Below are 1,153,433 nucleotides of genomic sequence, written 5' to 3'. Positions count from 1 at the left end.
CGCCCAGAGAGTGATTCATCATCAAGCTGATCTGGATAATACTAGCTTTCTCTTGTGAAAACTGATAGAGCTACTTGTTTTTCAAAAGGGTACCGAAGCTCTTTCTCATACACTTGTTTGTTGAGTCTACTTGTCATTCTTTCTTTGATATTCATTTGTTTTAAAACCTTGCACACACAGCTGGATTAGTAATTGCAAAAATGAATACCCTCAAAGTTCAAGTGCTGCTTCTGAAAACAAATAGCTATTGACTTTCATTAGGAGATCTGTGATGTTATCTAACTGTGCAAAGGCATTTGTGGTATGCCGTTTACATTGTATCTCCTGTTTGTATAATCATTATTGATTTTCCTTGTGTGTAGTACCTATGTCAAACAACCTAATATATTTAAATGGTGATTATTTTAGCCATTTATCTATTATTAGATAAGATCAAAGGCAGTTAAGTCCATAGAAGATTGTGATAAGATAAATATAGGGCACAATCCACCCTGGCATCATTTCTGCGCTAAATCCAGTACTTTCTTTAGGCCCAGACAAGAGAACTTTTCACCAAGCTTATTGAAGTAAATGGAGATTGAGGAACAGCAAATCCTGTTGGATCACTGAATTGCAAAATTATGCCTCAGGTTAAGCTCAGAATTTTTGTTTTTCTTTACTGGATTGAAAACACATGGGAAATCCCAGTTCATTGGAAAAGGATCACTAGTTTCTTAACATTAAAAATTGGAAAGTAAATGTATGAGTGTTTAATGCCAGATCAAAGAATGAAGAGGCTGATAAGGGTGGAACCACCTTACATAGCTGTATCATGTACCTTTGGTTGGCTAGAAGTTCCTGTTCTGATTGGCAAATTTCCAGCCCATATGTCTTCATGTTAAAGGAAAAGGAGCAAATCTAATATCAAACATTTGTTAAAGGAATATTATTTAGTATTCTGAGAGCTATTATAGCTGGAGCTGTAAATTGGTAAATTCATAAAGCAGGCAAAATAATTCCATGCTCTAGATCAGGCAAAAGCTAAAGGCTGGGTTGTAGCATTTAGATCACTAAAAGAGAGTTCTTATAATGACCACAGGAGCACTTGCTCTGCATTTGAAATCATTTTGAAATGCCCTTTCTTAATTATATAGTCTGCTTATAGGAGTCCTCAGAAATTGGGCAAATATGTAGAATCACAGAATAACTACAATCCAAAAACTATTTCCCAGTTGTCCCCATCTACAATAACTAGGGAAAAAATATGGTAAGCTCCTACATAACCATCTTTGGCAATAGTTTGAAATTCATCACATCTTGAGTGATGGTGCACTGCACATACATCTTAGCTGGTGGGATGTGGGCAACAATATGTTGACTTGCAAGCTAGTCATTACATTGGAAATCGTAACTTGCATAGAACAGCATGGGCATGCTTGGATAAAACTGTGCCAAAACTGTAAAGTGAACATAAGGAAAGAAGACATGGAAGAATTTGGAACAGGGTAAAAAGAATTGTATTGCAATGTACCATAGAATTGTGTAGAGTTACAATAAGTGGAAACACAAGAAAGATACTTAGGAGAATAAATGAAGGATCCTGTGGATGAGAAAAAAACAGGCATATTAGAAGATAGTTCCTGCAAAAAAATGAGGAATCAGAGAAATTTCCTATATATTTGTATAGAAAGAAAAAGATAGTTGTAAATGATGTACACAAAGAGAGCAAAGAATAGTTAAGACTATCAAATTATACCAAAAGTGGGGGGGGGGAGAAAACCAGAGTGTTTTTTTTTAATTGAAAATTTTTAAATTTTTTTACAAATAACAAAAAAAGAACAACAACAACAAAAAAGAACAAAACAACCCTCACCCAACCCCTCCCAAACCACCCCTTCCATCCCCCCCCCCGAGCTTCCCAGAACTGAATATAGGCTTAATTAAAATTTTAAAAAACCTAAACAGATTTTAACAACTTATAAAATAGTTAATAATAAAATATATATGACATAAGCATTAAAAAGAAAAAATACTTAAAAAAAAGAAGAAAAAAAAGAGAAAGAAAAAAAGAGATAGAAAAAAAGGAAAAAAGAGAAAAAGTACAATCTATAAAATATCAAAAATTATATACAAGTTATAAAAAAGCTAAATAATATTTTTTTATATCCAATTTATGTTGTATAAAATTTATCCATTTTTCCCATACGGCAAAAAATTTCTCTTGCGATTGCTCCTTTAAAAAAGCCGAAATCTTTGCCATTTCCGCCAGATAAGAAACTTTAAAAAACCACTCTTGCAAGGTAGGCAAAGATTCCAAAACCAGAGTGTTTTTGATGTACAAAAAAAGTTTCAGATGTGGGCAGAGAGGACCTCCAGCAAAATGAATGGAATCAAAAATAAAAGCAATTAAATAGTTTGAGATGAAACTGAATTGAAGGAATGCTGGAAGGAGTATTTTAGACATCTTTGTGATGATAACAAGCTATATGGAAGAGTGGAATTGGAACAAAAAAAAATTATAAAGTTAGTGTCTAAGAAAAGGAAACTGATGAAATGGAGTTAAAATGCCGTGAGATTACAAAATAATATGGCATAAGGCACAGAGGATATTAGAGAATTGTTAAACTATGGATACAGTTTGCTTGTAGATTCAGCAACTGACTTGTTTTAACAATTTGTAAAAACTACTTTCTTCATAGGAAGAAGCTGTTGTTGTCTCTTTGTCCCAGAAGAACTCCAACTGGTTTGGTCATGTAGAGAAGATGAATGAGGCTTGACAAAACAAACATGTGAAGAAAGAGTAGATGGGTAAAGATGAAGGAGAAATGAAGTTGATGAAATCCTCAAGAAGAGAGAGGAGAGATGAGAAATTAAAAAAAACAAGATACAAAGTATGGAGCAATGTACGAATGTAAGAGAGGCAACGTAGCTTTCCAAGGATAGTATAATTAAATGGTGTTGGTTAAAATGAGATTGATCTATATTATCATTTCTCTTTCTCATTTTATGTCTTTAATTTCCTATGCCTTTCTTATACATATTCTTTACTCTGCATCATGTTTACCCCAAATAGTATAATTATATATACTGTATGGAGTGATTTATAAAAGGCAGTTTATCAAGTTTAAACTGATTTTAGACCAGGATTCTTTCCTTATGTTTACTGTTTCCTTTCATTTCATCTTGCATGCAGAGTAGTAAGGGTGGGTCATGTTGCGTCCTTGGCGGGAAAACAGACACGAGAAGCAGCTGGAGTTCTCAGTTTCTTTTATTCAGCGTTCAGCTTACAGGAAGATGGCTTCAGCCAGCCCAAACGCCTCGCAGCCTCTTATATAGGCAACTCCCGGGTAAATGGGTTACTTTTCCCGCGCCAGCACCCGCGCATGCGCACGGCGCTGGCGACAGCCTGTCTGGTCCCGTGCAGCTTTGCACCTGCCCGGGACTGCCTGCAAACGCCCGAGCCGTTTGCAAAGGCTCGGGACATAACACCCCTTTCCCCCGGTCTAAAACTACTACCAACATACAACATTTATTTTATATGACATTTTGCTCCCCAGTGCTCCCACTGTTTACTGGCCTTTGCCTTGCCAGCAATGTTATGTAGTCTTCTAGGTACTTAGGAGATTTCTTTGCTCTCTGTGACCTTCTTAGCTGTGGGTTACTGGCATAAGTCCCCTGACTGGAGGTAGGCGTGAGCCTGTTCTCTCTATTGTGCCCTGGTGTCTTCCAAGGACTGTGCCCCGATGCCTGGCCTGCTTGCTTGCCCACCGGGCTCTTCAGGCCAGGGCTTCTGTTACTTTGTGACCTGGTTGACCTACCTAGCTGTAGACCCTCAGGCCCCTTGAAGTGATAGCCGCTGCTGGGCGTCTCTGTAGAACCTCCTAGGTCAGTCCAAGACCTGTCAGGAGGCTGTCTATTCCCTGAACCCCATTCTGTGTTTGGGCTCGTGTGGGTTTCTGTACTCTCCCAAAACTCAGGTGTCCCCTGATTTGTGCTAGGGGTGTTGTAGTCGGGACTTGGTTCCTAGACTAGCTCTGTGTATGTTTGACCCTCTGTAGGATTTGGGGTAAGGTCAGGCCAACTTTGGGGATTGTGTGCCAGCTCTCTTGCGGGGAATGATTTGTTGGGATGCCCCCGGGTATCCTCCGTGACTGGAGTGCTGTGTGACGTGTGTGGAACGTGAGTATGCCCCCGGGTGACTCCCTGGCTGGAGTAGGCGTGGATGCCTGGTAGTTAGGTAAGCTCATGGAATTCTTGTTCGGAGCTCTCGCGGAACCCTGGGATGGGCCGTTTGTGGCTCCCTCAGTGGAGATGGGCAGTAACTCTTGCCCTTCCCTTTGCTCCAAAGGGTCCCCCTCCCCCCCTGGAAAAGACCCAGGAGTCTCAGCAGAAAAGTCTCGCCTAGGGCGAAGTTGGTCGATGTGCCGACGTAGGACACGACCGTTGTCCAGGGCAACCTCGTAGGAGAGAGGACCTGTGATCCTGGACACAGAAGCAGGGACCCATGTATGACCAGGCCCGTAAGTGCGAGCCCAAACCGGGGCACCCACAAGTAGTCGTCTAGGTGCCCTAGGATGTGAGGTGGATGAAGGCAGTCTGTCCGGATGCAACCGGTCAAGTCTACTAGTAAGTTGGCGCCCCCAACGAAGTTCAGCTGGACTTCTCCCTGTAGAAGTGGACGGTGTGGTGCGATAAGAAAGGAGAAAGTCAGCCAACCTGTGATGCCAGTCCCCGTAGGTGATTCTCTTCAAGGCGTCCTTTGCGATGCGCACCATGCGTTCAGCCATACCGTTGGTGGACGGGTGAAAAGGCGCAAGACGTCTCCTGGCATGACGAATCGGGTTGCCTTGTAAGAAAGCTTGAATTCGGAGGGAGGGAATTAGGGCCGTTTTTTTTTTTTTGGTTTTTTTTGTTTTGTGCCTCGGACACGGATGACATCCTGGCAGCCCTGTGTGCCAGTCAAAAATCCCCTCTCAGCATACCTTGAATAGTCTTTGCAGTTCCGTTGGTGGGTGATGGAGACAGGCACAAACTCAAGCCATTTTTGAATGGCCTGGCAACAAGGACCAAGAAGCAACTGAGCCCCTGAAAGGGTCCCTCAGCGTAGTCAATGTGCACCCTAGACCATGGGACTTGTTTCCTCCCATCTTATGCACAGCGAGCTTGGGGCATCTCTGGGCGGATCGTTGGCAGAGGTGGCATGACGTGCCCTTAGCCTCAATATCTTGATATCTAAAGCCAGGCCACCACAAGTGCTTGTGCAAGAGCCTTCATACGAACAATGCCAGGATGACCCTCGTGGAGTGATTCTAAGACCATAGTCCTCATTGAGGTGGGAATGACAACTCTGTTTCCCCAAAGCAGACAACCCTGAGAAAGGGACAGTTCGTTCCTTTTGGACCAGAAACTCTGAAAATCAGGACTAGGGCAGTGCTCAGGCCACCCGGACAGGACCCAGGAGCGGACACGTGAATCATCTCTCTTTTCACTGTGTGATCTGCTACCCGTTTCAGCTGTAACATCCTGGCACTAAGAGGGAGCTCGGGCAAGGCTTGGATTGATAGAATGTGACAGCCTGGCGCTGGAGGTCAGATTTCTACTACTGGCAGAGGCCAACCTACTGAGGCCTATCAGCATGGCCCATTTCTTTCCCAGGCTTGTGGAGTAATGAAAAATCATATGCAGACAAAAAAATAGACCACCTAAGCATTCTAGGGGAAAGGAGGTGGGGAGTCTGCTTACGTGTGGTAAACAGTCCCAGCAGAGGCTTATGGTCAGTGAAGACCGTGAAATGCCTGCCATATAGAAAATCGTGGAATTTTTTAATTCCAGCAACAACAGCCAGAGCCTCCCTGTCTATATGAGCGTAGTTGCGCTCGGCAGAAGACAATGTTCTGGAGTAGTATGCAATAGGAACCTGAGTTCCATCAGACCTGAGGTGACTCAGGACAGCTCCAACCCCGTAGTGGGGATGCAATCACAAGACGATGCCCAACATCAGCGAAGAGACTCGTTGAAATGTGCCAAGAACACTGTTAGAAGTGAGCCAAGGCCTTGACTTCTTTAAAGCAAGCCTCATGTGCTTGTGACCACAGCCACACAGCTTGTTTGTCTAGTAGCCTGTGAAGAGGCTCAGCTACACTAGCTTTATGTGGAAGAAACGAATTGTAGAAATTCAGGAGGCCTAGGAAGGCCTGAAGTTCGGCCTTAGACTTTGGCCTGGGTGCTTGTAAAATAGCAGTTAGTTTGGATTCAGCAGGATGAATCCCAGCAGCATCAAGTTTGAATCCCAGAAATTCAGTAGAAGGCACCCCGATCTTGCATTTGTCTTTTCGGAGCTTGAGGCCTGATTCCCTGAATCTTAACAGGACAGCCCTAAGTCTTTCAGCTAGAATGTGTGTGGAGTCTCCTGCAATCAAGACATCGTCAAAGTAGGGGCAGACCCCTGGTATACCTCGTAGTGTGTGTTCCATTACGCTTTGGAAAATCCCAGGAGCGACATTTACTCCAAACTGTAGCCTTTTTACTTTAAAGGCTCCCCTGTGGGTCACAATGGTCTGAGCTATGGCAGCATCATCATCAACAGGCAGCTGTTGATATGCTTGAGCTAGGTCAAGCTTTGCAAAAAACACGCCCCCCCTTGAGAGAGGCCAGGATGTGACTGACCACAGGAACAGGATAGGCATGTTGCTGCAATGCCTTATTGAGTGTGCATTTGTAATCAGCACAAATGCGAATGTCCCCATTTGACTTTAGAGGCGTGACAATGGGGGTCTCCCACGGGCTGGAATCAACAGGTTCTAGGATTCCCTGTTGGATTAGTTTGTCTAATTCAGTCAATCTTACTTTTTAAAGCAAAAGGCGACCCTTTTGCTTTAAATCCTAATGGAGAGTGACAGTGGGCGTCTTTAGCTTTAAGGACACAGGTTTGGTCCTTTGAATGTATGCCCAGCTGGGGGCTGAAAACATCTGCCAAATGTCTTTGACAGACTTCCTGTATGGTCGAGTGTTTGTAAAGCTGTTGAGTCCTGTGACGTGTATACCCAGGGCCTCAAACCAATCGAGTCATATGAGACCGTTTTCGTTCACCCCCTACTACTAATAAGTCTAGTGGACCTTCAAAACTCTTGTATTGCACGTTAAGGGTGGCCTCCCCCTAAACACACACTCTTGAGTTCTGAAAATCTGTTAATACAATATCAGAAGGCCTTAACTTGGCCTTAGACCCACTTCTGGAACAAATCTTCCTAAATGTATGCCATGAAATGATGGACAGGGCAGACCCTGTGTCTAGTTCCATAGATAATGGAACCCCTTGTAGCTTCACGTTGAGTGACAGCTTTTTCTTCATGGGCTTGTGTGTGCCTGTTCTACAGATGTTGCTACGCGAAGCGCAAAAAACCTCCACAATATTCTGGCTGGGGAATCTGGGACCCTTCAGGCGTTCTTCTTGGGGTTGTGCCTTTCGTCGGCCCAGGCACACAGCTGCAATGTGCCCTAGTTTACCGCATGCCCGGCAGGTAGCGGAGCGGAACTTGCAGTCGGTTCTCCTGTGGCGACCTCCACAGCCGATGCACTTGAGCGGAGCCGAAGAGCTTCCCTTCTGTTTTTCTTCCTTCGCAGGGTGTAGACGGTCGACTTCTTCGTCCGGCTCCTCCTCGGAGTTTCGTCGGACGTCTTCCGGGTGCACGGACGCGCCCTCTGCACTGCTTCTGATCGGCCGCATGTTCTTGACGGCCGCATGCCTGCTGCTTCTTCCGCGGTGCTTCCCTTAAAGCCGTTCTGTAAGGATAATTCCTTAGCGAAAAGTCTCTGTTGTGAGCTCTCGATGCCTCAACCGCACCACGCACTGCGTCCCATCAGTCGTTCCTCGAGGTCCTTGAACTCGCAGGGCTTCGGCGGCCTTCCGTTAACGCCGGCGATGTACTCTTGGCTGACTCCCCGGACCGTTGATCCCTCTGACTCGAAGGTGTGGCGCCATGAGATAACGGATCACTTGGGGTGAAGTGGTCCTTCAGACAGCCCTTCTCAGGTCTCTGCGTAGCTTACAGGACTCTACTGGGAACAGTGCTGCAAGGTTTTCTGCGATTCGAAGGCGTCTGGACCGCAACGCAAAGCAGGGTAGGCAGCCTTCAAGCTATCTTCCCTCACTTGGTTTGCCTTGAAGTAGTCTCCATTTCTGGATACGTAGGACTCCCACCGCTCTGGATGTGAGACGTCGAATTCCGAAAGCCTTCCGATTTTTGCCATCTTCGGATCTTCAGGAGACGGGTCTATCAGCCAGCCTACCCCCGAATGCGCACCTGATTGGCGGGCAGCTGCCGAGTCGACGCCGTTCCTCTTCCGCCGCTCAGGACCCTTGGGTAAGCTTACACTTTTTCCTTTCCAGGTAGTGCAAGGCATCCCACCTTCGTCGCCAGTGTTGAGTCCGTGGCGGGAAAATAGACACGAGAAGCAGCTGGAGTTCTCAGTTTCTTTTATTCAGCGTTCAGCTTACAGGAAGATGGCTTCAGCCTCGCCCAAACGCCTCGCAGCCTCTTCTATAGGCAACTCCCGGGTAAAAGGGTTACTTTTCCCGCGCCAGCACCCGCGCATGCGCACGGCGCTGGCGACAGCCTGTCTGGTCCCGGGCAGCTTTGCACCTGCCCGGGACTGCCTGCAAACGCCCGAGCCGGTTGCAAGGCTCCGGGAATAACACTTTGCTAGATGTTTGTGTGGCCATCTCTCCATTTAACAAATCTCACAAATTTATGTGAAAATAAAAAGGAGAGGGGAAAAACCCAAATTTTTGAGCTCCCAACAGAGAACCTAATTAAGGTGCCAATGATGATTTAAAAAGGAGCAGCTCAAAATAATTTCACAGAACCTTCCATGAAAATTTTAATATTAGTGATTTGACAGAGTTCCTACTTAGCGTCCATTGTTAATCTGAGCCATCCTTGAGCATAATAATAGAGGAGTAGAAAGAGGGAATATTTACAAGCAGGCACTGAAAATATGTTCAGCTGTTCTCACATTCAAAGTCACAATGCTGTCTTGACTGAGAATTTTCAACAAAAATAACTCAGACCTTCTTTTCCAGTTCAAAAAACCTTATGCACTGAACATGCTGGCCTCTCACATTGAAATAATTGAGGAATTGATCAAATTCCAACAAACTCCAACAAATAGTTCTAGGGAGGAGGGCCTCCACTGCTTCTTTTTTAAGAGAGGGAAGAAATATATCCCATTCCAAAGGCCCTTGGAGTAGACAATCTTATCAGAACAGCAAGCATAAATCAAATGTTTTGAAGCAAAAAAAAAAAAAACCTAGTTCCTTTAAAATTATTGTTAAGAAACAGACCCCTAAGTCTCTAAATTATGTGGAATGTGTCATTTAGATGTCACTTGTATCTGAAAGATGTTAGAAGTTTTTAGGAGAGAATCAGGTATTTATTATATATTTTTTTCTTATAGCTCATTATTAAAAGGTTTTATTTGTGGTTTTATGGCCATTGCATTGCAGGTAAAAAGTGGGAATTGAATGGACTATAGATAGTCCTTGGCTTGCAGTCACACTTTGGACTAGTTGTTAAGCAAGTCATGCCCTATTTTGTGACCTTTTTAGCTTTGTTTGTTAAGTGAATCTGTAAGGCCCAGACCAAGAATGTCATAGAATAATCCAGCCAAAGTTCAGTTCTTTTTTTTCCTCACACCAGTAGACAGAATCTTGCCAGACTAAACTTTTACTATTTTTCCATTAAGCCCAAATGGAAAGTTTCTGGTTTCATCTTTATGTTTTCTTTAAGCCTTTTCTGTATTAAAATAGGAATACTCCTCCAATATTTTTTTGCTTTATCGCATGTCCACCATAAGTGGTACCATCCATTGAATTTCTCAAATCGACCGAATCTGCCACATGCTCCTCCTGCCGGACCAGGTGGACAGGTCCAATGTAAGTGGGAGGGGTGGTTTCTCGGATAGTTTTGGCCCCATGCAACGAAGAGCTTTAAAAGTCATAACTAACACTTTGAACTGGACCCAGAAGAAAACAGGTATCCAATGCAACTCATGCAGCTGAGATGCACACTCCTTCCTTTTCACCTTTTATATTCTTCTCAGTTTGTATTAGCTTTCTTATCTTTGCATTTTTAAAGTTCAATACAAATTATTATAGATATAAAAAAGAAAAGTCAACAAGGAAGCTGTTGTCTGCGGAAATCGTTTGAGTCTGCTCAGATCTATGTAATTAATTTGAGGGCCATTTAGTGAAGAAACTGCAATATTATCTTCACACCGAGGAGAGTATCTTGAGCAGGCTGATTGTTATCAGAAAAACGAATCAGCTATGGTAAGAATCTATCAGATAAGAGTTTGTGCTTACAAGAAACAATTTTAAAAAAACCCATCAGTTTAGGAAAGACGTAACTGCCTCGGGAGATGGTAGTGAAGAAATACTATTTCTCAAGTTTTAGAATCACGTGGCAAATGTGGTAACACTCACCTCCAATGCCAGAGTCCCAAAACACGCTCCACACATTAAATTCGTAGCAACAATAAGACAATTCCAGTATTACATTAGGGTTGAGAAGAATATTTTTACCAATTGAAGGGGGAAAAGAACCTTTCTTTTGCTCGAACCTCCTAAGTAACCTATGATCAAGGGATCTGGCTGGGATCTCATTTAGCAGCTCTCTGTTAGCCTCATTAAATCTTCTTTGTGCTTGTAAGGCTACGAATGTCTTTTTTGACTCTGAGCTTTTGCAGACATCTGTTCCAATAGGCTTTGAGTTATAATGCTTGTCAAATTTTTACAGGTATTTATGCAGTCTTAATTTACCGAACTACTTTGGCTCCTCTGGATTATTAAATTTTTATCCAGGCGTACCACAGTACAGGCAGAGAGATAAGGCTTTTCTCAAATGGTCTTTATTATGTACAGATATACTTTGTAATCCATTTGTCACATCTTATGCAGCACAGCAAAAGAGGTTCTAGCTGCATGGAGCTTCAGAATGGTCAGTTTGGGCCTCCAGCCCATCTTAATCTTGTTAAAATTGTTTTCTGCTTCTCCACTGCTTCTTTGATGGTAGTTATTTCTTCTTCTTCTCCTTCTCCTTCTTCTTCTGTAGCACTACTGAGGCTATCTCCAAATAGACCTAAACAATGGTACCAAGGGGTGGGGGCATAATGAAGACAAGAAGTAGATTCTCAGAAGCAGGGTGACTTAGAATCCACTACTGAATAGTAGGTCAGTCATTAGAGCTGACTTGGTGTAGTGATTAAAGCTCTGGCTTAGAAACCAGAGACTGTGATTTCTAGTCCTATCTTAGGCACAAAAGCCAGTTGGATGGCTTTAGCCAAATAGCCAGGAGACTGTTGAGTTCTAGTCCTACCTTAGGCATGAAAGCTGGCTGGGTGACTTTGATTCTGAGTTCTAGTTCTGCATAGGCATGAAAGCCAGCTGGGTGACTTTGGACCAGTCACTGTCTCTCAGCCCTGCTCAGCTCACAGAGAGGTTGTGGAGAAAAGAGGAGAAGGAAAGAGTATTATGCATGTTCACTGCCTTGAGCTATCTATAAAGTAATAAACATAGGGTAAAAATCTAATAAACAAATAAGTAAAAAATAAACTTTCATCTAATGTTATTCCTATGCTGTAATATAAATAAAATGAACCTTGATTAGGATACAACCACTCCATTAAAACTGGTATTATCCAATCTGGCTAAAACTGCCTTTATGAACAAATATCAACCCAGAAGATTTCTGGATGATAATGATGATGATGATGATGATCTTTTGAAATCATCTTCACATTTGTCTATTTATGCCTGGCTATCTTTCTTAGTCTAACTTTTCATACAAGGTTGGTCCACGGCAAAAAGCAGGAGTGGAAACCCACTCATAAATGCTCACCATGCATACTTCTGGATGCAAATCTGGTTTCTTAATATAACATTCTTGACATAACTCTAAATTTGGGATAATCCATCAGTGAGATAATTTATTGTGTGCCAATTTTTTAGGGTAAATATAAATGACAGGCTTACCACTAGGTTATTTTTATTTTAGTCGCCATTGCAAATTACAATTTTAGTAAACAATTATTTCTATTTGCCCAAAACCTTGCCTGTTTTTCAGGCAGCCAGCCAGGCAAGCCAGCAAGTGAAAATTCATACTTGGGGTTTTTTATTTCAATAAAATAAGCTGCCACAGTAAATACACTGAAGTGATTCCATTATCTGAAATGACTCTGAAGATGTCGAGGACAAATTCAGACCCGAAGGTCAGTTATTATCTTTCTTCTGTCTAAAATACATAACTAGCACCTCTAAAACAACCATTTAGGTAGCAAACCAAATATTCTCTCATTCTTACTTTGACAAATCACTCTTTTTTTTAAAGTACATAGTGTTGAATAAAAGCATTCACTTAAATACCAACCTATTGTAAAGAATACTTTCAGTACTGAAAATATTCTTTACAATAAATTAACTACAATCTAGGAAAGCATATCTTCTGGTTCTTAAACTACAGGGAAACACCATGGGGTGTGTTCCCCTTTCAAATTCAGCCAAAAAACAACTTCATACCTTATATTTTTAAAGCTAAACACCTTAGAGATTTTAAGTGCATTCCTCAAAATGTAACATATGAATGACACACATAAAGATTTGAATCAGAGACATCTTCTTGGCATTTAACCATGATTGGCTGAGGCTTCCTGACTAATGTCAGGAAGATTTGCTGATAGGAAATATGTAAATTTCATGTACTGATTAAAAAAAGGAGGATTCATTTCAAATTAAGAAGTGCTCCCCAGGAGCAGATGAGAATAAGTGAAAAGATGTATTTTGTCAATATATTCTATTCTTCATCCTGGGGCCAGGTATCAGCAGTAATACAGAAAAGTCAAAATTTATACAACTAAAAAAGTGAAAGTGGTTAATTATTGATTTGCAGAAATGACTACAATTCTGGAAGCTGTAATTCAACATATTCTTGTAAGATAGAAGGTTGGGAAGCTGATCAGATGCCTCTGCAATTGGCTGAGGCTTTTGTTATTGGCCATCACAAAGGGAGGCCAGTCCCTAAACCACATTTTTTTCCTGTGAGTTTTGAGATTTTTGAGATATTTCCCATTCATTACTGCTGAAAACTGGCAGTGCAGTTTGTCATTATTTTGAAGCAAGGGGTACTTAGAAACTGTAGCAAAGCCCTGGAATAAGAGAAAAGTGAATTCTGGGCTGAACTGGAAGTAACTCTTCACAGCATTGTGTGAATACAAAATGCTACTCCCATCACCTATCTATTCCTGTTTTAAAGGATAAATGGTTGTCCCATCCATAAAGTCAAACCAACTGCATTCCTTAAGAATAATAAGCAATTAATGTACGATAATAATAGTAGAGTAGAATATCAGAGTTGAAAGGGACTTTGGAGATGATGATGACGATGATGATGATGATAATAATAATAATAATAATAATAATAATAATAATAATAATAATAATAATAAAATTAGAAGGGACTTTGGAGGTAATCTAGTCCAACCTCCTGCTCAGGCAGGAAACCCTATACCATTTCAGACAAATGGCTGTCCAGTTTCTTCTTAAAAACTTCCAGTGTTGGCACATTCACTGCTTCTGGAGGCAGGTTGTTCCACTGGTTGATTGTAGTCACTGATGATAATGTTGCTGTTTTGAAAATAGCACTAGCAGCAGTAGCAAGAAAAAGTTTAGTTATTTAATTAATATAGCAACCTCTTTCCAAATCTGTCAAGGCAGAGACCTCATCCCACTTTTACTTACTTTTTCTTACCAATACTTTTAAATACAGTACCAGAACTCCAGTCCAATGGCAGTCTCTCTTGAGCTCCTCATGAGCCACTTATCACAAGGGGAGGCCAAAGGGTGAAGTTAAGGATTCACTCTGTTTCCTTTTTTTCTCAATCACTCTGTCCTTGTCTAGGACACCACTAATCTGAGATGATCACGTCCTTTTGCCTTCCTTGTCCAGTAAAATCTATGGAGGCCTTTTCTTCTGTTAGAAAGCAGTTAACTCTTGGGGGTCACATTATCTGCTTCTAATGCAAAACTGTATAAAAATAATTATGAAAAGCTGTGGATGGAGGTACAGAAGGATTTAAAAAACTGGAACAATCTACAGTTATCCCTTATGGGTAGAATTGCAGTTATTAAAATGAATGTCCTGCCAAAGTTTATTTTTTTGTTTCAAATGTTACCTATTTTAAAGAATGAACGTAATTTAGATGAATGGCAAAAAGGTATTAATAAATTTGTTTGGGCAGGGAAAAAACCAAGGGTGAAACTTAAAATAATGCAAGATTTTCGTGAGAGAGGAGGACTCAAGGTACCAAATATGAAATTGTATTATGATGCTGTAGTATTAACATTGATCAGCGACTGGGTGAATTTAACAAATACAGAAATACTTCATTTGGAAGGTTGGGACTTACTTTTTGGATGGCATGCCTATTTAATATTTAATAAAAAAGTGGATTGGGTTTTTAAGTCTCATATTATAAGAATCTCTTTGCTTAGAGTGTGGAGAAAGTATTATAAAAGTGACTTCAAAATACCATTATGGGCTATACCTCGGCATGCCATAGAAGGCATAAGGAAAGGGGTTAATATGGATATGGTCTCTTATGCACAGTTACTTAGATGGGATGGCCAAGATTGGCAGTTAAAATCTTTGGAAGAATTAACGCATGAAAATTTAACTTATTCATGGTTCCAATACAGACAAATAGTGGACAGATGGAAGATGGATTGTAAAATGGGCTGGCTTAGAGAAGATGAAGCTCTTTTAAAACAAGTAAGAGATCAAAGGCCAACCCATATTAAGAGAGTTTATGGGGTTTTAGTGGAATTGGACTCAGAACCTGAATTAGTTAAAGATTGTATGATTAAATGGGCACAGAATATTGGTGAAACGATTTCAATGGATACCTGGGAACTTATTTGGATAAGAAATGTTAAATTCACACAAGCGCAAAATTTAAGAGAGAATTTTTATAAGATGTTTTATAGATGGCACCTTGATCCAAAGAAAATGTCTATTATGTACCCTAATCTGCAGCCGAAATGCTGGAGATGTGGACATTTGGATGCTACTTATTATCATACTTGGTGGACGTGTAAGCATATAAAAGCTTTTTGGATTAAGATATGGTGGAATATCCAAAGAATTTTTAAACGGAGGGTAAAATTTACTCCGCAATTATTTTTACTAGGTATTGTTACTGATTGTGATGCTAAGGAGGTTATATTGATGTTAAATTTGATTACAGCCGCTAGGCTGTTAATAGGGCAATATTGGAAGAAGGAATCCTTGCCTACTTTGCAAGAGTGGTTTCACAAAGTTTCGTATCTGGCAGAAATGGCAAAGATTTCGGCTTTTTTAAAGGAGCAATCTCAAGAGAAATTCTTTGCAGTATGGGAAAAATGGATAAATTTCATACAATATAATTTGGATATGGAAAAATACCATTTAGCTTTTTTATAACTTGTAATGATTGTTTTTTCCTTTTTTCTTTCTTCTTTTTTTTCTTTACGTATTATTACTTATATATATTTTTTTTATATATATGTTTTATTTTTCGTCTACTTTTTTCTTTTTTCTTTCTCTCTCTCTTTTCTTTTCCCTTTTTTTTCTTTTTTTTCTTTCTTTTTTAGTATATATTATTCATTTTAAAGCTTATGTTATGCATATTATTATTATATATATCATTATATATATTATTATTATGACCTTTATTATTTTTATTAATTATCTTATAAATTGTAAACGTTATTTTTTAAAATTTGTTAAATAATCCTATATTCAGTTCTGGGAAGTCGGGGAGGGGAGGGTGGGGTGGTTTGGGAGGGGGGGGGATGTTTATTTGTAAAATTTTTGAAAAATTTCAATAAAAAAAAAAAAAAAGAAAGCAGTTAACTCGATTGCTAGGCTTTGTTGGTCTCTGGCAATGTTTTCTGTAAACACATCTTTTCTCTCAGAGTCACAAAACATGCGTCATTGTTCATTGCTAATCATTGCTCATGTCCAACTTGCAGCAAGGCTCACATATGCACCCAGAGCATTAAAGCTAACAAACATTAAGTAAGTTAGCTTTAGAGAGGGATATTCCCCTAAGATCATCCAGTGAGCCTCATAACTAGACAGGGACCCAGATTTGGATTTGTTGGCAGTAAAATCTGGTCCGGTTCCAAGCCAGGAGAAAGATGCTGGAAAAATGATCTGTAGGCAGGATGCATTTTGGAAAGGACATCTCTGTTTATTTGGTAGCCAGAGACTACAGTGATAGCAGCAAGTTTCTGGGGTGGGTGACAAAATGGGGTTGAGAGTAGATGGGCTTTTATACATTCTTTGGCTGCTCTTTGTTTATGAATAGAGTGGCCCAGCTTTCTGAATGGATACAAAAAATCCATTCCCAAAGACTAGCCCAGGGGTAGGCAACCTTGGCTCTTTTATGACTCATGGACTTCAACTCTCAGAATTCCTGAGCCAGCATGGCTCAGCTTGGAAACCTCTCCCTTTCCCCTCAGCATGGCTGGCTCAGGAATTCTGGGAGTTGAAGTCCACGAGTCATAAAAGAGCCAAGGTTGCCTACCCCTGGACTAGCCTCTTCAGGCTTCTGCTTGAGGTTGTTTTCCTATGGCAGGAAGACTAGGACTGCTTTCTGCCTTTAAGAAGATATTTCTCCTCTTCTCCTTTATGGGAAATATAATATTCCGCCTCTTTTTAATATTAAGAATAAAGAATATTTTATCCTGGGGAGGGGGAGGAACTTTCCTACAGACTGATCATGCATATTTTTATTTGTCTGTATTTTTTAGTTACCAGATATTTGTGTGTGTGTGTGTGTTTGTGTGTAAAACTGCTGTTGCTTACTGTTTTAACTTACTGTTTGTATTAGTATATAGTCCAGTGATGGCGAACCTTTTAGAGACCGAGTGCCCAAACTGCAACCCAAAACCCACTTATGCATTGTTGAGTGCCAAGTGGGTGTGGCCCATTGACTGGGTGTGGCCCATTGGGTGGGCATGGCTGCAGTGGTAATGGCAGACTGGGTGGGACTAAAAAGTTCAATCAATCAATTCCAACTTTGCAAGATCTTTTTTTCCCACGAGAAATTGAAATTGACTGATTGATTAAACCTTTTTTTTTTTTTTTTGTACATGGCGGCAGAGTCCTAAAGTGAAAAGGTTTTATAAAACCCAGCTGAAAACCTAGGACTGGGGCAACGGTGCACGTGCCCACAGAGAGGGCTCTGAGTGCCGCCTCTGGCACCCATGCCATAGGTTCGCCACCACTGATATATACTCCCTGAGGCAGAAATACTGAGGGGTAGAATTTCACTTAAGCAAAGGAACTGCTCAGTCACAGCAGTGGACTTGACACTATATTGAACTCCTTATCCTGATGGCAATCCCTTCGAAACAGTTCTAACAGAAAAGAACTCAGCTCTCTCTAATTTTAACTATGGAACAAAAATATCTTGCCCCTTACTATCCAAGGCTAATGAATCCAGATGTATTCTAGCTATGAGCTCTCATGAGGGAAGGAACCTCCCTGGTGAGAAAGAAAGCTCTTCTGCATACAAATTGTCTCTCTGGGATACAAGAAGCCCAGCCACCCAGCTAGTATAGTGAAGAAAGCAAGAGAAGGATGTACAATAAGTAGTGCCTTGCCACTAGAGTTAAACTTCTCTGGCTTCCTGTTCTTGCACATCTTCTATGTGGATTAGTGCAATCTACAAAGTGGATATGAAAGACCATGTCTGCTTAACATCGCAGGCACAGAAAGAACAGTGCTTTTGAGAAGCATGAAAATATTTCACACCTCAGTGGGAGGGAATACCTGTAGAGAATACCTGCCAACAGGAGTGCTGGTTTACTACCAGCTTATCAAATACTTCGAAGTCGAGGGCTGGGCAGCACAAGCAAAGGACAGCCAATGACTTAATAGCCAGCCATCAACATCCCAATCAACGTCTGGAAAGCCACATACAACAGACACACAGGCACACAACATACCACACAGAGAACAGCACACACTGCTAGAGAGAAGTTCCAGCATGACTCTGAAACCTCGAAAGACAAATTCTCTGGTCCCACATTGGATCCTGCAGAATACTTGTAGCTCAGGGTTGTATGTGGAGTTGGTGGTGGTCTCTGAATTTGATAGTTTGCTTGCAGACAATTCATTACCCAACCAGGTAATAATCATCATAATTTTACCTTGTTGCATAATGAATTATCTGCCAGCAAACAACCAAGCAGAGAGACCATTGACAACTCCACACATTTCAGAGTTCGTTAAAGATCTCAGGCTTAAGCAGAGATAGTTAAGAAAGAAGGTTCATAATCTGGAGGATTCAGATTGAAAAAAGAATCACTAAGACAAATCAGAATAGTATAATTTAATGGGAAGGCTCTGAAAAGCTTCCATTTGCTTTCGCTTCAAGTATTGGGTGAACAGAGAGAGAAAGGAATCTCAAAGATACATTTTAGACAAAAAGGTATGATCCACCAGGGATGCTGTCATAATATGGATGCTGCACATCATGGAGGCCGCTATGGCCTTTTCCTTCTCAATTAACCACAAAACAATAATACAGAACAACGTATACTTGGGAAGGCTAAATAGTCTTCACGCGCACAGTTGTGGTGTTATGATTCTGGAAGTTTGTCACAAAGAGGATTTTTGAGTACTTTAACAAAATTCGTCTTCCTATGGTAGTATGTCCTTGCTTCTGCATGAAGATAGGGGGGGTTGTCAATGCCTCACTGAAGGATTAGTAATCTTACATTTTGACTAGGCTACAATGAGATATTCAGGCTTACATTTGACTTTAGTGGGGCCTAGTGAAATAATTTGAGTACAATATTTATGGATCCTTGAATGAGTAGGCTTCCTTTGCAGTGATCCAACTCTCTACTATTCTCTGCATAGTGCAAGAATATCTTTTCCCAGTCTAGTGCTCTCCAGATGTGTCTGGAAAGTTACTAAACACATCGGGAGGACACAAAGTTGAAGAAGATGGAAGTTTTCAACGTTACAGGTTGAACAGTGCCGTGTCTGGGGATCTTCCAAATGCTTGATCACTCCACATCTTTTTTTCAGAAGCTCAGGGCACAACAACAGGAAAATTATCAATAATCTTAAAGGCTTCCCAGGTTTGTGGGCAGGGTGATCATTTGGCTGGACTTTTTTAAATAATAATAATAATAATAATAATAATAATAATAATAATAACAACAACAACAACAACAACAACAACTTTATTGTCACTTTGAAAGTACACCAATCTGCATACATTAAAATGAAATTTCATTGCATACAACTCTCAAAGGATCACCACCTCCGATATACACTCCAGTTCAAGTTACAGATCTTCCCTTTTAGTCTCTAGGGAGCGAACTATGGCAAACAGGGCAGATGGAAATGGAGCTCCATGTGGATTAGCACTCAAATTAGCTTGTATTCCTGCATGACAACCTCGCCTCCTTTCCTTTTTCTGATCTTGTCTCTTCCACCTTTTCCTTAAAGAGGCCTCACTCCTTTTCGCCCCTGGAGAATGCTATTGATGGCACCAACTCCTCCAAAAGCCTCTCTCCCATCCTCTGGGCCTGCCGACAGCCTCATCCAGTTCCTTCACTCCATAAGCCCCGGAACCTCTCCTCCTCTGCCTCCTTTGGAAACAGCCTTTATTTGCAATAGAATCCGTCGCTGGGCCAGCAGTCAGATCTTGCTGCCGGCAGAATAATTTCAAACAGCACCAACAACTTTTAACAGTGTCACCAACAGTTCCGAAACAACTAGAACAGTGGTTCTCAACCTTTTTAATGCCGTGACCCCCAACCGGTCATAAGTCGAGGATTACCCAACCGGTCGTAATTCGAGGACTACCCAACCGGTCATAAGTCGAGGATTTTCCCTGCCTGGGAGCACCGCACATGCATGGTGCTGCCCCCTGCACCGGCTGAGGCGTAGCTGGCAAGCGGCAGAGAGACGGCGCAGGCCGACCACCGGCTGGGCCACCAGCTGGCCCAGCCCAAGGGAGGTAAGGCACCCACCGGGCCCCACGCATGCCAACAACCCTCCCTGTGCCTGCCGGCCTCCCATCTCCCACCCCTGGCCCTCTTTTACTTACATTTTTAGTAGTTGCTCAGCAGGGAGGGGTGGAAACTTCCAGACAGCTCGCCTTCGCTGCAGACAACTTGTAGCACCGTTTGCAGAATGGGAATTTTGGCAGGCTCAGCAGGGCAGAGACAGCCTGGACAATTCCTATTGGCTTTTGAAAGCCAATAGAATTAGACTCTATTCAAGAGAGTCTATTCTATTGGCTTTCAAAAGCCAATAGAATAAAAGGAATAGCACAGCTAAGGAAAAGGGGAAAAAAATGGCGGACTGCGTTGTTTGGCGACCCCCGTGAAATGGTCGTTCGACCCCAAATGGGGTCCCGACCCACAGGTTGAGAACCGCTGAACTAGAAACTCACCATGCCAGCAAAGATTGTCAGTCGTATATTGTATGTTACCTTAGTTCCACCACATTGCTCAAACACGTTAAAACCTTCCTGTTCATGTGGCCTATATCCCTTAATATCCTTCCCATAACTTTTCACCTTTGAAAGCCAATGCAGCCACAGCCGATCCAGACGCCGCCATCTTAGAATAATTTTAATTGTACTCAGTTTCCTTCTAGTTTGTTTTATTTTAGATCTTTGACATTTGGGGCTCGGAAAAGACAGAGATGCCTTTCTGAGGCACCGGCCCAAAGATGATGTTTATCTTGTAAGCAGCCTTGTCATTAGAGGAAAACTTTTAAACGAGCTGCTAGCGCCTATTAATAATTAATGGCCAAAAAAACGTTAGCGCTTTGAGCCGCTGCTTCAAGTCTGGCCTATTCCATTTAAAGTTTGAACACTTTTTGTATTTGCTATAATTCCACCTTTCAGCCCTTAATGTCAGATGTGAATGCAAACACAACATGCTTCCATGTAGCGTTATCTTTTTCCTGATTGCCTTTAAAAAAAAAAAAAATCTTTGGGAAGCTGAACCCTGAGCTAAAATCCAAAAGGGAAGATGGCTTGCTTATTTCTTTTGCGTTTTGCCTTTCCACCCCTCAATATTCCTTTTTTCCCCCATTAAACTGCTGCTCCACCCCTCCCCCGCCCCCATCCTCATGAAATGTGTGAGAGGGGGATTCTTTTTGCTTCCTCCCCCCAGTAAATGGGGGGATGTGGATGAGATTATGAGCAGAAATGTGTGTGTTAGCCTTTTGAAGGCAAGGTCTACTTCTCATGCCTCCTGCTATTTTTCCAGTTGGGTGCTGCCACCTCATCAAGTTTACACAGGGACCGTCACTTTGAAAAGTACCTTGGTTGGGCCTCCTTAGAAAGCTTCATTCTGATGGTTTCCCATATGTTATGTGCTTCTGGTTACTTTCCTTTGTGACCAGAGGCAAGCTCACCTGACCAATAGCCAGCCAAGACACAGTGAAGGCTTTTTGTTTCATTTATTGCAATAAGTGGGGAGAGAAGCTATCAAAGCTTGGTTCTCTCCGAAGTTCCAAGCCAAAATATTCCCTTCTTTATACAGCCCTGTCCCGGCCGCCACATCCCTCCTCTTTCCCCATTGGCTGAGGTACTATGAGGTTACACTCTTTCCAACCGCCTTCTACATATTTCCTGCCACATACTAAATCATATATCACATGTACATTAAAATTAACAGATAATTTATGCAAAGTGTGTCAGTTAATATTAATCAACTAATTGCACATGCTCAGTTGCCTGAGTTCTGCCACCTCCCCTTTTTATGACTTCTTAGAAAAATAGGTTCTTTCCTGTTTTGCTAGTTATCTTCTCTTACAGATGTTTTTATAGCTTGTCTTCTTCCTTTCCCACTCTAAGACCTAGCTAATTTTTGCCTATGTATTTATCTTACAACCTGCCTTTATGTTATCCTTTCCTGATTCTCCACTCAGTAAATTTCCACTGCAGCAAATTCAATTTTAAATTTCTCTTTCAATGTTAAATTTTTGAAGACCTTTCCTTTACTTCTATCACATATGAGTGTAAAGGCTGAAATCCTCCAGGACAAACTTCTACCTTAAAAGGTACTTTGAATGAGTGTTGTGCCCTTTATTTTTCAAATATGTCCATCCCTATTCTAGATTTTTTTAAATCCCACTTTTATTATTTTTATAAATTACTCGAGGCAGTGAACGTACAGTAACTAATACTCCTTCTTCCTCCTCCTATTTCTCCTTCCCCACACACACAACCACCCTGTGAGGTGAGTTTGGCTGAAAGAGTGATTGGCCCAGAGTCACATAGCTGGATGTCATGCCTAAGGTGACACTAGAACTCACAGTCACCTGGCTTTTAGCCTGGTGCTTTAACCAGTAGACCAAAACTGGCTTTGCATGCAAATGTGTGGCACAAGTTATGGAGGGGAGTGTAGGTATGTGTGCGCGCACACACACACACACACGTACACAAACACATCACTATAATATTATAATGATTGTGAGATGTATCAGAAGGGCGCAGGGAAAAGTCTTTTGGTGAAATAAAAAACATGGGGTTTCTCCAGCGCAACCTTTCCATATATATGTTTAAAAAGATGCATTTTTATTCAAAAACTGATTGTCACCAACCACTCCCACCCACTTTATTTAATAAATTTGTTTTTAAACCAGGATTTCTTCAGGTGGCAAAAAGGAAATTCCATGGAAGACCTTCTGTTTATGAGCCTCCTTGGATTGCAAGAAATGGCATTCCTCTCCTTCCCAAAACTCTTCCAGTCCTTTTATTTTGTAAAAATGAAAACAAAATAAAAATAAAGTCAGATGAGGAGGGCAACGTTCACCAAATCCTGGGCTATAGAAGAAATGTGCGTACCTCGTTAATGCTGCAATTAAACTTTGCATTTGGCATTCCCAGGGGGAATGTATTCCTTCTTGGATGAGGTGCACATTTTGCTGTGGGGGAGATTAGTCAGCAGCCACTGTTAATTATGCAGGAGAACAAAATGCTACTGGTGGAAAATATGTATGTTTCCAGGAACACATGTTGGTTTTAATGCAATCTGACAAGCAGCAGCGGAAAAAAAGAGGAAGAAGCCAAAAGTGGGAATTGTATCAAGACAACCTTAACCAGCGCGTGTAGAAGAAGATTTTGCATTTTGCAACAAGTGATGCTCATTAAGTTATTCCTTGGACTTAAGGTTGTTTAATAGCTAAGAGATTTGAGGCATCAGTTATTGCATTTCCAGCTCATCCTTCCTTACAATTGGTATAATTTACATCCTAGATCTAAAAGGGGGTGGGGGAGGGCTAAAAATGATTTCAGAATGGTGAATATGCCGGGGGTTTTATTTTTAAAACAAACACTGCTTTCCAGGTCTTTCTTGGCTTTATTCAACACTGCTACCTGAGTGATTTCAGGAAATTGATGGACAATCCTATATTAGTTTGTCTAGCACAGGGGTAGGCAACCCAAAACACTTAAAGAGCCACTTGGACCCGTTTCCCACCAAAAACAAAACACTGGGAGCCGCAAAACCCTTTTGATATCTAAAATGAAGATAACACTGCAGATATCCTTTTTTTACCTTTATTATAGGTGTGTGTGTTTGTGTGTGGGGGGGTATTTGTGTGTGTGTATATGTGTGTGTGTGTGTATATATGTATATGTATGTATGTATGTATGTGTATACACACACACACACACACACACAGAGGTTAAAAAAAGGATATATGCAGTGTTATCTTCATTTTAGATGTCAAAAGGGTCTCTCTCTCTTTCTCTCTCCCTCCCTCTCTATCTGCCCTTGGTCTACCACTCCTCTCCCCCCACTCTCTTTCTTTCTCTCTCTCTCTCCTCTCTCTCCCTCCCTCTCTTTCTCTCTCTCTCTCTTTCTCCCCCCCCCCTCCTATCTGCTGCTCACCTGGCCAGCTTCAAGCTGTTGTCCAACAAGATCAGGGGTAGGCAACCTCGTCTCTTTTATGACTCATGGACTTCAACTCCCAGAATTCCTGAGTCAGCCTAGCTGGGCTAGCTAGCTCTCTCCTGCCCTTCCTGCTTCCTGCTTCCTGCAGAGATGCAGCAAAGGGAGGGGCTCCGCCCAGTAAGCTTTTCAGCTCCTCGGAGAACATGTGAGTACACTCTCTTTTACACACACACACACACACACACACACACACACACACACACACACACAACACACACACACACACAGAGATTGAAGCAGGGAAGCGCAATTGCCTCTCTCTGTCTCTCTCTCTCTCTCTCTCTCTCTCTCTCTCTGCAAAGGCAGAGGAGGCTGGGAGCCACAGGGGAGGGCTCAAAGAGCCGCATGCGGCTCCGGAGCCGCAGGTTGCCGACCTGTGGTCTAGCACATCCTTAAAGGGAGAGAAAGAAAAATGTTTAGGTGAGACAGAGGTGTGATCTAACCTACATTTAGCTCTTTGTTTGTTAGAATAGATTTAGTTCATGTTTCCAGATGCTGATGTTTTCCAGATTATTGTTAGGCGTGAAGAATTGGGACCACGCATTAAATTCTGGTTAAGATGATTTATTGCTCATCTTATATGCAAGAATCTAGTTAACAAACAGCATTAAATTGGCACTAGATAAGAATCAATTCAAGAAAGATTGGACTTAGACCGTTTGTGGGAATGTAACAACTCTAGGCTGATTACTCTCTTGACTCCACCCCCAGGGTCTGTCTGCTCTTCTCCTACACCATTTGTGATAGCAGCTTTCAGAATTCCCCATCCAGCAGGGGGGCTTATGGATTCTGATGGTGCTCTCCCAACACATTACCATGTAGTGGAGGCTGTTTAAAAAAATGAAGACTATTTAGCATGGAATATCAGTTGATGAAAGTTATTTCTTTTCCAATCACTCAAATGGATTTATTCTGAGAGATAGAGAAAAAAATTCCATGATTACTATTTTAAAAATAATGTTCCTGCATTTGTGAAAGCAACTACAAGAGCTTCTCCACCCCTAGTCTAATTACATAATGTTTGAGATATCTTTGGTAGGAGCTTCTGTTTCTTAAAAAGTACTAATTTACCTATCATGTCTACCTATGCAGCCAAACTCTAACTCCTGGAATTTACAACAGTTTTGTCTTTTGTTTTGGTCCAGCAATAAGGCTTGGAACCAACACCAAGCCAACCACTGGTCAGTCTAAGTAGGTTTAACCCCCAAATATGTTACTTAATTTTTTTTTTGGGGGGGGGGAATCAAGTAAGATGTAGCTGTGATCACTCATGACTGGAGGGAAGGGTGAACACTTTTGTCACCTTTCTCTTGGCTGACGATAGTTCCTACCTGGAAGACTTTCATGGAGAAAGTCCCTGCATATTGTTTTTTCCTCTTGGAATTTAATTGACATATGGGAAGTCCAGAGGATAGAGACTACTCAACAGAGGATTGAACATAAAAGTGAAAGTAATCTCCCAACCTGCCTAGCCCCTTATAATTGAGATAAGAACTGTGTGCTCCTATGAGAACTTTAGTACAATACTAAAACATTTACTTGTCCATCAGTTGGACTGTAGATGGTCCAAAAAAAGTCATCACTGATACAACTGTGTGCCCTTAAAACAGTGATAAAACAGTGATATCCCCAAAGTGATAAATGTCAACCCACAAGTGTCAATGGAACTATCCAAGGTCTTCTATTAGTAGTATTGTTATTGTTCATAGTACTACTAGTTGAACTAGTATTTATTACATTATTTTCATATAATAAATGTTTGGGGTTGATGAATCATCTGAAACTTTATGTTCTGCTGAAGATTTTAGAGACCCCTGCCCAAAAAACAAAAAAGGAAACATATTCAGCTATGTACCAAAAACTTTGAAATCTTTTTTTTTACTTTTTCTTCTACAGCTATATAGCAATTAGCAAGAACACTTATATTTATATATCGCTCCATAATGCTGTACATCATTCTCTGAGCGGTTTACAGAGTCGGCATATCACTCCCAACAATCTGGATCCTCATTTTACCAACTTCGGAAGGATTGGAGAGTGAGTCAGCCTTGAGCCAGTCAGGATCAAACTCCTGGCTGATGGCAGAGCTAACCTGCAATATTGCATTCTGGCCAGTACACCACAGTAGAATCTGTGATGAGAAAAACTCCAAAATGTGCTCCAAAATGTGCTCTCTAATCATGTTTTAATCCTTAAAATGGCCATTCCTTATACAGGCAGTCCTTGACTCATGACAGCAATTGGGATGGGATGTCTCATCATTAAGGGATGAGGTTATAAAGCACAACATCATCTGGCTACATCACTTAGTGACTGAAAGGCCACCAATGCCAGTTGTCATTGTAACTCTAGGACCAACTTGGGTCGTTGAGGACCTCATGTGACCACTACATGGGAAGAGAAAGGAGTCCCAGGCAAGCAGACCAGTAGGCGAGGGCTGTGGGCCAGGGGGCAGGTGCTGTGGATTGGCACTAGGGAGCATGGGGCTTCAGGCCCAGCACCCAACTGGAGTACCACCTCAAACAGCACACCACAACAAGTCCCACACAGGCCAGCTGCAAACCCCAGCACAAGCATTAAGCCCCATGCCTCAGCAAGCCCCATATTGCCTCAAGCCTATGTTCCCTAGCGCCCACTTATAGCACCACGTCCCCATCCATAGTTCTCACTCGCTGGCTTGCCTGGCACTCCTCCTTCTTCTCAGGTGAAAAAGATGATAAAGAAGGTCACCTAGAAGGGTCAGTGGGGGGGGTGATGGTAAGAGGGGTGGTCATAAATGTGGGCCAGCCCAAATTTTTGTCATGTGGCTATGGGGGCACTGTGACAGGTGAAACTCTAAGGAGCAGTTGTAAATCCAATTTTTTTTTATCCTGTTTTTTAACATCAGACCAAACATTCCTCCCCATAAAATCTCACCATGAATGAGAGGTGGAAAAATCTTGCCCCTGCTTGATCAGACCAGTTTCGATTTTATTGTTTTACTTGACAGATTGATCTCCTGCATGTGAAAGCAAAAAAAGTTAGAACAGGGACAAAGAATAATAAAGAACGAGACAGAACAAACGAGGAAGGGTAATGCCATGTATGGCTCACTATAAAACATTATTAATTTATGGAGGTAAAAGATTCCGTGCTAAAATGCAGTGGTCCCTCTCAAGTTTACAAGTTTGTTATGGATTGATTTATTCATGAAATGCTTTGTTTCTATGACAACTTGCTTTGCCTGTGGTCTAAATACATATGGGCATGGCAGGAATTCTTGAGTACAAAACAAATTACACACCACCATCACTACCTGAATAGTTTTGTGCCTTTAGGGATTCTGCAGAAACAGTCTGAAGGATTGAAATCACCATATGTGTGCCATGCTTAGGAAGATTGCCTGATAAAGAATCTCTCTCTCTCTCTCTCTCTCTGTATATGTTTGTGTATATGAAACCTTACAGTGTAAAAAGAAAAGATGGAAATGAGAGAAGAGAAGGAGACTTATGCAAAGATAAAAGATCTGCCAGCTGTAGTTGCAGACATCCTAACGTACTGGAGAAAAAGCCACAGATCAAAGGACAGTCTTTTCTGCCATAAATAATAGCCCTTACAGGAGGTCATTAATATTCATAATGGTAGTATAACTAAAAAGAAATGGGAGAAACAGAGTTTAGTGAGACGCTGGTGAGGTGGGGGGAGGAGGAGGAGAAGGAGAGAAGGCAGAATAAAAGCAGGAGCTTTAAGTGGTGAAAGGATACCGAGACTCACAGGGAAGGGTTGGTGAGAGGCAAAGAAAACCCGCAACAAAAGATTAGAGAGCAAAAGTCAATAAAAGTACCCAATGAGAACAAACCAAGTTCTGTAAGAACGGAGGATGGCAGGCAATGCATGAGAAGGAGGCTATAAAGCAGGGAAGGACAAATGTATGGAAAAGAAAAGTAAAGCCTGAAGGAAAGGAAGAAGGGGTAGAAATTGTTTTAGGGACATATCAGAGAGCTGTTTTCAAATTCAACTCACATCTGTTTTGCCCCCCAATTGTTTATGGCAGGAGTGCAAACTGATGCTTTTCAGAGGTTTTACAGTACAATTCTTATATTTTCTGGCCAGTGCTGACAGGCATAAATGAGAGTTAAAAATTAAAAAAAAAAACCTGAACATAATAAATTTGGGTTGCTCCATTCTTCCATTCCTTTATTTCAGAATACACACACACACACACACACACACACACACTTACATATATATATATATATATATATACACACACACACACACACAAACTCACACATATATATATACATATATACACATACATACATATACATATATATATATACATACATACATATACATACACACATACATACATACATATACATATACACATACACAAATGTATAACTATAGATCAGGGGTGTCAAACTCAATTTCAGTGAGGGCCGCATCAGCATTGCAGTTGCCCTCAGGGGGCCAGGTAAGTGTGGCCAAGGTGGGTGCAGCCTACTGGGTGGGCGTGGATGGAGTGGGTGTGGCCTACTGGGTGAGCGTGGCCAGCGCTACATCGTTCGCGTCAAGGGTGCCTGTGGGGGCCTGGGCAGGAGTGGGACAGATCTGAGGGTCTCTGGCAGAAGGGGGTGGGACCGGGGCAAGTGCCAAGGCATGGTCCACTGGAGGAGCCTCACTGCTCCTCTCAGGTCATGCGGAGGGGAGGGCTTATGGAGTTAAGACTGAATGGCCACCACAAAATTGTACATTGGCTCCTGGCCAGCCTGGCAGTGGGGGCCGTTCCCTCACTGTTTCCAGGATGGCTTCGCGGGCCACATGAAACCACTTTGCGGGCCGCATCCAGCCCCCAGGCCTTGTGTTTGATATGTCTGCTATAGATGATATAGATACTGGTTTAATTTATACATAGGCACAAAGGGAATGTCACACTCTCCTACACTATACAGGTAGTTCTTGACTTATGACCATTCATTTAGTCAAAGTCACAATGCTGCTGGAAAACAATTATTTATGATTGGTCCTCGTACTTATGACCATTGCTGTGTCCCCATGTGATCAAAATTCCGCTACTTGGCAATTGGCATTTATTGTGACAGTTGCAGCAGGGTCACACGATCACCATTTGCAACCTTGCCAGCCAACAAACAAAAATCAGTAGGGAAAACCAGATTCATTTAACAAATTGCTTACTTAGCAATGGAAGTTGCTAGTCCTGGTTGTGGTTGCAAGTTGAGGATTACCTATACTCGGCAGAGTAGGAATAGGCAACCTGTTACCCTATAAAAATGATAGTTTCCACAATCTTTGACTCTTGGCTAGCTTAACTGGACCTCTAAAGAGCTATCTAGATTACATGGGATATTTAATCTTCTTTATTTGCATCACCATGTAGGGTCTAGGCCAGGGGTAGGCAACTTTGGCTCTTTTATGACTTGTGGACTTCAACTCCCAGAATTCCTGAGCCAGCCATGCTGAGGGAAAAGGGAGAGGTTTCCAAGCTGAGCCAAGCTGGCTCAGGAATTCTGGGAGTTGAAGTCCACAAGTCATAAAAGAACCAAGGTTGCCTACCCCTGGTCTAGTTCTAATCTAGCTTTTTGGAGCTGTCCAGAGTACTACAAAACTGTTATCTGATGACTTGATACATTTCCAACTAGCGTTGTCATTTGTGCTGGCCAATATCTCTACTTTCAAATTACCAGTGCGTAATGTTTCATTTATGAACTAAGTAAACATTATGTAAATATCACGGTATGCCATTCTGTCAATTGTTAAGAAATATTTAATTCTAGAAGCAGAATTCAATTTTCATCAGGGCCGTAGTACATCTTTCCTTTCTCAACTAACATCCCGACAAACAAATGACTCAGTATATGTAACCATAAAACTTGCAAAAATAGGAGATTTTTTTCTTTCAATAATTCACATTGGGAATCCTTACTAAAAAGTGGAGAATTATATTTTATTTCATCACATCCTTAAGTCCTTCTGGAAACTGGGTTCCCCTACCCACAGGGACTTTAAAAAAGAAACTCTGATAAGACACATTCAGTATTATATGCATATACATCTAGATTTTCTTTGTCTTCAAGGGTCTTGGCTTACCTTAGAGACTTCAACTGGCCGAGACTGTTCAGCAGTCACTAGATCTTCATCAGTTAAAATCAGAGTTTAAATTCTCCGCTGGGCCCATGAACTCAAGTTTTTGTTCCAGCCGATCAGAATGTGAATCTAACTTATAGTATAATAACTCCAAGATGATGCAAAAATGGTGGCTCACACAACTGTGCAAACAAAGTTTTCTTCAGTGTGGCTTGAGATAGAAAATATCTAATGAAATAAATATTCTCCAAACAGGTATTTTCTGTTTGCAGTTCTTTCATTCAGATGTTGAACTAGATGAATTTCTTCCTTTTCAGTGCTGGAATTTCACAAATCTACATTCTTTTATTTTTAACAGCGTCAGCCTAAACAATGATGGTGTCACCCTAAACAATGAAGGTGCTATGCTAATCATTCTCTGTTAGAGATCTGATCTTCCCTCATCAAACCACAACACTCAATCTAGAGATTAAAACAAATTTTCTCCAGAATTCTGATTCAGTGAAACCTGAGTATTTCATTTCCAGTGGATTATGGAAGGCTAGCCACAATGAAATGAAGCTGTCACTCTTCAGAAGGAGTATGGTTAAACCGAATTGCATTTACTCTCTAAATTTTGGAAGGTGGCTGAAAGACCTTTCCTATTTTTGAATTTTTAAACATTCTAGCACACATCAGTGTCAAGCTTTTCTTGATGAACAGAGATTTGGTAGTTTCTATAATCAACCTGTCTTGTGACTACACCAGTTGAAGTTTTATGGGATGAGGTGCTAGAGATGCTTGGTATAAAATGTTCCTATAGTAATCCTTAAAAAAAACCAAAAACCACTATTGCTCATCTTCCGGTGGCAGATGCCAGTTAGAACCCTTGTAGTGGAAGATTATCTAGGGCAGTGGTGGCGACCTTGTGGCACAGGTGCCAGAGGTGGCACTCAAAGCCCTCTCTATGGGCACATGTGCTGTTGCCCCAGCCTTGCCTCTGCCCGCAACCCCCTCCTCACCAGCAGCCTCCCTGGAGGAGAGTCATCCCTGAGCGTGGCCCACGTGGAGCAGCACAGCCAAGGACATGGCAGCCTGCAGTGTAGACAAGATTCTGCCCTCACGCCCCAATGCGCACAGTTAATGCTGTGGGGTGTGGGCAATGGGTGTGGCCACCATAGCGCTACTGGGCTGCCTGGGTGATCTGCGGCGGGCCCTGTAGGCGGTGAGTGGCCCTGCAGGCAGGGTGGGGCGGATTGGGGGTGAGGCAGGGGGTGGAGTGGAGGCTGGGCAGGGGGTGGAGCAGGGGCAGGGCCAGTTTTTGGGCACTCGGTCTCTAAAAGGTTCGCCATCACTGATCTAGGGCTTGGTGAATGCTGTTCATGCCTAACAGTATTTCCCATGTATAAGGCCTTAAAAATCTGCCTACAGAGAAGTATAAAAATCTATGGTCTAGCGGTTAAGGCATGAATGCAAAGACTAAGGTACCAGGCATGAATGCAAAGGCTATGAGTTCAAGTCCCACCTCAGACATGAAAGCTATCTGGATGACTTTGAGCCTAGCATTCTCTCTCAATCCCACCCACCTCACAGGTTTGCTATTGTGGGGAAAATAGGAAGAGGAAAGTTGTTGGGTATGTTTGTCGCCTTGAGTTACTTGTAAAAATAACAAAGGAAGGACACAGATAGATAGATAGATAGATAGATAGATAGATAGATAGATAGATAGATAGATAGATAGATAGATAAAAAATAAAGTATTTTTCCTGGCTGCCTCTTTGCAAGAGAAAAAAAGTACAAGAAAGGAACCAAAATAATACAACTGGGATAAGATTCCTAGAACATAACCCCATTTGCCACCAGACTAATTTGACTATAAGAAGGGATAAGATGAGGCTCATTCCTGTTTCAGCCTATTAGTACTCACTCAGTATTACATCTGACTCACATTCTGACCTGATTTCTTGCCAATTCCCCGTGGCATCAAACTCTGAGCTTCAGAACTCTGCGGCACGTTCTTAAGATCTTAGTTCTTTTGAAAAGATAGTGAGAATATTCAATGCTTGCCTATGCTATTTACATTATATTATAGCACGGATGTTAGCAGGTCAAAAATCCAAGTAAATTATTTACAGAAAAAGAAAAACCCACATTCTGCAGAGAAAACTGTCAACTCAGTAACACCGAGGATTTGGTTCCCATTTATATTCTAGTCCCATTTATACCATTCTGACAGTCTGGAGAAGATTTGCCAGGAATGCAAGTTAACAACATTCAGTTCTAGGTCTCTTCTCTAGAATAATGAGAAGGACCAAGTTCTTAGATTCTGAAATCCCCCCAAAATAAAAACAAGATGATAACCTTCCCACATGGCATTATAGGACATATTATAATATCTCTTTGCATTTGTTCTTGCAAGTTTAGTTTATGGGTGTAGAGTAGTTGTGGGATTCAGCCAGTTCGTACCGGTTCTACAGAACCGGTAGCTAAATTTTGTTGAGTTTGGAGAATTGGCTGAGTGCACACTGCTTTCAGAAGTCCGTTCTAGGCCTCAGAGGCCTGGAGGAGGCCTCCCAGGCCTAGAACAACCCCCGGAAGTGCGTGGATGCCATTTCCTGGAAGTGTGTGGATGCCATTTCCAGAAGTTCATTCTAGGCCTGGGAGGCCTGGAGGAGGTGTCACAGATCTAGAATGGCCCACCGGAAATGTGTGGATGCCACTTTCAGAAGTCTGTTCTAGGCCTTGGAGGCCCAGGCCTGCATCCATGCTGAGAACCGGTTGTTCAGGTATTTGAATCCCACCACTGATGTAGAGGTATCGTTCATAGCTATCTATGACTTAGATAAGCAAAAAATTCTAGATTCTTTTATTTATTTAAATTACTGTTAGGGTTAAACCTGACTTGCCAGAAGAGACAGCTGTTTTGAAATGCAATCATACCTTCTTCACTTCTAGCTGTGTTACACTTGCTCTCAGGTTTGGCTCATGATCACTCACTCACACTCTTACAATCCTGGAAAGCATTCACACTCAGAATACACATCAACCCAACGCAGGCAGTCCTCAACTTACAATAATTCATTTAGTGACCGTTCAAAGCCACAACAGCACTGAAAAAAGTGACTTATGACCATTTTTCACACTTAGCAACCTTTGTAGATCATGGGGATCATGATCACGTGATCAAAACTCAGATGCCTGGCAACTGGCTCATTCTTATGACTGTTGCTGTGTCCCAAGGTCACGTGATCAACTTTTGCAACTTTGTGACAAGCAAAAGTCGATGGGGGAAGCCAGATTCACTGAACAACCGGGCTAACTTATCAACTGCAAATAAATATATTTGCTCTTTCTAACACACGCATATATGTGGACATGCATACATATATATACACACACACACTCACCCACACTTACCCACATCCTTCTCAACTAGCTCCGCCAAGTACAGTACTAGACAGAGGGATGGAAGCCACCAAATCTACCGTAGATCAAAGAGGACTCTCCAACTCTGGGCAGCTTCAGGACCTCTTTTATTTCCTAGAGTCCTTGCTTTGTTACTCCACAAGACAAGCAGCTACTCTTGCTTCACTGATTTTCAAGTCTGATAGCTGTTGATGGCATTTGGGGAGGAATTTCCCAAGTGTCAAGGCCCAGCTTCTTTTATCTGTTTCAGATGACATTTTCCCTTCATTTCCTTATTGACTTGGTTCCTTCTTATCTATCTCCTGAAGGAATCTTTTAGACAACATTTCTGGCTTTTTGTCCACCCTGCTTACACATCTGTTCATCTTTAGGTATGGCAGCTTCAACCTATTCCATAATAATGTATAAAATGGGCTACCTTGGTGCCTTCCAAATATTTGAGAATACGTATAGGTAGTTCTTGACTTACAACTATTCAGCAACCATTTGAAGTTGTGATGGCACTGAATGATGGTTACCACTGATCTTTGGCTTCTTGCACATCCTCATTTTATGATCACCTTCAGTTAACGATGGAAATTCTGATCCCAATTTCCATTGTAAGTTGAGAACTACCTGTACCCTTCACTATTGGTCATACTCACTGGGACTGAATCTGAATCTAATCTAATTAGTCTACAAGTTGCCTACTTGTAGATTAATACTAATAACTACACAGGGTGGGTATATTGAAAGAAAAGGAACATCCATCTCATAAATTATGGTACATAGTGTCAAAGCCCAATCAGGCTACATTGGTGTTTGAGAATAAAAATCTTACAAGTACCTTTTTTTTGTCTTGGGCATCATCATCATCACCATCACCACCACCATCACCACCACCACCACCACCTGTGGTTTTGTGAAAAAGATAATGTGTCTGCAAGATTGTGTAGATACTAGAACCCCTTGTAAGGTTCATATACTAACCTGGAGAAACGTATAGTTCTAAACTCTAAATCTTTTCAAACTGGTGGCTCCAGATGTGTTACTGTAGATTTCAACATTCAATAGGGATTCTTCTCCCATTATGGAATTATGTGACTTGAAGCCAAACGCAGCTAGAAGCACCATGTTAAGGTAGAATGCTGTAAACAATGATCCTTAAAATAATTTCATATTTTAAACATTGAAGCAAACTCTCAGTAAAATATATTTCCATGTGAATGTAGTTATGATTATGACTCCACGGAGACCCCGGTATCAGATTATTATGCATGTAAGCTTATGCAAATCAGCTGAGAAGTGCTCCTGTGTTTAACAGCAGCCTTAGCACTGCGATTTTATATATACCTACTCAGAGTAAATCCTCTTGACTCAATGGGGCTACACTGAATGTAATGAGCATAACATATCCTTGGTTTTCATCTTAAAACATCAGCATGAAAGTTGAACTTTCATTTCATCAAACGTGTTTGGCTTCTGTACCTGTGTTGTGTGGGTGGGCATCCATAGGCACAAAACATCCACCTAAATCACAAACAGGTCCCCCTCTTTCATTAAGCGAGTGACATTTCTCATGATGGTGCAGCACCTATCTGTCTTCTTTCTAGCAGAGTTGTCTGCCTTTCAGTCGGCAATCTGACTACAGATCAATGAAAGGAAGCTTTTTGAAGGTACTTTCAGGTCCTGTGGCTGGGGAGATGATCAGAAAGCTGCCATAAGCTTTGACAAACGAGGGGCTATTTTGGGGGCTCGGCAAACTGCTGTCACATCACTTACAAACTCTAATTGGAACTACTTTGCAGTTGAAAGTATCCAGTGCATTAAATACCACTCCTGCTTATTGCAATTAGCTGAGCCATTGACTTGCTCCTCACACCACAAGACTATCAACGATGGAAAGGCGCAAGGGGATTCTTTAATAATTGATACAGTAAATTAGAGCTGAATGGCAAATAACATCTGTTTTGCCACCCTTCGGCCATTGCCACTTCTTTATATGGCTGGAAGCGCGTTGACAGAAATGAGCCATTTGCTTCTCAGGCCACATGTGGAAGAAAAATTCTCTAATGATGAGCAAGGCCAATTCCTTCATTAGATAGGGGAAGTCAACCACCCTGGGCAACTGCTTAAGAGTGTCAAAGGAAGCAAATGGTTCTTATTACATTTATTAATGTCATATTTTTACTGTCAGGCAGTAGGACGATCACTTATGGATTTGGGGCCTCAGGAGCCAAATTAGTTTGGCTGTGTCTGCCAAAGCTCCAGATGCTAAAACAACATCCACTCTCCCACTGTATCAGACATATGGCTCAGAAGCATCTGGTTTAAGTGGATCAATGCAACACTCGTGTCATATTTTTTTTAGCTTTTTTTGAAACTGTAACTTGGGAGGACTTGATTTATAAGTCTGATATAGGCTCAGGAATATCACAGGTCCTAATCCTATGCCAGCGTGCGCACAGATCTCATCAATCCACATTTTCAGTTTGCTATTCGTGTGGATCAGGCTGTGCCAGAAAATGCAACCTTGTGAATGGGACCAACCTTGGAACATTTCTCACACCCTGAAGGAGCATTCAGTTTTATGTCTTTTTGATGTTCCCTGTTGAAATAGCAGCTACCAGGATGCAACACAGTGCTAAGCTCTAAGTGTCTCCATAACTAACAGCTTCCCTTAATGATACCCGGCAGAATTGAAAAAGTAAAGCACAATTCTCCTCTAAAAGCTTTCAGTCTATCTTCAGAGAGCCAAGTGTTTATCCACTCAATCCATCTCGCCTTTCATTCCACATATAAACAGGTGCGGCCTTGATGAAGATATATACATTTTATACTGGGTAATTATGGGAGAGAGATTTTATTCTGGAGTGCTCCTTGCTCCTGGAAGCAAATTCTTCCTGCTACGGTTAAACGAATACATTGAGATAAAAAAAAAGAAGCTTAGCCACTCTCTGAACAATTCTTCATCTGTTCTTTAACTAGACCAAATTGTGTGAGCCACTGCTTCTCAAATATTTTACTTTGCAAAAAAAGTGAGGACTTCTACATCTTTACAATTCAAATGATAAAATATTATATGCTGGAATTGTTCTGAAAATAGACCAAATATGAAAAATTCATAGAATTTACTAAAAAGAGGTATAATTGTTGTTAGAAAAATTAGATTTTTCTAGCATTAGGTGGCTGTTTAGCTAAGAAAACTTATTCAGGGAAATTAAAAGACAATCCTGTATAAATCTATTCTAAAGCAGCCATGTTGAATTGAATAGAGTTTACTTAAGATTGCACATGCTCCTACTGTATATGTGCTCTCTTGAAAGTGAATCTCATTAGCTGTTTCAACACTTTGTATTAAGCTGTGGTCTGTTTTAAATATGAGTGTTGTTTTTTTTAAGTGAGCCATGGCAATCTGGTGTCTATATAATACAATCCCAAAATCAATATTACAACTAGATGAATAGATGGATCTGTAGCTGGATAACAAACCGTACTCAACAAGTAGTCTTCAGTGGCACTACATCCACATGGAGAGAAGTAAGCAGTGGAGTACCACAAGGTTCCATATTAGGCCCAGTACTCTTCAATATCTTCATTAATGACTTAGATGAGGGCATTGAAGGGTATCTCAACAAATTTGCAGATGATACCAAACTGGCAGGAGTAGCCAACACCCCAGAAGACAAACTCAGGATTCAAAATGATCTTGACAAACTTGAACAATGGGCCCTATCCAACAAAATGAGTTTCAATGTGGAGAAAAGCAAAGTCTTATATTTAGGCAGGAAAAACTAAAGGCACAAATATAGATCAAGACCTGGCTTAAAAACAGTAACTGTGAGAGGGACCTTGGAGTCCTAGTGGACAATCACTTGACTATGAGCCGTGATAGTAGTGGATAAGGCAATGAAAATATGGTGATCGGGATTGGATCTCATTGCTTCTGGCAATGAAAGTCCAGGGAAGGTATGTGAAGAACTTTTTAGTTGCCTTGTTACAATAAATCCACTATTTCTGAAGTTTCGTTGGATCATTTCCATTGTTCAGTTGTATTCATTTTGGTGTTTGGATTTTCAGGGCAAATATGCACATTACGACTACGTGAATGGCAAAAGTTTAGGACCCCCTTGTTCTAATCCATTTATGTCATACGCTCCTTTGTCTTGAAATGCGGTACTGTGGAGAATTATATCAGTATATTAAATTCTGAGATATTAATATTTCACCATTGGTTCAATGACAGATAGTCAGCATAACAATTTTCTGACAAAACTGTCAATTACATTTTCAAATCAGTTGTCTTATCAATTGCCTCCTGACTCTTGTTCATTATCCACTTTTATTTATTTATGTCACCGTTCTTTTAGCAGACTCAAACTAGGGCAAGAGTAAAGTTGGGTGTGGGTGGCTGAGTTTTACTAATCTTTGTATTTAATCTTTATATTTAAGGTTTTTTTCTATCATGTTGTACACATTTGCTTCAGTCAACATGAGTTACGACATTAAAGATATCATCAGAGTTTTAGTGTCACTCATTTTTAAATTTAGGTAGGCTATGCAATGTATCCAGTTTGAGTTTATTTTATTCAGTCATTTTTAATCTTTCATAATATTTTTCCCTGCATATCTGATTTTTAGCTCATTACTACCAAAGCAGCTTGGTTGTTCTTGAAGAAAAGAAAAAAGGAATTTTGCAATATGTAGAAGGTCCAGGACATTCTCACGAGACACGGCTGCAAATCCAGACTGATGACCTTATACTAAACCTTAACTCTGTTAAACAAAACCATTTAAAAATATTAATGACTTCATTCATAATAAACACTTTCGTGTTTCTTAGGAAACAACCTTGCATTTCTGAATTAATATATCATGTCTCATGCATTCTTCGACAATAAGTTCTAAAACCCACCTACTCTATGATATGTTTGTGTTGCTAGGAAATTATCATTTCTTCTTCTGGCTGTCTTTATCTCCTAATTTTTGTAATCATGCATCAACTAATGGTCATTCCTGAAAATATTGGAAAGAAGGATAGGAAAAAAAATTGTGTTTGTTCATTTGTACATGTGTTCCTTATGTGAGTTTATCTCATGCAGACCCACACAAGCAATGTCTCCCTCCTTCACTATTTTGATTGTTTTGGGCTTCCCTGTAATATTTAGGTATGCATTTTAGTTGTTGTACTGTATATTTTCTAAGATTTGGTTTGGTCTTGCACTGTGTATTAACAAATAATAAAAATATGTATGTCCACATGTGTAGGTGCACACATACACAGAGTGATGGAATATCTAACAGACCCTGGGAAAGTGAAGAAGGAAACAGAACCATTTGCAAAAAGGGATTTTAGCCAAGGGGGTGGGGGAGTGTAAGAAACAGACCCAGAGTAATTCCACCTTAATCATCTTAAATATACAGGTATTCCTTGGTTAATGATGTCAATTTGGACTGGAATTGTCATTAAGCAACACAATCATAAAGCACAATGTCAATCCCTGCACTGCTTAGTAGCAGCACTTCCAGCAGTCCCAACTGTTATTGTTAAGTGAACAACACATGGGTCATTAAGGGAGGACCTCACATGACTGCGAATTCTGACTTCCTACCAGCTTTCCCAATGGCTTAGTTGGTGGGAAGCTGGCAGGGAAATTATTTATTTATTAGGAACATTTATATGACTACCTAACTCAAACTTGGTGACTCCGGGCAGCTTACAAAGATAAAACTGCACTACCAAACCCATTAAAATTCTATCCCTTGGTGACAACAATAAGATCAGTCACTCGATAGACTCCTTATCTCTCTGGGGTCCCTAGGACTACTGACAGAACCACGTCTCCTGGGCCTCGATAAAGAGTGTGAAAGTGGGGGCCAATTGTATCTCTGCAGGGATGATGTTCCACAGGGAGGGAGTTGCTAAGGAGAAAGCCTTTCCTGGTTCCATGCTCTGGTGTCTCAGTAGATATGACTGGGAAAATATAGTCTGTCAAATAACCTGGAATGGTAGATATCATGATCGTATGCCCGTGTCCCACACTAATATCAAAATAAGTAATCGAGATTGCAACCAGGTGATTGCAGGGATGTTGAGATGGCCAGCACTCCGAAGAATCAAGATCACGTGAAGTATTAATACCACTTTATAATACCTTGGTAAGGCCACACTTGGAATACTGCATCCAGTTTTGGTCACCACAATGTAAAAAAGATGTTGAGACTCTAGAAAGAGTACAGAGAAGAGCAACAAAGATGATTAGGGGACTGGAGGCTAAAACATATAAGGAACGATTGCTGGAATTGGATATGTCTAGTTTAACAAAGAGAAGGACGAGGGGGGACATGATAGCAGTGTTCCAATATCTCAGGGGCCGCCACAAAGAAGAGGGAGTCAAGCTATTTTCCATAGTGCCTGAAGGCAGGACAAGAAGCAATGGGTGGAAACTAACCAAAGAGAGAAGCAACTTAGAACTAAGAGAAACTTCCTGACAGTTAGAACAATTAACCAGTGGAACAACCTGCCTCCAGAAGTCGTGAATGCTCCAACACTGGAAATTTTTAAGAAGAGACTGGACAGCCATTTGTCCGAAATGGTGTAGAGTTTCCTGCTTGAGCAGGGGGCTGGACTCGATGATCTCCAAGGTCCCTTCCAACTTTATTATTTGTATTATTATAAGTTCCACTTGTAATAACAATAACATTATTTCCAGAAATACAAATAGTTTTTATTTCCAGTTTGCCTGTTTCACAGGAACTGAGATTAAATTTAAAAACAGTTTCCTTATTATCTCATCAGCAACACTAAATCCTGCATTCTGTTCATAGATCATGGCTACAGATCCCAAGCTCCCCCCCCCCCCGTTAGAACAAACAGCAGGGGTATTATTGCAACGTAGGCAACAGGACAATGTGAGTCAGTTGTCAAGCATCCGAATGTAAATCACGTGACCAAGGGGATGCTGCATTGGTCACCAGTGTGAAAAAAAGGGTAAGAAGTCATTTTTTTCAGCACCATTGTTAACTCTGAACAGTCACTAAATGAACTGCTGTAAGTCAAGGGCTACCTGTACTCAGATCAGGAGTGTGGTTAATTCAGCATTGAGACCAGGGTTTTTTCTCAACCAGAAGCAGTCCTGCACTGTTCCTCTGGAAAACTTCTGAAGAACTTACGTATAGAGGGGAGGGGCTTAGGATCAAATCTGACCTTTCACTACTTGGTGTAAATTCTTCATAGTGGATAGGCCAGCACAGTTCCCTACAAATTGAACCAAAGGGCAGTATTACTTGGTCTGTTGGGTGGATGTTTTGGGTGGTTTTAGGGGTGGATGGGAGTGTGTTTGGGGATTATGTGTGTGGAACCTGGTCTTTTGTATAAATTTTGTTGTATGTGTACACTGTGTATACACATACAATGACAATAAAGTTGTTGTTGTTATTATTATTATTATTATTATTATTATTATTGACTCTCAGCCCTTTCAAAGAAGCAGCTGTCAGTCTCGCAAAATAATCCAGATAGGAATTACAATCACACGGGCCAATTCTATTTTATTGTAAAGCTACATCTACAGAATCTTGCAAGTCTGAAAGCACAATCCTCTCCTCCTTTGCAGCCTGAGAAATTAAGGAGTGTCCCTTTTAAGCCTCTTGCCCTGTCTATTATCCAGTTGTGGGCTATGCTGTCTCTTATCTGATTGTTCCCCTGGCAGTCTCTATGGCTTGTCTCCCAAGGTCTTTCTTACAATATTATTTTAAAATCAATTATTATTTTATTCATGTATATCCTGCCTTTATTAGTTTTACAAATAACTCAATGTGGTGAACATATCCAACACACCTTCCTCTTCCTATTTTTGCCACTACAACAACCCTGTGAGGTAAATTGGGCTGAGAAGAGAGGGACTGGCCCAAAGTCACCCAACTTGCTTTCATGGCTAAAATGAGACTAGAAATCATGGTTTCCCACTTTCTATCCTGGTGCCTTAACCATTAGACCAAAAGTGACTCTCCATTACATTACATATCATTACAGCAGCCAGACGGACATTTTCAGCCATTGAAAATGACACTGTACTAGACAAGCACAAGAGACCATTAATTCAAGGTGGTGGTCAGTTTAGGTGGTCTGTTCAAGAACAAAAAAAATCTTACAGGACTTAAAACTTACTTTCTCCTTCCAGCTTCTACAAAACTATTCTGATCCTGTTATACAAGCTGACATTTCAGATTCTGCTTCCAATGCTCTTTCTCCATACCTCAGCAGAGGAGGGGAAGGATTCTTACCCAGCCCATTTTATTCTAGATTTTACACAGAATCAGAAGTGCAGTTAGAGAAAAGTAATGTGAGATATTAATTTGTTTATTTTGCAGTTTTTTATGGCCCATCCTGATCTAGTAACTCTGGGCAGCTAACAAGGGCTAAAAAAAAAAAACTACATAGAATTTTTTTTAAAGAATAATAAAAGACACCGGGTTTAAAAAAAAAGTAACCACCTGATTAACCATTAAAGAGCAAAACACACAGAATGGGGCCCAGTAACATCCTGGCTCTAAAGCAGTGGTTCTCAACCTTTTTAATGCCGTGACCCCCAACCGGTCGTAAGTCGAGGACTACTCAACCGGTCGTAAGTCGAGGACTACTCAACTGGTGCAGCACCGTTTGCAGAATGGGACTTTTGGCGGGCTCAGCAGGGCAGAGACAGCAAGGACAATTCCTATTGGCTTTTAAAAGCCAATAGAATTAGACTCTATTCAAAAGAGTCTATTCTATTCGCTTTCAAAAGCCAATAGAATAGAAGCTTCCGGTGGGAGGCGACGGCGATGGCGGCTAGCTTTTAGCCGTCCAGCTGGGGAAGTGTCAGAGCCGCGGAGCGCAGCGCGCATCAGCTGGCCCGCGGCTCGGAAATCCCTTCCCGGGCAAAGGGAAGGGATAGAGAACGCAAGAGTAGAGGTAGAACCCCTGAACCCCCTCTGGATTTATTTCTAGAGGGGGTGAAAGGAGTGTTCCCTCGGAGCTCTTGCTGATCTCCGCCTCCCAGCTGTTTTTGCTTCCTTGGAAGCAAAAGAAACCGCCGCTTCTATCTCCGTGTTTACAGCATTTTGGTGAGTAATTTTTAAACGGACGGAGCAGTTTAAAGGACTTTTTCTTATATTTTAGGTGTTTATTTTTTTATCTTTTGATTTTTACTATTTTTCCTCCTTTTCTTTGTTATACTAGTGAAAGGACTTAAGATGGCGTTTTGAAAGTGTCGGAGTTTTTTTTTCCTTTCTCTTTTGTTTTACTTTCCCTTTTTAAGGATTGTTTTTTGCTTTTGCTTTTGCTTTTGGCTTAGAATTTTTTTTTTGAATTGTTTGCTCTTTTACTACTTATTCTTGGGATTTATTCTGGACTTTTAATGATTATAGTTTGTCTCTTTTTAAAAATTCTTTTTTTCTTTTTTTCCTCCTCCCTTTTTGGCTGGAGGGGAAAGGGAAGTGACAATTGTGCTTTTTAAAATGGCTTCAAAGAGGCAGCAGCCTTCCTCAGTACCCAAGGTTATTTCTTCTCCTATAACTTCCACTGCACAGCTACAACAACAATCTAAACATGCACCACCGGCTCAGCCACCACCCTCCCCTCCTCTACCTGGACTTTCAGTGCAAGAGGTTAGAGGCATAATGGGAGAGATTGTAGTTCAAATGAGAGAGGAAATGACTCAATTTGTTTCACAGATTAAATCAGAAATTAAATCTGATCTCAAAGAAGAGATAACGGGGATAAAGTCTAAATTGCAAGAAAATAATAATGAATTACGACAAGATATACTGGCAGCTGTTTCAGGTTTGGCTACTGTGGTGGTTAAGCTCGATGCAAGGCTTGAGGAAGTGGAAGACAAAGTTGACTCTTTAGATGACAAAATTCAAGACGTGGAAAGGAAGGTGGACTCCTCACAAGAAGATATTTTGATGTTTCAATACAGACAAATGGAGTATGCTCTGAGGATTAGAGGCCTCAAGGAAGATATGAATCAAGATTTGATGGAGGTGGTTCTTAGTGATCTGGCGCTGGCTTTGGATATGGATAAAGGAGAATTACAGAGAGAAGTAGAAAAAATTTATAGACTCAACTCCTGGATTGCTAAGCAGAAGAATTTGCCCAGAGATGTGGTGATTTACTTTACAAAGAAGTCCCTGCGGAATGAGATTATACAAGCTTTTTACAACAAAAGATTTCAGATTGCCGCCCAAGATGTCATCATTCTAAAGGAAATCCCATCTAAAATTTTAAGAAGTAGGAAAGACTTTGCTTTTTTAACCAATGAGCTTAAAGCTAGATCGATGCCATTCAGATGGGAAATTCCGATGGGTATCGTTTTGAGCCATGCTGGGACACGTTACAGATTGAACACAGTTGACAAAGCTAGAGATTTCTATACTTCGGTCCTGAGTGCAGGCTCAACTTCATCTGGTCGGAAATCTTTGAGTGCTAAGGAACCTGAGCAGCAATCTGAGGCACTAGATTTGGTTTCCGCAGGGATGATAGAAGTGGCAAAGCAACGCCAAATGGAGGCTAAAGAGCAGAGGATGACTCGTGCAGCTTATAAGCGTAAAGAGAAAGAGCAACGTAAAAAAGAGCCCAAAGAGAATTCTCCTGGAAGTGCATCACCGCCGGTGGGAGGAGCAAGACCCAAGAGTTATGCAACACACGCAGCTCTGTCAGAGTTTGATGGTGTCTTCTCCAGGCTGCGTGCCAAGGGAGATGGCAAAGTTTTTGACCTGGAATGTTAATGGATTGAATTCTCCTCAGAAACGGAAAAAAATCTTTTATTATTTGAAACAACATACCAATGATGTTATTTGTTTACAGGAAACTCATATTCTACTTAAAGATCAGAAATATTTAGTTAATGCTCGTTTGGGATCTCATTTTATATCTCCTGCACCTGGGAAGAAAGGGGGAGTTGTTATATATGTCAAACAAAACCTGCCAGCTTGTCTGGTAGAATCAGATCCCCAGGGGAGATATGTGATGATTGAACTTGGTATTTATGGTAAGAAAGTACTTATAGTTGGACTTTATGCTCCAAATCAACAACAGGAACAATTTTATAAACAGTTACACCAAAAAATAACTTTGCTTGATTATAGATCGGTGGTATTAATGGGTGATTGGAATGGTGTCTTAGATACACAAAGGGATAAGAAAGGTTCCTCTCCTTTTCTTAAACAAGCAAGGCTACCTAAAGCCTTTTTTGATATGAAAGAAGACTGGGAATTAAGGGACTATTGGCGGGAACGTAATCAAGAGGAGAGAGACTTTACTTTTTTTTCTGACAGACACCAATCTTTTTCAAGAATTGACTTTTTCTTGATTACCACGGATTTGTATAATAAAGTAAAGAATGTAAAGATTTTTCCTAGATCACTGACGGATCATAGTCCAGTTTGGATGGAGTTGATTCAAGAGAAAGAGGAAAGAAGATCCTGGAGAGTTAATGAAAATTTGTTTAGACAAGAGAAGAATGTTCAAAAACTAAAGGAGTGTTTAAAGGACTATTTTGCTTTGAATATGTATAAGGGGACTTCAATGTCAATGGTATGGGATGCAGGTAAAGCATTTATGCGCGGTGTTTTGATAAAAATGAATAATTTTTATAAGCGAAATCAGACTCAGAAACGTAGAGAACTTGAAGATGAAATTAAACTAAAAGAAAGGGCTTTGATTCTAAATCCTTCTGATGAAAGTACTAAAGAATCTGTAAAGTTATTAAGGTCACAATTTAATATGTTGATAGCAGATCAAGCTGCAACCAATTTATTATTTATGAAACAAAATACATTTTGTAATGCTAATAAGCCGGGGAGATGGTTGGCTTATCAATTAAGAAAGAAACAGAGACTGAGAATAATAGAGAAAATAAATTATAAGGGTAAACTAGTTTCTCAGAAGGAATTAATTAAAAAATCTTTTTTGGATTATTATCAAAACCTATACAAATCTACTAATGTACAACTGTTAGATATAAATAAATATTTAGCTGAGGCAAGTTTTCCTAAACTGACTGAGGATCAGAAATATGAAATTAATGGTTTAATTACTAAGGAGGAAATCGCCTCAGCAATTCAACAATTGAAATTAGGGAAAGCACCGGGTACGGATGGGTTAACAGCTGTTTATTATAAAGCTTTAATGGAGGAGATGATTCAACCATTAAATGATCTTTTTAATGGTATCTTACAGGGTTTAGAGATTCCTCCTTCATGGCGTAGTGCTTTTATATCATTGATTCCAAAGGAGGATCAAGATCTTACTTTACCAAAAAACTATAGGCCTATATCTCTTTTAAACGTGGATTATAAGATATTTGTAAAAATTTTGGTAAATAGGCTTATGAGGGTGGTGCATCATCTTGTGCATAAAGATCAATCAGGGTTTATAACAGGAAGGTATATGAAAAACAATGTTAGACAAATTATTAACTTATTAGAATACTTAGATAAGAACAACCAAGTTCCTGCAGGGCTCATATTTTTAGATGCTGAAAAAGCATTTGACCAACTGAATTGGCATTTTATGCTAAGAGTAATGGAAGAAATGAATTTTGGTGAAAACATATTACAAGCCCTTAAGGTAATATATCAAAAACAAACAGCACAACTTATTGTTAATGGAGGTTTGTCGGAGGTTTTCACAATAGAGAAAGGTACTAGACAGGGGTGTCCTTTATCGCCATTGTTGTTTGTTTTAACATTGGAAATATTATTGATTAAAATTCGAGAGTCTCAGGAAATTAAAGGAATATATGTTAATAAAAAAGAATATAAGTTGAGAGCTTTTGCGGATGACTTGGTTGTTACTTTGTCGCAACCTGATTATTCTGTAGTAAACTTATTACAGTTGATTCACCATTATGGTTTGGTCTCGGGTTTTAAGATTAATGTAAATAAGACTAAAATTTTACCTAAAAATTTGTCGAGTCAGGAGAAGCAGATTTTGGTTAACTCGACGGGTTTTGAGATTGTTAATAAGGTAAAATATTTGGGGGTGATGCTGTCTGTTTCTAATGCAAAACTATTTAAAAATAATTATGAAAGGTTGTGGGTCGGGGTACAGAAAGACTTGAAGAATTGGGAAAAGCTGCAATTATCCCTCATGGGAAGAATTGCAGTGATAAAAATGAATATTCTACCCAAGTTTCTTTTTTTGTTTCAAATGTTACCAATTTTGAAAAATGAGATTAATTTAAATGAGTGGCAGAAGGGTCTCAATAAATTCATTTGGGCAGGGAAAAAACCAAGGGTTAAGTTCAAAATTATGCAAGACTTCCGTGAGAGGGGCGGACTCAAGGTACCAAATTTGAAATTATATTATGATGCGGTGGTTTTAACATTAATTAGTGACTGGGTAAATTTGACAAATTCTGAGATACTTTATCTAGAGGGATGGGATTTACTTTATGGGTGGCATGCCTATTTAATATTTAATAAAAAAATAGATTGGGCTTTTAAATCTCATATTTTAAGAATTTCTTTACTTAGGATTTGGAGAAAATATTATAAAAGTGATTTTAAAGTACCATTATGGGCTATACCTTGGCATGCGATAGAAGGAATAAAAAGAGGGGTTAAAATGGATATGGTGTCTTACAGACAGTTACTTAAATGGGATGGACAAAACTGGCAATTAAAATCACGGGAAGAATTAGCACAAGAAAATTTTACTTATTCTTGGTTCCAATATAGGCAACTACTAGATAGATGGAAGATGGATTGTAAGGTGGGTTTTCTTAGAGAAGATGAAAATCTTATTAAGCAACTGAGGGATCAAAGACAAACCCACATTAAGAGAATTTACGGGGTTTTAGTTGAATTGGACTCAGAAACGGAACTAATTAAAGATTGTATGATTAGATGGGCGCAGAACTTTGGTGAGCCAGTTTCATTGGACACCTGGGAAACTATTTGGGTGAGAAATGTCAAATTTACTCAAGCACAGAATCTAAGGGAGAATTTTTATAAAATGTTTTATAGATGGCACCTTGATCCACAAAAAATGTCTTACATGTACCCTGACGTGCAACCTAAATGCTGGAGATGTGGTTATAAGGAGGCTTCCTATTATCATATTTGGTGGTCATGTAGAGAGATAAAAGCATTTTGGATCAAAATATGGTGGAATATCCAGAGAATTTTTAGAAGGAGGGTAAAATTTACTCCGCAATTATTTTTGTTAGGTATTGTTACAGATTGTGATACAAAGGAGGTTGTATTGATGTTAAACTTGATCACAGCCGCGAGGCTGTTAATTGGACAATATTGGAAGAAGGAATCTTTGCCTACATTGCAGGAATGGTTTTTTAAAGTAGCTTATCTGGCAGAAATGGCAAAGATTTCGGCTTTCTTAAAGCAACAAACGCAAGAGAAGTTTTTTGCTATCTGGGACAAATGGATAAAATTTATACAATTTAGATTGGGTATACAAAAATATTATATAGCTTTTTCATAAGTTTTATTTTTATATATATTATAGATATCTTTTTTATATATATAAATATAAAGTTTTTAATTTAATTTTTATTTTTTTTTTTTTTTTTTTTTTTATTATTATTATTTCTTAAGCCTATATTCTGCTCTGGGAAGCTCAGGGGGGGGGAAGGGAGGGTTTTTGGGAGGGGTGTGGGGTGGGGGTTTTTTTTTATATGTATTGTTTAATTTTTTTTTCTTTTGTATATGTTGTTTTTTGTTCTGTATTGTTCTTGTTTTTTTTTGTAAAATTTATAAAACTTTTAATAAAAAAAAAAAAAAAAAAAAAAAAAAAAAAAAAAGCCAATAGAATAAAAGGGAGTAGCACAGCTAAGGAAAAGGGGGAAAAAAATGGCGGACTGCGTTGTTTGGCGACCCCCGTGAAATGGTCGTTCGACCCCAAATGGGATCCCGACCCACAGGCTGAGAACCACTGCTCTAAAGCCTATGCAAATAGCATGTTTTTAAGCAGGCTTCTGAAAAGCTAACAAGGTTTGGACCCTCCGAACTTCAGGAGCAAGATTGTTATCACAGCATAGGCACCATAATAAACAAGGTACACTTCATAGGTTTCATAAAATGACTTTATTTCACAGAAAAGGAGCATTCCCACCCTTCCATATCTAGGGGGATGGGTGGATACCACTGGAGATGGGTGGTTTTTAAGTGTCCTGGTCCTAGGTCATGTAGGATTTTAAAAGCAATAACCAACATTTTGAACTGCATCCAGAAACATGTAGGAGACCTGGGTGTCTCATAGGGCAGTGGTATTATGTGGGCATATCATGGTGTACCCCAAATTGACCTCACTTGCTCCCACTTGGAGAATGTGTGTATAACAACTTGTAGACTGCATTCCAAGCAGTTTATGACTATAGGCTGCACTGCTTGTTCTCCAGAACTCTTGCCTCTACAGTCCCTCATTCCTTGGATTTTCTCCAAGAGAGAGAGAGACAAGACAACACAGCATTTCTCTCCCTTTTTTTCTTCACACATAATATAAAACACCCACCCATTTATTGTATTATTTTATTCAGTTGCCAATTTGGCTCATTATTGCATGATTGGCACACAGAAAGAAGTTGACTGGCTTTATAGTGGTGCCAGCTGAGAGGCTGAGAGTTGAATGTCTACAGAGAAAATGTAGGAGGATGTTTTTGGACCTAGCAGAGGAAAGCAGGTATTTGTTAAAAGAAGAAGAAGAAGAAGAAGAAGAAGAAGAAGAAGAAGAAGAAGAAGAAGAAGAAGAAGAAGAAGAAGAAGAAGAAGAAGAAGAAGAAGAAGAAGAAGAAGAAGAAGAAGAAGAAGAAGAAGAAGAAGAAGAAGAAGAAGAAGAAGAAGAAGAAGAAGAAGAAGAAGAAGAAGAAGAAGATGATTAGGTTGTATCCTAATGAAGGTTCATTTTATTTATATTACAGCATAGGAATAACATTAGATGAAAGGGTTTTTTTACTTATTTGTTTATTAGATTTTTATCCTATGTTTATTACTTTATAGGTAGCTCAAGGCAATGAACATGCATAATATTCTTTCCTTCTCCTCTTTTCTCTACAACCTCTCTGTGAGCTGAGCAGGGCTGAGAGACAGTGGCTGGTCCAAAGTCACCCAGTCAGCTTTCATGCCTAAGATAGAACTAGAACTCAACAGATTCCTGGCTATTTGGCTAAAGCCATCCAACTGGCTTTTGTGCCTAAGACAGGACTAGAAATCACAGTCTCCTGGTTTCTAAGCCAGAGCCTTAATTACTACACCAAATGGGCTCTAATGACTGATCTACTATTCAGTAGTGGATTCTAAGTCACCTGCCTCTGAGAATCTACTTCTTGTCTTCATTATGCTCCCACCCCTTGGTACGATGGGTGTAGGTCTATTTGGAGATGGCCTCAGTAGTGCTATGGAAGAAGAAGAAGAAGAAGAAGAAGAAGAAGAAGAAGAAGAAGAAGAAGAAGAAGAAGAAGAAGAAGAAGAAGAAGGAGGAGGAGGAGGAGGAGGAGGAGGATTCAAAGAGTTTTTGAAAAAATGTTTAAAGCCTGCCCTGAATTAATATAAAACCTGTTGTTTCCAGTTGAAACTGTCTCCTCCAGATTAGGTTTCACAACAACACCTGCCCTTCTTGTTTGAAATTCTGGTTGGCAAACACAACTGGTGTTTTGAAGCAATGCTTTCCAGCTCTTGCTGCCTCTGGCTCCAAGCTCCATAGCAATCTGGGAGGTTATTGGACAAGTCCTCCCATCCCCAGAAAAGTAGACACTTCCACGTTCCACATCTGCTATTTCAAGAAACTTCACCAAGTATGGCATTTGTCCTAAAAGGTCATTGTTGGCATTCATAAGAGCAGTGGCTGCAAGAAAAGGTTTGAACACTAGCAGCTGGGGAGATTGTTTTCCTGTGTTGTCTGATTTTTAACAAGCCGAACTACAGAGGCATCAATCTCTCCCTCTAAGGCTTCTGTATGTATTGATTAACTGTTGATATTTTTAAAATCCTCTCTTATGCACTAAATCACATTGCTTGTCTTGGGCACCTTCCTGCTTTTGCCTGCCAGCGTTCCCCGAATGGTATAAAGTGATGTGCCTTGTCTGCTGAGGAAAGGAAGACCTGAAGCTAGTAGGGGAATTTTTTTCTCCCTCTCTTGCCCACACTACTGCTCACCTGTGGAACTCCCAGGATGAGCCTTAGAAGTGTGTGGATAAAAGGAATCCAAGAACAGGTGCATTGGTTCTGGCAGATCTTCAGAACTGTGGCAGAAGAGTCTGTTTTTTCTCTGCCTAAAAAAAGGAAAACCCACACGCTGATGACTTGGTAGATCTCAGCAATCTTCTGAAGATCAAAGAATACGCCTCTAATTTTGATCTCTTTTCCAGGTTTCACACAGTGTTAGTCAAGTCTGAACCTGGACAGTTTTGAAGTCATACTGGATAAGCATCTGTTTGGTCCCAGATGTTCCTAGTTCTCAGCCAGGGAATCTCACCAGGGATAAGATACTGCATATTGCTACCGTAGGTTCACATAGAATAAGCACTTTGAGAGAAATGTTCAACTTCTAAACAATTGCATGGCATGATATTGTGCTTCAGATTCTTTTAAGATAAATTTAAAGAAGGAAAAGTAAGTTTCCAGATATGTACGAAGTCTTTACAATGCTTCCCTCCCCCCTCCCCACTAAAGCAGCTCTCCTAGCGTTCCTTATAATAACACTCAAATATTTGGGCAGTTTTTAAATAATTTTCTAGGAGTCGTTAGGGACTGTTATCAAAAATGGGCTGAGCCTCCAATATCTGCTTTATACCTCAAATAACATAGCATCATATAATTTTTTCTAGCCATTTTCAATCAATTAGGCCACTTAAAATATCATCATCACCGCCACCATTATGATCATCCTTCTTTTTTAAAAAAAATCTGGGTTGCACTGAACATTTCTAAAACAAATGAAGGGGCCAAGATACTGTATCTCTTCAGCTTTTTTTTTTTTTTAACCTTGAACAAGTATATACACTTACAGTAGCAACTCTGGGCCCTGTGCCTCAGGACATCTTCCCTTTTCTAGAACTTCCTAGAATGATCAAATAACCACATCATACTACGAAGTCATATGGTCAGTCCAGGGAGAGATGGAAGAAGGAAGAAGCTTTCTGCAGAAGAAAGTTTCTTGATCTAAGAGTGCTGTTTCATTGTTGAACATGACTAGATGCGATCAGTGGTGGGATTCAGTCAGTTTGCAGCAGTTCAGCAGAACCGGTAGCTAATTTTTTGTTGCCCAGGCCCAGAATGGACTTCCGGAAGCAGCATCCACACAGAGAACCAGTTGTTCACATATTTGAATCCCACTACTGGATGCGAGCCAATGGACACATTGGAAGAGACATATGAGTTGTTATATTCCCTCAAATGAGTTTCTTTTCTAGATGAAAAAAGCAAATGCTAAGAGGATTTCACTATTGGCTAGCATTCATGGATTGGCAGTGCTCCCAATTCACTGCCCCCCAAAAAAGTGTGTGTGTGTGTGTGTGTGTGTGTGTGTGTGTGTGTGTCAAATTCTTTCACGTCCTTGATAGTAGAAAGCAATGTCCACCCCTTCCCACCATCCATAAATATAAGGAAAATACACACAGGTAGTCCTCAACTTACGATCAATTTATGTTGCGAAATTGAAAAAAATTGTTAAGTGAGTTTTGCCCCATTTTACGACTTTTTCTTGCCACAGTTCTCAAGCGAACCGCTGCGGTTGTTAAATTGGTAACACGGTTGTTAAGTGAATCTGACTTTGCTCGTCAGAAGGCCAGTGAGAGATGATCCCGTGATCCCAGGACGCTGCAACCGTCATAAAGAGGACCCAGTTGTCAAGCTTCCGAATGTAGATCATGTGACCATGGGGATACTGCAAGTGTGAAAAATGGCGAGGTCACTTTTTTCAGTGCCGTTGCAACTTTGAACTGTCACCAAATGAGCCGTTGTAAGATGAGGATAGATATACCCTGTATATTCATCTCTGAATCCCATCCCCTTTCCCTGCTGAGGGTCTGTTCTTCCTGCTAATGTGGCACCTTCTACATCACTGCTCCTTCCATTTGACAGTCCGTTTTATTTAGAGTTATCTCTTCCTTAGCAGGAAATCCTTTGGCAACGACAAGACTTGGCTTCCAGGGATGAGCAAGGCAAAGCAGCAATCACTCTGTCTTCAGATACCTTCCTCTCACTTCCCCACGGCGTCCAAAGATAACACTCTGCCTTTCAAAATAATGGCCCCTATTAAAACACACTTTGAATGATGGAATCACCAGAAAGGATACACAAATCAACCCTCCTTTACCAAGAATGCACCAAGTCCATTCCTGACTAAAAGCTATTGATATAACACTAATATTTCAGCTTTGCAAATTAATTCATCAAAGGTTACTATCCTACAATAATGTGCATTGAATGATTAATATTCTACAGATTTTAATACGCCTCTACGCTTGATATATGGCAGTATTACTTGGCAGAAGGGTCCAGAGAAACCATATCAGAGATCTAATTACTCCAGGGAAGGTGAATTTGTCAAGTCTGAGTCTACCGGGTTTCTAGTTTTTCCAGCATGAAAATATACACATTTTTCTGTAAAATTCTCCTGATATGCATATTTCACCATCATTTTTTCCTTCCACACAATGTTGCTTTTAACTCTTTCACCAGTCAATATATATTTACTCTTGCTTTTCTCCCCAGCAAATAGGGACACCAGTTTCTCTAATCTTTTTATGTTCATTTTTGTTTGTTTGTTTGTTTGAAGAGCTATAGTGCAGTTGAATGTGAGTGTCAGATTCTGTTTCACAATATATTTGGAAAGTGGGAATCCAGTAATTTGCCTTAAAAAGCCAGACTCATTCTCCCTCCAGTCTCAACCCATAATGACTCATTGGCACTTTGATCATTTATATCAACCTTGATGAAAATAATGTTTAATCAAACATCTGATATCAGACCTGTGACAATACGAAGAAGAAACATCTGTCTGGACAATACAACTAGTCTTTATTTACTGATGGCTTCAAACAGTGACCATTTGCAGTTATGACAGTGATGAAAAAGTAGACTAATCCTCACATTTGTGACTTTCATAGATCTGAAAAGCGAAGGAAAGCTGCTTTAAGATCGTAAGCATAATCACAGTTTCTCTTAATATGTGCTTTGCTTAATGACCCAGTTGCTGGTCCAAACTGTGGTCATTAAATCAGGACTAAATGTAGAAAAATGCTTATTTGTTTATTTGGTTTTTACTTCACAGAACTGAAGGTGGCTTACACAACTGAGTTTAAATCACAGTAGAAAAGAGAGCTAGTTTGGTCAAGAGGTTATAATAGCCAAATCTGGCCCTGGGTTCTGCCTTGGTTTACCTTCCCAATAAGCAACCGAGTTGGATGTTCATTTAAAAGCAATTTATTAAAGTGGGATCTCTCTATGAAAAAGAAGAGAGAGACAGAGAACCTCAAGCCCTGTGTTACATTCCTTTTTATAATTAACACAATAAAGAAAATGGAAGAAGAAAGTTGATTGGACAGGATAAAAGTAACCCCCCCCCTTTGCATAGGAAGTCAGTTACATGTAGTCAAACATGTTGCATATTTGCATCCCATAATAGCACACTTGTTCATTGAAAGGGGTCTGATGTCAGAAGGGGGGTAAATTATAAGGAAAACTGGTTGTTTGGAGTTCACAAAAGAAAGAAATCAGACCCCAATATGTATTAACAAACTTTTTCTTATCTGGAGCTAATCTTCAGCCTGTTTATCCGCGTAGGAATGTTAAAAGCTAATAAATCCGAACATCATTTTAAAAGAGAGAAAATAAATCAAATTAAGATACAAACTAACAGTATTAGTTAGCAAGTTACAAAATCCATGTCATGTGGCCCTAAGTTAAGGTACCAGGCTAGAAACCAAGAGACTGTGAGTTCTAGTTTTGCCTTAGCCATGTAAGCTGGCAGGGTGTCTTTGGGCCAATCACTCACCATACAAGATTGTTGTTGTGGGGAAAATGGAAGGAGGAAGGAGTATAGTGTATGTTTACTGCCTTGACTTATTTATAAAAATAATAAAGATGGGATACAAATAAAATGAAGTAAAATGGATAAAACAGAACATACACACACCAACCTCCCAAATGCACACATTGTTGTTGTTGTTAGTTGCAAAGTCGTGTCCGACTCATCGGGACCCCATGGACAACATTCCTCCAGGCCTTCCTGTCCTCTACCATCTTCTGCAGTCCATTTAAGCTCACGCATACTGCTTCAGTGACTCCATCCAGCCACCTCATTCTCTGTCGTCCCCTTTTTCTATTGCCCTCAATCTTTCCCAGCATTAGGCCCTTTTCCAGTAAGTCCTTTCTTCTCATTAGGTGGCCAAAGTATTTGAGTTTCAACTTCATGATCTGCCCTTCTAAGGAGCAGTCAGGGTTGATGTCCTCTAGGACTGATTGGTTTGATCGCCTTGCAGTCTAGGGGACTCGCAGGAGTCTTCTCCAGCACCATAGTTCATAGGCCTCAATTCTTGGTGCTCAGCCTTTCTTATGGTCCAACTTTCACAGTCATACATTGCAAAAGGGAAAACCATGGCCTTGACTATAGTACTCTTGTTGGCAGGGTGAAGTTTCTGCTTTTTAGTATGCTGTCTAGGGAGGATAAAAATCAATTTCACAGGAAATGTCCATCATAGGCAGATCAGTTCATCTGATCCCAGGAACTGGCACAAAAGAGTCAGTTTTTTAAGACTTAGGAAGCCTGCTGGATCAGGGCCTGTCATGTGAACCCTACAGATCCAACAGAGCTTCTGTTTAGGACACTCATGACTTATACTATGTAGGAAATAGCACAATGAAGAGAGAGCTCACCAGAAGGAATCAGCTACTCTCTAAAGGTTTCTTTGACTATCACAGCTTTGGAGTTCAATTCAGGGAGTTTTCAAAAAATCAGGAGCCTCTAGAAATAAAGACATATTATAATCCGCTTTCAAGGGAATTAGCCATGCTTTTCTTGGGCATTTACAGCAGAAAAGAAAGGCAGTTTGATCTAGTGGCTAAGATACCTGGCTAGAAACCAGGATTCTGTGAATTCTAGTCCTGCCTTAGGTATGAAAACTGGAAGGGCATCTTTGGGCCAGTCACTCTCTCTCAGCCCAACTCATTGTGCAAGGCTGTTGTGGGGAAAATAAGAGGAGGAAGGAATGTAGCATAGAAATATTATAATCCCCTTTCAAGGGAATTAACGAGGCTTTTCTGAGGCTTTCCATAAAATCTCAGTCTGATAAAATCATTGTTTCTTTCTCTGTCCTTTTCCATTTCTTATTTTTCTATGAAAAATGTGTAAATGCAGCATATTGTCTGATGAAGGCCAAATTCAATGAATGTGTTTGTAAAAGACTATTGATTCCTGGACTTGTTTTCACATTTGCATATAATTACTGCACTTGGATTTTGATCTAGATAGGATTTAAAGTTGCTTAAATTGCCTTTATCTTACAATAGAGTCCCAGAACTTCACATCCATGAACAGAGAGCAAAGGCAAATATAAAACAAAAACAATCAGTTAGACTCTGAAATCATCAGTGATATATTCAGGTTTATTTTATTTAGTTATATATCAGATTTTCTGCAAGTATTGCTGGCCCAATTGGCAAAAGAAAGCTCAGGACCGTATGGGCTGGAAACATGCGGAAGAGGCCTTCATCCTGCAGTGGATAGACAATGGCTAGAATGGTGATGGTGATGATGATATCAGATTTAATTATATATCACATCTCACAGTGCAACTCCTGGCAGTGTACAATTAAAACATAAAATGATTATAATTTTTAAAAATAAAAGAAATATTTATTTGTCTATCACATCTATATAGTATCTCTATTGCTTCTTGGAGTGAGTTGGAGGATTGCAACTCTGTACTGTTTAGCTACAAGCATCCCTGCTCATCCTTTCCTTTCCTTTCCTTTCCTTTCCTTTCCTTTCCTTTCCTTTCCTTTCCTTTCCTTTCCTTTCCCCCTTTCCCCTTTCCTATTTCCCCTGCCCTTTTTGTGTCTTAGAATGAAACCATAGCAAAACTTTTCCCAACTTAACATCCTCCAGATGTGCTGAAACTGCCAATCTTAACACTCCTGCAAAGATGCAAATTGGAAAGGTAGCAATAGTATTCATCCAGGTGTGTGCAGGTTCGTGTGTGTGTGTGTGTGTGTGTGTGTGTGCGTTGCACACTTCTCAATGGTGAATAATACAGGACAGTGGCTATATTTACAACTCAGTGGTCTGTAGTGGACTGACTATATAATCAGAATATACTGACACTTGACCCTGTCAAGTGTACAAGGGTACAAGGTACAGAGTCAAAAGGACATCTGGTGATTCCATTTAGATGTTAAACAGGAGTGGAGAGTTGAGATGATGACACCCACAAAGCAGGGGACTAGGGCTATGTCTCCCCTTTGCTACCAAGAACTGACCTTAGAGGAATGAGAAGTACCACTTAAGAACCATGCCTCCCCCTCCAAACCCGCTCCACCAGCTAAAAGCATTGAAATGTTTCTCTTACCTTTGATTTTACCCAGAGAAACTCAGTTAGTACTTTGAGGCCAAGCAATAGCAGATCCAAACAAATGGCCTTTGATGATAAGGATAAACAAATCTACGGTGGGATAGCCTTGACTCACAGAGAGAGTTATTTGGAACCCATTGTCCAGTTCAATTTGCTGGGTGATACAGAGTTGGCACATTGTAATTTACCTTGCATTTGCCACCATATGCCATTGGTATGTCTTCAAATCAAATAAAAAGAGAGTGAACATGTGAGAAATATGTCTTGGGCCTGCTGCTCTCTGTATGGATTGTACTACGGAGACTGTTGCACAGTGTGTTAAAACACACAATCACACTGTTATCAAATGGAGCGATTCACTGTCAGTTTTTGCAACCTCTTCCATATTCATATAGATAATAATTAATTATCAGTACAAATAATTGGGGTTTCCTTGCAGGTTCAAATGCTTTGAAAATTGATTTGGCGTCTGTGAAAGAAAAGCTAGGAGGGTATGGCACACGTTTGCAAGGCACTGATAAATGTCACTGTAGTTGACTCATTCTGGGTCACTGAGTTGCCTGCACAGGTCTGACAACACGATAATAAAAGCTCGGCTTGGAATCCTGGCTGATCAAACTGAATTTGGATTATTGATTAAAGGCCTATCTTTAGCCTGCACCAATACCAAGCATGGAAATAAGGCTTATGTTCCTTCTGTTGGTGAAACCTGCTTCATTAATCTGTGGTCAGACTAGATGCCCTCTCTTAGGAGTGGACAAATGCTTTTCCTTCAACACCTACAAGTAGCACAGGTAAGGAATCTCAAAGCTCCTCCCTAGTTCCATAAGAAATCTGTTTAGTTTTATAGTTTTAATATGAGTTTATATATTGTTTTAATTTCTGTTTGGGAGCCGTCCTTAAAAGGTGGGCAGCTATATAAATATTTTAAACAAACAAATAAACAAATAAATAAGAAGTACTACTCTGCCTTTAGGCAACAAGTTACAGCATAAGAACATCAGGATAGAGTACACAGGTACTTGGTCTGTAGGTACTTAACAGGTAAGTTAGGGGATATCTAGCTATCAGGAAGGATGGATTATACCTAGGCTACAGCAGTAAGGCTGTGGTGCATATCCATCCAATTTAAGAGAATGCTGCCTTCAAAGGAAGACTGAGAAATGGGAGTATCTTCATTCTCTTAAGATGCCTTATTGCTGTAGTGCAGGGGTCTTCAAACTTGGCCCTTTTATGACTTGTGGACTTCAATTCCCAGAATTCCTCAACCATCTTAAAACAATGTATGTACTCCCAGTTACCTGCCTTCCTTTGAAGGCAACATCCAATGTTACATCATCGTCTTTCCATATTTATTCAGAAGTAAACTCACTGGGTCCAATGGGTTTACTGTCTAACAATTAGAGTAAGGTGGAAAATGAATGACTCTAGCTAGGGTCATAGAAGAATATGAAGCCAATTTCCCAACTCCTCTGCAATTTAGGCAGAGTTTAGGCAAGAGCACTCCCTGCCTCCTTCCCAGCATGTTGGCTGGGGGTGAAAAGGGAATGAGTGGCTATCTTCACCCAGCAGATTGAATGAGCAGAATCTTCAGGGAAGGGGTGGGGTGGTCAAAACAGGCAAGACTGGTCATAACATTGCAATCAAAGCTTACCCCATTCACATACAAAGAGGGAACGTTTCAGTCCCATTGCTGTGATCACACAGTTGTTCACTTTGACAACCAATGCATCTAACACTACTGCAAGCCCGTTAGCTTAGGACTCATGCAAAGACAGTTACTGTGGTTATTCTTGATTCGTGTGCCACGCGCAGCCAAATCATTGGGTTAATTAAGAAGACAATGTTAAATTAACCAGGAGTAAATATGTCACTCCCCCTTTCCCATTTAGCCACTTAGTAACAGTGGTGCTCCCAAAGAAATAAAAGCCATAATGTTATAGAATTGTTCGGAGTGGCATGGTGGCCTAGAGGTGGAGTACTCTCCTCATAATCAGGAGGCTGTGAGTTCGATCCTAGATAGTGTAAGATATTTCTCTCTCTGGGCGCAAAGAGAAAATATCTGCTGTGAGCTTCACATAGGCATCAGGAACAGCATCCAGCCAGTAAAAGCTTAACTCCATTCAGTCACTCAACTCCACTGATATGCAAGAAATTACAGGGTCATTAAAAGAAAAAGAATATTACACAATTGGTCTAAAGGCCAGTGATACTGCAGCTACAATGCATACTTGTTTTGATGCTCTTGTAGATCAGTTGGAAGGAATTAGCACCAAGAGAGGAGGAGCCAAAACTGTTTGACTTTCATATGATAGGCAATTTTACTTCCTGATTTCCTCTGATGCATCCTAATGATTGAGCATACTATCTTTGCAGCAACCTAGAACATAAGAATTTAAATTTAAGTATTTGCCATTGATACTTACATGCATATACTTTCATGATCCTGCCATCTTATTGCTTATTTATTAAAATACTAGTGATGGTGTACAAAACAATTGCTGTTTGGCACCTGGTTAGGGAATCTTATTTCCTTCATTGCATAGAAAATCGTGATAGTCTGTATGCTTTTAGATGATAGCAACACAAAATATCTGCCTGTATTTCCCAATTGTGCCCCCTCCCTCACCTCATCCTTTGGAAGCAGATACAGCTTCTCTGTTGCCTTATTGTCAGCCAGAACCATTTGGACTGTCAGATCTCTCTAAGTTGAACAGTGATAATTGTTCTGATATTACAGAACATCATTGCTATTAGGAAAACATTTCTATTTCAGAACTTTTTAAATCCCCAGTTCAAAGCCCACTTGAGTCAGGCATTCATTAGGTGGCTTAAGGTGCAAGCTAAAGAACACATAAGGACTACCCTGGCCTTAAGTGGTTTTTATTGCAACCTTATCAGTTCTTTGGACATGACCTTCTTGTATTTTCCAGGACTGCCTCATGGGGTTGAGCTTACATGTACAGAGAAAAAGATGTTGAATTTGTACAATACACAGTAAGACCAGGAGATCATAAGCCCATTAGATCATACGACCATTAGATCATAAGACCAGGAGATCAAAAGACCATGAGATCATAAGACCATTAGATCATAAAACCAGGCGATCATAAGACCATTAGATCATAAGATCATAAGACCATGAGATCATAAGACCATGAGATTGTAAGACCATGAGATCAAAAGACCATAAGATCATAAGACCATTAGATCATAAGACGAAGAGATAATAAGACCATGAGATCATAAGACCATAAGAACATAAGACCATGATATCAAAAGACCAGATCATAAGATCATGAGATCATAAGACCATGAGATCAAAAGACCATTAGATCATAAGACCAGGAGATCAAAAGACCATGAGATCATAAGCCCATTAGATCATACGACCATTAGATCATAAGACCAGGAGATCAAAAGACCATGAGATCATAAGACCATTAGATCATAAAACCAGGCGATCATAAGACCATTAGATCATAAGATCATAAGACCATGAGATCATAAGACCATGAGATTGTAAGACCATGAGATCAAAAGACCATAAGATCATAAGACCATTAGATCATAAGACGAAGAGATAATAAGACCATGAGATCATAAGACCATAAGAACATAAGACCATGATATCAAAAGACCAGATCATAAGATCATGAGATCATAAGACCATGAGATCAAAAGACCATTAGATCATAAGACCAGGAGATCAAAAGACCATGAGATCATAAGACCATTAGATCATAAAACCAGGAGATCATAAGACCATTAGATCATAAGATCATAAGACCATGAGATCATAAGACCATGAGGTTGTAAGACCATGAGATCAAAAGACCATTAGATCATAAGACGAAGAGATAATAAGACCATGAGATCATAAGACCATAAGAACATAAGACCATGATATCAAAAGACCAGATCATAAGATCATGAGATCATAAGACCATGAGATCAAAAGACCATTAGATCATAAGACCAGGAGATCATAAGACCATTAGATCATAAGACCAGAAGATCATAAGACCAGAAGATCAAAAGACTGTAAGATCATAAGATCATTAGACCAGGAAGTTATTTACAGATCAACCTGTTGTGGAAATCCAGCCCATGAGTTAGCCTATAGTAGATTAGGCCATCACATGAAGCCATAATCTGCTTATTTGGACATAGCATGTTATAGACATTGCAATTATTATGGGAACCATGGCAAAGGAATTGATTTCACACCTGAAACATTTTTATGGCCCATTGATCTTCTTCACTAATGAAGATAATGATAAGAATAATCCACACTGAAATGTTTATCACTCTGACCTAAATATTCTTCATCCCATTTTCATATTAATTGCATTAAAAATGGCATGAAATTTGCATGTAAATTATATATTTCATATATAAATTCTTCTTCTCAAAATGTACATTTTAAGTCTACAAATAAATTAATATGAAAACTCAAAGTAAATTCTGCTGAATTCAGAACTATTTGTGACTGGTCACTTACTGTATATAGAATTACACTGTAAATATGTTGCTGTCATTTTGAATTGAGGAGAGTTAGCTAAATTCTTATTTGAATATTGGTCTGGCTCATACGAATGATATCATTTTGTATTAGAAATTGGCATTCCTGAAGCTCCACAAGGGAAAAAAATCCTTTTATCTTCTACACTCTACATGATAAACATTGTCATTTGTAAAATTAGGATTGTCTCAGAGGTGAGTTATTTTGTGTAATGAAGTTGATGGATTGCAGATTGTTGTTGTTGTTGCTTAAATTAGGGTTCTCCACCTTTGAAATGCATTTCTTAATTGGAAGCAGAATGAATACCTTGGTAAATTTTGTATAAGCAGCCGTGCTCATTAATATTTTCCAAACAGATCTTAAAAATAAACATGTAGGTATCAAAAAGTACTTGATATCCGGCAGTACATAAAAATGCCTTTAAAATTGTTGTGTAGGAATAATAGGCAACTAAAAGGCATTAATAGTTTTTTTTAATAATTTGTTAAAGTAGCTAAGGTGACGGTGTTTAATATAATACTCTTTTCTTATTTCTTTTGCTAGATGATCTACTGCTGGATTAAGTGAATGGATTTGCCATTTATATGAGACTACTTAAATTGGTGTATTATTGATTCAGACAATTCTTGACCAGGGAGATAACTTGAGCTTCAACCCTGAAAACCAACTTCTGAGTTAAAATCCAGCTTGTTTGCATCTCTGCTTAGTTGAAATATTACAAGACAAAGCCTGAGTTAATATCAGCAGAGTCATCCAGATTTATGCAGCTTGCTTGTTGAAAAATATTGGAAAGTTCTGAAATAAAAGCAGGGCGATGGAATAAATAATATTAGACTGCTTTGTAGATATTTTGGAGAAAATAATCTTTAATACTGAAAATATTTTACGTTGCTCTCTGTACATAAAAAGACGTAGCTTTTAAAAACAAAAGTTGTCAGTCTCTGAGTCTGACTTTCTTAAAAACATTTTTAATGCCTTATATTATATGACTGAAGATCACACACAACACAAAGACATTGTGTAGATGCTTTGCTTTTCATTTATTAGAATGTGCAGGTCTATCTATTGTGGCTTAATGTTGTATGTCAGCCAGATCTGTGAAGTTTGTTTTGCAAAGTGTGGCTGAAAAAACACCTTGCTTTAATATCGTGTAGGAACACAATTTAGCAGCTTTGAGAGTGCATGTTGCCCAGTGTGGGAAAACAAATTCTGGATTATTTTGGCCTGATCAAGCAAAGCTTTTATGCTGTGATATAAACAGAGCTTTCTTCATAGAAGAATGATTATTGTTCTCAAGTGCTAGTTTTGCACATATTAGTTAAGAAACTACTGAAATTTTTCTCCCCATATAAATAACAACTTCAAGGATGGAGATCAAGATTGTGGTCATACATGGGAGACAATTTGGGTTAGAAACGTAAAATTTACTCAAGCTCAAAATTTGAGAGAAATTTTTTATAAAATGTTTTATAGGTGGCATTTGGATCCGCAAAAGTTGTCTTGTATGTATCCTAACTTTCAGCCCAAATGTTGGAGATGTGGTAGTTTGGATGCAACTTATTTTCATATTTGGTGGACTTGTAGAAATGTAAAAGCTTTTTGGATTAAAATTTGGTGGATTATTCAGAATATTTTTAAAAGAAAGATAAAGTTTACTCCTCAACTATTTTTGTTGGGTATTATTGTAGATTTTGATGTTAAGGAAACTAATTTGATGTTGAATTTAATAACAGCAGCAAGGCTCTTGGTAGGGCAATATTGGAAGAAGGATTGTTTGCCTACTATAAAAGAATGGATGCTTAAAGTGTCAAATTTAGCAGAAATGGCTAAGATTTCTGCTTATTTGAAGGATTATTCACAAGAAAGATACATTTCGGTTTGGAGAAGATGGATAGATTATATTCAGAATAAATATGGGACTAAAAAGTTCCATTTATTTTATGAATAAATTATTGAATATTATTACTGCTATTATTATTATTATTAATAGTTTAGTGTAGGGGAATCTTTATTATATTGTATTGTTTATAAATTGGGATTTTAATTTGATTATATGATAAAGTTCATTTGTAAATTGTTTATCCTGTGTTAAAATAGAGTTAAAGTGCATTATATTTGTTTATCTACATAGTTGGTTAATGTTAGTTAGATTATGATTATTATATTTGTTACCCTGAATTCAGCTCTGGGAAGTGGGGGAGGGTGGGAAGGGGGGTAGGGTGAGTGGGTTTGGGGTATATTTTGTAATTTTTGTAAAACTTTTCAATAAAAAAAATTGTGGTTAAAAAAGTAGTTTAAATGTAATTCACTTCCTTTAATTTTGAACCATATTTTTCTTCTCTCTGTAGTTACTACTGAACCATATCCATACAAATCCTGAAAATGCTTTTATGGAGATTTGAGACTTATAGACTGAGAAATTAATTGTAAGAATATCGAATATCATAGATGGATGGTAGGTAAACACTCTTCCAAAAGAAGAGCAATTTATACTAGATAAGACTGAAATTAATTTGAAAGTGAATTTAAGTATAATAAACTCCTAGAATATAACACATCAAATATACAAATGAAACCTATCACTGTCTCTATATTTTAAAAGGGCATACAAGTGTTAAATTGAAAGTGTGATATGGATTTTTTATTTTATTTTACCAGATTTACAAAAGAGATCATTTAAGGCTTTGAAGTATTTGCTGAGAGAAGACAAAAGGAAGATGAAAGCAAGCCTGAGGACATTATTTCAAGAGAGTAAAATCTAAGATTGTTAAAGGTGTGCGGAAGGAATATAAAATCAGTTTTGTTATGTTTGGTGTTCGGTGAGGCATCGACGAGGCAGTAGGTGAACAAACAGCTCATTATTGCAGGTTTAAAACAGAAGCCTAGATAACTGCAGCTCCACCCCTATTTATACCAACTAGGTGGCAGCCAATAGGATTCAAATATTAATTTCTGCTTTAACACAAGATAATTAACATGTAGACAGCAAGTCTGGCTCTTAACTGACAGAGCCTTATGACTGTTTTTTTCAACAATTCCAAATACTTTACCTCAATACATTATACTCCTTTCTCCTAGATAGTTCATAAGGTCATATGCTGAACATAGCCCCTTAAATATGTTGGTGCCATTTTCGCCTGTTCCAAACGCCTCGAAACTGCTGGAGGCCCCTGGTCTGTCAGCTCATCTGCCAGGCTTAGAAGACCAGGGCTATGGGACCCATCCATCAGTGGTAGACTTGAGTCTCTGTGGCTGGGCTGTCCTGGTAGGCCCGAGCCAGTGTCCACAGGTGGAACAGAGTCCACCAGTCCTGGGCATTGTCCATTGGTTGTGATATCAGTGGATTAGACTGACTCACCAGACGCTTGAGTCTCGTCCCTTAGTCTGAGAGCTCCGCCTTTGCTGGCAGAATCTGATGCACTACTGCACTCGTGCTGCTCCTGAGTTTGACTGTCACTAGAGTCACGAGTTACTGGCTGGTTTGCCAATCTCCGCCGCAGTTGGTTGATGTGCCTGCGTAGCATGCGACCATCTTCCAGGACCACTTCATACAAAAGTGGTCCAGTCACCTTACAAACCACAGCTACCACCCACAATGCCCCTTGCTCGTAATTCCTCACCCAGACCGGGTCGCCAACTTGCAAGTCCCGTGGTGCCTTTGGCTGTGTTGCTTGTGAGGCAACTCTATCTGGATGTAGGCAATCCAGCTTTGTGATCCATCTTAATTCTGCTGGACTTCTGCCCATGGAAGTGCATGGGGTTGTGCGTTGGCAGAGTAGGAAATCTGCCAGTCTGTGTTGCCAGTTACCTGTGACTATCCACTTTAAGGACTCCTTCGTTGTTCGGACCATGTGTTCCACTTGGTCGTTCGAAGCCGGGTGGAAAGGGGCTGATGTGGCATGTCTGATCATATTTGCCCTTAAAAAAGACTGAAATTCTGAAGCAGTAAATTGATCCCCATTGCCTGAGACAATCACGTCAGGTAATCCATGTGTGGCAAAGATCCTGTGCAGCTCCTGGATGGTCCTGACGATAGTCATAGTGGGGATAGGTGTGACCTCTAACCACTTTGGAGTGACTGTCCACCACAATGAGGAAGAGTTGTCCCTGGAAAGGCCCTGCATAATCAATGTGAATCCTAGACCAGGGGGCATATGTGGTTTACCATCTATGGACTGGAGCATGGGGCATCTCTGGCCTAGATTGCTGGCAAATGTGGCAGCTGTGTACCTGAGCCTCAATATTTATTTATTTATTTATGAGACTTATATACCACTTTAAGTACAAGCACTCTCTAAGCGGTGTACACCAGTAAGCAATGTATATATATATATATATATATTTACATTGCCCCCAACAATCTGGGTCCTCATAATATCTTTGTCCAGCCCAGGCCACCAAAGGTAGCTTCGTGCGAATGCCTTCATCCGGACTATTCCCGGATGTCCCTCATGCAGAGACTCCAGGACTCTAGTCCTCAGTGAGTTCGGGACTACAACCCGACTACCCCACAAGACACACCCCCTGTGAGCTGACAACTCATCCTTCCTCCTACTAAAATTCTGGAAGTTAGGCCCTGGACTAGTTTCTGGCCACCCTGTGAGCACCCAGTTTAACACATGGCTTAGTGTCGTGTTGGACGGTGTCTCTGCAGCCACGTTCCCTGCATTAAGGGGAGATTCAGACAGATCCTGGATAGCCAGGATGCATGTGGCTGGAGCGGGGTCAGCCTCTAAATGCGACAATGGCAGTCTGCTAAAGCCGTCTGCATGGCCCATTTCCCTACCTGGTTTATGAATCAAATTGAAATTGTATGCTGACAGAAATATTGACCACCTCAACATCCTAGGAGATATGATCTGGGGTGTTTGCTTGTTCGTTGTGAACAACCCCAGGAGTGGTTTATGGTCTGTGAAGACTGTGAAAGTACTGCCATACAGGTAGTCATGAGAAACTTCTTGACCCTTGCCATTGTGGCCATGGCCTCTTTATCTATTTGAGCATAATTATGCTCTGCAGAGGACAAGATCCTCAAGTAATAGGCTATTGGAGCTTGCCTTCCAGCAGTCATTACATGACTCAACACAGCCCCAACCCCATATGGTGGCGCATCACAAGCGATGCAGACAGGCAGCTTTTCATTAAAATGCATCAAAACAGAGTTTGAAGACAGCAGTGATTTGACTGCTGAGAAGCTCATCTCGTGGATGCTGGTCCACTTCCACTATGCATGTTTGTCCAAGAGCCGGTGTAACGGCTCTTCCACTGAGGTAGGAAGGCATGATAAAAATTGAGCAGTCCTAAGAACGCTTGGAGCTCCCCCTTTGATTTTGGACTGGGGCCTGCTGAATTGCTTTGAGCTTGGGCATCTATACGGAAACCAAGGAACTCAGTTGAAGCTACCCCAATCTTACATTTCTCCTACTTCAGCTTCAGCCCCACTTTGTGGAAGTGCTGAAGGACGGCCTTGAGCTGTTCTGTCAATTTTTTGACTGATTCCCCAGCTATGAGGACATCATTGAAATATGGGCACAGGCCTGGAATACCCTTGAGTGTGCACTCCATCACTCCCTGGAAGAGGCCTGGGGCAATACTGATCCCAAATTGTAGGCACTTAACCTTGAAAGCTCCCCTGTGAGTAACTATGGTTTGAGCTTCTGCCATGGTATCATCCAGTTACTGATAGGCTTGAGACAAATCTAACTTGGCAAAGATGCGACACCCCCACCCCCCCGTAGTGACGTCAAAATGTGATTGACTACAGGCACCGGATATGCATGTTGTTGGAGTGCTCTATTGATAGCGCATTTGTAATCTGCACATATTCACACTTCTCCATTGGCCTTAAGTGGCAGGACTATGGGAGTTTCCCATTGACTGCTATCCACTGGCTGAAGGATGCCTTGCTGCACCAGCTTATCCAGTTCTGCATCAATCTTCTGCTGGAGGGCAAAAGGCACTCTGCATGGCTTGATCCGTATTGGAGTTATGGCAGGATCAAGCCGAAGGGCTATGGGAGGTCCCTTATATTTCCCTAAGTTGGGGCTGAAAACATCAACAAACTCTTGGCAAACTGCCGATAAATCCACTCACCTCTCTGGATGTGCGACGTCGAATTCTGAGAGCTTCCTGAGTTGCTTCCATTGTTTTCAGCCTCACAATGCCTTGTGCTGCCAAGGCTTCTTCTAATCTCCCTGGGACACTTTCTTGACAGTACTCTTCCTCTAGCATTTTCGTACTGGCAGGAATGGGGGGGAACGCGGTCCCAGCCAAGGTGTCATCACTTGGCTTACCCCCTTAATGACTCAGCTCTTCGAATTTGGCAGCACATCCCACCTTCATCGCCATTGTTATGTTTGATGTTCGGTGAGGCATTGATGAGGCAGTAGGTGGACAAACAGCTCTTTATTGCAGGTTTAAAACAGAAGCCTAGATAACTGCAGCTCCACCCCTATTTATACACTCAACAACTAGGTGGCAGTCAATAGGATTCAAATATTAGTTCCTGCTTTAACACAAGATAATTAGCATGTAGACAGCAAGTCTGACTCTTAACTGACAGAGTCTTATGACTGTTTTTTCAATAATTCCAAATACTTTACTCAATACATTACAAGTTTATTTGATCAAGGTTAAAATAAATTATATGCTTATTTCTGGTAGCCTTAATGAATGAAAGATGAGGCTTTAAGGTTTTGTCAACAGTTAAGAAATGAGTTATTGAAAAAAGCGTGCATTTGTCGAATATTAAGAGATAGTGAAACATTACTAAAAATTTTTGTACTAGTTGTGATGAAGTAGGAAATTACTTCTTTATTTTTTTTCTATTTTTTACGACCTTTTTTCCTACCAGTTTCTATTATTCTTTTTATATTCTTTGTAGTTTGTATTTTTTTTAATATTTTCAATTGTAAACATAATAAAATTATTTTTACTTCCAAAAAATGCATCTGGTTGGGCTAAGTTTATCTCAAATATAAAAAATGGTTGCAAGTAAACCTTCTGGCTTCCAGGCTTCCAATATGCCTTGGCAACTTATCCTCTGCTTGGAAATATGAAGCAACTTGGTTATTGTTCCAGATATTTTTTGCAAAACTGAGCGGGTGTCATGCAATCATATCCACATATATATTCTGGCCATTTGGATTGCCAAACTTTAGATTTCAAAATCCAAAGTTAATATGAGAGTTAATATATATCTTCCTTTAAACCTCTCTTCTCTCTTTTACTACCGTAATTTCCAGCGTATAAGACGACTTTCGCAAGCGTTAAAATCGGCGCTGAAGTCAGGGGTCCTCTTATACGTCTTATACGCCGGAAATAATGGTAATTTCCGGTGTATAAGACGACTTTCTAGGCATATGAGTCGGCGCCGAAATTGGGGGTCATCTTATGCACTGGGTCACCTTATACGCCGGAATATACGGGTTTTTTTTAAATCAGCCTTTCTCAACCCCAATGGACATTGGTTGCGCTAGCATTCAATTCCTGAAACTACGGATACTGGGTTGTAAAAGCTGTGCCAAATCCTGATTCTCAACCACAACAGAGAATCTCAAAAGTGGGGTACAATTCAACTACATTCTCTTTATTCTTTCTTTTGCTCTTTTTGAATGTAAGTTCCTTTGGAATAGGCACTCATCCACATCCTGTACATAATTCTACAATACAAGTAATGTGTTATTTCAAACTATTCACAAATTTTAATAAAAGGGATAAATGAACTCTTAGCTGAAAATTATATTTTTGGATGAATAGCTATACCTATGTTAAGCATGTACCATGGCTTCAATTTAGGATCAACAAAATGAACTCTTTAAAAACTAACCCTGTTTGGGGCTGGGTCTCTAAATATTCACTGCGGAGCACTACATTCCTAACCTAAATGCTATAGAATTAGCTTCAAAGTACCAGAAACATAGAATGCATACCAAGCGCTTCCTTTCAATGCAGACACTTGATGGAAGTTTCAAGCATTTCAGCTTTAATATCAAAAGTGCTTAGAAGCCTAATGAATCAATACGGAAGGAAATTAAACTCTTTATTGGCAAACATGAATTTCTTAAACATTGGGCAAGGACGCAAGCTGATTTAGTATTGGAAAAATTACAAAATGCTCAAATTAGCAAAAAAAAAAAAAAAAAAACCCAACCTGAATGGAAAAGAAGGGAGAAGGAGCTGAGAGTATTCACAGCAGTGCTTGTTGGAAATCATTATGTGTAGGCAATAACAGTATTATTAATGTTATCAAAAACAGGCATTAAAAGGTAATGAAACCAACCAAAAAGTGTATTGGTTCTTGGCCATTTATTGAATGAGGTCTGTCAGCCTGTGAGCTCAGATACACATAAAAGCACAGTGTGGAGACAGATATTAATTGTTATGTATTATGGCTATTGGGCTGTTATTGTATGTATTTTCTATGAATAGCTTTGAGGCGGAAGCATAAAAGCAAAGGACTGTGGGTTTCAGTGTGAAGGAAATTGCACAATCTGGAATATGGCCTCAATTACAATACAGATTATCCTCAACTTACGCCCACAATTGGGATCAGAATGTCTGCTGCTAAGCAATGTGGCCATTAAGTGAGTCACGCCCATTGTACATGCAACTGTTGTAAATACTATGTTTCCCCGAAAATAAGACTGGATCTTATTTTTTTTTTTTGTCTCCAAAAGAGGCACCAGGTCTTACTTTTGGGTAGGCCTTACCTCACCTCTGGTACCGACAGCCCCACCCACCCAGTCCACTTCTTCTGGGGCCGAAGTTCTGCAGCTGCATTCGGGCCCACATTTTGCAGTCAAGCCTTTCCAGAAGGCCTAAGCAGCCGAGTACCAAGCTATAGATTGAATCCATAGCTTGGTGCTTAGCTGCTGAGGTCTTGCAGAACTGAGCTATGAGGATTATCCGTATATGTAATGGCTACTCATAGCAGCCATTCTCTGGTTAAAATTTTATACCAAAAGCATATATTAGATTAGAAAAAGATGCATTCAGAAAAGAGTATTAATTGTTGTTGTATTGACTTATAAATGTAGCTTATGGATAGGATGCAAACTCCATATAAGGAAAAATTGCATAAAACAATGTCTGTGAAGATTCTCAGTCATCCAGGTCCTGGTTGTCCCAAAGGTGTTTTTTCAAGAGGCAACTGGACTTTCTTGTTTTTCTTTGAAGATGTTTCACTTCTCATCCAAAAAGCTTCTTCAGTTCTGACTGGATGGTAGGGAATGGAAAGATTTATATTCCTTACAGCCAGCTGGTCAAGAGGAAGGTGAAGGAGAAAAAAAAGAAGAAGAAAAGGAGAAAAAAGAAGGTATTAAAAAAGACAAAAGAAGAGTATTCTGATCTTGTTCACAGCAACTATAAGTACCATTATATTTTAACCTCTCTTTCTAAGGTTACATCATGACCCCTTCAAGGTTAATCTATAATTTATCCTAAGGAAATCCTGTCTAATCATCAAGGTCATTAATCACAAATTCATTTTTTTTCTTTTTTACACAAAAGTCCATAAGGGTTTTCCAGTCACTGATAAATCTAGATATTGTCTTTTCTCTAACCAAACAAATCAATTTAGCCATTTTAGCAAGTTCTGTCATCTTCCCCAACCATTCCCCCATTTAGATATTGTCAAATATTTCTTTTCTTTGTGCATTCAATGAACTTGCTGCTGTTATCATATATAAAAACGGGCTCCTTTCTAATTGTTTATCTATCAGTCCCAGGAGGAAAAGTTGTGGTTTCAATTGAATATTAATATTTGACATCCTCTGAATCACTGTATGTATTTGAGTCCAGTTTTCCTGATGATTGTTACTGTGAGTTTATAATTGATCAGGCAGCACATAAATGGAATACATGAATACATTAAAAAATCCCTATGAATTCTAATCAGAAACTAGGAAAAACGGCAAGAACAAGAAATTCAAAAGAACAGTGTTTTCCTACAAGTATTTGTATTTTAAGTATTTCTCTTTAAATGATTTAACTATGACACAGAATCAGGAGTGAGACAGCCAATTTGTATATGATGCAATTGGTTTAGACAATGCAAAATGAGGCAAACTGCAACAGACTGGAAAGCATCCTCAGCAAATTGATTGATTTGACAACAAAATAAACAAATGAAATGATAAATACAAGGAAAAGCAGTGGAGCACTACCAGGTTACCTTGCCCTAACCTCAATTTTCCCTACATAATGATTGAACTTAAGTTTCTTTTGATTCTTTCAAAAATAATCCTAAAGTTCTAAGATCATGAATGAGCAGGAAAAACCTCAAGGATTTTTTTTAAAATGGGAACAAAATGATCAGTATACTACTGCCTTTATGTAAATCTTGATGGAACAGTGTGAAGTTTTGTTGTTCTAACTATATGATGATCCAAAGCTAGAGAAGATGAAGAAGAGAGCAATCAATTTTATTTGGAAGATTTGAAATAGTGAATAAAATGTTTGGATATTTTTATTTTAGAAAAATGAATCTAGAGAGATAGAAGACATGATAACTTATTAAAGTATGGATTGAATGGGGAAAATAAATGTTGGAAATGTACTGTATTAGATCTTGCTTTGGATCTTGGCATTTTCTCAAGAAATTGACAGGTATACATCAAAGAGACTTAAAGTTATCATAGAAATAAATAATGATCACCTCCTTGGAAATATTTAAAAATAAATTGATTGATGGAAAAACAAGGACAGTTTATCAAAATTGATTATTTATGTTAATTAAATGGAGCTTCTGTGATTAGAGGCAATCAGTTAGTAAACAAATTTGTCAGCTTCACAGAAACAACTGGCTGCCCATTGTATAAATCAGGGTATTTCCTATTTTTTAAAGAAAATTTGAGTTTCACATTTTTCCATAGTTCACTCATTCAGAACATCCATCCATCCAGTCTTGAGGGAGGGGTATAATAGGCCAACGGTATTCAATTATTAAAGCCCAGACACAGTTATTTTGTGAGATGGGTGGCTATACAAATTGAACAAATTGGACAAAATAAATATGTCTCTGAGTTAGTAAAAATTGGAATGATGCATCCAGACATCATATTATTGCACAGAAATAGCTCCTATAGTTTTAGGAATGGGCTATGGGTAGCAGTAAGAGTAGCCACCTGGAAATCGATAATTAAAGGCAAAAGTGAAATAAACCTAGGAGAATGAGTCAGGAATTCAAATTACAGGTGAAACAAATATGTTTCTCCAGTTGGAAGCAGTAGTTCTTTATATGCCCTCCTATCAAAGAGGCAGCGACTGACCTACCAGGATAGTTGAAGCCAGGCCAGATCCATGAGACTCTTCCTTGGGAATTTGCAACTCCATGCTCAGCAGATCCAGCTCCAATACATCACTGATAAGTAAAAATATCCTCACGTTGGCTACTAACGATCAGGAGGTCATAGATCATATGAAGATATGGATATAAGTGGAAAAGTGAATGCAGGAGACACAATGCTATATTTTTATTAGTTTATAATATAAAATATGAAAATACAAAAGAAAATAATAGGGAAAAAAGGGAAGGAAAAAGGGAAGGGAAAAGTGTGGGGCAAGGAGAAAAAAGAAAGAAAAGGTGTTGACTTCCTACTCCCTTTGGTGCAATAGAATAAGACAGTAACATCAAACCTCAACTTTTTACTTTTACATAATAGTGTAAACTAGCCATTTCTATAACAACAAACTTATCTAACTGGTAAAACCCAAAATCAAAGTTTTATTTTTTTTCCACTTCAAGCACAAAGTCCAGAAGCGGTTTCCAAGTAGAAACAAAAGCAATTGTGTTTGTTTTCTTTAATCAAGGCAGTCAAGTTTAGCCATCTCTGCTAACTTCACAAACTTTTGCAGTCCATTGTGGGAATCAAAGTCTCCTTCCCTTTTTGTGGAGGACAATGATATTTTGAAGAAAGGCAGTGAATACCCTATACAGTACAAGTAGTTTTCACTTAATGATTGGTCATTTAGTGACCATTTGAAGTTACAACAACCTTCTCCCCCCCAAAAAAAACCCCCACTTACAATGGATCTGGAATTCTGATAGCTACAAACACAAACACACACATGCACCCACAGTTATGTTATTGCATTTTGAGCATTTGGCAACCGGCTCACTTTTACAGCCATTGGAATGTCCAGTGGTCATGTGACCACGATTTTCTGTGTTTTTCTCTGGTTACTGGTGTTTATTTTTATTTATTTGTATCCTGCCTTTTTATTATTTTTTTCAAATAACTCAAGACAGCAAACACATCTAATACTCCTTTCTCCTCATATTTTTTCTTACAACAACCACCTTGTGAGGTGAATTGGGTTGAGAGAGAGTGGCTGGTCCAAGATCACCCACTTAGCTTTCATGTCTAGAACTCACCATCTCCCATTTTCTAGACTGGTGCCTTAACCACCAGCAAAAACACCCAGACTTGTTTATTGAAAGCAGACTTGTTTAATGAACAACACATTTGCTTAATGACTATAGTATTTTCTTAATGACTAGCACAAAAAAAATGGCCATATAATCAGGCCATATAATCACATGGTGGCCCACTTAATAATAACCATGATTTGCTACCATAATTTTGGGCTAAACTATGGTTGTAAGTCAAGGACTACCTGTATAAACCTTCACAGTCAGTGAAGGGAGAAATGGCATTTTGACAGAGGAATGAACAAGTGACTCTTCCGAATAGGGACTTAGACCCCTTCTAACAGGGCTTTAAAAAGTCTTTCTTTCTTTCTTTCTTTCTTTCTTTCTTTCTTTCTTTCTTTCTTTCTTTCTTTCTTTCTTTCTTTCTTCCTTCCTTCCTTCCTTCCTTCCTTCCTTTCCAATATGAACCAACCAATCAGGTCTCACACTGGGAGCATATATATATACCCCTGACTTACGTTGCCAATCTCTACCTAACTGTAACAAACAAGCTCTTTATGCTGTATGCTGTAACAAACAAGCCGTTTAAAAATATATATATATTAGTAGAGCTAAACATAACTCAATGCAGGCTCTCTGTCAGCTGACCATCCAGCCTTTCTTTCAAGAATTTCAGCAAAAAGGAGTTTATTCATGTAGCCTTCTGTTTCACTGATAACTTGAGTCAGAAAGTTTCTCCTGATGTCTAGCCTGAACTTTCTCTCTTACAGTTTTGAGACATTGGTGATGGTCCTGCCTTCTTCTATCTTCTCCCTCAGATTCCCTGTCAAAATGCCATTTCCCCCCTTAGGTTAAGGACTGTACTGACCGTCAGGATTAATGTAGTGTGTGTGTGTGTGGGGGGGTACTCATTCTCTCTTAAAAATGGCTTTACCTTTTATTTTCCCTGTTAAGTGGGATTTCCCCCTCCCCCAGGTGCAAATTGCAAAGAGCTCTAGCCTGTAGTATTTTTTTTTAATGTATTATTTTGGTAGTGATATACTTCCTTGAACTTCTTTGTCTGTTGCTGAAGATAAAGCTAAGTGAAGTCTCTGCTTGTGCCAAGTACGGTGGAATCTTCCTTTTTAGAGCAATGCCTGATGGGCAGACAGAAAGATAGAAAACTTTAGAGAGGGTGGGGAATGTGAATCTCGAGATTTCCTGAGCCAGGCACTGAATAGGCCAAGCCAAGAGATAATTCTTATTGCAAAATGGATTTTTAAAACACTCTGGAGAGATGAGTAGGAAATGGATGCATTGATTCTTTTAATAATGTTGATAAGATGTTCAGTAGAGGGGGAATGAATGCCTATCTTATATTAATTGATGAAAAAGCTGAACACAAGAAGCTGCCTTCTATTAGTCAGACATGCTTGTCTGTCAAAAGTAGGGTTGGGGTGGGTAAGAAAACAATAAGCACTTTTTGTGAATACTTGCTTGCTGCTAAGAGACTTAAGCAACTTGGAGCTTTATGGAAAGAATCCAAAAATTGATTGGGTGCTGTTTCCCCAATAAGGTGCAATCAGGTTAGGATAAGGATTGGACAAGTGAAGGGAGAAGAGAAAGTCACAGGAGATAAAACACAATTATAACAAAGCGGGTGCTGCTGTCGTAGTGTGAAATGACAGACTGCCTGCAAAATGGCCAGCATTTGGACTGCTGGTGCTCTGTCCCTTTACAATAGAGAATAGAATAGAATAGAATAGAATAGAATAGAATAGAATAGAATAGAATAGAATAGCTGCCTTCAGGTGCTTTGGAGAATAGGTTGACTATTCTTTGTAGATATTGGAAGACTGCTATAATGTCATCCTACTCCTTTTCTTCCTTTTCTTATGTTAAATATGGATTGTAATCAAACAATCAAAGTTGTGCATTGTGTGAACAAAGACAAAAAATACATTATAAAATACAAAAATTCAAGCAGATCTTAATAGGTCTTCTATTAAGCATCCATATAGGCCTTCTTAAGCAACATCTGTCCAGCATTTGAGAATACATAACACATAAAATGAGAATCAAACTCTAAAATTAGAATAAAGAAAACATAAAGAATAAAATCCATGTGAATAAATTGTTTACTTAGGTTTTTTTCCCCTTCTAACAAAAACAATAATACAGTAAGAGATCCTTTAATTTTTTATTGGCTTGTTGATCTTTTTCCTTGATTTCTTGGTGAATTGATTTATGTTAGGAGCAAATGTTTTTTAGCCCTGATGGAAGTTTTGTGGTTGCAATTCATAGTCTTTCAAAGACACTCAGCATATTTTCCCTCCCGTTCTGTCTCTTCTTTGTTTGAGAGATGGTTAATATTCCTTTTTTCAACTTCTGAAAATGTGTTGGAAACCCAGATTCAGAGTCATAACTATAGGCTGCTACGTTTATGAGTTAATGTGCCTCAAGTTCAATGTTCAAGGCCATTGCACAGCAAATGGATGCTAATTAGGTCAGTTGGAAAAGATTCTGCATTCGAACTACCCATTTGAATACCACTAAAGCTGTAGAAAACTTCAGTCAAAATTTTTTAAACCTTTCACTTGCATCCTGAATAGCATTTTAACCCGTAGGTTAACCCACTTCTGGATATCAGTAACTAATGAGGGAAGGTGAGAGATGGTGTATTTAGAGTGGAATAGTTCATTCCATAGTTGGTTCTTTTATTTTTAAAAATTAGCAGATATAGTTTTGTCCTCGGTAGGATTCTTGAAATAGTTCAGCTCCAAGAAATTTCAAAAGAATAGTATTACTGCTCAAATAACTTCTGGCTGAGAGAAAAGATAGTGTTGAGTCCTTGGCGGGAAGCAGACACGAGAAGCAGTTGAAGTTCTCAGTTTCCTTTATTCAGCGTTCAGCTTACAAGTAGATGGCTTCAGCAGCTCCCAAAACCTCCCAGCTTCTTATATAGACGCTTCCCGGGTAAATGTGATACTTTTCCCGCGCCAGCACCCGCGCATTCGCACGGCGCTGGCGACAGCCTGTCTGGTCCTGGGCAGCTTTGCACCTGCCCGGGACTGCCTGCAAACGCCCGAGCCGTTTGCAAGGCTCGGGACATAACACCCCTTTCCCCCGGGCTAAAACTACTACCAACATATAAACATTTATTTTATGCAGTGTTCTGCTTCTCAGTGCTCCTATCGTTACCTGGCTTTTGTTTAGCCATCAATGTTATGTAATCCTCTAAGTATTTAGGAGACTTCTTTGCTCTCTGTGACCTTCTCAGCTCTGGGTTACTAGCATGAGTTCCCTGACTGGAGGGAGATGTGAGCCTGTTCTCCTTATTTTGCCTTGGTGCCTTCCAAGGACTGTGCCCCGATGCCTGGCCTGCTTGCTTGCCCACCGGGCTCGTCAGGCCAGGGCTTCTGTCACTTTGTGACCTGGTTGACCTGCCTAGCTGTAGACCCTCGGGCCCCTTGAAGTGATAGCCACTGCTGGGCGTCTCTGTTGAACCTCCTAGGTCCGTCCAAGACCTGTCAGGAGGCTGACCATTCCCTGAACCCCGTTCTGTGTCCGGGCTTGTGTGGGTTTCTGTACTTTCCCAAAACTCAGTTACTCCCTGATTTGGGCTAGAGGTGTTGTAGTCGGGACTTGGTTCCTCGACCACCTCCCTGTATGTTTGACCCCCTGTAGATTTGGGGTAAGGTCAGGCCAACCTTGGGGATTGTGTGCCAGCTTTCTTGCGGGGAATGATTTGTTGGGATGCCCCCGGGTATCCTCCGTGACTGGAGTGCTGTGTGATGTGTGTGGAAAGTGAGTATGCCCCCGGGGTGACTCCCTGGCTGGAGTAGGCGTGGATGCCTGGTAGTTAGGTAGGCTCATAGAATTCTTGTTCGGAGCTCTCGCGGAACCCTGGGATGGGGCGTTTGTGGCTCCATCAGTGGAGATGGGCAGCAGCTCGTGCCCTTCCCTTTGCTCCAAAGGGTCCCCCTCCCCCCCTGGAAAAGACCCAGGAGTCTCATCTGAAAAGTCCCGCCTAGGGCGGAGTTGGTCGATGTGCCGACGCAGGACACGACCGTTGTCCAGGGCAACCTCGTAGGAGAGAGGACCTGTGACCCTGGAATAGAAGCGGGGACCCAGGTATGACCAGGCCCGTAATTGCGAGCCCAAACCGGGGCACCCACAAGTAGTTGTCTAGGTGCCCTAGGATGTGAGGTAGATGAAGGCAGTCTGTCCGGATGCAACCGGTCAAGTTTAGTAGTAAGTTGACGCCCCCAGCGAAGTTCAGCTGGGCTTCTCCCTGTAGAAGTGGACGGTGTGGTGCGGTAAGAAAGGAGAAAGTCAGCCAACCTGTGATGCCAGTCCCCTTAGGTGAGTCTTTTCAAGGCGTCCTTTGTGAAGCGGACCATGCGTTCAGCCATACCGTTGGTGGATGGGTGGAAGGGTGCAGACGTGGCATGACGAATCATGTTAGCCTGTAAGAAAGCTTGGAATTCGGAGGAAGTGAATTGAGGGCCGTTGTCAGACACGATGACATCTGGAAGCCCGTGTGCAGCAAAAATCCCCCTCAGTACCTGAATAGTCTTTGCAGTTGTGGTGGAAGAGACAGGTACAACCTCAAGCCATTTTGAATGGCTGTCAACAAGGACCAAGAAGAACTGGCCCTGAAAGGGCCCAGCGTAGTCAATGTGCACCCTAGACCATGGGGACTGCGTTTCCTCCCATTTATGCACGGGAGCTTGGGGCATCTCTGGGCGAGATCGTTGGCACAGGTGGCATGCATGCACCTTAGCCCCAATATCCTTATCTAAAACAGGCCACCACAAGTGGCTGCGTGCAAGAGCCTTCATACGAACAATGCCAGGATGACCCTCGTGGAGGGATTCTAAGACCCTAGTCCTCATTGAGGTGGGAATGACAACTCTGTTTCCCCAAAGCAGACAACCTGAGAAAGGGACAGCTCGTTCCTTTTGGACCAGAAACTCTGAAACTCAGGACTAGGGCAGTGCTCAGGCCAACCAGACAAAACCCAGGAACGGACACGTGAAAGTGTGTGATCTGTACCTGTTTCAGCGGCAACATCCCTGGCACAAAGAGGGAGCTCGGGCAAGGCTTGGATTGATAGAATGGTGACAGCTGGCGCAGGGTCAGCTTCTACTACTGGCAGAGGCAATCTACTGAGGCCATCAGCATGGCCCATTTCTTTCCCAGGCTTGTGGAGTAAAGAAAAATCATATGCAGACAGAAAAATAGACCACCTAAGCATTCTAGGGGAAATGATGTGGGGAGTCTGCTTACGTGTGGTAAACAGTCCCAGCATAGGCTTATGGTCAGTGAAGACCGTGAAATGCCTGCCATATAGAAAATCGTGGAATTTTTTAATTCCAGCAACAACAGCCAGAGCCTCCCTGTCTATCTGAGCGTAGTTGCGCTCAGCAGAAGACAATGTTCTGGAGCAATATGCAACAGGAACCTGAGTTCCATCAGACCTGAGGTGGCTCAGGACAGCTCCTACCCCGTAAGGGGACGCATCACATGCGATGCACACAGGAAGAGATTCGTCGAAATGTGCAAGTACACTGTTAGAAGTGAGCAAGGCCTTGACTTTGTTAAAGCAAGCCTCATGTGTATGTGACCACTGCCACACTGCCTGTTTGTCTAGTAGCCTGTGGAGAGGCTCAGCTACACTAGCTTTATGTGGAAGAAAAGAATTGTAGAAATTCAGGAGGCCCAGGAAGGCCTGAAGTTCGGCCTTGGACTTTGGCCTAGGTGCTTCTAAAATAGCTGTTAGTTTGGATTCAGCAGGGTGAATCCCAGCAGCATCAATTTTGAACCCCAGAAATTCATTAGAAGGCACCCCAATCTTGCATTTGTCTCTTTTGAGCTTGAGGCCTGACTTCCTGAATCTTAACAGAACAGCCCTTAGCCTTTCAGCTAGAATGTGTGTGGAGTCTCCTGCAATTAAGACATCATCAAAGTAGGGGCAAACCCCTGGTATACCCCGTAGTGTGTTTTCCATTACGCTTTGGAAAATCCCAGGAGCGACATTCACTCCAAACTGCAGCCTTTTTACCTTAAAGGCTCCCCTGTGGGTCACAATAGTCTGAGCTATAGCAGCATCATCATCAACAGGCAGCTGTTGATACGCTTGAGCTAGGTCAAGCTTTGCAAAAACGCGCCCCCCCTTGAGGGAGGCCAGAATATGACTGACCACAGGAACAGGATAGGCATGTTGCTGCAATGCCTTATTCAGAGTGCATTTGTAGTCAGCACAAATGCGAATGTCCCCATTTGCCTTTAGAGGCGTGACAATGGGGGTCTCCCAAGGACTGGAATCAACAGGTTCTAGGATTCCCTGTTGAATCAGTTTGTCTAACTCAGTGTCAATTTTACTCTTTAAAGCAAAAGGGACCCTTCTTGCTTTAATTCTAATGGGAGTGACAGTGGGGTCTAGCTTTAAGGACACAGGGGGTCCTTTGAATGTGCCCAGCTGGGGGCTGAAAACATCTGCAAATTCTTTGCAGACTTCCTGTAGGTCGAGTGTTTGTAAGCTGTTGAGTCCTGTGACGTGTATCCCCAGGGCCTCAAACCAATCGAGTCCTATGAGACTCGTTCGTTCACCCCCTACTACTAATAAGTCTAGTGGACCTTCAAAACTCTTGTATTGCACGTTAAGGGTGGCCTCCCCCTTAACACACACTCTTGAATTTTGAAAATCTGTTAACACAATGTCAGAAGGCCTTAACATGGCCTGAGTTCCACTACCGGAACAAATCTTCCTAAATGTATGCAAGGAGATAATTGAAAAGGCAGACCCTGTGTCTAGTTCCATAGATAATGGAACCCATTGTAGCTTCACCTTGAGTGACAGCTTTTTCTTAATTGGCTTGTGTGTGCCTGTCCTAAGGATGCTTCTTCGTGAAGCGCAAAACCCTACCCTATTCTGGCTGGGGAATCTGGTACCTTTCAGGCGCAGTTCTTCCTGAGGTTGTACCTTTCGTCGGCCCAGACACACAGCTGCAATGTGTCCTTGTTTGCCGCATGCCCGGCAGGTAGTGGAGCGGAACTTGCAGTCGGTTCTCCTGTGGCGACCTCCACAGCCGATGCACTTGAGCGGAGCTGAAGAGCTTACCTTCTGTTTTTCTTCCGTCGTGGGGTGGAGACGGTCGACTTCTTCGTCCGGATCCTCCTCGGAGTTTCTTTGGGCGTCTTCCTGGTGCACGGATGCAACCTCTGGACTGTTTCTGATCGGCCGCATGTTCTTGACAGCGCCGCCTGCTGCTTCTTCTGCGGTGACTTCCCTTAAGGCATCTTGGTAGGACAATTCTTCTTTAGCGAAAAGTCTCTGTTGTAGATCTCGATGCCTTAACCCGCACACGAATCGGTCCCTCAGTCGTTCTTCGAGGTCTTTGAACTCGCAGTGCTTGGCGGCCTTCCGTAATGCGGCGATGAATTCTTTGGCCGACTCGCCGGGCCGTTGATCCCTCTGCTCGAAGGTGTGGCGCCATGCGATGACGGACATCTTGGGGTGGAAGTGCTCTTTCAGTAGCTTCTTCAGATCTGCGTAGCTGACAGACTCTACTGGAACAGGTGCTGCAAGGTTTTCTGCGATGTCGAAGGCGTCTTGACCGCAAACACAAAGCAGGGTGGCAGCCTTCAAGCTCTCTTCCCTCACTTGGTTTGCCTTGAAGTAGTTCTCCACCCTGGCTACGTATGACTCCCACCGCTCTGGATGTGAGACGTCGAATTCCGAAAGCCTTCCGATTTTCGCCATCTTCAGATCTTCAGGAGACGGGTCTATCAGCCAGCCTACCCCCGAATGCGCACCGGATTGGCGGGCAGCTGCCGAGTCGACGCCGTTCCTTTCCGCCGCTCAGGACTCCTTGGGTAAGCTTACACTTCTTCCTTTCCAGGTAGTGCAAGGCATCCCACCTTCGTCGCCAGTGTTGAGTCCTTGGCGGGAAGCAGACACGAGAAGCAGTTGAAGTTCTCAGTTTCCTTTATTCAGCGTTCAGCTTACAAGTAGATGGCTTCAGCAGCTCCCAAAACCTCCCAGCTTCTTATATAGACGCTTCCTGGGTAAATGTGATACTTTTCCCGCGCCAGCACCCGCGCATGCGCATGACGCTGGCGACAGCCTGTCTGGTCCTGGGCAGCTTTGCACCTGCCCGGGACTGCCTGCAAACGCCCGAGCCGTTTGCAAGGCTCGGGACATAACAGATAGATTGGGGGAAACCTGGGGCCCTTCTAGATCTAGTCATACGAAGTTGTGTCTCCATCACCTCAAAGGCAACAGATTGCCCATTTCTTTTATACAGCATGTTTGAATTTTACCTGTAACAAATGGCTTTGCAACAAAGAAGTAGAATTCTTTAAGGAATTAAAGGCATTCACACTCAGAGAATAAGTTCAGCTTCTAAGATCAAAGGTAGCAGGTACCTATTATGGGCCATAATAAAGTGAAGACGGCAATTATGAGCCAGAAGTGTTCTTCTGTGGCTGTGAAAATGTGAGCATGCCTTCTACCTCTTTCAGGAATGAAATGATAACATTTTTTGCAACTTCCTGGTAGGCAGCAAGAGAGATTCCTCTCCTCTACCACTTTAGTTTTATTGCGAGGAGCTTATCACAGTTGAGATTGCCTGGATTTATGCCACATTTGATGTCACTTTAGGCCACGCCTCACCAAATGTGTCCATTTCACTGTCTATCAATGTCAGTCCTAATTGGCTCTATTGTTTGTCTTCTAAGGAAACAGATACGGTTCTTGGACCTTATTCCAGGGGTAGGCAACCTCGGTTCTTTTATGACTGACTTAGCTGACTCAGGAATTTTGGGAGTTGAAGTCCATCAGTCATAAAAGAGCCGAGGTTGCCTACTCCTGACCTATTCAGACAACTACTGTATGTTAGATCCCTCCCCAACATGGTTGATAAGGTCCCAGAAGGACTCCATCATGCCAGTCATCACTTATTAATCATTAATGCTTCTCTGTGGCAAGTGGAACCCCACCTGACAATCTTGCTTAGGAAACCATCATTGGACTCAGAAATTTTAACAGCTCTCAGCTGGTGTCTAATATTCTTAACAGAGAAGGTGGTGACATTGCAGCTCCAGGAGCTTTTTGATGAAGCTTATTATCTTGATCTCTTTTAATGGGTTTAAATTAAACCTGGAGATAACCTGCATTGCCTTGATGGACGATCCATACAGGGAAAGATATCAGGAGAGTGATATTCCTGGATCTCTCAGTGAGATCCAGTATCTTGCAGTATCTCTCATGAGATCTTGTTGGAAGACTCACAGCTATCATCAAGGAGTGGTAGCATATATGTCAGAGATGTCAAACTGCCAGCCTGCGGGCTGGTTTCATCATCCCAGAGCCGCGGGCCCCCCCCCATTGCCGGCAAGGGCGAAAAAGCTCCGATACGTTGTACGACGTCATGTGACGTCGCGAGTTTGACATGTCTGATCTATGTGAAGTCTACTAGAAAATATTATTCTCAGGTTTGGAGTTAGTTAACATCAATATTCAAAAACACTCAGTCATACTTTTCCTTTCCTGTGAACTCCAGGTATCTCCAGAATCTTCAGATTTTGGCTTAGCATTAATTCCTAGCAACTGTCTGAGCTGGTCCCTGGAGTTTTCTTAGCAAAGTTTTTTGGAAGTGGTTTTCCATTGCCGCCTTTTTAGAGCTGTGAGAGAATGATTGGCCCAAGATCACCCAGTTAGCTCTGTGCCTAAGGTGGATCTAGTAGTCACAATCTTCCAGTTTTTAGTCTGGTACCTTAAACACTACACTAAAGTGGCTCTATCTTCTGGACACCTGGAGATTTGCAAAACCATTTATTTTAACCGATATCATCCCGATACCACCAAGAGAGAAATTACTTATGGTCTCATACTTCCCAGTGATGAGGGCAACTGAGGCTAAAAGGGCATTTCTTCTTACTGGCAGCCCTGATATTGTGAAACGTTCTCCCATCAAAGATAGCTCTCTCCTTGATGGCTTTAAGAAGGTTCTTAAAAACTAAAAACTTTTTCAGAGAATCTACTTACGGTTGTCACCTAGTAGGCCACCAAGTTTTTTTTTTTTACTGTTATGGTACGTGTGGTTGTTCATTTTTATTTTATTTTTCTCCTTATGCAGTTTGTATTTTGATACGATTGTGGATGTTTTTAATTTTTTTTCATGACTTTGTATATCACAAAGTCATAAGATTGCAGCAGAATATACATTCTATTTATTTATATAATTTATATAATGACCACCCCTCTGACAATTGTGACTCTGGATGGTCTATAACAGTGATGGCGAAACTTTTAGAGACTGAGTGCCCAAACTACAACTCAAAACCCACTTATATATCGCAAAATGCCAACACGGCAATTTAACCTGAATACTGAGGTTTTAGTTTAGAAAAAAATAACTCATACATTAACATCTTTTGTCTTACAATAAAAACACAATAACAAAGCTTTCAATGATACAAACAACTTTTTATTGAAAGGTAAAAGTTTGCATTTGGCATGCTTTTGAACAATTAATGTGATTTTTGCTGTTGTACGCATGCTGATAATTTGTCTAATCTTAGCTCATACTTTGTAAGTTTGAGAGCAACACATGCAGCACTCAGGTCATGTGTTACTCTGTTTCTGATGTCATATTTGATATAATTCAAATCTGAAAACAGTACGCACACTCCAGAGACTTGTTTTGGTTAGGAAGGGCTTGAGAAATGGCTTTTTCCTGTGAAAACGTAGCCAAAGAGCGAGGCCCACGTGCCCACAAATAGGGCTCTGAGTGCCCCCTCTGGCACGTGTGCTATAGTTTCACCACCACTGGTCTACAAAGTTTAAAACAATAAGATATAACTCGTGGTGTCTTTGGTACAAAAAAAAAATGAACCCCAATTCATTTTTATTTTATTTTTTAAAAATGCATCATTAGTGGAAATCATCCAACTTCCTGGCCTGGAGAAACAACCAGGTGTTTGTTCTTCAGAGAAAGGCTAATAGGCAGTGGTGGGATTCAAATATGTGAACAAATGGTTCTCTGTGTGGACGCCGCTTCCGGAAGTCCGTTCTGGACCTGGGCAACAAAAAATTAGCTACCGGTTCTGCTGAACTGGTGCGAACTGGCTGAATCCCACCACTGCTAATAGGGTTGGTGCCATCTGGATCTCTGGAGGTGGGGATGCCGTTCAACAGGGCAGATGTTAGCACAGAAAAGGCATGAGTCCTGGGTCCCAAAAGATGGCGCTGTTTGATGGAGAGAACCTAGAGCATGCCCTTCCTGTCAGCTCTAGCAGACTGAGCAGAAACAAATCAGTAAACAAACAGCAAGCAATTTGGGTTTTTCCTGTGGTGGGACTCATATTATGGAGGGGGGGAAAATGCCATTGGACTTAAAACAAATACCCTATTTCCTATAGATTGGAAAGGATCTCAGAACATGATTAATTGAATGACACCTGTTTTAATGTTTATGTTTTACTACATATACATACCCTTCTCCTTTATTGGACAACTAAATTTGGGCTGCAAAAACCTAAATGACAGCTAGATGGCGGCCAAAAAACTGAAGTTTGTATTTCTCTTTCTCACCATCCAGAATTTTGCAGCCCAGTTTTCAAGTATATCTGTATCCTTCTGCAGCTTGGAATTTTCTGGGCACTTGATCTAATTCCCCAAAATTCAGAATGCTTCCTTCTTCTTCATCACCTGCCTGCTTGTAAACTAATTAAAAGGAAGCTTAGGGCTTCACAAATCCTCGAAGTTTGGAGATGTCTCTTTGGAAAAAGAATACTTGTATCATGGATGTTACAATCAGTGTTGTGGGATAGCGACCAATATGAAATGAACTGAATTTATGCTTTATAAATATTGTCTGCCCTACAATATAGGCCAAACTAAGAAACTAATGTATAGCAGTTCAGGACTACTTTTATTTCAACAGCTATTATAACAGACTCTTGCAAGTTTAAATGTGCATCCTCTTCCCTCAGTTTATCTACATGTAAACTATGTAAGCCATATGCCCTCTACAACAGGGGTCACCAACCTTCTGGGTTGGCAGCCCGGCGGGAAAGGGAGGGGCAGGCACCTTTATGCGCGCATGCACACATAGGAAAATGTGGCTGCGTGTGCATGCATGAGAACAGGCCATGAGCATGCGCACTCCGAAAATGGGACTGCTAGCGCCGGCGCATGGCTCATGGCTCGGATAGTGCCGATGTGCAGCTTGCAGCTTTGCTAGCACCAGCAAGAAGCTTGTAGCTCAACTAGTGCTGGCAAGAGGGTAGTAGTTTGCGGCTCAGCTAGTGCTGGTGAGAGGCTTGCAGCTTGGCTAGCGCTGGCGAGAGTCTTGCAGCTTGTGGCTTGGCTAGCGCTGATGTGAGGCTCACGGCTCGGCTAGTGCCAGTGCAAGGGGTGGTGAGTGTGTGCAAATGTGTGCACACACTGGCCAGCCATTCATTCATCCCAGTGACCAAGAGGCCACAGACCAGTAGTTGGCTGTGGCCCATAGGTTGGGGACCTCTGCTCTACAAGTATATTGTTCATAATGGAATCAGTTGTTGTAAAAGGCTGCTGAGTAAGCTTTTGGACCTCCTATCTGGGCATTCTATTGGGAGACTTCAGAAATAAAATTCTACCCACAAGCATAATCCAGTTATGCTTTCCTTTCCCCATCCCCTGAAATGATGTGAAGTCACAATATTTAAAAGGTACAAAATGACTAATGGAGGGGGGGTTTGCCCCTTTCTTGTTTAGTCCTTAAAACCCTAACCCTAATGCCTAGAGCAGCATTAGCCTTCCTTTCTAGATAATTCTCTTCTCCGGCACTTTATGGAATGACCCTGATGATATTCAGTGGTCAGTTCAGGAAGTTCAAGGGAAGGGAAGAAACCTACCTGCAAAATGCCTAGCCCTTTTAGTAAGCTTAAAATGTTTTTTTAAAAAAAGATTAAACAAAACTGAAAGAGATCATAATTCTAATGCATTCTGTTCATCCAGTGAATGTTTAATATGTGTGTGTTTATAGGTAAAAATGCCAGACTGAAAAATTGCACTGTCAAACCAAACAGGAGAATGATGTAGATCCCTAATCTTATTATTGGCCAACTTGTGGCTCTTCTGAACTGTGTTTAAAATTAATATCCTCGCTTTGTTATTGCCATGTGATGATGGGACAAAGGTGAAGGAGCACATTGGTCTAGGTCATATTGTTGCACTGGGTTAATATTTCAATATATTAAAAATGGATGAGTGGTCAAATATGCACCTGGTATTGTTAGAAAAATAAGCAGCAGAGTTTTAGCCCAGGAGATTGAGACACGTAAGGAATGCAAAAGTGAAAAAGCTCATCCACTATCTAGCACTGCAGAGTACCTGTTAACCATGAAAAATAAGGAAGCAATAAGGAAGGTAAGTGGGAATTTTTTGGCGTATTTTGCCTTAAAGTTTCCAGAGTTACTGGGAGTCATGTGGCATATAAATTTAATAAATTATTATTATATCGCCATTGAACAGCAACTGTGTATTCCAGTCTGCCATTTATCTTTGCACAAAACCTCTGATGTTTCTGCCTCCTGTTATTTCTAGGCACTTGATTATCCAGTCATGTGGCAGGAAGTTAAATGTCTTCTTGTAATCAATCCAAGTTACATTCAGATCCGTCTCCCTTTTCTTTCAGTCTTCCAAAATCATCTCGTCGGTTAGGAGCTGATCTTTTCTCCCACTGCTATTTGGACAGCTTCCTTTCTGTGCCGATTGAAAGAGCTCGTTTCCAGCTAGATGCTGTTGGACTGAATTTAGCAATTTGAAAGTTGTTAGCAAACAGGTAATTGGCCTGTAGTTGCCTGGAGCTGCCCTTTTGCTGGCTCTTTCCTCATCAGGTAGGTTTTGCGAGATGTTAGCCACTCTTCAATTTCACGTCCTTGCAGTATGTTATTAAACTGCTTCATAATGAGTGATTGCAGACCAATCAGATGTTTCAACCAAAAACCATGCAGTTCTTCTTCAGCTGGTGCTGACCAATTATTGATCTTTCTTGCCCTTTCCCCCACCATTCTTCCATTTCAGCTTCTTTGTTTTTTTTTTCCTTCTCTATTCAATAATTTCTTAATTACGGAGGGTTACCTAGACCAGCTTGGAAAATTCCCTGGCTGAACATTTCCATGCATTTTTATATAAACTTTATTAAAAATCATGCAGAGTTGCTGGGAGTTGAGCAGTGTAAACAAATTACTAAATAAATAAAAACTGGATTTATTCTGAGGGAATCCAGGGAAATTTTGATATATTCCAAGACTTCCTTACCTCAGTGAAGATAATACATTTCTGCAATTCTTTCTTATGATTGTGTGTATGTGTGTGGGGGGGGGAGATTGCACTTTGCACTTCTGAATATTTTCTCTCCTGGTATGCATACTCTTTCAAGAGCTGAACTAATAGTCCATCATCTGATTAAATCATGGCTTATTCTATGCATCAAAGCTCCTTTGCCTTTGCCTTTATCCTTTTTTTTTTCTTTTGATCTCAAGTGAATTGGTAAAAAAAATATTCTGCTTTAGAAGGTTTTGGTGTAACAAGAACAAAAAAAAGTTAACAAAGTCATCTTTGTTCTTTAATAATAAAAATCCATTTCTATCATCACAAAACTTACATTCAGAGCCAAATGATTCTTGGGAAATACTTTGATGAATTCTATTTCATATTAGGGATCTGATATTTCAAGGCTTTCTGTAGTCTTTTTTGGATCTGTTTTGATTGCTATTGAGTTGTGCAGGTAATCCTCACTTAACAACTACAATTGAGTTTGGAATTTCGATCACTGAGTGAAACAATCAAGCAAAGAGCCCACATGACTGCTTCCATCAATGACTGAAATCCCAGCACTCCCAGTGACAGTGGTTAAATAATTTCCCAGATTGTTCAGCAGACTGAGTGAAAGAGCTACCTGCTGGGAGGATTTCAGCTCCATGCAGAGCTGAAAATCTCCCGGTAGGCAGCCCCTTTGCTCTCAAATGTTCCTGCAGCCCACTGAAGGATTTCAGCTGCTTCTCCATGCATGGAGGGGAAATCCTTATGCTTGAAATGAAATATTTTATGGGACTTCAGGAAAGGAGCTGAAATTTTCAGGTTTTCAGCTCTGTTCCTGCAGCCTTGCAAAGTTTTTTTCTCCACCTCTCCAAGCACAGAGTGGAAATCTTTAGTGGAACTGCATGAATGGAACTGAAATCTTCAGGATTTCCACTTTATTCCTGCAACCAGTGACAGTATTTCAGATCTCCTCCATCCCCTCTGCTTTTAACCTTCCCCACCAACTTTTCTATTTACTTTCTGGGGATGTTAGCAGAGAAGATTGCAAATTGCAAACATATGATCACAGGGAGCTTGGCAATTGGTAATAAATTGAAGCCAGGTGGTCATATGAATGGGGTGGTGGTGGTAGCATGATGCTTTACAGTTGCTGGAAGTGCTTTGCAAGACATAAAGTTTCCTGTCTGAGGCTATTGTAACTTTGAATGATTGTTAACCCACTGGTCATAAATGGAGGACTGCCTGTAATTAGATATATAATGAACTCTATAATATACCCACAGTGGAAAGGGCTAAACAACCAATTACAGGGCCTTAAATTTAATTGAATTTCTTCAATTCCATGTCTGTTCCCGCCACTTTCCTCAAGGAAAGAAAGAATCATATCCTGAGAAAAGAGATTCCCAGATAGCAGAAGTCACGAAGAACCTGAAAATGAACCTCTGAAACGGAAGCCTCCATTTTGGAAAATCCTTGTTTCACGAGTTGTTCCATTCCCAAGAAGAAGGTCAGTGATCCCATTTGATTTGTAATCATTTATTCTGTAGAACAGGGCCACATAAGCAGGGTAAACAGGGGCATTTCTATAGTTATCCCTCTATTGTAGATCTCCCAATTAAAATGGCACTGTGTAGCCTCCATGATGAATGTTTCCAAAAATCGAATAAAGAAACCACACAAATCCTTTTGTAGGTTTAAAATGTTCAGTTCTCTCTCTTTTTTTTTTTTGGGGACCCTTTAAGTTGCTTGAGAGGTTAATATGCACAATAATCCCGTGTCTGAATCATGTTTTGCATTTGACTGGCTAACAAGACAGATTGCTAAATAGAACCTAGATGCTTGCAAATACCCACAATCTAATTCAGTAAATGTTTAGCCTTGTTAAGACATGCTGCTCCATTGCAAGGTGGCAGAGTAGCTCATGGAACATGTTGCTCTACAAAGAACAGAGACCATGGACATCTGCAGGAAGGGCTAATGTAGGGGTGTCAAATTCGCCACATCATGTGACGTGTTGCAACGTATTGCAACTTTTTTCCCCTTTCTGGAGCTGGGGTGGGCGTGGCTTCCACGTTTGACACCCCTAGGCTAAGGGGACAATGATAGTGTATGATCGCATCATTGCATATATACTGTCATTTTTAACATCCTTACAACTGTAAACTCTTCTCCACAAAGTAAAGCATGTGCTGAAATACAAGTAGTCCTTAACTTAAAACTATTCGTTTAGCAATCATCTGAAGTTATAACAGCACTGAAAAAAGCGACTTATAACTGGTCCTCATACGTACAAACATCATAGCATCCGCACAGGCATGTGAACAAAATTTGGGCATTTGGCAACCAGCGTGTATTTACAGCGGTTGCAGCATCTTGGGGTCACGTGGATGCCACTTGTTACCTTTCCAGTTCATTTCTGACAAGTCTATGGAGAGAGGTTGGATTTGCACGGCTATGTGATTTACTTAACAACTGCAGTGATTCCTTATTGGTGGTAAAACAGTTCGTAAAACTGGGCATGGCTCACTTAACAACTGCCTTGCCTAATAATGGAAATTCTTGTCCCAATTGTTGTAAGTTGAGGACTACACGCAGACTGCAGAAGTCTGCAAGCATCTTATGTTCTGACAGAAGCAGGGCTTTGATTGGCTGCCTGTCTCACCAATGGTGGTTTCTGTTACCAAGGGAAGCAAAGGAGCAGTGGTGTGCTGTCTTGAAAACAAATGGCACATCGCCTTCCTTTGCAGCTTTGCTTCCAAGATCTGTGCTGGCTTAACAGATCAATCTCTCCTAACCAAGTTATGCATTGAGAGTCATCGCTCAGGGGGATGGCAAATGACCAAATGAAGAAGGGTTCAGGTTCAGGCCCCAGCCCCTGATAGTGCCCCCTGAACAATGGAGCCTGGGTTAGAAGAACAAACCCACTGACTCAAATATCAATCACTTTGCTGAGTTCCTCTGCATGCTCACTCCATGCCTTCTTTCTTTTTTAAAAAAAAATATGACAAAAACGTAGTGGCACAAGTAGGGGAAGAAGAGACATTTGTATCAGACATCATAAATCACATGTGCCATAATCGGTTATCAGTGGCACTCGCTCTCTGCACATTACACACCCAGTCAGAAGGCTCTTGGAAAAAAATACTGCATTTTCTCAATTATCTGTACCGGCAAGCCTTTTGAGCCCTCGGAAAATATGGTGCCTCACTCTTAAAAGCAGATGGGCTGATTGGGTGCAGCAAATGAAAAACAAAGTGTTACAAATAAAGCTGTACTTAACAGCTTACTGAGATTTGGGCCTGTGTGTGGTTTTTTGTTGTTGTTGTTGTGTTATAGTAAATGAATTCTAGTGTCTTATCTACTGTCTTGAATGGAGATTATACAAAACATGGGAGTCTACTCATCAGACCAAATCATTAAGTGAAAGAGTACTGGAGGAGGAGGAGGAGGAGGCCTGGAAATCACAATTATCGGCAAATTTTTCATTCAGGCCTTGAAATTATAAAGTCCCCCTCAGCTGCCCACTCAATTAGAGCTTTGGATGGTTGTAGTTTTACAGCTGAGGTCAACCCAAGGTTATTTTCTGGGCTTCTTGAGTAAATTACAGTATAAAGCAGGGCTCTTCAAACTTGGTCCTTTTATGACTTGTGGACTTCAACTCCCAGAATTTTTCAGCCTGCATGCCTGGTTGAGGAATTCTGGAAGTTGAAATCCACAAGTCATAAAAGGGCCAAGTTTGAAGACCACTAAGTATAAGGTAATACCAAAGCAAAGCAGTCCTTATTTGCTTCTACAAAGGGGTTCATGCTTCAGAGGCGACACAATTCACCTTGTAGGTTGTTCTACTCCCTCCTTCACTCTGTCCAAAAGCCAGGAGGGAATTCTTTGAGTTGAATGCCCAGGTATTTGGAAGGTGCTTAATGTTGGAAATAACCATTATAAATTAAAGTAACCTTCCATAACCTGGAACTGTCCAGACATATTGGCTTTCTTCCCAGAATTATAGGAACTTTAGTCTAATGTATTTGAAGAATGTCAATTTAGAGGAGGCTGGATTAAAGGAAGAAAGACGGGGACAAATAAGAGAGCAGCCAATATATTGTGTAACTACTAGGTTTCTCCGTCTCATACCTTCAGACCTAACTTTGAGAAGATTAAGTAGATGTCAGGTGATCTTGTAGAACATCACAAAGCATCTTTATCCTCTTAAAAGACCCTTCCCCTTTAGTTCATTTTAAGAGAAAACCATTCTGCAGTTGGTGATAGCTGCCTTGTACTGGGATTGTCACTTTACACTTTAGCTCCTGTTGTGTGATAATTTCTAAGATTGTAAGAGGTAATAGCCCACCAAGAGCCATCATGTGATGACTGATTGAAGTCAAGCTATCAAGTGACAGCTGCAATTACTACATGCTTAACTATCTGTGAACTCACTCTGAGTGTAAGAGAATAATATAAAGTACAAGTTTGAGTCAGAATATTTCCTGGAGAACTTTTGTCTTTTTTAGCCCAGATAGTGAAAATTTAAAAAGACAAGCATCTTAAAAGCTCCTAACAGTCTAAAAAGCACAGGGTAAAATGTCTTAGCCTCACTAACTGCAGACTGACCTGTGTGCAGCTTCAAGTTAGTTTCTTACAACTCCTTTGTATTGTCTAGAGCCATTTCTCTTATTGTGTTCCCACAATTCCTTTAATGTTAAAGGGAAACCAGAGTTTTCCTAGAAGAAACAGCCTAGGACAAATGTAATATAGTATGTGACATCCTCACAAATTCCCATATAAAAATTAGTACTGATATATACAAATTCCACTGAGGTTGGATTCACACAACCATTTAATAGAGTGAAATGGGGCAGTAGTAGGCATCGTGTGTATAATGGGATACCCGCCCAGATCGTGGCTCATATGTCTTAAAAGCAAATGAGTGGCACCGAGCACTGGCGATTCATTATCTGGACATGTGCTCTGTCATTCCATTGGACAAGTTTAGCTGATCATAATTCACTGAAATAGGCAAGTCAGGTTCATGTCAGATTGTAATAGATGTTCCATGTGAATCGGCCCTTAACCACTGAAGGGCTTTTGCTGAGTATCCATGGCTGAAATTGTCTGAAAGTTGCTGGGGAAATAAATATGATTGTAAATAGTTGGAATAAAAACCTCTGGAATCTGCATGCCTACAGCCAAATTACAGTAGGATGCAATTTATTCAATTTGAATAACACGGAAAGGGTGGATTGCTATCTGATGCTATGATTGGAAAACACATATGGGGGGATTCAGATTGGTTGCGACTGCCAAACAAGCTACTGCAAGAGAGCAGAAGCATAATATCAAGGAAGAAGAAATCAGAACTCGTGATTTCCTTTGCTTTATGAATATAGTATTAATAGAATATAAATATATTGTCACATTAGCCTCACAATCGATACAAAAACTATGAGTGGCGCAAAGAACCATGGAAAGATACATACTCAGAATTACAAGACGAGATAGAAAGACATGTACCGTATATGCCGGCGTACAAGGCGACCCAGCGTATAAGACGACCCCCGTCTTTGTCGCCAAGCCGCATTCCTAGAATGTTGTCTTATACGCCGGAAACTACCAGTATTTCCGGCGTATAAGACGACTCGGCGCATAAGACGACCCCGTCTTTGGTGCCAATTTTAGCGCTTGTGGAAGTCGCCTTATACGCCGGCATATACGGTACATGGATTAGAAGAGGAGTCCCCAACCCCCGGTCCGTGGACCGGCATGCCAGAAACCAGGCCACACAAACAAAAGAAGAGCCCCATCCGCGGAATGCAGGCAGGAAACAAAACCATGCCCCCTTTGGCTCATTGAGGGAACTGGTCCCTGGTGCCCAAAAGGTTGGGGGAGCACTGGATTAGAGGACAAACAAAAGTATATGATATTAAGAGAGAAAAAGAATTGAAATGCAAATGGGCTCGTCACATAGCAAAAAGAACTGATGGCAGGTGGACCAAGGGAGTCATAGAATGGATTCCGCTTGATTAAAAAAGCATCCATGAAAGAGACCTAAAACAAGATGGATCGACGACATCAACAAGTATTGCAGACCCAGTTGGCAAAAGAAAGCTCAGGACCATATTGGTTGGAAACATGCAGAAAAGGCCTTCATCCTGCAGTGGATAGACAATGACTAGAATGAATGAATCAATGAACACTGTCATTGTTTCTGGATGAGATGGGCAGCACACAAATGAAATAGACTATTATGTTATATTATATGAAATTATATGGCTATATGGCAAACATATGAGGTTGGATATAATTTCAGTCATAACATCAATCCCACTGATTTCGATAAGCCTATTGTGCGCAAGACTAAATCTGGACCCAACCCACAATCTACACGTTGCAATCTAGTATTCTTCTTTTCAACCCCACTGTATTGTAGTTTCCATTATAGCTTATCATATACTAAGGTAAGAACCTAATACTTTAGTGCATGAATAATTTTATTAGCAAGTTGAAAAATCGAATGCTGGTTCCCATACAAATAATGTATTCTGATATGTATTCAGAATAAGCATCTCTCATTTTTTTAAAAAAAAAATATTAGTTGAGGTAAGCTGGAGATTAAAAGCATGTGTACGCAAACCAATGATGAGACTCTTCAATAGATTCTGAATAACAGTATTACCATATGCCATGTCTTCCGTGAAATAAATCCTAAACACATATAATTAATAAACTTCAACTTGCTCCCTATTACGAATGCATTTATTATAGCTTGAGCAGTTTTTGTGAAACTTTTTGGAATAGGTTATGTTTTAGATTAGAGTTAGAATACATCCCATTTTACTTAAATTACAATGGGTTGAACTTTGTTATGGTAATGATCTTAGAAGAAATACTGCATTCCAAAGGTTAGCATTTCATGGTGATTATTTAATGAACAGTTTGATTACTTTTTTGGAGCTGCAGGAAAACTGAAGGCTAAAGGCAAAAGAAGGAGTAATTTGCTCAAGTCAAATAAATCTCGTCAAAATTGGTTTCCCCCCACCCTTTTCTCCTCTTTCTTGTGACAATATGCTGCACCCATTACCAGAATACACAAAGACTTTTTAAAAATTCAAGTGCATAATTGGATCCATCTGGGGTTGAATCTTCCTTTGATAAATTCTAAGTAGTTTGCATGTTAGCATGAAAATCAACCCAAATAAATTAAATTTTCTATAAGGAGAGTTATGATCTCTGATCTCCTGTTTCTCATCAAAATAATTCTTAAATTGGCAATGAGCAGCTGGGTGTACAGGGTGAGAGGTATTCTGTGGTAGGAAACAAGTGAAATAAACAAATAAATAAATAAAAATGCAGACTTTGCCCAAATTGTAGGACAAGAATCTATCGTATGTCTCTCCTCTCTTTCTAAGGGTTAGAGTTCATACCTTCACAGAACAGCTAATATAGAGACTTGCTTTTCATCTGCAAATATGAAATTAAGTCATATTGTTCCTTGCCCCAATCTGGCTGATATATATATCAGATATATATCTTTGATTATTTTAAATACTTGAATCCCAAATGTAAACATTTATAAAAATCAATAAAATTAGTGAACTCTGGGATATAAAATAGCCTTTTTTTTATTACTGACCTTTCGTCAACTTACTATTGATATCATCAGAGTAAGGGCTGAAGATTGGAAGAGCCTACATACACCCTTGTGTGACCGTATCCTCAGTATATATACCATCTACATCTCAGTTTTGAATGCCTGCTTAAACAATCAAATATTCCCTGCTAAATTAAATGCCCCAACAATTCCTATAAAAGATGCAATCCTGGCTGTAGAACTTCCTCTCTGCAAAAGTCTACATCCTGTTTATATTCTATAGGTTTGCTGATTTTTCCAGGCCTTTGAGCTAAACATACAACTATTGGCTGTTGCTTTTTATTCTGGTTTTCTGCTATTACCGGTTCTATGTTACTTCAGAGTTTATGTATGTTATCTTGTTGTTGTGCATATTAACTTTCTTGCAAATCTTCAGAGAATTTTCATTAGTGGGGAATATAGCTGTTCTTCGTTTAAGCAGAAGAGCTGCAGACACCATGCATTTCTTAAATGAACACAGAGATTTTAAATGGGATGAATTTTGATTTGGCATACACAACCCTGATGAAATCCTTATTTTTACTCTCAGTGATATAGCCATGTGGATCTGTATTCCCCAGTTTAAAGAACTTGTTGTATTGAGCATATTGCATATAAGCTCAGGTCCTCCCCCAACCCCCAGGATAGTGGCAACTCAAATAGCATTGGATTCCTATTGATGAACATGAATCTTCATAATGTCTGCAATCATAGCCTTTGTGTTTAACATTGCTGGTGAAAGACCACTGTCATCTGAATGATATCAGTGGAGTAAGCCCATCTGGAGCACTCATCTGGGAAGTGTTATTATGTCACCTGCAAAATTAGCTTGTCATTTGATTATCAACGTCTTCGTTCATCATCACTTTAAAAAGTCACTTTAGTCATTATAACTAAAGTAAATTATGGATCTGTAATTTTCCTTTATGTCATCTCTTCAAGGCAAGCCAGATCAGGAAGAAGAACTTTTAGAAGTTTATTGTTCTTGGTTATAATAACAACATCTTGAAATCCTGACAGGGTTTCTCCCTGTCCCCTCTTACATCAAAGATAGTAGAGATGGGGTATTTTTGAGTTTCTTTCTTCCTCCTTCCTCTTTCTCAGACCTAAACTGGTGTTTATTATCCATGCCTACATTCTTTCTTCAAGATTATCTCCATGTTCATCTTCACTTTGCTTGCATATTTCCCCCCCTGAATTCTTGACCATTTTGTATCATACATTTATTGTTATCCTTGATAAAGTCCATATCCGGTCCCGAAGCATTTATGCAATGTCTCCCAGAATTGCAGCTTATTTAACAAGATGAAATGCACCTTCTTAAACAACATGAAATTTGTTGCTTGCAATTTTATCAGTTTAGTTGGTACTACTTAAGAAGGTAAAAAGGTTGCTTGAATTTTTTCCCTGTGAGAGTTGAAACTTTTGAAAAATTACATAAATTAACTTTAGTAAATGTATAAATATATAGAAAGGGTACTGTACTATCTGGGCCAACTTCAGTGTTTACACCTATCAATAACAATAGAGTTTTTCCAAGAATTTGTTGCATAACCAGGAGGGAAAAATAAAATATCTCCCCCCCCCCTTTGAATGCTCAGAATTCCATTGGTTAGGTTACTGCTATCCTTTCCTTACTGGCAATCCTAACTCACGACTTCCATATTATTGAAAAAAAGGACTTATTAAGGAAAAACATAATTCCTAGCAGTGGGCTCCAGACAACTGCTTTGAAGTAGTTTCTTCCCATCATTGAGATTATGTGTCATTATTTGTATTATGTCAATATAAATTATGCTGTCCTCAAAGTCCACCTTTATGGTGACTCTGCAATGGGATTGGGCAGTATTGCTGCTGACCCATCAGGTAATGTGGGATACTTTAAGAGCAGAGATTGGTGGATTCCCTGGCATCTATTCTTTCTTGTAACTTCACCTCCCAGAAAGACAACCAAGCACCAATCGCTCTCTTTAACTGTGGCAGGGTGGGGTTAGCTGTCAGGACCATTGCCAATCCATTTTGATTTATCTACACCTCTTACATTCCGCCAACCAATCAGCTAATATTTAGGGAAAGAAAGAAAGAAAGAAAGAAAGAAAGAAAGAAAGAAAGAAAGAAAGAAAGAAAGAAAGAAAGAAAGAAAACAATTCCTGTGGCACACCTATCAATCTCTTTCTCACCTGCAGCAATCACATATGAAAACAGACTTTTACAACAAATCCAGCCTTTGTTTCTTATTATTTATTTGTTTTATTTGTCATGGGAATATTGATCTCCTGGAAAAATATGGAAAGTTGTGAAATCAATATTCTCATGAAAAAAAAAAGGCCAACAGATCAGTGGCATCAACACCTGAATTTCTCCAGAGGGTGCATGCAGAGAGAGGATGTGAAAAAGACTCTGCCCAGTGAAGAATATTGTAGGAAGCTTTTGATTTTCTTTTCCCAGTATATAATTGGGTTTTTTTTATTGAATTAAAAAAGTAGAAGGGGGAGCCAGCTTTTAGGATGAAATACATTCTCATATACCATGTTATGTTTTTGGTCCTCAGGGAAATGCAGCAGAAAACAGGGTGAATTGCCTGATTGATGCTCACTTCAGCTATCAGATTTCTGTCTTGCTTTCATTTTACTGTCAAGGATTTTGAGTATTTTTGTCTTTGCCTAACACCAGGTCTAGCTCTTTTAAGCTTCTCTCCACACATTAAAAAAAACAAACACCAACAACAACCCTTTCTGTGACTCTCAGTTTCTGGGTAGCTGGTTGAGAATGATTTTCCAGCTACCAAGTTATTTTGATTATTCGTTCTTAGGCTGGTCATTGTGCACCGATCACTCCTGTCTCTAAATACATGATGGAAAAGTGGGCCAATAAATCTGAACAAAAGCTTAAATCCATCACAAGAAGAACAAACAAGTGTGCGCATATGTGTGAACGTTTTAATGTGAATGTAAATTTGGTCATGAGAATATCAGTCTCCCAGATCTGTTATTTCTCTGTTCTTTCTTTCAATCAAAACTAAAATGGGCCTGGAGTGACCATTTAGCAGACACTGAGCCAATAGTGTCTGGATAATTCCCAGCCTCTGACCACTGTCATCCTAAGGCTGGTCTTCAAGTTCCTCTATATTGGCTACATGACAAACTTTGTGTCAAATGTTGAAAGAGAACATTGATGAGTTTCTAGGCTGCTTCAGCAATGGGAGGAGGTTGGGACAGAGATGACATCAAGAGGATAGGTGCCTCAAATGATTAGTAAGGTAACTTTATGTTGTGAGAAATGAGACCTGAAGATGAATCCTAGTTGCTAAGAAACATGAGCTTTATAGCTTTATGTCGAATGAGCCCATTAGCATTATTTGCAGCCAAAGAAGCAATCTGTAGTCTTTCTCCTGACCTCAACCTTTCCTCCTTCCAAATAACCAATGTTTTTGGTTCTTTGTTTCAAAATAAGGAAGGCAGCTATTTGGTGTGCTAAGTTAGGCAGATGGACTAGAGATAAACCTCAGTTTAAGCTAGACTCAATTCCAAGAGAGTGGGATTAACTTAAAACAGGCAAGGGGAATTTCATACGTAAGTATCTGCAGATGTGAGCAAGAACACAAATGAGGAACTTATGTCACAACATCAGAATACAAATCTTGAGACTTTTGTACTTCCATGAAATATTAGAGAACATAAAGACAAGACCTACTTCTTGCCATCAATGTGCACGTGTCATCATTTGTCTGTGGCTTGCTATGGATGTCTGTGTTCACATATTGGGGTCCCTCACAGTCTCACATCATCTCTACTTTTAAACATAGAACCTGCATTCTTTATCATGTCCCATATTTTCTTGCAGTTCACACACAGAAGGGAAAACTTGTGTATTAGTGAAAAGGAGCATGCAAGATGCTGCTCCATGTCCTCCTTCACCCACTTTCACTAGGTCAGTGCTTCTCAACGTTTGTGTGACGGCGACCCCGTCACACAAACGTGCCACGCATGCGCGCCGCCCCCATGCGCGGCGTGCATGCGCGCCCCCATGCGCGGTGTGCATGCGCGGCACCACCCCCCGAGGGGGAAAAATGGTGAATCGTCTTGTTTGGCGGACCCCCGAGAAATGGTTGATCAACCCCAAATGGGGTCGCGACCCATAGGTTGAGAACCGCTGCACTAGGTGGTTAAATTGTCTATTTGATAAACATGAAAGGGACAGAAATATGGATTAAAAAGAAAAACAAAACAAAAACTCAGAGCTGGGCTATTAATGGTCTTGTACTATCCATATTTTAAGCAAGGCAAGGTAACTAAGAAGCTCAGTCAATGGCTCCTTAAACCTACACTAAGGTATTAATTTGCGGTTGAAAATTTAGTGCCACCTTTTCAGTTCCCTAAAACAATTCCTGAAAATCAATGAATTGTTTTATGTGCTATCATGTGCTATTATTCACTATAGTTTTATATTCAAAATTAGAGTTGATATGGCACAAAATTCTTAGCTGTCATTCTCTCTCCCCCACTGCTGAACTCAAGTTCTATTCATCCATCCAGAAAATTATACTGGCATAAATTTTGCTATTCTGATGGCCGATCCCTCTTCGGCTTCTCTTGGCGAATGGTGGGGTCTTGATTATGCACCAACAAGGCACACCAAGCAAACCATTGTTTGCCTGCTGTCTATGGATGTTCTCAATCATCCAGGTCAGGGTTGCCCTAAAGGTGCTTTTTCCAAAAGGGAACTGGGCTTTCTTGGTTTTTAGTTCGCTTGTTTGTTTGAAAATATTTCACTTCTCATCCAAGAAGCTTCTTCCATTCTAACTGTCTGGTGGGGAATGGAAAGGTTAATATTCTTTGCAGTCATCTGGTCCTTAGCACTCTGAGGGTTGGTCCTTAGCTGAGAGTAATTGAGGCCAGTTGGGGATTTATTTGTATTCTCAGAGTCATCTGAATCAGGCGTGGAACTGCTGAAAGGACTGTGTTGAGGGCTGCTCAGTTTTAACATAGATGGCCTCTTTGACTCATCTTTCAAACCAATGGTCCTCTCTGTCCAGAATGCGAACCTTGCTGTCTTCGAAAGAGCGACCCTTGTCTTTCAGATGTAGATGGACTGCTGAATCCTGGCCTGACGTGTTTGTGTGTTGTGTCATGGTTTTGTGAAGTGGTTGTTTTGCTTCCTTGCTCCTTTCTATTGTCAACAGTGGTGAAACACCCAGCTATCAGCACATCGAAATGCAAAGGAGGTAGGAGCTAATGACTGCAGGTTTCTATGCTCTTTCTCTTGACGATTGGAGGCCAAATACTGAAAAATGAATGGGATCATGAAGGGAGATGATAAATGAAATACACCATGCATATGAATGTACAAAGAGGGTGAAATGCAAGAGCTTAGCAATTAGTACAACTCTGCAGTCAACAAATCCATGTTACATAGTAGTGCCATTCCTTGCAAGCAGGAAGTTTTTAGAAAAATGTGCAGTCCTTCTGCTGCCCTCACTGCACCCCTCCTAGGGTATAAGAATACAAGAATGTAGGATTCCCTGTGACTTCACAAATTTGGGAAACGAGTCACCTGGGCTTTTGCTCTGTGCTTTTTATACTAAGCTGCACTGCTGGTAAAATCATCATCATCATCATCATCAAACAGACAAGCACCTGCAACATAACACACTGGACTTAACTATTGTCGATAAGAAAGACAAAAAATTCTGGATAGTGGACGTGGCAGTGCCTGGAGACAGCAGAATAGATGAGAAAGAACTGGAGAAGATAACAAAGTACAAAGACCTACAAATAGAAATAGAAAGACTGTGGCAAAGCCAAGGAAGGGTAGTATCAATAGTAATAGGCACCTTGGGTGCAATCCCAAAACAACTAGAGCACCACTTGGAACACTATTAGCATTGACAAATTCGCCATTAGTCAATTGCAAAAGGCAGCCTTACTAGGAACTGCTTCCATCCTGCGACAATATCTGTAATACTATCAAACATCCACATCTGCCTATCCCAGGTCCTTGGGAAGGACTCGATAGGTAGACAAAAATGCCAAATCCAGTCTGAACATCTGGCTGACTGTGCAATGATCAATAATAATAAGAATAACAACAACAACAACAACTGCACAGTCATCCAGATGTTTAGAATGGATCTGGCATTTTTATCCACTTATTGAGTCCTTCCCAAGGACCTGGAATAGGAAGAGGATGTTTGATGCTGTTAAAAGGATTATTGCAGAATATAAGCTGTTCCAAGTAAAGCTGCCTTTTGCAATTGACTAATGGCAATTTTTGTCAGTGCAAATGGTGTTCAAGTTGTGCTCCAGTTGTTTTGAGATTGCACGCAAGGCACTTTTTACTATCCTTTGCTTTCTTCTCCCACAGTTGTTCTACTTTTATTTGCAGAGGAGAGCAAACCATCTCCATGCTGTTGCCAATAAATTATATGGACAAATAGGTCTAGGAGAGTGATGGCGAATCTTTTAGAGACCAAGTGCCCAAAACCCGCTCCGTCCCCTGGCCCACCCCTACCTCCCGCTCTGCCCCCACTCTGCCCTGGTCTGCCTGCCCGCATGGCCACCCGCCACCTCCATGGCCCGCCGCAGATCATCCAGGGGCCTAGCAGTGCTATGGCGGCCACACCCTCCACCCATGCCCTGCAGCATCAACTGCGAACGATGGGACATGAGGGCGGAGTCTTGTCCCTGCTGCCCGGCTGCCATGTGCTTGGCTGTGCTGTTCCGTGCGGGCAGCATCTGGGAGCTACTCTCCTCTGGGGTGGCTGCTAGTGAGGAGGGGGCTGTGGGGGGGCAGGGCTGGGGTGACGGCACGTGTGCCCACAGAGAGGGCTCCGAGTGCCACCTTTGGCACACGTGCCATAGGTTCGTCACCATTGGTCTAGGAAGTTCCAGAGAATTCAGCCTGATTTGATGGAACTTTTGTTTTTCCATGGATGCTGATAAACATCAAGCCAAACAGCTAAGAAGTGACCTTCAGATTTGGCAAATGTAAATAGAGAAAAACGTATATTCCTGATGTTACAAAGTAGTTTCAAGAAATGTGTTCCCTAACAGGTTTTGAAACATCTTTATACTGTAAAAATGAAAAGCCAGAGCTATATATTTCTATGTGGTACAGCTTTGATATAGTAAAGGATTGAGTTACTTCTGTATTAATTCACACTTATGCATGAAAATAATTTTTACAGTACCGTAAATGCCGGTGTATAAGGCGACTTCCGCGAGCGCTGAAATCGGCGCCAAAGACGGGGGTCGTCTTATACGCCGAGTCGTCTTATACGCCGGAAATACTGGTAGTTTCTGGCATATAAGACGACGTTCTCGGAATGCAGCCTGGCTATAAAGACGGGGGTCGTCTTATACGCCGGGTCGCCTTATACGCCGGCATTTACGGTAGTATTGCTATCATATTATGCTTCTTCTGGTTACTATATTTCACAAATAAAGATTATTATTTTTTTAAAAAAATGGAAATAACAGACATTAATTATTGCTAATATAATACTGTTATCACTGTGTCGATCAAAGATAATCACACTCCAGGCGTTTGGAGTTGAACCAGAAAGAAAAAGCCAATTCCTCCTGATAGATTATCATTTAACCTAAAGGAACAAAGAACATTGAGAGTGAAAAACTTTGGCAATGACCAGGATGATGACATATCAAGGAATACTTGAAACTGCTGTGAATACTGTCTATATCCTGGTCAAGAAAAATCAAGGATATATGGGGCCATAGGCTTAAGCTAGCTAAAAGGGTGGTATAAGCAAATAATAAATACATTGAAGATAAAATACATTGTACTTAAATAGAACAATAAAACAACTCTTTGGTGTTTGGTAATAGGTTAGATTATTTAGTTGGGCTCTCTTTGGCTTTTAAGAGTGATTGGATGACCAACTTCTGGGGTTACTATAGGTGCAATGTGAATTTCAGCTTGCAATGAATCAAATGTTGGACAAAACAGCTTCTGAGCATCTCTCCTGTGCTTCTGTAATCTTTATGAAGCTGGTCAGAAAGCAATTAAGTTTGTGGAGTGTGGATTGTACTTTTGTTTTGGGGGGGAACTGGATGTTTTCCTGAATCTGGAATGATCATTCTGCTACATGCCTAAGTCTGCTTTTACTTTTTGTAATATGAAAGAAAAGATATCTGTAGGCTTGTAATGAAACCTTAATGAGGTGGACAGAAGATAGACTGTAGTTCGGAATTTCTTGGAAATTTGCAGCAGATGGGCGAGAATGTCTGGCTCCAACTTGCTTAATTATAGTGAGTACAATGGGAAAATATTCTCTGTTGTGGCTGGCCTTTTGCTAATTGCTTCTTTATCCACCTCAGTGTAACCAGTCTTTGCCCAGCAATACTGACCAAGTTTAAAAATGTGTGTTGGTATCCAGGATACACAATTCGGATACACTATATGCAAGTTAATTCGCACACCGTACATGGTATGTAAGCAGCTTTATACTGAATCTGATCATTGATGCACTGGGTTCAAAGTTGCCTAAACTTACCAGCAGTAGGTAGTCAGGTAGTCAGTCTAGAACCTTGCCTAACTTAGCTTTATCCTGCATCTAGCCATTACTTTCAGGTGCCTATCTAAAAAAAAAAAAATCTTTAGGACAGAAACTTGCTGCCAAAGATATAAAATACATGGAACAATATAATTCTGCTTCAATCTGAAGATCCAGGTAAGAGTTCCATATCATGATATCAACGTGCTCACGAGATCCACTGTATCACAGTGTAGTAAATCTCTGAAAAATGCAACTCCTTAAATAATAAAAGGTGACCTAATATGAAAAAAGTAAGCCTGTCTTGCTCTCCGGGTGATGCCAAGTTTTCAGAAGAAGGAAAACAACTTCTCTCCCCCTCCCTAAAAGGCAGAAGGAATTTGTTTTATCCCCATTGTTAGATCTCTAGGGTTATTTAATGAAAATGCATTTTTGATAGACGAGCTTTAACGGAATGATAAACTAGAAATGTAAATAATGCTACATTTCTAAGCCTGCTTACTTGAAAGTGAATTTCATCAAAATCAATAGGACCCCCTGCAGGGGAAAAAGTGAACTCGTGAAGCATTAATGTGAAATACGCTACCTGTTTTTCTTTCAGAGATCAAAAAGATGGGGCCAAGCCGACTGTCCAGAAAATCTACTTGCTGATTTGAATGCTTGTGATTTCTTTCAAATATTTGTGTGTGTGTGTGTGTGTGTGTGTGTGTGTGTATGCGTGTGAATATATCATATCATAACTATATAAGGAGGACTGGGCAGTGGTGGGATTCAAATATGTGAACAACCGGTTCTCTGTGTGGATGCCGCTTCTGGATTTCCATTCTGGGCCTGGGCAACAAAGAATTAGCTACCGGTTCTGCCGAACTGGTGTGAACTAGCTGAATCCCACCACTGACTGTGGGGCTATAGATCGATTTGGATACACAAAGCCTTCTTGGAATGTCTGTTAGTGACCAAGTGAACATCAGCCTTGGACGCAGCTTCCAGGGTTTGCAAACCTATGGCTGACACCCCCATTGTACACGCAACCCGCCTCCTCTCCAGCTGTGACATACGACCCGATCTAAGAGAAGTCCAAATGCAAGCCTTGGAGAAATTCACTTTTGCCTCCGATGAGCCATGGGCACATGTCAAAATGAACACCGCAGCTGCTCAATAAGTTTAAGAAGGAAAAATGTAAAGTGAGAAGCCTTCTGCTTATTTCCCCAAAGTTCAGCTCTCGGCTTACTCGGTTGCCAATTGGCAGCTGGCTTTGCCAAAGAACAAGCCTGGTGCCTCTGGAAGATTAGTTCAGCAGATTGCATCTTGGCTGTTGCAAAGTATCCCAGGAAACAGGTGGCTGTCTTTTCAGACGTGCGCATGAACATCTGAAAACAAGAATGGGCTGCAATAGTCTACTAGATTACTACTTTCCGAATTTCCACTGCCTAGCTGGGCCAGGTGTAAAATATATGCACTGAGGGGTCCATACCTCCACAATTACATTTTTTGTTCACAGCTGGTTTTCAGCAAGCAGAGTCAATGGGGAAAGCCAGATTTGTCTAACTGGGTGATTCACTTAACAACTATAATTTTCTTCCAGCTGTAACAACCGCCTTGCTTAGCAATGGAAATCCTGGCCCTAAGTTGAAGACTATCTATATGTTTATACCAAGAAATGAAAAGTTTCCTCCCTGCCTGCTTCTTCAACCACACACATAATGTTGCACATCTGTTAAGCCCTCATTTGTAATTGAAAACTAGGAAGAATGATTGGATCTGGGATAGACCTGCCTCGAAATTTGGACCAAGGAAGCAGCTGCAAATCCAAGGGACTGGACAAATGTCAAATGTGAAATATTGGCAAAAGCATGGCTCCTGAAATCTCCTTCACTTTTTGTGCAAGCAAACATTAAAAAAAAAAAAAAAAGCAAGAGAGAAATCAGTGCAGACTGGCAAACATTTTTACCAAACAGCTTAACTGCAGGGAAGATGATAAAAAGAAGGGGAAAAAAAATGGCTTGTGCTTAATCTCCAGACCACCTGGGGTAGGCTCAGCAAATCAAGGAACCGGAACCAATGCTCTGTAATTCCAAATAGGTGAACAATCTACCACAGAGTTCCCAAAACACCATGAAAAATGTACTTTATATCCCAACTTTAGAGAAGGGGAAGAGCGTGAGATATGCCAACCTCTGTTGAGAAGACTCACAGACAGAGAGGAATCCCAAAACAGACTGAGCTTCCTTCGTAAGCTTTCAGAGGACACAAATAGGCTGAGTCCTGGTGGCTGGAGGGCTGTTTTCTCATTGATGCCACTGGTTAAAAATGTCCTGGAAATGATTTGGAAATTCAAGTAGTCCTTGACTTACGATCACAGCAGGGACTAGAATTTCCCTTGCTAAGCAAGTTGGTTGTTAACTGAGTTGCTCCTGAGCCTGAGTTTAACCACTTAAAATTTGCTACTAAGTGAATCACTACAACTGTTAAGCGAATCCAGCTTTCCACATTGACTTTGCTGATCAGAAGCCAGCGGCGAAGGTCACAAATGGTGATCACGTGACCCCGGGATGCTGCAAGCATTGTAAATGCATACCAGTGGCCAAGTTTTGCAGTTTTGATTGGAGGACTGTGGGATGCTACAAAGGTTTTAAGGGCAAGGAGGATAAGTCACCTTTTTTTTTCAGTCCTGTTGTAACTTTGTACAGTCACTAGATGAGTGTTTGTATGTTGGTCATTGTTGTGAATACAACAATTCAAAAGCCAATAGAACAAAAGGGAGTAGCACAGCTAAGGAAAAGGGGGGAAAAATGGTGGACTGCGTTGTTTGGCGACCCCCGTGAAATGGTCGTTCGACCCCAAATGGGGTCCCGATCCACAGGTTGAGAATCACTGATCTAGTTAGAGCTGAAGAAGCTTCTTGGATGAGAATCGAAACGTCTTCAAAGAAAAAACAAAAAATCCAGTTGCCTCCTTAAAAAAAAAAAAAGCACCCTTGGGACAACCATGTCCTGAATTGACTGAGAACCTCCATAGACATCTTCCCTCCAATTGTGCAGCAATTTGGCTTTGAATCCTTAAATCAAGTTTTGCTTGTGTGTGATTTCCTGAGTACCCTACTTGAAAGGATAACCACTAAATCATGAAAACCATAATTAAAATAATTTATACATCGGAGCTGGAAAGATTAATGTAATAATTATACTATTTCTTTCCTGCGATATCAGTCTAATCTACCAACTGCACAGCATCTGATGGCATCACCAAATGAGCCCTTGCAGCCAGCACCCAATCGCACATTAAGCAAACTGTGAGGCCCAAGGACAGGTTTAGTATCTCTGACTACCTCTCCAGGTAATTCAGTGCCATTGTTTCACTTGGCACAGGATCCAAATAACCTCATGCTAAACTGGTGCTCTCCAGATAGGTTGGACATACACATCCAGCACTCCCAGCTAGCAAGTCCTGTGAATTGTGGCCCTGGCACATCTGGGGAGCATCAGTTTAGAAAAAGAGCAGAAGCCTCATTGCTCACGGTGATTTGGCCCTTGCATCAATGGAAAAGATGGAGGATGTGAACTTGTACAGAAATCTTTGGCAAGATTGTACCAGGCAGGTCCTTCATTTATAGCCTCAAACTTTAAAGCAAGAATAGCAATCTGTTATTCCATTACCATCATCTATCACAGTGATAGCGAACCTTTTAGAGACTGAGTGCCCCAAAACTGGCCCCGCCCCGCTCCACCCCCTGCCCCGCCCCTGCTCTGCCCCCATCCCCCACCCCACCTGCCCACAGGACCACCCACCACCTCCAGGGCCCACTACAGATCACCCAGGCAGCCCAGCAGCACTATGGCGGCCACACCCTCTGCCCGTGCCCTGCAGCATCAACTGCATGATGGGGTGTGAGGACAGAGTCTTGTCTATGTTGCCTGGCTGCCATGTCCTTGGCTGCGCTGCTCCATGTGGGCCATGCTCAGGGGCAACTCTCCTTCAAGGGAGCTGCTGCAGAGGAGGGGGTCACGGGGAGGCGAGGCTGGGGCAACGGCACATGTGCCTACAGAGAGGGCTCTGAGTGCCACCTCTGGCACCCGTACCATAGGTTCGCCACCACTGACCTCTCACAATCTGTATTAGTTCTCCTTCACTGGGCTATTTAAGCAGAGTCTGAGGAGTCTGCCAGAAATTCTTATCATTTGGGAGTCTTAGATTTGGCAGAAGTTTCTGCTAATCAAAAAGGATCGGAGAACATTTTAATTCCTTCCCTTTTCTAAATGCAACTTCCTTTTCCAGGAGAACTTCCCCATTGTTCTGGCAGGCATCCCAGGCTCTGCTTAAATAACCTTAGTGAAGGAGATCTTTTCATTTCTTGAGTTCCACTGGAGAATGTTTTTCTAGCTTTTCCAAAGATTTGGATGCAGTTTACTTCCCTATAATTTACACCTATAGATTCTAGCTCTCTATATCAACAACAAATATTCCACTCAAAGTTTGACATACTCTTGAATGATACACTTTATTGGAAATCTAAAACTATTCAATACACACACACACACACACACACACACACACACACACACACACAACAGCAACAGTGGACGTTTTCAGTTTTTTGTCAGTTCTTGTGTGCATACAGGTTTCTATTATACTTCTCAAATTTCATCATTTTGATTGATAATTTAATTTCACTACTTTCATGACAGTCTGAGCGTAGTTATGAGTAACAAAGAAGCAAGATGTTAAGCTAGTGAAACAACATACTGCCAGTTAAACAGCATAGAAGATGAGGCTAATGTAAAACCAAATCTTATTTATGCAGGGAAAAAAATGTGGCATCTGTTCTGATCAATCTGATTGAAGAACTTTAAATCAGAAGGCATGCAGCCTGTTAATACTTGGCATGTTTGAACTCTGAAGTTCTTTTTGTATGAGAAAACTGGGAACAAAAATACTCCAAAGTTGTTTGTAATGGCACATATGCCCTGAGGCAGGTGTTCCAAAATTATAAATTTTCAGACTGTACAATTTTGGAACTCTGTTCCATTCCGGGCTCCATTCTTTTAAGAAGGATTCAGACAAACTGGATGGACAACGAGGATAAACCTTGTGTTAATTTATAATATATAATACAAAAATACAAAAGAAAATTGTAGGAAAATAGGGGAAAGAAAAGGGAAGGGAAAAGTGTGGGGCAAGGGGAAAAAAGAAAGAAAAAGTGTTGACTTCCTACTCCCTTTGGTTCAGTAGAATAAGATAATAAATCAAACCTCAACTTTTTTACTTTTACATAATAATATAAACTAGCCATTTCTATAACAACAAACCTATTAATCGGTAAAACCCAAAATCAAAGTTTCATTTTTTTCTACCTCAAGTACAAAGTCCAGAAGCGGTTTCCAAGTAGAAATGAAAGTAATTGTCTTTTTTTCTTTGATCAAAACAGTCAATTTTGCCAACTCTGCTAATTCCATCAACATTTGCAACCATTCATAAATTGTAGGAATCAAAGTGTATTTCCATTTTTGTGCATAAAGTAATCTTGCTGTCATCAACATATACAACATCAAAATTCCCCCCAAAATTTCCAAGTCTTTTTCCATTAAACCCAGAAGAAATGTTTCTGGTTTTATCTTTATATTCACTTTGAGAATTTTCTGTATTAAGATGTGAATCCTATTCCAATAATCCTTTGCTTTATCATATGTCCACCGTAAATGATAAAAGATCCCTTCTTTATATTTGCATTTCCAACATTCATTTGAGATACCTTTATACATTTTTGACAACTTATCTGGTATTAAATAGCAACAATACATCATTTTATACAAATTTTCTTTTAAATTGCAATTTAGTATAAATGTTAGACCTTTCATCCACATATTCTTCCATTGTTGAAGGACGATGAGGATAGAGGAAATTAAGTCCCATGGAGACTGAGAGAACTCATCACATTTAGTTTTTTAAAAAGGAGGAGGGGCAAAGATTACACTCTTTTTTATTGAAAAGTTTTATACAAATTTATTATTACAATACAATATCCCTCCCTCCCCCCCACCCCAACCCTCCCCCCTCACTTCCCAGAGCTGATTACAGGGTTAAAAATAAGCAAACGAATTCTAACTAAGCTTATCCAACTATACCAATAACCAAATCCCTAAAATACTTTAACTCGAATACAAACAATTCCCAGTTTAAACTATAAGTTAATCAAAAATTAAATGATACTTTCTAATCCCATATTTATTCTGTACAAAATTTATCCATCTTCTCCACACCGAGATGTATCTTTCTTGTGAATGATCCTTCAAATAAGCAGAAATTTTGGCCATTTCTGCTAAATTATAAACTTTAAACGACCATTCTTCTATGGTAGGCAAAGAATCTTTCCTCCAATATTGCCCAACCAATAGCCTTGCCGCCGTAATAAGATTCAACATTAAAATAGTTTCTTTAACATCACAATCTTCAATAATACCTAACAAAAACAATTGTGGTGTAAACTTTATCTTTCTATTAAAAATCTTCTGAATGTCCCACCAAATCTTAATCCAAAAAGCTTTTATATTTCTACACGTCCACCAAATATGATAATAGGTTGCATCTAAGCAACCACATCTCCAACACTTAGGCTGTAAATTAGGATATGTGCGAGACAATTTTTCTGGATCCAAATGCCACCTATAAAACATTTTATAAAAATTTTCTCATAAATTTTGAGCCTGAGTAAACTTCACATTCCCAATTGTGAAGCTGGAAAAAATTACACTCTTTAAGTGCCTGAAAGGACATCCCACTGAAGAGGACTCAGACATATTTTATATTCTCCCAGAGGGCAAGGTATGGAATAATTGATACATTACAGATTCTAGCTGGGGGTGGTAGTGTCAAAATCCCAACAGTAAAAATACTTTTGATAGTAGAACAAGTTTTCCAGGTAACGGGTTGTGTTGATATGTTCAAGCATAGGTTGAATACCTATCTGTGGTGAAGTCTTCAATTTGGATTCCATCATGGAACAGAAATTTGATGGCCTAGAGGGCCCCTTCCAACTCTATGATTCTATGAAACTTTCCATCATTTTAAAATATGTTTATTAAGTAAAAAGAAGCAAGTCTCCACCCCCCACCCCACCCCCCCCAAAAAAACCAAAGAGGAAAAAAAGAGGAAACGAATAGTATAAATACACATAAGTACATACACAGCAGTGTAAACCGTGTTGCATCTATATTGTTATTCTTTACTATTGTTGTATTAGCTTTACCCTCAGATGAGAATTGATAGTTCTTTTGGCCGTACCCCATTCAGGTTCAGGGAAGTAAACTTTCAGTTTAGGAAATACCTCTGAATGTTTGCTTCATAATATTCTCAGCCATGTAAAGAAATGACAGCTCACAAGTTATTTATGCAAGACAAATAAATTAAGTCAAGCTTGTGCTGGCAATGACTAGTCCATGGGTAGGCAACCGTGGCTCTTTCATGACTCATGGACTTCAACTCCCAGAATTCCTGAGCCAGCATAGGTCAGGAATTCTGGGAGTTGAAGTCCATGAGTCATAAAAGAGCCAAGGTTGCCTACTCCTGGACTAGGCTGATTAATGCGTTTTGGAAGAAACAGAAAACAATATCACCAGGAAGGTGAGTAGCTTAGGTGCAATAACTTTTTTTTCCCCTTCACTGGTCAATTCAGTGGGAAATCCAGTGAAAGAGTGCTGCACTTTTTACATGTCCATGCTATTATATGAGTGTCGATTGCCGATTAATTCTTGGGATCTAAGTTTCAGAAAGAATTGTCATTTGGACAACTAGGCTACTGGGGAAGAAAAATGAATTCTATTTGGTGCTAGAAGAGATCAACCCTGACTGCTCTTTAGAAGGCCAGATCCTGAAGTTGAAACTCAAATACTTTGGCCACCTAATGAGAAGGAAGGACTCACTGGAGAAGGGCCTAATGCTGGGAAAGATTGAGGGCAATAGAAGAATGGGACGACAGAGAATGAGATGGCTGGATGGAGTCACTGAAGCAGTAGGTGTGAACTTAAGTGGACTCCAGAAGATGGTAGAGGACAGGAAGACCTGGAGGAACGTTGTCCATGGGGTCGCGATGGGTCGGACACGACTTTGCAATTAACAACAAACAACAAATTTACAAAAGGGTATCAGCATGATTTCCAATCCTCTAGAGGAAGTCCTCAACTTACAACAGTTCATTTAATGACCAAAGTTACAACAGCCCTGAAAAAAGTGGCTGTTTTTCACACTTACAACCATTCCTGCATCCCCACGGTCACATGATCAAAATTCAGACGCTTGGCAACTGACCCGTATTTATGATGGTTGTAGTGTCCCGGAATCATGTGATGATCTTTTGCAGCTTTCTGACGAGGAAAGACACTAGGGAAGCCAGATTCACTGAACGCGTTACTAACTTCACCATTGTGGGATTCACTTAACAACTATGGCAAGAAAGGTTGCAAAATAGGAGAAATCTTATTTAACATCTCACTTAATCACACGAATTTTGGGCTCAATTGGGGTCGTAAGTCGAGGACTACCTGTATTGCGCCCTGGCTAATTCCATTTCACTCCCAACAAATATTTAATCCATGGTAATAAATATCTGAATGTTTACGCAAAGCATGCACAGGCAACATTTTTCTATTACTGATCTCTCTCTCTTTTAGGGAAATCTGCTGGAAGACAGATGGCAAGGGGATCTGAACAGTGGTGGGATTCAGCCAGTTCGCACCAGATCAGCAGAACCGGTAGCTAATTTTTTGTTGCCCAGGCCCAGAATGGACTTCCGGAAGTGGCATCCACACAGGGAACCGGTTATTCACATATTTGAATCCCACCACTGGATCTGAAGCTAAGAGTGGCTGGAGCAATAGACAAGGAGGTGAATCTGTATAGACCAAGGAGAAAAAAAATCTTACAGGTTGTCATCAATGTACAACTATTTGTTTAGTGACTGCGTGAAGGTCCAATAGCATCGAACAAAGTGACCTATTACTGCTCTTCACATTTACCACTGTCACTGCATCCCCATGATCAAAATTCAGGCACTTGGCAACCAGCATTGGTGGCAACAGCCCAGGGTCCTGTGATCCTTCGCAACCTTCCTAGCTGCATTCCGACAAGCGACGTCAGGGCAGGAAGGCAGGTTCGCGGAACAACCACTTAACAGCTGTCGGTGAATAAAATTATGCATGACTCGCTTAACAAACTGTCACCCTTAGCAACAGAAAGTCTAGTCCCGGTTGCGATCCTAAGTCGAGGAATACTTTTGTTGTTACTATTGCAGAATGTAGGTTCTTTTTCTGTACAGCTGGATATCAGCAGTCCTGAGTGCGCCAACACAGAGGATGTTTGTGTTTATCTAAAGATAAATGTGTAGGTATAGATGAATATGAGGAGTTAGGGGAAGGTCAGTTCTCAGCCTATAGGATTCCTGCTAGGGTACCAATCAGCCCAGCTTACAGCTTTTACTTTGGTTGGCATTTAAACCATGTGAATCCTTTAAAACAAAACCCCCTGAAAAACTGGGGGGGGGGGAAATAAAAATTAAAATGGCCTTGGGCCATTTTAACTTCTCCTATAACACATGCGGTACTTAACACCCTAGACTTCATTATTTTTAACACCATAGCTGGAGTTCTGTTTTCGCACATGAAATATTCTTGGATAGATTTCCCAGTGTTCTGAATATTAAAATGCTTTTTTTTTTAATTTGTTTTTTTTTCTCCAATATCGAAACACATTTTTTCCCCTACAGGGCATATTAGCTTTATCCAGGATATTAAAATCCTGACATTCACTAACACTAGAATGCCTCTATACTTCTTTTTCACAATATCCTTAGGTCATGATTGTTTTCCTCACCATTGTTCTGCCTGGAGAAAGTGAGGCATGTTCTCAGTGTTGACTAAGTATAACACTCCTGAAGTCAATTTGTGGAATATATGACATTTAAATTCTTTAAATTATAATGCCATGTTGATATATGTCACCAGATAAATTGTCTAAAATGTACCAAGGCACTTCAGATTTATGTTGGGAATGTGAACAACAAGAAGGGACATTTTATCAAGTTTAGTGAATGTGTAAAAAAGCTAGCCAAGTCTGAATTCAAATACATACACTGATTTGGAACTTTTAAGAGATTAATATATAATTGAGATCAGGGGTGTTTTTTTTTTTTTTCATTTGGAATTGATGGATAGTTGAAGAACTTTGTACATGGTAAGTGCAGCAGGATTATTATATGCACATGGCTAGAAAGATTTGGCGGTACCCACAATGGAGGAATGATTGATGTAGATGATGGAACTTCCCTAGATTAAAGTGACATCTTGGGTCAGAAAAAAAAGACAATATCTGTGTTTATTGCTGATTGGAAATCCCTTTGTGAAACAAAAAAATGAACTTATGATTTATGGTTTTGATGATTAGACAGGGCAGGTTATAGAAATGTTGTAATCATAGTGATAAATTTATAATTGTACTTACGATTGATGTAAAGAAGATTGTAAACTATGTCTTTGTATCTTTTTTCTTTCTTCTTTAGCTTTCTTTTTTATTTATTTTCTTTCTTTCTTTTTCTTGGTTTATATTAGTTTGTATTAACATTTATCTTTCTTTAAAAATCATTAATAACAATTCTATAAAATATATGTTTAATTATAATAACTCTGAGGGACAGATAAACAGAGTCATACACACACACACACATACCGAGAGAGAGAGAGAGAGAGAGAGAGAATAACATAATTTCCAACTATTCAAGGATATCAAGTAAACTTCTGAAGGGTAATAGATTGGTGAAGACTGCTAAAAGCACAAAAAATACTTCAATAAACATTTAAATTATTATGAGATTTCTTAGTGCATAATTTTTCTAAGAAATATGCTTTCAATAAATTCAAACCCAATTATGTTTTACATAGGAATTTGTGTGCATGTGCATGTGTGTATACTTGGGCTTCAACATATTGCCATTTTGATGTCCATGAAATCCAGTTCCTACCATTCTAACCAATGGCCACATTGGCTGGAGATTATGAAAGAGCATAACAAATAGATGATAGAAAACTGGTAGAAAGATAGATAGGAATAGATCAGTAGAGATGATAGTTAGCTATAGTGTATAAATCAAATGAAATTACCCAAACTCCTAGTCGATATTATGGAGTCTTAAACAAAAGGGTAGGCCTGGGGCAGATCTACTGAAGAATCACTTATAAGGAGATTCGACATTCTCAGAATACTTTTGAATCAGTAATAATGTGACCAATATGGGCATTGTGAACATCGCTACCTCACATCTACAAATCTGTTTAGGTTTTAGTTCCCAGGACTAAAGGTGCAGCCCACTATACCTGGAATCTACTGCTTAGAGAAAGGTGGGTCGAAGCATTATCTGGATTCCATCAGGCATATGTTAGAACTATTTTATTTATTAATCAAAATTGTACACCACCCATTTCACTTAAGGAACTCTGGGTGGTTTACAAGTAAAAATCATAATTGAAAAAAAACATTAAAAAGAATTAAAAGGTTAAGAATTACAAAAAGGTAAAAAGGTGGACGGGGACTCTTGGTGGTGGAGGGTTGCATGCCACTCTTAGACTCCATGCCAGTTGACAAAAGCAGGTCTAGTTGCTCTCCTGAATGCCAGAAGACTAGGGGCCTGCCTCAGTTCTAAGGGTAAGTGTTCCATAGGACAGAAGCAGAGAAGGCTCTCTTCCTATAAACACCCCCCCCCCCAGTTGAAAGCTTTTAGCTGTCAGGGTCTGTGATGTACCCTCCCTGTTTGATCAGGTGAGAAGGATCAATGAACTAGGCATAAGACAGTTCCTTAGGTAACCATGTCCATGAAGGGCTTTAAAGTTAATACCCAACATCTTGAATTGGACCGAGAAGCAAACTGGCACCCAGTCCAACTCACCCTGCAGAGGTGTTACATACCCAAAACTGCCCATGCTGCTATATTGTGCACCAACTGCAACTTTCAGACACTCTTCAAGAGTTGCCCATGTTGAGTGAATTGCAGTAATCAACATGGGAAATGACCAGGGCATGAGGGATAGAAAGAAGGATCTCTTAATCCAGGAAGGGGCACAACTGGCCCACGACAAGCTGGGTGGTTGTTTTGCCAATATTGTTTGTTCCATTATGTAAAGATCTTACAGAAAAGGTCAACAGAATTTTAGAGTCTTACTATTATCTCACTTTCATTTCTAATTGCTAATTCCATGGGTCTAACAATAGCATGCCTGCTAAGACATACATTAGATACAGGTCACTGCTGTTCCCTGTGTTTTCAGAAGCCCTAACAAAGACTAGTCCATGGAACTTTAGCAAACAATAGACTGGAACTCAAATATTTCAGATTGGCTTTTGATTATTAATATTTATATTCTCTTCTAAAGAGTCAAGTACATCTGCCTCTTCTTGGGGAGGAAATTATAGAATGACAAGCTCCATTGAAGGGAAATATGTGTCATTATGAAATGCAAGGGAATCAAGTCAGAGTTCTATTGTGCAGGCACATTTGCTTTAGGTAGTGAATTCTTGTAGTATGTACTTTTTAATGTGAAATGCATAGAATCGGAATATTAAAATGAAGGCCTTTATGAAAGTGAATTTAGAACAGAAGCTACCCTGTCATTAAAGATGATATGTGACAGTTGGGTAGAGATTGTTGTTGTCAGTATTGGCTTTCTAAACAATAAAAATGAATAGTATTAAAATGTGTTCACTGATGTGTGTTACTTAGAGTGATGTCAAGATCAGGAAAAAAAATGTCCTAACTTTTGCCTTATTAAAAGAATATTCCTTTTATATTAACTTCTACAGATATTTAATGATCACCCAAAATTGCAGAGATTTTTTTTTAAGAAAAAAAAATATTGTTTCCCTACATTTCCTCCATATATGGCTAATACAGAGAATGCTGGAAGCAACTTGGTTAAAAATAAGAAGGAGAATTGAGGCTGAGGCAAGCTAATTGTACCTGAACAGCTACCAAAGATCTCATTACACAGAGACAGCCCGTGTGTGGGTGTATTCCGTTCTATACAGCTTCTTGGTTTACGTTATTTGCATTATTTCTGTTTGATGGTAAAACAGACAAAAGGGCCATTTAACAGACACTTCATAACAACAGATGACACTCTGAACAGAAGACTTTCCCTGGTGCTTTTTGCAATAATGCCATATTTAATTCCAAACTGAATTTGCATTCATACAGGCTCCGATCAGATGGAGAAGTCAAAGGCACCCAAGTTGAAAACGTGATCTGATCACCATGGTTAGATTTTCCCCTCTACTGACCTAATTCTAATTAAAAACTGGAAATAAACAAAACATAGGATATATTTCCAAACTTTTGACTCCCATTACAGCCCTGCAAAGTCAATCAGCGGGAGAAGTTGAGATTAAAGAGAGATTTATTCACTTTGGTGGATCATCAGGGCTGGGCCTCGGGTTCTTTTTTGTTTTTTAAAAAAATGTCCTATGACTTTTATAGGAACTCAAGTTCATAGAAAGGAAACCAAGGCATCAAAAGAAGTCAAGATGGTGTGGAAGCCTTACACGGACTTTTGGTTGAAAGAAAAAAGGACTAACCTGATGATTTATGGATTTGGGGATTAAATAGGGCTAAAGAGGTAGAGGAAAGAATAAGATGGCAATTACTCGATGGAAAGAAAGGTGGATTAGTTTATAGTTTTATTGAACTGAAAAATTGTAGTAATAGTAGAGTTTTTTTTAAAAAAAGTGAAGATGGTAACTGCAATGGCATATTTAAAGCCCAATCCCTAGAAGAAGTGAGATAAAAATGGGAGGGTCTTTGGGGTGGGTAATTTGTCAATCATGTGCCACTATATTACTCTAGCAGTGAACCAGTGTTGAAAGCAAAATCAGAAAGGCTTGCCAACAAACTACTGTAGTAATGAAGCAAGAAAGCACCAAAGCATGAAATACTAACCACATGGCCCTCTTAATAGGAAGAAAAATTGTCTAGATTAGTGTTTTTCAACCTTGACAGTTTAAGAGTGGTGGACTTCAACTCCCAGTATTCCCTAACTCACAATGGAGAAAGGATAGGGAATTTTGGGAGCTGAAGTCCACCCATCTTTAAATTGCCAGGACTGAGAAACACTGGTCTACATACTTAGAAGATAAACTTGACCAGGCCTTGTGGTTTAAGAATGAAAGTCTTTAAAGAAAATGTCCTCCCAATAGGAACTATCAAATCATGCCCCACTGGAGATGCTAGGGAAAAAAAACAGCAACAGGATAATCAGGATAAAAGATAATAAGTTTAAACTTGTTCAGATTTAAGGTGGTGGCAATACATCCAATTGAAATCCCAGTGAGGAGTTATAGATCAAAGGCCACACACCGCATCATGCAAGACCTGGATGCCATGGGCAGAGATATAACAGTTAAGCTGAAAAAAAGGAAATCCAATCCCACCCACCCACCCCCATAGCCACATAATATGCAAGGTGAAGAAAAAAGGACCTAGGATAGAATCTTAAGGAAGTGCTAACAATCTCTTCTGCATGTTCAAAAAAGTAGGAGAAATGTAGGGCTGAAACCATCGAGAAATCATTTGGTCAGTACCTAATGAACTGAGAGAAGATTTTGTAATTACATTTTGTAATCAGGTATCAAGTGTCATAGAAAAATCCTGTCAGACCAGTACTGATCTTTGCTTTTTCATCATTCTGGAGATAGAACAATGAACTAAGTGGAATAGATAATATCAACACCAGAAGGATTCACAGTTGACTGACCAACCACAGTCAGTAGCCCAAACAACATCTATGTGGAGGGAAGTAATGCAGTGGGATTTTTCAAGCTTTTGCCTTGGACCCAGTGCTCTTCAATATCTTTTCACAAATGCCCTAGATTAAGGGATTGAAGAAGCACTCATCTAATTTACGGATGACACAAAGCTTGAAGAGGGGATTGCTAACTCTTTGGAAGAGAGACTCAAGTTTCAGAAGGATCTTAACAGACTTGAGCACTGGGCTCTATTCAACAAAATGCTGTTCAGCAATGCGACAAGTAAGGTCCAGCGCTTAGGCAGGAAAAATCAGCCTCATAGATAAGGGATATCCAGTATCTGGCAAATAGTACTCCCTGTGAGCAGGATCTAGGTGGACCGTCACTTAAGTATGAGTTAACAGTGTGCTGCAGCTGCCCAGAAAGCCAACACAGTCTTGGGCTGGATGAACAGATAGCATTGTTGGAAGAAAATGCAGTTCAGGAGTAATTTTATTCATGGGCTCCCTATGAACTCCTTTTAATCATCAACATGTCCAGCCAGTACCTGATATTGCAAGCAAAGATAATACGATGTAGCAAAGTTCACTTAACTTTCAGCCAACAATTGACAGTTAGGCTGAAAGTGATTAAAAACCACACCGCTCCCAAAGAACAACAAACAGGCAGGAACCCTTCAAGATGGGCTTTCTTGAGCACATAAAAAAGGTGCCCCAAAGTCAACACAAAAGCACACATCAAAAGGAAGATCTGTAAATTCTAAAGGATTGGATAAGGTCAGGTCCCCACAGGAGCTGCACATCCACCAAAATAAACACTTCAAAGAATACATTCACACACCTCTCAAGGAACCACTTTTACTATAAATATCACCTACTCCAAAAGCCCAGTTTGTAGCTATCCTCAAGTACTGTCCTTTATGCTTTCAAATAAAACTACTTTCTTTCCAAGCAGCATGTCCATTCTTACACAATCCTGGCATGAAACCCACACCTCATATTATTCTAAACCAGCGGTTCTCAATCTGTGGGTCGCGCCCCAATTGGGGTCGAATGACCATTTCATGGGGGTCTCCATTTTTCCCCCTTTTCCTTAGCTGTGCTACTTTCTTTTATTCTATTGGCTTTTGAAAGCCAATAGAATAGAGTCTCTTGAATAGAGTTTAATTCTATTGGCTTTCAAAAGCCAATAGGAATTGTCCAGGCTGTCTCTGCCCTGCTGAGCCTGCCAAAAGTCCCATTCTGCAAACGGTGCTGCAAGTTGTCTGCAGCGAAGGCGAGCTGTGTAGAAGTTTCCACCCCTCCCTGCTGAGCAACTACTAAAAATGTAAGTAAAAGAGGGCCAGGAGTGGGAGGTGGGAGGCCGGCTGGCGCAGGGAGGGTTGCTGGCGCATGTGGGGCCCGGTGGGTGCCTTACTTCCCTTGGGCTGGGCCAACTGGTGGCCCAACCGGTGGTTGCCCTGCACCGCCGCTGCCCCTTGTCAGCTATGCTTCGGCTGGTGAAGGGGGCGGCACCACAAATGTGCGGCGCTCCCAGGCAGGGAAAGTCCTCGACTTACGACCAATTGGGTAGTCCTCGACTTCTAAACAGTATCAAGATTAAGAAAGTGATAGTACTGCTCCAAACCACACCGGTGAGGTCATATTAGAATACAGCATCTACTTCCAGTCTCCACAATACAAAAAAGACGCTGAGACTCTAGAAAGAGTGCAGAGAACAGCAACAAAGATGATCAGGGGTCTGGAGGCTAAACGGCTAAAGGAACTAAGTAGGTTTAACTTAACAAAGAGAAGAATGAGGGGAGGTGGTCTTCAGAGGAGCTGCTACAGGGAGAAGGGGGTTGATTTATTCTCCAAAGCACTCAGAGGAAGATCCAACCTGAAAATAAGGAGGAACTTCCTAACAGTAAGACCTATTAAGCAGTGGGACAGCTTGCCTGTCAGAGTTGTGGGTGCTCCATCATTGGAGGTTTACAAGAAAAAAATTGGACAACCATTTGTCCAAGATGGTATGAGGACTCCTGTCTAATACTGGAGGTTGGACCAGAAGACCTTCCAAAGTCCTTTCCAACTCTGTGATTCTATGCCAGTGGTTCTCAACCTGTGGGTCGGGACCCCATTTGGGGTCGAATGACCATTTCCCAGGGGTCGCCAAACCACGCTGTCTGCCATTTTTTTCCCTTTTCCCCTAGCTGTCCTACTCCCTCTTATGGTGGCCACACCCACTTGGGGGTCACCACAACATGGGGAACTGTATTATGGGGTCACGGCATTAGAAAGGTTGAGAACCACTGTTCTATGCTTCTATAATCTCATAGTTAATTAGTGGCCATTTTGTCTCCAAAGAAGTAAGAACCATGTGGATTTCAGAAAGGCATGTTTGATGTTAATCTGGGGTAAAAATATAACACTAGCTAGACGTGTATTGAGTTAATTAAGCTAGCCATCTCACTGAAACACTTCCTTCCATACCTCTCACATTTGTGGCTGTGTTACCTCTTCTAAACCGTGTTCCCCAAGCCTTACACCACCACCTATTCCCCTTCCTTATTTTGCGTAACCTGATCAGGATTACCTCAAATCACAATTCTACTTTTGTCTGCGAGCCAATGTCATTCTTGCCGTGGATATGTAACATGAAAATCAAGAATTGAGAGGGGAAGAGCAATGGAAGTACGGAAACTTTCCTACTGACTATTGCTTTGATTTGACGCTTTTGTGTTCTTGTTGTTTTAAGTCTTTTCTTTAAGTCACTCAATTTGTTTGAACAGTGTTGGGAAGCCTGAAGAATTCCATTGTTCTTTCTGCTTTTTTCTTTGATTGATTAAATTTATATCCTTTTCCCCAAAGAATGACACTCGAGGTGGCTTGTTTTTATAGGCAGGGCAGCTGTCGGATGACTCCACTTTATAGAAAATTGTGTCCAACCCTGAACGGTGACAACTTTGGATCTGTCACTTTTTATTTATTCATGTATTAGGTTTTTCCTTCAAAAGTTCAAGGTGGTGTATTCAGTTCAGAGTATAAGGTTCTCCCCTGCCTCATTCTATTCTTGTGACAATTAGGTTGAGAGACAGACTGAATCCTCTCAGCGAGCACTGGCCAAGTGGAAATCTGAAAGTGATTCTCCCCAGGCCCAATCCAGAATTTTAACTGCTGCACCACATTGATTTGGCTAGTCAGTTGAACTCAGAGAGTTATTGGAAGGGTACCAACCCAATCTGTTGGATGTTACCTGGTGTAATTGAGGAGATCAGGATAGAAACAAATTACATCTTTTAAGATCTTTTGAGGCTATCCCTACTGGTCAACTGTTCTCTCCCTCCCTCCCTCCCTCCCTCCCTCTCTCCCTCCCTCCCTCCCTCCCTCCCTCTCTCATCTATATCTGTCTGTCTGTCTGTCTGTCTCTCTCTCTCTCTCCAAGTGTTCTCTCTCTCTCTCTCTCCCTCTCTCTCTCTCTCTCTCTTATCATTTATCTTGCTCTACAAATGAAGCTATTTCTTCTATTCTCCATCTGAGCTTGGCGTGCTTAGAGGAAAAAAACACTCATGTGTGAATGCTGTTTGTCAACTTCAGTTCAGTATGTAATGTAATCATTCCTCAGCATCTAGTAGACAAACTGGGCCTTTTAGGCTTTAATATGCCTTTGGATTCTTGATTTTCTTATTGATAGGCCCCCGTATATGCGAGTTGGAGAAATATTTCTAACAGCATTTTCTTGAGCACAGGCTCTCCTCAGGACTGTGTCCTAAGTCTGCTGTTGCTCACTCTGTTGACCCATGACTGTTGGGCTAGGTTTGCCACCAACCATATTGTGAAGTATGCAGATGATACAACAGTAGTGGACCTTATTCAAGATGATACTGAGGGTGCTTACCCACAAGGAAGTAGAAGGTTTAGTGAACTGGTGTAACAAAAATAGCTTTGTCTTAAATGTAAGAAAAATTAAAGAGATTATTGTCAATTTCAGAAAAGGCAGGCACAGCCACACACCTCTGTGTATTAATGATTCACCTGTGGTTAGCAGCATCAAATTTCTGGGTGTGCAACTAATAAGTAGACTAGCTTGGTTGCTCAACAGCAAGACACTGGTGAAGCAGACAAAGCAGCGCCTGCATGAGAAAAGCACATCTTCCTTCCCCTGTTCTTACCATTTTATCATTCTTACTATTTCTTACCCCTTTAGGGAAAAGTTGGAAGAGACAGTATCAGAAAAAGAAAAGGAGGCAAGGTTGTTGTGCAGGAATACAAGCTAATTTGAGGGCTAATCTATATGGAGCTCCATTTCCATCTGTCCTGTTTGCCATTGTTCGCTCCCTAGAGACTAAAGTCGACATGCTGAAATTTGTGCTGGCCACGAACAAGGAGTATATATTGGAGGTGGTGACCCTTTGAGAGCTGTATGCAACGAAATTCCATTTTGATGTATGCCAATTGGTGTACATTCAAAGTGATAATAAAGATGATGATGATGACAATGATGATGATGATGATTAATTTCTATGGAGGAATGATCAAGAGCATCCTGTCCTGTGGCATTACAGTCTAGTTTGGAAGCAGTACTGCTTCGGACAGGAAGGCGGTGCAGAGAGTGGTGAGGATGGCAGAAAAGATTATTGGTAGTTCACTTTCTTCTATCCAGGACATAGCATATAAGTAGTATTGACTGGGATGCTACACATCCTCTTTGTGACCTGCTTTCTTTGTTAACTTCTGGGGAGAGGCTTTGTGGTATCTGAAGCAGAACATCCAAATTCAGTCACAGTTTTGTTCCATATAGCATCAAACCCATGAACTCTCAAGCTTCCTCTTTCTGCTAGGTATTCAAAATATAATATTCATATGTATGTGTATGTGTGTGTGTATGGTTGTTACTTATTTTGTCTTGTCTTACCTTGTCTTGTCTTGTCTTGCCTTGTCTTGCCTTGCCTTGCTTTACCTTACCTTACCTTATCTTACCTTATCTTATCATCCTACCTTACCTTATCTGATTTTATCTTAATCTGCATGTGTCACATTATCTATCTCTATTCTCTCTGTGTGTGTGTGTCTCACACACAAACGCACAAACACACATCTATCTAAATTCATAAGCTGCCCAACTTCAATGGTCTTCAATTGGAAGTTCTTCATTACAGATCTGACTACTCACTGCAAACAAGCATGGTAGAAGACAGAGGTGGTGAGAAATGCATACATCCAAATAATAAAATTCAAGAATTCTTTAAGCACAAAGTGGCACAAACGTAAGATTTTTAAAGGTGACAAATCAATTTGTTCATGGAAGTAAATCTTTTTCAAAGCCTGAGATTCAGAGAATTTGCTGGTGCTGAATCCAACTCACCCTTTTATTTTCCTTTTTTTTTAGTAGGTTCTTAACATTCATGTAACAGGAGGGATAGTATGATGTGGTCCTCTTCATGGTACAAATTTACTTCATATAGATGTGCCAGAATTTTTTTTAATTCCTTTTTTTTTTTTTTTTTTTTTTAGAAAAGTCACAACCTTCTTCCCAAATGGGATTGGGAAGCATCTTGACTGTGGCAGAAAAGAGAACTGGCAAATTTGTTCATCCTGATTTCTGAAGCCGCTGAATAGCAAATCCTACTTTGAGTTGTAAGAGTGGAATTGTATCGGTTACCTCTCCCTTCCATTAGAGAAACACCTTGCAAATAAATGCTACTTACAGGTATCCCTCCAGTCTTTTTCTGGAGTGTTGTAGTAGTCCATTCAAACACTTTGTGATTTATTTATTTTTTTTGCCATTTCAGTTCCACAGTGTCCAAAGATCAGTGTCAAAACAGATACTTCAGGCTAACACCTTTTTCTTCCTAACAAAACCACCAGCTATTAGCCATGCAGGAATTGGACAATTAATAGACAACCTCTTTAGTCAGCAGGGAGATCAACTGAGAGGGGAAAATGCACCTGTTGAATTTCTGCTTCTGGTGCTATTTTTGTCTGAGGGGGTTGAAAACAAGTTCACTTTGCACTGATGTCTTCTTTGCATGACATGGGTCTTCCTTCGATTAATTGAAGGGGGGAAAAAAAGTAATGCTTTTAGTACAGGAGATGGTGTTGATGAGAACATTTAATTCCAACAGGGTTTTAAAATGGGCACCGCTGCATGTTTGTTTGTTTGTTTGTTTTAAAAAGAAAACAACCTAAGCATAAACAAAGTGCTTTGTGTGTGTGTGTGTGCATTTTCTCTGGTCTTTTTCTCCAGGTGAGGTTTCTCTCTTCCAGCTTCTTTCTGCAATTCGGCTGGAAGCGTTGCACAAACAGCAAAGTGTGACACCCGTCTCTCCAGTGCGATGTGTTGCCAAGCAATCAGGGCAGAAATAATTAACACATGAAAGTGGTCTCCCAGTATCCTGCTGAATGCAATTGGAAAGAGTTCAAATGAAAAGATTTCTGCGCCTTACCGCTTTCCGGGCTGCGCGCATAACGAACATTTGGAGAGGCAAAGGTTGCCAGGCTCCGTTTTGGACAGCTCCTCTGCGTTCACTATAGAGCTTTTGTTATGAATTCCAAGTTGATTCCTACAATGGAGAAAATGTTTGCTGCATTACCTAGCCAGCTTTTTTTTTGCCTGGGAGCAGCTACACCACCCACTGTTCTTGTTATCCAGGAACAATCTCTGGAAAGGACAGATAATGCTTCCATCATTATAAATCTTTAAAACAAAGGGTAGGCAATGCTCATATGATTGAGGGAAGGAGTGTGCAGGCCATAAAGTACCAAAAAGAGAAGGAAGAGGTGGGTTCCCTTTGATTATTCTGCCCTCAAAACCTGACAACTGAACTCTGGTTTTGTACCCACAATGGAAAAATAACTTTGTGAAATAGGTTGTGCTACAGGTAGTCCTCAACTTACAACGTTCATTTAGTGACCGTTCGAAATTATAGCAGGATTGGGAAAAAGTGACTTTTGACCATTTTTCTCGCTCGCAACCGTTGCGGCATCCCCGTGGTCACGTGATCACAATTCAAATGTTTGGAAATTGACTCATATTTATGATGGTTGCAGTATCCCGGGTGTCACATGGTCAACTTGTGTGGCCTTCTGACAAACAAAGTCAATGGGGAAGCTAGATTCACTTACTTAACAATGTCAGTGATTCACTTAACCATGGTAGCAAGAAAAGTCGCAAAGTGGGGCAAAGCTCACTTAAAAAAAGTTTCACTTAGCAGCAGAAATGTTGGGCTCTATTGTGGTCATAAATCGAGGACTGCCTGGTATTTAGCAGGGGAGATACATGAGATGTGAATACTTTCATGTGGAAAGAAACCCCCTCCTCAAAGTGAAGTCCAACCTCATCAACAAGAGGGATTCTCAAGATCTCTGAACCTCAGGAAGATTTATTTGTTTGTGTATTAGATGGATACTTTTTAAATGTCAGATGATATTGAAAGCAATATTTTTCCACCTGCAGCCTGAAACAATGCAGCCTGTTCCAGCACCATTAAACATTACCACCTCATTCCACTTCATTTTGTTACCTAAGGTTGTATGTGTAAAGTAACTCTGCTGAATAGTTAGGGGTGCCAAACAAGCAGAAGGAAAATTGATTTGGCTTATTCTTACACCATTAATGAAGTGGCCGCTCTGCTGGTCTCCAGATTAGGCTGTTACGGATGTTGGAGCAGTTGTGGCTCTTTCTAACCAGAAGGAAAATTCAGAATAAGTAGTAACACAAACCTACGGGTTAGCCGAAATCGTCTCAAGCTACTTGTTCCTTATAATTTTACACTTGAAAATTATTTTTCAATCAATTCTATTTCACAGACTAGCCTAAAACAGAATAAAACCTGCAAGGATTATAGCTATCCCAGTGATACCTGTCAAACCTATGAGATACAATATATATCCTTTCTTTATGTATTTCTTAATTTTGTTTCTGAAGCTGCCCACTTGCAAAGTCGCTCAACTACAGCAGGCTCAGAGTCACAAGGGCTCCACTGTTCCAAGGTCAGGAATTTCCTACAGTATGCCGTCCTTCATTTTCAGAGGTAGAATTAATCAGACTTCTATGATTAATTCCAAGCAGTTCAACAAGAAGGAAAGCTTTTAAACAATCTGTGATCACTCTAGTTCTGTTTGTGATGATAGGGCATTATTTAAAATTAATTGTCAACTGTCCCGTTCGGTCATCTAGCAAAGAAAGACCGCTGGCTCATTGTTTCACCAAGAATATACTTTATTACAGGTTAAGTGGTTACAGAAGTAGGGAAGCCAGATCTGAAATTTTTGCACAGAAACAATACAATTAACTTTTCTTTTTTCCTGACCATCCTCTGTGTTATCAAGTAATGTCCAATCGGGTGCTTGGATATTGTTTGGGTAATGGATCCTCAGTTTGTGGGCTTTCCAGCTCTGCATACCGATGGTGACCTTGGGCTGGCTGGTGTTTCTCAGGCTTCAGGCCAGCACTGATTTCTCCTTACATTCCAATCCTATCTTCTCTCTCCCCCCATGCTAATGTCAGGCTGTCAGCTTGCTGTTGGGGGGAGCGCACATGGGTCGCATCAATCCATTCAGTGTCTGAGGAGGGAAAGTCCTTCCACAAGAATTAAGTATTGCAATTTTCCCTTATGAAGGCAAGAATCAAGGATTTCCTTTACCTCGAAATGTTGCTCCCTTTCTATTAAGATGGGAGGAGGTGGTGGCTTTGTGGCAGGATGCAAGGGCGAGCCAGTGACAGCTTTTAAGGTACAACAATGCAACACTGGGCAGCCATGTCATTAACTCTGGAAATATCACTTTCCAGGTAACTTATGTCCTTTTCTTTCACTATAGTCCTGGATGTTAAAGCAGGCTAACTCTGCCACAATTGTACCAATCTACCCTCAATCTGTGCCCAACAAATGAGTGAAACAATCTGAAGTTATCATTAGGTAGAAGCAGGGCTTTTTTTCTCATAGAACGCCCAGAACGGAGTTCAGCACCTTTTTGGGATGGAACCTTGTAGGGTAGGCAAGGCGGGTTGTATGATGTGTGTGAGTTCTGGCACCTTTTTTTTTTTTTTACAAAAAAAGCACTGGGTAGATCCATTCTAAAGTGGTATTTTCCCCCTTAAGCTACCCCACCATAGCTTCAAACTGTGTAAAATCTGAAACATATACAAGTCGGTTTCAAAAGTAAGAGCAAGGGACTTGGGCATGTGAGTTGTGCACAGTGGAGGCACAGGAATGTCCCTTTCTCTCTAATTATTAGGCAACATTCACCTCGGCCCTTTCTATCCCAGCCTTTGCTTTTTCTCTAAGCTCTTCATTTTCCGAATTCCTTTCCTAACCATCATTATCTATCTCTCGGTTTTAATGCCAGCTTCTCTCTGCTTTCCCACATGGATAAAGAAAGGAGAGCTCCAGTTTTCTTAGCCTGGCAGAAGAAGAGGGTGAGGGGGGGGGGGTTCTGCACTATTGCACTTTAATTATTTTTGGAAATGTATCTTTACCTTTTAGATGCAGCTGCCCTGCGTCTTCCTCATTGCCATGTCCAAGAATAATGAGGGAAGTTGAACTGAGCTTTTTTGTTTATTTACGAGCTTCTCTGTAGACATCAGATTCAATTACTCCTGTCTTTCTCCCTATGAAGGAAGACAGTGGTTGCCCAGCGGCTAGTCATTTTTAGTTCTCCTGCTTTAGGGAACCTGGTTAATTGCACAATACTGGTAGGGTCTGCTTCCTTTTTCTCTGGGGCTGTTTCTGTATCCTTCCATATATTTCTTTATATCCTTTTACTTTTACCTTGAAAAATGCCCAAATGGGGAACGAGAGGAGGAGGAAACCTTCAGATTAAGGAAAAGAAGCTATAATCCTAAAGTCAGACCCACCCCAATAACCCTCTGCTTTGCTTTAATTGGGCCCAGCAATGTACTGAAATCATGTTGTATATAATGTCCCAAAAGTGCTGTTCAAAAGACAACTGGACTTCCTTTGAGTTGCTTTTTGCCTTTTGAACAGCATCTTTGGGACAACCATGAACTGGATGATTGAGAATCTTCATAGACATTATATATAATGGTTGGCACACTCACCAATGAGGACCACATCATTAGGTAGCCCCCCGAAAAAATGTGTCAGAGATATCACAGAGGTTGGCAGTGGGGAGAGTAATGTTTCTGCCAACTTCACTTTCTGCTGATTCAAGAATAGGTAGATGGAATTTGTGAGAAAAGGCCCATTGTATGGTCTTTCACTCCCTTCATCCCATCACAATAGCAATAGCACTTAGACTTATATACTGCTTCATAGTGCTTTATAGCCCTCTCTAAGCAGTTTACATTGTTAGCATATTGCCCCCAACAATCTGAGTCCAATTTTACCAACCTTGGAAGGCTGGAAGGCTGAGTCAATCTGAGCCACTCAGAATCGAACTCCTGGAGTGAGCAGTGAGTTAGCCTGCTGTACTAGAATAGAATAGAATAGAATAGAATAGAATAGAATAGAATAGAATAGAATAGAATAGAATAGAATAGAATAGAACAGAACAGAACAGGTGTGGAAGAGACATTGGAGGTCTTCTAGTCCAGCCCTCTGCTCAAGCAGGAGAACCTATATCATCTCAGACAGGTGATTGTCCAGTCTCTTCTTAAAAATTTCCAGTGATGGAGCGCCCATGATTTCTGGGGGTAAGCTGTTCCACTGGTTGATTGTCCTCACTGTCAGGAAGTTTCTCCTTAATTCCAGGTTGCTTCTCTCTCTGATCAGTTTCTAACCATTGTTTCTCGTCCTTCCCTCTGTGCTGTGGTGAACAACTTGACCCCCTCTGCCTTGTGGCAGCCCCTCAGATATTGGAACACTGCTATCATGTCTCCCCTTTGGTCTACTCTTCTTTAGACTAGCCAAACCCAAGTTCCACAGCAGTTCTTCTTATGTTTTGGTCTCCAGGTCTTTGAACATCTTAGTTGCTCTTCTCTGAATTTTTTCCAAACTCTCAACCTCTTTTTGTAATATGGTGCCACCATGCCTCTTACAAAAGAACCACCATTCTTTTTGTGTCCTCATTTGATAAAAGCATCAGATTCCATGATGTCCCAATGAGTCTACAAGGAGAATAAAAGGCACGTTGTAAAATAGCTAGATACTGTATTTCCCCCCTTGACCAGTGAGATAGGTTATGCCAAGGTCTGAACCCCTGGTGTAATCTGAGATGCTATCACAGTTAATACCCACTTATAATGTACTTCCCAAATAATTGTGTTACAACGAAGTGACACAAAACTGATAAGGTTTCTGTCCAGCTTCTTGGTTTCCTTCATTGAAGAGCGGGAAGTAATAGCTGAGCAGAGATCCTGAAAAGGGAAGACACCACTGTACCTGACCATCATTTATCCACCGAAGCTAGACAATAACACTAGTAGCTTATGATGGAAAATTTAGTGGGGCAACGTTATTGTGCATTTGGGGAGCTGTGTGTTTTGTGTGGGATGGGGGACAGAATCCTAAAAAAGGAAGTGAAATAAGATGATGACAAACACAAAACATAGGAGCACCTCCTTTTGCATTCATGGTTTTAAAGCTCCTTTGGGGAGAAAAAGAGGGCGACCCTTTTCAACATCTCCAGAAATGCTGTTCTCTCAGCTTCTCCCTGCTAGAAATCTGAAATCTACATGGGACATATTTCAGCTTGAACCCTCCCAAATTGTTACAGGTTGGCAGGAAAACAAGTTGTCAACATGACTTTAATACACCTACTACGCTATGCAACTAGACTACTTCAGCTGAATCGGTGCCTACTTGAGTCAAGAAATGTATTTGTACCGAAGCAAAAAAATAGACTCAGTCACTCTGTTAACACTTTTGCAGCATACAGGAAACCAACTATGAGTTATGTAAAATGAGTTATATAACACACTGTTCATGACTAGGGAAACAATGCCAGTGCTGCGAAGTCCAGAAGAAATTAAGTGCGGAATTCGAGAAGGAGGGAAGGATACCGAAAATTCTGGGACTCTCCAGAAACAGAAAGCTTCTAGAATAGCACTAATGAGGCCACAGGTGGACTACTGCATAAAGCTCTGGTCATCGTGATAGAAAAAAAGATGCCGAGACCTTAGAAAGTGTGCAGAGAAAAGCAACAAAGATGATAAAAGGGTCTGGGGGCTAAATCGTAGGATGAGTGGTTGAGGGAGCTAGGTATATCTAACCTATAGAAGAGAAGAATGGGGGGGGGGCATGATAACAGTCTTTCAATACCTTAGTCACTGTCACAGAGAAAAAGGGGACTGACTTATTCTCCAAAGCACCCAAGGGCAGGACAAGAAGCAATTATGTGGAAGCTTGTTAAAGAGAAATCCAATCTAGAAGTAAGGAGAAATTTTTCTAATAGTGAGAACAATTAATGAGAGGTACAGCTTACCTCCCAGAGTTATGGAGGCTCCATCACTAGAGGTTTTCAAAAATAGATTAGACAACCATTTGACCAGGATGATATAAGATTTCTTGCCTTAAGCAGGGAGCTGGAGTAGAAGACCACCACGATCCCTTCCAGCCTTATGATCCTAGGTCTTTTTTTAAACATTACTTCTGCATTCCTTTGAATTAATTAGGAGAGCTGAATAACCTCCATTTTCCCAAACAACAAGTAGGAATCTTAAGGCAAAGGCCACATGTAATTGCTATCAGCCACCGTCATACTATCTCTGATGAATAAGGAGGTGTGAATTCAGATAAATAGCAGAGATAAAGGAGCCACGTCAGCCTCTCTGCTAAGCGTCCTTGGTGGGAAGAGAAAGATAATTTTCACTCTGTGAATAGATGGCATTTGTTGAATGCAAAGTTCATTGCAAATATTTGATCTGGTTCTGAAAAATCTTGCTTTGATCTTTCCAAGTGCAGTGATTGGCAGATATAAAGGACAGCAATCTCATAATAGAAATGGGACAAAATAGGGGATACCCATTCCTCGGGGTTTTGTTTTCTGAAATGCCATGGGTCAGCTCAAGTCTTTAAGTTGGGATTAGCTTAAAGCTGTCACACAGTGTAGAATAATTAGTTATACCTGTTGAGAACGATACTTTCCTAAAATATATTGCCTGCAATCGTGGAATATTAGACTTCGCCTGGAGCAACCTAAATTCAAATCACGATTCATCCAGCCTGAGAATCTTGTGGGGAAACTTTCAATCAGTTACCATCTTAAATTAATTTCATAGATTGGTGCAAGGATAACATAGGATGACCCCAATAGAAGAGAGGCATATTATGTGGATGAAAGAGAAGGATAGCTCTTGCATCCTCTGTCCACTTGTAATAATAAATGTGCCCTTTTGAGCTTGGGTGCCAAAGTCAGCATTTGCAGAGGATCAGATGAGGAAATGCTGCTGCTGCGAGAAATTTAAGAATCATCCCACATTTGTAATTCACTATTCACTATTGTAAAGGCAAAAAATAAAAAACTAACCAACCGACTTCGATTAGGTCGTCGTACTTCAAAGATCCAATGCCAGAAAATTCTTTTCTGCAGTGTAGAACTTAATAAGCTCCAGGTTTGCTGAACCAAAGCTTCCATCATCTCTCAACATGGTCAAAGCCATGGGAGAAGACATATGCAATAAGGTAATGATACTATCTGAAATAGCACAGTTGAGAGAGTTCACTAGAGCAGAGGTCCCCAATCTTTTGGGCACCAGGGACCGGTTCCGTGGAGAGAGATTTTTCCGCAGACTAGAGGGGGCAAGGTTTTGTGTGCTGCCTACATCCCACGGATGGGCCTTTCCTTATTTGTGCGGACCAGTTTCTGGCATGCCATGGACCGGTACTGGTCCATGGACTGGGGGTTGGGGACCCCTGCACTAGAGTGTTGTGGTTGATGCAGCACTTTGAGTATGTTCCTGGAAATCTAGCCTGATCAAAAATTAGTAAAGCAGTATTTTGTGCATTTAATAGAAGTAAATTTATTACATGAAATATATAGGGGTGGGCATGGGGGGAGGATATAAAAAGCCTAACCTCTTGCTAACAACATCCTAAGCGTAATGGAAAGACAAAATCAAGAAGGACACATTTTGAGATGAGCAATGTCTCAAGGAATGGGCATAGTGAAAGATAAAAAAGTCTAAAGAGGAGAGAGTTTTGAACTCTCTGTATCCCTTACTGTCAATAGGTTGAAGAATCAGTCCACTGAAAATCACACGTCCATGGTGAATGAGCTGGACTCAAGCTGGGGAGATGAAGGTTTGATTGTGAAGCTCAATGGGTAACTTAGAGCTGAAGGAGATTATCATGATGATCTGGTGCACAAACTAGAAATATACCCTAAGAAAAGCCACAACATTCAGGAATCAGCAGCTTTTAAGAATCATTTTTTTTTTTTTTTTGTTCAAAGTAATTTGAGGCACTCTTGATAATTTTTAAGAAGAAAATTGCACACCCATGCCTTTTCCAACACAGCTTTCTGGTGTCTTTCATTTTACAAATAAAGAGATGAACACTTTTGAAACAATAAAAATTCAGTTCATGTTCTTTAGAACTACAAGTTAAAGCTGTGGTTAGTTTAATTGACTATCGCTAATATTGGCCTATTCAGAATTTCAGATGGCATTTTCAATTGTTGTACTGAAATGTCAGGAATTGGGACAATTTTTATGCAAAAATATGTCCTACCTATTAGACAGTCAACATTTTTTTTTTTTGGTCCAGCACAGTAATTTTCTCCAGAGCATTTGATAAATTAATCCCAAGATGATAGGTTAGGGTTAGGTTCATTTAAATTTAAATGCCCATTTAAATGTTTATTTAGAAGATCTTCCAAAACAATCTTTTAAGATTCAACAATTCTCTGTTGAATCTGACTTCCATGATGATAGAACATTGAAAATATCTATCCTCATCACTGTGGCAGTTAGTGGAAGATAATCAAAAGACATCAAAATGTGTGCACAGGTGGTCCTCAATTTATGACCATAATTGAGCCTGGAATTATGGTTATAAATCATGCCAGCCATTAAGTGGGTCACCATGTGACCATATCTGATTTTACAACCTTTTTTGTGGTGGTTGTTGTTAAACAAAAAACGTGGTTGCAAAGTGAACACAGCAATTAATAAGCAAACGCTGCGGTTGTTAAACAAAACATGTCGTAAATTGCAGTCACGTGACTGTGTGATGCTGAAAAAGACTGTAAATGTGAGCCAGTTGCCAAGTGTCCCAAATGTGATCATGTGACCACGGGGGGGAAGCAACCGTCAGAACTTTGAGTCTGGTTTGTAAGTAGTTCTGAGGACATCCATCATAAATGTGAACAGTTGCTAGCACCTGGTTATAAGTCAAGGACTACCTGTCTAACTACTAACCCCTTAAGATCATCTAGTCCTTTGATCTTTAATTTGTTTCATCAAATTCACATCTTCCATAGCAAAACCCACTTTTTGATCAAAGTAGAACTCATATAAAAAGAGTTTATAATGCTTTAGTGGAATTGGACTCAGAAACAGAATTAGTTAAAGACTGTATGGTTAAATGGGCCCAGAATTTTGAAGAGCCGATTTTATTAGATACATGGGAGATAATTTGGGTGAGGAATGTTAAATTTACTCAAGCTCAAAATTTACGAGAAAACTTTTATAAAATGTTTTATAGGTGGCACCTTGATCCACAAAAGTTGTCTCGTATGTATCCGAATGTACAGCCCAAATGTTGGAGATGTGGTTGTCTGGACGCAATGTATTATCATATTTGGTGGTCATGTAGAAATGTAAAGGCTTTTTGGATTAAGATTTGGTGGAACTTTCAGAAGATTTTTAATAGAAGGATAAAATTTACACCATAATTATTTTTGTTAGATATTATTGTAGACTGTGATGGTAAAGAGATTACCTTAATGTTAAATTTTATTACGGTGGCAAGGTTGCTGATTGGGCAATATTGGAAGAAGGATTCCTTGCCTACCATAGAAGAATGGTTTCTTAAAGTTTCTTATTTATCAGAAATGGCAAAAATTTCGGCTTATTTGAAAGACCATTCACAAGAGAGATATATCTCGGTGTGGAAAAGATGGGTAAATTTTGTACAGAATAAATATGGGATCAGGAAGTATTATTTAGCTTTTGAATAATCTATAGTTTAAAATGGGTATGGTTGGATTTGTAGTTTCTATGTATTGGAGTTAAAGTACTTTAAATTTTTTGGATGTATGTATAGTGGATTGATGTTCATTTAATTTGTATGTTTTTTTTTTCTTTAACCCTGTATTCAGCTCTGGGAAGGAGGGGGGAGGGTTATGGGGTGGGAGGGGGGTATTTTATTGTAAAAAGTTTATAAAATTTTTAATAATAATAAAAAAAGTTCATCTAGTCCATGGGTGTCAAACTCACCACATCACGTGACGTGTCGTGATGCATCGTGACTCTTTTTACATTGCCAGCAAAGGGGTGGGCGCGGCTTCAGTATGATGAAATCGGCCCACGGGCCAGCAGTTTGACACCCCTGGTCTAGTCCAATCTGCTGCTCAATTCAGAATAGATCTACCTTTTCCTTGAATGAGTGATGTCCATTGTCTGTTCAAAAGCCTTCACAAAGGACCATCATTATTTCATGGAATCCTTTGTCAAACTGATCCTTATACAACAGCTCTTATCATTAAGAAGGTTTTCATTATGTTAACTGAAATTTACAGTATACAGTATCCTTGGTTCTAGTCTTGCTGTTGAGACTCAAACAAAAATATACCCATCCACTGCTTAGGAACTCTTCAGACACCTGAAAATAGCTATCAAGAGGATTTACCTTAAATCTTTTCTTCTCTAGATTAAGAGTATTTCCAGTTTTTTTCAGCCATTCCTCAAAGGTTCTCTGATCCTTCGTTGTCTGAGATACATTGTATTCAGTTCTGCAGTAGATGAGAAAAGATTTCTTCTGTATGTCCATGAAGTGCTGCAGATGTCCATCTCCAAATGAAATAAAAATTTCCTTGCAAAAGTGTATTTTTTTTATTATGCATCATTTAAAAAAAAATCCTAGTGAAATTTGACTCGATGTAATTAGCCAACGCTACAAGGAAGAGGAGGAAGGAGAGACCTTAGCTGCTAATAAAAGGCAAGTCATTTGGAATAACAACAGAAAATAAATTTCTGGGAGGCTACTGAAAAATTAAGCAACCCGAATATCAATATTCATAATCATGTCCGTTTCCCTTTTTATCAGAGCATTTTCTAAAGTGTTCATTTGGTATAATGGCTGGTGAGAAGCACAAAGGTTAGGTTAAAGCTTCCTTTTTATAATGATTTGGCTCAGTGCACCCAGCAGTGTAATGTATTTTATGAGCAAGGGAAATGATATTGGTTGGAGAGTTCTCATGTAACAGTCATATCCTGTTCAAATGTAATTTTGAAAACAATCAGACCCATTATGACCCACACAGAAAAGAAAGATAAAGACAGATAGCTGTATATGGGTTTTTAATAAGTAATTCACCCTGGGTCTTGAAACATCAGATTGCCAAGTAATATTATTAATGTATAAGCATGTTGGTAGACCCTTGCTATTCTTTTCCATGGCTGAATATATAGATACGATTTTGATGCAAATATATTGTAAGTATACCGAACCCACATTATGTAAATAGAGTGGGAAATGCATCCATCAAGTATTTTCCTTCATTATTCCACACCCTCAAGAGCCTTGAGTAGCATCAATCCACATTCTGTTTAAACAGAACATTTTTCATTGGTATTTTGCACTATTTTGCTCTGAATTATACACTGTTTGACGGAACTATCATTCATCGCCATCGTGTGATCCTCCTGAACTTTGCAACTTTGGTTAGGATCCTAGAAGCCAGAAAAGGAGGGGGAAAAGAAGCCTAGGATTGGTTCAACATATTTTTCTTCTCTATAGTCCCTCACTGTAGTTTCATTTGGTCATTCCAAGTACAAAAGCAGTGTAATGTTTCTTCGATAGTGAAAAGATAATCTTCTATTGCATCTGAAAGGAATAGGCTAGCTTTGGGACTGAGCTGACCTTTTTATAACTTTGTTCCCACCGCCTGGTTTCTGCCACTCTGCCTAATGAGAGAGGGGTTCCTGAGAAACAAAACAAATGAAGAACATTGAATTCCTCACTCCTCCTTTGATGGAGATACAGTGGCAGGTGGTGTTCTATAATTCTAGTGCAATGGAGGAAATCTCTTTTCCTTGCCAACCTGTAGGGAAGGAATGGCAGAACCTGGCGGCGGAGTTAGAAGAGGGATCAGCCTAGAATCTCTACATAGCCACAAGCAATCCAAATGCAAACACTCTTGAGTGCTGTTGATCCTTACCTAATTCTGAGCAAGTGCTAATTATTAGTGGAGAAGATTCCTGTGCATAGGCATGAGTAGCAATAAATCAGTTTAATTGGACTTTTAGGTGTAGACCTGATCTTTCCTGCTTGACAGCCAGAAGAATCCCACAGCCAAAAAACAACTGGAAGAAAAGAGGTTGAAGGGAGAGAGACAAAGGGATTGAGTTCTCCCACAGTACTTTATTTAAGGGATTACCCATGTAAGGTAATACCTTCTATCCAAGGCCAAAACTTTTGCACTTGCCTATCCTCTGAAGACGATGTCCATATATGCAACTATTAGTTCATTACACTGTAAATGTTAAGAGTCAGAGACTAGCATTGGGCTGGATCTATGATGATGGCACGTGGTCCTAAGGACTTGAAATCCTGGAGTGCAAGTCTTTGGCATGAAGCCAAAGCTCAGGAAAGCCTCACATTCTAGCATCAGGGCTCAAAGGCCAGTGTTCCCCTACCTATCCATGGCAGGTGAATGTGTGATTGTCTTCTGCTGATGTGTGCTTATATACCAGCTATCCCTAGTAGTTCCCCAGCTGACTGATCAGGAAGATTATATAAATAGCTCTCAAAGAAACTAATGACAAAGTAGTATTCATAATAAAGTCTTATACTGCCCCCAAATTGGTAGATTTAACCCTCCATTAAAAATTTGCTTTGGTTTTGCACAAAGTTTACATGGCAGCCCCATATCCAGCCCCCCCCCCCCCCGGGGATTAGCTGACTGTACCACCAAGAAAAAGGGTTGGTGAGGCACACTGGATTTGCAACTATGTTGTGATAAGGTCAAAAACCTACTTTAACTTCAGTTAAACATAATAAAAGAATGACCGGGTATCAGATGAAGGCAGCATCATGAGGACACAGCAGAAAAATAAAGTTGGTGGGGCATGTTTGTATCACAATTAAGTGCAAGTGAGGAACGGTTCAATTATATGTCAAATTAATCTGACCACAAGAGTCCAAAAAAAAAAGGATGAAAGCAATTAACACTTTGAACATATATTTCTGCTAAAGCAACTGGCTTGGGTGGTTGATCTACAATAGATTGTAAGAACATTGGGAACATGAGGCTCCATTGTCTGTATGTGTCTGTTTAGTCAATCATTCAAGCATTGCCAGAAGTATTCCATGTTTCTCCATTATCATTAAGGGATGACTCACCATCAACCTTCTTTCTTCAGTAAATAAAATATAATGATGTAGGGTAATTTATAAGATTAAATTTTAAGTAGCATCTACGGGATGGTGTTTTTGTAATATCAATATATATAGTGATAGTGATAACGATCATTGTAGATAGATGATAGATAGATAGATAGATAGATAGATAGATAGATAGATAGATAGATAGATTGATATTGGCATTGATACACGGGTGTATATATGTACATGCGTGTGTATTACCTGTTTTGCATTCAGGTCATGCCCAAATATAATTTAATAGTCTTAAAAATAAAACTTTACATCACAGGTTAATTTAGGAAAATCCAACAGATTAAAATCAAGTGTCTTTATCTGTTAGAAAGTAAACACAATTAAACACAATGGAGCTTACTTTGGAGTAAACATAAATGGGAGTAGCTTTCTGCTTTGGTCCAGATAATCTCCCAGGTAGGAGATTTTATAGGTTATTCTCAGGCATTGTATTTATTTTATTTGCCATGAAGACAATAAAAAAAAAATATAGAACATCAAATGCCCGTAAGAAGGAAGGGGAAAGAAGCTGCTTCCTAATTGTATTGCTTTGGCAATTGTTCTACTTACCTGAACTCTTGCCGGCTTCAAATATAATCTGTTTGTATTTCATTCGTCATAAACCACCAACCTCTAATGCTTTTTCCCTTCTCATAATATCCCACAAGATTCAGGCTCTTCTCTCTGTCTAGGCTGCCAGAATTCTTAGCCAGGCTCTTATCTAACATTTCTCAGCTACTGTAATCTCCACTTCTCGGTTTTGACTACTTCAATCTTGTCACAGCAATCCCATTCTCCTGCAAATATTTGCTTCCTTATCCATCACAATGATTGCAAGATTTGTCAGCCTGAGGTCTTCTGGCGGCCAGCCAGCCAACCAGCCTTGAAAAGGAGGTCACGAGAGATGCCAGCAGACACAGGATGGATCAGAAGCCCAACTGAAGCTCAGTCCTTACACAGCATGCAGTATTTACCATGTTCTTCTATGAGTCTTTCATACATTCTAATACACATTAGTTAATTTCAGATGATTTGATTACACTGATGGAGCAGACCCAGACCTTTGCATATTCATTCACTGTAAAGTTTTTCACTCCCCCCACCACATGTTCCTAGTAAAATTTCCCTGCTGATGAACCAGTGGAAGCAACTCTGCTTGACTTTCCTCTATTTGGCATCAATGAGATACTCAAATCTTTGTAGAAACTGTTTTTTTTCCTTGCCTGAAGTCATGGGCACTGTTGGGAACTTGCTGAAACATTTACTGTGCTAGAAGAGCCAGAATCAATTACTGGAGAGACTTCATCTTGTTAATCATATTGCTGCCTTCTCTGTCATCTCTGGAAAAGTTGAGGGAAGCAAGACCAATAACTTCCATGTCTTAACCTTAGGATGTCCATGGGCAGCATTGTACTTCACGGCCTTTATTTTAAAACAACAACAACTGGAAACTTGGCATATTTTCAGATGTCTACATTGTCATATATGGAATGTGTCATACTACAAAACACAGCAGCATCCATGCCGAACTGTGATGATTCAAAAATGATGACACGGGCACTGTGAGGTCATCCTGTAAATACTGAGAAGGTGTACTTACAACACAACTCCTGGTGCAAGTACATAAATTGTAGCACTTGTACGATGGCACGATTGTGCGTATTTTGATATTCATTTGTCTCCCCTTGACCGCAAACCTTACTTCTGGGGAATGCCTGTGCCCCAGAAGTATTTTGAGTTACTGAAAAAGAGGAGAAGAAGTAGGAGAAAGCATGTCAAACAGACAAGGAGAAGAAAAGAAAGATAACATTGATGCAGACACATCCATTCTGTGTCCAACAGAAAGTTCTCCCCAGTGAAATTCAGCTTAGGAAATGAGGTGAAAATGACCACATATAAATCTGCCAGGATAGAGCCACAATTGGTACAAGTCCTCTATTACTATGAGTTATTGGACTATATTTAATAGCAAGTGAAGATGAACTGCATGGTTTTTGACTGAAACATCTGGCGGCATTGTACCCACTTATTGTCAAGCAGTTTAACAACATACAGCAAGGAGATGATATTGAAGATTGGTTGAAATCTGGCAAAACCTACCTGAGAATGAAGGAACCAACAAAAGGGACAGAATTAAGCAACTACAGGCCAAGTACTGCATATCAACAATTTTCAAACTGCTAATTGGTGTGTGCTGATGGCCCTCCAACAGTATCTAGTTGAAAACAAGTTCTTCCCATCTGAGCAGAAAGAGAACCACCCAATCAGTAGAGGAACAAAAATCAACCCCTAACTGACACGGTGATTTTGGAAAACTGCAAGAGAAGGAAGATCAACTTGAATGTGACTTGGACTGACTACAAGAAGGCATTCAACTCCCTGCCACATGATAGGATAATCAAGTGATTAGAAATAACAGAAGTCAGCAGCTTTATGCAAAGATGAATGGCCCAATGGAAGACACAGTTGCTGGTCACTGGTAATAGACTGAGAAAGGGTAACATCAAGAGAGGAATCTTTCAAGAAGCTTCACTATCACTGCTACTGTTTCTCATTGCACCGATTCCTCTGTCAAAAATACTAAACAAATCAAGTCATGGCTATCAAATATAAAAACTATCTGTGGTCTATTGCACCACCATTACATGGATGATTAAAACAGTATGGAAAAACACCATTTGAAAAGAAACTGCTTATCAAACTAACTAACTGAATATACAGCTAAGATACTGCAGTGGAGTTTGGACTAGACAAATATGCTGCCCTTACCATCGATAGGAAGGAAGTAGTAAAAACTGAAGGAATCAAGATGCCTATGGAATAGACTGGATGAAGAAGATCACAACAAATATCTAGGTATCCTTGAAGTGACAACATCTGTAAGATATTGAAGAAACAGTGGACAACCTAATTAGCTGCTGCAAGAAGATCATACGAACTGACTACAAATAATGGCATGAGAAACTAGCAATAATGGTGCATTGGAAGAAATCTGTAAGAAATACCATTTACTTGCAAGCAGAAATAGATAGGACCTCAAAATAGACAAAATAATGGAAAATGAAGACTAAATTCTCTGGGACTTGAGAATTCAAACAGACAATTACCTGCTACATAATACCCCAAACTTAAATATTGTTGATAAGAAAGACAAAAAAAAAAAAAAAGTCTGAGTACAGGTCATTGCAATACTTAGAGACAGCAGAATAGAAGAAAAAGAATTGGGGGGAAATAACAAACTACAAAGACCTGCAAATAGAAGTAGAACAATTGTGGCAAAATAAAGCAAAGATAGTACCAATAAGGAATAGGTGCCTTGGTTGCAATCCCAAAGCAACTGGTGTACCACTTGAACAAAATTGGCATTAGTAAAATCACCATCAGTCAATTGTAAAAGGCAGTATTACTTGGAACAGATCCTTGTGTAACAATACCTTTGACACCATCCAACAACAATATCTCCCTATCCCAGGTCCTTGGGAAGGACTTGATAGATGAATAAAAATGCCACAGTCAAAACATCTGACTGTGTGACCAATCATGGTTATGATCTTGATCAAGATGATGATGCTGATCATCATCACCAACAACAACTTTCATTTTAGCAAAACCATTACTCTACTAGTGATGGGACACATTTAGAGTTGTTGCACATGAAGTGCACGTGACATGTCCCTGAGCGCATTCCTGGTGATTATCTTTAAATAGTTTTGTGAAATAAAGAGAGACTTCTTCTCTTTTTCATAAAGCATAATTCTACTATAAGTTTTTTAAAAAGGCAAGGATTGGAAAAGTAGGTTAGCAGAGCAGAGCATTAGTCTATGCAAAACATTAATATATTTTTATAGCAAGGGTCATAAATTAACTCCTAGCAGCTATATCTCTAAGGTGCAAACAAGAGGGAATGAACTACTCTTTTTGGATATCTCAGATTCTGCCTAACTTTGTTTTCATTTTTTTTCTAATCTAATTTCTTAATAAGTCCTGTTTATGTTTGGCCAATAATTTATAGGTGAGTAACCTACTACTAGCTGCTTTCTCAAATCATAACATATTCTTGTGTGAAGCATATATCTTGTATGTATCCTGGAAGGCAAATTAACACGGATAAACCATGCAACTCAAATGTGAGATCTCTTTTTTTTTTCTCCCCCGACAACTTTCTTGCTTTCTGAAAAGCTGATCACACACAATGCGTTAATGAGACTTTTCCCTCAAGTGCTGAGCCATGATGGTGAATCATCCCATCTGAAATGACTTGCTACATAGAATAATTATGGGTTGTCTTTGATTGTGTAATGTTTTTGTTGCATAGTTTGTCTTTTTACTGAATTTAGTCCAATGTAACCTACCCAGAATTGCAATTTGAAAGTTGAGTGACTATGTTAATTGGTTGATTGATCGATGTCTTTCCTAGCCCTGTTGGCACTGAAATGGTACAATCACCTACCAGACAAAAACATGTAAAATCTCCCTCCCTCCCTCCCCCCCCCTCACACCCACACCCACACCCACACACCTTTTCCTGCATTTCCTTCAACTTTCTACCTAAATGACCAAACACTCCTTCTTTGAAGATACGCTCTTCATCAATATGCTCTTCCTCTTTGTATGGTGCCACTTCATGACCTCTTCCCTCTCCTCTTCCTCATCCAGTAGACATCTTACTAAGTTACCTAAGGAGGTGGAAGACAGCAGACCATGTTAATAAGTTGCATGTTTATATATTTTGAGATGGCATGATTATTCAATAATGCTACCGGAGCTAAACTTTGTGGTGAAAGTCCAGGTCCCAGTAGCTAAGTGGATTCCAAATGACCTCTGGAATTATTTATTTATCAAATTTAGGCACCACCCATTTCACTATCTAAGTTATGAGGTTGAGCAGTAAGAAATACTGCTGGACTGATACTAGTCAGCCTTGGCCTACTAAAACACAACAGCACTTGCCGTGTGATCTTTTTGTTTTAATCCCTTCCATTTATGTTCTTAAAACTTTTTATAGCTACAGAAAAGATAGCCATTCTAATAATAGAATAGAATAAAAAAAAACCAACACAGATAGGCATTCTGAACGGACAATTCAAATTGAATCAGGGAATTGACTTGATTCAGCTTGATTTGATTTGATTTTCCCGATCCTTTTAAAATACAATCCAGTTCATTCAAAGGCATCTGATATGACTTGACAGTTTGATCTAAATTATTGAACTGATTTAAGAAGTGGATTGGATTCGGACAGCGCTCCCTTCAGAGAAAATCTCTCAACTGAAGCTTTGCAGAACCCCAACATTCTCCTTCTCTTGAAAGTATTTTTTACCCTAAAAGAAAATTGTGCTTATTCTCCAGGAAGGCATATGGTGACTAAATACGTAGAAGTGGGCTTAGAACATTAAGTTTAGGAGTTAAAATTCCCCATCTGCAACACTGATACCACTCTATTATAAAGATGTGTTGCTCAGCAGTCTTCAATCATTTTGCCAGGGCCAGTTCAAGACCATCACAAAGCAGCTGCCATTCCATCAAAAGATATTTATACTCTCCACTTCTGACCATGTTCTCATAATCTGGAATTAACACACAACAGGCATGCTTTACTGACCCATTCTTAATGGAATATGTTGCAGTTCAGAATCTCTTTTAACGGCCCAAGGCAAGTGCTAATGGTCTAAAAGATAGCATATTTTGATGCTAACTTGCTATATTTTTGTTCCTTTATTATTTTATATCAGTCACATACGTGAAATAATATAGTTTTTCTTGGGAAGTTTGGGAAGGATATGAAGCATGTATCTGAGGTTGAGTTGTTGCTTATGCATCATATGAAAATAAGATTAAAAGTAACAGGGAATATAATTTGAAAAATTTAAACATTTATGGATACATATGGTTAGATGCCCATCTGCAATTCTGTACACAGAAATATAAAAAAAATAACTACTATAATATCACAGCAAACAGAATTTATGCTAATATGTTTACAAAAGTGAAACTGGGAGAATTGTGAAAGACTCAGTAAGATCTTGGCTAATTCTTTAAAGTAAAAAAAAGTGGTGAAAGGGATGAAATATATAAACTTCAAGGGATATAAATTGTCATTTAAAAAAAATATTCAGAATTATGTAGCCAAACCAGAAAATGTATCAAATGAAGATATAAAAGCTTTTTAAAATAAAGTTAACCTACCACAGCTAAATATACAACAACAACTTTTGTTTGCTCCTCTATAAATTAAACAAACAATTTTAAAAATGGTAAGTGATGAAGCACCAGGATTGGATGGATTCTCTATTGAATGGTACAAAACATTTATAGAACTTTTGGTGCCAAAACATCATTAATTTGGTGCCAAAACTTCATCAGATATTTGATAAGGGAATCTTACCAACAAATCATTTATTCGGGCTGATATTTTAATTATATCAAAAGCAGGTAAAAGTCACAATCAATGTGTTAATTATTGTCCAATCTCATTGGCTGATGTTGATACAAAGATAGTAACAGTGATGTTAGCAAATGGATTACAGCAATGACCAAGCAGAATTTATATTAATTAGGTAAGCAGCAGACAATATTACGTTAGTTGTAGATGTAATAGACTTGAATAAAGATCAATTTGTAATTTTAGTATTAAATGCTGAAAAAGCCTTTGACAAATGTAGAAACAGTATATATTTACGGTACCAAACACATTTGAATTTTCTTTGGAATTCATAAAATGAATTGAGATATTATATGAACCACTCACATCTAAAGTAAAGGTTAATGGCATATTTTCTCCTTCTCTCCCACTATTTAGAGGAACTAGCATGCCTACTTTCATCCTTGCTTTTTAATATCTGCTTGGAATTCTTGGCTTGTAGTATTAGACAACATAGGGAGATTAACAAAGTAATACATCACTCATAAATAAAATGGGTTTTATTTGCCGATGTCATTCTTTTGTTCATTTCTATACTTCACACTACTATTCCAGTATTGATGCAAATAATAGATGTCTTTAGAAAATAGCAGGATACTCTATTAATGGGTCCAAATTGGAATTGATGCCAATCAGTGAAAATTTGTTTTCAATCCATTTAAGGAATATCAGTTCTGTATTTGTATCAAATCCATTAACTATTTTAGATACGTGTAGACCAAAAGGTATAACTCAATAGCATGTAACATAAATGAAATATATAGATTTCTTCAGCTATTGATAGGTAGGAGTCATCATTTCACCCCTGGGAGAAAGGCAAATGCTCTGAAAAATGAATATTATTCCCAGATAAATTTATATTTGAAATCCCAGTTCATATATCTGGGAAATATTTTCAGAAAATAAATTGTTTAGAATTTTTTTTGTAGGATTCTTCAATTTGGAGAATATCTTTTACAGAAAATGCAAATAGCAATTGATGAGGAAGGATTTGGTTTTCTGAATCTGGATGGAGCTATCTTACCATGCTTACTTATTGTCAAGTATTAAAAATTGAAAGACAACAATTGGTGTTAATTTTCCAATTTGGGCAACTTGCGAATATATATACATAACATGTTATTGTTTTCACCACTGCATTTTGAATCAGCTGTAACTTTTGGACAGGTTTTGAGCCATAGATGGAAGCTGTAGCTTCTGGATGGTAGCCCCATGTACAGCATACGGCAGTAGATCACTCATTAGGTAACCAGTGAGTGACCATTTGAAAATGCCTCCTGGTCAAGAAATGGAGACAAGTGGCACAAAGATGAACTGCCTGACCACAAATGCCACCTGCTTTTCATGCATTAATACAGATAAAGCATTGATAAAAAATAGAGTAGCAATATATAAACACAGAGACTAAGGTATGGAAGCACACAGCAAGAATATTAACTAATATTAACAATTCCAACAACTTAAGAGAAACAGCATGTTTGGAACAAGGAATCTAATCCAGATGTCCTTCTCAGTTTCTGAAAATGATTTACATTGTGGAACAGCCAAATATTTCATCATAAGTTCAGTTTAACACATCAATAATTTGTGGCAATGTCAGAGTTCATGCTCTGGGCAATTACTTAGGTTGTGTGTGTGCAAGATGTGATGTTTGGCAAGGTGATGGTCACAAAACAGCAGTGCACCTTGTCTATTGAATAGGGCCATGCCCCATCTGCACAGGCATATTTAAGTGTTAACTCTCTGTTCAGAGTTCCCTCAACCAAAATTGTAATTAATATTTGAGTACGACAGCTGAACTTCTTCAACTTGTCACCGATGCTGCTAATAACGCCATTATAAAATGTGTATCTTTTATCTCTGCTTGCTCATGCTGGAATAACTCTTGGAGGGAGTATACCTCTACAAGAAAGGAGGAAGCGAATGAAAGAAAGAAAGAAAGAAAGAAAGAAAGAAAGAAAGAAAATCAGTCCTGTAAATCAGTGCATCTCATGTTGACTTCTGTGAACAGATTCCTCAAAGTGGCAACTATCAAGCTAAAGCTTAATAAAATGAAATGAAATCCAGAAAATATAGAGGCATTTTTGGTGATAGTTAAGGTGGATGCAGATTTGGCTGCTTAGTCAACTCTCATTGGAATTGCTTTGAGTGACCTTCATTGATGGATGCTCAGATGTCTGCTATGACACCATCTGTAGCTGTTTCTGGAACATGGTGACCTTATTAGAATGAGTCACACCTTATCATTTCTTAATAATGTTACTGTAATATTCTCCATGTGGGATTGCATTTGAAGACCTTTTAGAGCCTCATAGTTGATATAGGTAGAGTTTTGACTATCTCTAAAACAGGGGTGTCAAACTCGCAACGTCACATAACGTGTTGCGACGTATCGCAACTTTTTTTCCATTGCCGGCAATGGGATGGGCGTGGTTTCGGTATGATACACCCAGCCCGCGGGCCGGCAGTTTCACACTCCTGCTCTAAAAGATCAGACTGCTTTTATCCAGTTGTTTTGGTTACCAGTTCACTTCTATGGACACTTTGAGTTGCTGGGCTTGACCTTTCCATCTTTAAATGGTCAAGACCAGAGTACCTATATATGAGTACCATGAATTTGCCAAAGAGAATTGAGAGAGAGAGAGAGAGAGAGAGAGAGGCAGGCCAGTTCTATTTAAATTTGAAGCAATAACAGAGGAACTTTGTAAACAGCTTGTTGATGACAAGAGTGAATTATTCTTTTGCTTAGAAAGGGATGATGCCATGGCTGGTGCCTCACCCATAGTTAGCCCAAGGGAGCCATTTCTAACAATACCCTGAAACAGGCATTTTAATGGAATTGAGATAAGGAGAATATTCTGAATACTTGGAAACAAGGACTTTGAAGGGGAAAAGATAACCATCTTTCTCAAACTGAACTTGAGATATCTGTGAGGAGAAAAACAGAAGGAGGAAAAAAAAATTAAAATGTTTTTCTTCATCTCATTATTCAGGCACTGCAGCCATGTCCTCCAAAGCTCTGACACAAATAACTGAAATGATGTTTGGAAATACATATGCGCCGTATCTCTTTTTCACAAATGCCCATTTGAGAAAGATAGCAAAGGGTCTAACAGAAAACTTAGGTCAAGGTTAAGTTTGGTAGAATTCTACTTCTAGGCCACACACACGCACACACTACTGTTAACATTAAAATGAGGATTAGCAGGAAACAAGGCCATGCCTAATGCATCTATTGTACAGCCTTGCCTTCCTCAGGGACTCTTCTGTTTTGCTCTTTAGGAAGCAAAATCAGCATGTTATTAAACTTCTGGTAGCCCATCATACCTTGGGAACTGCCTTTAGTTTAATAGTCTATATGTTGTGTGGACCTGATTAAGACCACCAAGTGTTCTAGAAACAGAAAATACTGAGTTATGCTAAATAGCAGTCCCAATCTTTAGAACAGTTCCCCCAAAAACTCAGGTTTAACATGATTTTGTTACAAAAACACATTGGGAAGTGAAAATGTATTTCTCTAAATCAGTGTTACCTACTCCAGTTAGGATTTGAAAAGTTCTCCTATTACTATATGATGTTAAAGGTTGAATCCAGATGCTTCTACACATTGGAGGCATATTCTGTATTTCTAAAAAGCCTCTTCTGCTTTTACAATCAAATTCATTTTTAAAAAGTACAATCCACCCCTAACTGTGGGCTTAATCTCAATTCTGCTTGCCAGCTTAATCTCAAGATGTTGTTGAAGGGATGGGTTCTTGGTTGGGCCTGGCCCAGATTATGCCTTGTTATGACAGGAGGAGTTGCCACCATCTTTGAAATATACATTACTTCTAATCCTGGATTACCCTTATTTCTCTTTTTTGGAAGTTCAAAAGATGCTAGGGTATAAGCTTCATAGGGCTCTGGAAGAATGAATTATCTTGAGTCATTTCATTCAGGATTAAAACCTCTGACAGTCTCTCATGCCCTCATCACCTAACATCTGAAGTACTGTAATTTGCTCTACATGGGATTGCCCTTGAAGACAGTCAGAAAACTTGACTGCAGCTTCTTGCCAGACAATGGGAAAAAGTCTGTCACACTGACATAACACTTACGTAACGGGAACAACTTGGATTGATGATTTGTTGGATCAAGTTGATCTCTTGATGACTGCCTAGATATGTCCATGCAGTTTCCTGGGTAAAAAATATATATATATACTAGTGGTTTTTTTATTGCCTTCCTCTGAAATATCTGCTCAGCTATCCAGAATGTCAGACTAAGAAGTCACTGCAGTTGCTCCTTGCTAAACCTTTGAGGCTATGTTTATGTATCTGTTGAGCCACATGCAATCCAATTATCATAACTCATCCTCCACCACTTTCTTTATACCTCCAGCCTTAATACTTCCAAACAAGCTAAGGAAGTTGAAATATCATCCTGAAAGGGACCGAGGTAGAATATAGACTCAAAATTTGCTGGTTCTGAAGTACTTAGTGCCTTTTGATATTTAAATGGAAAATTAAAGAGAATAGGAAATACAACTCGCATGGCAACTCCCTCTTCTCAAGCTTATTTAAAACCATTTTGTCTCTTGAGATAGTAGAAGATTTTGCTTCCCAGGGATTACGTTTGAAATCGGTTTCAAACATTGCAAATAAGCAATTTTTGTGTTACTGATTTTTTTTTCTCTCTATAGGATGAAGATGCTTCCCATTGATGATCTCTCCAAATCCAAATACGAAACCTGAAGAAGACAGAACAAGCATCTTAAGTTATTAATTAATAGAAGAATAGCAAATAGATTGAGTAAACCTGTGGCTCAGACTTCAACACTATACTGAAATAAACTATAGTCCTGTTTAGATTTTTGTTGATGTTAACCTATACATACATAGATAAGGAAAAAAAATAATAAGGCAGCAAAAATTAAACAACAGGTGAACAGAAGTATAGGTAATCCTAGTTTATAGGTCTTTGATTATTCGGGTTTTCTCCTGCATCAAATTGGAAGTGTCTTGGCGACGTTTCGACAAAGTCTCATTCGTCATCTTCAGGCTGGTGTTTTCGGCTTCGTGCTTCTAGGAGCAATGTGTGATCGTAGCTGTTTCTTCCTTTTAACTGCCAGTGGGGGTATGAACTGATTGGATGAGAGCTTGGATGGAGGTGTGTTCTGATTGGTTAGGAGCTTGGCTCCTAAATCCTAGTTTAGTGACTATAATTGTGACTGGAAACTCAGTCGTGAGCAAATCAGTCACTAAATGAAACCACGACTGTGCTTATGGTCTTACTTCGGCTTTCCTGTGCTTTACAGAGCTGCAAAGGTGGCAAATGCAAGGACTAGTTGAAAAGTTACTTTTTCATCCATTGCAAAATGTGGCAGTCACTAAAAAGGACCTGTAACAGCTTGGGAGAAAAAAATGCATCTGAGCAATTAGTGAAATACCCTTGTTGGTTGATTCAAATGTTTCTTCTTCCAAGACAGCACATTCCATAACAAAGATCCCATAATGTAGAAGCTTCTGGCTTAGCTATCCATCATGTACATTTCAAACCATATGTTGCTGCAAATTGTCCAGAGTCACTTAAGTGATATGGATGGTGTCTAAACTGAATAAACAAACAAATATAGATGTTTGCCGATCCACAGCCCAAGAAGCAAAACCACTCCAAAGCTGGGCTGATACCTGTGGAATAGATGACCGCCAAGGTCCCTTCCAACATCATGATGATGATGATGATGATGGATCATCACACAGTCAGCCAGATGTTCAGACTGGATTTGGCATTTTTGTCTACCTATCGAGTACTTACTAAGGACCTGGGATAGGCAGATGTGGATGTTTGATGGTATTACAGATATCGTCGCAGGATGGAAGCAGTTCCTAGTAAGGCCACCTTTTACAATTGACTAATGGTGAATTTGTCAATGCCAATGGTGTTCAAGTGGTGCTCTAGTTGTTTTGGGATTGCACCCAAGATGCCTATTACTATTGGTACTACCCTTGCTTGCTTTTGCCACAGTCTTTCTATTTCTATTTGTAGGGCTTTGTATTTTGTTATCTTTTCCAGTTCTTTCTCCTCTATTCTGCTGTCTCCAGGCACTGCCACGTCCACTATCCAGACTTTTTTGTCTTTCTTATCGACAATTGTTAAGTCTGGGGTGTTATGTTGCAGGTGCTTATCTGTTTGAATTCTGAAGTCCCAGAGCAGTTTAATTTTATCATTTTCTATGACTTTCTCTATTTTATGATCCCACCAGTTCTTGCTTACACACAAATGATATTTCTTGCAGATCTTCCAATGTACCATTGTTGCTACTTTGTCATGCCGCTGCTTGTAGTCAGTCTGTGCAATCTTCTTACAACAGCTTACCAGGTGGCCCACTGTTTCTTCAGCTTCTTTGCATAGGCGGCACTTACTGTCTTCTCAATTTTGACTTTATATGCATTTGTCCTTAAGGCTTGGTCTTGCGCAGCAGAATTAGTCCCTTGGTCTCTTTCTTCAATTTTCCAGCTATTTTTTAAAGTACTGGCCATGTAGTGCTTTGTCTTCCCATGCCTCTATTCTGTTCTTCATTTGGTCTTTCTTGTAGGCCAGTTTGGTCTCTCCAGTAGTCAGTAAGCCTTCCTGATATACTAATTTCAGTGCATCTTCATCATTGTCCTTCAAATATTCTTCCAAAGCCATTTTTTCTTCTTCAACCATCTGATGTACTTGCAGCATTCCACGCCCACCTATTTGCCTTGGTAGATAAAGTCTGTCAATGTCACTGCATGGATGAAGGGCATGATTCATTGTCATTATTTTTCTGGTCTTCCTATCCATTGCTTTTAGTTCTGCTTGAGTCCAGTCCACTATTCCAGCTATGTCTCTAATGACTGGAATTGCCCAGGTGTTGATTGCCTTTATGGTATTATTATTATTATTATTATTATTATTATTATTATTATCATCATCATCATCATCATCATCATCATCATCATCATCATCACTATTATTACTGGAAACAGCCTAATATGGAAGTTAGAAGATACTCATACCTCTGCTCACATAGTATCATAGGAAATGTGTCAGAAAAATGAATTTCAGAGATCATAGTAATTTTTTTAAAAAAAATTCCTTGAGATGTGCAAGTACCCCTATATAAACATTTTGTGTAAGTAAATACTATCAGAGCTTTTTTTATGATGATGCCTTTCTTGTTTTTTTACAAAAATTATTTTGTTTCTTTTCAGTAATAATATCCTGATGTTTTGTTGAAACAAATATCCAACCATATATTCACCTTAATTTCCCCCAAAGTTTTTAAATTCTATATAAGAGGAAAAGAGAAGAATTTGCTGTATATTGCACCTCTGATACAATTGTGACCTGGGAGTAATAAATATATATATAGCTCAGCACCATGATATGAGTTTGCATAACAAGGGGTATCACCACTAATTTCCAGTATCTTGTGATATTCTGACATTTTCACTCAAAATTTTGAAAAAAATTGCCCATTCTTTTAAAAAATGTTATTATTTCATAGATATTTCATAGAAAGTTATCTAAAATATTTTAAGCAATATGGAAGCTTAGATCTATTGTCAGATTCTGACCTACTGTATTTTTTTTTAATTTCAAAACTAGTAAATGTTTGGTTGCTATGAACATAACACAATGTACCACTTATTTAAATAAAATTGCTGATTGACTCGATCAAGAAAATATCTTGACTTATCCATTATTCAGGGAATCAATACAAGGTGTAATGGTCTCTTGGGAATTAAATTTTCCATACTCATCAGCTTTTCCTTTAGTTATCATCTACATACCCCGTAGAAAGTAATTCATATTGCCATTGTTAGATTTTTAAAAAATGGCCCCATCAGGAAAAAAAAACAGGTTCTCCTACCACTGATGGTGACACTACAGGTTAGTGTAGTGGAAGAAAATGTTTTTTTTTTCTAATGCAAATGTTGCATGCTAAAACATGTTTACTCTCTGTTCTGTCCCAGCCAATAGCCATCCTTGTTAAATGCACAAGGACAAAACCCCTTTTGAGAAATAGGCTGGAGACTCGGAAGAAAACAAACCCCCTTTTAATAACAAACCTGCCAAATGGTCCAAAAGCAACAAAACACAATCCAAATTTAGGAAAGTGTCCACATGAAACACAATGCAAAACAAGGAATTAGTCACCAGCAATACCAACAGAACATGAACACATGAAGTACTTTGCAACGGTTGCCTTCAGCAACCAGCACCACCCACACTTTCCTTTTTTATTAAGCAGCCCCAAGGCATGGCTTCTCAATGCCTTCTCCTCCTCCCTTGAAGTTGCCATATTGACTCCCTCTGACCTGCTCTAGTTAACTGCCTTCTTTTAGCGTCTCCAATGACTTCCAGCTGTGAGTCCTCAGAGTCTGACTCATCTTCCCCACACAGCTGTGTCTCATCCTGACCACGATTGGAGGGGACAGGCTCTTCATCAGATTGTGAGTCTTGTAACTCATCAGAGCCTTCCTCTGACTCTGATGGCTCTCCAAACCCCTCTTCCTCCTCCTCCTCTGATTCCCCGGACTCAGCTGCTGGGTCCACTGGCTGGCACGGACTCACAACAATTCACCATGGTATCAGAGAGATCTGTGACAGCTATTCTTATAGATTTGGTTAAACCTAATTGCATACTGCATACATGCATAAATGTGTGTGACATCTCTGCGAGCTACTATAGGATATGCTGAATGATAGTCTATATTTGATAACCAAAAGAAAACATCCAACTTTAATACTCATAGTTTTTCCTTCACAGCCATCCCCAATGATTACCACTGCAACCTTTCAGAAATTGTCTATGTTTGTTGTGTATGTATGTGGGACTTTAAGTATTTAGTCCTGCCTGCCTAGGATAAATTAGAACTTTTAAAAACATTTAATACATTTTAACCATTTTGAGGGGCAGGTTACAGCTATAAAACCAATAAACCATTTGGTTTGTGTATTTATTTGAAAGTAGTTATACCTTTCCTGTAATGTATATGAAATGCAATAAAATTAACTTTTCCTTACTATGTTGTAAAAAGAGCAACACATTCAGACAGAGAGGAGAGAGAGAGAGAGAGAGAGAGAGAGAGAGAGAACACACAAGGTAAGAAAACCACCATCACAACACAAGGACTATCAAATGAATACATTCTACGTGATCTTCATGTTATGTATAAATTATTTTGGGATACACAACTTGAGTTTCTAGAGCCACAAGAAGACCCCAAAAACTTTGGTACAGCCTGGAGTGCCACAAAAACTGCTGCCAATTATAATTTGTAATGAGCTGGTAAGGGCCAGAGATTAGATATACATGTTAATTTTAATTAAGTTAATTGTAATTTTAATTAGATTTACATTCAATCAAATTCCGTTTTTGTCCTATCACTATCTCTTTGTTCTGACCCCATAGATTTTTTCCGTGTCTCCCCAGAATACTACTCAAAAGTCAAGAATTGCTTTTAGGACCTTTCCTCATCATTGAGTAGCGCTGTTGTTTTCTGCCAATCCTTGAATTAGCAGGAAAGGACCATACAATAATAGAATATAAGAGATGGAAAAAATCTTGAAAATTATGTAATCATCTTCCTACCCCGGCAGGAATCCACTTCTCTATTATTCCCATTGATGGCCATATAGACTCTGATTAAGCCTTCCTGAAGAGTCTATACCTCACGATGTAATCTCTTTCATTGTTGAACTCCTCTAATTATTAAGAAATTCAGCCAAAGAAATCTATTTCCTTGTAGTTTGAAACCTATGTCAAATTTCCTGGATCTTAGAATAGAATAGAGCTGGAAGGGACCTTGTAGGACTTCTAGTCCAGCTCCCTGCTCAAGCAGAAAAAAACTATACCATCTCAGACAAGTGATTGTCTAGTTTCTTCTTAAAAGCCTCCAGGGATGGAGCGCCCACGATTTCTGGAGGCAAGCTGTTCCACTGGTTAATTGTTTTCACTGCTAGGAAGTTTCTCCTTAATTCCAGGTTGCTTCTCTCTTTGATTAGTTTCCAGCCATTGTTTCTTGTCCTGCCTCTGGTGCTTTGGAGAATAACTTGACCCCTCTTTTTTGTGACAGCCCCTCAAATACTGGAATACTGCTATCATGTCATCCCTGTTTCTTCTTTTCTTTAGACTAGCCAAACCCAATTCCTGCAGCCATTCTTCATCTGTTTTAGTGTCCAGGCCTTTGATCATTTTAGTTGCTCTTCTCTGAACTTTTTCCAAAGTCTCAACATCTTTTTTGTAGTATGGTGACCAAAATTGGTTGCAGTATTCCAGGTGTGGTCTTACTAGGGTTTTATAAAACAATACTAATACTTCACATGATCTTGATCAACAATAAATAAATCTAATCCATATTTTATTTTACCTCCCTACAGTCTTCTTCTTTCCGTGCTAAAAATACCCAATATCTCCAACCACTCCTCGTAATATTTTTCCTCGGTCTTGGATGCCCTCCTTTGGACATGGTCTAGGTTGTCATTCATCATGCAAAAATATGATTGATAACCATATTTTCTAACACATCATACAAATCATTTATAAACAGAATGATTTATATGACCTAGAATGGATTTCTGCTATGTTCCGCTTAATTTTTCCTGATTAACCTAGAGGCATTCATACACATTCGTTGGGCATAATTGTTCAGCCAGTTCCGCATCCAATTAATTGTAACAAAACCTTACATTCTTCCATCTTGTCTACTAGGTTTCCTTGATTGGCACAAGTGTACTGATCCCATTGCTAATCCTTATCCTGCATCGATTGCTTTGTTTTAAGTGAGCACAGCCCTTCCACGTTAAAGAAGACAAAGCCTAAGAGATTTTGTGTACAGGTAGACTTTGTTTAAAGATTGTCCTACTTAGTGACCATTCAAAGTTATGATGGGGTTGAAAAAGTAACTTTATGATAGGTCCTCACATTTACGACTATTGTAGCATCTCCTTGGTCACGTGATCATCCTTTCTGTGCTTCCGACAAGCAGAGTCAATGGAAAAGCTGGCGGTAAATTCACAAGTCGCAGTCATGTGATGTTGTGTCACGGTCATGTAATATTTTGCTTATTTGACTGTGTTGCTTTGTGACGGAGTTGCATGTCCTGTGGTCATTAACTGAGGACTAATACCTTGAAACTCTCCTTGGATGGTGCCAGAACAAAGGTAGAAATATGCTTTTAAACTCAATGCCATTAAGGACAACTCAGGATTGTCTGACTCATGAATTTGGGAAGAGACGAAGGCACTTTCGTGGGAATCTGGGAGGGTGTGGGAAGCAGTTAGGTAGAGGTGGGGAAGAGTTCTGCACTAATCTGTGTAGCTCTACCCTAGTCCATATCTCAAGAACTTCCTTCTTTTTTTGGTATCTCCCTAGAAACGGCAGCATTGCTTAGCCTTAGAAAGACAATAACAATACCCATTGGAGAGCAGCAGCTGCCCTTTAAATGCTCTTCTCCCAAAGTGGTAGCCACATTTCTGTGAGCACAACTCAAAACCAGACTAAGGATCTCAATGTCTAAATAACCCAACTGCACAGAAACACCCAATTTTGGGTCTTCCCCTTTGACTGTTCTGTGTTCTGGCTGCATGAGTAAAGAATCTTCACAAAGTTCCATGGTACAGATACATGCATAATATGGGCTTACAAGTATGCAATTCTTAAAAACAACAACACAGCACTAAATCAAAAAGAACTTAGCCTCCACTTTGTGTGTCTCTCCTGTCTTCTCTGAATAGGATCCTCCAGATGTAAATGGAATCACAGGTTCCAGATTCTGGAAACTGCAGCCCCAACATCTGGAGGACTAGATTGAGGCACACTGGGTTAAGCTATCCAGTCTCCCTAATTTCTCCCTTGCTGTTTGGAGAACAATAAAATGAAAACTGATCTGGAAAAGGAGGAGGAGGGGGGAAGCAAAGTACCCTAAAAAAAAATTGCAAATGCAAATATGGAGTGAAACTTAAATTTGTCATTTTCTGAAACTTAGCATATGTTGCTCAACAGATTGGAGAGTATTTATTGCATATATATTTTAATCAACCAGTGTGGATGATGACCCTTTTCATTAATCTTTTCTTCCCATTTTATCTTTCTCTTCCTGGTACAAAGTACTTGGGATTTCCACTTAATTTGATCATTTACTTTTAACTTTTCAAAAAATGTGTCTGAGTTCAGTGTTTATAATGCACGGTGTGTTGTCTGCTATTTGTCCCCAGCCCTTCAAATCTCGTACTGATGGTAAAATAACAATCACAAAGAATTCTGGAAATCAGGCTTTCTAACATAGTACAATTAAAATGTCTGCCAGAGCTGCAGAATCTTACGCATTTTCATTTGGGCAAACTGCCCAGTGTCTTATTAGTGTCATATGTTAACTGACCAGATACCACAAAGATAGTTGTAAGAGATGCTTTCCATTGTGACATCAGACTGCCTATGAAGGGGGAGAGAAGGAGAGGGAGCAGGAGAGGGGGGGAGAGAGAGAGGAAGAGAGAGAGGGAGGGAGGGAGAGGGGAGAGAGGGGGGGGAGGGAGAGTGGGGGAGGGAGGGAGAGGAGAGGGGAGAGAGAAAAGATCCATTTATTTTATGCCTTTTTTTTAAAAAAAAAAAACAGCCTTTGCTATCTCTGGTGTATATTGATCCTACAGATGTTGTGGCTTGTAGTGTTGCATTTAGAATTTAGTTCTGCTCTAAGGATGGGATTCAACAGATGAAACTGATCTGACAGGCTTCTGGGGGGTGAGTTTAGAGGGATGGGGGAGAGGCAGAGGAAGAGGAAAGCTTTCTCATACAAAGCAAAGCAGCTGGTTCCAGGAAGAGAGAACTATTATCATACATTAGCACAAGGTTCCCTCATGCCCAGCAGCTAAGATTAGCAAGAATGCAGCTGCCAGACCACCAGCAATGGGGAGGGGGGGGAAGGAAGTCACCTTCTCATCTAGGCAAGAACCAGAGAAGCTGGGCTTCCATTTCAAAATTTACATATTTTTTTTCCCCTAGTCTAATTAATGTAGAATAAACATCGGTTGGCCACGAAAGCTAGGGAAGTTGGAGATTGTAATATAACACATCTGGAGGGCATAAAGCCAGGAAAGACAGCGTTTCTGTTGGCTCTCCAGATATTACTGTCTGTATCTTCCCTTGGCTTCCCCCTCCCCTGGGTGGCCATTTGCCAGGAGTGATGGAGATTGTAGTCCAACAAATGCTCCACCTCATTCATTTCATGATCGAATGAACAGACAGTTCCAATCCAGAAAAATGTAACTTTTACCTTTAGGTAATACTGCTCAGTGAAATTACTGCCACTTTGTCATCTACAGTGCTTGTTTCCAGACAATGCTTCTCTTCCACTTTTGCTCTGCTTGCTGAAGGAAAGAAGGCAGTAGGAATACTTTTCCCCACAACAGCAGTGGAGGTGTGGCTAGGAAAAGAAGAAACAACAGCATCTGGAAAGGAACAAGGTGCTAGTGTGCTATGTCCGTTCCAAAAATTGAAAATCTTTATTACTTCTTTTTCAAACCACAGAAAGGACCTACAAGATAAGCCTTTAAAGTACAACCGTGTTAATTAACCCTTTTTGTAGAATTCAGCAAAAAACACCCAATCTTTAATACTGATTACAGGCTATCCCATTGGGGCTGCAAAAATCCAGACAGCCAACAGATGGCAGTAAAGATGCTTGCATCTCCTGGTTGTCATCTCCTGGTCCAAGGGTAGGCAACCTTGGCTCTTTTATGACTCGTGGACTTCAATTCCCAGAATTCCTGAGCCAGCATGGCTCAGCATGGAAACTTCTCACTTTCCCCTCAGCATGGCTGGCTCAGGAATTCTGGGAGTTGAAGTCCATGAGTCATAAAAGAGCCAAGGTTGCCTACCCCTGTCTGGTCCCTGGAATTTTGCAGACCAGACATGGTAGACCTTTCACGGCTGCCAGCCTGGGAATGCTGAGAAAATTATAAGGCAACCGTGAACCAATCAGTGCTATCCAAACAATGCAAAATAGCATAGAATGAGTGTGGTGCCTTTTCCCACTATTTGTTTTTTGTTTTTGTTTTTAATTGTCACCCATCTTCCTCATGGAGGGACTCTGGATGATGCACAGATAAAATGTCAAACCACAAAAGAAGTATATAAAATGTAAAAAGCAAGGGTGAATTAAAATCCCATTTTTTTAAAAAAAAAGAAGTCACTGTGAACTTTAATTAAAAGGTGAGAGAAAGCTTTCAGGGCACTAACCAGTCCCATGGCTGCATGCTGCTATTTGAGCCCCCAAGCAAGGCTGCAAAATCATGTCTTCACACCTTTCTAGAAAGCCAAGAGGGTGGGGGCCTGCCTCACTTTGAGAGTTGGGAGTGGAGAGTGTTCCACAAGGCAGGGGCAAAGGCAGAAAAGATTCTGGACCCTTGGAAGGTTCTGGATCGCAATTGGAATTCTGATGGGATCTGCAACATATTTTTTCCTTTCTTGATAGGATGGCATAGGCTGAGGTAAAGCTTCCATATTGCATGAATTCCCCCGTCCCCCCCCCCAATCCAAGCAGTTGCTATAATGAAGGCTCTTCAAGTCACTATGTCTGACCTACTTTAAATTCCATTGAAATCATAAGGGAGGATGCTATATTCAGCTTGGGTAGAAACTGAACTGGTGACCCTGGGCAGATGGTAAGGATTGGACGGAGGGTGAGCTTCTAGGAGGGATAGGAAAACACAAGATGAAAAAAAAAAAGTTAATTGGTGTAATGGCCATAATTGGATCAACTACAAGATAATTAGAGGATAAATGGCTCTTTGTACACTAGCCACATTCTTTCAAGGATGAAAAAAGAAGAGAACAAAATGTTGTTTTTTCTATTTCATGGAAATTTATACAGTTTATACAAACAAGCTTTTATCTTTGCTGTCTGGATGGTGCAGGAACACCTAGGAAGGGTGGTGTAGTAGAAGGAATGGCAGAATTAGGAGGGTGGGAGTGAAAAGGGGATCAGCCTAGAATCCCTACATAGCCACAAGCAAACTAAATCCAGACCTTGCCCCCCCCCCCCTTGAGTGTCATTGACATTTATCTAGCTCTAACCAGGTGCTAACTATTATTTGAGAAGATTCAGCTTACTTGAACCTTCACTTATGGACCTGGTCTTTTATGCTTGACAGATCGTCATGATTATGCATTGAAACCCCCATACCTTTTTTAGGCCTGTTGCCTGCATGGTATATGTAAAAACAACAGGCTGAGCTTCAGCCATGCAGTTCTGGCCCCCATCTTTACTTAAAAAAAAAAAAAAAACTAACTCCTTTATTACTTTTTTAAAGGACATCCCTGCCCAGGTGTACATGCATTTGGTGAAACAGATGGGAAATAACCCTTGAACAGAACCTGACTGTCACTCAAGTTTACAGTTGTGGTTCACAGTGAGGAGCAAAAGGAAAATTTGCAGCAGTTTTAACGCTATCAGAAATGGGAAACCAATGGTTTATTAGGATGTACTGAGCTCATATGATTAAAGTCAATCCATTTCCAGTTATTATCTCTTTTTCCCTTTCAGGGCAAAATCTGCAAATGTCTCAAGGTCTGCAGGGTTTCTGCATAAAAAAAGGGGGAAACTTAGTTATCCCAGAGATTTTTCTAATCTTGTTCCAGAAGCCAAAATCTTGCTTCTGCTAGCTGAGGTTTAGCCTCTGTATTTTCTATCAGCATCCCAATAATTCAAGTAATGAGCTTATTTATGAGTCACACACAAGAGCTTGCTTAGTTAACAATTCATTCTTCTTTCTCCTCTTCTCGTATTTTTTTTTCAGTGCGACCTTCTCCAAATGGATTTATGACTGCGGTGCTGAAAAGAAAAGAAAAGTAACTTGTTTTTAAATACTTCCATCCGTGATGTGGTGATGATGGCAACATGTGGCATCCATCATCCAATTTTCACTCATTCTAAAACCTAAATTAGGAACTTCATGACTAAGATAAAGGGCTTTATCCAGAAACATCTATACTAGTATATCACTGTATATCTTTTGATCTTAACCATGCTGGTTAAGGGTGATAAGTTTGAAGTCCAAAACAGTTAAAGTACCATGTCATCTCTTTTTGGCAAGAACATGCAGTATTCTTGGCAAGATTTTTTTTGGAACTGGTTTCCAATTGCCTCCTTCCTAGAGCTGAGAGAGTAACTGGCCCAAAGAAACCCTGAGGCTGAGGAATTCTGGGAGTTGCAGTCCACAAGTCATAAAAGGGCCAAGTTTGAAGACCCCTGCAATATGGCTTCAAGCCTAAAGTGAGACTAAAATTCATGGTCGCTGGGGTCTCTGGTCTGTCCCTTTAACTATTACACCAAACTCGCTCTCTATCCTGTTACCTCCCCTTGTTCTAATCTAATGAGGTATTTGAGAAACTATAAACTGAGAATCTTAAGAGAGGATTCAAGATTCAGAAGAATATAGATGAGCCTTATCAAAGCCCAGGGACATTTCCAGAAAAATCTCTTCATCAGATGTTGGCAAGCGAATAGCAAATGGAACCATAAATCATGAGCATACTTCTGATGCTTGCCATCTGTGACAAAGAACTGGGGGATAATCTTGGGTGTCAGGAAATATTCCAGGGATACACTTACCAACTTTACCTGTCTGTGGAGCCACGACGGAATGTTAGACTGTATGATTTTAGACTGCATGGTTCCTCGCATTTGGTTTAGTATGAATATTAGGTGTTTAGTCATCTGGGCTTCTGAAGAGTTGTCTCATCACTACCAAATTCAAAAGAGCTTTCTGATTCTACACATAGATAGGAGCCGGCTAACACAACACCAGAGAGAACCATTTGGGTGCAGGCCACTTTAGCTGGCTGTGTTCAGCAGGTCAGCGGTTCAAATCTCACCGGCTCAAGGTTGACTCAGCCTTCCATCCTTCCGGGGTAGGTAAAATGAGGACCCAGATTGTTGGGGCAATGTAAATATATATATATATATATATATATATATATACATTGCTTACTGGTGTACACCGCTTAGAGAGTGCTTGCACTTAAAGCGGTATATAAGTCTCATAAATAAATAAATAAGCGCATCAGAGTCCCTTAGATAAGGAAGTAAATACATTCTATCTTGTATAATTTTCTTTCTCTTCCCCTGGATTGATTGATTGATTGATTGATTGATTTTTTTTAAAAAAAGGCTTTTGACCTACTCAGCTCAATAGAATGGGATGCCCTTAGAGGAAGAGTAATTTAAAAGCTGGCACATGATGCTTTGAATTGCACCTAGAAAAATCCTACATACTCAAAATGCCCAGAACCCTTATTGCCTTCAAGAATCATGGGAGAAGTAACAAAGCCTTAAGCATGCTCAAAAATATTAATTTCTAATATTGATGATCAATGTATTCATTACTTGATTCTGCAAATTGTGGGGAATAGTTCAGGAATGACAGAAAGCTGGTCAATCAAGATAACAAACTTGTGACCTTCTTTCAGGAACAATTTATGTCTCTGAAATGACTCAAATTGAATCCTTTACTGCAGTGCTTGTCCAATTTGGCAAGTTTAAGATGGGTGGACATCAACTCCCAGAATTCCCCTCGCCAGCAAGCTGGTTAGGGGAATTCTGGAAGCTGAAGTCCACCCATCTTAAAGTTGCCAAGCTGAAGAAACATTGTTTTACTGTGTCACTTTATTTGTTTTTCTTTTTGTGTTTGTTTTTCCAGCAGTGCAGAGATAGTCATCTTTTGAACTTCTCAACTGGAGTAGTTGTCCTATCTCTAATTAAATGTGCATTGAAAGGTGGTTTGTGGGCAGAAATTCAATTACCCACATATGGAATTGGAGCCTGCTTTGTTAAGGAATGGCATTTTTTCCCCCGCATTTCATATAAAAAGGCCAGGATCTTTTAAATTCAATAACTTATGGCCGTGAAAAGTAGAACTGGCAACACACACACATGTGCGCGCACACACACACACACACACAGAGAGAGAGAGAGAGAGAGAGAGAGAGAGAGAGAGAGAGAGAGAGAGAGAGAGAGACTGGAGCCCAAATTCAGACACCTTATTAAAAGTTTATAAAGTGTGCACAGAAGCAGAAAGTGCATGCACAAACATACACACATACCCCTCTGTATCTTCTCTGTGCAGCATCCTGCTAATTAAGCCTCTATATTTGCCTAGGGAAAAAAAATGGGAAATTTATGCACCAGTTTAAAACAAGCTCAGAAATGTGCACTTGTAACTGATGCCCCTGTAAGAATAAGGACAACCGAATTGTGTAACTGATACATTTACCTTGTTATCCTGAGAATGGGCTCTGCCATATAGAATTTAATACTAACTAGGACTGAACCAAATAAATGCAGCATTTCATGAATATTTTGATAGATTGGATGAGTAGGTAGGTGGTTTAAAGCATTCCATTGCGATGCCTGTGAAATGAGGGATAATTCCTTTATACTCCCATTTCATTCTATTGCCTTCCCTGAAATCCTCAAATTTTAGATATACAGTACAGCCAGGAGACCATGAGTTCTAATCACACCTTACGCAATAAAACCAGCTGGGTGAGTTTGAGCCAGCCACTCTCCCTCAGTTCAACCCACCTCACAGGTTGTTGTAGTGGAGAAAATAAGAGCAGGAAGGAGCATTATCTATGTTTGCCACCTTGAGTTACTTAAAAAATAGTAAAGGCAGGATTTTAAAAATCTAATATTGTAAATAAATAAATATATCTAAAATGTGATCTCTAGTTGGCCAGGATTGTTTATAGGACTAAAGAATGCTGCTTGTCTTTTTTTTTTATCTACTGTGCCTATGATGCCATTTTTCTTCCTCTTCACCATATTTCTGTCTCAGTAATGTGGACCATCCTGGCTTAGTGGAGATCAAAGATTGAATCCTGCTGCCTATCTCAAATGGAAGTGACAGGTTTGGGATAGCCATCCTAGCCACCTTTGTAATCTAAGCTGCACTGTGTGATAAAAAAAAAAAAACATGTTCCCTAATACATTCACAATGTCAACTTTAAATATCTTGCAGAGTCTTCATAGGAAAGTCACTCCACAGCTTTTTCCAGCAACTGATAACTCAAGGGAAAATGTCTGTATATCTGTGCACGCAAGCACACACACAGACAGAGTATTGGATGATGATAAAAATCAGTAGCAGGTTTATGAATCACTATCCTGAGTAGGAGTTTGCTATTTCCATTGACCCTCCTAACCCCCTGCTGTACATTTTTTTTCAGATGGTTACTATTCTTGCCATGGCAAAGAGACTCACAGCGCAGGATGCTTCAGTTAGTTTATATTAGGAGGTTGTATTTTAAGTACTGTGTGTATTTCTCCTCTTTTCAACAATAGGTTAGCTCTAGCGTAAACATTCCTGGGCAATAGAGCCAAAGCAGACTGACTCCTCAGGTGAAATCTATATTAGCAATTAGTTACAGGCAATCTGCTCAAGCATTTAATGCCAATATAAAGTTACAAAGGATTATGACAACCCCAATCAATCCTGTTTTGTAGAACAGCTAATGTATTGATAAAGAAAAGTTTGTTGGCTAAACAGGGAGCAATTTTTTTTATTAGGCTACTGAATTGTCAATAAAGCCTTGTGGTTTTTTTTTCTTCTAAAGAGGTGTCTATTTCAATCCAATTAAATACCACATCTTGCCAATAAAAAGCATGTAAGGATAATAATAATAATAATGATAAAGTTGGAAGGGACCTTGGAGGTCATCTAGTCCAACCCCCTGCTCAGGCAGGAAACCCTATACCATTTCAGACAAATGGCTGTCCAGTCTCTTCTTAAAAACTGCCAGTGTTGGAGCATTCACCGCTTCTGGAGGCAGGTTGTTCCACTGGTTAATTGTTCTAACTGTCAGGAAGTTTCTCCTTAGTTCTAAGTTGCTTCTCTCTTTGGTTAGTTTCCACCCGTTGCTTCTTGTCCTGCCTTCAGGCACTATGGTAAATAGCTTGACTCCCTCTTCTCTGTGGCAGCCCCTGAGATATTGGAACACTGCTATCATGTCCCCCCTCGTCCTTCTCTTTGTTAAACTAGACATACCCAATTCCAGCAACCATTCCTTATATGTTTTAGCCTCCAGTCCCCTAATCATCTTTGTTGCTCTTCTCTGTACTCTTTCTAGAGTCTCAGCATCTTTTTTACACTGTGGTGACCAAAACTGGATGCAGTATTCCAAGTGTGGCCTTACCAAGGCATTGTAAATTGGTATTAATACTTCACGTGATCTTGATTCTATCCCTCTGTTAATGCAGCTTAGCACTGTGTTGGCTTTTTTGGCAGCTGCAGCACACTGCTGGCTCATATTTAAATGATTGCCCACTAGGACTCCGAGATCCCTCTTACAGTTACTACTATTGATGTTGTAGAGTTATAAAGATTTCACAGTGAAAATGCATTTCCTATCTTTGTAGATGTGTGGAACATCTTCCTATTCTGAACAGAAGAAATACTTCAGGTTTCGAAGTACTGGAGCCCTTGCCCAAGTTAATAAATTGTTCTCCCTCCCTTACTCAAGAGTTCTACATTGTTAATCAAATAGAAAATTGTAGGTTGATGTGAAGGTGAACATCTCCAGAAAGTCCAAGTCTAAGCAAGAAGTTGAACTAAGTACCCTACAAGATCTCTTCAGGGGATAATTCAATGCTTTTAATCAAACCAAGAGAATTGCTCTCTGCTTTCTCTCCCCAAGCAATGGTGATCCATTTTCTCACCTACTCTAATACTCCTACTTCACGCATAGTCTTACAAAAAACACAGCTTTGTTTTAAATCTCAGAGTTCACATTTTCCAGAAAATGCAGCTTTCTTCCTTGGAAACACACCTGCACTAAAATTGCAGTCGTATCTCCCAACAATCTTACCACTGGCTCATGATTTTCTACCAAATATCTCCATTTTGAGAAGGCATTTCTCAACTTATTCACATTCCCTGCCAATCTACAGTATTTGCTATGCATTGTCATTTGCATGTATTGCATTCAATGGGTGGTCTGTTTTCAAAGGGTTGCACCTTTTGAATTTGGGAGGTTTCAAACTAAGAGCTTAGCTGTTTCGTGGCTATAGAAAGATATTATTTATCTATGGATATATTGTAATCTCTTGATAGTAGACGGAGCTTGCTTTTTTCTTCAGATAGAATTATGGTGCCATAACATTTGATATTGTTACACTCAATATCAATCAGTCTGACAGCAGGCCTCATAGACAAATTTTCAGACAATGTTACTGACATGCTGGAATATTTGAAATACGGGAACTGAGTGCCGTGTCTTTTGGATGGAAACAGCTGTTGAAAGAAATAAGGAATGAACAGAAGGGTTCATATTCCTCACTACAGGTTTTTTTTTGTTTGTTTTGTTTTGGAACAGGAATACAGTGATATATTTGCCCTCCTTGAGAACTGTAAAAATAGAGCTGGCTGTAGATGTTGCCATAGCTGGGTACCTTTCAAGAGCTCAAGGTTTCAGAGGGCCAATCGTGCAGTGTTTCTCAACTTTGGCCACTTTAAGACATTGGACTTCAATTCCCACAATTCCCCAGCAAGAATTCCCTTGAGGCTTCTATAGTCACGTGTGCGGTTCGGTAACAATGTACTCTGACGGTCTATAGCGACTTAAAGGGGTAACCTCATTAGGTAGCCAAGTCATTCACTCACTTACCAGAATGTGGTAAGCCAATGTTGCTTGTATTTAGAGACCTTCCTGCTCATCCTAGATGATGGGACCCTGACCTTTATGACACATTGCCCCAGTCAAATGCCTGTTGGAATCTGGCTCATGAATAATTGATTATGAGAACTGTAGACTTTATGGATGTGCCATAAAGTCTACAGTTTAACACTGATACTTCTATTGTCAAAGTACATCTATCATCGGGCTTCATCAAACAACCTCAGGAACCCAGTCTCAAAACCATGAGTCCATCTAGTCCAGTGGTTCTCAACCTTTTTAATGCCGCCACCCCCAATCGGTCGTAAGTCGAGGACTACTCAACCGGTCGTAAGTCGAGGACTACTCAACTGGTGCAGCACCGTTTGCAGAATGGGACTTTTGGTAGGCTCAGCAGGGCAGAGACAGCCTGAACAATTCCTATTGGCTTTTGAAAGCCAATAGAATTAGACTCTATTCAAGAGAGTCTATTCTATTGGCTTTCAAAAGCCAATAGAATAAAAGGGAGTAGCACAGCTAAGGAAAAGGGGGAAAAAATGGCAGACTTCGTTGTTTGGCGATCCCCATGAAATGGTCGTTCAACTCCAAATGGGGTCCCGACCCACAGGTTGAGAACCACTGATCTAGTCTAAAACAGCCTGACTTGATGAAGTTCTCCTGAGTTCTCCAGCCTCATCAGCTCCCGTGCATGAAGCCTGGCAGATTGTGTTTCAGATTAAGTCACATTAAAATGCCCAAAGGTATCAAGACTTGAGCCCATAATAAGTCTTGAACTTGGCAGCTAAGAGGCTTAAAGCTAAATGTTGCTATTGATCTCTAGTCGAGCAAAGGCAAGCCGTATTAACTAAGGAAGGCTTCTTAACCAATAGCCTAGAAAAAGACTACAGATATTTCCTGAAACCTATTACTACAACTTCCAGATCATTTAAGGGACTTAGCTACCAGGAGATGATTTTTTTGCTGCTCTGGCTTTCTTCTTTGCCAATGTTGCCTCCCATCCTATGTGCCATGTTCTGGATGCCTAAGTCTATTAAGAATCCCATAACCATCTGGGCAGATCTGCTTGGTATCCTTCTGAGGGAATGGCACAAGTTAGGTCAAGGACACCCATTCATTCCTGTGGCTAGGAAGTGCATACAACACCACAGTGTGTGGCTGAGTGAGAAGTGACTTGGTGTGTATGTATCAAGTGCAGAAAAATTGGAACCATGGTGTCTATGTTGATGCTATGCTCTCATGCAACTTGCTATAAAGTGTGTTAATCCCAGAACCCATTCCCTCGCCAAACTCTTCTAGAAGCAACTATGCAAATAGTTCAGCCAAGCAGTAATCAGAAATGTGGCTCCCTTATTCACACATCCGTTGAGAATAGCATTGCATACACTTCCACAAAGCATAACAGGTCTGAAAACTGTGAGACAGATTTGTTCCCCACATCAGCTCATCTAAGTCTTAAATAATTGACCAATTTCTTACCAGATGCGTGCTTCACAGCTAATTTGTAGAGCTTAAAATGACTGAACAGACCAAGAATCCAGATGTTAAGAGGCTGCAGCCAGGCATTTCATCCCTAAAAAAAGTGCTACTGATGTCCATAGCTGCAACTGTGGGATAATAATATCCTTGCAAAGTTGGCATTTTTTTTTTCATACTGTAAGTTTTAGAATCTGGCCATTCTAATTACATTCAAAGCTGTGTGCATATTCGAAAGCACACAGATGCAATAAATGTATGTGGATTTGCCCAAGCGTATTTCTACAATGCTGGAGATAGAGTGTCTTTATGAAGGAATTTTACATCTCTCCCCCACACACACATAATACATGGAACGGTCCTAAGAAAATGCACTCTGGCATGCCTTGATATTTCTCCACTTAGTAGAGAGGAGCCAAATTGCACATTCAGGGATCTATCGTATAATACAGACATGTCAAACACAAGGCCTGGGGGCCGGATGCGGCCCACGAAGTGGTTTCATGTGGCCTGCGAAGCCATCCTGGAAACAGTGAGGGAACGGCCCCCGCTGCCTTGGCCCCTGCCGCATCGGCCCCACCTACTGGGTGCATGCTGGGGAGGTGTCACCCTTTGTGAGGAATGAAGAAATGCACCATCTCCTGGAAGTGGCCAGCAAATGGCCCTCGCCTACTTCACATATCCGGCTTGATGGGCTCTGCCCTGGTCCCACCCCTTTTTGTTAGAGACCCTCAGATCTGTCCCAGGCCCCTATAGGCACCCTTGACGCGAATGATGTGGAGCTGGCCACGCCCACCCAGTAGGCCATGCCATCCACACCCACCCAGTAGGCCGCACCCACCCTGGCCACATCCACCTGGCCCCCTGAGGGCAACCGCAATGCTGATACGGCCCTCAGTGAAATTGAGTTTGACACCCCTGGTATAATACCATCCTCTTGGGACTACACCATTTCAGAGTCACATGGTTGAATGTGCTTCCCACTCATAAAAGATCTCTGCTACAGAAAACAGGCACATTGGGGAGAAGGCCAGATTGGAGCCTCAAGGAGGATTTAAAGGCAATTTCCCTTTTAAGGACATAGTCACTGAATATATTCCTTTTCTTTCTCCACAGCAACTTTCCAAGTAGACTCCTGGTAACTTTCATTTCTCCCTGTTTAAAAGTGGCAGGAGACGATAAACCCTGGAAGGCAAACTAACTTTAGGTGATCTCTTGACAACAACCACTTTTACCAGTTTTCATTCCTTTAATGACCGTTTGAAGTTACAATGGCACGGAAAAAAAGCAACTGACAACCAGTTCTTGCCCTTAACAACAGTCACAACATCCCCCCCTGGGTGCCTGATCAAAATTTGGGCGTGTAAACTGGCATGTATTTATGACTCCTAGAGTCACGTGGTTGCCATTTGTGACCTTCCCTTTCAGCTTCTGACAAGCCAAGTCAATGGAGGAAGCTGGTTTTGTTTAACATTTGCATGATGCTTCACTTAACAACTGCAGCAAATTCATTTAAAACCCCATGGCCAAAAATGTGAAATTGGGTGTGGCTCACTTAACAGCAGCCTTGCATAGCAATGAAAATTCTGATACCAGTTGTGGCATAAGTTGAGGATTACCTGTACTCACAATTCAATGCACACTAAAGAACCAAAATAGTGAACAGAATAGAGCACTGATGGAACCAAAAATTACTGAATATTAAGTGGGTCTTGATCTATGGGTGAAATACTGGATCCATCAGCGACAGAGCTGGTTTCACAATGATCCACAGATGTATTCTTTGAGAGCTGTGAAGTCCATGTGAAGTTTCCAAATGAGAACTATTTTCCGTTCCAAAAGAAAAAAGTCCACTCAAACCCTTGGCCCTATCAAAGCTGCGTAACAGACAGAATGGAGCCATGATCTAGCACAGTGGTTCTCAACCTGTGGGTCGGGACCCCATTTGGGGTCGAATGACCATTTCATGGGGGTCACCAAACCACGCTGTCCGCCATTTTTTTCCCCTTTTCCCTAGCTGTCCTACTCCCTCTTATTGGTGGCCACACCCACTTGGGGGTCACCACAACATGGGGAATTGTATTATGGGGTCACGGCATTAGAAAGGTTGAGAACCACTGATCTAGCAGCTGTGGGGCAGAATTTAAGGCCAAAGGATATGACCCAAAACACCCAGAATCGGAACTGATGATGCTTCAGTGCATCTTTGAGGAGACTTTAATTCCAGTTCACAAGGAAGCAATCAAATCCACTCAGAATAGTAGATTCATGACTTACCATTCAGATGCTGTGCAGTTCTAAATCGTTTAATTCTGGGCCATATTATAAACAATACGAGGCAGATCTCATTCTGAATAAATAAAAATTCCAAGGTGACTCTTGCTACAGCCGAATTGCTGGCCGGGGCTGTTAAACAAAAGATACAACTTGTGTATTAATTAGGAAAGCGTGAATTATGTTTCTCAATACATTATTAGCAATGTATCATTGTTGAATATTTTATGGTTATTGCTAACTAGGCTTGTGTAATATTTATATTTTGCGGTGTTTTACATTTGGGACTTTTGACTCTAATGAACTTAGTAATAGATAAATCTTTTAACTATCCACTACTGTAATGGATTAAGCAACAGCTCATTGAAGATCAATTTTGTAGTCAAGGATTATGGGATTTCCAGTATGGATTTAAAGTGTTTGATAGCCTATTCAGACTCCGTAGGATCTGACAATTTTGTCAAAACAATTAAATGAGTGAGATGCCACAGGCTCCACCCCTTTCATTTGTGCATGAGTGTTACTAGGCGTGTTTAAAGGGGCAGAACTTATAGTATGACATTCAGTTTATCATTCCCTTTACTCTCTTTGCAATCTATTTATTTGCCTTTTGGGGAAATAAGAAGAATTGTGCTAAATCAGGCCAAAGGTCTATCTAGTCTGGGTCTATCAGATGTCCTTGGGATGTTTATAAGCAGGAAGTAATTACTTAAAGGTAGTCAAGGATATTATCAAAAAAAGGCAAGATCTCCACCATAATAGTATGACTGAAGCTCTACCTAATGTTTATCCATGTATGACAGCCATTAAAAAAATGTGGAGCCTTAATTCTGTGCTTTTATAGGGATATTGTCTCTATACATACTAGTCATCCCAGCAAGTGAGAGAAATGGGCTGAAAAATAACAGCCTGAAATTTAAGAAAGAAACGCAAAGTTCTTCTCTTAAGAATCAGTAATCAGATACATAGATACTAAGTGGGTGATACCTGCTTTTATAATAGTGCTTGTCAATCTGGGAATGGTAATTACAAGTCAGCAGTGTGTTATCACTACAGAAACAGAAAATTCAATGTTAGGCTGACTCAACAGAAGCATTGTTTCCTTATGGGGTTCACCGCCCTTTAAGAAGGGTTCAGTCAAACAGAAACAGTGAGGATGACGAGGAGGCTAAAAATTAAATTCTATTAGAGATTGAAGAAAGAAGAAAGCAGCCAATGGAATGGAATGGAATGGAATAGAATAGAATAGAATAGAATAGAATAGAATAGAATAGAATAGAATAGAATAGAATAGAATAGAATAGAATAGAATAGAATAGAATATGGATAAGGCAGCACTCTATAAATACTTGAAAGTTAGTCACCCACAAGGAAAAGATTGCATATCTGAACAGTATATTAAGTAATGGATTCTGGTGACAGGAAGGTAGATCCAATTGAATATTAGGGGGGGAAATTAAATTAACAATGGAATCAATTACCTATGGAGTTGGTAATCTTCCCTTATCATCCCTTCCTTGGATATTAGCTAGCCGTTAGTCAGGGATAGTTGATACTTGCACTGAGAGTGCAGTTGGACCTGGTTTGAATGGTCCCTTCCAACTCTACAATTGTATAATGCCCAGATTTACCCATAGTAAATCTACATAATCTCCTTTTAAAGCTGTCCAATGTGGCAGCTGTCACTATATCTTTTCCTAGCAGATTCACAATTTAGCTATTTGCTGCTGCTTTTTTTAATTAACGTAATCCATACTGTACATGATTGATCTGAAGTTCTAGTTTTTAATGAAGGAAGAAAATGAAATCTTCCTTAGTTATTTTCTCCATACAATACCTAATCTTACCCAACTGCAACATAACTTCCCCTCACCAGTTTCTTTGGGATCACTAAATTTCTTCCACAAGTTTCTTTCACAAGAAGTCGCTCTAGCCTAGCCCCTTCATAATATTCTTTGCTCTGCATATTTCAGCATCACTTCTGAAGTAACCAGAATTCCAACAGTGATGTCCTTATTGATTGTTATAAATGTTATCATACTGACACCTCTGTTTTCTTAAAGATCACCAGCATGACATTTGTCCTTTTGCTTTTATCTTTATTATCTGGAAAGCATTTGATATATGCTTAAGATCATCTATTAAAAGGAGGCCTACAACACTTCCTTCTCACCAAGATTATGTGTTTTGTTTAAGAAAAAAAAGATGATTTTGGTGAGAAGGAAGGGTCGTAGGCCTCCTTTTAATTGATGATCTTAATAAAACCTTAGTTCAAGGTTTTGAAGGACCAGATGCTGGCTTGCTGATTGGAGTGGGGTTGGTGGGCGGGGCCCGTCTATGTAAAGCGCTGGGAGCAGTTCACTCCCAGTGCTGACTTTTTCTTTGCATTAAAGTTTGCTGGTCACCTGTTCCTTCTGTGTCTGGAGTTTGTCGGCAGCTGGCAGAGAACAGGAGACAGTTTTGGGGAGTCAAACTAAGACTAAGATCAATCTCTCTTTTGAAGGGGGGGGAACTCTCCCTTCCCTCACAAAACACTGCTTTATTCACCTATATGGCAAGGTAGCCATTGTTAACAGACTGGTGAGACGTGTTGATATTTGGGGAAGGTCAAAGGCTAGACTGGGCAAAGTGATGATGCCAAATGTGCAGGTTCCTCCTCCCCCACTCCGCAGGTTTGATTAAAAATTCAGTTTTCCTTTTCCAGATTTATTTTTTAAAAAATACTGTTAGACTCATTTTAAATTTCCCACTACAGTTTTTATGCAATTTCCATCCATGGTAGTAGAAAATAGTCTGGGGCATTAGACTTTTCAACCATTGCTTAATCACCAGCCTATCCCACCATGAGGAAGCTAAAGGCAGCAAGGATTGGGCTTCCATGCGTTGGCCATTTCATCTTCAGCTAGGTTTTAGCTTCATTTTAATCACACTGTTATCAATATCACTCATCTCTGAGAGCATGAAAGAGTATGAGAGGAACTTTGCATTAATATGGTGGTTCACCCAGTCAGCCAAATGTTTAGACTGTATTTGGCATTTTTATCTACCTATCGAGTCTTTCCCAAGAATCTGGGATAGGCAAATGTTGTTGTTTGAGGGAGTTAAAAGTATTATTGCAAGATGCAAGCTGTTCCAAATAAAGCTGCAATTGCCAATGTTCAAGTAGTACTCCAGTTGTTTTTGGGATTGCACTCAAGATGGTCTTATCTTTGCTTTTTTTTTTGACACACTCATTCTATTTCTACTTCTATTTTCACGTCTTTGTATTTTGTGATTTCCCCAATTCATTATTTTCTATTCTGCTTTTTTCTAGTTACTATCCACTTTTTTGGTCTATCTTATCAAAAATTGTTAAGTCTAAGGTTTCATATGGCAGCTATTTGTCTGTTTGAATACTAAAGTCCCAGAGCACTTTAGCTTCTTCCCTTTCTATTACTTTGTCTATTTTGTGGTCCTACCAGTTCTTCCTTGCAGACAAATGGCATTTGTGTTCTAGCTTCAGAATATCTTCACTGTCCTTCAGATATTCTTTCAATCTTTTTTTTTTTTCCTTCTTCAGCTATCTGGTGTACTTGCAACCGTCCATGTCCATCTATGCTCCATTGTAATTAGAGTCTGTCAACATAGCTGTGTAGATGAAGGATATGATTAATTGCATTATTTTCTAATCTTCCTATCCAGGGCTTTTAGTTTTGTTTGAATCCAATCCACTGTTACAGCCATGTATCTAATGACTGGAATTGCTTGGGTGATAATTTCCTTAATTAGATCTCCTCATCTGAGTTTGGACTTTAAGGTATTCTTCACTCCTGTGATGTATTTTTCTTGACTTCAGTGTGCTTGTCAGCTTGAAGGATGCCCGGGTATTTGTAGTCACTGTCTTCAGCCAGACTCTTGATATTATTTCCATAGGGCATCTTGATTCCTTCAGTTTTCACTAGTTTTGCATTATTTTCCAATATCCTCTTTTCATTGGACTTGATTTGTAATAACAGAACATTATTTCTTTGTTTTTAAACTTCAGATATTTGTGACAGGTTGACAAATTTTTCTAATAGTCCTGCAGCTACTAGGTCTGTTTGCTTAGCCAATAGATCTGAGTCCTATGTAGCCCATTGTCACCAGATGTTCATAACACTTAGGGCAGTCCTTGTTGACCCAAGTGACAACCTAACTGGTATGGGTTTTTGTAAATTACATCTCACTACATTGTTTATGGAAGAGAGATCTTCGTTTGACTCCTCTGATGAGGCCTGTCCAGTATGGTTGACCCTCTGGCATAGCTCTCATCTTCCTCAGAGCACACAAGCTCCACAACCATGTCAAAGTTATGGCTCACTGGAGGATGAAGATGGTGGTGATGACATTGATGATGATTAGGGTACTTTCATGTGAAAACGTGGCATAACTTTAGAATTAGCTCCAGCTCATTCTGATATTAGAATTCAGCTCTTTTGTTAGGAATAGTCAATCTTGGTTTGGTTTTGGTTACAGTTTATTTGTGATCCCATAAAAACTGTTTTTTTTCCCCCCCTTCTATTCTCTATCATACAGGTAACTGTATTCCCATTAGTAAAAATGCTTGTTTTACTGTAATTACCGGCTCCAGGGATTGAGCCACCATTATTCTCTTTTTTTTTTTCCTGGGCAAAAAATAGGCTCCTTATCGTGTTTTAAAAAAATTCTGGGTATTCTTTAGAATTTAGAGCTTAGAATTTATTTCTCTATCTTTTTCCTTCAATCACTGAGGAGTTAAAATATTTGGACAAAACAGATGGTTCCAAATGGTTCCATCATGCTATCATTTCATCTTCATAATTGGAATTATAGCATAGCAGCTGGGAAACTTCCCCTAATAGCAACAGCTCCTTTCTTTCTATATCACCACACACATGCAGAGTACATGCACTAAAAGAAGTGTTTTATGTTCAGACACTTTTATTTAAATTACAATTTTCAAACTGTGGGTAAATTTTTCTATTGGTTCATGGACCAAAAAAAAAAAATGATATTAACACTTTGGATCAATTCTTTGTTAATCAATCTTTTAAAGCCTCTGATATTTTGTAAAACAAGATTTTGGATTACTCAAACAGCTGAATGGCAGCATTTTTTTTTTTTTGTTAAAAAAAACTTTTAACTTTACAATTTGGATCTGATGTATTAGCAGTGCCTGAAACCCCTAAATTGTTAATATCATTGAAAAACTGTTGGGAGATTCTGTGGACAATTGGAATGAAGACTTCAGCTAGGCTGTTCTAACAAATCAGTCAGTTGGAATTTTTAAGAGTGTTGATGTTTTATGATGTTAAAATATTGATAGGACATATGATGTATAGATGATGGGTAGTAAGAATGGAGTTTCAAATGTTTGCATGTTGGAAATACAGTACTGTACTGTATGTGGGGACAGAGCGGGGAACAATTATTCCTATCTTTTGCGATTATTGTACAATGGTACAGTTTGGGTTTAATATTAATATGATGGTTAGTGTTATGCTAGGAAAAGAAATATAAGCTAATAAAGATGTAACTCTGATATTACATTATATTCCCACACTTTGGAAAGTATAAAGAAAGGAAGTCACATGCTCAGTTTCTGTGTAGTGATTGTCTTCTATCACTATCTTGGAAAGTCCCAATCAATATTGCGTAGTATGATTAAGTTTAATTATTTCTTTTTTAAGAACTACGTTTTTTTTTCATATATTTATCCCAACATGTATTTTCCCTCCATCTTCACTGGTTTCTGTGCTTTTTATATATATATATAATTCCAGCTCCTGTTTTCCCTCTTTTTCTAATTTTATTCAAGGAATAAGAAATTCTTCCTAAAATATACTAAAAACAAATATAGATGAAACATTTTGCTCTTTATCAGGAATTTGGTGATGGCTGCTTTGGGAGTGGGCTAACTACTGAGCATCAGTCACGGGCTATTATTGATCAGTTAAAGGATGAAAACCGATTGGCTTATTGTTCCCTTTGTTTCAAGATCAAAAGGAGGAAAAATGACCAGTGGCCAAGTTCAGATGGATGGAAAGAAAATGGAAACCCAGAACATGTGGAAATGCCCAAGGAATTCATGTTACACTTGCTCAAAAACCTAAGCATTATTATACCATTCATCTCATTCTCCCTATGGAAATCCACTTTGCACTAGGCACTAAATTCAGCCAGCAGGACCTAAACTATATATTGTAGGATATATGTCTAATATGAATAATAAGTATTCAGCTTTTTTCAGAATTGAAAGAAAATCATGCAAAGACTTGAGTGAATTATGCAAACATATGTATATCAATGCTACCATTTCTTGGTGCTCCAGTATTTTTACATTTAAAAAAACCTTTCTTTAGAATTTTGCAGTATTGTATTGTCTCTATTAAAATAGCCATATAAGTATTTCCTGGGCAGGTACAAACAAACAAACACACACACACCAGCATTCTTGGAGAAGGACATTCCTGTCTCTTATGCATAAAACATGTATGCATATTCATCTAAAACATTTGGAAAAAAAATGTACCAGTTATAATTAGCATGTTTTGTGCATCTATTTTCTTTGCTATTAAATAACAAATGTGTAGTAACCATAGCAACAGAAACCATCACATGGTACTGGTGCTATTTTGGGGATAACATAAGTACCTTTCTTAAAGAAGCATTCACACCTCTGAGCTATGAATTTTAATAATTTTTAAGAAGAATATCTGGTGTGAACAGTTTTATTCTTTTTGCATCGTGGTAATTTACTTACCTGGAAGGAAATGCCCTTGATTTTAGTAGCACTTACTTCTGAGTAGACATATATATATATATTATATGCTGTGTTATGAAAATTGCATTCAGGGATGCTGTTATGTATTTCCCCTTCTTGTCCATCAACGCCTTCTACCTTCTTGCTTTTAATTTATTTTTAAGGAGATTGAGAGAGGAGAGAGGATGAGAAAGAAGAAAGTGAAAAATACTTTTGAGAAACACAAAAGTGTGTGTGTGTGTGTGTGTGTGTTCAAATCATGCTTTGTAGCAATGCAATTACCAGTTGGTTGCATGGATACAGGCAGAGGCAGAAATTCTTGGGCCATATTAAAAGGGCAAAATTAACTGACAGGCTTTACATAATTTAAATAGTTTTCGGTACACCATTTGCATAATCTGCATATCCCTTTAAAATAGTAGGATAGAGAAATTCTGCAAGAGAACAGGAACAATCAACTCAATAGTGAACAGCGTGGCTCAACATTTCAACACGAAGAGCTGGAAGTTTTAATAGGTACATAATCAGAGTTTGAGGCAAAGGAGAAGGAGAAGAAGAAGAAGATTTATCTACACATCATTTAAAGCAGCGGTTCTCAACCTATGGGTTGCGACCCCATTTGGGGTCGATCGACCATTTTTCGGGGGTCGCCAAAGGCGGCGATCCGCCATTTTCTCCCCTCCGGGGGCGGCGCCGTGCATGCGCGCCGCACACGGGGGCGGTGGCGCACCTCTGGGGGCGGCACCGTGCACACACGCCGCGCATGGGGGCTGCCGCGCACACACGCCACGCATGAGGGCCGCCGCACACACGCGCCGCACATGGGGGGCGCCCCCATGCGCGCCATGCCATGCATGCGCATAACGTTTGTGTGACGGGGGTCGCCGTCACACAAACATTGAGAACCGCTGATTTAAAGAGTCCTAACTATTTAGAACAGTGGTTCTCAACCTTTCTAATGCCGTGACCCCATAATACAGTTCCCCATGTTGTGGTGACCCCCAAGTGGGTGTGGCCACCAATAAGAGGGAGTAGGTCAGCTAGGGAAAAGGGAAAAAAATGGCGGACAACGTGGGTTGGCGACCCCCGTGAAATGGTAGTTCGACCCCAAATGGGGTCCCGACCCACAGGTTGAGAACCACTGATTTAGAAAGTTGTTCAGCCTGGATGGAATTTTTCCAAATGTCAATAGAAACCATGTATTCCCTTTGCTCGTAGATGAACAGGACTTGGAGCTATGGAAGTGCAGTGGTTAGAATACAGTGTTGCAGGCTAATTCTGCCCACAGCCAGGAGTTTGATTCTGATGAGGCTCAAGGTTGATTCAGCCTTCCATCCTTCCAAGATCAGTAAAATGAGGACCCAGATTGTCAGGGGCAATGTGCTGGCATTTGTAAACCACTCAGAAAGTGCTGTAAAGCACTATAGAGTGGTATATAAGTCTAAGTCTTATTGCTATTGCTGTTGGAATGCACCAAAGAACACTATGGGGGGGGGGAATTAAACCAGAGCTATGGTAACATTCAAACTCTCCTAAACTTTGCATCATATCTTTTGAATCAACAGAACTCAGATACTGATCTCTCTGCAAAATAGGTAAGTTAACAATAAAAGTAACAGCAATCCAAAGCAGTGTTTTTAAAACAATAATCATACATAGGGTACTCTATTTCTAGAAGACAATATCTGGTCTACAAAATGAGTTGAATATTTGTTGAGCAGCCTTGGTTGAATGAAATGGCCCTCCTTGACGAAATCCTCTCCAGTGCCAACACTGGCTATATCACCAATGTCAAACTTCTATTGAATGAATAATACACACCTTTTTTTTTGTAAAAATAAATCTTCTAAGTGATGGTAGCTTCTAATTAACTGCTTCTGACATTTGCTTAGATTCATCAAAAGTGATCTGTAGAAAATCTTTTATTTCTGTGCTGTCCTTCAGAAAAATTGTTAGGTTAGCTTACAAATAATAAGAAAAGAAAATATATTTCTGATAACAAATATGAAAAAAAAATAAAAATTAAAAGGTAAAATAGCAGAAAGCAATAATTAAAAAACTCTATAGTTCACATTATTGACTGGATTGTTCTCGTAATGCTATGGACAATCAGATTGGGCTACATTATGTTATTAATGACAGCAAAGACATGTAATTGAGGTTGATGGCAACACAATGCAGTCAAAATGACTTAATTGTATAATGGAATAACTGGAAGCTGGCTAAGTTCATCTAAGACGAGACCAAGAGAATTCACAATTAATGAACCTTTTTTTGCAAAAAGTACTGAAAAAATCCTCAGAATGGGACAATATGATGCCCATCATTCCCAGAAATACTTGACAACGAGAAGTACTGTAATTGTGAATAATTCCAGTTCAACTTTTTTTAAATAAATGTTAATAATCTGAATTGAGGTGGATGTATGATTTGTCAACTTCCAGCTCGACTATCCAAATAAAGTCCAGGATTTTTTTTCATTTCTGAAGATCTTACTGGTTTATTGAATACATGACATGATATAGGCGAGGGAAAACTAACTCTAAAATGTCAAGATATCTCATTCTAAAATGTCAAAGTATCTAACCAAAGCATAAAACAAATTCCCAGCCAACCCTCCCAGATCAGAATGGGATAACTTGCCACAGCCAATTCGCTGTGGGCAAGTTGCCACAGCCAGCTCACCACTGCCAACTCATGACTGCCAACTCACCACGACCAACTTACCACAGCCAACTCATCACTGGACATCTCACCATGGGAAAACTCTCTGTGGGACAATTTAACAATTCTATTTAATTATTTAAAATAAATAAAAAAATATTTTAATTTTTGCTGTTCACATTTCATTCTGTCCCTCCTTTTGCAGCCTTTCTTGAACGATTTCATTCCACCATTTCTTTGATATTAATGTAACTCTTGTCCTGCGATGAGTTGTCCTGTGGTGAGTTGGCTGTGGCAAGTTGTCCCACAGTGAGATGGCTGTGGCAAGTTGGCTGTGGTGAGCTGGCTGTGGTGAGTTGGCCATGGCAAGTTGGCCATGATGAGTTGGTTGTGGTGAGTTGGCCATGGCAAGTTGGCCGTGGTGAGCTGGCTGTGGTGAGTTGGCCATGGCAAGTTGGTCATGGTGAGTTAGTCGGGTAAGTTGGCCATGGCGAGTTGGCTGTGGCAAATTGTCATAGACCCCTCCCAGATGTCCACATAGTTTGTGTAAACACCTTCTCGTTATTTTGAGAACCTTCTGCTATCTTCGTCCCCATGGTTCGAATGTCCTTGAAAAGTTTCCACACATCAGTGTTTCAACAATGTCTGCAGAACTGAAGAGCTTTCGGTTCTCTCTAACTAACCCATTCGAAGCCTCATCTCCCCCACCCAACTTACTTTAATGACAAGATGAAAACAATAAGGCTGCCAAATTTTCACTCTTGACATGATTCCTAAGATGCTACTCTTATAACACAAGGATTCCGCCCTCTTATTGCAATATTTCTCTTTCTGGTTTAAAAACAAATTAAATAATTAGTTGTGATAGTTAAATTCATAGTCTTCCTTTGTGTAATTCATGTTATTTAAGACCCATTTTGTTAACTATTTTACAGTACATATTTTGTTAATGCTTCAGAATCAGCCTATATTTTGGGTCCAACTCAATTTACATTGTTTTATATTTATCCACCTTATGTTTCAAAGTTTGTTTTGTCAACCATCTAAGTTGCTTTAGTTTCTGAACACTATAGAAATACAATTAAGAAATACTGCTATCATTTGGCCCGAACTGGATCCTTTTAACTGAGAACTTCTTTATAACCTATTTCTGGGCATGATTACTTTTAACTGTGCCAAATCGATCCACAGATACTCCCAAATTTTCTAGGGAATCCAATTACCCAACTTGGAAAAGGCAACAGATTGCTGTAATGCTAGAGAGTGTTTCTATCCATTGTATGGAAATTGAATACAGCTCAGCATTGTTAATTCCAGGTTTACTGCTAATGCCAGTAACTGATGCAGTGTTTCATTCATTAAAACTGCAAGAAGTAAAATTTGATTTTACTGCAGAACGGTATGTTTTACTGTAAACAGTGTGTTTCAAAAACCCAAGGCCAAAGCCAGGCAATCTGTGCTCAGAGAACAAAAGTGACACAAAATGTACTGGCCAAGACTGACGATACACTGCTCAATCCTTTGAGTCTATTCAATATTGACTGAAAAGGGAAAGATCACAATGTACTTCATGGGATCATGTAGAGAGTTCTAAACTCTGTACCAGTGTTTCTAAACCACTGCCACTTGAAGAAGTGTGGACTTCAACTCCCAGAATTCCCCAGTCAGCATGGCTGACTGGGGAATTCTGGGAGTTGAAGTCCACACTTCTTCAAATAACCAAGGTTGACAAGCACTGCTCTATACTGTGCTCTGATTTCATGCATGTTTATTGTTCTCCAGAGCCAACTAAACTCATACCTTTTGCTAAATCAATTGGTTTAGGACAGGGGTAGGCAACCTTGGCTCTTTTATGCCTCGTGGACTTCAACTCCCAGAATTCCTGAGCCATCTTGGCTGGCTCAGGAATTCTGGGAGTTGAAGTCCACGAGGCATAAAAGAGCCAAGGTTGCCTACCCCTGGTTTAGGAGAAGCAGCCATCCCAGCTTAGTTATGAACTATCTTGTCTGTTCCCTCCTAAAGGAAGGACTTTCTGAAAAGTTCTGTCAGATGGAAAAAACAAGTTTATTCAATTCTCCCCTCAAACTGAATTGAAGGGAGGGAGATCTGAATAAGTCCCATGTAACTCTGACGATCTTCCCGATGCTTCAAAAATCTTCCAAAGACTTTTGAGATCTTCAAACTGATGTTTGAACTGAAAATTGTGCTCTAGGCACCCCCTTAATTGTAGCAATCTTAGGCTCACAAGAACAGTCCCTGGGATTCTTTCTAAGATGGTGGCATGTTTTTAAAAAACTGTTCCTGTCTCTGGTTTATTTTCAGATACCAGAGACAAATTTCACATTATTAACCAGGGAACTGTGAATTCAAGTCCTGCCTTAGCCATGAAAGCCAACTGGTTGAGTTTGGGCCAGTCACTCTCTCTCTCAGCCCATTCATAGGATGGTTGCTGTGAGGAAAATAGGAGCTGGAAGATATGTTGGATACATTCACCACTGTGAATGAATTGTAAATATAATAAAGGCAGGATACAACTAAATGTAGTGGACTACTACATCTAGCTCGTCTCTCTCTCCCTCCCTCCCTCCCTCCCTCCCTCCCTCCCTCCCTCCCTCTCTCTCTCTCTCTCCTCTCTTCTCTCTCTCTCTCTCTCTCTCTCTCTATATATTATATATATATATATATATATATATATATATATATATATATATATACACACATACACATACACATATGTCTTTCTTTGTTAAATTTATTAAATACAACCTGGCTCTTTTTTAGGTTTGTTTTAAAGCCAAATGGTTCTCCTGCTTTGTGCAGCTCTTGTATGTATTGACCAATGGATCTCAATGGAAGGTGATACAATAAAAGAAATGAATCGGTGTGTTAAACGTGGTTGGCAGGCATTCGGCAAGCTAAGCATAATATTCAAGAACAACCTCCCCCATGCCTAAAAAGAAAAGTTTTCAACCAGTGTGTGCTACCTGCTGTAACATATGCCAGTGACACTAACTTCCCTAACCTCACCTACGAGTGGCGCAAAGACCCATGGAAAGATACATACTCGGCATGACAAGACAGAAAGACCTGCACATGGATTAGAGAACAAACGAAAGTATACAATATCATCAAAAGAGTAAAAGAGTTGAAGTGGAAATGGGCTGGTCACATAGCAAGAAGAACTGATGGCAGGTGGACCAAGTCATAGAATGGATCCCGCTTGACAACAAGCGTCCATGAAAGAGACTTAAAGAGGGATCATTGACATCCGCAAGTATTGGCAAAAGAAAGCTCAGGTCCATATTATTTGGTTGGAAACATACAGAAGAAGCCTTCATCCTGCAGTAGACAGACAATGGCTAAAATGATGGTGGTGGTGATGATGATAATGATGATGATGACGACAACTAAATAAAATGAACTATTGTAGTTAATAGTACATTAAGACAACCTCCTTACGTATGGCGTCTCACTCATTTATAAGGATGTAATAGTTGCTATCCAAACTTTTTGACTTCTTGCCTGACCAAGAGACAAGGGGCCAAAACTCACCAAAAGAGGTTCACTTCACACCTGGAAGGTCTCAGCAACAAATTGGTCATTTGCAATCTAATTAAAATACAGAGAGCAGTTTTCTTCCTATTACTGCTGCTGATGCTGCTTGACTACTGAAAGTAAACAGAAGATCGAAGGAAACACCCCTTGTAGATGGAGATCATGAGGTTTGAAGTCCAGAATACCAGGAGAACATCTAATTAAGAAAGGGTAGTAAAGATCTGGGGTGCTGAGCAAAACTATCCTGCTTCTTTGGAATAAAAGTGCGAGAAGGAAAGATAATTACATCCCTGTTTTCCCTAAATGCAAATTTTGGGGAGAAGAAAAAAAGCCAACATGGGTGGTGAAGGTAAAAATGGGGGAGCACCAGAAATAGGAATATTGGATGGAAGCAAATCCAAGAACGATCAAGTTCCAGAAATGGAGTAGATATCCAGAAATGTTTTGAGACTGATTACCTGCCCTTCGGCTCAGTCTTATGCATGGCAAATCAAAAATAAATCCTGTTGCATCCGGTGAATCTTACTTCCAGGGAAGGGGATATGGGTGAAGAGGAGGAAGAGGAAAAGAATCCTTAAACATTGGTTTTGATAGGTATGCAAAAGTTGTGAATCAGCAACAGTTCTAATATAACATAAAGCTTCTTGCCCACTGACAGGAATCCAATGTCCAAATTCTAAGCCAGGTTATTATTTTTTTTACTGCAACGGCAGCAGCTAATTGGCATCTAGAAGTTTGCAGTTCCTGCAGAGATGCTTTATGACTTCCCATGGAAACTTCCCTGCCCACCCAGCTATACCACAGTAGAAATTCATCCATTCTTTCCCATCTACTACAAGCTTGTGACAAGGAGAAGGAGGAGGCTACATTTCATATTCATGTAATTTAGCTGGCAGTGCTTTGCAATACATTGAAATGATTTGAGATTGTATGTGTATAAACCTTCTGAGAAGCGCGGCGAGAAAGAAATCTCCCCGCTTCCCAGTTCTGCAGCAGATGAAAATATTTAATGTGATATAGTTGTCTCTTTATGTTTAATCCTTACAAATGCATTCTCATCACTGATTTGGAGAAAACAGAACATATAAATCACGCCTGGAGATGAATGTATCAGACTAAGGTGTATTGCCATTTGGGGCTGCCGTTTTGTTGTGGGTAGATATAAATTCATAATAATAATAAAAAAAACTTCCCAAAGCAACTATTTCTTAATGATTTTTGCATTATTCAAAAGTGCTTTTTTTTTCAGCCCCCATCGCAAATAATAGATAATGTTTTCTTATGAGCCACAGGCTGGCTCTTATCAAAGGTACATGCAACGTATTTATGTTAGCTGCAAGAATATAAGAATCCTGCTGGATCAAACCAACAGTGCTCAATTGGATCTCTTACCCACAGAGGTTTCTGGAAAACTCACAAGCAGAATATTTAAGCAACACCCTTCTTCTCTGCTTGATATTTCCAAGAAGCTTGCTTTTTCGAGGCACTCTGGTTTTGATCCTAGATGTGACTTATAGTCACCATGACCACCACTTTGTGCTCCAGAAATGATTTAATTATCATTTGAACCCTAATTTGGCCACTATCATCGCATTCTGACGGGTGGAGACATCCATAGGGAGAATCAAAAACACCAAGGTGGCGGCTGTGACTGCCCAATTAAAATTTCCATTTGACGTTTTGGATTCGATTCTTCAGATGCTGCCACCGAGCAAGTAAATTTTGGAGATCCCCAATTCTCCCACTGGTGTCCATGGCTGGACCTAGTTTTAGAACTGCTCGTATTTGAAGAAAAGGTCCCTTTAAGCTCTCCCTCATTGTTGGGGGAAATGTAAATATATATATATATATATATATATATATATACATTGCTTACTGGTGTACACTGCTTAGAGAATGCTTGCACTTAAAGCGGTATATAAGTCTCATAAATAAATAAATAAATACGCCCCACACTTAATTATAGAAACTTCTTTGCATCTCTTCCTTTTTCACATTAAATGAGCAAAGTGTCACACTCTCTTCCCTTGAGTTCAGCCTAGAGATATGCACACCCCACATATTTTTCTTACTCTCTTCTGCAGCACTCCTAGCTCTGTGCAAACTTTTTAAAAAATAATATATCTCTTCTTTCCTTCTACACCTCCCACTATCAACGTTTACACAGTCAATTCTTCGGGGCAAAGATTTTCTGTTGTGGGGGATGTCACGTCTGTGAGTCATCATGTCTGATATTAGTCTTAAGAGCCGCAGGAAAAATTAGATCCTACACTTGGCAGCTATTTTTCCTCTTCATCTGTCTCACAGTTTTCCCACAGGCAACTACAGAAATGAAACGCATGTTTCATCTGAATCTTCCTATCATCTGGGTGTGAAGTAATGTATAATTATGGCAAAATATCTCACTTTAATGTAAATTGGTCAAAGCAATGATTATGCCTATTTTTTTTTTCCTGGACAGGTACAATACCACCGTCAATCCTAATTTCCATACAAATGGATGAAGAATGTTTGGAAATATTTGGGAGACCACCCAGCTTCCAATATGGATGAAAAGCAATTATGAAAGACATTGTAAAAACTGAGATTTGCACAATGGGAACAAATGGAGCTTGTCACAATCATCGAAAATTAAAGCCATTAGGGGCTTTTATTTCAAAAAAAAAAAAAAGATGAAATCCATTTTCTAACTAGATCTATACAGTATGCTTTTCTGCTAGTATAATCCACGGGGTGACAGAGGGAGACAGATATTTTGATGTAGGATAATAAATAATCTAGGTTACCTTTAAATTATCTTAGATGTTTTGGCGAGGAAAGAGTGTTGTGGAATTCAGTTTGCAGGTATATCACACCATTTTCCAATCCAAAGGATATGTTATTATTTTGAAATAGGTCTGATATCAAAGAGATGTTTGTGAATATGGGAAGAAATATTGATTTTGGCCTCACTCCCCTGTATAATAGCAAAGCTTTGGGTGTCTATTTTGAAGATTTGGGACGCAGGGGCATACTCTCTTAATCATAAATATTTCCCCAAGGGTCATATTTGAAAGAAAAAGGGTTTGTTTTGTTTTTTTTCTCCTGCCAGGGAAATTTCTGAGTCATATCAGTTGAAGAACTAAGTTCATTTTACTAGATTCTATCACAGCTTGCTTCCAGCTGGTGCTCTCTAAGCATCTTGAGAACAGTTGCATTGTGGAGGGGGGGAGGCGGGTTTGTTGATCAAAAAAGGCAAGATGTCGAACTGTCATGATGTAATCTTACAGGCATCAACATTGCACGTGCACATAGGAAGGACGTGGTGGCTTAGCAGTTGAGAGGCTGAGCTTGTTAATCAAAAGTTTGGTAATACAAGACCCAAAGTACTGTGTGATGGGGCGAACTCCAGTTCTCGCCCCAGCTCCTGCCAACCCAGCAATTTGAAAGCATGCAAAAAAAAGTAGATAAATAGCTCCCACTTGGGTGGGAAGGTAACGGCATTCTATGTACCTCGGTGAATAGACATGCCGGCCACATGACCACAGAAGCATCTTCTGACAATGCTGGCTTCCCTTGGCTAGGAAGCAGAGATAAGCACCGGCCCCTAAACTCAGACACAACTGGACAGGGGAAGCCTTTACCTTTTTTATCATAAAGGTCAAGGCTTACATTGTGAGGGCACCATTTTGCCTTTTTTGACCCTTCTCTCCATGGCTGCTCACTGCTCATTCCCTGTCAGCCTGGTATTATTCTCTGAAGCCAAAGCAGTAATTTTTTTTCTCCTTTAGGCCAAACTAATTTTGAATCAATCATTTTTGTGGGTTCTCAAATTTCTAAGATTATTCTTTTTTTTTTCCTCCTTTGTACCAGAAAAGTAAAATGACTTTTTGGAAGTTGGTGGCATCAAATATTCACACTTGATTTTTTTTTCCCAACATGGTAATCCCTCACTTACACTATGGAAGCTTTGGAAGAGCTGGGATATTTTTAAGGAAATATACAGCCTGTGCTGATCCTGGGGGTGGGGGTGGGGGTGGTGGAGTAGGAAAAAGCAAAAATGTGTGTTACTGGCAATGCTGAGGATGCATTCCACTCCAAGATACTGTTGAGGAACAGACCCAAAGTAATCCTCTTCCACTCAAAGAAATGGTTCCCCTCCTTTTTGATCTGTCTACAAATGGATAAGAAGTCCCTTGCACATTCTACTACAGGTCGTCCTCAACTTACAACAGTTCATTTAGTGACTGTTCAAAATTACAACAGCATTGAAAAAAGTGAGTTGTGACCCTTTTTCTCACTTGACCATTGCAGCATTCCCCACGGTCACATGATCAAAATTCAGATACTTAGCAAGTGGCTCGTATTTATGACTGTTGCTGTGTCCCGGGATCATGTGATCCCCTTTTGTGACCTTCTGACAAGCCAAGTCAATGGGGGAAGCCAGGCTCATTAGTAACCGCCGTGTTACTAATTTAATAAATGCAATGATTCACTTAACAACTCTGGCAAGAAAAGTCGTAAAATGGGGCAAACTCACTTAACAAATGTTTTGCTTAGCAATATAAATTTTGGGCTCAGTTGTGGTCATAACTCGAGGACTACCGGTATGAGGGAACTACAGGACAGAGAGGAAAGTTTGCCTCTACACGACCATCAATATTTGCAGTTACAACATTTGGTCCTTTATGGATCTGTAATCTGAAACAAAGGACGATCATTATTGTTCGTCTAATTTATGAATTCTGAAGCATTTTTTTTTTTTTTTTGCTCAAAGCTCAGGATCCCAGGGCCTTGATTTTCCTTCAGTCAAAACAGTTGCCTTCTTACCATGGATGGAATAATCTGCCAGAAATTTTTAATAGAAAATTAACTGGGCAAAAAAAGGAAGCCCCTGAATACTCCAATCAGCAGGATGGCCTAGCGCAGGGGTCTCCAACCTATGGTCCGTGGCCTGATCCTGGGCCATGGCCTCGTGGCCACCGGGACCTGGGAATAACTGGCAAGCCCCGCCCCACTCGCAGTAGCACCGCCGCACGGGCACTAGTGGCCCCATTGTGCATGCAGTGGACGCTAGCACCGCCGCCAGCATCATCCGGGTACCAGTGGCCTGTTTGCACGTGCGCAGGAACCAGCGGGCATGCCATGGGTGCACGCAGCCCACTTGTGCATGCACGCATGGACTGCATGCATGCACATTTCCCTGCTGCTCCCTTTCCTTCCTGGCCACCAAGCCGGAAAGGTTGGAGAACTCTGGTCTAGTGTTTAAGGTACCAGCTAGAAACTGGGAGACGGTGAGTTCTAGCCCTGCTTTAGGCATGAAATCCAGATGGATGACCTCGGGCCAGTCACCGTCTCCCAGCCCAACTCATTTTTACAGAACTGTTGTGGGGAAACTATGAAGGAGTACTAGGCATGTTGGGCACCCTGAGTTGTTTATAAAAATAATAAAGGCAGGATATAAGTAAATGAAATAATAAATGAATGAATAATTTCGGACACAAAGGGTAGAATGAAATCTCAGGTAATCCAGTCAAGTATGATCGAGATTGGAGTTTGAGGGCATGTGAGACCCTGATTTAGAGACAAGCAAAATCTTATTAGAAAAGATGCATTCAAAACCAAATCAAGTGTTCATTGTTGCTTGGGATGGGTTTCTAGGAGACAAAGTTTATAGGCAAGGATGCAGACCTGTTTTAAGTAGTGCTCAGGTATTATGGCCTTTTAATCCTAAAACTGTTTAGTTAGATATTAATGGACAATGAAACTATTTAGAGTGGAGCTGACTCGTATTTCTTCCTTGTTTATTTAGATGGGAAGAGATACCATTTAGAACGACATTAACTGCACAGATTTTGAAGAACATTATTGCCTTATTTTTACTAGCAGCAAACTTTCAAATTACAGCAGAATGAAAGAAATACACCATTCTTTTATTACCCAAAGATGAAATGAAATGAAAACGCCAAGGAAATATTAACCATGGATAAGATCTCTTGTCTGTTAAAATTATAGCTAATCCCAAACATAATGATAATTTTACAGAAAAATGATTCTAAATGTAATTGACTCAGATAATAGAAGTATAAAGACACTCAGATTTTCTGCAGTAGTATTTTACTGATTGCAAGATTGTGCGTGTACATATGAGCATGCACCCCTATGATTTCTTCTGTAGTACATGTAGCAAAGTAAACTTTTGTTTTACTTTGTTGCTGTTCCTATTTATTCAGATTTCTTTTCCCTGGTTGTATAAGCTATTGGTCTAAAGTATTTCCACATTAAAAGAGGCTACTTTTTTAAAAAAAGTTACAATAAAAATTCTATTCTTGTTGGCCAAGCTTCAGTCCTTAACAATTCTACTATACATGTCTGGACTTTCTCTTTTTAACTCTCTAAACTTCATTTAGCTATTTTATGACTTATTGTTCCTTGTTTTTCATCTCTTCCAGTCTTGGCTGTAAGTACAGATAATTCTTGACATACAATCATAATAGAGCCTGCTGATCATGCTCACATGTCAGTCATAAATCAGGTTGGTCATGTGACTGACCCGATTTTACAAGCTTTTTTGCAGTGGTAAATGATTGGCCCAACTGTTCAGCAAGCCATGTTTTGCTATGGTGCTGTTCAGCAAGCCATGTTTTGCTGAAAACTGGAAGTAACTTCTGCTTTTCAGCAAAACTGTTGTAAAACATGGTCATGGGACTTTGGGATGCTGCAAATGGTCATAATGTGGCCATATTGCCAAGTGTCCAAAATGCGGTCATGTGATCTGGGAGGGTGACATTGGAACTTCAGAACTGGGTCACGATTCTGTTCTTCTAGATAGGGTGTAATTTCAAATGATTGCTAAGCAACAGTCATAAGTCAAGGACTACCTGTTTTGTGTGAAGGGGCAAGGAAGACATGACGTTGCTAAAAGATGGGTTATGTAGCAACCTGACTTATAAGAAAAAGCAAATGCCAGCTGAGATAGTTTTTAGAATGGGTCCCAGAAAGAGATAATTACTTATTTTAATAAATTAAGTATTAAATTCTTTTTCATGGTGATTTACCACAGTAGATTCTAAGAGAATTCTTCACCGTTAGTTCCAAACCAACTTATCAAATTGAATTGTCAGTCTCTTCCCCTAAAACTCCCCAAAGACTCTTTTTTGTATTCTATATAATACCTTCAGAACATAGAATATACAATAACACAACATAAAATAAGAATTTGGGCTAGGGAACCCCAACTGGAAATTCTGGAAGCCGAAGTCTTAAAGTTGACAACTTTGAGAAAGACTGATAAACATTCTCCTTCAAATATTTATTTATTTATTTATTTATTTATTTATGAGACTTATATACCGCTTTAAGTGCAAGCACTCTCTAAGTGGTGTACACCAGTAAGCAATGTATATATATATTTACATTGCCCCCAACAATCTGGGTCCTCATTTTACCTACCTCGGAAGGATGGAAGGCTGAGTCAACCTTGAGCCGGTGAGATATGAACCGCTGACCTGCTGAACAAAGTCAGCTAAAGTGGCCTGCAGTACTGCACTCTAACTGCTGCGCCAACTCGGCTCTTAGTAATATTCTTGATATTCTTGTCTGACAAGATCTCATCAGATTACCAAGGCTAGTTGTGGCTGCAGATAGGATTGCGGTGAATTACAGAATTAATTTTTGTTGTTGAATTTTATTTGTACTCTGCCTTGTTTATGGGTCCCTGAAAAATAAAACCACTAAATGATTACACTTGTCCCATTTGAAAGCAAGCTGGTACTTGTAACCAATTCTTTTGTAAGTTAAAGTTAGCAGAAATAGGTTTCCTGGAACTATTTATCTTGTACATCAGGGATCCACAACCCCGGTCTGTGGCCCAGTACCGGGCCGCAGCATGATAGCAACCAGTCTGCAGAAACAAAGAAAGCTCCATCTGTGGGATGCAGGCAGCACACAAAACCACACCCCCTACAGTCAGTGGAAAAATCTCTCTCCACGGAACCGGTCCCTGGTGCCCAAAAGGTTGGGGACCTCTGTTCTAGAAGACTGAATCTATTGCTAATTCCCTTTGTATTCACTGAACATTTGGAATTCCAAATGACATGAATTGATTATTTTAATACATCGAAGTCATTTTCATATTTGGTATATCTTAAATGTCTATAATCCTTTGGTTATTTTGTATAATTTGACTAATTCAAGCGGGTGTATATATTTATATACATATGCCTGCACGCACACGCACACACACGTGTATAAATGAAGAAACAATCATCAGCCATGTATGAAAACAAGCAATAGGCAAGGAAATAGAAAATGTTTAAATCAAAAATAGACTTTGGGGAAGAACAGTCATTTTAATTTGTAGCTATTCCACCAAGCAATGCTAAAGGAAGATGTTGCTATAATCTGCAGAAGAGGGTCATAATTATGTTTCTTTCATTGGTGCCAATCCTTTGTAATAATTACTCCTAAATATCTAAATCCACCTGGACTATTATTAAGTACCACAGATTTTCAAAGTCTCTTTTGTAACTCTTTATCAGCGTTGATTAACATAACAGACAATTTATAAAAAAAATGACTTCTAGACCTGCTAATTTACAAAACGCATTCAACTCAAGCTTCCCCAATGTTTTGCTGAAAGAAACTAGGAAAATAAATAAATAAATAAATAAATAAATAAATAAATATCCAAGACAAATTTTTGAAGGTTAAAATCCTGACTTATAGGAAATGTTTAAGAATGATATCCATTCCAAAGGTAAAGACATAGAGAGCAAAAAAGGAAGGAAGGAAGGAAGGAAGGAAGGAAGGAAGGAAGGAAGGAAGGAAGGAAGGAAGGAAGGAAGGAAGTGTAATGTGAATTATAAATGCCAAATTATTGGGATGCATGTAAAAAAGCATGTCGCTATTCAAAAGTAGACCCAGCATTTGCCTGTATCACTGCTTTAAATTGCTCTGTGGACTCCTGTCTCTCATTGTTGCATTCCTACTATAAGATAATGAGACATATCTCAGCTAAACACCCAGAAGGGTGTGCATGCTCTCCCCCATTACCCTACCTCTCTTTCTCTGCTTTTGAGAACACACCAATCTATTTCCATATTTTGCTGAAGGCTATGGAACATAGTAACCACACAGTAAGAATTCACTTAGTCCAACCCAGTTCTGGAACATTGTCCCCAACATCCTATCTCTTAGGCTTTTATCACAAAGGAGGCAGATTTTAAAGAGTTTCAAGCCATAGCTGCATTTGGTTTGTTTGGTGGAACATATTCATTCCGAGAGCTCAAAGTAGCATGGTTAGAAAGAGCGTTTATTTATTTATTTATTTATGAGACTTATATACCGCTTTAAGTGCAAGCACTCTCTAAGCGGTGTACACCAGTAAGCAATGTATATATATATGTACATTGCCCCCAACAATCTGGGTCCTCATTTTACCTACCCCGGAAGGATGGAAGGCTGAGTCAACCTTGAGCCGGTGAGATTTGAACCGCTGACCTGCTGAACACAGTCAGCTAAAGTGGCCTGCAGTACTGCACTCTAACTGCTGCACCACCTCGGCTCGTTTAGTTTCATCCGCACAGGAACAATCCTGAGAAATAAGTTGATTGCTTGATAGATTGAGTTGGGCTTACAGACTCAAAGCGGCTACTGTAATATCAGTTAAAATATACAAAATACAGGAAATCCTCCACTTATGATGGGTTGCTTACAACCAGGATTTGAAGTACTGAAGGTCATCCCCCCCATCACATAATCACATTTTGGGTGCATTTATTGCTATATATTGCTATTTGCAATGTCCCGTGGTCATGTGACCCATAATTTACCTTTTTTTGCTGGAAACCGGCATTTACTTCTGGAAGACAGTGACTATAGCATTAGCTTTAAGACCACTGTGTTCACTTAACAACTGGCACAAAAAATGGGTTGTAAAGTCAGGTGCAGTCACATAGCGATCCACTTAATGACTAACATCATTTGCAACCCTAATTTTGGGCTCAATTATGGTCTTAAATCAAAGACTACCTGTATAACAGAAAACCATCAACTACATCGCCCAAAATATAAAACAATAAAACCTTCAAGTATAAATAAAGTAGCAATGAATAACCTAGTTAAAACAATCAATAACCAAGGGTAAAATTAGCTATAACACTCTAATGGATTTATCTGATTCATGAAGTTGACTCTACGGTCAAATCTATGTATTTGCTAAGAGTCACTAGCCTCTTGATAGAAACTCATCAATCAATACACCTATTAGCCAGATGGAGACTTGAACCTGAATATCCCCAACCCAGACCCCACATCTCAACCACTACACCGGGTTACACACATACAAAAATACAAGCTTTCAGGGGGACACGCTGTCCAGAAATGGCAATATTCCAAAATGCGAACTTTTCCTGGTTTTTTGAAATGGGAGATGACTTAAGATACCCATGTTGCCCCTTCCATAGTCCTTTCTCACTGCAACCATCCAAATCAGATGATCCATTCTAAATATCAACCCTGCCTACATTAGAAATGCAGCCCTTGACTCCTGTATATATGAAGTGTAATTTAAATATACAAGAAAACGACACAACCTGTGATGTGCCGCATCATCATTTCAGAGATATTTTCCTACCTCTTTACTCAATGCCTTCTTCAGCAATGACAGTGCCTCCAAAATACAGGTGGTCCTCAACAGTTCATTTAGTGACTATCTGAAATTACAATAGCACTGGAAAACTGGCTCAGTATCCTTTTCCACACTTATAACCATTGCAGCGTCCCCACGGTCACGTGACCAAAATTCAGACACTTGGCAACTGACTCAAATTTATGACGGTTGCAGTGTCTCCTGGGGTCATGTGATCACTTGTTGCAACCTTCTGACAAGCAAAGTCAGATTCATTTAACAAACATGTTATTAACTTAATAACTGCAGTGATTCACTTAACAACTGTGATAAGAAATCGGTCAAAGCTCACTTAGCAACTGTCTCACTTAGCAACTGATGTTTTGGGCTCAATTGTGGTCGTAAGTCAAGGGCTACATGTACTGCCTTCACTGGAAAAGTTCTTTAAAATTCTGGTGGACATTCAGGGATCTATCTGTCTTGTAAATACCCCCATGGTGAAGTGCACCCAGTACTGTCAAACATCAGCGCAGGAAATGTTTGACGACATTTTGTATTATGTCATAAACTATTTTATGATAACGTTTATGTCATAAAACGTTTTATAAAATCTGTCCAGTTTCAGTTCCACAGGAGTCAAGGGCTCCAGATTTTGGACGCATTCTGGGAGTTAGCCCCTTTGAGGTATCTTGGCTCCAAAAAGTTTTGCACCACTTTGCCCAGTTAAAGCTTATAAGAATCAGAATTTTAGTAGTACGTAAATACGGCTTTGCAAATGTTGTCTAAGTCTATCCAGACTATCTAAAAGTCTTTTTTTCTTCTTCTTCAGCAACACAGCCACATTCTGTACTCTCCACTCTGCCATCCCAGGGGCAGTATGGCCAGTGTGCTGTAGTGGTCAAGGTGCTGGGTAGCGGTCAAGTGTGGGAAAGCCACATTCCCCAATCGATCTTCAATCCTGAAAAATTACAGGTAGTCTTTAGCTTATGATCACTCATCCCAAGTCACAACAGCACTGAACAAGGGGGATTTATGAGCGGTTCTCAAAGTAGTGTCCATTGCAGTTTTGCCAGAGTTATGTGAATGCCATTTACAACCTTTCCTGAGGGCTTCTCATGAGCAAAGTCAATGGGGAAGCTGACAGGAGTTTCCAAGTTGCCCCAGTTCCTGCTTGTTCTCCCTAGCACCTGCCCATGCCACATGCCTGCTCACCTTAGATATCACCTGCTGGCCTGCCTTCCTTCCCATGTTATGACCATGCGAGGTCCTCACTTAACAACCAGGGTGGTACTGGGGGTTATGACAGCAACTAGGACTGCCAGGATTGCCGTTGCTAAGTGATGATGTGGTCATGTGATGTCACGCTTTACGACCCCATTGCTTACTGATGGAAATTCCGGTTCCAGTTGCCACCATCACCCAAGGACCGCCTGTGCTGGGCCAGATACCTTCTCACACTCCAGCCCTAAGTAATGATGATCAAATCAAGTCAAATCAGATCACAGTACAGCATAGGTGGCACCATGCTCAATAGTAGTAACTGTGAGAGGGACCTCGGAGTCCTAGTAGACAATCACTTAAATATGAGCCAGCAGTGTGCTGCAGCTGCCAAAAAGGCCAACACAGTGCTAGGCTGCATTAACAGAGGGATAGAATCAAGATCATGTGAAGTATTAATACCACTCTTCAATGCATTGGTAAGGCCACACTTGGAATACTGCATCCAGTTTTGGTCACCATGATGTAAAAAGATGCTGAGACTCTAGAAAGAGTACAGAGAAGAGCAACAAAGATGATTAGGGGACTGGAGGCTAAAACATATAAGGAACGGTTGCGAGAATGGGGTATGTCTAGTTTAACGAAGAGAAGGACAAGGGGGGACATGATAGCAGTATTCCAATATCTCAGGGGCTGCCATAAAGAAGAGGGAATTAAGCTATTTTTCCAAAGCACCTGAAGGCAGGACAAGAAGCAACGGGTGGAAACTAATCAAGGAGAGAAGCAACCTAGAACTAAGGAGAAACTTCCTGACAGTGAGAACAATTAATCAGTGGAACAGCTTGCCTCCAGAAGCAGTAAATGCTCCAACACTGGAAGTTTTTAAGAAGAGAATGGACAGCCATTTGTCCGAAATGGTGTAGGGTTTCCTGCCCGAGCAGGGGGTTGGACTAGATGACCTCCAAGGTCCCTTCCAACTTTACTACTATTACTTCTACAAACTTTGCTCTCTATATACTTAATGAGATGATCCTACAGTCAACAGCTGCAGTTTAAGCAGATTCTAATGTTATAAATTAACCAGGTGCCCCTTTTAAACACTGAGGGCGCTATTGCTGAGTATACCGGCAAGGGAACCAATCTAAGTTGAAATGTATTCTAGATAATTCAATATTTTTTTTTTCCTCTCCACAAATAAGGAAGTCCTTGTAGTGGCACCGGAACCAACACAGCTTTCTCAGAAAGATAGAGTGGCATTCAGAGCTGTTCAATGAAAGGGGTAGAACTGTGTTTGAGTCTTATCAAGAGCCCAAATCAGTGGGTTCTAAGCCAAGAATAGGCACTCAAATCAAGTTGGAGAGGGCAGGTGGCAGCATCTAACCAAGACGTGTGTGTGGAACAATTCCAAATGCCATGGGGGATCCACTTCTGCCAGTTGGCCCAAATTGCAGGATTTAGCTCATTACGGGCTAGCTCCTGCGGCAGAGATCTTCATAGGAAGCCTGGGCTCTCATTCCCAACAATCTGCCTATTTAGTAGAAGAGATGTCTCAGGGTCCCCCATTTAGATTCTGAGGAGCTTTGAAATTTTTTTTTTTTCATTAATTGCATTGCCATTGCTTTTTCCCTACAGATTTCAGGACAATCGCTATACCTCTTATTTTCCGAACATGCCTCAAAAGCTACAGCTTTATTTATTTATTTTTCCCCTCTTGCTTGCTCTGTGCGCATCATCAGTCCTAGGATTCAACCGATAGATAATTAGCACAAATGTGTGGAGACTTCTGCCCTTACTTTAGCCCTGCTCGTCACCAGCATGTTCACTCCAATGCATTAGCCATGCCGAGGAACAGTCTTTGGTTCAAAAAACAAAACAAAACAAAAAAGAGATTGCTTTAAGCTTAAGGGCTCACATGGCCTTTCCTGCCTACTTAGAACAGGAATAAAACAAACAGACAAAGATTCTCAGCTCTTCTACAAATGGCAGCTCTATTTTAAGCTCATCTCTGATATTCAATATTTAGGGCTCTTTAGAGGCCACGGTAAGCTTCTTTGAAGCCCATACTCTTGACCACCCGTTTTTCTAATTTGCTTCCTTTCATCACATGTGGTAATGCATGCCATTGCTCAGGCAAATACTGAGGCAAATATTGAAATATTGATCAAATAAGGAATTGTCCCAGATGTCCAGAGGAGAACAAAGGTAGAAAACAAAGACTGCTATTTTTATTTTATCATACACTTTAGGCATTTAAACTAGCATCTTGCTGAAGATTTTTTCATAGGCTGGGTGCTGTCATTTCTTTGATGTGGTGATGTGTGAGATTTAAAGCGGTGGTTTTTAATGTTTTAATTATGACTTGGTTGTTTTATTTGTGTTTTATTATTAACCCCCCTGGAATGCTATTTTTGGGTGGGAAGGCAGGTATAAATGGAAGGAGCGAATGAAGAAAAACATATTTATTTTTAAAATGGGAGGCAGGCATCAGGTAAAATAAGCTGAAGGGGAAAAAAGAGCTAATGTTGAAGTGCTGTTCAGAGCAGAAATATGAACACCCACTTAGGTGAGTGGAGACAGAGAGCTTGAGGTGTCTCAGTGTCTGTTAATCAAGTAACTCTGGTGGGGATAGGTAAAGGCAGCTTGAAGACATAACAGTTTAACAGAATAACAGAGTTGGAAGGGACCTTGAAGGTCTTCTAGTCTAACCTCCTGCTCAGGCAAATGGCTGTCCAATCTCTTCTTAAAAACCTCCAGTGTTGGAGCATTCACGACTTCTGGAGACAGGTTGTTCCACTGGTTAATTGTTCTAACTGTCAGGAAGTTTCTCCTTTGTTCTAGGTTGCTTCTCTCCTTGATTAGTTTCCATCCGTTACTTCTTGTCCTGCCTTCAGATGCTTTGGAGAACAGGTTGACCTCCTCTTCTTTGTGGCAGCCCCTGAGATATTGGAACACTGCTATCATGTCACCCTCCTAGTCATTTTTTTCATTAAACTAGACATACACAGTTTCTGCAATTGTTCTTTATATGTTTTAGCCTCCACCCCTCATGTGGACGTCAACTCCCAGAATTTCCCCACCAGCATGACTCAAACCAGGAAACATATTTAATATTCTTTCTTCTTCCTATTTTTTCCCACAATTCTGTGAGGTAGGCTGGGCTGAGAAAGAGTGACTGGCCCAAGGTCAGCCAGGTGGTTTTCTTGACTAAAACAGAATTAGAACTCACAGTCTCCTGGCTTCTAGCCTGGTGCCTTCACCACTAGACCAAACTGTCTCTTTGCCATTGGTATGTACAGATGAGTGTTTACTCACACACAGCAGCAGACTTGGTCAGCTGTGTTGTGCCAACATTACCCATATGATGTAAACACAAATGCAAACATGTGAAAGAGTTTGTGAATTGGGAGGGATGCGTGGGGTGATATACAAATTAGTTTCAGCTCTGAACAGGACCTTCCTTTCTTCCCACCTGCGTAAGCATCTGTTTCTAACCACGGTGATGTCAAAATAACAAATGTGTTGTGAAGTCACAACAGTTCTGCCTTTCAATATCTGCCTCGTGTCTGGTGGACCTAGGATTCTCTATATCAGTGTTTCCCAAACTTGACAATTTTAAGGCATGAGGACTTCAACTCCCAGAATTCCACAGCCAGCAATGCTGGCTGTGGAATTCTGGGAGTTGAAGTCCACATGCCTTAAAATTGTCAAGTTTGGGAAACAGTGCTCTATATCCTCTCAACTGTTCTGAATGATTAACTTTTGGGGGAGATTTTAACTTTGAAGGATGGGGGGAGGGAATCTATTTTTCATAGATGGACATTTTTCAATTTTGCCGATGCAAAATTGGGTCACGTGATCTGCTTTGGTGACCTTCTGACAAGCAAATTCAATGAGGAAGCCAGGTTGACTTAACAGCCATCTTACTAACTTAACAACAACAGTAATGATGTTTATTGTCCATCTGCTCTAGCCTTCGAAAAATTCAGGGTATTGATCAGGTATTCTAACATTCATTATTATATATCTCTTCCTTCTCCTGATGAATGTTTTAAGGGTGTTCAAAGTGTTTCAAGAGTGTGCAAAATGGTTTGTAAACCTTGTTTGCTCTGATCCTTCCTATAACCCAGGGAGTTCAGACTGAGAGATGGTCACTTCCTTAAAACTGTGGCAGCAAACTTGTAACTCTCCAGATGTTGGTTAATTACCGGTGGTCCTCAACCTATGACCACAACTGAGCCCAAAATTTATGTTGCTAAGTCAAACATTTGTGAAGTGAGTTTTGCCCCCATTTTACGACCTTTCTTGCCTGCAGTTGTTAACGGAATCATTGCGGTTGTTAAATTAGTAACATGGTGGTTAAGTGAACCTGGCTTCCCCATTGACTTTGCTCGTCAGAAGGTCGCAAAAGGGGATCACACGACCCCGGGAGACACTGCAACCATCATAAATATGAGCCAGTTGTCAAGCATCTGGATTTTGATCACATGATCATGAGGATGCAGCAACAGAGCCGAGGTGGCGCAGCAGTTAGAGTGCAGTACTGCAGGCCACTTTAGCTGACTATGTTCAGCAGGTCAGCGATTCAAATCTCACTGGCTCAAGGTTGACTCAGCCTTCCATCCTTCCGGGGTAGATAAAATGAGGACCCAGATTGTTGGGGGCAATGTAAATATATATATATATATATATATATATATATATATACATTGCTTACTGGTGTACACCGCTTAGAGAGTGCTTGCACTTAAAGCGGTATATAAGTCTCATAAATAAATAAATAAATAAATAAATAAATAAATAAATGGTCATAAGTGTCAAAAATGGTCATCAGTCACTCTTTTCACTGCTGTTGTAACTTTAAGTGGTCACCAAATGAACCGTTGTAAGTTGAGGACTACCTGTACAGGTCCAAGTATTGTTCCAGAGTGAACAAGGCAGAAGTGGACTTCTAGAGTTTATTTCGGTAGCACTTGAAGGACCACAGTTTCTTCCGACCTGGATGAAGGCCATCAGAACTTGTCATGTCATACCAGTGTAGCGTAACTCACTCAGAGGCTGCCAAAGGCCAGGCCCTCCTAGCCTCCCCCTTCAGTTAGCCCCCCCCCTTCACCCCCTCTGTCCAAGCTTCCCACTTCCCTCTCTCCGACCAGGCTCCCGCAAAGCCTTTCTGCCAGCCCTGCTATACCACAAGCACATGTCGTCATACCAGGTTACAAACAAGCACAAACCTCACATCCTATGCCATTCATATCATAGCCCAGGGGTAGTCAACCTTGGCTCTTTTATGACTCGTGGACTTCAACTCCCAGAATTCCTGAGCCAGCTAAGCTGGCTCAGGAATTCTGAGAATTGAAGTCCACGAGTCATAAAAGAGCCAAGGTTGACTACCCCTGTCATAGCCATTCTATTTTCCCGTACAAAGAGCAGCTGGAAATACCACGATGACACTCAAACCACATTTTTTTAAATAAAAAAATATATTATTTGTGCTTAATGCAAAAGCTTAGACCAGTGATGGCGAATCTTTTAGAGACCGAGTGCCCAAACGGCAACCCAAAACCCACTTATTTATCGCATCAGCATTGTGGTGCCCTCAGGGGGGGGCAGGGGGCATGGCCCACTGGGTGGGCGTGGTTGCAGTGGTCATGGCAGACTGGGTGAGTGTGGCCGGGGCCAGTCCCTCGCCATCTCCGGGGCATCCCTGGGGGGGCCAATGCCGCTTCCTCACTCACTTCCTGCCCTGTCGCTTCCAAACGCCACATGCTCGCTACTCTGGTGAACTCCACTGGGGCAACGGCGCATGTGCCCACAGAGAGGGCTCTGAGTGCCACCTCTGGCACGCGTGCCATAGGTTCGCCACCACTGGCTTAGACACCCACACGGAGTGAGATACATCTACTCATTTACACCCAGGCAGACTTCTCAAGTTTCATAAAAACCACTCGCTTTTATTTAACTCATTTCAAATTTGGATTTTTTTTTATTCCTTGCCCATATCCCATCCATGCAAACCACCTAGCTGATTTTGCAAGAAGAGAAAGAGGCTGTTCTACTTAAGCTAATTAGCCTGGTTTCCAGTTCAATCCGGGAGCATATTATGAGCGGCTTCGCGAGTTTTTGTTTCCTTTTTGCAAACTGGAGCCCACTTATTACTAAAGCCTTTGAAACAGTGCGTTCCCCGTTGAGCCTTCTGAAAGGCATATCACACGCACGAGCTCGCATGAATCTTTCTGGATCCTTCAAAGAAAGGCTTGATCAATATCCTGAATTTTTCAAAGGCTAGAGCAGATCAACAATGAAGAGGTTGGAAAGATAAGATAATAATGCTGGAGTGGTGCTCAGAGAAAATCAGAAAAGAATCAGAATGCAATTCTGCAACCACAGCTCATCGACTACGATCCGAAAATTTCCCTCTAGTTCCAGATCATTGTTGATTGTTTAATAACATTCAAGAACTGTCACTGCCATCATCACATTAATGATATAGGCCTTGGAAAAAGAACAACCCCAAAGTCAGATTGCAGCCTCCTCAAGCTTATAATCAAACCTTGAGTGGGACAAAACAGGGTCAGCCCTATCATTAAACCGTCAAGCAACTGAGGCAACAGCAGGATTAATTCCCTTTGATTCCTTCTGCCTACCCAACTCGCTGTTTCCTTCAGTTAGAAGAGGAGGTGAGCCTGCAGTTTGTAAATTGGCCTGCTGCCCTCAGGCATGGTGGCAGATGCTAATTCCTGAAGAATTTACTAGCAATGTCTGGGAAGGGTACTATCCTGTCCTTTATTTCAGGAAAGATGGTGAAACATGCCTAAATTGACTCCATGGAGTTAAGGAACACAGCAGATGTGATCAGTGGTGGGATTCACATAGGTGAACAACCGGTTCTCTGTGTGGATGCCGCTTCCGAAAGTCCATTCTGGGCCTGGGCAACAAAAAATTAGCTACCGGTTCTGCTGAAGTGGTGCGAACCGTCTGAATCCCACCACTGGATGTGATACAACAGCAGTAGCACTTAGACTTAAGTACCTCTTCGCAGTGCTTTACAGCACTCTCTACACAGTTTAGAGTCAGCCTATGGCTCCCAACGATCTGGGTCCTCATTTTACCTACATCAGAAGGATGGAATGCTGAGTCAAACTTGAGCTGGTCAGGATCGAATTCCAGGCTTTGGGCAGAGTCAACCTGCAATAATGCATTCTAACCATTGTGCCACCCGGGCTCCTACAGGATTGCGATGACTATAGTTCACCCAGTTTGTGCTTGCATGTATGTACTGTACATGTGTGCCTATGTGCAAATGTGTATGAGAGAGGAGTAGAGTAGAATAACTTTCCTGGTGTAAATATAAATCGCTCTTAAGTATATCGCAGTAAATATGCCAATGTAAGGACAAATATATAGTTTTCTGTGGTCCGAGAATGACATTCAGAAACAATTTAAATTTGAGATGGTATAGGTACTCCTGCTTGAGCAGGGGGCTGGAGTACAAGATCTCTAAGATCCTATTCTGTTCTGTTCTGTTCTGTTCCGTTCCGTTCCGTTCTATTAATTCAAGAGACAGAATAATTAGCCCAAAATCACCCAACTGCTTTGGGCCCAAAATAGGATTAGACATCACAATTCTATCCTGTTCTGTTCTGTTCTGTTCTGTCCTGTCCCGTCCCATCCCGTCCCGTTCTGTTCTATTAATTCAAGAGACAGAATAATTAGCCCAAAATCACCCAACTGCTTTGGGCCCAAAATAGGATTAGACATCACTATTCTATTCTATTCTATTCTATTCTATTCTGTTCTGTTCTGTTCTGTTCTGTCTGTTCTGTTCTGTTCTGTTCTATCCTATCCTATCCTATCCTATTCTATTCATTCAAGAGACAGAATAACTAGCCCAAAATCACCCAACTGCTTTGGGCCCAAAATAGAATTAGACATCACGATACTCTGATTTCTAGCCTGATAACCATGTGGGGTTCGCTGTCTAGTTTTGAATAAACAACCACCAGCCAAAACTTCCAAGAGAAAACAATGGTAATTTACTTTACTTTGCAAAGAGGGTATATCACATACATGCAGGTACAGTGGACACACCTTAAATCATTAATATTCTTTCTTTATATTCCCTGTTGCCATTGCAAAAGTACCTCCCACTTTTCCTCATTGGCTTAGTATTCAGGCCGTCACAGCCTATCCAAAGAGTCTAAAGTGAATACATTATCTCCGCCTCTGATTACATCTCCCATTACTCAAATTCCATCCCCCCCGCCCTTATTTATAAATTACCTTTTATGGCTATAGTTCCTAGGGGTTGTCTCTAGAACAGTGGTTCTCAACCTTTTTATACGGTGATCCTGGTCATAAGGACGCGCCGCGCATGTGCGGCGCCGCCCCCATGCGCAGTGCGCATGTGCGGGCCGCCCCGAGGGAAAAAATGGTGGATCGCATTGTTTGGCGACCCCCGTAAAATGGTCATTTGACCCCAAATGGGGTCGCGACCCAAAGGTTGAGAACCACTGCTCTAGAATAACTATCATATCAACAAATTCTGGTTAAAAGCCGGTTTTTAGCATAGTACAGGCCTTCCTACATACAATTCTCAAGCTTCAGCTAGACCCGTGGTGGCGAACCTATGGCACACGTGCCACAGGTGGCAGGCAGAGCCCTCTCTGTGGGCATGTGCACTCTTGCCCCAGTCCTAGGCCTTCAGCTGGATTTTATAAAACCTTTTTGCTTTAGGCCAAGGCTTTTCAACCAGTGGTATGGGTACCACCTGTGGTACATTGGCGACCATCCTAGAAAAGTGGTAGCGGGGGAGGGGAATGAGCTGAAGCGGTGGAAGCACCGCACAAGCCTGAGTGAGAGATGGCTGGAGCTGCAGGGCTGTCAGGGCTCAGCGGAAGCACCAGGATTGGTGCCGCTTTCCAGCTGATCGGCGCTTCTTTGGGAAGCATGTGAAGTGACCAAAACCTGCTGCAACCACCCAGTAGATGGGGGTGGGGTTTTTTTGGTCATCAAGTTTTTGACACCTTGCTGGTGGTACTCGGATGTTGCCATATCCTAAAAATGGTACAATGGGTAAAAAGGTTGAAAAGTCCTGTTTTAGGCCTCCGCCGCCATGTGCAAAAAAAAAAAAGTTCAATCAATTTCAACTTCTCATGGGAAAAAAAAAAAATCTCGCAAAGTTGGAATTGATTGATTGAACTTTTTAGTCCCACACAGTCTTCCGTTACCATCGAAGCCATGCCCACCCAACGGGCCACGCACACCCAATGGGCCACGCCCACCTGGCACCCGATGATACATAAGTTGGTTTTGGGTTGCAGTTTGGGCACTCGGTCTCTAAAAGGTTCGCCATCGCTGAGCTAGACTCATCAAATTAGAAATATACGCAATGCATTTTCTTCACAGACTAGCATGCCTTCTGCAGTTTCTGTAAAAACAATAGGCCCTTTTTCCCACAAACATAATACCAAACTGGCTGTGTCAGAAGGATTACACATCAGTAAGTTTAGCTCTGATGCCAGTGACACTTTCAGCAATAGTATCTACTGTATCTATCTGTCTGTCTGTCTGTCTGTCCGTCCGTCCGTCCGTCTCTGTCTGTCTGTCTGTCTATCTATCGTTTATTTTATTATTGATTTATTACAAATAACTCAAGGTGATGAACTTATCCAACACACCTTCCTCCTCACATTTTGCCCACAACAACAAGCCTGTGAGGTGAGGTGAGCCGAGGGAAAGTTACCGGCCCAAAATCACACAGTTGGCTTTTTGGGGGCTCAGGTGGGACTCGAACTTGTGGTCTCCCATATCCGGGCTAAATGTGAGACAACTCTACTTTCCCCAGGCATTTTTCAACAACTACTTCAAAAATAAATACTGTGTGTTTGAAATCAAAGCTAGAACCCACATAGTGTATCCATTTGCCAGAGAAAAACAACATGTGTCTTACTCCCAAGATATTTCACCTCAAACGCTCATCTACTCTAACATGGGCAATAAGGAGGGATGATGGGAATTGTAATCCAGCATCTGGGAGAACATGCAGCCTTCCCCTTCATTGCCCACAGTGCTGTTCTGTCAACATCTGTCTCATCATAGGTAAATATTTACAAGTCTGTTGAAAAATTCTATGTATGGGCAGTTTTTAAAGGCAGAAAAGGAATTCACCGAAAAGGAACACACATTTTATATTGAAATATACATAAAAACTAAAGTTCTGCGATAATAACGACAACAATAACAACGTGGCCTGGAATGTAGTGAGCCCGGGAAATGTTTCATTGTGGAAAATGAGAAGGGGCAGAAATGCAACATCCGGTCTACTCCAAGATCCCGCTCACGATCTCCTACCGATTCGCCCACCTCAACGAATCAAACCTAGGCGTCTGTTAAGCCGGACCTACTTTCAGAAGCTGCAGACTTCCGTGGATTCCCGGATCCCAGTTTCTCCACTTTTAACTCTTTGGACCCTTTTTGGGGAGAGGTGGCTGCGATGCGCCTTTGCCACGGTCTGACCAGCAGGGGGCTCCTTCGCCCTGTCGAACGAAGTTCCGCGTGGGCGCAAGGCCTGGCGGGGGGGGGGGGGGAGAGCGCCGCTGGGATTGGAAGCGAGACGTGGGAAGTCAAATAGAAGTGGTCGCCTCCCCGCGCGAGGGAAAGGAGGGAGGGCGCCGCTCCCCCGCGAGTTTTCCGCCAGCAAGAAGCTTTGCTCCGCTTCTCAAGGGGTTCAGCTGCCCCTGCCGGTTGCTATGATCCCCTTCACACACACCCCCCAGGGGTTGGCTACTGGGCGGGTCGCCCTCCCCAACGACGAGCTGGGTGTTAAGTTAATCGCAGCCCGGCTCGGGAGGAACAGGGTGGAAAGTTGCCAATTCAACACGCACCTAATATATACATGTGAATAAACAGGTGTCTGTTGACACTGGGAGGAAAAGAGGAAAGGGAAGCAGCCGGGCAAGTGGAAAGGCGGTTTATTCCATCGCGCACATCAAAGCGCCATTCCCCAAGAGCTTCGGCAGCTGTGTCACTTCGACTTATAACCGCGCACCAGTGATTTATTCGCCCACTTTAAGTGAAATTATGTTCTTTAGGTACTATCTAGCCTTTTGTGGTACCTAGATTTTCCCAACCTCTTTATGCAATATCTAGCCTTCACGTAGTACCCACTGCAGGAAAACTGCAGGGCGCAAGGTTGGGAAAGGCTGTGTAGGTTACAAGAGTAACATTCAGCAACCACAACAACACTTGCAAAAACTGTGACTTATATATATAAAAAAGTGGAACTAAAAAATCCGGACTCTTTCCAGATTCACCGCGAAGTGGACGCGAGGATTTGGCTCCAGCCACGTGCTGTTAACACGCTTCACCAACTCAGTTGTGCACGCTTGAACCAAATCTAAGCTGGGTTAACTTTACGAGGGGTTTAGAATCTCGGGGACACGGCCGGAAGACGGAGGGACAATCGGGTTAAGCGTGCGGGGCATAGACAGCCGTAGTCTGCGCCCGCGGGTCTTTCCACACGTCACCCCTTACACGGGGAGAATTCTGCTCGCTGCTGACCGGCCTAAGAAGGCAGCGCTTGCTTAGTCCGAAACTGGCAGGGAAGAACTGACAAGGCCTGGGTTTGTTTGTTTGTTTTGTGTGTGTGTGTGTGTGTGTGTGTGTGTGCGCGCGCGCGTGCGTGCGTGCGTGTCCGTCCGAAGGCAAAGGCAACCACTGGAAAACAAGACAAAGGCTTAAAACCATGTGCCGAACCTTAAAATGCAAAGAGAGGGACCCTCAAAACAAGGCTTTTCATTGCCAGACGGCGAATGCACATACACACACACACACACACACACACACACAGTGTGTTTGTGTGTAGGTGTGTGTCTGCATGCGTGTGTGTTCATGAGAAAAAGGGGGGGATTTTTTCTCCCCACCACGCCCGACAGTGTCGCCTCTCCTTTGCAGACTCGCTCCCCTTCCCTTCCCCTCAGCCTCAGCTCCGCCCGCCATGCGGCTGTGGAGGCGCAGGGCTGGCCTCCAGCGTCTGGCCTCTCGCTGGTCCGAGAGTCTCCGGCCAATGAGATGCCGTCGACGCCCATCTCTTACCAAGAGCTTGGCCTCCCTGCGGAAGGGCCTGCTTTTGGGGATCAGACGCCCAGAGCTGCGGACTGGACTTTGGATCTGGATTTGGCTTCCTACCTGTCCCTCCACACGCTTACAATTTCGGCCTTTATTCAGATTGTTTTGTTGTTGTTGTTAGAAAGAGGACTTGCTTATACTCAGTTTCAAGATGAAACCTGGTCAGGGCAGCTGATTGAATATTAAAATTAAAAGGATGTTCCTGAGCACACAAAGAGTTCTGGCTTGGGGTTTCTTCTTCTTCTTCTTGTGAGAATACTGTAATCACAAAATAGTCAGATTTCACATGTAGCTCGGGAGGGCCTAGATTGGTAGACAAGCTTGAGATGGGTACTTCTCCATCTAACAATTTGTAGAAATCACAATCCTTCCAATTAAGAGAGAACATTAGCCTGTCTATCAGCAGATGGCAGCACCCGTGCTGACATGATTATTTCTGGATTGGAGACCAGAAGAAAACTCCAGGGACTAGACTGGATGGAGAATTAAAAAAAAAAAAAATCTGGAAGAAAAACCAGTAAATCACTTTTACCTAGCTCCAAAATAATATAAAATAACTTTAAAAACCTACATGGTCACCAGATGGAACTCACTCTATTTCATCATGCCAGGGTAATTAACATCATCAGAAGAGCGTAAGTCATTGCTAATCTTGCAAATCTTGCTCTCGTAGTCTGGCTAATCCTCCATTTCCCAGCAGATGTAAGTATCAATTTATAGATACTTCAACATTCTTTTGAAAGGCAGGACAGTTTGGGTTGCTGCCCTTTCAACATTTGAAAAAAAAAAAAAAAGGAAGGAAAAAAAACCTGCTAGGATTACTCCCAGCGAAACTTTACCTAAATTTACATTAGATGCATATATGCATAGTTGTTTTCTCAGACAGGCATCCAACTTCTTGGAACCTATGGAGATCATTAAAGGGAAGGTGCCAAGTTCATGGCAAATCTTCAACTGTGTATTTTCTAATTAAGCCACCCAATGCAATACCAGGGATTGTTGCTTTTTCTAAAGCACTCTAAAGCACTAGTGCAAGATCAGGTGACATGAGGGATTTCACTATTCTAGATTTTTTTCTTTTAAAGGCTGTTTGGCAATTACGTTCTGAGACACTCATGCAACAGAAAATCCTCAAATTTTATGGCTTTTTATAGGGTGTGAATGCATTGCTTGTTCCAAATGGCTTCCTTTTTCCCTTTCTCAAAAGAAATAATTGATTCCTGAACTATATAACCAAAATACATAATTCCACAGTAAAGAAAGAGCTTCCTATGAACATTCCTCTTGCTTTAGCCCCTTTAATGTTTTTAAACAGGACAAATCAAATACTCTCCAATTACCTTTATGCTAGTGATTAATAATTAGTCTTTCTTGGTATCTACTAACGGGTCATTTTGCATATTATTGATTAACTCTTCCCTTGCACTATATTAAGTGTGCCCAACTATCACTGCAGGAATCATACTGACAGAGAATCAAACTTTACTATCTTCCTTACAGAAATATAAAAGAATCCTGACCAAGAAGCAATAAACAGTTTTTTTTTGGGGGGGGGGGTATTTCACTTTCTAACTCTCCATTGCGTTGATATGTCTCTACACAGCTTATCACTTCCAGCTTAAAGGTTCGACTTTATAAACATGCACATATATCTTGATATATCCTTTTCCCTGGGATAATTTATCTAGAAAAAAAAATGCCACTCCTGTTCCCTGTAATTACTAACAAGGCTGGGATCTCCACCTCCTGCCCAGAGTAATTCTAAAAAGCCTGGCAGTTGTCTGAAAGAAAATGAAAGCAATATAGACAGTGTGTGAGAGAGAGACTTACCATGCATTAAAATTAATAAACCATTGCAAGCAGTATTTCCTGTGCAATTCAAAATAAGAAATGTCTAATCTGAGCCCCTTTCCTGGATGATCCAACAGATTTTTCTTCCTCTGAGACTGACAAATAATCCCCCTTAATTTAAATTTGATTTAGCTCTGGGTTAAATTTCCCATCTTGTGATTAGGAAAAGAAACTCGTGGCTTGTGTGAGGGATGGGCAAGCTAACGGTTGTTCTCCATACTGATCTCCAGGAAAGGAGTATTCTGCAAGGAATGCCTCAGCGTTGTGCAGAATATGCTTAACACACAACTTCCTGATTAATGCAAATGAAAGAAGGAATCTAACTTTAAAACAGGAGGAAATGGAGATGTTCCCGAAGACACCAAAGAACTCTGCCTGCCAGAGAAAGAACACCTTACTAAACAAATGTTTGGAAATCCCTGTGCTCATCATCCTCCAATAACATTTGCAAAGTTTTCTTTTGCCTGTAAACCCTGCCACCAGTCTCTTTGCCATACCTTTTGCAGCAGCCTTGCCTGGGAGGACTCAAGGCTGACCTGCAGAGGGCAATCGTTGGACACGAATGATAACAAATGTAGCTGGGGAGATTAGGCTCAGACACGTGGTTCAGACCCCGGACTGCTGCGTAGGTAGGCAGCAGTGCTTAATTAATGGATATTGAAACAAAAGATTGGGATGGGAGGGATGTTTGCCTTTAGGCTTCATTTTCAATGGCTAATCTGATTCATAACTGTAAGGTTTTTCTAAAAAGATTAACCTAAACTTTCAGGAGACACATCCAGTTAACTCTAAAATTATCCTAAACACTTCATTGTTTACGGGAACATTTAAACTTCATCCATTGGATTTCCCCCCCCCCCACTTTAATTCTCTGCAAATCAAATAGGGCTGAGTGAAAAAAAATGACAAGAATTTTAATTACTTCAGCTATTGACAAGAGAATCATGTAGACTTTATATAAGAAGGGTACACTCCCCCCTCCCTCCCCAACAAAGAGAAAAGAAAAGAACATCACGGACCATGTTCCACTTTTTGGCAATAAATTTGCAGTTCACTTTCTGTCCGGCTATTGTCTGTTTTTCGCTGGGTTCATCTTTGCCGTTCAGCACCATCGTGGTGGACAGCGACTTGCTTATTTGCATGCCGCTTCCCGCTTCCCTGTGTTTTCCTCTGCGAAGAAATGCGTTCACACGAAAATACGTTTGTGCCGTGTGTTTCTGAAAAGACTCTTCGGATGAATGCATGGCTAGGTTGCGGAAACACAACCCACTCCCCATTTATAACCTGTTTATTGGAGAGAAGGAAAAACAACAACAGCAGACTGCTTAGTCCGCCTCACTTTTTTTTCCTGCATCTTTTATACATTTAGACATCCACCCAGGACGGACCGAAAGCCGGAAGCAAAGTCGAGTGTCTGTTTGTTTGTGTCTGTTTGTGTGTGTATGCGTGCGCGCGCGCGCGCGCATGTGTGTGTATGGGTGTTGTTGGCAGCTGGAGTAAATGCAGTCTTAAAACACATGCACATACGCGGGCGCGTGCACACGCACACGCACACACACACACACACACATATACACGCGGACACACGGTTCCTTCACCTCCCTCTTATACCTCTGTCTCAATAAGAAGATGGAAAACTCACATTTAATGAATCTTTGTCCAAATTTCAATGAGCAGAAATGTCCTTTCCAAAAACCATTCCCCTGGGGTGTTGGTGGGGGCGGGATGGGGAAAAAAGTCTAAAAGTCTGTTGGCATAAAACTGACTTTCCATTGATCCCAGTGATATTAATAGCACTGCGTTGCTGAAGACATCATCTGCATGTACTTTGTTCACACACAGATCTTTTTGTAAAGAAAAAAAATGATATGAATCCAAGGGACCTTAATTATTTTTAAAAAATAAACAGAATCTGAAACAAGCTGATTTACAGAGAACACACCGGACATGTATAGTGTATGAGTGTGTATGCAAGAGAAAGAGGGTGATTTTATATATAGAGAGAGTCAAATCTCTCTCTCTCTCTCTCTCTCTCTCTCTCTCTCTCTCTCTCGCACACACACACACACACACATCCTGTTAAACGGTTCTGCTTGCACATGTTTGTTCTCAGAGGGGGAGGCAGAGAACCGCGAGCCATTTTTCTTAGCTTGTTTTTGGGACTGCACGCTTATATGGCACCACCCGGCAGTGGCCCTCTCCCATTGGGAAGTGCCTTGTGAAGACTGCACGTCAAATCTTCCTCAATTAATCCACCATTAGCACTTTTGGGATCTAGTGCTTGATGGTTTAACAGCAGCAGTTTGAGAAACTATGTGCTGGCCATTCCCAATTAAGCACAGCTCAGAATGAACTCGGCAAGAGCAACCTTTCCCGAGCTGTCAGTGACTCCCGTTTTTCCTTATTTTAACATTTGTATGTAGTGGCAGGCGACAGATGGTGTAGATCAGATCGATTTGATTGCATTAGACGATGCCCCCCCCTTCTCTCTCTCTCTCTCTCTCCCCCTCTCTCCCCCCTCTTCTCTCTCTCTCTCTTCTCCCTCTCACCTCCACCATCACTTCTTTTCTGGAAACCCGCAGCATCTGAAAGGCGATCACCGGGGACTTGGAGAACACCAGCATCTGCCGTGGTGGGAAAGCAGCAGAGCACACAAAGCCAGCCAAGAGGCGCTGAGGTCTCTTTCCCAGGGTTTGTTAACACTATAATCCGGCGCCAGGAGGGAAGAGAAAAGAAAATCAGCTTTCCACTGCCCAGAGCCTACTTCCCTAGGTCATCAGATGCCTCCCTGGGTTTTGTACACAGTTGGAGTTCAGCTTGAAACCGGGACTTAAAGGGTAAGCGCCTCAGTAGAGGTGGATTTCTGGGAGCTGCATGGGGAGGAAGTGGCGAGGAGTGACCCGGCTCCTGAAAAGGAGGCAGCACTTTAAGCAAGATAAATATCCTTTTGATTAACCACCTCCGTGCACTTCCATCCTATTCTGTGTGCTCCAGAGTTCCTATAAGTCCGTAGTGTTGGTGACTTCTATTCCTAGCCTTTCTTTTTTTTGAGTGACAACCCCATATGCAATGCTCAAGCTTCATTCTTCGATGCTGACAATGGTTTACGGTTTTTTTTTCCCCTCCTACCCCATGCCGCCCCAAATCGGCACAGAGACGCCTTTGACATTTTAAGTGGAAGCTTTCCTTTCCCATTTCGATGACAATCAGGAGCTTTCGAAGGGCTCAATCCCTCCAGTTATTACGGTAGGAGGGAGGAAGATTCTAATCAACATGGCTTTCGATGAACAAAGGTAGTTAATGCTGAAGCTGAGCGTCGCTCCGGGCACCACAAAGCTGCAAAAGGTAGAGACGGAGCAACAAAAGCGCCGGAGATGGTTCGTTCTTACCGTGGGGTTGGCGTGGTGTGATATGTGCGTGAGTGTGTCTGGGGTGAGAGTTGAGGGGTGGGGTGGGGTGGAGAAGGAGCCGACAGTTTAAGCAGGTTTGAATTGAATATGCGCCCAGAGGCAAGCAGTCTGATAGGATAGCGCGTTCTCGTAAGTCATCCTGCCCTGCTGAAGGAGCTACCGCGCTTGTTGGCTTTAGCAGAGCGCTGGCTAGTTGCGGCAGGGAAAGGGAGTCTCCAAGGACGGCGCTGTCCATTCGCCCCGGTGCTGAACTGTGCGCGACCATTTTGGTAGGCGCTCTCGGGCAGGAGAGCCATGCCTGGTCATCGCTGCATTGAAACGAGAAGCCAGGCACGACTGGGTAAGCAAGTTTGGAACAGGCACTTTACCGAGCACTGGTGGATAGCAAGAGCTGTTTTGGAAACGGGGGGGGGGGGAGAATTGGCAAAGTTCCTCTGTAGTCCAGAACCTGGGCTGCTGTGAGCGTCTCTGTGTGTATTTTATTTAGCACCAGGATAACAATAATACTATTAGGAAAAGTTTGGGTGTTTCCACTTAGCCTTTAGTTCCCTCTCCACTTTTCTTTCTTTCTTTCTTTCTCCCTAACCCCCCCCGCCCCCAAAATATATTTTTGGGGTGGGTTGATTTCCAAATTTGGGATAGCGAGAAAACACTTGAGTTATGTGCACAAATGAGAAAAGCGCGGACTTCTCTTTTGTGGATGTGAGAGGAAGGGGCAGGTTGCTTCTATCCTTTTCTCACCTCGGTTTAAGCTCTCTGGTCAGCAGTGTCAACCTCCCGTTTTAGGAAGCGGGAAAAAAAAAGAATCTGCATGAACCGGTGAGGTTTTTCTTACAGCTGACATTTTTGTAAGTCAGGCACAAGACTTCTTTCTATGGCTGGAAAAGAGGATGAGCAATGTGGCTGGACATGGTGAGGGGGGAAATGTGGAAGTTATTTTCTGTGACATGTGAGTGGTTTTTCCATTTGGGGGAGTGTGTTTTAGAGATCGTTTGGGCGTTGGAGGTGTACATTTCAACAGCACCTCTTCTGGTTCGGCTCCTTGTAATGAATTGATATTAAGGCAGAAGCGGTTACAAACGGTAGAGAATCTGGATGGAATTAATGTTAACATGCTGTGTGAATGTTCCTTACAATCTGGTCTACAAGCTCGACTGTAGCCAAGCTGGTTGGTTAGGCAGAGGCGTTGCAATGACTCTTGCTTAAGGGACGAGGGCAGGACCCACACCCAGTTTCTTAGTGCTTCCTTGTATTTGACACCCACTAAGGAATAGATACAGTCCAAAGTTAGGACTCTGTGGGGTTGATTTTTTATTTTATTTTTTTTTCTCCTTTAGGGAGAATGAAACAATGCATTCTTACTGGGGCACCGACCACAATGGGTTTTACAAACAAAGACGTTTCTACTACGGCCACCACTCCAGGGCTTGATTGTGGAGGATGCAAACCATTTTGACAACGAAGGCACTGCAAGGAAATAAAACTTTTTTTTTACAAAAAAAGAAATCTGGGTGGATCCTTTAGAATATAGAGAATTGGTGAGAGAGAGAGAGGGGAGAGAGAGAGAGAGAGAGAGAGAGATTTTGGGGTGGGGTGGACTGCTTGGTTAAGCGTGCTCTTTGAAGACATGTTGGCCAGATGGGAAGGCATGGGGAGCACATCTCGGATGTGCTACCACTCGTTTGACAGGCGATTTCCAAAGCGCTGTCTTACGGAGATACCAAGAGCTCTTAGAGGCAGGTGGGAAAAAGGAAAAAGAAAAAAGAAAAGAAAAATGAAAAAAAAATGCACCCTTCCTACAAAGTCAGGCACGCTCCTCACTCGGAAGGGCTGCTGTCCCCGGAGCCTAGCTTCTGGGAACAAGGCCTGAAGCAGAGAAGCGCTAGTGGTATTTCCTCCGGCGGCTCCGTGGGAGCTTTTCACTAAGTGGCAACAGCTGAGAGTTATTTGTTTTCCTCTGAGCCGGGACCTCTCCAAGCGACTCGCTGAAATTCTCCCAGGCGTGCCTGGTTTCCTTAATCAGATTTTTTTTTTTTCACTTCTCCGCTTTCTCCCCCAGCTCACCTAAGCAAACAAGCTGGGTTTACATTTGTGTGCTTAACTGTGCCTCTCTTCTACAGAACCCCCCCCCCCGCGCTGGCTGCCGCTCCCAGCCGCTCAACGCAGCCTAGGGAGGATCTCCGAGAGCGAAGCGGATGGCGAGCAAAGCCGAGGGAAGAAGTCGGAAGTTGGCTTGGAGGTATGCTGGAGAAGCGAATGGGTCTAACGCGGTTAGGAGGTATGCAGAAGGCTGCATGCGTGGCCGGTGGTTTTTTTTTTTTTGTTGTTTTGTTTTCGTTTTCGTTTTTGCATGCAGAGGCTGTCCTCCTCGCGCTCACTGACGCGTTCCGGGCGAAGATTCAGCCTGCGTGGGTTCCTATGAACTCCGTACGGTGTGAGTGCGCGCGCGTGAGTGTGAATGAATGACCCACCGCTGGCCGCGGAGTTCGTTCCTCAGCTCCATCCCAGATGTCCTCCGACGGGAGTAGCCATGCACGCCTGTGGCTTTGGTGGAAGACAGGCTTGGTGCGGCGCCCGTCAACCCCCCCCCCCTCCGCGCGTGTGTGAGTCTTGCGTTGACTTCCAAGCTGCCACACGGTCCAGGAGCCCGCATGTGCCTGTGATGTGACGGGCGTCCGCGCTGGCCAGGGTCCTGAATTCGGCGGCCTGCCTGCCTGCCTGCCTGCCTGCCTCCCTGCCTGCGGACTGCGTGCGGCGTTTGCCTGCCTCCGGCTCTCCTGTGTGCCTCAGCCTCTCTGCCCCGCCGATCGCTTCCCAGGGACTGCCTCGAGCCGACCCTTGACGGCTCCCTCTTCTCCTTTGCCTTGCCAGGCCGTGGGGAGCCCAGCAGCCTTGCATGGATTTGAGATCACCGCTCGCCGGCGCTTCTCTGTTGGATTCTCCTGTTCCTTCCTCCTTTCCTACGGGCCACGGGACGTACAGTTGTGGATTTATTGCCACGGTGCGGGCAGCTCCAACCGCCTCTTCGCCGCTGCTGCCGCCGCCGCCTCTTCTTCCTCCTCTTCCTCCTCCGCCGCCGCCACCAGCAGCAGCTTTCTGACTCTCTTCGGTGACGGGTATTCTTGGGTGGATAATACGGATTACGTTGTTATTGCTTAAGAATACGCGTAGTCGAGGAGAGTACTCGCGGCAGGCGGGGGGCGACCGCCCCCACCCCCATTGGTTCCTTTAAACGGCTCTAGTTGCCAAGGTAGCGCATCATTTTCTCTTCTTTTCCTTTTTTTTCTTTTGGTCCTCTTCTTCTCTTTTTGTGGTACCTCGCAACCTCCGGCTGTATAAGATCTCTCTCTCCCCCCCCCTCCACCCCTCAACCGGGGCGGGGTTGTCTCATTGCAGCTTCCCACTCCAAGACTGCGGAGAAGGGAGGGGGGAAAGCCCGCGAAGTCCTGCCTTTGCCTTGTCTACTCGCTTAATGCGGATTATATCGAACCCCAGATCAATGGGTACAATCAGAACGGAAGGCTTCCAAGCCTTGCCAAGGGGGAAGTCTAATCTGCGTTAAGCGATGGGGAGGGCAGAAGCTGGCGGCCGCAGCAATTTGTCTGAGGAAACGAGTGGTTTGAGTAGGTAAAGAGAAGATGGAAATTGAAGTAGACCTCGGCGAGGACTAGCGGACTAAGAGTGCCACTGTAGTCGCTAGGTTAACTGTATCCTGGTTACCAACCCCCACTTACTATGATTAGTCTTGCTCTATCTCTGCATTTTGATTTTGGATGAGAGATTTTGGGGGGGGAGGCACATGGTGTGTTGGCTGAGAGCAAAGCATAAGTGAGCGCGGGCGACCTCCTTTGGATTTTGACATTCCTTGTCGCCTGCCCATCTCTATTTGATTTAGCCCTGATGCCTGGGGGAGCCTTCCTGCTTCCCATCGAAGAAGCTAGAGATCTGACCAGCTGCTCCCATACATTTCTGTTGGGGTTTGAGTAATGGATGCTAAATATATTCACCTGGGAGCAAGCTCAAAGGACTTGAAAGGAAGTATAATACATGCCTAGACTGTGTGTGTTTGCTGAGAAATAAAGCCAAGTGTATACAACAAGCTTTATTCAGAAGCTAGCCTGCGTTTCTAAACACATTTTCTTGGGAAGTTGAATTAGGTGTTCCAGAAAGAATTGGGATTGCGGCGGTACTGGAAGCAGACCCATAGCTTAGCCATAGGCAACCAGCTTTCTTGAGTCAAAGAGCCGCAATTGCCCTTTGGTGGGGCAGCTTATATATCAACTTCATTTACCGAGGTGGGGGAGATGAGTTACTTGTGCCTTGCGCCTTTCTGGGATGCTTAACTTTCAAGTTGAGACGGCAGCTTGGCGGAAGCATCTTCGCAGCTTTGCTGCTTTCTTGCCTAGCCGAAAATGTGTGAAAGGAAGACGCACAGCTGCGGTGTGATTGGGGCAAAGGACTTAGGCTCCCTCCTTCCGCCCCGCATTCTGAGCACAGGGCATGTGCAGCAAGAAACTTTTAGAAGCCACCTTCCCCCAAGTTTGAACGGCGCTTGAATTGAAGGGAGTAAGACAGTACGGAAATACTTACTTCAAACTGAAATAGCAAAGGCAGGAATTTCCCTTCGTGTCCAGCATTGCCTGGTGAAAAGACAAAGCAGTGGCTTAAGCCAGGTCCCACAAGGCATGTCTTGGCATCAGTAGCCATTTTTAAAATCGCAGCGCCCAATAAATTCCAAATTCATTTCCATCGCTTCGGAGAGGAGCGCAGTTTTCAGGGGGAGAAAGAAAGAAAGAGAGAGAGAGAGAGAGAGAGAGAGAGAGAGAGAGAGAGAGAAAGAAAGAAAGAAAGAAAGAAAGAAAGAAAGAAAGAAAGAAAGAAGGAAGGGCTGGAGAGAGAGATTGGAGAGAATGTAAGAATGTTGGAAGACTCGCCCATCATTTCTAAAAACACTCTTTGGACTCCCCTTTTAACCAGGTCCTAGCAAAGCCAGTTTCTCCCATGGATTAAAATCTAGGCCCAATCATCTCTGAGTCTTCGGTCCCTGTTTTCCTCCAGTCTGTGCTCTACAAACCCTGCCCGTCTCTCCTCAGATGCCTTTGAGAGAAAAAATTGATCTGTCTCCCAAAAATCCCGCAGCAATTTTGGACGCTTTTCTAAGAGAACCCTTTCCCTTAAGTGTAACCCTTAACACACCCAGCTAGTCGCAATTTATAGAGTATAACCCCCCCCCCCGTGCGCGTTTGTACACACATTTAAAAAGTTGTCTGAGGCAGCGACTCTTCTCTGGCCTTGCCCTTGAGGTATTGCGAGGTGCAGTCTCCTAGCCAGGAGAACAAGACACCAACAGGTCGGTTTTAGAGAGCTTCAGGCCCGCCAATTTTACAGGCACATGCCTGCCTGTGACGTCAATTCCGCCCAAGGGTTTGAAGAATTGCGTAGGCCCATTGAGGTGGTGCCACGCCCTAAAGTTTCGCAGAGTGAAACGCCTTTCTTTAAATGGGACACTTTAGCAAATAGGAGAATATGTATTTCCTGAAGGCAGAGAAAAGTAAAGGTTTGAACAGCCATAGGAAGCCACAACTGATTGTCCCAATAATAGAATTTAATCAAATGTGACTTAAAGGTCAAGAAAGAGAAAGAAAGTAGGGAAAACCGATGAGGAACTGAACAAACAGGCTTTTCTCTGTCCAGAGATCTGATTTATGTTCATCTGAACTTGTGGACATTGAAGAGATAGTGCTGATTTCACCCAATCCTCATCCTCTCTGCCTGTGTAGTGATTGGTGAAATATGGTGGATTGACTGATCTTTATCCAATGGAGCCAAACTCCTATAATCTAAGCCAGCCTTTAGGAGCAGGTTAAGCTTAATACAGGTGGTCTTGGGCCCTGGTGTGTGTGTCTAATTTCCCTTGAAAGATGGTACCCCCATGGAAGAAACTTGAATGAGTTTATCATTGGCTGAAATACTTAAAAGTTTGCTTTTTTATAGGAATCCTTCTTGCTCATCCCGTTCACCTGTGTGCATGTATGTGTCAGTGTGTTTGTGTGTTTGTATGTTTGTATGTTTCACACCTTCAGAATCAGATGCAATTAAATGTCCTAAGACCACCAGAAAGGGTCAGAGTTAAATCCAGAATATTCTTAGCAAAATGTTAGCGAGGATGCTAATGAAAGCTCAAAGTGGGCATTTGAACGTCCCAACACCAATTTATAAAGTTGGAAAGGTGGGACATCCTGATAATGAGTGTTGAGATTGGCTGGATGTCAACAGCCTCCAAACCTGGCTGGCTTGTGGTTTGAAGAACATCTGGTTAAGGGATGTTGCCTTTTTGTTCTGATTGGTGTGGGCCTCTTCTTAAACCCTGTGAATTCATTTGAATCCTCTTTCCCTCCTGTGATTTTATATTTTAATTGAAGGATAATGTGCTTTTAAAGCCCTTGAAGTTGTAAGGCACTCAACATATGCAACTGAAAGTCCACTGAAGGATCGAAAATCATCAGCCCTTGGATTCATTTAAAGTTGGTGACTAAGGTGGACTGGGTTAGCCCCACCCTTAAAAAAAAGGCTCACAGTACATTGGATGTCTTTAGAATAGCCTTCCATTTCTTTCATCAGCCAAGACGAAAAGCATCTGAGGAGCAGACAGGGGAATAATTGATAATATCATAGTCATAGGGCTCTGTTAGTATGGAAATCGTCCGGATTTTTTTGTCTTTTGCTGTTTTTTATATAGCCCTCCTTAAAAAAAAAAAAATTCTGGGGCAGTTTACAAATGAATATAAGATGCCAGCATACCTCTGATTAACAGATGGTGCTGAACATCAGGGGAATGCAATTGCCACTGAACCTTCTTTGCAATATTTTTCAGTGGCATCTGCAGTAGAGAAAGAATGCTGGACACAATGGACTTTGATATTTATGGCTTGGTTTAGAATATTTATAGCTTCTCTTAGTTGTAGAAATCTATCAAGAGGATATAAAAAATATAAAATCAAGCTCAAATTGTAAAATGTTAGCAGAGGAATACAAAATAGGTTTTTTTTTTCATTCAAGTAGAGAACCACTAGTACTATTCATATTATATCTCTGTGCATGACATTGATAAAGAAAAATCAGATTCCTAAATTCAAGATGTTTCCCTTCTAGGGTCATTTGCCCACTGGTGACTTATTGTAAATTCAGTAGTTATCCAGCCATGGTTTTGCCAGAGTAATAGTAATGAGGACAAGCTTTATATCATTTCAGTGATGGCTGGTTAAAGCTATGAATACACTATGAGTTGCTACTAAGGAAATGGGATAAATCTTGACAACAGAAAAAAAGATTCAAAAATAAGCAAGTTCTATTAGATACTGAGCCCTAGTTATAGTTAATGTTCTGCATTCAAGGCATGATAAACATACACACAAAAACCATAGAAGAAATAGCAGGAGGTTCTCCTCTATTAAGTTGCAGCCACAAGAATTTATATTGTCATTGATTAAAAACCGGATGAGTTGGTGCTCCCAGCCAAGTGTAAACATTCAAATTTTTTTCCCATGGAATTTGAGCAATAAAAGACAGCACAACATATAGGCTGGATTCCCACTAGATGTTTGATCATCTGGGATGGGTTATTTGTGGTTGAATATATTGTAGCAAACTCAAGACACTGCCTTTGAATGTTATGTGAACCAGATCACCACGTTAAGACATAAAAGGGTGGCTTTGTTTGGATGTGAACACAGCAATTCTGTTTGGTTAACCTTAGACAGAGTTTCAAGCGTCAGATTCAAATTGAAGGTAAACCGGGAAGGGTTAATCATGTTGTGTAGACATGACCATGCTGTTGGGAAGGGGGGCAGAGTCTTATGGACCACACCCTTGCCTCTCAGTTTAACTGTAGATAGAGGACAATTACCATGGACACCTCTTCCTTTCTTTCTGTCACTACCATGAAATTATTATTATTTCCCATTAATAATATAATATGTGCCTCATTGTCTAATTTTTACTAACAGGTTTTCTGGGATTTTTTTTTTTAATGCAGAGATGTCATGGATATGTATTTGTTTTAATATTGACTGGGTTGAATGATGCAGCATTTTAAAATATACAAGGAAGGAAAAAAAATCAGTGGCAACTAGTTGTGGCAGCCTACACAGAGTGCTAGGTTAAATAAATTAGCTTCTTTTCTTTTCTTTTTAGATCCAGATATCTGGATCTGAAATAATTACCTGAATTGCGTTTCATAATTTCAAAGAGATCCTTTAGCTCTGCTTCCTTTCATTGTTGCCCAGATTTATGTAGTCGGTTAAAAGCCTTCTCTTCTCTAAAATACCTTTGAAAAGAGTAATGATGATCTTGGGGGGAAAAAAAGTTGCCCCCTCTCTTTTTTCTTCCCTCTCAGAAAGTGTGAACTAGCAAAGCAGGCATCTTTTTATGTTTCTGAAGAGAAACATCTTTCTGTGTTGTATTCCATTACGACTACAATACGGTTTCCTTTCCCCCTTTCTGTGATCTTAATGTTCCTTCTTCAATGACTTTATTAAAGAATTCTACTTTTATTTTATTTTTTAAAAAATCCATTTTACATTTTAAAAATGCCACATTCTTAATGTTGACCATTTTAATCCAAGCCACATTATACCAGGTAATCTTACTTATGTCTACCTAGTTGCCAAAGTAAGTCTTGTTAAGTGCAATAGGACTTAACATCCAGGGCTATGTTTTAAGCCATGCATTCAATAATAGTCCTCTAGATCTGCACAAATGAAAAACTGAAGAAAATTCCAGGCAATTTGGAAAGATCTAACTCAGTGTTTCTCAACCCTGACAATTTTAAGGCATGTGGACTTCAACTCCCAGAATTCCACAGCCAGCATTGCTGGCTGTGGAATTCTGGGAGTTGAAGTCCACATGCCTTAAAATTGTCAAGGTTGAGAAACACTGCTCTAACTCAAATGTCTATGTGATCAAATCTGTAGAATGGATCAGAAAGGTTCTCTTTGATTGAAATGCTTGGATTTATTACAGGATTGTCAATCTGATCGGTTTATGGACTTTTTTTTTTTTGGCTATTGGTGTTTTAAGTTTGGTTAAATATTGCTTTCAACCCGTATTTCTGGCTGTGACTTTCTTTTTAGTTTGGAATTTTAAAAACTGCTCCAGTAGAGCCATAATGATGATGATGATTATCATCATTATTATACAAGGATAATGTCCGATGCATTTCAATATCTTTAAATACTATCATTGTCAAAAATTAACATGTTGATGGCCATGGGTTTCTTTCTTTCTTCTTCTTCTGGCATTTTGTTTTATATTATGCCTTGCTCAGAAATATAAAGTGTTCAGATCTGCTTCATGTTGCAAAGGTAGCAATGAGCACAGGTAGTCCTCGACTCACGACCAAAACTGAGCCCAAAATTTCTGGTGTTAAGTGTGACATTTGTTAAGGGAGTTTTGCCCCCATTTTACGACCTTTCTTGCCACAGTTGTTAAGTGAATCACTGCAGCTGATAAGTTAGTAACTCATTTGTTAAGTGAATCTGGCTTCCTCATTGACTTTGCTCATCTGAAGGTCGCAAAAGGGGGTCACCCGACCCCGGGACACAGCAACGCTCATAAATATGAACCAGTTGCCAAGCATCTGAATGTTGCTCACCTGTTCGTGAGGATGCTGCAAAGGTCATAACAATCATAAGTCACATTTTTCAGTACCGTTGTAACTTTGAGCGGTCACTAAACAAGCTGTTGTAAGTCGGGGACTACTTGCATCTTTGCAGTGGTGTCATGTGACAATTGTTCTTAGCAAATTGCCTACTTCTCTTCTGAGATCTGACATCTAGATATAGTACTGAACTTGGAGAATTGATCTCTCAGGAATCTAGAACTTCTTGGTGCAAATTGTTTCTGTGCAAAATATTTGTGACTATACAAATGGCGTTTATGGGATTATATCTTCATGCCCAAGAAACTCTGTGAGGAAGATTGGAAAGACAAAAAAAGTTGCCTGCTGATATCTGAGTGAGATCCAAATCACAGAATGATTAGTGATATGTTTCTTATTGGAGTAGATAGTAAGAACCCAGTGAAAGCACAATGAAACAAAGTTTCTTTTTTCTTTTTATTGAAAATTTTTAAATTTTACAAAACAATACGGTTCCCTTCCCCAAACCCCCCAAACCCTCCCATGCCCTCCCCCGACCTTCCCAGAGCTGAATACAGGCTTAATTAATATTTTTTCAAAAAGCCTTAAAACAAATATAAACCATAAACAAATCTAAATACATTAATTAAAGCAATTGTAAACTAGTTAACAATAATATATGTATAAAAAAAACAAAAATACAAGGAAATACGAGAAAATAGGAAGAAAGAAAAAGGAAAAAAGTCTATAAAATATCTTAAATTTTAAGTATAAGTTATTGAAAAGCTAAATAATATTTTTTTATATCCAACTTATATTGTATAAAGTCTATCCATTTTTTCCATACCAAAAAATACTTCTCTTGCGATTGGTCTTTCAAGAAAGCCGAAATCTTTGCCATTTCCGCCAAATAAGAAACTTTAAAAAACCACTCTTGCAAGGTAGGCAAAGATTCCTTCTTCCAACATTGCCCTACTAACAACCTTGCCGCTGTGATTAAATTTAACATCAATATAGTCTCTTTAGTATCACAATCAGAAACAATACCTAACAAAAACAAAAACAAAAACAGTTGTGGAGTAAATTTTACCCTTCTTCTAAAAATTTTTTGAATATTCCACCATATCTTAATCCAAAAAGCTTTTATATTTTTACATGACCACCAGATATGATAATAAGTAGCATCCAAACATCCAAAGTTTCTTTAAATGCTAGCTATCTAATGGTTGTAATTAAAATTTAATTTACTGTGGAACCACAACAAAATGAGACCTGCTATTGGTATATGATGAATGCACTGTCCTTAACAGACATTCACTGGAATTAAGTAGGACAGATTTTACTTTGTTTTACTCGAAGAGTACACTTTATTGTCCTTGTATTCCTTACTCCTTAGATTCGTATCTTGAGGTTTCTCAGTGAGTTCAAGGTGTCATTAATAGCACTCCCTTCTCCACATTTTCCCAAACATTGTCAGAAAACTTGGAGCAAGACAGAATGGTCCAAAGACATCCGTTGAGCTTCCATCGTTGAGAGTGAACTTGAATATGGATTTCCCCAATCCTAGTCTAACACCCTTAACCATTATGGCTTATGTTTTAAGTGACGTGAAAGACAAACATTCAAAAAAAGAGCTTGGAGTATCTTCATGGCTCCAATGTTCATGGATGTTGTATGAACCTAGCCAGTATACAGATAGTCCTCGACTTACGAGCACAATTGAGTCCAACAGTTCTGTTGCATTTGTTAAGTGAGTTTTGCCCCAGTTTACAACCTTTCTTGCCACAGTTGTTAAGTGAATCACTGCAGTCGTTAAGGGAATTTGGCTTCCTTGTTGACTTTGCTTGTCAGAAGGTCACAAAAGGTAATCACATGACCCCGGCACACTGCAGCCATCATAAATACATGCCAGTTGCCAGGCAAACCCAAATTTGATCATGTGACCACGGGGATGCTGCGATAGTCATGAAAAGTGGTCATAAGTCAGCACTCTTGTAACTTCAAATGGTCAAGTAGCGATATACAAATAATTCTCGACTTACAACCATTAGTTAAAATGGTTGTAAGTCGAGAATTATTTGTATATCGCTACTTGAGTCAGTCAATAGAAAATAATCTGTTATTATCCCAACTAATACACTAAGGACCACAGACTTTAAGGAAACCTATATCACTGTGTCAAAATACATTAAAATTCCTTCTCCTATTGTAAACACCTTGCTCATTTGAATAGCACAAATTCTTTTCTAGAGTAGGGAAATATATTGATGATCCAATAGCCTAAAGCAACTTAAATTCTCAACCTTCCAATAATTGTTATTTCTACCAACTGCTACCTCCTATTTTTTTCAGAAGGAACAGTGGAATAAGTGGCACATCTAGTGTACTGTGATTTATCTATAACAATGATTAGGGTGTGGCTCACCCATTTGTTCCATGTGCATGTGAGAATTTGAATCTAGATCTCTTGAGTTCATTTTACCTACTCATGAAATTCTCCCAAAAACGATGCTCAGGAGACAAGAAAACCGTTTTAGATCGTTTATTGGACAGGGTTACTTAGAAAACAAGGTTATGAGTCATGTCTTGAAATGTGTGACTCATGATTTCAAGTTCAATTGTGCCAATGTTGAAGGTGGAGAGAGGGAAAAAAGAATGGGTTTTGATGAGGGTGTTTCCAAATAAAGTAGATCTATTCGTCTTATGGAAAAACAACATGGAAATGTTGCCATTCCTTTCTTCTGAGCCAATTTCCAAAAGACCTGATTTCTATCTAAGGCTCTCTAAATTAAGGTGCTGCATTTTAAGTGTGGCAAATTATTTTATTATTAATCATTTTATTAACAGGAAGCTATCTAAAGTTCAACATTAATTAATTATGAATTAAAGAACAAGCATCCCAGTTTACCCCTAAAGAATACTGTAGGCGTTGCTGTAAAATTGAAGAATAATTTTAAACAAGAACAAGGTTTATGGTTCAGGTCTCCTTCAAAATATTATTTATTTGGACGCCTTGATCAGCATATCTGTAGTTCGATTTGAATCCTACACATGCTGAATTGGGTGAGTGCCCTGGTAAGGCTGCACTTTGAATAAAAATGGATTGCTCTATTTGGCAAAATAAGCAGCCTTGTATAATATATACATATCAATTAGAAGGATATATCCAACCCTTTCTATTACACACAAGACTAGTTCCATTTATGATGCACATTTTTAAAAAAATATTCCTGCCTACACAGAACTATAGTCTTTCTTCTCTAATACCTATAAACAAGGTTTAAATGGAAGTAATTTATCTACTGCATTAACAGAGGGATAGAATCAAGATCACGTGAAGTATTAATACCACTTTACAATGCCTTGATAAGGCCACACTTGGAATACTGCATCCAGTTTTGGTCACCACGATGTAAAAAAGATGTTGAGACTCTAGAACAGTGGTTTCTCAATCTGTGGGTTGGGACCCCATTTGGGGTCGAACAACCATTTCACGGGGGTCGCCAAACAACGCAGTCCGCCATTTTTTCCCCCTTTTCCTTAGCTGTGCTATTCCCTTTTATTCTATTGGCTTTTGAAAGCCAATAGGAATTGTCCAGGTTGTCTCTGTCCTGCTGAGCCCGCCAAAAGTCCCATTCTGCAAACGGTGCTGCACCAGTTGAGTAGTCCTCTACTTACGACCGGTTGAGTAGTCCTCGACTTACGACCGGTTGAGTAGTCCTCGACTTACGACCGGTTGGGGGTCGCGGCATTAAAAAGGTTGAGAACCACTGCTCTAGAAAGAGTACAGAGAAGAGCAACAAAGATGATTAGGGGACTGGAGGCTAAAATATATAAGGAACGGTTGCTGGAATTGGGTATGTCTAGTCTAATGAAGAGAAGGATGAGGGGGGATATGATAGCAGTGTTCCAGTATCTCAGGGGCTGCCACAAAGAAGAGGGAGTCAAGCTATTTTCCAAAGTGCCTGAAGGCAGGACAAGAAACAATGGGTGGAAACTAAGCAGGAAGAGAAGCAACCTAGAACTAAGGAGAAACTTCCTGACAGTGAGAACAATTAACCAGTGGAACAACCTGCCTCTAGAAGCTGTGAATGCTCCAACACTGGAAGTTTTTAAGAAGAGACTGGACAGCTATTTGTCTGAAATGGTAAAGGGTTTCCTGCCTGAGCAGGGGGTTAGACTAAATGACCTCCAAGGTACCTTCCAACTTCATTATTATTATTATTATTATTATTATTATTATTATTATTATTATTATTATTATTATTATTATTATTATTATTATTATTACTCATTAGATCCTGCTGGTGCTTAGGAGCTTTTTCTTAATGTATTTGGTGTGACCCCATATATACAATATATGATTCTGTCTCCAAGGCTAAACATCCCTATTAATTTTTTGATTTCAGTCTTGGAAATTCTGCTCAAAGTGCATGTTTGTGTAGTAAAACGCAGGGGGAAACAATTCCATAAGGCAGGCAATGAATTTCTGTACAGATAGGAAATCTTGTCATAATAAAGAGGAGCAGCATCTATTGTTAAATATTGGCAGAATCCGTCCTTTTGTAATTTTACAGTTGGGTTGCATTTCAGTGCAAACTAGGCTCTCTGCTTTGTGACAAATTAGCCCTATGAGCTTGCCAAGATAACTGCACAGACTGGTTCCTGCAGTCACATGAGTTGGGATGGTCTCCCTGGATCATAACACTACCACTACCATCAACAACAAAGCAATGTTGGACTAAACTGGGCGACTGGCTTATCCTTTTTTTAAAAAATATTTTTATTCATAATACAATTAAAACAACAATGGACAAACATGACATTGACTGGTTTATCCTTAAGAATATGTCGCTCCCGGCTTGTTCTATTTCACTATATTTTTTTAAAAATCTCAGTTTAGGCACTCTTCTCTCTGACGTAAGGCGGCAAAACCAGACCATCCATAGTCAATTGGCCCCCCTGTTTCAAGTGTAAATTTGTCACAAACACCAGAAGCATACGTTACCTAGCGATATAGTTGGGCGCAAAGACGGTATTTTGCTTTGGAGGAGGCGGGGAAATCGGATAGCCCTTTCAGTTGATTGCAAAAGGGAGATATTTAGCTTGAACCAAATGCTTACATTCTGCTTTTGTACAGAAGCCCATTTTGGTAATAAACTGTTCCTGACACTGACGAGGGGACAATAATTTTTCTTTGCGGGTGGGGGTGGAAGGAGAAGGGACAGCCACTATCTCCCTCCCTGCCTACATTGTTTATTACATGGCAGACAAACAACAACAGAGTGGCCTCTATGTCAAATGCCCATAAAACTCACACTTGCAGTTTTTAACGGCTAACATCTGATACCTAATTATACAGGTTGGATTGCCGTTCTCTGCACATTTTCTTGAGAATGAATCCTATTAAATTCTCGCTCCAAATTTATCCTTGTTCTGGTTCAGGGTAAGTGTGCAAAGGGTTGCACTTTGAGAAACCAAGGGCAAGGGTGCCCTTCTAATTCATTGTGAAATGTTGTTCTTTTTCGAAGGGAACATTTGGTTTGTTAAATCCAATTTCTCTTTACTACATTCAATAAAACTAAAAGATATTCTGTAAAGGCAGACATATCAGGAAAGCCAAACAGTATTTGTTTCCTAATGTAACCATTCGTCTCCAATTCGATCAAAAAATGAATTCAGATAAGAATGGTTCAAAGGAAACTTGAGAAGTAGAAGTGGAAGTATAACATTCAAAACAACAAAATGTTAGAATGATTGGGAATTGTTATTAAAGGCAGAGATATATTTGATGCTGCATATTGCTAATCTAAAATCTCTGTCTGTGTTGTATGGTTTCCTTAATAAGAACCCATACATACAGCCAAATTTCTGATTATTTTGGTGTCACCTTGGGCTTTTCAAATAAATCAGAAATTGTTTACAGATTTAAGATGTATGCATAGGATTTCAATATAAAGGATGAAGGAGACCAATTGATGTTTTAGAATGTCTTTCATCCAATTATTAGAGAGCCAACATGAGCTGCATATTTCAAGGGCAGATCTAAAACAGCTTCTTTTGCATTGTGTGAAATAGTCTTGTCATTAGACCATGTTTAAAGCACCGTATTTTCCGGCATATAGGACGACTCAGCATATAAGACGACCCCCGACTTCGGCGCTGATTTCCATGCCTAGAAAGTCATCTTATACGCTGGAAACTACCATAATTTCCGGTGTGTAAGACGACTCGGCGTATAAGATGACCCCCGACTTTGGCACCGATTTCCATGCTTTAGAAAGTCGTCTTATACGTCGGAAAATATGGTAGATTTTCATATTCAGGCAGTAGAAGATTTAACGAAGCTGTAATAGTGGAGATGGTTACTGAGGGTGGACTTATTTCAAACTAAACTAAGGAATAGAAAGAATTTGTGCAGTTTAATCTATGTACTTTAGATAAAAATGAGACTGCATTTTTTCTCTCTCAAGCGTAGTTATCTATTACATCTAAGTATCAGCTATGGAAGAATTGGTGTTGTAGGGTCCTTCTTTGCCAATGTATTTTAAATAAAATATTGTATTCTCGGGGAAAAAAAATTAGTATAAAGATTTTATGTTTTTTTCTTCATTATCTGTTTAGAAAGTGTGTTAAAAAAATCCACTTCTCATGTTGCAGATTGCTACCATATATCAAAGATTAGTCCGGATGAGTAAATATGATACTTCAGTCTGTTTTATCTCAAGCCTTATTTGAAATAAGACTTAAATGAGCTTTCTTGGAAGCAATTATCAGTTTCAGCTAAAAATTGTAGTTATGATTCTGATGTTTGTAAATCATACAATTGTACAATTCTGTAGGCATCAGACAACTGAGATCTACTCTCTTTATCAGGCTATAACTGATGTTCATAATCTACCAGTTAATATTCAGAAACTGCTCTGGCTATCTGAGTCACTGATAACCATGTTGTTTCTTTAGATCACAAGGCACATTTTAAGAATCTTCTAGAGCTTGCTAATGAAATGCTTGGAAAACAACATGAGTCAGGAAACAAGATGTCATTATGGTTTTTAAATAATTGTAACAAGAATCTCAAGCGCCATCTAGTGTGTGCCTTCTATAAAGACAGTGTCCATGTCTCTCTTCTCTCCATTAAAGCACTTGAGGTGAACATTTGGTAGTTGAGATATTCTGTTGTTTGTTTCTAGCCTTGAAGGCTTCTGACTGACATGTCAGGAAAAAGCGAAGATCTGAGTTCTAAATGTTATTAATTTTGTAAAGCAAGGTCTTCGTAGACTATATTAGATTTTTACATTCTAGATTGGTTTTTAATGATATATTTCAGGTCTAGAAGATTGTCAGTTGTTATTAAACAGTCTGAGTTTGGTCCCAATGAATATATTTTGGATGGTCGTTTTGTTTCATTTTGCTGTATTGAGATCATGTTGTGCCTTTTCTCTACCAACTTTGGGGCTAAATGTGGTAATTTTAACCTTTCTTAGTTTGTTAATCTGATACCATTTTTCCAGTACATAACTCTTCTCTTGCATTAGAAACGTATTTATAATTGTCTTCCAAGTAGTTGCCAGTTTTCTCCCCCCGCCCCCCAATCTTGGTTATATCAAGAAACTATTGATGATGTTGATTTGTAAATTTTAAAAAAAAAGCAACCTGTGGGTCATTTTGTCTCAAGATATTCTTGAGTATAATTTACCATAACGTGACAATATTTGTATAATGCCTAGAATAATTTCTCTAGCCATAAATTGTATTAGACAGTAACAGGACAACAGATGATACAAGAAAAAAAGTAATACCTCAAAGCATTTGGAATAGTGGTCACAAAACCTAAACTGTATTGATCCCCAAATTCACATATTAATAGACTTTTCAGACACACACCCCTGAACAGTATGATTAAGTTTCCTTCCTGTTTCTTCTGCCGTTGATCTAGGGTAAAATGTTTACTGATTCTTTCAGTATCAGCTTATATTTATTTGTGCTTCTATCATTTTGCACAATTGCATTATCATAGTTTGATGATTTGGTTGTAAATGATGGGAGTTGATGTCCAATATTTATAAAGAATAATAAGATGATGGGAGGCTAACTTTCATATATATAGGACTTTCTTAATAGATTGTACTAAAATAATACGAATCTCTTTATTATTAGACCTTCCACTCAGTTATCTGTCAGTACTTTAAAATCACGTCTGCAACATTGTTAAGAACTTTAGGCAATCTGATCTTAATTAGTGTATGGATTTGTGAAGTTCTATATTTCTATGAATAGCAATTTGGAGCTTATAAAGTATGTCCAATCTTTCTTTGTGAGTATTCACTCTTTCTTTAATTGTGAGTATTCAAATCAAATTGTGTCCTGTTTCCTACAGTTTATTTGACTGTCTCATTGGCAGTGGCACAATGCATGTTCTGAATTGTCTTTTAAGGTAACCAATATATTATGAGCTTCTCAACCTGGGAAAGAGAATTTGCAAAATACTGCAAGGGCAGATTATCTGCACATTTTCCCCTTTATGATGAAAATGGCTAGTCGCTTCCTTGGTACATCAATAAGCAGTTAGCAAGAGAATCAAAAAAGTTCTGCTTTAATGAATTTAGTGATAAATTGGGTTATAAAGTGTCACTGTCCAGCTGCTAATATTTCTGTAGCCACCAATTCCATTTGCACCATTCCATTAATTTGGTTAAGGAAGATGCCATAAGAATCTTGGTTTTTATTGTAAATGTTTGCTAGAGATTCAAAGAAGGATTTGTGGTTCCATAAGAAGACTTAGTGGAAGTGTAAATATAGTGTATCTATAAAAGAGATTACATCTCTAGACAACTAGTCAGCGAACTTGCAAAGATAAGGTCATGTAAATCTTTTATGGATATCTATGACATATAAAGGGAGGTATAGAGTTTTGGCATAATTTTACCTATTTCATAATTGTTTGAATTGGTACTGAATCTGTGGTTTTGACATCAAAATATATCTTTGCCACTGTAACATTAGGTTCTTTGGAAAGCATGATCAATGTTCATGTTGTCCATCTTTCCCAAGTGTTGGTTAATGCTTTCAGCTTTTTGGTGGCATCTGCTTTCATTGGACAATGTTTTCGTCCCGTGGTTTCTCCTTTTATACTTCCCTTTGTTTAGCTTGAGTCTAGATTCAAGCTTCCTATTTCAAACAATGAACAAAATGTTATCATAAACTGCCATAATATGCCCAGGATGTTGTTGATCAGTTAAGACCATAATTCCTCTTACAATTTTGAGGAGTTTCATAGTTTTCCTTTGGAACATTAATGACAACAACATTAAAGTAGCCCAAGAGGCATGATAAATACAGGTAGTCCTCAACTTATAACACTTCGCTTGGTGACTATTTGAAGTTACAACCGTGCTGAAAAAAGTGACTTATGACACTTATGACCATTGTAGCATTCTTGTGGTTATGTGATCAAAATTCAGATTTTTGGCCATTGACTCATATTTATGACATTGATAGTGTCCCAGGTCATGTGATCACCTTTTGCAACCTTCTAACAAGTAGAGTCAATGGGGAAGCTAGATTCAATTAACAACTGTGTTCCTAATTTAAGAACTGCAAGGACTGATTTAGTGGCAAGAAAGGTCATAAAATGGGGTGAAACTCACTGAACAAATGTTTTGCTTAGCAACAGAAATTTTGAGCCCAATTGCCGTAAATCAAGAACTGCAGGTATATTTAATTTAGCAGTATGGCTGGTCCAAAGGATTTAATAGATGGTTTTCAATACTTTTTTTTAAACTCTTATTTTATGTGAAAATCCTTCAGAATAAGAAAGAAATAGGCTCTCAAACCGCTGTTTGATGAAACTTCTAAAGCTTGTCTGTTGAGAATTTGAACCCATCCCAGCTGTATTTTTCTTGATGACTGGATCTTGACAAAGATTGGTGGAAACCATGACGGGTAGAAACTAACAGGAAAACTTGATGATTTTCTTAATTAGGCTACGTTTCTTTGTAATATTTTTTATTTTGTGGCATAAGGACTCATAGTTCTAAATGCTTTTGCTGTTGCTTTGCGTTGTTTTCAATCACCCCTTCCCTCCACAATAGATTATACAGATTCTAACTTTTTGCCTACCCAGCAAATATTACTGTGTTGGGTGATGGCATCCAAAACAAGATAGGATATCTTCTGAGCTATATCAAATAGTTTCTACATTATTGAACTGGGTAGGGGATTTTTTTGTGTGTATGTGTGTGTGTGTGTCTCCTAGTATGTATCTTTTTTTCAGGAATGGCAAAGATCAACTTCTGATTTTATTTTAAAGTTAATGTTCTGCAAAATGTCCCCCTTCCCCTTTCCAGAAACGATCACACTTAATAGAGCCTCAAAAATGGATTGCTAAGTGAAAAAGGTTTACTAAGGTATGTTAGTAAAATGTCCCATGCTTGAACATTTCCCGCACATCTCCCTTGGAAAGTTATGGGGGCAGAGGATGAGTAATGATCATTTTTAGTTTTGCTGCAAAATGCTTTTATAACAGCTGATCTTCATTTTCTGGGCTTTTTTTCTTTTCTTTTTTTTTTTTGCTGCTTTTGCAGAGACGCGAGGAGTGAATTTGTTCTTTGTTTCAAAATGGCAATTCCAGCAGTTTTAGTGTTTTGTGATGGAGCTGTAGAGATTATCTCTTCCAAATCACTTCTAGATTGTCTTTGCTCCCAGCCTGAACTTCATGAATTTCATGAAGGCCATTTGCTGCAGTTTTTGAAAATAACTTTGCTTAGAAGAATAGAATAGAATAGAATAGAATAGAATAGAATAGAATAGAATAGAATAGAATAGAATAGAATAGAATAGAATTACTTTATTTGTTGTGTGATTGGACATGCAAGGAATTTGTCTCCAGTACAGAAACTCTCAGTGAACATTCAAAGCAATAGAATGATCATTGTCATTGTCTTCTTCTTCTTCTTCTGCTTCTTCTTCTTCTTCTTCTTCTTCTTCTTCTTCTTCTTCTTCTTCTTCTTCTTCTTCTTCTTCTTCTTCTTCTTCTTCTTCTTCTTCTTCTTCTTCTTCTTCTTCTTCTTCTTCTTCTTCTTCTTCTTCTTCTTCTTCTTCTTCTTCTTCTTCTTCTTCTTCTTCTTCTTCTTCTTCTTCTTCTTCTTCTTCTTCATCATCATACCGATAACGGGGTAGTAAAGAAGATTATAAGAAGAATAATAATACTACAGTCATGCTACATGACTAAATAGACAAGCTGTCTCTGAGAGGTAGATCCCATGGTGTCCTCCAGATATTTTGAACTACAGTACCCACAATCCTCTGCCTTTTTCCACATCAGCAAGAACTGATGGGAGTGAAAACCCCAAACATCTGGAGAGTATCAAGTTGGCTCCAGCTATTCCAAGCTGTTAAAATCACTACATTCACAATATGCAGCCACTCAAGGCCCTGACAAATGACTTGTGAGTTTCTTTGACAGATTTTCCCCATTTATACTGAGGCATAACGTAAATGTTACACTTGGCCAGTCTAATATTTGTGCTGATAGTCCCTCTAATATCAAAGATGAAGGATTGATAAAAATTGCTTTGAGTGCAGGGACTTGTGACACATTCCTTTTTGTGTTAGGAGTCAATGGGTTGGAATTTGATATCTTCTGCCCTGCCAAGCCAGGCTTACAGAACAGACCACTCAAAGGACAAAGAAAAGAATTGTAGTGCAGCAGTAACAACAACAACAAAAAAAGAGAAAGGTCTGATTTGTTGCAAAGATGGAATCTGTCGCAATCTGTTGACTAAACTACATGTAGTCCTTGATTTACAACCAGTTGTGTAGAGGGTCAGCATTAAGACAGACCTAAAAAAGTTACTTATGATCCATCTTCAAAGTTAGGACTGCCCTACCCAAACATATATATGGTCGCATGGTTGCATTTTGGGCTCTTGGCATTTGTCTTTATGACCTGTTGCAGTGTTGCATAGCCACATTTGTTTTTGTTTTGTGAACTTTTTTGCTGTTTTCCAGGAAAAAACCAACGACAAACATTGGATAAAATGATTTTGCACTTACAACCTTGTGGTTTGCTTAAAAACTGCAGTGACTCACTTAAAAGGCCATCATAAAATTGAGTCTGGTCACGTGGGACCTCAACTTACAACTGTAATGATTTACAATCACAACTCTGGGTCATAAGACGAGGACTATCTTTATTTTACTGCATTATAATCCCATTGATACCATGGTTATGTCCAAACCTATCAAGTATCTCTGGTTTTCCTTACAATTGGGAACAGATTGTATGGATTATCTATGTCCTCTCCTCAAGTCTTGGGCTACCTTCACCAGCATGACTGATTGGAGATGCCTGGAACTGACAACCAGCAATGTCTGGATTGGTCATGAGGGCCAGGATTCATGAGATGTAAAGTCTACTAAGAAAATGAAAAATTATTGCATTTTCTTTATAGTAAAAGGAAAAAATTGAAAAGAAATAACATCCTGGAATAGCAAATCAGATTAAAAGGGAGGAAAGGATATGGTTCATGAAAGTTGAGCTTGGTTGGAAGATCAAGAACTGGGTTATTAGGAAACCACTAAGAACAAATTATGTGGCTGAGCATGGAAGCACACGTATTGTATTTGTACACATTGCTTTTTAAAGGATTCCTTTATTAAGCAAATCCATTCTGTGTTTTGTATTGTGAATACCCGTAAGTATATGTTCATAGCCTAAAGAAGGGGGAACAGAAATAAGACCGAAAAAGAAACAGAGGAAAGACAGCGTTGAGTCATCCAGTGACTTTGCACTCAGTGAAACTAGGTTTCCTGTCTTGTGTTCTAATATGCTTAAAATGAAATTTTTATCTGTGACTTAATCATACATTTTGCTGCTAATTTAACTACAGCATTTCTTTTCCTCAAGGGGATTGGCTTAGAGAAGGGAGAGAAATGTAGATAGGAAGTTAAATTTCAAAAAAGAGTGATGCTATCAACTTGCAATATGTGGGTATCATCTAACAGATAAATTCCACCCTCCACTCCCCCACAAGTGGTACTGCCCAGCCATCCATAGTTTGTAGAGGTTTCCCACAAAAATGTAGTTGTAATGTACTAAAATGTATGGCAGAAAATAATCCTATTCAGGATTAAAGACCAAACTCTGGATATTCTAATTCCTTAATATTTCTATTCTTGTAGAATAACTTCCCATGAGCTCAAAGTGATTCTATGCCATTGCCAGTATTTGTGTTTTCAGAGAGAATAAGACAGACAGTAAACCCATATTGGGCTTTAAATAAATACATAAAAGGTTTTGTAGTAAATGTATTTGAGGCTCACCGTAGAAAATCCATTTCTGCTTTTGACTTCTCATTTCCCCTTCAAAGCTAATTGCTAGCAAATCTTTATTTTTCCCCATCTTAAATTATGGCTACATGGTTCTGTATTTCTAAAGAAATGCCGTGTATATTCCGGAAATAGTCGATTTTGACATGTATATTGAAATGCCAAAAATGAATTTCCTTTGATTTATTATTTTTTTTAAAAAAGATGCTAACTCATGATCTTGGTGGGAAAATTTGATGTCCTTTTACCAAGATAAGAAAAGAGGGGGGGGAAAGCACAGGCCTTTTGTTCACCTGAAGATCCAATCAGTCCTAGAGAAGTCAGTAAAAAAAAAAAAAGTAATTAAAACTTGCTCTTTGAAAGATGCCTGGAAGATTCCGGAACTGTATATCAGAGAAAAATAATATATAGAACATAATGAAATTTAAATCCACGGTCTATTCATAAAATCCATAGTGCTGTATGAACATTAGTGGGAAAGAGGGGGGGGGGAATGCAATCCTTGCTAGCAGTTGTGTAAATACAAGCAGGCCACAAGGTTGAACCATTTCCAATGATCTCCCCCCCCTCCAAAAAATTAATAATATATAGTACCATATTGTGAAGGAGCAAATGGAGAGTTAGCCAGTGACATGCCCAAGTAGAATACACATCCTGAACATAAGACTTTCACAAGGGGTGAATCAGTGGTGGGATTCAGCCAGTTTGCACCACTTTGGCAGAACCGGTAGCTAATTTTTTGTTGCCCAGGCCCAGAATGGACTTCCGGAAGTGGCATCCACACAGAGAACCGGTGGTTCACATATTTGAATCCCACCACTGGGGTGAATTTGTGTTTCCACAAGGGTCAAAAGCTCAATGTTGGTGAAATGACACCCTGCCAGGTATGGCTCAGGAAGAGGAAGCATCAAATTGTATCATCTGTGAATATTTGCACTAGATACTGAGAAAGAGTGTGACTCATGTCACACTGTTATTATTACCAGAATGGAATGCCCCTTTTAAGAATGCATTTCTGTTCCTTTCCTTTCAATCGATGAGCAAAACAAGATTTTTTGATGGAAATTTTCAACTTTCAAACAATGCGCGGCTTAAGACGGGAGAGGGTGGAGGGAGGGTTCAATAGCAGTGGGTACGTGTGGTGCAAGTTGCTAAGGCTCCATAAATGTGTCATCGTTCGGCATCTAAAATGGTAATGCAGACTAATTATATTTTAAAAAGAAATAAACGATCATAGAATTATGCTGAGCCCATGGAACAGCAGCATGATCTCCCCAGTTGCTATTTGTAACAAGCAGCCTTTAAATCTAAAATGATACAGTTGAGCACCTGCTGTTTTATTCATGTGTCGGCCATTTCTTACTGTTTTGTCCATAGCAATGGAAGTAAATAATGGCCCACAAAAGGGAGAGGGAAAGAGGAAATGCTGCTTATCTTTCACACACACACACACACACACACACACACAGAGAGAGAGAGAGAGAGAGAGAGAGAGAGAGAGAGAGAGAGAGAGAGTGTTACTGTATTGCCTCGATGCACACATGAATTAGAAATATTTGCTTTCTTTTCACATGACTTGTGAAACAACTCCAGCCATAAAATGTCCTTAGCTGAATGTTCTTCAACCATCAGTATTAAAATGCAGGTTGCAGTCTGGCTTTCAACAAGTGCAGGTTTTCTTCATCTCTGGTTTTCAAAAGCTCACGGTAAAGAAGCGTTGGCAAAGAAAAAGAAGAAAGAATGTTTCAGCTAGCGCTAACGCAACCAAGCTGCAAAACTCTAGACACCCACTAGGTGGCAGCATAGATAGTTTCCTGGGTCTCTTTGCTGTCATCTCTGATTATCAGCCATTTGGTAACTCTGATACGGTACCCCTTAGTGTTAAGAGACCTAACTAAACTTTCAGTGCCATTGCCTTTGGGTTGTTTGAGAGTGTGTGGGTGTGTGGATGTGGGTGTTTTGTGGGTGTTTAATATTGAAAATCCTAAATGGATTGGTTGGAAATGCAGATGGAGAATACAGGAGTCATATGTATCTTAACTCTTCCTGTTTAGAAAGAAAAATTCTTTGTTATCTGTGTTTTGTTCTATTGTAGATTCTTGGCCCTCATGTAAGGAAGGGGTGATTACCCAGTTGTCATGGCTAACAAGCAAAGAGACCAAATAGAAATGGAAGTGAACCACAAAGGAAAGCAGGCTTCTTATGCTGCCTGTTTTCTTTGGGAGTGCTGATTTCTGATCACCATAATTTAATCCTTAGGTGGGAGTTCATCTGTGCAGGGACTGAATGTTTTCTCAGTTATGCCATTTATTCATTTTAAACTCTAGATTTAATGGTCAAGGAGGTGCTGTTAAACGATACCGTATATTACCATATTTCAAAATATATATATTTTAAAAAAAATGCCTTCGCCTTTTGCTGAAAGACGTCCTGCTTTTCTGCCTCTTAAGTCCCGCTCTGATGTCACCATAATATATATTACAGCTACCTGCTTTCATTTATAAATTTTAAAATTTTGGAAAATGAAGAGGAGCAGAACTGATTTCTTAATTGTTTCCATTCGACAAGTCGTTCCTTGTTTACATCGGCTTGATTGAGCGTTGGGTTCAGTTTTTTTCCCTCTTTCATTAAGCAAAACTATTGTTGTTACTATGGTAGTTATCTTCCTCCAAAGTAGCAACAATACACAAATGTAATAAACACAGTAAAGTTGTGTATTTCTTTATCTGACACAAAAATACACATCCATATAAGCTGAGATTCAGTAGAATTAAAGAGGCGCTTTTGTCAGTAAACACTTGTGCTAGTAAATCATGTATATTTCATAGGGGCAAACTTTCTATATTGTTAAAAATTGCTTCAGGGATTGAGAATATCAAATCTAGAGTCTCGATCTCTAGAACAAACTAGAGATCACAAACTAGACCAAGATGGTACAATCCCTATGGGCAACTTGCAAAAACAAGAAGCTCTCTTGCTAGTATTCCTGCCCAAAGCAAATGCATAATGATGTCAGTTAAAATATAGATGATAAGGGAACATAATTATATGAAATATAGTCTAATTTCCACCCTGTGCCAATTTTTTAAAAATGCATGTATCTGTGAGGGGGGCAGGTCATTCAGCAAGTTCTTTTTTATTATTTTAATCGCTTTGTTTATATTAGAGGAAGGAGAGCCACGATCAATCTACATTGATTTTTTAATTTTATTCTGAGATATCTTGATTTATCTCTAGAAGTTTTGTATACTGCTTTGCGACACAGGTTCAATATGGGCTGTTCAACCTGACTCAGAAGAATGGGCTTCACTTCACCATGCTCTCAATGTATTATATTTCTCTGATTAATTCTGATTTTAAAAAAAGCAGATGCTTTCACCAGGGAGAAGGATTTGAAAAAGGGGGGGGGGGAGTTTATGCCAAGGAGCCCCAGTTTCTATTAAGAAAACAGAACGTATGTATCATTTAGAAATAAAGGAATATAGTAGAATGTAGAATGCAGAAAGCATTGATGCATTGGATAAATGCCATCTTACTTTGGGAAGCTGAGATTTCCAACCCATCCATGGTGGAGGCAAGGAGGAATCAGATTGACGAAAGCAGCACCCATGTAATAATAGTAATAATAATAATAATAATAATAATAATAATAATAATAATAATAATAATAATAAAGTTGGAAGGGACCTTGGAGGTCATCTAGTCCAACCCCCTGCTCAGGCAGGAAACCCTATACCATTTTGGAGAAATGGCTGTCCAGTCTCTTCTTAAAAACTTCCAGTGTTGGAGCATTCACCGCTTCTGGAGGCAGATTGTTCCACTGGTTAATTGTTCTAACTGTCAGGAAGTTTCTCCTTAGTTCTAGGTTGCTTCTCTCCTTGATTAGTTTCCATTGTTGCTTCTTGTCCTGCCTTCAGGCTCCTTGGAAAATAGCTTGACTCCCTCTTCTTTGTGGCAGCCCCTGAGATATTGGAACACTGCTATCATGTCCCCCCTCGTCCTTCTCTTTGTTAAACTAGACATACCCAATTCCAGCAACCGTTCCTTATATGTTTTAGTCTTATATGTTGCAATGCAAGTGCCACCCTCTTTTATACGTGCATTACAACATCACACCTATGCCGGAAAAATCTTCAATTCAATTGCATAAAAGGAAAACAAAACAAAAAAAAAGCAAAGGGCATTGCTCGAGCTGTTGTGCCATGGGGTTGCTTTGTCCCTCTGACAAAATCACCAAAATTCGGTGGATAGTGCTTCATTCAATCTCCTTTTTTGGGGGGGGAGGGGGGAAGCTCTAGGAAAATGGAAGCAGCTTGTAGATACCGGTATCACTGGATACAAAGGAAATGGGAATCTTCTTGAGTCCCATCTTTTTATACTCAAAATTGGTAGGTACTAAAGATACCTGGGCGGGGGTCCTAGAAATGGCCCACCCAGAGTTAACACCAGGCATGTGTTTTGAAGCAAATGGACTGTTTGATAATATTCTCCCCCCCTTAATGGTGAGCTGTACTATATTGATATTTATGACTGCAATTGAGATCAAAATTTCTATTGCTGAGTGAAACATTTCTTAAGTGAGTTTTGCCCCATTTTACAACCTTTTTTTTGCCACAATTGTTAAATGAATCACTGCAGTTGTTAAGTCAGTAACGTGATGGTTAAGTGAATCTGGCTTTCCCATTGTCTTTGCTTGTCAGAAGATGGCAAAAGATGGTCACATGACCCTGAGGCGCTGCAACCGCCCTAAATATGAGTGAGTTGTCAAGTGTCGGAATTTTGATCATGTGACCATGGGGATGCTGCAACGACCGTAGGTGTGAACACAGGTCATAAGTCACCTTTTTCAATTGTGACCCGTCACTAAATGAACTGTTGCAAGTCATTTGTAGTATTTATTGTAAGTGTACCTCTAGGCCAGTGGTTCTCAACCTTTTTAATGCTGCGACCCCCAACCGGTCGTAAGTTGAGGACTACTCAACTGGTGCAGCACCGTTTGCAGAATGGGACTTTTGGCAGGCTCAGCAGGGCAGAGACAGCCTGGACAATTCCTATTGGCTTTTGAAAGCCAATAGAATTAGACTCTATTCAAGAATAAAAGGGAGTAGTACAGCTAAGGAAAAGGGGAAAAAAATAGCGGACTGCGTTGTTTGGCGACCCCCGTGAAATGGTTGTTCGACCCCAAATGGGGTCCCAACCCAGAGGTTGAGAACCACTGCTCTAGGCAGATGAATACACTTATGCACATTTTATAGATGTCTATGCTTTCCACCCTCTGTTTTGGGAAGAAGCAAATAGGGATGATGTTAGCTAGTAGGGAGGAAGACAAGCCACAGCTAACACCTCTGTCATCCTTCTGGATTTGAGCCAATTCATTTGTTTTGTGGCTCTACAATCAGTCCTTGTCCCATTTGATCCAAGAAACAGGCATCACTTTGAAGACTCTCGAGGGTTTTGCAAGGAAAGCAACTGTAGACTGAGGTTTTCTTTTGTTCTTGGACCAGTATGCTTTTTATGTGCTTATGCATAAGCTTGCAGTCTTATATACATTAGCCTCCACATATATCCCACTGAATTATTTACTAGTAAACACTCCTGATGGGGTAACTCGCTATGCTAAACCATAAAGTAGTTTGGTTTTGATTTAACATATTGTCTGAGGCCAACCTTGTGTTTTATCGAGCAGAGCTAGTGTCTTGGTGCAATGTGTGAATCAGACAATTATGGATTATTTAAGATACTACTGTTAAAAACCAAAGTTTAGCACACAGCATAAAGCATGCTGGAATAAAGCATCATAGACAGACTATCAAGGTAGATTGGAGTCTAAAGTATCTCAAAGTTATCTAACAAAATTCAAGATCTAAGGAAAACCTCAGTAAACAGACTATGATACAGAAGCATGAAAATGCCTGTATATAGTCCTTCCTTCCTTCCTTCCTTCCTTCCTTCCTTCCTTCCTTCCTTCCTTCCTTCCTTCCTTCCTTCCTTCCTTCTGCATACTGGGATCAAGACAGGAGAAATGATAGATCCTTTAGAGCAGTGTTTCTCAAAGTGTGGTGCACACACCTCTGGGGGAATCCACAAGACCCTCTCCGAGATCCACAAAACCAAAATTATTTGCCAGGCTATGTTGAAAAATAATACTCTATTAAAACCCCATCAAACAATCGTGAGAAGTGGTAGCTGTGGCAAAAATACAAAAATGTATTTTTAATACAGTAAACAGCAGTAAATATATCCCATATAAGCAAAAGCTCTTTTGGGGTCCCCCATATTGTTTAAAAGTGGGAAGGATTCTGAGAGGAAAACAAAAATTTAAAAAGATGCTTTAGAGGACGTTGAACCAGATTCAAGGATTTTTTCCACCATCATTTTTAAAAACTGTTTCCTTTCACTTCTTTTGAAGCAATGATAACAGAAATGAGGAGCGGGGGGCAAGGGGGGGGGGAGAGACCCACTACCAGCACAACCTCCAAATTGTAAAACCAAGCATCTCTAAAGAATTAATGCAGAAAAGGTCTTACTCCGACTTATTTTTTCCCCCAGAACAGTATTTAAAATAAGCCTGTATTAAAGATAAAGGTTGACAGTCTTGTTGAGAAAGGTTATTGAGAAGGTTAGCCTCTTCTGGGAATAACTTATTTTGTGTTGCTTAAGCAACAATTTTTTGAAAAAAGAAGAAATCTGAAAAGCATACTCATCGGATTACTACCATGAATATAAAACACGATGATGTAAAGAAACAATCTGTATAGTTTATGGAATAGGTTATACTATTTCAGTTCCACTCAAGCAGTGAATATACCTAAGTCCTGTTTTTTTTTCTCTTCCTCCAATGAGCCTCGTGGAAAGAAAATGGGAGAAAAAGAGTGAGACAGCAGCACTGGATAGATCCAATTTGTTAAGATTTATTGGTTGGCTACTCACAACAGTATTAGAGAGCCCATCACGCCGTTTTGTAAGTCCAAAATGTCGTAAGATTTGCAAATCACTTTCAAATTTCTGCAAATAATTTCCAAGGCAAATTGCTTTGAATCAGTTTGATTGAATGTCCTACAAACTGACTCGGCCACAAAAACTGTTTCATACATTTAAAAGATGCCCAAAGCCACATTGATCCTCGTGAACAAATTCTTGCAAAATTATTTTCATACTATCAACTAGAATCACTGTAAATAACTTGCAGTAATTACAGTATTAAGTAATGATACCAACCTGAAATTACTTGTCAAAGTCAAATCTTCTCCCTTTTGGGTGGGGTGGGGGGTGGATATTGACCTCTTTCCAACTCTCAGATGGTTTTCTTCTCTGTAAGATAGAATTCGCTGTGTTTTATAAAGGTTGCAAAATTTCGTCCTCAGGACATTTATGATAAGAATCTGACAGTCTGTCTGGTCCAGCCACTTTTCCTGGTTTAATATTTTTTTTTTATAATTTCTGAACCTTCCCTTATTGTTATGGGTCCATTCATAATCTCTCTCTGTTCCTCTGTAATCCTCAGTGAGTTTTTGTTTTCTTTAGATATTCACCTATTTCCTCCAGCGAGATGTCACTTCTTTTATATAAGTTGGCACAATATTGATGCAATGCTTTTTGTGTAGGTGCATTATCCATTAATGCAGTATCTCACTCTTGTAATTTCAATATCGTTTCCTTTTCCTTGCCTTTTCATAATTTATATGCCAACCATATAAATGTGGAAATGTGATCTAGATGCAAAACTGGCTGCCCAGTAAGCTTTCTTTACAAAATTGGCATTAGTGTTCAAGTTAGATCTGAAAATAACATCAGTGACCCCATGTTCTAACCTATTTCCATTTACAAATGTTTTTCTCCATTACACATTATTATTTAGAGAGAGTAGCATGTGGGGTCACCTACTGTTAGTTAGAAATAGCTGTATTGCTATTGCTGTACATATGGAAAGACGTGGATTATTGCATCCATCTTTTCTGGCCTGGTTTGTCCTAACTACGCAGGAGAGGAACGTGATTCATATCTAACTGGAGACTCATCCAGGGATTCTTTTCCACTTAAAACCAGAGTCAGCCATTCTCTGTCCGCATGATTCTGCAGAAGGGAACTTAGAACTAAACTAGCAATCAACACACACAACTATTGAATCTCTTGCAGAACCTGAAAAAAATTCCAAATGCAGGTAGGAGATTGAAAATGTGAATGTTCCTTTATAAAAAAAAAAAAATAATGCAGAGTTTTTTTTAAAAAAAATCAAATTTTACATTTTCAAAATTGGCATTTTAACAATTGTCTCAGAGTGAGAGACAGATGTTCATGTTCGCGTATCGTCTATGCTCTTGGTTTTAAATATTTTATTTTATTTTATTATTTTATTTTATTTTTTTACATTTTTGAACTGCCTATCTCCATCACAGAGGGGCTTTAATTAATTGTTATTAAACTTTAATGTTTTACTGGTTTTCTACCTATGCTTTTATACTATTGTAAGCCTGCCAGAGTCAATGAAATTAGTGAGATGGATAGCCTATAAATTTAATAGACAAATAAATAAGTAACAGGGAAGAAGACATAGCTACCGTCCCTCACTGGCATGAGTAATGCATGGCTGTTCTGATCGTATGTTTTCTCTCTGTGTAAGCTATGAATGTATATTCTCTCAGCAATGTAAGGTATGCCACCCATTTCCCACCACCACCACCACCACCGCTAGTGCTTAGCCCCCGTGGTAGCTCAAGTGACATCAGCCCCTGGAGCAGAGAGAATCACATTCATTTCCCGTCCTCCCTGCAAATTCTACAATTTCCTGGTAGTAGAATCACCCACCAAGTCTATAATTTCCCTTGCCTAATGATAGAGCTGGCCTCGTAATATGTCCATCAGTCACTTACCTTGAGAATCCTGGGTGACTCTGCAGAAGGATATTAAGGTGGAACAACAATGCCAGCATCCTCAAGTATATTTGAAAAGAAAAGCTCTCTCAAGGTCAGCGTAACATTTTTTTGCCTGTTCTGTAATTTACCTTGCAATATTATTATTTGAAGAAGAAAGGTAAGATCACAGAGCTAGCATCATGAGTGACATTTCTATACGGACTTTAGGCTGCTGGCAACATTTGGTATTTAAAAAGGGCTCGCTGTCTAAGCTTACACAGAACTCGAGGGAGCAAATGTGGGACTAAAGGAAAAGGCAGACCAAAAAAAAAAAAAGGAACCCTTTTAAAAAGACACTGACCATTTTTTATTTCGTGGTTTGTAGAATTCCTATCAAGAGCCACATCTTTCCCAAAGGGGCTGGTAGCTCCTTCTTTCTATTGACCACTTGAAGATTTTCCATGTGATTTAATCTTTGTCTTTGCTATATGGGTAGTTTTCGACTTAGGACCCCAACTGAGTTAAAAAATCTCTGGTGTTAAGCGAGACATGTGTAAAGGGAGTCTTGTCCCATTTTGCGACCTTTCTTGCCACGGTTGTTAAGTGAATCGCTGCAGTTGGTAGGGTTAGTAGCATGGTTGTTAAAGTGAATCTGGCTTCCCCGTTGACTTGGCTTGTTGTAAAAGGGGATCATGTGACCCCGGGACACAGCAACAGTGATAAATATGAACCAGTTGCCAAGCAACTGAATTTTGATCACATGATTGTGGGCCTACTACAAAGGTCGTAAGTGTGAAAAGCGGACATAAATCACATTTTTCAGTCCCTCAACCAACATAAGTCAAGGACTTACCTGAGGAAAGTAAGGGGAAGGAAACCTTTCAGAAATGATTACCTGGTTCTAGAAAAACAGGAAAATGTCAGAAAGAAACTAAAAAACCATCTGCCTTGATTTTGTTCAGTATAAGATAAAACAGAATGAATATGAGATGTTGGCTGGGAAATTCTGGGAGTTGAAGTCCAAACATTTTAAAGTTGCCAAGTTTGAAAAATATTGCCCATGATCCAAATAGGGGACATACTGTGTTTGTTGCTTGCTCCTTAACACCTTTTAGGAACTGATTCCAAAAAGGTTGCCCAGCTCCTAATCCATATGTGCTATGGGCAAGAACTACAATCCAAACTGTTTCTTTCATTTCAGTTCCCTCAGATTTAATTGTTAGCAACCTACCCTTCCTGCACAGCCAGTGGTGGGATTCTCTGTGTGGATGCCGCTTCTGGAAGTCCATTCTGGGCCTGAGCAACAAAAAATTAGCTACCAGTTCTGCCAATGTGGTGCGAACCAGCTGAATCCCACCACTTTGAACTGAGTATAAAACTGAATCCCTCTTATCTGAAACATCAGTTAAAGACGCTGTTGTTATCTGAATTTTTTTGTTCTCAGTTTTCTCTTCTGGAGGCTTTTTTTCCCCTCCCCTTCCTTTTTTTGCAATAGACCAAAACAACCTGCTAACATTCAGTCTAGGTCCTTGTAAAAATATTGATTGTCAATACAGAGTTTCAGAATGGGTGCTGGCTCAGAGCTTCAGAGCTGACATACATGCTTTGAGTGCACAAGGTTGCACGTTCAGCCCTTTCTGCTTTCAAGCAGAGCTGGGAGAGCTGCTATCAATCAGAGAGGACAGGATTGAGTTAGATAGATAGACCCATGGCTTTCCTCTGTAGAAGGCAGCTTCCTTTGTGTTTAACCTAGTCATATATAAACTAAATGAGCATATAGCATGAAACGTATATTAGATATTACATGAAGGTCAGTAACCTTCTTAACTACCAACCCTTCATGTTAACGAGCAGAAAAAAATGATGGGATGAAGTGACAGATTGTTGCCAATTATTACCTCTAAAGCCTTTGCCATTTTTCAACATCTGTTTGCATTAGCCAGGGGAGAAGTCATTTGTTGTAGTTTCTTTGCGAATTTCCTACTGAGCTTGGCATCATTTCAGTATAACAGGTTCAGAAAATATTACAAAATCTCAGGTATTTATAGCCGTCAGTCTAAAGGAATGTAAGGATCCAGCAAAGTCCTATGGCTGTTCCCCATTTTAAGGTCAGGCTCCGTTTTGCCTATGTCTCCTTTGAAAGCAATAATTAATGCAATGCAATTGGTTAAATACAATGTAGTGTCTGAGGCTTGCAAAGTACAGTGGCTCTTTATTGTTCAACCATGAAAACACAGACAGGGGGGAATATGGAGCAGACAACATTTTAATGCACCAAGAGGAGGGAAATCAATCAATCAATCAATCAATTAAAAAAATCATGTTCCAAAAGATCTGAACTACCAAAGGATATTAAAGGAATATTTGGCCCGTTTGGTTCCTACGATCTAGACTTGCAGAGAGGAAGAAGAGAAGGGCACATTCTGGAATGGATGTCTGCCAGATGATAAACTCACAGATGGCAAATCTGCTCTTGAATTTTGTTGGTTTTGCTCCCATTGTCAAGGGTGGCAGAGGAGATGGAGGAAGTACGATTGAACGAATCTTCGTTGCAAAACGAAGTTATATGTTTAGGTTTTGCATCTAGCCTATTCTTTCCTCCTAAATGAAAAACAAGTGGCTGGGCTAGTTATCTGGTTTGCAAGTGTCTTGTATAAGGGTCCAAGTCATGTAGATGCATGTGTAAAAGAAAGTCCATACATTTTAGTTTGGGTTCATGCAGCCTTACAGATAAGTGGACAGCTATTGGCCTGGCTGCCTGGCAAAATCTGAGAACTTTTAGTTCATCCCATCTGGAGACACCAAATGGAGAAGGTTGAGTTAATGCCATTCTATTGCATCCCTGCATAGGACTGCTTTGACAGAAATAATTCTCCAAATCTGAGTCAGGATCATACTTACTATTGGTTTGAAATGTTTTTATCTGCCAATGAATCAGTGTCTTACAAAAGGATTAAATGGCATTATTTGAGGCTCTCGCTAAAAGGGGAATCTCTCTGATGTTTCTCAAGGCTTCTGACATTCGCCACAAAAGCCATAGGAGGAAGAGGTGGAAAGAATTTCAAGTCTCTTCTCATCCCAGTCCTAAAGACACCCTGACTGTCCTTTTTGGGATTTCTAGACTCTGTCTGGTCTGGAAATAATTACTCAACTAGCCAGATGTTGTCCCTAACTAAGGCAGCTGCTGCTGTTTTCAACACTGCAGCAAAAATTTCAGGTACAATGTCAAGCAGAAATATCTGCTGGAATGTATCTGCATAGGAAATTAATCATGCAGTGTAGATATAAGTGAATAAGAAGAAAGGTTCGGACTGTAGAATTTAGGTTCCTTGAGCAAAAAGTTCCTTCCTTCCTTCCTTCCTTCCTTCCTTCCTTCCTTCCTTCCTTCCTTCCTTCCTTCCTTCCTTCCTTCCTTCCTTCCTTCCTTCCTTCCTTCTAATCCTGGGCTGCATTCTCACTTCATAAGAGCTTCTCACCTTGATCATCTGTTCAAAGGTGTCCTTTTTTAAAGACGGGGGATTGGTTTTCTCCTTGTAAATTAGAATCTTAATAGTTTTTAAATGGGTTGAAAATTGGATAAATAATGCTAAATGTAATACTATTTGTGAAAAGCCTGGCTTAGCATCTGACCGGCTGAACATGAAAGAAGATCTTCAACATAACAGAACTTTTATTCCACTCCTGCTAGGTAGATTTGCGGCATTTTTTTCCCTTCTGTAGTATTTTTCCTATGCAAAACTACCATAATTGACATTATCTAGGGATATGATCCTTGCCTAAATCAAGACTTCCATTACCAAGCAACTCTTGATGTATGATTAATGGCTTGCCTAGGTCCTGAGCTGTTAATTCATACTGGAGTAATTCAGAGTGGGCAACTTTCCAGCCTCCATCTCAGGAAGACTGAGAGCAGCAATGGACAGGCCCCTGACAAAAAGGAGGCGAGACTAGTTTATCCATATGGACAGAGTCAAGAATTTGGGGGGCTGTTGTTTTTTTTCCAGTTTCATTATAGACCAGTTTTGGAGGATCTTTCATCTTTCGTCCTTTTTTAACTGTGATAAAGTCTTTTTGCAGTTTCCACCTAAAATATCAGTTCACTGTAATCGCTGTTCTAAAAAGTGTCAGCTTGGCTGACTAGAGGCTATAAAATGAATTTGGGGGCATCACCAAACCTGGAGCTGAGGGTTGCCCACCTTTGTTTATTTTTCTATTTGTTTGGGACAAATAGACACTTAACACTTGTCTTAACACTTCTGATAAGGAGTATGAAGGCTCAATGCAAATGTCCATTCAGCTGTATTCAGCCATTCATTCTCCTTCACTTTACCTTATAACAATAATTGTATGCAGTGGGGAGCACTTAGACAATTCTGAACTCTTTTAATGGAGGAGAAGAGAAGAACATTGTGGCAAAGAAAAAAGATATTGTCCAAGGTTAAAGCAGGATTCAGAAACCAGAAAGTAGGCATTGCTGAAGAAAGGCACCACAGCTTTGAGTGTCTTCCATAAACTGTAAGGGACAAAAATCGAAGTCTGGGATAAACATTGAGGTAAAGGTTAATTTTCTAGAGATGTAGTTGGTTTAGAAGATCTCCAAGGTCCCAGCCAACTCTGTTATTCTGTTATGGAGCCAACCTGTTTCTGGAGCATATGAGCCTTGTCCACTCAGTCACCAAGAGTCGAGCTTAACTAGATCTCACCAATTGTCTAATTTGGGGGTAGCAGTGCAGCTAGATCAGTGGTTCTCAACCTGTGGGTCGGTACCCCATTTCACGGGGGTTGCCAAACAATGCAGTCCGCCATTTTTCCCCCTTTTCCTTAGCTGTGCTACTCCCTTTTATTCTATTGGCTTTTGAAAGCCAATAGAATAGACTCTCTTGAATAGAGTCTAATTCTATTGGCTTTCAAAAGCCAATAGGAATTGTCCAGGCTGTCTCTGCCCTGCTGAGCCCGCCAAAAGTCCCATTCTGCAAACAGTGCTGCACCAGTTGAGTAGTCCTCGACTTACGACTGGTTGAGTAGTCCTCGGCTTACGACCGGTTGGGGGTCGCGGTATTAAAAAGGTTGAGAACCACTGAGCTAGATTATTTGTGACTTTAGGTTATATCATGTTACTCCTCCACTTGCTGTGAATGGCAACATGTATTGTTTCACTTCTTTTTAAACATAGTATTATTTATGCAGTAAATATCCAGAGAGCAAAACTGCAGATACTGATACTGAACTGAAAAAAAAATAAAAAATATAGACTATTTTTTTAAAAAAAAAATTAATTGAGAATATTAGTTAAGAATACATGTATAATTTTCAAGAATACAAATATTTTAAGAATCTGTATTCAATAATTTTATCTATTACAGTATTTCCATGAATAAAAGTTCTCTCTCTCTCTCCATCTATCCATCTATCTATCATCTATTTATTTCATTATCTATCTATCCATCTATTTCACTATCTATCTATCTATCCATCATCTATCATCTATCTATTTCATTATCTATCTATCTATCTATCTATCTATCTATCTATCTATCTATCTATCCATCTCCAGGCAATCACTAAAAATCAACACTGACTCAAATATATGTATGTATAGTATATATGAGAGGGACTGTTCAAGATCACTGACCTGACTTTGTGCCTAAGGCAAGACTAGAACTCACTGTCTCCCCATTTCTAGCCTTTGCTCCTTAACCACTACACCAAACTGACATAACTCACATATTTTATTTATTTATGTATTTATTCAATTGCGTGCATGTAAATGGTTGTGCGTGCAAATATTTATTTTTCTTGGTACGATGTTCATAGCTCCTCACTGCTGTATTCATTTCTCAGCTGAAAGTCCTACCTTCGATACCAATGAAAGACAGTGTGGTTTGTTTTCCAGGGGCTTGTAGGAACAAAGCTGGCAGCTAATAATCTTGAGGGGCAGCCATTGATTTTGCTGTAGGCAGAGAGATCTGGCTTTTTTTTTTTTCTTTTTGCATCTGGTACCCCTCTTGACAATTCTCCCGGCAAAGTCCTCCAAATTGCTCCCCAAATTCTGCTGTGTTATAACACTGGCTTATACTCCTCTCCCAGTGATTTTTTTTAAAAAAAAGTCTACCCTCTTGGTTTACCTCATAAAAACAAATGGCTGCTACTCACTTCTGGGTAGAATGTTGGGGGAAGAATGTACAATCTTTTAACAGAAGACCATACTTTAAAACTGTAACCTGCAGGCTGGGATTGCTTGTATATTACTGTTCTGGGAGTCTTTTAAGTTGAGAAGTGGAACAGAAATTCCTCATCGAGCAAACCCATAATATTCTAATTAAGGACACAGTTGAGGTAATGAAGAAAAAAAGTGATGTGGAAGGGAAGAAAAACCCAACAAGAAATACTTGTATAAATAGTAAAATCATCAAAGCCATAAAGGAAAGAAGAAATAAGCCCATGGTCATCATATGCTTGCACGGCCCAGTTCCTAACAGGCCACGGACCGGTACCAGTCCACAGCCTGGGATTGGGGACCCCTGCCCTAGAATAGTCACAAGGAACAGAGGGATTAATTGTTGAGTAACTCTCACTCTAGAGCAGGGGTCTTCAAACTTGGCCCTTTTATGACTTGTGGACTTCAACTCCCAGAATTCCTCAGCCAGCGTGCCTGGCTGAGGAATTCTGGGAGTTGAAGTCCACAAGTCATAAAAGGGCCAAGTTTGAAGACCGCTGCTCTAGAGATACCAAATGTGGGATGCAAAAATATTGATGACCACCAACTGATAGCCAAGGGACTCTTTTTGCTGCTGTTTAATGGTGGTCTAGATTTCTGCTAATGCATTTTTCTCACCTCTCCATCTCTGCTCTGGTCATTTTGGCATACAAATGAATCACTCCCTAAATATTAAATAGAGGTGCCATCTTGAGCATTTTCAGCTGGGGATGAAGTCCATTGAAATCAGCAGCAGAAGTTTCAAAATAAAACAAAAATTACAGTTTGGGATGTATATGAAATCTTTCCTTTTATTCTGACATTCATGCTGTAAGGGCTGATGTTGACATTGTTGAAAAGGTACCATTCATATCTAAAAGGCAGGCTGCATCTGGTTAGCATAAACTCCATGATTTAAAAACATTTTAAAAAATTGAACTAAAAATTACAGTCAAGCTATGGAGCATTTACTGACTAAATCCCTACTGTAGGAGGAGGGGAAGAAACTTTGCATGGAATATACTGGAGATATGCACAGCCAGCTGTGTAGGTCACGAAATAGAAGCACTGAATACCGTAACATTCAGAGCAGTTGCCACATCTATACTGTAATTTCTTGTCTTTTTTTAGAAATCTAAAATCTGGGACAAAATGATACAGCTTCCAACAAACACTCTGATCTATGCTTCCCTCAGTATCTACTGTATGTATATATATATTCCTCATCTCACTGCCAATGAGAAAGAGATGGAATAAAAGAATTAATGGGAAAGGAAATGCAAGAAGGACAGCATTTAAAATAAAAATAACAACAATAACAACTCCTGTAGATCAAGAGGAGGAGACTGTAAACAACTTCATCCATCAATGTTTTTGCACATTGCCCAGTTAAAATCTTAATTATTTTTTATCTATTAATCCTCTAAAATTGTGAGTCCTCGCCATTTTCTTTTTTCTTTTCCTTATTATTCTCAGTGACCAGGACTGGGTTATAGGTGAGTTGACAATATGGATGCTTCTTACAAATCAATCCTTTTATTTCTCATGAGAAAGAAAAGTGGGTTTTGTGAAATTCCAGTAGGAGTGTTAACAGCAGCAATATATATATATATATATATATATATATATATATATATATATATATATATATGTATGTATGTATGTATGTATGTATGTATGTATGTATGTATAGGTATAAGTATATGTATGTATATATATGTATATATATGTATATATATATATGTATATATGTATATATGTTATTTGGGTTTTCTCCCACGTAAAATTGGAAGTGTCTTGGTGTCTTGGTGTGTGTGTACACACACACACACACACACACACAGAGTTTCTTGTCTCAGAGTAGCAAAGAGAAGCCATAAAGCCTGAATTGATGTGGCTTGTGGTTTAGAGCTATTTGGCAGATCCTCATGTGAGCATTTGGACACATTTGGTGTCCTATTGTACAGAGCCTCCTGTCTTTATTTGGACAGAGAGAAGGGAATTGGGGTGGGGTGATGGGAAGCCCATTTCATGTCTCCCTCAGAATGGACAGGAGAGCCTCCCATAATGAGGTGACTCTCCTTTTCCGTGAGGTCTTCATCTCCCTGAGGTCCTCATCCTGCAAGAAATGATAGAATCCATGCACTGCCTCTCTGGTTGCATCCATTTGCATTTTCAGCCACTCCGAGCATCAAAATGGGAGATTCAAATTAGCAGGTGTTGATGCCAATAAGCTTTTGCAGACAAGCTCTGCTCTGACCTGGCATTAAGCATTTAGCAAGTGAGAAAATAGGAAATTGGATATGCAGCAAGAGGCCTTCTACATCACATTTAGTCTATTGCAGAGTATCCATCAGTGGCTAAGTCTTTTCTGTTGATATCAATTCTACCCTGAATTAAAGGGAGAGACAACAAAAAATATAGCTCTAGTAAAGACTGGTTGCAAATGTAAGTACCTCGCCCTCCCCTCCATTTCTGCTGTAAAATATTGGTTGCTTAATTTAATTCATGGCATTAGCAGTGGAACAGATCAGGCCTGGCTTGGATCTTGAGCAGAAAGACCTTTTGAGGAAGTTTGTAATCCTGGATATTGTTCGGTGAAAAAGAGGCAGTTGTGTCCCTGAGCATCTCCCCATTGAAATCTAAATCCCTGACATTCATTCTGTGCCAAATTAAAAACAGCATCTGGAAAAACAAAGCCTTTCCAAACCGACAAACAGAAGTGACTTTTCCCCTCTCGTCATTCCTTCTTGTTATATCCTCTGATTTCACTGTATATTACCTGTAACCAAATGATATGGCTTCGGGCTATCTATGATATTCTAGCAAAGCTGTCACATCTCTTTAAGATTAGAACATAAAAGTCTGGCTTTAAATTCTTGTTTAGCCATGATGTTCACTAGGTGGCCTTAGGCTAAACCACAATATCAATAAAAGAGCATTATCCTGTGCACAATCCCTGATATGCAGTTAAAGAAGGTAGGATAGAATTGTGTGCCCTTTAAAAAAAGCAGTTTTCTTTAAACATGAATAGTGATGATGATTTATTTATCAAATTTATTAATGTTGTTGTCCCTTTGAGTCACTGTTAACTCTTGGTGACTGCTGTTTTCTTGGCAATGTTTTTGAAGGTGGTTTGCCACTGACTTCTTCCTAGGGCTGAGAGATTATGACCAGCCCAAGACCATGCAGCTGGCTTTGTGCCTAAGGTAGGAACTAGAACTCACAGTCTCCTGGTTCCTAGCTTGGTGCCTTAATCACTACACCAAGCTGTCTCTCCAATTTATTCATTCTTTTCATTAAACTGGACATAGCTGATTCCTGCAACTGTTCTTCATATGTTTTAGCCCCCAGTCCACTATAATCATCTTAGTTGTTCTTCTCTGTACTCTTTCTAGATTCTCAACATCTTTTGTATACCAAACTGGATACAATATTCTAAGTGTGACCTTACCAAGGCATTGTAAAGTGGTATTAATACTTCACGTGATCTTGATTCTATCCCTCTGTTATTGCAGCCTAGGAGTGCATTGGCTTTTTTGGTGGCTGCAGTCTACTGCTGCTCATACTTCAGTGATTGTCCATTAGGACTCCTACATCCCACTCTCAGTTACTGCTATGGAGCCAGGTTCCACCTATTCTATACCACATTTGGTTTTTCTTGCTTAAATATAAAACCTTACTTTTCTCATCACTGAATTTCATTTTGTTGGTGTGAAAAGTAAGCCTTTACACTTAGGCAAGAAATGAGAAAACTCTTAAGATACGTGTTGGCCAATCTGCCATCCTTTCTTCTTGTATTTTTGCTGGAGGCTGAAGACAGGTCAGGCCATTCCAAGCTGGCCTGAGATTAGGGATTTCAGATGGATTCAAACTAGAGATTAGATGGAAAGTTATAGGAGAACAGGTGCTCATAATTTTTGTTTTTAAATTCTGATTTATCAGCTTCCTCTGGAATTGGACAACTAGAAGCTAACAGTGTGATGGATCAATGCAGAGGTATATTCATGTTAATATATTCTGCAACTCTGCTAATAATCAAGCATGATACTTGATAGTTGGCAAGAATCAACATTGTCTTTTTCCATTTACTGTCCACAGAGCTTCAATGCACTTTGAGCTATTAACGTGCATTTATTATTAACTATAATTTCTCACCAGTGGATTAAATTGACAAAGAGGCACTACCTTAGAATAGAAAATTCTACATTCGTATGATGAGATTTTTTTTTTTTGTACCTGGATTACCAATAGATTGTGTGCTTTCTTAAGAACTAGTCTTGATTCCTGTGGTCATCTCAGAGTAGGTAAGGTCAAAGGGAAAATGGGACAAAATTCCTTTATGGGACAGAAAAATTCACTATATTTGGAAAGCAAGTTTAGTTCTCTGGCAGATTTACCCTTTGTTATTGGAATTTTGATTAAAGAGAACAATGTGTGGTGTTCTGCAGAAAATATTGGTGAGAACACTCCATAAATCAAACACACACTTTATAGAATAGCCACGGTTCATGTTTGGAAGGCATTTGCAGAGTTTTGAGTACCACTTTCAGTTGGAAAATGTTCTTATGTGCCTGGAACTGGCATTGTCTCCTTACTCAGGAAGTGAGATAGAACAGTCTAGGTTTAATCTACACATTTTGCTTTTGTGATGCCTGTTCTAGAAAGATGATAGGTCATAAATCGTTCACAGAAGGAATGGCCACCTTTGATAGTTTCAGTGGCTGTACTATTCTCCAGATAGTGCTCAAGAAACCAGGAGCATATTTTGCAGCACAAAGTAACTGTGTTGGTTGTGATCAGATTCTGAATTGCCAAGAATCAGCCTTGCCAAGCCACAAGGGCCTTGCAGTACAAATCTATGCTCCAATACAAATCTCAAAGATGGATGTAAGACAAGGTGTGAAGTATTATTCTTTGTTTGGGAAACCTGCCATTTCCTTTGTGAATGTAATTGTCAGTAAATGTTGGGCAGAGAAAGAAGTGCTGTGTTTCAGTAAAATATTGGTGAAGCAGTCAAAGATCAGACTGAATAACTTTTGATTGCCATCACAGATGTATGGAAACATATTTTAAATGGACCCACCATTTCACCATTTCAGTGGCTACTGATCTGAGTTTCTACCTATTTTTTTAAAAAATAATTCCTGAAGATTAGGCAGATCTTTTTGTAGCATCTGGATGCAAGCACCAGGTTCTAAATTATAAATGTGGTAGAATAATTCTTCCTAGGATGCATTAGACATATATCCTTATTATCTCTCCTCTGATTCCCATAAACCAGCCCAGCCAAGGATAATTATTGTAATTAATAACATCTGTATATCTACCCCTTTCCTATGCCTAAGAAAAACCTAGTCAAACATGATGTTTTTGGCAGTTCTATAGTGTTTTCGTAGGGAAATGGTAGAGGGCTGATTCTGACATGCTGCAATACTGCACAAATATATTTTTATTTTAGAATTGGAGCATCACTTCTGCGTTCACAAAAATTTCCTAGCAGCTTCATTTGATGTTCTGTCATGTGACGTCTTGCAGCCAAACATGCAGACTTTCTGTCTGATAGCAGCATTTATATTCAATTTTTCCTCAAGTGTATTAAGGCCAGCAATTCCTAGTAATTCATTAATGCATTATCCCAGAACTTTTTAATACAGTCGGTAAGGTAGATCAATAGTGTTGTCATCTCCTCATATTATAGAATGGCGGGCGGCGGGGGGTAAGGTGAGTGATTTGTCCAAAGCTGCCTAATAAGTCTTTTAAGAAAATAAGAATTCAGCCATAGATTTCTGATGTTATAGCATACATATATTGTCAGTCAGACTGGATTCAATGAGGCTTCTTCCTAGACAGGCATACTTATTTATTTATTTATTTTTATTATTCCACCTTTATTATTTTACAAATAACTCAAGGTGGCGAACTTATACAACACACCTTCTTCCTCCTCTTTTCCCCACAAAAAGTGTGTGAGGTGGATTGGGTTGAGAGAGAGTGACTGGCCCAGCTGGATTTCATGGCTGAGGCGGGACTTGAACTCACGGCCTCCCGCTTTCTAGCCTAGTGGTGCCTTCACCACCAGACCAAACTTGCACTCTCTCTTTCTTTATGCTCATTTGGTCGAATGAGAATAAATGTATTTGACACAATTAGACTTCCTTCTAAAGAGACATATGGTCTTTTTGGTCCCACATTCCATTTATCCTTTCCACTTCCAGCTGCACATTGTGCAGCACATTGTACAGTCAAGTGACCGTTAGGGAGAAAGTCAAGCCACATTATTGGTTACTTTAAGCTGGTACAGAAACGTCCTCAATCATCTGGACATTGTCTTCTAGTTGGGACAACAACAGGGTAGTCCAGTTCTTTGAAACTAATCAGTCCCCCTTTACCCATCTGGATTTCAAGCCACTCCTAGCTGGGGAAGGAGCTGTGCTTACTTTGCCCATCTATTTATTAGTGCATCTTGATTTTCACTCAATTTTATGACATTTCACAACACAACTCATTTTGTACTTGTCAGTAGTTGTTCAGGCTGTTTTGAACATGGGTTTAGTGCTCTTACAGATTAGAGTTAAAAGCATCCCCACAATCAGTTCTGGTTTGGTGTTTTGGGTGAGGGCACTCAAAGGCAGCCCAACTATAAACTGATAGTAGCGGATTGTTGGGAATGACACTATTTTCACACTCCCCAATGTACAAAACCAAAGATACTTGGCCTGGTGCAAATGAATTTTGGTAAAAAAGCATTTATTCACTTATCACGGCAACTGTTAATAGTAGTTTCCTTCTCTAGCAATAGCTCCAAATGATGTTAAAGACAAATGATGAGTGAATGTTTTCCCACTGGCTGGTGACAATTGATGGAAACAGAGGGAAATAAAGTAGAAAGAATCCACTTAATCCCTAACCTTAGAGCAGGGGTAGGCAACCTCGGCTCTTTTATGATTCATGGACTTCAACTCCCAGAATTCCTGAGTCAGCATAGCTGACTCAGGAATTCTGGGAATTGAAGTCCATGAGTCATAAAAGAGCCAAGGTTGCCTATCCCTGCCTTAGAGCATCTTGTGCCCCATAAATATGGGTAGCACTATTTGCCAAGGTAACATCTGTGACAGGATAGGGAGCATCTGTGAGAGCAGATATGTCCATTTAATTGTCTGCAGCTCAAGGATGGAGGAATAGCACTTCAACCAGTTTATAAGGAAGAATTCTAATACTGGAAGTATTTTCTTGAAAGATTAATTGAAGTAATCCAAGATATCTCAAAACTGCCTTCTTACAATTTGCTAATTCCAAACCAGATTAGCAAACACAGTTGTGGCGTTCATATGCAGTGATTCCCCAAGCAAACCATATGTGGGCTCAGTATGATGACTTGGTTCATATAGCATGCTAAGACAGTGGCTAGAATCCTGCAGCACACCAAAACACAATACACCCAATCCATTTTTGCATGGTCTAATGCAGTGTTTCTCAACCTTGCCAGTCTGAAGACGTCTGGAGTTCAAGTCTTAGAATTCCCGAGCCAGCCATGCTCGAGATTGAGAAACACTAATCTGGTATGTTGTAACCAGCACATATGTAACCTCGTGGCTCAATTTTGTACATGTCTATGTGAAGTAAGCTCTGTTCAATTTAATAGAGCTTAAGCTCTGACCAGTGTTATATTTTTAAAAACATCTGAAGAAAGCTGGCCTCTCCCCATCTGCAGCGGCAGAGAAAATAAAAAAAAAAACCCATTTGGAAATCTGCCTAATTCATATAACTTGGCTATTTCTGCAGCCATTAAAATGCATTCTATACATCTTCTGAAAGAAACTAAATTTCCATTACTCTCTGTAGATGCTATATATACACACTTCATGAATTGATGATTGAGTGGTTCAGTGAAAGTGTTTGCCTACTCTGAGGCATGTTTTTGTAATCACCGATAGCTCCTACTACATTTTAATCCTGGTAGGAATTTTTTTAAAAAAATATTACTCACATAATTTCCTGTAAATAGGCTAATGTTTCTTTATGCATTTTCCTAGATGGACAAAGGAGGAAGTGCTCATCTATCCTTTAAGACAAAGGTAGGATTCCCAGAACTCCTGAGCCAGCATATTTCAGGGATTCTGGGGGTTGAAGTCCACAAGTCATAAAAGGTCCATAATTCCTTACCCCTGCTTTAAGAGGATCTTTAGGGATCTGAATAACTTTCCAGTTTTGCACCCTAATGGATGGCTTTCTAAGCTGGGGCTACATTCCCAGACTTGAGATGAATTGGTTATAGATATGTTTCTTAGAGAAAGAGAATGCAGATAATACTTGTAGAAGGCATTTTTTAAAAAACAAAATGCCTATGGATGATGACTCCCAAAAGCAAGATCTTGGCAAACCTTTTTGGATTCTTTGCTAAGATCTTTCTGAAATCTCTTGATTTAGAGTAGAGTAGAGTAGAATAGAATAGAATAGAATAGAATAGAATAGAATAGAATAGAATAGAATAGAATAGAATAGAATAGAATAGAACTGGAAGGGACCTTGGAGGTCTTATAGTCCTCTGTCACAGAGGATAGTCTTCGATTCAAAGAGATGCAGAAAAACACCACTCTGTTTAAATCATTGTCTAGTAGTACAAAATTTAGAAAAATGGGGGGGGGAAGGATTCCTGAAATTGCATATCAACAGTGAATAGTCCAGGACAAATGAGACACAAATTTATAATCTTTGTCATCGTGGTCAGACATATTTCTATTTAAATTTTATCCATTGTTTCCAAATGTGTATTTATACATATAAGCCCAGTTTACATAATATACCTAATATAATTGAACTAATCAATTGTTATGGGCATGTGCAATACTAAAAAGCCATCACTAAAACCCCTGGTGGACGTGGTTTATGCCACACCCTGGCCTAAACCACAAAAGTATTTTAAAAAATAGTAAAAAAAAAAAATCAACCCTAGCTGAGCTGAGCTGTTTGAATGCTATCATTAGCTCATCATCTGATGCACTTATACAAATGGCATCTTCTGTGTGGCTCTGCATTCACTTTGATTCTCTTTGGTTAATACTTCCTCCCTTTTGAATTGATGTATTTCTGCAATCACATTCTTCTTCTTCTACCAATACACAGATTTGGAGGCAACAGGAAATACACAGGTAGAAACTCTTTCTAGGTGAGGCTGAAATTGTCTAAATGCTATATAAAACAGTTGTCTCTCGATGTCACACCTGGCAGGTATCTCTTCCAAATACTTTCCATGCATCTGTAGGGTGGATGGGTATAATGTGTATTGTGTGCAAGCTTCTATAGAAATAGGAATACATGAAAGTTCCCTAACTATGGAACTGGATGCTGAATGTGTGAACATCAAAGCAAAGAGTTACCTGATATATAGATACCTAGGTTAGGAAGACTCACAGTTGTGTATAGAGAATGATTATAGAAGTTTAAAATGATCCTTACATGTGTAAGCCATGTAATTCATATGTCTTGCCTTTCTCCAATACTTATAATATTGTTTTTCATAGATTCTGCCTACTTGATTATAATCCTAGTCATCCATAATAATGTTGGCTTGCAAGTCAAAGTACAATTGAGCTATGGCTTAATATGGTACCTGCTTCTCTGCAGATGTTTAATTAAAGGATTACTACATTTGCATTTAGTGTGAATGTTAACTAAAATATTTGAGATCTCTATAAGTTATCTATTTTGGATATATATTAAACTACAGCACTGAATGTTTTTGATCAAGAAATAACCGATAACATTTCATTAAAATGTACCATTTATTTTAGAAGGGAAAGGTGATATTATGACTTTCATCATTCCCCCAATATTATATGGGGGAGGAAAGCAACATAAGAAAACATTCAACCAAATTTCCTTCTAGATAACCCAATTGTACAGGAGAGGCATTCTGTCTTCCACATGTACAAATGGCTGATTTTAATCTTCTAGAGCCAGTTAAAAGCTTCTGCGTGATGCATAAAAATTAAGTCAATGATAATTTATGTAAGCAAGCCTGGAACTTTAGTAAACTCTTGCCAGAAAGTAAGTGTTTGTGTGTGTGTCCTCAAAGGGACACAATTGGCTTTTTGGTGCCAGCCACCATATTATAAATGATAAACACTGCAATCGGTAAGATTTCAAAATCTCTGCTTGCCAGGTTAGTGGTCCACATTATTGGCAACTAGAGGACCAAAAAGCAAAGAAATATTATGTATTTTATTTATTTAGGAAACAAACTTATAGCCTCCTATTTACCAGAAGGAACCCTGGGTGGCAAACAAGAGCTAAAACTACAACTTAATTAAAACATTAAAAAGCCGATTAAAATAACATTGAGGCCCCAATAAAACTGGCATCAACCTTACTATGCTGGCTTCATCAGTATTGCAGCCTAGTGCTTACATGAAGGCCAACAAGATTGGACCCTCCTTATCTCTAATAACAAAGGTGTCATGACGGAGACCCTGTTTCCCTCAGACTAACTGGAGTATGCCCACTCTGCCAGATTTAGCAGAATGGGCAGAAACCCACTGGAGATAGTATAATGAATATTAACTTACCAGGATATGCTATTGGACCATGGTAGAGGCTAATGGCCTTACCGTGCTCTATTAAGTTTCATTTTATTGAGTTCTAAGAAGCTAGCTGATATGCAATACCCAAACCACTTTGCTCTATAACTGCAAAGTGAAACAGAAGCCTAAGCTACCTCCTGTAACCAATCAAATGACACGGTGCTTCTGGAACTCTGCTCAATAATTCTGCACACTCTCTTATCTGTTTTCTGATGGTGATGCATTTGTGTACAGGCAGTCCTTGACTTGTGACCATAATTAAGAGCCGTTGTGGCGCAGTGGTTAGAATGCAGTACTGCAGGCTAATTCTGCTGACTCCCGGCTGCCAGCAGTTCGGCAGTTCGAGTCTCACCAGCTCAGGGTTAACTCAGCCTTCCATCCTTCCGAGGTTGGTAAAATGAGAGCCCAGATTGTTTGGGGCAATGTGCTGACTCTGTAAACTGCTTAGGGAGGGCTGTAAAGCACTGGGAAGCAGTATATAAGTCTAAGGGTTATTTGCTGTTGCTATTGGGAACACAGTTTCTATTGATAAGCAAGGCGGTTGTTAGGTGCCCAATTTTATGACTTTTTTGGTCACGGTTGTTAAGCGAAACTCTGCGGTGGTTAAATGAATCGTGAGGTTGTTAAATGAATCTGCCTTTTCTCATTGACTTTGCTTGTCTGTCATAAACCAGCTGGGAAGGTCACAAATGGAGATCACATGACCCAGGATGCTGTAACTATCATAAATACATGCCGGTGACAAAGTGCCTGAATTTTGATTGTGAGACCAAAGGGATGCTGTGATGGTTGCAAGAGTGAGAAACGGTGACTTTTTTTTCAGCATTATTGTAACTCTGAACGGTCACCGAACGAATAGTTATAAATCAAGGACTACCTATATAGACATACAGACACAAATGTACAGGCCCATTTCTTCAATAATCAAATTATCAACGTAATTATTAACGTATTGTAGAACTGCAGTTCCAATTTATTCTGGGCAAGCTCCCATTAAACCCATTGAATTCTTTCCAAGTAAACCTGCTTAGAACAGTGTCGCACCACATGGCAGTTTGGACAAAAAAGGAGTTTGGGTATAGAACAGGATGCAACTTGAATAATTAATTAGCTGCGAATCGACTTCATTTGCTTCTTAAGGGCCATAGCTTAACTTTTCATTAAAAATGCTAATTGAAGATGAAAAAAAAAGGTATAAGCATGCATATACCTGGATATCCAGTCATAAATGGGTTCAGATGGACAGATACATTATAGACGCAAACGAGAGAGGAGCTGAACACCCTAGAAGTAGCATAAGAGACAAAGAAGAAACATAATAGCTATTGGCATTTTATTTAAAAAAAAAAGTCACCCATTAGGGAGACTACAGAAGAATGAACAAACCAAAAAAATATTTAATACTTATGTGGTATGAGGTTCAATTGGACAAAGCTTCCAAGAACGTTATTAAAAGTGAAATTTTTGGTTCTGCAGCAAACACAGCCATTAAAGATGAAAAGCTGCACTAACCTTATTTACCTCAGGTTGAATATAAAACAACAGGAAATTTCAGTCTTATCTCCACTGTGATCTGATTATTATCCTACAAAATTATTATCATTATTTATTATCACATATGTTGTGCTACCAGGGTGCATGAATCACACCCCAAGTAGCATACAGTTTTTAGTTCAACACAAGGAAAATGAGAAGGGATAAAAGAAAAAGAGAGAGAGATGGGATGAAAAGGGAAAGGAGAGACATGGGTTGCTTCAATTGCAGGCATTTAGGCGCCATTTACAGGCTGAGGTGCAACAGAACAGGAGCAATAGAGAATGGGAATAAAGGCTTTGTAGAAATTTAAAAAAATGGTCCTTAAACTGAAATGTGGAGGAAAGCAAGCAGGTGGCATAAGGCAGAAATGCAATGACTTCTCTGAGGCCAACATACCAATGGGGGTATTAGTTACCATGGCTAGCTGGAACCCCCACATGGAGACAATTATTGACCTATTTATCTTAGATTTATTCTGCCTAAATCAGTCGGCAGTTGCTGGTAGACGCTGGATAGGAAGGGTAGGTGACACAAAATAGTCACGACGGTTCCTCCGGTTGAAAAGGGAAGAGATAAAACAAAAAGAAGCTGCATCTCTGTGTTTGATTTATATCACATGTCTTAATGTATACAGAAGACTCCTTTCTTCACTTGTATCCCCACAACAACCTAACTATACCAGACCACAACTCATTTCTTTTTATTATTAGCTCCTGGGAATGAAAATCAGTTAGTTAGTCATTAAAAAAAGGGAGGGGGAGAGATTAAAAATTAAATACGGAAAAGCAAGAAGACACAGATCGTCCTCACACAGCACGTGCGCTTTGTATTTAATTCTAAAAAACAGTGATGTCTTACTGATCAACCATCAGCTTAGTAGCCGGACTATTAGCTAGGCATCAATCTGACAACATTGAATATGGCTCTATCAAGGTGTCAGCTCAAGAACGCCTTGTCAACAACAGGGAATGACAAGTTCCAGTGTGTGAGGAGCAAAGGCTATGAGATTGCTTCCCCATCTTCTACAGCAAGATGGTGCATGTCCTGAAGCAATTACTGTACACACTGTAGAGTCAGTTGTACCAAATCTAGATCTGAGAAAGTTAGCTGGCAGCCAGCAGACTTGACATTTGAATGGTTTGCATTGAGTTAGTTTCAGTTTCAGCATGGTTACCTGTTACAGTTAAATGCTATTCTGTTTTTTTACTCTTCAGTATTCACCTAACAATTTCATAGACGTTACATCAGGGTAGATATTTGGGAGGCAAATGGCTACTGAATAGCCACTTTTTTTTTTTTTAGAAAGATTCACTCTAACCTATGGTAAAAATTACACAGAGGCAAGAGAAATCTTTGGGAAAATGCCAACTATTGTCTCCAATAGAAGGGAATATATCTAGCCCTTGATGCTCTCTGAGTTTGGCTGTTTACTTGCAAACATTTCATTGCCTGACTAGGTACCATCATCAACTATACTCCCACTAACACTGGCACGGCAAGCTGCTGTAAAGAAAAAGGAGCAAATCTCACACTCACTTGCACTGATGATGTTACCTAGTCAGGTAATGAAATGCCTGCAAACAAACAAGCAAGCTCAGGGAACACCAAGGACTCCACAACTGTTATCTGCCCCAAATGGAACCCCCCCCCCTTACTGGTTCAATGGAAGGCAATAGCAATGCATGAAAATTGCACACGGTTTCCATAAAATACTTTTGAAATGCCCAGCCTTTTGATATTCTCACAATGGCCCAGTGGAGCAGAACATCCAATATTCTGGAAATGATAATGCCTATTCCTCTGGCCCGTTGATAAATTTGACCCATGGTCAGGCAAGAAGATACATGTTGAGGGATAGCTCACCTGAAACTGGCTACTGCTGGCCATCCTTAAACCAACAGACGTACAACGGTTGATTGATTATGTTCCATTAAGTCAATGTCAGCTCTTAGCAACCACATCAATAGATAACGTATAAATTAAAAAGAAAAAAAAACAAAACAAATGGAAGCAGATTTTGCATACAAGCAGATCCTGCATAAGCATAAACCTTCTTCAGACACACATGCAAATATCTTCTTCTTCCAGACATTCTAAGAAGAATTCACAGCTGTTATATATAATGCAAAGGGGGGAGGGGGGACGAATGAGTTAAGGTAGCCCTACCTTCGCCAACATGTCATTACCCAGACTTTAAAGGCTATTACATTCTGCATGCAAATGAGTTCTTTCTGTAATGATGTTGAATGCTTGCAGGAAAACGAAGAAACATTCTCGCTACCCCATGGACATTTGGCCTATCCCAGTGTTAACATCTCCACAATCCTGTAGATATTTAATTCATCAAGTGTGTTCCTCTTCTCTTGTAGCCCCAGGTCAATGTGGCATGATATAAATAACAGTCTCATTTAGCTGAACCATTGATTGCTTGAATGTTTTGAAAGCCCACAAAGCTGTCTGAATTAATTAGGTTCTGCTGCATTTTAAAAACCGCCATCTAAACCTGTCTCTTGCAGCTTGGTGCAAGGGGAGGGGAAAACATGTCTCTTTTGAATTAATGCAGAATAACCTGCCAACCTGGTGCCCTCCAAGTGCTGGATTACATCTCCCAGGGTTCTCAGCCAGTGTGTCCAATAGAATTCTGAGTATCTGTGGGCTCATATGTTGAAGATTTTAGATAAGGAGAATTCAGAAGGTAACTAGAAATGTAGCAATAGCAACAGCTATTATACTGCCTCATTGTGTTTTACAGCACTCTCTAAGCCAGTGGTTCTCAACCTTTTTAATGCCGTGACCCCCAACCGGTCGTAAGTCAAGGACTACTCAATCGGTCGTAAGCCGAGGACTACTCAACTGGTGCAGCACCATTTGCAGAATGGGACTTTTGGCAGGCTCAGCAGGGCAGAGACAGCCTGGATAATTCCTATTGGCTTTTGAAAGCCAATAGAATTAGACTCTATTCAAGAGAGTCTATTCTATTGGCTTTCAAAAGCCAATAGAATAAAAGGGAGTAGCACAGCTAAGGAAAAGGGGGAAAAAATGGCGGCCTGCGTTGTTTGGCGACCCCCGTGAAATGGTCGTTTGACCCCAAATGGGGTCCTGACCCACAGGTTGAGAACCACTGCTCTAAGCAGTTTACAGAGTCAGCCTATTGCCCCCAACAATCTGGGTCCTCATTTTACCGACCTTGGAAGGATGGAAGGCTGAGTCAACCTTGACTCAGTGAGAATCGAATTGCTGACTGTCAGCAGAATTAGCCTGCAATACTGCATTCTAGCCACTGTGCCACCATGGCTCAGTGGTGTAACTTCATTAGCAGTACTTGGGCGTAAAACATTTGGTGCTAGAAAGACAGATAGGCTACAACTCCCATATCCTTTCACTATTGACCAAACTGGATTGGGATTGATGGAAGTCAAAATCCAAAATATCTGGAAGATACCACATGATTGGACGGGGTCTATAGACATGGGATGTTATAATTAGCAGTAAAAACTTGTAACAGATACATGGGATGTGCAGATTCCAAAAGTGGATTTACTACAACTACCAGCATCTTTTAGTATTGGATATGCTAGTTAAACTACTGTGTAATCACTGGTTAAAGCTTCTGGGACCACTAGTTACAACTACACATCCTATTGCAGTGATGGCGAACCTATGGCACGCATGTTAGAGGCAGCACTCAGAGCCCTATCTGTGGGCACACCTGCCACCACCGCCAGCTCATGCAGGTCTATTAGGCCATCGCTGGTGCCTGGAGCGGTAGCCCCACCCAGCACAAAGGAGGCGAAGCAGCTGGCTAGCAAGCTCGAGTAGAGGTGGTAGAGCGCGCCCCCATGCGCTTACTGGCCTCTGTGTTCGGGGGCTGAGGGTATCAGGCAGCAGCCGCCCCTGCCTCACCTTGCCCCACAGCAATGGCACCCCTGCCTCACTCTGCAGAACGAGCCTCCTGACCACTGCCCCACCCACCAGAGACCCCCTGGATCTCCCCCAATCCTGCCCAGCCCCCACAGGAGTCCCCCCCACCAGCAACATCAAGGCAGCCACACCCATCCCAGCCACGCTCACTCAGTCTGCCATGACCAGCACACCCATGCACACCCAGTGGGCCACGCCCACGCCCCCCCCCTGAGGGCACCACAATGCTGATGCGGCCCTGGCACTTTATGATAAATAAGTGGGTTTTGGGTTGTGGTTTGGGCACCCGGTCTCTAAAAGGTTCACCATCACTGTCCTATCGGGTCCAGCAAGAAGGCATGTTACAGCTGTTGTCAACAAGGGAGTTTTGTTGGGTGGGGCGAGAAGGAAGGCCTTTTCTGCTGTGACCCTCCCCCAACCTGTGAAACATCCTTCTCCATGAGATGAAGCTGATCCCAACCTGGTTGGTCTTCTGGAAGGCTTTCAAAACAATGCTTGTGCCAGCAAACCTGACAGAGTGGAGCCTGCTAGGTTGCTGTATGATAGTTAACTGGATGCCCCCTTCGTATGCTTTGCTGCTATTCTGTTTTTTAAAACTAAAACTTAGTTTTAATTTTAACTTTGAATTGTTTTGTATGCAGCCCAGAGTCACAACAAAAGATGGGTAGCTATACAAATATGATCAGTCAATCAGTTAGCAAGATGGGAAGATCATAGTTCTCTCGCTCTGGTTTGTAGAAGGCACAGCTTATTATCTAATCAGGTGTCTCCAAACATGGCAACTTTAAGACATATGGGCTTCAACTACCAGAATTCCTCAGCCAGCCACATTGGCTGGAGAATTCTGAGATCTGAAATTCAGAAGTCTTAAAGTTGCCAAGTTTGGAGACCCCTGTTCTAAATTACTGAATAGTAACATCCTGGCTAGGGAAGAGCATACTCATCGATATATCATTTCTGGTCTCCTTATTTTATTGTAGGATGGACTGATTAGTCCTACAACTAAGTCCTACAACTAAGGTTCCTGTTCAGTATGTCTAAAAGGGCAGAGTCTGGGTCCTTTCTGCAGGGAAATGACACACGGTCAGTCCCTTTGGGTCCATTTCCTAATGACCATAATAAAGGTGACATCAGGAATGAATGGCTCAATTACTCTCTTGAATTGCAAAGTCAGGTTGTGAATCCTCACAGGCAATAGAGCCAGAAAGAGACCTCAGAGATTAATGGGGAATAGAAGCCTGTTCTGATGAACCCAAGATATGCAAAGAGGACAGAATAATAACATAAGGGATTGGGAAAAACAACAACAAAGGGCAGAAACCTAAAATAGCTTAGGGAGAACTGAATATTTTGAGCTATGAACTGCAGGGTCAGTTGGAAGATAAAACCAGAAATTTGGACATGGAGGGAAGGTGGAATGAACTAGCTTGAGTTCCTGGTCGTATAAGATTTCTGGGAGAACTAGTTTGGTCTAATGATGAAGGCACCTGGCTAGAAATTGGAGATTGTGACTTCTAGTCCCACCTTAGGTGCCAAGCCAGCTGGGTGATCTTGGGCCAATCACTCACTCAGCCCTAGGAAGAAGAAGGCCATGGCAAACCACTCTGAAATCTTGCCAAGAAAATGGCAGGACTTGTCCAGGTAGTTGACAGGCAACAACAATGACTGAAAGGGAAAAAACACACACCTATAAACAGAGTTCCCGGTGTAACAGCTACAGCAGCAACAGGAGGAGAAAAGAAGTGATGGGCATTGGGGTAAATAAAGACTTAATGTTTTTCAACTTGGGCAATGTCCAGGTATGTGGACCGGCTGCTTGGGAAATCACCATGGTGATTGTGGAATTTTGAGAGCTGAAGTATGTGCATTGGGATGTTGCCCAAGTTGAGAAGCAGGAATTAGAGCAGTGGTTCTCAACCTGTGGGTCGGGACCCCATTTGGGGTCAAATGACCATTTCATGGGGGTCGCCAAACCACGCTGTCCGCCATTTTTTCCCCTTTTCCCTAGCTGTCCTACTCCCTCTTATTGGTGGCTACACCCACTTGGGGGGTCACCACAACAAGGGGAACTTTATTATGGGGTCACGGCATTAGAAAGGTTGAGAACCACTGAATTAGAGCATTGCAAATGCCATTTGTCTACTTACTAAGAGGAGTCTGAACTGACGATGATAGAAAAAAAAAAAGCCAAATGACTACCATGATCATCACTGGATACTGTATAAGTTTAGCAATTAAATCAAAATCAGTATTGTAAAATAAAATTAGGAATGGAATTACAAATAAAAATAGTAGTATTGTAGTGGTTTTATGCAAACCTATGAGGTGATCCTACTTGGATATAATGTTGCCACCTAATTAAAACAAGAACCTGGTTGCTTCTTTTAATCATCGGTTGCCTGGTTGGTTCATTATTATCCTGCTATTAAATCTCTTTGCTGGAAAACCTGAAGAACATCACAGTTGCAGGATCCTATTTCTGACATCCAAGAGTACCAGATCTGGGCTATAAAAATCCAGGTGACCATATCTGGGAGCAAAAAAAGAAAAGAAAATTAAAACATTTCTGCTCCCATCTTGTGGTTATCTCATTTTCTGCAGCCTAGCCTGGTGGCCCTATTACATCCAGACATAAAGTCAGTTCCAGTATTGTTTTTATTTTCCTTTTGGTTTATTCTCAGCATTATAGCCAAGGGATTTAATTTCCATGAACACAAGCAAGCAGACCAATTAGGCTCTGGACATTGACCATTAATCACATAGACCGGAGGGATCAGCTGCTTGGGTCAGTCTGCTGTCAGGGCCCTGCTTGTGCATTTGGTTTTGTTAGTGCTTTCTCTGAAATGCGTCCCTTTTGCTCTACTAACTGGGGAGGAGGGAAATCTATTGTAATACTTTTATGTTTTATGGCGAAGGAAGGAAGGAAGGAAGGAAGGAAGGAAGGAAGGAAGGAAGGAAGGAAGGAAGGAAGGAAGGAAGGAAGGAAGGAAGGAAGGAAGGAAGGAAGGAAATATCCAAACAAGCTTAGACCATCTTATTTGTCAATGTTCCCCAGAGATGTAAAAGAAATATGTCACAGATTTCTGTGTAGAAGCAAATTTATAAAATTTTGCTGCAGCATGAAGTCTGTTAGTTCCTATTTTTCTTTGGTGAGATAGAAAACCTGTAAGTGCTTCCCTTTTTTGAAAAAACAAACCATAATGGAGGAAAAGTGTATTTGGAAAAGAATGTAGCATTTCAAAAGCTTAGGTACAAAATCATACAGAAATTACCTCCATTAGGGAAATGTAAATTGAAGCAAGAATGAGGGGAGACTTGTGCTAGAGCGGAAAAAAAAAATAGTTTTTACCGTATCATCTAGACTAGAAACCAAGTCACAAGCAGCAATGTAGCATGGAAGAGAAAGCTGTAAGTGGATGTGGATTTTAACAAACCTTATCAAAATCAAACGAGCTCAATGGCCCGGAATTTTCTCCTGTTAATGAGGACAATAAAACAGATCAGATACTGCTGATCTGCCCTTCATTTATTCTCCTCTTCTGTCTCCCTAACCATCCAGCCACTGAAGATAATATGAAGATTCTGTATCAAAATCACAAGGGGAGAATGAAGTTACCCACAAAAGCTTCATCTGTTCTATCAGGTCCACAGCATTTATGCTTCTTATTTCAGACAAGCATCACTGCAGTGGGAGGTGTTCCCTTTGGTAAATAATATATAGTGATAGATCTGGGGCCAGGGTTCGGTTCACCAAGATCTGAATTAAAAGCTCCGAGCCACTCTAGTTTTTAATCTTTCCTCTTTCGGCCCCTATCAAGGTGTCTATTGGTGGAGGGAGTTAATTAGGTCATGAGATAGATTTAACCACATGTTCAAACCCCCACTCCTTTTTAATGTGCATCACATATTTTCAAAAGGGCAGGGCTTTGATCTTCACTTTTTTTGACCTCACCCTCTTCACGGATGCCCCTATCTTGCTACCTACCCCTTAATTCCTGCTCTAGTGGCTTCTTGTCCTATTATCAAGGCCTTTTTTGTTTCTTTTTCATAGCCCATATCTGTGATCTTTGCTTCTCCAACTCCTCCACCCTAGCTGATTTTTCCTTCAAAAAGGTTGCCCTGTACCCACTTCTACTGATGATGTGTGGAGCTGCCTCCTCATCTTCTGTTCTTGCTTCCTACAAAACCTTCCTCAAAACCTACCCTTTATATTTGCATCCCTCCTTAAGGTCATTCTTGGATGTAACTGCAAGCTAAGTGATAGGGACAGTGAACAGTTTGAGTGTGGACATGCAGCCTTTGGTGGGATATGTCAGAGGATGTTTTAGCAAGCAGGAAGGCGAGTTCCAAAAGCACAGGTATTTTTTGCTTTTAGTTTTTAATCCAGTCCCTTAGCTGCCATTCCTACCATAATTAATCCTGAAGGAAAGTTCAGGCGTGCAGCTAAATTGTTCACATACTCTTCCCCTTTTTAATCCCGCATCCATTTCCCTTCTCCCCTTCTTTTTGCTGAATTTTAAACAACAGCATCTTTGGAGCAGTGTGTCCTATTCAAATTGCTCTCTACACTGGCAGTTCTGAAGCAGGAATAAAGAGGAATAAATAATAAACACAACTTTTCCGAAATATACAGATCTCCATCCTCATTACTGTATTGTGGATTAGTAAATAACATGAAATAGATCCCAAGTATATATATATATATTCAAAAGGACCTGCAAATTAAAACAATGCCATGTGAAAGCAAATTAAAACAATGCCATGTGAAAGCAGATGGAAAATGAAGTTTTTGGTAACAGGCATCTTCTGAGAAATGATGAGTAGCATAATGAAGTAGCCTACATATTTCACAAATGTCTTTTTTGCTTGAATTTTTGGGATGGACTTTTCTGCTTCAAACTCACTCTCATTTTATACAGGACGTTTTCTTAATTATTTAACCAGGACAGAAAGACATCTCCCCCTTTCCTCCTCCTCTAGCTCAACTTGTAGTCCACCACAGACCCTAAGAGATATAAAGAGAAGGATAACCTAAATAGATGATGGAATTTTCAGCACCCTCATCACCATTTTTATTTATCTTTTTTTTTTTTAGTAAAAATGGATGCATTAAGCTTATGAGAACTTTAGGGATTACTTGGTTTGTTTCCTGGCTGCAACATCTCAGAAAATCATGCTGTTATGATTTAGAAGCTTGCTACCAGGTTCTGCAATCAGGGGAGGGGGGGAAGTCTTGAAAAAGACGCCGGGGATGGGTGGGATGGAGACCCAGATGGCCTGAGACTCAAGTTTGTCCACTCCAGGTGCAGGTGCATGTTATTACCTCCTATTCCCGTTGGAGTGCCTGGGGATTACAATTTAGTAGAATATATCATTGAACTCTGCCTGCCCAGGCAATTTTTCTCCTTTCTGTCTGCCTGAGTTCTTGGAACAGCTCTTGATGGGGTCTGGTAAGGGATTCCATTCTTAATGGCAAATGAAGCAAAGCCAGCTTAGTTATCCATGTACCGAGATGGAGGCTGGCTTAGCCGATTCCTCCATTTGCACCACAGGCATTAAAGCAGCCCCGTCTGATCTGGCAGCCGTCGGGCCCGTATTTCTCCTTCCTTTGGGTGTTTTGTTTGAATGGCACAATGATCGTTCATTTTAGGTTTGATACTCTGAGTCAAGCAGGCTCGTTTTTCTACTTTAGGGATATTCTCTCACTCTGGAGCTGTGTCAGGGTAGCTTTCCGAGGCTGGATTGCCACCAGGACTGCTGTTGCTGCTGCAAACACCACCCCCAAGCTTCACAATTGCAGCAAAATTCTTTCATCCTTGGCACAGCTTGGTCTGCTCTGAAATTGACAGTGGGCCCCTGGGCTCCTCCAGGGAGAGCGTTGGCTTCCAATATTGATATAAATGCTACTCTCCAGCTGGTATCCCTGGGCTGGATGGTTTCCCAGTTAAATAGTAAATTGCAGCCGCCATGGTGTAGCCGACATTATGAACATGCCAAGCGCAGGCAATAAAGAACCTTGAGTGCTAGTCTTCCCCTTACAGATCGTCCTGTACTGTAATAGCAAATTGGGTTGGGGGCCAAGAGAGCTTTCAAGCCATCCTCTCATTGCTTTCAGCTTACCCCCCCCATCCCCCAGAGCAAATGCAATTGTGGCACTGGCAGATTGGCTCCAGCTGCACCTCGTTCTTGTTGAAAACAAGAAGCTACAGTTTATCCTGGGTTTGACTGTTGGACTTGCTAGTCAATTTTGGCAGACGCTCTCCAGGGTTTCTGCAAAATGTTTGCCTATAAGCTAGCAGATCTGGGGGAATGCACAAAACTTAGTGCCCACTAGATGGCGCTAGGAAAGAGATTCAGAAAACTCAACCTTTGCTGCCATCACATGGTTGCTCTGATGTTTGCATCCCAAATCTGGTAGCTTCCTTTTCTCAGACATACCAGGAAATTGGGTGCCAATTAAACATAAATTAAATCTTTCCACTGGCAAACTTACTGCAAAGTTTCAGACTTTCAAAGGTGAGAAAGATCATTTTTTCCGTGCCTCTGTACACACAGTACAATCCTCTATTTGTTCATATATTTTGGCAAAGGAGACATTTGGCCCAGAAGCATTGCAAAAAAAGAGTAGGCATTAAAAGAGAAAATTTGCTCCTGGGAGCTTTGATTGTTCCAGGTAGAATGGAACTCAGTCTGATCTGAATCGTTCTAACCAGGGCCCACACTTACCTAAATAATAGGATTTTGACAGTCTGCTGCAGCAGACTCACTATAGGCAGCATTGTAGAGCTGATTTGCACTCAGCTTCAGATCCCTGATTACAAAATGCATGTTTATCACATCAGTTACCGCCTGGGTATATAAATCACAGCCCTTTTTTTGGAAATCAGCAGCAGCAGCAGCATACGTGTTTCCTTGCTTGCTTGCTTGCTTGCTTGCTTATTGAAAACTCATTTTTCCACAATTGATTTCCAAGGCGGCATACAACATAATTACAGTCAATTAAAAATAAACAAACAGTACTCCCCTCTGATCAAATGAAATCCACAACAGCAGAAGAGGAAGTAGAATGATGGTAATAATAATAATTCCAAAACATCTGGAACATCAGTTGAATACCATCGACATTGACAAAACCACCATCAATCAATTACAAAAGGCAGCCTTGTTTGTAACAACTTATATCATGGGATGACACCTATAGTATTATTAAAAAAACGGCATCCACCTATCCCAGGTCCTTGGGAAGACTTGATAGGTGAATACAAATACCAAATCCAATCTAAACATCTGGCTGGGTGTGCAACTAGCCATAACACATAACATTCATTACAGTAAATCCAGCAAGTGTTGCTCTTCCTGTGTTTATTTTTCTTTCTTTTAAAATTTCAATCTGATAGTTCTTGGCAGTGCAACTTAGAGACCATTGGCTGGTCAAAATTTTCCTCCTGCCACATTTACCAGCCTCTAAAGTTAGCCTGTTTTGGAGTCATGCAATACCAGGAGGAGACAGAGGCTAGAAAGTTTGAACTAGCAATTGCTAAAGATCTAAAATTAACTCAATAGTTAGACCAGTTCTAGAGCGGATCTTATGTTTTTCCACTGTTCCACGAAGTGTTATTTTATTTGCAAAGTTGCAACGAATGGCAGAAAAGCAGAAGTTTCTTGTTTGTCCTCCCCATTGTATGGTTTGATTTGGCATCTTAGTTCTGGATTCTTTCTTTTGGTGGTTGCTGAAGTTAGCTGATGGTCCACTGGAAAATAGGCATGCATTTGCCTATTGTCTGCATACATTAATATCTGTAATCTTTTGAAATACCTGTCCTAATTAAAATACTAAAATTCTACCTCATGCTACAGAGAAGGAGGGGGAGAAGGAGGAAAATAAAAAAAAAGACGGAAGCCACGACTGCACAGTTGAAATCCCGCCCTCTTCTTACATATATTCACATATATAAGAAATGGGTGGGGCCTCATTTACACAGCTGAGTCTACCATCTTGATTATTATTATTTTTTAGCACCTCTGATGAACACCCTCCTTGGTGCTAGCACTCTGGATGGACAGTGCCAGGGCCTTTGTTCTCGTTTCTGATAACTCTCTGCCTTCAAACCTGCATGCCAGATAAAGGATGATGCTTTGCAGCATTTCCTTGATGGATTTTTTGGAAAGTTTTAGAGCAGTGGTTCTCAACCTTTCTAATGCCGTGACCCCATAATACAGTTCCCCATGTTGTGGTGACCCCCAAGTGGGTGTGGCCACCAATAAGAGGGAGTAGGACAGCTAGGGAAAAGGGAAAAAATGGCAGACAGCGTGGTTTGGCGACCCCCGTGAAATGGTCATTTGACCCCAAATGGGGTCCCGACCCACAGGTTGAGAACCACTGTTTTAGAGGAAAGGCATAGTTTGGGCAAAATTTCATTACCAGATGAGCACTTTTTGGATTTTATTATTTGTGCCTCGGTTGTAACTTTTCCTATTTTCAGGAAATTAATGAATTGAACGATAGGCTAAATAGCAGTTGCCAAATACTTCTCATAACCAGCAAGGCATAGATATGCTTCTGCCTTGGGATCCATCTCCGGATACATCTTCTGAGCAGCAAGTTTATAGTTTCATTTATCACAGCAGGCTTTTCAAACAAACACTGGGAAATACCAAGAGGGATTTAGAGGTACAGTAGTTGTTATTGCAGAAATTCATCCTTCTAGAGCTACAAGGTGGAACACAAAGGTAGATCAGTCTGGTTACTGGTAGTTATTTTTTTTAAGAATAATATTTTTTAAGAGTAATCAGGTTTTATACTTACAGTAGTTGTGACCAGTCAGCACAGAGGAAATCAAAGAATGGAAACAATCAAACAGGAGCTGAATTCTATTTTCCTTTAATTTGGTGACTTCCTAGCTCAGGGGTCTTCAAACTTGGCCCTTTTATGACTTGTGGACTTCAACTCCCAGAATTCCTCAGCCAGCATGCCTGATCTGAGTTGAAGTCCACAAGTTATAAAAGGGCCAAGTTTGAAGATCCCTGAGCTAGGGAGTCACCAAATTTAAATGGCAACAGTAGTTTACAAGGTTACCAGTATTTCTAATTAAGAGATAAAGGGGAATCAGCTTCACTCTACCCAAATCTATCTATTCTATTTATTTTTTATTATTTTTATTGTTTTACCATAGAGAATAAAATACAATATCTATTCTATTTATTGATCCTACAGTTAGTCACATTATTGGACTGTTAAAAATCAGATAGATAGATAGATAGATAGATAGATAGATAGATAGATAGATAGATAGATAGATAGAGAGGGATGGATGGATGGATGGATGGACGGACAACTGCTAGTTGATATTGAGGTATTAAAGCTATCACAAATGAAGGCAAATATATGTGTCCCAGGATAATGTTGCTACATCTCTTCTGAGTTGGTCACCAGGACTAGAGGTTTATTCTTCCAAGCTTTTGGAATCATGCTGGAGCCCATTCTCAGGGACTGGCCTATTAAAGCTATGTTGATATTTTTTTTAAAGGTTTTAAGGCCCCCACATTATATAATTTTTATAACAATGTTGCAACTCATGTACAGATCACGTAAGTCACGATGAAGAATCATAAAGATAAAAAATCGTAATGACCATGATCATAACCGTTAACAGAATTTGCTGGATCATTCAATATAGCATCCCTCTCACTTATGCCTTGCTGGAGATTCCTGGAAAATGTAAACCAAACTACTAGAATTTATTTCTTATATGGATTTTATCCTTCAATATTTTCCTTCATTTTTCAAGCCTTGCATTCCATAAACGTCATCTATTACTATACGGGATTAAAATGGGGCTGTCAAATAACCATCAATTGGACATCTTTCCTGGTTTGGAAACAAGAGAATTCTGTATAAGTGCTATCTAGTCGAAACCTTTCTTAAAAATACAAACCTTAAGAAGGAAGTACAGAGACAATCCATGGTGAGATACCCATCAAACTTGAGTAGATGTTGGCTAGCAGACTGATCAACACACTGTTCACTTGGTTATGGTCCTCTACTATAGTAGTCAATTGCAAAAAAAAAAAAAAGACAATTATTTCTACACATGCACCAATATATTATTGGTTCATTTTACTGAGGCAGATTGGGAAAGTTTATTTACAAAACTGGATGCAGCCTGGGGCAACAGCTACCTAGATGCTGAACAGTCCTCCCTCCCATAGCAGAAGCAGCTGTTGTCTGTTTGCAGCAATAGGTAGGAAGTATCCTGCTTCAGAGATACTGCCAGAGTTGATGGAGCTCTAGGCAAGATTCATCCACACACTTTTCAGTTGTCAGTTTCTTCCCTTTAGGTCCCCCCCCCTCTCAGCACTGTCCCCTTCATTCCCTGCACATGTTTTGCCTTTTATTTTGCCTCTCTGTCCACCAACCAGTTGCACATCTACCGATTTGTGGAAAGGGAGGGTAGTTTAAGTCAGGGCTTTTCAACCAGTGGTACGGGTACCACCTGTGGTACATTGGCACCTGGCAAGTGGTACACGACCATCCTAGAAAAGTGGTAGCGGGGGAGGGGAATGAGCTGAGCCGGTGGCAGCACTGCACAAGCCTGAGCGAGAGATGGCTGGAGTTGCAGGGCTGTCAGGGCTCAGTGGAAGTGCCAGGATCAGCGCTGATCCTGGCGCTTCTGCTGAGCCCAGAAGCGCCGATCAGCTGGAATATTGCAGCATCTCCAGGGTCTTGTGATTTACATTCAGATGCTTGGCAACTGATTCATATTTATGACGGTCACAGTGTCCCAGGGTCATATGAAGTGACCAAAACCTGCTGCAGCCACCCAGCAGATGTGGGGGGGGGGGATAAAAACCAAATACCACCCCACTCCCACTGCCAATCCTCAACAGAAATGCTCACAACAATGAAAACCTCGGACAAGAGGAAGGGCGCTGCTAGATGTCTTGCTCGGCTGTGGCTTGGGGAGCACTTTTTTCAGTGCCATTGTAACTTCGAATAGTCACTAAGCAAACTGTTGTAAGTTGAGGACTACCTGTACTTTATCACTTTTTTCATTTTTTTTTTTTGGTCATCAGGTTTTTGACACTCGCTAGGCGACTGGTGGTACTCGGATATTGCCAAATCCTAAAAGTGGTACAATGGGTAAAAAAATTGAAAAGCCCTGGTTTAAGACACATGTCCTGCTTTATTTGGGTTTGTATAGGATCCCGATGGGCACCGATATCCCAGCTTTAGGAACTAGCTTGTTTGGTTGAAAATTATATAGGACTTGCCTTAGGTCCAGCAGTGGAAGCAAGAGCAGAGAAAAAGGAACTTTAGGATATATGTATATAATATAAATAGAACAAGCAAACAAATGGAATATTTTTATTTTATCAATGTAAATTGCTTACCTACCCAGGAGCCAACTCTGTTGAACTCCTTAGAAGGAAGATCTAAAAGATTGCTCACAATTGATAATAAGCTTAAGCGAATGCTTTGGACTAAATAAATATGCTCAGAAATGTACATATCTGGAAGACCCTAAAATATCTGGGGTTTATTTATGAACCACAGCATTGTGCCTACATAGGTATAATCTCAAAAATTACAGGGCTGAGATGCACAGTGATGCAATTGTATTAGAGAGAAATTTTCAGTAGCCTTACTGGGCATAGTTTGTATTGTAAGCCATTATTAAGCTGCAATTTATTATTTTGTTTTCATTATTGTTTTCTTTCTGTTGATAAGTATTATTAGCTGCCCAGAGTCATGGATTGTAGACAGGCAGCTATCTAAATTCGACAAATAAACAATCTCTCAAGACCTCTAATTCCACTTGAAAATACAGCCATGATTTATCACAACTTCTCCAACTGTAGATATCAAGGTCTAATGCAGTGTTTCCCAAACCTGACAATTTTAAGGCATGAGGACTTCAACTCCCAGAATTCCACAGCCAGCAACGCTGGCTGTGGAATTCTGGGAGTTGAAGTCCACATGCCTTAAAATTGTCAAGTTTGGGGAACACTGGTCTAATGGTTAAGGCCCCAGCTAGAAACTGGGAGACAGTGAGTTCTATTCCCATCTTAGCCATGAAAGCCACACGGGTGACTTTCGGCTAGTCACTCTCAGCCTGACCCAATTCACAGGGGTGATTGTTGTGAGGAAAATAGGAGGAAGAAGGTGTATGTTTGCTGCATGGAATTACTTGTAAAAATAATAAAGGTGGAGTGAATAAATTCTAAATACTGCACAAGTAGGGACACTGGCAAGGCTTTGGAGCTCTCTCTCTCTCTCTTCTAAAAAAAATAAATAGATACATAACAGCTAATGTTTCTGTAAAGTATTTCCAATTCTTTTCAAACTCTTACGCTATGATACTTCTTCTTCTGTATTGGAATCCTTGTTTGTTTATTTTATTTTGTTTGTTTGTTTGTTTATGCCACCCATCTCATTTTTAAACCTATGGCTATTATGCCCTATGCAGGATTGCTGTTTCAGAAAAGCAGGGTGAGCCAACAAGAATAAACCACCCTTGAAAGATAAGACCGACTTTGGCTAAGAGGTCCTTTATTGACAGTCGTTGTTTTAAATAGAAATTTGTTCCTGGTGGTTTCACTCTGACACATGGATAATTTAGGAGTTATCACAATGGTTGAGGATCTGGTTACCGTATCAGAGATCAGCAGAGGAGTCAGCCATAGGTGAGTAACTTTGTCCATTTATGATGTCATGCAAAAAAAAAAAAAAAGCTTCTGCTTCATTATTTCATTCTCAGGATATTTTAATAATAGTTTGGGCGGTGTTTTTAAGTCTGCTTTATTATGATGTGACAAAGAGTACCATTATGGCTACTGTATTCTATTACACAGCTTTTCATTCACTCTGCAATCTTCTAGTTGCACTCCCCCCAACTCTGCTTTCCTCTTGAAGTTTTTCCTCTGGGGCTAAATGAAAGGTGGGACAAGATTATAGAACCAGTTTGGCGTATTGGTCAAGCTACTGGCCTAGAAACCAGGAGACTGTGAATTCCAGGCTTCCCTTAGGCATGAAAGCCCCTGAGTGTCTTTGAGCCAATCACTCTCTCTCAGCCAGTCTATTTCACAAGGTCATTGTTGTAGGAAAAATAGGAGGGAAGAGCATTAAATATGTTTGCTGAATACATACATACATACATACATATATACACATGCAGAGACAGAGGGAGATGAGATAAGAACATATAAGGAAGCTATCAACTGCTCACTGAAAGACAAGTTACTGGCACTACTTTGTGATTTGAAGAATAGATCTCTGTACTTTCATCTAGATCAGTGGTTCTCAACCTGTGGGTCGGGACCCCATTTGGGGTCGAATGACCATTTCACGGGGGTCGCCAAACAAAGCAGTCCGCCATTTTTTCCCCCTTTTCCTTAGCTGTGCTACTCCCTTTTATTCTATTGGCTTTTGAAAGCCCATAGAATAGACTCTCTTGAATAGAGTCTAATTCTATTGGCTTTCAAAAGCCAATAGGAATTGTCTAGGCTGTCTCTGCCCTGCTGAGCCCGCCAAAAATCCCTTTCTGCAAACGGTGCTTCACCAGTTGAGTAGTCCTCGACTTACGACCGGTTGAGTAGTCCTCGACTTACGACCGGTTGAGGGTCGCGGCATTAAAAAGGTTGAGAACCACTGATCTAGAAAGATTATTCCCAATTAAAAGGAATTTATGGACTTACAAAGCAGTTCCAGCTAGCTGGCCAATACTGAAGGCTGCTGAGAATTGTGGTTTGGTAATATCTGAAAAGACATAGGTTCTGGCCCCTTATTTTAAATCCCCCTTATGTTTTTGGGCAGAGGTAGGATGGTAGGTGGGGCTTTGTGCTGCAATCCATATCTCCTTTGAATAGGTGTGCAGTATAGAAAAAGGGATGGGCCTTGCCTTGTGCTTTTCCATCTGTCCTCTTATCAACTTCATGAGACAGTGTTTAAAATGGCCCATGAGATATCCCAGTGTTTCTTTGTAAAGCAATACTACTTATTTATAATTTTATATGTTGGCTTCCTGTGGGAGCTCTTTCAGCCTCATGTTTAAATCTTCAATATGTCTGAAACTTCATTAATTGTTCCAAGTTACTGAAGATTTACTACTCAACAGCAAGTTGCATTGCTGTTTTATTTATGTCATTTGTTTCTGTTATTCAGTAAATGTTAATTTTCTTTGACAGGGCAGTCTTAATAGATTTGTTCAGGCAGTGTCTTCCCATGTCTTCCTTAACACATGTGGAGTAGTTGAAGACCTTGGTCATTTAGGAGCCAAGTTCCTGGTGTAGGCAATTGTCTACATCAGGGGTCCTCAACCTTGGCAACTTTAAGACTTATGGATTTCAACTCCCAGAATTCCCCAGCCAGCAAAGCTAGGAGTTGAAGTCCATAAGTCTTAAAGTTGCCAAGGTTGAGGACCCCTGGTCTACACTGCACAGAATGCCAGTAAGACTAGTTTTATCTTTTCCACCAATGTTAATGGTGGTGGGGTATGAAAGGTGAGCAAGGGCCAAATCCTTTTAATTTAGGATATCTAGTTTGCTCCTTCCACATCCCTTGATATCTCATTTCCATTGGCTATCTTATTTTCCCCCTATATTATACACCAGTGGTCAATTGGTGCCAACTCTGCCTCATGTCACAATCTAATACAAAACAGTTCCATCTCCCCAAATTTGTTCTCTAATACAAGAGCCTTGGCAGGAAGCCTTGAGAGGAATTCTATACAACTCCCATTTCACCAAAATTACTATCCATCCATTCACAAGTTCCCCAAATAAATTCTCCTGTCTATTATTGGCCATAAATATGGCTTGTAAAAGAAGGTAGATTCCATAGATAGATTCAGAGATGTGACAGTGAAACCCAATAAATTGTCACAGTATTGCTGTCATCATCATCATCACCATCATCATTATCATCATCACCATCATCATCAGTAAATAAAGCATTGCAAGTTAACAATTTACTCATTATGAAAATGCAAAGCATCAGTTGCTTTACTTCCCAGTAACTTGTAATCTATGAATGATGTAAGTGCATGCCACATGAATCTCAGATTCATTAATTGATTATTATGTGCCATCAAGTTATTGTCAACTCTTAGTGACCACATAAATGAATAAATATCCTCCATGATGGTCAGATAGATAGATATTCCCAATTTATTTTCATAAAAAAGATACATAAGTGTTACCTTTTTTAATTAGGTAAAGATAACACATATATAGAACTAGGATGCCATTCATTTTTTTTATTTGTACTTCATTACAAAAAGGACTTTAAGGAATATCAAAAGTGAATGGAAGAGCAACCTGAGAAGACAAGTTGTGATATCTGAAGTTCTTGCTCTCTGGATCATGGCATAGTTTCCTCGTGGGATAGCATTTAGCTGACCTGAGCATGGTCTTGCAAGGCTGTTACAAGGGAAATCCCAGAGATGGGGAGATTGACAAAAAAAAAAAAAAAAAAAAAATCCGGGAAATGGGTAAAGGCAAACCACTTTGATTTGGTTTCCAAGAAAATTGTTTGGGCATGGCATGAAGTTGCCATGAGCTGAGTTTGACTTGAAAGGAATAACTATTTGATCAGTGGTGGGATTCAAATCCCTAAACAACTGGTTCTCTGCGTGGATGCAGGCCTGGGCTTCCAAGGCCTAGAACGGACTTCCGGAGGTGATATCCCTGCACTTCTGGTGGGCCGTTCTAGGCCTGGGAGGCCTCTTCCAGGCCTCCCAGGCCCAGAACAGACTTCCGGAAGCAGTGTGCATTCAGCCGGTTCTCCGAACACAACAAAATTTAGCTATCGGTTCTGATGAACAGGTGTAAGCCAGCTGAATCCCATCACTGTATTTAATTCATCAATAGAAGAGAATATCTGTACCTCAGGGCTGAACTCTTGGGTCCTAGAGGCTCTCTGAGCTTGGTGGTTTTCTTGCATATCTTTCATTACCAAACTAGGTAACATCATCAATGCACTGATGATGTTACCTAGTTTGGTAATGAAATGTATGCAAGAAAACCACCAAGCTCAAGGGGCACCAAGAACTTACATTGTTTGATTCACACATGATGTATGGTTTGCTTGATTTTTGCTTAGTTTGTTAGGTCAACCTAACTGTTGTGTCCTGAGCCTGCAAAAGCAGGCTCGGGACATTGCATTGGTCCCAGGCATTCCAAAAGCTGCCCGGGACCAGACTGAGTGGCGCCGGCCTTGTGTGCAGGCACAAGGCGCGAAAATGCCTGCTACTTTGTTGTGTTATTGTCCAGGTCTCTGGTAGCTTAAAAGAGGCCTGCGCGCCTGTTGCTCGTTGTTAGGGTGTTGCTGTTAAATGAATAAAGAGCTGTTAACTGCACAACGAGTCTTCATCATACACCCACGATCAAAGGACTTAACACTGGCGACGAAGGTGGGATGCTTTACAAGCTGAAGAAAAGAAAGCTTTAAAGACTTACCCAAGGAGTCCTGAAGAGGGGAAGAGGGTGTTGGAATCAGCATCCCAGCCTGCCAGTATAGCGTCGCTGGAGGGTGAGCTCAGCTGAAAGACTCTTCCCCCAATAGAAGATGCAGAGGAGCGAGTGGTGAAGGTTGTAAACTACAGGATGGCGAAGATTGGTCGTTTATCTGAATTTGATGTCTCACACCCAGACAGATGGGAATCCTGCGTTGCAAGGGTAGAGAATTACTTCAGGGTAAACCAGATTAGAGAAGATGGCTTGAAGGCTGCAACCCTGTTGTGTGTCTTTTGGAAGCTTTTGAAATTGCAGAGAATCTGGTGGCCCCTGCACCTCTGGAGTCAGTAATGTATACTGACTTGAAGAAACTGCTGAAGGAACATTTCCAGCCCAAGTTGTCTGTTATTGCTTGGAGGCACATGTTTGAGCAAAGAGGGCAGATGAATCTGTTAAGGATTTTATTGCAGCCTTAAGGCGAGCAGCCAGACCGTGTGAGTTCAAGGATCTGGAAGAGAGGCTGCGAGATCGTTTTGTATGCAGGTTAAGAAACAGAGACATACAGCAGAAGATTTTTGCAAAAGATGTCTCTTTCCAAGATGCTCTACGAGAGGTGACAGCTGAGGAAGCAGCAGGCAGGGCAGTAAAGACTTTGCGGCCCACCAGGAGCCCTCCAGAGGCAGCCACCGTCCATCAAGAGAACACTCGAGAAGGTTCAGAAGCAGATCCTGAAGAAGAGGTGGATAGGCTTCACCAGACAGCTGAAAGGAGACAGAAGGAACGTCCAGACAAGGCCCCAGCAGCTCTTCAGTGCTTCGGATGTGGAGGACGCCACAAGCGAGCTCACTGCAGGTTCCGCTCCGCCATCTGCAGAGCGTGTGGCAGGCAAGGCCACATTGCATCCATCTGTTTGGGTCACCAGAAGGTCCAACCTCATGAAGAATTGCTTCTGAAAGGTACCAGGGTCCCCAGCCAACATAGGGTGGGTTTCTGCGCATCGCACAGGAGTATTTTGAGGACAGGCACACATAAACCCCTAAAGAAAAAACTGTCCATTAAAGTAAGGTTGCAAGGGGTTCCTTTATCCATGGAGTTGGACATGGGATCTGCTCTCTCCATTATTTCCATTAACACATTCAAAAGGATTTGCAACAGCAGTGGCCTTCAAGCCAAACTCAGGCCATTCAATATAATACTCACAGATTTTCAGAATTCTGTGGTATGTGTTAAGGGGGAGGCCACTCTTAGGGTACAGCACAAGGATTTTGAAGGTCCCCTAGATGTGGTGGTTGTTGGGGGTGAACGCACGAATCTTATTGGACTTGATTGATTCGAGGCTCTGGGAATCCAGGTCACTGGGCTGCACCATTTGCAAACATTGAGCCTGGCAGAAGTCTGCAAGGAGTTTGCAGATGTGTTTAGTTCAGAGCTTGGATCCTATAAGGGGCCTCCAGTTTCACTATGGTTAGACCCAACCATCACACTCATCAGGGTTAAGCCTAGGAGGGTACCTTTTGCCCTCAAAGGCAAGATTGATGCTGAAGGCAAATTGCTCCAGCAGGGCATTCTAGAACTTGTAGACTCAAGTCCATGGGAAACCCCCATAGTAACGCCTCTAAAGGCTAATGGAGACATACCTATATGTGCAGATTACAAGTGTACACTGAACAAGGCGCTGCAGCAGCATGCTTATCCAGTACCCGTAGTAAGTCATATCCTGGCCTCCCTCAAAGGGGGGTGCATTTTTGTGAAGCTTGACCTGGCACAGGCCTATCAACAGCTACCTGTTGATGAGGCAGCTGCTGAGGCCCAGACTATTGTAACTCACAGAGGGGCTTTCAAGGTCAAGAGACTGCAATTTGGAGTAAATGTAGCCCCTGGCATATTCCAAAGTGTCATGTCCTCATTGCTGGAGAGTCATCTCAAAACTTAGTAGAGAGACTAAGGGCTGTCTTGCTTCGTTTTCGAAAAGCGGGCCTCAAACTAAAGAAGGATAAATGTAAGATAGGAGTCACTTCTATTGACTTCTTAGGATTCAGAATAGATGCTCAAGGCATTCACCCTGCTGAAACTAAATTGCAAGCTATTCATTAGGCCCCAAGCCCCAAATCTAAGACTAAGCTACAAGCCTTCTTGGGGCTATTAAATTTTTATCATGCTTTTCTCCCACATAAGGCTGCTGTGGCAGAGCCTTTACACAGGCTCCTAGACAAACAGGCTCCTTGGCAGTGGACTAAAGTCCATGACAAGAGTTTCAATGAGGTTAAGGCCTTGCTCACGTCTAATGCTGTTTTAGCACATTTCAATGAGCAACTGCCTGTTTGCATTGCCTGCGATGCATCTCCTTAGGGGGTGGGAGCTGTACTTAGCCATCTGAAGGCTGATGGGACTCAGGTCCCCGTGGCCTATTATTCAAGGGCTCTGTCTTCTGCAGAGCATAATTACGCTCAAATTGACAGAGAAGCATTGGCTATAGTGGCTGGCATTAAGAAATTTCATGATTTCTTATACGGCCGACATTTCATTGTCTATACTGACCATAAGCCTTTGCTGGGGTTGTTTACCACTAACAAACAGACCCCACATATCATTTCTCCTCGTATGCTGAGGTGGTCTGTTTTCCTGTCAGCATATGACTACACATTGGTTCATAAACCAGGAAAAGAAATGGGTCATGCAGATGGCCTGAGCAGACTACCCCTAAACCAAGTAGAGCCAGATCCAGATCCAGCCATTAATATTCAGGAGTTACCTGAGTCTCCCCTCAATGCTAAGGATGTGGCTGCAGAAACTGCCACTGATCACATGCTTACATGCGTGCTGACATGGGTGTTGTCAGGATGGCCTGACAAGTGCCCGGATACTGAGTTCCAAAGCTTCTGGCTCAAGAAGCATGAGCTTTCCACTTTCAAGGGTTGCCTGTTATGGGGTAGCAGGGTAGTGATCCCAACCTCATTGAGGTCTAAAATCTTGATCTCTCTGCATGAGGGACATCCTGGCATAGTCAGGATGAAAGCGCTTGCGCGCAGCCATCTTTGGTGCCTGGCCTCGATAAAGCCATCTAGGCCCAGATGCACAGGTGCCAAGTGTACCAACAGTCTTGGCCTGAAATGCATCAGGCCCCAGTACATAGGTGGGAGGAAACTCAAACCCCATGGTCTAGGGTGCATATAGATTACGCTGGGCCCTTTCAGGGGCAATTCTTCCTGGTTGTTGTTGATAGCCATTCCAACTGGCTAGAGGTTGTTCTGTGTCCTCCACTACTACTGCCAGGACCATCCAAGTGTTGAGAGGAATTTTTGCATCATATGGCCTTCCAGATGTTCTGATTTCAGATAACGGTCTTCAATTTACCTCTTCTGAGTTCCAGGCTTTTCTTCAGGCCAACCTGATCCACCATGCAACTTCGGCTCCCTTCCATCCATCCTCCAACGGATTGGCAGAGAGAATGGTGCGCACCACCAAAGATGCCCTCAAGAAACTGACTTATGGTAACTGGCATCACAGATTTCCTTCTTGCATACCGCACCATACCATGCACTGCCACAGGGAAGAGCCCTGCTGAAATCCACTGGGGTCACCGCCTCATCACTAAACTGGACAGGTTGGCTTCACAGGTGTCACAACTGTGGGCACCTAGGAGACTCCAAGTGGGCGATCTGGTCTGGGCACAGAACTATGGGCCTGGTCATCTCTGGATCACAGCTGTGGTCTGCAAGGTCTCTGGGCTGTTGTCATATGAAGCTGCCTTGGGAGACGGCTGCGTTCTGCGCAGACACATAGACCACTGCGTTGGAGACTCTTCTGCTCCTGACTCTGCTCTGGGGGGGGGGGGGAGGACCATAACATGCATTCTGAGGCTCAGTTTCACCGGCCCAACAGGCCATCACTAGCCGATACTGAGGCTACTTGGGATTCATCCCAAGGTTCCGCAAGTGCTCCAAACAGGAATTCAAAGGATAGGGGGTCATCCCACACATCCATAATTACTCCAGACAGGGAGTCACACTGGGGGTATCCACAGTATTCATATATGTCAGATAGTGCTCCAGACAGAGAGACTGGCCGGGGGTATCAACAAAACCCACAAACTACAAGAGAAAAAGAATGCCAGCAGGAACACTTGCCAAATTCCGCAATTGCTCCCAAAAGAAGATCAATAGCAAGGGGGGTTGCCATGCAGGCGACTCCTGACTCTGACACCTTGGGCACGTGCTTGGGGGCTACGGAGTATTGGGGCACCTCCGATACCCAGCAATCTCCATCTGCTGGCGTGGGGTTCGAGGGACAGTGGTCCCAAGAAGGTTCCATTGTGGACCAGGGGAATGCCACCTCTCTTAGGTATGCTGGCCTGAACTTAGAGGGTCCAGCCAGCCAGCAGATGGGTGGGTCAACCAAGTATTTGGGGCAGCAAAGCCTGGCCTGCCGAGCCTGGTAGGCGAGCAGGTAGGCCAGGCAACAGCACCAGGGTCACCTGGGAATTTAGGGCAGCAACATCTTGGGCTACCCAGCCTGGTAGGCGAGCAGGTGGGCCAAGCAAGCTCTCCTGGTCCAAGGAGGTCGCAGCAGGCCAAGTGCCCACCCAAATATCTTAGTGAATTTGTGAAGTTGTGTCAAGTCCAAAGGGGACTACTCATAAGGGCCCTGAATAAAAGGGCATGGTTATTTTGTATTATTTTTTGATTTCGGATACATCTATTCCTGAACAGGTTGAGGGGTTTTGCCTGATGATAATCTTGAGTATTCCACATTCAGTGCATTTGATTTGTGGAACTATAGAACACTCCCCCAAAGGATAACACACTTGTGTGCGCGGAGATATGTTCCATCTAGGGGGGAGAGGTGTTGTGTCCTGAGCCTGCAAAAGTAGGCTCGGGACGTTGCATTGGTCCCGGGCATTCCAAAAGCTGCCTGGGACCAGACTGAGTGGCACTGGCCTTGTGCACATGCGCAAGGTGTGAAAACGCCTGCTACTTTGTTGTGTTATTGTCCAGGTCTCGGGTAGCTTAAAAGAGGCCTGCGCGCCTGTTGCTCGTTGTTGGGGTGTTGCTGTTAAACGAATAAAGAGCTGTTAACTACACAATGAGTCTTCATCATTCACCCACGATCAAAGGACTTAACACTAACCATGACAGATGACTTAGTATAACGTAGGAATCCAAACAACAACTAAAGGTGAACTCAACAAACCATTATTAAAAGGAACAATTGCCAACTGGGATATGTTATCATTCATGGCTTGTAAAACAATGTTTATAGCTTAGCGGTATCTGTTGCAAGGATTTGGGCAACAAGCCACCATTTAAAGCAGCTGTGGCTTAGCATCACACATAAAGTCAATAGTTTCTTCATTTCAGATTACTTACTCTTTGCATTGTGCTCATACTTTATTTTCTTGATTTATCAAATTTCTATATGGTCCATCATATTTGCATGACTCTGGGAGGTTTACAAATAAAATACATAGCAAAATCATGGGTAAAAAAACAACAATACAGCATTCTTTAAATCTGTCCCTTTACCATTTTGCTACACATTTCTTGAAGTTGCGTTCTTTAATTTAAAAAGAGAGGAGGGGCTATATTAGATCTATTTTGAGCTCCACTTGGCACTGGATCTAACGAATGCTTCTCTACAACTCCTGTGATTTATCTTCTCCATGTTATTAAATGTAACGTGAGAATTGTGCTACTTTTAAGCTTCCCATATTGCAGCTACCAACTGATATAAAAGAAGTGAAGGTTTGTGGTTGTTTTTCCCTCAAAAAGAAAAGACTGGCCATTGCTCTGACATGTTAAGAGTTTAAGAGAAAGCACCTCGATTTCAAATTCTTTTTAAAAAATATATAGGGCAGGTCAGCAGCTAATGAAGCTAATTAGTTTATTAAACCAATAGGCAAAACTTCAGCCCATTGGCACAAAAGAGAAGAGTCAGAAACAGGCCAAAATAGTTAATTCAGGTGCTTTCCTCCCTTCCTCCCTTCTTGAAATGGTGACTTCTTAAATCCTGCAGGTTTTCTGATGCATTCTTTAACATGGGTGATGGATCCAACCGGGAGAATTTCCAGTTGTAGAAAGGAATCGTATCAAGTGTGCAGTGAACAAAAGCTTCTTTTCTATCTTCATCAAGGACCACAGATGGCTCTTGGGGTTTAGATAGCAACCTGCTGGAGAATAGTGACATTCAGGAGGGAAGAGTGGAAGACAGCAAGCTGAAAAACATTTCCAAAACTGGAAAGCTGCCTTCAGTCATACAGTATGCAAAACTCAAAGCCTTTTTTTTTAAAAAAAAAAAACAGTAGTAAACATGCTGGCAAAAGAAATGGTAAAAGCTGGTGAAACCACAGGGAAAGGATTAGTTTTAGTCTTGGTTATTTATAAATGGCAGATGCTGGGATGACCTCTGAGTTTTTAGCCAATCCAGGTTTGCTATGAAGCCAACAGGAGCACTTATTGCAGCCAGCCAAACCATCTAGTGCAGTGGTTTTAATGCCGCGACCTCCAACTGGTCGTAAGTCGAGGACTACTCAACTGGTGCAGCACCGTTTGCAGAATGGGACTTTGGGCGGGCTCAGCAGGGCAGAGACAGCCTGGACAATTCCTATTGGCTTTTGAAAGCCAATAGAATTAGACTCTATTCAAGAGAGTCTATTCTATTGGCTTTCAAAGGCCAATAGAATAAAAGGGAGTAGCACAGCTAAGGAAAAGGGGGGAAAATGGCGGACTGCGTTGTTTGGCGACCCCCGTGAAATGGTCGTTTGACCCCAAATGGGGTCCCGACCCACAGGTTGAGAACCACTGATCTAGTGGGCTGCTGGAGGGGAGGTGGACATTAAAGAAAAAAAAGGTGCTGTTTGAATGAGGAATAAATCTGCTGAAATTGTTGTTCCTATAAGAAAAGTAGCAACCATTTTGATCCCCTTATTAAATAGATCGACTAACTTTGTCCTTCATAGGACAGTCTGCAGAATGTGAAGTCTAGACAGTGGCAGGGCATCTAAAAAATACAGCTTTGATAGCACCACAGTGGCCACTGTTCTGGCTTCTTTGACTGCATCTGGCAGACATCTCTGGTTGTTGAAAATATCGCAGACGCTGAATTGTATCAGACATAGTATAAACTGGTATGGCAGTGAAGGAATAGGGACCAGAAACCTGGAAAGTCAGAAAGCCAGTATGGTCTAGTGCAGAGCCATGCTGGCTCAGGAATTCTGGGAGTTGAAGTCCACGAGTCATAAAAGAGGCAAGGTTGCCTACCCCTGGCCTAGTGGTTAAGGCACCAGGTTAGAAAGTAGGAGACCATAAATTCAAGTCCTGCATTAGCCATGAAAACCATCTGGATAACTTTGGGCCAGTCACTCTCAGCTTAACTCACTTCACAGACTTTGTTTGTTTATTGGTTTGTTTGTTCAATTTCTATAGCTGCCATCTCAGTCAATGACTCTGGGCAGCTTAATTGGACCTTCACGTGTGGACCTGGTCTTTCACTCTTGAAATTAGCAGAGCCATTCCAAGACATTTAATTGTGAGCATAATATTTGAGGGGCTCCTACAAAGATCAGACAGTCAAACTATTTTCCAAAGCATCAAAGGGCAAGGCAATAAACCATGGATGGAAGCTAACCAAGGAGAGAAGCAATCTAGAACTAAGGAGAAAATTCCTAACGGTGAGAGCAATCAACCAATGGAATAGCTTCAGAGGTTGTGGGTGCTCCATCACTGGAGGTTGTGGGTGTTCCATCACTGGAGGCTTTCAAAAAGAGACCAGACAACGATTTGTCTGAAATTGTATAGGGTCTTCTGCTTGAGCAAGGGATTGGACTAAAAGACCACCGAGGTCCCTTCCAACTCTATCATTCTTTGTTCTATGTTCTAAGTAAAAAATACCCAGTCAGTGTGTTCTACTGAACTCAGCGGGATTTGGGTGACTCTAATAGGGACAGGCACAGAATTGGGGCCTCTTGCAGTTGGCATCATTTACATAATAATTTACATAATGTTTTCTGGGTTGATATCCAATCCATATATAATGTCCTTAATTGTGTGCAGCCTTAATATGCCTTGCATGAAGAAGGCCCCATGCATTTTTGTGTGCAGATGAATGAATGGCTCCTTCTCAAGTCAAACAAAAGATTCAAAGAATGCTGTGGGCGTGACTCAAGAATGGAGTGGCAGTTAGTAGGAGGAGGATGGACATTTTCTGGATTCTGACTGGCACTTTTAATAAAGGCAGAGGGCTAAATGTGTACTTCCATTCTGAAGCTTTGGAGGGAAAGGTAGCCACCCACAATGCCCCTTAGATTTCAGTCTTATTATATATACTTACCTGCAGGAAAGCTCCACTGAAATCAGATTTCTGTACCATGTATACAGCATTGTTTTGTTAAGAATTTGACTCTGTAGCAGCATCTTTTGTAAAAACAATATATATGTATCTAATTATATATATATATATAATTAAAGTTGACAAAGGGCTGTTTGCATGGGTGGGGACTTGAAATATATCCCAACAATACTCCAGGCAACAATTGCTAACATATTACTTCTAGCTTGTGCTAAGTATAACTGGATTTCCAGCCAGTAGTAAAAAAAATACCTGCATAATAATAATAATAATTAATGCAATTATTTCTTAATTATAATTATAATTCATATTTACATTTAATAACTTTCATTATTCTCTTTTTTTTTCAACTGCCTCCTATTGGAATATAATATTTATATGCTTTTATGTTTTTAATTGTACGCCAGCCAGAATTGTGGCGTGAGGGAGATGGGTGGTCTCTCAATTGGATAAAGACATAAATAAACCTGCCCGATTTTAGTTATTTGGATTTAAAACCACTTACCATAGCTGGCTTGTGCCTGAAGTGTCCCGCTTTAAACTACTACTCATCTTGCACTTCTTTCCGGCTCTCGCACATATTGTCTCAACGCCAACGTAAGTCCAAATATGGTTTGTGACACTATTAAAAATACAACTAGAAAGAGGCTCCCTAAAGTGCTTTTCAGTCGTGGTTGGAGGGCCAGATGCAAGCCGAAGCTTGCTGGTTCAGATGTAATCAGAAACTGTTTTACCAAAATCAGAGAAATAACATTTTTTGTGTGTGTGCCTCTAAGGGAAGAGGAAGGCAGAAATAATACCAGGAAGGTTATCTTGTAAATTGCAAGAATCTTTCCAGTGTCATCTTTCTAGGTGGAAAAAAAACAAGTGGTTCAGCCTTGTGTCATACCAAGCTTTTGTTTTGCAACACTTCCTGATGGTTTTCATTCCCCTGATGGCACTGTTTCTTTCAGTCTCCTTAAATAGGGTTTTCTGAACTCATTTCCAGAATTTTGCCTGGACGACTGAGCATAGTATCAGTAGGACAAAGGAAAATATGACATGTTTCTCAGTGCATAACATTGCGATCGAAGCATCCCTGCAAAATATTGTCTAAACTGCTGCTTTGTAGAAAGGGGTGCCAGTAGTTCATAACATAGGCAAAATGAAAAGAAAGGTTATACTAAATATACACCCCCAAACAACAATGCAGTTTATAACTGTCTCTACTCTTAATAATACTTGAAAGGGCTCCCAATCATAGTATTAGTAAGAAATACAGTCATCCTGTTGCTGTTCCTTGTCACAGCTTATTTACTTCTCCTGATCCTCTTACTAAAGGAAGGCAAAGCTGTTGCAGGCAAGCCGCAAGGCTGTCTCCTTTCCTAACATAGGCCAAGGCATTGGAAATCCACACCCCTGGGCTGTTGTCACTTCAGTACAGCTTATGGGTAAGTGTCTGCAAGCCAATTGTCTTAAAACTGCTCCCATAAAGAGAGGTGGGCTGGGGAGAGCAGAGAGGGAACCGCCTAAGGAAGGATCAGTTAAGCATCATCCTGTTGAAGAGTCCCCCCCTTTTGGGGGAGGAGTGCAGTGGCCACAGGCAAGGCTATCTGGCTAAGCTGTGAACTTGAGCAGTGGGACTCAGCAAGGCAAAGTGATTGGAAGGGGAGGCTGGACCTTCTCAACCAGCAGCTGCAGTGTTTGTGTGTGTGTGTGTGTGTGTGTGTGTGTGTGTGTGTGAGGGAGAGAGAGAGAGAGAGAGAGAGAGAGAGAGAGAGAGAGAGAGAGAGAGAGAGAGAGAGAGAATGCATGCAAACATACACATATACCAGGGGTCCCCAACCCCCAGTCTGTGGACCGACATCGGGCCGTGGCATGCCAAAAACCAGTCCGCGCAAACAAGCAAAGCCCCATCTGCGGGATGCAGGCAGTACATGAAGCCACGCCCCCTCCGGTCTGCAGAAAAGCCTCTCTCCGTGGAACCGGTCCCTGGTGCTCAAATGGTTGAGGACCTCTGACATAAACATATGCATACACATACACATATTGATAAAGGAAAATATTTGTAGTTCAAGGTTGAAATGAGGGGTCCTTGGCACTCTCTGAGCTTGGTTGTTTTCTTGCAGACATTTCATTATCCAAACTAGGTAACATCATCAATACTCTGATGATGTTACCTACTTCTGGTAATGAAATCTCTGCGAGAAAATAACCAAGCTGACAGAGCACTAAGGATCCTCACATATGCATATACAGTATATCATATACTGTACCTCCTATATCTCATCTACATTTACATCTGCGTGTAACACTTTCTACTGCGTGTAGAAAGTGAATATGCATGCAAACACACACAAACACGCACACGCATATTACGTATTATTTTTTGTTATTACTTATTAACCGATCAGGAAACCTGAACAGAGAGAAAGCTTGTGGATAAAGACTAACAGAGGCATTGAGCCGTTTCGCGGTGCATCTCAGTGTGTGTATGATTTCCAAAAAAAACCCAAATCACCACCACCTCCTCTTCTTCCTCCTCCCTATATTGGACTGCTGTAATAGGGCAGGATTCAAACACTACATCGAGTAATGGTTTACTTTAAGCATAGACTGTTTAATAAGATACAGTAGCTAGACTCATACTTCTACACTAAATCAAAGTGCCACCATGGGATATACAGATAACTGAAGATCCTGATAGAAATGTAGTGCTTTGGTGTTCTTCCACAATTATTCAAATATGTCATCATCATCATCATTACCATCATCATCCTGATGACCACCAATACCACCATCTATTATAGTTATTTTTATATTGATTTGATTTTACTCACAAATATCATTTATGAGATACCTCTCTGGAGGTAGGAGAACAAGGTCTGGGGAGTCTATTATTTTCAAAATCATAATAATAAATAATAATTTGCTGCATTCCAAATCTCCAAATATGAAATCCTGAATTTTGCCTCAACTCTGATTGTTTTGAGGCTAATCCTTTGCTCAGGATCCCTCTTTCAGCATTTTTTTTCAGGAAGTGAAAGCTTAAGGAGGTAGGGAAAGGAGTGTTTGATCTTGAAGAAATGGAAGTTCTTCCAGCTAAATAGGCCATAAAACTACTGTGTTTCCATAATCCTGTTCTGACAGCACAGAATCCAGAATAATGTTCCTTTTATCTTTTCCTTGTTTCTCCCCAGTGGTGATAACAAATCAGTTTACTGGGACCTCAAAATATATACTGAGTGTTCTCCAGGTCACAAGGGAAATGCGTATCTTTCTAGATGCTCTGTTTCTGAACCCATTCAGTTAATTGGATTCTATTACTTGGGTCTCCTGAAACAGTGTGAGAAAAATAAGAAGCACCCTTACCATCCTATGCTAAAAAAAGATCTTTGAAGTAAATGAAATGCTCTGAGAAGATGCAGAACAAGGTAAAAGGTGGCTAATGATCAAAGCACCTTTATTCAGAGCCTTTCATGTTATCAGACTAACTGTATGGTTAAACTTGTATAGTTTTATTGATACATCCAGTTATATCTGAAGAGCCAGTCCAGCACTCTGGACATCTTAGCATTATTCCAGAAAAAGAAGAAAGCAGCTGTCAGAATTGGCTTGACTTCATTCTCACAAATCACTTGTCAAAAGATGACTTCCTCCTTCACCCCTTTTTGACCATTCAGTCCAGTCCCCTTCAACAATTGTCTGGGAATGAAGATTGATGTGGGTGTGGAAAAGAGATCCAACTTCCTTTATGAGCCAAAACAAATTTATATTTGTTCTCTGTCTTCCTTGGATGACTCACGTGCCCCCTTCCATATTGCACCGAAAGAACACAAAGGAGCTGAGCCCCGTATAAAATGAAATTCAAATTAAGTTTTCAAAATACAGACACCGTGTTATACATTGTATGAAAAATCAGGAGATCAAAGGAAGTTAAGTACCACTTTACAATGCCTTGTAAGGCCACACTTGGAATACTGCATCCAGTTTTGGTCACGATGTAAAAAAGATGTTGAGACTCTAGAAAGAGTACAGAGAAGAGCAACAAAGATGATTAGGAGACTGGAGGCTAAAACATATAAGGAACGGTTGCTGGAATTGGGTATGTCTAGTTTAACAAAGAGAAGGACGAGGGGAGACATGATAGCAGTGTTCCAATATTTCAGGGGCTGCCACAAACAAGAGGGAGTCAAGCTATTCTCCAAAGCACCTGAAGGCAGGACAAGAAGCAAGGGATGGAAACTAATCAAGGAGAGAAGCAACTTAGAACTAAGGAGAAACTTCCTGACAGTTAGAACAATTAACCAGTGGAACAACCTGCCCCCAGAAGCGGTGAATGTGCCAACACTGGAAGTTTTTAAGAAGAAACTGGACAGCCATTTGTTTGAAATGGTATAGGGTTTCCTGCCTGAGCAGGGGGTTGGAGTAGATGACCTCCAAGATCCTTTCCAACTTTATCATTATTATTAAGTCTGCTGTTACAGGGAAATGCATTTCTTTAAATATCTCCACAATCACAGTGTGACTGAATGGCCTAGCATAACACTTTTTTTTTTTTAACATGTAGTAAATAAGTTAAAAGATTTTACTCCAAAGCAGCTCTGGTGGCAAACAATTGATGGTATAATTTCAAAATGATGGTCTCTTTTAACTGATGTGCTAGGAAAACAAAGTATTAAAACATAGGCATACAGTCATACAACCACATTTATAGTGTACTGCTTTTATAAAATAATTTCTGACATGTACTTCCTAAGCCATATTACAAACCATATTAAGAGGTTTGTAAAATTAGACTAATGAAGGAAAAGCTTTTTAAGGAATAGTTTTAAATTTACTCCCTAGGTTTAATCCATTTCAACTATCCAAAGATTCTTCACTTACATCAGGGTCCTTCTATAAAAAAGGCCTGGTTGAACATTGTGCTAAGCCAGGGGTAGGCAATCTTGGCTCTTTTATGGCTCGTGGACTTCAACTTCCAGAATTCTGAGCCAGCCACGCTGAGGGGACAGGGAGAGGTTTCCAAGCTGAGCCATGCTGGCTCAGGAATTCTGGGAGTTGAAGTCCACGAGCCATAAAAGAGCCAAGGTTGCCTGCCCCTGTGACATGGCTTGGGTTGGACTGTGGGTGCTGTGGGATCCCAGTGAGAGTGTCAGTCTCTTGCTCAATGCAACTTATGTTCTCTTCTCTTCTTGCAGTATTGTTTCTCAACCCCTCACTCTGGTAATCTTCCTCCTTCTAGACCAGGGGTCTTCAAACCTGGCCCTTTTATGACTTGTGGACTTCAACTCCGAGAATTCCTCAACAGGCTGAGGAAATCTGGGAGTTGAAGTCCACAAGTCATAAAAGGGCCAAGTCTGAAGACCCCTTTTCTAGACTTTCTTGTTGTTGTTTTTTCCTTGAAAACATTTCAGTTCTCATCCAAGAAGTTTTCTTCAGTTCTATCTGAATGGTGGGGAAAGGAAAGATTTATATTCTTTGCAGTTGTCTGGTCGTTAGCTCTCTGAGAGTCCTTGAGGCCACTCTCAGAGTCACCTGAATCAGAGTGCAAATGGGTGTGGAACCTTCCTGAATGGTTTCAAGAACCAGATGACTGCAAAGAATATAAATCCTTCCATTCAGTTAGAACTGAAGAAGCTTCTTAGAAGCGAAGTGAAACATTTTCAAGGGGAAAAAAATCAAAAAAGCCTAGTTGCCGTTTGAAAAGCACCTTTGGGACAACCATGACCTGGATGACTGAGGATCTCCACAGATTTCCTTCTTCCTTCTATTTTTTACCCCTGGATCATGGGGATCCAGGCAATTGGAGAAGGATCATGGTAATTGGAGAAGGAGATGCTATTTTCCTTCCAAGCCAGTTTTCTATAACAGGTCTTCCCACTGCCTACCATTTCATTATGTTAGGACAAAGAAAGAATGAAAGCTGCAAGGCAAAATCTTTACAATATGCTGATCTACTCAGATAAACATACTTTAAAGCTAATAAGTTGTGTGCTTTTCAGACTGATCAAACAAGGGCTGATCCAGACGTGCTGTGTGGGTATTAAGTGATGAATCACATATTTGGACTTTGTTTGATTTGGTATGTATAGTATGAACAAGACATTTGAGGGGGACATAGATTAAGCAGATTGGGATCAATAATATGGAGATATTTGTTTCAATCATATAATCGTTATTGCATTAGATCAGTGTTTCTCAAATTTGGCAACTATAAGGTGTGTGGACTTCAGTTCCCGGCACCTCCAAGCTACTGCATTAGAACCAGGATTTAATTATTTTTATGGGGTATTTTGTGTGTGTGTGTGTGTGTTTGTGTGCTCTTAAAAATGGTTCATTTCCCTGAGTTGGTGCACGGACTTGTACCACTGAGTCCTACTCTGATGGTGTTACTGAAGATATGATTAGTAGAAAAGCATTATTAATATATATGATTCTATCCATTTTCTTAACTTTCCTTAAGAAACCAAATAACTCATTTTAACATCCTTTCTCCTAGTTTTTAAAATGAATGAAGACAAAAATATCTTCATGATATTATTAAAAATGGAACATGTTGAAGTGTCTTTCCAAGTGTTTCTTAGATGATTGATGAATTGCAATATTGTGTGCTCAGACGGCTGTGGAAAGAAAAGGGAGGCGGGAAGAAAGAAGGAAGGAGGGAGCAAAAGAGAAAGCAACAGAAGGAATGATGGAGAGGAGAGAGAGAGAGAGAGAGAGAGAGAGAGAGAGAGAGAGAGAGAGAGAACGGAAATGAAAATCAAATGTAGCCCTTCCTGCCTTTCTTTTTTCCTTCCTTCCTTCCTTCCTTCCTTCTTTTCTTCCTTCCATATATGGATCAAAAATTAATTGCTCATGATACATACATTTACAAAATGCTTTAGGAATTTGTGTGCATATTGTTAGGGAGAGACATTGGGACTGCCAAAGAATTTAAGCAATGTAATTGGTTCATCTCAATTCAACAAATAAATTTAATTGGGTTATACTCTTTAGCATTCTTACCAGATATATGTTCTTTGAAACTCAGTGTGGTTTACATATAAATAGAATTGCAGACATTACTAAATCTACATCTAAAGTATTTTCTGGACAGTAACAAAAGAAATATCAGAAACATACTACAAACAAAAGCTATTCATATATTAGTAAAAGTAGAACCCCAATTTTCTGATTTCTGATTTCAGTATAATTATATTTGGAACCAAAATATTCTCTATATTTGCCAGTAGAATCTATTTATTCATTATATTTATTCCCCCAGGTTAATACCCCAAACTTTAGTTGGTTAATTAAGCTAATTTAAAGCATGAAGTTTGTGAAATATATTAAAATTGTTGATTACTCATGTTCATTTAGCATCCCCAAATGTTAGCTGTCTCTAAGAATATTCCTGATTAGATTATCACTTAAACTACACTTTATTGTAACAAATCAGTAACAAGCTATTATGAATTCTGGTTCATATGCTTACTCACGGAGAAAGACAATGAACAAACCTGAGTCCCATGATAAGCAATGAATTCAGGTAAATGTGATTTGTTTTAGCCATCATTAAGTAGGGTCATCCATGGTTTGTTATATTAATTTTACCAGGCTGTGCTTCCATCCTAATTCAAAGTGGAAAAGTATGACTGCCAGATATTCCTTAAAGGAGCAAAATCTTTTTTTGAGTTTTGATGTAAGAAGCTGCAGATAGAATCAGTGTTTCTCAACCTTGACAATTTTAAGGCATGTGGACTTCAACTCCCAGAATTCCACAGCCAGCATTCTCATATTTGAATATTTATTATTTATTAGATTTTTATTCCATCTTTATTACTTTATAAGTCATTCAAGTCATTCAGCCCATAATTTTCCTTTCTTCCTCCTCACAAAAACAACAACCATATGAGATGGATTAGGCTGAAAGACAATGACTGCCCAAAGTTGCTTAGCTGCTTTCATGCCTAAGATCGGACTAGAACTCACAGCACCTTACTAAGATCGGACTAGAACTCACAGCACCTTAACCACTACACCAAACTGGTGCTTTCCCCTTTGAAATTGTATGACTGCACAGAGTTTCCCAAATTTGGGTGTAACATGCACCTGTATTCTAAAGAAAATGAGGAATGTTCCTCTCTCTTCTTTGGCTTTTTCCTAAGAAACAAACTCATGTTTTTCTCCATCCGATCACCGATTGTTGGAGCAGAGCCATTTCCCTATAACTGTAGAATTAATCTCAAACCCTGCTGGTTTACAAAAGGAGAAGACAGATGTGAGAACAGAGAGAGAGAGAGAGAGAGAGAGAGAGATTTGCAGCTACCCTTATTTGATCTAAGTAGATACTTCCCAATGAGGGAAATAAAAGACCAATTGACAGCTTGTCAAAATTTTAGCAGTATTTATGGTATAGCAGATGTGGCATCCTGTCCACTATCCAGCTGCAGTTCTATTCCTTTATGGCTTCTTGATGTTAAAATGTGTGATGTCAAAAAGGAAATCATGTCTCAGAGGCCAGAGGAAAATTTCTCCCCCAGCACCACAAAAGAAAGAACCCTGTCTAGCATGGGAGACCGACCAGGGTCACTAACCCTAAAGATGACTGGCAGTGTTTAGGTAGTTACTCTGTGGAATGATGCACCTAAGGGCTCAGAGGCTGAGTAAATGTTTCTGGGATTGTCAGCATCATGTATGACGTTTCTCATATGTTGGGTACTCAACGACAAATTAGATATACACAGCACGTTTTTGTATCAGGATTTATGTATGGACTAACCCACAAGAAGGTGTAAAAATGAAAAAGGATCTAGCCATTTGTAGAAGTAGACTCAAAAAAAAAAAAAAAAGTCCGTTTTGATGTTACAGACACACAAAATGTGAAAAAGCCAAGAAAAATAAGCTTTCTGCTCTGATCTCAAATGATGTATTTTATGGAGGTTTAAGCAAACAGAACCATTTGAGGGAAATATGTGATAATGTGAAATTCGCTTGTTTTTGTTTTATTTTTTCCCCTCCTCACATTTTGATTCCAGTGCCTGAATATCAAATACAGTGGAGATCAATACATCTCCACAAACGCTGCCAGGTACGGGTTTACATTCTTCAAGCATTTTCAAATATTTTCCCTTCTTCTTATTCAGGCTTCCTTCATTCCCCACCCTGAAATATACATATAAACAGAGGAACTCAGACTACTGTGTGGTTCATCGTTAGCTAGCCAAAGACCAAGCAAAATTTCAAATATAATAAGGTAATAAAGCGGGATTTGAGGTGGAGTGGGATGGGTAGAGATTTTTGTGTTTCAAGTGCACAGAGAGAGAGAGAGAGAGGATAGAAGAAGAACAAATAGATCAGTATGAATAGGTCTTGAGTTGCAAAGAATGATTTGAGATCATATCTGAAAGAGCTTATTGATTTAGCATTTACAAGCTGGATGCCAGATTGGGGTCAACAAAGTAAGATTGTATTGCATGCCTCTTTTTTTCCCCTTGCCTCTTTTTATTGCCAACAAGATGCTCCTGTCATCTTCAAGATCATCAACACAAACTCCACAGTGGAAGGAAGACCTGGTAAATATATCAATGCCAATGTGTGCCTTATTATATCCATTAGAGCAACTTTCAAATCAATTCAAATGATTGATAGCATATTCCAGCCAGAATGGCTGACGGGAGGAGCCTTGAACTCCACTTTATAAGAAGCATTATGGTTAAAATAGAAGATGAGGCAGCCTATTCAGGGTGGTCTGTAAATTATGAGTTTGGTTCCTGATTTTTCAAAGGTCAGTTTTGGAGACTAATACCTTAATTGTGGGTCAGCTAATATCTTTTTTGTCTCTAAATGGCAAAGTATCATTATAGCAGTACATCGTTATGTCCAGAGTAGTTTGGTGAAGCTCAGGGTAATAAACATATACATGTTTCTACAAGTGGATAGGCATAGCACCCCATTTTACTATGGGAACCAATACATGACAGGGGATAAGACTTCTTGTGAGTTTCTGCCTCTCTGGGAGAGCTGTCATCAGTTAAATGGATAATTAGTCTGAACTGATATAGAGACATTTTCTAGCTTGTTCAAGATAACTATCAGGAACCACTACTGTTAATTTCAATGACTCTCGTGTAAAAGAATCACCTGTCTGTGGCTTCTTGGTTATTCAGATATATCCGTCCCTCATTTAGCTATATCCTTATTGTCAGATCTATGATGATCTTTTAACAACTTCCTTTCCTTTCCTCTTCTTTCTTTCTTTCTTTCTTTCTTTCTTTCTTTCTTTCTTTCTTTCTTTCTTTCTTTCTTTCTTTTTCTTTTCTTTCTTTCTTTCTTTCTTTCCTCTCCTCTCCCCTCCCCTCCCCTCCCCTCCCCTTTCCCTTTCCTTTCATCTGCAAACAATGTAGTGCCTTAAAGCTGAAGGCTATTCTCCTAAATCTGTTTACATGCTCTTCTTGTTGGCTACGTGCACTCAAATCTGCAGCCAGAAAAGCAAGCTTGGCTATGCTAATTCCATGGCATTATATCTGGGTGGCCCCTTAAGTCCATAGCATTCAGCTCTATCTGTTTTCATGCCATTCTCCCAGGCTTACATGAACTGAAGCCTGAGATTTGCTGTACAAAGTTATACTTTATCATGACTGATCCTCAGAGGTGATGGTGTCAGATGATAGGGCTGCAGAATCGAACCATTCATTTTTGAAAGGATTTGGACTGCTCTTTAAATATCCCTCATTTATAAGGAAGGCACCACGAAGTCTGCTTCCGAATAAGCTGAAGAGAGACAGAAATAAAGTGGACTGTGTCACGGACAATGGTGATTATTTAACACAAATTGATTTAAGGCAGAAATAATAGGAAGCCTACGGAATGATGATGACAAATGAAAGAACCGGGTGCAGAGGCAGAGAAGTAAAGAGAACAGCGGGAGGGAGAAAATGGATCCAGGATGTGAAAAGGAAAAAAAAAAAGGGGGGGGGGAAGAGAAAAACCTGCCACTTTTATGCACTCCATCTCTTTATTTTACTATTTTGTGAAATAGATCAGGCACTTTAATATAGCAGCCAGTGAGGTGCAGTAGATTATGAGATGGTTTGGGATGAGCAAGCTTTTGCAACTGTGAATTTAACCTGGATCAGTCACTGTCTCTCTCTACCTAACAGGGTTATTGGAAGATATAAATGCATTCTTTCCTGAGCATCTCTGAGAAAACGTGAATTATAAATATAGTAAGTACTGAACGTTGTTATGGCAAGCAATTTGATATTTGCTCTTATGATTTCTGTCAGTTTGCCGCATAAACTGCAGTGAGATTTTGTTATGTTTCCGATGGCATTTCAGTATATATTATTATAAATAATTATATAATAAACATTAATAATTAAACATGATATGATAAACTGTACACTCAGCATGTATAATATTACCCATGTGAGTTAAAGCATACTTTTTAAAACATTCTCTCTTTTGCTTCTTGTAACAGTTTTGAAACCATGTAGATAATTGTTGGTATATTTAAAAAAAAAGAAAAGAGTTCCAGAATTGTACGTGGCTAAATGTTGTTTATACATGATATTATACAAATTAATTAATTTTCATATACTAGAAAGATTAAGTGTTCTACATTTCAAATTGCATCTCCGTGTAGGCTTTTGAATGTATCGTTATAACAATTAATCCATCCTGAATTTATGAGTACTAATAAAGAAATGTACCCGCCAGTGTTTTAAGAGATATATGGAATGTTTTAATTTTTGTAATAAATTTTAAAAATGTATTTCAAGCACTAATGTTCACTCCACAGCCTTCAGAACTGACACAGTTTAAAAGAAGCATTAAATTAGAAGCTACGAAGACATGCTGTGTGCTGGTTTTTCTCTCTTACATCAGAAACACTTAATTCCCTTCACCCCTGACTTAATGTCCCATATTTGCAGTGATTTCATCATAAATATTTTTTCTTCCAAGCTTACCTCCATTTCTATACTGTATTTATTAGAAATGTTCTTCCAGTCAAGTAACAATATTGTATATAGGGCACCAGTAATCAATCAGTCAGCTAATCAGACAATCAAATCTAATTTTTCCAATCTGCTTTATTTTTCTTTTGCTTGTCTGATGCAGGAATCTGACTTCTCAAATTGCTTCTCAGCTGACATATGGAAGTCCATGAAAAAAGCTGGGATTGCATCTAAAACTATACTCATGCTAACATACATTTCTTCTTTTTTTTAATTATGAAATGCTTAAACTGCCTTCTCCATACATAGGGTTTGGCCATATGTCTTCATCCCTGTTTTTGAAATTGGGATGCCTCCATGACAGCATGACCAGATAATCCGGAGATCTTATTCACGATCCCATCTATTGTAACAATGGATTCTCATATATTAGGCAACCTATTGGGTGATCTTGTACGTATGACGTAGTGGAAAATAAAATTAGCAGTTTTCCCTAACCCATTGCCTTCCAGGTACAGTGCATTTCAACCCATAATCCTCAAACATCCTAAGCAATATCTAAGAATATTGGAAAAATCTGATCTAACGTTTCCAGAGGTCACCAGGATAGGGACAATATCAGATGGATTTTTATTCTGAACAGAATAAGTTTGATGCGAGGCTAGAGGGGGAAAAAAATGGCAATAGACAGCATTTTATTGGAACTGGTTTTCGGTCTGGTTATTTCCAAAAGACGCTCTCCGGCAGAGTAACTCTGCTGATGACCAAATGTTTCCCAGAGAGATGGCAAGGAAAGAAATAGATATATAGTGCTATGGCGCCATTAGGGTCTCACGTCAAGCAACACTGCCCAAGGAAAGAATTTGTTTACCTTAATCTTAGTACAGAGTGTCCTACTTCAGAGCCACAGGGCACAGAGTGGCTGTTAGAGAGAGATCCCCATAGCAGAAGAACAGCGAAGCTCTTCAAAGCTCTTGAGAATGGAGTAATAGCTTCCGGCCTCTGAAGTGGAAAGCGAGGATCAAGGTGCTGATAATCACATCCATGGTTGCTCAACGCTGACAGAAGATGTCAGGTCTGGATAGCTGTATTTTCTCAAAGGAGTCAGAATCCCAGAGACCTTCAGGGTTACCCACCGTAGCAACAACTTTAACTTTTGCTACTCACAACTGGCGTTTTTTTTTTCCTAACAGCCTTCATCATCTTAGTGCCTGAGCTGTTCCTGCTTTACAAAAAAAAATACACAACCTAACCAAAAATAAAGAGGAAATGTCTACTGCTGGGAAAATGAAGGTGTGTATTAGGGCTTCATGACTTTTTTTGTACTGAATGGCAGAACCCAAAGGCCAATCAAAATATATACATATCTACATCTACACACACACACACACACACACAAATACATATACACATATACATATACATATATATATACTGGCAGTTAAAAGGAAGAAACAGCTAAGACCACACATTGCTCCTCGAAGCACGAAGCTGAAAACACCAGCCTGAAGATGACGAATGGGACTTCGTCGAAACGTCGGCAAGACACTTCCAATTTTACGCGGGAGAAAACCCGAATAACCAAAGACCTACATACATACATACATACATACATACATAAATACATACATACATACATATTCTGAGGTTTTTGTGGTATTTGTATGTAGGTCTTCGGTTATTCGAGTTTTCTCCCGCGTAAAATTGGAAGTGTCTTGGCGACGTTTCGACGAAGTCCCATTCATCATCTTCAGGCTGGTGTTTTCGGCTTCATGCTTCAATCACACATTGTTCCTAGAAGCACGAAGCCGAAAACACCAGCCTGAAGATGACGAATGGGACTTTGTCGAAATGTCGCCAAGACACTTCCAATTTTACGCAGGAGAAAACCCGAATAACCAAAGACCTACATACACACACACACACACACACACACACACACACACATGATTAGGATTTCATATGGCAACCGATTTGAACATTTATATAACAAATTGTCTATGGGGCCTGCCTTTTGGGACACCTTGTATTTGCTTAAGAAACACTGTTTAATCTCTCTGGAATAGAAAGAAAGCAAAGAGAATATTAATTTCCAGATTTATTTATTTTTTTAAAGAAAAATACCAAAATTCAAGGAGGATTACAGAGGATTTTTCAAAATGATAAGTGAATAGCAGAAGGAAGGATAACAGCTGGGGCTGATTTATCCTGTACAAGTGTACAACATCTTTTGCATGCAAGATAATAATAATAATAATTTTAAGATTTTCAAAAAAAACCCCACTATTGTTGGTGTAAAACAAGAAGTGGGGACAAATTCACTGATATATTTAAACTATGCAATATAATAAAAATTGAAGTTTAACAACTTCCAAATAAGAATTCTCACCAAATTAGATAAATGACTAACAGAGTACAAAGAAACACACAATTTTATTTATCCAAGGTGTAAACATTGATGCATACTAAATTTGCATGTAGAGTAACCAACAGGAAAAGGGTTTGGGGTCATAATGACCCAGCTTAATTTGACCAGCATACAACTAATATAATATAGATTGATTCTAGTGAAGGATTATGAAGATTGAAATTAACAGTGCTGATATTATCAAGCACAATATAAATCTATTGTGAATTCCATAGCTGAACATTAGATACAGGTCTGATCATTACCACTCAAAAACAATAATGGAGAATGGAACAGATGTAGGAGAAATTTCTTGACAATCAACCAGTGGAATAGCTTGCCTCCAGAAGTTGTGGGTGCTACAACACTGGAGGTTTTCAAAAAGAGATTGGACAACTATTTATCTGAAATAGTATAGGGCAGGGGTAGGCAACCTTGGCTCTTTTATGACTTGTGGGCGTCAACTCCCAGAATTCCTGAGCCAACATGGCTCAGCTTGGAAACCTTTCCCTTTCTCCTCCAGCATGGCTGGCTCAGGAATTCTGGGAGTTGAAGTCCATGAGTCATAAAAGAGCCAAGATTGCCTATCCCTAGTATAGGGGTAGCTGCTTGAGCAGAAAGTTGGGCTAGAAGAGCTCCAAGGTACTTTCCAACTCTATGATTCTGTTATTTCTGTTACACGAGTCAAATGATCAGGGATTGAGGCCACCTTCATATGTGGGGATTATTATTTTAGACTAAACATAAGGTCAGGCAGGACTAAGGTACCACAAATCAAGGTGCATAGTGGGGAGGAAATGGGGAGGAGATGAAAAATGGATTCTTCCCAGTCATAATACAATGCTATTTATTGAAGCTAAAATGTGAAAGATTCCAGTTAATATATAGTTGAACTGTAAAGTTCTAACTCGTCAGATGTGGTGATAGTCAAACTGGATTCCCACAAAATGGAATTAGACAATTCATGGAAGAAATGGCTGCTCATCATATACCAGATATGTGGTACTTTCAGGATCTATGCTATGAATATCTGTAATTATTGATTAGCAGATAGATTCTCAAGCTTCTCTGGTTTAGAACGGTTCAACCAAATAGGTCTTGGGTCTACTCCAGCAGCATTGTTCATGTTCTTGTTGTTTGTTTATCCTGTTATCCTATCTGTCTACTTCGCATTACCTAATCTAAATAAATATTACAAGTAACGAACCTCTGTGTATGTGTTCATTAAGTTTATCTAGTTTATCTTTCTTTCCAGAAGAGCAGGAGGCAGATATAAGAAAAGCATAAAATGGCCAATTAACAATCCAGCTAAAACTGTTCCAAAGCAATACAGATAGTCCTCATTTAGTGACTGTTCATAGTTACGATGGTGTGAAAAAAGTAACTTGGTGACCAATCGTCTCATGTACAACCATCTCTGGTCTGTAAAGCAAAGACATGCTGAAATAAGACTGTAAGCATAGCTACAATTTCATTTAGCAACTGCTTCACTTAGCAAATGAGTTACCATTTGCTATCAGCCAATTGATCTTCACAGCTTTAATTCTAACTTAACTTCTATGAACCTCACTCCATATTTAAGAGGTCCCTAAAGGAGCTAGGGTATAAGTGCACTGGTGTGCCTGCCGTCCCTGTCACATTTTGATTTTCTTATTTTCTTTGTTTGAATGTGTAATTTTGGTTTGACGAATAAAAATAAAATACCAGTCCCAACAGTACTACTAAACAAAGACTATCTGTATTTCACATGCTCCGATTTGCTCAAAATCGATGCTCTGTAACAAACACACTTTTTGTTGCTTCCAAAATACGATCCACACAGGAGTTCCACAGGCTTGGAGTAAAATACAGAACTAAATCATGTTTTCTTTCTGTCTCTCACAACTAGGACAGATCCAGTATATGGGGCTTCTTAAGTGACCGTTCTGAACATGGAACAGAGAGATGCACAAGCTAAACTTTTCTCTCAAACTGCCTCTGTCTTATCTAGATATATTTTATAAAGTTAGAAAAGCAGTTTATCTTTCTTGGTTGCAGAACTCTTTCAAATGTAACTCAACATACTCTGGAGCCAACTCTGGCTTTATGTACAGAATGAATACCACACTCGCATTTCATTGTTGAAATGGTGCACCAAATGGACAATATTTATGTGAAACCAGTAGAGAAAATGATCGGTCCAGAAAGAAGATTCTTGGTGCTTAAAACAAAAATGTACCTCTTCCCCCCCCCCCATTCTTGTTATTTGACCATGGTTAGACCCCTACTATGTAAAGCATTTTGTAATAGCTTCTGCTTTAATAAATATCACATATTAAAATGAGGCTGGCATGAAACTACATAATCATTCACCTAGCTCAGAAATTTGGCCCTGTCCAGCAGCAGGGATAATAATTTGCTATTTTATTTTATTTTTTTTAATCTTCAGCCTGTCACAATAGGCACTATTGCAGTGCTTGCTCCCAATTTGAAACACTTCCAATTGTATGGACCTCAGCTCCCAGAATTCTTGGAAATTGCCTGTCCATGGGAAATTTTGGGAGTTAGACCACTCGTTAAAGGGAGATCAGATTGGGAAAAACTGTTTTATTAGAAGCACACAGACCCTAATTCAGATTCCCTTAAGATTTCAGAAATCATCTTATTCTAATAATATGATCCCTGGTTGATATAGGAGATGGCCAGGCTGAGTCCAAGAAAGGGGTCAAGGGTATCATCACTTTGGAGTCCTTTCACACCCACAAGAGATCTAAGTCCAGCCCACCTTGAATTCAATTGACCCTTATCTACCACCAATTTGCTTTGACTGTTAGTAGTTCAGATTCTAGTAAAGAATATTAGCATGTAATAAACCTGTATTCATTTGAACTGCCTTGCTTTCTGATTTCCTGCCCTTGACATTTCTATGCTCATATGCCAACACAGTTTGGGTTTATAAAGCCCCTGTTCCCTTTAACATCATCTTTATGCTTAGTCACCTTTCCAGACTGATAATATTTATTTATGCCTGTATTTTAAGTGAGCTCTTCAAATACATAAAAGGATTTCATGAGACAATCTTTGACTTGTTGAGTCATCATCTCAGAAATTTCCGTCCTTAAACAGAGAAACAGAATGGCCATGGGTGGGCAAGAAAGCTGTGAGAAGGGACTTCCTACTGGTTTAACTACAGCTGACGGCCCTCCAGTATCTGATGGTGGGAATGGTCTACCCAGGGTCTGGAGAGCTAGGGTGGGACTGGGCTACTGAATCTCTGGGCAGAGGTGCAGCAGCACAGCAGCCCTGAAGCAACTACAAATGTGCTTAATTTCAATTCCATGGGAATCATGAATCCCCGGATTTTGGATACATTCTGCAAGTTTCCCTATTTGAGGTACCTGGATTCAAAAACTGTTGCCCTATGATACATTCTTTCTTTTACCGACACAAGAGTTTTAATAGTCTATAAATTGTGCACATTCTGCACATGGTTTTCCTTGTTGTCCTCTTCTATTCAAGTCTGTAGGACAAGGTTAGTCTGAATTGCTGAGTTATATACAGCTAATCTAATGGCAAATTTAAAACCCACCATCATTTTCATGTTGGAAGAGGAAGAGAAAAACAGTGATAGTAACAAGTAAAACAATGACAGTAACACGAGCACTACACCCTCACTGCTCTTCTCTAGAATGAGCTAGAGTTATCAAATTCTGGAGACCCAAAGCTCATAAGAGAATGTTGACTGATAAAATATACAAAAGGATAAAAATTATTTTTCAAGGCCAAGTCACAAATCCTAATGTAAGGTATATGTGGTCATAGGTCAATCATGATTAACTCAACCAACCCACGATTTTCTGGTCTTCAACGTAACAAAGAGCTCTAATCACAAAGAGTGGGACCACTCAATATATTGGGCTGAAATGTACCTAGCTAGTTAACAGTTCAGTATGCATAGTGTACAAAAACATCAAGAAAAGGTTTGTGTGGTAAGGAAATGAAGTGGAAGAAACTCTCCTGGTTCTTAAGCATTGCCTTGGTGACTTTTAAATATGGGAATAGATGGAATCCCAGAGAAACTGGTTTGCTGATGCAAAGAGAAGGCAGAGACTACGAATAGGGTTAGGAGTGTGAGATGTCACAATATCAGGACTTGCTTCTCCCAGTGATTTCAGTGCAAAAAAAGTACACCTAAAGTACCTGGATCATTTCATGAGAAGGAAGGCTCTTTCAGACCCAGTCTGTTCTTCATTCCTGCATTCTCTCTGTTTACAGCATGCTTCACAGTATTTCCCAAAGGCAACAACTTTTACCCATTTTTCTTTTTTAATTCTTCCTCTTTCATGAACATTAATAGTACAACTTAATCAGTACCTCTGCAGAGAAACAGCTGTATCTGAGGCAGCCAGGCACTGTAATATATTTATATTCTGAGAAACTTGTTTTCATCTGTTTCTTTGGCCCACATTTTTTTTATAAACAACATGATGTTTCAACTTTGTAAAGAAAGATTTTTTTAAAAAATGGGACAAGGGTCTGGAGCAAAACGACTGAAGGCTGTATAATATTCCCTAGGGGAGATAGTAGCAGACTATTTATCTATCTTAAATTGTGGTTTGCCTTGCAAGACATCAAATAGAAAAATCCCAGGTTCACTATTTTTGAGTTGTATAATACAACGGAGTGCTTTCATGCAAATTTCAGAATTCCGAGTGTTAATGCCAAAGCCTATAAGAGGCCCACATGATGTGGTAAAAGTAGGGATGTCCCACCCTAGAGGGACTGACAAGCTTAAACTAGCCGTTATGGAAGACTGAGTCTTATTCTCCGCACCATTAGAATTTCTAGTTAAAGAAGTAATTGGTGGTGAAATTATTATAGCTGAATAGTGTATTCAGAATATAGTTGCAAATCATTGTGATCTGGGAAACCCAATGATCCTGTAAGGCTCCATAGTTCCATAGCCTATATAGATTTCATAGCCTATATAGGTTCCATATAGCACACCACATTCCATTATGCTTTATCAGTTAAGCTGATTAGTCTTTAGCAAAAGTCCTTGAGGTTGATCTCCAAGCTTCAACATCATTGGCTTCTCTACTATTTCATCTGCTCTCTGATTCTTGGAGGCTGGGCTTGGTCATTGCTCTGAACCTAACCCATAATAATAAAGTACAATCTAAGAAAGGATTCATCCCATAGAAAAACTGGAGCACTGAATATTAAAGTACAATAGTTTCATCATATCTCAGGAAGGTAAGTACATTAGAACCTCTTCCAGAGAGGCCCATGGTAGTTATCACCCATGCTTCTCTGAGCTTTTTCTTAAGTGAACTTTGCAATTTTCAGTCCAGACTGCATTGGGTGAGCAAAGGTGCTCAATCTGGACTCTGGCCACAAGACCTGATTGGTTGTTTCTCTGCTTCTTGACCTTCCCATCATTCATTTGCAATAGTTTGGGAGTGGAAGGTGGACTGTGTAATCCATTCCAGTATTCTGGAAGTAAAGTGTGATTGGCCAATGAGAAAATTGTTATCTTTCCTCTTTTTTTTCCACTGAAGACACACCTTTTCACAATCTAATGTCATCTAGATGTGTTGGTTCATTTATTTCCTTTATTTATCTTTCACCTTTTATCTAAAGAACTCAAAGCACAGAAAGAGATCACATCTCACTGTATACTTCAAGCACTAATATTGGGCTAAGATAAAGTGACTAGTCCAAATCACCCAATGAGCCTTAGAGGCAAATAAACCCTCAAATTTGGATATCGTTCACTTGTGCCTATACAATGTTTTGTTGAACTGGGTTGATTTAGACTGCAGATAAGAAAAACAAAATTCCTGCTCTTTTGAAAGATACTATCAGAATATGTATGACTTGGACTTCCGGTTAGGCATCGCAGTGTAACAGGTGCAGGAAGACAGGGCTCCATCTTCCACGTTCGATTTTGCCCCACTGGGGACCTTAAAAAGGGTCAAAAGTTGATGAAGAAGGAGGGGACCCTCATCAATTGTGTGTGGGGGGGGCAGCCCTTCTGCTGGATTCAAGGAAGCCCTCCAAACTGAAAGGGGAAAGACTGGTTACATTTGTGTGGCCAGTCAGAAGCTGCTGACAACCAAAGATAAGCACTAACTAGGAATTTTTGAGCAACTTGGATGGAACTGGGTGAGACTTTATCCTCTTTTTATGACCTTAATACTACTCTCCTAGAAAAAAGAATGCCCAAAGCAAAGAATCCTCCCCGATGAGAGAGGGAGGGAAGGTTTTGCCCTGTTCCCTCAGGAAAAGAAAAGCAGTGAATTAACTGCTTTGGGGAAAAATAAAGAAAACTACAAGATCAATTTGGAATTAATACAGATATATAGACTTGAAATTTAGAGACTAAGAGTACCTTTGAGACTTTTTTAAGAAAAGATATTTAAAAGTCTGTAAAATAGGCTTGGATTTGGAAAGCTGGAAGACGGTGTCAATGACATCTAGTGATGAATCATGGCACTACAATTTATTCTGCTTAAAGGAAACTTGGCTTGGAGCCTGGACTTAGATAAGACTCTTTATTGTTCCTGGAAACTTTCACTTTTGCAGACTGCAGCTGAGAAAAGGGAAAAAAAACCTCTTGGGCTGCTTATCTGTGATGGGGACCCTATTGGACTATAAAGACTACATACAAAAACAAAATGGGTGTTTCATACTTAGCCTCAAATGGTAAAAAAAAATATCTTTAACACTTGTCTCCGAAGCTCCCAGCTTGATATAGCAACAAAAAATGTTAATGAATCTCAGAAAAAAAATCTTTCTATGTTGAAATCAATCCAAGAGACAATTGTTTTATTTCATGATGAGACTAAAAATAATGCAAATGAGATAAAAGAACAATTTTCTAACCTAAACTTACAAATCCAGACAATGACTACAAAGAAGGAACTAGTGACCCAGAAAACAGAAGGAAAATTAAAAGAAATGGATCTGAAGATGGAGGACCTAAAGGAAGGAATTAACAGACAGACAAATGAAAAATTAGAAGATGTAATGATAACACCGGAAATGGAAAAGATATCTTACTTGTCAAGATCTCAGGACACATTTGAGGATAAGGAAGAAGAACTGATCAAATGGATGATAAAGCTGTTAGGAGAAATGCTGAATATTGACAAACAAGAAATGAAAAGAAAAACTGAAGGAGAAGGATGGAGGCTATTTAATGAATATAAATGGGTTGAGCATTCTTCCAAAAATACTTCAATCAAATTCTCTTCCTCATTCCAAACAATATATATATGTTAAAATCAATAAATAGTCAAACACCAAGAGAATAAATTTATACAAAAGTTAAAAATGTTAAAACTTTTTATTTACTAGACCTAGCTTTCGTCAAGAGCTCTTGACATCATCAGGGTGTAAACGGCAGCTGTTGGGAGGGCTTATATCCAATCATTTGCGCCCGGCTCTTGGATCGTGTCATAGGTCCCAGCTGTGTGCGTTGTAATCCAAGTGTGTGTCCTGCATTGGGGTGTGGTTCTTTCTTACCCCTTCTACGTATGCTGTTACGTGTGTCTTTCTTGCTAGTTCTAAAATTAGCTGGGGTATTTCCCATATAACCCCCCCCCAAACACATCTTAGATCTGACCAACCACTGCCTATCCAACACATACTTCATCTATAATAGACAAAAATACAAACAAACAGAAGGAGCACCCATGGGATCACCCCTCTCACCTGTCATTGCCAACCTCTACATGGAACACTTTGAAACCCAAGCTCTAGAAAAATCGGATCACAAACCCAAACTCTGGCTCAGATACGTAGACGACACCTTCATAATCTGGCCACATGGGAACGGAAAACTGGACAACTTCCTCACACACCTCAACAGCCTACACCCCAAAATACAGTTCACCATGGAAACAGAAGCTAAAAACCAACTTCCCTTCCTGGATGTCTTAGTCTACAAGAAATCCAATGGCTCCCTAGGACACACCATCTACCAGAAGAAAACACACAAAAACCGCTATCTGCACGCTCTCTCACACCACCACCCAGCACAGATCAACTCTGTAGCCAAGACACTCATCTCCAGAACAAAACGATTAGCTGACGAACAACACCTAAAACCCGAACTACACACTCTCACCAATGTACTAACATCCAATGGATTCCATAGAAATAAGATTACAAACCTAATCCAAAAGAAACCCCCACTAAAATCCAAGACAAAGAACAAGAAAACGGCAAAGCCCTCCTCCCATACATAAAAGGCACCACAGACAGAATCAGTAAGATCCTCCATAAACCCAACATCAAAACAGCATTCTGCACAAACAGAAAAATATCCACCATCCTTAGAAACCCCAAAGATAAAATTGAATTAGAAAATCAAGGAGTATACGAAATCCCATGCACCACTTGTCCCACCACATACATTGGACAAACCCACAGAAGAATAAGTGCACGCATTGAAGAACATAAGAACTCAGTCAAAAAAGAGGAACCAACATCTTCCCTGGTCCAACACCTTAAAGCCACAGGACATGAAATTGACTTTAAAAATACCAGAACCATTGCCAAAAGTGAACATTTTAATAACCGAATAATCAGAGAAGCCATCGAGATAGAAAAACGCCCACACAGCATGAACAAGCGAGATGATACCTCCCGCCTACCAGCCATTTGGAAACCCGCCCTTATTGACAAACGACTCACTAACACAAAAAAGGATACCAGACCCACACTCACAAAAACCACACAGGATGTCACCACCACACATCCACGCAAAAAACAAACCCAAAGCCACACCGATGACAAGGCATGACCACAAACCAGAAGCCAGACCACAGCTGCATCATTAGCCACTTTAAACCCTCCAATCCATACATGAAGCAAACTGACACCCTCCATGAAGATGAGGCACGACCACGAACGCGAAGCCAAAAAATAGCAAGGCAGCCCAAAATCTTAAACCCCCCCTGCAACTCAGACTAACCTGAGCACAACCAAACAGAACACTCCCCCAGCCAATCAGAGCACAGCCAAGCCCCTAACCATTCAGAACACACCTCCACCCAATCAGAACACAGCCAAGCTCCCACCCAATCAGTTCATACCCCACTGGCAGTTAAAAGGAAGAAACAGCTAAGACCACACATTGCTGCTCAAAGCACGAAGCTGAAAACACCAGCCTGAAGATGACGAATGGGACTTCGTCGAAACGTCGGCAAGACACTTCCAATTTTACGCGGGAGAAAACCCGAACAACCAAAGACCTACATACAAATACCCGCGAAAACCTATATATATATATATATATAAACAGAGGAAGAATTACTTGATAATTCAAATGCATTGACTTGGAAAGTTATTTGGCAAAGGAAGAAAGCTAGAGTAAGACTGAAGAAAATAGAGATTTTGACCTATTAGATGGGATATTATACTATTAAACAGATGTTTGAATATGATTAAATAGATAACTGTTAGAAATAAAAGTATTATTATAATTAGAAGAATAGGATTTGTAACTAGAATATTATACTTTGTTATGAGATAGGAAATATGAAAATTCTAAAAGGGTTTGAATAAGGGAAGTTTTTGGTTACCAAAATATAATTTAATATGAGAATATTATAATCAATAGAGATATTTTTAATATTAAAATTAAAAAATTTAAAAAGCGGGAAAAACAGGATATTGATTGAACAAATGGATTTTAAGTGCAAATGCAATTGAGATATGTTCTGGCTAGAAAAGATATTTTAAACTGATACTATCGATATATATAATACCAATAAAATGTGATGAAGATGTCTATATTTAATTGTATATGTATTAACAGTAACAAGAATTTATATGCCCAGTGTGGAAAAATGCATACTACCAGAAGAAGAGAGGATCAAGGAAGTACTGGATGGTGTAGTATTGGAACTAGACCAGACATGTCAAACACACGGCCTGGGGGCCGGATACGGCCCGCAAAGTAGTTTCATGTGGCCTGCGAAGCCATCCTGGAAACAGTGAGGGAATGGCCCCCGCTGCCTTGGCTCTGACCCAGGCCAGCCGGGAGCCAATGTACAATTTTGTGGTGGCCATTTATGCTGAAACGCATTCAGTCTTAGCTCCACAAGGCCATCTAGAAACAGCGAGGAACCAGCCCCTGCCGCATTGGCCCCACCCCCTGGGTGCATGCTGGGGAGGTGTCACCCTTTGTGAGGAATGAAGAAATGGACCATGCCTTGGCGCTTGCCCCGGTCCCACCCCCTTCTGCCAGAGACCCTCAGATCTGTCCCACTCCTGCCCAGGCCCCCACAGGCACCCTTGATGCAAACGATGTAGAGCTGGCCATGCCCACCTAGTAGGCCACACCCACTCTGTCCATGCCCACCCAGTAGGCTGCACCCACCCTGGCCACACCCACCTGGCCCCCGAGGGCAACTGCAATGCTGATGCAGCCCTCAATGAAATTGAGTTTGACACCCCTGAACTAAACTGACAAAGTTAATATGTACCACTGAATTAGCAATGGAGCCAGATAACACGTTGTTTATTAAGTACTCATGATTGTAAAATTAGAAAATTAATAAAATATGCATTAAAAAAGAATATGCATGATTTGCTGTTACATAAAGTTTTTATTCATAAGATTGCAATCCAATTCCATATATTTTGCTGTAGCTAATGGCTGTATATTAGGAATAATAGCTTAAGACTGGAATAGTATACACTCCAAATACAGCAACCACATTCTCTTCCATACTATAGCCCAATTCTAGGTAAATGAGGTGTTATAGCACAGGTTCTCAGAAGTTCAAATGAACTCAGATTGTGTTCTAATATAAACATGCTAAGGGACTATTTTGATTTTAACAGCATTGTGTCTTGACAAATTATCATTGCAAATCACATGCATACTAACTGCTTTGGAATGAACCCATTTATTCCAGATTATCAATATAAATCTGTACGATCTAAGTATGCAAATAAGTGCTTTGCAATCCTTATTTGCATACAGTAATATAAACAGTATTGAGTTATTTGCAAATTCCAATATAAACTTCATAGCGATGATAAAATGCATGTATAATAACAGCAATAGAAATCAGAAATCAAGTACTACTCTATGGTTCATTACTTAAATGATTGAAAGCTTAGGCTATGGCCCTCAACTGGTACAGAGCTCTGTTGAGAGCCTGGCTTTATAAATCTATGAAATATTAACCTGTCTTCATGAGTAGTCCAGAATGAAACATTATTCTACAGCTGGAAAAAAATTGCAATGTATAGCACTAAACAATAGCAATGGCATTTTGCAGTTGACAATAACAAGCACAATGGATTATCATTTTCAGGTACATAGAACAAAATGGTGGCTTTTGACAACCTCCCTCCAAAAAAGACCTCAACTTCTCTGCCACATCCTCCCTGTCATTTTCATCCCATCCCTTCTTTCCTCTTGTATTCTTTCCTAGGGGATTACTACCCACATTTTCCCAAAAGTAAGATCTACCCCAAAAATAAGCCCTAGCTTGATTTTTGGGGGGTGGACCTAATATAAGCTCTAGTTTTAGAGTGAGGCACACACCTAAAAAATCAAACTAGGGCAGAGGTGGCAGGGTGGAGCTGCCCCACACACCCCACACACCCCGCACCCACTTACCAGGCCTCCCATGAACCAACACTTGCCTTTCCTCACCAGCCCACTTCTTCTGCAGCGTCCCCTGATCTGCATTTTGCAGTCAGAGGTCTTTTTGGATTCAATCCATAGTTCAGTTCTTGGCTGCACAGGTCTTCCGGAAAGGCCTCTGACTGTAAAATGCAGGCCGCAGCTCCATTCTCAGCTGCAGAATGAAGCTGCAGAAGACGTGGGCCGCTGGACAGAGCTGTCCATACCACTACTGCAAGGACAGTGGAAAAGACACCCCCCCTGAAAATAAGACCTGGGGCCTCTTTTGGAGGCTAAAAATTAAAATAAAATAACACCTGGTCTTATTTTCGGGGAAACACAATAATAACCAAGGCACAGAGACCATGTCACTCAGTAAATTACTAGAAACATAATCCAGAATTCTAATCACGGAGGAGGATGGTACAATTGAACTTTCTACGAGGTGGCCACTTTTTTGGAGAGGATAAAGAAAGTAGAAATGGATAGAGTAGAGAGGTGGTCTCTCAGAAGGAAAACCATATCTTTTTAACACTAATCTCCCAAGCTCTCATCCTCACTATGCTTTAATCACCCTATCCATTTTACTGGCTTTCTCAAAACTTTTAACCTAATTGCTAAAGAATCCATTTTCTGGGTTTATACAGTGTACAGAATCATAAATTATTCAAATGGCCTGGGTTTGAACGACATCCAAAGTCACGAAATATGGTCCAAGCTGAAAAGATACCAAGCTTAGCCTGCCACGGAATTTCAATCAATCAATCAGAATAGAGCTGGAAGGGATCTTGGAGTTTTTCTAGTCCAATCCCCTGCTCAAGCAGGAAACCTTATACAATCTGAGACAAGCGGCTGTCCAGTCTCTTCTTAAAAATCTCCAGTGATGAAGCACCCACAACTTCTGAAGGCAAGTTCTTTCAGTAGCTAATTGTTCTCGCCATTAGGAAGTTGCTCCTTAATCCCAGGTTGCTTCTCTCCTTGATTAGTTTTCATCCGTTGTTTCTTTTCTTTTTCTTTTTTCTTTTTTTTCCTTTTTTTAACCTTCTGGTGCTTTGGAAAATAAGTTGACCGTGTCTCTTCTTTGTGAGATCCTTATTTGATTTGTTATGCGTAGTGTGTAATCTGTCTATCCCAAAGAGGGCAAACTTTTTGGACTTGGCATGTCAAAATTTCAGAAAATGCCTGGCTCTGCTGGCATGTCACACATGCACACATACTGAGAAAAGAGAAATAACTCTTTACATATTCATTTATTTTTAAAAAGAGTCCAATGATATGCAGTGTTATGTATTACATAAAGAAACGTCAAATAATTACAAAAATGAAATATGAGTACAACCACTCAGATGCATGCCAAATAATAATAATGAAAAAAAACAAGATTCATTATTGGACCAGTTTCATTATTTTTTTTTAACAAAAAACAGTTTCATACAGTGTATCAATCAAACTGGAGGAAAACTACAGTTATACAGAAGTATAAAGTGAGAAAAAGAGAAAGAAAGAGCAGTGACTTACAATAAAGAAAACAATATGCACACTGGTAATTGGCCTTAAAATAGCGTGCTAAAAATTACCCTACTTTTAATAGCAATTTTGAGCTCAACTGAAAAAAATATGGAACACATTGTATTTGATTTTATTAAAATCAATTAATGACTTTTTTGTTGCTGAGTTTAAATAGATTCAATCTGAAAGTAAAGGTGGGTACTTTGTGCACTTCCAACCAGCACAAGCAACACTAACTTCGTCTGTCAATCAATTTCTTTTGTCCATTTAATGTGAGGGGAACCAGTTCCCTGGCCCACACTTCCAAAATATTCATTATTGTTTGAGACAATCACCTGGAACAATACTATTAATTCAAGATTGTGAAATACAACCCCAAGAGTTGTTTCAGTATTGGGGGTTTTCCTGCATGCTTTCATTACCTGCTATTGGAGGTAATGAAAGGAAAAGGATCAAAGGAAAAAAATAGTCTAAGACAGAAGAAAAATCACATAACCATGGAGAGTGAGAAGATAGGAGGAGAGATACAAATACATATTCTGCCCCATCCCCAGGTAATCTGAGAAAAAAACAACCATGCCTATTTAAGCAGTCCCAGGTTGCACGAGACCTTCCCTTTGGAAACTTCAGAGAATGCTCTTGCGTGGCCTTGCAGCTTCTAAAAAAGATGGGAAAGCACGATCTGTTCTTGCATGCTTTTCGCAAGCTCCAGAGGCCACAGAAGAGTATGGCCATCTCATGTGAGTTTCAGAAGGTCCTGAGGCCACATAAGAACACACCCCATTCCTGTACGGCCTTTGCAGCTTCTGCAAATTGCAGGAGGTTCTTGTGTTATTTTCTGAGGCTGCAGAGGCCGCACAAGAATGTGGTGTGCTCTCACATAGACTCTGGACCCTCTGGAACCCGCATCAAGAGGGCCACGCTCCCATGCAGCCTCTGGTGTGTCTGAAAAGCACACAGGAATGGGTCCCCTTCTGCAGCACCTTTCAGATGCTCCGGAGGCCATGCAGGAGCAGAACAAACAATCTTGCACAACTTTCAGAAGATCACACAAGAGCACAGAAAACTGAGCAAAACCAGGGCCTGCTGGTGTGTTCACGTGTGTCATAAATTTGCCATCGCCAGTCTTCCCCATCTTCAAATCACTTGGTTGACTTTCAACACAGTTCTATTAAAGGAGATAATTTAGGAGAAAAACAGGAGAAAGTGATGTACCAGAAAATATCCAGTTGGCCATTGTGAGAAACAATACCGGATCCAGATGACCTTGGCCTGATCCAGGAGGTCTTTTGTTACATTCTTATGCAATACTGATTATCCATCAAAAAAGGGTGCTGGAAATAGTACATACATGCCCTAAGGATTTAGGCCAGAAATTGTGTTTTTAGATTATTTTAAAAACAGGAGGGTGTTCCCAGTGAGGCTTGGGTTTGATCCAAGGTTCTTCTTAAGTGCTTAAATTTTATGTTCTGAAGGATTTTATTTACTGTGAGATTTCTTAGCATTTTTCAAGTATGGTCTTTTCTTGAATGGTGACCAGTAGCAGGTAAAGAGATATATCAACTGACTCTCCCACTCTGATTTAAAGGCCTACTATTGAAATTATTACTTAGTCAGTCTATTCTTTTTTGGCTGTTGCCTTTATTTTTCTATTCCCTCCCATCTTCACGCACCAATTTCATTTTGGATAATAGAAAACACCGCTAGCAGTTACATCAGCTGATTAAGAGATGTTGTGAAGACTCTAAAGCAGGCTGGTGGATCAATAGGTGCCGGTGAAGTTAGCACAGTGTAGACTTAGAAGAAAATTCCCCTAGATTTCTTACAAGCTGCAAATGTTGTTTGTGTACATGCTTTATCTTCTCAATGACTATTGAACAAATGATCTCCTGGGAGAAAAGATTGCCAGGAAAAAAAAGGAGGGAGGGGGACACGTCAGCAAAAGACATGATGAAAAATGTCATAGATTTGCATACACTTGTGTGCTCTGATCTGTTTACATGCACATTTAGAAATAATTGCCTTAATATAATCCACAGTACATTTTGTCATACGGGGTACGTTTGTGATCAGATGATCTTTCGGCTTGCTGAATCTCCTACCAGTATGATCCCCAACAATTGTGGATGGTTTTCAATTGATTGCCGTCTTTTTCTGATAAGACTTTTACTCTTTAAATTAGATTTCAACTGGTCTGATGGAAGATTTTTCTTTGACTTCCTCTTAAACATCAGCTGTACTGTACTAAAATACAGGTAGCCTTCGACTTTTGACAACAATTGGGCCCAACATTTCTGTTGTTAAGTGAGACAATTGTTAAGTGAGTTTTGACTCATTTTATGACCTTTCTTGCCACAGTTGTTAAGTGAAACACTGCAGTTGTTAAGCTAGTAACCCGGTTGTTAAGTGGATCCAGCTTCCCCATTGACTATGCTTGTCAGAAGGTCACAAAAGGAGATCACATGACCTTGGGACATAGCAATGGTTATAAATATGAACTAGTTGCCAAGCATCTAAATTTTGATCACATGATCATGAGAATGCTTCAATGGTCGTAACTGTGAAAAACAGTTATAAGCCACTTTTTTCAGTGCCGTTGTAACTTTGAACGGTCACTAAATGAACTGTTGTAAGTCGAGGACTACCTGTATGGCACTGTATGTCCTAAATCACCTCTGGTCAATCTTCATCACATGGAATAAGTAGTCCTAGGCCAGGGGTAGGCAACCTTGGCTCTTTTATGACTCATGGACTTCAACTCCCAGAATTCCTGAGTCAGCTATGCTGACAAAAGAGCCGAAGTTGCCTACCCCTGTCTAGGCAAAGAAACCACATCCTAACCCAGTTAGACTTCTCCATTTCACTCAGGAGAAATCAGATGAATAACTCAATGCACATCTGCTTTCAGAGGTACCTGCAAATCATCTCTGATGTGCAAAACACGTGATATAAAATTGTATCACAAACACATTTCTGCATGAAAATTAAACAAACTGCCATTCACAAAATATAGAAGAGGAGTCGAAGAGAACAACTTGAGATGAAACAGAGATTGGAAGTTAAAGAAAGAATGACACCATTGAAGCAGATAATGGTGTCTGCAAAGCGAGGGCTATGTTTGCCACCATTCCCATGAGGATTTTCCTTTGAAAAACTAAAGCTAAAATCCCAGAGGGAGTTCCTCCATTGATTTTCTAGTTGTCTTTAGACGAGGCCTTTAAGCATTATGTGAACTAAAAATGCATTCATGCCAGAGCTCTTAAGTGCTAATTAGTGGTATCATTTTAATGCTTCCAGCTTTATACATTACAAAACAGAATCCCTGTGCTCATATTTTCTCTTGGCAAAGTGATCCAAATAAGAATTAAACAAGTTTTCATTTCCTTGCCTCGTAAAAGAATGCATCTATTTCATGCTTTTTTTCTGCTCTTAGAACCTCTCTTTTTGTGCGTGTTGTTTAATGTTTCATTTTTTTCCCCTTTAAAGATGAGGATGGGATTATCATAAGAATTAATCAACATGGGTACTGCTTTGGGACCCATCCACCAAGCCTCCACCATTCATTTCAACACGACTATCGGAAAATAAATTAATATCGCCTGGCGGCACTGCTTAGCGGATTAAGCATTCAGTCTTTCGTACCCCCTTTTCAGCATATCACTTATTAATAACTTTCCTTTGGGCAACATGTTTGTTAATAATGCTTAGCCTGTTTCGTTTCTTTCATTTCTGTACAGTCTACTTTGCATCTATAATACAACATCTGTCTCAGATTTCAGGCGTGGGTTTTATTTCACGTGACAGAGTAGCTTCACGGCCTCGCCACCTGGCAGGGCTAAAAAAACCAGAAATCCCAAGCATCTTTGGAGGTTTATGTTGTTGAGCAAATTAGCACATCTTTGCATTACCAAGCAGGCAAGCACCAAACACCTCCTGATCAATAATTAGTATTGCTAGAGGTCCCTCATAGGCTCCAGGAGCTAACTGCAAAGTGTTGCTACAGGCTGTGGAACTAGAAGTATAAAATGGTGAATGGCAGTAATAATTCATGCAGTTTGGGATGTATAAAACCAACAATATGTCAATAACTCAGATAGGCACCACAGAAATATGCAGGATTCAGATACAATATGAACCTTGATTATACTATAAAGTAAATATTTCATAGTAACACATATCCCTTCCTTATTAGTCAGTTTTCCCCCTCCTTCTCAGCTGTTCAATAAGATTTTCTCATTATAGTATGCAGCTAGGAAATAATAACTGGAGAGAGAGAAAAAGGAAGACTGATTCAGTGCTTCATGGGGGAAAAGTACATGTACTTATTGAACAAAAATCCATCAAACATTTATACAAGTGAAGCCAGAAGTGAGAAGGCCGATCAACAATGCGTATTTTAAATATTTGGAATTTATGTAGCATTCTGGTATATTGTATAACCATTTACTCTTCCATTTTTGTTCTCTGTTTCGATCCTAAGGGAATGAAAGCTTATTGTCTGGTTATTTGGGGGCAGGTTTAAAGAAAATACTCCAAAATGCATTTCTGTTTTGTTTAAAGGAGTAATGAATTGGTAAGCCAAACAGTATTTTTTTTCCAAGTGGTACTCTGTGGGTTTCGAAGCACAAAAATGAACTATTGGTATTTGAATCTATCAAATTGCCTCTTATTTTAGAGTATTCGAATGTTATGTTAATGCCAATCCACTTTCAGGAGCTTAACTGGCTTTATTCTGTGTTTTGATGATGATCTGGATTATTTAGTTTATTAATTTATCTAATTTCTATTAGTGAAGGTTCATAAATGTAACAAATTAAAATATTATACAGCTTTACTAAAAAAAAAGTACCCAGGAAAAAAATCATATTAATGGAAAAAACGTAACATTTTTATATAACTGGTTTTGAAGTTCTAGATGCCATTCTTCATTTTTTAGTTACATAATTGATCTATATTTCCTCCCTTCCTTACTTTTGATGTGAAAAAAACGACATTTTTCTTTAAAGAAGGTGGTGGCAGGCCGACAACAGGCAGGAAATACAAGCGGAGATTCTTAAATTATTCTGCTTCTCAATTTTGCAATGTCTGTTGCTGTTAGCAAAGCAGTTGGATACGTTGATCCAATCTAACATTAGAACAATTTCACTTGACATTAGGAGACCATGTCCTAGAAGAATATATTACTGAGACAACTTTCACTCCAAATTAAAAGCACATCAAGCCTGAGCTAAATATTCAAGGTCTAGAAGGAGCTGGCTCTGAAAAGATACCAAGTTTGTTGTCCTTAGAATTTTCCAAGGGAAAGGAGGAGGAGGATTCAAAAGCAGGGTGTCATCACTAAAAAAAAATTCTTCCCAAGCATGGTGCCTCAAGGCACTCTTCTCAACATTTAGTGCCAGACACTTTTGGGCTGTAATTCTTATCATCAATGAAGGCTGCAGAAGATGGAGACTGTAATCCCAAAATAGAAGTTGTTAGCTGCAGTGGCCATTAGCTGTAGGACCTTTGGTCAGTGGAGAAGAATGATGGAAATTATAGTTTAACATTGGACTAGATAAGTGGTTCTCAACCTGTGGGTCGGGACCCCATTTGGGGTCGAACGACCATTTCACGGGGATCACCAAACAACGCAGTCCACCATTTTTTCCCCCTTTTCCTTAGCTGTGCTACTCCCTTTTATTCTATTGGCTTTTGAAAGCCAATAGAATAGACTCTCTTGAATAGAGTCTAATTCTATTGGCTTTCAAAAGCCAATATGAATTGTCCAGGCTGTCTCTGCCCTCCTGAGCCCTCCAAAAGTCCCATTCTGCAAACGGTGCTGCACCAGTTGAGTAGTCCTCGACTTATGACCGGTTGAGTAGTCCTCGACTTACGACCGGTTGGGGGTCACGGCATTAAAAAGGTTGAGAACCACTGGACTAGATTATTGCAAAGGGCCTCAGTGGTCTATCTGTTAAGACACTGGGCTTGTTGACCGCAAGGTCAGCAGTTTGAGACCCAAGTACCACATGACGGAGTGAGCTCCCGGTCCTGCCCCAGCTTCTGTCAACCTAGTAGTTCAAAAGTGTACAAATGCAAGTAGATAAACAGGTACCACTTTAGTGGGAAGATAACAATGTTCCACGTCCCTTGGTGTATAGTTATGATGGCCACATAACCACAGAAGCATATTTGGACAACGCTGGGTCCCTTGGCTAGGAAACAGAGATGAGCACCATCCCTAGAACTGGACATGACTGGACAAGGGAAACATTTACCTTTTTTTTAAAGATAATTTTAACTATATGTATCCTTACAGTATCATTTGTAATACTGCTTTGCCATCTTTGTGAAAAGCTGTTAATGATTGTGCACATTTCAGAAAGGAAAAAAAAGAAAAACACAAGAGTTGTATCATACAACATTTAAGAAGAGTAATATCCACCAGAGATATTAAAAAACATTAAAAGTACTGAAATGATTTAAAAAGAATTTAGCCTTATGAGCATTTTTAATGTAAAATGCAAAAGAAAAGAAAAAAAAAAAAAAGAAAACACATCAGAGAAAGTGAGTCTAGCCTGCAGCATTTAGACAGAAAAAAAACCCCCAGAGGACTAGAAAATATACTGAATATTTGTTCTCCATCATGGATATAGTATATGTTACAGGATACAAAGTCTTGTGCTACATTTGAAGGTACCAGGCTAGAAAGAGTAATCTAATGAGTGACTTCTAAATTATGCAAATGAAATGCACTGCAAAATTATCTATGAATTGTCAATTAATCTAGTGGATTTTCATTTTAAAATAAAGTTTCTATGTGTGCCAGTATGTACATTTTTGCATCCATATATGCATGGTACGTATAGGAGATATCTTTCTTCTTGATTTCTAATTGTCTTCTAACTTTGGTGTATGATATGACATAAGGGTAGAAAGATGTCCTCTTTAATCAGAGATGACATGTAAGAAAGCAGATAAAGCTTTATGTATCTTTTTTCCCCCCAAAGTCACTATCTTGTGTGCTGCATAAAAGCTATATGCTGGCTGAATGTTGCAAGGCAGGGTTTGCCAACATTTCTCTGAATTCCAAATTGTTCTTCAGCTTGGCAATGCTTTTTTATCCCGTTCCATTTCCTATTCAAAAAAAGGTCACAAAAATGTGCTTATGTTCATGCTCAATATTTTGTTGTGTTCTTGTTGCACTAAGGCACTTTGAAATAATGAAATTACTAACTACTCTGTTTAATCTCCAAGAATGTGACACTTTTTATTAAAAAAAAAACAAGCAAAAGGGAAGAGGAAGGAAGGAAGGAAGGAAGGAAGGAAGGAAGGAAGGAAGGAAGGAAGGAAGGAAGGAGAAAGAAAGAAAAAAAGAAAGAAGGAAGGAAGGAAGGAGAAAGAAAGAAAGAAAGAAAGAAAGAAAGAAAGAAAGAAAGAAAGAAAGAAAGAAAGAAAGAAAGAAAGAAAGAAGGAAGGAAGGAAGGAGGGAAGGAAGGAAGGAAAGAAAGAAAGAAAGAAAGAAAACAAATAAATAAATTTTAGTTGTACTTTCGATATATAAGGAGAATATCAGGTTGCAGAAAAATTCTGTAAAATGTCAGATTTATTCATCAATAAGTTGAGGAAAATTATGAGCTGACTTCTAGATATTTAGGGTTTCCATTTCCAGAATTCATCAAAGCCAATAGCAAGGAAATTCAGGTTTTGTAGCTTAAAAAATCTGGAAGACATCAAATTGTTTACTTGTACATTAAAAGGTTAGGTCACGCATATTGAAATAACTGTGACCTGTGCATGTCTGTTCTCTCATTTGCTTCAAGAGGCTGGCATGTTCTACCCATGGTTCTGAGAAGACCTCTGAAAATTTATCACTCTGTCACTCCACCAACCCGTTTTTCTCTTTTTTCCTCAAATTCACTTTAACAATTAGCGGTACATGCATACATAAGGTGGAAACCTCTACCACTCCAGAACAATAGGCAATGGGAGCATTATCTAAAGGAAGCCTCCCATTAATGATATCCCTTTCTTTCACTTAATGAAGAAACTAACTACAAATTAGAGACACCATGCTGATTTTATTCATTCAGGTGCAACATTTGGGGTGGAGTGTGCATGTGTCAGATCAGAATACCTTGCACTCTGAGGCACAGCTGGCAATGGCACCCCTTGATATCTGTTCAAACCACAATGCAGACTATCCTAAGGATTCCAAATTTCTTGAGCATATGAGGCGGCGCGGGGGGGGACCACAAGTACCTCTCCAGATCCCTGACAGTAAATCTATAATAATGATAAAGTAATAACAAATGATTTGCTGCCCTTTCAGATTTGGTGCCTGAGGCTACCGTTTCATTCTGCCTCCAGATACAGCTGGCTCTAAAACCAGGGCAAACCCAATATATTCAGGGTTAATTTTCTTGTCCAAAGTACAGCAAAGCAAAGATTTCAACTTTTAGAATTTCAAACATTCATCCCCTTCTCTAGACAACCAATGTCTTTCAGCCTTCTTATAAGATTCTCCTTTCCCATCCTTCATTTAGAAGAAGATAGACTGTGGCTTCAAAGGAAACGTTTCCATTTAGGGGGAAAAAATGGAATGTCCATTTGTCCATTATTTCTGTCCGCTTATTGTTATGAGCAATGAAGGGAGATAAAATGTATTATTCATTGCTACTACTCATAAAATCAATACCTATCAAAATACAAATACGATTCAGAGCAAATGGCACTTGTTGAGCACAGATCTTAATAATGGGTATGATTTCTCAACAATTCCTTAAATTATTTATCCAGGAGATGGGTACTTACATATCCCAGCGAGAATATTACACGTCTCCTGTCACTGAGAGCCCCACTAAGCTAAGCACTACATTCTTTTAACACCATCAAGGAACTTATGTGCTATCAATACACATCAATCAACACCAAAAATTCCATTGTGTTGTTAACATCTATTGAAACACGGAGAAAGACAATCATCTTGCAAAAAATAAAAATAAAAAGGGGATGTATTTGAGTGAAGGATTCAAATGAGTCCCTAGAAAATAAAAAATATAATAACAGATAGAATGTCCCAGCATTGCTACAGCTAAAACTCTGCATTATTAACCATGGTTGATGTGTAGAATATCTTGCCAATTTTGTGCTTGCTTAGTTGTCTATTGTTCTTTCCTCCTTTTCATGAAGGATGATTTGCTATGAGATATTTTGATAATATGTGCACACACAAACATGCAGAGAGAGAGAGAGAGAGAGAGAGAGAATTCAAACTATGGAGAATACAGTAACTGTGGTTATTTCAATATAACTGGGAGATTTCATTTACATTTTAGTGTAACTGGGAGACTATAAGTCAGGCCAAATGTTTTGAATTGACAACCTCATTCATATATATATATATTAGGTTTGCTGTGCTTTATTATAAGAGAAGAAAGAAAATATTCATTATAATCTTTTCTTCTAGCAGTGATTGGCATGTTTGAATGTATAGCTAAGACATTTAATTGTTAAGAGGAAACAAGCTTCTGAGCTGTTTAGGTTGGAAGAAACTCAAGGCTTTAATTCTTTTCAACAATAATCTAATCTGGTAGCGATTACCTCTTTATGGTACTTTGTTCCACAAACTGCTTACATAAGTTAATGTATGCTGAGCATAAGTTACACAATGAAAAATAAATTGTACATGGAAAAATGTACTTTGAAAATAAGGTAGGCACAATTCCATCAATCTTCCCAAACCACGCTTGTCAAATCACTATTTAAAAAGCCAATACAATTACATGGGCGATCCCAAAATCTGAAATTCAACATTAGCACAATAAAATCATCATTGTTATATTACACAACTCAAACATCATAATGTTGTAGGGAAATTATCTGAATTTTCAGAACTCTTTCCAAAAGTGTTAGGAAGAAAGAAGATAGGAAAAGATGCAGAGCATGATTATTATTTTTTACATTCTTTCCTACATCTTTACTAATCATGACCTTAGGCAACATCTGTATTTTCTTCTGTCTAATGAAGAAATGTGTTGCATCTGTATGTATTTTATATACACTCACTCCAGGTATTAATACGGGTGGGGGCATACTTGTTGCATATGAATATTGGCGAGTCTTAATCAGTATGGTTGCATTAGTGCTGCCTTTGTGTATGTGTGCGCTTTTACTCTATCCAATTGTGTTTCTTTGTTTTAGTGTATATTTATACTAGAGAGCACAGCTTTGATGTGGATCACATGACCAGGAAGGAGGGGCTTTTAGAAAGAAGCAAATTACAACACTCTATACCATTGGCTAATTGTCTTTCCCATAGAGATGCATTGTGGGAAGTTCTTTTTCTGCCATCCTTGGCCAGTCTGGACCCTTTTTTAAAAAAAACAAACAAACATGGCAGCTTTTCCCATTGCTTGTTATGTTCACTTTTCAGAGGATATCCTGCTCACCTATAGAATCCTGAAGTACTTTACCTAACTTCTTTGCAACATTCTGTGATAAAAAGTGGAAGAAGCTAAAAACATTTCAAACTAAGCTTTGGTGATTGTTTTAGGTGTAGTCAACTGTGCCTGTCTTGTTATGGCTTAAAATTCTATATCCTGTTCTGTCTCCTTACTGTTTTGTTAACTGTACATTCAGACCTATTCCATTTGCTAGGATCAGCCTTCCGCCTTTGAGCAAAATTGCCAAATTAACCATGCAGGGGAAAGCCTTCTCTGAATGTCATTGCTCCTCAAAGTTCAAGTTAGAATATTAATATCTTAACCTTTGCGATTAGCGCTCTCAGATAATGGCTTATTGGTCTTCTGGAGTTGTAGAATTTAATATTTGAGAACTTTTTTAAGAGATAGGGAAGGAGATGTGAATAACATGTTGGATGAAACCCAGGAGAGTGATTAGCAAGTCAATCTGTTCCACAGCAAGTGTGGTGAGCTTCATGAGCATGGTGGAAAATTAGCATGTGTGTAAAGGAGGGGATACAATTCATTTGGGACCCAGCTTACAGCATAGAAAATCAGCTCGGAATGGATTATATGTATTAATGGTTTATTATTAAAAATTAATTATGCACAAGGGCTTCCATCATTTAACTGCTATCATTCACGTGCAAGATGTATTGGATGTGGCATAATGTAAAGCTATCCCTCCAGATCTATGTCCGTGGTGACCTAAACTCCAATGAAGAGATTAAAAATATACGGGATCCATGGGAGAAAGCTATACTACATTTTGTGTCTATTGTGTCGATGTGGTTTCCCCCCTCCCCTTTTGGAGTAGCAATAATGTCATTGGGATAAGACATGGCCTAGTCCCCATCTACTGTATATGCCTCAGTACTCCTCAGTCAATCAAAGCTGATAGATGCTGCAGGAATTCAGAGGCAAAATGAAGCCATCTCCTTCCAACAGTGTAGTTTGTTTGCTTTATAAGGGCTGCTTAGAAAGCACCAAATTGAAGAAATATCTCTATACCAGAAGCAAGTAATTTACCCCCTTTTGTTTGAGACTGGGCAAGTTACTACACAAATCTGTGATAGTTGATCTAAGGTGGTCTTCCACGATTTCGGACTGCAGATGGGCTTGTACGTATATTCAGCTAAAAAACAAACAAAAGCCCTCTAAACAGCTCTACAAATATAAAAATAATCCTATAAACCTTGCTGTCCTAATTATGTGGAAATTAATATTGAAACATCAAAGGATGCTTTCAAAAGACTTCAATACATTTATCAGAAATTCCCATAAGTAATGTTGATTATTTCTATTTGAGTGGTATGATATGAGAGGCTTAGGGCAGCTGGCCTCAGACATTTTGCTGCTGTGTTAGGCTCTGGGCATTCCTTAACAAATAATGAGAAATATGGTTCTCTAGGAAGCGTCATAAGATCCCTCCAGGTTTTGCTGCCCCAATCACATTTTTCCCTATCATTTATTTTAATAACATGACTTATGGAATACGGAGAGAATATAGGTAAGTTCAGTCAGTGATGCAATGCTTAGAAAAACAGCATTTGTCAACATAAAATGGTAAACTAAAACTACCATTTCAATATATTAAATAAGGTAGCAAGCTTGGTTAATTTTTTTTAAAAAAAAGCATTTCAACCTAAATATGAGTCTTTACTATTCATAGAGCAGTGGTTCTCAACCTTTCTAATGCCATGACCCCATAATACAGTTCCCCATGTTGTGGTGACCCCCAACCACTTATACATCACCGGGTGACAAGGGCGTGGCCAAAGAAAAGGGGAAAAAATGGCGGACAGCCTTGTTTGGTGACCCCCGTGAAATGGTTGTTTGACCCCAAATGGGATCTCGACCCACAGGTTGAGAACCACTGTCATAGAGAATGGTGCTGTGGACCTAGAAACCAGGTTCAAATTCACTCTCCGCTTCTGAAGCTTATTGGGTGACTTCCAGCCACATACACTTTTCCAGCCCATTCTACTGCATAGGGTTATTATTATTAGGAAAATGAGGAGGAAGTGCTGTGTACTGTATCCCACTTTGAACTCCTGAATGAAAAGAAGAATACAAATCCAACAATTATGAAGCTGGAGGAGACCAGAAAAGACCTTGAAAGAATAACTGGAAACAATGACATCTTAGGAAAGGAAGTGAAAGACTGAGGTGGGTTTTTTTCACTGATTCTTCCATTTTAGTCACGGTGTAAGAAGAGATAACAGGAATTCAACATCTGGCTATGCAAGTGGCATTACCAAGCAGGGGTGGACTCCATTTTCATAGGAAGAGACAAGGTACCTCTTACAGAAAATGGGAAAAGAAGAAGAGCTTAGCAGGTGTCTCTCCAGGGTTATCAGGTGGGTATTAAACTGGTACAAAAGGAGGAGGGTGGCGAAAGCCCAGAACCAAATATTCAGCCAAGAACTGGGGCCAAGAAAGCACAACTCAAGAGACAGGAGGCCAGGATAGGACTCAAGAGTTCATAATAAATTACATTGGAGATGCCAATAGGTCAGTGTTTCTCAACCTTGACAATTTTAAGGCATGTGGACTTCAACTCCCAGAATTCCACAGCCAGCATTGCTGGCTGTGGAATTCTGGGAGTTGAAGTCCACATGCCTTAAAATTGTCAAGGTTGAGAAACACTGCAATAGGTGGTATTCAAAATCCTTAATGTTTCTGTAGAAACTCATAGAATCTCAGTAATAAATAGGGACAACTAGCAAGCCAAACACCAAAGACATATATAGTATAGGCATTATTGGATAGTGAGATGGGGAGCATATAAACTTAATAAATAAATAAAATAAATGACTAAAACTTAATGGTATAATGGGATTAGCATACAACACTTAACAGCTACACTTTGTCACCCAATAGAAAGGTGACTTTTTTATTGGCTTTAGTTTTTTTTTTTTCTTTATGATCTTATGCAGAAATTCAGGAATCAGAGCATGGAAATCCTTTTGACAGTATCTGGGAGAGAGAAACAAAAAGAGAGAAGAAAAACATTGATCCCATCATGGGAATTTATTATAGGGGAGTTTGGGCAGGCAGAAGATACAGATGAGATTTTTCTGCTCCACATGACCAACATTTCCAAGGAACATATAATACCTAATCCTGATATCTTCTGGGAATGCTAACCTCAGGAAAAGTGATTTTGTAATACACAGAAGAGGAGGAACTGAGAAGAGTCGCACTTGCATAAAGTAGAGTTTGGTGAACTTCAAAAGAAGATAAGTCAGATCCAGTATCTTCAGATACTTTATTATAGCCATAAGGCTAGAAAAAAAACAATATAAAACAATACTCACTGGAGAAGGGCCTAATGCTGGGAAAGATTGAGGGCAATAGAAGAAGGGGACAACAGAGAATGAGGTGGCTGGATGGAGTCACTGAAGCAGTAGGAGTGAGCTTAAATAGACTCCAGAAGATAGTAGAGGACAGGAAGACTTTGAGGAACATTGTCCATGGGGTCGCAATGGGTCGGACACGACTTCGCAACTAACAACAACAACAAAAACAATACATATACATATCAATTGACAACTATCAACTGATACATAACAAGAAATAGCAATGGAATGTAGAATGTAAAAATCCTGCAGTGCAATAATAACAGAATAAAATAGGATAGAATACTAGTAAGAAAATAAGATAGAATACCAGTAAGCAAATAAATCAAAATCTTCAATTAGAAGAATTATTGGCAATATAGATACACAAAACTGGGCAACCTGGCAAGATATACTTGTCTTCTTATTTGATTATTATAAAAGTTGTGCTCTCTGCCTGAAAATGTCTTTTGTGATGGAGTGGATGAGAGTCAACTCACAATCCTTGTACAGGAACAACAAAGGAGAACATGTTTCAAAAAGGTCTATTGAATCATCCCTACATGGGCATAGACACCGCTGCACTGAAATATCCTTATAGCATCCCAAAAGGACTGATGATGGCAGTGCATCTAGTCTGGCTAAAGTAAAAGACTACGAAATTTTCATATTGTAATAGATGATAAATAAGAGTCTGGAGCTAATCCTTTTGGAAAGATCTCTCAAATCATAGAACTAGACACTGGGCTTAAATTAGATTGAAGGTCCATGTCCCAGAACCATTGTTTGAGAGTGCAGCTGGCATTTTCAAAGCCTAAGAAGCAGAGGCATTCTGTTGAAAAACTCAATAAATGGATTTATCAGTAGCTTTCTTAAGCCACCTTGATTTACAGCAGTCCCTATAGATTAAGGGAATCAGGCCTATAAGGAAGGAAATTAATTTTAAGCAAGAGCTGATGACTAAAAACCAAGCTTTAGCCTTCTATCTAACTAAACCCATCTCCAAAGCATAAAGTGGCATTCTTAATATATTTCTGGACAGCAAGAATGGCTGTAATAAACTTAATTTGAGCAACTTCAAAAATATTGAACTTGGTAAAAGTGCAATCTGAGTATCACAGAGATGCTGAGGGATCGCCTTGACCAAGAACACCATTACAGGCAGCAGAATGAGCTTCCTCTTAACGTAGATATCTAAGAAGAGGAAGCTTTTGGTGAGCAATGCAAAATGGCCTCCCACGGAGTAGCAGGAAACATTATGGCTGAAAAAGTGTCTGAGTTTAAACATTTTTATTGATTCTGTAGGAATAGGGGGGGGGGGTTCCCCTTACTGAGAAGATGTGGCTTCTAGATTGGCCTTGGGCCACTCAGGCTTTTATGTTATATATTAGAAGTAGTCCTCAACTTATAGCAATTCATTGAGTGACCATTCAAATGGCACTGAAAAAAGTGACTTATGACCATTTTTCACACTTACGACTGTTGCGGCATCCCCACGATCATGTGATCGAAACTCAGAGATTTGGCAACTGATGCATATTTATGATGGTTGCGGTGTCCCAGGGTCACGTGATCCCCTTTTGCGACCTTCTGACAAGCAAAGGCAATGTGGGAAAGCCAGATTCACCTCACAACAATTTCACTAATTTAACAATTACCGTGATTCACTTAACAAGTGTGGCAAGAAACTCACTTTGCAAATAAAACTCACTTTGGGGCTCAGTTGTGGTCGTCCGTTGAGGACTACCTTTGTTGCAGGTAGTCCTCAACTTATAACCACAACTGAGCCCAACAAATTTCTGTTGTTAAATGAGACACTTGTTAAGTGAACTTTACCCCATTTGGTAAGCTTTCTTGCCACGGTTGTTAAGTGAATCACTGCAGTTGTTACATTAGTAACACGGTTATTAAGTGAATCTGGCTTCCCCATTGACTCTTTGCTCATCAGAATGTTGCAAAAAGTGATCACATGACCCCAGGATACTGCAACCATCATAAGTAAGAGTCAGTTTCCAAGCATCTGAATTTTGATCCTATGACTATGGGTGCTGCAATGGTCGTAAGTGTGAAAACCTGTTATAAATTACTTTTTCAATGCTGTTGTGACTTTGAATGGTCACTAAATCAACAATTGTGAGTCGAGGACTATCTGTAGTTGCTTGATGTAATGGTTATACATTTTAGTAGGACTTTCAGCAAGCAGTTTATTATTTTTAATGGTAAAATGGTTAGCTGTTTAGTATTCCACTAATTCTCTTAGAATTAAAAGTTTCCTAGACATTAATGAATTTTCTCTGTATATGCAAATTCAATAGATATCCCTTTATTTTTGTTCTACAGTTAGTTTTGAAGTGTAATTCGTTGTTATATGGTCTCTTTTGAAGAATGCTAATAATTGAGTTCAATTTAATTCAGGTTGAAGTCCTAAGTCTGTAAATTGTCCAAATATTGGCATATGTTTTTCTAAGCAAAGCTGTTTTTTTAAAAAAAACTAAGTGTTATGAGGTCAAGTAATTCCAATTTGTAGATGTTTTGACAATTTCAATTTTATAGCTCTTAGTGCTCTAAATAATTATGGGGGGAAATTTTGCCAGTTTATTTCATAATCTCTGTATTTCAGTTGTGAAGCATCATTTGTGCCTAATACTTTGCAATTTTTTTCAGTTCCTTTTCAGCTAGTGTTATTTTACATTGCCACATCTATACATAAAGGTTGCTTTTCTTCAGCTGTTGAAACGTCCAGCATATTGTGTTTCACATGTTGGTACATCTAAATTTGTAAATCTCCCAAAATGTTTCCAAAGCCACTCTTGAGCACTTTTTCAGCATTATAATCATACTAATACTTTGGGGCATCAGATCCATAATTTTTACATAAATTACAATACATCATTTTTTTCTCTGTCTTGTTTGTAATCTGTATTCAGAATTTTGCTCCTGCCACTGATTAATCGGTCAACAATCTCGTTTTTCTCTTTGCATAATCTATATCTGTCTGTCTGTCATCTCTCTCTCTCTCTCTCTCTCTCTCTCTCTCTCTCTCTCTCTCTCTCTCTCTCTCTCATCTTTTTATTGCTAGTTACACATTTATTCTCTCCAAACTCCATTTTGAAGTTTTCAATGTATTCATTTATGTGGGGATCATATATGTTGCATTTGATGCTGTTGCTTGTTTGTATGCTGTAGATATTAATCCTTCTGTTTTCTTCTTGATGAATTCAGTCTGAAACTGTTCCAAATTTTGTTACTGTTGACCTTGCCTTCAATTTCTTTCAGGTGTTGATCATGCAGAGGTTTACCTTTCCAGTTTTTCATCTTCCTTGTAAGTCTTCAGTTTTATGCACCACTGTTGATTCTCTCACATTCTGAATGTTTTCATTACATGCAATTATTTACATCCTCTCTTTGTTTGCTTTTGTGTAATCATTAGGATCTCTGATTTCATCCTCTACTTTCTGTTCTGCTTGCGATGGACCATGACCACCAATTTTCCTTGGTAAATACAATCAGTCTACGTTATTATTATGGGTGTAGTGTAGGTTAGGTTGTCATACATTTTGAGGTCTTATGGCCTAAAGCAGGGGTAGGCAACCTTGGCTCTGTTATGACTCGTGGACTTCAATTCCCAGAATTCCTGAGCCAGCCAGGCTGGTTCAGGAATTCTGGGAGTTGAAGTCCACAAGTCATAACAGAGCCCAGGTTGCCTACCCCTGGCCTAAAGTATCTAATTCCACATGTCCAGTCAACAATAGCTGTTATATAGCAATAGCCCCAGCATTAATAGTTTTGATTTTATTACCACAATTCACCTTCAATGTTAAACTTTTCTAATTTGTTTTACCTATTTAGCACTGTTTTTCATTTGGGCATGCAAAATATTATTTCCTTCTAAAATACTCAAATCATTATAACTTTCCTCCATTGTTAGTGTTTTGGTTTTAGTGGTATTCCTTAGTTCAATGCCAAAGAAATATTCAGGTTGCTAGTTTTATACACTTATCCTATCCAAACTCCATTTTGAAGTCATCACTAAAGATCTGAATTGTAGGTAAGAACAATTGCATTTATCTAGGTGATTTTGCCTATAGCTGGTAATCACTGATGTAGACAATGAGAATTAAAAGTAATATCAGTAAAATAAGAGTCATAGGTAAAAAGTTAAAAGTACAGTAAGTTTCTGCTGGTATTACAGTCTTTTCCAGTTGTTCAGGTCTGGATTGTTTTTCTATATCATATATCTATATGGCCATTATAGTGTGTTGTATTTGGTTATCTCAGCTGTTTTTCTTCCTCAGCTTTTAAGGGATTCAGCTGGTTTTGTGTTTTCAGCTGGTTTTCATTTAAGAGTGAAAAGAAAAACATTGATTTGGACTTCCGGTGGATTTTGCGTGCGTGATGGCGGCTACTTTGTAGCCGTCCTCCTGGGTAAGTGTAAGAACCGCTATGAACAGCAGATATCAGCTGTTCAGCGGTTCAAAATCCCCCTCCCGGGCAAAGGGGGGGGGTAGAGAGTGTCTGAATAGTGGTAGAGCCTCTTTCGCACCCCCCAAGTTTTTTTTTGGGGGGGGTGAAAGGAGTGCTCCCACGGAGTTCAGACTTGTCTCCGCTTCCCAGCTGTTTTTGTCCTCAGGGACAAAACGAGCCGCCGCAAACACCTCCGTGCTTAAAGAGAACTGGTGAGTTTTTTTTTTTTAAATGGACAGAGCTGAGTAGAGGATTTAGTTTTTGCTTTCTTTGACTTATTTGGATTTTAAGTTTTAAGATTTGTTTCTATTTTTATTCTCTCTTTTTATTTTTTTTCTTTGTTGAAAGGGAAAGTAAAATGGCGATCGGCAAACTCCTCGGTGTTTTTTTTTCTGGAAGTTAGAATGCTGACCGGCAGGCTTTTTGGTGTTTTTCTTTCTTTCCTTTCCCTTTCTCTTTTTATTTCCTTATGATTGGAATGGTTGTTTTTGGTATCTCTAAGTATTTTTTTTGGAACGGACTTTTTTTATTTAATTTTTTTTTTTTTTCCTTCTCCCTTTTTTTTTCCTTTGAACTCCCCTTTTTTTTTTATTGTAATGACCCTTTTTTGAAGGACTTTTTTTCTGTTTAATTTTTTGTAATTTTTAAGAAGGAGTAAAACTTTTTTTTAATTCTTTTTCTCTTCCTTTTTTTCCCTTTTTTCTTTTTATTATAATGACCTTCTTTGGAGGGAGTTATGATTTTTGAAGGAATTTTTATAATTGCTTAAGAAGGACTAAAGGTTTTTCTTTAAGATGGCTCCAAAGCGTCCAGGGATTTCTACAGTTTCTAAATCAACAGTTTCACCCTCTTCTGGGGGTCAGCTAATAACTATGAAGGACTTGCAAGACATGATGGGAGATGTTATAATTCAAATTAGGGCAGAAATGAAAAAGATTTTAGAGGAAAACAATAAGATCTTGAGACAAGATTTTGTTTTGGCTTTAGAAGGTGTTGCTTCTGTTCTTGAAAAGGTGAACTCCCATGTGGAAGAGGTAGCTGAAAAAGTGGACATAATGGAGGGGAAAATTGAAAGTATGGAAAAAGAAATGGAAAATGAGATTCTTATGCTTCAATATGGACAAATGGAATATGCCTTAAGAATTAGAGGCCTGGGAGAGTCTTTGCAAGGAGATCTGAAGGAGATGGTTGCAAAGGACTTTGCATTGATTTTGAATAAAGAAAAAGAGGGAATACTTAATGAAATTGAAAAATTATTTAGGGTTAACTCTGTGGTGGCAGCACAGAAGAATCTGCCAAGAGATGTGGTAATTTACTTTGGTAAAAGATCTTTACGCAATGAAATTGTGCAAGCCTATTATAAGAAGAGATTTCAAATTGCTTCACAAGATGTTATAATTTTTAAAGAGATCCCATCTAAAATTTTAAGAAGAAGAAAGGAGTTTGCTTTTTTAGCAAATGAACTTAAAAAGAGAAAAATTTCATTCAGATGGGATGTTCCGATTGGAATGGTGGTGAATTACCTGGGGACATGTTATAGACTTAATACTGTTTCTCAAGCAAAAGATTTTTATACTTCGGTCCTGGGGGTATGTGCATCGCCATCAATTAAGTTTAAAGCTTTGGAAGAAAAGAATGTAGAATCACAGTTTGAAGAGCCTATATTTATGAAAACTGGAGAATCTTTGTGTGAGAGGCCTCAACAAGTCCAGGTTGAGGAGCAGAAGACAACTTGTGCAGTATATAATCCCAAAGAAAAGCAGCAACAGAAGAAGGTTAAGGAAGTTTCATATTTAGTGGTTTCTGAATCTCTGGGAGATGTTAGACCTACAAAGTCTTTGGAGCAATCTTTAAGGGTGGAATTGTTGCCTGAAATGGAAACTGGGAAATCTCAGTCTGAGGGGCATCAACAAGAGAGGAACGGGCAGAGGATAACTTGTACAACTTACAATTGTAAAGATCAATACAAGGAGGAATTTAAGGAACCCTTATTGGCTTCGGAGTCGATGGGAGATTCAGGAATTTTGGAGCAGTCTCCTAAGGCAGAACTTGCAGCATTTCTTACGAGTTTGATACAAGAATGGAGAAGGGAAATGGAAGAATGGAAGAATGGAGAATGGAAAAAACTGGAATGTGAATAATTAATAATACTAATATAATTGAGATTGATAAGGATGTAGTTTTTTACGGATGGAATTAGTTATTGGTGAAGATTGAAATGTTTAATGTGTTTATTAACTTTGTTGTTTTAAGTTTTGAACCTTTAATGATAATATTGTTTAAATTTTGAAGGGATTATAATTTGCTTATTTTAGTGAGTGGATTCTAATGTTTTAAATTTTAAAAATTTGTGGTTTTGGAGGGAGTTTATATAGAGTGATGATTGTATTTAGATTTGTTTAGGATTTAAAAGTGTTTTTAGTTTTTAAATATTATTATTAATATTTTTAAGACAAAATAATTTGTTTAATTAAATGTGCTTAGATTTGTTTAGGACTTATAGGTTTTTTAAGTTTTTTTTTTTTTTTTTTTTTTCTTTTTGGATAGGAGAGAAGATTATGAAGATTGAAGGAAATATGTACTTACTTTAAGTTCTTTAAGAGTATTTAGCTTTAATGGTATAACAAAGATTTGTATGTTTATTTTTTCGTTTTAGGACAAAGAAAGAGGGAGAAATTAGATTTTATATTATAGATATAGATATTCAAAGAAAGTAATGTTTAAATTTGTGTTTTTGGAGGGAGCTTATATAGAATGATGATTGTATTTAAATTTGTTTAGGTTTTAAAAGTGTTTTAAGTTTTTTTTTTTTTTTAATTAAGCCTGTACTCAGCTCTGGGAAGTCCAGGGGAGGGTTTGGGAGGTTGGGAAGGGGGGGGGGGTGAGGTAGGGGGGGGTATGGGAAGGGGATTTGTTTTTGTAAAATGTAAAAATTTTCAATAAAAAAAAAAAAAAAAAAAAGAAAAACATTGATTTGTCTAAACCGCCTTTCTAATTAGAATTGCTTAATCCTACTATAATATTCTTCAATTTTCTTAGAAGTGGGCACCCCTGTTTGCATTAATTTTTTCTGTGACTTCCAGTTTTCTTTTTGCTATACAAGTGGCATTGTTTTTGTATTGTTCTTATTTTCTCAGTTTTCACTTTCTGTTGCTTTAAGTTTTATAGATTTTAATTTAAAATCTTCAGATGATGCGTGCCATCTCTGGTGGCCTATTTTTTATTTTATTTTATTTATTAAATTTATTTGCCACCCATCTCATTTTAAAGTGACTCTGGACTAAATCTATAAGGAAGGAAGCACAGGCATACTAATATATTGGACAGCCAGAGAGGAGCATTCCCAATCTCCTCTTCCATTGTGGCCATATTATACCATTAACTATCAAGTAGCTAATCAACATTCTGGCAGTAGTAACCTATCGCTGCAGTTCTGAATAGTCTCCTTGTGACCCCAAGTTGCCTGCACTCCGAGTGGGAGTCACTCCCACTTCCCCACATATGATACACTGCTGCTTCCTGATTACATGACAGTAGGCAATAAAGAAGCTTATTTTGATGGAGATATGCCAGAACTGTTATCTAAGCAAAAGGCACTGAAGCATTTTTTTTTTAAAGTCCAGAATGAAATGACTTTCAGAAAGAGCTCAGCAGACACCTCTCAGATTCATTGGAGTATAAGAAGGATAGGGAAATACAGCACAATCAGACTTGCAAGACTTTTTTTATTATAATCTATCTCCATAAATGTAGTTTTTAGCTTTCCTATGGAGTTGATTGTCTGGTCTACTCTACCTAGATCAGGGGTCTTCAAACTTGGCCCTTTTATGATTTGTGGACTTCAACTCAGCCAGGCACGCTGGCTGAGGAATTCTGGGAGTTGAAGTCTGTTGCGTCCTTGGCGGGAAAACAGACACGAGAAGCAACTGGAGTTCTCAGGTTCTTTTATTCAGCGTTCAGCTTACAGGAAGATGGCTTCAGCTCAGCCCAAACGCCTCACAGCCTCTTATATAGGCAACTCCCGGGTAAATGGGTTACTTTTCCCGCGCCAGCACCCGCGCATGCGCACGGCGCTGGCGACAGCCTGTCTGGTCCCGGGCAGCTTTGCACCTGCCCGGGACTGCCTGCAAACGCCCGAGCCGTTTGCAAAGGCTCGGGACATAACACCCCTTTCCCCCGGGCTAAAACTACTACCAACATACAACATTTATTTTACACGACAATTTGCTCCCCAGTGTTCCCACTGTTTACTGGCTTTTGTCTTGCCAACAATGTTATGTAATCTTCTAGGTACTTAGGAGATTTCTTTGCTCTCTGTGACCTTCTTAGCTCTGGGTTACTGGCATAAGTCCCCTGACTGGAGGGAGGCGTGAGCCTGTTCTCTCTACTGTGCCCTGGTGTCTTCCAAGGACTGTGCCCCGATGCCTGGCCTGCTTGCTTGCCCACCGGGCTCGTCAGGCCAGGGCTTCTGTTGCTTTGTGACCTGGTTGTCCTACCTAGCTGTAGACCCTCAGGCCCCTTGAAGTGATAGCCACTGCTGGGCGTCTCTGTAGAACCCCCTAGGTCAGTCCAAGACCTGTCAGGAGGCTGTCTATTCCCTGAACCCCATTCTGTGTTTGGGCTCGTGTGGGTTTCTGTACTCTCCCAAAACTCAGGTGTCCCCTGATTTGTGCTAGGGGTGTTGTAGTCGGGACTTGGTTCCTCGACTAGCTCTGTGTATGTTTGACCCCCTGTAGGATTTGGGGTAAGGTCAGGCCAACCTTGGGCATTGTGTGCCAGCTCTCTTGCGGGGAATGATTTGTTGGGATGCCCCCGGGTATCCTCCGTTGCTGGAGTGCTGTGTGCTGTGTGTGGAAAGTGAGTATGCCCCCGGGGTAACTCCCTGGCTGGAGTAGGCGTGAGTGCCTGTTGTGTGGGTAAGCTCCAAGACTTCCTTTTCGGAGCAATTGCAGAATCTTGGGACGAGCCGTTTGTGGCTCCCTCAGTGGCGATGGGCAGTAGCTCTTGCCCTTCCCTTTGCTCCAAAGGGTCCCCCTCCCCCCCTGGAAAAGACCCAGGAGTTTCAGCAGAAAAGTCCCGCCTAGAGCGGAGTTGGTCGATGTGCCGACGCAGGACACGACCGTTGTCCAGGGCAACCTCGTAGGAGAGAGGACCTGTGATCCTGGACACAGAAGCGGGGACCCATGTATGACCAGGCCCGTAATTGCGAGCCCAAACCGGGGCACCCACAAGTAGTTGTCTAGGTGCCCTAGGATGTGAGGTAGATGAAGGCAGTCTGTCCGGATGCAACCGGTCAAGTCTCGTAGTAAGTTGGCGCCCCCAACGAAGTTCAGCTGGACTTCTCCCTGTAGAAGTGGACGGTGTGGTGCGATAAGAAAGGAGAAAGTCAGCCAACCTGTGATGCCAGTCCCCGTAGGTGAGTCTCTTCAAGGCGTCCTTTGCGATGCGCACCATGCGTTCAGCCATACCGTTGGTGGATGGGTGAAAAGGCGCAGATGTGGCATGACGAATCAGGTTTGCCTGTAAGAAAGCTTGGAATTCGGAGGAGGTGAATTGAGGGCCGTTGTCAGACACAATGACATCTGGCAGCCCGTGTGCAGCAAAAATCCCCCTCAGTACCTGAATAGTCTTTGCAGTGGTGGTGGACGAGACAGGCACAACCTCAAGCCATTTTGAATGGCTGTCAACAAGGACCAAGAAGAACTGGCCCTGAAAGGGCCCAGCGTAGTCAATGTGCACCCTAGACCATGGGGACTGTGTTTCCTCCCATTTATGCACAGGAGCTTGGGGCATCTCTGGGCGAGATCGTTGGCACATGTGGCATGCGTGTACCTTAGCCTCAATATCTTTATCTAAAGCAGGCCACCACAAGTGGCTGCGTGCAAGAGCCTTCATACGAACAATGCCAGGATGACCCTCGTGGAGGGATTCTAAGACCCTAGTCCTCATTGAGGTGGGAATGACAACTCTGTTTCCCCAAAGCAAACAACCCTGAGAAAGGGACAATTCGTTCCTTTTGGACCAGAAACTCTGAAACTCAGGACTAGGGCAGTGCTCAGGCCACCCGGACAGGACCCAGGAGCGGACACGTGAAAGTGTGTGATCTGTACCTGTTTCAGCGGTAACATCCCTGGCACTAAGAGGAAGCTCGGGCAAGGCTTGGATTGATAGAATGTTGACAGCTGGCGCGGGGTCAGCTTCTACTACTGGCAGAGGCAACCTACTGAGGCCATCAGCATGGCCCATTTCTTTCCCAGGCTTGTGGAGTAATGAAAAATCATATGCAGACAAAAAAATAGACCACCTAAGCATTCTAGGGGAAATGATGTGGGGAGTCTGCTTACGTGTGGTAAACAGTCCCAGCAGAGGCTTATGGTCAGTGAAGACCGTGAAATGCCTGCCATATAGAAAATCGTGGAATTTTTTAATTCCAGCAACAACAGCCAGAGCCTCCCTGTCTATCTGAGCGTAGTTGCGCTCGGCAGAAGACAATGTTCTGGAGTAGTATGCAATAGGAACCTGAGTTCCATCAGACCTGAGGTGACTCAGGACAGCTCCAACCCCGTAGGGGGATGCATCACAAGCGATGCACACAGGGAGAGACTCGTTGAAATGTGCAAGAACACTGTTAGAAGTGAGCAAGGCCTTGACTTCTTTAAAGCAAGCCTCATGTGCTTGTGACCACAGCCACACAGCTTGTTTGTCTAGTAGCCTGTGAAGAGGCTCAGCTACACTAGCTTTATGTGGAAGAAAAGAATTGTAGAAATTCAGGAGGCCTAAGAAGGCCTGAAGTTCGGCCTTAGACTTTGGCCTGGGTGCTTCTAAAATAGCAGTTAGTTTGGATTCAGCAGGATGAATCCCAGCAGCATCAATTTTGAATCCCAGAAATTCAGTAGAAGGCACCCCAATCTTGCATTTGTCTTTTCTGAGCTTAAGGCCTGATTTCCTGAATCTTAACAGGACAGCCCTAAGCCTTTCAGCTAGAATGTGTGTGGAGTCTCCTGCAATCAAGACATCGTCAAAGTAGGGGCAGACCCCTGGTATACCTCGTAGTGTGTTTTCCATTACGCTTTGGAAAATCCCAGGAGCGACATTCACTCCAAACTGTAGCCTTTTTACCTTAAAGGCTCCCCTGTGGGTCACAATAGTCTGAGCTATGGCAGCATCATCATCAACAGGCAGCTGTTGATATGCTTGAGCTAGGTCAAGCTTTGCAAAAACACGCCCCCCCTTGAGAGAGGCCAGGATGTGACTGACCACAGGAACAGGATAGGCATGTTGCTGCAATGCCTTATTGAGTGTGCATTTGTAATCAGCACAAATGCGAATGTCCCCATTTGCCTTTAGAGGCGTGACAATGGGGGTCTCCCATGGGCTGGAATCAACAGGTTCTAGGATTCCTTGTTGGATTAGTTTGTCTAATTCAGTGTCAATCTTACTTTTTAAAGCAAAAGGGACCCTTCTTGCTTTAATCCTAATGGGAGTGACAGTGGGGTCTAGCTTTAAGGACACAGGTGGTCCTTTGAATGTGCCCAGCTGGGGGCTGAAAACATCTGCAAATTCCTTGCAGACTTCCTGTAGGTCGAGTGTTTGTAAGCTGTTGAGTCCTGTGACGTGTATCCCCAGGGCCTCAAACCAATCGAGTCCTATGAGACTCGTTCTTTCACCCCCTACTACTAACAAGTCTAGTGGACCTTCAAAACTCTTGTATTGCACGTTAAGGGTGGCCTCCCCCTTAACACACACTCTTGAGTTCTGAAAATCAGTTAATACAATATCAGAAGGCCTTAACTTGGCCTTAGTCCCACTACTGGAACAAATCTTCCTAAATGTATGCAATGAAATGATGGAAAGGGCAGACCCTGTGTCTAGTTCCATAGATAATGGAACCCCTTGTAGCTTCACGTTGAGTGACAGCTTTTTCTTCATGGGCTTGTGTGTGCCTGTCCTACAAATGTTTCTACGCGAAGCGCAAAAACCTACCCTATTCTGGCTGGGGACTCTGGTACCCTTCAGGCGTTCTTCTTGAGGTTGTGCCTTTCGTCGGCCCAGACACACAGCTGCAATGTGCCCTTGTTTGCCGCATGCCCGGCAGGTAGCGGAGCGGAACTTGCAGTCGGTTCTCCTGTGGCGACCTCCACAGCCGATGCACTTGAGCGGAGCTGAAGAGCTTTCCTTCTGATTTTCTCCCTTCGCGGGGTGTAGACGGTCGACTTCTTCGTCCGGATCCTCCTCGGAGTTTCGTCGGACGTCTTCTTGGTGCACGGACGCACCCTCTGCACTGCTTCTGATCGGCCGCATGTTCTTGACGGCGCCGCCTGCTGCTTCTTCCGCGGTGGCTTCCCTTAAAGCGTCTTGGAAGGATAATTCTTCCTTAGCGAAAAGTCTCTGTTGTAGCTCTCGATGCCTCAACCCGCACACGAATCGGTCCCTCAGTCGTTCCTCGAGGTCCTTGAACTCGCAGGGCTTGGCGGCCTTCCGTAACGCGGCGATGTACTCCTTGGCTGACTCCCCGGACCGTTGATCCCTCTGCTCGAAGGTGTGGCGCCATGAGATAACGGACACCTTGGGGTGGAAGTGGTCCTTCAGCAGCTTCTTCAGGTCTGCGTAGCTTACAGACTCTACTGGAACAGGTGCTGCAAGGTTTTCTGCGATTTCGAAGGCGTCTTGGCCGCAAGCGCAAAGCAGGGTGGCAGCCTTCAAGCTATCTTCCCTCACTTGGTTTGCCTTGAAGTAGTTCTCCATTCTGGATACGTAGGACTCCCACCGCTCTGGATGTGAGACGTCGAATTCCGCAAGCCTTCCGATTTTCGCCATCTTCGGATCTTCAGGAGACGGGTCTATCAGCCAGCCTACCCCCGAATGCGCACTGGATTGGCGGGCAGCTGCTGAGTCAACACCGTTCCTCTTCCGCCGCTCAGGACTCCTTGGGTAAGCTTACACTTTTTCCTTTCCAGGTAGTGCAAGGCATCCCACCTTCGTCGCCAGTGTTGCGTCCTTGGCGGGAAAACAGACACGAGAAGCAGCTGGAGTTCTCAGGTTCTTTTATTCAGCGTTCAGCTTACAGGAAGATGGCTTCAGCTCAGCCCAAACGCCTCACAGCCTCTTATATAGGCAACTCCCGGGTAAATGGGTTACTTTTCCCGCGCCAGCACCCGCGCATGCGCACGGCGCTGGCGACAGCCTGTCTGGTCCCGGGCAGCTTTGCACCTGCCCGGGACTGCCTGCAAACGCCCGAGCCGTTTGCAAGGCTCGGGACATAACAAAGTCCACAAGTCATAAAAGGGCCAAGTTTGAAGACCCCTGACCTAGAAGGACTGACATACCAGGTGTCAGCCTGCAAAAGAGCCACAACATAATGTAGTCAGTTGTCCTTCACTAGACATCTTCAAACAAAGGTTGGGCCATTCTCTTTCAGAAGTGCTGTAGTAGATCCAGACTAAGCAGGAGCCTGGACTAAATATTCTCTGCCTTCCCTTCCATCTTTGCTGTTCTTATTCTATCATACCACCACAAAATTTTGAATTTCCCACCCTCACTCTGACTCCTCAAGACCAATCAGAAAGCATAACACGTAACAGGGCTGTGCAAAGTGCCTCAATGAAGTAAATTACGTGGCCCTACATCAAGCAGAAAGGAAGCTCCTTCACACACCCCTGATACCTAGTATACAACACACAAAGACATAATTGTTTCCACCTTTTCCAGTGGAAATGCAATAATCACTGAATGGCTAACAAATTTCTCCTTTATTATGACAGCATATTCTCCCGCCTGACAAAATTATATCACCGTGGCTTGAATGCCTCTTAAATATCTGTATATACCTTTTCTACCGGTGACTTCTCTGCATCTGTTCTTTAAATTTCCAGGAATTTGGAAAGTTGCGGAAAGAAAGTTCTATTTCTTAATGCTGCAGATGTCAGTAGTCTCTCCCCCTATGCCTTTTTGGATTTCTAGTTAATTCTGCTATATATCATACATCTGCATGCTTTCATTGCTGCAGACTGTGGAAGAATACGTTCCTAGACTTTTGGATCCTGTGGGGCTCAACCCTCAAATCATTATTGCCTTTGTTTTGCTTTGTTCATTTCATTATATGAATTTTAATACATAACATTTATATATTCATTTCCTAAGAGATTTAAATCATTTTATTGTTCAGAGAGTCAAAGAATGTCTCTTTTCTGAGCTTTGAGCTTTTTAGACCAGCGGAACTTTGGCATCAGCAATGGCAAATTGTGCCAAACTGCTATTGCCTTTGTAAATGTAGATGCTGATAAAACTTGTATAGGTGAACCATTATCTGACTGTTGAAGCGCTCGGAAATTGACTGGATTGCAATAGAGAATAGCAGGAAATGAGGGCAGAAATTTAAGACTTTCACAATCAATGTTTTGACACACAAAAACATCCATTTGGAGAGAGAAAGTTCCCTTAAATAGTACATGCCTAGTGATCACCACAAAGAAATATCCTGCTCATCCCTCTGTGTCCCATAACAGCGGAGTTACTATTCATTGGAGAATAACAGATGTAGTATTTACTGCCGCACTGTATTAACATTTTCTATTGTGTCAGAACCTCCCATAGAGTTAAGTCTGAGATTTAACATTACAGGAGCCATACAATGGTTGTGTCTTTTCAGACACTCTTAACAGCATAAAATATCAAGGAGGAGAACCTATGAATTATATAGTAATGAACATATGCCAGAATGGAGCATAACATAGTCACCCTACCAGCATTATCTTGGAATATTGTTCCAACATCATAAAGACATAAACTGGTGTCTGAGGGCAGCACTGATTTGGCTTGAAGCTGGCTGGGTAATAAGGTGCTTTTGAAATACAAATGCAGCTTCAGTTGGATATAAATGCTAAAAAAAAATGCTAGAATAGGGACAAATGGGTTTTGGGGACAAGAGAGAAACTTGCTCAGTTGTTATTTTAACAGACATTTTTCCCCGCTGTTCTATTGCAAAGCTGTCCTTTGAACTTTATGGTTTGTGCATTATGTATATATTAGAGGAAAATACACAGAGAAATACAAATAGTGTGTAAATAACACGCAAAACGCATTCTCTAAGTGATTTTTTAAATTATTTATTAGATTTGTAATTTTTATTAATAACTCAAGATGACAAACATGCACAATAGTCTTCCCATTTTTTCCCCACAAGAACCCTATAAGATGGGTTGGGCTGAGAGGGAGTGACTGGCCCAAAATTAGTCAGCCGGTTTTTCATGACTAAGGCGGGACTAGAACTCATAGTCTCCTACTTTCTAGCTTGGTGTCTTAGCTACTAGACCAAATTGGCTCTCTAAGAAATTCCTTAGAAATGTCTTAGTATGCAAAAATTCTCTGTTTCTCTACATTCATACATACATACATACATACATACATACATACATACATCATACATACATACATACATGTGTATGTGTATCACACATACTCACAAGACAGTGCACAGGTATCTTCATACTAGGTCACTTCCTATCGCAATCATTTATACTGCATATTGTGTGAATAATGTCCTGTGTAGTTATGTAGGGTAATCACTAGATGGCAATGGACTTAATTGTATTGGGTATCATCAATTTTCTTTTCTTATTGAGAAGCATAGGAGGCTCTTGTGGAATTTCCTAGGTGTCATAGATTCTAAAATTCCAGGTCAGTTGTTTCTCAGTCTTTCTGTTATTTTATTTTAGAAAATGCAACTGCTATTAAATTCTCCATTACAGGGCACACTTGCTAGAACTCTCTATTGTGATTATTGTGACAAAGCTATGAAATAATACATTGATCCCTGTTCACCTTTACGTGCAGACACTCTGCCTATGTGCAGAGTCTTAAGAGACAGATATTAAGACATTTAAAGATGGTGAATGCATCTTTTATTGGACTGAGGTCTACACTTGGCTACCAAAAGTAGGCCGAACCAAGAGGGGGAAAAAAAACCCTCCCGTCATTAAAAAAAATAATAATTTGTGAATAATTTGTGGAGAACTCTTGAGAATCACATTCAATGTTTTCAGAGGCCAGATCTGGTCCTAGGCCATCAGGTTGTACATATGCAATAAGCATTACATAAGAGGGAAGTTTTAACACAACTATGTCTCGAAAAATCAATAGAATGGCAAACATATGGCCTGCAGAATTGATTAATATAGATTAACTAATGGATGACTGTTATAAATCATGACTTCTATTTATTAAACTATGTACATTGGTAAATCTCTTAGGGGGAGCCTGGAACCCCCACAGAGTGCATCCCTGAGTGGCAGGTGCTGTAATGGTGGGTTGGAGGGAATCAAATACCTCCTGTGGACCAACAGACCTGGTGAGTGGCAACTGGCTCCCCAGGATCGACTGAAGGCGGAGACCATATTGGTTGGAATGTCTTCAGAAGAACAGCACACATGTGGTGTGGTGGCAGCCACTTGAACAGCATGTGCACAGTACTGTAGAAAGCAAAGGGAAGATTACTACACTATATATTTCCCAGGAAAATCATGTTAATGGTGGCAAAACCTTAACAATGGCCCTGAATACGGGTGCCCCTTAAATGGGGCAGGGGTGCTAAGAATCTCTCGATCCTCTAGAAGCATGATAAACCCAAAACTACGAATTGGTACGTGGAATCTGAGAGGCCTATACAAAGCTGGGAAAACACACAACACTATCCAAGAAATGTCCAAATACAATATCTCTATTGTTAGAAGTAAAGTCTTCATCCTGGTTCATCCAAGCCGGGAATAAATAAGCAAACATGGCGACTGCTTTGGGAAGAAGGTTACAGTTTATTGCAGAAAGATGGTTCTTCAGGAAAGTGCAGAGGAGAGAGAAGGAGAGAGGGATTGAGCACATGGGCAGTAGGTTTTTATACCCCCTCTAGCCTTGTTTGGAATAGTTTCCTGTTCCTGTGGCATGAACCTTGAGGCTGTTTCTGAGCGTTTGTCTAGGCCTTGATATCTGTGGTTTAATTCTATTATCATATCCTGTTTCCCAGGTGATGGGGCTGACTCCTAGAGTTTGGGTGGGGTATGCAGATCTTCTCTTTTGTCTTCTTGATTGCTCTGGTTTCAACTTTCTGATGGTTTTACATCTGCATTTGTATAGGGCTAAAGTCTTGCTTGGGGCAGAGAGATAGATTTGGGGCCAGGTTTGGTTTTAAAAAGTCCTTTTGAGGAAAAATATATTTTTCTGCCCTTTTTAATATTTCCTTCTGGGGGGGCTAACTTCCATCAATCCCCACTTTGTGCCTTAAGTGTGTAAATGTATGACACACTTATTGGCACAACATTAAAATTGATCTGGTCAGGGAAACTTAGTAGACAAGCTTTTAAACTGTTAAGCAAAAAAACTAATAATAAGACATTAATGGAGGCAGCAGAAAAAGATCCCTTTAGTGGCTCCCAAAAGGGAAGCTTGCACCCCTAAAGTTCTAAAAGTCAAGGCAAAATTTTGTTAAGTAGAAAAGAAATTTATAGTGTCCAATATTCTGTGCCAATCATTTTCAAATGTTGGATATCACCTTTAGCTTCCAGTCAGGTTTGCATACCTCCCAAAATTCTTCACAGCCATGGTTCTCCTTAGTACATGACCACTGGCTGCCCAGTTTCAAGGGTTGTTTCCTGCCTTAGCTCTTAATTCAGTGCATCCAGGTTTGTAATGCCCAACTGAGGTTAGCCAGTATGCCAGGCTATTAAATTTTTCTTTAAATTGCACATACTGAGCTCTAGGAATCCCAATCTGAGCCCAACAGTGCAAGATATTCAGAGCATATAAGTTTGGGATCTCTTTTCCTGTTGCTTCCTTAGTCAGGGCATATGAATTGCAAATCACCGGAGGGGGCTTGGTTCCCTCCCCCTTGGAATCTGTTGGAAGTTGGTCCCACAAAGCTTTGGTGCAATAGAGCAAAAATCAGCCTGGGGAACTTTACTAAAGGTAGGTGGAGGGGATAGACTCAAGTATGATTCTGAATGGTGTGTGTGTGTGCACTTTTACAAAATAGTCAATACAAACATTCTGGATCAATTTTCCCTCCCACCAGATAGAAGTCCAAGGTGTTCAGTACTTGTTCTGCCACCTATTCCCAAATGCCATCTCTCCATTAATATATTCAACTGGCTTGTTACAATACAAATGGGGCAAGAAAGAAAAGTTTACAATGAGTTTCCACCCTCCCCCCACAGTCTTAATTTTCTCTTCTGAGGCTTCACATGACACCAGGAATCCTTCCTTCTGCAGCTCTCACAGGCATCTGGGGAAATGGTAGGACTTGGGAAGATTTTCAACTTAGATTGCATGGTGGCTTTTTAGTGGATGGCTGGATTCAAAACTCAATTCCATGGCTCAAATGGAAGGAGGCAGCATCTGGGTCTGTGTGTTCTGCTTCCAAAGGTTTGGGGAAGGATTGCAGGGCTGAAAGATACAAGAACAAGGTCTCCCCCCCCTTTCTGGGTGGACTCTCCCAGGAGAGGCAGACAAAAGGTATGGAGAACAAAGGTCAAGAAAAGAATTGGAAGGGGGGGTAGCTTGCAGACAGTTTGAGAATGCTGAGAACTCCAAATAATTTTAAAAGCCTAATATTTTAATATGTGCAACTTGCCAAGGGCAGGAGGATCTGCCTTTAACATTTATTCTAAAATAGATAACATTATTTTAGAGATTGGAAAATGCTTATGTTTCAGAAAGCTTCATATAAGTTTCACCAGTAAGTGATAGGATAAGAAAAGTAACTTTAAAAAATTATTTCCCACACAAGCAGACTTGAGTTTCAAAAGGCTCTTGTAGATAGACACACATTTTTCAGGAAAAGGATAGATAAAACACATACAGTAAATGCAAGTGAAACTTTTCCAACAGATAAACTTAAAACAATCCCTCCTGGTAACTTAAGGCTGTTCTTGAGAGAACACAGAGAGAAAGAGGAAAACAAACAAACAAACAAACAAACACATTTTTTTTCTTCACTATGTTTGTTGGCCAGACAAACAGAGTGAGGTATTTCCTTTTTGTGGCTTATTTTTGAGCATAATTTCTAGCAGAATTTAAAATTCTTTTTTTCTTTGGATTTGAAACAGTTAACAGTCACATTTACCTCTCACACAGACTTTGACAAACATATATACACAAAGACAAGAGAACAGAAGTCTTAGTTTTACACATCCTAGTCATTCCCACCATAAATTTCAGATAACTCAAGTTAGGGAAGGCACATATTTTAAACATACCACATGGTTGCATAGAGAAGAGAGAGATAGAGAGAGAGAGAATCACTATTTCTTATTTTCCCTTTTAAGTACCTTTATTTAGCCAAATTGGTTTCCCAGCAAAGCCCTAAGCAAAGTCTGTATTTTTTTTTCTTTTCCCCCATATAGTTTCTTTACCTACATCTTTTCCATTCCGGCCTGGACAGGTAACTGGTTCCTATCCCAGGCCACGAGCAAGCTCTCAACCGGGAAACCTACTTCTGCCCTTGAATTAGAACTTCCCATGTTTCTATAATGGGATTTCCTTACCGCTAAAGGGCACTACACGTCAGAAGCCTCCTTGTGAGACTTCTTCTTACCACCACGATTTTGTGAGTCCAGAAAAAAGGGGACTCACGGAGCTTCTCTGGATCCCTCTCAGAGTTCATGGGCTCCTCCGAGGGATCCTCCACGTTTTCAGACCAAAAAGGGGTCTGCAGAGACCTTCCAGTTTCCCTCAGAAGGTACGGGCTACTCTTCGACCGGCCGGCTTTACCCCACCGTTTACGGACGCCTCTAATGTCCGTGGGCACCTCCACTTGCTCTCGGAGGTAAGTGGTCGCTCCCTTCTTGAGGCTTAATTTCCTAACTTTGCTTTGCTTACAGGGCCTTACCAGCTAGTTGCCCAAATCCAATTCTTTCATTCACTCATTCCATTTCATTTTCACACAGTCTCTCCCTTTTCCCTAACAAAAGGTTCTGTGCTCTGGCCAACCCCCATGCTTTCCAGGTTCTGCCAATTAAACAGATCCTTTCTGCGGCTAGGAAAGACCAGAAGCAGCAAAATCCAACTGTGATTGGGAAAAAAAAGATCTTCTCACTCACACAAACAGAAATACACACATTTTCTTTGTTCCCCTGGGCTTTAAACTTAAAATTTAGAGGTACTCACCTTCATCTTCTTTCCAAAGCAGCCCTTGAGCTCAAACTCTCAAAACTCCCTTTACTACCCTAGCTCCACATGGGCAAGGCCTGGGAGACCCATCCACAGACACAAGGGGGTCTGCTGCCGGCAAGATGGGGCTTACCAGTCTCAGTCCATTGGAGAGGTTAGCTTGGAGTCCCATCTGGGTGCCAAATTGTTAGAAGTAAAGTCTTCATCCTGGTTCATCCAAGCCGGGAATAAATAAGCAAACATGGCGACTGCTTTGGGAAGAAGGTTACAGTTTATTGCAGAAAGATGGTTCTTCAGGAAAGTGCAGAAGAGAGAAAGAGAGACTGAGCACATGGGCAGTAGGTTTTTATACCCCCTCTAGCCTTGTTTGGAATAGTTTCCTGTTCCTGTGGCATGAACCTTGAGGCTGTTTCTGAGTGTTTGTCTAGGCCTTGATATCTGTGGTTTAATTCTATTATCATATCCTGCTTCCCAGGTGATGGGGCTGACTCCTAGAGTTTGGGTGGGGTATGCAGATCTTCTCTTTTGTCTTCTTGATTGCTCTGGCTTCAACTTTCTGATGGTTTTACATCTGCATTTGTATGGGCTAAAGTCTTGCTTGGGGCAGAGAGATAGATTTGGGGCCAGGTTTGGTTTTAAAAAGTCCTTTTGAGGAAAAATATATTTTTCTGCCCTTTTTAATATTTCCTTCTGGGGGGGCTAACTTCCATCACTATATTGGGAGTGAGTGAAATGCGCTGGCCTGAAAATGGAATGTGTAGAATAAGAGATCATACTATCTACTACTCTGGTGAAAATAGCAAACACCATCGAAATGGAGTAGCTATAATCGTAAACAATCTTATAAATAAATGCATCAAGTCCTTTATTCCTGTATCTGATAGAGTGATGATGATCCAATAGTACTCCAGTAATTATGAATGTTATACAAGTTTACACTCCCTCTGTATTTATCTTTTTTTTTTTTTTTGCTTTTTCCCCTTTCTTTTATAATTTTGTGTATTTTGGGGGGGTATTTATTTATTTCATACAGAATTTCAAAATAAAATTGAAATTAAAAATCTCTTGAGCCCTTCCTAAGGACCTGGGATAGGCAGGTATTCTTTAATAATACCAAATAGATTGTCACAACATATAAGCTATTCCAAGTAAAGCCTTTTGCAATTGATTAATGGTGATTTTGTCAATGCTGATCGTGTTCAAGTGGTACTTCAGATGTTTTGAATTGCACCCAAGGCACCTATTACTATTAGCAATGGCAATAGCATTTAGACTTATATGCCACTTCACAATGCTTTACAGTCCTCTCTGAGTGTTTTACAGAGTTGCCCCCCAACAATCTGAGTCCTCATTTTACCGACCTCAGAAGGATGGAAGGCTGAGTCAAATTTTAAGCCGGTGACAATCAAATTGCTGGCAATTGGCAAAATTAGCCTGCAATACTGCATTCTAACCACCAGGGTGCACTGGTAGTATTATTAGTACTACATTTGCTTTCTCTTGCCATAGTTGTTCCATTTCTATTTGCAAGTTTTTGTATTTTGTGATTTATTACTATTATGCATTTCTTGGATATCTTTCTGCAATGGCTAACAGGTGGGCAGAGGTTATCTCAGGTGAAAGCGGTAATTCCCTGTCAGCATTGTTGTAAGATCAGATGTTGGTTCTTTGCATCCTTGGTGGAGCAGCAGCTGCAACATTCTGGATATTTCAATGGCAGCACTGTAGGAAACAGCAGGCTACTTTTGGCAATGTGCCACAGTGGCAGAAAAAAAAGAGAGAGAGAACTGTGCCTGGATCCCACTGCCAGAATCTCTTTGTCCATGGCCACTGATAGGTTGTCTTTAATTTGTGACACCCGCACCACACACACACACACACACACACACACACACACACACACATACACATACACACATACATACACACACACCCGATGCTACAATTCTGCGGATAGTTAGGCAGGCTAATAATCTATTTAAAGGACAACAGTTTCTTATTAAATGTTATATCAGAGATAATGGCACGCCAGCTGCATTTATATTTCATCATTGTAGCAGACCTGTTGTCACCATGAATGCTTAAGTGGAAGGTGCTACAAAATCATGAAATATTATTTATAATTAATATATCACATCCCCTATTATATTATTTTTAATTACTGCAGACAGATTGGTTACAGCTTAGTGGGCATGCAAATGAAGAGCAGCTTGAGGGTCAGAGAATGTAAATCTGTCATGGTTAGCCAAGAAGTAGCAAGATTATTAACAGGACCGGTAGATTTTCCCAAGAAGGAAACTCTTCCAAGAATTCATTTCTGTACAAACTCATCCTGCTTGGTGATATTTTTTGAGAAGTATGTGTGACTCTCTCCTGGAAACTAAAGAAAAATGTGTACATTATTCTGTAGGAATAAAAATTCCAGCATGGCTTTGATCTGGAAAGCTGAATGAATCTAAATTGTTCCCATTTTTTTTCTAGCACTGAAATCTACATTTGCCTTTAAGATATGTCTTTCCTGCCAAAATTGGGGTATTTCCTTATCTCCCAGCTTCTGTTATTTACTTTCAACAGAGTTGAATTATTGAATGATTGTATGCCTTCAAGTTGGTTTTACCTCTTAGCAATCACACAGACAGATTTTGTCCATGACTATTTGTCCATTACCTGATCGCTCAGGTCTACATCACCACTGTAACTGAGTCCACCCACGGTGCTAGGTGTCCCATTCTTCTCTTTCCTTCCACCTTTCTCAACTTTAGTGCCTTCTCCAGAGACCTACAACAGGTCTTTCCATGATGTATCTGAAGTATGATAATTTGAACTTGATCAGAAATGGAAGCAATAAATTTGTTTCATGATTCATTTGTTGAATGAATTCAATGTTTTCTTGGCCATCCATATTGTCAGGAGTTTTCTCCAACACTGAAGATCAAAGTCATCAACACTCTTCCTATCCTGTTTCTTCATAGTCCAACTTTTGCTTCCATTGAGTAATAATATTGGCTGCACTATTCTAATCTTCGTACAAATAGATACATCCCAACATCTAAATATTTTTTCTAAGGCTGTTCCATGAAATGCTAGTCTGTGACATATTGTGCGGATTCCTTTACTGTTGAAGTTTCAGTAGACATAAGGCATAAGCTGTCTCCCACTTCAGTTAAGGCTGGCTGTTGCATCTGTTGTCATTATATTTATTTTTAGTCCAGGTTATTAATGATTTTTCCTCCAGTGTTAAAACCAGGCTCATCTTCTTCCAATCCATATATATTATATATTCAGCATATATCCTGAATAAATAAGTAAAAAGTATACATTCTTGTCTTACTACTTTAGTGGCATAGCCCAATTTAATTAATTGTGACTTTATTTTCCAAAACTGTTCCATTAGATGAACTGTAAAATTACTGTATTTGCATGATCCCTGATTGGTTGGGATCATCCAAGAGAATCGCTGTAGATAAAAGAAGTTCCTAATTATATAAAAAAAAATCAGAAAAAAAACTGTTGAGCATAATGTTTTAGCAGAGAACTGAACAGAGCTGAGAATATTCACATAACACAAACAATACATCTTGGTCCTCTCAATTTTATTTTTAAGCACGTCTAAATTTGAAACTAACTCTATAATTGAGAGAGAGGATTATCTTGCCAAAATCACTGGATTTTCATGGAAAATAAAAACAAGTAAATATAGCAGGTTATATTTACTTTTGCTGTATAAACTTTGAATTTCTTAATACAAAGGCAGTGAAGCTTATGGATTCAGTCAGTTTAATTCATGTTCAGTCAACCACCAAAAGAAACATTACAGAATGCTGAGAAAAGAGCCCACGGGATACTTTTCCTGCACAAATAGCACATTTGCAGGAGAAATGTTGTGCAAATTGCATATGCGATTATTACAAATGGTGATCCGTACCTGATTTCAGAAGGGTTTCCTTCATTAATAGGAGCAGGAAATGCATCATACTTGTCAGGCTTGATCATGAATCAATATGAAGCCTACTGAAATAACTGTCTTGTAAACAAATGTGAATGATACGCACCGGGGAAGTAAGTGAGTTTCCCCTCACCCACTTATATCTATAGAATTGGAGAGGATCACCACAAATTTGTGGAGGGCACAGGGAGGCACCAAAAAGAGGAGACCAAGTAAAGATTTTATTGGGCAATCTTTACTCTAATTTCAGTATTGTTTTTCTTTCTTTTAGAGGTTACAGCCTGTCAGGCTCAAACAACCAGAGCCACATGTGAAGGGTTAAAGTTGACTGCTTTATTGTGTTCTACCTACAGTACAAGAATCTCGCCCATATTGTCTACCTTTTATTAGGAACAGATACGGTTCTATGGATCTTGGAGGAGGGAGATGGGTCAGTGCTAGTCTCCTGCTGCTGTGCAACAACTCAAGGCTAACTCCCTCCCCTCCCCTCCCCTGATCTCTCCTCCTTACCAGATGGCCACATTAAAATACACTCCACCATCCTTGAATTGGCAGAAAAATATGGTGGTACAAATTGGGCTGCCCTCATCACCAGTTGCTGTCCTGGCACAGGATAGCAATGTTTGGATTCCTCCAGCTTCATTTCCCTTTCCATAAAGTTTTATCTGCTGATACTAAAAGCAATAACCAATCGCTTTCCTTAAGCCATGATGCAGAAAGATTAGGTGACTGGGTAGTTGGAACAGCAGGTTTAACCAGGTTTTACATTACCCAGCTGATTATTCTGTGCCTGTGACTTGTCATTCATATTTTTCTGAACATGAGTAATGCTCTTCTAAAAGAATGCTAAACCCCTGTCTGAAAGTAGTCCTCCTTCAAAAATAATCTAGTTCATCTTCTTCCAGCTTTTTCTCTGGCTCTTTCCTTTTTGGGAACAGAGAAAAGGGAGCGCAAAGAGAAAAAAAAAAAAAAAAAACATTAGAGAGTTCAAAGAGAGAGCTTGCTCAGAGAGAGACCGTGACAGTAAAAGTTCCTTCGTTCCAAGAGAGATGTCCTATGTATAAGGTGTCCTAAGTACAACAGATTAGCCATCTGAGAAATCTTCACAGGGGAATTCCCAAGGACAGAGGTTGAAAGATTTCTTCCATTAAACCATAAATCTATTTCAGTCTTTACTCTCCTCACTCTGGAGTTTGGAACTTCCTCTTGTCCCTGTAGCCCCCGATCTGTGGACCAGTACCGAGCCGAAGCATGCCAGCAACCAGTCCGCACAAACAAGCAAAGCCTCATCCATGGGATGCAGGCAGCACATAAAACCACCCCCCCTCCAGTCTGCAGAAAAAACTATCTCCACGTAATCGGTCCCTGGTGCCCAAAAGGTTGGGGACCTCTCCTGTAGCCTATCGAGTAAACTTTCTGAAGTGAGCTGTCTCCATCTTCAAATTCCAAAATAAAGAAATGCCTGAAAGAATTCATACAGGGTGAGTTTTGAGTTAAGGTGAAGTAAGCACTGGCCTCAGGTGCCAAAGAGTAGAGGTTGCCAATGCCACCCCTTCTGAACCTAACCATGCAATGTGACCTAAGGAAGGATTATACCCTTGAGTTGACACTGAATCCGCACACGAAACCACCACTGCGAAAAAGTACAAAAATGAATGCATGCAATTATTCCGCTTCACAATCACCTTTCCCTTTTTCTGACTACAAGTATTGTTTTTAGATAGGGAGAGGCGTGTGAGAAAAGACACCAAGATCTAAGAGAGTAAGAAGCCTCGCTGGCTGCAATAGAGAGAGCTTTCATTCTAGGTAGCACAATTCTATTGCTCTCTCGGGTGGGTGTTAGTTCTATTATTTAAATACAGATCTAACGTTCTTTGAAAAGAATCCCAAAACTATCTACAAGGAGTTCATGTACAGCCTAACAAGAACTTCATACACTATGTGGGCAAGTCCTGTTGCATAAGCAAGAGTCTGGTCTTTCTTGCAACTAAGCTATCCGTGGAGAGCACTGTCCAGAGACCAAAAACAAATGGTCAATAGGAATTAGGCAGAAAGCAATCCCTGGCCTCTTTATCAACTGTATCAGTGATGAAGTTTCCTGGATTATGTCCATGGCAAAAATTGTATTGAGACAAGAGGGAAAATACTATCTGAAATCCAAAGTTCCTGAAGGCAAGCTTGGGATAAGACAAAGACAATATTTAGGAGGTCATGGTGTATGGAAATAGCCAGAAGCAACCAGACTAGTAGTGGGCCTTATTCAAGATGATAATGAGAGTGCTTACTGCAAGGAGATAGAGGTTTTGATGAAGTGATATAAGAAAAACAGCCTAGTTTTAAACGTTGGAAAAACTAAAGAGATCATTGTCGATTTCAGAAAAGGCAGGCACAACCACACATCTCTGTGCATTAATGATTCACCTGTGGAGGTGGTCAACTGCATCAAATTTATGGGTGTGCCACTAACGAGTAGGCTGGCTTGGTCGCTCAACAGCGAGACACTGGTGAAGCAAGCACAGCAGCACCTTCATTTTCTGTGTTGCATGACAAAAGCACATCTTCCTTCCTTTGTCCTTACCACTTTCTACAGAGGGATGATCGAGAGTATCCTGCATTACAGTCTGGTTTGGAAGCATTACTGCATCAGACAGGAAGACGGTGCAGAGAGTGGTAAGGATGGCAGAAAAGATTATTGGCAGTTCACTCCTATCCAGGATATAGCATATAAGTGTTGCTTGAGTAGGGTCTACTGGATTGTCTGGGACACTACACCCCCCTCTTCACATCCTGTTTTACTTGTTACCTTTTGGGAAGAAGCTTCGTGGTATCCAAAGCAGAACATCCAGATTCAGTCACAATTTTGTTCCATACAGTATTAACCTTGTGAACTCTCAAGCTTCCTCTTTCCGCTATGTATTCAAGATGGACAGTGATTAATATTTATATGTAAGGGTGTAGGTTTATACATACGTTGTATATAGCATGTTTATATGTTTGTTATGTATGTGTACACTTTTGAGAGCAGGCAATAGAATTTCATTTTTAATGTGTGCCAGTGTGCCAACAGTAAAAAATGAGAATAAAGGCTATCTATCTATCTGTCTGTCTATCTATCTATCTATCTATCTATCTATCTATCTATCTATCTATCTATCATCTATCTATTTATATAGAAGTGAGGCATTGGTTCAAAAATGTACCAGTCTTAAGATTCCAGAATGCTGATTGTTGATTTGTTGGAATATCAGCCACCACTTATGGGGGGAACAGATGGTACTATAACTATCTGGAGTAGAATATTAACAACAGAGTATAACAAGTATTTTACTTTTGGGGACAAAGAGAAGGTAAAAATGCAGCTGTGATGATGATAGTAGAAGCAAGCAAGGATGTGGAGTCCTATTTCATATGAGTAAATATGAAGACGACTCCAGAGTATCCATATCTGTTGGTCTCTCAATATCCCTATTAGTGGTCTCTGTTCTTGTTCCAATCCCTACGTGATAGACCTCTTGATGGATCTGGGCTTGCAATTTGTGTGGAAGAGCAGGCTGCTGGGAAAATTTTAGGCCCTCATGCTGCCTTTGTCTCCTCCTATCTGAGCCTTCTCCCAACTCTTCAGCGTGGCAGATTTGCTCATAAAAGCTGCAACCTGGAAAAAGGTGGGGAGGAGATGGGTACATTTTGGAAGCTCTGTGATAGCAACAAATAAACAAAGCAGCCAAGACGGTTTTTTTTTTTCCTTCACAGAGATGAAAGGATCCTGAAGAAAAAAAAACACACAAAGTTGTGGAAGTATCAGTGATTTACATGCTGCCCATTAATAAAAAGAAAAAAATGGAAGAAATCATAGAGAGAGAGTATTTAAATTCAGTCATGAGTCCCTAAGAGTTAAAACTCTGTTGTATATTAATAATAATGTAAAAGCAATAGTAATATATTAGTAGTAGTTCACTATAGCATAAAAGTACAAGTAATAGTACTGTATATAGTTTAATAATAGTAGTTAGAATATAGTACAGCACTGTATAGTATTAATAGTAATAGAGTATAGTATAAGACAATAGACATAGATATATGTTTGTATGTTGCACTTTTGTATCTTGGTGCTTTTTTCAAAATAAAATATCTCCCCAATACATAAGGAGATATAAAACTCCAGCTGCCTGGGGTCCAGTGCTTTTGTAGATCTTTTGAATTGAGTCAATCAAATTTGGAAATTGTTTTAAAAGAACCTGTGACACTTTCTTTGTGGGTTATTTTCTCCAGCACCTTGGTTTTTGGAAGTCAGTCTCCTGTGTATTCAGTTGTGTGTAACAGAACTGACTGACAGAAGCTCAAAAATTTCTTAGAGTACATGACCTCTATTCTGGGCAGCCACTTGTATATTCAAATGAAATCTGATTTGGGCTTAAACATTTATCCCAGAGCAAAGTAAATATGTTTCCATTCATGCATTTGGAGAGAAAATTGAGATCACTGTAATGAAACCAAGAAATACCTATATTCTGAAGAGAAGTCTCTGTGCATCAGTAAACTTCATTTAAATGGTCCCAAAATTCTGACAAAAATCAATACATCATTTAATCTTACAAAATGAATGTTTAAAGCAATGGAAAGGGTAATAAAGTCCCTATATTCCTCAGATAAGATGTTGAACATCAGCAAAATATTGGAATAGTACAATTATAAGACTATTCAGGACAACATGCCTCACAGCTACTGAATACAAGAAGGGGCCGTGGCTAATCACTTCTTAGGCATTTCTTGAAAGAATATGGTTTTCCAGTCTGGTATTCCAGACAGTGTAGAGTAGCTACCAATAGGGACAATGGAAATGGATGGTATTTTTGCAATCGCTGATTTGTTCACAGATATTAAATAAGGACAAAACAGGAACAAACAATATTTGCAGTCCTAAAAGGTCAAAGGACTCCTATTTCACATCAGCTCAATAAAAATGACATCATCCAATCCCTCCGATTGCTATTTTCAATCTTTTTTTTTCCTGCACTCTGATGCATTTTCTCTCTCCAAAATGAATTTTGATTTCTCTATGCAGATACACAGAGACCCACCATTTCTGAACTAATTTACTGCAAATTGCTAAAAGTAATAATAGTAGAATTGCTATAAATGGCAAGATTCCAGAGAAATTGCTTGCAGATGATAAAAACTTTACACAACTGGGAAACAGGCCCCTTCTCAGTGAACAGGAGTGCTGAATTACCATCAGCTTATCAAGTACTTAGGAGCTGAGAACTTGACAGCACAGGGAAACAACAGCCAATCTCCAGCTATCAATACACCAATCAACCAATAAGAAGGCACCACATAAATACGATTCACAGAATAGCCCAAAGCACATATTCCCATAGAGAGAAGTTCCCTGAAGATGAGTTCCAGTATGAGTCGGAAAGCTTGGAAGAGTAAATCTCTGGTTCCAGTGATCAACCCAGATTCAATCTTGCAAGATTGTAAAGTGTTTTGATTCTCAAGCATTGAATTGAGGTTGGTTTATTCCTTCTGATAAACGACAATATTTGTAGGTCAGAGTTGAAATGAGCTACAAATCACCGGCATGATGTAACCTAGTTTGAGTAAGAAAATGTCTGCAAGAAAACAACCAAGCTCAGAGAACACCGAGGATACCTCATTATTCTTTTTGGCAGCGACACATCATGAGAAGTTACCTAAAAGATCTCTGCTCCCAGACTTCAAAGAGATGTTTTTAGGGATGAAAGATACCAGAAGGATGATTGGAATAACACTATGCACATAATGTATCATCCCATTTACAATGCATTGGTGCATGAAGCATTGGATACCAATGACAGTACATTATATATGTTCCTTTCTGAGCCAGAAATGTCAGAAATGTTATTGTTTTTAAGACTCGACCAGAGTATGCTATTTTAAGAATAGAGTTGGTGCAGTCGGTTACAAAGTGGATATTCATGAAATTCTATCCAAGGTCTAAAAGATTTGGCGACCAATCAAAACCCTCCTTCTATAGAGCCCATTTTGAGATGCTCCTTATAAAATGACTGCCAGTTACAATTTCATTAGCACTACATTGTTGCCATGGCAATGTGATACCAACTCAATTGATGGGCTTTTCATCATGGGCTTATTACAGAATTTCTCTTTCCATCAAAGACATATTATAGGAAAGCTGCCAACAGACCCTATAATCTAAACTTTAACAAGGGTTTCTTCACATTATGAGGTGGAAGTGAAGCAGAATATCTTCTTTGTGCAATCCTGACCCAGCTCTTGATACAAAGAGAGAAGAATTATGATGTGACACACATGTCAAGTTCCAACTCAGAAACCAGGAGAGGCTTTTCAGCCTGGCAACGTGGTACTAGGCTGTCTTATATGCAAAACATGTAATAATTATATGTTGTGATGTCACATTTTCTGAGTCAATGTCGCATACTCTGAGTCAATGTCACACCCTACAGCACTTCTCTGATTTTTTTTTACACTGAATATTTTATGTAATATCTCCAGTATTCCAAATTTAGTCTACAATTTCCCCCTAGAATTAAAATTGGAACTGTATTCAATAGGTCAGATTTCTACATTATAATTTCAATTGTCTATTAAAGGCAATATAGCATATTCAAATCAATGACATGAAGTATTATGAAGACCACATGTTCTTGATAAAACCTTGGATATTACATACTTCAGGTTCTAGTCTTTATGGCTGTCTTTAAAACATGAAGGTTTGTGTGGGGGGGGGGGCTTGTTGACTTGGATGCAAAGAAAATATATCTTGCCCTTTTTCAACCAGCCTTGCGTTCCTTGTATGAGCATATTGATTTGGGGCACACTTACATAACTAGTTTAACATTTATTTGTTTGTTTGTTTGCTTGTTTGTTTGTTCATTTATTTATTTAGATCCTGCCTTTATTATTTTTATAAATAACTCAAGGTGGCAAACACACACAATACTCCTTCCTCCTCTTATTTTCCAAACAACAACAATCCTGTGATGTGGGTTAGGCTGAGAAGGAATGACCAGCTAGCTATCATGCCTAAGGCAGGACTAGAACTCACTATCTCCTGGCTTCTAGCCTGATGCCTTCACCACTACACCAAACAAGATTGCACAAATTTGCTTAATCTGAATAGCTTCCTACAATCCACAAGTATAATGGTTTCTTGCAGGCAACACCAGCACAACTAAAGGTTGGTATCCCTACCAATGGGGGAAAAATGCCCTCCTCCAGTTATTCTCCCTAATATGGTGTGGAGCTGGGGGAGAACGTGAATTCCATGAGAGGGCTAGATTTGTGGGCTTATGCGTCTGTCAGAACTTGAAAGGTGGGTGAAGGTCCCAGTGAAATAGGACAGGTCTCTTCTTTTCCTTCAACAGATCCTCATCAGCACTTGATCCATCGAAATGGAATGATGGAGGCTGAATCCTCCATCACCTTATCCTCCTAGTTCAAGCCTGATAGGATTTCCAAGAAAGCAGGACGTGCTTTCCACATACATTCCCCTTATGGTATGGGGGGGGGGATGGCAGCCCTGCCTGAAGTCAGCAAATATGGGAAAGACCCTGGCTGAAGTTTTCCATTTTTTCATGATGGAAATATGGGAACAGCTGTGCCAGTGGGTGATACCCTGTGGAGAGGGGAAGGAAGGTGCTGCATTCACACCAATCTAAGGCATCCATTAGTCATTGGGTAGCTCCTGCCCATGTTGTGTTATTAGCTCAGTTAAACCTATGCATGGCACATTATGAAAATAGCAAGTCTTCTGTTAGGAGAAGATGAAAAATACCAATTTAATTTCAGAAAAACTGAAGTCAACTGATTCAAGACACTGGAATCCTGCATCGTACAGAAGCATCCCTCAAGAAAATTTAGCTAATTAGCCTCAAGCTGAATTTATGTAGATATGCTGATGAGTTCCATATCTTCAGCCTATGAAAATTTACTTAGAATTAACTCCATCGACATTCACTTACACCCGATTTCCATGTGGTGTGTAGAGGAATGTTGCCCTCACCTTACACATCCAGCTAAAGTTTAAAAACGATTCACTGATATGGCCTTTTTATCTATTTAATTTCTATCCTGCTCAAAATGGTATAAATAGGATTCCTCTATTTTTCTGTGTAACAGCAACCTTATGAGGTAGGTTGGGCTGAAAGAAAGTGCCTGGCTCAAAGTCACCCCAAAAGGTTTCATTGGAACAGAGCTTGCCGTTTAACTATTATATCACCATGATTGTCATGATATTATTACATCATCCTATTTAAATTGAAAACTATTAAAAGAAGACTCACCAGACTTCTTATCCACTCTGGTGTCCTACAACATGTTTGTAAACAAATATTCAATTTTTTTTAAGAATACATGAATTGCCATCTCAATTAACTGACCGTTATCTCAAAAGGAATGCTTTTGTTTTTTAGTTTCCCACAGGGAATTAGATTGTATAGTTATTGGAAGACAAGATATACCCAGTGCTTTTTTTCTAAAAAAAAAAAGTGCTGGAACTCACACACGTCATACAACCTGCCTTGCCTACCCTACAAGGTTCCATCCAAAAAAGGTGCCGGAACTCCATTCTGGGCATTCCATGAGAAAAAAAAGCCCTGGATATACCAATGTTTCTAAAGTTGTTTCTATATAAATACAGTGCAAATTATCAAATGAAATGTAAACATAATTTGTTTCCCCCAAACCTTTTCTGTTTTAAGGAGGAGACTAGTAGTGTCAACTAATTCATGACTTTAGACCATCACATACTCATCTTTGAATTGATTGCTAAAACTTCAAGTTAGGTGCCTATTTTATGATACCAAAGGAAATGTTTTTTTTTAGAAAGTAAAAACATGTTTACTTTATTCGATATTTGGATCATTTTTTTTCCTTTTTGTACACACATTTTTTTTGTTGCTGTTGTTAATGTTGGATGCATGTTTTTCTGTTTTGCATTTTATTCTTGTTGCTGTTTTATTTTCTTTTGCTTTGGGGTATTTTGTACCATACCAAAACACATAGATAAACCTGTACTTTAGTTCTCAACAGTAACAAAAGAGGAGGAGGAAAGAGTATTGCAAATGTTTGCCACCTTGAGTTACTTATAAAGCAATAAAGATTGGATAAAAATCTGATAAACAAATAAACAAACATGATTACTTGGACCACCCAATTAATCAAGAAGCCTGAGTGAAATAACCAAGGAATAAAGTGGGACTTCCTTCCAAGTAAATATGAATAGGATTGAACTGCATAGCTTTAGATGCTCAATCTTTCCATTAAATCAAATAAAACATGTAAGAGAGGTGGATGGGTGGGTGGGTATTATCTAAACTAGTTCAACTATTCCATTTGTCAGCTAAACCCACTTGAAAAAGAAGTTATTTTACTGTGATGTGTCATATGCTGTAGGATTCAGCTTTTCAGCAGGCTTTGCCTCTCAAATATGTACATGTGCAATGACAACATCTCACAAAAACAAATCTTTGTGTAGTTGCCTGCATGATAATAGTTCCTTTTTAGGCAGGTCACAGTATGGCATAGTTGTGCAACTGTGCATGTTAACTAGATTGTTTAAAAAAAAAGAGAGAGAGTCAATTTTCCATGCTAGAGAGATTCAGTCAAGACAGAGTTACAGTATATCAGTCTGCAGAAGAGAACAAGTTAGTGTTGCATCACTCTGCAGAACAGATCAAGATTTGCAAGTGTGTGCAAGTGCTTTTGGGTATTTTCTGAGTAAAACTGGAACTAAGAGAAAGCAACACAAGGCAGAAGAAACTGAACAATGAAACAATAAGACAGGAAAACCCTTATTTTGAAGACATCCCTCCTATTCGGTATATGCACAGATCATGCTGTATGTGAATTTAGAACTTTGGAGTCTTTGATGGAGATGCTCAGAGTTCCCAGAGAAAGAAAAATTCTGCCATTATAGTAAATAACTCCTCTTAATAGAAGGGGAGAGAAAGAAACAACACAAAGAAGCAGAACGACAATTTAGATTTAATATAATTTAGACTGTGGAACAACAGCTGCTCTGATAGCATTATAAAAGCAATCAGGGATTTTCTTATTACATATTCAAAATCTCTCCCGCTCTCTTCTCCTCCCACTGTTTTTTATGTTTTTCATTCTTTGATCAATAAATGTATCTCATCATCTTCTAAGCTTACAAAGCGTGTATTCTCATGTCACACCACACACTGTGTTGCCTACCATTCCTCCGGTCCACAACAATGGCATCATTTCAGTGGCAGAGTAGATTATCAGTGAAACACGATGTAGTATAATTATTCCATAGTTGTTGTTTTTTTCTAGCCAGCCAGCCATGACCCTTCCAGGATATTTCCTTTGGAACCTCTCCCATTTTCATTTTCTTTCCATTCCCAAACAAAGTAAAAAAATAATAAGAAGCTGGCTTATTCAGTCAGATCAGATTCAGTCATCCAGTTCAGTAGTGCCTCAGCTGAACAAAATTTCAGGCAGGAGTTTCGGTTTTTCAGCCTTAATCAAAGATGGAGGAAGCTGAACCTGACATCTTCTGCAAAGAAAAGGCATATTACGTTACTATATCACTAGCCATACTAGTCTTCAAGAGCCCTGGTGGCGCAGTGGTTAGAATGCAGTATTGCAGGCTAATTTTGCTGACTGCCGGTTGCCTGCAGTTAAGCAGTTCGATTCTCACAGGCTCAAAGTTGACTCAGCCTTCCATTTTTCTGAGGTCGGTAAAATGAGGACCCAGATTGTTGGGGGGCAATTTGCTGACTCTGTAAACTGCTTAGAGAGGGCTGTAAAGCACTGTGAAGCGGTATATAAGTCGAAGTGCTAAAAATCATGTAGTTTTATTGGGTCATCCCATCATTGTTCTAAAATTTTCTTCGGGTTCTAAATATTTGGTTATATTTTTGCATACATCAGAGTTCCCCTGATTATTATTTCTGGCTTGTGTTTCTATTTGTCTGTTCCAGTTATATAACTACTGACAATCAACAATGGAGTTTTCTACAGTCCTTCTATGCGGGAGTTGGGAAGTTTCAAAATTTGGTTAAATAAATAAACAAACCATAATAAGTCAATCAATGATGTGCTTCATCATATAGGAAAAGCGTTCCCAAGTGTAACAAAGTCACATCCTAAGAGCATTGCTATGACAGGTGACAATACCTCAACAGAAGAAAATAAAAATCCCTGAGGTCAAGAGAATCCTATTCCAGTTCATTGCCTTTGATAGTAAGACACTATTTTTGTTCACCATCTGTTAAAAGAAGGTGAAGAAATCCCTGCGGATTTGACTCCGCTAGTCGTTGCTGACCCTAGGGGGTGGTGCTCATCTCAGTTTCAAGACCATTGAGCAGCGCTGTCCGAAGACATTTCCATGTTCCTGTGGCCAGCATATAATCATGGAGAACTGTTACCTTTCCACCAAAGTGAGGGAAGTTAGCCCAGAGAAGGAAATATTAAAAGGGCAGAAAAATATATTTTTCCTCAAAAGGATTTTTTAAAACCAAACCTGGCCCCAAATCTATCTCACTGCCCCAAGCAAGAGCTAGCCCCATACAAATGCAGATGTAAAACCATCAGAAAGTTGAAGCCAGAGCACTCAAGAAGACAAAGAGAAAATCTGCATGCCCCACCCAAACTCTAGGAGTCATTAGTCCTATCACCTGGGAAGCAGGATATGATAATAGGATTAAACCAGAGATATCAAGGCCTAGACAAACACTCAGAAATAGCCTCAAGGTTCATGCCACAGGAACAGGAAACTATTCCAAACAAGGTTAGAGGGGATATAAAAACCTACTGCCCATGTGCTCAACTCCTCTTTCCTCTCCTCTGCTCTTTCTTGCAAGGACCATCTTCCTGCTTCTTCAATAAACTGTAACCTTCTTCCCAAAGCAGTCGCCATGTTGCTTATTTATCCCCTGCTTGGATGAACCAGGATGAAGACTTACTTCTGACAAAAGCAATACCTATTTCTCTACTTGCATATGCATGCTTTAGAACTGCTAGATTGGCAGGAGCTGATATGAGGATGGGAGTTCACCCTATTGCGTGGTGCTCTGGTCTTGAACCTAGACTGCCAGCTTTCTAACTGACAAGCCCAACATCTTTACTACTGAGCCACAATGCCGCCCCTCACCATCTATGTGTGTGGGTGTAAAACTATTGTTGGTAAATATATTGTTAGGTCTGCTCCATTGTTTAAATCTAGACCTTTCATATGAAAAGTTCCTAATATACAGGCCTATTACAATAACTTTCCCAAATATATGCAAGCGTTTATGTATATTTCTGAGAAAGCTTTTTTTTTAATTGCCAAAATTTTCCTTAATGCTTGCTACATACATTTTGACAGTGCAAGCGCTAGAGATCCCCATGAGATCAAAATCCCTACATGCACAATTGGCTTGTAAATTAATTTCTTCTACCTGCAGCTACCCTCTTCTTGAAGTTAAATAGCAAGTAAGGAGTTTGCTGGAAGCTTTGGTTCTTTTATATAATTTGAGTGATATTATGGCTTAATTTTATTTTGTATGTGTTCAAGCTTTGCCTGGTTCCTTTCAAACTTAATTTTCTCTGCGGCCTAATTGCCGCCTTAAATGGGCCTACCCTGTGTTCATTTATTCACATTTCCTCTTTTGAAGCATAGTACTTTTCTTCAAGCCTAATACCAAGCCATGTTTTTATTTCCTGTTGTGTGTACTTAACAAACTCTAAACACCACTTTAAACAGATACTTTTGATGCAATTTGTATCTTGGGTGTGTGTCGTAATCTGGTAATATGCCACAGAAGATCTCAGATTTTCCAAACTGATGACCAACTATAGGTTTAAGGAAAAAGGGAGGTATTTTCCTTCCCTTGGCCTTCTTCCAACAATCCTGGATAAGGAGAGAAAAGAACACGATAACGAAAAATATTAGCTGAGGAGACATGATTGTGCCCTCCATCCTGACCCAGTGGGATCAATCCAGTGGCAGAGATAGCCGAATAGCTACCTTTTAAAGATGTAAATGTATCCCAATAGTAATTATTCCTTTCAGTGTAGTTTCCAAGAATGGATGTTCTTTTTCAGATGGATCATTAACAACTGAACATACTAAGTGTATGCGTTTGTATGCAAATGTCGACCAGAAAAAGATGGATGTTAGGAAGCACCGTTTAGTGCAGGGGTTCTCAACCTTGGCACCTTTAAGACTTGTGGACTTCAACTCCCAGAATTCCTCAGCCAGCAAAACTGGCTGAGGAATTCTGGGAGTTGAAGTCCACAAGTCTTAAAGGTGCCAAGGTTGAGAACCCCTGGTTTAGTGCCTCTGCCATGAGAACGAAATTAAATTTTGCTTCACTCTCATGAGATGCTTTGTGCCACAGAAATAACACCATCTATAGGGAGTCCTTGGCTTACGACCACAACTGAGCCCAAAATTTCAATTGCTGAGTGGGATCTTTGTTGAGTGAATTTTGCCCCGTTTTACATGACTCCGGGATGCTGCAACCATCATAAATATGAGTCCATTGGCAAGCATCTGAATTTTGATCACGTGACCCTGGGGAGGCTGCAAAAGTTGTAAGTATGAAAAACAGTCAGAAGTCCCTTTTTTTAGCACTGTTGTGACTTCGAACCGTCACTAAATGCACTACTTTTGTCAAAGAACCGCATGGGTATGTAGAGTACCTTGTTGGGCATTTTCAGTACCCGACTCAAATTGTTGGAAGAAGCTTGTGCAGATGTGCAAAAGAGCCCATATATGGAAGCCTCTCCCCATTATTAGAACTACTGGAATGAGACAGGCTAAAGGGTCTATATTGTTTTTCAAACCATCTTCCAAGAAATGCTTTCCTTAAATCTTGGTGGAAGCAAAACGCCTCTGGGAACATTTGCAGAAGCCCTAATAGCCACATGCCACATTTCTTCGGGAGAAATCCATGTTAGATTTCTTTTGTATCCTTAACTGAAAAGACAGAGCTAGAAGGCTAAAGGGATAAACTGAATTATTTTCTTCAAAGAAGAGCCCCCACGAAAGTGTGCACCCTCGTAAAAGGTTTCAATAAAAATGTAACTTCTGTAATGACAAACACTCTGGAGAAACTGATGTGATATTAATTCAAGCCTAATTTGATTCCTGAGCTTTGTTCTCTTTATTGCTTACTGATGCATAGAGATACCGCTTCCCCACATTTGGTAAGCTAAAATGGAGGAGGTCATCCGCTATACAGGTAGTCCTCGGCTTACAACCATTCATTTAGTGACCATTCCAAGTTACAACGGCACTGAGAAAAGTGACTTATGACTGTTTTTCACACTTATGACCATTGCAACATCTCCATGATCATGTGATCAAAATTCAGAGCTCGGCAACTGGTTCATGTTTATGACGGTCACAGTGTCCTGGAGTCATGTGATCCCCATTTGCAATTTTCTGACGAGCAAAATCAATGGGGAAGACAGATTCACCCTACATATGTGTTACTAACTGAACAAGTGCAATGGTTCACTTAACAACTGTGGCAAGAAAGGTGTGATGCCCTCCCCAGCTCAGATAAAGGGGAAGAGCTGGCTCCAGGGACTTTGGAGAGGGGCATGGAGGAGTGCCGAGAAGTTGCTGAAGGCTCTGAGCCAGGAGTGGAGAAGTCGCAGTCAGATGAACAGCCGGCTGATGGAGGAAAAGGGGAGATGCAGTTGCAGCTTGAGAGAACAGAGGTCCCATGGGAAGCACAGGGAGGAGAAGGTACACAGCTGCAGCTGGCCAGTGGATATAAGGAGCGATTCCCCCACCAATTGATCCATGAATGCACAGGGCTGAGAGGAGGCAGGCACAATGGAGGTCAGCGATACCACAAAAAAGATGTTGAGAGGGAAAAAAATCAGAGAAGAGCAACTAAGATGATCAGGGGCCTGGAGACTAAAGCATACGAAGAATGGCTACAGGATTTGGGTTTGGCTAGTCTAAGGAAAAGAAGAAATAGGGGAGACATGATAGCAGTATTTCAGTATTTGAGGGGCTGCCACAAAGAAAAGGGGGTCACATTATTCTCCAAAGCACCAGAGGGCAGGATGAGAAACAATGGTTGGAAACTGACCAAAGAGAGAACAACCTGGAACTAAGGAGAAATTTCCTAACAGTGAGGACAATCAACCAGTGGAACAGCTTACCCCCAGAAATTGTGGGCGCTCCATCACTGGAGATTTTTAAGAAGAGACTGGACATCCACTCATCTGAGATGTTATAGGTTGTCCTGCTTGAGCAGGGGGCTGGACTAGAAAGCCTCCAAGATCCCTTCCAGCTCTATTCTATTCTATTCTATTCTATTCTATTCTATTCTATTCTATTCTATTCTATTCTATTCTATTCTAAAGTTACACACAAGGCAGCAGCCTTACACTTCCTGATGAGCTGCACCGGTCAGTGGCTAAATAGTGTGTGGAGCATAGCAGCACTGGGAACAACTCGTCAGTTTATTGCCATGCATTCATTCAGCCATTGTGATTCTTGCTGTAGACTTAAACCTTGACTCTGCTACTGGACTTGGACATTGCTTTTTGGACTTTGGACTTTGCTTCTTGAATTTGAATTTTGGTTTTGGTGATTTGTGCGTGGACCGTGAACTTCTTTTGGGAGTCTGAACCTGGTGAGGGGACTTTATGTATTTGCTTGTTGTTTCTGGAGAGGCAAAATTGGACTCATTGGGTTTTGTACTAGCTACTATGTGGGGGGGAATCCTGGAGAGTGCTATTTGGAGTTGATGAAGCCCCCATAAAGACTTCAACCTTTGGAGTGTGTGCATGTCTGGAGCGGGACAGGACAAAAGATTGTAAAATGGCGTAAACTTCACTTAACAATTGTTTTGCTTAGCAACAGAAATTTTAATCAGTTGTGGTCCTAAGTTGAGGACTATCTGTATCTATCAGTGATACCTAGCCAGCACCTCACATATATTGATCAGCATGACTGGGCAGCAGAAAATCCTGAAACATATGACCAAAAGAGCCATGGTGGTGCAGTGGTTAGAATGCAGTATTACAGGCTAATTCTGCCGCCTGCCAGCAGTTTGATTTTCACCAGTTCAAAGTTGACTCAGCCTCCATCCTTCCGAGGTGGGTAAAATGAGGACCCAGATCATTGAGTCTGTAAACTGCTTAGAGAGGGCTGCAAAGCACTATAAGCCTAAGTGTTATTGCTATTGCTACCACAGCCTCCTGCCCATGAAACTCCTACTCTTATTTATTGCTCAAACAACATCAACCTGGCAGCAAGCAGATGCTTTGCCATGTAGTTCAACAGTGTAGGCACTCTATGAGCTACTTAATTTGCCTGCTAGCAACAGATTGTTTTTCCTCGAGGTCCGGGTTACGGTCATAGCTTCATTCATGCCTCTAGGCTTTTTCTAACTGCTGCGTAACGTGCGCTAGGGGAATAGACAGAAAAGTACTGATCAAGCCAACCATTCCTCACAAGCCACAGGAAGGAAAGCTCTTCCATCCTTAATACAAATATTTTGCCCCTGACACCTTTCATGGCATTCCCCCATGACTATCTTTTGTACAAAATCCATATAGGCTTAGTTATAAGGAATTCTTACATTGATATGGAAAACAGAGCAGTGGCCGGAAGGCTACAAAAGAGCAAATCTACATACCAACACCAAAAAAGAGCAGTACTAAAGAACTTCAGATGACTTAACACAGCTAGTCCTCGGCCACAACTGAGTCCAGAATTTCCATTGCTAAGCACTTTTTGATGAGTTGTGCTCAATTTTGTGACAGTTTTTGCCATGGTTGTTAAGCACAACACTGCAGTTTTTAGGTGGATCACACAGAAGTCCCCTGGGAAGGTTGACAAGTAGTGATCAGGTGATCCTGGGACATTGCGACCGTTTTAAATACACATTGGTTGCCAAACGCCCGACTTTTGATCGTGCAACCATCGTGCTGCCACGGTTGTAAGTGCAAAGGCCAGTTGTAAACTCACTTATTTTCAGTGCTGTGCTAACTTTGAACAATCACTAAACAAATGGTTGTAAATTGAGTTCTATTTGTAATTGTGCTTACTAAATCTTAAACGTTGGTAAATTAATGCTCAGGATTTTGCTATGCAGATTTCAACAACAGAATGAGAAGTACTGGAGGTACATACCGGCAGAACATCCAGGATCAGATCACATTGCAAACTTCTGGTGCATAATAGACAAGACAAGAGAATTCCAAAAATAAATTTGGAATAAGTATAAAATAAGTTGTTTGACTGCATAGATCACAACAAACTAGGAGCAGTCCTTTAAAACATAGATGCACCACCTTCTCTGCATATCGAAAAATTTTGTGCTGGCAGGGATGTAAAAGTTTGTATTGAATAAAGAACCAACTAAAGTGCTCCAAAACATCTTAAGTAAACAACAACAACAAAAATCCCAGTAGCTCCAGAAGAAAAAATACAATGCACAAGATATAGTGTAACTGTCCCACTTTGTAGGTCAAAGGACTAGAGAGCATATCCATGAACACAACTATCAGTCAGAAGATATGATGAAAACTCCTTGATCGTACAACACATGGGCAGACTTCACCACAGTTTTGACTGGGAAACTATGAGCATCCTGACCAAGTTAAAACCAAATGCTAGAGAAGTCCTGGAAGCCTGGCATTGAGTCAGCCATCAACAGGCACATAGAGATAAACAACATTACATACCATTCAAAAGAGACAATCAGAAAGTTAAAACACCTCCTGGCCAGAAATGAACTCCCTGATAACACCAAGGTTAATACCAAGATTAATTAATACTAGACAAACAATCAAACACTAAGCAACAGCTAATCAAGGAAACATCAAGAACACTCCCACCAATACTGGCAGAGCAAGCCACTTTTATATAAACAGAGAGCGAATCTCACTCCCTTCTGGCACTGATGATATTACCTAGCTGGGTAATGAAACATCTGTAGGAAAGCAACTAAGCTTGAAGAGCAACAACAACAACCTCCTGAGCTACAAATATTCTCTTTTATTATTATGAGAAATGCTAGATTCAAAGAATCAGAAGCTGGAATTAAAATTGCCAGAAAAAAATATTACCATCTGATATGCTGATAATATCACTTACATTGGTAAAAGGTAAGAAAATGTAAGGAATCTCTTGCTGAAATTAAAAGACAAGAACGCAAAAACCAGCCTTATCCTCAGTATGACAAAACTAAGAGTAGGTCAACACTAATACTATTCCAAAGTGTAATAGGTAACAGAAAAGTGGAAGTGGTAGCAGACTTTATCTTCCTAGATTCCAAAATCCACTAAGGTGGTGACTGCACCCGTGAAATAAAGAAACATTTGCTTCTCGAGCGAAAGACAACGCCATATAGAGACAAACTATCAAAAGGTAGAGATATGACACTGCCAACAAAAGGTCATGATCTCCATTTTATAATAGATGGCTGTGTAAGTTGCACCATCCAAAAGGCTGAACAAGGATAAAATGATAACCCTGAACGGTGCTGTTTCTCTGAGAGTATGTTGGAAAGCAGGATAAAGTTTAACTAGAAAGCTCCCTGGAAATATGGATAAATAATTATGAAGCTAAAGTTTAAATATTTCAGACAAATGAAGACATGGTCATTGGAGAAAACTCTAATTTTTGAAAAAGTCAAGGATGATTGAAAAGAAGTCATAAGAAGTCAAGGTGGCCAGATAATATTATTGATATCTCAAGAAAGAAGATAAATATTAATCACTTGAAGCGATCCCAAAGACACATATTTGGTGTAATGATTAGAGGTTGCCCACCTTGATTTTGAACAAGATTTTAACTACATTGGCAAAGTCAATATTATATTAGTAAACAGAATTCCGGTATTGCAAATTGCACTTAATAGGTGCCATTGCCACTTTTTTTTTCCAAACAATTTTTATTAGTTTTCCATTTTACCCCAACACAGCTTGAGAACCCACGGGGAAACGTGGTGATCAAATTTTAAAAAAGAAATAATAAGTATATACACAATATTTCTTAAAATTTTCCCTCTCTATATAGGATATTATAATCAAATTAATACATTTTCAAATAAATTCATTCATTACTCTGTCTAACCATCAACTCCATTAATCAGTAAAAAAATTTCAATTTATAGAGACCTATACTTTTTCGCATATTTAGACTTAAACTTTAAAAACTCTCCATTTAATTTAAAATATTATAGTCAAATTAATATATTTCTAAAACCAATTCATTCACTAATATATCGCTACTTCCAGGTTAAATAGTTAAAAATAGACTAACATTCTCTATCTATTTATATTGTTATAGGCTCATTAAAACATTTCTAAACAAGTTTTCATTGAATATATCACTCTATATAAATTTCATTAATCAATAAAAATTTACAAAAACTTATTGTCTATCCCAAAGATCCTGTTTTATGCTTTCTTAATTTTACAAATATTTAATCTTAAGCTAACATATTCATTTACTATTCAGGTGCCCCAAGTATTTTCTTATATAAACATTCTTATATAAACACTCCAAAACTATTTTTTTCTCTTTCTCACCAATATTCTATTCTTTTTCAATACTTCTCCAAATCTCCAATGATTAATTCCATTTTTTTCCATATTTCAGTCCTTTTCTCATTGTACCATCTCTAATATTAAAAACATATAAAGTCCATTCCAAATCCAAATCAATCCTAACTACTTTGGCAAAGTCAATATTATATTAGTAAACAGAATTCCGGTATTGCAAATTGCACTTAATAGATGCCATTGCCACTTTTATTTAGACAAGCCACTGAGCATCTGCTCTTAAGAAACAGAATAAACCAGGGTTGGTTTTTTTTGTTGTTGTTGTTTAAGAATTCTGCTGTTTGAATAGAAAAGGCTGAGAGAGACACCACCCAAAAGTCTGTAACTCAGAGCTGAACTGTGGTATTCTTAGTATTCGCTGAGGTTGATTGTTTGCTTGCATTCATTTCATTACTCAGTTAGGTGCCGTAGTTTGCCCGGCCAATGGTATGTGTGTGTGTGTGATTTCAATCAGGCAGAACACAATGTTCTAATCCAGGCATGTCAAACTGCTGGCCAGCAGGCCGGATGCATCATACTGAAACCGCATCCACCCCATTGCCGGCAATGGGGGAAAAGTCATGATACGTCGCAAGTTTGACATGCCTGTTCTAATCAAAGAAGCACCAAAAATGAAACCACAACCCCCACCAAACTGGCAAGGTAGGTGGGGCTAAATAGGCAGCAAACCACACACCCACTCACACTGATGATGGTACCTTGTTGGATAATGAAATGTCCACATGCAAATAACCAAGCTCAGAGACCACGAAGACATCTAGGATTATACTAACGTAGCAGGGAATAATAATAATATTTTTTTAAAAAAACAGGACGTTTATGTTACCTGCTAATATAAACAGCAAAGCAAGAATTTTAAAGAATATTGAGGCCAAAGTTACCACTCATTTTTCTTCAAATGAAGCGAACAGGCAAAGAGAAAGATGGTATATGAACAGATATAAAACTGGAGCAAGCTGGACTAAAAAAAATTAGGAATCGCTCATACAGTAATTAAATAAAGATCAATAGACATTTCATTTCTGTTTCCAGTTTTCTCAGGATTTGGGGCCATTGGACCTGAATTCCTTGGCCCAATCAGGTATCTGCTACCTACACAGCTTCAAGCCATTTTTCCTCCAAATTTCACCGCCATATTCTTATCAAAGAAGATAAATATATAAATGTTCTACAACTAGCCAACTGGCCACTCAAAATTAAGAATCCTGGTTAGCTGATGTCTGGAAATACTCTACACATTCTGGATTTTTTTTTCATTGTCCTATACCCCCTTCCACCCTTTGAAAAACTAAACTTTTTCAGTTTTATGTCTCCTCTTCAGATATCTTACAAATCATCACTTGGAAACCAGGGCAACAATATCTAGTTACAAAAGTCTGTATGACTTCTAGATGGCAGCAAAGAGATATAGAGAAAACAGAAAGCTTTATATGTGTGAAAGAGGATAGGAAAGGGAGACAGAGGGAGACAGAGAGAGAGAGAGAGAGAGAATAAAAAGCACATAGAAAATTGTGTGTGCCAGAGAAAAGTGTGCTGCTTATTAAGATAAAGTATAAAGTGAGAGGTATATTATAGCACTTTCCCCAGAGATTCAGTGGCAATTTTTGCTAGAAATAGCACTGGTTAGATGGCCTATGGGGCTATTACTAACAAAAGAAAAGATGCTTTTCAAAAGTTTGCTAGACAACTAACAGGGCCAGGAAAGAGCATAAATATCAAAAGTCATGTGACGGTTTTGATGGATACACATCTAACATCACTCTGTATAGTTGTTGTTTTAAGATGGAGGTGCATTTCATTGTTGTTGTTATTGGTGGTCTTTTTTAAAAAAAACACTCCATGTCATTGTCCTTCTTTTATCATGTCCTTTCTTAGGATATTTTAATGGCCACCCTATAAGAGTCCCCTTAATCCACTGGAGCTATAAGTATAAATCAAAAGACTTTTGTGACAATCCAGAAAATTGCTTCTCATTTGCACTGTCTTTAGGAGTGTTCTTTATTCTTATTTATTGAAAGCAACTGATTCTGAAAGCCTATATCTAAAGCAGGGATGTCCAACCTTGGGAACTTTAAGCCTTGTGGAGTTTAGCTCCCAGAACTCCCCAGCCCACCATGCTGACTGGGGGGTTCTGGGAGCTGAAGTCCACAAGTCTTAAAGTTCCCAAGGATGGACATCCCTGTCTAAGGTATTGTGCAACTTTATGCTCCAAAGAACTAGTGGAGAAACAATATACCGTGTTTGGAAAAATGGAAATAATTATTTAATTTGAAGTAAATCTTCCCTAGGACAAAGGATTATTCTGGATTATTAAGAGATGAAGATAACACATAACAGATGCTCAAATATCAAAGTTTTACACTGAAGCAGGAAATTGTTATTTCCCGACAGTGGAGGAAACATTCACATATTCCTGTTGTATTTTATCCTGCTGGCCTTACTACTTCTGTTCAGTCTTCCAAAAAAGGAGGAGAAAAAGGCTTATGGCAAATCTAACCAGATTTTAATTATCAGGGTTTTTTTTTATTAAGGACTTGAGAGATAAGTCTGCTATCTATTTTCTAAGAGTCTTTGTTTTTGATAAATGAGAAAATGAAATTATTTATTTATTTATTAAATTTATATGCTATCTCGCTATCGGGGACAACTCTGGACAGCTTGCAAAATAAAATAAAATAAGAATATAAAACATAGTTGTCAATATAAAAAACAGTTTAAATTACAGAAAATAAATGGAGCAAACAAATAAAAACCCATGGTCTCTGACAGAGCAAAGATGTGCTTCTTAAGATTTCCATATGGTGTAGATTTGATGTTAAGTTTAAAGATTGAATTAAATTTATATTGATACTAAACAGTTGTTTATTAGGTATTTTCCCCTTCCCTTCCCTTTATTTTTGTTATATTTAATTTATTTTAATTATCCCACTGTATATAATATTTTTCTCACTATATTTTATATATTTTATTTTAAATACTATTTTTTCTGTTGGTGCTGCAGCTATTTGTATTTCATTACAGTGTGTTTGCATGATAATACAGCAATGGCAATTTAACTACTTCTACTAAAATTCTATTGACTTTTTTCTTCATCTCAGGTAATATTTTAATGAAAGCAGGAAATAAGCTGTCAAATACAGATTTGATTTTATATACATATCTGATAGGAGTTCTGAGCTGCTGTCATTTAGATGGATTTAAAAAGGAAGCTTTACAACACTTACTGGAGAAGCTTACAAATATCAATAGACTGCTGTAGTTCGAACTTACAACCATGACATGAACAAGAGTAATTTTAATTCCAGTAAAAAGGAATGTATTTATTAATTTTTTTGAGCAAAGTAATACATATAACAGACATTAGCATTCCACAAACCCTCTCTCTCTCTCTTTTTAATTTATGCTAACACCATTGCTTTGTTTTAATCTGTTTTCTCAGTAAGGCTGAGAGATAAGTAGAGGATCACATGTATATGGGCTGCAAAAATCCAGAGGATCACTAGATGGCAGCAAAGGGTTAGTGAAATGGTTGACCTAAACAACCAATTATCAATATTCAGTCCTATGAACTCTCTCGTCTGCTCATCTAAAGGCCAGTATATTGCTATATCTGCAAAATATGCAATAACAAATAGCAATCGCAATAGCACAGACTTATACACCACTGCAATAGTGCTTTACAGCCCTCTCTGAGCAGTTTACAGAGTCAGCATATTGCCCCCAACAATCAGGGTTCTCATTTTACCGACCTCGGAAGGATGGAAGACTGAGTCAATCTTCAGCCCGTCAGGATCACCAGGGCTCTTGTAATTCCCAAACACTAGGTATCTATAAATACATTTATTTTCAGACACCTTTCAATTTGGTTTCAGTTGAGTTTAGCATATTTTGTCAATCTGTGATTTGTAAACTATAGTTTACTGATTAATGCAATGTTTGAATCCAGCTACCTGTTTACTATGTAAGCAAGTAATAGTAAGCTTACTATGATATATGACTCTAACCTTTGAGTTCATAATGACTGTATGTCACAAGTTACTCTTCCTTACTGTTAAGGTGACCAACTGTCCTCCTTTAGGGAGGACAGTCCTCCTTTTGTAAGTTCTGTCCTCCCTCAAAAAGTGCCCTCCTTCATGTCCTCCCTTTCGATATTTGAAGACTAATCTGCAGGGATTTATTTTCTCATAGAATGCTCAGAACAGCGTTCTGGCACCTTTTTTATGGGGTTTTTTTTTTTCAACTTTTGCATGAGCTGTGCTACTCCCACTATTGGCTTTCGAAAGCCAATAGGAATTGCTGCTGAGCTCACCAAAACACCCGGGTGGCAAACTCTGCACATGCAAGTTGTCTGTATTATTGTTGCAATGAATAAAATGTTTCTTTTATTTACGATATTTTTTTTCTTCAATTTATTTGTGTCCTCCTTTTCATTATAAAAAAGTTGGTCACCTTATTATTGTACATGGTATCATCTGCCTATAGACATGCATAATAAGCTAAATAGAATACTCAACTACTAACCTCTTTGTTGGTGCAGAGAAGAAATCAAGTAATCTGGCAAGCAGAATGATACCTGTATCTTCCGGTCTTTTCATCTCTGTATTCGAAAAAAGGGGCATTCTCTTTCTCAAGTCACAGGGAGGATCAAAAGATCATTGCAAACGACGGAGAGGTAAATAAATGGGCATAGCTGAGAAAGGTGGTGAGGAATATGGAAGACCAAATAGACAAGCCTGGACATTTTCAATTGGTCTATCAGTTAGTGTCTCCCTCTCTAAAGAACATGTATTGATGCGTGAATTGGAGAACCTATAGTGTAAATTACACCCAGGGAGTCAGGCGGTATATTTATTTAATAAAGTATGCTTGCTCATATTCTTATTGCTTAATAATATTAAAGCTGATTTTTGCAATTGACTGATAGTGACTTTTTTCAAGTGTGGCAAGTGTGCTCCAGATGTTTTGGGATGACATCCAAAGCATCTGCTACTATTGGTACTATCTTTGTTGTTGTTTGTTTATTTGGGTTTTTTTGGCCACAGTCATTTTATTTGCAAGGCTTTGTATTTTGCTATTTTTTCCAGTTCTTTCTTGTCTATTCTGTTTTCTCCAGGTACTGCCACAACACTATCTGGACTTTTTTTTTTTTTTGTCATTCTTTACAATTAAGTCTGGGAGGTTATGTGGCAGGTGCTTGTCTATTTGAATTCTAAAGTCCCAGAGCACTTTAGTTTCTTTGTTTTCTATTACTTTGCCTATTTTGTTTGCAAGAAATTCCAACGCACTATTGTTGCTACCTTCTCATGCCATTGCTTGTAGTCAGTGTGAGGTCTTCTTGAAGCAATTAACTAGGTAATCCACTGTTTCTTTTTTCTTTTTTGAAATTTTTTTTATTTAAATTTTCAATACATATAATACTTTCCATACACTATATAAGAAAAAAAATAAAAGAGAAAAATACCTTTAAAATAGAACCTTAGGTGTCGCTCGTCTATCTCCCCCTGACTGCATCCGCCCTCTCAACCTTCCTTCCTTACTTCCCTGCTCCCTCTCTCCTCTCCTCTCATCTCTCCCCTCATCCCTTCCTCCCAACCAACTTCCTTTCATCCTTCCTCCTCTCCTCTTATTCCTCTTTGGATACAGTTCAGGGGAAATACCTGAGCGGCACCTCTCTCTAAAATACTCTATCTATTTTATACATTAATATTTCTATATAACTAACCTACTTAATCCCACCCATCCCCTCCCACACTACCCCTGCTTTCCGGAGCAAAATACAGAGTTATTGTAAACAAAATGAACACAATTTATAACTTTTAAAACAAAAAAAATTATACAATAAACAAATTCATACATAATCCTTAACTCCCTTTAAACTTTAAAAATAATAAAATAAACAAATCTACTATAAATCAAATATTATAAAATTCTATAAATAATAATTATTACTTCAAAAAAAGAGAAAAAATTAATCATAAAATAAATGAAACTTTAAATTCCATATTTATTCTGAATATAATCTATCCACCTTCTCCACACTATGATAAATTTTTTTGTGTATGGTCCTTTAAATAAGCAGAAATCTTTGCCATTTCTGCTAAATTGGAAAGTTTTCTTCAGCTTCTTTGCAGAGGCAGCCCTTGCTTTCTGTTGCTGTCTTCTCAATTCTGGCTTTGTATGTATTTGTTCTTAAGGCTTGGTCTATGCAGCCTGAATTTTTCTTCAACTTTCCTGTTCATAGCTATTATCAGGTCTTGCTATCTGCTTTGTCTGCTAGCTTTTTAATGTACTGGCCATGTAAAGCTTTGCCTTGCTATATCTCTTTTTTATTCTTCATTTGGTCTTTCTTGTACGCCAATTTAGTCTCTCTGGTCTTCAGTAAGCCTTCATGGTATATTAGCATCAGTGCATCTGCTTCACTGTCCATCAGATATTCTTCCAATGCTCTTTCCCTCCCTTCAACTATCTGATATATTTGCAACATTCTACATCTATCTGTGCTCCTTGGTAAGTAGAGTTTTCAACATCGCTGCGTGGATGAAGGGCATGATTCATTGCCATTATTCATCGTCTGTGCTTGAAGTTGTTAGCTTGAAGGATGCCCCAGTATTTGTAGTAATCTTCTTCGTCCACACTGTTATTTCCACCGGGCATCTTGATTCCTTCAGTCCTCACTAGTTTTCCTTGTTTGATGATGAGGGCGGCACATTTGTCCAGTCCAAAGTCCACTGCAATATCTTGGTTGTATATAGGGACAGTGTTGAACAGTAATTCTATTTCAGATGGAATTTTTCCTTACAGCTTCAGATCATCCATCTAAAAGAGGTGGGATAGCCTGGCAGATATTTTTGATGTTCGATAGCCATAGCCCGATTTGTTCAGTACTGTGGACAGAGGAAATCAGTGCAATAACAAACAATAGTGGTGATAGTGAGTCTCCTTGAAAGATTCCTCTCTTGATATTATTACTATCATGGTTAATCACACAGTCAGACTTGTTGTTGTTGTTGTTGTTGTATCAGGCAATTAGACCCCAGAAATGTTAAATTAGTGGCACAGTTTCTGCAAAAGAAACACACTGTCAAATCCAATGCAAAAAATTAAACATACCATTGTTTATTAGTCATAACGTTCTGATCTTAGATCTGTCCAGTCTGGAACTCATCAAGCTGGATGTAACCTCCAGTTACATATGGCAACCTAACAGATGATCACAAAGTTTTTTTCCTTCCTGAAGAAAGAAACAAAACAAACAGATGGTTGTTATGTATTCATCCAGATATGGCTCATTCCTGTAACTTCTAATTGGCTTGGCATTGGAGAGCAGTCACAAATTGCATTTGCATTCTAACAAAAGCACAAGTGCAAATGAAGAAGGCAGTGTGAGGCATGCTTTACTTCAGTGGTGGTCTATTCTTTTGTTTTTTAAACAAATGTTTCCTGAGTCCAGAATATTGGAGTAACTGTAGTCAGCTCTATGGTTCTCCACTTCCTGTTCAAGCATATGATAGAGCAGAGGTGCCCAACCTTTTGGGCACCAGGGACTGGTTCTGTGGAAAGAGGCTTTTGCATAGACCAGAGAGTGTGTGGTTTTGTGTGCTGCCTGCATCCCACGGATGGGGCTTTGTTTGTTTGTGTGGACCGGTTGCTGTTATGCTGCGGCCCAGTATCAGGGGTTGGGAATCCCTATGATAGAAGCCTTCTGGTGTTTAATATACAGATCAGATCAGCTACCAGGTTTGCATTTCCTGCTATGGCTGTAGAAGCTTGTGCTGCAACTAACACAAGACAAGTTGTGTGGATTTGTACATCTTTTACTTTTGTGCATCGGCAAACAAAGGGAAATCTTGCTAAAATTCTTAGGGTTGCTGAATATAGCATGCAGCAAAATGTATACTAGCTTGGTAGTGCTTCTGTTTAATTTATGTATGTTCAGGAATGTTCATTTTTTCCCCATGACATATTATATTTTCTGGTGAATGTTTAAAAATCATAGGTGTACATTGAATGTAAAGGGATTCTTCTTTCATTTAAGACTGTATCGCAGTTACCAGTTAGGTATAATACTTATTGGCTCACGAGGCAACTTTATGCTTCTCTCTTGTCTTTGTAGACATGCTTACTGCAACTGAAGATGATCTTCCACTCAAAGTGGAAATAGAGACTATTAGTAGTCAGTTTTGCTTCTGTGCTCTTTCTTCATGTATTTGATTTATCTTTATTATTATTTTTAATAAACAGCTCAAGGCAGAGAATATACCTAATACTCCTTCCCACTCCTATTTCCCCCCCAACAACAACCCTGTGAAGTGAGTTGGATTGATAAAGAGTGACTGGCCCAAAGTCATCCAGTTGACTTTCATGTCAAAGACTGGAGTAGAACTCACAGTCTCCTGGTTTCTAACCTGGTGGCTTAACCACTAGACCAAACTGTCTCCAAAAACAGGCAAGCATCAAAACCTATGCATTTTTTTAAAGAAAAGCAAATCATTGTTTAGTATTTCTAATTCCAATTCTAGATTATCTACTCTGTCTCTCTGAGAACCTACTGTTTGCCGAGAACCCGCATGGACAAGCTCAGACTCAGTTTATACTATTTGGGGGTATAAAATGAAAATAATAAAGGTAAGTTCTCAGTATCAACTCTTTGATTTCTGTTGGCAGCTATAACCCTAACTGCACGTATCTGAACCATACTGTGAATATTTTCTTTGAAAAGTATCTGTAACTCATGGGGCGTGCATCACACTGAGTGCAAATCAGTACTAATGCCCTGTGCGTTTCCAAAATTATGAATATTTCCCCAGCCTCAGAAAACACATTTGTGGGTTTTTTTTCTCCCACACTTCCTAGGCAGATGGAATACGCATTCCAACAAGTTAATGTTGTGTTTGTGAGCATTTATCCCCCATTAGAGATGCTATTACATATCCAAATACTGACTAACTAGGGGAAAAGACTTTGAATAAAATTTATTGGCTTCTTCACTGACAGAATTTGCCACCATGTAATACTTTTAAGATGCTTTCGGGTAAACACAAAAGGGCTTGCTAGAATGTCGCCTGAATGATGAACTGATCCCATAGTGTACTGAATACCCATGTTGAACTATGTGAAATACTTCTGAACTAGCCGTTTTCAAAAACCAAAAATGCCATCAACATTTGCTGCAATTGCTAAATCTGTCTGTCTGTCTGTCTCTCTCTCTCTCTCTCTCACACACACACACACACACACAAACCACATCCTAATTGCATCTTTGTTCTTCTGCTCCTGTGTTCCTTCCTCTGCCTCCTTCCTTCCATATTTCTCCACTAGATTCCAAATAGAACAGCCAAGTAACAATCACCCGTTATCGATATATGACATGTTTTTAATTATTCTGAAGCTGATGACCTGGACCACTTGCTGTTAGCTTTATAAACAACCCTCCAAGTTGATAGAAAGGCACACTATGAATGAATAGAAATGAGTATATAAATGATTGCATATGAGCTACAACAAAGCACAGAGTGTAAAATTCTCTCATCAATTACAGTGATGCATGCATTCGGTTTACATTCCTTGGCTCCAGTGCTAATATCCCATGAAGTTAATACCCTCTGTTGTACATTGATTAAAACATTGCTTCATTCATATACTTGCTATCTTTGTTAACATAGCTCATGTCGGGTTTTGTGCCTTGTGGCCTACTGCATCTTCATAAGTCTCATGCTACTATGCCTGTACCCACCTCTACTGTGTATATTTTTTTATCCTTCACTGACATAATCTGATTATTTAACTGGGTTATAATATTATCTGGCTCCGTGTATCCCAGGTCTGCCTTTGGACTGAGCAGTATATTTCATATAATTCTACCTTACTGTAATATACACAGTAAATAAACACATTAAGTAAATAATTAATGTATGTCTGAGTGACTGACATGACTATCCCAAGATCAAATGAAAGTCTTATCTCAGCAGAAGTTGTGTGAATGGACAAAATGGAATTTGCCCTGAAAATAACATGTTGGTGTGTCTGAGTTTTAGATGTTGTGCCATACTCTTTAACTTTTTTTCTAACAAGAAATACCCTCAATGGGCCACTACAAAATGAGGAAGGGAACAGAGGATTCTCAAGTATTACACAAATAACTGGAAAGATAAGATTTGTAATTAGAACATTAGATTTTGGTATGAGAAGGGAAACAAGAAAATGCCAAGAGTTTGAATAAGGAAAACATTTGGTTACCCAACTATAACTTACTTTGAAATTATAAACAGTAGAGATATTTTGAATACTGAGGGGAAATTAAAATTTAAAAAAAAAGTGAAAACAGGATACTGATTGAATATATGGACATTAAGTGCAAGTACAATTAAGATATGTTTTGGTTAGAAAAGCTATCTAAAACTGACATTATTGATATTATGAGAAAAATGAAACAAAGATGTTGATATTCAATTATATATTTATTAATAACAATGAGAATTGTATTTGCCTAGTGTGGGAAAACAGGTACTACCGGAAAAAGAGAGGAAACATTTGATGGTGTAATATTGGATCTAGATTGAAGAAGTTAATATAGACCACTGAATATATGGTAGATAACACATTGTCTATTAAATACATTGTCTATTAAATACTTGACTGTAAAACTAGAAAATTAATAAAATATGTATATAAAAAAGTATTGCACAAATAAAATAAAAACAATTTGACATAGTGATTGAAGCATTGGTTTAGATATTGGGAGACCATGAATACTGCCTTCGGTACAAAACCAGCTGTGTGTATTTATAAGTGTGTGAAGAAGACTGATAACTAATAGTTTTCTTTTCATTTTTGTGAGAATGCAAAAGTAGATAGATAGATAGATAGATAGATAGATAGATAGATAGATAGATAGATAGATAGATTATAGACAGAAAGAAAGAAAGATAATAAATGGATAGATATATAGTACACAGATATATAGATAAATAGACAGTACATAGATAGATAATAGATTAGATAGAGATAGATAGATAGATAGATAGATAGATAGACAGACAGAAAGAAAGAAAGAAAGAAAGAAAGAAAGAAAGAAAGAAAGATAATAGATTAATGGATAGATATATAGTACACAGATATATAGATAAATAGATAGTACACAGATAGATAATAGATTGGATAGATAGATAATAGATTAGATAGATAGATAGATAGATAGATAGATAGATAGATAGATAGATAGATAGATAGATAGACAGACAGACAGACAAAGACAGAGACACAGACAGACAGACAGACAGACAGAGAGACATGGCTATTTTAAAATGTGGTGTTGGCAGTCTCAAATTGGATTTAGTTTGTTTTATATTTAGGATCGTCACTAGCATTTAGTCTTAGATTGCAGGCTGTATTTATTTATTAGTTCAGGGATGGACAACTCTGATCTGGAGACCATAAGCAACTTCTAGGGAACCCTTCTCACAAGTTTTTTCTCAGACTCATTTTCACTCACATGTTTTATAGAATGCCATCTACTTTACAGTATTAGCTCCTACCTTACATTTTGAAGGCTACCAGAGTATTGCCTCCTGTAGTGAGTATACTTTGAATATGGGATTAATTTATTTTTAAGGGAATTCTGAAAAAAGATTAGAATTTGACTATAAAAAGAGAAAGTAATGTGCTGGCCAGTCATTACTAAGGTACCAAATGAAAGGGGTGGGTCTTACAATCTGCCAACCTCATTAGAGCTCCTGTTGCTCAAGTTGTATTTTAGCATGACCTGGAAATCTATTCCCCTTCAAGATCTGGAAAAGCTCATGAGAAGCATTCACTATAAATCTAGGGAAAGTATCACAGTGAAGTAACATTCTGAGTAAATTACACAGAGACTTATGGCCCAGGGAAATAGGACAGAGTTATATCCACTTGCATCCACCTGGACTTTGTGTTCCTATCACTTAGAAACACCCTGGATAGATAATGGCTAGATTCATACTTTGCAATAAGCCAGAGATGCACAATTTCCTTTTTCAGATCAAGAACCACTTGAATGGCATGCTGAGGTTTCTCCAAAAAAGTAGATAGGATCAGGATAAAAGAGATCAGAAATATCCTTCTTCTATCTCAAGAAAAAATTATAATTGGGTGACAACTTAAAGCAGTGTTTGTGTGTGTGTGTGTCAGTGTAAATTCTGAGATTTTCATGGGCATATGCAGCCTAAGGCCTCATGAAATACACACTTGGATTAAGCAGTGGCTTGTTTTAACCATGAATAACAATAGATAGTTCATAATCACATTGTAGTATAAATTGATTTAACCATCATTGGTCTATAGCTGAGCAATATCTGTAACTTGGAAAGCTACAGGATGTAATTCAAAATGCTGGCTTTAAAGTCTTGCATGCTCAGGGCCTGGCTACCCCCCTCAATGGGTATACTGTCCCTACAGGGTCTTTTTAATAGTGTCACACTTCCTACAAAATAATTGACCTCCCTCCCTATTTATACAAACTAGAAGTTCCATAATAAACCTCCCTGATATACAGAGGTGAAAATCTGGCTTTGAGAGGCGCATCTGGGAAATTTCAAATCTGGGTCTAAACTGCATCAGTATAGTTTATATTGTTTTCTGTTTGCTCTGCTGTTTTCAATCTCTGTTTCTGCTAGACAGTATGCCACTTGGAGTCCTCTGATGAGGAGAAGCATCAAAATGTCAGAAATAAGCTTGTAACGCCAGTGATTATGTTAAAACTGGAAATACTTATTAATATTAAAACCAGTGCATTGGGAGTTCACCTGAGGTTTTAGGAGCTAATACATAAACAGTTTCCTTGCATTCTAACTCTTACCACTTGTCTAAACCTTTGCATTTTATTCTGCTTGATCCACATTTCTTCTTTTTTAAATTTGTAAGAAATGAAACCATGTGTGTGTGCGTGCGTGCGTGCGTGCGTGCGTGTGTGTGTGTGTGTGCACACATGCAGAGACATATTTTTGCCTAATGCTCCTTAGCTGCAAAATCTCTATTGTTATCTCCATTGGCTAGAAATTGCGAGACTTCTAGAATTAATATAACCAGAGATTCCGAAGTGGGTAACTCAACCTACCCTGATGCAGGATATTGCAGTTAAAGGCATTTTCTGCTTGGTTCCAAAAAATAGCAAAATTCTTCGGGACGTAGGTATGACAATGAACTTCTGGCTTACCTTCTTCAGAGTTAGACCTGGGACAGAAAGCAAGACATACTATAGCTCCTTTTAGAGCCTAAGTATCTGTAGAGCTTTCTACATCCTTTTAGATATACCAAATCATTACCTTAACTGAATGTCCCCTGCAAAAGAGGGGTTTTGCTGCCAATATAACTCTTTTATTAACCAAAACCAGAGAAGCTAAAATATATTTAAAAGGGCACAAATTGAGTAATGACTAAACATCACATCAGCTGATGCTTGTGATAGTACAAAGGTGCTGCAAAGGCATTTTTAGAGCTATATTTTGATTATTCTGAAAATGGCTTTTATAATGCACCCCATTACAGGGAAATTGTATATGTTAGGTAATGGATCAGATCCTAGGAATCATTCCATTTTTCTGTTGATCAACAAGACAAAGCTTGTCGTGTATCTTTGTGAGATGAGAGACACTTGAGAGTCTATCCAGTGTCTTTGGTGGAAATGGAAGATCTTCACTTCCAATGTTCCATATTGCCAGCTTTCCACATGCTGATTGAAGAGCCAGCCTTTCATATTCACAGAACTGTTGGTGAAGATAATATAGGCATTGATTGCTTAATTCTCCTTCAGGACCGGTATGATACCAAAAAAGAGATTCATCTAATGAAATGGAAATAAATATGATTTCCCAGCTGAAAACTTTTCAGTACATAGGAAGGACCTACCAAAGACCGAACCTGATATGTAAAACAGGGTTTTAGAAAGCTAATTTCTCAGGTAAAAAGACAACAAAACATTATCTTTTGTATGCTTTACCTTGAGGCTCAAAGTTCTAAGATGAGTTAGTCCTCGCTCTTTTCCTGTCTCTGTCCAACGTTTGAAATTAGTTACAGTAAATAGAGGGGGGGGGGAAATAGTATTAGCATATTATAATGCATTACATTCCTATCATCCTTCCTTTTAACCATTAGTGTATGCAAATACCATGTTAACAAGTCATCATGTTTTCTCTTCAATGAATTGCTTTCATTTGATAAATAAATATTCATAAAGAAACATGAACAATAAATCACTGCAAGGAGTTCAAAGCCATTTCCTTTGTCGACTGTGCATATTTTCAGCTGTGACTCGTCTTTAATATTTCATTCAAAAGAGGGACTCGAAGAAGGACAATGGAGACAATGTGTCAAGTAGTAATTAAAATAGGCCATAATGATTAAAACTCTTTCTTGATCTACATTGTGCTCAGACAAATCCATAATCTACTGTGCCTATTAGAATAAGCTTTCACTCCATCCCAAATCAGTCCCGGCTTTAAATTACCATCCAGAAAGAATATTACCCTTTTTACATGGAAAGCAGCCATCTATTCTGTCTGCTGATTATCATAAAGGTTAGGAAACCTGTGGTCTGACAGATCTTTTCGAACTGTAACTCATATAACATGACGAATGGTGAAGAATACTGGGAGTTCAAATATAGTAACATTAAGAAAGCCACTAGAAATAGACAAAAGCTGGAAGAATTTGAAGACCAGTTTCAAGTTCACATATGTGTGCCCTCTGCCACCCTTGTTGGCCCACTTGCAATATGCATGAGCTTTCACTGGGTCCTAATTGATCCATTAAAATCCTATGCACTGCATCGTGATGCAGTGGTTAGAATGCTAACTCTGCCCACAGCCAGGAGTTCAATCCGGTCCAGCTGAAGGTTGACTTAGCCTTCCATCTTTCCAAGGTCGGTAAAATGAGGACCCAGATGGTTGGTGGCAAACTGCTGACTCTGTAAACTGCTTAGAGAGTGCTATAAAGCACCACGAAGTGGTATATAAGTCTAAGTGCTATTGCTATTTTCCCATACCCAATTTGAAAGGACAAAGAAGTGATAGGGTCATAGGAAATAGTCCAAAGAGAGAGTATTGTAAGCCTACTCATTTAGCCTCTCTTATTCCTTCTATTTTACTCTCCGAAGAAAAGGAGACTCTTACTTCAATAGGAAGGATGGGAAAGGCATAAGGGGAACCATTGTGGCAATTTCTGATAGTAATTTCCTCACCATTCAGAGTGGTAGATGAGGAAGCATGATTGGTTTCTGGCATTTATACCCTGTTTCTTTCCAAGTATTTAAGGCATTATATATCAGGATTTGCAAATGTGTTTTTCCATCTGAGTCTCATTTGAGAGCATGGAGCTGGATTGAGGCCATTTAATTTGCAGAATCGATTTAAGAACCCCTTGCACCATCTTTTATGTCTCCCGAGTAGCATAAGGATCTTTGTTTTTACCTTTTTCAAACTGGGAGAAATATGTAATTGAGAGAGACTTAAAATCAATACTTTGTCATTTAAACCTCATACAACCGCATTGTCTGTGTTTGCAAACACTCCTTTGAAGAGTTTCTCCGTCTTTCCAGGACTCAGTAGTGTTTTGATAAATAACATTTCTAGCTGGCTAATTTTGTAGCTAATTATCATCAAACACAGATCTTCTACAGTATTAGACATGCTTTGGAAAAAAATCCTTTCAACCATATGCATGAGAGAATTACAAATTCATCAGAATATAGGTTTTCAAATCTGAAATTAATGGTTCATTATGTTACCCTAGTAGTAAAATATAAAATTTTACAGCTGAGTGATAGTGAAAAATAACTGCTAAATTAATATATGATTGATCCCCAAATTAAAAATCATAATCCATAGGCACATTTCTAATTATAAAAAAATAAATTAAAGTTATGGAATATTTTTAGTGTATAGCAGCATTGACTCTAAATAACTTTGGCAAGGCATTCAAGCTGTTAAGCAGGTCTAAGATGGAAGCTCACCATTCCCTTTCATAATTGCCACACACACATTAAGAAGTCCTTTGTGAGTAGATTCTATTGAGCCCAGATTAACCCCCCCAAAATGCCCCACATGACATCTTAAAGAGGCACCTACTATTAGCAGGTTGGGAATGATACAAAGGAAGCCTTGAGTAACTATGGACATATTTGTCATGGACTTAAGATGAATGACCATACCAAAATGGAAGAATAATATAAATAAGAGAGGGTGATGTTAGCTTATGGTAGATCCTTTTCAAATCAACATATATTTATTAAAAGGCATAAAATATTTATGGGAACGAGACCCCACAACCAATCCAAGTGACTTACTGTATCCTATTTCCACACCAACAGCACCATCACAGGCTTCAATTAGCACATACACAGCATTAGAGGCACTTTCACATGGTCTTCCTTTAAACTGCTATGCTGTATACCATCATCAGACAGCAATGCCCCTTTGTGTAGGCTTTTATGTAAGTCAGTTGGACAAACTATGCAAAAGAATTAATGGACACAAATTTGATATCGGACTCCATTTCAACTTCCCACGACTCTATATGACCAACCTCAAGTGACTGTTTTGGAAAAATGGCATCATTGAGTGACAAATAATTGAAGAGGCAATCTCAAAAGGCCTCAACAAACACAATGGGCTTTTAATACACTACAGTTTAAGTAACAACAATAGCAATAGCACTTAAACTTATATACCGCTTCATAGTGCTTTACAATTCTCTCTAAGTGGTTTACAGAGTCAACATATTGCCCCCCAAAAATCTGGGTCCTCATTTTACTGACCTCGGAAGGCTGGAAGGCTGAGTCAACTTTGAGCTGGTCAGGATCAAACTCCTGACTGTGGTCAGAGTTAGCCTGCAATACTGCATTCTAACTACTGGGCCACGATGTCCTTAATAAAGTATTGGTAATCTATCTCCCATCTGCATAACCAACCTATCTTCCTTTCCTTCTTCCCCTGCCTCACCTCAATTTAAATCTTACATGAGACTATCAGTCTAGCCCAGGGGTAGGCAACCCAAAACACTCTCTATCTGTCCTTGGTCTGCCACTCCTCTTCCCCCACTCTCTTTCTTTCTCTCTCTCTTTCCTCTCTCTCTCTCTCTCTCTCTCCCCCCTCCCTCTCTCTCTCTCTTTCTCTCTCTCTCTTTCTGCCCCTCTCCTATCTGCTGCTCACCTGGCAAGCTTCAAGCTGTTGTCCAACAAGCTCAGGGGTAGGCAACCTCGTCTCTTTTATGACTCATGGACTTCAACTCCCAGAATTCCTGAGTCAGCCTAGCTGGGCTAGCTAGCTCTCTCCTGCCCTTCCTGCTTCCTGCAGAGACGCAGCAAAGGGAGGAGCTCCAGCCAGTAAGTTTTTCAGCTCCTCGGAGAACACTGTGAGTGCACTCTCTTTTACACACACACACACACACACACACTCGCACACACACAGAGAGAAAGAGAGAGAGAGAGAGAGAGAGAGAGGGAGAAGCAGGCAAGCGCAATTGCCTCTCTCTGTCTCTGTCTCTCTCTGCAAAGGCAGAGGAGGCTGGGAGCCATAGGGGAAGGCTCAAAGAGCCGCATGCGGCTCCGGAGCCGCAGGTTGCCGACCTGTGGTCTAGCCACTCTATGCATCTGATAAAGTGATCTGCAACTCATGAAAACTTATGCCTTTTAATAACATTTGTTAGTCAGAAAAGGTGCTACAAATCTCTAAATGGAAATGGGAATCAGAGCATATCAAAGTATGCAACGAAGCTCCTGCTGATGAGAGCAACATAAGAAAGTTAGCTTTACACAAAGCTTACACAAAGCAGTCCTGCCTTATACCAAATGAAAATCTCATTCCTTGAGCACCTGTGTGGTTGACATTGACTGGCATCAGCCATGTAAAGCAAAGATGGACAACTTCAGTGGCTATAATGATAACTGATTGACTGATTAAAGCTTACAGTGGTGTACACAGATATAAGGAAAACAACACAGGGAGAGAAATGATGCATAACAACATCACCTCGTCAATTCATTTAGACACCATGACACATACAGAATTTGTGCGATGATGTCATCATGTTTTGGAACAGATGCTGTTGGCTGGAGCTGGAATTTTCAGCCTTCCTAACCATCTTTGCATCATAACATAAAATTTTACGTACAGGAAGTGAAGAAACTTCCTGATAAATTTTGTTGCATTGTAGTGGATGGAGAAGGTGTACAGTTTGGTGTATTGGTGAAGGCATCAAGCTAGAAATCAGGAGACCATGAGTTCTAGACAGTGGTGGAATTCAAAGAGCTTAACAACCGGTTCTCTTATTCGATGCAGGCCTGGGCATCCAAGGCCTAGAATGGACTTGCAGAAGTGGCATCCATGTACTTCCGGAAGCCATTCTAGGCCTGGGAGGCTTAGACTGGACTTCTGGAAGCCACACACACACACATACACACACACATACACACACACACACACACAAACACAAGAGTGGTTGGAGAGAAATCCCATCCCGAGAGATCCAATTATAAAAGAATTAAAAGAAAACATAAACATAATCTGTCAATCAAATCCAACCAGTCAATCCACATAGTGTTTAAGAACCCAAGCTGGAAAAAAAAATGGCCCAAGTCAGGAATGGAAAGACTTCCCTCTCTCATGTGAGATTTTTTTTTAAAAAAATGAAGGGATAGCTCCATTTTTTCAAGTTCCGTGTTTTTCTTTTATAGCATAGAGAAAAGCTCTTTCTAGCTGGCTGCAAGCCATGTGCCCTAATGTCCAGAGGATTGTGGAAATACAGATGCAGAAAATACAGAGCTTCCGGAAGATACTGTAAATGCTAATTAGAATCATTGTTTTGTTTTGTGATGCTTTTCTTTTACTGTGTTCTGCTTTGACTTTATTTAGTCTTTTGTGTTTGTATTGTTGTTTGGAGAGACAGCATATAAGATAAACTCTTGACATTTTTCTTTTGGCTTTCAGCTGCTGGTTAGCCTTTTAAACTTGATATGTATGTGTTGTGTCCTGAGCCTGCAAGAGCTGAAAGCAGGTTCAGAATGTTGCAATTGGTCCCGGGCATTCCAAAAGCTGCCCGGGACCAGACAGAGCGGCACCAGCCTTGTGCGCATGCGCAAGGAGTGAAAATGCTAAATTCCTATTGGTTAACACTGTCTGGGTTTCTGGTCCTATAAAAGGCCTGCGTGCCTTTTGCTTTTTGCTTGGTTGTAGGAGAAAGAGAATAAAGTGTTTGTTAATTGTCACCATGTGTCTTCATCAATTGCACACGAACCATGAACACAACACTGGCGATGAAGGTGGGATCCTCTGCAAGCAATAAAAAAAGAATTAAGGACTCACCCAGGAAGTCCTGACGAAGGAGAAGACGGTGTCTGCATCAGCGTCTCAGCCTGCCAGTACAGCGTCACTGGGGGTGAGCTCGGCAAAAGGACCCTTTCCCAAACATCAGCTTGCAGAGGAGACGATTGGTGAAGGTCATAAACTTTACAATGTCGAAGATTGGCCGCTTGACTGATTTTGATGTCTCCCACCCAGAGAGATGGAATTCCTACGTAGCATAGATGAGTAAATCAGATAAGAGAAGACGGCCTGAAGGCAGCAACTCTTTTGGGTGCCTGTGGACAAGAAGCTTTTGACATCGCAGAAAATCTGGTGGCTCCTGCACTTCTGGAGTCAGTAACATATGCTGACTTGAAAAAGATGTTGAAGGAATACTTCCAGCCGAAGTTATCCATCATTGCTTGGAGGCACGCGTTCGAGCAGAGGGACCAGAGGCCAGGTGAATCTGCTACGGACTTTATTGCTGCCTTAAGGCAAGCGGCCAGGCCTTGTGAGTTCAAGGATCTGGAAGAGAGGCTGCAAGATCGCTTCGTATGTAGCTTAAGAAGGACAGACTTACAACAGAAGATTTTTGCAAAAGAAGATGTCTCCTTCCAAGACGCGTTACGAGAGGTGGCAGTGGAGGAAGCAGCAGGCGGGGCTGTGAAGGCTTTGCAGCTCGCCAGGAACCCTTCAGCCATAGCTACCGTCCATCAAGAGGATGCTCGAGAAGAATCAGAAGTGGATCCTGAAGAAGAGATGGACAGACTTCACCAGCCAGCTGAGAGGAGGCCGAAGGGACGTCCGGACAAGCATCTCTTCAGTGCTTCGGGTGTGGAGGACGCCACAAGCTAGCTGACTGCAGGTTCCGCTCTGCCATTTGCAGGGCATGTGGCAGGCAAGGCCACATCGCCTCCGTCTGTTTGGGTTGCCAGAAAGTCCAACCTTGGGAAGAATTGCTTCAGAAAGGTACCAGGGTCCCCAGCCAACACAGGGTGGGCTTCTGCGCATCGTGCAGGAGTATTCTAAGGACAGGGACACACAAGCCCCTTAAGAAGAAACTTTGCATTAACGTGAGGTTGCTCCTTATTGATGAAGTTGGACACAGGGTCCGCTCTTTCAATTATTTCAATTAATACCTTCAAAAGGATTTGCAGCAGCAGGGGCCTTTGAGTTAAACTCAGGCCATCAAACCTAATACTCACTGATTTTCAAAATTCTAAGGTCTGTGTGAAGGGGGAGGCCACACGCAAGGTACAGCATAAGGATTTTGAAGGTTTCCTTGATGTGGTGGTAGTTGGGAGTGAACGTACGAGTCTAATTGGACTCGATTGGTTTGAGGCTCTGGGTATCCAAGTAACTGGGCTGCACAACTTGCAAACGTTGGGACTTGCACAGGTCTGCAAGGAGTTTGCAGATGTGTTTAGTTCAGAGCTAGGATCCTACAAGGGGCCTCCCATTGTGCTACGGTTAGACCCAACTATCACGCCCATCAGGGTCAAGCCTAGGAGGGTACCTTTTGCCCTCAAGGGTAAGATAGATGCTGAGCTGGACAAATTGCTCCAGCAGGGCATTTTAGAACCTGTGGATTCTAGTCCATAGGAAACCCCCATAGTAACGCCTCTAAAGGCTAATGGGGAAATCTGTATATGTGCAGACTATAAGTGCACACTGAATAAAGCGTTGCAACAGCATGCTTATCCAGTGCCTGTTGTAAGCCACATTCTGGCCTTCCTCAACGGGGGGGGGGGCATTTTTGCAAAACTTGACCTGGCATAGGCCTATCAATAGCTACCTTTGATGAAGCATCTGCAGAGGCCCAGACTATTGTAACTCACAGGGGGGCCTTCAAGGTCAAAAGACTGCAATTTGGGGTAAATGTAGCCCCTGGTATATTCCAAAGTGTCATGGAGAGCATACTTCGAGGTATTCCTGGGGTCTGTCCCTACTTCGATGACGTCCTCATTGCTGGGGAGTCATCTCAAAATTTAGCAGAAAGCCTAAGGGCTGTCTTGCTTTGTTTTCGAAAAGCAGGCCTTAAATTAAAGCAGAATAAATGCAAGATAGGAGTCACTTCCACTGACTTCTTAGGTTTCAGGACTGATGCCCAAGGCATTCACCCTGCTGAATCCAAACTGCAAGCTATTCAGCAGGCCCCAGGCCCCAAGTCCAAAAGTGAGCTGCAAGCCTTCTTGGGGCTCTTAAATTTTTACCATGCATTTCTCCCACATAAGGCTGCAGTGGCACAGGCTCTTAGACAAGCAGGCTTCATGGCAGTGGACCAAAGTCCATGACAGGAGTTTCAATGAGGTTAAGGCCTTGCTCACTTCAAATGCTGTTTTAGCGCATTTCAATGAGCAATTGCCTGTCTGCATCGCATATTTTGGCTTAAAAATGTTTTAGCAGAAGAATACCTTTCTATAAATAGCATTCTTGAAACAATATTCAATTTTTTAAAATATTTGTATTTCATTATGAAATGAATAGGATTTTTACTATGTATTTTATCAATTTTGGGGGGGGAGGTATATTATATCAACAAATAAAGTAAATTCCTTTGGAATATTTATTCCCAAATATTTAAAATAATTCAAACAACAAGTAAATTCTTTTTTGTTTTTAAATGTCCATACAAATATTAAAACCTACAGCACGTATTGGAAAATTATTTGAATTAATTGAAAAATAAACACATAAAAATAATTGTAATAGTACACAACATCAACAATGCACATAAAAACAGTTCTTGTCCATTTTATCTACCTCTTTTCATAAATTAATTCAGTTGTTCAACTTCAGGCAATGATATACCTAATATGGAAGATGAATGATTGCAGTCCCAAATTAAAAAGGAGATTAAAAACATCCATGATGAGTTCCACAACAGATTTTTATAGATGAAGCTGCATTTATAATAACCTTACAAAAAGGAATAGAGTACCATATAGTGATCCAATTTAAACTTTAAAAAGGAATGAATGTATTAAAAATGGTTTCAAAATTTTCATTGCAGTATATCAAGGGCTTCTTCTTCATCCCATAAAACTATCACAGGTTTCAATTTTTCTGAATTGAAAATGCAGAATGTTAATTAGTAGTGTAACATTAGTAACCATTTTATGGATCCAGGTTGTTCAGGATGGATAATCAAAGATAATGTTTTCTGTAATCTATAAACCAAGGTCACAGTCAATATTTTTGCATCTATATTTATCAAGGAAACTGGATGATAGATTGCACATGTTTGAACATATAGTATTTCTTTGTTTTCAATTATTGTATATTTGCAACGGGTAAATACCTTTTCTTCTAATACTCCTGCAGCTGTTGGCCCTGGTTGCTTAGCCAACAGTCCTCAGCTAACAGACCATTTTTCATCAGATGTCCAGGAACTCCAACATCTAGTGCAGTCCTTGTTAACCCAGGTGGTGACTGAGCCAGTATGGATTTCTGTAATTTATGGCTCACCATATTTTTTATGGGAGAGACACTCTTTGTCTGACTCCTCTGATGAGATCTATCCAGTATGGTTGAACCTCTGGCATAACTCTCATCTTCCTCAGAGCACACAAGCCCCACAACCATATCAAGGTGAGTACCTTACTGGGGGTATTGTTATTATTATTTACATTTTTAATAAACAACGTTATCTTTTTCCTATGAATAGTCATCTGGGGAAATTATCTGAAAAATTTGGACAATTCTTTCTTGTAATAACTTAAAAGGACATTAGGGCATGATAGATAGATAAATAGATAGATAGATAGATAGATAGATAGATAGATAGATAGATAGATAGATAGATAGATAGATAGATAGATAGATAGATAGATAGAACTGTTGGACTTTTAAGCACAAAAAAATACATTTAAAAAAATTTCAAAAATTAAAAAGAGAAAAAAAAAACAATGAAATAGGAAATTAAATAAAAAGCAGTTGAGTAAAAGAAATCTCCTTTTTCATGTGCAGAAAGGTGTCCTCTGAAATTTTGAAATAAGACAGTGTGTGAAAAGGACTGCTTCCAAGAAAGTTTCAAGAAAAAAAAGTGTTTATAACATTAAACAAAACCATAATAGTGATTGTGGCTGCATAACTGAAGCTCCATCTTTTTGGCACACAGATCACTGTCTGTCTGTCTGCCTGCCTGCCTGCCTATCATCTATCTATCTATCTATCTATCTATCTATCTATCTATCGATCGATCGATCGATCGATCGATCGATCGATCGATCGATCGATCGATCGATCTAGCCCTAGTATCCTTTTAAGTTATACCAGAAAGAATTATCCCATTTTTTCCAGATAATTTCACCAAATGACTAGTCATAACAAGAGAGGGACTTTATTTACATAGTTGTTCTAACCTACCAATTTTTTCTTTATCTACCCAATTGTCTCACTGCTTTCAAGACCAAAGATATCTTGACAAGGAAGTCATTTTTATGAAATATGAATGCGAATCTTAGTAACTATTAGTAAACATGGATAGACTAGCAGGTGAATAAGCTCATGGATCTAAGCTACAGAATTATTGAAATAGATTACTAGCCTCATCCTTCCATATTTACTTATATTGAGATTGCTGACTAAAACTTGTTGATGAATAGAAAATGTACTTACAGTTTGCAGTCCAGATTGACTTGGGTGATAAACTTTTTGTATTCAGAACAATCTCACATAATCACCCAGCCTCCAGCAGACATGTGGTGAAGTCTCATAGTTTATAATAGCTTAGCACATTGTATGACGCCAGTCAATGGCAGCCTACTAGACCAAGGCTTTTCAACCAGTGGTACGGGTACCACCTGTGGTACATTGGCACCTGGCAGGTGGAAAAGTGGTAGTGGGGGAGGGGAATAAGCTGAACCAGTGGTAGCACCACACAAGCCTGAGCGAGAGATGGCTGGAGCTGCAGGGCTGTGAGGGCTCAGTGGAAGTGCCAGGATCAGCACTTCTTCGGGGCTGTCAGCGCTCAGTGGAAGTGCCAGGATCAGTGCAAGGCTCCAGCTGTAGCTCGGCGCTGATCCTGGCACTTCTGCTGAGCCCAGAAAAAGCACCGATCAGCTGGAACATTGCAGCATCTCCAGGGTCTCGTGATTTACATTCAGATGCTTGGCAACTGATTCATATTTATGATGGTCACAGTGTCCCAGGGTCATGTGAAGTGACCAAAAACTGTTGCAACCACCCAGCAGACGCGGGGAATAAAAACCAAATACCCCCATCCCATTCCCATTGCCAATCCTCAACAGAAATGCTAACAACAATGAAAACCTCGGACAGGAGGAAGACCACTGCCAGGTAGGCAGGCAGGTGTCTTACTCAGCTGTGCCTTGGGGGGCACTTTTTTCAGTGCCATTGTAACTTCAAACAGTCACTAAGCGAACTGTTGTAAGTTGAGGACTACCTGTACTTCATCACTTTTTTCCTTTTATGGGGGGGGGGGGTCATCAAGTTTTTGACCCCTTGCTAGGCGACTGGTGGTACTCGGATATTGCCATATCCTAAAAGTGGTACAATGGGTGAAAAGGTTGAAAAGCCCTGTACTAGACAAATCATGTAGAATAAACCATGACTTATGACAGTGTATAAATCTAGTTAGTATCTCTCATACAAACTGACCTGCTTATGTTTTAAACATCCCCGTTACTTTTATGTTTAAATGTCTCAGTGCAATAAACCAATTGCAGGTTTTTGAGTCAATAGTGACACTAGAGCTAGGTGGCTATGCTTCCTTTAGGTAATAATGACTATTAACAATTTAATTGAGAAACAATCAGTTAGGAAAAGGAGTCAGGGAATAACAAAATCCCTTCCCAGGAGCTTTTGGCTCAAGGAAACACACCAATCAACTGGCAAGGAAATCGGATGAGACAGAAGAAGGAGAACAATTAGGTGGAACATTGACATTGATTATATAGAATGATGGACATAGAGGTTGATTGACAAGCTTTCCTGTCTCCCAAAATGAAGTTTTGTACGTTTAAAAAGTTGATCAATCAGATGACTTGCAGGCCAAGAAAGGACAACAAATGCAACACAAATGAACAGTAACATTACATCTACAGATCCTCTAAACTGGGCTATAAATTTCTATTTTTTCATATGGTATTTAGCATTGTTTAGGTACTACCCCAGAATGGGAATATGGATTTTCTTCCATGAACATATTTATTTTCCCACTCTCCATTTTTTTTCTTTTCCCTTTTTGGTCCACCAATAAATGTTGAAGAGAGAATAATGCACCTTCTGATGTTTCTGAAATCATTATCATCATTCAAAGCATCTATCAGGCTACTGTATGCTGTTCATCTAAAGGCTGATTGATTGATTTGGATGTAACTCAGTCTCTTGCCTTCAATCTCAGCTGCCACATCAACCACATATTGTTGGAACAGACATCTTCCTCTTAGAAGATTATTATACTCATTCTCATGGATCATTATTTGACATACACAGTAACACATTGCTGTTAGTTTCTTGTTGTTCATTATTTGGATCTAGCCATCATCTCCAAGAGGAAAGAAAGTATTGAAAGTTGTCATAAGAGTGATGGGACTTTAAAATTATTTGCAAACCACCTCCTTGTTCTTTCAACATAATGTTCTGTGATATTGGTTCAGTTTCAGAGTTGTCTGGTATAATGACAGTGACTTTGTTGCCAATTTGTGCATTAAATCTTCTCTCCTGTTCCAATGCTGGTCTCCCATCAGGATCAATGATAATGGAAGCTTCTGGCATGTCTCAAATTTGTTCCTTTGCAAGTTGAAAGGACGCAATGTACAGATCTTGTTGTTGTAGCAGTTTCTAATAATTCAACAATTTCATGTTGAATTCCCATCATTGTGGAGTAATTCTATTCTGTCTTGATGCACGAAGTAAGGTTGAATAAATTTGGCTCACTGGTTGGGGTCTGGCATTGAATGCCCAATATAATGATGGATTGGCCCTTGAATAATCATAGGATTCCATGCATCCCTCATTGGAGGACTTTGTTGGCACCAAAGGATATCATTTAGAAGAGGCAGCTGTATTGTCTGATGTTCTTCCTAAACTCATTTGCAATAGGTTCATCACTGCAATCTAAATAGAGGAGTTCATCAGGTGGAGATTGCAAATTGCCTATCCTGATCTTTCCCTTCATACATCAGAAATTGGCAGTTTCTCCAGGGAATATGCAATTTTACCTTGCTTTTTATCTGTTGAGATCTTGTTGTTGAAGGTGAATATTGCTGTATTGAGATCTCTTGCACTAATTTTGTTTGCCACATATTCTCCAGTTGATCTACCCTTTCCTTCTCCATTTTTCTTGTCTTCTCAATCTGATATTTACTTGTGATTCTTAAGATGTGTAGCTCTTACATCCTCTGTTTCTTCATCTCTTCTCTTCCTTGCCCCATCCTAACAACATTTGATGTCGTCTCTTGACCATGATGACCTATATGGTTCAGGGCCAGGTTATTTGCGAGACCGCCTACTACCTCATAGTTCCCTTCGTCCAGTTAGATCCCACAGGCTGGGCCTCCTTCAGGTCCCGTCGCCCAAGCAGTGCCATTTGGCGGGGCCGCGGAGGAGGGCTTTCTCTGTGATGGCGCCCATGTCTTGGAACCAGCTCCCCCCCCCCGGAGATTAGGACCACTCCCACCCTGTTGGTTTTCCGTAAGCTGCTTAAGACCTGGCTTTTCCAGCAGGCCTGGGGTTTATAAAATCTGACCCCTGGATGACTGTTATTGTACTGTTTGTTTTGTCATGTTTTATGGTGTTTTTATTGTTAGCCGCCCAGAGTCCTACGGGAGTGGGGCAGTTTATAAATTTTAAAAATAAAATAAAATGTCCCTCTTCTCTTTCCATGGGGTATAATTATGCTCAAAAGCATTTAATTTAAATAATGAATTAAATTTAATCACAATGTTGTATGCTGCTGTTTTCACCTCAGTACAGTTTAGAATCCCTGATGCTTTCTTCAATGAGTTCTAGGAAACTATCAAAGAAAGTTTTAAAATAGGATCACATGGCCTCCTGAGGGCTAGGGCCTATCTACCTGATTTCTAGTGGCCAAAGTTAGAAGTCAGTTTCAGAGTAGGAAGCAGGTGAAAATTGAAAAAGAGTGGGCAAGGAGTACAGCTAATATATTTGACTGACACCAGGGAAATCTGGTTTTATACTCTATCTGCAGTCACAGCAACTCACATGGTGTTTTTCACCCCAATTTACCTCACAGGATTGTTGTGACGAAGTGTTGGTGGATGGGGCACTATGTAAGTGCCCTGAGAACAAAGACGTGTAGATACATATGCATTTTTGTGTCAAAGAAACGATACATAAAGCAATAAAAATAACCATAAACTTTGTGCACCTTGAAGTTTTTGCTTCCTTAAGAGCCACATGATAAGTCAATTGCTTGCTGCTAGTTAGGGGAGAGATTACAAGACTGGCTGGGAAATTGTCACAAAAATTTAAAAATGAAGATCATATCACTGCGGTAAAAGCTCAGTAGCATAAAAGCAGCCAGTAGCACACAAACAGCCCCAGTTTCCCCATATTTCCTTCCTGGAGAGTCATGAGTTCAGGATTTTGGATGCATTCTGCAAGTTAGATCCTTTGAGATATCTTGATTAAAAAATCATCCTATGATGTGAGGCACTGTTTTGCTCAGATAAAGGTCATGATAAAAAGAACTTCAGTAATATATTGATTGCAGAATGGTTGATGTTGAATTGAGTATCATTTCTGTAGACAATCTCATCTCTATATACCATTGTAAAGATCTTACAAAATGTTATCTCATTCAGAAATTATTTAAACCCACCATAGACATAACTTTTAAATTAAGTTATCTATACATTTAAAAACAATCAATGCGGGATAGGGAATAAACAAATTGTGTGCCAAATTGGTTCCTTCGTGTCCTTGAGAAGATCTATTTTCCCAGCTGTCACATCATTCAGCCTGTTTTTGAATGTTTTGGAAAATACAAGCTAAACAACAGAAGCTTACCTGTTTGATTTTCTAGGTCAAGGGCATGCAAACTTTTATTGTGCAATGCAGCTAAGGGAAAAAGAAACCCTGCAATAGCACAAGTTGTGTGCTAAACGCACAACTACATTATAAAATTCCTGCATGAGCTCTTGTAAAACCTCATGTAAGTTAATAATGTTTTTAGGCTTATTTTTAAATTGCTTTCAGTGGCTATGGGCACTCAATGAAGATGAGAGCCAGTTTGATGTAATGGCTAAGGCACCAGGCTAGGAACCAGGAGACTGTGAATTCTAGTCCAGCCTTAGGCATGAAAGCCAGCTAGGCAACTTTGGACCTGCCTCTCTCTCTCATCCCAACCCACTTCACTGGGTTGGTGTTGTGGGAAAAATAGGAAGAGGAAGAAGTACTGTATTTTTATGTCTATAAGATGCACCCTTGTATAAGATGCTCTCCACACCGATCAGCTGTTCCGCAGAGCGCCAAACAGCTGAGCCGGCAAATCCGCAAGTTCGACCGGCCGAAGATCTTGCCCCCTCCCCCCTCCCATTACTGGCAAACCCACAGGGGCTTGACACCTGCACTGGTGGCATGGCAACCCACACAGGCATGCACTGGGCTGCGGAGGTTACCATTATTTTTTTGTGTATAAAACACACCTGATTTTTGAAGAAGGTGTTTCAGGAAAAAATAGTGTCTTATACACGGAAAAATACGGTATTATGTACACCCACCACGAGTTGTTTGTAAAAATGATAAAGACAGGTTACAGATAAATAAAATATTCAGACACTTCTGAATCGTAAGTAGCTCATGGTTTAATGTCGGGTAATGATAACTCATAGTTATCTTGAGTATAAAATGATTTGAGTAGATTGTAAAAAGTGAGCTTGGGGGCCACAAGCAGGTCACCCAAAGTGGGAAAGACAAAAGCTATTATCTTTTTCTATTTTGGTATTGTAGATTTAAGTCACTGTTTTTACCCCTTAAACTAAAACATCCTCCCCTACACAAACACAAACCAATGTTTTAGAATACCACACTGGATACATACTTTTCAGGCCATCATCAGTTGTGTAATCTGTGGTAAAATATGATGAGGGACCTTCCTTATAGATGTCAGGTAAAAGCTAGGTAACTACGGTGTTTTCCCGAAAATAAGACCGGGTCTTATATTAATTTTTGCTCCAAAAGACACATTAAGGCTTATTTTCCAGTTAGGTCTTATTTTCAAGGAAATACGGTACTAAATGCATCCATTTGGCTGAGGATCTTAACTGGGGCTTATTTTGGGGATGGGGCTTATATTACGAGCGTCCTGAAAAATCATGCTAGGGCTTGTTTTCCGGCTGGTCTTAATTTAGGGAAACATAATATATGCTGCAAATGTTGCGTCTCTGAATTTTCTGCATCATCTACATTATTAGTCTGATTTGTAATCCCACCTCCAATTCATGCTTCTCTCATTTTCCTATGGAAAGAAAGTGATTTTGTGATCACCTTTTGTAGGTAATTCCTCATTACGATAGAGACACAGTGAAACATTTATAGAAATATTTTTTTATATTTCTTTTGATTTGCATATCTTTTTTTAAAAAAAGAACTCAATGTATAAAATGATATAAGCACATTTTAAATGAAAATATTACAATGGAATAAAATGTGCTTATTCCCATATTCTTGCTGTTCAAAGCACCTAAAATGCAGTCTGTTAAGTTCAGAGTCAACAGGTAAGTCCAAAATCTAAAATTTCACATCATGGGATAAAGGTCCAGCCAGATGATCAAAGATGACAAATGCTAAGGCTTATTTCCTTGGTTTAATAAGTTTGTTGGTAAAATCCAACTTTTCAAGGTCCTGTATCATCTTGCAACCCTAATCATTTCCACATGACATGTTCACCTCAATAGGCCCAGAGTATTTGTTAACCAATAAATTAAAAATCGTAATCCAGACCAGCCTTCTCCAGTCTGGTTCCTTCTATGTTTTATTACCTATTACAGTGATGGCGAACCTTTTAGAGACCAAGTGCCCCAAAACTGGCCCTGCCCCTGCTCTACCCCCTGCTCCCCATCCCCCACCCCACCTACCCACAGGACCACTCACCGCCTCCAGGGTCCATCGCAGATCGCCCAAGCAGCCCAGCAGTGCTATGGCAGCCACACCCTCTGCCCGTGTCCTGCATGAGGGGGTGTGAGGGCAGAGTCTTGTCTAAGCTGCCTGGCTGCCACGTCCTTGGCTGTGCTGCTCCGTGTGGGCCATGCTCGAGAGCAACTCTCCTTCAGGGGGGCTGCTGGAGAGGAGGGGGCCACGGGAGGAGGCAAGGCTGGGGCAATGGCACATGTGCCCACAGGGAGGACTCTAAATGCTGCCTCTGGCACCCGTGCCATAGGTTCGCCATCACTGACCGATTACCTCACACACCCTTGTGATTAATGTGAATTGTAATCTAAACACGTGCAAAGCACCAGACTGGCAATGGCAGATCTACATTCTACCTCTAATTGTTCAGAAGCTTTACCTAATGTAAAATGCAGCAGTAAAGTTGTTCCGTGTGAGCATATAATGTCATATAATGCTATTATTAAAAGAACTGCTTTGGGGGTCAGTTTATTACAGAGGGTTGTCAATCAGACGGATAATAACCCAAATCCTAAATGATTTAGGATCAGGATGAAGATCTCCCCATCAATGTAATTCCCCCCACTACCACTATCCCAATGATCTTACCTCATGCATTCCCTTTCCATAAACATTTCCTTTTTGGGACATCCATGTAATCTTTCTGCTACAAGAGCTAAACTAGTTATTAATAAGCTTCTGGTTACCATTGAAGATTCTGGAGATCTTCTATAAGTGCCACAAGGAAAAGACCTGGATATTTGTGGGAATCACCTTTTCCCAATCATCTTCCCACCCCATAGAATCTGACAAGAGGTCAGGTCCCATCAGTTAAGCAATGTCTTCTCTATTGCTATAATTGTCCCCTGAAGCCCTTATGGTCCTGACCCTGCTACCCTTTTAAAGTACCTTAAAGATCTGTGTCTTCTCAAATTGTACAAATATATTAAGAATGGTTTCAAAATGTGTGCTCCGGAAAAGAGATGTGTAGTACACTGAAATGCTGTGAAGAAAACCTCAATTGATGTGGATTGAGATGCTCCGAATAAATGAAGGGACTGATTTGCCAATAGTTTTGTATAATTTGGGAATGTTTTGGACCCGCATCACTTTTTCAAAGTGGCTGCTTAATGTTCTCCTTTGGGTGAAGAAACGTAAAGCATGAAAGCTCTTTCTCAGCTGTTCTAATGACAGAGGAAACCATGATTACATTTAAAAGCCACCCACCAGATTGTGCTTTTGAATAGCATCACTTAATGGGTTTCAGTAGGCGCCTAAAAAAAAAACCAATTCTGTGTTTTTCATAACTGTATATTAGGCAAAGTTTCAAATGATACAACTCTCCTAGCTCTCTCTCTATTACTATGGTGCTAGAAATATGACAGTCTTAAAAGTGTGGGGGGAAGAGGAGAAACCCATCAATGACATAATGGTCTAGTGGTTAAAGCGTCAGGCTAGAAAGTAGGAGACTATGAGTTCAAGTCCTGCCTTAGCCATGAAAGCCAGCTGGGTGAGCTTGGGCCAGTCACTTTCTCTCAGCCCAACTTGGTCCAACTCATCCCACAGGGTTATTGTTGTGCAGAAAATAGAAGAAGGAAAGTGTGTTGGATATGTTTGCTGCTTTGAGTTATTTGTGAAATTTGTAAAAATAATAAAGATACTTTATAAATGTTACGCAATGTAACATAATAATATACAATATAATATACAATATAGTATATAATAATATAAGGTAGTCGACTTACAACAGTTCATTAAATGACTGTTCAAAGTTACAAAGGCACTAAAAAAGTGACTTAGGACCGTTTTTCACGCTTACGACCTTTGCAGCATCTCCATGGTCATGTGATCAAAATTCAGATGCTTGGCAACTGGCTCATATTTATTGATGGTTGCAGTGTCTTGGGATCATGACCTTTTGTGACCTTCTGACAAGCAAACTCAATGGGGAAGCCAGATTCACTTAACAACCGGGTTACTAATTTAACAACTGCAGTGATTCCCTTAACAACTATGGCAAGAAAAGTCATAAAATGGGACAAAATTCACTTAATGGTTGTCTCACTTAGCAACAGAAATTTTGGGCTCAGTTGCAACCATAGATTGAGAACTACCTGTACTCTTAATATCAGCAATTGGTATTATGAACTTCTGGTGCTGGAAAGGAAGGAAAACCACAAGAACTTTATATATGCAAAAATGGGAAAACACAATGGAAGAATGGATGATGAAGCGGATGGAATTGGCAGAGATGGCAAAACTTACTGAAAGAGAAGAACTTATCCGGCTTTGTTTCTATTTGAAAACCGCTTCTGGACTTTATGCTTCAAACCCAAAAAAATAAAAATTCTGATCTTAGGCTTTGATGGCTAGATTAATTTTGTTGTTATAGAAATGGCTTGCCCCTACTAGAAATGTAAAAGAAAAAAAATTCAGGTGATAGCTTTTTCTTGTATTCTTCTGCACCGAAAAAAACCTAGCAGTCCTTACTTTTTTTAAAAAAAATTCTTTCTATATCTTTGTACTCTTCCTCTTTTTCATTTTTTCCTTTCTTTTCTAATCCTTGTTTCTATTTCTATTTTATATTATAATAAATGCACTATGATTAGCAGCCATCAACAGAAGAATAACCTCAATGAATCTGCCAAATTCTTCCACCACCCTCCTTACTTCTCCTAGTCGGAAATCTCACAGTATAAATATGTGCTGGATGAAGCCATGTCTTCTTTGCATCTTGAAATTTTTATTGTTCACCTAAATGAAAAACAATAATATTCCTCAAGATCAGTCGCCATTTATTTGCAATCATTCTATATGATACTGCATTCTTCCTATTCTTCTCAGAATTAAGGAAATAATTCTCAAAAGATCAAAGTCACTTTAATTTTTTCAGCACTTAGAAGGTGAATAGTGAGGAAAAATGTGCACCTGTAAATTGATTACGTTGAAAATCGAAATGGCGGTGATGTCTGTGTGACCCTGTGAATAAGACTAATGAGGTATGATATCAAGCAGGACAATGTGGCCAACCATCTCAGAGAATTCAAAATATCGATGTGCTCTCCCTTCATATTGATCTGTGGAACTTTCTACAAAGGCCCCAGTGGAATGAAAGAAAAAAAGTACATTTCCTGAAAGAAAAGCTGCATGATACAAAAAAGAGAGAAAAACATAAATTACCGTCTGTTTCTACTAAATAGGTTTTAGCAAGAAAAGAAAAAAAAGCCAGAGTACAATAAAACAGTTGACTTTGACAAATTACTGTGAGTCAATCAAATTCATACAATATAAAATATTTATATTACATTTATGAGCTGTGGTGACGCAGTGGTAAGAATGCAGTACTGCAAGCTAATTCTGCTGACTGCTAACTGCCAGAAGTTCGGCAGTTTGAGTCTCACCGTCTCAAGGTTGACTCAGCCTTCCATCCTTCCGAGATCGGTAAAATGAGGACCCAGATTGTTGGGGCCAATATGCTGACTCTGTAAACCACTTAGAGAGGGTTTAAAATAACTGTGAAGTGGTATATAAGTCTAAGTGCTATTGCTATATTTTTTTTTCCCTGTGGATACTCAGTTTGCCTCATAGTCCGTTGTTTCATGGCACAACTTTTTAAATATACATGTGGAAGTGTCGGCCATGTACAGCTAAACAATGGCAAAAAGAGAGAAACATCAACAAATATTTGGGAGTCTCAGGGTTCATTACAGAGGCAGGACTCATAGGAAAGACACTGATACAAGATTTAGAAGCAACAATATTCCCTCACATGCAACCAATGTTCCTTCCAAGCTTCACACTTGTGCAGCTGCCCAGCAGCTGTCAGATGACTGTGCGAAAGTCTCAATCGTCTGCTTACTGTCAAAGATGACATACTAATTTTGCAAAGAGGTAATCTAAGGAAGGATAGAAAGAGAAGGGGGGAGAGGAAGAGGCCTGCAGAGCTTTTACCAGACTGCAGATTTAAAAAGTTTCAAAGAGCAGCAGATATGAAAAGGTGATGCAAAGGAACAATGGGAAAGCTTTCCTACAGGTAACTAGGCTAAGGCCTGTGTACTGTATCTTCTGTGGGTGTAATGGTATGAGCTTGGGAGTCAGATGGAAGAGCTACAGAAAAACGGCAGCTCAATCTGGAGAAGGAATGAGGACAGGTCAAATAGCAATAGCCCTTAGACTTACATACCACTTCACAGTGCTTTATAGCCCTCTCTAAGCGGTTTACAGAATCAGCACATTGCCCCCAACAATCTGAGTCCTCATTTTACCGACTTTGGAAGGAAGGAAAGCTGAGTTAACCTTGAGCCAGTAAGGATCAAACTCCAGTCTGTGGGCAGAGTTAGCTGCAATGCTGCATTCTGACCACTGTGCCACCACAGCCCTAAAAGACTCTTCCTAATGTCTTGGTCTTAAAAGTAAGCGGGGGGGGGGGAGAAATGCATATTTGGCCTTGCAACTTTCTGTTGATGTATCGTTATAATAAAGTTAGAACAAATAACTCTGGGTGTTCTTCTTGTCTAGGCTATCTTGCAAGTTTGACATCAGGGCTTGGGGCCAAAAGACGAATGGAGCAATGGGAAAGAAAAAAAATGAAGTGATGGGGAAAGAGAGAAATGGAGGAAAGTCTATGTCCCCAAGAGCTAGACTTAAGCCTGTCTATCTTCTTCCAGGCTGCCAGCAGAGGAAAGATTATGGAAAGTAAGAAAGATGATCATGTCAGAGATATACAAGCTCTGATACCAAAGCAATGAGAGGTGAAACTTCTCTGAAGTCCACAATAGAGAGAAAATATTCAGAAGAGGCTCAGGCAGACGCCTTCCTAATTCACTGAAATATAAGAAGATGGTAGAGCATGATGACAGGTGCAGGATTTTGTTATCTCAGTAAATGTAGTTTTAAACCTCCAGTGGGATTTTATTTATTTATTCAAAACATTTGTCTGACCACCCATCTTAAAACACAACTCTTTCAGGCTCACAACAATAGTAAAACCCCTAAACTATAAACCATAAAACATAAAGCCACAAAACATGACCAAAATCAGGCACTTCAGTTGTCCCCTTGGTTTATTCCAACAATCAGCTGAAGATGCTCTGACTCTATCCCAACACTAGTATATATATAAAAAGGTCTTGTTGGTCTTCTGAAAGGCTAAAAGGGTAGGGGCCTTCCAGATTAGGGTGTATATAAGGCAGGGTCAGCCAAGGAAAAGGCATGCTTCCAAGGTCTCACTGGAGGGCACTATTTCAGAGAAGAAATCTGGAATATGTCTACCTTCTCCAATCTGGTAGGACAGGCCAATAACTTCAGGGGAAAAGCTGCAGACTTGATTTCCCAATAAAACAGGAGGTTATAACATACTACGTAAAGACTGCAAAAATCTCTATGTAGTAGGACAATCAGGATTAGCAGAAACAGTCACGAACATCAACATGGGGAAAATTTATCAATTTTATAGCACAGAGACAAGTTCCCCTACCTTTCCAATGGGGAGACTGTAGATCTCTCAGATCAAGCTAAGGGCAAGAGTGCAAAAGAATTCTTTGGCACTTTGATACAGGCATTAACAGGTATAAAGAAATAACTTTCATTTATGAAGCATTGAAAAGAAATAACCAAAGGTCATAGATAAGGTTAAACAACCCAGGGTACAACGTTCCTTATTACACGCTTATTTACCAGATGAGCAGGAACCAACCCTGAATCACCAAAATAAACGCAGACAATAGCAAGCTAATCAAAGAAGAGACCACGAGCAACTCACACTTCTTGCCCAAACTCATGCAAGATTGGTAGGACACTCTGCTATATATGAGCAGACAACAAAACTCATTTCTTTGTGCCAGAGCAATGAGGGAAAAGAAACATCTGCAAGAATAAAACCAAGCTCACATATACCAAGAGCCCAACAGGAACATATTTTTAATTTATAGCATTAAATTTTCTTTGGGTTTAGCAGTAGTTTCTGGGAAGTGACTCAGTAAGAAAGATAAGTGGCTGTGAGGGTGGATTCTGAGTGTCTTACAACCCTAAAAATAAAAAAGCACTAAAATCAGGGGTCTCCAAATTTGGACCTTTTATGACTTGTGGACTTCAACTCTCAGAATTCCTCAGCCAGGCACACTGGCTGAGAAATTCTGGGGGTTGAAGTCCACAAGTCACAAAAGGGCCAAGTTTGAAGACCCCTGCACTAAAATGGTAAAGAAACCAGTCCAGTGACAGTCCAGAAAAGAACAGATATTTAAATCAGAGGCAGTTTGTTTCATGTGAAAGCACACCATGGTTGAAATAATGTGAAAAAAACCTATCTTATTTAGATACAAAGCCCATCTTCCAATCTGCTCTGGATCCGTTAGCATCCTCCTAACTTTCTTTAAAACACAGGATAGTCTGGTTTCTTTGGAGACAGCAAGATAAATCAGCGAAGACATTATGAAAATAATAGATTACAGTTTATGTAACATTTCATAAAGCCTGGAAAAGGATCTTATTGAAATTTTAAAGCTCACAGAGAGCAAAGTTGAAATAGAGAATGAACGGACAGATTTCCAGACTGTATGAAAAAGTTCGCTTGTGCTTTCCTCACCTGATGGTGAAACTTTCAGAGGCAGAGTGCCTATTGATCTGTGACAACGATGTTGGAGAGGCAAGCTTGCAGAGATGATTATGATGAAAATGCCTTACTTCTGATTTGAGGTGCAAAATGATCAGATAGGGAACACATAGTAGTATGTTTAATGGGTGATTGGAGAATGCCTGTCAAATTAAATTGGTGCCCTGAGCATTACATGCTGTTGTAAATATGACTCTGCATCAAAAATGATAGTATTATCGCTCAGCCAGCTCTTACAGCATCACAGATTTGTAAAAGGGATGGTGTGTGCATGTCGGAAGCCAAGGAAAAGCACATAAGAATGACAGAGAAGCCTCTTTGATAATAAATATATACATATATAGCAAAAAAAAAAAAAAAAAGGAGGGAGGGAGGGATGTGGAGACATAAAACTTTTGTATTGTCAGAGCCATATAAAGGCATGTCAAAAGTCTCATTTTCTTGACGCTAGTAATATGAGGCACTTATAGTTTGCCTATCAAAGTGGTCATGTTTGAAGACAGACAGAGGAGAATTTTTCTTCCACAAATGAAACATATTTTACATTAAGAACTTGCAGCTGTCTGTCCCTTTCTTTATTTAAACCTCACCTAAAAAGACACCTGTATTTCTGATAAATACCTGGAATGGTTATCTATTTATTTAATCATTAAAAATAAATCTACTCATTTGTTCCCAAACACCTACCATTTTAAAATGGATAGGTATTGTAATGCCATTAAATTAACCAAAAAAGACAGGCTCAGCAACTGTAATTCAACATAACACACCTCTATATATAATAAAACTATCTAATATAACTGAGATACAGCAAGGGAAGACATCAACCATGGCTCTCATCCACCCTTTTTTTAATTTTTTTTAAAATTTTTTATTAAGTACAAAGAAAAAAAGAATTAAAAACATTGAACATGGTAAATCGTCTTTGACTGACATCTCAGTCCATATTGTACATTAATTACATATAATATACCTATTTACAACTATACATTTCTAGTCTATCTCAACTTATTTCTTTACTGTGACCTCCATTTTTTCCCTCCATCTATAAAATTTATTCCACATTCGATAAAATTCTGTTTCTTCCTGATTTTTTAATCTTTTAGTTATCCTATCTAGTTCTGTGCAATACATGATTTTTTTTATTAATGCTTCCCCACTCGGTACTTCTATTGCTTTCCACTTTTGAGCAAATAGTATCCTTGTTGCTGTGACCACATGGATAATTAAATATGTGTCCTCTTTATTTACATTTTTCTCTAGTATTCCTAATAATAATATCTCTGGTTTGTATTGAATGTTTTGCCTAGTCATTTCTATTGCCCAATCCCAGACCATACGCCAGTACACCTGTGCTTCTCTACATGTCCACCATACATGAAAAAAGGTACCCTTTTCTTTTTTACATTTCCAACACATAGATGAATATCCGTTATACATTTTGGCTAATCTGGCCAGAGGGAGATGCCATCTGTAAATCATCTTATACAGGTTTTCTTTATATGATGTTGCCACTGTGATTTTGTTATTTCGCTCCCATACTTGCTGCCATCCACCCTTTTTTAATGCGTACATAGACTATTTATGTACAAGTGTTTGTAAATATGTGCTCTGAATATTTTTGATTTGGAGAAAGTTTGTGAATTGAAAGAGACCGGGGAGCTGACAAGCTTTGGTTGAGCAAGAGAGGTCAGGACCCCAAACTCCTACAGGAGACCTTTTAGATTGGTCCAGAAACATGCTGGGCAGTGGAGAGAAGAACAAAGCACTTGGACCCATAGACCAGTGTTTCTCAACGTTTGTGTGACGGCGACCCCCGTCACACAAACGTGCCGCGCATGCGCGGCGCGGCGCGCATGCGCGGCGGCACCCCCTGAGGGGGGAAAATGGCAGATCGCATTGTTTGGCGACCCCCGTAAAATGGTCGATCGACCCCAAATGGGGTCGCGACCCATAAGTTGAGAACCGCTGCCATAGACCTATCAGGCTTAGTGATAATGCAGGAGGGACACGATCTTGTCCAAAATGGACTAGTAATAAAGCGAAGACTGAAGCCTTGGAGAACGAAAAAACTTAGCTACCTCTTTAATTCTGCATATGAAATTAGGAAGAAGGTCTCCCGGACCTGGAAAGGACTACAACAGTTAACTTGGTCTATTATATTTATTTATGGAGCAGCCCATCTCATAGAAATGACTCATAATCAGGGCATCATAATAATGTAAACCCATGATGCCCTAGTAAAACAGTAACTTCCAAAAACAAAAACCACATCATGATCAGAGTTCTCTTAACTGTTTGTCGCAAAATCTAGGAGGAAAAACCAGGTCTTTGGAGCCTTATGAGCTATCTGGATTTCTGTGGTAATGGGGTTTCACACAGCAAGCACAGCAACAGAGTAGGTACAACTTCAGAATCCAACAATATGGTATTGTTTGATGGAGGGGATCTTGAACATGTCCCTGCTAGTAGGATGGAGGACAGACAGTCCCACAAATAATCTGATCTTGTGCTATGGAGGGCTTTATAAGTGGTAGCCAGTACCTTTAATTGGATTTGGAAACCTCGCAGGAGCCAGGGCAGCTCATGGAGCAACAGTGATATGTCAACACAACAGGATATCCCAAAACCTGCCTGCACTGCTGTATTCTGGGCCAGCTGCAGCTTCCAAATGCTCAAGAGCAGCCCCATGGACAGTGTATTAGAGAATTCCAAAACAGGAGTGGCTAAGGCATGGGTGATTATGAGCAACAGCCTGCACCTGCTCTACAGGAGCTGTGAGTCCAAGGAGACCCTCACATGGCACACCTGCTCTAACTGGAGAAAACATGATGACTTAAAGATGGAAAATCTCCAGAATCAGGAGGCCTGGTGTTGGGAAGTAGGAAATAGATATCTCAGAGCAGAAATTCAAATTCCACTATGTACCTGCTCCCTGGAAGAAGGTGCTGCTACTGCTTGCCTTGCCTTGTTAAAATAGATGTTGCATCCAAGGCATGGGGCCCTGTAGAGCCTCTGTAACAGGGGTGTCAAACTGCTGGCCCATGGGCAGGATGCATCATGGGCAAAACTGCACCTACCCCATTGCTGAGAATGGAAAAAAAGTCATGATACGTCACATGACGTTGTGAGTTTGAGACCCCTGTTCTATACAGTAGTGCCTTATCTGAGTGGGAGAGAGTAGAAGTGTGAGGAATCCTTCTCTAAAAGATGGATTTGGCCAATTGAAAACAGTATTCCATTCTCCAAGGAAGGAACTATAAACCCTCCTTCACCCACCTATAGAAATAATACTATCTGCCATCTTTCCACACACATCCTACTCTGCCCATATCAGTGCTCCTATTTTTAGTCTCTTACCATGCCCATTTCCCTTGCAGTTTCTCCAGAATCAACAGATGCAGAGGCAGAACGGCGACAGTTAAGGTCAGAACTCCCTGGGGATCTCAGTGGCTGCATTCACACGTCCATTTACTGAGTGATCCCATTTTCTGGGCTTGCAAAATATATTAAACAGTATACTAGTTGAACAAGCGGGTCTGCTTAAAATGCTAAATCCTGAACAAAAGTCAGCAAAACATTGCAGCTGTGTGTCTTATGTCACCTGAGATGTTCAAACCAATAAACCACCAGGTTCACCTTGGCTGTCTTCCAAAAGCTTTTCTAGCCAGGGTTATAGCCAAAGGTGAGATCCTTGAACGATGCGGTCTCACTCTAACCCTAGTCTATTATGTTAACCGGGTCAGTGAGTGATGCTGGTTGCTTGTTTCCTCCTTGTCTCACCTCCTCCCGCTCTGCTGTTGTACAGAGCCAGCGGGTCATTCCTCTCAACATTGCCAGGGGAAAATCAGGGGCAGATAAGTGGCACATAGAAAGGCAGCAGGCTTAAGAAGGAAAATAATACAGATTATGTCTCTCGGGTGCAAACCCTCTGGCAAAAGCTGAGAAATGGGGATTACCTTTGCTCCTTGAATTTTTTGGGAAAGCTTGGAGATTTTCTCCACTTTTTGTTTTTTTTTTTAGATGGCGTGTACAATTTTCACATATTTTTTTTTCCTCCTTAGAATGGGAGGAAACCACCTTTGCTTATAGTTTTAGCCCATTTAGTCAAACGCTATGGGTTGTTTCCTGTGCCAGACTGGATACTTTTAACAACAGGTGGAAGTGTTGAAGGATGAGCCTTTCTGCCCTGGGTACAAATGGGGCTCACTATGGCAGAAAAGAGAGATGCTTCTCTGCTTTGGAGTTTAGATAAAGATTTCACCTGTCCAATCTTGCCCAACTCTAGGGGGTACTACTAATTTACATTTCTTAGCCGAGGGAGCCAGTGTTGTCTGATGATTCTTCTGTGGTCCTGTGGCCAGCATGACTATATACCGAGATGCACGGAATGCTATTACTTTCCCACTGAAGTGGTACCTATTTATCTACTCTCATATGCAGACTTCAAACTGCTAGGTGTGTAGGAGCTGGGGCATGTAATTGTAACTCACCCTGTCACCTGGCGCTCAGGTTGTAGGTTTCCATCTGACAAGCTCAACGGCTGAGCCATTGCATGCCAAAGGGAGCTTAGATAGGCTTGGCTATTATGGGAAGCCAAGAGAAATTTGGTTGATTGAAATTTCCAATACCTGGGGGGACGCAGACTTACATTTTTTTACACTATTAATGCCAGGTTAAATTGATGGGAGAGCTGCCATGCCCATACCGGCTGTACCCCCGGACAGGGGGATCTTCCTTGTTTCCTGCCATTCTGCAAAGATATCTCTTCATCTCTGTGTACGCCCTTCTCGGTGACCAGCTCTGGGTCTTGACCAACCCATGGAACGATCTATGGAACTTGGAAGGCAACAGACCAATTACTTCATCTCCCTGTTTTGCTTCTGAACACTAGAAAAACCTAATGGACGCTTCTTTTCACTTCCCAGTGAGATCATCAACAAGGGCAGAACCAAAGGAATCATCAGCTGTACCCTGGAGAAGATGAAGGGGCACAAGTACTAGGATATTGGAAGCTGGGGAGTAGAACATGGAGAGAGAAGGTTCTTCAACATAGTCCAACTCTGAGAGAGGGTGAAAAAACAGACAGGAGAAATTTTATGAAGTCTTCAGAGAGACTTGACGGCTGAGATAGGTGTTTAAATACATGGTCTGGACCAGCCTGGTGACCTGAGGAGTGGCACATGTCTTTTGGGCCCCGATTCTGTTTGCAAGGGGAGGGAAGCAGTGCCAGTGTTTCTTGAGGGCCTAATGCGTTACTGTGATTCTTGCTTCTCTGAGTATCAATCACATCATGCACTTTGATGGGGTCAATAACTAGACTTCAGTATCAACCTATGGCCCAAGAGAATGAAATGTACCAGTTGCCTTGGATTTCAGGCAGTCTGGAAAATGTGGTCTCCAAGTAGAACCACAACACTCAATGACTCTGGGCTGCTTACAACCAAAAATAAAACAAAACCACAAAGAATCACCTAAAGCCCCAGAGCCAATAGAAAGTATAAATGAAAAATAACCCACACAGCAGGGACCCAAACTTCACTGCTGGGTGTTTAATAGCTTCCTGAACTTCATCCTGGTGGGCCAATTGTTTGATCCTGGTTCAACCAGAATGCCTTGGTTTGGCCAGATATTTGTATCTTGGCCTCTTGCTCAAACTTCCAGGAGAGACAGACTGAGAGTGTGCTCTTTCATCAGGAAAGGAGTCACAATTCCCTCTACGCCTCTTCAACTATGGCAAATACCTGATTTTTTTTTAAAAAAAATTATTTGAAAAGATGAGACTCTTCACGATCAAGTTCTTTTTATCTTTCTCCAATCCTTAGTTCATGTAGAGACATGAATGTTTCATTCCTCCACTCCTTCATTTCAATTGCTATCCTCCAGGGAAAGGTGGGCCATTAAACATGGACCTCTGGGAGTTCCTTGGTTAATGTGGGCGATAGCCTCTGTAGTAGGGAGTTCTGGGAGAGAGGAAGTAAAGTATATAGACCAGGGGTCTTCAAACTTGGCCCTTTTATGACTTGTGAACTTCAACTCCCAGAATTCCTCAGCCGGCACACCTGGCTGAGGAATTCTGGGAATTGAAATCCACAAGTCATAAAAGGGCCAAATTTGAAGACCCCTGATATAGACAGTACTCCTGCCCACTTGGCTTCCCTTTGCATATGCTGGTCCATATTTGCTCACATGCCCTGGGGGTGGGAGCACTGGTATCTCTGCCCCTGCATTGTAGGACATCCTATTCAGCCATCTAACATGACTGTATTGCCCCACCCAGCATTTGCATATCACCCAGGATATCATGAATAATACTGTCTGAGGTATTGTTGCAGGTGAGGAAGGCTGTCCAAGAAGAGGCTTGACTACTACCCCCCTGCAAAGTTGTAGTAAGGAGCTGGCAGAAGGCTGCCACGTGGGGACGGGCTTTGACTCCATTTCCTTTCCCCAGGTTATTTTGGAGAAGGAAAGCATCAACTTGGACCCGATGTTTTTCTATTCTTTCATCAATGACATTGTCAAGGTGAGGAAAGTCACTTGCCGCATTCAGGGTGAACAACCTGGCCAAGCATTCGACTTCTTTCCCTCATCAGAACACTTTGCTCTGAGGCTTCCCCCCACCCCCAAAGGTGGGTATTTTTGCTGCAAATTTCTTCTCCCTGCATGGCATCTTGGGGATCCTCTCTGAACTGGGGATCAGCCTCAAGCAGTCCTCTCTTCCTCCTTTGGGGATTTCTGTTTTGCAAACCTAAGCAGAAGACCTTTTGACATGTAGAAATCCAACAGGCAAAGCCTTTGGCCATTGCCCAAAGAATTGTCTCCCGTCACGGCGCAGTTAATTACAGAGCAACACGCAGAAATGGTTTCCCTAAATAGAATTGAGCAGGCTGGGAGGCTCCGCGTTGATTGCTTTGGATCTAGACCAACTCTGCCTTTGCCTAATCTCTGACGTGCACGGCCTCGGCTGTCGCAATTTAGCAACCTCTTCGGTTGCCAAACCATCTCTCTCCCTCCTCTTCTTGAAAAATCGCGTCTGCGGAATACGTATTACATTTCTGGTGTTATAATGTGCCTAATCAATTTGATTTGATTGCCTATTTTTCCCCGCGTCCACTGATCCTAACACATGATTTGATCTTCATCATCGTCGGTCAGTCTCTTGTTCCGAGTTATTGCCTTAAAAAGTGAATCGTTCCTTTGTTTTAGAACAGGGGTTCTCAACCTTGGCAACTTTAAGACTTGTGGACTTCAACTCCCAGAATTTCTCAGCCAGCAAAGCAAAGCAAAGCTGGCTGAGGAATTCTGGGAGTTGAAGTCCACAAGTCTTTAAAGTTGCCAAGGTTGAGAATCCCTGTTTTAGAAGGCGAAGGAGATCCCAAACGAAGAACACTCGAGTCCAAACCCGGTTACGCCCCGGAACGCAGAGGTTTTGCACGTGCTCTAGGGCCAGCGTGCTCCTCTCTTTTTATCTATAGCTGGCAATTCCAAAGATTCCCGAGCTGCTGACTAGAAGAGCCTTGAGTCATATTACAACTCGGCTCATGTATGTGGAAAAACAGGGTGATTGAACGGAACACTGCCCTTAGTATTTTCCCAATCCAAAGCAAGATAGCAACGCCTCTAGTCTAGCAGGCTTGAAGTTAAAGCCACACACGCGCATGCACGCATTTCCAAAGGCAGCGGGAAACTGTCCGTCCCTTGCGGGCGTAGCTGCGTTGCCCAGTCTGTCCTTTGGTCGCTCAGCTTTTTTTTGTTTTTGGCGCGGCAAAAAGAAGGGAGGGCAAGTATGAATCGCTTGCTTAGCCGAGACCCCGTGGATATTGAGGTACCCACTTTGCCAAACGGGGCAGGGGGAGAAAAGGGGCGAAAAGAGGAACGCAGATTAAGTGGGGAAGTCTGGGAGAAGAAACTTGCCAGCTAGCCAGCCAGAGGAGGCTGCCAGCTCGGAGCGGCGAGGATAGCTTTTTAAAGATCTTTCTACTCGACTTTCTGAGGAAGTTTAAAAAACAACAACACAAAATGTAGCCCTTATCATTGATGGCTACTTGACAGTGCGTAGCGGGTCGCTGTGAATTTGAAAAAAAAACAGGGTTGGTTTCCCTACTGAGAAACAAAAACTGAGTTTTCCTCCCCTGGGCGGTGGCACTAAATTTTAGAGAAAATATAGGGAGATAAATGGAGCGCTACTTCATGGATAAATGCTTTGATTTGGTTCCCCCCCCCCTCCATCCGCGGCAGACTCCAGGACACAATTAGGGGACGGGTTGGCTTCCTGTTCCCTCTTCTCATGCGAGTATCTTTTGAGGGGAAAGAAACACCCCGAACAAAACAACCTGGTATTTTGTGGTTTCAGAACTCCATTAGAGCCTTGTTGTGAAGATAAAGGGCTTTTCGACACCTCTGAGGGAAATCCCAAAAGTGCTTTCTCTCCCCCTGTGGTGAAAATCTAATAATCTTTAAAGAAGAAGAAAGCCCTGATGTGCAATCCTGCGCATATTTACTTGAAATTAAATCTCATTATGTTCAATGAAGATCACTCTCAGTTAAGTGTGTCTAAGATTGCGCCTTAAAACTGGCATCCTGAGTAGGTCTCTTCTGTCTTCCTAATAACAGTGATACCCTGGAGAAAAAAAAGACTGAAGCATTTTCCATGTTAAAAAAAAACAACACCTCAGGATGTCATATGCCTTCCCTTATCTTTAAATCAGATTCCTTGCAACTGAAACTGCAGCTATTTGCTTTGGCTCTTTGCTCTTTATTTTATGGAAAAATACCAGACAGAATGGGATAGGTTACCCCGGGGTGCTCCTTCTATCTTCTTTAATTCTATTTTCCCCACAAACACAAACTGCTTATTGCATGCTATCCACGAAGCAGCCAGAGGTTGCAGAAATATAGTGGTGCAATTGTTGTTGTTGTTAATTGCGAAGTCGTGTCCGACCCGTCGCGATGGTGCAATATGGTAGGTCAAATACTGTTTTAAGAGTGTGACTGGAGATACAGGTTCAGAAGGCTTTCTAGGAAAAAGGATGATAGTGATCACATAAGGGTTGTTAGTATCAAAAATCAAAATTTCTAATGAGAAGATTAGAATGCAGTTCCTTGAGACTAGCATGCCTTTCATTTATTTTCATATCTTTTCTTGCCAACCAGTAAAACATCTCTAGAAATATTTATTGATGGATTCACTTTATATGGCCACCTATGTCGCTTATATGATTCTGGGCAACCAACAACTGTAAAATAAATATTTATGTATTGAATATATATAAAGTTGTGTTAATCCCTGCTAAAGAGAAACTAACTTAACTCCAACTGCTTGTGAAGCTAAAATGAAACAAACCTTTAGATGACACTGACTGTTAACTCAACAGTTTTGGGAAACTTTGAACATACATATTTGGGTGGTTTTTTCAAGTATTGTGATTGGTTAAGGCCCTGTGGGCTCAGTATAAATTACAGGCAATTGCCTGCAGTTCTCCAGTTCTAGTTTGAGTCAATAAAAAACATTGTAACTATGCTGGTCTGCTCCTTGCCTACTGAAGCCCACTACACAATATAAATAACAATACATACAATTGTTAAAAAAATAAAATAAAAATATAAAAACACAGCTGCTCAACACACTCAGCATTCACTAGTTGAGCCCTTTTCCATTCATTTTTCTTTTTTTGCAGTGGTGGTGGTGGTGTGTTGTCAACAGGAAATTACTGTACTGTAACTTCCTTCTATTTACTGAGACAAAGGCACATTTTGACAACGGTGCTTGCTATTAGTATACCAGTAAATGAAAGGCAGACACAGAATCATTTTAATTCTTAGTGAAGTAAATGTACAGTAAAATAAACAATATTTTTTCATTTTCTTTAGTAGCTAGGTGGCATTATGCAAATAGGCACATGTTCTGAAATTCATGGAAATGAAAGTATACATCTCTTGATGAGTCTCCTGCCCATTTAGAAACACAATTGTATACTTTACCCTTTGAACATATAATGAGGTACACACTGAACTGAAGCCAGCATAGTTATTACATAAAGTCAAAAGAGATCTTGCATTATCCAGTTGAAGAATTCATCTAATTGGATTGTCTGCATTTGAATTTCATACCTTTTTTTTAATAGTTTCAGACTGTAATTCAACTGCACCAAAGTTGCACTTTGTTCCTAACATTACTCAGACAGTTCCTTCATTTGAACTAATGAAATGTCATCATCTGAATTGTTTTGTTCTCTTCTGTTTTTTTGACACATAACATTATTATTTTGTCTGTATTACTTTATTACTGTCTGAATTGCTGTAGAATCTCATTGGTCAGATAATTAACTTCCAGTAAAGTATGTTCTAGAATTCCCAGCTAATTTTGCCAAGGCTACTTTAGAATTACCAGGGTAAATTCTGAGAAGAACCTTAAGCTGGATCCAAACTTAGTTACTATTGGTGTTTGCCCATTGAGAGCAATGGGATATATAATAGTCACACTTTAACAGAATGACAGAGTTGGAAGAGAGCTTTGAAGTCTTTTAGCCCAACCCCTTCTCAAGCAGGAGCCCCTGTACTATTTCAGACAAATAGCTGTCCAATTTCTTCATAAAAACCTCCAATGATGGAGCACCCTGCTCTTCAATTTCTGAAGGCCGTTCGTTCCACTGATTAATTGTTATAACTGTCAGAAATCTTCTTAGTTCTAGGTTGCTTCTCTCCTTGATTAGTTTCCATCCGTTGCTTCTTGTCCTGCCTTCAGGTGCTTTGGAGAATAGCTTGACTCCCTCTTCTTTGTGGCAGCCCCTGAGATAATTGGAGCATTGCTATCATGTCACCCTTAATTCTTCTTTTCATTAAACTAGACATACCCAGTTTCTGCAATCCTTCTTCATATGTTTTAGCCTCCAGTCTCCTAATCATCTTTGTTGCTCTTCTCTGCACTCTTTCTAGAGTTTTTTTTTTATATCGTTGTAACTCCTACACTCCCCTTTATGGATTACTGCCTTGTGGTGAAGGGGCTTGCGTAACTCAATGAAGCTATAAGCTATGCCGTGCAGGGCCACCCAAGACGGACAGGTTATAGCAGAGAGTTCTGACAAAATGTGATCCACTGGAGAAGGAAATGGCAAACCACTCCAGTATCTTTGCCATGAAAACCCCATGGACAGGACTAAAAGGCAAAAAGATATGACGCTGGAAGATGAGCCCCTCAGGTTGGACGGTGTCCAATATGCTACTGGGGAAGAGCAGAGGGCTAGTACTAGTAGCCCAGAAAGAATGAAGCGACTGGACCAAAGCCGAAAGGACGCTCAGCTGTGGATATATCTGATGGTGAAAGGAAAGTCCGATGCTGTAAAGATTTTTTCTTTATAGGAACCTGGAATGCAAGATCCATGAATCAAGGCAAGCTAGATGTAGTCAAAAAAGAGATGACAAGACTGAACATCGACATCTTAGGAATCAGCGAACTAAAATGGACAGGAATGGGTGAATTTAACTCAGATGACCATCAGGTATACTACTGTGGGCAAGAATCCCTCAGAAGAAATGGAGTAGCCTTCATAGTCAATAAAAGAATAGGAAAAGCAATACTGGGATACAATCCCCAAAATGACAGAATGATCTCAATTCGAATCCAAGGCAAACCATTCAATATCACAGTAGTCCAAATCTATGCCCCAACCACTGGTGCTGAAGAGGATGAAATTGACCGGTTCTATGAAGCCCTACAGCACCTTATAGAATTAACACCAAAAAATGATGTCCTTATCATCATGGGGGATTGGAATGCTAAGGTAGGAAGCCAAAAGATAACCGGAATAACAGGCAAGTTTGGCCTTGGAGTACAAAATGAAGCAGGGCACAGGCTAATAGAATTTTGTCAAGAGAATACGATGGTCATAACAAACACTCTTTTCCAACAACCCAAGAGACGGCTCTACACATGGACATCACCAGACGGTCAACATAGAAATCAGATTGACTATGTGCTCTGCAGCCAAAGATGGAGAAGCTCTATACAGTCAGTAAAAACAAGACCAGGAGCTGACTGTGGCTCAGATCATGAGCTTCTCGTTGCAAAATTTAGGCTTAAATTGAAAAAAGTAGGGAAAAGCACTAGGGCACTCAGGTATGAACTAAATCATATTCCTGATGAATATATAGTAGAGGTGACAAATAGATTTAAGGAATTAAATCTGATAGACAGAGTGCCTGAAGAACTATGGATGGAAGTTCGCAACATTGTACAAGAAGTAGCAACTAAAACCATCCCAAAGAAAAAGAAATGCAAGAAAGCAAAATGGCTGTCTGAGGAAGCTTTGCAAATAGCTGAGGAAAGAAGGGAAGCGAAAGGCAAAGGAGTAAGAGAAAGATACACCCAATTGAATGCAGAATTCCAGAGAGTAGCTAGAAGAGATAAGAATGCCTTCTTAAATGAACAGTGCAAAGAAATAGAAGAAAACAACAGAATAGGGAGGACCAGAGATCTCTTCAAGAAAATTGGAGCTATGAAGGGAACGTTTCATGCAAAGATGGGCATGATAAAGGACCAAAATGGCAGAGACCTAACAGAGGCAAAAGAGATTAAGAAGAGATGGCAAAACTACACAGAAGAACTATACAAGAATGAGCTTAACATCCCAGATAACCACAATGAGATGGTCACTGACCTCGAACCAGACATCCTAGAATGTGAAGTGAAATGGGCCTTAGAAAATCTGAGCAACAACAAAGCTAGTGGAGGTGACAGTATTCCAGCTGAGCTATTCAAAATCTTAAAAGACGATGCAGTAAAAGTGCTACACTCAATTTGCCAGCAAATTTGGAAAACTCAACAGTGGCCACAGGATTGGAAAAGGTCAGTTTACATTCTAATTCCAAAGAAAGGCAATGCCAAAGAATGTTCAAACTATCGCACCATTGCACTCATTTCACATGCTAGTAAAGTTATGCTTAAAATCCTACAAGCTAGACTCCAGCAGTATGTGGATCGAGAACTACCAGAAGTACAGGCAGGATTTCGAAGAGGCAGAGGAACTAGAGATCAAATTGCCAACATACGCTGGATCATGGAGAAAGCTAGGGAGTTCCAGAAAAACATCTACTTCTGCTTCATTGACTATGCAAAAGCCTTTGATTGTGTGGATCACAACAAATTGTGGCAAGTTCTTAAAGAGATGGGAGTACCAGACTATCTCATTTGTCTCTTGAGAAACCTATATGCGGGTCAAGAAGCAACAGTGAGAACCGAACATGGAACCACTGATTGGTTCAAAATTGGAAAAGGAGTCCGGCAAGGCTGTATACTGTCGCCCTGCCTATTTAACTTATATGCAGAGCACATCATGAGAAAGGCAGGGCTAGATGAATCAAAAGTTGGAATTAAGATTGCCGGGAGAAATATCAACAACCTAAGATATGCAGATGATACCACTCTAATGGCAGAAAGTGAAGAGGAATTAAAGAGCCTCTTGATGCGGGTGAAGAAGGAGAGTGCAAAAGTTTGCTTGAAACTCAACATTAAGAAAACCAAAATCATGGCATCCGGCCCTCTCAATTCCTGGCAAATAGATGGGGAACAAATGGAGATAGTGACAGATTTTATTTTTCTGGGCTCAAAGATCACCTCAGATGGGGACTGCAGCCAAGAAATTAAAAGACGCTTGCTCCTGGGGAGGAAAGCTATGGCAAATCTAGACAGCATTCTAAAAAGCAGAGACATCACCCTGTCAACAAAAGTGCGTATAGTCCAGGCCATGGTTTTCCCAGTTGCAATGTATGGCTGTGAAAGTTGGACCATAAGAAAGGCTGAGCGCCAAAGAATTGAGGCCTTTGAACTATGGTGCTGGAGAAGACTCCTGCGAGTCCCTTGGACTGCAAGGCGTTCAAACCGGTCAGTCCTAGAAGAGATCAACCCCGACTGCTCTTTAGAAGGCCAGATCCTGAAGTTGAAACTCAAATACTTTGGCCACCTAATGAGAAGGAAGGACTCACTGGAGAAGGGCCTAATGCTGGGAAAGATTGAGGGCAATAGAAGAAGGGGACGACAGAGAATGAGATGGCTGGATGGAGTCACTGAAGCAGTAGGTGTGAACTTAAATGGACTCCAGAAGATGGTAGAGGACAGGAAGACCTGGAGGAACGTTGTCCATGGGGTCGCGATGGGTCGGACATGACTTCGCAATTAACAACAACAACAACAACTCCTACACTCTAACCTGTCACCTTGCATATACTATGTGCATAAATTGTGCATTTGATTTTAGTTAGTGTTGTCAGATAATAAAACGTGTGTTTTATTAAATCAAATCTTGTATTATCAAGATTTTATTATCCTGGTTATTTTTATGTAATCCATTCAAAACCTTGAACAGTTTTCTGGGGTTATCCAACAATTTCTATAAAAAGCTAACAAATTAGGGGAGAAATAGTACCGTATTGCTAACTTTGTGCATTTGATAATAAGATCACCTAGACAGTTGCAGGGTTATAAGACCTTGATATGGAGTGTGTGGTGTAATGACAAATTTAATCACTAATGGCTTAGAGGGTTGTGTTAAAACCTTGGAGGGGAGCTATTATGAGTACTGTATGAATGTTAATTGGTATTTACAAAGGTGAACAATTAGCATGGAACATATAGAAGTGAGTCATACTAAATTTGGAGATATTTCTATTGCAAAACAGTATGTTAGGAATTGCAACTTAAATTAAATCAAAGCTACTAATTTTAGTTTTATTTGTGAAACAACCTTATTAGAAAACCATAACTATTCATTCCAGTAATAATATGATTGCCATTAAGTGCTGTTGAAAACTCACTGGCTCTGATTTTATATACATCTCAATTAATTGCACTGGGCTAATACAAAGTTAATGATTAGCAAGCAGTTTGTACTTTGTCCTTAGTGGTATTTTATTGAACTATTTCATCATTGATCCAGCATTTTATAGGGCTAAAACATCCCCCAAAATGGGTAGTTATTCTAAAGGTTTTATGAGTATATATGCTATAATTTTGATTATAGGCTTAAGCTTGTACAGAATCATGAAAGGAACCTTTTAGGTTAACTTCCTCCAGGGATCCAACTTAAAACACCCCTGACAGAAGGATGTCTTGCCTCTACTTAAACACATCCAATGAGAGAGGGGGAAGGGGAGGGAGGGAGGGAGGGAAGGAGGGAGGGAGAGAGAGAGAGAGAGAACGAGAATGATCTTTCTAACTGGTTGCATTGTAGGTAGTCCCTGACAGCACTGAAAAAAGTACCGTAATTTATAACTGGTCCTTTCATTTAACAACCATTGCAGCATCCCCACAATCACAGAATCAAAATCTGAATGCTTGGCAACCAGCATGTATTTATGATGGTTGCACGATCCTGGTGTCATGTATTTGCCATTTGCAAACTTCTCATTCAGCGTCTGAAAAGCTGGCAATGGGCATTGATTATATCAATGTCCTTCTGATTCACTTAAATGCAGTGATTTTCTTAATAACGGTGGCCCAAAAACTGTGATATAACATTGAGCACGACTCATTTAATAACCGCCTTCCTTAACTGTGGAAATTCTGATCCCAGATGTGGTCATGGTGAAGGATTACCTGTACTGTATTGTTCTTATTGTCAAGGTTTGGCTCCGCCCCTCCATTCAACCCTGTAACATAGAGATATTACCGTATATTCTGGCGTATAAGATGACTGGGCGTATAAGACGACCCCCAACTTTTGAGAAGATTTTCATGGTTTAGAAAGTTGTCTTATACGCCGGAAAATACAGTAATTTAAAAGGTAGATACTGACCACCAGCCATCCAATTATATTATAGCTATTATCTTTTTGGAATTTTGAAATATACTTTTTCACCATAGTTTCAATTTCTAATGCAATTAATGCTTTTTAGGAAAAAGGAAACAAGGTAACCACAAAATCACAGTTTAAAAAAATTAATATTTTCCAAAAATGGGTGACTCTTTGACACAGGTTTTATATAGTTTTTTAAATATCCTCTTGTGTTGCCCATTTTATTTGCATTTAATCTTAAAAGTGACAGGGAAAAAAACTGCATGCTGAATTGGAACTATATTTAATGGTTCTACCACAGCAGTGCCTATTGCTAAAGAAAAAACTTGCCTCCAGAAGTTGTGGGTACTCCACAACTTCTGTCCCTGTCATACTGCAGGGAGGACAGGGACAGCCAGGTGTCTCACCCCCCCCCCCCGCAGCTCCTTCGTGGGATTCCCTGTCAGGCAGAAGAGCAGCGGCAGCCTGGATGCCTGGATTCCCCGGCGAGGGTGGAAGTGTTTCCAGGACAACAGAAGCCTTGTTTTATTGGCATATTGGAGTGGGACACTTAAATTCTCATCCGGACAGCCAATCCCCACGCTAAGGGGTGAGGAGCTTGCTTTGATGTACTCGTAAGTGGTCGAGGGGGGGCTGCCACCCCTGCCCCCACAATGACATAGTCAATAACAATCCATTCAGGCTTCGCTGCATAGCTGAACCCCCTCCCCCCACGTACTTCATTCTGGTGCCTTTGGAAAGAGAGAGAGAGAGAGAGAAGGGAGAGAAAGCGCACGTGCGTGTGTGTTTATGTGTGTGTGTGAGAGAGGGAGGGCTCCCCTTTTTGTAAGTTTGCTTGCTCCGTCTGCGAGGCTCTCCGTTCCCCACACTTTTGCTGGCCTTCCTCCTCTTCCTCTTCCCTTTCCCTCCTGGCTCGCTTTCCTGTGTCTGAGGTGGCCTACGCATTGCGTGCGAATTGGCATCCCGGATGCTCATTTAAATGTCTCCTGCAGCCAAATAGCCCTGGAAAACAACGGGGAGAAAGAGGCGGAGCTAGAAGGCCCGCCTGGGGTGAGCCGCGGTAATGGCACATAAAGGCAGCTGGAAGAAGTGGGCACGTAAAGGCAGCTGGATTACCTCGTCCCATTCCGCCCTGGGAAATATTTCTCCATTTCTGCCGAAAACCGCCGCTCTGCGGCGCAAAGGGCTACTGCGCTTAAAATGAAATAATTTCTAGGGTTGTTCTTCTTCCTCTAATGGCCCCACTTGCAAAATTCTTGATTGCAAATCCAATTCTTATAACTGAACCGTTTGTGGCCAACCTCTTTGGTTTCTTTTGGTACCCGTATTTTCCGGCACATAAGACGACTGGGCGTATAAGACGACCCCCAACTTTTGAGAAGATTTTCATGGTTTAGAAAATTATCTTATATGCCGGAAAATACGGTACTACATATCCTATATTCTAGAAAAAAAGAAAAACGGTGGTCCATTTTTTACTGTGAACATCTTGTCTTGTATTTTAAGATTATTGTTCTCTTTTTCCAAGGTAAGTATTTCCACTTCTTTCAATCTCTCTTCATAGAATTTAATTTCTAATCCTCAATTATTTTCATTGTCCTTCTCTGAACCTATTGCAACCTATTGCTTGAAATGTTAGGTCCAGAATATTACATAGAAGATTATATCTGTCCCATACTGAGTAAAATGGAGCTTACTTATTGTGATTTGGAAATTTGAAAATTACATTTTTTGCAACTTTATTTGTATTGCAGTACTTACTCATATTTATCAAGGGAGGTGTGTATCCCTCATCTTATATCTGTGTATTTGATTTCTCTTTAATTTTATTCTGTTACCAGCAGACTAGCCTATCAAGATAATTTTAAATTTTATGTCTAGATAATTAGTTATTTCACATAATTTTGTATTATCAGCAAATGTGATAACCGTTTCTTCCATTTCTACATCAGAGTTGGTTTCTGGCAACTGCCTGGAATAATCCCTGCAGTGGCCTTGGCAAAGTTTTTTCAGAAGTGATTTGCCATTACTTTCTTCCTAGGGCTGAGAAGGGGACTAGATAACTTTGTGACTAAAGTAGGACAAGAACCTAATAGTCTCACAGTTTCTAGCCTGGTGTCTTAACCATTACACAAAACTGGTTCTATGAAGAACGCTACCTAGGAGATAACATGAATTTTTCAAAACTTGATCCCAAATATATGTTGACGTTTGATAATTACCACATTGGACTTACAATATTTCCATACATCCTTCAGATCTATTTTTTTTATGATCTGGTCTAGAAACCAAAGTATCAGGGTCAGATTGTTAGTATGTAATTCCCGAGATCTTTTTCCCCTCTTTGAAGATAAGGTCAATATTTGTTCTCCATTTGTCTGGTATCTCACAAGAGTGTTAGGGTTTGTCAGAGGTAATACATATTGGTTCAGATAGATAACTCTGCAAGTTAGAAAAACAAACAAAAGTAGAGTATGTATGTTGAGCTAATTTTATAAAAGACTTCCTTGTAATTTGCAATTCTCGTGAGAAGCTGCTGACTCTGTGTTTTTAAATTCTGCTAGTTTTAAGATTTAGCTGTGCTTAGATTTCTTTAATAAATCTATAGCAATGTTTTGGAGTGCTGGCTTCAGTTCCATGCTGAAATTTAAATTGCTTCTTATAATCTGCTGCAGTATAAGGATGGGGTAATGGAATCAGAATTTTCATTATCACATCTATTCAATCTTTAAATACCATTTCCTGGAAATAAATTTTATTTATTTCAATGGTTATTTTCTTGCTAATTATTATGCAGAGAATTATATGTTTTTATAGTAATTTTATCAAGCATTATAGTTAGAAAGATAAGAAATAATACAAATTAAAAATGAATAAAAATAAAAGAAAGTACATAAAGAATATGATTTCTCCCTTCATAACAAGTGTAAACAATGTTAATATCTTAGCATCTTCTCTCAAAATATCACAAATGGTTTTTTCCATGTTTTGTCTCTTTTCTACTGACATATCTTTAAAGTCTCCATGTTCAGTCCTGGTCAGCAAAAGTTCATTAAGGATTACCAGAGATAACATATCTATTTTAATCTTGATCAAATAAACTATGTTTGTATTCCTTTGACAACCTTGATCCTTATTTCCCGCAAAGTCCTGCAACTTGATTTGTTCTCATTTTTTTTTTGTCCATTCTCACAATGTTTTTCCACAACTTTAACAGGTTTCTTTTGTAAGTCCAATATAAGAAATCTATCCAAGTCATTCTTTGATTTACTTACACATCAACCGATTTTATTTCTGTATTCAATATTATGTCCAGTATTAAAATATTTCGCTTCATTCTGTGTTAATAAATCAAATTTAAGTGTTGCTCTCTTTTAACTTTAATTTTAATTCCTTTTGGTTCCTCTACAGATAATCCTCAACTTACGACAAGTCACTTAGTGACCGTTTGAAGTTACAATATACTTGAAAAAAGGGAGTTATAATTCTGTTCCCAAGTTCCATTGGTTTCTCCTCCCCTGTGTTCTCCTCCCCTGTTGCTCTCCTCCCCTGTGTTGCACTTGGCAGCACAGCTGCATTTGTGGCCTTTTGTAGCATGCCATGGTCACATGATTGCATTTTATGACGGTTTTGCTGAAAACTGGAAGTTACTTCTGGTTTTTGGCAAAACTGTAACAATGAAAAATGAGTTTGCTTAATGAAGCCATGTTCGTTTAATGACTGCCACAATAGTTTTATAGTTGAATTTGCTTACAACTGCTGCAAAAAAGTGGTAAAATCACATGACGTTTGACCATCAGAACATATGACTATAATGGGTAGGCTCATTATAGTCGTATGTCAAAGACCACAGGCAGTATCTAACCTTCAACATACCATCTTATTATATATTTTAAATATTCAAAGCTATCCAGACCTTTAGTCCATTTATAATTTTCCAAAATCAATGCTCTATTCACCCTTTTGCTGTTTATTCCCCCAACAGAAAAAAAAAATCTTTTAACTTTCATAAAACTGTTTTCACTAAAAATTGAAGGAAACTCACCTAATATAAGAAAATGTGCCTTTATGAATTTTTCTAATATCCCAAAAGCAAGTAGCAACAATTTCCATTCCAGAGGTGATTAATAAAGGAAGTATGTGAACCCTGAACTGCAATTTGGGTTAGGAGGATGTTCCCTTGTTTCCCAGAGACTATTTTGCAGTTTTCTCATGAGGAGCAGTTGTCTGGAGCGCTTTTGGGAAATCCTAGTTCTCTCCTTATCCAGAGTGGAATTGCAAAGTATCAGCTTTTCACTCCAGGTATTCATTCAACTATGATTGGCTCTGCTGCCATTTCTTTCTTGGAAGTCCAGACACAATGATGTTTCTTGTGTTTCTTCCAGTATCTAACCTTTTTTTAAAAAATGCTTTGTGTAGCCCTGTCAGCTTTAGGTTTTTTTTTATGCATTTATAATTGATTCTATTCAAGCATCCTCCTCCCTCCCTCTAAATTGAAATTCCACAAGTGAAGTTGCTGCACCCTTACGCTCTCTCTTTTAAAAAGAAAAACATGCCAGAGTTGTAGGATTTTTTCTTTCTTAGAAAAAAATCAGTAACTATAAAACAACAAACATTTCTATCAAAAATTTGAACTGATCACAGTTCTTCTTACAATTTTTTCTGTTTCCCATCCATTTGCACCAATGTTCCTTGGCTTTAAATCTATAATTTGCCTGTCTCTTAAGAATTCTACTGACTATCTTATTGGCTTATTCGTTCTCTATTTGTTGTGATCTCTGAAAAATGAATGGAAAGTTTTAAATGATGAAAGTTAAACTGCCTTTTATTGGAGTTTGATATATGTATTACGAATAATAGTTTATTGGAGAGATTTCCAGTTTTTTTAAAAAAAATTCTGATTAGGTTTTAGAATTAGCAAATTTTTATTTTGCATATCTTGACTTCTTTTTTGGTCAATTTAACGTGCATGTACTTTGTCTATTATTTAATTGCTTTGATGTTAAAGTATGATGAGTAAGATTGTTATAGTTGCCAGCTTGTATCTCTTGCTGCATCTTGGCTTTTTTTATTTATGTCTCTGCATCTGGCTTAGACCAAATATATGGACAATATGTCATTCCCAAGGTAGTTTGGAAAAGATCTTCCAGATTGCTTCAACTTTTTGGTAATTTTTATCCTGTCATAGATAGTTTGCTGTCCTCCATAGTGACATATTTTTATTAAGTCCTTGATCCAGGTTGACCCTGTGGGAGCCTTCTCATTCACTGTAAGGCAATCTTTCCTGGCTAACAATATTGGGGCTGTTTCTAGCAACGTTTTTAAAAAATGTGCTCTTCGATCAGCACCAGGTTCTTGATATAGTTTTATTGTGCTTCTGATAAAAGACTTTGCTTAGTGTCTAGCATCAGATGTTGTCTTTATCCTACAGTTTTAAAAGGCTAAAACTTGTTTTTTTATCTGTATGGAACCTGGATACTTTTAGTTATTTTCTAACTGTAAATGGGATGGAATAAATAGATAATATAATAATGTCTAGGAGGCAAATGTGGAACTATCATAAAATTGTGACGGTTTCTTCTTCTTTCTTTCTTTTTTTTCCTGAATCCAAATGGCATGTGTAGTAAAAAATTAAATTGGTCCTGCATTTTCACATGGGAGTTTACGTGTTTGACAACGTCGTCTCATCCATGTAACTTGCAAGTGTTTAATATCAAGTCTAAGAGCAAAGAAGCCTCGTTCTGGCTTAGCGTGATGGGAAAATTCTGGAAACATCATTTTAAGTATAAGAATGAGCTATTAATAGCATCCATGGGGTTGCGATGGGTCGGACACGACTTCGCAATTAACAACAACAACAACAACACATATAAAATCTTGCAATCATAACTTTGCAAAGAGGCAGAGTGAAAGTAGAAAAAATTGGAGCAGAGATACAGGGAGAGAACTGAGCATAACAGGCCTGAAAAGAAATAAAATACTTTAGGCATTTTTGCCTATATTTCCTTGCCAACTTGTCTTATTGGTCCCAGTTCTCCAAGGACTTTGAAAAGAATGTCTGAGTTCCACCATAGTCTAGAAATCTGTTGTTCTTGCTGCTCTCAATATCTGCTGCCCTCATGTACTGGAGAAAAAGATTCTAATTGTTTCTTCTGGCCTGAATCATACTTTCCTCCTCCTTATTGGAAGAATCCTTTGGAAGAATTGTAAGACTATACAGTAGTAATTGATAAGTCTGTTGCTTGGTGTCCCATGGTTTTCATAAATTTAAGAAAGATTGGTCTGATTTGTAAGGGTCCCCCCCCCAGTTCCAATTTTCCAGTTCTTTAGTGAGCCCTTATCTCTTCTAATTGCCCTGTTGAAAGAATTTCAGAGGGATGGAGAGATGAAAAGAATAAAACCAGTTAGGTAGTTCGCAACTAGCTTGAAGATCACTGTAGCTGGACTTTCCCTTCCACGTGGAGAAAGTTTTGTTAAATTTAAATATTTTTTTGTTATCTTTTGGTGGTGCTTTCAAGTTTACTTTGTAGTTTGAAGCAGCAAAAGATGGATATTTCTTCTGTTCTTGTTTTTGTTCAGCATATTTCCATCACTTGGATACTTTCCAAGTTGCCTGTGTTTCCTGAATTGTAGACGCTCTTGGAAAAAAAATGTCTCATGATGTCTTCCTTTGAAATTTCATTGAAGGCCCAGAAATGAGAGATTGCTACAGACAACTGGAGATTGTATAGTGCTATCACCAGGATATTCATTTTCATTGTCACTCCTAAATTACTATATAACTTTTTTTAAAAAAGGGCTGGTACCTCTGCTACCCATAGTAATAATTTCGTCAACATTGTCCTCTTGAAAGAAGTTTGAAAGCAAAGTTTCTTTCATCAAAATTAATAATGAAATAGAACAGGATTTTCTTTTTCTGAATTACTTAGATGGTCACTTAAAGTTACCATCATGTATTCATTGCTCTATATTTGAAACACCTTGCTTTTGTTATTCACCTGTAAATGGGTGAATAGGTGGGGTGTACCTGCAATACTGTAGCAATCACCTTTGCTTTGTGTGAAATATATGGGTACCCACATTTGCCACCAGAAACAACTGAAGAAAGGGACGTATACCTTCCTGTGATTTAAAGCTATCAAATATATTTCTAGGAAGAGAACCAAAGAATAATTTTAAAAGGAAAAATTGCTTTCACCTCATGGATACTGCCACGAGTACTTTGGTCTAGCAGTATTGCATCTAAGTGAGTCTTAGCCAAAGCCAGGTTTAGCTATTATTAACTCTCCATATCAACACCATTCTTGGCTATGGGTAATTTGTACAGCCATGTAGGGGAATCAATACTGCAATAGATTTTAAATCTTAGACTTGTTTTATGTGTAGTTTCATGTCCCCGTCTTCTACCTTCCAAATCCCTTTCTGGTGGCCTCTTTGTTGAAGTTGTAATGTTTGAATAGGCTCCAAGTCTAATGTATGTGCCACTACCACGACATTCAAATAGCCTTATGTTTGTTGATCATCCTGGTGTGGTGTTTTATGTAAATTAACCCAGGTTCTTGGGACCTCACCCTCACATGTTACATTTAGAATATTTTAGCATCTTCACTTTAAAACTGTTCAGAAGGAAATGATCAGGCTTTGCTTGTTTAACCCTTCAGCAACAGCCAAGTTGAAAACAAAAGCTATCTCCCCCCTCCCCAATTTCACAGAGTTGCCTAGCAACCTCCCTCCCCTTTATTAGCATATAGTTTAATACCTTTTTATTACAGGACTAAGCCATGTTACACATTCTTCTTCTGGCCCAGTGCAGGTTTTGGCAAGCCTTTGATCTGGCAGAAAGTATGGAGAAATGAGTGGGAGAATAAAAAAGAACCCTCATATGCCAAGCAAATAGAATTGTTCATTGCTGTCTTGTAATTTCATTATTTTGATTAAAAAGAGAAAGCAAACTCCAATAAACCACTCGGCCAGCTGAAGTAATTCTGCACAAAACTGAGGATGCTTCTATCACACTTCATGTCCACTGTGATTATAATCCTGGGCTTTTGGGCTGCCATGGCTGAAAATGTGTTGTTGGTGGTCTGGTACAAGGAGAGCAGCGTTTGTTTATGATGGCAAAAAGCTAAACATCCAGAGATTTTGGTAACCCCTTTTCTGACTAGCAAATTTTATTAGAAGGCAAGCTTTTGTGAGCTTACGCTTTTAATAAAGCTCATAAAATCTTATGCCTTTAATAAAATTTGTTATCAGACACTTCCTGATTTCCTTCTTGATTGGCAAATGGCTCATCATTTGCAAAACCCTCTCTTTCACAAGATGGGTGCAGTTACAATGGGAGTGCTTGCCATTTTCATCATTATTTTTATTTTATTCTTCATTATTTTTATTTTATTATTATTACAATTGTATCGGGGATCTTAATATTAAAATGAAAAAGGTTGTTGAAGGCATACCAGAACCCGCTGGGCTTGGCACAAAGAGGAGGAAGATTTCAGAAGGACAACAACTGAGGTTGCCTCAGGCATTCCAGCTATCAGTTAGTAAAAGAAGGATGACAGAGGACAACAGCATGCATGAAGCTGCCTCAGGCTGTATCTGTACTGGCCAGTTGGTTTGAGATACACTGGAGTCTGCTTCAGCTGAGGGCTGCCAAGGCAGCATGGTGAGATTTGCTGCATCAGGAGCAAGAATAAATGGATCCTAGTCTAGATTATACAAGTCCTGTATATTTTTTTTTCTCTAGCTGCAGGCGTGCCTGCTGGAGTCCAAAGAATATTCAGTCTTATTTCACTTTTGTGGTAGACAGTATGAATAGTAATAAACGTATTTGTCCCAATGCACTGTCTCAATCTATATCTTCTCACAGTTTTTAGACTTGTGTCCATTGCCACTTTTGTAATACTTCCTAGAACAGTTTGATGGTGTTTGTGACTGAATGAATATGCTGATAGCCTTGGATGCATTAGAGTGACTAGACCTCTGCCATATTTAAACTCCAGAAACCTATGTTTTCCCACAGCATCCTGAGGGGTTGTAACTTGACCCATTTTTAAATTCATTCTAAAAGCTGAATTTCTGTACTGTATATCCATCTGAGTTGCAGTAAGTTGCATTGCATACTATATGCGTGTAGCTTGATCAGTTTTACATATAAAAATATGCTGGAGTAGATGAATTCCATTTATGGCTGGCAAGAATTTGATCTTAAGTGATTAAAATAATTGTTGGAATTTGTTCCATATTTTAAAATAAAAAGTGCTTATAGGGAGACCCTGTAGTTCTTACAGATTTTTATAGTTTTATGAGTCCTTGTAAATGGTACCAGAGTCCCTATGGTGGTATGTAACTATGAAATATACCTGTTTTTCTGATCTGAAATACTGCATGGTGAAGAATGATATTGCTGTCAGAAGAAATTGTAGTATAAAATAGAAATTGGATCATCAGTTTCTGGCTAGGAATGCAAACCAGTAAATCTGAACCTGCTGGAGCAGATGAATCCCATTAATGGCTGGCAAGAATTTGACCTTAAGTGATTAAAATAATTGTTGGAGTTAGTTACTGCGAGAATGAGATGTAGCTGGAAGTACACAGAATCTGTGCAGCCAGATAAAGAACCACTAGGGCAACACAACCTTGACTTTTAAGCAGTGACTCTTGAGAATCGTTTGGGAAACCAAAACAGGTGCTGGCAAACAAGGTAAGGTTTTTTGTTTACGTGATCCTGCATGCTGGTTCATTACTGAGGCTGGTAGTTAATTTGGAGTAGTTCTAGGAAAGACGGTGTAAACATAAATAAATCATGACAGTTTCCTAGATAGAAAATGATTTTAAAAACTTGCATGTGTTGGTAAACTTTGAAAGGTAGTTTAGAACATTCTGTTACTCTTTATATTTGATACAAACTTGCTAGTATTATTTTATTTTTATGAAAACCAGTTACAAAGGGTATGCACTGCTTATAGCAAATGGCATTGTTTCTGTTCCTGTGCCATGGGTAACTTTTTTTTTTTTTTTTGGTTCTTCAACCAATGTTGAAAATGGCTTAAGAATATATAAAGATGCTGGATCATTCCATATATATATATAGGGTTAGGCTTAGGGTTAAATATATATATTTAAGAATTGAGTCTATCAAGTGGATGGACATTGCCAGACATTCTGGTAGAGAATCTATAGTTTAACTATGCATTACAGGAAGAAATCTCTCTTCTAAAACTCCCAGTGTTCAGCCTCATTGGATGATTACCATATATTCCGGCATATAGGGCGACCCAGCGTATAAGATGACCCCCGAGTTCGACGCCGAGTCGCAAGACAATCGACGCCGAGTCGCATGCCTAGAAAGTCGTCTTATATGCCGGAAACTACCTTATTTCCGGCGTATAAGATGATTGACGCCAAGTCGCATGCCTAGAAAGTCGTCTTATACGCCGGAAACTACCTTATTTCCGGCATATAAGACGATTGACGCCGAGTCGCATGCCTAGAAAGTCATCTTATATGCCGGAAACTACCTTATTTCCGGTGTATAAGACGACTCGGCGTATAAGACGACCCCCGAGTTCGGCGCCTGTTTCAACGCTCTCAAAAGTCTTATATGCCGGAATATATGGTACATCTACTAATTTGGAATAATTTCTTTATACCAACTTTCCCCACTTTGGGTGTTTTGAGATGTGTGTATTTCAGCTTCCATCCAGCATGACCACTGACGAACATCTAGAGTCTGAAAGGCCACATACATCTGGAGAGCTACTAAGATGAAAAAAAAAAACCTATTTTACACAGTGTGTACATTTATTCTCTACCCGATTCCCTCTGTCTGTCCCACTCCCCCCCGCAACTTCCACATGTGGAATTGTTACGTCCACTATAGATAGTCCTCAATTTATGACTGTCATTTAGTGACTGAAGGTACAGCCTACCTGAAAAAGGAGACTTATGATCAGGATTTGAAGTTCTGACAGTCAGGTGATCACACTTCAGATGCTTGGCATTTACAGTCATTTGCAGCATTCCATGGTCATGTGAATGTGGTTTATCACATAATACACCAATAGAGAACAATGGGTTCATATTTATGACCACTGTGTTCACTTAACAACCATGGCAAAAATGTAAAATGACTGTTGTGACTTATGACCATAATGGGCAGGCTCCTTTATGGTCATAACTGATGGACTATCTGTAATTTCTACCTTCTTACATTTCCATTTCTGCCAGATACATTGGAGGATTTGAGTAATCATTATATAAGAAGCCAAGGAGAAACACACGGCACTAAAACGTTGTCATCTGCACTTTTAATGCATGCAGGGATCTTAATATATTCAGATATTCATTTCACGTCTCCCACCTTCATGCCACAAACAAGTTAGAAACTTACTTTGGTGAAAGGCCCAGAACAGATGGCATTATAATAAAGTACTGGTAGAAGGGAGACTTCAGATAACTCCCTTCCATTAAAAGTATATGTGAAAGTATAGTGGGATCATATAAGTTATTGGGCCCAGATACCCTCTGACCATATTTTTGGGCAATAAGAGCTTTAGGACTTAAACTTGTCCCAGGATTTTCACTTGCATAGCACAATGCTATCTGGATAGTTTAGTACATATCTAGCTTTTTTATTTTTTTGGTATGATTGCACATTCTGTTGCTGCTGGCAGTCTTGTAATCTCTTCACATCTGTTTTTAGAGCATATAGGGGGGTTTCATGTAATCAACTCCTCTCGCTCTGTCATTATGGCAGGTGAGCAACAAAATGCCCTGTTACCTCTGTAGTAATGTAGAAAGCATGATAACCGTGTATAAATATTAAATATTACTGGAAGCAATATAATAAGTGGAAACCTTTGACTGAATTGGTACACAGTCCTCTTTCAAAACAGGATGCATGTGAAGATGTATGAAACAATCTATTTGATTCTTGAAAAGGTAAAAACAGTTTGGCATACTATATTGTGCTTTTAAAAAGACTTGCATCGGGGCTTTTCTGTTTATTTGTAATGGAATAAGTAAAAGAAAAGTGAAAGATTTGTCGGTGAATGATAAATATTGATAATCTAATACAGTGGTTCTCAACCTGTGGGTCGGGACCCTATTTGGGGTCGAATGACCATTTCATGGGGGTCGCCAAACAACGCAGTCCGCCATTTTTTCCCCTTTTTCCTTAGCTGTGCTACTCCCTTTTATTCTATTGGCTTTTGAAAGCCAATAGAATAGACTCTCTTGAATAGAGTCTAATTCTATTGGCTTTCAAAAGCCAATAGGAATTGTCCAGGCTGTCTCTGCCCTGCTGGGCCGGCCAAAAGTCCCATTCTGCAAACGGTGCTGCACCAGTTGAGTAGTCTTTGACTTACGACCGGTTGAGTAATCCTCGACTTACGACCGGTTGGGGGTCGCGGCATTAGAAAGGTTGAGAACCACTGATCTAATACTTTATATACATTTAATTTGTCATTAAACTCTTTTTTTGAAATTCTTTTGGTTTTATTTTTTTAGACATATAAATGGATTAAATCTTTTTTCCCCCCTCTCTTTTGTTCAGTCATACCCAGTTCTTGGACACTGCCTGGACATGTCCCTGCAGTTTTCTTGGGAAGGTTTTTCAAAATGGTTTGCCATTGCCTCCTTCCTAAGGCTGAGAGAAAGTGACTGGCCCATGGTCACCCAGGTAGCTTTGTGCCCAAGGCAGGACTAGAACTCATGAACTCCCAGTAACTAGCCAGATGCCTTTAACCATTACACTAAACTGGCTCTCACCATTAAATTTATTGGCTGTGAAAAATAAAGGATACTCTGTTTTTATTCCAGTTAAAAATATCTGCAGGATGCTGCCTAGGAAACACATCTTGTAATTTTGTTTGAGGAGAGGTATTTATTTATAATATTTAAAAATACATTTCATCCTCATAGACTTCAGGTTGGACAATAATCTAAACCATCCTGGTTAAGTGAAAGAATTTTTGAATAAGGAATAAGTAAAAGGTAACGTCTCCATTGAGCTCGTTTTTTTTTTTTTTTTTTTACTACATGTGCAATTTTCTTGGCACGAATACAGAAGGGTTTGGTATTGTCTTATTTGCTAATGTTTTTCTCAATTTCCCAGACAATCCCAGATTCCTGGGATTTCTTCATAGTGTTTTGCACAAGTACTGACCAATTCCAAACCCACTTAACTTTTTTTGAGATAAGCCAAGTTCAGCAAAGGGCTGCCACCTACTATGACCTATATTTCAAAGTCTCAATTTATGCAAGCCAACCATTTAAGTGTTTCTTTTTTGCTGGTGTTCTTGCATGAAGGTCTTGTATGGCTATTTAAACAAAATATCTTAAATTAGTATATTTTTTCATAATAACTCACAGTTTACACAATTTAAACAAACACCTTAAATTAATACAATTCTTTCATAAAGACTCATATAGTTTACACTAATAAAACTATTCTCACGAAGAAACATTTTTTTCATCTCTCTCTCTCACACACATACAGAGAGAGAGAGAGAGAGAGAGGGAGAGAGATTATATCCTGTAATTACTGAATATTGGAGAAACAAGGGAATTGTCTTTGTTCCCTGGTGGCAGAGACTGTGCTTCATCGTTGATCTGTGGTGCTTATGACATTTTGCACAGAGAGTGTTCTGAGGTGTCATACAGTTTGATGTTAGAGAACTTAAAAAAATTACATTCTCACAGATCTGAAAGAAAAAGAAACATTAAAAGTAAAAAATTGAACACAGCTTCAGGTTTTTTTTTACTGCTGATTTGGACCATTCTTGTTCCTTTTACTTCTTTCTTTAACCATTCTTTGTGTTGTGATTTGTTAGTATTCTTACATTGCTTTTTCGTCATAGACAGTGTCTTAAACAGTTGCTCTCCAAATGTGTTGGACTACAACCCGTGTGCATCCCAACCAGCATATAAAAGGACATTCTATTGGACAGGGATGTAGTAGACATTCCTCAATTTATTTAATGCTTAACAATAATGCTGACGATATTCAGAAAAACTCCCTAAGATAAATGAATTCTGTGCTGAAATTTGGAAGTGTCCCAATTCTATATTTATATAGCAATGTTTCTGTATGAAAATCAGGAGCATGTTACATATTTCCATTGAGAAACATTTATTTTCTATCCTCAATATAATTTATCCCTGCTGACACACACATAAAATAGGAGTTTATGAGATATACATAAGATCCCAATTATCTGAAAGGAGAGTGGTCCTAAGACAAGATGGGCCCAGTATATCAAATTAGCTTAAAGTAATCCAAGTAATCCTTGTTTAGCAATGATAAATGGGACTGGCGAAGTCATTAAGTGAACTGATCAAAAAATGAAACAGCAACCATGCTTATTATTTTACTTCAGCTTTACAGACCTGTGAAGGTCATAAAGACTGTTTGTAAAGTTACTTTTTCAAGACTGTCATTAATGTGATGAGGCAGTTTCCAAATGAAGACTAGCACACTTAGAGAATCATCCCATTCAAAGATCATTGAATGAAGTCTTAATTCTAAAGATGCAAAATGCCCACATTAGCAGTGGACTTTCTTCTTCTTTTTTGAGTCCCCCAATTTCCAAATGCAAACACTGAAAGCGACAGATTTGAAAAATCTGCACTTTAGGATTCAGAAACTGATACAAAAAAGTTATACACATCCATACATTGGAACATTCTTGTAGCATTTTTAAGGATTTATCCAGTTTTGTGTTATCATTTGGATTGAGAGGCTGCATTGTAAAATTCAGACAACTAAGATAATTGAGGAACAGTGTTTTAGCTCAACTGGTATAAATTACATTTTTTATATATTAAGAAACACAGCACCCAAATATCAAATATATTTATTATAATATAACCCTAGAGGTTTTCAAGTGGTGGTTTGCAGCCACCAGAAGGCTGTAAGTTAATCAGAGGAGGGGATGGTGCCGCAATTAAGTGGGAAGTTTCCATATGCAAAGCAGGATTGTTGCCAGAACTTACTGCTACTCTGTCTGGTCAAGCTGACAGCTGGCTTATCTAAGCAATGACTAGACTCAGGTCTGGGCTCTGCTTTCAGTGTACAAATTTCATGGCTTGCACATTGACAGCTGGATTATTGCCAGAATTTATTCCTTCTCTGGGCTGGAGGAACTGGCTGTCAGCATATCCAAATAGAGTAGAGCGGGAAGTCTGGAGCAGCATGTAATAGGGCTCTGGGTGTAGATGCATGGACCTGAAGGCTTAAACCAAAAACAAGGATGGCTGTCAGAATTTGCTCCTACTCTTCTTGGAGAAGATGGCAGCTAGCTTGTCCAAGTACAACTCAGAATGCGCTCTGTCAGGGGTCCCATTTTGGGTGTGCAACCTCAATCACTGTCAGAATTTGTTCTTGTTCTGCCTGAACAAGCTGGTAGCAAAGTCAGAATTTTCTATAGCTGTTGCTGGAAAGAACAAAATATCAGTACAACATAAATGGGGAATGAATGAGAAATGCGAACGATTGTCTGAAAGAATAAAACCTAGCTTCTAGGAAGGATTCAGAACGAAGCAAGCTCGTCCTTTCTATTGTATTAAAGAGTTGGTTTTAGAACGGCTTTATTTTTATTTATGTTTATTTTATAAGGTTGCCAGGTCCTAGCATTTTCATTTGATATTTAGATTAAAATTTAATTATTAAAAGAAAATGGCATGTGTAGTTGTTGTCTAACCTTCAGGCATATCTACTTAAGGAGGGAGTGGAAGAACAGGATAAAGGAAAGGGAGAAATGAAATTCAAAAGAATACTGTAAAACCAGAGAAAATAACCTGTGTGGTGGCCATAAACAAAAGAGTTTGTGGTTGTGTCTGTTGATATGATTTATTATATTATGCTTAAAATTCACCTACTAGCTAATTGTAGTACTGAGCACCCCTCGTACCCACAAATCCCAAACCCCATCAAACCTTTTAGTATAGTTAATGCTGATTAAACTTTAACATTGACTTGTCCTATGAATGAAATCTGTAGACTACTAGCTTTTTAGTAACAGATTTAAGATTACAGAAGTCTATCTGGGATTGAATAAATATGCCTAGCTTTTTTCATGATAAAATTCTTAGGCTCGGGGCAGTGTAGGTATCCCAGTGAAACTCCTAGATGTAGTCCAAAGAAAAGTGAAGCAGACATTATTGATCTCATTGATCTTACCTTTTTGAAATACTCTATACTTAAAAAAGAAAAAAAAAGCTGAAATAAATACGCAAGATCACCATCATAGACACGGTAGTTTTAAAATGCATTCTGTGGCAATACAGACTGCCTCTGAAGGAGTTGGGTGGTTCAAAGAATGTGAAAACCAAATAAATAAATAAAATAAAAAAACAAAGCAATGAAACGATGGAATAAAAACTTTGCCCGAAAAGGGGTCAGGAATATTGAAAAAGATCTTGGGCGAAAAAATGCATGTATTCAGTTTGTACTGGTATAATTCAATTATATTTTTTTTTGCCTGAAGATGGAAGGTTTGAATGGAAAGAAGAGTTAATGGGGCAATAGCTTTGAATTGATCTGTTTCTGCATTTGATATATTTTATTTAAAAGGCAGGATGTTTTGAACTAAATTGGAATTCACGCATATCTCCAACAGGCATCCTGTCCCTGTGTTTGCCCCCTTCACTTGCAAAGGCTCTTCCTTCACTTTGCACTTCTACTACGGCACGGTAACTTTCCAATGATTCCTACCAAACACTGAACTGAATTTTAATAACTTGGGGTCATAGGCTTCATTTTTGCCCTACTCTAGCCATTTCTGATCATTTCCTTATATAATCAGGCTGGATTGGCCCAGGAAGAATGGTGGCAATAGAACTCTGAAGTGTGAGGACTTTTTTTAATCAGGTGAAAATAATAATAAAATGCATTGCAAATATTTCGTAAAATTAATGGGAAATAATTTTTTTGGGGGGGGGGATGCATTAGAATGGTAATATGTACTGCAGTATACTGGGAATAAATGGCAGTGCATAGAAACTGTTTTTATGAAGACATTTTGGAGGGCACAATATGGAGGTTATTTCCTTAACAAATAAATACCGTTCTCCCACATAGTGTTTTCCTTCCTCTGCCATCCAGCTTTTAATACGCTGTTTCAGAATTCAGATACACTTTATGAAAGCAATTATTTATAATGAGCTAAGGTGCTCTGTCAGATATACTATCCATGCAATGTATTTTGTTTTAAGCATTTTGTATCTTCACGTTTAGTAAACCACTTACAGAATGTTTTCATAGACATATGAAAGCCATGTTTCTTTGATGTGGTGAACATGTGAATCTGTGCCTGTTAAGAGGCAGTTTCTTGAAATAAAATGTGCTGCGTGTTTTGTCATGCCTATCTTACATCTTGTAAGATTGCTTTTTTCTTTTTTTATTAACTTGTCTCCCACGCTAATTTATGGTGAAGATTTCTTTATTTATGAGAGGTATCTGCCACCTCAATTCAAATGATGAGCACAGTGGTATTTCACACTGAGATACAATGTCATTTCCTGTTCTTCCAGCAAGAAAGGACTCTTGGATGGTCATTAGAGTAGACCAAAAGTAATTAGTTTTTGCATCACCTGGATTTTTTTTTTACCTGCAGCGTCTCTTACCTACTGATTGGGGTTGAGGGAGGTTGACATCCATATCATCTGGATACGTACTAGCTTATCGTCTATTGGAAAATATTAGATTAGATGGACAAATACTATATTCTGGTATAATTTGTTTTCTACTTACTTGGCTTCTAATACAAAAGCTAATTTGGGAAAGATCCAGATTGCCTTCTCCTAAACCAGTGCTGTGCACCCTAAATAACTTCTAAATGTTGCTTTATGTAAAAGGACATTTACAAATGTGTCTACTACAATTTTCATGTTGTCCTTTTTCTGAAATCATTCCCTGTTGCAAATGGGCAATATTCTTAATCTTAAACAGACTTTTATTTTGCAAGTATTGGATTTGGAAAAAAATAACATATTCTTTCTCCTTGAATGATGCCTAGAAAATTCAAGACTTAAAATGAAAACATTATGAAATACCTATTCCAGAATCATCATCATCCTCCCTTTCCCCCCCTCCCCCTTTTACTGGTGTTGCTTTACCATTAAATTTGTTACAAGGTCAGCTATTTTAGAAGATTTTTTATTTTTTTTATAAGATTGCATATAACTTTATGGAATTTTAGGCTACAAATCTATCATTTTGGGTAATATAAATGAACAAATTTATACAAAGTATTTTATAATACAAATAACTAGTTGAAAGGTTTAGCAATTTCATAATCCTGTAACTTAAGTAAGAGAGGCTAAATTTTAGATTTAATAAAAAGGAAGCATAAATGGTAACAATAGCTAGGCTTACCGTATATTAAGATCATTTGGATTTTAGAAAAATAAAAATAACAGTTACGTTGGCATTGACAAAATCAGCCTGAGTCAATTGCAAAAGGCAGCTTTATTCAGAAAAGCTTACATTCTATGACAATACTTTTAACACCAAAACCATCCACATCTGCCTATCCCAGTCCTCGGGAAGGTCTTGATAGGTAGACAAAAATGCCAAATCCTATCTGAACATCTGGCTGACTGTGCAATGAACTATAATAATAATAGCTTGATAGGTGGATAAAAATGCCAAATCCAGTCAAAACAAGTATGCAACAAATAATCACAATCGTAATTTTGAAGGGTGAAACTGAATTTCTTCCCATCAAGCCAGCTTTGGTTGTGGATGAGTATCAGAAATAGATTACCTAGACTGCTCATCTCCTCAAAAAGCTACTCTGGGTGGTACGCAGTACAATATCAGAATATAAAAAGTATATAAAATTACACAAAATTAAAACATACAACAATGGATTATCTGGGGACAGATCCTCCTGGAGAAAATCTACATGGTCACAAAGAGTTGACATTGACTTGAAGGCGAAAAATCTGTTAGTCAGTTGACCAACCAATCAACCAATATACCAAATGAACAAAACAAATTAACAAACCACCGAAAGTATTGGCACACTATTTGCCAACATGTTCAGAATATTGGACCAAAATTGGCATGATCCCATGCTGCTGAGTAAGCTGATAAGAGAGTGTGGAGTCTTCAGTATTTAATAAGTATTTCCAGTGACACAGTTCTCTGTTCTGGGTTGCACAAAGCTCTTTAAATAGATGGAAACTATTGTACAGCATTTTGGTAATTTTCAACTGAACTGTCTGCCTTTAATGAGAGGTACAGTGCAGAACCTATAGAACAGTGTTATAAAACAGTGTTGAAAGCAGAATCATAGAGTTGGAAGGGACCTCTGCTCAAGCAGGATATTGTATATCGTTTTGCATATATGGTTGCCTAATCTCTTCTTGAAAATCTCCACTGATGGAGCACGCAAAACTCCAGGAGGCAAGCCATTACACTGATTGACTGTTTTTTTTGTCAGGAAATTTCTGTTTAGTTCCAGGATGGATCTCTCTTTAAAGACCTTCCACCCATTACTTCTTGTTCTGTTCTATTTCTTGTGCTTTGGAGAATAAGTCAATCTCCTATTTTCTGTGATAGCCCTCAAGTATTGGAAGACCTCTCACCCTAATCTTCTTTTTGTTAGACTAGACATATCTAGTTCCCTTAACAGTTCCTTGTATGGTTTAGCCTCCAGACTCCCTATCTCCTCATTGCTCTTCTCCATATTCTTTCTTGGGCAGTGATGGCAAACCTTTTAGAGACTAAGTGCCCAAACTCAACCCAAAACCCATTTATGTATCGCCGGGTGCCGGGTGGGTGTGGCCCACTCGGGTGCAGCTACAGTGGGCTTGGCAGACTGGGTGGGCGTGGCCATTGGAGGGGTGTGGTTGCAGTAGTCATGGCAGATTGGGTGGGCATGGCCGGGTGGGCATGGCCATCTTGATGTTGCTTATGGGGAGGGACACCTGTGGGAGTCGGGCAGGGTTGGAGGAGATCCAGGGGGTCTCTGGCGGGTGGGATGGTGGGCTCCCCAATGGTGGCTCCAGGCTGGCTGGCCTTAGGCCAGTGATGGTGAACTTTTAGAGACCATGTGTGCTGGGGCGATGGCGCATGCCCACTGAGATGGTTCCACGTGCTGCCTCTGGCACGCGTGCCCTAAGTTTGCCACCACTGTTCTAGGGTCTGAGCATCTTTTTTGTATCATGGTGACCAGAACTGGATGCAGTATTCCAAGTGTGACCTCACTAGTGCAGTATAAAGCAGTATTATCACTTCACATGATCTTGATACTATCCCTCTGCTGATGCAGCCTAGGAGTGTGTTGATGGTTTTGGCAGCTGCAGCACACTACTACTGGCTCATACTTAAATGGCAGTCCACTGTAATACCTAAATCTGTCTCATAGATACTACTATTGGGCCAGATACCATCTATCGTGCATTTTCTTGTCTAAGTGCAGGACCTTACTTTTCTCGCCATTGAATTGCATTTTGTTGGATAGGGCCCAGTGTTCAAATCTTTCAAGGTCTTCTGAATCTTGAGTCTATTTTCTAAAATGCTAACAATTCCCCCTAATTTGATGTCATTTGTAAATTATAGTCAGTGTTATATGCAGAGTTTCATTCACGGAGCATGCATATATATATGAATTTTAAATTATGAGAGCAAATTTAAAAAAGAATAATTGCAGAGCTAATTTTATTCTGGCAAAACAATATAATTCTTAACTTTTACTGGAATAGAACCCTCATTTGTGTAAGAAAGGCTAGGGAGCATTAATAGTTTAATAGATTAATAAGAAATCATGTTAATATAATTGACTCAAACATCTACTTTACATTGCTAAATTCCTTCTTTTTAAACAAACAGAAGCTGGGAACTTTGAAGTTTTGTAAGCAGAAATATTTAATTGTTTCTTTCTCTGCTTTTCAACTTTTAAAAAAGGAAACATCTTTTTTTTTATATATCTGCAGAATATTTTAGCTCTCAACCCTCGTATACCAACTCATGCATCTTTGAATTCAACTGCAGCAAAGAAAGTAGAGAAAAAGCACTGGAAAAGGAATGCAGATAAAAATTGTTCAGTAAGTATCACAACTATTATTATTAACTTTGGATCTGTGTGAAGGCTGAGTTCCTTAATTGTACACTAGGTTGGAATAATTGCATACCAGTAAGCAAACGTTGGGTTCCTTATCTCCTAAACTGTGGTTTGCAATCTTGCTTTGGAGAGATTTTTCCATCTGTTTTTTTTTAAATGGCTCAAATGACTTGGCAAGTTGAGGTTTAATGAACTTATGAACTGTCATATCAATGCAAGATAGGATAGAAGGAACATGACAACTAGCACATCTGGCTTTTCCTTTACCCTACATAGCCTCCTTTGCACTAAATACCTTACGTACAGGATTCTGGAAGACAGAAAAGGGGCTTTCCTTTTTTTCTCTTTCACCATCTTCTTGATTTAAAAGAGCATCCATTGTGTTTTTATTTACCACTGTTTGGATTACTCTGTTGGCCTGCTAGGCTGGACATAAATAATTGTAATAAATATAGAGAAAGAATAGGACAAAGCTCAGTTTCATACATGCTTTTATGTTTGGATATCCTTGGAAAATGAAGTCTTTTTGTCCTAGCTAAACCTCTGACAGGAAGAAAAAAATATTCTGAAATATTCAGGTTTTCAATCTTGGACATTTCAGGACAGAGGAAAAAGGATGACGCTTCCCTGAGCATCAACCCTGAATGACAGAGGGGGTGGCATCTAAGTTGCTGTTTACAATTCCTTTCTTTTCCCTTTTCTTTGAACACCACTGTAAGTGACAGAGAACTGTTAGCTCAAATCAAAACACAGATTTAAGTGTGTTATGAGAAACCATGGGATTAAGAACTTTGTCTAGGACCAGGAAAATCCAGGTTCGAGTTCACCTTAAGACATAGAAATTCACTGGGTGATTTTTGGCTGAATCATTCTCTTTCATCCCAAACCTACTTAACAGAATTGCTGTTGTGGGTATAAAAATAAAGGAAATTCCCATGTAAGCTGCCTTGAGCTCCTGGAGGAAAGGTAGGATATAAATCTAAGAAAATGAATAAAACAATGTGGCAGAGATTGTTGATTTTGAAATAATGCCTCAGGCTTGTTAGCTCTGGTGGGAGTGACGAAAGAAGCTACGAATGATTTAATGAGCCATTTGCAGTTGTACTGCTGTAGAGGCATAAAAATAAATAAATAAATTTTGTGCAGTATATTAACATAAACATCTCCTTTCCAGAATATTTTTTTAAGTTGAAAGATGGTAACTCTAATTAAGAACAAAAACTAAAATCTGTCTAAAATCCTACTGGGTGATGTCTTTAGTATATTGGAATACAACCTTGATCTTAGAGTACATTTATGGATTTTGAGAACATGTAGTGGGTGCCTGTTTACAATATGTCCCCCAGAGTATGCACGGCCAATCACAAATCATCCCTATTAGAAGGCAAACTAATCCCCAAAAATATTTTATAATCCCAGTCAAACTTTGTAGAGTTTAAAGTAATTCCTAAGAAAGAATACACTGGTACAAGTATAGTATGATGTTTACTTATGTTTTATGCTTGATATTGTAAACCAGGCATGAATCTTTTTGGAATGTGTATGTGTGTGTGTGTGTGTGTGTGTATTCATTCATTTATGAAGCAAGGCTGGCACACTGCCATCATTCCATTAGTAGTCACCAGTGCCCTAGGACAGAGGCCCCCAATCTTGGAGAGAGGTTTATACGCTGACTGGAGGGGGCATGGTTCTGTATGCTTCCTGCATCCCACAGATGGGGCTTTGCTTGTTTACAATTGTGGTTGCTTGGCCTGGTTTCTGGCATGCCATGGCCTGGTACCGGTCCATGGACCGGGGATTGGGAACCCTCGACCTAGATTGGGCAAATGTTGGAATAAGCCGGCACTGAGAGTGGGAAAGAGATGAACCAACTTTTGAAGAATTTGAGAAAAGATTACTAAGTCCTGAAGAAGAACAAAGCACATGAAAGAAGCAGCAGCAACAACAACAACAACAACAAAAATCTTTATTTTATGTAAGACATGATAGAGACTTTCAAAATTCTGCTATCATACCCTATACAAATAAAGAGCATTCTTGAAACCCCTTCTGGCCTTGTTCCTTCTCCTTACTACCCCCAAAAGGTTGGCAATGTGGTATCTTCCAGTTCACATACCAATTTTTAAAAGAAGGATAAAATTTACTCCACAATTGTTTTTGTTGGGTATTGTTTCCGATTGTGACAGTAAAGAAACTATATTGATGTTAAATTTAATTACAGCGGCTAGGTTGTTAGTAGGGCAATGTTGGAAGAACAAATCTTTGCCTACTTTGCAAGAATGGTTTCTTAAAGTTTCTTACTTAGCGGAAATGGCAAAGATTTCGGCTTTCTTGAAAGATCAATTGCAAGAGAAGTACCTTTTGGTATAGAAAAGATGGATAAATTTTATACAATACAAGTATGATATAAAAAATATTATTTAGCTTTTGAATAATTTATATTTAAAATTTAAGATATTTTTTAGATATTCTTTTTTTTAAATTTTTTTTTCTTTTTTCTTCTTTTTCTTGTTTCTTTTCTTTTTCTCTTTCTGCTTTTTAAATATTGGTGTTAAAGTATTTTATAATTTGTTTAATTATTGTAACCAAATTTGTATATGGTTTATTTGTGTTTAAAAATTTTTCTTTCATATTTTAATTAAGCCTGTATTCAGCTCTGGGAAGGTTGGGGAAGGGTTAGGGTGGGTTGGGAGGGTTTGGGGAAGGGAACTTTTTTAAAATTTTAAAAATTTTTTAAAAAAAAATTAATAAAAAAATACTAGTTCTATGAAATCTTTGTCTTTTTAATCATAAGTATTAACCAATAATTGGTATAATTTATTAACAGACATCAAAGGAAAGCACTTGGACACTTTACTCTATAAACTGATTCATCCCACTTTTTTTTACATTATTTTTCTGAAGTTATGAACAAATGCTTGCCATTTGTAGAAACTGCACAAAAATATACTTGACAATTACAAATAATATTATATTTCAGATATTATATTGGGTGGACAATCTGCTTCCCTCCTTTCAGCTCCCTTCAGCTTAACAGCTGTTTCAGGGCTAAAAGGCTTCCTCCTGGCTTTAGGCCATCTCAGAGGTTATTAGAATTGATCCAGTAGATCATTACTGGGATAAAGGTATACTCTCAAATCAAACAAATTAATGTGCGATAATAGAGATTAGACTTATTGTATGTTGGAATCTGATACTAAAGTTGCTTAGTTGACAGTGTTTCTCAAAGACTACCAGTTCAGCCATTTCCCTAAACAAATAGGGTTTATGTTTTTTCGATGGAGGATTTTGCTCAGCTTGACTGTTAGCTTCCACTTATATTATATCTGAATTCGATGGGAATTGAGATTTTTAAGCTCTTGGAGGATTGGCTTAAAAGAACAAACTGCATTCTTTTGATTATCTGCTGTACTTTCCAAGTTCTTTGTATTTTCCTAGGTTGTATGCCTAGTTGAAAGGGTTATTGACTCTGTTAGGATGAAAGCTTGAATGACTAATACGTTTGGTTTGAATTCACAACTGACTATAACAATTAAGATGAATCTAGTAATAGTCGAGAGTCTTTAAAAATGAATTGCAAAATAAACAGAATTTTATAACTTTGTTGTAGCAGCTTCATAAGAAGGCAGGAGAAAAGAGCAATAGTCTGTAGCTCCCAAGTAAGGTTAGTCTGTGTTTTAGCAGTTCAGAGAGGCTTGCCTTCTGATGCCTGTATTGCAGAATTTATATAAGGTCTGATTTCTTGGACCATTTTACATCGAAGAGGTACAGGTTTCCAAAATTGTGGAAACCTTTTGGGAAAAGTGTACAGTAGAAATGCCACCTTTGGTTAAGTTTCCACCAGTTTCTCTTCTAATTTCTTTATAACTGTAGCCTTGTTCATTTAATAATACTATTTTACATCACTTTCTGGGCAACCAGTCAACTCTTTGCACCATTACTTTAATTTTATTATGTTTTACAAGCTCACTAAATGAAAGAATACAAAAAACCCCAACCAACTTGATAGCGATCACATAACACATTGACAAATGTCTTCCTCTCAGCTTCAATACATGACATCAATAACTGAATCCTACTGTGATCTGGTTGGCTCATTGCCCAAATAAGATGACACCTGATTGGCTCTCTAAACACTCATGGTCATTGGCTACAATCAGATGAAAGAAAGCTACCTGATATCAATCTAAGCAAGTTGTGCTTCCTTTTTCTGGTTATTCGGCATACCTTTTCATAGAATACAGCACAGATAATTAAACAAATTTTGTTGCATTACATTCTTGATTAAATTATCTTTCCATTGATATATAATTTTATGGTACTACTCCAAAAATAAATGGTGTTATTAGCCATCAAACCTCAAAAATACACTTTTCCCAAAAGGTTTCTACAATTTGGCCACTACTGTAAATATACAGAGGACAATTTTACATACTTTTCTTGTAACAGCTTCTGAAAAGTATCTTTACCATAAGGTGTCCAGATTAAACATAGGGAAATGTAACGTATACTGTTGCTAGGCAACTTAGCGCTACTATTTTTGAAAACCTCTTGCCATTTGGATGGTAGTTAGAAAATACTTGCAAGAGGAGATTTAAGGAAAAATATTGGAGAAAAAAGTTACAACACCTTGCAGAGTCTAGGCAAAAGTTTTAGTAATTGGAGAACTGGCATGGATCATATCTTAGTGTTAATAAAATGAGCCAAGTCTTTCTTCAGCCTCTTTCATATTGTGTTTCTAGTCATGTTTTGACATAACTATGGGGTGTTCAAGAGCAGGGGTCCTGAACTTGTGGGCTGCAGCCCAGTAGCGGGCCGTGGCCTGCTGGCCACTGGGCCGCGGGACAGGCTGGCAGTGTGCACACGTGTGCACGCACACTCCCTCACTTGTGCTAGTGCCGCGGCTGCGGGGCGCAAAAACAGGCTGCTGCTGCACCTCGGGGCGCGAAAATGGGATGCCGTTGTGCCTTGGGGCGTAAAAATGGGCCGCTGCTATGCCTTGGGGTGTAAAAATGGGCTGCGCTGTGGGGTGCAAAAATGAGCGCTGCCACACCGCAGGGTGCCAAACCAGGATGTCTCTGCACTGCAAGGTGCAAAAATGGATGCTGTTGCGGCTGCACCACGGGGTGTGGAAAGGGGCCACCATTGCGCTACAAGGTGCAAAAATGGCCGCTGCCACACTGTGGAGCACAGAAACAAGGCACTGCGCCATGCAAGAAGGGGGCAGGGTTAGTGAGTATCATGTGGGTGCTAGCCCTGCCCCGTTTGTAGAGTAGGTGTGCTCGTGGCCCCATGCGCATGCACACATGTAAAATTCTTTCCCCTCCCTTTTTCTCCAGTCCACCAACTGACAAAGGTTGGTGACCTCTGTTCAAGAGCATTGGTTTCTGTACTCTATTAACTACAAATTGCTGTGTCACTCAAACAGGGACAAAATGTGACTAATCATAAGTATAATGTATTGAAACAAACCAAGATTGAGAATGTTTTTAAAATAAGTTGCTTTTATAAACAGTAATGATTAATCACAATGTAACATTGTTTTGGTTTTGTAAATATGCATGGGAATTACATATGTGATGCCACAGAAGTAGCTATTGCATTCTAGCTGAATACAGAATTAATACTTTGAAATGTGCTTCCTTATCTATATATTTACTATTTGAATTACTTGAGATTATAACAAAATAAGGAGATGGGGGCTGAAGTGCAAGTGAGTGGGTTCTGGCCTGGTGATTTGACTGTGCTGAGTGTAGAGAGTTGCAGTAAGGCAGATATTAGTCTGATTCACTGATAAGGAGATTGCAGACTATTGTCTGACAATCTCTGTTTTAAAGCAATTTAGCCAGTATATGCAGGTAGTTCTTGACTCATGACTATTTGTTTACAATGGCTCAAAGTTATGATGGCCTTAGAAAAAGTGAATTATGACCCGTACTCGCACTTATGACCATTACCTCCCCCCCATGGTCACTTGTGTACAGTTAGCTTGCATTTATGACTGGTTACAGAATCCTGCAGTCATGATCACGATTTGAGCCCTTTTTTTGCTGATTTTAGGCAAGCTGGTTTGCCAAATTCAGCTTGCCAAAATGGGAAAGCTGGATTTTCTTAACGATCTGCTTAACGACCACAATAAAAATTGTTGTAAAATTGGGTCAGTCTCAACTTATGACTGCATTGAGTTATGATGGAAATTCCAATCCCAATTGTGGTTGTAAGTTGAAGATTACCTGTACTTAAAACAGAAAAATACTTGATTAGTGTTTGACATTTTTGGTAGAATTAGTATACTACAACTCATTTACTTTTAGTAGGCTAGTAAACAAAGATTCATGTGAAAGATGCTGGCATTTTCCAATTAGAGAGGTACTATGAAAAAGGAAATTCAAAGATTTGAGGAAACTATATTGGCATATAATGCTGTTGAAAATTTTGGGCTATGGAGTATAGGAAAAGAAACAGTATTGAAACCATTATAACTGGCTTATCCAAAAATAAAGAAAGAAGGTACACTATTTTCCACCTGATATGAGTGAGTCCTAGTTCTATTCTAGGTTTCAGTTTAATAAAAAAGTTCAAATTTTTATAATTTTACTTATGGACGTTGATTTGGTAAAATTTGTTCCTACATGTAGAATTTAAAATAGAAGACATTAAAACAGAACTTAAATTTACCTGAAGAAAATAATGAACAAAGTCATGGAACAAAGAGAGACCAGAGTATAAACTAGTTGACGGATACCCTGGTAGATGACAAACAATTGTGTATGAAGTAAGTCGTTTTTAGATGTTTCATTAGTGTCCTTGATATTGATGATGATTGATTAATTGATTGATCTATAGCTTATTGTCACTCAAAACTATTGAAAAAAGAACATAAACAGTCAAAATCTGATTGTATATAGAAAAAAGCCCAACACACAACAAAGCTAGATATCCTTACTGCTAATTGAAAGGTCCCCGACCTCTGCGCTATGGCCCACTAGTGCGCCACAGCCTGTTCAAAACTGGACCATGGGAGAGATGGGCAAGCGCGCATGCGTGAAGCTCCACTCACTTGAGCGATGGCCAGGCATGCATGCGCGAAGCTCCACTTCTGCAAGCGGAGGGTGCTTGCCCTCATGCACGAAGCTCTATTCGTGTGAGGGGTGAATGTGTGCGCGCTGCTCATACAAATTGAACTGCATGCATCTGCCACTCACACGCCACCCCCACCCCGTGCCAGGCCAGACTGCCAAGCTAGAAAGGTTGTGGACCTCTGTGCTAATTCAAACTAAATTCAGTATGTCTAACTAAAGAGAAAAGTCTTGATTCCTTTCCAAAAAGCTTTCTAAAAGACTGTCTGACTGAATGAAAATTCTGAATGAATTTTCTGAGGAAAAGTGATTCATAACTTACTAGCAAAGTATCTTAGTAACTGGGTGTATCTTTAAAAAAAAGCTGATATCTAGACAAATCCTTAGTGAAATAAACTCCTTAGACAATTAGGACGCAAGCTGAAAAGTCTTTTAAAGATTTTTTTAAACTCTTTTTAAACATTCCTTAAATTGTGCCTGCTAAACAACGGGCAATTAATGCAGGATTTCCACCAAAAGCCTCATGTTGTCCCATATATCAGTTAACTAGCCTAGCAACCATATTTTTCATTTATTGAAGTTTCCAGATATTTTTCAAGAATAGAATGCACTGTATTAATCAAAGTGGAATATAACTAAGCTTGGATATTTGTTTCTGAGGCAACCAAACCCAGAAACTGTCACAAATTTATGTCAGCCTGATTTACAGCTTGATCACAATCACTTTTTCAGAGAAAGTGTAACAGAGGAATAAAACCCCACTCAGATTTTTTTTTTTTAAATTGCAGCGAAAGATCCATAGCCTGAGAAAACCATCTAGAACAGTGCTTCTCAACGTTTGTGTGATGGCGACCCCTGTCACACAAATGTTCTGCGCATGTGCGCCGCCCCATGCGCGGTGCGTGTGCACGGCGCCGCCCCATGCGCGCTGCGCATGCACGGCGCTGCCCCATGCGCGCCGCCGCCCCCATGCGCTGCGCGCGTGCACGGCGCCGCGAAAAATGGCGGATCGCCACCTTTGGCGACCCCCGGAAAATGGTCGATCGACCCCAAATGGGGTCGCGACCCATAGGTTGAGAACCGCTGATCTAGAAATAGATTTTGTATCTTTCTTTCTATGGGCTGCATGAAAGCAATATGGATTCTGCAGGATAAATTAGGGAATATTTGATAGCTCAACTGAATGGAATATCCTGATAGAGGCAATTCTGGGAAACCTGATGGTGAACAATTCTCGATGAAAGAAATCCTCCATGAAGTTCTGGATGCTAAAGCAGATTTGATATTACAAATTTATACTATGAAAATATGCTGAATGGAATAATGCAGGAATCTAAGAACGGGCCCTCTTTCTCATCTTTCCGTGGGCTAGTTACTTCATAGATACCATGATTCCCTGGATGTTTTTAGAAATGTACAGTTCTAAAGCAGCAATTACTTTTAATTTAAACAGAGATTGAAGGACATGGTTAATTAGATTCTGATGCACTATAGCTATCCAAGCAGCTCTTCATTCATACTATCCATCAAAACTTTAGTTTTATCAACTTTTTCAGATCAAATTGAATTCTTTAGCAAAGCCGTCAGGGTCTGGTGAAAAAAAATACAAGATACAAAATATGTATGTATAAAGAGCACTAGCTTGAGTTCCTCAGCAAAGGAATACAGAAAATAGAAAATGTGTTCCATTTCAAGCTTGAACAGATAAAAGTTGTGTGCATTCTGGTAGAAGCAAACTTGTAATGGCTTAAGTGTTCCATGTTTTGATAGAACAATATTTTAAATATTTTTAGTGTTCCAGGTTAGGAAATAATGGAGATTTGAAACAAGCCATTTACTTCCATATTTTTTTTACAAAACCAATAGGAGTAGAAGGGATGAAACAGCCCTACTTATCTCAGTTGGTAACCCAACTTGCAGAAAAATTGGACAAAGGAATTATTTTTATTTTTAAAATTAGAAAATTCTATAACATAAAAATCAGAATTTGTTATAATATCACCCCATCCTACTCAAAAGCAGGATTGGGGGAGATCCAGGGGGTCTCTGGCAGGTGGGGGGGTGGGCAGGAGGCTCGTCCTGTGGGGTGCGGAGAGGCAAGGCGAGGCAGGGCGGGGGTGCCATTGTCACAGGGCAAGGTGAGGCAGGGGCCGGGGCGGCTGCTGCCTGACACCATCGGCCCCTGCACACACAGGCCAACGAGCACATGGATGCTGGGATGCATCCAGCCATGTGGGACCTTGGTGAGTTAGTGGGTGGCTGGTTGAAGAGGGATGGTTGCCATCTCCGGGGCATGGCGAGCATGCCCACAGAGAGGGCTCTGAGTGCTGCCTCTGGCACGCGTGCCATAGGTTCGCCACCACTGTACTACAGGTTGATAGAATTTTCACTTTCACTTTCACCTCAGGTTCAAGCAATAGATTTGATGTGTTTAATTGCCGTTAAAGGCAGCTCCTTTTTAACTCTTTCAGGAATAAATGCGACAGCAAGCAAATTAAACCAAAAGGGATGTCACTAACTCAGGTTCTACCACCAGCAAACAAAACCATTCTGAAAGCTGAGCATAACAGAGCAATCATGCCTATATTCAACTCCCTAAGCAGAATCTCCTTTTAGACTTAGCATTTATCATCATCCGCAGAAAAAGATAGAGCAAATCTTTCCTCAAATCTACAGCCTTGGCTATTTTAAATACATTTAGGAAGCTCAATATCAACAAGGCACAAAGCTTTAAAAAATCAGCTCAATTTAAAACAGAAGTCTTTACATTTTCAAAAGCACCCTGAAATTTCAGCAGCAGCAGGAACCAAAAGCAGGCACAGAGCATCCACACTTGTGCTCATACTGTATAGAATCTATTTTTAATTACATTCTGAAATGCATTGAACTTTTATTTAAAAGTTGAACTTTTATTTAAAAGTTCAACAAAACACGGACATTTTTGTATTTATCTGCTTACTTTATTTACTTGTTTTCTTTTCAGACAGGACTGCTTGCATGCAACTTTCCCACAGCAAGAACTTTTGTACATAACAAAGAAGCAATACAGGTAGTCCTGGACAATTCATTTAGTGACTGTTCGAAGTTACAGCAGTAACTTATGACTGTTTTTCACACTTACAAAAGCGCATTGCAGCTTCTGCATGGTCACATGATAAAAATTCAGACGCTTGGCACCCGACTCATATTTATGACAGTTGCAGGGTCCCGGCGTCATGTGATCACCTTTTGTGACCTTCTGAAAAGCAAAGAGTCAATGGGGAAAGCCGGATTCACTTAACAAGAGTATTGCTAACTTAACAATTGCAGTGATTCACTTAACAACGATGGCAAGAAAGCTCACAAAATGGGGCAAAACTCACTTAACAACTGCCTCCCTTAGCAACAGAAACTTTGGGCTCAGTTATGGTCATAGGTTGAGGACTATCTATAATTTATTAGTGAGAATGGCAGGCAGGCATCTTCATGCAGCATTCTTATGTATGGCCATGTGTTTTAAATGCTTAAGTCGTGCTTTCTTCTCTGTACTCCACTTCCATATACTGTAATTGCATGTAGTCTAAACCAGCACGGTAGCAGCAGGACATGACTGCTGGATTAAGTTTGAAAAAGCTCAGTGTGTATACACAAAGGAGAGCAGATCAGAATTTGGAACTATCAGAGCGCTTGAAAAGGCTAAATATTGTTGTAAGAATTGAACCAAACAGTTGTATTTTGTTCTTACAATTGGTGCCTGTAGCAAGGCATCTTTCAAGGCTGTCTGAAATTTTCACCCTCGCAGGAGGTCTGTCTATAGCTGTTATTTCAAGTGAAAGGGTTCTTCCTGGGACAGGTAATTAATGACAAATTCAGTGATTTCAATTAAAGGTTGTTTTCTATATTTCTTATAACATACCTAACAAGAGATTTTAGTAGGGAAGAAACTGCTATCTTCTTCAATCCCCAGGAGAGTTATCTGAGCATTGCTGCTGCCCTTCCTTAACTGAAAGTGGCTTGGATATGCCAGTCCTAACTAGTAGAACTGAAATGTAGCTTGGTAAAGGTTGGAATGGGAAGCCTTGTTTGAGAGCTTGGCTTGGAGGCCTTGATGCAAAATAGACGAGAATTTTTCTCCAGAGGACATATCTCTTGTGTTGGAAATATCTTTGGAGACTGGGCAAAGAGATGTTGACAAGGGAACAATCAAATAAAAGACAGCATGGATAGGTATATGGCTGGTTTGTGGGCAGGGGAATAGGCTTAGAAGAAACCCTCCCTAGTTTCTCAGACTGTAAAGGGGAATGGGGGGGGGGGAAATGCACTTTCAGACTTGCAAGTTCCTGTCAATTTAGCTTTACAATAACGTACAATTGGCTCATCTGGTCATGATACCTATGTGGTTTACCCTGCAAGGCCAACACTCATTAACCCATTTAAGCATGGAGTGATACAGGAAATGAGTTATACTCTACAAGAATTTGGGGCTGAGGAAAGACAATAATTTATATTTTAGAAAGTAGAGTATGTATGTATTGTTTGCTGTAGGATTAATTGTGTGGGTGAGCATAGGTAACAAAATACAGACTAAAATAATGATACTGTTGCTGGAAGCTGGCTTTTGAGCTGGCTTTTTGCTAAGGTCTTTACACCCAGCTCAGAATATCTACAGCTGAGGCCCCCAACCTTTTGGGCACCAGGGACTGCTTCCGTGGAGAGAGGTTTTTCCACGGACCAAAGGATGAGGCTTTGCTTGTTTGTGCGGACCGGTTGCTAGCATGCTGCGGCCTGGTACCGGTCCATGGACCGGGGGTTGGGGATAACTGATCTACAGCAGAGTAACAAAAGAATACTCTAAGAATGTTGTAAAAAGTAAATAAATAAATTACACACTAATGCTTTAAGGTGGCATAAAATAAATGATAATTCTTTTGAATGATGCTACAGAATTAAGAATAGCACAGTTGAATAGGATTCTGTATGCTGAGAGGTCCCCATGATATGGCCAGACATGCTAGAATGAGCCATTTGACAGAATTTCTACCTTTATATCTCTTATTACTGCCCCTGTGCCAGGCTTACCTTGGCTTTTTGGTGTTGTTTTACTCTTTTGCTTCCTCAAGTCACAACCCCTGGCTTTCACACACTCTTATTTGTTTTGTTTTAAGCTTGTTCCCAGGGCTCCTTTCAGCCTTGTCTGTCTCATCTTTACTATATCAACATTATGTGTTGCAGTGGTCCCAATTGGATCACATCCTGTTCCCTCTTTTCTCTCTGCTGTCAACAAAATTTGAACAGAAGTAAGATTCTTTGTATTTAGCATTAGTGCAAGTGGAGAATATCTGATCTGAAATGTGTCCGTCAACAAAAGGATAGAATTCTGCAGTCAAGAGCTGCAAAACTGACCTAAGCTTAAATGTTTTACTTGATGATGCAGCTTTTGGAAATGCCTTCTGTAGCTGGAATAGAATAGAATAGAATAGAATAGAAGAGAAGAGAAGAGAAGAGAAGAGAAGAGAAGAGAAGAGAGAATTCTTTATTGGCCAAGTGTGATTGGACAAACAAGGAATTTGTCTCTGATGCATAAGCTTTCAGTGTATATACAAGGAACAAATGATAAATCATGATCATAATCATAAAGTACAATCATCATAAATCATAAGATACAACATTCAGTGATAGTTATGGCAGAGATAATGGGAAATCAGTATGGAATCAAAATTCTGCTTATGGATCTTTATTGGAAATGTCCTTGTTTCTTATACTAAATTCAAGAGAACCTATTTAAAAATTAATAGAGTTTCATGCATTCATGCTATTTTAGTACTGCTTGCAGGCTGATATCATACAAAAGTTGGTTGAGGTATACAGAACATGGCTTGTCTAGATCCTGCTAATAAATTTTTGACTGCGGCAAGAATTGAATTACTGGTTTTCTACAAGACCCTTAGCCATTGGGCAAACAGAGTAATTAAAATACATATGTATCACTAATATTGTAGTCCCATAAACATAATCTTCAAATAAATAGTATAACTCTGATATAGTGATGACCTGTGACAGTCTACTTAGCATTTTATTTCTGGCATGCTGAACTGAGTTGATAAGGTTTGGGGAAATGTTGTATTGCTCAGGGAAGTAAACTGACTGTAGTCTAGTTTCTGAGGGAAGAGAGAAAGTTGGCCAGAATGATAAAGTTTCATAATAACATGATGAAGACTGAAAGGTATAGAAGAATTTCTCTGGTCCTTGATACCAAAAGCATAGAAATTAAAAGAAAGATGTGGAGTTTAGAATGAAGTGAGAACAAAATCTAGAAGAAAAACAAAATGGTTTGTGTAAAAAAAGGAGAGGAGAAACTGGCAAAATCGGTCTCTGAAACTGTATCTTTTTAGTGGCAGTGGAGGTAAGGAATCAAGAATACATTCTTAGAGAGATACTGTATGTCTCTAGTGCTAGTCTCTCCTTTGTTAGAAAACAATGCTGCCTTGTAGCACTAGAAATAAAAACAGGCTTCCAAAGAAATGTGCTGCTCTGAGGAAAAATAATATGAAAGACTGGGGAAACTTTTTTTCCTCAGATGCTTTTAAGCACCCCAAAAAGCAAGACTGAAAATGTGTGCATGACAACTTGACATACAGATGTCAAGCACTTTGGTCATTAAAAGAAGTACTAAGTCAAAAATCATGTAACCATAATTGTGCTTACCATTTTTCTCATTTTTTCCTTTACAATGTGAAAGAACCAAATAACTAGGTATGTCCAAATGATGGGGAAGTTTTCTGGAATGCAACCCATGAGGAAGTAGAGGAAAAAAGCAAATCTTATTGCCCTTTTTCCCCATTTCCACTTCTTGGAAATGCTTACTTCAGCGCTGAGATAATTTGCAAGAAGAGAATTGATGCATATGTGAACATTTATTGGAGTGATAGGCATTACAAAAAACCGATAAGGCACAACATGAGGAATACACATTGAAAGGAATGTGCTAGTGTTGGCTGTTTGCCTAGAGCAGCGGTTCTCAACCTGTGGGTCGCGACCCCATTTGGGGTCGAACGACCATTTCACAGGGGTCGCCAAACAACGCGATCCACCATTTTTTGTCAGCTGGCGGCACCACGCATGTGCGCCACGCCACGCATGCGCGGTGCGCATGGGGCCGCCGCCACGCATGTGCACCGCGCATGCACGGCGCGTCCTTATGACCGGGGTCGCCACAAAAAAAAGGTTGAGAACCACTGGCCTAGAGCACTCTTGCCTGAAAGCCACCAATGCTTTGGAGACAAAACAAAAAACAAAAAAAATCCTTTAGTGTGAAATTGAAAAAGCTCTTGTTAGTGTCAGGCAACATTTTGGACCTGGAAGATTCTTATCAACTAAGACCTAAGCTTGTTAATTGTGGTTAGCACTTTTTAGGGATGCTGTGGATAAAAACAGTTCAGGGAGAGATAGATTGTTTAGACCAGGGCTTTTCAACCAGTGGTACAGGTACCACCTGTGGTACATTGGCACCTGGCAGGTGGTACACGGTCATCCTAGAAAAGTAGCAGGGGAGGGAAATGAGCTGAACTGGTGGCAGCATTGCACAAGCCTGAGTGAGAGATCTCTGGAGCTGCAGGGCTGTCAGGACTCAGTGGAAGCACCAGGATCAGCGCCAGGCTCCAGCTGGAGCTCGGTGCTGATCCTGACGCTTTTCCTGAGCCCTGAAGAAGCACCAATCATCTGGAAAGCAGCACTGATTCTTGTTATTCTGCTGAGCCCAGAAGAAGAGCCAATCACCTGGAATGTTGCAGCATCTCCAGGGTCTTGTGATTTACATTCAGATGCTTGGCAACTGATCCATATTTATGATGGTCACAGTGTCCCAGGGTCATGTGAAGTGACCAAAACCTGCTGCAACCACCCAGCAGATGGGGGGGAATAAAATCCAAACACCCCCTCACCCCACTCCCACTGCTAATCCTCAACAGAAATGCTCACAACAATAAAAACCTCGGACAGAAGGAAGAGCGCTGCCGGGTGGGCAGGCAGGTGTCTTGCTTGGCTGTGGCTTGGGAGGCACTTTTTTCAGTGCCATTGTAACTTCAAACAGTCACTAAGCGAACTGTTATAAGTCGAGGACTACCTGCACTTTATCACTTTTTTTCCTTTTTTTTGTGTTGTCAAGTTTTTGACATCTTGCTAGGCAACTGGTGGTACTCGGATGTTGCCATATCCTAAAAGTGGTACAATGAGTGAAAAGGTTGAAAAGCCCTGGTTTAGACAATCTCTCTGCTATGCAAGGGGTGGGGGAAAAGCAAAACAAATGGGTTAGGAACAGGACAAGGCATACTAACTGACTGTTACAGTGAACATGTGACAGAGATACAGATGCCGTGAAGATTGTACATGAGGCATTGCTCATAAAGTTACTTTTCCATCACTGTTGTTAATGCAAATTGTCACTATTTGGGGTGGAAAAAAATAGCTGTTGCTAAGAAATAAGGGAATATTGGAATTAGAAGAACACAGCCTGGGGTTTGGATGGCATGAGGTTTTTATATATATAGTAAAGTTAAAAATAATGTAGGCTTCAAAATTCTTTATGTTAACAATACCATTTTGAAAAGTATGGAACAGATATAAATCCAGGCTTTGCCTGAGAATGTCTTTATTGGCTTTAGCACAAGAAGCATTTTATAGAAAGAAAACAGTAGGCAAAGAAAAATGGTTGCTATATTCACATTTGCTAGAATAGGAAAATGGAGAACTTAAAAGATGAAACTGAGCGAACAATTGCAGAGTGATTTACTGTAATAATACTTTTAGTAAAGATTATATTATACAGGTAAAACTAATGCAAAATAAAAAAATTAAAAAGATAAAGAAAAAAATTAAAAAGAAAAAAAGATGTAATTTCCCCTTTCATCCCAGCAGTATAAACAACTTTAACAAACTTTAAAACCATCTTTTAAAATACAACAATCTCTAAATTCCATACGTCATCTCATTTATTTATTTATTTCCTATTTGTATTTATTAAATTTATTTGCCACCTATCTCCCTGCAAGGCAATCCTGGTGGCTTACAATATCAAAAGCAATAAAACCATGAAATATATATGTCATAACAATAAAAATTAATTAAAAGATTGGAAGGGAGGAAGCAGGATGTGTGCTGGGGGGGAGCTGGGATCTGTTATTGGTCCATCAGCCACCTATTATTAACAAATTTTAAATTCTCATCATCTATCCTATCAGCAACATCCATTAAGGCTTATCAGAAATAACATATCTATTATAGACATGAACTATAATAAAGCCCTTTGAATTTCTTCCTTGGACATTTATATCTCATTTTCAATCTTTAAATGCATACCCAAAACCAAATCATTCAAATCTAATTGATAAAGATTCAAGAAAATGGCATAATAATTTAAAGTTTATTAATAAACTTACAATGTAAATATACTCTTTCTAATATAACTTTTATCTATCAATAGAGCCTTAAAACACAATCATCCAGTCCCAATCAGAAAAAAAACTGTTAAGAATTCTCAGCAATAAAAACTATTTTAATCTTAGTCCAATAAACAACTTTATATTCCTTCTTCTTACTACTAAAAATATTGGACTTTAATCCCTTCAGATAATATCCAAACATTGGGGGTTTTTTTCTTATTTTTTCTTTGTCTCTTCTCATAAAATTTCTGACAACATGAACAAATTCTTTTTGTAAATCCAATATAAAAGGTTATCCAAATTACTCTGGGATGAACAACTATTTTTATAGAAGACTGGAAACTGTTTATGGACTTGTTGCTAAAAATGGGTGTAAATGAACGGGGATTTCTAGATTTACTGATTAAAAAAGGCTATGTGGGAAGAAGAGAACTTCGTTACATAATTTTGAAAGAAAGAAATTGAATCAAGTGTGTCTATAATTGCTGCAAAGATCAGAACTCTCATCTTTAAGCTTTTTTCTTTTTCTTTGCTCCTTATTGTTTTCAACATTTTATCTTTCCTTCTTTCCTACTTTTCTTCTGAATTTTTCATGTTTATCTTTTAACTTTGCAAAAAAAAAACTTTAAGAAAAATTATATAACCATGACCAACTGTCTGAGATAGTTGCTAAAAGATGTCTATCTGTGCTACCAGTACAGTAGTTAAAATACGCATCAGATATCTTACTAAAAATAAATTTTGCATGGATTAGCCCTTAAAGAAATATCTCATACTAATAGATTTATTTAGCTTTTCAAAACCTCTAGCAGCAGTCTGTTCTTAAAATTGAATATGTAATGTAATCCAAAAATTGTTGTAAAAACATATGCATATATTAAGGATAGAATGCATAGAGCTTAATATATCCTGTCTCAAGGTAGGAAGGATTCAAGTACTTTTAAGAGAGGGGGGTGGGAGGACTCATATTCTGTCTTTATTCTTTACAATTGCTGTTCTGTCACTGCAAATAATTTATTTTCCTTTGTATGGACTAAAATAGCTTAGATTGTGAAGAACAGACACATTTGAAAGGAACAGTGAGATGAAGTAGGAAGAGAACATAAAAATAAAGAACTTGTCTAGTGTAGCATAGCTAGTTATTAAATCTAGTGATTTGGAATTTGGTAAGAGTTATCCTGCAAAAATCTCTACCCTCGTTCCATCATATTAAAAGTTTATTTATTTGAACTGTGATTGGCAAAATTACCTTTTCTTAGTCTTGGTTATTTATACTAGCTTCATGCTACGATTGGTGAGTTGTTGTCATCTATTGCACACAAGTTTACAACAGACTTTTAGTTTAGTTGAAGGAAGTCGGCAAGCTGGACTATTTGAGCATAAAATGAGGAGTAATTTTATGGGGATGGGATTTTCCTGTCCCACTTTAAGTACAATTGTACTTCCTTCCTTTTCTTTTTCATTGCGTCAAATTTACTTTAAAAGCTACATTGCAGTTTTCAAGTATCCTGCATCAAAGTAGCAAAAACATGCATTGCCAGTTTTTAGCTTTTGTGCCAACAGAATTTAACATGTGATTAATTAAGCTGTGCAAAAGACAGCTTATAAGTGTGGTCATGAACAGCGGAGTAAAGGGATAGGGAAAAATGGCAAAATGTGCATAGTGAAATGCATTAGGAGGCAAGTGAATATGGGTGGCATTTACATGATGTCATAGCTACATACATATCATTTTTAGTGTCACATTGTTTATTAGAGACACCTCTTTTGAGGAACTACATGTAGTGTAGATGCTTCAAAGGCTCATATACTACATACGGTTGATAGATCAGAGCTGCTTGGATTCTATAGTTGAATATCTGTATCTTTGAAAGCTACGGTATTTCCCTTTCTTTTTTGTTTTAAAACTGCTGCTCTGTCTAGCACTATGGGAAAAACATTCTTGGAAGTGGACCTCAGATACATTATTGCCAGTGGTGGGATTCAGCCAGTTCTCACCAGTTCGGCAGAAACGGTGGCTAATTTTTTGTTGCCCAGGCCCAGAATGGACTTCCAGAAGTGGCATCCACACAGAGACCCGGTTGTTCACATATTTGAATCCCACCACTGATTATAGCAATAGGCTTAAAATTGAAAAAGCAGCAATGGTTTTGAGTTCCGAGTGTTTTTATTACTCTCTATTTGTATCTTAATTTCATTATAACAAATCCTTTTGGATGCCGAATAGAAGAGGAAGTCAATAACAGTTCAGATTTTACTTGGAATTAACTCTTCCCTTGTTATGGTTACATAGATAGGGATGAAGAGAAAAAGCTGGAAGGAGCTTTCAAATTCATAACAATAGCCTATTAGTCTGGTTGTTGGCTGTTGTTTTTTTTTTTTTAATAATTTTTTCTTTGGCATGTAATCCTATTTAATTAGATTCTACTCTGTTGTTTCAAGATTCCATAAACTGGTGTTTTTTCTACCAGCTGCTGAAGCAGGAGTTACTGCCTAAATGATATTCGCAACGAGTATTTGGAAGGTTTACAATTATACCCTTGCTAATAAGTTGTGTTATTTTCCCCAACAATTTTAAGAGCTAATCTTCAGAAGGCATTTTAAAATTAGCTAAAATTCTGTCGAGAGATTTACAAAAATGGTTAGCATGAAGATAATTATGTCACAGTCCTTGGACTCCATCTCTGATTGTGTGCATAAATCAGAAAATGTCAGCTGTGTTTTCCCTTAATAATTATACTTGCAGCAATATATTGCAGTTTAAATTTCTGTTATGATTTTGCTGTGGGTTTACAAAACACAAGACAGTTGTTTCTAAAGTTTTTCTGCTGATTAAATAATCTGGGAATTTTTCAGAATAGCAAGTTATCATCTCTAATGCTAAGATATCAATAAACAGATCAATAAATGAAGAGGCGAAAATGTTTTTGTTGAATTGGAAATCTTTAAAAGGCAATAATGGTACTTAAAAGGATGAGATTTTTTTTTTAGAGAATAACTTGTAAAGTTTACTTTTTCATAAATGTCTTTTAAATCAGTAGTTCTTAACCTGGGTGATATCGCCCCCCCAGGGGGCGATTTCATTTTTCAGGGGGGCGATGGAACGAAAAGGGGGCGATATGGGGGCGATGGAGTGAGAAGTTTGGGGGAAACTTTTGAGACTTTTTCGTACAGTGAATCGCTATATATCTGTTGTAAAAAACATCAGATCGCTCGCTATTAGTGGATTGAATTGTGTTTTCAAATGTTCTTCCAGCTAGCTTCAGTACAGAATGCCGTACATATGTGAAGACGCATCGCTTATCTTCATGCGCGTTGCGCAGCAGCCTCTACCCATACAGTGGCACGCCATTGGCCAGAATATGGGAGATATGGGAAAAAGACTGGAAATAAATTATTTGCATCGATATGTCCTGATGACAATTTTAAAGAAAACAAAAAAAGTGTTTGCATAAATTTCGTATGTTGTGATCGAGAGGTTATGTTGGGGGAGGGGGGCAATGACAACTTCCTCATTGGCTCAAGGGGGCGATTCGTTCAGAAAGGTTAAGAACCACTGTTTTAAATTATAACAGTTTAAGATATCTTGGTAATGAGTTGCTTAGACAAACGGTGCTTTCTTGACATTCAAATTAGGTAACCTCAGCTAACATTTTGAGTCCTATTTGCATTTTAAATTGGAATAAAGACTTCTAAATGAAATAACAGCTTAGTAAAATGCATCATTACAAAGACTAGAAATGTGAAACTTGTTTTATTACATTTTTATTCTACCTCTATTACTTTATAAGTAACTCAAGGGGGGAGAACATGTGTCACACTTCTTCCTCCTCCTATTTTCCCCACAACAACAACAACCCTGTGAGGTGGAAGGGTTGAGAGAGAGTTACTGACACAAAGCCACCCACTCCGCTTTCGCACGTAAGGCAGAACTAGAAATCACTGCCTCCTGGTTTCCAGGTCAGCACCTTAACAATTATGTCAAATAGTCTCTGAATAAGACAAACTGTGTCTTATGTTAGATGTGCTTGTGAATAGATTCATACAGTGCACTAAATCAGTGGTTCTAATCTATGGCCCAAGGACCATTAATGGATTGTCAGAATAACTGCTGGTAGTTGCTGGTACATGCATCCAACAGTAAGTACAAAATATTCAAAACCTTAACAACACTGGTAGGGCTGTATATTTATGCCTGAAACTCTTGCAAGACATCTGTGGGATACAACAAAACATTGGAGATCTGATGATCTCAAGCAATTTTGGTTGTTCAATAATCAGTTAGAAATTAGTGTTTCTTAACTTAGGGGAGCTACAGATGCCATTTGGGGGTTCATATGTGCCTCTGTGCCTATATACCAACCTGTGACTAATGTAGTGGTTCTCAAAATATGAGTGATATAGTAGTTATCTCAATCAAGAAAAATATTGGAACCATTGTGTTTAGCCTTATTTTTAAGTTTTATATTATGTGATGACCCAGTAATTTGGTTTTATGGCTTAGTGTTATGTACAAATCAGCCCATAATGATATATTCAGCAAATCATGGTTAAAACTTAGCTGATGAATGAATCTGCCAATTTAGTGAATTTGGCAGGTTTTGTTGCCTATAGTAACTGACAACTATTTAGAGCTTCAAATAAGTCAAAGTATTTTCTATTACTACTATTGGATGTTTGCAAATGGAGAAATCAAGAACTGAATCTTGGCGCTTTTGACTGCATGAGCCCACCTCTTGATATGTGAAAATTTATGTAATTATTGAATTATGATTCCTACTCTTATAATCACTATACAGACCAATCATATTGTACTTACTGCTATATCACCTGTATAGGTACGCATGATATAGTGACCACAGGAGACTCTATATGTTATTTGATCCCAATAAAATTAATTTAAAAATTGTGGAAACCTTGAAAATTAGCTAAATCTTGAAAGCTCTGAGTTTGTGTTTGATATTTTACAAAATATGCAGCATTGCAAATTACTCTTTTTTGAAAAATGTTTTTCAAAAAATGTTTCTGACTCTAGTAAAACAGGAAATAGGAAGCTTTATATAACGAGAGTCCATTGACACCACACAAAATCCATGAGATTTAGACAGCTAATAAACTCAAATAAAGTCTGTCTGTCTGTTTGTCCTTCTATTTATCTATCGTGAATGAATGGATTTTAAATTATTAGAAAAGGATTTTGTTGTATATTATTATTCAAGCATGGGAACTTGCAGTCCATGACCTATATTTGACTTCCTAGTTCCATTTTGTAGATTTCTTAAATGTATTGACATGTATTTCAAAACAAGCACAAAGATTTGATAGCATGATTTTAAAAAGAAAAAAAAAATACTTGAGATAAGCTTCTACAGGGGTTAACTTGCATATTTTTTTCTGAAAAATGCTCTCTACTCCAAAATGGGGGGAGGGGAAGGGAAGGGAAAAAATTACTCCAAGGATGATAACTCATCACTACCATGTCTGCTGCTGCACTTAGAGATTGAAAATGCTATGTGTGTGTAAATGTATAACTATTATCAACCCAAATCAGTCGATTGCAGAATGATTTCATTGAGAGTTATTGTAATGGAAAGTATGAATGGCCTTGAAGAATCAGAATCACAGGCAGGAGCCTCCAATGAATTAATGGTCAGAGGAAGAATCTTAGGAAGGACCCATCTGTCAAGTTTCGAAACACAGTCTTCTGGTGTGAAAAATATTGCTTCTCAACTTGCCAACAAACCTCGGGTGTGGGAAGGGATTGGATTGTGAACTGCGAAGATCAAAAGACCAGACCGTGAGATTCAATGACATTCTACCAAGCGTCTGGGTAGAATTGAAAATACTTTATCATAACAATATTTTCCTGCTTGATTGGGCAGTGTGACTTGACCAAGAGGGAGGAGGAAGAATTCTATGCTTTTACTATGGGGATGTGGGTGGGGTCTGTCCAGAGCTGGTTTTGCTTTCATAATGTGCCGAATTGGTGCACTCAATAAAGTCTTACATTAAGAGATTGGAATGTCTTGAATATGTTTGCTTGGTTGGGTTTGTCAGTCGGAACCATGATACATCCTAATGGATCATGCAGTTAAAAGAGATAGCAGTTTGTACTTTCGGACTTGAAACATTATGTTAATCTAGCCTTACAATAAAGTAGATTTAGCTCATGTAGTCATGCTTCCTGTCTGGCTTATCTACCAGTTATAAATCAAAATCCACCACGCTAGTTTAGCGCATGTTGATGTAAAATAGGTACTTTTCCATTGCCCCAACTGGAATTATGAGAGCAAGTGATGGATCCAAAGTTAGCCAGCTAACCTCTGTCCCAAAGAAAGGACTAGAACTGGAGCCTTCCCACTCCTACTTCAGGATCTTAATTCCCACATGACACTGGTTCTCATGGTGTGTACTTATGTGCAACATTTATGTAGTCTCAATCTATACATTTTAATATAACATTTATATGATTCATATATAATGAAGTAGCAAACATTTCACATTATTGTTCTCCTTGATGGAAAAGAAAGAAGTAATTTAGATCTGAGTTTTTCAGGCAGTGCTTGGGCAAATGCTAGAGTTCAATGGGAGACCAATCCCATTGGCAAATGCAGCCAATTCTTTATCACTACAGCTTGGCTTCTTGATCAGAAACTCCAGAATTTTTTTTAATGGATTCTGCAGTGTAAAACAAGTTTGGAATCCTTTCGTTTAAATACCATTTGACATCCTAGGCATGTTGCGATTACTTATTGTGTTTTAATTATTAAGGAACAAGGGTATAAATGAATGCTTTATTTTTTTAAGTATTTCCTTTAGTTTATGTCTTCATGTTGGTTGAAAAATGCAGTGGCAAATGTACTAAGAGAAGAATCCTATCAAACTGTTAAAAACGGAGTAGGGGCAAAAGGAAGGAATGATACTTTTCTGTTTTCAAACATGAAATTAAATTGATGAACTTGAATACACTTTTTAAAGTCAATATTTTTATTAGTGAAGTATTTGACTTGTTAACAATGCTTCTGCTTGAAATCATGCATATGCAGACTTTCTTCTTAGGCTTCATACTTTTCAGTAGATTAAATATAGTGTTAGCTGCTGTGAGCTTTAATGCAAAGAGGCATTACTGTAGTTTGTTTGCCACTCTGGCATTTGAGACACTGGTGGCATTAAAAAAATTGTGGTCAATTTCTTCCACAACCTAAACGTAGACTGGAAAGAGAGAGGTAGAAAAAAAAAGCTATTGCATTAAGCCTTTCTCTTCAGTTCAAGTGATAATGGAGGAAACTCCTTCAGGATTAATGAGATTATAACAGTGCCTTATGTTTTACCATCTTGGATTATACAGAAGCATGCTGAGACAAATAAGAATGATAGTGACCCTTTTGAACATATAACACTATAAATTAGATGAGTCACTCTCTTGCATTTGTTGAAATTTGTACGCTTTTGTTACATTCTGGAAACAGATAAAATAAAACGTAATTTCTCCTCAGCAGAGTTGGAGGTACATGGATTTAAATGCAGTGGAATCCAAAAATTAATAAGAGGGTTGGGTATAGTTTAAACCGTTTTCTCTAAACAGGATCTTTTGCCAACAGCAGCTACTTTACTATTGGGTAACCACCTTCTTCTCTTAACATTTACATACAAACTATTTCTCATTCAGTTTCTTTTTCTGGCTTCCACTTCTTTCCTTCCAAGCCAAATAGGAATTTGAAGGCCAACACCAGGCTGTATCAGAACTGTAAACTAGACTTGAATTAAAAATAAATAAAAAACAGACGACAGTGACAAATCACTTTTTTATTGTTGCCAAGTAAAACTGTCTGGACAGTTGCATGAAGTCTCCAAGAGTCATGTTTAACTTAAGGGTGGATTTATCTTTTGTGTTGTTATTTTTTAATTGTTTTATGCTGCACATCATCAGAGACTGTAGTTTGGTAGCCAATACATGTAATAAATAAACAGGTCTGTATTCATGTTTAACTGAGGTTACAATTCTAAACAGATCTCTTAGAAAATCCCAATACTTACTTACCCAGATTACTTACTTTTAATTTAGCAAATACCTAAAGTTCCGGGTTTGTAACTTCCATTGGTTCAAAGACTGTACTAGGTATAATGTGGTACGTAAAGGACCATATCCCAAAGTAGATGGGATTAAAGACTCAAAGGGCAGACTGATCTTTGGAGCAGAGTTAAGAAGTTTTCAAAAAGTGAGTAAATACTTGTCCAAATCTTTTTTTTTTTTTAGCCTGTCATTTGCAGTTCCACATTTTATACTTTATCTCATGAAAAAAAATTGTTCTACATCTGTCATTCCTTCTAAACTTAGTCTATCCATAGAAGCAGATATCATTGTTGACAGAGTTGATATTGTACTTTTGGCTCCCGTTCTTCAAAGTTCTCCTTTAATATTTCCGTTATTATATCATTTTGTATCATTCTGCAAGTCCCAGTATTAATTGACATTATGCTTGTATTTTTTTCCCTCTGCTTAAAAGAAATAATAACCAAAATAAGTATGTTTCTCATTAAAAATTGTTTATTTTTTAATAATCCCAAAATCTTACAATGAAATTCAATATCCTAAATTTATCTGATCTTTAATCTATTTATAACTTTCTTAGATCAAGATATATTTAGCTTTTTACTGATTTTTCCAGCTTGTAGTTTTTTTTAAGCTTGTAGTTCATTTTTCTTTTGTTCAGAATTGAAATAAACTCTCCTGATGAAGACCTTTCAAAGTGTCATTCCAAAGGTCTCTTAATAGCTCTAGCTCCTAATAGTTAATAGGCAATTTCCAAAAATGATTATAAAGCGAGGTTGGTGAACTTAGTGTCTTTTAAAAGTTGCCACTGTGCTTACACGCATGATGGCTGACCCTGTCACCACCCAGCACTGAAACCCATGGAAAACTCCTTTCTTGTGAGAAGCAGCTGTCCAGAATACATGTTGGCAAATTTTTGTCCTCTTCTTATTCAGCATCACATTCAAATTCTTAATTATAATATTACTTTTCCAGAGGGTACTGACATGTATTGATTTGAAATCAAAGTAAGGTTATTACTGGAGGTCATATGTGTTAAAAAAAAAACCAGTCACATTTCTTACACTAAGTAACATTTTTATGTTACAATAGCAGCATAAACATCAAATGTCCTTTCATTTTTCTTTGGAAGATCTCAAAACATGAGAAAATATTTTCTGATAGTTTAATTTCACATTTAAATTATTTTTACATGTGTCTTAATCCTGTTAAATCCATCGATTCTCCAAAATTGGGTATTATAGTTCTTCTTTCCATACTTGAAGTATTTAATTAATGCTGTTTTATATGATTAATATTATGTTAGTTATAAATTTTTATACAGTATTGAAATATATACTATTTTTGAATACCACAATAATTATCTGTACATACTCAGCGCTCTATAAAAATGTTTTAAGGTGTTTAATTATCATTACCAAATTCTAGTAGGGTGTGCTATATTAGCAGACCGCTGTTTCCTTTTATTTCTGACTTTGTAATTGTGTCTTTTTACATTTGATTTGTTATCATAGCTCTGTTGAGTTGTTGGCTTGGTATCATACAGCATTACACAACTGTTAATAGAGATAAGATGCAAATACAGTATAATTAGTTCTCACAGTAAAAACTTTTAGACCTTATCGAGACCCATAGGAAATAATTTGGCAAAAAGCCACAAGAAATGCCTCCCCAACCCCAGTGTTCAGACTTTCATTTTCTTTTTAATTGCTGCTCAAAATTTGGAATTAATTTCTTTTGTTCTTCTTGGATAAAAGTATCACAGAGCCAAACTCAACCTGATAAATGTATGACTTTGGTTGAATATTGCTCCTCCTCTATAACTTAAGCTACACTTTAATGCCATAAATATTTATTTATTGCTTCTATTGGGAAGCAGTAAAATGCATTGTACCAAGACATGAGCACATTATATTAGGTCAAAATAATCTCTCCTGAAATTTTAATTGTGTAAACTCATCACAGCTCCAACTAGCTCATTTTTGGGGGGATAAAGGACTGAATGAGTCAAAATCAGCCAGATATCAAATTTTGCATTGAAAATATTTTTCTGTACAGTCATTATTTATTACTTAATTAATGTATCATGGGAAATCATGACTCATGGCACATTAAATTATGTGTATAAACAATACACACATGCTAATAACCACATTCCCCATCCTTTGGGAATGTAGATATGTCTACTAGAGGGGGTCAGGGGAGGTGAATAACAAAAACAGTGTTGCACCATTATGATGCAAGTTCAGCCACTTTTATTTATTCATCATGATGCCATACAAATAGAGAAGAGAAAAGCTTATAGTGCAATGTTGGAAAACTTGCAGATCCCACTGAATGCGTTCCATTTCTCTTGGATACTGTGAGACATCTGTGGAAACATTACTGGAAATAAAGATTATGCTGAACTGGGGGATTTAGCTGCAGAATGTCAGCTTTGATTGATTGATTGATCATGGATAAATACCTGAAAGTCCAAGAAAGTGTCAGGATTCCTATGAATATCACTTTGAAGATTCCAGATTCTATTGGTATCTGAATCAAGGATTGAGGTTAATTATTTCCACACAACCTAGGATAAGAAGCTAAGATATCTTATTTAAACTAAGATATTAAGAAGAACTTGATGCACATGAAAACCAACACTGGGTAACTGGCAAAACTGGCAGATGTGACTTGTTGTAAATAGATAATAATAAAAATTAAAAAAACAGAATGCTTGTATTCTCCAGCATGAAGAATGGAGAATCCACGAATGGGTTAACTCTGTCTTCCTGCCCAATTAGCCCAAATCAGTCAAGTTGCCACGCCGTCCTGAACTAGGTCACACCCCAGTTTCGATTTGGTCTCAGCCCAGACAGATGTGGTAAATTGGCTCCCAGCTAATCTGAGAAAAGTAGGTTGTACTCAATTGTTTTCCCTTCATGGATTCTCTTTCTCTGCTACCATCTGGTCAGCGCTGGGATCAGCGCTGTCTCAGATTGCTAAATCTTTTACAGATTACCTTGTAGTTTAGGCAGTCCTCACAGGGATAACTCAGCTGATCGTCGCAACTGCCATTTTGGGGTGTCGCTTGGAGAACGGCTTATTTCCTCAAATAACTGTTTCTCTCTTACCGGGAGTCTAAGAAGCTGTTTTCTGACTGTTTAGGAAGCCTTTGCTTTGAAGATCACTCGGCGCATTGTCGCGGCCGCCATTTTGAGGCACTACGCGGTGAAAGGCTGTATTTCCACTGAGGCTCTCTCCTTAACGGAGGACTGCCAAGGGGTCAGATAGCTCCGTTTCAGCCTGCAATCGTCAGAGGCTGCGTTTTTCAGTTAGAATCTGTTACATCCATTCGCTTTCGTTTTCCCTTACCAAACTAGTTGTGGCTGCCATTTTGGATCGCGGCAAGCATTCAAGGGCCCAGACCTCTGGAGGGAACAATAGAGCCAACAGTCTAAGTACTGCACAGTGGTGTTTCCCCTTCAGTTGGATTCATAACCTTGTTGATAAATATTTCAATAGTGTATCAGGGACTATTATCACTAACCCAGGCAGTAACAGTTTTGGGTCACAAGGGGTTGTTTACTCATTCTGTCACAATAGCAGGGCACCAGACCTATTAGGGATTGGCCCCAAAAATCAGTTACCTTCCCCAACTGACAGTCCTTGATTCTGAAAACTCAAACATTTTGGGCCTTGCCAGTTATAGCCTGTTTGCCATAGTCTGCATCTAGTGGAATGGCCGATACCGTTGGACCTTGCCGCCACTAAGTGAGACATGTGTGATCTCATCACTAAACGCAACATTGGCCTTGACGGTAGGTCTTTTGTTCTCCCTTCATCACCGCTAAGTGACGCGCAACATCTGTCACTAAGTGTGACTCCGGGCTTGCCGGCGGCCCAGACTTCACAGATCCATGTGTAGGCCAGTCCCACCTTGGTGGGCCATAGCTGCATCTCTTGCAGACTGAGACGCTTCAGCTCTTTGCTGAAAACTCTTGTTTTACAATGGCAGATAACACGAAGCCACAGGCTTCCACCTCTGGTGGACACACAAAGTGTAAGTCCTCTAACCAGGAGGCAGCTGCAAAAATCAAAGCCAAAACTAAGGTCTGTCTGGACAAGAGAGCCTCCAAAGTGGCCGAAAAACAGGCCAGCCGCAGACATTGTGCCTTGGAGAAGCAATTCTCAATTGCTCAAAAGCTGGCAGTGGCCCCCTCCCACACTTGCGACACTAACTTGTGGCCTACGCCCTGAGCCTCCTGCGCCTACATCATCTCCAGAACAGGACCCTGGCCCGGGTTCTTCACCAGGTTTTTGTCAGGAGGACCTTTTCCTCTTCGAAGAGGAACCAAGAATTTAACTACCCATGAATTTAACTATCCAGATTCCACCTTGCCCCCACACTCATGTGGGAACGGGGTTTCAGATTATGGAATATAGCCACACGGAAGGTCAGTGGTAGGACAATGAGGAACCTACTTTGGAGTCTCCTCCCCTCATAGGTTTATTCAATCCCACACTCTTCCCATCTCTGCTACGCAAGGCCTGTGCTACCAGTAAAGTCGGTCTGGATCAGGCTACGGTACTTGAACAGGCACCTAGCCAGGACACGAGCCCGTTGTTTTCCGAGCCGGTTGTCAAACACCAACAGATCCCTTGCCCTCCTATGTTCTTGAAGTCTGTACAGGGGCAATGGGGATCACCAGGTACCTTTTCATCCCTCGGGGGTAAACTGATCGACATAGTACTGACTCTGAATGAGGCACTGGAAGTTCCTAGTGTAGATGAGTCCTTAACACCTTTGTTTTCAGATTCCATGGTGCCAAGGGATATGGCAGAGGTGTTGAAGGCTGAGGACAAAAAAATCTGAGGTTTCCTTCCGCAGGACGCACCAGGCTTTGGCATGGGCTATAAGAGCATCCACCTCAACTTCATTCTTCACCAGGATCTCTCTAATCTGGCTCCAGGAACTCCAGACTAGAATTTCTCCAGAGGAGGTAAGAGTCCATCAGGACTTAATCAAGTTAAAGGCGGCCTTGGAGTATATGGCAGCCGTGTCTCTTCAAGCGGCCAGATTCTCGGCCCGTGCCATAGCCTCCAACATCGCTGCACGACGATTATTTTGGCTCAGGAATTGGAGAGCTGATACCAAACACAAATGGCGCGTTGCTGCCGCCCTGTACCAGGTCAGCCACCTCTTCGGATAGGCCCTCACTCCCTATTTAGTGGAAAACAAAAAATGGAATGTTTTCTGAAAGCTAAAGAGCTGTGGTATATAGTAGAAAATCCACCACAAGTGTTTGCAGCAGTTGATCAGAAAAATCATGATAGAGCTATGGCTTATCTCATCTTGAATTTAGACGATGCAAAATTTCTAAATGTTGCAAATTTAAAGACTGCAAAGGAAATATGGTTGAAATTGAGAGCTGTGCACGTGAATGTTTTTGCATGCAATATAGTGCAGTTGTCAAGAAAACTTTATAGAGCCTGTTTGCAACCAGGTGAATCTGTGGAACAGCATTTAAATAAAATGCAAAGTTTATTTTTGGACTTAGAACAACGTGGGATTAAATTCCCTGAGTCCAGAAGGTTTTATTGGTGTTGAACAGTTTAGATAAAACCTGGGACACAGTTTCTGCAATATTTGAGTGCAAAGAAGAACAAGACTTAAAGTTTGAGGCTTTAAAGTCATGTTTGCTTAATGAAGAGGAAAAATGCCATTTTAGAAGCAGCTAGGAAGAGGAGAAATTCCTGAGGAGGGGGTCCAGACTACAAGTCTCCAGAGGAGAAGAAACAAGCAGATCAGACCCGGACCAAATTGCAACAAAGGAGAGATTTTGCAAGTAGAGAGCTTTGCAAGGAAAGAATTGCTACATTTGTGAAGAAAAGACACATTTGCAGAGGAACTGTTTACAGCAAAGGACATTTGTGCAACCAAAAAGGACTGCTTTGCAAAAGGAACATTTTGGTGTTGCAAACGTTTGCAATAGCAACAACAGAGACAAGTGGCTAATTGATAGTGGGGCAAGTCAAACAATTGTTAATGACTCTGAATTATTTTGCAGGTTTGTTCCAGTAGCACAAGAAGCTGTGGCTTTGGCAAATGGCCAGAAAGCAAAAGTCATTGGAAAAGGCGATGTAAAAATTCCATATTTGGAATCAAAGTTTACCAATGTGCTTTGTGTACCTGAGATGGAACATAATTTGTTAAGTGTGTCTAATTTAGACAAACAAGGTTTTGAGGTCGTTTTTGTAAATGGGAAATGTCTCATCAAAAGGAATGGGAATATTTGTGCAGAGGGCATAAAGGAAGATAATCTATATGTATTGCAGGGACAAAAGGTTCAATGTTCCCATATATTTAAGAATGTTGCAGAGCATGATTCATGTGTTCGTCTTCTGCATAGAAGACTTGGCCATGCAAGCTTTAAAATTTTGCAGCAAATGCAAGATTTTGCAGAAGAGCTAAATTTGAAGGGATGCAAAACATATTTGGACTGTGCAGTATGCAAAGCATCAAAGTCAAAGGCATTCCCAGTTAGTAAATGTAGCACAAGACAAACAAAAGGAGTTCTAGAGCTGGTCCATGCAGATCTGGTGGGACCTATGCAAGCCAGTTTGGGAGGAGCAAAATATGCACTGGTAATTGTTGATGATTATAGCAGGTATTCATTTTGCTACTTGCTTAGAGGAAAGACAGAGGTGCTACAACAATTCAAACAGTGGGTAAGTTTTGTAGAGAGAAGGTATAGACAACAAGTGTGTCAGTTGCAAACTGACAGAGGTACTGAATTTATGTCAACTAAATACCAACAATGGTTGGGGCAGTTGGGGATAAAACACAGACGTACAAATCCTTACACAGCAGCAGAGAACGGTGTAGCTGAAGGAAGGAATGGTGTTTTACAAACAATGAAAGATTCATTATTGGAGGATTCTGGTTTGAGCAGGTCATATTGGGGAGAAGCCATATTGACTGCCAATTATATAGTTAACAGGCTTTGGAGTTCCTCCATTAATAATACTCCATATGCCATTCTATATGGGAGAAAGCCATCACTGGCACATTTGAGAATTTTTGGAAGCACTGGATGGGTACATATTCCAAAAGCAATCAGAAGAAAGGGACAGCAAAAGGCAAGAAAGCTCAGGTTTGTGGGCTATGAGCCAGGGTCAAAAGGATATCGCTTTAGCGATGGAAGTAAAAGAATTATAATTTCAAGGTCTGCTAATTTTGCAGAAGAAAATTGGGACAGAATTAATGCAAATTCTGGATATGTCTCATTTAATGACTGTGATCGGTTTAGGGACAATAACGCATCTAATGATAAAAAATTGATGATTGAAGATGTCCATATTCAGGGAGGAGAGGCTGAACAAGACATGAAGCCAGAAAGACTTGAGACACAGGAGCAGTTAATACCACGTAGGTCAGAGCAATGTAATAAAGGAATTCCGCCTGACAGGTATTCTGCCAGCAAGGTAAAGGTTTGCAATGTGTGGTATGAGCCAAGAAGTTATAAAGAGGTGTTGGCATTACCAAAAGCTGAACAAGAAAGATGGAAGATGGCCATGGATAAAGAGATGAAATCCATGGGAGACCATGAAGTAGTTAAATCAGTGACTTTGCCACAGGGAACCAAAGCTGTGGATTGTAAATGGGTATATAAGAAAAAGATATTGCCAAATAATGATATACAGTATAAGGCCAGGTTAGTGGCACAAGGTTTTTCACAATTAATGTATTAAGTCCATAGGTCTGGTGTCTCTTCCTGTTATGAAGGGAGGAGTGTTGGAATATTCATGAACAGGAAGAGTCATGTGGTAACTCAGTCAGCCAATGGGAAGAAAGTGCTACTGAGTCTGTGCAAAAAGAGTATTGAGTTAGGAGCTGGATTTCCAGTCTCAGGGTTTTGTCTCTGGTCTGTCTCTGTAAGAAGACTTCATTGAGTTATGTTGCTGTAAAGAAGAATGGTACTGTAAATATTTTTATATAAATATAAAGTTATTTGAATCAGCTAAATGCAGTCAACTGTGAGAGCTTCTGATTTATTTTTCACCAATAGAAAAATTAAAATTCTCTAACAGAAAAGATGAAAATTTGTTTCATTGATGTTGCTATACCAGATGATGCAAGGATTGAGGAAAATAAATTGGAAAATAATTATAAAATACAAGGACTTGCAGATCAAAGCTGAATGCTTATGGAAAAAGAAATCCATTGTTATATCAATCAAGAGCTCTTGAAGCAATATCTAAAGGACTCCCTTAATATTTGAAAATTTTGAATTTATCAGACTTGAAGATCCTAATTTTACAAAAATGTACCCTGCTTGGAACTGCCTGTATTTTCAGATACTACCTTAATAATTTGTAGGTCCTCGGTTAGGACTTGAATTATTAAATTTCCACCAGTCTACTGTGAATCTAACTGCAGATTAACTACACAAAATTTTTATATATAATTTGTGCAACTCACCCAGTGGGGATTATGACTGAACAGGGCCTTGTTTCCCTTTTCAGTCTGCCCATGTTTAAACATTCTTTTGGATCCATTTCTTTTATCTGCATGTTGATTAGACAGCTCTTCAAATCTGCTATGCAGATTTGTCAGGCATCTTTACCTATTAGTTCTGTTTTAATTTAATGGAAAAAGTTTGCGTTAGATGTTATTTCAAAGAAGAAAAGATTGAAATAGCCAAGTGAAATGGACTTTTCCCATGTGAATATTTTTAAGCTTTTATAATGATTTTTGAAGCAAAAAATTACTTATTCTCCTCACAATTATGCCTACTATCAGATTTGTAAGTGCCTTCTTAGCAGGCAGAAATGGGGGATGGAGTGAATATATAATCCAGATTGTAGAGATTGGGGATACTTTTTGTGAGCATCAGGTAGAACTAGGTGGCTCTGCAGAATTGGGATGGCGTTTACGATGGAGATCGGTGGCTACATCCTGGGGCCTGATCAGTGAAATATCTCAGAGAAGAAGAGATTGCCAATGCACACCCTGGACAGCTGTTCTTCATTACTAGACCTCAAGGACCAAGGTTTTGTGCTCTGCTTAATGATCCAAACAGTTGGGAGTCAAGGGATATCTTCTAAGCTCACCGTTGTAATGCAGCCTTTTATGAGTAGAAAGGTTGGCCAAGTCTCATTACTTAATCATCTTTGGAGTTATTTTTTACTGCTTTGGAAATATTAAAACCTGTCAGAGCAGCACATTTTTATTGTATGCATTGGGTCAGTTTCCTTCTCCTTAAAGAAAGAAATTTTAGATATGACTTTAAAGATTTAGATTTTTTTTTAATAAACAGCAAGAGGATGTTTAGAATGTTGATTTTGAAAAGTTAAAATGGACTAAGGATCTATATGGATTTGGAATAAAAATTTAAGATTAGTTATAAAAATCCTTCCTATAGGAAAATTCGGTTGCTTGAGTTCTGTGGAAAAACATCATGATAGGATGGAAGTTTGAAGGAATTAGAATTAGAAAAAAATAAAGATTACATTCTAACAAAGAATGGAGCAAAATACTTTAATGCTGAATGTTTTGAATGTTATTTTTGAACAATGGAATCACAAATTAATTTTAAGAATATCTCATATCATAGACCAGATGTAAAGTTAATAATATCACTGAAGAACAAATTATACTGGATAAGACTGAAAATGATTTCTATTAAACCAGAAGAGGGATTTGGCTGACCTGTACTATGTACAAAACAGATATGTTAAAGTCTTGAAGGTTCTCTGAATAGTTCTCCAAGATAGGATAGAAAAAAAAATGAAAAATAATCATATTCTACGATATTATTTGAAGTGATTAAAAATTAAGATTGTTGAAACTACAAAGAAGGAATATAGGGTTGGTTTGTTTGATCAAGGTTAAAATAGATATATCGTTACTTCTGATAACCTTAATGTACTTTTTCTAATAAGGAATGAATAACGAGGCTGTTAGATTTTGTTTAAAGTTAAGACATGAGGTATAGGATGAAAAGACTTTTTATGGCATTTTATGAGGTGGTGATAAGTTAGTAAAAATGTTTAAACTTCTTGTGATGGGCAAGTTAATTCTTTATATACTTGCTTTTTTGTCTTTTAAAATGCTAAAAATGCGAATCCTGGGCATTATGTTAACAAATAAAAGAAAAATGAACACCAGGATATAATAAACCAGCCTGTTTAATATAAACAAGCCTGTGGTTAAGAAGAGTCACTAAGCTTTCATCTGGCCAAAAACTGCCGGCGTCATCAGAGTTAGAATAGGAGGAGATCGGGAAGGCAGGTCAATAGCCTCCCGCCTCTGCGCCCAGCTCCTTGAGTGCGTCATCGGACCGTTGATTGTATTAATCTGTATCGCGCAGAGTTGTTCTGCATCAGGCAAACTGTCCTTGGCTCCACTGGTTGTTTTACGATCCTCAAGTGCTCTTTTAGAGCGTGTGCAAGCACTTGGAGTGCTTGAAATTGGCTGAGGAGTTTCTAGAGAGAGTAAAGCCCCTAAGGATAGAGAAAGATGAGTTAATGATATCATTTGACATTACCTCACTCTTTACTTTTATCCCACAAAATCTGGCGGTAACAGCAATAAGGGACCTCCTACAAGAGGGGCCTGAACTACATAATGACTCTCTCCATACCTATGATTTAATACAGTTGCTAGCCTTATGCCTGAAGACATACTTCACCTTTCGGGGCATGGTATACGAACAAATAAAAGGGACGCCAATGGGATCCCCCATCTCAGGCATTATTGCTGAGGTGGTTCTTCAGTGGCTACAGTCAATAGTAATGTCTAGGTACCGTCCAAAATTTTGGGCGCATTATGTAGATGATACTTTTGCGATTGTCAAAAGACGGGATAGTGCCAAATTCTTGGAGGAACTGAACTCGGTATATCCGCAGAAGAAGAGACCCAAGGCAGTCTTGCCTTTCTGGATGTACTGATCAGCTGACGCCACAATGGCACATTGTGCAAGTCTGTATATTGTAAACCCACCCACACAGGCAGAATGCTACATTATAATAGCATCCACCCGGTAGCACACAAAATCAGCTGTATCCGGACACTATTTAAATGGATTAATTCCCATTGTAGCACGGGCAGAGCTAAAGCCGAGGAGAAAAAACATCTTCATCACATCTTCATGCGGAATGGCTATCCCATGGGGTTTGTGAGACAGCATAGTAGACCACATCTACTATGATAGAGACTCACGCTCCAATGTGACAGCAATGCCGGCCACATGAACAACCTTCCCTTACACCCATGGTGTTTCTGAGGCCACGGCATGGCTGTTGGCCCCCTACAATCTGAGCGTTGCCCATAGACCCGAGCACACCCTTAAGTCCAAAGTCATGCATCCAAAAGAACTGCTCCCCAACGGTCAAAGATCATCTGTGGTTTACAGAATTAATTGCAAAGACTGTGTGAGCAATTGTGTTGGGAAAACTACTAAAAGGCTGAGGACCAGGGTTTATGAACATGAACTGGCTATTAGAAGGCAGGAGTAACGCTCACAAGTGTGGGCCCATATGTCCAGCTCTGGCCACATGTTCGATCTAGCTAACACAGAGGTTATAGCTCGTGAGACTACCAAGGGTGGCCACTTACTCAAGGAAGCCTGGCTCGCTAATGAAAATTCCATCAACCGGCATATAGATCTGTAGCTGGGTTACCAGACTCTTAGGAGATGGGAAAAACAGCACCACGGCCTACTGAGAAGACATTTAACTCTTCCTTGGCAGGATTGGGGTGGTAGAATGATGGATGAGATGGGCACGATCTCTAAGGAAGACAATGACAGTGTTTTGCATAATTGGGACGATGGCTCTATAGGTGGGATGACCATGACTCCCATGGACCGAGATGATGGACCAAACGGCCCTAAGCCAGGGACAGAAGCGCTGAGGCGATCTGGAAGGGGGAGGGAGGGGGAAGACAGCAGGAATGCCGGCTGTTTGTTGTAGGACAGGAGCGGAGGAATTACAACAACGGCCTTGGGGGTGGGAGAGGATAATGGCCCTGGGAGGGAAGGGGACTGGGCGCAGGGACAGATTGACAGCCGCCATCCAAGTGCTTGCACACGCTCTAAAAGAGCACTTGAGGATCGTAAAACAATCAGTGGAGACAAGGACAGTTTGCTTGATGCGGAACAACTCTGCGTGATACGGATTAATACAATCAACGGGCCGATGACACGCTCAAGGAGCTGGGCGCAGAGGCGGGAGGCTATATGACCTGCCTTCCCGATCTCCTATTCTAACTCTGATGACGCCGGCAGTTTTTGGCCAGATGAAAGCTTAGTGACTCTTCTTAACCACAGGCTTGTTTATATTAAACAGGCTGGTTTATTATATCCTGGTGTTCGTTTTTAATTTTATTTGTTAACTTTCTTTTTTCTACATTTTTTCTTTTTATTCTTATATTTATAGTTTGTATTTTCTAATTGTAATCTTAATTAAAATTATTACATAATAAAGGAGACTTATTATGTAAGATTGGCATTGTAGATGATTGCTCACATATCTTGGAGTTTCATGAATATGTCTTGCAATTCTCTGCATTGAACATGTAGTTGTAGCCAAGGCTTTATATTGTCTTTGCATTAGAATCTAAATGTAAATGGTATGTTTTCATTAGTTGAAAACACTTTTGAGAGTGTTTTTCCTTCAGTAATTTTGAAATAATCCATGTATCTATCCATAGCTTCATTAATTCTACAAATTGTACAATGTCTCTATACCTTTAAGCAATTTAATATTGTTCCATGGAAACAGACGTATATTCTATCTGCAAAGGATATAGAAAGATGAGTATTCTTTTCTTGTTCCATTACAAAGAATGAATTTTATATTATCAATGGATAGTAAAAAAATATCAGATTAAACATGGGGCAGGATTAATGTGTAGTTTAATTTTTAAAAATTGCCTTCTAAATTCCTTGAAAAAAAGATGAAAGGAAAGAACTGCTTACACAGGCTGGGTTGAAATATTCTTTGCTGATTTGGTAATTATGTCTTAGCAGTGTCAGTAGTGTAGCCTGGTGTTTAATAGTGTATATTAAAATGTCTGTAGCATTATCTCGAAAATTATAACAAGCTAATTTTGACGTTAGCTGGACAAGTTGATAAGGCCTTTTTAATAAAGTGATATAAGGAAGCTTGGGTAATTATTTTTTATTCATGTTTGTCTTTTAAAGAATTGAGCTATCTGTCATAATTTCACAATAGCCAGACTGAAGGTTTCATTAGAAAATGGATGCAGGATTGGCAGAGAGGGTGACATTATGTAAATATATAAGCATTAGGTTTTTCTCAACAGAACATACTTAGCACTCATATTGGATCATAAATCTAAATATTATAAAGAATAATAAAAGATAAATAAGAGAATAGAAATAAGACATATCCATTGGATATTTCTTAATTGCTTACTTAATGATTTTGGAGATGTTTTGCTACTGTCAACTAAGAGGGTTTGAAAGATTTTGAATGTCTTTTTTGTTAAAAAACAAAACAAAATCCTGATAAATAGATTGGTGTCATCTAAGTAAACTTGCAGGATTAAGTGATTTATTTAGAATATTAGAATTGGCTGCCCAAGACCAGGTAGCAACTAACTTTGTCTCTTCTCCATCTAGAACAAACAAAGCTGGTTAATATTTTTGAGCAGCTAAAGTCAAAATCCTTGTAAATTCCCCCTTTCTGTTCTTGATAGTAAAAATATAATTGATTGTTTTTTTCTACTTAAAAATTACAGTTGCCTGAAGGACTGTATTTGGTTAATAAAAAATAAACAAAGAGAAAACAAACAAAAACCAAAACATCTCTGCAAAGAATTAAAGCTATTTAGCTTTTAAAATTAAATTTGCTTGCTAACTTTAAAAATATTGCTGGTGTAACACACTGATTGTTCTATATGTCTGACTTTGTATCTTGGAGTAGTTATTGGTGTATCATGAGTGCAGCAATGCACTACTTAGATGTCCTAGCTGGTGGAATGCAGGCCACACTATATCGGCATGTAGGGGCAGTTTCTAGATTAAGGATCTAGTGTTATGAGCCTGTTTGAGGAGTAAGAGTGAATTGGAGAAGCAGGACTTCCCAGATCCTGACGTTGAAATTCAGGAGACAGTAGGCTGCCAGATATCTGCAGATGAGGTTAGGAAAGAAAATGGCTTTAATAATAATAATGATAATAGTAAAGTTGGAAGGAATCTTGGAGGCCATCTAGTCCAACCCCCTGCTGAGGCAGGAAACCCTATACCATTTCAGACAAATGGCTGTCCAGTCTCTTCTTAAAAACTTCCAGTGTTGGAGCGTTCACCACTTCTGGAATCTTTCTGGAGGATGAACCTGCAGTTCTGGAACAGTCAGTTAGTCAGTGGCCTGTTGCAGAATTACTTGACTTAGAACCAGAGTCGGAAATGATCCTTGATCCTCATATAGGCAGAAACCATAAAGGAAGTTGAATAAAAATTTTCAGTGAAACTCCTAGAAAAAAAAAAAACCCAGGCATGACAAACATTACCCCTGATAACTAGATCTTGGATTTATCTGTGCGGAAATTCTGCTTCTGAAGGAAGCCTGTTTGTTTTTCCTGAGCTCTCACATTACTGCACAATGATGAGGTTCATAGCTGCAGTAAACAACTCTTATCAAAGTCTAATTTCCCTTATTGTATGTAATGTAATGTATTGTATGTAATGTAATCAAAGAACGAAGAGTCATTTAAGATTTAATAAGTCAAAGGAAATGAGAACAGTTTTGATGAAAAGATAAAAATGTGCTTGAAGATGACTTAGGAAGTACCTGTTTTATATGGCATTAAAAATTAAAAGTGATGAAATTATTTTGGAAAAAACTGACGTTAGAGAATCCTAAACTGAGTATTTTAAAGATTTGTCAGAGAATCAGAATGATATGTCAAAGAACAGGATTGGAACAGTTGTTCTAACTGTAAATTTCTATCAAAAATAAATGCTGAAAAGGAAGAGATAAATACTGCGAGAATGATAAAAAGTCTTAAGATTCCTGTTGTAGAAGATATAACTGAAGAAATTTTAAAATATTGATCTATTTGCTTTTAGAGTTGTTGTGTTTCTTGCCTAATGTGTGCAAAACTTTATTTGTGTGAGGTATTTGGGAGGATGTTATTATTTCCAGTGCTTTTTTTTTTTTTGTAAAAAAAAAAAAAAAAAGGTGCCAGAACTCACACACGTCATACAACCCTCCTGGCCTACCCTACAAGGTTTATCTTTGTAGTTGAAAAAAAAAACCCTTTAATTTTTAGTGTATCTAAACGACTAGGATTTTGTTCAAGGTAAGTTAATACTATTAATGTTACTATGCACAAATCTGTTTAAAAAAGGTGCCAGAATTCCGTTTCCGTGCATTCTATGACAAAAAAAGCCCTGATTATTCCCTTATATAAAGGAAAAATGACATGGGAGTTAATTTTTGAGTACCTAGAAAGATGTTCAGAAAAATTAACTAAAATTTTGAAGTACAATATACTTTTTTCTAATAGAGAGCATATAGATCTGATATTTGTTTTACAAAGTCATTAATAACTGTACAACTGTGAAAAATAAAGTTTGTTTCAAGTTTGTTGATTTAAAGTACACAAAGTATATAATATTTTGTGTCTGTGGAGGTGATATTTAGTTGCTAAATGTGGTAAGAGCAATACAGTATATTGTCAAAACTAAGTAAATAATGCATGAGAATAAATAAAATGCTAGCTTTAGCACTGATGTTGCCTTAGTAGTTTAATGTATACATGTGTACAGAATGTATGTGGGGATGTAAATGCACATGTGTTATAATTTTCAGTGAATGTTGGATAGATTGAATTATGCAATGAGAAATACATATCTACAAATTTATGTATGAATCAGCTGTGTATAAAAGTAATATGGCAGGAAAAATAATTTAACATTTGCAAATTATTCCTTTATCTATTAAATTTCTAGCCCGTCTTTCACTCAAGATTTCAAAATATACATACTCAGTATTTCTTCGTTCTATTTTTTTTTTCCCCAAAGCAATAGCCCTGTGAATAAAATTTGGTTAAGAAGGAATAATTGTCCATAGTCATTCAAGGAACTTGTGAGGATGAACTAGAAGATATGTTTCTCCATTCTTAGTCCAACATTTTTTAAGCAGCCAGACAACTTGGAAACAGTGGAGGAGAGGAAAGTTTTGGCAAAAATAGGAAAGAAGGAGGGGTGGGGCTCTTAATGATGGCAGAAGCCCAATCAAGTATTGCTTAGGTAAAATTGAGTACTTTGTGTGTGAGTACTTTGGAAATACTTTGTGTGAGTACTTTGGAAGTTTCAGGGTACCAGAAACTGTCAGGGTCTGTGTCCCAGAGATAAGACTAACTCAAGAGTATAAGGAAGGGAGAGAAAGTGGTTAGTTTCTCCCACTTTGGGAATGCCAAGTAATTACTGAAGAAGAGCCAGATGAGGAGTCTGAATTACAACCAATCAACATCTAGACATGCCTTCATCACTCCAGTCATCTCCCCATTAAAGAGACAGAAGGCAGCTCACTCTCTAGTCCAGTGGTTCTTAACCTGGGTGATATCGCCCCCCCAGGGGGCGATTTCATTTTTCAGGGGGGGCGAAGGAACGAAAAGGGGGCGATAAGGGGGCGATGGAGCTAGAAGTTTTGGGGACACTTTTGAGACTTTTTCGTATAGTGAATCGCTGTATATCTGTCGTACAAAAACATCAGATCGCTCGCTATTAGTGGATTGAATTGTAAATTGAGCGCGGTGATTTAAGAATGCAATTAACAAAAATGGTTCCAGACATCAAGAAATTGGCATCAGCACACCAAGCATAGGGCAGCCATTGATGTTCTTTTTTTTTTTTTTTGCTTTTTGCGTACATACATTTTTTTTGTTAATAATTGTCTGAGCTTTTATCGTTGTATTTGCTTGTATTGGATTTCACGTTCCAGTTTGAGTTTTCGGCTTCGTTTTCAAATTTTTGTTGTACTCTAAAACATTTTGTGTGTCTCTTTGTATTCTACTTTTTTAGCGTGCACTCCAGTTCGATATTATATTTTCTTTGTGTCTTTTTAATCCTTTTTACAGTGTGCGTGACTATATATACTTTCCTTGAATCTTAATTTAGTTTCAGAGTTTTCATCTTGAAATTCTTAGTTCCTGCATTGCGGTTTGTTCTTATGCCCTTTTTATATTTCTTTTTGCGTCTTAAATTTCACTTGTAATTCAATCATTAAATGTTAATGTTTTTCTTTTCGGGCATTTCACTTTCTTACAGTTGAATTTTGTTTTCAGTGGTCATTACATTTAAGTGTCTTGAATAAATAAGATAATAATGAAATACATGTATCACAAAGTTTGGGAATAAAGTGACGGGTGGCACCAAAATTTTTCACACAGTTGAGATATGGGAAAAAGACTGGAAATAAATTATTTGCATCGATATGTCCAGATGACAATTTTAAAGAAAACAAAAAAAAAGTGTTTGCATAAATTGAAGAATTATTTCCTATGTTGTGATTGAGAGGTTATGTTGGAGGAGGGGGGCGATGACAACTTCCTCATTGGCTCAAGGGGGCGATTCGTTCAAAAAGGTTAAGAACCACTTCTAGTCTGTAAAACAGCTGTGACAGAAGAGGGCGAAGCATGAGTGTGGCTTCTAAAAGAAAGAGTAGACCAGAAAGGGTCAGGCTGGAGCAGGCCAAAGAGGAGACCTCATGCTAGAAAGCGAAAACTGGAAGAGCTAACAGAGATGGAACCAGAAGCAAATGTGGCAAAAGCCATTACAAGATGCTTGAGCTCAGGTTAAAAAGCTGACAACAGGCAGGGGGGAGTGGTTGTTGATAGCATCAATAATTGGATCAGGGTACAGCTAAAAATTAAAATACAAAGTTTTATAGAGATTACAGATTAGAAATGTGTTATAGAGATTACAGATTAGAAATGTGAGAATATTAGACTGTTACAGAAAATAAGTAGGGATGTAAGAATGGGAAGTCGTTAAGAATAGTAAAATAGAATTAGATTTGAGACTGGAAGTAAATTAGGAACATAGAATAGTTAAGCCTCTAAAAATAGTGGAGTAGAATTATTGATTGCAAATTAGAAAGCAGTTTAAGTATGCTTTCTTTTGTAATAAAGACAACACTCTGTAATTCCCATTACCAATCAACTGTGGCCTAAATAAAAAAGTGACTAAGCAATGTGAAAAAAGTTCACAGAGTTATTTAGTGAGATTGAATAAAGATCAACTTTTAGAATGAATATACGAAGGAAGAGTGGATGGCATATAAGAAGAAAGGAATTGTTAGATGAAACTGATAAGATTCTGAAAAAGAGATCTTTTCCACACAAAAAGATGAAGCAATCTATGGATGCGATTAAAGGATAGTTTTCAAGGACTGGAAGGTATCAAGATGTTCAGTGGTGTATTGGTAAACACTAGTTTTAACTATTTTTATTTTTCTTATCTCATGCCTTTAATTGCGTTGGGTTAACCATATCCTCCTCCTTTTCTTGGCTTTGCATAATATTCTGTTTGCCCAGAAAGTAACACAACAATTCTTACCTATAGACTGGATCCTTGCCTCTCCTGTCTATCTGTGCAATTGTAGTAGTTTACTTGACCTGAGAGATTAATAATGCCTCATTATGAGAAAAACACTGCTACTGGCCATTAAGGAGGCTATGGACATCCCTTGGTTGAGAGGTGTTAGAAATTATTACTTGATCTCCAACCTTCCCCTTTTAGTTGCTATGGTAGATCCCCTTTATAAGGATCTAGATCAGAGGTTCTCAACCTGTGAATCGCGACCCCATTTGGAGTCAAACGAACATTTCATGAGGGTTGCCAAACAACGCTGTGCTACTCCCTTTTATTCTATTGGCTTTTGAAAGCCAATAGAATAGACTCTCTTGAATAGAGTCTAATTCTATGGGCTTTCAAAAGCCAATAGGAATTGTCCAGGCTGTCTCTGCCCTGCTGAGCCCGCCAAAAGTCCCATTCTGCAAACGGTGCTGCAAGTTGTCTGCAGCGAAGGTGAGCTGTCTGGAAGTTTCCACCCCTCCCTGCTGAGCAACTACTAAAAATGTAAGTAAAAGAGGGCCAGGGGTGGGAGGTGGGAGGCCGGCGTGTGCAGGGAGGGTTGCTGGCGCGTGTGGGGCCCGGCGTGCGCCTTACCTCCCTTGGGCTGGGCCAGCTGGTGGCTTAGCCGGTGGTTGCCCTGCACTGTCGCTGCCCCTTGCCTGCTACACCTCGGCTGGCGCAGGGGGCAGCACCACGCATGTGCGGTGCTCACGGGCAGGGAAAGTCCTCGACTTAGGACCGGTTGGGTAGTCCTCGACTTACGACCGGTTGGGTAGTCCTCAACTTACAACCGGTTGGGTAGTCCTCGACTTACGACCGGTTGGGGTCACGGCATTAAAAAGGTTGAAAACCACTGATCTAGATGAGGGTAGCTCATCCATCTTTGTTCCTTTACATCCCTTTAAAACTTTTAATATAGTCAATCATAATATCCTCCTATATCAACAGTAGGTGTTAAGTGATGCTGCTTCTTCTACTGCAAAGGGGCTCCTATTAGTGGTGATGGAAGAGGCCGATTGGATCAGTGGCTGCTCCTTGATGGTGCTACAAGATTGATCCTCTCCACTATTTAACATTGTCATGAAGCCACTGAAAGAGGTCTAACAAGGCCTGATTGGTGATGTTTTGATCTTGTGCTGGAGGCTATGAGGGTCTTAATGGGGGAGAACAGGCTTAAAAGGAACCCTAGAAAGATGGATTTTTATGCTTCATTGATGTCTCTTCATGGGATGGAATACCCCTGATTCTGGGGTTCTTTTGTGTTTATTGCTCTTTGCAGGAGAAGTAAAGAGAGAATTTTTCTGAATGTGATCTCACTAATCCAGTTCCTATCCAGAAAGAAAATGATAAAGATTGATCTGGTTCCCAAGGGACTGAAGAAATCTAGCTGCTCTGGGTGAATAAAGCATCTTTGAAGAGGTGTATTAAAGTGTTAAATTCAAACAACAGGACTACAGCATGCTTCAATGTGAATAGGCTCAGGTCATTTCTCCACTAACAATTTATCATATCTTGTGGATGATTGGAGTCCATAACTAATTCAATCAAAACGTATTCTGAAATGCACCTTTTATCTTTCTTAAGAAGCACTTGGCAAGAAAGGAAAAGATCAGGAATATAGAGATGATATAGCTACAGAATACCAAATTAGAAATTATAAGGTGACCAACCGTCCTCCTTTAGGGAGGACAGTCCTCCTTTTCTAAATTCTGTCCTCCCTTAAAAAGTGTCCTCCTTCATGTCCTCCTTTTCGATATTTGAAGACTACTCTGCAGGGCTTTTTTTCCCCTCATAGATCGCTCTGAACGGTGTTCCGGCACCTTTTTTTGATGGGTTTTTTTTTTCAACTTTTGCATGAGCTGTGCTACTCCCACTATTGGCTTTCAAAAGCCAATAGGAATTGCTGCTGAGCGCCCTAAAACACCCGGCTGGCAAACTTTGCACATGCAAGTTGTCTGTATTATTGTTGCAATGAATAAAATGTTTCTTTTATTTACGATATTTTTTTACTTCAGTTTATTTGTGTCCTCCTTTTCATTGTAAAAAAGTTGGTCACCTTAGAAATTAGAACAGGAATCATAGTGAAAAGAGAGAATGTATAAGAATTTATTTTTTTTAAAAAATAGCATCAGGGCGATCATTAGGAAGAGAGAAATCATCTTAAATTTGCTCCTTAAATTTTTGCTGTTTTGTTAACAGAAGATCAGGCTGTACTTGTACTTCTGAGAATGTATTTGTATACATTGGTTTGGGATGAGGGAAAGAGTCTAGAGTAGGTAATTTCATGGTGTGGTTCTATAACTGTTATGGTTTGGAGTAACTGCGTTTGTTTGGGGAAAAGCCACCGCAGATATTTCTCGCAGGTGGTGCCCCTGAAAACAACTAAATGGATCATAATGTCCGTTGTGTGGCAGATATTTTGAACCTCCTTACAGGTCTTCAGCTGTGAGATGACAATAACTCCAAACCCATCAGATAACCGGGATATTGCTGCTATCATTGGGACTAATCTTGCACATATGGCTTGGCTAGTAAATACTTTATTAGTTTCAGCAGCCCATTTAGAGATAATAACTGTGGAGCCTTTGTCTGAAATGTTAACTACAACTTCTACCTCAAGCTATAATAAAACATAACAATCAAGGGAGAAGCAGCAAATTTTCGGTGGGTTTACCACAAAGATCTAGATTGCGAACATACTGAGCACATCTGTTCTAGGCAAAGAAGACTAATTTGATTCACTTAGGGTTTCAGTCATCATTGAAGCAAGTTTTCTTTCTTTTTTACAGTTAGCTGAGGACAGTACTTGATCAAATGGGCTTTCATATGTACTCTAAGAAATGTTGGATTTTGGATCATTTTCCTATGATGTTAACGTATGGCTGATTATATTTCTTTTGTATGTTTATGTTTTTTGGCAGAACTATTTGATGATGTGCCTTTCACTGTTTTACATATAGAAAAACATGTACACACATTAAGAAGAAAATTTTATTCTCCCCCCCCAATAAAATGTTGATAAGAGGATTGCCATAGCAACCGTACAAATTTCACCTGTACTTTGTTGCTGAGTTCACAGTGTCATTTTTAATTACTGCTATGCAATTAAAAGCAAAAATGAGTAATTTGTGTGAATATGTAATCAATATAATCAGCTATGTTTGCACTGAGAATGAATGGCGGCAATTTAGCCCCCTAGAAAGGGGGAATTGCCCAACTTGAAAATGCTACTTTTTATGCAGAGTCTTTTGTCTGCATTATATTTTTTATGTTATTATTATTATTACTATTATTATTGCAGACCTGTGAGAAACTGGAAAATAATTTTGATGACATCAAGCACACGACTCTGAGTGAGCGTGGAGCCCTTCGAGAAGCAATGAGGTAAGTCTGGGTCACCATAGCAACAGTCACAGATGTGGTAAAGAAAGAGTCATTCTTCATTACTGTGGGAACAAATGAGTTCATTGCCACCATTCAGGCCTATTCTCTAAGGTATTAATTTGTCAGCGGAGAGGCTTCCCTTGAGGCCATGCTTCGGTTTTGAAGCTGCTTGAATGCTAAGCCTCCCTACACACTAAAAAACGTAAATGTTTAATTTGTTACGAAAAATGCTTAAGGGGTGCCTTTTTTTATATTTAGAATAAACTGTGTGAATGAATGAAAATTGTTCATCTAAACTGTGCAAGTATTAAGGAAATTGTATAGTGGTTCTTAAAAAAAAAACTTCAGCAGCATTTGCTCTTAATTTGTATTTAATTCTCACCAAATAGCAGCCTGTATAATTTCTTTTTCTATTAGTCTTTAATGGGATTATACCACTGTATGTTAAAATGAATGACCTCCTTCTTGAAAAGGGGGGGGGAGGGTGTTCGCTTTCAACTTTAGGAACCCATGGTTTCTCACAGTTTTATTTATTCACTCAAGTCCCTCGTGCCCAGGAGTAGGTGGTAAGATTGCAGTCTTGCTACAATCGTGCACAGATGTTCAGCATATTTATTGGTGCAAATGTTTACAATTGCGGGATTCTTTCTGTTTTGTAATCCAAGAGAAGATGTAGATTTCCTGTTTTAAGAATGTATGAAAAACAGAAAAAAATATTTCAAGCTTAAGAGGAAATCTAAACTTATGCTGGGAATATTTTGCATTGATGTTATTCTGCTAGAATTAGCTGCACTCATTTTAAAATAATTCCAGCTGCCTCTGTAACTGATTGGATAGTGATACTGTACTGAATCATTGTAAAGTTTTTCCTAACATCCCAGTGTTAAAATATCTGCTCTTCCTTCTTCCTCATAGAGTGCTTTTGTTTAATTTGAATGATTGGTGTGGATAACATGAAGTTTAGAAGCAATAGGACTTCTTTTAAACCTGACTTGAGAATAGTCCTAGTCCAGGCCTTTGTGAGAAGTTTTGAAAATATGACATCTCTGAACTCTTGGAGGCCATTCAGGTTTTTTTCTCCTCAAATATTAAAAATGGTGTCATATTAAATTCAGCAATCTTGATGCAGCAAACTATTTGAGAACTACACTTAAGCTTAGGAGAAAAGCAAGGACTTATAATAAAATAAATAAGATCAGATCTGCATATTTTGAATCAAGCTTTTGGCTATGGAAAGAACTTGAAACATAATTTGGAGATCTCCAAACATGTTTCCTAGCATTTTATTTGCTGTTTTTGGAAATTCCTGAATTATGTTTGAGAAGTATTTGCTTGCTTTGAAGCTAATTTGCAAATTTGAAATGTAATGATTAATCCTTGTTAAGCATCAAATGGGTATAAAAATCATAAGAGAACCTAACAATCAGAAAGGCAGCTTTTAGAAAATAAAACATTTACAATATCTTTGTTTGGCACCCATTTTTACCTACTGGAATTAATAGAAAAATTAAGTAAGTTCAGACAAGGATGGTTGAAATACTAGCTCATAGCTGCTTATAAATATAATTTTGTTTTCTTCTCTGAAAAATCAAAAAGTAGAGAAGGTTTTATTCAGTCCTAAAAGTGCAACCAACTTTAATTTCTGACATTAATATGGTAATTAGTTTAGAACTTACTTTATATTTTATTTTCTTGTGGAAAGAGAAACAAGAGAGGTGCAATGATCAATGTCTAGTACAAAGTAATCAGTAATGGGGAAAACAGGCTGCAGATTTCTGACAGCTGCATTGGTTATTCTCAAAAAGAAGGGAATGCGCATTTTCAAAATGTATGTTCATTCACAGCAAATAAACTTGTTCTGTAGTTGTAATCTAGCAATTCATTTTTTGAAGACTGGGGGAATAACAAAGGGGAAAAGTACATACACAGAAATTATTCATAAAACTACATTTTTTTCTGTCAGGAAAGCAAATGTTTTAATTGCTGTGGAACATAAAAAGCAATATTAATGCTGTGGTCTGAGTGTTTCATTCCTCTGGTTCTTTACAACAGTGCATTTGAAGACAAAAGGATTCTGTGCTTTAAGCAATTTAAGAAAAGAGTTTAAGTATAACATTTTCTTCATCGCATCTTTGGTCCAAATTTAAGAACCATAAACATATAATAAAAGTGGCAGGTCTTAAGTTTACAACAGGATACACTAATTTTTTCCCCATTATTTGCTCTTAATATTTTTCAGTCAGACTCAGAAATATCTATTGAAATTTTACCTAAATAGAGCTTAATAATTTACAAAAAAATGCTTCAATTGTACTACAGTACAAGAATTTTGTCCAACTCTAACTGGAAGCACTGGTGGTTATATCCTAGTGCAGAAGCCCCCAACCTTTTGGGTACCAGGGACTGGTTCTGTGGAGAAAGATTTTTCTGCCGATCAGAGAGGGTGTGGTTTCATGTGCTACCTGCATCCTGCGGATGGGGTTGTGCTTGTTTGCATGGCCCGGTTGCTGGCATGCTGCAGCCTGGTGCCAGTCCACGGACTGGGGGTTGGGAACCCCTGACCTAATGAGTCCCCTTCATATATTGAGAAACTGAATTTATAACAGGTTGCAATACTGACAGCAGAAGTTCTAAAGTAGTGGTTCTCAACCTGTGGGTCGGGACCCTATTTGGGGTCGAACAACCATTTCACGGGGGTTGCCAAACCCGCCATTTTCCCCCTCTTTTCTTTGGCCACGCCCCTGGTACCCAGTTATGTGTAAGTGGTTGGGGGACACCACAACATGGGGAACTATATTATGGGGTCACAGCATTAGAAAGGTTGAGAACCACTGTTCTAAAGCATTAAAATGCTTATTCATTATTACTAGACCTTCAGTATTTATTTTGTATTAATTGCACTTATACAGTCTTTATATGGGCTGCTAATGTAGCAGCATGCTTATGCTAGAATATTTGTGTGCTTTATTTTCTGATCTGCTGTTTTAAAACATAGACAAGACAGTGTAGCTTCAGGTAGAGAACAAGGCAGCTTTCAGTTGACTAATAATTCATAGTCAACGTATTCCACCATGGGAGCTTGACTCTAGGGCTTTAAAAAGTAATAGCACTGTCTTAAATATATTTAAAGTATAAATCAAGAAGCCTATGAAAGTCTTGTTTTGAGCTTGATTGCAAGATTGATATTTGATGAAATCATCTTCTTTATCCACTGGTGACAAAGAATGTTTATGTCGAGTTGTTTTTCCAACTTTTATAAGGCTTATAAGATTCTATAGGCTTAGGTGGTTCTCTGCTTTATATTGTCTGAGAGTTCATCTGTAATTTCTTGAGGTTTTTTTTTCCAGTTGGGAATTTTAATTTACTTTGTGAGCTACAGAGATAAATTGGAGAGCAAGCTATTCTCCTTAGAGAATACTATAGTGAAGGGGGATTATGGGAGTGTAGAGAGATATGATTTCCCCTGAACATTCCTTCAATCACTTGTCTCAAATAAACCAAAATTGTTTAATTTTAACTGACCTAAGGTTACATATTATACATGGCCAGAACTGCCAGTTATAAACTATTGCATTCTGTTGAAATGCCCATTGAAGTGTGCCTCAACTTGCAGAAAATGTGTATAACAATTGCACTGGTCTAAATAAAAGAACTGAATAATATTAATACTGGATTTTAAAATTTATTTTACCTTGGCATTTTCTGCATTATCTGATATAAAACATTTGCATGTTTTATCCACATTTGTTTATTTTGCTACTGTGTTTCATATATTTTGCAGAATGGCCATTTTAAGTTGCTAGTAAAACAGGCTGATTTGTTTTCTAATAATTATTGCCATTGATATTGCTCAATTTAGCAATGAAATTGAAGATTTATTCTGATGTGGACAAAATGCCGGAAAAAACCTTTAAAATGTATTTTCCTTCAGATTTCTTAGAAAATTGTAAGTTGAAATATTGAAAAGGAGAATATTTATAGCTCAGGGTTGAAATGAGGGTCCCTTAGTTGTTTTCTTGCAGATGTTTCATTACCCAAACTAGGTAACAAGATGCAACAACCAAGCTTAGAGAGTACCAAGGACCTCTGGTTGAAATCTAACCTGCATGAAAGATGAAGTATGACATTCTACAGTTTATTTGCTATTTTGTTTTTTCTGTTTAGATTTCAGTCCTATCTTTAATTTTCCAAGCAAACATATACAGGATTGTGCTGTTCATTTTGGTTTTAGAGCTTTATACTTTTTTATATTAACTTGAATAGTAAGTTATTTTCAAGGCCTAAAGTCCTTTCTCTAAATCACATTACTGTTTCCATGCTAGGACTTGTATGTTTATTGGTGGAAGTGAAATTAACATGTGTTTATACTTATAAATATGTGCTTTTATTATTGCTTTATGAACACTTTATAATTCCTGGATGCCTTTTCTCATTGCCTAAATCTTTGACATAAAATTTTCATTAGTAAATTCTATTAATGAAAAATCACCAGCAATATTAATTAATCCTTCTTCCAGGTTCTGCCGTTCCCTTTGCTTCCTGGGTCATAAGTATGATGAATTGACTTTAATATTTTTGTGTAACTTATAGAGGAAATTAATTGGTTATTTCCTTTTTTAAAAAACAGAAAAATACTACTGTTTCACTTAAAAGAAAAAAAGAAAAACATAATTAACTAAATGTGTTACATAAATCTCCTCCTCCCCCACATAATAAAGGGGATTATTTCTATTATAGAAAAATTCATTCCTGAAGCTTCCGTTCTGTTGAACTAGAAACAATTAAAAGAAAAGAAACTATATGGATAAAGTTGTTAATTAAAGAAACAATAATCATTAAGTAGTGTTTTCCAACAAGGTGGTTTCCAGAGGTTCTGGGATACTGTTTGTGTTATTCACACCCAGTTAGTTATACTCTACCACAGGGCTCCTGAAACTTTTTAAATGGGGGGCCAGTTCATTGTCTCTTAGACATTGTCCCTCGGACTATAGTTGGAAAAAAATTAATGATTATAACCAGAGCATCCTTAGCGATACGATGGGAGACCACCAGGATAGGCCAGGAGAGGGCAAGGGGATGGCAAAAGGGCACAGGGCAGAATTAAGGCAGGACTTACCTCAGACCCTCCCTCCCTCTTATTCCAATCTCCTTCCTCCCTCCCTCTCTCTCTCCCTCCCCTCCTCCCCTGCCTCCCTCTTTCTCATTCTCATCTCTTCCCTCCCTCCCTCCCTCCCTCCCTCCCTTCCCTGCCTCCCTCCTCATGTCCTCCCTCCCTCCTCCTTTCTCATTCCCATTTCCTTCCTTCCTCCGTGCCCAGGAAGGGACAAGGGGAGGGGGAGATGTTGCCAGCGTGGATGATGGCCATGGCTTGAAAGGCCACTGTAAATTCTGGACAAGAGCCGCACAGCCTTAAGAGCAGAGTGGTAGTAAGATATTTGCGATGAGGGAGGGAGAAAAACAGGCAAGCAACACAGCTGGGGAAGGGTCGCCCTCTGGGAGGAATGAAGAAAGGCAGCATTGACTGGAGGTGACCAGCAACTGGCCCTGCACTGCTCGCCACCTCCTGTGAGTGCACTGAGGCAGGTTCAGCTTCTCAGTAGCTTTGCCTCATCCGACCCAGCCTCTCTGTGCTGTGAGGAGAGCACGGTGCTGCCTGCCGAAAATGGGCAGGCTGGGGGCTGGGTGGCAGATGCTGACTCTTACTCCACTCACAGTGCCCCCTTCCCCAGAACACCTCCAGCTGCTGATGCCTTTCTTCATTCCTCATAGAGGATGACACTTCCCCAGCTGCATTTCTTGCCTGTTTTTTTGCTGCAACTTGTGTGTGCGCCCGGCATGGATGGCTGCCACAAAGTTATAGATCGGCTACCAGCTGATCTGTTTTATCTCCTCTGCTCTCCCCCCCCCCCGTTTTTTTCTTTGGTGCAGCTCCATCTGACTCCTCTTCTTAAGGCTGCATCTTTTCTCTCTCTCCCTCTCCTGCCAAAACTGCCTTCTTTTATATCCTCCGCTGTCTCCGCCTTCCTCCTCCTTTCTCTTCTGGGTGTGCTGGAAGTGCCAATCCTGGGGCCTTTGTCTCACCCCAGCAGCCCTGCAACTCCTGATGACTCTCTCAAGGCAAGTACTTTACTGCAACGCTTTAGCTTGTTCCCTGTCCCCACTACTCTTATCTAGGCTAGGCAGGGTCACGTACCAGGGTGCCAGCATTATAACACCAACGTTTGTCTGGTGGGCCGGATAAAAAGACAAGGCGGGCCGCATTTGGCCCACGGGCCATAGATTGAAGACCCCGATCTACCACATTAACATACTTTGCCTGTGCTCCTACATTCTAGGCCAGCTGTAACTTCTCAATGGTCTTCTAGCAGAGCCCCTATAGAGTACATTACAATAATCCAAACCTGAGGTGACCAGGGTATGAATAATTGTCTGAAAAGCCTCCAGGTTCAGGAAAGGGTGTAGCTGGTATACCAGATTACTGGTGCATAGATCCTGTTCGCTATAACTGTCATTTGCTCATGGAGTAGGAGTTGGGAGTCTGAGAAGATCCCTAGATTATACACAACTTTCAACTTTTATGATTCTAATTTGTACAGAGTTGCTTCTAGGTCGAATGGGCTCCATATAAGTCTACTAAATAAATAAATGAAAAGTAAGTAGATCTTGGATCTTGCAAAAAGTAAATGATATGCAGTGCCAGTTCATTTAGAATTGACAGTGGAGTATTTCCAGACACAGTCACTCAGTGTTTTTAAGGAAGAAGGCTGCATTTGTTCCTGCTGAATCAGGTGACCCTGAGGGCACAGATAAAGTCCCAAGTGGCTTCAATAGCTCTAAGAGAGTGCTAATGACCAGATGACTACAAAGAAATACAATTGTTTTCATAAATCCCTTCTCAACTTCATTGATCACAAGGCAGGCATAGGCTAGCATTCTATACAACTTAATCCATGATTGTGTCTTCAAACTCACAAATATACATTTGCTGTTGTTTTTTTGATTATGGTCCAGCCAATAATTATTCCATTTTAAAATGTATTTCCACATAAATTAAGATGAATGCCAAAAGAGTTTTATTGTATAGGATTATAGCAATCTTTAAAAACATCTGGTATTATTGAATTTATGTGTTTCTAGGTATGTGGGGGGGGAGAGAGAAACTGAGCATAATTTATTTATCATAAGTCTTTCTTCTCATTTTTAGAACAACATTGCAAAGCAAGTGAAATGAGGGATGTCTTCCTAAGGGTTATATTCAGTGAATTTCATGGATGTTCTAGAGTTTGATCATAAATCTCCTTTATTTAAATCTCACATGCTTGGATGCCTTCTGCTGAGCTCTGCTTGAGTACTTTCTCTGCTGCTGATCCTATTTAGCTGCCTGTCAGTTCAGAAGCCAATAGAGCAAAGGTCCCCAACCTGTGGGCCGCGGCCCACTACCAGGCCATGACCTACTGGTCACTGGGCTGGAGACAGGCTGGCCAGCCAGTGCGCGCAAATGTATGCGCACACTCACCCCCACTTGCGCTAGCATTCATGGCCCCATTGGTGCATGCATGCAGGCGCTAGTAGTGGTGCTAGCTCATGCACAAATAAGACTGCTAGTGCTACATGGATGTGCTTGGCCCATTTGCGCATGCATGCAGGCGCTAGCGGTGGTGCTAGTGCCTGTGTGCATGCGCAATGTAGCCACTAGTGTCGCATATTTGTGTGGTCCCATTTCCATACAAATTTGCCAGCTGTTCCCTTTCCCTTCTGGGTCGCCAGTACACAAAGGTTGGGGACCTATGCAATAGAGTGTTCTTCAGAACTGAAGTTTGGCCTTTAAGGATCTAGATTCTTCAACTGAATAAGAATCTGAATGGAGTTGGAGTGAGGTAATGTAGACATTCACTAGGCATAAGACTACCTCCAGCCCTTTTTGGATCAAATTATTCACTAGAAATGATGTTTCTGCCATTATCAGCCAACTATAATGTTGCAGTTCTGTTTTACCATTGCCTTCCTTTCTCTCTTTCTCTTTTTTTCTCTCTCCCCCCCAAAAAAACCCACATGTGGCCCTGGAGATTTAGTAATGTGGCCCCACAAAATCATAATGGGTGTGTAGTATTTTATATACATTAATTATGCTGAAGAACAGAACTGAAGAAGCCTCTTGAATAAGAAATGAAACGTTTTCAAGGAAAAAAACCCAAGAAAGTTCAATTGTCTTTTGACAATACCTTTGGGTCACAGTCTTCTGGTTTCTAGCCTGCCTTAACTACTACACCAAACTGACTCTTCTGTTAGATCAGTGGTTCTCAACCTGTGGGTTGGGACCCCATTTGGGGTCGAACGACCATTTCACGGGGGTCGCCAAACAATGCAGTCCGCCATTTTCCCCCCCTTTTCCTTAGCTGTGCTACTCCCTTTTATTCTATTGGCTTTTGAAAGCCAATAAAATAGGCTCTCTTGAATATAGTCTAATTCTATTGGCTTTCAAAAGCCAATAGGAATTGTCCAGGCTGTCCCTGCCCTGCTGAGTCCGCCAAAAGTCCCATTCTGCAAACGGTGCTGCACCAGTTGAGTAGTCCTCGATTTACGACCGGTTGAGTAGTCCTTGACTTACGACTGGTTGGGGTCGCGGCATTAAAAAGGTTGAGAACCACTGTGTTAGATTAACTATAGTAATTGTTTGGGAAAAAAACCCAGATACTTGAAATGGTTACATTAAATTAATGAATAAAATATACTGAAATTGTTCTTTTAATTTTTACCCATCTGGTTTGAAAATATTTTTTTCCTGGAAAACAAGCCTATAATCTACTAAACAAGGCTTATAAGAACTTAAATTGCAAGGTATGATGCTGATTTGTACACTGCTAGTTTTCCTAAGCAAAAATAGGAATTTAATGTTGTATATTAATTTTTAGAAATTATTTATTATAAATATTGAAAATGAATAACATATATTGTTCAGTAATCAACAAGATATGGGTGTGTACTATTTTATACCTAAATTATATCTAAACTTACATTATTTAGATTTATATACACTATATTATAAAAGCTATTAACGTTATTTGAATTGCATTCTACAGTATTCTAAAATGTCTGTTTCTTGAATTGAAGATTATTTAAAATACTGATACTGTTTATTTTGGTACAGTTATTCTGAGATAAATGAATAATGCTCATGCTAGGTGATATTTCTTACAAGGAAAATTTTAATCATTTTAATCTATTATTGCAAAATGTGAAACATAGAACATTTATCTATACAAAAGTCTAACATAATCTTTATTTTTCTAAAAAGGACATAATTATATTTTATTCAAATTAAACTTCATTATTCAAGCACATTGTATTATTTTGTCCTAAAATATCTTTGAGCATGATGGTACTTTAAGCAGCTGCTGACAACTTGTCACTATATCGCTAAGAGTTAAGGAGTGGTGTGATGCATCTTAATCTTAAATTTGAAAAAAAATAATCTGAAACTTCTATTACAGTATATTCATATTGTTTCAAAGGACAAATCCCTGTTACAATAAATTTGAGTGGATGAAGTGGTAATTCTAAACACCTGGAAGGTGTTGCAATTTTGGTCAATACATTTTTCAAATTAAGAATCACAGAAGAAATAGAGGATGACAAAATTATTTTCTTTTTTTTAATATTTCCTATTAAATTGGGAGTTCAGTGCATAGCTTTATAAAGTATCATTGATTCCTGGCTGATCCTAAAAATGCTAGGCAAGATTGGACCACAAATATCCCAGAACTGTAGTACTCAAATCGGGTAGTGAATAAACTTTCTCTCTGAAGATGAAACTGGCAACCTTCTTCTGTACTGTTTCCCAGAGGACAACATGAATGAAACTACAAAAAGGCAAACAACTCAAGGAAGACTCAATTTATCAGAGGAATGGTGACTACATTTTTACATAATAACTATGCTGAGAGCTGACATGCTAAAGAAAGTCATATGATACTGCTGAATGGTGGCAGTCCCCACCATTTTTAATCTAAGATCATGGTATCTTGGCCTGGTTTAAACTTAAGACAGCTTTGTAGGTGACTGGATTCCAAGTTGTTTAGTACTTTTTCCTAAATCTAGCGAATGAATCTTCTTTGGTAGCAGGGATAAAACTAACGCAGAATGTGGCCCTCCGTCAGTATGAGCTGTCTTCATGAAAAAAAAAAAAAAACCAGGAGCAATAAGTTAACAAGCAGATACAAATAGGGTGAGTCCAAACTATTCCAGGACTTTTGATTATACATTTTAAAGTTCTTAGCTCCTTTAACACATATTTTAAAGAGAAGGCAAAATGCTTCTTAAACTTGCCCTGTCTCTGCTTTTCTGTGGCATGATGACTGAAGAATCCATCAATGGGTTATTTCAGTCCTCCTGCCCAATCAGACTAAGTTGTCAAGTTGTCACGCCCCTGCTTGACTGGAACCTCCCAGTTTCATCTTAGTCTTTCACCCATGAAGACGTGATAGCTTGACTCTCAGTTCTTTTGGATGGCAGGTTAGACTAAATATTGGTAAACCATTGGTGGATTCTTCTTGGAAAATTAGAGAATTACAGTTCTGATTATTCCCTTTTCTGGGGTTTCTGGCCCTTATTCCCTTTCAATCAGGGTTGAAAGTAATATTCCTTTCCAAAAAGGGGGGGTGGCTGTTCTTCCCTAAACTCAGCAGCCTGCTGAGTTTCTTCCCAAAACCTCTGATAGATAGGAGTGTTTCTTTCGCCCTAGATTCAACAGGGCTGAGTTCTTCCCACTCCCCTTGCAAAGGACACAGCCCTTCTCGTGGCCGCCATTTTGAGGCCACGTGGCCTTCCTCTCTGACTGGGCCCGGTTGGAGCTTCATCCTAACGGCCGCCATTTTTAGTCCATTGGTCTCCAGCTCATCGCCAAAGACTCTTCGGCCAGCTGACAAGTGGTTTTAAACGCTCGGAGAGTGCTGTGGGGGACGATTCTATTATTTTTAAACTGTTGTTTTTTTCCGGCTGCCATTCAGAGAGAACGAGGCCTTGTTCAAGGGTGGTAAGCTGGTTGCGCCTAACAGCTGATAGTCGCGACTTGTTAAACCAAATTTTAAAGCTTGGAAGGGTTTAGATTATTGCAATTCCTTGCCTTAGATCAATCCAAGTCTTGTTTGTAGGATTCTGTTTCTCATTTCCCCCCTCCCTCTGAGCTCAGGGCGTCCGCCATTTTGTGAGATAGCATTTCCATAACTATCTCATAGGTTCGGGTGCCATTTTGTGAGCTCCACCCAAATCATTTGCTTCATGTAGATTTATATTTATATTTATAGGTGATATCTACACACACACATATATATCCATGTATATATATATGTGTGTGTGTGTGTGTGTGTGTGTGTGTATGTATGTATGTATGTGTGTATGTAATTAAATTTAGATCTGAACTTAAACAGATTGTCTATTCTGAACTAAATCTACAATTAAGCTTTAGTTTTTCAGGATCTACTGTTCCAATTGAAAATAGCAATCACAACAAACTTTGTGGAATCCTTGCTGACGTGAAGGTCTATCAGGCCCTGCTCACCTAACATTGCCTTAGTATCTGCCTCTCTGCATCTAGTGGTTGCTTGCAAGATCCTGACCATTGCCACTATTGTGAGACACGTGTGATTTTGTCACCATTTTGGCCTCAGGTCTACCATACGGGTTGCCATTTGCCTTGATGATGAGCGCTTCGGAGCGCACAGTGTGAGCCCGGTTTAGCCAGTGGGCTGGCTTACGCTAGTCCACGTGCATTCAGTCCCTCCACGAGAGGGCTCCTGATGTCTCTTGCAGAGCGAGTCAGCTCCAGAGTCTCATCTGCGGCGCATCTCGATTGTCATGGCAGAACCCACTGAGCCATAGCCTTTGGACACAGACATCCACTCCGTCCAAGCTGAGCCAATTCCCGAGACACCTAAAAGTAAGGCCAAATTCAAATCCAAATACGGCAGAAAGGCTAGTAAGGCAAGCGATAAGCAGGCTGACCACACACACAGAGTCCTGGAGAAGCAATTCTCCCAGGCCCAACGTTTATCAGGTGGACAAGGTCATACGCCTCCGCTCTCCACACCAGCAGCTCTTGAGACAGGAGGGCATCTACTGTCTTCATCAAGAGCTTGGTCGCAAGAAGGTGAGCATCAGCAGGTCTCAACTCAGACTTTTGGTAAGGGAGGACCACACCTGTTTGGGGAGGACCTCGATCTGCCCGGCCCTTCGACAGCATCCACAGCGTCCTTCATGCCGATGGCTGTGGGGTTACGACTTCCACTAGAGCCGTCTTTTTCAGACCAGCTACAATCGTGGATATCATAGGCGGTGTTCCAAGCCATGGCTTCCTCGGGTCACCATCAAACATCACCTATGCCAGGGCCTTCATCAGCACCCACTACCTCCTCACGACCTCCATTGGATCATTCGGTTATGGTTTCTCCATCCCATTCTCCTGAATCCGATTCTTCCAACGCTTCAGATTACGACGAAGATGTGGACCGGTGGTTGGATTGCGAGGAGCCTATACATGACTCCCAGCCCATGGCAGAGCTCTTCAATGCATCGCTCTTTCCTTCCTTGCTGAGCAGGGCCTGTGCAGCGGGTAAGCTCACCTCTGATCCGGGTCCCACTCCACAGCCTCCTACAGATCAGGACACTAACCCCCTGTTCACTGAGCCAATGGTTAAACACCTCCAAATACCCTGTCCCTCCTTATTCCTGAAGAACATTCAGGGACAATGGTAGTCACCGGCAGCCCAACCTTCCCAGGGACAAGATTGTGGACATGGCAAAGAATTTGACGGATTTATTGGAGGTGCCCAAAGTGGATGAATCACTAGCCCCACTTTTTTCAGCAGCCAGTCTTCCAGCAGATGTGTTGGACACCCTTAAGGCAGAAGACAAGAAATCTGAACTTGCATTGCGCAAAGTTCACCTGGCATCTGCTTGGGCAGCGAATGCGGCAACTTCCACCTCATTCTTTGCCAGGATCTCCATTATCTGGCTTCGGTAGTTACAGGACAGAATTCCCCTGGAGGAGATCAGGATCCATCAGGATCTGACCAAACTCATAGTGACATCTGAGTATATGGCAGATGTCTCCCTATACTCGGCCAAACACTCAGCCAAGGCAATGGCTTCCAGCGTAGTCGCTCGGAGGCTACTCTGGCTTAAAAATTGGAGGGCCAAGAGCAAACACAAGTGGCGAGCGGCCACAGCCCCCTCAAGGGCAGCAGATTATTTGGGGAGGCATTAACTCCATATCTCATTGAAAATAAGCAAAAACAGAAAGTTATTTCTCATTTGTCTAGGAGAACTAACAGGCGCTTCCTCCCCTACGGTCACCGTCAGTCCTTTCGGACTGGAGCTGCGGCAGAGATGGGACAATCCTACCGGCTCCCAGCTCCTAAGACAGAATGCTCCTTCAATAGAACGAGTATAGAGACAGGTACCAGTACCAGACCCAGAACAAGCCTTTCATGGCAGAGGGGGGTCGTCCCTTCCGTCACGCCAAGTGACTCAGAGGGGACTCCCCCCATTGGTGGCAGACTTACATTTTTCATCTGCAAATGGGAAAGCACGACCACAGATTCTTGGGTTCTCTGCACCATAAGAGAAGGCCTGTCATTGGAGTTCAAATCATCGCCCATAGACCATTTTGTCTCTTGTCCAGCCATGAGAAACCCAGTAAAAAGAGGGCTCATGGAGGACGCCATTCAACATCTACTGAGTATCAGGGCCATAGAGGAGGTCCCCCTTTACCAGGAGGGATTGGAGTATTACTCCATCCTATTTGTAGTCCCCAAGTCTTCAGGGGGATGGAGAACAATCCTTGATCTCAAGGGTCTGAATCTCCACCTACAATACCGGAGGTTCAAGATGCAAACGTTACATTCCATTTTGAACAGCATCAGGCGAGGAGATCTTTTGACATCAATAGATCCAAAGCAGGCAAACCTGCACGTTCCAATCCTCCCGGAACATCGCAGGTATCTGCGGTTTTGTTATCTCAACCGCCACTTCCAGTACAGGGCTCTCCCATTCGGCCTCTCCTCCGCCCCCAGGGTCTTCACCAAGATCCTGGCTGTGCTGACAGCTCATTTAAGGTTGGTCCCAGTGCATATCCAGTGTTACCTGGATGACATACTGATCTAGTCACACTCAGTTTCAACCACCCAGTCGGATTTGGCCCTCACGATCAGGACTCTACAGAACCATGGGTTCTTGATAAATTTCAAAAAGAGCCAAACAAATCCCTTGACCCGCCTGTTGCATTTGGGCATGGTAATAGACACGGAATCTTCTCATGTGTATCTGTCAGAGGAGCGGCGCAGGAGCATCAGAGACCTGGCACTCAGAGTACGCAGGAGCAGGGCGGTGTCATTGGCTCTCCTTTCTCAGCTCCTGGGCAAGTTGATATCTTCCATAGCAATAGTGCCATGGGTCTGGCTACATGCTCAGACCCTCCAGTGGTTTCTGCTCTGTTCCAGAGACAACACACCAGTATCTCCAGTGCGCGTCTCTCATCAGGTGTGTCTTTCTCTCGGCTGGTGGACATCCTCGGCCATTCACAAGGGGACTGTCTTCAAAGAGCCCTGTCATATCAGTGTGACCACGGACACAAGTCTTTTCGGTTGGGGAGCACACCTCCAAACTCAGATGGCTCAGGGTCAGTGGTCACAGACAGACCTGAGGCACAGCATAAATTGGTTGGAGCTCAGAGTGATCCACCTTGTTCTCAAGCATTTTCACGCAGTGCTCAAAGGGCAACATGTGCTGGTCCTGACGGACAATGTGGCTGCAAAAGCTCACATGAATCGGCAAGGGGGCACCCGGTCCAGGTCACTCATGACCGAAGCTCGAGCATTGGGCTCCTGGGCAGAGAGCAACCTGCATTCCATTAGGGCCGAGCACATCTTGGAAGAGGCAAATCGGCAGGCAGACTTCCTCAGCAGGTCGATAGTGGACCATTCGGAGTGGAAGTTACACCTGGATGTCTTCAGGGAGATCTCAGACAGGTTTGGTCATCTCCTTGCCGGAGAACACCCAGCTGCCCAGATTCTTTTCTCGGTTCCCCTCTCAGGGAGCGGAGGGGGTGAACGTCAGTGGCCGCGAGGCCTCTTGTACGCCTTTCCCCCACTGCCTCTGCTTCCAGCAGTTGTCAGGAAGATCCTGGAGGAACAGGCGGAATTAATCTTGATTGCTCCTCACTGGCCCAGGAGACCATGGTTCACAGATCTGGTGAGCCTCTCCGTCTCAGCCCCATGGAGAATCCCAGACTGTCTCATATGGTTGATGCAGGGGGATCTTCAGCACCCAGAACCCCAATGGGTTCAGTTGACTGCCTGGCACTTGAACGTCGTACCCTGACTCGAGAGTCATATTCGTCGGTGGTGATCGATATGATCCAGGCTGCCAGGAGACGGGCGACTAATCGTATTTACGACCATACGTGGAGGCACTAACCTCATCTTCCTTTGAACTACTTAGAACATGTTCTTTGCGGTACCTGTCTCTTAAGGTCTCCTTCCTGATAGCCATTAACTCTGCCAGACGCATATCGGAACTGGCTGCTTTATTGATCAGGAAGGACCTGTGCATGTTTCACGAGGACAGGGTGGTTCTTAGGTTAGATCCCTCATTTGTTCCAAAAATAAACATAGTGTTCCACAGATCACAGGAGGTTATTCTCCCGGACTTCTGTCCTCGCCCGTCACATGACTTGGAACGGCAATGGCACTCACTGGACGTACGGAGAGCCTTGCGCTGTTATATCAAGCGCACGGCGGCATTCCGTAAGTCTGAAGCCCTGCTTATTTCCTTTCATCCTTCTTCCATGGGCCAAAAGGTGTCATCCTCCACCATAGGTAGGTGGATCAGGGCTTGCATTGCAAGTTCGTACGTATCCCTTGCCTTGCCCGTTCCTAGTCATGTGATGGCTCATTCTACCCACAGTGCTGCCACATCGATGGCGTGGGCAACTCAATCGTCCATTGAGGATATTTGTGGGGCGGCGACATGGTCCTCGCCTTCCCCTTTCATTAGACATTACCGTTTGGACAAATTTGCCTCGGCTGAGGCTGCCTTTGGTAGGTGTATTTTACAACAGGTAGTGACTACATCAGGATCACAGGCCCCAACTGACTCCCACCCATAGGGACTTTAGGAGCTTTGGCACGTCCCTTTGGTGGATTCTTCAGTCATCATGCTGGAGAAGGAGCGTTGGCTTACCTGAACGCCTTTTCTCAGCATGATGATGAAGAATCCACGCCCTCCCTGCTAGCGGTCAGTTAGGTCCTTATCAGGGGCTTGTTGTTTTTACTTGTATCTGCTTTGAGAGACATCATGTCTATATGTTATCATTGGCTATGCCGTCAATGAAACTGGGAGGTTCCAGTCAAGCAGGGGCATGACAACTTGACAACTTAGTCTGATTGGGCAGGACGACTGAAATAACCCATTGGTGGATTCTTCATCATCATGCTGAGAATAGGCGTTCAGGTAAGCCGACACTCCATTTCATCATTCAAAATTTTGAGTTTGATTTTTTTTAAAAAACTAATTCTGTTAAACACTGATCTATGAGGGTGACTTCAGTCATTTATTTGAATGTGTCTTATGAAAGTTCGTGGCATACTATTTGCATTGATTTAATTTCATATTTTTAATGTGGGTATTTAGACCTTTGTATCTCCCTTGACATGGAAAAGTAATAATAATATTTCTGAATCCTGACAGCAGGTGACATTTCAGTCCTTTCAACCAACCTTGGAAACTGGTTTGTTCTTAACTAAAATGCATTGAAAAGTAGAAAGTAGACCATATTTTTATGATGTGCAAATAATGCTGAGCACCTAAAGGCCTGTTAAGTATTACAGTGCAATAGGTCCCCTTTTCACATTTTCTTCTCCAGAGCAGATTATTATTTTATTAAAATGAAGATACCAAATCCTTGAAGTAAAATATATTATGTAAGGTATAATTATCTCATTTAAGCAACTGAGGTTATTAGCCTACATATGAAGCCTTTAAGATAACTTCCATTTGCACTTAAATTCTAACTGCGGTTTTGACACATTATCTAGGGAGAATGCCACATTTCCTGCTGTGCTAAACTTACTGAAACAAATAGAAAAAAACAGCATTGCTGTGCACTATCCCTGCTTTACTATTTTGTAATTGGACAGCACAACAGGAATGACACTTCTTTGTAACATTGAGTTACTGTGATGATCTTGTGATTTCATGCTCTTAGCATAAGGCTTGAAATTGTCTTATATCAAGGATAAAAAGAGGATAGGGGGAAAGGGAAAATAGGCAATTAAAAGAATCTTCTTGGCAGTAAAGCTTGAATATATTTGGTAGGAAAATTCAAAATATATCAAGGAATTATTGATTGAAAATGGTATTTTTGAGCAAACAACAAGTCTAAATTGCTTGCCTCTGTTACATTGGTATCTAGATTTCCTAATATGCTCTGACTAAAGAATATGATAAGATCATAACTTGGGAAACTCAGCAGGCATCTAAGCGAGGGCTATAACTCTGAGCAACAGTCTGATGGCATCAATTGCAAAGCTCAAAGATGGAGTTCTAGCTGAAGGCCATAATCTGACTTTATTGATTATATATATATATATATATATATATATATATATATATATATATATATATATATATATATATATATATATAGTTCTTCCCTTTTTCATTTTATCCTCACAAATAACCCTGTGAGGCAAGTTAGGCTGAAGAATAGAAACTAGCTTAAACTTCATTGCTAGGTAAAGATTTGAATTTGGATCGTCCTTGGAATAGTTAAATTCTAACACCACATTATATTGGACTTTTAGTGTGGTTGTACAGTGTCAGGAAAGTTTAATTGTAAGGTAGGGATCCATGGGTAAAAGGGGTGAAATTTGATAATTTGACAAAGTAGATCACAACCTACTACTTGATAAGATAGAAAAATGCGGGTTAGACAGCATCACCACCAGATGGATCTGTAGCTGGCTGACCGGCTGTACTCAGCATGTGGTCCTCAATAGAACCACATCTACATGGAGGGAAGTGTGTAGTGGCGTGCCCCAGGGTTCTGTTCTGGGCCTAGTGCTCTTCAATATCTTCATCAATGATTTGGACGAGGGGATAGATAGGGAACTCATCAATTTGCAGACGACACCAAGCTGGCAGGAATAGCCAACACTCCAGAAGACAGGTTTAGGATACAGGAGGATCTGGACAGACTTGAACACTGGGCACTATCTAACAAAATGAAATTCAGTGGTGAAAAAAGTAAGGTTCTACATTTAGGCAAGAAAAACCAAATGTATAGGTATAGTTTAGGGGGTACCTTGTTCAATAGTAGTAACTGTGAGAAGGATCTCGGAGTCCTAGTGGACAATCATTTAAATATGAGCAGCAGTGTGCTGCAGCTGCCAAAAAAGCCAACACAGTGCTAGGCTGTATTAACAGAGGGATAGAATCAAGATCACACAAAGTATTAATACCACTTTACAGTGCCTTGGTAAGGCCACACTTGGAATACTGCATTCAGTTTTGGTCACCACGATGTAAAAAAGATGTTGAGACTCTAGAAAGAGTACAGAGAAGAGCAACAAAGATGATTAGGGGACTGGAGGTTAAAACATATAAGGAAAGGTTGATGGAATTGGGTATGTCTAGTTTAACAAAGAGAAGGACGAGGGGGGACATGATAGCAATGTTCCAATATCTCAGGGGCCGCCCAAAGAAGAGGGAGTCAAGCTATTTTCCAAAGCGCCTGAAGGCAGGACAAGAAGCAACGGATGGAAATTAATCAAGGAGAGAAGCAACCTAGAATTAAGGAGAAACTTCCTGACAGTTAGAACAATTAACCATTAACCATTAACTGCCCCCAGAAGCGGTGAATGCTCCAACATTGGAAGTTTTTAAGAAGAAACTGGACAGCCATTTGTCCGAAATGGTATAAGGTTACCTGCCTGAGCAGGGGGTTGGACTTGATGACCTCCAAGGTCCCTTCCAACTTATTATTATTATCATTCATCGCACAGTCAGCCAGATGTTCAGCCTGGATTTGGCATTTTGTCTACCTATCGAGTCCTTACCCAGGACCTGGGATAGGCAGATGTGGATGTTTGATGGTATTACAGGTATCGTCGCAGGATGGAAGCAGTTCCTAATAAGGCCGCCTTTTGCAATTGACTAATAGCAAATTTGTCAATGCCAATGGTGTTCAAGTGGTGCTCCAGTTGTTTTGGGATTGCACCCAAGGAGCCTATGACTATTGGTACTACCCTTGCTTGCTTTTGCCACAGTCTTTCTATTTCTATTTGTAGGTCTTTGTATTTTGTTATCTTCTCCAGTTCTTTCTCTTCTATTCTGCTGTCTCCAGGCACTGCCACGTCCACTATCCAGACTTTTTTGTCTTTCTTATCGACAATTGTTAAGTCTGGGGTGTTATGTTGCAGGTGCTTGTCTGTTTGAATTCTGAAGTCCCAGAGCAGTTTAATTTTATCATTTTCTATGACTTTCTCTATTTTATGATCCCACCAGTTTTTGCTTACAGGCAAATGATATTTTTTGCAGATCTTCCAATGCACCATTGTTGCTACTTTGTCATGCCGCTGCTTGTATCAGTCTGTGCAATCTTCTTGCAACAGCTTACCAAGTGGTCCACTGTTTCTTCAGCTTCTTTGCATAGGCGGCACTTACTGTCTGTTGCTGTCTTCTCAATTTTGACTTTGTATGCATTTGTCCTTAAGGCTTGGTCTTGTGCAGCCAGAATTAGTCCCTCGGTCTCTTTCTTCAATTTTCCTGCTCTTAGCCATTGCCAGGTTTTATTATTATCTGCTTTCCCAGCTATTTTTTCATGTATTGGCCATGTAGTGCTTTGTCTTCCCATGCCTCTATTCTGTTCTTCATTTGGTCTTTCTTGTAGGCCAGTTTGGTCTCTCCAGTAGTTAGTAAGCCTTCCTGATATACTAATTTCAGTGCATCTTCATCATTGTTCTTCAGATATTCTTCCAAAGCCATTTTTTCTTCTTCAACCATCTGATGTACTTGTAGCATTCCACGCCCACCTATTTGCCTTGGTAGATAAAGTCTATCAATGTCACTGCGTGGATGAAGGGCATGATTCATTGTCATTATTTTTCTGGTCTGCCTATCCATTGCTTTTAGTTCTGCTTGAGTCCAGTCCACTATTCCAGCTGTGTACCTAATGACTGGGATTGCCCAAGTGTTGATTGCCTTTATGGTATTTCCTCCATTGAGTTTGGATTTTAAGATCTTCTTCACTCTCTTGATGTATTCACCTCTAATCTTTTTCTTGACTTCAGTGTGCTTGATGTTGTCAGCTTGAAGGATACCCAAGTATTTGTAGTATTCTTCCTCGTCCAGACTCTTAATGTTATTTTCGTGGGGCATCTTGATTCCTTCAGTTTTCACTATTTTTCCTTGTTTGATAGTAAGTGTGGCACATTTGTCCAAGCCAAACTCCATTACAATATCTTGGCTATATATACGGACAGTGTTGAGCAGCGATTCTATTTCAGATGATGTTTTTCCATACAGCTTCAGATCATCCATGTAAAGGAGGTGGGATAGTCTGGCAGATGTTTTTGATGTTTGATAGCCATGTCCTGAGTTATTCAGTATTGTTGACAGAGGAAACAGTGCAATAACAAATAGTAATGGTGATAATGAATCTCCTTGAAATATTCCTCTCTTGATATTAACCTCTCCCAGCTTCTCACCATTGATCTGCAACTGTGTCTTCCATTGTGCCATCGATCTTTGCACAAATTTTCTGATGTTTCTACTGACTCCTGTTATTTCTAGGCACTTGATTATCCAATCATGTGGCAGAGAGTCAAATGCCTTTTTGTAGTCAATCCATGCCACATTCAGGTTGGTCTTCCTTCTCTTGCAGTTTTCCAAGATCATTTTGTCTATTAGGAGTTGATCTTTTGTTCCTCTGCTATTGGGGCGGTTTCCTTTCTGCTCAGGTGGAAAGAGATTGTTTTCAACTAGATGCTGTTGTACTGCATCAGCTACCACACCAGTTAGTAATTTGAATGTTGTTGGTAAGCAGGTAATTGGCCTGTAGTTACCTGGTGTTGCCCCTTTTGCTGGATTTTTCATTATTAGGTAGGTTTTCCCAGTTGTTAGCCACTTTTCAATTTCTCCTCCTTGTAGTATATTGTTGAACTGCTTGGCAATGAGTGGGTGTATAACAGTTAGATGTTTCAACCAAAACCCATGCAGTTCATCTTCACCTGGTGCTGACCAATTTTTGATTTTCTTTGCTCTTTTTTCTACCATTTTTGTTGTTATTACTAGTTCTTTCATTTCAACTTCTGTTTTATTTGCATCCACCTCTTTTAACCAAGCCGCATCCTTGTTGTATTTCTTTGGGTTATCCCATATCTGCTTCCAGAACTGCACTGTTTCTTCCTTGTCAGGTACTGACTGATTCCTTGCAGTTTCTCCATTGATGGATTGGTAGAAACGTTTCTGATTGGATTGAAATTGGAGGTTCTGCCTATAGTTTGCAATTCGAGCTTCATATCTACTGATTTTCCTGGCTATAGCTGTTATTTGTTGCTTTATTATTTCCAGTGCTTCCTTGATCTTCCTTGTTTCTAAGTGGTATTTCTTGATTAGGTATTCTTTGGTCTTCTTGTTCTTCAGCTTCTTTTCTTTCATCTGTTCTAGCTTGCTTGCATGTGATCTTAACTTGCTGATCTTATTTTCTAGTCTAATTTTTCTGGTGCACTGTTTGTTTGTTTTTCTTTTTTGTTGATTTTGCATCCCAGGTATTCTGTTATAACTGCAGCTGTGCTGTACATTAGTTGGTTTGTTTCTTGCAGTGAATTGGTGCTTATACTTGCTATTGCAGTATTTGCATCTTTTAATGCTTGTGCTAGCTGTTTCTTTGGAACAAGCTTCAATGCAGGCAGCCTTATTCTGTTGTTTTTGTGCTGTTCTAGATGCTCAGTTATTCTTTGTTTCAATTCTTTTATTTCTTTAGTTAGAGGGTTTTGTTCTTCCTGAGGAAGAGGTGCCTGGTTTCCAAATGAGAACAGTTGTATATCTCTGCTGGATTCCTTCACTGCCAACTCCCCCTGGTTTGCCTCTACATTCTGAATTACTTCTTGTAAGGCTTTGATTTCTTTGCCCTGGGTAAACCTTTGCAGTTCGTCCAATTCTGTTTCTGTAAATACTTTATTTCGTGTTATAAATCGGCGTTGATCTGCTAGTCTCTGTTCTGTTATTTCTGATTCTGGATGTTGTTCTTTCCAGAACTGGTGCATTCGTTTTAGATATCCTCGTCTTGTTGGACTTGATCTGTAGTAACAGATCATTATTTCTTTGTTTTCCATCACTGTGTATCTGCGACGGGTAAACACCTTTTCTTCCAGTAGTTCTGCAGCTGCTGGCCCTGGTTGCTCAGCCAACAGTCCTGAGTCCTGTAACCCATTTTTCACCAGATATCCAGGAACTCCAATATCTAGTGCGGACCTTGTTAACCCGGGCGACGTCCGAGCCGGTATGGCATTCTGAAATTTACGTCTCACCATATTTTTTATGGGAGAGACACTCTTTGTCTGACTCCTCTGATGAGACCTGTCCAGTATGGTTGAACCTCTGGCATAGCTCTCATCTTCCTCAGAGTACACAAGCCCCACAACCACGTCAAGGTAGTGCCTCACTGGGGGATTATTATTATTATTATTATTATTATTATTATTATTATTATTATTATTATTATTAGATTCTTCTAAAGAATTAGCCAGAGTTTTATTTTTTATTTACCAGGATATATAAACTGACTGAATTAGTTCTCCAGCAGAGCTATTTTTCAGGATGGCCTACCTCACTGAATGAAGCCATTAGAATCCCAGCTATGACAGATTAGTTAGGTAAGAGAATCATATGAATTTATGGTCACTCAAATGTTGCTGTTTCTACTGAAACAGATGAGATATCTTATCCAGTCTTATGGGATCAATTTCAATGATTAAAGGCTGACAAGGTACTTATAGGCTTATTTATTTTTTAGATGAATAATTTTCTCTAGGATAAGGCATTCTTAATATTCCTTCGTTCATTTATGTTGTGTGGGGGCCCAATTGAGCTGAGAGATAGTGATTAGTGAGTTTCCAGGGCTATGGGTGGATTTAAACATTGGTCTCCCTAGTCTTAGTCTAGTACTATAACCTTTATCCCATCCAGATGTTCAGTTCCGTGATCCTTGTTTCTCTTCGATGTAAGCCATGGAGGGCTCAGTCATAGACAATGGGACAAAGTATTAAGATTCCAATATAAATTGACTTTCCATTTATTTTAAGACATTCGTTTAAAGACAGAAAAACAGATTAGAGACTAGTTCATTCTTATTTGTGGGGGATTGAAAGATAGTCTATTCAACAGGAGCCTTAACTAGAGGTTCTTTTAAATGAATTAACAATAGGGTTACTGCCCACATATAGGACATTTCGAAAACAGTGAGCTGTGTCACAAAAATCTAAGTGCAATTCATGTCTTCCTCATAATTCTTCCCTGGTTTTTAAAGAGAAACATGCTAGAGAAGAAATACTTCAGAGATAATAATTCTGACAATTCATCCATTATCCTTATGTTTCAGAACCATCAGCTTGTATTAACTGAAGTATCTGGGCTCATCTAGGAGAAATTGTAAATAATTGTAAATACTCAAAAGAGTGCTTGTAAAATGATGAGAAAATGAAGGGAATTTTAGAAATGTCCGTAGATGCCATCAAACAGTTGAATGGAATCTCTCCTGTTTTTATTGAGAATTGAAGTCTGTATTAGCATGCTGCATTTTTCTTCTCTAATGAAAAAATATTCTTTTGGATGAGGCTAGCATACGCACGTGAAATTACATTAAAGCTCTCTCAAAAAGGTTTATATTTGATTTTGGGGGGAAATATATTATTTGAATGTTGTTCAGGTCTTAGAGCAATGCCTTCTGGTAACAATCACAAAAGACAGATCAGTCAGAGATAAAGATCAGAACCACCAAACGACAAAAACTGTTCATTCCTGGATATAGTGGATCAGAGTATTAAGTTCAACACTTTGGATTGCTTTGATGACTAGTGCTGCAACTGACATTGAGATGTTGCTTTTACTCACCAGCAAAATCCCCAGCAAAGCCGTAGAATCTTTATGATAACAAATGCAGCAATTGCTTCTCTTGCTTCCTAACACATTGGCACAGGAAAAGCATACAGTATAATCCAGGTTTCTGATGCTGCCCAGATTTAGCTTTAGCAGTCTGAATAATAAAGATCAAAGAAAAGCAGGCTTGGTATTAAAAAGGAATAAAATGTCTTCACTAACATGATATGACTAGTAGTGTTTTTACATCCTCAAGCTTGAATTTTGTAATAGAGAATAGTACAAACCAAAATAGTGTGGTAAGCCTTGGATAGATGGCTGGGAGAAAGTATATATTCTCCATAGTATGAAGCTACTAGAACAGAGTAGTCCAGAAAATGACCTTGACAGTAGTGGCTGGATTGTAGAGTCAGTTTCTCTCACTATACTTCTGAATTCCAGCAGCACAATTTCTGAGAACTAAATCTTTCACGCAATATTACATAACATAATACATAAAAGTATAACAGAAGTTCTAAAATAGGCTTGATGGAGTTTAGTTCTCTCCCAAAGGGGATTAAAAAAATTCCACCCACATGGTAGAATACAGCGTGTTTTCTTTTGACTGAAAAAGAGCAGTCAACAAAATATTGCACAATACGATTGTTTGTTTTACATGGCAGGTGAAAGTTTGTATTGTTGAATGCTCTGCTATTTAGGAGACTACCTTGCTCATGCAGACACACATATGTATATATGTACAAACATATCTTGTTTCCTGAATGTTTCAGTCTTGTTTTTCTCCTGACAAATTATGCTTGAATGTTTAGAAAGATTTGTTAAAATAATATAGCAGTGCTTTCAATCAAACATTTCCCATTAAAAAGCTGTAGCTTATGCTGTTGTAGCTGGGGTGTATTGCTTCTGAATTATTCTTACAATAGGTCTATAAGATAAACCAATGTTTTGTGTTGCAGGTAAGATAAAACTGGATTCGGAGGGGTGGGAGAGGGGCTGTTGCTAAATCATACTCTCAACACTCTTCTTTTTGTTGCCAAGTTGTAACTATAAGTAGGTTTCCATTCATGCAGTTGGCCTTCATCAAATGGGTGCCATAAAGGTGGCGATATCACAGACAGCATAAATCAACAAAAAGTGTTTAAATAGAATGTGATAAAAACAAATTATTTCATTTTAGTGTATTATCAAATTGATATAACCAGGCCCTGCAAACCAAAGATTAATTTGACTGAATCCAAGATTTTGTTTCTGCCTGTACCTGTTGCATTAAATGAACAGTTTATTGTGGCTGCATTTGGATAGATGTTAATTGTGTAGATTGTTTTGCTAGTGCTTTCACAAACTGTAAATAGAATAATGCTATTTTAAACATTTTTCTCCCAGCGGAACAATATTGAATGCAATTGATTTAATGTTACAACAAGATACTGATGTATTATTCCTTATAACTGTATGTAAGCATGAATGCTAAAGCAGTGCGGAGAGTCTGCTTAAAGCTGCTTAGTTATGGTTTTGCAGTTGCTATTTCTGATACAAAGCTGCAACATTAAACAAATAAGGAAGCAAACAAATAAATAGTCAATTGTGGAACAACTACATGGTGTGCTGTAGCTTGAATTAATATAGCAAACAGCCCATTGGTTTTTAAATCAATGGCATCCTGACAATTGCAGAGAAAATGAATACCATGGTAAAAGTAGAATGGAGCCTTTAGGAGAGTATAATAGTATGTCTGTAAGCTACCCCAGTGATGTGTGGCATGGGAAAACAATATCTTAAGAGTCTCCTTCCTCTTGGCTGTGAAAAAATATAAAATCCAGGCCTTAATCCTCCCTTTTCTTAAATTATTATTATGTGTGTATGCCTAACAAAGTTTCATTGATGCATGGTCTGCTGCAGCTGATTCTACTGCACCAAATTCCTTTTCTATGGTAGCATAATGTTACCTAGGGAACAGCTTATGGCTGACGGATACAGCAGTGCCACAAATTAATTTCATAGTTATCAGGATGTAGGGTGATAACAGCAACATGAACTGCTGTGAAATTACCATTGTTCCCATGGAGTTACAGTGTAATTATGACTTTTGAGGCAATTTTGCAAATAAAAGCATGCCATCCTTGTAGGTATTGGGATCTATTTATTTTATTTATTTTGTTACTTTGTTTTATTTCTTTCCGTTGTTTTCTCTTTTACAGTACTTCACATTTCTTTACGAATGTTTAAGTGAAGCTTTTAAAATAAAATGGGTTAGCAATGAAATTAAATGTAGAATAAAAATCTGTTCTTCATGATATTTGAATCTGAAAGCATCAAATTAGAAACTTGAAATTAGCAGAAAACCAAGTGACTGCTGTTTTTGGGTTATTTCCAGCAGTAGCATGCTGGCAAGAACAAAAGACATTCTTACAGTGTCTCCCTCCCCAGAAATATTCAAATTTCAAAAGAAAAGACGGGTGTGAACAGTGATTATTAAAAGGGATTTTTGTATTGTACTGGTTTGCCATGTTATGAGAGAAACTGCTGGCTACCTAGAAATTTCTTTCACAAAGAATATAAAATCAGGGTTATCTATGTTTAAAAAAAAACATTGAAACATAATATTCATGCATTTTCTATTATTGTTGTTATTAGGAATGCATTTTTAGTTATATGTTTATTATCCATTATGTCACACCCACTTTTGTTTCCCTCTCTTTTCACTATTTTTCTTCTCCCTGATAAAACTTAATTCTAAGTTTCTTCAGTAAAGGTTTAGTAATAATACTTTTTAGATTGGATGTGAAAAAGTTTATTATATTGATTGTTTTAGATATGCAGTTATAGTATCAAAGTTGTTTTTATTATCTGTGTATTTTTAGTTTACATATAATAAAGACAGATTTATAGTTTCTTTTATAAGTCTCAGAGTGGCATTAAAACCTTAAAAGAGAAATGAAGAACCTGTAGTTATGGAAAAACTTTGATTAAAAATTAAGTGGTTGGCATCTTTTAACTTCTTTTAAGTTTCCTATTTTCTGAATTAATTTGTACTTGTAATCATATGTAACATGACCCATATATGTGCATGTAAGATCTAACTGGATTTCTGGACACATGTAATTTGGGGCATTTTATTCTTACCAGCTGTCTTTCCTACTTTCTTATGTACATGTTTTCTGGATCTGATTTATTTTCAGAGAATGCATTACTTAAGGGGCCATAACTTATTCAAATAACAGCCCTTAATTTAATTAAAAAAGAAATATCCTATGAGTTATAAAAAAAGGACATTAGCTTTTGCCAGTTTTTGACCATTAGGGTGTTGCTGTTATTGATTTATCAGAACTACTGATTGGCTTTATATGTTTGCTACCTACCTATATGTCTTAATATTTTGGTTAAAGTGCTAGACTTGAATTTGAGAAATATGGTTCAAGTACCTTGTGGTATGTGGAGTTCAATGGATTACATTCTTTCAGCTTAATTTACTTCAGAAGGTTGTTTTTGTGAGGATTGAACTAGTGGGAAATTTTTCAATATGCCGGTCAGGCTCCAAAAACCAAGAAAGGCGTGCTGAGTTATTTCAAAGCAGTTTCCTTTATTGTTCCTCACCTATAGACAGAAATCTTATCAAACTAAAGCAGACATATCAAACTCATGACGTCATGTGACGTCGCGCGACGTATCGGAGCTTTTTCTCCATTGCCAGCAATGGGGTGGGCACGGTTTCCTGGTGATACATCCGGCCTGAGGGCCGGCAGTTTGAACTGAACTCCTGAACTAAAGCAAACAACTTGCAACATTAAAGATATACTCTGAGAACTTCTAGACAGGAGCTCTTTTGACTCTCTTCCTCCCAACCAGTCTAGCTAAACTGCTGTCTCTTGCTCCTCTGGAATGCAGCCCCCCTCCCTCCTGGGAATCAAGTCTATGTTCCACCACAATGCCACACTGAACTCTCTCAAAAAAAGTGATAATTCATTTTTAGACTCATAACTTTCTTTCCTTCGGGAGTTCAAGCAACATGTCTGGCAATCCTTTCTATGGTTTTCCCCCTTACAACAACCCTGTGTGGTAGGTTGCATTGAAAGAAGGTGACTGGCCCAAAGTCACTCAAAGTAGATTTGAACCCAGATCTCCCCAGCCCAACTTTAAGTCGTTACCTATTGCCATAGAAATGTAATACTACAATACAGAAATTAGCTTCAAATTTTCATATCATGGCAAGTGTGATTGCAGCTGGGATCAGATTGTGTTAGATCTAGACGTTCTGGTGAAATGTACCATTTTCCTTGCATTTTCATCAGGGTAAAAACTTTAATTGCTCTGTAAGATCAGGATCAAAAATAAGAATATGATAATTGTGCATTATTACTTAATTTTTTTGCTTCTCTTTTCCACAACATCTTCTATCTTTCATGTCCTCAAGTATCAGGTCTTCACAGGGGTCCATCTATACCAGTGATGGCGAACCTTTTAGAGACCGAGTGCCCAAAAACTGCCCCTGCCCCTGCTCCTCCCCCTCCCCTGCTCTGCCCCCCATCCCCTGCCCCACCTGCCCACAGGACCACTCAACGCCTCCAGGGCCTGCTGCAGATTGCCCAGGCAGCCCAGCAGTGCTATGGCGGCCACACCCTCTGCCCACGCCCTGCAGCATCAACTGCATGATAGGGTGTGAGGGCAGAGTCTTGTTTATGCTGCCTGGCTGCCATGTCCTTGGCTGCGCTGCTCCGTCTGGGTCCCGCTCGAGGGCGACTCAACTTCGGGGGGCTGCTGAGAGGAGGGGGTCGTGGGGGGAGGCAAGGCTGGAGCAACGGCATGTGTGCCCACAGAGAGGGCTTCGAGTGCCGCCTCTGGCACCCGTGCCATAGGTTCGCCACCACTGATCTATACCAAACATCTGTATAGTAAGATTACTATATTTATAGGTAGCCCTTAACTTATCACCATAATTGAGACCAGCTTTTCCATTGATAAGGAATTGTTAAATGAACCACACCCAATTTTGCAACTTTGTTTTGCAACACTTAAACAAATCACTGCAGTTTTTAAATTTCCCAGCTTTCCTCATTGATTTTGCTTGTTCTAAGCTCACTGGAAGGTCTGTAATAGTGCTCACATGGTGTCAGGACACTGCAATCATCATAAATACAAGCCAGTTGCCAAGCACCTAAATTTTGATCATGTGAACTATAGGGATGCTACAACAGTCATAAGTAAGAGGATTGTTCATAAATCACTTTTTTCCAGTGCCATTGTAACCTTGAACAGACACTAAATAAAATAGTTGTAATTGAGGACTATCTGTACACCAAAGTTACAAAAGTTTTTATAGTCCAATTAGGGGTTTTCTGGGTCACTTTCCAATTCTGATAAACTCACATATAAATTGGATTTTTTTTAAAAAAAAAAAAAGTGGGAAAGGTGGATTTCCAAAATAAGCAAAGGCATCAGTGGCATATACCATGTGCTTTTTCCTGTTTTGCTTAGTCAAAAGGAAGCAGAAGGATCTCTTGTGTGTACTGCCCCATTGCCCATCTTATATATCCACCTATGAATCAGATTTATACCTGCTGTCATCTCACAGACTTTCAGAGGCTTACATATTTAAGAATAACAATAGGAAAGGCAGTTAATACTCAAACTTCCATGGTAGAACTAAAAGAAAACAGGTAAAACAGTAACATGAACCAAAGTAAAATTACCCTGAATGTCTTGTGGCTCACTATTAGTCCTCTTTATTGGGCTATTAATAACTGACTGAAAGGTTTCTGGAAGGCCAACATTTGGGATCAGCCTCTTCAGTTGGGTGGGACAATTCTAGCTAGAGGTGGTGACTCTGCAAATAACTCACATAGAGCTTTAGAGGGAATGGCCAACACTTTGAATTGCATCTGAAAGCTAATTGGAAGCCTGTTCAAGGCTGTTCTAATAGAGGTATAATACGTTTAAGCATTTTATAATATCTCCCCACATATGTGTCACTTTAAAACCCTGCTTTTCTCCAAACCTACTCTAAGCAAGTCTAAATTCAAAGGAGTTTTACTCCTGCACTGTATGGGATCATAGCCTGTTTGCAGAGAATTGAAGTTTTTATAAAATATAATACTGTTGGCTTGAAAGTACTGTATATCAGCAAAGTATCAAGTGGAAAAACAGATTTATAATCTGTGTGTTGTTGTTGCTTGCATCAGAATTTTATCAAAATACAGCTAGACCCACTTACAAATCTTCTTTGCTCTGGTCCCAGCCATTGCTTAAGAAAAATACAATCCAGAAATCCTGGATTCAAATGGAATGAAGTAGCTGCAGATGGGAAGCAATTAGCTGAAATGATAAATATACAATTATTAGATTGCTTTTGCCCTTAATTGTCTACAAAAATACCTTGCTTTTTAAGTGGGAGGAAAATTCTTCATTGATAAAATGGGCATAACATGAGTAAGTCCATAAAAAGCCATCTGAAAGGAAATGAGGGGGGGAAAGCTATTTTGTAATAATTTCTTCAGAATGAAATTATAAATTGGCCACAGCTGCCCTGGTTTGAAAAACAGGGCTTCCTGAAAGCATTTTTACTATCATTAGAAAGTGTCTTGTGCAATTCCTAATGGCAAACATGTAAAGATTAATATATGGTCATCCATAATTGGATTTGTATGTAGAACCTGAATTTATTATTCTGTTTGTGTTTTCAGAGGGAAAAAAGGCAAACACTACCTTATATTCCTTATCAAACTCACGTTAAAAAGTACAAAAAGGCAAAAAGGACTGCACGGATGTACTAAACAAGTATATAGTAGATTTCCAAAAAGTATCTGGAAAACTGGTATTCTGGTTTACTTTCAGGACTGTGATTTAAAACAAACTTAGTTTCCCATAGCATACACATCCAAAGAAACCATGCCACTGTAAAATTGAATTCAGAAGTTTATGTGCTTTTCTTTTTGGAAATAAAAGAGCAAAAAGATGGAAAAAGAGAATGAAGGAGCAAATAAACGAAGGAGAGATTGTTTCTTCTCAGGCTACATGTAAATGCCATGTTAGTATTAGTAGTTCATTGATTGTGGAATGAAAAAAAAATCAGGCAAATTTGAAATCACAGTATTATTCATTTAGTTGATGAAGTCATGCTTTTGTGATCAACAGGATTGTTTGTGTATTCAGGTGGTTTGCTAGACTGAGTCTCTTCCATGTACTCTCCTCTGTTCACCCCTCCTGTCCATCCTTTGAAGTTGTCTTGGTCGGAAAGGAGTTTCTTCACAGTAGTCCAAATTCATTCAGCCTTGTGTTTCTTGTATGCCACTTTCCATGTAGAGCTCCTGCCGGTGGCTGGTGGGATGACCCTGAAAGAGCTCATGTGCCGTGGGGCTCTCCAGGGATGCATTCAAAGATCCATCCAGAGAATATCTGCTAAGACCACTAATGCTTCTTTCACGCTAAGGACGGTCCTGATCTTGTATGAGTACATTTCTACGAGGAATAGAATTGCTAATTAATGCATGTTCCTCGGTGTAAAATAGGATAATCTCTGACAGATGGTGGTTTTTAACAAGAACACTACAGCAATTCAGATCAGACTAAGTATGTTTTATCACTGTCTCCCCCTCCCTGTACCTTTCTCTCTTTCTCTTACACACATATGCATAGAGAGTTGAAAAAAGCACTTAGAAGAAATGTAAATTCTGTTTAGATATTACCTCAGAAGCAATAATAGATTTTTGTATTTTTTTAATTAAATTTTTATCTTGCTTTTTCTCTAGAGACTCAAGGCTATGCTTGTAGTTTCACCTTTCACCATTTTATCCTTGCAACATGTTAGTGGGGTGGGCTAGATTAAAAGATGCTGCCATGTTGGAATAATTTAAATATGATGGGGTTTCTTTTGTTTTTTTTTATAAACTTAAACTGTAGTCAGGAGGCTATCCAAATACTGCTCAAATCTACGTCTTTCCATTTATCTAGCTTGTTTTATTTCGAATCATCCACTGCCTGCAGACTTTTTGGAGATTTGAGAAATTGCATCTTTATAACATTCAAACTTCAGAAATGTGCTAATTTTTAGTGGAGTTGAGATACACAGTATGCTGAATTGCTTGCTCAATAATATATTCAATAGTAAAGTGCAACTGAAGGTTATGGGCTGAGGTTTATTCATCTGTGCTCTTGGCCATTCTGTGGAATTATGGAATAATGTATTCCTTTTTCAGAAAAGGAACTTTACTACTACTCAGTAGTGGAGAAACAGAAGAGACATCTGTAGAGCATTCAGAAGGCCAAGATCTCTTTTTATAAGCCTTTATTTTAAGTGGAAGTCCTCAATCATTTAAAGACAAAATTCCTCCCTAATTTTCAATCATTGACTATACTAGCCAGCAACAATAAATTTCCATCTCAAAAATTTGAAGATGCATATTCCCTATCTTGATTCTGAGAAAGCCAAGAGTAAGTTCATTCCTTAATTGACCTGCCTGATATGAAAGTACACTGTACTTTGTGATATAGACTAGTCTCCAGATTATTTTTGCATTACCTATTTGAATTGCTTGAATTGTTCTAGAGCACAGAGCACTCAGAGCCCTGTCTATGGGCACATGTGCCATGCCCTGGAGATGGCGAGGGACTGGCCCCTGCCGCCCTGGCCCCGCCCACCCAGTCTGCCATGACCACCGCAGCCACGCCCACCTGGCACTCGGTGATAAATAAGTTGGTTTTAGGTTGCAATTTGGGCACTGGGTCTCTAAAAGTTTCGCCATCACTGTTCTAGAGTTTGGGAGGCTTAGTAGGTTACCCCAGTAGAAGCTTGAGGATGAAGAGTTCAAGATGAATACGAATTAGAAACAGAAAGACGAAAAATGAAAAACACATAGTGCTAAGAACATTCAGTTGAATTCTGCCTTCTGATATTCCTAATTGGCTTACAAGCATATTTAAGAGGAGAAAGAAATAAAAGCTCTCGTAATGTCTCAGTGCTTGAATATTACAGGTTTTAAGAAAGCTAAAAGACTTAGTTTGGGTTTTTTTATATGAACTGACCTAATTTAACCTTTTATATTAATATGGCTGTTGAATATATTATGTTGATATGAATTTTCATGCTAATAGGAATTTGGATATTGCACTTTTCCAAATTCTAAGCTCTGTTTCTTAGCTTAAGAAACAGCCCCAAAGTGATTAGGTGTTGAATACAAAGCCCCAGAGACTTTTTCTTTGGGAAAGAGAAAATAAATGGTGTACCAGCCATAGTATCGTGTTATAGCAACTCATGCCCCCATATCCAACCCACTACTCTTGTGGTGATATCTGCAAGATAAGATGGGAAATGGAGTTAAGAGACTGGCTAGCTTGAACTCCCCTCAGGGGAGGAAGCGACAGAGACCTGAACCCCACACCCCAATCCCTGAAGGGCTCATCTGGATGTTCTCAAGAGAGTGCGGTTAGTCTGGTGAGATTCTTGTAAATAATCAAATAGCAATAAAGTAATTATTTGATCGGCTCTTGTGTCCTTTTGGTTATTTGTGGTTGATAACTCTTGTGGGTTACTGGACTATTCCTAACATGTATGTGCCCTTTCAAAAGTTGCTGGAAGCTGCAGATTTTTGTCCTACACTGGATTCCAAGTGTGTTGTAGGCCCTGCACAGGCTGCCACTGAGTTTTTAACTACATTGCAAAGTTCTTCATGGTTTGGTGCCAAAGTATTTTTAGGATTTCTCCCACTGGAATTGACCTGCCTGATATGAAAGAAAGAAACTTTTAATTGTTCCCCACATTTGTAAAAAAACAAAAAACCTCTTTGTGTGCCTGGGGGGGGGGCGGGACCTGTTTTTGTGAAACAGCTTCCCTTTGAAAGCTAGTCTTGCCCCATCTATTGTAAGTTTTTGAAATTTACAATTCCACAATTAATTTACAATTATGACAAGTTATCGTGCAACAGTGTGTGTGTGTGTGTATGTCTCTGTGTGTGTGTGTTCATCCAGAGAGGTCCACATAACATTTTATTTAAATTTATTTGGCCACCCAACATCAGTGGACTATGGACGATGTACAAAACTAATTGCTGAACTCCTGACACAAAAGATAAAAAGAAAAGATAAGATTCCATCATCTTTGTAAGACTAAATAATGTAAATAATGGCGCTCCCCCAGCATTTTCTTTAGGGAAATTGTAGAAAACTACAGTTTTATCCTTTCCCTTTTGTAGGGAAAGGATATGTTTGGCAAAATGGAAAATAAATGGCCCAGTTTTATTTGCAACTTGCATTATACCTGTAAACTCAAGTGCACAGATTTATATTTTGTATATTTTTCCATTTACTCGGGGATAGGGAATCACTAAGACAATGTAATATAACAACTGATAACTTAATATGTGCATGAGATGGCCAATGACCACAAAATACAACTTTGTATTAATAGGCTCATATGTGGATCCAGACTTTTGAATATGCTATTCAGCTTCTATGGTCTAACATATATTCTAAAGCAGGGGTCCCTAACCCCCAGTCCGTGGACCGGTACTGGGCAATGACATGCTAGCAACCGGTCCGCACAAACAAAGCCCCATTTGTGGGATGCAGGTAGCACACAAAACCACGCACTCTCCGGTCCATGGAAAAACCTTTCTCCATGGAACCGGTCCCTGGTGCCCAAAAGGTTGGGGACTTCTGTTCTAAAGTATTGTCTATTTTTTTCCATTCTAAACCAGACATACAAGCAATCTTGAGAGTTTCTAATTCAGTAGATACTGTGTTGGATTCCAGTGCTTGACAAAGACTCTTTGTGCCAGTGCTGTGTTTCACCAGCACAAGTAGGACAAAACAGAAGAGACTAACTATCCTTACCTTAATTTCAAGTACAGAAAAATCTATGATAAATGCATGAAAATTTGAATATTATTTTTCAGCATGTAATTTTTATGGCAGGCCAAGAGTTTTTTCTTCTTATTCTGTTGAGACAAGTTGCCCTAAGATTTAAAGGGCAAAGTTGGCCCCAATCATTGTAGTTAGTTTGCACTGGCCTCCCTGCAAAGGTCATCTATCTCATTCTGATTGCTCCTATAGAAATGTATTAAAAATGCTAGTGAATTTCTGATGTGCTATAATGGCATTGCATATGTAGGATTTCTCATTTTGTATAAAAGAGCAGTAATAAAGATTTTTTTTAAAAAAAAAAATCATATGCAACATTGGGATAGTGTTGATGGATGGGTGTCATTGCTTAAATGAAGGCTTTGAATCACAAATGTATGTGAAAGTAGTTATTTTCTTCCATTTGTAAAATACCACTCTAAGCATCCCTTCAAAATGAATAATGTACCACACAACACAGCAAACAATGTCTAAAAGTGTTTCATATCATACTAAATAGAAATAGATATGTCTGCTGCATACAGTATCTAAGCTGTATCCTTGGATATGCCCATTTTGACCTTTTCCTCTGTTAAAAGTGCTTTTTGATGCTCTCTATCTTTTACATATATTTAAAATTATAATTGCATATTATAATTTTCTTAAAATTATTTCTTTAAGTTCTTTGCCTAGGAATAAACCTCATTGAAAACAATGGAAATTATTGTTCAGTAAACATACTAGTCACTTCAAAAGAAAAAAGAATTTTAGCAATAATTTCAGAAATAAGTATAAATGTTGATTTCAAATAAAATAATCAAAAGTAAATAAACGCTTGTATATATTTGTGCAGATACATGTTAATATATTTGTATAATACATGTATAGATGGCTAATACAATAACAAAAAATGTATAAGAAGCAAGATATTCATAGATGCATACATATATTCATATGTATATGTGTTTGTTTATGTTTACATGTATTCTGCTACTTATATATTTATATCCCGTGTGTGTGTGTGTGTGTGTGTGTGTTTTCCTATAGAGGTACATTTAACAAGATTGGTTAATTCTCACATTGTTTTTTCTCAATTTATTATTTTCCAACGTTTGTTTATTAATATTTTCAAATTAGTTTGTAGTTTTTTAATGCCTATAAAAATTAATGCAGATTTTTCTTAATGTGCATTTTTTCTTCATATATACTTGTATATATGTTGTTTTTTCCTTTGTGTTTCATTCATTTGTAATATATTTATAATGTAGTGAGCCTGAAGGGTCCAATCAATATCAAAAACTCATTGTCGAATATAAAATAATATGCAACCATATATATCATAAACAGTTGGTAAGATTGCACCAGGTTTTATTGTTAACAGAAATACTGAGACAAGATAAAGATTCCAAAATTGCTAATACTACCACATGATTCTAGTAGCATAACACAAATGGACTATATCCCCCTACAATTTATGTTTGTGTATGTTAGGCCATGGAATACAGCTGCACAGTTGAAGTTACGAAGGCAATTCAGAAATAAAGCTCCATTTGGTTATTAATGACAGACACTCGCAGATACGGAACTTTTATTATACACATAAGAAAACTACAACATTACATTACCTTTTGACATAATCACTATTCAAATTGAGGCACTTGTCCTAATGTATTACAAGGTTTGAAATTCCTTGGTAGTAGTTGCTCAGCGCCAAATTTGGGCTATGGGGGAGGGGTGATCAAAAACATCCCAACGGAACTGCTTCAAAAGTTCTTGGGTGCATCTAGAGGTGTGCGGGGTGAGCATTATTGTGAACTAACAGCACACCAGAAGTGGTGCCATAGAAAATCCCCCCAAATGTGAAGATGCCAAAGGAGTACCACTAGTGAAGTTCATGGAGCGTGGTTCGACCATCAATTCAGAACATTACGAAAACTCAGACGAGCCATCCATAAAAAGCGCCGGGGCCTGCTAACTTCCGGTGTGGTGTTGGTTCATGATAATGCTTGCCCGCACACCACTAGACACTCCCAAGAACTTTTGAGGCAGTTCCGTTGGGATGTTTTTGACCACCCCTCCCCCATAGCCCAGATTTGGCACCGAGCAACTACTACCAAGGAATTTCAAACCTTGTAAGACATTAGGACAAGTGCCTCAATTTGAATGGCAATTATGTCGAAAAGTAATATAATGTTGTAGTTTTCTAATGTGTATAATAAAAGTTGTGTTATCTGTCATTAATAACTAAAGGGAGTTTTATTTCTGAATTGCCCTCATAGAAAATAAGAAAGGCAATAAACATATACTCTAAAGTTAAAAAACCCACACTCTAGGAAACCATAAATAAGCGGTCTATGTGTGTCCGTGTGTATGTATTTCACAGTGTGTTTATGTGTATGTAACTAACGGAATGAGAGAAATAGTGAGAGAGAGACTCTAAAGCAGTGGTTCTCAACCTTTTTAATGCCGCGACCCCCCCAACCGGTTGTAAGTCGAGGACTACTCAACTGGTCGTAAGTCGAGGACTACTCAACTGGTGCAGCACCGTTTGCAAGATGGGGCTTTTGGCGGACTCAGCAGGGAAGAGACAGCCTGGACAATTCCTATTGGCTTTTGAAAGCCAATAGAATTAGACTCTATTCAAGACAGTCTATTCTATTGGCTTTCAAAAGCCAATAGAATAAAAGGGAGTAGCACAGCTAAGGAAAAGGGGGAAAAAATGGCGGACTGCATTGTTTGGCGGCTCCCGTGAAATGGTCGTTCGACCCCAAATGGGGTCCCAACCCACGGGTTGAGAACCACTGCTCTAAAGATTACTAGTTTCTGTCTCATTCATATAGTTTTCTTGTACAGGTATGCCAATGTTTTCATCACTCTGGTACTCGTTATTGCCAAGTGCATGAAATTTGCTTTTAAGTGCATGCATTAGTCAGAAAATGTTTTTTTATTGATGTTGTATTTGTGAATGGTCGCTAACTGAGTTGGTTGCTAAACAAGAAGTGAATTATCATTTTTTCAGTTTTTTCCCAAAGAGTGTATTTTTATATTGTTTTTTTCACCAGTAGATCTATTTTCTGTATACTTTTCCCAGTACGTACTTTTTGGCATGCTTTGCTTTATTTGGAAAACAAAACTGCAAAATTCACACATACAAACCGAACAATTTTCTCCGATTGGCCAATTTCATATTTATTTATCCGTATCCTTCATGTATTTGTACAAATCAAAGCGGTAGAAATATTACACATGAAGATATGTCATCTTGTTAAACAGCAAGGATTAATCTCCAAAAGAATACTGAATTTAGGCTTATGCACCACATTCTACTGGAAAGAATACTACTAATTGCCCTCATCAGACTATTTTGTGCCCTTAGGCATTCTAGGTTGCAATAGGTGTGTACATGGAAGATACACTGTAGTGACTTAAGTATATGAAGAAGCACATAAGACTGATGAAACTAAGATTATTGAGGCTTTAAATATAAAATGACAAGAGTTCATTGCATAGGTGTTCTGTGCTCCAGGCATGTAATAAACTGCTTTAGTATAGTCTTCAGAGACATCCTGTATAAAGAGGAATTTGTTAGTTTGTTCCTTCCTTCCTTCCTTCCTTCCTTCCTTCCTTCCTTCCTTCCTTCCTTCCTTCCTTCCTTCCTTCCTCCCTCCCTCCCTCCCTCCCTCCCTCCCTCCCTCCTTCCCTCCCTCCAATGTATAAGGTAGATCATTCACTCTGTGTGCTTTCATGAGAGCAGTATCAACAATATTAAGTGGCTCAATCGTCTGCCACTTTTGGAGCATGCAAGACTGCAAATGTGGTACTGGACAACAGCTTTTTAAAGCAGTTGCATCTTTCCCCAGGATGTGTGGCTGTCCTCCACAGCTGCTGCATGATTCCAAAAAAAGGTGTGGTCACCTTGAGGCTTTGCTCCATTTGAGTCCTGTGTGCTTCACAGCACCATTTTGAAATAAATCTGAAGTGCTATGCAGCTCTCATAGGCAGCTTTCTGACTTTAGAAGCAACACAGCAAGGTAAAATTTGTCATTGCTTTACTGTATTCCTTCCACAACTTTTTAAATCAAGTAGAAATGAAAAAAGGAAATAATAACAATTTCCACCCTGTGTGAAATAGAAGCAAAATAATAAAATTATAATAAACTCATTCATCATTTGAAAGAGACAGTATTTAAATTTCCAGTAATGAATTTACAAACTCTCTGCCTCCCCCCCCCACACAAACATAGACATAAACATTTGCAGTGATCACACATACTCTGTATCCTCAGTTTGTACAATATTATATACATGTTATCTATTATTTTATAACATGTTTCTTGACATTCACAAAATGCAGCAAGATTTATTTTTCTATGTATCAGTATATGGACCAATATTGAAGAGGTAATTTTCTCAGATACTTATTGAATATGTAATATGTAATAAAATTAAGAAATTTCTATGACAAAACAGTATAGTTAAAGGTTCAAAACACTAGAATGATTTTTTTCTTTAATATAGCTTACATCGGGATCTAATATTCTGTGATTTGGGACATAAGTAGTATTTGCCTGAACAGATCTGTAGTTCCAGCATTATTAGAAAATATAATCATGAACTCATTTATGAAAGCTTTCATTTAGCATACATCTAGTGCTGCTTTTAATATCAAATTCTATATATAGTTCAATTTGTAGCTTTTAAATTAGATTGAAAATATCCTTCCCAGTATATTTGCTAAATTTATGCCTAGGTCTGTCTTTTTGTACAGGAAATATATTAAACTTCAATTTTAGATCAGTGTTTCTTAATGTGTCTGATTTTGAAATGATGACTTCTCCCCCCTCCCCATAATTGTAATTAGCCTCCATGTAAATCTTTCCTTAATTCCACCAAATCATTATTTGCTTTGATTTTATATACCTATATAAATAAATGTTTTTAGTCCTTATTATAATGCAGAGCTAGTAGGAGTCATGCTTCTTAATATATATTTAAATTTATGCCTTATTGACTGCAGTATTCTCACAAAATTTGACTTCTTTTAAATCATTTTGACCAATATACCTGAGTGTACATTTGAAAAGCAGACACATCTTGTTGCTCTAATATTTACATTACAAAAATAGATTTTCAGGTATTTCCATCCATGGTGTGTGTGTGTGTGTGTGTCTGTCTGTCTGTCTATATAAATGCACACACAGGGAGAGAGGGAGGGAGGGAGGGAGAGAGAGAGAGAGAGAGAGAGAGAGAGAGAGAGAGAGAGAACGTGTGTGTGTGTGTGTGTGTGTGTGTGTGTAATAAAATTAGAAGACACAGAAATTTCAGTTAACATTAACATTGCTTTGAAATAAGCCAAATAAATACAGTCTAGCTGGTATTACAATTTATTTAAAATACATCTCCACTGCAATTCTGATTATGGTATATCCCTATCTCTATATATTTCTATCTCTATGTTTACCTCTATCTCTATCTCATCGCTGTCTCTGTATATCCATTTGTGTGTGTGTGTGTGTGTGTGTGTGTGTGTGTGTGTAAATAAATAAAAATATGAAAATTATAGCTTTTTTACTTATTTATATAAAAGACCTACAGCCATTTTTAGCTTTGTCCCATTCAGATAAAAATACACTTTTATTTTTGCCCTAATTTTAGTGTTGTACAGTTTATTTATTTAAATAATAGGGTAATTTTCTTATATAGAATTTTCTGCTCTTTATAACTCAATTCCAGAATTGATTTAGGAATAATTTGACTTGTACATTAATTTACATGAGTGAGTCAATAATAATAAGCAGGAACTTATTCATTTCCTGAAAAGGCAAGTTTGGTGGGTGATTCATCTAAAGATTATTAATCTTTTTGATATTCATCCAAGATGACATATCATATAAATGGGCAACATACTTTAAAAAAAAAATCTTTCATTTAGATTCCCTGATTCTTGGAATAACTTTTCACAACTATGACCAATAACATTAACATTGTAAAAGTCAGAGCAGCATTTGCCATTTGTATATTCCAAAGAGTATTCTCTGTCAACTGTTCTGACAAAACCATAATCAGAATTGCAGTGGAAGTGTATTTTAAATAAATTGTAATGCTAGCATCAGAACTGTACTGTTTGGCTTATTTCAATGTAATTTTGATGTTATCTGAAATACATAATTCACCCATTTTCAGTTACTTCCAAATTTTTTGGGCATTATTCTGGCAGTAATAGATTATGTGAATCTCAAGGAAAATTAGCATTGTAGAAAGAACTTTAGTGATAATCATTATTTCAGAGGGGAAAAATCACAGTAGCTTTTAACAAAATAAGCAATACAAGCTGTAATGTAATGTCTGTAATACAAGTCTGTAATGTAAATAAAATAAAATAAAATTTCTACTAACCTCCCAATTTCTTTTTCTTTTTTAAATATTTTATTGTTTTTTTTACAATAACAATCTTGCATTTCTCTTAAAATTTAAAAATTAACATAAGGCTAAAGGTTGGGATAAAATATGGTGAAAACCTATCATGTACTAATGCAGCTTTTGGGAGCTTTTATAACAGAGGCCACATTAAAAAAAAAAAAATCCTAGAGAACAGAATTCTGACTGGAAATAAATACAGCAAAGAAGAACATGGAAAAGTTAAAACAGTGAGTGCTGGTGCGTTAAATGAAACAGTTATATTGATATATATAATGGAATGTGTGGATGAGCTTGTGGAACGAGAGGAAACAAATCAGACAAGATAGGCAGGAACCCACCAGTGGCTTAAGGGTCAGAGGAAGAAATTTAGGAAGGACCCATCCTAATGGATCGAGCCATTAAAAATGGCAGCAGGCGATTTGTACCTTGCAACATTCTATTAACCGTAAAGTAGCATTAACTCATCTTGTTGCATTTCCTATCTGGTTTACCTGGGTGGGCTGACAATATGTTACATCATTTGATCAGGGCAGTGACTCAATCCCTGTGGTCATTAATGCGCTCACATAAATACCCTACCCAACACTTCATTGAAAATATATATAAATATATTGAAAATAAGGTATCTTGCCTCCAGCATTCCCTTTGTTTGCATGAACGCCTGTGGGCTCCTTTTAGGTCAAGGAGGTATTCTTAGAAAGCATAAATGGAAAGTGAGTGAAGTTAAAAGAGAAGATGACAAAGATAAGTTAAGGTTTTAGGGCATATCTTGTAAGGTTAGATTAGTAGTAATAGTAGGAAACACTTTCTACACAATTTGCCTTCTTAAAGATGGGTAGATGCCATTCATTTGTATTTTGAAAGTATATTGGCACAGGTTAAAATTTTGAATATGCCTTTGGGCTCCAAACATTTTCTTACCTCATTGCTGGATGTATAAGATCTTATAGAACCGATGGGCTCTTCTTAGAATTATAAAATTACCAGACCAGTTGTTATTTTAATTTATTTTAATTAGGTTGGATGAGGTCATGATTGGACAGAGAAATCTGATTGTATCCATGGGAAAATAAATCCAAAGAATTATTTGACAGTCACTATTTTACTCTAAAAAAGCTCAACAGAAATAAAGTTTAAAAATATCAAAACAGTGACAAAGAATATGTCTTACTATAGCACCAACCAGTGGACATAGTTCAGGAAGGAAAGCATTCCCTAAATACTGTCTTCCATAGCTAAAAGCTAAAGAGCTGAAATGTCAGCTCTTTTCAGCAACTTAGTTGGGAGGAAATTGTGGCAAGCTTATCTATCTGTGGTGGCATGCAGTTCCACAGGAGTATCCCATCACTAAGAAGGTCCTGCTCAGAGACCTCTGAGCATGGAATGCCTTCAGATATGGGATGTTCGGAATTCTTCTTTTCCAGATCTTATAGAACAGGCAGATTCAGTTTTGAACAGGCAGCCTAGGAAATAGCCATGCCTGAGCTGTGTAGGATTGTAAAGGTGATCAATAGCACCTTGAATTGTACCTGGAAGCTGACTGGAAAGCCTGGACAGCTTCTGGAGTACAGATGTTATGTGATCCAATCTCCAATCTAACACTATCCAGATGCTGCATTCCAAGTGGTACTTAAGGGTAACCTATGTAGACCGATTTGCCAGTGTCTAGCTGTGAACTGATGAAGACCTGAGTGATTGTGCATCATGTCACTAAATCCAGGAAAGTTTGCGAATATGCATACTTTTATGTATTCATACCCCATTATGCATTTGGTGAAGGCTTTTTTTAAAAAGCTCATATTGCTCTAAGTCTGGTAAGATAACAAAATGGGATGTGACAGATACTTCTTAAATTGCTTTCATTGATATGCATGGCATATCTGTGTATGTGGAAAATGAGCAGCCTGCCTGCAAGTCTTGTTTTAGCAAAACCAGGAACTTCCATAGCATCGACTGCCAGCTGCATTTTTCATTAAATATTGTTTGACAGAACTTTGGAGGAGAGCAGCGAGTCCTTGAACATTTGGGGCTTGAACATTTTTTGGGAGCAAGTTATTTGTTACTTCCTTAGTAACAAATAGACTGGGGTATAAAACACACCTTTGTGTGAGAATACATTCCTCATGGAAATATTCAGTTCTTGAAAGTTTAGAGATCTTTAAAACTTGTTAGCCTAAAATGGAAGTTCCATATTAAACCGTGCCTTCATTCCAGGCAGAAATTATGTTGCTCATTCAAGCGTAGATTGTGAACTTTCAGATGGCAGCTCTTAAGAGTTCTGGACCGGACTCAAAAATCTCCTGTGCATTCCAATGCAAGCTGTTTGTTTCTTTGCATGGGTTTCCTTATGTGTTTTGGTGGGACCTGCTTGAAGACAGGGGAGAAGCTCAATGCACGATGCTTATTACGGTATAACGCTTGTTGCTGTGTAAGTATCACATACCTCCTTCTGAGCTGACAGATGCCACAGTAATTTCAGAAAGGATCCATGATTTCTTCCCTGTGGCTTTTCCAGGTGTTGCAATGCCCGAGGAATTAAAAATGGCATTAACTTCTGCAGATGTCCTCTCTTTCCAATCTGTGTAAATGTAGAGTTCTGTTGATTAAAATTTGGGTAGTCTTGCAACAAAACAGTAATTAACCCAAACGACTTGCTATATTTTATGTTGGAAGCTTTGTTTTTTTTGTACAGAACTTTCCAGCTTTAAAAAGAAATGTGAATTCCTTTGCCTTCTCCCAGGTTGCTAAAGCGCTCTCTCTCTCTCCCTCCCCCTCTCTCTCCCTCCCCCCTCTCCCTCTCCCTCTCTCTCCCTCCATCTCTCTCCCTCTCTCCCTCCCTCTCTCTCCCTCTCTCTCTCTCTCTCCCTCTCTCTCTCTCCCTCTGTCTCCCTCCCTCTCCCCCCCCTCTCTTCCTCTCTCTCTCTCTCCCTCTCTCTCCCTCTCCCTTTCTCTTTACATTTTCTGCATATTTCCATTTTCCCATTTTTTTTTGAGAAGACTCAGCCGTGTAAGTTCAGAAATCTCATGTTTTATTTAAGGAGGTAATACAAAATATTGGACTGTATTTACGATACTTCAAATTGTGTTTTATATGTTGCAGCCTGGATGGGGAAAGGAAAGAAGATGTGAGATAAATTATATTTACACTTGCAATTGACTCTTGGGGATTCGTAGGAATGACTTTGTTTTCTATTGCTTTCTTCTGGGATGTGCTCAACCTTCCCAGGTCAGCCAACTGCCTAATATTCCTTCATGTTGTTTCATCCAAATAAAAAACAGGCCTGGCCCTCCATAGCTTTCAAGCCTTGACAAAATGCAAACATCTGGAAGGGCAAATTTATATTATCTATATTATTACACGGCAGAAGTAATGCTGACTAGGCATACCATGACATCTGTATTCAAGTATTTACCTCGTTGCCCATCGGTTTTAAAGCCCATCGGGTGCTTTACATTTTCATTTGAGATATATTTAAATAGGAAGTATGGAAATGTTATCCTTTTCTGTTGCATGGTCCCCATCCCTTGACACTCATATCGCTGCACAGACTTCCATAGCTGAAAAAGTTCTATGAGAAGAAGTCCTTCCATAAGAATCCAGCCAGACTGCTCACATGTTTCACAGCAAAAGACAGGAGACTTATGACATCACCATGTTGGGAAAAAGGAAGACCAAAAATCTGTTTCTCTTTTAATCAAACAGAGTGCAAACGGATGAAAAAATATAGAAGAATATCTGGTTTGGGGCGCTCAAATATCTGTAAGACTTTATTTCCTCTTTATGGAAGTGATGGATTTTGATTTGGTGACACAAATAGACAGCACCAGAACAAGTACAGAGGGCCATGAGAGGCTTTTGTTGATTGAGCTGGAAACTGTCTATATTCAAGTATCAGTGCTAGAATATGAGCTGGAAAATTTTAAATGCTAGACTTAGTCCAGCATCCCCGATTTCATAAAGCAGAATTCAAAAGCAAAGAGGTATTTGGGCATGACAGTAGTAAGATAAGCAAGGACATATTTTAAAAGTACCGTATATTCCGGCGTATAAGGTGACCCGGATATAAGACGACCCCCAACTTCCGCGCCGAGTCCCATGCCTAGAAAGTTGTCTTATATGCCGGAAACTACTGTAATTTCCAGCGTATAAGACGACTCGGCATATAAGATGACCCCTGACTTTGGCGCCGATTTCAACACTTTCAAAAGTCATCTTATACGCTGGAAAGTATGGTAAGGATGATCCATTTGAGCTGGGTGAAGAGGGATAGAGAATTATCTAATAGTGAAAATCTATTTTGGCTTCCTTGGTAATCGTACTGTATTTTGCATTTAACTGTAGTATACGATAACTGTAGCTGCATTTAACAAGAGCACTGGAAGTTAACAGTGGAAAAATAGGAATGATACATGTGTCAGATTGCTTTTGCTGCTAGCTCTCTACTTATTTACATGCTTATTGTTCTATATTAGCCTTGGTTTTATACTCATTTTCATTGTTAATCTGGTATTTAGTCATCTATTTTTATGACTGTTTGAATGTTACCAGTACAAAAGCAACGTCACTAATGCTGATAAAGGAGGCTGTGGGAATAGCCTTGTACAAAGCTATTGGATAAGCTCCATGAAGTGAATCATAAATATCAGTTTACTAAGAGTTCAAATGCTATCAAGCTCCATATAAACATATGGAGACATATTTATATATCATCACATATCATATATATCATATATATCATATCATATGTCATACATCATAGCATATCACATCATATATCATATACCATATCATAGATAGATGGTACTGGCATCTTTTAATGCTAGCTAGTTTGGGGTTTTTTGGTCTCACAAGATTCAGTGCAGGCAATCTCATTCTGTTGTTTTTTTGCTGTTTTAGGTGCTTGGTTATTCTTCGTTTCAGTTCATCTCATTTTTCAGTTAGATGGCTTTGTTCTTTCTGAAGACAAGGCGGAGGAGAAGGTGCCTGGTTTGGGAATGAAAATGATTCAACATCTATGCTGGCTTCCTCTATTGCCAACTGCCCCTGGTTTGTCTCTACAGTCTTGGCTACTTCTGGCAAGGCTTTGATTTCTTTGCCTTGGGTAGATCTTTGCAGTTCTTCCAATTCTACTTCTGTGAATACTTCATTTTGTATTATAAACCGACACTGTTCTGTTATTTATGATTCTGGATGTTGTTCTTTTCAGAAGTGGTAATTCTTTTCAGATATCCTCTTCTCATTAGACTTGATTTGTAATAGCAAATAATTATTTCCTTGTTTTCAGTCTTTGTATATTTGTGATGGATAAGCAACTAGCCCTGGTTCCTTGCCAACTGAGTCCTGTAGCCCACTTCTCACAAGATATTTCAGGAACTCAAATGGTTATGATAGTTATTGTTGACTTGGGTGACAATCATTCTGATAAAGGTTTCTTTTACCACATTGTTAATGGCAGAGACACTCTGTCTGGGTCCTCTGATGAAACCTATCCAGTATGATTGAACTTCTGGCATAACTCTCATTTTCCTCAGAGCATACAAACCCCACAACCATTATCAGCAACCACATGAAAAAGTGCTGCTGAGTTTTGTCCAAACCAGTCTTAGATTTTGAAGCCACGATGTTCTTCTTCTGCCTGAACCTCATTTGCTTTCAATCTTTCCCTGGAGGATTAAATGGAGTATGTCATATTTTTCTGGGTGTCACATCACATGTCTGAAATATTCTAATTTTCGTTTTTTAATTTTTTTTGATGATTTCCCTTGGCTTTCCCAGGCGGCTTATCACATCCTCATTTCTGATCTTGTCATCCAGCTTATACGTAACAGCCGCCTGTAAATCCACATTTCAAATGCTTCTAGTTCTTCAGGTGGCCTTCTGTCAGAGACCAACTCTCTACTCCACAGAGCAGGATAGAAAATATATAGCATCTGACAAGCCTGATTTTCAGTCTTAGGCTTATGTCGTGACTGCAGAAGACCTTTTTCATTTTGAAGAATGCTGTTCGAGCTTTCTCTATCCTTGTCTTTACTTCAGTGGTCATGTCCCAGCTTTCATGTAAATTAGAACCAAAGTGTGTGATCCTTTCAACTTTTTCTAGTGGTATTCCTTCTGAATTTATTGGTGGTAAATTAATGGGTTGTTTGCTGACGACTATGATCTTGATTTTTGAGGTGTTAAGCTTTAAGCCGTATTTTTCAGATATTTCTGTGACTCTGTTGATGAGGAGCTGAAGATCTTCATGCTTACTGGCAAGCAGAATTGTTATCATCAGCATATCTTAAGTTGTTGATTCAAACACCATTTACTTTGATGCCGGCATCGATGTTCTCCAGTGCCTTGTTGAAGATTAACTCACTGGAGGATTCTTATTATTATAGTTGATTATATAGGCAGCCAGATTTGGCATTTTTATGTACATACCAAGTCATTCCAAAGGACCTAGGATGTTGTTGATGGTATTAAACCATCAATGATTTGTTCCAATGCCTGATGGTGATTTTGTCAATGCTTATAGTGTTCAAGTGGTGCTCTAGATGTTTTGGGATTGTACCCAAGATTGGTACCATCTTTTGTTTCTTTTGCTGCAGTTGCATATAATAATAATAATAATAATAATAATAATAATAATAATAATAATAATAATAATAATAATAATAATAAAAAAGTTGGAGGTCATCTACCTCCACCACTTCTGGAGGCAGGTTGTTCCACTGGTTAATTGTTCTAACTGCCAGGAAGTTTCTCCTTAGTTCTAGGTTGCTTCTCTCCTTGATTAGTTTCCATCTGTTGCTTCTTGTCCTGCCTTCAGGCACCTTGGAAAATAGCTTGACTCCCTCTTCTTTGTGGCAGCCCCTGAGATATTGGAACACTGCTATCATGTCCCCCCTCGTCCTTCTCTTCATTAAACTAGACATACCCAATTCTATTTGCAGGTCTTTGTATTTTGTGATTTTTATCCAGTTCTTTCTCTTTTCTGCTGTCTCTGAGAGTACTGCAACATTCACTGTCCAGACTTATTGTATCTTTCTTATCGACAGCTGTTAAGTCTGGAATATGATGTGGCATTTTTATTATGATTATTATTATGTTTGAAAAGTAAATGGAATGAAAACAGAATGCTTTGGAAAGCTTACAGTTTTTGGACATGAAGGTTCTGCTTGTAGGAAATGGAGAATTTTCTGCCTAATTTTTTTGAGTAATTTAAAACTGAACAGCTTTCTTAATAGGCATGATGGCTAGACGATGCTTATTCTCAATTGGCTTTGATGGCTGCAATATCCATGCTGAAGATAAGAATAAGCAAATGCTTGTTCTGTGATTACTACAAAGGCACAATTTATCTGCATAGATGAAGCCTGAGTATTGAAATATATTCAGCAAAGAAAAAATCAGAGGCTTGCCATTATTATTATCTCTTTAGTGCGCCAGTCAGCTGGGTGCGCATCTACCAATTCAGGCCAGTGCAACTTAATTCTGTCTAGTGCAGCATACAAGACAAGATGTCTCTAACTAAGAAGACTGCAGTTTAAGACAGCTCAAAATTAAAGGTTGCATTTTTATACCGTCTTAAGTGGGAATAAGCTGCTTTAAACTGAAGATTTACCCAAGGGTAGACATGACTAGTTGCTTATAAAGCTGCAATCTAGTGCATTATGCCATGATAATAAACCCTACTACTCTGAAGCCTTCAGAGAATTGTGCTACCAATGGCAGGAAGAAAATTCCTTGCCTTCGTATCCGAAACATGGTAAATGACAGTCTGCTACTATTACCATATTCTGAGAGATTTGAAAGAAGTGCTTCATGGCAAAAAATCTGAGTTGAAAAATCCAGGTTATTTGCGTAGCTTACGTGCCCCCATTTAAATGTTTTCGCGTAGCCACTTTGCTTTGCAGCTAGAGCCAGGATGAATATTATCTCAGAACAATGGTGGACAATTTCTAAAGCATCCATGCTGGCCTTTAATTGTCCAATTGTTCAGAGTGAGATGCTTCATTTGCACTAATGTTCCTGAAATATCTCTTCAAATGCATTGTCCTCCCCCCCCCTTTTTTTTTTGCTCTGAATTTGTTAAACCTGCTTTTTTGAATCACGTATATTGGCTTTATGATATTTGACTTCGGTTTCTTTTAACTTCAATAATTTCACCACTTCCTGGTGTTTATACTAAGTTCCCCCTGTATTTACTAAGGCCTTCTGTTGGTTAAATCAAGTTGAGGATAGCTGATTGTCTTATATCTTCTTCATTTCTCTGAGGGGAAAAGTTTTCAGCAAGACAAATCAGGAATTTATTGGAAGGACCATGCTTGGAAGACTTTGTTTCTGAACAGATGTTAAGGTAATTAAAATCCCCCCATTACTATCTCTTTATGCCTGCTTGAAAGATCTTCACTTTGCTTCTAGTAACTACCTCTACATCTTCTCCTTGGTTGGGTAGATAATAGTTGGTGCCAATAACAACATTGCTCACATCTAGTTCTCCTCTTACTGCAATGCTCTTTACAGTCTTGCCAATTCACTTGGATGCCTGAGTAGGAAGGACAGGTTTAACAAACAGTGCAAATCCGCAGTTATTGTCCCACAAGGCACCACACAACCTAACTTGCTGAACATCATATTGCTACAGGGAAGTTGCTTACCATCTTGAAGTATCAGGACTTGTTGCAATACTCAAGAGGCTAACAATCTTTAGAAATTTTTCTCTTTACCCACAGACTAACCACATTTCCATATACCCAACAAACATCCACCAGCCAACAATAGCAATGACTGTTCTTAACTAATTCATCATTCTTGGCACCATGAAACCAAACCAAATGAAAATAAAGCAAAACAAAAAGTATATGGGATGAGATGTGTAGAAGATTAAATTATTTTGAGTGGAAGAAACATCCAAATTTGAAAGAGCTCATTGCAGCAATTTTCTTAATTATATATGCCTTTGAATTAAATTAAATGTTGATAGGTGTTTCCTTTTCATTGAAATTACATAAAATTTATCGATTGTTTTCCGTAAAGTGTAGTACTGGATTATTTTGAGAAATTAAGAATCTTGTGGAAACAAGACTTTTTGGCATAGTTTAAAAGAGATAATTGGAAAGATGCTTATACTCCATGCATAGTAGTATAGAAATTATAAATATGTGTGTATATTGTCTAATTTTATATTTATTTGTAAGTAACTGTCATTACATTTTAGAAAATGTATTAAAAGATTAGTGGGCTGGTTACATGTACTTCACTAGCACTTTTAGCGCATCTCTATGAGATAATATGTGGTATTGTGAGAATACTGTACTTGTAAAAATTAATAAATTCTCATAGCTTTTTGTTTTACTGATGTTTGCAAATGAACTTTATGAAACTAATTTTATGATCACCTATTTGGACAAAAGGTTGCTTAATGATTCTGTTAGAAAAAGTATAGATAATCATAGATGTCACAAATAACAGAGTGACTGTGGTAAAAGGTATGTGTAAATATAATGGGAATGCCTATCACAATGAGGAGTAAAATCATTAAAAGCAAAATGCTCAAATAGCCCAACTAAAATAATCCAACTAAAAGAGCTGTTGCTTAAAAGCAAACTGTTGTACTTACTAAAATAATAGGCTTCTACTTAACGTTGTAGAAGACGAAGAAACAATATAAATTATGTGTATATATTTATGTATAAATGCAAAGCAATTAATAAGAAAAATGTATTTGTCATTAAAACTGAATCATTCAACCTCTATAAGCAATTTAAAATTTTAAATAAATCATGTTTGCCTTTAAAATAAAAGAGATAAGTGGCTTGTTTAACCCAATAACAAAAAAAAAAATTCTCTTCAGATATTGATTTGCTTGACTCTGAAAAGATGTCCTATATGTGTTTATAGAGTTTTTATTAGGCAACTGAACACAAGTTGCACTCTATTTCATTAATGTTTTTGTACATCCTATTTATGCTGTCCTTTAGTATAAATATTTCCAGTGTGATTTACAGCAAATGATAAAATAACAAGGAAAATCTGGAAACAGTACATTTAAAAAAGAAGACGAGGTAGAAAATACTATTTAATGGTACAATATAACTGGGAGTTTTAAAGCCCAAATCATTTTTATAATATTCTTTATCTGGTGGCAAAAAAAAAAATATCACAATCGATCAGGGAAATCTTCCCAAGAAGAATATTTCAAATCATCAGTCCTAAGAAACTTTATGTCACCCTAAAGAGTCATTTTTGAGTCTCTGCGGATACATGTCGCAGCCCTGATTCTTCCATTCGTAAGCAACCTCTTGTGTTGAAATGATGTCTAATAGAGATTTTTTATCAGCATTTGGGTAAATATGTTTTTCATTCTATATAGTAACATTTGAGACAAGAAAAGATGGATGGTGATGACTGTCAGCATGTGGGCAAAATGTGCTTATACTTAGCCATCAACATATGAACTAGGATACAGCACCAATATACGATCTTCAGAGTTTTGAAATTCTTCTTATTTTGAAATTCACTTACATTATCAAGTGTAAGTGGCTAACTGTGTACTTATTTTGTATCTGAAAGTCATAACACGTGCCTCGCTTCCATATTAATAGTTCTGCTTCTCCAAACATATCATTTCAAAAGGAATGAAGCGTGCAGCATCAGTTTGTGTGTGAATTGATGTACAAAGAGTATTTTTGTTTGTTTCAGAACAAAATAGATGTTAAGCTTGATAGAATTTATGTTGTTTCCTAGACAATGTTCATTCACCAGAGTGCACAACTTTGAAAGCATAAAAATTGATGTTGTAAAAGCATGATTACCTGTCAAATTGAGTTTATTTCCTTTTCTTTTAATTCTGTCTCTCTCTCACACTCATAATTTATATGTGGTTCTTGAACTAGATGACAGAAAAGTTTATTAAACTTCTAGCTTATAAAATATAATTTCATACTCATTTTTTTAAAAAAAAAGTTACACAGAAGTCAGTATCAATACGTACCATACATATCGGGTATAAAATGGCACAGAAATTGTACTCTTGTGTTTAAACTACTGGAAGATGGTTAAAGCATGTCAGAAAACAGTACATATTTCAGGACTATTGGGAAGCTCATCTGGTGCTAGAAATTTTCCAAGATCTTATTTCAAGCTGCAGAGGAAGCACTACATCAGCTATCGTCTCTCTCTTCCCCCAGCTCCACAGAATTTTATTAGCTGAGTTGCACATGTATTTTGTTTTACTTTATTTTGTTTAGCGGTCCTTTTTTCCTGGTGCTCAAGATGGTGTGTGTATCTCTCACAGAAGTTTGCCTTTAGGGCATCTACCAGATGTGTGAGGACTACAACTCTAGAATTCCAGCCATCCAGCCATGCATTATTTACATGAAAGGCACCAGGCTGCAGAAGCAAGTTGAGAACACTTTCCCCTGCTTTGTCCTTGTTTGGTCTGGATTGCCTGCTGCTTTTTTTTTCTGATAGTAATGTTTCTGATAGTCCTGTTGTGGTTTGCATATTATGCAGTGACTGATGTAGCTATATGCTGTGTTGCAGTGTGTTTCTGTGTGTAATTTGTTAGTTGTTCTGGGACAAATATATTTGGTCTTCATCCAGGTACTGACCATAATCAAGATTATGTAGCTTTAATGTATCAACTGTAATGTATGCATTCAGACAATATCCTAGAATTGAAGGCCTATTATTTTAGTAGGATGACTCAGAAGAAGACCTGAATGATGAATGAATTGTGCATTCTCAGGTCTGTTTAAAACCAAATACTGGAACCAGTGGAATAGAAGAGACTGTGGTTGTATCCTCTAACTTAGGTTGATACCAAGATCCTTAGAATTTTTTGGGACTTCTAGGTATTGCAGTCTGGACACATTTGAAAAATCATGTACCAAGTTGTGAAATAAGAACTTGGGCATCTCTCTATGAGGTTTAATTGATTGCCCAGTCTCTGATGTCAAAGCGGTGTCCCTCTTTGTATAGATAAACATCCTTAATTTCGATGCAGGGATCAGGAAAAATTTACTGCCACTCATGGCACATAACTAGCTTTATCTCTCCCTACTTCCCTAAACAATAATGAGTGCATTAAATATCTGAATTCCTCAGGGCTCTATATAGGGCCCTTCATAGTTCATCAGATTTCATAGTGTGTCAAAAAATCTCTGTGAATTGCTTCTCATACTAAATATTTGGATTCTAATTGGTCACAGGTGGCAACAGCACAATGCTTTGAGACTTTATGCCTCAAATCACAGGCATTCTTTGGGAAAACTAGTTGTTGTTTTGCCATGTTGAATTTATGTGTTAAAATTAAATCTTTGGATAATAAAAAAGCTGTTTTTTTCCAGAGGATTTCACACAGTTTTCCTGATATGCTCTGTGCTGACCCCTGCAGTTTACTTTCTGTTATTTATACAGTTGCATAGGAAAGCCTTTTCAAACTTTGCTTTTTGAATGATTTTCTTTTCAAGGGGGAAAAACAACAACAACACTACAATAATTCTTTAAGTCGGTATAAATATCAGATCAAAAATGAAATCACATCTCTTTTTCTGATTTCCATCATACTGTAACGAAGTCATTTTTTTCCAAGATCCAGAAAAGAGATTCTCTCTTTCCAGAAGAATAACAAAAAATGTAACTCTACTTTCACAATATTCTGTGCTTCAGTATCTGCTCCAATTGATTTGTACTGTTGCATCAAATTCTAAAAACATGTGTTTTCTTAAAAAAAGTAACTGAGCCTATTGTATATGGTTACGTTTCCTTAACGTACTTGTACATCAGGTCAAATTATTCAAGATGCTGACATAATCATAATTGTGGAGATTGATGGCAACCTTTGGGCTGATGATATTCATTTCTGTCTTCTCTCCGCTCATGTGAATTTTTCATACTCGATACTACTCTTCTAATGGAGCTGAGAATTATAATCATACATTTTTCTTTATTAATGTTTCTGAAAAAGGCAGCAGTTGATTTCCTGTTCTAGTATAAATGTTCATAATACATTTTACATGTTTGAATGGGAATAAGGAAATTGTTCCTTATGTGAAAAAGGGTTGGATTATCAGCAGTTTGGAAGCCACCTACAGACTGCCAGTTCTCATTTTGCAGACTCTGGTTTGTAAACCTATAGAAATCTTACTTTGCTCTAGCAAACCAAACATTTCTAGCAGCTTAAGAATTAATTTGTTTCTATCTCTATAGCCCTCCAGAAAAAAAAAGGATATAATGTTTGATTGTACCATTGGATGGAATCATTGCTTTACCAAATATGGCTTCATCTTTTGCTGGAAAAAAATGATGTAATATCATTGATTCAGAGCTTTGACTAGAGCTGTAATGGTGTCCATCCATCATTCTATTCTACCTACCTCAAAAATTTTGAGTAATTTTACGATCTTTTATAAGTGTACATATTTTTTTTTAAAAAAAATCAAGTAAACAATGGAAAGGTAGCCATAAGAATGCATTAAGAAAAGAAAAAGAAAAAAGTAGATTAACTCATCTAAACAAGTGGGGAAAATTGCTTTTTAACATTGAACATGATGGTTTATTTATTTATTTATTTCTAAAATTTATATGCCGCCCAATCCCGAGGGACTCAGGGCGGCGTACAAAATTAAAACAATAAATATAACAATAAAACAGTAAAATAAGTACATTCATACAGCATGTCCAATTGTATCCCGCCCCCCCGGGGACATCATCCCCAGGCCTGCCGGAACAGGAGAGTTTTAATGGCTTTCTTAAAGGCCGGCAAGGTGGGAGTAGTTCGAATCTCAGGGGGAAGTTGATTCCACCAGGTCGGAGCCACCACAGAAAAGGCCCTTCCCCGAGGGCCTGCCAGCCGACATTGTCTGGCCGACGGGACCTGAAGGAGGCCCAAACTGTGGGACCTCACCGGTCTCTGGGAACTATGCGGCAGTATGCGGTCCTGTAAGTAACCTGGTCCTATGCCATGAAGGGCTTTAAAGGTGATAACCAACACCTTGAATTGCGTCCGGAGACCCACAGGAAGCCAGTGCAGCTCGCGGAGGATAGGTGACACGTGGGTGTACCTTGGTGCACCCACAATCGCTCTCGCGGCTGCATTCTGAACCAACTGCAGCCTCCGAACGCTCTTCAAGGGTAGCCCCATGTAGAGCGCATTACAGTAATCCAGTCTTGAGGTGACAAGGGCGTGAGTGACCGTGAGTAAAGCCTCCCGGTCCAAATAAGGCCGCAACTGGTGCACCAGGCGAAGCTGGGCACCAGGCGAACCTGGGCTAACATCAAATGTTCTTGCTTTGACAACAGATGGAAATGCAGTCATTTTTCCTCTATTGCTTTTAGAGTTAGTTGATGCTGGGAGGGGGGATGTGGATGAGAGTCCAGCTAGTCATAACAATAATAACTCAGCCGTGGAAACCCAAGGTTATTGGGCCCTGAGTTGATAGAGTTTTGGCGGGCTGGAGAGCTAGGGAGAAAGCCCGCGCTTCAAGCTAATTGGGGAATGTGATTTATGACTGTTTATTGGAGGAGGGAATTGTGCTTTGTTACATTGTACCCAGTGGAGGGGAATTTAGTTTTTGGTTTCGACTATATAGTGCCGATACTTTGTTTCTCAAATAAGGTAAACAATGCCTCAAAGTTCTTTTGAAGAGTTTCATCTGTCGGAACCATGACAATGGTATTCATGGCCTTCCTAAAAGATACAAAGCTGAATTCACAATAAAGATGCAAATGCACTCTCTTTGCTTTATAGATGTATTGTCTGAAATTATCCAACTTTAAATGTCTATAAAGAACTCTAAAATGCTAACATAATTCTTGTTTATATTTAGAAATTGTTGTTTAAAATGCACAGCTTGATACTTTTGACCCAAAATGCAAAAGAATTGGAACTTTCCAAAATGCTTGAGCTTGAGTGTATGGATACACATCTGTGATTGCAAACCTGAGATAACCACTAAGGTAAACAGAATGTGAAAAGGTGAAAATCTAAAGCTCCTATAAATTTGAGGTATGTTTTACAATTGCACATTATCTTGATATTTCAGGAAGATCCTATATAGGAGAAAAAGACATGCAAAGATAAACAGTGAGTTTGGAATCTGCCTAGAAACTGAAGTTTGAATTTGTTCTGCTGTCTTCTTTCCTAAAGTTTTTACAGAGCAGAATTTCTTTGCTATTTTTTCCACAGAACAAGGAGCAAACTTGAAATTTAATCAGAGCACTAATGGCTGTGCTGTGTCCAAATTTTATTTGAGTTGACACATTGTTAAAGTGAAGAAAAGAAAGAAAGGAAGGAAGGAAGGAAGGAAGGAAGGAAAGAAGAAAAAGAAAGAAAAAGAAAGGAAGGAAAGAAGGAAGGAAGGAAAGGAAAGGAAAGGAAAGGAAAGGAGGAGGGTAATCTAGATTAATGGAGTGAATTTTACTAACCCAATCTGTGGCTTTAGATTCATTTTTTAATGGGATACTGATTATCTTAACCTTTTCCTCTTTTTGGCATTAGGGAATAAATCCTTAGGGGGATGGAGTAAAAAGCGATTCAGTTCTTTTTATTAAATTCAACAACAAGAAAGGTGAAGCCTTAGATCTTCATTAATGAAAACTAAATTTCTGAGGAAATGGTTTCCTTTGGGAATGTTTTCCTCAGCAGACATTTTGTTTATATGCTGTATGAGATTAATTTATAGCGCTGACAACATTATTTTAGTTGTTCTTCATTTTAGTGTCTTCAACCAGGGCTACAAAGCTGAGGCGTTGCAACAGTAGCCATATAAATAGGGAATTTGGAATTAGAGGAAGATGTTTCAGTTTTGGGTGCAAACTATGGGCTTCCTTACCCTCTTCATAAATCACAAATGCTTAGTTTTTTTCATGGATATGTTTAATGCAGTTTCAGGGTGCCTCCAAATTGATTGATTTGAAACATAGGCACATCTCTGCTATTTTTATCCATGTAATTTTGAAATACAAACTCAAGTTATGATAGGAAATCAGACATGGCAGTTTTGTAGAATGCCTTGAATATGATCAGATTGGGGGATTAATATGATTTCCTGTGGCAATTTGCTCCATGGCCAAATCAATTGCTGAAAGAAATCTGTTTGATTCCAGCAAGGATTGGTGATTTCCCTATGGAGTGTCTTGCACCTGAATATAAAACAGACAGCTATTCGTTTATTTTGCTGTTATGGTTTGTTTTGCAAGCCTTCTCTCCGTTTCCAAGTAGCGGAACAAAATTCTATAGAAAAATGAGATTTAAACTAAGGTTAGTTCATTCGTGAGCTGTTATAAGGTTTTGAATGAATTGTGATATTTTGTGATAATAAGGCTTGGTGATTGAACTCTTCCTGATCCCATAGATAGTGGGAAATATTGTGGAAGATTTGTAAGGTGATTCTAATAGATAGCTATTTTGTCCATATTGAGACAGGAGGTTTTAGAGAATTTGCCAGTCACTGTATAGATTTCTGTATTCCTTAAAATTCTACATTCACTCACTGATTCATGTAATGATTGTTTACGTTTACAGCATCTAAAAAGATAAATTCGTTACATGTTTTACAAAGACAGTACTATAATACAAACACAATTAAAGCCAATATGAAAAAAGACAACGTAAAAATATCCCAATGAAAGGCAATGAAATGAAGACATAAAGCCACTCCATCTAATGTTTTGATTCAGATTAACAAAGATATTTGTAAATTTCTTATTAATTGTTTAGGTAAGTTAATAAAATTTGCTTAAAATTAGCAGTGAAGCATTACAGCAGTTCTATCCCCAAATCCATTAAAAAAAACCCTCCTATTTTATAAACAAAGATGACATAGCTATTTGGTGTGTTTTTTTCTCTCTCTCTTGCAGAAAGTACTGAATTATTATAATTGCTGTGCATGATGGCAACATGATGTCTGAGCTAGAGGAATGGATAGGAAAAATGAATGTCACCATCATAATGAAATTAATCCTTTCTGGATATTTAAACAATAAAATAAGTTAATGCTATTTTACATTTCTGTTCTTGTAGTTATTGCAGCTCCCAATGGTGATAAATAAACTAAATATAAGTTTTAAAAAATCTTTTCAATATAGGATTGAATGCAAACAGAAATTATTTTGGGGAGAACAAAGAACTCTATCATTACCAATTGTGCAATCCAGTACCTTAGGTATCTTCTCTCATCCCTGTCCTAACTTAAGTCCACAGGATTTTTTTTTATATATTAAGACAACCAGACAATGGGTGATTCAGAAGCTGAAAACATAATTTGCACAGCATGTAATATAGGTCTCAATACGTCAAAATAATGCCTTCTCTCCTAAGAAGGCTCAGAATGATGCCTTGATAGAAGTCAAAAGTTTTATAACGTTTTTGGAAAAAAATAAATGTGAATGAAGATTATTGTGTACTAGGAGAGCTATAATAAAAACTGTCACTTCTGTCAACCAATTTTGTGTATGGTCTATAGAGGATTACAAGGATATTGAACACCATGTAATAGCTGTCTCCTGTGGGGAAGTGACCATTTTCATGGTGAACGTTCATGCAAAATGGTTGTTAGATTGTTATGTTTTGAACTGTAACTGCTAGACTTGGTTAGTGAAATTTAGGTAACAAAATTAATTTGAAAAGAGCATATAATGATAGCTATTGGAAATGGATCAAATGTGTATGATATATATATTGACATCTATAGAGATATTGTGTGAGTGTGATTATGTGGCTTGGCTTGCCTTGAAGAATGATTCAAAATAGATACTACAGAATGTGCGCAAACATAACATTTAAAGCAGCCATGTCTTTTTTGTCAGGTTTCTGTACAAGCTACCCAAAAAGATCAAGCTGCTTTAATGATACAAAACATTTCTAAATAATTTTTTTTAAGGCTTTCAGGCTTTCGGACAATATAGACTTTCCTAATTTGGCACCCTCTAAATTTGTTTAGAGTTAGAATAACATTACATGTGAAGAGTTTCCAATTATAGAAACTATGCTTAAGAAATATGATGTAAAATGCATTATGAATTCCTAGCTCCTTGAATGAAAAAATATAGATCCAGATTAGATATCTCAGAGTTTTATAAACCCAGAAAGTGTCATATAAGAAGAGTTGAAAAACTTTTTGACCTTTTTGGAGAGGTAAGAATGACAGCAGGTGAAATAAATATGCATATTGGCCAGAGCTGTATCATGGACAGCAGCAGACCAATGTATGCAGCATTCTACCTGGTTTGGAGATATAAAAAAAAAGACAAAGATGTCCCTCTGGATTTTACATCCTAGACATGACGGACTTTTGGAGATGGTGCTCATCTCCATATCTCAAACAAAGAGCCAGTGTTGTCTAGTGACATTTCCACAGTCATGTGGCAAGCATGACATCATACCAGAGCACAGAGCATATGGAGAAATATGGAATGCTGTTACCTTCCCTCATGCTTATATGTGGCACCTATTCATCTCTTTGCATTTGCATGCTTTGATCTCCTAGGTTCCCGGGTTTTTTTGGGGGGTAGGGTAGTTTAAGTTTTTCTTTCCTTTTTTTTACTGTGCTGAACATCATCCACATTTATACTATAGCTTGCATGTATATGTATATTTCTGGCCTTAAATTATAAAGAAATTGCTAGCCATATTTAACAATTGTGTTTAGAGTGGATTCCAGTGCCCCAAAATGGGTTCAGGGTCCATATATACTATAATTGTGGGGCTTCATATCATCCATCATTGCCTTGATTCCATCCTTACTGTGAATATTGTATCGTATATAGCTAATGGAAATGATTGAGTGAAGCTTGGAAATTATAATTCATAATTATGCCATACTTAATAGTTAGGTACACGAGTCAAAAGATCTAGTGATGTATTATTGGCCTGGCACTGAGCATTCCAGTAACAGAAGAATGATTAAGCTTTTCCTAGATCATATGTTGGCAACTATTGTTGTGTGTTGCTCTTGGAAAACACTGATAATCTGGTTTGTATTTTCCAATTACAAGAAGCCTATTGTTGCATCATCATCATCATCTTCATCATAGTCATTGATCATATGTCGATTTCAAAGATGATTCTTTCCCTCCCAATCTTCCCTCCCCCTACACCAGTTTGAAGCCCACCTTTCTAAATTCCCTAATTCAATCCCCCTATTTGAAACAATCATCACTAATGTATTTATGTTTGTAAATTAGTAGTGGGTTTTTTTTTGTAAAATAAAGTTATGGAGCAACCTGCACATATGATTAATATAGAATACATGCGTGCTTGGAATATTTGTGATAACTAATTAGTCAGATGCCTATACCACAATTAGCTTTATTGAATAATGTGGATTTTGTTGTTTTAGATTACTGCTTTTGATGTAGTGAAGAAAAGAAAAATGCTATATTTTTTTTTAATAAGTAGTTTTTTGAAAATTCAAAATGCTGCTATTTACACATCTGGATTTGTAGCAAGAAGTTTTAGGAGACATCCTGATTGAAGGAAGAAAACCCCACAGAGTCATATTTTCCTTAACTAATTCTCTAGACCAGGGGTGTCAAACTGCTGGCCCGTGGGCCAGATGCGTCACAACGAAACTGCACCCACCCGATTGCCAGCCATGGGGAAAAAGCTCCTATACGTCGTGTGATGCATGTGACGTCGCGAGTTTGACATGTCTGCTCTAGACAACAGTGGTATCTTAGTGAAAAAGTTAGTAATAGTAATAGTAGTAAAGTTGGAAGGGACCTTGGAGGTCATCTAGTCCAACCCCCTGCTCGGGCAGGAAACCCTACACCATTTCGGACAAATGGCTGTCCAGTCTCTTCTTAAAAACTTCCAGTGTTGGAGCCTTTACTGCTTCTGGAGGCAAGCTGTTCCACTGATTAATTGTTCTCACTGTCAGGAAGTTTCTCCTTAGTTCTAGGCTGCTTCTCTCCTTGATTAGTTTCCACCCGTTGCTTCTCGTCCTGCCTTCAGGTGCTTTGGAAAATAGCTTAATTCCCTCTTCTTTATGGCAGCCCCTGAGATATTGGAATACTGCTATCATGTCCCTCCTTGTCCTTCTCTTCGTTAAACTAGACATACCCAATTCTCGCAACCGTTCCTTATATGTTTTAGCCTCCAGTCCCCTAATCATCTTTGTTGCTCTTCTCTGTACTCTTTCTAGAGTCTCAACATCTTTTTTAGCACCTGATATAATTCATCTGGGAGCCTATTAGTCTTGGGAAACAGAGAACAACTGATCTCTGGCCTTAATCTGAAACTGGGGTTTTCTTTAAATATGTAAATATCCAAACATAGGAGAATTGTATGACATACTTTGTTGGCTGTAAATTCTAGAAGTTAAAACTAATCTATGTGGAATATCCTCAACCAATTTGAGAAATTTAATGTGATTTGAGATTGAGAAATTATACATGACAGCAAAACATGTAAGCCTTCACTTTTTGTTGTAAGATCATAATAAAAAATGGTTTTTTTGGGGGGGGAAGAACCAGGTGTACACACTGATTTAAATTGTATGTGTGTCTTTGTGTGCATTCATGCATGCATAGGTATCTATATATCTGCATCTCTGTCTGAATCCTTATCACAGTAGGATTCCATTTTAGTACAATATTGTTACATAAGGCAAATATGTAAAAATATGAACGATTCTAAGATATTCAGATTATTTTCACCAGGCAAGGAATCAAAAGGAGTGGGTTTGGGAATTTCGATAGGAAGAGGAAAAAGAAGTCATGAAGTGTGCATTGTTAAAAGTGGAATGTGGGAGGAAATGTGGTAATTCAAATTAGGGTTTCACTTTGATAGTTTTTGGGTGTTAAACTTAGTTGTTTGTTCAATTACTCTTTAATTTGAGGAATGGATCATTACTGCTTACTGTTATGCTCCTAGTTAATGCATGCTTTTAAAAAAACTAAATTTTATAAATATATATTTATAAATAAATAAAACAATTATTTTTAAAAATAAATAATATGCTTTTAAAATGATAATAATTTTGTATTTATTAAAACCCTTGAACACCTCTTTTTTGGTGAAAAGAGGGGAATAAGCTTTTAATAAATGCATAATCCTCCAGCTGCCTGTGAGTTGAATCGAGAAATGTGAGCCTGGCAAGAAAAGGCTGGATTGAAGATTGATTATTTGTCTAGTGAGATACTCAACAATAAGTCAGCCCACTGTGGTGTCATCTCACACCACTCTGATATAGCAATAAAAAAACTGCACAGAGGTTCAGCCTCATAGGGATGGTATTGACATTGTTCTTTCCACTTCACCATCAAATATAGATTGAAATGCTAGTGTGGTTCTCCTAGCATAAAGTCCTTTTCCCCATATAGTTTTTGCATTCTTATTTACCAGATTGGCCTATGATGAAAACACTGGTAATTAAGAACACCCAATTAATGTAAAATAATCATATATGTGTTACAATAATAAATACACTATTTAGGTTCATAACAGTTCCATTCCCAACATTACTTTCCTGGCAAGCTAGACTGGAGTGAATTAAACTGGCACTCAAGAATCCACCTTCTGATCAGGTTGGAAAATAGTAAGATCTTATTATGAATATGATAAGTGACTAAATATGAAGTCACTAAATACGAGGTCTTATTTGAGTTCTTGTAGGATTCTTAAGACAAAGCCACTGTCAGATCAGATCTATGCCTGACTCAAGGGATACAGTAATGGCCTTTCTAAAATTAATTCTTTGCCATTCTTAAAATTTCATATATGAAGAAATGATCTTAAAAAGCGGGGGTAATACCTGTGAAGAGGTGGTAAACCTAAGACTGGACATTTCCATTTTAGACTTCAGATTTGAGATAGCTCTTGACTTTTTAAAATAGATGAGCATCCTGTAATATAAAGTTGTTCACTCAAAACACTGATTTACGACTTCCATGTGCTGCTTTCTTTTTGATTCCAGCCTATGTGTAAAAGTGGTCCTCTTTAATTATGCTGGAGTTAAAGTAGCATTTTTGTTTTTATCCCAACACTATCCAAGCATTTAAGAGTCTGTCACCAAGGGTAATCCGATGACCAGAAGTGACCGGGAGCAGAGTCAATAGGCAGGATAAGGATCAGAAATGGAAACAGAAAATTTCATGCTGGGGTAATTCTGCCACCTAAAAAATGGATGGATACACATTTATCCCAGCATTGGGAAAAGTCCATAGCCTCACTCCGTGCTAGTGTTTCTCTTCTCCAATATGCACAGGAATGGGACTAGTTGTCGTTATTTTTTCATGTAGGAACGTTGTGACCAAATCCTGGCCTACCTGAAGTAACAAAATTACTTTGAAGATTAAACATACATTTACTTAGTATGCAAATAATTACAGTATACACTGGGCTTCCCACAAAGTATCTAAACGTTGCTGAGTAGTCCTGAGCAAAAGCAGGTTCACAGCTTCTACAGGTAGCCCTCGGTTTACAGCCATTCATTTAGTGACTGTTAAAGTTACAACAGCACTTGTGGATGGAGGTACAGAAGGATTTAAAAAACTGGAATAATTTACAGTTATCCCTTATGGGCAGAATTGCAGTTATTAAAATGAATGTCCTGCCAAAGTTTATTTTTTTGTTTCAAATGTTACCTATTTTGAAACAAAAAAATAAACTTTGGCAGGACATTCATTTTAATAACTGCAATTCTGCCCATAAGGGATAACTGTAAATTATTCCAGTTTTTTTAAATCCTTCTGTACCTCCATCCACAAGTGCTGTTGTAACTTTAACAGTCACTAAATGAATGGCTGTAAACCGAGGGCTACCTGTAGAAGCTGTGAACCTGCTTTTGCTCAGGACTACTCAGCAAGTATCTAAACGTTGCTGAGTAGTCCTGAGCAAAAGCAGGTTCACAGCTTCTACAGGTAGCCCTCGGTTTACAGCCATTCATTTAGTGACTGTTAAAGTTACAACAGCACTTGTGGATGGAGGTACAGAAGGATTTAAAAAACTGGAATAATTTACAGTTATCCCTTATGGGCAGAATTTCAGTTATTAAAATGAATGTCCTACCAAAGTTTATTTTTTTGTTTCAAATGTTACCTATTTTAAAGAACGAACGTAATTTAGATGAATGGCAAAAAGGTATTAATAAATTTGTTTGGGCAGGGAAAAAACCAAGGGTGAAACTTAAAATAATGCAAGATTTTCGTGAGAGAGGTGGACTCAAGGTACCAAATATGAAATTGTATTATGATGCTGTAGTATTGACATTGATTAGCGACTGGGTGAATTTAACAAATACAGAAATACTTCATTTGGAAGGCTGGGACCTATTTTTTGGATGGCATGCCTATTTAATATTTAATAAAAAAGTGGATTGGGTTTTTAAGTCTCATATTATAAGAAACTCTTTGCTAAGAGTGTGGAGAAAGTATTATAAAAGTGACTTCAAAATACCATTATGGGCTATACCTCGGCATGCCATAGAAGGTATAAGGAAAGGGGTAAATATGGACAAGGTCTCTTACGTACAGTTATTAAGATGGGATGGCCAAGACTGGCAGTTAAAATCTTTGGAAGAATTAACACATGAAAACTTAACTTATTCATGGTTCCAATATAGACAAATAGTGGATAGATGGAAGATGGATTGTAAAATGGGCTGGCTTAGAGAAGATGAAATTTTTTTAAAACAAGTAAGAGATCAAAGGCCAACCCATATTAAGAGAGTTTATGGGGTTTTAGTGGAATTAGATTCAGAACTTGAACTAGTTAAAGATTGTATGATTAAATGGGCACAGAATATTGGTGAAACGATTTCAATGGATACTTGGGAACTTATTTGGATAAGAAATGTTAAATTCACACAAGCGCAAAATTTAAGAGAGAATTTTTATAAGATGTTTTATAGATGGCACCTTGACCCAAAGAAAATGTCCATTATGTACCCTAATCTACAGCCGAAATGCTGGAGATGTGGATATTTGGATGCTACCTATTACCATATTTGGTGGACGTGTAAGCATATAAAAGCTTTTTGGATTAAGATATGGTGGAATATTCAAAGAATTTTTAAAAGGAGGGTAAAATTTACTCCGCAATTATTTTTACTAGGTATTGTTATTGACTGTGATGCTAAGGAGGTTATATTGATGTTAAATTTGATTACAGCCGCTAGGTTGTTAATAGGACAATATTGGAAGAAGGAATCTTTGCCTACTTTACAAGAATGGTTTCATAAAGTTTCGTATTTGGCAGAAATGGCAAAGATTTCGGCTTTCTTAAAGGAGCAATCTCAAGAAAAATTTTTTGCGGTATGGGAAAAATGGATAAATTTTATACAATATAATCTGGATATGGAAAAATATTATTTAGCCTTTTTATAATTTGTAATGATTGTTTTTTCTTTCTTTCTTTCTTCTTTTTCTTTTTTATATATATACATTTTTTACGTATTACTATTCATATATTTTTTTTTTTTATATATATATGCTTTATTCTTCGTCTACTTTCTTCTTTCTTCTTTCTCTCTCTCTCTTCTTTTTTTATTTTTTTATTTTTTTTTCTTTTTTAGTATATATTATTCATTTTAAAGTTTATGTTATGTATATTATTATTATATATATTATTACTGTGATTTTTATTATTATTATTAATTATTTTATAAATTGCAAATGTTATTTTTAAAATATTTGTTAAATAATCCTATATTCAGTTCTGGGAAGTCGGGGTGGGGTGGGGTGGTTGGGGAGGGGGGGTGGATTTTTATTTGTAAAACTTTTGAAAAATTTTAAAAAAAAAAAAAAAAAAAAAAGTTACAACAGCACTGAAAAAAAAGTGACTTATGTCTGTTTTTCACACTTACAATTGCTGCAGCATCCCCCTGGTTGTGTGGTCAAAATTTGGATGCTTGGCAACTGGTTTATATTTATTGCAATGTCCTGGGGGCATATGACCTTCTAACAAGCATAGTCAATAGGGAAGCCAGGTTAATTTAACAATTGTGTTACCGGCTTAACAACTGCAGTGATTCACCTATCATAGGGGTTCCCAGCTGAGGGTACTTGCAAAAATGTGGGTTTTCAAAATTATAGTTTATATGCATAATTCGTTGCCATTATTTCGAACTTTTGTAAGGGATGCGAGAAGATATCAGAAGTGTTGAAGCGGTGCAGGGTATAGAAAAGGTTGGGAACTGCTGTGGCAAGAAAGGTTGAAAAATGGGGCAAAATTAACTTAACAACTGTCTCACTTAGCAACAGAAATTTTGAGCTCAGTTGTGGTTGTGAGTTGATGACTTCCTGTATAACTTTGGCCTTCTATGTTACAAAGTTAAGACAAAAGAAAGGGTAGTTGCAGTGTAAATAATAGCATGCCATTACAATGTTGTAGATCTGGTAGAATGTCTTATTATTTATCCTTTCCTATTAGGTCAGCATGCTAGCTATACTATCTTTAGGTTAGGGTCAGTAAATATAAACAATTTGGTTTTACTGGGCTACTGATCCCTGTTTGATTCCTCCCTCAGCTCATTGAGAATATTTTCTTATAACGACACTTTAAGTAGCTCACATGTTTTGATGGGAGAACATCCGCTAGGTTTAGTAGTGAATTCTTTTAAAATATGTGAATCAAATCTTCCAGTAGCTACAGACAGAACCGACTGCTTTTGTTCCCTCAGCCACTTCGTTATCTCTACACATTTTCAATAACCAATAATGTCATATTCCTGTTTGCAAACCTGATTTGCAATGGGCCAAGCTACATTGCAAACAGCTTTTCTGCTATTAGAGATATTTCTCTTGATTTAGAGTAGCACTAAAAGAAAATGTTGCACCTTCATAATCCTGAAACACAGGATGCAGTTGAAACAAAATAACATTGAGCTGATCAGTTGCTAAGATGTGCTGGCATTTACAAACTGCTTACAACTAATGCTATAATGCCTTCATTTGGAGGAATTTTTCCTTTTGTTTTCCCATACATTTTCCAGGAGTGGCCCACAAAGCAGTAAATCAGAAGGAGTCTGGTAGCAGCTTTTCTAACTAACACATTTTATTGAAAAGCTTGTGTTTCTGTGAATTGCATTTCACTTCATCTGATGCACAGAGTGGCTAGACCAGGGGTTTCAAACTTGCAACGTCACGTGAAGTGTCACGATGTAGCGTGACTTTTTTGCCATTGCTGGCAATGAGGTGGGCGCAGTTTCACCATGACACATACAGCCTGCAGGCTGGCAGTTTGACACCCCTGGCCTAGACTCATGTAAGATTTGAATTGTGGTGAGAATGGTGGAGGGAAAGAATGGGAAGATACAGCAGGTTGGTTATGCATATAGAAGTTAGATGTGACACAGATTACCAGTACTTCATCAATTAGCCATTGTAATGAATTAAAACATCATTAAAACTTTGTTGAGACCTTATGAAATTGCCTAAAATCTGTTGATGTATGTGAGTTCAGCAGCCTCTCATTCAGTGGTGAAGTGTTCCAAAACACTCATATTTTGAGTTTCTCCATAGAATGGGAGGGGAAGGTTGAAATGTTTTAATCTAATTTATTTTTCTATTGAGTGTGGATGTCAAATTTGTGTCCATTAATTTTTTCCCCACAAAATTTGTCCCATGTAGAATCCAGAGGGATATTGCTGGCAAATGACGGTATATATCAAATTAGACGTAGATCAGAGGTTACCAACTTTTGTTGATTGGCGGACCAGAGGAAAAGGGGAGAGAAAGCAAATGGGGCGGAGCTAACGCCTGCGTGATACTCACTAGCCCTGCTAGTGGCATGGCGGCGGCTGTTTTTGTGCCTTGCAGCACAGCGCATGGTGGCAGGCTGTTTTTGCACCGTGTGATGTGGCGGCATCCTGTTTTCACGACCCAAGGCGCAGAGGCTAGCGCAAGTGAGGGGGTGTGCGCGCAAATGCGTGCACACTGGCCAGTCTATCCCATGACCTGGTGGCCAGGAGGCCACGGCTCACAGGTTGGGGACCCCTGACGTAGACTATGTATAGATGCTTCTAATCTTGAGTGTGTTGCTGTAGAGGCTGTGATTGTGCTGGTGGTACAGGTGGGGAGGCAAAATAGATAAGTGGGTTTATTGCAGGGTCTGGTTCCCATATTAGAAAGTACTGTATGGGCCCACCACTCAATGTTTCAGAAAATGGAGGTGGCAGGCACATACTTAAATACAGACCAACACTCAACCTGAAGCAGATTTGTACAATCAGAAACAGGAGTGATGCCTCCGCATAACCAGCCTGTCTTCCCCTCCCCGTGCCTTTGCCCAATTTAAATCTTACATAACTCTAGCCACCCTGATGAAGTGAGCTACAGCTCACAAAAGCTTTTATTTTTTAATAATACGTGTTAGTTGGAAAAGGTGCTACCAGATTGCCAGATTCCTTTTTTTTCTTTTTTTGCCACCATAGGCTAACTCAATTTTTCTCCTAAAGGCTTCACAAAGGAATGAAAATTGAATATAAGACAAAACCCCTAAGACAAAATGTTTCACAATTACCTTATTATTAAAAGCATGTCCTCCACAAACAGTGCAAAAGGTATTTTGGAAGCTATGCTTATGAAAGAAAGAACTATTATATTTCTTATCCTGTTACTATCAAAGAAAAGGAGAAAGGAAGAAAAAAAATGTTCCACTGAGATGCAGAATGAGATTTCACTGACAAAACCAAGCCCTGAATGGAATTGGTTAGTATATAACTGGCTGCTGTAGAGTTTTCTGAGACTGTTATCTCCTCAGGTACTACTTCTTAACAGTACTTTAGGCTTTGAATCCTTTGAGAACTTTGAAAATGTCTCCCTATCAAACAATCCTTTCTTTGTTCCTTGTTTTATGGCTATGCTGTAGGTGATCTTCTTAGGAACAAGTTATCTTTACCTCCATTGATTTTAGCTCTGACACACACAAAAATGAAGATAGAGAGAGGTAATGCCTCAGGGAAGCAGCCTTGTCAGAACTGGGATGTTCAGAAGAGAAAAACATGGAAAATTCAGACTTAGGAAGTTGCTGCAGGAGGGGGAGGGAAGTTAGAAATTAGGACTGATTCAGATTGAGGGGAACCTTAAGACAAATTAATCAGTCTCAGAGTGTGATTGAAGCAAGAATATAATTCCAATAGAATAATTACAGTGGTTGAGTTTTTCTTGAAAGTATTTCAACTCTAATGTCATTCGGGATATTCTTTTTTGTTTCTAAGCAGAGCCATCGTGGGTCAGGCCTAGCTAATCTGGAACAGTATTCTTGATTACATCTTAGCCAAACAAATTGTTTATTGAAAATTCCACAAGCAAAACATTTTGTTATGCAGCAAAATGTGCATAATTGTGTCTTAAATTAATAATAAAATATAACTGTTACAGCAGTTAACTGTCTTTAGCCCTATCTTCCCTAAATGTGTCCCCTTAATTGTCTACATTGCAGACTGAGCAATATAAGAATGCTTATCATCATGTAACTTCTTGTTGTGTAATTGTAAAAAAATGATCCTAATCTGGATCAGATCCACTGATCCTGAGGTCATTTGTTGTTAAAGAATCTTTCATAAACATGCCCGTGCACACAGACAGTTTTTTTTTCCCCAAAGTATCTGTATTTTACAGAAATGGACTTGGGGGGAATTGTTTGTCATTTCACCTGGTGGTCCTGGTCTAAATCAGGCTACCATAGATTAATGAAAATGAAGGTATATAGGATAAAAATGCCAAATCCAATCTGAACATCTGGCTAATCATGATGAACCATAAAAATGGTTCAGGCCCTTGGAAAGAGCTTGTTAGGTGGATCCAAAAACTAAATCCAGACTAAAGATCTGGAAGACAGTGCAATAAACCATAATCCCCCCAAAATTTCTCATTCAATCTATATGGATGATTTAAAATTATTTGGAAAAACAAAGGGTAAACTAGATTCCTTATGAAAAAGCACAGTAGACTTCAGAAAAATATTGGAATGGAATTTGGCATTGACAAATACGCAACCATAGTCATAAGGACAAGCAAAATTGTTGAAGATGATGGAATAGAGCTTAACAATGAAAAATTCATAAAGCCAGTAGTATCAAAAAAAAGCTACAAATATTTGGGAATTTTGGAAGCTTCCAATTTATTATAGAATGAAATAAAAAAAAACCTCTACCAAATATATCAAATGAATTCCGAAAATTTTGAAATCAAAGCTAAATGGTGGAAACATCATTAAAGCAATTAATATATGGGCAGTCCCTGCTATTCAACATACAGCAGGAATAGTTTACTAGACCCAGATGGAACTTCATAATTTGAATTGGAAGACAGGAAAACTAATGACAATGCACCATGCTTTGTTGATACTGATACACTGTCTTTGAAAAGAGCTGATGTGGGTAAAGGAATTCTACAGGTGAATCAAACTAGGAAGGAAGAAAACTATGGCCTGAATGACTACATTAAGAAAAGCCCAGAACCCTTGATGAAGCAGTCAATCCAGAAAAGCTCTTGAAAATAACAAAGGAGAATACTGAATTGAGGGAAAAAATAGAAACGGATTTGTTAACTGAAATTTGTTAATTCATTACTTGAAGTAAAATATTCAGGGAAGCAGAATTGGAAGAAATTCAGAAAAGTTATGAAAACGTAAGACCCCCCCCCCCAAAGTAATAGTAGAGTAGAAGAAGAAGAAGACATTCAGATAACAAGTGGGAATATAACAAGAACAACTGATATGAACTACACAAATGATAACTTGGAAGAAGTAATAACATCAGAACTAGTACAGGCCAGCACTGAGACAACTTATGAACTGACCTCCCAACAAAAATTTAAAGAGAAGATTATGGCATATGTAGAAAATTACCAGTAGAAAAACAAAGATTGCCAGCATTGAGAATAGCGGCCCCCCAAAGACCTGGCATTTGTAATTAAGAATGTGAATAAGACACCTGCAAGGGTTAAAATAACATTTATCAAACAGACCAATCTGATTGCCCAGAATACAGCAGTAGTAGTTATAGAACAAATTGGGAATCTAAATTAGAAAACCAAAACCAAACTCCTATTAAATCCCAAAGTGGAAGATCAGATTAGAGGCCAAGTGAAGAAATTAAGATCAAATGCAAGTAATTTAAAAAACATGAAATAGAAAAAATTGAAGAATGTAGGGATCAGGACAAGTGTAATAAAAATATTGGTTTAGTAGCAGAAAATTTGAAGTAGTTTTAAAATCATAAAGCAACAAATAATGGCAATAGCTAGGAAAATTGAACACTACAAGGCACAGATCATCCAATTTAAGCAAAATCAGCTATTTCAATCAGACAAGAGGCGATTCTACCAAAGTATAAATGGCAATAGAAATTCTGAACATGGAAAACCAAACAATAAGGCAACAATCTAGTTTTCGAAATATCTATGGGAAGTTCAAAAACACTATAATAAAATAAAATAAAAGACTGTAATAAAAATGCTGGATGGATTAAAACTCGAATGGAAGACCTAATTTTAGCAGCAAAAATGGTTAAAAATTGAGTGACTGGATATTTCTTGGAAATGATCAATTGTGTGGTGCACAAATATCTGACTACCTTCCATCCAAGTATATCTAAACAACTTAATGAAGTATTGCACGGAGACATCAGCGATTGTTTAATAACTGGCAAAACTTATCTGATTCCAAAAGACCTGGCAAAACTAACACCAGGAAACTATAGGCCAATGGCATGCTTGCCTTCAACATTTAATTACTCACAGGCATAATAGTGAACAACGTGTTGAAATCCAATCAGTTAACTACTGGAAGAAATCTCACTAACATGGATTTATTTCTTTTAGTTCTGGATTTTTTTTAAAATAGAAAGTGATTCTCAGAGTGCTTGTGGCAGTTTATAATTACAAAATAAATAAAGGTAAGCTTTACAATTTCAATACACAAAACATTTTAACACTGAAAATTGGTGTAGTTATTTACATAACTGGGGAAGGAAGAACAGTTTAAATACTTATACTATACATTTTGTCTGGAAGGCAGGACAGAAAAACGTATTTCAGCCAATACCAATTAATTAGTTTTTCTTCAAATTTCCTGTGGAAAAAATTAAAAGGACGTTTATTGTTGCTAGAAATGCCTGGTGTGCCTTCATATAGTTCTGTTTAAATTATTTACAAAAGAGGATGAGAATTGTTAACTGAAATAATATCTAGCTAGTGGTCAGCTCAGAAACAGCTGGTTGCTTCAACCAGGTCAGCTCTTGCAGATGTTTGCAGATCCAGTATAGATATCTGCAGGAGAAAAGCTTCTGCATGCATAATGATTTTTTAAATAGCTTCCATGTTGTCTTTTACCAGCACTCCCATAGTGATGCAACATGTATTGTCAGACAGCCCTGGGTTAAAAAACAAGTCTGAGCATTTGCAGCAGAGTTAATAGGCTTATTTTAGGGCATGGTATAGCCAAGGTGAAACTGTCAGAGATATAATTTCAGCATTTGAATGGCCCAAAAAGTTATTTTATGTATTCCAGATGCTCCTTGTATCCATTCAAGCAGAATTGGTACCGCTTAAATTTATTTCTATTTGGGAAAAGGAATGGTTATTTCAAAACAACAGTACCTGGGCCACATGAAGGCCAAAGCAAATCCAGTTATGGATATGAAAAATTTCCTCATTGAATTCATAGTAGTCTTCCATACTGGGTGCTTGGAGGACTTGAAGATGCCATTTGAAAGTTTTTGTCAGGAGGCAGGACTTATCAAGAGACCTAAAAAGACTGCTGTTGTAAGATGAGCTCATTGCTCAGTTTCCAAGCATTCCCTTATGCCTTTTACGGGCACTTTGTTTCTTATGCTACTGGTGGTATTTTATATCATGTGAAAGGTTCCATGATTAGGTAGTATTAAGTGGACTTGAGAAAGTTCCAGTTAAATAGCTATGTAGGTGATATACTGTATTTCTGTTGCTCATACATACTGCAGCTTATGGAACTCCAGAAGCATGCCTTTTTGGCGGCTGCTCTGTCTTCTGGAATGATCTCTCCCTCCCCCATCATATAACAGATGCGACTCTGCTCGGCTTTAGGAATACCTTCAGACCTGGCTGCATTCCCTAATAGAACATTTGGGTTCTACTATTGTTAGAAAATTCTGTTTATATTCTATAGAAATGGTAGCACAGGATTATTATATAGCCGTATAGATTGGTGAAATGTACAGTGTACAGTCACCATTGGCTTTCCCGCGTAACGGTTTCAACTGTCACAGGAAACTCTCTTCAGACCAAAAAGAACCATAGATTATATCCATAGATGCAAACTAAACACTGCCATCTATTGGCTGAATAATTCTGTAGTTGTTGCAATATAAAATACATTCTAACATGTATTCCAACCATTATTATTGTGTTTGGTCACTTTTATATTTTGTATTTATATATTCTTTATAACATGTTTTCATGTTATATCAGGTTGGTTTGAGTGTGTGTGTGTATGGGGGGTATTGTTTGTATTGCCTTATAAATCCAGAAAGTCAATCAGTCCAGGCCTCTTAGCTTGTTCTACCCAAAAACCTGTGTGATAATGAGCCGGTGGTAATTTCTATCAAATATTCAAATTAAATCAAAACACATTGAATGAATAAATAGTTTGATTTGATGTAAGGCAATCTGAAATTCTTATGACAATTCAAGGTTCAACTTCTTTTTTTTTTAAAAAAAAATGGACAATTGGGTTGAAATCTAAAAATTATTTTGCTTTTGCTTTCTCCTGTTTCTTACAAAAATAAGAATCCCGATTGAGGAGCAGGTGGCAGTCATGGCTTGGAGGACTTTTGCATAGCTTTATATTGTTGATCACTTGGTCACAGTAACTCACGCTCTAGTCACCTCCAGATTAGATTTCTGTAACTGAAGAGCCTTGAAGAGCCTCTGGAAGCTTCAACTGGGGCAGATGCAATGGGCTTGGGCAGTTATGTGTGCTCCTAGAATATCACGTGTCACACCTGTGAGCTGCATTGGTTGCCAGTTTGCTTCCAGGTCTGAGTCAAACTACTGGTTTTAACATTTCAAGCTCTTCATGGCACGGGACAGGGTTATCTGAGGGACTGCCTCTCCCTGCTTAACATTAATCCATCTCATTAGATCTAGCAGAGAACACAGTTATCATTTGCCACATTTGGTAGGTCCCAGAGAAGGAGGCAGGCCTTCTCTGCCATGGCCCCTGTCTTATGGAACATTTTCCCCTTGCCCCTAAGGTTTGGTTAGACCCATCCCTTTTGCTGTCTCCTGAACCCCTTAAAACCTAGTTATAGCATCAGGCCTGGAGGTTCCAGGGATATGCTTAGATGTCTACACTGCGGCGGTAGATATACTTTCCACACCTTGGCTTTGTATATTTTATTTGTACATTAATTAATATTGATGTTTACTGAATCAGATGAAGACAATTAGTTCAGATACTGGATACAAGTTTACAGATTTATGTATGTTTTATTATTTTTCCTTATTCTGTTATTGGTCAGGCATTTGTGCCTCCTTAGTTAATGCAAAATACTAAACTAGTTACATTGGTCTCAGAGGAGTGTGAATATCACGCTGTAATCGTGATTGTTATTCATAATACCCTTTGTCAGCTTTGCCTCTGTCCATTCTACCATTGACTAAAAGAGGCATATTTAAGTCAGCCTTAAAAGTTTATTTCTTCCAACGTCAAACGCAAGTAGCCAATAGAACTGCAAAAGTGATTAGATGGTAGATTCGTTGGAGAGAAATGCTGATAACAGTGATGAAAATATTTTCAGGAAGAGAAGCCACTTAAGTGTTAGCAAAGAAGAGGAAATGTTGTTTATATATAGCTTTGTATAAAATTTATAAGCTATATAGCTGGCTTATCTGCAGCTACAGATAATGCAAATTAAGAAATAATTATAAGCAGAAATACAAATTCTCATCATAGGAGGAGGATACTGACCCTGTCCATATAAATCTGCTGTAGCACTGCTGTTTTGAACAGCTGATAATTTCAAAGCTTCTGTTCTTCATACTTATTTTTATATATTAATTCAACTGTCTTATCAACACTACTTTGAAATATTTTATTAGTTTTATAGGGGATTACTTTTCTATATTTTTTTTAAAAAAAAATTGGATAACTCAGAGTCATATCCACATTGATACTGAAAATGTCATGTCTACTGAAGTTTCTGAGATTTTTGTTGTTTTTTTTTGGTCACAATTTTAAGAATATTCCAACGAAAAAATAATTCCAGGTATATTATAGGCATTTTTAATTGCAAAGGGAAAAATGCATTTATTTTGCTTGAGACATTGCCTGTTTCTTTTTAAAATGGGCAGGAAGTAAAATTTGTCGTTTTTTAAAAAAAAAATAGTGACAAGAACTCCACCTTTAAGGTTTTGGGAGTTTGCTAATTTATTTTTCCTGTTTAGGTCCTATGATTTTCTTAAATTTACATTGGAAGGCTAGTATGTGTAGGTCAGAGAGAGCAGCAACTTACTTGTTGCAGGAACAGAAGTATTTTGTGTAATATTGGATGAATAATGGATGATTTGTGCTGTATAAAATTTAAAAGTTTAGAGCCTCCTCGCTCTAGGCAACGACCTATGTAACAATCAACACAATTATTACAATAAAGAGAAGGGTTACTGTTTTGTTTTTTGTCTAGTTCAATGTTCTTTGTTGTATTTTAACAGTCTTATACTTGAAGCAGAAATGATCTGTTCTATGAACAATGACTCAGTCTGCACTGGTTATACTGAAATTTAAACAGGTCATACAATACATTGAATAGGAGACTTGTGCACATATTTTTGATACCGGTAGATCTTTTTTCATTGTTTCTCATTGAATCATTTTTTCCCATCAACAAGTAGATGCTTTTGCTTCAAATGTGAGTTATTTGTAAAAAATAACTTTTTGTAAAATTATTTATTTAAAATTAAAATCACATGTGTTTCAGCCACCTGTTGCATTGTTATAAAACAGGATAGGTGCTTTTTCTTGGACCATTAAGGAAGAAATGTCATTCACACAGAACTAATTTCATGAGTATACAAATTCATAAATGTGTCTCATACTTAAATATTGTTCAAATGAAAACTGCATTTTTAGTAATAATAGGTTAACTAATTAATTTAACCACCCTCTTGCTTGACCTAGTTTGGATAGAGTACCTCTCTTCTCAAAACAGTGTGGAAATAAACGTGTGGGGTGTGATGTTGTATCTATTTATGACTTTCAAAATGTTTTCTCTCATTCCTTCTCAATATTATTTAATTTAAATGATAATGCATCCAGTTTGAAAAGCAGCAGAAGACGTCGGAAGCATGAAGTTCAAAATGATAGAAATGTTATAGAAAAAAACATTGCTTGTCTGGGAACAATTTACATAGGCTATAGGTTTTTTTGGTTGGCAGGGTTGGTAATTGTGGTTGCATTTCTCTTCAAGTGGAGAGCCATGCTTGTGATTTCTCACTATATCAATCATTTATAGCCATTTAGATAATAATGTTCTAACTCGCCTCTCCTACCGTCTTATTTTACGCCATTTGCCCAGTTCCTTGGAATGCTGCACCTTTTGCTGTTTGAGAAGAGTAAATTCACTTGGTAATATCTATTATGGCATGGTCAAAGGCTAATTTATTGTCAAATAGGAAAAATAGGTCAACACTCATGTCACTTGATGATCAACCCCCCCTCCTCCCCAAGTTTAATAAAACATCTCACCAGCATGCATCCTGCACAGCAGTTGATATTTTATTACAACTGCAGTACCTGGGCTGTAGCAGTGGTGTAATTACTGAGCTGTCAGAGTGATAAGTGGGATTAATGGCAGACTGATGCACTTTAGTCTGCAGAGTGCTCTGAGAATTGGAAGATGGTGTTGTTATAAGAGTCTGTCTATACTGGCATATTCGCAGAGTTTCCAGCCCCCCTCCCTTCCCAGCCAACGCCACAAATTCAAGCTTGCATTGCCCTGCCTCATTAACATTTGACATTTTCAACAGCTGTTATTTATGAGCCAGCTCCATAATAATAATAAAATAAAATATGGAGATGTATAGTGTTTGGGTGAAAGATGCATAATGACGCCATTATACATGTGCCATAGTGCAAAAAAATGGCTTCCTGGTCAATCTTTATTTAATCTTGTTTTATTTTACCTTTACTGGTCGAATCTAACAGGCAGTTGCTTTGAACGGTGATTAGTCTGGTAATGCTTTTGCAAGCTGTCGACTTTGAAATAATTATATTCATCTTCTCCTTGGTTAGAGGAGCCAAAGAGGCTTACACATTGTTTTCTCATAAATTTGAACTTTAAAGTTGAACTTACCTGTATTTTATTCAAAGGTAACTCTCACATTTAACCATATTCTCCTCTTGAATGTTATGGTACTTCCACATTTTCTCAATTCTGTTTTCAATATCTTTCTAACCTCCCTCTTTCTCAAGTAAAAATTATGGATTAAATGCTCTTATTGAAAATAAGTTTACTGCCTTATATTCAACACCTGATTATAAATAACATGACATGATTATTATTGATAATCATAAGAATGGTCTGAAGGTAGAAGATTGCAACTCACCACATCTCAAAAAGTATGACTTGATATTTTATGAAATAATATGCCACCTCTTAGCTTTTAGAAAATGCATGTTAATAAAAGAAAATGCATGTAATATTTGGAGCAAGTAAAATAGAGCAGTTCTACGGTTCCTATTTTCCAGATCGGTGGCTAAAATTTGGTAGAAAGGGACACTGATTTGCCTGAAATCACCTCATGCTCTGTCACTTTGCGAGTGGAAAAAAAGATTAAAAAGAACAATAACAAAGGAATCCTTAGTTCAGAGTAAAGTTTATTAAGAGCAAGGAATCTTAACGGGTTTTGATTAAGTTCATAAGATGAGAATAAGTTTGCATTCTTCTACATCCTTTTGAAGATTGATCTTTTGTCCCTGATTGTTAAAGATGATTTAACAGAACTTTTTCATGTCATCTCTATGTGACAGGATTTATATTACTTCAAATATATCTTTTGGGTATGGGTCAGACTGGGGCAAATGAAAACAACATATCAAAAACCACAATATCAGTATGCCCTGTGATTTGAAGATACCTGTTTCCCGTCTCCAACCTTTAGCTTTTCTGTTTTTCTTTTCAAAACATGCCCCTGTGCTCCTTGTATTTTATCTGTTGTTACTCTAGTATGAAACTGCACCTGGGCCAACTCTGACAGTGGATCAGAGAAAGCTAAGTTTGTTTTAGTATTGTAAATAGTTGCTTTTATTGTTTTTAAATCTTTAACAATAAACAGCTGATTTATATTCCTCCCGGAGTTCGAAGATTGTATATTATGAACAGATATGCCCGGGATTCGGATTTTTACAGTCATTAAAAGTTTCCATGAGAAACATGGAAGTGTACAACCATAATTAAACAATTAAATGTTCTCCAACAATGCTGCTTGAGCACCTTCCATGTCTCCTATCTTGACCACATCACTAATGAGGAGATACCACAAAGGTTAGATTTAGGACACCTATGGAAAATGGTGAATGAACGTCAAATGCAGCTTGTTGTCCATATCTTACATATGTCTAAAGACCGGCATCCAAAAATTGCACTATGCTGGATACCTTCTGAGGAAAAGAGAAAATGAGGCTGGCCTCTGAAAACTTGGTGCCAAACACTTGAGGAAGATCTTAAGATTATTAATGTCTCTTGAGACGATGCCGAAGATGCTGTGAATGATCAAAACTGCTGGAAAACACTTCCTCTGCACAGGACTTAACAGTGGTGGTGGTGATGATGATGGCTCTGTTACGACCTCCTTTGATTGCAAGTTAAGCCATAATTCAACATTACTGTAGATCAGAGGTTCTCAACCTGTGGGTCACGACCCCATTTGGGGTCGAACGACCATTTCACGGGGGTCGCCAAACAACGCAATCCGCCATTTTTCCCCCTTTTCCTTAGCTGTGCTATTCCCTTTTATTCTATTGGCTTTTGAAAGCCAATAGAATAGACTCTCTTGAATAGAGTCTAATTCTATTGGCTTTCAAAAGCCAATAGGAATTGTCCAGGCTGTCTCTGCCCTGCTGAGCTCGCCAAAAGTCCCATTCTGCAAACGGTGCTGCAAGTTGTCTTCAGCGAAGGCGAGCTGTCTGGGGGCCCGGTGGGTGCCTTACCTCCCTTGGGCTGGGCCAGCTGGTGGCCCAGCCAGTGGTTGCCCTGCGCCGTCGCTGCCCCTTTTCAGCTACGCCTCGGCTGGCGCAAGGGGCAGCACCACGCTTGCGCGGCACTCCCGGGCAGGGAAAGTCCTCAACTTACGACTGGTTGGGTAGTCCTCGACTTACGACCAGTTGAGTAGTTCTTGACTTACAACCGGTTGAGTAGTCCTCAACTTACGACCGGTTGGGGGTCGCGGCATTAAAAAGGTTGAGAACCACGGCTGTAGATTATCCAACTATATCAAGATTGTAAACCACAGCCTGAAATTGATTTATTTGGACATACTAGTAAACCACCCAGTTGAGAAGAGGATCACTGTAAATGCAGAGTTTGTTCAAATATCAGTACAGGCAGTCCTTGACTTAACTACCATTCATTTAGTGACCGTTCAATGTTGCAATGGCACTGAAAAATGTGATGTAAAACCAGTCCTCCCATTTACAACCAACACAGGATCTCCATGGTCACATGATTAGAATTTGGTTGCTGGGACTCCAGCTTGTATTTACAATGGTTACAGCATCCTGGGGCCGTACGACCGGTGTTTACAGCCTTCCCAGCCAGCTTCCGGCAAGCAAAGTCAATGGGGAAAACTAGATTTGCTTAAAGACCTCATGATTCACAACTGCAACAATTCACTTGTCAACTGGAGCGCAGCAGGTTATAAAACCGGGTGTCTCAACAATCGTCTCATTTAAAAACAAATTCTGGTCTCAGTTGTGGTTGCAAGATGAAGACTACACATATGACATAGATTAGTGTTACATTTAGGCACAGATTAGTATATGGATTTATTATTGCTCTTTTATCAGTTTTTTTTAAAGTATCGTTAGGCAAAATGCTAATATTTATGAAAGTTTTTATACTGCGGAAATGTCCAGAAGAGAATTAATAATTCTGAAATCACTGTATCTTATTCTTTATTTTAATATTAAATTTACTCTGTCTTCCTCTGGTGGTATTTTATTTTTGTTTTATTGTGTTTTATTATTTTGATGGAATATGCTCAAGAATGTTTAATAGTAGGAGATTAAAAACTACAAAAATGAAAAAAAAAACAATGATCAGGATTCTGCAAGCTGGGTAGGGCATAATGCAGTGTTTTAAAATCTGCTGGTTTAGTGGTACATGTTGCTTTTGCCTGTTTGAAATAAAGACTTTGCAGAAGATTATCATCACGTAATACAAATTATAACAAATATATGCACTGGGGAATTGTATTTTATGGGTGGCTTGCTTTTCACTTTCAAGATTTGAATGATCTGGGATCAGCTGCCTTGGTTTACCTGTCTGTGGCGTGGGGATAATAGCATTTACCCATGGGAACCTTTTTGAGTTTCTGCCAGAACAGTAGAGTATTATTAATTTTTAGATTGATTAGCTTCTGTCAGGTACATGGAAAAATTGTATGTTGTTGGCAGTGCTTTGTGCTCTAAGTCACTCTAACTCATTTACTTTCCTCCCCAGGTGCTTAAAGTGTGCAGATGCCCCCTGTCAGAAGAGCTGCCCAACTAATCTAGACATCAAGTCATTTATCACAAGTATTGCAAACAAGGTAAAAAAAAGGCAAAGGAAAAAGGAAAGAAGGCAGGAAAAAGAAAAAAGAAAAGCAAAAGCTGCAGTTGCTTTGTATGATTGAATTACTGTCCTTATCTTTGTGTGTAGCTTAATGAAATAATGTTTGGAGCAGCTATTACAAAATTTAGCAGACCTTTCTTAATTGCATAATTATTCTTGCTACTTTTCTGTGGAGATACTGTATGCTAAATACATAGCTAATGTGTACATTGATTCTCAAATATCTTTTAATGGCTTTTAATTTTAATATATCTTAACTAATATTGTTTTTTGTTTTGTGTGTGTGCGTATGCTTGTGTGCACATGAATGTACGTATGCCTCTCTGTGTTTATGTGTATACACATACAAATACATATTGTACTGTACTTATTATCTCTTGTATATACTATAAATTCACTGAATAGGGAGATTTCTTTAAGAATGGGGCAGTAAGACACTAAGTGGTAGTAAGCAGCATCAATTTCAGTTATATGGATGGAGTGAAACTAATACAGAGAATATTGAATGGCACCTGGATTTAACGTTGATTGTAGGCCATACCAAACTATAATCTTTAGAGCTCTTTTCAATTTTTGATTTTTACCTTGTAAGAATTGGATTCCAGATGTTGAGAACCTGTAGTAACCTCTCTTCTTCTTTGAATTAGTTGGGATTAATTAGTAGGATATGTAGGAGGGACTTTTTGAAGTTGGGAGAAAATTTCCATTGAAACCTGGTTTTCTGTCTCTCCAGATTGTGTTAATTTATAATTAACATATATACATACATACATACATACATACATACATACAGACATACATATATATATATATATATATAAATGAAATGAATAAAGCGCGTTCACCAGGAGAGTTTAAAGTTAAAATACTTTAATTAAAGTATTTTACTATATTAAAAGGTTGCCAAGCTTTCGTTGGGAAAACTCCCCAACATCTTCAGGGCTGAGAGACCGTTTCTAACAAGGTGATTCAAACGGGTTCCATAGACGTCTGCACGTGGTTCCTAGACTGTGCTAGCATTCCCTGCTGAACAGCTGATAGGTGGGAGGGGGAATCAGAGTAAAGATTTCTTCTGTCGTTCTCTCGAGCACTTTTGTTCACATTTCCGTCGACCTCAGGGGGTATTGTTAAAGTTATGTTCCGCCCTCTCCCGGCAGTATTGGCTCTCGTTGCAGTGGGGGGATTTAGTTTGATGTCATTGTATATCCTACCATGGAGGCGGGGCTTCATCGGCTGCAATTTAACATCTTTCCTCTGCTGCGTGCTCCCGTATTTATCTTCGCTCGCATGTACAAGCATCAACTGGATGTGGTATTTTTCAATGTTTGAATCCTCCTCCTCCATCATGGTGTCCCCCATGCTCATCTTCCCTCGTAGGTCAATATTCAAGTTAAATCCCCCCCATTTCTGTGAGCAAAAATCTGTTGGTATTTGGGCAGATTCCCCGCTCATGTTACTTTCCCTTTTATCAAGCGAACGGGTCGTCATCACATGTTTTTTCTCCCCTCTCTGTATGGGATATTCACTTTTATTATTATTATGGGTAGTGCTAAATTTAGTGGTTCTATCCTCAAATTTCTTAAGCGCTCCAATGTCATTATTGTTGTTTTCTCCAATTAAAGGGGGTGTGGTTTCCTCTTGATATTGTTGGGGGGTTTCTGGGTAGTCTATATCAGATTGTTTCTGGTAGGGAGGAGGTGTAGCTCCTGGTTTAGAATGTTGTGGATGTTGATTGTAAGGTTTGTGATATAAAGGATGATGGTTTGAGTTCCATTTTCGTAGCGCTTGTTGTGCTGGGTGCAAGTCAATGTGACGATTGATTGAGTTGTTATTCGAGAACCAGGCTTCTTTTAGCAGCCGACCTCCCTTCGTGGCATCACTGGCTATGATAAGGGTGTTATTGAAGTCAAACTGATGGCCTTGTTGTGCCATATGCATCCAAAGTTGTGAGTGTGGTTCGCCTCGTTTTATGGCCAGTTTGTGTTCGTGGAGGCGAGTTTTCAAGCGTTTGGCTGTTTCTCCCACATAGTTGCCTTCGCAGTTTTTGCAGTTGATCTTATAAACAATAGCAGATTTCTCCATGGTAGGTAGGGGGTCCTTTGGATGCATAATTTTTGATCGTAGGGTTTGGTTAGGTTTGTGAGCTACTTCTATACCATGGGGTGCTAGTAGTCTGGCTGTGGCCTCTGAGATGTTACTTATGTATGGGAGGGAGATGCGTGTTTTTTGTAGGGGGGAATCCCTTCTTCGTTGGGTGGTCTGGTGCTGGAAAGTTGTACAATGTCGTTTGATAAATTTTAATGGATAACCGTTATATATGCACGTACGGAAGAGGTGTCTCCTCTCTTCTTTCTTATATTCATCCGTGCTGCAGTGGGAGTCAACGCGTTTAAATAACGTTTTTATGCAGCTGATTTTATGGGAAACAGGATGATTACTCTGGTAATGGAGGATTCTATTCGATACGTGGACGATACATTTGCCATTGTCAAAAGACAACATGTAACTACATTTATGGAAATATTAAATTCCATCTACTCTGACATAAAGTTTACTGTAGAGGAAGAAAGACACAATTCTCTTGCCTTCTTAGATGTTTCCATCCACCGTCAACCAGATGGATACTTACATACGAAGGTATTCCGTAGAGGAACAGACAGCACTACGTAACCTGAAAGAAGACACCAGCATAATAATCCTACCAGCAGACAAGGGCAACGCCACGGTGGTTATGAACACATCTGACTACCAAACCAAATTAACCAACCTACTCCAAGACTCCACATACAAACCCCTAAATACAGATCCCACCACCTACCTGGAAAAAACCACCAGAACCAAGATAAAAGCCTCCCCCATTAGCGAAGAGATCCAGCAAAGAATCATTCCCAGAGAGAAATCATCCAGATGCCCTAAACTCTATGGTCTCCCCAAGATACACAAAGAAGGAACCCCACTCAGACCTATAGTCAGCTCCATAGGCTCACCTCTACAAAACCTAGCCAAATTTCTCGCCAAACAACTACAGCCCTATGCAGAATCCATCACCTCACACGTAAAAAACTCATTCCAGTTTATAGAGATCATAAAGAAACAAAACTTACAGCCCAGCGACCTACTAGTGAGCTTCGATGTCATATCCCTCTTCACCCAAGTGCCTATCAAAGAAGCCTTGACAGCTATTCAAAACAAATATAACCCCCCCAAACACATCTTAGATCTGACCAACCACTGCCTATCCAACACATACTTCATCTATAATGGACAAAAATACAAACAAACAGAAGGAGCACCCATGGGATCACCCCTCTCACCTGTCATTGCCAACCTCTACATGGAACACTTTGAAACCCAAGCTCTAGAAAAATCGGATCACAAACCCAAACTCTGGCTCAGATACGTAGACGACACCTTCATAATCTGGCCACATGGGAAAGAAAAACTGGACAACTTCCTCACACACCTCAACAGCCTACACCCCAAAATACAGTTCACCATGGAAACAGAAGCTAACAACCAACTTCCCTTCCTGGATGTCTTAGTCTACAAGAAATCCAATGGCTCCCTAGGACACACCATCTACCAGAAGAAAACACACACAAACCGCTATCTGCACGCTCTCTCACACCACCACCCAGCACAGATCAACTCTGTAGCCAAGACACTCATCTCCAGAACAAAACGCTTAGCTGACGAACAACACCTAAAAACCGAACTACACACTCTCACCAATGTACTAACATCCAATGGATTCCATAGAAATAAGATTACAAACCTAATCCAAAAAGAAACCCCCACTAAAATCCAAGACAAAGAACAAGAAAACGGCAAAGCCCTCCTCCCATACATAAAAGGCACCACAGACAGAATCAGTAAGATCCTCCATAAACACAACATCAAAACAGCATTCTGCACAAACAGAAAAATATCCACCATCCTTAGAAACCCCAAAGATAAAATTGAATTAGAAAATCAAGGAGTATACGAAATCCCATGCACCACTTGTCCCACCACATACATCGGACAAACCAACAGAAGAATAAGTGCACGCATTGAAGAACATAAGAACTCAGTCAAAAAAGAGGAACCAACATCTTCCCTGGTCCAACACCTTAAAGCCACAGGACATACCAGAACCATTGCCAAAAGTGAACATTTTAATAACAGAATAATCAGAGAAGCCATCGAGATAGAAAAACGCCCACACAGCATGAACAAGCGAGATGATAAAGCCATTTACCTGACCCTTCTAAGCCCCTGCCCTTATTGACAAACGACTCCCTAACCCCAAAATCTTAAACCCCTCTGCAACTCAGACTAACCTGAGCACAACCAAACAGAACACTCCCCCAGCCAATCAGAGCACAGCCAAGCCCCTAACCATTCAGAACACACCTCCACCCAATCAGAACACAGCCAAGCTCCCATCCAATCAGTTCATACCCTCACTGGCAGTTAAAAGGAAGAAACAGCTAAAACCACACATTGCTGCTCAAAGCAAGAAGCTAAAAACACCAGCCTGAAGATGACGAATGTGACTTCGTCGAAACGTTGCCAAGACACTTCCAATTTTTTACGCGGGAGAAAACCCGAATAACCAAAGACCTATATACAAATAGAAAACCTCAGAAACATATATATATATATATATAGATATATATATATATATATATATATATATATATATATATATAGTGAGAAATAAAATGATCACCAGGGTAATAAAACTATAAAATTTATTAAAAAAGCGCCTAGCTTTCGCCGTCACCTGCCGGCATCCTCAGGGCTAGTGCGCCAGGGAGTGAGAGAGTCGCTTTTATAGGTGTACTGAAGTCTGCGCACGACTCCTCGACCTCGTCATCGTGCCTAATTGGTATGACTGCGCACGGCTGATCTGTTCCTTCCCGTTCATTTCGATCGCATGTTCATCCTCATCCATCCTTCTTTCCCCCAATCTTGGGGTGGATGGGTAAATGCCTCTGTTATTGCAATGGTCTCTATGTTTTAACTCTTCCCCCCCGGGGTCAGGTAACAGTACACATCTCATGTTTATTTTGCAATTCCCCTTCGTCCCATTGTTCTTCCTGCGGCAAGTTTTTCCTTTGGTTTTGATGTTTTCACTTCTTATATAAATGTCATCTGGACAGTCCTGCGGGTCTTTCCGGGATAGCTGTAATCCACTGGTGGTCTGGGGCTGGGGGGTAAGCCGTTCAGTCACGGGAGGGGGGGACGACAGCTCCCCAATTACCCCTGCGTCCAGCCGCCTCGCGCGCACCACACCATGGTCAGTCGGTCCGGGGGGAGCGACGGCGAAACCATGCCCTCGCTCCTCCCCCTGGGACAAACACCGTCCAAATGATCCCGCAGGTCCCTCCCAGGCGGGTGCGACTCGCCGATGGTCCGGAGCTGAAGGATAGACCGCTCGATCGTAGGTGGAGGGGGGCGGCGGTTCTCTGGTCGTCACCACACCTAACCGTCCTGCACGTCCCCTACTGCGGGTGATCGGTCCGGGGGGGTAATGATGGAATCTCGCTCCATTTGAGCATCGTGGCATCTCTCCTCAGTTTGCCTCCTCCCTCTTGCGTCGTTGGTAACCATACGAGTCCTCCGGAGTTCTCCGGGATGCGCAAGGGGGGGTGTGATGGTCCAGTCTCCTGCGTTTTTTCTCTCTCTCCAATTCTCATGGGTCCGCCTCCGATCATGCTCTGCGATTCTCTCCCTCCCAAGCTGACCATCCTGGTCCGACAGGGGGGTCTCTCCTTTCTTTCCGAAGCGGCTGACGCATTTTCTTCCATGTGCGGGTGGAACGTCATATCCAAAAATCCCTCCCCTCCTCCGCCAGCCACGTCTTCCTTTATACTGGTCGCAGCAGGTAATGTTACTGACATAGAAGGGGTATTCTCCGGCTGTGTTTCCTCATTCAGGTTGCCTCGGATCAATTGAGGGGTTGATTCCTCCTCCTTAATACCATTGAAACTATTATTGGGACGCCAGGGGTGCTGTCGTTGGTTATTTGTGCTCCACAACCTTAAGGCCATATATGCCGGGCACAGGTCCACGTGCCGGTTGATAGAATTATCATCCGAGAGCCATGCCTCCTTAAGTAGGCGGCCCCCCTTGGTGTTGTCACTAGCCAATACGCTAACCTCACTGAAATTGAATTTATGGTCTAATTCCGCCATGTGTGCCCATATCTGGGAGTATTGGTCTCCCCTTTTCAATGCTAACCTGTGCTCATGGACCCTGGTCTTAATCCGTTTAGCTGTCTCCCCAACATAATTGGATTGGCAGTCCATGCAATTGATTTTATAAATGACTGCCGATCTTTCAATGCTGGGGAGTGGGTCCTTGGGGCGCATTATAGCTGCCCGCAGTGTTTGGTTCGGTCTATGGGCCACTTGTATCCTGTGCGGAGCCAAAATCCTTGCTGTAGCCTCTGAGACATTGTGAATATAGGGGAGAGTAACACGTGTGGTTATCTAAGGTGTGGGTCCTTGGGGTGTGGGGTCGCTCCCGGGTCCAGGTGGTTTATTGAACCGATTAATGAACTTAGCCGGGTACCCATTACGTTTACACACCTGAAAGAGGTAGTTTCTCTCCTCTCTGTTAGCTTTGGCAGTGCTACAGTGCGACTCCACTCGCTTAAACATGGTCCTGACACAGCTGACTTTATGGGCCATGGGGTGATTACTCTCGAAATGGAGGATCCTGTCTGTGCATGTGGGTTTTCGGTATACCTTAGTGGACAGACATCCGTCCACCTGGCGCTGTACTAACACATCTAGAAACGCTAAACTGCCCTGATGTTCTTCTTCCATGGTGAACCGGATGTCTGGGTATACCGAATTCAGGATGCCCATGAAGTCGGTCTTGTGCCGCTCCTTGATGACCACAAACGTGTCGTCCACATAGCGGGCCCAGAATTTTGGTTGGTATTGGGCCAACGCTATGTGTTCCAACCGTTGGAGCACCACCTCCGCAATCACACTGGAGATCGGCGACCCCATAGGAGTTCCCTTAATCTGTTCGTACATCGTGCCCTGAAAGGTGAAATAAGTGTTGAGACAGACTCCCGTTAATTTTATAAGATCTTCCGTCCGAAGGGAGTCTTGATGTAATCCTTGGTCTCCCTGATTCAGTCGATCCCTTAAAACCGCAATGGCAAGTTCCTGCGGGATGGAAGTAAATAGGGAGACTACATCGAAGGAGACCATGAGTTCATCTTTTTCCACCTTCAGGGCCCTAATTTTACCGAGGAATTCCAGACCACCAGTGGATTACAGCTATCCCGGAAAGACCCGCAGGACTGTCCAGATGACATTTATATAAGAAGTGAAAACATCAAAACCAAAGGAAAAACTTGCCGCAGGAAGAACAATGGGACGAAGGGGAATTGCAAAATAAACATGAGATGTGTACTGTCACCTGATCCCGGGGGGGAAGAGTTAAAACATAGAGACCATTGCAATAACAGAGGCATTTACCCATCCACCCCAAGATTGGGGGAAAGAAGGATGGATGAGGATGAACATGCGATCGAAATGAACGGGTAGGAACAGATCAGCCGTGCGCAGTCATACCAATTAGGCCCGATGACGAGGTCGAGGAGTCGTGCGCAGACTTCAGTATACCTATAAAAGCGACTCTCTCACTCCCTGGCGCACTAGCCCTGAGGATGCCGGCAGGTGACGGCGAAAGCTAGGCGCTTTTTTAATAAATTTTATAGTTTTATTACCCTGGTGATCATTTTATTTCTCACCATGAATACCCCCAGGGTTCATATTTTTAATTTTCTCAAATATATACATACATACATACATACATACATACATACATACATACATACATACATATATATATATATATATATATATATATATATATTAGATTTCTGATTATCTTTTTTTCCATGAACTTAAAGTACATATAGTATTCCTTTCTCCATTGTTATTTTCTGTGTTATTCACATAGAAAGATATGTACTAAGCCGGGCTCAAAGATAACGCCTAACTTACAGTTATATTGATAAACTTCCACAGATCAGTATACACAAGAACTGTTCACCACGGTCCTACTTCAGCATTTAAATCAGTATATATCTTAGAATTCACCTGGCACCATGAACATCTATGGGTGGGCAAGAGGAACAGATGATAAAATATTAATGACAACATCATTATGTGAATCTTTTGACTTACATACTTTCATGTTGAGATGCAAGCATGTAGGGGCAGCACTTGCGTGATATTACTGAATGCAGGACATCATGTTGGTGCCATCACAGTTTGAGGAATCCAGATGTTGATTTTCTCTGATAGAGCGAGGCATTCCCTAACCTTTGGATTCACTCTTTACTCTTAGTGAGTAGATGGGCAAAGATAATAATGTATATAAGATTAAAGTTTGGATCTTGGTAGGATCATGAGAAGAAGTCATCTCTGTGGCCAATGCTATGGTCTTGTTCTAAATTACAGATAGTTCTCAACTTACAACCATAATGGAACTTGGAATTTCCATCATAAGTTATGTTGGTCATAAGTCAAGGTACCCATGTAACCAAATCTGATTTTATGCTCTCTCTTTTTGAGGTGAACAGGATAATTGTAAAACAGATCAATGTATTCCTATGGCTGGCTGGTTTTTTGTTTTTGTTTTTTGCCAAAAACTGGCCCAAAAAGCTGGAAGCTGGCCAAAAAAGTAATAAATTGTGGTCACATGACTGTGGAATGATGCAACTGTCTGTAAAGGTGAGTTGGTTGCCAAGTACCCCCAAAGTGATTATGTGACTATAGGACTTGTGCAGCTGTCGAATCTCCAGGGACAGGGTCCTAAGTAGCTTTTGGTGAGTGGTCACTAAGTAACCAATTGTGAAGTGACGACCTGCACTTCTATCCGTGGTTGTCTTTAGAGAAAAAAAGATCTGGTACTGAGGATTCAGTACCAGATTTTTCGAACCTGGAATAATAATTTTTGCCTTAAAGATTGCATATTCAAGAGTATTATACCAAATCAGTTCCTCCTACTTTAGGAGATTGAAAATATTACTTATTTCAAAAACCATAAAATTTTAACACCTCAGTTCAATCAACTGAGAGAAGGTAGGGACCGAGAGAATGTATCTCTGTGATTTATATAATACAGGGGAGTTGTAGAGTTGTATGTGGAAGGAATTTTATTGTGGACTCACAGAGACTTAATTTTAAGGCCGCACAATACAGGAGGCTATATAATGTATTGCCATTACATTGGAAATTAAGAAAGTGTCTTAAATTCTAATATTAATGGGTTTTGATTTATGAGTAAATTCCCCAGAGCCCTTGTTTTCTGGTATATAGTGCATTTTAACTCTGGTCAGCAACACATCCCGTGGGAGCTTTTGCAGTAATATGATGCTGTTAGTTTGTTTGTTGCTTATTTATTTTTTTAATTTATATGCTCATATGTAATTTTATATTACTGTAATGCCATGGAAGTATTAACTAGCCGCCTTGTTCCCACTCACATCCAGAGTGGGTAGCAGACTTCAGAGCTTGGACTGGTGTTTTGAGATCAGAGAAGAGCAATAACATGGATGGGGCAGGAGATACCATGGTGCTTCCCCTGTATGTATTAACTGTCCACATGCTAAGAAAGTCCCCATGGTTTTAAAAAACAGACGTGCATGAGTGAGGTATGAGAAAGAACAATGCTCAGATTCCTACTGCATATTAGTGGCTTTATCATTTCTTCCTAAACAGGGTCTCCCATGAAATAATAAAGAGTCGGTAGAACTCTCAGGTATTCATTTAAGCAGCTTTCATTATAGCAGATTTTTTTTCTTCTTCTTCTTTTGCCAGAATCTAGCAAATGCATTCTTTTGTCAGGTATTTAAGAGCTTTATTGTATGGAGTGTGTTTTGCTGGAAAACTACTGTAGCAATCATAAAAGGTCAGGGATTCTTGTTCTCTAAAGCCTGAGGCGTTTCAGATATTTGCCGGGCGTGCACAATGTAGTCTCTTCTACATCGCATTTCCTGTAGATTTCAACTTGGCAAGAAAGGGGAGAATACTTTTCTAAGTGGAGAGGGTAATTGAATTGCCAGTCTCCGTGATTCATGCCTTGAAACTCTTTGTGAAAAAGATGCCACTCTATTGTAAATTAGTGCGATTCTGTACAGTCCAGGCCAAAACTTAACTTTCATTCCTTTTCATAAAAGAGGATTACATCTCTGCCTCCTAAAGGGTGAAGACTCCATTGGTGTGTCTTTCTGGGGGAGGGGTGCGGGGTCTGGATAGTCAAGTTCACACAGTTGAACTCTGTGTCGACAGATGAAACATACCTTTAGATGCCTCATCCTGTGCCTAGTGCTTTGGGTAACGGGCAAGCCATGGAGAGGAGAAAGACAACAAATAGAGTTTGCCCCAGTACAGATCATTTGCTACTAAAGATCAGATGCGTATGAAAGATTTTTTTTTTCTGAGAATCTTGAAAGGGTCATAATTTATTCATGCTTTCACCTAGACAAATCTTGTTAAAAAGCAAATGTTTGCTCTGTTATAAAAGAAGAAAAATCACATTAAAGAAGGCATGGCATTTTCTTGTTTATTTCTCATTTGTATTAATAGTACTTGCTCTTAACATGCCAGAGGCTAATATTATCATATCCAAGGGTGCATCGATCTATATATTCAATTGCCATTGATGTTTTTTTTAAAAAGACCCTTTTTAAGTTGTTGAAACAAATAGGAGCTCACATTTGTCTGTCTTTCTGTCTGTCTGTCTGTCTGTCTCTCTCTCTCTCTCTCCCTCTCTCTCTCTCTCTTTCTCTCTCTCTCTCTCTCTCTCTCTGTCATGTGTGAAGGGAGGTTGAGGAAGGGGGATATTCTATTTTCTTTTGGCTTCATGCCAACATTCCCCAAATTTGTTGTTATTTTCATTCTACCTTGCAGGAAGATGATACCTATGATGGTAGTCTTATTTTCCAACCAAATTTGAATTCTGAGGTATCTGGACATGGGGAAATAGAAAAGAAGAAAGGTTGGAAGCCAGCATAAATAGGGTTTTGCAGATCCTGCATTTCCCCAAAATTGGTTGCCGAGAGAATATGAGAGGCTGCAGAGAGGGTAGGAAGGGAAATCATCTTGCTCCTACTGTGAAACATTGCTGCCAGAAGAAAAACAATATCGAATCCCCCCCTCCCCCCAAAAGCAGATTATATCAAAGAACGGTCTTTCTTGCCATTGATAAAATAAAGTATCCAGCTTTACCTGTTTTGATATTGCTTTAAAAATGTTTGCTGGGTTCCTTATTTGCAAAGTTTTCATCTATTTTGTGAATGATGAATCTGACTATGCAAAGAAGCCACCATCCATAGCATTTTATTTATATTTAAATGAATTTTCCTGTGGATGGTCAATTTTGTTTCTTTTTCAGGTGGTGGCAAGCCTTTATGTCCATATACATCATCCATCATGGTTATTCTTCTGCAATTTGAAAATAACAAATAATGATTAGATGATGGGGGGGTTTTTTGAAAAAAAAATATGGATAAAGATAGTAGGCAATTATACATAATAATTAAGCACTGCTCTTGCTTAGACTATAGTGCAACGTGTACTCTATTTTGCAATAAATCCATTCAACATGAAATCCTAACCATGTCTGTTCAAATGTTTCGATATGAAAGAACCAGCTCACCAATTCCCAGATAGTGAATTTGAGCAATGTGCTCCGTCTGGATTTTGCAGTCATATGATCATGATAATCAAAACTAACTTAGTTAGCAAATGCTGAACAAAGGTAACATTACAAACTTAATGGATTACAAATATTTCTACTTGTTCAACTAATATGTACTTATAGAGCTGATAAGTAGCCTTATAACATCCCTACTAAAACCACCCCCCCCCAAAAAAAAATCCCATTTATTTGAAATGAAATTGTCAAGCTTAATTCAAAAATATCCTAAAAGTACTTTTTGTGAGATTAATCACATGTATTTCCAGGTGTATTTTCGTCTAAGAAGCATGTCTCTGCAGTTTGTATTCTGTCTCTTTTTATACTGTGTAACTGTTTGTCTAAATTGTTTACTAATATGCTTATTAAAGATTTTTATATGTAAAAGATAAACATGAAAACATATGAAGATATCTTGAAAAAAATAAAAGTGCAAAGGAACATACAGATTGAAAAAGAAGAAAAAGATAAGTAAAAAACAACTACAAATCTTTACAGCAGTTACAAACCAACTTAGTATCCTTTCTCCTTCTTTAACATTACATTACATTCTCTTCTGTCCCATATTCAACCCTTTTGAATCAGCAAATTATTTTTTCTGATTTCAGCAAAAAATCCTTATGGGTTTCTAGTCTTTTATGAAAGCTATATGTTATGTATACCTAACATTTCAAATGAATTTGTGAAAAATGAAATTTTAATAATTGTCGTTGGACCTTTGTTATGAAGCTGGTGCAGTCAAGACACTGACATAATTTGCACTTTGTGTCAATGCTGAATAGATTTGAGCTCTTCAATTAAACATTTTTTTTTAAAAATGTGACAAACTCTGAACGTTAATTAGGATGAAAGAAGATAAGATGGACTAAGCAGAAGAGGAAAATAAATTGGCAGAGTTCTTTATAGTAAATACACTTAGGGTGTTATTTAATTTGGCCCTTACCCATAGTTAAGTATATGGTAATTTTGGCTAAAAGTCTGACAAATGTATCTTGTTTATCATTTCAAGACAAGTGGAAATTGTACACTTAGTTCTTTTAACCTTATACATAATTCCTTTCCCTCCTTTTTTTTTTTTTTTGTTAATAGCTGTCATGAAAAGATTTCTGTCAGACTTAAAAATCTGCACATTTTAGTAGGTTGTGATTGGTGTATGCTCTATTACTCTGGAATGGATATATTTTAAATTTCTTTATTCTTTTTCTTTCACTTCCTGCAGATTTCATTACTGTTTGTTTCCTTCACCTACCCACCACTGTTTTTTAATCTGATTCCCATTTCAGAATCTCTCAGATTGCATCAGTGGTAGCTATGGAAGCTACTGACTACGTGGCTAAGGAAGATGGACTTGTAGTCCCGCAAAAAATCTGGGGCATCAGATTGGAAAATGCTACTCTGACTCCTTGTTATGCCAACTTTTCATGTCATTCCCTCCTTTTATGCTCTCTTTGTCTCTCTTTTTATTTATTATGGTGCTTCCTTCTCTCTTCCCCTTCCCTCTGTTTTGTGTTTAATTCTATCACTTAAGATTTAAAATGTAATGAAACATAGACGTTAGACACAAGAGGGCCTGTTCTCAAAATGACAGCTCAAATTGTGCATGCAAATTGGAGACTGTGTGTGAAAGTCTGTACTCATTTGCACAAGCCATGCGCGCTCATGCATGCCATTTAAAACTGCTACATTTAATTTTAATAAGTGAGGCTTCAAGAAAATGTCTTTAATTTTTGAGGCAGGATAGATGTCACCTACATGCCACTAAAAATTGTTGCCAAAAATCACCTGCCACAGTTCAGAAGCAAAATGATACATGGAATCATTAGCATGAAGAACTGATTTTTGTAAAAAAACAAAAAAACAAAACCAACCCCCCAAAAAACCTACAGCTACTATGCACTGAGTTATAATTACATAGAAATATGCATTTTAATTAACCTTTCTAGTAGGATTTCTGAGGCATGGGATTTTTTTTTTAAGTTCAGTTTTATTGAGTTTTTTTTTTTTTTTATTCTCCCTGCTCATCTTGATCTTTTTCCAGGTCACTAAGTACAAATGCATTCAAGAGAAAAGTAAGGATGTTGTTAATGTATTTGAAATACTGACTTTTCTTAAGATGTCTATCAGCACTTAATGTACTAGGATGGCTGACAGCTGGTTTCGGTTGCCATAGCGTAATTATGTAGAATAGACTGTCTCTATGACACTGTTTCAATGAAAGAATATCTCGCATTCTAGATGACAAAGACTAAATGACATTACAAGAACCAGCATACGGTTCTTTTTCTTTAGCTGTGTAAAACTGTAGCACTGTTTTGATGATGCAAGTCAAATGATGTGATGTAAAGATCAATGGCTAAAATAAAATACATATTGATAGCCTGTCATAGTCTCCGTTCATTTGTTCTATCTCTTCCTCTATTGTTAGGAAGCACGCTACTAGCAGGATACTATTTAAAATAAGGTTTAAAAACTCATGATTCTTAACTTCCAAATTTAAAGCATGTATCATCTTCCTAAATCTGATCAGTTAACTAATTAGTTAGGTTAATGCAGTCTCCTGATGTCCTCAAAGACAAATGGTTGTCACCTCAAGTTGTCCCCAACCATGGACTTGGAGTTGTTCCAAGTATAATCTTCCATTTTTTTTAGTCCATCCATCCACCCCATCCATTACTTTATCTTCTGGTTGCCTCAACTATGATCATGATAATTTCTTCCAGTGCATAATTTAATTGCAACTGATTATGGATTACAAGGTGGCTCCATCGAGATGCAAGGATGACACAGACTTCCCAAACAAACTGAATGCATTTTTTGGTAGATTTGAGGCATCAAATAGCACTCCTGATAGGAAAGCAGTGCCCCATCCTGATGAGCAAGTGCCAAGCTTTGATGTCACCTTTGTCCGGAAAACACTGCAGACAGTTAACATTTGGAAAGCAGCAGGCCCAGATAACATCCCTGGACATGTCCTCAGGGAATGCGTAGGGGAGCTGGCTTGTGTTCTCATAGATATTTTCAACATCTCATTGCAGCAGGCAATGGTCCCATCATGTTTTAAGATGGCCATCATCTTGCCAGTGCCAAAAAAGTCCACAATTACAAGCCTCAATAATTACCGTCTGGTTGTACTGACATCCACCATCGTGAAATGCTTTGAGAAGCTGATAACGGACACTATTGTATCTAGCCTCCCGCCAGCTTTTGACCCACTTCAGTTTGCCTACTGACCAAATCACTCTACGGAGGATGCTATTTCTTCCGCTCTCCATCTGAGCCTGAAGCACTTAGAAGAAAGAAATACTCATATGCGTTTGCTGTTTATTAACTTCAGTTCGGTGTTTAACACAATCATTCCCCAGCATCTAGTAGACAAACTGGGCCCTTTAGGCTTAAACTCTCCTTTGTGCAACTGGATTCTTGATTTTCTTACCAACAGGCCCCAATATGTGCGAGTTGGAACAAATACCTCTAATACCATTTTCTTGAGCACAGGTTCTCCTCAGGGCTGTGTCTTAAGTCCGCTGCTGTTCACCCTGTTAACTCATGACTGTTGTGCCAGGTTTGCCACCAACTATATTGTGAAGTCCGCAAATGACACAACAGTAGTGGGCCTTATTCAGGATGACAAGGTGGAAGCTTACCGCAAGGAGGTTGAAGGATTGGTGAACTGGTGTAAGGAAAACAGCCTAGTTCTAAATACCGGAAAACCCAAAGAGATTATTGTTGATTTCAGAAAAGTCAGGCACAGCCACGCTTCTCTGTGCATAAATGATTCACCTGTGGAGATGGTTACCAGCATCAAATTGCTGGGTGTGTAGCTAACAAGTAGGCTGACTTGGTCGCTCAACAGTGAGAAATTAGTGAAGCGGACACAGCAGCGCCTGCATTTTCTACGCCGCATGAGAAAAGCACATCTTCCTTCCCCTGTCCTGACCACTTTCTACAGGGGGACAATTGAGAGCATCCTGTCATACAGCATCACAGTCTGGTTTGGAGGCATCACTGCTTCAGACAGGAAGGTGGTGCAGAGAGTGATGAGAATGGCTGAAAAGATCATTGGCAGTTCCCTCCCTCCCATCCAGGACATAGCACAGAAGCGCTGCTTGAGCAGGGTTCCTAAGATTATCTGGGATACTACACATCCTCTTCACGACCTGTTTTCCTTGTTACCTTCTGGGAGGAGGCTTTGTGGTATCCGAATCAGAACATCCAGATTCAGCCAGAGTTTCATTCCATACAGCTGTGATGGCGAACCTATGGCACGGGTGCCATAGGCAGCACTCGAAGCCCTCTCTGTGGGCACATGTGTCATTGCCCCAGCCTTGCCTCCCTCGTAACCCCCTCACCAGCAGCCCCCGTGGAGGAGAGTCGCCCCCAAGCGTGGACCATGCGGAGCAGTGCAGCCAAGGACATGGCAGCCAGACAGAGTAGACAAGACTCTGCCCTCATGCCCCATCGTGCACAGTTGATGCTGCGGGGCGTGGGCAAAGGGCGTTCCCCCCCATGGTGCTGCTGGGCAATCTGCAGCGGGCCCTGGAGGCGGTGAGTGGCCCTGTGGGCAGGCGGGGTGGGGGCGGAGCAAGGGTGGGCAGGGGGTGGGGCAGGGGTGGGGCAGGGGGTGGAGCAGAGGCGGGGCCAGTTTTGGGGCATTCGGTCTCTAAAAGGTTCGCCATCACTGCCATACAGCATTAACCTTGCGAATTCTCAAGCTTCCTCCTTCCGTATATATTCAAGATGGACAATATTTAATATTTATTTGCTACAGTATATGTAGGGATGTGGGTCTATACATATGTTGTTCATAGTATGTTTAGGTGTGTGTCATGTATGTGAGAGCGGGCAACTAAATTTCATTTTTTATGTGTGCCATTGTGCTCACAGTATAAAAATGACAATAAAGGTTATCTTATCTTATCTTATCTTATCTTATCTTATCTTATCTTATCTTATCTTATCTTACTGATGGTTGAAGTAAGTGAGTGTCTGCTTTCAGGTTATTGCCTTGAAGGAGTAGTTAGTCTTTATTTGATGCAGAATAATAATAATAATAATAATAATAATAATAATAATTATTATTATTATTATTATTATTATTATTATTATTTGCAATCCACACTTTAACAGTATCTGTCTTTTGTTGCTCATTCTTTCTTACCATCCAGATTTCACAAATTTACATTATCACTGGAAAACCATAGCTTTAACTATGTTATATTTGTTGTCATGGAAATAATCTTATAGTTCATGATCTTGTATAATTCTTTTTCACTAAGATTAATTTTCTTTATTATTCTAGCACATTGTCCATCTTTAACTATTCATGAGACCAGTCTACTTGTGAATGCTTAGCATTGTTCTCTGGTCACTAGAAGAGTGTTTTCTGATGTACCAATAGCAATAGCTTATATACCACTTCCCAGTGCTTTAAAGCCTTCTCTGGGTGGTTTTACCTCCAGTAATCTGGCTCCTCATTTTGCTGACCTCGGAAAGATGGAAGGCTGAGTCAACCTTGAGCCGGTGAGTATCGAACTGCTGACAGCCAGCACTCAGCAGAATTAGCCTGCAGGACTGCATTCTAACCATTGGGCCACTATGGCTCATTGTCTGGCACCAAATTCTATCCAAACATTTCAATATGTCAGACTTTATACAGGCCAGTAATGGAACTAAAATGCTGAGATTCAAGAATATAGTCCAGCTCTTTTATGAAGGAAAATGGCTCCTGAAAACTGGATTCAGCTTCTATGAATGGCAGTCCCCAAATTCAAATCCTATATGTCTTTTTCAGATCTTTAGGTCTTAAGGGACTGAAAAATCACAGAAATGATTGACACTTGTACATTATTATTATTAGCAGTCTGGTCTGGTCTTTGGCCCTTTGCTCTTGTCAGCAGTATGAAGTGATCTGACACTACCTGCAGTGATCCCATACCCAGTTATCTGGAGGTGAATTTAGCTAAATTCAGTGGAGGTTTTTAGTAATAATGGTGGAGAAATAATTTGATTTGCACTTTAAAATAGTTTGGTCTAATTCAGTCTGGTTGCATGATTAAAATGCATTGGAAAGCATAAAAAGAAAACTGGGTATATAATTCAAGTACATATAAAGTGTACTTAACGTTAAATACAAATATACTGTAGGTAAAATACCTCATTTCTTTTTTGTTCCAAAATACATTATGCAGACTTTGACAGATTTTTTTTTCTATTACAGTAATAGAAAAAAATGTTCTATTACTGTAATAGAACAAATTTGTGCTTCTACAAATTTGAAAGTTATAGAAGTTATGTTCTGGAATAACATATACGGTACTGCAATGCCAGTCCATAGTCTTATCTTCTAACTTGAAAGAAAGCTGCACTGAATATAGTGACATTTGTGTTTGAATATTGTGCCTAATAATATTCCGTTTAGCCACCTTTGCAAACAACGAGCCGCACATTCTAGTTTATTAAACTATAATTTAAGCCAGCATGGTTCGTTGCTTCTTTGCTTCTATCTTTAAATGGTAAATAAGACAGAGGTAATTTAACTTGATGTTTATATCTGGGATCACAGTTTATTGGTTAGAAACTAGCCAAGGTTCTTTATGAATTTAAAATTAATTTTATATCATCATCATCATTTTAGCCATTGTCTATCCACTGTAGGATGAAGGCCTGTTTCCAACCCATATGGTCCTGAGCTTTTTTTCCCCCAATTGGGCCCGCAATATTTGCTGATGTCGTCAATCCATCTTGTTTTAGGTCTCTTTCGTAGACGCTTTTTGTCAAGCAGAATCCAAATTTTACATATTGACTTATTAATGAGTAGAACATAATCTTAGGTTTGGACATCATTCACTCTTTAATGACAACCTGTAAGAAATCAGTTTGCTCCTTGTTAACTCAGTTTATAGTTTTATGAGCCATATGGTTTAATAAAGTCTCCTTCAAAGTCTAAAAATGATAATGTGGAAAAAAAAACTTCAGCAACCAGGTGCTCCAATATAGGACACAGTGTTGTCTGGATCTTCTTAGAGAGAAGACTTTGCCAGGACAATAATTTTGAGCTTTTTGTGATTGAATCTTTGATCTTTTGTGGATTAAAATCTTCAATCTTTCCTAGATTATACCAAGACTAGCAAATGTCAAGGTTTTGACTAACGAACCCAACCAAGTAAACACCGATGGAGACGATCCAATCTCTTTATGCAAAACTTTATTGAGTGCATCATTTCGGCACGATTAAAAGCAAAACCAGCTCCTGTTATTTCCTGCACTAACCACTCTAATTAAAATATACAATTTTCCCTCCCCTGTTAGTGCATGTCACATTGCCCAATCAAGTGTCAAAAGTTTGTTATGAGAAAGTGTCTTTGTGGATTGGTAAACACCTGCTGAAACGTCCTTGGTTCACACGGTTGGATTTTTTGATGTCTGGAGTCTGCATTCCATTTTCCCCCTCCTCTCCCGCCCTAGTACATTGGCAAGCAGGGATGGAGAATAGAATTGGGGGCTCTTTTGAAGACATTTATTTTCAGCTCCTTCTCTTATTGTGTTTACGTATATTGTCTTAGAAGGAAAGTTTCATTAAAATTAGATGGATCTACTTTTGAGCAAAGACCGCTTTGGGCTCATTGATGGATAATGATAGGCATTCCTTCTATCCTAATTATGTAGAACACAACCTTAGCGATGGAGTCTAGAAGGCATTCTATTGGGGGAGATTGCATTATGTATTTGAAAAACCTACAGATCAGAAAATCTCTGCTGGGTGCATACATAATGTGTGCCGGAACCAGAGGAAAATCTAAATGGTAGGAGCATTTCCTGATAGAAAATGTAATTTCTTCTGGCCTAATAGTTATTGATCCAACATCTTTTAATAGGTTTTTCCAAGTAAAAACATTCTCATTTACATGCATATGATGTAATACTTCCAAGTGATACATGCAAAGATCTGCCTCTGTCTGCTACCAATTATTGATGTCTGATTAAGACTGGCTTCTATTCTTTTGGTTACCAATGCAGTGCTTATTGGCATTTTGATAAAGGGAAGCATGAAACATCCTGTCCACTTAGATGCATGTTTTGCTGTGGAATTGCCCAACAGAAGGCATTTTGTAAACAAAGCATGAACAGGCATCTGCTAAATTAAAAACATTTACAAAGCATTCTAATATCTAAGACTCTTTTCATTCATGAATAATGGTGAGAACTGGACCTGTTTGAATAATCGTAACTCATTTTTGGTCCTATCTTGCAAGTACAGGCTTGGAATCCTGCTGCTTACTTCAGTTAAATCATCTTAGGAGAACCCGGCCCGTGTTGATAGGGCTGTGGTGCTTGCACTAAGCCAGCTGACTGAATTCTTAATAAATATGAATATGTCTCGCTTGGTCATTCACAGAGTTTAGAATTTTGTGCTCGTTAACAGGAAGCAAAGCAAAAGGAATTAAAATTGAGGAAGAAAAGAGTGGCCGGGTAGGAAGCTAGTTGTACAATGGAGTTAAATAGATGCTTTTCAATTTCCCACTTTAGGACTCAGAGGGTGAGGCCCAAAGTCACCCAACTTTAAGCCTAAGGAAGGAATAGAATCTGGGTCTCCCCTCTTTTAGCAAGCACAGTAACATACACCTTGCTGGCATTCTCTTTTTCTCTAACATATGCATATTTATTTATTTATTAAATTTATATGCTGCTCATCTCCCTGTCGAGGAGACTTTGGACAGCTTACAGAAAAAGTAAAAAGATAAATATAGAAACAATTCAGTTTTTTTTTTAAAGAAACTATATAAAAATGGATGGCACTGGGATGAGATCATTTTACCCAAGCATCTCTAGTGGTGGATGCCTACAGCAGAGCCTCAGGCCAACTGGCAAAACCAGGTTTTGATACTTTTCCAGAAGGCCAAAAGGATGGGAGCAGTTCTCACCTCTGTGGTAGAGTGTTCCACAGGACCAAGGCCATAGAGGAGAAGGCTCTTCTCCTTCATCCCACCTACCAGAATTCTTTAGTAGATGGGGTCCATAGTGGGTGCTTTTCTGTGGGACGAATGGAGCAGGTGAGTCCCATTGGATTGTTGGTCATTAGTCCTATTTATATGCTTATATGTGTAATTGTATAAGACAGTAAGGAAGTGCATGGTAGATATGGTTGCAATGAATTTCAGTTCTTGTAAAAAGTTATAGTCTATTGCACACAAGTTAGCAAAAAAGAAGTTTTAGTTCACAGACAACTGGTTAGTTTTTATAGTGTTGTTTATATCTTGTGTCTTTTAATTAATATTAATATCTTTCATTGTTTTCATGATCTCTGAAATAATTTTAAATAGTGCTAAAATATACCAGCCACAATGCTGTTCAGAATTTACTTGCTGTATTCTTCTTTAATTTGTTTGCTATATTATTCTTTAATAAAATGGTAGCTCATGATGCATATTTCCCAGTGGTTACATGGGCCACGTAAACTGTACATAATAGGTTTAAATGCAATGAATAATGCATCTTGGCATAAATTTAATCACAATAATAACCCAGTAACAGAGGAAAACATTCAACATTTGAATTTACATAATGGAAGAATTCTAATGAAGATGCCACACAAGTAAATTAGTACATGAAAATTTGTCTTTTAACTGTTATATAATTAATTGGTTTTAACAAGAAAAAATAAGCACCTGTTGAATAGGTTGCAGAGAACATTCTATCAATGTATTAAAATGACTCTACGTTTGCATGTGCTGATTTGGCATTTATAAGTAAATACCTTTTTAAATTTCAGCTTTAGTGTAAAAGACATCTGGTTTGATATTTCAATTTTCATCATGTACTAAAAACTCTAACATTCTGACAAATAAATTGAGTTATATTTTCATGCATTACTTCCTTTAAAATGACAATATGTAACTTGATGGTTACCATCTAGATTAGCTAGAATGTTAATGTAAGGCAGTATGCAAGAATGATGGAACAAGACCAGCCCACTCTCCATCTGTTTCTTTTTTATCATTGTGCCCGAAGCTTTGAAAGCAACTTATTGCTTCACATATTTTAAAATTAATCTTTTCAACAAATATTTTGTCAAAGCTGCTTAATAATTTCTTCCAATTGTCTGTTTGTCATAAGAGAGAGTGGACAATTGAATGGAATGTATCCGTGAAGTATAAAAATGGAGAAGACTTGCATGTGTATTTCTGGCTCTTTCTTTGTCTCTAGTAGTTGACCAGCTGTGAGTACAGCTGCTTCAAATAATTATAGATAACCAGTTATTTTCTTCCATAAATTTGGAATATTGATTTCTTACTGAACTCAAAATGTTTTCGTCAAACATGTGATACTCTTTAATGCTCCAATCATACAGCATGTAGCTTGCCTTATTACAAGATTTGTTATCTCATATGTTTTCATGCAAGCTTCTACTTCTACTAATTTATCTGGGAGTTTCTATGATAGGAAGATTATTTTCTATATTTTTCAGCCTGGTTTATTTTCTTGTCTTGTTCGTGATTTTTAAATCAGACTCTTCTGGCTTTTGATCTGATTGAATTTCTGACTGAAGCCGGAATCTTTCTATTGAAACTGCCATAGGAGGGAAGAACTGAAGAAAGGATCTAGGCAGGGCCTGTCCAGTGCCGGGGAAATCAGGAGATTCAGGCAGTTCAAATGAGTATAAAGATTTATTGTAAGCTTAAGCTCTCTACAAGAATCTGACCAACTAGCCATTAGGGGAAATGAGCAGGAGATAAGAGAGGCATTCAAGGTGGGCTGGACTTAGCTCTCTTGCAGGCATACAGAGACTCATGATTTATGACGTGTTTGACCCCTCCCTTAGGCTCAGCCTGGTCATCTCCTCCAAGGCCACTGCTACCACTTGTCAAGTCTATGGAGATTCTCAGTCATCCAGGTCACGGTTGTCCCAAAGGTGCTTTTTCTGAAAGGCAACTGAACTTTGTTTTTCCTTGAAGACATTTTGCTTCTCATCCAAGAAACCTCTTCAATTCTGACTTAACAGAGCTTAATGATTGTAAGGAAAATGGCAGACTCAAGTAGAAAATGGAAGCCTTTAGCCCTCATGCATGATTAGAGTTTTGTAAGTTATAGTGTATGCAGCGTCTAATAGTCAACCAAACCAAACTATTGTCAGAAGGTCTTTTATACCATGAAGCATGGAAACTGCAGAAATAGGCGGGTAGGCTAAGCATTTGAAGTAGCTTTCTAACTCCTCCAAAATTATTTTCCTCTTACATTTTTTAATTAATATATCTAGTAGTCTTGCCCAGTATATTTAGTTGCTTCTCCTATAAAGTTCAGCCACAAATAGAAAAATAAAAAGAAGGAAGAAAATTTGATGAATGGAAATTAATTGCCTTCATGCTTCTCCAACGTATAGCTTTTAGATAAATTAAATTTCATTTATTAGATTTTTATCCTGCCTTTATTACATTTGTAACTCTAAGCAATGAGCATACATAATACTCCTTCCTTCCCCCCCAAAAAAACAACAGCCCAGTGAGGAGGGCTGGCCTAAAGAAAAGGGCTTTCATGCCTAAGGCAGTACTAGAACTTACAGTCTCCTGGTTCTAAGTTAGCACCTTAACCACTACACAAAACTATTTTTCAAGTAATTTCTCAGATTTCATATCAGTCCAATGTTTCAATCAGTGTGTTGGAAAAGACTGCTCTAATAAGAGCAATATTTAGTATGTCTTTCATTTCATTTCAGATTGCAAATTTGAGGGGGAGGGGTGGAATTCCTCACTATATGTTTCTATATATTATAACTAATATGTTGGGAGATACAGCATTCAGATGTTGATGCAAAACAAAATACAACACTTACTAGATGGTGAGGTATTTGGTGTGAGGTGAACCAGCATGAAGCTGCCCTTAGTCTCTCCAGTCGGTGATCTGACTAAATCTTTGGTAATGTACCAACATTATGTGTCTGTTTTATACATTAATAAGTCTGCTTTGCCAAAGATCAGTAGTGAAGCTTACGGATATGTGATCAGTAATAATGAAAGGAAGTATCTGGATAGATCTTTCAGATGAGATTAACATTCTGTATTATCTTGCAATTTTATTTAGCTAATTGATTTAGGATTGTAGGGTTCCATTTTAGATACTTTCACAGATTCAGTAATATTTCTATATAGAGATAATTTTGCTATGAATAGATGGGGAAGAAGCTTAAAATCTATCTCAGCTAATAAGAAAATTTCAGTCTTTAAAAGATACACATAATTGAGAGTGGATTTAAAATTTGTGAGAATAGGTAATGTGTGACTTTTTTTGTATGAAATCATATAGTATTGTGAAATTTTGTATGGCTAACGCAGCACATGTTATACAGATAAAATAATGCAAGCAGCTTGTCTAGCATTCAATATTTCCTCTAATATGATATTTCAGTGGGTTTTTTTCCCTGTTTCTGCAGAATTACTATGGAGCTGCCAAAATGATATTTTCTGACAATCCACTTGGACTATCATGTGGGATGGTGTGTCCAACTTCTGATCTTTGTGTGGGAGGATGCAATTTATATGCCACTGAAGATGGACCAATTAATATTGGTGGACTGCAGCAATTTGCTACAGAAGTAAGTAAAATGTACATTTATTTTTCCTTCTTCTCTATGCATGAGATTTTTCAGTAGTTCTTTTCTTTTGGAACCTAATTAAAGCAGATGTGATAAGATTCCTTTTCTTCATATAGAACACAAAACAGAGAGTTATTAGCAATTAAGAAATTAGTTTTGTTCTAAAGTAATCCCTGCACAACATTTATAAAAATATAATTTATTCAGGTTTTCAGCCCCACATATAACTTTCATGATAGATTTACAAGTATAAATTTAATTGGATCTACACCATGTTAGTTACATTGATTTTTTTTTCATTTTCATCATTATTTCACTTATTAAACTAAAATTCAGCTACCATAATCTGTATTCAAAATGTAATAATTCTAATGGAAAATAAGAGGCATTAACAAAGTCTCACCTGTAAGAAAGAAAAGACTCAATAGGATGCTCAGACATTAAAAAAAAAAAAAAAAGGCAGGCCGATGCCACTACTTGAAAAATCCAATGTTTTAGTCACCTGAATGTCAGACATGGAATATTCGAAAATGATTTTGAAATATTCTAGCCCTAAGTCATCAACATCTTTGAAGGTAACTGTAAGGACGTGCCCCAGCTAGACCTCTCAGGAAAGCATGACTACCATGTGGTTAATCAAAAGGAATATCAAGGAATATCCAAGGAATACCGAGACCTCAGAGATGTGTTTAGCAAAAAGGCCTCGGATGAACTCCCAGACTTACTGAGTGTGCTATAGAAATCTCACCGGTGCCAAGCTGCCAAAACAAAAACTGTACTCAATGACACTCAGGGAGCTGGAGGAACTGTGATTGTTCATTGATTAAAAACTAGCCCAAGGCTTCATTCAACCAGCCTGTCTCTGGGTTGCAGCCCCAGTCCTGTCCCAGGAAAAGAAGGACGGATCCCTTTGTCTATGTGTGGACTATAGAGGGCTAAACACGGTCTATGTAGAGAATGTTTACCCCCTGCCTCTGATGAAAGACATGCTAGTCTACCTGGCCAAAGGCAAAATCTTTACTAAACTGGGAGGTATATTACTATGTAAAGATCAGAGAGGGGGACGAATGGAAAACTCTGTTCAACTGCCCACTGGATTGTTTCCAATTCAAGATGCTACCTTTTGGGCCGCAGGGGGTCCTATGGCTGTACTCATGCAATTGATTAATGAAGTCCTACATGAGTAATAATTACAATTTTTACATTTGTTTCCAAGAAACAGGTAGCTAGTGCTGATTTAATAATACAATACTGAATATCATGCTGAAAAGTTTTATACTCAAAACTACAAAAATTGATCTGAATATGAGAAAATCAGTTATTGCTTTATTAGGACTGAATTTGAGCATACCACTCTCATTTGAATAAGGTTGAATTTTGTGAGCTTCATTTTTTTGTTGAAACTTTCTTGCTTTACAAAATAAGACTTTCATTCAATTACAGTCGGCATGCTATGATAATGAAATTGGCCTTATTGGTCTTTGTTTAAGTTTTGGTCACTTACAAGTTTATATTGAATTTGTTATTATATAGTGTGCTACTCACAAATCCATTACACTATTAATTTTTGGAATAAGCAACTTTTTTTTCAGGCACAGAAAGGAATAAACAATAGTAATCAAGTAAATTGAAGGATGAGATCAGCTAAACCAGGGGTCCCCAACCTTGGCAACTTTAAGATTTGTGGACTTCAACTCCCAGAATTCCCCAGCCAGCCATACTGGCTGGGAAATTCTGGGAGTTGAAGTCCACAGGTCTTAAAGTTGCCAAGGTTGGGGACCCCTGAGCTAAACAATCCCATATGCCTCTCTGTGCATTTTCTTTTATTCTTTAAACTTCTCACCTTTCTACATGTTATAAGGTTTTCTTCATCAAAACTCTTTTTTTTTTTGGTCTCTCCCTTCCTCTGAATTCCTTCCTTCCTTCTTCATATAATTGCTTTGCATTCCAATCTCTATTCATTCTTTCTGTATTGCTATACCACCTCCATAAAGGTTTTTCATATTGGTCATACATTTTTCTATTCAGTATACATTCATTCCATGCATATTCATTCTTAACTCTATCTCTTCTTGTTTTATTATTTCCCCTGCCCAAGTATCTAATTCTTATTACATTCAACTTACTTTTATGGAGTCATATCAGCTCTCACTATCATGTAACAAAATAGGCAGAAGCACACTCCTTTGCACAGCTATTTTCACTTATTATGACAAACATTCATTCTTTTCATACTCTATCCAACCCCTTTCTACCATCTTTTTCAGGTTTTATAGTTTTTCAGTTTTTGGACTTTTTAGTAAACATTTTTAAAAGCCACACAAATTCATCTTTATCCTTTATCCTGTTTTTGCCATGTATTACATTGTCATTCTCTCCATTCTTACTACCAAACACAGTGACTTTGATCTTTGACACATTAATTTTCAGATCTATAGCCCCTACTGCATTATGTAATTACCTGCAAATTATTTGGATTCTCAACCATTCATATCTGCATACAAAAGTACACGTACATTCATGGCAAAAGCGTTTCTTTCAATTTCACTCTGGCATCACCATCATTCCTATAAAAATCTCTAAATACTACTCCTAGCATTTTGTTACTTTACTTTGATCTCAAATCTTTTCATCATTTTTATTTTTCATTCCGTGCATCTCCTGGAAGCCCTAGTTTAAACTTCTTCACCCACTTTCAAAACAATTTTATCTTGTATTTGCCACTTTTAATATTAACTATTTTTTCACCACAATCTCTCTCTCTCTCTCTCTCTCTGTCTGTCTCTCTCTCTCTCTCTCTCTCTCTCTCTCACACACACACACACACACACACACACAAAGAGAGAGAGAGAGAGAGAGAGAGACAGAGACAGAGAGATATCGCAAGACCCTCCTATCTTTTTACACTTTTGGAATGCTGTATAAATCTCTCTCTTTCCTCAAGGACTGGGATATAGTGAAGTTGGGTGACTATTTTGGCGGCATCAAGGAAGTTTAGTTCTGATGCATGTTTATTTGATTTTATTTTTATTCTTTTTTGCTTTTATTTTTATTATGATATTTGATTTTATATAATTGTTGTGAGTTACCCAGAGTTTAGTTATAAGATGAACAAGTTCAAGCCTTTAAAATAAATAAATACCTTTTTTGTAGCAATCATACTTTGATGTTCATTTCTTCTCATCCTTAGCTTCTTTTATTTCATCATTCACCAAGCATCATCTTTCCTACTTCCTTTTGGCATAACTCATCCTCCCCCTTTGATATTCTGTGATATGGTTCTTTTCAGCTTGTTCCAGGCAACTTCCGCATCATATTTCCTTAGGTCTCTTTCCCCTCAATCTGTTGGGAGATTAATCTAAATTCTAATACATTTTATTCTAACTATATTCTACTTTCAGTCTCTTTTTTCCCATTTCCTTCCTTTTTGTCCATATCTATTTTTCCAAAATCCACTTTTGCCCACAACTAGAATACCTTATCGGTCTTGTATCCTTCATAATTCTCTCATTCATAATAAACCAAAAATATTCTGTACTCTCTCATCTCCTTCCAACCCATTTATTCAAGTCTCCTAGTAGGGTACTGTTTTCTGCTAGTTAACTTACTCGTAGAATGTTGCACTGATTTTTTCAGAACTCGTATCTGGTTCTTTCATTATCACATTTGTGAGAATATAACATCTGGTTGTCCACAGCGTTTATGTTTCTGCTTTTATACGCATCTATAAGTAGATGATACTGTCTAATACCTTATGATGTATGTTTTGGTCCATTCTTTCATAATTAAGCTTTCTTTGCATGCATTCCTCAATTCCATTCCATAGGATCAGAACATTTTCATTCACACTCATAATGTTCTTCCTCTTACTTAGTTTCACAGATGCACATTTGTTTTTTCACTCTTTAGTTTCATTTTGTAGTTAATGATTTTTACTTTAATGAACCGTGCTGGCACAGTGATTAGAATGCAGTATTTCAGGCTAATTCTGCTGACTGCCAGTAGTTTGATTCTCACTGGCTCAAGGTTGATTCATCCTTCCATCCTTCCGAGGTTGGTAAAATGAGGACCCAGATTGTTGGGGGCAATAGGCTGACTTAGAGAGGGCTGTAAAGCACTATGAAGCTGTATATAAGTCTAAGTGCTATTGCTATTTGTATTATTAATAAACAAACAACAAATAAATAAATATTTATTGGCTGCCCATCTTATCACAGGGCAACTGTGTGTATATTACAATACATTCCATGTCTCAGTTTTTCATATACCACAGCTATCACCAGATAAGCCCATAAATATTGGCCCCTGCCATCCGTCATAGTTTTGGTTAGTCAAGGCTTTCACATACTGTTTTCATAGTATGATAAAGAAAGTATAGATAAAGTTACCAGCTCAGAAGAGCTTGAGCTACATGCAGCATTCCCTGCAAATAAAAAGAACAGTACTGGTCAGTTTAGTATATATTGGTCAGTGTGGTACAAATTCAACAAAAACCTAATTTATCCCAGTATGTTTGCATTATTCTATACAAGCAAAGATTACTAATCTAGAACCTGTCTTGAATGCCGTTACGCTGTTGTCTGCTTCCTGTCAAGTAGAACATACATGCAGTATACTGATACACATTCAGAATGCATATAGCTTGCTGCTTTCATTTTTCAATATGCCAGTACTGACCTTTTCTGCTTTAGGATAGGTTGCTCTTTTATTTCTACATTTGCCAAGTTCCTAGATTCTATCTATTTACTCATACAAAAATCTCTTAGGTGTCTGTGGGAGGGCAAGTGGGGAGGGGACTTAAGTAGCAAAAGGTGCAGCATGATGCCTTGATGCAATCCTACTTCTTATATACTAACATCTGGGAACAGAAGTACGGAAGGGTGGGATTAGCATTGTGATATTATGACATACATTTCATCCCTTTTCCATTATTGTGGCTAGAGTGCATATTCCATCATCACGATTCAAATCCCAGAAACAACATAACTCTGCAGTAATTTGATCAGTTGAGAAATTTCCTTAATGAGCCAAAAATAGATTGGATGAGGAAAATGTGCCAGTATTATTTTAAGTAAAGATTGACTGAACTTAGAGGCATCTAGTTTTAATTATGTGGGAGAAGCCCTAGAGATCTAATTCAAATTTTCAGACCAGAAGACTTAATACCCAGGATACTGAAACAGCTGGCAGAAGTGACTTCAGAACTTTTCACTGTACTTCTTGGCTACTTGATTCAAATCCTGGAAACAACATAACTGTGCAGTCATTTGAGAAATTGAGAAATTTCCTAAAAAAATAGACTAGATGGGGAGATGTGCCAGTATTACTTTAGGAGTCATGGTGGCACAGTAGTTAGAATGCAGTATTGCAGGCTAACTCTGCCCACAGCCAAGAGTTTCAATCCTGATGGGCTCAAGGTTGACTCAGCCTTCCATCCTTTCGAAGTTGGTAAAATGAGGACCCAGATTGTTGGGGGCAATATGCTGACTCTGTAAACTGCTCAGAGAGTCCTGTAAAACACTGTGGAGTGATAATATAAGTCTAAATGCTATTGCTATTGTTACTTCAACTGCTTTTCATAGGGCTTGGTTTCCTTCCTCTATATCATTTTGCTAGCTCTCCTCTAAACAAGCTTCAACTTCTCTTTGTCCCTGTCAGACATGAACAATCAAATCCACAAATGAAGAGTCTTCTTAGATTGATAGTTTGCACCTGGGTAAGATTAGATAAGCTTCAATGGCATTTGAGGGGTGTTAGACTTCACCCTTTTGTGCCCATGTAGGGATTCCAAATTAATTTCCCATTTGATTCTTCCCACTGTCTTGGCCAGTGTCTCCAACAGTCCTCTTTGCTCAAAACTGAATACAATATTCCAATGATTTGGATGCTGCATTTCTGTTAATGCAAGTAATATCTGTTAAGCCTTCATTTGTGTCTCCTTTTAGGCCTAATGTGATTAATAGGAAAAAATTATGCCCTGATGGATTTTCTTAAATATGTACAATTCTTCTTGAAAAATCTTTATAAACCTATTAAAATGCTGTGGTCTGGCACAATGATTGATATTGAAACAGGCATAGGATAAATAGTTCAGAATGATTTTCATCACAGAATTTTAAGTTTATTTAAAATGATCTATTGGTATCAAGTTCTAATACAATTTAGCAGTGTGGCACTGCTACATAATTTAAAATGTATTGAAATACATATGTGTACAGATAGATATTAGAATGTGTGCACTTGTTATACCTTTTTCGTGTTCATAACTTGTGAAATTTAGATATTTTGTGTTCGGTTCTTAATGACTATTTTATGTATTATAGAAATTATAGAGGATAATAATCTGTCATATTCAAATCACATTTCTATAATACCCAACAAGCAAAATCTTTCAGAATTAAAATATTGAACTTTTTTTTATCGCTATTACATTTATTGACAGATGTCTGACAGAAGATAGGAATATGGCAAAAGACAAAATACTGATAATACTGCAGCCTAAAATAATGTGAAGTTTCCAAGTTTGAATCCAAAGTATTTTAGAGGCAGTACATTGTTTTTTATTCATGATTATTCATAATAATAGTAGTAAAATAGTAAAATAGTAAAATTGGAGGTCATCTATGTATCATGTTGTACTAATGAACTCCATTGTTAAATTTTATCAGATATAACTCTGTGGAATATAGGTAGGAAAGAAACCTTTCTAAGTAAATAAAAAAGGGAGCCATGTGAATATGATTTCCTCTCATTAATCTTGAATCTTTTCCCAGTGAATCTGCCTGATTAGCTGTTCGTGCTTCTAATAATAGGATGGAAGGGGAAAAAAAAACTTCTTAAAATACATAATCTACCTATCATGAGTTTAGGTCTAATTCCCATTGTATGAATTGTTTCAGTAGTTTGAGAAGATTGGGGCTCCAACAATAGCTTGGAGACTCCTTTCCAGGCAACATAAAGGCTTCCTGAAAACTTATCAAGGTTATCATCAGTAATGGTAGATAATTTTCCTTGACTGACAGCTTATTCACTGCTATCAATCTTTTGCTGCTCTATACAGTTGAAAGGAGGAATTCAGGATGGCTTGAACATACAATACCAAGAGCCTGGCCACATGTTCTATCCTTCAATTTTTTTAAAAAAATGTACAGTGGTTTCTTGGCTCCCATGTTAATGCAAAAGGGATCTGTATAGATTGCTAACCTGTAATGCACATGTCTTGTTCTAGTCTAGGGTGTGTGTTTTTTTTAGTACTTTATCTTTCTCCCTGTTAAGGTACAGCTCTTTGCTTCTTAATACACCAACACAAATTGTGGTAGAGAATTCCTCTGTCAGCAATTAGCGGATTTTGTAGTACTCTTGGTAGCTCAAACTAGTCATTGAACTACAGTCTCAAATCTACCTGCAGCCTTTCCTAAGCATTCAGTAGGAAACCTGCCCAAGTACTTAACGGTGTTGTTATAAACCAATTAAGCTGGGTTAATCCCTTTGTCTTCAGTGTGGCAGTTTAAATGGTTTGTGGTCCTTGCTTTTTGTGCATTGTAAGATTTACAGCCCAATTGAAAACATACTGTGCCAGCAGATTAAGTGCATGGGGTGGGAGACTTATTGACTAGCTGTACCAGGAACACAGTACAAAACAAGACATCATGCTGGCATTGCAGGTAGATAAATGCAAATGTTCGGCATCAGGGTGCTGCAAACGTAAATCATTATGGTTGATAAGCATCTTTATTTCTAGCATTTGCTTTTTAATATTTAAATCTGCCCCCTTTTCTTTTTAAACGCATACAAATAATCCAGTGATTACAACCAACCTTACATTTAGCTTTTGTGGAACTTTGTGGAACACAGTATGTGAGTAGACTTAGGAGTTTTGGAGAAGTTCATTCAAAATTGATGTGACAGGAGATGTTAAAGAATACTGAGGTACTTGCTGTGTTGCATGTGAGATTCTCAAGAAAGAAAGAGAGGGCGGGAGAGAGAGAAAAAAAAGAGAAAGAGAGACAGGGAGGGAGGGAGGGAGAGAGAGAGAGAGAGAGAGACAGAGAGAGAGAGACAGAGAGAGAGAGATACGTGGAGAGGAAGCAAGACCTCCCTTGGATGAATCTTGGTCATCCAATTCCTCATTTTAGATAAAAGAAAACAAGTTAGAGAAACAAAACATGCTGAGCTTTCCATCCCCATTTTTATTTATTTCTTTGTTTCCTACTTTTATTCTTTTTACAAATAATTCAAGGTAGAGCATATAACCAACACGCCTTCCTTCTCCTAATTTCCCCACAACAACCCTATGAGGCGATTTGGGCTGAGAGAGAGTGGATGGCCCAAGTTTACCCAGCTGAATTTCATGGCTAAGGTGGGACTAGAACTCATGGTCTCCTGTTTTTTTAGCCAAGTGCAAACTAGCTAGAAAGACCAAGCTGGCTCTCTTCTCTCATTTTATCTGTGCAAGCAAGTAATGTGTTTGTGTACAATTGGGCCCACTTTTGAAATTGATCTTACTTTTGCTCTACTCCCTGCCCCCATTGCTGGAATAAGGTGAATAGTGGCTTTACTGAAATTTAATTTTACCTAAAGTCAAGTTTTACAGACAGCTTTTTTTTTGCTATGTTTTAGTCCCTATGAATCTTCATCTCTGCCAACATTCCTATCAAAAGTTCTTCTCCTCTGTCTCAGGCCTTTGTAAGTTGTTGTTTTATCTAAAACTAAAATGCTGTAGGCTTGTCATGCATGGTATCTTGCTCTGAGCTATTTGTCATTTACTTTTTAGTTTTCTCCAGCTACTAAAGCAGTGGTAGCCATAAGGGTTTCAGAAACTTCCTGTACTATGTATCCTTCAAATCTCTTTACTTCTTTTCTGTACTTAAAAGGGCTCTGGGCTGATCAATTCTTCTCTTTTTGCATATATTTTTCCAGATTCTCTTTAACATAATACTCTTGGTATGGATGGTGTGCTTATTTATTGTTGTTTTGTTTTGAGCTGCCTAGGATTATTGTGCATAACATTAGCAGTCAAACATATATAGGGTTTAGAAATAACAAAGCTACCTATCTCCATATTTTTAGTAACAATTTATTTAAACTTCAGTTTGCTTTTTTTTCCCCTTCACCCAGTATCAGTACTTTGCTGGTAGCAAAGGAAAACCAGTATTAATGCTACTAGATTTCGTCATGGCATTTGATACCCTCAATCTATTAGTTGAGAAACTCACTCAGGGACTTCGGTCCAGTTGCTTTCCCTCAACTCCACTTAATTCTCAGGGTTACTGTTAGGGCAGTGGTGGCGAACCTATGGCACGGGTGCCAGAGGCGGCATATGCACCGTCGCCTCAGTCCTAGGCCTTCAGCTGTTTTTTTATAAAATCTTTTCGCTTTAGGCCTCTGCTGCCGTGTGCAAAAAAAAAAAAAGGTTCAATCAGTCAATTTTAACATCTCGCAGGAAAAAAAAAGATTTTGCAAAGTTGGAATTGATTGATTGAACTTTTTAGTCCCACGCAGTCTGCCGTTACTGCCACAGCCACGCCCACCCAATGGGCCACACCCAACCAATGGGCCACATCCACCTGGCACCCGACGATGCATAAGTGGGTTTTGGGTTGCAGTTTGGGCACTCTGTATCTAAAAGGTTCGCCATCACTGTGTTAGAGGGACAAATAGGGGAGGGAGCTCAATGTTTGCCACTTTGGGTTTTAAAGGAAAGGCTGGATATAAGTAATAAATCAATAAATAATTCAATTATCCAATAGAAGAGAATATCTGTACCTCATCTGGGTTGAACTGCTCCATTCTTGGTGCTCTCTGACCTTGATTGTTTTCTTGCAGATGTTTCATTACCTGGCTAGGTAACATCATGAGTGCAAGGTTTGCTGGCTATTTACATAGAGAGATTTGCCCTGCTATTCTTGTGAGGATTCAGTGCTGCATTGGAGAGACATGTAACAACCCCCCCCCCCAAAAAAAATAAGTTACCCACTATCACTTTTTGATGGCAGTCTTGCAAATGGGAATGCAACCTCTGTAGAACAGTACCTCTTATTCCCAAATTACTAATAATTCCAGCAGTTTAACATGATCAGTGGTATCAAATGCTTCTGCATGATTATGCAGATAAACAACATATTGGAAGTACTGCCCAGCAGGCATCTGAGAGGTTTACAGTTCCTTCTTACCGTAAAAAGGCCAAAATACAACAACAATATAATAATGCTGCAACAATACAGTAACAGTATAATAGCATTAAAACAATAAATATAATATAAAAATACAAAAGAAGAAACTAAAGGGCAGTGAGAAAAAGCATGCAATCGTTGGCTGAAACTGCAAATGGTCTTTTAATATGGGTGCAATTTACTTTCAGGAAAACTTGCTTTAGTTGAAATAGCATAGCTGATTCCTTAACTTTTCTCCTCCTGTTTTGCTTCATGTGTTACTCCGTGTCCAGATTACTGGAAGACAAATTGTTCATGATGTTCTTTGACCGAGCACATTAAAGGCAAGCAGCCAAGGGGTTTTACATATCCTTCCAGTTGTTTCCATTATTAGATATCTAACAGCATCTCAGAAGCATAACTGATCCATTTAAAGTTCATTTGAGAGTAAATAATAATAATAATAATAATAATAATAATAATAATAATAATAATAGGTATGTTTGCCACATTGAGCTATTTATAAAGTCATAAAAGAATTTTTAAAAATCCAATAAATAAAAATAAATAGCGAACACTCCTCCACAAGCTTATTCTGAATATCAGAAAGTTATATGAGTAGTGATGAGGAGTTAAGTATATCACAGACAATTAACTAATATACTACTAGAAGTTTTCAAAATTAATTGTTATCTTCAAGTCTATACCAGATGACGAATATACTGGTCCTCTCTTGAGATGTAGTTGCCTACTTGGTGACTTAAATACCATTGTACATATGCCAGAGAGATACAGGTGCTCTTCCCTTTTTGTCAACCATGTAAATATTTCACTTTTCAGATATTCAAAGCAATCAATATTCCTCAAATTCGAAATCCCTCCTTGCCGCCATTGCAAGATTTGCCTGAATCCTACCGTACCAAGATTGCTCTTCTTGGAGCAGGACCTGCAAGTATAAGTTGTGCCACATTTTTGGCTCGAATGGGCTATTCAGACATCACCATTTTTGAAAAAGAAAACTACGTTGGTGGTTTAAGGTAATGTTTCATCATCACCATTTGAAATAAAGCATTCTGAAAAAAATCACGTAAATGTTATCGTATGTTCTTGAAAGAACATTTTTTTTTTTACTTTTTTAAAATAATAGTTTTTAAAATAATACTGTGACTGATGTTTTTGCTGTGTAAATTTATATGGTGCTTTATAGTCTCTGAAACAACGAATCACTACGTAAATGTTTAGAAAAAACAGGAATTACTATATTTAACATACATACATCTAAATTTTAAGTGTGGAAATTTTCATTTTTCAGTAGAATAAGTTCATCAAAGTTTCATTTAAGTCAGTGGTTCTCAACATTTTTAATGCCGCGACCCCCAACCGGTCGTAAGTCGAGGACTACCCAACCGGTTGTAAGTCGAGGACTACCCAACCAGTTGTAAGACGAGGACTTTCCCTGCCCGGGAGCGCCACGCATGCATGGTGCCGCCCCCTGCGCCGGCCGAGGCGTAGCTGACAAGTGGCAGAGACGGAGCAGGCCGACCACCGGTTGGGCCACCAGCTGCCCAGCCCAAGGGAGGTAAGGCACCCGCTGGGCCCCACGCACGCCAGCAACCCTCCCTGCGCCCGCCAGCCTCCCACCTCCCACCACTGGCCCTCTTTTACTTACATTTTTAGTAGTTGCTCAGTAGGGAGGGGTGGAAGCTTCCAGACAGCTCGCCTTCGCTGCAGACAACTTGCAGCACCGTTTGCAGAATGGGACTTTTGGCGGGCTCAGCAGGGCAGAGACAGCCTGGACAATTCCTATTGGCTTTTGAAAGCCAATAGAATTAGACTCTATTCAAGAGAGTCTATTCTATTGGTTTTCAAAAGCCAATAGAATATAAGGGAGTAGCACAGCTAAGGAAAAGGGGGAAAAATGGTGGACTGAGTTGTTTGGCGACCCCCGTGACATGGTCGTTCGACCCCAAATGGGGTCGTGACCCACAGGTTGAGAACCACTGATTTATGTGTACTTATATCTTAATTTTGAAAGGTTTTTTAAAACAAGTATTTATTTACCACCTAAATTATTTTATGTGTAACATGTATATTATAATGATAACCTTTAGCACCAATTGCAGAATGTTCTCCAGTAAAATTTTGTGAATACCAAGTCAGATGGATGAATAGATCTCCAGCCCAACAAAATCTAATGAAGTTAATTCCTAGTCTTACTTTTCTCTTTGGGATGGTTGTGTGACAGTAAAGTCTTGTTTAACACAGTTGGGAATTGGCACTTGTTACCAATTTTCTGAACTAAAACTCATGTGTCTACTGGTACTATCGTGCATTTCAATTTTCAGCCATTAATCCAATTTTTTTTTAAAACCATCTGTCTGCCAATGAATTCAGGGAGGCAGGAACTCAGTCTCTGAATGGTGTCTGATATGATCTGATGATCAGCAATCAATATGGGGAAGGTTTGGTAGATCATCCATGGCAGTTAGAAGACTATAGTTTGAAAAGCACTAAATGGATATGATTTGGTATTCTGGTAAACATAAGCTATCATCAAATCAGATATATATGGAAAATAATACATTTGGTCATTTAAATTTATTATAAGTTAGAATTTTGGCTTGCTATTTTTTTATATGTTCATATACTTATAGGTTTCAGGATAATTTACAAATCCAAAGCATTAAGTAAAATCTTATTACAGTCAAAAACCTGGAAAATTATTAGGAAGAGAAAGATAAGTCTTTTTAACAAGGTTTTTGCAACTTCTATGTTAATCTGCTTAAAGTGGCTTTTTTCAGTGGGCTACAAAATATTTGTTTTTAGAGTAGAAAATTGGATTAGGCAGTTAATAGATATTTGGACAAGAAAAAAACCCAAAATACTCTCTCAGTCCAGTTTCTGTTATGTAGAGTAGTAGACAATTTTAATAAACTCTAGTTCAGTGGTTCTCATCTGTGGGTCGGGACCCCATTTGGGGTAGAACAACCATTTCACGGGGGTCGCCAAACAACGCAGTCCACCATTTTTCCCCCTTTTCCTTAGCTGTGCTACTCCCTTATATTCTATTGGCTTTTGAAAGCCAATAGAATAGATTCTCTTGAATAGAGTCTAATTCTATTGGCTTTCAAAAGCCAATAGGAATTGTCCGGGCTGTCTCTGCCCTGCTGAGCCCGCCAAAAGTCCCATTCTGCAAACGGTGCTGCACCAGTTGAGTAGTCCTCGACTTATGACCGGTTGAGTAGTCCTCGACTTACGACCGGTTGGAGGTCGTGGCATTAAAAAGGTTGAGAACCACTGCTCTAGTTGCTTGTTATTATTCTGTGTCATTATTTTGCTTTATACTTGCAACTACATTTACTTATTGTGGAGTTTTTGAACAAGTTATTGAGATTATGCAGATAATGGTTTATAGGTTTATAGCAACCCTCTGTAAGTTCTAAAAAAAGTCCAACCCAGTTTTTTAACTAATGTTTTCTTCTGTCGGCTTGTTCCCCACTCAGCAATTTGGGCCCTATTTTGTCCAGCTTTTGGAGATTTATCTTGCTGATGGACAGATTTATCCTTTTCATGCCACTTGGTAGACAAGATTAAAAGGGATTTTGGTCTTCTTGCACTCTTAAATATAAACTTACATATGCCATTCTTTGATTCTTTTATTCCATTTTAACCATTTTAAAAAGCTTTCAACATGTTTGTCTCCCATTCACAACGTTAGTGAGAGGCAGACAGTATAATGCTAGATACCTTCGTTGCCCAGCTACCATCCTGTTTCATTTGAATCTTATTTTGTTTCAAATACGCCTTTGACTAAAAAGAATTAAATGGAAATTGACATGCTGAGGGGAAAAAACCCCAGTGTCTAGCATATGTTTTATTTCCTAAAGCTTACACAGTGTACATCAGATTTTTTGGAAAGGTATCCCACATCAGAAAAGCCAATTTGGTCTAGTGGTTAAGGCATCAGGTTAGAAACCAGGAGATAGTGAATTCTAGTCCCACCTTTGGCATGTAAGAGGGCTGGATTACCTTGGGCCAATCATTCTCTCTCAGCCCAACCCACCACACAGAGTTGTTGTGGGGAAAGTAGGAGGAGGAAGCAGCACTAGATATGTTCACTACCTTAAATTATTTATAAAAATAATAAAGGCGGGAAAATTTGTTTATTTATTATTAAATTTATATGCCGCCCATTTCATGGTTCAATAAATCAATGGGTATTTATTGAATGGCCACAGATATAATGCAGCCATTTTGTGATATGCTTTCCATATTTCAGATAGACTTCCTTGTCCCAAATATTCCCAACTTGCCGTAAGACTTAATATGGTTATCCCTTGTGGATAGCATTAAGTTGCCTTCAATGCAGCTGAATGCAAGTCTATTCCATTCTTTATCTTAATTAATTTAATTCAATTTAATTCCATTCCACTTAAAACAAATTTGTTTTATCCAAAATTAAATAAATAATTGGCATTTATTGTTTACTTAAATATATTTTAATTTACACAATACATTTTGAACATATTTATTTATTTATTTATTTATGAGACTTATATACCGCTTTAAGTGCAAGCACTCTCTAAGCGGTGTACACCAGTAAGCAATGTATATATATATTTACATTGCCCCCAACAATCTGGGTCCTCATTTTACCTACCTCGGAAGGATGGAAGGCTGAGTCAACCTTGAGCCGGTGAGATTTGTCCCTGAAATCTGTATTTTCAGCAGCAGTCATGACACATTTTGGGGTCAAGAATGCTGTGATAGAATTTATCCATCTATGAAAGTCGATAGGATAATCTATAGTTTAGTTTAGGTATCAAATTGACTTGCTTAACAATTCCGACCAAGAAAAAGGCCTACTTGCATAGATATTTTCTCAGCAAGAAGCTCCATAATTTAGGAGCGTGCTTGGTCATATTTGTGTGTTTGTGACTTTAACTTAAGTTTCTTCTTGGTTTTTTTATTTGTTTTTAGCATGTATTATTTCCAAGAAGCTCTCTCTCTTGAGAAAATGGCTGAGAAGTGTTTCATTGGCTTTGTTTTATTTGTTCTCTCCAGCACATCTGAAATTCCCCAGTTCCGGCTACCATATGATGTAGTACATTTTGAAACTAGGCTTATGAAGGACCTCGGAGTGAAGGTAATGAAAAATATAAACTGCCTTCGTATAGCTCACAGAAAAAGGAGCCAGAGCACTGTTAAAGATGAACAGCAAAATGTCATGGACCTTAGTAAAGAACAATTAAAAGCTACACTAGGCTGAGGAAGGAAGATGCTTTCCCTTGCTTGCGGCATTTGTCTGTCTGCTGTCTGAATGCCACTAGTTGGGAAAAGGGCAATCAATAGCTCATCTGGCTTGCCTGCATGTGATTAATTGTCTGTAAGAAACAAATACCTAAATTGCTTTAGGGGTTCAGTGTAGCTATTGCAAGGATTTTATTTCTTTAATCATGGGTGGCTGTTGCTGCTTTTTTTCCCATTTGACTTTTCCTTTCACAGATTAAATTTTAGGTAAAAAATTAATCCAGGATATTTTTTGTCCGTGTGTGTGTGTGTGTGTGTGTGTGTGTGTGTGTGTGTGTGTATTTTGTAAACACACCGTTCATACAATTCTTTTGCACATGTTAATAAAAAGAACTAAAATAGGAATTAACATTAATTATAGTTAAACTTCCCTAAAAAGAAGCAATGTGGTATGTCTTGTGATGAAAGTTTTTAAACTTTAGATTTTAGACGGCTTTTGATTGTAACAGTCTGCCCTTAAATGACAGTATAAACTGGGTGATAAAATTATTAAAAGCAACCCGTATGTTGATACTTACAATCTTACAAGTACGTTTTACTTACAATCATTTTGGCCCTTAGGCTTCAAATTATGTGCATGCAGGTGAAGAATATTATACTGTCTTGCACATAGGGTGCTGTTATTTTTGTCTATAATTCTTTTCTGGAAATATTTTGAGAATTTAAAATTTGCAAGACTAGGCTAAATAATACGATAGCCTTGTTTTTCCATTGCATATAAATATAACGCACAGCACTGTATAAGAAAAAGTATAATGTGCTTTGTTCAAAATAGCCTGCACTGGTTGGCATTTGCTTATGAGGCAACAATTTAAAGTCTTGGCCTTAATCTTTAAATATTAGGGTTTGATTAACCAGTGTACTACATTTCCTGTTGCAAACCTCTTTGGCAGATGAAGGAAGGACTCTTTTGAAGAAACTCCCACTGCAGTGGTTCTTGACATATGGTCCGGGGACCTTGGGGGGTCTGCGAAGGCTTGAAGAATTGTTAAAATTTAAATTTTGAATTAAGTCTTGGGGGCCCATGGCCATAGTACATGGCCACAAAAGATATTTAAGGAAGGGATGTCTGTTGTGAAGAAAAGGTTGAGAACTGCTGTTCTACTGCATTATGCCCAAGATATAAAATGTATTTTCTTGGGAATTGCATGAGTTCCTCCCTCTCCCCACAATACTTAGAAATTCTATAAAGAAGGATACGTACTGCTTTTTATTCTTTAGGTTTTATGCTCTCCCTTAAATACTTGTCAGAGTAGTAAAGTGTGACCTAAATCAAATATTTATCTATTTATAAATAAATAGTAACTATTTATAATTTAAGTATTTTTCTCAAAAAAATTACAAAAAAATAAACACATTGAAATTACTACAGTTAGAACATCCTTTAAAACAAGGTTTGGAGAAGAAATTTATATTCTAGATTCTGAAAAAAAAAGTATTTCTGTGAAAGGAATTCATGAAGTGAACGCCATCTCTCTGATAGCCTATCTGAGATTGTGGAGGTACCTGAAGACCGCTTTTGAATATGACCTTAATATATGATAGGGCACGGGTGTCAAACTCACCACGTCATGTGACGAGATGCGACGTATCGCGACTCTTTTTGTATTGCTGGCAATGGGGTGAGCGCAGCTTCAGTATGATGAAACCGGCCCACGGGCCGGCAGCTTAAGGCCCCTGTGATAGGATGACACAGGAACAAGCGTTCCTTCATGTCTGTGAAACTCAAGTCACACTGATTTTGCGGTTAAGTACAAAACTTCAGTTGCATTCAGAAATAGCTGATACTGAAACCCTTTAAGGAGTTTTCGCAATATGTTTTCCAATCACTGTGGCACAGATCCAGGTCTATGATCATCTTTTAAAGGTTATGTTGACTTTAAGTGGACCATTATGTCCTTGCATAATCAACTGAATGACCAAAACAAAGCTTCTTAATTTGATCTTGTATGTATGTGTGATGGGAAGCTATAAAAATCAGATAAATAAATAGTGTTTTAGCTGTTTTTATAGTTTTTTTAACTCTTAAATACTTGTTAACAATTTGAGATATTTATTATTTTTATCCTATTGTACGCCACCCAAAGTCACTTACTTGTGTGGCTACATAAATCAGTAAATAAATTTACCTAGATTAATTTCTTTATTTAAATTAGAAAAATAAATTTTAAAAGTGACTGGAAAACTTACAGAGACCTTCCCAATATTATCTTTCAGATCATCTGTGGAACAGGCCTTTCAGTGGAAGGACTGACACTCAGTGCTTTAAAGGATGATGGTTTTAAAGCAATCTTTATTGGAATTGGTAGGAATTCCTTTTTCTTTTTATACTTGCTTTTGCAGGAACTATTGTATCATGAATTCTGTCTTAGCAAGTGATACACAGTACTTGGTTTTTATTAATTTCCTATCTACTTTTAATCAGACTTAATTTGAAAATGACCAGTTTTCCTACATGAAATGTTTATTTATTTGTTAAATTGTGATTATGCCAGTGTTACTGCAGGAGTTTAAGGTGGACTTAGAGAGAGGACTGGCTGAAAGTCACTAAATGAATTTCCATAGCTGAAGATTAAATTGAAGCTGAGTCTCCCCAAAGCTAATCCAACTTCTTAATCACTAAAACCAACTGATTCTCAGTGTGTGTTTCGTTGGAATGATGAAATTATGAAATAACATTAACAGATGCTATGTTGCATTAGGAACAGAGTTAATAAAATCTGAATCAATATGTTCCAGTACAATTATCACATTCCTAAGGAGTGCTTTATTTAATAGATGTCACTAATTTGAGTCAAAATCTCAATATAATCATTAAGTAACAGAATTCCTTAGGGCACTTATTTATGCTAAATTAATGTCATCAGATTGCAGAATCAACATTGTCTCAACAACCTCTGCCTCTGTTTATCTGTTTGTCTATGTATTCTTTAGCCGTTAACCAAATAGTATGGTCAAATGGATTTTTTTAGTATATACAGAATTAACTGTAACTCCAGGAGATAATTATTTAGGTTTACTTTGCAGTTCACTAATTTATTTTAGAAGCATATATACAAAACTGCTTTTCAAGCATTCAATTTAAAAGGGTTTTTTGGAAGAAAAGAAATAATGAAAAATTGGTGTTAAATATTTGATATGTTAAATCCATAAACTTGTTTGATTTTTAAAAAATACTATTTTAATGCGTGCGGTTCAGAAAAACAGATGACTAGCATTATCTTGAAGTGATATCCTTCATATAGATGGAATAACTCTCCTAATGTAATGCTAGGTATGGTGTGATCTAAACCTGGTGAACGCTTTTTGCTCAAGCAATATTATTTCACTGAGATTTTTTTCAGTTCTTTAACCTAGTTATTAATTCATTACTTGAATTTATCCCATACGGAGATAGGAGAAAGCTCCTTCTCTAAAAAGTGTTGAATCTCTTGATGGCTAATGTTTATTCTGGTGGAGTGGGATGGCTGATTTCCCTGATTAACAAGGATAACTTCCAATCTACCTGGAAGATAGAAAAATATGGGCAAAATACAACTTCTCTAGTGAGGCAGTATAGAAAATGAACACTGAAGAAGAAGAAAAATCTTGATATAGGGTTGTATGAAGATATTAACATGAGGCAACTTAAGGCAGCTTAAATCTTGAAGCCTTACCTTTGTTACTAATCCATCTGATTCCTGCCAGTCCTTAACAAATTATATACATTGTAGAGCATTTGTCTCAGCTAGGTTTGGTGCATTGCCTTCAGCTATTATTGATGGTAAATACTGAAAAATTTCTTTGTCTGCATCCCTTTGCCCATGGGACTTCCTTACTACAGAGGACAACACATCCTATTAGACTGCAATTTCTACAGAAACATACCGTACTTGATAAGTTCACTAGGTTTCTCATAAAAGAATATCCAGGCAGAGATGATGTTCAGTATGCCTACTTTCTTCTGCTAGGCTGTAAGAGCACTGTTGCTTACAGGTAGCCAAATTCTGTCTGGCTGCTATGAGAGTGAGGCAACAGATTCTACTAAAGGAATTGAATTCTTGTCACTTGGAAAGTTAACTTTGTCCCCGTCTAAGACAGTAATAAATCTAATGCTATGTTATGCTGTTGCAAGGCTCATAATATATGTTAGTTTTGTGGAACATTGTCACCGCTTGCCTTTTACAGAAGCAACTCTGAATATATGAGCTTAATAAAAGAGTTAAGATCTCTTTGGATCTCAACTTTTTTAAAAAATTCACATTTTTGTTCAGGTGATGTTAGACAATAGCTTTCAGTTCACATAGTACCTATCTCCAAAGTGTATAGGAAAGATCTTGACCTAAGATATTGCATACTTATATTTTACAAGCAAATTTCATTAAGATACCATTTGTAACTGTTTGACATCCAGATAGTTCTCAACTTACAACCACTCATTTAGTGGCCATTCAAAATTATAATGGCACTGAGAAAAGTATCTTATGACTGTTTTTCATACTTAAGACCTTTGCAGCATCCCCCTGTGATCAAAATTCGGGTGCTTGGCAACTGGCGTGCATTTATGGCATGTCATTGCCTTTTGTGACCTTCTGACAAATAAAGTCAAGGGGAATCCAGATTCACTTAACCATGTTACTAACTTAGCAACTGCAGTGATTTACTTAACAACTGTGGCAAGGAAGGTCATGAAATGGGGCAAAACTCACTTTACAACTGTCTTGAAACAGAAATTTTGGGGTCAGTTCTGGTCGTAAGTCGAGGACTACCTATATAGTTGATCTATTTTGGTTGTTATTTTCATCTCAGTCAAGTGATTGATCAGATTTTCAGCAGGAAGGTAGCTTTCCAGTCTTAAAATGCCTTTGATTTGACAGAGAAATAATGTTTTTCACTCCAAAACTGCCTTTGGTTTAAATCTTAGTGGACATACAGTATTCATGCTTAATAGTCCTATATCACTCTGGTTATATTGTCTCCTTTCTTGAAGGTAAAATTTAGCCATCTATACAACAATCTGCAGCAAATAATAATGCTACTTTAGCGGAACGTTTTCTTCCCATTTTTGCAAGTTTGTAGAGATTTGTTTGGCATTTAAACGATGACTCTGCAAATGATGTGCATATTTATCTGCTAAGGAATGTGAATGTACCACCAAATCCCTCCTCAGCATACACTGGGCAAATTGAGTATGCACAGCCAAGAGAGGTATGAAGCTTAATGCTCTTTATTGATCTAGACGTTGCCTAAGTGAACATAATAAGAAACAAGTTGCCCAACTGTTCTTTTTTTCTTGTTATTGATTACAAGAGTGGTAATTCTGAGTACAGCAACAACTGTTGTTCTCCATCTGGGTATTCAGTATAATAAGCTTTGCAGGTTTGTTCTCTCATGTGATTATACTACAGACTATTGTGATTTATATAATCCTAAATCCGTTCATTGTTTGAGGCCTTCCATGCGTACAAATTTCCATGGGGTCATATTTCTTGATAATTGTACATGAGGCAATGTGCCAGGTTACCATCCCTCTTGATTTAATCCATTTGACAAGCCATGTACCTTTCATTCTTCCTTATACCCTTTGCTTGGGGAAGAAATTAGATAGAATCCTATCTATAACCAAGAGCTAAGCTAAACTGCGCACCATGTTTTTTTATGTATTGAGATTATTCAGATAAGTAACACTTGGAAATGTGTTAGAGTTGCATCGCAAGGGAAAAAATATTGTCAAGGAAATGCAGAAATCAAAAGCTCAGTTTCTTTTCATTATTTTGTCCTAAACCTGACCTAGTTATAATAAACTACACTTACGAAGTCAAAATTTGGTCTTCTGAGCTTTGGGTTGACAACAACTTTTCAGGAATTTGTTTGAGAATCCATTTCACTATTCAATACTACCACTCCACCTTGACAGGCCAAGGAATAAAATTGCATGTAAATTATGGGATTTTGTGCATGTGAATATTGGTCCTACTTTTGAGCTGAAGCATTTTTATATCTAGCACTTATACTGCAGCAAGGAAATCAGACAGTTTGACTTTAACTATAAGTTAATATTTTTGTAGACCACTCAGAGTCCCCCTGAGGGAGATTTTAAAAAGTGATTGGTTAATTAATTAATTCTAGTTAACTTTTATTATATAAGGAACAGCTTTCCCCAGTTTGAATTTTCTCAACCATATTACAGGTTTTCTAGAAAATATCATGAGTGATGTTTTTTTGCCTGACTTTTTGGTTTCCCTTTGCGTGTATTGGTGGTACAAGTTCCAGAGTCCTTAGCAGCAAAATCCCTATCTGTGACATGACAGTAGTAGTTAAAAATCCCTACTCTGACATAACAAAATAGAAATGCCATAATGAAAAGCATGGTGTCTCTGAATATCTAGAAAAAGGAATGGTGTCAAACATTCCATACTGGGAATCTACAGTAAATCTCATTGTCCGGAACTTATGTGACTTAATTTGCTGCTAGGATTGGTTTGTTCTGAAATCTCCCAGAACCAGGGCAGTACACGGCACTCTAAATAAGAAACTTTACTGCAACTAAGCTGAAGTATCATTGAATAGCTGATTGTCAGCCCCAGGAATCATTTCCACATATACCCACATATACCATGCGGTTTAAATATATTGTCCCTTCTTCCATTTTTTTTCCTATATTCTAATGGACTTCATGGCTTTGAAACCCAGGGACTGTTGATTGTTGACAGGACTGCTGTCTTTGTCCTGAGAACCTCTGGATCTCAATTTATCTTTCGTAGACAGGTAGTTATTGTGAACTCGAGTCCAAACTAAAGTATTATGAACTAAGGCAGAGGTGAAAATCAAGATCTATAAAATTCAGGGTGAACCACATTATTTCAAGTACTGAGTTATCACATAGGTGGCTTTCTTTGTTGCTGGCATTAAATAATACCATGCTTGCTACCTATGGTTAAAGATGCTAAATTTATCAGCTGGAAAACTGACAGCCTGGGTTCAAGATCCAAGCACCGTGCAACTGGGTGAGCTCCCGTTCCTTGCCCCAGCTCCTGCCCGCCTAGCAGTTTGAAAGCTTGCAAATGAAAGTAGATTAATAGGTACCGCTTCGGTGGAAAGGTGACAATGTTCCATGTGCCTTTGACGTATAGTTATGCTGGCCACATGACCACATAAAATGCTGGCTCTCTTGGCCAAGAAACAGAGATGAGCACTGTGCCCTAGAGTCGGACACAACTGGAAACCTTTTACCTTTACCTTTTGCTACCTAAACCACTTAACCATTGCAGTCTAAACTATGTAGGTTAGAGTCTACAAATTAGCTATCAAAGATTCTAATTGGCATTAGCTGTAAACATGAGGATGCTTGGAGGCAGCTCAATAAGAATTAACAATTTGCTGTCTTTCATGACGCCAGAAAATAGATATTATGGCCTTGTTCTGCCTATTGACAGAAGAAACCCAGTTGCAAAAAGCAACTGGTTAGGAGTGATCGGAAAGAGAATATGGCAGTAATAAAAACCTTTGAGGTCTTTCTTTTGTTAGATCTGCCACTTCCAAACTAACCTTCTGATTCCCTGTGGATCCCGCAGCTTGCATGTAGGAATGCTGGAAGTTCATGTTTAGTCAAAGGGAAGAGATTGCATTTAGTGTGAATTCCATATGAATGAGGTTGTCATACAGCTGGATTCATTCTTTATTCTTTTACTGTATGCCTTTCAAAAAATGAAATGTGATACACGAATAAATCAGACAATGCTTTTTTTCTTGAAAGCGGACAAAAATATAATAAATACCGAAATAAGCTTTGCTTCTGGATTAAGCTGGAAATCTGTTTTGGACAAATATAGGTAGCCCTCGACTTAGGACTGTTCTTTTAATAAACATTCACAGTCACAACAGCAGTGGAATGGATGCTTTATTGCCTGTAAAGTACTTCTAGGCATCGTAAAACTTCGTGCCACTCTTTTCCCAGTTATATGATTGCATTTAGGATGCTCTGAATGCAACCTGTTTGCATTTACGACCGATTGCCAAGTACCCTGTGGTTATGTGATTGCCCTTGCAATTTTCTGTGCCAGCTTCTGGGGGAGCCAGCGAGGAAAGTTGCAAATGGAGGAGATGGAACATTTGAGGTCCATGCCCCCAGCACGCCAAGGGATTTTCCCTCCCCTCCATGAGAGAGGGCAAATTCTCTCATGTGCTGGAGGAACAGATCTCAAATCTGATGGAAAAGCTAGCCAAGCTGGCATGCTGAAAGAATGCCATCTTCAATAGTATTTTCATCTCCAGAAGGAAAAAATGCTAGCAAATGCCATTGTTCTCATGATGGTTTGGAATGTGATTTGGACAAGGCGCCTTCTTTACCATCGTGAGAATAGGGCTTGAATGGGGTTGAAGTGAGGGGATGGAAAGGTAAGCGGACCCAGGCATGGTGGGGTGGGGAGAGGGTCTATGCGCCAATGGGCCTAGCTGGCTTCCAACCTGCAGCTAATTTTTTCATACCGGTGATTGCCGGTGACTCCATGACTCCCTGGCAGTCATTTAATGACTTACACAGGCCCCCAACAATAAGTGAATGGAAGAGACAGTTATAAGCATTAAACATAAATTCATGGCATCAGATTCTGATATACATTTTGATATTTGTGATAAAAGAATGCCTTCCTGTTTTGTTGCTGTGTTTTACCTCTCCTTAGTACTCTTTTACCGTGTCTCAATTTCCAACACGGTAAGCAATTCAGATGTAAATCATGTTTTTTCAAGTCTTACAGGAATAGTTTTCTGCCTATTATAGTGTTTTGTGCTTTTTTTTGACAGACAATCCTGTGTATATATGTAGCCATTTGTAGCAGTGACCACATGAGGACCAAACTAAGGTCACAATTTGTATCTGCTTAAAAAAACACCTATTTTTAAAATCTTCATTAGTCTCAAAACCTGTGTGATTATTTTTTTTTTATTTTTTTTTTAAATGATAGAACCTAAAAGTTGTAGCTGACAGATGCTGAGTTTTAAAATAATCGTTGTAGGCATTTGGTGTTAACCACATTTATCTCATTTAGTATTGCCATTATTTTAATGCTCAATTATTTGAAGAAATGCCATAAAGTTTATAAATTAATCATTAAGCTATGAGATTTATTTGGAAAAAGAAGAGGAGAAAAATACAACAGTCATTGATGATAAATGCTACCAAGATCAGCAAAACCCAGTTAAAAGAACATCAGTCTTGACAAAACTCTGGTGCATTCAATTACAGCTTTCTTCTTTTTTATATTTAATGAATATTGGATGTCTATTGAATTATTCTTTTGCTTCTTCAGAAACAAAAAGACAAAAGAGGTAAAACTCAGTTGCCTGGAGCCCTATGTGTCTATACTTCATAACAATTGATTTGTGAAAGTAGCAACCTTGAAATAAATAGGATTTTTTTTCTTGATTTCAAAGAGAAAGTATTTCCAAATTTTACAAACAACAATTCTGTTTTTCTTAACTTGAATGTTTCTTAGCTAAACATTTCACAGATTTTTATGCTCCTGACACCAAAAATATGCTATTTTTCCCTTCATGACTTTGATTTTTCCAAATTACTAATTTTTTTAGGCATATGTTTCTTCTAAAGATAATTTTGCATAAGAGAAAAAAACTAATGAAGATAGTTCTCAGCTTTGCCACTATTCTTTATTAGCTGTCTGTTAAATGACATCTACTGAGCCCAGTTTTGCAAATTATTGAGAAGTTAATAATAAGAAGAAAGAAAACATTAAAGTCTGGCTAGTGGATGTGGCAGTATCTGGAGAGAGCAGAAAAGAAGAGAAAGAACTGAATAAAATAGCAAAATACAAAGACCTGCGTATTTGTAGCAAAGCCTAAAAGTAGCAAAAGAAACCAAAGATAATAGCAATAGTAATAGATTCCTTGGGTACAATCCTAAAATATCTGGAGTACCACTTGAACACTATCAGCATTGACAAAATCACCATTAGTCAATTGCAAAAGTCAGCTTACATCCGCAACAATACCACTAATATTATTAAACTACAACATCTGCCTAGCCCATGTACTTGGGAAGGATTTAAGACAGGTGAACAAAAATGCCAAATCCAGTCTAATCATCTGGCTGACTGTGCAACCAATCAATATAATAATAATTTATTAAACAGTTTACATCCTTCAACAATACTTTTAACACCATCAAACAACCTCTGCCTATCTCATGTCCTTGGGAAGGATTTGACAGGTAGATAGATATAAACGCCAAATCTATTTTAAACATCTGTCTGATTGTGTAACCCACCATAATAATTAATACATTTCACATGGTTCTTAATTATTTATACTGATTTTTTTAAAAAAACCCACTTATTATAATTATGATTGATTAGGGTTGGTATGAACAATGTAGATTAAAATTATTGGTTGCCATTTAGAAAAGTGAAGAAAAACTTAACTCCATGGCCTAGTCTGAAAAAGGATATAATTAATCTAAATATTAATTTTCAAAGCTTTCTATCTTGTAGAACAGGGCTTTTCAACCAGTGGTACGGGTACCATCTGTGGTACATTGGCACCTGGCAGGTGGTACGCAACCATCCTAGAAAAGTGATAGCGGGGGAGGGGAATGAACTGAACCAGTGGCAGCACTGCACAAGCCTGAGTGAGAGATGGCTGGAGCTGTAGGGCTGTCAGGGCTCAGCGGAAGTGCCAGGATCAGTGCCGCTTTCCAGCTGATTGGCGCTTCTTCGGGGCTGTCAGGGCTCAGTGGAAGCACCAGGATCAGTGCCAGGCTCCAGGTGGAACTCGGCACTGATCCTGATGCTTTTGCTGAGCCCAGAAGAAGCGCCGATCAGCTGGAATGTTGAAGGATCTCCAGGGTCTTGTGATTTACATTCAGATGCTTGGCAACTGATTCATATTTATGATAGTCACAGTGTTCCACCGTCACGTGAAGTGACCAAAACCTGCTGCAACCACCCAGAGGACGGGGAAAATAAACACCAAACACCCCCCTACCCCACCTCCACTGCCAATCCTCAACAGAAATGCTCACAATCAGTGCTTTTTTTCTAAAAAAAAGGTGCCGGAACTCACACATGTCATACAACCCACCTTGCCTACCCTACAAGGTTCCATCCAAAAAAGGTGCCGGAACTCCGTTCTGGGCATTCTATGAGAAAAAAAGCCCTGCTCACAATGATGAAAACCTTGGACAAGAGGAAGAGCGCCGCTGGGCACTGTCTTGCTTGGCTGTGGCTTGAGGCGCACTTTTTTCAGTGCCATTGTGACTTCGAACAGTCACTAAGAAAACTGTTGTAAGTTGAGGACTACCTGTACTTTATCAAGTCGTACTATGTGTGAAAAGGTTGAAAAGCCCTGTTGTAGAAGATCTTGCCACAGTGGACACTTTTAGACAGATATATTGTACTGATATCCCCCCTTTTCTGCTTGCTAATCGGATGATACCCTACTGATTCTTTGTAAATGCTGACATTCCTTCTGTCATTCAGAGAACGGTGGTAACAATAACAATGAAAACTACTTCCAAAGAGTTTGATTAATCTTCCTGCTGCTAAAACAGAGGGTTTTTTTGGTAAGGTAAATGTCTTGCAGGGAAACCATTGATACTTGGCTATAATATATTTATATAGTTGCATGTATAAATAATATTGTTATCTATCATTGATTATTGCTTTGGGGAACAAAGTTCTGGGTATTCTGATATTGTTATACTATACTGATTACAAAAGACTTACAAAATTATAATTCTAGAACATTATAGACTGAGCAATCTAATATAATTCACATCAACTTCATTTCTCTCCATCTCACCAAACAAAGATATCTATAAACATTCATAAAGGTCGCTGTTTCTAAATACATCAAGAATAACGTCAGTAACCTTTTATGATGATCTCTGGTGGGATTTGGATGGGGGTAATGAGTCCACCTTCTCTTTACTTGACCTCTCGATGACCTTCAGTACTATTGACCATTGTATCCTCTGGAGCAGCTTTGGGAGTTGGGAGTAGGGGGCACTGTGTTGTCCTGGTTCACTTCCTTCTTCTGTGGCTGTTTTCATTTAGTGTGGACCGGCCATTACCTGCTGCTCTGAGTACTTTCTCAGTACTTTCTCCCCTTCTGTTTACAGTCACATGAAGGCACTGGGTTAGATCATCTGTCACTATGGGGTGAGATTTCATCAGTATGCTGATGATACTCAGTTGTCCGTCTCAGCCCATGGTGAATTAACTATGTGGTGACACCCTCTCTCCCCCATAGTGCCTGGAGGAATTAAAGGACCCTCCACCGTCCAGTTTAGGGTTGTGCAATCTTTTGCTTAATCTCCTCTTTGCAATGTATGGCCTCTTCCCTGGGATGCCATGGTGCTATTGTCAATTTTCACCCTTCTTTCCTTCTCCAGCTGCACATTCCATCACAATTACTGTGATAATTTCTGTCGACTAAATATACTTAATTGTAGTCAAGTATATATTAAATATACTTAATATAGCTGAGTTGTTGTGATGAAAGAAATCTTAGGATTTTCCAGTTTTCAGTAGAGATGGACTATTTGATAAATTTGATTTTCTTAGTTTCTCATTTTTTTAGCTTTAAGATCAATTATTGATTGCAGTCAGCAATTTCCTGACAGTTAGAACAATTAATCAGTGGAACAACCTACCTCCAGAAGCTGTGAATGCTCCAACACTGGAAGTTTTTTTAAGAAGAAACTGGACAGCCATTTGTCTGAAATGGTATAGGGTTTCCTACCTGAGCAGGAGTTGGACTAGATGACCTCCAAGTTCCCTTCCAACAACAACAACAACAACAGCATCATCATCATCATCATCATCATCATCATTATTATTATTATTATTATTATTATTATTATTATTATTATTATTTCCACACCCTGCAGCCCGATGAAGGATTTCAGTTCACTTTCATCCCCCTCCACTTTCACCTTCTCTGCTGCTTTCCAATTGACTTGCTGGGGAAGCTGGCAGAGAAGATGCAAATAGTGATTATATGATCATGAAATGCTTGGCAACCAGTCATAAGTATGAGCTGGTTATCAAGCACTAATAATTCACTTTAATTCAATCACTAAATAAATAAAAGTTCCAATTACCAACTTTATAGTGGTATCAAAAATATCTCTCAATATGAATGCATGCAAGCTACATTTTGAAATTCTTTACTCTAGTTTATAAGTAAAGCTAAAATAAATGTCCAGTGATAAATCTTAGACTGTGGAAAATTAATTCCATCTTTTCTCACAGGCAGCTGTAATTTATGCAATGACAAGAGGATGGCCCTGCCAAAAAAAATTGGTTAGTACATATAAATTAACATCAGTGAAGGAATAAAAATAGAAAGGCTTCTTAAATACAACTCAAGCTCAGAGTTACATTTGTCTTAATCACATTTATCTTGCACAGATACTCAAAGGAATTTTGAACCATCTGTCTAAATCTTATTTCATTTGTGCCAAAATTAGAGATGAATTCAAATTTATCACTTGAAAAAGCACCTAGCAGTTCTTACAATAAGATAAACAAAAGAAATCGAACACCGACTCATGAACTAAGGGCCAAACTCCTTATTCTAAGTAAAATTCCAATAACCAAAGATAAGATAAAGACCCAGTGATAAGACAGAAAATATAGAGAATTAAATAAACTTTTCCCACTGAGCAACAGTAATTTATGGAGTGAGAATCTCAAAGGAGTCCTGCCAAAGGAAATAGTTTAGTTGCAAATAAATTGGCTTAAAATAATGTGAAGGAATGAAAATAAGAAAACCTGCAACTTAAATGAACTTTGAAGTTAAGTTCACCTTAATCACATTTCTCTTCCTTTGGATACTGAAAGGAATTCTAGACCATCTGTCTAGATCCTCTGTCATTTGTACCAATCATTCATGATAAGTTGATATTTACCAGCTGAAGGAACTTTGTAAAAATTTTATACCAAGACAAACAAAAGAATCAGAACATAGCTGACAACTTGAAAGCCCAAAGCCCAAACCTGTCAGAATTATTTCTGAAACCAGATGGCATTATCTAATTTTCTCTCAATTTGTGGAACAATCACTCAAGATACCAAACTTTTGTATGAATGAAGTAAAAATAATATGGATACATGAAACTTGGGAGCTTCATCTGCATAGAGCTTACTGTATATACACACACAGCTAGCATACATTGCTAAAATACCTTAAATATTTACAGAATTTCTAATTATAATAGTTCTGCAAGCAAATTAACAAGAAAAGAAGAAAGAAAAAGCTTTGACCTTGATTGTGATATAAATACCATTGGTTTATTCATGTATTATTCAACTAGAGGTTGAATAAAAGATGTCTATATAAAGTATACAACTTTGCAAAAATCTGTAATATATCAATTTTCCCTCCCAAGAATCTATAATAATAACTTTCCTGTAAGTTTGTCAGGACATTTCATGTCAAATTGTACATTGACAGGTTATTTTGTATCAAGTTGCCATTGTTTTTTGTATTTTTTAAGGGCAGTTTAATCACTAATTAAAGAATACAAATCAGAAACCTCCTGTGTTTTTAAGGGGTATTTTTGAAAGGTCAAAGGGTGTTGTGAGTTGTTGTAAAAAAAATGGTTGTCATTGAGTCTACAACCTAAACTGCTACTTTTTTTCCCTGAACAGCAAGGTACACATGAAAGCAAACTTTAAACTGAATTTGCGGTAAAAAAAGTTAGATCAGAACTAGGAAGTTCTTAATTTGAAAATTACTGCTGCACCATTTTTTCTCCAAACTTTCACGCAATAAAAGAATGATATTTATTTGTGTTCTTAAATTAATTCACATTCTTGTTATATACAGAGTTTTGGTATATTTGTTGCTACTTCTAACAGTATACTTCAAGGATCAGCACTGAATATCAGAAATATTGAATAGGCAATTATCAGTTGAATCTATTTTTATTTGGTCCATATATAACTGTGTGCACAGTTGGATGAACAAATGCTTTGGTAACTTTGGAGGGCATGGCTCAAAAAATTCTGTATTGTTGTTGTTATTTTCAGTAACTCCTACTATCACTGCATTTTAACCATAAGGAGGAACAATTTTAATTCATTTGCTTCCAACTCCGATAATTACAGCTAAAATTGAGAGTTCTTGGAACAGTATAGCCAGACATATGACTCTGTAATGAGGCAACTGAGGTTACATTTTCTTATAACAAGCTGAGCCATAAAGTTCTATTTGTCTTATTTCTGTACTGGAAAAGGCAAAAGGCCTAATGTATAAATTTGAGAATTGTACCTCAGTTTCTGAAGCTTCCTTCATCTTGAGTTTTTGCAATTCCAACATGTGGGAATTTTCAGGCTTTCTGACAGTATTCTTCTTTTTCATGTTTTACATAATTGTGATGGCACCTGTAACTCCAGTTTTATCTTCTTAGAGATTTTCTGTGGCACCGACTCCTATGTCATCCAAAGCATTTTTCACAAATAAAACAAAACAAATGATTTCCTTCCCCTTTGCTTAAATACTATATAATTTTCTGTAACTGAAGGTTAAAGCCTTATAACGGCTAGAACAAAATCAAATCATTCATCCAGGCAACCTCAGAGTAATTGTTCAGTGCTAATTAACATAGTATTGGAAACAATAGTGTCATCAAATAATCTCATTGATCACTATTAAATTGCACAACAAGAGCAAAATTAGAAGTCTGAGCCCCGGTGCTTTTTTTTTTTTAAAAAAAAAAATCCTAAGATTGATTTATACTGTTATCTCCAAAACGTAAATTATCACCCTGTGCCAATTATTATCTTCTGATTAACTATGCAGTGCCACCTGGTGTGCAGATGGGAAGAATATTACATATCAAGGACTGTGTTCACACCCACCCACATGCATTGAAAACCTATGTGACAAAAAGTGAACAGATGTTCATTTTGCTTGTGATACAGAAAAAAAAGTGGGCCTCATGTTTCTGATTAATGAACTATATTTAAGAAATATTTTCTGGACGTGGATATATTTTCTGACCAAAGGTCAGCACTAGTATTTGGAACAATAAAATGTATTATATATGACTCCTTAAGGCAATGTTGTTGTCTCATTGTTGCAGTGTTTTCCATCTTTCCCCCATCCCCGCAATATTTTAAACCTACTACCTACCGAGTTTCTCACCACCCAGAAGGAGAGTGGGAGAGCCATATAACTGAAAGCATTTTTCACAATCTATACGAACTAATCTGGCTATGATGTTTACATTTTTTGCAGATTTATTTGGGCTAGATTCCCCAAAATAAATTTGTATTTTTTTCACAGCATTGTCAGTGAATAATAAAATAAGAAAGGCATAGAATATAGGCCTGCCTATAGTTGGACCATAAGAAAGGCTGAGTGCCAAAGAATTGAGGCCTATGAACTATGGTGCTGGAGAATGCTCCTGCGAGTCCCCTCAACTGCAAGGTGATCAAACCGGTCAGTCCTAGAGGAGATGAACCCTGACTGCTTTTTAGAAGGCCAGATCCTGAAGTTGAAACTCAAGTACTTTGGCCACCTAATGAGAAGGAAGGACTCACTGAAGAAGAGCCTAACGCTGGGAAAGATTGAGGGCAATAGAAGAATGGGATGACAGAGAATGAGGTGGCTGGATGGAGTCACTGAAGCAGTAGCTTAAATGGACTCCAGAAGATGGTAGAGGACAGGAAGGCCTGGAGGAACGTTGTCCATGGGGTCACGATGGGTCGGACATGATTTCGCAACTAACAACAACAACAACAACAACATCTGCATGGTTGGCCTGGTGCTCAGATATGGACATCTACTCATATGATGTTTGTGCTACTCCTTGCATTCACCAGCTCTATATCCCTGTGATCACCGTTGTTTCCCTGGCACAGCCCTACCTGTGCATTTCTGGTTCAGTCATAGTTCAGCAGGGCCTACAGGCTCTCTAGCGACAGAGCAAAATCTGGCTTCCCAATTACAGAAACATTGTCTATTGAATCCTGAGTTGTCTTCCTCCCTTATAAGAGATGAGTGATTCTAGTCATCTTTGTACTTTCCATTTAAATTGATTGGACAAGATGTCAGTTTGCACCTCTCCCATCAGAGCAAGCACTGATAATATATATATTTGTTTTCTCTTTCGTTCCTGGTTGGATCGGTCAACCCATGTGTGTCCAAAGTAGCAAAGTTACTCATAGGATCAATTTTAAGCCATCCTAGAGTTTATGAGTAAAAGCAGTGGCGGTATGAAATTTCCTTTCAGGTTTTTTTTTTTTTAATCTTGCTCTCCTGTTTCTGGTAAGCCCATTCTTCTGAGTGTTAATGCAAAACAAAACAAATGAAATTAACATGTTAATTTTTTAACATTGGTTTATCTTTGGATCTTATTTGTTTCCGTGCTTGAATGTTGCATCAAAATTTCAGAAAAATAGAGGTAAGTCCTGTCCTGTGTGTTGGAACTACTAATTGCATCATGTCCTCCTTTCTTCAGTGGTTGTGAGGGCTATAGATTGTGAGAATAGTATTCTAATATATTTTATAAGGATGCAGATTTGGAAAAAAAAAAAACTATTGTAGACTATCTCCTGTATTATTTCTTACCTGTGAAACATATGCATTTGGGAATGTCTGTGTATTTATAGTCCAATATAAGTAAATTGAGTATTAAATTAGGAATAGTAAACAGATCCTCTAATTCTAATGTCTTGCATATTGTACATAGTCCCAGGAGCAATTATTATGTTTTACAATAATAGCAATCGCATTTAGGTTTATATACTGCCCCATAGTGCTTATGTAGAAGCATTATTTCTTATTGACCCAACAATCTGGGTTCTCATTTTACTGACCTTGGGAGGATGGAAGGCTGAGTCAACCTTGAGCCCCATCAGGATCAAACTACAGGCTGTGGGCAGAATTTACCTGCACTTTGATCACTGTGCCACCAGGGCTAATGAAGTCTCATACCAGTCTTTATCACAGTATTAGGAGTCTATTGAAAATAATGATGGCTTTGTTTCTCCATCTAGTTACTCTCAAGGGCAACTTAAGATGATTTTTGCTGAGAGACAAGTTAGTGGAATTTCACAAGTACAAGAATAACCTCTAGACGAGATAGGCAGCGTACAAGCCTAGTAAATAAACAAAATAAATAACGGTGAATATTCTCAAATTTATGACGGTTCTTAAATAATTAGTATAACATTGTATTTAAATCTGCATTTTCTTCTTAATTCACCCTACTGAACACTTCAGTCTTTCTTTCCTCTTGTAATGTATAGATTTTCTAAAATTAATGTAATTTGTAATTAAATTGTAATTTTGTACCTATTGTGTTGCAGTGGCCACATCACAGTACGAAATGAATCTTAGTTAATTGTGCCTGAGTACCCTGTGAGAAAAATAAAGCAAAAAAATAATAATAGGTGGACACAAAGCAATCTAAGCAAAACTAGAAATCAGAAGAAATGGGTTGCTAGTATATTGGTGTAACTCTAGAAATAAGATAGATCATGATTTCCATCTTGAAAAAAAATTACAGTGGGAGCAATATTGTAAGAATGCCTGTCATATAATCTGGCATTATGGTCTCATGCTTTAAATTGTCCAATTGAAACAGGTTACCCTTGGTTGTTGCTACATCTTAGACTTGTGCTTCAAACTTAAGACAGTAAGTTCAAGCACTTTATCTGCAGAATACATTCTACAGGTCCACATAAAAGTGTGCGTGCTCCTGGCCCAGCCTTACTTTGACAGGTGTAAATACATTGATTTTAGCTAATTCCTGTCTGCCTTTGACCTTGTACAGCTTTAATGCTTCTAGACACTTTCTTGAAATGTGCTACCTTATTCCATATGAGCCATGACACATACAAAATTTAAACAATGGACCTAGAAATACCTGTTCATTTCCCCTTCATTTTACCTCTCCCTCAGGCAAGTTAGAGAGCTTGGCTTGTTGGAATCTTGAAACTATAGGAGGAAAAATTGGAAATGTACCAAAATCTCACTTGACGTTTGGTGCCAATTACTGGTGGAGAAAATGGCAGGTCTTTTTCATGTTAATGAATGAAGTTCCAAATATAATCATTCCAAATTCCTCTTGCTGCCCGCTCAGCAAGAGGCACAGCCACTTTTGACACAGTAGACAATCTCAAACATATGAGGCATATTTTTAGTATTTGTCAGAGTTGTCTAGGAACTTCTCTGGGATGACTGTTCCTAGCTTCTTCTAGTTTCATCCACTTGTCGAATTCTTGAATAATAATTCTCTTGTGGTCCAAATACATACCAGCTTTTATTTAAACCAATTGGGCTAACCATTGCATTTTTCAGCATAACTAGTCATAATCTGTTACCATGACTTGTGGTCAAGCCATTCATTTTTTTATTTTAGTTTCTTGGGTGTCTTTATTGAAGTGGAGTAAAAACTGCTTTATGTTTCTCAGAAATATTTTAACATCCTTCCTCTCTTTTAGTAATTTTCTCATGCATGTGGAAATGTTTACTTTTTAATTTGCATTTTTGTTTTGGCTCTTTCTCTTAATTGGCTGTATTTCTCTTCAAACCATCAAGTGAAATGACGTGCTCCTGTTTTCTACATGGTTCTTGATTGGTAGAAAGTTTTTGTCATACTCAGTTGGCTGAATTTGCAAAATCTGATTGGCAATATAATATTATATAGTCCTTCATTGCAGTTCATGATCCCCAATTAGCAGAAGATGCACCAGGTAATTCAAGAAGCATCCTAGCAGTGAAGAATAGGAAAGTGAGGAAAACAAAGAATGTAAGGGAAATGGTACTGAATCGTGGAAAAAAATGGCTTTTCCCCCTCCAATTTAAGAAGTTTTGCAGTTTTTAAATATTTCTGAATCTTGTCTTTACTCCAGTGGTTCTCAACCTTTTTAATGCCGCAACTCCCAACCAGTCGTAAGTCGAGGACTACTCAACTGGTGCAGCACCATTTGCAGAATGGGACTTTTGGCGGGCTCAGCAGGGCAGAGACAGCCTGGACAATTCCTATTGGCTTTTGAAAGCAATAGAATTAGACTCTATTTAAAAGAGTCTATTCTATTGGCTTTCAAAAGCCAATAGAATAAAAGGGAGTAGCACAGCTAAGGAAAAGGGGGAAAAAATGGCCGCCTGCGTTGTTTGGCGACCCCCGTGAAATGGTCATTCGACCCCAAATGGGGTCCTGACCCACAGGTTGAGAACCACTGCTTTACTCTAAAAATACAATGTACCAGTCTTTAACACAATCTTCAGTTAACACTTGTCCTTAAGATTTTAACCGATATTTAAAAGATGTAGTGGAAGGCATTTTTCTAATTGAGATTAGATAATTTGTATGGTTTTTCTACTTTCTAATTATTATTCTTAATGGAATAATATTTTCTAAAATCAGTTTCATATTTTTATCTTATAGTTATTTGAAAAAGAAGGGCAAAAAATAAGTCAAGCTATTTTTATAGGGAATAAGTAAAGTTTCAGTATCATGCATTTCCAAATATATTACTTAGACTATATTTTCACATGTTAAAAATAGCTTTTAGGACATGGCTTGTGCCTTTATTTCCTTCACATCTTAGAATCCACTGGAAAAAAAACAATAATAGCAGTTCTTGTCTCCTTGCCAAAGCTATTTATTTCTTGGATTTTGTGGGAATAAAAGCCATAGAGAATGTGGAGGAAAAGAGTGCATCTTAAATACATTCCAAGAAATAATGTGCCCATATTATCAATAGGATGTTTTTGTTATATGTAACATTTAGGATTATGATGGTAACAATTTAATTAAAAAAGTCTATTCTCTGTTGTGCAGATTATCTGATGAATGTGTAGAGGCAGGCATAATATCCATATAAAGATTTTTTTCAGATGATAATAAGGAATGCATTTTATGTGTTTGTACCATGTTTTATAAATCCACCATAAATAGTTCTTTGTGTGCTGGACATTGATTTATGTTACTATGCTATAAATTCTTCCCATAATATAAAGGATTTTCTGGTCCAGCAATTGAATAAGAAAGATGTTGTAAGCTAAGCCTGAAATACCTCATATGATGTATGCCATAATTTCTAGAGAGCTTTATGGCAATATTAGCATTCTTCCTGTTGTGATTTGGTACACGTGTGATATCTGCCCACTTCACAGGAGGCTGCTTAGCTTTAAAAAAAATCAAGTAGCAAATGTAATGTAAAGAATGTGTGTCCAATAAGAAGATTATGCATTAGATAAGAAAAATATCTATGCCTACATTACAAAAGAAAATATTTCCAAAGTCTTATTCCTTGGCAGTGCTTCCTGCTAAAAGAAATACACTGCTATTGTGGGCTGATTTCCACACTGCACTATAATGTAGTGAGTGGCATTGAACTGATAGATAACAATTGAACACTTAGCATTCTAATTTCCTAGGTACTGCCTGACATACTCATCCTTTCTATAATTTAAATTGATTTTAGGCGATATGTCTCTGCCAGAGGTGGAAAAAATGTAACATAGGGCATTATAGAAAAGAGTAAGTTTCAGCATTTTAGTACTGTACTTGTTCAAAGATCTTTCTAATTAATGGTCTTCACTGATTACAGTTTAATGGAAAGAGTTCAGTGATTACAATTTAATGGTCAAAAAGATAAGGTTGATTAGTCTTTAATGATGTTGTTTATAATTTTGTTGCCAAAGTCAAAAGCAGGATTATTTTTGTAAATTAAGCAATAACCATTTGATTTTGTTTCCAGTGCAATAGAAGCATAATTGCTCCTCTCTGATTATGTGATTCCTTTTGTATGAAAGAAAGGGAATGCACAGACTTTAATATGAATTAATAGTTACTAATTGTCTACCTTATACCTGGAAATAGTATTAATAGATCCCTTTGAAAGTGTTTTGCTATTAGTTAAGTCAAAAGGTTAGGAGGACTTTTGAAATCTAATGATGTCAGTTCTTCCAAGCCCAATGTCAAAAATAGCCCAGAAGAAAAATCTAAGTTACAAAAGAATACATTGCTTCAGGGCTTCTTTTGTCATAGAATGTACCGAAACAGAGTTCCGGACCTTTTTTCGATGGATTTTCCAGAATTGCGTTCTTTTCCTATTGTTTCCCTTCCTATCCTTGTTTGATTTTGAAAATGCCCTGCTGGTGGTATGGTGTGAGTGGGGTCCCCTCCGGCATTGTCTGCCTCCTCTAGGAGGAACCATGAGGCGCTGGAGCACCACAGCCAGAGCATGGCTTGATTGGCTGGGTCGGACCATGTGGTATGGAAGCCGATGGTGGCGGTGGGACACACATAAACATGGAGGCCATCTTTCATGAGAAGGTGAACGAGCCTTTTGCCTTCCCTTACAGAAGGTGGGGTGTGAAGCTAAAAAGAGGCGAAGCTAGAGGAAAGAAAGCTGGCGTGGAAGCTTGCCCGACAGCGAAACCTTGCTGTTTCGGTTCCTTGGATAATTAAAAGGCTGGGATGTCTATGAAAATTTCTTTTTAGTCTTTTATACTTTATATTCAAACTTCTGAGGGGAAAAATAAGAATAAAGCCAATGTCTTGTGATTTGGAGGTATTATTATTATTAATAATATATATTAATTATGTGTTGGTCAGATGTAAAGGTAGACCTACAGTTTGAGGTTTAATCAGATCTATTTATTAAATTGGGTTTAACTTAAAGATAAATTAAAAGTAATCTGTTCACTGACAAAGTTTCAACTTTAATTTGTTTCAAGTCAATATCCATATTAAACTCCAAATGTAAATTTTTCCACCTTGTTTGACAACTTCTTAAAAATAATTCAATCTTTTACAAGCAACCAAATTTTGTTTTATTGGGCCAATTTCATTCCACATAGAAAGCTGACATTTCCACTCATTAAACTAAATGGGTATGCCAATGGTAAATGTCCCAAAAGATTAATAAAATGCCTTTTTTGTAATTTAAAGCCAGACAGTGCATGATAACATTAATTGAACAAAATCCTAGTCTTTTAGATACACTAAAAATTGAAGGATCTTGTTTTCAACTACAAAGGTAAACCTTGTAGGGTAGACAAAGTGGGTTGTATGACATGTGTGAGTTGTTTTTTTTTAACAAAAAAAGCACTGCATTGCTTGGTTTACTAATACTGACTTTGAAACTGTAAAAAGAGGTTAAAAATATCACTAATCAACCCTGGTCTTTCCGTGTAAGAATATTTTCTTAATTGATGAAACTTGTACATAGAATAAATATCCCATATGTGACTCTTTTCATACTTCGTAATATTCTTAATATAAGATTCATATCATATTCTAGAGGATTTAATTAGTATTTGTGCTACTCCAAATCAATATTAATAAGTGACTGGGATGTTAAATACTTATATCTGTTAACAAACAGTATTCCATAGTTTTCAACATTTTGATCAATTGAGTTTGTGAAACTTCATTCAAGAAGCTTCTTATCTTTGGCAGGTACGTTATATGTGTGGGAATGTACTAGATCTTCCCCTTTCCCCATATCTATACAACTTAAATGGAACAAAAGTCAGTATTTAGTATACTTTGATGGGCATGAAATACCATCTAAATTGGTTTTAAAAATGTCTCTTGAAGATGTACTGAGATTATTTTCTGTTGATTCCAAAGCTCTTTGCAAATCAAATAATGACAGATATTATCCTCCCACATAGATTTTAGTCTTAAATGTGTTCTTAATTGAGCACTAGGTAACTATCCATAAATTTTGGAAATTAAGCTCTTAGATAACTCTTTTGGAGCTGCGTAAAATTCTTCAAATTCTTTCAAATTTAGCTGAGGATCTTGTTTTGATATTAACTATGACATTAATGGTAGTAGTTAATATTTCTGAAATTAACACAAGAGTAGAGTTTCCTGACTCTCTGAGCTATTAATCAGTAGAAGAGGTCACCAATATATGTGACATCTTTTTGGCCAGAGATCTTCAAAGACAGGTTGAATGTTACCTGCCGGAAATGCTCTAGTGCAGGGGTGTCAAACTCAATTTCAGTGAGGGCCGCATCAGCATTGCGGTTGCCCTTGGGCTGGGTGGGTGTGGCCAGAGTGGGTGCAACCTACTGGGTAGGCGTGGATGGAGTGGGTGTGGCCTACTGGGTGGGTGTAGCCAGCTCTACATCATTCACGTCAAGGATGCCTGTGGGGGCCTGGGCAGGAGTGGGTCGCTGGAAGAAGGGGGTGGGACTGGGGCAAGTGCCAAGGCATGGTCCACTGGAGCAAGTGCCAAGATGGCCACCACAAAATTGTACATTGGCTCTCGGCTGGCCTGGGCCAGGGGCTGTTCCCTCATGTTTCCAGGATGGCTTTGTGGGCCACATGAAACCACTTTGCAGGCCACATCCAGCCCCTGGGTCTTGTGTTTGACATGTCTGCTCTAGTGAATCTTGAATTTTCTTAAACTGAATTATCTTTCCTAATTCTGTGGTTTTGTGATTAAAGACCTTCAGGTTTGGGATAAATAATGTAATGAAAAGGCTGCATTACTTTGGATTAAACCTAAGCTAAGGTATAAGCCATTTCCATTTATCCTGCATTTTGCTATAGCCGATGATCAAAATGCATATATACGCATACACACACACACACACACACACACACACACACATGTGATGTGTTAACATTTTCATTCACATTTACCAGAGATAAGAGGGATGAATGGGAGAATATTTTTGTATTAATGTAGGGGCAAAAATTGATAAATTAATTTTACTAAGTTAATTCTATCACAACCCTTGAATTTCATGGTTTTTTCCTGATTTATATAACATGATTTATATATAGAATTGCCAGGTGGACAAGATTCCCTTTTTGTCCTCCTTTCCTCCATCTGGCAAGCATAGCCTTAATATTAAATATTTTGGGGCTTTTTAGTATTTGGCTTTTTGTTAATTTTGGACTGTTTTCACAACCGTAGTTATTCAAACCTTCATGTATTTTAACCTTGTAAATTGTCTGCTTCTTTTTTTCTCTCATCTGTTGATAAAATAACATAAATCTAGGCTGTTGAATCTAAGTTATTTTTTGATTCCAACATTTGGCTTCAGTCCAGTCCTTTCAAATCTGTGTTGATTGTAGTCTTTGGATCACTTGTAGATATTCTTCTACAGTGAAATTTGAAAAACCTTGTCATTGTCAATTCTATAATATTGCTAGCATACATTCCTGAAAAAGATTTGTTGCAAAAAATATTGCAGTTGAAAAACCACTCTTTGATACTAGAAAAAATAACTTTGTATACCTTTAGGCCTATATACATCTTTTGTTGTAATTTTTGTTGTGAATGCCAAGAAAGTTAAACAGTGTGTCCTTCTTTCCTGTCAGGCCTAAGCCCAGAGACGAGAGATCCCATCGAGTTGAAACCTTTACTCTCATACACTAATGGACAGAATTGTGCCAAACAGCAACTAAAATCCTCTAACCCAGGGGTATCAAACTCGCAACGTTACGTGATGTGTCGCAACGTACTGCGACTTTTTTTTGCCATTGCCGGCAATGGGGTGGGTGCAGTTTTGCTATGATGCATCCGGCCTGTGGGCCGGCAGTTTGACACCCGTGTTCTAACCTTCCAAATATATCTTGAGAAGTGTTAGGGTGTGGCTACCCTGAACCTCTCCCCCCCCATCCATTGTGCAGTTTCTTAATGTAGACCTCTTTCTGGGAAAGTTTTGTGTTGCCAGAAGTCTCTTTCTCTCTGCTCCTGAAGGTGCACATTCCATCACAATTCCAACATCATCGTCGTCATCATCATCATCATCATTACATCGCCCCCCTCCCCTATTTGTCCTCCTTTCCAGTGTCTTTGTCTGCCTGTTCAGATATCTAGCCATATAGAAAAAAAGCCTCCAACTTGCCATTTACTTTCATTTTTAAAAATCTGTTATAAAATCTAGAATGTTTTCATGATTGGCAAATATATCTACAAGAAAACAGACATGAAGAAATAATGAGTACAGACTGAAAGAGAAAGCAACAAAGAATCATCACTTTATTTGTAATCATTCATGCAGGAATGATAGCTTGACTAATCTCCACTTGCCTAGTTGTATTCTATTTTTTTTTCAAAAGTAAGATATGGATTCTTGTCATTAATTATCCTAGCTTTTCATTGAAAATATTTCAAAATACTTGAAGAGAAATATTTGAGTTGCAGTTCTAAGAATTTATGAAACTCGCCTATAAACTTGTTGACGTTTATAAACAGAAATGATCTTATTTGTTCTTCTTTATCGTCAAGTTTGATACTTTGTAAAATAAGCAGGAATAAAACTTGCTAAAATAAAAAAAATAAAAATGTCTGCATACATATTAATTCTGAATTTCAGTTTGATTAATGCCAACAGTTTGTACTATATGATGATTTCAGATCATCTGTATTAGAAATTCATTAGCAGTTTGCAAAGAAGAGAAATGAGAGAGGGCGTCCTTGATTTGTGGTCCTCCACAAATAATTGATCTTAGTAGCATTCATTATTTTTTCAAAAATAACGTTCCTATATTGAAATAAAGCTTATTCCTCTATGTTTTTTTTTAAAAAAACCATTCTAGGCAAACAAACAAACAAACAAATAATTGACTGCCCATCTTACCATAAGGTAACTCTTTGTGGCTTACAGTCATAAAAATATATCTACATTAAAACATAAATTAAAACCAAAGATTAAAATCTAAATGCTTTGGATATGTGTAAAAGAGAACTGAAAACAGTGCAGAAATCTCTGTTAATGATAAGTAGCTTGATTGATTGAATCAACCTACTTCCAACTTAACTATGAAGTTCAATTGGTCAGTTGATATGTAATAAAAATAAAAGAACAGATTCTTCAAGCAAGAACTGATGAGAAATATTAAAATCCCTATGTAATGACATTAGATTATCCACAAATTTTGGAACCACAGTCAGTATATACATTTTCATTGGAACCCCTTTAATTTTTAAAATTTATCCAGTTTCTTTTACATATCCAATAAAGTATTCACTTTTAAAAAATAATTCTTTCTCTTGGCCTGCCATTTGTAGTTCTACCTGTGGTACTTTTACCACATAAAATTTATTCCACATCTGTAATTCTCCCATTAACATCTTTTGGATGTAGTTAGACACTATTGATATTGTAGTTATTAATTTCCGGTTCAGTTCTTCAAAGATTTCCATTAATATTTCCAATATTATGGTATTTTCTGTCACTTTGAAAGTCCCAGTTTACTTGATACCAAAAGCAAGCTTGTATTTTTTCCCTTCTACTTAGAGTATTTACACACTCTAGTATTCAGTTTCTAAAATCATAAAATTGTTTATCTTTGTTATGAACCTAGGATAGTCAAAATAATTCTGGTTCCCATGAGAAGCTATTTATTTTTATAGTTAATTCCAAAATCTTATAATAAAAAGAAATTATTGAGTCTGTGATTTGTACTTCTATAATTGTCTGTTTGGCACAGCAACCAGACCAGATAGACACAGACTTCAACAAATAGTTAGGACTGCAAAAAAAATAATAATCCCAAGCCAGCCTGCCTATTGTTGAGGACCTGTATACTGCACGAGCCAGAAAGAAGGCTGTGAAAATACCTACAGACCCCTTACATCCTGGATATAAACTGTTTCAACTTCTTCCCTCAAGAAAGCACTATAGGGCATTGCATGCCAAAACAGACACAAAGACAGTCTTTCCCCTCATGCTACCACTCTGCTAAACAACTAGTTCCCACAACACTATCTATGCCCTAGGATGTCAAACTACCTACTAGGGCTGTGATGATGATGATGATGATATTATTAATAATATTAATAAAAAGTTGGAAGGGACCTTGGAGGTCATCTACTCCAACTCCCTGCTCAGGCAGGAAACCCTGTACCACTTCAGACAAATGGCTGTCAAGTCTCATAAAAACTTCCAGTTTTGGAGCATTCACAGCTTCTGGAGGCAAGTTGTTCCACTGATAAATTGTTCTAACTGTCAGGAAATTTCTTCTTAGTTCTAGGTTGCTTCTCTCCTTGGTTGATTTCCATCCATGCTTCTTGTCTTGCCTTCAGGTGCTTTGGAGAATACCTTGACACCCTCTTCTTTGTGGCAGCCCCTGAGATATTGGAACACTGCTATCATGTCTCTCCTCATCCTTCTCTTCATTAAACTAGACCAGGGGTAGGCTCAGGAATTCTGGGAGTTGAAGTCCAAGAGTCGTAAAAGAGCCAAGGTTGCCTACCCCTGAACTAGACATACCTAATTCCAGCAACCGTTCCTTATATGTTTTAGTCTCCAGTCCCCTAATCATCTTTGTTTCTTTATTATCCTTCTTGTTATCCTTCTCATCTTTTAATCTTTCCTATTACCTATTTTCTTAGCTTCTTATGACTATAACTTTGTTGTTTATATCTCATGATTTATGCTGATGCCTTTATTTAGTAATGCTATTATGACTTATGTAGTTTGTTTATTTAGTATCCTATGACCATTACTGAGTTTGTATCTTATGATTTATGATTGTATTTTATGATTTTGATCATGATTTATCACTTGTTGCTTGTATGTACACTGAGAGCTTATGCACATTCCTTGTGTGTCTAATCACACTTGACCAATAAAGAATTCTATTCTATTCTATTCTATTCTATTCTATTCTATTCTATTCTATTCTATTCTATTCTATTCTATTCATCAATATTCCAAATTTAACTGGATCCTTAATCTGTTTGGAACTTTATTAGATCTTATTTAGCTTTTATTTCAAATTATTTGAGTTCTTACCTTATAATTAATTTTTTTCTTTTGTTCATGATTGAAGCCAAACAAACCTGGCAACTTTTCAAGCTTCTTGTTCTGAAGGTCTCTAATAGCATCAAAATGATTAATATGCAATTTCTAAAGGGAATAGAAAGTGAATCTTGCACACTTAGTGTTGTTTAAAAGGATCCATCACGTTTATGAGCAATAGGGCTAATCTCTTTGTTTCCTAGTGCTCAAACCCATGAAAAACTCCTGTTTTGCAGTCTCTCCATGAGGAGCAAAATATATACAGGGTTTTGCCCATCCTGTACTCATCCCTACTTCCCATCAATTGTTCAGTCTTTGTTGTGGTTATTGAGTCCGCTTTTGTGGAGTCAGTTTCAGTTTGCCAAGCTTTTCCTGGATATTTAATTATTAAACGGTGAATACAAATGACAAATCAAGAGAATGACTTGGAAAATATTTTCCTATCAGATTTATGAAAGAGGCTTGTTAAAACCTTGAAGAAATTGTATGATGGGATAAAGAAAAATTCTAGAGAAATCAATTTTACTCCTTCCAGACCCTTATTATTTTCAGATACTGACTGCTTCTTGTGCTCACTTTGAGGTGTTGTTGTAATGCTGGGCTCTTGAACTTATTGATAAAATCTAACTATAACCCAACATAGGACCTGCTCTCGTGGTTTCATGTGGATGTTAAATGATACTGATGAGAAGCCCATATTGCATTCCATATTAGAGTATCCAAAGGCTTAACCTGTCGCTCCCCAACAATACCATTTAAATTGTTTGTTTAGGAAGGAGTGGAGCCCACACCCTTTTTGGTAATCCAGAATGATAACATGACTGAAGGTGTCAAATATGTTAAATATTCCAACAGGACCCAAGTCATTCACAATATGTACCTAAGCCTCTACTTAACAACCTTGCCTACCAAGTTTATGCTATGGATGTATCAATAATTATATATGATAAATGGTTGAGCGATGGGATTTCTGTTTTTTTGTTTTGTTTTGTTTTGTTTTTTTGAAGAGGGATGTACCACAACTTCCTTCAGGGCCAGTTGCTTCATCCCATCCTCCAAGAACCCCATATCTCATACATGTATTGTCATAAGAGACATGGATCTAATTTACAGGCATCTGAATTTATCCCAGAGAAGACCACTTGAAGGAGTCCCAGATTACCCTGCAAGCTGTTACATCTGTGACATAGCCCATCCTGCGTTCAACTCAAAGCAGCATAAACGATTTTATTCTCAAAGTGCCTGTAAACTTCGCACAGTTAGATATAAATAATTGAGTTTTTTAATTACTTAATTTTTCAAATCAGTCACATACATGATTTTTTTTCATTTATTTTTTAATTTTTATATAAAAGATTGTGAAATGGTTTGGGGAAGGATGAAAGCTGTGGAAGAACTCTTTCCAGGTCAGGGGACAGGTCTTGATAATCTAGTAATCCTGATTGTTGTTCCCGTTCTGGGAGGGAAAAAAAGACTACATCTGATAGACCCTTGCTTAATTAATTTCTGCATTTTCAAAAGTACTGTCTTCGAGCAGACTCAGTCTGCAGTATATGCTGTGCTATTTTCTGAAATGAAGTTTTAATAATTGATCAAAAATGAAATATAGATTTATTCTGGATGGGTCCTGCTCCAAGAATCCTTTGAACACCTTGAACGAAACACAATTTGCCTTCTGTTTAACGAATAACTAACTCTAAATACAATTGCACATAATGCATTTCTGCTCTGATCTTGTTGAAGCTCAGGCTGAGATTGTATATATTTAATTGTGCTAGAAAAAAAATGAACTGTACACATAAACATAACTCTCTCTGTGTGTGTGTGTGTGTGTGTGTGTGTTCTGTATTTAAAAGTATATATTAGGAATTTTGCAAATGAGTATCCAGCAATAAAGAAAGGTCAGGATTGGACAGTGAATAAAAGTCAGAAGGGAGAAAAAAGTGCATTTCTCGTTTAGGACTGGGCACTGATAGAAACTGATAATGTTTGATTAATGAGAGGCAGCTTTGCAGTGGGTAAAAACATCTGTAAGAAATGATTTATTATTTCAAGGGTATTGGAAGCTTGCTGTATCTTGCAGATTTAACTATGTGTGCCTGAATAAAATAAATGAGATGCAACATGTGAAAAATGAAAACACATTACTTGCAAAGGATGTGTCACAAGCAGGGTATTTTTTGTTAAAAGTACACTTTGTCATGGGGATTTTTAATGTGGTTCTGAATACAAATCATTTAACTGGTTCATAAAATCAACTCAGTTGGAATTCTTGCATCTATCATCCAAGACAGAAATGGGGGTTATACTTAATGTGCTGTATCTTTCCTTAAATGTTTGTGTTTTTATTGTGTAAAGCTACTGAAATGACACATATTTGTGGGGGAGAGGGATGAGTGGAGGCGGTGAGAAGATTCTTATTTCGAAATGGAAGTGTAAACGCCACTGATCAACCTTTGTGAACGTGAGGAATACCATACCATCACAATTCTTACAACACGTTCCGCACTCCTGCAAAATTATAGCCTTTATTATGAATATAATTGAAAATGTAATCTTTGATGTTGCCTAATTCCGTTCTACCTGTCTTTCCTCTTAGTAATGAACATCTTTCTTTCCTATCCACTATCTTGGCTGAATGACTTTCTCCATTTCCAGAAAGGCAATTGAAAACTGCTCTACTCAGTACAGTAGATCAGGAAAATATTTGATGTAGATATCGAATTTTAGGCTCAACTTGGATTCCTGTGAAAATGCGTCTTTTCTCAATAGTGAAATATGTCAGTTTAAGATTAAGGGTATGTAAATTAATCTATTTAAGACCAAGTGGGAGATGGAAAGTAGTCATTTCTAATACTATTAGTGCTAAATTCTATTACTAAATAAAATAGAATATTCTTGAGTCAGTCCTGACTCCATCATAGATGGATTCTTTTGACAACAGTATGGAAATGGCTTGCTGTTGCCACCTTCTAGGATTTTTTTTTTTTTTTTAATTTACCAGGCAGATTGGGATATCTCAGTGACTTCCTATCCAAATATTAACTGGGCTGGATCCTGGTTAGCTTCAAAGTCCTTTTTTCGCAGGCCTGATTTTTCTGTGCAACCTGCCCTTTTCTTCATTAGTGATCTGCTGTAAGAGACACAATAGTCATGTGATTGCATTTTGCAACGCTATTGGATAGGCTGGATTCAGACTTACCACTATGTGATTTGCTTATCAAACATGGTGAGTCACTTAACAATTGTTTTCAGACATGGTCATAAAATAGTGCCTGGCCATGTGGTGACTCAGCTTACAATCACAATGACTTATGACCCAAATTCTGGGCTGAATTGTTTTTGTAAGTCAAGGACAACTTGTAAGCTAAAAAAAAATAGAGCACAGTTTTGTTGCATATATTCCAAATATGCTTGCTTAATCTTTGATATAGAGAGTTGGGAGGAAGTTATTATTCCTTCTAAACTAATCTGTGGCTAAGTATGCCCCATTAAATTTTACCCTTCTTTTGAACTGCACCCAGATAAATCAAACAGCAGTGAAACATTCAGGGTGTAGAGATAACTGGCCCATTCCCTGTAATGTGATTGAATACCAACTATATATGACATTACTAAATTGATGAATTAATGAAGATCCTGGAAATCCATTTCTGTTCAAATCTCTCAAGTCAATTTAATCAATGGCAGTTTAATTAGAGAGTAAGAGGTTAAAAGAATGAACTTCTGAGCATATGCTAACATTTTTGGACAACTAACCCAAATATGACATACATGGGTACAAAATATATTTCAGTTTAAATTATAAGTAAAAAGTTAGGAAGCAAGGGATGCTTGATTTGCAATATGATCAGGTAAGGAAGTTGGGAAAGATTATATGCCTTTCACATTTGAGGAGGAATGGCTGAATAAAACAGGCAACTCTAAGAGCAACATGCAAAAAAAAAAAAATACAGATTAAATTCCCGATGAATGTATGCATGGTTTATACCAAAGATTGCACTGAATTTTGGGATATATGTTTTTAAATGTGTCAGCTCACCAGTAAATCAGACAGGAAACAGAACTAATTCTACCTTATTGTAAAGCTACATCAACAGTAACTGGCAAGTTTGAAGGCAGAAATTTCCTGCTGCCAGTTTTAATTGCTTGATCCATAAGGCTGAGTTCTTCCTAAGTTTTCTCCTGTGACCATTAATCCAATGGAGGATCCTGCCTCTTTTGTCTGATGGTTTCCTTGGCAGCGTCTCTTCCCTCATCCCCCAAGATAATTCACATATTCAATTACAAAACATTTCTAAATTCTTCATTGATTTACACAATAACCTGAAAATTTTAACTGGGGCTGATAAAACTATACATGCAAATAGCTACAGTGAGAATATACAAGGTTTTGTCTGAATATATTGTTGAGAATATGGGGGTAGATATTGGAAACATCTCATTTTAATTTCCAATATACCGTATATGCCGCCGTATTAGACGACCCGGCGTATAAGACGACCCCCGTCTTTATAGCCGGGCTGCATTCCTAGAACGTCGTCTTATACGCCGGAAACTACCAGTATTTCCGGCGTATAAGACGACCCCCGTCTTTGGCGCCGATTTCAGCGCTCGCGGAAGTCGTCTTATACGCCGGCATTTACGGTAGATGTCCACATCAGGGTGTTAATATATGTACTTTGTAGATATTAAAAAATGCAGCTAATCTTCAGGTACTAGTTTTAAATGAACTACTAAAATATTAGATATTCTTTACATATAAATGGTTTTGATTGAGTCTCTACCATACTTAGTGGAGTTATAGCTAAACTGGAATTTTCTGCCATCCAATGGAATGGCCAATATTATTATTAGACTTTCTGGATGCACCTGACTAAAAATTAGACTACCTAAACCATTAATTAGCCTGATCTAACATTGCACTTTGAGGTGTCATGAGTAAATATGAGCGAATCTTTCAGCATTTACATAAAGATGGAAAAACATTTGTATACTATTTATACATTTATTCTTTTAATGGAATTTCATTTACATACTTATTAAAAAAAGGTTTAGTTTCAAACCTCAGATTTCAAGCATTTGAAAAAAAATATTTTAAACAAAAAAATGAAATGTTTATGTGCAAAAGAAGAACATATATGGTAGCCACAATAATCATCCTAAAAATTATACTCAATTTTACCACAATCCCCTCCCCCAGATTAAATAGTTCCAGTTTATTAGTGTTCTACTGAAACCGGCACCAGGTTTCTTGTGCAAAAATTGTAGAGAATATCACACATTATTCATGTATTTCAAACTTTTCTATATTATGGTATTTTCCTGAAGAAACTTGCTATCAGCAGAATGGGGGAAAAAAAGGAAGAACAGCTTTTGGATACACATATGTTTTTCAAGGCAGGAAATGGAGAAAAATCACACAAACTAATTCATTTAACATTGGATTTTGCCACATGAAGGTAGCTTCACTCATGATGCTAAAGATGCTTTGTTATGTTTTTGTAATCATTTATGGAAACCTTCAATATTGGAAAATGCACCGTGTAGTAGGAAAATACTACTATATTGAATGAAAACTTTTTAACATTTATTCTGGTGATTTATTAATATTGGTTCACTTCTGTGTTTGCATGATTTTCTCTTTTTGAACTTAAAAATATGCAATTAAGAAAATGTTTACAAACAAAAGTGCATTTTAAATTACAGATGCTGTACATAATTACGATACTACAATAACTCACAGGTATGATAAAGAAGTGATTTCCAATCTTTGGAGAAACATAGTGTCATGTCATGCCAACTACGATGCTTTGGGGTTATCTCTATAACAGATGTAAACCCAAGGAACATATGGAAGAACAGCTGCACACTAATGTCCTATGGGCTTCAGCAATATCTTGACCCTTGTAAATTTTGGAAAGAGAAGAATTAGGTAGTTAAGAGTTTATGGGTATATTGCTGTGCAGTCACTCCTGTAATGTATAATTGAAGAAACATGTTGAAGGTGCTGGAAGCAAAAACAAACTGAGAAGAGCCTTACACATCTGTTGCTCTATTCTGGAGGGACTAAATGTTATCACTTAACAGGCAACTCAGTATCTTGGCAAGCTGGTATTAGCAGATGTCTTTGTGCCAGTGCCTTGGCTTAAGGTCTTTGAAATCTATAACGCTACTCGGGCACTTTATCTTGCCTTAGGATTGAAGTTTGGAGCGTTTTCACACTTTCTCTTCCTGATGTAGAAAATAAATAGATTCTGTGCCATCCATAAGTAAGGAGGTGAGAAGAAGACTTTGGCATAGATCTCCTTACTTAAATGCCCTTGTGCTTATTTTATAGAGAATTTAACAACTTTTAGATCAGAAAAGGTATCCATTAAATGGTATCATAAGGTTTTATGTAGACATTCTAAATGCATGTAAACTGTACAGTTGCTTCTCCATTCCTCTGTTTTTGTTGTCTCATCTTCTATGTACAAAGGATGACTTTAGCAAAAATTGTCATTCGTGATGGTGCAGAAGCTCCCATTTTTCTTTTCTAGAGCCTTTAGTGATCAAAATTCAGACACTTGGCAACTGATTCCAATATGATGTTTGTAGTGCTCAGGGTCATGTGATCTACTGTTGCAACCTTCTGACAAGCAAGGTCAATGGGGAAGCCAGATCCACTTAACAACCATGGCAGGAAAAGCCATAAAATGAGGCAAAACTCACTTAACAAATGTCTCACTTGGTAAAAGAAATTTTGGGCTCAATTGTGAGAACTACCTGTGTTTCTAACCTGTGCCTTTAACCACTAGCCAAAACCAACTCTTTAACACAATTGTAATATATCCAGTGAATTATTTATAGAGTGGCATAAAGAGTACTAAATAATAAGAAATCACAAAGCTCTTATTGTTGCACAAATGCAGATTCTAGTAACATTTTTTTTTTAAAAAAACCCAACATGATATATAAAGTATTCATCATGCAGGGACCCTGTAGTTATTGTTTTTTTTTTTCCACTTCACAATAAGTATATGATAATCCAGCCTGGATGTAAAGTATTGCAGGAAGTTGGGGGAAACTTAATTCTTCCCCCATCACAGCCTTGTGTGCTACAAAGAATCATACATTGCACTTGAGTAATTAAAACATCCAGTGATACAATAATTTGTTCAGAAAAATGACAATTTACAATGCAGAAGGAAGGATTTAATAATTTGTGCATGAGGAAGGGTGATTAGTTTTCCTTCTCTTTCTGCACAAAATTATATGTCTAAGTTCTCAAAAGTTAGTTAGGTTCAACCTGGACATCTAGAAATATAAAACCTGTGGTACAATATAGTTTCACAACTAAATAAAAGGAATTTTGATTCTGTCTTCCTATGGTTCTGTCTCAGGGAACTCTGTGGCATGCTAGCAGAGAAACTTTTTTTTTTCTAAAGAAATATGAGATTGTATCAGATATCCTGGCTTGAATTCAACAGAAATTACCCAGATAACCAACATGGAAGGGCTAACTGTCATTACGTATTAGTATGAAACCACTTTAAACAATTGATAATTCTTTGTGAACACAAAATGAAGTTCCTTCATATATCAATTTATTTTCTACCTTTCTTAGAGTCTAACACATATTTAACATTGCCCTTGGCAGGTTTGGATCTAGGCAACTGTTAGTTATTGACATTTTTTTTTTAAAAAAAAAAAAGTCTATCTCCCAACATAATTCCCACTGTAACAGGAGAGAAGAACTAAGAAAACAATCACCTCACTCCAGCAATGAGTTGTTTTCTTGTTTTCTTTTTTCAGCCAAAGTCTGGATTAAATTTATGGTCTTCTAATATGCCACCATTTCTCGGGAACTAAATGTTATGCTTCTAAGGTGAATACAATGTGTTTAATCAAATTGCCATTTCATTCATTCATTCATACATACATATATACATACATACATATATACATACATACATACATATACATACATACATATACACACACACATACACATACATATACATATATACACACAGAGAGAGAGAGAGAGAGAGAGAGAGAGAGAGACAGACAGACAGACAGACACACCTACATACATGTGTGTCTCAATAGTTGCTTCAAATTTTTATTACACATTAAGGCATTGATATTTCCTATTTATTTATTTATTTATAAAACTTAAATGCCCACCTATTTTATATGCAATAATTCTAGGTGTTTCACAAGAAAACTGATCAATCATGCCATGATTATAGTAATTATTCATTCCTTTGGTTTGTATCTTGGCCCATCCCAAAAGCTTGTAATAAGAAAACATATTAATCATAATGCCTGCCAGTTAGATTAAAATCAACCGTGTGCTCATTTTTCCATCCTGATTTGGCTACCACAATCTTATTGAGATATTAAGTTCAGACTCTAGTGAACATCACAGCCACTGCCTTTTAATATAGTACAGCTGCATTTAACAGTTGGTAAACAGTTGTATCAGGATTATAATAAAGTTAAGCAACTAATATTCTTGATTGTGCAGAGTTCTATTTGTGCTTTAACTAATATGAACAAAAGTATTCCCTCTTATTCATTTATACTTTGCACTAAACCACACGTTGTTTCACTATAAGTTATGGAATATACTATCATTGCAACATTGTAAACCAAGAAAAAATTTAAAGATTTGTCACATCTCCTTCAGTTACCTAATTCTGTTTTTTGGCTTCTTGGCAATCCAAGAATAATAAGTATGTTTTAAAACAACATAACTCACCCCTATTGCAATACATTTTGGCGAGGTACATTTTTCAAGAGGGATAGGAAGTACCTGTGCTAGTATGACTAATTATTATTACAAACATTTATCATTAAATAAGCATTGTGCAAGACAGCAAGATTGTCTACTTAAGCTGCGTAATACTAGGAATGCAAGATAGCTCTAGAACAGAGGATTTTGTTGCCGGAATGGCTCTATTTATTAAGCTATGATAACGCTAATGTTCCTCTTTGATGTATAGCATGTGCGACTTCAGCTGAACTTGTAGAGAGCCTTAAGGATGTTTCATTGAACATTTAGTATGGCAGAAAGCCAGAATACATTTAGCCTAAGCCCAGATGACAAGTTGGTAATGAGGTAGTGATTGATGACCACTGCTTCCTTATGAAAACCTGCTTCATATGCTGGGGGGTGGGTGGGAATGCACTGCCAGCTCTTTTCATTTCACTCCCTGTTATATTAGTTATTCTTACTGTAGAAGAGGTGCATAGTTTTGGAGTTAAGCACTCATTCTTAGATTGTACTTCAGCAGCTGCCTTGAATTTCTTAACCACAACATCTGATGGCTCTATCTATCTATCTATCTATCTATCTATCTATCTATCTATCTATCTATCTATATATATATATATATATATAGAGAGAGAGTCTTTAATCATGTTAAAAAATACGAATCCTGGGTGTATGCATGTTAGAAAAACAAAAAAAGAATCGAACACCAGGATGAAAGTATAAACAAGACTGTTTAATGTAAAAACCACTTAGCTTTCGTCGGCCAAACTGCTGACGTTGTCAGAGTGAAAGTAAAGGATCCGGGAGTTTACTTGTATAACCAGCTGCTTCTGCGTCCTGCTCCTTGAGTGAATCACCGTTCTGCTTACTTCAATCGACTGTAATGCTCTTAATCATCTCGCACTTGTCAGCATGTTAGCAGGTTCAAAAGCTATTCTCCCGCTCACAGTCGCTCCCCTGGCATGTGTGCAGATGCCCCGAGGCTGGCTATCTGGTAGCTTTCGCTCTTTGCCCCCTCCCCCTCTCTTCTAGCTGAGCCTGAGCATCCGTCTCAGAATTAAATTCAGAGCGTGCTGCAGATTCGTTGTCCTCCCGGGGGTCGCGATTATTTCACCTACAGTGACGTTGTTCCGATCCTGCAAAGAGTGGGCTGGTTGCATTTGTCGTGAGTCACCGCGTTGCCCCTCCCACCCCCTAAGTGTTTGATAAGCATGTAAGAGGTCTATATGAGGATTGATCGAATTCTCGTTGGATAGTCAGGCCTCCTTGAGCAATCAGCCACTCTTGGTGACATCTCAGGATATGGCCTCAACGTTGGCAAGATCAAACACATGGCCATGACTGGCCATATGAGCTCATACCTGTGAGCGCTGCTCTTGCCTTCTGATCGCCAACTCATGCTCATGGATCATGGTCTTGAGCCTTTTAGTTGTTTCATCAACGTAATTGCATGGACAATTCTTGCAGAAGAATGTATGTATATGTATGTATAATCTGGTTCTTCATGCCTAGAGTTTTATTGTCAGAATTATCTGCAGTTATTTTCCCAGTATTAATAATAATAAAAGAAAACCCTGTGTAGGAAGACTTCAGTAATAAATATCTTATAATACTTTCTAGATTTTATAATTTTACAGGATGTCTAATTCTTCTCCTGTGCTCTTTTTTTTTTAAAAAAAAATAATACATTCTTATCATTTGAGCTAGCAAATTTGATTCAAAGGTTATAGAAAACTGTACCCGAAATACAGCATATGCATAAATATATCTAGAAAAAATGTTTATTTTGCCTTGGCTTTCCTTGTGCCTTCCTCATTTTTTTTTTTTAAAAAAACACCTAGCATTGATTTTACTGTTCTAAATGTCTGCAGTTTTAAATAATAATTCAAATAGTTTCATCCTGATAACTAATTAGTATAGTGTCATGTTGGAGGTAGTGACTGGTTTTATTTCAAATATTGAAAATTCTGCCATTGTGGTAATTAGATATGTGCTTTTAAAAAGAAAGGAAAATTGTACTACTATATTTTCTCATGCTTCTCAACGGGGTTGTATGTCTACTTAATCCAGAACAATTCTGAATGGCCCATGGAAAATGATTGGCATGTCCCTGGGCCAAAGCTCTGTTTCTTTATCTGTTCATGTAATGTGGTGTTAACACAGATACAAAAGAGGTGGGGATTTTTTGACCTCTAATTTGCCTCTCTAAACCCCTCCTCCCACAAAAATCGTTTAAGCAAAAAAGTAGGTATAGATCAGTGGTTCTCAACCTGTGGGTCGGGACCCCATTTGGGGTCAAATGACCATTTCACGGGGGTCGCCAAACAACGCAGTCCGCCATTTTTTCCCCCTTTTCCTTAGCTGTGCTACTCCCTTTTATTCTATTGGCTTTTGAAAGCCAATAGAATAGACTCTCTTGAATAGAGTCTAATTCTATTGGCTTTCAAAAGCCAATAGGAATTGTCCAGGCTGTCTCTGCCCTGCTGAGCCCGCCAAAAATCCCATTCTGCAAACGGTGCTGCACCAGTTGAGTAGTCCTCGACTTACGACCGGTTGAGTAGTCCTCGACTTACGATCGGTTGGGGGTCGCGGCATTAAAAAGTTTGAGAACCACTGGTATAGATTTAAAACACCCTAATTCTCCATTCAGATACTCTATGGATAGAGCTTGACCATTGTTGGGATGTATCACTTGGGGTATCCCAGTCCTTATTTCTCGATGCTAGACTATGGATCACTTCTGTATAGGATTTAGCAATAGCACTAGCACTTAGCTTATGTTCCATTTCACAATGCTTTACAGCCCTCTCTAAGCAGTTTGCAGAGTCAGCCTATTGCCCCCAACAACCTGGGTCCTCATTTTACTGACCTTGGAAGGTTGGAAGTCTGAGTCAACCTTGAGCTGGTCAGGATCGAACTCCTGGCAATGGAATGCAGAGTTAGCCTGCAGTATAACATTCTAACTGCTACACTATCATGGCTCCTTATCTTATTATAGAAAGTATTTTGGCTTCATGGAAAACCAATTTACTATCATTATGTAAAATATACAGCAAAATGCTGTAACCATGTTTAGAAAGGCTTATTTATTTATTTACATTCATTATTATTTTTCTTATATTTATATGATAAACTGAGTTGATTTGATTTAGAAATGCTTTGAAGGAGCAGGAAGTTTCACAATGTGTATAATATACTGTATATGTTTATAAATTTAAAAATCTATGGAGTTGGCTTGTCATACGTTTTACAGTGGGAAAAAAAGAACATTATTTGCATGGGAGTTCTTGCACCTGTGGTCTCTAATATCCAAATATACAATGTTATATATTGTTAATGGATGATACTGAGTGCCTTCTTTGAACTCTTTGAGGAAATGCTTTTAGAAACTTCATACATTACAAAGTGAAATTGGAATTTGTAATCGCTTTTCCATTTACCAAGCTCATCCCCATTGGAAATTCAGAGAAGAAATTCAGAGAGAAAACTATATTAAGGGTTCATGACCTCTGTGCCATCAAAATGACTATGTCATTTTTCTTGTACCAATTTACATGGTTCCAGTTTCACCGCTAACTGATATGAGCCAGCAATTTCTTAAAGAAGCAAATGATTCATATAACCTTTTCATGCGAGACTTATTCTGCAATAATAAAGCAACAATAAATCAAAATAATAGAATGGCAATTGACTTACGTATGTCTATTCAAGGTAGAGACCATTATAAATAAGGGAGGTAGTACAGTATTGGTGAACAGGAAGCCAAAGACTATCATTCAGCAAATACACCACATGTTTCATGGTTGAGTACCAGATTTAGTCCTCAGCATATCAAGAGAGGATTGAGTGGTCTGTGTGTCTGTCTAGGTTTGTGTCTAGTTGTGGAGAAGGCCTGGAGAGCTGTTGCATCTTTAAAGACTCTGTACCACCTAGTTGAAACTCTTCAATTTTTCTTCCTCTTTTTGTAGAAAATGCGGAGTTAAATAGAAAACTGGTCAGATGAAGTATAAGGCCAAATTTCAGGATCTGAATGGAAGGACAACTAAGAGAAAGAAAAAGCAAAAAGAAGAAAGGGTTGAAGAAGGGCAAACTTAAAGCTCAGCAGAAGACATGATTGTGCATTGTGGGAAGGTGTCAAGGAAGAGAATTTGACAGGTGCCTAGCGGCTTTTCTTAATGGTTGTTTGGTAAAGGAAATAATACATTCAAAGACAAGAAGAGTCTGATCTCCGGAAAAGCCTTCCTTGACCTTCAGATCTGTAGATCAAAGTTTGCTAGTTTCGAAGTGTTGAAAAAAGAAAATGGGGAAATTGAATATATAAAATATGTGAAGAAGTGATGAACTATCAGCAGATAGTTATATAAAAATGAATGGTATTATTGCTATAGAAGAAAAAAACAGATCTGCAGCTATAAAATAAATCTAAAATTTATGGGACAATGCTTCTGCACTTCAGTTCTCCAGAATCTCTTATTTTAGGGGTGTTTAAAGAAGTTAATCTTTGTAAATGCTAGTAATAAAAAAAGAGTTGGGCAAATGCAACTTGAAAATATCTATCTGTCTGTCTTGTCTGTCTACCATCTGTCTATCTCACACAGAAAGAAATGTCTGATTAACTGATGCAAAATTTATCAGGTCACGATGCTAAATCACTGATTCAATGAGTTATATAAAAATCCAACAATAAAATTTCAAGTTTAATGCTTGAAAGGCTTGCATTACCCCATGTGACAATGGGAACTTGGTACACCTTCTGAGATCCCAGAAATTCCTCACTGTATATGAATAAGCATAAGTGGAAAAAGAATGTGTCCCAAATGTTAATATACTACATAAATGTATATATGTATCTTGCTGCCTTTTTTTCAGATTAAGCAGCATTATATACAGCATTGCAGAAGTTAAAGTAGACAGTCCAAGAAATTAAAGACATAAATTGCGTCTTTCATTCTAGCCACTCACTTTTGTACTGTATACTGTCCTGGTTCATTTAACACCAATTCATTCTTGAGCTCATCTCTTTCTGTCTTACTGCACACACTTCTTAAGTATCCCATTCCCATTGTAGTTAACTTCAGGCATCCTCAACTTACAACCATTTGTTTAATGAGCATTCAAAATGATGATGGCCTCGGAAAAAGTGACTTACCACCTGTACTCATACTTACGACCATTGCATCACCCCAGGGGGGGTCACATGATTGCAATTTGGGCACTTGGCAACTAGCTAACATTTACAACCAGTTGCACAGTTCTACAGTTAGATGGTCACGATTTGTAGCTGCCGGAAGAAAAAGGGCAAAAAACACTCCATTGAGAATCTGAATTTGCTTAATGACTGCATGACCATGGCGATTCACTTAATGACCAGCATCAACATTAAAATCAGTTTTGACTTGACCAATGACTCCAACAACTTACAACCTACAAGGAAATTCCAGTCGTAATTGTGGTCATAGGTCAAGAACTACTACTGTGTGTTTCTCACAGTGTAACCAATGCTCAAGTAACAACATGGATAGAAGCATATTCTTATATGAAGCCATTTTTGTTTCTCTCAAAAACCATTTTGATCTACTACAGATGACTTGCTGCTTGCAGTCTTTCAGCCATTTCCATCCATTTCCTCATCTTTAGTAAGCATGTTACCAAAGTACACAAATTCACCTATTTCTCTAGATTTTTACTAAGTATGCAGAGTGCATCTTTCAATTTTTTCTCCATTTTCTGAGTGAAACACAGCTATCAATAGAAGAGTAGATATATAACTCAATAATGGTGAGATCCTTGGTGGTCTGTGAGCTTTCTGGCAACCCCACTAGATGTAGACTTTTTCCCCTGTTTAGGGGAGAAAGTAGCTTGCTTTACGTGTTTGGGTGGTACTGTGGTTTTCTTCTTACTAGTTCCTTGGTTAGAATATTGATTTCTGTTTGACTGTTTCTCTGGAATTAATCCCTGCTTATCTGGGTCTTTTTGTTTTCTTTTTAGCTTTTTTATTGCAATACATCATTGGTGTACAAAAGTATACCTATAATTCAGCCCAATAATCATGAGCATTCCTGATTCATTAGCCATAAATATATTAATCACCCAAAGGGATATCAGATATTATTGTCTTACTGCTGTTTAGTTTTAAACCATTTGCTAAGCTTTTTATTTAATCTCACAGATACTCTACTTTTATCATTTACCTCTCCTGCTGCATTCTGTAATCAATCATCAACTGCAATTGTGATTCATTTCAATTTTTCATAGTAATTATATATTGTTTTAGTTATTGCATTTTTACTGTGGCATTAGCTTTGGCTGTAGTTCCTGTACATCTGTTAGAGATGGTTAACGTAAATAGCAACAAATCATATGAAACTCATCATAATTCTCACCTATTAGTCACTTTTGCTAATCATCAAACATTTAATAAACTTTTGCAGATTCATGCATTTCTTAGTGATCTGCTGAAAAGCAAAAATCTGAACATCTCTTGCTAGCATAAATCTACATTAAACTTTCCAAATTTTGTTTATTTTCATTTCTTCTGCCCCTTTAATTAGAATTTTACTAAATATCCAGGCAGTCATTAGTTTCCTTTGTATAGAAGAAACATAACAGCATTTGTTCTCATCCTTGGCTTTTCTTACTTCATCATTCTATCAAACATTTATTTCATATTTCCTGTTAGTATAATACCACACACTTATTGTGACACTTTGAGAAATCACTTAGTTCTAAGTAGTTTCCACAATATATTTCCTTATCTTCTTTCCATAGATGATTAATCTGTTTTATAGTTTTTTTCATGCAGGATTTGTACTTTCTTCTCTTTTCTCCTTCAGTCCCATTCCAATTTCTTTCACTTTTGTTGTTTCCCCATGTTCATTTTTCCTAAAGTCCACTTTGGACACTAGCAAAAACTGCTTGTCCCCCATTCAGAATCTCATACCACCTTTATCTTCCCTCAATTTTCATGACTTATTATATTTATTCTTCTGCTATGCATTTGTGTCAATAGACTTACACTTAAACCATATTTTCAAAACACAGTTTTTTCCTAAGCAGATATTTCATTCTTTGGTCTCTGAATAGCTTATCAGTTTTCCTATATTGTCTCATATCATTTCCACCCCATCGATTCATGTTGCCTGACAGAATAATGATTTTCTCCGATAATTCAGAATGTTGTTTTATTTTTGCCATAACTCATCTCTGATTCTACCATGATCACCATCATTGTTCTTGGGACCATAACTTGCAACCATCACTAACCATGTACAAAATACCAATCTGTATTTTTTGTCATATGATTCTATCCTTTCATTCATAATTAAACCTCTTCATGAATTCACTCCCCTATACGTGTGCATTAACTCTATTTAACAAAATCTCAAATTAGTTTTGTTCATATCTGTTGTTTCTTTTCCTCTTTCTTAGTTTCATAGGGAACAATGTATCTATTTTTCTTAATTTTTTTTTTACCATTTACTTTTTTTTTATTGAAAATTTTTAAATTTTACAAAACAATTCCCTTCCCCAAACCCCCCCAACCCTCCCATACCCTCCCCCACTTCCCCAAACCTCCCATACCCCCCCCCAACCTTCCCAGAGCTGAGTACAGGCTTAGTTAAAATTTTTCAAAAAAACTTAAAACACATATAAATCCTAAGCAAATCTAAATACATTAAATTAAACAAGTTATCTTCTCTTAAAAATAATAATTACAATCATTAAACACGTTGTAATATACTCTAAACATTTTCTAATATCATACTTATATTATTATCCATCATTCTTTATAAACTCCCTCCAAAACACAAATTTAAACATTACTTAAAACATTAAAATTCCCTTATACATATTTAAAGCAAAATGTTCCTTTAAATACTCCTTAGATATCTATACATACAATATAAAATCTAATCTCTCCCTCTTTCTTTATCCCAAGACACAAAAATAAACATATAAACATTCATTATACCATTAAGACTAAATACTCTTTTGAATACTCCTTAAATTGCTAAACTTAAACTTCTTATCTAAAATTTTCATTTGATCTCCATAATCTTCTCTCCTGTCAAAAAAAACTTAAAACACATATAAATCCTAAGCAAATTAAAACATTAAAATTCCCTTATACATATTTAAATCTTTACCAATAACCAATTCCATCCACAATAAACACATTCCTTATCAGTCTCTCTTATCCATAAACCTCGAAAGAAGTGCTTTGAAATCTGCCCTTAAAGGTTGCTCCAAAAAGTTTATAAATCTTGCTTCTCCCGCAGACTCAGGAACCAATACTTGTGAGGCTTCCTTAACCTCCTTCTTCTGTTGCTCCTTTTCTTTACGTTTATATGTTGCACTGGTTGTCCTCTGCTCCTTCATCTCAACTTGTTGAGGCCCCTCGAACTGAGATTTCCCATTTTTCATTAATATAGGCTCTTCAGACTGCAATTCTACCCTTAAAGGTTGCTCCAAAAAGTTTATAAATCTTACTTCTCCCGCAGATTCAGAAACCAATACTTGTGAGGCTTCCTTGACCTCCTTCTTCTGTTGCTCCTTTTCTTTACAATTATATGTTGCACAGGTTATCCTCTGATCCTCCATCTCAACTTGTTGAGGCCCCTCGAACTGAGATTTCCCAATTTTCATAAGTATAGGCTCTTCGGACTGCAATTCTACCTTCTTCTCTTCCAAAGCTTTAAACGTAATAGATGGCGATGAACATACCCCCAGGACTGAAGTGTAAAAGTCTTTTGCTTTAGAAACGGTATTAAGTCTATAACGTATCCCCAGGTAACTCACCACCATTCCAGTCGGAACATCCCATCTGAACAACATTCGCCTCTTCTTAAGTTCATCTGCTAAAAAAGTAAACTCCTTTCTTCTTCTTAAAATTTTAGATGGGATCTCCTTTAAAATTATAACATCTTCTGAAGCAATTTGAAACCTCTTCTTATAAAAAGCTTGTATAATTTCGTTGCGCAGGGATCTTTTCCCAAAATAAATTACCACATCTCTTGGCAAATTCCTTTGCTCTGCCACCACAGAATTAACTCTAAATGTTTTTTCAATTTCACTAAGTATTTCCTCTTTTTCTCTATTCAAAATCACAGCAAAGTCATTTGCAACCATCTCTCTCAGATCTCCTTGCACAGACTCTCTCAAGCCTCTAATTCTTAAAGCATATTCCATTTGTCTATATTGAAGCATAAGAATCTCATCTTGAAAATTTTCCATCTCTTTTTCCATGCTTTCAAATTTTCCCTCCATCAGTTCCACTTTTTCTGTTACCTCTTCTATGCGAAAGTTCAGCTTTTCAAGAACAGAGGCAACTCCTTTTAAAGCCAAAACTATCTCTTGCCTCAAAATCTTATTATTTTCCTCTAAAATCTCTTTCATTTCTCCCCTAATTTGAGATATAACATTTCCCATTATGTCTTGCAAATCCTTCACCATTATTGACTGTGCCAAAGAAGAGGGTGAAGCTATTGATTTAGGTTGTTGCGCTGATGATAACACCGAAGAAGAAACCACCTTAGGAGCTGTAGAAATTACTGAACGCTTTGGAGCCATCTTAAAAAAATCTTTACTCCTTCTTAAAAATTACCCCCCCCCCCAAAAAAAGGGGAAAAAAAGTTAAGCAAAAGAAAAAGACAGATTAACTCCAAAAAATCAAAAAATCCTTCAAAAGGAGATCATTATAATAAAAAGAAAAAAGTTTAAAAAAAAGAAAAGGGAAAGAGAAAAAATGATTAAATAGAAAAAATCCATTCCATTTTTTTTAAAAGTACAAAAAACAAAACAAAAAAGTTAAACAAAAATAATAATCCTCCTAAAATCCAAACCCAACATCAAAAAATCATATAAATAATCAAGTCCACATTCCGTTCCAGTCATTAAAAAAAAGAAAAAAAAAACACCGAAAAGCCTGCTGATCGCCATTTTACTTTCCCTTTCAACAAAAGAAAAAAAATAAAAAGAGGGAATAAAAGTAAATCTTCAAACTTAAAATCCAAATAAAATCAGAAAAAGCAAAAGCCTCTACTCAGCTCTGTCCGCTTTAAAAAAAAACTCACCAAATCAATTTGATCGCGGAGGTGGTTGCTGCGGCTTGTTTTGTCCCTAGAGACAAAAACAGCTGGGAAGTGGAGACAGTCCGAACTCCGTGGGAGCACTCTTTTCGGCCCCCCCCAAAGAAAACCTTGGGGATGCATAAGAGGCTCTACCACTATTCAGACAATCCTCTCCTCCCCCCCTTTGCCCGGGAGGGAGGTTTTGAGCCGCGGAACAGCTGATGTCTGCTGTTCATAGCGGTTCTAACACTTACCCAGGAGGACGGCTACAAAGTAGCCGCCATCGCGCGCGCAGATCCACCGGAAGTCTTTACCATTTACTTCTGTCACAATGTTCCATATGCCATTCTGGTCACTCAATGGACCAATAAATATTGACTTCACATTTCATAACGACTTTGATCAATTAATGCTTTTATGTAAAGTTTTCTAGAAACACGGAGAAAGTATAAAGGAGATTACCAACCAGGCTTATTCGTGTCAAATGAAGTATGTCTTGCTAACAGTAAGAACAAATACTGCTCAGTTTTGCACATTTTGGCTAGTGTGTCACAAGCACAAGAGTTTTATATCCTTATGTATTTTGTTATCTTTTCTAGTTCTCTTTTGTCTTTGTAATCGATTATTATTATCTGTTCACAACAATGTAAAATCACAAGTGTAAGTTGTTTAGCTTTTGTTGGCCTTCATACGCATCATGTTCTTCCCAAGAACCTAGGATATCATAATGTATCAGGAGAGTATAAGTGTAGATCCAAGCTGCATGGCCTTTTGCAATTGAAAATAGAAAGTTTGTCAATGCATATATTTTCTAAGGGCAGTCCAAGTTTTTTTTAGTATGGCATCTATTGTGTTGATAACCCTGGGCCTACCCCATGGTTTATGTTATAATCTTTCAATTTTGATTTTCAAATCTTAATACTTTGTGTTTACCTCAAATTCATTTCTTCTATTCTACTATATCTTAATATTGACACATCAATTATTCACACTTTTTTTTCCTTTTCAGCCATAGTTATATTTGGTATGTTATGAACCAAGACTTTATTAATCTACATTCAAAATTACTATATTTCATTCTTGCCTATTTTTTTAACCCTTTGTTCCCACCAATTTTTCAATACTGGTATGTGACAATTTTTACAGGTGTACCAGTGAATCATTTTGGTGACTATGATACGTTGGTATTTATAATTGGTTTATATAATTTACTGTTTCTTTTCCTGCCTTCATAATCTGCACTTTGAATCATTTGATGATTTTTCAATTTTGGCCTTGATTGTAATTAGTTCAGATAGTTCAGATATATTATCAACCTATAATTTCCTGGTGTTGTCTGTTTGCTGGGTGAATCAGATATGGTACGTTTTCCCAGACATTAACCAGTTGCAGACGTTTCCTTTATACAATACTTCAATAGATTATTGAGCTATAATTAGATGGAAACTAGTCAGATATTTGAACCATTTCCAGGAGATCTCCAGACGGAATCCTTTCAATTGATTTTTAACCATTTTTGCTGCTATTATTAGGTCTTCCATTTTGATTTTTACTAAATTCATCTTCAAATACTTTATTCAGCATTTTTATTATAGTCTTTTTGAGTTTCTTATAGATATTTCCAAAATTGGATTGTTCCCTTATTGTTTGATTTTCCATGTTCATAATTTCTATTGCAATTTATACTTTGGTAAAATCACCTTGGTTGGATTGAAATAGCTGATTTCCCGTAAATTGAATGATTCATCCCTCATGGCATTCAATTTTTCTAGCTATTGATGGGTTTTTTTTAAAATATACTTTCCAAAGTTGTTTTGTTGTTGTTGTTGTTGTTGCTAAGTCAATGCTTGTTATGAATCGTATGTTCTTAATGTTTTGGTCTTTCATGTTTTTAAATTATTTAATGTCTTTATCTTGTCTGCCAATCTGACTTCCATTTTGGGACTGAATATGATTTTGCTTTTGCTTTTCAAATTTTCTAATTTTGATACTCAATTCTTCTGTAACCACAACTGCTCTACTCTAGGCAAGCTGAATAGATGTTATTTTAATTCTTGCAAAAGCCTTGCACACCCTAGGTGCCAGATATGTTTTAGGCACTACTTTCAATGCTGGCAATCTTTATCTTTCTACTGGTAATTCTGCATATGTCCTAATCTTCTCTTTTAATTCTTCTTGTCAGAAGTATCAGTTCATAAGTAGTTTTAGTACTGGCCTGTGCTAGTTCTGTTGTTATTACGTCTTCCAAGTTATCATTTGTATAGTTCATATCAGTTGTTTTTGTTATATTCCAATTGTTGTCTGAGTTTCTCCTATTATTCTACTATTATTTTGGGGTCTTTCATTTTCACATTTTTTCTGAATCTTTTCCAGTTCTGCTTCCCTGCGTATTTTATTTCTGGTAATGAATCACCTTTGATCTACTAATCATTGTTCAGTGATATTTGAGTCTGGATAAAATCTTTTCCAATGTTCAAGCATTATAAACCTGAGCCACTTTGTTGGTTCAGGTTTATAACAGCAGGTCATATAATGGTGTGATTTTCAAATATTGAATACTTTTGTCTTATCTGAGGTTGTTGTTCTTCAAATAATCCTACAACACTAGACCCTTCTTATTGACAGAGCAACTGCAGCTGGAATGATCAGATGGGCAGCTGGCTGAGCTCAGGCAGAAGGAGTCACAACTGCAGCAAGATAGCCTTGAGGCTCCAGGCTGGGAGAAACCACAGCTGCCAGTGGCCAGCATGGATGGGGAGGAGGAGCTATTCCTCACCCCAATCCAAGGATGCAACAGGAACAATGTACTGGTGTTAAATATTTAAGCTTGCCCAAAGAGAAGAACAAGGTGTCCGGTTGCCATGCTTCATGTTCCTTATTGTGTTTCTTGCCTGGGACTCATGATTTATGCCTTGACCTTGTGCCCTGCCCCCGTGGACTGATTCAAGCCTTTTGGACTCTTGCCTTGTCGAGAGTTTTGGTTCTGGCTTCTGCCTAGCTTTGGGGATTGAGACTGGTTCTCTTGCTGGCTCCTTAGAGCCTCAAGGGAGGGACTCAGAAGGGATGTATGAGCTTTTGTTATTCAAGAACTTGCTAAGGACTCTAAACTTGGACTTGGGCAACTCAGTGAAGGCTTTTAACTTACCCGCTGTGTGTGTGTGTGCAGGGCAGCACAATATTCTGTGAAAACCAGGGTTTCTAATCTAGAGACTGTTTTATAAGGCTTCATATTATTGCTTATGTTCCAGCAATTTGGAGACACTCTCGTTGTGTAATAGTGGCGAATATCTGTAGCCTGGGTGTAGGATGAGAGTGAAGTTTCATTCTCCGAGCTTGTGGGTTGGTTTCTGAACGTTTCGTTACCAGGCTAGGTAACATCTTCAGCATCATTTAAGGGCTGTCTGTGTCCATGCTCTTCTGTTTATAAGGGCTTCGGGTTTGGGTGTGTCAAGTGAGGGTCTTGTAATGAGTCACCAGAGAGAGGCTTGTGATGGGTCTTGTGATGGGGAGGTTACTTCAGGTCAGAGTCAATTTATCAGTGGGTCAGAGGTGAACCATCAAGACCCATCACCAGCCTCTCACTGATGACTCACCCCTGATGACCCACTGATAATTCACACTCTCCAATGACCCTCACCTGAAGTAACCTTCCCGTCATAAGACCCATCACAAGCCTCTCTCTGGTGACTCATCACAAGACCCTCACTTGACATACCCACACCTGAAGCCCTTTTAAATAGAAGAGCCCGGACACAGACATCCCCTAAACACTGCTGAAGATGTTACCTAGCCTAGTAACAAAATGTTCAGAAACCAACACACAAGCTCAGAGACTCACCCTCATACTCTCAGTGTATTGACCTAGAACATTCATGAAAAGATTTTTTCATATATATATTCTTCATTGACCTATTATAGTAGCATTTAATTGACTGCATTTCCTTAATTTTTTCCTGGTATGTCTTTCTCTTTTTCCCTCCCTCCCTCCCTCCCTTCCTCTCTCTCTCCCTCCCTCCCTCTTTGTCTTGCTTTGTGAAACCTAATTTTGTACTTCTCAGTTCTGTGTTTCTTAATCTATAGATTTAAATAATTGGTAGGATGTATAAACAGCTTATTTCATAATTAATTCATTTGCTTTCCAATTTGGCAACATCTGTATTCTTAGGCATTTTGATATGAACACAGTGATCCAAGCTGTTTGTATAAATAATTGAATGAATAAATAAGTAAATAGCTATAGTCCCCAACCTCTGTCTATGGAGCCTCAACGGTAATCTCTTTTTATCTTGTAAGATTGCATTTAGAAATACATTTCTTTCCTGCCTTTGAGCATATATTCATTCCACTGTACTAAAATTTGATTTATTTGATGATTTTGCTCCTTAGCTGTCAACCTCCACAAATGGCTTGTACAATTTAAAGAAAACGTGCTATAGCAGTTGGCACTAAAATAAATCAGCATTTGATATGTAAATTTACACATTTGAAAGGTCAGTATTTAATCTGGCATTTTCCTACAGACCTGATAGTCACAGAGTCTTTTTCACATTTTTTCCCTTAGTAAAACTAAAAGAAGAGGAATACATCATTCTATTGTTATCCATGTTTGATTTTCTAAGTGTTTAAAATATTAGGAATATCAGCTGCTTCGATATGGAAATATGTCTTTATTATGAATGTACAAAGCACATTTCTTACAAGCTTCTGAAAAATACTTATTTATGCAAAATACATCTTAATATCAATGTAAGCGCTGATATGTCTTACCAATTTTGTTAAACATCCTGAGCGCTCATAAAAGAAAAGCAGTTCAAATATTTCAAAGCATAGAATTGCAAATGTTGAAGACTACACCTTTCCAGTATTTTTAAATATTTAGATATCTTGTTTTGGTGTAAAGTAAACTGAGATGTTCTAGTATTTCATTCATTATTTCAAAAGTATAAGGGGGGATGATTGCAATTTCGTATATATGAGATATGTATATTCCTCTTAATGGGAGGGAGGGAGGGAGGGAGGGAGGAGAGAGGCAGAAAAGGAAGGAAGGAAGGAAGGAAGGAAGGAAGGAAGGAAGGAAGGAAGGAAGGAAGGAAGGAAGGAAGGAAGGAAGGAAATTCCAGATTATTCTTCAAGTCAGATATGACCAAGATGTTTCCCAGTTTGAGCATCTGTGATTATCCTCCATTTCCTTTTGTTCCTTTCAAACAAGGAAGACTGGTCAGCCTCTTTTTACATTATTTTTAAATATATATCTAGACAGCTGTAAATAACAACTGTATACAGCCTTGTAATTTTAAAATGACACAGTTGCTTATGCATCTGCCAAACTTTAAAAATTAGAATCTTGAAGCATTCTCCATGATTTCCTACTTCTTATAGAATTGCAGTTCTTTATTTTTGACTTGCAGCATGTGCTTCAGTTATCACTGCAAACGGCATTAATAAATATACCCTTTCCAAATTTTCCTAGTATCCTACAGCTACAACACTATGCATTATTGCATGGCCAGAAAGCTAAGATTGGAATGCTGGATACTGAGTGATATGAAAGACCCATATGTGAAAGATGGGGAGATCTGTATGACAAGGAATCAAAATGTGTGTGCAATATAACAAAGTGCCCTTCAGTTCAAGGGAGCCTTTGGGGGAAGAAAAAACATAGCTTAAATGTGGCCCTGCAAAGCAGCACCACTTTTAGGGATCACAATAGAACTACTTTCTGGAAAATGCTACCTTGTTGCACATTGTCTGAAAGTTTCAAAGGGAAATAGGAACCTCTGTGTTTCAGGAAAAAAAAGGGAACTGGAACAATTGAAATTGAAAGAAGGTAGAAGAAATGAAAAAAACAAACAAACACTGGAAATCATTGGCTTTCAAAAAAAAAAACACTACTCTATAATGCCTACATGATATGCAGCCACCTCCTTAAACATCTCCTTAAACTAAGGAGATAGGTTGTTGAAAAGAAGCCTCTATAGAATGCTGGGCTGCCAAAGTGTATCTTCTCTCTCAAGTTGCTATGGTTGAAGGTCAGTCCTAATGAGGATGAGGTAGGATGAAGATAAAAGACATCTTGGGGGGGGGTGTCTCTCCTCAAAAGCAACCAAGTGGTTGCAGGGGAAGAGAAAGACATGGAGAGAAGGGAGTATTAGAGAAACTGGAGTCAAAAGAAAACAATTTTTTTCTAAGCTGAAAACCAGACTAAATTGAGAGTGATTGGAAAGAATACTCAGAAATCTTACAATGAAGTACTGCCAGCAAAAACTGGCAGTCTGAATGTCAATTGCTGTTCCTCTAAGGCAGGGGTGTCAAACAGCTGGCCCGCGGGCTGGATGCATCACGCCCAAACTGCGCCCACCCCATTGCCGGCAATGAGGAAAAAGTCATGATAAGTCGCGACACGTCATGTGACATTGCAAGTTTGACACCCCTGCTCTAAGGTAAGATCTGGGAAGTTATCAGTTGTGAGGTTTGTTTGTTGTTTTTTTTAAAATAAAAGATCATACCAGACTAGTATAGAGAAGGAGCACTGCAGCAAGTTGTAAATTTATTCTGAGAAGTCACTTAACACAGAAGTCCCCAACCTTTTGGGCACCAGGGACCGGTTCCATGGAGAAAGATTTTTGCACGGACCGGAGAGGGCATGGTTTGTTGTGCTGCCTGCATCCCACAGATGGGGCTTTGCTTGTTTGTGCAGACCGGTTGCTGGCATGCTGCAGCCCGGTACCGGTCCATGGACCGGGGGTTGGGGACCCCTGACTTAACACCTTCTGCCAGTATTTTGCTTGCTTACCTAGCTTTTCTTAATAGAAGTGGTTCACTACAAGTTTCCTAGCCATAATCCAGGTCTGTCTACTTTCTGCATTTCAGTTTCGTTGAGGCTTCCGGCCTTAATATTTTCTTGCTTATTTTAAGAAAATAAATTGTCTTTTGCAGAGTTTAGCTGCCATGAGAAATGGTGGCAGCGATGCTCCCTGACTAACGCTGGACCTTTGACTGCAACAGAGATTTCACTTTTAAGTTCCAAGTTGGAATTAATGTTCATACTATAATATTGTTTAAAATAAAAATAAAAGTCATTCATGTAGGATGTTTTTTTTCCTCTGAGTTTTGCAACTTTTAGACAAATGTAATTTGCAAATAATCTAAATATACCTTGCTTTATTTATTTGCTTCATTTGCATGCTACCCAATCTCAGATTGCTAACCATCATAAAGTAAAAACAACAATAAAGAGAAAAATAATCAAACTAGATATTAAAAAGGCTAGTCAAAATCAAAGAGTAAAACTGTAGCCCTGTGCACTTATGAACTCTGGTTCCAACCAGAGCATTCCTCCTCTTGTGCTAGACCAGGGGTCTTCAAACTTGGCCCTTTTATGACTCGTGGACTTTAACTCCCAAAATTCCTCAGCCAGGCATGCTGGCTGAGGAATTCTGGGAGTTGAAGTCCATGAGTCACAAAAGAGCCAAGTTTGAAGACCCCTGTGCTAGACTAGAGAGATCTTGACAACTTTCCTCAACCCAAGGAGTGAAGGAACTGATGGAAATGAGGAGGCAGCTATTGAAAAGCCCATTTCTGAGGCTCCAACAGATTGCAGGATGTAGAGAATGTCAACCTTATTTGACCTGGTTGGACAGCAGATGAATACAGATAACCAGTTCCAGAGCTATAGAAGGCTTTAAAGCACCTGGAAGCTAACTGTATAACATTTATAAATAAACATATGTTCATTAAACTTGTTTGTTTTTAAATGAGGATTTGCTTTTCAGCAGAAGCGCTTTGCTCAGGGAGGGAAAGTTTGTGTGTGTGCTACCGCACTTGAAGACATGAAATAATTTTCTTTAAAATATTCAAAGAAGACTATTGATTTTTGACTCCATAGAGTAGTCCATATATATATTTTCTTTTTCTACTATGTGGGGCATGTTTAAATTCTTCAGTTATTATTACTACTCAGAGGTCTGTTTTGTTTTTAATTGCATTACTACTATCATTAAGAAACAAATGGATGCAGCTGATCTCTTGCAATACCAAACTAAAAAATAAAACATGATGGAATGCAGTTAGCAGAGTTAACAACATTGATCAACCATATATGCATTTTGCAAAAGAATTCATGATGGACAAGAATGTGTATGTGATAAAGGTTACCTCCCCTACTTCTGATCTTCCCATATGTGAAGTGAAATAAAGCTTATTATCTATTTATCTATATTCTTTTCACACTTTTTATATAGTATCTGCATGAAACCACCAGTAAGGATGAAGAGGGTCCAGAGCGCATATTCCTACTTCATTGCCATACCCTCTTTTTCTGAAGAAGACATTTGTCATCCTATTCCATCAGTTCTTCAGTAGTTCTCTTTTGTTTCTGTAGGCAAAATTCATGGCTCCATTCAAGAAATGCTTTCCTCAGAGAAGTCAAGGAACCCCAAGGTTGGGGTTAATAGAGATCCACACAGGTTTGGCCCCATCCCTAGGAAATCGTTATGGATGCATTTAGAATAGAATAGAGTAGAGTAGAGTAGAGTAGAGTAGGAGTAGAGTAGAGTAGAGTAGAGTAGAGTAGAATAGAATAGAATAGAATAGAATAGAATAGAATAGAATAGAATAGAATAGAATAGAATAGAGCTGGAGGGATCCTTGGAGGTCTTCTAGTCCAGCCCCCTGCTCAAGCAGGAGAACCTATACTGTCTCAAACAGGTGAATGTCCAGTTTCCTCTTAAAAATCTCCAGTGATGGAGCGCCCACGATTTCCGGAGGTAAGCTGTTTCACTGGTTGATTGTCCTCACTGTCAGGAAGTTTCTTCTAAATTCCAGGTTGCTTCTCTCTTTGATCAGTTTCCAACTATTGTTTGTCATCCTTCCCTCTGGTGCTCTGATGAACAACCTGACCCCTCTGCCTTGTGGCAGCCCCTTAGATACTGGAACACTGCTATCATATCTCCCCTATTTCTTCTTTCCTTTAGACTAGCCAAATCCAAGTCTTGTAGCCGTTCTTCATATGTTTTAGTCTCCAGGCCCCTGATCACTTGTTTAATTTTTTCCCCCATATAAGTAAAATCTTGCTTCTTTTAACCCATTTTCCATTGCAAGGCATCCATATGTGTTCTCCAGGAGTGGTCATGCTAAATGGGCCTTTTTCCTCTTCCTATGTGCCATTGACAGCCATTTAGTATATGTTCTTTGAGACAGACAGGATCAGATATTTCTAATGAGCTGTTTGCTGTTTCACTATGATCAATGGAGGTTATTTCTGTGTAATGCTTATTGGAAGTAAGTGCTCAATCTTTATTTTCTTTCTTTATTGCATTTGTATCCCATCTTTCCCCAAGGCAAAATACATGATTTCCTCTTCCCATCTCCTTTATTTCCTTCAACAAACCTTTAAGATACATTAGTCTAAAAGATTGTGTTTGGTCCAAAATCAGCCAGGGAGCTTCATGGCTGATAGAAATTTGAAACTGAAATTCCCTAATCCTGTGGAAATACTAGCAGATATTTCAACTGGTACGTTTAGGATGATGGATTATGTTTAGGAAGGGTAATTTTAACTGAGCATATTTCATTGAGATCCATGGGACATTTTTAATGATTTCAATGGGAAAGGGTTTCTCATTTCTACATACTGATTTGTGTCAAAAAGGATTTAATATCTTTCTTTAATTGTTTAGCTCCAAGAAAAACGGATATCATATAACAAAATATTTTTTCCTTATTTTCCTTATTTTTCCTTATTCTAGTATAACTAATTTCTTTCAGACAACAATAAAATCGAGTTTCTTCACAGTGGATTAATCAAATCTTCTGTTAGTAGAAATAGCAATTCCTGGGTAAATTTAAAAAAAAAAATATTTTAGGGATTTGTTTTTAAATGAATACTAACCAAAATCATCTTCACAAATCATAATCTTCGTTCTAGCTTTGAGCCCTTGAAAGGTCTTTTACTTTATGAGAATTTTTTTCCTTTGGATTATAATATTTAAAGTTAATTAAAGATATAATTTGCTCTTTAATAAACAATATGTTTTGTAACTTCGTTAAAGGGATGCTGCCTTCCTTAATTGTAATGGTCCAAAAGGTTGTCAGCGAAGTGTACATTAACTGCAGAGATAATAATGTTTTTATATGCTAATAATTTTTAAATGAATAACTTGTGTGGTTCTGTAGCCGCATGGGGGAAATAATTTACATTGCTAAAGCTTATTGTGATATTCACCCCTTTTTCCTGAGAAAGAGTGCCGACCAACTGATCTTAGCATAAAATACTCATTTATTTTGCATTAGTGCTAATGGCAAGCATGTTGGACCAACTGATGTGAAAAGATTAAAAATAATAGCAGCCACCATAATGAAGCAGAAGCATTTCACAGGGAAGCCCTTGTTAAAAGGCACCTATGGGGAGCAGGTAACTTTTTCTGTGCATTGATTTGAAGTCTTTTGTGGGTAGTTATCATGTTGAACTCTGTTTAGACCAACGTTTGTATCTTCAGGAACTGAATATCGAACTAAGAAGCTTATTTGATAGGAGTGTTTTGTCTATACAGGGAATTTCACAGCAACAGCAACAACAACAACAACAACCACAATAATGGAAGGGACCTTGGAGGTCATTTAGTCCGATCCCCTGCTCAGGGCAGGAAATCCTATACCAGTGATGGCGAACCTTTTAGAGACCGAGTGCCCAAACTGCAACCCAAAACCCACTTATGTATCATCGGGTGCCGGGTGGGCATGGCCAATTGGGTGAGTGTGGCCCATTGGGTGGGCAAGGCTGCAGTGGTAATGACAGACTGGGTGGGACTAAAAAGTTCAATCAATGAATTCCAACTTTGCGAGATCTTTTTTTCCTCGTGAGAAGTTGAAATTGATTGATTGATTGAACCTTTTTTTTTTTTTGCACACAGTGGTGGAAGCCTAAAGTGAAAAGGTTTTATAAAACCCAACTGAAGGCGTAGGACTGGGGCGAGGGCGCAGGTGCCCACAGAGAGGGCTCTGCATGCCACCTGTGACACGTGGGCCATAGGTTTGCCACCACGGTCCTATACCATTTCAGACAAATGGCTGTCCAGTCTCCTTTTAAAAACTTCCAGTGTTGGAGCATTCAACACTTCTGGAGGCAAGTTGTTCCACTAGTTAATTGTTCTAACTGTCAGGAAGTTTTTCTTAGTTTTAGGTTGCTTCTCTCCTTGATGAGTTTCCACCCGTTGCTTCTTGTCCTGCCTTCAGGTGCTTTGGAGAATAGCTTGACTCCCTCTTCTTTGTGGCAGCCCCTGAGATATTGGAACACTTCTATCATGTCACCCCTTGTCCTTCTCTTCATTATACAGGGAAGGGAAGCATAATTATTGTTACCACTGGCCGAGGCTTGCATGTTAATACTTACAATTCTTCTAGCTGCCCAGAATTACTGTATCAATTAGACAAATAGCATAAAAATTTAATACATAAATAAAATGTATTATAACTGAAGTTACATATCCCATGTCATAGTTATAGTATTAGCACCTTTTCTCTTCGTGTTGCTTTGGCAGCCACAGATTTTAGTGCCTTACAACTAATAGTTCTAAAAAGGACCCTCTCACTCAAAGAATATCTGCCAGCCCACAAGAAACATAATAATAAATGTTAGAAATTGCATTGAGAATCATGGAATCTTGTTCAGTTTCACATGGCAAGTTAAAGTCTCATGAGATCTCATTTAAATACCATGACATGTTGGCAGAATTATAGCTTATGGTTACTTCCAAACTTAATAATGTGATTTTTTTTCTCTGAATACTCTCAGATTTTTGAACAGTTTCAGAAGAATATGTAAGAAAATTTTGACATTTATTGGCAAATGCCAGAATCAACTGGGTTCTTTCAGGAAATGTCCAAATGTCATCCTTGTTTCCTTCAGTAATTGATAGAGGATATTTTTCACAGTATAAGTGTAAATGTCAGAACACAGGTTGGTGACACAAACATTTTGACATTTTTTTTATTGGTTCTTATATTGTCTTAAGGCTTACCATATATGTGAACGTTCACTATATTTCTGATGGATACTGATTGTAAATAATGATTATGTTAAAAAAAAAAAACCTCAGCTTACCTTGAAAAGTGCAGGTATATTTCTCCCTTCTTTCTATTACTTTCATAACTCCTTCATCCACTGCATTTTCAAGGGTTACAATCAGATATTCTGGTTTATATCAGTGTTTGGCTGGAATTCCCTGCAGAATATATTTATGTGTAGTGTTTGAAAATTATCCACAGTGCGTGTATATTTATATAAGTCTGTATGCCTATATGGGGCAGAAAGAAGAGCTCCTGTGCAGAAATGATATCAGATAGCAACTGATGTTTTAAAATATTGTAATATTTATAATAATAATAATAATAATAATAATAATAATAATAATAATAATAAACAAATCTCCTTTGGCATATTTCTCTTCCTTCCCATTCCCAGCAATGCTCTGAGAAAAATATTCTATTTCATATTAGCTGCCAGTTTTTACGTATTTATTTAATGCATTTATATCCTGCTGCAGTCTGATGACTCTCAGAAGTTTAAATGATGTAAATTATTAAAGCATGCGTGGTACGTTTAAAATAACCAATTAAATAACAAATTGTGAAACGTAAAGATGTTGGGTTCCTGATGCAAGGGAATGATGCTCCTTTGATGAAAGTTTATACTGATCACAATTACTGTAATGAGGACTTAGGAGCTCCTGGCATGTGAAAAAAAAAGAACAGGATCTCCCTTTTTAATGCATTGCTGTGTGTTTTTCATATTTAATATTGTCAACTGAAGGCTTACATATTATCAAGAGTAATGAGAAGGAATGATAGTTTAGATGCATTCTTTCCTTCAACTCCTAGTTGAATTAAATTGTTCATTCCCTCGGCAGACATACAAATCTATAGTATCCTTTTGAGATGAATTCAGAAACAGGAGCTTGCATCCTTTTATTCCTGGGCCAGAGATTAAAATTGATCACAGGATGCACAAGGGAGCAGGTTTGCAATATCACAGCTCAATGTGGTTAACGAGGATACTACAATGCTTCTGTTCTACTTAACTCTGCACTTACAGGTTACAAATATTATTGATTGCCAGGGTCGTTGGAGGCTGAAGGCATGTTGTGTCACTTGACGGCATTTGGCAATTTTTAAGGGACAAGAGCAATGAGCCCTCATAGTGGGTGGGACAGGCACAGTTTAAAGCTGACAAATGGAGATTTATATATGTGTGTGTTGGCAAAGCCCTTCAGGTAGAAATAATGAATGGAAATTTGATAGGCTGTTTTATCATAGGTCAAATAATGTGCAGTAGAAAGAGGAGGGAAGTTAAAAGACTTTAATTATTGTCCTTTGTGGCAAAACGAAGATATGACGGACTTTCTGTCCCGCATTCTTGTTTCTAGACATATGAACATCGCTTAAAATCCTTTTCACAGAGCATCATTTTTAATGTACATTGATATTGTGTTACCAAAAGCAATTTGATGCAGTGTGATGCAGATAAAACAATATGTGGAAAAAGTATTGAATAGTTGTTTCCTCCCCCCCTTTTTTTTGTTCATGCAAGTAGATGTAAATACATTGAATAATGAAGAAAACTTGCAGTGATCTAAGTCAGGGGTCTTCAAACTTGGTCCTTTTATGACTTGTGGACATCAACTCTGTATCTCTGTGTGTGTATTTGTGTGTGTGTGTGTGTGTATTTATCAAGCTGAATCAGTCCACAGCAGCATGAAGGACTTTCTGTTGAAGATTATGGCTGTCATGTTGATTCTATGTAGGTTAGTAGATAAGTGTTTGCACAACTCCCTAAGGTTGAAGTGAGTGAGTATTCTAAAGTCTCCTCCCAGTTTTAGTGTCTAAGTTAGAAACTAGAATCCAGAATTCCTTACTCCTGGTTCAGCACCTTAACGATTATAATACAGTCAGCACTCTTGCCTGTTGTCATGAATGTGTGTACTTGTTTCTCTCTCTACCTCTTCCTCATCAGCCCCAATTTAATGAATTGCTAAAGTAAATAGATTGTTAAAATGTACATGGCCCTAGTGCACTTCTCTAATAAGTAAGGTGCAGCGTTTTAAATTGAAATTTCCTCTGATATACGTTTTGGTATTTTTTTTTTAAATGGCTATTATTTGCTTATAATTATCAGCAATATATTTTTCCCAATTTTGGTAACATTTAGTTGGTAAAGATGAGGCATTAATGACCCATATATCCCACCCTTGGCAAAAACCTTGAGCAGAATTAATAATAAAATCCACTTACATTTCCATTTTATGAATTGAATTGAAAATGAATTGAATTGAATTGAAAAAAAAAGCCAAGTACTGGAATACCTAATGTAAAATAATAATGTGCTTGTAATGCAGAAGAATACATGGATGGTATTTATACCTCAATGGTTAGGTCAGATCCATACTTTTTTTTTTAAAAAAAAAATCAAATTAATTTTGTGTTGATTACTTATTTCAGAGTACATTAATTCACGAAGCTTAAGTTGACTAACACATTTCTTTAAGCTTTTCTGTGAATATAACTAAAAAATGCAGAAATTAGATAGTATGTTTTGATTTACCAAAAAGGGCAATTGACACAATCCACATTTTTGAGGAAGCATTGTTGAAAGGCATGGTAATCTCCTTTAGTAATGAATTAGCAAATATTGCAGAGAAGGATTATAACTAATAGATAGTAGCTTTTATTTTGCTGTATGTTATCTTGTTGAATATTACTCAGTATCTCTCAAAAACGCTTTGTGCAAATTATGTGTTAATTAATAAATTAATAATGAGTAAGCTGGATTTAAAAACAGTGGCAAACCTTAATATTAGATTGTTACTAAGATCCAATTTATAGAGAATTGCCTTTATACTATATATAGCCACAGACAAATCATAACTCAAAGTAGCATTCCTGACTTAATACTAATACTGATAATTCATTTTGCCGATTTTCAAACAATTGTAAAAATGGAATTCAATCTGTCTTAATATGGAATATATTATAAACATTCCTTACTTAATAGACTAAGACAATATTGAATGCCTACTGAGAAGCCACCTGGAGATGTCCTTTGGTAAGGCACTATTGATCTCATTGACTTAAGCTAGTGAGGGACAGCAAAATATATAATATAAGCAACCCAGCCATTTATAATTTCATTAGGAATTGCTAGCATTGAATGAATATCCACTTTGCCTCTCAGTGCCACTCTGCATTGATTTTACCTTCCTTCCAGCTTATATAATGATATGGGGAATTGATCTTCATTTTAAACAGTTTTGTTTAGAAAAACAGACCTCAACCCTTCGTACTTATTCATCTTGTAGAAAGTCACATTTTGTTTTATTTAGATCCTAGAGCCTATGGTAACTCAAAATGCTTAGATCTAAAGTTGGTGAACTTAGCTTGTATGTAGATGCAGTCTGTTGAGGGTACTAACAAACAAATGAGATTCATTATTAAGGTCAGTAGGACTTATTCTGAAAAGGTGAATATGGGCTTTGCAATCCTGGAGGTGTAAGGTTTCTTTGTGTTGTTATTACTTCTTCTCTAATCTCAATAAACTGTAATTCATAAAGTTGACTTCTGGAAGTGCATATGTATATTTTTACCCTTAATGTAACACTCAGCTAGATTCTTACACTTAGCTAGATTCAAGATTTTGCGTGAATGCCTTTGCACATCTCTCTAGGTGAGTGGGAAACGTGATTAATAGCTTGTGATTTGAGATGGATTGCAGCTAATATTTTCAAATGATTGTGGTCTAATTTGCTTTAAGAAAGTATGAACAATAATGTGTGCAGGGATGACCCAATTCAGCATATTGATTATTAGTTAACTCACAAAAAAGATAGAGGCCAGCTTTCCATAATCAACATTTTTGGAAGTGGGTGGACTACTGGGAAGAAATTTTGGAGTTGAACTCCCAATCTTTCTGGAAGAAGAGACGTTGATGAAGGATGGAATTTTGATGAAGAATGCAGATATTCTCTCACAGTGCTTTCAAATTAACACTGAAGAGGATGTTTTCTCAGAAGACAAAAGATTTAGAACCCATTTCTTTTGGTTTCCCCACTATGCCAACACAAGCTTCTTGTTTAAGTTGTTTATTTTAACTAATACTGGCTCTTCTTTTTCCTGCCATGTCTTACAGTATATTACAAATGGACATTGACATTTTATCTTCACATTTCACCAATTTTTGTGTAATGGACAAAATTCCAGTGGACAGGCTGCCATAGAAAGATTCAAAAAGAAAAGTGTACCCCAGTTCTTAGAAAGGAAAAATGTATATAAGCTACAGTGTGTGTGTGTGTGGGGGGGAAAATATTGATGATCCTCCAGCTGGAATGTGGTATGTAGTAGGTTAGAGACAGAAGCGTAGAAACAGAAAGCCAAGAACAAGTGTGATTCAGTATTAGTTTAAACTACCTGAGGTGGTGCCACAGACTCATATCCCAGCTCACCTCAACATGAGCCATCTGTCTACAGTTCATTCTTGGGGAAAGCACCGCCCCTTTCTGTGTAATACTAGGAAGAAATTATGTTCAACTTAATCAGAAGGCACTTTCTCCTCTGAAAAATACAATTGAAGGGAGACAAAAATAATAATTCTTCTCTTCATGCTTTTGGTTGAACATCATATCAGAAAAGGTTTGAATGGTAAAATAAGAATAGCAGTCACAATGTTTCCTTAATGTGTACCATGTCAAGCAGACAATACTATTGTTCTGGGGGTGAGTCTAGGGTCCCTGCACTTCCCTTGGAGATGTTGGTTATTGTTCAGTGAAGAAACAAAATATTTTTAGAAGCTGCAGTAAGAAAGAGTTGACAGTGGTGACTTGTCAATTTAACTGCTGTACTAACAAAGAGCTATTACTGAAAATTCACCTGTTGGGCCAATTAAGTGAAGTGACTGGTTCTCGGAGGGTGAAAATTCAGCCCCAAAGTGAGAAAAAGACTCTTGAGTAAATGCCATTGGCGTCACTGAATTTTCACATGCTCCATAAAGCTGGCTGTGGCCACAGGCTGAGATTGCTCACCTCATTTTTCCTTGTGACTTTTCCAGATTTGTAACTGAATGACAAGAAAGAAAGCGAGGGAAGGAAAGAGGTTTGTCTTGATCATGCACTTTTTCCTTTTTTTTTTTTTTTTAACCACAGTAGCCCGCCACTTACTTATACAGTCTGCAGAAGTCTTAAGTCCGGCAAATCATGATTCATGGCTAACCATTTCAGCTTCTTTAGCCCTGGCAGAGCAAAACACCTAAAAAGAAAGGCTGAAGAAAGCAGGCCAAGTTCTTGGGTTTGCTTTAACTTTCTAGCACACAATGTAATTATCTTGGTGTATTTCTACTAACTTGTTTAGCCCCTCCTATTATAGCCATGCCATTCAGCAAGGTTCAGCAGCGTTTGAGTTCATGACATGGCCTCTGTACATTGCCAGAATTCCTGTTTGTCATTTAATTATGAAGACACATTTAGTTATAAATAGCACTGTCTTGGGAAAAGTTGGCAACCTATTATAAAACAGATCTGTGTGAGGTTTGACAGATTCATATTGTTTTGACTCTTGTGTTAACTCGAAACCTCTCTGATTTTGTCTGCTGGCACTTGGAAAATTTGCAAGAGACTCTGAGCTTGTGCAGAAGTCTCTTCTGGCTTCTGCCAGCCTTGAGGATACTGAGGTAGGACTGTGAAGCAAAGCAGAGTAAAGCAGCATGAGCAGCCCAGATTGCTTTGTAGAGCTGTTTGGAAAGGAACCTTCCCTTGAATCTTCATTGAACTGAAACAGCCCTCTGAAGATTTGCATAACTATTATTTCTTAGATTCCCCCCCCCCCACACACACACTTTAATTATTTCATTACTAACTCAAGGCAGTGAGGATTCCTAATACTCTTTCCTTCTTCTGTTTTCCCCAAAAAACAGTCCCTCTCTGAGGAAGTGGGAGTTATTAAATTAAATTAAATAAACCCTGAGATGTGTGTTGGGCTGAGAGAGAATGACTGGCTCAAAGTCACCTAGCCAGATTTGACGCCTAAATTGAGAATATAATTCATTGTCTCCTGGGGTCTAGCCAGTACCTTTACCACTACACTATTAAAAAGAAAAAAAATAATAATGTGAAATTTCACTTAGTATCCATTTTGCAAGTCAGTCTCTTTGCCAAATTTCCCTCATAAAGATATTGCAAATAAAATAACTGCAAGATCTCCCTTCTTGCTGTTTAAATAACAGAATATAATAAAGAGTCTTGTTTATTGCACACGAATGATGCTTAGCAATGCCAACTGCTCCTTGCCTTGTCTTAAAGAGGGACCCTTTCATTTGTTGAAAGACTGGCATGAAGTTTCAACTTGCATTCCTTGCAAACCCCTTCCCTTGTAACTATGAGCTGGACGACAGGATGAATTGAGACCCAGTGTAATATGAGGAAAGCCAACATGGCGTATCTGAGGTTCAGGGAAACCCAGATTCAAGTCTGACCAAAAGAGAATAATATCTCTCTCTCTCTCTCTCTCTCTCTCTCTCTCTCTCTCTCTCTCTCTCTCTCTCTCTCTCTCTCTCTCTCTCAGTTTTGGGAAAATGGGAGGAGGGAACACTATTACACTATCTGTAGCTTCTGGAAGAAGGAGAAAACTTTTACAAATAAAAGTAAATGAAATATAATGCTCTCTGTAGTCCATAGTCCATATATACAAGCATGACACTGGGATCACCTCTGTACAAGTTGGACATAAATCATGCTATATCAAGCTATAACCTTTGGCCTTTTCTTGCTGTAAAAGAAACAGATCAAAAACAGAAGTTAAACCAGCCCAAGAATCTATGGCACATGTCTGGTATATTCCTGTTTTAGTTAGTCACAGTATAGATACAGTTCTTCTTTAGCACTTTCCAATTTATGGAAAAAGTCAACACATGCTGATTTCTAGTTGGCAAAAAGCAGATTGCACAGGTCATGCCTTTGTGCACTTCATCACTTCTTGATTTGCATCTCAGAATTACTCTTCTGCACACCTTGATCAGCATCCCAGTGCCTTCCTTCAGTGCCCTATTTTTTGCATTTTCTTCTATCCTGGAATAATTATAATTCCTTGGCTTATATCCACTGAATTTTTTTCCCCTATAGTTAAAATGACATCCTGAATACAAAATCTATACTTTGATTTTTTTTTTCTGTTAAGGTCTATAAAGAAGAATCTAGACTGTTTTCCTGCTCCTGTTCATAAAGCTGCTCAGCCCCATTAATACAGAACTTGCTTTTTGGTTATTTTATTTTTTTTAAGCTGTCAACCTGATAAATAATTGATTCTTTAAGCATCCGTCTTTACTGATCAATCAATTATTTAAATTGAATGCCAATTTTAATTGATGGTGGAAAAGAAGTGGAAAGCTCCTGCTCTTTATTTAGGATGTTTACAATTCTGAACAACATTGTATAGGATAATAGAAAAGAAAAGGGCATTCAGTTGAGGTCTGTTCTTTATATGGAATATCTCCTTTTATTGGACAGTGGATTCAGCTAGAAATTCTGGAGGGAACAGAGGGATATAGGAATAAAGAATCAATGCCTAAAATAAAATTTAAGAAATGGTCTCTTCTTTGCTTCTTCTGCAAATGAGTGATCTAACTGATCCAACTCAGTCAGAATATCATTTATTTATTTGCAAGGATTTTATACCAGCAACCAACTCTGGGTGTAATAAAACATTAGTTAAAACGTATAATTAAGGTCATTTTGTGGCACAAGCAGAGAATTTTTACAATGATGAAGAAACTCTCACCTCTCCTAGGATGCTAAATAAATGAATAAACATAGAACAATATCAGTTCTGAATTTTAGTTCGGAGGCCTTTCAGTGGCTTCTTGTCACTTCCTTTCTCCTGGCTAAAAGGAAGGAAGGAAAAAGCAATCTGTTAAAGACCCACTACAGTTAACAAATGGACACGGTGTTTGGATTGTTGAGGCTTGCCTTGTGGTGCCTTTGATTATTTGTGTACAGACAGTCCTCAATTTACAACAGTTCATTTAGTGAGTGTTCAAAGTTACAGTGGCACTGGAAAAAAGTGAGTTATGACCTTTTTTTCACACTTATCATTGCAGCACGCCCATGGTCACGTGAGCAAAATTCAGACCCTTGGCAACTGACTCATATTTATGAAATGGGTAAAATGGAGCAAAACTCACTTGACAGTTGTCTCACTTAGCAACAGAAATTTGGGGCTCGATTGTGGTCATAAGTTGAGGACTAACTGTAAATAGCATTCCCTGGGGTTGTTCTGCTTAGTACCATCTCTCGCGATGATTGTAATGAAAGATTTTAATATGCACCTGTTGATGTTCGTGTGGCCAACTGTTTGATTCAGAGGAAATGCCAACATAACTTTCCTGTGTAGTTTTAGAGTTTAGCGTGCAGTAAGATAACCAATAACTTCCTTCTTTCCTTTACCTCTTCATCTTTGTGTGCATGTTTGTGTGTGGGTGTTTGTGTTTATGAAAGAGAGAGAGAGAGAGTTTGTGTGTGAGAGAAAAACATACTTTTAGACTGTAAGCTTAAGACGGGATTGTTTGTTTTTATTGAGCAGGGAGCTTTTTCAATTAAAGAGTAGGATAGAAATTGTTTAAATAAATAAATAAATAAACTAAACAACTTAATTTCCTAATAGTCTTTTTTTTCTTATTATGAACTCCTAGGGTTAATTATGGAACTACCATGAAGCAAGAACAGTGTTTCTTAAAGTGGGGAGGGGGGGAGTGAACCTTCTAATAAGTATAATTTTAAAACATTATAAAAAGGAGCAATTATATTACAAAATAAGTCTGCCCAGGCTTCCACAGAAACAAATTTCAAAGTGCCACCTGCTGTGGAGATGAGGCATTAATCTCAACAGCAGGAAATAAAGAGAAGAGGGGAGGGGAAATACAAAAGCACAGACATTAAAGAAGTAATTAAAACACTTATCTCCATCAACATATATAATAAATGCGCACAACAAAAAAACCACAAAAAGCTCCAAACGCTTAAAAAAAAAAGGAGCATCCTCTACTGAACTTCACAATGGGACATCACCAAAACGCCAGTATGGATAGGAACCCTGTGCTGGAAAAGGGAGGACATTTTAAAATACGGATCTTTAAAATGGTTTAGAAATATGCTAATTACAGTCAGTCTGACCTTGAGAAATATTGGTAATCGGCTAATCCCAATGAGTTCCGCAGCTGCCTTCATCTCCTAAATTCAAATCTTAGCAACTCCACTCCAAACGCCTATTTAGCGATGTCATGGGCTTTTTTCTTCTTCTTCTTCTTCATTTTGTTCTAATTGCCGTGTTTTGTTTTTGTTTTAACAGGCAAAGGTTAGTAGTTTTTCTTTTGTTTGTTTTCCCTTTCATGAGAGTCTTCCAACAACATACAGTGCTCCCTCCCTTACGAAATATTTCCATTTGCAAAAGAACCAGATAAATATTCATTTTTAGGCACTTAGAGCAAACTTTACCTGTAATTCTTTTTCATGCACTTCCCATTCGAGGACCTCCTGCAGGCATTTCCTGTCACATCCAGTGGCCCACATTCTCTGTCAGTGACATCGGCCTTCTGTGTCTTGCCGAACGGTGACACTGTGTGTCCTAGGGCATTTCCTTACAACATATTCAATCAAAAAGATTTGTTGTTCAATAAATATATTTAATGAATGAATGGGATGAGGCTGTGTCTTCCAGCATGAATAAATATTTTATGCTTAAATTGCAAACCGTCTACAATATCCTCTGAAGTCTACCCATTTCCTCTCGTATACAAGTCCATTTGTTTTCCAGGGGTGTGGGGTAAGGGTAGTTAATAGCCCACTAATACAAGGAAGGATATACATCTGATATGTTGGTGTTTTAATAGTTATTATTTTAGAATCATTTGGAGCTAAATTACACTTCAATTTGAAACTGCCGAAAGCACAACTCTTAATGTTATAAATTATAAAGGCTATATCAAAGCACCTGGTAGTTTTATACTTTGTTTATTTAATGAATATGAGGAAATTTGGACTTAGAATATTATAAAACAAACTGAAAGCTGTCAGAAAGCTAAAAAGCCTTTCTTATATCTGATGAAGTTTTTATACAGGCATTGCAGGTTATGGTTTAAAATGTGATCTGTTGATTTGAAAATAGTCTAATTTGACTTGGGTCAAAGATAGAGCAAGATTCAGGAATGAGAAGCTTAAAGTCAGGTGTGAGAAATCAGGAGAAAATTTAGGTCCAAAATGAGTACAGGTCTGTTCCAAGCAACCTCTAAACAAGAATCTGAACTGCTAATGGTAAGGCAAATTGCAATAAATAAGAGACAACAGAATTCAAGGACAGCTGGACTTCGATGTCTTGTGGGCGCAAAGAGACCCCCAAACCTCCGGCTCAGCCTACACTTTATATCTTCTAAGTGAACTCTGCAAATAGTTGTAACTGATACAGTGTAATGGTTAGGGCAGTTGTAAAGTATGATCAGCAATGGAGGGCCGACACTTCCATTGAAGCTGCAACTATGGACTACAAAACCAATGTAATGCCTGAACAGAATATTTGATCCTTAGGCACTCTGAATATGTGCCTTTATGAACATTTTTGATGCCTGATACATCTGTCACATTCTTTGTTTCTTGTCAGCTTGTGAATATTAATAATGGGTCATGTTATTTCTAAAATGAAAATGGAAAAAGCCATTGGAAATGTTTAGTGTATGATAGCATAATTTTTTTAAAAATATTCTTTTTTGCAAATAAAATAGAATTTGCCTGGGGGTAGGGAGAAATGAAGGATGAATTAGTCTCAACTTTCATCTTGTGTTTCCAGAATTTGATAATGACAGTTGAGGATGATCTTAAAATACTTAGGCATTGTGCAAAATGATTTTAAACAAACTTTGAGAAATTAGTTTGAAATTCTGCAGTGCATTGTGCATATATACAAGTGCTCACTCTTCAAATATCCTGTCCTTGGTATACTGTAAAGATGCTAACTTTAATTTGCTTCACTATGAGTGTGTCATCTTTTCCTAGTCAATTAACCTGGCCTTTTCTTTCTTGATAAAAGACAATATTATAAGGTAAGGATTAAAATCTGAAGCCATATAACCATATATAACTACCCATCTTTATTGGGTTTTTTTTTTTTTTTTTTTTGCTTCCCATAGTTCTTCCTTGGTCTACAATTTCCAAACATCTGCATCATTTCCTAGCACAGTGATGGAAAACTTTTAGAGACCGAGTGCCCAAAAACTGGCCCTGCCCCCACTCCACCCCCTGCTCCACCCCCGCTCCACCCCCATCCCCTGCCCCGCCTGCTTGCAGGGCCACTCACTGCCTCCAGGGCCCGCTGCAGATCGCCCAGGCAGCCCAGCAGCGCTGGGGTGGTCACACCCTCTGCCCGCGCCCTGCAGCATCAACTGTGCATGATGGAGTGTGAGGGCAGAGTCTTGTCTACACTGCGCTGCTCCAGGTGGGCCACACTCAGGGGCGACTCTCCTTTAGGGAGGCTGCTGGAGAAGAGGGGGTTGTGGGGGGAGGCGAGGCTTGGGCAACGTGTGCCCACAGAGAGGGCTCCAAGTGCCGCCTCTGATTTGCCACCACTGTCCTAGCATTTCGAAGAGGAGAAAAACAATTAAAAACTAAAAACAATGGGCTTAATATAGATAAGCATTCAATTAAAAAAAAGATACTTGGTTATCACCAATCCATTCATTTATTAGAAATCTGGAGCTCAAGGTGGCATATGCAGTGATCCCTCTACCTATTTTCTTCTCAACAACAACATTGGGAGGTGGGTTGGACTCAAAGTCACCTAGTAACTCACCCTGTGGCTGAGGATAGATTAGAACTTGGGTCTCCTCATTCCCAATCTGTCATATTAACTGCTGCACAATTTTAAGTACAGCCGATTTGACCTAATGATTAAGGCACCAGGCTGGAAACTAGGAGACTGTGAGTGCTAGTCTCATTTTAGGCATGGAAGCCAAAGGGGTGACTTTGGGCCAGTCGCTCTCCCTCAGCCCAGTCCACCTTACAGGGTTGTTGTTGTGAGGAAAATAAGAGGAGGAAGGAGTATCGTGTGTATTCGCTACTTTGAGTTATTTGTAAAAATAATAAAGGGGGGGAAATAAGAAGGACTAAAAAAAAGCTAAAATAAATAAAAATGTAGATGTGTAATTAATATAACAGCATTTGCAAACACATCAAACAGTCTAATGTATTCACTTTCAACTTGGCCTCCATAGCCCCCACTTTTTCTTAATCTTTCAGCTCTGATAATTCCTCTGCAAATAGGGAGATCCTGGTGATATGTCAGTCTCCCCTAAGATAAAGGCATTTATATTCTATTTATTAAATGTTGCTGAATTCTTTAGATATTTAGTAAAGCCCCTCCTCAAGAAGCCTTCCCTGGACCCAGCTGATTTGAAGAACTTTCGTCCTGTCTCCAACCTCCCCTTTGTAGGGAAGGTTGTAGAGAAGGTGGTGGCGTCCCAACTCTTGCGATCCTTGGATGAAACTAATTATCTGGACCCTTTTCAATCTGGTTTCAGGCCCGGCTACAGCACTGAGACTGCTTTGGTCGCACTGACCGATGACCTCTGGCGAGCCCGGGATAGGGGTCACTCCTCTATCCTGGTGCTTCTTGACCTCTCAGCGGCTTTCGATACCATCGACCATGGTATCCTTCTGCGTTGTCTCGGAGAGGTGGGGGTGGGTGGCACCATATTGCGGTGGTTCTCCTCCTACCTCTCTGACAGGTCGCAGTCGGTGCTGGCGGGCGGACAGAGATCGACCCCTAGGCGCCTCGATCATGGGGTGCCTCAGGGCTCGGTCCTGTCCCCCCTCCTTTTTAACATCTACATGAAACCGCTAGGTGAGATCATTCGGCGACATGGGGTGAGGTATCATCAGTACGCGGATGATACCCAATTATATATCTCCACCCCGTGTCCTTTCAGTGAAGCAGTCGATGTGATGTGCCGGTGCCTGGAAGATGTGAGGGATGGTCCATCATTAGTCCTGGGGGGGGGCAAATTTACCTCCCTCAGTGCAGGCACGCAACTTGGGTGTCCTCCTGGACTCACAGCTAAAGATGTGGACAACAAGGTGGAATAGTCTGTACATGTTCACTTTGTAAACAGATAACTGCATACTTTAGAAGCCTTGTAACAGTGGGTCCCCAATCATAAAAGATATTTATGAATTAGAAACCTCCTTCATATTCAATGAATCAGCATGCTAAAATGGAGAGAACGGCAGATTAGGCAGCACTTAAAGAGATATTTGAATCGGATTTAGGTGCCTCTGTAGTTTCTATGTGTGTTGGGACATACATCTGTAAAAATAACTTCTCATAGGGGTTAAAAATTAATAGTACACCAAAACAATCAAAAGATGTAGACTACATAAGATCCCCAAAAATGACAGGAGGAGAAAGAAGAAATGGAAGAAAGTTTGAGCCTGTTCGCTATAGTGACTAAAGACACTAGGCTAGAAACCAGAAAATCTTAATTTGAATCCTGCCTAAGGCATGAAAGCTGACTGGCTGATTTTAGGCCAGTCACACCCTCTCAGCTCGATTGACCTCACGGGGTTTTTGTTATGAGGAAAATAGGCAGAATGGGTATTAGATACGTTGTCTGTTGGCAAAAGGTTTTTGGGGTTTGCTGTTTTATATCAATTTACTTTGCAGTATGCAAATTATCACTGTAGTCATCTTATATTTTAACTTAGTATTAGATCACTTCATTCACATGTGCTGAAATGGTCACTGAAATTTTACTGCCCTGAATCATTTCCTCCAAATAGTAACAGCAACAAACACGTAGTGAAATGTCTCTGCCACTAGGCTTTTTAAAGTAGGTTTTATTTCTTTCAGTTAGGTGGATGAAAAATGATCCCTGATTATTCCTGTATGAAACATGATTATTTCTAATTGTATAATATCTAATATGATCCATCTTACAATTTACAAATAATGCTTGCTTTGCACATTGTTGATATTTACCACCTCCCTCAGTGCAGGCACGCAACTTGGGTGTCCTCCTGGACTCACAGCTAAATTTGGGACAACATCTATCGGCTGTGGCCAGGGGGACCTTTGCCCAGGTTCGCCTGGTGCACCAGTTGCGGCCTTATCTGGACCTAGAGGCTTTACTCACAGTCACTCATTCCCTCGTCACCTCAAGACTGGATTACTGTAATGCGCTCTACATGGGGCTACCCTTGAAGAGCGTTCGGAGGCTGCAGTTGGTTCAGAATGCAGCTGCGAGAGCGATTGTGGGCACGCCAAGGTACGCCCACATGTCACCTATCCTCCGCGAGCTGCACTGGCTTCCTGTGGGTCTCCGGACGCAATTCAAGGTGTTGGTTATCACCTTTAAAGCCCTTCATGGCATAGGGCCAGGTTACTTACAGGACCGCATACTGCCGCATAGTTCCCAGAGACCGGTGAGGTCCCATAGATTGGGCCTCCTTCAGGTCCCGTCGACCAGACAATGTCGGCTGGCGGGCCCTCAGGGAAGGGCCTTTTCTGTGGTGGCTCTGACCTGGTGGAATCAACTTCCCCCCGAGGTTCGAACAACTCCCACCCTGCCGGCCTTTAAGAAAGCCGTTAAAACTCTCCTGTTCCGGCAGGCCTGGGGCTGATGTCCCCGGGGGGGGGACATGATCGGACTTGCTATATGATTGAATTATTTTATTGTTTTATTCTCGATGATTGTTTTAATTTTGTACGCCACCCTGAGTCCTTTGGGATTGGGCGGCATATAAATCAATAAAATAAAATAAAATAAATAAATACAATTAAATAAAATAAGGAGGAAAGAAAAGAAAAAAAAGAAAGAAAAAAACATAAATTATGGCATGGGTGTGAGAAAGAATAACAGCACAAATTTGCACATTAAGAGGAAATGTTTCACCTCTCCATTTCTGCCATTTCTTCCTGGATTATTAGAAACTATGGCAAATTTATAGCAGATACTCTGTAGTTTCTCATTTAGAGTTCAAAGCTAGACTGGAGTTGACCCCATCATCCAGAACAGCTAAATTTGAGAGTGACATATAGATTGCCTAGTCTAGGATTTCTGTGATTTGTTGGTTGTTCTTTACTAATAATAGAAGTCAGCTTTTGAACATCTCTTCAAGCAATACATTCAGCCTTATGTCTGTCTTAGATGTATTTCTCTGGCATGATTTTTTAAAAATACAGATGGTTCTGTCTTCCTATGCTTCTTAATTCTGTATTCCAGATTCTTCCACTCTAGGTGATACATCAATATTTGATCTCTTCCCCCATCCCTGTCCCTCTCTGAAAGTGTATTTCTGCTGGTTGGGTGTTTGTCAGCAAAGGATTTTTCTCCTGTTTTATCATTTCTCAATCTCAGCCCCCTCTCTGCCTTTGACTAAGTATCTGTTTAACGTATCAAGTGCTGATTGGAATGATGTATTAAATATATATACTGTAATGTTCCCCGGGGGGGGGGGGAATACCCATGTAATGTTTTTGATAACAAGAGCACAACAATGATTTTAATTATTTCTGAAATGAAAAGGCATCCATAATCAGTTGTATTTCAATTGTGGCAAGCTAATTTATCCCTGGTTTCAGTTCTATTGGCTGTGTAATCTCACAAACAGATGCAATGTTTAAAACAGAAACTGAAGCAGGTCCCTTTTTCATAGTCTTCCCCATGCATTTTTTTCATTCTCTCTCTCTCTCTCTCTCTCTCTCTCTCTCTCTCTCTCTCTCTCTCTCTCTCTCTCTCTCTCTCTCTCTCACACACACACACACACACACGTACACTCATATGTGCAAACTCTGGCATGGGTCTAATTTTTCTGTATATTTAAAATTTGAAAGATAGGCCAAGCTGCCGGTGAATTGAACATTGGCTAGCTGTCAAGTTTGTTCCATACAAAATGGCTATGTTAGGCTGTGCTGACTACTGTTTAAATTATCGATCATCATTTTTAAACCATGTGTATGCTTATCTGTTCATTTCTTACCCTTTTAAGAAAAACTAAGCTGAACCAACAAATCACTCAAAAATAATTGTAAAACTGTTACTGATGTGGTTGTCTTTGTGTGACATAAAAAAGGAGGCAAACTCAGAAGAGGTTTTGCAAATCAGATATGTCTGCTTCCAGCTTTGCACTCTTCAAATTAATCTAATAATAATAATAATACAACAAATCTGACTGTAGGAGAGGAGATTGGTTCAGGACCTTGCTTTTCATTTTCCCCTTAATGGTTTTTCCCCCAAACTCTCATTTGATTCCAATTATTATCCAAACTATTATACTGCATATGATTCCATTGCAATGCTTACATTTCTAGACTCGATCTGCTGTTTTATTCTGAATCCTTCTGACCTTTCCACTGATACTGATACTGGTTTATGACCATAATAAAGATTTTATTTATTTATTTGTTTGTTTGTTTGTTTGTGTGTTTATATGCTGCCCATCTCATAGTTGAAAGCCATTCATAAGAGTTTAAATGCAACAATGCACTAATTCACCACCTCTCTTTAATCTTAATTATGAAGCAGACCTTTAATTGTGAAGTTCTTCATTTTGTAGCTTATAATTCCAGTAAAGGAATATAGATTTGCATCAAAGTCATTTCAAATCAAGCCTGCGGAGCCAGTTCTAAGCCACTTCTTTTTCAGCCAAGATTTAGAGTTGAGTTATCTGTAGCTTTTATGCACAATGTGCCACTAACATGATTGCTGGTCTAACTCGGGTGAGAAGGAGCCTTATCAGTTTGGGCTGTAGATACTTGGTACCCAAGAAAGATGTTGTTGGAATTGAAAGAAAGGGCAATCCACCTCACAGTCAACTGCATGATGGAGTACAAGCCACCTTACAGCCCCTCCCAGAAGCTCTGTTGAAGAACTCTTAACTGCAACTCAGTATCTGGGCCATTACTTTCTTAATTGTACATAGTTACTTCTGCTTATTTTTCCTTGTTAAAAACTGATTTAAAACAACTGCTTAATAGCTTTGCAATTTAAAAACCATCATTTCTATCTTCTTCCTAATTTATTAATAAGCCTTCTTCCCCTCTAGAATTGCTTTTCCTAGGCTTACTAATAGGCTCTGTTAACAAGCCTTTACTTGGATATACCTTTTGTACATATGTAAATAAGATGAACAAACACAGGGAAGTTAAAGTGTCTATAGCATTTATTTAGGAACAAATCTGACACATTATCCTTCTCCCACAAAAGGACCTAGAGTTATTTAACAATGCAGAGTGTAACATATTTGTGAATATTTTTATATTTCTACTGGCCTTTAAGGCAAATTTGCAAAAGGTAGAAAATCTTTTATGAAGTACCTAAAGTGGTAAGAGGGATTATAGGCAGTTTTTGATGTAACGAAGCCTCGGTTTCCATGTATCCTGTGCATATATGCAGAAAAGTATAGAATAATTCAGTTGTTAGAAGCATTTGGGCAATTTCTGAAATTGGGATTGGGACGGGACAGCTGGAGATGTGGACAACAAGGTGGAATAGTCTGTACATGTTCACTTTGTAAACAGATAACTGCATACTTTAGAAGCCTTGTAACAGTGGGTCCCCAATCATAAAAGATATTTATGAATTAGAAACCTCCTTCATATTCAATGAATCAGCATGCTAAAATGGAGAGAACGGCAGGTCAGGCAGCACTTAAAGAGATATTTGATATTTGAATCGGATTTAGGTGCCTCTGCAGTTTCTGTGTGTGTTGGGACATACATCTGTAAAAATAACTTCTCATAGGGGTTAAAAATTAATAGTACACCAAAACAATCAAAAGATGTAGACTACATAAGATCCCCAAAAATGACAGGAGGAGAAAGAAGAAATGGAAGAAAGTTTGAGCCTGTTCGCTATAGTGACTAAAGACACTAGGCTAGAAACCAGAAAATCTTAATTTGAATCCTGCCTAAGGCATGAAAGCTGACTGGCTGATTTTAGGCCAGTCACACCCTCTCAGCTCGATTGACCTCACGGGGTTTTTGTTATGAGGAAAATAGGCAGAATGGGTATTAGATACGTTGTCTGTTGGCAAAAGGTTTTTGGGGTTTGCTGTTTTATATCAATTTACTTTGCAGTATGCAATTATCACTGTAGTCATCTTATATTTTAACTTAGTATTAGATCACTTCATTCACATGTGCTGAAATGGTCACTGAAATTTTACTGCCCTGAATCATTTCCTCCAAATAGTAACAGCAACAAACACGTAGTGAAATGTCTCTGCCACTAGGCTTTTTAAAGTATGTTTTATTTCTTTCAGTTAGGTGGATGAAAAATGATCCCTGATTATTCCTGTATGAAACATGATTATTTCTAATTGTATAATATCTAATATGATCCATCTTACAATTTACAAATAATGCTTGCTTTGCACATTGTTGATATTTACCATTTCTGTCCTCTGAGAATATTGAAATGATCAATATGAGTGTAAGTAACTAGCTTTAGGCTACTTTTCAAATCTTCTCCCTCCTATGAAAGTATTGCTGCCAGCATCGTTCTCTTGAGAAAAAGATAAGAACTATCTCTACTCGATCCATCTTAGCATATTAATGGTTATAGTAATAACTAATAAGAATGGTGTAATAAATGACTTACATTAAAAGAATCAGTACGAAAAACACAATTTCACTAGAAACAAAAGAATAAACAGAACAAAATAAAACAAGAAGATGCTTCTGTAGGCTTGCTTCATTATGAATATTAGTATTGCAAGTTATCTTTCTCCCTTCTTAAAACTCTAGCCAAAGCTTCCTCAGAAACTATAATTCATTCTGCAATTTTCAGCTAAGGCCACTAAACCTATATTCCTCTGCAGCTCTGCTGTCCGAATAATGAAAGCTAAGATTGTCACAGCCTATAAGACAGACATGTCAAACGCAAGGCCCGGGGGCCGGATGCGGCCCGCAAAGTGGTTTCATGTGGCCCGTGAAGCCATCCTGGAAACAGTGAGGGAACGGCCCCCGTTGCCTTGGCCCTGGCCCAGGCCAGCAGGGAGCCAATGTACAATTTTGTGGTGGCCATCTATGCTGAAATGCATTCAGTCTTAGCCCCACAAGGCTGTCTAGAAACAGCGAGGAACCAGCCCCTGCCGTGTCGGCCCTGCCCCCTGGGTGCATGCTGGGGAGGTGTCACCCTTTGTGAGGAATGAAGAAATGGACTATGCCTTGGCACTTGCCCTGGTCCCACCCCCTTCTGCCAGAAACCCTCAGATCTGTCCCACTCCTGCCCAGGCCCCCACAGGCCCCCTTGACATGAATGATGTAGAGCTGGCCATGCCCACCCAGTAGGCCACACCCACTCCATCCATGCCCACCCAGTAGGCTGCACCATCCTGGCCACACCCATCCAGCCCCCCCGAAGGCAACCCCAGTGCTGATGCGGCCCTCAATGAAATTGAGTTTGACACCCCTGCTATAAGGGGACAGGTTTGCTTCATTGCTGGAACTGCAATGCCTGCTTTCCAAGGGACTTCCTTGACTTGTTCCAACTTCTTAACCAAAGCGTCTGTATTTTCCCTTTCAATAGTAATTTCAGCTCTTTTTCTCTTAGATCACTAAATTGCTTCTGTCTTCTTTTGTTATATCAAATCAGCTATCTTTATTATGGCCTTTGAATAGCCTTTACAGTAAGAAAAGAGAAATAGTTTGGTGCAGCAATTCATTGTCAGGGAAAAAAGAAAACAGTAATACAATAAAGCAACATATCTAATTAAAAGTTTTGTACAATTGTATGACTTAATAAAGTCACTTGGCCAGTGACTAAGTATAGAGTTAGCATCCCTTAAAAAAATAAAAAACATCATGTTTATCAGTATGACCTTCAAATGCAGAGATGACTGGGGAGACTGAAGCACATCTTGAGGCATCATAAAAAGGACATCATATGAGGACATGGGCAAGAGTCAGTGGTGGGATTCAGCCAGTTTGCACCACTTCAGCAGAAACGGTAGCTAATTTTTTGTTGCCCAGGCCCAGAATGGACTTCCGGAAGCGGCATCCATACAAAGAATCGGTTGTTCACATATTTGAATCCCACCACTGGCAAGAGTTCCTACCTTCCTGTAAAGTCCCTGTAAATAAGGAATTCCATGGATCTTCTTGAAATCTTGTTAAAGGGCATCAAAATGGGTCCTAGAAAAAGACCATCTATACTTGTTTAGGATTAGAGGGAATAGCCCAGAGTGGAGGGCTTGTGACTACCTGACATTTGGCAACTGAATTCAGGAGCAATGGTGATATTATTTGGCAATCCATGTCACCAATTCTTTCTTTTATTATTGATTTGGTCTTCTCATGCATTGATTGGCCTAAATGTTCCACATAGAGGCCAAGATTGCAAAGTTCCTCTCTGCAGATACAGTGCCAATGAGACTGGTTGAACAACTGTTTTATCCACAAACAGCTGACTGCCGCTGGAATGTAAATTGCTATGTTACCTATAAAATTTAGCTATTGCTTGTGTGTGTAGAAATGGTATAATTTACCTGAGTTGTTAATTTTTTAATATTTTGCCCAAGTAGTTTGACTTGGGAATCAAACTTGATTCCCAAGTTTGACTTAGGGATCAATTGTGCCTTCGTCTTTCGTTGAAAAAAAATAAAGCATTAGATTTATCATAGTTGATTCCTAACTATCCCTCATTACAGTAGGATACCACTTTCAGCGTGCCTACAGAAGATAAGGAGAGAGAAATTACATCATCAGCCCAGAGTAGAATAGGGAGATGTCGATCAGGTAATTAAGGCACAGAAATCAACTCTCTGATGACAATGGTCTATAGCAGTGGTCCCCAATCCCCAGTCCATGGATCAGTTTTGGACCGCGGCATGCCAGCAACCGGTCCACACAAACAAGCAAAGCCCCATCCATGGGATTTAGGCAGCACACAAAACCACACCCCCTCTGGTCCACGGAAAAACCTTTCTCCACGGAACTGGTCCCTGGTGCCCAAAAGGTTGGGGATCTCTGGTCTATAGTGCTTCATCCCAGCTGAAAATCTGGATGGTCAGGGTCAATTATTCCCTCATCTATTCCCCAGGTTTAGAGTTTGGTGAACAAGGTTGCTGTTAATGATGTTCAATAGACTAATTGGCCTATAATTAGCTACATCATTCCTATCATCCTTTTTATATAAAGGAACAATTATAGCTTTTCCCTAGTCCTCTGGAATCTTACTGTGTGGTTAATGTATGAAAAGGAAACCAAAGCAATGCCCCACCAATTTGGATTAGATTTAATTAGCTGGTGTGTGTGTGTGTGTGTGTGTGTGTGTGTGTGTGTGTGTGTGTGTGTGTGGTCACTCCTGGGGACTTTACCACAGTTAAACTGATTAATGAGATTTTTAATTTCCTTGCACATGACTGGGGGCCACTATGGTAGTATAAATAAAGGTACATCCATCACATAGGTGTTAGCATATAGATCACAATAAAGGTTTTGAAAATGTATGCCCAAGTACTTGAGGGGATCTACAATGCAATGTGTAATGCTGGGAACAAATGGGAGCAATTCATTATAGTATGTAAGGAATGATTTATGGACTTTGTAGCTCTGATTATCTGTGAACATATTTTCTTCTGATCTTGGGTTTTTTTTTTTTCTTTCCGATCAGAGCTTTATATATATTTTTTTCTGCTCCTATACAATTTGGAAGTAATCTGGTAACTTGGCATTCAGTGAGGAAGCAGAGGATTCTAATAATGCAGCTTTGGGAGCTATGCAAGATTTGTTAAGTGTAGAATGCTTTTGTCCCCTGATCAGGTTATTATTGCCTTTGTTACAAAAGTTTAGAGTTTAGCTATGAGATCGTGGCATACATCAAGTATTCTTGCTAATTTAGGTCTGAGCGTGCCCTAAAATTATGGAGATTAAAAGTATGCACTTTCCACTCAGTGAAACATTAGGCTACCCTATCTTTCAAGGGAGTCATTTCAGCTAACTCCCGTAAGAGCTGCCGCCCATTGGGCATTTTAAGTGGGCCTTAGCTAAGTTCCTCATTAAGCGTCGTCTAAATTTGCAAATGAACATTAGGAAAAGTGGTCACTTTCAGACCTAGGAACTATGCAAGGGGCCAGGTCTCTAGAAATTATTACATAACCTATAGAGGATAACTTGTAAAGTGACCAAAAAGTATATTGCCTCTGGAAATTGTTTTGGACAAAGCCATTTAACATTTGCACATTAAGCCTATTTATGAAAGGTAGCAAACTAAAGTTAGCTAGGTTATATTTTGTATCTCTGAAGGATCTGGCCACATACAGTGGTTCAATTACTTATTCAGGGAGACAGGCATTGAAATGTTCATAGAGAGCTGATGTCAACGCTGCTAACATCGGATGTTTTTGCTTTGACAACAGATGGAGATGTAGCCATTTTCTTCTTTTTGCTTTTAGAGTTAGATGATGCTGGGGAGGGGGGAGATGTGCATGAGAGTTCAGCTAGACATAATAACACTAAACCTAGTGTGAGAATCAAGGTTGTTGAAATAAGAGATGATAAGAATTGGCAGGCTGGTCAGCTGGAGAGAAAGCCCACTCTTTAAACTAATTGGGGAATGTGATTTATGACTGTTAATTGGAGGAGGGAATTGTGCTTTGATAATGTGCTCAAGGGAGGGAATTCAGTTTTTGGCTTCAATTATGTTAGTGCCAATGTTATGCTTCTCGAATAAAGATTCTTTAAGGTAAACAATGCCTCAAAGTTCTTTGAAGAGCTTCATCTGTCAGAACCATGACAGCTTCCTTATTATAATCAACTCTTGTCTTGAAATCCCCACCTATTAATATATATGCACCAGGGAACTTCCTTAGGCAAAGAATGAGGAAAGAATCGATCTGGTTACAGATTTGGGTGACACGGGAATGGACTTGTTGAGGAGGAAGATGGAAATTAATACACAGTAAGGAAAATTGGTCAAAGATTAACAAAGCTGATACAGCATTCTCAAACTCAGATAGTAGCATAACAGACAAGCAGTACTACACTCCCTCTCACAACTTCTTCAGTGTAGAATATATTCCAGCAACTTTACAGAAATCTCCCATCTTCCCAGACGGCATGGCCTTGAAAGAATAATATTTTTTTAGGCATTTCACATTCCCTTTAATGATTTTTAAATTTAAAAATTTTGTAAGGGGATTTCCAATTACGCCTACACATATCCTTCACAATAGCAGTGCACGGCCACTGCAAATTTCTGGGAGGAGAGCCAAGCCTGCGAGAGAGGATGGCATAAGCCTCAGAGTTCATAATCTCAGCCGGCAACCACCTACATGGTAGAGTGTTTCCCCAATTCCAAGGTTAGGACCAGATAGGCACAACATTCTGGATTTAATTAAGGAGAAGTTACAGAGATCAGTCAACCCTACAGCAGATGAAGAAGAACTACTGGCTCAGTTGTTTGGCACTCTGTCTGGAGAAGAACAAACAATTGCAGTCGATGCAAACTTGGAGCATTTGAATCTACTGCTGCAACTGAGTCCGTCAACACTTTGTCCTCTAGCTGCCCTCCTGTTGAAATGCTAAGAAGTTCATTCTCTGGATGTTTAACATGCCCCCCCCCCAATAACATAAAAAAGGTGATCCAGCCCCAAATAATTCAGATAAATGAAGGAAACACCGGGTGTTCAATGTATACAATCCTTCTATAACTCTCCAGATGATCACCCTACAGGGAACAATCTACAAAGAACAGACCACTCACACTACATTCCCATCCCCACCGGTTTCCCCTGTATAGATCCTGGTTGTATTCATTCAATGATTACTCCATTTGGCATTAACACTACTAACTGTTCCTCCCTGCAAATGAACTCTCTCTGCACAGAAGCCATGAATATGATCAACCTTCTGACTCTGACCCCTAACCTGGCCTTATTTGCTCTGCCCATGATACTTCTCCTATGGAACTGTCCAGACACCGTTCACCCTAACTGACTTTTTGTCTACTCTCCCATCACTAATTTGTTCAATCCAAGTGTTGCTCCTTGTGAACAATTATCCAGAGACAGCACCTCAAGCAAACCAGCAAATTAACAACTACATTCTGCTAATTTTTTCTCAGACCATAGATGGATGAGCCCTGAAGCCCTGAAGCCCCGATTTGCTTGTGTTTCTGTCCCAATTCACTATGCTGTTTGTTTAGGTTAGGAGACATTGATGTTGAGGGCATTTTCAACCACACAACTACTTCTCTCTGCTAGCCTTGCACAACCTAGCTTCACAGGAGACAGGCCTAATGCTGGAAGTGGGTGGTGGTGGTCTATGTTCTGTCTTTTAAATCTCTTGGGCCCAAACTCCTCAGCTGCTGCTTTTCTTTATATTCTCTCCTCTCTCTTCATCAGCTTTCAGCAGGTTGAAGGGACAACGTTGATTTCACCAGGTCCATTTCATTGGCCTTTTATGCATACTCAAGGGTCAAGTGCCCTTTCAGCCTTTGTTTTCTTGGACATCTTCCTGTGAAATATAGTCAGGTTTCGTTCCTTCTGAATTCACACTTAGAGCTGTGTACAAAACAGCTCAGCTAGCACATTCTGCTCACAGCATCATTTCTCCCTTTTGATTGACACTTGAATTATACTCTTGTCAGTTGCCTCACAAAAAATTCAGAGAAAATATCCTTACAATCATTAACCACATAAATGCCATTGAGACCGAAATCTTTATATAGTCCTCCCAACTTGCTTATCGCGATTGTTTGAGATACTATGTGTCTTCCACCAGAAACAATCTTTTTTTTTAACTAAAGAAAAGTTACTTTTCTTCTCTTGACTGCTGATTGAGACTTCTAGCTAAAATAAAATGGCAACTGACACTGTCCTGAATGTTGTATAAGAGGCTTTGAGAGACCTAAAATAAAATGGCAACTGACACTGTCCTGAATGTTGTATAAGAGGCTTTGAGAGACCACAAAGACATTGTTTTGACACTATTGGGATTAATGTGTCATTTTTTTGTTACGTTCAAATGGGTTATATAAATCCTTCTCAAGTATCATTTATTACACTAAGCAAAAAAAAAAAAAGACAAAAACCAGAAGTTTTAATACATTTCCTGATGTATATGTACAGAATATTTTTTTAAAAAAAAAAAAAAATTTTGTGTGTGACATCTTATAGCAGAAAGGAACTTTAAAAGGGGTATATCATCCCAATATATACAAAAGTGCTTATGTGGGAAAATGTGTAAAATTGTTTCCTTTTTTGTCAGACATTTAAACAAATCAATTCAGCAGCAAAATATGTTTATCTAGATTTTACTGGGCTACTCATTTAAAGTTTGCGCTTCAAATCCTGCCTCTGCTATAAAATTACCAGAGAGAAAGAACTGGTTGCCAAAACATAAATCTTCTGACAATTCATATGCCTTTTCAGAAAAAAAACATATTTCCTTTTCTTTCTTTCTTTCTTTCTTTCTTTCTTTCTTTCTTTCTTTCTTTCTTTCTTTCTTTCTTTCTTTCATTTCATTGTTGAATATTTACTGTCTTAGGTCTACCAAACCCAAAGAAAGAATCTGTATTTCAGGGATTGGGAATAGAAGAAGGATTTTATACATCAAAAGATTTCCTACCACTGGTGTCTATGGCAAGTAAACCAGGTATATATGCTACATTATGTTTTGTTTTGTTATGTTGTATATGTGCAATATTTATATCTCATCTTTTATATGATTGATGTCATACATTACATAATGCATTATGATTCATTCTAATCCCCAAATAATGAAAAGAATGAGTATTGGAGAAGAAACACAAAATAATGAAGGTGAGGAATCAGATTTCATTGTAGTTCAATAGCATATAGTTCAATCTTTCTCCATCATTGCTAAATGTATTGGGTTTTTAACTACCATTATTCTCAGTTAATGCATGTGCAAAAAAACCAGAACCATATATTTTTAACCAGTTTTAATTCAATTTGATGAAAATGAATTTGTCATTACAATTTATTTCAAAGGAGAAAATAATTTTGAGGAACTTTTCATCATACCATTTTGTAATGCCTTAGTAAGGCCACACTTGGAATATTGCATCCAGTTTTGGCTGCTACAATATAAAAAAAATGTTGAGACTCTAGAAAGAGTATAGAGAAGAGCAACAAAGATGATTGGGGGACTGGAGGCTAAAACATACGAGGAACGGTTGCTGAAATTAGGTATGCCTAGTTTAATGAAGAGAAGGACGAGGGGTGACATGATAGCAGTGTTCCAATATCTCAGGGGTTGCCACAATGAAGAGGGAGTCAAGCTATTCTCCAAAGCACCTGAGGGCAGGACAAGATGTAGTGGATGGAAAATAATCAAGGAGAGAACCAACCTAGAAATAATTGTTCATGACAGAACAATTAATTAGTGGAATGGCTTGATTTCAGAAGTTTTGTGTGCTCTATAACTGGAGATTTTTAAGAAGAGATTGGACAGTCATTTGTCTGAAGTGGTATAGGGTTTCCTACTTGAGCATTGGCTTTCCTACTTGAGCATTAGACTAGAAGACCTCCAAGGTCCCTTCCAACTCTGTAATTCTGTTATTTCATAAACACATTATGGTTTCTTTCACTTACTCAGTTAAGTGGTGAGAAGGAATGACTTGTCTTTCATTCTGTAGTGCTTTTTCCAACAGGCTGCAGCATCTCTGGTTGTTTATGTAACAATAACAGTATGGCAGAGTTGGAAGGGAATACTTCTCTGCCAGAAGTATTGAAAGTCACAGTTCTTCTTCTTCTCTTTCTTCTTCCTTCCTCAGAATCTCATATTAGTCAAATAAGTTGTGACTTACAAGAATTTTTAGGGACTCTCCTTAAAATTCCTATTTTCCTTCTGTAGTTATTCACTTAGTGAGCTTATTGTCTGGGACAAGGTTACTTTATATTCCTCTTACAAACACTGTTTACTCAGCAAGAAGAAATCATCCCATCAGTACATCAGATGGTTGAAGAAGAAAAAATGGTATTTGAAGTTCTAAACTCTTGCTTAGACTGACAGCATAAAAGTGAAGAATTATCGACTATTGATATGGTAAAAACATATTCTTATGAAGAAAAATATCAAGTTATAGGTTTATGTTATTTATGTTATCATTTCAAAAATTACAGTAATTTATTTAATTGTTTAAAAAGTAAAACAACATTAGAATGATTTTAAAGTTTTCACCACTAGTTTTTCTTAATTTTATGGTGCAATAGTAAATATAAGCTTACCTGTACCATGTAAACTTTTTTTTCCCTACATAATGCTTTTTTAAAATAAAAGACTTGAGAAATTAATCTGGAACAGTCAGAATTATACCAAAAACCGTAATAATCTTACATTTCTGTTGAGTTGTAAACATCAAGATCATAGAACCACATTGTTCACATTCAGGCTATGACCTTGCAGATTTATACTAAGATTTATCTCCATTATGTCTCAAACTGTGTCAACAGCTCTTGCCAACCTAGCAATTTGAAAGCATGCAAATGCAAGTAGATAAATAGGTACCACTTCAAGTGGGAAGGTAACAGTGTTCTGTGTGCCTTCAGCATATAAGTCAGGGGTAGGCAACCTTGGTTCTTTTATGACTCGTGGACTTCAACTCCAGAGAAAGCTTTATCTTTTTTCTTTTAATCTGCATATGGAATCATACTTTTAAGGATATAAGGATTTATATCCCATTGGTCTTCTGTTCAGAACACTTTATTAACATAATAAAGTGATTTAGGGAAAAAGAAAGAACTATATGGTGAGTACCGCAGATGTGTGTTAAAAGTATCTACTGATTAGAAGAAAAAAAATCTGTGTTAACGAGTTTTCTGTTTCCACAGTGACCAACCAGATGTCTTTCAGAAAGCCATAGACAGAATAACTTTCCATTCCCTCAACAATTGCTAGAAGTGATTTCATCCTGTGTATATAACAATGTGGTATTTCCCTTGAACTGACTAATCTGAACATTTTGGGGTGATTCATCAGTCTCCAGAAGTTCCAGATGCGTGTTGTTCCAGCACAATCTGGCCCTAAAATGGGGAATAGATGGGCAGTTTTCCTTAGGCCTGCAAAATGATTTTTAGACTAAGGCGATCTTATGAATAGTGGACACTAATGGGCTTTCTTCCTTGAATTTCTCTAATTCCCTTTTATATGTGGTCTAAATTGGTGCTGAAACTTTTTAGATAAAATCTGAAAGAGAAACTGGCGTTGTCAAAGTTAGACTCCAGTTATGGACAGAACATCTTGTAACATGGATTTTTTTTCCCTTTTTCATTTCTCAAATAATTGTGATGCTGACAAGAGAGGAGTCAAAGGCTTAATTTTTTGAACACAACAATCTTGAGTCGGTTGCATTCAATCTGACAAGGCAGTACAATTTCTTTTTTTTTTCCCCAAGTGCATTATACTTTATTTCCTGCCAAGACAGGAAGGCAATGCTACTAAAGGTACTGACTATGAAATTACATGTATGAGCATATCTTAAAAGTGGGAATAAAACTCTCAATGAAGCAGAATAATTTGATAGTGACTCTCCATGCTTGGAAACGGCAAGATGCAATTTTACACTGCTTCGAGTAGAAGTGTCGTTTGAGCTGTCATGCAGAAATAGTTTTTTCTCCTTGAAAATGGGGTTTTCCTTTCATCATTCAGGAATGTGCGGCTGTCGCTCTTCATTGCCATCAATACAGGGAACCGTGATTGTTCTTGGAGCAGGCGATACTGCCTTTGATTGTGCAACATCAGCTTTGCGCTGCGGAGCTCGACGTGTTTTTGTGGTCTTCAGGAAAGGATTTACTAATATACGGGCTGTCCCGGAAGAGGTAAATTTCACAACATTGCAGTGAGGGACATATTAATAAAAATACTTGAAAGTACAACGTGCTGATTTATTATTATTTTGCTTAGGCCCAAACTACATATTGCGCATGGTCTGTGCAACATCTCCACAATTTTAGAAATAGAAAGAAACCAAGCAAACAGGCTAAATAACAGCTTTTGCAAAGAAAGGCCGTATCACACAGCAGAATGAGGGCTGCCCTACAAGCAAAGCACCATCAGTGCTTATTCCCTGTCCTGATCGTTCTTTCAGGCCACTGTGTAGAAATAAAAAGAAGTAATACTGTTGAAAGGAGTGGGAACAATCCAGTCCTAAAGCTCTGGAACATACCTCACTTCATCTTTTCTTCCTGTAGCCCTAGTAAACCCAATACAGAAAGTGTTGGTCCTGTTGATTCTTTCACAGGCATGAACGCAATAACTTATACCATTTGTCATTGTGTATAAAAACTTCATATCAAAATCATATCTTGAATACATAGAATAAACTGCCTGCCCACATAAACACAGAGCTTAATATTGAAATTGACTAGTCCTTCAGCATACTTTTCTTATCCTGTAATGATGGACTATCCTTGTAAGGTTGTTCAGACTGTTTGGTCAGTGTGACCTTTCACAGATGTTGATCTGATCAATACTACAATAATTTAATGTGTGGACGTAAGCATATTTGTAACTCAGCTTCCTTGTTTTTTCTTTCCAAAACGTCTTAGCTTTAGAAGCTTACTAAAGTGCATAAGAATGCACTTTAGGGGGAAAAATTATGAATGAAGAAGGTGATACTGATCAAACCAGAATCATCCATCATGATAATGACAGTATGTTCTAGAGTTAATTCACCCTACTACCTATCAGAATTGAAGCACTCTTTAAATGTAGAGGAATTACACTGCAACAGATATGATGAAAGTGCCCAGTTTCATGAACACATCCAAGTTTAGCAATCCTGTAAGTTAAGGCTCATCAATCAAATCTGTGGCTTTAGACAATCCTGATAGACCTCAACATATGACCACAATTGAGCCCAAAATTTCTGTTGTTGTCAGACAGTTATTAAGTGAATTTTGCCCAATTTTAGGTCCTTTTTAGCTACAGTTGTTAAGTGAATCACTGCAGTTGTTAAGTTAGTAACATGCTTGTTAAGTGAATCTGGCTTCCCCATTGACTTTGTTTGTCAGAAGGTCACAAAAGGTGATCACATGATCCCAGGACACTGTAACGGTCATAAATACATGCCAGCTGCCAAACATCCAAATTCTGATCACATGATTGTGGGAATACTGCCACAGTCATAAGTGTGAAAAATGGTCATAAGTCACTTTTTTCAGTGCTGTTGTAACTTCGAACAGTCAGTAAATGAACTGTTGTAAGTTGATGACTACCTTGATATATATTATTGATTTTTATTTATTTGTCAAATTATATCCTACCTTCCCTCCAGCAGTTCAAGGTAGTGTATATCACATTGTCTTTTCTGATTTCACCTATTCCACACGTAATTTTGGAAGATAGTTGGACTGAAGAATAATTCAAAGTCACTGACATAATACACAATAACATGTACTGAAGATCAACCAGAAATTATAGATCTGTGTGTAAAATAATAGATCTTTAGAAATTAAAATAGTGAATCTAGGAGTAAAATGCAAATATTTCAAACTATAACTTAATTTGGAATTAAATTTGTAGTTCCTGTAAACATCTATACATACTGAGCTGCTGATTGGCAGTTTATAATCATTTGCCTTATCATGAAAGCATTTTAGTTTCAGTTTTAATTATTGCAATATGATCAAATGTCTTTGCTGTAATTTATATGCTACATACCATGAAGTACTGCATAATTTACATTAATGAGACACTGAATATGCCCCAGCTAGAAAATATATGGGGGAATAGCCCACTCCCTTCAGTAATAGATACACAAGGGAGAGAGAGGTAACTTAAAGAAAGAAATAAGATTTCAAGATACACAGTTCATATTTTGAAGTGTTTGTCATAGTATTAAAATTTAGGGAAAGATGATTTTGAACAAGTATAATAAATACATTAATTAATTCAGTACCACTCTAATTACATCCCACTAGTCTTTGTCTGTATAAATTTCCTATCACAGGAGAATAAATATTGTTTGGAAATGACAAACTTTTCGCCTAAAATATTAACTAACTTTAATTCTCTCCCTTCCTCCTCCCTCCCTCCCCCCCCTCTCTATCTATCTATCTATCTATCTATCTATCTATCTATCTATCTATCTATCTGTATATATGTCTCAAACAGTCCTCTAAAAACAGTTCACTCAGCAAAATCAAATAATTCCAAATATGAAATATGACTGAACACAACTTTTGTGCATGTCATGGACAAAACCATTAGAGCGTGACACCTTTAACTATGAGTATCCTAATTGCTATTGTGATTATATACCACCCTTTCTATTAGCACAGTTATAATTTCCACATCATAAGTGAAAAGAAACACAATGAAGCACAATCTTTTTTTTTCTATGAATAGATTTTAAGTTCCATATCTAATTTGTCATCATCTTTTTTTGTTGCATGCCCATTTTTTTCCCTGAAAACTTTTCTATGCTGTGGTAACACTGAAATAATTAGCAACTTGTATGTTTGCAACAAAATGCTTTCCCGGTTGCCAGGCCTTTCACAGCACGCCAGATGAGAAAACATTATGGAAGAAAAATAATTGGTTGCTTAGAGAGATGGAGGAAAGGAGGGGACTGACTTTGTTTCTTTATCTTATCTGTGTTGCTTGGCAGGGATCACCATCCTTCCTATTCCCTTTTCTTCTTCATTCATATGGAGAGCAGAGAGCTGGCCAGGCAGTTGCTGGAAGTAACTGGTAGGAAAATGCCAACAGCCTTTAGTTTGTCCCTATTAAGTGTTTATAATCCCAGCTGACCAAAATAACATTACTGCCTTAAGCAGAGATGAAGATTGTCTTCCCTCCATACATCGCATGATGGAACCATGACTGAACCCTGTGCTTCCCAAATTACCCAGAATTTGGTAAAAGTGATTTTTCTTTGGATAATGACATACAAACCATTATCCAATCGCAACAGGGACATTTAAATTGACTCAAAGGGTTCTACCTATGATAAGCGCTTTGGGTAAGGAAGGAAAAAGTACTAGTTTAATCAGTCTTTTTTATTTATTAAATTTATATAGCCCACCTTTCTCATTACCATGACTTTGGGCAACTTACAAATACAAAAACACTCAGAAAAATAGAATCACAAAAACCATTCAAAACAATTTTGTTGTTGTTAATTGCAAAGTCGTGTCCGACCCATCGCGACCCCATGGACAATGTTCCTCCAGGTCTTCCTGTCCACTACCATCTTCTGGAGTCCATTTAAGTTCATACCTACTGCTTCAGTGACTCCATCCAGCCATCTCATTCTCTGTCGTCCCATTCTTCTATTGCCCTCAATCTTTCCCAGCATTAGGCCCTTCTCCAGTGAGTCCTTCCTTCTCATTAAGTGGCCAAAGTATTTGAATTTCAACTTCAGGATCTGGCCTTCTAAAGAGCAGTCGGGGTTGATCTCTTCTAGGACTGACCGGTTTGAACCCTTGCAGTCCAAGGGACTCGCAGGAGTCTTCTCCAGCACCATAGTTCAAAGGCCTCAATTCTTTGGCGCTCAGCCTTTCTTATGGTCCAACTTTCACAGCCATACATTGCAACTGGGAAAACCATGGCCTGGACTATACACACTTTTGTTGGCAGGGTGATGTCTCTACTTTTTAGTATGCTGTCTAGATTTGCCAAAGCGTCTTTTAATTTCTTGCTGCAGTCCCCATCTGAGGTGATCTTTGAGCCCAGAAAAATAAAATCTGTCACTAATTCAAAACAATACAACTATTAAAAATCATAAACCCATAATCTGTGGGACAGCACCATTCATTTTCCTGATAGGCTCTCCACAAATCTAACTGTATCCCTAGGCCAAAGGACAAAGCCATATTTTGAGGCTCTCCTGGAAGATCTGGGCTAATCCCATGTTAGGGAAATTATGTATTTTTTTCCTTTAATCTTACTCTAGTTTACACTCCTAATAGGTCTGGTGGTCTGCCATTCAAGTATTAGCCAAGGTTCTGGCTTTGCCTAATATTTGTGAGATCAGTCACAGTTGGCTACATAGTGCCATCAGATATGAATTACTATTTTATTACTTCAGGTGTTCTTGCTTTGTTTTGTTTTTTGCTGTATGTAAAATTGCTCTGTGGCTATAAAAGGCTGTGTGCTTGTGGATTTTTTCCCCTCCCCCTCTCATGCAGCTATCAGAATGTTCACGCTTTCAAGTTTAGGATCTGGTCTTTTGTGATCTCACCTTTCTGAAGCTATTTCAAATTGTGGCCTCATCTATCACATATTCTCCTGATTTAACACTAAATTGTGCATTGCTGTTAAGCTGGCAAAAAAAGATATGCCTCCTTGAAGATTTCCCTTAAGTAGAAAAATTATCTCAATTGTGTTCATTCCTTGAGGGGAATGATAGCTAACTGCTTCTAGAGATGCTATACGGAAAGATACTGAAATTCAAGACAATGCATAGCTCTCTGTGCCCTGTATCCAAAGAAATTAATCAAATTTGCCCTGGTGTTGTCCTTTCTTGCAAAAGTGGTTCTATGTAGAGTTTGAATATTAGTTTGTACTTCAGGTGGCACCTTTACATGCCTGTTTCTTTCTGTCTTCTCTATTGCTAAGTTCTCAAAGAAATCCAACAGAAGTTGGACATTACAAATTAAATTTCACTGCTTTTGTTTGCAGCCACTTCTATTTTTATGACATCGCTATTAATAATAGAATCACACAGTTGGAAGGATCTTCAGGCCACTTGATCCACTAGAATACCGGATGTCTGACAAATGGTCATCCAGCCTTTGTTTGAAGAACTGTAATGACACCTATGAATATACAATATATTTAAAGTGAGAGATCTACAAAAAGACAGTGATGAGCAAAAGCTTTATTTATTTTATTTGTATCCCACCTTTATTATTTTTACAGATGCCTCAAGGCACCAAACATAATCACCATACCTTCCTCCTCTTATTTTCCCCGCAACAATAACCTTGTGAGCTGGGTTGGGCCGAGAAAGAGTGACTGGCCCAAAGTCACTCAGCTGGCTTTCATGGCTAAAACAGGACTTGAACTCATGGTCTCCTGTTTTCTAGCCTGGTGACTTAGCCACTAGTCCAAACTGGCTGTCTCACTGATTAAGCAAGGGGTTCGGTGAGAGAATATGATTCATTATTTAAGATAATTTAAATAGTGTTTTAAATAATAGTTTTCTGAAGAAATAGCTCATTCTGCCTAAACTGGGAACTGTCCCTTGAAGTTTCAGTTCAGTTACTTACATATATGTTGAAATACCAAGTTGGTCTGAAAATATAGTATTCTATAGTTGAGAAAAACCTGAACATGGATCATGTCAATTTCCCATTCTCAACAATAGCAACAAAAACCCTGAGTTTAATTTCTTTAAATACACTTCTTTAGGGAGAATTAAAGAAAGTATAGCTATTTGAAATAGGAATTGGTAAAATTGTAACTATTTGTCATAGAGCAGTGGTGGCGAACCTATGGCACGGGTGCCAGAGGCAGCACTCGGAGCCCTCTCTGTGGGCACATGTGCCGTTGCCCCAGCCTCACCCTCCCTGCGGCCCCCTCCTCACCAGCAGTCCCCCTGCTTGGTCCACACAGAGCAGCACAGCCAAGGACATGGCAGCCAGGCAGCGTAGACATGACAATTGATGCTGTGGGGCGTGGGCAGAGGGCGTGACCGCCATAGTGCTGCTGGGCTGCCTAGGTGATCTGTGGCGGGCCCTGGAGGCGGTGAGTGGCCCTGTGGGCAGGCGGGATGGCGGATGGGGTGGGGCAGGGGGTGGAGCAGGGGTGGGGCCAGTTTTTGGGCACTCAGTCTCTAAAAGGTTTGCCATCAGTGTCATAGAGGCTAAACTCCCTTTTTTACAACCCTGTAATCCCTTAATTTGGGGTTGAGACAGGGTGACTGGATGTAGCTGAGTGCTTACTGGCTGGATGCCCTTCCTAATGCCTAATCTTAGAGTTCACAACAGATATTTTTTTCTTTGCCTCCTAAGAGAGAAACATCTGCCACTATCTAGGATTGAACTTTCAACTTTAGCAAAAGTAGTTTGAAGTTAACTTTCAAATACAAAGTGAAAAATGAATAAAATGCTTCTGTCCATTTTTTTTTCATTAAAAGCCTTCCCATTTTTCATTGAAATCATTTGTAAATTTTGAGATTTGGGCACCTCAGCCAGTATTTCGTAATGAAATTTAATGTAATTGATTTTTCTAGCATTGATTGGATAGTTTTCTTTTAATTCATTCTTTTTTAGTAATGAAGAGTAAGGTAAATATTTTTCATAAAATCAAACTAATTTTCGCTTGTGGTTTAAAATGCAAAAGTCTTTTAACAGATGTTGATAACTAAAAAAAAACCCCACTCATCCGTAAAACTGGTTGGCACATATTATTTGAGCTAGTTTTCATTTAATCAAAATATAACATTATTAATGTATTGGAATTATAGAAAAAATTGCAAGGAAACATTATAAGACCAACAATTATATATTAAACAGTTTCTATAAATTTTACATAATTTTATTTTTGTTTTCCAGATGGAGCTTGCAAAGGAAGAAAAGTGTGAATTTCTACCTTTTCTTTCTCCTCAGAAAGTTGTAATAAAAGGAGGGAAAATTGTTGCTATGGAATTTCTCCGGAGTGAGCAAGATGAGGATGGAAATTGGAATGAAGACAAGGAGCAAACTGTCCGTCTGAGAGCAGATATAGTGATTAGTGCCTTCGGTTCAACCTTAAATGATGCTAAAGGTATTTGTCAGTCACAAGGTTTATGAATCAGCCACAGTCAAGCATGTAACATTCCAGAGGGAAAGTTAAATTTATAAGTAGTCCTCAACTTACAATTGGTAGCTTAGTGACCATTTGAACTTATGATGGATCTCCACAATGCTACTTATGAACCATTTTCAAAGTTACAATTGCTGCTTCCTCCCACAGTCACATGATTACATTTTGGACATCTGGCAACTAGTTTACCTTTATGACCGGTTGCAGTATCCCACAATCACATGACCACAATTTGCAGTACTTTTTGCCGGTTTCCGGGTTTATTTCCATCAAAAAAAAAATCCCCATAAAGGAAAATGGATTTGCTTAACAACCGCAGTGTTTGCTTAATGACCACCACAAAAAATGTCAAAAAATTGGGTCTGGTTCTGTAATGGCTCAATTTACAACCGCAAGACTTATGACTATAATTTTGGGCTCAGTTATAGTCACGAGTTGAGAATTACCCATGTACCTTTTTTTCCCTCATTGCTTAAAAGGCATTTAATTAGAGGGATTGTCCTCTGATGTGTATTTCATTTATTAAAGCCAAATGTTGAAACATCTGAAATGAACACATTTCAAACAGCTAAAAATATATGTGTGAAAGACTATTACCTTTTTAAAATAGCCAATAGTTTTTATTACTTTATTCATGAATAGCATACTTGCTGTGTTACCCCCTTCAATAACCTTATATAGAAAACCAAGAAATCCCACTTATCTGAACCAACTTTGCTTCAAAGTGAGATGTAGCTATCACCAGTTTTTTTATTCATATAATTTTATTACATATGAATCCTGCCTTTTCTCTGGGAACTTGAGGTTAAATAATGTATCCTTTAATTTTACCCTCACCACAATAGTCCTACGATATAACAGTCTGAGAATCGTTCAGTGAACTCCTTACTCAAAGAGTGACTTGAATGTAGTATTCTTAAATAAAAACCAAGACCTCATTTATTATATTATACTGTACTCTCTGCCTGGATCTACTTGATTTGCAGTGGCTCAAAGCTGTGTACTGACATCACTGCAATAAGCTGCTTTTGTCAAAAATGGGCAGGCAACATATACCCTGCTTTTTTATAATAATGATGATGATGATGATGATGATGATGATGATGATGTTGGAAGGGACCTTGTAGGTCATCGAGTCCAACCCCCTGCTTAGGCAGGAAACCCTACACCATTTTGGACAAATGGATGTCCAGTCTCTTCTTAAAAACTTCCAGTGTTGGAGCATTCACCGCTTCTGGAGGCAGATTGTTCCATTGGTTAATTGTTCTAACTGTCAGGAAGTTTCTCCTTAGTTCCAGGTTGCTTCTCTCCTTGATCAGTTTCTATCTGTTGCTTCTTGTCCTGCCTTCAGGCTCCTTGGAGAATAGCTTGACTCTCTATTCTTTGTGGCAGCCCCTGAGATATTGGAACACTGCTATCATGTCCCCCCTTGTCCTTCTCTTTGTTAAACTAGACATACCCAATTCTAGCAACCGTTCCTCATATGTTTTAGCCTCCAGTCCCCTAATCATCTTTGTTGCTCTTCTCTGTACTTTTTCTAGAGTCTCAACATCTTTTTTACATCGTGGTGACCAAAACTGGATGCAGTATTCCAAGTGTGGCCTTACCAAGGCATTGTAAAGTGGTATTAATACTTCACGTGATCTTGATTCTATCCCTCTGTTAACTTCTAATTCCCATCAGTCAGTTAATGATGAGAAATGATGGGAATTGCATGCCAAGCGCACCTGGACACATCTCTCTGTCAACAAAGAGGACAATAAGCGTGAATCCCACACACAAGAGGAAATGCTTTTGGAGACCTAAATAGTATACTCATCTGTAATCATTTTTCCTGTGCTCTTTCAGAATAAATAAAAAAAATAAACCAAATGGATTTTTCATTTGGTTTATTTTTCTTTTATCAAGAAATGAATGCGCAGTTCTAATGCTGAAAATGATGGATCTTTAGAGCGATGAAATATGGCTCTTTTTCCTTCCCTTTTCTTTTTACATTTTGCTTCCCAATGCCCTAAAACTTTGTTTCAAGGAAGATTTATTTGAGGTTGATGTCTGAAACGATTCAAGCATTTGAACCTTAATAGAAGTTTTGACCGCTGACGTTTAATTAGGTCTTATAAAAGCATATTTGAAAAGCTTGACTACTCCTTAGAAAGTTCACCATATTACTTTGCTAGTATCTATGCTCTCATCCAGCAGTAATGCAATATCAATCAGTTTGGTAGTCTTCCTCTGTTTATCCTCTTTTATTGTAGCCTAGGGGTGAACACAGCAACTAATGCTGAATCCAGCAACATGATTAAATCTCAGTTTTCATTAAAAAAAAAAAACGTTCTGAGATTGTTGCAGAGGATCAAATTGATGCTGTGGCTTACCATAATCAATAGATTTATTTTTTTTTACTGGAACCTAGCAAGCCATTTTAGGGTATTGGGAGGGGCAATGTAGACTTTTGGGTCTGAGATATATTATGACTTTATGGATGGCCTCTATGCACAGCCCACCAGAAAATACAGTTCTCTGCCATATATCAGTTTTCTAGCATATCATTCGGTACCATGTTATTTGGTATGCTAATATACCTTGTTGTGGCAATAAAACATGCAGTTTTCATGGTTGAAACAGATAGCATTTCTGATGGTAATAGCAAGGTAGGAGACAAATTTTAATCAAAGTTTAAATATTAGGCTAACACAAGATAACCTAATTTAAAGAAGGTATATTATAATTCTTCTGTACTATATAATAACCATGGATATTGTGTGAATGTAGGACATCCCCCATTGATCTAGAATATCCTAAGGAAGACTTCCCTTTTGAACTAGTGATTCCGGGAATAGTTGCCTGTCTTACTGTACTGGGTTTCTTTTCACAATGGTCTAATCAATCACAACAGAAAACATAGTGATTGTAAATAATAAATATATATTTATCAGTAGCTTTAAAAATGCATAATGTAAAGTAGCTTTAAAAAGGTGAAACAAATGAAATATTCACAATACAAATAGCTTGTTACTTTGGTCAACATAGAGTATATTTCTGAATTAATTTCTGAATTGATTTCTGAATTCATTTTCTTCTTTCCTCTCCATTTCAATTTTCTCTGATTGCCATGAGGACTGTATTAGCTACTAAAATGCCATTCATTGCATTAGTAATAGTTATTTATAACTGTTATACTATTATAACTTAATATAACTTTATACTATTAAAACTGTTGCTCCCATAACCTTTAACTGGTTGAAATGGTGCATCAAAGGGCAACCTGTGAACCAAGGTATCAAGGTACCTCAAATAGGCTAACTTCCAGAATGCGTCCAAAATCCAGGGCCCATGACTCCCAAGGAAATGAAATTTGGGAATGCTTTGGCTGCTTCGGTGCTGTTGGCCTGCTGCTGCTTCAGATCTGCCATGCTTCTGATGGAACATTTTGAGTGTTCCATGACAGTTTCCCAGCCACTCTCATAATCCCTTGATCCTTTGAAGTTGGAAGTTGTTCCAGGTCCCACTATTTCCCCCCCAGTCTTGATTATTCTGTTTCTCTGTTTAGATAAGGAATTGGATTGTCTAGTAACATATAGAGGAAGTCTCCTCTATTGAGCTACTGGTCTACCTGTTTTGTTCAGGGTTATATACATCAATTTGTAGGATGCCTCTGAAATTGACTTGAAAGCCTTGTGGACATTCTCAAAAAATTGCCGATATAATGTATAATTAAACACAAAATCAGTGCTTCAAAAATTAGCAGGGTTGAATCCAGCAGAAGTTTTTTATCTCCTCTGTTGCTATTGCAGGGCAGAGAATACCAGGATCATACATAAACACATGATTAACTTATTGCTTCTATGTTCCTGTTTCTTTTTTAAAAAATCATATAATTATTATATATTTATGTAATATATGTAATTGTTTAATTTAATTTAATTGAGTGGTATGGTAACCTAATGGTGAAAACGCTCGCCTCCCAACTAGAAGGTTGAACATTCAAGTGGCAGGTGTTTCACCCTTAGGACGCAATGGAAAAACATCTGTGAACTCCACATAGGCATCAGGAACGGCATCTGGCCAGTAAATGCTCAGCTCCAGCCAATATCCTCAACTCTACCCAGAATTAAGGGACTACAGGGTCGTAAAAAGAAAAAAAATGTAATATATTTAATATTAGGAATATTTAGAATTTCAGTCCAAACCAAAGTTATCCTAAATATTATGCGTTTCTTCACTTTTCTTCCTTTAAAATAACATGAATAGGAAGCAGGATGATACAGAAAACATGTATTATATGTAATATCTTTTATGATAAACTCCCATTAGAAATGACAGAATGTGCATAATTTTAAAGGATGATGGAACTGAAAGGACTTACTTAAAATGACTATTTTCTAAAACCTGCATTACATTGGTGAGAATTATGTTAGACAGTTGCTTTGAAGCACAATGTGATCATTCTGTAATTATTTTTCCTGTTCCAAATAGCTGTAGAAGAATAGGGTTTTCTCTCTTGTGAATAGCTATGCTCAGAGTTCCGGCTTATCATTATTTGCCAGGTTTTACTAGGAGTTGATACCACATATGCTCCTGCTAAGAAACCATTGATAAATCTTAAGTTTGTACCAGACCTGAGGCAGAATAATGTATTTTATTTCCACTTTACTTATGATAAAGAACAAATAGAGAAAAATCTATCTTCTGCACTGTATTTGGGATACAGAACTGTTTAGTGTTTTGTAAGGGGCCACATCATGCCTAAATAAGGAAACCAATATAAATAACCTGGACTTCATTTAGATGAGAAGGACCCTAATGATTGCAATATCATTTGAGTAGAAAAATGATACGTTATTCTGCTAATTAAGCTATCATAAAGCAACAAAGGTCAACCCTATTTCCATATTACAGTCCTGTAGTTGATAATGTAAAAATCAAATAAAGGGTAAGTGTTCTTTTTTTGTATTATTTTGTAGGAAGAATGATAAATGTAGTGTAGTTCCAGCAGTATGAATATTGCTGGGAGGGGATTTAAGTTTTTGTTCCCAGTGGCAGATCGTGGCAGAGCAATAAATAGAAAAAAAAATCCAGCTACCATTTCTCTTTTTGCAAGAAAAAAATGTATTTAAACCAAAACAGAAGTGAAGGTTCATCTTACAGTCAGAATTGTGTTCTTTTCAGGAAAATATCCTGTCCTTTAGGGGAAGTATTTAAAAAAAACCTATGTAGGTAATTCACAATGATATGCTTAGGAATAGGGAAAAAAACAGTTATATTGAATGCTGGAAGTTACGTTGACATTAATGAACAGATGGTGAGCAATCCACTCCTCTCTAATAAACAGGTGATGAGGTAGCCTGCTCTCAATTGCAGATTTTTTTTTGCTCTAGCCTCCAGAGACCTTAAACATTAGTTCCTGTTCACCGAATGCTAAGTAATCACGAGGACCACTCCTTTCTGAATAATTACCTTTGAATAGATCCCTTGTAATTAAGTATTGCTTTCTTCTTCTTTCTCCTCCTCCTCCTGCTCTTCTTCTTCTTCTTCTTCTTCTTCTTCTTCTTCTTCTTCTTCTTCTTCTTCTTCTTCTTCTTCTTCTTCTTCTTCTTCTTCTTCTTCTTTCTTCTCTTCTTCTTCTTCTTCTTCTTCTTCTACTCTTCCTCCTCCTTCTTCCTCTCTTCTTCTTCTCTCTTCTTCTCTCTCTTCTTCTCTTCTTCTTCTTCTTCCTCCTCTCCTCCTCCTCTTCCCTCCTCCTCCTCTTCTTCTTCTTCTTCTTCTTCTTCTTCTTCTTCTTCTTCTTCTTCTTCTTCTTCTTCTTCTTCTTCTTCTTCTTCTTCTTCTTCTTCTCCTCCTCCTCCTCCTCCTCCATCATTTATAAATCTGAAGTTGTTTGCATTGACAATTAAAATACTGTCGGTACATTAAAACAATATAAACATAAAAGTTTAATTCTAAATTTGAAAGAAAGAAGGAAAATACCAGCAAAACAAACCTATTCATACAGAGAAAGTGGGTTTACACATGTTATTGTCTCAATGGTTTTGGGATGGCTTTCCCAGGATTTTCTCCATGGCTTTGTACAGTGTTACATGGGATTTGAACAATACAGTATTTTGCAGCACTCTGTATCAGAGTTCCACAATGCCAAGGCACAGTCAGAAACCACTGCCTAGACAGAAGCATTGTATTCTGTTGGTTTGTCTCCACCACCAGCAGCACAACTGATCTCACAGAAATAGTCCCAGAAATTACTATGATGGATGATACCGGAAGCTTGCCAGTCAAACACGAAAAAAACAGAACCCATTGCTTCTGTCCATCCTCCAGAGAAGGTCATTTGTAAGGAGCATCAGGCTGAAAACAAGATTTGGGGTAGAATCAAGGGACTTGGCAGAGTGTGTGTGTTTTGGTCTCTTGCTTGAACTGTTATGATCCATGATGGTAATGAAGTGATCCTAGCAATGCCTTCTATGGGCCCTTGGTTTATCATGTATCAGTAAAAAAAAGAAGAAAGCAATGCTTAATTACAAGTTTACTCTCTCTCTCCCAGAGAGCCCAAGACAGTGGAAAGTACTTTCATCACAATTTTTGAAAAGACCGTTTTGGTGAACTTGTCTTTGCTCTATAATATACCAAAATGATTCTGAGAATATGATTGGAAAGGTGCTTAAGTTACGCTTTTTGATATTATTTAATTCCTCAATAAGAGAAACCAGAACAGTTTAGAATACTAGGTCCTACTCCTTTTCCCAGACTTTACGTCTTTATAAAGGAAAAGAACCAAATTGGCTCAGTTTGTGGAATTCTTATTGTTAGTACTATTAATGTTTGTGTTGTTGTCATCATTGTTCTTCTCAAGCAAAGGTTTAAGATAAAAATCACTATTTTTTCTAAGTGTAGTCAAAAGTATATTGCCAGCTTTCAGGGAAAGAAGGCTTATAAGATACATATCAAAAATAACATTAATGAGCTGAAAATACCAAAATTACAGGAACTTATGAAATTGGTTAAACATAAAATACCATTAAACTGTTTACTGAGGCTTCACAGATACACTGCAGCTAATGAGCATTTCTGCTATTTAAATAAGCCCAAATTGAACACACATTACATGGATACATAATTAGTCGTGGCAGTCAAGCACACACTGTATCACTTTTAAAGCTTTATTTGAGGAATCTTTTCCATTTGATTTGTTTTGCTAATTAAAATATTTTCTGGCTTACCAATATATCTTAATATTACTGGAGTTTACCCCTTTCCCAAGTGGCCTATAATTGGTTGATATTTTTCCATTTATGTCTATTTACTCAATGAATGCAGTAGTTTGAACTATGATGTAATGAACAAAACAATTTGGGCTTCTGTCTTGGTATCACACCACTTAGTAACATTTATATGCTGCTGTCCATTTTGAATGCTCTTTGCATATTCTGTAACTACTGTCTTCACAGAATATTTGCAACCTGTCAAAATTGTTGGGATGTCTGTAGAATTAATTAATAGGATGGGAAGTAGGTCACCAGACCTCTTCTGACCTTCCTATAGTATATAATATCCTGCTAATGTGGAAATTGTAATGTAATATATGGAAATAATCACATAGTTACAAAAAGTTGGATCCTGATTCAGTTTAATATCCACTAATATATTAAAAGAAAAGCTATGCATGCACAATTATGGTCAGTAGATTAATTAGTTGTAAAGATGTTTGTCCTAGTTTCAAAAATACTCTGTTTGCTCCATGACACCCAGAATATTTCTCTATCTGTGAAATGGAGAGAAATAATAGTAATTATATTTTCTTTGAATTCACAGTATTTGTTTCTTAGGCAGAGCAGTTCAGTGGTCTCTCGGCAATGGGAGAAAATATAATTATGCCAACCCAAGATTTTATCTCAGGTTTTCAAAACCTAGAAGAAGACAAAGAGCAGTATGGGTCCTGTGAAATAGATTTGGAGAGAAAAATAATAAATTGGCCAAGATCAGTACTGAATAAACCTCTGGCTGAATAAGAATTTTAATACAAATCTCAGTGGTATGTTTTCTGTACTCTTAACTGTGGCTACTTAATCAAGTAATATATTGGTCATGTCATTGGTATAGTCATAAAGCCAAGTTTTTCTCATAGTATTGGTGGGCTAAAATGAAGAAATCCCATGTATATAATTTCCTTTCAAAAAGGTACAGTTTGAAAAAAAGTAGTTAATAAATTATAATTGATTAAACTCTTCTCTTTTTTTGTCAACTCTTAGCTACATTCATCAGGCCAGAATGAAGTACCCTTTCAAGATCCAAGAAATCTATTTACAGACCATTTATTTATTACAAATGCTTTTTATTCCACTTCAATTTAAAAAAATCTAAGCAGTTTACAAAAGCAATATCCAATAGCACCTTCAGTGCATATAATATTAATAATAAATATAATAATAAAATAACAGCAACAACAATCATACCTGTATACATCATAGGTACATTGATCTGCTGTTTGTCAATTTCAATTTGCCACTTAAATAGCTAGGTTTTTGCTAATCTTCTAAAAAATCTTTTAAATCAGGGGTGTCAAAATGCCGGACCGTGGGCTGGATGTGTCACGAGGAAACCGCGTCCACCCCATTGCCAGCAATGGGGAAAAAGCTCCAATATGTCACACGGCATCACATGATGTTGTGAGTTTGACATGTCTGTTCTAAATATTAACAAGGGTTCTCATCTTACTTCTGAGTAATCCAAATCCACTGGATGCCTCTGACAGGATTGAGAACTCTTAATATAATTTATCTACTAGTATGCCTTGGATGGGCAGATTTTATATGGAGTAACTATTCTTGCAGATATCCAGACCCCAATTCAAATATGACTTTTAGAAACAAACTGGTAGCCAGTATAGCTCCTGAAGTAATCATGTTACATGACAGCATCAGGATGTTCTCACTAGCACATGGGCAGTTGCACTGTGCACCAACTGAACTCCCTAAGTTCCCATGTGGAATACATGATAGTAATTTGAGAAGCAATGAGAACATGAATTATATCAGTGTTTCCTGTTCTTGGATTATCAGTGATTAGTGCATCATCTGGAGGAGCACAACCCCATTCAAAGCTATTGTTGGAATTATCCCAGGTTGCTATATTAGCAGCCACTCCATTTATATGTTGTTTTCCACCCAGATCTTTGCAGTTCCAATCATTCATAACCCTTGCAGATGGTCCAGAAAGATATTGTGTTTGATGATATTAAAAGCTTCAAAGAGATCTAGTAGTGTCAATAAGTCTCATCATAAGTCATTGGCTAGGATAGTAAAATAGTCTCTGTCCTATGCAGAGTCATGAATTTTGAAAAGGATCCAGATAATCTGTTTTCTCTAAAGTTCTTTGTAGCTTTCTTCCCATCACCTTCTTTATAATGGTCCATAGAAGGGGAGGTTGGAGACATGCCCGCAATTATTTGGAATGACTGGATCTGAAGTATATACATAAGAAGGATGCACGATACAAACCTTTTCAGAATTTCCAGTATCACCTCCTCCAATAGTTATTTGTTCAGCACAAGCAACATCCAGCTCCTAGTCCTCTCTTTAACGGTTTGTAAAAGCCAGGTAGTATAGATTCCTAACCACAATACTCTGTCTACTTCCTAAGGAGTGACAGGTTCAAATTCATTCCAGACAACATAAGCTGTTATCCCAGTTAGCTCTTCAGATTCTGTTCAACCATCCTTTGATTCAGGCAGGATTGCTGCTGTGCAACTGAGGATGATATAAGAGCAATATCCCTAGCTTGTCCATCTGCCTACATAGGGGACCTCACATCCATCCATCTGCAGAACAGGTCTTCTTTGTGGCCAACAGAAATGCTGTTCATCTCCCATTACATTATTGTTGAGGCTAATGCAGTACCACCAACTTGCTTGTATGTCTCAATAAGGGGCATCTGATGACCCATATTTTGATAATGTATGCCACAGGTCTCTTTTCATCCATGATTAAATTGTAAATGAAGATGGCTTTATTACAGATAGACCAAGTGACTATTTTAGGACTATTGAATTAAATCAGCATATTCTATATTTAGGAGAAAGCAAAACTAATTTTTGCAACTTGCAGGTAATTTTACTAAATGTAAAATTTAGTAGATATACTAAATGTATGACCTGTTTTTGTTTTAGTTTAGTTTACATTTTTAGAAGTCCTGGGACTTTAAAGGAAACTTAATCATTTATGATCATGAAAATATTTCTAGTTTTAAAATTAAGTATCAAACAGTTTCTTTTCTTGGCATTATCTCTAAATCATCAGTATATTATCTTGGCATTCAGATTTTTTTTAAAAAAATAGCTTGGCATTATTAATATTAGCAACCTTATATGGTATTCATATTAATTTGTCATAATAGTGGTTTTATACTCTATGAAAAATGAGATAAAGAGCCTAATTATTATTTCCTTCCCCTGCATTTTGAGATAGTGCCTATGTGAACATCTAATATCCAATCTGTTCTTCATTCTCCTTTCTGTTGCACCCAACCAGTCTTTTTTCAATGTATTTAGCTATGCTTTTGAACATAGCTCTATCTTATCTAACATTTTATTTTGCATTATTATGCTAGTATCGGAAAGAAGGACTGTTTAGCTTGGGGAGAACAGTTAGTAATTTCAGAGCTACATATAAGTTCCCAGATTCTCTGTTCTTCTTGAAGGTCCTTCTATGGTTGCTGAAAATTGTCAGTAATTTGTTCCCAGTAATTTAATAAGAGAAACACATCAAAGCTATATTGTGATATCTAAAAACCAGTATATTTTAGTTAAAAACAACAACACCTTTCCAACTTCCCACCTCAGCTACCTAGCCCAGTCCATCTATAGGACGAAGTCCTACCCAAATCTCTTGACAGTTGCTCTATAATAAAAACCCATCCTTTTGTTTCAGTTTTAGTTACCTTATTAGCATAACCCACAGCCACACATACATCTGTAAGAGACCTTTTTTTTCTGAAAGCCATTAAACTAAGACCAGTCATAATTTGCTTTATGCTTAATAAAATATTTGTCCTTCAGTCATTCTCTGAGGCAAAATTGTACTTCTTTTTACTGACAAAGTTCTATTACAGATTAAAACAGGTAAAAATTGTATCATAAGTGCAAATTTAGTTTACATGGCACAGCCTTTCCTTCTCCCCAATTGCCAACTATGCTATTTCCATAGCAAGGTTGGTAAAGTATTTCCTTAACAGATCTATCTGAACCATACACAAAAAAGAACTAACTAAGCTCTCTACTTCAGGTAGATCCTCTGTCTTCAGCAGGGATTCTTCTTTTATGCTCTTCCTAGTCTAATACTTGATTGTTCATATCTCATGTTTGTCAGGTATTTATTAGTGGATGGCCTGAAGTAGCACCGTCTTCTGCCACATGTCATGAAGTATTCTTGTGTCCTGCATTGAATGAGTCTGTGGTTTCTCACATTAGATTTACATTGGGAAAATAAACTCCCAGTATCCAGAATAACTAAAAACTTTTCTGTCTTTCCCTCCCCCCCCTCAAATCTGCCTATCTAAGGAATTTGTGATTCTAATAACCCTCATTTTATGGCCTTTTTTGGCTCCCAATTCTTTTGCTACAATGTCACTAGATACCAGGGTTAGAATTAGGGCAAGCAATGTGGGTTGTTTTCTATCAAATTAGCTTCATCTTCCCCGAATCTTTTTTATTTCATTGGCCTGTGACCCATTTTTTTTCTTTGATATTTTCTACATTTGTTTCACTGATACTCTCATCCAAATTAAATTGTTTTGCTTCCTCTGTCACAACATTGACTATCTTTGGTCTGGCTGCTTAAAATTCACCGAAAACTTTTCTGCTTCAGAATTACTGTTGGGAAAAAAAAATACTTCTGGGTCAGCAATATGCTAGAAGATTATCATACTTAAAAGATCCAAATGCAAGAGAAAAACAGTTATCTCAGTAGGATCATTGTCGGGAGAAGGGCTTCCCCTATTGTTACTCTCTCTTCAGTTTCTTTTTAATCTGTCTATCCTTTAGCCCATTGGGAATCTCTAATCTTGTAAGAAAAATCCAGTTCCTTTCTATAATGAGGGCTTTAAGTGTAAAGAAGGTTTCCCAAGACAAAATCCAGCTGTGTGGGCTCCTTTTGTGCAAAAATGGAACACAAATTTGACACTGTTCTCAGTGACAACTGAGAAAAATGCTGGCAGGTTTCTCTTTCGCATATATGACAGCACAGCTACATCAGTTTAATTGACCTTAGCAATCTACATCTGTCTGTGGTATGTCCCCAAGAAATGAAAGAGAGGGAGGGAGGAAGGGAGGGAGAGAAAGAGAGAGAAAGAGATATATTTTGGAACTAGAAAAACAAACAGCAAAACTGGGCACCATTTTTTTTCGCTTCAAGATACGGCAACCCAATCCTTGGTAATTCTTCAACATATGGTAACACAGTCCTGTCATAAAAAACACTATATTTAGGAGCTGTACAAAGGAGCTATTTTAAAACTCAGTCCTATACAATCTCAGATTATTAATCTATAACCTTTTAGGCCAGAGGTGATTTTAATCTGAGATTAAAATTATTTTTTTCATAAAAAGACAAGAGGAAAAAAGCCCTGTCAACTACACCTTTATGTCCTGCTTCTTTCTTTCTTTTACTATAACCATGGATTATTTATTACATTTGTTGACTCTTTTGTTAGTTCTAAAGGGCAAAATGCAAGGGATCCCACACACCTTCCACTCCCAGAGCTTTCCTGTGAGGTAATTTGAGGGAATAGCTGAACCAAGCTACTGAGAGAATGTCTTGTCTGCCCATCTATCTATTTATCTACCCATTAATTTTCCACCTTTATTATTTTTAGAAATAACTCAGTGTGGCCAATACACACAATACTCCTTCCTCCTCATTTTCCCCACAACAACAACCCTGTGGGGTAGATTGAGCTGAGAGAGGGTGACTGGCCCAGAGTCACCAAGTCATGGCAGAAGGAGGTTTGAAACTGATATCTGACTAGGTTACTTAAAAATAAGACTGATTCCATACAAAGTCACTATAATAGGTTATGATAAGAATGAGATGAGACCAACTTGCCCTTTGAATAGTTCAGATAGTCCTAATTTTTAAAATAGGCACAACAGAAAGAGAAATGAGATCCAGAATTTCCAGGCAATTCATATTTCCAGCCTCTGCAGGTCCAACAAAGGAAAAACAAGCATCTTTTCTTGGCCTTCTGGAAGGCGCTTAAAGCATGGCTTCGTGGCTTGGGGATCCCTTAAGAGAGTTGAGTCTGTTTGATGGTTACATGATAGTTAACTGGAATGCATTCTGCATGGGGGTTTTTCATCATTTTTTAAATGTTTTAATTTATTTTGGTGTATTTTTAATTGGCTTGTATGTAATTGGATCATTTGATAATGTCCTCTGCCCAGAGCCACATTATGAGATGAATAGCTTTATAAATGTGATAAAATAAATAGAGCCAGTTTGATGTAATGACTAAGGCACTAGGCTAGGAACCAGGAGATCGTGAACTGTACTCCTGTCTTAAGCATGAATCCCTCACTCTCAGCCCTAAGAAGAATGGCCAACCACTTCTGTAATCTTGCCAAGAAAATGGCAGGGATTTATCCAGGCAGCTTCTAGGAGTCAACACTAACTTGAAAAGCAAACATGCAAAAATAAATTGTTTAGAAAGTTAGTATCTCAGGAAGATGTATTTCTTGACCTACTTTTTTTTTTCCTGAGCTGCTAATTAATGCAGATATTTTAAAAAAAAAATAAAAGGCAAATGTGCAGAATAGCATTTTATTATAGGATTCCTTTACTTACAGCTTTACATGGTATATAGTCCAGAGACAGTTTTTATAGATGGCATTTGGATCCTCAAAAGCTGTCCTGTATGTATCCTAATTTACAGCCCAAATGTTGGAGATGTGGAAGCTTAGATGCAACTTATTTTCATATTTGGTGGATTTGTAGAAATATAAAAGCTTTTTGGATTAAGATTTGGTGGAACATTCAAAAGATTTTTAAGAGAAAGATAAAGTTTACACCACAATTATTTTTGTTAGGTGTTATTGTAGATTTTGATGTTAAAGAAATTAATTTTATAACAGCTGCAAGATTATTGGTGGGGCAATATTGGAAGAAAGATTCTTTGCCTACTATGGAAGAATGGATACTCAAGGTGTCTAATTTAGCAGAAATGGCAAAAATTTCTGCTTATTTGAAGGACTATTCACAAGAAAGATATATCTCGGTTTGGAGAAGATGAATAGATTATATTCAGAATAAATATGAGACTAAAAAGTATTATCTAGCTTATGAGTAAATTTTAGATTATTATTAATAGTTTAATATGGTAGAATTTATATTAGTTTTAGTTTTATGGTTTAATTATATTATTATTTTTGTATTTAATTTGTTAATATTTATTTTGAAAAAGAGTTAAAGTATGTTATGGATTTGATTGTTTGTATAGTTGGGTAATGTTAGTTAGATTATGATTGTTTATTTGTAACCCTGTAATCAGCTCTGGGAGTGGGGGAGGGGGGGAGGGATTTGGGATATATATTGTATAAAATTTTTAAAACTTTTAAGAAAGAAAGAAAGAAAGAAAATGGCAGGGATTTATCCAGGCAGCTTCTAGGAGTCAACACTAACTTGAAAAGCAAACATGCAAAAATAAATTGTTTAGAAAGTTAGTATCTCAGGAAGATGTATTTCTTGATCTACTTTTTTTTCCTGAGCTGCTAATTAATGCAGATTTTTTTAAAAAAATAAATAAAAATAAAAGGCAAATGTGCAGAATAGCATTTTATTATATGATTCCTTTACTTACAGCTTTACATGGTATAGTCCATAGCATCTCATCTGCTGTTTATGAAAACTAAGCTATAGCCTACATCATGCTTGATTGATTGCTATGGCAACTTTCTTTTTGCTACATCTTATATCAGGAACACACAAGTACTGAGCGAAGAAAACAAAAAATTAGCATTCGTCTCATGCTTGGGCATTGCCTATATTTTCTACTGGATTATCTGAAATTGGGGGTGAGAGGAAGGAGAGCTAGCATCCAGTTATTAATTTTGCATAGTTAATGTTTTGAAAGCAAACACAGCCCATATTGTATCTACATTTTCATCCATATGTATATAAGATCACTTAATCCAAACCAGATGGAGGGTTTTCAAATTCAGAAGATTTAAATGTGAAGTGCAGTAAGTCAAAGTAAATCATTTTCTTCTCCCTGAAAGCATCAGGTGCACAACTGGGTATAAACAACTTCAGCTGCCATATTTTGCTTACCTTACTTCAACATTGACCTAAAAGTTTTAATATTGAGAAAGCTTCATTGGAAGACTTTCTTAGGTTTTCTTTAGATTCTTATGTACTGAAACAGTACGGCTAAGAGTATTAACACCCAGGAACTATAGATTTTTGAGACCATGTAATGTCCATATTGACGATTCGGATATGCAGCTAGAGAATTTAGATTCCTAAACTCTAACATACATGGATGCTGCAACTCATGATTACATTACAGTTTGCAAGAAGCCTTTCTTATTGTCACAGCTGCTGAAAAGTAGACTGATTCTAGTAAAGCAGATGGCAGTAATTATGAGAATCTTATGAAGCCAATTCTAAACTCAAGAAGTATCTCTAAAGCAGGGAGTAGGCAACCTTGGCTCTTTTATGACTCGTGGACTTCAACTCCCAGAATTCCTTAGCCAGCCAAGCTGGGAATTGAAGTCCACGAGTCATAAAAGAGCCAAGGTTGCCTACCCCTGCTAAAGTAACACCCTTGTCTATAATTGAAATAGATACAGTAGGAGACCAACTTTTAAGAATTATAAAAGAGTAGGATAGCCCACACTTTCATAGAAGAACAATGGGAATGAAAATTATTACATATCTTTGTTCCCTTATGTGAAAGCTGTGGAATATAATCATCTAATCTATACTAACTCTCTAAACTAAGTTGTCCCAGACTTAAAGCCTGGATATTGTCTTGCAAGCCTGACAGTCCCTGATAAAATGCATCACTCAAGGATTGGGTTGTTTTGGAATTTTTTTTTTTTTTTTTTTTGGTTTTAAATCTCTTTCTTCGTTTTCCTTTCATTACAGTAAAAGAAGCTCTGTATCCTCTCAAGTTTAATCGTTGGGGTCTCCCTGAAGTTGATGGGGAGACCATGCAGACAAGTGAACCAGGGATTTTTGCAGGTGGTGACATCGGTGGGCTGGCCAATACTACGGTTGAATCAGTGAATGATGGAAAACAAGCTTCCTGGTTCATGCACAAATACATACAGGTGAGTTTTGAGTGGAGTTTTCTCTGATTTTATCCATTTAATTCAGATCCATATTTAATTTTTAATTTAGTAGAGTGTGTAATTAAAGATTGGCTAAATATAATCAAGTCTAAGATTACATTGCAAGTAGTGTACAAGTTCAACAGAAAAAAATATTATTTGAAAAGTCAGATATTTAAATATGAGAACTTAAAGCATTGCTAAACTAAAAATAAATTTATTGGTTGTATATGTTTCTGCTTGCCTACATGGTAGAGGCAAGTGCTCTAATTTTTTTTTTCACTTAACCAATGAGGTTTACTTTTACATATCAAGTCTACCTTCCTACCCAAATCCTGCATAACATACATATAAAAATTAGAGTAGAGCAGGCACTGTAGCTTATATGTGCCCTTCAATCCTACTCTCAAGGTACATGATGCTCTTTCTAATGTGTGGGTTTGTAATTCTTTCTCAATTTCTTTTTCCACCTTTCTGGAGAAATGTAGTACTTTAGCTAGACTTCTTTCCATAATGGGAAGCATGGATGATATGGTAATAATAATGGTAGAAAATTAAACTCTGTAGGGTCACCTCCTGCCCCATTCCTGTAGGTTATGTGACCAACAACATTACCTGCTAAGGAGATGGAAATAAAAGGAATTCTCTTCCAATTTCAATATAACTTCTACTAATCATAAGAAAAAGAAAAGCTTTCTTTTAACTTGCATAGCCAAATGCCCAAACAATTTTAATTAGATGGAATAGCCATTTCGCACTGATAAAAATGCAACCAGCATCCCAGACACTTGCTTCCCATAAAATATTATGGGGAGATTGGACCCAAATCCAGAGCATACAATCTGAGGTTCAAAAAAACTTAAGATGATGCAAAATTTGCAGGACTTGAATTAGTACAAAAGTCTGCAAAATGTGATGCAAGAAAGAGAGGCAAATTTCTTAAAATAATTAGCAAACACATACAGAATATCAGAGACCATGCAGTAGACAACATATGTTAAAGTGGAGAATCAGATTACAATTTTTACTTTTTTAATTTTATCTTAGAGAAGGAGTAAGATTTTTCTCATTTTTTTCAGCTATCTAGTCCTGACTAGCACCTGATTCCTGTAGTTCGTAATCTTCAATCCCAATTTTAGGAGCATTTCTTCACTTCTGTTGGGTTACCATAAGGTAACCCTCTAGATCAGGGCTTCAGACTTGGCCCTTTTATGACTTGTGGACTTCAACTCCCAGAATTCCTCAGCCAGGCACGTTGGCTGAGGAATTATGGGAGTTGAAGTCCAAAAGTCATAAAAGGGCCAAGTTTGAAGACCCCTGCTCTAAATTTCTGGCAAATGGTTCCATAACCTTCCTCATCTTTAGAACCAGAAGAAGTCAGTTCTACTCCTGGCATAGTTCTTTCCATTTGAGCTTGGCTTGGCTTTTTTTTCACCAAAACCATGCAGCTTTCTCCAGCATAGATAGTCCTTGATTCATGACCATAATTGCCTCCCTTACTAAGCAAATAATCACAGTCGTTAAATGAGACATATGGTTATTAAGTAAATCAAACTCCTCTATTGACTTTGTTTCTAGTAAGCCAGATGGGAAGGTCTTAAATGGTGGTCACATGGCCCTGGGACACCGAAACTGTCCTAAATAAATGCTGGTTGCCAAGTGTATGAATTTTGATCATGTAACTGTGGGGATGCCACAGAGGTTGTAAGTGTGAGGACTGGTTATAAATCACTTTTTTTCATTGCTGTTGTAATTTCAGATAATAAGTAAAAGTAGTTGTAGGTCAGGGACTATCAGTATCCATCTTGCTTACATTGTTTCTCACTCTCTCCTAGCAGTTCTTTCTTTTTGAACCCTTCCCTGATGATCTGTTTCTTTTCATTAAGCACAGAGTCATAGACCTTAGTGATCTTCTAATCCAAACTCCTGCCTGAGGTGGAAGACCTTATACAATTTATTTATTTATTTTTTAATCTCCAGCAACGGAACACCCACAACTCTGGGAGGCAAGCTGTTTCACTGATGAATTGTTCTCACTGTCTGGATTTTTTTTCCCCCTTAGTTCCAGTTGTATTTCCCTCTGATGAGCTTCTACCCATTGCTACTGGACCTGCCTCAGACGCTTTGGAAAATAAGTCAACCCCCTTTTTTCTATGAGAGCCCTCAAGTACCAGAAGACAGTTGTCATGTTGTTGCTAGCAGTCATGATACAGTTTAGCCTCCAGACTTTTATCACCTTTGTTGTTCTTCTCTGTACTTTTTTTAAGGGCCTCATCATCTTTTTGTAACTTGGTGATTATATCTCCCAGTTATCTCCTTTCCCTTAGTCTCAAGAAAAATGTCTGTGTGTGCACACACGCATACACACAATAATTACCTGACAAATCTCCTCCTGGATAGGCTTAGGAAAAACTCTTTACTTCATCCCTTTCTGAGGTTAGAATTTCAAAAATGCCAAAGCTGTTGTTCTTTGTAGCCCCCCCCCCCAAAAAAAGATCATGTAGGTCATGTTCAATATACATTACAATATACAGTATATGTTATTATGGATTCTTCCAACTCCATGCTTAGACATGAGGCATATCTATATTGGTGATGTGAGAGAATGTTGGGAAAGGAATGAATATAATAGCAATGGCTGGGTTAGTTACAGCCTCTCAGCCCATGTGGCTAGAAATCTGGGGAAAGTATCTCAAAATATTCAGAGAGGCTTCTTCACTTTAATTAATTCACTGTAAACATTTCTATTATCATGTCCATGGTTTTTATTTGCTCCAACTGAGCCTTATTGAAATATGTGTATTTTTTGCTTTCTTGGTCTTGCCCACCTCTGTGGGGCTTGACCGATGTTTAGTTGAATGTGAAAACAAGACGGTTTGCCCATTCATTACAACATCTTATTTGGGTAATTAGTGGTAGGATGACAGCTTACATATATTAATACAGAGCAGCATTGAACATATCATTTTTTTTTTGAAAAAAAAATCCTTAGCATTATCTTCTGGAACAGAAATTATTATGTATGGGATGTTATCACACCAGGAGTTTCTAAAATCCATAAAATATAAAACATAGGCACCTGAAAAGAGAATCCTGTCTATTTGTCAGATACATCTGACAGTCACACAAGAGATCAACAGGAGTTAGGCTGGAGAGCCTTGCAGAAAAAAGGAACACACTCAAGCAGATTCTACTGACTGCTTTTGAAAGGCTCATACATTCTGCCCTTTGATTTCACAAACTGACACTCAGGGACAATCCTTGTTTTAAAATTGCTTGTGACTTCTTCTTCTTCTTCTTCTTTTTTTTTTTTGAAACCATGGCCAAATAGGAGTATTAATTCTTTTGATCAACTTATTAACAACCAAATTTTTAAATCATCTGAATGAATGCAAATAAAATTTAGATTATTTAAAGTTGCAAAATGGGAAAATATTCAATTAAACGTCTTTTGATTATACAGTTTGGTCCAGATATATTAAGGGTGTTTATTGCTCTGAAATTATTGTCAATATTGAGATATTGAAATTTGGATGATTCTAAGTCTATACTCTTAAATTATGTTTTTCTAAAAAAAAAATAATTAAGATTTATTACTAGGTATTCATTATTTTATAATAAAAAGTTGGAGTATGCCATATTGGTTAATAAATGGCTTAGGGATTTAAAGAATATCTCTATGATCTTAAGATTAAGAAAATATTTTTGGCATGTTTATTTTAATTTTTTGTGCCCCTTTTGCAAAGATGGCCTGGTAATACATGCAAGGAGTGGTGCAAGGGAAATGTTAACATTTATCTGCACTATTTTCAGAGGCATATGATTATAGATTGTAGTGGCAAATATATAGTTAGAGCTGTACAGTTCCTTAAATAATGTTAGCACCAGGCTTTTCTCCTTGTCAAGTATTAGTGCAATATAAGTCGTAGAAGGGAAAAATGAGAGGAGCAGAGCCTATGATGTGATGGAAAAAAATGGAGCCATACTGAAAACTGAGCAACATGGATAAGGGTAGTTTGGTGTGTGTAAGAGGGTGTGGGCGAATGATTTCCATTTGTAAAAAAAAAAAAAAAACAAGGACAAAAGAGAAAATCAAGTGAAATAATTTATCTGAGTTCAAAATGATTCAAACGGTAAAAATGAATAGGAAACAGAAACAAAAAGAAAATGAAAAAGAAGTTTTAAGAGTACTTCCGATATTTGGAAACTTTATAGCTGCTGCAACTAAAAATTATAACAAACTATGAAAAAGTTCATAAAGCAAATGTTAACATTTCTTAGATATATACCTCTTGCCACTAGTCTATGGATAGATAAATGTTGCTTCAATTTGAGCTCAGGTTTCAGTAACTATGACAGTATCCTTATAGTTTTCCAAAAAGCAGTATGGGACTGATTTGTCATTACTTTCTTTTAGTATTTTTTTTCAACTTTTCATCTAGATTACAACCCTGGTATTCTCTAGCACAGGGGTCTCCAACCCCCAGTCTCAGGACTGGCATCAGGCTGCGGCATGCTAGAAACCATGTCGCGCAAATAAGCAAAGCCCCATCCACGGAATGCAAGCCTCATGCAAAATCACATCCCCTCCAGTCCGTGGAAAAAAAACTCTCTCCAAGTCCCTGGTGCCCAAATGGTTGGGGGCCCCGGCTCTAGCAATCTCCCATTCAGATACTAACCGGGTCTAGCCCTACTTTTGTTTTCCAACATGAAGTACAATCAGCTGAACGTTGCTATTGCTGTGATAATAGGCATCAGTTCATTTTTGTGCCCCCCCCAATATGTCATCTAGTAGGCAAAATGAGGGCATTCTTTTTCAAAACAAATGTTTGAATTTAATTATTTTGTATGGTATTTTCACCCGAATATTAGCAGTTTGTATGTTTTGCATGCATTGTTAATGAAAACATAATCTAATTGTACTGAATCTTTGGGCATAGAATTATGCATAGTTAAACAATTGTATTCAAAAGAAACTTGTTGTAGCAGAAAGCCTGCAATGTTATTTGGATAAAATATTAAAGAGGATGCAGCCTTACTTATTGTTTATAGCAGTGTTTCCCAAACTTGACAATTTTAAGGCATGAGGACTTCAACTCCCAGAATTCCACAGCCAGCAACGCTGGCTGTGGAATTCTGGGAGTTGAAGTCCACATGCCTTAAAATTGTCAAGTTTGGGAAACACTGGTTTATAGGATAGTTTAGAGCAATGGGGGCGAACCTATGGCACCCGTGCCAGAGGTGCCACTCAGAGCCCTCTTTGTGGGCACACGCACCGCCGCTGCCAACAACTTGCACAGGTCCATTAGGTCACTGCCGCCGCCTGGAGAAGCAGCCCCACCCAGCACAAAGGAGGCAAAGCAGCCAGCTAGCAAGCTCAAGTAGCGGTGGTAGAGCACACCCACACCCAGCAAGCCAAAGGCCACAATGAACAGGGAAAGCTGGATCCCCATCGGTGCCATGGCCCCCCAGACTCAGCTAGGATTGCGTGCCTCCCCCCATCTATGCTGGGCCTCCTGCCCACCACCCTACCCACCAGAGACCCCCTGGATTTCCTTCAACCCAACCTGGCCCCCACAGTCATCCCCCCATGAGCAACGTCGAGGAGGCTATGCCTACCCCAGCCACGCCCCCCAGTCTGCCCTGACAACCGCAGCCATGCCCAGCCAGTGGGCCATGCCCCCATGCTCCCCGAGGCCACCACAATGCTGATGTGCCCTGGCACTTTGCGATAAATAAGTGGGTTTTGGGTTGTGGTTTGGGCACTCGGTCTCTAAAAGGTTCGTCATCACTGGTTTAGAGCATTTAGATTATGATGTTCAAATTTCCACTGATTCTAGGTCTACAGTACTCCTTTCAAGAGGGTTTGCATTGAGTGCTTAGAGGCAAAATATGTGAAATTAGACAAATTGTGTATATGCTATCAGTCTATGTCAGGTTTTTTTTTAAATAGTTCTCTGTAAGAGTCTATCTGTGATACTTTGATTCAGAAGCTTTAGAGGAAAATAGATTTAAAACAGGAGAAAATAGATGTTTTAAAGGCTGTAGGTTTTTTTTAGGTAAGACCATTGCTACATAAATCATGTTGTTATTGTTTTTGTTGTTGTTATTATTATTATCCATCATAACATTCCTCAGTTTAGAAAGTGAACTGGCAGTAGATACAGATATGTTTAAAAGGTCTGTCAACTGAACTAAAAATACAGTTTTTTTGGGGGGGGGGGTGAGGATCTGTTAGCATTACAGCTAGTGTTAGCCACTTGATTTATGATTGCAAATATCACAGATTTCAAATACTAAAACATGAAAGTATAATTCTACAATTCAGCTTGAAGGCATGATAGCAATAAAAGAAGAGAAGTTATCAGGTTTAGTAGTAAAATCTAAATCATCACATCTTCCTTTAAATATCTGGTCAATGAGCTGAATATTAGTGATCAAAATGTTTACAATAAAATTAAACACACTTTTAGATTGAATCCATACAAGTATAGTTTCTTTGCATTATTTTTATTATTTCATGATCATAAAATAATAGTTTCCCTCTGCCATACTGAGTTCTGGGCATCTAAATTTGAGAAAAAGCTTAGAGAACCTCAGCTAGTCCAAAAAAATTTTGCAATATGATAAGGAGACTGAAAATTAAATCGTATGAAAAAAGAAACATTAAGGAAATTTGAAATGTTTAGTTTAAAAAGATTGAAATGGTTTTGATTGATTTTTTTCTGCCATTTGAAGGAATGTTATATATAAAGAAATAATTTAATTTATTGGAAACCAGATTCCAGTTGAAGGCTAGGGTAAGAGTAGTTGACCCATGATAATGGGTCCTCCTTTACTGATTCTCTTCAGGTAGAGGATATATAACTATTGCTGGGAACACGTTAATATGGTTTCTATGCAGAGTAGAGTTGAAGTTGATGTCTTAAAGGACTCCTTCCAAAGTTTTGATTCTGTAATTCACTACACAATGGACATAAGAGAAAACATTTCCAGTAGTGCTCCATCCAAATATGAAGTATTTAATAATCCAATTAATAATAATAATAATAGGAAAGTGATAAAATAACCTAATTAGGAACAGGCATGCATATCTTTTAAAAAAAGAGCCAGGTTTTATTTTGGTTTTTTTTTTTTTTAAAGAAAGGAATTTTAATTTAGAAATACAAACTGACTGAATAGACATACAAGCATCACTTATATGCTATGTCCTGAATAGAAGTGAGTGAACTACCAATAATCCTTTCTGCCATCCTCACCACTCTCTGCACCGCCTTCCTGTCCGAAGCAGTACTGCTTCCAAATCAGACAGTAGTGCAATATGACAGGATGTTCTCAGTTGTCCCTCCATAGAAAGTGGTAAGGACAGAGGAAGGAAGATGTACTTTTCTCATGCAGAAAATGCAGGTGCTGCTCTGCCCGCTTCACCAGGGTCTCACCGTTGAACGACCAAGCTAGCCTACTTATTAGCTGCACAGCCAGAAACTTGATGCTGCCAATCACCTCCACAGGTGAATCATTAATACACAGAGGTATGTGGCTGTGCCTGCCTTTTCTGAAATCAACAATGATCTCTTTAGTTTTTCCTATGTTTGAAACGAGGCCGTTTTCCTTATACCAGTTCACCAAATCCTCTACCTCCTAGTGGTAAGCACCCTCACTGTCATCCTGAATAAGGCTCACTACTGATGTATCATCAGACTACTTCACAATATGGTTGGTGGCAAACCTGGCACAACAATCATGGGTCAACAGGGTGAACAGCAGCGGACTTAGGACACAGGCCTGAGGAGAACCCGTGCTTAAGAGACATTCCTTCATACTTCATAATGCTTGCTGTGATAAACTTGTGGTAATGCCAATTCAGGATAAAGACTGAATCACATATTTCAATTGAAGTAGGTTTTGCTTTTGCTTTTAGTTTGTGCCTGTTGTTTTGATATTTTGTTTAAGTTTTGCAAATGCCTTGTTGGATTTTGATTTGCACATATGCCCCCTGAAATTTGAATATACTGAAAGCATTGGAGGAAATCTCATATAACTTGTCAATTGGAATTTTAGATCAACCATGCTTAATATTACAGTGTTTCCGTTGGCCTTTGCAGATTTTGAGGGGCTTATTCGACCTTACTATCTCACCATGAAGCTAATGGGAAAAGCCTTCCAGCAATCTTCACAGGAAAGTTTCCAAATGTCAAGTGTCATCTTTCCAGCTGCTAGATGAATGGGTAGCCACAAGGCATTTATTTGGGTGTGCGGTTTCAGTAAATCTGATTGCTGGGGTGGCAATTACTATAATTTGGCAATTGCTTTTCAGTATTTGGGCCACTTGCAATTTTAGTCATTGGAACTGAGGGCATTATTTTGGGACAGCTGTAATTTAAAGGCAGGTCACCATAGGGTGGTAATTTTTATTTTATTTTATTTTATTTTGAGTAGGGATAACATCTCAGTTTTTCTTTTTCATCTGTGTGTGTGTGTGTGTGTGTGTGTATGTATGTATGTATGTATGTATATTGTATTCAAAAGACTGGTACTTATATATTCTTCAGTAACAAATGATTTTGGCTAACCCATTTTAACTAGGTTTACCCAAATCAGTCCTGATTCAATTTGAATTGGAGGCTTTATATTCAAGGAAGACATGATTTAATTCAAGTCTGTGATGTAATGTTTGAGGAGAAATTAGTCTGAAGTACTTTGATATTTGATTTGGCAAAAAAAAAAATAGTACTGTGTTGAGGAAACTTCAAAATGTATGATTTTTTGGCCTTTTGAAGCAGGTTTTGAAAGATGGCTGGATTAAACTCTTAAGTAACTGGTAGGTGAGATGCTGAAACTCTTGCTCAAGATGTAAGATGCACCTTAGCATACTTTAATAGCAGACTGTTAATGTTACATTACATAAAATACTCTTTTTTGACAAATAATAGATGAACTTTTTTTGTATGGTTTGCCAGAAGTTGTTTCTTTCAAATATTTCAGAAATAATTTGAACATAAATTATGGTAGGGAAGGAAAGGAAATAGTAATAACTTCCCTTTAGACATCCCAGTTTGTTTGTTTTACTTCTGTAAGGCAAAATATGTATATCTCTTAGAATATGTTCCTCAGTCACTTGAGGAATTCAGAGCCACAGCATAATATATTGCTGTGTAATACAATTTTAATTTGAATAGGACTTTCATATAATATGCATCGCTGACTGACTGTAAATAATGCAATTACAGAATTAAATAATAAATAATAGAGTAAGGGGAGCTGTGAAGGTATGAAGAAAAAAAGAAAAACATCTGTTGGAATGACACATTTAAAAAAGTTGGTTAACTAGGTATAGAAGTTCAGAGAAATATTGTTATATGTGCTGTAAACTCCTACAGAAAAAAGGGTATTGATGAAACACGTAATTTTTTGAAGATGTAGAAGGTAAATACATTTGAACATCATACCATTTAGTATATTTCCAATAACAATGAGCAAGTGTAAATAAGGAGTAGACGTGTTTATTCTAATTTTTTGCCAGGAATTTTGGTAAATGAATTGTGAAGTGATATTCCTTTTATTTCTGATGTTTAGAGTATATGTGTCCCTGTATTTATACCAAAATTGCAGTACTCACATGTAAGAGGAAGGCACCATAAATTCACCTGTTCATTTATTTATTTGATAAATTTATATAGACGCCCATCTCGTATATGTCACTCAGAGTTAAAAACACAAATCAATACAAAACATTACTCCAAACATAACAAAAAAAATCTTTAAACAAACATTAAAAACCATAAAATTCTCATTATCTGTAACAAGGCATACTCGATTTCCTCAGCAATGTAGCCACTTTGCAAGCTCCATCACCACATTGCTTGATCCCCAGGCCAAACGGCAAAGCAGTTTCTTCAGGTCCTTCCAGAAAATCTGCAAAGCTGAGGCAAATTACACCTCAGGAGGATGATGTTCCAGAGGGCTGATGTTGCTATAGAAAAGGGTCTACTCCTAGGTCCCATCAGATGACATTCCTTCATGGACAAGACCCTCAACATGCCCATCCTGCAGTAGCTAATGGGATGGGTAGATGTGATTGTGAAACATGGTTTCTCAAGTCACCCAATTCAAAGGAATCCATGTTGGAATCCATTCCCATTCTCAAGAATCCAGAAATTAATAGAATGAAGTGAGGGAGAAATTTCAACTTTCTATTCTCCAACACTCTGTTGTAGGTTGAGATTCTTGTATTTTATAATCTACATATAGAAAACTGATATCACAGAGAAAATGTACAAACTTTAGTCTTCGAAAACCACAGGTCGAACTACTCTCAATATGTAGCCTTCTCTTTCACTGATCCCTCATTAATAGATTTCTTTTTGTCTGCTATTCATTTACCAGGCAACAATCCTAGTAATTAATCAGATGGAAACAGTTACTTATTCTCTTTCTTGCTACTGTCAGTATTCATTTGCTGATCTTATGTGATCAGAGAGTAGTGTGCCCTATTAAAAAGGCACAACTCTTTTCTCTCACATACGAACCTTCTAGAATACACCACGTCACTTCTGTTACTTTTTTATATGCATCGTTTCTATTAGATGCCACAGTTTCTTTGATTGTTATATCCAAGCCTGAGATAGGTTGCTGTGAACCATCACTGCTTATTTTTCAAAAAAACTATAAATATCCTTTCACTGAACTTTAATACGCTTTTAACCGGATTTGGCTTGCTGTGCTGCTGCTGCGTTATATTGCATGTTGTAATTTGCTGTTAGATACTGACTATTTTATTATTGTTCTAATTAGTGTCTATAAATAAAGTTACTTTCATTAGAAATATCAAAGAAATATGAAAATAAATAAATAGGAGCCAATCATTGCATATAGTCAGCCATGTTAGCCCGAAGTAGAAGTAGGAAGTGGTTTGGATCTTCATCACTTTTCATTACACTAAAAGCTTGGTTCAAAGTTGAGTAAGTAATGAACATTTAGAAGGATATGATTTAATTGAATATAAATGGCTAAGCTAAAGATATCTCTAGAATAGGGGTGTCAAACTGCCGGCCCACGGGCCGGATGCATCATAGCAAAACCGCACCCACCCCATTGCCGACAATGGCAAAAAAGTTGCAATACGTTGTGACACGTCACGTGATGTTGCAAGTTTGACACCCCTGCTCTAGAATGACCTCTAGAAGAAATTATAGCTATGGAGGAATACTATAGTTTTCTCTTTGGCTCACTGCCAGTTGTGATATAGTAATATAGTTTCTGAGTCTCACTTGCTTTGTTGAAGGGGGATATGCCTGAATGTTTAGGAAGGAATCTTATCTATCTAAAACCGAAGACTTCTTCATGTCCTCTAACGATGTCACAAAGATGGACCACTAATAATTTAAAAAGAACATATCTTCATAGAAGGCAACTGGTCCAGTTTTAAAGTAGCATTCTCCCTCTTTTCTCAACACAAATTTGGCTATTGTTGGAGTTACAGTTAAAGTATGGTGCAAACCACTGACTGGAAGCTGAATGCTTTTATTATGCAAACTAATATGTTAAGTATTGAAGTTGAACCTAAGCTCATTTAATAGGGAATGAATAAATTCTTCCTAGTCCTAACATGGGAAAATCTAAGAGAACTGCTCCATGGGAACAGAGACCTGGTAGGTAAAGAATCAACTCTTCCCCTGGCTACTGCTCCCAATAGGCAGCTGGCAGATCCAGGAGACTGTTGCTTAGTATAGAGAGAAATTTATCAACTTGTTACCCAGTTTGGATTTATTTTTAAATATGGGTTTAAGCCTACTCCAGAATAGTGCTGTTCCAGAAAAGTATTGTTCTAAAATAGAATGGAGCGAATGTCAAAAAGCTGTTTTTGAATGCATCTATGCAGAACTCTTGTATAAAACCAGGGAAATTGTTAAAATTTGCCTTCGCCAGATCCATGCCCATCTCTACCCCATGTTGTTGAGAGAGACTGGTGGATGCTTTCTTGATGGTTGATGACATTTGGTGGGAGAGAAATATAAGTCAATGAATCCATTAATCACTTTACTTATTCCACATTAAATTTTTAGAGCCAGCATCTCTCCCCTCATTACCGAGGCCAAACTTTTGTGCAACCTTAAGAAATGTGCACTGCATTTTAATGTAACTGTGAGGAAAAGTCCTAATATATGCTGTCATTTGACCCCTGTTATACCAATATAGTGTGTACCTGGTGGGAGCTCTATATATGTATAATATAATATCTGAAGACATTTTTATAGGAATTACTGTGCAAGGTGAGGCAGATTGCTATTAATGGCAGCAAAAAAACAAAACAGAACTGGAAAAGGCAATTGGAGATTATTCTGGAATTTTATATGATGAAAGTGAAAAATTCAGAATTTGGAATAGTACAATAATAACAAAATATGAACACTGGGTTACATTGTGGTGAGGGCTCTTCTGCACTGCAGTCTACACATCTATCTCGTAGAGATTATCCACATGAGCAAAAACTTGATTCCTGCAGCAATATAGATTCATTAGCTACCAGGTAGAAAAATGCTTTGCTTTGTTTTCATTGTTTGTGTATGTAGCTATACCGTTTTCTTTATCATTATAAAATAATGGTACAAATTAGTGGATGCAAAATTTGCCTATAAATGTTAGGTTTATATCTTTTGCAGATTTTTTTTTCTTTTGTGATTTTTGCTGGTTTTGTATATAAGTAAAAATCCAGAAATTGGGCTCATCTTTCATTCTAGAGATTATTTATTAAACTCTCAAGAAGTTTAATTCCACTGAAATATTTTACAGAACACATGGAAATGTTTGCGTTTAAAATGTCTATATGCACCTATTTTTTTAAAAAAAAAGTAAAAGAGAAGGAAAACATATCTTATTCTTATAAATGTGCACATTTTTAAAAGAGAAAACAGAATTATTTCCCGCCTAAAGTGCAATAGAATATTTTCTATTCTATTCATTCCGTGTAGAAATGAAGAGGATCATGATAGTCCCCAAATCCCTTCCATGTTGAACATTCTGGCTGGCTATTAAGGTTGCCAAATAGTCAAAACATTTTCCTTTCTGGTGCTTAAATGCAGCAATGTATGCCTTTAAGCTCTTGAAGTTTAAACATCTTTACAGTTCCAATTTTCTATTAATATTCGACAAGATTTTAAACTGCTCAAAAGGCTTGGTCACTAGATTACCCTGATACTCCTATTAAGAATGAGGATTTTAATCTGCCCAGAACATTTTATTAACTATTTAAAAGGATTTTTAAAAGGATATATTTAATACGATGATACCCACTCATTTGAGGAAGCTGTATTTGAATAAAGCTGTATTTGAATAAAGTGGATAACCTGTTGTGTTGTTTATTCCCACAGTCTTTATATGGTGCCTCAGTACCTGCTGTACCTCAGTTGCCTCTTTTCTATACATCAATTGACTTGGTAGACATCAGCATAAAAATGGCTGGGCTTAGGTTTTCAAATCCTTTTGGCCTCGCCAGTGCAACGCCAACTACAAGTTCATCAATGATCCGCAGAGCTTTTGAAGCAGGATGGTCATTTGCACTCACCAAAACATTTTCTTTGGACAAGGTAATGCCTTTTGTGGTTGTTTGTCTCTGTTCAAATAATCTCCCATTTATTGCATATATCTTATTTATAATAGTTTTCCAAGACAAGGTCAAAATGAACTTTAGGCTTTTGCATTTTTCTGATGAAAATTGAATCACAGTTAGAATCACTGAAATGTTTTTCCTGTTTTAGATAGGAAAACAGCAGAGGAAATTTAAAAAAAAAAAAAAAAAAAGGAGTCCCTGTGGATTTTATTTCGCTAGTCATTGCCGATTATACAAAAAGGATGTAAAGTTCTATTATTCCCATGCAGGATTACAGCAGACTCTCATGCTAGTTATTTGTGAATAAGTAATCATACAGTGCATTCAAGGACAAGTTACCATTCACATTGGACACTACTGGCAATTATATATTCTTAATATATATTTTTATCTAGAGATAAAATACCGAAGGTAAAATGCTAAACTTACCCTCATTGTGGGGTCTACTTTCATAGACATCCATATCATTTTTACTAATAATACAGTGGTCTCCCATCCAACTACAAACCCACCCAACTTAGCTTTTTGAGAGTATGCAGCATCTAGGTCCCGTAGCTCGCAATAGGTAAAGTTTCTATTTATTATATACAGTACACTATATAATGTCTTTCGTTTAAGTTGATTAAGATCAGCCTTTAGTCAAAGGTCAGGAAATTAAATTCAGGTGTCCTCCCCACTTCTCAATTCATCTGCTTGATAACCCTAGTATTGTGATGCCAGTCACATATGGTATAGGTTTACAAATGATTCTCTTTTTAAGCATGCTTCAGATTTTTAAATAGGTTAGACTGGATTATTCCCATCACTAAATTATGCTCAGCAGTCAGTTCTTCTGGGTTGCAGGAACTTACACAAAGCTGGATCTGGCAAACCATCTCTTCTCCTTTCTAGACAAAGGCAATCTTTATTCTGAACAGCAACAACAAAAATTGTCATGATAACACGACAACCCACAAACATGATTAAAGTTGGGTAAAAGCAGAAGGATTGTATTAAGGATATCCATTGATGGTGACTTTAAGGCTTATTTAACAAATATCTATGGAGATTTTCAGTCATCCAGGTCATGGTGGTCCCAAAGGTGCTTTTTCAAGAGGCAACTGGACTTTCTTGTTTTTATTTGAAGATGTTTCACTTCTCATCCAAGAAGCTTCTTCAGCTCTGACTGGATGGTGGGGAATGGAAGGATTTATACTCCTTGCAGACAGCAGGTCGTTTGCATTCTTTGAGATAGTCATTGAGGCCACTTGGCGGTTTAGCTGTGTCTTCAGGGTCACCTGAGTAATGCAAATGGGTGTGGAGTCTTCTTAGAACTGTTGAAAGGACTGTGTTGTAGACTGAAGATAGATGATGTTATATCTCTCCCCTTCTGTTGAGCAAGGGCCGTTCACTTTTGACATAGGTGGCCTCTTTGACCCGTCTGTCAAATCACCAGTCCTCTCTGTCCAAAATATGGACTGTGTTGTCTTCAAAAGAGTGGCCTTTGTTTTTTAATAGCTGAATTTCGTCCTTATGAGTTTGTTCTCCTATGTTGTGCGATGCGTTTATGAAGTGTTTTGTTTCCCCAATATACAGATCTCCACCTGTCTCACTGTATTGTACTGCATATTGCTCGGTTTGTGTCTGGATGTTTTATCCTTAGGGCAGACAAGCTTCTTGCCTATTTAACAATCACATTTGTAGGCCAGTCACTCATAAAGACTGGACAATGTGTATTACATGTATTGTGTTTAAGTTATTTTGGAATGCATGTGTTTACTGTATCTGTGACTAGGTGCAGTTGGCGTGCTTAAAATCAGCCAGAATTAATACTAGTCATGTCAAATACGATAACCTATAGTATTTACATGGAAGCAATTGCTTTAAAGATCCTCTTACTGTCCCTATGGATGGAAGAGAAGGGAACTAAAATGTGTAAACTTAGGAGTTGCTATAGTTTGTAAAGAGATATCCTAAAAGTAGATGGGAATAGGATCTAAAGTAGACCTGATATTCTGGGTATAGGCTTTAAGCCAATGTGATGCAATAATTTATTTTCACCTTAAAATCCAAACTCCCCCCAAAACTAAAAACAAAGTTGGCACTGCTTATTCTGGAGATACCATGGCAGTATCAGAAGATATTTTGGAGAGGGAGTTTTGGAGGGGAGGATCTTGGATCTTATTGTAAGCCATAGTGGGTTCAAGATATCTGTCCTGATCCTGTCCAGATGTTTTCCACTAAAACTTCCAACATTTATAATCATTGGCTAATACTGTATTTAAAGACATCTGGAAGACAATGTATAGACCACATCTGTTCTAGAAGGTTTCACATGACATGGAAACAATAGTTGAAATAATTTAATTGCTCTGGCACAATCATACTGTCTGTTCTTAATGTCCATGGCATGTTCTTGTTCAGAATACTTTCAAAACAATGATCATCCGTGTTACACACAAGACTGAGGTAAAGCCCGAAAGAATTCCAAGACAGCTTGAAATCAAAATACATTTTCTTGAAGTTATTTCCCTGTTAAACACAATCTTTTTAAATGTTCAGCTAATTTAACCCTCATTTTCAAACCTGGGGTTGTCCAAAGGTTGCATTATAATTGCAGTCTAACCAGAATTATTTCTGGGTCACTGAAGCAGTCAATTCTTTAATTATGATATTGTAATAGCAGCCAGAACCTACTGTATTTCCTGCTATTCACCATATTTCTAATGATCCATGTTCCACCTTCCAGTAGATTTGCTTTTGTTCTACCATTGTGCTTCTTTTAGTTTCCCTTGATGCTGTCTCACCAGTGCAGTGCCTTTTATCGTATGGATATTACTTCATCATTCATAAAAATCATGTGTACATTTGCAGTCCCCCATTTATTGGCTGGAGAATCTTAGTTTATAGGATTTTAACATAACCTTTGTATAATTCCATATAACAAAATACTAGGTTTCAGCCATATGACCAGCATCCTCCAATCTGATATTCTCAAGAAAGACTTCAACGCCAGGTTGGGTATGTCTACTATGTAAGGTTTCTCCCTGCTACTGAATACAGGTAGTCCTTGACCTATGACCAGAATTCAGCCTAAAATTTCCATTCGTAAGCAAAATAGTTGTTAAGTGAATTTGCACCCCATTTTACAAACTTATTTGCCATGTTTGTTAAGTGAATCACTATAATTGTTAAATGAATCATGTAGTCATTAAGTGAATCTGGCTTCCCTCCCCATTGACTTTGCTTGGCGGAAGCTGGCTGGGAAAGTTAGGAATGGTGATCACCTGATCCTGGGAGACTGCGTGCCAGTTGCCAAGCAACCAAATTTTGATTATATGACCAGGAGGATGCTGCAATCCTTACAATGGTTGTAAGTATGAAAACCGTCGTAAATCACCTTTTCAGTACCGTTATACGTTTGAACGGTCACTAAACAAATGGTTGTAAGTCGTATGTGTAATAATGAAATGTCGCCCTTCTGTTACTCTTCAGCCTCATATTCCAAAGAGGCAAATTATCTTATACATAAAATCTGCACCAATCCTTCTACATTTACTTTAGTTGTCCTTGGGCAAAGAACTACCGTAATCCCCATGTGGCATTCCTGGTGGTTTGAATTTAAGATCCCTGCTCTAGAGCCAGGTTACCAAATCCTGGAGAAGTTACCTTAATTTTTCCCTCATTCTGTCATTTGTAAACATTCCTCTGTTCTGTACTCTATTCTGGAATCCTCTGTTCTAGAAAAGAAAAGAAATCACTGAATTTAGGGCACAGGAATACACTGAAACCTAAAATCTTATTTCTATTCCCAAAAAGGGAATAGAAGAGCCTGTGATATGTCATTTTCTTGCTTTTCTTCCTACCAACATCATTATAGCTTCCAGATCATTAATACAGGTCACAGGGAAGATGTTGCTCCAGGGAACTGCAGCCAATTAATTTAGACAATACTAGACTAGATGGCCTAATAATTTGTGTGAATATAATACCATTTCCAATTACTACAATGAGCTCTGAAGTGGGGGCTTGATTCCCTCCGAATTGTGGTCCCAGGGCAAATTTTTATTCCTTGAATTGCTATTTGCATTGGAGTCCTCCAAACAACTCCAAAGGAATATATCCTTGGGAATCTGTTGAAGAATAGTGAGCCAATTTTTATTTATTATTTATTTATTTGTTAAATGTATTTGCCACCTGTCTTCCCATGGAGCTACTCTAGGCAGCTATATACTATTTCCATGAGGAGAGTCAGACAACTAAAAGATGGGAGGCACAGACCTAGATTATCATATGAAAGGAAGAAAAGTACAGCACCTATATTCTTATCGTCCATCCAGACAATCGCATGCTTTCAAACCAATGCCAAAAGAGCATTTTGCTGCAAGTTGTATCCATTAGTGCTTCAGCACTGGAGGTTTTTAAGAAGAGACTGGACAGCCACTTTGTCTGAAATGGTAGGGGGTTGGACTAGAAGACTTCCAAGATCCCTTCCAACTCTATTCTGATTGATTGATTGACCATTACACAACCCATGTGAAATCTCACAAAGATACTGCAAAATTATGGTCTTCATAATTTCCTCCCTTTTATCTTCCCTCCAAATGCTTTTGCATCTATCTTTCTTTTCTTTCTTAGTATCAATCATCCCTAAGCCTATGTTGATAGCCAGGGTATGATTTTTATACGAATGAGAGAAAAGACTTGAGAATTCAATATGATTTGTCCTCATTTTATCTTATTTATAAATCACCTCATTTAGTTCTGAATCTGAAAAATCATTTGAAAAAGGCAAATCACACCTCACCCCCCATTTTTTTTTTTTTTGCATTGCTAGCTGAAATGCTGTTTTTCTTAAATTAGTATTTCTGAAACATTTCCGGAATCATCTTTTTAAATGTCATCTTTTAAAATGTTTGTCATTCAAAATGTGGTGATAGTTGGCATACACATGCTAGTGCTTGTAATCCATGACAAGTTTTGTAAATTTTTGGAGGATGGCCAGTGTTTGTGACCTCATGGGCACTTCTAATATTCTGAGGGTACCGCCTCAAAAGATGGCAAGGATCTAGGGAAAAGTAACTAAATATGATTAAACTGAATACAAATGTATGCTTTTTAATATAAGCTGGGTTGACAAGATCAGAAATGAGGAGATGAAAAGTCGCCTGGGAAAGTCAAGGGAAATCATCAAAACAATTAAAAAACGAAAGTTAGAATATTTTGGACATGTGATGCAACATCCAGAAAAATATGGCATCCTCCATTTAATCTTCCAGGGAAAGATTGAAGGCAAACGAGGTCCAGGCAGAAGAAGAACATTGTGGCTTCAAAATCTAAGGGACTGGTTTGGACAAAACTCAGCAGCACTTTTTCGCGCGGCTGCTGATAAAAACAGGATCGCCAACGTCCGATAACGGATATGGCACAAGAAGAAGAAGAAGAAGAAAATACTTTTTAATAGTGACATTTTCTTGTCTTTTTAAATTATTTCTTTTAAAAGATGAATAACAATTGAAGGGTAAAATTCCAAAACAAATTTGGATATAATTTACATGTTATACTTTCTTTTCTCCTCCCAAATATCTAGTATAGGTCTTCGTGTTCTGCTTTAGCCCTCAAAGCTTGTTTAAGTGCAAAGGAACACTGACCTGCATGAATGTCACCCACTATGTTAAATGTACACCCCACATACATTTACAAAGAAGCACTGGTGATGTGGAAAAGTGATTGTTAACTATTTCTTGCAAAGTAAAACGGCAGCTCTTGATGTGAAGATGTGATGGAAGATATAATAGTAATAATAGCGGCAACAGCTAGCGTAAGTGACAAAATATGAAAGCTTGATATCCTTTTGCAAAATTAGGTGGTTTTAGTATAGATACTGTCCAACTCTAGAATTTGAATCATTGGGGGGAGATTCACCAGTAGATTTAAAATGTGCTCCACTGTTCCTATCAAGTGCTGATGATATATGACTCCTCAGTCAGGTTTTTTCAGTGTTGTAGGGAAGCCTGATGTCACCAATTGGAGGCAAAGATACTGCTATTTCACAAATTGCTGGTTGTAACACTGGTCAAAGGTCTGGCTATTAATGAAAGATTTCAAAGGGTTCCATTCGATCACTGGAAACTCCCTCCTGGCCGTTTATTCATCTCAGGACAAGTCTTTACAACATCAGGAAGGTTAAAAAAAAAAAAGTAGAGATGATGAAATTGGCATGAAGATGGACCGAGAGAAACATAGACCTGCTGGATTCTAAGTCCCTCCGCTTCCAAACCAGAATGCACGTCAGCTCAGAAACTGGCCTATCTTCATGCTTTTTTTTGTGAATTGTTTGTGGTGGGGAACGATTATGCATGAAAAGCAAATCAGCAACATTTGTTCTTCTACCTAATCAACAGGAATCTGGCATTAATTAGATACTTCATCCCATGCTTGAACGTGTGGGGGAAATGTTGAGGCTAGAATCCTCCATTCATTCACTATGATATGTATTTAGCAGAGTATAAATATAATAGAATCAAGCTCATTAAGAGTACCTAAGGACAGACACTTAAGGCCAAAAAAGACAAGCAAAGTTAATTAAAAATGTTATATGTGTAAGCAATATAACAATATCCTTATATATTAGGGAAGGAAAAGGTACAGGTACTCACTGTTCTAGTAGGAAACAGTCTAAAGGAGTAGAACTAACTCTATCAATATTCCAATCAGGAGAAATCTGAGCAAAGAACAAAAAAATGAACAAAAAGAAAGTTCCTGGCATGCTGTCTGTAGTCCTAATTCCCTTGGTGGTGAATGGAATAAAAGCAGTGTCCAAGACAAAGTAGTTTTCCTCTGCCTGCTGGTGCAAAATATAATAAACATTTCCCTGTATTTCATGGCTTTCATATTAGAAACCAAGGCGGCACTTGGTGTAAAAATATCTTGTTCTGATCAACAAATTAATGGATATGACTTACACAATTCAATTGAAAGTTGGATAACTGCAGTATTTCTTTATTAAACTATACATTGCAGCCACAGGAGATAAGACAAAAATATTTTTGTTTTTATTTTTTTCCTATATAATATATAATAAAAATAATAAGAAATGCAAAAATATCATTCTAATTTTAGACAAAGAGTATTTCAACATATAGTAGTGTGAACAGAGTAGGAATATTAAACACCAAGAGATGATACCAGAAATATTTTCTTTGATTTTAGCTGTTTCTTTCAATGTAATTCTGATTAATCGGAGAAATCTGTCTTCACTCTGTTGGTGACATGCTTTGATTTGTGATGCCGTCACTTTTAATAACTTAGAGAAGCAATTGCTTTTATTAAATCTCCCTCGTTGAAATAAATATGTGGAACAGTTTCAGCTGAAATCTCCAAGCATTCTCTTTGTCTCTCTCACCCCCTAAACATATATTGGCCTGGTTCACATGACAATAAACTATAGTTTAGTTGTTACAAAAGTGAGCCTAAGTGAATTTTAGACTTGGGCACTTTCACTCCATTTAAGGATGACTATGAAGAAAACTTCCAAAACTGAAATAATAGATTAACTATTATTTGAAATGCATTCTGGGTTGAAGCAAACCAACCTGAGGCTAAAATTTAGGAAGCTGGCCCAGTAGTATTTGAGACTGACTGAAAATTATTCCAATAAAATTAAACTGCTGAAAAGTTTTGTACCCGAATGCAGCATCTACCTGATGCAATATTTTACCTAATAGTCTCAGAAATCAATGATTAAAGCCCAATTCAGCCTTTAGAAACACTGTCTGTCTCTGTTTTAGAAGCAGAATGCAGAGTAAACACATAACAAGATAGACATACCTGTAAAGGTTGCTTGCCAGTTAGAAACATTGCCTGAATGAACAAACTAATTATGCTAAGAAAAAGCATTTCTCCATAATATAGATACTCAGATTCATGCTACATCTAATAATGTTTCCATAGGGACCAATATGGGTGACAACTCTCTTTCTTTTGTAATGCTAAGATCTGGAGCACAATAGCTTGCACTGTCCTTTGTAATGTCAGTGTTTCTGTTGAACTGAACTCACAAAATAAAAAAGCCCATTTTCTTTGTGTCACAGTCATTTACAAAATACTTTAATTACACTTTAAGATTTCAAGTCAGCTTGTCCCCTATCCCTCCAAAAATGATTTAAAACAATATAAAAAGGTGAAATTCTTGAAGTTTTTAGTGCAGTTCCGTGGCGTTTGTTAGAATATGAAATATTAATATTTTACAATTCGGTTATAAGGATGAAGTTCAATTTGCCTAGCTTGCATAGGATAAAGTAAGTATATGCTTATCATGGGAGTTGCTTGAGAATTAGAGCCTGAGCCTGAACATCAGCTTGAAATTTTATTATCTTGTACTACTGACGGTGTTTCCCTTGTTATTCTTCTAGACTATTGCACAGATTGTTTATTTATTTATTTATTTATTTGCAGATTACTTAGAACACCTTTGTTTCTTTTTAAGAAATAAACTGAAGCAAGGTTTTGAACTGGTTTTTGACTGTTGTTCTAATTTTTGTTAGAGAGAGAGAGAAAGAGAGAGAGGGAGAGATATTTTAAGATACTAAAAAAAACCCTCTAGTTCGTAATGGCCAGAACCACTTACCTTGCAGTTAAATGCCAGCTGATATCTCAGTAAGCAGAAATATTCTATACTTTATTTTATAGTTCCTATGAAAACCCACAGCTTTTCCTTGGAGAGACAAATAATCAGATAGTTAATGTCAAATGAAAAAAAAACGGGCTATTTATATTTCCACTAAGTACCCTCAAAGAAAAAAATAATAATACCAATATTATATTTGAAAGGAGGCATTGATGGAGGGGGATGGCATTTTTGCAAGTTATCCTTACATATGTTGTTGCTTCGAGATAACTTTGCTGTTTTAAAAATAACTATCCCCCTGTTCTCCCCACTTTGAGTTTTTAAATAGTATTTTTTATTAAAGATTATAATTGTTATATTTATTTATTTTATTTATTTGCCACCATCTCAACCAGATGCTTACTCTTAGTGGCTTGCAATGTTAAAAAGAATAAAACAATGCAACAATATGTATAGAAAAAGTAAAAGGCTATAAAAATACAAATTATCAGCTATAAATAAAGCTAAAAGATAGGGGAGGGGCAGGCTGAGAAGAGAGTAAGCAGGATCTCTTATTAACTGATTTTTCAGGGCAAATTAGTTGTGGGGAAAGTCTTTTAAAAAATCTTTTGAAAAATCCCATAGCATCCTTTATTGTACAATCTTACTTGATATTTGAATGTTAAAAAAATGAGTTAAGACCATTAAGTTAAGATGACTATTATTTAAATAGTCATCAAAATCAGTATTAAAACATTTCTTTGATTATTATTGGATTCCCGACTTCATCTTCCCTACCAGCTAGGTTTATCCGATTAAATAGAAATGATACTGAGCACTAGAAGAGATTTTAAAAATTAGCATGGAGTTGTATCCAAATAATGTCAGAACAGGTACATAGATATCTTGCATTATTTAGAGGTGTTGTATTTCAGTTTCCATAATCCCTAGCTGACATAGCTACGGAATTTAGGGGAGTTGAAGTCCAACACAAGAAGAAAGCAACAGTTTGAGAAAGACTGCCTTAGCATGTTGTACATTTAGCAAATTTGTATTCAAGTGAGAAAATAACATAGGCTTCTAAAAACATCTCTTCAGATATTCTTGCAGTTGCTTAGCATTTGTAGTCAAACTCCTGTTTCTTATAAATCTTCCAGATTTTCAACACTCTATATTTAACTAAAATTGTATGAGTACACACAGACTTAGAATATTCTTTATGCAGTTGCCATTAGGGTTTTATGTTTGCAAAATTTGCCTCTGTATTTGCACTGACAGAAAGAAAATGTGAATATTACCTGTTGGTTACAATGAAGCAAAAATTCTGACTCCTACCATTTCCTCAAATTGTGATTATAATCTCAAAAAAGGGGACAGCTTTCAGCACTACAAAGTGCCCCATTATTATATATCTTAGGTGACTGAATGATATGTTTGTTTATAAAAAAAAGTTATTTTCATGGAATAGATGTGGCTACAGTTCATTGGGTGGGTTAGTGTTTCTTCTAGTAATTTCAGAAAACAAGATTTTCTGTAAACAGACAATGGGTTAGAATATTTTGAAAATATACCAGCAGGTACTATTGGGAAAAAAATCATTCCATACTGAAAAGATTTCAAAGATTTAAAATATATGGCATGGAATATTTGATTGACAATAAATATCTAAGGAATATAATTGTTTATAAAATAAATCTGTATAAACGCCAATACAGATAAATATTACTGTCATTTGGATTAATGTGAGAAAGAAAATGAAAATCTATTGGATGTCTCACTTCATTAATATTCTACGTTTCTTGGTTCAAAAACAGAATATCAAACTATATTTTTTTAATAATCCATATCTTGAAAGAAAATAATTCAGTAATATCTAATATCTATTTTGAGGAAAAATATATGTAGCAACGTGGATTTCATACACACTAAAATACCAATCATATTTTTAAAAAAGAAATTACAGTTAAATATGCCTATACACATTTGGTTTGGCCCATGCCAGGCCACTTGCATCAACAAAGGGGTCCCATAAATTTTCTAAGAAATAAAAATGATGTGCAACTGAAGTCTATCCAGATGCCCAGAACAAGAAGAAAGGTGAACAGAGTCCCAGAAATGGGTGAGCATAGGAGATGATAAGTGATGATCTGATAAACTATTAAATCCATTTTGTGATGGGCAAGTTATTGTGTAATCTTGTGAGAGCATTCATAACTTGTTCTCAAACTTCCAAATGTACCATTAGCCCAAAAAGCATCTCTTACATAGTAAGATAAAATTCCTATGTGATCATTTCTACTAGTTAATATAAGCATAACCAAGTACATTTCAGTGGTCGGAGAATTATGTCCATTAGACTCAATCAGTGAGATTTAATACTATAAGTAAGCCTCTTTTTTATTTGCTGGGAGAGGGAGGGAGGGAGGGAGGGAGAGGGCAGCTGCTAAAACAGCAGCATATAGTTTAGGCTGACAAAAAGTTCAATCTTAGTCTAGATAGACCACACACATGGTTTTTACCCTTCTCTATTTGTTATATAATATCATATGTTGCTCTTTGCCTAGAACTGTGTAGTGCAGGGATTTGAGGGTGCTAGAAATGTAGTAGTAGTTGTGTGTTAGAATGCACAGAGTAGAGAAGGCTGTCACAGCAGTCAATAAGATCTGAGAGGTGTTGACTAATTGCCTGCTAATTACACAGTAAATTGTCTAATTAAGCTGATGGTTAATTAGGGTGCGCTTGCACAGCAGTCTTGTGGAATTTTGTCTGATGTCTAGGAAACAGCTTGTATAATTGGCAAACTGGTAAAGACTGGCAGAAAACATGACTAGAAAGCACATTGCCAGTAGATGACAGAAATAATAATATCTTTAAAATAATTCTTGTCTTGGGTATATTAATGGATTTGTTTGGTTCCTTTGTTGTATGTCCTGTATTTAAGGAATGTGCTCTTCTAGTACACGATTGTGCAACTTCATCATTATCAATTGTTTTAAAATAAATCTTTGCAGATTTTCTTAAAATTTCAATCTTAATTTAATAATGGGTAGATTGTTTGGATTCTTACTATTCTTTTATTTAAGAAAGTAATACATTTTAAAAGCCGGATGCTATATTTTCTACTGTACGTTTACATATACTCTTATAGTCACTGTCTGATAAGGATATTAAATTCTGAAAGGTAGCAATTTGATAAAAATACAAACAGATGAAAGAAAGCCGGCTTTAAAATGAACTAAGGAATGGTACTCCTTAGAATTTAATTTCTTTAAAAATATTAAAGATATTTAAAATCACTGAGAAATGACATTACTAATAAAAACTATTTCTCTATCTTCCATCATATTGTGAACTGGAGCAGCTAATTCCAGGTCCATTTTTGCATGAAGACAAACATCTCATATCACATTACTGGTTTGAAGTGGTATAGGTTTTCCTCTTTGGTTGGAAAGGAAAAATAAAGAGCAGAATGAATGTATTTAGAATAACCAAGAAAGAAAATTTAGGATGGGTGGGGAAGAAACCTTTCAATCTAACCACGAGCAAATTAAACCTTCCCCATTATACCTTCCTGTCACAGAAATAAAGGAATGTTGGGTTTGTAAAGCATTAAACTCTGTGGGAGAGTGGAGACTGGTAAGAGAGAACATGATCTGCCCAAGAGAACATTTTAAAGGGAAAAGAAAGAATAGAGCTCAGTGAAAATTTTGGCAAGGCTTATGTGGGACATTGAAACATTTTGATGGACTAAAAGAACTGGGATAAATGTATAGAAAGGTATAATGCAAAAGATTAAAGTTTCCATGTACTCACATTGCCCTCCCACTTGTGAATGGTCTTTTCCAATTAATAATAAAATGTTGTGTTATTATTATTATTAAATATTTAAATTAAATTACATATATAATGGATATTCAAAATAATTATTTATTTAAAATATTTTATTAAATAATAAAAATCAGTGCAATGCCTAGAGGATTCCCTCGATATTTGAAAATGTTGAATTTAACAGACCTGAACACCCTAATTTTACAAAACAACAACACTTTGCTTGCAGCTGTTTAGTTCCTTAAGTGCTACCTTAATAATTCTTGCTCCTTAGTTAGGACTTGAGTTATTAAATTTCCACCAGTCTTAAATTGTAATCTACCTGAAAATTACTCATAATAATAATAATAATTTAGGGTTTTTAATGAATAAAAGCAAATTGTATGCATCTGTGAATACTATTGCATTTTTTGTATGTGCCCTCAAGTCAATCTGGATTCCTGCCAACTGCCTGGATTAATCCCTGTATTTTTCCTGGCAAGATTTTTAGAGTGATTTGCCATTGCCTCCTTCCTAGAGCTAAGAAAAAGTGACTGGCCCAAAGTCACCTTGGAGTAGAGCTAGAAACCACAATTTTCTAGTTTGTATCCTGACACTTTAATCACTAGACCAAACTGGCTCTCATTATACACTAGTATAAAAGCCACCTCAGCCCAGACCACATATGTGCCATGCTGGACCTCTGCCAGACTACTACCAATTTTAAATGCAATGAAGGTCCCCTTCAAATGGTATTATTGAGTAATATATTAATAGAAATATTAATACTATCTTGTAATAATATTAAATAGTACTGTTAAATGATAGTATTAAAACAATATTATTAAAATTATAGGAGTTGGTGGCCCAGAGCGGGGGAGGTCCTCTTCAAATGGTATTATTGAGTAACATATTAATAGAAATATTAATACTATCTTGTAATAATATTAAATAATACTGTTAAACGATAGTATTAAAACAATATTATTAAAATTGTAGGAATTGGTGGCCCATTGCTCATGTGAATAGGGCTGCGAGAGAGCCTATGGCACTTGCAGCAATGCTCACACAAGTGGGGCTGTGCGCAAATGCCCGCAGCAGCCAGCCAATAGGCCGCAGGCTACAGGTTGTAGATGCCTAGCCTAGAGCACCAACAATCCAGAACAATATTTTTAAAATTAACTTTCTGGAGGAAATGAACAGGTATTTAAAAATCATCTGGTTTGGGGTAAGTTGTCCTTTACAGCAGGGATCCCCAACTTCCAGTCTGTGGACCGGTACTGGGCGTGGCATGCCAGCAACTGGCCGCACAAACAAGCAAAGCCCCATCTGTGGGATGCAGGCAGCACACAAAACCACGCACTCTCCAGTCCATGGAAAAACCTTTATCCACGGAACCAGTCCCTGGTGCCCAAAAGGTTGGAGACCTCTGCTTTACAAAGTACAATATTCTATGCTAATTAAAGTTTGCCAGACTGCAAGAGAGGTGGATTAAAACCCTTGCATTGGTCACCCCAAATGTTCAAGATATATCTAAATTCAGTACCAGGCTTTAAAGCTTATAGTGTGAGATACAGATAATCAATACACACCTACCTCAGAGCCAATCCCATTGCTACATTAATGTTGATTTTCCGTACATTCTTAATTTACTTTGTTTCAAAATATACACTTCAGAGAAAACTTAATTTAAATTTTAAAAAATAAGCGTAAATTTTGTTTCAAAATTCAAATAATAGTTTATCATATAAGCATGTCAAGAATTGTGTAAAAATGTTAAGGATAATAAAATCATCATACATAAAAGTTATCAATTATATTTTTACTTACCATATTTTTCCGTCTATAAGACACACCCTTGTATAAGACGCCCCCCAATTACTGGTACTTCTCGGTACCATCACACAAGGGAGGAGACTTCCTCCAATCAGATGGTGCTCTGCGGGCTTAGTCCCACCCACCCCCTCATCCATCAATCACTGTACTGAGGTGACTTCCCAGAGCCTCTTGTGGCTTCAGCCCGAGCTGCGCCAGTGAAAAATGGGTCATAGAAGGCTTCAGTGGGACCGGTGGCATCCTTGGGATAGCGCGATCTTCCAGCACCAGGCAGCATCTCGGGCTGGCTTTCTCCCCATCCTGGCAGCATCTCGGGCCAGCGATATCCTCCTGCACCAGGCAGCATGGCAGCGGCATGTAAAGAACCCACACAGGCATGCCCTGGGCTGTGGAAGTTACCATTATTTTTTCGTGTATAAGACGCTGCACTTGTATAAGATGCACCTGATTTTTGAACCTAGTGTTTGCAGGAAAAAATAGCGTCTTATACACGGAAAAATATGGTAGTTCACTTTTCAAACTTTAAGTAAACTGGGACTCATTTCCAGTATGAATAAATCCAACAGGAAGAATAAAAAGAAAAAAGGAATTGGCACAAATGTTTCTAACGAATGCACCTTTTCTGTGGTATATCTACATTTTTAGCAAACAATTTCTTCCTATTATAATATGTGTTATATTAAGAATAATGCATTTCTTAATACAAGCTTTTACAAATACATTTTCTTAATGCAGAGTTATGTGCTTATAAAAGAAGTACTTCATAATACTGTTAGCAGAAGCAAAGTTTGTTAAAAGAAAGGATGACTTCTGATATTTTCCCCCTGGGACTAGCAGAGAAATAAAGCAGGTATGCCTGTACACATATAGAAGGATACCTGCGAAAAAGCATCCAATTGAGTTTTGAGCTAACAAGCTTGGTGAAATCTCTCTTTCTCTTGGTGAAATCTCTCTCTTTAAAATCCTAGTGTGCAAATAATTGATTGATTAATTATGTGCCATCAAGTCATTGCCGAGTACTTAGTGACTCATAGTGACCACATAAATTTTCTGCACGATGATCTAAACTTGACCTTCAGTGCTTTCATCACTGTAACCAAGTCCATCCACCTTGCTGCTGGTCATCTTCCTCTCTTTCCTTCCACCTTTCCCAGCATTGGTGCCTTCTTCAGGGAACAAGATTTTTGCATAATGTGTGTTTGAAGTAGGATAATTTGAGCCTGGTCATTTGTGCCTCAAGTGAGAACTCTGGATTGTTTTGTTCAATGATCCATTTGTCTGTTTTGTTGGCTCTCCACAATATTCTCAGGAATCTTGTCCAACACCAATGTTCAAAAGCATCAATATTCTTCCTATCCTGTTTCTTCAAAGTCCACCTTCGGCTTCCATTGAGTCTCACAGGGAATAGCATGGGTTGTACAATTCTTGTGCATATAATTGGGAAGATTCAAACAAGAGAATATATTATTTTTTAAAAAAATCTGGAGCAAACAAAATTCTCTTTGATGTTGAACATACTTTTAACTTGGAATATACATAACTATAGGTATAAATCCATATATATTATATAAGGCCCTTTATTTCCCAGTTTGTGACTTGATCTGCTTTTAGAAAACTCATTGCCATCAAAATATCAACAGTTCATAGTATCATTCTACAGGAGATAATCTCTCCTTATAATTTCTTATCCATTATTGAATGTTTCTCTGCTTTGAGTGTATTCTTTAAATATGTCTTCTGTCATCTGTTGAACTTAGACTAGATTGAAGATATCAGGTAGCTTTAGGCAAATCACTGTCTCACAACCTTGGTTAAAATAAGATTGAGAATCACCTCTCATTGTTAACCTTTTGTGCAGATGCTTACCCAGAAGTGCCACATTTCTAGTTTGATTCATGAATAAAGGTACTTGGCATCATGAAGGATTTTCAAGTCAGAATTAGACATTGAATAATGGAGAAGATACATCACACAACTTGGTTAGCTTTCTTCTTTTTTTTTCCAGGTTCCAAAATTTAGCTTTTATTTGTAAATTATTAGACTGGGTATGTTATTCCAGGAATTATTGTGCTGATACTCAAGATTATGCCAGAAGGAATGCAACTTAATAATAAATAATACAAATGAATAGGTTTTGCCCACATTGTCTATTCATGTTTACTATAGGGATCTTGTAAGTTATGTAGATAAATAAAATTCCAAGAAAGGGAGAATCTTGAGATCAAGCTATGCTGCCTAGTGCATCTGAATTTCCAAGCATTTCTGGATACATTGTAAACTGTTGATTTTATAAAAATACTGAACTTTTCTTTATGGTTTTAGAAGGAAGAAACAGTTTAGAGGCAATTTTCTACTGAAACGATTGTGTGTTTCAGAGAATATGAATTTACTTAAGATCTTTTCAAGTGTTCCCTACTGTAGGTTGCTTTGTATATTTTATTCTTTTTTTTAAATAAGCACAAGTTTAGCATGATAATTTACATGGATTTGCATCGTAGCAATTTATTTTGAACTATATGAAGTTCAGGTAAGCAATATTTTGCCTTGCAAATGTGATCAAACTACTTGGATTATGTCCAAAACATCCTGACATTCATCTAAGGGAGGTAAACCCATAGTGCTAACTGTATGAAGTTATCTTCTCGCAGGCAGGCAATGGAAGCTATTATTGTTGGGTGTTATGCTGATTCGGGCTTTTCCTGAGTTCTGGTTTATGTAGACTTACTCTATATTCCTGAGCTCTGGTTGGGTTGCCATCAAAATATCAGCATTTCATAGTATCATTCTAAAGGAGATTATCTCTCCTTATAATTTTTCAGCCATTATTGAATGTTTCTCTGCTTTGAGTGTATTCTTTAAATATATCTTCTGTCATCTGTTGAACTTAAACTAGATTGAAGATATCAGGTAGCCAACCATAGTAACCCAACTGTGAGATAGGAACAAAGCAGCAGTATTCCAGTTTTCTGTTGGAGGCCATTAGTAAAGTGTACTCCAGAGAGAAAATGGCAATAGAGATATGCAGAATAAATGGCAGACTGTCAATTTTCTAGCACAAGAAGGTAGATCTGATGTGTGTGTGTATGTGTGCATGTGCGCTCACTTGGAAACCATAACAGTGGAGTTTCAAATACAATGGGGTGAACCACTGTTGCCAAGACAGGACAGTTTCCTTAGGCTTAGATGATACAATAGATGTATCATGTTTATTTTTTATTTAGTTATCTTCATTAACTTTTAATAGATGCATAAGATGTACTTTCTTTCATAATCTTGGCAGGTTTTGAATAGACTTGGATAAACATAATAACTTCCTTTAAAGATATTAAAGCATAGCATTGGCCTTTGAGATTTTAACCCATATTGCATTTCCGTATCTATTCCAGCAGTGACATCTACCAACCAAACAGGTTGTCCTTACGTTTTTGTAAGAGGCGGACTATGAACATTTAAAAACAAACAACTACTTTATTCTAAAAAGTCTGGGCTGTAGAGTCTCAGTGGAAGAAAACATATTCATTCTGGCTTCTGGCATCTCTAAAGAAGAACTGAAAAAGACTCTTGCCTGAAGATGTGAATGAAACAGTTATTAGTAGTGATTTTTTTATTTTTTTTTTATTCCTTAGCTCTAGCCATTTGACTTTTGCTTAGCTCTAGTCTATCATTTTAAGTCTTTAGCAGGAAAGAAATTCCAGTTCCCTAATTCTGCAGTCTAGAATTCTCTACTGCAGGAACTAGTGTTCTGTCACTGAAATAATGCACTTTTATCTTTTCAGTTTGTCACTGTAGAGATCTCTTGCTGCAGTGACTACTCCCTTGCTTGTCTAACTTCTCTGTCACCTTCTAAGTCTCTTCAACCCACCTCCACCTTCCGTTTATGGATGTTTATATTTTTAGTTCTTCAGAACAGAGGTCTGTCTTTCCCATATATTGTTCTGAGCATTTATGGTGCTAAGTAAATGTTAATGGAGGGCAAGAAAAAGACACTTGAATCATTTCTTCTTTGTCACTACATCTTGCATCACCCAAGGACATCCTTCAAGAAATTTAATTTTTCCATAGCTTGAAGAGATATTTTTATGAATAATAAAATAATCTTTGTGGTAATCTAAAAGAGTAGAGCTATATGGGTGGAGTTGGTTGACTTAAGAATTAAAGTTTTTTTTTTTTTTAAAGGGGGGGATGCACATGCTCTTAATCTAATTGTGCTGTGCTGTTATACAGCCAAGAAATAAGAGCAGGTCATCCTAGACTATTTGCCATAGCCATCATTCCATTTACACAGGAAATATTTTGACAGGAAGCACAGTGCTGGCTGAACATCCATTGTAAAGGTACTTTCATATTCTCAGCATGCATCTACTTGAGAACAGGAGCTACTTAAAGAGAAATTGCATTGCTTCACAGTGAGGCTTGCAATCACTTCATGACTCAAATGTATATGAAAGTTAATTGGAGTTTGGGATGTGTAGTGCATAAAGATGTGAAGAAACATCATGGCACAAAGGTAATAAACCAATTGTCTTTGTCATACCACATGCTCTTAAATGACCAGTAGCTATAGCTGAGTTTTGTTTTAATGTTGTATCTCTTCTGCCTTTAAAAAACTTGGATACATTTTATATGTTTTTGTAATATTGTTTATGTAACAATACAAAAATGTTTTTTGTTATGATTATTCAGCTTAAGGGACAACAAAACTTTATTATGGTCAGGATCCAGACAAAAAATATAATAAAGGAATAGAAATATAACCCTTAGAAATAGACAGAAGACACTACTACCAGTATCAGGCCTAGACCTTTCTACATTAATATTAATATAGCACCCCTGAATTTATAAAAAGGAAATTCTGCAATTAAACAGGTAATTTCAGGGTTTTTGTGGGCTAAGATGTATTTCATACAAAATCAATCTGTTGGCTTGACTATTTCTTTGAAAAAGGCAGAAACCATCTAGAATGCAAAGTAAAGATTTTATCATGAAAACCCACATTCTAGTGAGATTTCTCCAAACATATATTTTTTTCAAACACACATGGATATTCTATTAAACTGGTTCTCCAAGAATGCCAAAGGGAGGGCACAGAAATAGGCTCCAGAAAAGGCTTACCAAAAGGATGATTGGATGAGGCAATACAAATACCTTGTTGATGAGATCCTTTGCATTTCTTAAAGGGCCAGTATATTGAAGAAGGAACTTCAAGGATGCATGTCTTGACTGGTTGACTTTGGGCTAGTTGCATTTTGCACAAAATATAAATGGAAACATGAGAAGAAATAAGTTGCCTTTGAAAGAATTTCATTAAGTAAAAGTATTAAGTGGTGTTATACATTCATTGAAATTTTCCAGAGACCTTAAAATGAACAATCCTCTCCCCCACTGGTAGATAACTTAATAGCAGCTTATTCACTCAGTCTTTATAAAATGAATTCAACAGAGTTTTTTCCTTAAGAGTTTTAGGATAGGTATTTACTGTGCCTCAATCCATTATTTTTCTCTTGCATGAAAAGTTGTTGGAAAGTGAACACTGAGGCACAGTTGCAGTGTCAGTTTTTCCACGGTTGTTTGTTAAAGCCAAAAAATAATATGCAGAGAGAATTTTGAGAATTCATCAAGTTCTATAATGATTGTTTCTCATTTGCAGCAAGAACTATCAAGAAGCCTGTGTCTCCTTAAAATCTAATTAATTTCTTATGAACCAAACTTTCTTGGATCATTGCAACCAAGGGATGAAGGGTTTTCCTTATTCAGCTAGCTTCTGAATAAGAGAAAGAAAGGCTATCATATTCATCAAGATATAAACAACTACTTAATTATAATAAAACAAAACTTTATTGCTTACAAAATGTGTTGAATCAAATCCCACAAAAGTCTTGATTGTTGTTTTTAAATCTATATAATCCTAATTACACTTTTAAAATGAAGACTACAAATGCTTAAACTCATTTCCTTCCTCCATCTTTGTGTTTGAATTTATCATTTACAATAGATTTCTACACTGTATGTGCAAAATCAAAATATGTGTGAGCAGTGGTTTTTTTTTCTAAAAAAAAAAAAAAAGTGCCGGAACTCACACACGTCATACAACCCACCTTGCCTATCCTACAAGGTTCCATCCCAAAAAGGTGCCGGAACTCTGTTCTGGGCGTTCTATGAGACAAAAAGCCCTGTGTGTGGTAGAGAAGCAGACTACAGACCACAATCATATTGCTGCTACCAATACTTAAGGAAAAACATTTGGTTTATTTTTATAGATTTTCAAGTAGATAAGGCCTCAAGTCACAATCAAAATCTATAATAAAGATCCTAGTAAAGGCTGTATTGACTTAAAATAGTTTGAATCCCTTGTATACTTTAGAAGTGCTGGATTAGCATCCACAATTGAATTAGGTACAATTGACATTTCCATGGTTTATTTCCTGTGCAATGTTGACAATTACCCAGTTATACATAAACACACAAACACTCACTAACACAATAAAAAAAAAGGATACTGGAGTCATTTGGGAGAGGAATTGTTTGTTTAAAGCCCTGATCCTAAATTAAACTTCCAAAATAAGGAATCATCTATCATTTTTTTTCTGGGGTGAATTTTATATCTGCAGCAAGAGTGTTTACTTTTTTCCCAAGCAAGTACCAGAAGAACAAGAACTGCTGTGAACAAGATGTATATGTGAACCAGTAGTAAAATGGAAAAAAGTGTTCAGTTCACTAGAACTGGGTGAAAACCCATGCTGAAATTAAACATTGGTCTAGGGAGCAGGTGGATCATGCCCAGTATTCAATTCATATGTCATTTTCCCGAAACTAATTATTTGCTTTTTTAGCCTTTCGGCTTAGTAAGGACAAGAGAAATTTGCTTGAATTATATTTTAATGCCAATTTATCTAATTTGTATTTTCCAAGTGTATGCAAACCAAAATACAATTACCCTTCAATATTTATATTCTTCCAATTTTATGATGCATATATTAAAGAAAATGCACATGAACTGCATATATTTGTGAAAATAGCATACAGAAAATTGGAACAGGGGAAATTGCTATCAAGATTGTGTACATTAAGCAGTTTTACATAAAAAATATAGTGTTAGAAGAAATAGACATGGAAATGAGTACAATTTTTCATGCTGGTATTTTTAAAAAATAATAATGTAAATTAATATAATTTACAGAATAAATTTTAGCTTGGAAAAAATGCAAAACTGATACAAATAGAAATAGATAGATTTATCCATGAGACATTATTGGTTATTTCCATAGTCCTGCTATTTTTTTCCCCAAAACGTTGGAAGGTTCTTATTTTTCTGTTTGACTGTAATAGTTAGTCCTTGATTTATGCAGCAATGGCGAGTCTGTTCAGAGGATGGTTCATACCTTGTCAGAGACAAACTAGATTATGCACTAAATCCATGTATGCGTTTAATGTGATCTTATTTTTGAATTTCTACCATGGAGTAAGTTATGATTTGGGATTTTTTTCCCACTCAGATGTGATGCAGAATAAAAGGATTGTTAACTAACTCCTCTCCCTCTTACAGTTATGATCCTTTTTAGGACTTGGAACTCTATTTAAGTAACAATAGTTATTTTAAATATATGTAGGCATTTAATGTTTTGACTAATATGTCTTTGAAAAGCATGCAAATGTCAGCGCTTGCTCTTAACAGTGATGAAGAAGTCAAAATCTTTGCAGGAATCATATACAGGGATGTGAAATGAAATTGCACGTTATGGAATAAAACAAAAGTTGTTAATTTCTAAAAAGCGTGTTCCTAAAAAAACGTATTTCTGAAGTACATTATGTGTCCTACATATATGAAAGGGGCTATTTAATAAATCTGAAGTAGTTTCAATTTATAATGAACATTTAAAGGGTCTTTGTTTAAGTTGAAGTTTGGTGGTACAAATTCAGTCTTTTAAAAGCATTCGTATTCTATGGAGATAAATTCAGCTCTTGGATGGTACAGAAAATACAGGTAATCTAAATTCAGTTCCTTACCCAACAGCAAGCCCATATAATTGTTGCTTTTCTATAGGAAAGTTGAATATTCAGCAAATGGACATGGAAAGGAATCAACCTCAGCACTCACTTAATATACAATTTGTCTTCCACATAAGGATACTTAATGAAAAAAACGTTCTGCCATTACATATTGGTCCTCTTAAGGCGGGGGTAGGCAACCTTGGCTCTTTTATGACTCATGGACTTCAACTCCTAGAATTCCTGAGCCAGCCATGCTGAGGGGAAAGGGAGAGGTTTCCAAGCTGAGCCAAGCTGGCTCAGGAATTCTGGGAGTTGAAGTCCACGAGTCATAAAAGAGCCAAGGTTGCCTACCCCTGGTTCAGGGTATCTATTAGAACTTTGCAAAATTGCATGTTCATTTGAATCTACAGTACTATGTATACTATCTAGAAGAACTATTCTCCCCCCCCCCTCCAATCACGATTGTTTCTTTTAAAAAAACCCCACAAAATCAAGCTAATATTGTTCATATAGCATATCAAATAAGCTTATCCTAGGTTGGGCATGTCTGTGATTAATCTATAGAAATAGGGTTAAGAAAAGTAACCAATAAAAGACTGATTTCTAAGATTAGGTTTTGTGTAAGTTTCCAACAACAACAAAAAACCCTTAAATTTTCATTTTATTTAAAGAGAAACTATCTCTCCCCCTCCCCCTTTTAGGGGAGTTAATGGGGCTGATTTTCTAATGGCAGTCCAGAGGAAAATATTGTAATGATGGATCACAGTTTGAATTACAAAATAGCCTCTAGGAACAGCTCTAAATACATTGATTATGTGGCTATCCTAAGAGACAACAGTAATTAAAATTATGCCACAGATTGGATCAAGACATGTTAATATTTAATTAGGCAATAAGTGAGTCTTGAACAGGTGTCCATTGTTTTAAGGGTTTTACCAGTGTGTGAATAAATTCTGCCTTAAGCAAACAGTTGCCTTTTTGATTGGGTGTAAGTATGAATTTGATATTTAATTACCAAGTATTATAGCCATAATCTTTGAAAGTATGTTGTATGTGCTGTGCTCTGTGCTTAATTCAGTGATAAAGTGCTTTCTTAATATATTTGCCTTTTATGAGTTTCCATAGTATAAAGGCCAAGAACCTCAGCAAAAAACAGTTCATTTAAATTAAATATTAATATTTCTAGCCATGAACAATCCTGTGTATATAAATGTTTTATTTATAAAATTTATAGAAAATGTTCAAAATGATTTGTAAGATAAGAATAATTAAATCTTAAAACAATTAAAATTATAATAAATAAGCAATAAAAGCCAGCATATAATGCATAAGTGTAGAATCAAAAAGCTATTTGAAAAAGGAAGGGAAGAATCTCATTACAATGTTAAATTGATTCAAAAATGCATAGCAGGATAAAAATTAACAAAGTTCATTGTGTAGTTATATAGTTTAAGTTATATGTAGTATACCTTATGTAGTTATATAGTTTAAGTTGAAAAGTTTAAGAGAATCTCTTCTGACTTTATAAAGATCATATAGAACAGGCATGTCAAACTCGTGACGTCGCACGATGTATTGGAGCTTTTTCTCCATTGCCGGCATGGGGTGGGCGCGGTTTTGGGATGACACGTCCGGCCCATAGGCCGGCAGTTTGACACCCCTGATATAGAAGGTGGCAGGTGGACTTTTTTATGGAGGGCAACACAAAGGGACTACTGATGGAAAGGGGGATATGGAAGTATATTTTGTCGAGATAAATGCCTGGGATAGTGTGACATCAGGACACGAGTAGGTACATATAGGAAGAAATACTTTCTTAAGTCTCCAAGTCCCTAACTTTCAAAGTCCCCAAGTCCCTAACTTTTAAATGTTACAGCAATTTGCTAAAGATTTTGAAATAGAACCGGTAGTCTTTTTAAAAACATCCCTATTTACAATATATTGCAATATTTGTAGTGATAGATTACCATGATATATGCAAAACTGGGATATTATCTTAATTAAAACTCCTGTACTCGAAGGGTCTAAATGTTTCTAAATTTTAAAACAGGATTATTTGAGGGAAGACAGACCCTCCAAAAGAAATCAAACATCTGAGCAGATGAAGCCCACTGTATTTCTGTGTCTGAATTGACATAGTACTTCACCTTACTGATCCTCATTTAGTCAGTTTCTACTATCAGGTACTGGATTAACAATGAAATTAAAAAAGGAGGAGTTGAGCTCTTCATTATTTGGGGTGACCCTTTTTGTGTATATTCCAATATTATATTGGGGTTGAAGATAATTATCCATTTTAATTAATGCCCTTGGACTAATGCAAATAGAATAAACCATTATCAATAGTATGTAATCTGTAGGTAGTGTACAACAGTCTGGCTCTGTCAGCCAGACTGAGGCAATCAACTAGAATTCCTATTCTATCTTGAATAGAATTTGTAGAATTGGATGTATGATACATGCTGTATTTTCAACCTTTGGCATTACTTTCAGTCCCAGAATAATATTGCCGATCATGAGCCAAAGATTCTTATTTTTACCATTTTACCATAATCGGAACAACTTCTGTTACTTTTAAAAATATTTGTACAAGCATGGGTTGCATCGGTTAATGCATTGGATCCCTTTAATGCCAAGAGACCATTAGTGCAAACGATTTTTAGTGATTGTAATTAGGCTATACAGGTAGTCCTCGACTTACAACAGTTCATTTAGTGACTGTTCGAAGTTACAACGGCACTGAAAAAAGTGACATGACCATTTTTCGCACTTACAACCATTACAGCATCCCCATGGTCACATGATCAAAAGTCAGATGCTTGGTAACTGATTCATATTTTATGACGGTTGCAGTGTCCCGGGGTCATGTGTTCACCTTTTGTGACCTTCTCACAAAGTCAAAAGGGAAGCCAGATTCACTTAACAACCATGATACTAACTTAACAACTGCAGTGATTCACTTAAGAACTGTGGCAAAAAAGGTCATAAAATGGGGCAAAACTCACTTAACAAATGTCTCACTTAGCAATATAAATTTTGGGTTCAACCACCTGTAGTTTTCATGATTACAATTGAAGAGTTGTGAGAGGATTTCAAGAACAGTCATAGCATTTATAGTACCTAATTTGAATGTGAATATATAATACTGTCAATATATTATAGGTTGTTTTTCACTGTTCTTTGTTTTCTCTGTCTGACATTTGTTATTAATAATAATAATTGCTTGTGGCAATTTGTCCTGGTTTAAACAAAGGCCATTCATATTAGTCTTTTTTACTGGTTTTCACATTTGAAAAAGTAGGTACTTTCTCTTTTTCTTCTCCCCAAGTTAAATTTCCTGTGAGAATGATTTAACTTCTGTCAACAAATGATATTCACGTTACAGATATTTTTCTATGTAATGTAATTTACTGTAAATCAAAGTCATAATGATTTTCTTTTAACTGCTGCCCTGATTCGTATAAATGGACATCCTGCCAGGATTATACTATAAATGTTGCAAATCCTGCTTACCTCTTTGAATTTCTAGGTATTTAACTTTAGTCAGCTTTATATACAGAATGATACCTACCAGTGTTCTATCCATAATTTTTCAGTTATTTTCTTTCTTTCTAACCTGCATTATAGATTCTGGTAGTGTCTTAAAGCAACAGTCAACCTTCCTGGTGCAAAAAATAAATAACATTAGTTTAACTGCTACAAATTAGAGCAAGCAAGCATTCTCTAACAATGCTAATGCTCTCTGAAACAATTTAGAGACACAGAGCTAAGAAAAGAAATTTCAGTGTGAATAAAATTGGCAACAGTTCTTTTATATAGTCAAATTTACCATCCACACTCAGATAATAAGTAGGGAATATGACAGAGAAGCAAAAAAATGCTGGTTAAGAGCAATTGCCATTAATAATATGAATTCTCTGACAAAACTAAAACTGCATTGGAGGCAATGCAGTTTCCCAATCTGGTAGTCTCAGATGTATGGGAACTGAGATTTTCAAAAAAAAATTAGCCAGCCTGAGGCACTTCTGGATCAGTATTTGGAGAGCAGGAAAGTGACAGGTTGGGAAATGCCTCCTCCATTATCTCTGGCTGCAGTTGACTGTGTCATAGATGACTCATCATAATCAGGCGCGCCTGTTCTATATTGACAGCTCTTTTGTTTGCCAGATTGTTTGATTAGTCCAATTTATGCAAGAGAAATCACAGGCTGCATTTATGCAAAGCCAGTTATTATTTATTTATTTATTTAGCGAATGGTGTTTGTACATTGAGAGGCAGAGTGTCTACCATGTCATTATGGTTTGGTTGCCTAAGAGATTGCTGGTTTGTTTAGCTCTCTTCTTCTTCTTCTTGTACCATATCTGTTATCGGAAGTTGGCGATCATGTTGGCAATCCTGTTTAGCTCACACATGTGTGCTATCTGGGGTGCACTGTGGAGGATGAACTATCTCCTCACACTGACTAACAGCATTCTGCGGGAGTGTTGGTGTCACCTAGGGCTTTTCTCTACCAATTTCACCTCACATTCAGGCAGGTCTGATGCCGTTTGGTTTCTTCTTACTGCACGAAGCACCATTAGCTTCTCACCAGAGTGGTACCTATTTATCTACTTGCATTTTGCTTGGTTTTGAACTGTATAAAAGCCAGTGTAGGAATATTTAAGTCTTCATGATTTCCCTAGCAAATAAATTGCAGAGCATGGGAAGAAATTAGTAAAATATAAATACAGAAACCTGCACAGATTCCTTCATATAAAGAAAGGTTTGGGGGTGGAATGGGAAGATGTGACAAAGTGAAGTGAGGTTACGTACAGTAGCTGAAGTGATAGAGTGCCTGCTTGGATGCTTTTCTTTCTTCTATCATTCTGCTGAAGTAAGATTTATACTGTTGAACTTCAGGCGATACCTTTGAGTTTCTCATATTTGTTTTTTTTTCCCCCTTTGGTTGTACTCTGCTTCATGGTACAAATGAAACCCATGCTTTATCTACCACTCATAATTGTAAGACTTCATCTGATTTAGTTGGGAATTTAACATATCTTATAAATCAATTATTATTTTGTCTTTTTCTCCAGAGAAGGCTTTTACCAGAACAAATATAAATGTTCTCTTATCAGACTGGACGATTTTAGTATGTTTATAAAAAGCAAACAGCAGTCTTGTTGGAACATTATGTTTCATGCTGGAACTGGATACTGAGAGTAACTCATGTCCCTGTCCAATGCAATACATCCAGAGAAGGATTTTTCCCAACAAATCCCTCTGCTTGGAAGACTCTAACAATGAAGACCCCAGTTGTCAGGCTAAGCCAAAAGTGACATGGAACAAGTCAGCCAGAACTCAGTTCTTGATTTGCATACTGTCATATGCAACAAAAGAAACCCCTGGGACATTATTTTACCAAGAGTATAACTTTACTGATAAGATCCATACAGGGACAGAAGAAGCGAAGCTAGCTCTGAGGTTTTCACACACAAAAACAGCATAATTTCCCCTTTTCCCAATTTGGGCCACCCATTGTCCTCCAATCCAACACATTCGTTTTATTTTGGGAAAACAGTCTGCGCCTTCTGAAGGCTCTCTTGCATGGCCTTGATGTGTCAGGATTTTCTTAAGACTGAAAATGGCTTAATTCCTCACCTCCCTCCCAGCTCCCAGTACATTCCAAACATTCCCCTCCCCCACCCTTTGTTTCTGTTGCCAAGTTGCGAGTAGAGGTGCATTACAAGTCAGCCTTGACACTTATCCATAGCATACAGACTGTTTCCAGACTAAACCCTTACTTCCCAGCATTATGGATATATCCTAGGAACTTCTAGGGCAGGGGTCCCCAACTCCCGGTCGGTGGCCTGGCACTGGGCCATGACATATCAGAGACTGGTTCATGCAAACAAGCAAAACCCCATGTGTAGGATGTGAAACCACACCCCCTCTCTCCATGGAACTGGTCCCTGGTGCCCAAAAGATTGGGGGCCACTGTTCTAGGGAGTGGCTGTTGCTGTCTTCATCTGTCTCCTATCCAGCTCTGGTCTGTGCTGCCTGTCGTCTCCCTTCTCTTTCTGGAACATGCTGCCTCCTTCCTGGAAAATTGCCGTATCACTGTAGTCCGTTACCCAGCCCCCGCTTGGTGGACACCATCTGTTATACCAATATAGGTAGTCTTCACACAATGAACACAGTTGGGACCAGCAATACAGTCATTAAGTAAAACATCACGTGACTGTGCTGTACTTATGGTGTCAGTTCCACTATGGTTGTTAAGCGAATCACCTGCAGTTGTTAAACGAGACACCACATGACCGCAACTTGTCTTGTTACTGATGGCTTTTCCATTGATTCTGTTTGTTGGAAACCAGATATGAAACATGCAAATGGGGAACATGTGACCCCGGGAAGCTGTGATGGTCATTAGCACCTACGGGTTGTGAAACACCTGACAGCTGGGAGGTTGACATGGCGGTAAATGCCAGCACCAGTCGTAACATTGCTTTTACAGTGCCATTGTAACTTTGAATGTTTGCCCTGTCACTAAACAGGGCAATCGTTAAATAAAGTCTATTTGTAACTGAAACACGACCCCCTACAGAGAAGTTGAGAACAAATTTCTGAAAATATTTAGCTTGTTTTGTCGATTACAACAACAACAAAAGAATTGTATATGCATCTGCTTTCTCCTGGAGTCTATTATCAATTCCATGTTAAAGGCTTAATCATATTGAGTTCTGTCATAAATATGATAAACTGTATGCCCGTATAAAATATTGTCAGGAGGTTTTTTCAGATGGCCTTCACTTTGTTCCCTCTCTCAACCCTTTCTACTTCTTTTCACCCTCAATGGAAGCTACAGAAAATAGCATGGAGCTTAGAATTGCTCTGCAAGCACCTATTGTTCCAAATCTGATTTTAACCTTGCAATAAAGATTACTTTATGTATTCCGCTTAATGTGATAGCTACTAATTGTTTGTCAAGGCTAAGTGCTGTAGGACAAAATACTTTCCTAAAATAATGCTTTTGTAATTGTAGAGGAAGCATTCTAAAGGTCTAGAAAATGCTGCTGAATAAAAATGTCAAAAATTGAATATGGTTCTACTTTATATATATATATATAAAAATCTTTTCAGTTAAATGCTTTTTAAAACTACGAGGATGCTGAATTTGAACAAAAGTAGCTTTTTTCTTTAAACATCATATAGTAAAATAGTGAAAGGTAAAAAAATATATATTTTCCTTAAATATCTGTATAATATTTTAAATATTAAAATAATTTTTATTTTGAGATCAAACTGGTATTGTCCACTTTGACTGGTAGCACCTCTGCAGGTTCTGAGGAAGATGGCCTTCCAACCCTTGAGAACCAAACTTGAAGCTTTCTAAATAGATATTTAAATGTGACATACTGTATTATCTTTTTCTTCCAAAATGGATAAAGCTATCCTTTCCTCCATTTTCAATGGCTTATTGAAAATCCCATTCAGCCTTGGAATCTGCTACAGTATTTTCCTCCAAGAGTGGGGAAAACAAAAGGTGGTGTTGATTCTCAAGATAATAAAAGCTTTCAGGGAAAGGGGATTTGGGTTTTTCTTTTAAGTTTGTTTTACATTGGGAATGTTTAGGAAAAAGGGGCGGAGGGAAAGCTTCAGCAAATGCATTCCTTTCATATGGAGAAATGTGCTCTTGGATGTCTTGTGCTCCCTCCCAAGTTACAGAAATGAGATTCTCATGTCTGCGCTAAGGATATCTATTCAAGGGGGAGGCATACCTACGACCAGACCGTCATTATTATTTTTTTCTGAAGTGCAGTAGTGCAGCTACAGAGGAATCAAACCTAGTTCATTTTGGAAAAGTGGCTATTTGGGACTAGGAGTTGCTGAGGCAAAAAACCTCACCTCCACCCCCGAGCCCCCCACTATACTGCATCTTCAGGTATACAACATAATAGGCAGTATTGGATCCACAAAACAGCAACTAATCAATGATAGAAAGAAGTTTCCCATTACTGAAAATAGAAAAAGATCCTCGGAGGGGGGGGATGGTATGCAGTGTTGCATGAATTATTAAAACAGACTTTTTGCTCTGTACAACTGCTTCACACTCACTCTCCCTCCTCATTCGTCTCTTCTCCCACTTGTCATTCTATTGCTGATTCCCTTTCCCTCCCTCATCCCTGCTGTATATTTCCTACTTATTCTTCTTCTCAAGTTGCTTGTCTTGCTGTTTCCTCATCTTTCCACTTTTAGCATCCCAGCTTTTCTTCTCCTCTCCTTACCTTCCTCTCTTGCTGGTTGTAATTTCTGCTTTCATTGTCACTCTTCTTTCCTTCCCACTTCCTGATTCTTCTTTCCAGCTGTTCTTCGTTGTGCTTGTTACTTCTCTCCCCAGATCAATTTTCTGATGTTGCCATTATTCATCTATCTGCCTCCTGTCGCTGCACGCAGTCAAGAGCCTTCGTAGAAGCTTTTTGAACAGTGGCTATTGTATAATTCCTGATCAAGCAGAAGGACAAGTTGAATGGGCCATGTGGAGCAAACATGCACAATAAGCATGTTAGATATTCACCCTTTTTATGAGTTTTCTCCAGGGTTTACTATTTCTGTGTTGGGGGTTGGGAAGCAATTTGAGTATGAAGATATTTCCCCCTTTGTGGAAAATGTAATTCTTTTTGTTTAACAATTAGCTCTCAATCCTGAACATCATTATTAACTGAAATGGTAGATTTCATTTTTTTTTTTGCCTTATGTTTCCTGACTTTCAGTGTTCCATGCAGCCTGACTAAAAACCAGATGATAAACACTGTTGTTTAGATCAGTAGAATATTATTTAGTTACTGAAAATATATTGAGGATTTGTTTATAGAAAGGACTTAATCCCTGGAATTTACAGAAAAAAAAATTCATCAAGATAGAGCAGAATAAAACTTGTCTGTGAGACTTTACAAAATCTATTCTGGTCAGAGAAAAATAAATGGTATCAAAAGGATCAGAGATCTGACTTAGCTCAAACGGTTCTTTAATTGGATCATTGGAACTTTAGTTGGTAGCCTTCAGTGCATAATCTGTGTGGTATGAAGTATCATCCCCATTACACTGTGTGTGTGACTGTGTGTTCCAAATGTTTATACCGGTATGTTCATTCTAGTCTTAAAATATCTTATACTGAACATTCTTTCAAATACCATACCTGAAGTGATTATTATAGATCCACTATATACTGTATAGTTTGCTTCAAATCATTGTTTCCTTTTTCAGTGTTACAGAACAGGACTGAGTGTTTACAATCTCAAATAAATAAATATCACAGATAGCAACTTTACAAAGGTTGAAATTCCCCAGACACATTCTGTTATAAAGTGTTGTTCTTCTCACCTTATGTATACATAAGATGAAGGGAGTTTTCATTGCAACTGAAATAACACAGCCTGTGGGCCCTTCCAATGTATTGTCTTTGGGATAACAAAAGTGCAGACATTTATTTTAATCATTATTAGATTATTAATCATATTATACTTCTTAACCTTATCTAGATGGTGCTTGTTTTACTATCTCCATGCAACCAAATTGTTTCTAACATAACATGAGAATACCAAAAATTTACTGTTGCTTCTGTTTTGTAAGAGTTTGTTCTGTTAGGTCAAACCTCCCCTACATATGCTGAGTTGGGAAGCCATATTTTCATTAAAGTTTGTTTGTAATATGAAAACAGCAATGAATAAAAGCCTTACACTATTTTATTGAGACTCAGGGACTTTGTTTTTAATTATGACACAAGCTCTAGGGAAGCCCACTGAAGGAATGAGTAAATTATCATGAATAGTTGTAATGCTCCCCACTGAATACTGGATTTAGTTTCTTCCACAAAAATACGTGAGCAATCCTAGGAAGATACTAAAATATTGATTAAGTGCTTTCTTTAACTGCTGTTGTCTCTGAGAGGGCATAAAAGAAATCATATTCAGAGTTGGAAAAAATTGATTTGAAATTAATAAGATTACCCGGCTCTATTATATTTATATTCACATAATATGCTTGGCATTTTCTTATTCCTTTTCTTAAATTTTTAGTGTTACATATCTGCTGCCAGTCTGTTTCCTACCCATTCTCTAGATATGTAGCCTCCACCATTAAATATATAAACAGTTGTGGGATTGTATGCCTCTAGCAGGTTGAACATTCATTTAATGCTGCAAAACCTTAGCCAAGATTCTTGACAACAAGCAAGGAATTCCTCTGAAACAGCAGCTACTAATGTTAATAGTCCAGAAATAATTATGGTAGCAGTATAGACTTTTAGTGAGTAGTTTATTTTGTATCAATGGATGATTAAAAATGTAGATTGATTCTTTTTTTAAAAAAGAAATTTAGAGGGGACATAAACTGGCATATCTTCATTGGAATTTCTACAGATATTGATATAACATTTGGATTTGTGTATCAAATTAGTCAGTATGAAATACATACGTTCTTCCAAATCTACTTCTGCTTACCTAAACTTTCAATTCCTCATTGTCAATTTAAGCAATTTAGTGGGGAAACAGAAAGCTGAAGGCTGTCATCCACCAATTCGGAAACGTATCGGTAAATTCTGTTCTTTTATTCTGCCTACTCCATCTTAAGATTCAGTCAGCAATATTATTATTCAATATTATTGGAGCAAAAAAGGCACTGGGTGGGATAATTAAAAAATTAGTTGCCCTTAGTTCTCGTAATAAATGCGAAAAAAATAGTCTTGATTTATTTAACTTAGAACCCCATTGATCCTAGCGAGAACTAGATTATAAAGAATTTAGTTTAGATCCAGCTAATTTCAACTTATAGAAGTATTTTAAACCTGCTCTGAACAACGTGATTTGTGGATTGCACACTTAGAACCAAAATGTAGCAGTCTACTAAATCTGTTAGAAACATGAAGTCTTCTCCTGCATAATACAACTGAGTACTTGTTCAAATTTTACTACAATTATGTTTTACTGAATTGAGGGTCTCTCATCCACCCTCCCCTCAAATGGTTCATAGGAATTGTTCATAAAGAGGCCACTGTGACTTTTTCTCTCCAGCACTGACATTTAATAAGTATTAACTGCAGTTACAATCTGAAAGTTACTTCACTTAATGAACATACCATCAAGGCACCAAAGTACTCTGGATGCGGAAAGGTCATATAAATTAACTCCTGGAAAGAAGCTGTATGATCATTTTGTTTAAACTTTTACATCATTTATAATGAAAGGAAATGTACAAAGGTTATATCGTTCACTATACACAATTATTTCATATGCCAAAATTAACAAAAACTCTGGTTTAAGAATTTAATACCATCTCATTAATGTGTCCCTGTTCTCCCTCCCCCCCCACTGAGCTGCAACCTTTCCCTGTGAAAACATTGACAATCACATGACTGTCTGAACTTCTTCTCTGTTCTCTGTTTTTCTGCTGGTTTAGTTTAGATTCCTGGTTTGTTTGTCTTTCAGTATGAAACATGATGTTCTGTGTGGAACACGATTTGTTTGTCTTTCTGTATGGAACATGCCTCTCACAGTTCACATCCAGTAAAACAAAAAATGTAGGAAAACTTAACAAAGGTTACTATTGGCCACAAACCCCTCTATTTATCCCAAACAAACAGTATGTGCTTCATTGGACTTTGCCAAATATCACTCCTGTCTGCTCCTTGAATACAATCCCAGAAAGCAGAAATCTTCCTCCAAATCCCTGGCCAATTTATACAAAATGGTCCATGTGAAGAACAATACATTCACAGGTTGGGAAACTGCTAGCAAGGTTGGAAGGAGGGGTCAAATGTGCAATAAGCATTGAATCCTTGTGCAGTTGCAAGAGGCATAAGCCACACACACACACACACACACACACAGAGAGAGAGAGAGAGGGAGAGGGAGAGGGAGGGAGAGAGAGAGACCCCCCAAAAAAACACCCCACCATGAAACCTTATCCGGTTGTTCCCAGGAGAAAGCAAGCAATCTGTGGAGATTCTTTAATATAGGTAGACAAAGAAAACCATCCCCACTACAAGATTATGAGCTGAGGTGGCGCAGCAGTTAGAGTGCAGTACTGCAGGCCACTTTAGCTGACTGTGTTCAGCAGGTCAGCGGTTCAAATCTCACCGGCTCAAGGTTGACTCAGCCTTCCATCCTTCCGGGGTAGGTAAAATGAGGACCCAGATTGTTGGGGGAAATGTAAATATATATATACTTTGCTTACTGGTGTACACCGCTTAGAGAGTGCTTGCACTTAAAGCGATATATAAGTCTCATAAATAAATAAATAAAGATAGGCCTTATGGATCACATCATTCCACAGAGGTAGTTTCAACTCACATCCTGGCGACATTCTAAAAGGCTTTGAAGACCCAACTGTTCTCCTATCTTGTGGCTAGAATTCAGCAGTGTTGGTTAGTCTGCAATATTGTGTCTTCTTTATCCACCCAACATGTATGGTTCCTGTTCCTTGCATTGCTGGTCTTTCTTAATTTTTAAGCCCCCCCCCCAAGTTGTCTGGAATCAAGTGGCTTCTAAATTTAAATAAATAAATAATATGTCCCATGGAAGGGTAAAACAATTCATGAGAGGAAGAAGCTTGAAGAGAAAACACATAAATAGTCTAGGATACATCTGCCTGGCAAACATCAGAGTCTTTTCTCATCATGTATGTCTTATTCATTAATAACCCTGCAGCATTACTATTTAATTTTGGGGAATGTATAAATTATTTGGGTATGAATAAGAGAGATTATTGTAGAGAATTATATAAACAAAGGGAATTATGTCCTATTTGATTTCACTACTGGTTGGAAGCTATGTCAGGGACCTGGTCCAACAGAATAAGTGACAGATAAGCATTGGACTCTCTAACAGGATAATACATACATACATACATACATACATACATACATACATACATACATACATCATGTCTTTCTGGATTGCCCAATTTTGTGCCACATTTGTTCTATCCATCCTTCCTATTACTGAGTTTTAGTACAAATTTTGGTGATTGCCAACATTGTCTGTATTATAATTACTATATTAATTTAAATTTATACATTTTTATTTATATCCACTTTTTAGCTTTATTAATAATTATAGGTAGATGTATTCTATTACTGCAGTTTCTGACCTAAAAGCCATAATAAAGGGAAGAGGAGTTGGCAATAAACCATGTTCCCACTAAGTAGTGTGCATGTGCGATCAAATCTGTGGTGCATGCATGTGCTGATCAAACCTGCGTACACAACAAAAAGTTAAGGACTTACAAAATTAAGGTATCCCAAATTATGATAATGCATTTAGGCACCATAAAAATCTTCGCTCACAACTACAAGCAGTCTGGTATGAGGTCACCACCTCAGCTTAATGTAAGCAGCAAGGATTGCTCAGCACTGCCACAGCATGGACTGAGCAGGAGCCCTAAGGCAGAGGTCCCCAACCTTTTGGGAACCAGGGACCAGTTCTGTGGAAAGAGGTTCTTCCACAGACTGGAGGGTGCATGGTTTTGTGTGCTGCCTGCATCCCGCAGGTGTGGCTTTGCTTGCTTGTGTAGCCTGGTTGCTGGCATGCTGCGGCCTGGTACGGGTCTGTGAACTGGGGATTGGGGACCCCTGCCCTAAGGAAGGCAGGCTGGTGATTCTTTTCTGGCCTTGCAACTTCAGCCAACCTCCTTTGGATTGGGCCCAGCCAGAGACCTGCTGGGAGTGAGCCCACAATCCCCTTAGCACCAAGGAGTACCTCCTTCTTCCTCTCAAAAAAGTTAAATTAATATTTATTCAGTGTTAAGCCACATGATCCATGATTGCCAACTTTATAAAAAGTTCAACATCTAAGTTAATAATAATTAAAGTTTAAGTAAGCCCAGAGTACATCCAGAAAAGAATAAAAAAAGGGAGTGGGATGAAAAAGGGGGTTATCTAAATATTTTCTTTTTCTATGTGGTCCTTGCTGCTCTGTGAGCATGGCTGTTTTCAGTGCTAGAGAGAAGTAGCGTTTGCTCTATGCCAGTGATAGAGAACCTTTTAGAGTCCAAGTGTCCAAAAACCGCACTGCCCCCTGGCCCACCCCTGCTCTGCCCCCTGGCTTACCCCCACCCCCCACTCCACCCCCACTTTGCCCTTCCCTGCCTGCCTGCAGGGCCACCTACCATCTCCATGGCCCATTGCAGCATATCACCCAGGGGCCCAACAGTGCCATGGCGGCCACACCCTCCACCCATGCCCCACAGCATTAACTGCACGCGATGGGGCGTGAGGATGGAGTCTTGTTCCTGCTGACCAGCTGCTTGGCTGCGCTGCTCCGTGCTTGGCTGCACTTGGCTGCGCTGTTTGGCTGCACTGCTCTGTGGAGGCCACACATGGAAGCGACTCTCCTCTGGGGTGGCTGCTGGGGAGGAGGGGTGGCAGGGGGAGGCAGGATTGGGACAACGGTGCGTGTGCCCACAGAGAGGGCTCCGAGTGCCGCCTTTGGCATGCGTGCCATAGGTTCGCCATCACTGCTCTATGCTCTGTCAGTTTTGGTGGGAGTGGTTTATTTATTAGGTTGTTGCTTGATGATAATCTCTTTCTTTTTCTTTTCCTTTTTTTCTTTTTATTTCTCTTTCCTTCTTCTCTTTCTTTTCTTTCATTACAGTTTCAAATTCCCTCTTAAAAGAAACAGTTTTAAAATGCTTACAAAATATTGATTACAATGATAAATTATCAGTAACTAGCAAATTTATATTATAACCTATAAATAAGTGTATTTGTAGTCAGTTTGTGGAATGTGCTAGTGTCCAAAAGGAGGGGGGGAAAGCCTTTCTGTGAAACAGATTATAGTCTTGTCAGTTTCAAGCAGCAGCTGTGAGCCTTAATTAAGGTCACAGTGGAGAATTTGTTAGCTTGCCTTAAAATTTTGAGGGACCTGTTGTATTGCCCAGAAAGTTGTATTGCAGCTCAGGAAGAGATAGCTTGTTTAAACCATCTAGTCACCGGAAGCAGTGGAGAGAAAAAAAATGAATCAGCCACAGGACAGCGTGTACTAACTGACTATAATGGCAAATATGTAACTGAGAGTGAGAAGTGCAAAGCTCATAAATGTGGACATTGATTGCAAATGTCTTTTTCATCATTGTCTTAATTGAGAATAGTCACTGAGGCAGCACTAAAGAAGGACTAATTATACTTTCTGGAAATATCTGTGCAAAATGAGAGTATATCTTAGTTGGAGTTTTATTTATAGCCACGGTGTTAGAGAGACATGTTTATCAGGAGCCCACGTGTGGAATTTAAAATGGTGAATAGTTTTTTCACTTTCTTTATCTCTTTATCTCTCCAGCTCTTTTTCTTGAAAAGACTAGATAGGCTATATAGGATGGTTAACTAGATTTTGGGGTTCCTGCAACAGAGTTGAGGATGGAAATAGTTTAACAATATATAACACTGGGACTGTTTTGTAGTTAACCTAAGCTGGTTAGATTGTGATCACTGATTGGTTCAATTATCCTCTCCCCCCATTTTTTTTTTTCATGACATATTCTCCCCCACAACCTTATTAAACATATATTTTTAAATATGTCTCATAAGGTGGGAACAAAGATAAGGAATTGTTTTCTCTTTGTTAGTTTGGCATTTATTACCCAATTGGAGAACTTTATTGATGGTTTTAAACTTGTTTGACTGAAAGTGTTGGAGTCATTCTCAATATAAAATACAGTAACTAAGTGCCCTTGATTGGGTCTTGTTTTAGTCTAATCTGCTTTGGTGAGACATTTGGTCCCTTATGTGGATAATTCCAGCCTGCCTCAGTTGTTCCAATAAAGGTTGAACTGACCTGAAGAGCCCTAAGAATAAAATCATTGATTTCCACATTATTAAGAAGCTCACCCACAGAATATCTCATGGGAATTTTCAACCTGCCATAGCTGAAAACTATGTGGAAAACTAATACCAACTTTTTGTGACTTTTTTTTTAAAAAAAAAAATAGGACTGCTGGCCCTATTTAGATGAAAACGTATTTTTTTCCAGAAACAGATTTAATTGATCTTACCAACAAAATCAGATTAGAAACTCAGAAATATTTTCAAAAGTCATATGTTCTTAGAGGAATTGATTTGGTGTGTTTGTCAACTGATCATTAAAGCCTTTTATCATATCTAAAATAACAAACTGTGGGGGGAAGTCTATATTTTATATGTATATATATTCAATTTGTCTATAGCATTAAGCAATGCTATAGCACATTTGGTAGGACAATAGTACAATAAAATGTTTTCTAAATAATTTGAGCCTGTGGTTTATATTGTTACGTGTTTTTTTTCCATAAATTGTGATGTGGGCCATGTCATGCTCATTAACCATCTCGTTAGATGTGAATGGATTACAGGATATAATATATAGCTGGCTCAACAATCATAGTCAATGGGTCTACATTAAATTCTATATTTGATACTGAATATCAAGTGACAAGCTATCAGGTTCCCTTCCCAGGGTTAGCGCACTATTTTCATTAATGATTTAGAGACGATGCAAAATTGTGTTTATTTCTAGAAGACAGAAATAAAATTCAGAACAATCCTGATACTTTATAGAAATGAACAGCAAAGAAAAGAACTAAAATTAACAGAGATAAATGTAAAGTTCTTTCGTTATCAAATGCACAGGTATAGGATAAGGGATACCCAGCCTGGTAATAGTACGTGCAAAAGGAATCTTGTAGTAGTAGTCAAATACAAACTGAATTTGAACTAAAAATGCGATGGGAAGGCAATTTTAAGCTGCATCAATAGCAGTATAACTTCTAAATATTCAAAAAAAATTATATCATACTTTTTCATTAGATTAAACGTTGAATATTAAAACTAGATTTGGATACAAGGATTCATAGAAAAGCAATAAATATCCAGGGCTTTAGAAAATTAAGGTGTATGAAGAGGGATTAAAAGTAGCTTGGTATGTTTAGCTTTGGCAATAGACAGGTAAGGGGGATACCATAGCACTCTTCAAATACCTGAAAGAATGTCATATAGAAAAATATTAGAATCTGGGCCTCTTTTTCTTGAGTGCAAGGCACAAAATATCAGAGTTAAACCACAAGAAGACTGATTCCTATTGAATGTTAAAAATAAAAAAATCCTAACTGAAAGAGCCTTGGGATAGCAGAACAAATCACCCAATTGGATGGCTTCCCTTCATTTAAGTGTTCAAGAAGTGAGATAGCTGCCTTGATGCTTTGATTTGAGTGTCTCCACTAAGCAGAGGATCTGTGGCAATACAATACTCACTTGGATATAGAGAGGTACTGTATGTTCTGTAAAGCTGAAGAAGGCAGTCCTTCTCTTAGCACAGTATCAGGATTAAAAAGAAATAGGTAGGTAGGTAGGTAGGTAGGTAGGTAGGTAGGTAGGTAGGTAGGTAGGTAGATAGATAGATAGATAGATAGATAGATAGATAGATAGATAGATAGATAGATAGATAGCATTTGAAATCTAATGTTATGTAAGTATCCAAACCTATTGTTTCATGATGTTAAAGGTATCGTTGCAAGATGTAAACTGTTTGTAGTAAGTCTACCTTTTGCGAGTTGGCTGATGGTGATTTTATCAATGCTGGTGGTGGTATTCAAGTGATGCTCCAGTTATTTTGGGATTGCACCCCAAGCATCTATTACCTTTGCTTTTTTGCCCTAGTCATTTTACTTCTATTTACAGGTCTTTGTATATTCTTATCTTTTGCAATTCTTTCTCCAGATACTGCCATGTCCACTAGACCAGGGGTAGGCAACCTTGGGTCTTTTAGGACTCGTGGACTTCAACTCCCATAATTCCTGAGCCAGCTAGGCTCAGGAATTCTGGGAGTTGAAGTCCACGAGTCCTAAAAGAGCCAAGGTTGCCTACGCCTGCACTAGACTTTGTTGTCTTTCCTATTGGTAATTGTTAAATCTGGGGTGTTATCTGGCAGGTGCTTGTCCCAGAACTATTTTGCTTCTTCTTTTTCTATTATATTATGTATTCTTTTTCTAGAATATTCTATTCTATTTGTCTGTAATCCCACCAGTTCTTACTTGTAGAATTTCTTGCAGATATTATTACTGTTGTTGCTGCTGGTGGTAGTGATAGTGTGATTATTTCAGTGAAAGGAGATACTGACAAATGCTGTATTTTTTTTCTAAATGTATTACAGTATCCTCCTCTTTAAAGATTGCCAAAAATTATCTGAAAATTATACTGATTTGTAGTATCAGGATATAAAGACAAAATTTAATAGAAAAGGTTCTAAACACCATCATTTTCACAGTTATTATGGAAATGTCATCAGTGCCTATTAACTGCTGCACATTAATTAGTATGTTTTCTCTATATATGAATGTATATATTTGTATATTCATTTCTATTCATTTATTTTTAATAAATAGTCCAAATAGAAAAACAAGTAAAAATTACTAGACATTTACATACAATATGAGGGAAGTTCCTTTATTTTCTGCTATGGTAGCACTTGGCAGATTCAGGAATAAATAATCATTTGTAGTGAGGGTATGCCTTATCAAACATATGCAGATCAGCACTAATTAATGCTAATTAACGTTTCCTGTCTATCTAGTTGGAAAAACGTCCAAATGTTATGAAATCAGTTAGTATGCCTATTACCCTAATTGTTTTATGTGGGATGGATCTTAATTAAAATATGTAAATTGATCTTAATTGCCATATACTAATGGGGGTTCATGTTATCGCTCCAGAAGTGACAAGATTGTGAGTAGGGATACTTAACCCAATAACTCTATGAAATGCTTAACTAAACGGCCTTTACCTAAAATTGTTTTTATTTTAAATCTGCAAATTTATATGCTTCTGTAAATGATTTTCAGTGTAGGTGATGTTTCCAAACAACACAATAATGTTAATGATTATTTACAAAGTTAAATCTGAAATATTCTTTGAACCTTTCCTATGAAATGAAACGATCATAGATCATTTTTATTCAATAAGTAACATGAATAAAATAATCAGAATGCTTATATTTTCTATTTAAACATAATATACAGTTTTTAAAGAAACATAAGGAATGAAAATGGCCTAAAGGGAATGCCTACAAATCCTATTTCTCAGTTCTAAAATAGACTATATTTAGTGAATGGTATAAGAATAGTTGTCTGCCAGCAAACCGAATGTTTGCAGTTGAACATTTAAGTTTATCTACTGAGGGAATTCTGCCTGAATGTATTTATTTATTCATTCATTGTTAATGAATGAAACTAAAATAACATATAAAATCAGATTCAAATATAGTGAGAGCATTAAAAACACCATATAGACACTGCAATTAAAATTAAAACAAAAAAGTTTTTTTATTCATTCATTCATTCATTCATTTAGCCAGTCATCTCCCCTACAAGGTGACTCTGGACAACTTATTGATTATAAAACTAGTTAAAGATAGTTGAAATATTAAAATAACACAGAATTAAAATATTATTAAGAACTATTCTATTCTAGCTCTAAGGGAGCAGGATGGGATGAGGTCCTGTTATCCTATCTCCAGAGTTGAGCGCTCCTCTCAGGAGCTCAGACCAGCTGGCAAAGCCAGGTTTTGATATTCTTCCGGAAGGCCAAAAGGGAGGAGAAAGTTCTCACCTCCAGTGGTAGAATGTTCCACAGGAATGGGGCCATAGCAGAAGAAACTCATCTCCTTGACCCCGCCTGTTTCATTTTTTTAACAGACAGAACCCGTAGCAGGCCTCTTCTGCAGGCATGAGTGGGGCAGGCTTGTCACATCAGGGGGAGTCAGCTCCTCAGATAACCTGGACCCATGCCATGGTGGGCTTTAAAAGTAATAACCAACACCCAAATGAAATAAAGCAAAGCAAAACCAAATTTGTGAAATGAAATTAAAATAATATAATAAAAGACTTCTTCGTGTCATCATCACAATTTAAGATACCTTAAGCTTTCTTATGACAACGGTAGCCGATGAGAGCTTGGCAACTCTTTTTATAGTAGTGGGCTTCCTGTCCAAGAATGGAAAATAAACCATTTCCCCCTTCCTGAAAACTTGATCTTTACTAGCAGATGGTATAGATAATATGTGCTTGTTGATTTTTGTAATCAACATATTAATTTATTATTGTTGTTGTTGTTGTTCTTTTAGTTTATCATTCATAAAAATAATAAAAGAACCCAGTATAAAATGCAGAAAGTCTTGCCCTAATGGCCCTAATTGGGATTGGAGTTTCCATCATTAAGCGATGCAGCTGTTAGGTGGTGGAGCATAGAGCAGCAGGGGCAGGAAGAGTGTAGAGTGGATGATAAAATGGAACTTGGCATGGCAAGAGTGGCGGGAAAGAGAGAGAGAGCAGCAGGAGTGGTCAGAGCATGTCAGGCCTAAGCCCAAAGATGCCACAGTGAGATCCAATTAAGTCCATTTCTTTATGGACTCTTCCAGTTTAATCTTGAAACACTAAAGTTATAACCTTCTAACCTAATAGATACACCCTGGGAGATCCTAAGGTCAGCCTACCCTGAAACGTTTCCTCCCCCTACCATCCAGTACAGGACTATGCACTCTGTGGTCTTGGGCCCTCTCTGGAATGAGCTGCCTCTTCTCTGGGAAGCCGCAGTGCTACTGCCAACGTTCTCTCCCTCTGCTCCATCTTCATCTGCACATTCTGTCACAGGCAGGTAGTGTGCAAGACAGCCAAAAGGGCATTGATAGGGGGAAGACAGGTGAGTGGGAGGGAGTTGAAACTCACCTGTGGTCATAAATGTGGGAGGTCTGCCAAGTGCCCAATTTTGATCACGTGGCCACAAGGACACTGCAGCAACCATAACTTTGAGACCAGGCATAAATATAATTTGTTCAGTGCCATCATAATTTTGGTTGCTGAATTTATGATCGTCATGCAAGGGCTACTGTATCCATACATGTAGAGGGCAAAGTTTCAGAAATAAGAAGTAGAAATTTTTTTTTTCTTTGTTCAATTTGAATTGCTAATTTTTATTTTTTTATTTTATTGTTTTCACAGGACACTGTAACAAATGTTTCTCCAAGGATAATTCGTGGAACTACCACAGGTCCCGTGTATGGTCCAGGTCAAGGTTCCTTCTTGAATATTGAGCTCATAAGCGAGAAAACTGCAGCCTATTGGTGCAGGAGTATTACAGAACTGAAATCAGACTTCCCTGACAAAGTAAGTCAGAATGAACTGCAAAGAAATTCACGTGTCAATTAGAGAGGATCAATACATTTTTTTTTTCAAAACATTGGGAGTCGTTTGAAAGAACAATTGTTACCATAGGTTATATATTCTTCATAGGGTGTTCTCTCTTCTGATAATCAGTATTTTACGTTTTTAAAAACCTGCAAATATGTTTGGCAAGACGTGAAGAACATATTTATATGTTTATATGCTGTGAGAAGCAAAGCATCTGCTCAAATTACTCTGACAGTAGCACAGGTATGCCCCTTTTTCTAGCTTTTGTTCACAGATGCAATGCTTATCATGAGGTAGATACTTAATACATTTACTGTGCTTCAGTGTGGCCATGAAATTCATTTCAAAACCATCATTATTAGAGAGATAAATTTGTCTCTAAAGAAGGATAGACGTTTTGTTCTGTGTTATAAAATGCTGGGGGCAAATAGTTTTATCGAAATCCCCATTTTTGATGAAAATCCATGGTATTACTTGAGATATACTATTTTCAGCAACAACAAAAACAAAATATTCTTTCTATAACCTAACTGAACACCATGAATGAAGAATGACATTTTGTCAGAAACAAGAGGAAAGCAGAATTAAAAATACAAGAGAATTATTAGCTAGTGATTACGGTAAAGTAAATTATTGCACTATTGTAAATATTAAAAAGAAGAAAATATAATTGCTTTTGCATTGTAATGAAGCAGTTTAAAGACTGAATTCAAAAATTAATATCTTAGGAATTAAACCCTTTGTTATTGTTAAAGCAGTTGACAGTTCTTTTGGCTGAACTCTGGAATCAAGGGGATTTGTATTAACATTATTTAAATTTTACTTACATTATGGTTCAGTTTCAAAAAAAACCATGACAGAAATTGAACTAAACAACACTAAATAATCAAAATAAATGATCAATTTATTTTCTGCAGGGGTTTAATCATGATTTCATTTCATTTTGTGTTTTAAATGCCCGATTCTTTTCTTCTCCTACATAAATATTTACATGGATATTACAAGATTTACGCGGATAAAGCATTGAAAAAAAGCAGTTTTAATGTAATTACATATATAGTTCCTTCAGGATGTTGTTGTTTTGTATTTGCACTGTTGAATGATATGCATGTAAATGTTCATAAAGTATTGCAGTAATCATCTGATTACTAGTATGAAAAATCACCTACATGCATAAATGGAAAAATGCAGAAATATTTTTTAAATTATGGTGCAAATCTCAGTATATTATATTGTTTTGATATAATGATACTTGCACAGTATTAGTTAAAATTATTGACATTATATTGTTCAGTTAACTAATAGTATTAGAAATAAAATAGAAATAAATATCGGTATTAATTACAATTTAAGATATTGATATTACAAGCATAAAATTATTTAATACCATATAAAATAGTGCATAATACAAGAAAAAAGAAAGTGCTGCAGTTTCATTCAAATATTTGTTGTACAATGAAAGTTTTGATCTTGAGCTAGTTACTTAACGTTGAAGTCTCCACTATATAATTGATACACACTCACACAAAGATTTTTTTAAAAAGGGGGAAAAAGATAAAATAGGCAAGACCACTTTAACAAGAATTTTGAGCCGTGTGCTCATTTGGAGTTGTGAATTCTATTTGGTTAGATTTTTTTCCCCCAAAGTATTCATGAATTTGTTCCTAACAGAATGAAAAAAAAAAATGAATTGGTTGTCAGTGGTGTCCATGGACAGTCCATGCAAGTGAAGATCAGAGTGACAAAAGAAGTGTTGCAATATCTCAGTGGAAGCCACATCTTTTGCTAAGGGTGTCACAATAGCACTCACATAAAAGGGTAAATCTTGACAAAAGAAGAAAAAGCTTGCAGATGTCATCACACAAAAGAAACTAAACTGGTTCATTTAGTTAGTTAAGTCCTTAGTTGGCCTCTTTGGCCACTCTAGTCAAATGGCTTTGTAAAATGGGATGCTGATGCTGAATTATTTTTCTTCAAATTTGGCCCTTTTATGACTTGTGGACTTCAACTCCTAGAATTCCTCAGCCAGCGTGCCTGGTTGAGGAATTCTGGGAGTTGAAGTCCACAAATCATAAAAAGGCCAAGTTTGAAGACCCTTGATATATGGGAATCAGGTAGATTATGGAGTTGGCTCCATGTTGGGAATCTTTATACTTCTTAAATTTGACTAATGGGAATAAGTAACCCTTTGAAAAAAGTTACTGTTAGATTTACTCATCCCACATGCTTATGTTTTCAGGGGGGGGAAACATTCTGTCTTAATGAAAAAAATTAGGAGGAATTCAGATCAGGGCAGACTGAGCCAAAGAAGCAATTAAGAAAAGACAATGCAGGAAGGAAAATACATTTTGCAGATAAAACCAAGAGATAAATGACCCTTTATAAGACTTACTAATTTGTTTTCACATAAAATTGCAAGAACTACAGCAGTTCCCCCCCCCATCATATCCTAATGTAGCTTTTAGGTAACTATGGTAGCACTGAATGACTGGAAATGTGTGTGTGTATAGATAGGTAGGTAGGTAGGTAGGTAGGTAGGTAGATAGATAGATAGATAGATAGATAGATAGATAGATAGATAGATAGATAGATAGATAGAGTACATGAAATCTTGGACAAAAATTAAAGATGAAATTTCAGAACCACAAATTGAATCTCAAACTTTAACGGATCAAGCTATAGGCCAAGGAACAAGCCAATTTATGACTTGATTGTGATGTATTTATTTGGACAATATCCTAAATATTATAGATTAGAAGCATTATGTTTGACCTCTTAGAAAGTGACTATTCTTTCTCACAATGCACAAACTGCTAGAGCAGCGATTCTCAACCTGTGGGTCGCAACCCCTTTGGGGGTTGAACGACCCTTTCACAGGGGTTGCCCAAGACCATCGGAAAACACATATTTCCGATGGTCTTAGGAACCGAAACACTACTTCTGTATCCCAGGGCTTTTCAACTGGGATACCGATCGAACATTCCAACACCCACACGCTGGGAAACCGATCCGGGCACCGCAGCAGAAGCCGCAAACTGTGGGCGATCCCTGCCACCGGCGGCAGAGCCGGCTACAATGGAGTGCTAGCCAGCTGCTTCAACCAGGTGCTGGCGGCCTCCTTGGGATGCCCCGCTCATTGGTGACATTGCCACACCGCATTCCGTGATTCCAGGGAATTCCCACCCCGCCGGAGCCAGCCACAATGGAGTGCCAGCCAGCTGCTCTAACCAGGCGCTGGCGGGCTGTCCTAGGGTGCACCGGAGTCCCGCCTGGTAGGCTGCCGTTAGCTGTTCTTCCTGCGTGGCAATTCTGGTGGCCGGCTGCATGCTTCAGCGGCCGGCTGCGTGGGCCCCTTCCTTCATAGGAATGTCAAGCCCACGGGGCTTGACAGCCACAATGGTGCCGCACACTCAGTAGCCACCTCTCAAGCACCAACCCCCGCCCAGCACTCATTGGCCATTACGCGCTGCCTGTCGGGCACAGCGCGGTCTCATCAGGCCGTGGCGGCAGCTTGAGGCGATCGCTGGCTTCTTGGCTCTGGCCGGCTGCCCGTCAGAATCTACGTCCCGCGATTGGTTGGCTCCCTCATTGTGTTGTTACAGGTCAGAGGGAGGGAGAAAGAGGAAGAGGAAGGGAGAGAGAGGGAGAGAAAGAAAGGGAGGGAGAGAGAAAGAGAGAGAAATAGAGAGAGAGAGGGAGAGAGAGAAAGGGAGAGAGAGAAAGAGAGAGGGAGAGAGAAAGAAAGAGGGAAAGAAAGAGGGAGAAAGAAAGGGAGAAAGAGAGAGGGAGAGAAAGAGAGGGAGGGAGAGAGAAAAAGAAGGAGAGAGAGGGAGAGGGAGAGAGAAATAGAAATGGAGAGAGAGAAAGAGAGAGGGAGAGAGAGAGAAAGAAAGAGGGAGAGAGATATTAAATTAGTAACATGTTCTTAAGCAAAATCACAGTTATGAAGTAGCAACAAAAATAATTTTATGGTTGGGGGTCACCACAACATGAGGAACTGTATTAAAGGGTCACGGCATTAGGAAGGTTGAGAACTGCTGTGCTTGAGGAACACATAAAACATCTTAGAAAATAATATGTCTGTGTGTGTTAAAGTCTTGAGAGAAAAAATAAAGAAGGGAATTGGTTCAAGAGTTCCACAAAGTTCCTTTGCATTTACCTCAAGTTGTACGACTGCAGTCTTCTGAGTCTTCTGTTTATGTTCAAAGACCTTTTTGTAAAAAGAACAGTAAGACATATTGGAGATTTGTATCTTCAGTGTAAAGTACTATTTACTTAGAGCACAAGACATTGGGCCTGTTGGATGGGAACACATTTCACAGTTTTATGAGGACTATAAGCACATCTTGAAAACATTGCCTCAAGGTGTAAAAAAGGAGAAAATTAAAGCCATTTCTGAAACATTCTGCCAGGCCTCTTCCAGAAAATGAATTGAGAGCTTCTTTTAGAAAAACAAAGCCTTAATGTCTAGAAATAGCTTGAGTACTCACATCACAAGGTCTTAACAATTAAGCTAATGCCTGTGCTGAAAAATCCTATATGAAAGAATACAAGAAGAGCCACTTGAAACTGTACTACATTACAACTCAGCAATTTTTTTTCTCCTGAAATGATTGTGGTACTGTACCTATTATGTAAAAGTAGTGGATGTGTCTGTAGTCTTTTGTGCATCTATGTCCTGAGAACATGAATACATTTCCATCCGATTGATTTTGTTTAAAAAAAAAAAAAGCTTCACTTTCATACAGACTTCTGTTCTGCTTATTGTTTTATTATTCATGACCGTTCTGAAGTAAGCCCAATTGAGTTCAGTGGGATCCATATAGCTTCAATTATATGGATATAGCATTATAGCCTAAGAGATCATTCTGAACATTAACAGCGCTATCTAATGCACATTTGCTCTGAAATGGTCCATTTCATCCTTGGGACTTTCTTCTAAATAAATGAGTATGCAGTTTTACACTGTTAAAGGAAAAAATGGAACATTCATCCCCCTAAAATATAAGTAGTATAAACTTCTAATGAATTAAAATTACTCAGTTCAGCAAAAATCTCTTTCCATCATGATTTCGTTTCATTTTAAAACAACAAATGACAATCTAGGTACATTTATTTTTTGATTTCCTAGGAATCAAAGTCCTGTTGAAGTTAGCAACTCATGGTTTGTGCTTTAGATGATCAAATGTTCGTAGCCCATCATTAATCCAAAATAAATATCCTGTCCCTCAATTGCCATTGGTTTATAGAAAATTTAAGTGAAAAATTAGTGTTTTGTAGAGTTAAAAGGAAAAAAAAAACAAGAGAAAAATCTGTAAGTGCTGTTAGTGCTAAAGTAAGGGTTTGTTCACCTAACAATAATGGGGAAAAAACAAAATCATATATTAGTTCTTTGTGACTGTTTTAGGATTAGCTAGAATGGCTGATAATTCTGGTTTGTGGTTTCCAAATTGAAATTCAGAAAGAGAGAGAGAGAGAGATTTTATTAAATTTTTAAAGTTACAAATATTTAGTGCTTAATAAACAATGTGTTGTCTGGGTTCACATATTTAACATTAATAGTAGTACAACTTCCATTTCTACTCTCTATTCCACTTTTCTAGCCATTTATAAAAAATATCCCATGTTTGAAAATATTCTGTATATTTTTTCCCTTTCATTTTCAATATAAGCCTATCCATTTCTGCACAATCCAAAATTTTCCCAATTATATCTTCTTCTGATGGTGTTTCTTCATTTTTAATTATACTTAGAAGAAATAGTTCTGGCTTAAAATATACATGTTTTCTTAACATTTTCTGTAACCACATGTGTATTTTTGACCTTTTTTTTTTTTTTTTTTTTGCTTTAGGGCATGTCCACCAAAGGTAATAGTATGTGCCTGGCTTTTGCCTACATTTCCAACAGTTATTAGACATGTTTTTAAACATTTTTGATTAATCTTGCAGGTGGTAAATGCCATCTATAAAATATTTTATATAGATTTTCTTTATAAGTAGCTGCTCTTGTTATTTTATAGTTTCTTTCCCACAAATTTTACCATTTTTCTAATTCTACATTGTGTCCAAATTTTTTTGCCCAACTTAGCATTGTTTCTTTAACTTGTTCATCTTCCATCTTTAGGTTTAACAAAAATTTATAGAGGTTTTTTTAATCAGTTTTTCATCTGATGACAATAGTATCTGGTCAAAGACTATTTGATCTTTATAAAAACCATATGTTTTGGCATCTTTTTCGTATTTCATTTGCATTTGCAAGTGTGGCCACCATGATAGCTCAATGCCTTATTCTTCCAATTCTTGTTTAGTTTGTAATTTCCCATCAATATTCAAAATGTCTCTCTATGTCATAAGTTTCTCCTAGTTGATTAAATTTGATAGAAAGTTTCCCCTTTATATTCAATCCATTTAGTCATGATTTTCTCAATGCTATCATCTAAATATCCAAATTTTTCCATTTAAGTACACCATCCCAATATTTTCATATTTCATGCATTATAAAAATACTGTACTTCTTATCTATCTCTCTTTTTCATTTCTAGTTTGTTAGAAAATGATAAACCAGGAATAAGCTTTCAGTAGTACAAGAATGTCTGCTTATTTTGGTTAATTCTGCTGTACAAAGGATGAAATTAAGACCACTAATCATGATAAATAGGACCTATAAAAATACTTTTCCATAGAGGTAACCACTTCTTGAATTCCATCTTTCTCATTACTATTGTTTTCAGTTCACGTGAAAAATCATAATCATAATCAGATCCACTGGGAAGAGCCAAGCACAAACATTTAGTTAATGTGCAAGTACATGTCTTGTGACTCCTAAACCAAGATGTATATATGTATATATATGTATGTGTTTCTTCACAAAAATTAATTATTCTAATTAATAGGACAAGAAAATTACATAAATCCCATGATTTTTTTTTATCCTCCATCTGAATGTTTGCTGTAATCAGCTAACATTACAGTATATAATACAGCAATGGTGACTTATTTTTGGAAAATAATATAATTTACATCCAGACTTGAAAAATAGATCCAGGTTGTCTATGGACTGTTCGGTCTTCTCTTGTGCTAGCTCTGGATTGACATTGTGACAGTTAAAAGTGTGCTGAGTTCTTTAAGCTAAGTCCAGAGAGTCACAGAAGGTAGAAATAGCTCTAGAATTTGCTCAATTTAAACTAAATGTATACCTTTTAAGCACTTTAGAAATAAGTTCATAATTCTAATTTTTACCTGTTCTTGTTTAAATTGAATCAAACATTTCTCTTATATTTCATATTTATACTTATCTTAGAGACACATACCTTTGCTGAAAGTTAAATTCATCTGGACAACAAAACATTAATTCTCTTTTTTAATACTCAGCAAATCAGCAATTATGGTTATGGAGATTCGCAGACATCCTGGTCACGGGGGTCCTAAAGGTGCTTTTTCAAGAGACAACCGGACTTTGTGACAGTGATTATGGTCTATGGTAACACTTTCCCTAATACCCCTAGTGCAGTATAAGGCATGTATTTTAATTTCATGAAATAGAAATTGCTTTAAATGTTTATATTTTATAGCAAAAGATCATTTTATGATTTTATACTTAAAGCTATTAAGCATTTCCTTGAGTCTTATACTTAAAGCTATTAAGTAATTCCTTGTCACAGAATGTCTTTTTCTTAATGACATGTATTAAGTACAACCAGCCTGTTCATAGTCTTATATCTCACCAACTCTGTCTGAGGGTAGAGTTTATTGAGGACAGAAGTTGTGGCCTGAGAATCTAGTAGCAGCTTGGGGGACAATATTGCATCACAGTTAGCCTACTGTAACCAGAAGCAAATTGGTGAAGCTTTGCAATCGGCATGAAGGCATTTTTGCACTCCTCCAACTTTGAGGGCCATCTGCACAATTTTATTTTTCTAGCAGAATTTAAATAACAACAAGCATGCTACAACTTCCCAGATGTCATACCACTGAGCCCAATTTGTTGTTATTGAACAAAGAAGTCATGCTTCTCCAAAACATATCTGTTCCTGTTTTTCTTTACAGAAGAATCTCACGGACTAGGCACTAAGTAATTCAATGGTTAAGGCTCCCTACAAATTGGATAAGGTGTAATTATGGGGCTCTGTATTATATTTTTTTTGATATCAAGTTACCTTGACTATATATTGTAAACTCTTTTGTTTTATTAATGCTTAGATTTAAACTCTTGAGGATTTTATCCACATAATTGAAAAAAAAGGGCAGCCTTTAAAGGAAGGATTCTAGTTCATTCAGCCTCTTCTGGTAGGAATGGAGAAATGGAGAACACTAATCAGTGGAGATAATACTGGAAAGATGAATGAATAGTCTGACTACATCAAAAGTATCTTTCTGTGTTCCTATTTTAGAATATGAAACTGTTTCCCTCCTAGAGTGTTGTATATGCTATACGTTATGAAATGTGATCGCGGGCAACAAAGCACACCTGCAAGAATAAAGACCAGATGTGTTGTGGTAATGTAGACACTACTCCAGCAAATTATAATTACATATAACACGCCAGCATTTTTGTATGCATACTCATAGTTTTGGCAGGGTGCACCTGCATGCTTGTTTGATCCCGATAAGCCCAATTCCACTTTATCGTGGCATAAGATAGCCTACTGGGAATGACACCATTCCTATTTACAAAAAGCATACACAATTATATTCACTTAGATAAAATCAAGATCATGAAAAGTAATAGTACTACTTTAGACTGCACTGGTGAGGTCACATTTAGAATACTACACCCAGTTCTGATCACCATGATTCAAAAAGGATGCTGAAACCCTAGGAAAAATTGCAGAGAAGAACAACAAAGATGATGAGTATGGAAGCTAAATCCTGCAATGAACAGCTGAGAGAGCTAGATATGTTTAGCCTAACGAAGAAAAGCTCAGGGGATAGATGATAGCAGTTTTCCAATACTTGAAGGGCTGTCACAAGGAAGAGGGTATTAATTTATTCTCCATAGCACCTGAGGGCCAGGCAAGCAATAGGTGGAAGCTCATCAGAGGGAGCTGGCAATAAGGAGGAATTTTCTGACAATAAGAACAATTAATCAGTGGAACAGCTTGCCTCTCAGAATTGTGGGTGCTCCATCACTGGAGGTTTTCAAGAACAGATTAAGGGACCATTTGTCTGAGATGGTATAAGGACTCTTGCCTTGGGCAGGGGGTAGACTAGAAGACTTACAAGGTCCTTCCAGCCCTATGTTTCTATGACTTAGATCTTGTTTTCCCTAGTGTTTTTACAGTCTCATATCAACTTTACTTTAGGTAGTCCTCATACTACCATTTGCCCCATTTTGATGTTAGTTGCAGGAACCTACTGATCTAGTAATGTCTATTTTAAAATCACAGCACCAGTTTCTTCAGGCCAAAACCCAATGCTGCTAGTTTAGTCCAAAGGGGATGAAGAAACATTTATGGTGTTCAAACAAGTAGAAAAATGCTGGAAATACACATTTCCTGTGCCAATATGGTTATGACTATCTATTCCATTTGTTGCCTTAAAGTGAGAAAATAACAGCCCATGTCCTGCTTCAGCCCCCCCCCCCCCCAAAAAAAAATGAAATTAGAGAATAGTTGTTATTTCCCACCTGATTACATTAGGACTAGAATTTAGGCAACTTCTTGAATGTTGTAATGCATTTTAAAAACCTCCAGATGTTTGAACAAACAGGCTAGGGCTAAGTTTATGAGTAGAGCGATTTGTGGAAACACTTGTAAAAATGCTATACTGCCCATTTGTCTCTGATATTTATACCCCTTGCTCCCTTCAGAGACAATACCGTTGGCCATGTCATTAATTTTGTTTCCGTCTCCCTGTGAAAGGTCAGAGGATGGTAAAATATTAGGATCAAACAGTGCAGGGCTACCCTCAACACATGCCTGGAATTCTCCAGATTTACCTAGAAACTTTCTGGGCTGCTTACAAATCTATAGCAATACATGAAATGGAATGTATTGAAGCGATCAGAAGTTTAAATGGTAAAAGTTTGGGTGATTTGTTTAGGATTTTTTTTTTAACAGGATTTTGGTCTGTCTTATTTTAACATTAAAATGCTGGGCAAGTCTGTATTCCCGGAGTAAAACCCAAAGGATTGTTTTTCTGTTTCCCTATCTAGCTTTTCAACTCATTGTGTTAAGAATCAATGAGATGTCAGTACCTCATTGTTAAGGTTTTGCTGCAGGTTAGAGTTTATGTGTTTGAAATATTGTAAAACTAGATATAAGCACTTTCTATTAGTTTTTTATTGTTTCTCGACCTCTTCTGTTCTCATGATACCAAGGCAATATCTTTAAAAAGTAACCTGATGCTCCTGATAGAAATTGGAAAAACTGGGTGTGGCGGACAATTAATAGCAGGAACCTATTAGAATTTCTCATTAGTTTATTGAATGATGATGGTTAACTGCAGATGGTTTCAAAGTTGCTGTCACAATTATATCATTCCCCTCCCCCTTTGGCTTCTTACAATATCTTTTTCCCTTCCATTTTTTATCTAGCACTATTTGGACCAAAAAGTACAGTAATCTGAAATAGCAAAGTTTGCAAGTTTAAGTTAAAAGTCAGCCTTCTTTAACATTCATTTAGCAAGCAAACACAAATTTCCAGACTTTACGTTTCCATCTTCCTTCTTTGCTTCTTGCTTTAGCTAATTTCAGTTTCTTTAAAGTTAGAGCTAGTGGTGACTTGAGGGATACAGTGTGTGATGTATAAATAGATCTCAGTTGGGTCTGTTTCACTTTGTTTGAACTCAGTAATAAGTCCTTTCTATCAAATATGCCCCCCCTTTTTTACAGAAAACCTTTATTTTTATGCAAATATTAATATGCTTCTTTCCATAATATAAAACTTCTGTGTAGTTCACTATAAAATAAATGTATGTGGAATGACATGCCTTCAGAAGTTGTGGGTACTCCAACACTGGAGGTTTTTAAGAAGAGACTGTTCAACCATTTGTCTGAAATGGGATAGGGTTTCCTGCTTGAGGAGAGGGTTGGACTAGAAGACCTCCAAGATCCCTTCTAAGCCTGTTATTCTGTGTACATCTGTACATACTGTGGTGCTTTAAAGTTTGTGAATCCTTTTTCACCTTCAGTATTTCTGCATAAGTATGACCTAAAAACATGATCTGTTCTACACATAGGTCCTAAAAACATATCAAAAGAACCCAGTTAAAGAATGAGTCAAAATATTTACTTGTTTGTTTATTAATTGTAGAAAATGATCCAAAGCTGCATACAGTGTATCTGTATGTGGAAAACTATGTGAATCTCTAGAATTATCCATTCATTTGAAAGGGACATGAGAGTCAGGTGTTTCAGTCAATGGGATGATAATCAGGTGTCAGCATGGGAGGTCCCGCCTTATTTTAAGAACAGAATTCTGAGTCTTTACCTCAGCATCATTTTACATGTTTGATGTAATACTACAAGATTAAGTTCCATGTTAAGTTCATGTTGAAAGGCTCCGGAGTTCATACTGGTTACAACTCTCTGCAGGTCCTTAAACCCAATACATCTTACACTGGGATCATCCTACAGCTGTAGAAGACAGTCACATAATCCCAGGAAAAGATTCAGTTGCTTTAAGGAGTTGCTCTGTTTGAATCCCCTGCATGCTGTGAAGCAACTTATGGCATTTTATGGGTTGTCCTCAATTTACGATCACAACTGAGCCTGGAGTTGTGGTTGTAAGGCATTGCGGTCCCACCTCAGGGCACCACGTGACTGTACTCAATTTTATAACCATTTTTAAAATGCAGATTATCCAGTGGCTGTTTTTTGCTGGGTGAAAAAAAAATCACAAAAGGAGTTCATATATCAATGTGAACCAGTTGCCAAGCACCCAGAATGTGATCATGTGACCTCAGGAGTAGTAGTACAGCAGTCGTAACTTTGAGGACAGGTCATATGTAACTTTTTTTTGAGTCCATCATAATTTCAAACAGTTATTAAGCAACCGGTCATAAATTGAGGAATACCTGTATTGCCTTTGTATCTGGAACACTGTACAATCCTTATTTATGAAAGAATATATTAATCTATGGTTCATTCTAATATATGTGAATAGAAACAATGTTATGTAACAACAGTGTTGCCTTCTTCATTTGTACATAATAATAGTAGTACAAAGATAGTCCTCAACTTATTACCATAAGGAAACCTGCCCATCATAATCATCTTGACTTGTACATGTGTTACAAGAAAAATTCTCTACACATTTTTATTCCTCTTGCTTTTCTACAAAGAGAAGGTGAAAAACTTTTAATAGTTTTGTACCTTTTCATCCAGGTAGTCAGGTTACATTGTAATGTAGAATTGGAGGCTAAAACATATGACGAACGATTGCAGGAATTGGGTATGTCTACTTTAATGAAAAGAAGGACTGGGGGGGGGAGGACATGATAGCAATGTTCCAATATCTCAGGGGCTGCCACAAAGAAGAGGGAGTCAAGCTATTCTCCAAAGCACCTGAAGGCAGGACAAGAAGCAACGGATGGAAACTAATCAAGGAGGGAAGCAACCTAGAACTAAGGAGAAATTTCCTGACAGTTAGAATAATTAATCAGTGGAACAACCTGCCTCCCAAAGTTGTGGGTGCTCCAACACCGGAAGTTTTTAAGAAGAGATTTGTCTGAAATGGTATAGGGTTTCCTGCCTGACTAGGGGGTTGAAGACCTCCACGGTCCCTTCCAACTCTGTTATTCCGTTATTCTATCATAATCCACTGTTGGGTCTTTTCATCCCAAAGGAAGTAGATAACATTCTTTTTCATTGAGCCATTAATATTGATGGGGCCGGGATTGGGGGGGAATAGCTCCGTGCCCAACCTTAAAATCAGTGATAATCAGCATCCTTTAATCTCTTCTAATTTGACCTTCCTGAGACACACAGGACAAGAATTATTACCCTCCTCATTTCTTGCGCTTCATGAAATACCTCTATTTACCCTTTGTTATTTTGCCATTCTTTTCTATGTCGTCATCCCACTGTGAACAAGTGCCAATGTGCTTGTATTCAGAGATGTTGCTTTTTGAGGTTATTTGCTTTCTGGAAGGATAATTGCTTTATTAAAAATAAACAATGATAACGAAGACCTATTACCTCTCAATCTGGACAAGCAGCGTAAAGTACAAAAAAAAAGATTAAGTCATTCTGCCCCTCTCCCCAAATCGTTATATTATGATTCCAAACTGAACAAAGAAAAACAACAGTTGCTTCAATATATACTCCAAATTATTATAAAACAAAATTCTAGGAAAAAAGTTTGATGACTCCTTAAAGTTGCAAGTGGGGAAGGGGCATTACCTTAAATTTGGATAGATACAGTAAATCTGGACCATCCAAAGGAGTTTCTGGCAACTTAAAAACATTCTTTCTCCCTCAGAAATGGAATATGGTTATTATATTTAATCCCTGATGGGTCTTTATTCATAATATGGATTTGAAGAAGAAAAAGAATTAATCTAGACTGTTCACTTCTTATGTGTGTATAAAACATCTAACTTTATGAGGGAGAACATACAAGGAAATGTTTAGCCTTTTTTAGATTATTTTAAAGATAGTTTTTATGTATTTTTTTTATTTTTCTATTTTTTAATGTTTTCAAATGCTTTTGTATCCCACCCTAGGCATTTAAGGTATACCTCATGGGTCTTCAAACTTGGCCCATTTATGACTTGTGGACTTCAACTCCCAGAATTCCTCAGCCAGGCACTCTGGCTGAGGAATTCTGGGAGTTGAAGTCCACAAGTCATAAAAGGGCCAAGTTTGAATACCCCTGGCATAACTCTTCCCTTGAGCACTTGAGTTTGGATGAGTAGGATTCCCAATTATAAAATATAATTTTGTCCTAATTACCATTTAATTGTTTTAGTTTTCTTTATTGAAATGTGTTATTTTCTTTTGTATTTTTCTTTCACGATTGTATATCTGTCGAGAGACATGTTGTTTAAGTTGGAAAATCATATCAGTATTCTAAATACGTGTTTGGGTTATTTTGATATTTAAAATATTTAAATTAAATATTTAGATTTAATTTTTACAAGTTACAGCATTTGATTTTTCTCTCTCTCTTTTTCTGATTTGCTGAATTCATTAATTTTTTTTTAGACCAGACAGAACTTAAAACAATTTGTTCTTGGTTTCTAATTTACAAATTCAATTATAGTGGTTTTAGATGTCAATTAATGTATAATAATCTGAATCTATTTTAATACTGATACCAACTTTCAAACTGATGTCAGATATTCTAATATGGAAATTTATATCAAAGTCAGACTGATTTTTTGGTCATCTTAAAGTGCTTGCAAATATCTGGAAAACTTGTTTTTTCTATTTTTTTCTTGCTTTTTTTTTAAGTTATACTGTTCATTTATTTTTTTAAAAAAATCCCAATTGGGGATGAATAATTGCTCACAAAGAGTATCTGCCAATCATTTTATCAGCCAATTATTAAAGATTTACCTGTATACAGGTTTCCTTTTGAAATGTTAAGTTTTAATGCAAGTTATAAATAAAATAAGGATAACAAGAGTTAAACTACATATTAGCCCTGCTGTAAAAAGGGTTAAATTGTGTACTGAATATCTTACTGTCCTATCTTAAAGTGAAGAGGATTATAAGTCAGTAATGTCAAGATATCCTACATTACTTGTCTTTATCACTATGCAGAATCTTTTTTAGTAAGCAGCATTGAAAGAATAGATTTATGGACTGAAAGTACATTGTTTAATATGTCCATATCCTTCTAGATTGACAGTTTCTACAGACTTGAATTTCCCAGGGGAGCACAGTGTTACTGGTGTCAGTGGATGGCATCATTTACTTCAATACTCCATTATTAAATTGATAACAAGATAATTCCTCTGCTTCTCACAGGCATGACAGGGTTTTACAACTGTTAACTCTCTTATTGCATGGGATTTGATGCTGTAAGAGCGTTTTAATAAGAAGCTTATTTTTATTTCAATCCAGTGACAAATCAAAATTTTAAGAGGAAAAAAAATCATAACACATTTTTTAAAGGTCTGTAGGACAAAAAATATAGGAAAAGGAGTTTTAGTATCTGTGTGGTTTTTTTAAAAAAATGTTTTTTTCTATTTAAAAGAATCTTCTGATTGTCTTTAAATATTTATAATTTTTAAGAGAAGTAGTATTTTGGGGTGTGCCTTTAATAAGCACCTCAAAAATAACTTACAGTTTATAAACATTTCCACATATGCAAATGTAAAAGTAGTTCACATCTATTTTCTAAATGATGATTATCACTATCATCAGAAGCCCAATACAGAATCTGTTGCCTAAAACCAATGTCCGCCATTAAGGAATCCTGTGTGCTTTACAATTTTAAAGTTCCCTTTTTCATGTAATATGAAAGATCATTAACAAGTACTGATGTAAATTGTGACAAACTTGTGTTAAGTTCTTCTTTGCAAATATTACGGGCCAGAAAATTAAGGAAAAAAAATTCTTACCACTCTGTCCAGTACTTACACTTGGCCATCAATCAATGATATATTTTCTTGCTGTATGTTGAGCAGGAGTCTATGGAATGATTTTTTTTCCCCTTCAGCTGATCAATGAGAAATAGTGGAATGTGGGAAAGTTTCTTGTATATTTATTCATTTAGAAATTATAATAAAGTGAATAAACTTGGATGATGGATACATATAGAACTGGAGGTTGCTGAATCCTATAAGAGTTCAATATATACTGTAACAGAAGTAAAACATTCTTCTAGAAAGGTCTGTTGTGAGGAGATAATCTTTATTGTCATTTTAATTGTGGGCACATTGGCACACATTAAATATGGAATTCTGTGGCCTTCTCTCAAAAATGCAGACATGTATGTATGTATGTATGTATGTAGGTATTTACCTATAACTTTACATATAAATATTAATCACTGTCCATCTTGAATACATAGTGGAAAGAGGAAGCTTAAGAGTTCAAAAGGTTGATACTGTATGGAACAAAACTATGACTGAAACTGGATGTTTGCTTCAGATACCACAGAGCCTCCTCTCAGAAGGTAACAAGGAAAACAGGTTGTGAAGAGGATGTGTAGTGTCCCAGATAATTCTGCGCACCCTGTTCAAGCAACGCTTATATGCTATGTCCTTGATAGAAGGGAATGAACTGCCAATAATCTTTTCTACCATCCTCATCCTCACATTTGTTATTAGAGATGAAGATGAATGTATTTAAGAGTATCTGTATAAGATTCCTGCCCACATATGGAAGTGAGAATTGAGCATCTTAGGAGAAAAATAAAAATAATTTGAGTGCAGTGGGTGTGGAGGTCTTAAAAAGTACATGTGGTAAAAGAAAAAGATCAAAACTGAATGGGTGCTCAATGACTGTGGACTGAATAGAAAGTTGAGTGGTCAGTAGAAAAGAAATATGTTGAGATGGTTTGATCAAAGAGAACGAAAGAAGATTGAATTGCAAGACAAATATATGACAGAATAGTGCACAGGTCAAGATGAAGGAGAAGAGTGAGTATGTCATGGATGAGTGGAGTTGATGAGCTCTTCAAGATGACAGAGGTGAGATATTTAAGGAACAAAAGCCAATGAGTCTAAGATGTTCCTGTTACATATTAATTCAGTGTTACATTTTCAGAGTTGGGTTTTCTATCTCAAAATATAGCCAGAGTCTTAAAATATTGATTCCTAGTATGTTGGTAGTGTGAAAAGACTGTGAAGATCAGCATATTTAAAAACATAACTGAAGGACTTTGGGTAATTCAACTATGTTCAGAAAGCACATTAACTTTGACCCAGTATAATTGCAGGAAAGGGAATTTGAAAATGTTTTATGTTGTAATAATTATAATGCAGTCACTCCAAACTATTTAATCCAACCTGTTTTTACTCAAACAGATTTTTGATATTGACTAATTTGGATCTAAACCTGTTTAAGTGCAATCATGAGGCATAAAATGGCATAAATAGTTCTGAATGTCTCTTTAAAAATAAATGAAAAAGAATGCCTAATATTACATTTCCAGCCTAATATTACATTTCCAGCCAAGCTATGTTAAGATTAAACCATTCCTAATCATACATATGGCAGTAATCCAATTTGTCATTTTTCTTTTTCTTCTTGCATTCCTTCATTTAAAATAAAGACTTTTGGACAGAATTGTCAATCAGTACTTTCCCACAGGGAAGATTTAAATCAGATCTTTGAAATAATTTTGATAAAACACAGCCTAACCATCATTCAGCTATCCATTATGAAGCTATAAAGACAAGGGCTATTGTTGCTGTTAGATAAAAGTTAATAGTACATTTCAGTGAAATTACAATTTGTTCCAACAAAGGGAGCGTAACAGGCAAAATATATATTAGTTACAAGGGTGCAACAGTTGGATATTTGAAAAATTTACTGCTTACTTACAAAACAAAACCCTAAAGTCTATATCACAGGTGTCAAACTGGTGGCCCATAGGCTGGATGCGTTACATGCAGGCCACACCCACTCCGGCTCCACAAAGGCAAAAAATGTCACAAGCATCAGGTGATGCAATCAAGTTTGGCACCCATTGACTATATAATCTGAAAATTTTATTTTATTGTGACATAATTGTGTATTTCTATGATAGTCTGAGCTTTGTGTGAGGGAAATTTTTAAAGACATAAACATTTATAGGTTTAGGAGCAACATATATGCATCATCAAAAACATCCAAGATGAAGGATATATTTAGTGTCTTGCCCCTTTTCAATACTTATGCTTAACTGAATTTAATTCTGTCTTATGATTTCAAATGCAAAATAGGCCTGCAGAATTTATCCCAGTGATGTCTGTTTATCTTTCTATCTACCTATCAGGAAGGAGAATGTACATAGTCTTGGAGGCTCCACAATATTCTTTTTAAGAGACAAGAAACTTTGAGTCTGCTACCAGGATCACAGGTTGTTTAGCTGGGAACTAGGTGGACATAGGCCGCCTTCTCAAACACCGCCACAAAATAAAATAAGCAGAAGAAACAAGGTTTTAAATCAGGTCCTGAACAGAGGCTGCTATCATCCAACCATTTGCTTATAATAGGAGAGAAGGATGCAAAACACAGCAGGTAGAAGACAATGTGAGTAGGAGGGGAAAATGCCAACTCCTTGCACTTTAGTCATGTTCCTAAACAAAAAATGCCACATCACACTCAACTACATTACTTTTACTCATGTGGAGGCTCCAAATAAACTCTTTGTTTACTGAGAAAAGAAAGTATTTTTTATAGAATTTCTCAGTTGATTGGGAAACACAGAACTAATAAACATAAACTCAATTTTAAAGGACTTTAAAACTTTTATAAAATGTAATATTTGTAATAAATATAAATTCAAACAATAGATTAATGAATAGAACATGGATGTGAAAATTGTGCATAGAGAAAAATTATAATTACAGGAGAAGCAGCTGGGACTCATGTTTTACTTTGAAGATTAAATCTGGTTCCTTCAGATGCTTTACTTCTTTAATCAATGAAGAAAATAATTTTCAATGAATTGGGTAGCAGTAAACATTAATCAAAGACAAATCTTATTTTATTTCCACAACTTCAGTGTTTACACATGGGCAGTTATACAGTATATACAAATGTCTAGAATCCAGCCATTTGGAAAATAAATATGCCACATATCCATGCAAGTGACTTTTTAGGTAAAAAGAGTTACTTTGATTATATTCTTCAGAGAACAGTGTGACTTTACATATTTCTGAAAAATAAAGGATGATTCAAGGGGAAAAAATCAGAATCCTTGGCAAGTTGGTATACTAAATTGATAAATTAAAACAATTGATTAATGAAAGCATCCCAAAATCTAAGGAATTTTTCAGTTTCTTTATTTTAACATTCCATTATCTCAAAGCATTGATGCCAACATATATACTTTCTTCATCTTACTTCTAATCAAAATCCTTGTCCAAGTTTTTTTTGCTATCCAACAGTTTCACCAGAGATTTTCAATCTAATGTGGCATAATTGTCAGTCTCCAGATGCAGAATTACACATTTGTAGGCATAAAATTGATCAGTCATCCACTTGGTTTATTACATTATCTTCCCACTTGGTTTGTTATCTGTGCAATGATGTAAGTTACCCTACAAGTAATAATTTTAAAAGAATTCACAATATGTTGGCCAGCTACTGAGAGTTCTAAAGTGAAGGTGAATTGCATATTGCTGAATGGACAGTTGAGTGGCTGTTAATGTTATATGTTCCAAAACCACAAGCTAAAATGGTGCCTAGGTTGCCTGGCTCTCAGTTTGAATGCATGTCTCTTTATACAAATGCATCTAAACACTATTAGGCATTATGGGAATGTGTAAAAAAAATGAAGCTCGGCAATGAGTAGCCCTATGTCCTCTTTCTTTGTTGTATGATGTCTAGAGACTCAGTTGAATGGGGTGTCTATTAATATTACAAATAAACATTGCAAATAAATCATACACACAAAATGTTACTATTGGGGGCAGATGATTATTCACTATCTGAAGGAAGGAAACCTTTGAACTCAGGCTTTTGCATGCAAAACTTTTACATGCAAAACTTCTAGATCTCAGCATGGAAACTTTACAGCTGTACACATACACAAATGACTCTGGTTTGCACAGAGACTTCACCTATCAGGATATTCTTATTTAAAATCGGCTCTCAACACTTAGAGACCATCAATTCTTTAGTTCTTCTATTATTATGGTAATTCTTCTTACCCACTAGCAATTTTTGGTGAGAAACTACAGTGCAATGATTTTCTATTGTCTTTTGCATCCCTGTTTATTTTTCGTATGAATGTATTGTATCATTGCCAATATATATCTGCCACAGCTGTTCTGGCCTACATGCTTCCACTTGTAGTTGCTACTGGTAGGACAGCTGCTTTCTATCAGAGTTAATCTTATTACCTGTCAAGTCAGGGCACTGTCTTTGGATATATTGTTGTCAATATATTTCTCACATTAGGATTGCTACATTCTTCTAGGAACCTCATATTTGTTCACAGTTGTTATTTGACACACTTATATCGCAGCTATCTGTTATATCTAATAGCTACTCCATACATCCAGTACCTGGAATAGACATTGTACCCACAAGGTTTCTATGAGTGGGATGAAGTTTTAATCAGTAGGACTGAAAGACATTTCAAGTTTTCCATTTGTCAATTTCTTTTAATGTAGATTTCAAAATACCTGTAGTCAGTTTAAGTGTACAGTATCTTGTCCATTCAGTCCTCAATTATATCTCTGACAGTTTCTCATGTATCTTCCATGTACTTTCTTCAAATTATTTTAGAAATGCATATTAAAAGAGATTTGATGTAATCCATTTTAATACATTTACCTGAGACTAAGATCAATTGAATTTAATAGGACTTGTTCTTCAATAGATACGCATAGCAGAAAAATGCAATTGTAGTTAAACAATAGAGACAGAAGATATTCAAACAGATTTTCTTAACTCCAGTTTATTATCTTAGACAACTGAATTCCATACTTATCTTTTCAGATTGTCATTGCCAGCATCATGTGCAGCTATAATAAGAATGATTGGACTGAGCTTTCAAAAATGGCTGAGGTAATGACTTACTAATATGCCTTCTCTTTTCTCCCTCTTTCTTCTTTTCTTTCTTTCCCCTTACTCTGTAATTGCATAAAAAAAGAAATTCAAATGAAAAATAAGGGTTTAAAATGTATCTGTGATTGCTTGTTTGTTCTGTGTTTTCATTAAAATGATAGAAATGTAAATTAAATGAATCTATTCCATAGAAATGGTCCCCTGGACTTTGCATGCTACCTGAAAATTCTGTAGCCTTTGAATTTCGATGCTTTTTTATTTGCATTTTAAGCAACATTCATATTATGACGGATGCCTTGATAAAATTTAATTCTACCTTTGAGAACCTAACTTGATCTTACTTTGCCTTCAGGCACTCCAGTTTGACAGCAGTGGAAGAAATTTTGAATATGAAACTCTTGAATATTTAAAGTATAAAAGGCTCATTTAATGCTGTTCTGGTTCTAATATAGATTTACAATAAATGAGGAGAAAAAATACCACATAAAAGTCAAAAGTACATAATAGTACTTTGTTAGTTTTTCTATAATTTAAATACCATCTTGCACAAATGAAAGTAACTTTGTCAAACACTTGGTATTTTTAGCTTTTATATATATTGCTATACAACAATATTTGGTATCTCTAAATTTAGAAAGTGAAATTTGATTATGCTTTTAATATATAATTGTGCTTTGTGTACCCTGACCTATGCAGTATCCTAGAAGCAAGAAAACCATTGCAGTTTTACAAACTGTCACTATTGCCTCTTATGTTATGGGCCTATAAAAAGAACATTTTTAAAAATGTTAAACATTTCACTGTCAAGTATTTGTGACCTTCCAGGTACATAAACTCTAGAGGGTAGTCAGTCTGGTCTCCACAGGAGGCCAACCTATATATACAAAAGGTCAACTTGTCACAGACGTGGAGAACAAAAATAACAACAGCACATCCATAGGTTAAGACGTTCAAGAGGAGAGGAAAGGCTTTAAGAAAATTACAGATAGCATTTTTCATGATTGGTCTCTTTGGAACTTTGGAACCATCACTACACAGCATGCAAAAATCATTTCTGTCACTCAGAAGTACAAATTGCAAATCAAGTTCTAATTTTGTCAGATTTTTTTTTTAACAAACATCCTGGTTTGTTAAGTCAGAATAAGCATGTAAGACTGGGTGGAGTTAGGCCAAATTACTTTTTTTTCAAATCTTGACCCTTAAACCATTTTTGGAGTTATACCATTGATTTTGAAAAGACTAGACCTCCTGCTGATAACCCAAAATACACATTCAAGGTTGCTATTAGTCTTATTTATCAATTGTTTATTTAGTAAAATTAAAATATTTAATACATCTTTTTATGTAGTCATTTTAACTGGTATACAAATAACATATTATTAAGACACAGCTATAAAATTATAATAATTAAAATAGTTAATATAGAATTATATGGTCACTAAGAGTTTACACCAACATAATAGCACATAATCATCAATATAAAATAGGAACAGGTAGGTGAATACACACACATATACAAAAATACATTCACATATATCAAATACGTATATATGCATGCATACAAAATATACATGCATACACATTCTTATATACACGTTCTATGCTAAGAGTTATTGGACTGGTCATCACAAAGAATCAAGAATTCATTGGCACTACAAGAAGAAAAACTGCATGTTTTTGATTGAAACATCTATCTAGTCTGCATCAATTCATTGCCAATCAGTTTAACAACAAACTGCAAGGAGATAAAACTGAATCAGGCAAAGCCTACCTGATAATGAAAGATCCAACAAAAGGGGCAGCACCAGGCAACTACAGGCAAATTACATGCTTACCAACAAATTCCAGATTGATAATTGATGTGGTAGCCAATGCAGTCCAACAGCATTTAGTTGAAGACAAAGTTTCTCCATTTGAATAAAAGAAAACTTCCCAAACAGCAGAGATACAAAAGATCAACTCCCAATTGACAAGATGGTTTTGGAAAACTGCAAGAGAAGGAAGAGCACTTGATGTAGCTTGGATTGATTACAAGAAGGCATTTAACTTCCTGCCACATGATTAGATAGTCTAGAAATAGCAGGAGTCAATAAAAACATGAGAAGCTTTGTGCAAAGATCAGTAGCACAATGGAAAACCCAGTTGCTGGTCAATGGAGATAGATTGAAAGAGGTTACTATCAAGAGAGAAATCTTTCAAGGAGATTCACTATCAACACTACTGTTGGTCACTGCACTGATTACTCTGTCAATAGTACTAAACAAGTCAAACTATGGCTATCAAGCAGCAAATACCATCTCTGTTTCATGGGCAATCTAAAGCTCTATGAAAAAACACCATCTGAAATAGAATTGCTATTCAACATGGTCCATATATGTAGGCAAGACTTTTCAATGGACTGGACAATGGATTCACCATCAGCAGGGGAAAATAATGAAAACTGATGGAATCAAAATATCCTTTGGAAATAACATTAAGAATCTGAATGAAGATGATTACTATAAATATTTTTGGCATACTTCAAGCTGACAACATCAAGTACACTGAAGTTAAAAAGGTTAAAAGTGAATACATCATGAAAGTGAAGAAAATCTTAAAATCCAAAATCAGTGGAGGAAATACCATCAAGGCAATTAACATCTAGGCAATTCCATACATTAGATACACAGCTGGACTACTGAGTTTGACCCAAACGGAATTAAAAGCCCTGGATAGGAAGACACAAACACACACATCCCAAAAAAAGAAAACAAGAATTAAAATAAATCTTGTCCTTCATCCACTCAGTAATCTTGAGAGATTCCACTTAACAAGGAAAATAGGTTGGGAATGTTGCAAGTAGCCCAGACAGTTGAAGAAGAAAAAAGGGCATTGGAAGAATATCTGAAGAACAGCAAACAAGATGCATTGATGCTAGTATACCATTGAGGCTTACTGGTCTACAAAAAAGACTAAATGAAAAATAGTAAAGAGACATGGCAAGGCAAAGTGTTACATGGCCAATACATAAAAAACTAGTAAGCAAAGTAGATAACAACAAGACCTGGCAGTGGCAAAGAGTAGGAAAGGTACAGAAAGAGATGGGAGGGGGGGATATTCTGGCTGAACAAGACCTTTGTACACAAATGTGCACAAAGCCAAAATAAATAAGAGCAATTTGCAGAGACAGCAAATGCCATCCCTGCAAAGAAGCTGAAGAAACAGTGGACCACCTAGTTCAGTGATGGCGAACCTTTTAGAGACCGAGTGCCCAAACTGCAACCCAAAGCCCACTTATGCATTGCCGGATAAGTGTGGCCCATTGTCTGGGTGTGGCCAATTGGGTAGGTGTGGCCAATTGGGTGGGCGTGGCTGCAGTGGTAACAACAGACTAGGTGGGACTAAAAAGTTCAATCAATCAAATCCAACTTTGCAAAACCTTTTTTTTTTGCACACGGCGGTGGAGGTCTAAAGCGAAAAGGTTTTGTAAAACCCAAATGAAGGCCTAGGACTGGGGTGATAGCATGCATGCCCACAGAGAGTGCTCTGAGTGCCGCCTCTGGCACCAGTGCCATAGGTTCGCCACCACTGACCTAGTTAGTTGCTGCAAGAAGATTGCACAGGTGAACTACAAACAGCAGCATGACAAAATAGCAACAATGGTGCATTGGAATATCTGCAAGAAAAACTATTTCCCTGCAAGCAAGAATGGGTGGGATTACAAAACAGACAAAGTAATAGAAAAGCTAAAGTGTTATGGGACTTTAGAATTCAAACAGTGAAGCACCTGCCATATAAAATCCAGACTTAACAATTGTTCATAAGAAAGACAAAAGAGTCTAGATAGTGACATGGTACTACCTGGAGACAGCAGAACAGAAGAGAAAGAACTTGAAAAAATTACAAAGTACAAAGCCCTTGAAACAGAAGTAGAATGACTATGGCAAAAGAAAGCAAAGATAGTGCCAATGGTAATAGACTGTTCGGGTGCAATTCCAGAACAACTGAGCATCACTTGAACAGCATCAGCACTGCCAAAATCACTAACATTCAGTTGCAAAACATTCTTCTGCCTAGCCCAGATCTTTGAGAAAGACTCTATAGGTGGATAAAAAAATCCAAATCCAGTCTAAACATTTGGCTGACTGTGCAATTAACCATAACAACAACAACAGCAGCAGCAGATAGTCCTATTGATCCTTAGTGGTCAATATTACCCATTTTGGGGGACTCTGGTTTGAAGCATTCTATAAAAACGAGAGTTTCAGGCTTCTAGAAAGAGGCAAGGCAGCTTTTGGCTTCTCTTCCCTTTTCTCTGCAGATAAAAGTCCCTGAGCAGAAATGCTTTGCAGGCCAGCATGATTCTATTGTAATGATGGAGTTAAAACACGGAGATAATGGACTTCATTTCAAGTACACATTTCCTGAAATCTGCATCATAATTCCATAGAAATATAGAGGTTTATCTTGATAACCATTGAATAAAAATCTTCAGGGCAACACTGATTTAATCATGATGAGTAGAATCTTTATAATTCATAATGATAGGAAATCTGTTGAGATAAAATAAGAACTTTTTCCTGAACTTAATCGTAACTCTAACAGAAATATAATCTTTGCCAACCTCTAAAGAAGTTTGGTTAACTTCGTTCCCAGGGGACATACTATAGGAAATGTACTTTATAGCCTCACGTTCAGATTAACTGAATCTACCTTGCCCATAGGAAGCCAATTACATGATCTACCAGCCCAATTCCAAGGATTTTTACTGGAGAAAAACTGAAGGGTCCTGTACATAATCCCTGGCTCCTGGAATTAAAGCAGGATAAATAAAGGGGTGGATAAATGGCACTCAGTGGAAGTGGGAGGACCTCTGGATAAAAGAAGTATATTTCAGATAAAGAGTACTCAGTCACACTTGCTTGCATTTACTCTAATTCTGACTGCTTCCTATCATCCACCGCTCACTTGTTCTTTTAATGTTCGGTTCCAGGCATATGTACTAAATTTGTGATGCCTTCCAAGATTTCTATTCCTTCCAGATTTCTGATGTAGTTAAATTATAAATTATATTCTCTAAAACTGTTTCTGACATGAAATGAATACATTTAACAATGGAAACAGACCACCACCAGCAACCAGTTATTAATACCAATTGTAAGCAATTCTTCCGGTACAAAAAAATCAACATATTGGTGAGAATGTTTTCATCCTGCCCACAATTTAAAATGCCTAAGAGCTTTTTTATATGGCAGCGTGTGCAATAGTTTGATGTAAGCACATTTTTAATCTGTTATCTGAACTGTACAGGCTTATTGTACTACCCGCTGGACAATATTTCCAGAATTGTCTTAATTTAATTCAGAACTAGTTTAGGAAAAGCAGAAAGATAACAATCCCTGTTAATCTAAAATGATGCCTTCCTTTGGATATTCCCTTTGTTTTTATTTGATTTCCCATTGCTCAAAAATATTTTGTGTGGAATTAGTAATGAACTAAAATAAATATTGGTGTAGGGGGAGGAAATATTTCATGAAATTGGGAAATTGCCTTCACTAAAGTGCTCCAGCATTTGGCAGTTAATATTTGATTCCCCCACCCTCTTTTCTGTGTATCATGTAGGCTTCCGGAGCTGATGCCCTGGAGTTGAATTTATCATGCCCACATGGCATGGGAGAAAGAGGCATGGGACTGGCCTGTGGGCAGGTAAGATTTTTAGTCTCTTTCATTTCTCTGTTGCTGTACAGCACCATTTCATTGATAGTTCTAGCTCAGGGCTAGAACACAAGGAATGGATTGCTAGCTTGGAATTCCCTGGTCTCTTCCTCTTTAAATATTTAGTGCCAAAAATGGGGGAAGTGACAAGCTTCTGAGATTACACGTAGTGTTGATTTTTATGGAAGACAAAATTGCATTATGCACTTGACAGGAAGCAATATCATAACAAATAGTTACCAAAATGCTCAGACAGAATTGTACTTTATACATTCTTAATGCCGACTAGCCTCTCTGGGGAAGAGCCATACAAGCAACATGATGCTCATAGGCATTTTACAGAAGGTTAGCTATAATGGTGGCATATTATGGTTAGTTGAAACTACACTAAGAAGAGATGGGGAATCTGCGTGGGAACGCAGAGTGGACTTGTGTGGCCTCTTTCTAAGCCATTGATTTTGTCATTTCAATTCCTAAAGTGTAGTCATGTCTATGTCCAGCTAGAAAAACACAAATTTCTCTCCCATGAAATGATAATGATAAGAGCCGAGGTGGCGCAGCAGTTAGAGTGCAATACTGCAGGCCACTTTAGCTGTGTTCAGCAGGTCAGCGGTTCAAATCTCACCGGCTCAAGGTTGACTCAGCCTTCCATCCTTCCGAGGTAGGTAAAATGAGCACCCAGATTGTTGGGGGCAATGTAAATATATATATACATTGCTTACTGGTGTACACCGCTTAGAGAGTGCTTGCACTTAAAGTGGTATATAAGTCTCATAAATAAATAAATCAATAAATAAATAATGGAAGGCCTTGGTCCAAACTCCCTAAGTGTTAGAAACCCAATTAGTTGCAATAGAGGAAAATATTTTTTTTTTTAGTCACTTCCAGGGCCCAGCTTTGTTTTTAACAGGAACCCTTCACAAAAATAGGCATATGGAACTGTTAGGAATGAGGATAAACACCAAGTACTATAATAGGACACTTCACAAGTCAAACAAGGGTAGGGTTCAATTGCTAAGCTTAACAAATTTAAAACATCTCCTTTATATCTAAATAAATAAACAGAGACGCTATATTTAAAGAGCAAATACCATAAGTGAATACAGAGTTAAGGAAACCATAACCATCTTTAAAGGCATATAATTTGTTTACAGGGAAGAGGCATACTGCAAAGGTGGGGGAGGGAAACAGAAATTCCTCTATTTCTTTCTTGCTCACTTTCTTCTCTCACTGTGACATCTGATTATGATTTTCTTAGATAAAGAGACTATTGCTTCAAAGAGTTCAGCATTTGCATGTATTGCTTTAAATGTTTCAGTAGACTTAGCTTACATATTCTGCTAAAAATAATTATACATGTAATTCACATGTAAAGCAACAATTTGTTGCATTTCATAGATCGGATTAAATCTGAATGCAAGGTTGTGTGTATTTTACTGTGTGTGTGTAATTGTTTTCCCCCTGCATCTGCAAAGATGCTTATTTTCTTTTTACATAGTGCTGTTGCTCTCTTTTATTCCCACAACCAAATTATCTGATGCTATATTAAATCTCAAGATTCTGCTTTGATCTAAATCAGCCTTTCCCAACTGGTGTTTACAAGATGTGCTGTATTATAGATCTCATAATATTCAACCCAGGAAAATATATTGGATAAAGCTGGCACAGAGTCCAGGATATATTTATGGAATGTACATAGAAAGCAAAATAATTTTATGAATAAGCAATACAATGATACAACATACAACAGTAGCTTGGGCTGACTTGGTTTACATTAGATTAGGGATGTGCAGTGGATTTGCACAAATCTTAAATCATCTGTATGGGATCACTACAAAACAATTCAACTGGAATTTACAAGAGGCTCCTTTGATCAGGAACCGAAAGGTAATCTAAAAGATACACATTGAGACATACTTTTTAAAAAAAACTGCATTCCTAGATCTTTTTCCATACATAACATAACCGTGTTCCTGTCTCGCTTGCCATTTTCTCAAATAATTAAAAAAAAACAATCTTCTTTTCCACTTATAATGGATAATGTTCTTCCTCTGAGATCTTCAGTTATACTTCTGCACTCATTGAAAAAGTCATTTTTCTATAGAAGGGATTTCTTACCTTCGCTAATCCTCATCTCTTTGCACCATGTTGAGTTTCAGCATTCTGTTTCCATTTAAAACCAGGGCATTACAGCATCTACAGTCATTTTCTCTAGCCATCTCCTTCCTGAATGTGCATGGAGTTGTCCTATCCTGGTTTTTGTATTTTTTTGATATTTCTCTATCCCTCTAGTTCCACTCCCATTGCTCAGTAGAAGTCTATAGTGCTTGTTTGATATAATACCACTAAGATTTCTATGATAAAAATGATTGTTTGCTTCATTAGTATAATGTAAGAAATTGGAGAACAAGACATGTTCTCGTAAAGAAGGCAGGACGAGGTTAAGAGACCGAGGAGGGGACGTGAGGAGAAAAACAGTGGACAACGGTGAAAAAAGGGGGAGGGAAGGGAAGAAAGAGGAGATAATCAGTAGATATAATAATCAACAATTGTCTTATAACAAAGTAAATTATCTTTCTGTAAATAAGCAGAAAGTACTCTTGTTGTATCCTTAAACAGAAACATTCTGTGAGAGTTTTACATACAGTGTAATTGCTAACATTATTGTTAAATAAAATTTAAATTGTTCCGTATCAGCTGGACCTTTGAGTAAATAGGAAAATGTAGTTCTACCTCCTTTGGCTAAAAGATGTTAGGCTATGAGAAACAGAACTCTAAAGATATCATTTTGTTGCAATGGCAGCAAAGTGTTAATCTAAACTTACATTTGAAACAATGAGTAACCTCCACTTTGTTGCATCCTGGACTTCTGTATATAGATTAGTTGATACAGTACTGTGTTTTCGTTAGGAAGGTCTTGTCTATGTTTATTGCTATAGCACCTTGATCATACAGATGCCTGAATAGAGAAGCCAAGAACTAAACATATTTTCAAACAGTCTTCCTTTACCACTATTTTACTTAGCACAGTTTTTCAGAGCTCTATAATATTCATGCATGCATGCATGCATGCATTCATTTTTTTTTCTGGAAATTGCTAGAAACTTCAAGACAAATGAATGCAAATAGAAACATGGTGAATGAGTAGGTGGGGAACTGCAGTCATTCCCTTCAATGCTGAATAGAACAGAATTGTTCTATTATTATATTATTACTTTGTGAGCCACTCTGTCCTATATGCACTAGACTAGAAGGACAACCAAACAACACTCTCTATTTGCAAGTTTAGACCAAGCAGGTTGGGTTACATATTCTGCAAGTTAAGGGGTCCAGAACAGAAATACAAAAATAAAGACAATTTCATAACAGAAATTTTAGGAATATCGGAACAGAACTGCAAAAATAGACTGTGTATATATTCTAATTTTCTTTAAACATCCCTTGTAAATGTAGGAAAAATAGATAAACTTGTTGGCCTGGAAAGACAATAATATTTGCAAAGGAACCAGCATCTGGATTTCATTTCTCCATGTAAGGTCAGGTTGGGAAATAAAGGGTCGAAAAAGAGTAGATTTAAGTGACTGACAAATCTATTCACAAGGAATGTTCTTGAAGTCTTACTAGATATAGTGCTCTAGAAAGGCCTTGTTTATAGCTAAAATCATAAATTACAGGCACTTTCCTATTTTAACAATGAGAATTTAAATGACCCTATCTCTAGAAATTTTCCCCTATCCCTCTGTAATTCTTAGATGTTGGCAACAAAAAAACTGGAAATGGGGATAATGACTACATTTTCACCTTTACATGAATTCCTCTTTAGTCTTTTCTCTCAAATTTGGTATGATTTATTGCATGAAAAGGCCACAGTGCCTTTGTAATTTAATTATTTCCAAAACCACCAAGGCTACACACACTTTCCTTTTTGTAATAATCAAATAGTCTAGCTCCAAAATCTGTGTATTTTGAATTTTGGATTTCTAATTCTATGAATGTGGGCAGGCTTCATCCCATCAGAAGATTCTAATAAGCCTGCTAATCAAATCCCCTTCTGTTAAAAAAAAACCCTCAGAAAATTCAATGATCTATTATTTTTCCATGATAGTCAAATGTAGCTATAAACTTGGGCCACAAACCAAGCCAACTCTGTTTCAGTAGGAGTTGAATCAATCTATTTTCTGAAGTGCTAAATCAGGTTCAAATCAAACTTATCCCACATCCCTATCATAAATTCTATTATATGCGTCACTGCATTATCTGGGCTTTATGTAAGCATATGTATTATCCATCTATAAAATGCCTTTGTATGTATTATAGATCATTTATTATTTAGGGGCTAATTTGGCCATGTGTCCTTTTTACCTATTCAAAATGTGTTGGTGAAAAGAAAAGTTAGGAAATGTAGGGACAGAATTAGAATAATGGAAAGGGTATGAAATTTAAATGTTAAGTTACAGCAAGCTGTAGGATGTACTGGTTTGGGAATTCAAATAAAAACAATCAAGAAATGTTCTGGGGCACACTGAAATGAGAATTATAACTGAACATCAGACTGATTCCCCTAAAATGGTGCTTTGGGCCAGTAAAATAAGGATTTCTTTAATAGAAATCTGTAAAATATTAAAAAAAAATCCATATGAGAGGAGTGCAAAACCTACTATACTTATATATGCATGTTTATGGAATAATAATTTTGGTGTATTATTAATTTTGTGGTTTCTTCCAAGGATCTTATAAATCCACAGGATAGCCTTGGGCTCTGAAATAGAGCAATTGACTCTTTGATTCTCCTGTTGCTGGAAGATATATAAAAATGCTTGTAGCCAAGTTGTTCCCTACTGACTACACATCTAAGAGGCTTCCAGTGTTTGCATTCATTATTCCTGCTGGCGCAGGTTGGAATTGGCTATGCAAAAGAAAGATAAAGGTGTGTGTTAATACATACACACGCACACACATATTTCAAGAATATCTTGACCTGTAACACAGAATCTTTAAAAAAAATTCTATCACATTGCATCCATTTGTCATTTACCGTATATCTTTTTCCTATCAGAGGCTGAAACATTAGCAGTTTATTGTAAATCTGAAATTTGAAAGCCAATCGGCTGCCAACAGTGAGCTACAGATTTTACTACAGAATTTGCATGGAAAAATTAATTCCAATTGGTTAATGTTTTTATTTCCCTCCCTCCCAGAATCTGCACTTTGAAAGAAGCCAACCCTTAGTAATAATTGGGCTCTTTGTATCACATCTCCTAATAGGTACAAGATTGAATAAAAAGAGAGATTGAGATGCATGCTATTGCAAAAAAAGTAAAGATTGCTGTCTGTTTCAATGAAATTATATTTCTTTGGTACAAATCTAGATTTTCTCAGTATTCTATTTTGGAATTAACTATAATTACAGCCTAGCAAGGACTTAAGATCAATGGTTTTACTGAAGAATTTCTTATTGTTAGATAAGGTCAAGGGTTAAAATAAAATTGATCAGCTGATTTTTAAACTTAACAGAATCAAGGCAAAGCTACATACCTGGGAAGTTTATGTGTCAAGAGCCCAGTTATTATTAATGCACCCCACTTGGCTGCCTCACTTGGGGAAATCAGGAAAATCTTTTATTGAATTATTTTCAAAAAAAGATAAAAAACTAACATACTAACATAGATTAAAGAAAATAAATAAAAAAGAAAAGAAGAATCCAAGATGCAAAAGTAAGAAAAAAATATGTAGAAGTAGTTTCCCATTTATTCTGCAGCATTTACAGTATAAGTGTACAGTAAATATAAATTTACCTCTTACTCCATGGCTTTATTTCTCTAATCGATTTTTTATAATAATCAAACCATGATATATGTTCTTTTTTCTGTTTCTTGCAACAAGTCTATAAAGGGTTTCTAGTCAGCAATAAACATAATGTCTTATCTGTAAACACACTAGTCAAGTTAGCCCTCTCAGCAAGTTTCATTCTCTTCTTCATCCATACTCTCCCTTGGGGTAGAGTCAAATCTTTCCAACATTGTGCATGTCATAATTGTGCTGCAGTTCTAGTGTATAAAAACAAAATTCCATCATTTTTCCTAACTGTTTATCCATTAGTCCCAAAAGAAAAACCTCCAATTTAAATTGTATATTAATCTTCAAGTTCTTCTGAATTAATATATATATACTTGAATCTAAAACTTTCTGGCTTTTTTACACATCCACCAGACAGGATAAAATGTCCTTTGTTTTTATTTACATTTTCAGTATGCCTTCAGATGCTTTGGAGAATAGCTTGACTCCCTCTTCCTTGTGGCAACCCCTGAGATATTGGAAGATTGCTAACTTGTCACCTCTAGTCCTTCTCTTCATTAAACTAGACATACCCAATTCCAGCAACCATTCTTCATATGTTTTAGCCTCCAGTCCCCTCATCCCCTTTGTTGCTCTTCTCTGTACCCTTTCTAGAGTCTCAACATCTTTTTTATATTATGGTGACCAAAACTGGATGCAGTATTCCAAGTGTGACCTTACCAAGGCATTATAAAGTGGTATTAACACTTCACGTGATCAGTACCTTTACACATTCTAGACAATTTCTCTATGTGATATATACCAATGGTACTTTATTTTATAAAAATTCTCTTTAAGATTATGACCTGATGTAAAGTCCTTTCAACCACATACTCCCCCACTGTTTTATTTGTATATTGAAACCAAAATTTTTGTCCCACTTCAGTGATGGAATTAAAATACCTGAACAACCAGTTCTCTTATTTGATGCAGGCCTAGGCCTCCGAGGCCTAGAACAGACTTCCGGAAGTGGCATCCTAGTGGGCCGTTCTAGGCCTGGCAGGCCTCCTGAAGGCCTCTGAGGCCTAGACTGGACTACTGGAATCCAGCTGGTTCTCCAAATGCAGCAAAATTTAGCTATCGGTTCTGCTGAACCAGTGCGAACCGGCTGAATCTCACCACTGCCCCATTTTATCACTTCTTCTATTTCAAATTACAATAAAGTTTATACGGTTTAACAATGGTATGAGCCGAGGTGGCGCAGCAGTTAGAGTGCAGTACTGCAGGCCACTTTAGCTGACTGTGTTCAGCAGGTCAGCAGTTCAAATCTCACCGGCTCAAGGTTGACTCAGCCTTCCATCCTCCCGAGGTAGGTAAAATGAGGACCCAGATTGTTGGGGGCAATGTAAATATATATATACATTGCTTACTGGTGTACACCGCTTAGAGAGTGCTTGCACTTAAAGCGGTATATAAGTCTCATAAATAAATAAATAAATAAATAAATAAATGTTCATGAATGAAGGCAAATATACACATCCCAGGATAATGTTGCAGGATCCAATCTGGCTTGGTCACCGGGACCAGAGGTTTAATCTTCTGAGCTTTTGGCCTTGTGTTGTCATACATACTGGTGTCCAAGAAGTCTCCTGAGGATGGGCTCCAGCACGAGTCCAAAAGCTCAGAAGATTAAACTTCTGGTCCCGGTGACCAACCCAGATTGGATCTTGGTATGTTCAGCATTTGTACAGTGTTTTGTTTCAAATTCAGTTTTACACTGTTCAAAGTCAAAAATACTTTTGCTTTCTTTAAATATTTCTAATAATTTTATGTAAGAGAACCATTAATAAATGTATCCTTCTGTTACCAGATTTGATTTTACATCCCCTCTTACAAAATTCTAATAGCTCACAATAAGTTAGCCATTTATGTTTGCTTATCAAATTTCTTGCGTATAAAATACTTATAGTGCCAAACAACACAAAGTTGTTTTCAGGCACAACCTGGCTTTGTATCTCTTTCATATTCTCAATATTCTCAATATTTAATATAATTATTTTTAAAATCTACATTAATCTTACTTTATCATACCATAAATAACCATGCCACCTGAATCTCATGTCATGTCCTCTCTGTAAAAACCTTCTGTTTCTCAGCAACAACTCACTCTTTCATCCAAACTAAGAAACAAGCTGCAAAATCTAATTTCAAATCCAGCAGATCTAATCTGGTTTTTTAGTTTGCATTTTGTAACCTTTTTGTATTTAATCCATGGTTCACCTTCTAATTATTATTCTTAAAGCTGCTAAGGCACCAAATCAGGAAAATCATGAAGAAACATGGATTAACTATCTGACACTGGAAAAAGCAGCTATAAAATAAATCACACCACCCACAAATTAAGCAGTTTATCTTGACTTCATAGCTGATCATATATCTACTGTTTCTTGCATTAATTTCATTGTCATGTGTTATTGTCCATCTGACACTAACTCTGGATTCTGTGTTAAGATAACTGAAAGAACCATTATTATGTTAGGTTTAATCCCAATTGTGGGATTAATCCACAATTAACCTTTCACTGAAGGTCTTGCTTCACAATCTTTGAATATTTGGTGAGAAAAGAACAATGATCTCCCCATTATTCTATATGTTTTTCCATAATGTCAACTGAATTAATACAATAAAGGTAGAGTACAGTCTTTTTAAGGGAATATTCTGTATCAGGAGTATGGATAAAGATTTTGGTTCAAGTCACTAATACATTATTTTTAATCATATATTCCATCAATGACACACTGGGCTTTTCTTTTTAACAGTTATTTGAAATAGTTTCCTGCATTTACAGCATACAAACATAACATGGCAAGCATGAGAGAAAGAATTAGGTGCGCTTCTTAAAATCAAACTATTTTTATAGTCATTACATAGGTATAATTAACTTGCATTTACAGTATTTGTTAGGTAAATGACAACTACTAGATAATTTAAGTTACCTCAAGTCATTTGGACAAGTTTATTTTTATAGTACCTCCTTAATAATAAAAATAAAAATGCCTAAGAACTGTTAGTTACACTTCAAAGGAGTATCAGTTTATTAAATTAAAATAAGACCTTCAGAGACATTATTATTGTTGGAACTCAGCTTGGCAGGAAAAGTATTAAATTGCCCCAATTTTCATAGCCCTGAAACTGGTGTGGCTGTTGTATACATAATAAAAAGAATGCACGGTTAACACCATGTCTAGTTAGTGTCATCACAATAAAGACCTTAAGTATGGACAGCTATAATAGAGTCACAAAGTAAGCACTAGAATCAACTCAAGGATTTACCCATGGTATGTTTAGTGTAAAGAGGAAATGGATATGCTGATAGTCTCAAAGTTAAGTGGTGTCCCAAAGAAATGCAACTGTATGTTATGTTCACCAAAAAAAAAAAAAAAAATTCAAACTACTAAAAGCAAAAGACAGCTTACTTAAACATAAATATCACTGAACTCAGTAAGAATTACTTCTGAGAAGTATTTAGGTTTAAAATAAAGAAGTACTTATTAGTTCCAATTCAACAATCAGAGATCTCTAGATAAAAGTTAGAAGGGCATCTGATATTTAAGAACTCGCTACTGTTTGTGTGTGCGTGTGTGTGTAGAACATATTTTTTTGTCATCCTAACACATACTTTGATTGTGAGAGTCCATTATAGCTATATATTTGGCACCTTCCTGCTTTGAATTAGTTATACATCTTATTATAAAGCCACATAAAAATATTATCTTTTTTATCTTCTGTAAGATAAACTAATCTCAAGATGAGGGGAAATTATTTACAGATAAATATCGTGTATTTCTTTATGGAACAAATCAATCCTGAGCAAATTCACGTAAACTTATAAAATGTGTGTGTTTATGTACCTATAAAATTTTGGTCCTGAATCAATGGTGTGACCTACACGATCAAAACCATTAAATGTTTTTATTAATTTTAGATTAATTTTAATTATGTGCTTATCCATAAACAAATTCCATTTGGATTAACAAAATAATAAACCAGTTTCAAAGAAATGTAAAAAAGGATTTTTCAAAAAGTGTTTGAATAATTTCTCAGCCTTTTTTTTCCTTTTCTTTTTAATATTTTTGTTGTTTATGTTATTTTACTAGATCATTATTCCAGTTTTATTGAATTCAGCAGCTTAACTGCTTTTCTTTCCCTTTGCCTCCTGGGCATCTGTTTTCCATTCTTCCCTGTTGCTTTCTTTAATATCCTCCCTTACTGTTGCTTTCTAGTAAGGAAAAAAAATAGTACTGTTACTGGAATGTACCAATAATTCATTTAGTCCCATGCCTTCTTTTTTAGACAGGCTTCTTTGCTATATCAGCTTCTTTCCAAATCTGTTTCATTCCTACATTTTTACTTTTGTTTCTTTCTTAAATTAAATCCCCCCCCAAAAATGATTTTCTTAGAATGTCACATTAAAATGCAAGACAAAATACCATTCTTTTACTGCCTCACAATATTCACTGTTTACATCAGCATTTTCTATTGTACTGCAAAATGTGCATCAGTCTCCATCCCTTTTTAACATGTGAACAATGAGAGAAGCGTCAGTATCTGCTTAAGATCATCTAGTTTCCTTTGAACCTGTTAGGATGTCTGTAATTCATTGGTAGAAGATAGACTTTCCATAGAAAAATTGCAGGTCCCCTCATCAGATTTTCAAGCATATGAAATCCTGGGAAAAATCTGCTAGTCAGTGTAGACATTTGTGACTGAGTTGAATCAATTAATATAAAAACATTTCTATGCTTCTTTGAATCTAATTTTCTGTAAACCAAGTGCAACTCTTCTTCAGAATATTAATACAGATGCATACATAAATGGAAAATCAGCAAGTTTAATATATAATAGAGTGATGCCAACCACGGGTCTATATGTGTCCCTTTCTTTGAAGGAATGTAGTGTATCTCGTGAATTCTTTACACATAGGAAAAGCCATTATTAAATTCAAGGAACTAGGTTAGATGGACTACCAAAGTTAGTACACAGAGCAGTTTTATGGCTTTAAAATTTTCTATTTTATCTTCATATACACTGAAAATAGTCACATATTGGCAGCTACTCATACTACTTCAAAACCAAATAGAAATGAAAGATCTAGCCAATGCATAATCTTTCAGCTTTGTAATAGAGCACTTGATCATTCCAGAGATTGATGTTTTCCTGTAATGCTTGTTCTTTTCTTCCTATTTGTAATCGGAAAGGGACTTTAAGCTTGCTCTACCTGATCACAGGGAAAAAGTCATTTGCACTCATATATTAGAGATGGTGTATGGTTTTCTTTGAAATTTCTCATGTCCGACGTAAACCTAATCAAACCTTTATGCCCTCTGGCATATAACCTCTCTATGAACTAAAGTACTGAAATATCGTTTAATCATACTGCATGGCACTTTTTTGTGGAGTGATAGGAGAAGTACTATTTTGCTCGTGTAAACAAAAGCAGGATCAAATATTTTATTGTGTAACCTTTGGACGATACGCTTGACTTTTCATTGTTATCATTGCTTTTGTCTTTCATACCTTTTCACTTTGCTCAATTCTTTTTGCATTTATTAATGGCTTAACTGAGAATCATTTGAATCTCTAGTACATTTGTATATTATTATGGCACACTAGAGTTGTATATTAAGGGTACTTCAGTGAACTTCGGAATGCAATGTATGGAGACAGAAACTGGACTTGTCTTAACTTTGCATTGGACTTCATGGCTATGTGAAACAATCTGTATCGTTTCAGTGCTAACTCCACATTCTAGATTCCTCACACTGTTCTTACACAATAGTCCACCGGACAACTGGAGGTCATCTTTGGGAATTCCATAACTAAGAACCTGCTGATGTTGCCAAAGCTGACCTATATAGAATAGTGAACTTGTACATTCATTTCTTGAGATGTCTGGAACTATCTAGTGGACATTCTTCCATCTGTAAATCTGAAAGAAAGATTCTAGGAAAAGTATTATTTTCCCTGTAAGAGGTTTTCCACAACAATGGTCTTTTTTCAAAGATAAATTAATGTTATTCGATGAATTAAGATTTGATCTGAAAAGGAGCAATTTTATGGGGCAACTGAAGTCAGTGCTGGCTTCAAGAACCGCAAAATCCCCATCTCTTGCCCTTTCAGCAGACCTGTTCTTAAACCTGCCACTAAAGAGGAAAGAAAAAAATATATAAATTATATATTGACTTTGCTTCACAAGAAAACAATTTGCTGCTTTTACCTGGCAATGCTTGTCTGACTTCTTTGGTTCAAAATTCAACTATTATTAACCTTTGACAACCAAAGAGAATAGTGATTGAATTTGGTCTTTAATGTCACTCCACAATCAATAGTGTAAATGGCAGTTGCTCTTGTTTTAACTGCTCTGTCGCAATTTTTAAAGTCACTATTTGCATGTCCTGACTTATACTTTGCTACAGAAACCCATTTTTTATCTTTAAAAGGGGAGTTTATAATGTCAGGAAATGCTTTCATTGGACAGAGACAACAGTATTTGATAAAGGAAGAGTACAAGGCCAAACCATAAAATTAAACCAAAGTTTACTTTTAAAGGAGAAAAGGGGAAAATCATAGAAAGGAAGTCATAAAGGATACTAGATAAAAGCATCTCCACATAGCAACTGTTTGCTGCCAGCAATTTGTAACTCATAGAAAAAAAAACACAAAGTGTATTTAAAATGAGTACCCACCAATCCATACAAAATGTTTCTGTTTTGTGTTTTATCTTGTACTTTAATTGCTAAATTGAGGGCAAGGATATTGGTAATGGATTTGGCATAGTGGTCTGAAGGATATGTTTCTGAATGTGATTTTCTAGAAACGATTTCACGCAAGTTGTAAAGTGATAGCTTGCTTTTTTAAGTTTTTTTTTAAATCTTGCTTTTATTATCTTTATAAATAACTCAAGGCAGCAAACATACCTAATACCCCTTCTTCCTCCCATTTATTCACAACAACACCCTGTGAAGGGGGTTGGGCCAAGAGACAGTGACTGGTCCTAAGTCAAACCAGTTTTTCATGCCTAAGGCAATTATATTAGTGGACTTCACATTATGTATACAGCCAAATCCAAACAAATTGCATCACAATTTAAGTTTTTATGGTCCACTAATGATTGCTCTCACAAGTAAGACTTACCACTATAGTTACTTATCTGGTGTTTAAAACTATTTTTCTGCCTTTGTTTTCTATTTGCTTTGGGCTGTGTTTCATAATTTCATTCCTTTCTCTATGTACAAAAGTCTTCATATATAGCATGAAGCCCTTTTAATCAATTATGATCAAACCAATGGAGCCGTGGTGGCGCAGTGGTTAGAATGCAGTACTGCAGGCTAACTCAGTCACTGCTCATTCCAGGAGTTCGATTCTGAAGGGCTCAAGGCTGACTCAGTCTTCCATCCTTCCAAAATCAGAAAAATGAGGACCCAAATTGTTGGGGGCAATATGCTGACCCTGTAAATTGCTTATAGAGGGCTGTAAAGCACTATGAAGTGGTATATGAATTTAACTGCTATTGTTATTGCTATTATCCTCCTAACTGTTGTCTTTCTTGGAACAATTAACATATGAATGCCTTGGTGTCATGTCTTGTTATAACTTTACAGGATGGTGTATTAGGCATTGACCAAATACGTTTCAGTTCAGTAAACAGTTTTTCACTCAGATTGAAAACAGGATGGCAAAATATTACTGAATCTATGCCCCATTCTTTGCCCAACATAAATTAGCTGTATAATTTATGTATAAGTAGGGAATATTTTGTTCTGGCAATCAATCAATCAGTCATGTTCCTGTATGTATTATTCTCCTATCACCCTGACTCAGCTAATAGGCACAGTGATGGCAATTTGTTTGATTTTAGCTATGCGATAAACTTTCCCAAGCAAAATCATTCCATTTTTTGTATGGTAAGACACTTATTGATCTACGATATGATAAATAATGTTGGATTATGGGTTTGAATGTAGCTATTGAAAAATTAATTTTATTTAGGCCTATCTTTGGGGTTCCCCACTGTTTATCAAGTACAGTTTTAAGACAGTGATAGGATTCTGTTGAGTTAAATGTATTGTAACAGGTCTGATCAGCAAACTAAGTACATCCAGACATAAAAATATTTAAATATATGATAACATTTACTGCCACTTGTTTTAATGTCATCAACAGTTCTGGCTGTTAAAAGAGTACATTATGGTAACCGCATATGTGGTTGTAATTTTAAAGTGAAAACAGTAGAATACATCGTGTGCATGTACACACAGAGACACACTCATATATGTATAATTCCAACACAGAACTTTACTATACTGCAACAAACAAGTTGTATTTGTTCCTGCTCAGTCCCACTTAAATCCTTTTTGCCTTTTCAGTAAAAAGAAAAAGAGTGCGGGTAGTAAAGAATTTTGCAATCTTGTCTGTCTGTCTGTTGGTCATCTCAGTCACCAGAGTATCTATAGGCAGTTGCAAGTCAGGAGTAAAAGAACTATAGAAATAATAAAAAGTAAAAAAAACAATAATAGGCAAGGAAGATAGCCAACTCAAAAGTGATGATAACAAACAAAAGTAAACTCTCTGGGTGTAATTCACTGCATTGTATTGCTGGATGACAGGTTTTAACCCATATTCAAGCAGTTTGCTTGCTTCTGCTCTGCTGTCTAAAACAAAGCAAAGACAATTTGGGGAGCCACATGTTCCCCCTGTGTTTGAAAAAGAGAGCAAAATGGTGTTCTCCAGCTTCGGTCAGGAGCTGGATATGTTTGCATATTAATTCCAGAGCACTTCTGTTTTGCAGGCAGCATCATGAAACCACAAACTGGACCTGGTTTTCCACCACACTGGTTGACCTCTCTGATAAAGCCCTTGAATAAAATGGCCAGATTTTTCAGGTTTGGGTTTAGACATCCAGTACAATCAATCAATCGGGACTTGGAATTTATAGAATCACTTATTTGTTCTGATTGTTATCTTCACCTTTCTGATGTTTACCATTATATTATTTCATTTGTGTAGATTAATTAACTAGATGCATTTCACCTCTAGTTGGGCAAGCCAACTGGTGATACTGTTACACCATTATTTTGAGTAATATTTGAAGATATTACTGGCCACAGTTGGTAAAAGGTTTCCCCTTCTCTTTGCAATGAATTGTGCCATATTTGTTTGCATGTATATTTAAAACATTTATATAACCAAATCATACTGAATTCTGGGGGGCCCATAACCACCAGTTAAAATATTATCATCATCAATTAATATATTCATATATCTATTAAAACCACAGATAGTAAAGAAACCTGGCATCATAATAAACTTTTAACAAGCAGTCCTCCACAAAATCTCTCCTCAATCTCACTCTATCCCAACACTTGGAGGGGGGGACAAGTTTTTTCGGAGGATTAAGAGGGTGAGGGTCTACCAAACTCCAAGAAAAAGGTGTTCTCTAGGACAAGGATTGCCATAGAGAAGGAATACATCTAAGAATCCATAAGATGCAACATTTAAAGAGAAGGACTAGGAACATGCCCACCCTATCTAAAGACGGGTAGATATCCTGAGGGAAAAGTTCTGTGCCATATAGCAAAGCTCCCCAAACTTTCTGGGTTGGCTGCCCGGAGGGAAAGGGAGAAGGGAAATGTATGCGTGCATGTGCACACACGCACAATGTGCGCACCTGCAAAACATATGTAAAAATATACCAACAAACAACATGATTCTCCATAAGATATTGGATTGCGCCGAGATGTACAAGCTTACCTTAGAAATGAAAGACAAGGAACAAACAGAATTTTATGAGATATGGGATAAGTGATACAATTGGTTAGGACAGAGAAATAAAAATGTATAAGAATAAAGGTAAATAATTGTAAATAAATGTAAGAGAGATATATGACACAGTACTGTTAAAGAAAAATGTATTTCGTTTTTGTAAAGTGAAAAAGGAAAAATAAAAAAAAATTAAAAACAAGCACGCACAGGGAGGTGGCGCCAGTGCTGTGTGCATGCACAAGCAGGCCGCATGCATCCATGATGGCACTGGTGCCCACGCACATGCGCAAATGGGCTGCTAGTAACTGTGATGCTGGTGGCGGTGCTAGCGCCCTCACACATGCATAAACGGGGCCACTAGTACCTGAACAGCGACACTAGTGTGAGTGGGGAGGTGCATGCACACATGCACACACTCATCAGCCATTCCCGTGGCCCAGTGGCCAACAGGACACAGACCGGTACCAGGCATGGTCCACAGGTTGGGGACCCCTGCCATATAGGGCTTTAACAGTAATAATCAGCATCTTGAATTGCACCCAGAAAGAAACCGGAAAACAATGCAATTCACACAACAGAGATGTTACATGGCCGCCAGATTCTGGACCAGTTGTACCTTCCAGATTGTGTTAAAAGGCAGCCCCATTCAGAGCATGTTGCAGTAACCCAAATGGGAAATGACTAAGGCTTGAGTATTTACTATATCTTGCTTATACTTCGTTGGGTTACAAAGATTTATTTTCAGCCTGCGGAATTAGCAGAGTGCTATTCATTGTAGATTTTAAAATAATAGCATAATAAAAGGGCAGTGGAAATAATCACGATACAGATGACTGTTTGAATAACAGGGAAAGCCTAAGAGACTATAATGCATCCACTCTCCGTTATCGCACTGAGTTGGCTGCTGTATTGATTTTTAAACTGGTTTCCTAGCTATAAAGTAGTGTTTGTAAAGCTCCCAGTTGCAGGCAAAATTCTCCAAAGCGTTGGGAACACCCACTTGTTCACAGTTCAGTGCTCAGCATTTTTCTCAATCAGTTGTCACTATTTTGAGACAATGATTTGAGCTCTGACATCTCAGTTCAGCCATGACAGAAAGCACAGACCTACCTAATTCAGAGTTACTTGATTCTGTCTAGGAACAGTTGATATGACTGAAAAAAAGGGAGGAATTTTTCTCCACTGAGGCACCACAGATTGGAACTCGAAGGGAGTGATCTGTAGAATATCTATGTGAGGCCTGACACTCTACTTACATTTTTACTTAAGTGCAATAAAAGCCGTTCCATTTCTTACTGAAGATTCAGGTTGTACTTTTCAACTGTAATAGGTTGTCAGAAAGCCATAAGACACTCATTTTTATTGATTCTCCATTCAGATTAAGAAAAAGGCTCCACGCTAACTCTGGAAGGCCACTAAGCTAAGAGGAGCTGACACACCAATTCTCAGCTATTGCAACATGGGAAGGTGGCCACTGCTGATCCTCTTTTCTAACACTTAGGGGTGTTTCTAGCAAATATTTTGGAAGCTAACATAGTGATATCAGCCCACACTGTTTCTTTAGTCTCTTTCTAATCCAATTTTGCAGTCACATGGACAATATCTGAATATGGAAATTACAACATCATTCATTCATTCATTCATTTCCTGCCTTTTTACAAATATTTCAAAGTGGTGAACATATCCAACACACCTTCCTCCTCCTATTTTCCCCATAACAACCCTGTGAGGTGGGTTAGGCTGACAGAGTGTGACTGGCCCTTTTCTCAAGGCTGAGATCTTATAAGAATACCAAACACCCAAGACATCATCACTGAGATCTCTTGCAGTTTGGCTCAGACCTCGCTCCACCCTACACCTTTCAGCAAAGCCCATATTGCCTCAGAAGTTCTGGGAAGTGAAAGTTACTTCTAGAAAGCATCTAGGATGAAGAAAGCTGATACAGGCTCTCTACACCCAAATCTGATGTTTTAAGGAAGAATACTAAAATTTTATTTGATTGTGTAAGGTTTGGGTTTTGCTGCTGCTGTTGTTCTTGTTGTAATTCTGAATGAGTCTACTACCTACCTCTTTTATGGACTGTAGTATGGTATACTGGTCTAGGGCAAGTTGGTAGATGGGTTTTTTTTTACAAATTTCCATTCTAGGAATGAGAGTGGTTGATTGGCCAATGTTTCTATGCTTAAAGGAGGCCTAAAATCTATGATTCCCCATTGTAGATAGGTAGGTAGACAGACAGACAGACAGACAGACAGACATGGAAGGAAGAGAGAGAGAGAGAGAGAGAGAAAGAAAGAAAGAAAGAAAGAAAGAAAGAAAGAAAGAAAGAAAGAAAGAGAGAGAAAGAAAGACATGGAAGGAAGAGAGAAAGAAAAAGAAAAAAAGAAAGAAAGAAGGAAAGAAAGAAAGAAAGATGATAGACAGTCATTATGAGCCATGAGCAAGGGATCCCATTTCTTCATACCAAAAAAAAAAAAAAAAGGATGACCATAGGGAGCATGTCTTTAAAAGAAGGATGCATTGCTTTTCTCATTAGCTGATGTGTGTATCCATTTCTGAAGGGGGAATCTTGAGATAGTATTTCAGTGAATATAGTTCCTAACTTGAATTGGGAGTGTGTTGTAGATGTATATAACTCTGCAGGATATAGAGAAAGAAAATAGAAAAAGAAGCACAGGGAAGGAAGGAAGGAAGGAAGGAAGGAAGGAAGGAAGGAAGGAAGGAAGGAAGGAAGGAAGGAAGGAAGGAAGGAAGGAAGGAAGGAAGGAAGGAAGGAAGGAAGGAGTATCCAACATAAAATAGACTCATAGTGGTGAGACTGCATACTTAACTAGGGAAATTATTGTTCTGGCATTCAGAATACCTCTTGCCTGTCTCTTCTGACAGCTGTCAATGGCAGGTTGGCTGAGGTTTTCTAAGGAAATACATTCTCTAGACCTTAAGCCAAGAGTTCTTTCTTTTTCTATCCAGGGAAATTTTCCCCTTAATTTGACAGGCTTTAAGCAAATTGTTTGCTTTAATTAAGTTTGAAATGGGACAAGCACATACACTAAAAAGCCCTGTGCTAGGATTTGAGTCTGCAATAAGATTAGCTGTGAAATTCACAAATGGCATCTCTTTTGCTTTAATGATTGATTGCAATTCTGTAATTAGGTACTGTGAAATTTTGGGCAGGATTAAGACAGATTTAATTTTCTGGAGGTAATTTTGGACATCCCACAGGAGGAGTAGGAAGTGATTATGTTCTCGGTGTATCATCATGAACAAGACAAAGAGTAATCTAAGTGGTAAAATTCAGATAGCGGAAAGGCACTTAGAAGGCATTGATCTGCAATAATTGAAAATGAATCCTTTTGCATTTCTGCACTGCTTGCAGAACAATGGAAGCAACTGACAGAGTACCTACTACATATCCCATGCCTGATCTGATATCACTGAAGGATCCTATAGTGAGTAAGGTTTGATTTAATCTTTTGCTTTAAAATATTGATTGTGAATGTTCTGTCATTATTCTAAAAATTGTTTTAGGGACATTACTTCAGGAAAAATGTGATTATGTTTCTGGTAGGAAATAGGTTATAAGTATAAATTATCACTACAGGCAGTCCTTGACTTACATCAATTTGTTTAGTGACCATTCAAAGTTAAAATGACACTGAAAAAGTGTCTCACGTAGCAACAGGAATTTTGGACTCTGTTGTAGTTATAAGCCGAGGACTACCTGTATTACTACTAATGGTGCTCTGTGTAAAAGTGTTACCAAGCTGTTAAGAACATAAGCTTTCTGGATCAAGGTGTATTTAGTGTTAATATGTATTATTTTATTCCCAGTGCCCTCTTGCAAGCATGACATGAGAGCAAGACTACTTTCTCATTTTTTTTTCTTAGCAATTGGCATTCAGAAACATGCAAGGTCTGATGATAGAAGTTCCATGCTGCATGGAACCAATACCGATAGCTATTAATAGCCCTATTTCTTCATGAATTTTCGAAGGCCATTCTCTGAGAAAGGTTTATCTGGAAATTAGCATAATAACAATATTTAAAATAAAACTTACATTCCAACCCACTAAGAATTAGAAACATTCACAATTATATAGTGAAAAGTAATTCATTCCCAGTTCACAAAGTGTAGCTATCCAAAGTAATGCAATTCAAAATTAATAGTATTTTATTTTAATAACATTAATAAGATCCTATATTCACTCAGACCTTCAAAGCTGAATAGTCTTTTTAAACTCAAGATGGAATATAAGTCCTCCCTGGGGCAGGGGGAAATGTATTTATTTATTTATTGTGGTTTATATACTGCTGTATTTCCAAAGACTGAGCAGCTTGCAACATGCTGACGAAGGTATGATTAAGATTATCACAACAAATTTTATAGACTGTAAAAAAAAAATATCTAACTTTATCCACTAGTATTTCGAGACAGCATGATTTTTTACTTACCCTAACTGTGTTCCTATAATGGTGTGTGGAAAAGACCTTGGGAGACAGAGCGAATAGATGCTGGCAGGGACAGTTAGATAAGAGACTGCATTACCACAGCTGCAAGAGACTCAGAAGAGACCCTCCCTAGTTTTTCAGGCTGTAAAGGAGATGGTGGGAGAATTGTACCTTCAGACTTATGAGATTATGTTAATGTAGCTTTTCAATAAAGTAGAATTAGCCAATCTGTTTGTGTTTCCAGTCTGCTCTACTTGGCCAGGCTGATATCAGTGTTGCGAGTCTGAAAGTATAATGTTTTGCTTTTCAGTACTTCATGACCTACTGACCAAAAAGTGTAGATAGAAAGTTAAGGATTCATTTTGTTCCCATCTTAGTATTTTATATGACATGTCCAACTATAGGGGGCGGTATTCATCTCCATTTCTTAGCTGAGTGAGCCAGCCTTGTCTGAAGACATGGAACAGGCACATTGAACAATGTTACTGTCCCACTAAAATGGTACCTATTTATCTACTCACATTTGCATGCTTTCGAACTGGTAGATGGGCAGGAGCTGGAAGCAAATACGGGAGCTCATCCTGTTGCATAGCACTCTTTAACTGCTGAGCCATCACACATCTCCCCCCACATACACAAACACCATTCTGTTATAAAACCTGCTGACTTTGCTCAGATTGTTTTCAGAAACATTTGGGTACACAGAAACAGTATTCTTCAACTTCCACCATTAAGCACATTGCAACTACATTGGGCATTTCTGATTAGGCATATACTAGCAACATTTCTCTTCCAGAATTGTCAGAAATAGAATATATATCTTGGTTTTAAAAACAGTCTAACTTTCCCAGAACAGGTAACATGAATCTCATAAGCTTCTGTTTTCAAAATTGTTAAGATAAAAATGCTTTTTAAAGTTCTCAATAGAAAATTAACCTCCAAAATCCACTGACTAGAAAATGTGCTGCTGATATCATTAAAGAGATCATTCCCACAATTACATGCTTGACATACATATGTCAATTGGCATTTGTTTGAAACTAAGGAAAAAAATGTTTATTTAGATGGATTTTAGTGTGTAGGATGGATATGTGCCCTACTTTATAGAGTACAAACCTCAATTTGAAGAACTGTTAACCAGAGTCCTCTGTGGTAAAAACTGCCTAAACTTAAGGTAGAACAGTGAAAACTTGAATTTTTTGATCTGCAGTTAGCACAGTGGTTCTCAACCTGTGGGTCGGGACCCCATTTGGCGTCGAACAACCATTTCACGGGGGTCGTCAAACAAGGCTGTGAGACATTTTTTTCCCCTTTTCTTTGGCCATGCCCCTGGCACCCGGTGATGTATAAGTGGTTGGGGGTCACCACAACATGGGGAACTGTATTATAGGGTCACGGCATTAGAAAGGTTGAGAACCACTGAGTTAGCATCTAGACCAGAGGTGTCAAACTGCTGGCCCATGGGCCGGGTATGTCACACCAAAACCGCGCCCACCCCATTGCCGGCAATGGGAAAAAAGTCATGATATGTCATGACATGTCACGTGACGTCACGAATTTGATACCCGTGATCTAGACAACAGAATGAACAGATTCTTGTTTCCAATCTCCTCCAGTACAATGTATTAAATTTCCATTTGAAGAAACAATAGCAATGGGAATGTGTATCTTTATCTATAAATCAATATGTGCATACTTTATTTTGACTAATTATCTATATTTTGAGGAAATTAAATCCTTTAACTCCCATGAAATGATATGATAGCTCAGAGGTGAGATCCAGTAAAGCCTGAATTTGTAAAAGCTAATAGTTGGTGATAGTCATGTTTGTTGAACTGTGTTTACACAAAGAAACAAACTGGACAACTTTGTTTTGGTTGGAAGCTGATATAATCTCAAATAAATGAACAAATAGGAATGAGCCTTCTAACTCTTAGCTTATTTATGTGTCATTAGTAAATTGTAAAAGTTATTGATAGTTACTTATTGCGAACATTTATCTCTTGAACTGAATCTTAAAGAGAATTCAGATAAACAAATAAGATTCAGAAGGGTTTGGCTAGCATTTGATCATTGCTTGACTTTATATCATCTAGGCATGAAATATACTGTATGGGCTATATTGGTAATGGCCTTTGTTGGTTTAGCAACAAAAATTGATTGATTGATTGACTGACTGATGTAGTCCTAAAGAAGCAATATTTTAAGGCTCTACTTTTTCCTGTTAATAGAAGACCTACTATCTTACCTGTTTACATCATAAAACAATTTAAATGAAATGTAATCTGGAGACCAGTTTCATGGCTACAGTTAGTCTGTTACTTGTAATAGAAAATGTCAACTAATTGGTGCTTTTCATCAATATCTTCAGGACAGCTTCTACTAAATTTTCTTATGCCCTGAACTTCCACTGGTTGTGATACAATAAATCTTTCCACTCCCTCCACAAAATAAAATAAATTATTATTACCTATTTTCCCTATAATCCATGATTTGGTAAATAATGCAGACAAATGTCCTTGGGTAGACAAGCCCTGACTATGTATATCTATGGTAGTGTGGTGGTATTTCAGTCCTACTGTGAATGGCAACGACCATGGAGACAAGTTACTAAACTGGCAGGAGGAGGGATTCACAAACCCCAAGTCATTAGAAGCTGATTGAAACTGTTTTTTCTCTTCTCATTAACTATGAAATGGTTAAATGGTACACAAGAGTGAGGCATGAGAGAGAAATTTTATATGCATCAGATTTGGAGATGGCAAGGGCATCATTTAAACGACAAGTTGGGGAGGCCTATGAATGCTTGAAAGTACTTTAATTCAATTTTAGACATTTTTTTTCAGTTTAAGTACAATGCCTGCACAAGGGGAGAAATATATTTTTAGTTATTTATAAATTGGTGTTTCTATTTGATATAAATGCCTTATTTCCTGAAGAGTCAGTGATAAACATTTTAACCAAATTAACTGGGGGGGTGGGGTTTAAGCCTCTTTTTGTAATGCATTTGAAAGTTGAAAGATATAACTGTTCAACCTATAAATGTGCATCAGTGGAAGCCATACAAGTGAACAATGTGGACCTTTATTCTGACAGTAAAAGACCATTAGATAATACTTGGCCAAGAGCTTTAGATAGTATTTTGTGTGGAATATCATTTCGCCTATGTCATGAAAACATATTGCCTACTGTATCTATTGTATTTTAACAATAAACGTATATTGCTCAGGCATATCAGTGAGTGAAAAATCTAAATGAAGTCTTGCTAAAAGAAGCAATGGAGAATTAGGTAATTAGTGTGTTATTTCTTCAATGGAGGACAAAGCAAGTACTTTTAGAACTGGATTAAAAGAATAAATGTTTGGTGAGCTCAAATAATAATAATAAAATACAATGAATATATGTCATTTGGCCACCCAATAAATAGTAGGGATGGAGAAAGGAGTAAAGGAAATAAAGAATGAAAAACAGATTCTTGTTGTATACAGCCTAATCCTATAATCTTTTTTATTTCTGCCAGTTGCTGCTGAACTGATTAGCAAAATATAAGCATCCACAAGTGGGAGACATTTTGATATAGGATACTAGAAATAATATAGGTAATGGAAGCCAATTGAACAGATTGTGGTATAATAAATCTCTCTTAGCCCTTCAGGTGATATACTCATTTCCCCGGATTAAAACTATGAACAGTTTTTAAATTATGACCACAATAAACAGTTATTAGTTTACAAAAGATAAGAAAAACATTTTCAATGTAGTAAAGCATATACTATAATTATTATAATATTGTTTGTTTGTTGTATTACCTCAAATGAAGTCTGTTAACCAGATTAAGCAAAACCATAAGCAATGGTGGCTTGCATTTGTTGATTTTTGCAAATGTAGATGTCCATCTGTTCTTGTAATTAATAAGTTTGCATAACAATAAAAAAGTCTCCATACAAAACGCATCAACCATTTTTTTTAATCAATAGCAAAAGCCTAATGCTCTCTCACAAAATGAAGATTTTAGGTAAAGGACAAGTTTGTATTATATGAGGCACGCACAGAGTCTTTAATTTAATTTGAATGCCCTGAGGTATAGTCTTTAGAGTCTACATTCTACCTTCAGTGTTTCATAATGCTAGCTTTGTATGACAAAACCTTGGCTTCCTAAAGTTTTACTCTAGCAATATTAACCAGTTTAGATCATCCAGTAAATTTCCCTGATCAGGGCCTTTTGAAAACATGTAACCTATGCAAAGCTGTGGGTTTTAACCCAACTGACATTGGGTTAAAAGATGAAGATCACTTGGGAAAGATGCACATCCACAGTAACTCTCTTAAGTAGGTTAGGCTGAGGAGACTGGCCCAAAGTAACCAAGTAGATTTCATAACGGAATGGAGATTTCAGTCCTGATCACTAAATTAAGTGATCATCCGAATTGCAGTGGTGACTCCCTAAAAGTAAAATAATCTAGGTGTTATTTTAAGAATACTCTATTGCGGCTTCCGGTACGGAGCGACAGCGATGGCGGCTATCTTCTAGCCGTCCAGCTGGGAAAGTGTTAGAGCCGCGGAGCGCAGCGCGCATCAGCTGGCCCGCGGCTCGGAATTCCCTTCCCGGGCAAAGGGAAGGGACAGAGAGTACAAGAGTAGAGGTAGAACCCCTGAACCCTCTCTGGATTTAATTCTAGAGGGGGTGAAAGGAGTGTTCCCTCGGAGCTCTTGTTGTCTCCGCCTCCCAGCTGTTTTTGCTTCCTAGGAAGCAAAAGAAACTGCCGCTTCTATCTCCGTGCTTATAGAGAGTTGGTGAGTAATTCCTAAAAAACCGGACAGAGCAGTTTAAAGGATTTTTTCTTATATAATTTAGGTGTTTATTTTTTTTTATTTAGTTTTGATTATTTCTCCTTTTTTTTTTCTTTTTATTATTGTGGAGAAGGAATTAAGATGGCGTTTTGAAAGTGATGGAGTTTTTTTTTCCTTTTTCTTTTGCTTCACTTTCTCCTTTTAAGGACTGGACTTTACTTTTGCTTTTGGTATTGAATTCTCTTTTTTGATTTTTTTTTCTTGGTCTTTTTTCTCTGGATTTTCAAGGATTATAGTGTTTTTGCTGCCTCTTTTAAAAGTTAAAATTTTTCTCTTTCCCCCTCATCTCTTTTTTTTGGGGGGGGGAAAGGGAAGTGAGAACTGTGTCATTTAAAATGGCTTCAAAGAGACAGCCGCCTTCTACAACATCCAAGGTGATTTCCTCCCCTATAACTTCTACTGCACAACCACAACAACAACTTAAACATGCACCACCGGCACAGCCACCACCCTCCCCTCCTTTGCCTGGACTTTCAGCACAAGAGGTTAGAGGTATAATGGGAGAGGCTGTAGCTCAAATGAGAGAGGAAATGAAGCAATTTTCTACACAGCTTAAATCAGAAATTAAATCTGACTTTAAAGAAGAGATAAGTGGGATAAAGGATCAATTGGAAAATAACAATAATATTTTGCGACAAGATATACTTGCAGCAGTCTCAGGTTTGGCTACAGTGGTGGTTAAGCTGGATGCAAGACTCGAGGAAGTTGAAGATAAAGTTGATTCCTTTGATGACAAAATTCAAGATGTGGAAAGGAAGGTGGAGACTTCACAAGAAGATATTCTGATGTTTCAGTATAGGCAGATGGAATATGCCTTGAGGATTAGAGGCCTCAAGGAAGATATGAATCAAGATCTGATGGAGGTGGTCCTTACTGATTTGGCTGTGGTTTTGGATATGGATAAAGGAGAATTACGCAGAGAAGTTGAAAAAGTGTACAGGCTTAACTCTTGGATTGCTAAGCAGAAGAATTTGCCTAGAGATGTGGTGATTTATTTTACGAAGAAGTCTCTGCGTAATGAGATCATACAAGCCTTTTATAATAAAAGATTTCAGATAGCTGCCCAAGATGTCATCATACTAAAGGAAATCCCATCAAAAATTTTAAGAATCAGGAAAGATTTTGCTTTCTTAGCTAATGAGCTTAAAGCTAGATCGATGCCATTTAGATGGGAAATCCCGATGGGTATTGTTTTGAGCCATGCGGGGACACGTTATAGATTGAATACGGTTGATAAAGCTAGAGAATTCTATACTTCAGTCCTAGGTGCAGGCTCAACTTTACCTGTTCAGAAATCCCTGAGTGGCAAAGAGGCGGAGCAGCAGTCTGAGGCATTAGGTTTGGTTTCTGCTGGGATGCTGCAAGCTGAAGGGCAACGCCAGACGGAGGTTAAAGAGCAGAGAATGACTCGTGCAGCTTATAAACGTAAAGAGAAGGAGCAACGTAAGAAAGAGGCCAAAGAGATTTCTCCTGGAAATGTATCACCGCCGGTGGGAGGAGCAAGACCCAAGAGTCATGCAACACATGTTGCAATTTCAGATCTCCAAGGTGTCTTCTCCAGGCTGCGGGCCAAGGGAGATGGCAAAGTTTTTGACCTGGAATGTTAATGGATTGAATTCTCCTCAGAAAAGGAAAAAAATCTTTTATTATTTGAAGCAACGTAATAATGATGTTATTTGCTTACAGGAAACTCATATTTTACTTAAGGATCAGAAATATTTAGTTAATGCCCGTCTGGGATCTCACTTCGTATCTTCTGCTCCCGGGAAGAAGGGGGGAGTTGTTATCTATGTTAAGCAAAATCTACCAGTTTGTCTGGTGGAGTCTGACCCCCAAGGGAGATATGTGATGGTTGAATTGGGCTTATATGGTAAGAAAGTACTTATAGTGGGACTATATGCACCAAATCAGCAACAGGAACAATTTTACAGACTCTTACATGAAAAAATAAATCTGCTGGACTATAGATCCGTGGTACTAATGGGGGATTGGAACGGTGTCTTAGATGTACAAAGGGACAAAAAAGGTTCCTCTCCTCTTCTTAAGCAGGCAAAATTACCTAAAGCCTTTTTTGATATGAAAGAGGACTGGGAATTACGGGACTATTGGCGGGAATGTAATCAAGAGGAGAAAGACTTTACCTTCTTTTCAGATAGACACCAATCCTTCTCAAGAATTGACTTCTTCCTGATTACAACGGACTTATATAATAGAGTAAAGAATGTCAAGATTTTCCCTAGGTCTTTGACGGATCATAGTCCAGTCTGGATGGAGTTGACTCAAGAAAAAGAGGAGAGAAGATCCTGGAGGGTGAATGAGAATTTATTTAGACAAGAAAAAAATGTTCAGAAACTAAAGGAGTGTTTAAAGGATTATTTTGCTTTGAATATGTATAAGGGGACTTCAATGTCAATGGTATGGGATGCAGGGAAAGCATTTATGCGTGGGATTTTGATAAAAATGAATAACTGTCATAAGCAAAAACAGATTCAGAAACGTAAAGAATTGGAAGATGAAATTAAATTAAAAGAAAAGTCTTTGATTTTAAATCCTTCTGATGAAAGTATTAAAGAATCCTTAAAGTTGTTAAGAACACAATTTAATATGTTGTTAGCAGATCAAGCTGCAACCAATTTATTGTTTATGAAACAAAATACATTTTGTAATGCTAACAAGCCAGGGAGATGGCTGGCTTATCAATTGAGAAAGAAACAGAGACAGAGAACAATAGATAAAATAAATTACAAGGGTAAATTAGTTTCTCAGAAGGAACTGATTAAGAAATCTTTTCTGGATTATTATCAAAAATTATATAAATCTACTAATGTGCAAATTTTAGAGATAAATAAATATCTAAGCGAGGTTAGTTTCCCTAAATTGACAGAGGATCAGAAACATGAAGTTAATGGTTTAATTACTAAGGAGGAAATTTCGCTAGCAATTCAACAATTGAAACCAGGGAAAGCACCGGGTACGGATGGGTTAACAGCTGTTTATTATAAAGCTTTATTGGAGGAGATGATTCAACCATTAGGTGATCTTTTTAATGGCATTTTACAGGGTCAAGAGATTCCTCCCTCATGGCGTACTGCTTTTATATCATTGATTCCAAAGGAAGATCAAGATCTTACTTTACCAAAGAATTATAGGCCTATATCTCTTTTAAATGTGGATTATAAGATATTTGTAAAAATCTTAGTAAATAGGCTTATGAGGGTGGTGCACCACCTTGTGCATAAAGATCAATCTGGGTTCATAACTGGAAGGTACATGAAAAATAATGTCAGACAAATTATTAATTTATTAGAATATTTAGATAAAAATAACCAAGTTCCTGCAGGGCTGATATTTTTAGATGCTGAAAAAGCCTTTGATCAATTGAATTGGCATTTTATGTTAAGAGTAATGGAAGAGATGAATTTTGGTGAAAAGATATTGCAAGCTCTTATGGTAATATATCAAAAACAAACGGCACAACTTATCGTTAATGGAGGCTTGTCAGAGGTTTTTACAATAGAGAAAGGTACTAGACAGGGTTGTCCATTATCACCGTTGCTGTTTGTCTTAACACTGGAAATACTGTTGATCAAAATTCGAGAGTCGCAGGAAATTAAAGGAATAGAAGTTAATAAAAAAGAGTATAAGTTAAGAGCTTTTGCGGATGACTTGGTTATTACTTTGTCGCAACCTACTTATTCTGTAGTAAAATTATTACAGTTGATTCATAATTATGGTTTGGTTTCGGGTTTTAAGATTAATGTTAATAAGACTAAAATTTTACCTAAAAATATGACTAGTCGGGAGAAGCAGACTTTGGTTAATTTGACGGGTTTTGAAATTGTTAATAAGGTAAAATATTTGGGGGTGATGCTATCTGTTTCTAATGCAAAATTATTTAAAAATAATTATGAAAGGTTGTGGGTTAGGGTACAGAGAGACTTGAAGAATTGGGAAAAGTTGCAATTATCCCTCATGGGAAGAATTGCAGTGATAAAAATGAATATTCTACCCAAGTTTCTCTTTTTGTTCCAAATGATACCGATTTTGAAGAATGAGATCAATTTAACTGAGTGGCAGAAAGGCCTTAATAAATTTATTTGGGCAGGGAAAAAGCCAAGGGTTAAGTTTAAAATTATGCAAGATTTCCGTGAGAGGGGAGGACTCAAGGTGCCGAATTTGAAATTATATTATGATGCGGTGGTTTTAACATTAGTTAGTGACTGGGTAAATTTGACAAATTCTGATATACTTCACTTAGAGGGATGGAATTTACTTTTTGGGTGGCATGCCTATTTAATATTTAATAAAAAAATGGATTGGGCTTTTAAATCTCATATCTTAAGAATTTCTTTACTTAGGGTTTGGAGAAAATATTATAAAAGTGATTTCAAAGTACCATTATGGGCTATACCTTGGCATGCAATAGAAGGAATAAAAAGAGGGGTTAAAATGGATATGGTGTCCTATAGACAGTTACTTAAATGGGATGGACAAAACTGGCAGTTAAAATTACGGGAAGAGTTAGCACAAGAAAATATTATTTATTCTTGGTTCCAATATAGGCAATTATTAGACAGATGGAAGATGGACTGTAAGGTGGGTTTTCTCAGAGAAGATGAAAATCTTATTAAGCAAGTGAAGGATCAAAGACAAACCCACATTAAGAGGATTTATGGGGTTTTAGTTGAATTGGATTCAGAAACGGAACTAATTAAAGATTGTATGATTAGATGGGCGCAGAATTTTGGTGAGCCAGTTCCATTGGACACCTGGGAAACTATTTGGGTGAGAAATGTCAAATTTACACAAGCACAGAACTTAAGGGAGAATTTTTATAAAATGTTTTATAGATGGCACCTTGATCCACAAAAAATGTCTTTTATGTACCCTGACTTACAACCTAAATGTTGGAGATGTGGTTGTATGGACGCTACTTATTATCATATTTGGTGGTCGTGCAGAGAGATAAAAGCATTCTGGATTAAGATATGGTGGAATATCCAGAGAATTTTTAAAAGGAGGGTAAAATTTACTCCACAATTATTTTTGTTAGGTATAGTTATTGATTGTGATACAAAGGAGGTTATATTGATGTTAAATTTGATTACAGCTGCGAGGCTGTTAGTAGGACAATATTGGAAGAAGGAATCTTTGCCTACATTGCAGGAATGGTTTCTTAAAGTGTCTCATTTGGCGGAAATGGCAAAGATTTCGGCTTTCTTAAAGGGTCAAACGCAAGAGAAATTCCTTGCTGTTTGGGATAAATGGATAAAATTCATACAATTTAAATTTGATATAAAAAATACTATATAGTTTTTTCATAATTTTTAACTATATATATATATATATATATTCTATTTTATATTCTTTTTTTATATAAATATAAATTTTTTTAACTTTTTTTAATTAAGCCTATATTCTGCTCTGGGAGGCCCTGGGGGGGGAAGGGGGGGTTGGGTAGGGGTGGGGGAAGGGGGGTTTTGTTGGGTAATGTTTGTTTTTATTTGTATATGTTGTTTTTTGTTTTTGTATTGTCTTTTATTTTTTGTAAAATTTATAAAACTTTTTAATAAAAAAAAAAGAATACTCTATTTTATGTGACTGTTTTTTCATATATATGGTGTTGCAGCATGGGGCATCATCAAAAGGAAATAGCATTCATCTTGCTATACGCACAAAAGCAATTTATTTTTAATTTGATGCGGGATTTTAGAAGTTTCATGCCCTAGGTTAAGAAGTTTCAATCCATGGTTTATAGAGAGTTCAAACAAGCCTTAGTCATGTTGATGCATATTAGCTAACTACTTTACCTATGAAGGAAAAGATAGTAAAGCATTTACTACAGGAAAAGATTGGGAAGTGAATATGGTTAACAGATAGCTTAGCAGTAGCTCAACTCTATGGCTCCTTTGTCCCATTTTTGGAAATTTCTCTGCATCCCTGCAAAAATATCTCTGTCATGTGTTCTCTTATTCTTTACACCACTCCCACTGACCCCTGATTGTTTATTATGTAGGTGAAATGAGCTCTCAGCCTCATCCAAGGCAATCATAACCTGTTTAAATTCTGGCAAATTGTTATTCTACCCTCCAAGTTCCCAGTTCTAGATTAAATATAGCTTTGGAACAATCTTATGGCTCCATGCAGAATTTTAAAATTCTTTCTTTAAAGAAACAGGCAATCATATTAGGTAATCAATGTCTTTCAGCCTTACTTTTATTCAGCTGAATAACATTTTTGTTAAAAAAACAAAAGTGCATTGCTGGCTTCCTTCTTTCTAATAGGCATCTTCTTCCTGATTCCTCAATTCAGTCTGTTGTATTTTGAAAAACTTTAAGGAACTTTTTTAGCATTCTCATTTATTATAGAACAGTAAAGCAGGATATTGTACTATTTTATTATTATTAAAAATAAAAAATAGTGCTGGGTAAATAAAACAGGACCTGTAAAAGCATCTAGGTCAGGGGTCTTTAAACTTGAAGTCCACAAGTCATAAAAGGGCCAAGTTTGAAGACCCCTGATCTAGGTGATCATTTGTGATGTTTAATATTTATATTTCAATTACTTTTCTGATAATTTTTTTAAGAGCTCTTGTTTTTTTCATTTCTACTGCTGAGGTACTATTGATACTATCTTTGCTTTCTTTTTGCCACAGTCTTTCTACTTCTGTTTGTACTTTATTCTTCTGTGCCTAGGTACTTCAGAATTCACTATCCAGACTTTTTTGTCTTTCTTATTGACAGTTGTTAGGTCTGGAATGTTAAATGGCAGGTGCCTATGTGCTTGAATTCTAAAGTCCCAGAGCACTTTCTTCATTTTTTTATTACTTTTTTCTATTTTTTTGTGCTCCCATCAGTTCTTGCTCACAGCAAAGTGGTATTTCTTGCAGATCTTCTAGTGTGCCATTGTTGCTACTTTGTCATGCCATTATTTGTAGTTAGTATTTAATCTTTTTTGAAAGATGATCCACTGTTCCTTCAGTTTTTTGCTATCTGTTGTTGTCTTCTCAATTCTGACTTTGTATAAATTTGTTCTTAAACTTGATCTTGTACAGCTAGAATTAGTCCCTCTATCTCTTTCTTCAACTTTCCTGTTGTGTTGTTGTTATAAACCTTAAACCAGTAATGGCCCGTATGGGTAATAGATAAGATGCTAGACTACCACTGGGGAAGGTCTATCCTTAGACATGGAAGTTTTTTACATAAAGTTAGGTCCAACCTATTTTACACAGTTGCTGCTATGAGAGAAATTAAAAATATTCCCCTTAGTTCCTGAAGGAAGGACAAAGTAGAAATATTAATTAATGACAAAATACTGGTAGCCAAAATATGGAAAACCATATGAAATAATAAATATCATCAAAAAGTGTTCCCTCAAAGCACAAAAAGCATATTTGTTTTCGATGTGTAACACTTGGTCCTGGTCTCTTGATCTTAATTATTCAGTTTGCATTTTCTATGGCTATGAAAAAGCAGACAGTTCCTTTTACTGGAAAATGTAAGACTAATTCACCCATTTTAAAAATCTCCACATAATGCACACCAGTTTTTCCCAGAGAATGCACATCATTACTATTCAGTATATTTGTGTGTGTCTGTGTTTCTTTGTGTGTGTATGTGTGTGTGTGAATCTCCAAAACCTTTCAGCTACATTAAATGTGGGCAGTGCATTAGAGAAGTAGGATAAATCAGAATTTGATAAGGAATATCAATTTTCATCCATTTTCTGTCGTCACTGACATTTTTGCAGACTAATGATATTCCATTGTCTCTGTTATGAGGGCTAATACATGACACTTGCTAAGGAACTGAATAAGAATTAGAGGAACGCACTATCAATATTTTGGTTGTGAATAGCCTGAGTAGAAGTGGCAGCAATTTCCTTTCTCAGTTTTCTAGTTTATCATTTTTTTTCGGTCTTCTAGATTATTACAGTTATATCTGTGGAACAATATTTCCCTTCCTGCTACGATGACACACTTTTCTTACTACAGCCGGTTGATGAGCATATAAATATGCATGCCAGATTCCAAATAACCACTTTAGGCAATCCCCAAGGCCTGAACATGTTTCCTTTTCTTATTTATTTTGGATAGCTACATTGACATTTTCTGTAAAGTGGATTAAAAGACTGGTGTTAATAATAAAACATCTTCTAAATTCCCATTCATTACAAAAAAAACCACCTCTGGAATACCATCTTTCTGTGCCTTATGTTTTTCACTGGTTTTAACTACTTTGGTGCAAGAATTTGCTATACCTGAAAGCAATGCTATACATCATTGTAGAATATCTGTAAAACATCTGTCAGTCCAGTTTTGATAGAAAATGCTCAGTTTTCTTATCTCCAAGAGAAACCACCTGGGCATTTATTGTGGTATGTTTTTATATGCAAACTGGTACTTATTTGAAGTACTGAAAAGTACTTTCCCAGTGTAGCTTCTTGATTCTTTTCAGCTGCCATGCTGATGTAGCTATTGTCCTGAACTAATATTATCCCCAAAATGGTGTGGTAATTTTAATTCTTACAGCAACCATTCTTACAGTGGAAATGATTAAGAGTGTTTGGCAACTGGTCATACATAGGCCATAAAGCACCTTTCTGAGACCATCGAACAGCTGTAAGTCAAGAAGTACAGTAGCTGTACTCAGTTGATTCCTTCTAATTTTATAATTACCTAAAATAAATGTATGGAATCCTCTAAAAATCTTAAAATTTTTAACACCTACTTATGATTAATTCAAAAGTGCTACTTTTTTTTAGTTACCTTACACTGGTATAATAATCCTAGGAGCTTTTGCTTAATTTCTTCTCCATCTCCCCATTTTTCAATTTACACATTTGTTTGATATGATGAATTGCTGATTCATGATCCCTGGAGAATAAATAATTAGGATCAATGCCACTTTGACTAATCTTTTGAGTCACCTGTTTGAACTGCATACAGTATCTACAAGGGATTCATTTGGGATTTCCTGAAGCAATCCTTCCTTGTTTTTAAAAACATATATTTGTAACCAAAACTTAATACTGCCTAATGGTATCAAGTGGCAGTAGCCAAGAATTAACAGCTAAAGTCCAAATACCATTTTTCACTTACAACATTTGGAATTAATTATAAATATATTCTTTGGCTTCTAAATATTTCAATAGCTTATATTTTAGTAAGTACAAAATAGTCTTTTCAAAAGCCAAATTATTGCTATCAGATATGCTATATGGTATATTTCAAAATATTCTCATCTGTCAAAGATTTTTTTTCCTGTAATGGTACTGATCTGGAAATGGTAGATCATATTTTATTGTATTGTGAATTTTATAAGAGTCTTTCGGAGGATATTATCTAGCTATCTTAGCTATTTTAAAATCTAAACCAAGAAGAGATACTTCTGAGTATGTAAAAATTTTACTTGCAGATGAAAATTCTAAAATAGTAGCAACAGCCACATTTTATTGCTATAAAAAAGCAAGCCTCTCAGTAACAAATCAATAAGCTGCGGTATTATGCATATTCTGTAATATTTATTAAATATTTTATTTATTGGAATGGTTTTTTCAATGTCAAGTTTAAATTATGCTTGTAACTTGCTTTTGGGCCTTTGGGCTGTAAACAGAATTGATATTTGGGCTGTAAACATAATTGATATTTGCTTTCATGGCCCACCACTCATCTCTTAATTTTTTCCAGTATACAGTAACCCATGCTATATTATTTCTACTGTAGTATCCTTTTATTTGGCCAACAAATAAAATCTCCAACTTTATTTTTTCTACCTTTGTAATACAGTAAATAGTATATCAATTTGTGGGTAGAAGCCATAACGATAGAGGTAAATGTTTGATCAAAGTATTCCTCATTCTAAGTAGGTATTCCCTACTTGTTGAAGCACACCATACTGTAACTGTGGAAAAGGTCATTTGGTCCTGTATCAGTTTGATTCTGCTTGTGAATGGAAGATACACAATAATGTATATGAAAAGGGAGGGGGATTAAAATGTCATACTTTGTTATTATATAGCATATATGAAATGCATATAGGCTCTGCAATATTGTTAAATGTCTAAGCTAAGCAAATTGCCACACCATCTGTATGACTTATAGCTAGAGAGGTTTTTTTTTTCCTTTCTAAAGTGGCCCCTGTCAGGAATATTCATAAGTGAGCAATGAAAATTGCAAGGATGCAGCTGCTTTCAGAACGCCAATGCAGCTGTAATGAATATTTCACGAAACCTGCATGTGCAAGAAAGATCTCCATTTTTATTAGCTAGAAATTTGCAGACCAAGGTTGTTGGAGGTTTATTATTCATGCAAATACGCTGTATGCCCTGTAGATGTACGCAGTATGTGTCTTTGAATGTTTATGATTAATTATTAAAGCATTTAAAAAATTATAGAATTAAAAAAAAAACACTGAACTTTTGCTAAACAGAAGACTCAGGCCAACAGCACTGCATAAAAAAATTCTTAAACATTATGGTTAGCCAGTGCTATTTTTGAATGGGGGTCTCACATTGCCTTACTCAGAAAATTATTATTGTTTCTTCAAATTATTACTGTATGCAGGGCTTTTTTTCTCATAGAACGCCCAGAACGGAGTTCCGGCACCTTTTTGGGGTGGAACCTTGTAGGGTAGGCAAGATGGGTTGTATGACGTGTGTGAGTTCCGGCACTTTTTTTTTTTTTTTAGAAAAAAAGCACTGACTGTATGCATTCAGAGTTATAATAAATGGATAATATAGTTGATAAATTCAGGGTCACTCATACTTCTGTATTTCAAAGAAACGGTACTGTACTTGTTGTTGCTGCTGCAGTTGGTATGGCTTTGTTGTCAGCAATAACATTATTATACCACTGTTCCTGCAAGGAATTCTGTCTTAATTTGTCATCATAATCAGCTTGTGAGAAAAGTACCCGTTGAGTTAACCCAAAAGTCTAATGCAGTGTTTCTCAACCTTTATAATTTTAAGGCATGTGGACTTCAACTCCCAGAATTCCACAGCCAGCAATGCTGGCTGTGGAATTCTGGGAGTTGAAGTCCACATGCCTTAAAATTGTCAAGGTTGAGAAACACTGGTCTAATGATAGGTCAGAAATTTAATCTCTGGTTCTTCAAACCTGTATTGAATTTAGTGCACTGCCCTGTTTCTTATTGAAATATTAACTAGAAAACAGATAAAGAGGAAATGAATTTACTTAGTCTTTTAAGTGAATGTTCAAATTACTAAAGATTTAAGCAGCGATCATTTCTTTTTGAAGTACTTAATTAGTATGTAAAGACATGAAATGTATAAAGAATGTTAAGAAACAGATAAACTAGCACAAATATTTCTAGACACATCTTTTTTTTATCTTCCACCTTGCCTGGGACACTTTCTCATGCTGAATTTGTGATATTTCTAATCAACCTTACATGTTCACATAATATCTGTGAGCTGTTTATCAGCTAAGCCAACTTTTCCTGTTCAACACTGGCTCAACCAGGAAACACATAGAATCCCTTTTTCCAGAGAAAGTTTTATAGTATTCTGAAGTCTAAAGGTGAATCAGCTTCCCATTAGTGGGATATCTTGCCTCACCCAATAATCCTGCCTGCCAGTGTAGAGGAGCACAAAAGTAAACTTGGAGAAACTGCAAGTTAAAAGAAAACAGGGTTGAATTCCAGGGCAGGGGTGTAGAAAGCACTTGAGCTCAGACTAACACTACCTTAACTGTCCTTAATAAAATAGCAGAATGATAGAGTTGGAAGAGACCTTGGAGGTCTTTAGTCCAACTCCCTGCTCAAGCAGGAAACTCTATATCATTTCAGGCAAATGGTTGTCCTATCTCTTCTTAAAATCTCCAGTGTTGGAGCACCCATAATTTCTGGAGGCAAGTCATTCCAATGATTAATTGTTCTAACTGCCAGGAAATTTCTCCTTAGTTCTTGGTTGCTTCCCTCCTTGATTAGTTTCCATCCATTGCTTCTTGTCCTGCCTTCAGGTGCTTTGGAGAGTAGATTGACTCCCGCTTTCTTATGGTTGTCAGTCTTCAGGGTTCTCTTACTTCAGCCTATATCAGTAAATGTCAGCCTTCCCAGACAGACCTGACAGGAAACAAAACTAGATGAGCTAGCTCTACTTTATTGTAAGACTACCTTGATGGAATCTTACAAGTTTTAAAATACAAATCTCCCACTGTCTCCTTTTACAGGCTGATAAGCTAGGGAGGTTCCTTTCTAGGTTTATTTCTCTGCCGCTTATGCAACCACAGATCTCCAACTCCTCCTTATCTCATCCTTCCCTCAGCAACATTTCTCTCCTCCTCATCTCTCGAGGTCATCCCCACATATCGTTATGATAAAACAAGTTTTCACTTATTCTTGTGGAGTTTGTTTCCTGAGATGACCTACTTTGAAAGATTGACACAGCTCGTGGATTTCCCCTTCTCCCTTCCTGCAGAGATCCGGACACTGTAGATTCAGGCTTCCTTTCTACTTAAAAAAAAATGAGCAGAAGAATGGTGTTTTGATGATATGTTATTTTGGTGACTTGAAAATCCCAATTGCAAGTTCTCAGATACTTTACTCACATCTGTTATAGATAAGGGCAGATTATTAGTTAAATGCCTTCCTGCCTACTAATGTTCAACTGGAGGATGCACTAATAGTCTCGTGTGGTATTTTCTGGGTTGTTTGAGATTAGCCATTCTGGTGAAGTGGTTAAGGCATCAGACTAGAAGCCAGAAGGCCATGAGTTCTAGTCCTATCTTAGGCAAGAAGTCAGCTGGGTGACTGTAGGAAAAGGAGTGGCAGAACCTGGAGGCAGAGTTCAAAGAGAGATCAGCCTAGAATCACTGTGTAGCCACAGCCAAACTAAGTCCAGTCCTCCTGGAATTCTGTGGATCCTTCTCTAAAATCCAAGCAGATTCTAAGTTGAGAATATTCCTGTACATAGACTGTTTAGCAATAAAACAGTTTAATTGGACCTTCACATGTGGACCTAGTAACGGTAACCTTGGGTCAGTCACAGGAAGGAGACAGTGGCAAACCTACCTGCACAACTGGAGAAAGGAAGGAAAGTCTAACATACCTGGCAATAAGTGCTTATGGAATCAACCCACTAATCAGAAACTTTGACACCCATTTACTAATGAGCTGGCAATTGCTATACTTTGTTTCAGGTCATCCAAGCAGCTACTGTTTCTTCTTTTTCATTCTTTGTTTGAAATTATTTTTCTCCTTTTCAGTTACAATGAAAAAAGGACAGGCAGCATTGGCTTCATTTTATTTTTCTGTGGAAACATAAACAATGGGTGGGTGGAGGGGAAAGAATCATTATGACATAAACCACATCCTGTTTGTTTTTTTCTTCTTATATGATACAGATAGTCCTTGCTTAATGGCAGTATTTGGGATTGGAATTTCCATCACTAAGACAATGTCATGTGACCATATCACTTAACAACAGCAATCCCAGCACTCTCCATTGCTCGCTTTAAGTAAGGATCGTAAGCTGTTAAATGAGGACCTCACGTGACTTCAAACTTCCCACTGGTTTCCCACAAGCAAAATCAATGGGAAGCTGGCAGTTACAAGTTGCACTTCAAATAGATCAGATCATGTGTGTGTGTGTGTGTAATATTTTTCATTTTTCCATCACGTTGTCTAATACATCTAATAATATCTCAGTTATTACATATAATTTTATATTTTATAATGTTGTTTCATGTGTCTATGATCTCAGTACATTTCTGAATGTACTGTACACATTTCTGAAATTGTACACATGCACATCACATATATGTAAATGTGTTAAACTAGGTCTATGTAAATAAGGCAAAAAACCCCTAATATAAATTAGAAAATAATCTGTTTCAATTTTATGATTTCAATTTATGCAGAAAATCCATTCCACTTGACCATTCAGACTGGACAATCAGATCCAGTCCGCAGTATTTCCACAACCATATTAGAAATATTGGAATACATATTGATATTTTTACTGGTAAAGATGCACTTTTCGTACTTTTTCAACTTTTTCCTCCTCTAGGAACTAAAATCTCTAGCACTGTTTTTAATTTAGTAGTAAAACTGAAAAGGAATTTGAGATAGTGTTTCATTTCTAAAAACAGAATTGTCAGGGGATGGGGAACTGGACAATTGCCATCTCTTCTATAAATTTTTCCTTTTCATATTAGGCTGTGCATGTGTGTGAGAGAAATAAAAAATGTAGGGGTAAGGCAACATTTACTCACTGAACAAAGAGAAATTATTTTACTATATTGTTGGCTAACAATTAAAGCAAAATAATTTTGCACATCATCATCATCATAGAGTTGGAAGGGACTTTGGAGGTCTTCTAGTCCAATCCCCTGTTCAGGCAGGAAACCCTATATCATTTCGGACAAATGGTTGTCCAGTCTCTTCTTAAAAACTTCCAGTGTTAGAACATTCACAACTTCTGGAGGCAGGTTGTTCGACTGATTAATTGTTCTAACTGTCAGGAAGTTTCTCCTTAGTTCTAGGTTGCTTCTCTCCTTGATTAGTTTCCATCCCTTGCTTCTTGTCCTGCCCTCAGGTGCTTTGGAGAATAGCTTGACTCCCTCTTCTTTGTGGCAACCCCTGAAATATTGGAACACCGCTATCATGTCACTCTTCATCCTTCTCTTCATTAAACTAGACATACCCAATTCTAGCAACCGTTCTTTATATGTTTTAGTCTCCAGTCCCCTAATCATCTTTGTTGCTCTTCTCTGTACTCTTTCTAGAGTCTCAATATTTTTTTTACGTTAGGCGTTATAAAGTATTACATGATCTTGATTCTATCCCTTTGTTAATGCAGCCTAGAACTGTGTTGGCTTTTTTGGCAGCTGCAGCTGCCAAGACTCTGAGATCCCTCTCACAGTTACTCCTATTGTAGTAATTACAGTTACTACACTTGTAGGAATCAACAGGACACTTAGAAAAAACACTTGAGATTTCTCTCAAAATTATAGTAGGATGTTTGCTGCCTAGTGGCCCAGCTCTCAGGCCTAGAACCTGTATTCTGGAGAAGTAGAAATTTAGCTTGTACTTGTTTGCAATTTATTAACATTGTTTGGGACTTCATGGAATTTGGACATCTCAATATAAGCCATCCTATAGAAGAGAACACAAGTAGCTCAGAGTTGAACTATGGAGTTGTCTAAGCTCAGAGAACACCAAGGACTGTGTAAATCATCTTTTCCCCAGGTAGGTTAAACCTACCAATGCTGTGTCTATATTTCCTATTGTTTTCCTGCCTTTGCTCATTGCTTTTCCTATTTTATTTTGGGATTTCTGAGAACTTTTTTTTTTACATATAAATATCAAATAATAAAATAGATATTGAAGATTTTAATATGATTTATCAGTGGTTGTCAGAAGACTGACAGCCCATTACCAAATTATAAAATAAAATAAAATAAAATGTATGTAATTAAAGAGCATTACTACTCCAGAGCCATTATCAACTGAAAGACAGCTGATTATCCTCTGAAGGCTGTCCTAGAAAGGTAGTGCTTCAAGATTTCTATTTCTGTCTTCAAAGAGTATAAGTTGATCTCTTTTTTTTTTCCCATTTAGCTTTTTGTCATCCTGAACTTTTCATCCAAGGAGATGAGTATTCAGAAAAGCTTTGACCCTGTCAAAATAATTGCTGGGAGGTTATTTTGTGGACAGGTGGGTGGAAGAGTAGTTAAATATCACCCTGCCAGCTAATTTAGGAAAAGGTTAATGTATATATCTCCAAACTTCCGATTTATATCAGGGCAGGAGTTTGGGGTTTTTTTTTTAATCTTCCACAAAGCGACTCATGAATCAATTTTTCAGGATTTTTTTTTAATCACACAATTGACACTCTAATGCTGGACAGGGCTGTAATACAGAAAACTAGCTGAAGGATTGATGGGATCTCAAGCAAGATGTCCTTCATGGATCATGCCCATTTTGGTAGAATCCCCATCATTATGAACCTACTTAATTTCACAAATTATAGCAGTGGGGAAAAATTTAAAATGGGAATTGATAGCTAATCACAATTGATGTGAGATCAGGATGGTGATGCCAAGCCAATAACAAAGTCTTCTGCTACAAAAAAAAAAAAACCACCCTGTATTAACGTATACAAAAGCATTCTCCAATTGGTTTAATTTATAAAGTACCTGTAACAACCCCCCACCCAAAAAAAAGCAAGAAGAAAAATTAATTTAATATTACTCAAAATTAGCCTATAACCCTATATGTCCTGGAGCTGGCCAAATATTAACCAGGTGCAAACTACTCAGCATCCCATTCTACCACCTTTAGAAAATAGCCATTCTACCACCTTTAGAAAAGCCATTCTACCACCTTTAGAAAATATGTATGTAATTCATTGTAATTCTTTTATATGATAAAGAGCAAAAGCTTAAATATAAGTAATTGAATGCAGTTAAATTAATCACATTTTTATTGCATCGTCTTGACAAAATAAAATCTGTTCCCAGGATCAGATCCAAGTACCAAGTGTTTCAGTGCAGTCATGATTAGCATGCTATCTATTGAACTATGGGTACTGAATTTTGGCAATTTTCATCAAGAATCATGGTGCTGGAGTTGATCCGGAGTGTGTTCAGCGTTGTTATTTTAGGCGATCGGGGAGGTAGAGTTCTCTCCACATTTTTTGTCTCTTTTAGTTGATGTATATTTCATTTCTGCTCCCTTTTTCCTCCCTTCCCCCACCCTTAGAAAATAGGATAAGGAGAAGCTGACAGGTGATGTATGTATTTGCAAATGGCACTCCATTTCAGTTTCAAAACGTATATGGTCAATTGTTCTCCCATTGGGTGGAGGGAAGGGTTAGCATGTCTTAAATATCTTTCTCTAAGAAAAGTTCAGTCTGTTACAATGGTTTCCTTCTGCTGATTCACATTGTTTTAAGATTCCAAAGTGGTGACTGTTTAATTCCACAGCACACACATACACAAACCCCTCTTACAGTGTTATTCTGCTTTACATATCTAATATATTTCAGTATAGTTTTTGTCCGTACTATTTAGAATGTTGACATAGCTTAAATTAATGAGGCAAAGCAGAGTATTGAAATATAATTACGCATTGAAAACTACAGGAAAACAGATTGTTGGAAAGTTTTGATCACATTACTTTTAATTATGCACTGTATTGATCTGACCTATTTGAACAGGATCCAGAGCTGGTACGCAACATCTGTCGTTGGGTGAGACAAGCTGTTCAGATTCCTTTCTTTGCCAAGCTGACGCCAAATGTCACAAACATTGTGAACATTGCGAGGGCTGCCCAAGAAGGTAACAAGTTCAGACATATCCGCGTTTCACTCTTTCTTAAAATTTGCAACTTGATAGATACAGAAGTAAAATCCTGTTCTGAGAAGTAGAGAACATAATAAAACTTACCATTTCTCTTTCTTTCCCCCCCCCCCATTTCCTGAGCATGAAAATGAGTGTGAAAACCATGGGTGAAACTACAAACTGAATCATACATTACTTGAACCTTCACCTACTAATTATGCTTTTTCTTCCTTTCAACTTAAAAAGAGTTTAGAAGTTTTTAAGGAGTTTCTCCAGAAGTCCTCAGTGAGCTCAATTTGTGTACAGACCCCAGTGTCTCAGTAGGGTAAACTTTTTATATTTGCCATGCAGTCAATCACTGTTACTCCATAACACAGCAATAGCATTTTAGACTTATATACTACCCTGTAGTGCTTTACAGCACTCTTTGGGCAGTTTCCAACCAAAGCATTACTTGCATATTTTCCCCAACAAATTTACTAATCTCAGAAGGATGGAAGATTGAGTCAATCTTGAGCCCCATCGGGATCGAACTCTGGGCTATAGTGTGAGCAGAGTTGGCCTGCAATACTACATTCTAACCCCTGCACCGCCAGGGCTCCTTATGTACTATTATTTGACCCAAAGTGTAGATTGGCAAGTAAATAAATGGTCTGGATAGCTTGTTCTTCCTTGCTTCTTTCAAGCTTGCCATTTTCTCTTTTGGGGGGGGGGGGGAAGAGAGAGGCAATGATGATGAGGAAAATCTATTCCGGGGATCATGATAATGATCTCTAAGGTGAGATATGGGTCTTGGCAAGTATCCAGTTCTTCTAATTTTTAATACCACTTGCCCTTTTTATCATGCAGCTGCTGTTATTTATAATGCTGGTAAATTAAAGCATCAATATGCTTTAATTTAATTTATTAGCTGCTACAGCTGCCTATTCCAGGAGAGTCTGCATAGAGTAGTGCCCTCAAAGCAGTAAAAATCATTAAAATAATTAAAATCTTCATAAACAGGCAACTTGGACTAAAACAGTTAGAACAATAAACCATACAACAGTACAACAGGGGCCCCAGCTATATATAACAACCACAATTAAGCCCAGAGCTGGAAAGAGAACTTGATCTTAAAGGCTTTCCAGGAGTCCAGGAGAATCAGTGCCATCTGAATCCTTAGGGAGATGCTGTTCCAGATGACAAGCGGCCACGATAGAGAAGGAACATATTTTTGGTCCCACACGATGGCAACATTGAATTGTTTTTGAAACTGTTCCATGGAACTCTAGGGTTTCATAAGAACTTGATGGAACTATGGTATATGTGAGAGAAGATTTTAATATGGTTCATCGCACCATATGTTCAGACTTAAGTTGGCATTTTTGCCCACCTATCAAGTCCTTCCCAAGAGCCTAATAGGATAGGCCTATGTAGAAGTTCGGTAGTGTTACAAATATTGTTGCAGGATGTAAGCTGTTCTAAGCAAAGCTGCCTTTTGCAATTGATGGATGGTGATTTTGTCAATGCCGACGGTGTTTAAGTGATGCTCCAGTTGTTTTGGGATTGAATCCAAGGCGCCTATTACTATAGGTTCTTTGTTTTGCCACACAGTCATTCAATTTCTATTTGCAGGTCTTTGTATTTTGTCATCTTCTCTTATTCTTCCTCTTAGAAGAAAAGCTGAAAAAACTTCTGTAAATCTGGAGCATGGTCGGTACACTTCCCTGTTTCTCATCTTCATGAAAATACCAAATACATGATTGACCCATTTGTACATGTAGTCAGTTTTCAATCTTTTAGATATATATATTTCCCCAAAATATATGATTTCAGGTTTCATGTATTGCTCATGTATAGACCTAAGTGAAACTTCCCTATATGAATCACCAACTTAAAAGGCTGTCTAAAAATGACAGTTTCATCTGTGTTCACCAATATTTATTCCAGAAGTGAATCTTATTACAATTCATCATTCCATTGGATTATCACAATCAACCTGCTTTTTCATTGAATTGTTATCTGTCTCACCCTGACCCTGGAAACAACATAAAGGCTTATGTGGGAGATATTGATACAAAACTGAAAATAGGGCATAGCAAAGGCACAGTGAGAAATGGGGTAGATTTGAAGCCAGATGCCATTACATTTAATTGGGAGGAGGGAAAGGAGTTGATAGGAAGGAGGAGAGAAGAGGGACAGAAGAAAAGCAAAGTAAGAGATAAGAGACTCCAGCTCCCTGTGGACTGACAGGAAAGTAAACTGGGAGTATGAGAACATACTCTATGAATCAAGCTTAGTTAGTAGAAATATGGCCTAAGATGGAAGGGTAGAGTGGATAAGAATAGGATCTCCTCACACTGTGTGTTTATTGGTTTAACTTATACCACACATTACACCTAACTGCTTGCAAGGGATTAAAAAAATGCTCCAGCTTCAAAAGAACATTTGCCAGCTCTTCGCTGTCCCAATTAGGGCCTGATAAAACCACTGGTAGTCACACACCTGTAGAAAAGCGAATCTATAGTGAGTTGATTGAAAAGAGAGATGACGCCTTTAGCATTTTAAAAAATTAACAACCATTAATATAAATTACTGATCTTAACAGCCAACAATAATACTTTGCCTGTGATCTTTCTTAAAAGCTGGAGGTATAGTTTCCTTGCTTAATCATTAGGGTCATTTGTGGGGGGGGGGGAAGTGTTGCGTCAATCTGTCTGTCTTCACTTTGTCAACTATAAAAATTCTTCAGGCCACTTCATTCATTACATATAAGATCAAGTAATTATTAGCACTTAACAGCTAACTTGTGAAAAACGTACATCAGGATTTACAAGGAATGTTTCAAATTCTCTCTGAATGTTGAAAATCATTTTAACACGATGACAATGATACTTTTTTTAATAGCTAGAAAGCTTCGTCATCTAATTAGGACTACCGTGTAACCATTTATGTGCTGTGTTAACATACTTATTAAAACTACCACTAAATTTATTGTAGGTGGGGCAGATGGTGTTACAGCCACCAATACTGTGTCAGGGTTGATGGGACTGAAGGCGGATGGCATTCCTTGGCCTTCTGTAGGGCACAGCAAAAAGACCACCTACGGTGGAGTATCAGGTAGGTATTGGTCTTTCTTATTAAAAATTCTTTCTTTGAGGCCTGGAACCAGCAAGAGGTGCCATTAATATGACTGCATTATTGTGCCAATTGTATTTTAGGTTTGTTGCTGGTCAGAGTTTGCTAATAATCATGACAGATTGACTGTGAGCCCTCATGGGCTGCCCTTTCCTGAATGACGAAATGTCGCAACCCAATTTTACTGATAGGGTCACCCCTGAGTAATGGAGGAAGTCGCCTTTCTTTTATGACCCACATTTTTCCTGGGATTTTTCATTCTGTCACAGTTGTCAGGGTGCATGTTAGACAGGGGCTAATCAAAGGGCACTGGAAGAAGACAAAAATAAACATTCCCAAATGGGAAGTTTGCTGGGATTTTTAATAGGATATGCAGTCCCTACTGTAATCTGCCTTCTTAACACATTTCATAAACACAGCGACTCTGCTGCACCCCCCAAGCTTCACTGATCTGATATTTTCCCATTTTTCTCCCTTTGTGATACATACACCAAACTGCTCCATAGACCGGATTCCAGCATGGAACGTTATTTTAAGTCCTCTGGTGGGGGAGGGGGGAAAGTTGGTGGACAATAACCCGGAGCTTTATTTTCACTGATGGATTAATCTGTTTGACCCCCATGGCCTCGGCTGCTGTGACATCATGAACTGGGGCCTGCAGAGACAATGCCCCGAGCTTCTGGACTGTAGTGGTATGGAGATTAGTCTCCTTGGAGATATAAACAGTGGTAAATATTCATAGCATAATGGTACCTTGCTGTTTGAGCAAAATGCAGCTGAATCAGGCCAAATATATGTAGTGGAAGCCAGACAGACAAAAGAAAACAGCCTTCTTTCAAGCAGTTCTATTATTCAGATAAACACTTTCTCTTTTAAAATGAGCATTTAAAATAAATACTGAAAGTACATAAAGGCAGACACTGGGTTACTTAAACCAGTTCCTCTCCCACCCCTGTGGGGAGTTAGGTATGGTGGGGGAGTCTGGCAGAGATGCGGAAAGAGTGACAGGGAAGGCAGAGAGAATGCACTTGCATACTCCGGGGGTTTAAGTACTTCCTGCATTTTATTATCCCATTTCAATTTTTTTCCAGGCTGCCATGTTGACAGCAAAAGAATAAAAGAGGTCACCAAGGGTGCTGAGCATTAAAAATTAATAAAAGAACTATTGCAGTAGTATTTTATAGAAGTAACGTGATTTAGTGCTATGTGGTTTTTTCCCCACTTTCATTCATTTCAAACTGCCATTTCTGAATATTCCTTTATCGCTTGGCCGTCCAATAAAACTATAAAATTGCTGTATTATGAAAAGTATGTCCTCCGTGCCACAAATTTAAAGCATGTTTATAGTACCGATTATAGTGGCACCTGAACCCTTTACCCTTTTCCATGCCTGTCCCTATTTCCATAGTAAAGCTTTATTTTCATGGTTGAAAATTCATTTCATTTACAGTATTTACAGGGGAGATATATATGCTTGCCATTTGAAAAGTCCCAGTCTGTGAGAAGTAAGGGAAATTTCTCCTCCAAAATTCAGAATAATGGCGTTTTTGCAATGTAGTTTTAAGACTTTAGCATTCACACTATTAACAAATTATGTGTGAATGGGAGGATAAAATTAACAAAGCTATAGTATCTAGCCAAATCATCATAAAGCTCCACTGGTTTCAGTGAGAGGTAGATCACCTAATAAACAACTCTCAACTCAACTCTGAAAATTGGTAGATTTAGGAAACTAAATGAATGAATAACATTCCTAATATTTCACAAACATGCACAGTTAGGAAAGGGATAAAACACTTTCACACAGAGAGGCATGCATTGTTGGTCTATTCGTTTTGTAAAGAGTGGGCTGGGATGTCAGGGAGAGATGAAAGTCCCAAGGGTTTCCAAAGTTACTGTCAACCCCCTGGCTGTTTCGGATAAACCTGTCACTCATGTTATATCAGTGGTTCTCAACCTTTCTAATGCCGCGACCCCATAATACAGTTCCCCATGTTGTGGTGACCCCCAACCACTTATACATCACTGGGTGCCAGGGGCATGGCCAAAGAAAAGGGGAAAAAATGTCGGACAGCCTTGTTTGGCGACCCCCGTGAAATGGTCGTTCGACCCCAAATGGGGTCCCGACCCACAGGTTGAGAACCACTGTGTTATATAAACATAATTGAGTGGTTTAAGGGAACTTCTGTCCTTTCTCCCTGCTTCCGTATAGAGACCAGACTTAGAAAGTTAAAAAAAAAAAAGGTAAAGGAATTTTATTCCACTAGTTGTTGCTGACTATAGGGGGCAGTTCTCATTTCAAGACCATTGAGCCAGCACTGTCCAAAGCCATTTCTGCGGTCACGTGGCCCACATGGAGTGCTGTTACCTTCCCACTATAATGGTACCTATTTATCTACTCGCATTTCCATGCTTTCGAACTGTTAGATTGGCAGGAGCTGGGGCAAGGATGGGAGCGCACCACATCATGTGGTAAATCTGGACTGCCGGCTTTCTAGCCAACAAGCTTGGCATCTTAACCGCTGAGCCACCACACCACCTGCTTAGAAGAGCCGCACATACACACAAAAAGAACTTCTGTAGGAATTTTCAATTTTTCCTGCCAGGGACTGGCAGTACTTTTAATATGATCTCTCCAAGACTGAATGTGTCATCCACAGTTCTGCCAACTTCCAAATTTCAAAAAAGAAAAAAGAAAGAAAGAAAGAAAATGTCAGGAAAGCTAAAACTCGAATTGAACAGAGGTTGGTAAAGGATCTTAAGGAAAAAATGCTGATGGTCCGGACCAGGGGTCTTCAAACTTGGCCCTTTTATGACTTGTGGACTTCAACTCCCAGAATTCCTCAACTGGCATGCCTGGCTGAAGAATTCTGGAAGTTGAAGTCCACAAGTCATAAAAGGACCAAGTTTGAAGACCCCTGGTCTGGACTATTGCTCAAGCATTATAATGCAAAATTCTGGACAATGGGTGAAGAATGCCAGTGCAATATTAGACTGCAGCTACAGAACAGTTTCTGAATCATGTTAATTGTTTCACTTTATTCTGTAATGGTTAGACCCACACACAAATAGGTTGGCAGAATTGTGGCCTGTTCATGTCTCCCACTGACACCATTTACTTAGGCAATCATTTGTTGGCAATCCTACTTACTTTTCCATAGGAAAGAATGGATGAGTTCACCTGTATCCCCAAGATCCTGAACTTGCTTCCTTAATCTTCAGAACATGTAGTGGTGTTCTTTGCAATTCCGTTTCTTCTCAGAGTGGTTACCATGAAGTGATCATGGTCAATAAATGCCACATCTTTCCTCCTTGAAAAAGACATATGTTTCATGATCAGATCAATCCAATCAGAATGTTGGGGCAGTGCCTCATAATATAAGGATTCCTCTCTCAGTCTTCTTGCAGAACACAATCAACCTATATTCTCAAAGTCTGCCTCTTCTTTGAAAGTTTGGGAATTTGATTTAGTTTCAAAGGTACAGGTTGTATTTCATAACACTTGCTTATGGTTATTACCTTTGCCTACTGGGCTTATTCCTTTGTTTTATTGTATTACTATAGAAATGTTTTTCCTCTTTCAATTCCTGTCCTTTGTTTGATTTCGGGGAGGTGTACTCATTCAGCTGCAGCGTGGCTACTTCCTACTTCTGTGTTTTGACTTTTTTGTTAAGGACTACCACAGGGGTGTCAAACTCAATTTCATTAAGGGCCGCATCAGCATTGTGTTGCCCTTTGGGGACCTGGTGGGTGTGGCCAGGGTGGGTGCAGCCTACTGGGTGGGCGTGGATGGAGTGGGTGTAGCCTACTGGGTGGGCATGGCCAGCTCTACATTGTTCGCGTCAAGGGTGCCTGTGGGGGTCTGGGCAGGAGTGGGACAGATCTGAGGATCTCTGGCAGAACGGGGTGGGACCGGGGCAAGCGCCAAGACATGGTGTATTTCTTCATTCGTCACAAAGGGTGACACTTCCCCAGCATGCACCCAGGGGGCGGGGCCAATGCGTCAGGGGCTGGTTCCTCACTGTTTCTGGATGGCCTTATGGAGCTAAGACTGAATGCATTTCAGCATAGATGGCCACCACAAAATTGTACATTGGCTCCCGGGCGGCCTGGGCCAGGGCCAAGGCAGCGGGAGCCGTTCCCTCACTGTTTCCAGGATGGCTTCGTGGGCCACATGAAACCACCTCGCGGGCCGTATCCGGGCCCCGGGCCTTGTCTTTGACATGTCTTGACTACCACAAGCTTGAACTTGCTGCAGATGCATGGCAGGAACACAAATATATCACAAGCAGTAAAATCCATTTTTACAAATCCTGTCTGTTCATTTTCACCATTTCTTTCTTAAGCTATTACCAATAGAAATAATCAATTTTTCAGACTCTCGGGTTACCTGAATACCTATTGTCCACATTCGTAGGAAAAAATTAAGAATTTCTCCCTGAACAACTGTACCAATTTTTTATTAGTTCAGCCACTTTGCTAATTTTGTAAAAAAAAAAAAAAAAAACTGACTGCTTTTTATACCCCATACAATCTATTCAATAGTCTCTGCTTCCTCAATAGATAGCAGTATCCAAACCCCCATAATGGGAACTGTGTGCTCTTAAGACAGAGAAATGAAATCAGCAGCTATTCAGGATATGGCCTACTCACACTACATAGCTATAACACAAACAACTTTTTTTATTGCCTTCAAGTCAGTGTTTGTTGCCTTCAAGCTATTGCCTGAATTAGTCCCAGCAATTTTCTTGGCAAGATTTCAGAAGTATTTTGCCATTGCCTGCTTCTCAGGGCTGAGAGGCATTGACTGGCCCAAGGCCCCCAGCTGGCTTTGTTCCTAAGGCTGGAGTAGTACTCACAGTCTCCTGGTTTGTAGCCTGAGGCCTTAACCATTGCACCAAACTGGCGCTCAGTGTTTCTAATGACTCTTCAGTGGCATTGTTGCAGAATCAGCAGATCAGTTTTCTGAAAAAGCTGACCTAAGTTATCTGTCCAGGTATTTCTGATTAATAGAGGACTAACGTATTGCTATATGACTTTCAAAACATGGCAAAAGCTCATGCGTTCAGAATAAACACTTTTAAAAGACAGATGTGCCATGCACACAAGCCCTTCCTTCAATATTATTCTGTCGCCAAAGACATTTCAGAACTGCACAGGTTTCATCACACTTGGTTGTATATGTGAATGGATTTTTAAATAAGCCGCAATTAAATTTGCCTCGTATTTTTCCCTAAGAATACCAAAGAGAACATGACCACCTTTTTTTTTTGAAGATTTCCATTTAGAAGGATTTATAGCTCACACTGTCTCACTGCAGTTCTTAGTATATTACGCAATTGTAACTATAAATTGGGGAGTTGGGGAACCTGCTGTTTGCATTCTACTATGCTATTTTTTGTATTACTGAAATAAATTATTCTAATAGGATTAATTCTAAATTATAGATTTGTAAAAGTAATGTAGTGTGCATTACAGTAGTGGAGGATTTTAATAGAAAAGTCTGTATTCCAGAATCAAATGATAGTTAAGTAATATCAGTAAATAATTAAAATATTATTCAGGTTTACTCATCCTATATGATGACTTAAAGTCATATTTCATAATAGGATCATAGATCTCATTCCTCAGAGCATACACAGTAGAATTATTATTTTATTTCTAAAAGCTTTGGTAGAAATCAGAGCTTTATTCATATTATTTAACATAAAGTTTATTTTTAGTTCATTATATGATACACGGACATTATGAATTGTCCAGGCTGGTACATTGAGAGCAAGATCTGCCAAACAACAAAGGATATATATGTTTCAGTGTGTGGGGTAACACTCATTCTAAAAAATGCAATCCATCTAGAGTTACCTGTTTCAGCACTTTCAGCTCTGTAAAAATAGATCTCCTTTGCCACAGTTTTAATTGCTAATTAATGCTTAGCATGGGTTCTAATGTAAATTTTTTTCTTTTCTAATTTGTTAACCTCTTTAAATGTTTGCCTGAGTAAGGGTATAGATCGAATAAACAAACTGATCTATAGGAATTATATTCTAGCAACTTTATTCTTCCATTTTAGGTAATACAGATATTTTGCATAAAAATATGTAAACCATGGATCAGTATCAGCTAAATCCTTGTTCCTGAGACATATGTACTTGCTTCCTTTTGGAAGCATAGATAGGGTAGCTTACATTGTTTACCCAAACGATTTATATTTCAAGCTCTGTCAGCGTTAAGAGGTATTTAGTCTGGGCAAGGTATCCAATTCCATGATGCTTAAACATTGTCTAAACCAGGGCTAGGCAACCTTGGCTCTTTTATGACTCGTGGACTTCAACTCCCAGAATTTCTCAGCCAGCAACGCTGGCTGAGGAATTCTGGGAGTTGAAGTCCACGAGTCATAAAAGAGCCAAGGTTGCCTAGCCCTGGTCTAAACTAAACCGAACTTCATTTTCATTTTGCATCAGCAACTTGTGTCTTCACTTATTCTGTGGTGTCACTTTGTGTGCTATTCTACCAAGTATGAACAGGATGCTTCCTTCTTGTAACCTACATTAACAAAACTGTCTCATGAAAAAGTTGGCTGAACATTTTCATTCACACGCATGGATGCCCACACATAGAGACTGTATTGACTATTTGGAAAACATTTAATGAAAGGTTATTTTAAAAGTGCATCAATCCGGAGTAGACACACATACACCCAGAGACATTTTGAATTTTGACATCTAAGTTCCTAATGTATAAGACCTGGAGACTTGAAATTTCTGGTTTTTTCCACTTAGTATGTTGGTCTTTCTGGAAGGGCACTTTTGTTTGTTTGTTTGGTAAACTGCTTTGTAGTTAAAATTAACAGTCATTTATAATTTATTTGGGTTTTCAGTTGTTAAAACAGTTTATATACCAACTCTTCCCAAGACACTGGGTAGTTTACACCCATGAAAATACAATGAAAATAATCAATAATCAATAAAAATCATATTCCCCATAGCACCCAGCCTGGCAGGGGGAAGAGCAGAACTGGGATTTAACCTGGATTCATCGCACAATCCCAAAAGGTCTCGGACCAACCTCCTAAATTCCTTGGAACCTTATCTAATTGTTCTCAGGAAGAGGATGCCAGTCTGAGGAAACAAAAGTATTTTGACTACCTTTCTAAAAAACTGTAAGATAGGAGCTATTCCAACCTTGGGAAATAACAAGCTTATTCACAACAATGGAGCTTCAACAGAGACTTGTCTCCATGTTCCCACCTATTTAATCTCAAGTGGGCTTGAAACCAATAGCAGCGCTTCCTAAAACAGCAAATAGGATGAACAAATTCTGCTTGAAGAAGTTGGCGCCAAATATAGCTGGAAGCCAAGCACACTGCTGTAAGGCTTGTATGTGTAAGCATTAGCATTTTGGATTGCTCTTATTGGCAAATCTTATAGGCAAGCAAAGTAGAACCTTTAAAAAAAATACGTTATTCGGCTCCAATAACTGCATTTTGAATTAAAAGCAGCTCCAAAATACTGCATATGGAAGAAGTTTAAATTAGAGTTAAATCAGGCTTCCCATTTTAAAAAGAGCTGCAGCTAGCTACCAGTTAAAACTAGAAGAAAATGATCAAGCAGGGACCATGCATGCAGGAAGACCCCCAGGTTTTGGACCCACTCCTTAGGGAACCTGTGATCCCATGCGGAGTCAGTATAGAAGATGGAATAACAAATATTATTTATTGCAAAGTGTGGCTTTTTCTTGCTGGGATTCACTCTCAACGTGTCTCATTCTCTATCATTTTGGTTCATCCCAGAATAATGAAGTAAACTTATCATCAACATGTGGATAGTATCCCATCCTGAACTGAAAGATAATGCCTTCCACTGGTTAAAGGAGGACCCAGCAATATTTTGTACAGCCTGAATACAAATGCAGCTGGATGTACAAACACTATTTTATACTGCGTTAATATTTCAAACAAAGTAATACTAGCATTCACCAATTTTTACTTTTTTGAATATTTAACCATTATCTATCATTTTACAAAAGAGTCTTTGGTAGCAGTGTATTTAATCCAATAAATAATAAGATATTAAAGCCACATTGTTTGCTTATGGGGTGGGGAGGCAGAGGAACACCAATCCTTTTGACTTGGGAAAAATCCATCACAGAATTTGGAGACTACGTTACTGTTGGATTTATAAAAATAAAAGGCAGTTGTCTTTCGTTGAGAAGATGTGTAAAACTAATATAAAAATTATACTTTAAATCAACTTTTCCAAAGACCAATTTCTTTTAGTGTCAAAAATGTACATATATAATGAAACATGAAAATTATGTTCATACCCTATACGTTCTTCTATACATTCTTCTATAAGAACACTGAAAAAACATAAATCATTAATAAGAACTCATCTCACCTTAACAAAGCTTCACTAGGCAGTGTGTCAGGATTCATTAATCTCTAGCCACCCTTTCCACAACTAGTGGGCATGTTTTTCAACTATTTTGGTTGTCTGATATCTTAAAAGCATGTCTTGAATTAATATCTGCTTTGGTTTTTAATAGCCTATTAATCAAGGGTTTATATTTTTCACTCTTTGGGGAAATTTATGGTACGGTTAACTAAGGAACAGTCATATTTTAAAGGTTAATCATACTCCTTACTTGCATCACTTAATTTCAGAGGAACTGCTTTGTTCTCATGGGTAGTCATAAAAATATTTAAGCATTTGTGTAATGCTTTCCAGAGGAGTTGTGCAAAAATGTTCCAGTCTTAAAACAAAACACTCAATCTCCATAGGTTTTATTCCAAACCTGAGTCAAAACACACAGGTTTGATCCTGTTTTTCAGCAGCATTATTTTAAATATCCAGCTGTTCTGGCTGCTGTAATTGATGCACTGCTTTGAAAGCTGCGATTCAGTTATTTATCTATTATTTCCACAAAAAAAGTGTAAAACCTCACCTTGACAGTTAGAGCAGCTAGTTCCATCTCTTTTCCTATTGGGTATGGTATGATCTAAATAATCTATTATGGAGGAAGGTTTAGGAGAAAGCAGCTATTATCTAAATACATGTTTAGAATAAATGTTGCTGGGTGATAAGACATTATTCCTGATTCACCAGGTTAGACAGGATGCTGCTACATCTTCAAGCAGAGAAAAATACTGTGTGGCTTGTTGAAAAGATGGTTGATTTTTTTTAAATAAAAAAGTCTGTCTGCCATGCAGTTGCTGCCTCCTTCCCACCCACTTCCCTACTAATACTTCTTTGCTACCGAGAAAGTAGAATTCATGGGTCTTCATGTGAAGATGGTGTTATGCTTTCTGCTTTCTTTTGCACATAAGTAGCCCTAAGGCAACTGGAAAGGTATGCGTTTGTAAACACTGTGTGCATTATGCAGGTGTTGTTAATGTTGTCGAAGTTACCAGATTGTAAAATATAAATGTAAAAGCTGGGTTTCTGGAAATTGAGCATGTGGGCAGTATGCACCGTGGGTATGAACTTGTGTTTTGCAATGTTGAGCTTCTAGGGTGTATGCTAAAATGATGATAGTTTTTGTTGATTTGTTGAACACTGCTGCCTAGCAAATGCAGTAGTGTGAATATAGAACATTGTTTTTACTGCTATTAGTCCTGTTATTCATGCACTAGCTTAAGGACATTTTTTTTCAGCTACTCCTAGTAGAAATAATCACATCAATCCAGCAAATGTGTTGTTCTTTCCTGAGGAAAACTGTGCCTGTTAAAAAGGCTGCAAAAAAAAAAAAAAAAAAGCTCTGGCTAAAGCTTTGTATCCACTGCATGTTATGGAGTTGTTTAAAATCTTTTCGGTTTGTTTCTAAGAAATTCTACATAGTCCAGAGAGAAAAATTAGCAAGCAAAGAACTTGTGCTAACTTTTCAGAATCTCCTATGTCCAGGACATTCAAATTGTTTACAGTTTGATTTTGTAAAAGAAAGATATAGAAAATATTTTGAATTTTATCTTGCTAGGAAATCGCCAACTCAGAATATTCTGGTAGACTATTCTACTGTTTTGTCCTATCTAACTCAAAATAAAAAAAAATATTTTCCCAGTTTTCCAGCCTTTGCTACCTTTACATATTTTGACGGTAGTCCTTTTAGTAGCACTGCAGCTTAAATGAGCATAATACTTTAAGGCAGTGATGGCGAACTTTTTAGAGACCAGGTGCCCCAAAACCACCCCCACCCCCCCTCTGCCATGCCCACTGGGCCACCCACCACCTCCATGACCCACCACAGATCACCCAGGCAGCTCAGCAGCGCCATGGTGGCCAAACCCTCCACCTGTGCCCCGCAGCATCATCTGCACGTGATGGGGCGCAAGGGCAGAGTCTTGTCCCTGCTGCCCAGCTACCATGTCCTTGGCTGCTCTGCTTTGTGTGGGCTGCACCCAGGGGCGCAGGGTGGCTGGTGGTGAGGAAGGGGCTGTGGGAGGAGGCAGGGCTGGGCTGGGGAGATGGTGTGTGTGTCCACAGAGAGGGCTCCGTGTGCCGCCTCTGTCACCCGTGCCATAGGTTCGCCACCATTGCTTTAAGGCATTACTACCGAGTGAAAACTTGACAGCCAAATCTTGCCAGTGGAATGATTGTTGAATGGCTTTATAGCTGAAACACATTCATACCATTGGAATTCCAGCCAAGAACTTCCTGAATCATAGTTCAAAGAAGTTTTTTCACAATACAACTTCCATTACATATCTGCTGTTCGTTCCAAATAACAATAACATAAGTTATTTTCTCTACAGTTATTAGAAGCCTGATTTGGAATACATATTTTAGGGAAGAGAAAATTAACAGTGCTTCTTAAGTGGTCTTCTGACTGTTTTGTGGCCAACATGATCAGAAACCCCACATTTTAAAAACTTTATTTATCTATTGGTGCCTATCCCTCATCCTCAGTGGAACTTTTTAAAATGTCAAAAGTAACTTTTAACCTCAGAGTTTGGAACACTTGAAGTACATTTACCTGCTTCTACAAGTGTTAGTTTCTGTCATGAAGAAAAGGTTAAAGTTTTACGTTTGCCTACACAAACAAATACATAAAATTTCTTTCGTGGAATTTTCTAGAAGGAAATCTTTTTTCTATACAATCATAGCATATCTGATATTTTGATTTATCCTTCATAATATGATTTGCATTCTATTTGTATAACACATGAAATTATGAATAACAGAAATAACGGTGGTTTGGAATAATACCCGCAATGACAAATCGTGGTTTGCTCCTGGCTAGCGAACCAAAATTGGAAGTTGTGGTTCCAAATTAATTGCATAGTATGATTTTTGTTACCTATGGTTTGGCACAAGTACTGAATTGAAAAGTCAGAGGTACAGCAGCAATCTCTGAAGATTGCTGAGCCAAGGACAAAGATGGAGCTTAATAACCTGAGAACTGAACAGATAGACAGGAAAAGTGAACAAGCAGTTTTGGGCCAGGATTCCAACAATAAATTTGAAAACTGAAATCAAGTTTTAGGGCTTCAGTTTGGCTCTTGTGTTTTAGCAACATTAAAAAAAAAAAGAATTCAGTTCGTTAAGAGTTACATATGTTTCTTATTTGTTTTGCTTTGCAAGTCCCTAAATAATTAGCAATGCTAGATGGTCAGAATTTACCACACCCAAAATGTGAGGATGCTTATTTATTATCTTATTAGTGTGCCCAGTAAGTGGAATTATGTGGATGAAAGCTATTTTAATTTATAAAAAAATGGAAATCAGGGGTGTCAAACTGCCGGCCCATGGGCCGGATGCGTCATGCTGAAACTACGCCCACCCCGTTGCCAGCAAATGGAAAAAAATACATTGCGGCACATCACGTGACATTGTGAGTTTGACACCCTGGGGTAAATAGTTAAAGAACACACAATCTATAAATAAATATCCAAATGTAAGTTTGACTCTTACAAAATGGATTCTAGGGAAACAGAATGAATATGGCTGGTAATTGTTTCCTGCCAGCTCTATACCCATTTCACCATTCTTGAAGGGCAAGGAGAGGTGACAGATATGGTGGACCCAATCCAGCCAAATTTCTTATATTGTTTCTTCTTCTGTTTCATCTAATCTCAATTATTCCCATTCACAGAAAAGAATAAGAGAAAGGTAAAGCAAACAAGAAGTTGAATATTACTATATGGGTCATCAAAATAACAGAACAGCTTATTTTAGAATGTATAACTAAGAACAACCCACTCCTGTCTGGTTAGCACTGCAGCTGGTACATTAGCCTAAGATGATTAAAGGTGCTTCTAATTATCATGTTAAAGCTCATGTTTGGTGTTAGTTACTAGAATAGATCCAGGAAGTCCTACTGCATTGTTCTGCGCCAAGTATATTCTTCATCAAAGAGGAATATTTTACATTTGCAAACAGGAAAAAAACCAACCATAAAATAAGGATTAATTCCATATATATCTTGCATATTATGTGAATCCACCTCAATTTTGTCTTCACACAACCTTTATCAATAAGATTGGGTAAAAGAAGTGAGTAAACCTAATGAACTTTGTGACAGAATGGAGATTTCAATCAACTCTTCTTTCTCAAGTGGGAAAATCAAAAGTTACTATATGACATATTGACCCTCTCAGTCCAGATTGTGCATTACAAATTGGCTAATATGGTGACTTGACAAACTCATCTGATTAACCCTATAATCCTATAAAATTGGCTCACTGGATTAAGTAAGATTTATTCCCAGATAAACAAGAATTGGAATATAGTCTAAATTTCCTTATTTGGGGATAATGTGGTGCTTAAGTTAATGGGGGGAAAAAAGACTATATTTTCCATACTTAATCTTTGGACTATTGTGTGCACAGATTGGAGAATTAAGTTCAGAAGATAAACCTGGAGCTTCTGAAATGCTCAAAACCCAGTGTAATTTAATTTATTTAAAACAGATGTTCCACAAATAGCATGATTTGATTCCATTAAAGTAGATGTTTGTGGGTCCTATTTCTGGATTCTGCTTTCTGGCATTGGAGAAACATATTAGTTGAAAGATTTTGTTTTAAATTCAGTGCGAAACATTTTTTTTAACCAAACTAGTTGTTTTCATGAAATAGGTTTCTTAAAAATCTATAGAAACTTCAGTCCTTGAAACTGTATTGTATTTCTAAACCAGGGGTCCCCAACGCCTGGTCTGTGGACCAGTACCGGGCCAGGCCATACCAGCAACCGGTCCATACAAACAGCAAAGCCCCATCTGCGAGATGCAGGCAGAACACAAAACCACACACTGTCCAGTCCACAGAATAATCTCTCTCCACAGAGTCAGTCCCTGGTGCCCAAAAGGTTGGGGGCCTCTGTTCTAAACCTTTCATAAAAGTTGAAGAAGTTTCTGAAAGAAGCAAATTTAGATGAGTGGCAGAAGGGTATCAATAAATTTATCTGGGCAGGGAAAAAACCAAGAGTAAAACTTAAAATTTTACAAGATATACGAGAGAGAGGTGGACTCAAGGTACCGAATTTGAAATTGTATTACAATGCTGTGGTTTTAACATTAATTAGTGATTGGGTTAACTTAACAAATGTAGATATACTCCTTTTGGAAGGATGGGATTTACTTTTTGGATGGCATGCCTATTTAATTTATAATAAAAAGGTTGATAGGGTCTTTAGATCTCATATCTTAAGAATTTCTTTACTTCGGGTTTGGAAGAAGTAAAGTGATTCAAGAATTCCATTATGGGCTATTCCATGGCATGCAATAGAAGGAATAAGGAGAGGAGTTAAGATGGATATTATTTCTTATACACAATTACTCAAGTGGGATGGTAAAAATTGGCAATTAAAATTTATGGATGAATTAGCACAAGAAAATATTATTTATTCATGAGATTCTTTTAATGTTAAATTTAATTACTACGGCTAGGTTGTTAATAGGGCAATATTGGAAGAAGGAATTTTTGCCTACTTTGCAAGAATGGTTTTTTAAAGTTTCTTATTTAGCGGAAATGGCAAAAATTTTGGCTTTTTTGAAAGATCAATTGCAAGAGAAGTATTTTTGGGTGTGGAAAAGATGGATAAATTTTATACAATATAAGTATGATATAAGAAAATATTATCTAGCTTTTGAATAATTTATATAAGTTTAAGATATTATATAGAAGTGTAATTGTTATTCTTTAATTTTTTACTTTTTTATTTTTTATTTTCTCTTTTTTTCCCCCTCTTTTTGTTCTTTATATATAATGGAGTTAAAGCATTTTATAATCTGCTTATTGAATGTAATTATATTTGCTTAAGGTTTATTTGGGTTTAATTTTTTTTTTCTTGTAAGATTTAGTTAAGGCTGTATTCAGCTCTGGGAAGAACGGGGGAGGGTTTGGGGTGGGTTGGGAGGGATTGGGGAAGGGGTTTTTTATTGTAAATTTTTTTAAAGTTTTTTAATAAAAAATAAAAAGCTGAAGAAGTTTCTAGCAAGCAGTGAATTATGATATCCCTTCTTATGAGTGGGAAAACTAATTACTGGAGCAATTCTAACCATATAGGACAAGTAGCAAAGTTGATAAGCCAAAAAAACCAACAAACAGATTTTTCAAATTATTTTCGGGCAATTGAGATATGTCATATACAGATGGCAAAAGGCAAGTAAATGCGGGGAGGGGTGTGGCATTCCTTATATTCAATAAGAAGTTATATTTTTTTAATACGAATAGTTTCAAGAGAATCTAGAAAAATCATTCAGAAACTTTGTGATTATATACTAAGCAAAAAATATTAAAAAAACCCAAATACTGTAAGCAAGTTTTATAGAAAAAGACAAAGAACAAAACTGCATAGTCATATGGAACAAATAATGTGATGCTGTCACTGCTTAGCCTACTTACCCAATCCCCCAGTATATTTAAAACACCACCAAGGGACACCAGCTAATATTCTTGCCTTTGCCTCTTACCTTTGCTTCCGTCTTCTCCCTCAACCACTTATCGTATCCTTTCCTTAAGAGAACTAGTAACACGGTGTCCAGAGTTTTAGATAAATAGGAGGCCCCTGTGGATGTGCAGATTAAGACTGAGACTGAATAGGATTAGCCACACTTTCCCAATGCATCTAATTCCAATACATTTCCCTTTGTATCTGTGAAAAGAGCCTATAATTCAGCCCAAGTTAAATAAATTTAAGTACCACTAATTTCAATTAGTTTCCTTACATTGGAATCAGTATAATTTAAACAATACTTAATTCTGTCCAGTTTCTAGCCTTGTTTTAGAAGCAATTATTTAGATAAAGTAAAGCTGAAAGGGAAAGAAATTAAGTGTCTAATTCAGTAGCAATTTCCATGTTTAAATGGTGTGACAGAAGATATATAAAACACAATTGTTTTGTCCATCATCGCAAATAAAAGATGGCAGCTGAAATATCCCTGTTATGGTTTCATATGGAAAAAGAATCATTTAAAAACACACGCCATATTTTGCTTTAATTCTTTTTCAAATAATATAATCAAATTGTCTCCAGGAAAATATATTGATAAATATATCATAAAAGTGATTTGCTACATATACATACACGCACCCACCTTTAGATATATTGTACCTAAACAGACCTTCTCTGCACACACCTTCACAGTGTTTTTATTAATAGATAACATACATGTCAACTTCCCAGAAATTGATTGAATGGATTTGATAAGTCACAGCTGTTTTGATCCTCTGATAACTGCACTTGGTGAAGACTTTGTGGGATGCAAGGGAAAGGAGGAGGAGGAGGAGAAGGAGCTTACATTTTCCAACTCACAAGTTGTTTATTGATTATGTGATGTCAGCTGTAGTCATTAGACATGAATCGAAATTTAGCTATTGTGAGACAGGAAATGTATGTGATATGCATGCGTGTAAGAGCAGAGTGTACAATTCAGCTCTGTTAAAATCAATGGGGCTCATACAATTTATTTTAGTGGGAGGTAAATTGCACCTGGAGAGAAAATCAGAGAGAATAGAAGAGACCACATGAAAAGCCTATTTTACAGAGCAAGGCCACAAAAAGCCTACTCAGAGAGCAGGGCTGCAACACAAATCTGATATGATTTTAATTTGGGGCTATTATTTCTCTTAAGTGGAGCTCCCTCATTAGAGTGGCTCATTTACATGTATTATGTACACAGACTTACAAAAAATTTGCTTTATTCTCTTACTGTAGTCCTGCCTGCTGGCTCATTTCTTCTATTCCACCCCCACCCAGCTCAGCGCTGATCTGAGCAGAAAAAGACCAGAGCCTTAATAATAGATTTTTGACAGTGAGCTTGCCTGTTACCTGCCCTACACTAATCCCCACTGTTCGTGTTTGCTTCATGGCAACAAAGCAGACAGAAGGAAAATGCCAAGTGGTGGAGTTTGAGGTACAGCCCTGCCATAGCTTGACATTTCAGCAGAATAGCAGTTTATGAGATGCATAATTTTTCATCGGGGACTCGGCTGCTATTTTCATAGAAGCTTGCAGCTCATCGACTGAATGAGAACTAGGGCAAAGGTTTGCAGATCCAATCCTTCCATTCTTGGGTTTTTTAAAAAAAATAAAATAAGTCCTTAAATAATTTTTTATAACATGCATGGGGCTAGGTGTTGTAATCAACACCACAGTGTCTCCCTTTCCTGTGATTCAGGCAGACTTTGACAACGTATGTGCATTAACAGTCTTTAAATTCATTTAATTCAGTTCTTTTAATTCATTTAGTTTGTTCACCTATCATGGTTTAGGGAGCCTTTTCTGTACTTCTCTTGTTTTCCATCAAGATTTCATTTTAACAATGAAGAGCATTAGAATGTGATTTGGGACCTTGCATAAAAGTGTTGCTGAGATTTACTCATTGGTACAGTTCTGATGTTCATATATAGCACAAGTAATTGCAGAGTTTTGTGGGTTTTTTTTACAATATTCTTGTAAGGTGTGCTGGTAGTCTTAACTACCATTTTGCAGAAGGAGAGCTGAGGTTAATACCACCAATAAATTCCTTGCTTGAGTTAAGAAGAACATATTCTGCCTCATGCTCACTACAATATATTAGCTTCATCATAAGAATAGCTAGCTTCTTTCTGAATCTTTTGTATTTCTATCGATATTTTATTTTATTTTAAAAAATTATATGCTGCAAACTCCCATTACTGGCTCCAGGCAACTCACATTTATATGCATTAATAATAATTGTTAAAACCAAGCTAAAATTATTTTTTAAAACCCTTTAAATGACCTGAATAAAAAGAAATATTTTAAGCCTACCCTCAAACTGGATCAAGGAGGGAGCCAGGCTTAGTTCCATAATTTAGGTCCGCCACAGAAAAGGCAGAATTAGAAGTTGAAATTAAATATATCTCTTAAAGAGCTACAAAAAAAAGGCATTACTGAAAAACTAAGAGAACAAGATAGACACTGGTGTACAGATGATCCCTCAAGTAATATGTGCTAAAACCATGCTTTCTAAATCATAAGCGCACTGAACTGAGTTTTGAATGCATATCTAGTGCAGTTATTTCCATAAAGAGTATTTGGCATCTACTGGAAGATTTGCTATCTTTGCTGTCAGATCTTGGTCCAGTTGCAGTTTTCAAGCTGTTCTCAAAGGCTGTTGTGTGGAATAAACCAACATTAAATTTTACCAGATCATATGCTATTGATAATGAGGCTATCCAGTATCAATACTGCATCCAGAGCAACTTCCAGCTGCATGCTTGTCCCTTATGAAAATGTAACTCCATCCCTGAATTCTGAAATCCAGGCTCTGGAATTACCGCCAATTCTTATATGGATTCAGAGTGATTCCCACATCTGTTCCTCAGATAAGTGCAAAAGTCTCTTGAGATATCTAATCCTGAGCATGTAGCAAAGCAGAACTACTGCTTCCAATAGCATCCTAGCCACAACAAAATCTCGATGTGTAAATTATCTTTCCTACTAATAATATATGCTCAATATGTGATCTTTCGCAATAATATTTAGATAAAATTATAAATACAGTGGGAAATTAAGTGGTACCATGTGGGACTATCTTCTCCAGAACAATTCTTAAAAGGGTTAAGCTGAATTTTCTCAGTGCTACATGCTGATCACACTCGAAGAAATAAAAAGTGAAAACCATCACAGGTGTACAATCTTAGAACTACCATATCAAACTTCTGGAAAACTTTGTTATCCCACATCACTTATGCCTTTGGTAGGATATCTGGCCAGGCTTAAGGTAATATTCCACAGAATTGCTTGGAATTCAACTAGATTCATCAGCGTCCAGGGGCAGGACCATATCTTCTAGAATAGGGATAGTTATGTTAGCCTAACCTTCACCAAGAGGGATTTTGGCCATGAGAAGTGTGCTACTTCTCAAATTACCTTAAGTATCCCATCCTTACATGATAAAATGAATGGAAGATATGATCTACTTCATGGTTGTTTTTTAAATGTAATGGGTGAAACTTGCAGAGGTCATGAAATCCTGATCATCTCCTCTCAAGGCAGTTGCAACAAGAATATTGAAGTATTTCAAGACTAAAAATACCTTGATATTTTCAAAATAGTCTAAGTCAGGGATTCCACTAGTCACATCAAAATCCAAATTTATAAATTACCTTCCCCTACTACCAATATATGGTCAATATGTGATCTTTCTCAATAACACTTAGGTAGATTTTTAAATATAGTGGGAAATTAAGTGGTACCAATGCACTGCCAAAAACACTACAATTATGTTTCCATGAAATTGTTAGGAGCTGATCCCAACCTAGGAAAATGTTAATTTTACTTGTCCAACTAGTAGGTGTGCAACCCACCTGCACAGAATTTCCAGCTGGCAGCAGATGAGCCCATATAATGCTGTCTTTTTATCTGGCAAGCTTCTGTCATACACACCAGGCTAATCCTTGATCCAGGATACTATTATCTGTGTGAAGACAATTTGAGAGAAGGGCTTCAAAGCTTGCCATTCATTAAAGCAGCCTCTGTTTTTTTTTCAGGCTGTCATGCCAGCATGGAGAGGGAGAGAAAAAGTTCCAGCTGCTTTAAGAGGCATATTAAACTTTAACAAGTTGACTTTGTCAAACAGCTGCATCTTTTTTTCAACTTTATATAAAAGCCTGTGGGGGGGGGGGACAGCTACTTTAATGAATAGCAGTGAAATACTATGCTCATATATCTTCCAAAGGAATTCTTCCACATCATATTTTTAAGCATGCAGGGCTCAAATTAATTGTGTTTGCTTAATGTGTGTGTTTACTCTTCGATTGGCTTCACGAATGCCATTGTTTCCAATAGAACTATTTTTTTTTCATTAGAGTATTTTTCTCTTCTGCACATTTCTTATAAATTAATTTAAATATTTAAATTCATATATTGTTTTCAAAAATGGAGAAAAGCAGACCTTGGGATGCAGATATTGCCAGGCTATGCCTTAGTGATAGCCCTTCTTTTTGAGTCTTTGGATGTAGCTCACTGTTGTACAGTATTATATGGAACAATGGTACCATACATTGGATTAATTAAAGAATTTTTACAGAGAACTGAGTTCTGAGTATGCCAAGATTTCAATTTTATGTTAAATATTTTCTAAAAGGCCAGAACCTTAAATCTCAGGGGTTGTACCAAGCAATGTGCTGTGAATTTAACCATAGGCTAACTGCTAATGATAAGGAAAAGAATCCAACTTGAGGCAGCTGTAATACAGTCATTGGATTAGGCTATCAATCACGCTGTTCCCCAAGGAAAAGGTGAAGAAGACAAAACAGTGAAAAGGGAAATTAGGAAAGGAAGGCATGACTGGAATAAGAGTCCTCACAAAATTTATCTGTGTGTTGACTTGTATCTCCCAAGTATCAGGCAGAAATGTCCAGCTTTGCTTTCAAGCCTAACAGTCAAAGTGTTTTGTTCCAGGCTTTTGGAGTATGCATAAATCACCAGCTCCTAAAGTGAGTCCTTGAAGAATAGCTTTTTAAAAAAGGAAAGAAAGTGCATTGTGCAGGTTTTAGTTATGCTGGCTACTTTCAGGAACAGTTCAAATTATTTTTAAACCTGTAACCATCTTTTACTTCTGTTCATGTTCTATTGCTTTGATCTGTTGAGGCATTATACGCATTATATTCAACTATTGTACTAAGCCATACATGACTATGCACTTTTGAAGTTAAATGTATTTTACACATTATTATAAAATATGGGTTTTTGTATCTATTTGGGAAAGAGTTTTAGGTTGAAAATTTAATTGCAAAATTTGGGGAAATGCAATCAGTAGAATAACTGGATTGTGGGCCACAGAAAAAACAATAACAACATAAATCATTTTTTGCAAAACTAAACAAAGAAAAATTGAAACGAGTAATATGTCAAGGCCAGTTGCTGCAAAAGCTATAGATATAGAAGAATTTGAGGATTTTGGTTTCAATGTATCTGGAGAACATATGTTAAGTAATGGTTTAGTAGGCCAGAGAACTGCCTGAACAAAAAAAGATATTGATGTTTTGGTAGATTCTCACAGAAAAGACTACATAGAATTCCTAGTAAGAAATTTTTCCTTCATCCTTTGGTTTTGGCAAGTTATGAAAGAGAGCCTCTACCATAGATATGAGTGCGTCTCAATTGTTTTCATAATTCTTTCAGATATAAAGGATTGAAAGGTTCTAATCAGCAAGGCTCAGAAATGGATTAGAAATCAGAGCAATTAATACTATACTGGAGTTATGTTGCATTCTATTATATAGAAGATTTGATTTCTTAAGGACGCCAAAGTGTAGGAGCCTAATTCATTAAAGAATAGTTGACAGAAGCCTATGACTATTTCACAATTTTCTGTGATTTCCTGTTGCTCTGGAGACAGCTCTTCCAATTTTAATTGTATTTTATTTATTTATTTTCCTTTTGACCCTTTCATGCACACTGTAATAGTGTGCTCATTTAATGGCATTGGTGTCGTGGGAATTGATGCCTCTGATTAGGGAAGCATTTCGCAATGGATTTTCCCATGAAATGCATCTGAGTGTTTGAGAACATTATTATAGAGCGAACATTTTATACAACTGTAAAAGGGTCAGTCAATGAGCATAAATGCTCAGTTGACAAGTCAGGAAATGAATGAGAGGACTGAACAGTCAGATCACTAGAAATTGTTTTCATCTTTAGAATGAGGAATAGGATTGATTTGTGGCTGCCATTGTTTGAATAGACAGAGGTAGGAGATCAACTTTTGGACATAATAGCTAAGCAGGCAGCACTATAAAAATAATTAACATCATATTTTTCTGAATTATCAGTGCCTGTTTCTTTTTCATTCTAATATATTGCATGTGTTCTATGTACACATACCACATAAAAATGGGTATAAGCAACTAGTTCTCACGATAATACCGTGTGGATCAAAACACTTGCTATACTATAGTATTAGGTAGTGTGAGACATTTTGTACATAGATCATTTCTTGCATAAAACAACCAAGTTTGGGCAATCCATGTCCAAAACAAAGCACATGTTTTCTATCCAGACCCAAACTATTTGTTTTTCATCTAGGCAAAGATGTCCCATAATAGGAGATAGTTGGAGAACTGGCAGCATATAGCAAAAGAAAGCAAGAGGAATGAAGTAACTGAGACATTGGTGGGGGGAGACATAGGCTGGTTCATTTACAATATGCTAGGGAATCAAATAAAATTGGAACAGTTGGGAAATCAGGGAAGAATAATAAAGACATTGGACGATTAGGAGAAGATATGGGAGAATGTGGGCTGTTTAGTTCTGCCACACTTGAATTTAAAAATGGCAGCAACAGTAAACAGGAAGAAAGGAAAATGCAACTAATAGGTTTGTGGACTGGCATATAAATCACATAGGTTTGTGGGCTGGCATATAAATCAAAGCTGGGAAAGAGAGGACAATTGAAGTCATCTTGTTCTTCTTGCCATACAAGATTCATTTAAAATTTGGCCTTGGTTGAAATCTGGAACAAACAAAGAGGACCCAGGTTTCAGTTCATGCATGCTATGATTTAGTCAAACACCCAGTTCCACATTGTGCTTATTCCATGGACTGAACAAAGCATATTATCCATTTTGTGCACACTGTACATACATATGCATTAATGAACTACTTGACCTGTCATTTCAAAAGTCTGAGGCAGGATTTCTTTAGGTAACATGGGATACCTTTGTAAACTTCCAAGGAAAAACATTTTTCCATATTTGGATAGAATATTCTTGCAGGTTGGATGTTTTGAGAGATGTAATCTGAAAATCTAGGCTATTTTCTCATTTCAAACCAATTTGGGAAGGGTCCAGGAAAATAAGTTGATTTAGTCTCATGATAACTCCAAATACTTGATGTTTGAAAGCAGCAGATGTTGTATTTTATATCCTTTCTTGCCAGTGGTGATTTAATAGGGCTGCTTATGTGAATCTAAGGATGTTCTCCTGCAGAGACAATGAATATAGTGGCAGACTTTAGAATATATCCAAAAACAGACGGAATAAAATACCACTTTCAAACTTTCTAATCTAGATCATTTCTTTTTTTTTATTGTAAATATTTATTAAGTTTTAAAATTTTACAAAAAAAACAAAACAACTCATCCCCAAACCTCCCCAACCCTCCCATTCCCTCCCCCGACCTTCCCAGAGCTGAACATAAGCTTAATTAAAATTTCTTCAAATAATGTAAAAGAAAATATAAACCATAAATTAATCTAAATACTAAATACATTAATTAAACAAGTTATAAGATAATTAACAATAATATGTATATAAAAACATAACTACCAAAAGAATAATACTTGAAAGAAAAAGAATAAAGAAAGAGAAAAAAAGAAAAAAATAAAAGAAAGTATAATAAAAATAAAAAATAAAAAAGAATAAAATCTAAAAAATATTTTAAATTTTAAATATAAGTTATTGAAAAGCTAAATAATATTTTTTAACATCCAACTTGTATTGTATAAAATCTATCCATTTTTCCCATACCACAAAATACTTCTCCTGCGATTGATCCTTCAAGAAAGCCGAAATCTTTGCCATTTCCGCCAAATAAGAAACTTTAAAAAACCACTCTTGCAAAGTAGGCAGAGATTCCTTCTTCCAACATTGCCCTACTAGCAGCCTTGCGGCTGTAATTAAATTTAACATCAATGTAGTCTCTTTAATATCACAGTCGGTAACAATACCTAATAAAAACAATTGTGGGGTAAATTTTACCCTCCTTCTGAAAATTCTTTGAATATTTTGTACCGGTAAGATCGCAGGAGAAGAAGCCACCTTAGGAACTGTAGAAGCTGCTTGCCTTTTTGAAGCCATTTTTTTTTTAAAAAAAAAAAAAATTTCTTATTTCCACTTTATAAAAAAAATACTCAAAGAATTAAAAAAAACAAAGGAGAGTTTAAAAGATATTTCAAAAACACAAAACCACTTTCAGAAAAAGAGGAAAAAGTTTTAAAAAAAACTATATAGTCCATAACATTCCGTTTGACTCACTTTCTTTTTCTCCCGAAAAAAACTTTCAAATCGCCATTTTACTTTCACTCTCCACACAAACAAAAAAAACAAAAAGAAAAAGATCAACCTAAACTAAAAAGCAAATAAAACTCAATAAGTCAAATCCTTTATCCAGCTCTGTCCGCTTTATATAAAAAAAATCACTCACCCTATCCCTTTAAACGCGGAGATGGTAACGGCGTTTCGCTTTGTTCCCAGAGGAAACAAAGACAGCTGGGAGGCGGAGGCAACCCGAACTCCGAGGGAGCTCTCTTTCTATCCCCCCCCCAAAAATCCCTGGGGGGTTTGAGATGCTCTACCTCTATTCGGGTGGTTCTCTCCCCCCTCCCTTCGCCCGGGAGGGGGATTTTGAGCCGCGGAACAGCTGGTGACTGCTGTATTCTGCGGTTCTCACGCTGACCCAGGAGGACGGCTACAATGTAGCTGCCATCATCGACGCTAACCACCGGAAGTTAATCTAGATCATTTCTAAAGGATTGTTTACTTAATTTCATAAAGATAGAATATAAACTAATGCAATATAACTGACAGATTGTTATGATTGTTTTATTATTAACCTGAAATGCTTCTTCACAACAGAATTGGAGCCTGCAAAAACAATAAGGTTATGAAAATTATATTAGCAGTAACAATAGCACTTAGATTTGTATATCGCTTCACAGTGCTTTACAACCCTCTCTCAGCAGTTTACAGTCAACATGTTGCCTTCAGTAATCTGGGTCCTCATTTTACCAACCTCAGAAGTATGGAAGACTGAGTCAGCCTTAAGTTGGTCAGGATCGAACTCCTGGCAGTCACCAGAGTTCGCCTGCAATATTGCATTCTGCATTCTAACCACTGTTCAGTTATATTAAGTATAACTCTGTAAGATTACAAGGCTTGAGTTAATGAAAGAGATGTCATTCTCCCATCTTGGCAGGAAATGATGCCCAATTGGAATGCCCACTGATGCCTGCCTTTTTCCTGTGTCATGGATAGGTTTCTGGGCCTTGCTTGAGATTCTAGTAATCTCAAAAGCATACCTAGGTATAATCCTGTTCCTCATGCTTGCAGAATAGTCATGTATAGGTCAGATATTACAGATCTACTTTAAACAACCACTGAAACTTAGAAGCTGAATAAGACAAATGCCAAGAGTTGAGATAGACTTGTGTTGTTGCAACATGGGAGAGGACGGGTGCTTATTTTTAGGAAACATTTGAAAATGTGAGTGGTCCACGTTGTTATTGCTTTATGTAAGCACTAAAGCATCTGATTTAACTTAGCACAGTTTCTAATCTTTCAGCAGAGGAAAAAGAAGAAGAAAGAGAGATAAAAGAATTTCAGTACTTGACAGAGAAAAAAGCATTACAAAGAGTTTGTGCAAAGTATCTGCTATTTAATAAGAGCAGCATTTTCAACCCTTTAATATCATTTCTCCCCTTTTGATTATAAATGGTATAGGCAAGGAAAACACATACTTCCACACAACTATATCACTATTTTTACAAGATCAAACAACTTCGGCAATTTAATCTCAGTGTTAGGAAAAGGATCACACCAGCCACTCCAGAGCTGTGTCTATAAGCGAGTTTTTGTAAAGTCTCATGACTTGCTCCCTGGGTGCTAAATATTGACAAGCATGCTCCAGCAAGCAGGATCAAGCTTGTAGAATTAACACAGCTCAGCTTCTATACTGACACAGTAACCTGAGTCTGAAAACTATTATTCTATTCCATTTGTCTTGGTATTATAGTTAATACTGTCCAGTTGAATTTGGGATTTTTCTGTACTGTAGCTTGCAGATTATTGTATTTTATATGCCAAAGCCTGTAGATTAACCACATCAGAAAATTGAAGGAAGCTATTTATATCTTAAGAAAGTTGTTAATACTAAAAAGTAGATAGTTAAATACTCTTAATTCTTTATTTGATATCAGATATTAAGAATACATATATGTTTATATTTATTTATGTTTACCTGTGGTCAATTTCCTGACAAAAGGCATTTGTTGATAAAGTATTGATTGATTCTATGCCATCAGATCAGTATCAAATTTTGATGACCAGTAAATAAGTTCTCTCTAAGAGCATCTGTTCCCAGTATTATTCTTTGGGCCTTCCAACAGTACATTGGTGCCATAACTGTATCCATCCACTTTGCTACTGGTCATTCCCTTCTTTTTCCATCTATGATAAAATACAGTGTATGTAAAAAAAAGGAAATAAATAAATTTGTCAATCAAGTTTGCAGGTAGATGAAAGCTCTCTTTGTAAATAATGGGTCATTGAATGGAACAGAATATGAATTAAGACAAAATATTGAACATTCAAAGGGGTTGAGAAAGGGCATTTCATATGTACACTTTTCATATATCTATGCAGAAGACATAAGGAGGCAAATATATCCTATGTGGTTTTGATTCTTATATTTTTTTAATAAGGGATTCTGCAATTTATTATTAATACTATTCCATGGATTGTAATATTACTTTCAAAAACTGATTACATCTCATGATAAATGTTTTTAGCTAACGTAGCTAAAATAAACTACCCGTCTCCATCTCAGGTGCCAATCAAATACTGTAGCTTCTCAGTTCAACTCTCATCATAGCCTAGGTGAAGTGGTCCCATAAGTAATTCGGCCCTGTGCCATGTAGAGCTTTAAAGGTAATAACCAGCACTTTGAATTGCATCCCAAAGCAACTGGGAGCCAGTACAGTTCATACAACAGTGATGTTGTTCAGACAAATCATGTTCAAGTGAACGTTGCCCATGCCACTGCATTCTGAACCAGTTGCTGTTTCCAAATGGTCTCCAAGGCAGCCCCATGTAGAGCTTATTACTATAATCCAAACAGGTGGAGACTAAGGCATGACTGACTGCAAGATACAGCAGTAACTCCATTTAGAACCAGTGCTGAAGCCTTACATTTGCTTACAAGGAGCTAAAACCAAATCCAATGAAACTTAGTTGAACTTACGTCAGTCTGACTTCTGGCACTATTTCCAGAAACCTACAACAAAACCATAAAATTAATTGCCACGTACTTGCATATTTATTTTACAAGTCACTTCAGTCCCTGGCTTCAAAGTAACAATCCAGTAAATATAAACCACACAAAATCCCCATTTATATCCTCTCAGGTTCCATTCTTGAAGGCTCTGCAGAACAGCCAGTTTTAACCACCTTCTGGAATGACAACAAAGACAAGAACGTTTTTGCTTCCAGAGGCAAGCTATTCCAAGGTGGTGGGCAGCTTCTGGGCCCTCTCCCACAGAAACTCTCAAGGGACAAGAACCCATAAGATCTGTAAGATGCTTTCTTTGTTGGCACCTACCAAATAAGTAGGTTCCTTCAGAGTAGAAAATCTCAAAGATAACCAGGTCTCAAGCCATAGAGAGTTTACTAAGTGTCAACAAGCCCCTTAAATTAAATCCAGAAACAGCTTCGACTGTGGTAGCAATTCAGGACTATATTGAGTATGACCCATTACCGTTTTGGCAGCTGCATTTTGCACCTTCTATAATTCTTTAATGATTCTCAAGATCTGCCATTTGTGTGTGTGTGAGTGAGTGTGTGTGTGTGTGTGGGCGTGCGTGCGTGAGAGAGAGAGAGAGATTTATACATTTCTATATTTAAATGAAATATTCTATATCTCATTTATTTTAGGTAGCTTTTCTGATTTTTTTTAAACGAAAGTTTCATTAAAAAAAAAAATCCCCCGCAATTTAAAAGACATTCAAATGCAAAAGAAACTGTGCTCCAATTCAAGCTTCAATGGCTTCTGTGGTTGTTTTTTTTTTTTTAATGTCTTCAAACTATACAGGCATTAAGAAAGAAATATTTAGAAATCATTATAAAGCCATAACTACAAGCAAGTGTGCTTGTTACACAAGAAGACTCCACATCTGTCATCCAGTGTTTTTAATGTTCATCGTAGTTATTAGCTGAAGAATCTTATTATTACCATTCTGCAAGTAAAGCACCATTCTTGAAATTGATTGATGTTTACAAATAAAGAACATTTATTATATGTTGCCAGTTCCTAAGAACCAATTTTGTAAACCAGAATTCCTCCTTAGAAATGATGACACCTTATCTTTCTGGAACTAATCACTGCAGAGAGAGAGTTAAGAGGATGAAAACACCACCAATTCACTTTAGCCCACCCACCCCCCACCCCAAAAGAACTTTCATTGCATTGTATGACCACTCAGCTGCATAATGATATGTTATTTTTATCTGCCGAAGGTAACATCAATAGAAAATAACTTTATTCTGCTAGAGAAATAATTTTACACTTGGCAATATAAGGATTTTATGCTACAGAGAAGCTGTCTGAAAATGAATGTATGTAACATTGGAGTATCTTTTATTTGGCTATGTGAATGAACTACGTGTATCGCTTGGCAATTGTGTTTTGGTGTCCGAGAGAGCAGTTGCTTTTTCTAGGGTGTACGAAATGTTTCACATTCGAAATATTTCATGCTCGAAAGATGTTTCTTGCAACCTTGCGAGAAGAGTTTTAAGTTCAAAAATGGCTATGAATGAATTTGAAATTGGGATTTTTGAGCTCGAAATAGGTTCCTTTCAAGCTTTGAACATTTTTAAATAGGTCTGAAGACATTCTGGGTTTTGAACTGAGAAGCAGAGTGATTCAAGCATGATTTTTTTTTTTCAAATTCAAAATGTTTTGCATCCCAGTAGTGCTTCTTACATTTAAAAGTATACCAAACTTTGAACATCTATGTCTCCTGAAGGTTGTACTAGGGCAATTGCCTAGAAAAACAAAAAACAAATAGCTGGTTATACTCCTTCAACCTAAATATTATACCTACCCTACTGGGTTTTCTGCACCTCACCTCACCTCACCCCTCACTCCATCTAGTTTTCACTTGGCTCCCCACAATGAATAAATTGATGTGGAAATGAATTATTTGCACCTGGGAACAGGAATGACCATTGAAAAATATTGCAGGATCAGAACAGATACTTATTACTTCTTCTTCATCAAGGAAATGGTACCTCCCCTGCATCGAAAAGCAGTTACGAAGTGTATCAGTGTCATCACAATAACCCTGCCTTTATGTACTTTATGATTCTGAATTAATGAATAACCTCACAAATTGAAGATATGCCCCATTCTCATTATTACTATTATTCTTTATATTTTAATGGAATGTGCCGTAATTTAGTTTGCTAATCAGAATATCAAGTGTACTTTGTCAAATGTACTTACATACTGTAGCCAGTGCAGATTCTGTGGCATTAATATAATTTATAATAAAAGTTACTCATTAAAACTGAAATAAGATTATTCTGATTACTCATATATGTTTGTTCTCTAAATTTGATGTAATGCTGTTTTTTTTTAGCTATTTATCCGTTAATTACTTATTTGATATTGAATAGAGCTGATAATAAAATACCAATTTATTAGCAATAACAATTGACAAAAAAAATGTAGAATGCTGTGCTTTGGTTGGAAGATGTTAATCCGAATCTCTGATAAGAGAGAGAGAGAGAGAGAGAGAGAGAGAGAGAGAGAGAACCTCTCTCTCTCATTTTTTTTCCTGTGGGCACAATGGCACACATTAAAAAAGAAATTTAGTTGCTTCCTCTCAAAGTGTACACATACATAACACATTTAAAACATACTATATACAGCATATGTATATACCTACACCCTTACATATAAGTAACATAAAAACTATGAAGCTTATTGCCTAGTTGCTCTGTGAGCATAGACAAACTCTTATATATGTAATTAGGAAGACAACATGTGCAGTTGGAAAAATGAATTGATTTATGAGTTCCTGAAACTACTGTGGGCTCTTCCACAAAAATGCTTTGCTTTGGGAGGAAATCATCTTGGCATGAACCATGCTGCCCACAGCATGCCCTTAATGAGAATTTGGAATGAAGACATGCTGTACTTCAGTCTGTACAGGTTCACTGCATGCAGGGCAGTGACTGGTGGTTTTCCCTGGCTGAAATTCAAATGTTGCCAACCAGAGGAAAAGCTGGTGCAAGTCATGATACCGATTACATGCTGGAGTGGGGCTTGGAAGATCCAAGTGCTTTCTAATTCCCCCCCCCCAAAGGATGTCAATCTATTGATCTAAAAACAATTAGGCAGCACCAAAGATTTTGAGCCTCTTTGTTGCAACACAATGACTGTCTTACATTTGTGCAGCCTAAATGCAGCACTGAATGTTTTTGAATCCAGGGTTCAAGAAAAAAAAAATTTCTTGCATGCGAGAGATGTGCTCATCTCTGGGATGCTCTCAATTTATTGACTTCTCAGCTCCTTATCCTAATGAACTATTAACCTATTCATTGCATGCTAGAAAACAAAATGCAGTTTTGTGTCACTCTTGGCCACCATCTAATGATCATCTGGATTTCTGCAGGCAAAAAGCCTGGATAAATGTTGAAGAGCTAGATTTTGAAAAAAATCTCTTTATTGATTGTTATGTTGACTCTCAACATGCATACAGCTCTGATCATCCAAAAGGATGATGTGTTGAAAACATATCTGTACCAGGTTACATTCTGTGATGTACTGAATCTTTCAAAACATTATTCTATAAGAGGATGAAATGAGAAATTAGATCCCACTCAGGATGGAATTTTCTATTGTGCAGACTACAAAAGAAGAAGTCCTTATTATGAAATCATCAACAAAATGTTTTAAATCATAAAAGACTGTGCAATTTCAAGGCTTCCTTTCCTCTAGGTCAGGGATCTTCAAACTTGACCCTTTTATGACTTGTAGACTTCAACTCCCAGAATTCCTCAGCCAGCATGTCTGGTTGAGGAATTCTAAGAGTTGAAGTCCACAAGTCGTCAAAGGGCCAAGTTTGAAGACCCTTGTTCTAGGTCAACCAGCTGAGCTATCTGCTTGAAAAAGACAAAAAGGAAGTGACTGTGGAATCTGAGGCTGAGGCTCCACATTTTGGAGGAAGCTCACTAGCTCATGAACCAATTTTAATCCATTTTTAATCCAATTTTAATCTGTTGTTCCTATGGCTATTATAGCAACTGTTTTGTATCCCTTACGCCACCACAGTTGCTGGTATATACAAAGCAGCAAAATGTATAATGTAAAAAATGTAAAAACAGACCAAATGAGACAAGTCATTTATATTTTAGCCTACTAGGGTCACATATAGGACAACTTAATAATAAACAACTCACAAGTTTTATGTTCCTTTTATTCTATTTTTTACTTTGACATTTGTTACTTCTTTAAACTTCTAGCCTAGTTGCATTTACTTTTAGTAAGGGAGAATTTATTTGTGCATTTAGCTTACATTCATAAAACTATTTTTCATTCCGTCTGGTCAAATCTGCTATGAGTAGCGCTGTTTATATTGTTTGATTTTTGGAGGAATGGAAGGAAATATATCTGACTCACACAGTGCTTAAATAAACATTTTTTTAACACTGTAATGCATTGATCCATTTATTTTACTATTTGTCTCATCAAGTATTGAAATAACAACGAGGTTTATAAGAGGTATGTCAACCTTTTATATATATTTGAAAATGGAGACAAATGTCTTCTACTATGTTTCCCAGTACAATTCAAAGTGTGTGTGTGTGTGTGTGTTTACATTTATGTATTTGTATAAATAAAAATTATTTAATTAAAAAATTATTTTATAGTGGTTAAGGTAGAAACCAGACACTATGAGTTCTAGTCCCACCTATAACATGAAAGCATCCAGCTGGGTGGCTCTGGGCCAGTCACTCTCTTTCAGCCCAACCCACATCACAGGTTATTGTTACGGGGGAAAAATAGGAAGAAAGAGTATTAGATATGTTTGCCACCTTGTGTTTTTAATAAAAATAATAAAGACCAGATTTAAAAAATAGCTGAGTGTTAGCATCTATCTTAGAAATCATATCAATTCTTGAAATTGAAATTGGTGTTTCCACATAGAAAGCATAATCAAGAAAATATATTTAAAACCTGTTATATTTTTTAAAAAACAAACTTTTAATAATGCTAAATTTCCCATGTTTTATGTCTATATTTATTTACATTTCTTCCAACTGCAGTCCTGAATTCTATTTATATTAGAGGTTGCAGATAATATATGTGAAGGAAGGAAGGTAGGTGGACAGGCAGGAAAGGCTATAAGAAAAAATTGTAGCACTTTGTGTTAAATTGTTATTGCATATTTTTAATATATCCAGAAGGTACCTGGTTATATGTGTATTTATCTCAGGATAGTAAATGAATTGGTTAAAAGGCAATCAATTAAAATCTTTTATCATCAGTTGGCAGTCTTAATTAATATACATTCATTTTGTGTTGCTCCCCCACAACTCCCATAAGGGATGTTAAGCAGTGTGATAGTCCAGCTTACACACATCAGCTAGGCATGTTGTACTAACATCTGATGAATACAGCAAAATATTTTTATTCATGTATCCTTCATATAATGTAGGACATGCAGTGCACAAATGGGCTATGTCTTTCAGATTCTATGTTCATTCAGATTACTAAACTTAAAACTAACCAGATGAAAAATTAATAGAAAAGAATATTTGTGCCACAAAATTTAAAAAAAAAAAGGTAACGTGACTTTGGTAACCTAACCCATGAATTCTAGCTCCTAATCATTTTTTTAAGGACATTTCCTTGTGACAAACAACCTTTAGTAACCAAACAATACAGAATACCTGTGCATCACAGGCAGATACTAGAAAGAAGAAAAATAGGAAATAAGGAACTTATCTGTGATATTTAATAAACCCTTGAGAGTGACCAACATCTGTTATATGTTTTCATGATAGAGCAGTGGTTCTCAACCTGTGGGTCGGGACCCCATTTGGGGTCGAACAACCATTTCACGGGGGTTGCCAAACAACGCAGTCCGCCAATTTTTTTCCCCTTTTCCTTAGCTGTGCTACTCCCTTTTATTCTATTGGCTTTTGAAAGCAATAGAATAGACTCTCTTGAATAGAGTCTAATTCTATTGGCTTTCAAAAGCCAATAGGAATTGTCCAGGCTATCTCTGCCCTGCTGAGCCCGCCAAAAGTCCCATTCTGCAAATGGTGCTGCACCAGTTGAGTAGTCCTCGACTTACAACCGGTTGAGTAGTCCTCGACTTACAACCGGTTGGGGGTCGCAGCATTAAAAAGGTTGGGAACCACTGTGATAGAGCATAAGTACTGCATGTAGATGATCTCAAATTTATCTGACATCCAACATGATGTGTTCCCCATACCTAGTACAATGGTACTTTTTGAAGTACAAAAATTCTGTCATGACCCAGAAGGTTGTTCAAAAATGCAAAGCATTTTACTGTCCAACTATGCACCATTTTGTGTGTTCACATGAATTGTGGCAGACTTTTATTGCCTTCAGATATTGCACTATGCTAATTCTTCTAGCTCTAACTCTACTCTTAGGAAATGTCCAAAATATATTAGAAATGCCCACTTTGTAAACTTAGTGAATGCCATATTCTGAATATTACTCTTAAATAAGAAATTAAGTTTTAGACTGTAATATAAATTTCATTTTATAACATGATTAGTACCTAATATCTGTTTTCGGATTCAGTTTTGTTTTGTGTTTTTACTATTCTAAATTTCCGTATACTGGTTTTCTTCTGCATAGAGGTGCATTCATTGGCCATTTTGAAAGTTATGCTTGCTGCACTGTTTCATTAAGCTGATGCTTTATCTGGTAATTGTTTAAACATAAAGCCATAGCACTATCAAAAGGAAAGGTGAACTAATGGCATTTGCAAATGTCAGGGATTATCTTAACACTTTTATTATAGTTTATAAAAAGAAGGTTCAGGGCATTCCATAGCAATTATTTCCCCAGAAATTGGTTATTTAAATAAATTGCTAATTATCTGGGTATGACAGTATTGAAAACCTTGCTAATGAGTTATATGATAAGTGCAGCTTTTGAAGGCCACCTACAGGTGGAAAGGAGCAAAAGCAATATTCAATTATTATCCCAAATAAGATGATGAATGCAAATATCTTGTTTAAAATATTTACACTGGCCTGTACGAACACTTCCCAAATGTCACGTTGAATACTGCAAGTTTATGAAAATGGTCTCTGTTGAGTTTGGCTTATTCGCTTGTTTGCCCTAATACTTAAAAGGTCCAACTTAATTAGTATTTACATTAACAGTTTACAATCAATGAATGGCAAATGTTTTCAGATTAATTCCCATTTTGAATGCTGATATATTTTCATGTATTTAATAAAAATAATTACTTACTACTTATAGTAAGCAATTAACATTAGTGCAAACAAAAAAAAACTTCATGCCGTGCCCAGCATATCTTGCTGGAAGATGGGTATGATCTCAAGTATGCATAGTTGTAAATTAGTTCCACTAACTGGTAAATGGCTTGCTTTCTAATGATCAATATGAAAATATCCATCTTTTTTTACCAGAGCATTTCTCGGTTTCATTGCTTGACACTGGTTTTTTTTTTTAATCACATATTGAGGTTTTTGTTGAAAGAATAGGACTGTCACACTCAATCCTCTGCAAACCACCGAGATTCCTTCCCAAAAAAGGTAGAATAGGAAAGGCAGGCATTATGAATTATCATCTGTATATCTTGCTGTTTGAATTTGGCACATCTGTAATACTATGAAGTGGAAGCACTTGAATGATATTGCAGATTGCAATTGGAGCCATCATAAAAAAATGCTTTGTAATATAAGAGTAAATTAGGTCCTTGAGCAAAATTCAGATGAAACAGCCTCCTCAGGTAAAGCAGCCTATAATTGACAAAGAATTGTAGCCGTGGGGTTTGACAAGAAATTACACCAAGTGATGAGCATTAAGGTTCAGCTCACAAAACTATCAGATCATCCTAAGGCAATGTAGAAACTAAGGACTTTAGGGCTAGTTTCAAATGTAATCAATACCTTATATTTTGTCACAAAAATTAAAAGAAACCATTGCATACACTGAAACTCAGAATAATATAATAAGTACTTTGAATTATGTCAAAGACAGTAATTGACTCAGAAACAATGAGAAACTGGCACATGGGTTAAAACACAACTTTAATGCACTCATGATTATTCCATCAGTGCTTGTGCACATATTCATGCACAGACACACAACTTCTCACTATACAAATAAACCCCATGCTCATTTATACTGCTGTTACTCGTTTTTCTTTTAATAACAGCACAGTAACCAAAATTACCCGCAGTTCATGAAAAATAAATTGTATATTTAATATTCTGTTAGCCCCTTAGTTTATTCTTAGTTCATGTTTAATATAATGTTGAATGAATCTTAAATTTAATTTTGCAAAGAAGATCCATGCTGTAATTACTATAACATAAATAAATTAAAGCTAAGTTTTGCTATGCTGTGTGCAGTGCGCTACTGAGAATTATGATCCAATTTCATTTTTATGCCAATAGATATTGCGGGAAATATATTGTTTTTGCTTTTCCTGTATATGTTTCGTTTCTTTTGACAGGTTAGGAGAAACAAACAGAGCTTTGAATTCCAAAATTAATGGTGAAAAGGATACGATGCAGGGAGAGAATGTGTACATGAGCTATGAATAAAAGTTTTTCTTTTGAGTGAAAGCAGTCATCCAGACATGGTATAACAAACATTAAGCAAATACACCATAATCATACTTCATTTCAATTTATGTCACATCCTGCACCCACTAAGCAATATTGCTTTTGCTCTAGTGAACCACATCCTGTTTGAAATTTCTGACCACTTGTTTCAGGGACCAGTTAATTTATTCACTTACTGCGTCATATATGTACCAGAAACCATGATCTGTTAGTGATTCATTGATAGTAGAGTTCATTCTCATTTCAATTAACTGATACCTTTGGAATTCATTATTATTGGGCAGGGACAGTCGTGTTTTGTAAATGAGTAATAAGGAACTACTTTTATATTGTTGTTGCTTTTTTTATTCCTGCTTAATTTAGTATAAGGTAGAAGCATGTTAAGCCTCTGGAAATCGGGATATATTATTTCCTCTCTTGTTGAGCTGTCACGTTTCACAAAATTAATGGCAAAACTGCTAATACCTGTGGATTTTATTATGATGAGAGAGAGGGGAAGTGCAGTATTTTCACTTGTCTGTCAATGGGCGTGGGAAATTATGAGACAGAACAAAATTTGGGGAAATAATGTATAAAAGATGCAGTAGCTCTGTTTTCTGGGTTAAGAACATAAGAAGTGTTCTGCTAGACTAGTGACACGATCTTCCCTAGAGATGAAGATGTCCCTTGAAGTGTGTAGGATTGTGATCTTACTGCTGTTGATGAAGAGGCTGGGTCCGATAGGACTTGTGTGCCTAAATATCTGAAGAGATTCAAACAAAAGAAGAGTTTCTGAGTCCATTTCCAGCCAGTGGGATAGTCACAAGAGCCCACAAACAAGACAGAGAATAGCAGCCTCCCCTGTTTCTTCCCAACTAGGCAGATTACAGATAGTCCTCAAACCATGACTACAGTGGGGACCAGAATCCTGTTGCTAAGCAAGGCAGTTGTTAAACGAATTGTACCCAATTTTACAATTTGTGCCACAGTCGTTAAGCAAATTGCTACAGACGTTGATTCCTGCAGTTGTTAAATGAATCTGGCTTCTCCCATCGATTTTGCTTATTGGAAGCCGGCTGAAAAAGTTGCAGATGGCATTCACGAGACCCCGGGATGCTGCAACCTTTGTAAATACTTGTCACTTTGCCAATTTTGATCATGTGACTATGGAAACGCTGCAACAGTAGTAAGTGAAAGGACTGATCATAAGTCACCTTTTTCAGATATAATTTGCATATGCAGGGGTGTTTCTGTTCTGGATTTAGCCCATGTTTCAAGACAGGCCATTCCTGCCATCCACTCATGTGATTCGGGATCACTTCTGAATTATCATTTTGGAAATAGTGCAGAGCGCCTCTGTGGATGTAAAAGGCTGTCTGCTACAGAGGCTTTTTAGGAACCCTTGAGGGAGTGGGAGCATGACTTTGACTGCAGGATAGGGGCTAAACCTACAGTCCTGTATGTCTTTGTAATATCATTGCTCTTTCACACAAGCGACGCCTAAGCAAGTCTGTAGCCCTCCTGACATCCAATTAGGCAGTCACTGAATTATTGATACTCTGCTTATTACTGGTTCCATTTTTAAACACTGCTTCTTGTACAACATTAGAAGAGGAGAAAAAAGAATCTTGCACTAGCGGGCTGTGGTTCGTAGTCAGTGTTTGGTAGCTGCGTGGAAATCTTAAAAAAAAAAAGAAGAAGAAGACATTCCTTTCAGTGTGAAAGAGCAGTATGAATTCTGGAAGCCTCTTTGTGTTCTTCCTTTTCTCATTAAGATTGATTTCGTTAAGCTGACTGAAAATATCAAGCCATCCATTAAGGCCTATTGGGAATGCTTTGCCCTCTCTCTTTCCCTCGTTTGATCTTCTGTTTTGCTATGATCTTTACTTTTGCTCTTTAAGGTTATTAAAAAAAACAGGACAATTTTGGTCAGAGATTGGTGACTATTCATTAAGACGATGATACTTTTTCAGCTGCTGTTTGGACTTAAGTGCCTCATTAGGCTTCCTCCTTTCTCTATTCCCCCCCCCCCTTTATATTTTTGGGCATCAGCAATGTTTCTGGTAGTCTAAGAGGTATAATTTATCTGCACAATCCCATCAGTGCAAAGCAAATTATCTCAGCTTTCTTTGTGGCTCATGTTTTTCGGCCCCTCTAAGACAGTCTGAATCCTGGTTCTGGAGCAAATGCATATGGGGTGCGAGTTCAGTCTTGAAAATGGGGGATATGCCAATGGAGGTGAATAATGAGGAGGAATCTGTGCTGAAGCAGCTGAAGGTGGCATAACCCTAGAGGATAATTCATATGCTGAATCAGGAGCAGATGTCAATAGAGACAGCTTGTCTGAGTATTTGGATGCTGATTCAGTAGCAAGTTGCATTGATGGGATAGGCTTGTCAGACAACCTGTTTGTAAAGACCAATGTTGACTATAAAAATGGTGGGTTGTTAGAGGGAGGTGACATTTTCCTGGAGGCAATAAGCACAGAAGAAACATCTTTCAAAAATGACAACGCAACAGATTTTTCAGGAGAAATCCTATCAGCAAATAGATTTTTTTTTAAAGGCAGAGAAATATTTTCCAAATACTTGAGACACCTCAGTGTGGCCATATTGCTTACTCATCATGCCAAAATGCAGAACTGAAGTTTTTTGGAAATGCAGTCTTGGGGTGAAGCCTACCAGCCCACTCAATTAATAAAGGAGCTTCCCACCATTTGGAACAGTATTAAGTGGGCATATATCTGCTGTGGAGTTTACTCTATGGATTAAAAATATTGTGTTTATATTAGATTATATTCACCAAAGTATAGAAAACTATTTTGGGACAGTAAGAATCCTCCAGGTCAAACTTGCTGATTGCTCGGAAAGATACATTGATCTGAAAGGTACATCCTTATTAGGGAATTATTATTGTATTTTACTAATCTTTATTGGGGGTATAGCATGTAGAAGATTATTAATTCAAGTATGCATACAATTAAGCATAAACCAAGTAGCAGTTAGAGTTACAAGTTGAGGGTGACTACTAAGTGTTCTAATGTCCACTTAGTAATTTACTCATATTAGATGCATCTCTCCCTACCTCCCCATCACTCCAGGACTGCAAGTTTTGAACATGGTACCCAAAGTCCTTCAAGGATTGCTTCTGACTGACTATTTTAAATGCAATAGAAGGAAGATGCCTTAGATCAGTGTTTCTCAACCTTGACAATTTTAAGGCATGTGGACTTCAACTCCAGAATTCCACAGCCAGCAATGCCTTAGATTCATAGGGAATAATATGAATTAAGTTAATTTATTTATTTTTTTGTTCTGTTTTTTTGTTCCGATCCATCTGCACTTTACACCTGCACTGTCCTCAGAGGTAAGTTTGGCATATCACAGTTCTGTTGTAGGGGTAGAGGAAGCTACCCTACTTACAACCCATAGCGACATTATAGTTTAGCATTTTCTGGAGGATCCCACTCTTGCTAATAGCATTGAGTATACCTCACCTGGGTTCATTGTTTATGATAAAATCATGTTTTCACAATGATTTCTAAATTTAATATGAAGGCGTATTAAATGAGTCAGTTTGAAAACTGGAAGCAAGACCAAGAAAGGTTCTACTATGGAAGAGTCTTGAAGAAGACAGTAAACAAATTGTATAGATAAGGTTCAAGGGGTTAAAAAAAGAAGACCAAAAGCAGAGAAGGAGAAATAGTTTTGTCTGAGAATTCCTGCCCTTTACTAATGAACTCTCTTTATTTACACAGGAAATGCCATCAGACCAATAGCTCTTCGAGCTGTTTCTGCAATTGCTAAGGCTCTTCCTGGTTTTCCTATCTTAGCAACCGGAGGCATTGACTCAGCTGAAAGTGCCTTGCAATTTCTTCATAGTGGTGCTTCTGTTTTGCAGGTATTATTTCTCACTCTCTCCCCCCCCCCCAATCTCCTTCATTTCTTCACCTTTTCTCAGCCATCGTTGTCCATTGTGTATTTAATTTATAATCTATCTTTCTGCCATAGTTGGCCTAGCTGTAGACATGAATAAAATATGTTAAGGATTGTAAAACGTAAGTTGGAGATATTAATCATTATAAACATGAAATCTAAAATAATTGCACAATGCCAGTATCACAAAAACTGTTTATAAATATTGGGTGGATCTATAAAGGAAATGTTATGTACATTTTGGTTATTGCTCTTTGACGAGGATGTTATAGAACTGAAAACACAGATGAAGGTAATTAAAATAGAAAAAAAAATGAGCAAGAATCCTATGTATAACATGTATTTGCTATTTTAAAAATAGAAAATAAACCGGTATATGAGGGAAGTTATTAAAATCATGGATGATGAAGAAAAAGTAAATGGCTTCCCCCTATTTCACAATAGCATCTGTGTTTATACAGTGAATAAAATGGTAAAAAGGTATTAAAGATAGTTAAAAGAAAGTACTGCGTTAGTAACCCATTTAATTAGCAATGGTGTATCCATAATCTGGAGAGCTTTAAAAGGAGATTAGAGAAATTTATTGAAAATAAGATTATCAATGGATAATCATTATAGAGATGTATTACTTCTAGTATTAGAGTAGTATTGCTCTTAATACCAGATGCAAGACTAGATAATAGGAATCTTGCTGTTATATTCATATCCTGCCTGAGGCTTGCCATAGGCATGCTGAACTTGATAAACCTTGGGTCTAATCCAACAACATTCTTCATATTTTATTTTGATTTCAGACAATTATCTTTCAATTTACTTTATGGCAATCATCTTAGAAAGCTGGTAGAATATAAACTAGCATTGTTACAGTTAGATGGATTTAGAATATATAAAAAGAGCGTTCATCAATTGTTTTTCACCAGTCCCAAGAAAATGGGTGTCATAGAATTCTGGTTAACATAAATTAGTTGAATGATGGAGATGCTCATTAGCTCTACAAATAATAGAGCTTCTTGATCTGGACTGAAAAAAATCTGGATGATCACTAGACCGCGGTAAAACGATATATGGAAAATAACTCTTAATCTATTGTATAACATAGTAGAAAGAGAGCTGTATTTTTAAAAGTCAGCAGTCTGATAACACCTTTTCCAATTAGCACATCTCCAACCAATACAAAGGTTTATGTTTTTTAAAATAAAATTTTCTCAATTTTTGGCATTTTCACTTGTAGCAAACACTTATGGTATCTAAGAGGTAATGATGGGATTGATTTAAAAAAAACAGATGGAAGGAGAAAACAGTCAGAAAGGGAAATTCAAGACCTGCTGCTTACAACTTTCACCAGGAAATTAAAATTACTACAGAATAGAATAGAATAGAATAGAATTATTACAGAATAGAATAGAATAGAATAGAATAGAATAGAATAGAATAGAATAGAATAGAATAGAATAGAATAGTCTAGCACCCTGCTCAAGCAGGAGAACCTATACCTATATCAATAAAAATACAGAAACTCAAGACATATAGGAATTGGGAAAAAAAATACCAGACTCCAATAGGAAGAAGTGGAATTGTCAATATTAAAAATTCTTTTTTAAAAAAAGCTCAGAAAAATACAGTGTTAATATGTTTGTTTAAGGCCATATTTAAAATGGTGTCAGTTGCCTTAAGGGGTTGAAATTTTTTTTCTGGCAACAAAACAAAGTCCCACAAATTTAGCAAGATTCTGGAAATCGCATGAAATCTCTCACAACTACAACACTGTGTAACATTTGACAAACATGTGAGGATTCCTCTGTAAAAAATATCAGTTTTGATAACTCAGACACTGTTTAGGGCAGCGGTTCTCAACCTTTGTGTGACGGCGACCCCATCACACGGACGCGCTGCACATGCGCGGTGCAGCGTGCATGCGTGGCGGCGCCCCCATGCGCAACGCACATGCGCGGCGGCGCCCCCTGAGGGGGGAAAATAGCGGATCGCGTTGTTGGGCGACCCCCGTAAAATGGTCATTCGACCCCAAATGGGGTCGTGACCCATAGGTTGAGAACCGCTGGGTTAGGGCTATGGAAGTATGGGGTCTTGTTCTGAAAAATCCTTTAATCTTTTAATTCCTAAAATCTCATAAATTATGAAAAGCAAGGCTGTTTTAGAGAGAGAGAGAGAGATTCAAATATTAAATTAATGTTTTAAATATATACTTTTCTAGCCACAGATAAAATTACATTATGGAGCAGATTCTCACATTTAAATAAAAATTGCTTATATTGTCAGAAACTTTAATTCTGAGAATATTATAAACAAAACTCCCTACCCCCAACCCCCCACCCCCATTTTGTACTCTTGATCTAGAGCAGCACTGAGAGCAGTATGAGAAAGAAAGAAAGAAAGAAAGAAAGAAAGAAAGAAAGAAAGAAAGAAAGAAAGAAAGAAAGAAAAGTATGATCAGCAGGGGAATATTCCATTGATTTCATTTATGACTACTAATTAGAACTGAACCTCAACCAAAGGAGTGTATGACTCTTACAATTTGTCACACTGCCCCTGAAGATTTCCATTAAAATGTTAGATTAGCTGAAATGTATTATAGTATTCCTTCCAACTTGCTTAAGGATTTTGATTTGACTTCAAAAATTGATATCTTGATTAGTTTGTTAATGTGTAACTTGGCAGAATGATTAGATGGGTGAACGGGTTTGTTATTAATTTATCTGAAACTTGCTTATAATAATACATTTTAAAAATGTAAAAGAATCGAGAGCCAAAAAAAACCTTCATAATAGATTGGCTTTCTTACTATCTTTGGAGAATCACAAGAAAAGGAATTAGTGAGGCAAGACCAAATCACTATAATGCATGAGAAAAGATCAACAATTTTCTTTTTGCAAAATTATTATCAAAAACTTCAAGGTAGGATAATTTTATGTAAAGTGCAATAACAGCACTGTTTTTAAAAATACCGTATTTGAAGAGTTCTGATTACAATTCCATAAAATATTCTTTTACAGCTACTGTTCCCTTCAATGCCATTTGTGCAGGACTATCTACAGATGCACAAATCAATCTAATTTAAATTGAGCATCTTTATGTCTCATTGTTTTCAAGAAGAGAAAGTTAAGCAAATAATTAGTTATCCCATTAATAGCCAACAAAGCATAAATAGGCTTAACTTTAGATGTGTTCTGATTACTTTTTAACAAACAGTGCAATGCTTTATATGTGGAATGAGAGAAGAATTTGAGGTGAAGGAGTCCTGGTAGACTCATCTCAAAGAGAGCATCTTATTTTATTCATGGTTAAGTAGTTGATTAGGTAAGCAGAATATGGATATCTCACAAGCACACATTAAAAGAGTCCAAGATTGAGTTAACTGAAAATTACATTTTCCAAAAGTAGGGTAAGGAATTCTCTGGCCCATAAGATTGTAGCAAAATTGTTAACAATTTTGGGGTTGAAATGATCAGAGGTCAATTAAATTTTGTTACATCCCTACCTTATGAAAGAGTCCATACTGAAGCCAAGTATCTATCTACCAAGCAGGAGCAAGGGGAGGGTCAAAATTTCCCAAAAGTCAGATGTAGCTAGTAACAAAGCCATAGGAGATTCAGCTCTTTTGTTCATCGGAGGCAAGGTGCACAAAGTTACACTTTCACAACAGGGCCAAGATTTAGATATTCACAGAAAGAGCCTTTATACGATGAAAATTGGCCCCTACTACCCAAACACATTTTACACTGGTCAACTCTGATAGAAGGATATGATCTATTTCATAGCAAGAAATTTTCTTTGAAATGACAATTTATCCTAAACTTGCCTATTGCTCCTTTTCTCACTTGCTTTCAACACGGTTGAATGTTGAGAATGTTCCTTTAGTCTGAGTGCCTAAGACTCAGAACTGAATCAAGTTATATAGATGCAGAATCAATGGGGCATTTTTAGCTTGATTTCTCTGATGCCCAGAATGCATCAGAGGTGCGTCTTCACATTCCGTCTCTTCCTCTAGAGCCGATTTCTAGCCAGGGCTATGACGGAACATCAGATTTTCAGTAAATGAAACGAATTCAGAGACCAATAGAATAATATGGCTGTGAAAACTGATTCACATATTATAGGAAATCTAGTACCGGTAGCTGTTTCCAGAGCAATCAAGTTACGCGGTCTGCTTTCCCTTCACACAAACAAAAAAGTCCTACTCTTCTATAACCAAAAAAAAAAGCACAAGAAAACACATTTGAAAGTTGCTGCTTTAAATTGCCTCTGTATAGGTTTCTCATTTGGAAGTAGAATAATCATTGGAATTCCTGTGTTGTATCGTTATCCCTCTTGCATAGAAATATTATTAATCAGAACTGAAAAGCTTATTCTTTGGATTAACTGTTCTGGCTGCTACAAGAGAAATATGCAGTTAGTCTAATGTTCATTACAGAGAATTCAGACATTTTATTTAGGAAGTGACTTCTTGATAGAAAGTTCATGAATAGATTAGATAAATTAAAGTAACGAAGGCAGAATTAGTTATCTTCGCTAGGTTACTTTATTGTAGAACTCAGCTAGGTTATTTTATTGTAATTTCAAAGGAAGCTCTATACATCTGATCTAGCTACTGTTCTTCAGAGTAATCAAAATGTGCGTTTGTATATACACACACACACATAAAATTTGTATATATATACACACTAAAGTATAAACTTTGTGTGTGTGTGTGTGTGTGTAAATAAAATTCCCTTCTCACTCTTATAGGTGGTATGTGTCTTCCTCAATCTCAGATCCTCTACCAGAGGCCTAAGAGTTTGAGATTTCTGCATAGTATCTTAACTGTACCTAACACTACAGCCTTCTGGATAGAAAGCTCTGATGTCATTCCTGAGATCTGTTGGGGCCACTCTCCCAGTCACAGCTCCGAGTGGTCCTAGCCTGATGCTGGAAGCTGCTGCTTCCTGTTTGCCATCTTCATTCTTAACTCGTCCAATGGCTTATAAGCTTCTAGAACTGCAGCCAGCCAACCATAATGACTTGTGAGGCAAGGTGGAAAAACACTTCAGTATAAATAGAGCTCTGTAAAGATGTGCAAGGTGTGTTAACTTGAAACATTTCAAAGTCAAAATGGAGTGTTTCAGGCATGAAAGAGTTGAAAACATTTTGCACAGTCTCCCTATGTCTTACTACTGAAGTAGCATTTACTTAGAAGGGATCTGTTTTGTCCTCCTTTTTTTTTTTTCAGTCTTGCCAAGGTCACCTGGCCAAAAGAAGGACAGGACCAGAATATTTCCCTCAAACAATTCAGTAATCCTACATTAGATTCAGGATTTGGTGAAGCTAGCATCCTTCAGAAGATTCTAAGTTTAATTCTGATATTTCCAAAGAATGTCCTACGCTCCATAGGAGGTTTCATCAGCGAACTTCTCTTTTCCCCTCCAACTGTGTGATTCAACAATTCTAAGGCATGGCAGCACCTTGATCTATTTGTTTGACGATTGGATTTTTTTTTTTCTTCCTTTAAAAACTATCACTTTCAGAAAAAACTTTACCAAGGTATCTCTCCTTCTCCAAGAGTGAATGTCACTGTAGAAAATGAAGATCTAGCAAATCTACCACCTCTGGGAAGTGCTCTAGAACTCATATATTTTTCACCTTAGAAATATACTAAATAATTAATTACAGTCTTTTTTAAAAAAATAGGAAACAAGATGACTTTCTCTGACAATGTTTAATCACCTTCTTTTGACTTTGTTATTTAGTGGTGGCTTACTTTTGAGTTTGCCTCCTGAAACATATTGTGATATTTTTCCTCTGTCTGATATAACCAGGAAATCAACATTTGAACAAGCAAAATAACACTTAATTTAAAATTAGTCAACAATGAATCTGAACATACTTTGTTCTGGTGGCATAAATAGTGGATGAAACACAGACAAAATATATCATGATTCTTCCTTAAAGTTTTAAAATTACACAGCCTCATTAGATAGGATGGATATTTGTTTTGCCTTAAAGCTGTGAAAAGTTAAAACTATCATTATGTAACAATGAGAGAAATACAAGAATAGCAGTGTCAGACTGCTACAATTTTAGATATTTTAGGTTTCCAAGTTTGTGATATTTCTCTGATGAAAAATGAATTAACATTGAGATATATACTGCTCAAAAAAATAAAGGGAACACAAATGTAGAGGATCCTATACATTTGTGTTCCCTTTATTTTTATTTTTTGAGCAGTATATTTATGTTTAACAAAATGTTGCATTCCATCTCAACATATTTTATTTTCTTTTAAGTAAGCTCTTTTTCTTAAATATTTGGTTTGACAAATAAGACTTTCATCTCGATTCACATATTTCTTCTTCCTATATGCATGTGCTTAACCCAGTCACATCTTTCTCTTTGGTGTATGCTTTTCTTAAAGGGCTTTTGAGGCAGAGACATGCATTTTTAAAAATCATCTTACTATGGGAAATTAAAAATGGGGACAATTATAGAAAATTCCAATTGAAAGAGAAATTGCATTATCAAATATGCCATAAAAGCACAAAAAATATTAAAGTAAAATCACTTCAGAGCAGCCTGTATGATTCAATTGTAGATCAATAGTGTGTAGTTAATGCATTAGCAGTAGAGCATTAATTTGCAATTACCACAGGTGATCTGATCCTCTATGTGCTGTCCATTGACATAAATGACCTTTTGTTGAAAAGGATTCTGCAGGCATTATTTCTAGCCGCTGTAACGAGAAAAGAAATAGAACAAGTCACTTTTGATCTTTCTTTCACTCTCTCTCTCTCACGCACACATGCACACACAAACACATATATCTAGAAATATTTTGTGTGAGAGAAATAGAGAGAGAGAGACAGCAAGATCCTGAGATAGATAGAGAGATAGAGACAGACACATTCAGACACATAGACTCATTTGAAAATGAAATTAGGTCTGTTTTAGCCATTGAATTGTTTGAATATTTACTTGTTCTATTAGAGAAAATATATTCATCCTTTTGACCAGGATATTGCAAAATGAATGAGGTTCTAATGATGTATTCTTTCTTCTATGCTAGATTTATTCACTGAATGAAAATGTTGAATGGTTCATCATAAATCTTGCTGCTATTAAGCAATTTTCACTGATGGTGAAGTGTTAGACCTATAAAGTTGGATCTACTAGTGTTCTTCTGCTGAGCACTGTTTTGCCAGGAGAAGGAATTATTAATAGCTTCACAATCCCAGATCTTATCGATTATTTGGACCAAACTCTAGAACAGATTTGAGTCATACAGAAAAGAGGAGAGGAGGAAGGGTGCAATGGGAAACAGGAAAATTCAGTGTGAAAATTAAGCATATTTGCTTTATATTAATTTCACTCTCAGTTTTATCCTGTTCCTTTACTAAGACAATGTTAAATGGTATTTATTTCTCAGCATTGGCTTTGCAGTTGAGGAAGATGAAGGGGAAAAAAACTCTTACATAGGAGGAAGCATCTACATTTTATAGATTTATCCTTAGCTCTGTAGCTCTATAGTCAGTATTATACTGAACTTTTTTTAAAAAAACAAACAAACATGCATTTTCTAAACTTCCTCCTGGTCAACAATAGTACCTGGACTATCTTGCCAAGAAGCTATTTCTTCAAAGTATGAAGAAATTGTTTCAGAAACTGAGATTTTTGTAATGTTCAAACACCATCCATTTTGCTCTTACAAAACTTGAAAATTATCTGGGCAAAAAGATAAGCAGAAGGAACCGTGTCTTGTCTGTATGAAAAGGGGAAGATGTTGCTTTATTCCTATAGGACTTTAGGGGTCAGAGAACTTTTCTTCTTTTATAGATCACAAATACGTTTTCTTTCGTGGACACAAAATTGAGTTCACAAATTCTTACAGCCAAGCTGATGGAGCCCAAAAGCAATTTTAACAGAAAGAAAATATAGCAGTTTTGAAGGAATAGGCTCAAAAGGATGAGAGGTTAATCACTCCATGACTAAATTGAGGTCCCAAGACAGAAAAAATTGTTTTGCTGGCTAGTTTTGATAGACTTGCTGCTTACAAAAATATGGCCCTGGAGTACAGGCCTCAAAATTCTTGCTTTTAGTATTGTTCATTACAGATCTCTGTCTGTCAAAAGTGCAGGCCAATAAAAGTTCACCCAGAATGTACTCCAAAAAGAGAATTCCTTGCATTTTAGCTCCCTCCATACCCTTCTTCTTAGTGTTTTCAGTCTCGGTGTTTTAAGACAGTTTCCAAATAGATAGACCTGTTGATTTCTAGGTGGCTTGGACTTCTGGGCAGCCATCTTTCAGTCCTGACATCTGTCTCTAGTAAGCCGAAGCAAAAAGCAAAACCTTCCCTAGGAAGTGCAGTGATAAAATTATACCTGCAATAATGCTCCTTATTTTAAGTCCACTCTATATTTTACAAAAGAAATAAAACTCTCTTCAGTCTGAGTTGTTTAAAATATTCGGCTTCAAAATGGTTACGTCTGTTTTTAAAAGAGATTTTTAAAAGACAAGTTTGGTTTTTGGCTTTCTTTAATTCTCCATGCAGAGTGTTTTTTTTCCTTCCCAAGAGAAAGAATTTAAAGACATTTGTAATATACATACACACTCCCTGGTTATCGAAAATGTAATCGCTTGATTTTATAATACATAAAGTAATGTGACAAAATTTGAGAAAAGATGAGAACTTCAAGTAGATAGTTTACCATCTTTTACTGCTATGGAAAAACACAAATTAAAAGGAAAGTAGCAAACGTACATTTTTCTGCTAATATTAAGATTAGCGTGAGTAGAAAGCAATACACAAGTTGATATTAGGCTAGATCAGGCATGTCAAACTCACGATGTCACGTGACGTCACGCAGCGTATCGGGCCAGTTTTGCCATTGCCGGCAAGGGGGTGGGCGCGGCTTCTACGTGACGCATCTGGCCTATGAGCCGACAGTTTGACACCCCTGGGCTAGATAAATATATTTTATTTGGGCTCTGAATAGGATTGAGACATTTTTCATACTGAATGGGAAACACTTATCATTTATATAAAGAGTTTGGCTGCATTAGATCAAAAGGCCATATATCCAACCAACATCTCATTTCTCAGGGAGGCAAAGCAGGCACTTCCAGGAACCTGAAACCCAGGCAATACTGTGTATTTTTATTGTTTGATTTGATTTGTATAGTGCACATCTCACTGAGACCACTGTAAAACTAATTTTAAAACCCTAGAAATATCAGATAAGAATAATCAAAAGCATTGTTGTTGTTGTTGTTAATTGCGAAGTCGTGTCCGACCCATCGCGACCCCATGGACAACATTCCTCCAGGTCTTCCTGTCCTCTACCATATTCTGGAGTCCATTTAAATTCACACCTACTGCTTCAGTGACTCCATCCAGCCATCTCATTCTCTGTCGTCCCCTTCTTCTATTGCCCTCAATCTTTCCCAGCATTAGGCTCTTCTCCAGTGAATCCTTCCTTCTCATTAGGTGGCCAAAGTACTTGAGTTTCAACTTCAGGATCTGGCCTTCTAAAGAGCAGTCGGGGTTGATCTCTTCTAGGACTGACCGGTTTGAACGCCTTGCAGTCCAAACTCGCAGGAGTCTTCTCCAGCACCATAGTTCAAAGGCCTCAATTCTTTGGCGCTCAGCCTTTCTTATGGTCCAACTTTCACAGCCATACATTGCAACTGGGAAAACCATGGCCTGGACTATACGCACTTTTGTTGGCAGGGTGATGTCTCTGCTTTTTAGTATGCTGTCTAGATTTGCCATAGCTTTCCTCCCCAGGAGCAAGCGTCTTTTAATTTCTTGGCTGCAGTCCCCATCTGAGGTGATCTTGGAGCCCAGAAAAATAAAATCTGTCACTACCTCCATTTCTTCCCCATCTATTTGCCAGGAATTGAGAGGGCCGGATGCCATGATTTTGGTTTTCTTAATGTTGAGTTTCAAGCCAACTTTTGCACTCTCCTTCTTCACCCGCATCAAGAGGCTCTTTAGTTCCTCTTCACTTTCTGCCATTAGAGTGGTATCATCTGCATATCTTAGGTTGTTGATATTTCTCCCGGCAATCTTAATTCCAACTTTTGATTCATCTAGCCCTGCCTTTCTCATGATGTGCTCTGCATATAAGTTAAATAGGCAGGGCGACAGTATACAGCCTTGCCGGACTCCTTTTCCAATTTTGAACCAATCAGTGGTTCCGTGTCCAGTTCTCACTGTTGCTTCTTGACCCGCATATAGGTTTCTCAAGAGACAAATGAGATGGTCTGGTACTCCCATCTCTTTAAGAACTTGCCACAATTTGTTGTGATCCACACAATCAAAGGCTTTTGCATAGTCAATGAAGCAGAAGTAGATGTTTTTCTGGAACTCCCTAGCTTTCTCCATGATCCAGCGTATGTTGGCAATTTGATCTCTAGTTCCTCTGCCTCTTCGAAATCCTGCCTGTACTTCTGGTAGTTCTCGATCCACATACTGCTGGAGTCTAGCTTGTAGGATTTTAAGCATAACTTTACTAGCATGTGAAATGAGTGCAATGGTACGATAGTTTGAACATTCTTTGGCATTGCCTTTCTTTGGAATTGGAATGTAAACTGACCTTTTCCAATCCTGTGGCCACTGTTGAGTTTTCCAAATTTGCTGGCAAATTGAGTGTAGCACTTTTACTGCATCGTCTTTTAAGATTTTGAATAGCTCAGCTGGAATACTGTCACCTCCACTAGCTTTGTTGTTGCTCAGATTTTCTAAGGCCCATTTCACTTCACATTCTAGGATGTCTGGTTCGAGGTCAGTGACCATCTCATTGTGGTTATCTGGGATGTTAAGCTCATTCTTGTATAGTTCTTCTGTGTAGTTTTGCCATCTCTTCTTAATCTCTTCTGCCTCTGTTAGGTCTCTGCCATTTTGGTCCTTTATCATGCCCATCTTTGCATGAAACGTTCCCTTCATATCTCCAATTTTCTTGAAGAGATCTCTGGTCCTCCCTATTCTGTTGTTTTCTTCTATTTCTTTGCACTGTTCATTTAAGAAGGCATTCTTATCTCTTCTAGCTACTCTCTGGAATTCTGCATTCAATTGGGTGTATCTTTCTCTTTCTCCTTTGCCTTTCGCTTCCCTTCTTTCCTCAGCTATTTGCAAAGCTTCCTGAGACAGCCATTTTGCTTTCTTGCATTTCTTTTTCTTTGGGATGGTTTTAGTTGCTACCTCTTGTACAATGTTGCGAACTTCCATCCATAGTTCTTCAGGCACTCTGTCTATCAGATCCAGTTCCTTAAATCTATTTGTCACCTCTACTGTATATTCATCAGGAATATGATTTAGTTCATACCTGAGTGGCCTAGTGCTTTTCCCTACTTTTTTCAATTTAAGCCTAAATTTTGCAACGAGAAGCTCATGATCTGAGCCACAGTCAGCTCCTGGTCTTGTTTTTACTGACTGTATAGAGCTTCTCCATCTTTGGCTGCAGAGCACATAGTCAATCTGATTTCTATGTTGACCATCTGGTGATGTCCATGTGTAGAGCCGTCTCTTGGGTTGTTGGAAAAGAGTGTTTGTTATGACCATCGTATTCTCTTGACAAAATTCTATTAGCCTGTGCCCTGCTTCATTTTGTACTCCAAGGCCAAACTTGCCTGTTATTCCGGTTATCTTTTGGCTTCCTACCTTAGCATTCCAATCCCCCATGATGATAAGGACATCATTTTTTGGTGTTAATTCTATAAGGTGCTGTAGGGCTTCATAGAACCGGTCAATTTCATCCTCTTCAGCACCAGTGGTTGGGGCATAGATTTGGACTACTGTGATATTGAATGGTTTGCCTTGGATTCGAATTGAGATCATTCTGTCATTTTGGGGATTGTATCCCAGTATTGCTTTTCCTATTCTTTTATTGACTATGAAGGCTACTCCATTTCTTCTGAGGGATTCTTGCCCACAGTAGTATACCTGATGGTCATCTGAGTTAAATTCACCCATTCCTGTCCATTTTAGTTCGCTGATTCCTAAGATGTCGATGTTCAGTCTTGTCATCTCTTTTTTGACTACGTCTAGCTTGCCTTGATTCATGGATCTTACATTCCAGGTTCCTATGGAGAAAAAATCTTTACAGCATCGGACTTTCCTTTCACCACCAGATATATCCACAGCTGAGCGTCCTTTCGGCTTTGGCCCAGTCGCTTCATTCTTTCTGGCGCTACTAGTACTAGCCCTCTGCTCTTCCCCAGTAGCATATTGGACACCTTCCGACCTGAGGGGCTCATCTTCCAGCGTCATATCTTTTTTCCTTTTAGTACTGTCCATGGGGTTTTCATGGCAAAGATACTGGAGTGGTTTGCCATTTCCTTCTCCAGTGGATCACATTTTGTCAGAACTCTCTGCTATAACCTGTCCATCTTGGGTGGCCCTGCACGGCATAGCTTATAGCTTCATTGAGTTACGCAAGCCCCTTCGCCACGACAAGGCAGTAATCCATAAAGGGGATCAAAAGCATACAAAGACAAAAAGACCCATCCAATAGTCTTTACTCGTGTTGGGTTCCAATGTCTTAGAAAAAAATTTAGGGAATTGCTTTTTATTAGGTCATATTGGTTCTTTTTGTATACTGTGCAATAGTTTTCAGATCAGACCAATTTATTTATTTTTTTAAAAAAATGTAAAATTATCATTAGCATGAGATCATTGATCAACTTTTTTTTAAACATTTGGGTGGCATTCTTTATTTGAAGGGAGCAAAGAAGTCAATGACCAATCCTTTTTAAACATTATCTAACTGGTACAGTAAACTTGAAAAAAAATTGAATTAATCTTATTTCAAGAAATGTATACTACATTCTAAAACTTTTAATTGCTAATTTTTTTAATATGTGTTCTCACTTTTTACTATCTATGTTCACCTTGGTAATATTCTTTATAATAGTATAAACTATCTAAAGCATTTCTCAACTTGCTGTATCAACAAACAACAGCTTGAATGACACTGTCATATCTGTAGACTTTTCAAATCGTGTAAGGTCAATAGATGGTACTTGGGGTTTTATCATTTTTGTTTATTAAATAAAATATATATCAAACCTTATCAGTTCAGTTAGCATATTTAAACTTACTGTCAAGTTGTGAGATTGCACAGGGAGAAACATTAGAGCAGGGGTTCTCAACCTTGGCAACTTTAAGACTTGTGGACTTCAACTCCCAGAATTCCTCAGCCAGCAAAGCTGGCTGAGGAATTCTGGGAAATGAAGTCCACAAGTCTTAAAGTTGCCAAGGTTGAGAACCCCTGCATTAGAGGATGAGCATTCATGTATGAATAGTACCTCATATTGTGGCCCAAACACATGCAATAAATGCATATAAAGGTTGAAGGATATTATTTTGGGGATCTGGACAACATTAAAAAATAGGAACTAATGTTCTAGAAGTAAATCTAATCAGAACCAAGACAAAAGGAAAAACTATTGTCTAAATAAGGTTTAATATTAAGATGCAAGTAGAGTTCATGACTAAAAAATAAAATAAAAAAAGACCCAGAACTACAGAAAACCTTGTTCCTTGACCAAGGATTAACTGGATCACAAAGCCCAGTTAATCAAATATAAGAAAATACTCATATAGCACACTGCTAAGCTTAATACAAATATAAATATATTGTCACTAATTTCATAGACAGTAGAAGTAGGTAGGTACCACTTTAATAAAATCAGTAAAAAAGTTTGCTTTGTACAACAAATGAATGTCAAAATCTGAAGAAAGCTTTGTGTCAGAAAAGTGTTTGTATGTGTGTGTGTGTGTGTGTACATACATGCATACAAACATATGTTGTACTGTGCAGGACTTCAAAATATTTTTTTTTTCATAATAACCTATGTAAAAATTTCTGAAATTTTGTAGGACTGGAATTTGTAGCTTCACAAATATTAGCAGTGTTTGTCTAAAGTATGATATAAAATATTCAAAACAAGTTTCAAGTTTTAGTTAGACCTTTTCTTTTTTTAATAAGAATTTTATATCTAATGAGGACCAATGCCCCTTGCCTAAAATATTTTAATGCAGTTTTCTGTACTTCCCAGAATATTATCATAAGCTTATGGAAATGGTTTCTTTTGAATTAAAAAAAAATGAAGATAAGTCTTCCATTAATGCTTTTCTAAGACTAGAAAAATTGTTTTAAGTTTTTAAACTAAAAACAATAAAAATAAAAACACTGACAAATTTGCTTCCTACACAATACATGATAATAATACGTGCTTTATCATTATATTTCAAAGAAAAGTCAACCAGTCTAAAGGTAAAAATACAAAATAGTTTGTCTATTTTAGCACCTTTCAAAAATATAAAAATACTGAGTAAAGAATTTTCATTGCTTCTCCCATCAATATGAAATTGCAAGGTCAAAGAATGACTTCTTAATAAGGTGGCATTTGGAAATCTCTTTCACTTAGCAATCTTCTATCGTTTAGTTCCAAAGCTGAGCTAAGTCTCCAACTTTTGGAGGAAGCAGAATCGCATTCTTGTAAATCAGGGGTTTTCAAACTTGGCCTTTTTATGATTTGTGGATCTCAACTCCCAGAATTCCTCAGCCAGCGTGCCTGAAGTCCACAAGTCATAAAAGGGCCAAGTTTGAAGATCCCTGCTGTAAATGCTGGAATGTTATCAATTCAACAAAGATATGGAAGAAAGGATAGCAGAGTGTAACATTTGTGATCTCTCATGAATGTGCTGTCATTGCTACAACAAGGATGAAAGAGGCCTGGCAACATCTCCAAAACTCAATTTGCTGTCCTTTGATAATTGACATTGTTTTGTTTTTTGTTTTTAAATATAAATGCAATATACAACAATTAACACAGAATAGTCTGTATTTGCAAGTTACTTCTTTGTATCCTGAAGTCTTGGATGGCATATGTAAAGAATGGAAAGTGTGGACACTGCATTTTGGACAATGGAAATGCGAGCATTTCCAATCACTGACATAACGAATGTGTACAAAATGATAATATCATTATAGATATTGAAGATTAGCTAAAGGGAACAACTCTCTGAAGGAGGACTAAGTGGGTTAATCTACAGCAGGTATTCCAAAACTAGTGCTCCTCAAATATATTAAACCAACTTGTATAATTCCGCACAGTCAATTCTGTAACGACATTTGCTAACCATAGTTTTTTTAATAAACCATACATATTATAACAAACCACAAGCCATGTTCTCCTGCCTTATTATTCTTATTCCAACTCTGGGAATACAGATCCTTGGGATGAGAAAACATAGTAAAACTACTATTTATTTAATTAATTTAATTTATAGCAAACTATCTCTCCTAAATGATGCGTTTCAAAAAGCAGTTTGGTTCAGAGTGAAGTCATTCAATGGTACTACCTCAATGCATGATTTCAAATCATAACGTAACCCATGTAACTCTATTGCATATTGTTTTGAGGATCAAACATACTCTGCAGTAATTTTGTATTAATTATAGCCATTTTAAACCCAATAAACATGTTTGAGTGACTAGCTTTTCCATTATCTGAACATGCTTCTTATCTGCATTCCACAATTTCTTCCTACAGAAATCTCATCTTTATAGGCAGGTGTCACTATTATCTACAAGCTAGTAGTTGGACCTGATAGTTTCCTAATTTACAATAATTATGCCTGTTATTTCAGTTTATCTCATAAATACATGATAACCTTTAATTAGAAATCAGAACTCTTATATATTTCATGAATGAAATTTGCATGGATATTGTCAAAAAAGAACAAGGTTTCAACAAGGCAGTCTGACTTAGTTTAAGCATGTAGAACACGGGTATCAAACTCGCCACATCACATGACGTGTCACGATGTATTGCGACTCTTTTTGCATTGCCGGCAATGGGGTGGGCCCAGTTTTGGTATGATGAAACTGGCCCATGAGTCTGCAGTTTGACACCCCTGATGTAGAACATCATAGTTTTGTCTACCTATCCAGTGTTCTCTTGTTTTTTCCAAAGAAGCAAAAAAAGTGTTCCTCATATGTTTAAAAATTAGAAGCCCTTAGCAAACAAAGACATTTAAATAAATCATTGGTTGAATTTTACAGTTAAATAACCTGTGGAGGAAATTATAAAGATAATCTCTATAATTGTTCTGAAGAAATGGAAAGAGGGAGGAGAGAGAGAGAGAAAGAGAAAGAGAGGGAGCGCTTAAATCTATGGGAAGCATAGCAGACCTAATTAATGCTTGCAGTGTTCCTCCAGAGAAACAGATTTTAAGTAATGTAAATGGGCTGCATAAGAAATGTTCTTGTGCATATTTTGTACTTATTCCTTGTTTCTTCCTGCACAGCTGTATGCACATTATTTTAAAGGGTAACGTGTATTTTTCCCTCCTGGAATAAAAAGCTTGTAATATAGCACTTGACACCAGAAATGAAAGTTTGATAATGCTATCTGGGATGTTATTAGTTGTGGCCTTGAAAGTTGAATGAGTTAATTATAGATGGTCAGTGTCTATGTCTGTGTGTGTTTGCTCATGGGCATATTACATATCTTTTTTTCCCCTTGAGATAGTTGACCATTTTATATTTCTTGAAGCATGCAAGGATACTTGGCTTGTTTTGGAATAATAAAACTCTGTGTAGTAATACAATTCACACTAGGAAGCTACCATAGGGTGGGTAAGAGAGTCCTATGTGCTGATTTAGTAGCAGGTTTTTTTTTGGGGGGGGGGGGGTTCAATAAAGAGTTTTTCCAACTCTATCTGGATATACTGGGAATTGAACCCAGGACTTTCCATGCTAAGATATGTTTTGTAACTAAAAACTCAGGAGCTGTATAATACATTCTACATCTATATTACATCTTAAATACAAGGATTGCATCTAAGAGTATAGGTATTAGATAATAGAAACTAATACTACTATTCCCAACTCAAGTATTGAGCTAATCAGAAATAATATATATATTTTTATTATATAATGACTTCTGTTATGTGATAGCTTTGCAGTCATTCTGCTCAAGAACAGTAATTTTATCTTCTGGTTCTAAAACCTGTATAAAACCCTCATTAACATTACCGGATCCTACTAATAATTCTGTGCATTGAAATCAATTTCACTGTACTATACATCAGTGATTAAAAAATATAGAATACTTGAACTTAACAGAAATGGCAGAACGTAAACTATGAAATGTTGATGACTGGTACACTAACCAAGTAACGAAAAGGGGAGAGGGAGAGAGAGAATGCAGAATGCTTTGTTCATTCCTTTCAATCTATTTATTACTTGTGTAATAGATTAGCAGGTGAAAAAATCCAGGATCAGTGGATAAAGTCATACATTCTGAGCAGCTATTGTCTATGATCATTAGATACCAAATCTTCTGATCATAATGTCTGTAAGAACACATTTACATAATAACTTTGGATGTCTATCTACTTTAGATTTGCAGTGCAGTTCAGAATCAGGACTACACTGTAATTGATGATTACTGCACAGGGCTGAAGGCTCTGCTTTATCTGGAAAGCCTTGAGGAACTTCAAGACTGGGAAGGACAGAGCCCACCAACCCCACAGCATCAGAAAGGAAAACCAGTTCTCCAAATTCCTGAATTGGTTGGAAAGGTAGGATAATGGTTGCCTTTGCTTTCTTGCTTTGTTTCTTAAAATTTAGCTGCAAAATGTTTTATGCTATATTAAATCATGGTATAGACATTTCTTTTGTCTTTCCGGGGATAGAAAATGCAATGGTCAGAATTTTAGCTATGTACATTCTTTATCTCCTCCATTGTCAACTTAGACTCAACAAAAATGGCCGTAGTAGCAAAAAAGGCTGCTGCGGAGGGGTGTGTTATAAACATCTCTTGTGCTGGTATCTGAGAAAAGTGATTGCCTAATTCCATTGAGCCTTACTGATTACTGAAAAATAAATTTGTTTATTATTGTGATATTGTGGAGTTGGCTAGTATTTTGTACAGACTTACTAAGTAATTGTGAATTATTCATTTGTGTAATTATTCAGATCTTTAGAATGGGGCAGGGGATACTGTTTGTGTATGAAATGATTGCCACTCTGCAGAAACAATCCATTGTGTTGAATATGGTGCCTATGGTTTATGGGGAGAGATCCTACAGCAGCCTAATCTTGACAGTGTCTATGGAGATTCTCAGTCATCCAGGGCATGGTTGTCTGGTCCCAAAGATGTTTTTTTTCAAAAGGCAGCTGGACTTCTTTGTTTTTCCTTGAAGACATTTTGCTTCTCATTTTGCTTCCAAGAAGATTCTTCAATTCTGATCTGTTGCTTAGGCAAAAGGAGCTGAAGGATTTTCAGCCCAGAACAATGAGCTCATATTCAGAAATAGCTCAGGCAGATGCCTCCCTAATTCACTAAACTATATGAAGGAGAGATACAATACAATTGCAAAATTCTGTTATTATAGCCAATCTCAATAAAAGTAGATTTTGCCTTCCTATGGATTTCCTGGTCTGTTCTACTGGTGGGGCTGTAAGAGAGATCTAAGGCAGGGGTGCCAAATTGCTGGCCTGCAGGCCAGATGCATCACCAGGAAACTGCACCACTCCATTGCTGGCAATGGGAAAAAAGCTCCGATATGTCGCACAACGTCATGTGACATCGTGAGTTTGACATGTCTGGTCTAAGGTTTTTTTAAAAAATGACTTTCTTGACTTGCAGGTAAAGCATTGTAAGTCAGTTTCCAATTGAAAAAGAAAACTGAAAGAATAAGTCAAGATGAATTCAACTCAACAAGATCTATTTTGGAATCACTTGACAGTAGGGTATTCAAAAACTTTCAAAATTACTAATGGGGGTGAGGATAACAGTTCCTCCCTAGTGATGAGTGACCTTGGGTCTTGCCCCTACGCTACAATTTCAAAGTCACCACCCTATGTATTGAAAAATCCCTGGCTCTTTCTCTTAAGTTGCAAGATCCTCTCATAGTACCAGTCTGAGATAAATTTGTGGTGTTTTCTCTTTCGGTCACTGTGCCTTATAGGCGAGGTACTATACGTTCACATGTTTAGCTCAGCTTCAAGTTGTATTAGTAAATTCCAGAACCTGGATAATGATAACATGAGGATACTATCTTTATTTTAGAAGAGAAAGGAGGAATAAGCATTAATTTATTCATTTCTCATCCAAGACTTTCAGCAGTTAACATCAATTAAAACATGCATGGTAAAAGTGATTGAAAACTTAGTAATAATAAACCAATTAAAAATATATAGCCAATTTCAGTCAAGTTAGCCCCATAATCAGCTGGCATGTTCAATCTAAGTGGTATCCAAAGTTTGTTCCCCTTACCTTCCTGAACTGGGCAACTGCCAGAAGTTTTGTTGGCTAGATAAATTCTAATTGGATTTGGTTGTTCTGGAAATAGCTACATATAAAGCCATTGAAGGCTTCATAGAGCAAAACCAGAAATCAAAAATGCAGAGATACAAAAGTTGAGGCATTGTGGCTCAAAAGCTCTGAGTGCCATGTCTGAAAACTGTCAGTATAAAAGTAGTTGTGATTTTTGGTGTGATAAAAGGGAGAATTCTTAATGCATTATTGTATTTATCATATCTCATTTTAATTAAGTGTAAGTCAAAGTCAGATGAGGTCCTTAGCCCAGAAAAATTTTAACACCTTTGGAGAAAGATAATTCTTGTATATAGTGTGTGTGTGTGTGTGTGTGTGTGTGTGTGTGTGTGTGTAACACCTTTGGAGAAAGATAATTCTTGTATATATAGTGTGTGTGTGTGTATGTATATATATATATATATATATATATATATATATATATATATATATATATATATATATATATTGAAATTATCAAAGTATAAAATGCAAGTGAAAATAAAAATAGTAGGGAGGTTGGGGAGGGAAAGAATGGGAAGAGAGAGGTGTGTGGAGTAAAGGGGAAAAAGTATTAACTTCTAGCTCTTTTCAGTACAGTAGAATAAAAATAATAAAATTACAGCCTCAGTTCTTTACTTTTGCATATTTACTATATGCAAAAGTAAAGCCATTTCTATAACAGTAAATGTATCTAATCAGCAAATCCCAAAGTCAGAATTTCATTTTTCTTTCTGTCTTGACCCAAGCTCTAGAAATGGTTTCCAAGTTGAATGTATTCTTTTCTTTGATAGAACAGTTTGGCCATTTTTGCTAGCTCCATCAGTTCTTCCAGCCATTCTTCCATTGTGTCTTCTTCCATGTGGGAACTGTTGTATCTTTCCATAATTCTTGAAGAGCAACTTCCAATTCACAAGAAGTAACATATTGTTGTTTCTCCCTTATTAATCATGGAAGGGAGTGAAAAACTACCTAAAGTTTATTGTGCTTTTCATAAATGACATTCAAAATTTCAGGGTTTTCCATAATGAATCAATCAGTGATAAAGATAACAATCAGATAAAAATTTAACATTAACAATTTCAGAAAGTCCTACGTAAACGTGTAAGAGGAGGAGATACAACACATTCTTTTATTCAGTTCAGTAGAGAGCGTTGTCAGAAAACTTTCAAGTGAAGATAGATTCTTAATCTTTTCTTTTTTCCCCTGCAGCCCCAAATCAATCAACCCAAGGTGCTCAGGAGATGGACTACTGCTCTTTTTCGAAAAGATATTTAAACAAGAAAATAACTTGACAGTTGTCAATCCTGTCAGGCTAATCTATTAGTGTGTGGTGGCATGCAAAACATTATGAATTCAAAATGCCGCTTCCAGATCAAAACAGCAGCTTTTCACTGGAAGTACTTTCACACTGCTGTAACCATATGAGAAGTATTTCATATTCAAACTTCAGCTTCCTCTAGACATTGTCTAGTATTTCACAAGTCCAAGTACCAGGAATGGATTTGACAAGAACATAATAGCATTCAACTTATATAGAAAAACACTTAACCAAATTAAGGATCAGGTTCATTTGTTTGAACTATTTAAACCCATTTAACAGAACAGGATTGAAGACTATATTTGCCTTTCCTATTGCAAATTAGGATAATCAGCATAATTCAGTTCATGTACAATTGATTGGGTTGACACAACACAGTAAACTTCTCCTTCTATCCAAATCTTGGTTTACAGATACAGTGGTAGAATTTATACAACATGCTAAGCCAAAACCAAACATTTATTACCTATCGGAATCCATGAATATGGTCATTGAAAGAAGAAAAATAACCCACATATTTTAAAATGATTTATTATTTTTGAGATTTCAAAGTCTCTCTGGGGATTTCCATGCTGTTCATTAAATTCCATCTTGTCTTACCACATCCGTTTCAAGTGGAAGAAAGTTATCTTCTGCAGCTAGTGCTTCTGGCCTTTATGATGCTTCCAGACGTATTTTGAAGTGAAATGGCTCTATGGCTTCAGCCTAGAAACATCGTTTTTGCATAAGCTTTTATTTTCACCAGCATATCCGAGAGAAGTACTAACTTGGCTCTTGCTCAACTGCTTTAATTTCTATTTGCAGAGATTTGTATTTTATTCTTTTTCTTTTTACCCATTCAAGAATATGGTGCAGAGTGAAGTGGTTAATAGTACAAAGTCTATCACTTCATTCTTCTAGGTTGTATTGATTGCCCGAAACCAGGATTTTCAGCGCTGAATTGGAGAACTGAGCCTATTAACCAAACTTGACACCTAAGCTTAGCACAGTTATGAGGAAATTTCAAGTCATTTTAAAAAAAAAAACAAAAAAACCCGTGCTAGAGTGGAAGAGCAGAGGTCAACCTTTCATTTAGACCTTCATAGATCATTTCTAGGTAAGACATGGATATAATCTTGTTTCTTATAAGAATCCTTAAATGTATTAATGTCTTTGAAAAGATCGCATCAGCAACACAGAAGAAGAGTGCTGGATAACCTTATGATTTAGACACTGAATCTTATCTTCCCTTTTCTGTTCAGTAACCAATGAAGCCGAGAACCTAGAAAGTAATTCTCCATAGCCACGTGTAAGAATTCTCTTCACGTAGCTGCCATCCTTAAACATTCCCAATTTGCAAGAGTCCTAAGGGACTCTTGCCAGCTGGAATAAGTTACAGCAGGCTCAGGGTGACTTTTGCTTTCACTGAGGAGAGCCATGGACAGAGCCCAGTTTTAATTTGCTCCCCAGCGGCTTTTGCCTCCTCCTCTGCTGAGAGTAGATTTTAAGCAGAAAACCTGTGCTTTTGTTTCTGGCTTCTGGAAGAGATTCCACTTTGAACAGTGCTTTCAGATATACATCATGCCTATTGATTATCCTTCAAAAAATCTAATATAACATGGCTGAAAATGTTGTATAAAGCCAAGATTTACAAAAGAATGGGATTTGGCATGTCAGATACCTCCAAATCTCTGCTTATCATTGCTGAAGACTGAAGTTCTTTTCAGAGAAAGGCTAGAAAAGGTTCTTTGTTCTTTGTGAAGCTCTGAAAATTATAACATTACCTTTCGGTTGTAAAGACAATCCTATCACTACACTCTGGAGAATACAATATTCCTGACTTTTTAAATTTAATTAAGCAGTTTTTCTTTCAACAAATAATATTATGTAGCTAAACCTAGATTAGTGCCAAACTCCTTTGGCCCTTGCTCCACCCCATTAACTTTCCTTCATAGAAATTTACAACTCATTTCATCCAAAGAAACTTCAAGACTTCCCTCTTTTATAATATGCAAAATAGCCATTGATAGAGAATATTTTTCACCATGTTTTGAATGAGTGGGGAGGAGACACTGCAATTCATAGTGTTCTTAGCTTGTCACTATATCAATAATTCGCTTTTTATAAAGGTAATGCATGAAAAACTACTTTAAAAACACATTAATAAGACAAAAGAAGCTTAAACCTGAATGATGTCACAAAAGAATGAAGAAAGTAGTGGGTGGTAGTGATAGAAATCATGTCATTGAAAGTGCTTAAGCAGTCTTTGTCAGTACTGCAATTTGGTTTTAAGACACATAAATGCAAACACTATATATTTAACAGAGATGGCTGAATTCATAAAAAGAAAATTCTGGTAGTGTGTTCACGATACTGCATTGTTCTATTTCTATCATATTTATTATATTTTTATTCCTTTCTTCCATCAAGAAGTTAAGAGACTCAAAATACTTTCTTTCCTTCCTTTGAGGACACAATGATCCTGTCTTCAATATACCCATAATTACTCAGTGAAATCTATGGTTCAGTGATTCCAGAAGCGTTTTCAGTGAGATATGCACGGTGTGCCTACAAAATCCACCAACAAAATGCTAGAAGATAGAAAGCTACATTTCATGAATATAGATTGTATATGCCCACAAAAACAGAGTTAGATCACCAAATAACTTTTTGCATGATATACTGTGGCTTTTTATTCAAACGCAGCTTCATAGGGTAGTAAACTAGATATCATCTAGGTAGTTTGGACTATAACTCCCAAAATCTCTTGCCATTTCTAGGGTTCCCATTCTGCAGAAATCTGGCAGCCACTAACTTGCCTAGATCTGCTTTCTACACTCAACTGGGATTAAATTCCAATCCTTTTTTTTAACTCAATAAGTCTTAGCAATAGTCATGCTTGGAGTTATAATTTTACTCATGATTATTTGGAAATATTCAAGACTCTCCTATGAAGATTTTGATTTTAGACAAATATAAAATATGCTATTCAGTGCAGGATCCACTGCCTATGGAGCTCAGAGCAACATCCATTGTATAGGATTTTGAGAGTTGTCTAGTTTTTCCCCCCTACACCTATATCTCCCAATATTTGTTCACTGAGTTCTCACATAAATCCAGTTCATAATGTGATTTGCTTGATTCTGGCTTAGTTTATCATATTGTCTTAGTCAGAGTGATATATGCTGGATCAGATTAGTAACTATCTAAACAAACCCAATATGGTTCTGATCCATATTTGTAACAGTGGCTAGCCAAATGTCACTTGAAAAATCCACAAGGAGGAAGTGGAGGCAATAGCCTTCCCTAACTATTATTCCTTGGCAACTGTTAATTGAGAAATATGCTGTCCAGAAATGTGCTAGAAAGAACATCTGCTTCATTTTCTAGCCTCATGTAACTAGCTCTCCTTGAAACTCTGCAAACTAACCATGACTGCATATTATTTCAGGGATAAATCATTTGCATGACAATCAATATTGGATTTTGATTACACAAACGTAATCTAAACCTGTGAACACTTGCAACAGAAGAAAACTGCTACTTTAATAGTGTAAAATTAGAGAAAAATCGACATCCATTCCATGGTAGGAACAGATCATATTGAGCATATAGGTAGCAAAACCCTATCTGAGGATGACCTTAAAACTTGGAAAATGGGAAACAGCATCTAAGAAGTAACATAATTTTAAAAGGGATCATGTTAGAACAGAACTTTAATGGACTTGACTTGAATGTTTTTTGATCAGGGACTCACCAATGGATTGTCTCTTCCAGCCCATAATTAACCTTATTTATTTATTTATTATTTTATTATTTATTTATTTTCATTTAAAACATTTACATAGCCACCCATCTTATGTTGAATATTTATACAAATAATAGGTCTTGTCATCAGTTGGCAGCATCTGGCTTATTTCAAAATAAAAAGCATTAGACCTAATTAATACTGGGATGGAAAACAACCAGAAAATCCCAAGGTAGTAGGAAACCAAAAATATCAGAATAAAGAAGAAAAACAATTTCTCGGTTATCCAGAGAACTATAAGGAATTATTTATGACGTCATTAAAGCTTAAGCTTAGTTTGAGGAAGTTGTTCCATGCTGGTCTTTGTAAAATTTCTTAATTGTTTTTAAAAAATATTTCTAGGATTAGTTGTACATTGAATAAATGAAAGTTTTATTTTTTGAGATATAATCCATCAATGAAATTCATGGACTTTAAGTATATTTTAGAGTTTGGTGAATTGTGCTGAGAAAGAGTGACTGGCAAATTCTCCCAACCTCCTTGAAATATATGTATTATTTTAATGTTTATTTTCTTTTTCCACCAAGAAGCTAAAAGAAGTGTATTACTGTACTGTACCATAAATAAAATAATAATGTAATAAATTAAAATATAAATATTTTAAAAGTGCTCTGCCACTTTCCATCCAATATTATTTCTTTTCTTCTTAGCTTTTTCCAACAAGTGCAGGGTTCACTTTTTTTCAGATCAACCAACTGTTGATCCATTGATTATGACAGGAATTAACTAGCTTTTCAGCCTTGATGTGGGCTGAGAAAGAGTGTCTGCCCACAGTCACCCAAGTCCCACTATTTTGTGACTAAGGCAGGACTAGAATTCCCAGTCACCTAGCCCAGTGCAGGGGTAGGCAACCTTGGCTCTTTTATGACTCGTGGACTTCAACTCCCAGAATTCCTGAGCCAGCCATGCTGAGGGGAAAGGGAGAGGTTTCCAAGCTGAGCCTAGCTAGCTCAGGAATTCTGGGAGTTGAAGTCCACGAGTCATAAAAGAGCCAAGGTTGCCTACCCCTGGCCTAGTGATTTAACCAGTAGACCAAACCAGCTTTCTGTACTGCCCATATGACTATAATATATCATTCATTGTCTATAGTATTTACCAAAATGGAACAAATATATTCATAAAGCTTCCAAACCTACAGGGGTGCAAAAAATATGAGAGTGGCAATTATCTTGTTCATCTTTTTTTTAAGTTCTAACTTTTTTCATAGTAGAGGATAAGATTCTAAATGGCTGCATTTTTTTCTTAAAAAAAAAAACCACTTACAAAATATCATGATTTTTATAATTCAGAAAGCTCTTTTAAAGAGCTATAATATAGGTAGTTTTTTTTTAATGCATGTGGCACCTTTTAAATCTGATAATGACTTTTTTTCATTTCCTGTTTGTGGATAGCCATCTTTTACGTACTGTATGAATTAGATATTTTGGTTTTAGAAAATCCTGAATGTCAGTATCAAAAATCTGTCCAAGTGTGAAATATAAATCAGCAAGAATTAAGAAGGAGGAATGAGAGAACAAAAAGTTGTTTTAGTTGCCTTCTAAATACAGGGCCTTCCAAGCTAAAGCAGCACACTGTGCAATTTCTTTTTAAAATTGAAATTATGATATTTTACTTACTCCATTTGCTTTGTTGAGTTTGTAGTTTACCAAATTCTTTCTTCCAATGCTGCTCATTTGTTTTGTTTTATTTTTAAAGAACCTATGCAACATTAATTTTTGAACTGATAAAGAACTTAAAGGCACAAAACAGGAGGGCTAGATAGAAATATAGGAAGCAAACATGGACCTTTCTTTTCTGTGCACAGACAGCCCTCCATGTGTTCCACATAGATAGGGAAAAAGGGACAACAGAGCTTTTGGTGCCCATATGATTTTTTTTTAAAAAAAAAAATCTTCAAAAGCGGCAGTGTCAATTTTCCACAAGAATGAACTCTTCAATTATCTATTGTGGATTCCTTACAATAATCCTTGTCCAGATAAATATGTGTTGCCCTAATTAAAAGACCCAAATAGGATTTTATGAAAACCTCATTGCTAAAATATGAATCTTTTGCTTAAAGTTTTGATTTCTAATATTAAATTAATATGTTCTTCTCCTGATAGTTATCAGGTATCCTTGTGGTAGAGAAAGATATACCCAATTGAATGCAGAATTCCAGAGAATAGCTAGAAGAGATAAGAATGCCTTCTTAAATGAACAGTGCAAAGAAATAGAAGAAAACAACAGAATAGGGAGGATCAGAGATCTCTTCAAGAAAATTGGAGATATGAAGGGAACGTTTCATGCAAAGATGGGCATGATAAAGGACCAAAATGGCAGGGACCTAACAGAGGCAGAAGAGATTAAGAAGAGATGGCAAAACTACACAGAAGAACTATACAAGAATGAGCTTAATGTCCCAGATAACCACAATGAGATGGTCACTGACCTCGAACCAGACATCCTAGAATGTGAAGTGAAATGGGCCTTAGAAAATCTGAGCAACAACAAAGCTAGTGGAGGTGACAGTATTCCAGCTGAGCTATTCAAAATCTTAAAAGACAATGCAGTAAAAGTGCTACACTCAATTTGCCAGCAAATTTGGAAAACTCAACAGTGGCCACAGGATTGGAAAAGGTCAGTTTACATTCCAATTCCAAAGAAAGGCAATGCCAAAGAATGTTCAAACTATCGCACCATTGCACTCATTTCACATGCTAGTAAAGTTATGCTTAAAATCCTACAAGCTAAACTCCAGCAGTATGTGGATCGAGAACTACCAGAAGTACAGGCAGGATTTCGAAGAGGCAGAGGAACTAGAGATCAAATTGCCAACATACGCTGGATCATGGAGAAAGTTAGGGAGTTCCAGAAAAAATCTACTTCTGCTTCATTGACTATGCTAAAGCCTTTGATTGTGTGGATCACAACAAATTGTGGCAAGTTCTTAAAGAGATGGGAGTACCAGACCATCTCATTTGTCTCTTGAGAAACCTATATGCGGGTCAAGAAGCAACAGTGAGAACCGAACACGGAACCACTGATTGGTTCAAAATTGGAAAAGGAGTCCGGCAAGGCTGTATACTGTCGCCCTGCCTATTTAACTTATATGCAGAGCACATCATGAGAAAGGCAGGGCTAGATGAATCAAAAGTTGGAATTAAGATTGCCGGGAGAAATATCAACAACCTAAGATATGCAGATGATACCACTCTAATGGCAGAAAGTGAAGAGGAACTAAAGAGCCTCTTGATGCGGGTGAAGAAGGAGAGTGCAAAAGTTGGCTTGAAACTCAACATTAAGAAAACCAAAATCATGGCATCCGGCCCTCTCAATTCCTGGCAAATAGATGGGGAAGAAATGGAGGTAGTGACAGATTTTATTTTTCTGGGCTCCAAGATCACCTCAGATGGGGACTGCAGCCAAGAAATTAAAAGACGCTTGCTCCTGGGGAGGAAAGCTATGGCAAATCTAGACAGCATACTAAAAAGCAGAGACATCACCCTGCCAACAAAAGTGCGTATAGTCCAGGCCATGGTTTTCCCAGTTGCAATGTATGGCTGTGAAAGTTGGACCATAAGAAAGGCTGAGCGCCAAAGAATTGAGGCCTTTGAACTATGGTTCTGGAGAAGACTCCTGCGAGTCCCTTGGACTGCAAGGCGTTCAAACTGGTCAGTCCTAGAAGAGATCAACCCCGACTGCTCTTTAGAAGGCAAGATCCTGAAGTTGAAACTCAAATACTTTGGCCACCTAATGAGAAGGAAGGACTCACTGGAGAAGGGCCTAATGCTGGGAAAGATTGAGGGCAATAGAAGAAGGGGACAACAGAGAATGAGATGGCTGGATGGAGTCACTGAAGCAGTAGGTGAGAACTTAAATGGACTCCAGAAGATAGTAGAGGACAGGAAGACCTGGAGGAATGTTGTCCACGGGGTCGCGATGGGTTGGACACGACTTCGCAATTAACAACAACAACAACATCCTTGTGTTCTTAAGTCCCTCTATTAGTCCACATTTAGTGTTGGGTGAGTTAAAGGACAACCTCAGTAGCAGGACGAATCCCTTGCCCAGTGGTGGTATTCAACTATGTGAACAACCGTTCTCTGTGTGGATGCCACTTCCAGAAGTCCATTCTGGACCTGGGCAATAAAACATTAGCTACCGGTTCTGCCGAACTGGTGCGAACTGGCTGAATCCCACCACTGCCCTTGCCTATGGCTTCTGCTTGTCAGAAGAGAAAAATCTGTCCGATGGAAGTAAGATCAAAAGGACCAAAGACAATAGAAACACACACAGACTTGTGACGGAGGTGCAGTTTTTGAAATAATCTGATCTAAAAACATAGAGTAAGGACAAATAGTCAGAATCGACAACATGAAAATTCTGCAGCATGATGAATGCCAAAGGAACTCTAAAAAAGGAATGCCTGCATGTTGGTCTTGCATGAAGAAACAAAATGTTTCCTGCAAGAAATTCCAACATGAGCTAATGAAATACATGAAGGTTGGACTAGAATGATCCAGTCTAGGCTTTCTATATTTGCTATTTATGGCTGTAACCAAGTGGGGCATTGCAGGAGGACACAAATTATGGATGTTATGGGTAGCTGGTATATCCATTGTCTTTTACTGCAGGGGCCAGGTGATATACATATGTATGTGTATATGTTTCTATTTTCATGTGCAGCCTCTCTCATGCATTACATACAATAAAACCATATGGTAGATTAAGAAGACAAAAGGAAACAGAGATGAAGTTAGTTAGTTTGTTGTATTTCATATTTCTTAACTGCCCATCATCGTCATAAAGGGGCTCTGGTTTATCCCAATATGTGCCAGAATACTTCTTCAGATCTTCTTCTGTATATGTTAATTATTAATAAAAAATTCTTTTTTCCATTTAACTAAATATAAGTTAAGTATTAGAATGTAAAAACTAATCTTTTTTTAAAAGAAGTCAAACAACTTGAAAAGAAAAACCGAATACTTGAAGAGACTAAAGAAGAAAGCTGTCATTGTGTTGTTGTAAAGTATTAGTCCCTTTTGCTTATAATTAAATGAAGCATCCTTGTTCTTTTATCAATTTGAGCAAGAGATGATTGCTGAGCTCCGAAAAACCTTCTAACGGAAAGACAAAATGTCAGTGAAATTCTATTTTTTTTTAAAAAAAAAAAGAATTGTGAGAGAATGCAATTTTTTGAATGGAAGAACTATAGGAGGCACTTTCCTCTCAGTAGCATGCCTAACATGCAGCTGTTTTTCTCAGTAGAATAATCCAGATGTGTACTTCTGTCAAACTCCATGTGAAACCTCACAATGAAAAACGCAGCAGGAAATCCTTCTTCCCACCCCAGCCACACCGCTTTTCAGAATTATAACTATGCATGATTGGTTTTTTTAAAGGTAAGGATATCAAAAGGCATGAAATAGGTATCTATATTTCACCTTTTATCTATGACCTGAAGAAATTTTATAGGGAGGCATTCCTTAATTTTTTTTCTCCACAAAAGAGAGGGTAGTTGACCCAAAATTAATCAAGGAACTTTGCAGTCAGGTGAGGACCTGAATATAGATCTCTAAGGTCCACGTCTGGTGCATTAGACACTATGTTTTGCTTGATTTGAGTTTATTTGCATTTGCATAAAGTCAGTGAGAATATGGTTGGACTAGATTTGCAGAAAGCCCTGGAAGAAACATATTATCTAATCAAGTTTCAACCTTGAACATACTGTAGAATGGAGACAATGCTTATCATACTTGATGATCATCCTGGTTCTTCATGATCTCTCAGCAGCTTTTAATGGGACATGGGATCAGATACCAGCAGTGTGCTAATGATACTCAACTTGATCTCAATCCCCAGTCAACCAGGTGATGCTATTAAGTTTATGTCTCAGTGCCTAGAGACTATTTACAGCTAGATGGAGAAGAGCAAGTTCAAAATGACAGGATTTAGCAGCTATGGGTGTACGGTTCTTCCAATTCTGGTGAATTTTCAGCTTTGTTTTGAAAGGATTGTACTTCATTGTTTAGAACTGGTATGAAATTTTGGAGTTTCTCCAGGACTCACAGTTCCTGCTCAGTGAGCAAGTGGCAGTGTGCACAAATTATCTGGTGCACAAATTGTGTTCTTTCCTGAACCAGGAATTCCTTCTTGCCATCACTCATACTTGGGTCACCTCATATGTGGACTACTGTTGTGTGGTTTCCATAGGACTCACCCTATGGAAATGCTTATACAGAATGCCATTGTTCAAGCTCTTCAGGGTTACCACAGTATGTCCATGTAATACTTCTATTATGTGAACTGCATTAGTTACTTCCAGGTAAAATTCATGGTGCTAGATATCATTCATATAGTCCTTCATGGCTCTGGATCTGATAGTCTTAATGACTGCCTAGACAGGGCTTGTCAACCACCTTCTCTCCCTCCTCCCCTCTGCTCCACCTCACTTGTTTGTGGAAAATATGCTGCTTGGCGGCAGTCTGCTCTACCAAATGTGCCCTGCAGGGGGCGCATGAAGAGCACAGGCGCAGAGCAAGGCCCCGCCCTTCCCAGAGACTCATTGTGCAGCAACTGGATTGACTTCTTCTCGTGCACGCAGGTCAGCGAAGGGGAGGCCGCCACAGCACCCAACTCCTGCGCCCGTCAGCTGGCGACCCCCGAACTTGTACTTGTCAGCCGGGAGGTCTGGCGATGGCTGCTGGTCTCCTTTGCCACCCCGCCCATCCTCGACTCCTCCTCCACCCGTTCATGTCGAGCCCACTGGGGCTTGACAGGGAGAGAGAGAGGGAAGGAGGAAGGGACTCCTCCTCCTCTCCTAAGCTTCAAAGCATGAGCGGCTTCCCAAGGGCGCCACAATCCTCACGAAAGCGGGGGGGGGAAGCAAAGGGGGCGAGAAAGCTCACAGCAGGCTCAAAGGAGCACCTGTCAGTGTTGGTGACGAGAAATTCCCCACAAACCCAGGGAAGGGGTGGAGAAAAGGAGCCTCCTTTGGAAGGAAACTGACACCTTCTTCTCCTTGGCTTTGCGCTCTTTTGTTCCTCGGCAGCCAGGCTGCCAAGCTTCTCCTGGCTGGAACTTCCTTTCCTTCCCTCCCTCTTGGTCTCTTCCTCCTTCCCTCCCTCTCCCATTGTCCCTCCCTCCCTTCCTTCCTTCCTTCCTTCACCTCCCTCTTTGTCCCTCCTTCCCTCCCTCTCTCCCCTTGTCCCTTCCTTCCATCTTTCCTTCCTTCCCTCTTGTCCAGGATTGGGGCAAACCTCTACAGCTGATCCGCCCTTTTGCAGAGCAGCCAAGAAGCAGGTCAGCTGTAGCAGCTCTCCTTGGCTCCTTCCCAGTAAACTTGCTCGAGCTTTGCTAGAAAACATGCCGTTTGCTAATTTAGCAGAAGCGTGAATCAGCTGTAGCCCGGCGCTGATCCTGGAGCATCTGCTAACTTAGCAAGCCGTGTGTTTTCTGGCGAAGGTGAGCAAATGAGCTGGGTGGAGCTCTCCTCTGCCTCTGGCAGCCTGTCCCCCTCCCTTGTCCCTTCCTGGGCACGGAGGAGGGAGGAGGAAGGAAGAGACAAAGAGGGAGGGAAGGAAGGGACAATGAGAGAGGGAAGGAAGGAAGGAAGGAAGGAAGGAAGGAAGGAAGGAAGGAAGGAAGGAAGGAAGGAAGGAAGGAAGGAAGGAAGGAAGAATGGAAGGGAGGGAAGGAAGGAAGGGACAAAGAGGGAGGGAGGGAAGGAAGGAAGGAAGGAGGAAGGAAATAAGGAAGGGACTAAGAGGGAGGGGAAGGAAGGAAGGGACTAAGAGGGAAGGAAGGAAGGGACTAAGGGAGGGGAAGGAAAGGAAGGAAAGAAGGAAGGGACAATGGGAAAGAGGAAGGGAAGGAGGAAGAGACTAAGGGAGGTGAAGGAAAGGAAGGAAAGAAGGAAGGAAGGGACAATGGGAAAGAGGAAGGGAAGGAGGAAGAGACTAAGGAGGTGAAGGAAAGAAGGAAGGAAGGGACAATGGGAGAGAGGGAAGGAAGGAGGAAGAGACTAAGAAAGAGGTGAAGGAAAGGAAGGAAAGAAGGAAGGGACGATGGGAAAGAGGGAGGGAAGGCAGAAGAGACTAAGAGAGGTGAAAGAAAGGAAGAAAAGAAGGAAGGGACAATGGGAGAGGGAGGGAAGGAGGAAGAGACTAAGAGGGAGGTGAAGGAAAGGAAGAAAAGAAGGAAGGAAGGGACAAGTGGAGAGAAGGGAGGGAAGGAAGGCAGGCACCCACCTCAGTCCCATTCCAGAGACCCACAGATTCCCCTGCACAGGCACTCTGCAACCTGAGTGATCAGCTGGCCACGCTCCCTGGCCATTGATCACGTGACCCTGGGACACTGTGAACGTCATAAGTATGAATCAGTTGTCAAGCATCAAATATAAATCACAGGACCCTGGGGATGCTGCAACAATCATAAGTGTGAAAAATGATCATAATTCGCTTTTTCAGTGCTGTTATAACTTCAAACAATCACTAAGCGAATTGTTGTAAGTCGAAGACTACCTATACTTTCCCATTTTTCCTTTTTTTTGGGGGGTCAAGTTTTTTATACCCCCCCCCAGCCAGCTGGATGGGGAATTGGGGGTCACCACAACATGAGGAACTGTATTAAAGCATTGCGGCATTAGGAAGGTTGAAAAACCACTGGTATATGGGAAAGTCTGCATGAATTGTCCCATTTAGGAACCTTTAGGGGTAGTAAATAAACAGTTTCCTGGGAAACTTTTCCCAGTGAATTAAAGATTGCTGCCATATATATTATAAGCACTGATTTTGAGACATCTTTTTTCACTTAGCAAACACAACCATAAAAAGAAGCTGAAAAATAATTTATTCTAGCTACCTCTTTAACTGTGGCAGTTGTAGTCAGCTCACTGCTGACATTGGACTACTGTGCTAGAAAAATCTAGCTCCCAATGCAATCGGATTTAAAAATAAGTCAAGCGCTGCCAAAAATACATAATTCCTTTTTGTACTCTCCAGTTTGTTTTACTTACAACAACGGCCTGGTCATACCCTGCAGCATGCATTCATTACAGTGATCTTTGACTGGCAGATGCAAAGTAATGGGATGCATATTTTAGTGCTTATTATAATACCCTGTCCAAAAACAACTTGACAAATTTGTGATTTCAACAGTGTCTCATTTTGCTGGCTGCAGTGCTCTGTGATTGCCTGGTGCACGTGGCTTCCAGATTATGCATACCACCAATACTTCTCATTAAAATGGCCACAGTTCACCAGTTTCGGTAGCTTGGAACGAACTTGGAATGAATTATTATACAACAAAGAGGCTGCTGTCATGCAGAACAAAAGACAAGCAAAAAAGAGCTTTGGCTTAATGAGGCTAAGTGAGTGGCTCCCCTGAATCAATGCTACTTGACGGCCTTTGAGCGTGGATTTTTCCCCCTCCATGTGCCAAAACCTTTGGCCTATTATTTTGTGTTTATGCACCTTGAGGCTAATATACATTTTAATATGCTGCGGGGGGGGGGAGCAGGAAACACCAACCATTAGATTACAACATGTGCATTCCCTGTTAAATTAATGACAGCCGAACACAGAGATAAATTTAGGTTTTCATATTTAATTATAGCACACTGCTGTACGTTTAGCAGGGATAAATTGCACTATTATTATGTTTCAATTTTTTGACATCTTTTCCTATTAACTACCAACTCTTACCCCCTTGCCATACATAACACCTCTATGTTCCGACACCCTTCATACCATACATTTCCCTTCTGCGTATATCGCTTTTTCCTTCATCTGTGACCTATAGAATTAGATTAATAGATGGAGTAAGGCAAGTAAAGAGAGCCTTAACATGCCTTATCTTATCTTGTCTAGAGGAATGATCCAAATAGCAAGGAAAACAAATAGATTAAAGAACAAAGCTTGCAAAGACTGATTTTCATATTTGTGTTGATTGCGGTACTTGACTATTGAATTTCTCAGAAGGTTCAGAGACAGCAGCATTAATGTTTTCCTTCTGAGCTTGTAGAGGTGGCTGGGGCCTCACTGATTATATAGATATACACAGTGCTTTTTTTGTATTAAAAAAAAAGGTGCCGGAACTTACACACATCATACAACTGCCTTGCCTACTCTACAAGGTTCCATGCAAAAAAGGTGCCGGAATTCCATTCTGGGTGTTCTATGACCAAAAAAAAGCCCTGGATATACAACTGTGGGAATGGAAGTGAGGGAAGAAGAATTCCTAGGATGGATTGAAATTTTCTTTGCCTTATTTAAGGAGGTTTCATACATTCACAGATTTTGGAGGATTAACATCAGTTATATACAATATCACCTATCCTTTTCTCAGCCTGCTTTGAAGACGTATTTTGCACACTAGACTGGGCAAAAGATGGAATAAAAATCAGTGGTGCCTATTTAAATCACTTAAGATTGGCAGATGATGTTGTTCTCTTTTCACAAGACCCAGAAGAGCTACAAAGACACATACAAGAGCTGCACAAAGCGGGAGAACCATTTGGCTTAAAAATAAACCTGGAAAAGAGCCAGGTTATGTTTAATAAATTCACCAAAGAAAGAAAACAGTTTAGATTTGGGGAAGAACTAGACATAGTAGACACACTACATATACCTTGGCCAACAGATCTCTGTGGAAAGTGATACAATAAAAGAAATTGAATGGCATGTTAAATGTGGTTGGCAGGCATTTTCCAAGCTAAGCATAATTTTCAAGAACAATCTTCCCCTATGCCTGAAGAGAAAAGTTTTCGATCAGTGGGTGCTACCTGTCCTAACATATGCCAGTGAAACATGGACACTAACCTCACAATCGACACAAAAGCTATGAGTGGCGCAATGAGCCATGGAAAGATAAACACTCGGCATTACAAGACAAGCTAGAAAGATCCGCACAGGGATTAGAGAACAAACGAAAGTATCCAATACCATCAAGAGAGTAAAAGAGTTGAAATGAAAATGGGCTGGTTACATAACAAGAACTGATTGCAGGTGGACCAAGGAAGTCATAGAGTGGATTCCACTTGATAAAAACCATCTATGAAAGAGACCTAAAACAAGATGGATGAGCGACATCAGCAAGTGTTGCTGGCCCAATTGGCAAAAGAAAGCTCAGGACCGTATAGGTTGGAAACATGCAGAAGAGGCCTTCATCCTGCACTGGATAGACAATGGCTAAAATGATGGTGATAATGATGTAATCATAATATTATTTTTGTTGTTCAATAGCATTCTGTTGCTCACAGATAAATGGATGTATTTATCATTGCGGTTGTTTTCCACCTCTTAGCCAGGAGTTGAAGGCAACATAGACAGCATCCCCTCTCCAGTTTTCTCTTCATGATAGCTCTGTTCAATTCCAATTAAAGACAGTGAAGAATCATGGCTAAGAAGGAATTTAGACCTAATCCGAGTGTCTACAGGTAGTTCCGATTTACTAACAACTTCATACAGTGGTCGTGCACAGTTATGATGATGGTGGAAAAGTAAATAGGCAACAAATCTTCACATACTTTTCCAGATTTGTAAAGCAAACAAACGTTGAAGTATAATCATATTCCCAGTTGTGATTTCACCTAGCAACTGTTTCAGTTGCCAGTCTCAATTGTCACTAAATAAGGACTATTTGTACTATATTGACTATATGGTCTGAGTTGCTTGCTCAAAATTGTGTTGCAAGGGCAACATTCCTCAGACATGACTGTTGACACATAATCAAAACTTGATTACTAACCCTCACTATCTCTATATCAACTTATTGTTTCTTTAAAAAAATATATATTATCCATCAACTCACCTGAGGCTGTCTGGGTCCTTACACTCCTTTTGCTATCATACATTAAGAGCCCTATCTAGTCCACCTCACTGCAGATGGCCATTCCCTGAATGATGCTGACAGAGAAATGGGAAAAAGACTTTAGGTCTTTTCTTCTTGAATAGCCATTCTCCTTGGTCATTCATTTCAGGTAGTCCTCACTTAATGGCAGTCATTGGGACCAGAATTTCCCTCATTAAATGAAGCTGTCATAAAGCATGTGATTGCTGCACCATATGACAACATCATTTAGTGATGACGAACCCGACACCATGGCCATCGTTAATCCAGGATTGTGGGTCTTTAAGTGGTTTTCAGTAGCTTGCAAGCATGCAGGTAGGTAAGAAGCTATTACTGGGTGGGGAAGGGTATGCAGGTGGTCACAATGGTCTGTCTGAGTGGGGAGGAGCCAGGAGTGGCTGCATCAGACAGGAAGAGTGATATACCAGAACAACTAGCAACTTTCTGTGCCAGCTTCTCCATTGACTTTGTTTATGGCAGGGAAGATCACAAATGGTGATTATGTGATTGCAGGTTTCTGCAACTCTCAGAAGTGCAAGCCAGTTGCCAAGTGCCCAGATCACAATCACAGTAGGAACTTCCAGGAATGGTCATAAATGTCACACATTCAGTGATATCGTGACTTCAAATGGTCGCTAAACATACAGTTGTTAAATGAAGACTACCTGTTAATACATTTATAGCTAGTGATGATTCTTCCCCCCCCCAATCTTCTCCTCTCTTTCCTCATTACATAATTAATAAGCTAGGCAACTTAGGAGCCACAGTGTTCCCTATCTTTTTGCAACCCTGGTGTTGGCAGAGTCCAGCTGTTAATTTGTTCCAATTCAGTTCTATTTCGAGATGAGAAATACATAAATATTATAGTGTTAGCCCTAATAGAATCTTCACAGGGATGAAAGTAAAGGGAAAAAAATCCAAATTATCACCCCATCCTTCCCCTAAAAAAACCCAGGAGAAAAGACAGAAAATCTCCACCCATCATGATATGAAACAAAAACACACGCACACCGCTTTCTTTTATCTATGGTTGACCTAGCCCATCTCACACATACACTGACTGTGTTTACCGCCACTACAACATCGCTAACTATTTCATATTTCCTTGCATGCTTTGCTTTGTACCTTAATATTTGTGTACTCATTAGCAAAAAAAAAAAAAGCAATGCATTAATCTTCAGAAACTGGTTTGTGTCAGGTTATGCATTCTATAAAACAAAAGTGGTGCTTTCCATAAAAATGGAACTCTTTCATGAGAAAATGGAAAAATTGAAATTTCCCATGAGAAAAAGACTCATCAGACATGGGGGAAACACTTCCTCTTTCCCAGAGATATCCCCAGATCTTTTCTAAGATTAGATCTATTGCCTGAACGGAACAAAACACCAAGATGTGAAGCTGAAATGGTTCTTCAAGTGGACAGCAGAGTCTAGTACTAAACTAGTGAATTTCAAACATAACTCTAAGCATCCTAAAAATCAAAAGTTTGAAGCACGGAAATATTGCTAAACAGATATTTCTGTGTGTGAGTAAATTAATGTGGCAAGAAAGGAAAACAAAATATTGATATCTTATTATTAGGGAACTTCTTAAAAGTAAGAAATATAAATAAGAAGATTAAATGATATCAAGTTGATAACTATGTAGTTAAACATTTTTTTCTTATCAAAAAAGAACTTTTATTCATATGTAAATGTTCCTTGAATAAATATATTATACAGTCTTACTGTAAGCTCTTCCAAAGCAACAAGGTCATAGCCTACACAATAGGTTCCAACCTTTTGGCTTGCCTGGGCCACATTGAGTGAAATAAAGAAGAATTGTATTGGGCCACGTATACTGTAAAATGTATAATATAGTTAATTATCTAAATATAACTAAAAATCACACGATGTTAAAAGTTTATAATCTTGTGGGGCCACATTACCAGATGTCCAGGGCCACATGTGGCCCATGCGCTGTGGGTTGGACATGCCTGCCCTACACTGTAGGAATCAAAATTTCTGTACCAGAAGAGTAAGGGGAATCTGCAGACCTAACATTCTGGATCAGCTTTGGTGCTTTATTTTTACACTAAATTTTGTTATTAGGATAGATTGATCTTCAGTGAGTATAGAGCCTCAGAAACTCAATTTATCCATTTTATTTCAGTTTGATAATAACTTAAAGTAGAATAATTTCAATACGTTTCATGAAGATATAAGAGTATATCTTTTGTCAATCAATTTTATAATGAAGTATTCAACATATTTCTTAGATAGTGCCATCTAAAAGCCTTTTAAAATTATTTTGCTACCAAAACTGCAGTGTGGTTAGCATTTATATATAGGATCTACTCTTGATCTTATCAAAATGATGCCAAAATCAGTTGAGGTTTAAATTCTCCACCAGTCCTGATGAGAAAGTTCTTACCAGGTTTAATCAAGAAGTATGAAAGCTGATTAGTATATGTAAAAACCCGACCTTTCCTGATCTCTACAAGAAGCTTCAAATTATTTTTAAAATGTATCTTGTTTTTTTATTATTATTCAACAGCTCTGGAATTTTCAAAGCCCAATTCCTTTGTCACACAATTAAAGGTATTTTTTTTTCTGTAAAGAAGGTTTAAATATAAAGTAACTTGAAGGAGTAGATTACCTGAATCCTACTGTGATTGAGAAGAGCAGAAGATATTATGCTACAAGTTTTTGCCTATATTATTTCCTCATTGAATAGGTATTTTGTGACAAAACGTCCTATGATTTGATGACTTGTGGTGTCATGTCATGAATAATCACTACTGTATTTTTTTAAGGAATCTTGTATTTTAGTGATTAAGCATTCAACATAGCAGTTAGCCCAGATTTTCCTGTTGGAAATTCGGCACTCCACTTTTCTGATTTTTTTTTTTTTTTTTGGAAATTTTCATTAATTCTAAGTGTTGTTGTTAATTGCAAAGTCGTGTCCGACCCATCGCGACCCCATGGACAACGTTCTTCCAGGTCTTCCTGTCCTCTACCATCTTCTGGAGTCCATTTAAATTCACACCTACTGCTTCAGTGACTCCATCCAGCCATCTCATTCTCTGTTGTCCCGTTCTTCTATTGCCGTCAATCTTTCCCAGAATTAGGCTCTTCTCCAGTAAATCCTTCCTTCTCATTAGGTGGCCAAGTACTTGAGTTTCAACTTCAGGATCTGGCCTTCTAAAGAGCAGTCGGGGTTGATCTCTTCTAGGACTGACCAGTTTGAACACCTTGCAGTCCAAGGGACTCGCAGGAGTCTTCTCCAGCACCATAGTTCAAAGGCCTCAATTCTTTTGCGCTCAGCCTTTCTTATGGTCCAACTTTCACAGCCATACATTGCAACTGGGAAAAACATGGCCTGGACTATACGCACTTTTGTTGGCAGGGTGATGTCTCTGCTTTTTAGTACGCTGTCTAGATTTGCCATAGCTTTCCTTCCCAGGAGCAAGCGTCTTTTAATTTCTTGGCTGCAGTCCCCATCTGAGGTGATCTTGGAGTCTAGAAAAATAAAATCTGTCACCACCTCCATTTCGTCCCCATCTATTTGCCAGGAATTGAGTGGGCCGGATGCCATGATTTTGGTTTTCTTAATGTTGAGTTTCAAGCCAACTTTTGCAGTCTCCTTCTTCACCTGCATCAAGAGGCTCTTTAGTTCCTCTTCACTTTCTGCCATTAGCGTGGTATCATCTGCATATCTTAGGTTGTTGATATTTCTCCCGGCAATCTTAATTCCAACTTTTGATTCATCTAGCCCTGCCTTTCTCATGATGTGCTCTGCATATAAGTTAAATAGGCAGGGCGAAAGTATACAGCCTTGCCGGACTCCTTTTCCAATTTTGAACCAATCAGTGGTTCCGTGTTCGGTTCTCACTGTTGCTTCTTGACCCGCATATAGGTTTCTCAAGAGACAAATGAGATGGTCTGGTACTCCCATCTCTTTAAGAACTTGCAACAATTTGTTGTGATCCACACAATCAAAGGCTTTTGCATAGTCAATGAAGCAGAAGTAGATGTTTTTCTGGAACTCCCTAGCTTTCTCCATGATCCAGCATATGTTGGCAATTTGATCTCTAGTTCCTCTGCCTATTCGAAATCCTGCCTGTACTTCTGGTAGTTCTCGATCCACATACTGCTGGAGTCTAGCTTGTAAGATTTTAAGCATAACTTTACTTGCATGTGAAATGAGTGCAATGGTGCAATAGTTTGAACATTCTTTGGCATTGCCTTTCTTTGGAATTGGAATGTAAACTGACCTTTCCAATCTTGTGGCCACTATTGAGTTTTCCAAATTTGCTGGCAAATTGAGTGTAGCACTTTTACTGCATCGTCTTTTAAGATTTTGAATAGCTCAGCTGGAATACTGTCACTTCCACTAGCTTTGTTGTTGCTCAGATTTTCTAAGGCCCATTTCACTTCACATTCCAAGATGTCTGGTTCGAGGTCAGTGACCATCTCATTGTGGTTATCTAGGATGTTAAGCTCATTCTTATATAGTTCTTCTGTGTAGTTTTGCCATCTCTTCTTAATCTCTTCTGCCTCTGTTAGGTCTCTGCCATTTTGGTCCTTTATCATGCCCATCTGTGCATGAAACGTTCCCTTCATATCTCCAATTTTCTTGAAGAGATCTCTGGTCCTCCCTATTCTGTTGTTTTCTTCTATTTCTTTGCACTGTTCATTTAAGAAGGCATTCTTATCTCTTCTAGCTACTCTCTGGAATTCTGCATTCAATTGGGTGGATCTTTCTCTTTCTCCTTTGCCTTTCGCTTCCCTTCTTTCCTCAGCTATTTGCAAAGCTTCCTCAGACAGCCATTTTGCTTTCTTGCATTTCTTTTTCCTTGGGATGGTTTTAGTTGCTACCTCTTGTACAATGTTGCGAACTTCCATCCATAGTTCTTCAGGCACTCTGTCTATCAGATCCAGTTCCTTAAATCTATTTGTCACCTCTACTGTATATTCATCAGGAATATGATTTAGTTCATACCTGAGTGGCCTAGTGCTTTTCCCTACTTTTTCAATTTAAGCCTAAATTTTGCAACGAGAAGCTCATGATCTGAGCCACAGTCAGCTCCTGGTCTTGTTTTTACTGACTGTATAGAGCTTCTCCATCTTTGGCTGCAGAGCACATAGTCAATCTAATTTCTATGTTGACCGTCTGGTGATGTCATGTGTAGAGCCGTTTCTTGGATTGTTGGAAAAGAGTGTTTGTTATGACCATCGTATTCTCTTGACAAAATTCTATTAGCCTGTGCCCTGCTTCATTTTGTTCTCCAAGGCCAAACTTGCCTGTTATTACGGTTATCTTTTGGCTTCCTACCTTAGCATTCCAATCCCCCATGATGATAAGGACATCATTTTTTGGTGTTAATTCTATAAGGTGCTGTAGGGCTTCATAGAACCGGTCAATTTCATCCTCTTCAGCACTAGTGGTTGGGGCATAGATTTGGACTACTGTGATATTGAAATTCTAAGTATTGAATACATATCTTACACAGCCTTACTGTAAGCCCTTCCAAAGCAATAGGGTTATAGCCTGCTTTTCACTGGTTTGATGCTTTTCTCTGCAGATATTTTTGACTGCAGCAGTGAATCTGTTTGAGTCTTACATACTGTTACATACATACAATGGACTGCCATGTGACTATGGAATGCTGTATTGCTTAAGTGTACTGGGCACTTAAACAAAGAAAAAACTCTGTAAGAGCTCCATTATCCACTTCATATATTTTTAAAAAAGTAGAATCCCCTAAGCACCCCATAAAATGTTTAAACTTTATTGCATTTTATTGAGGTGAGAAGAACTGCTAGCTGGACTTCACTGCTGGGAAGCATTTACATCTCAATAGAAACCTCTGAGGGAAAGCTTCCAAATCATGTTCCAAAATAATTTGTGGCAGAGATTTTTTACACCCCTGTAAGGGAGAAGAATATGCTGTTATCTAAAAGGCTAGTTTAACTCATTTAGGTAGAAAACTTTGGTTGACTTATTTCAGGGATTAATCCCAAATACTGCCACATCCTGTTTTCGGAAGTACATCTCATTGAGTTCATAGTTATTTACTCTCAAATCAATGTCCATTAGATTTATTTTTGATAAATAAAAGTATTGTTGTTGTTAATTGCGAAGTCGTGTCCGACCCATCGTGACCCCATGGACAACGTTCCTCCAGGTCTTCCTGTCCTCGACCATCTTCTGGAGTCCATTTAAGTTCACACCTACTGCTTCAGTGACTCCATCCAGCCATCTCATTCTCTGTCGTCCCCTTCTTCTATTGCCCTCAATCTTTCCCAGCATTAGGCCCTTCTCCAGTGAGTCCTTCCTTCTCATTAGGTGGCCAAAGTATTTGAGTTTCAAAAGTATACAAATAAAAGTATACAAATACAAAAATGTAAAAATATATGCATATTTGCTGAATGGCTTAGGAATATTATATTTATTTATACAGTAGGTCCATTCATTTAGCGTTGTCTAATAAATAATGGTGGATACACCATCTACTTGAACTTACTTCACCATCTCTATCAATTAGCCTAATAGATAGCCTAAAGCACTAAAACTCTCCGAGGTAGAAAAGAAAACCACCATAGGACTCTACTTTATTATGTGATATTTTCCCCAAAAAATGTCTGTAATAGATAACTGTTTTAGTCAGCTAGTTAGTTGTGAGTTGGTTATATTACCTTTTTTGATTGTCTGATAATTGGAAGGTTTGTCAGCATAGGAAATTAGGAGGGAGGAGAGAATGGAAGGGATGGTGATTAAAAAAAAGAGGGGGCACTGTGTTTCATGAAGAAAATGAAATTGAAATAGAGAATAATTTATGTTTGGGGGCTATTTTGGAGTTACTAAAGTGGCCAGCAGATGACTGGAAATGCTGTGTAAGTTTCCTAGTAAGTTGCTTTTTTCTTCTGCTGTTGTGGAATTAGAAATATTGGCCATGCAGTGAATCTGTGTGTGAATCTGTGTGTGATGCAGTAGTCACCATTGATGCTGGTTGATTCATAATAGGAAGTGGCTCAGAACAGCAGCAGCAATGAAATTGGGCTGTTAAAAGAATTCTACCTTTAGAGGTTAGACTTGCCCTGATATTAATTGGCATCGGTAAGCTATGTCAAGAGGCTTATTTATTTAATTTAATAGGGTGACATGTTTAAATGAATGGGTTTGTATTTTGCTCCACTGGATGTTTTATTATTCTTACCATGGTATATTTTATGTTGTATATCACTGAGAGTCTTTTGACTCTGATATCATACAAATTTAATTAATAAATACATTAGCAGAATTGTGCAGAACTACAAGAAAATATAACTTATTTCAATTTGTGGAATAAAAACAAATGTAATCTAGTGAAGTAATCACAAAACGCAGACATGTTAGTATCTTTTTATTCATTTGATTTTTTTACCTTGTCTTTTGTTCAAGAGCTTAAAATGGTATACGAATTAAGATGAATATACGTGTCCCAGGATAGTGTTGCAGGATCCGATCTGGGTCAGTCACTGGGACCAGAGGTTATGTCTTCCGAGCTTTGGGACTCGTGCTGGAGCCCATCCTCAGGGAACTTCTCTCTAGCAGAGTGTGTGCTGTTCTGTGTGTGGTATTTATAGTGCCTCTTGTAAGTGGCTTTTTAAATGTTGATTGGGGTGTGTTGAGGGCTAGCTTTTAAATCATTAGCTGTCATTGGCTTGTGCTCGTAAGACAAAACATCGGGTCCCAGTGACCAATCCAGATTGGATCCTTAAAATGGCATACTGTTTAATTTTTATTTATTAAGTTTTGAACATTCACTAAATTTGTATTGCTCATGCCTGCTATTTTTCCCTATAACATCTGCTCTGGGAGATAGAGTGGACTAACAGAAAGTGACTTTATTCGTGTTCTCTCATTGCCGTGTGTAAAGATCATTTGGGTAGATAGTTTGCAAATTCACTCCTGTAGAAATCCACAGCAGATGAACCTCCCCTGAGAAATCCTTTAAAGTCTTCTAAGGAAATTCTAAGGTTTTCCAAAATTCAGTTTAAAAATCACAACCATATAAGTCAGACAGTCATCTTATGGGTTTTGCAGTTACTTTAAGAACCCCTTACCAGAGACAATGCATTTTAAAGTGATCTTATCTATGGAGCTCTATTTGACTTTATATTTATGCTGGTTCTTTATATACTTAATCCAAAATACCTTTTATGGAAGCAATAAAACTTCATGTTTTATTCTATGGATTCTATTTAAATAGTATTCTTGTCATCACAATGGTCATATAACGATGCTTCTCAAATAAACTAATTATAATGTGTTTAGATGTGTATGTGGGCCCAGACCTACTCCTCTGTCAAAGGAGTTCAGATGTAGAAAAGAAAGGAAACCTAAAACACAGTATCTATGTTCAGAACATTAGACAGAAGTTATTTAATATGAAGACAACTTTATTGCCTGAAAATTTGCACAATGAAATGGTAAACTTAGATGACAATATTGATTTCCCTTTTAGCTCTGCCTAGTCTGCATTTAAAATGAAAGATGTCTTGTTTGTCTTTCTTACATCCTTTGTTAATAAGGCATAGCCAAAACGAATAGGCAAATTTGGTGGTGCAATGGCTCGGCTGAGCTTTTCAGCTGGAAAGCTGACAGCCAGGTTCGAGGTCTGAGTGCTGTTCTTGCCCCAGGTCCTGCCCACCTAGCAGTTCAAAAGCGAGTAGATAAAAAGATACCACTTTGGCGGCAAGACAACAGCTTTCCGTGTTTCGCCACACTCTATGGACTGTGGCGTGATGTCATGCTGGCCACATGGCCACGAAAATATCCTTGGACAATGCTTTAATTGTATTTATCAGTTGTGTTATTTGCCTCTCAAAGTCTGGGTTAATTGGGAGGCTTATAAATATGGCAGAAAAATAAACTGGAGTGATCTTATAGAATGCAAACTAGAAGCACAGAGAAACTAGTAACCACTGACAAACCCACGTAGTTTTTCGTCAAATGTAATGAACTTCTCTTTTTTCTTCCCTTATGAGCTTCAATTATCAGCCATAATCTGAGGGTGATTTAAGATGTGGCACAGGTCTCTATTATTTAAGAAATAGCTGACATTTGTATTTTTTTTTTTATGGAAGCAAGGCTGGAATTGTTTTGTAGGTGCCACACATGTTCTTGTTGCTTTTTTTCTAATAATATACCATGCACTTACATCTGCAATGTACATACATACATACATACATCCATACATACATCCATACATATATACATTAGGGTTTACAGTCATACAATTCCAGGGAAAGATACAGCTGCTTTAAAGAGTTGCAAACAAGGCTAAATTTACCTTCCTATGTACTCCAAAGAATCCCTCAGTGATTGAATCAAAGTGCTGAAAAATATTGTTTTAAAAGGTTATATGAAAGTAAACTGTAGAAAATAGAAAGTATTGCAGCACAGTGATTCAGAATAAGAAATCTAATCAAGAAAGTGACAAAAACTTAAGAAATGTTTGCTTGTAAAAAGAACGCTTTAAAAAAGCAGATAGTAGCCTATATCAGTAATTATCAAAATTTAAGAAATAGTGGCATGTACATATACAACACACATACACACACATATATATATATATACATCTACACACACATACACACACAAACATACATTTTCTATAAAGATGAAACTTTGAATGGAGCATCATAATACATAAGCCCTGCAAGATCTCCATAATGACTCATATAAAGAAAAATGTATTATTTGGAAGCTATTTGAGTGCCGTCAAGACGAAGATGAGATGGTCATTTTAAGCAGAGCATTTGCTGTTGCAAAAATCTCATTTTCTCTCCAGGTGAAGACTGACACGTAGTCTTTGCAGACACATAATAATGTGCAGTTAGATCCAAAGATACTTTTCTTGGATTCATTTGTCTGAGTATTTAATTCCAAATATAGGAGAGAAAAAATATCATTGGTACTCTTAGACGTAACATTTTGCCTAAAATTGAGAATGAATGATTGAATGAATGACATACTGCATTAATACCTTGATATAGTATTCGATAATTAATAATATCAGGCCACGTATGGTACAATTCATTAGAAACAATATAGCCATATTAATGTAATATATGTTGCTCATTTCAGATAATATGATTTGGGCAACTCTTAGACTGTTTCTAAGAGAAGAAAGCTTAAAAAGGCAAAATAATATCATTTTATACATTCATTGGTAATCCCGTATGCAAGAATCAAGGTGGCACAACAGTTAGAGTGCAGTACTGCAGGCCACTTTAGCTGACTGTGTTCAGCAGGTCAGCGGTTCAGATCTCACCGGCTCAAGGTTGACTCAGCCTTCCATCCTTCCGGGGTAGGTAAAATGAGGACCCAGATTGTTGGGGGGCAATGTAAAATATATATATACACATTGCTTACTGGTGTACACCGCTTAGAGAGTGTTTGCACTTAATGCGGTATATAAGTCTCATAAATAAATAAATAAATAAATAAATAAATAAATAAATAAATAAATAGAAAGCAATAAACTGGGACGTCAGATTTAAAAAGCAGCATTATGTGGACTACAAAATTAGTCAATGCCCTTTCAAATGAATTGCATGAAAGAATTGGTTTTCCATCAGTCAAATTCCAGTACAACTTTAAACCAGCTAGGGAACTGAACTATAAAAGATTGGCTGGATTAATATGAGTAATCGGGAGTGTGTGACAGATAATAGCAAAATAAAATTTGACAATAAGTAAAATGCATTATACATAGAGACGAAGAATTTGAGGATTAAAGAGGGCTAGTTAAGATGCATTGCTTCTAAGAGAAGTGGATGGTGAGCTGAACACAAGAAGAGGATAATGTTGGCAAAAAAAGGTTAATGTCTTTTTGGTTACATAGACCATACAGAAGAAGATTAATGTCTTTTTACTGAACAGTAGTTACTTAGGAACGTATCTAAGATTACAATTTTTCTGCTAGCCCCATTTATAGTACAGAACTCAATGTGGTTTCTGAATTTCAAAAGGACAAAACGATAACCTAAGAAGGGTTCAATATTTTTTGAAGGTAACAAGTTAATTGTTGGAAAAATATCCCCTAACTTGAAAAATATGTATCTTTAAAAAGCATATTTAGATTACAAACTTTGAATACCAATCAAATAAAAAAAATCAATCTTACATAAAAAATAATGCCTAATATTATTGAAAAAAACTATATTTCAGATCAAAACTAGGTAAAGTCATACATTTTTTCTAGCATGAAATCTAGATAATTTTTTTTTTAAAATATGCAGTTGTCTGCCCAGTCAATAGTATGTTTACACAAGTCCAATTAAGTTCAATAGCAATTTACTCCATGTAAGTAAACAAATCATTTACAAGTAAAAGTTCCATTGTTTATCTAATTCATATTTGCAAATATGATTACCGTGATTTCATTTCTAGACAATAACTTTCCATAGAAAACCAAAATAAAGATAGTGAACATGAGATAAAGAAAGCATTTTGCTATTTTAGATTATAGTATTAAATTATAGTTATTTTGTATTATAGTATAGTATTTATAGTGTATTATTATAGTATAATTAATTTTTGGATATTTTATGCTGTCTATACTATGTATTATATAACATCATTATATTATTTAAAAGGTAAGTATTGATATTGCTATACTGCCTATGAGAGCATGTATTCTTAAGAGTCAGGATCATTACTGTATTCATGACATTGGTTTATATAATGTTTTAATAAGTCATAATACTATAGTGATGTACAATATATTATTTAAACAAATTTGCCTGCACATATTTTATTTATTATTTATTTATTTTCATTTATTTATAGACTGCCAGTTATCATGCCACTTAAATAATTGGGAATAAAATCATGCAGGCAATCAAAACAATCATTAGAATTATTTCTATGAAACTGGGAAACTGGCACCAACCTGATTCAACAATTGTGCCTATAATGAATACAATTATTCTCTTCCATGTTATAGACTCATTAAGAAAGTAGAAAGTTTTGCAACAGTTAACTGTGGCCAGCAGCCTGTTCCTACCTTTTTATATAAACTTGTTTTAAAGCTCACGTCACCATCTTTTTGCACTTTCCTCATAAGCTATACACCAAATGATTATTTCCTTTTAAATATTTTTAAAATATCTAAAACAGCTATATTTTATTATAAAATATCAAAAAATAGGTTTGCTTTATTTATAATAGTTTTGGATAGAGAATAAAATACCTACCTTTCCTTTTTTTAGTCATCTTAAATTCCGTGTGAGAGACAGTTTGGTAAAGTGCAGTGGTGGCGAACCTATGGCACGGGTGCCAGAGGCGGCACTCAGAGCCCTCTCTGTGGGTACACACAGCGTCACCCCAGTCCTAGGCCTTCAGCTGGGTTTTATAAAACCTTTTCGCTTTAGGCCTCTGCTGCCGTGTGGAGAAAAAAAAAGGTTCAATCAGTCAATTTCAACTTCTCACAGGAAAAAAAAAGATCTTGCAAAGTTGGAATTGATTGATTGAACCTTTTAGTCCCATCCAGTCTGCTGTTACCACCACAGCCACGCCCAGCCAATGGGCCACACCCACCCGGCACTCGACGATGCATGTGGGTTTTGGGTTGCAGTTTGGGCACTCAGTCTCTAAAAGGGTCGCCATCACTGGTATAGTGGATAAAGGTACCGGAGCAGAAAGTGGGAGATATAGTGAGTTCTAATCTTGCCTTAGGCATGAAACCATCTGAGACATCTTGGCCACCCTCTCAGTCAAACAGTCACCAGAAGTCCAAACTTAGTTTAACGCAGTGTTTCTCAACTTTGACAATTTTAAGGCATGAGGACTTCAACTCCCAGAATTCCACAGCCAGCATCGCTGGCTGTGGAATTCTGGGAGTTGAAGTCCACATGCCTTAAAATTGTCAAGGTTGAGAAACACTGGTTTAAGGCAATCCCCACCTTGCCCAAATCCATTTATTTATGAAATCATTGCTTGTAGTATTTTGGACTCCCAACATGACTTCCCATTTACCGACTTGAAATAGTAAGTCTGTAAAAATTAAGTAAAATTAATATCAGGGCAAGATGAATTTACAAAAATGAATGGGCCTACAGTAATTCACAATTAAGCTTTTTTTTCTTAACTTGAAAAAAAGGGGGGGGGAGGAGGAAGAAAAGGTGGAGAGGAAGGCAAAGAAAGAGGAGAAGGGGGAGGAGAGGAAGAAAAACCCAACTGAAAAGGCCATGTCCTGCTTTTGAAACCCTCTTGAAAGCAGTCTCAGATCAAGACTGTTACATAATGTAAACTATATGTGGCAGTAATAAAATGGAATTAAAAAAAACCAGTGGAAAGGAAGCTTTTAACGCGGTGTAACATGTTGTAATGACAAAACAACAAACATAAAGATTTCTTTAAAATAATTCTGCAGAGACATCTTCCAGAGAGTAACAAGGTGTTACTAAAGTTATTTCCTCGTGGGAATTCAGATAATTATCTTGGCTAAAAACACTAAGTAGCCTGTTGGTTTTTTTATTTTTATTTTATTAAAAAGATTAGGTAAAGATAATGTCAAATCCCCCGTATTAGCCACAAGAGCTGTTGTTTAGGGTTCCTTTCTCTGCCATGAATATTTTACATTTAAATTAGAAGTCTGTAAAGTTGAGGTGAAAGGATTACTGTGTATGAAAGATGAATAAGGAAAAGCATTACAGCTTTTGCAGCAAGGAAGATAAGTACCACAGTTCATCTGACATAAGAGATGGATTACAGTGAATCTGAAGTAGAAGAAGGTTTATTTAGGGATTATTAGCAATGGCTTGCATTTATGTAATCTATTAGTATAACACAGGGAGAAGAGAAGGGGGAGTTTACTCCTGGAGTTATCAGAGAGATTTGCTATTTATAATGCAATTCTAAGCTTAATATATGCAGAGCAGAAACATTAAAAAAACAAAGGAATCCTGTGCGGGAAAGAAACCCAAATGGGTAGAATTCTTTCCTTAGCATTGTGATAATCTTAGATAATCGGAGCTTGTGCAGAATATACACACATATGCAGTGCTTTTTTTCTAAAAAAAAAAAAAAAAAAAAAGTGCCGGAACTCACATACGTCATACAACCCACCTTGCCTACCCTACAAGGTTCCATCCAAAAAAAGGTGCCGGAACTCTGTTCTGGGCGTTCTATGAGAAAAAAAGCACTGCACATATGTAAACTGAACATAATGATGATAAATCACCAGTGCCAAATTCAAATTGATATTTCGATATTAAGGTAAAAGTTACAAAGCATGTAGTTCAAAAAAATTATAACAATTCATAAATTCATTCTTTTGAAAAGATAGCATCAAGGGCCAGGATCTACAATTCACCTGTACAAATAAGTAGAGATCAAAACAAGTGAAGTATCATGAATAATATCTAGTGCAGACTTCCTCAATTTGGTGCCCTAACGCTAATTAGGTAATTTTGGAGTTGAATTCAGCACATCTGTAGATTACTATATTGGCAAAAGTTGATTTAAGATCTCAGCACACAAATGTGTGGGAAGACCTCAGTAGAAACATGAAGATCGGACATCTGTAAGGTTATAATCCTGGTCCTTTTCATAGTGATATGAATTAAATTTTGTTTCTTGTTATTATGTATTTATATATATATATATATATATATTTTCAGGAGGCATTTGAGTTGAAGTGTTCCAATATGTAGACACTTCAAGATTTTAATAACTCTTAATGCATTCCACAAATCCAACTTTTAGATGTAAAAAAGATCAGTCTATTTGCTGACCTTTGGATAGAGAGCTCAATATACCTCTTTTACTGTAAATCTTATTAGTAAAATTAAATAGTAGTTAGCCTAGGTTTTTATAATTGTACACTATTATTTCCATTATAATGGTATCTATTGATCATATTCATTTTGTGTAAGTTTAATACTCTACAGGTTTGTAACCAGGCAAATTTATCTTCTGCTTGCTAACTTTATATTTTGTTAGGCCCATACCTTATTGGAAGGTGCATTACAAATACACTTTTTTATTTTTCTGAAAGAGAGCAAAGAAAAAAATAAAACAAGTAAAAACTATTTTAAAGCACAACAAAATATGTGATCTATGGAGTTTGAAATCAGTGGAGAAACTGTTTAGTAATGTGGTATATTGTATTTTGAAAGTTAAAGTCTCAGGCTATAATCTTGCACTCGTTTATTTGAAAATATAGTCCATTGTGTACAGTACACTTATTATTGAGTAGATCATCATAAGATTACCCTTCATAATGTATTTCCATAGGCTTCTTGTAAAGTAGCAGAAGAACAAAAGTTCAGAGAGCATCAAGGTATTTTAGTCAGGGCTATATAAAGACCTCCTGATTTTTATCTTGGAATATGGCATAATATGTTTTATCTTGCAGTAGTGAAGTGGGTTGGCATGCTGTAAACCAGATTTGAACCTTCCTATTATCAAGCATAGCTACATAATCAAAATCTTGCCCTGTTTAAATTTTCCTCATATTCAAATATTTCACCATTTAAAACCACTCCAAAGTAGTATGCAATTGGAAAACTTCAAACAATCTAAAATAGATTAACATGACATATGCCAGTGATGGCAAACCTTTTAGAGACCGAGTGCCCAAACTGCAACCCAAAACCCACTTATGCATCGTCGGGTGCCAGGTGGGTGTGGCCCATGGGGTGGGCATGGCTTCGGTGGTAACAGCAGACTAGGTGGGACTAAAAAGTTCAATCAATTCCAATTCTGCAAAATCTTTTTTTTTCCGTGAGAAGTTGAAATTGATTGATTGAACCTATGCACACACACACACACACACACACAAAATAAAAATCTAAAATTAAAAATACATATTAGAATGGTGATTGTACAAATTTAAGAAGAAAAATAAAGGAGGTATACCAAACTAAAAATGTCTCCATGAAAGAGGAACTAACGTTTGTGGCAAAGACCAAGGTACTAGTGAGTAGATCAGTTCCTTGGAACCCCCCTTGATAAGGAGAGAATGCAAGATTAATTACATGCACTCTGACAGCTGTTCCTGGTGAGGAGACCTCATGACAATGATTTTCAGCAGACAAAGGGATCAACAACCATATTGCTCACAATCATGACAGAGACTTTTAATGGGCTCTAAATTCACAAACTTCACTTTCTGATCACTTTTGGAAATTGCCTATTAGCCATTTTAAAGCTATTAGAGACCTTCAGAATGACAAGTTTTAAAACTCATTTTTGGGTGAGTTTATCTGCAACTCTGAACGTAAGGGGGGGGGAAATACAAGCTTAAAAACTTAAAGAATTTGGAATATGCAGCAAAAAGTTAAATAAGATTTTTATCTCAGAAAGTTACAGACTATTAAGGGTTCAGATAAATTTGGAATATTGATTATAAGATTTTGGAATTAACTATAAAAAATAAACAACTAAAATGAGGACCCAGATTATTGGGGGCAATAGGCTGACTCTGTAAACCGCTTAGAGAGAGCTGTAAAGCACTGTGAAGCAGTATATAAGTCTAAGTGTTATTGCTATTACTGTTGAAGAATATTTCTTGTCTTACTCCAACTCCTCTTCGTCTTCATTCCTACTACATGTGTGCTTATTCTAGACCTATCGTTTTCAATTTTTTTTCAGGCTATGGCCATGTTACTTTTTTTTAAAAAAAAGTTCCCCTGAGCCCATGAACAAAAGACAAGCTGTAGTGACAAAAAAATTAGTTCCATTTGGGCAAACCATCCAAGTTCCACAGAACAACATTTGAAGAGCCCAATCTTTTCACTGCTATCTCCTTCCTCTTGTCTGTAGGAAGGCCGGTCTTCTCTTCATTCTCCTAAGGGATTTTCCTCACTCAACATAGCACTCCTCCAACTTCTAGCATAATTGCTGGCTGAAGCAAGGTTGAAGCATGGCCTCCTAGCAGCCAATCATATATTTTCCAAATTGATCTCATTTTGACAAGGTAGCTTACATTTTGTTGCTGTTGTAGTTGTACTACCACAAACCAGCCCAGTGGATGTGTCAAGAGAGAATCAACAGGTGACAAAATCATGAGCCCACACCAACTTGCAATGGAATCCTAGCCCTTGTTTATACTGTACATAGAACCTTCAATTTAGTAATAATTAGAATTAATTACTTTTCAGTAACAGAAATGATAAGTGGGTTTCTTTTTTTAAAAAAAAAGGCATCAAAATGTGCCTTTAAAAAAGCTTTGTATTGGAACAACATACAAGCATTAGTAAATATATAGACAAATCCAGAGCTTTTTTTGTCATAGAACGCCCAGAACGGAGTTCCGACACCTTTTTTGGATGGAACCTTGTAGGGTAGGCAAGGCGGATTGTATGACATGTGTGTAAATTCATCATCTTATCATAGAGCTCACTGGATGATTCTGGCTCATTTATATATCTGTCAACCAAAAAGGGTTTCTCCTCTGAAGATAAACTGAACAGGAACTCTCATGTGTACTACCTTTAGTACCTAAGTGAAAGACGTGTTATTTATGTAATCAAATCCCCAAGGTCAAATCAGTATACATCTTTTTCCTTTTGTTTACCTTCTGCATGAGAAAAGCATTGCAAGCCTTACTTGTTAAAATACTAGATGCTATTTATACAAGCTTTGCCAGCAGAGCACATTCTTTTTTTCCCCAGAATGAGGGTTTAGAAAAAGCAGAAAGTAGTGGCATTTGTTAGCATGTTAGGTGTTTATTAAGAGACAGACTGCTGTCATCTTTGCTACAACTTAGTCTGCTAAACTGTCAGAATTTCATTTACATAAATGGGTGGGAAGCTCTTTCTCGTATATGCCCAACAAACTGAAGACAAAGTGCTTGCCAGTGTTTTAATTTCTTTTTTATGTTCCTGTTAGAGAGTAAGTGGAGTGTCTTTCATCTCATAGTGTCATGAATATGGTAATATATGGAAATCACAGAACAATCATGTGCATTGCAAATCTCACACGTGTTTACTCAGAAGTAAATCCATTGACTTCAGGAGGGATTTAGTTTTGTGTATTTTCCACCGGTTTGCAATCTAAATTCAACACATCCTTTACTGAAAGAATTCCTGATAAATTCTAGTCTCTTCTGTTCGTATGAAATGCTTATTGTCTATAAAATGACAAGTGGCCAGATGTTCATGAAGTAGAAATCTTCCCATTGCTTGATCCTCCCAACTTTACCTTATGAAGGAATCATTCACTTTGGAACACGTGTTCATCAAGTAAATGAACATAACACCATTTAGTTCCTGTCCTTGATGTGATGTGAATGTATTTGATGAATATTTTATGATAGATAGACCAAACAAGACAGCTTTAAAATCCCAAATGCTAGTGTACTGCCACAAAAAAATATTCCCTCATGTTTTTTTTTTTTTTTTCATGTTTCAAAGGTGACCGCAGGCTAGAAACCAGTAGACTGTGAGTTCTGGTCCTGCCTTAGGCATGAAAGCCAGCTGGGTGATTTTAGACCAGTCACACACTCTCAGCCCAACTCACCTCACAGGATTGTTACTGTGAGGAAAATAGAAGGAAGAAGGAGTATTAGATATTGTTCGTACCTTTGACTTTTTTATAAAAATAATAAAGGGTGGGAAACAAACAAACAAACAAGAAAGGGAAGGGAAAGAGGCAGGTGTGTTGGTTAAAAAAAACCCTGCTAATTATTTTCTCAAACTATCATTTGAAGCCACCGCTTAGATATTCCTGTTTGAGTAAAATAACCAAGAAGCGAATGTGAGAATATCAATAATATGTACACATTTTCTTAATGAAGGAACGCCACATTCCATAGACTCACATACTAAGTGAGTCTATGCAAGAACTTTCCTATTACATTTTACTATATTACTAGATTTAGCATCTGGGGGATGTAGGTTTTTTTATTTATTTATTTTCTTTTGAGTTTCCACAGATGTTCTGTAGGCAAAATATAATGCATGCACACCCTCTAGGGGAATTTCACTGATGTTCAGTCGGAATGCTTACGGATATTCCACTGGGGCAGGGCTTTCCATTTTTGCTTTGAATGTTCTTATCTGCAAAATTCAGTGACCAATTCATCGATCAGTTTCTTGAACTACATCTTAATAAATGCATTGCCTATATTGCATCATGGCCATATTTCTATTTACGATGACTTTAAAAACTAATGTACACAATGAGGTTTAGAAATAAGTGAACCAGAATATAATCTGCTCTGCTTTTCTCCTCCTTTTTCAAATAGATTTTTGTCTGGAAAATTTGGGAGTTTGTTGAATCGGTTATTTAAGAAAAATGTAGAAAATGAGGGTGGAGGTTGGTTTCTGAACTTTTCGTTACAAGAGTAGGTAACATCTTAAGAGGAGTTTAAGGGATGTCAGTGTCAATATTCCTCTGTTTAATCGTAGAAAATGTTTCCCAAAGTGGATCAGGAAGCCCATAAGAAGTTGCCCTTAGTTTCTAAAATGTAATAAATGATTATTTGAGAGGAGGGGTATTTCTTGTCACTTGAACTTCTTAAAAGCCGATCTGCTGCCAGCAAGTGAAATATTTCTTCCCTCTGGAATAACCATGGAATTGAATAGCTAGCTGGAATTTATCCTGATTAGTGTTCATCCTCTGGGATTCAAATGAATCAGTGAAGTTCTTTTCACCATGGTAGATTCATAGTGGAATTCTTTTTTAATTCCCAAGTGGGATGTGCATGTATAAAATGTGCTTGGAAGGCCAAAGAGGGTTTTTCCCCATTAGGGATAGAAATGAGCAGAGAAAATACAGACAGAGAAGTTATTAATAAAAGGCTGAGGGAAAAGAACATGGGTTTTTTTAAAAAAAATATTTTAATTTTTATGCTCAGGAAACTATTTTTTTAATAAAAAATATTCATTGAAAGGAATCAAAACAAAAAAAACCAGAAAGCACTTCTGAGACACCTGGTTTTTTTTTAGCTGTGACATTTCAGAAGATCAGCAGAAGAGCTGATTCTACATACTCAATGGCTATTATTTAAAACAACAAAAAGGGAAAATGTTTTAAGATGCCAATAGCATTCTTTTATATATATATATATATATATATATAATATATATATAATATATATATATATATATATATATTATATATATATATATATATATATATATATATATATATATATATGTTCTGAGGCTTTCGCGGGTATTTGTATGTAGGTCTTTGGTTGTTCGGGTTTTCTCCCACGTAAAATTGGAAGTGTCTTGGCGACGTTTCGACGAAGTCCCATTCGTCATCTTCAGGCTGGTGCTTTCAGCTTCGTGCCTCGAGCAGCAGTGTGTGGTCTTGGCTGTTTCTTCCTTTTAACTGCCAGTGGAGGTATGAACTGATTGGGTGGGAGCTTGGCTGTGTTCTGATTGGGTGGAGGTGTGTTCTGATTGGTTAGGGGCTTGGCTGTGCTCTGATTGGCTGTTGGCTCTGATTGGCTGGGGGGTTGGCTGTGCTCTGATTGGCTGGGGGAGTGTTCTGTTTGGTTGTGCTCAGGTTAGTCTGAGTTGCAGAGGGATTCAAGATTTTGGGCTGCCCTGCCATTCCTTGGCTTCGCGTTCGTGGTCGTGCTTCCTCTTCATGGAGGGTGTCAGTTTGCTTCATGTATGGATTGGGGGGGTTTAAAGTGGCTAATGATGCAGCTGTGGTCTGGCTTCTGGTTTGTGGTCGTGCCTCATAGTCAGTGTGGCTTTGGGTTTGTTTTTTGCGTGGATGTTTGGTGGTGACATCCTGTGTGGTTTTTGTGAGTGTGGGTCTGGTATCATTTTTTGTGTTAGGGAGTCGTTTGTCAATGAGGGCGGGTTTCCAAATGGCTGGTAGGCGGGAGGTATCATCTCGCTTGTTCATGCTGTGTGGGCGTTTTTCTATCTCGATGGCTTCTCTGATTATTCTGTTATTAAAATGTTCACTTTTGGCAATGGTTCTGGTATTTTTAAAGTCAATTTCATGTCCTGTGGCTTTAAGGTGTTGGACCAGGGAAGATGTTGGTTCCTCTTTTTTGACTGAGTTCTTATGTTCTTCAATGCGTGCACTTATTCTTCTGTTGGTTTGTCCGATGTATGTGGTGGGACAAGTGGTGCATGGGATTTCGTATACTCCTTGATTTTCTAATTCAATTTTATCTTTGGGGTTTCTAAGGATGGTGGATATTTTTCTGTTTGTGCAGAATGCTGTTTTGATGTTGTGTTTATGGAGGATCTTACTGATTCTGTCTGTGATGCCTTTTATGTATGGGAGGATGGCTTTGCCGTTTTCTTGTTCTTTGTCTTGGATTTTAGTGGGGGTTTCTTTTTGGATTAGGTTTATAATCTTATTTCTATGGAATCCATTGGATGTTAGTACATTGGTGAGAGTGTGTAGTTCTCTCACCACGAACTACACACTCTCACCAATGTACTAACATCCAATGGATTCCATAGAAATAAGATTATAAACCTAATCCAAAAAGAAACCCCCACTAAAATCCAAGACAAAGAACAAGAAAACGGCAAAGCCATCCTCCCATACATAAAAGGCATCACAGACAGAATCAGTAAGATCCTCCATAAACACAACATCAAAACAGCATTCTGCACAAACAGAAAAATATCCACCATCCTTAGAAACCCCAAAGATAAAATTGAATTAGAAAATCAAGGAGTATACGAAATCCCATGCACCACTTGTCCCACCACATACATCGGACAAACCAACAGAAGAATAAGTGCACGCATTGAAGAACATAAGAACTCAGTCAAAAAAGAGGAACCAACATCTTCCCTGGTCCAACACTTTAAAGCTACAGGACATGAAATTGACTTTAAAAATACCAGAACCATTGCCAAAAGTGAACATTTTAATAACAGAATAATCAGAGAAGCCATCGAGATAGAAAAACGCCCACACAGCATGAACAAGCGAGATGATACCTCCCGCCTACCAGCCATTTGGAAACCCGCCCTCATTGACAAACGACTCCCTAACACAAAAAATGATACCAGACCCACACTCACAAAAACCACACAGGATGTCACCACCAAACATCCACGCAAAAAACAAACCCAAAGCCACACTGACTATGAGGCACGACCACAAACCAGAAGCCAGACCACAGCTGCATCATTAGCCACTTTAAACCCCCCCAATCCATACATGAAGCAAACTGACACCCTCCATGAAGAGGAAGCACGACCACGAACGCGAAGCCAAGGAATGGCAGGGCAGCCCAAAATCTTGAATCCCTCTGCAACTCAGACTAACCTGAGCACAACCAAACAGAACACTCCCCCAGCCAATCAGAGCACAGCCAACCCCCCAGCCAATCAGAGCACAGCCAAGCCCCAGCCAATCAGAGCACAGCCAAGCCCTAACCAATCAGAACACACCTCCACCCAATCAGAACACAGCCAAGCTCCCACCCAATCAGTTCATACCTCCACTGGCAGTTAAAAGGAAGAAACAGCCAAGACCACACACTGCTGCTCGAGGCACGAAGCTGAAAGCACCAGCCTGAAGATGACGAATGGGACTTCGTCGAAACGTCGCCAAGACACTTCCAATTTTACGTGGGAGAAAACCCGAACAACCAAAGACCTACATATATATATATATATATATATATATATATATATATATATATATATATATATATATAAAAGGTTATCTGGCATGTGTTCAAACCATTGAAGTTAGGATTGGGAGGTAAAGAAAACAAAATCATCACAAATATTCTTAATATATGCTGCTGCTTAGAATTATATTTTCTTTCCTTTTGGAATCTGCAGTAATCCTTGACACAGTATGCGTATTACATTCCTCCTTTCCGTTTATTTTACATACAAATATATCCATGAAGGCTACTGCATAGAAATATTTTTGTGTATATATTTTTAAAATGGAGATAATTATTAAATGTTAATAATATTGATAAGATAGATATCTTTTATTGTCATTTTTTATTGTGGGCACAATAGCACACGTTAAAAATGAAATTTAGTTCCTTGCTCTCAAAGTGTACACATACTTAACACACATTTAAACATACTGCATGCAACATATGTGTAGACCTACACCCTTACATATAGGTAAGATATAAATATTAATGTTATAAGTAACATTTAATATCTGTGTACTCAGACCAAGTTTTCTTCAGTTCTTTACTTTATATCAGAATAGTAGCAAACTATTCGTGTTATTTTCCTCTTCTTTTAATGTAATAAATGTTGGAGAGCAGACATATAAGAAATTACATTAATTTGAAATGAACTTATTGCTCAGCTATCTCTATTAGGTAACCAATCCCTAGTTCATAATATGCTCAATTGAATTTAGATTGATCTGTGAATAAATTATAACCAGAACTGGCTTATTCACCTTAAAGCTTTGCTGGCTTAATGTTTCATTGTTGATTCATTATGTTGTGAGTTCTCTATTGACAGTCTAATGCTTTTTATATCTTGATAGAAACAGCTCTACTGATAGATACGGCTATCTTTAAATGAACAGGATTTAACTTATCCAGTGAGGACAAATTCATCAGTGAATGAATCCCTTGAGAAATACTAAACAAAAATCAAATGGTTACAGGAGATTTGCACAGTTCATCACAAGATTGTTTTTGGAAGTGTTGTGCAAGAGATTTGCCCTTGGATTAAAGGAGAGACTGTGTGTCATGCTATACGTTGGTTCTTAAACCAAATTGATGAACTGGTCTACTCCATTTGATGTTGGATAGTTTCATATGATACAACTTCTGTTAGTGTAAAAATAATAAATAGAATGGTTTCCAATTCTAGAAATGCCTTCTACAGGCCTGAAGGTCATCCTAAGAATGATCTTTGAAGGATACAGTACCTGCTATTGAAATTTGACCTTTCCCTATCCACATGGCTTCTCATCAAACGGTATTATGAATACTAATGAATAACATAAATATATAGGGACACATACTGTACATACTATATTGGTTAACAGATCTGAGCTATGGACCATTAAATTCATGATATGGATCTCGCTTCTGCCATGACTATAACTTCACTCTATGCAATAAGGGAACAATAGTATTCATCTACTTTGCACGATCGTTTCTTATAAAGCAGGATGAGCATTAAAAAAAAATCCTAAGTACTCTTATTATCTACTAACTGCTACTGTGATCAGCATGCCCAGATTCCATATGTCTTACATTTTGTCTCTCAACAAAAATGTTGTTTATAATAACAAAAATATTACACTGATATTTTATAACATTATACAACCATTAAGACGTTTTGAAGGTACCACTCTGTCCAACCACTTTTTTTCCCAATAAAATTCAAAGCAGGCTGGCACTAGCTTTTCATATATCTTCTTGAAAATACGATTAATCCATTTTGAAAAGAAGATATAATTGAATTGTTTTGATAGCTGCCAGTACATCAGATGGTCTTTGAAGATATTTATCCTGTTTATTTAGGCTGCAGCTGTTACCGAAAGCAAGTGTAATAAAACATCCAAAAGTAATTTTTTGAAGTCTAAAGCCAATAAATATTTGGAGGATTGGTAATAGGTGACAGAGATTCCATCATATGATTTCAAAATTAAGGGTGTCTTCCATTGTGCTTTGCATTTTACTTAATGCCTGCTGAACTTATACAAACAAAGGCAGGAAAGGTACATAATAGTCTATAAACTCTCTCAAGATCAAAGCTAGACCACAGGAATGAAGTGAGAGAAACGGGAGCCACAACATAAATCAGTAAGCTGTAAAACAGCCGGAATGCCAAGGTAACTAGATAAGAGAAATTCAAGGAGCAAGGATTTATAATGGTAGAATTCCAGCAGCCTAACTGAACTCTTGAAGATATTTTTATAGCCGATGCTTGTCTTACCTCTACTGCATTTCAATTGGTTGTATTTTAAGTAATTTCAGGCAGTCTGATACTTTCACTCATGTATTTGTAGGTGTTCCTGATTGTTCAAGCTCAAAGGCAGAGGCCACGTATTGTGCTGGTATTCTGCTCAGTTGTTCTTAGATACAATAATGGTTCTTGTTAAGCCTTCCCTTATTTAAATATACTTCAGCTAGAACAGGAGCTGCTTGTCTATCCTCATCACTATTGGAAAAACCATTGCTTCCTAAAAAGCTTATTTTTTGACAACGTTCATCTAAATCAGACTAATGCATGGCTCTTAGATTTCATAGTGATCTGGTGCATGATGAAGTTAATACTGGGACATTTTATAGAATTCTTCCTTCTTTAGGATTTCTCCATTTAAGTAGTCTTTCTTTTCTATTTTCCTCTTCTTTTTTTTTAAAGAAGTTGATGGGATTTTGTTTAAACCTAAGTAGGAATTCAGGTAGCGGTGAAAATTTGTTTCAAAACACCTGATTCTCATTCAATAGAAGCCTTGATATGTGAATTATTTTGTATAAACTCACTTCATTTCTCACTTTGTGAGCAAAATACAGTTTTAGCTTGCTTGGATTGTCATGAAATTATTAATAATAAACAACAAAAGTAAATGTTAATGTGAACTGTTGGGTGAGAAGACAGGAATTGGACATAGGCTTCTTGTCAGTGCAGGAAATGTGTATTTACAGTAATATGATACATCGAGTTATCCTGAAAGTGATAGTGTGTTGCATTAAATGACTATGAAATTGTTATTTAACTTGGCTTACTTAGTTTGATTAAATATTTCCAGATAGTAAAAAGGGAGATGAGGTTGTCCCACAGCATGTGCCATTTTCAAGGAAGAAGCCAAAACTAACAACTTGTTTGGATTCATAACACTATTTGGTAGATCAAATATCATGATTACCTTCCTGAGTTGAAGCTGGCTTTATCCAGTTGACATATTGTCATTATCTGTGGGCACTGGTGTGTTCAGAAATTGGAACCGGCATTCTGGCAGTATTCGAAATTTAGCATTCTTCTCCATTACTGCATTATGTGAAAGCAAGACCGTAGGCTAAAGATTAAACTCAGTGAGGTCAAACAGTGAAATTAATAAAATTAGCACTTTCTAGAGTTTGCATGGAACTTACTACCGTTATATTAACATATCCAATATCCCTCTAACTGCCGTGTCAAAATAATCTAAGACCGTGCTTTATAAAGTTTTGTGGTAAATCCATTTGCTGTAAGGAGAAGAAAAAATAAAATACTGAGTAAAATTCTCCAAGTTCTACAGCATATCCATTCATTGAATTCATTTTCCTGCTAATATGAAAATAAACATATGTCATTTTTCATTGTAGAAGTATTTATTTATATATATATATATACAAGACTTTTATAAATGTACAACTTCAGACTTTCAACTCTGAAATGTACTGCATAAAATGTACAAACTTATTGTTCTATACATAGAATCATTTTTATGCTGTTACACTTACAGTTTCCTGCATCCCAAATCTTGCAGTCTGTATTATATATTTTTACCATGATTGGGATAATGCAAAAATCTCAGTAATACTTCAGCTTGTAGCTAAAACTTGGGGAAAATAATATGTTGAAAAAACTTTTCAGAATTATGTAAATGAAGCATGGTGACAAAAAGAAAGGAATACAGAAATGGTCCGGGAAACATATCTGAATATTAAAGTTGTAATCTGTGGAAGCAATTTGCTGGAGGTATAGATGCCTAGCCAAAAGGATGTCTAGTTACAAAATGTCCTTTTTGATGTCCTTTCATATTTCCATCATAACATTGCATAACAATATGGAAAGGATGGAAATTGTAGCATTTAGGCAACTCATAGGGCTATAACCTTGGCACGTGCCTGTTTCTATTATTTTGGAATGAGAATGCTTGTTAGATATATGGACAAGCGTAAAGCAGAAAATAGCCACTACCTCTTTACTTACCTGTCAGCTCTCCTGATGGATGGAATGAACAATATGATTGAGGCTGATGATCAATACCTCCCTATAGGAAGAATAGGTGTCCTTATAAATCCACACATATCTGAGGCAGGTGGGCAGTTAAGAAATAGGAAAAATAAATAGATACATGCATTCATACATAAATAAATAAAGTAAATAAATAAATAAACAAGTAAGTTGATTTTCTGGATCCATTTCACTTGATCCTTTGGCAAGATATAGTTCTGAAATTATTTTGGTCATCTTCATAGCCCTAAATCAGAATCAGAATAGAGCTGGAACAGACTTTGGAGGTCTTCTAGTCCAGCTCCCTATCCAAGCAGGAGATCCTATACCAGGGGTGTCAAACTGCCGGCCCACAGGCCGGTTTCATCATACCGGAGCGGTGCCCACCCCATTGCCGGCAGTTTTTCAGCCAGTTACAAATCCATCTGGTGGTGATGCTGTGTATCCCACATTTTTCTAGCTGACCAAGAAGTAGGTTGTGGTCTACTTTGTCAAATGCCTTGCTGAAGTCTAAGTATACTATGTCCATAGAATTTTGCTAGTCTACTAATTTAGTCACTTTGTCAAAGAATGAAGTAAGATTGGTTTTGCATGATCTTCTAGTTTTTGTTTCTCTTTCTGTTTTGACCTTTTGACCATTTTTAGCATCATTAAGCCATCTAGTTAGTGGACTATGTAGAAGATTACACCTTATCACAATGTTGCAGTAGTTCTAATATCACGAGACCACATGCACAAAATGGTCCTAGGGACAGTTTGACAAGTAGGCCTTTGGCCTATAGTGTCTTACAGAATACCATATTATTCCCTATATTGCTCAGTACTCTATTTAGGGAACTGACAATGAATGTCAACTGGGGTTTATGAATTGTCATCATCAGAGCTGATGATGTTCTATTCTACTTTTCCTTGCCCCAGTTTCAAGAAAGGAACCTGAACATTGTCTAAGTTCAGCAGTAGATCAAGACTAATATGCTAAATGAAATCCAGACACACTCAAGAAGTTATAACTAAGCAAGAAACTGGATTGAGGTACTATTTCAGACAGTATTGTTTCACTGTACTTGGAAAAGCAGATTCATAGTCTGTGAGAGCAATTTGATCATCAGCTATCAGCTGGGTTTGCAACTGGCTTTGGTTATTAAGAGCACAATTCTGTCCAGCACCCCATCATATCCCTGGACAGAGTTAGCAATAATTATTTATGTTTTGGTTACCTCCCATCTTTATTCCAGCAACATATTTCATTTAAGGCAAAGTTTGAAAATGTCTGGATATTGCTGACTACTGCAAGAATAGGATCAGACACCTCCTCTGAATCATAGGCACTTGTTATCAATTCCTTCCCAAGGATAATTTAAAATGGTGGTATTGAATCAAAAAAAACCAAACTAGCTTAAAACCTGACAATTTAAGGGACTGCTTCTCCCATGATGAATGTGTCCAATTGTTAAGATCAGAAGTGATGGTTTTCTCTACCTTTGTTCCTGTTCACTTCTTTTGGGGCTGTGATTGGTCCCTCTCTCTCAGTGTTTAGGGAATCTATAAAAACACCTCTTTCAGCAGGTTTTTACTTGTTACACAATTTTAACATTTATCATTATTTTATTTTGAACATTTTGTATCCTGTTCTTATTTTTAAATTTTGTCAGGTGCCATGAATGGTTTGCTGTCTAACAGAAATTAAACTGATGTCATTTACTTGGAATTATAGTATTTTTGGAATTAATTATCTAAAATATCTTTTACTTGCTGTGTTGTTGGTGTTGGTATCATAATGAGCTATAAAAGAATGCTTTGTACCTCATCATTGTGTAAAAGTTATTTCAGAAAGACCCAGATGAATACATGTGACTCACTATTCTCTTATGTTCTACACACACACACACACACACACACACACACACACAATCTAATCATATCTTCCTCTGATTTCATTCTAACCTGCATCAAATGTTGATAGTATTTCTTCAGTTCAAAAGTTTTCCCTTTTCTATTAATGGAGCAAACATCCCATTTAACAGCTTAATCATGGATAAAAGCAAATTTCTTTTCATGTATGTTTCTAAGATCTTTCTTGCTTTGTTCTCGTTCAAGCTGGATTTTATCTTCTGTTGACCACATGATTTTCTATAGCACTTGTAGTACATCCTAATACTCCTGAGTTCTTCCTAGTAATTGTTATACATCTTAATACTTCTGAGGTCTCAGCCCAAGATTCACGAGGGACGTCTGCTTGTCAACTAAGAGCTATAAAAATGCAGACAATAGGAAGAATTACAATATAAGATTTGGTTATATATAAAGCATGTATAATGTCCAGGCAAAATATATAGTTTAGCATTGTGGAAACTTGCTCATAATATCTTTTTCAATGCAATCTTTTATCTTAAGTGCTAAATTTATGAAGTGGGAAGGCTAGCCCTATATGTTCATAGCACAGCTCTCTGGGCAAAATGCCGATCAGCTAGGCTTATGTGAGATGTAACAAGGTCATCTACCTTTCCCTCAAACCCAACTCCACATGCAGCATTTACAATTTTTTTTAAAATCCAAAATACTGTTGAGAGACAAATCTTCATCAGGGTCCAGTCCAAGCTGGGAATAAACAAAACGGAGACTGCTTTAGAAAGAAGGTTGTAGTTTATTGAAAAGCAGAGTCAGGCAGAAATGTGGCTCTGGGAAAACTGACCACATGTAGCTGGGAATGGGCTTTTGTGTTTGGACTTGTTTCTGTTTGAGCCTTTGTATTTCCTGTGTCATGTACTTTGACCTGAGTCTGAGTGTGCCCTTTTTGCATTCTGAGGGTGGTGGGTTAATCCTATTATGTCCTAAAGGTCATGTCTTTAGAGTTTGGGTGGGGCATGTAGATTTTAGGGGACTTTGTCTTCCTAATCTCATCAGCTTCTAGCCTCCTGGCTCCAGCCTTTCTGAATAGGATTGTCAAATCTGCATTTTTACAGACCGGGCCTCTTCCTGGGGGGAGGGGCTGGTTTCTGTCTTTTAAGATTTTCTTTCTCCATTACTGTATTCCTTTGGGAAATATAATATTATGCTTTTTAATATTCTCAAAATATTTCTTTCTCTGGGGGAGGGGGTGCTGTCCTCCCACAATACTTTAAAAAGAAATGTGGATACTTGATTAGTTAGCAAAATATACATGCGGCTCTTTAAATTTTAAAAAAATCCTGAAACACAAAGAGAAGAAGAGATTGGCTTAGCTTTCAAATCCTCAATATAATATGCCTACAACTAAAAACCTGGGATGGGGGTCTCAGCTTTGTTTGTAGAAGACTGCCGTGACTGTAGCGGTAATTACATACTTCCTGTTTCTTATAGAAACTTCCCAGCTTTGGCCCCTACCTTGAGCAACGAAAGAAGATAATAGCCGAAAATAAGCTGAAACTAAAAGGACAGAGCAGCCTCCTTTCCCAGATTGAGAGGAAGTGTTTTGCCCCAAAGAAGCCCATCCCGGCAGTGAAGGTAAGAATAAGTGAAAAGCATCCTTCTCAAAACAAGGTTTTTGCATTTATGATTGTATTTCGTTCTGTGAGTGTGTGGCTGGTGTGTCAATAATCTTATATACATAATCCTCAGCTTTATTTAGTCACTGTGCAAAGTTACAGCAGAACTGAAAAAAGGCACTTATGACTGGTCCTTGGACTTACAGCCCCATCACCGCATCCCCACTGTCAGAATTTGAGTGCTTTGCAACTGCCTTGTACATACAACGGTTGCAGTATCCCAGGATGAGGTGATTGCCACATGCGAACTTGGCTTCCAACAAGCACAATCAATGGGGGAAGAACCTGGACTTGCTTAACGACTGCATGATTAACTTAACAGCTGCAGTGATTTGTTTAACAACTGGTGGCAAAATATCTTGAAATTGAACACAACTCATTTAACAACCACCTTGCTAGGAGGGAAAATTCTGGTCCCAATTATGACTATAAGTCGAGGACTACCTGTAGATTCATATTGACTAAAGTTACTAAAATTCATGGTTTCTGTGTTTAGGCCACTATTTAGATGACTAGAAATTGAGATTTGTATTAGGCTATTTATACATCACATGCAGTCAAACAGGGGTCCCCAACCCCCGGTCCGTGGACCGGTACCAGGCCGCAGCATGCCAGCAACCGGTCCACACAAACAAGAAAGCCCCATCCGCAGGATGCAGGAAGCACACAAAACCTACCCCGTCCGGTCCATGGAAAAACCTTTCTCCACGTAACCGGTCCCTGGTACCCAAAAGGTTGGGGACCTCTGTAGTAAAATACCAAAATCAAAGTTATGCTTAAAATGAACTGTATATCGCTGTAGTGTGGGTTTCTATTTCCAGGGATGCTAGATTAATTTATACAAGCATTGTATGTTGGCCTCAGATGGAACAGAAGATGAGCTATGAAAGTGAATCTTAGGTTTTTCATGTGTGATCCTTGACATTTTTCCCTTATGCACTTTACCGTGTTGTAAAAGGAATAGTGGCATAGGACTATTGTCTGGTTGTGTATCATTGTACTTCCTCTCTCAGCAGCTAGTAATTTACATAATATTGCTATGCCAAACAATAGTTTTCTGATACCACTGTATCTTCATGTCTTTTCTTGTGTACATGAAAACATTCTTTGCACATGAAAACACCAAACAAATATTGTTCTTTATTTATTTGAGAGGGCTTGGTGGTTTCAAAGGCATTGTCACTTTAGGGGTTTTACAGTTTACTTTTCCTTGCAGGAAAAATATTGATGAAATCATCAGGGAGAGAAACACCTGCAGTTTCACTGAGGGCTAACTTTGCCATGGCAGATGAAACTGAGAATTGAGAAAAGATATTGAGGAGAAGTGAAAGAGCAGATAAAGACAAATACACACACGGAGGGAGGGAGGGAGGGAGGGAGGGAGGGAGGGAGGGAGAGAGAGAGAGAGAGAGAGAGAGAGAGAGAGAGAGAGAGAGAGAGAGAGAGAGAGAGAGAGAGAGAGAGAGAGAATGAGCTAGGTTTATATTTGGCATTATTGAACAATTAGAACTGAACAATTAGATGGACATGTAAGCAAGAGTTTGAACAGAGCAAAGATAGCCTCCTGATATAATACTTAAAAGGAGAGATTGGGCAGAAACAGATTACAAATTTTAAAAAATAGAAATAATGCTTTTAAAAGAATAACAGCTGGTTAAAATAACAACCAATAAAATAACAGCCCGATAAAATAACAACCAAAATAAAAGAAATCCATGAAACAGCAAGGAAAATAGTTTCAAAACACCAGCATTCCAACAGCATTTCTGTCTTTTACATCTATATTCCATCCCTTCTTCAGGAATTCCAAGTGGCTGAGTTGCACTTGCCTTTATTTTATCCATATATCACAAGTCCTGTAAAATGGGCTAGATTGGGAGAAAGTGGCCCTCACTTTCTATTGCTAAAGGCAAATCTGAACATTGTTCTTCCCAATCCTAATGTGGTACATTGACTACTACAGCACACTGAATTTTACAATGCTCAATATTCTTATGAATAAATATGCTTTCTAATCACCATCACTACTTAAAAATTGAGCCAGGATGGATAGAGAAATTACTGTAATGCCTATTGATTAAGTTTGTTCCTTGAGAAGAATTATTTTAAAATAATTTTAAAATCTAATTATTTTATAAACTATCTGTATTAAGTGATCCTGACCTCATTTCCCACCTAACAGGTTGTACAATAGCATTTTTTGTTAAAAAGAAAAAAAAGGGGTAAGAAGAGTTCTGCTGAATGAGACCAACAATTTATCTAGTCCACCATTCCAACCAGAAACATTTTAAGAAGCTGACAAATATGAACAAGAACATGATCGTCCTTTTCTATTTTTGGTTCTCAGTAGCTGGAATTTAATTTATATTGTTTATGGGGCAGAAAAAAAGAATATAGCCATCCAGATTAAAATCTATTCATAGACCTCTCCCTTAATGTGTCTGGTTCTGTTTTATTTCTGTGCCCCAAGTCAGTCCTGACTCTTGTTGATTGCCTGAACTAGTCCCTGCAGTTTTCTTGCCAACCTTTTCAGAAGTGGCTTGCCATTATCTTCTTCCTCGGGCTCAGAGAGAAGGAGAAATCCAAAATTACTCAACTGACTTTGTCCCCAAAATAGGACCAACCTGTGGGTCGGTCTGTGTGTACCTTCGAGTCAGTGTTGACTCCTGGCAATTGCCTGGATGGGTCCCTGCAGATTTTGGAAGTGAATGGCCCAAGAACAGCTGACTTTGTGCCTAAGGCAAAACTAGAACTCACAATCTCCCAATTTCTAGTTCAATGCCTTAACCACAACACAGGCTCTCTTAAGACAGGTCTGACTCATGGTCTTCTGGTTTCTAGCCTGATGCCTTTAGCCATTACCTCAAATTGGCTTTCTGTCCTGATTTTGAATCATCTGTTATCACATCTAATTGTAGCAAATTTCATAGTTTAACTGTGTGGAGAAGCACATACTTTTATTAGTCCCAAGTTTCCAAATATATGGTTTCAGTGAGTGACAACAACAAGCCCTAGTACTGTAAAAGGCAAAACACCAAAAGCGTCCTTGTTTTCACATCCCTACTCTGTCCATACACTGCCTTTTGTTCTTTAAGCTTCTCAGCTCTCCATTTTTGAGGTTTCCACCAATTTCATACAACCATATTTTTTGGGGGGTCTGATTGGTTTCTTTCCCTTCCCCTTTCCCCTAGCCCATTCACTCTTTCCTTCAGAAATTTGTTTGCAGTGCAGTTTTCGTTCTTCTCTCTGTATAAAAACAAAGTAGTTCAACGTTTTTCTTTCATATTGATCACTTGCTTTTGTATTTAACCCATCTGCATCATTCTAAACCCTCTCCCTTCTTGTTTTATTATTTCTTAAGTTTCTACTGTGTTCAGCTTATTATTTTTTTTATGTTTCTTTGGATGTACCCAATGCTTACTTCCATATATCATAATGGGCAGGACAGCATTCGTTCCACAGTCCTTTTTTCTGTTCTTAACAAATGTTTTGTAAACATTATACCAAAATCCATGAAAATCATCTACTTACTCTAATTTCCCCCCATGTATGTACAGTATATTTTGCAATTGTTTACTCCATTTTATTTGCCACTTTAGATTCCTTCCATAAACATTTTTCCTACTATGTACTTTTGATATACCAATTATGATGTTTACTTCAGACTAAAAAATCCCAGACATGATCATGTTTCTTATCGGATAGTTTCTGTAGCCCATTAATTTTCTTGGTTGCCCTTCCAGCTCTATAATACTACAGTATTTTGCAAATGTGGTGATCAAAAACACACAAGTGCTGATTGTGATGTTCCGGGATAAAAAAGGAACCAATCCTCTTATATCAATATTCTTTTGCCAGCTTAGTGACCAGTTCTCCACAGATAGAATTCACCATAGAGTTATGCATAAAGCCACACTTGGAATCATTAGAAATGACAGGGATGTATTTAAAGGCATTGCTGTACTCGGCTGCTTTATTTTCTCTTCCCTTTTGTAATCATTCTAAGAATAATTACATTCTTAGATCATGGTGCAATTACAAATCATTTCAAAAATGTGTTGAACTGGGCCTTGGAGTCAAAAGAGAAAACTTTCATTATGCACATCTTACATTTTGCCCAATGAAATTTCCCCCCCCCCCGACCCATAGTCCTACTTGTGCCCCACCAGCTAGAGAGCTAGGTTGATGGCTATTTAAAACAGGGCCTTTTTATTAGCAGCATTCTGATTGTAGTGCTGTCCCTGGGACAAAAATGAAGTCAATCCAAATTCACTTTCCAATATTGTTTTGCGAGTCTGGTAACCAGAACGACAGAATAAGCAAACTTCCTTATTTTAATGTTGTTCTGAAGGCATATTAAACGACTTTGGCTCCCTTACTTCTTGGATTTATGGTGAGCTTTAATTGTTTTTATTATACATAGCCCTGGGCACCTGATAGGTGGGGGAGAAATTTATAAATGCAATAAATGCATTAAATAAGCTGCCTTTAGTTGCAAAGAAGCTACATGAATAATACTGGGGAAATCTACTTAAAAATAACCAGCACAAAATTCCGAAGAAGACTGCAAAGAAAATGTTTACTATTATTATTACTGTTATTGGTTGCTCAGTCAGCCAGATGCCTAGACTAAGGGTCCCCAACCCCTGGGCCGCAGCATGCCAGCAACTGATTCGCACAAACAAGGAAAGCCCCATCCACAGGATGCAGGCAGCATACAAAACCACGCCCCCTCCAGCCCATGGAAAAATTTCTCTCCACGTAACCGGTCCCTGGTGGCCAAAAGGTTGGAGACCTCTGGCCTAGACTGTATTTTTAACCACCTATCAAGTCCTTCCCAAGAGTCTGGGCCAGGCAGATATTATTTAATGGTGTTAAAGGCAGTGTTGGGATTCAGCCGGTTCGCACCACTTTGGCAGAACTGGTAGCTAATTTTTTGTTGCCCAGGCCCAGAATGGACTTCTGGAAGCGGCATCCACACAGAGAACCAGTTGTTCACATATTTGAATCCCACCACTGGTTAAAGGTATCTCCCGGATGTAAGCTGTTCCAAGTAAAGCTGCCTTTTGCAATTGACTGGTGTTGATTTTGTCAGTGGTGATGGTGTTCACATGATGCTCCAGATGTTTTGGGATTGCACCCAAGTCACCTAGCATTATTGGTACTATCTTTGTTTTGTTTCGCCACAGTTCTTCTATTTGCAGATCTTTGTATTTTGTCATTTTCTCTGGTTCTTTTTCTTCTTTTCTATTGCCTCCAGGTACTGCAATCCTCACTTTCCAGACTTCTTTGCCTTTCTTATCAATAATTGTTAAGTCTGAGGTGTCACGTGGCAGGTTCTCATCTGTTTGTATTCTAAAGTCCAAGAACACTTTACCTTCTTCATTTTCTTCTATTTTGTCTACAATATATTGTGGTCCCATCAGTTCTTGCTTGCAAGCAAATGGTATTTCTTGCAGATGTTCCAATGCACTATTGTTCCAATTTGTACTCAGTTTGTGCAATATTATTATTGTTGTGGTGGTGGTGGTGGTTAGATGTATATCTGTTAGGCATGCTTGAGGAAGTCAAGATTTACAAATTTCATAGCCTCCCAAAATAAGCTGCACGTGTCAGCTGGTCATAAATCTAGCATAGGTTCAGCTAAAAGGAAAAAAGAAAAAAAATACTTGTTTAAAGTGCATTGAATAGAATGCATGTTTAGAAAAAGCATTTTATAGAACATACTGTACCTTTTAAGAATGAATTTTGTTTGACTTTGTATTCTGTCTTCTGGGCAAATACATGGAAAATTTGTGCAACTAATTCATTCACAGGTATTACATTCTGTCAATGTGTAGATTGTCTCACTCATGGAACAAGTTACAAACATTCCAAAATATTTTATTTTCTCTTAAATAAATTCCTTTTCTCTGTTGCCTTTAATATCATTCTTTGAGGCCATCATGGCTGTTGTTCTGCCAAATACAATCTCTTTCAAAAGTGGAGGATTATCAGTTTTCAGATATGAAATGGAGCTAGTGGAAGTTACACCCTACCTAGATAAGCAAGCAAAATCAAGTTGGACAAGTTTCTATTGACATTAGGAAACCGATAGAAGGATTGAATGTGACTAAAAGGGATCAAGATCAGATTTGCTGTTAAGATTGACTTATGGGATGGACTAAAGCATCTTGCCAAAGGGAGAAATTGCCAAGAGGGGGGGGTTTTACTACTGCCAAGGAGCCGTAGTCAGACTTTTATACTGTGTGTGTTTATGGGTGTGTGTAAAATAGATAGGTAGATAGATAGATAGATAGATAGATAGATAGATAGATAGATAGATAGATAGATAGATAGATAGATAGATAGATAGATAGACAGACAGACAGACAGACAGACAGACAGACAGACAGACAGACAGACAGACAGACAGACATAGTCAGCAGTTGCTGTACAATTAGTTGCCAAGATCATATGGTCTTTCTATCACATCTTAATTATTCTATGTTACAAGATGTGGGTGGGTGGGTGGGTGGGTGGGAGGAAGAAAGGAAGGGAGGGAGGGAGGGAGGGAGGGAGGGAGGACATGTGCCAATCCACTATCCCTGTTCTGGAAAAATACACTCCTGCAATGCTGTCTCATACTGAAGGTGGGTCAGACTTGATCCTGGCCTGCCTTCAGACATGGCCACATATTCAGTGCTAAACACCAATAGAAACGTGCATTCTTTTCAGAGGTGAACAAGATTAATTTGTGTTCCATTTATCAACCCAAGCTTTTTTTTCTTCATACTATCTCCAAATAATTCTGAGTAATGGAATGATGTCAAGTTTTTGTCTGTATGTTATTTCTCCTGAATACGTATCTCAGAATTACTAGGGAGTTGCTGTAAGGTGACAAACATTGGAACATTCTCCTTAAACAGAAGCAAGTGCTTTTTCACTTTTTTCTGTATTCCCAACTGATGAACAATAAACAGTTCATTAGCCAACATTAAATTATCCACTGGAGTGATCTTTGTCACCATGCTTCATATTATTACCTTATTATCTGATTTTTCATGACATCTAGAGTGTACTTTGGTTTTCTTAGTTTCATAAGCTCCTATTTATGTTTTTCTTCTACATTTCCCCATATGAGTTATTTATTTGTTTGCCCATCCCTTTTTGTGTTTTCCAAACTGTTTTTCTTATAACTTCATTTAACCCTCTTGAGGATCAGTATAACTTGCTTTGCCAGTTTAATAATGTTGTCATTCCATCCACCAAAATGTTCTTTGATTCCTTTCCTCTGCCAGACTCTGTAAAGATGACTTGTTCATTGGTGAATTATATGACCCAACTTTATTCATTTTAACAGTACAATATTATGTACCCTTACAAATCTAGGTCATTCCATTCCTACACTTACTTTAGCCTCAACTTCTTTTCACCTCTGCATCCTGTGTTTTTTTTTATCTTTTTCCAGATTGAATTTGTGTTACAATATGAACATAAAGATGCTCGCAAATAATCATATAAAGTTACATTTAGTTTTACATCAAGTATTTTGAATTTTAAAATAATGCTAGGAAATTTCTAGAAGCCTGGCACTCTGACAAATTAGTCATCAACAGGCACATAGTCATAAACAACATCTACATGCTGTGCAAAAAGAAAATCAACAATTCAAAAAGGAAACAAAAAGACCACAACACCTTCCCACAAGCAATCAACACCCAGATGAGCATAGATTAATACCAAGGTTAACATCAGACCAACAATCAAGGGACCCTTCACTTCAAATATTCTGTGTGACTGCTGTGTGAAGTGAATTTAGAAATTCCGTAGAAGGATCACACACAAAAAGAAAGGGCAGAAATATTTAAATTATTTGGTCCACTTGGACACTGGAGAAAGTAAACATGAGTCTTATCAGAAAGGAAAGTATATCTGCAGGCTCTGAAACAAATTCAAAGTTTTACCCAAAGGAAATGTCAAGACATGTGGTCAAAGCAGCTGAGAATTTTGGAAGGGATTAGTGGGATAAAACAGTCGTTCCATTTGCTATCACCTATTTTCTTTGTCATTGGACTAGAGCAGGAAGCGAGCAAAACGTACATCAAGAGAGACAAAGTGTATGGTTTTCCAGTAGTTCATATGTGCTGTAGATCAGTGGTTCTTAACCTGGGCGATATTGGCCCCCCAGGGGGCGATTTCATTTTTCAGGGGGGCGATGGAACGAAAAGGGGCGACGCAGGGGCGAAGGAATGAAAAGGGGACGATATGGGGGCGATGGAGCGAGAAGTTTTGGGGACACTTTTGAGACTTTTTTGTACAGTGAATCGCTGTATATCTGTCGTACAAAAACATCAGATCGCTCACATTTGAATTGTGTTTTCAAATGTTCTTCCAGCTAGCTTCAGTACAGAATGCCGTACATATGTGAAGATGCATCGCTTATCTTCATGCGCATTGCGCAGCAGCCTCTACCCATACAGTGGCGCGCCATTGGCCAGAATATGGGAGATATGGGAAAAAGACTGGAAATAAATTATTTGCATCGATATGTCCTGATGACAATTTTAAAGAAAACAAAAAAAGTGTTTGCATAAATTGAAGAATTATTTCCTATGTTGTGATTAAGAGGTTGTGTTGGGGGAGGGGGGCGATGACAACTTCCTCATTGGCTCAAGGGGATGATTCGTTCAAAAAGGTTAAGAACCACTGCTGTAGATAATTGATTCTAGCCTTACTTCTCCTTTGCCTCTCATGACTAAAATTTAATTTCTTGTAAACAAACAGACCCCAGAAGGTTAGCATTTCTCTTCCTTTGGATTAAAACACATCAATTGTCACCTAACATAATAATACCTTACATAGTATAATTTCAACTATTCTACATCTCCCTCTGTCTTTATCTCAGACATTTCTGTTTCCACCTCTGTTCGTGTCTCATTCTTCTCAGAATCAGTCACAGCCGCACCTTCTGAAACAGCATCCTTCCAGAGATATGAATGGTATCCCCTCTCTTGTGTATGCCCAACCTCCTTAAAACCTGGATTAGGTTCCAGACCTGTGTTGGAGAAAGTGGAGGAGATTCTTGTCATGCTTTGGGGAGTTTTTGGGTTGTTTTTAGTCTGGATGTCTTGTTTGGTTTTATTTATATTTTTAATTGTTTTAACTTAGTATTGTGTTCTGTCAACTGCTTAGCCTCCACTGAAGTGAGAAACTACATGAAATCTAGATGGTGATGCTGACAATGATAATAGGTGATTCCATTTTAGAATAGGTATTTTCATGGTCTCATATATACACTTTTCGTTAAAAGTAATTCTATTGAATACACTGCATATACAGTTCAATCCAGTTTTGGATACATGTTGAATTTAGGAGTTAGAATCCTGATACACAGAAGGAAGTCTGCATTGGTTTCCATATTGATCTTCTTAAGTTGAGCTCCATTACCAGAGGGTGGGGGGGAGACAGAGAAAGGAGGGTTTTTGGATCTTGTCATTTTGTTTTAATGCAATTTTTTGCATTAATTGTCATGTTTTACAGTTTTCTAATCAGGACTTGTATACTTTATTAAGTTAGCATTACAGCTGTTTTATTGCTTTGCATTTTTCCTATGAAATGGCTTTTGTACTTGTTTTTTTTTCCCCTCTTCTTTCTCATTATACCATCCTTCCCAACATGGTGCTTTCCAGATAGATGAGGGCATTAAAAAAGAACTTTTTTTATTTTATTATTTGACTTCCTTGTATGGCTTCAATGTATCCGTGTTCTCAAAGGTGTCAGAATCTATTTGGCTTTTTCACAAAGTATGTTATTCTTCAGAAGAATCAGCTCTCCTTTTTCCTCTTCCGTCGTAACTTAGGTGCCATCCATCTTTCTTACAGTCAGGCATTTATCCCCTCCCCTCTTTTTTTCTAATTTGCCTTCCCCCATTTCTGTATTGCTGTTGATTAATAACTGCCTGACATATCTAATCTGCAAATCTTTCATTTTCCCAGATATTGTGCTACACACCAAAATAGCTCTTTTCATTTTAAAATGAACAATACGACTTTTCAGGCACATGTGTGCTCCCTTTGAGTATGTCTTTGGGGAGATATAATACAAGGATCCTGTTGTAGCCTGGATAAAAGGACTCCTCTTAATTTATGCTCTGGTCTCCTGGGTTCACAGTATTTGACAATGTCACAAAACAAGACAATACCCTTGCTAGTAAACCACATCAGAATAATGGGGAAAGAGGTCTTGTCTGGGAATTGAATTTTAGCTCTGCATTTAAAGTCAATATCTAGAGGGGTTACTTCACCTATTTCCTTAGACTTTTTCGCTTGTGGAATCCTTCTAATTTCTGAAAGATTTTATGATCAGATTCTTCTTTCTGTCCTTTTTGGGTTATTGGTAAATTTCATATTTTCTAAGGTGATAGATGTGTAATATACTTCTGGGCTATGAGATCTCCTGCAACATTTGGTTACATTACCTCTTGTACTATGCAAAAGTCTCATTTGGGCAACTGTGAGGTGAAATTTTAAAAAAGACATTGGGGAGGATCATCTAGAGCAGGGGTGTCAAATTCAATTTCATTGAGGGCTGCATCAGCATTGCGGTTGCCCTCGGGGGGGGGCGGGTGGGTGTGGCCAGGGTGGGTGCAGCCTACTGGGTGGGCGTGGATGGAGTCGGTGTGGCCTACTGGGTGGGCATGGCCAGCTCTACATTGTTCGCATCAAGGGTGCCTGTGGGGGCCTGGACAGGAGTGGGACAGATCTGAGGGTCTCTGGCAGAAGGGGTGGGACTGGGGCAAGTGCCAAGGCATGGTCCATTTCTTCATTCCTCACAAAGAGTGACACCTCCCCAGCATGCACCCAGGGGGTGGGGCCGACGTGGCAGGGGCTGGTTCCTTGCTGTTTCCAGATGGCCTTGTGGAGCTAAGACTGAATACGTTTCAGCATAGATGGCCACCACAAAATTGTACATTGGCTCCCGGCCAGCCTGGGCCAGGGCCAAGGCAGCAGGGGCCGTTCCCTCACTGTTTCCAGGATGGCTTCGCAGGCCACATGAAACCACTTTGTGGGCCACATCCGGGCCCTGGGCCTTGTGTTTGACATGTCTGATCTAGAGCCATTTGTTGTGGGGGGTGGGGAGGAGAAATCCCAATAGGACTGGTATTTTACTCACAAAAATATTCCTGGAATGATGCTAAATGATGTTGCTGGTTAATTTGGCTGCAGTTGTAAGCTGTGGAAGTTGAAAGAACAAGAGCAAGTGTCATCACTCATCACATAAGTTCTCATCCTCCCACTTTTATATTATGATGAACATCTTTTTTTCTCTCCCTGTTTCAACAGAGATATCTTTCAAGCCAAACATCTGGTTCATTGTTAATTTACAATACATTTTCTTAGAGGCCTGCAAGGCATAGATTGGCAAGATCTACAACTAGCACGTGATATAAATCTACATAAACTTAAATTATTAAACCCCCCCTTTTTGTCCTCACCCATTTTTAACCAATGGAACCAGCATCAATTCCTTCCTTCCTTCCTTCCTTCCTTCCTTCCTTCCTTCCTTCCTTCCTTCCTTCCTTCCTTCCTTTTTTTCACTTTTAAAGGACTTTGGTGTGCTGCAGGGCAGTATTCTCTGGAGAAACAGAATTTGACAACAAATGGGTAGTAAAATTTGCCAGAAATTTTGCAGGTCATTCTCTCTACACTACTTTATTCAAATTAAACCTATATTCTTAGCTCATCCTATTAACATAGGAATACTTGGATTATGAGAGAAGACTTGGATACAATACAGGCAAGGTCCATTTTTATTCCCTTGAAATATTTGAGCTGAATTCCAGAGTTGCAGTTAAACATTTCCATCAGTTCGGTTTAAGGCTGAACTTATGGAAAGCCAAAAGGGTTGGGGCGGATCTCAATTCAAGACGCTCAAGATGTTCCAGAGGGTGGGAGCCATGGTAGGAAAGGTCCTTCTGCTGGACCCTGCCAGCTGGAATTCCTTCTCCAATGGAGTCCACATCATGCCTTTTCGGCCATAACGAGTGGACTGGGCCAATCCCATTGGGATGAGATAGTTCCTGAGGTTCTTTATCTTGATATATCACCAATATAGAGTGCCATTGGTGAAAATGTGTGGTGTCATTATATTGCAGTTTTATTGTACACTTTTTGTACACGGTATACTTTTTTGTGAAGTATACTGTCTTATTGTCCAGTTCAATTAGAATGTTGGTATGGAATTGCCATTTTTGGAAGCAGTCCTGTGTTTATCTTAATCTATAGTTTGTCTTAAGCTTGAGAATTGGACAATATCCAGCACAGCATGACAACAATGACTGAAATAAAATGATTCTATTCCATGATTTGAATCTACTTCTTAACCACCACCATCACCACCACCCCGATCTGTAGAGCACTGACAAATTAAAAATCTATTCAAATTCTATTTTCTCTTCTGCTTCTGTTTTCCCAGCAGCTAAACTGTTTTGACTATGGAATTAGATCATTACTATCAAAATTATCCACTGGCTTTGGTTTTGTTCACACACCTGACAGCCCTACTGACAAAAGATGAGCCACACAGATGTCACCAAGGGCAGAATTAGGAAGCAATAGCATAACAGAGGTCTAATTAAGGGCAAGATTTGGCCGGTGGAATTCTCATTACTGAACTTAATGCACCAGTCAGAAAGAACACAGCTTGACTATCAGCAGAACTGGATTACCCTCATAGTGAGTTGGCAATTAGGAAAATATCATTATGCTTGTAAATTCAACCACTGTAATCCAGAGGAAAACAAGATAAGGCAAATACAAAGTTCCACAGTGCCATCTTACAATATCTGCCTTTCAGCAGACGCTCAAAAAGAGATATTTTAGGAGAGAGAGAAAGAAAGAAAGAAAAGGGGATCCAGCAAATTAATCTCAATGCATAAACTATTTTATTCCTAGAGCTGCTTTACTAATCCAAGGAGAATGCTCTAAGGAGGATTAGAGGGCCATGAAAGAGTGTGCCTACAAAGCATTTTCTGTTCCCTTTGTTGTTATTATAGCTACATAACTTGTTTACCTGCTACTTTTCATACAAAGAAAATCTCATCAAACTCTTAAAATCAAACAAAGCTGTAGATCTGTAAGTATTAAATAAAGTGTCAGAACTTGTGGAAATAAATAATGCATGGAACAAAAGCTATATACCTCTTGTTCAACAATGATGGTGGACGGCAGTAGTGGCTGCATCACCCAAAGAAGATGGGTCACAACAACTACTGCAGCAGACCAAATTACACAACCAACCGGTGCCTCCTGATCAGTTGTTTAAGACCGCAGTGCGCATCAACTCCATCCAGCATAATACTAGCAACGAAAAAAGGACTTTCTGACTAAAATCTCTGGAAAACTCTAGCTGCCAACTCCTGAAACAGTAAATGAAAATTGCTGACCCAGTTTCCCAAATATTATCTTTTTACCACTATTTTGAAAAAGTGATTACAACTGAGTCATGGTGTGACCAGAAGTGCCTTAAGTGCAGGTCCCTCTAATGATCTCTATAAGAATTTAAGTACCTATTGGGTGCCCTAACTTCCATGAAATTTTAAAATGTCTGACTTTTGTTTTTCCCCTAAAAAGAAACCTGAAAATACATTAACAATAAAGTGGAATGCTCATTAACATATTAAAGAGCACTATTCGTTGTTACATATATAGATTTATTTGTAGTATAGTACGATATGTTATTATTCTTACATTCTCGTTCCATTGGGCACATCTACTTTGGAGAAATCTTACTTTATCCTCACATAAATCAAATCTAGTATGATGTGCTATAACAGATAAAATGTGGAGGAAGCAGAAAAATGATGATTTGTGTTCTTTATTCACTGCTTTACTTCATACTTCTTCTCATAGCACCTTCAAGGCTAGTTAATATTTCGATCCACATGACTTTTTAGGCTAAGATAAAATATCAGTGCGTTGTAAGCTTGAATCCATTTCCCCATCCCATCCCAATTTTCAAGTTAGGGTTACCTTATTATTTCTAAGTTACTTTTCTGGAATCTAATCTTCAAAATTAGTCTATTGTAAAATGTCATGTTCCATGTTTCTTTAAGATACAGTTCTGTACTGATCTAACTGAGGTTCTACTCCAGTTAATTATGGGGGTTTATTTCCAGGCAATAGACATACAATAATACAAAACTAAAATGTCTTTGTGCATGCTTGTTCTGTGGGAGACACCATCATCTAGCTATTAAATGTTTTCAAAATATTCCTCCAGCCCATGATATGCTATTATCAGAAACATCCTGATTAAAGTATACAAAATGGAATTGCACAATTCATTTTATGCTCAGTTATATTTTTCCCACAGAATTTCAAATTTAGAGTAGGAGCCTAAATTAATTGGAGAAAAGTATATCTTTGTGGAAGCAAGAATGGAGAATCTGCAAAATATTACGCATAATAATAACATGGTAACAAAGGGAGCCATTGATTTCAAGGATTTGAATCTAAACTTACAAGAGTAAATTCACTGAAATCCAGGGGACAAATCATTACTAGCATGATCTTCAATGGATTTCTCTATATAAGAGTAAAACTGGATTCAGTATAGGTAGAACCTCTACCCTGATAGTGACATTGATAGATATTCAAATTCAAATTCTCTCTTCCTATCTCTGAACAGGCATTTGAACATGCGGTGGAAATTACAAAAATTGGGAGAAAATTGGCATGCAAGAGATGTCCAAAATAATAACCCCACTTGTTCTTTCAAAGGATTCTAGTGCTTCTTCCGGTTTCAGAAAGTGGCAACATAATCTTACCCAGTGTTGAACCTCAAGACCTTCTCCATACAAACATGTGCTTTAGCCCTTAGCTACATCCCTTTCTATAACACAGTCTCTTTATGTCTGATTACCTGTAAAAAATAAGGCAGATGCCACTCCACTTGAGCAAGTTTGTGACTGACTAATTACCTCAATCTTTTAAAGATTTATCCTTTAAAAACTAATGGATAACCTCTTAAAAAAAAACATTTTTCCTAAGCAGATTCTTCTACAATCAATAAATAATCTTTCCAGCACTAAAGTGTGGCCTGCTCTCTTGAAACAGAAACTGCACAATTGGGTCAACTGATTTAAAAAAAACAAACCAACGAGGATTGCAATAATATGTGTTAGTTTATCCAGCCATTTGCATATTCTTTCCAATGGCTGCCTTTTTGTTCCCTGTTGTTTAATGCAGCCTTTTCCTTGTCTCATAATGAATTCTCAGAGGTGTGCTAATGAACAGTAGCCATGGATAGGAACACTGAGTGTGTGTCATAACACATCTCTTCTTTTCCATTTTTTCTTCCTGTTGCACTAAACAACGGTCACTGAGAATAATTAGTTTATGCGCAGAGATCCGATTCTTTTTTGTTGGGTGGCTTGGTTGTTGGGTTTGCTTGTTTTAGCAGATCTATTGATATTTGAATTGTTTATAGATCAATACCTGCAAGGTCCTGGGTATGAAATGCTTCTGAGGTGCCATTATTCCCAGAATTGCCACAGCACTGGAAATCAACTTCCAAAGGAAACATGCTGTCAAGGGACTCCTCTTCAGCATGAAACAACTTGGATATCTCCGAAGTGTTTCAGTAATTTTTTTCCCTCTTCTTCTTTTTTTGTTTCCTGTCCCCTTCTCCTCTCCCCTCCCCCCCCCAGGATGTAATTGGAAAAGCACTGCAGTATATTGGAACATACGGAGAGCTCAGTAATACGGAACAAGTTGTGGCTCTGATTGATGGGGAAATGTGTATCAACTGTGGCAAATGCTACATGACCTGTAATGATTCTGGCTACCAGGTAAGAACACAGCTGTAATTAGCAAAAAAAAAAAAAAAGGCACTGTGAGTTGTCTTTCTGCTGCTGAGGCAGAAGGATTCCACCATCTCTTGACGGGCAGATGGGAAAAGTAGATTTACAAGATACTGGAAATTAACACTGGCACACTCCCAGGCATAGACTGCAGTAACCATGTCTGATCTATTCGCAGAGGTTGTCAATAAGGCAGGTTTCTTAGAGACTTGGGATACACAGTGCTCTCCCTGGTCTGGCTCTTCTTCTCCCCCTTTCATTTCTCTTGCGGAATATCATCTATTGCTCAGCTGCCATGTTTCTCCCAGTGTTACATGTTGCGGAATTCTGTTGAAGACAAGATACATCCAGATCGTGTAGGAGGAAAAAATTATTTTGACAGGGGCACACTAGAGAATCTATTTTAAATACATAACACTCAATTAGATTTAATTGTTTCAGTGACCCCATCAGAATCTATAGTAGACCAGGAAGCTTTGTTTGTACTAGTAGTGATCTGGTACTGAGATCTAAGCAATCTCTTTACATCCTAACTGATGATAGGATAACTCCAGTTTAATATACAGATTCATTATGAAATATATAATTTACACACAGTATATATATGCACATACAGTTTAGAGATCCATACAGAAATACAAACATATAGATGAACAAAAATTAACTTAATACAAAAGAATCCAATGTTGGATTCAAAGTTACAATTTAATATTGGACTCAACGGTAGTAATTAAAATTTCCAATGAACCTACCAAGAAGCTCAAAAGAGATGGTGTGGAGGTAAAATGTTTTAGAAACCTAATAAATAACACAAAGACTTCATTTAATAAATAATGCAAGAAGTTAATTTTATTTATTGAGTTAAACAAGATGGGATCGGATCACCATTTGCAGGCAAACAGAAATAACAATGAAACATTCAACAAAGCTGTTTAATGTTGCTGTTGTTGAACATAATGAACGTCCAAGGTTTGTTTTACCCACACAAAAAAATGTATTCTGCCTCCTTGACATAACAACAAAAATTTCTGGAGGACACAATTGAGTCTGGCAAGATAGAGTTCAGTAATTCCCATTCTTGTTGTTTTCAATAGAAATTACTGGATTCCTAGAATTTTGTAAGCTTAAAGTGATTCTTCATAAAATAATAAAGGAGATGAAATACCAGAGAACAAGCAGTACAGGTATTTTACTGTAGGTTTGAGAGGAAACCATTGTCAACTATCACCACCCTCTCCATTTCAGATATACAGTATCAACAACAGCCAAGTGTCCTACAACTGACTCCAGCTTCCTTGTATGTCCAATCACACTTGACCAATAAAATATTCTATTCTATTCTATTCTATATTCTACCCTACCTTACTACTCTACTCTACTCTACTCTACTCTACTCTACTCTATTATTATTATTACGTGCTATTCAAGCAATACATATCCTTGGGAAATAGATGAAACATGAGTTGGTTAGGGATGATTGAAAAATGGTTCTCAAATATTTCAGACTTCTGCTGGGAGTCCACACTCCATGAGCTTAGATAAGTCATACATTCATGATCCCTTACAAATTAAGCAAATATATTAAGATGGTGCTGAGAAAACCAAGGCTGGGAGGAGTGGTGCAGATACCAATCGGAACTAATAAAGAAAATCCACCTTCACATTTTGTGCATTTAACAATTGTTCTCTTTGATCTATTCCACTTGATTAAAGTGTATCATGTTTTGAGCCAAGCTAATAAAAGCTGCCTACTTTGACAAAGGGTGTGCATATTTTAAGAAATATATCATATTAGGAAGATTTGGATGGGTAGCAATCTATTTCAGTCTAGAATGTTTAGTGAAAATTAAGAAATAAATGGCCACCAAACAGGTCCTTGCCACCCTTCCTTGTTTCATCTCATCTTTATGTTTTTGCATTTACTAGTCCAGACAACCTGGTGTAGAACTGCAACTTTTCAAGGCCCCAGAGCCAATCCTCAGGAATTATGTCCAAAATACTTAGAACAGTGTTTCTCAAACTTGACAATTTTAAGGCATGTGGACTTTTTAAGGCATGTGGAAGTCCACATGCCTTAAAATTGTCAAGGTTGAGAAACACTGACTTAGAAGACGTTTCCTTTATTTGTAGATAGAAAACATTAATTTAGCAGAAATGCACTAGACGCAAAAATAATTTTTAAAGTATAAAAAAAAAGTACTAGAATTCAGCAATGTAATGGGCAATCAGGTATTAATTCTAATTTGGATATGAGTTAACTCCCAATTTTCAGAAATTGCCCTGAAACTTCTCTAGGAAGCAAGGATGCTCCCTTCCTCCCTTCCTTTTAGTGTGATTCTGTTTGTTCTGGCACAATCTCATGATTGCTGTGACATCCTTTTTGCTGTTGCATCAATTGTCCATTGTCTTTGCAAGGCAAACATTCCACACAATATCCACAAGCAACAACCACATTTTTTGTGAAGTTCATTTTTTGATTAGCAGAGATTACTGAAAAATAGAGGCATGGAACAGAACAAACTGAGGACTGATTTAGAGTAGCCTGCAACTGCCCATAGCCATCACCGCATACCTCCGCTGCAAAGGGATTGACGCTTAAGCGGAGATTGCAGATTGCTGCAGATGAGCCAATGCAAACACACACACCAAACCCCAATTGTGTGTCATGAGGAGGTGCACACCCTGCATACTGATTGGTTCTGACCTCCTGCTGGGAGGTGGGGGAAGGCACAGCACATCCAACTGGGACACATTCAAGTTCACTGACATATAAAAGGAACACCTATGCAACTATCCCTGAATGACAGATGCACATGTTCCCTCACGTGCAATGTTGGAGAAGTCTGCTCAAGCCTTCAGTCCACATAAATATTGCCAGAGAAAAGAATTTATGCAAATAAAGACACACTTTAAAAAAAAGATTTACAAAACCCTATGGAAAAACAAAACACACCAGCACTGAGTTTGTCTTGGAGAGTGCTGCTATCAAAATATCATAGCCTAATAAAAATGTACTATAATATGTTATAGTGACAGCACTGAAATAATTTAGTTTGCAACAGCAATAATGTTCAGGGGCTGTTTTATTTTAGCAATGGAATAGCACTATCATGAAAGTGGGGCCATTAGTTGCATTTTCCAGCCAAGGTCCTGAGCTGTGGGCATGGATTGCTGGAAAAGAACAATCTGTTGATTAACAGGAGTGCTCAGACTGCTGGCCACAAGGGAAGACTCAGTGGTCCATTTCAAGTATGTGTTTCACTTTGAGAGCGGGCAACGAAATTTCATTTTTGATGTGTGCCGTTGTGTCCACAGTAAAAAAATGACAATAAAAGTTATCTCTTATCTACTCTTTGTACTGTAGTTGCTTCTCTCTCATTACTCACCTTCTACATCATTCACCCAATAAATAGTGAGCCTTGAGGACTCTTTGTTAAAAAGGCTGCTTTGAAGCTTGCTTTGCATTTTGTTAATTTTTCTCTGTTCATAGTAAAGAGACAAGAGCTATGCCTGAATACCCAGCCTTCTGTTCAAACTGTTTGTGCAGTTTCTGGATTTACCTGCAGCTTCCTGGAATCAGTGTGTGGTCCAGGGTAACATGGTTAGTTTAGTAGGAAACTACTATAGGAAGCATTTAAATTGGCGCTTCCATCTTTAAGGAAGATCTATGAGCTACTTGTCCTCTCACCTTTGTCTGGAACAAACTAGGCAACTAGCCCACTGGAGCTGTTCCAACTTCACGTAAGAAGAATAAAAACTGCTGCATTGGGAAGCGCATTCCCTCTGCCTACACAAAGGCATGAAGTAAATAAGTCTTTTGAAAAGTAAACGGCAGTCCCTGGATTTACAGTAGCAGGTCAGAAAAATTGACGTAGCGTGGCTTTAGGTCTACATTAAAGATTTTGCAAGAGTTCCAGTAGGAACTTTGAAAAAATATACATTATGCAAGAAAATTCATCATTGGTAATATTGGCTCCAGTTTACAGCTTGTGGAGTTACTTACATCAGAGAGCAGAGTTAGATTTGTAGTATCTTATATAACCTACCCAGTTTAGCATAGTGGTTAACATAGCAGGCTAGAAACTAGGAGATTGTGACTTTCAGCCATGTAGGCAGAAAGCCAAGTAGGTGACCTTGGGCCAGTCACACCTTCTCAGCTCTAGGAAGCAGGTAATGGCAAAACAATTCTGAAATCTCGCCAAGAAAAATACAGAAACTTGTCCAGGCAGTTTCTAGGAGCTAACACTGACTTAAAGGCATAGCAAAAAGAAAAGGCTGCACAAGCCCTTTGAAAAAGATTTTACAATACATGCAGGAGCACAAGTAAAACATTTTTGGCTACTTAAAGCAGCTGTGTCTTCTTCAAGATTCCCGCGGCTACTCAGAAAGTATCTCTAGGCTGTTGATTCACTGATGTGTTTGCATAGGCCTTTCCCAGGCACATTGCTTGCACACGTGCAAAATATTTGCCCAGCTCAACCCTCTCATATGTGATGCTTCCCTTGAATGTTTCCCAGATATCTCCTCAGATGTCAGCTCAGGAGAAATTGAATTGATTGATGGATCTGAACAGCCGGCTAGAATTGATTTGGTTGAGACTCCAGTGGGGAAAGCTTACAGTGGCCAACGGCTAGGAAACAGGAGGAGGAACTGCCTTCTGCACCTGATCTGAGAACATGTAGGGCAGAGAAAAGACAGGAGCAGAAAAGGTCAGCCAGACTACCCAAGAGAAAAAAGCCCTGCCTGTCTTGATGGGCTGCACCAGAAGCTGATTATTTATCACAGCAGACAGATGGAGGCGTGTCTGGGAACAATGGGTTTGTTTTCTAGCTGTGTGTTTTCTGGTTGTCATGATTCTTGCCTCACTCTGGATTGACACTGTGTTTGGAATGGAATCATGCCTTGGAAACTCTGGACTTTTCTTGACCCATGAGCTCTCTTGGGTGTGGATTTAAGTTTTACCTGGTAGATTTAAGTTTGCCTAGTAAAGTTATTTGGGTGTGGATTTAAGTTTTACCTGGTAGATTTAAGTTTGCCTAGTAAAGTTATTTTGTTTCAGCAACTTTCAAGTGCCTTATGGACTATTGGGCCATTGATCTGTGGACTAACCTTGCTTTGCTCGTGGCTGGACTTGATGGGGACAGTTCTGGGTTTTTGGTGAAGGAAATTGCTGGGGAATATTAATAAATTCACTAGACCATAGTTACGTTTGTTTGTAAGTAAGCAGGGCAACATATCATAAGAAAACTCATCACTGACTGACTGACTGACTTACTTACTTACTTACTTAGTGTTGCAAATGCCTTTATATATCATATGTGTAAAATAATGACAGCAGCAATAATGAGGAAAAGGGAGGAATGGCTTTTACCACTATCCCCACCAGTGTGATATCTTTGTGTTATAATTATACCAGTAAATCAGTATGCTATGCAGGATTCACTTTTCAAAGGCACACATATTTTTATGAAAGTTGACCAACTTGTGCTGAAGCTTGATTTTGTTCGTAACTCCACTGAGTACATCAGAAGGAGAATAAGGACGAAAGGGAGAAAAGAGATTTCTATCAGAGCCCAATTTTCCTCTATATTTCAAATATTTTTAGAAAATGTGATTTTCCTAGCTATTGAAACTGTTACTGCAACTGTACCAAACAAAGATTTCTCCCAAGCACCTCAACTACAGGAAATGCAGATGCTAAAAATGGAGTTGTTTTTGACCTTTTCTGTGAGTGACATCAATGCTGTTTATTTCTGCTTTCCAGGCTATACAATTTGATCCAGAAACCCACCTGCCCACTGTTGCTGACAGTTGTACAGGCTGCACTCTGTGTCTCAGTATCTGCCCTATTATTGACTGCATCCGAATGGTTTCCAGGACAACACCTTATGAAGCAAAGAGAGGCCTGCCCTTACCAGTGATCCCCGTGTGCTGAGCAGATCAGACCAACAGTTAAAGGGATACTTCTATTTGCTTGATTCTATTGATTTGCTTTCTAATTAGTACCAGCGAGCCCAGTACATTCTAGCAAAGAGAAGGGGGAAAGAAAGAAGGGAAAAGAGAGGGGGGAGGGAGGAAGGAAGGGAGGAAAGAAGGGGAGGAGGAAAGGAAAAGGAAGGAAAAGAAACTAATACATTAATGAGAGGCCAAATAAAACTGGCTGAATTTTTCAGTTTATTTCCCATTTCTTCCCCTTTCTGATCTTCAGACACATAACAGTCAGTTTGCTGGATATGATTTGGCTTTGCCTTTTCTCAAACGCATAACTTTTTTTTTCTCTGTCTCTTTCATAAATCTGTACATGTTCTGACGATCTGAGTGATTTTTCTTCCCTCTAACAATGGAATGAAATTCAAGAAACTTTTCGTAATCATGTAAACCCTAACACATGGACAAACTTTGTTACCATGGAAACATTGGGTAATTACACATTTCATTTCCTTTTAAAACTGGTTTTAGAAGATGTAATTAACAATATAACACACAAACAAAGCATTGTATATCATGGGGGGGTTGCTTTTACAGAAAGATATAAAAAGAGGGTTAAACTGCTATTTCTGAACAATTAATCAGTTTTAATAGTGGCAGCATCTGGTGGTCTATTACTCCAGTTCTCTCTAAATTCTACTTCTCCCTAAATGCTACCTCTGACTAGGCATTAAAAATCAAATGTGCAAATACAGTGCACTTTTGTCATTTGATGTTTTCAGTTGGTAGCACAATTTTTGTTGTTGTTGTTCTGTTAATAAACTTCCAGTCCCTATCTATTAATTCTAATCTTTCAAATGTAAATATAGGACACTTTTTGTTGCATCACTGTGGGGTTGGCAAAATGAAATTATTCTTGAGGCACTAGAAGAGGACCAAAGGCAATTACTTCAAAATTTCCATAAAACAATTGTTTTCTGCCATTCATACACACGGTGCTGGGTAAAATAATGTAGTTCTACCAGCGTAGATGGATGGGCGAGGCTCAGAAGATGCAGCCTTTTTGATCACCACAGATAGTATCTGACAATAAATGGCATCTACTGGATATTTTCCAAATACAAAGTTCATTTCATTCCTGGGCTTCACTGTGCCTAAATGAAAGTTCCACAAATCTTTGGAGAAAGAATGAGTTGATGGCCCAGTAAATATATGTAAATACAAGTGCCGTCAGCACAGGATGTCTGATCAGGGCACAATGTACGATCTTTTAAAGAAACCTGTTGCTGTTTCCTATTATAAGATCCATTCCTCCCCATGATTCTCTTATTCCACAGCAAGAAGCAGCCCATCAGAATTAATGTTAATGAGGTAGAATAGGGGTTTTCAAACTTGGCCCTTTTATGACTTGTGGACTTCAACTTCCAGAATTCCTCAGCCAGCATGCCTGGCTGAGGAATTCTGGGAGTTGAAGTCTACAAGTCATAAAAGGGCCAAGTTTGAAGACTTCTGAGGTAGAAGATATTCTCACCTTAAAACATAGAATAACAGGGTGGGAAGGGATGTTGGAGGTCTTCTGGTAAAACTCTCTGCTTGAGCAGAAGACCCTCTACATTCCAGACAAATGGCTCTCGAGTCTCTTTTTGAAAACCTACAGTGATGGAGCACCCACAATTCTAAGAGACAACAACTCTGCTGTTCCACTGATTAATTGTTCTCACTATCAGTTAATTTTTCATTGGTTCTAGATTGGATCTCTCCTTAACAATCTTCCACCTGTCACTTCTTAGGGATAACCAAACATGTTATCGTGCATTGTCCAAATAGGAGTCCATCCAGGTGAAATGGACTAGTAGGTAGTTCACAAAGCCTCAGTAGCAGATAGCAGATACTTGCTACCCACCAGATAAAGAAAAATCATTACTTCTACTACAACAAGAGTGGGTTTGAAAGCATGGAAAAATCCTATCTCCTATCATGTGCGTAATGTTGGACAAAATAATGTATTTTCACACAAGAAGAAATACAGTAGAAATATGTAAACATTCTGAAACCATATTTAGTCAAATATACCAGTGCTTTAATAAATTTCTGATTACATGAAAAGATTACTACCCACATCTATATGCAAGCATTTTAAATGGCAAAATGTAAGATAAATAATTGCTAGCATATCAATGTTGTATGTTAAAAATGTGTAATAAACATTCAAAAATAGAACATGTTTGTTTACAATTAAACCAAGATAAGGATTTTCCACCATTCTGAAACAGCATATTATCATCGACTTATTTCGCATTCTCAGCTGGGTGTTTTCTTGTACTAATACTTTGCTAGCTATTTTATCCCAAAGAAGCTGCAAGAAAACCATATGTTGTTCAATATTTAAAATAGCAAATAATGTATCCATTTCTCTGTGCTCTTTGCTATCAACTGAAAATGTAAAACTTTGATTGTGCATATTAAATAATGATTGCGTTCAAATTTCAGTATATTTACATAGTTATAAATAAATCAGAATTAAAGAACATTAAACAGCTTGTTTTAAAATGTGTTTTATCTGCATTTTGCATGTTTTTTTATTTAAAAAAAAGCAAGCCAATTTGCATTTTATATGTAATAGGCTTCCAGTTCTGCAGCATTAGCACTCTCCTTTTTTGATCACTTGCTATCAAACAGTCATATATAATCCAATCATTTTATATTGATGAAGTTGGGCTTGTAACATAGAATGAAGTTCATAAGAATAAAGAAAATATTTTTCATTAACCAACTATCAAAAAGAGCTCTGTGGATTTTTAAAAATTTGATAGAGGAATTGCTGTGCACATACAACCCAATTCAAAGCATTACTATTATGCAGGAAAAGCAAAATTGGTCCTGGATTGTTTTGTGGCAGTGTTGTTCACAACTTTCCATACCACGTGTGACTGCAAAGAACTGTGGATTGTTAATCAAAGTCAGGTTTGTTGCCTGTTTCTGTTTAAAATAATTTGAAACTCTTTTATGTTGACTTTGTTTTGTTTTGTCCTTGGTTGGTTGGTTGGTTGGTTGGGGTGGTGTTGATTTTTTTGGCTATTATTTTTTTCATGTGAAATGAAATAATAACTCATAACACTAAATATTACAGACAAATAACTGTTTAAACCCTTTTGAATAAATGACTTATTAAGATCACGTGATCAAGCAATAGCATAGCAGCAGCCAGTAACACTGAAGCAGCCACAACTTCCCCAAATTTTATTTCCTTAAAAGTCATGGATCATAGATTTTGTAAATTATCCCATTTGAAGTACCTTAGTTCAAAAATGATACTCTATGGCAGGACTTTTCACCCAGTGGTACGGGTACCATCTGTGGTACCTTGGCACCTGGCAGGTGGTACGTGACCATACTAGAAAAGTGGTAGCGGGGGAGGAGAATGAGCTGAACCGGTGGCAGCACCGCACAAGCCTGAGCGAGAGATGGCTGGAGCTGCAGGGCTCTCAGGGCTCAGTGGAAGCACCAGGATCAGTGCCAGGCTCCAGCTGGAGCTCGGTGCTGATCCTGCCGTTTCTGCTGAGCCCAGAAGACGCGCCGATCAGCTGGAATGTTGCAGCCCCTCCAGGGTCTTGTGATTTACATTCAGATGCTTGGCAACTGATTCATATTTATGATGGTCACAGTGTCCCAGGGTCATGTGAAGTGACCAAAACTTGCTGCAACCACCCAGTAGACGGGGGGAATAAAAACCAAACACCCCCACCCCATCTCCGCTGCCGATCCTCAACAAAAATGCTCACAACAATGAAAACCTCGGAGAGGAGGAAGAGCACCACTGGGTGAGCAGGCAGGTGTCTTGCTTGGCTGTGGCTTGGGGGGGGCACTTTTTCAGTCCCATTGTAACTTCGAACAGTCACTAAGCAAACTGTTGTAAGTTGAGGGCTACCTATACTTCATCACTTTTTTCCTTTTTTTGGGGGGGGGTCATCACGTTTTTGACACCTTGCTAGGCGACTGGTGGTACTCAGATGTTTCCATATCCTAAAATGGTACAATGGGTGAAAAGGTTGAAAAGCCCTGCTCTGTGGTACACACCATTTTGCCCTGCTAAAAGTCATGACAACAAGAGTTGTATAAAGCAATGATTCTCAACCTTGTTGACTTTTAAGATGCTTGGACTTCAACTCTCAGAATTCCCCAGCTGGGGAGTTGAAGTCCAAGCATCTTAAAATCAACAAGGTTGAGAAACATATATAGAAGTTCTAAAAAGAATATTTGTGCTTGTGAGAGAAAGAGATGGATGACTTTCAATTCACATCATCTCTGCATAATCTTTAATCTGGTAAGTAAACAAAAACAGTTAAAAACAGTATTTTCTCAGACTGATTTGATTCACCACATAGCTGGTTTTACTGCTCAGCTTGCAAGCTATCTTACTGCTAAGAATTCCTTTAGCCCTAGCATAACTTTTAATGAAGAAAACTGCCTTCCCTTCTTCACTCAAAAAAAATCTGTCCAAATGTGGTCACTTTTAGATAAAATAACTGCCACTATTTATATAAATATATTCTGTAACTTACGTGGACCTCAAAGTATGAAGACTGGGGTCTGCAGTTTCCTGAAAATGTCTAAGTCCCAATAATATTTCTTTATTTTTTGTCTTCCGTCTTTGCCCATCATATTTGAATGACTCAGGCTGAAAAGTCTTTTCATTACATTTTCTGTAATTTTGAGTATTTTCATAGAATGAGATGGAAAAGAAGTAAATCAGTGAGAGTTCTGGCATAGACTGGTGCTTCATAGTCACACCTTGTATTTAATGAATTTAACTTCACCTTAAAATCTGATTGCCTCCATAGGAATTTTCTGAGGATACGTATGTTTTCCAGCTGAATATAAATATTTTAAAAAGCTACTTACATTATTTTTCTTTTTCATGCATTTACTGTACAAGCAACAATAACCTCAACCACAATTATTATTATAAAGCCATTTTATAATAAAGAATGTTATTTTTTTTTCTTTTCCCCCCTTATACCTTCAATAAAACTAAATGCCAATCATGACCACAACCAGGATCAATATATCCAAACCATATTAAAAAGTTGTTTCACTACTTCAGCCTTCCTTGAAGACCTCAGGAGACACCATTAAACAGGTTACCCACTAAGTGCCATTATTTTGTGTCAAAGTGCTGTAATTGTTCTAACACAGGCACATTTTGGGCAGAATTTGAAGAGTTCTTAATTCACAACCGATGTCCTTAAACTTAAAAAAAAACCTTCTAGATTTGATCACTGTATTTTTGTTTTAAATACAAGATGCATAATGCAACAATTATATCACTGCTAATTATGAATGAATCTGAAGAATTCGACGCTTTTTTGGAGAATAGTAGAGTTGGAAGGGACCTTAGAGGTCTTCTAGTCCAACATCCTGCTTGAGAAGGAGACCCTATACCATTTTGGAGAAATAATTATCCAGTCTGTTTGAAAGCCTCCAGTGATGGAGCACCCACAACTTCTGAAGGCAAGTTGTTCTACTGGTTGATTGCTCTCACTGTTAGGAAATTTCTCCTTAGTTCTAGGTTGCTTCTCTTCTTGGTTAGTTTCCATCCATTGCCTTTTGGTGCTTTGGAAAATGATACAATACGATCACAATGATATGATCCCATAACAGAATGAATTGCTGCTGGATTCAGTTGTGCCTGCTTCAGTATAAACATGTACAAACTTTTGACTGTTATGTGGTGATTTCTGAAGAGAATGGCTGACTATTTGGTAGACTCCAAAGAAGTTAAACCTCAAAATCCTATATATAGATCCGTTGTTAAATCAGTTACTCAGGTTTTGATGATGACTAAAAGAAATGCTGCCTTTTTCTCTTCGTTTATATCATTTTCAAAAACAGACAGCCAATGTACTTTTACACGTAACCTTTAACAGTTCGAGCTTTTAAAAGACACATTGTGAGCAATATTTTTGAGCAAAGATTGGCAATTTTTCTAAGCCATCTGATGCTTTCATTCCCCTCTCCAGCCCTTTTCCTTCTGCCTGTTCTTTTTAAATAGTTAAGCATGGAAAAGTGTTTTGTTTATGAACTTATATTCTATTTTGTCTTTCTGGGTGGTGGGTGAAATGAGTATAATCAAAATAATAAAATAAACCAGCAAATAAGCATGTGCCTTATCAATCAGCATAAGTGCAGAAATAATCTAGGTATTTTGTCCAAACTTAAAAGTATGAAATCCAATGAGTCACATTTGTGTTAGCTGATTGAACAGTAGGGATAAAAATCTTTCATGGTTTTGGTTTAACTATAAAACTGCATGGCAGTTTTGTGCTTCTTGCTGTGTAGATCTTTTATGTAATAGAACTAAACTGCAAAGCCAAATATATCATGATGTTAATGTTCATTGTGAAGCAATATAAGTGTTATAAGAACTATCAATAATGGCACAGAGCTACCTAAAAATACCCTAAACGTATAGGATTTCTGCACCTTCCTAGGCTCCATCCATTCCAATTATTGATATGTACTATATAGAAAATACTAGAGGGCATTGCTTAGAAAATTGCAGTTTTCTCTAACCTATCAAAGTTTCCTTGGAAATAATGTCAACTTTTAACTAATATAAAATCAAAATGAAAGAAATATAGAAAAACCAGATAATAATTACCCGGATTTACAAATGATAACATTCTTAAACTGGATTCAAATTGTTGACATTAAATTAAATTAAAATTAAATTAAATTTTAAAAATGTAGAATTAGTTCACCTGCGTGCCATCTTTAGGCAATTATAAAAGGTCTTATTATCCTTCAAAATGCTTGCTGGTAACTTTCTGGCTTCATGGGGTTTTTGTATCCTTCAAGCAGTATTCATTTTCATAAATAATTAAATAAAACAACAGCTGCAAAATATGATTTTTTTTCATCTATTTTCTCACTTTCACCTTTTATCTAGCAACCTGTCTTTAATTATCTGTGATTTGTGGGTTTTTTGGTCCTTAAAAATCTAATTTCAATCCAAAGTTGTGTTTTCAACTTTTCCTTGAGAAATAGGATCATCTTCAATGCCATATTCACAATAACTTCTTAAAAGAAAACATGGAGGACCAACTCTATAACTTTTCAAAGTGTTGTATGCCAATTAAGTTATGCTCTATAACCAGGGGACAACTTATAAGTATAATTCAATAATTAAAATGGGATCTTAGGTTTATTTTTAACAGATGAAGACAAGCTCTTATTTAAACTTGTTTGGCTTAAAAAAAAAAAACCCTACGAATATGGGATAATCCAAAATATCACAACCATCTTTAAAGAATCAGTAATCAAAATGCTGCCTTGGAATAATAAATACAAATGATGTACTTCTTGCTTCTTTGAATAATAAATATAATCCACATGTTTGTTTATATTGCATTAAAATAAATACTTAAGTGGAAGGATGCAAAAGGTGGACTTGATTTGAGCATGCAAGACTGTTTTAACACTGCAATTGGGCTTCTATGGTTTGTGATTGTTGTTGATTTGTTATTATTTATTTCAACTCAGCTTAGATGTGATTAGGAAATGGGTGCTACTGATGCAAAGCAGCTGGTCTCACGACTAAAGTGTCAGTCTTGATTCTTCTGTCCTGCTGTTGAGGTCTAGGACTGTGATTACCAACCAGTCAACTGCTCATGATGTGATAACAAAAATTATTTTGTTTATATGTTTTTGCAGCTGCAAAATATAAATTGCTTGCTTTTTTACTGGATGTATGTTTGGAAAGGCAGGCAAACTTCACAACTTGGAAACTTGGTTAATAATCCATGCTGATTGCCACTCATCCTCCATAAAATTCACCAAAGGAATGTTTTTACACAGTATATATAAATGAAAGCCCATAGGAAGCAATGCAAATGTTTGTTTGTTTGTTTGACTGATTGATTTCTATCTTACCTTTTTCTCAAGAGTGCAAGGCAGCTTATCTAGAGAGTTTTCTCTATTTTATCCTCAGAACAGAAACCACTTTCCCAATTCCTAGGGGGACTTTTTAATATTTCCAAGATTTTTTTTTTAAAAAAAATAAAACAGTTCCCTTATTTATTTATTTTTTAAGTTGAATAGCTGACAGCAGTCAGGATGTACTATTATTCCACCTGATATTGTGACCCTGGGCTGGACAAGGAAGCAACTGCCCCTTGTTTTCTCTGGCTGAAACATTTGAAAATGTCAAGTCCTGCTCCGTTGGAGTATTGCTGACTCCAGACATTCCAAACTTGACTGTTGCAAACTTAACACAAACGATGCAGACCACACACTTAAGCACAAGTTTTATACAGAAACCTCAAGTCCCATTAAATTAAAGATGACTTGCTTCTAACAGGCGATGTCTATGTTTGCCATGCCACTGTCTGTTACATAAAAATCCCAACATGCTTTTTATATATATAAAGATTGCATCACTGACAAATTATAAGATATATAAAAAGCATTTTTATAAAGCAATCTTGAAGAAGTGCTGTATAGATTCCCTGATCCAGCATTTGCGCTTGGCCTAGAAGAAAAATGGGCGCAATCCAAATTGAGAATGAATTAGATCTTTTCATCCACTATGAGATGCTGTAACTATTAATTTCAATAGTTACAGCCGCCATGCAAGGGCTTACGGCGGCTGTAACTATTGAAATTAAAGGCCACAGATTTCCCACCACTACGCCTAAAACTCTAAAGTGGTCCCAAGTATTCTTACATTTTAAACTAAATATAAATTTAGTTCATATCATCTGATTTGCTCTCGTCCAATTATTCCCATGCCAAGTAATCCTGAAGGATTTCTAGAGTACCAACCATACCAAAAAATGAAGGACGGAATGCCTCTCAGAATCACCCATCTGTGAATTGGGCAGCCATATAAATTTGTTGCATTAAATAAATAAATAGGTGTGTGTGTGTGTGTGTTTCTCAATCTCTTCTCTCTTTTGAGATACATAATATGACAGCAGTTGACAGTTGTCCCAGGTTTGCAATGCTTTATTTTCAGAAGCTTTGCTCTTTCCCTGTCCTGTTCTCACCATGTGAGGACTTCTGGAAAAGACAGTCTTTTGTCCAGGCATTAAAGCTACAAATACACATGCCACTTCTATGGTACAAGTATATTTGGTGGACTAAGCAGGCAATGTTGATTAAAAAAAAAAAAAGAGCTTAAGATGATACCGAGAACACAGATCCACTTCTATTATAACTACTAAAATCAGCTTTACGGAGAGACCTTGTACCAGCCATTATGGGGAGACCTTTAGCTTTTTCTAGTCTGTTCTTTGTTGCTATGGCAATAGAATTAACCATTCCATTAACATAATAGAATAAACTGCACTGTAAACTTCTTTGTCCTGGTGGAAAAGCCTTACTCAGATTTCAGAATATTTGACAAGCTTAAATTCTCAGGGCTTTCTTTTTTTTTTTTTAATCCCAAACCTAGGTTATTATCTCAGTGCCTCCAAAAGCTGAAAAGGAGGGAGAGAACGAGAGAGGGCACAGCTGTACATTTTATCATTACATTTTCCCCTTGCCTTCATTGACTGCCTTCTCCTAAGTGTCCTCATGGGAAAACTAGTAGACTACTGAAGCAGCGACCACTGGAAGTGAGAATACAGTCATTTAACAACCTCATAAAGGAACATACACACAAGCGCACCCGCAAATGGAAATCTCTCAAGTAGTCTCAACCTTAGCCTAAGCATTCCTAATTAATACTTCTTTTGCAGATAACAATGGATATAGAAATAGTCCCCCCCAAAAAATTCATGTATGGAAATGAATTGTATTGTGTAGGTGTGTGTGTGTGTGTGTGTGCCAGAGAAAGAATTGCCAGCTCGCTTAGAAATGAGACAAGGACAGCAGCATCAGCTTTGGATTTTAATTAAGCAAGCAAGCAAGGAAGAGAACTGATACTGGACTATCTAACTGTCCAAGTTGACAAAGCAGCACAGGCTCCAGATTTGAGGGAGGAGATGCTTTTAGCAAATCCTCTTCTCAGTTATCCCGACAGCCACATTATTTATCATAACACTGTTGCTGTGGTGTCATGTCTTGGGGACCCTGTCGGTACCCTTGTGCAAGACAAGGACTTAAGTGGCCATTTCTGCCTTGCCAGAAAGAAAAGGATTTGTACAAATGCTCCTGTGTTAGTCTATAGGATACATGCACACACAGTACCCAGGATTTTCTTATCAGAGAAGAAATTACAGTCAGAAATATGGCAGTCAGCAGCTGACAGCTTTGCAATGCTTTACTTTCAGAATGTTTACTCTTTCCCTGCCCTGTTCTCACCCTCACCCAGCGGGAAAGCTCCCTTGTCCATGTATTAAAGGTGCAAATACACGTGACATTGACAAGAAACCTTGAAAGCCAACTCAATGCACACATGTCTTCTCCTTAAGAGTTTTAAAGAACTGATTTGATTTTTTTTTTACATTGGATTGGATTTAATATTGGATCTGGTGTGGGTAGATCTTCCAATAGAAGACCATCAAACAGAGAGCTGTCTTCCCACTAATAGTTCTTCCAACTGAGGAAGAAGCTATAAAATAAAATGTGTGGCCAGCATCCTTGAAGGCAGGAGATTAGACCATATGAGCACAGAGCACCAAGGGACAGGAAACCTCAACTTCTGGAAATAGACCTCCAATTGCTCCATATGTCCCTGGCGTGAGTCCTGCCTTAGGGAATGCAACTAGTCACCTGGCGTGCATGTATTTCTGGTGTAGGAAATCTGAGTAGGCTTTGGCCATTTAAAAACAAAACCAAACCAACAGTCCATTTGAATTTCCTCATGCCTTGCTTCAACACATTTGAGGCTGCTTTGAGCCAGGCTCGGTGAGTTTTGTCTTTTTCCAATAATTCATTTTTCTTCAAAGCAACTCTTCGAAAGAACATTTCTTCAGCCTACCATACATTATTGCAGATGAGTCGAGAATTTTGTCTTCCAAAATATTTCTCCCAAATTGGATTTTGGCTTACAGACTGAGCAGAGCTCAGACTTTTAAAAGGCCATCCTGGTCTTAAACTTGTACTGTTTTATAAATGACAACAACAGTTTGCAGTTTCTTACCTGCCACTGGTGATTAAAAATCTGAGGTGTGGCTTATACTTGGGTGACAAATTTTTCATGGTATTTGACAGAAACTTCAAGGGTTGACTTATCCGTGATTACATATGGTAAGTAGAGTTTACATAACCCAGCTTTATTCCATAACAAAGACTAGCTTTGCCCAACTTTCATATTTGAAGGAGCTGCGGAGAATAAGCTAAGCAGAGAATATTTCCTCTTAACATCTTATTCACTCTTTGAAAATCAAACAGAAATTGCAGTTGGAATAGAATGCTGTTGTGTAGCTTTTGAGAGAAAGGGAGGCATAGAGCACATGTTATACTAATATTAACTTAACTGCACAAATCAAAGTATTTCATGCTGCAGAGTTTCAAAGTGATTCCAGTATCTTTAGTCCTTCCAGGACCATTGTTGTCAAATAAATTTCCCCAGTGCATGTATTTTAATGTAGATTTCTTGGCATATATTAGATTAAGGGAAATGGATGCAAACAGAAAGACATCAGTACTGTTCTTGATGTTGGATAAAACTTCATTTGGGAAGGAATCTTGTAGATCTACTCCATAGAGGTCTATGACAGATTTCTTTTGCATCCATACATTCAGTGAGGAATAGAGGACCTCTGATCCTCCAGATGTTGATGAAATTCCAGCCAGGATGTCCAGCGGCAAATGATATTGGGAGTTTTATTCCAGTAATATATGGATACTCACAGGCTGCCATCTCTATAATATATTGCTTAAATATAATGGAAATAAGTAGTATTATACTTTAGCCATACAATATATTCCACAGAAATGGATTAGCAAAAGGCCGACAGCTAGGAAAACATAAATAACAACCAACTTTAACAGCTACATAAACTCAGAAGCTGAATTGGTATCTGCTTTGCATCCTCTTGCTACACAACTGTGGTGCTGGTTTTCATTTATGTTACTCATCAATGAGTTGTGCTTGTTATATAGTTTGTTGAGGGCACTGAACTGTGGGAGGCACTCAGTATTATTCTTCACAAGTACAGCACAGCTTCAGTAGCTTCCTGATGCTTACCTGTCTGTAGTTCATCAGTTGAAGAGTTGTAGCATAAGAAAAAACATATGGAACAAAAAAAAAAATTAAGTCAGTGTATTTGTTAGCATGAGACTGATAAAAAAATAATTCTCTGGAATAAATCCAGACTCAAACGGGATTTGCAAATGCATTAACTATAACTTCTATAAGTAGAAAAATAGTGTGGGATAGTTGTGAACTATTGGGCTGAGACTGAGGGGCGGGTTCTAGGGTCAAGTAGACTCACAAACCACAGAAACTCATGCGGTGACTTTGGGAAAGTCACTGTCTCACAGCACAACTTAGTCACATAGTGCAGTTGTGGGAATAAAATTAAGGGAAATCCCAGTGTAAACCACCATGGGCTGCTGGAGAAAGGCAGAATATACAGTACATCTAATGTATAAATAAACGCTACTATTCCAACAAACAAGCTAGGTGGGCAGGATCTCATTTATTCAATAGGACAATTTGGTGGATTAAAATATGACAAACAATTTAAAAACTGAATCCAAGCCTAAATCCATTTTGATCAACTGCTGAAAAGCACATATATTACGACACAAAAGAAAATTGCCGTACACCAAATCAGAGAGCTGCTTCAAATTTATCGAAGATTGGCAATTTTATGCAGTTTCAGGCAGACTCTTTGCTAAAAAAACATTTGGAGATGTTAAGGATGGAATTGGCTTTTTTGTTTTCAAGGCAGAAATTTTATTGCTGAGCTATAGCTTTTCTCCAAAGCCATCTGAACTACTCATATAGTGTGTAATGTAGCGTAGCGTACCATAGCATCGTTTTAGCAAGACTGGACAACCATTTGTCTGAAATGGTGTAGGATCTCCTGCTTGAGTAGGGGGTTGGACTAGAAGACCTCCAAGGTTCCTTCCAGCTCTACATTCTAAGATCTCAGTAACAAAAGCGAGTTTTTCCATACACACTGGTTCATACTTTCTGTTCTAGTATAGTTTGTATAACCATTGTTAATTGGATCAATACAGTGTTTGAATCGTGATCTTTATATTCAGATATAATTAGTATAGCAAATAAGATATATACACCTTAGATCTTGCTGCATAGCTAAATAGTGCCTCGTCCATTCAGAAATCTTCTTAGTGAGATCACAGGAAAAGAAACTTACCCCTTCAATCTATAAAGAAGACTTCCCAAGGGTTGAAACCTCTGAGCTGATGGAAAATGGACTTTTTAAAAAAAAAAAAAAAAAAGGAAAAAGCCACGCAGTTGCTTTATTTTCCTGCACCAGAGGGCAGCGTTTCCCTAAATCCAGGACACATGGCACTTAGGAAGAGCTTTTGTCAGTTTACGATAACACGGCAAGCATGTGATATCTTAGTAATTGTTTGGATTTTCTAATTGCCTCAGCCGCCAGTAATTTAATGCATGAGGTAAACGCCTGCTCAGCTCACAGCTATTAAGCAGCTCTCTAAAGAAAGTACATTACTGTCAGGAATTCCAGGGCTTGCTCACTCCTTCCACTCTTCTTGCCCAAGGTTTTATATATGGCGCAGGCTGAAAGTCAATTGTTTAGATTACAAGTGACATTTTATCTCCAACGTCACATAAATGTTTGAATACCTGATGCCTCGGTGCTCCAGAGCTGTCTTTCAATAATGAAAAAAAAGGTAGGTTAGGATAGTCTACACACTGTTAAGTCACCAAACCCCACGAGAAGCTGTTCTGCATTCAGGGCCCTTGTTTTCTGCTGGTTATCGGGAATATCGATTTTAAATCTTACCCTAGAAAAGTGTGGCATTAAAAAAAATCAGTTGTTTGTAACAGGAGATTGAACATCTCCTGCCCATTTATTCAAAAGAAGGAATAATGGTTCTACAGAAGAAGAAAAAACCCCTCTCACTGTTGCTTTGTGATCGTGGCAATTTCCTTAGACCTATGCAGATTTTAAAGAGAACTAATTTCTTTCCGTGAATGCTGCTGAAGCTACTGAAATCATTTCATTGAGTTTCAGATGGTTAAGTGTGTGATATTATGCAAAGGAAGGAATATCTGTAATAATGAAATTGGAGGCAGAGGTTTGTACTGCAATCCCAAGCCTTTTTGCTAAAAAAAGAAAATCTCACTTTTTTGGATTTACATGGTTCCTTGTGTTAATATGATTGCTTTCTTTAAATAGAATTGTAAAAGTTCCCTCATGGTTGGTGTCCCATTCTGACACCTTTAATCTTTTTAAAATATGATTTCAGAATGGAAGGCCAAGAGGATTAATGGTAGCACCAAAGCCACCACCCCAAATCTCATCCTGATATCTGATTTGAAATCTGCTATCTGATACAAGGTTGTGACCTTGCTGATTAGGAAATATGGAATTGAGGGGTCCTTGATGCTCCCTGAGCTTGGCTGTCTTCTTGTAGACATTTCATTATCCAAACTAGATAACATCATCAGTGCTAGTTATATCTGCCAGAAAACAACCAAGCTCAGAGAACATCAAGGATCCCCTCATTTCAAAACTGAGCTACAAATATTTTCCTTTATCGGATTGAATTCATTGTCCAAAATGTTTAGAGAGAGCCAAAGAAAGCAGGAAATCCATATATGTTATCAGCAGTGGTGGGATTCAAATATGTGAACAACCGGTTCTTTGCATGGATGCTGCTTCTGGAAGTCTGTTGTGGGCCTGGGCAACAGAAAAGTAGCTAGCGGTTCTGCTGAAGTGGTGCGAACCGGCTGAATCCCACCACTGGTTATCAGAAATAAATGCTTTCCTTTGTATGGGGAAGTTGAGTTTGTAGCAAGGCCTCACCCAGTGTGGCACTTTTCTGCCAGCAAAGTAGTTGGCACTCTGTAAAATCTGAAATATGCAGTGCTCTTCCCTGGCAGCCTTTAAAAATGAAGAGGTTTTGGTCTCCTGACTCTTGATATGTATGAATCTGCACCTTTCCAAACTACGTAGGCATCTGCTTTGAGTTTGGACTAATTATCTACAATACTAAGTCTCCCACCAGCATCCCTTCCCAGCTTCTGTTTCCACAGTCAAGTCTAGATTGTGTTCTGCTAAGCATAACAGCAACAACCATGTCCCATTCATAGAAAATAAATTTTATCAAAAAGGCTGATTGGTTACCATGAATTCCTTAAAATATAAGATTTCTCTCATCTTACTATAATTTTGGTTGTGGCTCTTCTTCTTGAATGGTTATAAGTGGAGGACTACCCGTATAGAAGGAGAAGGGAAGGCTAAAAATAAGTGGAGGGAAAGGTAAAAGTATTATAATTCATCTTAAGTAGTTTTAAGTAGTTTTCTGTTTGGGGGGGAACTGCATGATATTGGGATAAGATGTTTCATGTCTCGGGATTTTAGGAAAAGATAATAGCAGCTGCCAGAAATTCTAGACTGTGACTCTAAATTCTGCTTCACCAATTCTTGAACTGCCAGATGTGAGGAATATTTTCTTTCAACGCAAAGGCTTTCTACTATAGCCTGGGTACGTTGCCGTTCTACTTCCTTTTCAAACTTTATGCCTAGAGGCATTAATCAGGTATAAAGCTTTAGGCAATTAATTGGTTGGTGCCAAGTTTGATCAGTGAAGGTCGGTTTAATTGATGAGACTAATAAGCATGGGCAAACTTACTTATTTTTCTAAATTATTTTTTATCTGGAATCTAAATGCAGCAGGAATAAAAGGTGTAAGATTGTTTTTCTGGATGCTGTTATTAAATGGCAAGGCATCTCAGTACAAATGTAATCTAAGGCACAACTGAAAATTTACAGGTATCCTGACTTTATCTAGCTATTATAGACACAGATCCTTTAGGTTTTGTTTTGCATTAGAACCAGCCACCTGAACTTCCTATTTCAAAAATCCTCATCTGAACTTTCAGAAAGGTGAGAGCATATATTTATAGTGGAGCATATAAGGGCTTCCAGCATATTTGTTGGCCGCTGTTCCCAGGCCTTTGGTAGACAGCCATAATGATAGGAACATGAGGAACATGATTATGGTGATGTCACAAGTCAGACCTTACTCCTTTGTACTTTCACTCTAACATCGCACATGTGTATCACATGGTCATGTTGTGACATCAGGATACACATTTCATTCCTTGCCTTCACCACTTCCCTGCCCCAAGCCAGTGGAGGGATTTGGGAGGATCTCTTCTCATCTTTTGGGAAGAGGTCTTAAGTGTGTCTAGCATACGTTATAAGTGGCAAAATTGTATTTCAGTACAAACAAAGATTTTGCTACCACAGATCTTCATTGCCAAGACCCACCTTGGTGGCAGGAATGCTTCAGAGGTGATTTACTCATGCTTGGAGTTACACCTAATGTCCCTTTTAAAAGTTAAAGTGGAAGTGAAAAGAGTGGGCTTACTGCTTACAGCAGTAACTTACTGCTACTATTTAGAATCATAGAATCATAAAAGCTGGAAGAGACGTTGGAAGTCTTCTAATCCAGCTCAAGGCAGGAGACTTTATATCATCCTGGACAATTTAAATTCTTTTCTTTTCTGACCAAAGTTCTTATATCAGTGCTCCAGGGTTTTTTTTTCTCTCCAGGAAAAAAAAAAATACCTCATGACTGGAATGGAAGTAGGTTGTACCAATGCAATGTGTTGTAAAACAAAGAATCTAATCCCCAAAAGCTATTATTTTATTAATTAACCAAGACACTGTTTTTTTTAAATTACAAGCAAACGATCAGGTGGACATATTTCTACATGGACTTTTTTAAAAAATATAATGAAATGTAGATTAAGGGAGGTCGGCACAGTTTCTCAATCGGTATTTGGGATAAATATTTCTCAAAAACATTGTGAAAGGAAAGAGAATTATGAAGAAAACATGACATTTGACAGTTGCTGTTTTTTTCTTGAAAGTAACAGTTAAAAGAAGCACATATTAATTGTCAATGACAAAAACCATAATTGGTGACTACATTTTTCAGCCCATGTTACCCCATGAAATTAACAAAAGCTATTAGCTGCAGAAGGGCATACAAACTGTTTTTCTACACGGTGCTTCTAGTAAAAAACCGTGTCTAATGCTATATGGTACCCATGAGCTCCACCCCCCCCAAAAAAATAGAATATGAAGTATTTTGTATCAAATAGTGCTTCCAGCATGCTATATTCAGCATGCTAGGAATACAGTGCCCGTATTCCTAGCATGCTTGTTTTCAGAGCAAGGAGCATAAACCTGTGTTAATCATTTTCACTGCAAATTAATGTCTGCCATTTTCCATGCTTCATCCTGCTTTGCTTCCTTCATCATTCCCTCAGATGATTCTCCACAGAAATACATTGAACTAGACACATTTGGCCAAGAAAGAGAAATATATATATCACCCAACTGATTCTACTCTGTAATTACGAAGAAATAATTCTGAAATGGACAGAAAACACTGCACAAATGAATGAAGCACCACAAGAGCCATCAGTGTCACTGGCATCCATAGGGCTGGCCCTATCATGAATGGAATGAGATGGTTTCCTGAGGCAAGAATTTGAGTCGTAAAAATACAGAAAACGGTGGGTCATTTTGTTAATAATTGCTGAGTGTTTATTTTTCTTGAGGATTTATTATTTTTTTTGTCTTAGATGCAAAAGAATTTGGCTGGCTTTGGAAACTAAATATTTGAAGGGTTGCAAGAAGAGTGGATTTACTGCCAAGCTACAAGTAACAAAATGTCTAGAGTTGATTCTATTCCCCATAACGCTATATGTTTTTCCACACAACAGTGTAATGTTTGTTTTGAACCATAAATGGGCATTATTTCTTATTTGTTGTGCAATGGAAAGATTTTCCTTGGCTCATATCAGAGCTGGCTCAATATTTACACATTTCCTGTGAACATTTGGATGCATCTGTTTCCTCCAGTTCTCTCCAGGGTTGTAAAACTGGCATACAAATACCAGTGGTACTACGCCAATATGCCATTCCTAGCACCAGCCATGAAACACAAAACTCTTCACAAATTCAGTTCTTTTCTGATTTTTTTTCCCCCATAGACTTTCAATCTGACACCTGCTCTGGGGGAAAAAAAGAGAAGGTTTTACACATGGACAGGTGTTGACAATCATTTAAACCATTTTAAGAAAACATGTGTATATAAGTTTGATCCAGAGAGAAGCTTGAACAAAAAGAAGACGACCAATTTTTTTAAAAAAAATGGTGAGTGGACATGCTTTGCCTTTTTCCAACAAGATATTAAAAGTTTACTTTCAACTTGGCAACAAGATATTTGTTTATTATTTTGGGTGGTGCTGATTTCATATAGACTGATGGCTGCTTTACATAATATCAGCTGCTAAAATATGCACGGCAAACCACACAAAATGATAAAATAATCACTAAAAACCTACAGTATAAACCATAAAATGCCCATGCTAAACAAGTTAAAAAAATAAACATCCATATGGAAATTCCAATAAATGGGTCACTGGTTAATCATCAACTCATAACCTTATATAAAGAATCTCAATCAAGCACAGAATTCATAGCAATCGATTGATTGATTATATGCCATCAAGTCATTGTCAATTCCTAACAACCACATGGATAGATTTTCTCCATGACAATCTGTCTCTGATCTTTCAGATCTTCCAATAACACATTCATTGTCACTATGACTGAATCCATCCACCTTGCTGCTGGTTATCCTTTTTCATCCCATCTTTTTAAAAATTACAGCCTTCTCCAGAGAAGTATCTCTTCTTATAATATGCCCAAAGTAGGATAGCTTGAACTTCATAATTTGTCCTTGAGGGAAGACTATGGGTTGATTTATTCAGTGATTTATTTCTTTATTTTCTTGGCTGTCCGGTATTCTCAGCAGTCTTCTCCAGCAACAGTGTTCAAAAGTGTCAATTCTCTTCTAACCCTGCTTCTTCAAAGTCCAACTTTTACTCCCAAGGAATGTCACAGGGAATATCATGGTTTACACTATTCTAATCTTCGTAGATATAGACACATCACAGTATTTGAATATCTTTTCCAAGGTCTTTCGGAGTGCTTTAATTCAGCAGACTCCAATCTTTCTGGCTTTGCCAACCGGTGGGGGGGTGATGATTCTGCATGAGCAGCAGGAAAGCACATGCATGTCCAGCTCCAATTGTGCAAGCACTAGCACGTGTGCCTGCCACTCGCACAAATGGAGCTGCACACACATGCTTACCTGCCAGCTGCGTGTGCAGGTAGACCTGCACACATGTGCACGCTCATCCTCCACTTCTGCAGCCCAGTTCTGAACGAGCTGCAGCCCAATAGAGGGCCGCAGCCTTGGGGTTGAGGACCCCCGCACTAAGCCCTAATCTGCAACATATTTCATGACTACTTGTTCCTTTACTTTTGACCGTTAATCCTTAAAGGCATCAGTTATTTACCGGTACAATATCTAATAAAACGTCTGCAAGAAAACAAGCAAGCTCAGAGAGCACCAAGGACCCCTCATTTCAATCCTGAGCTACTTTCATTGGTACTTCAATATCTTCATTCTAAGGCTGGTTGTTCTTCCTGTTGTCATTAGTTTGATCTTTATATTTAATTTTAGTCTCATTTTTTTCACGGTGCTCCTTGACTTTTATTACTAGAGCTTATAGATCTCTTGGATTTTCAGATATCAAGATTGTCATCAACCTAACACAGGTTGTTAATGTTTGCAATCATCATAAATATGAGCCAGTTGCCAAGCATCTGACTTTTGATCATGGGGGACCTGCAATTGTTGTGTGTGTGAACAATTGTCATAAATCACTTTTTCAGTGCCGTTGTAACTTCAAATAGTAACTAAACAAATGGTTGTAAGTCAAGAATTACCTGTATCTTATCCAGGTAATTTTTGCTTGCCATCAGCATGTACTATGTAGTATTATATCCTATTAGCAGTTTTTTTTGAACCTGACATCTTCCAGATGTGATAGACTGTAACTTCCAGAATACCCAAGCAACAAGAATAATATCAAACTTTTTTTTCTCCCTTTTTTGTGAGGGAAATCTCTCCTATTCAAATTGTCTAAGCAGAGATGGTCATGTTGCCACTTAGATAGCTTAGCTCAGGATGACATCACTATGGAGACACATAATATTTAAAAGGAAGGGGGTGTTGTGAAATACACCTCATCTGAAAATGATGATTTCTTTTATATTTATAGGGTTCTTCAGCTTGAAGTAGCCTGCTGTGATAAACAGCCCCCAATTAAAACCATCAGCAGTAAAAAAATAAATAAATAAGCTAATCCTAAAATAAGATCATTTTATATTCTGCAGGACTGTAATGTTTGGGATGTGACTAACACATTTCAACAAGCAAGCCATCAAATCTATCTCAACATCTTTGACTGAAGGGAAGAGACACAGACTAGCCTCAGGAAAACGGTCACTAATTTTGCTTAGGATTTACAGCTGAGACTGTAATCCTATGTGAAACTCAATAGGGAGTCTGAGAGCAAGTGTCATTTAATACTGTACAGTAGGATTTGTTTGGGAGTAACAGTGCAAATACTCACATAAAATGAATTCAGTGGGAGGATTAAATACATGTTTAAGTTATTCTCATTGAAACCAATCAGATTTTATTCAGCATTTAATCTGTGGCTGGTTTTTGCCTTTTCTCTCTTTCCTTACAGACACACACACAGACAAAGAAACAAACAAACACACGTCTTCTTTATATATCTATTTAGTTACTTCACTACCACTAAGTGTTTACAGATGGCCTACTTTGGCCATCAGAAACCTTCTGGGAATTATAAAATCCAGTGGGAGTGATCCCACTGCCAAAAGTAAAGTGTGGCGATTGAAACTCAGTTAAATGCTACAGCAACTCATAAGTTAGTGCTATCACAAACTCCAGGTGGTACCCTGATGTCCCATCATCAAGTAGCTGCCTAATTAGACTGCAAAGCAAAATGAAATCTGGGGGGGGGGGAAACATTTTGTTGTTTTCATGCAGAAGGCTGAAACTGGTTTGTTTTAGTTGTGTGTTTCACTGGCGCCAAATGATTGAGGTAGAATACTAAAACGTTCCCTGCTTCCAAAATTCTTCTTTAGATTAAAACATTCAGCAGTCAAATTTCTTGAATTCCTCTCCACAGCCCCATCTGAAATCATATTCAGGTAGACCTCAACTTAGAACAGTCCATTTAGTGACCGTTCGACCAGTGGTGGGATTAATATGTGAACAACCGGTTCTCTGTGTGGATGCTGCTTCTGGAAATCCATTCTGGGCCTGGGCAACAAAAAATTAGCTACTGGTTCTGCCGAAGTGGTGCGAACCGGCTGAATCCCACCATTGCATTCGACGTTACTATGGCGCTGAAAAAAGTGACTTATGACTGTTTGTCACACAACTACTGCAGAATCCCCATCATCATGTGATCAACATTCAGAAGCTGGGCAACTGACTCATATTTATGACATCTTCAGTGTCCTACAGTCATCTGATCACCTTTTCTGACCTTCTGAAAATCAATGGGGAAGCCAGATTCCCCTTAATAACCGTGTTGCTAACTTAATAACTGCAGTGATTCAATTAACAGTGGCAGGAAAAGTTGTAAAATGGGGTAAATTCACTAAACAATTGTCTTGCTTAAAAGCAGAAACTTTGGACTCAGTTGTCATAAGTTGAGGACTACCTATATGCATATGTATCGCTCAATTAGTAACACCTACTGTATATTCACACAACTTTTAAACAGGGAAGAGGAAATTAAATTGGAGCTACTTAGAGTTGTGTGTAGTTGGGAGGCATACACATGTAAATAACAAATAAATAAATATAGAAGATCAGCACATATTCACTGTCTCACATGGCATTACCTTGAAGTCAATTCACAAATGTAGTCTTCCAGCTCACAATAGAAAGATGGACCATTTATATTTTGGAAGCTTGCAAAACTTCTTAGTTTCTGGTAAGTGGAGAAAAAAAATCAGTATTCTTTATTTCAGATGTGATATCTTTTGAAAAGCTAGCATTTCTCATCAGATCTGGTTGACATTGTAATATACCAAGCTGCACTATAATGATCAGCATGCATAACTTAACACTTAAAAAACAGATTCTACTATAGCAATTGTCTGGTCAGCTAATGAATATATTTATTTCATTGTGTTTCTTCATATATTTACTACAATTATTTGTACGCTGCCTACTTGTCAGTAATTTGAAATAGTAGAACACTAATATCATATAGTGAATGTTTATGAAAACCAGTATGGTGTTGTGGTTAAGATGCTGGAGTAATTGAAGGAAGGCTTGTTCTTAGAAATGGAAGCCTAGCTGGGTGTCTTGGGCCAATCAATCTCTTTCAGCCTTTGACTCAAATACAAAAATATCAACTCACATTGGACCAGCATGATAGACTCTGGTAGAGATTTTTCAACCAGCAGTGGATTGATCTGGGATAACAACAATACTTGATTGAGTTTCATGTCAAAGAACAGTTAAGTATTTTATACATTTCAGCTAGAAGTTCAGCCTCAGCTCTGACACTCTTAACACATAGAGGTAATGTATCTCCTAAACAATTATATTTTGTAACTCTTCCAACTGTTAAAGAATGAAGATAGTGTTTTTTATACAGTAGTTGTGTGTATAGCATATAAAGATAGATATTTCCAATGTTGCCAATTAAAAAAAAAATCCATAATTAGTCTTTCTTTTCCTAGTCAAATTAGGGAAAACCCATTGGTGGGTTACAAATATCCTGCTTCCACCTCTCATTTTCTTGTTTCATCTATATAGACCCAATCTGTACACATCAGGCGCAAAGAATCCGGACCACATGTTAAGTTCTACTCAAGCTGATTTATTGCTGATGCCTATACATAAGAATCTATCAACCAACAGTCAGCACTAAATTGGCACTAGAAAGAGTTTGTGTTGACTTGGACCACTTGTGGAATGTAATGACTCTAGGCTGATTCCTGTCTTGACTCTGCCCCCAAGGCTTTGTCTCTCCTCCTATAGTGCATCTGTCCAGGAGGAAGATGCAAAGGGAGTGGAAAAAGTTGCACTTGTATATTGAGTAAGGGCTGGTGAATTGGCAATAACAGGCAGCAGTGTATGAAAGTGGGCTCCCCACAAGTGGATTCACTTTGAATGAAATCCAGCAAAATGGCATCAGCACTGAGCTCCACGTAACAGTTTTATAAGTAGGAGGAAGAATGGTGGAATCTTTGATACATGAAATGGCAATGCTTCCTACTGATGTTTAATAGTTTTAAACAATTGTTTGGGGGGAAAATCATTAATTAATATGAAGGCAGAAAGGTTATGGCCGCCCTCATAGAGTGTATTTCCTAACAATGGTGATGTCAAAATAATGAAATATGTCATGATGTTGCAATGCAAATTTTGCTAAATGCAAAGCAGTCTTTTGTACTTGTGTCATGACATCATATCCACATATATTAAGGGTGGAGTTTGCATTGGAACATCTCAACCAACATTTTGTCATTTCTACCCTTGACCTCTCCATAGCCACTAATGTCAGCTATGGGGTCCCTGGTGCTCTCTGAACTTGGTTGTTTCTTTGCAGATGTTTCATCAACCACCGAGGTAACATCATCAATGCATCACCAGCTAACACTGATGATGTTACCTAGTAGGGAAATGAAATGTCTTCAAGGAAACAATCAAGTTCAGAGAGACCAAAGACCCCACAGTTCAGTCCTGAGCTCCCAAAATTCTCTTATATTGATTCTGATGTCAGCCCTCTAATTTTAATCCACATAACAACTAGCTGTGAATTGGATTTTCCTGAGAGAGTATGGCTATCCCACGAACACCCTGGCAATTACATAGTTAACTTGAAATTTGCCCCAGGAATTCTTAGTCTCGGTCCGACCCCTTCACTTCTGAATCTCATTGGTTACAGAACTCAGCAACATCCCCACTGAAAAGTTCAAGGATGCTATGCTTTTTTCATGACAAGATTTCTGGGGATATGCTACCAAAATGCTGGACTATATGAGATGTTGGATAGAATTTTACACTGGGATTTGGGGCAAGTGTAAAAGCTGAGTTAAAATTCTGCTTGGTTAACCTACTTCAAGCAGTAAAGAGATCCAATTTAGTGTATGCTGCCGTGATCCTCTTGAGTAAAGAGACATGGGCCCAATAAATAACTGTAGCATTACAGAACCATTAAAATGGACACTCTTGATTGATGAGGTGGGAAGACATAAAGTTACAATGCCATGCTATTGAGGGGGGGGAATTTAAAGCGCTAGGAAAATATGGAGTAGAGAACCATAAGGAACAGCATGCAGAACTACAATGCAGAAATAATAACCATGCTGGCTGGGTATTATGGGAGTTGAAATATCATGTATCTAGAAAGCATTGCAATGCAGAAAGCTGGTCTAGCCAGAAAAGGGGCAGATGAATAAGCAGAATACCAAAATAGGGAGTTTTCTAAGCAGTAAAATAAGATCAATGCATTAATATTGTAAAGCTGTTCACCGTAGTTCTTTAATCATTCACTTATGGACTCCGAATGTATCCTTATGCTTCCATAAAGGATTGCATTAACTAAGTTCCTCTTACCAGAGAGCACTTCTCTGCTTTTCATTACAATTCCAGACACAAGCCCAATAAGACGCTTCTATTTACAAATGGGTTAATGAGTTGTGTGGCACAGTTCTCCATCATTACAGCACTTAAAGCTGTGTAGCTACAAATTTAAATCAAGCACTGTTTGTTCATTTGCCTTTCTGCGGTACTGATTCATTCAGTTACACGGGCTTTATTTAGTAGGCACGAAACTTGACCATTTAATTGTATCCTTTGTGCAAAAATAAAACACCCCATCCCAGACCTCTTTACATATATTTTCGTGGCAAGTTCCATTTTTGTACATATGGCCCAAAATAGCTCTTTCTCTGCATTTGGGAATGCCTCCATTCCAGAGCTGAAAACTTGACTGGAATCTTATGGCTGATGCATTCAGAGACAAACATATATTCCTTCAACAGCTCTCAAACTTCAGGGGTGCCATTTGGGACTCCTGTGTCTAGCGGTGTGTATGAATGCTAGATGCGATATGAACAGTGAATGCCAAATTACCCTGCTAATTAGTTAAGGGTAAATGATCCCTTCCTGTCATTATGCCATTTGAAGGCAGTGTGGCCAACCAGTGAGCCAAGAGCTGAAAGATTAGGATGAGGTGGCTGTGAAAAGCAACAGCTCTTTCAGGCACACCATTCCAATATAATTTTTGAGCTATAATGATGAAAGCATCCAAACTGCATGACCTTTTCGTGTGATGAGTGTGTAAGGTATCTTCGAAACATCAGCTACAACATTTAGCTGGTAAAGCTTACTGGAGTCCTGTGATTCCAGCAGTGGCCTATTTAGTGCTGACCAATTACTGATGCTTTATAGCAGGGGTCCCCAACCTCTGGGCTGCGGCCAGAATCTGGGTCATGGCCTATTTGGAACGGAGCCTCAGAGACGGTGGGAGAGTGTGTGTGCATGCATAGCTCCACTTGCCTAAGCAATGGGTAAGTGTGCGTGCAACTCCATTTGTGTGAGCTGTGGGTGCACAAATACTTGCACAAATGGAGCTGCACGTGCAAATATGCTCAGCATTGCTAGCGCAGAACCATTTCCTCTCCCCCCTGCTGGTCCATGAAGCTGGAAAAATTAGGGATCGCTGCTTTATAGCACAAATATCTGAAGGTAGACCTCTCATTAACCTATCCTGTTTTTGTGGGGTGATCTGTGGAAGAGGATCTTAAGAGGTGGCCTGGAACACTTCCTTCCTGATTAAAAAAAAAAAGTATAGTTATCATTTTGACTCAAGGTTAAAATAATTCTGTTTGCCCAACATGAGTCAGCTATCCTATTACACTTGTTTTCAAGAGTTATTTTATTATTAGATTTCATTTTGGGGTGGTTTTAGCTAACTCTCTCCCTTTCAAATGGTTTATAGATATTTAAATAAAACAAACGAAGAGATATGCTAACCTGCACTGGTAAAACCTTTTAATACAACGCTTAAGAGCCAAAGTGATGCCAAAACAAATGAACAGACCCCATAAGCAAGAATTACAAGTACCAATATGATATTCTCTCTATGTGTGTTTGTGTCTGTGTTTGTGTCTGTGTGTGTGAGAGAGAGACAGAGAGAGAGAAAGACACAGAGAGAGAGAGAGAAAGAGAGAGAGATGAGAGAAAATAGTCATTGATTAAGGGCTAGACAAGAAGTAGGGAGACCTTAAGCATCTGATTTGTGCTGATACTACATGTATGTGTCGGTGTGGCAAATATTATTATTTTTATTTCAGAAAAGATAAATCAGTGGCTGTTTGCGTCTGTGTCATTCCTGCTGCCCCAAAAGAATTTTCATTTGTTCTTAGCTTGTTTTTATGACTATCTTTTAAAAAAAATGCTTAAGGTACTTTTCTAAAGGGAAAGGAACAGTATTTAATAAACATTCTTCTTGAGAGAAACAGGACCAATTGACTCACAAACTGTCTCAAGATAAGTTCCGTCTTTTTGTTTACATTTTGACAGTTTAGACCAGTGGTTCTCCACCAGTGGGTCGGGACTCCATTTGGGGTAGAATGACCATTTCACAGGGGTCACCAAACAACGAAGTCCGCCATTTTTTCCCCTTTTCCTTAGCTGTGCTACTCCCTTTTATTCTATTGGCTTTTGAAAGCCAATAGAATAGACTCTCTTGAATAGAGTTTAATTCTATTGGCTTTCAAAAGCCAATAGGAATTGTCCAGGCTGTCTCTGCCCTGCTGAGCCCGCCAAAAGTCCCATTCTGCAAATGGTGCTGCACCAGTTGAGTAGTCCTTGACTTACGACCGGTTGAGTAGTCCTCAACTTACAACTGGTTGGGGGTCGCGGCATTAAAAAGGTTGAGAACCACTGGTTTAGAGAGAGTTTTTGTTGGAGTTTAGCATTATGTCTTATCACTTGATTCAACAAGAAGTCAGTGAATCCTATCCCAGTATAGTCATAAAAATACTTATTTTTTCTGATGTCATCCTTGTTAGAGAAATGTTTACTGAACATGTCTTTTCATAGATTATTCATTATTTAATTAGAATAGAGCTGGAAGGGACCTTGGAGGTCTTATAGTCCAATCCCCTGCTCAAGCCTGAGACCCTATACCAGGGGTAGGCAACCTTGGCTCTTTTATGACTCGTGGACTTCAACTCCCAGAATTCCTGAGCCAGCACCGCTGACTGGACAGTCAGACATGCGACTGTCCAGTCTCTTCTTAAAAATCTCCAGGGATGAAGTACTCACAACTTCTAATGGCAAGCTGTTCCACTGTTAATTGTTTACTGTTAGGAAGTTTCTCCTTAATTCCAAGTTGCTTTAATTTATAAATTAACCTTTTCCTTTCTAATTCAACTTTAGAAGGGCAGGCATTAGGATACGTTTCAATTACATATACTGTATGCCCAGCAGTCTGACACAACAGGGAAGTATCAAACATCTGTTTTCACTTTTAAAATTAAAATACCAGGGTCTTATTTGTGGGAACACACACTTGTCAAAGGTCTTATGGAATATCTATGCTAAATATGATATATTCTACATCTTTTTGTAAAACTTTAATTAAAGCATTTATATTTTTAAAAAGTGATATAAGTGTCAGGTGCAAAGAATCTGGCTAACATGTAATTTCCATTTCAGAAGATTTATTGCTCAAGCTTATACAGAAGAATCTAGTCAACTAACTGCACTAAATTGGCATTAGATAAGAGTTAATGGAATACAAGATGAGTTGAATTTGGAGTGATTTATGGATACGTAAGAATTCTAACTGTATCCTCTCTTGACTCCACTCCTAGGCTCTGCCTACTTTTCTCCTACAATAAGTTACTCATAGCTAGGAATAACTTTTTCACAGAACTGAAAGGATTGCAGTCCTCCAATGAGTCATGTTAAAGAAGATCCATTCATTCAGTTCGTAAAGATAACTCTGAGGGCATGTGTTAGAGAGAATATACCTGTTACAAAGACCCATATACAAAATATAGTACATGTGCACAGATTGCATTCCTTAGATCAGTGTTTCTCAACCTTGACAATTTTAAGGCATGTGGACTTCAACTCCTAGAATTCCACAGCCAGCATTGCTGGCTGTGGAATTCTGGGAGTTGAAATCCACATGCCTTAAAATTGTCAAGGTTGAGAAACACTGCCTTAGATCGATTTAGTGCCCTCTGAATACATTGGGTACAACACCCATCACTGCCAATTAGCTTGCAAATTACTAGTTTGGAGTAAAGATATTTTAACACCTCTAGAAGACACTCAGAGAAAGCTTCTCTATGGGAACCTTCCTGGCAAAGTTATGCCCATCATCCTGTTTCAGCCCTGTTTACTCTTACAATGTGGTTCATTATCAAGTTGTAAAGAAAATCAAATGCCTGATCTAGTTGAAATCCTTCTATTTGTGAAATCCTTCCACGAAGCTTATGTGTGAGATTTGGGTGCCCAGGCATTGGGTCTGAGACTAAATAGCTTGTCTGCAGCAAGAGACACTGCCAAAGTCTTGACCTGGTGTCTGCAAGCTGTGAGGGTTTAGATGAGACAAAATAGTCTGAAGTTGAATTATAGCAAAATGATGTTGTTGCCTGTCTACTACAGATTCCTGACCTCACTAATTGTATCTCTTGATTAGGTTGGCCTGCTTTTAATTTAGAGCTTCTGCTACACTTGCAACTACTGGGCAAATGGAAACTGTGTCCAGGGAGAGCTTTGGGTGGCCTTCAACTAGTGCCCAGTTGCATCTTTAACTGGAACAGGTTTGCAACAGTGACTCGTGTTCTTATTATCACCCATCTAGACTACTCTATTGCAAGCTGTTTGGGACTGTCCCTGAGAACTACACAGAAGCTGCAATTAATCCAGAATACCGTGGCTTGTCTTTTGAACACACATTGATGACACAAGCATGTCACATATGTGTCCCAGACTTTGCACAGACTTCCTCTGAACTTTGAGTGTTTTTTGACATTTGGACACATGTGTCTTAGCACTCAGTATCTCTGAATTTGCCTTCTCCATCCAACCCATTCAATGTGAAGCTCCTAAGAGAACCTGTAAACAGCTTCCCATTTCTGTAAGGTAAGGAGGATAAAGGAATGCAGATATTTTTCTACCAGAGGACTAGAATTAAAGAAAGCTTTGCTCCTCGACTTCAATCAGCTGCTTCCTATTCACTTCTGAAAATTACTTCAGACAATTGTTTAAGAAGACTATTAGCTCATCAATGATTCCATCTTTTCTCTAAGATGTTTGGTTAGTTGACTGTTCTTAGCACTTCTATTTTATAACTTTAATGTTTCAGGATAGTGGTGGCGAACCTATGGCATATGTGCCAGAGGCGGCACTCAGAGCCCTCTCTGTGGGCACGCGCGCCATCGCACCAGCAGAGTTTGCCAGAGTGGTGAGCATGTGGCATTTGGAAGTGACGGGGCAGGAAGTGAGCGAGCAAGCGGCATTGCCCCCCTGGGGATGCCCTGGAGATGGTGAGGGACTAGTCCCCACCCCCCAACCCCAGCCATGCCCACCCAGTCTGCCATGACCACCACAGCTGTGACTACCGCAGCTATGCCCACCCAGCAGCCATGCCTACCCAGCCCCCTCGCTCCTCCTGAGAGCACCACAATACTGATGCGGCCCTGGCACTTTGCAATAAATAAATGGTTTTTGGGTTGCAGTTTGGGCACTCGGTCTCTAAAAGGTTTGCCATCACTGTTTTAGGACCTTTATTATTGTATATATGAATGTATATAAATATGTGTGTGTGTGCATGTACAATATATTAGGACCCTTGGTATGTTTTTAACGTTCCAGTATAAACACTCTAAACATCCTTTTGCTGTTTATTTTTAAAAAATATATTTTTCTCTTAAATTTGTATTTAAAATTTCCCTAAGAAGGAGACTCAGTGAATGCAATACAGATTGATCACTCCAAAGGGTCTTAATATTTCCAAAACAGTAAAAAAATAATTCCAAGGGTGATTAAGAAATGAGACTCAGTTGAGCTTTTTGTCCATAAAAGCCTGTATAAAGTCTATGAGCGTAAATGGTATGCCTTGACTCCCAGCTGCTCGACTCATCGGTTTCTGTGTCTCCTCATGAAGAATAGTTATCTGGAGTAAATGTGGACAATCTCACAATCTCTCATTTCACCAAAGAGAATTTGCCAGCAGCAAATCCAACATCCAGCAGCCAATCTCAGCCATAAACTCTGTCTCATTTCAGCAGGGACATCTACCTTGTCATGGTCCTCATCAGAAGGCTTTCAAAAGTATCTATTGTTGTTGTACATTACGTTTCTTTGAATATATTTTCCAGATAGGGCTTTCTTTTCTCAAAGCCCCAAATCCATAAGCACCTCACAATCAAGCTTTCTCAGTGAGTATTCCCTTCCTAGGCTGGATGGGACACTCGCCATGGCCACGTCGCCATGGCCATCTCACTGTTGCCAAACTGCCACAACCATATCTCCACAGCCAACTTGCCATGGGACAACTTGCTTTGGCTAACTCGCCATGGGACAATTTCATGTGGGTAACTCAACATGATGTTATCTGCCACCATTTCCTCAATATTATTTCCATTGACAAACATGGAAATAATGTCGAAGAAACAGTGGTTGGTAACATTTATCACGTTGAGTTATTCTGAGTGGAATTGTCTGTGGCGACGAGCCACGGCAAGTTGGCCATGGCGAGTTGTCCTGTGACAAGTTGGCTGTGGTGAGATGGCTCTGGTGAGATGACCATGATGACAGGTTAGCTGCAGGGAGATGGCCATGGCAAATTGTCCTAGAAGAGCTTGATCCCTGTTATCTGGACCATTCTCTACCTTTGAGGCTTCAGCCCAAAAAGAAAGAAAAAAAAAACCTTGATGACACGGATCTTCAGGAAAACATTTGGGACAATTTGTTTGTTAGAGTAATAAGATTTTATTTTAATGTTTTTGTTGCTTGATGTAGATCACTCAAAGCTATTTGGGACCAAGCAGCACACGAGTTATAGTAAATGAACAAAAATATGGGATGACTCAGGATTGTCCTTTGAAAGAAATGATTAATTTTGCTATGTCTCTTTTTTTTTAATTACAATCATTTCCATGCTTTTATGTCTGAAGATGATTCAGTCAGATTGCTGACTATTGTTACTGTTGTTGTACATTATATTTCTTTGAATATATTTTCCAGTGAATCAGACTAAAATAGCTCAGGAACATCATAAAATAGGCATGTATTTCAGTCTTCTAGAAGTTCTTTCTTTGCTTAAGCTTCCTACAAAACCATGCAGGGATATTCTTCAAAGAAAAGACATGAAAAAAACCGAGGCAGCATATTTATTATTTAATGTATCGCATATTATAAATGGACTAGTGATATAAATTAACACTTCAGCTATGCAGCATATCATTTTCATTAAGGCAAGTTTAGTAAGAAAAATACCTCTTCTGAGACCTTCAGAATACTTCCTAATTGCCAGTGCTGACCATCTGAAGCTTTTCTTTTATTATGGGGCTCTGCTTGACCTTGGGGAGGGGATCAAACACAAGGAGGAAAACAGATTTTTAGAATAATATGATTTCCTTATGACTCAATTTTGCATTTCCACTAAATTAAACTGAATTATTTCAAGTAAAGGAAAGAACACAATTTAAACAAAACTTTTGTCTTGAGTCCTACAATAAATAATACATTGATAGAGTCTCACAGGATTATCTTGGATTCTTACCTAAGATACAGATTTGCTCTTCCTGGCAGAGCTTATGAAAAACTTCACAACATGTTATCTCTTTAATAACCAGTTCTTATGCTTATTATTGACTGAAGAGTTTCCCACTTATTTTATGTTAAAGTGAGGAAGAAACCAGATTCACAAAATATGTTGCAATAATATAATATTAAGAAGAAGAAGAACTGGTGAGATTTAAAAACAATCATCACACTCTTTGGTATTGTTCTGTGCATAACAGTGCTTTGGCCACGCAACATCAAGCCTTTCACTGGTATTGAGATCCCTGCGTGCAATTTTGAGGGTTAATTCCCATGTGCAGCCACACATTACACGTAAAGACTGGTCTTGTAACATGTACTTGCATAGTTGTTTAGCTTTTTGTCTTCTGGCTTGCCTTTCTATCAAGATACTCTTCATTACTGCAATAGAAACCCTGTATACTACAAAATCTTCAAGGGAATACTTTAAAACAGGGGTTCTAATAATCTTCCAGATATTGGGAATTACAATTCCTAAAATACTTTGTCTTTAGCTAGTTGAAAGAAGCCGCGATCCATTTGGAAGACACCAGATTTTAGCAATGTAATTAATTTGAACTATTGACCTGTTGAGGTCAACATTTCCTTATATAAAATAGAATTCTGTGCAATTTTAAGAAAAAGCAAATTATTGTAGTGGCTTTGCTTTATAGCTATCAGGTCTAAGACATGCTGTGGAACAAATAATATCTAAAAGTTGGCCACTGGGTTCAACTGTCATTTATCCCAAGGCAAATACAATGACTAATGAATATGATGATATAATTATAGAGATGAATGATCTAATTCTTTTTTGACATCCTAAGTACATTTATAGAAGACTTTTAATCCTAGACCTTGTGGAGAGCAGACTTGGAGACACAAATGCCTCTCCCCTTGGTCTACACTAGCAAAAGACAAGTATTTATTTTGTTGGGAATGAGTCAGGTGCAAAGAATCGGGATCATTGATAATGTTGCAGCATAGAAGAATTATTCAAACATATACACAAGAATCTAGTTAACTAATGGTCAGCATTAAATTGGCACTAGATAAAGATCAACAGAATTCAAGGGAGCTAGACTTGGATCCATAGTGGCAATGCAAGGATTCTAAACTGATGATGTGTTTAACTCCACACACAAAAACCCAGCTCTGCCTGTTATTCTCCTCCAGAATGGCTTACAATACATGTTGATTTCCTGGGCTCTCCTTTTTAACCACTCACAGCACTGGAAACTGGTTATTGGTGCAATAACTTCAGGGTTCTGAAGCTCTACCACAGATCATCAAAGATTCATATTCTCAATATTTCTTCCATCCTTCATGCTGGCTGGGGAATTCTGGAAGTTGAAATCCACACAACTTGAAGTTGCTGAGGTTGAGAAAGAAGATTGCTCCACATTACAGGTAAGGCACATTTCTACAAGCATGTGCTTTCCCTTAAACATCTCAATCAGCTCAGTCCACCTTCCTTCATATCTACTTTTATCCATCACTCCATCTATCCCCCGCCCCCTGTCCTTTTCCCCATTATAAACTTTGCAGTGGTCTTTTTGGTACACCTCCAGCGTGCTGTTAGATTACATAAGGAGACCTGGCAGATTTGGAAAGTCTGCTAGTTCTCCTAGCATTAAACCCTTATTTAATCCTTTTTATGAGACAAGGGTTTTCTGTGATAAAACTCTAAATGTTCTTATTGCTACCTTTAAAGGTCTGGGTAAATTTGTATGCCTCTGCTATTCTTCTAATCAAGAGCTTTTTGAAATATCTGGTTCCTGATTTCTGTGGTATACTATTTATGGACATAGGTTTTTAATTATAGTAGTGACATAATAAAATAATCATAAGTGGGACAAAGGCTATTTCATTAAAAAAAGGAGTTTATGAGTAGAAGATAGGTGAAAGATAGATGATAGATGACTGATAGATGGATGATAGATAGATAGATAGATAGATAGATAGATAGATAGATAGATAGATAGATAGATCAACAGATGATCTATAAATGATGGATAGATGAGAAAAAGAGATAATATAAAAGATAGAAGTGGAGTTGATAGAGACAAAGATAGATGGATTTAAATTGGGTCTTTGTCATTGCTGTGTTTCTAGGAAGCTCTGGACTTCCCAGAATAGGGCTGAAAAGCACTTAGTCTGTTTCTTGTCCATTCTTGCTCTATGGAAAGAGCCACCACCAATGGCTGCAGGTGACATCTACGTTTCTAAGTCAGAGCCAATTGTATATCAATGGCCTTATACTGCAAAACAGATGGCAAAGCAAAACTATATTGTGCAATGATTACAGCAGATCCTGTCCTTGATAGAAATCAGGATTTTAGGATCCCACAAATAATCCAACCCAGATTTTATAGTAGAGTAATAAAGGAAGAAATCAGGGGCTTGCAAAAAAAAAAAAAAAACTACAAAATCCAATTAACACTTAACTGGATTTTTAGTGTGAACATGCTAGTCCTGAGAGCCAAATACGGTATATTTCACCTACTTATTCATTTTATTCATACTTATTTATCCTTAAATAGATACAGTAAATAGTTATGCTAATGGTCAAGATTTTTAGAAATGTCTCTGTGGAAGCTGACCATTTGCTTGTTTAAATAAAATAGCATATTGAAAGCCATGGATTTCATTCCAGCTTCAGCTAAGAGTTAAGACTGCAGTCTTATGTGCACTTCTCCATGTCTCAAGAGTGTTAATGAACACAGTGGGATCTACTTCTAAGTAAACATCTCTTGAATTGCTCGGCGTATCATGGTGAAAGCAAGAGGCTTAAGTTATTGACAATCTGACTTGCTCTACTGGCTTCAGCAGAACCTGGTTACATTTGTTTAATAGCTTTTTTTTATCCCTTTCCATACAGTGTATAAGGCAACTTATAGGGGAAGTATATAAACATTAAAATATATTAAAACACGTTTTACATTTTAAGGCGAAAGCAGCCCGCTGTGAAAAGAAGAGGTAAAAGATTGAAAATCACCAGACACCCAATAAAAATATTACCTGGGGAAAAAGCTTTTGTATATACTACATGTAATATAAAAACATCTTCCTTTAGCAACAACTGAACCACATTGCTGTCCAATGCAATACAGGTTTTGCTTATGGATTTTCCAGCAAGGTTGACCTGGCCCCATTCGAACACAGAACTATGGACTATTTTGTCTTTGGTCCAATCCAACAATCTGTTCCTGTATTGTAATTGCACATTGCAGAAAAATCCAATTCCTTTGCCTTCAGTCAAGTCGTATCAGGAATTGGAAGACAGAAAAGAAAAAGAAAACCATTGGAAAAGCTTCACCCAGAGTTTATGGTACCTATGCTGAGTTGTGATTCAGGAGAGGCATGTCACACCCAGATATATACAATCCTCCCAGGATTACTGAGAGCAGGAAAGGTGCCTTTTTCACAATGTCCTGTTTACACAATGATTCCTTCTAACAACTAACAGTAATAGGAAAGCAGTGAAGCCAGGCAGTCTGGTTGAAAGAGGCAGGAGAAGACTTGCTCCCACTTCTACCTAGCAATCCTGCCATGAACTATTATTTTCCCTCTTCAGGTAGCAATCTCCAATGGAGACAAGTGTGTCCAGATCCTGGGAATTGGGTGGATAAATGGCCAGAGGTTGTGTGTGTGTGTGTGTGTGTGTGTGTGTGTGTATGTTTTCTGAGGTTTTCGTGGATGTTTGTATGTAGGTTTTTCGTCAGATGGTGGATTTCCTCCCTGTAGAGGTTCTATATTTGTTTTCTGAGGTTTTCGCGGGTGTTTGTATGTAGGACAAATATATATATATATATATCATACTGCCTATGCTGTGCAGATTTTGAGGTTTTGCTTGATTAAAAAAAATACAGGAAACCAGAAGCTGCCTTTAAGCTTTACGTTTTTATTCAGCTGAACAAAGACGGGCCCCTCTAAAAGAGAGAAGCCCTGAACGACAAGAAATCCTTGTATTTATTCTTTCTGATTACATAAGCGATCCACCCAGCAAAGCTGACACAGATAAGATAAAGATTTCACCCAGTAAGTCTGGCACACTGAAGATACTTCCCAAAGCAGAAGTAGCTAAAAATGGTCCCTTTGGGGCATTTCCCTAAAGACATTGTACATTCTTGGGTGGGTTAGGATATTGGGTGTTTTCCTTGCTGCCCTTTCATGACCCTGCATCCAGGACTCTGCAACTGCCCAAAGACAGCAGGGCCATCTGCACATATTCAGAATTGATACTTCCTATGCTGTCACCTAGCCATATATTAGATTTGGATTTGCCATTAGGGAGTCAATGGTTCATAATATCATATAAACTGCATGTAGTAGTTACCCATATTGAAACTATATAGTACACAGGTGTCAAATTTGCGACATCATGCAAGTTGCAACGTATCACAACTTTTTCTCCATTGCCGGCAATGGGGTGGGTGCGGTTTTAGCGTGACGCATCCGGCCTGTGGGCCGGCAGTTTGACACCCCTGAATTATGGTAGGTAAGCTGTTCTACCACAACCGCCTCTCGTCATAATTTATTACGGTATGTTTTTTGTGGATAAGTGAACTTAGGAAGCTCCAAACGTTTTGCAGCAGCTTCTGTAACAAATCAAAACGATACCAAAATGATATCATCATCATTTGGAATAACATCATCATGCAAATACCGTAAATATATTAGTCATGTGTTATCTTTCCCACTGAAAGTGCAGAAACAAATTGGAAATGCAGAATTTCTCAATTTAGCTCATTAAAGTTCAGTCCATAAAACTGCTATATTTTTTGCAACTAATATTTCAGCCAAACCAAAAATGTGAGCTTTGGGACAGGTTAATTAGTATTGTGAATATTAATCACCATATTGTTATTATTGGGGCATGCAGGACTATGAAAATTACAGATATTGTTCTCTGTAAGACTCACTAAATAAATTACATAATATGGAATTAGCGCCTAAGCAAAGTGCCACAGAGGCACTTTTGACCCCAAAACAAAACCTCCTTCTATCCAGACGTTGGTCTGGGATGATCTGAAACAATACATTGGGAATTTAAAACAGTTTCAGGGAGGGATTCCATCAATTGGTTTAAGAAAGTCTTTTAGAATTAAAGGGAAACTTACAATAACAGAAAGAAGTGATGAGAAGTGTGATTCTAGGCTGCTACCATTATTTTAAGAGATAGTGGATGTATGGCTGTTTAAGGCAGTCAAAGGAAATATTCCGACAGCTACAAAAGAATTTTACATATTAGCAGCTGCAGCAGAATATATGATGTTAAATAAAGGTGAGAGCGAGCACTGTGAAAAACCATAATAGTGATGTTCTAATTAAAAAATACATCTTAGTTCCATTGATCAAAAAGAAGCTAAATAAGAGAATGATGAGAGGAAAAATATAGGTAGTAAAACATATGTCAGATCTAAATGGGTTTTTATTTTTATTTTTTGGTTTACTATCTAAGTAGGCCACAATATTTTGTGAACAATCTACATTGTTGTGCTGTCTCTCAAATCTGCAAAGTGAATATAAAGTGGGCAGTTGTACAAAATCAAAAACACATACCAAAATAAATTCTGGAAGATCAGGATGGACACCTAATTTTTGGAGTTGAGTTCTGATTTGTGAAGATATGTCCTTCACACATCACCAGAACATTAAATGCTGGATTAGTGAGCAATTGCATTAATGGAACCAACAACATGTAGGCTATTTTACTAAGGCTGGATTCACATGAGCACTTCCCAATGTGAGGGTCGCATGCAAGCTTCCATGTTGATTGGCAGATGTTGCCTGCATGTGATGAGAGCTGGCACTCTGCAGAAATTCCAGCTGACAAAGATCTTGTGAATCTATCTCTATTTCTATAAAAATGTCAAGGTTGATGAAGCTGAGAGTGGATATGTTTATGGTTTGGGTAGCTTTCATGAATAGACCCAAACAGCAGCTTGATGCTTCAAAACAGCTAGATGCATAAAATCACCTGCATAGATTTGTTGCACAGATTTTTTTTAAGCAATCAAATAAATGTATTGTTATTTATGTCAGTAATCTATCTGCATAGTCCCTTAGAGTTCAGAAGGGAAATGATCTTTCAAACAGAGAGAAAAGCTGGGATTAATAATATACAACAAAAGTGTTCAATGAGCATATCCCTTGGGTATGCTTACAATCAACTCCAGCCTTCTTTACCTTGGCTCCATCTGTGATCTCATCAAGTAACACAAAGAAGGAGATGTGTGAGCATTCAGCTTTTTCCATTTCTTAGCTCCATATTTCCCACAAAGCAAGTCTATGTTCTTGCAAATCCTCAGCTCTGTGGTGAATCCTCATAAACTCAAGGGTGTAGAAGTAGAATACAGGAAAGCTTGCTGTACAGTATTTATCACTTTATTTTATTATTCTATTTGTCATAGCATAGGAAAATTAGGAAGTGTATGTATGTTTATGAGGACTGTACACCTTCTTCTTGTCAATGAATGGTACTCCCCATATCACTTCTGTCAAGAGACCGTGATCTTTGTGTTGTTACAAAGATGAGCAGAGATTAACACCAAGATTAACATCAGACTAACAATCAAGGAGTAAACAATACCTCAATCAAGGAACTGCTAAACAAGCTAACAGTAAATAGACCAATCAAAGGATCACCAAGACCATTTCCACCAACACTGTCAGGGGAATATAACATGAGCAAACCCCACTCCCTCCCAGCACTGATGATGCTAGCTAGTTTGGGTAATGAAATGTCTGCAAGAAAACCAAAGAGAGTACTCCCTGCCTGATGGAATTAATGTTATGGAATATCTATGTAACTTTAAGTAAATTTAAATCTCCAGGACCAGAAGAGTTGCATGCTAGAGCATTGAAGGAACTTGCTGAAAATTCGGTTGCAACTTTATATGTTAAATGATTGGAGGCAGGCAGATATTGTTCCCATCTCTCAGAAGACGAAAAAGAAGATCCATAAAAAACATGAACTGGTCAGCCTAGGATAGGTGTCTTCAGACTTGGCCCTTTTATGACTTGTGGACTTCAACTCCCTGAATTCCTCAGCCACCATGCCTGGCTGAGGAATTCTGGGAGTTGAAGTCCACAAGTCATAAAAGGGCCAAGTTTGAAAACCCCTGGCCTAGGACATCATTGCTTTGGGATTTTGACCTGTTAGAAATCAGCATTATCAAAAGATAACATAGATTTTTCAAGAATTAGTTTTGCCAGAATCACCTAATCTCATTTTTTTTTTTTTTGATAATGTAAAAACCTTAATAAACTGGGAGTGTTATAAATGGCTGGGCAAACATCCTTCAGGGATGCTTTAGTTTGGATTCCTACATTGAGCGTAGGGTTGGAGTTGATATTCTAAAGGTCCCTTTAAACTCTAGGATTGTTTCCCAAGTTCTAAATGTGCAACCACACCAACAATAGTTCACATAAGGATTTTTCCTGCTGAATCACTGCATTGATTTTCAGTTCTCTTGAAGACCAAAACAAATCAATCGTCTGTGTCAAGCCAGTTTGCTTTATTTTGTATAATTCTCATAAGTTGTACCTGTTCCCCCCATTTTAATGCTTTTTCTTGAGACTTTTTCTCCCCCCCCACACACACCTCCTTCCCAATTCAAGGAATATGTCAGGTCCCCTGTGATATACACTGATGCTTGGTTTGAGCTCAGGAGTTGACAGGACATCTGACAGAGCTTTAACAAAACAGACGTTTTAATCTGTATTAATAATGCTGAAGCCATTGCTCAGAAATGCAACAGTTTGTAAGGAAGATAGCCATACACAGTGACATGAATGCTTCCTTTCCATGCCATGTCTCCCTAGATTTAGAAGAACTATGCAGCGCAAGGCAGCATGGGAAGTAACAGCCCTCTTCTGAAAAACTCAGTAAATTGTCTAGTTAAGAATATTGAAACTAGTGTTTTTAAAGATAATATCATTTTCTTTTTGTGGACCAAGAAGGGAAGGGAACAAAACCAGGCAAATTGAAAAGGTCAGGATGATAGAACTGTAATTAATATAGATTTTTAAACAATTGTAGAAGATAACAATTTTTCTATGGCCTAGATTAACTGTGTTCTAAAGATAATCCATCTGGCTTAATTGTGAGAAAAAAGTATATTATTTTGAAATCTTCATTTTTCTTGATCTTGTAGGGTATGTGTAAATTTGTACACACCCATACGTCCACACACACCACATTTTTTTGACCAAAATTCCTTCCTGCAAATAGTATGTTTGATAAGAAAATAACTGTGTGGCTCAGAATGAGCTGCAAACTAAAAGACTGTTGAGAGGTGATTAGACAATTTATTGATGAAACAAAGATGGGAAAAACTTGCTGAAATCCAATAGGTAAGAATGAGCAAATTATGAATTTGTTCTCCAGAAATGAATAGCCTATATCATTCAATTTGTGTTACCGCAAATCAGTTTTATTTGAACTTGGCCATCAAAAACACCACTTGCGATGCCAATATTATTTTTCTTGAATTTACCTGATGAATTTATCTGATATAACCCTGGTAACATTTATGAATGGACCACTTTTTTCCCTGTTAGACATCTCTTTATCTTGGATTCAAGTCTAATATGAGATGAATGTCAAATGTAGGTAACAATGTCAGGGCAGCCCAAGCTCCCCATGCTTGGATGACCTGCCAAAAAAGGGATTTCTCTTCCAATAGCAGTTTTGGGGTACAATTTTCTGCATGGTCAAGATGATCTTAGTCAGTCAGTCTTCTTTTCCTTACAACTTATGGTCTTATTCCCCACCCACCGCTATTTACAGGTGTGTTTTTTAAAGCAATCATATTCATAAGATGGGTGGGTCACCTCCAGACCTATCTGAGGTACCGCACCTCACATCCTTCACCACTGGCCCTATTCCCTGCAGCTGTTGGGGAAAGGCCTTTCCACTGCATCCAGACAGCTCCTTTTTCTGGAAAACTTAAAAAAAATGTCACTGTTTTATAACACCTTTTAATCCCGGTGGAAAACCTATTAGCAAACAATGTGTAAAGTCCAACCTGAGTCCAGTCCATGACTACAATGCCAAGTACAGGAAATGGTGGTGATGGGAAGAAGGGAAGCATGTGATGCTTCTTTCCCTCAAGAATCTCTTGAAATCCCTCTGGCACAAACCTTTGCGTACAACTTGTATCGTCACCCACCGCTATTTACAGGTGTGTTTTTTAAAGCAATCATATTCATAGGATTTATATAATTAGCTTCATATTTACTTTGACTCTAAAATGAGCTATTGAAAAGAATCCAGTGTTCCTTAATACCGATTTTATTCTTTTGATGAAACTTGCATTGATTGCTGTGAGATGTAACACCAGGTCAACTGCTCATATTGGCTGTGGTTTGTTCAGCCTATGTTTTCCACTGGTCAATTTTCTTGATTCTTTCTTGTGACTTTATGAGATTTTCGACTTTGTTAAGCTCAAAAACTTGTTCTCAGCCCCGAGTGTTTGAAGTGAGCTAATTTTTCCAAGGATCATCTCTTTTGCTGTGCTACATGTATATTGGGGGGGGGGAAGTCTACCACTTTTGCACACAAACACACAAACTCAGGCACAGGCACACAGGCACACACAACACTATGGTCCAGCTTCAGAAGACCTGTCAGAATGAATAACAGAACTAAACAGGCATTTAAACAACTCAATCAGAACCTCAAACAGCCGCAAAGTCAACAACATATCAAAATGATAACAGAATTAATTAAAATCTCATCCAAACTCTTGGGGTGTCTTTTCGTGCCCCTATTTGATTCTTTGTGGAGGCTCCAGCACAGATGTCCCTATTTCTATTTCATTTTCTGCTGGTGAGAGAAACTGGGAGAAAAGGTGCAAGCACAGAGCTCACTGTTTAGGCAAACATCAATGCATGAATCAGAGCTTGTGAGGTCTTTTCCTAATAACCCCCTCTCCTCCCATTTCAATTTGTTTGCATCTCTCAGCTTCATTTGAAACTGCTCTGCTGCTTGTGGGAACTGGAGTTGATTTTACTGTTGTTGTTGTTTTTTTGAAGAGCTGCTTTAAACCAGGGCTTTTCAACCAGTGGTACGGGTACCACCTGTGGTACACTGGCACCTGGCAGGTGGTACGCGACCATACTAGAAAAGTGGTAGTTGGGGAGGGGAATGAGCTGAACCGGTGGCAGCACCGCACAAGCCTGAGCGAGAGATGGCTGGAGCTGCAGGGCTGTCAGGGCTCAGCGGAAGCATCAGGATCAGTGCCAGGCTCCAGCTGGAGCTCAGAGCTGATCCTGGTGCTTCTGCTGAGCCCAGGAGAAGTGCCGATCAGCTGGAATGTTGCAGCATCTCCAGGGTCTTGTGATTTACATTCAGATGCTTGGCAACTGATTCATATTTATGACGGTCACAGTGTCCCAGGGTCATGTGAAGTGACCAAAACCTGCTGCAACCACCCAGCAGATGGGGGAAATAAAAACCAAACACCCCCCCACCCCATCCCCGCTGCCAATCCTCAACAAAAATGCTCACAACAATGAAAACCTCGGAGAGGAGGAAGAGCACCGCTGGGTGGGCAGGCAGGTGTCTTGCTCGGCTGTGGCTTGGGGGGGCACTTTTTTCAGTGCCATTGTAACTTTGAACAGTCACTAAGTGAACTGTTGTAAGTTGAGGACTACCTGTACTTCATCACTTTTTTCCTTTTTTTTTTTTTTTTGGTCATCAAGTTTTTGACACCTTGCTAGGCGACTGGAGGTACTTGGATGTTGCCATATGCTAAAAGTGGTACAATGGGTGAAAAGCTCGAAAAGCTCTGCTTTAAACGATGGTATTATGTTTTCCTACAAAGTTTAACATATGTTTAATTTCTTTCATATATCTCTGTTGCCTTGGGAGAGTTTGGAGCTTATAAGATAACCTAGATAGATTTTCAGTCAATCAATAAAAGAAAGTTGTTCTTGAAATAGTAGCTGATGCTATGTGAGGGCTCTAAAAAGGAGAACAAGTCAGCAATTAAACTGATTGGATGAAGGTCTTTGAATCTTTTCCCTTTTATGGTAGTTTGTACTTTAATATTTCTTTTTCAAACTGGATAATGTGCCCTTTGGAACATCTTGCCCCCCCAGGAGTGAGGTCGGCTCTGATCCTTCTTACCTTCCATAACAGCTTAAAGACTTGGCTCTACCTGTTGGCCTGGGGCCCCAACAGAGGGGTTTCACATGGGGAGGGGGGGCAGGTTGACAGATGATGACAAGGGGAGGGGTTGGATTCACCCCCTCCCCTTCTAATCATATTCCCTCCCTCCATCTATTTAGATAGGTTAATTCTATCGTATTGTATTTGTATTATTATAAATTACACAGTTTTATCTTTTAATATTGTAAGATGCCCAGACTTATCATGTGACAAGTTAGGCAGCAAATAAATAAATAAATGAAATGAAATAAAATAAATAAATAAATGAGATGAAATGAAATAAATAAAATAAGAACAAAAAAGGCCTTTATGAAATTGCTAGCATGGCCTAGTTAACATCATGAGAAGAAAAATCTCCATGCTGTGCTTGCTACCCATATCACCTATTAACCCATTAATCAGTCACATTTTTCATTAAATGAACTGTTGTAAGTGGAGGACTACCTGTATATGGAGCCCTCCAGACCTATCTGAGGTATCGCACCTCACATCCTTCACCACTGGCCCTATTCCCTGCAGCTGTTGGGGAAAGGCCTTTCCATTGCATCCAGACAGCTCCTTTTTCTGGAAAAATTAAAAAAATGTCACTGTTTTGTAACACCTTTTAATCCTGGTGGAAAACCTATTAGCAAACAATGTGTAAAGTCCAACTTGAGTCCAGTCCATGACTACAATGCCAAGTAAAGCACAGGAAATGGTGGTGATGGGAAGAGGGGAAACAACTATGTGATGCTTCTGTCCCTCAAGAATCTCTTGAATTCCCTCTGGCACAAACCTTTGGGTACAACCTGTATCATCACACCTACTGAAGAAAGTACAGCACAAGAGAAACAATAACATGTTTGATTAGAAAAGATCTTTGCTCCACTTGACATTTCAATGCAGTTGGCCTGAAATGGGAAGAATACAGAGCCAATCTTTCTTGCCTTCCTTCCCACAATTCTCACAAATTTGCTGTAGCAATCCACTGCCAGGTCATTGAATGATTTGGAAGCAAATAGATTAATGTGGAGCTTCTCTCTCTCTCTCTTTTCATTGTGTTGCTAAATTTTCCCGAGATGGCAAAGATTTATGTAGTTCTAAATCGTCCAGACAGCTGATGAGAGAAACCATTAAGATATTATTTTTATGCCAGGGCATATTCTCAAATCTGGCTGAAGCTTTACATCCTGATGGTGTATCCAAATAGAGCAACAGCTAGAGAATTCTCATCTGGGGGAGTCAGAACTTGTCAGATTTCAACTTAATGAGACTTATATTTAATGGCAGGCAAAGAACAAACACAATCCGCAGGCGAAGCTAAATGCTGCAGTAATTGCATCAAAATGGAAATAGTGGCAATATTGGGATCAAGTGAGAGAGCTGCCATTTCCCCATTCTTTGATTTCTCTCCCCCCCCCCCCCCCCGCAGTATCATCACTAGTGCCATTTCATCATTCTTCTTCTTATCAGTACTATTTTAACAACATACTTAGAAGAACTTTAATGCAGTTAAACAGGAAACTTGAATCATTTATTTATTGTTAACTGATTGAAGAATTCTGTGTAAAGGCTGACATGGTTTCTCAACTGATTCACACTTTTGTCCATTAAAACAACTCTACCACAAATGGAAAGGCAGAAGATAGGTGATAGATGATAAACAGAGATAACAGATTAAATTGATAGATGTGTGTCTCTCACTGTGTGTGTGTGTGTGTGTGTGTGTGTGTGTGTGTGTGTGAGAGAGAGAGAGAGAGAGAGAGAGAGGAGACAGACAGAAAGAGAGAGAACAGTATTTTTCATAATTTTTTTCTACTGCTTAAAATTGCACCTAATTGCACCTAAGGAAGAAAGGAAAGGAAAGGAAAAGAAAGGAAAGGAAAGGACTACCAATAGCATCAAACTCCTTAGGTAAGTAGGAGGTAGCAGTTTTCAGAAGCATATCATGCATTACCCTATGCCAGTGGTGGCAAACCTATGGCACGTGTGCCAGAGGGGACACTCAGAGCCCTCTCTGTGGGGATGCGTGCCTTGCTCTTTGGCTATGTTTTTGCAGGAAAAAGCCATTTCTCAAGCCCCTTCCTAGCCAAAACAAGTCTCTGGAGGGAGCTCGCCTCGCTCTTTGGCTAAGTTTTCACAGGAAAAAGCCATTTCCCAAGCCCCTTCCTGGTGAAAATGGAGCCAAAGCACACCTTGCTCTTATTGAGAGCAATCCTGCAAAAACAAGGATGACAAAGGACAGCACAGTTCTGAAAATGAAATCCTTAAAGTGTGGAATTCTCTGCCAAATTTTAAGTCAATGAAAGCACTTGGGATTGCTTTCCTTACTTTGTTTGGATCATCTTATGCTTTTGAGCAACTGTTTTCAGCTTTGAATTATATCAAATCTGACACCAGAAACAGACTAACACATGACCTGAGTGCTGCATGTGTTGCTTTCAAACTTACAAAGCATGAGCCAAGGTTAGACAAATTATCAGCATGCATACAGCAGCAAAAATCACATTAATTGTTCAAAAGCATGCCAAATGCAAACTTTTACCTTTCAATAAAAAGTTGTTTATATCATTGAAAGCTTTGTTATTGTGTTGTTTTTTTAATACAAAAGATGTTAATGTATGAGTTGTTTTTTCTAAACTAAAACTTCAGTATTCAGGTTAAATTGCTGAATACTTTGTGATAAATAACTGGGTTTTGGGTTGCAGTTTGGGCACTTGGTCTCTAAAAGGTTTGCCGTCACTGCCCTATGCCATGGATGCCATTGAAGTAATAATGGAGTTTCTCATTCTAAGACACTCTCTAATATCCAGGATTGTACAGGAGTCCTTGCTATCCCTTCTATAAAACACTGCTGGAAATTGCACAGTGTTGAGATAGATGATAGATAGATAGATAGATAGATAGATAGATAGATAGATAGATAGATAGATAGATAGATAGATAGATAGATAGATAGATAGATGAGAGAGAGGAGGGGCTAGGTAAAAGGACGGCTTGACGAAGGGAACTGAACTCCTTCAGCGAGATACCGAAAGGAAGCTGAAATCCTGAAGATTTCAGCTGCATAACTGCACTCTGCTGAAGGAGTTTCTTTCTGTGCAATGAGGGAGCTGAAATTCTTCAGCAGGCAGCTTTTTCAGCTACCTCCCAGAGATGAAGGGAATTCAAAATCCAAGTAGAAAACAGAGATATAGCACCATAAGGCCAAGCATAGCCTGCATGAGTGGAGCCCCCCCAAAGTCCCCCCTAACCCACTCCCCACACTCCTTACTTGGGACACTGTCCCTTAAGAACCTGAAAGATTCTGGTCCCAATTGTGACGATAAGAAAAGGACTGCCTGCCTTATCTTCAAACAACACACAGGCTTGCAGCCAAAAACCACTTATATTCCTTAAAAATGATTATGGACCAGTTTTGTATAATGATGTTCATTAAGAAATCTACATTTAATTTTTATTAGTGGTGTCATAGCAGGATCAATGTTCCTTTGTGCTGAGCTACTCTGGAACACATAAATTGTATTGAGAGAGAGAGAGATCAGTCTAGCACAGGGGTCTTCAAACTTGGCCCTTTTATGACTTGTGTGCCTGGCTGAGGAATTCTGGGAGTTGACGTCTACAAGTCATAAAAGGGCCAAGTTTGAAGACCCTGGTCTAACACCACCCAAACTGAGATATGAACTTCCCTAAATCAAATATAAGGCATTAATCTGAGACTCTCCATAGACATGCACCATTCAATGTGATGTGTTGTCACAAGCTTTGACTTTGGAGGACAGTGGTCAGAAGGGTTGAGTTGGAAGACCTGACTGCATAATGGAAACTCTGCACCTTTTCATTGTATACAGGGAGGCTACATCTGTGTGACTGTGATTGGCATCTTGATTTTGGTTTAATCCCACCAGCCCTGGACATGCCTGCAAGGAGGGAGAACGAGTGAAAGTTCTTGTCAGTGTGAAAAAGTTCTTGTCAATGTGAAATAGCCTGCCTTGCAACTTCAGCATCATCAGCATTCCACAATTCTCTTTGTGGTCTTTTTATCTTGGGCTGAAAGTTGCAGAACAGTTCCTCAGCAGTTCCAATGTCCTAAACATTAAGAAATGTAATGCCAATCCTACATCGGCATAAGTCAATTTCTGCAGGTGGAGATAAGAGATGTTTCCTGTTAATTCACATAATTGTGTCTAATTTTTATCCAAGAGCTTCATAGGGTAGTCCCAATTAGTAGATTCCTAATCTGCAGGAACAATCCCAAATGAACTTATTAGGGAATAAACCGTACTGAATACAATGGAGTGTGTTCCTATTTGTGAGATTAAAATGACTCCTGTATTTTTATTTTTTTTTAAAAAAAATCAAATTAATTTAATTTGGAACACTGCAGCAAGCCAAGGTCAAGAAGGTTTCAGATACTAACTTCTTTACTTCCAATAAATTTCTTTTTCAAGCAATTATTTGCAAATTGATGGGAAGCTTCCCCACTGGTTTCTTCTCTGCTTTAACACCCAGGAATCCAAGAACTGGGTTTGATAACACTGCTGGAAACAAGGTTGCTTTGACCTGTCTCATTTCTTTTATGTATTATTATTTTTTTTTTTTTACATCTCTGGTCATACTTCAACCGTGCCTTGTTTCTTACTACTAGAAGAAGAGTTTCCTTCCCCCCCCCCCCCTGTCTTGTTAATCACCTCTGACATTCAGCCAGACGTGTCTGCTACAGAATCAGTGAGCAGAGTTCTAGGGCAGTCTGGCCCTGTGTGAGAATGGCAGATGTGGTCTCTCTCTCTCTCTGAACTCGGATTCTTTTTTTAAAAAAAAAAAAAGTCCCACAGTGAGCATATTGAACTCTGGTTCTTTATTGTATATTATGCAAGGGTCAGCTTTCAAGTGGCTAACCGGCTGTCCATCAAGGACTCTGCAACTACAGTATTGAGAAACTACAAAGAATTCCCTTATGCTGCAAAGGGACAGTGGGGATCTGAGTCCGCCAGCTGCCTGTGTGAGCTTCTCAAATGGTAAACCGGGGCCTTTCTCCAGCCTCTGATTAGCAGGGAACTGATACACCACCTTGGAAGCAGGAGTCTAATCACAGCAGCGTGGGACAAATTAGCTGCAAGCAACACGGGGATGTCAACTGGAATCCAAAATGCACTGAACTGCACAACTCCATACGAGGCGCTACTATTGTTCTTGCTTTATGAATGGAACAGTGACCAGATGAACTGGCCTGACTTCAATTGCATGGCCCTCCTGATCCTCTCTCTTCTGTGCATCTGAGGCTCCTGGCACTCTTAATGTCGTTCACATTGGGTGCTGATGTTCGCGATTCTGAGTTCAGTCAGACAGTTGAGAAACAGTCATTAAAAAGTGCAAATGGAAATACCAGTCCGAGGGTTGTTTCCCACACACTCATAATGTACAATACATTGTATCTACATTGCACGCTTCTTGGGTTGTTCTACGGGACGCTTTTTGGCTTCCATCTCTTCTTGATTGTTTTCTGGAAGGAAGTAAATGTTCCAGCACCCCTGAAAGTTGATGTCTATTGAGTTAGATTGTGATCAACGAAAATAAAGGTAGTCTTTCACTTAGGACTACAACTGGGACCAGAATTTTCAATGCTTATCGAGGTGGCTGTAAAGTGAGTTATGCCCAGTTTTACAAGTTTGCCCTGGTTGCTAAGTGAAACACAGCAGTTATTAAGTGCATCAACATGGTCATCAAGCAAATCCAGCTTCCCCCCCCCCCTTGGCTTTGCTTGTCAGAAATGGGCTGGGAAAGTCACAAATGGTGATCACCTGATCTGATGCTGCAACCATCATAAATACATGCAAATACCCAGATGTGACCATGAGGATGCTGTGACAATAATATGTGCAAAGACCAATTTTAAGTCGCTTTTCTTAGTGCTGTTGTAACTTCCAATGATTGCTAGTAGAGTATAAATGGAGTATAAGTAGAGTATAACTTCGTCTTCGTTATGTTGGACTCTGTGGAACATGGTTAAGCATAAGATTGATGGCTTTTAATGAGGGTTCTCACATTCCAGGGGTTCTTCATTCAGCACCTCCACAAACATCTGTCCAGCACAATGAAGCAGCAAAGCAGGAGTTCTAAATTACAGAGAGGAATGCATAAAGTCTTAGCTTTTCCAGATGTGAAACAATTTTCAACACTTCTGAAGTGTGAGCATGTAAGGCCCAGACATTCATGGATACTATGAGCTATAACTGATTAGGAATTGGTACCATTTCTGTTACAGAACTGAAGAGTGAAAAATTGAATTATGGGGATAGGCATCTTCATTATTTACTTGCTTGGTTATAGGAAGATAGATATAGCAACCCTTGGAAAAAACAGTCCAGTTCAACCTTAGCCTAGTTAGGACTAAGTCCCTTTGAAATGAATGAAACCAGTGAAACATGTTAGCCTTTATTAATTTATGTCTTGTGGCCAGTAATGGAGAACTTGGTTGCAACCTTATGCATATGCATTAGGGGTGAACTCTGACCATAGAGAGGTTTATTGGTGACTAAATACATATGAATTGAGTTCACATAACATCATAAGCCATAAATCATACTTTTTAAAACATAGTAGCTGAGCCAGAACAACTACTGAAAGCCAAAATCATACAAACCACCTGAGGACTCATTGTACTATACAATCAAAGTTATAATACTTCATTATTAGTCATGGCTAAACAGGTGAAATCAATGGGACTCATTCCCAGTGGGAATTAGATTGTACCTAGTTTAGCTGGACTGTAGCCCTGGCATATACAGTATATGACTTTCTTGTGATTATAGCAATAATAACCTAGGTGTCACTTAGTAGTTGTTAAAAATGGACTCTAGTTGTTTACAAAATTCATTGAATAGGAAACCCAACATGAATGAAAATAAGATGAAAGGAAGTCCCAAGGTAAAGGAGAAAAATATTTAACAATGTTTCATGTTTCAGGCTTAAGCAGAAAATCTAAAACAAACATAATACATAATATGCCGTAGGTCCTCAATTCATTTATAGATAATAAATACAAAGTTATGTTGAAGCCATGCCTAGTTATAAAATAATATAAATAGCCTATCAAAAGCTATAATGATAATTACGCCATTAAAATTTATACCTACAACTGTAATTCTGTATTTGTTATTTGTAAATAAATTCAGAACCTACAGCATACATTATTTGTGTATTTATTTTACGTTTCCCTGATGAACTGTTTATCTCATTGCTATTTCTTCTCTTTCTCATTTTTGTGTCTTATTTATTCTTCACTGAAATAATAAACAGAAGTGTAGGATTCATTTCTTGGTGTCATTATCATTAGATGAGAAACATTTCTATATGATAAAGGATGACAGACATTTACTTTAAGTAAATAATAAATAACAATGTGTTATGTTGAATGTACAGTCCATATACTACAAGCTATCCATTCCACATCCAACCCAGCTCCATCATCCAGTTGTTGAACAATGGAGGTAGTTACATTTTTTTTAAAAAAAAAAGTATATTCATTAGAAAGACAAAGAGAATTCTTGCATGCCTTAGTAGGTGTGTACAACCATTGGGACATGTGAAATTCTTAGGCATAAGTAAGGCTTGTATATTTCAGTCCCTCTGCATTCTTTTATCAAACAGCCTGAACGTTCACATGTGAAGAAGTCCATTTTTTCCTCTTGCACTGCTCAATGGCATCGTTCTTCTGAAATATGCCATTGTTGAAAGCTCGGCAATCAGTTCTGGATGTCTGAAAACCAGGCATTATTTGACAGCCAGAAAGGATATCACTGAAGAATAAGCAATCTGCTTGTGGGCATAATGTGATATTCTTAAACCAGTGATGACATTTCAAATCCACGCTTTCCAGATGCCCAATTCCAGCAGCCAACATGGCCCAACAGGAGCCTGGAATCGCTAAGCTAGCCGGTTTTGCTCCCCTTACAAGATGTTAAGTTCCTTGTTCATACTAAATAATTATATTACAGAATCTGGTGCTGGTGTAGTCATAATGTCCTCAAAAATCTATGCGCACCCACACCCACACCCACACCCCCACAGAGAGAGAGACAGAGAGAGAGAGAGAGAGAGAGAGAGAGAGAGAGAGAGAGAGAGAGAGAGAGAGAGAGAGAGAGAGAGATATGCATATGAGTAATCTCACTTGTCATGCCATTCCTATTACAATGCATTTTTTAAAATCTGACACAATTCAAGAATCAATGTTTCAATGGTTCTGTGATTCCCCATAGTCTCTATTACAATTGTATTTTCCTTCTATGCACCTATCATGATCCCATAATCAAATTCTAACTATGCCCCCCCCCGTAAAAAGTAGGGATCACATTTAGAGAGACGCCTGGAGATACCCACTTTTCCAGTAAGTTCCACTTGACAAGAGGCCCAAGAATCACCATTATCAACATCTGCTTAGTTTTCAGTTTCAATGTGGGTTTTTTTCTGCTTTACATTGTTTCCAAGCTTAAATGTCTTATATCTCATGTTCATGTCTCTGTGGAGTTTCTTCTTTTCCAAGTAACAGAATCTTACACTTATATTAAAGTACATTTTTCCTTCTAGATGCTGTTTTGGCTTGCCACATTGATTAATGCCACATATTTGGGCCTGTTATTTTTTTCAACGATAAGCTCTTTTGTTCCCATTTCCCACTAATCTACGCGTGTCTTAAGGACTGCGCTGCAAAATTCAGAGATGTGCAAATACCACAGTAGAGCTCCAGTTTAATGTGTGGTTTGGTCTGGTAATTGTCAATATATGTGGTTTTGCATTTAAAAAAACAACAACTCTACCACTGTTCACCTTGTTCTCTTCCAATTTTGAGCATGGATTTTTAGCAGAACATCCTGCTGTATGAAAAATATATCCTGCTACCCATGTAGAGCCAAAATGTGGAGAGGTATCTATCCTCTTAAAGATATAGTATCTTTAAGGCATGAGCCACTTCATTCCCAGAAAAAAAAGATAAAGGTTTTGAGATGTGTCTGAATATTAGTAAAGGTTTCCCTGTCCAGTGATATGCTCATCTCTGTTTCTTGGCCAAGGGTGCCAGTGTTGTCTGATGACATTTCCTTGGTCATGTGGTCTGCGTGGCTATATGTCAAAGGCACCTAGAATGCTGTTACCCTTCCACCGAAGTGATACTTCTTAATCTACTCTCATCTGAATGCTTTTGAACTGCTGGGTGGGTAGGAGCTGGAGCAAGGTACAGGAACTCACCCTGTTTCATGGTGTTTGGGTCTCGAATCTGGACTGTCAGCTTTCCAGCTGACAAGCTCAATGTCATTAACCACTGAGCCATCATGCCCCCAGAAGACCTTCCCTTCCAGAAGACCAAGCTAAATGTAGTCCCTGGTTGCGACTATTTAATTGGTTTCAGACAACAGAGTGGTGTAGTTGGCTCATTTCTGTCCGTTGCTCAGCTTCTTATATCAGCCTGTCAATCCTTACTAAAGTCCTCCTCCCAATTTTGGAAAGGAAAATCTAAGTGGTCATATACCCTTACTGTCATTGTTTCTTAAAAATAAATAGCAACAAGATGATTGTTCAAATGACACTCATTGGCAACGTAAAAACTAAGCAAAGTGTTAGGTTGTGCCATTGTTTATTCAGTTTCATGGTCATGCACCACTGAAATGTTTATCACCTTTGTCACATATATTTGTTTCTATTACCTTTCCATTAAGACCCAAACATTAACGTGCTTTTTCGAGCTGAATAAGAAATTATTCTAAAATCCTGATGTAATGTATACCAATAACATATATAATAATGCAATGTTTTTATTGTCGTTGTATTTTGAAATCACCAATCTAATGGGATGAGGGATCCATATTGAGGCTTGTGATGTGAAATTGTATCAGATGTGTCATTATGTTGTGTTTAGAGGGAACTCATCATGGATCTAATACAAAATATGTTTCTGAAACTTGTTTTTAAATCAAACACATCCTGTGTCACAAGTTCTACATTCAACAGAAAATCAAGGCAATTTTTCTTTTCTTTCAAGAAATCACAGAAATATAATTGACCTCCAAGGAGCTATTTCATAGTATGAGGCAAAATAATTAAGCAAAGGGGATGCATTTTTTCTTTTGTCATACTCACAGTAATTCTTTTTATTCTTCAGAATATTGCTTTAAAAAAACTGTGGAGTTCATGAGACCCTACATGGTTTTACCATATTTATGCTGATCTCTTATTTTGCCTCAGGGTGAATAGGAATATTGCAAGCTAATCTCTTTGGATCAATATAAACCAGGATAATTTGCAGAAATAGCCAACGTGCATTTTTTCATAACTATGTCCAAGGACCAATTACAGATTTGAAGATACCATGGACAAAGATCTCTCTAGTAGTCCTCTCTTTCATCAATGAGATCCTGACAGTCACTTCAAATAGAAGTGACAACAAAGGACCTTCAGGTTGTTGATCTCTATTTAACTTCAATTTAACTCATTAGTGGGAGAAAGTGGTGACAAGCAACAGGGAGAAAGCAGAATTACTCAACTCATTTTTTGCATCCATATTTACACAAAGGGAAAAAACAGTCCAACCTAACAAAAATGGTACTGTAAAAAACAGATTAGAAACACAAGTTAAAATAGGCAGGAAAATGGTAAGAGAGCACCTGTCCACGCTAGATGAGTTCAGATCACCAGAACCAGATGGTCTACATCCCAAGGTTCTGAAGGAACTGGCAGATGTGATCTCAGAACCACTAAACTGTATCTTTCAAAGATCCTGGAGCACTGGGGAACTACCAGAGGACTGGAAAAGAACTGATGTAGTTCCCATCTTCAAAAAAGGGGGAAAAATGGATCCAGGAAACTACAGACCTATCAGCCTGACCTCAATACCTGGGAAGATTCTTGAAAAGATAATCAAGCAATGAATCACCTAGAGAAGTGATTCTCAACCTGTGGGTCGCGACCCCTTTGGGGTCGAACAACCTTTTCACAGGGATCGCCTAAGACCATCGGAAAACACATATTTCCGATGGTCTTAGGAACCGAGACACCGCTCCTCTATCCCAGGGCTTTTCAACCAGGATACCGATCGAACATTCCAACACCCACATGCTGGGAAACCGATCCAGGCACTGCAGCAGAAGCCGCAAACTGTGGGGGATCCCTGCCACCAACGGGAGAGCCGGCTACAATGGAGTGCTAGCCAGCTGCTTCAACCAGGTGCCAGCGGCCTCCTCAGGATGCCCCACCTATCAGTGACGTTGCCGCGCTGCGTTCCATGATGCCAGGGAATCCCCACCCCACCGGAGCCAGCCACAATGGAATGCCAGCCAACTGCTCTAACCAGGCGCTGGCGGGCCGTCCTAGGGTGCACCGGAGTCCCACACGCCACCCAGTAGGCTGTTCTTCCTGTGTGGCATTTCTGGCGGCCGGCTGCATGCTTCGGCGGTTGGCAGCGTGGGCCCCTTCCCTCGTAGGAATGTCAAGCCCACGGGGCTTGACAGCCACAATGGTGCCGCACACTCAGTAGCCACCTCTCAAGCATCATCCCCTGCCCAGCACTCATTGGCCATTACGCGCTGCCTGTCAGGTGCAGCATGGTCTCATCGGGCCGTGGTGGCGGCTCAAAGCGATCACCGGCTTCTTGGCTCAGGCCGGCCGCCCGTCAGAATCTACATCCTGGGATTGGTTGGCTCCCTCATTGTGTTGTTACAGGTCAGAGGGACGGAGAAAGAGAGAGGGAGAAAGAGAAAGAGGAAGGGAGAGAGAGAGGGAGAGAAGAAAGAGAGGGAGAGAGAAAGAGAGGGAGAGAGAGAAAGAGGGAGAGAGAGGGAAAGAGAAATAGAGGGAGAGAGAGAAAGGGAGAGAGAGAAAGAGAGAGACAAAGAGAGAGGAAAAGAGAAAGAAAGAGGGAGAGAAAGAGAGGGAGAAAGAAAGAGGGAGAAAGAGAGAGGGAGAAAGAGGAAGAGGAAGGTAGAGAGAGAGAGGGAGAGAAAGAGAGGGAGGGAGAGAAAAAGAGGGAGAGAGAGAAAGGGAGAGAGGGGGGAGAGAGAGGAAGAGAGAAAGAGAGGGAGAAAGAGGGAGAAAGAAAGAGGGAGAAAGAGAAAGGGAGAAAGAGGAAGGGAGAGAGAGAGAGAGAGGGAGAGAAAGAGAGAGAGGGAGAGAGAAAGAGGGAGAGAGAGGGGGGAGAGAGAGGGGGAGAGAGAAAGAAAGAGGGAGAGAGAGATTAAATTAGTAACATGGTTCTTAAGCAAAATCACAGTTATGAAGTAGCAACGAAAATAATTTTATGGTTGGGGGTCATCACAACATGAGGAACTGTAGTAAAGGGTCGCGGCATTAGGAAAGTTGAGAACCACTGACCTAGAGGCAAACAAAGTCATTACCAAAAGCCAACATAGGTTTGTCAAAAACAGATAATGCCAGACAAATCTTATTGCATTCTTTGACCAGGTAACAAAATTAGTGGACCAGAGGAATGCTGTGGATATAATTTACTTGGACTTCAGTAAGGCATAAAGTAGACCACAACCTACTATTTGATAAGATAGAAAAATGTGGGTTACACAGCATCACCACCAGATGGATTCATAGTTGGCTGACCAGTCGTACTCAGCCTGTGGTCCTCAGTGGAACTACATCTACATGGAGGGAAGTGTGTAGTGGGGTGCCCCAGGGCTGTTCTGGGCCCAGTGCTCTTCAACATCTTTATCAATGATTTGGATGAGGGGATAGATGGGGAACTCATCACATTTGCAGATGACACCAAGCTGGCAGAAGTAGCCAATACTCCAGAATACAGAAGGATCTTGACGATCTTGACAGACTTGAACATTGGGCACTATTTAACAAAATAAAATTCAATGGTGAAAAAAGTAAGGTTCTACATTTAGGCAAGAAAAACCAAATGCACAGGTATAATATAGGTGGTACCTTGCTCAATAGTAGTAACTGTGAGAGGGATCTCAGAGTCCTAGTGGACAATCACTTAAATATGAGCCAGCAATGTGCTGCAGCTGCCAAAAAAGCCAACACAGTACTGATGTCAACGCTATTAATATAGGATATTATTGCTTTGACAAGATATGCAGAACTGTCTGGTATTTTTAGAGTTAATTCAGATGACAGAGAAAGAGAGGAGATTTATAAGGAAAGCTGGGGAAAAGGAACAGAAGTGAATCTTTGCCCTCTGGGCTAATTGGAAGATGTGACTTATGACTGCAAAATAAGGGAGGGGTTTAACAAGAAAAGTTAGACACAAGCAGGAGAAATTCAGATTCTGGCATCCATCCATGATGTGCCGTCAATCTGTTACACTGTTAATAAAGGCTTTTAGGATAAACAAGGCCTGGAAGTTCTTTGAAGTGTTTCATTAGTCAGAACCATGACAGCTAGGCTGCATTAACATAGGGATAGAATCAAGATCATGTGAAGTGTTAATACCACTTTACAATGTCTTGGTAAGGCCACACTTGGAATATTGCATCCAGTTTTGGTCACCACAATGTAAAAAAAGATGTTGAAACTCTAGAAAAAGTACAGAGAAGAGCAACAAAGATGATTAGGGCACTGGAAGCTAAAACATATAAGGAACGGTTGCTGGAATTCGGTATGTCTAGTTTAATGAAGAGAAGGACGAGGGGGATATGATAGCAGTGTTCCAATATCTCAGGGGCTGCCACAAGGAAGAGGGAGTCAAGCTATTCTCCAAAGCACCTGAAGGCAGGACAAGAAGAAATGGACCAAAAACAATCAAAGATAGAAGCAACCTAGAACTAAGGAGAAATTTCCTGACAGCACAATTAATCAGTGGAACAACCTGCCTCCAGAAGCTGTGAATGCTCCAATACTGGAAGTTTTTAAGAAGAGACTGGACAGCCATTTGTCTGAAATGGCATAGGGCGGTGGTGGCGAACCTATGGCACGGGTGCCAGAGGCGGCACTCAGAGCCCTCTCTGTGGGCACGTGCGCTGTCGCCCCAGTCCTAGGCCTTCAGCTGGGTTTTATAAAATCTTTTTGCTTTAGGCCTCCACTGTTGTGTGCAAAAAAAAGAGAAGGTTCAATCAATCAGTCAATTTCAACTTCTTATGGGAAAAAAAATCTTGCAAAGTTGGAATTGATTGATTGAACTTTTTAGTCCCACCCAGTCTGCCGTTACCACTGCAGCCATGCCCACCCAATGGGCCACACTCACCCGGCACCTGACGATGCATAAGTGGGTTTTGGGTTGCAATTTGGGCACTCGGTCTCTAAAATAGGGTTTCCTGCCTGAGCTAGAAATTGGACTAGATGACCTCCAAGGTCCCTTCCAACTTTATTATATTATTGTTGTTGTTATTTTTTCACCAATGAAGTGCTGGAGGAGACTATTTCAATTCCTCTCCTGAACAAGAGATGGCAGTAATTGGGTGAGGTAGAATTCAGGAAAAAAAACCAATTCTCTGTCATGGAGCTAATGTTAAAAGGGACCTTATATGGACCAGATCTACCTTCCCCAGTCATTGGGCATGCCTTTTCATGTACATATACACAGCTGATAGTTCTATCAGAGTGACTAGACAGAAAAAAGCTTCATAAAAATATAGGCCCCATACAGGATACAAGGTAGGGTGGGGCTAGGAGAACATGAAACGGGGTTTAATTGAAATGAGACAACTAAAGAAAATTTAAATTTGATTTAATTAAAATAAGATAAACTCCCTGGCGGGTTGTGTTTGTCCTGTTTGTAGTTTTCTGACAGAAATTAAAACACAATTCTCTCCCTCCCCATCTTCAAAGCTAAGTTTATAGCCTTGGGATTTTCTCATAGCCCCTTATTCCAAGTACTAAAGAGGTCCAGTTTTGCTTAACTTTTGAACCCAGACATTGTAATCCAGCTGCTGCTCCCAGTCAAGACAATTAAAGCTAAAAGGTAATATAGGTGGTCCTTGACTTACAACAGTTCATTTTGTGACCATTCGAAGTTACAACAGGATTGAAAAAAAGTAACTTATGACAGTTTTTCACCCTTATGATCATTACAGCATCCCCATGGTCACGTGATCAAAATTCAGATGCTTGGAAACTGACTCATATTTAGTCACATGCTAAATGGGGTCACATGCTCACTTTCGGTTACCTTTTGACAAGCAAAGTCAATGGGGAAGCCAGATTAACTTAACAACCATGTTACTTAACAATTTCAGGGATTCGCTTAACAACTGTAGCAAGAAAAGCCATAAAAGGGGGGGAAAGTCACTTAACAAAAGTTTCATTTAACAACAGAAATCTTGGACTCAATTGTGGTTGTACACCCCAATTAAATTCAATTATTATGATTTCTCCATCTGTACTGAATGTCCATCTTCTGTTAAGTGGCCATCTTGGAAGATTTTCTGGGAGCCATGTCAAGAACTTTGTGAAGGTTGCATGCAGCAGTGAGATCTCAGATTATGTCTCTGCAGATTGGTCAGGATAAAAAAAAATAGAAATAGAAGGAGACTGGTTGTGTCCATATCATTATGAATAAGTACATATGTGTCTTTTTGCCCCAGGTCAAATGGGGCTCGTTAATTAGAATCTTGTGGGGTAGAAGGTCTGTCTTCTGCAAACCTAAAGTTGGATCCAGAAGAGAGGGAGGGAGCGAGGGAGGGAGGGAGGGAGGGAGCGAGGGAGGGAGGAAGGCTAACTCCTTTACTCAGCTATAGTTAATCTTTATGGCAATGCATTTCCTGCCTTCAGTGGGCATTTGACTAGCACACCATGATTAAGCCAGCAATAAACATGTTTACTCACATCCTTCCATTTCTAAAGTGGAAGGGGAATGAGTGTTCTTTTTGTGTGTTCTTTCACCCCTTGCAGTCTAAGGTCATTGTGAACCTTCAAGATAGACTATTTTGGCAACTAAATTAGTCCTCATTTACAGAGCAGTTGAATGCAACCAGGCTAATGATGGTGTAAGTATAATTGGTTCCCAACATGTATCAGTGTGCATCCTCCTCAAGCCATGGAAAAGATGCATTATGGGACTAATTTTTTAAATGTTAATGGATATTGGACATTTGCCAGGGACCCAGCTGTGCACAAAACATTGAGCTGGTAAATAGCTCTTGATCTGTTTAGAAACAAATTATAATGGTTGTTAGGATTCTACATGATGGAAGGCATGGTAACCACAACCAGCTCAAAGAGCGACCCTATTAGCTGGATTATGCTGAAGGGGAAAGAGGGTGTTCTCCTTTTACAATAAAAGACGTTACATTAACTAGGAAATTATTTTAGGGTATATGGGGAAATGGGGATATAGTTCTTTGTTACGAGGCCCATGGCTTAAACGGTGATTGCTTTTTTTTTTTTTTTAACAAAATGCCTGGCAAGAGGTTGGAAAGAATATGTTACTGTCTTTTACTCAGAGTAATTTTGAAATTACTAAGGGCTCATTTCTCCTGCCATGGATCAGCAGCAGGTCTGAAGGATAAAAACACCATTGTAGAACTTCACGTCTCTGCAACCTCTTTGTATCTTAATGGTAAAATGATGAAGATGGCATCCCAGCTATATTTTGGTGTGAAATAGGTACTCCGCTTAATGAAGTTGTCAGGAAAAAGCTTTTCTCCATTTTGTTTTGTTTAGATTCCAAATTGGGTTTAATGGATTGTAATAATCTCTTTTACTGTTAAAAACAAAACAAAACAAAACAAAATAAAAACACTCAAAAATTCTATTGCCACAAGTGCCTTGGCCTTGCTCCTAGAAAGTTTGAAGTATCTATAGATGTTTTTTTATCTATTGTTGCTGCTCGGTTTATATCACAGCCACCCTTAATCCCTAGGGGTGTGTGATTTCAATTCCTGAATATGCAAAAATACAGCCAGAAATCTAAGGAGGCTACCAGGTTGCCGAAGATTGATGTGGCCCGACATTAAATTTAAATACAAGAACAAGAACAATACAAGAATAAATATAAGTACAAGAACCAAACTTCTTGGGGGGGGGAGGGAAATAGCATTTTTTTGCCCCGGGATGCAGGATTTTCTTAGCACAAATCAAGTCTGGGGATTAAATGGAGAGACTGGATCTTGTGCCCCACTCTGGCCTCTATCTAAATGGAGAGCTGACTATTGTGAGAAAAGAAGAAGAAACACCCAATAAAACCAACACACTTCGTTGCCTTATGTCAGGGGTCTTCAAACTTGGCCCTTTTATGACTTGTGGACTTCAACTCCCAGAATTCCTCAGCCAGCGTGCCTGGCTGAGGAATTCTGGGAGTTGAAGTCCGCAAGTCATAAAAGGGCCAAGTTTGAAGACCCCTGCCTTATGTGGATCTTTTTGTAGTTAAAATGGCACCAAGAATGCAGCAAGAAAGCGCTTCCAAGAAGTTTTATAAAATATGGGGGGAAAAATTAGTCTGGGCCAAGTTTTGAAAGGGAGCGTCTATTTTATGAATCTTCAGTCAAATCATTCCATCAAAGCAGGTTCACAAACCGAAGTGAGGATCTGCTTTAAAGCTAAAAACCAAATCAGGTGTCTTTGAAGCCTCCCTTTGAAATGTTTCACAGAATCATTGGTTTTTCTGCTGCTTCTCAGATTATTATAAATATTACCCAGCATTATATTGTAACTTCGATGTATAGAACAGGCTGAGTAGGACCTGACTGATGAGGTCTTCTGTGACATTGCTCGGTACCCGACTATGTGGGGTCCTTGGTGCTCTCTGAGCTTGGTTGTTTTCTTGCAGATGTTTCATTACCCAAACTAGCTAACATCATCAGTTCTCATCCTGTAAGAAAACAACCAAGCTCAGAGAACACTAAGGACCTCCTCAATTCAACCCCAAGCTACAAATATTCTCCTTTATTGGCACCTGACTATGTATTTTATCACCTCATTCAAAGTTGGGTCTATCACAGTGGTGGGATTCAAATACCTGAACAACCAGTTCTCTGCGTGGATTCAGCCTGGGCCTCCGAGGCCTAGAATGGACTTCCAGAAGTGACATCCACACACTTCCTGTGGGCCGTTCCAGGCCTGGGAAACCTTCTCCAGGCCTCCCAGGCCTAGAACAGACTTCCAGAAGCAGCATGGGTTCAGCCGATTCTCTGAACTCAAGAAACCGAACCGGTGCGAACTGGCTGAATCCCACCATGGTCTATCAGTTATTTTGTGGTGCCAGGTATATGCTACTTTAGGGTTCTTCACCTTTTTTTAGCTCTGTTAATATTGCTAGCTCAGAACTTTAACTTTGCTTTCTCTCCAGCTACTGTTAGTAGGCTGTCACACTTTAAAACTGGTCTTGCCACCATACTAGCAGTTGAATCGGATAATTGTTGCATAGCAGTTGAAAACATTTGAAGCAAATTATTGTATTGGAATATGTGCATTCAGTGGCTCATTCATATCCCATAGAAGAAACATTTCATACAAATAAGAAACATATGTTATCTTCTCTACACATGTGACGGGACTCATCAGACTACCATAGAATCACATAACATTGACTGCAATAAAACCTCCACCTTAGGAAGCGAGGCAACCCTTACTCAAAGGAAGCTATATCTCAGGATTTCTGCCCACTGTGCCCAATGAAACATTGGCTATTTATTTCAGCCAAAGTTATTGGCAACCATGGACCTATCTCAATGGTTGTGTTTTGCGAATGAGTCACCAGTCTTTCCTTTCTTTTATAATAACACAAAAGAAAATGGCTTGGGCTTTTCACTTGCAGCATGAACACAGAGGTGAAGGCTTGTGTCACAAGAGTAAACACTGACACTGAAGTGAGAACAACAATAAAAGCAAATAAATAAATAACAGCTTTCAATGTCAAGGAAATGAGCTACAGTTCTGAAGGAGTTAGTTTGAACATGTTACTATCATAGATAATTTTATCTCTGTTCTTAGCTTGACCTGTAGCCAAGAATGCACAATACTAGGCTAAGTGTGGGTGGAGGAAAGAGAAAAGCAATTTTTAAGGCCAATAGTTGCAGATGGTAGCAAAGCTCAACAGCGCATTATTAGTGTTCAAATGCCTTCCAGGTTTGCTGTGAATATGTTTATTCTACATCTCTACAGAATCATTTAACTTGGAAGCTTGCATTGGATTAAACAAAGAACACATAGTAGTATCTTCTGTGTTTAGGTAGCTATTATTTTTCCTGGTTTTTTTTTCAGTAGAAGGACATATTCCGGTGTAATGATCTATCTTATTAATGACCTCAGGAAATAATTTCACATTTCTGCAAAATATAACCATTTATTTCTTATTGGCAAATTCTGTTTCATTAAAAGTTATAGGATCCACAGCAACTTTAATTCTGTTGGAGTGGCCCAGGGGTTTAGAGCTGCTTCAAGTTGGCCATTAAAATTGTAATTAAAAGTTGTAGCCCTGTTTGTCTATGTGAGTGTGTACAGAGATATATATTAACCAAAGGCAAAGGGATCGGTATTTGAAGGGTTCCAGTTCTGCTCCCAGAAGCTGAATGAGAGAATGGGTTTAGTCAAGTTTGTAACACAATAAACACGAAAAGCCAGAGATTGTGAATTAGGGAACTCAGTAACTCTAATGCTATGCAGTAAATCTATGTAGCGCTATCTCCTTCTGTAGAAAGGAAGGTGCATAGAAATGACCCAGAAGCAACATCTTCTAGCCATAGAACAACAAAGAGTTGACTCATGGTCAAATGAAAGGTCTATTCCAGTGATGGTGAACCTTTTAGAGACCAAGTGCCCAAAAACTGGCCCCACCCTGTCCCGCCAACCCGCTTCACCCCCATCCTGCCCGCTCCACCCCGTCTGGCCCATTCACCACCTTCACGGCCCGCCGCAGATCACCCAGGCAGCCCAGCAGTGCCGTGGCAGCCACACCCTCTGCCCGCACCCCACAGCATCAACTGCGCATGATGGGGCGCAAGGGCGGAGTCTTGTCCCCACTGCCCGGCTGCCATGTCCTTGGCTGCGCTGCTCCATGCGGGCCACCTAAGGGGCAACTCTCCTCTGGGGGGCTACTGGTGAGGAGGCGGCTGCGGGGGGAGACAGGGCTGGGGCGACAGCGCACGTGCCCAGAGAGAGGGCTCTGAGTGCCACCTGTGGCACTTGTGCCATAGGTTCGCCAGCCCTGGTCTATTCCTTACTGGACCTTAGGTCAGAAGAAACAAAAAGCATATGAGAAGACAGTGCACAACTGCTGAGTGTGCATCAGAGTCCACGATCAACAGTGGCTCCAAAGAAACCCTGGAATGGACTCATCGTCCCATACTTCATCTAGGGTTTCATTATCTTCCTGATTGTCAGGAAGAGTGGATGTGTTGTCACTCTGAGTGTGATTGAGAAATATAGAGACTATGATATGGGTCAGTGGTAGAGTTTGAGCTTCACCAAGCTTAATTGTTAGTGACCTCTGACACTGCATAGTTTAAGAAATCCTTTTTGAACAATTGAACTTCAGAGCTAAAAAAAAAAGGTCATGTGAAGTATACTACTAGGCCTTCAAGAAATTAAATTTATTTGCTACCCATTTCATATCAAAACGAGTTTGGGAGTGAAATGGATTATGCCCACTACCTTTATCTCAAGTTCCTGATTTGCAATAAGGATACGGACTTAAATAGCTTGGTTATAGATGTTTCTTTGCTCTTGTGCTAATAAAAATCATTACTACTTTCATTTGCAGGTTAGTGTTGTTCCTGATCCAAAGCTGTGTGAGCCAACATTCCAACATAAGATCAGAACATATTATTTTGATATATGCCTACAGCTCCATGGAAAGAGAATATTTATTGACAGACATGTCTCTCTCTGAGTGATCCTCAGATCAAATCAAAACTGAATCATTTCAAGGCAGCATCTTATTGGGATGGGTGGATGGAAAGAGATAGTATTACCATTTGGTCTCCAAGCATTATCTAATTTGGTGTTTCTTAACCTTGGCAACTTCAATTCCAGAATTCCCCAGCTAGCATGCTGAGTGAGCAATTCTCACTGAGGTTCACATCTTCAAGCTGACAAAGTTGAGAAGCAACGGTCTAATTATTAGTAGTAGCTCTTTGTGCAATTCTTATCTTGAATGGCTTGTGAATTTTTTGAGTGGTGGCACACACCATTTTTCTGGTTTTAGCATAGTGATTTATTTATTTTATGAAAAAGGTCAACAGGTTCATTTTTTATCCTGCTTTGTCAACCACCAACAATAAACCCCATCACTTTCACATAGGGGCATTATTGTCAATTCCTTCTGCACAAAAACAAAAAGTAAAAAAGAAAGCCAACCAATTTGGCAACAATATTCTCCAAAGAATGGAATTTAATCATATTCAATTCTCAAACAATGAAGTTAAGGCACTTTTGGAAAAAAAAAATCAGAGCATACTTTGAAAATCTTTGCACTGATTTATATAAAATTTATGAGGTTTCATTTTTCTTAAGTCCCTAGACTGCCTGCAAATTGAATTGCTTTCTACTGGAAAATAAAAGATGCCAAAATAGAAAGTAGAAAGAGCTCTGTTTTCTGAATCTTGTTCCAGATTCTAGAATCAAATCAGGTCCACTTACTATTATATCAACCTGAACAGGATTGGCCATTTATGAAACTGCAGCTCAAGGGCTCTAAACTGGGTGAAATGGTCTTTATACTTATAGATCCCAATAAATACTTTAATTCAAAGTTTTTGCTGGGATCCAATGACCAGAATTCTAAGTGCGGCCCCATGAAATTTGTCTATTGGTTGATCATGGACTTTGTGTAACTAATTTAATATGTCAAGAAAATGAATATGAAAGTCATCACCCATAACTTTCTTTAGATGAGCATGCATAGCCATATAGAATAGAATAGAATAGAATAGAATAGAATAGAATAGAATAGAATAGAATAGAAGTAGAGTAGAGTAGAGTAGAGTAGAGTAGAATAGAATAGAATAGAATAGAATAGAATAGAATAGAATAGAATAGAATAGAATAGAATAGAATAGAGCTGGAAGGGACCTTGGAGGTCTTCTAGTCCAGCCCCCTACTCAAGCAGGAAAACCTATACCAGACATGTCAAACTCGGATGTCACATGACGTTGCGTGATGTATCGGAGCTTTTTCCCCATTGCTGGCAATGGGGTGGGCACGGTTTCCTCATGATGCGTCCGGCCTGCAGGCTGGCAGTTTGACACCCCTGACCTATACCATTTCAGACAAGTGACTATCTAGTCTTTTGTTAAAAACCTCCAGTGATGGAGCCCCCATGATTTCTGGAGGCAAGCTGTTCCACTGGTTGATTGTCCTCACTGTCAGGAAGTTTTTCTTTAATTCCAGGTTGCTTCTCTCTTTGATCATTTTCCAACCATTGTTTCTCGTCCTTCCCTCTGGTGCTCTGGTGAGCAACCTGGCCCCCTCTGTCTCGTGGCAGCTCCTCAGATACTGGAATACTGCTATCATGTCTCCCCTATTTCTTCTTTTCTTTAGACTAGCCAAATCCAAACTCTGCAGCCGTTTTTTGTATGTTTTAGTCTCCAGGCCTTTGATCATCTTAGTTGCTCTTCTCTGAATTTTTTCCAAACTCTTAACATCTTTTTTGTGATATGGTGACCAAAATTGGCTGCACTATTCTGGTACTGAAAAAAAACACTGTCACCACGAGCAAGTCATATCTCATGTGTTATTTAGCTTGATTTTCCTTTAAATAAGGCAAATCTAGTTGAACATTGGGGTAGAATCAATTTTAACAAACTAACAACTACCTCAGTTTCAAGTAGCACCCTTGCTGGATTAAACTAACAAGCTATTTAGTACCTAATTCTGTTTCTCACACCAATCAAAAAAAAAAAAATTTCTCAAAAGCATATTTCTCTTTTCTTCTCTGGCAACAGGCCTAGATTGTGCAATCATCTGCTCGGCATGGAAGAGTTTTTTTTTTTCTTTTTTTGTTTTTATTGAAAGTTTTATAGATTTTACAAAAAGACAAAAACAATACAAAACAAAAAACAACATATACAAAAAAAAATAAAAAACTAAACATTACATATAAAAAAAAACCCCCATCCCCCACCCCTCACAAACACCCTCCCTTCCCCCCCCTGAGCTTCCCAGAGCAGAATATAGGCTTAGTTAAAAATTAACAAATAAAGATAAAAATTAAATTAAAAAATTTATATTTATATATATATATAAATATCTATATATAACATTCTCTATATATAAAAATAAAACTTATGAAAAAACTATGTGATATTTTTTTATACCCAATCTAAATTGTATAAATTTTATCCATTTGTCCCAAACGGCAAGAAACTTCTCTTGCGTTTGTTGCTTTAAGAAAGCCGAAATCTTTGCCATTTCCGCCAAATAGGACACTTTAAGAAACCATTCCTGCAGTGTAGGCAAAGATTCCTTCTTCCAATATTGTCCAACCAACAGCCTCGCGGCTGTAATCAAATTTAACATCAATACAACCTCCTTTGTATCACAATCTGTAACAATGCCCAACAAAAACAATTGCGGAGTAAATTTTACCCTCCTTCTAAAAATTCTCTGGATATTCCACCATATTTTAATCCAAAATGCTTTTATCTCTCTACATGACCACCAAATATGATAATAGGAAGCATCCGTATAACCACATCTCCAACATTTGGGTTGTACGTCAGGGTACATAAGAGACATTTTTTGTGGATCAAGGTGCCATCTATAAAACATTTTATAAAAATTCTCCCTAAGGTTCTGTGCTTGTGTAAATTTGACATTTCTCACCCAAATGGTTTCCCAGATGTCCAATGAGACTGGGACACCAAAATTCTGCGCCCATCTAATCATGCAGTCTTTAATTAATTCCGTTTCTGAGTCCATTTCAACTAATACCCCGTAGATTCTCTTGATGTGGGTTTGTCTTTGATCCTTGACTTGTTTAATAAGATTTCCATCTTCTCTAAGAAAACCCAATTTACAATCCACCTTCCATTTATCTACTAGTTGCCTATATTGGAACCAAGAATAAATAATATTTTCTTGCGCTAAATCTTCCCGTAATCTTAACTGCCAGTTTTGCCCATCCCATCTAAGTAGCTGACTATAAGACACCATATCCATTTTTACACCTCTTTTTATTCCTTCTATCGCATGCCAAGGTATGGCCCATAATGGAACTTTAAAATCACTTTTATAATATTTTCTCCAAGTCCTAATTAAAGAGATTCTTAAAATATGAGATTTAAAAACCCAATCCATTTTTTTATTAAATATTAAATAGGCATGCCACCCATAAAGTAAATCCCATCCCTCTAAATGAAGTATCTCAGGATTTGTCAAATTTACCCAATCACTAATTAGTGTTAGAACCACCGCATCGTAATATAATTTCAAATTTGGTACCTTGAGTCCACCCCTCTCACGGAAGTCTTGCATAATTTTAAACTTAACCCTTGGCTTTTTCCCTGCCCAAATAAATTTATTAAGACCCTTCTGCCACTCACTTAAGTTAATCTCATTTTTCAAAATCGGTAACATTTGAAACAAAAAAAGAAACTTGGGTAGAATATTCATTTTTATCACTGCAATTCTTCCCATGAGGGATAATTGCAACTTCTCCCAATTCTTCAAGTCCTTCTGTACCCTGACCCACAACCTTTCATAGTTGTTTTTAAATAATTTTACATTAGAAACAGACAACATCACCCCCAAATATTTTACCTTATTAACAATCTCAAAACCCGTCAAGTTAGCCAAAATCTGCTTCTCCTGACTAGACATATTTTTAGGTAAGATTTTAGTCTTATTTACATTAATCTTGAAACCCGAAACCAAACCATAATGATGAATCAACTGTAATAAGTTTACTACAGAGTAATCAGGTTGCGACAAAGTAACAACCAAGTCATCCGCAAAAGCTCTCAACTTATATTCTTTTTTGTTAACTTCTATTCCTTTAATTTCCTGAGACTCTCGAATTTTGATCAATAATATTTCCAATGTTAAAACAAACAACAATGGCGATAAAGGGCACCCCTGTCTAGTACCTTTCTCTATTGTAAAAACCTCCGACAAACCTCCATTAACAATAAGTTGTGCCGTTTGTTTTTGATATATTACCGTAAGGGCTTGTAATATCTTTTCGCCAAAATTCATTTCTTCCATTACTCTTAGCATAAAATGCCAATTCAATTGATCAAATGCTTTTTCAGCATCTAAAAATATGAGCCCTGCAGGAACTTGGTTGTTCTTGTCTAAATATTCTAATAGATTAATAATTTGTCTAACATTATTTTTCATATACCTTCCAGTTATAAACCCTGATTGATCTTTATGCACAAGATGATGCACCACCCTCATAAGCCTATTTACCAAAATTTTTGCAAATATCTTATAATCCACATTTAAAAGAGATATAGGCCTATAATTTTTTGGTAAAGTAAGATCTTGATCCTCCTTTGGAATCAATGATATAAAAGCACTACGCCATGAAGGAGGAATCTCTAAACCCTGTAAGATACCATTAAAAAGATCACTTAATGGTTGGATCATCTCCTCCATTAAAGCTTTATAATAAACAGTTGTTAACCCATCCGTACCCGGTGCTTTCCCTAATTTCAATTGTTGAATTGCTGAGGCAATTTCCTCCTTAGTAATTAAGCCATTAATTTCATGTTTCTGATCCTCAGTCAGTTTGGGAAAACTTGCGTCAGCTAGATATTTATTTATATCTAGCAGTTGCACGTTAGTAGATTTGTATAACTTTTGATAATAATCCAAAAAAGATTTTTTGATCAATTCCTTCTGAAAAACTAATTTACCCTTGTAATTTATTTTCTCTATTATTCTCTGTCTCTGTTTCTTTCTTAATTGATAAGCCAACCATCTCCCAGGCTTATTAGCATTACAAAATGTATTTTGTTTCATAAACAATAAATTGGTTGCAGCTTGATCTGCTATCAACATATTAAATTGTGACCTTAATAACTTTACAGATTCTTTAATACTTTCATCAGAAGGATTTAAAATCAAGGCCCTTTCTTTTGATTTAATTTCGTCTTCAAGTTCTCTACGTTTCTGAATCTGCTTCCGCTTATGACAATTATTCATTTTTATCAAAACACCACGCATAAATGCTTTACCTGCATCCCATACCATTGACATTGAAGTCCCCTTATACATATTCAAAACAAAATAGTCCTTTAAACACTCCTTTAACTTTTGAACATTCTTCTCTTGTCTAAACAAATTTTCATTAACTCTCCAGGATCTCCTTTCCTCTTTCTCTTGAGTCAGCTCCATCCAAACTGGGCTATGATCCGTCAGTGATCTAGGAAAAATCTTTACATTCTTTACTTTATTATACAAATCCGTAGTAATCAAAAAAAAGTCAATTCTTGAAAAAGATTGGTGTCTATCAGAAAAAAAAGTGAAATCGCTCTCCTCTTGATTACATTCCCGCCAATAATCCCTTAATTCCCAGTCTTCCTTCATATCAAAAAAAGCTTTAGGTAGCCTTGCTTGTTTAAAAAAAGGAGAGGAACCTTTCTTGTCCCTTTGTATATCTAAGACACCATTCCAATCACCCATTAATACCACTGATCTATAGTCAAGCAATATTATTTTTTGATGTAACTGCTTATAAAATTGTTCCTGTTGTTGATTTGGAGCATAAAGTCCCACTATGAGTACTTTCTTACCATATATACCAAGTTCAATCATCACATATCTCCCCTGGGGATCTGATTCTACCAGACAAGCTGGTAGGTTTTGTTTAACATATATAACAACTCCCCCTTTCTTCCCAGGAGCAGAAGATATAAAATGAGATCCCAAACGAGCATTAACTAAATATTTCTGATCTTTAAGTAAGATATGAGTTTCCTGTAAGCAAATAACGTCATTGGTATGTTGCTTCAAATAATAAAAGATTTTTTTCCGTTTCTGAGGAGAATTCAATCCATTAACATTCCAGGTCAAAAACTTTGCCATCTCCCTTGGCACGCAGCCTGGAGAAGACACCATCAAGATCTGAAAGAGCTGCATGTGTTGCATAACTCTTGGGTCTTGCTCCTCCCACCGGCGGTGATGCATTTCCAGAAGAATTCTCTTTGGGCTCTTTTTTACGTTGCTCCTTCTCTTTACGCTTATAAGCTGCACGAGTCATCCTCTGCTCTTTAATCTCCATCTGGCGTTGCCTTTCAGCTTGTATCATTCCAGCGGAAACCAAACCTAATGCCTCAGATTGCTGGTCGACTTCCTTGCCACTTGAAGATTTCTGACCAGATGGAATTGAGCCTGCACCCAGGACCGAAGTATAAAACTCTCTAGCTTTGTCAACTGTATTCAGTCTGTAGCGTGTCCCCGCATGGCTCAAGACAATACCCATCGGAATTTCCCATCTAAATGGCATCAATCTAGCTTTAAGCTCATTGGTTAAAAAAGCAAAGTCCTTCCTGCTTCTTAAAATTTTGGATGGGATTTCCTTTAGAATGATAACATCTTGGGCAGCAATCTGAAATCTTTTGTTGTAAAAAGCTTGTATAATCTCATTCCGCAGGGACTTCTTTGTAAAATAAATCACCACATCTCTAGGCAAATTCTTCTGCTTAGCAATCCAGGAGTTGAGTCTATAAATTTTTTCCACTTCTCTATGTAATTCTCCTTTATCCATATCCAAGGCCACCGCCAGATCAGTAAGGACCACCTCCACCAAATCTTGATTCATTTCTTCCTTGAGGCCTCTAATCCTCAAGGCATACTCCATCTGTCTGTACTGAAACATCAAGATATCTTCTTGTGAGGACTCCACCTTCCTTTCCACATCTTGAATTTTATCATCAAAAGAATCAACTTTGTTTTCCACTTCCTCAAGCCTTGCATCGAGCTTAACCACCACATTAGCCAAACCTGAAACTGCTGCAAGTATGTCTTGTCGCAAATCATTATTATTTTCTTCCAATTTAGTCTTTATCCCCGTTATCTCTTCTTTAAGATCAGATTTAATTTCTGATTTAATCTGTGAGGCAAATTGCTTCATTTCCTCTCTCATTTGGACTACAATCTCTCCCATTATGCCTCTAACCTCTTGTGCTGAAAGTCCAGGCAAAGGGGGGGAGGGTGGTGGCTGAGCCGGTGGTACATGTTTAGATTGTTGTTGTAATTGTGCAGTAGAAGTTATAGGAGAAGAAACAACCTTGGGTATTGAAGAAGGCTGCTGTCTCTTTGAAGCCATTTTAAAAGGCACAGTTCTCACTTCCCTTTCCCCTCCACACAAGAAGGGAGGAGGAAAGAAAAAGAAAAAGAATTTAAAAAGAGACAAACTATAGTCCTTGAAAATCCAGAGAAAATCCAAAGAATAAAAGATAAAAGAGCAAACAATTCAAAAAAAAAAAAAAAGTTCTATACCAAAAACAAAAGCAAAATCCAGTCCTTAAAAAGGGAAAGTAAAACAAAAGGGAAAGGAAAAAAAACTCCGACACTTTCAAAACGCCATCTTAAATCCTTTCACTAATATAACAAAGAAAAGGAGGAAAAATAGTCAAAATCAAATAATAAAAAAAATAAACACCTAAATTATATAACAAAAATCCTTTAAACTGCTCTGTCCGTTTAAAAATTACTCACCAAAATACTATAAACACGGAGATAGAAGCGGCGGTTTCTTTTGCTTCCTAGGAAGCAAAAACAGCTGGGAGGCGGAGATCAGCAGGAGCTCCGAGGGAACACTCCTTTCACCCCCTCTAGAAATAAATCCAGAGGGGGTTCAGGGGTTCTACCTCTATTCCTGCGTTCTCTGTCCCTTCCCTTTGCCCAGGAAGGGAATTCTGAGCCGCGGGCCAGCTGATGCACGCTGTGCTCCGCGGCTCTGACACTTCCCCAGCTGGATGGCTAGAAGATAGCCGCCATCGCCGTCGCCTCGTACCGGAAGCCGGCGCATGGAAGAGTTTTGACCAAGCCTACCAGCCAAATGTTCAGTGCAGAAAACATAATGCCCTGTTGCAGAGATTTTTTTTTTAAAAAAAAATGAAAACAGAATAATAAAAGCTGTGATTTACTTAGATCAGGGGTAGGCAACCTTGGCTCTTTTATGACTCGTGGACTTCAACTCCCAGAACTCTGGGAGTTGAAGTTCACGAGTCATAAAAGAGCCAAGGTTGCCTACCCCTGACTTAGATTGTATCTTGAAGTTAGGATGAGTCTGAGTTGAAGAAACTACTTGGCAACACATGTCTAAACTGGAATGTGATACCTTCTCCAGCCCAATTTATTTGGGGGTTGGGATATATTAGTGCAGTGCTGGGTATCAGCAAAAGGCTTCTCTTAACTGGGAAGCTCTGGCGGGAAGGGAAGTCAATGGTAGAGTGCTAAAAAAAAAAAAAGTCCCAAATGATTGAGAACTGTGGGGTTTACAAGAATCCTCTTGATTCTGGAGCAGGAGAACATAACCCTCCCATCAGTATTAGCTCACCAGTTGCAATGGAAGAAGGCTTACCTTTGATTGTTTAGGGTCCAAGAGGATGATAGCAGGACCAATAGCCTATACCCACAGGTAAAAAAAAATGAGGAATTGGGTATCTTAAATAAGGACCAAGACAGAGAGATACAGGCCAAAGGGAAGGAGCAAAGCAATCATCCAAAGCCCAAAGGCTGGGAGCTGCTCTCCCCTCCAACTCTAATAGCACAGAAGAAGAAACCTCATGGTTTCTCCAGTTGACGTGTAAACTAAAAAAATGCTATTCAATAAGGGCCACATTACAGGTTGCAGAAACCTGAATAGCAAAGGCCGAACAGTGCAGTCAGTGAAGAAAACTTTGTTCTCACAGATGTTGAGGGGCAGAAGAGTCATGACCCACAGCACCAACAGCAAGAACATATCCCACTAGGGAAGTATGTACAGGAGGCAAAGGACGACACAGATTAAATGGCAGCAGTGATCTCATAGGTATATCACTAATCCTTAAAAGAACATTACAAGACAAAGGGAAAATTGAGTTATGGGTTATAGAGAAGAATGCAGAATGGTTGCATAGAAGTCAATACCACCTGAGGCCAGTGACCATGAACAATGAAGAAGAACGGGGAGTAACAGTGGAGGCAATATCCCAAAAATGCTTTTTCAAAAGGCAACTGGACATTTTTTTTGTTATTCCTTCAAGACATTTCGCTTCTCATACGAGAAGCTTCTTCTGTTCTTGGATGAGAAGCAAAACGTCTTCAAGGAAAACCAAAGAGAATCCAGTAGCCTTTTGAAAAAGCACCTTTGGGACAACCATGCCCTAGATGACTGAGAATCTCCATAGGCAAGTGGAGGCAATGATAGTATGGCTTCACACCAGTGGCCCCCAAACTTTCAAGCACCAGGGACCAGTTTCATGGAAGACAATTCTTCCATGGACTGGGAGGAGGGTTCACGCATAACCTAGATCCCATGCAGGTGCAGATGAAGCTTTGCTTGGTTGCCCACTGCTTATGTGGCCTGGTTCCTAATATTCCACACTTGGAATTTGCACCCAGTTTTGGTTGCCATAATATAAAAAAGATGTTGAAACTGTAGAAAGAGTACAGAGAAAAGCAACAAAGATGATTAGGGGACTGGAGGCTAAAACATATGAAGAACAGTTGCTGGAATTGGGTATGGCTAGTCTAGAGAAAAGAAGGACTAGGGATGACATGATAGCAGTGTTCCAATATTTAAGGGGCTGCACCAGAAAGAGGGGGGGGGGGTCAACCTATCCTCCAAAGCACCTGAAGGCAGGACGAGAAGCAATGGATGGAAAGTAATCAAGGAGAGAAGCAATTTAGAACTAAGGAGAATTTCCTAATAGTTAGAACAATTGTCCAAATTTGAGAAATGGATATTTAAATGGCAATTGCAATTCAGGATAAGCAAGAATACAGAGCAAGAATAAAATTCATATCCATGCTGAAGATGACTGATCAGAAGAGTGCTCTTGAAGACATGATGGACAGCTCAGTGAAAACACTGAGCTCAGAGAGTTACTGCTATAAAAATACCAATTCTGTTCTCTGGATCATTAGCTAAGGAAAAGAAAAGAAGATTGCCAATATCATAACTGATGAATCTATCTGTTTCAGCCATGTCTCCTCAAAAACAACACTGTAAACTTGGAAAGAGTGTTGTAATGATCTGATAAAATGGTCAAGAAGCTTGAGCAATTTTTCTATGATGAACAGTAACATGTGTAGCTTTGTAGCTTAGAAAAATGGGAACAGACACAATGTAAGTGTATATGGTTATTCAAGTTGTGGAAAATGATCCAGTGATAGCTAGTAATATATATCTTTAATATCAATAGGCAGATGGCCTTTCTTTCTTTCTTTCTTTCTTTCTTTCTTTCTTTCTTTCTTTCTTTCTTTCTTTCTTTCTTTCTTTCTCTCTCTCTCTCTCTTTCTCCTTTCTTTCTTTCTTTCTTTCTTTCTTTCTTTCTTTCTTTCTTTCTTTCTTTCTTTCTTTCTTTCTTTCTTTCTTTCTTTCTTTCCTTTTTCCACACTTGCTACTTTACTATTTTTCATACTGGAGGAAAAATATTGTCAATTAATTCCTCAGTTTCAAGTATACCTATCTTTAGGAGCATTAAGTTTAATAGGCCTTTACTTCTTTAATCTCGCTATAGGCCTCGTCATTAGCCCCATTAAAAGCAGCATGGCTTGTTTTGTATTAAGATAATTGTTTTAAGTTATTAAGGCTCTTCATGTGTGTTTGATTAAGCAAGCAAATACACAGCCATGGATCTGAATTTGTATGTTTGTGAATCAAAGGAAGAGTAGGGCGACGTCTTACATTTATGAAAGCATGAGCCAATCCAATGCCTAAAACATTGATAGAGGTAGACCTTGACTTACCATCACAACTGGGATGGTGAATCCTTGCAGTCATTAAGTGAGTCATGCAGCCATTAAGAAAATGCAGCTTCCCTCATTGACTTTGCTTGTGAGGAGTTGCAAATGGTGATCACATCATCCCAAGATGTACTTGAAAGTGGTAAAAACAAGCCAGTGGCAAAATGCCTGAATTTTAATCATATGACTGTGGGGGAGGGGGGAAAATGCTGCAATGACCATAAGTGTGAGGACCAGTCATAAGTCACTCTTTTCAGTGCTATTAGAACTTCAAATGATTGCTAAACAAACAGTTGTAAGTTGAGGATTAACTGTTCTTGGGAAAGCCAAGCATATTTGGTTCACTTAAGAATTATAACAAAATGAAAGCAGTAATTGAACTATATAGATAAGAGCTTGCTTGCTCACCATTTTATATTTATATTATGGGGAGAATAACTCGTGAGTAGAGTAGAAGCATGTTTATCCCTATCCTGATATATATTCAAGAGTATCCATTTACTTCATTGTTTATTAATAAGGTTGATAGGGCTGCCCAACTCTAACAGTGTGATTCTGGGTGGTGTGTACTATAAACAAAATTGAGCAAACAATAAACTACCACCTCCACCACCATATAATTGTGAACATATTCAATATATAAATATAAAATGATAACCAAGCAACATAGCATAAGAGCCAAAAGGCAACTCACACCACTAGCCCCTAATGCTTGGGGGGGGGGGAGGAAGGCCAAGTCTTCATACTTTTCCTAAAGGTGGGCAGACTTCAGTGAAAACAGATGCTTAACTTCATAGAAACAAAGCCATGATAAAGCAAAGTGGATGCCAGAAGTACTCTCCCCCCAACCTCTGCTTCAACATCAGCTGACCTTCACTGCAGTGGGATTCAAATACCTGAACAACTGGTTCTCTTATTGGATGCAGGCCTAGGCCTCTGAGGCCTAGAATGGACTTCCAGAAGTGGCATCCACGCACTTCTGGTGGGCCGTTCTAGGCCTGGAAGGCCTCCTCTAAGCCTCCCAGGCCTAGAACGGACTTCCGGAAGTGGCATCCACGCACTTCCAGTGGGCTGTTCTAGGCCTGGGAGGCCTCCTCCAGGCCTCCAAGGCCCAGACTGGACTTCCGGAAGCGGTGTGCATTCAGCCAGTTAACCAAACTCAGCAAAATTTAGCTATCGGTTCTGCCAAACCAGTGCGAACTTACTACCACTGCTTCACTGGCAAGAATCACCCAAAGAATAATTGCAAGTACAGACCTTTGCCTCATATATATGTCATCTCTCTGCAAATGTTAAATATTGTGTGGCCTTTCAAACACAGTATTACAATCCTATATTTCTTTGCATGCTCCCCTTTTCATCTGGGAGCCCTTGTCAGCCATTAAAGTAGTCCAGATCAGGAAACCAAAATCAAGAATACTAGCACAATCTTATTTTAAGGTTAGCACCATGAAAGCTAACACTAACCAGAGCACAGAACAACTCAAAGAAGTAGTGCAAGATTGGAAGATGTGGAGAGGCCTGGCCCATAGAATCGTCAAGAGTCAGACACGGCTAAATGGATATCATCATCATCATCATCATCATCATCGTAAGGTTACAGTAACAGAATCTTGCAAGTCTGAAAGTGCTCCCCCCCTCCCTGCCTTTATGTTCCAGAGAATTAGGAGGGGTCAATTCTGAGATATTTTCTCCTTCTCCATTCCTACTTTGGATTCAGGCATCTCTTATGAGGTCATTGCTTAGGCTGCAGCCCTTCCTCCAGTCTTTCAAGGTTATTCTCATAGCCCATTACGGCTATAAAATAAAAACAGAACTGCATTTGTCTCATCGCCTACACATTTCCCTGTAAATGTAGACTTTCCTAGTTACAGAGGACCATGTCTTATTGGGCTTCCTGAATTTACTCTGCATACCTCCAAAATATCCTGCAGATGATCTAATCACATTCCTGCTTCAGAAGGTTAATTCTGGCATGGAGAATAAGCATTTCTGGCAGAAAGGATAAACTACAGAATATATTCCCACCGCCTTCCATGCCAACAACTGACAAATATTTGAAAGATATTAATGACACAGTTGAGGGTGGGATTGGGCAAAGGAAGAACCAATTAAGTTATGAAGAACCTTTTCTTCCCTACTTAAAGTTAAAACATATTTAGGAGGACAATGTAAGCAGAAATCAGCTTAAGGAGGCATAACTTTGTGCAGGGTTCTAGTCATTCCTTAAGAGTATAGAAGAAAATCATATTGAACCAACAGCTTTGAATGCTGTCACTCAGCATGAAAATGATAGAAAGGGGTTTTTCTGTCCCTAGGCTGTCAATAATGAATTTATTATTTACACTATCACACTCCTGCCTACCAACTTCCAAGAGTTTGTTTATGTTCTGTTCCTTTGTTCAGCAACCATCTTAACATCTTGATGACCTTCTTCAGTCTATCACTATACTGGCATCAAATAGGGTAAGAGTATCATCAAATATGTGCATGTATTAAGGCAGATAGCTTCAAGCTAAGGGAGACATAGGGACAGGGGGCAAATATCAGGGAAAACTATAAGAACGGGAAGATGGTTTTAAAAATGAGTACCAGATATTTAAGAACCATCATCCCTGCAATGTTTTTCTTGGAACCAGTGCGTGCATGCTATGTGAAACTACTAAAATGAGTGTCGCTAATTAAAACATAAAGAAATTGGCAGCAAGTTCCTAGTCACCACCTCATCATACCAGTTACACAACTGAACACCTGGTGAAATAACTTGAAATACATTTCAACTGAGTATATTGAAACAAGATGCAAATGGTCGGAATAACTACTTCATCAGACTCTGAATTAATTATGGATTCTCAAAAAAAACCCCACATATATTCATAAGCTGTGTAATGATGGACTGTTATATAGACTCCTCTCTCCTCTGAAGCTACCACTGAGAGCTGTGGTGGCACAGTGGTTAGAATGCAGAACAGCGGGCTACTTCTGCTGACTGCTGGCTGCCAGCAGTTCGGCAGTTCGATTCTCACTGGCTCAAGGTTGACTCAACCTTCCATCCCTCTGAGGTCAGTAAAATGAGAACCCAGATTGTTGGGGGCAATATGCTGACTCTGTAAACTGCTAAGAGTTTATCTAAGAGCTAAGAGAGGGTTGTAAAGCACTGTGAAGCTGTATATAAATCTCAGTGCTATTGCTATTGCTATTGGTGTGTGGGAAATCAGCCCTCCCCAGAGAAAGAAATATTTTAGGGAATATTAAAAAGGCAGAATATTATATTTCTCCAAAGGAAAGCAGGTCCAGGTTTTCTTAATAACCCCAAACAGAAACTGAGCAGGCCAGCTCTGTAGAAATGCAGATTTCATAATCCCATTCAGCCCCATTCATGAGCAAATAGTATCTGCAGAAACCCATTCAAGATAGGATCTTTTGAAATCCCTTGCAGCAAAACTGATAGCTAATAATAGCAGAGTGATAGAATTAAAATCAGTAACCCCTCACCCAAAAAATCCAACACAGACATAGCCATCAGCCACAGCCCCAGAGAAGTAGGACATGAACTTTTAAGAAATAATAGGATTAACCCACTACCATCAGAATACCAAAAGAACACACTGAACCTCAGGTCAAAGTTCTTGACACAGAAACAGGAACAGAAGCCCAAGAAGGTATAAAAACCCACCACTCCCTGCAACATGTGGTCAGCTGCTCCAGAGCCATATGTCTTGTGGTTCTGCTCTTCAATAAACTACAACCTTCTTTCTAAAGCAGTCTCCATTTTGTTTATTCCCAGCTTGGACTGGACCCTGATGAAGATGTTTTCTTTCAACAGGTGGAAGGAAGGGCTGATTTCCTCACCACAGAGAAGCTGCCTTAGGCAGACAGGAGCTTTATACACACAAGAATGGTCAGAATGAAGAGGGAGTGGTGGAGAGAGCTAGCATATTTCTCACTGTGCCTTTTTTTCAGGTTAAATTATATGCCCTGGGAAGGTCTAAAGAGGATTTGTGTTACAGTTCAATCTGAAGTCAGGTTAATGGCAGGTACATTCCACCAATTTCCATTCAAGCTCCTGAGCCTCTCCATTTTAATTTAACTGTGCTCAATGTAATGATTTTCAGATTTCAGGTCTTCTCTGAGTTGGTGTCTCTTTGGAAACACTTTCTTCTCAGCACACAGTGCTTCAGTCATGGGCGTTTCAGATTATAAAATCCTTGCTCGGGTTGGATTTAAAAACTGCTTTCCAATTTAATTTTTTCAGAATTGTGAAACTTAAAAGGTAACATACAAACAACAGTGTAAGTATTTAAGTGTAGAAAATGTAATAATGGTGTAGAAATTTTCTGCTATTGTCTTCTTTTGGTAAGAAGGACTTGCCAACCTTGCCTAGAGACCTGGATATTCCGTGGTAGCCTCTCAGGCCTAACTTTGTTGAGCTCCAGTCTTTCAAGGTCAAGACATGTGTTGTCACCTGCTCAGAGAGTGGCAAAACAGTTAAGCAAAAGAGAAAAGCGTTATTATTTTTTTGGTAAGGTTTTATCACATTTCAATGAAGACTAAAATATATAAAAAGAGAAAAATAAATTTGAAAGAAGGAAACAAAGTTAGGGGTGCAGAAAAGGAAAACCAAAGGGGGGGGGGAATAAAAAATAAATAATTTCTTACTTTCTTTGGTACAGATACAACTATAACATAGAATAACCTCTTACTTTAAGATTAACAGTAACACATTTTTTTTCATAACCATAAATAGTTCTGATTGGCAAATGCCAAAATTAAAGTTTCATTTCTTTTAGTTTCAAGCAAAATAAATAAATAAATCCCAAAGTGCTTTTCCAGTAGAAACAAAACTAGGTAGCCTGTTTTCTTAATCAAAGCAGTCAATTTTACCATTTCCATCAACTCCATTAATTTCACCATCTATTCTTTTAATTTGAAAATCTGTAAAAGCAGGAAACCATCTTTGCTGTAAAAAAAAAAAAAGAGCCAGGAGGGAACCAAATCTAGTTCATGGGAACATCAGATTCCACATCAGGGCCATACAGAGAAGGCTCTGTATCATGTAGATCAGTGTTTCCCAAACTTGACAATTTTAAGGCATGAGGACTTCAACTCCCAGAATTCCACAGCCAGCAACGCTGGCTGTGGAATTCTGGGAGTTGAAGTCCACATGCCTTAAAATTGTCAAGTTTGGGAAACACTGATGTAGATGATTGCACTCTGAAATAATGATGGCTTTAAATCCATTTTGAGATACCATTTTAGGGGCACAAACAATAAAATGAAATGAAAAGGGAGAGGAGAACCAACCCAAGCCTTGTTAGTCTTCAGGGAGAGTTTAAAAATCTGGACATTTGGGCTAAGATACAGTATCAGGTAAACTCATCCAGCAAAATGTAATATAGCTTGGTGAGCTCTAAATATGGATTTAGTTGCTGTTCTTTCATTTTTTTTAAAAAAATGTAATGCTGCTTTTAGCTGAGTTTCATTTTTGTGCATTCAGTGACCACAACAATCCAATAGATAGAAAGAGAGACTGATTACAAGGCGGGGGGGGGGGGGAAACAGTGACTCTGGAGGCAGAGTCAAAGGAGGAATCAGCACAAATGGACTAAATTCAACTCCCCTTAAAGTCCATTGACCCTTATCCAGTGCCAAAATATTGCTAATCGTTAATTGATTAGATTCCTATGCATAGGCATGAGCAATAAATCAGTTTAATTGGAACTTCACGTGTTGTCCTGGTCTTTCACGCCTGACAACTGCTGAAGATTTTAATGACTGTGTTTTTAGACTAAAACAAAGTATCATTTCTGTAAAGAGATGTGAATGTTTTAGACTGGCTGAGTGATTTCTCTGACTGCTTGTGTGCAGATCTGCTGATATTATAATTGGAGTATACGATGGGAAGCTACTGGTTCAAACCACATTTTCTGCGCTAGTTCTGGGTAGGTATCAGAAAGACTAAATGAGGAAGCTGCTGTAATTCAAACAAACAAACAAACAAACAAAAAACGGGCATTGGTTGCCACAAGGCCCCTTTGCACTTGTTGCCAATATCTTCTCAAAAGATTGCTCTCCCAGTCACAATCTGATTCATCACCTTTTTTATTTATATTTTGCTGCCCTCATTAATTCCTGATGATAACCTTCTCAATTGACAGGCTGAGGCGCTGTGTCAGATTAAATGTTACACACAAATAAGTAGCTAATGGCAGATCTAAAAAAGCTGCAGCCATCCTGGTCCCCCCCTTTCCCTGATTATAAAGATATCTGCATAATGTATGAACTCAGGCATTATTGCTGCTAAATAATGCACAAATATTCTCCCATCTGTAATGCATCCTATGTTCTCATCATGAATCATTCTGAGTTTATCATTCAGCTGGTTCTGTTTTCTCCCCTCTATTGCAAAATGAAGTTAGTACTCCACATAGATAAGCATTTGGCTAGGAGAGATTGCTTCACTAGAAGCTGGCTAAAACCCTGAACTGGAAACGAAGGCTGCATTATTAAATGAGCCAAGTTGTCCTCTTTTCAGAATGCATTTCCATCAAAATACAACATTCAGCATTCCAAAAATGTCAAAAAAGGGACAGAGGTTTGTCCCTGAACGCATCATTATCTGCCGAGACTGAAGTGAAAAGAAACTAACATTTTTGTAACTGAGGTCAAAGCCAAAGAAAGTTGCCCAGGTACCAATATTTTAGATATATTCCTCTGAAGATTGATGCAGTGAGGTTCTGACCTACATTAAAAAGCAACAGAGACAATCTGCTCCCTTCTGTTTTCAAGCCTTAGTCGTGTCCCCCAGATTAAAGCTTTTTTAATGCTTCTTTTCCCCTGGATTGCATTATGCACTAATTAGGCATTTTGCTATCTTCACCATTTCTGCAATAAAGCTAGAAAGAGAATCTCTGGGACAGAACAACAGCAGTTGTTATCAAAACAATGTCAGTGATTAAATGGGTGCAGATTGTATATTAAATTTTGCCCCGCTGAGCTTTGAGTTCAATAAAGAATGGTGTGGCGAGGAGAATAGCTGTGGCATGACAGCCCAGAGATAGCCAAGTAATATTTAGTTGTGCCTATTAAAGCTTTGCTATCAGAACAGAGGCATTGGTAGAAGGAGGGGGGGGGTACCAAAGAGAAGCAAATGATGAGAGCAGCATCATGCTGTACAATACAAGATCCAATCCTTTTGTATGTGTGTTGCAACATCACACTCAAAACAAAAGGGAGGAAGCTAGGATCTCAATGGTGTGCTGCAGCTTTTGTCATGTTGATGAACGCTTCAAATCCTTCAGGGATCTTTGGGTCAAACCTACATGCTAGATGAGAAAATCTGCAGGAATCTCTTTTTCTTGATAGTTAGTTCTCCAATGATCATGGATTGTTTACAGATTGATCTCCTGTAGTTTAATGTTGTGAATCATGGGGTTGTGTCCTGGGCCTGATAAAGAAACTCAACAGGCCCAGAATTGTTGCAAATGGTCCCAGGCATTCTAAAAGCTGCCCGGGACCAGACAGAGCGGCACCAGCCTTGTGCGCATGCACAAGGTGCAAAGAAAGAAGAACTCTTATTGGTTCACTCTGTCCGGGTTCAAGCCCTATAAAAGACCTGCGAGCCTTTTGTGCTTTGCTTGGAGTTGGAGTATTGACTAAAGGAGAAATAAAGAACTGTTCAATCTGCCATGTTTCCTCATCATTCGCAAGCAAACAGAGTATTTTACACTGGCGACGAAGGTGGGATACTTTGCAAACTAAAGAAAAACTTTTGAGGACTTACCAAGAAAGTCCTGAAGAGGGAAGACGGCTTCTGAATCAGCATCCCAGCCTGCCAGTATAGTGTCGCTGGAGGGTGAGCTCGGCTAAAAGATCCTTTCCCTAAACAGAAGTTTCCAGAGGAGCGAGTGGTGAAAGAAGCAAGGTACGATGGCGAAGATTGGTCGTTTGGCTGATTTTGATGTCTCACACCCAGAAAGATGGAACTCCTACATTGCAAAGGTGGAGAATTACTACAGAGTAAACCAAATTAGAGAGGATGGCTTGAAAGCTGCAACTCTCTTGTGTGTTTGTGTACAGGAAGCATTTGAAATTGCAGAGAATCTGGTGGCCCCTGCACCTCTGGAATCAGTAACGTATACTGATTTGAAGAAAATGCTAAAGGAACACTTCCAGCCAAAGTTATCTGTTATTGCTTGGAGGCACGCGTTTGAGCAGAGAGACCAGAGGCCGGGTGAATCTGCTATGGATTTTATTGCGGCCTTAAGGCAAGCAGCCAGACCATGTGAATTTAAGGATCTGGAAGAGAGGCTGAGAGATCGCTTCATATGTGGTTTAAGGAACAGAGACTTACAGCAGAAGATTTTTGCTAAAGAAGATGTCTCTTTCCAAGATGCTCTACGAGAGGTGACAGCTAAGGAAGCAGCAGGCAGGGCTGTGAAGACCATACGGCCCACCAAGAGCCCTCCAGAGTCAGCTACAGTCCATCAAGAGGATGCTAGAGAAGAATTGGAAGCGGATTTATTTATTTATTTATTTATTTATTTATGAGACTTATATACCGCTTTAAGTGCAAGCACTCTCTAAGCGGTGTACACCAGTAAGCAATGCATATATATATATTTACATTGCCCCCAACAATCTGGGTCCTCATTTTACCTACCTCAGAAGGATGGAAGGCTGAGTCAACCTTGAGCCGGTGAGATTTGAACCGCTGACCTGCTGAACACAGTCAGCTAAAGTGGCCTGCAGTACTGCACTCTAACTGCTGCGCCACCTCGGCTCATATAATCCTGAAGAAGAGGTGGCTAATCTTCATCAGCCAGGTGGAAGGAGGCAGAAGGAATGTCTGGGCAAGGCCCCAGCATCTCTTCAATGCCTCAGTTGTGGTGGGTGCCACAAGCAAGCTGATTGCAGATTCTGCTCCGCCATTTGCAGAGCGTGTAGCAGGCAAGGCCACATCGCATCCGTCTGTTTGTGTCGCCAGAAGGTACAACCTCGTGAAGAATTGCGTCTGAAAGGTACCAGGGTCCCCAGCCAACACTTATTGGTAGAGGGTTGGCAAGTATGTCAAACTCTTTCTTAAAACAATAACACCAACCCACAATTTTCTCTTCCCTCAGCCCACATCTCAGTTTTGAATTCTTTTTTACTTACTGCAGCACTACAACTAAATTTTGCATTCCAATCTCAAGCCACTGGATTCTCCAGCTTAAGCCAATTTTCTTTTTTGCTTTGGGTAGGAAATAATAAAGTCTCCAATGCACATCATCTTTTTAAAAGTGTGTCATCTTTTATGATTTGTCATTCTAATGCTAAAAGGTGCCTCTTCTAATCTGTGCTCCTAACAGTACTTTCCCTATATACATTCACTCGTATATGTGCACCTAGAGAGAGTCCATTTACTCTCTCAAATGGATTTTCTGTCGTTTTTGCCTCCCCCCTCCTGCTTACTGTTGTTGATAGCAAAGCAAATACATTTTTAAAAACCTAATAAACTGATACGACGGTTAAAAGGCCACATTTTTCTAGCACTTATATAAAGTGATTCTGCATATCCTGCAGAACATTGTAAAATAGATCAGATCAACTTTAAATAGATGTAGAAAATAATGTCACCAGGTCTGCAAATTGTATATACTTGGAAAAAATCAGCAAAACCAAAGGCTCTGTAGAAGAATTTGTTGGGTAAACAGATTTTTTTAAAAAGCGGTGTGGAATGTAAATCCTGTATACAAATGCAGGAGAGGGTATTGTGCAAAAAAGCAGCAAAATGGCTACCAAGGTATATATATTTATATATTTCTCAGTTGAAATACCTTTGATTTTAACTCAAATTTCTTAAAACTCCACTGCTATTTATTTCACCTTTTGCTTCGTAATACTTTGGCACATATCATTTGGCTCAGGTTGAAGGACTCTTTAGCCCAACTCTTTGGGGGTTTTTTGTTTTGGTTTTTTGCATTAACAGAGAGAGAATCAAAATCACATTAAGTGATGGTGCCGCTTTATAATGCCTTGAAAAGACCACACTTGGAATATTGCATCCAGTTTTGGTTGCCACAATATAAAAAAGATGTTGAGACTGCAGAAAGAGTACAGAGAAGAACAACAAAAATGATTAGGGGACAGGAGGGTAAAACATATGAAGAATGGTTGCAGGAGTTGGATATGTCTAGTTTAATGAAAAGAAGGACTGGGGGGAGGGTGACATGCTAGCAGTGTTCCAATATTTAAGGGGTTGCCACAAAGAAGAGGGGGGTAAACCTATTCTCCAAAGCATTTGAAGGTACGACAAGATGCAATGGATGGGAACTAATCAAGGAGAGAAGCAACCTAGAACTAAGGAGAAATTTCCTAACAATGAGAACAATTAATCAGTGGAACAACCTGCCTCCAGAAGTTGTAGGTGCTCCAAAAGTGGAGGTATTTAAGAAGAGATTGGATAACCTTCCTAAGCAGGAGGTTAGACTAGATGATCTCCAAGGTCCTTTCCAACTCTGTTATTCTGTTATTTTTGTCTTCTTCATCCATTCTTCTGTGCATCGAAAATCAATGAAGGTAGACCCAGCCCTTGCTGATGGGTGCTGTTTGTTGTTCAGTGGTGGCTCCTTTGGATAGAGGTGGGGGGAAATGCCAGCAGCCATTTGGTTATAATGGGGTAAGGAGAAAACCTCTATCCCACCTCCACCTTACAATGTTGGAGGAAATATGGGAAGTTTGAAGCAGATGGGAATCCAAACTGATGAAAACAGAGTAATTCTTGCTGATGCCAGAAGGCTGAGCCCATCTAGGGCAATCAGGCTGTTGCATAAAACAAATGTCATTCCGTTGCAGGAACATAATTCACAAATTGTCTCATCTGTTGTCCTGATCCATTATACCTCACATTTTATTTATTTATCCCACTGATCTGGAACACCACTGATCACCAAGTGGCATTGACAAAATCACCATCAGTCAATTGCAAAAGGCAGCTTCACGTGGAACAGCTTACATTCTGCCATGATACTTTTAACACCACCAAGCAGGGATATGGCCTATTCCAGGTGCCAGAGAAGGACCAGGGAGGTGGATAAAAATTGCAAAATCCATCCGGCTGACTGTTTGACCAACCATAATAACAACAACGACAATACAGGGCATCCTTATATCTCAACCTCTATCAGGCTTTGAGAGAGAAGATTGTATACAGTGACAGAACCAAGCTGCTCTGTACATTAAAAAGTCTGTATTGGTCTCCTGAGTATCTCAGTTTGATCCCTGCCTTTAATACTGATGAGAAGTGACGGTAGTTACCTAAAACAATCAAAACTTGAGTTGAAGATCTTATAAACCTTTGGACACTTCAATAAACCAAGATGCAATATAGGCTTTCAGAAAACAACTTATCCACTCTCACTTGAAGTGGCTTCAGCAGGTGGAAAAGATACCTATTTGGTATACCTTGTGCTATTCAAGGTAACTTCTTAGTTCCTGTTTCATAATGTTTAAATAAAAACAAATACTAAATTGTGCATGTCTTTCATAACTTCTTATGAAATGGTTGCACTCCTTTCAAGAGAAATGTATACACCAACCTGTAATGTGCAATATTTTGAAATATCAAGTCTTAATTATCCACCTCTCTTTTAACCTTGATCAAACCTGCATACAGCAAAAACATTTTAGTGGACTTTCTGTTATTTCATAATTAACCTAACCCTTTCACCATGCAGATCCAAAAGACCTTGGCTAGGCATGTATTTTATATCCTAGATGTATAAGCTGGAGATACACAAATATTTGCAATTCAGGGAAGAAAGCTTTAATAGTCTCCTTTCAGTTTCCAAACGGTTGTTGATATAGAGCAAAAGGCTGCCGTTCTGTTTCATTCTGAGTATTAAAGTATAAACCTTGAAGGATTGCCAGAGATGGGAGAGATATCAATTTTCTAGAAACCATTTGACAGAGAGGGAGGACTGAAGATACAGTGGTTGAGGAACACATCTGTTTTTACTGGTGCAATCTGATTTCACTTCTTTCCTGACTCATTTGGACACGTAGGTAACAACTTACTTGAAAAATGTCAGCACTTTGTCTTGCTTCAGAGTTAGGGTCTGTAATCAGAAAGTTCTCACTAGGAAGATGTAGTCAAGTATTCACCCACCATTTCTGCCCTTTCTCAGTGCCAGGAGGATCCCAAATTATGCCATCACAAAGCCGGTCTCATTGACTTGTTAGTGCCGTGTCTAAAACCAACAGGACCCTTTTAAAGGGTTCTCCAGTGTTGCCGTCTGGAAAATGGCTTTTTGCAGGCAGATCTTATGAAATGCAGAACACTCACTCAGACCTAGAAGCAAGACCAGAGCTGTAGGCTAGACTCAGATACCAAAGGAACACACACACACACATACCCTAGAAGAAGACTGTGGCAAACTGCTCTTCTGCTGCCAAAAAAAGCTATTTGTGCAGGAGCTGAGCATGACTTGAAGTGAGATTTCCTTCTAATTGTATGAAAGGATAATAAGATGATGTCAGGGAAAAGGTTGGTATGGTCAAGAGAGAACAAGAATGAGATTTATCATTCATTATTTATTTATTTAGCATATGGCATCTACAGAGGTCATGCAATCTCTGATATGCAAATTTAATTTAAATAAAGCATCAGCCTATCTATCTATCTATCTATCTATCTATCTATCTATCTATCTATCTATCTATCTATGAATAATATGTGGACAATACAATATACGAGATAATAAATTAAACTAAGATTAAACCATAATAGAATCACCATAATATGGAGCAATGGAATTGTAATGGAATAGATGTTATATTTCTGTATCTAAGGAAGCTAACTATTTAACTGATTCTGATACGACTGTAGTGAGATCATCCCACTTGCCTTGAAATTTCCTGAGGGGACATTCTTGAACTATAAGTTTTATAGTTCAGGGGACCAACCCCTGGTCCATGGACTAGTACTGGGCCACTGCATGTGAGCAACTGGTCCGCACAAACAAGCAGAGCCCCATCCGTGGGATGCAGGCAGCACACAAAACCATGCAGTCTCTGGTCTGTGGAAAAACTTTTCTCCATGGAACCGGTTCCTGGTGCCCAAAAGGTTGGGGACCTCTGTTATAGTTGGTTCCAGTGCACCACAGTTGCATTGTGGGCTCTTGGCCATTCCCCACTTAAGGAGCTTTGCCTTAGTTCTGGCATGGCCTGTCCTGATTCTATCCAGGTGGCTCTATATTTTTCACGGCAACTGCATTCCTGGAAGTGGTTTTGTTTTCCACCAGTTAAAACTGAACAAAAGATCATGACTGGAAGGTTTGTGCAAAGAAGGGACTCTTTTAAAACCCACAGTGCCTTTCCCTAGACAAAGAGTTGAGCCGTTGACAAAACTTGCTCTTTCTTCACATGCTTTTCCTTTGTGGGTAAATACAATTCTACCCATTGAGACTTCATTGTAAACCAGCCAGGAATACTGGATTGGAACACCAAATGAGAATAATCCTGATCAAGTCAGGATGTAGAAGAGTCAAATGGTTTAGTGAAAGGGATGGAAAGCCAAGGTGTTCATCTTATATTGTACAGGTAGTCGTTGACTTCTGACCACAACTGAGTGCCAAATTTCTGTTGCTAAGTGAGACAGTTGTTAAGTGAGCTTTGCCCCATTTTACGATGTTTCTGGCCATAGTGAATCATGGCAGCTGTTAACTTAGTAACACGGTTGTTAAGTGAATCTGGCTTCCCCATTGACTTTGCTTGTCAAAAGATTGCAAAAGGTGATCATGTGATCCCGGGACACTGCAACCAATGGGTCAATTGCCAAGCATCTGAATTTTGATCATGTAAGCATGGGGATGCTAGAGCAGTTGTAAGTGTAAAAAATGGCCATAAGTAACCTTTTCCAGTGCCATTGTAACTTTGAACAGTCCCTAAACAAACTGTTGTAAGCCGGGGACCATTGTAGTAGGAGAGCTCTTTTGGGCTTTTCTCAGAAAGTTCAGAACTGCATCCCAAAATTGTACAAGAGGCTTAACCCCCAAAATGGACATGATTTGTCCATTGGGATTTTATAGGGGTTTAAGAGACCCATTTTATTCCTTATATTGCACCCAAATTCCAAAAATAGGAAGAAGGGACATTTTTGAAAGGGACCATTTTCTCTGGGACCCACAAAAGGGATTCTGGTGGGCTGAACAAATAGTTCTTGCTAGGTGACTTCCTTGTTTAGTGACCCCTCATAGTTGCAACAGTGATTAAAAAAGTAACCTTGTGACCAGTCCTTTCATGAATGACCTTTGCGGGTCAGTAAAGCAAAAGAAAGCTGAAATAAGATCCTAAGCGCAGTTGTGGTTTCACTTAGAAAAATGAGAATCTTAACCATTCAGCAATTTCAAACTTATCCAAACTTAGGTTTTATAGTCATTTCATTTCATTTCATTTCAATATCTTTTGGTCTTCCATAAAAGGTTTAATTCGCTGCTTCCATTAGTAAAAGGGCGGGGCAAAGATCCCCCCTCCTTCACTTTCGGAGGTTTTTTGCTTCTTGGGATTTTTTTTTCTTCAGGAAAGTTGATAAGTAGGATAGAGAAAATCGATGTTCTTACCCAGATTCAAATGCAATGTTTACAATCAGCTTAAAGTAGTGCTTTTGACTTTGGTTGCTTATAGCTTGGGCTAGACTCTGAAGTTAGGCTAGCCTTTCTCCTGTTGGTTCTGGAAGGCTTCTCCTGGACCGATCAGGTCGACTGCTGTCTCTTTGTGCTCCCCGGGACTTCCTTCCTTCTTTGCCACCTCTTCAGAGCAGCTTCTGGCCCATTTAGGGTCCCCTAAAAGGAAGAAAATCAGCCGAAGGGCATGGAGTCCCGAACCCCTCAACTGCTGCACTACTGTGCAAGACGGGAAGTCAGTTGTGGTTTCACTTAGCAACTGCTTCATTTAATGACCAAATTGCTGTTCTCAAATGTGATTGCTAAACTAGTTCTGCCTATATTCCTGGCACAATACCGACAGGTGAGAAAATCAGTGCATCGGTCTAATGTAGTTTGGGATGCTGACCCATGGGCATCTTTGAATGGTGCATTTCGCATGTAGGCCTTAACAACAGTAGCAGTAATGTTTGTTCTCTGCACAAAATGTTGCAGGAGCATCTCTCCTGCCAGACTGATAGATCTTTGGCAGTCTTGGACAGAACCTTCGAGTCCTTTGCAAGCCACAATGAAAAGCAGAGCCCATTTCAAGCCCTTTAAATTTACCAGGAATAAATCTGCGTCCTTTTGGCAGTCTTATTCCCCGAACTTCCTATTATGGTTGAACTTCACTGCCGTCTTGGCCACAATCTTCTCCTCTTTTCCAGTGTTAATTTTATTAAAATGACTTCCTTTCCATTATGCAGCCAAGAAGCTGTGTGGCTTAATTGACTTCAAATTGCACTATTTCAGTTTAAAGCCCATCAGAATATAGTCCTGGTTCCCGCATATCATTCAGGTTATTTCCTCATCTCCGTGACCTGAATGGAGAGATTTGTCAGTTCTATTTATGCACTATCTGAGCAAACTGGAGGAGCTCATTCTAAATGGATAGTTGAAGGACTAAACGATATAATATATTTTTTTCCCCCTAGGCAGCAACTATACTTCTTGCCCTTTTAAAAAGTGGGATGCGAATGCATTTTTTTTTTTAAAAAAAGACACGGACATCATAAATGACAGAAATATCCTTTAAAAACTAAGTTTCTCATTTGAAGCCCGATTACTTTAGAAACATAATTAAATAATTAAACGCACAATTTCCTTTTACAATCAAGGAAGGCACTCTGCCAGGGTTACTAATATGAGAACCATGAGCAATTTTGTTTTTAATATACTTTTTTTCCCCTGAACATGTTTAGTGCTCTATTTTAGCAATTTATAGCTACTGAAAGAAGAATAACAGGCTATAGTAAAAAAAGAAGGTACTTTCTTTTATTCTCCCTTGTGTTGAAACCTTTGATGCCTCTGGACTTGGACAAATTCCTCTGATTTTCATTTAACTTTTCATCTTGAAGAATACTCTACCGTTAAGTCAGAAATGGGTTTTTCCAGCTGGGGATGGGCATTGTTGGATGTTGGAGTTGTTCACTAAGACTATTTGAATTAAAATACACTTACAGAATAAAACCTTAGCAAGATTAATTCTGCAGAAACTCAAGATTGCACCAATAGGCGCAACATTTAATTATCAGAAGCCCTTTTCTGATTATTATAAACCCTCCAATGTCACGGTATCCGTTTTATGATACCATTTCACTCTAATTGTCGTTACAATGTTTCTCTTTCCCCTTTGTAATAAATTAATCCTATTATAAGATTACACACTGATTTACTCATATAAAAGTACCCAGAAAAGGAACACCTCTTATTAATTCATATGTAAATTTGTAAAAAAAAAAAAAACAGTTGCATGCTTGTGGAGAGTTTTAAATGATTTCAAACTATCACAAAGATAATTTGTTTCCTTATAGTATAGAACCTTAAAACTATTTCTTCTTATTATTACTACCATTTTATTGTACTAAACTAATCAACAAAAGAAAAGTACAAGTGCATAAAGGAGCTTGAAAGAATCAATACAATTGCCAATTTTTTTAAAAGAGGCGTGTGGAAGAAAAACTCTAAGAAAGGTTATACCCAAAGCAGCTCCCAAGGTTTTTACCATATTACTAAAAACACTTTTTCTCCCTGTTTCCCAATAAAGGATTAATTCAAATGTGGATAAACATTCCATATCAATAATCTACAGTTGCAAATCAGGAATACATTTCACCTCCCAAGGTAGTAGTATAATTATTTAACTCACTTCCCCATGCATGAAAAATTCACATTTCTTGATAAGAGTTCTAATACTAAGGAAATAGACCAAAAGCACATATGAGTCTTTGGTATATACTGTTTCAGAGTAATATTAACAATTTTGTTGATGTCAGACCAAAATTCACAAATAGGGTAAGACCAAACCATGTGAATTAACTTTTCAACTCCCAAATTAAATCTGCAAGAGCAGAATGAGTTCAACCAACTTCATCAGCCTTGGAGGTATTTAATATACTTGCAATAAAACCTATTATATTAATCTCATCTTAAGAAAATTAGATGCATCTTGTTTGATGCAAACCTCCATTTGTTTACTATTCATGCTCTTTATTCCAAAGATTACATGAATAACTGATATCCATTTCATCACCTTCTTTGAATTTCATATTCTATTTATTTTTATTATGAAATGTTCACTTTACAGCCTGTCCTATCCAAGGAACTCAAAGTGGTGTACATACGTAGAACTTCTTCTTCCAATTTTTCACCTCAATAACAGTCCCATGAGGTAAATTGGACTGAAAATGTGACTGACACAAAGTCCTCTGTGGCGCTTCCATTGCTGAGGGTGGACTTCCAATACTTCTGAGTCCAATAGCTTAACTACTACACTATCACACTTTAATTACTGCTGGCCAGTGATGGGATTAAAATATGTGAACAACTGGTTCTCTGTGTGGATGCCGCTTCTGGAAGTCCATTCTGGGCCTGGGCAACAACAAATTAGCTACCGGTTCTGCCAAAGTGGTACGAACCGGCTGAATCCTACCACTGCTACTGGCTTACATTAAGAAGAGTTACTGCTTTAAGAGCCATAACTAATTCCTCCAGAATTGCTAACGACTGTGAAGTTGGTTGATTGAAAGACGGGTAGCTATATAAATATTTTAAACAAACAAATAAATAAATTTCAGAAGCTGTAGTTGCATCAGGATCAAATAACCCAAGTAATAAAATGCTCAAGTTAAACGTTTTGTCTTGGTATATTACTAGTTTTTAATAACCATGATACCATGACCCTATCCTTTGATCATAGGAAAAGAAGAGCCAGTTCGGTCTAGTGGTTAAGTTACCAGGCCAGAAACTCAGAGTCTGTGGCTCCAACTTTAGGCCTGAAAGCCAGCTGGGTGACTTTGGGCCAGACACTCTCCCTCAGCTCAGCCCACCTCACAGGATTGCTGTTGTGGAGGAAAATGGGAGGAGGAAGAAGAGTTACCGGTAGGAAGGTTCACCAGCTTGAGTTATTTGCAAAAATAATAAAGGCAGGATGAAAAAAAAAAACTGGCTAACTGATTTTTTAGTACCATAACAGGGCAGCAAATATTGTGAGTTGTATTATACTGCTAGTACCACAGAAGGGAGAACAAACTAAAAAAAAATGGTGTCAGGTGCCAAGTATGCTTCTTAATTGTGTGCCTGGGAGCTGCTATTGGCTATCCTGCCTCAGTTAATAAACCACAGACTGGTCCATTTACATTACCTTTTGAAGTCCATATTTACCTGTTAACAATTAGGGTAATATCAAGAAATAGAGTTATATTTCTCTTTGGGCTCTTCAAACATTCACTTAATAAAATGAGTGACTGTGGGATTAAGGCCTACATTTAAACTGATGAAATCAAAGTTTCTACCAAAGCATATTAATCTTGGAGCATGTGTACAAGGTAGGTATTATATGACTATTAATATATTCATACTGTATATCCAACCTGTAATATCAAACTCAAAAAATATCCATTTCAACTTCATGCTCTAGTGTAGACTAACACTTCATAAAGATTTCCAAAGTTTTTATCACAATTCAGAGATCAATCGTTTTAAATGAAAATGTCTATTTTAGATCTTCAGATAAAACTTTGTGTGTTTTCCCACAATGTTAGAATGTATTTGGAATACTCTCACATTTCAAAGAATAGTCAGTGCTGTTATGTCCCGAGCCTTGCAAACGGCTCGGGGCGTTTGCAGGCAGTCCTGGGCAGGTGCAAAGCTGCCCGGGACCAGACAGGCTGTCGCCAGCGCCGTGCGCATGCGCGGGTGTTGGCGCGGGAAAAGTATCGCATTGACCCTGAAAATGCCTATATAAGAAGCTGGGAGGTTTTGGGAGCTGCAGAAGCCATCTACTTGTGAGCTGAACACAGAATAAAGAAAACTGAGAACTACAACTGCTTCTCGTGTCTTGCTTTCCGCGAGGGACTCAACACTGGCGACGAGGATGGGATGCCTTACATCACCTGGAAAGGAAGAAGTGTAAGCTTACGCAAGTGAGTCCTGAGCGGCGGAACGGTGTTGACTCGGCAGCTACTCGCCAATCCAGTGCGCATTCGGGGGTAGGCTGGCTGATAGACCCGTCTCCTGAAGATGGCAAAGGTTGGAAGGCTTTCGGAGTTCGACGTCTCACATCCAGAGCGGTGGGAGTCCTACGTAGCCAGGGTGGAGAACTACTTCAAGGCAAACCAAGTGAGGGAAGAGAGCTTGAAGGCTGCCACCCTGCTTTGTGTCTGCGGTCAAGACGCCTTCGAAATCGCAGAGAACCTTGCAGCACCTGTTCCATTAGAGTCTGTCAGCTACGCAGATCTAAAGAAGCTATTGAAGGAGCACTTCCAGCCCAAGATGTCCGTCATCGCATGGCGCCACACCTTCGAGCAGAGGGATCAACGATCCGGAGAGTCGGCCAAAGAATACATCGCCGCATTGAGGAAGGCCGCCAAGCACTGCGAGTTCAAGGACCTCGAAGAACGACTGAGGGACCGATTCGTGTGCGGCTTAAGGCATCGAGATCTACAACAGAGGCTTTTTGCCAAAGAAGTACTGTCCTTCCAAGATGCCTTAAGAGAGGTCACCGCAGAAGAAGCAGCAGGCGGCACCGTCAAAAACATGCGGCCGATCAGGAACAGTGCAGAAGTTGCATCCGTGCACCAGGAAGACGTCCAAGGAAACTCCGAGGAGGATCCGGATGAGGAAGTCGACCGTCTCCACCCCAGGAAGGAAGGAAATCAGAAGGGAAGCTCTTCAGCTCCACTCAAGTGCATCGGCTGTGGAGGTCACCACAAGAGAACCGACTGCAACTTCCGCTCCGCTACCTGCCGGGCATGCGGCAAACAAGGACACATTGCAGCTGTGTGTCTGGGCCGACGAAAGGTACAACCTCAGGAAGAACTGCGTCTGAAAGGTACCAGGGTCCCCAGCCAGAATAGGGTAGGTTTTTGCGCTTCGCGAAGAAGCATCTTCAGGTCAGGCACACACAAGCCCATCAAGAAAAAGCTGTCACTCAAGGTGAAGCTACAAGGGGTTCCATTAACTATGGAACTAGACACAGGGTCTGCCCTTTCAATCATCTCCTTGCATACATTTAGGAAGATTTTTTCCGGTAGTGGAACTCAGGCCAAGTTAAGGCCTTCTGACATTGTGTTAACAGATTTTCAAAATTCAAGAGTGTGTGTTAAGGGGGAGGCCACCCTTAACGTGCAATACAAGAATTTTGAAGGTCCACTAGACTTATTAGTAGTAGGGGGTGAACGAACGAGTCTCATAGGACTCGATTGGTTTGAGGCCCTGGGGATACACGTCACAGGACTCAACAGCTTACAAACACTCGACCTACAGGAAGTCTGCAAAGAATTTGCAGATGTTTTCAGCCCCCAGATGGGCACATTCAAAGAACCCCCTGTGTCCTTAAAGCTAGACCCCACTGTCACTCCCATTAGAATTAAAGCAAGAAGGGTCCCTTTTGCTTTAAAGAGTAAAATTGACACTGAGTTAGACAAACTGATCCAACAGGGAATCCTAGAACCTGTTGATTCCAGTCCTTGGGAGACCCCCATTGTCACGCCTCTAAAGGCAAATGGGGACATTCGCATTTGTGCTGATTACAAATGCACTCTGAATAAGGCATTGCAGCAACATGCCTATCCTGTTCCTGTGGTCAGTCACATTCTGGCCTCCCTCAAGGGGGGGCGTGTTTTTGCAAAGCTTGACCTAGCTCAAGCATATCAACAGCTGCCTGTTGATGATGATGCTGCTATAGCTCAGACTATTGTGACCCACAGGGGAGCCTTTAAGGTAAAAAGGCTACAGTTTGGAGTGAATGTCGCTCCTGGGATTTTCCAAAGCGTAATGGAAAACACACTACGGGGCATACCGGGGGTTTGCCCCTACTTTGATGATGTCTTAATTGCAGGAGACTCCACACACATTCTAGCTGAAAGGCTAAGGGCTGTTCTGTTAAGATTCAGGAAAACAGGCCTCAAGCTCAAAAGAGACAAATGCAAAATTGGGGTGCCTTCTACTAAATTTCTGGGGTTCAAAATTGATGCTGCTGGGATTCACCCTGCTGAATCCAAACTAACTGCTATTTTAGAAGCACCTAGGCCAAAGTCTAAGGCCGAACTTCAGGCCTTCCTGAATTTCTACAATTCCTTCCTTCCACATAAAGCCAGTGTAGCTGAGCCTCTTCACAGGCTACTAGACAAGCAAGCAGTGTGGCACTGGTCACAAACACATGAGGCTTGTTTTAACAAAGTCAAGGCCTTGCTCACTTCTAACAGTGTACTTGCACATTTCAACGAGTCCCTTCCTGTGTGCATCGCTTGTGATGCGTCCCCTTACGGGGTAGGAGCTGTCCTGAGCCACCTCAGGTCTGATGGAACTCAGGTTCCTGTTGCATATTACTCCAGAACATTGTCTTCTGCTGAGCGCAACTACGCTCAGATAGACAGGGAGGCTCTGGCTGTTGTTGCTGGAATTAAAAAATTCCATGATTTTCTATATGGCAGGCATTTCACGGTCTTCACTGACCATAAGCCTCTGCTGGGACTGTTTACCACATGTAAGCAAACTCCCCAAATCATTTCCCCTAGAATGCTTAGGTGGTCTATTTTTTTGTCTGCATATGATTTTTCTTTACTCCACAAGCCTGGGAAAGAAATGGGCCATGCTGATGGCCTCAGTAGATTGCCTCTGCCAGTAGTAGAAGCTGACCCTGCGCCAGCTGTCAACATTCTATCAATCCAAGCCTTGCCGAGCTCCCTCTTAGTGCCAGGGATGTTACCGCTGAAACAGGTACAGATTACACACTTTCACGTGTCCGTTCCTGGGTTTTGTCTGGTTGGCCTGAGCACTGCCCTAGTCCTGAGTTTCAGAGTTTCTGGTCCAAAAGGAACGAGCTGTCCATTTCTCAGGGTTGTCTGCTTTGGGGAAACAGAGTTGTCATTCCCACCTCAATGAGGACTAGGGTCTTAGAATCCCTCCACGAGGGTCATCCTGGCATTGTTCGTATGAAGGCTCTTGCGCGCAGCCACTTGTGGTGGCCTGGTTTAGATAAGGACATTGAGGGTAAGGTGCATGCATGCCACCTGTGCCAGCGCTCTCGCCCAGAGATGCCCCAAGCTCCTGTGCATAGATGGGAGGATACACAGTCCCCATGGTCTAGGGTGCACATTGACTACGCTGGGCCCTTTCAGGGCCAGTTCTTCTTGGTCCTCGTTGACAGTCATTCAAAATGGCTTGAGGTTGTACCTGTCTCATGCACCACCATTGCAAAGACTATTCAGGTACTGAGGGGGATTTTTGCTGCACACGGGCTCCCAGACGTCATCGTCTCTGACAACGGCCCTCAATTTACTTCCTCCGAATTCCAAGCTTTCTTACAGGCTAACATGATTCGTCATGCCACGTCTGCACCCTTCCACCCGTCCACCAACGGTATTGCTGAACGCATGGTCCGCATCACAAAGGACGCCTTGAAAAGACTCACCTATGGGGACTGGCATCACAGGTCGGCTGACTTTCTCCTTTCTTACCGCACCACACCGTCCACTTCTACAGGGAGAAGCCCAGCTGAACTTCGCTGGGGGCGCAAACTTACTACGAAGCTTGACCGGTTGCATCCGGACAGACTGCCTTCATCTACCTCACATCCTAGGGCACCTAGACAACTACTTGTGGGTGCCCTGGTTTGGACTCGCAATTACGGGCCTGGTCATACATGGGTCCCCGCTTCTATTTCCAGGGTCACAGGTCCTCTCTCCTACGAGGTAGCCCTGGACAACGGTCGTGTCCTGCGTCGGCACATCGACCAACTCCGCCCTAGGCGGGACCTTTCAGATGAGACTCCTGGGTCTTTTCCAGGGGGGGAGGGGGACCCTTTGGAGCAAAGGGAAGGGCACGAGTTGCTGCCCATCTCCACTGATGGAGCCACTGACGGCCCATTTCAAGCTTCCGCAAGTGCTCCGAAAAGGAATTCATGGAGCTTACCCACACAACAGGCACTCACGCCTACTCCAGCCAGGGAGTCGCCCTGGGGGCATACTCACCTTCCACACACATCACACAGCACTCCAGTCACGGAGGATACCCAGGAGCATCCCAATAAATCATTCCCCGCAAGAGAGCTGGCACACAATCCCCAGAGTTGGCCTGACCTTACCCCAAATACTACATGGGGTCAAACTTACAGGGAGGTGGTCGAGGAGCCAAGTCCCGACTGTAACACCTCTAGCCCAAATCAGGGAGTAACTGAGTTTTGGGAAGGTACAGAGACCCACACGAGCCCGGACACAGAACGGGGCTTAGGGATTGGACAGCCTCCTGACAGGTCTTGGACGGACCTAGGAGATTCTATAGAGACCCCCAGCAGTGGCTATCACTTCAAGGGGCCCGAGGGCCTACAGCTAGGCAGGTCAACCAGGTCACAAAGTGACAGAAGCCCTGGCCTGACGAGCCCGGTGGGCGAGCAAGCAGGCCAGGCATCGGGGCAAAGTCCTTGGAAGGCACCAAGGCATGATAAGGGGAACAGGCTCTTGTCACCCCTCAGTCAGGGAACACCTGTCAGAAACCCAGAGCTGAGAAGGTCACAGAGAGCAAGGAAATCTCCTAAATACTTAGAAGATTACATAACATTGCTGGCTAAACAAAAGCCAGGTAACGATAGGAGCACTGAGAAGCAGAACACTGCATAAAATAAATGATTATATGTTGGTAGTAGTTTTAGCTCGGGGGAAAGGGGTGTTATGTCCCGAGCCTTGCAAATGGCTCGGGGCGTTTGCAGGCAGTCCCGGGCAGGTGCAAAGCTGCCCAGGACCAGACAGGCTGTCGCCAGCGCCGTGCGCATGCGCGGGTGCTGGCGCGGGAAAAGTATCGCATTGACCTGAGAAATGCCTATATAAGAAGCTGGGAGGTTTTGGGAGTTGCAGAAGCCATCTACTTGTGAGCTGAACACAGAATAAAGAAAACTGAGAACTACAACTGCTTCTCGTGTCTTGCTTTCCGCGAGGGACTCAACAAGTGCCACAACTGAAAATTTTAATATTCAATGGGACATTCCAAAAATAGGAATCAATCTCAGCCAAGACATTCTTTTATTGCCTTATTCTATTTTATTTTTGTTTCCTAGATATTTGTTTCATCCATTCATAGTCATGTTGGAATCATCCAGTGAAAGCAATGGAACAAGTCACTCATGGCTAAATACAAATTCCAAGTATTATTTTAAGTATCACTAAATTTGGATTCATCTTGCAATTCCAGGCTGTCGGACTTTGCACCAGGAAACATAGATACTCGAGAAACTGCTCAGCAATCAGCAACTGGCTATCAGCAGAAGCTTCACAAACTGGTTGCAGTTAAATAAGTTATGTTACTACAGACCAGAAAGAAATTATATGCATGCAGAGGATCTGCCTGTTGCATACACAACACAAAACTCTCTGTGTGCTATAAAGTTTACATTCCAGGCCTTGAGCTCCCTTCCTTTCAAATTAACAGATTTGGCCCATTCTTTTCCTCTCCTTGAGAAGCCAGATGTTTCTATAGCAGTTGTATTAGGCTCAGGAATAATTGGTTTCCACCTTGCTTGCCTTTTGCACCATTTCAGTGACGTCCCCTTTACAACTGAACGATGAACACTACTATTGATATAAATGAGTATATTTATATCAGAGGAATAGCAGCCCTATCATTATCCAGCAGAAATGGGGAAGAAAAGGTGGGAGAGAACTGCAGTGAGTATCTTGAAAGATTAACACATTGAAGGCTATATTATTAGAATGTGGAGTGGGTTTTTAGTACTACCCTCCATTTCCTGGAAAACATTCATATTTTTGATGTATGAGAAATGAAAGTTTCAGGTCAAATGTTCCCTGTTCCTTCTTAAGTTTGTAATAATTTGTATCCCTTACTGGGCAAGATGCACATCCTACAGTAAAATCAAAGCCATTTTCCTTCCTTCCTTCCTTCCTTCCTTCCTTCCTTCCTTCCTTCCTTCCTTCCTTCCTTCCTTCCTTCCTTCCTTCCTTCCTTTCCTACCTCCCTCCCTCCCTCCCTGATTTTTTTGGATCAGCAAATAATGCTATTTAGATTTAATTTGCTATTTTTCACCCTGACATAAACTAGGACTAGGACTGGGGCGATGGTGTGCGTGCCCACAGAAAGGGCCCTGAGTGCCACCAATGGCTCGTGTGCCATAGGTTCACCACCACGGAACTAAGCTAAGGAAGACTCAGGGCCAAGACCATCTTTGGCCACAGAAACATACAGAGAGTCCTCAGCTTACGGACACAATTGAGCTCAAAGTTTCTGTGGCTAAGTGAGAAGTTTGTTAGGTTTTGCCTCATTTTATGACTTTTCTTGCCACATTTGTTAAGTGAACTGCTGCAGTTGTTAAATTAGTAACACCACTATTCTGTTAAATGAATCTGATTTTCCCATTGATTTTGTTTGTCGGACAGTCACAAAAGGTGATTATATAACCCTGGGACATGCAAACTGTTGTAAATATGAGTTAATTGCCAGGCATTGGAATTTTGATCATCTGACCAAGGGGATGCTGGAATGGTGTGAAAGACAGCCATAAGTCACTTTTTTCAGTGCCATTTGAATAGTCACTAAATGAACTGTTGTAAGTCAAGAACTACCTGTATTGGATAGCTTTTTCTGAGATAGACTATTTCAGTCTAACCCACTTCAAATGATCACTGTGTGAAAGGATCACTGTTAAAGGTTTTTGATCAGTTCTCAGAATTTGGTGAAAAGCAGTTACGAAATCTCCTGATGCATTACATTTTCCTGGTTTTATTATGACAGACTGACCCTATTTTTATTTTCAGCAACATTCTTTTGCTGAAGTTAACAAGGTCATTTATAGTTAGAAAAGCTAACCCTGGTTTTTCCTGCTGATTTTTAACTGTAACCAATTATAAGGTTGTTTTAACATATGGATACACTGCTCGGATTTTTTTTTTAATTAAATAAGTTTTCCATTGAACAAAAACAATACAAATTTTGAACTGAAGGAAAGAATACGGAAAAGAAATAAGAAGTGAAAAAGAAAGAAAGAAAAAGAAGGAATAGAAAAAAAAGAAATGGCTTCTGATCTTCTTAACAACAGTTATAAGTACATTTATATTTTATCTCCTCTCTCTAAGATTGAATTATAATTTCCTTCTTTCTATAATTTTCCCTCCTTTCTAACATCAGATCCATAAATCACTTTCTTTTTTTTCATTTTGCAAAAGTCCATTTGCAATCCTCAATTTTTATGATAGCTCCTTTTGTATTGGTATTTGTGTAAAAATGCTACTGGACAATAAAATCAATTTATATACTGTGTAAAATTTCACTTACTCATTTGAGCACATCCAGCTGCTGTGAGATGCAGAAATCAGTTGGCATTCCTACTATATGGACAAATATGTCCATATTTTAAATTCTGTAGGTGATTTTTGCCTTAACTTTCTATCCTGACTTATGTAACAAACATAATCCAATGGTCAAACCTAAATATTTCTGTCTTTTATTTTTTACTTTTTAGGGCTAGATTTTAGAATCAGTAAATCAAATGGGCTATTTTAAATCAAAATTACTAAGATAACAAAAATGAAGTCCATCATCTCCTAAACCAGTGAATGATTCCCCCCCCCCAAAAAAATCATAGAAATAAAATCACATGTGGTTTTTTTAGAATCGGGGAGACCAGCTTGGACAAGAAAGAGAAAGATTTTTTTTCTTTCATATAACAGCCAATCCTAAGAGAATTTTTCTCAATTCTTTTTCCACAAAAGATCCACTTCTTTGTGACAGAAAGGTCTTTTCAGGCCAAAACTGTGATTACTAGGTGGAATGCAGGGTCTTTTTGACAACATTTAAACAAAGAATCAAAATAATATTTGTTAAATAAATAATGGAGACCGAGGCAGAAATGGAGTACAAAGGAAAGGAATTCCTTGAATATGTTGCCTTTCTGCTTTCAGATCAGATGGAAATCCATCAGAGGAACATTTTAGCATATTTGATATTTCTGAAGTCAATGCCAACATGTTTTTTTCCCTGTTAGCTTTAGAATAATACACCCCAGTTGCCTTTCACAAGGATGTTTTCTAACCTGCATAAGTAAGCTCTTCACTTAATTTGGAATGAAGTAAGACCATACCTCTTTCCAGGTTCTCTGGTGTGTACAAAACATAGAGAAGGAAAAGAATCAATCTTCCAATTTTCACCTGGGCTTGGGGACATTCAAGTTTTTACTACTTTTGATAAGAGATTGACTCTCCACTCTTCACAAGTCCACTTAATTCTCCTCAATCACAAGGAAGAAGACAGATTTAGATAAAGGATCAAAAATTATGGATCCCTGCTTACAGTCCTACAGTTTCAGGAGCTATAACTTTAGGATTCATACTTAATCTTCTAACCTTTCACTACAGCATTCACTATGTAAAATTTAATCCAGTGTAACACTAAAGCACATTTTCTTTATGGACTGGGTAATCACAGGAAATCCAGCCCTATATGCCCCACAGCTTTAACAACAAATCCACCTATCTTTCTTTCCTAAGTTGGTAGACGTGTAAGTTTGACAAACTTTGTTGGATAATTGAAAAGTGAGACCTGATTGTGGTAACACAACACAATTTTTTTTCTCTTTTGGAATTCTTAGGCAGAAAACATTAGCTGAAAGTAATTTGGAAAGAGGCTGCAGTTTTATGGATTTGGAAACTTAATAGCAATTACCATATCAATCTACATTCTTCTTAATTTTCTTTTACTCATAGTCTTTCTAGTGTGAACGAGACAAATGGCTGTGAAATATCAACTAAATCAAAATAAACAGATTCTTAAACATTGAATGGTGATTCAAATGAGTGCCAACATTTCTGGTTGACTGAGGATTTGCCAGGAATTTGGAACTGATATTGTACTTCTCTCCTTCCTCTTTTTATTCTTGTCCACAACCTATATAGGACTCAACAATATATATATATATATATATATATATATATATATATATATATATATATATATATATATATATATATATATATATATAAAATTTGTTTCTACCAGCCAAGGGCCCATAGAATTAAGTTCTGAATGAACACTGCAATAAATTAGGTATTTGACAAAGAAGTTATATGGACTCCAGAACTGAAGAGATACAGTTTGAATGGCAAAACTCTGAAACAATACCTTTGGTTTAGATATATTGATTATTTCCAATAAAAATTTCTCAAACAAAATAATCTATCATAGACCTAGAATTGCAGGACTAATCCATAGAGTACAGGCTCTACATGATATAGAGAGATAGTTCTTCTAATATTTCTCTATCATATATGCCCCTAATCCAGTTCAACTATTTTGCCGAACTAAGTGCAAATCATTACTTTTATGTGAAATTAAGTAAACAACAGCTTAATAAAGGAATAATCAAAGAGAAAACAACACCCCTATCAATACTGACAGGGAAAGCTACTGTATATAAACAGAGAACAAACCCATTCCCCTCTGGTAGTGAAGATGTCACCTAATCTGGTAATGAAATATCTGCAAGCAAGCAAGCAACCAAGCTCAGAGAGTGCCAAAAATTCCAGTTATATGAAATAAAACACCATGGTTTGTAAACCATTGTTTATGGCACAATGAAGCTGGCACAATGGATCAGTAAGCAGATTTTGGATTATATATTATTTACCACTATATTTTAAATTATCCACTCATTTTCTTTTTATTGTTCATCAACTAACTTCGTATGGACTATCGATTATGAACACAATCTATCTATTCAGCCATTTCTCATTAGTGTATAAAATTAAAGCCACCTTTGGACAATTTAGTATTTTAGGAAGCAAACAAAGCATTAAATAAAAGCATCAGACATGTCAATCTGAAAAAAAAGAAACCAATGGTCTGATCTTTCTTACCAAATGTGTGCAAGTAAGTGGAGGGAGGAGCTGAAAGGGAAAATAGACATACACAGTAGAGAAATATATGCTAGCCAGATTCTTAATTATAAAATTTCTGCAGATAATGGAAGATAGCTTGGATCACATTCACATATCAGACCTGCCACAACTTAAACCTCTAGATAGAATCGATCCTTGGCTCCGTTTGTTGAGAAAGGTGTATTTTTTTTAGAGGTCGAGTGTATTGTAGTAGTGCAAAGCCAGAACTGAGAATCATGCACCAAAATCCCTCAGTTCTACTTTTCCCTCCCTTAACTGTCTATCACTGCCCACCTCAGTGTAACCCATCAAGTTCAGGCAAGATGTTTTCATAATGATCAGTCTAAATGCAGTTTGGTATGCAGCTCCCTCCTTCTTCAATCTGGGTGACCTTGAAGTAGCATCTCGAGAAGGCACAGGAACTAATTTTCATTTCCCCAAGCATTCCTTTCTTCATTCTCTCTCCCCACAGCTCATGGCAGTCTGTCACTGCATAGCAGCAAAGCACAAGCAAGCATAAGGTGGCAGCTGACATTCAGTGTTGACTGGATGGATCTAAGAAATAATAATCTAGGGATCCACATTCACACTTGGGAGAGTTACCAATGTCCTCTATCCAGCAACATGTGATTTTTTAAAAAAGACTGGTAGAAATAGAGCTTCCTTTCTGATCTTTATATATTTAGAAATTGTCCAGGTTTCATGAGATCTTGAACCTGTACATTTCTTACACAGTTTTAAACACCAGCCACATAAGTAGGCCTTGCAGGGCACGACACACTGTACTAAATTCAGCAGCATGCCTCCATCCACTGTGGAGTTTGACCCTAAGATAATAAAAACACATTTAATCCTGTGTTTTCTGTCCATTTTAGGGCCAGCCAGCCAAAAATATTTCGCTGTCTGAAATAAAGGCAAGTTGATTTCCCCTCCCATTTCAACTATAAATAGGATTGGCATTGATTTTTTTTCCCCCTGGAAAACTGGAAATGGAGCATGTGCTCCATTTTATCTGAAAGAAACAAGCTATCTTAGTGGACAAGGGTAGGTTATGTGATAGACAGCTCTGCTTTTCCCAGGTCTGATGCCTGAGGTAAATGCCTCTCTTTATCAACTCTGACAAATCTTAGATAAAGTTCTAACTTTTTCAGCTATTTCCTCCTATTAAATATATTCCCACCTCCTTTCTCTTGCTCACCTGTGGAGATTTACTCATCCATGTTAATGTGGAACAAGCCATGTGAAAGTTGTCAAGTGCCAGGGAAATCAGGAGATTTAGGCAGTTCAAATGAATATAAAGATTTATTGCTATCTGAAGCTCTCTACAAGAATCTGAGCTACTAACTGTCAAGGGAAATAAGTGAGGAATTAAGAAGGCATTCAAGGTGGGCTGGACTTAGATCTCTTGCAGGGACTCATGGCTTATGATGCATTTGACCCCTCCCTCAGGCTCAGCCTGGTCATCTCCTACATGAGTTTTCTTATTGGTAGCACAAAGGTACATGTAGGTAACACAACCTTTAGGGCTCATTTGGAGCATGTTGTAACTAAGCTAAGCTAAGCTAAACTAAACTAAGCTAAGCTAAACTAAGGTAAACTAAGGTAAACTAAGCTAAGCTAAGCTAAGCTAAACTACAGACTAAAAAACAAAGTTATGAGACTTTGTTCTGATACATTCCAGCTTTCCATTTCATTGACTTTATCAAAATAATTAGCCAGACACAGAAAGACATACTTATGAGGAGTTCTTGATGCTCTCTAAGCTTGGTTGTTTTCTTGTAGACATTTCATTACCAAACTAGGTAACATCATCATAGCATTATTACCTACTTTGGATAATGAAATGCCTGCAATAAAACAACCAAGCTGAGAGAGCACCAAGGACCCCTCATTTCAACCCTGAGCTACAAATATTCTCTTTTATTGAGACACACTCATATAAATATCCACTGCCAGCATGTACATGAACATTAGTAAGGCCAGGAGACACATACACAAAAATCCAATCAATAGAAATGTTCAGAAGGCAACAGATGAACACATTGGAGAATGTCTCATGGTCAAACCAATGTACTTCCTGGATATATTCCAGCTGCCTTGCCTTCACTATGTACATGAAGATGGTAAAGCAGCCACAGATGTGTGCAGGACAAAAATATGGCTACGACAGATACTACTGCCACCCATTATATAGCCTAGACACATTACTGTAATGATTCTATATTATCTCCAATCTTTTTCACTCTCTCTCTCTATCATCTTGTATGTTTTCAAAATTCAGTTTAGGACAAGGTTTGTTTTTTGTTTATGTTTCCTGGATTGTGAAGTATACTAATGGAATTATGCTGTGAAAATGGTAAATAGTTAAGTGTCATTGCAATAGTGGTGGTGGATATTGTCTGCATCTTTCAAATAGTTATCATTTCAGCCTTCACTTCTGAATCCAGATGCCATTCTATATTCACTGTTTACATTCAACAGATATGAGGACAATATGCATTCTTGCCTCACTCCATTTCTATTGTGATTCTTTCTGTTTCAGCACATTACAGTAGCTTGTTATTCACTATAAAAATAATTCAGAAGAATTATCAGCTGTTCTGGCCTGGCTACAGTCAATAAAGCAGAAATAAACTTCCTTCTTAAAATCTCACGTTCTACTTTCCTCCCTCTCTCTCTTCATTGTCCATCTTATAGTATCTGTTTGATTTGTATCTCTTTCTTTTGGAAACCTGCCTACTCATTCAATATTCCCCCTCCCCACGTGTCATTTTATTTTTCTTCTTAAGACTGGAAGCACATCTTTGCATGCATGAAGAATTACTGCAATATAGTTTGGTAACTGGCACTCTCTGGACTAGCAAGTCTTGTTCCATATTTGTTGGTGCAGAGTTGTTAGCATGAATTGTTTTTCCACCTGCAGCTTTAAACAATTCAGTGTTGTTGTTGTTGTTGTTGTTTTTTAAAAAAATCTGCATCTAGTGCTTGTCTATTGTCTCTCACACCACATTCACGGGGGAAATCCTCAATATATTCTCTTTCCACAAATATATCTATCATTCTAGGCCTTCCATCCCTCTTTAACCTCATTTACTTCTCTTAAATCTCTCCTTTGATTAATCTTGAATGGTCTTACCTTATTTGAATTTCCCTGTGATTTCTTTGATCTATTGAAAAGACTTTCATTTCCCTTTTCTTCTATTTGTTAACATTCTGGATTGACACACCTCTTTTTTTATATAAAAGTTTTATTTTTTAAAAAAATTAGTAAACACCATGTTGTCTGGGTCCAAATATATAACATTCACTTTTTCAATATAAATCTGTTCAATACTACACAATCCAGTATTTTTTCCCTGATCCTCCTTTCTTCTCCATATTTTTTCTATTTTCCCTTCATTACATCATTATAATTTTTGTTTCTGTTAATGTATACAAAGTTAGATATAAGCATCTTCATCATATTTTATTAATATCATTCAAATAACAATAATATCAATTCATAGGTCAATAATGACAATTCATTAATCAATATCATGTTTTTCATACTCTTATTAAAATTTGATTTCCCATCAGTATTTGAAATATCTTTATCAATTATGATTTCCTCAAATTAATTACATTTATATAGCTGAAAGTTTTATTCAAATCAATCCTTCTCTTGTCTTCATATTTCCCATATCAAAAAAAGAAAAAATGCTATCTTAATTCTAAATCATATCTTTCATTGTAAACGTCTAATTATATCTAAAAGTCTTCTATTCTTTTAATCTCATTCAAAAAAAGTATTTTAAACATATAATGCCCCCTTTAGAACGTCAAGTCTTCTGTTTTTTAAATCTGACTCTTGCTTTCTTTCTTTGCCAAGTCGCTTTCCAAGCCAGGACAATTAGATCACCCAGGAATTTTCTTTCTATTTTTGTGAAAATTGCTTGGCATGAGGAAAACAATTTGGGTAGGGTATTTGGGGGGGGGAGAGAATTCTGCCCATTTATATTCCTTAAACAACTCCCAGTTCCTTTCTCCTCCCATTTCTCTTTTCATTTCCTGTCTCTCAAGTTGTGACATTTCCCTTAACAGCTCTATATTCCCCTTTTAAAAATCTTTTTCTTTGCCATCAGATATATTTTGCAGACCTAAGGGGTAAAAGTTTTTTTGCGTTTTTGTTATTATAGCTAAGTCTTGCAGTTCTTTTATCTCTTCTATCTCTAAATACATTTCCTCTGTTTCATCTTCTGATTTCTGGATTATTTGTTCATACTTTGTGGTCGTTATCTGAGAGCTTTTTAGTTGTAGATTTAATTTGGAGATTTGCTCGTTTATATTGTCTAACTTGTTTTTAGTCTCATTATGATTTCTTTTTATATCCTCTTTGCATTCAACAATTGTTTGGTGGATTAGTTGTAGCATAGAATATATTTCTTTCTGGAAGGTGTTTGTTTTTTCTTGAGCCATCATTCCTGGAGACTGGTTTTCTGGTCTTTCTATGTATCTTTTATAATCGAATATATTCCAAAGTATAGATTCAGTTCGGAAGGCAATATTTTATAGTAATCCCTTGTCTCAAGTATCCAAAAATTGTCAATCAGGCAAGGTGGTAATCCACAATATTCAAAGTGTTCAAAATATTCAACCTCTCTGAAAGCAGCTCAAAGGTCTCTCCCAGCCAGGTGTAGTCCAAGGTCAAATTTTTCTTTCTCTCTCACTAGCTCTTGACATTAAAAGTCCAAACTCAGTAGTTATTTATAATCAAAGAAGATCAGGATGATAAGTATGCCAAAATATTTTCCTTTATTGCCAGCTGTTCTTCCAGGGTAGGAATCACCAAGCAAAGCAAATTATACTGCTATACACAAATCCACCTCTAAATGTCATTCAAAGTCCATTTTCCACTCTTAAAACAAAGGATTGATTTCTTATATTTTGCCTCAATATTTTTTCTTTTTTCAAAGAGAAAATCTTAACAGTTATCTCAGTTCTCAAATTTATTAAAGCTGTAGTTTTATGTTACTTCCACTTCAATATTGTATGTTTCTGTCCCCCATAAAATTAAAATGCCGCTTCCTTTTACATTTGGAGGGTTTTTTTGTTGTTGTTGTTGTTGTTTTGCTTCTTGAGAGCCTTTCCCAGGAAATTTAGTTGTAAAATAATAAAGAAAGGATCAATATTCTCACCCAGTTCCAGACGTGCTGTTTACGATGTATTAAGTTGTGCTTTTTTCCTCTTTGGTTGTCAGCAGCTAATGGCCAGTCACAGGAATGTAGCCGGTCTTTCCCCTGTTGGTGTTGGAGGGCTTTCCTTGGATCAAATGGAAAGACTGCCATCTTTCTGTGATCAGCAAGACACTCCTTCTCTTCATTGCCTCTTCAGGGCAATTTTAGACCCTTTTTAGGACACCCAGCAGGGCAAAATTGGGCACGGAAGGCAGAGCTCTACCTTCCTGTGTCCCATTCCGCCGCAACACAAACCAAAGGTCCCTGGATTGACTCACCTCTGTTTATCCTTTCTTGCTTGATGCTGGAAAGTGGTGTTTACTTCCTGTGCATCTTTCATCCTCCATCTTATTCTGGCCCTTATATAGCTTGATCTGAAAGTTATATGGATCTTTTCCTCTTTGAAAAGTTGGTTTCTTAGTTTTTTATCTCTTCCCATAGTATTCTCTTTTGTATACAGTAAGTGAACTACATCTGATTTTTATATTGACTATTTTCTGGCTATTCAGCCTACAAATCCGATCTCCTGGAGCTACTTTAATTTTTAAAGTCATATATTCAACACAAATAATAATAATAATAATAAAGTTGGAAGGGACCTTGGGGGTCATCTAGTCCAACCTCCTGCTCAGGCAGGAAACCCTATACCATTTCAGACAAATGGCTGTCCAGTCTCTTCTTAAAAACTTCCAGTATTGGGGCATTCACAGCTTCTGGAGGCAGGTTGTTCCACTGATTAATTGTTCTAACAGTCAGGAAGTTTATCTTTAGTTCTAGGTTGCTTCTCTTCTTGATTAGTTTCCATCTGTTGCTTCTTGTCCTACCTTCAGGTGCTTTGGAGAATAGTTTGACTCCCTCTTCTTTATGGCAGCCCCTGAAATATTGGAACACTGCTATCATGTCACCACTCACCCTTCTCTTCATTAAACTAGACATACCCAGTTCCAGCAACCGTTCCTTATAAGCTTCCAGTCCCCTGATCATCTTTGTTGCTTTTCTCTGTACTTTCTAGAGTCTCAACATCTTGTTTACATTGTGGTGACCAAAACTGGATGCAGTATTCCAAGTGTGGCCTTACCAAGGTATTGTAAAGTGGTATTAATACTTCATGAGATCTTGATTCTATCCCCCTGTTAATTAATAATAATCCCTCTGTTAGTTAATAATTCCTAGTTTATTCTATAGTCTGCATCTTAAAGTATCTTGGCTGAATTAATTGCATTCCTCCATCTTCTGTCTCTTACTATATGACCAGTTTGATTCTGAAGAGGTGCATCTGGTGATATCTATGCAAAGAGACTGTTCTTATGCTGCTTGCAACAGGTGTTAGCAATTCTGTTTTCAAACTCTATTAACCTATGTCCTGCATAATTGGTTCAATTTAATTCAAGTCTTCCAGTTCCTTCACTTTTCCAGCCTCTGCATTCCAATCCTCTATTAGTAGTACATCCTTTCTGGGATATTGGATTTAATAGTTCTAGCAATTTCTTATAAAACTTTCCTATGACCTCCGCCAATAACTCTGTAGTAGGAGCTTCTACAGTACATTAGTAACATGATATTTACTGCATATCCACTAATTGTAATAGCTGTAATCTTGTTGTTTCTTCAAGTAAAATGATAAATACAGTCCCAAAATACACATTAATAAACACATCACCAATTGTCTTATATTTTGAAGCTGCACCATTTTAGTTCATTTCTCTTAGCCCTACTAATATAATTGGAATATAACATCACTTACTCTAAAATCTGCTTGCGGTATGTCCAGATTGTTGGCTGCAACAAGAAAAGGAAGAATGGAAAGCAGAAGAAAACCATACTTCTTTCCTTCTCATTACTGTTGAGACAACCCAAGTAATAAATTAAGCTCTTCAGCTACCCTAAGCTACTGAAATGGTTTTCATGGATCTTTATCCAAAGTTTCAAGCAGCCACTAAATGACTATACACAGTATACAATTCTTGAGAGACCACCCTTTTAGCAAGCTCAAGAGGATCAACAGCAGGAAGATTTTTGTAGCATTTTATGGCTCAGTGGATAGGAAGAGTTTTGATATAAATTACTTTATTTATCAAAATGTCCCATGAAGTGCCTTCCATGATTTGTACAATAAACAGTCATCTAAACTAGAAAATTAGTAGTATGCTAAGCATGACTTACAATTAAGAGCAAGAAAGGAGGAGGAGGCATATGCATGATGGAAGAGGCTTTTTACCTTATCAATGAATTGTTTAGCTTAGTAGGAGAACATCTGCTTTGAATACAGAAAACTTCTAACCTCTGTCATTCACAATTAATATTAGATCTTAAATTATAAGAAAGTCCTATGCATGTTTACTCAACAGTATATCCTTAGTGTACGTCAATCTTCCAAGTCAATTGTCCATAACATCCTAATAATAATAATAGTAGTAAAGTTGGAAGGGACCTTGGAGGTCATCTAGTCCAACCCCCTGCTCAGGCAGGAAACCCTACACCATTTCAGACAAATGGCTGTCCAGTCTCTTCTTAAAAACTTCCAGTGTTGGAGCATTCACAGCTTCTGGAGGCAGATCGTTCCACTGGTTAATTGTTCTAACTGTCAGGAAGTTTCTCCTTAGTTTTAGGTTGCTTCTCTCCTTGATTAGTTTCCACCTGTTGCTTCTTGTCCTGCCTTCAGGTGCTTTGGAAAATAGCTTGATTCCCTCTTCTTTATGGCAGCCCCTGAGATATTGGAATACTGCTATCATGTCCTCCCTTGTCCTTCTCTTCGTTAAACTAGACATACCCAATTCTAGCAACCGTTCCTTATATGTTTCAGCCTCCAGTCCCCTAATCATCTTTGTTGCTCTTCTCTGTACTCTTTCTAGAGTCTCAACATCTTTTTTACATCGTGGTGACCAAACTGGATGCAGTATTCCAAGTGTGGCCTTACCAAGGCATTGAAGAGTGGTATTAATACTTCACGTGATCTTGATTCTATCCCTCTGTTAATGCAGCCTAGCACTGTGTTGGCCTTTTTGGCAGCTGCAGCACACTGCTGGCTCATATTTAGGTGATTGTCTACTAGGACTCCGAGATCCCATCCTAGTTTTAAAGCCATGCCAACTCCCTCATCAGGCAGAATAGTCATTCTTAAAGCCACTATCCATAATATATTGTTTCCATTATTGTGAACTAATTTTTGCTCATAATTCAAATTGTCTCAAAGCAGCACCTAAGACGTGAGTGTGGCTTCCCTTAAAGAACCAAGAGAATTGACAAATGGAAATTAGGTAAGCAGTCCATCTAGCTTTTTTGTCATCTGCCAAGGTGAAAAAAGGCATTATTGATGGTCATCAACTCTTACTGGGTTTCATTTGGGATAAGAAAGCATTACATTAAAAAGGAGACAAAGCAATTGAAATGCGTATCTGCTCTCACTGCCAAGAAATGGTATGGTGCACGTGTTTTTAACAAGGTGTGGGATTATTTTTTTTTACCATCCAACTTAATACTTTTGATTATTAGCTTAAAACAATTATGTGAATGTGATACTGTGCATTGCAATTTTGTAGATTTCAAACTCCCTTCCAAATAAAGTCACCTCTGTCTGCAGAAAGCAAATAATTTTCAAACACATTCAAAGCCGTGAGAGTGATTCTCATTTTATATTCCTTGAGGTGAGATCCATTCGGGCCACACACCCACATACACACACACACACACCTTCTCTTCTCTTCATTGCAAAAGAGCAACCACGAGTCACCGCACTCCAGCGCCTACTAAAAATAGCCTTTTAACAATTCCGTTGTCTGCACGGAAAGAAAATTACAGGAAGCCTAGACTGCCATCTCTGCCTGAGTCAGCCTCTCCTAGCAATCAGACTGGTTAATGAAACCAGTTCTATGTTGTGCTGCAATAAAGGGCCAGAAGAGATAACCTCTTTCCTGACACAGTATGCAGAGAGATCCCCAGATCAGGATGACCGCCTGGCAAACTCAAACGCTTCAAATTCCCCATCGCCTTCCCCGTGGCAACCACAACTTTCCTTATTTATTTCACTTAATATAGTTCACATCTCTTTCAGTGCTGCCGGATCCTTCTGACACGTATCTTTCCCTGGTGGGGCGGGGGGTGGAGAGGGGCAGGGACAGCAAAGGAAAAGGCAAGGAAGAGGGTTTGAGCTCACCAGCTGTTTGTCTTCCAGAGAGTTATGAGCTTGATGATTAGACTTTAAAACAGTGTTTCTCAACCTTGACAATTTTAAGGCATGTGGACTTCAACTCCCAGAATTCCACAGCCAGCATTGCTGGCTGTGGAATTCTGGGAGTTGAAGTCCACATGCCTTAAAATTGTCAAGGTTGAGAAACACTGCAAAAGGAATCCCAAAGGTGCTTTTTCAAGAGACAACTGGACTTCCTTGTTTTTCATTGAAGATGGATGGTGGGGAATGGAAGGATTCTCTTCCAGTCCTTCCATTCCCCACCATCTAGGCAGAGCTGATGAAGCTTCTTGGATGAGAAGTGAAACGTCTTCAAAGAAAAACAAGAAAGGCCAGTTACCACTTGAAAAAGCACCTCTGGACAACCGTAACCTGGATGACCGAGAATCTCCATAGACACTTTAAAAAGAAGTTCTCCTATCTTTTCATCTCCTTATTTCTTTCTTTCTTTTTTTTTTGAAGCCATATCTGATCTATTTAGTTTCTTATCTGTGTTGCTTTTACTTAGTCTGTATTGTCAGGCAATACTTGCTGAACCTTGAAACTTACACTTAGGGAAGCATGGATTCTGAATGTAATTTAAAGCACAACAATTCATTCAAAAGCAGTTTGCAAAAGAAAACAAACCCAGGCGATCCTCGGGTTACAATAGAAATCGGGACCAGGATTGCCATCATTAAGTGAGGGGCTCATAAAATGTGACACCAGTTCTGGCTGTCATTATAATTCCAAGATGTGCAGGTTGGAAGCAGTGGGAGACCCAGGTAAGAAACATGGGGTTGCCCAAGGGATGGCCTGGGGGAGATCCTGGGAGACTAGGTGGAGCAAGTGCATATATATGGGGCACAAAGAAAAGCAGGACACTACGCCACATGAGTGTAGGAAGGCTGGTTGAATTTACCAGAGCTGCTTGCAATCTTCCCCACTGGCTTTCCCCATTGACGTTGCTTGTGGGAAGCTGGCAGGGAAGGTCACAAATGGCAATTATATGACTGCAGGGAATCGCAACTTCTGCAAGACAGTTTGCCAAGGCCCAAATCATGATCAGGTGACCACGGGAATGATCTAATGCAGTGGTTCTTAACCTTTTTAATGCCGTGACCCCCAACCGGTCGTAAGTTGAGGACTATCAACTGGTCGTAAGTCGAGGACTACTCAACTGGTGCAGCACAGTTTGCAGAATGGGACTTTTAGCGGGCTCAGCAGGGCAGAGACAGCCTGGACAATTCCTATTGGCTTTTGAAAGCCAATAGAATTAGACTCTATTCAAGAGAGTCTATTCTATTGGCTTTCAAAAGCCAATAGAATAAAAGGGAGTAGCACAGCTAAGGAAAAGGGGAAAAAAATGGTGGACTGCGTTGTTTGGTGAACCCCGTGAAATGGTCATTCGACCCCAAATGGTGTCCTGAGCCACAGGTTGAGAACCACTGATCTAATGGCCAGAACATCAAGAAGTTCCAATGGCTCATTCAGTGCCATTAAAACTTTGAACGATCACTGAATGAATGTTTGGTAAGGACTATCCGTATAATTTGGTGAGGACTATTTGTATAATTGGTAAGGGAATGGCCACTTTAAAACAGCTACAGTGCATTGACAAAACAGGCAAACCTATCAATATTCCTGTCACACGTAGAAAAGAAATCAGTGTTAAGAACTTTCAGGACAGTGGCTTGACCAAACTTGATGGACAAAATACCTCATCTGAATAAATGGGCCAATGAACCTAAGATGACTTTGGAGAAATTAGGTAGAAACTACAATGGTTACATAAACCAGAGGGGTCAAAGTCGCCATGTCACGACGAATCATGACTTTTTTCCCATTGCCGGAGCTAGGGTGGGTGCAGTTTCAGCATGATTCATCCGGCCCATGGGCCAGCAGTTTGACACCTCTGACATAAACAAAAACATGCTTTAAATCCAGGAAGGTAATCTGCTGGAATTATGAGGGAGGGAAGGGAAAAACAAGTTTATAAACTCCTATTACAATAACATACATTTGTAAAATATATTTCCACTCTGACTAGTGGCATCCATTTCGTTATCTGTCCTACCTCAAGTCTTGACCATCAATGCTGAAAACCTGTATCAGCCTGAGCATTTTTCTTATGCTTTTATGTTTTCCTGGGTTTAAGCATGCTTTTGATTATGCTTCATAATAATTGTTTCTATGTAATTCCCCCAAAGTCATCTCTGTGGCTCTTGCCTGACAGCTATCCTAAAGGTCTTCTGTTGATGTGTAAAATGACCTTCAAGGAATTCATCTCCACGGAGTTAAGGCAATCAAGAGGTTTTCTGAAGGACTGTTGCCGGACAGAGAGGGTAGATGGTTGAGATAGGCTTTTCCCCAATTGCTGTGATAGTTGTATCAGGACATTCTTTTTTAAAAAATATTTTTTTATTTTTCCAAACTCTCCCCCATACATATACCATGATATTTATCAGATGTTAACATACATTCTTTTTACATTCATACATAAGATACTTTTAATAAAATGAAATAAATACATACACATGACTTTTGGTGTTGCTCGCCCATTTCCCCTTTCACTGTATCCACACTCCTTCTCTACCTTTTTTCTCTCTTTCTTCTCTTCCCTACTTCCCTCTTCTTCCTCTCCTCTTCTCTTTCCTTCACCACTCTCCTCCCCCTTCTCCCCACTTCTCCTCTTCTCCTCCAACCTTCCTACTTCCTTCTCCCCTCCTTTACTCTTTTCTCTCTCCTCTCCTTTCTTCCCTCTCATCCCTCTTCAGATACAATTCAGGGGTAATGGTATCAGGACGTTCTTCAGCTTCATTTCACTTGCAGCTGAGGCTGTAACAATGCTTTGACCACTGTTTCTGTGGACAGCAGGATGCCCGGAGGATCTCTCACTATTTTCAACTTCTAAAAGCAAGGTTTGATGTCTTTCTAATGAGACTATACTGAGGCTTCCAGGATTGATGCCTTGGAGGTAGGTCCAGCCAAGAAATAGGCATTGCAGGGATTCCTGGAATGCTCTTAAGACAGAATGACAAAATCTTGAAAGCCTTTACAAGGTTCTCCCTGTCCCATCTGATACTAAACAAAATCAAGGTGGGGCACTTTTGAATTTTTTTCTCACACTTCCTTCTATCTCAAGATTGGGTAAACCTATCTGCAATTTCTCCCTAACAGTTTGCTCTTTCCTTTTGCTCTTAACAGCTCTCACCTACCTTCCCCAAGATCAGTTCTACATTTATTTACACAGCCCACCCTTATAATTCCTTCTGGGCAATCTGAGTCATTTCTCCATATCTTAAAAAAAGAGGGGAGGGGAGGATGGCAAATCATGCATTATCCTCTCTTTAAATTTCAAAAGTTCTAAAAACAGATTGAATTGGCTGAATAGAGAGATTTACAGTATCAGCTTAAGATTGCAAAAACATGGATGACCACCAGAGGGAAACAGATCTTTTCTATATATATCTTTACTGCCATCTAATGGTTTTCTATATTTTTGCAGTCTAGATCTAGTAAGTCCTATTATACAAAGAGCAGGCAGTTGCATAACAGCATTGGCTGAAATGGTTTGATTTTTGGTTCTGAAGTAAAATATTCCTTTAAAACCATTCTGAGAAGACTTAGGAGTATCCTGTACTTTGATCTGGTGTGCTTTAGGTGTCACTTGGCACAAAGTGCCTTAGGCAAACCTTGTACTGAGCTGACAGGACCAATGTCTTGAAAGATCCTCTGGAAACCTGTGGGAATATGCAGGCTTTTAACTCCAATATATCACAGTTACACAGTAACTCCAATATATCAGATGGGGTAAAGGATGAGCTGATAAAAGTGCAGTCCTAATAACACAAATGGAAATCAAATGAAGAACTAGAAAAGGGAAAGTGATTTAGTATAAATAGACATGATGGTATTAAAAAGTACCACTCAAGGATCACAATATTCTCCTGTGACTGCTTATGTGGGTTCTTCTCAAAGGAATCTAGGCAGGAACCTTTTGGGAAAGCTTTAGGCTGAGTGGGCCCTAAACCACATACGTAAATAACCTTGAAAAGTTCAGAAGCCAGATATACAAAACCTTGTAAACAGTGAAAAATCATTGTTATATTAATTACCTCCTCCTGTCTGCAAGCCTATTCACTGGGTTAATAAAAGAAAAGGGTTTGGAAAATCTCTTTTTCCTAACTGAAGCTGAATGGTCTTGCAACGATCTTGCAGATTCATCTCCTCTACTCCTGTGAGAAAGAAAGAAGTAGTTTGAATTGTGGTAAGACATACGGTTGTATTGGAGGCAACAGATCATCTGGCTTCCCTGATTGAATCTTATAACACAGGGGTGAAAGAGATAACCATACACTTGGGCAAAAATTCCTGCCCTCAAAAAAAGTAGCATTACTGACAACTCTCCCACCCTCCTCCATGGTTAGGCCTGCTCTTCCCACACTATTTATACCTTTCAGCCATTACGAAGTTCCCAGGATCATCTTGCTTTTCAAGATGTGGTCCTGCAGAAAGGCCTTATCCTGGAAAAATATCGGACCCCACAGACCCCAAACCAATAACCTTGCTTTGAGTTGCTGATCTTTTTACTGCTTTGAGGGATCTTCTTTTGGACATGTTTATCCTGACCAATGTGAATGCCACATCTGGTAGGAACCTAAAAGACATTCCATCTACAGCAGTATCAGAGTTTATAATTGGCTTGAGCAATGGCTAGTGTCGGCTAAATTAAAGAAAGTAAAGTGAGGTTAGTCTGCAGTGCAACAGTACTACAAAACCAATATTTCAAATATTACAAAGTCCATCCTATGTGGCCCTCACTAGGAAGGGAATATTTAGCCTACCTATTTGGAGTAAAGTCCTGATGCATACAATGTGAATCACTAATTATAAATGTGTTTTTCTGATGATGTTTTGTTTATATAATTAGGAAGATTACAGGGGGTAAAAGTGTTTTCTTTTCTTTTCTTTTCTTTTGCAGAAGCTGTTATAGGAAGTCAATACTGGGTGGGTCTCTGAATTATCTACAGCCTTATTGGGAATAAACCTTTCTGAACTCATTCAGACCCACTTCGGATAGACGCAGCGCTAGATTGTGCCTATAACAATTCTTATTACACAAATAAATAAAATACTTTCATAGCTGGCTTTGCCCAGGGTAAAAATGGAAGTGAAGGGATTGTGTTCTGACATGGAGTGTTTAGATAGATATATGCATCCCTGAAAATAAACTGACTTGAATTTAATGAGATTTATTTCTGAGCAGGTATGGATACAGAGTAAAGAAAATGTCATGCAACGTGTTCTGATACCACAATACAAGCTCTACCCTTTACTTTCTGGCATGCAGTGTTGTAACACAAGTACAAAACAGGTGGAGTGTTGCAATGTTATTTTAAGTTCAGGCGTGCACAGCCTACTGTCCAGTTTTCCTGTGGTGGCGCAGTGGTTAGAATGCAGTATTGCAGACTAATTCTGCTGACTGCCAGCTCTTCAATTCTGAACGACTCATGGTTGACTCAGCCTCCCATCCTTCTGGGGTTGATAAAATGAGGAACCAGAAACATACTAAATATGTAAATGAATACACATACAAATATACATATAGATACATATATGCACATATACATCTGTGTGTGTGTGTGTGTGTGTGTGTGTGTGTGTGTGTGTGTTTATCTTGGCCCCATCTATTTGGAGGAGGTCAGATATTTAAAGGACAAATACAACAATTCAAAACAAGGCTTAGTCCAGAATTCTTTTTCATAACTTGCCTTCCAAATGTGTTCAGTTTCAATTCGCTGGTATCCCTAACTAATTTCAGAAGAGAGGGGGAAAAAAAAAAGATAATTCCAAGCAAGTCTCTCTGGGGTATGGTAAAAAAAGTCAAGATGGCAATTGTGATGTGCAACACCCACAAAACCCAGATGGAGCTTTGATTGCATTGTTGTGGCGCCATCTTGATTTCTTGACTACAAGGGTTCTGTAGAATGCAGGGGGTTAGATTGTGAGAAAAAAAGGAATATGAGAATCCAAGTCTACTATATTGGATGCAGGGTTAAATTTAACAAAAGATCAGGGTCATATATTAGTTTTCTGATGCAGAGAGGCCAAATCACACCCTCCATAAATATGCACTAAGGCCAGATTTTTTTTAAGAAAAACTCTTGCTGCTTCATGTAGATGTCAAATCTCTTGTCATGCTGCCATTCGCTGCTTATTTGTCATTTGGTATTTATATGTGTTCTTGCAAGTTTTAGTTTGCTTTTTACATGATGATGATGATGATGATGATGATCTTTATCAACCAGAGAACTTAGAATACTGAGAGTTTGGGAAATAATACATATATATTTTAGCAGTATGGGAAAGACTATTACAGGATGACCTACTGTATATACCTCCTCAGTTGTGCATCCGTTTCCTGCTGTGAATGAATAATCTCAGTGCCTGTGTTTTACCCCATAATCATTATTCTGTAGCTTTTACTGTTCAACCAAATACCAAACTATTTCTGGTAAATTAATAGATATGGTCATCAAATTGGCAGAGCAACTGATGAGTAAGGCATAACGTTGTAAGTTCACACTCAATACTTACTACTGCTCCTTTGTGAAATGATGCTGATGGAGTTGTCACAGCCCCAGTGGGGGGTTTTAAAAGGTGAGATGTGAAGAAAACTGAAAGAAGACTTATAATCAGTAAAACACAATCCTTTTATTCATTTCTTCCTCTGTTTAAATTAAGGGGTGAAATGACATCAAACCACTGGAGTTAACCATGTAGCTCAAGAAAGAAAGAAAATTAGTATTGGGGACATGCTATTATTCTCTTGACTGTCTTCTGATGAAAGATGAAATCACATAGGCATTTAAAGAGGAACACACTGAATGGTTAGCTTAATCACAGACAGCAAAAATACATGGCCATGTCATGTCAAATAGGCAAAATTTCTAGATAGCTAAATATGTATGTCTAGAATATTTCATCAGCAGTCAACCAGATGGAAAATCATGCTGGGTTTAATCTTAGATAGCAGCATTTTCTCTGGATAGTATTGAACAACTTGGAAACATTGACCATAATGCCGCTGCATTTAACATGGAAAAGGGAATAATTGCTCAAAATGTCCAAAACAGTCATATCTGACTGCAAATAAGATAATGGTATAAAGCAGGGGTGTCAAACTGCGGGCCCAAAGGCCGGATGCATCATAGCGAAGCTGCTATCCACCCTATTGCCGGCAATAGCAAAAAAAGTTGCGATATGTTGTGACGTTGCGAGTTTGACACCCCTGGTATAAAGGATGTTTCAGAGAGAATCAAAAGTACTAAGTTCCTCTGCATTATTTAGGAACTGTCATAAAGAACACCTTTCCAGAAAGCATACCTCAACTCAAGATGTAAGATACCAAATTAAAGAGCATTTAATGGCTAATGAGACAGATCAAAGAAACTTGTTTGTTTGTTTGTTTGTTGTAGCCACCAATCTCACACTATGTGACTCTGAGTGGCATACAACAAAGCTAAAAACAATGAATGGAAATTTTGTCAGAGACTGGAAGAAGGAAAGAGAAACCTTTTACAAAAAAAATGCAAGCAAACTGCCAAGGATGCAAAAGCAAAGCAAAATAAAGCATGAATGATGATTCTTTTTAAAGCATTTTAACTATATTTAAAACAGGCCACTGAACACAGAGGTGGTGCGACCAATGAGTCATAGGATAAAAATGACCTAAAGGAGAGTAAGGAAATTGCAAAGATGACCTAAAGATGACCTAAATGGTGGTAAGGAAATTGCAGAGAAATTCAATGAATTATTTGATCTATCTTTGCAGCTGAGGATATAAAGCCTATGTCTTCTGCATCTGAACAAACTCTTTCAGAAGCAGAATTCTAAGAATGAAGACAAAGTTATAGACCTTGATGGCAAAAAGAACCACTGAGTTCCAATGATTATTTAAAAAGTGTGAAATGCATCCCCCCCCCCCAAATCAGCAACTATCTCCACAGCCAGAAAAAGAGTTAATGTGATTTCAATTTCTGAAAACAGTTAACTGGATGATAAGGAAATTATAGACTAGCTTGGCAGAATGTGTTACTGAAAAGAAAATCTTCAAACAAATGAAGAAAAACAACCATTTCTGTAAGTATGAAGACCGTTCCAGATGATGAACAGTTCCATCTGCAAAACTTTCCAATTCCAATCAAAAGCCTAGGAGTTATTATTCTGGATTGTTCATTTACAATTGTCTTAGAAATCAGGATATTAGGGGAACAGACTTGTTTATGTCAGGAAACCATCAGCCTCCAGCAGTCTAATGAAGGCCAGCTGTGCTGCATTTCCACTGCCAGTTAAACAAAAACATACCGTATATCATTTCTTCATCTATAAAGAAATAAAATAAAATATTTGGGGGTTTGGGGGGGCATTTCCTTGACAATATATATCTGTTCATGTAAAATTGTAGATGATGGCATTCCAAGATTTCTTCATTTGAGTTTCTTGGCATGTTAAAGGATTATACTAAAGAGAGAAAAACTTGTGAATTAACTTCATTCTCCTTTACAGAGGCCATCTTTCCTAGTTAAAGAAATACTGTACAATCAAGCTATTTGGAGAATACTAATGTTATTGCTATTTTACCAAAATCAACAGGGAGGAAAAGAGGGAGGGAGGGAGGGAAGGAAGGAAGGAAAATGGCTTTGATTTTATTGTAGGATGTGCACTTTACCTACTATAATGGTATGTGAGAATGACCCTGGGATACAGGAAGAAGAGGTGCCAACTGGATCAACTGGCACATAAAAGAAGCCTGCAGAAGCAGAGGGGGCATGGAAAACATTTTAGAAGGAACTTTGGAGTTAAAGGACAGGAGGGAGAAATGCATTCAGTCTTGCAAAATTCTGTTAATTTAACCTTACAATAATGACATAAGTAGTACTCATCATTATACTTGTCTACCTTAGAGGGCTAACGCCTACCGTTTTTTGAGGGTTTCAGCAAGCATATAGATCAGTGGTTCTCAACCTGTGGGTCGGGACCCCATTTGGGGTCGAACGACCATTTCACGGGGGTCGCCAAACAAGGCTGTCCGCCATTTTTTCCCCTTTTCTTTGGCCACGCCCCTGGCACCCAGTGATGTATAAGTAGTTGGGGGTCACCACAACATGGGGAACTGTATTATGGGGTCGTGGCATTAGAAAGGTTGAGAACCACTGATATAGATAGAAGTGCAGCCTGTATTATATACAGTGGTGTGCTGATAAATGCATGATACCCAACTCTTCCAGTTTCATTGCAGCTGGTTGGCATGCTAGGCCTCCACAAGTTGACTCTTGTGAGTTGATACAAGCTGGCTTCAGCACATTACTGAGTATCTCCTTGATTTTCAAAAAGCCTTTCATAAAACTCATTACCACAAACTCTCTACAAAAATAACAAAAAAAGGTAAGATTCTCTCATGGATTAGTATCTGTAACGATCCACTTCAGCTGTCCTCCCAAGAATTCAAACTCTTGAGGCAATCACTGCTACAAACAGGATTCTTTTATTTGGGGGTCAGTAACAGTGGGGGATCAAGGCGAGGTCTGAGGTAAAAACTCGCTAACGCCGTATAGTCATCCAAGCCGTAAACCCCTCCCACCAAAGCCACGCGGAGACTTGAATTGTATCCAATCAGCTGGCATCTCGGGGCGATCAGCCGTTGCTTTTGGCACGTGACTTCCTGGCCTCACTGTCATCCGGCTCATCGCAATCGTCTTTGAAGAGCTACCATACTCCTCCCCATGGCAATCAGGAAAAGGAAACAGAACTGGCGAACAAATACAAACATGCAAGTAATGCTGGGCTCCCCCCCCTGCAACAAACTGGCAGGTCCCAAAGATGGAAGGACAGAAGGAAAGTAAGTAAAATAGGGAACCGTTTGGAACCTGACATTATCTTACTCAAGAACAGGAATCAGGGAATAAGAATAAAGGGACAATCTTCACAACTAAACATGAGATTTCCCTAACATTTATACTGAGTTTGATGCTTTTTATTTACAAATGGTATGGAGTTTAGAGTGAACAGTGAGCCGGCAAAGCTTGTTGATAACATCAAAATATTCAGCATGATTGCAAAGATTTTGAAAAAAAAAATCTATCCAAACATGAGTGGCAAATGCAAATGAAAGATAGCAAGTGTAAAGTGTGTGAATTTGAGGAAACAATCCAAACTTCATCTATATTAAAAGGATCTTCTAAGCTATCAGTGATTAACTAGAAAAAGGATTTTAGATATCTAGTGAATGACTGAATGTAAATGTCAGCTCATATATAATAACTGTAAAAAAATGCACAGTAGAATCATTGGCAAAGGAATTGAAAATAAAACTGCCAACATAGTAACGCCCATCTATGAACTGAAGATGCAAGCGTGCTATACAATATTTTATACAGTTTTGGTCATCGCTCCGAAAACTTTATTGTAGAAATTGAAAGGAAAACCAAAATGTTTAAGGCATCAAAGCAATTCTTCTTCAGTGGAAGACCAAAGCATTTGGAGCTTTTTAGATTAAAAAGAAATGGAGAACATGATTGAAACATATAAAGTCAGGCATGTTGTGCAAAATGTCAATAGAGAAACGATTTCATCCCTCTCTGCACAATATTAGAGCTCAGAATCTCTACTGAAGCGAAAGGTAGGAAAATTCAGGACCAGTAAAACCAGGTACTCGTATAACTCACAATTAAACTATGATGCAATCCATTGCCATCAAATGGGACAGGTGACAAAAGAAATTAGATCCCTAGAAGATAAGCTGTCAATGGTGCCTTGTTGTGATGGTTGTATTCCACCTCTGTAATTGAAGACAGGGTGCTATAAAATCAAGTTCTGAGGAGCAATATTGAAAGAATGTTATGAACACCCATCTGGCTATTTCTGAAGACACAAAATGATGGCCTGAGTACCATCACATTGATATGATATGCTTATCGCTTGGGCAAAGGCCACCCCTTTAATTACAATCTAGAAAGATGAGGTCCCTACCCAATAAACAACACAGAAAAGGTGGCTAAGAATAAATTGGGTCCATTTTCATTTAACGTGATTAATGTTGCTTTTCTTCAGTCTGGTTCTGATTTAATCCTATTTTAGTGGCAATTTTAATAAGCTCTGAACACATAACACTGATATTATTTGTTTATAAGAGGCAGACAAAAACAGACTGCACAAGTTTACTAAACACAAATAGGTAGGTCAAGAACAGTGCTTGGAAAAATAAAACAAGCAAACAAAGAAACAATAATCTATCTCAAGTTACCCCTCTGGGAAGTATTAGAACAGCTAATAATATCTGCACCCATCTACATGCTAAACAAAGAACAGTTTTATGAAATATTTTTCATATTTTAATAGAAGAGGCAGAGCCAGAAATACTTATTGTGGGAGAGACGAATGAAGTGCTAGATCTGAATTTAGATAAATATACTCAAGGGGAAAAAAGATGAAAGCTTTCAAGAAAAGTCTTCTAGTGTATGAACACGTTGACTTTGATGGAAGTTTGGAGACTAAAAATCCAAAAGCACGCAAAATGTTTTCAAGAGTTTATTCAAATAACAATCTGAATTGTTATTAGGATCTCCAAAGCTCTTTTACTTTCTGTCAAGGAAGTCCAGATATGTCCCTTGTCATAAACGGATATATTGATATGTAAACCTATTTGTTTTGTATTAAATGCTTCTTGGGATGAGGTCAACATAAGTATTTTCAGGCATAATCTGGGTCTATATCTGCTCCATTTCCAAAATACGGCGTTCCTAATGTAACGATTTTCAAAATCTACATTTTCTTTAATTTTATCATACCACAAAAAAAAGCTATGCCACCCAAATCTCAGACCATGTATTTCTAATTCTAAGAGTATCTTGTTTCTTAACAACAGCCATTCCTTCATCCAAACCAAACAGCAGGCAGCAAAGTACAATTTAAAATCAGATAACCCAATGCTCTTTTTTTCTTTGGCACCTTGGAGTATGTTTATCTTTAAGTCTTTCTGTCTATGCCCAATAAATCTTTTCTTTATGTCTTTTTGCCATTGTTTAAATGGGGCATCGTTTCTCAGTACAGATACTGTCTGAAATAAAAGCAAGGATCTATGTAATACGTTCATTTTAAGCACAGGAATTTTTCCCAACGATAATTGCAATTTTTCACATCTTAAGTCCCATCTCCCATTCTTAATTTAAACCTGTCCTATTTGTGCTGGCAGAGAGGACCTATTTCAGATCCAGTCAAAGAACTCTGACTATCAGGATCCAGAAGAAGAATCAATTGCTGCAGCACTTGCCTTTTGGAACATCTTATCTTCTACTGTTAAGATTTGTCCCTATCCTCCTATCCTTCCACAAGAGCCTGAAGACCTGGTTCTCCCAGCTGGCACGGGAACCTGACGGGAGAGTCCCAGATGGGAGAGCTGCAGGAGACTGCTGGATTGATGGCAGACTCCATTCCCCCCACTCCCCGTTCTCTGTTCTCCACCCATCCATCTTTTTGTTATCGTATTGATGAATTCTCATCTTCTTTTTCATTGTTCGTTTCATTGTTCTATTATTTTACTTCCGTTCTGTTTACACTCTTTTCATTTCTTCCTTTTTATTGTTGTGAGCCACCTAAAGTACCACTATGACAAGATAGTGGCAAATAAATTTAATAAATAAATAAATACATGCATACATAAATTCCATACTTTAAGATAAGTATTTTGAATTCACATACAAATTCAGGCTAGTTATAATAAATACCCAAATGTTTCCTTTTTTCTCAATCTGAAACCCAGTTTTTACAGACAATTCTTTGTGATCTTCCAACTTTGTGTTCTTTAGCAACATCCTTGCTTTCTCCTTATTAATTTTAAATCCAGCCAATGCCCTAAATTCTCTTACTTTTGCCATTAATACATCTATCCCTTCTAGAGAGTTCTCCAGAATTTAAACCATCATTGGTGAATGTTCTTAGTTTATGGACTTCTTTATTTAACTTTCAGCCCAGCAATTCTCTCATTTTATGTCTTTATTCAAAACTAAGACCCAGAATGAATAACAATGGTGAAAGTGGGCATCCTTGCCTTGTTTCTTTCTGTTTTTCACAGGACTAAATTCCCACATGCACAAACCTTTCTTCCATTTTGGGAAGTATACATCTATTTCACCCCTCTAATGAAGTTCTTTCCCAAATCCGTGCCATTGAAACTTTTAAACAGAAAAGTCCAATTTAAATTGTCGAAAGCTTTCTCTGCATGAGGAAATTTTAAAGCAGCTTATTTTTCATTCTGTTCCTCCAAGCACTTTAATACATTAAGGGCATGTCTAATATTCTCTCTTGGGTAAAAATTCATACTGATCTTTGTGGATAAAATCTTGTAAAGCATTTTTCATCCTTTCAGCTAACGTAATTGTGAATATTCAATAATTATTGTTCAATAATGATACTCGAGTATAGTTTTTAGGTAAAATTTAAATCTTGCCCTTCTTTGGGATCAGTGCTGTATTTGCCCCTGTCCAGCTTCCCGGTTATCTAAAAGCTTGTCTAAATTCAAGCAAGAATAACACGTTCCATACGGTATATTACAGAATAAGAATAAGGTTTACTATTTGGGATTTTTTAAGAATTCAAATAGAAACTATTACCAATGTTAGCTGCAACATTTAAGTATTAAAATTGTACCCTGTGATTGGGGATATAAAGGGAAGGGAAGGATGCTATTTCATTATGTTTTGTTTTGTTTTCCTTTTCCTTACTATGGTTTTCTTTTGAATTTAAGTGTGGTAGACCTTTTTTGTGCTATCTTCCCCTCCCCTCCCCCGCTTTTTTCTTTCTATTTCAATATTTGGTCTTTCTAAACATTCTTTGTATTTTAATGTTTTATTAATAAGCACACAGACATAAAAGAGAGAGAAAGTATTTCCTGTCCCAAGGGTTAGAGGGAACCTTGAAAGATTTGGGGGATAAGGCATTCGACTCCTTCAGAAGTCTGGCATCTTTTGTTCCTGGATTCAAGGATGGCACACAGAAGCCCCTGAATGTAGTAAAGCCTTCCTTTGTTCCTTTTTCTAAAAAACTAGGAATATTCTTTGTGTGCCGGCATCTTTATGCCGAGAGTAAACTTGGAGCAACATAACTATTCCCTAATAATATGGTAATTCCTTAATAGCATGTTTAAGAATTCCAAGCGATTGATGCTAATTTTAAGCTAAAGAGGTACATTCTAGATGTGAATAAGGTTGGATAATTACACTGCTCTCAAGGCTGAATATTTATAGCCTTGTCAGCTTCTTATTTTTCTTCTTTTGCATATATTTTGGACCGTAGTCTGTAGCTTTTTCGTACCCACAAATTCCCATGATCCCATTGTGATCAAATATATTTTTTTCCAGCATTACATAAAGTTAAGTTTTCAGCTGATTAAATCAAATTTTTTAATGATCTTTTTCTGCACTTTAGGAAAAAAAACAAATGAGTTATTCAAGCTTTAGGTGCAATACAAATATGAACACCTGGGTGGGTAATGGTCATTAGTATGGCACTGCATTGTAAAGTATATGAAAGCAGTGCACTTGTGATAAATGATCTTTCTCAAAGACATTAGCACACATTTGGAAAGCGGATTGAAAATCTCTCTCTCTCTCTCTCTCTCTCTCTCTCTCTCTCTCTCTCTCTCTCTGAAAAGTGCGTTGGCAGCAAGACACCCATTCTAAGATATTTTTGGAATCCCTTCTATCATCTCTGGATTACTTTAGAAAACAACCACTCTTACAAGCTCTACAAAACTTCAAGGAGGTACTTTGCTTCAAGGCTAATCATCTCTTTGAAATCTTCTGCAAATCACAATGTGGCTCAATGCTCCCCCCCACCCCCCAAGTCCTATTTATCTACATCTACATTAAGTCCTGGAAGAGATCATCCAACAGCACAAACTGAGGTATCACCGTTTTCGCTCTAGTGATGCCATGGAGGTTCTGTCATAGTATCTAGAAGCTGTGGGAAATCTGGATGGGGAAAAACAAGCTTCAGCTCAATCCTGGCAAGATGAATGGCTTTGTATTTCAGAGCCCCCTGAACTCAAAATTTTTTTTCATCTTTAGTTCTGAATGGGGTTGCAATACCACAAACAGAACCCAGTACACCAGTGGTTCTCAACCTTTTTAATGCCACGACCCCAACCGATTGTAAGTCGAGGACTAACCAATGGGTCGTAAGTTGAGGACTACCCAACCGGTCGTAAGTTGAGGACTTTCTCTACCCGGGAGCACCGTGCATGCGTGGTGCCGCCCCCTGCGCCAGCCGAGGCGTAGCTGGCAAGCGGCAGAGACGGCGCAGGCCGACCATCGCCTGGGCCACCAGCTGGCCCAGCCCAAGGGAGGTAAGGCACCTGCCGGACCCCACGTGCACCAGCAACCCTCCCTGCGCCCACCAGCCTCCCACCCCTGGCCCTCTTTTACTTACATTTTTAGTAGTTGCTCAGCAGGGAGGGATGGAAACTTCCAGACAGCTCGCCTTCGCTGCAGACAACTTGCAGCACTGTTTGCAGAATGGGAGTTTTGGCGGGCTCAGCAGGGCAGAGACAGCCTGGACAATTCCTATTGGCTTTTGAAAGCCAATAGAATTAGACTCTATTCAAGAGAATCTATTCTATTGGCTTTCAAAAGCCAATAGAATAAAAGGGAGTAGCACAGCTAAGGAAAAGGAGAAAAGATGGCGGACTGTGTTGTTTGGTGACCCCCATGAAATGGTCGTTCGACCCCAAATGGGGTCCCGACCCACAGGTTGAGAACCACTGCAGTACACCATCCGGAGGTCCTTTGGGACTCATGGCTTCTATGAGGGCCTCTTACAGTCATTCATAGTTTAGCCATCTCCCGAGTGGATTACTGCAAAGAACTCTATATTGGGTTGTACCTGAAGACTACCTGGAAGCTATATCTGGCCCAGAATACAGCAGGGTGTGCAGCTATAGATAAACCTTGATATGCATAAGTCACACTCAATTCTCTGTGGCATGGGCTTCACGAGAACTCATGTTGGCTTTGAAATCTTTTTTGTACCTAGGTAATTTACAGTACCACTTTTCTGTCCTTTTCACCAGGTCCTAGAGGAGGGCATCTTTCAGATACTTGCTAAATGCCATCTAAGGAGACAATAGGAAGGGACAATAGGCTTTTTCCATCACATACCACCGGGCCCCTCTGAAAGACCATATGCCCCTCCTTGAGATTAGATTAGTTCTGACCATGTCAGCCTTTTGCAAATTGCTGAAGACCTAGTTGTGCTGCAAGTCATGAAGGTCAGGAGGTTAGATGTCTCTTGAGGTGTTACTTTTAATGCTAAGTGTTTATTGGGTTTGCTCTTGATGACCATTGTAGATTTTTATGCTTTTACTGATACTGTTTTTATATTGTTTTTAATTAAGTTTAATTGGCTGCCTAGAGTTGTATTTGTGAGATGGGCAGCCATCTCAATCAATCAATCAGAGCAGTTCTTTTCCTGCTTCCAAAGATCAAGCAACCACGTTACCGGTACTTTACTTCATCTCACTTTGGAAGAGATAAATGGGTCTACTGGTTAAGACTTCATGGGAATGCAGACAATCTCTAAGAGATTGTTCGCCCCTCGGCTATTGAAGGCTGATACAAGAAGATTCCTGGGAGAGATAATACTGTTATGACTCTAGACAGTAGTGCATGTGCTTCTCCAGTGTCTATAAGATAGATATTTATAGCAAGGTTAGCTCAGAGCTTAGCTTCAGAAATTCTGCTTATGCCTTACTTCATCAATGATTATTTTGATGGATTAAGGAAAACAATCTCTCTCTCTCTCTCTCTCTCTCCCTCTCTCTCTCCCTCCCTCCCTCCCTCCCTCCCTTCCCCCTTTTGGTTCATTTACCTAGAACATTTCTCTTCAGGAGTTATTGGGCATAATATCTATTTATATTATTTATAAAAATGAATATGTATGTTTTAACCTTGAAGGCTATCCTTTTGGGAGAAGCAGATACAGTACTCTTGCCATTTCAAGAGCATTGGAAAAGAAGTCTATATTAAATGCCAAGGATGATCCTAGGGTGATCCTGAAAGACTGAAAAATTAATCTTAAAGGAAGCCAAACATTTTATTGAATGAAGAATCTGGACTCAAGATAAGAATCTTGTATTGGGCCTGTTCCCTGGATATCATTTCAAAATAGTCTCCTTTGCAGCAAACTTTACTGGCGGTATCAGTTCCCTTCTGTGTTTGTAGTGCCCTTCTTCATACAGATCTCTTATTAATTCAGAGAGTGCAGAATCTAAATCAGATCCTTCTGGGTGACGTCCAACTGATGGTATTTATATAACAAGAAATAAAACCCAGTTATTTACCCCCAGGGTTGTTGTTGTTTTTTTTCAGAGATCTTGGGGACCTTTCACAGCCTACGTGTTAAATATTTCATGATAATTGTCTCAATTTTTCCTCTGTTGCTTGTGAGTTTTGTCAGAATTGGAACTCCTTTTGTGACAGTCAAAGAGGCCGGAAGAAACCAACTCTTTATTGCAACTTGTGGTCAGGGGCTTTCTTTCCACAGAGAATGTACCCTGAGAAACAATTCTTTTGAGTTACTCCAGGTGCTGGAGAGCATCTCCAACAGTGTAAAAAACCTTGTAGAATTCTTAAAGCCTCTCTGATACATGAGGTCATCATCTTCGAAATGGTGGGTTGTTTTTTGTTTTTGTTTTCAAAAGCATGTGAGAATTTAAAAAGTCAAAGTCAAATGTTTCTGCCCAGACGGGCCACAATATTTTACCAGCATCTGCTTTACTAACTGATACACATTTATCCTTGTAGATTATGCTCTGGGTATCTGCTGAGTAGTCACTCAACTACTCAGTTAACAAACCTTCTTGAGCACATGCTTTACAAACGCCAGTCATCATTGTGGGATATGTTATAACAAAATTGCATATGTGTAATCAAACCTTGGCACACAGAATTTAAATTTCTTTTACTAGCTTTTATTTTCCTTCAGTAAAACTCAAAATAAGATTTGCTTGATGTGTTCATTTGCTCGGTATGCTTCCTGAAAGGATATCTGTGTCTGCAGTTAAACCATACATGTCTTTCAGAAAAGATACACACACACACACACACACACACACAGCTTGCTATAATTTTAAAAGTTCTTTTCCCCTCATTTAACATGATGCATATGTGCAGGTGTTTCCAGCTGAACTTTATATATGTGTGTGTGTGTATGTGTGTTGTGTGTGTGTTTAGTTTTCAGAAATGATAGAAAAGCAAACTGTAGCTTGAAAACTCCCCCCCCCCCAGAATTTAAGATGTTGATTTTAAAACCTTTACAAAAATAAAACTACTTGGGCTGTGTGGATTTATAGGGAGTCAAAACAGGATTTGGTTCAAAATATAGGATTTCAATACAATCAAATTGTATAGAGTGATCAAAAGCCAATGCAATCAAGTAGAGGGTTATGTTAATCACTAACATCAGGGCTAGCAAGTGGCCTTTCCTGATGGGATTCGGTCACAGGTCATGCCTGATAAGGTTCATGACCTAGTAATATGTATATCACATGTGTTGTTTATTGTTTACTTTCATAACATCACAGCTCCTACTCTCAGTATGTATTATAACTACTGACCAACTCAGAATCTGAACCAAATCTTGTGATTTCTATTCAGCATAAGTAATATCCTACCACAAAAGCTTCAAAACAGAATATTGAATTCCTTTCCTTAGATGTGTAAGTATTTTACTAACATCAACATATTACTAGCTGAAGGCACTGTACTTTAAAAGCCTGCATTCAATTTCTGAATCTCTTATCTCTCAAGTGAATTAAGGAAGACTAAATCAGTCTTTGAGTTAGGGAGAAAAATGGTAAGTCCAAATTTAGCAGAATGTATAAAAGGGGGAACTACATGTCTTTCTTTCTTGAAAATTACATGCTATCTGAGATTTCTACATAGGTCTTTGGGGATTTGGGGATTGCTAAGAAAATCTTGCTTCTGAAAGTGAAGATTTTTAATAGGCTTGCGTTCCTGAACCTGGATGAGTTATGCTTTATTCTGACAAAAATAACTGAAAAGTTGCAGGTGGGCAGATAGGGAAAATCTCTAATTACCATCAAAATACTAGAATAGAATAGAATAGAATAGAATAGAATAGAATAGAATAGAATAGGGAGGGACCCTGGAGGTCTTCTAGTCCAGCCCCCTGCTCAAACAGGAGAACCTATACCATCTCAGACAAGTGACTGTTTAGCCTCTTAAAAATCTCCAGTGATGGAGCGCCCACAATTTCTGGAGGCAAGTTGTTCCACTGGTTAACTGTCCTCACTGTTAAAAAGTTTCTCCTTAATTCCAGGTTGCTTCTCTATTTGGTCAGTTTCCAACCATAGTTTCTTGTCTTGTTCTCTGGTGCTTTAGATAATAGTTTGACGCCCTCTTCTTTGTGGCAGCCCCTCAAATACTGGAATACTGCTATCATGTCACTCCTATTTCTTCTTTTCTTTAGACTAGCGAAACCAAGTCGTGCAGCCATTCTTCATGTTTTAGTCTCCAGGCCTTTGATCATTTTAATTGCTCTTCTCTGAATTTTTTCCAAGGTCTCAACATCTTTTTTGTAGTATGGTGACCAAAATGAGTTGCAGTATTCCAGGTGTGGTCTTATTAGGTTTTTATAAAGCAGTACTAATACTTTGCATGATCTTGATTCTATGCCTCTGTTTATACAACCCAGGATTGTATTAGCTTTTTTGGCTGCTGCTGCACACTGCTGGCTCATAGTCAAGTGATTGTCCCCTAGGACTCCAAGGTCCCTCTCACAGTTACTGTTTTTAATCTGTACTTAAACCTTTGATTTTCATGCCTAAATGTAAAACTTTGCTTTTCTCCACATTAAAACTCATTTTGTTGAATAGGGCCCATTGTTCAAGTCTGTCAAGATCTTTTTGGATCCTGAGCTTGTCTTCTGGGGTGTTGGCTATTCCTACCAGTATGGTGTCATCTGCAAATTTAATGAGTTCCCCTTCTATTCCCTCATCTAAGTCATTAATGAAGATACTGAAGAGTACTGGGCCTAAGATGGAGCCTTGTGGTACCCTACTGCTTACTTCTCTCCATGTGGATGTAGTACCATTGAGGACTACTGTCTTGGCCAATCTCCAGTCCACACTTAATTGTTTTTTTTTAATAAAAAGCTAGATATATATTGTGCAGCAAAATGAGGGATAAGGTACAACATGGTTTCACCTTGCAAAATTAAGAAGATGGGCTTCAAATGGGTGTTTTCAGTTAACACCCTTGATGTTTTCATAACTCATAGCACAAATGCAACTTTTTCTTGAATGCTGAACCAATCTGTATGATTTCATCTTTAAATTAGAGGAAAGAGTCCACCCTTTTAAATAGGCAGCATTCACTTAGCACAGTGTTTCTCAAACTAGACAACTTTAAGATGTCTCTAGACTTCGACTCCCGGAATTCCTCAGCCAGCATTCATATGTAACAACTGCACTCGATTATTTAAAAAAGGGTCCAGTCATCTCTACAGGCACTTATTTATTTAAAAGATTTGTATGGCTTCTCCTTTTAAAAGCAACTTTGCATGGCTTGCAAAAATAAAACTAATAACTATCAAATTATAAACCACAAAATAAAATAAAAAAAAACTAAAACCCAGTGCAAACCAGTGTGCTAACCAGCATCTGCATTTCCCGCGTCGGGTGAGGAGAACACATCTTTCTCCTTCTGTCCTGGCCACTTTTTGTGGAGGCACGACTGAGAGCATTTTAACAGACTGAATCACTGTCTGGTTTGGTGGCAGCAGGGCCTCAGATAGAAAGTCCATACAGAGAGTGGTAAGGACAGCCGAGAAGATCATAGGAAGCTTGCTCCCTGGTATTCAGGATGCTGCTTATAAGCGCTTTTATGTGCTTAGAGCTCAAAGCATTGTTAAGAGACCCCACACACCCACTTTACGATCTGTTTCTGTTGCTCCCCTTTGGGAGGCGGTTTCAAAGTATTTTCTAACACAGTGGTTCTCAACCTTTTTAATGCCGTGACCTCCAACCAGTCGTAAGTCAAGGACTACTCAACCGGTCGTAAGTCGAGGACTACTCAACTGGTGCAGCACCGTTTGCAGAATGGGACTTTTGGCAGGCTCAGCAGGGCAGAGACAGCCTGGACAATTCCTATTGGCTTTCAAAAGCCAATAGAATAAAAGGGAGTAGCACAGCTAAGGAAAAGGGGAAAAAAATGGCGGACTGCGTTGTTTGGCGACCTCTGTGAAATGGTCGTTCGACCCCAAATGGGGTCCCGACCCACAGGTTGAGAACCACTGTTCTAACAGGACTACCCAATTCTGGTAAACTCGCAAGATTCATTTTTCTTGTCATGCACACATATACATAATCCGAACTAGATGGTGTTATTTCTGTGTCATATAACATATGGGACATATGCATAATTCTGTATTTATTTATTTATGTTGTATTTGTGTATTGTATATTGGAGGTGGTGACTCTTTGAGAGCTGTATGCAACGAAATTTCATTTTAATGTATGCCGATTAGTGAACATTCAAAGTGACAATAAAGTTATTATTCTATTCTATTCCATTCCATTCCACTCCACTCCACTCCTCTATTCTACTCTCTTGAGAAGCCTTACACATATCTTACCTCTATCCCAGCACCCGTGTACAAGAAAAAGCCAGATGATAGCCTTCTGGAAGGCTAAAATGGCAAGAGGAAAGTGAACTAATAGGCCGGTGGTATAGGAGGGACCACATTTTAATGCCACCGTGCAACAACTGGGCTCTTATATATTCAGCACCTCCATTAAATGCTAAATGTGTATAGTCTGATCTTTGTGGCTTATTTTATTTTCAAAGAAACTACTGAAGTTGAGCCAACTCATGCAATATGCTGTCCCCCCCCCCTTGGGAATTCAGCATTCGTATGTATAAAATTCATATGCAAAACATAATAAGAGGAGGTCTATTTCCGGGGTTGCAAGAAAGCTCTTAAGTGAAACTATAAAGCTCCAAGCTCTGCTTAAGGAGAGTTTAAGGTTCTCCAATTGTTCGAGGAGTAGGAGAAGGAGAAGGAGAAGGAGAAGGAGAAGGAGAAGAAGAAGAAGAAGAAGAAGAAGAAGAAGAAGAAGAAGAAGAAGAAGAAGAAGAAGAAGAAGAAGAAGAAGAAGAAGACATACAGTGAAATGAACAGAAAGACTTCCCATTGTCATGAGGCCTTTTGACTCCACATTTCTGTGGTTGTGCGTTGGTTTAGAATCAGCCTATGAAATTTCACTATTCCTCCGGACACTCAAGGTGATTTTTAAGCTTTGCATAGCTTACCTCTGTTCTTCACAGAAAATAGCATAGCTCTTTTTACCACAGATACAAGTTTGATCTTTCCATAGACCTGAAGAAGTATCCTTCAGTGTTCTGGGTGTGGCTTTCTCCAAGGACTTCCTTAGTCTTCAGGGCTCCAATTCTTCTTCCCTCACCTCCATTCCCAGAGAAACCAGCTTTGCTGCTTGCCATAGACCCAGGGAGTTTACCTCTCCCTTGACCTGGAGCCTTTTGCCTTTCTCAGTCCAGCTCATCAAGGTGGGGTGGTTTTGTTTCTGTTTCTCTGAATCTGTGGTAAATCGTGACTTCCAATAATCCCTCTTTCATCTCACTAAACTCCTTCTTCATTATATCTTCTGTCTCATAGAAATCTCAAATCAAGCTTTTTAAACAGAAAAGGTAAGACTTAGAAACTGTTTTTGCTTTTGGTCCTCCCTGCCCTTGGGCCGCCAACCCCAAGGGTTTTCTGGCTAAAAGGGAGGAGGTGCTGTGAGTTACTCCCCTACTCTGTTATTAGGCTTGTTCAAGCAAAGGCTTTGATTCCCCCATAGCTTGGTGTAAGCTCTTGAGGGAGCTGACTTCTTCTTAAGTCTATATTCCGCGTATTCATTTCTAGACTGAATGAGAGTCTGCATATTCATGAGACATCAACCCTTTTAAAGTAAGAGGGAGACCCAGATAGCTTGAATCAACATGATGTCTTCTAGGAGTACCTGTGGAAAGATAGACATGTTAAGACTTACTAGTGAAAAGCAGCTAACACTAACTGGGGATTCTGGGTCACACAATGATTACAAGTTTCACAGCCAATCTAATGCAGTGCAGTCTATTGGATTCATATTTTTAGTTCCAATGTAAGGCTGAAGTTAGCTAGATTATGTGTGTGTGTGTGTGTATATGTGTGTGTGTGTGTGTGTGTATCTCCTAGGTATAATTTTGTTCCCAGGACTGCTACATCCCCTTCCCCAAATAAAAGTCTTAGGTTAAGCTATCATGAGCTTTTGGAAGTAGTCAATTGTAGTGAGGCCATCTTCACAATAATTTCATTTTACTATGGGTCTGCTTTAGCCTAGCGCTGCATAGATGTGTTGTGCTAAATAAAAGCTGGTTGAATACCATTATCTGGAAGGTAACATGTCAGGGAAGGCTGCTTTAAAAAATTAGTGCTTGTAGGATAGGACAGGCAGAGCCAGGAGAGAAGTAAAAAGAAGGATCAGCCTAGAATGCCTTTGTAGCCACAAACAAAGTCCAACCTCCTTGACTTTCATTGACCCTTACCAATTGCTGACCATTAGTTGAAAAGATTCCTGTGTGTAGGCTTTTAGCAATAAATAAGTTAGATTGAACTTTTTGTGCCTGACAGTACCTTCTTTGGTCTTCAATATACAGTAAGAATTATCTTGTTTATTAAAATTAAAAATCATGCAAAATTAAAAATCAATCTTAATTCTTTTCTCCTTATGCCTTCAGATCAATGCACCTACTAGGTTTATAAATAAAAAATGACCGGGTCTAAGGCATCTTCTGGTTTCTATAAGCAAGCAAGTAGCTCTGCCCACACTCATCAATTAAAATGTATTCCCTACCTATTAAGTCCAACTTTAATAATTAAAATTTGCATCTTGAATATTGTATATCCCAAGTACCCCTGTGAAATGGCAAGACAATATAGTAGTAACACTCCAATGGCTCTAAGATTCACAAAAGCTGATATATACTATTTGTATTCCTGTAGAGCACTTGCTTGGGGTGAACCAATGTATCTGCACACCCTTCTTATGCACCCAACACTAGGTAAATCAATGGTCTATTAACTCCCTGGCAAAAATAATCAGGAATCTGTAATTGATTAATTCTTAGATCCATTAATCAGGCACTTGGAATAAGAACTCATTTTCAAAGTAACCATTAACAATAACTGTGATCAAATGAGACTTTCACACTGATTTGATTTTTATTTGCAGAGGTCATTGTTTTATTAATGAAAGGAAAATGAACTGCAGAAGATAGATTAAATAGCTTAGAATAGTGTATGGACCCAATTGCACATGATACCGGTGGTGGAAATGAACAGAAATGGGAATGAATAATGCTTTTGCATCAGAGATACCACCAGTGGTAATCATGAAAAGAGTGAGATTTCCTATAACAAAAAAACCAGAATAGAATATAATGCAGTGAGCCATGTGCAAATCTGTACATTAGAGAAACAAAACAACCACTTCATAAACGCACGGCATAACATAGGGATAGAATCAAGATCACGTGAAGTATAAATACTACTTTACAATGCCTTGGTAAGGCCACACTTGGAATACTGCATCCAATTTTGGTCACCGCGATGTAAAAAAGATGTTGAGACTCTAGAACAGTGGTTCTCAACCTGTGGGTCGCGACCCCATTTGGGGTTGAACGACCATTTCACGGGGGTCGCCAAACAATGCAGTCTGCCATTTTTCCCCCTTTTCTTTAGCTGTGCTACTCCCTTTTATTCTATTGGCTTTTGAAAGCCAATAGGAATTGTCCAGGCTGTCTCTGCCCTGCTGAGCCTGCCAAAAGTCCCATTCTGCAAACGGTGCTGCACCAGTTGAGTAGTCCTCGACTTACGACCGGTTGAGTAGTCCTTGACTTACGACTGGTTGGAGGTCACGGCATTAAAAAGGTTGAGAACCACTGTGTTAGAAAATACTTTGAAACCGCCTCCCAAAGGGGAGCAACAGAAACAGATCGTAAAGTGGGTGTGTGGGGTCTCTTAACAATACTTTGAGCTCGAAGCACATAAAAGCGCTTATAAGCAGCATCCTGAATACCAGGGAGCAAGCTTCCTATGATCTTCTCGGCTGTCCTTACCACTCTCTGTATGGACTTTCTATCTGAGGCCCTGCTGCCACCAAACCAGACAGTGATTCAGTCTGTTAAAATGCTCTCAGTCGTGCCTCCACAAAAAGTGGCCAGGACAGAAGGAGAAAGATGTGTTCTCCTCACCCGACGCGGGAAATGCAGATGCTGGTTAGCACACTGGTTTGCACTGGGTTTTAGTTTTTTTTTATTTTATTTTGTGGTTTATAATTTGATAGTTATTAGTTTTATTTTTGCAAGCCATGCAAAGTTGCTTTTAAAAGGAGAAGCCATACAAATCTTTTAAATAAATAAGTGCCTGTAGAGATGACTGGACCCTTTTTTAAATAATCGAGTGCAGTTGTTACATATGAATGCTGGCTGAGGAATTCCGGGAGTCGAAGTCTAGAGACATCTTAAAGTTGTCTAGTTTGAGAAACACTGTGCTAAGTGAATGCTGCCTATTTAAAAGGGTGGACTCTTTCCTCTAATTTAAAGATGAAATCATACAGATTGGTTCAGCATTCAAGAAAAAGTTGCATTTGTGCTATGAGTTATGAAAACATCAAGGGTGTTAACTGAAAACACCCATTTGAAGCCCATCTTCTTAATTTTGCAAGGTGAAACCATGTTGTACCTTATCCCTCATTTTGCTGCACAATATATATCTAGCTTTTTATTAAAAAAAAACAATTAAGTGTGGACTGGAGATTGGCCAAGACAGTAGTCCTCAATGGTACTACATCCACATGGAGAGAAGTAAGCAGTAGGGTACCACAAGGCTCCATCTTAGGCCCAGTACTCTTCAGTATCTTCATTAATGACTTAGATGAGGGAATAGAAGGGGAACTCATTGAATAGAGTCTAATTCTATTGGCTTTCAAAAGCCAATAGGAATTGTCCAGGCTGTGTCTGCCCTGCTGAGCCCGCCAAAAGTCCCATTCTGCAAACAGTGTTGCAAGTTGTCTGCAGCGAAGGCGAGCTGTCTGGAAGTTTCCACCCCTCCCTGCTGAGCAACTACTAAAAATGTAAGTAAAAGAGGGCCAGGGGTGGGAGGTGGGAGGCCGGCTGGCGCAGGGAGGGTTGCTGGCGCGCATGGGGCCCGGCAGGTGCCTTACCTCCCTTGGGCTGGGCCAGCTGGTGGCCTAGCCAGTGGTCGCCCTGTGCCATCGCTGCCCCTTGCCAGCTATGCCTCGGCTGGCGCAGGGGGCGGCACCACGCATGCGTGGCGCTCCCGGGCAGGGAAAGTCCTCAACTTATGCCCAGTTGGGTAGTCCTTGACTTACGACCGGTTGGGGGTCACGGCATTAAAAAGGTTGAGAACCACTGCTCTAGAAAGAGTACAGAGAAGAGCAACAAAGATGATTAGGGGACTGGAGGCTAAAGCATATAAGGAATGGTTGCTGGAATTGGGTATGTCTAGTTTAACGAAGAGAAGGAGGAGGGGGGACATGATAGCAGTGTTCCAATATCTCAGGGGCTGCCACAAAGAAGAGGGAGTCAAGCATTCTCCAAAGCGTCTGAAGGCAGGACAAGAAGCAACGATGGAAACTAATCAAGGAGAGAAGCAACCTAGAACTAAGGAGAAACTTCCTGACAGTTAGAACAATTAACCAGTGGAACAACCTGCTTCCAGAAGCGGTGAATGCTCCAACACTGGAAGTTTTTAAGAAGAGACTGGACAGCCATTTGTCTGAAATGGTGTAGGGTTCCTGCCTGAGCAGGGGTTGGACTCGATGATCTCCAAGGTCCCTTCCAACTTTTTTTTTATTATTATTATCGATCATCGCACAGTCAGCCAGATGTTCAGACTGGATTTGGCATTTTGTCTACCTATCGAGTCCTTACCCAGGACCTGGGATAGGCAGATGTGGATGTTTGATGGTATTACAGATATCGTCGCAGGATGGAAGCAGTTCCTAATAAGGCCGCCTTTTGCAATTGACTAATAGCGAATTTGTCAATGCCAATGGTGTTCAAGTGGTGCTCCAGTTGTTTTGGGATTGCACCCAAGGAGCCTATGACTATTGGTACTACCCTTGCTTGCTTTTGCCACAGTCTTTCTATTTCTATTTGTAGGTCTTTGTATTTTGTTATCTTCTCCAGTTCTTTCTCTTCTATTCTGCTATCTCCAGGCACTGCCACATCCACTATCCAGACTTTTTTGTCTTTCTTATCGACAATTGTTAAGTCTGGGGTGTTATGTTGCAGGTGCTTGTCTGTTTGAATTCTGAAGTCCCAGAGCAGTTTAATTTTATCATTTTCTATGACTTTCTCTATTTTATGATCCCACCAGTTTTTGCTTACAGGCAAATGATATTTTTTGCAGATCTTCCAATGCACCATTGTTGCTACTTTGTCATGCCGCTGCTTGTAATCAGTTTGTGCAATCTTCTTGCAACAGCTTACCAAGTGGTCCACTGTTTCTTCAGCTTCTTTGCATAGGCGGCACTTACTGTCTGTTGCTGTCTTCTCAATTTTGACTTTGTATGCATTTGTCCTTAAGGCTTGGTCTTGTGCAGCCAGAATTAGTCCCTCGGTCTCTTTCTTCAATTTTCCTGCTCTTAGCCATTGCCAGGTTTTATTATTATCTGCTTTCCCAGCTATTTTTTTCATGTATTGGCCATGTAGTGCTTTGTCTTCCCATGCCTCTATTCTGTTCTTCATTTGGTCTTTCTTGTAGGCCAGTTTGGTCTCTCCAGTAGTTAGTAAGCCTTCCTGATATACTAATTTCAGTGCATCTTCATCATTGTTCTTCAGATATTCTTCCAAAGCCATTTTTTCTTCTTCAACCATCTGATGTACTTGTAGCATTCCACGCCCACCTATTTGCCTTGGTAGATAAAGTCTATCAATGTCACTGCGTGGATGAAGGGCATGATTCATTGTCATTATTTTTCTGGTCTGCCTATCCATTGCTTTTAGTTCTGCTTGAGTCCAGTCCACTATTCCAGCTGTGTACCTAATGACTGGGATTGCCCAGGTGTTGATTGCCTTTATGGTATTTCCTCCATTGAGTTTGGATTTTAAGATCTTCTTCACTCTCTTGATGTATTCACCTCTAATCTTTTTCTTGACTTCAGTGTGCTTGATGTTGTCAGCTTGAAGGATACCCAAGTATTTGTAGTACTCTTCCTCATCCAGACTCTTAATGTTATTTTCGTGGGGCATCTTGATTCCTTCAGTTTTCATTATTTTTCCTTGTTTGATAGTAAGTGTGGCACATTTGTCCAAGCCAAACTCCATTACAATATCTTGGCTATATATACGGACAGTGTTGAGCAGCGATTCTATTTCAGATGATGTTTTTCCATACAGCTTCAGATCATCCATATAAAGGAGGTGGGATAGTCTGGCAGATGTTTTTGATGTTTGATAGCCATGTCCTGAGTTATTCAGTATTGTTGACAGAGGAAACAGTGCAATAACAAATAGTAATGGTGATAATGAATCTCCTTGAAATATTCCTCTCTTGATATTAACCTCTCCCAGCCTCTCACCATTGATCTGCAACTGTGTCTTCCATTGTGCCATCGATCTTTGCACAAATTTTCTGATGTTTCTACTGACTCCTGTTATTTCTAGGCACTTGATTATCCAATCATGTGGCAGAGAGTCAAATGCCTTTTTGTAGTCAATCCATGCCACATTCAGGTTGGTCTTCCTTCTCTTGCAGTTTTCCAAGATCATTTTGTCTATTAGGAGTTGATCTTTTGTTCCTCTGCTATTGGGGCGGTTTCCTTTCTGCTCAGGTGGAAAGAGATTGTTTTCAACTAGATGCTGTTGTACTGCATCAGCTACCACACCAGTTAGTAATTTGAAAGTTGTTGGTAAGCAGGTAATTGGCCTGTAGTTACCTGGTGTTGCCCCTTTTGCTGGATTTTTCATTATTAGGTAGGTTTTCCCAGTTGTTAGCCACTTTTCAATTTCTCCTCCTTGTAGTATATTGTTGAACTGCTTGGCAATGAGTGGGTGTATAACAGTTAGATGTTTCAACCAAAACCCATGCAGTTCATCTTCACCTGGTGCTGACCAATTTTTGATTTTCTTTGCTCTTTTTTCTACCATTTTTGTTGTTATTACTAGTTCTTTCATTTCAACTTCTGTTTTATTTGCATCCACCTCTTTTAACCAAGCCGCATCCTTGTTGTATTTCTTTGGGTTATCCCATATCTGCTTCCAGAACTGCACTGTTTCTTCCTTGTCAGGTACTGACTGATTCTTGCAGTTTCTCCATTGATGGATTGGTAGAAACGTTTCTGATTGGATTGAAATTGGAGGTTCTGCCTATAGTTTGCAATTCGAGCTTCATATCTACTGATTTTCCTGGCTATAGCTGTTATTTGTTGCTTTATTATTTCCAGTGCTTCCTTGATCTTCCTTGTTTCTAAGTGGTATTTCTTGATTAGGTATTCTTTGGTCTTCTTGTTCTTCAGCTTCTTTTCTTTCATCTGTTCTAGCTTGCTTGCATGTGATCTTAACTTGCTGATCTTATTTTCTAGTCTAACCTTCCATTTTTCTGGTGCACTGTTTGTTTGTTTTTCTTCTTTGTTGATTTTGCATCCCAGGTATTCTGTTATAACTGCAGCTGTGCTGTACATTAGTTGGTTTGTTTCTTGCAATGAATTGGTGCTTATACTTGATATTGCATATTTGCATCTTTTAATGCTTGTGCTAGCTGTTTCTTTGGAACAAGCTTCAATGCAGGCAGCCTTATTCTGTTGTTTTTGTGCTGTTCTAGATGCTCAGTTATTCTTTGTTTCAATTCTTTTATTTCTTTAGTTAGAGGGTTTTGTTCTTCCTGAGGAAGAGGTGCCTGGTTTCCAAATGAGAACAGTTGTATATCTCTGCTGGATTCCTTCACTGCCAACTCCCCCTGGTTTGCCTCTACATTCTGAATTACTTCTGGTAAGGCTTTGATTTCTTTGCCCTGGGTAAACCTTTGCAGTTCGTCCAATTCTGTTTCTGTGAATATTTTATTTCGTGTTATAAATCGGCGTTGATCTGCTAGTCTCTGTTCTGTTATTTCTGATTCTGGATGTTGTTCTTTCCAGAACTGGTGCATTCGTTTTAGATATCCTCTTCTTGTTGGACTTGATCTGTGGTAACAAATCATTATTTCTTTGTTGTCCATCACTGTGTATCTGCGACGGGTAAACACCTTTTCTTTTCCTTCCAGTAGTTCTGCAGCTGCTGGCCCTGGTTGCTCAGCCAACAGTCCTGAGTCCTGTAACCCATTTTTCACCAGATATCCAGGAACTCCAATATCTAGTGCGGACCTTGTTAACCCGGGCGACATCAGAGCCGGTATGGCATTCTGCAATTTACGTCTCACCATATTTTTTATGGGAGAGACACTCTTTGTCTGACTCCTCTGATGAGACCTGTCCAGTATGGTTGAACCTCTGGCATAGCTCTCATCTTCCTCAGAGTACACAAGCCCCACAACCACGTCAAGGTAGTGCCTCACTGGGGGTTGTTGTTATTATTATTATTATTATTATTATTATTATTATTATTATTATTATTAATTATTATTCCCATCAGGACAGGATTCAGCAATCCATCTGCATTTAAAAGACAAAGGCCACTCTTTCAAAGACAGCAAAATCCAGAGAGGAACACTGGTTTGAAAGAGGGGTCAAAGAGGCCATCTATGCCAAAATTGAACAGCCCTCTCTCAACAGAGGGGGAGGGTCCTTTCAGCAATTCCAAGGCTCCACACAAATTTGCACTACTCAGGTGACCCTGATGACACAGCTAAACCTCTAGGTGGCCTCAACAACTCTCTCAAAGAATGCAAATGACCAGCTGTCTGCAAGGAGTATAAATCCTTCCATTCCCCACCATCCAGTCAGAGCTGAAGAAGCTTCTTGGATGAGAAGAGAAACATCTTCAAGGAAAAACAAGAAAGTCCAGTTGCCTCGTGAAAAAGCAGCTTTGGGAAGGGATGGAAGAGATGTTGGAATTCATTTAGTCCAAATTCACTAATATAGCATTCCCAACATATCTGCCTCCTGCAAGGAGACTCCACCACCCTAGAGACAGTCCAGAACAATTCTTACTCTTAGGAACTTTTTCCTGATGTCCAACCAAAATCAATTTTCTTTCCATTTAAATCCATATCTTCTGAAATAAGACAATCCTGCTCCATCTTCATAGAAGTCCTTTAAATACAGGTAGTCCTCAACTTACAACTTCTGTAGTTGTAAGTTCAAACTTATAACGGCACTGAAAAAAGTGACTTATTTTTTACCATTTTTCACAGGTACGACCGTTGCAGCATCCCCGTGATCACACAATCAAAATTCAGACGCTTGGCAACAGACTTATATTTATGATGGTTGCAGTGTTCTGGGGTCACGTGATCAACTTTTGTGACCCTCTGATAAGCAAAATCAACGGGGAAGCTAGTTTTACTTAACAAGTGAGTTGCTGACCTAACAACTTGCAGTGATTCACTTAACAGCTGTGGCAAGAAAGAGCATACAATGGGGCAAAACCCACTTGTCAACTCTCTGGCTCAGCAACAGAAAGTTTGGGCTCAATTGTAGTCATAAGTCAAGAACTACTTGTATTGAAGGCAAATATGTTTCTCTGCGATCTTTCTAGGCCAGTGATGGCGAACCTTTTAGAGACTGAGTGCCCAAACTGCAACCCAAAACCCACTTATGTATCATCGGGTGCTGGGTGGCTGTGGCCCATTGGGTGGGCGTGGCCCATTGGGTGGGTGTGGCTGCAGTGGTAACAGCAGACTGGGTGGGACTAAAAAGTTCAATCAATCAATTCCAACTTTGCAAGATCTTTTTTTTCCTGCGAGAAGTTGAAATTGATTGAACCTTTTTTTTTTGCACACGGCGGCGAGGCGTAAAGTGAAAAGTTTTTCTAAAACCCAGCTGTAGGCCTAGGACTGGCGTGACGGCACGCGTGCCCATAGACAGGGCTCTGCGTGCCACCTGTGGCACACGTGCCATAGGTTCACCACCACGGTTCTAGGCTAAACATATGTAGCATGTCCAACTAAGTTTTCCTTCCTTCCTTCCTTCCTTCCTTCCTTCCTTTCTTCCTTCCTTCCTTCCTTTCCTTCCTTTCCTTCCTGCCTGCCTGCCTTCCTTCCTTCCTTCCTTCCTTCCGGTGGTTCTCATCCAGAAAAGCTCTGCTTCTCAAAGTCTTTTTTAAAATGTAGTGCTCAGTCTTAAGTGTATGATCTGACCAACGCAGATTAGAGAAGAATGAGCATTTTTCTTGACCATGACATTTTACTCCTGCAGGGCAATGTTTTGTTAACAAACTTCTCTAGTCCAATATAAATCCCTGCAAAAACCCTTTCCTAATCCTGCGATACTTGCGCTCTGATCTTGTGTTTTAGAAAACACAATTCCTGATTGTTTTTCAGACTCACAATGGGGACTCCTGCTCAGATATTGACAAGATCTTTGCTATAATCTCGTTCACGGGGAAAGCACCACAGTGGCAGTTGGGATGCTAAATGCAAATAATTTTAGAGAAATCAGAAAAATGGCAAGGCAGTGTCTGTAATATCTACAGCATAAGAACGATCCACACACCATTGCAAAATGTGAAGGCCAGAGAGAGATGTTAAAAAAGTCAGTGACTCTTACTTCATTTAGCACTGCATACTCTTGCTGCCAATTCAGTGGCTTTTTAGAATTCTGTTCCTTTTATGAGGATTTCTGCATCTGCTTATAGGTGCATGGTGAAACTGTTGCGGGATTAATGTATTTTTTTTCTGCTTAGCAGCATCACACTCTTCACCGATAGTCTAAGGAGATGCAGCTGCTACTTATAATCTATAATACTTGAAAACTGAAGTACACTTTACTCAGTGGTACAAACATCTAACAGCCACATCATTTAAAAACAGTCTGTTGGGGAAAAAAAAAAGGATCAGCATACACCTGGATATGTGGAAGACATGTCCAGTATCTTTGGTTGTCATCCTTCTGCAGAATTTTAAATTCTTGTGTTCACATCAAAACCCAAGAGATTTTATTGGGATAGCACAAATTTATGAGTTTACCTATTAGACAAAGTTGTTTTAAACAGGTGCATTCGCTGGCTATAGTTTGACATTTATTATATTTTTATATTGTTTTAGGCTGAATCACTTTTATAAATTTGTTTAAACGATCTGCTGTTACAACGTCTATTCTCTCTCTTCAGAAATGAATGCTTACATATAATTTATATCTGGTCGGTATATCTGCTGTCATAGCTGAGGATTCTGGCTGCATTTGTTTACAGAATGGCAACAGTTTTACAATTAAAAAGGGAGCTGGATGACTGAGAGCTCATGCCAAATCGTTGTTTTTTTTAAAAAATATATTGCTTCTATTTTCCTTTCCGCTACTTGTCCTTCCAATCTCTCTTCTAGGGAATAGTCTACACAATTCTGCACAATCAATGAAAAAGCTATTTGATTGCTATTTGCTATCTATATTAAATTTGAAACTTTAAAGCCACATAAGGCAGCTTCCACAGATGATTTAACTTGTCATTTGTATTTAATACAATTTTCTCTTTCTTTTCTTTAACGTGCCTGATGAGCTTGACATTTTCTGATGTCAGTGGCAAGTACCTTTGCATCTTAAGTACAATTTTATTAGATAAACGGATTGCCAAAACAACGAATGATGACTATTGGGTACCCTCTAAATATAAATAGCAAGATTAGCTGATTTTTACTGAGCAAAATCACTCAAGATTACAGATTTGTACGCAGGATGGGTGGGTTCATAAGTGTGAAACCAACTTTGTATGTATAGAAAGCAGTAGCCAAGGGAAATAACTTAAGTTAACAATATCAGAATAGAGCTGGAAGGAACCTTGGAGATCTTCTAGCCCACCCCCCCCCTGCTCAAGCACGAGAACCTATACCATCTCAGACAAGTGACTCTTCTTAAAAATCTCCAATGATGGAGCGCCCACGATTTCTGGAGGCAAGCTGTTCCACTGGTTAATTGTCCTCACTCTTAGGAAGTTTCTCCTTAATTTCAGGTTGCTTCTCTCGATTAGCTTTTGTGATTGTGTGATTGAATAGATGAAACTTTGAGTGGCAGTTTTTCTTTCAGTATCTCCAAACCTATATTAACTTTCATGATTTTCATGGATCATTTTTTGAGATTGAAATAACTATTGCACTATTAGTTTAGGCATGTCAAACTGCCGGCCTGCGGGCCGGATGCATCATGCCAAAAGCGCGCCCACCCCATTGCCGGCAATGGGCAAAAGGTGCTGATATGTTGCGAGTTTTACATGCCTGGTTTAGGGGAGATGTATTACCTGAATTTGTTTTTTTTTAAAGGAAGCAAATGTTGTTTCCTTTTGGTTGCTATTTGGAGATGTAGCTTTATAATGATGCTTCAGCAGGGACATATTAGCTCCTCAAGGTAGACTATACCAGGAAACAGGCCAGGCATACTATATTATAAAGCTGTAACAACATAATTTTGCAAGGTCTACGCTTTCCTCCTTTCTCTTCAAGGTCTTTCCTTCAGCCCTCTTACATGGCCACACCTACCTACTCTTTCTTGAGCTCAGAAATTAACTAGGGTGAGCCCACTTAGCATTTCTCAGGGATTACCAGGTTTGGGGCACTCTCTGAATTAGACATCAACTTGGCCAGTGATAATTCACAGGCTCAAAAGAGGAAGGGCAAAGATCTGGATTATAACCGGCAGCTCCAAAAAGTGACTCTTACTGTGTTCTCTCACTTGTTCCAAACATTAAAAGATAAAGGCATATTTTTAATATTAATTGTTGTAGCTATATTAATTTATCAAGGGGAGGTACTGTGAGGTTAACTGCCTTCATGGGTTTTTTTAAAATCTGGGCAGACATGAAGGCTACAAGAGCTGTGTAGCAGAAAATATCACTAGTAGCAGTAGCATCTTTCACTGAAGCACACTCTAAGTAAGGTAGAAAAGCAGAAATCTCTTGAGAAAAAAATTTCTGAGAAACTACCAGACATTATTTTTGAATTGCATTAATTGTGATATGAGGACTATTACAAGGAGGATTGCAAATGGACTATCAGATATGACGTTTGCACTGTGCTTCATTCCACCTAACATTACGGTAGATTTAGAGTCTTGAAAGCAGGGAAACGGGCAAGTTCTTGAGGTAACAGTAGTGGCAGACAGAAAAACAGGTGCTGCATCTCATCCTGACGATTTTCTCAGCGGAATCAAAATGCTCAGACTGAAGTACTGATTCCAAAATTGAATTTCTCTAGTCATGTGAAATGACATTGGCTCCTGGGTCTCCTAAATAGGTGTTAAGATCAATTGTTGGGGCTCATAATACTTTGGTGCTAGATTTAAGACACCAAATCATGACTTTGGGGATCCTCAGGTCAAGATAATTGTTGTCTTATACCTAGGTCTCCAAGTTTGGAAACAATTACCTTGCTATCAATATCCCAGATGTTCAAATCAATCTGACTCTCCACACCAGGTTGTCTATTTCACTTCCTCCAGACCTAAAATGGGAGATACCGTCACTTAAATTTGTGCTATTGGGAGTTACACATGATCTTAGATTCTTCTTTGTCTAATTCAGGGGTGTCACTCTGGTGGTTCATGGGCCAGATACGTCACATGCCCACCCCGGCTCCACAAGGGCAAAAAACGTCACGGTACATCACATGATGTGATCAAGTTTGACATCCGTGGTCTAATTCATAAATTGTATTTTGTCATTGCAACTGAGAAAAGTCATTTAGTATGAGGGATTTATCTGGGTAGGGAGGAAATTCACTGTTGAAGAAAAGTACTTGGAAGGGGACGGCCATGTATACTTAATGTATGTCTCTGAGATATATCTGTGCACCAAGTTGACAAACTTAATTTCCTTGTTTAAGCTGCAAATTTATACAAGCTATTTCAGCTACTAAAAATGTAGAATGGCATTAGTGCTTGTTGGATATTGTCTCTACACAACTATAAAGACATTATGTGTATTCACACTGGGCCCTCTTCACATATTAATAGGTGTACTCATGTACAATGAGCTATGATTTTTTTTCTTCTAGAAGTGTTAATTAGCAGCCTTTTGTCTTCACCCAACTACATTTTCTTGTTGCTTTAGGTTCTGGATAAGTTTACAATACAGGATTACTAGAATGCAATTTGGACTGCCAAGCCATAACCTGCAGAATTTTTACTGCCCATTATAGTAATGAAATAGTAACAATGTATAACCAAGATAAAAGAAGACTTTTCTATGCAAACAAAGAATGAGTAGTAAATTCCATCAAGTAACTATCATTTATTTTTATCAGTAAGAGATCAGACCTTGATCACTTGAATACATCAATCATTGCCTATGAGACATCTATTAAAAAACCAATTTCGGCCATCTCTCTTTTGAAGAAAATAAACAAATAGTTAATATATTCAGAGTACGGTTCATATGTGGTGATGCTCCAAACGAACAGTTTAGAACAGTCTAATATTTGTATAGCAAAAGGAAAGAATTAAGTTAACTGTGAAGAGACTTGTTCGAACTTTTGTTTGTTTTGCCTTTTTCTACCAGGCAGAAATCAGCTTTTCCCGTCATTAAATTTCCATGAAAAAACAAATTCCAATTGATGATACTCATTACTGTTTTCCTTGCACTTTCTCTTGAAAAAGTAGTTTATCTTTCATGCTAGTGCAACACAAAATTCTAATCTTAATTTATAAACTACATATATATGTAATGAATTAATGCAAGATTTATAGAAAAACTTACTTGGCCAGTGTAGGAATTTATTTCCCTTTAAGGAGAAAAAAAAATAAACTAGTTGGCTGTGTGGAGATCCAGCATGTTTTTTTTTTAATGTTCAAGTGTCTTTTCAGTTGTTTTAAAATTTAAGTGAAGCATTTTATTATAACTTCCTAAAGCAAATGTATCTTTGGTATTTGCTGTTTTTATTAATGCTAAAATATGTATTTCTTTCAAGAATAGAATGTGCTATAAAGCCTAATTTCCACAGAATGGAATAAGGTTGCTTACTTTATTTGTTCTGTGAAAGCTGTTTAAGATTTCATGCAAGCAATAAGGTGATACCAGCTCATATTGTCCAAGTACAAAAATGGAATCAAATCTAGGCTACATACTAAAATACTGTGTCCTTATTATTTTCAATGGCTTCCAATAATTGCAAAAATCCCTGCTAGCAATAATGTTCTGAAAGGTCATGATGATGATCTGGCATTTCCATTGGAAGAACTGTAGAGAAATAATTTACTTACCTTTAGCAATTATTTTGAAAAGAGATTCTTCTATAGTTCTTTTGTTGGATTTTTAAAACCTTATGTTTAAAAATTTTGTTCAATGATCAATTCCACTGAGTGTAGCACCCTTTAACTTTATTTTAAAAGTGAATGAAAGGGCAAGACACGATAAATAACTCATGGAAGCTTCTTTATCTTTACTACAGTATTAAAATTTGCATTTCTACACATGCCAAAGGAGGAATGAAAGGGAAACACATACTATAATGCTAGTTCTTACAGGAGTTATTTTGCAGCAACAACCTAATATGAAATGCATATTTGTACAGGGACAGAACAAAAATGTGCATCTCATATAGATGGTGTTGAATAGTTACCTTAGGGTATTGATTTAGAAAAGAAGTTAACTAATGTGTAAGAGTGAAGTCATGAAGAATAATTGGGAGAAAGCAACTTTACTTTCAGAGAAGGAAAGTCATATTGATACAGTGTGTATTTCAGTAACTTAAATGTCAAGAAAATGACCTACACTTGAGGCCAACCTTAAATATGAAGCCATCTCTGGGAAGAAAGTTTTGAGCATGAAAAATAGGATACTACCAATTAGATTTTTAGAAGATGCCAAAGACACAGAGTTAATAACTTTTGAGTGCTAATCAAAAATAAAATGGATGTTCAGAAAGCAGTTGCTAGGGGACCGGGGCGGGTGGGTGGGTTGGAGAATCATCCAAATAATGTGCAATTCAAAAATTAAAAGTGTGATGCAATTACTAATCAGTAAAAATGATCTTAATAAATCATTCAGCATTACATTTGCTCTTCATCAACTAAAGCCAAGGTATCTGAAGTTATTTACATTTTTAAAAGGCTCACCTGGCATTGCAAGTAATATTCATATCATTTGCATGTCACCTGACACTAGGATACAATTCTTGTTTATTTTGAATTTTTTGGAATGAACTTATAATGAACAAAATTTAGAAAGGAGATGTCAACGCTGCTAACATCGGATGTTTTTGCTTTGACAACAGATGGAGATGTAGCCATTTTCTTCTTTTCGCTTTTAGAGTTAGATGATACTTTGACAGGAGTCACTCAATGTCAATGGGCCAAAATGCTAAAGAAAATACACTATTGGCTTCTAACTCTTATAATAAAGGAGAATAAGTAATCTATATCTTGCTACAATAGTTGTTAAAGATAAGAAGTTGGAGAAAGATAGAAGATAGTATGTAGTCCATTGCCTAGTAATGTTGAAAGAAGAGAAAACTGCTGGAAGGAAGGAAACTTGAATATAGTGGGAATGGATTAGTAAAAACAATGGATAATAAAACAAGAACAGATTGGGTGAAGAATAAAAAGGTGAATAAAGAACAATAAGGATCAAATTGCAAAATAAACATATGAAAGAAAAAGGAATGAATTGAGATGAAAGAAAAGACCAAGAAAGTTGCTTTTGGATGGAGTGACAAGATTGTCAAAAAGAAATGCAGAATGCAATGTGTGAATCAGTGTACAGATGTGGAGGAAGACAGGGTGCCTTGCAAGGATATCACTGTACAGAAAGGACTATGAAGGGTTTAAGTCAGATTGCTTAAACGTTTATCTCTATGGAGGTGTGTGCGTGTGTGTGTGGGGGGGGTTCCTTACTATTTCTGAATCTTTTCTTCATAAAGTTTATTACACTCTGAAAGGAAATAGTGTGATCAGTAGGTATATATGTAATAAGTTACATTTAGTAAACTTTTATTTGTGTGTTCAGTATGAGTACATTTGACTGGTAGAATGACTGTTGAAAGAGACTATTTAGGCCAATGAGTCCAATTCTCCACTGTGTAATCCACATTTCTTAAAGCGTAACTGCCTATAATCTGTTTACATTTATCATGTGATGAGGAGCAACTCAAAGAGGTGTGTGCAAAATAATTAAAATATGAAAGCATTTTGAATATTTTGTGATCCAAGAATCCACATTTCAAATATTTTGTTTTGAAGATGAAACAAAGCATGCTGTTCTAAGTGTTTTGTTTTGTTTCAGAAAATGTTATTAGGACATTATGGTTTGGTCTCTTGCAATTAATGACTACCTGAATGCAGTAATTGGCCTAGCCTTCCTGCAGTAGCTATGGCGACCCCAGTTATTATGTTGGTGAGGTGGAAGAATGGCTCAGTATTTGGGGAAGGGCTCTTAGCAACATTTGGAGAAGCTAATGGTGCTAAATGGCACTCATTTAGGTTTCTGCTCTCCGTTAGCAATCCGGGAGAAGTCAGGAGGAAAAGGATCTATCTCCTGTAGTACTCTATTGGAATCCAAAAGGGATAGTAATGGTGACCAAGAGGAATCAGAGCATGCATTAGTACTGATATAGGCACATATTAAGGGTATGAATAAAACCAAGCGTGAATCAAGTTGCACTTGATTGCCTGGCTGTCCTTACGTAGTAGAACTCTACCTGCCCAATATGGCAAGGCACTCAACGGGCCTCCTCAATCCCCAGGAGTGGAGAAGCATGGTCAAGGCAGATTCTACACATCAGCCATTCTTGGCATCACAGTTTGCCTTAATAGGCCAAGTTCTGCAATTTGTTCGTTTCTTAGAAAAGACCTTGGATGAACCCCAGGAGAAGCGGCGTTCAAAAAGCCTTGAGGACTCAGACTTACAGTGGAGTTATGCATCGACTAAAGTCCTTAAATATAGAGCAAGCATTAGTACCACCTGATGGACATTTCATTCCCAGCAATAGATAAAGTGTCCTGATTCCAAGCAACTGAGATTCTACATTGACTAGTGTATTGATTTGACCAGTGGAAGAGAAAGATTCATTTTGTGTTACCTTAGGCCAGGGTAGGCAACTCAAAACACTCAAAGAGCCACTCGGATCCGTTTCCCACCCAAAACAAAACACCTGGAGCCGCAAAACCCTTTGGATATCTAAAATGAAGATAACACTGCATATATCCTTTTTTACCTTTATTATAGGTGTGTGTGTGTGTGTGCGCGTGCGCGTGTATGTGTATATATGTATATGTATATACATACATACACAAACAGGTAAAAAAGGATATATGCAGTGTTATCTTCATTTTAGATGTCAAAAGGGTCTCTCTCTCTCTCCCTCCCTCCCTCTATCTGCCTTTGGCCTGCCAGTCCTCTTCCCCCACTCTCTTTCTTTCTCTCTCTTTCTCTCCCCCCCCCCCCTCCTATCTGCTGCTCACCTGGCAAGCTGGCTTCAAGCTGTTCTCCAACAAGCTCAGGGGTAGGCAACCTTGGCTCTTTTATGACTCATGCACCAACTCCCAGAATTCCTGAGTCATCATAGCTGGGCTAGCTAGCTCTCTCCTGTCCTTCCTGCTTCCTGCTTCCTGCAGAGACGCAGCAAAGGGAGGAGCTCCGTCCAATAAGCTTTTCAGCTCCTCGAAGAACACTGTGAGTGTGCTCTCTTTTACACACACACACACACACAAACACACACACACAGAGAGAGAGAGAGAGACAGAGAGAGAAGCAGGGAAGCGCAATTGCCTCTCTCTGTCTCTCTCTGCAAATGGCAGAGGAGACTGGGAGCCACAGGGGAAGGCTCAAAGAGCCGCATGTGGCTCCAGAGCCGCAGGTTGCCGACCTGTGCCTTAGGCAGAGTAAAGCTTTCAGGTTGAGATAATCTGAGCTTTTGAAAATAAGGCTTACATTAAAAGTTTATGAGGTTTTAACAGATCTTTGAATGAAATGTTTAGGTCATTAATTAGGCTAATTAAAACTCACTTTTTGCCTGACTGCACTTCTGAAGATACCTGAAAGAATGATAGAAGTTAAAAAGTTAAAAGCCGGTCCCACTTCACATTCTCTTTATAGGTATTCCTCAGGAGCATATCAAATATCACAGGAACCTGCTTCCATACAATTTCTATAAAATACTATAGAATATTATATTATTAAAAATAAAATAAGGGCTGATTTCTCCAAAGATTCAGAGGTTGGTAGATGTGAGCATGAATTGACATCCTAATTATTCTTGTAGACATAAGAAGGAAAGTGAGGAAGCAAAGGTTTTTTTTCTAAGTTCTCACTGTTTTCTAAGGTCAAACCACAAGTTCCAATGAAACACAAGCACCTGTTTTGTTTTGTGTTTTTTTTCTCAACGAAGCACAGCCAATGTAAAATTTCACGTTCTGCACTCTGGAACTACTGAGGATAGATCTTGACACCCTGTGTGGTATCTTCTCCAGTATTTGAGGACTGGTATTATATTCCCTTTTCAGGCTTTTCAAAATTAAACATGCTCAGTTTCTTCATATGGCTTTGTTTCCCTCACCCTAATCATTCTGAACGTTCCTTCTACGAATCTGTTCCAATGTTTTGAATTCTTCTTAAACTGTCCTGCCAGAACTGCTATAATATCAGTACTTGAACTGATGTCTAGCCAATGGAAAATAAAGTGGAATGATGATCTCCTATAAATTTGGGAATGATATTGTTCGTTCAGCTAAATTTACAATTGGCAGCATTACACTGATGATAGTTAACAACCCTCCAACATCTTTTTCACCAAATACTCCTGTCCAGCCAGATATCCCCTTCTGTGTAACCATATGTCTAAGTGAATAAATTTACATTTGTCTCTGTTAAGCTCATTCAGTCTTTTTCTCTAACCCATTTTGACTTTTGCTTTACTATTTTGTAACATATGCAAATTTTAGTAAGCAATAGTTTGACCTTTTCTTTGCCTATCTATCAATATTATGGTGTCTTTATTAAGCAACTGATATACTGGCTTATTATTATACATACTATTTTTAATCATATTCTGAAAATTTCTGATGACATTTTGTTATGTAACTATTGTTCTTGGCATCCACTGACAACTGCTGGTCTGTTAACTATTGTGTCATTATTTTCTATAATCCTTGGCTTCCTGTGTTCCCTTAATGATCTGTTGACCTATCTTCTTCTATACATTCTTTGCTTTCAAAAACTTTTATTACACCTTTCACTTTTTCTACTGTCTTCATTTTCCCCCCCTCTTCATTGAAATGATTTGTTACTGCAATTGGTAATTTTTTTTAGGAGCGCCATCAGTTCATGGCACATCATCTTATATATTATGTAACATGTTGGGCCACATTCAGTTTTAATTTTCCTTCAACTGTTCCAGCTACTTCCATTTCCTTTATTAGAGTTCTTCCTATTGGTTAGAATCAATGAAACCACAGTTGATTCTCTTGCGCTTTTTTTTTTTTTAAACCTTCTGAAAGCAAAAATTTTCAGCAAGACAAATCACGAGTTCTTGGCACACTAAGTCTTCTGTTAAATTTCCAGAATCCTAGTTTCAGATGCTTATGTATTTTATTTTTATGTTTCAAAGAAGATAAATATAAATACAAAACTTGTATTTTTTTAAAAAGAACACAGTCCAATAAAAATGCTGAAACAGCAGGAATAAAAAGTGGACGTTAACAGTAATCATACATACTGTATGCTTTTTACCTCAGAAATCCATCTCCAGATTTTACAGCCTTGGGCACTTTTGCCGAGAGTCTGCCTAAGAGGAATACCACAGAATGAATGCCTTGGGTTCGCTCTGCATCTTTTGCAAAGCTAAGTGACTCTGCAGTACACCACTCATCTTTTCTTCTATAAGCAATCAAGTTGGTCTACTGCATAATGCAAAGCAGTTTGTCATGTGAGAGAGCTGCTTTTCCAAATATGTTAAATGACAAAAGATGCCTTTTATACTACATTCTTTGAACGGCATGTACAGTTTGCATTAATGTCTGCTTTTTAATTATAAATCACCTAAACTTTTTTTGAAAGGTAAAAAAAAGAAGTACAAAACACTTTTAACATAGATATTTAAATGCAAATATTGCATCATTTTTGGTAAAGGGGATTTATTATTTTTCCTCCCTATTCCTCAAATTCTGTTCACAGGCATATATGAAGACTGGCTATGTTATTAATTGGGATTATATCTTCCTACACAAGTGAATGAGTTCTGGCATGTGCCTAGGGAATAATTATGTTTAAAAGTCCTTGATATTGTCTTTGGGTTCATGTAAAATGATTCATTAAAATGATGTTTGAATTTAAATTAGTAGTTCAAGTTTCCTGAAGAGCCTCAAACAAGTCATTAATATACCATTATGTAAACATGGATTTGGTTCATTTTTAGTATAAAATTGTAAGCTAGACCCCAGTGAAATTAATAAATCCCAATCATACATGATTGTGTACTGAGATTTAGATTAGATAAAGCCAAAATCATCCTTTGAATGTAGTTCTCATAAAAATAATTGGCGATATATATACAATTAGAATCTGAACTAGTGTAAAACTAGGAGGATAATATATTCAGCACCTTTTAGTTGTGTTTAGCAGTTGACAAGATTTGCCCTCCATTTTTTCTGCTCCTACCCATCCCTCCATTGAGCAATTTGACAGTTTAGTTTAACCCACGTAATACCTGTGATAAGTAGAAAGGCTTTTTGAGCAGACACAGAAAATGGAAGATGAAACTGCAGCAGAAGCATGGCAAATCTGAAAAGTTAATTAGTGCATAAATCTATTTTAAAAACAAAAAAGATAGAACTTACAAGCTACGATAAAAAGTTATGTCTTTAAAGCTATAGGTTATATAACAGGGTGGGAAATGTTTAATATCCATTTATATAAGGGAAGTGGTTAGACTTCCAAATGTACAAAGTATGCTGTCCAAAGTGTTATTTCTTTCCACAGCATTTGAATTTTATATAGCATAAATCCGAAAGTTAAAAAAATCAGATTATTATGCTTTTCCCACCCTGACAGAGAATAAACATGAATTCAAAAGCACAGTGGAAGTGGGGAAAAAAGAAGAAAAGAGAGAAAAGGCAGCAGAGAAAGACAGAAGAGGTGAATACAGAGCTACAGAAGTGTTTATTGAGCATGCTACAGAGGCAAGCAGCGTACACATAAGAAGAAATTAAACAACCATCAAACCTCCCAACTTTGTTAGAAAATTAATTTTTAATTGTGCCGCTTTCAAACTATACTGAAATATTACATTTCTAAAGATGTAAAAACTCAACTAATAGAAAATATACATGACCTTTTTCTACATAGATAACATAATCTATGACTCTTGGAACTAAATACATCAATTGCAAAAAGTATTGGTCATTTGAACAGAATCAGTAAAACAGCCCAGACTGATAGAGGAACTGTTTCCAAATGAATTTTTTTTTCCTGTAGATTCTGAGCCATGTTTATAGTAAAGGCAGATCCATTTCTAGATATAAAATATTTTGAAGAGATTTATTAAAACTGAATATTACAATGCAAGGTAAATTAAGACTAAAGGCACATAAACTTTGGTCCCACCTGGTTGTCAGTTTTGTTTTTGTTTTTTTATAAAGAAAACTGCCAAAAATTATTAATCTTTCTGCAAAAGTTTGCAATACATTTTCTTTATCCTTGAAATACATGCACCAACTCCTGAACTAGCTAGACCAGTCTGAACATGCTCAGAAATCCACAACCATATTTCAAATTGTAATTACTAACTAAAAATGGCAATATATATTTAAATGCATGTAAGTTATGTCAACTTCAAAAAACATCTACAAAAAATATTCAGCCACAAACAAGACATTACTTAGTGCCAACATTTATATGATTCGCCCCAGAGTGTGTTTACAAAAAGGTTAAGACTTTATACAACTCTTTTTCCACTGAGGCTAAGAGCCACAGGAACTAACAAAAAAACAGATGAATCACTTTTAGACTTTTAAAGAAATTAACTCTTTGCATCTTTGTAGTTCTGACTAAAGCCTATATTTTCAACTAAACTAAATCTGAAATACAAAGGCCATTTTTATTGAGAGAAAGAATAATATGCTGCATTTCTCTTTGAGAAGAGCAACTGATTTTGCTTTAAAAATGTTTCATGGAAAGCTGATAAATCCCAAACAGAAAAAAAAGCTTAACCCTTTTTACACACTCTTGCCTAATACATATTTGGCATAATCCTGCTGAAGTTAGGTGCAACAAATTCCCCTTGAAATCAATGCTCTAATTCTTTGATTTCAATGGAATAAATGCAAGCCTAACGTTCACTGGACTGCACCTATTAATTCCCATATAATGTGCCCCAAACAACCAAATTTTTAACTAGTAAATGCAACTCTAAGTTTTCCTTCTTTAAGGCACGTATGTTAACTAAGTTGAAAAACTATGGGATTTCCTCAGAATCCCTTTTAAACAAAATGGTTTCATAAACATATGCAAAACCAGCAGATAATATCACTGCTTCTTCCTTGCAAATCCTTTTTCATTTTATTTATACATAAACAATCAAGGAATGATAACAGCATGAAAAACAGATGTCCATCTCTGGTCCCCGCTTTCCCGAACAGTCATAGATGACAACACTAAACAATGTGATACAACCTTATTATTTTGATATCTCACTTCAAATGGTTGATTTGGAAAAAGAAACTCTCAGATGATGATTTTCTCCAAGATTGTAATTATGCAGATCAATCAAAGCCTGGATAGCTTCTTCTACTGTTGACATCTGAAGAAGGGCCATCTTGTGATCTCTTCTGGAACAAAGCAATGAAATTAGATACGAAAACAACACAAGAAAGTTTTAATATAAACCCTATTCTTACCAGACAGCTGCTCCCTCATTTTAAATGAAGTTTCAAAGAAAATGTGCTTACTGAAAAAATTTAAATGCTTTCACAGTGCCTCCAGTATTAGCAAACAACATGCGCAGGTCATCTTCTGATACTGATGGTCTACAAAAAGAAGTAGAAGAAAGACAAGAGACAGGAAAGAATTAAAAGCTAACATTTGGCTTTTACATGAATTTTTCAAGGAAGTTGCTTAGCCAAGACTTACGGAATATTAGATAAATGAAGAGTTGCAGAGGGAGGAAAAATATTTTGAAAGTTTTTTGAACCAGGCTTCTTGAAACGGTGAAGAGGTGAATTGCCAAAATCTTTTGTTAATCCTTGGTCATCGAGACCTTCTCGAGGTAGCTGAACTGTCTGATGCTTGGAAAGAGTAACACGAATAATCTTGCCATACATTTTCTGCCCGTTAAGATGGCTCATAGCTAAAGAGAAATAACGAAGATTATTTGCTTCGGTCCTTATACAATACAACAATACAACGTTTTGATATATTTATTGTTTTAAAAAGAGCCTCTGATGGCAATTTATTAAATGAAGAAATGAAAAAAAAAGATGTATTTTTTTTCTTTATCTGCCCAATATCAAAGTGATTTGAAGTACTGAAGGTTTCTCAGAGAAGAGTTTCTTTAAAACTTTAAAAAAAAAACAAACAGAAAAAATATCTAAATAATAAAAAATAAAGCACAGTACATTTTATTTGTTTATTTATTTATTTTCATGTGTCTAGACCATCCATGGAATCTAAAATAAATAAATAAATAAATCTACTATTTACCATTCCAGTGCATAGGAGACATCTAATTTCAATCTGAGTAGCATAGTATAGAAATCCTTGGAAAAAAGGAGTATCTTAAAATGCCTGGTACTGAAAAGAGACTAACAAAGAAGCCTGGCCTTCCTATTTGGAAAGGGCACTCAATAAGCAAGATCCTGCAGGAAAGAAGGTTGCCATTTCTTATCATTTCAAATTTTCCAGGGCTGTCTCAAACTCTTTTTCATTGAATTTCTACTATTATCTACTTAAAATTAAAACTAATTTTTAAGTTCCATTCTCATCACTGTGTATTCAGTAAAGCAAAAAGAAAAACAAAGGAAAAGAATGTCTTGTTTAATGTACAAATCGGATGATTTAATTATTACCAGTAATTAGGCAGATCAATTTTACGATACAAATCTACAAAGATATGTTTCAGCAGAACTTTATTTTATTCAGGCAGTAAACAATGGTGCATTTTTATAAGATGGAGCAGAATCTAAAAGAATTACATAATGTGCCACGTACATTTCTTCCATTTCTTATAAATAAGATAATATTTAACGTAAGTAGGCAAGTTAATGAATTACCCTCATTAGTCTCCTTCCCTTCCTTAAAGATATTATTTTTAATGCAACTTTGGAAGAAAAGAGCATGAATCTGCAATATTCTGTTATTTACTATCCACCCACCACAGATACAACTATGCAATTACTAAATTATCTCACAGGTAAGGAGGGTTGAGATCTAAAAAACCAAGGATCCAGGAAAAAAAAATCTGTAGCTGCACTCACTGAAAAATAAATTTGAATCCTGATATTGTATTATCTGATTGAAAGGCCTTATGTTCAGAAAATAATTATCTGTCCTTAGAACATATCAGGCAACTTTACAGACTTTATTCACCCCTACAGAAATCCTGCAGTTTTATAAATTGTGAAATATGAAGTTTCCCAAATAATTTTAAGACATTTTAAGAAATACTGAAAGCCAAGAAATGATACAAGGAAGGAAAAAAAAAACAATCTCACCAAGCTGTGACTGGTTTCCATCAGCCATCTGTATAAGAGCACTGTCTTTCTTATTGTATAAAATCTTCACTCGTTGTACATCCCCATAAACACCTTTTTAGGATTAGAAAAGTAACCCAAAAGAAATAGTATTTTAAATATAGCTAAATAGAATACTTTGAAACATCAATGAAACATTCCGACAGATCTTTCACTTCGTCCAACATTCACACAAATGAATAAGAAGAACAAGATTTTGAATAGGTGGATTTTGAAAAAAGGAAGACATTTTTTGATATACCCTCAAAGCTATGAGAATGGTTTTAAATAAAAGACCATGCAAAATAAAATCACATGCATTAAAAGAAAAGTTTGCATCTATGGAGTTTAAAAATAGCAAAAGAAAAATAGCAAAAGATTTACTATTCAACTTTAAGCCAAAGTGCTAGCTATAAATAAGAATTAAGGTGAAACAAATAATTAAATCAATAATAAAAGTATAGTGCTAACGATAACATACCGAAGAGGGTAAACAGACTTTGGGGCGTAACCATCTTTAGAAGGAGAGAAGAGCAAGCAGCATAAGACAAGAAGAGAGAAGAGTCGAGGAAGAGCGGAGATGAACAGATCATCCATAACGAAGGGTGGTTCCCGCAGAATGGTGAGGTGGTCATGGATCATGGTTCAAGGCGGTTAATTGGGGCAAGTTGGTCCGAGGAACATTTTGTTCAAGCACAGAAGCATGAACATAGGGGATGGAGACAGGGGTGTAGACAAGGAATGCAAAGGATGGGATAGGGGAGGGTGTGGGAATTTGGGAAGAGACGGGGAAAGGGTAGGTGAGTACACAGGGAGAAGGATGAAATGGGGAAGGGAAACAGCAATGCAGAAGAAAAATAAGGAAGTGGGGAACAAAAAAAAAATAAAATATAGGTCAGTACATAGGAAATGCAGGAATTTGGTCAGAAAATGGTTGGTTTATGTATTGTACAAGAAAAACTGAGTAAAATGTAGTCACCCAAGACAAAATATGGGTAAAGTACATCCATATCATACAGTAAATTACATTTCAATTGAACATGGAAAAACATGCAATAGAAACTTAAAGAAAAAAAAATCCTCTAAACTTTAACTGCATAAGCATGTCTGGTTATGAAATGCAGGGAGAAGTCTTTCAAATGGCACTCTGATTCAAGCATTTTAACACGCAAGACTATGAATGACAAAAATGAGAGAAGTATAATGGTTCAATATTAAAACAGAGGCCAGTCAAATGGAACACATAGTCAAAATAAGACAAACCAATACAAACTATCCCACATTTCATACCAGCTTCCACAGCAAGTCAAAGTAAAGATCCAAGGCAATAAAATGAAAAACTAAAAGTAACTTAAACTTCAGAGTTGAGGAAATAATAAAACAAAGGTTTTCTAAAAAGGAGACAAAATGAATAGCAACTGCAAAAGAAAAGAAAAATTACTAAGAGAGATTGAAGAGTGCTGCATCAAGATCGTTGGGAGGAACCTTCAAAGAAAAAATTGTTAGAGTTGTTCACATACATTAATACAACAAAAAGAGCAGAGATGTGTAAGCATGAAATGAATAAGCAAAGGAACAACTATAACAGCAAAATAGCAGTTTTATTAAATTCTATGTTTCAAAATGGAACACACGGTTACAAAAATAAGCTAAAAAAATATTATCCAGAACATGCAATGTTTACTCTCTCTAATGTTTTAAATGAAACATGGTAGCCAAGTAGGAAAGGATTATTTTAAAAAGGCTAGCTACCTCCAAAATCAAAAGTATTTTAACAGTACGTAACATATTGGAATCCAGCTATAATGCAATCTGAAGTAACATGAATAAATAAAACGTCAATCTTAAGATATGAAAGCAAGCTCAAAATAAGAAGTGTACATAAGAATTTGAAAAAGAATGAAGCATGATCAGAGAAAAAAGAATGCTGAGGAGAGAGTAGATACACTAACCTCTTCATTTAAATTGCTAACCAAAAGGACTGTATTGCCACCAGTTGAAACTCCAGGCATACCCACACGGCCAGCTGCTGCCGCTGCTGCCGCCGCAGCATTTGGAATCCCCAAAGGACTCAGCGCTCCTGGAACAGCTGCAACAGGAAGCCCTAATTTTAAAATAAAGCATATTTTACGAAACACACACAAGTCGCTCCAATATAGACTAATTAATGCTCCCATTGCTGAAACCAATTCTTTAGGATAAAGCAGACTCTATGGCAGAGTTCTTAACCTTGGCATCTATAAGATGTGTGGACTTCGACTTGCAGAATCATCCAGCCAGCATGCTCTTCGACTGACTAATATAAATCGAAGCAAATGATGTTATTTCTTTTACAACAGGTTCTGGGTTAAGACTTTTTTTTTAAAATCCCTTCTAGCAAAGGGGAGAAAAAACCTCTACATCGATTTGGGTTTGAAGCATTTTTACCTACATATTCTATAGGAAAAAAGTAACAAAGGGAAAAGACTTTACTAAAAAGAGGATGCATTTTTGTATTTCATCATTCCTTGGAATTTAATAAAGTTACTTTCTTAATCTGCACGTTGCCTCTAATATATTGCAAATTATCTACCAGAAGTGATGGAAAGCACACAGCCATAGAAGGATGAAACTCTACAACAGACACGGACAATCACTCTTCCTAATTTTGAAGTCATCATTGCCATTGTCCTGGCACAATGCCATCTAAAGAAAAATCCTCTATGTAAGGATACAAACTATATTCCATGACACTATTTCTCCGGAATAGTTTATTCACAATTATCTGTCCTAAGTGTGAAATCCATCTGTATTAGTACCTTGTAAAACTATGATTCAATATTGCAGAGATTAATATAAAAATGTGCCTGTGCTGTGTATCCTTTGCTATTGAGTGGAAAAATTACTTGCAAACAGTATCAAAGTCTTGTGATAATGGATTAGGTACACTACCTGTACCTAGTATTACTAGACTGGAGTATCATGGCCTACTCCCTCCCCCAATTTAAAAGCAACACCTCCTTCCTCAAATTATGATACAAGCTTCCATATGGATGCTAAGAGTTTTTAATAAGATAACATTACAATTATCATTGTTGTAATTTTGGTTTATAAAATTCCTGTCATAAAGATGAATCCTTTGCCAAGAATGATGTTTTTGTTTCAAACACTACATGTTCTGACATCTTATATATCATTTAAGCAATGGCAGAAAATTATATCCAAGTTTGTATGGCAACGTAAAAAAAAAAAAAACAACACCAAAGGTTAAATATAAAATACTCCAAAATGCTGTCATGGATCCGTCCCTGGACCCTTCTCGAGACGAGAGTTTGGAGGGGGAGGATGAGTTTGAGTCAGCAGAGGAAAGCACAAAGCTGAATGATGGTCTGGATTGGGGCTCAGAGAGTGCTAACCTGATGGAGAGCGTCAGCTGGATTGATTGGATGAGCGACAGGCTGAGGCTGAGTGAGGCAAGCTGCAGCGAGTTGGCCAGGAGACACCAGGTGAGAACTGGGAGCAGATGCTGCTCATTAGCGATGAGGAGGAGGTGGAGTCCACACCTCCTCCTGATCTGAGGACATGTAGGGCAGAGAGGAGACAGGCACAGTGCTAGACAGCTAGACTACTTGTGAGAAGGCAACCTCACCTGTCGTGAAGGGCTGCACTGGTGTCACATAATCCCACCCCGAGGATTTACTGGACTTTGGGTGTGCCTGAGGAACTTGGTTTACCCAGTGAGTCTTGACATGCTGAGCTTGGAATCCGAATCTACACCTTGAGAGTGCTTTCTGAGGACCTGTTTTTTTTTGGGGGGGGGGGTGAATCAACACCTTTAGAACTCTCGCTTTGCATGTGTGTCTGTATGTGAAGGGAGTGGGGCAGCACAGATGTAAAGGAAAAAGGAGGAGTGGAATCGCCTAACTGGAGTTTGCATTTTGCAACCTGCTGTTTGGTTTGGATGAGAGTAGATTCTCCTGAGAAATAAGAGAATTTTAAAATTAGAAGAGTACAATCTGAGATTTGGGTGGCATGGGTTTGTTTATGATATGATAAATGTAAGGTTAATGTAGATCTTAAGAATAATTATATTAGAACCCCCGCGCTGAGAATGTGGAATGGATATAAACCAAGAATGTGCCCAAAATGCCTTCAGGGATCTCAGCACAAGAAACATTTTATAGGAGAAAAAAGAACAGCAGGCAAAAACCTACTATTGAGAGTTTTTTAAAACAAGAGCATCGAGAATATGATGAAATCAAAAGAACATCTGCCTGTAGAGGGATTTAGTTTTCAATGGTTTTCGTATATACAGTCAAGAGAAAGATTTACAGATATGACATTTGGAACTGAAAAGCAGAAGGCAGAATTTGTAATTAAATTCTGTAAAAAGTTGAACATGTAATTACTAAAATATATAAAATATATTCAGCTGTAAACAAAAGAATACACGAAAGAGTGCATGATAAAGAACTTTGGACATAGTATATTGATAAACTGGGAAAATATGTTGTTAAAAGATGTAAAATTTACTTTTTGTTATACAGTATTTGTTTTAACACAGAAGAAATAAAATGATGTTTATTGATGGATTGGAACATGACTTCAGAAAAACTGTGTAGAATATATAAAGTTACTTCAAATTTATACTGGAAATATGGACAACACAAAATGTCACTGTATCATGTGTGGTGGATTTGTAAAAAAAGCCGGAAAATTTTGGGTTCAAATATACACAATGATGTAAAGAATTTTAAAAACTTAATATCTGACTAGTACCAGAATTTTTTTTTTTTTTTTTGCTGGGGTTAATGGACAGACAATTAGAATAGAGCCATGGAAGGTTATCCTTACATATGGTTACTGTTGAAAGACTATGCATGAAAACAAAAAGGAAGTATGCACACTTAGTATAAAGATCCGAAAATATCCATAATAAATCTTTTTGGAACCATGGTAGAATTTCTGAACATGGGTAGATTTATAAGCAACATTTTTTTTATAAATCCACCACTCTTACTCTTTCTCTCTCGCATCCATCCATCCCTTCATCCATCACAGATTTATATAATGTTAAATGGGCCATATAATTCAGTGATTGGAGGATCTGGGTCCAAGACTATAATTGCAGAAATTATAAATGACTAATAATACAGGATAAAGATTGAATCAGAGATTTGCACGTCACAAATTACACAAATCCTTCACTGATACAGAATGCTAAAATCCAGTGACAATCTTTACTAAATATGTGATGATCACCATACAGCACAGGTTCTTGCTTTGGCCAATGAACAATATGAGATTCAGTAGCCCACCATGCTTTTAGATATAATGCTTAAATCAGTGTTTCTCAACCTTGACAATTTTAAGGCATGTGGACTTCAACTCCCAGAATTCCACAGCCAGCATTGCTGGCTGTGGAATTCTGGGAGTTGAAGTCCACATGCCTTAAAATTGTCAAGGTTGAGAAACACTGGCTTAAATGAAGGAATATAAATCAATATATCAAAATGTCATAGTTGAACACTCAATAAAACCTATAATTTCCCATGGACATCTATTATTTATCATCGTACTCTCAGAAAGTTCATGGAACAAGCAAGCAGTCTCTAGGATGAATGATGAAACTGTCAGGGCCATGTTTCTTGGAATATACACAGAGGGCATTACATTTGCAAAGCTGGTCTATCGCATCCTATAAATATACCTCTGGCTCAGACTAAGGCAAACAAAAGTAAATTAACCTAACAAAAAGACCTTATTTCAAAAATGCCACTATGACAAGTAATATGACCATTAAATTCCGAGACTTGGACACCAAATGGGATGAAGAAAGAAGTACCAAATGTTCATATAATCCTTCAGTGAGGGTACTGCAGGGGTAGAAAATGATCCAAGAGTGGATCTCTTGAAAAAAGATGCCAAAATCATATTACATCTGAAAGGAGCTAAAGAATGAAAGTTGAATCTTCACATTGGCCAGAAGTAACAATACAAAAACTCTGGTGAACAGTAGGTTTTGAACTCCTTATTTCACAGATAGTAGCAGTATAGTAGTAATAGCAATAGCATTTCACAGTGCTTTACAGCCCTCTCTAAGTGGTTTACAGAGTCAGCATATTGCCCCCAACAATCTGGAGGGCACTTTTACCAACTTGAAGGATGGAAGGCTGAGTCAACCTTGAGCCACTGAAGATCGAACCCCTGGCAGTCGGCAGAATTTAGCCTGCAATACTGCATTCTAACCACTCTACCACCACGGCTCTGTAGTAGAAGAGCTACTACAAAGAGACCTCTACATTTTTACTCATAG

The 1,153,433-nt window shown here is 38.4% G+C and overlaps 2 protein-coding genes across 8 annotated transcripts in view; one reads left to right on the top strand and one right to left on the bottom strand.

Annotated features, from left to right (window-relative positions):
• The first annotated feature begins 421,595 nt into the window (after positions 1-421,595).
• Positions 421,596-988,708, top strand: DPYD (dihydropyrimidine dehydrogenase). 4 transcript variants are annotated; one of them, XM_039339800.1, is made up of 23 exons: positions 421,596-421,777; positions 450,687-450,797; positions 497,260-497,342; positions 578,373-578,460; positions 602,623-602,784; positions 613,776-613,972; positions 618,000-618,081; positions 620,463-620,550; positions 703,380-703,487; positions 706,506-706,675; positions 713,414-713,570; positions 729,740-729,924; positions 743,295-743,510; positions 786,753-786,917; positions 807,489-807,557; positions 813,159-813,242; positions 855,330-855,450; positions 858,433-858,552; positions 897,351-897,493; positions 914,930-915,109; positions 963,983-964,126; positions 979,859-979,999; positions 985,776-988,708. In XM_039339800.1, exons 1-23 carry the CDS (start codon positions 421,739-421,741, stop codon positions 985,944-985,946), a joined length of 3,024 nt encoding a protein of 1,007 aa, XP_039195734.1. In that variant the 5' UTR covers positions 421,596-421,738; the 3' UTR covers positions 985,947-988,708. The 4 variants fall into 4 exon arrangements, with proteins under 4 accessions (XP_039195734.1, XP_039195738.1, XP_039195737.1 ...); XM_039339804.1 differs by having other exon boundaries at positions 713,360-713,570; XM_039339803.1 differs by lacking the exon at positions 743,295-743,510 and having other exon boundaries at positions 713,360-713,570.
• A 154,935-nt stretch (positions 988,709-1,143,643) lies between these two features.
• PTBP2 (polypyrimidine tract binding protein 2) overlaps positions 1,143,644-1,153,433 on the bottom strand; it is a 77,487-nt gene continuing 67,697 nt past the window's right edge. The window contains exons 9-14 of one of the 4 annotated variants that reach the window (XM_039339796.1): positions 1,149,091-1,149,242; positions 1,147,620-1,147,653; positions 1,147,121-1,147,213; positions 1,145,541-1,145,757; positions 1,145,360-1,145,437; positions 1,143,644-1,145,239 (exon numbers count right to left, since the gene is read on the bottom strand). In XM_039339796.1, coding sequence (XP_039195730.1) covers positions 1,145,107-1,145,239; positions 1,145,360-1,145,437; positions 1,145,541-1,145,757; positions 1,147,121-1,147,213; positions 1,147,620-1,147,653; positions 1,149,091-1,149,242 — 707 coding nt within the window. In that variant the 3' untranslated portion in view covers positions 1,143,644-1,145,106. The remainder of the gene's footprint in view (positions 1,145,240-1,145,359; positions 1,145,438-1,145,540; positions 1,145,758-1,147,120; positions 1,147,214-1,147,619; positions 1,147,654-1,149,090; positions 1,149,243-1,153,433) is intronic. The other 3 variants (XM_039339798.1, XM_039339797.1, XM_039339799.1) reach the window with 3 other exon arrangements.

Source organism: Crotalus tigris, unplaced genomic scaffold, assembly GCF_016545835.1.
Source record: "Crotalus tigris isolate CLP2741 ecotype Arizona unplaced genomic scaffold, ASM1654583v1 scf7180000017739.2905288, whole genome shotgun sequence".
NCBI lineage: Eukaryota > Metazoa > Chordata > Lepidosauria > Squamata > Viperidae > Crotalus > Crotalus tigris.
The sequence above is the reverse complement of the archived record's forward strand: the minus strand, read 5'-3'. Positions and strand labels throughout refer to the sequence as shown.

Coding starts and splice junctions, on each gene's coding strand:
- DPYD (XM_039339804.1), top strand. CDS start 421,739: ATGAATCGCTTGCTTAGCCGAGACCCCGTGGATATTGAG. Junction 620,551..703,379: donor AGCAATCTTTATTGGAATTG/GTAGGAATTCCT, acceptor TTACTGTCTTAG/GTCTACCAAACCCAAAGAAA. Junction 706,676..713,359: donor TACGGGCTGTCCCGGAAGAG/GTAAATTTCACA, acceptor TTTGTTTTCCAG/ATGGAGCTTGCAAAGGAAGA.